General features: G+C 38.5%; 17 protein-coding genes and 2 long non-coding RNA genes across 70 annotated transcripts; 7 read left to right on the plus strand and 12 right to left on the minus strand.

The window, feature by feature from the left end:
* Positions 1 to 52,231: 52,231 nt before the first annotated feature.
* Positions 52,232 to 65,884, minus strand: WNT5A (Wnt family member 5A). Of its 3 annotated transcripts, none has more exons than XM_031608309.2 (5): positions 65,627 to 65,884; positions 62,998 to 63,131; positions 61,590 to 61,855; positions 56,613 to 56,905; positions 52,232 to 55,109 (listed from the first exon to the last, which is right to left on the minus strand). In XM_031608309.2, the coding sequence occupies exons 1-5, from the start codon at positions 65,630 to 65,632 to the stop codon at positions 54,651 to 54,653; spliced, it is 1,158 nt and encodes a 385-aa protein (XP_031464169.1). In that variant the 5' UTR covers positions 65,633 to 65,884; the 3' UTR covers positions 52,232 to 54,650. The 3 variants fall into 3 exon arrangements, with proteins under 3 accessions (XP_031464169.1, XP_031464177.1, XP_090004300.1); XM_031608317.2 differs by lacking the exon at positions 65,627 to 65,884 and adding an exon at positions 63,437 to 63,758; XM_090148174.1 differs by lacking the exon at positions 65,627 to 65,884 and adding an exon at positions 63,215 to 63,234.
* Positions 65,885 to 81,742: 15,858 nt separating this feature from the next.
* ERC2 (ELKS/RAB6-interacting/CAST family member 2) lies at positions 81,743 to 510,976 on the minus strand. Of its 2 annotated transcripts, XM_090148181.1 has the most exons (20): positions 510,554 to 510,976; positions 497,010 to 497,804; positions 452,623 to 453,039; positions 419,869 to 419,943; positions 412,252 to 412,407; positions 405,949 to 406,116; positions 378,765 to 378,932; positions 353,502 to 353,639; positions 347,619 to 347,759; positions 346,933 to 347,073; positions 343,462 to 343,497; positions 338,961 to 338,990; positions 337,910 to 338,103; positions 331,982 to 331,993; positions 319,478 to 319,613; positions 282,981 to 283,141; positions 216,000 to 216,147; positions 203,012 to 203,146; positions 138,015 to 138,205; positions 81,743 to 82,359 (listed from the first exon to the last, which is right to left on the minus strand). In XM_090148181.1, exons 2-19 carry the CDS (start codon positions 497,664 to 497,666, stop codon positions 138,125 to 138,127), a joined length of 2,994 nt encoding a protein of 997 aa, XP_090004307.1. In that variant the 5' UTR covers positions 497,667 to 497,804; positions 510,554 to 510,976; the 3' UTR covers positions 81,743 to 82,359; positions 138,015 to 138,124. The 2 variants fall into 2 exon arrangements, with proteins under 2 accessions (XP_090004307.1, XP_031465611.2); XM_031609751.2 differs by lacking the exons at positions 331,982 to 331,993; positions 338,961 to 338,990; positions 343,462 to 343,497.
* CCDC66 (coiled-coil domain containing 66) lies at positions 508,921 to 551,909 on the plus strand. Of its 6 annotated transcripts, XM_090148183.1 has the most exons (21): positions 508,926 to 509,014; positions 513,018 to 513,102; positions 520,460 to 520,567; positions 532,750 to 532,811; positions 533,958 to 534,022; positions 535,105 to 535,127; positions 536,448 to 536,865; positions 537,918 to 538,053; positions 538,204 to 538,307; positions 539,270 to 539,394; positions 541,137 to 541,268; positions 543,768 to 544,021; positions 544,399 to 544,483; positions 545,138 to 545,299; positions 546,087 to 546,234; positions 546,672 to 546,785; positions 547,488 to 547,960; positions 548,475 to 548,512; positions 548,693 to 548,973; positions 549,398 to 549,525; positions 550,247 to 551,909. In XM_090148183.1, exons 3-21 carry the CDS (start codon positions 520,541 to 520,543, stop codon positions 550,328 to 550,330), a joined length of 2,859 nt encoding a protein of 952 aa, XP_090004309.1. In that variant the 5' UTR covers positions 508,926 to 509,014; positions 513,018 to 513,102; positions 520,460 to 520,540; the 3' UTR covers positions 550,331 to 551,909. The 6 variants fall into 6 exon arrangements, with proteins under 6 accessions (XP_090004311.1, XP_090004309.1, XP_090004308.1 ...); XM_090148185.1 differs by lacking the exon at positions 513,018 to 513,102 and having other exon boundaries at positions 508,921 to 509,014; XM_090148182.1 differs by lacking the exons at positions 508,926 to 509,014; positions 513,018 to 513,102; positions 520,460 to 520,567 and having other exon boundaries at positions 531,711 to 532,811.
* On the minus strand, positions 525,230 to 531,648 carry LOC149916428 (uncharacterized). Its single transcript, XR_016470102.1, has 5 exons — positions 531,566 to 531,648; positions 528,992 to 529,053; positions 528,133 to 528,221; positions 526,219 to 526,383; positions 525,230 to 525,398 (listed from the first exon to the last, which is right to left on the minus strand). It is a non-coding gene; the product is annotated as an uncharacterized LOC149916428 (long non-coding RNA).
* Positions 551,910 to 552,008: 99 nt separating the features above from the next.
* On the minus strand, positions 552,009 to 580,292 carry TASOR (transcription activation suppressor). Of its 3 annotated transcripts, none has more exons than XM_031608254.2 (23): positions 579,923 to 580,292; positions 574,044 to 574,189; positions 572,906 to 572,998; positions 571,942 to 572,014; positions 571,246 to 571,337; positions 570,734 to 570,892; positions 570,117 to 570,244; positions 569,455 to 569,486; positions 568,643 to 568,748; positions 568,123 to 568,226; positions 567,917 to 568,020; positions 567,614 to 567,686; positions 567,346 to 567,420; positions 566,158 to 566,871; positions 564,142 to 564,581; positions 561,561 to 561,702; positions 556,576 to 557,396; positions 555,722 to 555,844; positions 555,053 to 555,212; positions 554,345 to 554,453; positions 554,004 to 554,182; positions 553,764 to 553,919; positions 552,009 to 553,096 (listed from the first exon to the last, which is right to left on the minus strand). In XM_031608254.2, exons 1-23 carry the CDS (start codon positions 580,290 to 580,292, stop codon positions 552,543 to 552,545), a joined length of 4,953 nt encoding a protein of 1,650 aa, XP_031464114.2. In that variant the 3' UTR covers positions 552,009 to 552,542. The 3 variants fall into 3 exon arrangements, with proteins under 3 accessions (XP_031464114.2, XP_031464105.2, XP_031464124.2); XM_031608245.2 differs by having other exon boundaries at positions 556,576 to 557,519; XM_031608264.2 differs by lacking the exon at positions 552,009 to 553,096 and adding an exon at positions 553,103 to 553,366 and having other exon boundaries at positions 556,576 to 557,519.
* Positions 580,293 to 586,396: 6,104 nt separating this feature from the next.
* ARHGEF3 (Rho guanine nucleotide exchange factor 3) lies at positions 586,397 to 701,129 on the minus strand. 5 transcript variants are annotated; one of them, XM_031608205.2, is made up of 13 exons: positions 700,976 to 701,129; positions 690,022 to 690,117; positions 662,996 to 663,062; positions 646,493 to 646,555; positions 603,259 to 603,366; positions 596,614 to 596,784; positions 594,824 to 594,886; positions 594,411 to 594,507; positions 594,237 to 594,313; positions 592,647 to 592,904; positions 591,421 to 591,591; positions 589,662 to 589,848; positions 586,397 to 588,691 (listed from the first exon to the last, which is right to left on the minus strand). In XM_031608205.2, the coding sequence occupies exons 1-13, from the start codon at positions 701,008 to 701,010 to the stop codon at positions 588,345 to 588,347; spliced, it is 1,740 nt and encodes a 579-aa protein (XP_031464065.2). In that variant the 5' UTR covers positions 701,011 to 701,129; the 3' UTR covers positions 586,397 to 588,344. The 5 variants fall into 5 exon arrangements, with proteins under 5 accessions (XP_031464065.2, XP_090004333.1, XP_031464080.1 ...); XM_090148207.1 differs by lacking the exon at positions 690,022 to 690,117 and having other exon boundaries at positions 700,976 to 701,121; XM_031608220.2 differs by lacking the exons at positions 662,996 to 663,062; positions 690,022 to 690,117; positions 700,976 to 701,129 and adding an exon at positions 654,426 to 654,700.
* A 5,340-nt stretch (positions 701,130 to 706,469) lies between these two features.
* IL17RD (interleukin 17 receptor D) lies at positions 706,470 to 762,851 on the minus strand. 7 transcript variants are annotated; one of them, XM_090148199.1, is made up of 15 exons: positions 751,108 to 751,238; positions 746,644 to 746,749; positions 745,837 to 745,840; positions 723,481 to 723,538; positions 720,898 to 721,023; positions 718,528 to 718,646; positions 717,959 to 718,079; positions 717,054 to 717,098; positions 716,812 to 716,963; positions 716,016 to 716,081; positions 715,447 to 715,501; positions 714,505 to 714,615; positions 712,770 to 712,954; positions 710,445 to 711,384; positions 706,470 to 708,489 (listed from the first exon to the last, which is right to left on the minus strand). In XM_090148199.1, the coding sequence occupies exons 1-15, from the start codon at positions 751,175 to 751,177 to the stop codon at positions 708,374 to 708,376; spliced, it is 2,274 nt and encodes a 757-aa protein (XP_090004325.1). In that variant the 5' UTR covers positions 751,178 to 751,238; the 3' UTR covers positions 706,470 to 708,373. The 7 variants fall into 7 exon arrangements, with proteins under 7 accessions (XP_090004325.1, XP_090004321.1, XP_090004320.1 ...); XM_090148195.1 differs by lacking the exons at positions 745,837 to 745,840; positions 746,644 to 746,749; positions 751,108 to 751,238 and adding exons at positions 752,007 to 752,025; positions 752,129 to 752,429; XM_090148194.1 differs by lacking the exons at positions 745,837 to 745,840; positions 746,644 to 746,749; positions 751,108 to 751,238 and adding an exon at positions 762,771 to 762,851.
* HESX1 (HESX homeobox 1) lies at positions 755,447 to 764,695 on the minus strand. Of its 2 annotated transcripts, XM_031608193.2 has the most exons (6): positions 764,676 to 764,695; positions 762,771 to 762,870; positions 757,746 to 758,004; positions 757,423 to 757,628; positions 757,028 to 757,129; positions 755,524 to 756,123 (listed from the first exon to the last, which is right to left on the minus strand). In XM_031608193.2, exons 3-6 carry the CDS (start codon positions 757,936 to 757,938, stop codon positions 756,025 to 756,027), a joined length of 600 nt encoding a protein of 199 aa, XP_031464053.1. In that variant the 5' UTR covers positions 757,939 to 758,004; positions 762,771 to 762,870; positions 764,676 to 764,695; the 3' UTR covers positions 755,524 to 756,024. The 2 variants fall into 2 exon arrangements, with proteins under 2 accessions (XP_090004334.1, XP_031464053.1); XM_090148208.1 differs by lacking the exons at positions 762,771 to 762,870; positions 764,676 to 764,695 and having other exon boundaries at positions 755,447 to 756,123; positions 757,423 to 757,652; positions 757,746 to 757,996.
* A 310-nt stretch (positions 764,696 to 765,005) lies between these two features.
* On the plus strand, positions 765,006 to 788,907 carry APPL1 (adaptor protein, phosphotyrosine interacting with PH domain and leucine zipper 1). The gene is made up of 22 exons (XM_031608181.2): positions 765,006 to 765,140; positions 769,478 to 769,576; positions 770,538 to 770,597; positions 771,437 to 771,508; positions 772,304 to 772,391; positions 774,086 to 774,127; positions 774,847 to 774,905; positions 775,370 to 775,516; positions 776,732 to 776,814; positions 776,917 to 777,075; positions 778,231 to 778,419; positions 780,052 to 780,094; positions 780,576 to 780,632; positions 782,249 to 782,340; positions 782,919 to 783,101; positions 785,165 to 785,214; positions 785,630 to 785,804; positions 785,907 to 785,943; positions 787,282 to 787,428; positions 787,683 to 787,733; positions 788,087 to 788,176; positions 788,758 to 788,907. Exons 1-22 carry the CDS (start codon positions 765,087 to 765,089, stop codon positions 788,905 to 788,907), a joined length of 2,127 nt encoding a protein of 708 aa, XP_031464041.1. The 5' UTR covers positions 765,006 to 765,086.
* Positions 788,908 to 790,566: 1,659 nt separating this feature from the next.
* On the minus strand, positions 790,567 to 802,442 carry ASB14 (ankyrin repeat and SOCS box containing 14). Of its 5 annotated transcripts, none has more exons than XM_090148201.1 (10): positions 802,232 to 802,442; positions 801,692 to 801,771; positions 800,272 to 800,403; positions 800,021 to 800,179; positions 799,087 to 799,332; positions 798,539 to 798,710; positions 797,390 to 797,933; positions 795,559 to 795,712; positions 794,644 to 794,866; positions 790,567 to 790,706 (listed from the first exon to the last, which is right to left on the minus strand). In XM_090148201.1, the coding sequence occupies exons 1-9, from the start codon at positions 802,357 to 802,359 to the stop codon at positions 794,673 to 794,675; spliced, it is 1,809 nt and encodes a 602-aa protein (XP_090004327.1). In that variant the 5' UTR covers positions 802,360 to 802,442; the 3' UTR covers positions 790,567 to 790,706; positions 794,644 to 794,672. The 5 variants fall into 5 exon arrangements, with proteins under 5 accessions (XP_090004327.1, XP_090004328.1, XP_031463997.2 ...); XM_090148202.1 differs by having other exon boundaries at positions 801,692 to 801,747; positions 802,232 to 802,362; XM_031608137.2 differs by having other exon boundaries at positions 794,640 to 794,866; positions 802,232 to 802,359.
* Positions 802,443 to 804,905: 2,463 nt separating this feature from the next.
* Positions 804,906 to 868,139, minus strand: DNAH12 (dynein axonemal heavy chain 12). Of its 8 annotated transcripts, XM_090148175.1 has the most exons (75): positions 867,865 to 868,139; positions 866,970 to 867,226; positions 866,160 to 866,250; positions 865,896 to 865,922; positions 864,812 to 865,001; positions 863,821 to 863,896; positions 862,932 to 863,090; positions 862,121 to 862,316; positions 860,710 to 860,898; positions 859,532 to 859,682; positions 859,341 to 859,432; positions 858,880 to 859,058; positions 858,051 to 858,186; positions 857,115 to 857,240; positions 856,080 to 856,214; positions 855,093 to 855,286; positions 854,020 to 854,257; positions 852,795 to 852,980; positions 852,253 to 852,453; positions 850,888 to 851,082; positions 850,562 to 850,683; positions 850,127 to 850,409; positions 848,757 to 848,876; positions 848,218 to 848,374; positions 847,796 to 847,968; positions 846,622 to 846,774; positions 846,113 to 846,352; positions 844,911 to 845,156; positions 844,461 to 844,580; positions 843,481 to 843,590; positions 842,174 to 842,357; positions 840,869 to 841,009; positions 839,911 to 839,994; positions 839,639 to 839,827; positions 838,839 to 838,958; positions 838,067 to 838,255; positions 837,440 to 837,591; positions 836,664 to 836,689; positions 836,551 to 836,576; positions 836,297 to 836,463; positions 835,631 to 835,886; positions 833,188 to 833,487; positions 831,913 to 832,091; positions 830,490 to 830,682; positions 830,238 to 830,399; positions 829,184 to 829,378; positions 828,282 to 828,415; positions 827,785 to 827,947; positions 826,999 to 827,079; positions 826,330 to 826,506; positions 825,411 to 825,542; positions 824,884 to 824,973; positions 822,996 to 823,136; positions 822,619 to 822,860; positions 822,184 to 822,331; positions 821,139 to 821,284; positions 819,647 to 819,861; positions 818,853 to 819,045; positions 817,796 to 817,988; positions 816,696 to 816,868; positions 816,079 to 816,219; positions 814,958 to 815,116; positions 814,412 to 814,556; positions 813,425 to 813,575; positions 812,873 to 813,126; positions 812,158 to 812,298; positions 810,892 to 811,029; positions 810,147 to 810,380; positions 809,496 to 809,684; positions 808,878 to 808,981; positions 807,899 to 808,103; positions 807,568 to 807,705; positions 807,023 to 807,114; positions 806,351 to 806,418; positions 805,211 to 805,401 (listed from the first exon to the last, which is right to left on the minus strand). In XM_090148175.1, exons 1-75 carry the CDS (start codon positions 867,895 to 867,897, stop codon positions 805,211 to 805,213), a joined length of 11,916 nt encoding a protein of 3,971 aa, XP_090004301.1. In that variant the 5' UTR covers positions 867,898 to 868,139. The 8 variants fall into 8 exon arrangements, with proteins under 8 accessions (XP_031463952.2, XP_090004301.1, XP_031463960.2 ...); XM_031608092.2 differs by having other exon boundaries at positions 804,906 to 805,401; positions 836,551 to 836,689; XM_031608100.2 differs by having other exon boundaries at positions 836,551 to 836,689; positions 867,378 to 868,139.
* A 10-nt stretch (positions 868,140 to 868,149) lies between these two features.
* On the plus strand, positions 868,150 to 871,610 carry PDE12 (phosphodiesterase 12). The gene is made up of 3 exons (XM_031608122.2): positions 868,150 to 869,415; positions 870,398 to 870,476; positions 871,150 to 871,610. The coding sequence occupies exons 1-3, from the start codon at positions 868,183 to 868,185 to the stop codon at positions 871,590 to 871,592; spliced, it is 1,755 nt and encodes a 584-aa protein (XP_031463982.1). The 5' UTR covers positions 868,150 to 868,182; the 3' UTR covers positions 871,593 to 871,610.
* A 3,901-nt stretch (positions 871,611 to 875,511) lies between these two features.
* Positions 875,512 to 885,292, minus strand: ARF4 (ARF GTPase 4). The gene is made up of 6 exons (XM_031608169.2): positions 884,982 to 885,292; positions 879,848 to 879,928; positions 879,222 to 879,331; positions 877,947 to 878,018; positions 877,319 to 877,444; positions 875,512 to 876,456 (listed from the first exon to the last, which is right to left on the minus strand). The coding sequence occupies exons 1-6, from the start codon at positions 885,046 to 885,048 to the stop codon at positions 876,370 to 876,372; spliced, it is 543 nt and encodes a 180-aa protein (XP_031464029.1). The 5' UTR covers positions 885,049 to 885,292; the 3' UTR covers positions 875,512 to 876,369.
* A 2,092-nt stretch (positions 885,293 to 887,384) lies between these two features.
* On the minus strand, positions 887,385 to 907,518 carry DENND6A (DENN domain containing 6A). The gene is made up of 20 exons (XM_031608156.2): positions 907,331 to 907,518; positions 904,868 to 904,906; positions 904,722 to 904,764; positions 903,083 to 903,195; positions 901,967 to 902,047; positions 901,500 to 901,605; positions 900,394 to 900,473; positions 899,013 to 899,075; positions 898,299 to 898,354; positions 897,834 to 897,956; positions 897,564 to 897,659; positions 894,980 to 895,074; positions 893,975 to 894,040; positions 893,816 to 893,880; positions 893,203 to 893,292; positions 891,367 to 891,420; positions 891,172 to 891,281; positions 890,675 to 890,777; positions 889,736 to 889,810; positions 887,385 to 889,252 (listed from the first exon to the last, which is right to left on the minus strand). Exons 1-20 carry the CDS (start codon positions 907,493 to 907,495, stop codon positions 889,121 to 889,123), a joined length of 1,755 nt encoding a protein of 584 aa, XP_031464016.2. The 5' UTR covers positions 907,496 to 907,518; the 3' UTR covers positions 887,385 to 889,120.
* A 6,551-nt stretch (positions 907,519 to 914,069) lies between these two features.
* SLMAP (sarcolemma associated protein) lies at positions 914,070 to 998,921 on the plus strand. Of its 18 annotated transcripts, XM_031607988.2 has the most exons (24): positions 914,071 to 915,066; positions 943,628 to 943,775; positions 947,806 to 947,878; positions 949,213 to 949,249; positions 950,842 to 950,904; positions 951,803 to 951,898; positions 952,507 to 952,578; positions 953,392 to 953,532; positions 955,189 to 955,326; positions 956,431 to 956,599; positions 956,683 to 956,733; positions 957,292 to 957,342; positions 961,271 to 961,333; positions 967,000 to 967,056; positions 970,211 to 970,291; positions 970,581 to 970,640; positions 977,236 to 977,358; positions 978,091 to 978,165; positions 982,143 to 982,463; positions 983,558 to 983,675; positions 984,366 to 984,537; positions 985,551 to 985,685; positions 989,056 to 989,145; positions 990,137 to 998,910. In XM_031607988.2, exons 1-23 carry the CDS (start codon positions 914,869 to 914,871, stop codon positions 989,137 to 989,139), a joined length of 2,526 nt encoding a protein of 841 aa, XP_031463848.1. In that variant the 5' UTR covers positions 914,071 to 914,868; the 3' UTR covers positions 989,140 to 989,145; positions 990,137 to 998,910. The 18 variants fall into 18 exon arrangements, with proteins under 18 accessions (XP_031463838.1, XP_031463857.1, XP_031463848.1 ...); XM_031607978.2 differs by lacking the exon at positions 989,056 to 989,145 and having other exon boundaries at positions 914,070 to 915,066; positions 990,137 to 998,911; XM_090148190.1 differs by lacking the exon at positions 961,271 to 961,333.
* A 9,724-nt stretch (positions 998,922 to 1,008,645) lies between these two features.
* LOC149916429 (uncharacterized) lies at positions 1,008,646 to 1,018,961 on the plus strand. The gene is made up of 2 exons (XR_016470103.1): positions 1,008,646 to 1,008,995; positions 1,018,625 to 1,018,961. It is a non-coding gene; the product is annotated as an uncharacterized LOC149916429 (long non-coding RNA).
* A 953-nt stretch (positions 1,018,962 to 1,019,914) lies between these two features.
* FLNB (filamin B) lies at positions 1,019,915 to 1,087,620 on the plus strand. 3 transcript variants are annotated; one of them, XM_031607937.2, is made up of 46 exons: positions 1,019,928 to 1,020,304; positions 1,042,938 to 1,043,186; positions 1,044,131 to 1,044,228; positions 1,045,290 to 1,045,437; positions 1,047,915 to 1,048,033; positions 1,048,748 to 1,048,825; positions 1,049,464 to 1,049,626; positions 1,050,880 to 1,051,077; positions 1,052,749 to 1,052,886; positions 1,053,953 to 1,054,079; positions 1,054,550 to 1,054,686; positions 1,054,979 to 1,055,172; positions 1,055,521 to 1,055,634; positions 1,056,181 to 1,056,324; positions 1,056,632 to 1,056,755; positions 1,057,010 to 1,057,170; positions 1,057,726 to 1,057,816; positions 1,058,054 to 1,058,223; positions 1,060,397 to 1,060,514; positions 1,061,121 to 1,061,383; positions 1,062,001 to 1,062,598; positions 1,062,830 to 1,063,003; positions 1,063,394 to 1,063,556; positions 1,063,934 to 1,064,094; positions 1,065,093 to 1,065,260; positions 1,066,354 to 1,066,477; positions 1,066,682 to 1,066,838; positions 1,068,068 to 1,068,257; positions 1,069,946 to 1,070,193; positions 1,071,117 to 1,071,191; positions 1,071,917 to 1,072,019; positions 1,072,858 to 1,072,998; positions 1,074,520 to 1,074,648; positions 1,075,159 to 1,075,332; positions 1,075,486 to 1,075,644; positions 1,075,985 to 1,076,188; positions 1,076,745 to 1,076,897; positions 1,077,238 to 1,077,360; positions 1,077,896 to 1,078,162; positions 1,078,510 to 1,078,647; positions 1,078,738 to 1,078,853; positions 1,080,649 to 1,080,781; positions 1,081,811 to 1,081,987; positions 1,084,247 to 1,084,465; positions 1,085,371 to 1,085,574; positions 1,085,858 to 1,087,620. In XM_031607937.2, exons 1-46 carry the CDS (start codon positions 1,019,956 to 1,019,958, stop codon positions 1,086,043 to 1,086,045), a joined length of 7,869 nt encoding a protein of 2,622 aa, XP_031463797.2. In that variant the 5' UTR covers positions 1,019,928 to 1,019,955; the 3' UTR covers positions 1,086,046 to 1,087,620. The 3 variants fall into 3 exon arrangements, with proteins under 3 accessions (XP_031463815.2, XP_031463806.2, XP_031463797.2); XM_031607955.2 differs by lacking the exon at positions 1,084,247 to 1,084,465 and having other exon boundaries at positions 1,019,915 to 1,020,304; XM_031607946.2 differs by lacking the exon at positions 1,071,117 to 1,071,191 and having other exon boundaries at positions 1,019,915 to 1,020,304.
* Positions 1,087,621 to 1,089,988: 2,368 nt separating this feature from the next.
* On the minus strand, positions 1,089,989 to 1,093,627 carry DNASE1L3 (deoxyribonuclease 1L3). Its single transcript, XM_031607925.2, has 8 exons — positions 1,093,401 to 1,093,627; positions 1,092,291 to 1,092,379; positions 1,091,883 to 1,091,975; positions 1,091,635 to 1,091,747; positions 1,091,172 to 1,091,284; positions 1,090,922 to 1,091,079; positions 1,090,466 to 1,090,562; positions 1,089,989 to 1,090,315 (listed from the first exon to the last, which is right to left on the minus strand). The coding sequence occupies exons 1-8, from the start codon at positions 1,093,530 to 1,093,532 to the stop codon at positions 1,090,187 to 1,090,189; spliced, it is 924 nt and encodes a 307-aa protein (XP_031463785.1). The 5' UTR covers positions 1,093,533 to 1,093,627; the 3' UTR covers positions 1,089,989 to 1,090,186.
* Positions 1,093,628 to 1,099,390: 5,763 nt separating this feature from the next.
* On the plus strand, positions 1,099,391 to 1,109,555 carry ABHD6 (abhydrolase domain containing 6, acylglycerol lipase). The gene is made up of 10 exons (XM_031607914.2): positions 1,099,391 to 1,099,524; positions 1,101,827 to 1,101,890; positions 1,103,425 to 1,103,567; positions 1,105,197 to 1,105,356; positions 1,105,561 to 1,105,674; positions 1,105,880 to 1,106,012; positions 1,106,345 to 1,106,502; positions 1,107,124 to 1,107,178; positions 1,107,471 to 1,107,571; positions 1,108,305 to 1,109,555. Exons 3-10 carry the CDS (start codon positions 1,103,449 to 1,103,451, stop codon positions 1,108,479 to 1,108,481), a joined length of 1,017 nt encoding a protein of 338 aa, XP_031463774.2. The 5' UTR covers positions 1,099,391 to 1,099,524; positions 1,101,827 to 1,101,890; positions 1,103,425 to 1,103,448; the 3' UTR covers positions 1,108,482 to 1,109,555.
* Positions 1,109,556 to 1,119,553: the final 9,998 nt, after the last annotated feature.

The following is a 1,119,553-nucleotide window of genomic DNA, read 5'->3' on the forward strand; positions in this document are numbered from 1 at the left end:
CTTTCAACCTGGAAAAATCTATTAGCGCTTTGCCTAGCACCTAGAGCTTTTCTAATCTTAGGTTTTTGACTGTAAATTTTCTTTCAGCTTTTCATGTTATGGCTTTCTGTCACCTGTTGAAGCAAGATTATTTAACAGATTTTTGCTTCTTCAGACAGTTCTTCACAGTATTTTACCATCTGGCCATCATGGCCTGTTTTTCTGCATGTCATCTGTTTCAGATTTAACAGTTCTAGTCTGTGGTTTAGAAACTCTTGTCTGTGACCTCCATATCTTGAATATCCTCTGTGAGTCACCTTGCTGTCTTCTAATTCCTCTCACTTCTTCTGATCTCCTCTACTTCTACCTGACTGAGCAGATTTGTTTGTTTTGGCCATAGTCTATCTTCTGATCTGTGTTTATTTAATCCTTAAGCCTCCTAACACCTCAGTTAAGACACATTTTTCTTCTTGAGCCTGCTCTTTTTCCTAAATAAACACAGAATCCTGAACAGATCCAGCGAGACATAGACAGTGGGCCCAGGAGAACCTCATAAGGTTTAACAAAGCCAAGTGCAAGGTTTTACACCTGGGTTGTGACAATCCCTACTACCAGTACAAGCTGGAGATGAAAGTACAAAGCACAGCCCTGCCAAAAAGGATTTCAGGGTACTGGTGGATAGCAGGTGGACATAAGCCAGCAATGTGCCCTTACAGCCCAGTAAGCCAACCTGGGCTGCATGGCCAGCAGGGCAAAAGAGGTGACCTTGCTCCTTTGCTCTGCACTGGTAAGATCTCACCTGGAGTACTGCAGCCAGATGTGGAGTCCTCAGTTCAAGAGAGACATAGACCTGTTGGAGTATGTCCCAAGGAAGGCCACAAAAATGATTAAAGGGGTGGAATATCTCCCCTGCAATAACAGGCTGAGCAAGTTGGAACTGGTCTGCCTGGAGAAGATAGCAGTCTTTCCAGTATGTAGAGGGGAGCTTTAAGAAAGAAGGGGACAGAATATTGAGGGTCTGTGGCGATACGACAAGGAGAAAAGGTTTCAAACCAAAATGGAAGAAATTTAGATTGGATGTAAGAAAACAAGCTTTTTTTCATAAGGGTAGTGAAGCCTTGTAACAAGTTGCCCAGAGAGGTGGTGTATGCCCTGTCCCTACAGACACTAAAGGTCAGGCTGAACCAGCCTCTGAGCACCTGTTCCAGCTGTAGGTGTCCCTCTTCAGTGCAGGGGAGTTGGACTAGGTGACATTAAATGTTCCTTTCAACTCAAATGATTCTGTGATTCTAAATGAATTCTGAACTACCACAGTGTCTCAAATATCCACTAAATATCTACATCTTATACTTTCTTCCACACTAATACCCCTCAAACTTTGTTATTGATGTCAGTAGTGCAGTGCTCAAGAAGCAGGTGGAAGACAGAATTCAGTTAAGGGGTACTGTAATATTTTTATTGCTCAAATTAATGCAGCTACAAACATAAGCTTTGTTTCTGAGACAGAAATTTCACTAATATAAATTTTGCACTTGACAAAAGGAGATACAAGGCTCCCTGTGGTGGCCCTTCTGTCCATCAGTAAACTACATCCAAGTTTCCCTCCATTGCCTCTGAAGAGGCAGCACTAACTGCTTCCAACACAGGACTGCAAATTGCTGGCCACCTTAGACAGACTTTCCTGTTCCAAAAGGTCTAAGAGATCCTGTAGTGGAAATGCTAAGTTATGGCCCGAACCAGTGATTAAGCACCTGGTGGGAAGGCAGGGCCAACCCAGTGGAGCTCAGGTGGATGCAATGTACCTGAGTGACTGGAAGGGGTGAAGCCAGGATCCACCCCTTCCCAGAGCTCATTTAAAAGGGTTGGCACTGGAGGTAAGATTATTTTGCTGGAGATCTCTGACTACTACAGGTTTCTAAAGGTAAGCAGTAATTTTTCTTTGTTTCTGGGTCTGCAGCTGCTGTATTTGGGCTTGTTCTCATTTGCTGAATGGTACGGACTTTTGGAGGGAACAAGACAAGATGTTTTGGAGGGAACATCTCTAGAATGGTGCAGGATCTAGAAAAAGAAGGAATCGTAAGACCTGCATATAGCCTATATAATTCCCCCATATGACCAGTACAAAAGTCAGAGAGCACAGAGAATGACAGTGGATTACAGAGTATTAAATAAGGTCATACTGCCCATTTATGCAGCTGTACCCAATATTGTCTACCTGATGGACACACTGAGTAGGGAGATAGAATGGCAAATACATTCTTTAGTGTTTCCATTCATGAAGAATCACAAGATTGCATTTACATGGAGAGGCAGGCAGTGAACCTTTCAGGTCATGCCACAAGTGTATGTGCATTCACCAACGTACCAATGTACTGTCATAACTTTTAGTGATATGTGACCTAGCAGATAGGAATAATCCTAATAACATTAAACTTACCACTACACTGATGATCTCATGTTGACATCTAACTCACTGGAGGCATTAGGAAAGGCTGTAGATTCATTAACTACTCATTTACAAGAGAAAGGATGGCTGCCTACAGGACATCCCAAGGACATCCCTTGGGGAGCAACCAAGGGACTCATTTCACTGGCAAAACTCTGCGCAGAATAACACAACATTGAGTGGTGATTCCACCTGCCATATAATCCGATGGGGGCAGGCCTTATGGAATGCTATACTGGCATTGTTAAAGCTGCCCTGAAGACAGGCTCTCAGTCCCTGCAGGGGTGGAGAAAGAGACTCTATGAAACCCTGTGGGACCTGAATGAAAGGCCTAGAGACCTAGAGATGGCATACCCAATGCCATGAAGATACTATATACAAGATGGCTTCCCTGCTTAGGATCCAAATTATGGGCACTGATAATTGGGTAAGACCCCAGATTAGGGTTCTGCCTCTGAAACCTAGAATGTGGTACCCATAAAATAAAACAGCCTTGGAGGTGCAAGTAGGACCCAAGTGGGATGGCCTATTTGCACCCTGGGGGACATTATTGGAGGTGGAGGGATTGGTAGTCCCCCCAGTAAGAGGTACGTGGCTTACAGCCATCATGGTCAACAGTCTAGCATTCATCACTAAGGGGACCTTAATCATTCCCTATGGCAAATTGGGATCCCTATCCCCCTTCACTCCCCCCCCTAACCCTCCATCATCAACCTTTGATACCTGATAGTGTTAAGCAGACTCAAATATCAGGCCAAAGGATCTGGTACAGACAGCCAGGTGTTGACCCAGAACAGGAACACGGCCTGTATCTTGCTCTGGAGGGTGGACCTACCCCTTCTGGTACCTCTGGAACATCTGTGCTACTTCCCATGAGCCTTTTTGAGTCCACAGGATCACTGGGAGAAGCAACATGACATTGATATTCTCTGTTGTCACTATAAGATCTGCTTGACATCTGGTGGTGGTCCATACAGGACTGATGGAATGTGAGCCAAACCTTGCATGCTGCATGCAACTATGTGCCTCCAGAACCATCGAGTACTGATGTACACAGGAATATGAACCTCAACCATGAACCAATCATCAATCATCTTACATTTTGTCAATCTGCATCACACCAGGCAAATTGCACAAATATTGCAAATTTTGTTGCGGTATACTGGATCACAGTAATAGAAAGGACTGACTTACCTTCAACCTGCTCAATGATTGGTTCATGCTGTGGAGAGGTGGAGTGGCCCGAACCAGTGATTGAGCACCTGGTGGGGAGGTGGGACCAACCCAGAGAAGCTCAGGTGTATGCAATGCTATGCACCTGAGTGGCCAAAAGGGGTGGAGCCAGTATCCCAGACCTCATTTAAGAATTGGCAGTGGAGGCAAGGGAATCTCACTGGAGATCCTGAGGCCTTTCAAAGGTAAGCAGCTTTTTTCTTTTGTTTCTGTGTCCACAGCTGCTGTATTTCAGGTTGTCTTCATTCGCTGTAGCCCAAGACTTTGCCACTCTGCTATTATCACTGTAATTTCCATCACATTATAGCGTTACAGATCCCTAATGTCTTACTTCATTATCCTGACTGCAGCATTAAATTCATACAGATTGTATGCACATCTGCAGGAGTACAAGCAAGAGTGACTGAATTAACTTACAGATTGATTCACTGATTTATGTGGACATCTTCCACAATACCAGTGATCAGGACAAAGTTTTGTTCACCAACATAATCGCTAGAGCTGCAGAAAATGTCATACCATGTACTCCAGCTTATAATTTGTGCAATTTCCCCAAAAAGGCAGCTCCCACCACCATCTCCCCCTGCTGTAGGAAAGCTTTTCTCTTTAAAGGCTGCAACAGGTCTCTTCTTTTCTCTTTTCTGCCTTGAAGTAAAACTCTTTCCTGCAACGTGGCACTGGTGTTTTTGCTAATGTAGTGGTAAAAATACATGGTCATACACAGACCAGTGAATGTAAGCAAACATGCCCTACCATACTAGAGCACTGTAAGGACTGCATCTACTGTGAAATCGAACTACACAGACCCAGACCTTAGCTACAACTTGGCAGAGAGACAATATAAAGAAGTGTGTGGATAACTTTATTCTTCAGTCATCTGTGGCTTTAGTAATGGTGATGTAAAATCAATGATAAATCACATCTCTGTGCAAAATTATCGCTGGGCTCTCTCTTGACTTCTGCGGTTTTGGAGTCAGGCTACATAAATCCCTTCGTTGCTTCAGAACAGACATAACATCTTCGGATAGGAAAGGACAAAACTGCTCTTGAAGAGCTCCCATTTCATATTTCATTTGGCACTTGAATTCTTTGGGAAAATACATTACTGAAACAGGTGTGTACAGTTTGGTACTGCTTGGTTCTGTCATATAGAATGAGATACGCACAAGAAGCATAAAAGTCCTATTGATCTCTTCTAGTAAATGGTATTTTTTTTAGCAACCTGTTGACAAATATCAAAATTTCTAATATGAATTAGGCATTTCCTCAAGTAAGAACAATGGTGCACAGATGCTTGTCTTTCTTTGGACTTTTGTGAGTTTGTTGGAAAAAAAATATAGAATGCATAAGTACTGTACTGCCTTTTAGAAAGGAGACTTTCAACTTCTGCTTAGATTTTCTGGAAGAGTTGCTGAAAAGTGATACAGTTTCTCCTTTTCAACACCTACTCCATAGCTTGAAAAAATACTATCTCTGTACTCATCTCTTTATTAGGTGGTTTTAGTCATTTTGCAGATATGACAAATTCACCCTATTTCTGAGAACAAACAAAAAAAAGGCACAGCCTTGCCATTCAAATTAGCCATGTTTCAGAACATAAATACTTCAGAAAGATAGTTTGTTATCTAAACAAATATAATTAAAGGCAATCTAATGAAATAACACTCACAGACCTAATTAGTGTATAAGAGCCAAAGAGAAGTAAAAAATACTAAGCAGTACTTAAAACCTTTCTTGAGTGTTTCTGTGTGATTTGTTCTTATTCATCTATTACTCAAATGTTGGAAATGAACTAACTAATGATACTTTAGATATCCAGCCAGAAACTTGAAGAAATCTTTCCATCCAAACTGTGGCCCAAGTTGGGGCTGTAATGAGTTCTATTTCTTGGGGAAAAAAAAAAAGTAAACAATTTTGTAGTGTGCCACTAAGTTTATCATTGACCGTCATAATCTGTATGTACTTTACTGTAGCCAGCTCAAAGGAAATGCTTTACAAATGTGGAAGATGAAGAAATAGTCTCTTCATTTTTTTTTTATGTACAGTTTGTAATAATAAGAGATTCATCCTTCCAGAGAATTTTAAGCTTTTATGACCTGTTCAAGCACTCATTAGATGTTGACATTCTTTGGAAATGAATAACTTATTTGAGTTTGGGAGAGTAGCACATGATCTAATAGAATAAATTAGTCATTGTCATCTGCAGGTAGTATGCCAGATATATGACTTAAGCCTTGGTGGAAGGAATCGTACTGTTTGCATAGAATTCTCATTTCACGCTAATGTTCAGAAAGCTCTGCTGACAGCTCTCAGCCTCTGCAGGGAGATATGAATCTTCACCTGCTGTCTGCTCCCACCTGCTGCGGAGGTCTCTCATAAACTTAAGGACAACCCTTGGCTCCTCCAGAAAAGTTAATAATTTTAAATGTAACTACTCTGCACTAGTCATCTGAAGCGTAAATTGCTAGTCTCAACTATGTTTTTCTTCTTTTTTTTCAGTAATCTTATGAGCATGCTAGACCATGCCTTCTGTGAAAATAAATAAAAGGGAAGTGATTTGTGATCATTGCCTTCTGCTCTGTGCAGACTGAGGACGAGGCTTGTATACAGCATCCTCTCTCCAGGAAGCCCTTCTGGCTGAGCGGACAGAGCAAAGATCTCTAACAGGAACATCCAGTGTTTTGTGGTGAAAGGTGTCCCACCCCAAAGGCAGCCACTCCTACACTTTCAATCCTTATCTCCAGAGACAAATGGAGAGTTCTATGGAATTGAGTACAACTTGGCATAGATGTATTTAATACCATCACGGAAAACTGCATCAGCTCCCTCAAGTACATTACGTTTACTCAAATGCTTGTTATTTACCACACTGTAGGATTTTGCTTTGCCCAAAGGACATTCATAGAAAAATTAACCAAGAGGAACATTTTAGAAGTTCATGGATTTGTAATAAAATTGCAGTTTTCACTGACTGTTATACCATGGGAACTGATAACAAGTAAAACATCAATTAAACAGACTTGCTATCTGTCAAGCCAAAAAAAGAAAAACAGAAAAAAAACAAACAAGAGCTTTTAAATGTTCAAAGCTTATGGAACAGGAACTAATTAAGCATGCACTAATGAGACATGAGCTTATGAGACAAGAATTAACAAAACTTCAAAGTGCTACCTTTTGATGTATAAAACTGGCAGAAATAGTTCCAGATAATTGCCTAACTACTCAGTCAGGTCCCAGTTCAGGCTCCAAAACTGGGCAAAAAAGAAAAAAAACAGTTGCCACCCTCCCCCCCCCCCCATAGCCATGAGGTAGTAAATGACCAGTCCAGACTAAATTCTGATAGTGACATTTAAGGACTTGCTCCCCAACATATATATTTACATAATAGAGACGACCTTTGGCAGGAAGTGAGCAATACCACACCTTGCCAAGAGGAAACAGCTGGGGGCTAAACTACACAAAGCTGCACAGTCCTATGGCTGCAGGAGACTGTTTTAAAGTTAACAGAGAGAAGACTAATTCCTGATCTTTGCAGCTGGAGCTTAACATCTTCACTATCTGGAAGTTTGTAAGCAAAAGTTCAGGAGTGACAAAACCAGGGGTTGAAATAACCAACTCTTGTTCCTTCCCTCCCTGCCTAATGAAGAGTTAGTTAATACAAAGCAGGACAGCTACAAAATTAAAATCAGGAACAAATCCAGAAATAACAAATAGTCTGGTAGCTAAGGATGCTTGCCAGATATGCAGAAGACTGCTTTGTAGGTCCTGGCTCCCACTCAAGGCCAAGCAAGGACTCAGCTTGGGTACTGAGCCCCCAGTCCCAGCAGGTTACAAAGGTCATGGGAGCACTTGTATTCTACATCAGCAAAATATCTTAGCCTAGAGAAACTATGAAAAAATTAACTCATTTAGGAGTTTTTCAGAGTGGAGCATTGTAAGGAATGTCCCTTTGAAAAACCTAGGTGTAAGACTACTAGGGGCAAAGTGTGAATTTTGAGATGCCTTTCCAGTAAGTACAGCTCAAGGCCCATGCCATCTGAACTTTTAAGGCTGCAGTAACAATTTATAAATTGTTGTTTGCAACCATACATACCCTTCCAAGGTGTGATTAATCCAAGCAATGCTGTTGCTGATCCTTAATACCAACTGTACCAACTATGCTTCACAAGAATCAATCACTAAGTGTCTTGAAGGACAATGGCAGGAACATAGGTAACAAAACAAAAAATGGCTTATGCACAGAAAAGGAAAATGGAACTGGAAAATAACCACAGCTAAAGCACAAAAGACACTGGGATTTCACTCTGACTTCATCTCATAATGCAATAGAAAATAGTGCCGTGCAACAACACAGTTAAAATTTCCTTAAGAAAATCTGCAAATTTAAATTTGCATATACGGAGATAATTTTCACCATTCAGTAACCATTTCATCCACCCCAAAAATATGGATACAGAATATTATTCTGATGATTCACTCTGCTGTATCTTGCCGTTCACTTTTATTTTTGCTGTGGGAACCGCTACTTCCTCACCTTTTGTCCCTGCCCACTGTATATTGTAAAGATTTTGACCACACTGAAAAGCCTGGAACTGTAGTCTCTCCCCAATCACCATGCCTTGAGCTTCTTGAACAGTCTGGTTTCAATCTAGTTTATTAGTGGCTGCCTTTTCCATTTTTACTACATTGTCAGAGAAGAAAATGAGAACTGGCATACAAATGATCGCTGTCATACATACACTAGAAAGATAGGTAGGGACAGTGGATGTAGAATTAAAAACCCTTTAGTTTAAGAATTAGAGTTTATTTTCATTACAACTTCTATTAAAGTTTGCCCAGTTTTTTCATAGATATGCTTTTAGCATTGTTGTTTTTTGGGGTTTTTTCCCCCTCAATGGACACGTATTTTCCATAGACATTTGGGTATGTTTTAAACAGACACTCATGAAATACGTGGAATCATATCCTCAGCTGCTGTAAACTGATGACAACCTCTTCCTTTCAAAGCTAGCTTTGTGCAACAGCACTGCTTTTCGCCACTTGTGGCTCAAAAAAATCTAAAAAACAACCACTTTGGAAATGTTTACACACTGGCTGGTCATATTCTATCCCTTTTTGTTTATATCTTAAATATTTTAGACCAGATATGTGATTAATTCAGTGGAAACTTTACCCTGGTTCCTCACGAGTTGCTTTATAGCGGTTTGATTCAACTTAAGGGTGTGGAGAGATTGTGTTTACTGATGGAGGAGAAAGAAACAGCAGTCATAAACTCCACACTTTGACACTGCAGATGTGCAGGAATGCTGCGTACCACCCTGTCAGCATTGCACCATGCTTTTGTGTTTCTCCTCTCACAGTTTACCAGCAAGATTCAAGATTCCTACAATTCCAAAGTACCCAAATCTTCCAGACTGAGGCCAAAATCAAGTTACCCCAGTAAACTTCTGTGGATTGATGAAACTTTACAAACTGTATTTATAGTCTTGAAGGCAGCTTTGTTTTGTTTTTCCCTCTTTGAAGCTTCAAAACATATACTTTTTAACAAGATTATTATCTTCTAATTAGAAAAAAAAGAAAAGCCTTTCTGGTCCTAAAACCTACAGCGTGCAAAATAAACACTCGAGCTTTCTTCTTCTTTCATGTTTCCCAGACCAGACATCTTTACACTCCTGGGAAGCTCCCACCTCCTGTTCCTATCAAAGGAAGACAGTGAGGAGGGGGATAGGGGAAGCCGGTGCTTTCAAAATTGGTTTATTGGGGGATCAACTGTAGACTCCGTGATGCTGCGTTTGCTTTACACAGACACCAGAACTCACAGTTTCCTCTGTCCCATAGAAACCAGCTTCCCTTGCCCTCCCCACTGCTTCTGTGGGTATCGAGCTCTCTGCTCTGCAGAAGCTGAGAGGGGAATTAGAGATCTAATCTCTGACACAGCCCAGCTAGATGGGGAAATAACTCTCCCAAACATCTAATTCAAGAAAAAGATATTCTCTCAGCTCAGGTTAAAAAGAATTGTGCCATCACGTACTCTTAAAAGGCCAGCAAAAGTAATTTTTGCCATTTTAATGAACAATTTTAACATCTCAGTACTGAAATTGCTAATGATCTTGAGATAAATAACTTAAAAATACTTCATTGTACAAAACAATACTTCACAGACAACTGAACTGATAGGGCACATGTGAAACCCTATTCCCACAATATCCTTGAATGTTGCATGCACTAGAATTGCTTATAAGCAATAAGAATACAAGGAAAGCACATCAAGTATTTTTGGCTGTCGTTTAATGAGAAATAGCAGGTGGAAATTGGTTGAGGAGAGAAGTTGCAGTTCACAACAGACCACCAGAATTCCACAGACCACAGAGACCTCCTGGCAGGAAGGATTAATTCTGTATAGCTGAATTAGCTTCCTGGTATTCTGTGTAGCCAAACTGACACACTCTGAAGTTGTGAATCAGACCAACAAAATGGTGAATCGAGAAGGATTTAGAAAAATGACTGTTTTGTTTGCTTTCTGAATGCACAGCCTCTAGTATTAACATTTTCAAACTCCTGTTTGTAATCACAAGGACAAGAAACCCTCAATTTAAACTCTGGAAACTGAGATTTGTACCTGCTAGTATGGCTGAGGTGTGAAGAAAAACCCTAAGCCTTTTAAGAGATGTGATAAAGTCATCAGAGTTGGCAATACTGTGGATACTCATACGTAGTTTGGCCTTGTCCAGGAGAAAAAAAATATTCTCTCCAGCTGCCAACCTTACAACACTTCCTGTTGTCTACCAGCAGTATCAGTCACAAGTGGTTGCTGTACCTCTCCACAACATTTCTGAATGCAGAAATGTTTAGAATTTGTTCCACAGTAAACCGAGCTCAACCCTGAGCAGGCTGACAATCCAAGGAGCCAACATCAATAGCTTCTCACAGTTTGGTTGGCCCCAGGAGTGCCAGATATACTATAGCACATAGAAATCTGAGACATTTAATATTCTTTGTAAGAAGAAAGCTAATTTTCTCAACATCTAATTGAATTCTCTAGTAGTTTCAGTGAGAAGTCTTGTGCTTGTTTGAACTCAATTTTTAATGAAGACTGATGTTTTAAAGAAACTATTTATTTGCGTAAAAAATTTACTTCCCCACATTCCCCAAAGTATCAAAAGAAATTGAATGTTAGATTTATAATTAATGTGGTTTGGATTTAGAAAAAAAATTACAGCAAAGAACATTTCCATAAATCATGCCCATGATTGAAAAAATATGGTCATAACTGAAGACAAAACTGCTTCATTTTGCATCTGTTTCACATATATAAATGTGTCAGGTTTACATAAAACACACTGATAAAGACGAGGAATAAGGAAAAAAAATGATAAAAATAGCCTAGGTTGTATTAGTAACACATCTTTTATTAGAATTCTCACTGATACTATTGTGACCTAACTCATTACTTTTCTTGCTTGTTTTAGTCACTTAAGCTTTTTAAAAGTTAAGAGAAAATTGACTTTATGGAATCAAACTCTTAATACAACTCTCAAAAGCAAGCTTGCATGCATTATGTGTCATTACCTTATTTTCTTCTGACTATTTCACAGATGACAGCCCTAAATTAGTTCATTAGTTCATGAGAAGTGATGTCTTTCCGCTAACACCAAACGTGGCTAATGATAACTTTAGTTTCAGGGCTAGACACCCTCCAATGGTAAACTAGACCAATTCTGTCACTGTCCTCAGAGCAACACCAGGCTGCACCAGGGAAGGATTTGCCTACTGCTCCCCTAATTTAGCAGAAGGGAAGTAAAGCAGTTTGCCAACATAACCACTTATCACATGCCATGTCCTACTTGTAGTATTACTCCACAGCATAACATATGTCTTCCGAATAAATAACTCTGCTGCCTAGTTGGCCAACAATCTGCTATTAATAAAATAAAGGAACACTAATATGTTTCTGCTAATATTTTTAATTAAAATATACGTCTTTAATATATTTGACTTCTTCTTACCACAGCAGTTTGGCATGAAACATCAGAGAGCAAGAGTATACAGCTAAAATAAATTAAGCATTTAGCTTACCACCATCTTGATGGGAAAGCACATGTAGTAAATTATTCAGAGGTAAGAAATGTGCTATGTATTTCTTTTTTCCTCTAAGAAGTGTGTAGTTGGGGTGGCTGATGCAAACTATGTCTTCACACATAAAGTTCCTTTAAAGTTGTTTTCAAGCTCTTTTCATTCATAGTGCAATCTCCTCCAGTTTACTCAGGATGTAAGCATTTAACTGTGCTTTAAAAATGTATGCATTTCTTGTTTTCTATAGCTTATTTTAACAGCAACTGTATGTATACTGTATGGGAGTATGGAGGTGAGGGGGGAACATTTGTAATAAATTTCTGTTTTTCAGGTAAGTCATATTTCTTTTTCTGATACTTCCACTCATTTACAAATTAACAGGAGGAAAAAAAAAAAAAAAAGAGAAATCCTTTAATATTCTCTGAGAAATGATACATAGGAAATTAAACTCAATTTTCATATGTTTCAGTTAGGCAAATTCTTCAGCACTTTGCCAGACAGAGAAGATCTAGCTGAGTCTGCCCCTGTGTATGTATTATTTATCTACTCATAACTTCAACCTGCTCTGACTTCTCCACCCGTTGGAGACACAGCACTACAGCTTTTCCTGCTGGATGCTCGCCTGCCCACTGCTACCTGTGCACACAGGATAGTCATGGGGCTTTGCTCCCTCGCAGGAGGTGGCAGCCAGCCCTTACCCACAGGCAGAGGTGGCCATGGGAACAAGGCCATGCCACGGCCCAGAAGCTGGGGCACAGGTTTCAGCTCTTTATGCTCTGCTCCCTCATCCAGCTTCAAGTGGCTGCTGACTGTGCCATGTGGCAGGCCTCACTGTTCTTTTGAGCTTCCTTTCTATTTTAGTTGGCATTTATTTACTTGCTGAGGGCATGGCAGCCTGTATACTAAGGCAAATTGCATTTTTAGTGGTGGAGAAGGAGAAAAGCAATACAATTTGTCCCAACAAAATAAGAAATCAGTTTGCTTCCTTGCGGCTGCACCACTCCCCCACCACAAGGCCTTGCCATGGCAGCCCGGCTCCACCTGGGCAGCACCACAGCCCTCATGCTCAGCTCTGGTTGTAGGGCCTTGCTTTGCCACCAAATGCAAGCACCATCATGGCCATTTGTGAAAAGCTCCTCAAACATCCTGATTTCCATTTCAAAGTGTTTTCAAAGTTCCTCCCTCATCCCTACCACAGACCCGCTGAGTATAGGCGAAAATTGGTGCCCACTAAAATCTGCACGGTCCCCAAGGCCCAGTTAGTCACAAAGAGCCCTCAGCAGGGAATGTCCCAGCCCCATTCCTCTTCCCAGCGCCAGGAAGTTGCAAGCCAAGAACCAAAATGCTGCTACCCTTGCCAGGGGGTCTGGAGTCCCCATGAGACCCCCTACCTCTTGCCTGGCCCCACTGGCACAGCCCAGGCTCCCTTTCTGCATGCTGGAAAATACAAAAGCAGACAATAGGAGGAAGGGAGGGGAGGAAGGAGGAAAGGAAAGGGGGAGAAGGCAGGGAAAAGAGAAAAGGCAAAGGTCAAAATAAATATAAATAAAACAATGAAGCAACAAAGTGTGAATCTGGAGAGTGAATCTGACAAATCTCGCAACAAGCTGTAGCAGAAGGGCTACATATAGGGTGCATATCAGGAGAGCCTTGTCTCTGCTCCCACACCCTCAGTGGCCCTGCCTTCTTCTATACCTTTATTCTGGCAAATTTATCATGACTTCAAGTGGCACAGACAGCACAGAATGAGGAAGCAAGTGGGAAAGCACTCAGGGGTCCTTTGTTGCTGGAGAAATATTCATAAACCCAACAAACAAATGGCCCAATCATGGTTTATTTTCCCCATAATGTGAATAAGCTGTATGAGAAATTTGTTTTGCATGAGCAAAGACTGCAGGACTGAGCCTAGAGACCACCTTATGAAAATGAAACATTTCTTTTGATTTGGCTTTTATATTCCAAACTTTTTGCATTAGCCAAACTCCTGAACAGCAACAATGCCAAATTTCCTTTTACTGTCAGCTGACTTTAGGTGCCAAGCCAAACCCCCCCCCCCCAAAAAAAATTTATCGTGTACTGCTATCTCCAACTCCTAACAATATATTACTCAAAATCTGGAAATTTTAACTGTGCCAAGCATTCTTTATCAAGGAGGTACCTGGACAGAAACCTTAATTTCTGACTGTCTGAAGAGAATAATCTACTGCTTAATGGCAAGAACATTGCAAGATGAATATATTCTGGCTCTGTGAATTTTGTTCTGAATTTTGTTCTGATTTAACCCTATATACAGAAGAACTTAAGAACAGTCATATTGGTCTGGAACATCCTCCTTTCAGAGATCCCTATGTCCATCACATAGATAACATAGATTTTTGGACCTGGCCCTTACAACCATTACCCAGGAGCCCTCATTTTCCTGTTAGAGACAAGCAAGAAACAATTCCAGTCAACCTCTTCACAATGTTCTAAACTTAAAAGAAAAGTAAGTAGTAAGGCACAGTGCTTTAAAGATGTGAAGGCAAATGAAGAGAAAGGCAATTAGGAGGCAATAGTTCTCCTTGGGAGCTATTGAAACACTTTGATTTCCAAATTAAACCAGAAAGACTCTGATGTCTTCAAGTTCACTGGGATGTGTGTCCAAATTGACCTTTTATTGCATATGGTCAAGTGCTGTGAAAAATTCCACCACTTAGCATCTCTCTGTTATCTCAACCACAGGCAGGGAAATTCTTCCCTTCAAAGAGAACCATAAAAAGAGATAACAGAGACAGGGACTTCTGTGCCATCAGCATTTCAAACTCCACATCCCCGCAGGAAAAAAAAAAAAGTCTTTTTGTAAGGGAAAAGAGGGTTATTTGTAAGGGTAAGGTGATCAGTGGTAGCTGCTTCTCACCCACCAACTTCATGCAACATGGGAGAAAAAATGCCTCTGGGCTCTTCACCTGGAAAATGTTGCACCAAAACAGCACGGGTACAATGCTTGAAGTACCAATGTGGCATAAGTGGCATTTGTACAGTATCTTAAACACATGAGCTTACAGTTTTCCCATTCATTTGCAGGGGAATGATAGCTTTCTATCCAGCTCTTGCACAATATCCTTTCAACCCCATTTATACAAAAGAGCACCATTTTTCTTACATTAAAAGATCCATAGTCAAAATTTATGTTGTATGCTAAATACCAAAGTAGATGCTGCTGTATGTGGGTGGGAAGGAGAAGGAGTCTGCCAGTATAGCACATTTCATTCAGGGAACTGGTATAAACTACATACAGACAAAACACTAGCTTGCCAGTATAAGCTGTGGCTACACTAGGAAAGTTTGCCAGAATAGCAAACTGCCAAATCTTTTCTAGCGTAGAGAATCCATGCTATGCCGCAGATAAATGTTTCTTCAGACATTAACTCTCACTAGTCTCGCTATACTGCACATAGAGGCCAACACCACTGCTAGATGCTACCTCTCTCAGTGAAAAGGAGGAAGGGAAGAAGTCCTTGACAGCCAGCTCATACTCTTACATGCTCACAGCTACAGGACAGGTGCATGGGGATATAGCCACCACCACATACAGGAACTGAAGACCTAACTTTACTGCATTAGAGAATGAAGGGGATTTCCATTTCATTTTACTTAGCTGGAGTAGCCAGTAATATCCTCAACTGAATTCATCAAGTTGTCTTCTGTCATAAAACATAAAGAAAAAGGATTTTACTTGCAAGTGAGAGGATGGAACAATAGCTTGACAATGAGTTGGAATAAGAGCATGTTACTACAGCAGAAAGAATATCACCTGCTATGGCAGAACTCGTTATTTCACAAAGCATTCCACATGTATGGACAGAATCTTTTTGTGCTCCACCTGTGGCCACCTTTCCTGTACTTTTTTTCCAGGCTCAAGGCAATGGCAGCCACAGTTTTTCAAGGCCTTGGACACTTTACAAAGAATAGACACAGAAAGGCAGGAATAACTGGCATGGTAAGTATTACAGCCACAGAAGCAGGTTTATCAGACTAGCACAGAAAACAAAATAAGTACACTCATTTTTTTTCAGATTGCACTCCAGGTTAATACCAAGAACTTTACTGTGAAAATGTGTATAATACAATCACATCTGAAAATCCAACCAAAAATATTAAAAAGATCTTCCTGCATCCAAAGCATTTATCATAGCCTGAGGAAATCATTCTTATTATTTGAGGTAATGGTTTACATCACTGCATGAAAGCAGATAGAATAGGTAAAGATGACAATCATCATTTAGCAAAGTAGAGCACCAAACATATGGTTTTTCCTCTGCAAATTGTTTTTTTTTTTTAATGATTTTTTTCCTTACATTCACAAAATCTTGGTGATTAACATGCAAAGAACATTTTAAACACTATTATTTATAGCACAGGAAGTGATAACACTGAAACCACCAGAAATAACCTTAACTTACAAAATTTTGGAGGAAATGCCCCAAGGCCATCCAGTAGGGACTTACGATTTTTTTCACAGTGAAATAAATTATTTCCCATATGGGTTCAAATTCTAATCCATTTCCTTTTTCTTTGTGTATTTATTTATTTTTAAAGGATTTTTGTTTCCTATTTTCAGGTAGTACTTTGCTTACTTATTTCATATATCTATTTCTTTTATTTTCCTCCCTTTTATTTTCCTCCCTTATCACTCCATCTTTTATTAATCTGATTTCTGAGAAAACGAAATAGTAGTTTTTTCCTGCATCCTCAGGCTGGCTGGCAAGTGGTTCCCTACTGTTAAAGGCAAGATGACAGTTTATTAAGCATTAAGCTACGGGCTAATGAGTTCTTGCAAAACCCTGTCAGAATTAATTCAATAAAGTGAAACGAAGCACTGAGTGAATCAATACAATTGCCTGCAATCAGTGTTCCTCCACAATTATTGCAGGAAAGTGCTTCACTGATACTCTGCTGTATTTGCTCTCAGTGGCTGAAGTCTTAAGTTACCCAGCTTCTCTTCCGGCTGCTTTCACAAAAGAGGGAGGGTGTAGAGATTCAGGCAGAGTAAACAACGTTATTAACTAATTTCTTATTCTTGTCCAATGTTTTTCTCCATATTGCCTAAATTTGCCAGCACTCAGATCTCCTTCAGATTTCAGGAAGAAATATTTCAGTTTCTTGTAAGGACAAGACTTGTGCTATCTTAGCACCACCACATGGGATCTGGCTTCGGAGATATTCTCACAGATTTCTGGGAGGGAACCCAAGAAAGGACGTGGATGACAAGGGTTTCAGTCCAGTGGAAATGCCAGCTCCTGGGCTAGACACCCTTTCATGTGGGCCAAGGTGTTAGTGTGTTGCCATTAAGTTGTCTAGACTAATTAATTTGAACCATCAGTATTCTTTCACAGCTCAGTGTCATTCCTGAGCTCCCAAACTAGTCCTCGTGACTCATTCTTCTGCATACTCCTGCTCCATCTCCTCACAATTAAAAAAAAAAAAAAAAAAAAAGAATGAACCCTCTTTCCTCCACATTTCTACCATACCTGAGGAAAAGTTGACTTCACTCACACATCAACTATGGAAATGCAAAAGGCTCTGGGACCCCTTGAACATAGACACTGATTGATTTAAAAGGAAATTCTTATTATTATACATTACAGTAATTCATTTTTTATTGTTTGGGAGATTCAGTGGACTTTGTGTTACCCTTAAAGACAGTGCTGACAAGCTACCACAAGCGTAAGGAGAGAGGCCACACAAGAGGAAGAAAAGAATGCTGGTGCTAATGGCTGTTTGCTCAAATGTGGTGCTGTTCATCATTCAGCCTGTACTTACTTGGGAATTCAAAGAATATTACAATTGTGGCAGCTGGCTGGAGGATACTCCCTTTAATAACTTGGTTATTAAACATCAAGTGGTCAAAGCCAATCATCGTCCTGGTTTGGGAAGCAGGACATACAGGATACCAAGATGCAGAGTAACTGAGGAAGACAACAAGCGCTCTCTCCAGCACTGAGCACATACCAGTCACTGGCCACTACCTGAACGTTGTGCTGTGTTATGAGATGCATTACAGTATGTGCTAGGTACTGTCTTTCTCTGCTCAAGCCCAAAGACAGCTGCATTTGGCTCTGCACAGAAACAAGTTTAAGTTTTCTTTTCCAACTTAGGCACAGGAAGCCTAGCCCAGTTTTCCTTTCAAGTGTTTACTTACTTCAGATTTCTTATGTCTTGTTACCTCTAGACAGCCCAAGTTTACTGGATTTCTAGCATCAAGAATTTAAAATATTGATAGCAATGCTATCTCAGGGTATCTTCACAAACAAACTCCCTGAGAGATAACAGTCTGTTAGCAGCTGAGCCAGCAAACCTGCTTTCCTAAGAATTTGTGCCTGATACTGAGCTGCTGCATGAATGCACTGTTATCTGTCATAAGAGATCGGTGTTTACTAAAATCTGTCCTTCAGTGGTGACATAGTTTGGATCCCTTTTCTCTGCTGTTATTCTTTTTCATAAAACAAAGGAGGATAGAATCTATTCCAGAATTCTCCTCTTCTGCAAAGTTTGTCTTAAGAATCTTTGGGGCAGAGAGGAGGAAAACTAACTGTCAAATATGACCAGAGGAATACAAAATCCCCGTTGACAATAAGCTATGAAGTATAACACAGGTAGGAAACTCAGCTCAGTCCTGTTACATGTAAGACATAACTGGATTCATTTTTTCAGGATCATATAACTTGTAGCATGTTAATAACCCATTCAAGGCATTTATAGAATTGACACAAGGAAGAAGAATATGTAACAAAAAAAATACTCCACATGAACAACAAAAATCACACCTTTTACACAGAAAAGTAGATATAAGTAGGAGGTTAGTGATATGCTCACATTTCTTTATACTATTACTATATATCACCAATACTTGCTAATCTCAGCTAATTCTAAAACAACTTTATTTCCTTTTAACTCTGCATTCTATAGAGAAAACAAGTCTTCAAATGCCAGTCCTTGTGTTTCCCAGTGCTCAAATTTAACATGCACACTGAGCTAAAACACACTGATCACAGAAGGTAACAAAAAAGGGGGAAAAAAATAGCACATGATTAAATATAAATAAATAAATCATGAATTTGGAGGCAATAAATAAATACTTAGTGGGAGATGGGGGGAGGAAATAACAAGGAAAACAGAGAGGACCGAGTTACATTTTTAGAGTTTTACAGACACTATTATATGGAGCAGCCTGAAATAAATAGGCTGGAGCCAACGTACTCATTCAGGAAAAAATATACCCACACTTAAGAGTGCTCCTTGTGTCTGTGCTTTCAGCCAAAGTTATTTTATTTTTGCTTTAATCCTATGAATTTTGCAATTTCAAATCAGAAATCAGCATCTTAGTTACATGTCTGTCATGTAAATTATTGGACTAAGTAACAGAGCTCCCTCTAATGGTGCTTCTATAGTTATACCAATTTATAGTGTCTTCTTGCAAGTTGTTCTTCGTACTTGTTGCTAATAAAGTTGCATCAAGTATTCTTTGTGGTATTCATTTTTGTTTCTTCATTCCCATTCAGTACTACAGTTTTTCTCTCTGATAAAAGTGTCGTTTATTGAAATAAGATCTGAATATCAAAGAGAGCTTGTACAGAATAGAATCATTACAGTGTATTAAGCAACCTTGAAAGAAAGCAAGAACACTAGTATCTAGGAAGAAAAAAAAAAAAGCATATATTAGGAAAGGTAGTAGTACTTTCCCTGCATGCTTGGATTTCCTTTCTTGCTTTCTTATCCTGGCATCCCATCATGGAAGAGGCTGTCACTACCTTTGGGATTCCGCCAGGCATAAATGTGTTGAGGTGGCTTGAAGACAATATGGAATTGAAAGAAAAAAAAAGCAAAGAAAGGCGTGTAAGCACTTGACACACCTAAAGTAAGATAAAGTGAAAACTTGCTGATGCTGAACATTTGTTTGTTCACTTGATTTTCATCTAGAATTTGGTCAACGCCAGGCTTATATAATGTAATTCTCCCTGCTCCACCCTGTTTGTTGCAGGGTCAAATGAAACAAGATCTAAAGGCAAACTATCCTGATTTTGATCCAGAATGGAAAAAAAAATCTATGATCAAGGTTCCATTTACGTCTTTGTTTGACCCCTGGAACACTCTGATTTTGCCTTACAGAGTTCTGAATATTTCCAATTTGACCACAACTAGAAATACACTGCTTTGCTTCATCTTTCCTTTATTTTGTGCACATCACAGAGCTGAGTAAATCAGCAGAATTACAGCTGCTCCGTGAAGGAACAAGCAAAGTATAGGAGAGAGATTGCCAATATGAAATAAGAGGTATTGACATGGCTGTGTAAAGAAGTCAGCACCAATAATCCCCTCTTTAATGTAAGTATGAAACTCATGCACAAATTTCAAACCAAAGATAGAACTAGACAGCAGCTTTAGTATATAGCGTTGAAAGAAGAATGAAGCAAGGACAACCTTTCCAGCAAAGAAATTTAAAGAAGGAGAGAGAAGTGATCAGAAGCTACTGGTAAGTAACCCAGCTTCACAAAACTGTAACAGTGCATAGTTATGTTTATTTTGTACTCTATAAAAAATTATGAACATACACCATACTGGTTTAAGAAAAAAAGAGCAGCAGAAGTACTGAGAGAAATAAAACACACCCTTGGCTAAGCATCTCAGTCTGTTTCCCCAGGGAGAGAAAGCATTTTTGGTGGTCAGGCAAAAAGGAAAAGCAGGGATTCATTATTATTGCTGTTGTAGAGCTATATTTTACATACAAAAGGCAAGAATACATAGAGAGGGCACTTATTTTAACTTCCCCATGTATTTAATTGTGAGCACAACTTTAAATAACTTATTCTTTTTCTGCATAGCACCTGCCTGTGAGAGGGCTGGCCAGTAATCAGGCCTTTTTTAAGTGTTGTTTTTTATTTTAAATTGGTAGTGTCAAAAACCTGTCTCCTCAGAAAACCATCTCACATGCACAAAAAAAAAAAAAAAAAGTGGAAATCAACAGTTAGCAAAGGCAGCACCCACAGCTGGAGCACAGCAGGTGGACAGGTTGCACGTCCCTCTTAGCACAGGGTAGTGGGTGGCAGTGGCTTATTTGATCCTGATCTACCATCTTATTTCAGTTTGGAAAAAAAAGTCTATTTGTGGTTTTAGAATTACAGAACGAACTTAAACTGTAAAACATTAAACAACGGTAAGAAAGATGATATCCTTGTGGGAGAAAAGAATAAATCAAGGGCCTCAGTGACTTGGAGAAAATAAACAAACTAGTTGTAAAAATAAATCAACAGTTTCTGGTCCCACCCGCTGCCCACGGTGGAGACAGCAAGGTGAGTTTGCCTGTTGAGGAAAAAGTTTCTTAAGAAAAAGAAAAGTCTGTCGTATAGATACAGGTCCTAGAAAAAGACATCACCTCCTTTTTTTTTTTTCTTTATTTTTTTTCTTTCTTTCTTTCTTGCGGTCAGACTGTCATGCTAACAGTTGCAGACTACAGAGAGTTTACCATATTCCTTCCACTTTAGAAAACATTTAAACTGTGGAATATTACAACACTACCACTCAAATTTATCAAGAGTTTGGAACGTATGTGTGAGTGGGAAGGCAGAAAGAGGCTTTTCTGACATGGAACATCACATGGCTTCACAGAAAGCACAAACCAAATAAGGAGAGCAAAGGAACAAAAAAATCAGAAAACAGAAGGAGAAAAAAAAAGTCACAAGCACATCCAATAACAGTTTTTTAAAAAATGAAAAACTGTCATGAATTATAACAATTTTATGTGTGAAAATTGAAAGGGAAAAAAATAATCAGATGAAGCTTTTTACTTGAGACAAATAAAAAATGTGTTTCTACCAGCTGTCACAAAAATATTGCACAATGACTGGCACAGAAAACTAACCCTCAGCATTTTTTCGTTTGGCTTTGTTTTGAATGTATAAATGTATAATCAATGCATCAGAAAAGCTAAACTGGAAAAAAAAAAAAAAAAGAGGTTACCACATTGGATTTAACTTTCAAACAAGGAAAAGCCTGATTCTTTTCTCACTCCATGCATTGCAAAACTCCATGCATTGCAAAACTGGAGACAGTACAACACAGAGATTGATTCAAGGAGTTACTTAAGTGGGTGCCCAGCTTCAAGTCACAGTGGGTCAGTGAAATCCTCTGAGTCAGAACTGCAGCAAAAATCAGGCACAACCTCAATATCTACTTTAATATCTACTGTAAGAAATTGTCAGTAAGAAATGAAAGACCTTGGTCTTTAGAGGGCTCTTGTATCTGAGTAAATCACCAAGATTGACCAGGAACGCGAGGATGACGACCGTCAAAGAGATAGGCTGCGACTATGTAACACCTTAGAAACAAGGAAAGCAATTTCAAAATCAGTATGGTATTTGACTGGAAGCCAATACATACTCAAAATAAATCAAATGTGCTCCTGTCGTCTCCTTTTCATAAGAAACCTGGCAGCCACATTCTGTGTTAGTTGGAGTTTATGTAAAGTCCCCGGTTCCCTTAACATAGAGCAAACCCAGCCTATGCTACAAGTCTTTTCACTGTTCCTCTGAACCAGACCAGACGTGTATCCTCAAACAGCACTCCACTTTCCTGTGATTTTTCATCGTAGTGCACTCATTAAGTGACTTTAAGAGGTTAGATTGCAGTGATGAAGCAAATAAAATAATTGTCATTCACCTGCAGTGCCCAGACTCTGAAATGCCATAAATAGAAGATTAAGTCTATACGGATAATTGAATGCTAAAACAGATCTCAACATTTTCAGAAACAAAAGTAACTGATTTCATTTAAATTCTGAATGAATTAGGTTTTTTAGACGTCAAATTCATATATCCATTTAAGCTCACTTCTGAGTGATAACTGATTATGTTCTGAAGATTGGACAGAGCAGAAACGCTCAGTGGTTTGGAATGGCAGGGAGAAAGGTTGTGCTAATAATTGGATGGGGGAACATGAAAAAGTTTGCAGGTTTGATACAAGAAATCTACCTTTAAGAAACAGTGAAGCAGACAAGCAGAAGTAGAAAATTAGGAGCCATGCCAAAATGACACAGCCTTCATGTCAATCGATTCTTAATCCATTTATACACAAAATCCCAAATTTTTAACATCAGACTCTTGAAAGTAATTTGGAGAGGATTCCATTAGGAGCTGCCTGCCTGACTGACAGCAGCAGGATTGTGGGAGAGAGAATAAATCTGATGGAGGTAGTATGTTGTCATAAATGTCTTCCAAAAAACACCAAATATAACATCAGATATTTGACATGAAATAGCAGGGTACTTTAGCAAGGACAGGAGAAATGAAAACTGGTCACAGGGACAATCCACTCTTTGCAAGAAGGCAAACATCAAGTTCTGGCTGAACACTAGAGCCAATCTTACTTAATATCTTCATTAATAATATCTCTAAGAGGAAGAGCACAGCACATTAACTAAATATGCATAACATGCTAATTAACAAGCGCTACAAACATCAGAAATGACCTAGAGGTATTTCAAATCCCAGAGAGGAAAAAACAAATTGAAGTATCACCCAGATAAGTATATGTTGACATCCTGGGGAAAGTCAGGGTTAAATTCTGCCCTGAACTTGAAAGTCTGGAAGTCCTTGCAATAGATGCTGAAAGCAAATTAACTCTGCAACACTTGTTTCATATAATGCTGCAAAGCATGTCTCCTTTTTAAAGGGGAAAAGGTATTTGAGCTTTTCTAATGCAATGTTAGGTCTTCACCATAATGCCTCAAAGGAAGAATGCCACATTTGGCTAGGATTTATCTAGATAACCACATGAATTATTATGCTTTTTCTTCTCTAATCCCTTTAGCTTACATCTTCCCTCCTCTTTTAACCAAAAAAATCCTCCTGCCTGTTCCAAATATGAATTCTAATTAAAAAAGAGAGTGCACTGCAGCCCAATTACTATGTTTTACAAGTTATTTGTCTAAATTACGTGGCCTCTGTATGAATAATTGCTCTTTATCAAGAGTTTGCTCTCTATGAAGATAGCTGAAAACTAATTAGAAATTGTTCAGTTGTTAGCCCATGCTGTCTTTGATCACTCCTTGCTTTTAAGGTCTCTGCATGTGCCTGTACTGCATTCCCAAGATGTTTTCATTTACCGTCAGGAAAGCAGATAGAATTAGATCATGTCACAAGAGAGGAGTGCTGAGAGGATGAGTAAAATCAGTGCAACACACACACAAAAGAAAAGAAAAATATACAGTTACAGCATATCTCCTGAGTTCTAAACAAACCTTGGATATTTTAGGATTCTTTTAGGGCATGAGGAGAATTGGTACGGTCCTTCCAATATGCTTATAATCAAACTCACAATGTGGCAGCCAAATATCCAGTGCTCATTGCTTCAATATCTCCTTGTTAATTCACTTAACTCAAATACTGAAATTATGTTTGGGAAGCCCTACTCAAACCTTACACGGCCAACTAACTCAGAAAAGTCCCCGCTTCCATTAACTCCTTTTATATCTTCCTTTCAAAGCCTCATCACTCAAGGAAAATGAGCCATGAGTGGCAGGCACTGATTTTGACAAAAACACCATGGGAAAGGTGATTCAGAGATAGAGGACTGTTAATGCAGCACTCTCCAAAACTCCTGTGGCTACTCCTGTATTCAGTATCACTGTAAGCAAGGAAGCTGTCGGGACAGTCTCCGTACCACTGACCATTTGATACCTGATTATGCAGCAGGCTTGCCAGCAAGCTTGCTGAATAGTCTTTAAAATCTCTTACATGGCTCGGTGGTCTCATAATTCTGATTATATGAGACCAGGAACATCTCTTTTGGAATTCACCTCTGCTTCTCTGTGTAAGCCTAATTGTCTTCAACTTAAGTAGAACATATTGATCCCATTTGATTCTAAAGTACATCTGCTTCAAAGAGGCCTCACCATTACAGCTTATATTAGGAAGAACCTTCATTACAAAAGGCGGCCTTGCTGCCTTCCCAATACTTATCAATAGCTAACAACTTCATTGGCAGTGTGCTACACAGAATCTCTGGAAAGAGGGAAACAGCATAACAAATGACAACCCACCTACATTAAAAAACAAAACCTCCTATAGCAGCAACGGACAAATCCGACAGCAAAGCAATGCTGCTGCCCACACCCTGTGAGTAAAGGGCTGCACTGCATTTGAAGTTTATTCTGGAAAGTAAATATCAAGTGCTTCTCCAGCACTCATCTTGCAGAATTAACACTGTGGCTAGAAATCGCTCTTCTGGTTAAAGCTTTACATTCTGTGTTCCACATCTCCTTGGGAATTGTTGACACCTCTATCCAAATCTTATCAGCAGGCTTTACCAGCTATCTCCTTCCTCACTCCAATTAACATAGAAAGAAAGGACCATTTATCTTGTCTTCTCCAGGGGCTGAACAAGATGAGAGGAGGGGCAGATAATACTGAATGTGTTACGGGAATTTTTAGCCCCTGCCATTGCGCATATCATGCCCTGCAGCTCAGGTTTGGATTTCCTGGTGCTCCCCAGCATGTGAGGCCTTCAATAAGAGAGACAGGAGAATGAGAAGCAGAGATGTTTTATCTGAAACAGAGTGGCCTCTATTATTTTGGCAGAAGCATGCTCACCTCCACAAGTCAAGAACCAAGTTTTTGCTATCAGTGCCTGCACAGGATCAGATCAGAGATTCATTCAGCTCTGCATTCTTCCCCTGTGAGACGAGGAGAGGAGGACCCTCCTCATCTCACCAAGAGTCACCAGGAGACGCATTTACAGATGTGTACAGTGCTGCTTCCTCCAGTGTCTGCCCTCTAGCTTCTAGGCATCAGGTGCCATAGGAATACCAAAGCTGCATCTCAACCATAGATTTTAATGGCCCCTGAAGAACACAGCCTCCATCAGTAAGATTTTTTTTTTTTTTTAAATCGTGCTTTAAGAAACAGACCTTTGCTTCATTTCTCTCCCAATCAGCTCCCCAGAGAGGCAGTCAGATGCACAGCCGCTACTCACTGCGCCTCTATGAAAATTCCTCATGATTGCTGAGGTGACATATGAGGAAGGGGAATGAGGAACTTCTGTTTTCATCCTGTTTAAAAACAAACTTCCAGCACCACCCAAGCAGCCCGGCAGCCTGCACTGGGAATTGCATCCTCCTTACAAGCCCTGTAAGGCAGATCGGCGCGTTAGATGTGAGGCGAGCGGTGCTGCAGAGCAGGGCTTGGGGCATGAAAGACGAGACTCCTCACAGCCTGTCTCTGCTATTGAACATAGAGCGGAGCCTTTTGCTCAGAGATTAGAAGGTGCTGAAAACAAGTTTGCTGGCCTGCAAATTAGCTGTGGTGGATATGTTGGCATGTTTAATATGTTGCTCAAGGAAAATAAAGTGCTACGATACAAGATAGACAAAGTAGATAATGACGCCAGAAATGGGAATTCTAAGAATATTTCCACACGTCTGAGAAAAGTGAAGTGGGGAAAAGGATGCTAGGTCTGCACAGTGGTCTGAAATTGGGTACCGGGGCAGGACAGGGTGCTGGCAGCTTGGTCTCTGCCAGAGGAGCTCCCAGAAGCAATTTGTGCTGCAGGTCTGAGCCTGGCACAGGAGCAGCTCCCAGAAAGCACACAGGCTGAATGGTGCCTCCAATGGCTGGAGCTTTAGCTCACTGCCTCTGCTCCCAGGGTAACATGCAGCTTTCTGGCCTCAGCTTCTCTGTGGGCTGCACAGACATCAGTGCCATAATGCAGCCTCTTACCACCAGCATGGGACAGGAGCTATCCCAGGACTTCACATCACATGCAAAGTGTTTACAGAGTGACAAGTGATCACCATTGCCTCACCTGCAGTGCCTGACCCGACTGACTCCCTGCACAATGCCTGTTCCATGTTCCACACACACATCTTCCTCCACTCACATCAAGCTCACCTTAAACAAGCTCAGCTGGACCAGTCGTCATCTCAAAATTTTTCTGTCTCAGACAAACATTATATCAACCAGATGATAATAACCCAAGTAGGCAGAAATTCTCAAAATCTGTTTTCTTTTATACTCAGCTCAATAGCACGTTCCCCTTACGTCAGCCTGCCTGTTTTTCCCCAAGCACAATACCTACTGAGTGTAGTAATTTCAAATCTGAGGGAATTATTCCCACTTGAGGCAAACTCTATTCGTATGAGAGCAAATATGGACAAATTTTTATCTTTTTTTTTTTTTCCCCCTTCCAGTTTGTTATTTCTTCCCCTTCCTACTCCTGACAGTGAGACTGGGATCTAGATCAGAAAGCAACTTCACGTCTCCTCCTCCAGAGCAGCAGTGAAGCAGCTGTTTAAAGGTCCCCATGGCTTTTGAACAGAGGCCAGCTGAAGTGCACATTAAGTCTTTCCAAATCAGGGTGTTGAATTTATGCCACTGTGCAAAGCCTTAGCTCGGCAGTTCATTGAAATAGGGACTGTTCACCTTTTTGTAGTGCTAAAAGCATTGGATTCCTAATCCTGACTTGTTCTAACATTGCTTAAACAAAGACCATTCAGTTTCTGGTGAACAAGAACAGTTTAGATTCACACAGCAGCTGTTCTACACTTACAGCTCAAACCCAGATTGTTTGGATACAAGCCGCACGCAAAGACATTTGTTCCCATTTCCCTGTGCATTCTTGTCCCTTCCATTGCTGAATGTTGCAGTGACAGCAAACAACCGCACACGAAAGCAAAGCTAGAGGTCATGCCACGTCTTAATTCACAAAACACAGCTACTGCACTTCATTTGCTAGGAGATAAATCACAGCCACTGCCAAATCTCAGAGCTGGATGCTGCGGGGGCATCCCATTGCATACACTGATGCCCATGGGCAGCCTGGCTCCACAGGATGAGCCCACTGCTGGGCACAGCCACTGGCACCAGTGCCAGCCATGGGGACCACGGTGGTGAGTAGTCAGGTCATGCGTTCCTTGGACAACAGGAAGAGAGGGGGCAGCCCCAACACAAGAACATTGATTTTGATGCTGCACACTTTTCCTCTGTCATTAAGACGCATGTTTTTTTGTTTAAGAATGATTAATATATTTTTAATGTTTTTCTGAACTGAAGGGAAGCCTGTACTATATATTAAAAGAGACTAGAAAAACACCCTGAAAGCTGAGCTGGCATAAGTGGGTAGCCTGTAGGTGATGTTTATTATGATTTTTCCTTAAGATCCTCGTCTCCTCATTTTTCACTGCTTCTTTTTTGCATTTGCCACTGCCCTCTTTGAGGCATCTTGTCTTCACTCCCATGTTAATCCAAGTCCCTAGAAGAATTCCATCCAAAACACCTTCTGAGGAAGCTTGTAACAAGCACAGAACTGAGCTGGCCTATGTGCAGACCTCTGCAATGATTACACCATCAGCCTTCCTGCCACCACAGTTCTGACTTTGGCAGCATAGGTTGGAGGGCATTTTTCATGGAGGTGATCTGCTGGCACAGGCTGCCCACAGCAGCTGTGGGTGTCCCATCCCTGGAGGTGTTCAGTGCCAGGCTGGGCCCTGGTCAACATGATCTGATTTAGTGGTTGGCAACACTGCCCATGGCAGGAGAGTTGGAACTAAATGGTCTTTGAGGTCCTTTCCAACTCAAGCCATTATATGATTCTATGTTGGCAAGTGTCCGCAATAGGGTACATCCTGGGCTATCAAACCTGCCCATGGGAGATCCCAAGCTGCTGCTCTGTAAGGGAGTTAAGGCAGACCCAGCACACCTTGCTGGAGGCAAAGGCCATCCTCTCATGAAGATATTTTTCTGCCTCAGCAGGGGTAACTACAGGCGATGGCTGAACTTGGCACAAGGAGAAATACAGCAGGAGGAAAAAAATCTTGTCTGCAAACATTCAGTTGCGAGCAGTTCCTTGAAGTGGATTCACGGCTTCCTGCTGAACAGCAGATGGAGCGAGCACCAGATTAGCAGGGAGAGTGAACACTGCACTCAGCCTTACACTCCAGTGAAACCGCTTCCTAAAGGTCCAGGACTGCTGGGTGCAGTACAAGCTGCAACAGCCAGCAAACAAAAAGTAGCCCAAGAGGTACTAATTCTTTCATCTCTGTCCCTGTCATTTTCACCTTGTAAATAAGGTGCAGAAAACCTCATTATATTCTACTTCCTAAGTTTTATGGCTCTGACATATACTCTAAAAGATTGCCTTTGTTGCTGTTAACTATGTGCTAGCACTCAGAAAGGTTCATTTAAGATTAATCTATTACCAAAAAAGGATCTAAGTATCAAGGATCATTTCAGTCAGAGCAGTCATTTTGCATGGAGCGGAGCACAGCATTTTCCCTCTCCCAGCACCTTTGAAAGATGCTCAGTAGAGAAAGCAGCAGCCCATGGGCGGGTATTGAATTTTCAGATGGGAAAGTAACAGCAGAACACTCAGACCACCACAAGATCACATTGAACAAGTCCAGAGGAGCAGTATTTCCTTCTAGAAGAACTGTACAGAAAGAGTATAGAATCTTCACTGTCCACTTAAAAATATCCACAAGGATCATAAGAATGTTTAAGAAAGTCTGTGCTGTGTAATACTATTCATGTATATAACATTCCTCCTATTTACATTTATATAACATATAGAAATAATATATTCTTGTTTAAAAAATACCAAAATAAAAGAAAAGAAACCAAGGCCATTCTAATTTACAGATAAGGATGAAGTAGAGCCATTTTTTCTCTGGTTTTAAAAAACCTCTCCAGAAACTCAAAAGCATCTTTGAATCACAGTTTAACAAATACTGCAGTTCTATTACTATCCAAGGATCTTTGATGGTTCTCTTTAAAATATTTCTCATTGAGTTTACTTTTTAAAACGCATTCGAGTATAAATATTTCAGGAAAAAGGGGAAAATGCTAATGGAACAAGAAGGGAGGAACCAAGTAATGTTGACTGATGCATTAAAAAGTAGGCTTTGTTAATGTTATATTCATTACCTTAGAAAATGTTTTACAGGAAACATAGTAAATCCACCACAGATGTGATAAAGATTAAAACCCCTTTTAAAGAAAATCTGTCCATTTAAAATAACCCAAAAGGCATGTGCAAAATTTTCAGCAATTGTACAAATAAATAGTTGATGAAACAAACTCTGTGTTAAACTGAAGTTTTTCATAAACACAAATACAGTCCTATTAATCAGGATGAAAAATCACAAAATCCCCGTTTTCCCCTTCATCTCCAAGAGATATTAAAAAGCACTTAGAATTAATTTGAAATGGCAGCCTCTCTGCTGTAGCTCTGTGCTACCTTCCACCACACAGAGCCACAGAGAGAAACAGTACTGCACTGCCCTTAGAGCACTGGGGGAATTTTTTTTTTTTTTTAAGAGTATTTGAAGTATGTATGTATAAGAGAGAAAACGTTACTAATTTACCCACCACTTTCTATAAGGTTTTCTTGTTGTGTTTTTTTGTTTGTTTGTTTTTTTAAAGCATCTTTAGGTGAACTAGGATTAAATATTTGCATTAGGAATACCTATAAAAGCCATCAAACAGCTGGATCCTGTCAACCCAAACATCACAAATGACTTGCAAGATCCTGATTACTACATGCATATTAAATCAGCATTAACATTTTTTTCCCTAAAGAATATATGTCAGTGCAGTAAAGTTAAATGAGATATTTTGAAATGAAGAATTAAAGCAGCCACTTCACCATGATAGCATGCTGTATTTCATTCTCTTCCAAAGTGCATCCGAGTTCTGCAATTTTCATTTGGAATTTACTCCATTCTCCATATATTCAAAGTTGTAAAGTATTTGAATTAAGAGAAATATATGTGGTTTTTTTTTGTTTTTTTTTTTTTTTTAAATCAGCAATAGACAATATATAAGGAATATAATCACTTCTGCTACATAAGAAAAGATTTTGCTGTTGCTTTCTAAGATATAATATAACCTGACTGTTACACAATACTCTCATGCATGGGCTCTATATGAGGTACAGCTGAAAGGGAAAAAAGCCCTGGGATCCAAACCTGCAAACATTTTTTCCCATGATTAACTACTCTGCCATGAGGAATCTCATTTGAATCATTAAGAGCATTAAGAGTACTCAGAATACCAAAGTTAAACACATATATAAGTATTTACAGGTTTGGACTTTGATATGACTGACAGAAGCAGTGGAGAAACTCTGTCCCTAATTTTCTTTGTTCTCAGCTGCGGTAATTCCCACCCCTGCAGGAAAGTTTGATTCAGGAAGAAGAACAGTCATTGGCTGGCAGCTTCCCTGGGTACACAGGGTTGCAATTCAGATTTTTAGTTTCAAAAAAAATTATCTCTCTCCCAGCTAAAAGTATAATGAGAGCATGTGTGTGGATTGCTGCCCATAAAACAACTATATATAACATAAAATATTTGCATATCTTCTGATGTTATCTTGGCAAGAATTAAATTTGCTACTCATGAGTACTGCTGAAATTCCAAGTTCATGCCAAGAAATGTATTTACTACCACACACTGCCATCTTTTATATAACGTAACATGTGTGTGTTTATATACATATATGCACAGTCAGAATGAGCTGTGTGCCATAAATAATAATAATAAATCAAGTGAAAATAGTATTTAACCCCTGAACACCAAATTCACTAATAAGCATAAGCAAGACATACACAAAAACTGTGCTCAAATTTCACTATGATGTAATTACTATTTCAGATCAAAATAAGAAAATTAACATGCTAGGTAAACATGAAGCAGGCTAATTTGGTTAAAACACTCAATTTCTCACTTTCACTCCGCAATAGAACTATTACTGAAACATCCAAATTATGTAAATAAGGTAGGGATAAACAAAGAGTTAAAAATATGATTCAGTTGCAGTGGAAGAGGAACATGTAAGGTTATGCACCCAGCTTCCTAATCAGACAATCTTCGCTGAAAAAAAGTGTGCAGACTGGGCTATGCCAAAAAGAACACAAGGAATCCAAATTCAGCACCATGTGCTAAAAGATTTTTTTTTTTTTTTAAAGGAATCCAGTAAATATATAGACTTCGCTGCTTAAGAAATTTTCCCTATGGATGGCATGCATAATTTGATACATTATATGTATTTCCTTGTACATTTCCTCCAAATTCCTGTCCTTGTATTAAGTCAATTGTAACACGCTGTTTCTCAACAGAAGCTTTAACAGACGTCAGGTCCTCTACCCTTCTATAACCATGACATTGTCTCATAGAAATAGCCAAGAACAAGATTTGCTTGCAATTGGTGTCCTATGGCTACAAAAGAGCAAAATGGAGCCCACTTCACAAAGGCCACGGCAGAGACCTGGACAGTCTGCACCACAGGGATTGTTGTAGTAGATCCACATGTTCTGAAAGAGGGACCAGCCATGTATTCTATCATATGCAATGACACAATGCTACCATATTGTATTTATTTGTCCCCAAGAAAATGGACATTTCCTCATCTAAGAGGCTTCCCAGAGCTGCTGGGGCAACCCAGAGCCCCAAAGCAGTCATGATCCACATCTACACCCTCCATGCACGCTTTTTGACTTGGTTCTTCCAAGCTAAGCACAGCTCACCCATTACCATTTCTGTAGTGCTGCTGGGAATCTTACAGGTCCCATCATGGCAGGCAGCAGAAGGATGAGCATGCTCCTTCACATATTTCTCTGGCCAACATTAAACGTTTGCGTAGTCCAAGACCACTTCAACTAGATAGAAGAATGTAATGTTCACCATAAAGAAAGAAAATCAAAACGTTCAGGCTAACACACAAAATTCCACAGAGAGCACCCACAAGATGCCTACTAGTGAAGTTAAGCAACACGTCTGTGCAAGGCACGCAGCTGGTAACTGTATCACAGCAGTCAAGGCTCTGCATAATGAGATCAAATGCATTTCAATTAGGAAAAGCTTATGCAAACTACATAAACCAAGTGCATATCCTATCTATCTCAGAAATGTACGTTTTCAGTAAAAAAAAAAATCAACGTAAAGAGATACTGAAGTATACAGTTTTGGTATTTATCTATATAAGAAAGTCAGTTTAAAAAAGTACAGCATTAATAATACATGTTTAAATGACTCTTTAACATTGGTCATCCGACTGCCCTGAGCGTCCATTTAGTCACCACACCACTGTTGTGCACTCCTCCCTGTTCCACAGGGAGTGGAGTCCTCAAAATTCAATCTGACTTTAACTTAAGCTGGAAAATCACAACTACTTTTTTTTTTTTTTTGTCTGCATTTACAGATACAAGCCAGCTTCACCTTCAGAGACAATGGACATTACCCATAAAGTTGTCATGATGTTACTGAACATCACAGACAAAAGAAGATGTGGAGCCAGTAGTGACTCCTATAGCAAGAGTTTAAAAAAAGAAAAAAATCAGCATTCCAACAAGGTTTATAAGAAGCATCCATCTTTAACAAAGAAAATACCTCGTGGATTTTTATCTTATTTTAGATACCTAGGTAGTTGATCATCTCCTGAGAAATACTAGGATTATATTCAGTTTCGCTTCTCTTGCATAAAATTGCCCAGGAGCAGTTTGAGCAGCCACTGGAGAAGTACTATCCACTATGCCAGTGTCCTTGGGCTCTCTCTCTGGATATACCAAAGCATTGCTCAAGTCACGCTGACCTTTGCAGCAGGATAAACATATGTACATATCAACTTCAGCAAGATGTTTGTCAGTGTCTCCCACAACATCCTTGTTATGAAACTTAGAAAGTGCGGGATAGATGAATGGATGGTGAGCTGGACTGACAACTGGCTGACTGGCAGAGCTCAGAGAGTGGTCATCAGCACTCTGTTTGGAGGCCTGTAACTAGCAGTGTTCCCCAGGGTTTGGTTCTGGGCCTGGTCTTGTTCAACATCATCAGTGACCTGGATGAAGGGACAGAGTCCACCCTCAGCATGTTTGCTGATGACACAAAGCTCTGAAGAATGGCTGACACACCTGAAGGCTGTGCTAGCATTCTACAAGACCTGGAGAGTTGAGCAAAGAGGAACCTGATGAGGTTTAACAAGGGCAAGTCTTGCATCTGGGGAAGAACAACCACATGCGTCAGTACAGGTTAGCACTGCTGGAGAGGAGTTCTGCAGAGAAGAACCTGGGATCTGTGGTGGACAACAGGATGGCCATTAGCCAGCAGCACACCCTTGTAGCCAAGAAGGCCACTGGGATGCAATAAAAAGATCTTGGCCATTAAGTCAAGAGAGGTGATCCTCCCCCTCTACTTAGCCCTGGTGAGGCCACATTTAGAATGCTGTGTCCAGTTCTGCGATGCCCAGTTCAAAAAAAACAGGGGTCTCCGAGACGGAGTCCAGAGAAGGGCCACAAAGATGATAAAGGGACCGAAACATCTCCCATATAAGGAAAGTAACCTGGCTCTATTAAGCCTGAGGAAGAGTGAAAGAGGATCTGATAAATGTTCATTAATATCTAAAGGGAGGTGGGAGGCAATTGGATGAGGCCAGACTCTTCTCTGTGGTGCATAACAATAGGAGGAGAACTGGCCTAAGATAGGAAGTTCCGTAATTACATACAAAAGAATTTATTTATTTATTTATTTTTAACAGTAAGATGACAGAGAACTGGAACAAGCTGCCCAGACAGGTTGTGGAGTCTCCTTTTATGGAAATATTTGAGACTCATCCAGATGCCTACCTGTGCAATATATTGTAGGGTACCTGCTTTAGCAGAATGGTTGGACTCCATGATCTCTTGAAGTCCCTTCCAACTCCTGCAATGCTGTGTGATTCTTTGATAAATAGCAAAGGGAAAGGGATTATCTGAGCATCCCCTGAGCATTACTAGAACTGGCTGTTGACATGGGCAGAGGGGCAGGAGCCCCTTCCAGAGCATGTCCACAGGTGATTTCTGATTTTCACACTCTCCATAGCAGAGTTCATACATGAACTTGAGAAGAAAAAAATAAAGAATGGACTTCCCCCACCTGGCTTCCAGTTAATGAATGACACATGTGAGGGTGCATTCAAACAAACAGGCAAAGGTTTCCTGATTAAATAATGAGCTATTGCCTGCATCAGGAAAAAAAAAAAAAAAGCACAAATACAAAAACACCAAGGGCTAACCTGAGTAGGGGAAAGCAATCCCAGTAAAGACCAAGAGTCTCTTTGCAGTACAAGCTGTGTGCAGCAAGCTGAGCCTATGCCACCAGCACAACTGGCACCAGCCAAGGCTATTAGTTACAAAATACTGTTGAATTTGGCTCCTGGAGTTTTTTTTTTTTTTTTTTTTTTTTTTTTTTTTTTTTTAAATGTATTCTTCCAAGTAGCGATGAAAAGTAAAGGGGAGGAACAAGTTTGTATACAATGTGATGGCATTGTTTTTGATCTCTTGCTTCAAACAAAAGATGCACACCCAGCTATCAAAATAAAGCAAACATTGTTTAATGCTTTTCTCCTGACTTTCCCTCACCCTTTACCTTGCCTAGGTGCACAGATCTGAGCCAACAGGATGTAAGATGTTACCCAACCAGAACTATCCACAATGCAGATATTTGATTCTCATGTTATTACTTCTCGTTTCTGAAGTCTTTTTTAATAAGTCTCCATTTTACCCTAGCCCTCTTTGTAACTTTTAAGTCATTTTCTATATAATAACAAACTCTCACTGAAGACACAGTGTTGGACAGGAAAAGTCATTTTTCCAGGACAGCTTCCTTTCCTCTCTTTCTAAGAACAGCAGGAAACAATGGGTCCTCAAGCAGGTGATCTGCAGAAATGCTGCACACAACTGGGAACTTGGTACCTGCAGCTAATATATAATAACTGCAGCTGCTGCAATGGTATCAGCAGCATTCCATGCAGCATTCTTGCGAAGGACATAATTATAATATTGATATGTGATTTGGAGCCTCCACACTGTTATTTCAATGTTGCCCAACTGGAAATGTGTCAATATATCTATTAATTGTAAAGATTCCAAACTTCTAGATATTGCAAGTTGGGAAAACAAGCACTTCCCCCACTACAACCCCCCTCAGTCCTTCCATTTCCTATTCCTGCAATGCAATAAAAGTGCCTACAAAAGTTTTGGACTGCTTCCTATCTTTTCTCCTGCTTGAGGAGAAAAATAAATGCTCCTCAGATTCCTTACAACAGAGAGAGGTTTAGAATAGTTTCTAAACCATTTTATGGCATCTTAAAATATTCTCTTTTATCTTTTATATTTTTCTTACAGTGTTCGTAGATTATGGGCTGAGTTTAAAAAACCCTTGGGTGCTAGTTTTGGAGTTGAGAGTATGCATATGGTGCACACATTTCCAACTAAGTGATGACTTCCATGAGACGTAGTACTATATGTGGGTGGGATGCTGGCAAGTAACAGATTTTAGTGTACAATTCAAATAAGGGCATGAAAAATCCAAGTTTTGCAATAAAAGAAACATGTTGAAATTCAATGGGAAAAATTTAAAGTTATTTATTCTCTGCCTTCAAAAGAGTTGGGATTTTTGGTTGTGTCCTGAGGCTGTACAAAATGGCTACATGGAAAATCTGTCTCCAACAAAATCTACCCGGGACAGCAGGCATTAGGCTGTTTTTGTGATGTCATCTAGAGTATTGTTTCACAGAAAATATGGAATTGATTGCATTTTGCTAAGTGAAGTGGAAACAAAAACATTTTTCATGCTCAGTTGTAATCACTTCAAAATTAGGGCCAATGCATCTTTCTGTCCTCAGTAGAAACCTTGTTACCTATATGCAACCTCAACTGCCCTGAAGAATGCATACAGGCATCACAATGCCCCATAAAACACAGGTTCTCTTGTAGCCAGGCAATAGCTGTAGCCACCTTAGGACACGGACTGCACGGTCCTTCAAGCTGGAGTAGCAATTCTATAAAAATTCTTTGCCCGAGGCCCCAAGCATAATTAGGGATGGCTCTGGTCATTAGCACTGGAGAAGCAGTTATATTGTTTTTTAATTTATCCAGTACCAGCAAAATTCTCAGCTCTGCGCAGTACATAGTTCTCATTTATTTCCTTCCCCAAGGAAAGTATAGCTTGACCACACCATAAAATGTACTGGGACATTGCGTCCCCAATACGTTATACCATGCTCTGCTTTCTGTTGTATAGACACTGGTACTGAATTGTGTTAAAGCCGTACATCAGTAAAATATTTTTAGGTCTTTAAATGTGCTGACAGCACAATGCATAATAGATAATCACCAGATTCTTGAAAGTCTAGTATCAAGCTTGCAGAGATCCAATTAAGGTCTTAAAGGAAAGATTTGTTACCAAAAAAGTTCCAAAGAAAGAAAAAGTAGGTGTCTGTTTATTACGAAAAGGGGAAGATGTTCAAAAGGAGGGGGTGAGTGGTGACAGCACAACACACAGGAACATCAGTGGAAGAAGTATGAAAAGTTTAGGGGATGTGGTATCAGGAAAGAGCAAGAGGTTATGTAAAACTAATGAGACATGCAGAGCCCTGAAACCACACACTATTACCCAGGGATCAAATCCCACAAACATCCCATGCAATTTAAAAAAATCATTTTTCTCATCACATCTAAGACATGAAATACAGTAGAAGTCTTTTTTTTTTTTTTTTTCTTTAATGCTTGGCACAGCATCAAAGTCTCCTATGAAGTCAAAGAAAAGCACCTCCACCCTAAACAGAGGCTTCTACATGGGGGAAAAAAAAAAAAGTAATGTGCCCTTCACTGGCTATTTCTACCAGTGTAAGGAAAAGCTAGGTGGGAGACACACAGAGCTGTCAGCTCTTCCCATCCCACGCAAACAAAGCTAGAATTCAGGCAGAGCACCACTTTTAGAAAAACACCACTAGAACCTATAGCCATCAAAATTTTCCTGTGCAAAAATGGTACCTCTGGAAGCTCATCCCTGCCTTAAGCTCTGACCCACTGCTGGCTGAGGGAGGCTCTGTCTGTGCTTCGCTGTGCTTCAGAGCCTCTCCAACAATGGCAGAGCCCGCACTGCCGGCTCCCCAGCCCAATGGGAATGGCTGCAGACTTGAAAGACACGCTGCTTAAAAGGCTCTCTCATGTTTCATCTCACCATGTGTTTTCTCTTAGTACCCTGTGAGTTCAAATACCTCCGTATAACAGAAGTCAGATTGAAAAGGCATTGTGCATAAAATAATTCTTATCCGCATTGGTACGAGCCTTTGTGCTTTTTAGCTGCTTATATGAGCAGGCAGTGCACTATTAATGCTACTTGGTGCAGAGATTGCATCTTGTTCAAATTCAGTGATAAAAAAAGAGTTTGTAAAGGTTTTCTTTTAAATCCGATCTGTAACAGCACAGAAATATTTAACAACATCCACATCATTCACGAATCTTTTGAGAAAGACCAGATTTCTCTCTTTGCATGCAGCACTAATTCAAGCTCATATGCCAACTGCAGGGTCAAGCTCACAATGATGACACAGTTTGCAACAGCACCCTGCTAAATCCTAAAGTCAATCCCACACCATACAGAAGTTTTCTTAAATAATAACAACGATAATAAAAATAATAATATTAAAAAAACAATAAAAAACAACAGTAATTCTTTGTATTGAAGGATGTGGATCCACTAGTAGCAAGAAATCCAAAGTGTATCAATAAGGTGTTGGTGAACATTCCCCCAGTTCAGCAAAAATAGTGTTTTTTATGCCTAAGGTACAGGTTTTAGAGTGTACTCAGTGCACACAGAATGCCACTAAACAAATGTATGCCAAAGTAAAACTTGCTCACAGGATGACTAGTCACTATCACATAAGGTGCTATTGATTGTATTCAAAAACGGAAATGTCTTGAGGACATACTTTTTTTAAGAAAGAATTTTGGTTTAATTTCAAGACTCATATTTTACTAAACATTGCTTTCTACTCATTGTCTACAAGCAAACATTTAAGCAGCTCTCCTCATAGCCTCTGCATTTATACTGCGAGCTTTGGCACTTGCACACAGACATCATTTAGGATGATGTGACGGACTCTGCATGTTTGATCTCACCATCTACTTTCCAAGCTAAGCCAGTTGCTCACTATTTGGCATGGGAGTGAGGAAGCAGCTGAGAGGTGTCTTGATTGATGGCGTTAGGTATTAACACATGGAAAAAAACTGTCTCTTGGTGGTGGCTTTCCAGCCTTGCTGATATATAAACTAAACATGAACAAATTTAAACCTGAAATCAGATGCAAATTCACAGCTTTTAAGGCTCAGGAGAACCTTTTGCTGCTTTGCTGTATGGCGTTGTCATCACCTTGTATTTCCCCCTCCTCCATTTAGTAGAAGAGGGAACTCCTCTACCTGCAGTTCAATTTCCTAATTTCCCTCAATCAACCAATGTGGAGCAACTCACACTACAGCTGTGTTATTCTGGGTACTTAAGTCATTCACAAGACTTCGCTAGGCATCTGATGCTCTCTTATGGACTTCAAGGAGCCAGGAGTGCTTGTAAAACACAGGTTACGTACTGAATCCTGTTGTCATGAAAATGTTTATTGCTACAGGAAAATTCCAAGCTTGTGAGAGTATTTTGGGTAACCATTTCTATGCCAGAAACTGTGATTTACAAAAGCCATTTTCATTTGATAAATACAAACCTACTGTAAGTAAAATGCTCCCAAATAGGGCTCAAGCTTGTATTGCTTGTATTTGAGCCGAAAACAATGAGCTGTGAGATGTTTATTAAAGTATACCTTTACTACTGCATCAACTCAGCCTTCCGTGTGTCCTTGTATCCTACTTCACACTGCCAATCACAGAAAATGGGACTGGCAGTCTTTAAGAACAGAGGGCTGGAAGAAACAAAGTTTAGTCCACATTTCACGTACTTCATTCCTTCAGCACATTGATTTGCCCTCTTCTTGGGAAAAGGAAGGCTGTGGCCCTCATGGGGGACCTCAAAACAACTGGGCACTGCCATTCCTTAAGAAAGCTCACAAACCTCATGCTTTGGTGTCCACTTGCAATCCTTCTGGAGCACATGTTCTGAGTTGCTATGGATTGTGAACATGCGTTATGGAAATGGAATGAGAACCTAATCCCAGCACCATACAGTTAATTAATACTTAGCTGTTAGCAGCACTATAGCTGCATGCATTTCATGAGAATTAACAAGATTTCTTTGCATTAACATGCTCTCCTATCTCCCAGGTGATGCAGGGGCCATGCCGTGGGGACCCCAGCACTAAAGCAAGGGGCTCCAACCCATCACTCCCAGTACCTCACTCCCCATGGCTGCAGCTAGCTGCATGAAATGGAAAGGGATTATGGGTGCCTTGGAGGGGGGAGAGGGTAGATGACCCTTTGGCCTACTGATTAAATGGACTAGAACTGAACTTGCAACAAAAATAAACACAGCAAGTACACAAATCAGCAACACTTGCGTGACTCTACAAAGACAAAAATCAAATTACTTCAAGATGAACTTCACAATTACGTTAGCAAGTTCAATAGAGCATCAAAGATGACAGCTGTGGCATTCTGCGGCGAGGAGCCGGCAGAAGGCGGTGACAGAGCTCCTCCGGGCCTCGGCAGCAGAGCTGAGCCCCTCGCCTCGCTCATTCCTCAGCTGTTACTCAGCCAAGTACCATGGAGCTCTTCATTAACCATAACTGAGAAAAATCATTAAATGTAGATGATAGAACTGCATTGTGTTGGCTGAGACTTGGGTGAGATTTCAATCATTTTCCGTTCACCTTTTCTTCCCTTTGCTCTTCTCCGGATCTGCAGACTCCCACACGCAGGCAGGAGGTGCTCAGCCTCCTCCATTTCCATCCATCAGCTAACAGCAGCAGTGCCCAAAGCCTTAGTGGTGGGCCCGGGGTGCTGACAGTAAAACTGAGGACATAATCCTGTGATAAGAGATGCGTTTTGCTTGCTGTCTACATGGCTCTTCATTATTAAAAGAAATGATCTTCCTTGCTTTTATAAATTTCAACTGTAACAATATTTTGCCATAAGTCATTCACCTCCGAACACCAGATTTGCCTCCACTTATATGCACTAATTTTATCCATTTTCAGGAGCAAGGAGAGTAAAACCTACAATTTACAGAAGAACATGCAAATGTATCACGACTTATACCCTTGAATGGTCAGTACTAAGTTTGCTGTGGACTAACAAGATTTAACCAAATGATACAGGCCATGTTATAAGGCAGCTTTCTGTAGATCTAAGATGAGTTCCACATTTTCTGTTAGTTTGGTCATTTGTAAACATCTGTAGCAGAACACACTGATCTTTCACTAAAAACAAAACAAAAAGAAGCCACACAAATAGAGCCTGTTCCATTTGTTTTCCATATATGGGAAGAAATGTCTCTAAACAAATTTAATTCTTGAGTCCAAGTGGGATTGAAGATGCTTTCAGATAAGAAGCGGTAAAATAAAATCACAAGAGATCACAGAAAATGATGTTGTTATTCCTTTCCTGCAGCGTTCCTCTAATTTTATGTTTCACATTGGGGCAGACTGGCCTTCTCAGAAGACCAGAGAGACAGCAGACAAACAGCAGTTGAGCAGTGGTTAGATACACTCACGTAACCCAGCAATCATAATTCTAGGAAGAAAATGATTTCCTGTCAGAAGTATTGGTTGAAACTGCCAAGAAAATATTTCCAAAGCTACAAACTTATCACCATTCACCCATTAGACTTGTGATCAGAAGAAAAAAAATCAGAATTGCACCACTTAGTAACAGAAGAAACATAGATGAAATATCATGCAGAGGAAGAAAAGAAGGTATAGCCATGAATCCATCCTGAGTTCTACTGAGTAATTTGTTTTGAAGTTACAATTTTAATAAAATAATCAGAAGAGTTGGTAAAAGCACAGTTGCATTTACAGCCTGCCCACTGTGCCATTTTTTCCACACAGCTGGGAAGATTTTGCATTAGCTACAAAGTCATGTCTTAACCGTCCTGTGGATTTGTTCACCTCTTCATCCTTAGTACCAGAACTATCATATAATGAACAATGTGCATATGATGTTCAACTGAAGAGAACACCAATCCAAAAGAAGTTCTTGGCTAACTGCATACTTGGACATTTACACCCCCAATGGCAGTTTGGTGCCAAAAGCTGGCACCAGCATTACAGCCTTCTCAAGTTAAAATAACCAAGAAAGAAATAACTGAGAGGTGGGTTTCCTGAACTCCTTGAAAAAGTATTTGCCTAACACTAACAAACTTCTCTCCCCAGTATAGGATGTATCAACAATAGGAAAAGGGAATGAAGCCCGCATGGTACCATTTCCTTGTTGTGCTGCTTGTAACCTGTAACCTTCTGGGCACGTTTTCATCTGCTTTTTTGCAGTTTCAGTTACTGAGCCCAAAGAAGATGCATAGTAGAGATGGATGCCTGGTTCATAGCAACATTATCTCACACAGTCAGAGATTTTCAGATGTGAAACCCTTGTCCAGTTTTTTTTTTTTTTTCCATGCTGGTGGTTATAGCAGATAAAGTATCATCACTAATGCATTAACTAACGTATTATTTCAACATCCCAGAGAAAAACAGACTGGAAACTCAAACAAACTGCCACACGCCACTTGTTCTATGCCATGAAACCAATACCCAAAGCAGATTTTATTTATTTATTGCACAGAGCCCCAGAATGATATTGTTATTCCTTTCCTACAGCATTCCCCTGATTTTACGTTTCACCTGGGGCAGATTGGCCTTCTCAGAAGACCAGAGACACGGCAGACAAACAGCAGTTGAGCAGTGGTTACTCATGCAACCCAGCAAAACTTATCAAGAAATGAGAAACACAGTAGGAGCTGAATCTAACTGTAAATTCTGACATATCTCCACTAATAATGATTAATGACTAGGGAACTCAAAAGAGCCTGCACACACAACTGCCAGCCTGAACTGACACTAAGACATAGAGCTATTTTAAATATTTTCTCTTCTAATTGCATATTTCTTACTACTGTAGAATACCCAACATACAAAACCAGATTGACTCTGTTGCTTGTCTCAAAAGCAGCGGGCAGTCAAATGAGCTTTGAAAACCTAATTCAAATGCCACAAGTAAAACAGCATTGCTGTTTCTTCCAGCGAAAATCCAAATTAAAACTCATTTAATTCTCCTGTGTTAGACAAGGCTATTGCCACCACAGCAGAACTGTTCTGTAATATAAAAACTGGGAGACCAAAGCACCAAAACCTGCCATCCATGCTATAAATTCCAGGTTTTTCACTAGCGTTTCAGAGGCAGCAGAACTTGCTTGATCCTTGGGGAGGATTGCAGCCATGTTAGTTCAGCTTGGTTAACATTAAGGGAAAGCCTCATAACCAACACGTGGAGCCTGATATTTTATGTGGCCTAAGATTCGCTATTTAGGTTTAAAAAACATAAGTTTCAGCACTTGCCTATTACACTGACAGGCAAAAGTGAGAAAGTTCACATGACATGACAGAAGGCATGTTTGGAGGCAGCTCCTCGTAGAGCAGTAAGGTCTGATGTCTGGGTGTCCACAGTGGGTGCTGTACCAACACCATGACCACAGCTGCAGGCTACTGCTTGTGGTACAGAGCACATGGACACCATCTGCACAGTGCCCCGCTGCACATCATGTTACTGCCCCAGCCAAGGACAGGGGTTGTGCAGAAGAGGGTAAGGTGGGATCATGGGTCACGTCAGGGTCCCAGCAACGAAGACATTCAGCAAAGCCATATACAGCAAAAAAAACTGACTAGTAACAGAAAACAAACCCCATCCCTCAACATTACTGAACGTTCATCCAAAAAAAGTTTAATGGCGTGTTGGCATTTGGAGTATTGAGGTGCCCTCCTTGCTGCCAGATACCACGCAAGATTGCAACAGCATCCTCCGTCACTGGTCCAGTGCCATGTCAGACATCTGGAGACAGGGTGTTGGCGGGATTGTGCTATGCTCTCAGTGGGAAGCGATTTGCTGGTAGAGATCATGACAGCACTGCTGGAGATGAAAACACCAAAAAAAAAAAAAAAAAAAAAGTGTCCATGACTGGCAACTTTTATTTTGCAACATATGTCAAACTCTTGCCTGTGATGTGGCACAACTAGCTGTCATATGATGTAAGTGCAACAGCAGATATTTTAACGTACAATACAATTGTCTGGGCAAACTTAATGTGTCTCCCCACTGCGAGACATGTTATACGACAGCCAAGTCCTGACAAGTGCCCCAGTCCACTCAAACCCAAGCTGCAAGCTGAAAGACTGCTTCATGGGGCGGGCAGAGCTCGGGGCAGAAACTTCCAGAAGTGAGCTGCAAGTGGAAACCCTTCAGACACACATAGATCTTAACCAAACTGGAAGCAGAATTACTAGCTTGGGTTGGGCCTCCTCAGAGCAGTGAAGCAATTCCCTTAGAAATGCCTCTATATGATCAGAGCCTGCACTCACAGTGAATTAGCCATGCTGTCATCTTATGTGAATACCAGTCTTTGCTTGGGAAAACGAAATAAGACCACACCAAAATTACTCCAGAGAAGCATTCTCAACAGCGCTTGTAACCTCAGGGATGCCGCTTTAGCAGTGCAAGGAACCAGCAAAATACAGGCTGGCTTACCAGCACTGTTTTACTGCAGAGCAAAATGCAGCTTGCAAAAGGGAAACAGAGTGGGGAAGCACGTCACCCAGCCTCCCGCGTGATGGTGCAGCTCTTCAGGACAAGCAAGTCCTTCTTCATCCCTTCCAACACAAGCCTTAGGAAAAAGTCACATCTGACGCGAGTGAGTCATCTTCTCATTCAGACATGAATTCAGTTTACCCTCGCTGGAAGGATGACCTAACCCTTACCTTCTCCAGACTTTCTCGACAGGGATCCAGGCCCAGGGGTGGAGGGGGGGGGGGCTCAGCAACAGAGGTGAAAAGAGGAAGGCAAAACATACACAAACACATGGAAAAGCGATAATTCTAGAGCTTTCCTCCAGGAAACCGTGTGCCACTGCACAGCAACAAAAATAACCCAGGGGTTCCCTCTCTGCTCCGGCTCCCTGTGAGGAGCCACTTTAAAGCTTTTAGAACATTTGCAGAGTTGGAGAGAAATGGTTTTTGTTTAACTTTAGCTACTTCAGAAATGCCTGAGGCCTGAAGAAACATATTTTTGGATTGCTCTTAAAGAACAGGCTGAACTTTGAAGCTTGGGGAATTTTTTTCAGATCAAATGTTAAATTAATAAACACCAAAAAGACAAATCAGTTTGAGTCCTGGGGAAAAAAATTAATCACTGAAAAAATCTTCTTGGATTAATTAATTGTGGCACATTGTTACTTATTCTAATATTTTGATGGTCTTGGAACGTCAAAGTCCTGCAAACCACACCGCCTATTGCGGTTTTGCCCTAATTAAGCACATTTGATATTAGTGCTTACTATGTCCTCTACAAAATAAAAAAGGCTCATCAACACCATTGAATAAGTTTCAGTCCGGGTAACAATGAGATCTTGAATAACCAGTATACTTATGGATCATCTAAGTTTAAGAAATGTACATAGAAATTCAAAGCATCTGGAATCTAAATCACTTCTTTGTACACAGCTGCTGTACAGCAGAAGTTTCATCGGGGTGCTGAATTGACTCTGCACTTTCTTGTTAATTGAGGTGCTTGACTGGAGTGTCCCACGTGACTTGTTTATTCCTCCCTGCACTACAAGAGCTTTGTGGGTAAGGAAACCTTGACTCCATGGGAAATCCTGGGTCAGTCAGCTGTCCAGCAAGCTACACACACAGACTATTAACTACAGATATGTGGTTGCAGAATTGTCCATAAAAACATACAAACAGAAATTGTACTGTGCCAGTATTGCCACATCCACATTTTTGTAAACTTGCCTTTATTTTCTTCACTCCACTTTCAGAAGCAAAAACATGATTCACTCTTAATAGGTGCCCTATTAAGCACTTAAAAAGCAATAGCGTAGAACAACCTTCCTCCATAAGTACTGGTAAACAATGAGAAAAACCTCATCGCTTCCTCGCCCTTCCTCGCCCCAAGTGCTGCTTTCAGTTGTGGGTCCCTTGCTAAATGAAGGACACTGAGGTCTTGGAGCATGTCCAGAGAAGGGCAGTGGAGTTGTGAAGGATCTGGAGCACAAGACTTATGAGGAGCAGCTGATGGAACTGGGGTTGTTCAGTCTGGAGAAGAGAAGGCTCAAGGGAGGCCTTATTGCTCTCCACAACTGCCTGAAAGGAGGTGGTGGCGAGGTGGGGGGGATCACTCAGCCTCTGCTCTCAGGTAACAATAACAAAACAAGAGGGAACAGTCTCAGGTTGTGCCAGGGGACATTCAGGTTAGATATTAGGAAGAACTTCTAATATGGCATTGGAACGGGCTGCTCAGGGAGGTGGTGGAGTCACCTGAAGGTGCTCAAGAAACGTGTAGACATGGCACTGAAGGACGTGCTTTAGTGGGCAATGGTAGGTGGATGGTTGGACTTGATGATCTTAGAGGTCTTTTCTAACCTTAATGGTTCTACGATTCTGTGATTCTGTTAACATTCCAATGAAATACTGAGGTCCTACACAGCACACATTCATGTAGCTTTTAGGGGCATATTTTTCAGGAATCTGAGTCCTGTGATTATTTGGCAGCTCAGAACTCTACCTACTGAGGATCTTTGGAATAAATTTTATGGGCACAGACAGACACATGCAGAGAGAGACAGAGAAAGAAAAGAGGAAAACAAGCAAAGACTCCAGTATTCCACTCTATTGTTACTAATGCAAGCCAAGCTAATTATACCAGGACACTCCTACTGCAGGATGCAGCTGAGATAGATAGGACAGTTCCTGCTGATTTTATCCCTGTAGAATCTTGCACCAGCATCATCACCCCAAAACCCCAGTCCACGAGGAGGTCCAGGTCCAGAACTGGCTCTGATGGACAGGGTGCTTTGATTAACATCGCACGCTCCTGACCCAGAACAGCAGCGCCCTGAGGAGGATTCCAGCAAACATCTGTTACCATTAAAGATCTCTGGTTGAGATCTACACCCAGAGAGGGCCAAGGCTGAGGAATTGCATAGTTCCTCTCTGAGGCTTAAAGAGCACACAGATTTGAGTGTTAGCAGAGCAACATTTGAGAAAATCAGCTTCAGAATCAGAAATGAGGACTGTGAAACTATTGACTTAATGGTTTCTCTCATGCTCCTCCATTTAATATTTGCAAAATGAATATTTACATGTGCAAGCCTTACAAAAATTATGTTATGAGGAACAGCTTCTGTACTTCTCATAATAAACAAATGACCAAAAATACATAGTGCATATAACAGAGGTTTACAGCCGAGATCCTATATTATTTCTCAGAGCTACTTATCTAAGATCTAGTATCTACAAAAAGCCTCTCTGTTTGCTATTTACACAGGTGTCCTGGAGCATTGTATAATCACGTAGGAAATCAGCACAGCCTTAGGATCTCAGTCTATAATAAAAGTACACTAGCATCACAACATGAGGGAAAGAGCTTCCATTTGACAACAACCTTTCACTCCTTCCAGAAGATCACCTAAGAATGGAGGATGGATTCAATTCTTCACAGGGATAAAACAAAGAAAACACATTTTTGTCTAGTCTTGCTCACATCAGGTTTATAGAATAAAAGTCAAGCTAGCTCCTCATTCCAATATTTAAATTTTGCCGCTTATTTCTGCTAAGCAGTTCCTCTGAACTTGGCAACAGATTTCAGATAGCAGGGTCCATAAGCCAGGGATCTTTCAAGATCTCTACTTTCAAAAGTCAAGCTTCAAAACAATAAGCCCACAGTAACTTAAACTATTTGAAATATATACCACCAAGAAGGACAAGCAGACACAAGAGATGACAGAGTCTACACAAAGCATAGATGTTTCTACATACTCTCTAACCACAGAGAGCATCAGAAACTAAGTTATAAATTAAAGCAGATTCTATGATAAAAATGCCCTCCAGAAAAGGCATATATCATCCCCTCAAGAGAAGAAAAAAAAAAATGTTTTATTCTCAGAATCCTACACAATGACTAATCTGTCATTTTAGCCAGCCAAATCCTGAAGACGTTGTTTGAATCTTAACAAGGTACCAACAAAATCCACTAGAATGTAAGAACAAGGCACATATTCAGTTCTTTATTACGTCGGGCCTCTTTAGGGCTTATTCTGCTTTTAATCTGCTATAATAGAGACCTTACATTTTAGTTAAGATCTTGGAATTTGACATGTTCATATAGAAATAAATATTGCATGCAAATGACATTACAAAGACAACACTAGTAGATCAGTCTGTGTACTTAACTATGAATGAATTATGCCCTACGTTCATGAAGTCCTCCTGTCATCTTCTTCCAAAGCATCTGTCATGCAGGATCTACGCATACCACATTGTTACAGGAGACAAAATCAGGATGAAAAATCTTTCACCTCATAGTGCCTGGGCTGCGTACCGCATTTCTCCTTGTCTTTCGCACCAAGCTGTTGCAGCCTCCCCCATAAGTTTTGCCAGTCATTCAAATTCCCACCATATACCAGAAGACTGCAGCCAAAAAATAAGTAACTATATGTGATGCAATGCAGATCATGACACATGATAGTTCTACGAATCTTAAAATAACATATAATGTATTTTCAGGTACAAACACGTCATCATGCATAATGAGGGTTGCCAGAATTCGTAACTGCCCATCATTCCATACAGTGCACATAACTACCAAGGAATTGTTTGCAGGCTGCTACAATCAGTATTTATCTTGTTGTACTTATTTAAATCGAATAGCACCCTGGCCTAGAAATGGACATATTATCTTTGACAGAGGTAACCACCGGCCTCCTATAGCAGCAGTAACTCTTAAAGTACTTGTTTGACACATCTTACATTATACATTTACTTTGTAGAGTTTTTGGAGATGTTTCTTTGGCTATGGTTTTAAGTTCAGTTCATTAAGTCTTCAGACTTGACCCACACGCAGGCTCTTTACCCACAGACATACCATATAACATGAGCTTATCACCCAGGGAGTATGCCTGTCCAAAAAACATAAATGCAGAAGTGGACAAATCCTTGGTTTCTAACGAACATCAAGCAGCAATAATAGCTCTCAAGTACTGATGATTGCTATCAATGCATTTGCCCATTATAACTTGTTCTTTTTCCCCCTTTTCTCTTCCCCTACTTGCTAGCTCATGTCTTTCTGAGTAAGAACTCTTTTTCATGCTGTGGAGCCCATCAACAAAGTAAAGCACAAAAACCTGGCTGAAGACCATTTTACAGCATTAATGATCTCAGTCTCCCTGCCTCAAGCAACAGCCAGTTCCAGTTTGCTCAGGGATTACTCTTTACTACTCAAAGGTTGCTGATTTACAAAGCACAGAGGCGCATCACAAATCCTTTAAAAAACAAACATACAAAAAAACAGTACTTACCAAGCTCCAGCTCTTCTAAAATCAATAGCCAAGGAAAGCAAATCCCAGCCCTTACTCAAGGAAAGCTATACGAAGATGCATTTCTCTTTTTGAAGGACAGCATGTCCAAGTGCTGGGGTGTCTCTCCTTAGAGCAGATGCAGAAGGCAGCCCCATTAGTGCCCAACGAGCTGCAGCTGCTGCACTGGTGAGCCAGGGAGGGGGGAGGGGAGATGTTTCTGCAAGGTACCTCACACTGCAAATTGTGCTGGGCCTTGAGGGTCACCCAAGGACTTGTGCAGGTCATGACCTCATGGTGCTGGGGACATTTCCTTCGTTACCCAGAGAAGAATTTTCAAAAAATAATTATTAAAAAATTTAAATTTGGGGATTGGGCTGCTTTATAAAAACAAAACAAAACCAAACCAAAAAGAACTGTGACACACACTATAAACTCTACACTTCAGTTTGCATTTTTAGAATTCCTTGCAATGGATCTGGAATAAATCAGCAATGGGTCAAACCAGTTCAGAAAGTGTTTGAATAGCTGCCTATGGAGTGTTCAGAGGTCCTCTGTCAGCTGAGTATTTTGACTGCTGCTGTTCAATTACCATTTGAGAAAGCAGGACTGCTGGGAAAGACAACACAACGTAAACCAACACTGGCTAGAAAAGCATACAGTGTACCGATGTTCACACTGCACATCCTGTATTCCAGAGACTTTACCAAAAGCAGCTTCACATCGTGCTGTCCACCAGTGCTCCCAGCCAACAGCGTTCAATACAGCCACAGGTAAGAAGTCTTCAGAAAAACATAATGAGAGCCCAAAATAGCTGATTTTATCTCTACAATAGAAACATTGACTGACAATTATTTTACACTTATAAAATATGTCAGGAGGAATGTACCACATGCATTCTAGGCTGTCTGCACTGGAAATTGACGGGGAAATTAGGAAATATGGCATAGAAACATCACTACGGATATACTGTATTACTGCTTATGCAGCTGCAGTCCCAGAATTTGTTTCTCAATAATTCAGTTACCCACGTTTAAACAAGCAGCCAGCAAAAGAAAGGCTGATACATTTCATATGCATTCTCTTTGAGCAAGGGGACCTTCAAGTCTGGTCAAAAAATGTCAGGCTCATATGACACCACCAAAGTCAGGAGAGATGCCTAACCATAACTAAAAGCAGAATTTGGCCAACACAATTGGAAAATATCAGCAGAGTATACACAAATGCACACACGCAACATTATATAAAAGCAGGGAATGAGACAGATTTGATTTTTTAAATCATACCTTTAAAAAAACAAAAAGTTCCACTTACAAACCCCTCACTGCGCTCCTCCGTGGTTTGTTTCTTCCACTGCAACATCAACAGATACGTCTGAGCCTGCAGCAGGAGGGAAGACTCTTCTTTTACTTCTCGCTTTTCTCTCTTTTTTTTCTGACTTAGATAAGCAATTTTAAGACTACCGCAGTCAACAAGTACAAATATAATCTGTACACAAAAGTAGATATATTCAAAAGACCTTTATTTTACTCTTTGTTTTCATAGTTTCCTCGACAATATAATAAAGAAGAAAAAAAAAGTAAAAAATGAGGGTCCTACCTGGGTCGGTAAAATCACCATTTTACAAAGTACATCCCAAGGGTTTAGAAATCATTTTGCAAGAGCCCTTACCCAAAAGGAAAGCAGTCTTTCTGCCAGCTTGAGCGCCAAGTTCTACAAGTTCTGTACCACCTTTGTCAGGTCATTCTATGAAATATGTCCTTAAGAAAATGAAGGGTTTCAGCTGGTTTTTGCAGGCAGTGCTATTCAGTTCTTCAGGTTTGCTCCCTGTTCCTGGTACACTTCCTGCTAACATCTATGGCTTCAGTATTTTGCAAAATTTGGGTGAGAACTGGTATTGGAAAAGCCATGACTGAACAAAAGATTACTAAAAATGCAAGATTAAAATCCAGGGGATAACAGTATTCTTAACGAAATTCAGCAGATAAATTTTGCAGCAAATTAAAAACAATTCGATCTGAACCCATAATGACTGTTTTGAATACAGATATTTACTGCTGCCAATAAAGAAAAACTTTGGTAACTTTTCTGTTATTGGGAAGAGCTTGAATACAATCCAGTCCAAAAAAAAAAATGCTGACTTTCCTAAATAGTGGCTGTGTTTTTGCAATAAAGAATACTGGTCAATATACTAGTGAAGGAAAACTGAACCAGATGTCAGTAATAGGACCACAGAACGTTACATTTGCCCAGAATCGCTATTTTAAACACACGATGTTGGTCTACTGGTTTGTGGTATAATACATTCTTGGCAGCCAGAAGGAGTTTTGATACGTTAGAAGGTTATCCTTGGGCAAAAAAAAAAAAAAAAAGAGGAAGAAGACAGAAAAATAAAGGACAAAAAAAAAAAAAAAGGACAAAAAAAAAAAAAAAAAGAAGAGAAGCAGAGGAAGAGAGGTAGAACAGGCCATTAATTCATCAAGATCTGTATAAGCAGAACAAAATGGTGACTTATATCAGTTCAAAGAAAAGGCAATCCTAAAGCAGGAGGTTTATTTTTTACATTACTTTTCATTTTCTTCCTTACGCCTGGTCCCTCGCTGTGTTTTGCCTTTTTTAAGGCCTCTCTGCTTTCCACGCTCACACCCGCTCATGGCAGGAAGTCTGAGGACCAACATGCGCGTGTCACCATGCCAGCCCCGCGCCACCAGGCTGCGGCCTGCAACCTCACCCCACAAACCACACACACAGCTCAAACCGGACAAAACCCAGTTCTGAAATCTTATTCCCCTCAGAAACCACAGGATGCTCCCGCTGCCATCACTGCCGTTACACAAGGAAGTTGTGCTGCCCAGGACTATGGCAAGCCACGGGAGCAGTGTTCACCCTGAAGCCCTTCACCCATCTCTGAACTTTCCATTTCACAGGGATGGGGGCTTGGATATATCTTTTTCTTCTGTTTAAAAAGTAGTTACATCTGTATGCTTTCTTAATATAGAAATAAAATTTCGAGATGTATTTTGTATGTTTGGCAAACAATCCCTTCCCTGTTTTACCACGTAGTAAATTTAAAAATCAGCTCTGTTCGTTGTTTCAAATCCTCTTCTGAAAGATAATTAAAACCACTTCCCAATATACAACCAAAGTTTTATTTTTATAGTCTATCTTCCATTATGGTAATAATCCTTTCTTTTTTTAAAAAAAAAAAAAAAAACAAACAGTGAAATATACAAATCACGCGAGACAGAAATATGTACATTAAATGTACAGAACAGAGGAAAGGACATAGAAGATTTACATATCTGAATGACAAGTAAAATATTTTACATTAAATAGTGTTTTAATAGCTAGGATCACAAGATTCTGCTCGGACAGAAGTCAATAAAAAGGAACAAGAGGTGACTCAGCAAATGAAAAAAATGATCATAGTTTTTGTATAATGAAAACGAAAAGTGACATATTCAATGAATTAGTGCTTTATTTATTTATCTTACTTTAAAGATAGTCTTTGCAAACATCTGAAGATGAGGGGTAAATATGTTCTTGTACAATAAATTAAGAGCAATAAAGCGCCATTTAAGAAGCTGATAAATGATCAAGATGAACTTAATGATACAGCTTATAGGCTTGTGAAAAGTTAAGGCTTTAGTACAACTAGGCTAAAGTGAAAGATTTTCCTCATTTGGTATCTGCAAAACCAATTTCTTGAACTTTTTGCATGGGATCGAGCTGGAAAGAGGCATCTGAACGAATGAGGAAACCCTGTGTAAACACACAGCACCGGGGGGAACACAGAGTGTTCATCAAATAATTCCCATTTCAAAGCTAAAAATCAAGGGCCAAATGCAGCATGTTTTAGAGTTTTAAGGTGTTTCCTTTCAGTAACAATCAATATTGCCCCTAACATGTAAGTGAAATAGAAGTAATCAGCAGACTGGTATCAATGCAAGTGCAGGGTGCTGCCTCCAGCAACAGCTCAAGAGCATCCTGAGGCTGGGAAGAGGCTTACTTCTTTGAATTATAAAAGCTTTTCAAAAATATTTTTTTAACACCAAAAACATTAGAATCACCGACCAACCTGAAGAGATCTGAAAAAGAAAATGGGGGGATGAACTGCCCCTGTAATTTGAAGTTTTATTATTTCTTAAATCATTAAAATATATACGTACAAAAAGCTTTGAAATATCAGACACCAGCAGACCACAGTTTTCCCATATATATGTAACTGCCCAAGTACAGTCTGAACAGTTGTAGTGTATATCTGCAATATATTATCTAAAGCATGTGTATTAAAGACATAGGATGATAAATTTGGTATCGCTGCAACATTTCCTTGAACTATAATAGCTGGTTAGTGTTATTAAAGTATGAAACTATTGTCTCCCCGAGTGAAAGCGTTCCCAAAATCTGCAACAAAATAATAAAAATCAATCATTCCAAGAGTGGATATCTAATGATTTATTTTCTCATAAAATTAGAGGAGTTCTTTGTCAAGCTGTGTTTCGAAAGATAGCCAGCTATTACACCACTTTTAAGGCATTTTCAAATTTGAAGAATTCTGTTTTCAAAGGGCTTTCCAGGCTGGGAGACTGCAGCTCGGCAAGCTCGGAGCTTCCCTGCCTGTGAGCACACAGCCGCCCTCCCACCGGGCTGCCGTGCCCCACGTAGCCACCATGGCCTTGGCTCTTGAAACGCCGCTCTGCGAGATGAGATACTCCAACACCACAATTAGCTAATAAGGTCAATTTCTCCTTTGGGGAATATTTTGCTATTCATCAAGGCAGATTTTTTTTTCTGTATGTGTGTCTTTTTTGCTTTTTTTGGTCTCGTTAGGTTCTGGAACTAAATTCAATGACTCAAGAATAGCGCAGTTGAAGCCTTTATGATTCTTTGCTCTTTACCCTCCAATGATATCATGTACTTACGCGAGCGCATTCAGATATGCAACTGACACTGCACTTTGTGTTGAATACACCACCCCTTATTTACAGAGCCCCAGTTGTACTGAACAGCTTTCTATACTCCATTCTGACAACTTCTAGCATCTGAAACCAGAAGTCATGGACAGGTCTGTGTGTTCCTCACATCCATAGGGATGGTTCTAACATCCCAAGCACGTTACATGGTTGCTCTGCCTACTGCACATGTATTATGCCCCATGGGACTTAATTAGGATATGTTGGATTTTCCTCTCGAGCTACTCTATTGTTTTCAAAAGTTTTTTTGCATTTTTTTTTTTTTTTTTTTACTTTGTAAAATAAATATTCTCAAGTTCTCCCCTGTTATTGCCAAAATATAAGACGCACACAGTTCTGGGATGGACGTAGAGAGGATTCCAGGCACTTCTCTTTGCAATCTTTATATTTTTCTTTTTTTTTTCTTTTTTTCTTTTTTTCCTTTTTCCTTCCCCGCCCTTTTTTTTTTTTTTTTTCTTTCTTTTTTTTTTTTTCCTTAAAAGAAGACAACAACTCACTGGACTCTATAAATAAAGCAGAAAAAGTCCTGTAGAAGGGGTGAGGGGCCCACACCCCTCGCAGGCAGGTGGCTGCAGTTCCTCCCACCTTGTCCATCTCCTATTTGCACACAAACTGGTCCACGATCTCTGTGCACAACTTGCATTTCACGTAGCAGCACCAGTGGAACTTGCAATGGCAGCGCTCTCGCTGCACCGTCTTGAACTGGTCGTACCCCCGGCCGCAGCACATCAGTTCACAGCCATCCATGCCCTCTGAGGTCTTATTGCAAAGGCGGCCCTGAGTGCCCAGGGACCCAGTGCTCTCATTGCGCATGCAGTAGTCAGGGCTGGGATCGATGTAGATCAGGTCATGGATGGTGGGCGCGTTGAAGCGGCTGTTCATCTGCACCAGCTTGCCCCGGCTGTTGAGTTTCATGGCAGCAGCACTATCGTATTTCTCCTTCAGGGCATCGCCTACCTTGCGGAAATCGGCAAGCTGAAGCCAACAGGTCTTCAGGCTACAGGAACCAGAGACACCGTGGCACTTACAGGCCACATCAGCCAGGTTGTATACAGTCTGGAGAAGGCAGGGTGAAAAGCAAAAAGGAAGGTGAACGATTAGCATGGCTGTGGCAGTATTCATTCCCCTCTTTTCCTGCTCTGTCCCCTTCCCCTTCACACCTCACAGCATTCACTCTGGCACTCTCCTCCCTGCTGCAATAGGGCAGGAGGGCAGAAAGCACATACACACCATGCACTCCTTGCATCCTGTTAACCCAGACAAAGGGGCAGGGGAGGGGGGAGAGCTCTCTCAAGCCCCCTGCCTTCACCACACAAACAGATGTGGCAACACACACATCGACTAGACAGCAGCATCAGTCACGCTGCATTCAAATTTTAGGAATTCTCTCTCGTGCCAGAGAAAGATTTTGCTGTTTCATTGAGAAATGTAAAACATCCCTTTATTTTCTATCCGAGTTACTCTCTCTATTGATCTCGGCTTGAGGCTGCAATTAGGGAAAGAGTTAAGATTCCGCTTGTTCCTGACTCAGCTGCAGCCAATTGTCTACTCTTGGCTCAGCATCATTCCCCTATCCCAAATACTGTTCTGCAACAGAGACTTCATCCAAAAAGAAACCCCCAAACACCTATGGGTGGAAGACAGAGCTACACAGCAATATCCTCTTTACAAAGCTTTGGCAAAGAAATATCAGTCATTTGCCCTGTACAAATAGAAATAAGAGTCGGTGTTGACACCAACCCAAAAATCCTGGTGTCTGACACATTAGATGATACCATAGACAACTTCCACCCAGCAGTTACAGAAAGTCTTAGTGCTGCCAAATGGCACCGCAAAGATGAGGCTAAGGAAAGAGAAACTGCTTGAGTCTCCATTAGCAACTGTGAATGTGTCATTTTTCTTCTCAGTAATGGTAAATTGGCCTGTCCACTGCTTTCAGACACCCTCCTCTCACATTTAAATACTATTAATTTTCAATTATCTTTCATCCTACTTCACCTTAGAACACAAGTGAAAAATCTCCAGCCAACTATGTCTGGCATGTCAAAGCTCTAGGAAAATAATGACTTTGGCTCTTCGTATTCAGACTATTAAAAAAGAAAAAGATTACACCCATTCATTTAAGGCATTTTTTGAGATTAAAGAAACCATAAAGACATGTTTAACTATAGAAGATGATGTTTTCTCATAATATGGAGAAGCTTTTCACATCTTCTCAAAGCAGGAAATAAAAAATGGGAATAATCCTGCAGCATTGTTCCAGACAAACAACAAGCCCTCAGCACACACGGTATCGATTGGAAACACAAACCAATAAAACATGCAGTGAGTTGGGCACTGCTGGTGATCCAGTGTGGAAGGAAACACAATGCATAGCAGCTCCAGCGCTCCATGGGAAAGGCAATGAGGAACAACATGAATGCATACGCTCTCCAGCCACCTATACCCGCCTTTTCCATTTTTTTTGTCTCATGCATCAAAACAGAAGCAAGGCTTGGTGGCAGGTGACCAACCAAACCTTCCTCAGAAGGAGGGACTCGAAAAGACAGAGGCACTTACTCTCCTCCCGGCCTCATTGTTGTGTAGGTTCATCATGATCCGAGCGCTCTCGTATGAGCCTCTCTGGTAAACTCTCTCCCGTTCCCGGGCGTCAACAAACTCCTTGGCAAAGCGGTATCCGTACTCGATGTTGTCCCCGCAGCCGCCCCACAGCCAGTCCCGGGGCAGGTCCTTGGGCCGTGCGGCCCGGCTGCAGCCACAAGAGGAGAGCTCGCCCTCCCGGCATGCCCGGCTCATGGCGTTGACCACCCCGGCCGCGCTCACTGCGTAGGTGAACGCCGTCTCCCGGCTGCCTGTGTGGAAAGAAGAGGTGCATTACGGGAGGGCCGAAGTGCACTGTTCCAGCTCACCCAATGGAAGGAGCCATCCAGGAGCCTCCAACATTCATCTGCCTACCAGAGCATCAAGTAACCCTGAATTGTGCTCCTTCAAAACGCCAAAAAACCCAAGTTGAGTACCATATGCCCAAAACCATGGGAGTGCACCGGGTGCTTATGAGGAGTAGGGGCTGCTGCTCATTGGTGCCCAGAGGAGCGACATGGCGGAGCAGCCCTGCCCCCAGGGACAGAAGGACAGCAGTCTCCCGGCTCTCTGGAAAAAGAGACAAGGCAAATGCAAATTTGAAAAAGCCTGGTTCCTAAATTACTGCTTCTCAAAGATGATTTATGCACTTCACCCACTAGTTCCAATTTATTTAAAGTTACAGCATTTCGCAAAGCTTTCTGCTAACAAAAGTATACGTGTGGCAGAGTGCTGCTCCTTGCCCTGTGCATCAGCTGTGCCCTTCTGCAGGGCATTACTGACAGCCAGCACCAACCTGTGCTGCTCCAGCTCCCATGGATGTAGGTAAGTGAACGCAAGGACAATCACTTTTACAAACTACAGGGAAGAAAAAGCCATGGCACCAGCAGGCTATGAAAGTTTTCTCCTGTATCTGAGATGCTAAAGTGAAAATTGAAAACCTCGAGAATCAAATGTTGGGAAGAAAAACGTACAATATCCACAATGCAAGGCATGGCCAAGTATCACCCTTGCAACAGTGTCTAAACCCACCTTCATTTAGAGCCTGAATTCCCCTCTCTCTTTTCTAAAGATCCAACAAGTCCTGACTACAACTAGAAGGGCTTTCAAAAACAGCACACAAAAAAAAAAAAAGACAAAAAAAACCCACAGAACTTGCACCAGAAAACCCACTTGCAGTTTGCTTTTCATCATAGGAAACAACATCGCGCTGGATCTTTTCCAACAAGGATTCACAGAATAACTTAGAATAGACTAAGTATAATCTTTTCATTTTCCATTTTTCAAAGTTCTATTCCCAATCTTTGGTCTGATCAATAGAAAACTTGTTTCTAATCTTACTTTTACAAGTTTCTCAGGGAACAGCACGGGACTCTGTAAAACTAAGTCTTTAAGAGGCTGCATTTTGGACGTATCATATGTATTTAGGCAGCAACATTTTGAGGCAAAAACTGTTAGTACAAGGCCTACCATGCCAGATCAAACTTAATAGGACCTTTTGAGTACTTCTGGAACATAAATAATTCACAATCTGGACCATATTTAACATCAAGATGACACCACACTCAGAGCAGCTTTGTTAATATAACAGCTGTCATCCACTGGATTAATTCTAGTAATAGATGCTGTTTTTAAATGGGAAAAATCAGAAGTCTTATGTTGGGAAAGATCAGCTTTAAGGAAGATGAGAAGCACTTTGCCCCCTACTTACAATGCTCTATTTTCCCAGACACCTGCCTGGGGAAGTACTTACATGAATTATGGGTGTAAAGGGTTACAGGAGTGGCCTTTTCAGTTAAAAAAGATTTGGCTTTATGTGCTGACTTATGCCTTGCATTTACTGCAAACTATAGCAGGGGGAACCTCATACAGATTTTAATGTTCCCATTTGTTCTGTAATGCACATTTTTGGATTAATTCCTTAAGCAAAATTTCCACTAGATTTAGAGGAAAGAATCGTGGTCTGCTTTGGACCACAGGACTCGCCTCTTCCTTTCCATTTTATTCTTTTTCATGTTTAGTTAGCTCGTGCTTTCACATGATTAACTATGCTGTTTATTGCAGGATTTAAACCCACAAAGCTGGCTTTTTTTTTAACTAATATTCATTATTACCTTGGAGCGTGTTTTAAAGAATTTGCTCTTAGTGGGACACAGAAGGAAAGGCTGGGGTACACAAAGGAGGATTGCCCCCACCTTTCTCCCTTAAGCAAACTATAAAGCAGCATCAAGTGCTGAAGCAGATTTCCCCAGGCTGCAATCCAGCACTGCTTAAAGTCATCGACCCCACAAACACAGGAAGGGTGATGATTCTACGTGGATGAGTTGCTCTGAATTTTTTCCTTTTTTTTTTTTACTTTTTTTCTTAAAGTCTTTAGGCACAACTGTACTTTCCTTCACTGTCAAACCTGTCCTTTCCCACAGCCAAGCATTTCTCTCTATTGTAGCCATGGCAAGGAAACACACATTCCAAACACGTCCGAGTCCCTTCTCTCCCATATATATAACACATAGAAATGGAACTGTTCAACATACACACTCTGTAGGAAGCCACCCACAGAGCAAGGAGCTGAGCCTTACACTTGATATGAATAAGTCTGCGAGAACAGAACAGTTGTTTTTTTTTTTTTTTTTTTTTTTTATACCTGACCATAAGATACAAAATGTTCTTTGTCCTGTATTTGAAAAGCATTCAGCATGAATAGCTCAGACCACGGCACACCGGGCTGGGGGAGGACACAGCTCTTTTCCCTCACGTTAGCACTTTACTGTTCTGCAGCCCCAGCGCTGCCAGCCCCGGGCCCAGGAGATGGCAGCAAGGACCGCGCCTGACCTGGGGCCATCAGCGATGGAGAGCAGCGAAGAACAAAAGCCCTGAAGCTGCAGTTCAATAAGCCACAGAGCGAGTTTCCAAACCCAGCGCTGGGTTTATTTGTACAGCTTTAGCTAACTTTGCCAGATAAATCCTGGAAGAAAGACTGTCCATTTATGAGCAGTGGTAATTACCGCGCTGTCAGTCAGTGCTCTGCTCAGGCATTCCGTGCACAACAGCAACAGCCTGAGCCCCGATGACAAAACCCTCCCAGACTACGTGCACCACAACCTTCTCACGCTGGTGAGAGCAAGGAAGAGCTGACAGCCCTCGACAAGCCAGCGTAAGGCAGGCGGAGTTAAATTGGATCAGGCTTAAAAAGTGCCCATTTTTCCTTCCACTCAGAGACCAGCAGCTGGTCATTACCGAAGGTCAGCATGAAATAATAGCACTGGCACCGACAACACCTTTCTTGTTCTCCATGAATACACTCTTTAGGATCTTTAACTCCTGAATATGGCTATTAACCTTGCTTCCATCTGCAATTAGAATAAGTGGCTTAATTACATGATAAATTGCTGTGTAGACATCAGCTAATACAGTCATATCCAGGAGAAGGGTGCGGCAAAGTTATTTAACTTGAAAGAAACCACCTCTAAATAGATCCATCATACTCAGGGAGGGCAGAAACTCCTATTTCATAGACAGACACCACAATCACGGGCCCAATCCCGCACATTTCTTCACACCAGCAGTCCCCTTGAGCTCATTTTCACTTGCTTGAATAACAAATAAGGGCTGAGGGACGAAGGCCCAATTTTCAAACAGATTACTTAACTGGCAATTGTTAGCTTATTAGAACAGAAAAAGTTTCCTTTCATGTTTCATATGCTTGTAGATCTCTGCTCAGGTTGGGCCAAAAGGAAACGCTCCATGGGGGGTGTTAATACTGTGCTTGGAGAAAGCCTCAGGAAGGCTGTATGCCTGAAACCAGCTGCCCCAATTAGATACTTTTACACAATACATAGCTTTTATTTATCTGACAATCTCCAGATTAAAAAACACTTCCTAAAAAAAAAAAAAAAAAATAGAGAACAAACGTGAATTAGTGGTATTCCTTCAATCTCTACTGGAGTTACCCCATTCACAAGTGAAGCCAGCTTTAATCCAGTTTCAAAACCTTACCTAGGTAAAAAGCAACACTGGGTTTGTCAGCACACTCATCACTACACAGAAGCTCCTATCCGTCACTCAGAAAAACTGAGCTTTCCCAGTTGCTGCACAGTATCTGACATCTGACGTGGGAATGTCAGAGGAAGGTTCCACCATGGACCCGGTTTGGTAGCACCAGCTAAATTTTTGCTATGACTCTTAAAATACGCAGTGGTCCTTAAACAACAGGACAAGCAGGCAGCACGTCAGCACTGGAGAAGCACATTTCAAAGACAATCTCATGGGGAAAGGGTTGGGTGCCCACCAAATCATGGTAAGATTTTCACAGGAATCTGTCCCTCCTACCAGCTTCGTGCTTACAGCAAACACGACCTGCATGGGCAATCACACATTTGGCCCTGTTAGAACTGATTTCATGCCAATTCCCCCGCTATGTTATTTTCAACACAAATCGAACTTTCTCACAAAGAAAAAGAAGCTAGCATATCTGGAAATAAGCAAGAAGGAATTGCCTATAAACACTAATAGACAGAGCAGCAATTTTCAGTTAACCTCCAGACCAAGAGCAATTTACTATGCAGCCACTAACTCCGGAGCTAAGCATGGACATCTTTCATTTTACAAGACGCTGCTGGTTTTAATTTTCTTTGTTTGCCTTTTTTTTTTTTTTTTTTTTTTTTTTTTTTTTTTTGTCTCAGGTTTTCTAAAAGGAGGTTTCAGGGCTCCATTTTCCTTTCTAATGTATTCCCATACGCAGATGTGTATTCCTGCTTTGCTTTCCAAAAGACATGGCTGGACAGTGGTGGGAAATCACCTCTGGCTAAAAATAATTCAATTCCTTTGCCAACTTTAAAAAACATTTGGTTGTATACAGTATGCAGTAAGAACCCTGGCAAGAGCTTCAAATGCAGAACATTATGTGCCATACATATCCTTAGACAAGAGTTTAATCATAAAGATGTTGCTTCCTACCTATCTGCATGACTCTGCCAAAAACAGAGTTGTTGTCCACAGTGCTGCAATTCCATCTTCTATGTCTGAACTGATACTGGCATTCCTTAATGCCGGTCTTTGCACCCTCTCCAATGAACTGCATATGGTCCTGATACAACTGGCAGAGTTTCTTCTGTCCTTGGGAAAGCCCTGCTAGTTGGCTACATAGTGGCTGGGCTCCTATTATATATACCTCTGACATCTGCACAGGGTTCATGGGGTTCATAGGGTTCATCCCTAAAGACCTGTGTAAAGAAAGATTTGGGTTAATAAAGAGAAAACAAAACAAAAGTCTACAAATCCCAAACCAAACTCTATCTTATATATAAACATTGAGTCTGTGACTCCTCGTTTTTGCTAGCAGGTGAGGGAAAAAAATTACATAAATCCGAAACTTTTACTTTAGCGACAGCATAAAACAGAGCTTATAAGCTCCCACCCATGTGGCTCTCACCACAGATTATGGACTGAAATAAGACTCGTATCCAGGCAATCTTTCTCTAACTTAAGTGGATGCAGAGAAAATAGCAGAAGACCCAAACAACGGCAAGGCAGAAAAATGCAAAAAGCAAAAAAAATGAAAAAAGAAAAAGAAAACACCCAGTTCTCATTTCACATTTCTCATACACTTTACATGTAAGTCTGGATTTCTGTCTGCTCTAACAAAAGCAGAGAAACCTTTCAGAAGGCAGAAGTTCTGAACTTGTTTCATACTGCTTCCAGCTCCTTCCCAGTGCACATGTGAGCACAGAGGGAAGTATCAGCATTGTAAACAAAATCAACTTTGTCCTCTAAATTCTTTAAGTGCCCTTCAGGAACACTTACACAATACATTTTAGTTAGAAAATGTTGATTCATCCCAAAAGAATCGACCAAAGGAGGAGAGAACGCCTATTCCAAGGACTCCCCACACCGTACGTGGTCGAGAAATAGTTAAGTTGCCAAAGCAGAAATATAAAATGTTCTTCTTTGTAACAAAATATACTTATAAACATTTAAGCTGCAAAAAAATTCGAACCTAAATTTTAATTTCATAGAAGTTCTTGAGGGTAATTCCATAGTTTCTCTCACATATACAAAACATCTCTTCTGAGAGAGCTGAAGCAAGTCTTGTAGAAGAGAAGCAATTCTACAAATTTAAGGATGATGAAATCCATAGAGAATCTACAGCATTCTAAAAAACTGAATTTTGCAGCACAGGCTGCTACACAATTGCTCTTGCTTCAGAAACACATCCATTCTCCAGCAAAGCACATCCCAACACGGCTCCCGGCAGTCCCCTCATGCACTACTCCCCCAGAAACAAAGTACACACCAAGCACACAGACGTTCCATCGAGCAAAACTTCGCTCCCCCTTTTATAAGCACGCCGACACGAGATGCTTACCACCAAGAGCTGGCTTCTATTACAACCTGGGTACAAGAGGAGAAGATGGCCAGAGCCACTACGAGGTACTGAGAAGCCATTGTGCTGCCAACTGTCCCCAGAGCACCTCCTTGGATTAATACTGCAGTGGATTTCTAGAGGGGGGAGAAAAAAGGATCAGATTGTTTATTGCTTCTCAGACCATTTTCGAGTATTCAAGTTTAAACAACGGAAGTACCCGGACCCCTTTTAACTCGGCGCTGCCTCCGCTGCCCTTCTCCCCGCCGCGGCGCTGCTGCCGGACGGGGCCACCCCGCGCCCCCACCCCCGGACACCGCCTTCCCGGGGCGGCCGCACCGCTCCGCACCCCGCCGGGGCGGGACGGGACGGGCACGGCGGACCCCAGACCAGCCCTCCCCGCCACCCCGGGGCTATCAGCACCCCACGGACCGCGCTTTACCCCATTGCTCCTCGCTCCGGAGCCAGCGCCGCGGACACGGAGCGCTCCCGGCCGGCGAAAAGCAGCTTCAGGTTTGCGAAGAGAGCCCGAGCGGGACGGGGGTGCCGGACTCGGCCCTCCCCCACCGGCCGGGGAAGGCGCTGCCCGCACGCCTAAGCCATCCCGCCGCAGCCTCCGCTCCCCGAGCTCGGCGCTGGCAGCGTGGTGACAACCCCGACGGCGACGCCGGGTCCGGTCGGTGCCCGCAGCCCCGAGCAGCAAGCAAGCTGCCGGCCCGGGAGACCAAGGCTCCCCCGACAGGTCCCGCAGATCCGTCTGCGTCCTCACGCGGGACTCTTTAATTCGCTAACCAGTGCCATTCACGGTTCTGGCTTTTTTTTTTTTTTTTTTTTTTTTTTTTTAAATTTCCCCTCCCCTTGGAAGGAGGAAAAAAAAAAAAAAAAAGGCATTTCGACACTTGGGGGCTCCCTATTCATTCTTAAAAAGCCCTCAATGCCGAAACCAAGGTGTTCTTAACCCTAATTTATTTCTGTTTGCAAAGGGTCGGGAGAAGAGGACCGATCGCTGCCACGAGAGCACTGGAACGCGGCGGGGCCATCCCCATCACCCTGGAGCCCTTCGCCAGGCGAACCGGGCCCCGCCGCGTCCACCCTGCGGGGCTCAGCCCCGACAGAGCGACCCGCTCCTCGCTGCGTTTCGAACGGGACAAGGCTCGGGAGAGGTCCGACAGCCACATAACGACCAAGGGACGGGGCTGAGCACTCTGTGCTGGGAGCTTTCTACGGCCCGCGAACACCACGGGGTGGGTTTGGGGTTTATTTCTTTGTATCCACGAATTCCTCAGATAACAACGCTAAAAAAACGCCGCGCAGCTGCCCGAGCCTGAGAACTTCGAAGACACCGGACCGCAGCGGCACGCCAGCGGGACGCCAGCTCGGTGCTGGCGGGCTGCGAGCCTAAAGCCTCGTACCTCCCTACTTCGTTCCGGAGGTCCGGTGCCCCCCGCAGCTCCTGGCTCGCAGCGCTGGTGCTCCGCTCCCGACAGGGGGCGGCCTCGGCCGCTGCAGCCCCCGGGGGGCGCCGGGCGGCCGCTGCCCTCCGACGGCACCTCTCGCTGCCCCCAGCGCTCTTCTCGCCCTCCCGGAGCGGGAGGAGACACCTGCGCCCAGGAGTTCGGCTCCACTGCACGGAGCAGCTGACAGGCTGCCATCAACAACAAAAAAAGGGAAAAAAAAAGGGGGGAGGGGGGGAAAGGGGAGAAAAAAAAAAAAGGTTCGCCGGCAGCACGGCGGGATTGGCCATCGGGAGCGCGAGGCACCGTTTTCAACTTTGTAGGGCCGCGGAGATCGGGTTGTGGTATTTAATGCACCCCATGCGTATCCCGCGCTCGTCGCCGAGATGAAGGCGGCGGCTTTACGCCTGTGATCGTGTTTTACACGGGGCGTCTGGAGAGCCGCGAGGGCATCTGGAGCGCCGGCAACGCTGCTACCTGCGGGCGGGCGGCACCGTGATCGCGGCTCGGGGGAGAGGGGGCAGCCGGGGGCTGTCCGCGGGGGGCGGCCGCCTCGGAGCGGGCAGCCCCCGGGGAGGACGCGACCCGGGGGAACGTCGGGGCTCGATCCGCCTGAACTCTGGGTGACCCACCGAGTTAGCATACAATTGCCAACGACAAACAAACAAACAAGGAAAAGGCTCTCCAACATGGAGTCCTCGCAGCGCCGAGGGGACCCCGAGGAGCCGCGATCCTCCGCTCTGCCCCAGGCGGGACCCTCTGCAGATGCAGAGTGATAATCTCCAGAAACTTAGAATAAAGTTAAAGGGGGGTGGAGGGGGGGGAGAGGGGGGGGCTGACTCCGGGTCCTCGGCTGGCCCCCAGCCAGCGTTCCTTAAAGGCACAGGCACCGGAGCGCCGGCGCCGGGCTCCTCCACAGCGATCCTCCACGGGGAAGTTGGGGAAGTTCGGGCCGATGTCTTTAACGCCGCCGGGATGGGGCACCGGGTGCGCAGCCACCGGCGGCACCGCGTGGAAAAAAAAGAAAAAAAAAAAGAAAAAAAAAAAAAAGAAAAAAAATAGAAAGAAAGAAAATAAAGGAACTTTTTCCAGGCGGGGAGGGGGAGCTGTGGGGGGGGGGGGGCTGTGAGCCCCGCTGAGGGAACCCGCAGAGCCGCCCCGCAACGCGCCCGACTCACCTCCATGGCGCGGGATCAGCGAGCGGCGGCAGCGCTGTAATCCAAGCGGAGCTGAGGGGGAAAGGGCGAGGCGAGATCCGATCCTGGCGGGCGGGAGCCGGGCGCTCTCCTCCGGCTGCCGGGGGAGCGCGGGGGCCCGCGGGGCTGGCGGGGGGCGGCGGGCGACGAGCGGGTCCGACTGCGGAGCGGGGCACCGGCGCAGCCTTCTTTCCAAGGTCCATCAGCAATCGCAGTAATTAGGGCTTTCCACCACCAGAAGAAGAAGAAAGAGGCAAAAAGAAGAAAAAAAAAAAAAAAAAAGCCCCCCCTCCAAAAAAAAAAAAAAAAAAAAGCCAACCCAACACACACGCACACAGCGCCCGTGGGCGTGATTGTGCGGAAGCAAATAAAAATCTTCACAAGCGGCAGCGAAAGCGCCGCGGGCGACGATCCGTGCCGGCAGCCCGAGCCCAGGTGGGGCCGCCGCGGGGTCCCCGCGCTCCCGGCCCCGGCGGCTCTGCGCCCACCGGGCGGGGGGAGCCGAGAGGAGCAGAGCGGCGCTCCCCGCCCGCCCCTCCGTACCGCTCCGCTCGTTCAGAGGCCGGGCGGCGCGGCGGGGCGCGTCCGCGGCTGCAGAGCGTTCCTCGGGCTGCCTCCCTCCATTTTACACAGAGAAGAAAAATGCCAGAAAAAAAAAATAATAAAAAATCCCAACAACAACAACAGCCGAAAGTTTCTGCAGAACAGGGGGAGGGGACCCTTGTGCACGCGTGTGTCTGTCTTAGGGGCGACTGCTCCTGCACGGCGAGTAGGGGCAGGGGGAGGGGAAAAGTCCGAGGCTTCAAGAGCGGCGGCGGCGGTTCCCCCAATCCATCGCGGCGCCGGGCAGCGAGGGACGCGCGGAGCGAGTTGGGCTGCAGGCGGCCCCGCGCTTCGCTGCGCTGCCCGGCTCCCCCCGGCTCTCTCCTTCGCTGCTCTTCGCCCCGCTGCTTAAAAGTGTTTAAAAAAAAAAAAAAAAAAGAAAGAAAGAAAGAAAAAGAAAAAAAAAAGTTGGAAAGCCAACGGCAGCTGAAAAACTTTGCGCGTAGCGCATGCGCTGAGAGCCGACCTATTACAGACTGGGCTGCATTTTAAAGCTGTACGGCAGCGAGCGGGACCTTGCTGCAGACGCGGGGTGGCTTGGGGGGGGGATGCGAACCGCACTGCGTGGCCTGTCGGGCCCCGGGGAGCTGACACCGCGCGGCAGTGCTGAGCTGCTGGCCGAGGGAGTCCCTCCGGGCCGGGTGGGCGTTGCGTGCCCCGTGCCACGGTCCCTTCGTCGGTACCCGCGGGGCTCCCCACGTGCGGGCGGTGCGCGGAGCACATGGCCGGGCCCGGGGGGGCTGCGGCGGTGGTGCTTTGCGTGACACAGCGTCGCGTACCGCGAGTAGCGTTCGTCAAACGCTGGGCGACGGAACGGGCTCGACGTTTCGGGTTCCTCCTTCTCCAGCATCTTTTTCCGCTGTAAATTTGGCAGGTTGTTGACAAAGCTGTTCGGGTTCAATAACGCACGAGCCAATGAGAGCTGAAGGCGACGAGGGCTCCGCGGCCCCTTTGTACTTCAGAGCGCTTTCACCGCTCCGCAGCCCTCGACCAAAAGTTTTGCCTTGCGCCCGAGCCCGGCGCTGCTGATCGCGGGGGGAGGGGGACATTATCAGAGCAGCGCTGGGAAACTCCAGTAGACAGCGAGAGCGGCCCCGCTATCGATAAATGCTTTCACTCCTTCAAATTCATTGCAGTGCAAAATCCCTTCTGCAGTCCGACGGGGATGGGGCGGGGGGTGGGGGGGGGAGAAGCGATGGAGCCCCGCAACACAGACACCGAGCTGTTCCCCCGCCGCGGTGCAGCCTTCCAGGTATGCACTGTCCGCGGCCAAATCCCCCTCAGCCTTCGGCTCTTGTCCGCCCGCAGCCCTGCACTGCGGTTCCGTTCGGTGCCCGGTGCAGGGGAGCCGCCCCATAGGGCATCCCGGGTTCGATCCTCGGGTAAATGAGGTGCGGCACCGGGCACCTGGGGTGGGAGGTGAGTATATAGGGGGAGGGAGAGATAAAGGGGTTCGTTGCTGTGGGGAAGGCCAACCTTAGTTTTATGCCTGGTAAATAATATTTTATTGCCTTTGGTTTACTGTGGCATTTCAATTATCCCCTTTAGGAGTCTGCAGACTGCGTGGGTTAAAGGTCATTTCTCAAATCACTAGAATTAGGAAGGAATAGCAGAAATCTGGAAAGAGGGGAGGAGCCGCGCCGTAAAACAGGAAAGATCGCCTGAAATCAGCTAATAAAGAGCCCCGAGCTGTTCACTGTGTGCCTGTATTCCCGAGGGATGTTCAGCATTGGGTCATGGCATAATGCTGTGGGCTCAGCAGGCGCTCCTGGGTGCTGCCGTACACAGCAATAGGACTGGGGAATGAATAAATCACGGGCACATTTTCAAACCGTGGCTCACAGAAGTGGAAATAAAGGGCAGAAATCCAAACATCCTGCAAGGCTTGAAGAATTTTAATTTCTCCTTGCTATTTAAACCAGCTGGGTGAAGCTAAAGGGGGCCAGAGGGAGGAGCGCTGACGTTACAGGCATTGGTGCTGCCTGAGCTGTGGGTTTGTGGGGTTGCTGGTCATGGAGCACCATGGTTAATGGGACAATTGTACCATGTGCCTACTGCAAACATCTGAGCATTTTCACAAGGAAAAAATAAATAAAAATGAAATAATAATTAAAAAAAAAAAACCACCCAAAAACTGCAGGCAGCTCAATAATCTAATAGGAAATGCAAGTGTGTTGGTGAATATGCAAACAGCAGAACCCCAGAAGAGCAATGTGGCTGGTTAGAGAGATGGAGGTCGGCCATAGCTCTGGTGGCTCAACAGTTCTCTGTAAGATAGAAATGAGTTATTTCCAGTGTCTCAGATGGGTTTCTGCCATTTTATTATTCTGCAGAATAATGCACTTTAAGTAAGGGCTGTCGCACCAGAGCACTGTGTGCATGTGTTCATCACAGTGCTGCTGTGTGATTTCTGGCTTTTCATGTCGGCCAATGGCAAACAGCCAGTCAGAGGCTGATGGCACATTGCTCCATCATGAAGAACCTGTAGGGAAGCAGAACCCTCTGGGAAAAAAAGATCATTTGCTATGTGTCTCTGTAGGTTTTCATAGCGTTTGCATAAATGATATAGGAAATATCACACATTGCATTGAAACCCTGTGAAGGCAGAACCCGCCTGTGGCAGCTTTGGGGTTGCTGCACATATGTATGGTTTTGGGGTGAGGGCCGTGCACAACACCAGAGACATTTGACAAAAGTGAACATGCCCTGCTGCTCTGAACACCTAATGTGCTCTCTGCCCACCACCTGGGGACACCTGCCCAGGGCATCACTTTTAATTTTTAAGCTTCGAGGGACATAGATGTAACTGCCTTGAAGTAGTGTGTGTGTTTCCCTAAGGCTTTTTGTTTTGCTGAGACGTGCAATTACCTTCTTCTACAGACTACTCTGTTGTGAAAAAAAAAAAGAGGGCTAAACTGCAAAAGAAATGCCAAAGGTAATCTTTTTTTGCCAAATCTTGCATTTTTTTGTTAAGTTCCTATATCCTCAGCCACTAGAATGGAGAAATAGCATGAGAAACTCTCTCTTTAAATAATTGCTTTATATTTCTAGCTGGTATGACAGCTGAAGAAACCTTGACAAGCAAAAAGACCAGAGAACAAAAGTGTCCCCCACCACTTCCCTCAGATCCACAGTGCTGAAAGAAGCCAGGACATGCGGAGCAGCAGCCACTGCAGAGGAGGAACTGCAGAGCAGAGCCCAGTATTTGTCTTTGCCAGCTGAAGTCCTGTGGGACAGTGGGATGCAAATAAGGAGCAGCAGACAACAAAGGAAAGTTTGCCACACAGTGAAGTTGCACAGGTTTGGTGCACGCACCAATCTACAAAGCTGTAAACTCTGTGGAAGGGAATATACCGCTTCATTTGTGAATTGATGATGGCTATTGAGATTTATTATTATCATTAACTGCCTAACAGATAGCCCCCTCAGAACGCTCCACATTTCTTTTGTTATCAGCTGGAGAAGGACAGCCGTGGACTCAATTTTGGTTTTTAATGTGGAAAATGGGTGAGTTTTTCTCACTCCATCCTCCCCTGCAGCCACCGAACCTTTCTGTTGCTGCTGAGATCACAGGCTGGGTTCAGTGCACAGGTGTGTTGTGCTTACTCAGGGGTTGAAAACAGATCTGAGGAGGTTCATTATGAAGATGGGAACTAACCAAAGGCTCTGGAAGCAGGATGCCCACAGATCCACCGTTAGTGGGCACAGGGACCGACAGCAGTCAGTGCAGGTCATGTGCAGGGTGGTCCAGAGACACCTTCTGCTGCACATTGGTGCCTTGCAGCAATGTTGGCTGCTGTTTGTTGGGCAATTTCTGTATTCATACAGAGCCGGAAACGGGTGATTCTGGCAATCTGCTCTGAAATAACAAGGCTGCAGAAGGTAGTCATAGGGTCACAGAATCATAGAATCATTTGAGTTGGAAAGAAACTTTAAAGACAGACACCGAAGGGCTCACTCACGCCCCAGCAGCATTTGTTGCTCTCATCTACCCTGCCCCATCCCCTCACTCTGTGCCATATGAGCTTGGGGTCTTTATCTCAGGATTCCTCTCCCATCCACATCACAGCCATCCCCCTCCTGCCACCATGTGTCATTGGAATGTTTCAAGTAGCGAGTCTGGTTTACTTAAAGAATAGTGCTTTTAGAGGAATAATACTTCGCTTTGTTTCCATTAGGACCTTAAAAAAAAACGTTTATGGGAGGAAAAATAAACAATCCCACCACCACTCCTTAACAACAGAGTACTTTCCCTCTCCTAATGCTACCAGCGCCTTCTTTCACTGAGGCCAAAGGCACCTCCCATAAACTCTGGAGGGCTCTTACAGGTTTCTCCTGAGTGGCCTGAGCCCACCTCTGCCCAGCACACACATAAAGGTGCACACAGAGTTCGTTCTCCAAAGATGACCACAAAGGGAGCTCTGCCATGCCAACTCTGCACCACTACAGGCACTGCTCTCAGATTTAGTAAACCAGTAGACCAAGAGCAGGCACAAATGTACATGTGGAAAAGGAAGAGAGAACAGTGTACCATGGGCACCTCACGAGCACGGACCAGCGTGACAGCCATGGTCACAGCCATGTGCATGGGGCTGCACTGCACCTGAGCCATGCTACTCCCCAGGAAGGATTAGCCAAGGATTATCCAAGCAGGATAGCTACAGGATTTGGGATCCCCAAAGTCTACATAGCTCAAGGAGAAATGTAGGTGGATGCTGTCTGGTCATCTGACCTGAAATATCTCTGAGCACATCTTCAAATCTGTGCACACAGACATATCATCAGTAAGGTGTGTTTAAGAGTGAGAGGAGGGAGCCTGGTTTGAGCTTATATGACACTTATCTTAAAGACTGCTTAGATAATTCATCATTTCCTTAGAACTAAAGACATGTCATAACAGCTAAGCCAATGTATATTTGCCTCTGACTGCTTAAAGCCAATACAATCCTGAGCATAGCTATCAGTCTATGCACCCTGAGCAACGCATCTGATAAATTTAACCCTATCTTTCCCTATCTTTCTAAATACTCCACAATAGGCTGTGAACTGATTTTTACCAGTTATTTGTAATAATATTCTGTAACAACTCATTTTAAGGAGATATTTAAGGTCTAGATTAACTTTGAACTTTTCATTTTCACTATTTAATTAGGCACTTTCTGACTTCCCCTGGTGGTATTCCTGTCTCTACTTTTTCATGGAATGATTAAGGTCTCATTTCAGACCTACATTGTTTTCCTCAGTTTAAACAGAAACTGTGAAAGCTTTTGGCAACAGCACTGATGGTGTGAATGTTTGCCCACAGTGACTAACACAAGGTTACACCGACAGTGCAGCCATGGGACCAGGCTGAGTGCTCCCATGGGCGTTGAGACTCTGTACAGGGTCAATGAGTGTAGACACGGCACTTAGGGCAGGTGCTTCCCCTGCTAAAAACACTAATCGAGGCTTGAAGAGTTGGAAGTTCATTTTTCATTGACTTCCTTTCATTCTGTTCTTCTGTTTAAGAGCCTAAAGACTGTCACCTTCTGAGGAGTGACCTGACAAAAAATGCTCATGGTGTAACTTTGAAAGAAGCAAGGACTGTGATGGTTGTAAGCATGCCATGCTTTGGGCAGGCCTGCCAATGAAGCGGATGAGGGCTGATGCAGTGAGAGCTCTGCTGCTCTCCAGCCTACCTGCATTTGGGTGTACATGTATGCCTTTTGTTCTCATTCTTCATTTAAAGGCAGAGAAAAAGCATCCAAGCAGTTTATCATGCCATTGGAGTTGGTCTTCTGTTCTTTATAATGTTACAGAACACTGTCAGCCTTTTTGTCAAATAGCTGTATTTTTGCTTCTGGGAGAGCATGACAGGTATTCATTACTGCCCAGTGTGCTTCTTTGAACAGCTGTAGCAATTGCCCAGCCCTGACTCATTGGCATCTTTCCTGGTCACAGCATTTCTTCCATTCAAGCAGGCTGGAATAACCTATAATTCAAAGCACTGTGGTGACTCTATGATATCACTTTTAACAAAGCAGACAAGCAAAGGAATGGCTACAGAAGTAGCCACTTAATTGCACAGTAATAGTCATCACACTTTAGTTTATCTAATTGGTTTTATTACGGGTTGCCAGTTGAGCAACTTTTCTTTATTTAAGCAGCTGTTGTGCTAATGTCTTCATAAACCACTTCCTTCTAGAATGTCTGAATCAGTGAGTAGCTTACCAGTGCAGAGGTGGAGGTACTGACCTGCGGCTTGAAGTGAAATCTGTAGGAAAACAGAATCTCATTCATTTCTGCAGGGCTTTATGCAGAACATTTATTGTGCTTTCCTGACCAGCCACATGTGTTTCCATGGAATGACAGAAATGCCAGAGGCTAATACTCTATCTACTTTTCAAGCAGAAGTGCATTTCCATGCAATTCCATCATCCTGTGACTTTTTTTTTTTTTTTTTTTTTTTTGACAATACTCGTGTGAGCATTGTATTATCATAAGTAGGATACCATGAGAGTTTCATAGAAATATGCTCAATTTATTTCCATGGAAACTAATAGCATTTCTTCCCTATCCCAGAACACCAATTTGTGTTCCTTAGAAAAATACTCCCAAGTTTTTCAGTACTTCTCCCCTTTCTCAAAAAGGTGCATTAGTTACAAATCCCAACATGATTCCCTAAATAGGAAAAAAAAAAAGGAGTATAGAATATCTATTTTAAAAGTCACTTAAATAGTTAAATGTGTGATGCAGCAGGGCTTTTTACCACTCAGTATGTAGAGTAATTCTCTTCAATATATTGGACTTAATACTTGCCATTTGTAGTGGATTGGATGTTGACAGTCCTGTCCCTAAGACTAGAATAGTTCTGGGGGGAGCATTCCTTGTCTGAAATACAACTTGAGCAGCATTTTATTATACTGTGACCCTGTGACTATACAATCAGGAGAAACTCCTGGGGTTTATTTCAACTGATTATGGAACACAGAGCAGAATATAGCCAGTGACCTCTGTAAATGATCACATATTTGACTTTTGGATAAGAAGTCATCTAGTCATAAATGATTTATCTAAAAGATTCTATCTGATCTGAGACTAAGCTTCACTCAGCTGTATTAGCAAAGCATGTAACAATTCATAAATTTCACATGCTGTACTACTTTAGAAAATATATTTACATTTTATATTCTTTACATATATCTGGACTGGATTTTGAAAGCTAACTCGAAGTGAAATCAGATTTTTAAAATACTTGTTAAAAAGCTCTTCCTAAAAATCTGTTATTCATTTTACGTTGAGGTCCAGTATATAGTAAGAATTGGTAAACTTGTCTGTGTAGCATAATTACAGAACTGTACTTCGATGCGGCACTAGAGGGAAGCGTCCTTTTCATCTTAATTCCTGTAGTGCAAGGGGGAGGTGTGTAACATCAAAACTACCATCTCTTCAATGCTGGTTTGTTTATAACACGGCTTAAGGAAGCAGCTTTCAAATGCTCTGGATAAGCAGACAAGAAACAAAATCACAAAATACAACCATCTGATTTTATAAAGTTGTCCCATTCCCCTGGTGCTTGACCTTCATGAAAGTACTAGGCTATTACTCACCAGGGCACCATTCTTTTCCTATGAATTACTCAATTCAAACATCTCATTTGCTCTATTTTCAGGCTGCAGTTTACTGTCTTTGTCACTTAGTAATCAAAAGGCTTCTCAGAAGTGGCCGTGGTGTCAAGGTCCAACAGATCACCTTCAGAAAATGCCTTTTCTTTCCAATTTTTCCCTCATCACCCAGAGTTTAACAAACATGCAGGGCCAAACATCTTGCAATTTTTACATAGAATTTGAAAGTGAGGGGGAAAAATAATTATTGAGCCAAACTAAACAGGAAAGTGAGCTCTTAAGCACCATCACTTCTAAAGAACCTATTTTAAAATGCCTGATTTGCACAATTCTCTGGGACACTCATGATGGCAACCTAAAGCTGTTAGGAAAATGTCACGAGGTTTTTTGTCTTTCAGCCTCCATTCTCCAGGATGCTGATTATTTTCGAATAATAACACAGCAAGCATTGGAAGGAGAGCATCATCACACAGTGCTGAGCAGCACAGGACCCATCCCATCAAGATAATCCACACCTGAAACATGTTTAATTTCAGACGTTCTCACCTGATGTGCCTCCTGTTGTGTTGTGTGAAGTCCTCAGCACACCTCTGGAGAAGATGGCAAAGCAGCTGAAGAATCATGGATTCCTTCAAAAAAGTTTTTAAAGACTGCATAGGGCACTTCTGCATGAGGGAATGTAAAGCTCAAAATGTGAAAAGCACTGCAGAAAAGTCAAAAAATCAGACCTGCATGCTCCTATGACTGCAATGGAGAATAACAGACAGAGTAGCAGCAAAATGCTAACAAAATAATTCCTTGAGAGGATATATGTAAAGAACAGAGGTGGACAAGGACTAGAAGAGGTGTAGTTATGATTGTGAGTGGTCACGTTAACCCAAAAAGGATTTCTAATTGATTTCAGGACCTAAGTCCTGTTCAAATTTTACTCACGTGAGTAATTGCATTCTTTTTCTTAAAGTTATCTGGCTGGTTATAGCTAAAAAATACCAGGCACTGATATCCCTCATTCATACACAAAGAATGATATTTTGTGAGGAATTCCTTCTGACTTCAGCAGCATCGCTTGGAAACAGGGTGTGACTGCTCTCTGCTTTTATATTCCTGAACTGTTTCAAAGACACTGGTCACATCACTAAACATTCTCTGTATTTTAGCAGGGTAACTATGTTGATTGCAATATTCTTCACAGAGGAAGGAAGATTGTGAGGTATTTTGGTTAATTTAGCTGTAAACTGCACTAACTGCTGGTAATCTGAAAGAAGACTTAAGAATACCTGCATAATGCAAAGGTCTGATGAAGAGGCTTCCACCAGAATATTCTTGTTTTCGTAACCAAGAACAAGTTCCTTATCATACGAGCTGGACAGGTCTTTTCCTGTAGTTTTCAGACCTTGATGTTTTATTGACCCAACTCCTTGCTTCAGACTTGAGCTCATGTTCGCTGAGGAAGTACAAGTGGTAATTATGCAGGTCTTTCCTTCCCTGTCATAGGCAACATTCACAAGGGAGATTTACAACCTTCAGCCTTCAGATATGGAGACTGGTTCTTTAACTCCAGTGAGAATAACGCTGACATGGTGAGTGGAATCAGAATTGGAACAAATCCTCTAGAAACTAGCTACCTGGACAGCTGCTCTGGGAGCCTGTCAATATGTTTTCCCTCTTCTTTTTCCTTTAGTAACCCCAACTGAAAGGTCGGTCAAAAGTTGCTTTGTTTTAGAAAACAGACTCAGATATAATTCATTTTACTCCCTGAGGCAATAGCAAATTTATCTGTAGCAATAGCAAACTATCCTGCAGACTGAAAGATACTTATTCAATTGTAACAAATACCATGAGATAAGTGAACATAAAGTAGAGACACTATAATGAGAGTCTGTGTTAAGAGTAGGTAGAGTGCTGACCTAGAAACACAGTCAGGACAACTATAAACAAAATAGATTGTAAATGAACTTCTGCAATGAAACCTAAGATCTATTTTCTTATCACAAAGCATTCAAAAAGTCAGGCAGTTGGTTCATCTGAATTACATTTAGCTCAAATTTTGATAGATAGAGGAAATGGTTTGGCCCCATGCTCCTATAAACATACGCATATGCTCCAGAGAGAAGGAAATGGGGTACAATCAGAAACCCACTGTAAGTCAATAGTCTTCCAGTTCACTTCAGTAAACTTTGGGCTAGTTCCTTAATGGACACCCTTATCATGGCTGACAACAATCCTTCACACTTTCGATTGGTCTCAGAGTAGAGAAGGTTCAGAGGGCAGGAGAGCTATGCACGAGGAATATGGCTGGTCCGTAATGACTGCACTTCTGTGACCTTTAGTGGATTGCAATAGGGATTTTTTTATTTAAACAAAACAGAACAACTGTAAGAGCTCCAGGGCAGATCTGTGTTCTCTTTTGGCCTGTTTTAACCTCTAACCAAAATCTGGCCATTTAAAAGAATGTTCTTCAGCTGTTTTTCTTTATTTTTAGAAATTTAAAATGAAATATAAAGCTCATAATAAAATGCATATGAGGACACAAATCAATAGACTTGAGAACTATGTTAGGAATTACCAGACATCTAGGTCTTCATTAACTAGGGTGTTCTTGTGAAATTTTCTCGTATGCATGTTGTTGTTCACAATATTATTTATTTCTATGGTAACCAAAGCAGCAAATACAAAAATATTAGACAATAATATTAATATTATTAATAATAAAGCCTTATTGCAAAATAAGTCCACTAAGAGCCAAAACAGAGGTGTTTAGATCATGGTGTAATTTGCTATAATAACTGTTCTGCTGCATATTTGGCAAGGCCTGGATAACTCATTTACAAGGAATGCATTTGCCCAAAATACATTCAAATAAAAAATAGTTATCATGCTGCATTATCATGCATTCTCAAAGATATTTCCTTCCTATAGATTTTCCCACGACAAGAAGACTTTTCCCTGAGCTCAGGTTAACTGCAGACTGGTGGTTATTTCTCTTGTGCAGCCTTTCGAAAGTCGGTTAGGTGATGTGGAGCCACACATCATCAGTCCTTCACTATCTGGAGCTATCTAACTTCCTCACAGCCTCCCACTCGCCTCTCTGCTGTCTGCTCCATCTGGAGGGAGCTGGCTGCTCTCCTCCAGCCCGACTCCCTGAGCGCAAGGCAGCCAGCAGTTGCCAGAACATCTGCTGTCTCCTGGCTTCTCTTGGGTGAGTACCCAAAGCACGGCCTTTCTAAAGTTGGACAGTCGCCTCCACTTGAAACTGGTCAAGTTCAAAGTTCTTGGATTTGTCCTGAGATTTGCAGCTACATGGGAATATATGGTTTAGCAATCTGTGACGCGCAATCAAGTGTGCATTTCAAAGTGATACATGTTGTCGTAAGGATGCACTGATGTTTTGCCTCCTTTCCCCTACACCGGTAGGAATCTGGTTGTAGAACATCGTTATTCTGAAGGCAGAGTCATTTTGAAGATTAAGAAGTGGATGGAATGCAAAACCAAACAAAGTAAGTCCTTAATTCTGTAATTGTGCTCATCAAAGGTGCGCTTCTCAGCAGAGCTGCTCCTGCACCAGTGCCTCCGGGCTGCACGAAACCTGAAGTGTGCAGTGAAGGCTGTTCCTTGCGAAGGCAGAGGTTGCCTCCCGTTTGAAAACATGCTTTGGAAGAAGAGACATCTTGTCTGAAAAGTTAGGAGAACAAAATAACATCATTGTAATCTTACAGGAGGAAAGTGTACACAGCAGCCCCCACGTCAGCTGTCTTTGTCATATATGGGGAAAATCCTGCCCTGGCAATGTGCGGGGCTCCCACTGACTTCATAATGGGAAATCTATTGCTTAGTTAGAGCTGACTTGGCTTCATTTAGAATGATTTAATACATCAGTTATTGAAAGTTTCATGTTTTAGAGAAGCAATGTCAACAGGTGAAATACAGTCACATTGCTCTTTGACCCTGTTTGCTCTTTCTGATGAGTTTCTGCTCAGCATGCATAATTAGTGCAGTTGTTTCAGGATCCAATGCTGGGCCTGGAGCAGAGTGGGAATACGTGGGAGATGCAGGAGGTGTTGAGCTGCCTTTATCTGGTTGATGCTGGCACAGAGCTGTTTGGCACTCTCAGAGTGTGTCTGAACAGCCATCTTGGCTTGAAGTACAAACCAACACTCAGCTTCATCCCCTGAATGTCCCTCATTGCTTGTATGTTTGCTCACTCAGACCTCAAGCTACTTTGGTCTAAGTCTGGACAGAACAAACAGGCTCTCTTACGAGGAAACCTCAAGCTCAGAAGAGGCTGACTCTTACCCAGGCTCGCTCCAGGAGGGCTGGAGGAGCCCTTGACTGTATGAACTCAAACTTCAGTCTGAGGTGTGCAACCAAACGCCAGATTTGTGATCCAAGGAGCTGCCTCACCACAGGGTCCTGCCTCCTCCAGCGGCCCACAGAGTTCTTCTGAAGAGGAAGGACACTCCTTGCTGACAACAGCTTTTCAGAAAACAGGCACCGAGAGCTCTCTCTGTCTTCCTCCTGTACGGCCTCATATGATGCATGGGCACTTACTGTGTCCTCTGGGCACAAGGAGGAGCTGCCCTCAGTGCAGGAAGGATCTGCTGCACCGGTGTGCTTCCAGCGGAGCGGGATGAGAGCCCTGGTATCAGCACTGTCTGAACACAGAATAAGACAGTCCTGAAAAACTGCAGCAGGTCTAGAAAGGAGATAGAAGCGACTGCTACTCATTTATAGCATTACATCTCAAAATTAAGCAGGCGTAAGAAAAATGCATGAAAAATGTCTATTTAGCTGTAGTTTAAAGTGAAACTTAATACCCTATGTTAGTGTATAGCACTCTCTTACCAAGAAAACTAATTTATAGGCAAAGAAACAGAGCTTAAAACTAAGAGACTGTGTTTTTAAATAACCTAAGTAAAATGCATACTTAGTTACCTTTTATTCTCCTGCTGTGTGTGCCCTGAGCTGGCCCGGGGAGTTCTATGAGGTAAGAAATTCCTGCTCAACAAAAGTTCCTTTTCTAAAAAAAGTGAACATAATGGAAACGGGGAACCACTTACCAGGCAGCTGAAAAAGGAGCTGACTGTGCAGAGAATTTCACACCTTACGGCTTTTGGTCAGTAAAGTACATAAACAAAATGTAATTTTCTATGCAATTACAGAGGGTCACACAAGAATATTATGTTTTAGAAACCCACTCAAAAGCATATTGCTCACTAAGAGCCCAGTCCGGAAAATGGTTACTCACTTCAGTAAAGTTGCTGGTAAGCATTTCTGGGAGCAGGGCCTAGGAGACATTTTCCTTGTTATGCTTTCTTAAACAGTTTATGTGATAGTAACAACAGGAAGATAAATTACTTTGAATGGTAGCAATTAGAGAAATAAGGAGTGTGATAGATTTACCATGTGGAAAACATCTCTCACACATTTTCGTAGAGTCATTAAACGTAGTTTTAATGACACAACACTGATTTCAGAAAGAAACAAAGTTTATTTGATGAATATAAACAAGATGATCAACACTAAATACTTCCCATACACATGATAACAATGTTATGAACTCTAAATACCTTGGTACTTTACACTTCTACTAGACATTAAATTACAATGACTGTCTAATACATGCCCACTGTTAATTTCTAGGAATTCCTTAGTTTCATATCGATATCCTTAACCACATATCAATATCACAATCCAGAACATGCCACTCACTTGAAAAAAGTATTACAAGAAGCACTATCAAATGAGGATCTAAGGTTATTAGGGAATACTGACCCATTGCTGCAGAACATCACATTCAAACGTCACCCTACACACAGAAAAAAAAAAGAAAAAAACACTGCAGATATAGTTTGTGTCAACACATCTGAGGTCTTTTCATAAACACTGTTTAAAAAGTAAATTGAAACTCACTTTCAAATGAAAGTCAATGTGCAGGTACGTGCATACTGGATACACAAAATTCATTAAATACAAAATTCATACTGTACATTTAAATGAAAGAAAGAATGTGCAATACAAGACTGATCTCACATTAAAATAATAATCATCATCTTAAGTGTTAACCAAAAGTTGGTTTGCTTCTTTACACTTCAAGGGGGAAAAAAACTACCAAACATTGCTCAAATAAAATATTTTCCCAACATCACAGTGTTTATTGTAAACCCCGAGATTCTATTTTAGTATATGAAAAGATTTTCTGCAAACATCGTAGAGTATCACATGAAATGAAAAAAAAAAAAAGAAAAGAAAAGGAAAGATAAAGAAAGAAGCAATGTTAGACAGAGTTTTCCTCCTTAGGGCTAAACTGTAGGCCCTGATAAAAGTTTAGATCAATACTCTTACCAACATGAATGGAGCAAAAATGCCCCTAAAGTAATACCTGTGACAAAATTGGCACATACATATAAATATCTAACTATACAGCTTTGCATCTGACCCTATTTCCCCCTAGTTTATTTCCTACTTCAAGTATTCAGTTGCAGAGTTAAGGTTAAGACCTGATTGTAAGAGACACAGACGATTGTCCCCTACTGTGACAACAAATTTGTCACAAGAAACTAAGCTTTGTTGTCTGAGTTTCCAAGTGCAACATTTGTCATATGTGCTAAATATACTCCCAAAAGCTTTGCTGTTTCAAAACAAAGATCTAAAATGCCATTGATAGTTAAAGGACAAACTTTTTAAACATGAATGAAATTTGGATTATCTATTCTATACTAATTCTATACATTTTCTATCTATGGAAAACAGTAGCATCCAGCAGGACTCCTGCTCAAATAAACTGCTCTTTGACTGCACCATGAATTATGGTACAAATAAATAAAATATCATCTCTAGACAATCACTTCAGAGGGCTACATGTATGGCTCATGTAGGATGTTTAGGGTTAATTGCACCACAGGTTCAAAAAATATTTTTTTCTAAATTCAGTGCAAGACTTTAGGAGTATCCACTTAGATTTTTCTTTTTTACAGCAGCAAAGAAAAACTACTAAGGATTAAGGCCACCCATGCTTAAATTTATTGTTTGTCCTTTAAAAATGTAGATATTCTATTCCCACTCCCATTACCATGGAAGCATTTCTCCCATGGACAAAAAAGATGCCCCAATAAAACAGCCAAACATTTGTAGGTTTGCCAGACTACATGACCAAAAATGCTCATGGAGTCCCAAGGATCCTCTCCTCGAGAAGTGGTAGACGTTTATCTATCAGTTAATATTCTCTCACTGAATGTAATGACTTCACATTTCTATTTTTCCTTGCATGTGCTTTGAATTTATTTCACTGGACATATTTTGGTGATTCAGACAGCCTCTATGGGCTGCTTGTTCATTGTTATTTTCTCCTTTAACATCTAAAAGTCATTGGGATCCATGTTGGAGCCTGTTTTTCAATGCAGAAAATGATAACAAACAGTTCCTCATTTACAGGAGACCTAGTGCATATACTGTATTCACAGCAATCTTACTTTATTTTTATTTTTTTTAAGAGTCCCAGCTTTCATTGTTGAAGATCTGTATGCATTTGGATGGTAAAAGGTTGATACATCCTTGTGTATATGTCCATATAGTCCATATATATACAAACACATGTATTTATATACGCCTCAAGCTTTTACCATCCAGGAATAGATACACCTTGTTTATAATTGTATATTTATGATCAAATTAGATGTCCTATGCATTGTCAGAGACACACACCATATTTTCATAGAGTTAATCTTTGCCATCAGTTATAAGTACCAAAAATTGATTTCATTTCCAACCTGGCCCAGAGCTTAATACCGGTTATACTATCAATGTGATTTTTTTCATTCTTTTTTTGTTGCTGTTTTTTTTTTTTTTTCTTCTTGTTTCTTTGTTTTCATTTTGGTTTGTTGTCGTTGTTGTTTTTTAATTATAATTATCAGTAGATATAAGAAAACAGAGGAGGGTAAAGGCTTGGTTTTGATTTTTTTGAAAAGCCCACATCTAATTGGGGTTAAGATTAATGCCAACACCCTTTATATAACATTTTACTAATACCTCTTTGATAATCTAGTGCAATAGAAGTTTTAGAATAGTCTAGGTAAAATCAGCAAATGCAGATACCATACCTAAATTACCTACATCTGAATTACTTATTAAAATCAATATCAATTTACCAAAAAAGAGTTACATAACCTGATTAAATGAACTTCATTAAACAATATTTGAACACTTGGTTTGTTTGTGAAAACAATAACTTGCAAGACCCATTAAAGATAGAAATAAAGCTCTTGTAATTTCTGCTTGAGTCTCCTTCATTGTTTTACAAAGTATCTAATTTCACAGCAGACTACAAGAAATAATGGAGAAGATGCCAATTAATGCAGCATTTCATTCGATATCAACCTTAGCATTCATTTTCTGCATCTGTGATCTTCTCCAGGATATCATGGTCATGTTTGGAGATCCAATGCAATAGATTATCATCGTAACTTTCCAGTGCTACATTTTTTCTTCCTCTTTCACTAGTTCCTCTGACAACTGTAACAAGGGAACAAAATACTCCAATTAATAACACATTTCAAGCAACAACATTCTAGTTCTCATCTGAACAAGCTTTTCATCAACATCAGTAGGTGTATTGCTTTTCTAGGCACTAAGTATTAAGTGAGGATTTAATTTGATTTGAACCCACTTGATACACTTAAAGGGTGGCAATCTTTTCCACAGATGATTTGTATGACAAAATTTCCCCTAAATGGGAAAGATTTTAAATTCCAAATATATGAAATTCTGTTGTGTTTGTGATTCTGCAAATGAGGAGTTCTCTGGTCTTCTATACAGGCGCAGCAGCTTCGAAGTGGAACTGTTATTAGTAAACCTAAATGTTTCATTTGGAAACCAAAGGAATTGTCCATTTATTTCTGCCATGCAGTCAGTGTCGGCTGTTCTCCACGGCTGGCACTGTGAAATCTAGGGGAATGCTAAAGGGAATGGTGCAAGCCTGAGTCAGTCAGTGGAAAAGTGTCTTCTGCTGCTTATGGGCTTGGAAGAGGCTCTGTCTGATTGGAAGTGACTGTGGCATGAGGCCTGAATGATTTGTATTGTTACACCAGCAGACAGCACAGTATTCCTTAACAAGGGCAGTGAATTAGTCTTATTCACAGTATCTGTATCTCAGATGAGTGGGAGGAATTAAATGATTCCACTGCAGGGCAGTTGTTCTTTTATCCACTGACTTTGTTCCTAGAGAAGTGGAAATGCATTATGTATGGGACTCTCTGCTGCTAAGCTTGCATTTATGTAAGCAAAGAGTTTCCAAAACATCCGTTTTTATAAAAAAGAAACAGCTGCTGATTTTTTACACTTCTGCATGCAGCAGCAGAGAAAGTGTTGTGTTTTCTAGTAGAACTTTTTTACTAAAATGCTTCTTTAAATTCTAGAAGCTAATATTTAGCACAGTAATTACGCTATGAGTAAAGTGCAACACTTTGTATAGAATGCAGACTAATAAACTCACAAATCACTTTCAGTCTCTGTTTTTAAGTTTTTCCCTCTATGGCAACCACATATAATGGTTTATCTAACACAAACTTAGATGAATAGTTTTACTTCTCCAGTGGGAAGTTGGTACAATTCTTCTGGTTAAAACACTTCGGGACTAATCCAAAGCCCACTGAAATGTGGAAAGATTCCCATTGATTTTAACAGACTTTGGGTCTGGCCTGTGAATGAAGAAAAAATGACTTCTGCAGAGCTGGAAAGCCAGGGAGTTCCTAAAGTAGATCATGTTACTAGTTCTGGCACATAAAATCTTTGTGAACTTTTTATGAAAACTGTAAGTCAGAGCATGCGTGACGTTTCATGAACTGTGCATAGCTCCCATTCTTTTGTGTGCTGAGTATATCTTAATCATCATTCAAAGAGATATATAGGCATAGGAAGCAGCCATATAAATTAACAAAGAGAGTACATTCCAGAAACCTTAGCACAGACACGTCTATTTTTTAACAGGTTCTCTACAATATAATCACAGCAGATTTCCAATATACTTGATATTTTACAAGCTGAAGTTCCTTTGCAATTAACACTCATTCACACGCTCAAAAAGAAGCCAGAATAAAGAGTCCAATCCGAGGAGCAGCAGCCAATCACAAAACACAATCTCTCTTCAGCTTGCTCCCCAAATTTTCATAGTTGTTTTAGTACAGAATGAAACTCCCACATAAGCCCCACCCACTTAATCAACCCACTCATTCATCAGGAAACCATACACGTATTGGGAGTGTAACAAAAAACTGGCTCACCACAGGTAGGAAATGCAAAGTATTTCTCAAGTAAGTCAAATAAATATATAAAAGGATATTGCTGTCAAATACCAACTGAGGTTGAGTAAATTAAATTTATATTTGTTTCCTCAATGCCATACTTGGGATAGGTCACTGAACCTCTAAAATGGATGTAAAATTTGGTAATGTATATTAGACCTGAGATTCAGGAGTGCTGCAGCTGAAATCAGTGTCTTATGAGTTTGGCACCTCTGATGGTCCATTAGATACCAGTCAAAAAAACAGCAGAAGGATGTGAAGATATAAAAATGTAGTAGCCCACAAATATTTGTTCAGATTGTTTTTCCTTTGGATAAAGACACCTGCCTGATTACTACTTTTTACCTCCAATCCTTTCCTCTCAGCAGTGATTTGCAGAAACAAGCTGGGAGAGGGTGGGTAAACACAAAGGGGTTAAAGGGGAAACTGTTTAATAACAGTAGTAAAATGCAGGCTATTTTTGACATCTGGGTTAATGTCCATTATGCTCCATATGCTTTCCAAATGTTTGCAACAAGCACCCAGATACAAAAACAGATACCCATTCACATAGGCTTAAATTGCCCTCTCCTAACCTGTTACACATGGTACCTACATAAAAGGCCAACAACTGATATGGTAATTAGTGAGTCAGAAAGAGGGGGAATAGCCAGTTTATTGTAGGGAATTGGTATCTGACCAAATGTTAGCAGAGAAGGATATCATTAATGAAAACCTGTTAGGGCTATTTCTGCTCCCTAAGTTATAACAAGACATCTGCATTATAATGTGACATCTTTTAAAAAGCTGTCAGGATGAATTCCTCTGTTTCCGTCCCTGGAGTGATTTATCATTACTACAATCAGAGTACTAACAAATGATGTGAAATTATTTCATTTTCTGGAAACAAGTAACTAGACTAAAAAGTAGTAATGCACAAACAAGGCTATAACTCATGAAGTCTTTCTCAAGTAACCCCTAGAACTCGGCTGTGCCTCTTGCAACAACAAAATCGAAATGACACGAATTAAAAAAAAAAAAAAGCATTCTCAATTTTTATTTTTGCTTGCCCAAACCCATCAAAAGAATGACACAATTAACTAAGACAAAGTCCTGGCAAGGCACGAAGCTGAATTCAGTCCCTTGCCATTAGCTTATTGTGTGACTAAGGAAAAAGCCACATCATTCTTCTGTGCTTAACTTGCTCTTTGCTATAGCACAGGGATAACATCAGGCTCCTCAAGGAATTTGCAAGGCTTTATGTTTTTAATGTGCCTTAACCATCTTGGAAGAGTGCTAAGCATTATTTTTTTCCAGTTCCTGCATTTGATTAAAAATGAAATAACATAGTAAAAATTAAATTAATATATTAAGTTACAAGTAAAGAATAAGAATGCAGCTTGTGCAGCTACCTGTAGGACTTTTAATACCAGTACGTATTACAAACTAGGTGATTCCCAAGGTATGCAATGACATGCATCACGTGGGCATAACTTAACAGCTGCAGAATCCTCCCAGATGTTTGATTCAGCCAAAAAAATCTGCTCATGGCTTCTGTGCAAGCCCAGAGTTTGGGCCAGTGGATCAGCACTTTGGGCTGTTTTCCCCCCTCTGAAGTGCAGTTGCTAACATGATCACAATCCAGCTCTTTGCAACTCAGCACAAGGAACAATATTGAGTAGCACAGATCTGCTGGAGTGCTTTCCCCTACATAGTTCCCTTAATGTAAGGTATGAAATGGTATGATATAAACAACTCTGTCATTACAGCCCCCAAAATAAGTATGTATTTTGCTACTTGCACCTGGCCTAATTCTCATGGAAAGAATGAAAAACCACCCCTCGCATTCTAAAGAACGCAGTATCCTGCTGAAGTCTGTCATATCATTGTGAAAATCCTCCACAGGGAGGGCCAGCAAGAGGAATAATTAAGACGTAAAGTTGCATCCAGCCTATGCAGAAAACTTCCAATGCCAAGATACCAAAGACACCTAAGACACTTGTTGAGCTGAGTGAAAAGGTAAAATCTAGTTTAAATTTATAGCATTCCTTCAGTGTCCCTCTAGGAGTTTGGCTTTTTGCCAGTGTTCCTTGTTAAAAATTTGTTAAACGTGTTTGGCATTAATGCAAACACAAAGTGCTCATTTGTTACAAATTCTATTGGAATGCATTCATTTAAGGCAATGAAGTAGTTACCAGAAAAGAAAAAAATGTTCATTAAGTACATTTTAAAAATACAATGATGTATGCGGTGCATAACTATGGCGCCCCAGTGGCTATATAAATATCTGACAGAATAACCACAAGTTGTGTTTGGTTTGAAATTGGAATCTTTTAAACATAACCGATTGAACAAAAACTGGTTTTGTTTGTTGTCAAAACTGATGTTAGTCCTTCTTGTTTAGAACTAGTTACAATAACCGAAGTTTTGGTGTGCGAGTTCTTACGTCTCAGATCAATAAAGCACACAGGGTAAAGTAATGCTAGAGGAAGTTTCCTCATTCAAATGGTAAGTGCAGCACTGCACATTATCTGGAGAACTCTGAACACAAAAAGTAAACACCCCGCTCGGAGGAGAACAAATTTTAGTCATTCTTAAAAACTCCACTTAAGGAAATGTTACCTGGGAGATCTGCCACTGCCTGGCCACACAGAGCTGTACCTGGGCTAAAGGTGTCTCAAAACCCACCAAGCACGTACCAAAAGAAATAGCTCAAATCCAGTTTACAAATTTCTAATACAAAGGCTGTCTTTTGTAATAACGTGAAATATCTCCGGTAACGACCATTCTTGATTTTGAATCAACAGTCCTGAGGTGTATTTTTTAGACTAGAAAATATCTTCTGAGCTACATTATAAAAGTAGAATCATTTTTCCATTCACTTCTATCCACTTCATACTCATTTACAACAATGATAAATATGAATGTAAAATATATTTCAAAAGAAAGATCTGTAAACGGTGTAATTAAATAAAATATCAAAAGATTCACAAGCATCATCAGCATAAGATGTTATTTATGAAGACAAAATGAACTTTGTTCCAGTTCTGGCAAAGATATTATTTATCTCATTTGTTGCTATTTATGTTTTAAATTCATTATACAGTAAACTTCAGAAGAATCTGCAGCTGGTGGCAGAATCACTGCGTGAACGTGATGAACTTTCCATATTGTTAATCTGAGTTAGGGATAAAAGCAGATGAACCACTGGGATGAATAAAATCCAATGGATCCAAGTTCTCTAGAGACCAAGAGTCCTTGAAAACTACCGTGCATTTATAAAGTAAAATGAAATGGAGTCTGTGAACCTTGAGACTATTTGGACAAGGATGCTATCTCTACTGGGAATGTTTATAAATCAAAATTAGACAAGAAGTATATGAGTTGAAAGACAGATTTTTCTTTTTAATAAACTTTTCCTTTTCATAAAACAAGTCTAGTCCAAATCAGAGCTCTTCAGAAATATGAGAAAACTTAGGACACATTCTTCAATCTGTCATTTCCATGCAGAATTGAAAAGAGGGTTATGGGAAATGTGGCAGATGGTTTTTGCCTAGTACTCTTAGAGGTCTGAGCTGGAGTGTATTGAAGATGATCAAAAAATTTCCACTGACTCCAGCAAACCCCAAGAGTCACTCATAGAGGCAGCAGTGTAGGGCATGGGGCTCTTTGTCATGACATTTATGACTTCCTTAGCATGAAGCACATGAGACCATTAAGACTTTTTTTCCCCAACTCAAGCAGAAGTGACAAATAAGGAAGAGTTCATGGGCAAAGCGATTGAAACAACAAGTTCCCAGTGTGATCCTAAAAACTGTCAATAGCAGAGATTACTTAATGAAATTTGAAGGAGTCTTTTTCATCCTTGCTGATGTGGAATGCCATTTATTCTCATGCTAGGGACTAATTAGGGGCCTTTTTTGAAGATCAAGGTTTTGCGATCTCTGCTTCTTAATAACATGGTTTGCCTGTCTGCCACCTGGGACAAGGCAAGGCACTCTCTCTAACTCCCAAACAGCAGGCACTGCCTTAGGCCATTGCAAGTGCAGGCAGGAAACTGATCCTGAGTTCAGCCATGTAACCCCTTCGCTGCCAGCCCTCCTCAAGCCCACGTGAAACCCAGAACAGGCAGTGACCAATGCAGTGGGAAAACCGGAGCTTAATATAATAAAAAAATTCACACAGCTGGAAATCTACCATTAACAGCAAAATTAATGTATTAATACACTGGTAAAGATGGCATTAGAAATCATCCTTTACTTATAGACTGGATTGAATGCATGTGGCAGCGCTTGCTGCAAACCCACATACCACTTGCTGTGCTCCAAGAAAAGAGACAGTTCATGTTCCTGGTGGCTGGGAAAATAAGTGGTTAAATAAAAGCTGTGTCAAGCCCCCAATCTAATAAGTCATCTTATTAGGAAGTTGTGATGCCCTGTTTGCCCTAGCCTGTGGCTTGTCTGCTCCACTGAAAGGTCTCCTGCTGGGACCTTTGTGGCATTATATGAGGTAGAGAAGGCTGCTGCAATATATGAGCCTTGGTTTTGAGCAGCCAAAACAGCAGGAGAACTAAGCTGCAAAGAATTAAACATGTAACAACTCTGTAAAAGCACAGACAGTGATTGAGGTTGGCCCTTTTGCTGTTGACACATTCTGGCCCCTGTAGGTTGTGGTCACTAAGCCCATTAGAGTTGCAGTGTGGCAACATCTAGTTCAGCAAGTTCAATGTGTTTCTGTTTTATTTCTAAATACTGGGCGCAAGCTGGCAGTGATAGCAGAGCAGAATATGGCACCAGAAATATGTCATAAACACAGTCGTCATTGTCAGGGATGTGAAACTAATTTTCAAACTATTTATTTTTTGGCAGATGGAGGTTGGACGTATTTTTGCATTTTGTTAACCGAAATTTAATTGCAGCTTGCTGCATGTTTTGTTTAATATGAAAAAGGAAACTTTGAGATGCTGTTTTTTCTTAAAAGAGAAGTTTTTTACTGGATAGAGAAATCTTTGTTGCTAGAAATTCATTGCAAAATGAAAACAAACCAAAAAAAAAGAAGCCACAAAGATCTCAGCTGGGATAAGTCTCACTTATGAGCATCCACTTAATTAAATAATTGCTCCCTGCTTCTGTTTTCCTTCATTTCTTTAAGAAAAATATATGTTTAACTCAGAGTTAAAAAGAAAATCAGATTCTGAAATGGACGCTAAAGAAAAATAAAATTAATGTAAGGAGATATTAAGGATTTTACCAAGGGGTAGATTTAAGATAGAAACCCTGATGTGAGTCACAAATGAGAATGCCCCTTCCTACCCACCTAAGGATTACATTTTTTCAGGAACTGATGTAAGGTTTCTATCATGCTTTAGGATTAGGATGCTGGCAGTCCCCTAGATCTGCAGTTCTGTTTGCTTTTCAAAGCTGCATTGTGGCCCCATGTTTAATAAATGCCCACACGTTGATCTGTTCCCATTTACCTGCGGATATGAAGCAAGAGATCAGTTGATTGAGCACTCGTATATCTGAAGAATTTGTCTCTGTCCTCATTCCTAAATTAGCCAAAATTTTGGTGCATGTCACAGGTTAAATTCACAGAAAATGACAAAGAGAGGTCATGAAGCTGAAGAAGGGGCTTGGCTGCTTCGTTCCATCTACACATTTTCCTGGGTGGGCTCCCCTGTCTCTTCCTAGGTGAGGTAACAGAATTTTTCCTTGAGCACGGTCAGCAGTGCTTCCAGCCCATTGCTGACAAGGGCTCCTTAAGGTTAGATGATTGTGAGATCCACAGAAAGAACTGCTCACTCTTTTAGAGGGACAAAAGCTATGTCAAAGACCAAGTACATTCTCATCAGTGATGAAGGAATTATTCTTTTCTCTTCTCTACTCTGGAGTTTGCCTGAGCCAAGCAAGGTCATAGCTGTGGCTTCTCTCTGGATATGGGGAATTTCTAGAATCTGGGAGACTTATTTTTTTCTCTCATCTTTTTAGATTTGCTGATAATTTGGGACTAGAAGGAAATTCTTAAAATCTCACACATATTTGCCTGGTGGTAGGGGGTAGGATTTGGTTTTCACCTCATGCATCCTAGAGGAGTCAGTCAATTTTTAATAGCTAAAAGTGGCTGATTGTAGCACTCAGATAACCAGTTAGCACAGCTGTCACCATGCTCTATTATTAGAAGCATATTGGTTACAAGATGTTGTACCAGAGTAAACAGTAATAACTTTGGTGGTTGTGGCGAGGAAGTTTAATCCAAAAACATTCCAACCACCAAGCAGGAGTACAAGGGCTGGACTCCTTTCCTGGAGTACCCGAAGGCTGACCGGAGCCGGGAGGAAAAGAGGTGATAAAGGTTGAGTGCAGGTCTCAAGTACTCCATGTGTGGGCTTCTTTCTTTCTTCCCTTAGGAATAGTCTGGATTCCTGGCTAGAGAGGACAAGTCTTGTTGGAAGCCATGGGCATTGCATGGTGTCCTCAGGGCAGATGACTCCAATAAACTGGCAAAAGTTTGCTTGGGATTATCTTTCTCTTAAGCAAATAATAATAAGAAAATTAATAAAGATTAATCTAATGGCTTGTGTCTACTTTTCCAATCATATTAGATTCCTTATCTTCTAAAGCTGAGAATAAACTAACTTCAGATTGTTGCTGTGTAGATCTGAATATTTATACCAACAGTTATATATCCCTATCCCTAATTTAGGTAAACCACAAACATGCTGTTTCATTAGTTTGTTCTGCTAGTTAATAGCTCTGTACTCTTTATCCTATCAGTACGCTTAAACACTAATTGCTCTGTGGAGAACATTGTGAGGTATTCCTACTATCTTAATAATAAAAAAAGAGAAATCAATATGCCAAAGGATAGCTCAGAATATTATTATATACTAAAAGTTATCTACCTGTTTTGCAGTTAGTGAGATACACTTTCATCTTTTTCTCCTGATGATCAAAAATATTTTGTATTTTATATGGTTCATGATATGAACGTCCTTATAAAAATGAAGTATGATACCTACAGTTTCATCTTTTAATGTCAAGAAGAAAGAGATCCAGCTAAGGAGCATGCTAGTAGGTTTGGTCTACTTGAAGTAAGAGCAATGCTGGATCCACTTAAAACTCCTAGCACTGCTAGAGCATTACAATGACTGTGTGTGGCAGTGTGAACAGGACCATACATGCTCTACAGCTACTTATTTTTTAAATACCCATCCAGACAGCACACAGCATTTTGAAATCTAGCATGTGTGGTCTAATTATGCAATAATTTTTATACTTTAGGCCCCAATATTATGAGCTTCTCCACAATTATGGTCTGCCCACGCATTTCTCAGTGCATGATAGGGAAGACTTAGGGACCAGTTCTGGTTAAGCATATCAACATGTGCTTTAATTTTTACTCGAAGTGAGACTTTAATATGCACCTAACTTTAAGAACATGTGTGCATGTCTATCCTGAATGGGAACTTTCAGGCTAATCTTTTGCTAGTGACATGCAGACAGTATGCCATGCAGACTGAAGACCACAGTCATCATCGTACCAATAATAAACACTATTGAAAAAAGAGAAATAATAAAAGAGCAATAAGCAAAATCTTGCTCCCCTCAAACTTTCAAATACCACCTTTTTATCCACTTGTAAACTTAACAGCAACCATGTAGAAGTTAGCAAGATCAGCAGCTTAGATAATGAGATTTCCAAAGGAGATACTAAAACCTTCCATGTAAGTGTTACGTAACAAGTAAACATACACAAATAAAAATATGAACTTCATTACTAAATCATAAAAAATTGTCAAGGGCAACACTTCCTACTTGATACATTTATGAAAATTTGATGCAATGCAATTAAACTAACAATTGCATTTAGCAGTATAAGACTGGCGAATTCATGAGCACAAATAATCACTACAATCAGTCATTAATCACAACTTACACCTACTTATATTTTCTTTCCAGAGAGCACCATTTTCCTCACATCCATTTTCTTTCCCCTCTCAATCTCTTCTTCCTGTACAACTGTAGGCAGACTTTCCTGTTTTTCTTTGATCTCCAGTTTTGTGTTTGCTTAAGCTTTATGTCTCCCTACACTTTTTCATTCTGCTCTCTATAGTCTCTGTTGTCAACCTGACCAACTCATTGCTGAGTGGTGGTTTTGGGCTTTAGGTAGTAATTGTGCGTTATCATCACCATCTACTTTACCTGCATACTGCAGTTCTGTTGGTTGGAACAAGATAAGACAGAGGAATAATTCACAAAGGCATTTCTGAGGTCAACATGTTGCTAATTAGATACATGAAAACAAAACCAAAGATACTCTTGTTGTGCACGCACATCTCAAACCCACTGAGGAAAAAGGAAAGACCAGAATGGAACGTAGCTCATATAAAAAACTTGGAAAATAAGAACAATTATGACTGCCAATACTTAGTTCATTACACCATTAATTTTAGAGGGAGTGGAAGCAGACCTTAAATTATTTTTTTCTCTATTGAAATAAATTTAAAAAAATACAAGAAAGACAAATATTTTCAGGATTACTTTCAAGAAATTTTGTTCTTACTTGATGCTCAACTTAAAGCAAGGAAAACCGACATCTTAATTTCTCATGAAGTAATCAAAGCACAAATAAAATCATCCAGCCCATTTCATTCTAATGTAGGTTATTTTTTTCATGCCTGCACATTTTTCCTCACTTGCTACCTGAATTTAAAGATACAACACAGATCACCACTGTTAAAGCCACTGGTTGAGTCTGCCAACTTCACATTCATATTTGTACACTTTGGAAATGAGGAACAGTGTTTTCTATACAGAACAGCAGAGCACAACACAACAATGCAGGAAAATCAACAAAAAGCATGGCTGGACCATGATTTCATATTCAAATGAAGTCAAGTATTGTGAATATTGAATATAAAATGGGAGGGTTAAGTCAAAGAAAGTGGTTTCCATGCATATTTTTTTTTTAATGTGAAAATCTTGTTACATACAATTGCACAAATTAAATTACAACTTATTTATTTTTTCTTTTTGCTCAGAGCTACTTGTGCTTTTGAAGTCAATTCTTGTAGCATATAGCCCAATTGTAGTTTATCAATTGCTTGTTGAGAAAAAACAATTGAGCCAGAAACAGCTTTTGTTACAGATATCAACAATTAGTAGTCATGTAAAAACAACAGCAATACACACAAAAACAAACAAAATAAAAGCCCCTCAGTAATTTTCTCATTCTAGGCACTGAATCACAGACACAGGATTTTAGAAAGGGAGAGAGAGAAAAGATAAAGACCTTTGCAAGATCTTATGTCAACAATGTTTTGAGACTTTACTTCCATTTCATTAAATGAAATTTTATTGTTAATTCCCTTAGTTATCTTCCAATATTAGGAACTGACAAGATAACAGGCACAAATTGCTTTGTAGGCTCACAGAAAATGCACCTTGCCCCAGGAGTCATTTCTAATTCAGATCTCTTCTGAAGTTCGAAGTGCAGATCAATAGCAACTCACAACTGCCACATCCATATGTAGGATGTGGAAAAATCTACCAATCATCTCACATTCACACCTACCAGACCACTGAAGATTTTAGAGACTTTTCATATTTTGTTGGTTTTTTTTCCGAGATGAAGAATTATATTGTAATAGTCTCTGTTCATGTAGAAACAATTTGAAATCTCTATCATTCTTATCACCATCTATTTCCCTTTCCTCTACTCTTCGTTCTTTGTCAGTGGCTTACCAGAATGCATGGAACAGCAGAGATATGGGCAAACCTTGAACAGGTACAGGGCTTACAGTCGCTTTGTGTTTAGATACCCGTTTCTTTCCTACATATTTAAAATATTGTTTGCTCCTGCAAATAAAGCAAAGTTTTGGAGAACCATGCACAGCAATTTCAACATCTCTTTCCTGAAGAGTATCAGTTCATTTACATCCTGACATTACCTATATAGTTAGGGTTGCTTGTGTCCCATATGCTTCATTTTACATTTATCTAAAGGAAATTTTATCTGCTGTTTTACTGCCCAGTCCCTCAGTACTGTCACTACAACTTTGCAACCTAGATTTTGAATTTTCAGAATTCCTTTACTCCTGCAGAGGAAAAAAAAAAAGATTTCAAAACCATTTTGTGGGAAATTCCCATGAAAAATATCTGGTTTCTCAAAAGAATGAGCTGAAACTTGTAGGGCAGCTGGGGCTGAGGGAAGGCAACAGACGTATTTCCATTCTTTGCATAATTCAATAAAATGTCAGTGCACGCTTTTGGAATCCTTTTTCTGTGCTGCTGTTATGAGCTGACACAATATCAGCATTTTCAGTATTATGCCATTATCAGCCTGTACAGAATCCTTTAAAACTGCTGGGGGGAAAAAAAGTCTCTTTTTGCATATTTATGCCATCCTGCTCTGAGCACTTCCGTTGGCCCCAGTAAATCTCTTTGCCAAATTTCAATCGACTCTTGTGGTGTTCCAGCTGTTAGATAAACTTCCAAGGATATTTTTGTGACAGGTACAAACGTAGACAGGAAATCTCAAGAAGAAATCCTAAATTAATTATATGTCAACATTCAAGCCACAAGAAGGAGCAATTGTCATAAATTTTTGAAAGTTAGAATCCAATTTTAGTGGTAAGTGCAAAGAAGTTCACTGACTCAGTTGTGAGTCAATGCCAATAAAATAATATATGTCACATTCTTTAACAGTTCACTTCGGCTAAACATAGAAGGGAAGAAGCTAAGATTAGTAAACTGCGTATTTAAATCACATAAAAAGACGACAGACACAAAGCAACTGTGGATTCACAAATTAAAATTCAGTGTTGCCTAATCTTAGCTCATGCTTTTGAAAACAACTGTAAATTAATTTTATGCTAAAAGAAAACCTCTCCACTACCTGTAAATTTGACCGTGATGCCAACAAAATGATTCTACAGAGACACACGTGTGCCTCAGCTCTCTTCTTCTATACACACACACGATGCATTTGGGCTGCTTTATGAACGCTATTCATGTTGAATAAGCAAGGGAGTGAGAGGGCAAAGTGAGAGAGTGTTGAAACAGCCCTGGCCATGAGAGCTGCCCGTGTTTCTTTAGTTTTAGCATTGCTGCGGATTTCTTGACAGCCCTTCTGGTTCCTCAACGACACGTCCTTACAAAACCCCGAGCCCCACACAGGTAGACATGAGTGCTCTGGGGCACCACAGGCGTTGCAGGTGGCAGCCCCCCGCCCCAGCCCCCACGTCCCAGGAGTATTTCTGCGGTGAGTCTGGCCGTGCTCCTGCCCTGATCGTCCTTCCAGACCGTCAGCTGCACTCAGCTTGGCAGCATGCGCTCTGCCCCGCTCCCATCTGAGCACAGCTGAAAAAGCGATCCCCTGCGTCACGCCAGGCACCCTGCAGAACCCCATGCATGTGCATGGGCCTGGCGGGGGGCTCTTTCCAAACCCGCCTGCCTAAATACAAAAAGGAGAGTGCTGAGATACCTGTTGTCTCTGGACAGAGAATAATGAGTCATTGGGGCTTGGGGAGAGAGGGAGGGGGAGAAAATACCGTGAGCTCTGCAAGCTGCATTTCTCAGCGCAGCTTTGCGGCACACGTGCGAGATGCCTGCGGTCCTCGCTCTGGCACCGAGCCTGTAACAAGGCCTGGCAGGCTGTACAGCACCACTGCTGCAGCACGGACACGGGGCTCAGGCTGCTGCCTGCCAGGTGCAGAGCTGGCAGTGAGGAGCTGCCCTGCCCACAGCCCCCATTCCTGCCCTCGGCAGAGCTCTGCACGGGGCCCACATCGTACAGCCACCTCCCCATGAGGAGAATCACAGGCACGGAGATGCCTTCCTGACACACAGCATCTGCTACACAGCAGGAAGGGTCACAGCTCGAGGGAGGGAAATGCGACTCAGACTGCTGACAAGAGATGGTAGAAAGCAGTCATCTCACACAATGGGCATGAATCCATGTTGGAGTACTCCCTTTATAAACAGTATCCTTTTATAAAATGCAGGTAACATTCCCCTTCCTTTACTGCGTGCTTTTTTTTTATAGATTAAAGGCACTAAATGGATCCACCCAAAGCCCGTAGAAGACAGTCTTTCAAATTACTTCAGTGGAGCTGTGTCAAAATTGTCACAGGAAGCGAGCACTCAGAGACCCATCTGTAGGCAAAACTTGACCCTCAACAGAAGCATGAGCAGACCAGAAACCCTCCAAGGCACCAGCAGGGACATGCTACACTTAGCTGACCACCTTGATTCTGTGTCTCTGAAATACTGTGGATAAATAACTATTTATGTCACCCTGGGAGAACAGGAATGTATGATATGGCTATGTAACCACCTGGACTTTTATATATAAAAAGTGTTTTTCACTACTTATGGAAAGCCAGACATGTAAATTGCACTACCTTTAGCAGGAAAAAATACGTGCCAAAGACCATGCCTAGGAGCAGAACTGGGGAAGAATGGGGGTATGGTCATGCCCGTTCTGCAGTGTTTTCTTTTACAAGCCTGTTTTACTGCTGAGGCGGGGGAGACCAGTGTTATTGCTTCCTCAGAAAGCCATTCTCACAGGATTTGACTATTGGTCATGAAAAACTTACAAGGTCAGACAATCCTGCAATATTTTAACAAATTCAGGGTTTAAACATGTTCCCAAGATTTCGGTTATTTCTGTTTAGAAGATGGAAAGTAACCCCACTTATAAACATGTATCATCTGGGAAACTAGAATGAAATAGATGCGAATCTGGATATCTGAATTTGATTCCCTTGAAAGTTTATATAAATTAGCTTTCAAAGGATTTATCTACTTTCAGCATTTCCATGGTGGACAGATAAAGCTGGTACTATCAGTAAAGCTACATCTGCATATTTGGCATGAAAAAAAAAGAAAAAGAAAAAGAAATAGGCTTAGCATGCTTTCTTGGTGCTAAAGAATTTTCACTTTGCAAGAATAAGGAGACACACAGCCACAGCATCCTTCACCATTAGAGATCCCCTTGAGGCTGATTGTTAGCATTAGAACATTAACAATCTGTGTATTTATCAAAATGTGGACACTAGAGTGGCTTGAAGTAGTTTCACTTCCTCTTAAATGATAATAAATTGGCAGTGTGAGTGTTGACTGCCTGAAATGCAACTTCATTACTTCAGAGGTTAATGGAGCAACCTCTCTCTGTTGATCTTCCTGTCACCATTGGCTACAAAAGACTCTCTGACACAGTGCAGTTTTCAGGAGAGGCACAAGTATAACAGAGATTAACCACATCAAAAAGAATACTGTCCCACTCCATTATATTCTGCAAAGCTGGTGTGCAGCAAATTACAACGTCCAGCAGTGTGATTTGGCTTGTCTGAAAATCAAATTAGCATAAAAAGAAGTGATGATGTTATATTACTGAGACAAATGCTTTTCCATCTTAAAAGGAAAATAAGTAAAAGAGAAACAAGGGGAAAAAAAAGAGAGAGAGAGAGAGAGAAAGGATTAAAAAAAGAGAAAAGAAAATTTGAATTAGTAGAGACCAAACTAAATGTGAATACTTTAATTATGATGTAAAGTATAAAGGGCAACTGACCTTGAGCTATTTCATGCTAGTTCTATAGAACCCCTCTTGTATTTCTTAAAGAAAACTCCACAGTGATTTAGCTAAACTACCATTCTTTTGAAAGCTGAATTCACGCCTTTGCAGGAGAGGAAGACTGACAGAAAAAGAATAGGAGGAGGCCACTGAGATTCAAAGAGGATTACATTTAATGCTGTTTAAGTGAAATAACTTACTGAATGAAAATGTATTCATTTAGGGAAATGTGCCTCTCCTTATTCTATGTTACTGCCCTGAAGTGCCTGGTAGATATGATAATTTTCACTAATTTGTACCTCCTGTTGATCACAACCAATATGTGGAATGAGCATAAGTCCCTCACAATTCTGAACAGAAAACACTGTGCAAGGAAGCAGAATGTTCTGCACATCCTATACACAGATAATTGGAAGTCACTTCCAAGAACAGAGGTTGCTCATGACCAACAAGTAACAACAACTTTGTCTCGAGCACTAAGAGAAGTTCACAAATATACAGGTTATCTTTCCTTTTTTGAGTACGTGAATGAAACAAAATTTCTTCGTATACATGTTTAATTTTGTTCAATATTTATGTTCTCACCAGCAGATTAACAGACTAGCAATACATAACTAAAAGTATTTCAGATGTGCAATTACAGCACTGTAATTGCATGCACATACCAACTAATTACACACGTAGTTGTGCAAATGACTCAGATCTGTTTCAGGTCACTCTTACCCACCCTCCACTTCCCACCTCCGCTAATGTTTGAGATAGTGTTTATCAAATCTGACAGCATGTCTACAGCAAATATATCAAATTCCTTTGTTGAAATCATATCTTTTGGAAGTTTCAATTAAAAATAAATACTTTTGAGCGTGAAACACACAGAGCCAAATAAAACCATTCTCTTCCTACATATAGGGGCAGGTACCTGAGCATATTAGGGGATAATACTGAAAATAAAAACTTTCTGCTGCTATCTTAGGGGATGAAAACATTCCCAGAAACTGTAGAGGTAAAGAATACTGGGATTTCTTGCTGGGGAAGTAAACTGGGTGTGGGAGTCCAGGAAGAAACTATCCTCTGAATGCCAGAACAATGGTCACCTTCCAGCCATTGATCTACGCAGTGTGAGAAATGGGACAGGAATTCAGAGTTCAGCACTGATTCTGTCACTGGCTTACCTGGAGATCTGGGGCAAGCTGCTTACTCTCTCTGAATCAAAATTTCCTCAGCTGTAAAAAAATGAAAAGAGAAGATACAAAACCTGCACAAGTCTCTTGAAACCTACAGATAAAGGCGGGGTGTAAACAGCAAGTATTTTTCTGTACTTCTATGGCAGTACTAATTCAATTTCTTAAGGCTGAAAAATATTTGCTGTATTAACTGAATTCAGGCTGATATGCCTTACCAGTACTTTGGGGTGAAAAAAAAACCTGAAAAAAATTAAAATGCTTTTATTTCACAAAGTAAATTTACTCTAATTTAAGATCAAAAAATGAGGTTCACCAACTTGTAACTTGCAATAGGTGCTACGCAGCCATAGAAAGATGATCTGTTAGTTAATGTTGTAAGAAAAAAAGAAAAAGAAAGAAATGATTGACTGTTCAATGAGTGTATGACATCATGAATGCAATCATGAGAAAATCAAAATCGCTAATTAAGGGGACATTGCTGCAGGTTCTAAAAGTCACCAATTACAATATCTCAAAAAGTCACCGTCCCAGAAGAAAATTTATGAAAAATGGCATAAAAATATGAAGTCAATACGAAGTGTAAGAGCTCTCAAAGTGCACAACTGCATACACAGAGTATAAGAATGCAACAGTACGTTTTCCAAAGCGAAAAAGCTGCAGATAGTAATAACCACATCTCTCTCTGAAGACTCTCCTTTGAGAAGGAACTGATTTACATAGATAATTAAACATAGTTTAGAAACCTGAAATATTTTAATGATATGTATGGTTTCCAACAAAGCCTATGATACTTAAAATGATGCCAAATATTTTAAGAGCTTCAGTACAAGAAAATATTCTGTATCTTTAAAAGAGATTCTGAATTTGTATTCCAAACTTTTTTCAATTAAAAAAAAAATAATCTTTCTTAATCATGTTTTTTAACAGTTGAGAGTAGAAATCTTAAAGGGAAACCCATGCTGATGCAGATTTTTGAAGAATTTTCTTCATTAAAAAGCAGCACTTTTTTGATCTTCACTGCCATTTGCATGGTAAAAGTATCCAAAGAAATGAAGTATTACTGTCATTAGTAAGTAAAAGAGACATCAAGTGTACCATACATCATCAAGTGTACCATCAGAAATAAAAGAAAACAAAGATCCTACAAGTAAAAGACAGCTTTTTCTCTTCTGTTTTTTTTTTTTTTTTTTTTTTTTTTTTCTCTTGGCTGAAATTTTTTCTATGGAATATAATGCTGGCAAAACAGAATTTTTCTATTCACCTTTTTCCCTATTGAAAAGTAATGCACTCTTTAGATAACCTTTTCTAAACCACCATTGAAAATTGTATTTTCTGATTCAAACAAAACATTGTTTTTCTTTCTGCCTCGTATGGCTAATAATAAAGACTTGAGGTAAATCTCCCTACAGCTGCTTTCAGTTCATTTTAAGTCAATGAAACCAATATAATCCTGTAATACAGTCAACTGTTTCTTTTCTACTAGGCCTGAAGGGCTGCAAGCTTAGAAAGGGAAGAATTACAGTTTTTCTTTTAAGCACCTATTAATATTTTGCCCCTCCAGCAGTTCTTTTTTTTCCCTTTGAAGCCTTTTTCCCACTAAATTAATGTTTAACAATTAAATCAAGCTGAAGGAGATCTTAAAAGATCTAGACAATTACTGATTGGGTAGAAGAACAGGCCTTTAATTTAAATGGGAAACATCTCTGAAATGATGGTATGAGACCCCACAACTAATTACATAATTTTCTGCATCTGAGAAAACATAAGCTGAGAGAATGCAAATAGAGCCACACACATAATATTGGGGAGAAAAGCTGGAATTCGAACATCTACCTATTATCTTTGAAAACAGAGCAACTTGTAGAAAAACAGGCTTTGTGCTACTAGATATGTAGAGCAAAAAATGCAGCTTCACAAAGAAGAAAATCCAAGGGATGGCATCTCTTTTTCAGGCAAATATTATCAATACACTGAGAATGGCAATACTCTTTAGGTAAACATTACAAGGAGGCCTAAGAGCCCTTTCAAAATTGTATATTCTTTGTATACATAATACACTTTTGTGTACTTGTAAGATAGAAGTGTTCTGAGTTTCCTGCTTTCGACCACAGTAAAGTGTATATTAACCTAAAAATACACCACATTTGAATAGTTAAGATCCAGTATTGGAGTTTTTCTATTATGCCTGAATAAATAGAGATTGTCTGGAATGAAAACTCTTAACCTGAACCCCAAACTGGCTTGTGGCTGCCTCCTTTGTCACATCCTCTGAGCACCTGTTTGGAATACTGCCTATTCCTTGCTTCAGACAGTCCTTCAGGAGCCCATGCAGCTCCAGAACCTTGTGTGTCTCTCCAGATCTCTCAAATACCTTGACACGTGATTAAGATCCCTTCTAACTCAGGAAGATTTCATCTGCTCCAAGCAGTGTGCCATGACAAGCCTTGGTTCTTAAAAGGGATCAGACTGAAATAAGACTGAGGGGATTTGGAGCAAATGTTTATCACCAAGACCTAATTAACAGAGTCCATGGTTTTATCCTACTTCCAGTGTAGGTATAGAAGCAGCTGAGGGCCCATGCTAGAACTTCCAAGAGTATGATGGATCGTAGTGGCTGAAATCAAACAGGCCCCTAGTGTGAATTCTCCAAAACTGGACCCATGTCTTTTGAGTGTGTCTGTCACACAGCTAATAGGGACAGGCACTCCATGAACTAGCCATCTTATCTCTCAATAAGCCCTGTAAAGTATTTCCAAAGTAACCAAGTTCCCATTGATGCCAAACCCATGAGGAAATAGCAGTTTGTCAGAGAGATACTTTATGTTTCTTCCAATTAAAACACACAATAGTTGAAATCTCAACAACTTGCAGGCTGTATTTCCTATTTTGATGGTCATCAAACTGTTGCTTTTCCATAAACATTTCAGGAATTGCACATTGTTCTTCTGCAAGATTTCTGACACTTCCTACTACAAGACAAGCCTCAGACAAATGAATTTTAAGAATATATTTAAAAGTCCCAACAGATTTTCACAATTCAAATATTTGTATTCTTTAATTCAACAGTTTTACTCATCCCCAGATAGAATCAAAGCATGATCGGAAGGAAAAATGTTATTCAGTTTTATGAGCCACTGAATCATATTGGAATACTGAGCATTTCAGTTCACGATCATCTGTTATACAACAGCAGTGCAAAGTAAAAATTAATATGTTTTTGGCTGGAAACATGAATTCCATTTTCACAGAACAGTTCAGATGACAAACAGACTACTATGATGGACAACATTCAGCCAACAAAAAACACCCTAGCACTTCCAGGAATGAAGGCTCTCATTCCTATAATAACAGCACTGACAAAAGTAAGTCATGATCCTTCTTCCTTTTAATATTTTTTTAATACAAAAACCTGTAGTATCTTTCTATTAACCATTTTAAAAGTTTTGTTTCACCAAGCCAATTTCATTAACAGTATATTTATTACCCAATACAGACTGCAACTGATTCATGACTATCTGCATAACTGAGGCATGTGCACTAAGGAGCCATCCTCCATCAAGTACCTTCTTTTTGTCCAAACAGGGAACAACCACACATTTATGCAATCCGTACAGCAGGTAAAAAAAATCAACAAAATTGGGAGGCATTTGTACCTTGTGAAAAACCCCCTAGATGCATTTTTCATTTATGTTCCTGAAATTAATTAAATCCCTAGACGAAGAATATAGGCTGAGAACCACAATAATCACCAGTTCTTTGCTGATAGCTGAGCACATTTTCATTCCACCTCATCCCTGTTGGAACATGGTCTGCATGCGGGTGGGTGGGACAGGGAACAGCCACTTTGAACAACAAAAGGAGGGGCTCCAGCAGAGCTCAAGGGCTCCCACAGCAGCCGGCACCAGTCAGCTGCAGAATGTGCTGGCAGTAGCTCTTAAATGACAAATCTGAGGTGTGGTTCTAAGTGCATGAATGCATGAGAAACCAGCACTTTGGAACAGCCTTACCTGCTGCCACTTTTTTTTTTTCTTCTGAGTCATCTGGAGCAGCTGTTCCACACATCCAGCAAAAATCTGGAGCTCAGCCCATCCCCAAGACATGCAGCTCCTGTGCAGGTGCTGGTGGCCCTATGCCTTCAGGAAGTCGCTCCCTGGACTAAGCACGATGCACCAGGGTGCAGAGCTTGGCTGCAACAGCAGCCATGGGCAGCTGGGGTCTCAGGACTGGGCACAAAGGATGGATGCTGCTTGGAAGGCTGAGTATGCCAGCTGCTGCAGAGCCTAGGGCAGCCAGCAGTGAAGCCATGCTGCGTACAAAAGCTGATCCTGCTGAGGCCCTGTGCCTTACCTCCACATCAGCCAGCAGCTCCTTTTGCAGCGAGCTACATCCTCGCTCTTTCCCCTCCATTTCACACCCCAAGTAAATGTGATGAGGACACTGTCCTCTGACAGCTTCTGTTTGAGAGAAACTACAGAACAAGCAGAGATGTTGCTAACACTTCAAGAATGTGCTGAGCTGGGCAGCGAGTTTCCCAAGGATTGCCTGAGAAGGGAGAACCACCCTCCTGGGGCAATCTGAAGGGAGCACAGTATTAAACACTTTTTAAAAGCCATGAAAATAGGGTGAGTCAAGAAGACAGATGAGACAAGAAGTAGGAGAGAGATGAACAAAGGTTCAGGCTTCAGGCCAAAGAATGAACTTTCCTAACTATATAATGGCAAAGGTGGAAGGGAGTGGACTGGCAGCAAGAAATAGGTTGCAAGTTTCTGAAGAAAAATCTTCTCTGAAGGCTTTGCTCCTAATATGGAAAGAGAATAGTGTGAATAGGGCAGAAGGACATTTCTTTCTATTGGATTCACTATATTTCTTGCAATGTCAAAAGTTTGGAGTGAGAATTTCCATCTCAGTCTGAAGAAGTAGAGTGCAATGCTGTGAGCATGAGGATTTTCCTGGAGAGCCAGAGCAAATACAGAATAAGTGACAGTGAGAAGGTCTGAGGAATTAGGAGAGCACATCTTCAGCAAGCATGTAGAAGCAGAGAGCCAAAGACAGCCTGGTTCTGCTCAAAGTCAGGAAGATTGAGAGCACACAGCCCCAGGGTGGTGGGACCCCAAGCCAGAGCTTGGGGAGCATCCAGCCAGGGGAGCCTGTCCAGAGCTGTGACACCTAGTAACAAATAAATAGCAAACAAAGATACACCAGTGGCAACAATCGGCTTCAAAAGTTAACAGGAGAAGCCTGGAAAGTGTAAAACCTATTTGTGTTGCTAGGCAAAGGCAGGGAACCTAATGCTAGAGTTATGCTGTGTCAAATAGGGTTTTGCGCAGAGGAATTTGAAGACCAGAAAACAAGGAAGATAAATTGTTATTTAAATTTCCAGATTTGGATCCTTCCCATAAGCCTGACAATGAAAATTAATAATACAGATTTGTGACATTTGTAATAAGAAGAAAGAGGCCAATATTATGTTCTCCCAAACATTAGCTAATGGGCATGGGGAGCTTTAAACTAGCACCATTCATAGCAGTGATGATGAGTGAAAAGTGACACAGGAAACTCGGGGACTGTTTTTAATCATCCTTGCATAGCTGTTAAAGGCACAATAAAATGGCAACAGGACATTATAAATAGAGCATGTAAAAGAGCCTTCTGTGACAGGGAGAACTGTTACAGACTCCCTTATTAGACAGGTTGGCTTAAGCATTCACTCTGTCACCTTCCTCAGTTGGTCAAATGCTTTGTCCCATTGTAAAGATAACCAAGTTTGTTCGGCTTGGTTTGGCCACCTCTGGTTTAATATAAAAAAAAAAAAAAAGGTGATTTATCTGAGCACTACTTTAAAAAGCAAACCAAGCAACAGCACAAAGGTGTTCAAACTTTTTCAGTTTCCCAGAAGGGATGCCAGCTCTGTTTCAAAAGCTTCACACACATTGAAATACGATTTAAACAATCTAGGATGCCTGGAAATAAATTTGTTTGTAGGAAAGAAACCTTTCTTCCTACAAAGATGCTGGAAGAAGATGGTGCGTCTCGGTGAGTTCTGGTTCTGTCAGAACTGAATCTTACATCTGTCTGCAAATCAGTTCACAAACAATGTTGCACAATATTGCCTTTTGGCCTCGTTTTCAAGTATCTCAATATTAGTAATTTCTACTGACGCTAAGAAGATACAACAAGTGAAATAAACCTGAACACTTCTATCATTTATCACAAGCAAATGATAATCAGTCCATTTAGTCTTGTAATGAAGCAAGCTTAAAGCAAGCTTTTTTTTTTTTTTTTAAAAAAAAAGTCAAATATTTCCATTTTTTTAATAATTCAGCTTGGGTTCTTATTTCACCACAAATTATGAACTGTAGTATTGATCATCAACCACCATTGTGAGCAGTGAGCATTAAAGTACTAAAAATTTGCTTTCCAGCATTCATTTTCTTTTGCTTTTTCATCACAGATGTTCACACATTTGTTATGAGTTTGATGTATTTAAAACAGAGAAAAACAAAATGGAGTCTTCTTTTGATGATTTGTTAGCAATAGTTGCCCTTTTTACATACAATGTGAGATTCATAACGAGGAACGTGGGTGCTCATGTCACTTACATTTAGTATTCATCCTTCCTTTCCCCAAATACATACTGTGTGTTCAGCTGATCTCAGTTCTAATGCTCAGAAATGTTTAAAACACTGAAAACAATTAAAGAAAAAAGATGATTTCCCTTAAGGCAAGGCACAGTTGAAGTATTCCAAGGAAATAATATCTCTAGTGCTGTCCACAAAGACTTCAGTTTTGGACGTTTTTACTTACACACTTCTCCCATAACAGGGTAAAATAATTAAGAACAATGGTTAGTTTTGGGGGGTTCACCAAACATAAAAAGCAAAATGAGTTGTATAACAAAAAACACACTAGAATACTGAGTAAGAAATTGAACAGCAAATAAACGTTAGATTTAAGTGCGCGCTTAATATATATTAGCATTCGTCATTCATACCTGCCTCCATTATGGCACAGATTACCTTTTCTTAACCCTTCCCATTCTGGAAATGTAATTAATGGTATGGATGAGAGATGCCCACCAGGCACAATGAGACATGCAAAAGATGTACAGGAGGAATACTCCACTCATTGTGGGAAATCATCCCAGTTTCTGTAAACAAATGAGAGAGCAAACAAGAAGTTCACACACAAGTCACTCACATCACACTTCTGCAAACAGACATGCCTCACCTCACCAGGAGGCAACTGCCTGTGGGGGGAGACCAAATCTTCAACGTATGTCATTTCCCAAGATGAAAAGGAACATGTAGCAATGAATCTTGCTATTTTTACTTTTATATTTTCTGCTCGGCATTTTTGATCTGTTGCAAACTACTACGTCCTCATGGCTTAGGGTAGCTGCAGACATGCTTTACAGTGATACTGCTGCTTCACTGCCTTCTCCATTTTACTGCATGCAACTGTTTTTAAAGGGAAAGCATTTGAAAGTTTTTATCCTTACAGAGCACATCCTTATATAAAAACTGCCTCTGAAATAATCAAGATTGCTCAACACTAACCTAGAAAAGCATTGCACAACTCCAAGAAATACACACCCCTCCCCCTAGACATAAGGATATAGTAAATGACAGGATGTCAAAAGCAAAAGGAGGGAGACACCTGCAAATTAATTCTGTCATCTGCTCTCTGCTCACCCACTCAGGTCACGTGGGGCTGAAGAAAGAGGGACCTCATCTCAGCAGGGTGGTGAAAGGATCAGAGTGAAGAACAAAGCAGCAGCTGATCATAACAGTTGCAATCAAAAATTGGAAAGGAAAAGCGCAGGGAAAATTTAAAAGCTGAATTTAAATAAAGGCATGGAGAAAGGCCAAGATTGAGGAGATAAAACACCCTGGGCAATTACAGAGAGGAGTCTGGGTTAGAAGAAAAACAGAGTTTAACACAGTGTGTTAAACAAAGGCAGACTGCAAAATTTTGTGTCGGAAGGCCACCCTGCATTGAGGTACATTCATAGAGGACTGATGGCTGCCACTGCCACTCCTGAACCTGCACAGAAACCTCCCCAGTTCTGGAAGAGGAAGAAAGCAGGTACAGGCATGAGTGATAGCCACCTTCCTCGCTGAACTCCACTGGAAGGCTGCCAAAAAGTGAATGCAGTTGAAGATTAATTAAACTGTGAGCAAACTACTATAGCTGAGCAAACCCGTCCCTCTTCCTTGTGTTTGAGAAACTGAAAGGGGGAAGACTGAAGTTCAGAGGTATGAAATGTAGATCCCCATGAGGATGGTTTTGCGGCTCTGGAGGATCCTGTGATCTCTGCAGTGCTCACTTCACAAGGGAAAAACACAGTGCTCCTCCTGCATTACAGGTTAACATAAAAACTAACAAACAAACAAAAAAACAACAAAAAAAAGAAAGAAAAAAGGAGTAACCTGCAAGGAAAATTTCTTTATTGCTCATAGGCTTTTTTTTTCCATAAAAGTTAGCAGTTCCTGTCATTGAGACTCAAATGTTTGGATTATATCTGCAAAGTTCACAGCATGCCATTAAGGAAAGGTCTGTGTGGAGAAGGACGGCGTATCTGAGAATCTACCCTTCTTTAAAAGTACAGGTATGCTTAACAAATTTGCATTATCTGCCATGGTACAGAAACTGTATCAGCCACAGCCTAAAAGCCTAAAAGGTACATTTGCCTTTCCTCCTTGGGAGTAAGTTCACATATCAGGTAAAATGATAGCTTGATTGTCTGAGCATCTACATGGTTTTAATGAGTAGCTGCTTAAATGGTCCATCAATTCCACACAAATATTTGACCCAAGGGCTACAGTAATTTATGGACTTTCCAAATATGGAAACTACTCTTTTTCCTTTTGCACTGTGCTCAGATTGTTCCTTTTATTGCACACTCCATATGCTTTCCCAATGCTCCCCTACTGAGCTTTGGGTGATTGTGGGAAATGACAGAAGGATCGGTACACTTCTCTCACACATGTAGGAAAAAGGGCTATTTAGGCTATTTAAAACCCAGGCAAACAAAACACGGGGAATTATGGAATAGTTTATGTGAAAAAGTTCATTACAAAATTTTTATTTTTCTAGAACAGTGGGAAAGGGAACCTGAGCTCAAAAATGTAGGCTACAGCTAGAGGCACACATATATCTATGTGTCCCCAGTTAAAAGTCACAATCTTGGCCTTTCAAGTATGTTTACAAGAGGAAAAATGGAAGTTCTCATCTAATTCAAGCCATGCTAGAAACAAATTTGCATTATCTGCCATGGTATGGAAACTGTATCAGCAACGGCCTAACTACAGAATCCTATGACATTACAAAGACTTGGGATGTTTCTTCATGAAGTCCAACTTAAGATATACATTCCAATGCATAAAAAACCCTTGCTGTTTATGGCAGGGGATTCATTAAAATACTTTCAAAATATAAATTCTATATCGTCCATATAATATTTGCAGGATTTGCTCTAAGTGTGTGTTTGCCAGTGCTGGCAGTATTACAACAGTATTGGAAAAGAAGAAAGCCAAAAGTAATCTCTCTCCAATTAATAAAAAAACTTTTCAACTCTCAGGATGAGCTAAAAATACACTGCTTGGATGAGGAAAGATAGCTCTGAGGTAAAAATAGCAGAAACAAAGAATATTTAAGACAAAACAAAATAAAAATCCCAAATTATTCCTACAAAGCCATGCAGAGCTTTAATATTTATAACCTCTTTTTCCCAAACAGAGCTTCAAAACAAAAAAAGAAGGACGTGGAATTGATAACAAAGGAAAGACGCCAAGAACGTACAAAATAGAAAGAATTTCTGCATTCCTTCAGTGAACATGGAAGTCCTCCCTCTGAAGCAATTTATCTTGGCTGATGAAGGATAAGTGGGTGTGCCCAAGACAAAACTTGTCAGACAAAGACATGTTTGTTTACTTATTATTTATCTAGAAATCAGAAGCACAATACATTACCATGCTAATGTGGGCCTTTTCAGGTCTCTGCTCTTCATTGGAAATGAAAGGGAGAGTCATGTTTATTCCAAAGGGAGGAGAAATCTGTAACTCACTGTACTGTTAACGTAAATTTGTTATTATAAATAGTATTTGGAATGGCTGTACAAGCACACTGGAAAAAAAATAAAAAAACCCAGCAAAGACAGAGAGATGAAGCAGCATATCCCACCTCTTCCAGCAGAATAATGGACCACTCGCTGCCAGAATTATTGCACTATATGGTCTCACTCCCTGCAATGCTATTATACCCCAAGGAAATGTAGATCCTTAAATTAACATAAATAACACACTTAAACACCAACTAAAAATCAGTGTTTAACTTAAAAACAAATCTTCTTGTTTATATTTTTAATTCTAGTCTTGCATACAATGAAAATCTATTTTGAAAGGCTAGTTATTATTCAAGATTAGGAGCTTCAGGAAGCAGAAAAAGCTGCTTAGGGAGTAGTTATCTCTAGTAGGAAAATGTAATGGGTGAACTAGCATATATTTTTTTTTATTTCTATTGTCCATGGCTACAAATGGACAACAATTGACCTTGAAAGGTGCATTCTTAGCAAGATTAAACAGAATACAATGAACGTTCTGTTCAGAGCAAGATTAAAGAAGATCTCTGGAAGACAGAGTCAATGCTTTACTTCAAAGATAGGTATGAAAATTTATTCTGACAAAACAAAACAATATCAAGTGAAAAGTCAGAAGAAGAATGGTCTTGGATCTCTGCTAATCAACATGGCTTTTTTTGAAAATGGCAGTGCAGGAAGGAATTCCATCATCAGGAATTCTTTGTAGATGAATTACACGTTAAATGACCGGTTCTAATCAATTTATTCATGCCACATGTTTGGATTATTCATGCATTATATTTGATATTATTTTATATTTTTAACTGTAGCTTATTTTAAAACACAGTGGGCATGGAATTAATGCAGTGGACACCGATTTTTAATTCTGTTTTACATATTCAGAAATTTAATGTTAATTTTTTAACTTAGGGAGGTTTTGAAATGCTGAAATGTTACATCATTCTGGATTAGGTTCTGCATTGCATATTCTTTTGACTGATTGACAACAAGAATAAAAATACTACAATGTTAATCCTTTTCCTTGATTAAACTTGATTAATTTTAGCTATCTTATTAATCTTTTGGGATTACTAGTTCTAGGATACATAAGCTAAAAAATATTATCTGATGCAATTGTTAAAGTAATGGGCTGAATGGTTAATAGAGAAAATGAGTGTTCAGTACCTCAGGGGATGAAGGCCTATCAAGGGGATAGGAAGACACTGTTTTTTATCCAAATCTTAACAGTTACATAACATTTACTGTTACCCACCCAAATACTAAATACACATAATGCAGATGGCATTCTTAACTTGAATTTGTCTGTTAGAATTGTCCATAGTTACAGCCCACATCAATTTTATTCATATACAAAAAGAAACTCAAGAAAAAAGATATCAACTTCACTTACATCAGTTCCTGATCAAGAACTAAAGTTGCTTTAGGCTGTATGAGTTTTAGAAGATTTTTAGCCTCTCACATGCTGATATATGCCACATTCTCTCAATCCTAGAATTTTAGTCACATTATTCTCAATTCTAGACAGAATTCTATTTTTTGTTTTTTATTAATTTAAAATAAAATCAGAAAGAGATAATATAAGAACACTTGGTGTTCCATAGTAATAAATGGTACTTAATAGTTTGTCCATGCTCTATTTGCTGTTCTGGGTGCTATTCTATTGCAGGAATTCATTGGGCTGCGAATGTGAAGCCACAACAAATTTGCTGTTCTGAATGCTGAGGGAGGGGTGAGGTCTATGCTTTTCAAGAGCAAGTCGTAGAGAGAAGCTTCTGTCTAACCATGATGCTGTAAGGAATGTATCATTTTCTCATCAACTTCATAAGTTTTGGAAGAAAGAACAGCACCAAAATTCCTACACTTTTTTTTTTTTTTTTTTTTTTTAGCAGCGCCCATTTCTGTGCATCCAACCACTTCTATTTCACATGCCTGTTACTCAAAGACCCAAAATACCTAAGATCATTCTAAGAAGCATTTCCATTTTCAGAAACAGATCAACGGCAGAACACTCTCATGAAACAACATATGAAATTTATCTTTGAAGTAGACTGACTAAATGGCACAAACTAAATGTAATTAAGCAGCAAACTCCATTAACAGCCAGGTCAAAATGAAATCTTGAACAATCTGCAGTGCAAGTTCTAATTTTCCATAGGTTTTAGTCCCAAAGAAGAGAAATCCTGGAAAATGATATTGTTTCACAAGGTTCAAATAAAAGGCAAAGCATTCATAAATATGGGTTTAAGCTCCTTAAAATATAATGTTGTAAATCTTATTACAGACTTCAGATGCAATTGTTCTGCTGTTTGTCTCATAACGCTGTGCCTCTTAACTTTATACGCTTACAAAGGGGATTAATTTTGCTTTAGTTCTTTGTTTTCTTTTGCTAATAAGGACCAGACTTGTTTGTTCATTTTCTTTCAAGTACTTCTGTTTCTTATAGTGTGAGTTCATACAGATGTAATGTAGAAAATCAGTATGAAAACCTAAATGGTTCAGGTAAAGTCCAAAAAATTAGGATAATTTGAGAAGAATCTCAAGCTTCTGAGGTCATTCATTCCTCGTATATTCCCTCTTGTATTTGTCTCCCTCTGTATTTTCTTTTTTATTCAAACTAAGGGAAAAATCTTCATCTCCCTTAGCTTAATATGCTTTCCTCTCTGATTCCATTTTTTCTTTCCCACATATCACAGCTTATATGTCTATCTTCTTCAAAGGTCATCAAGGATCTGCATTTCCAGGGAAGACCGCCTGATGCTTCTGCCAGCTGAAGGAGCAGATCCCTGTGTTTATATAAAGCTTTGCTGGTGTCAATGTGTGGGTATGCACTATGTGGTATATCTACCACATGTACCACAACAGTAATACATTCTTTCAAATATGGAACTACTTAATAGGATTTGGAGGGTACATGTATACACTTCATTTTAAAACAAAAAACAACAGATTTTGGAATGTCAATTGGAATAGAAATGTCTTGTCATTAAAAAAAAATATATAACAGAAATAGTCATTTAAGTGATTTTATATTGCCAGAACCTAATCCATGGTCTGTTCCCAGATATAACAGCATTATGAAGAAAGGACCAGGGTATCTAATGAATTAAAATCAAAACCAAGAGTAAATAGTCTCCTAATTAGTCCTCACAAGCAGGCAAAATAAAACTATAGAATTTAACCAAAATGTAACATGAAATCAAATCTTGGTACCCTATTCTGATGCAGAAGATAAAAATACATCCATAACACAAGTAGGAGACGCACAGTTTACCATTACAATATTCCTTTACATTCTCTAATTATCATTCTATCCAAAAGGAAATACTTTTTTTTTTCTTCATAAGAAAACAGTTCATTTCATTATACTTTTCAGATGACACAGGGCCCTCTTAGCTGTGATTTCCTGGACTACAGCTTATGTACATGTTAACAGAGATATAAATAGTTCTCTCTTCTTATGGGTAAAAACTTTCTTCAGCTTAATAAAAGTTCCTAGAATGCGTAGCTTTTCCCATACAGCTAGAATACCAGAAAGTTTTCTTATAGTTGTTTATATATACATCTCATACAGTTGTCTAGTGCTGCATGAATTAAGTCCAAACATTAGTATTACTCTTAAAGTAGACGTTTATATATTCTTTCTGGCCTCATCTTTCCTTCCTCTCTAAATATATAATATTCTAAGGAGCCTACAACTATGCTTGTATATGCACTTGGTACTAACAAGTTTAAAGTAGGAAATGATGGTGATGTGATAGCAAATGAATGTTGGCAAGATGTCAAATGTCCGGTGTAAAATTTTATGAGCATGCACATTCCAACGCTATGTGGACACAAGCCATCCACTGTAGTTCATTTTGGCAGAAATATTGCAAATATATAATTTTAGCATATATTACAATTCACTTATGGATGCTTAAAAACACATTCATCAACCTCCCAAGAAAGGTCAAAGAAGCACATGAGTATACCATATAAAACAGGTACTGATGTATCAGAAAAGACTAGTTGTAAACTGAGACAGATAGATGCATCAAAGCTATAACATACGTTTCTTTTAGCCCAGTGCTGACTGGGCAAAAAGCAAATGCAAGTTTGACAGCAGAGAAAAAGTAAGTGAGCATGGCTATGCCAATGTGAAAGGGACTATAGCAATTGAATCCAAGCGACTATCAGGCCAATAACTTAGAAAACAATTAAAATATGTTCTATGATCATTAAGTGTAAGATTTTTTGATGCTGTTCGATGGTGCATAAGTAGGACCATGTTTATAATCACATCTGAGATGGCATCCATTTTTTCATGGAATAACCTTGCAGTTTCATTTGGGCATTAAAAAAAAAAACCCTGACTAGTACATATAGTTGTATGTGCTGAATTATAGGCAGAAACTGGAAATTTGTTCTTGTAGTAAAAGAGCTATTTTTTAAAGAAGAAGGCGCAGTTGTGAAGAGACAATTAAATTATATACTGTTGCTGTACCACAACTTTGCACACGGTTACAAATGCCAACAGAAAACAAGAAGCTTTGGGGCAAGACAGAGCAGATGTGATTATCAATATCCACCAAACAGTAAACTACTTTTACACAATGTCTTGAGTGAGAGTCACTGATGTCAGTGAGGTTTCTCAGTGTGTACAGTGCTCAGCTCTCAGCTCAGCAAGTGTCAAGAAATGCTCTGCTGATACAGCATTTTCTGCCAGCAGGTTGGTGCAGAGTCAGGCACTTCTGAACCTCTGTAAACAAAATCTCTTTGCACCAGTGACTGGATTACAGAGTGACACTCAAATATGCCTCAAAAAAATCTTTATAAATCCACTAAAGCCTCCTATGTTTAATACAGTCTGAATACAGTCAATACATCATAGCAACAGAAAAGCAATCGCATTAATTGCAGGGTTGAAAAATCTACTCAATTATTTGAGCTGATAGACTTTGAAAATAAGACTTTTTTACATTACCTGATTTCAGGTTACTTCTAAATATACGCTCACTGGGAATTGGGAGTTTTAAGAATGGATGTAAATCTTCATTATCATAATGATTCCTATTTAAAAAATCTATTCAAGATCAGTAATGGAAATAAGATTTTGTCACACTGAGAATAATCCTGTGATTTACAGTATTTTTTCAATTCCTCAAAAGCACAGTCATAAATGATTTTGCAAAAATGCCTGCCACCTGGATTAATTGCCTTTTTAAGATGTTCATCTGTATTCATTGTCTCATCATTAATTATAACAGTTGAGAGAAAAGGGAATTTCATCAAGGCTTTCAGAAGTGCAATTATGACTTAAAAAACACTAACTCTCAGACAAATTCTTATTTTGAAAAACAGGTGACATTCCTCAAAGATCCATCTCCTTTAGACTTATTAGCAGAAAGTGATAAAATGTATTTACATGTAAAATATTTTTAATGAGCTTGCACAGAGGTTTATGGGTGTCTGCTAGTGGTCTGACCCCTTCTTCTACTCCTTGCACTCTTCTTTCACCATACTTGCTCTCTTCTGAAGTATGATTCTGTTCCTTTATCATCAACTTACAAGCTGAAAACTATCAAGAAAAAAGAGAATTCTGCTAACTGTCTGCTGAAGTCTTTGTTATGGCTGCACAAGAGTCTCTAAACAAATAAGTTAGGGTGTCTGAGAAAATAAACTATTTAAATTCTTTTCATAGCAAAAATCATATCTCACACGCAAATTGTAATGCTATCTGCTACTAGTGAGTGCTTAACACTAAGCAAAATCAAATCCCCATACTCTACTTATTTTTGTGTGGCCAATATCATCTACCCAGAAGCAGGAACAATCAGCTCACAAAAAAAATGGCAAAAACAAAGATCCTTAACACTTATTGGGACTGGAGAGGCCATGAGTAGTTAATGAAACATCCTACCGGGTCATACAACCACAAAATCCCTATCATAAACATTTACTTGTCCATAAGATTATCTTCAGGCAGAAGCTAATGGAGAAGACCTCTAAATGTGGAGGGGAAATACTAAAGTAACACTGATTGTCAAAGGTGCCCTGGGAACACAGGCCAAGAAACTTAAGAACCACCTCAATGACTTTTTCATTAGTCTCTAGAGTTTCCAAAAGTCTAGACTTACTATCTTGAAAATGTCAGCATCAGACAAATTTATGGTGAGAAGCAAAGTTCATGAGATAATGGGGGTGGGGAAAGGGGGATACTGGGGGAGAGGGAAAGAGAGATAGTAAGTCTAGACTTTATTTGAATATATCTTCCATTTTGTGACAACATCTTGACTTCTAAGCATCTGGTTGATCTTGAGCTTATGAGGAAATAAATTCAGTCCATAGATAAAAACATCAGTTTATTTGATTATGATACAAATTAAAAAAAACAACAATCCTCAACTTTATCCAATTAGATTAGCTAAAGATCAGGGATATGTTAAGATGCACATATAGCTAAATCCTATCTCAAAAAGTTTATCAGTTCAAAGTTGCAAACAAAGAGTTTAAGATCGGGTAATATAGAAATGAATACAATGACAAAACTAACAGTTTTTTTTTTTATATTATTTCTTCAAAGTTTTTTTGACACTAAAAGTGTAAAGGTAGATGGCAGTCCCGCACAAGGCCACTTTCCATTCTTTTCACTCTTCAATCTTTAATCCATGGTTGTACTGAATTTTAGTTATAGTGTACATGCTGGCTCTAACATAGCCTAAAAGCCATCAATGCTCAAAGAATTTACCCGTTTCTCCCGATAAACATTCAAGAGCCAAAAAAGTCCTCTTTGTCTGTCATTAGCTAATCAGCATCTAGAAAATGCATTAGGTAGTAAAATGTGATAAAAAAATGTTTGTAGAGCAAGAATAATCCTTACGCTACAGACAGGAAATATTCAACTCAGAATAAAGTTTAATGAGGGCAAAATAAAGTCTAGGCATGTGGAAACGCTCCTCTTTGAGGATATTCTTTATACCAATTACTCTTCAAAGGTATTGCGTTAATGTTTTTAGCAGAAGATACAGTTAATGCTTTTACAATTTAATCAGATGAATAGTTTTCAACATTTTTGCATCTAATATGCTCAAAAATGTTCTTCTGCTTTTATTTTTAATCTTTCACGCTTGTATTTTGCTTTCACAATTTATGTAGATAAAAGACATTTCTCCCCTCCAGATTATCTAGACACAGCAGCATTAGATAAGTAGGTTGGGTTGGTTGGTTTTTTGTCTGTTTTAAAATAAGCTTACAATATGAAAAGATCACCACTGTGTTTAAATCACCATTTTCAAAACAGCAAGGTTACCAAATAGGACCTTCTGAATAATCTAAGATTTCATTTTTTCTTCTGAAGATGAACATTAACTACCTAGCCAATATATCTAGAAAACAGCAATATGAAAGGTATCCTTCTGGCAGATCACAACTACTGCACCAGCACCCTGCTGTATCTAGCATAACGGCCTCCCCTTTCTAGATCCCTGTGGCTCTGAGTGTTTCCTCTTGCATGACTCAACTCAGTATTTTAACTTCAGTTCACACTTACTTCCACTGCTCTGCCATCTGCCAATAAAATCACTTTTTAAAGTGCACTATGATTGCTTTATAGTTTTAGAAGGTTTGCTAAAACACAGAAGTACAAGATCACTAAAGTGATGACAGAATATACCTTCCCTTTGTTTCCTCATCTATTAGGAAGAATTTGGAGATAATTTTAAGTATATAATAAGCATTTTACTCCTGAATAAAAAGTCGTCTTTGCTGCAAGTACCGCAAAAAGAAAATAGATTCTATGTTCTATAACAACTACTTACAGAATGGGGGGGGGGAAAAAAAAAAGAAGTACCTCTCTTTGGTATAACAATATATTAAAAATTAGGAAAACAAAATGGATTTGAATGCAAACAATGTAGCTGTTCTGCTCACACACTACCACAAATCTTACCCAAGTGCTTTGTTCAGCATGAGTACAAGGAGCCCTCACCTTAAATCTCCTCTCCTCTTTCTCCTTCACACTAATCCAGCACTGAAGACTAATTGCTCATTTTTGTACTTTCAATCATCCAGAGATTCATTTCCTAATATATACTCTTAAGTAATTTTATACCATTTACCTTCTTAACCAGTACATGATTTATGTAGATGCTTTCTTTTTTTAAAAAAGAGTTGGATGATCACACGTGCTATCAGTTCTCATAAAGACAATTTTCAGAGTCCAAAAATCACGACTAGAGGCAGCATTTGTTCTGCAAGGTGTCTTAGCTTGCTGCCTGAAGTAATGGAGCATTCCAGGCTGTACGTGGAGCATTCAGCAACTAGCAGGCTGCCTTTTATGGTGAGATACAGGCCTACCAGTAATGACAGTAGTAAAAAAAAAAAAAAAATGACAATACAGAATGCCTTTTAAAATGTGGCTAATTCATTGCAGACTACAAAGCACACAGGCAATATATATATAATGTTGCACGTTATGTATACTACTAACAGCTCTCGCATTAAATATAAAAACATAGTGTGAATACAGAATGTTCCAATTCTAAATAAGCCTAAACGTTTCAACACTAGGGTCTCCCCAGTAATATTGCCACTAATTGAGTAGAAAAGGTTACTGAGTGAAAAACACACATTAATTTTTGTAAAATGGTCTACAGTCAGTGCCTATTGCCACTCTTCATCCTTTACTACAGTTCTTTTGTTCTACCTAAAGCAGAGGAGCCAGCAGCATTCCTGTTTAATCACTGCAGCGCCCATGTGCCTAATGTCAATTCCTGGGATCTGGAGTGACCAGAAGCAGAAGCTCTGTGGGCCACATTTAGCTCACAGGTAGAGGTTGTTTTTTTTTGTTTGTTTGTTTTGTTTTGTTTGTGATGGATGCATATATTTGAAATATTAATCCAGACTTCTGTTTTCAGGATAACTTTGTGTTCAAAGAAATATATAATCCTATTACAGAAAAAGGATTGAACAGAAAGAGAAAGTGTATAAAAATCAGTTTTCTGAAAGGCAGCACTTCTTTAGCCAGCATAATCTCAAAATAACAGTTGAATTGCAAGTAAAATTTCTGTTCCTTGCACCTCTAAGTGAACTTGACTGGGGATACAGAAAAAAATGTACGTGCTTATTCTCTGAGGGAAAAGACTATTTAGCCTAAGTATATGCTCATAATTATGGAGATGCTTAGAAAGCTCAGTTAAGGAAGGGCTTGGCTTCATTGTGTGATTTTGTTTATAAATGTATATTTATATATATATATATATCATATATATAAAAGTTGCAGCATAATCTAATGAATTATATCAGAAAGGTAAGGTTTTTGCATTCACATCACACTGCTTCTATGCTCGCAAACTCTCATAAACGTAACCGACACAGGTCAAGTTTCACAGAGAAAATTAACTTAGAATAAAAGCAGAATTCCCTTCTACTGCCACCCTTTCTGCTTTCTTCATACATTCCAAAGAGAAAGACTGAGGCACTGTCAGTTGCATGGAAAAGAAAGAAATTAGGTCCAAACTTGAGCCTTCATACTTCAAGCTATGCGTAGACTGTTTTAGAAATAGAGCTTTATGTGCCCTTTTATTTTTGTCAGTAAAAATATGGCCCTAATTGTGAAACTCACTGTAGTTTATATTTAATTTCTACTCTTCTGATTTTCTATCTCATATGCAGAAGGATGAAGATTACCTGTCAAAATAAAATGCTCTAAGAATGAAATATACAGCATGTACTGTGGGAAAGTACTTGGTTTAGTTACAGATGCAGCAGCTGGTGTGCACTACTGAAAAGTGATTAATTTAATCACCCGGAAAAATAAAAGAGTTTATGGCATATTTCAAGCAAAGACATCTTGAGTTTTTCACATGCTTAGCATTCAGTGTTTAATCTAATATTCATAAGACTTCACTGAAAATTAGCACTTCCTGTACTAGAAAAGGTTAAGTTTTAACTTTCCATTCAATGCAATATACTATTACACAGCAAGGAAACCAAGATGTATTTTAAACTCAGCTTCAAGTATCCACACATTCCATGTTAAGCTGCAATGCTTAATATAATATCTATACAGCTCTGGTAAACATTTTAAACAATAGACTGTAGCCTAAGGGACAAAGCCACAGTATTCAGAAGGTGGTATAATAGGTTTGAAGGATGACTGTACACTTGAGATGAGGCAGAAAAAACAAAGGCAAGGAAATCTTTACCACAATTGCCAGAAAATAATGCAGTCACTATGTGAGCACACCCCCTGGCACTCTCTTCTGACAGAACAGGAGAGAAGTCTACAGTACTGTCATGGTCCATGGGCTACAAATGGTCCCAGTGTAGCTTTGTATTCAAAGCTTTTTGACAAAAAAGGTCAACAGCTGTGGTTCACTGAAAGTCTGGGGGGCAATAATTCTATGTTTTAATGACATAAACGACAATAGTTTTTCAACAAGAGAAAGAGCAGGGAGAAGAAAGGAATGGCAAAAAAATGGAAAATAAAACCAGTCTTATTTCATTTCCCTTCTACATAACAAGTTGGAATAAAATGTAAAATATCATTCCAAATTCCCTCAAGTGCTTCAAATCATTTTTCAGAATGAAAGGTGCTAATTACCTGCAGCAGTTACGTTCGTATAGCGTAGATGAAGCTCTCATTTAACCTGTCTTAATGTCTTCATACCTGTTACTGATCTTTTATTTGCAAATTGAATGGAAGGCATGAATATTATTATTAAGAGAATCAATCCGAAATCTGCAAACAAAAACTCCTCACAAACTGAAGGAAATAAGATCATTAATATCACATTTCTGCATACATTTAAAATGCTACTGCTGAGTAATGGCACTAATAGCAAAAGAATTCTGCAGATACAGCACATGACACTGCAGACTGCATCCAGCACTACCACGAACAATGTAAAAAAATGCTGTCTGGGGAAAACAAAATGTTTCCTGGATGATACTGTCATCCATTTAGGATGAGCCAAAAAATATCCTTCTGCATGTTCAACTAACCTGCCTGGGAAAATGCAACATCAAGATATTCACTAGATCCAGATGTTAAGAACCTGAAACCCAAAAAATACTTCTAATCTTTCCTTCTGCACTTACTCTTCTGTTTTTCTCCCATTCCTACCATTTCATGACGTGCTTGTGATTTTTCACAGGACCTCAAAAGGTTCGGCTCAGCTAGGGAACCAATGGGATAACTTTCCCCTCTGCTGTTCTCCATAATCTCTTCTATGCACGCCTTCTGCCGCTCACCATGCGTGTCGCCTGAGCGATTCTTTTCTCTCTCAGTGACTTTCAGCAGACAGTGCCTAAATTTTGTCTCCAATATGATCCCTAAGACCTCAATGTTGTGGCCCTAATGCAGATTTCCCTCTTCCTGTTTTTGGATTCGTAATGAAGCCAATAAAAATGAAGGGTCTGCTCACGGAATCAGTTCCACACATACTTGTCTTTCGGAGGTGAATAATCCTGCTGATTTCAAAAGAATGACAAATGTGCATGAAGTTCAACGTAAGTGTAACTGATTGCAGGCTCGTGGCCTGGATGCTGATCCCAGGATTTGGCTCCAGCAGCACAGCCTCATGCAGCTTGTGCTGATAAGTCTTATTTTAATATTAGTAAAGGGGATATGGCACAGAACGTGTCTGTTAAAAGGTTTAAAATACATGTGCATTTTATTTAAGTAACGTTGAATTTCTGGGCAACCTCCCTAAATTCCTTCAGTTTGCTGAACAATTAGAATCAGCTTTGGCATTCTTGTGTAATGACGCAGCAGAGAATTAAATGACAGACCATATGTATATGAAATGTATGTAGATTAATACAAACATGCAGTAAAACTAAGCATGTTATAAAAGACAAATAATGAAAAAGTATATGCTATTTAGTGTACACAAGGTTCTACACTGTGATAGAAAACCTGCTGTGCTTGTCAATGAATTCATCCAAGTATGATTTCTATATAGAATAAACAAATGTTTGAAACTTTTCAAAAACATTTCTTAAAAGAAAGCACATCTGTTCACCAAATCTGACCTGAATTTGCACACAGTACTGCACCCCCTCAAACCATTCTTTTGGAAACAAATTTGGGTTTTTCAACAAAAAATGTTCCTAATTATCCCTGTATAAAGATAATTTTTATATACTGTAAGACACTAAAGCCCAAACTAGTAACATATACTGAATCCTAAAATAAAGGAAGCAGACATCTCTCTTAGCTGAGTGCCTAATCACTTCTCTTCAAGAGTTTGAAAGCTACGCACACGCACAGAGCACAGAGTCAGGGGGCAGTGCTTAGGTACAAGATCTCAGGCATGGTGTTACCCATATATAACTCTTCACTTACAGTATGTCACAAATATTTTAACACCCACAGCAAGATGTCGCGCTGGTTACAAAGCAACCTCTCAGAAGTACAGGCAAACCAGATGATTTGCTTTCCGTCATTTCACTGCTGTGATTTTCTTGACACTCACGTGGGACACTTGACCCGGGGCTGGTGTGCTCGCCATAAGGATAGCATGCCATGCAGCTCTGCTTCGTGCCAAGGGGTTCCCAATGGGGAAACAAAACTTTGATTTTCATGCTTCTGCTCCATGTGCAAAGGTCAGTTGCTGTTTTTGCTGAATCTGAAAACGTTTTACACTTGCAGCAATACTGATAGCACTTAGAAACAAAATACGACTCATCACTTGCACAGCTGAACTGGTGCATGAGAAGTGAGTGGCGGTGCTGTTCCCAACAGAGCAGTGTGACAGCGCTGAGCGCCGTTCTGTTGGGCTCCAGCCACCCTGGGCCGGCATTAGCAGGGTTGCATTCCCGCTCCCCTGGAGGCTGTCATTTGCAAGTCACATCAGCCTTCCTGAAACTGGCACAAGGCCATCTTTTGTGTGAGAGAAAGTCTTGAGACACAAGAATGAAACAATTGTGTTTGCAATCGCACATCGGAGTTGCAGATTATCTTTTTTAAAGAAGCAATTAATAAAAGGTTTGCTTTCATGCAAAGTGGATTTTGAAGTACATCAGGAGTTTTGCATAGAGCTGGAAAAAGAATGTGAAAGTTAACCTGCACTCTGAGAGAAACCACTAATCTGGAAGAAGAAAAGAGCTCAGCAGATTTTGGAAACATTTTCCAAAAGACTTTAGGCCAAAATTTCCACAGGCTTTCTGAACCATGATCACAGCACTCATGCATGCATGATGACTTATTACAGATTTCCATCGCATAACTAGCCCAAGGCATTTACTTTCTTAATTTGTTACATATCATAACAGGGAGAAAGTGAAAATCGTTTGTAATGACCACCAGTGCAGATTTGTCAAATATAGACCACATTGTTCCGTCAAAATATGGAACATGAACAATATATGGACAGAAAGTAATTCTTTCTCTCTTACTATGCTGTGCTCAAAAAAACATACAAACAAGCAGAACACACAAAGAAACCCTCTCCAAAAGCAAAATAACGAAATCATTAAATAACAAGGAAACGTTAAAATACAAGTCCACCTCTATACATCAGTTCAATTCATACATCGATTAAGAAAAGAACAAATAAATACAATCCATGATACACCACTCTAATGAACTTTTGTTAACATTTCTATTGAAACTCTACTACATCTGTTACTACTTCAAAATTAATTTCAAATTATCTTTGCAACAGGAAAATTTCACTCAAAAACAGCCAGATAATAGCATTTATTGAACTCCTTAGCAAAAGCTGTCATCCTTTTTGTGGAAGATTCAAGATCACTGTGGACAGTCCTAAGTAAGGAAGAATGTTTCCATTGGCTCTTGTTAAGCAGTAACTAAGCTAATCTCAAATTAATTTGTACTTGTTCTTTGCATATCTTAAATTTCCCCATGTACTGGCCAAAGCTGTTATTTGCTACTTGCAGTTCCCTACTGGTCTCAAAATCGGAACAGATTTCTTGAATTAGTAAAACTCTCTTAGGGAACTGAACAGCTTCCAGGACACAAGATATGACCTCGACCCTCTGGTCTGCAGGCAGCAGTTCAATACTTCTAAGGAAAACGCTTATGAAATATTTAGTAGGAACTGAAACTTGCATGCACTGCACAAAACCCTCTCAGCTCCCCCATCCACTCCCAAAAAGTTCCAAACCTAAAACCAGACAAAATAACAGACATAAACAAGGGGAAGGGAAAACAATATGAAAGCAGTGCCTTCTGTAGTTCTATTTGTTCTCAGCTGTAGAAGGACTAGAAAATTAACCCGGCATCTGAAAATGATCCGGAATATAAAGAACATCTAATGCTGGACCTGGTTCCTCCTTCAGACATTTCTATATCCATTCCTATGCAAGGTGAACTGCAGAGCTATAAGAAAAAAATATCATGCTCCTACAAAGCCATAATGCTAAGAATTTGGTGTCCTTGTCAATAATTATTGAGTAGGTTATATATACAGCAATGTTTTTCTAAAATAAAATTCCATGTTTGTGTATGTCCTCCAAGTTCATGGATAGGTGATGGTAAAGGTAATCATGGTTACAGTTCTTACTGTTGAGATATTCGGCTCAACAAAAAGCTAAAGAGCATTTTTTTTCTCTCTTAAAATATTTTCCCAAGGAAATTCTAAACCAAAATACAGTTATTTTCCATGTTTACAGAAAACACCAAGTAGCTTTTAAAAAAGGAGTTCCATGCTTCAACAAGAGGCTATAAATATACACATGACCAGTGAAAGAAAAAATCCACAAATAGTAGATTTCTTCATTACAGATATATGTCACTGCAGATTTATCAGTTTAATTACAGCATACAAGAATGCCTATACAGCTGTTTTTGTTATTAACTACTCATCCTCTGATAGTGGTAACTTGAAAGCTTTCATTAGAATGCCATTTAGCTAACTGCTGTTTACTAACTGTTCAGCAGCTTGGATTTACATCCAAGCAGAGCAGACCTATTCCTGAATTTGACAGGGTGCTTATTGGAAGCTGTACATGGCTGAGCTTTGATATTTATGCTATGCACTTTTACCCAGAAAGAAAGAACACAACCCATGTACCAGCTAATTTCCTGCATTCTATAACTTAGATATTCTCTTAACGGTTAGTTTCAGAGTACATAGATAATATTAATCATTACTAATTCATTTATGACGAGCTAAAATTTATTTTGACAGCTTCAAGAAATGTAAAACTTTCCATTAGGTATTTCCCGATCTGTTTCCAAAGTGAGGGTATGGAGCAGAAATACCCTCCATAAATTGAAAGAATATAAATTAAAAACAGGTAACAAGTGCTTTTCTTGTGAATGACACAAAAGCAGGGAAGGATTTAGATGGCTTTGTGACTGGCATTGTTTCAGTGCTTCAATAATTCAACCCTTGTTGAGAGCAGACTTTGAGCTGCCTTGAGACCATTCAAATAGTATTTCTTAAAATTGATTATGTAGTGTTTCTAAATTATGCTGTTAATTTAATATTTAACTAAGCATAACTAAGAAATGTGGCAACCTCTGCCACATACCATTTATATTATTTTTCTGCTTGAAAGGAAAAAGGATCAGTATGCTCTGAATTATCTTAAAATACATATAGGCTAAATATTGTTAACAAATTAATGAATTTAAGCATGGACATTCTGTATCAACTACATTTATAAATATTCAGTAGCAATACATGACATGTTTTTCATTGCTGATGGAGTCTAATTGATTGACGAAACAGATAATCTAGAGAGCCATTCAAAATTCCATTCACCTTTTTATGTTTAATGAAAAGATATGCAGCTCCTGGATCTAAAAAACACAGGGCTTCAAGGGGCAAAGAAATTCCTACATGGGTGTAAACAGGGTTTTTTGATTTTGTTTTTACCTTTTTTGTTACAGGAAAAGTAAATCTCTCAGAGCAAGGAAAAAGGGAAGTGTGAAGTTCTGACTTACAAATAAGAAAAAGCAAGAGCAGAGGAAGAGAGAGGTAAGATAAATAGAAAATAAAATAAGTACGATCAACCCCAGCAGGGAACAAAGGGAATACTAAGCATACAAAAGCACTAAGAAATCTGAATATCCACAAAAAAATACAGGGAGAGGATAGCTATGGATTAAGGCTTCTAGAAATCAGGATTCAATAAACCAGCAGTTGTCACCTTAGTAGCAGACATGACAGCTATTTCTGTCCAGTGCTGTCCATAATGGAAACAGATTTACCAGATTGCTACATCAGTGTGAACACTGCTGCTAAACAAGTAATTCTGGTGAAGAACATTTTTCCTATTTGTTATTTACATTAAAATAGTACCCAGAGGCTGTAAACAGGATTGGAACCTAGAAAAAAGTTCGGGCAGATCTTCTGCTACTGGGGTGGTTTTGCTGCCCTCTCATCTCTGCGGCAATGTCGCAAGTAACTTCACAGTAACAGCATGAATGGGCGTCTTCTCTAAAAGCAGGACTTTTCCTTACCTTTCACCTCAAAAGACATGGGGATGTGGTTTCATAGCAGCTCTGTGCAGGTAACCAGGCAAGTGAGAACGCCTGACATCTCTGCCCAGAGTTACAGATTATTATGTTATGTTGTGCCAAATCCAAGCACAAACATTCTTACTCCAGAGACAGTGCATGCTCTGCAGATCACTTTGCAGCTTGTAACAATTTGGGGTTTGTATCTGTGTCTCCAATCTGAATGTGAGGGAAGGCAGAAAGATAAATCAGTAATGCACATTAGTTCTGTGGCAAGAGCTCTGTTAATTAGGTCACATCTATCACTATCTCTTTAATTGGCATTTTTCTAGCATCAGAAGGAGACATCAGTTAAGATGCTTAGGTGTCTGATGCAGCAACCCAAGGCCACCCGTAATGGGATAGCTCTATTCGAGTAGAGCAGTATCTGTTATCAGTAGATTTCTTGTTTTTAAAAAAGGCACCAAGCACTGAAGCACCTGCAGTATCAGAAATGGGGGAAAAAAAGAAAAAAAGAAACCTTCAGGGGAAGAAGAAAGGCAGAAAATGTTACAAACTGTAAAAAGGGTCCCTAGCTAAGAGGACATACATACCACCACCGAACAGGGACACAGGACTCTACCACTCGAAAAAGTCAAACAAGTAGTTCTCAAACATGGGTATGAAAGCAAAGAAAGATCTGAACAGAAGCATTTTTCTTCATCCATTGGCAGTTTTCATATGCATTTTATCAGCATAGGGCACATATTTAAGAAATTCCTCTGTGCAAATGGCTATAACGCCCATATCTTCACGTAACTAGTCCTAACTAGACTGCTACAAGAGAAGATTTAGAGGCAGAAGGTGTAAATACATAAAGTACCATGGAGATTCAAGACAAGATGTGATTTAGAACATGACATAACAGAACTGTCTTTGAGAGGCCAACTTCAGAGACAAGGCATGAAACCTTTTTATTTCAATGGAGTTGAGGAGAACATGAACGTATGCATGGTGCAGCACAGTGCCATGCTATCAGCTGACAAGAATGATTTGGGTAAGACACCAACGCTTGTTCTTCCATAGGTTCCTTCACAGAATATTGTGAGATATTAAAAAAAAAAAAAAAAATTGCACACATTCTTTTTCTGTTTTGAGATATATTCTGCAGGATTTTCAGAGATGCAGTACACCTGAGGCTTCCATGAGATTTCTGAGGGGATGGAGTTACTCTGTTGTAAAAGGACAATGAAAAATGGAAAATACCTTGAATTTTGTTTCCTGCTTTCTATATTCAGTTCTATTCAAAGCAATATTTGCCTCATGCTGCTTTTCCACTCTGAAGAATGGTATTTACTGGAAGAATTTACTTGGTAATATTCTCAATCATTATTTCAAAAAAGCCCTACAGAATTTGAAACAATATGCTTGAACTAGGTACTAATGCATTTATTTATGCATTCCTTCCTTCCTTTCAAGCAAAATCTGATTTGGCCTTGCATCTGTGTGCCCTTTAAAGATAAACAGGGCATTATTAAAAAAAAAAAAAGCTGTTTAGGTGTAAGCCAAATACAGCTTTGTGAATGTGACATCCATTCTTATTTACACCCAATTAAATCCAGACTGTATTTGCCCTATACGGTTTTAAAGGCTTTCTGTTGTTTCGAGTTAAATTGATTCTGCTAATTGATTAGCTGAAAGGATAAACATTCCTTTTCTTATTCATTTTTATGCTCAATGACATTAACTTGCTGTCTGTGATTGACGTACCTGAGAAAATATTTTCTTATTGTCTCAGTTTTGGGTGGGATGCCTTTTCAATTTTGGATGAGAATAAAGTTGATAACACACTGAAGTTGCAGTTGTTGCTGAGCAATGCATACAGAGTCAAGGGCTTTGGGCTTCTCGTGTTGCCCAGCCAGCACCTTGGGGGTGCACAAGGAGCGAGGAGGGGACACAGGAGGGACAGCTGACCTAAACTGGCCACTGGGATATCCCATATCACATGGCAGCATCATGCTCACCAATAAAACTGAGGAGGTTGGCTGGGTGGCTCTGCCACTCAGGGACTGGCTGTCCATTAGTGGTCAAATGGTGAACAACTCCATTGTGCAGCATTTCTTTTGTATGTTCTTTTGTCACTATCACTTGTTTTCCCTTAATCTGCCACCCAGTGCTCAATGTCCAGCTTTACCTTTTTTCAGGATTCTTTCCCCTGTGCTACTGCAGGGAGCGAGCAAACAGCTGTGTCATCCTGAGCTGAACCACAACAGTCATTTAAACTTAGAACATGCTTTAAATAACTTCACCTACTGCTACAGTTTTATTAATTCAACATAGTGCTAGCTCATGATGCAGCAAATAGAACTGTTTGCCTGAAAATCTGGACTTCTGTCCTGTAGAAGAAGGGAGAACAAAGGTAGGAAGGATCAGATATTGGTTACTTACCTAGAACTGGATATATTTAAACTAAAGGGATGGTTAATGGCATATCAGGCTTATTACACTGAATAGATTTGTCCTACATCACATATGTATGCTGAAGAAGAAGAGAAAAAAAAGATTCCTTTCTAAAAAGCAAACATAAAAAACCAACATAAAAAATAAAAACAGCAAATAAACCCAAAACCTAGGGCTGAACAAAGAGTATTCAGTTTAGGATCATGTGACACTAAGATGTCTACTACGGGCAGAGCATTTAGACCTACATCAAACTAAACAACTGCTATGATGAAAGCTGGACATTCCTCAGTGCTGGGATCTAATGAAAACATTAATGTTTTTACTCAGTTCTAAAACTGACAATTTAACAGTTTTACAAGAACCATTTAACATTTATCATCACTTTCTCCAAGTTACATTTAGACAAGAGAAATCATCACATAAAGCAAACAGCTCTTGCATAGAGTAAAAGAAAATGCACAAACTTCTTAAGACGAACGTACATTTAAGAATTATGCCTCTTTGCACTAAGCTGTCAGCAATAATGGGTTCCCATAAACAGGAAATAGTGTTATAAAAGAAGAACAGATTATTACCATCTCTGGTGACAGAAACTACATACTTTCTCTGACTCTGCTCAGCTAAAAGTCCATCAGGTTGAGCACTTGAATGGACCAAATGGGAGGTCAGAACAGAACTGTGAAAATTACCGTAACACTACTGTTACAAAACCTCTGTGCCACTTGAGAACAGGACAAAAAGCTAAAAAAGCTGGTAATAGACAACATCACCTAGGAAACCTGATGGTTACGTTTTAAAGAGTATAGTTTGAGAAGCCTGCAGGTTACTAATGAAGAAAGAAAAAGACGGGAAAAGAGACTGAAGAGAGACTTGAAAATTAATCAAATGAAGCTGAGAGCTGAAAAGCTGGAAGGAATATTGCAGCTGGAATACGATGTAGAAGGGAAGGAGAACACAAGAGAAAGACCACATAAGAGATGCTGAAATGAAGGACAGAAAACGTTAGAAGACCAAATATGCAAAAAAAAAACCAAAAACAAAAACACAAAAAAAAACCACACACACAAAAAAAAACAAAAACAAACAAAAAAAAAAAGGAGAGAAGGTTCTTACTTGAATTAGTTAGCCAAAGTGGAATATCAGGCAGAGCCATGCAAGTGCTGAGATAATACTAACTGGAACATTACAATATTTTTCAGTTAGATAATTTTTATTGACAACCTTAGGCATACTGTCTTTGAAGTGGTTGGCTCTGAGTGCTTGGGAAGCCAGTTGAAAGACAAATTTTAGGAGATATCACCATTCGGGATTTCTGAGATGTCAAAAATGTAGAAATTATGAAAGGGAACACAGAAACTGATACTTCAGTTTATCCTTTAATGCCTCAACAAGATGCTTTTATACTTCCATATTATAAAAGAGCCACATCTTAATAAACCTAGAGGTATTAAATGGTGTGAAACTTAGATAAAACAGACAGAAATCATTTTAAAAAATATTCTTTTAACAGCCCATACAAATCATTTCTATAAGAATTCCACGTGCTTGTTTTGAAAAACAGCATTTCCTGAAGAGAAGATAGTTCTCATTGAAATACATTTAAATATTTGTGTTCACATGATGAATTCACTTGCTTGTTCTAAACATTATTTCAGTCTCTGCATCTATATGAAAAATAAACTTGCAGAGATTTATCACTGTATCATTTCATTAGCATACAAAACTGAAACTGTTGGAAATGTGCAGTTGTGCTTTATGTAACAGAAAACTAGGACTTTGCACACAATATGCTTTAGAGAATGTTCATACTCCTATCAAATACTTTCGCAGATTTGTTGGACAAAAAATGATAAAGTACTTCCCTGCAAAAGTTAGGCAAAAGAATGATACTAATCAGGTAAAATACATCTTCATACATATTCTGGATGTTTTATTCACTCACTAGTCTGCACACACAGGTTCCATAAAAAAATTAAATCACATTACTAAGATATTTGTCCGCAAATAACAGTGGTTAAATAACTGCAACATCTGGTTTCCTTTTCTGTTTGCTGTTTGAGTGCTTTTTTTTTCCTGAGTATAATTAATCATTCTAAAATAGGAATAAAGCAAGTTATTGTCTTTTGGAAACTAATAAAGTACATTACAACTACAGACAAAGGAACTGTACCCCATTCTGCACAGAACAGTTAAGATGCCCACAAAGAGCAAAAGAGATGATGTTCATACCAAAATGGCACTTGGAGCTCAGCAGTCGAGATTCACTTAAATTTAGCAGAAGGAAGTGGAGTAACTGCATAGATAAAGCAGAAAATCTCATAAGGAAAGTTAGAAGGGACAAGACATGAAAGCATAGGGAAACATAACAGGATCTCTATTTGGACTTTCCAAGTTGAAGGCTCTGTGCTAACACAGTCTGAATTTGTGTGATTCTACAGATAAACTGAAGGAAAAAACCCTTTTTCTGCTGCTTCTAAGGGAGCTGTGGAAACACTCAGAAGTATTTGAATTTTCATTATAGTATTGATCTAAGACCACAGAAGGGTTTTGTTCTCTGTGTATCTGTCACTGTGCTCTGGAGAACAAAGCCAGACTCTTAAGAAATCATGTTTGAATTTAAGATTCATTACTGTATTGCTTCAACCAGCAGAGCTTGACAGGGTAGCTCCAGATCAACTGGTTTAAAAAAAAACTCTACAACAAAAACCTCTTCACTCTGTCTAGCTACAGAGGGCATAACTAACATATCCCAGTTCCCCATTTATAAATCAGTGAAGATTTTTCTACTGCTCTCCATGAACATAGGATTAGCACAAAAAAGTCAACAGTTACAACTGGATCTTGCTGAGTGCACTGCTCTAGCCTGCTGTTCTGACAAGGACACATATTAAAATCAATTTTTGTTCGCTCACAACTTCGTTTTCTCTTTGATAGAAATGAAAAAGGAAAATGAGAAGCATTACTAAACTTGGCTGTAGTAGTTTTTACCACTGATCCAGGTGAGATACTTGGTCTAGACACAAAACAAGGATTTTTGTCTCCCCCTTAAAATTAATTATTCAACCTCAAGAAATTCAACAAAGGAGATTCACGCTGAAGAGTCAATTATGATTCTGTAATGCATAATAAAATATTCTTTATCTACTTTCCATTTCTATTTTGATGTTTAGTACAATCTTGCCTTGTAAACAGCGCAGCGCTATATTTCTGTCTTTCTTTACAGAAGACATCTTTTATAATCAAAGCTGATTTTATATTTCAACTATATATTAGCCACAAGTGGATGCAGACTCTACAGAAGGAGCTGGTCTAACCCACTGGCTACCTGTCCAAACCGCAGTTTGAATCACAGCCTCCTAAATATAACAAAGATCTTGTCTTTCTTCCACAAAGCCTCAGCAGGGTTGTTCCTTGGGATGTAACCTCAAGTATCTTTCAGTACTTCAGACTGTACAATATAAACAGAAAAAGAGTGAATAGCACCCATATGAGAGAGTTTCACATTCATAACATCATAAAGCATAACTGTCCAGTACTGACTGTATTCAGTTTAACATAACTTCGTTTTTACACCTCTCTTAATCTCTTATTTGAAAGAATAGGATCTAGATCTGCTGCATACCTACACATACAGTGAACCTTACTTGCATGGATCAAATTAAAACCTTGAGTTTGCATTATAGTTCTGACTGGCAATAAATACAAAATTAATGAAGTACTCTAGATATGCCAGATTATGCCATTTCCAAAAAATCAGTTTGCTAATGGAAATCTTGAAGAAAATGTCACGTGTACTTTACAATAGCTTCACATTTCTACATTTTTTTTCTGCATCAATCTGTTATGGAATTATCTTTCAGATTATTCCTGCTTTTGTTCTGTTTGGTGTTCATTTTTATGCACAGTCATAAATGTATTTCCATTTCATGCTATTCCCAGTAAGGAATACAATGAATGTACTTCCAAGAAAGAAAATTACCAGGGAATCTGTTCTGCATTTGTAGGCAAGAGTGAGGCACTCTGAATGGAAGAGAAGAATTAAATTAGCCCCAGATATGGCGGCTGAACACTAGCCATGTGTTTCTGAAGTGAGTATCTGTAAACCCTTTCCTATAGATCCCTTATAGTCTAAACTTTATATGTATAAACATAGCAATGCAGGTATAATGCAGTAAAAAGTTTGTTGCTCTACAGCACGTGCAAGTATATGTAATTGGGGGTAATTTTGGAGCAAGACACTTTTTTCCTTCCAAAGGGAACACTGGTCTCTGAATAAAATATATTTACCTTCCCCCACAGCCACCAGTTTAGAATGAAAGCATATTCCATGTTTAAGATTCTATATTTACTTAGTTTAAATATTTATGGGTGAGATGTATATACAGTATAGAATAAAACAGAAACCAGATTCATTCCTTAATGAGTGAGAAAGAATAGACTTCATATGGGCAAAAAGTAGTGCTAGAAATTGTCACTAGTTCTTTAAAGTCAGCAACCACTAGAAAAGCTAAGTCTTCTCAACTACTGTACAAAATAACAAAACCAAAAGAAAGCGTTACGACTTTTTCTTCTATGTTATCAGATTTTTATGACAAAGGTTAGAATGTTTAAAAAAATTGTTTAAATTTATTCAGCTGTTCTCATAGTTTCACGTTTCATGGAGCTGCTACACTGCATTATGTTCCCATATGACTCGATTAAAGCTATCTAACAGGCTGGTTAAGTTATTAGTCCAGCATCTGAATACTTGTTCAGAATTGTCTTCGTCAAGTATTGACAAGCTGCAAAATTCATATTAACATCTTTTTTTTTTTAAACAGTACTTTGATAGTGTTTGTCAGATCAGCACATCTAAAGACTACTCTTCCTCCAAAGACACTGATAAACTGAAAATGCTGTTAAGCACAGTTGTTGGGGGGCCTGGGCAGCCCAAGGGAGTGGCAACAGGATACAGAGACTTTAACCTTTAGGTCATCAATTCAAATTCAGCTCAGATTGGTCATCACCAACATTCCCATGTGATTAATGTTTGTTAGCCTGGGTAAAGAAATAGACACAATAAATATTGGTGGACACATTACCAAGGTAACTGATCCCTTCTGATAATCTCAGAAGAATACCTACGCATTGACACACAAAGCACATAGCAATCCTGATTCCTGTTGTTTCGTGGAATCCATCATCGACTGTGTATTCCAAAACAACATCCCAAATACAATCAAATTACTTATGACAGGTTTTGGATTATAAGCATCTTCAACAGTGATCAACCTCGAGTTCACCGTCATAACAAAGTATAAGGTGCAAAAAGAGAGAGAGAGAAAACTATATAGAAAAATTCCATTAAGTTAATTGCAGTTCTATCCCAAGCACCACTGCTAAGCAGATTTGGTTGAACTGTTAAAATTGTGGTTATAGGAAAAACAGAGAAAAATCTGAGACAGCTGACAGGAATAACCAGAGGCATGGAAAGACAGCTCTATTCGGAGTCATAGATTGAGATTTCATTTAGAGTCCAGATTAATAAATGCTGCCTGGTATGAATATATAAAATAATGATTATTACAGGCAATTCTTCAGAAATAAGCCTGGGGCTTATGATTAAAGCTGGTCACAAACGTTCTTTCCTAGCCCGTAAGAATTCTGGAGATTTCAGAAAGGTCTTGTTAGTATCAGGACAAATCCTTTCACAATTTCCACAAAAGCAGAGATACCCAACCTATTATAGACAATAGTTGAGTGGTAATGACAGTTGCCTTGGATGCATTAGATATTCAGCTGGGTTTAAGTCTCTATTCAGTTGGATTCAGAAGAGGAAATTGAACCAAAGTCACATGTCTTAAAGGATAATACCCTAACTAGTAGGCTCTGAGTATTGTAATGCAGATTTCTCTTAAGGTTTCTTGTTGAACAGTTTTATTTTAAATAGCTATTTTCTATTTGGAATTAAAGTGTCCTAAAGGAATTTTCTTTAAACTGCCCTTCATATGAGAGAAACTTCAGAATTGATAAAGCAATGATTTCTACCTAGAACTGTTAACTTGAAAAATTTCCAATCAGCTCCGCTATTTCAAAGAGCAAATGTAAGTAAGTTTCAGACATTTGTGAATACTCTTTTTCCTTTAATGTAACACACTGAGGGGACAGTGAGACCAGGCCATGAAAACTTTTTCTGTTCAAGACATCAAGTGATTTGAGGTTAGAGAATCATTGCTACTGATCATTCACAAATGAACCTCTTAAATAAATAAAATGCAATGCAATAAAAAGCATTTTCATTCAGAATTGATCAAGTGAAAACATTAACAACATTCACACTATTTTTTTGTGCCAAGTGTCAATGCACTTGATGATTTTCATACCGCAGAAGATAAGGCCTTTAATTTGAACTCTCACTGAACTAAGTCATCTTAATAGAGATTTCCTTTTACAGATCCCATCTGTAATCTTGAAACTATGCTGTTTCCATATGAACTACTAATTTTCATGTGAATTTAACTGCAAGTCTCTTTTTCATCTCCAGAGTTTAACTTACATTTGACTGTTACTTTGTTACTTCAACACAATGCTTATTTATTACAACTATTAATTGTCATAACTACTTTATGCAGGGCTTCCCAAAATACACCAATTCAAATCAATCAGAACTAGTCTTCCTTGAAGACCTCTACTCCCCTCAAAGTCTACCACTCTATCAATTCATGGATTTAAAAAATCTTCCCATTTATAGAAAGGCTTTTAAGAATTTTATATGAGTAGGAGACTACTCACTTTCTCTTCAGTTCTCTCTCCTCTCAACATGAGTTGATACATTTTTTTAGATATTTGTTTCTCATTAATAACACTTATCTAAGCATTCACTGATTTTCAACTTTACTAACAAAAATTTTCTCTAAAGCAATCTGCCAAAGCTATGCTAAAACAGTTCCTTACATCAGCAGGTCCTCACACACACACACAAAAAAAAATGTGTTAATGTGCTGGTTTAACAGTATTATCATTTTACCTTCCCTTCACTTAGAAAGATAAGGTAGTTTTAAATTGTATTTGTTGTAAATGGCAGTTCTTCTAAAGACACATTATGAGACAATGAACATCCTGTGTGGGAAAACAGAAATGGTGGCAAATGGTCTGTACATAAGTCGTCTCAGTCAGTGACCATCTTCAGGATACAGATTATATCCTCCCTACTTGTGTTGAATGCTATCCTACTACATGAAAGGCTTCACTGCAATGAAAACAGACACTAGTGGAGGCAGAAAAAGACTTGTCTTTAAAAAAAGCAGCCTTCCATGAATACAAGTTTCCATTCTCACCAATTTACTATATTACAAAGCAGCAATAGTTCACAATGTAATACACTTGGATACCAAACCAGGCGATGCATCTACTGCCAGAAAAGTAATGTGTAATGAATCACATTATTCCTCCAGTGTTTTAAAAGGTAGAAACAATAATAAAAGAACTGCCAAGCAAATCCACAGTTCTAATTTTATACTGTCTGTAGCCCTCTAGACCAAAAATAATTCACAGATGTCACTTTCACAATTAGCATTTCTATTAAAAAGAAAACCAGACTCATCCTAGTTGATCTTAGGCATTGACTTATTCACCAGAATAATTCCACTGAGGTAGATAAATACTTTTGCATAAATAAGGAACAGCACTGCAGGCCATCATAAAAATTTGTGTATTGAATAAGACAAAATTATAGTCTAGGCATTAAGACAGAAGTTTTCACATTCATTTTATGCATGCAAATATGTTAATTTAGTTGAATATTCCATAGTTCAGATTAAGACATACTGCTTCAAAGAATTTCCCAAAAAGCATTATCACATCTTAATCAATTTCAACTTTTAGAGCTTCAAAACACTCCATTTTTCTATGGTTCATAAATGTCAATGTACTTCTGAACCAAAAATTCTTTCCATCATCTTTTTAATTTTAAAAGCTTCTTTTAAGGTCAACTTATGTTTGAAAATCAGATTTATGAAATCCCTCAGTTCTACGTTCAAAGGAACTCCTAAATTAAAATAAACTAACAGTCCTAAAAATACGGGAATTCAAAATGGGACATGAGCAGAATTTAGGCCTCCAACCATAACGGTAAATCTGAAGGCCCTTTTCTTAGCCTGAGAACATCTGTTCTCTGAAGACACTACATTTTTCTATCTAAATCAGATATAGGAGCTGCATTTCTGTGCGTGGCCAAAGCTCACCTACCTGGACAGTACCAAACATTTCACTGCACAGCTTATACCTAAGCCTGTCCGGAATGTAGAAATGAAGCCCACTCTGTGTGGGCTGAGGAGTTGGAACCAACAGGTGCTCTTAAAGCCAGCCATAATTGCTCAGAAGCTATTTCTTTCTGACGTGGTACGTGAACAGCAGCCATTCATGCCTTGCTTACCAGCATGACTACTCAACCCAAAGGCAAAACCCCCAGCTTCAATTCCTTCTTCAGTCCAAGGCTGAAAGTAACATCTTTTAGCAAAGCATTCTAATCATTAGGCTATGGGAATATTAAAAGCTGGAATAAGGATGAGGATATATTAAAGGTCTCCTGTTGAAGCTGTATCATTGTATGGAAAATAATTCAAGCTTCATTGGGCCAGAGAAAGAACACAAGAGGGAGCAAGAGTCTGTAGCCTAGTGATTTGGGCACTCAGATGGAAAAAAAGTGTGCTGAGTTCCTGGCCTTTGCTCCACAGAATGCTTGTGAAATTTATTTAGCAGTCTTTCCATAGGATAAGTCCTGCCTTGAATCTGGCTAAATTTTCCTTCTTGATGCCAGTTTCTATGTAACATTTAGTGTAACAGTCACAGTTATCAGTTTGAACTTCTTTTTGAGTGAAAGACGTCTTTCACATGCTTTTAACTCTAAATCAAAAATACAGAACATCAATAAGGCTGAAATGTGCCAAAAACAAGCTGATTTCATGTAAATTGTACTTATATATAATACAATAACGTAATTAAAAGTTAAAAGCAACATAGAAATGTAAATACATTTATTTACCTGTGTCAATACTGCTACTTTGAATTACTAAGTTGGAACTTACTATTTGTTCTCATCTTTTTCAGAATGTGGTAGCATTTGATTTTTAAGAAGTTATAACAATAGTAGTAGACCTCTCACATCTTAATTCTTCTCAGTTCCAGTTTCTGATTCTCACTTTACACTATTTTCATTTTCTGGTTCTCATTCCCTAGCACAACAGTGCAATGTCATGCAGGAGACTGCTTAAATCCAAGTAAGTTTACCCTGAAAATCCCACTCCAACAATTTCATGGACATATTTCTGTTTTTGCTAAACATTCTTTTTATAATAGCTTCATTTTGGGCCTAAGCCTACATAACAGTGTCCCTTTAAATAATATTCCATGCCTTAAAACATATTACAAAAACTGTTATATCAAGGTATGTTATGCAACAGCTCTCTATGGTTTTAGCATATTTACTTTGTCACGCCATATGTGAGACTGCAGCCTCCACAACAAAACCTTTACACACTGAAGTCATTATCTCTGTGAAGTCTGCAACTGGCATTTAAAACTTATTGATGGCCTGGGTATTGGTGGCTCAGTAGGCAGCACTCTTGCCGGAGGCCCAGAAGGTCAGAGGTTCACATTCTGCTCAAAGAACAAGTTGGATATATTCCAGGATTGTGTGTGGGCTGTACTAGGCTCCTAAAGGGGCAGTCCTTAGGACAGCAAGGGAAACCTTGTCTGTTTTCTGGATATCAAAGTCCTCTTAGAAATGGAAGAGGAAGAAAGAGTAAATTTAACATCTGAAGCAAGTTAGTGGAAATGAGCATACTTGCTGAGGACCTGAATTTAGTTGTATGTGCTAAATACGGAATGGTACAACTACAGTACACAGAACAAGCCATTCTGGTCTTTGTAGTATGCATATATTCAAGAGATGTATACAGACTGCCACACATGCTCAGTATTAGCTAACTTGCTTTATAGCAGAATGATTTTGGATTCAGTATTGCACCCTAGAACTATGAAAAGCACATGTATAATTTAATTAAGTGAGGAATCTAAACAAAAATGTTTTAATGGAGGTAACACTTCAGAGCACACTATGTAATTCCTGAAAAAAATCTTCAGCCAAAGTCAACACTAGCAACATATAGAAAGAAAAATATAAATGGAGATTCAACCTGGTCTGGTGTTAAACTTTGATACTTGAATATCCCAGATGTCTCCCTCCTCCTCTTCTTCTTTATTGACAGGTAAAGATGGATCTCTTGAAGGAACTGGGGATCACACTCTAGGCAAAGGTTGGACAGGTGATCAATGTACAGCATGAGATTTTGCCGTGGCTATGTGCCTCCAACAGTGACTGGATCATCTGGTTTAGAAAAACAATTCAAAATTGTAATATTTTCTACTGAACTTAATTAGGGAGAAATTAGCAAAAGGGAGTACAAATTATTTTCATAACAAGGAACGTCTCACACTTCTTCCCATAACTATGTAGCTCTTACAAAATCATTTCTTAATTAACATTTAGTTAGTTAACTTTTTAACTCCTTATAAGCCAGCATTAAGAGAATTACATCCCATTCACAGATGTGTGTTTTTTAACACTCATCTTCTGACACTCCCTCCATTGTCATTTGGTTGAAAGAGCATTTTCTAAAGGACCACTAAGTGCACCCACAGTGAGACTTTTCTTCTAGCATGTTCTTATGAACACCATCTTATACATAGCAGTTTTTTTTTTTTTTCTTTTTTAACTGTCATAGAACAATAATAACCTCCTTCCCAGAAATATCTGTTAGCATAATGGAAAGTGTAAATATCTATTAGTGTAATGGGTAGTGAATGAAAGAGATCACAAATTACAAGCATCTTCAGGCTATCGCATAATTAACATATGAGAAACAAGCCTGTTGTACAAAACAGGTTAAATGATGGCATTATTTCTAGTTTAGAAATAAAGTAACATATAACAATCCCAGTGCAAATTTGAAAAGAATTTTAAGTTCATTTTGTTGCTAAAATATGAAAATAAGCTATTTGAAGGAATGAAGGATGTCCTCTTAACTTACGACAACAAATTTGTTTGTCTTTTAGTAAGAAGGCAATTAGTTGTTGTTTTTTTTTTTTTTTCCAATAAAAATATCCTCATGCAAATATAAACACTCCTGGTAATCATGTAATTACCTTACCCAATGAGATTAAATTGCTGTCAGTTGAGTTCCCACCACTGATTAACTTTCACATACTCTAAACTTAAATGAAGTCTTTGGTAAAGTCACTTAGTCATTTACAAAGATGTCTCTATGACTCAAAAAAAGTATAACAGCAATACACTATTTGCTATAATCATCATATATCCAAGGTCAAGGACAGATCACAGTGGACCTCTTTTCTAAAAACCTAAAGAAATGCAGAATTAAACTATGTTGCTTATTTTGGTGTTTCTTGCCATGACTTCTAAATGTAATAGTAACCTTTGCCCCCTACACATTAAACACCATAATTATGTAATTAAAACTAATTATGCAATTTAACATACATATTTTTGTCCTGTAACAGGCAGGTCAATTACCTCACTCATTGACCTTGGAAGCTTTCACAGTTTAAATAAAACAATGAGGCTTTCAATTAATTTAAAAGTACAAACAGAAAAGGATCAACATAACCACAGAAGTCATCAAGCTAATATTGCCTTAATGGATCACTTACAACTCTTTTCATTTTCTATTACATAAAATAAAATCGTTTATTCTTCTTATATCTTCTAATCATCAGAAACATTAACACATTTGTGAACAAATCATATATATATTATTTGTCAAATGCAAGCAAGCTGGGAGATCATATACTACTCTTTTCTTTTATCCACTTCTCTTCAGTATGGTTTCCTTTGCTTTCTCCTGTATTTGTATACCTCTCTCCCTGTTACACCTTCACTTTATGAAGTGTTTTTCCCCCTCTTTTTCTTCATTATCTTCTTCATTCCACTGCTAGCTGTAAAACTTGATTGTAAATTTTATATCCTCAAACTGCTGCAGTCACTGTCTTCCAATTTCTGCTTGCTACCCTAACCCTATCCAAGAGACGGCACTTCATGAGATGATGTTTCTCACCAGGTTCTTGCACCACTGGCTCTTGACAATGATAATTCAGCACTCTGGAAGGAATAGAGGGAATTCCGGACTGCAGAAAGCTCAAACAAACGTGGTATACGGTCTCAAAATTTTCCCAATTTCAGTGCTGGAAATTTAGTATAAGTGACACACATTATATGAAATTACTGAAATATGTTTCTCCCAGGTAATGCCTTCACTTTCATCATATATACAGATAGATATACATACATACTACATGGAAAACTGAAAATTTTACAACAGAAAACCCTGCAATTCTACATTTCAAACAAGGATAGAACTTCTTTCTCTCCATAGCAGGCATGTCTGATCTGCAGCTCGCATGCGGCCCAGTACACTTGTATTGGGGCAGCCCTCCACCCTGTACTTCTGGGCAGTACGTGCATTTGTGAACAATGACCACCAAAGATGAGGTACAGAAGGAGTAAAATTTCATCAAAAAAATCTCTGATGAACATGTGGAGAACTCACCAAGAATTGCAACCGCTGCCATCAAACCGGACCCATGTGTTAGTTTCACAAAAACGGGGTCAAACATCCCAGTAGCTTTATGCTTTTGCAGCCCTCTTTTGTATATGTTTTAATAAAAATATTACCAGTTGAAATTAGTTTTGTTACTTATAAATATTAGCTGTAGTATATATTTTACAAAGAGTGCTCCAAAAGTAATGCCTCCTATTTTATTATGTCAGTCCACAATATCAGAGGTGTGGGTGGGATGGCAGTGGAGGTTGAACCCATCCACAAATATTGTTACATTTTGTTGCTGAGTGACACGCAGCAGCAGATGGGCAGTCTAACAAAAAGGCATCTCACTTGGAAGTGCATATGAAGCAAAAGCGTGTCATTGAATTTCTCTGTGTGGAAAAAGTTGTACCCAGTGACATCCATGGATGCTTGCCGAATGTTTACAGAGACTGAACAGCGGACACAAGCACAGTGAGGTGGTGGGTGGTGCATTTCAGCAGTGGCAACAGCAACCATGGGTCACTCCACAGTGTGCAGTTTCTGATGAGCGCAGCATGCAGGCTCTTGTTCATCAGTGGTGAAAATGCACAGCTAATGGTGATGACTATGGTGAAAAACAGTGTCTCATAGCTGAGAATTTGCTCCATCAGAGTTACTGTGCTCAATGTATACGCTGTAGTTTCCACGAAAAATAAATAGGAGGCAATACTTTTGGAGTGGTCTACATATATATATATAGCCCAAGACAATTCCTCTTCACTCAATATGGCCCAGGCAAGACAAAAGGGTGGATGTCCATGCTTTACAGGGTAAACAGGGATAGTTTGACCACTTTTTTCTTCAGTAAACTAAATCCCATTAGCTAAGGAACAATTCTGAAAAAAAGTGTGTGTGTTCTATCTTAAAAAAGATCACGGTCTGCCAGCTACACTGCTTTTACAACTGCTAGCTTAGACACAAGTGGTTGCACTAAAGTTAGTACACTCAGCCAAGAAGTAAACTGACAAGGTGCATATAGATACACCACTCAAATTTTATATTGTTTTCTCCATATCTTGCTTTATGTAGGGATCAGAAAACAGCTACTGGCAAAACATCAAAGTCTACACAAATCTTTACTGACTTCTTGAAAGTAAGGCAAAAATACATATAGTGATACAGTGAACTTTGTGTTCTGGTTTCATATCTAACACGGTTTTCAGAGGCCTTCAGGTTCTCTGCTTTAACTATGGCGTACTTACATGAGCACCTCAAAAAGATATCAGTAAGCCTTTGAAAAAAAAGGAGCGCTGAACTCTGAATGCGGAGTTACAGCAGAAAAGAAACAATTTAAAATGGAAGCAGGCCTTGCAACATTAAACCTCAAATTGGAACGGATTTACATAAAGTAAACCAATAAATTGAAACAGTGCCCCAACTTCTGGACAATAGTTTGAAGGAAAATAATACAGTACACATGTAGAAATTTTATCCATGGGAGCAGAGAAGAGTATTCCTTATACTCTCATTTAACAAAAAGGTTCCTTCTGTTTTGCATGGAATATTAAAATTCTAATTCAGCTCACAGAGCATCCCAAACAGAGCAGCAGAAGAATGTGTGAAGGAGTCCAAATATGGAGCTATTGAAGCAGGGTGGATTAGAGGAACTGGGACAGAATCCTACAAGTGGCTAAATAGCAGCAGGAGATCAGCTTCACAAACAGCAGGACACTGTTCTTTTCAGACATGAATGACATAATACAAGCAAAACAATTGAGAATTTAGCTGATAAATCTACACATTAGGAAAAGGCCTTGCTATAGAACTTTCACATTCAACAGATACATAAGTGAATCCTGGAGCCCTAATTTACATGGAAGAACATTTTGTCTCATATGAGCATGCCAGGTTAATTGTGTAAAACGGAATCCTTTATAACACAGAAGCAATAATGTTAGAGGCTAAATGCATTAAACACGAGAGAATTTACTTAAGAGACTCAGCAAATGGAGGAGAAGATAAAACCTTTGACACTTTTTAATTTGATACATTTGCAAATCTTTAATTCCTTCCTGAACAATTCTACGTATATTAGGTTAAATTTACATTAAAAACAAAAACAAAAACAAATATCTGAGACATCTAGAATATCTAGAATGAATCATTAAGAGAATCTCTGGAACTTGTTGGTTATCCAGAAATTCCTTGTTACACCAGAAATATGAGAGAATCATTAAGATTTTGAAGATAAGATGGGAACAGGTGCATTTACAAAGACATTATCGAGTTATCACCTGATGAAAAGAAAGAATCAAAAGATCATTTTGATTACTAACTTTAATGGGATTTTATGAAATCTCACATTCATTGTTATATTATTATATTACTTTCAAAATAGCTTTTAAAAGGATAAGATCCCATGTATTTCCCATTTCATGGTATGAGCAGCTAGAAGAAAATTTACTCAATTGCTTTTTAGCTAGGCAGATACAAAACATATGAATAGTTTACATATAACGTCGTCCTCAAATTCTTTGCTTCCCTGCACAAGAAATCCTTGCAGACTAATTAGTTTAGTAAGTTTGAAATAAATTAGGTCAAGAAGAACAGATTCCAGCCTGGATTAGAAGCCACACTTCTCCCTTGACTCTTAAAACAGTGTGGGACAGAAAATTCTGAGTGGTGAGGTAACTGCAGAAGGCAGAGGAGATAGAGAGGTAAAGAACACTGGAAATCCATCTGCTGCAGCACTATTTCTCCAGTGGTGACTCTTGGCATAATCCCTGAGTTTAACCAATTTTCAAATCATACTCCTTATGCACTGCAAACAGTACCTCTGTATTTAATAGCCTCTGAAATGTCTGTTCCTTTCTTTTCCATGAAATCATCAAATCACTTTTAAACCAGCAAAAAGTTTGGAACAGCATAATGGAGCAAGAAGTTCCATAGATAAATTGTAACATACAGGAAGAAACATTCCCTCTTGTTTTGTTGTGTTTTGTTGTTGTTGTTGTTTTTCAGCCTCCTCAACCGTTAATTTTATTTTGCTATTAATATTCCTTATTTGATAGTCAGATTAAGTAGTTATTTTGAATTCACTTATTTGTAAGTGATAGCTTTGTACTTTCTGGAAACTCACTGATGTTTTGTTAATCTTTTTAGTTACCCAGTTAAACCTTTTCATTCAGAAATCAGTTGAAGAGGCTGTAGTATCTTTGAGAGCATAAACTACAACGATTAAAGAGGCAGGGCAGAGAAATGACCAACAGGTGCAAAGGCATAGTTTCCCTTTCATGGTCAGGGTAACCACATAAGAATATCATGACACCCTGAGACTACCTCATGAGTCCTTCCTCAGCATACAACCAGAAGTTAACCTGTCTGGTTACAAAACAGCCACTTACATGACTGAGTGAGAATGACTGATGACATCTACACTTTGATAATTTGATGGACATATGAATAGATTTATGATCATTTTTTCCTGGAGAGAGACATATAGACCAGTTCAAATAATTGCTAGCTGGCTCCAATCTAGCGATAATGTCACAAGTTGGCCATCTGTGCGGTTAAAATGCATGATTTCTGGAGATCTGCCATAAAACTGTATGATCAGGAATTTGAAATGATGTAGAGATAGCCATAATATTCAGCAATTCCAACCCCTTGCTCAACTGAAAAACAACAGGACAATGCTGCTTTTCCATCACCTGCAGCATTGTGCAGTTATTGAAATATGCAGTCATCTTGTTTTCATCACCACAGGGAGTGTGACTTATTTACATGTACGGATGTATCGCACATTTATAGCATGTTTGGTACAGAGCAGAGCAGCTCTGTAAAAGCTGATTAAGACATTATGCTGAACTAAAAATTGGATGCTTTGTGAATATCTGTGTTTTGGCCTTTCCCCAAATGCCTTCCCTCACAAAGTGAGAGAGGACAGCTGGAGAAGACTAACTTTCCATACACAAGAGACCTTTTTCTTTCCTTTTGAAGGTATTGCTTGCATGTTATTACATTTACATAAAGGATCCTTACTCTTCCCCAAATATAGTAAATTGAACTTCAGTATGTGAACATTATATAGCAATTTCCTCTCCCTCAAATACAAAACAGAATTATCCTCACTGTCATTCAAGCTGTCTTCCCGTCCCTCCATCCCCATCACAAAGAATTCATGCAAATCTATTTTTGTTTAGTCTGTTTTATGCTGACAGCGATTAATTTGAAAGCCTACAACATAAAGACAAACAAGTAACACACATGTTTTTAGTCTACAGGCAAGTTATCCAATTAATTTAGGTAAACTACACGATCACAACCATTCTTACCATCTCTGATACAATAGATTATTTTCTTCTTAATGGCTTAAGAATCACATGTACTGCTATGCAGAATACACTCTTGCATATTCTTCATATTTTACCCCCGATCTTGAAACAATATAATCAATGTGCACATTTTGTTTATTAGTAAAGAGACACTAAAGGCATTCTGGGAAATAATATTCCATGCCCTAGGACTTAAACAAGTTCTCTTTATAAATAGAACTTGTGTAAATCACAGACAAGGTTGAAAAATTTCATGGATTAGTCATGGTGAAAATATCAGATTTCATGGTTTAGAACAGATTAACAGGAAAATCATATTAGAATCTTGATTATCCAAATTCTTCATATTTTTGAAGAATAAAACAAAGAAAACCCACAGTCATAGTTCCTGAGTTCATTCACTTGTTCACACTTGTAGCATGCCAGATATCCAGGGCAAATCTTTCCTGTCAACCAAGTGTAAAATCTCTGAAATCTATATTTAGATGCATTGAGCAAGACACACTAGAATCAGAACATCAGGAATTATAGCCACTGTACTGCACTATCAAATTAACCTAACATGAAAATGTTTTTGTCACTTTATCTAGAGGAAAAAGGATATTCTGAAATGTATGCTGTTATTTTCACAACCATTTATATTAGGTGCATTTCATTAAAAATGGAGAAAAAACCCCTAAAGAAGTTCCACTTTTACATAATGTTTTGATATTCTGGTAAAAATATAAAATTCATACCAGTGGAAAACAACATTTGGAGTAAAGAGAAGCTATCAGTTTTCATATAAAACTTATGGGCTTTTAAGTCTTTCACGATGATGTAATTTAAAGTGAGGCCTTATTTAAAAGAGAGGTTACATATAAGCATGTGATTCAAAGAGACTTGTTGACTGTACAGCTATTTGGCTTGATGCCTACATCTCTTCTAGTCAGTTGTATAGACCGCTTGTCATCTTTGCGTACGAAGACAGCCAATTTGTCAAACAATTTCTTTAATTCTTTTTCTTTGTCTTCTTCGCAATATCCTTCATATACATCCTGGTCATCAATATCATATATCTGACTGGAAGATGGAAATTCATTTGTGTCTCTGTCTTATTTCCTTTGCGTGCAATCCTCCTGGGTCTTATAGGATGTGCTTAATAAGAACCACATTATTCTGCTAAAGGAAGTCCTTGAGCAGACTTTGAGAAGCAGTATGGCAAATTAGTTTCAGAACATGGAAGGTCAGGTTGGAAATAAAAGCTGCGGTTATCTGCAGTATTTTCTGCATTTTAGAAAGTAACGAATAGAGGTCTAACTTCTACAAAAGGATTTGTTTGATGTTTTTTCTTTAGAAAGCCGGACTAATTTATCCACAAACGATGTGAATATCCACAAACAATGTCCTGGACATCAGCTGAAACAAATTAAAATTAGCTTTTAGATAAATTCACAATTTGAGTATATGAGCAATCACACTTCTCTTTCAAGTGTATTTAAATGCTTTTGTTACCTCAAATTTAGACCAATACTTGTAACAAATTCTATACCATTTACATTTAAAAGTCTGAGTTTGCAATATAAATACACAGTTCTTTAGATGGTTGGAAGTGCCAGGTTTATAGCTCTTCTTGCAACCTTAATTCTGCCCCCTGGTGTCTATAAATTATGGTTATTTCTATTAACGATCACATTTTTCACTCTAGGATCTCAGTGTCACTCTGCTTACAAGCTAAATGTTTTTTAGAGCAAAGCTTCCCTTCAATACCACCAAAGTTTTTAAAGTGCTACCTTTGTCAGCATCTCCCTGAAACTACAGTTAGTAAGCACTTCCTGGGCTTCTCTGTGTTGCTTATCGCTATATCTGGATATCACTAGAGCACTAGGAAACTGTTATCTGTATCTTTGTAGCATGAAAGAGAAAGATTCTTACTATCATAATAGGGAAAGATGGCACACAGATGCTGGGCACTGTTTCAAAAGTCTTTGTTTGTTGCAGATGTCTTGGTCATTTGCTCAAAGCATTGAGTTTACTCATGTAATGTTCTTAGTATTTTATGGCCCTTTTCATTTTCAAAATAGTTATATAGACTTTAACAAGTTATCTTTGACACATCTCTATAAAATAAGATTGTACGTTCAGTTTTCTTTATTTTGCAGATGCTAAAAAGTGACTTTTGCCTAGCACAGGATGCTATTAGAAATGGCTAAAAGCTCAGAACCACACCCAGTTGTTCAGCACCAGCAGGGTAACAGCAGTATTTTTATTGTTTTGAGGTACTGCAAATGAGCAACACAGGTGATAAAGGGCACAAAAAAAGAAAAGAGGTTTGCAAAAACCTGTACTTTGGTCTACAAATCTGTTAGCATGTAAGAAATCTGCAACAAGATAATGTACAGAGCTAAGATGGCCAACAGCAGTAGTGATTGTCTCTCCTACAACCAACTGACTCTCATGGAACAGCAGTGAGATGTTACAGAAAATGTAGTAAATGAAAGTAAAGGGAAGAGCATAATAAAATGCACCTAAAACACGCCAAAATAAAAATGATACCAGCTACTTCAAATCTGTAACTTCCTAAATTCTGCAGTTTTAACTGACATTGTAGTTTCTGTTTAAAGAAGCAATGTTTTTGACTTTCAACATAAATTTGGTGCACTAACAGACACAAGTAACAGACAACTTTAATGATACCTCATCAGTACCAGAAGCAAAGTCTGAGCCCCTACCAATCATAGATGAAGTACAGATATACCATTTAAAATGAAACTGTGGTTACTGATGATCACTTCCAATTACAGTTTTGTACAGCAAAAGAAAATCTGCTGGCTTATATACCTGAGCAAATGGAAGCATTTTGGTTTGCTTTGTTTACTGTTAAGATACACTGATGCAGAAGTTCACCATTTATTTTCTCAACAAAACCTGAGTGCCCTCTCTGGAGCAGACGGGGAATCTACAAATAATGAAAACAGGGCTTTTGATTCTTTAAACCTATTGGCTTTTCTCCCTATTTTGAAATGGATGCTATCCAAAACTCAGCTGGAATTATAAGGGGACTTTTTATTGATTTCACAGTTAGGTGACACAACTTGGAGGAGTTTAAGCAGTGCATATGGTCAGGTTAAAAATATCAGATCTAGTCTTTGTTTATACCATCTGGTTTTCAATCACACAGACCTCAATGGATTTCTCATTTTCTGTTCCAGAATCAGCAAATTAGAATCAGCTACAAAATTTAATTAAATATGTTTCTTCCTAGAAGCAATGTATATATCATTAAGGCCCAATAATATTCATACTCAAATCTATCAAAAAAAAAACAAAAAACAAAAAAAACTCCCACGATTTTCTTTGGCAACAGCAGATTAAAACTGAAATACTATTAAAATTCCAATTTATTTTCCAGTAGTGAGCTTATGTGTTTTGTGTATATACTTTATTCTTCCCAGTGATGAAAAATGATTAAATTAGAATCATTTTTCAGTTCTGAACAATATCGTCTGCAAGGAGTGCAAAGTGCTTAATTTACTATTTACACTGAACTGAGAAAAAAGAACAATCCAAAAATACTTTGCAATCGTTAGGAAAAATGAAAATCAATTTTTTTTCTTTTTTTACTAAATGTAGTCAAAAATTAGACAATATTCTCTCCCCCATCATTTCATATACTGAAAGAAATAAGTAACTCACATTTGTAAATCATTTTCATGATCACAGATGAAAATTACAGAAATGCAAAGCAAGTATAATTGTTGTTATTATGATGAGAATGTCTAGTTCTATTCACTGTGCTCACAGCCTTAACACAGTGGGTAGCCTGTTATTACTAACGGAATAAACTTTTTCATCAAACACTCTTTATAAAAATATTTCCCTGGAAATGTAACACAGCATGTAGCTAGACTACTACAATTTTCCATCAACTATGAGTGCACGCAGCATAGGTACTGTATTTAGATAATTTTACTTGAGCTTTTTGGCAATAGTTCCTCTTAAGGAAACCAACATTAACCTGAAATTTAGAGTCTGTTATCCCCAGGCCAGCTTCACTGGAATTTTTAATATGGCACTGTCTATTCAACAGTTGTGTGTAAAATGCCAATAAACTGGCCAGAAAAGAGCTGAAGGGCTAATTGCCTTTTAACTCCACTGTGATGATAAAGTCACGTAGAAAGAAAGGAAAAACTCCCACTGCTTTAACAAGTTTATCTGACTGCCACTTTAACATTTGCTGTCTGCACGCACTTTAGTGCATTCACCAATAAAAGGATAAAAGCATTCAAAATCCTATACTCTCAGGAACTAAGAAAGTCCAGATTCAAAATGACTGCTCTACTGGAATCCACCCATCAGATCAGCTAACTTTTTGCATGGATCTTGATTTCAGCTATCCAGTATACAGCATGAGCATTTTTCCCTTTGATGCAGATTATGAACTCTCAGAAACCTGGATTGAGGGAAAAAAAAAAAAGGAAGGATGCTATTTAAAATAATAATAAGAATAAAAAGTAGAAACAGTTTCTAACAGACAAGAGGATGAAACAGTTAAATTCAGTAGAGGTGAAATTCCCATTAACTTCAGTAGTACAAGGATTTACTCTAAAAATAAGGTGACATACAAAAAAATATAGCATTTAATTGTCCATGCTGGATGACCATCTAATTTCAATTTTCAATTCCTTCAGCCACTCTTTACTTTCCTCTTCAATAATATATTTTTTTTCATCTGATTATGAATGAGATCTTCAGTTTTGCTGCACTTTCACCATATGATTTCCTATTAATCTATAGTGAAAAGTAGGCATCAAATAATGCCAGGTCAATATTTCTGAAGAAATAGCATATTTTCTTTGTCCAGTTCCGTAATCATTCTTATCCCTACTTGATTCCACAAAAGGAGATGGTTGTTAAAAAGACATTTTGCAGAATGATGAAAAAGAAGAAACCAGTAGTCTCTTAATTTTTTTGCTAGATCTGTATTTTCACTTTGACTAGAGAAAGAACATATTCAGCTCTGATATTGAATTGACCTGTTGCACTCTACAAAAACAAAAGCAGCAGCAGAGGCACTGTGATTGCCAGCTGCAAACCACTGAGTGTTGTTTTTTCTATAAAAAATCTGTTCCATGCTTTTCTTATTGTAACCTGGAAAGAGTACAAAATCTGAAATCCAAAGGAATTTTTATAGAAAAGAATACTGTTAACACCAAAAGTTCCTCAAGTACTCACCAAAGTAAACGTTATATCATATTACAGCAAAATTTAAGAGCAGCAGTTCAAACTAAAAATAAAGTGTCCTTCAAAACAGACTTATGTACATCAGAACCTGTGCATTAATGCACTTATTTCCATGCAGTTTTGCGTTTCCCTTCTCCATCACTTCATAATTTGTTCCATATTTTGTTATTTCTTTCACATTCGAAGGCGCATTGTTCCACATTTGGGTGATGAAAGACTGAACTGGATGGAAGTACAGTGAAACATTACAGAGAGAACGAAAACAAAAAATGAAGTTAAATTTTCAGTGTATAAGGTAACAAAACTAAGGAAAAGGTAGTGCTCCATCAGAGACAGAATATTCATGTTCACAGTTCAAAATAAATCATTTTGCCATTCTTTCAAATGTAAAATGCCAATACCAGTGGGAAGTAATGAATTTATCCACAACAATGCATCACTTGTAGGTTGTCACCACAGTTTAGAGGTATTCTTAAAACTTAGATCTTCATGTCTAGATTAGAAGGCAGAGTAAACGTAAAGATCAAGCTAATCTAGGATAAACTTCTTTTCCACAGTTCAAAGGCATTGGCCTTTCTACAGGTTCAACTGCAGGTTTCTTTGAAGATGTGCCCTAAAGTTCATTAAAGAAATTTCACTGACTTGATCTGATTTCAACATTAAAAATGATGCAAAAACTTCAATGCCAGAAAGAACCTGACAAATGGACTTTGAAGCATTTTTAGGTGATATTAGTTTATTTTTTATTCTTCCACTTAAAGCTAACTTTAAATATATCTTTACATTTAAATCCTTCAGAAAACTCTATCAAACTGTACATTAAATTATAATTTCTAAATTATTAAAAACACTTTTTTTAAAATAAGAAATCATTACTTATTTCTGCAGAATCCAAACTCACTGTTACTGACTTTATCCCACCCAATGATAGTCATTAAAAATATGTGCAGTTTGTGGTAGACAGACTACTACTTATACAGCACTGTATCTTTGTATAGAACTTTGCAGAGAAATACAATGGCAAGAACTGGAGCTTTTAACAACGTAAGACATGGAAAGATTTACATCACAATTCAGATTAAGAGTACAATCCTGTCTTAATAGTAAGCTCTCCGTAGCCCCAGTCAATAATAATTTGAAAAAAGTTTAAGAACTTCTCAACCTCTGCTGAAATCAAAGGACACACATTTATTGATTATAATTTCACTGTTATGCTCAGTCACACAGATAAATATTTATTTTTTACAGTGGATGCTGATTTCCTAATTTAGTCATACCAATAATAATAATTATTTTTTTAATCTGAGGAAATGGATTTCCACTAATAACCTTCCTAAAGGAGAGGTGCTGCCTCTTTGCACATACGTTCAGGATGTGTTACAAAGTAGATTGCAATGTATGATAAATATACTCATTTTAAGAGTAAGAAATGCTGCAGTAATGACACTGAAAAAGTTGAAACACAAAACTGCCTGAACTGAGTGCAAATAAATCAGCACTGGTTCACAGAATAAGCAGGCATCTTCTACCTTTCCAGCAATACAAGCTGTATGTCCTCGTTACTATGAACTTCTGACTTCAACTGCATACCAGGATCACAAAATGGCATTCCTGAGTTTCTTGAAATTTTATGTTTACGCCAAATATTAAACAGAGTCTGACAAAGAAAGACCTTGTCATGCAATCTGACAGGTATCAGTTTGTAGAAGCTACCGATATTCAGAATTTGCCAACTTGGAAAATTCTATGTATTTATGTCTACATTGTCAAATTAGGTCAAATAAATAGTTCTACTGACTGAAAAAACTGCCAACAAAACAAGCAAACTATTCTCACAGTACTCTATTCCACCTTTAAATATATGTTATCCCATGTAACCTATATATCCACTGACTTACATGAACTTTACGAGAAAATCCTCAACAGAAAATTGTTCTACGTATGAAGGTTTATTTGAATTGCATCATCCTCATTTTTTGATGTATTTTCTGGTACTCATGTAATTGTCTCCTTAAGGTTATTTATTTTATTTACCTTTTTTTTTTTTTTTTTTTTTTGTAGATGGAAAAAAATCTCAGTAGTACCTGTGAATGTTGAATATTTAGGCCCTGCAGTAAAAGCTGTTGGGCTACAGCTCACTTGAGGAAACTTCACTGTCTAAAATCATACTTAGAAGCTGATCCTTCTTTCTGTCACATAGCTTAATGTTAATCACTTAATGTGATTAAAGTCTACACACATTCTATTATTAATTTACACAATGAATTTCCAGAAATGTTTCTACTATCTGTATACAATCTCCTTAACCTGTGAAAATTGCGCATAGATAAAAAATTCTAAAACACCAACCTGCAAGTTTGAATAAGCAATATGTAAAAAGTTCCACACTCTTCCAGAGTTCTGCAGCCTCCTCAGATATACCCTTCTAGGGGTTTTGCTCAGCCAACTCCATCTCCCCTCCAAATTCTGTATTTAATCATTCTCATCCATGCATTGCAATTTCCACTGTGCCCTCTAATCCCCATCTTCACACCTTAGCAGTTCCAGTCTTCCTCCTGATCTTCTGACCCACCAACCATTATTTCTCATCTGACTGCACAGCTACCTCAGTCCCACCTTACTCCTGCAGCAGCTTCAATCTTTCATTGCTATTGAGATATATTCTCAAACCTTTTCCTCCTGTCTCCAGGATCTTCATCAACCTCAGCCCACTCCAGACTTCAATTCTTGCCCTCAAATAAACTTGTTGGGAAAATCACCTCTATGGACTGGCAGATGAAGCAGAAAAAACAGGAGCTGAAGCCCTGGACCTGACACTAGCAGACCCAGAATGAAAATTTAAGGGAAATCTTCCTCAGTTCAAGACTTGATCATGCTGAGGGAAACTCAGTTGCTAAAATCCAATAGTCACACAGAAAGGAATTCTTCTAAAAGCCAATAAATTAATCTAATTGTGAAAAATACGTGTAATTGGATGACACAAAGCATATCCATGGAATTAATACTATTCAACTGCTAAAATGCAGAACATATCTTCAAGTGAGAGAAACAGTAAACTTGTTCAAAGAACTTTCCACTTCATACTGTTTACTGTTTTTTCCTAATTATTACTATTATTTTAAATCACTACCTTGAAAATAGCTAGACCTTTTCTGCTAAGCACATGGAAGCATTTGTGCAAAGTCTTGAGACAGATACCTTGCTTCTCATGTGCTCCAGAACATTTCATGAAATTACTGTGATATAATGATATAATAAAAGTCAGACAGCCTTTAAAATAAAAAGGATGCTAGACAGTAAAGAGAAGATATAATGCAGATTGATAAATCTGTATTACTGCTTCATTGTCATAATTTTTTTTTCATTTTATTTTCAGAGTCAGAAAGGGAATTTTTAAGTGCCGCAATCTTAAAATAAAAAGATGTAGAAGATCTATATTGATAATTATTTAAGACAGAAAAAAAAGTGTATTAAGCATCAAAACATGTTAATTTATTACTGACGTTATTTGGCAAATAGTATGGTTGTAACTTTTGACATATACTGATATATTGATCTACTGATATCACTATATATTTTATTGATACAAATGTTCATATGTTGACATGATACAGGAGTTTAAGTCATTGTGTGACCTTAAGATTTTTAAAAAGAATATACGTTATTAGTATTAACTTCAGATATTGATTATGAGTAAAGCAGCAATGAAGGGTTTCAGAGGAACCTAAACTAAAAAGAATGGGTTTCTTGAACACTCTTATGCTTCAACAATGAAGGTAAAATATTCTCAAACAGTTTCATGTGTAGGATAACAGTTGACTTTCAACTGACATTAATGGACTGGAGATCACAAATGTAGCTGGATGAATTCCACTTTTGAATTTCAGTTTTCATAGCTGTGATATCACTATCAGTATTGCTACCACAGTCAAATAATTCATGAGTAACATCGCACTCAAATGGTAAGATTTTATTTTGAGTCTATGGGCTGCCCACGTCTTATACTACAGTGTACTGTGAGGGCCCTTAAGGCCTCTTTTTTTTCCTTCTAGTAGTTGGGGTATTAACTGTATTAATTGTATTTCCTATGCTACCTATAGGAAATGCCTGCTTATTGTCTAACTGTAGCTTGTCTAACTGTAAAAACAAACAAACAAAACAACAATAATAAAACCTAAAAGGGAATCTACTACCCTACACTCCATAAATACATCAAGTTCTTACGAATGTAAAAGTGCACCCTTATTTCTACTAAGATTACTGTTAAATAGTAACAACATCAAGAATTCCCTAACTGCAGATATTAAGTTATATTTAGAATTGTAAAGAACTTTCTCTTTTCTCTTAGAGAAACATGAGAACTATCATCTGAAAACACTTTATTTATTAAAATCTGGTCATCTCATTTCTGTTTTCTTGTACCACAAACAGATGCAGAAATGCATAGTATTCAGTGCAGACATGTCTAAAAATGAAAGGCAACCGAGTATAAACCAGAGTCAAATTCTTTCTCAGCATTAATTCCACCCTTTTTTCCTCCACCATGCATTCTTGCCCCTTCTAAAAAAGTCCTTGAAGTTTAGCAGCTTGAAATCATATGCCTCTCTGCTAAGCTGCTAGGTATGTGGAAACAAAGTTTTTAGGAGACCCATAAAATCAAACAAGATCAGACTAAATTATCTGCTGCTGATCTGCACTGATACGTACATTACTGCTAGTCACTAAGCCAGTCACTTCAGGCCCTGAAAAAACTCAAGGGGCAGTGAACCATGATATGCAACTCCATTGAAACCTAGTTAAGCACATTATCAGACAGAAAAAGCATTTTAGACCCCCTTGGTCGTCAGCTCAGAAAATAGTAAGAGTGATAATTACCTCTTTAACACTAGTAAAGACCAAATGAAGTATTGCAGCAGGAAAGCCCTTTCATTACACAGATTGCCTAGTGACTAGGAATGCGTTCAACCACTCTTTAACTCTGAGATAGAAATTATGCCGCAAAGCTTGTAAAGAGGCCTGCTTGAAGAAAAGGAGGCTGCACTTCAATCACTGACTGCACTGCCATGCCTGTGCAGACACCTTCTCCTCTCACGTGCCAGGTATCTGAGATCAGATCAAATTGTGCATGTTGGGCTTTGACAGCTCCTTCTTTTGCTTTTGTGAAGTACCTCAGTACCTCAGACGTTGCTTTATTTACCTCCCACCATAGTTGCTGCAACTGAGCAGCTATTGCTTTTTTTTATCCTTTGCTCTTTCATCTATATCAGACATACATTGTTTTCCTCGGGTTTATATCTTCAAGAAGGGACTGCAGCAATTGTTTAAATGCAGCGTTACTAAATCTTTACAGATCGTTAGCTTATAAATCATAAAATAAATCCCTTATATTTGCTATTAAAGACATATAAAAAGGAGTATCAAAAATAAATACTGAGTATGTATTTGAGCATGAACTTCCAGAGGAAAGCTCTGACCTTGGAGGATAGCAGCATGCAGGTGGTGAGCAAGTTAAATCTTCCTTACTGTAGAGTTAAAGTCTTAACACTTCCAAATTCTTTGCTTTTTATAGCTTCCATCACTGATAAAGCCACAATTGATAACTCATAAAATCAACGTCCCTCCATGATATTATCCATAATGAATCCTCAAGTGATACCTTCAACACAACCAAAATTTTGTGTTTATCTGGACCACAAACACTTCATTAAGTGAAGGATTCAGAATGACAGAGAAACCACCACAAGTTTTTGAGGTTATAATTTTTTCTCCCGTAATTGATTTTTACTTTTTGTTTGCTGTGAAATACATGCTATAATTACTTTCATCATGAAGATTCATGTCATTGTAAGTGGCCCTCATCTTCATGGAAGTAACTCATCAGGGACCTCTAAAGGGATGCCCTTCTCAAGGTTCAATGAGATGTACAAAAGCAACCTCCCAGGTTCACTCTTCTCCAAACCTAGCTTAATTCTCATTGATGAAGTACTCTGCTCAGGTGGCTGAACAGTGATTAATTTTTCTTTCAAAATTGTCAGTGCGTTATTTCCTTCCCCAGCTATTTGTAGTTTTGAACCCTGGAATGACACACTAACGTCTTCTAAGCACTTCACCTCATGTTCCTTTGGACATACCAAAAATTAAAGACAAAAACAAAAATGTTTAAAAAAAATACATCGCTAAGCAGATGTTGGCCCAAAATAATAATTTTTTTAAAAATAGAAACTTAAAGTGATAAAAACTGACACAGTAAGTGATAAAAACCAGAATCTTCTAAATGAATGACATACATTAGCTCAGAACTACCAAAAACATTGTTGCTGTCATCCGCTCTTTGATCTCTGCATTTACCTGAGAAGAGACAAAAGCAAACAAAAGAAATATGGTTTGTTTGGGTTTTTTTGCCCGTTTGTTTTATCATAACTGAGCGGACAAAGTTAGGCAGAATGGAACCCTAAATAATTATTGAGATGACTCTATCTTTCAGCTGCTGTATTTCAAATGAACAGAACGAACACACGAGAAAACATCTTGAAGAATTAGAATTAAGAACAGTTCTTTGAATGATGTGATAAAATACTAAAGATTATTAAATGTATTAAAAATGTATGCAATGAAACTGGATAAATTAATAATAGACTGAGTCAACTCTAGTAATATTTAGTGTGTATGAAACTCCTTGTTATACAGTAAAATATAAGCCATTAGCAAGCCCTACTTATGTATTCATTATGAGCTCAACTATGATAGTAAAATATTAAAGGTGTGGGTGGAAGATATAGCCACAATAGTTTTTAATCACATTCCTAATTAATCTTGCAAGCTATTATCTCCTAATACTGAAATATTTATCCTTGATATTAATATTCTAGCTTCTTTATGGACTCCATTTAATTACCAACATTTGAAAATTATTTTGGCTTTAGAAAACAAAATTTGTTTACTGTTATTCCAAAAGATATATCAACCCTGTCCTCAAAGGCTCCCAAGACATTTGGCTATGAGCAGAATAAGTATCTTTCAAGTCTGTGATTCTTTGATTATTTAATCTTCTACATCAAGGAAAAGAATATCCTTAAGTAGCAAACAGAAATATTTGAGTGAGATAGGTTATGGTAAGGAGCCAAAATTCCTATGCATGCTGCTTGCTCAAAACAACAAAAATGAGAGCTACTATACACTACCATATTTATGCTTTTTAATTCTCTGCAAACACATAAAACACAAATCAATGAGATGCACATTAAATGAACATCTTTATCCCTTTTTGATATTTTGATAATCTCCTAGCATTTATTTTATTTGTTTTACATATATGGTGAAAGGTAAAGCAACCACAGACTTCTTTACAAAGCAAATGATCAGGTGAGATTAGTGGGCAGCTCATGCACTGACCCTCTCCATCTCCTGCACTCCTGCCATGCCCAGTTAGTTCCCTATCCTGTCCCATTATCATCCATTAGAAGACCTTCACAGTAACAAAAAATCTTTTTCACTCCTGAACTCCGGAAGATTTTCCCACAAATACTTTGAGAAGGCACTAGAAGAGGAAAAAAAAAAAGGACTCAATAACAAGCCCAGTAATGTAAACTGCATGCTAATCGCTCTGCTACAAATACTTCGTTTGTAGCTGCAGTGCTCTCACAAAGCCAAATCTCCAGCATGCCACAATCATACCAAATCATAAGGCAAAGCCTCTCCTGCCCCCAAAAAGATCCAGGCAAAAATGCCCAATAAATGCTATCTTATAGACTGACTTTCAATAAAAGTAAAGAGGAATAAACAGTCATGATTTGAGTTTGTATTTATCAGTTTAGCTTGTTGCTTGCCCCTCTTATCAGACAGCAGTTTTAACAGCCTTTAAGGATCATTATTAGTGATTCAAAGGGTGACACAGTGGTGAATTTACAGATGTGGATGTAGAGTATCCCCACGGCTGAAAGGAGCATAATAGAAAAGGTGAAGCTACTGGAGGAACAAGTGTATTCTACCAGCAGTACAGGTTGAGCTTTCTGACACAGTCAAGGAAGGAATGACACTGTGCCCTGGGATATTGGGTCTGCATAGTAACGAGTCAATTTTTTATTAAAATGACAAATCCAAAAGGAGAGAAGTCTAAAAGATTCTGATTTACCACATACATTTATGAGCACCTAAAAGACAAAGTTTGCCAACCAGATTACATCCTCAAATCTGAGACTCTTTCTTCCCCTGCATTAACAGCAGATAGTCTACAAAAAACTGGTATATGTGAGGAAAGTACATACGGAATATTCTCTTAAAAACAAAGCTACAGCAGCATTTTAATGCACAATTCCCAAAGACCTAAAGACTATTATTTATAATCCAATTAGGTTGAAATAGTTCATAAAAAATATTCATGATAAATTTTATACTAACTGGACTAGATACTCTGGGCCAAAACTAACCTGTGTAGAGTATAATAAATAGCAGTTTCCACATATAACAGCTGTAACACACACTCTCAGGTTCATCAGTATTAAGTTTCCTATGTTCAACTTTCTGTGAAAACCTACTACACAAGATAACAGGGGGGCCTAGGGAACATATTATCAGAGCCGATAGTCCTGAAGATTGTCTTCTGTTTTAGACAGTGGCCTGGGAAATTCTCAGGAACAATCATCAACTACAGGCATATGCTATTATGCAGACATATACATTAAAAGAAAGAGGGATGTGCCAGTAGCTGGTGTGTTGAGTATAGGAGTGAACACGCAAGACAGAGGAGCAGCAAAAACACGACAGAACTCACATGGAGGAAAAAGTAAAGCATATCTAGAGAAAATCTGATACTGTGACCTGGATAACTGTGTGGACTGAATGCTACCATATGGAAGGACACTAAGAAAATCAGATTTTTTCCTTTATTTCTTCTTTGCTTAGGGAAAACAAAAAACAAAACAACAACAGCAACAAAAAACCACTGCAAAACCATTACCAACAAAAAGAAAAAAACTAAAAAAACCTACTGGTGTATATAGCATACATATATAACATATATATATATGGTGTATATCTAACACAGTTATATAGATCTATATCAAAGACACTACACTATGAATTATCTCTATTCCTGGCATTAAGTGCACCAGGCCCCAAACACTGACAAACTGAGCAGTTAAACATGGTGGGATCATCAATGTGCTGAAAAAACACACTTCAGTGTTCACAGCATCTCATCTTAGCAAAGACAGAAAAGCCACTGAAACTGGAAAAGGTTAGATCATCGATTGAATGTTCTAGCAATATATTTACTTTTTTAAGAACAAAGGCATCTATATGTACCACCATGAAACTGTAGTTCATACAATAAACATTTCATCCCAAATTCTTTACATATCTTAGAAGGGGCATTTGTTCAATTCTTTATTTGATTAAAAACTAGAAATGCCCAGAATTCATTTGAAATTATGCACTTTGGTTTTGGTAATGTTTTTAAATACATGAATTTTTCCTTGTACAGATGCAAATACAAGCTTCTCCCAGACACATGCCAGTAAGTAGATGTGCCAAGTCTCATGCACTTAACGCGAAATTCATTCTTTTGGCTTCATCTCATGCCCTCAATTCTGCAAGACCTCATGTATTTACAGCATGGTGCCACTTCCTCTCCAATTCTATAACCTCATGCACCACATGCAACTGATTTCCTAATCAGCTTTGTGTACCCAGTGTGACTTCATAGGGGTGTGATAAAGCCAAGCCACTGCATCTGAAAAAATATGCCACCAGTCCTCCGTGGGATAGGATGTCTCTACCGTGTGAGCAAACACACATCATCATTTACACGACTCACATGTTGAGATTCCAATAAACTGAAAGACTGGTGTGCATAGGAGGGATTGACATGTGGAAAATCAAATATGGAGGGGAAACACTCCTTTTATGATGCACAAAAAAACATTGGTGTGGTCAACAGATGGAATGTAGCCAGATCCTCATTACAGCAATGCTATTGACATTGCTACAATTAAGGTAAGAGTCACTGTTTCCACTGTAAACTCCTGTTTGCAAGGCCTTGTAAATTGGCCGTAAAACTTCACTTCAGGCAGAAAGAACCTTAACACACAAGGCCTCAACATTAAAGTATGTTTCACATATATTAAAAAGAAAAAAAATAATGGTGCGCCTTTCAGATTATATGGTAGCTGAAAACAGGTTTCCTATTCTTGTTCTGATATTCTCTGCACTCAGTGCACTCAGAAAAACCTTTGTGTCTATGGAGTAAAACGATGGAATTTTCCATTCTAATTACAGTGTTCCACAGTTGGTAGCAGTTTCATTTCTTATTTTACTATCATATTAATAACTTAAGTTGTTAGCTTTGGAAAACTGGTTATCATCATTTGAAACAGTATTGTTAATTCACAACACCTCCCGTATATTCATTTAACAATCAAAATACAACTTCACATAATAAAGCACCTTGAATGTAAAGGATGCATTATAATTTTTAGTCTATTTTCCCTACACAAACTCATATACATAGAGAAACAAGAATGTAAATCAAATTCAGCCAGCTAATATAGTGCGTATCCTGTGTCTCTGAAGTAAGAGGGAAAAATTTCCTTGTATTTCAGCAAGAGCAGACCCACGCTTTCAAAATACATGGGTATGTAGCACTATAATTACTCCTTATTTATAGGGTGCTGACAGTAGGCTCAGTGCTGTACAAACAAACGAAGACATGGTCCCTGCCCCTCGGGACTTACAATCTGAAAGCACAACAATTGAGGCACATAAAACACCAAGTAGTGATCCAGTACACAGTGGAACACTGATATGTTTGTTTTCCCATAAATAAATCACTCCTTGGGGGTAAAGCAAAAAAGGGGTAGTCTTCTTCAATTTGTGTTTTAAGAGAGAATTTGAAAGAATATATATTTCTAGCATCCAGACTTTCAAACTCTCCATTAAAAGTGACTATGGGAAAAAGCAATCTATAGCATTTAAGGTCTTACAGTCAATTATTACTTCTTACAGAAAAAAAGCTTACATTCCCTTTAAAAGCTTACATGTACTGTATGTCTGTATTCCTCAACTCCTGAAAGGTACACATCATTCTTCTATGCCCCTCCAATCAATGTCACTGTGCATATATGCCTATATATAACATATAACCACCCATGGTTATACTCTGACTGATGCAGCATGACAGCATACTGCACTTTTCAGTAGGGCTTCTATACACATGTAATTTAAATTGAGATATACAAAACTTTTGTTTTGAGGCACAAATATAAGAACAGCTGGGTTTTCTACAGCTCAGGAAATGCAATGATTTAAATGCCCTAAGATGCCCTAAAATGCTCTAAAACTGAGTCCATTCCAAGCTGGCCTCCAGGGAAAAGAGAACATTTCATTTTTTCCCTTCTTGGCCCTCCGCTGGTTGCTTTCCCAGCAAACACTGAATCAGACTCATCCTCTTCTACAGAGCTACTCCTTGTTTTAGTGCCAGTAGTTTCACACTGAACTTCAGATCAGCTACAATTCCAACATTAAAGTAAGGCTAACTGCTCATCTCTTCTGGGCAGAGATGGCTCTGTAATGTGCCCTACGTATCTTACAGCTACAAAATTAAGCAAGGAAAAATGTTAACAAAAGAAAGAGAATTTGGCACATACAACATTTATTCCCCAAAAAAGTGCTAATATTAATGCTTTTGAAGCACTCCATTCTGGTATATTTGGAAAAACAAAAAACAAAAAACAAAAAACAACTGTAAGAGCCGCATCCTGCAGCTAGTAAGTAGAAGTGCTTGAGATGAAGGCTTTGCATTCCTCACATAAACTTCTTATGATGTATGGCTTCATGACTGGATACAGTTCTAGAATTAATCCAGCCCATTTTTTTTTAATTATTCTTTAAATAACATTTACACTGTTAACCTAATAGACTGTAATGTCTTCTCAGAACTATAAGGTGATTGGCAGTAGCTGTTTGTTTGTTTTTTAATCAAGACAAGAAGGCCTGAAATTTAACCTATACTGGCAGTGATCCTCCTTACTTTATTTATTTTTATAACTTGCTTACCACTTATAAAATGAAATAAAGGCAATTGATATAATAATCAAATTAATGTAAAGGCTGTATAAAATAATAAACCAGAATTAACAACATGGTAGTATGACATAACACATAAGCTTGTTTACTGCCATCTTCAAATAACTTGTACCTTTCCAAAATGTTACTTAACCCAGAGAACTTCAGATTCTAGAAGCAACAAGAGTAACTCCATCCACAAGGGAGTAGGAAAAATACTGCCATAGACATGAGAAAAACACAGCTGTACTGCACAGAGACACAACCTTCCCATACTTATCCTCTTAGAAATAAGCTCTACCCAAGAAAGGCAGTAGCCTTGACACCAAAGACTGACACCCAGCACAGAGATTTTACTTAGGTCCTCAGTTAGGATGGTCCATTACAGATGCATGAGTTGTTATGGTTCCCTAGGTCTAAAGGAAGACTGCAATAAAGAAACACAGTAGTCTTGGTACTTGTAGGTTTGTTTGACGTTCTGGCAGTTACTGAATATAAAACTGGATGGAAAGATTTTTACCAATAGCTTTTACCACATTGTGTAGGGATTTGTGATCAGAACAGCATTATTCACCTCAAGGGTGAAGAGGCATGAAATGTGAAGCTGTGGAAGGCACACATGTAGACAGCAACTCATGAATGAAAAATGGGATTTTTTTTTTTTTGTAATGAACACACAGTAACTGCTTAGTAATCAACAGTTTTTCTTATACATCTTAATACTCAAGTACAAAATGTCAGTGTAATTGCACTAAGACTGCATATCTGATTTTAGAAAAGACACTGGAAAACATAGGGTAAAAACAGGAAGAGGAATTTTATTTATTTATTTGTTTTTACCCCTCACCACAGTGGAGTAGAATTTGCGCTGCCAGTACCTCACAACTAAACATGTGGAAGAAAATAAAAGTGAACACCCTCCACATCCACATCTTGACACATGTTCCTGAGAGTTCAACATCTTCTACCCCAAATATTTTGGTTAGGCTCATGGTGCTTAAGACATGCACTTTTACTACTTTCAGAGGCAATGAAGAGTGTTACTGCCATGCTGAGTGGAGGTGAATGCAGATATGCCTAGAAGTGTAAACTGGCATAATGGACATCTTCAGGATAGGAAATAAGATTTAAATTAAATCAGACAAAATTCTGCCTAGACTTAACTACAACCCCTCCACAAATAGGTGTTCACAAAGAAGGTATAGATTGACTTCAACTTGAAAATATTAAAATATCCTTAAAACACTTGAAGGGGTTACCAAAACAGTAACGAATGAAAACATATATGGTATAATAGAAGATACGGGACACAATTTGTGTACTGTAAGTACATTTCACATGGTTGTGCACACACATAAATCCATAGCTTGTTACAACAATTACACATGCCATACTCTTCTTACTGGAAACAGACCTGCCTGTAGAACCTGCCATCTCAGATCTGGCACCAGTCTATTACGGATAAAGCTCACCACTTTCTGGTGGCCCTCCCTATAGAGATTTTTTTTCTGCTTTTTTTTTTCTTCTTCTCTGTTGTATTCACCTTACTCAATTCCAGCTGAAAAATACTGTTCTCCATACATAAAATATGCATGTATGATTTAAACTTAAGCCCTGAGTAAGGATTGATTAATAAGTAAATAATGCCTCAACCAAACCACCATGGAAAATCAATTTGAACCTTTTCTTGTAAGTACACATGGAATAATCTGATGCAAAACCCATGTCAAATACCATGAGTTGAGTATGGGATTCATTCTTCCAAACTTCTCAACAAAGTAATTCAACTATAATTTTTAAAATGATTTTAAAACTTTGAAATCTATTAATTTCATTTTTTCATATTATGAGAAAAGTATCAACAAATTTAAAAAAAAAATATGTGGAAAAGGATTTTATTCTAGAAGATTTTTTTTCATTATTTGTGTGACACAACATTTACTGTCATAACAAAACATTTCTCCATATGCATCATCTCAAGCAAGGGTAAGCGGCCATACAGTTTTGCAAAAAGACAATGCAACCAGGAGTCAAGGAAAGGCCAGAAACATCCTTCAGAGCAACAACAGACAGATCAACTTTTGGGAATGACAAAAACAAGCACACACATTTTTTGGTATTTTGTTCTATGGACACTGGGGTTTTTTTGTGCATCATAAGTGTCTTCTGAGATAATTTTTTTAGTTATTTATGTTATATGGCTATAAAGAAAATAAAATAAAATGCCTTGATCTGCTATCATAATGCATTCATAATGCAAGCATTTTCAAAGTATATTTAACTTCTATTTACTGAAGCTAGAAAAAGGGACAAGCCAAGAAAGTTAAAGTCCTTCTCATTTTGGGAACTGATTCAAATTCACTCAAGTTGACAATGATTGAAAAGTTACTACACTCGAATAGTGTTATAGCTCATGGATCATCTAGTTCCAAACCCTCAGCATGTTTTTGACCAACTGCTGATGAATTAAAGTTTCCTTGATATGAGTCCCAAGACCTCCTTCTAAGAAGGATCAATTACACGCCAGTAAAGACTTTTCAGTTACATTTGGCAGTTTATTAATCAGATCCACAGCATCCCTACTTCATCCTTCCTTATATGAAATGCAGATAGAGAAATACATAAATAATTCTTATTTCTGTACCACCTGTTTGTATTTCTGCGTTTTTCACTGACTCAAACACTGAAGTCTCGATTAAAAATAATAATAATCTTAGTCCAAACAAAGGCCTGAGCACTCTAATAAAACTTAGACATTGGGTATTGCTTTGATCAGGAATTTTGTCTTGAGTAAAAATTTTTTCAAGATGAAATACACTGGAAAATTTTAAATAAAAGTACAAATTTGTAAGCTTTGTTTTGATATAAGCTTGAGGTCTTTTGTGATGAGATCAAGTATCGTAGCTACACTTAGCCAGGTATGTCTCAGTTCTCCATCAAAAAACAGGCTTTTACAAATGATCTGAGCTTCCACTTGCTTGTGGCATGCCCCAGACATAAGGATAGCTTACATACAAATGCTTATGCTTTAAGAACGTAAAACAGCAGTATTTTTTCTATTACGCTTTATGTACACACACTTAGAGCTGTTTGCTACACATGTGTATATGTTAGCTTTTTCCATTAAGCTCAGTGACTCATTTTCTGCAGCACCACCTGAACCATACCTATTAAAAACTGTCCCTGCCATGTTACATAATCCAAGCTAAAATTCACATGCAAGATGTAATCTCAACAAGCCACTTGAAATCATCTTTAAAATAAGTAAAAGGCTTCACTCTTCCAAGGGAATGAATCAAGATCATAAAAACGTCTCAGACGGACGTCTAATCTGTTCACATGAGAACCTGCCAGTAGAGCACCAGCTCACACGAAGATAAAACCGCATTCGCCATCTGTCATCAGAAGGAAGACTGATTCCATGTCAGAACTTTCTTTTAGACACCCAGTTAAAACATTTTTTTCACATTTTTGTGTGCTTACATGGAAACTCCAGCAACAGAATGCATTAAAATAAGTGCATTTAACCTGTGCAATATTTCTTTTAAATATTCAAGGATAGACCTGAAAATACAAGTCACCCTCATGCATTCTTAATGCTGACCAATTAAATATTGACAGTAATACAGAAAACATTCTATTTCCAAGAAGAATACTGAACAAAAAATCCAGATAGCAACTTAATGAATTATTTTTAAGTGCCAATATTTATGTTTCATATGAAACAGGACTTTGCTTAAACTTGTCAAATGAGCAATCCCTAAAAAGCTAACGTGTCCAAGAAAAATAAATTTACAGCACAAAGTAACCAACAATACTATTTCATGTCTTTGCATAAATAATGTGTTTGTTTTGTTGTCTGTTTTTTTTATTATTATTATTTTACATTTTACTGCAGAAAATCCTTTCCCCCTTTTTCCCCCCCATTAATATTCTTTATAGACAGAGCATCCATACTTCAAAAACTACCTCCTGGGAAGCAGAACCCTCTGCCTTATCTCCCTCTAGGAACTGTTAGAGATTACTATTTTAGAATAAAAGAGAGACAAGAAAGACACTTTCTAGGCTGGGAAATAAATATTAGCAAATTCTGACAGCCTTGTTAATCACTTGATAAATCATCTTCAGAAGTGATATTAGGACCTGTGACAGTGCTTTATCTTTGTAACATCTGTCATCCAGAAGGTTATCGATCTACCCTTTATGTGACATATATATGAATCAAGACACTTCAAGCCACACCTCATTTCAAGTAAAATCAGTCCAAGTTAAATAGAACTAGAAACATTACCGAATAGTTTAGGAAAAAAGCACATTAACTGTAGACAAAAAAAAGAGTTTTTAACAAGCCATAGTATCAAGAAAATGATACCTAAGTTAGATATGAAACTACAGAACTCCACCCTCCAGGGGTGCTTTGATAACTGGAAAACAAGCTGAAAATGGTGATACCACTAATATGAATGCAAGCACTCTATTAGATTTATTTATTTATTGGGAGGGGAGAGGTCAGAAGTAGTTCTGTAGTAATTATTTCACAACATGTAAAGCAATATGTTGGAATAAAAAGGTGCTGGTTTGAAATCTTCACAGGTAAGGCCAGGATTCATGTCTGCTATTTCTAACCTTTAAAATCAACAGCATACCACCTTCCTGAAAGGATGTCTGTAATAACTTACCCATGATACATAAGGTTTCTTGTATTCTGCCTCACATCTGCTTCTAAGTCTTTTATCAGTCATTCCTCCATACTGAGCACTTTGTTAAATCTCCAAAAATCCCTGATTTGCGTTTCAAAGAAAGCATGATACTGCTTAAAAATTATGCTAAAAGATGATCACTATAGATGATCCTACTAACGTGGGCATATGCATTTTTTATCCTCACCACTTTTTTTTTTTTTAATTATTCTACCAGGAAAAAAAGAAGCAAATGTATGTGACATTAATGCCACTGAGAATCTTCTATAAAAAAGGCAACAGTATTATTTACAGTGTAAAAAAAAAGGCAGAAAACAGCTGAGTTTTCAGTCTTTCAATACACAGTAAGGTAAAATGATTACCAGGTTTAAATCTAAATATGCAGCGATGGGCTGCAGTTAGAAATCAGGTGGGAATTTTGCAAGCTGGTTTCAGAAAATGGGATAGATTACTTTATCTCCATGAACTGAAGTCTCAACAGAAAATGCTACTCAACTACATCTAGAACAGCATTTGAAAGTAGAACCTGTTCAGAGTTCTGTCACACCTAGGAAAAAAGCAGAGGCAGTCCCAAACTGGGCAGTAACAGCAAAGCTCCATACAAAAAGACTGGAGTCTCCACTTCAAGCTTGAATGTTAGCTGAATTTTGACAACTCACTAAACAGGCTCACAGCATTAGCAAACAACAATCACATGAATTGTTTTCTAGACTAATATATGCAAACAAAACAGATTGTTTTGTTTCCAAACTTCCGTGATAGAAATAAAATGTAATTAGAAAAACACCATAACACTTATTTCTACTATAGAATGGTAGATTTATGGTACTCATAGCAATAATCTTTTATGTTTTTAATCATTATTATCTAAAGAAATTACAAATTTGAATTAAAACTGGTTATTGCTTAAAAGAATTCCTAAGATTCTAGCTAGGAGATTTTTTTTTTTAAATAAAGAAACCAAGAAAAGGAGCAATTGCTCCATCTCAGCCCCCTTCCCACTCTCCAGTGAATAAATAAACATTATTTTTATGCTTATGGCAAGCTGCCAAAGCATAAATCAACCTCCTTGAGAGGCTAATAGAGCTGTTATAGTCACTACCGTTGTTTGAAAAACTGAATGAAAATCAGAGGCTAAAAATGCCCCTATTTACGTTCATTAATATGTAGAAGAAGAGAAAGAGTGATATGGCACAGTGAACACATAGCTGTTCCAAAATAATTTAGCTTCTGCTTAAAAACAGTGAAGAAATAAAGCCTTTTTACCTTCTGCATGGTTAATCAGTACATTCTCATGGGGAGACAGGCATACATTTTTTAAAAAGTCTCTTCTGTTTCTTCTATAAAAGTACTACTTGCTGGTCAAGCACAATCCTCTTAGTTCTGAATGATCTTTAACTCAACTCCTACTCAACTCCTAAGTCTTGTAAAGATACTATTTATTATGCATTTGGATCAGAGTGCTTTCAGCGTTATGAGCACTAAGTAACGCAGTGCATAACGTTCGTACAACTCCCATTCTGTAAGAGGAGTCTCATGTAAGATACAGTTTGATTTAGGTGGTATCATCTTAAGAAAAAGATATGTCTGGTTCAAAGCTTTAGTTTTGGGAAGAATTTACACCATGCTACTGGGTGCATATGAGTTGCTTCTGAGAGCTAATTTAGATAGCTTCGACCACCACTCTAACTACGTTTACATTAACAGGCAAGAGTCTTGGTGTTGCTTTTATTCAATACCAACACAGAAATAAGGTAGTGTGGGAAGATGCATAATCAGGCTTTCTACAAATGACAGATATTTATTTCAATGCACTGCAACAGTAAATACCAACTACATTTATCATCTTAAATAAAATATAAAGATTATAAATAGATCAAGGGGACAAGTTGGATGCTACTGAAAAGCAGTCAAATCTTTTTTTTAGTTTCAACTCCACCTGACTACTAAGTTTTGTTAATTTGGAAATGTTTTGATGTTTGTTGAAATAGAACTGAAACAATTTCAACCATAGTTAAATCCAGCCTAGAGATTAATTGAAAAGTTTATTGGTTCAAACCTCTGACAATAAAATTTAGCAATGTCACATTTTTTTAAGTAAATTAAAAGGCGAGAGATTAGTTTTTCATCTCCATTGTTTGGTAATAGACCTTATCAGATACATTTATTCCTAACGCAATTTAAGTGGCATCCAGTGGGGTTAAGCAGAGATGAGAGTTAGAACCCTTTCTTAAAAAGAATGCCATTCTTCATTGTACTTAATCAAAAAATGAAACAAGATCAGAAGAAACCAGATCTGAGCGTTTCTCTAGCCCCACCTCGATTCTGAAAATCTTCAGTACCTGCCAAAGCATTTGGGATCATTTCACAAGTGGTTATTTGCCCATTGCACCTCCTGGCATTTTAAAAATAAACCTTAAAAGAAAATTTTCATGTTGCTTATCTTCATTAGTAATGTGTATCAGCAGGGTTTACTTTTCACCGTGCAGGATAAAGGAGCAGACTTGACATTAGGAAATGTTAATTATAAAGTGCCACAAAATACAGAATGGTCTGTGAAAGGAAGCCTGCTTGGCAGCAACCATGAAAACTGAACCAAGGTATTTGAAGATTAATCTGCTGCTGAATGTAGTCTTACATTCCCCAAAGTGCAGCTTTGGAAATGAGGATAAAAGATACTACTGCTGTCCAGTCACAAATCACTTCAGATAAAAACACAAAAACAGCAACAACCAAACAAAAACACCCCATCACACTGAGACATGTTTTTTGATGAAACCAATCATAAGGAGTGATGAGAAATAATCATTCAGAATTACAATGAAGAATCAGATTATGTCCTCCTATCTTGAGCTTTTCAGTTTAAGATGCCATGACTCAAAAAACAGATCTACAAAGACTCAACAACTCAAAACATTTTTTTATATAGATTTACACATATCTTGTAAGATTATAACTCAAATCATTTTACAAAGCTCAATTTCAGCATACCTTATTACTAGCTGTATCACAAAGACCAGCAAACTGGGAGGTAAAGCTGCTTTAGAACTGATGCTTATCTGACTTCAACATGTCTTTCCTCATGTTTCAATCAAAGAACAGCTTCTGTCACCCTACTGAGAAAATAGTGACAGCAGGACACATAGGCAGCCCTAAAAACTGCTAACACAGGAGCCTTATTGTGGAAATAACTCACCTGCAATTAGACATCATGTACAGGAAAGCTTGCAACTGAAGAGAAAGGATGGATTTAGCAGTAACATTCCTTCAAAGCCTTCTGCTCCTTCAGCAGAGGAACAGCTGTGAGGCAAAACAAGGCCTTGTTCCACAGGTGAGTCACCTTGACCTCTTCCAGATAACCACAGAGATGGTCTTTCAACAGCCAGGCTATTGTAATCACAAGTTACTAAATACAACATTGTTCCATCAGAAGTCTTTATGAAAAGGTGGCGTGTATCTTAATGTTGACAACAATATTTTAAAAAATAATCATTTTTTCATTCATAATCTAACTTTTGCTACCTTCAAACTGTTTGGTGCAGCACTGGTTTGTTTTGCTGTTGTGTTTTTTAATTACAATATTTTTTAAAAAACAGAGTATAACAGAGTGTTACCATTTGGCATATTATTTGGACAAGCATCTTCCTTTGGCAAAAAATTTGAAATACAGTTCTAGAAGCATAGTTTCAAGAAGAATAATGTTCAAAATTGAATACAGCAGTGAAGAGGAACCAACCCAACTGTAGGACAGTCCATTGAGACATCACCTCCATGACAGGAAGGAGTGAATTTCCCAAATTCCTAACTTAAGCAGGGACCTTCTGTACTTTTATATTTAGTGCAAATGAGAGAAAAGTTTTGTAAACATAAAACATACATTGTGTGATTTCATTCAGTTTTCATATCAGTGAAATCTGTCTACTTCTTAAAAACATATTCATGTGACACATAAGTCTTCAGAGGTTACATATAAACATTTCAAGAAATGAACTAACTCCAAGAGGATGAGTACCATTTTCCTCTAAAAGGAAGACAAAATTAAAAGTGAAAATCCTTCCAGGATTTCACATCATAGCTATTGCTTCCAGGAAATAGTTGCTAATATGTAAAATCTCTAAAGATTTAAACAACAAACCACAAGGACCAACATATTGACCTTCAACCTAAAATAACTTTCACTGTATATTGACCTTACTCATACAGTTGTTTCTTTGCCTTGATAAATAGAATATTAAGCACACTGCATATGGTACCTTTGTTAACATAAGAAATTCCCATGAAGAAATGTGTGTAAGAAATACCTTAGACCTGGATGTGCTCACTTTGCCAGTTTCTAACCACTTTGGTAAGTAAAACTTCCTGCCAGTGTGAACAACTAGATCCTTTGGGAAGGAAAACTGGCATGCTCTACCTCATCGTGCTGGCCCTCATACCACACAGCCAGTTAAAGAGACATTCACTGACACATACTCAAGTACACGTGTTCTGCTCCAACTGTAGATGGAAAGCAAACCAAGGCACTGTTGCTGAGTATGTCTTTCATAACCTATACCCTCTTTCACAAAATGTTGGCTTTTTTTAATGCCACTGATCAAGCTAGTTTCACAAAATAGTAAACACTGTTTGACAGACACAAACCATATAGCTAAATATGCAAATTTAACAGAACGGGTAAATACTAAATGGACTTAGATTCATGTGGGTTTGGTTCAGTTATAAGTGATAGGAATAGCTGACTAGGAAAGCTTCAAGTCACTCTGTGTAAACAGGGATGAATAAAAAACTTTGGCACAACTACTCAATCCCCTGACCCTGGAAGAAAGTCAAGCCAACTGACCAAAGGAATTTAGATTCAGACTCTCTCAAACATGTCAGAATGATGAAATACTGCATTAAAAAAAAATCTTATTCACTAAACAATGAGCCATATAATTTATTCTTTCAACCTGAAACACTGATAGATTTATGTTTCAATGAATGTCAGATTTTCAAGTGTTCAGAAGCTAAAACTAATAAGAAATCTAGGAAATCCTTAATTCAAGCAGTACAACATATTTATTTTCTCAAACTTGCAATGTCCTTGCAAACATAAAAGTAAACCAAAAAAATGTATGCATAGCAAACCAATTTCTTATTTTTCTTTGAAGTTTTTGTAAATAGGAATGGCAAATCAGTCTGTCTTATTATAGGAAAGAGAAATTATACCAGAAGCCATCTCTTCATTTCTATAATATTTTTTTAAATATGGAGACTGATTGTCTAATTTCCAATGACATTGGAAGCATCTTGATTTTATTTTTTAAGCTCAATGGCTGTACAGTAATTTATTGAGTGCTAGATAACCTAGTCGGATTCCTACCTGGAAACTCAATAAACAGCACTGTCCTAACCACAAAACCAAAATAGCTGAGTTCACACTTTTAAGGCTTCTGTGCAACAGGCCTTCTTTTTACTAAATGACAAATGCTTGAGAAAACACTACAGACGTGATCTGGAATCTAGTATGACAGAAGCTTAAGTCTGATGAATTAAAACCACTCACATTTCTTTTTTTCTTCCAGCATTGGGAATTCTTTGATAATGTGCTGACACTTTGGTCCTATTCTTTACCATGACACAACTCTTACATAACAATAATGCAAACAGTATACAGCTCTAAAAAATCCAGAAGAAAAGTGACATTTACTACATTTTAAATGACAAAGATGCAGCCATTGAAAGGTATGTTATTTCATGGTATCCCTAAACATGTGATTAGTTCATTTTTTGAAACGGCATTTTGTAAAAAGAAGATAAATGTAAATGCACACCGATGCAGTATTTTAGGAAAGCCAACATTTTCAAGCTTATCCAAGAATATATCTGCACAAATCTTTGCTGATGTTTGACTTCCATCTGATTCACTTTTTCACATGTACTTCATGTACATACTGGGCTTTGTCTTCAGAAAACAGTACATAAAAGGATTTGGAAATGTAAGTCTTGGTGTGCTATATCATACTGCATTCCAGTTTTATGTCAAGATTTTTTATTACATGTTAATTTTGTTTTAAAATGGAATTTATTCTTCCAAATCTGCAAAGCTTTTGATTATTGACTCTAAAACACATAGATGTTCACATTGTAAAGTTATTTAAACTATGTGCACAGCCTGTAGGTTAATAAATGCCAAATTCTCCCATTGTTTCTAAATTTTTGTCTTGTTTTGGATATCATACAAGCTGTACTATAAAATACAATGTTATCTCTGCCAGAAATTGCTAGAGTGAGAACAAGTGTTTAAAACTGACTTTAGCAGTTGCCTTAGAAATTGGCAGTAAAGATCTAGAATTCTTACTCTGGCAGACAACAGAAGCCTGTAGTTATTCCTGATTTCATATTAATATATTTCTAGTTTTTCTATTCTTTTCAAAAATTCTTCTTTGTATTCTATAGCAAAGTAGTCAAACATGAATTATAATGGATCTGTTTGGAAGGAAAACAACAAAATGAATTCCTATGAAAATAGGTTATACTTGGAGTGGAATAAAGGTTCTGCCAATTGCTGATCCTTGAATGTCTTTGTAGTCTGGACAGACTGTCAGATAAATTATATTTTCAGGTGACGTTATCCAAAGATAAATGCACAGAGACTTAAAGTGGAAATGAGAAGACAGAAATAAAAGGGATCTAAAAAAAAGGAGAAAAAGATCCTTTAAGAATAACTTAGAGAAAAGAAATAATGACTATTTTTTTTATCTTTCTCAGTCCTATGTTGTTCTCCCCATATCCTAGTTCTAGCTCTAAAGCTAATTTTAACTGGTAAACAATTTACCTACCGCTTTCATTGGACTTAACCCAAATAACATGTTTAGTCATTCAGCTTTTCACTCCATCATCTCAGAAGCTGAACGTTGCCAAAACAAACTATGCCCCATCACAATGCTAAAACTAATGAGGTTTTTCAGCTCCTTTCTGATTTCACCCGTATGAGAACTCACTCACATAGTCAATGAGCCTGTCTCTCTCCATCACATACAACAATCACAGGCTTTTGAGAACTCTCTTTTCATCAATCTTCTAGCTCACAAAACCAATCTCTTCCTTGTCACTGACACATCACCAACACAAAACTTTCTTCCTTCCTTATTACTAACAGTGGACACGACACAGCAGAAGACAGCACAGTATCCACCCAAGGTTATTACTTTACACAAATTATAGTGTATACAGAAAATGCAACATTTATTATTTAACCGAGTCCACATAAATCTTTATGACCCATTAAGTTTTAAGAGGTAACATCACCTGCTAGCAGAATCTACAGCTCACCATCTAACCTATATGTTGGCCCATGTGATTAAAGGAAGAATAAATGATTTCAAAATGTATGCTTAACACCATCTTGTGATATATGTTATATGATACAGTTGTACACATCCCACACAGAAAAGCACCAATAGCAACAACATACTGAGAAGTGAAACCAGTCTTTTGCATGATCCCACTTCCTGTAAGTGGTTTAAAACTAATTTTTTCCATTTTAATTCTCTATTTCAAAGCACCATCTCAGCAAAATATGCTTTAAGATAACGCAATATAGCCATTTATTTCTTGCTTGCAACAATATTTTGCAATAAAGATGTGCATGCAACAATTTCATGCAAACTGCTGCGAAGACATTCAGAACAGTACTTGTAAAGAGGATCTGTTTCTTAAGGAAGAGGGCAAGCAGTAACTTGCATTTTGAATGACACATCCACGTTTCAACAGCAGCTTCAAGGAAACATTTACATTTGAAAAATCCCTACTCTGACCTTTTTTTCCCCAGTTTGCTTGCTGGCAGATAGGAGTACATGACAAATGAACCTAATTTAAGTGGGCTGAATGCCAGATTGCCTGTTAAAAAAGAGCACCTGATTGTACATTAGGTGAGAGGTCAGTGACACTGAACACCAGCAGGTGTAATAACAACTGCAGGCTTTTTGTAAAGGAAACGCAAACAAGAATTTACCCCGAGGACATTACGGATAGCGCCTATCTTCTTAGGCACCAAGTGATTGGCAGGAGGTTCTTAAATCAAGGTATTCGATGGTGCTTTGTTCACCTATATCATGACAGGACTTGGAGCAGCACGTCATGAAAGCTGAACTCTAACTAATATCATAAAACACAAATAACCACTGAGGAAAAAAACAACAACAACAACAACAACAAAAACAACAACAAAAAACCAACAAACAGCTTTTCTACTGTTAAGATGTTAAGAATAGCTCAAAATTCAGAGAATAAATCACTCTGCATCTCGGTACCTGTTTTCTCCCTGCTACAAAGCATTTATTCATCTGTCGTCATTTTAAAACCCCACTATTGGAACTACTCTACCCATTAGTTGTGGGGAAAATGTATAAAAATATAAGCAAATAACATTTTAAAACACTGTCATTTCATCTCATTATATTACATTAATTTGTCAAAACTTTCCCTGCAGGATTGGAGGTTTTATATTCCAAATACTGCTTTTTCACATTAGGAAAGTAACTGGTTGATAAACAATATTTTTCTTAAAATGAAGCTTGCTACAAATCACATTCTAATAGCAATAACAAAGCACACAATTTATAGCCATCACAGCGTGGTACTGTAAAAGACAGCTACGAGGACAATATCCTCTACAGCTCTGAAAGATATTGAGGTTATATTTTCTGGCCCACATGATGCCACATGCCCATTTGATTTCTGGAATCTTCACAGTCATCTCTTTGTGTTACAATTTATTTTTTTATTTCACGTTACTCTAGAACCTGGCAGTGTATTTTTATGCGTTTCAAAATTCAAATATTATATTAAAAAGAATGTACAATTCTTGAGTAATAATAATTATTTTTTTATGAAAATCCTAGCAAAAAATGCATGTGTCAAATGTATGTATGCATTTAATCTCACATGATAAATACTTCCATTTTACATACTGTTCTCCATTTTGTGAAAATGATTGTTTTGAATGGCAGTATCTTGCTGATCTTGATTGATGAGACATGGATAGCTTATCTTTCATAGAGAAGTGCTTATGATAAAATCATTTTTGAATGTTTTCTTAACATTTCTTAACCATCAGAAGTCTTGAGAGGCTACTCATTAAAAACATTCTCACTTATACAATTATACTAACAGATAAATACTAACAGAGGTGTTTTTGTCATTATATTCTGATTTAAACTGGAAAGCAATCAGTGATCACGAACATGAGAACAGCATGGCTGCCAGTCTCTGAATTTTTGAACTTCTTTGAAATGTTGTCCTCAAAGAGGACATGGGAAAATGTAATGATGTTAGTACACTACCACACTAATTTCACTGGGACAGCAGTAGCTTGATATGCTTCCTCTTCAACAAGCACACAATTTGGCATTCAATAAATAAAATACAAGATGAAGCTATGAGAAAGCAAAAGATTTCTTAAAGCACTATTGTACTTGTAGAAACAAAATGATAAGGCCACTGTCATTACTTTTGAACTAAAAAACCTCTCTACCTTACACTGGTAGCTGGTTTTGAATGGATTCTATGTAAAAAGCTATGCACGACCATTCCCTACACTGATACTCAGGATTTATAGCACAGATGTCTATTAACAAATTCATCCAAGTATTGAAAGCATACACAACTGAAAAATAAGTACTGACTTGTGGAACCAGCTTGTTTTCTGAAAATAAAAATCCAGTTTTGTCAAATGCTCAGCAATTGAGAATTTCATATTCTTTAACAATTGGGAAGCAAATTGTGTCAGATCATGCAACTTCACAAACCTGAGCGCACAAAGGCAGCAATTAAAATAATTCTAAGCTGAGTTTATTAACTGAAATTTGCTTTGTGAGCACTGAGCTTACTTTTGTCCAATGTGCTCATTTAGGGGAGAAAGTGCTTACGTGTTGATCACCTGCTGGGCAGTGGTGGGGAATCTATCCTTTGATCAAAGGGAGACATACTGGTTTTACTTTACATCCTGTCTCTCTAGCTCTCAACTGGCCCATAGCTGGAGGGATTCATTTCAGGATTTTTCTTTATTCCCAGTATTCTGTTACTTACTGCATACCACCACCCAAGGCATCGGGGCTAAAACCAAACACTCTTTGTGGTACATCCATACAACAGACATCAAAATGGAAACAATATTTAAGTTAAACCTGTAAGATCAAGTTTGCTGAAATCCTGCAACACATGCAGCTTTTGAACACTTCAAGATCAAATCAAAGTTTGACAGACAGAGTTAAGGAGAGAATCAGTACATTTAAACCTGTCAATCCTCAAACGAAAATGTTGGTATGTTGGTAAAAGTAAAGCTAACTGTTCATTTTGTCTTGGTGCTAACAGCAGTTGACTATGGGTAGAGAGCTTGTGCTTTTTTTTTTTTTTTGGTAGAGTGTATTTTTTTTCTGTCACTGAGGCAGGGTTCTCACTCAGCTTATCTTAAAAAACATTCTTTGAAGCTACATTGCCTTCAAAAGGAAAAGAAAGGGGATTTTTGTTTTCTGACTCTTATACTGAGGGAGTATTTTTAGATAAACCTTTCTGAAGCTTTCCCCAAGCAATAAGACTGTGTCTGAGGAATATTCACATACAGTTTTAGTACTTTCAGTGTTAAGACCTCTCTCTTCTACAGAACCAGAAGAGAAGTTGCTCTGAGACACTGCAATGTTTGTATCACTATTCACACATCCTAGTTTAAAAATTTGTGACCTTATGAAAAAAATGATAAGAAATGTAACTGAAAAAAAGAATCAGCCTTATCAGAACAAGCTCCCCTCTCTCTTGCAATCAGTTGTGGGTGGGTTTTTTTTAGTTGTCACTTTCATTTCTAAATCTATTACTATCAACAGATTTTTTTTTTATCATTTACCATTTTTTCTTCAAATTAATCGCAATCCACGTTCTAAATATTTTCCCCATCTAGTAACTACCCACCAGAAACACGTTATCTTTTTGCCACTGACTTTAGAAATAATGTCAATTTACTATTGAAGAAAAAGATCTAGAAGATAAATGACAACAATCACGCAAGAGATGGAAGTTAAAACTAAATTGATAGAGAGATCTGGGGGAAAACAGCAAATTGACTTCAAGCAGTTTTTTACATCCTTTAAAACAATTGTCCATTAGGCAAATAATTCCCAAAGGAGCACTGCCAAGTCTGTATGAATTTCTCAATAATTTTGCCAGCCTGAGAGAGAGTAAGTGAAATAGCATGGATTTTCATTAAATCTAACTACAAATGTCAATCATAAAGTACTTAAATCGGCAGAGTTGGGCAGAAAAGAAAAAATTAGCAGGTCAGGAAAAAATTCTTTTAGAGCATGATCTTGAAGCCAAGTCCAACACTGGTTCAGGAGTTATTATAAAAACGTTTTATGAAAGAATTTTTTAATATATGTTTTTTACTTCTTTTTCCCCCTCACAATTACTGCAACTAGAAGAGAATACCCAATTACGTTAAGAAAAAAAAAAATTAAAAAAAAGTGAGGGTGATCTCAGCATAGTTTCTACCGAAAAGGCTTGAATACAATTAGAACATTGGAATCTGTTATTACTTATACAAGTATAAATTCCTATAGTGATACAAAACTGATTAAAGACCTAAAGCCTCTAGCTGCCATAATCCTAGCTAAGGTAATACACAAATCCTTAAAAACTTGCCTCAGTATTTACATTTGACCCAATCCATATTCTTAGAACTAAAATGAACTCTGATAAAAAGCTCACATGTTGGAGCCAGGCCAGCAGACAAAACGCTACACCCAGAATGAGTGCACTGTGCTTCTTTGATTGCTCTAACAAATAAAGATTTACTCTTCAGACACATTAGGGTCATCAGTAGCCATTCATACACACAGATAGAACTTTAGGTCTGCCATACAGAGCAAAGTTGAGTTTGGGATTTATCACGTAATGCGTTTTAAGGTCCTAGAACTGTGTGTGGCAAAGTTTATCAGATTTGTAGTCAAGTCATCCCAGCTTTCTCTTACTGCAAAATTGATCCAAACTCCTTTAAGGAAAAAAAGTTTTTCTAAGATTTAACAGAGATTTACAATCTGAAATTATAGTTCTTACATAAAATGCAAAATATACATTACTGATCTCTTTGCTTTCATCTGGTAAAAATACATCTGCAAAACTAATAAGGAGGTTCTGATTAGTTGAGCAAGAGAACTGCATTGGCTTGACTTAGATCATTTTAATAACTTGATTACCTTAGTTTTTGCAAGAACCTTTAAAGATAAAATGATTTCAATAAGGCTCTTTTTAGTTTACTTTATGGACACCGTATTCTTCCAGATAAAGTTTTTAAACTTTATTCTGTTACCATCGCTAGCTGCTCTTCACTAATCATCAATTGGATGTTAACACACAGCTTCCAGCAGAAAGAACTGTGTCAAAGTACCATAAAATCCACCACAGACAATGATAAAGAGGTTTACATCCATCTGTCGCTATTTAAGCTAACCTGGCTCAGTTTGCTTGAAGTTGATAGGGGATTGAGGAGCATGATTTCTTCTGTTGATGGATCTGGGAGAGTAACAGTTTCTAGCAGAAAAAAAAAAAAACCAAACTAATAAATACACAGGGGTGGGGTTGTAATAATGTCATCAACTGGCACAGCAAGTTGTGGAGAGCTCTACCCAAACTCTGCCCATGGCCTGAAGATGTATACGGAGATTCTCAGCCATATCTGAATGTGCCTATAAAGAGATTCCAGCTGCTTTTCCAAGGCTGCTACTCCTTCAAAGATTCCAGTACAGCTGCTCAAGTGAGTAGCTTGCTCATCTTACTCAAAAGAATCAGATTTTAATAATAATAATAAATGCGACATAAACTGTTTAGTTAGCTAGCTCTATTTGATAGAATTCAAAGTCAGGCTGAAGAAGAGCGCATGATCTGGCCAGCCAGACTAACTGAAAGACTCCAGATGAGAAGCAATGAAAATGTCACTTCTCTTCTGGAAAACAGACATGTAAACATCTTCACCAGTGAACCATCTATAGAGCAAACAAAAATGAAGCAAATTGAAGCAGTGAGGTTTTGTCAATTGAGATACGCAGGGATATTTCATCACATGTTATTTTTTGCCTAGTACTCCCTTGAAATGCATTCATTTAGTGCAATAGATTTTTGGAAGAAATGACAACACTGATGCCAAAATGGATGCATAATTACAGCACAGTGTTATAATGAGAATTAAAATGTACCCTTTAACTATTTCTAATCCTTTACATAAACATTTTCTACTGGAGCTCAAATATATAAATAGCTTAGTGTTGTGTAAGCAACATTCTCAATACACTTAAGTAATGAACTAGCCGAAATTACATACTTTCCCTAGATTTCCATATTACGCACTGCTATAAAAAATGTTATAAGTTATCATGCTTCAGTCACTGATAAGTAGCCCAAATTCCAGCCTCTGGACAATCCTATATAGCCCAATGCTCTTTTTTTGCAGAAAAAGAGAATGTCTATGGAAATAGCACACAGCTCCTGGAAGAGCCAAATGTTTCAGTGCACCTGCCTTCTGTGTTTGAGCTCTCACCACCTCTCCCGGTGGAAGCTGTAGGGATGTTTCACTGTTTTACTTACTGCATGTGCATGATCTGAAAATCAGCATTAGAAACCATCATCAGGATGACATGAAGCATGAGTCAGAGAAGTGCCTCAAAAGTGGCTATGAGCCCTGTGGCTGGTAGGACTGGATGACTGTGATAACAGCCATCACCTATCAAAGCTTTTCCTTGAGGAAATCAAGAGACATGCAATGACAAATGGTATTTCATTGATGTTAAGTAGGTCAGGGCACATGGTATTAAAATAAATAAATAAATACGTAGAGATTTTTTAATTGTTAGGTATTATCTTGTATTTCAGCATTAAATACCTTTAAAAGTTTAGATTACATGACTTTTTGTAAGGTCTTTTGAGTCTGCTTCCAGCAGAAACATTCTGCCAGAAGGAATACTGTGCAGACAGTCTCATGTTTACCTACTCTAATATTTACAAATAACTGCTCAAAACTCACTAACTTGAAGATAAATAGTAATTTTACATATTCACATATTTATAGAACTGCAATCCAATAAAATGCAATTTTCTGAAGCAAAGTTTCAGAACTTTGTTCAAGATGTTGGCTCGTCTTCAGATTTCAAACTGTGTCTAGATTATTTGATTCTCTCTTTCATCATGAAGTCAGTGATAACCAACTCCTGTTTAAAGAACTATATTTTCTGAAATAAAGTTTAGCTGCTATTTTACATACTACCTTTTCTCACATTCTACAGTGTTAAAAATTGCCCAAATATGTTATTTATTTTTATTGTGAAAGAGTAAAAAAGATCAAGACTGATGATTGCAGGTCCTGTGATTGTTGTCTTTAGGCTGACTACATGAAAAGCTTTGAAGTTGCGTTCATCAGCTCCATTTTCAGTCTGTTTGCACATCTTCTGCACCTGCACCGAAGAAGCTGAGGCCAAAGTTCAGACAGAATGGCCTCACTCACACAGCTAACATACAAGTGACAGTCAAAAAACTTTTGAATTTATAAAATAAAATTCTCTAGCTAGGCATGAGGGTGATTTGGTGTCTCATAAATACCAAGGATAAGATAAGATAAATGCCTGTCAGAGTAAAATAAAAGACATCTAGTTTTGCAGGTCTCTTTGAAAATGAATATATACACATATATATTTCCACAGATGTTTTCCAACTCAAACCATGAAGAAATCCAAGGAAAGAAATTATTCTGACAATCTGAGTGACAATTTAACAGTACTGAAATAAATAACAAGAACCACTGACTTCAGTCTGTCCAAGGCTTCAACTTCTGACCTTAACTCTCTAATGTATTTGGCCAAAGCAGAGTTGTAACAAAATTAAGAAATTGGATTTGATATTTTGCTTTTCTTGTTTTCAAAAGAAAATGCTGATTTTCTCCACTGATCGTCCACTAAATATGAAACACAGAAGTTTCATATTTGTCAATTGCTTCACTTATTTCCAGCATATAAGCTATAATAGCCAAATAAGTGCAGCTAAATAAATTGGTATTTACTTTCAATGAGAATCCTGCCTTAAACTGTGGACAATTAGTACCTGAAAATAGTAGTAGCAGTAATGGCATCCTTAAAAAAAAAACAAACAAACAAACCATAACATACAAAACAGGACAAAAAACTTTCAAATTTTTAATTAAAATAAAAACCTTCAGGATCTTAGATTATGAATAAAAATATTTTAACAAGAAAGAGGAACACTAGTCACAAATCTGTCCACATTTGGCAATGCTAGCATTCCTTGGAGGTTCCTCCTTTTGTTCAGTAAAAACCAAGCTACAGTAATACAAGAATCATGTCTAAAAATCACAAATGCAAAATGCCCTTGGGCTCCAGTCAATGTAGCAACATCCTAATTATGCTAATTAAGCATAGAGCTAGTATTTTCTATTAGAGAATTAAAATGAAGACTGCAAACCGTCATGCTGCTTATTTTTCCGTTGCTTTGCATGCTACTGAGACTCATTTCAAAGTCAATGTCTTTTTTCCAAAACAAGCTACACAGAATATCCAAACATTAAAAAACACAAAAGATTTACAAAAATCTTGACTTAAAATAATGGAAATATAAAGCAGAACAATGGCTGATTGTTAATGTCTTTAAACATGTCCTTATATAGCAGTGTGACCAAATGCTGTTATGCTTTATATTGCTATTAGCAAGGACGTTGTGAGAGAAAGCTGTTCGCCACATCTCCACAAAGACAAAGCCAGGCACCACATTTGTTTTAAAACAGCCTTCTCCTCATTTTCCCTGTAAACACATACAGAACAATTCAATAATTAGAAGCGAACAGTAAACATTTGCCAGAGCAATAACTGAGAAGCTTTATTCTTCCACCCATTCCTTACTGTTTCTGCTTGGAAGGATTTTTACTTTTTACTGAATGACACTGATGTCTTCCTAAGAGCGACTCCATCAGGGCTACTAAGGCAAAGGTTTAAAATTACAGGCTTTACATTCAGAAGCTAGGTCCAAATTCAGCAATCTGGCTTTATGATTTCAAAAACATTACCCTCTGTTTGCCACCAGGCACAAGCTTCAGACCTTCTGTTTCAGGTTAACTCAGTGAAGTTAACTCAGTTCTAAGGATAGAACAATGAATAAATGGTCCAAACACTCCTAAATATCTTTTAAAGCATCGACCTTACTTCGCATCTGACAAGAATAAAGCCTCTGTTACTGTACAAACATGATACTGTAATAACAAGTTTTGTGTTGATTTGTGTTACAGACACCCAAGGACAAAAGCCCTAATCGTTTTTCTCAGGTCTGCTGTACTTCAGTGGTGGGAAGAGGAACACAAAAAACAAGCACTTTCCTTCTACCTGCACACCTCAGCTGTGCCATGAATCTTACTTTCTGCAAGTCACGTGGATTCAGTTACCCACGACAGACCGCTGTATCGGCTTAATACTTAAAAGTTATCATCACCTTCTGATTTTCTTTGCTTTCTTCTGTAGGGGTAAGCAGAGGGGAAGGGATCCTGTTTCTAATAAGTCCCAGCCAGTGCAGCTACATGTGCTACCAGATTTCTGGCCACTGAGATCTCCCTAACTATGGTCTGTTCCTTGGTGAGCAACAGGCTCTCTTACCACACATTCTCATCCTGCCACCCCACAGCTCCACCATTTCATGTCATTCTTCCCTTGTATTTGAGCACTGAACAAGTTTAAAAAAAAACTTGTGGTTTTAAACTTTTGCTTGTTAAACAGAATTAGAGGATGAGCCTGCACTATCCTTACTTAAGTGGGGTACTACTATTGATTCCACAAATACCATCTACATGGTATCTAAAAGAACACTAAGAGCACTATAAAATCAAGACAAAACTAGACTTGAAATAAAATGTTCCAACTTGAAACATTTTGGTATTTCAGGCATTTTTTTTTTATTCAAGTTCTTAGATAGAAGATTCTCTTTGGTGGCACTGATGTACAAATTCAAAGTTGTCCAACTTCCAAACCAGATATAGCCAAAACTCAAAGCAAATATAGAAGATACCATCATTTAATTTTTTCCCAAATTAAAAAAGAAATAATTCTCAAACTAAAATTCTGTTCTAAATCAGGTATCGATCAGTATATGAACATCAGAGTGACAGACAAAATGTAAAAATTGAAAAGCCATCTCTTACAGCGCTCATCTCTCCTACAAGCTGCAAGTCCCAAGCAGTGGAACAAAGGAGGTTTATGTCTCAGAGCTGATCACCTCTGATGTCTAAAAAGATGCAAGATCTGCCCAGAGCTTTTCCCATGACCACACAACAGCCCCCCTCACATGAATTCTGTGGCCTCTATATGTTTAAACTGCAGCTTTTCTCATGTTTGAACACCATGATGTCTCATCTGGTTAGCAGCTCTTTTTTCTTTAAGTTTCTGGGACCTTAATTACACACTTTAACCATTTAAGAAACTTAATTGACATGAAATAAAATTCCAGATAGTAAAAATATTAGTGGAGAGCAGTCTACTCAGGCTTAAGGGTATGGGGAATACCGGTCAGAATTTATTCTCCACACCTGACTGTCAGTCTGCCCTGAATTCACAATTGTTTATGCTAATATTGCACACAGGCAAAGAACTGAGCCAGGCTTTGGCAACAGCAGACACACGCAGCACTTCTAATCAAGTGGCTTATCACTTAGAAACAGGCTTATCTAAGCTTATCCTTGGCCAATTACACGGAGTTAATGGAATTAATGTTTCATGCACCTATATATTTCCTGTTCTCTGAAACAAAATGAACAACAATTATAGTCTCAAGAAGAATTAGATTAACACTTCAGAGCACCACAAAAGCTAGCTATCAGCCTACAGCCTGTCTAGTAAATGGAAAATGCCAGATTGTAGCTTAGTTATTTTCTGGCAATTTTCAACACAAAAGGCGAATGAAAGATAGAAAGTAACAGTTACTTCTACCACACCTTACCTGAAAACATTCCCAGAAATTTTTGAGGCTGCTATTTCTATAGCAAAACATGGAAATAAAGTAACCAAAAGGGAAAACAGGCAACGGTTCCCATACATGAGCCAACATGATGTTATTTCCCTTACTGAGCTAAGATGCTTAAAGACAAAAATGCAGTGTGTTGGCAAAGGAAGATTGTCTGCAACAGGAGAAAAAGTGGCTTTCAAGAGCTAGGGTATAGAAAAATGCTCTTGAAAAGAGGACTTGCTGAGCCTTAAAAGGATAGGCTCCTGAAAATCCCTTAAAATTCCCTGACTGTTCAATCACAAACCGTTCTCTGTGCATTTCTCCATCTTAAATTAAAAACAACAACAACAACTTTATTTTAAAATGGTGTTTTGAAAATTTGTTAAATCTTAAAGTGTTAACAGGGATTACTATGAGAATAGATAGAAAATATCTACAGGCTGCAGAAGCTCTCTGCTTACTTTTTGACAATCAGAGCAAAATTTGGCAAAGGAAGTCCCTAACAAATGAGGGACAAATGAAGATTTTTCTTCTACCCTTCCTTGAGAGAATAATAGATTACATTCATTGATACTTCACCCAACTGTGAAGAAAAAAAAAAGAAAAAAAAGAAAACCTGACCAAATAGAATAGCTCAGTTAGAAAGGACCATCAAAGATCATCCCATCCCATCCATCTGCCTGACCAAGCCAGGCCTAACCAAAAGGTAAAGCATGTTAAAACATTACTTCTCGTATACAAAAAGTAGAAAGGGAAGACACAGTCAAGCTGCAGAGCACCTGTTACATACAAATCTCTCCCCATTGTTAATATACCATTCTAAGATAAGCCTCGGGAGTATATTTTCACAATATGAAATGTGTAGAATTAATTATCTGGCACCGCTCAGAGGCACAGCAATGGGAGGGCACTGGCTTTGTTTTGGCCAGAGCACAGATCTGAGTACTCATGCAGCAAAATGAGGCAGTGTCTGATACAGCCATCAGTACAGAACATTTGAACATACACAAAAGGATTTATATGAGGTGAGGATGTCATCTAGAATCACTACCAAAATACATTACGATCTTGTCTCTCTCTAATTATCTCTCTTAAATGAAATGAATCACCTCACAAAACTTTATATATGTTTCTGATCTAATATTCTTTTTCTTCCCCAATAAGGGGTTGAAAAGGACCACAATGATCATCTAGTTTCAACCCCCCTGCTATGTGCAGGGTCACCAACCACCAGACCAGACTGCACAGAGCCACATGCATTCTGGCCTTGAATGCCTCCAGGGATGAGACATCCACAACCTCCTTGGGCAACCTGTTCCAGTGTGTCACCACCCTCTGAATTGTGTTGTGAATTCTCACCCTGTGGCAGCAACTCTTACACTAGGGATGCTGCTCTGGCCCAGGGATAGGTCTGCCCACCAGCACAGGGCAGAGGAGAAGCTCTGCCTCCCACCAGCTGTGGGCTGCACAGCTTCTGCAAGTCTCCTCTGCTTGAAAAGAAACAGTAGAGAATGTATTTGTCAAGGGCCAGGTGTACAGAGATACCGGATAAATTCTGCTGGTATTGGAACAGAAGAGTCAGAGAGAAACGTCTGTCTTTAAATTGGAAATATGTGTGGGTCAGGAAAATAAACAAAGATTTACTCTCCACACCCAAACAAATGAATGATGATGGCAAACAGCTGAAAATTACATTACTTTTAAAAAGCACCATAAGCTGTCATTAAAATATCACGCAACTGCATTAACAGAATTTGCTAATTGCTTAAAACACAACACTAAGAAAACCCATTTACATTTTTATGTAAAAAGAACAATTCCAGACTCGTTTCATGGCTGGTTAATTTCAAGAAAGAAGAAAGTAACTAAAAGAAGTTAGAATATGATTCATATTCTTTTGTTACCACATGCAACCATGTGTGTTGTGTGAGCACCTGATGGAGCTATGGGTGTCCCTGCTCACTGCAGGGGTTGGACCAGATGGCCTTTAGGGGACCCTTCCAACAACTCCATGACTCTATGATTCTATATGTGTCCAAGCTCAGAGGCTATCTGTGCATCCAACCTGTATAAGACTGCCGGTTAAAACAAAATCAGAAAGTATAAAAAAAAAAAACAAAAAAAAGGCTTATAATAATACTCTGATAAACCAAGTCTGCTTTCTTCTTCATGTTGAAGCTGTTAATGGCATCACAGTACCCATTTGTTTATTACACAGTTGCCAAATCTTAAATTTCTCTGCAATAAAAGTTTTCAGCAGCTTAATTTTTTAAAACAAAATGCAAATGATTATGGATATCACTAACTTTGCATCATCTTGCAACTGCTCTAAACAGCAAGTATAAAAAAGTTTTATTTAAAGCAAAAATGTTACCAATAAGAACAAAAATGATTTTGGAAATTTTATGCCTGTCATGTAATTTGAGTGGCTTGTAGCATGGCTTATAACATCAGTGGAAGCAAAACAAATCATACAGTCTTCTGCTTGGGGTGACAGAGGCCAAAGCAATATAAAGACTAAAGTATGACAGTTTTAATAACACGTTACTCACTTGCACGTTAATCTTCACTAATGTGAGCAGATTTTGCTCCTATGAACAGTCCCACTGTACCAAGCAGAATTGTTCCAGTAAGAGGAAGTGCCAAGAGACTGTTTTGTAGGAGGGAAGCAACAGGCCTGGTACTTTTGTGCTGTCCTTGGCATTGTTAAGGGCCCAGAGCAATGTGAGCTGCAGCAGATTACTGACAGCCCCAGAGGTGAATGCCAGGAGAGCGGACGTGCACTGATCAATAACTGAGACAAAGTGACCATGAGGCATTTACTCACACTTGAAAGAGACAAAATAAGCTGCAACTTCTTACTTTTAAACATCACTGTCAAGTTAATGTATGCATATTCATAATTAATAAAAAGGTCACACTTTCCTCATTAAACCTTTGCAGCTTACATTGGAATTTCAATTAAGAATTTTAACTTAATATTTTTTCCATACATACTACTAGCTATATTCCATTAAAATTGTACCCTTAATCTGTGGCAAATTTTCTTAAGTAGCAAACTTTCATATTAATTCTGAAAAGATATTGCAGTATTCTTACAGGGATTTTCAATATGATACAGCAGATTAATACCAGTTTAAAGAAATTCTCATTTATCAAACACAGGGAATTATTTAGGCAGCTGCAGAGACAAATATACTTGCCTTAAAGTTTCAGCCCTGTCAACATTTTTAACCAAAACAGGGTATGAAAAGGTTAAACAATTAGACCATTATACATCATAATTTCTCATCATTTACTGCAGAGGAGAAAACACTTTTACATGGTTCACAAACACACTTGTTGAGTAACATACAGCTCCATGCAGTTTAAAATAAAACAATACAAAGCAGACTGCAACTTGAAAGAGATAGAAAAGAGTTTCTCACCCCTCAAAATAAAACTGGAACTTTGGTTTATAGGAACGGCTATGCCCATATACCCTCCTCATCATCCTGTGTGCCAGACATTAGGAGATGCACAGAGATGTTAGCATTGGAATGAAAGAAGAAAAGGTTAGTTACTTTGGTGCACATAAAAGACACTGTTCTTGCCTGCTAAACATATTTTTTTAATGTAAGCCAGTGAAAGCAAATGAACAAGTCTGTGTTAATAAACAGGAATTTGCATCTATAGCAACCAAAAACAATGACTTAAACATTTTTCCCACCCAGTTAAGACAGTGTGTAGGATGTAGATTATGAGATTAAATATTAAAAGATTATCTATTTTTTAACTGCACGCAATTCAAACCAACAATGACAGCAGAAACAGATTAAAGTTTGTAAGTAAATAAAGAAGTAATTACTATAATCAAATTGTCTTACATTTTGTTTGGTTGAAAGATACAGACACTGCTATAGAATTAGAAAAATCTGTTGTTAGTGAAGTACGCTTTTCTAATATGCTGCTAATTAAATCTATCTTTTAAGCAAATCTTAAACACTGCACGTTGTTTATAGACAGTTTTTATCCTTTATTCCATTTTTTCATCATTAACACCACTCATTCATTGTTTTTATGTTAGTTCACATAAATGACAAGTACAAAAAAATCATAGCAACTTTATGTATTTGTTTTTAAATAGGGGGACTATTTTACTGTATATATTCTCAAGGGAGAAAGAAATATCTTACATTCATTATAAACTTGAAGTTAAAAAGGAAACGAAAAACATGAACTAAACCAAGAGAGTAAAACATTTTTCCCTGGGTGTGTTTACTGAAGAGTACATATTTTACAATGATGCACACAGACATCAGTGCGTATATCTTGATGTAGTTACAGTGTGCCACAAGCTGATGTGATACCAAGCTCCTTGAACGGAGGTGCACTATGTGTCCTGTTTAACTCAGCATTTCAAAATCAAAAAAAATCTTACCATTTTAGGTATCCTTAAAATTAACTCAATATTTTATAATATATATATATATATATATTTTTTTTTTTTTAAAAAAGGTATTCTGTAGTTTCAAAACTTTGGAAGTTAGCTGGTGTAGCATATTGCTGGCACTTAATTAAATCTAAAAACTAAATAAAATGAATGGTAATTAATTATGATTGAAGCAGACAGGAATTGTAGCTTGAAAATATACACTGCCAGTATCACTACCGTTCCTAGTCCATTCTTGGAATAAAAAAAAGAGCTCCCAGATGTCAACTGTTATTAAAAACCAGATGTTAAGATAGATGTCTTGCATATTGCTGAATTAAGTAAAGAAATCTGACAGTCCACTATAAACTTAGCTATCATTTAACACAGAAGAAATGTGGGTAAATTTTTTTACAGTTAACTTGGAACAAATCCTGGTTCTATGGTCTGCACAACTACAACACAAAGCAAAGATGCAGTAAGCCCTGAATATTCCTAATTCTTTTTGGGAAAAAAAGGAGACAGATTCTGTAAAACGTCCAAGTAGCTGGATTCGCCTCAGTGAAAATACAAGTCCTTCTCCCTGAATTCTGCAGGAGTTACTGCTTTTCAGGCCTAGTAATGTTAATTGAATTGACTTTGAAGTTCACAAGGGCTTTCCCAGAGTAAAGGTTGAAGAAAGACTGAAGGGTTTCTTTTCCACTGAGTGGTTTGATCCTATTTCACTAACAGAACACATTAGGTTAATCTGTGGTGATACTTTTAAAAACAGCAGAAATCAACAAAATGGGCAACTCATTATGTTTCCAAATGACTCCTAACTATGTTCAGCTGTTTTGCTTTTTTTAGTGCATTATAATTCTTCCAATAAGCAGACATTCATTTCTATTTCAATTCTCCACGTGAACTTTCTTTTTGGTACTTCATAATAAGATGAAAAATCAAGTATTGTCAAATACTTTTAAAGAGAATTACATGAAATAACAGCCTATGTTGTTTGACGCTGATCCTGATACACAATAAGCAATAAATTAAAAGCTGGAGACTAGTTAATGTCAATCAACGTTGTTGTACTCAGTACTGGTCCTGTCAAAATAACTTTCTATCTCATTTAATTACACAGACTCTTTTTGATAAGGTACAAGCTTTGAAAAAATATGTTGAGATTTCTGTAAAGTGATCGATTGTGTCTCCCAAGGCACTGTCAGCAAAATTAGCTCTATATAGAAGAATGCTACTGAAGAATGAAGATACCTATTTTCATCCCAAACATATTCTGTAGTCCCATAGTGTGGTAGAAATGGCTGAGAAAGACTGCTTCAAAACGTGAAGTTATTTGGGATTAGCTGAATAAATGTTATCAGCTGCATTCACACATGACTGAAATCCTCTGCACAGTGTTATCATTTGAAAAAATTTAGAGCAAACTCAGAAGACAGAAAACTGTATCTGAAATCAGTGATATTTAAAAGGGCTTATGGTAAAAATAAACCTTTTCTACAATGTTGAACATGGACAAATACAGACAGATAAATAAAAAATGTTCTACATCTCTGTGCAGCAGCATGAGACCATTATTAGAATTGCACATCTGGTGTTTGTATCATAACTCTTGTGAATATTCGAAAGACTAACCAGATCAGGAAACAGCTACAGAATTACTCAAAACTAAGCTTGGCAGTGAGAGCCAAGAGACTCAACCTATCTGGTCATTCAGAAAATATTAAAAGATTACTATTAAGTAACACACACAGAAAAGAAAGTTCTTTAGCAGAGAAAACAAACAAACAAACAAAAAAAACTAGATAGATATCTGCAGGACATAGACTGGATATATGGTACATATTTTTCAGAAGCACATCAATTCTGTATGACTGGAAATTTTTATGTTAAGAAAGACACGTTATAGAAGGTGTGTCTAACAGTACTCAAAATAATTTCCCAAAAATTACAGATTTAATGAAGAAATTATTGAGTGGTCAGGTCCAAATTATGATCATGATCCACTTCATCAATTTTTCCAATTTTACTGATTCGTAAGTTCATAAAAAAGAATTATTATGTACTCTGAGCTGTTTTGATGGACAACTGAAAAAAAGAATAAATAAAAATAAAAATAAAAAAATCCCAGAACTAAATGCTCACTGGATTTTAAATTCTGAACATTAACAGCAGCCCAAAACCAGCTTCAACTTACTATCATGTCTTAATTTTTTTTACTTATAAAATGCTCTGACTTAATGCCTACCATTGAAAATCTGTTCATATCTCATTTTCAATTGCACGCACTAATTATTTACAGAAAAAAAATAGCATTTAAGACTTCCACTAACCTAAGTAGAGGTCACCAACTTATTAGTTCAATTAAGAAAGCCTATTACATGCTCTGTTATTGTTTCAATAATTATGTCACGTATTTATGCCAGGTAATGCTCTAACCTAAAAGTACTGGATGCTTGATTACAGAGGTCAGTAAAAAAATTAAATTCCCATAGCTGTGAGAGAATGTCAGCTTTCATTTTCATTTACAAAAAGGAAGATAATTTTATAGTATGTGCTGTCAATTTTTAATATAATAGGAAACAGAATGTACAAATATAAGATCTGCATGGAATATTTAACACAGTCATTGATTTCCTGTTAGGCAGGCAGGTTGTTTTCAAGCGTGGACAATCTCCTTGCAGTGGATTGGATAAAAGACATAAGACTCTCAACTATTCTGTCATTATTCTGCCTGTGACATTTTGGTAATATTTAATGGTGTAAATTATTTTAGTGCTAACACTGTAGAGATTTTTCTGTACAAATCTGCACATCTACTCAAACATTCTGGATAAAAGGCATATAAGTAGTATTGTTCTTATAAGCAAACTGCTCTACCAAGAAGCTGAAGTTTGGTCTCCACTGATGTTCTGAAACAAATGATGTTCATTACTATTTTTTCACTCCTTACACACTGTGAAGCAAAATAAAAGCTGCATTTATGCCTTATCATTTATTAATATTGGATCAGAGGCTTCCAGGAGAATGCTTAGTCTTTCATATCAGTGTGTATCCTACAGAATCATTAATCTATGGCTCTTTCAAACAATAAACTATAATCAAGCATTTTTTGATTAATGTTTGTGTACATTAACTGCTTTTTAAACTTGGATCTTTCATTGGTTTATAGGGTCAAGAATAGCAACCCAGTGACAGAAACTGCAAAGCAATATCTGATTTAGAAACAAGAAAGAAGGTGAAAAAAAAATCAAGAAATATATTCTTTGAATTGATAAACTAGTATACATGATTAACTATTCCAAAATTATAATGAATTCAAAATAATTAAGATATCAATTGTCTTGTATTTTTAGAACTGACACCCAAGTCTCATATATTTATGTGGAGTACAGTGGTATGAAAGCCTTTGCAAACTGACCATTCATAGACTATTAATTCACTGATTATATATCATCATTATGCTAGTCTTTTCTTCTATCATTGCTACTTATTATAGTTTCCCAGTATCTTAAAAGGAAATATCTGCTGTCACTAAATAAGGCTTACTGTTCTTCTCCAATTACCACAAAACCTAATGTCAAAAATTCAACTGCCTTCAATACAGCAAAATGAACAGTGCTTAGAAAACACTACACAAAGATGTCAAAAGCTTGTTTAAAGATTTCTTCTGTTTTGATATTCTGCTTTAATATTAAAGTATATCTTAATATAAGTTTTGAAAGCATATTTCTCAGCCTTCAGTTCTTTAAGGTTCATTAGATTGAGCAGAAAATTTGAGACAGTGGCCTTCAGATAAAATGACCTACATTATGCATCATAATGGATATGCATAAAGGATAATTTTAATTATCATCTACATGTTCAAGTATGTCTCACAAATTTAAATATATCAGATGCCAGAAATTATATGCCTATTCATATCTACTCTGCATATAGCATACTCTTTATTACTCATGAATGCAAATTAATTGTAATCTCTGTGTTGAAGTAGCAACAGATTTACAGAGCAATATAACTGCTACTGAAAAATGGTATCTGTATAACATCCATATCTTGTGGGGTAATCTGGTTTAATTTGGCTCCATCTCCAAAAATGAATTCCCATTAGCACTGAATTGTGCTGGGTGACATCCTGGAATGCATCTTTCAGCTATACTTCATCAAAAAGGAATTCAGTGCATCCACTCCAACACAATTTCTGGATACAAACCACAGTGCAGTAAGTGGAGATCAGGAGATTTCCTTCAAGTATGCAGTCTTGATCATAACTAAAACTCTAACATAGATGCATTCAAAGACTGGAAAACTGTATGACTGTGAGGCCCACTGTCGTTTAAAATTTGGTTACCCGAATAAGATAGTGGATTTTATTCAAAAAGCAGACAGAAAATACTTCTGTGAAACTGAAACATCCCCTCACATTTATGGCACGCAAATATCTTTATGAAACCAATCCTGTAAATAAATTTTTTGAAAAAATCATAAATCCTGATCTTCTTTTAGACAAAAGCTTTTGCAACACAGACAACATTAAAAACTTGATGAGCTAAGCTGTGCTGGCTCTCTTCCCACACATAGAAGACCCTTCCTGACAAGGCTCATCACATTACCCTTTCATGTGCCGACATGCTACGAATTAATGTCTTAACTTGGGTTAAATAAATCCAGTGATAACCCGCTCATCTCTTGAACTAACTTTCTGATGACTGATTTACCCTTTTCTCTTTATTATCTGTGACTGTTAATGGGTCATTAAACATGTAACTACTGGCTCTGGACTGTGAAACTGTCTTAGTTACAGCACACAATTACATTTGCAAATATTAATTTCCATTTGAAACATAGAAATCTACCTGCTAAGTAATGACATTGCATTCAATTCAAGAACTTACTCTAAAATCAGAATCTTTTAGATTAGAGAGACTTTCATGTGATACTCAATTTGTAGGGAACATACAGGAGCAAACATCACTAAAGATTCCTCTCACGGATTCCTGTACACGGAACAATTGACTACAGAAGAGTTTTGTGCATGAATGATTTGATGCACTGAGCCTGAAACTGGAAAGAAGAAAGGCTAACAGTGGATTCACGTAAGAGAACGTGTAAAGTTTCAGAAGCTCTTTATTTCATGTTTCATTTCTATATTCATATAGTTGAATGAGTCTTTAAAATTGCTTCAGTAATATGGATTTATGTTACAGGTTTATTTTCAAATCATATAAGAAGGGATCTCAATAAACTGTACATCTTCCATTTATGAAATTTGCCATAAAACTCATGTCACCATTTATTTTATTTGTATATAGTTAGGGTATAATCAAACATAAATATGGGTAGGCAAAAGGTTGTTTCTTTACAACACCCAGACTAGCATTAACATGAATAAGATGTTTTACCAGATATTCATGCATTTTAAAGCTTTATCACTAGATGAAGCAGAAACCCAATGCTTCTTACAAGAAGTGGCCCGTGAAATCAGATTTGCAATGCAAAAATTTATGGTCCCCTTTGTAGTGAAAGCCTGTGACATGTTATCTCACTTAAGTAACCAGTGCCAGATATGCAACTTCTGTTATCAAGTTACTGTCTCCCAGAAATGCATTTTTGGCTCTCTCAGCTGGTCTAAAGACCTATTTTAGACTATGATGGTGGCAGCTAATTTTTCTAGTAAGGAATATAAGATAAATGTAAACCTCTATATAAGTGTTGTATATTCTAACACACACATTCAGGGGAAGTGAGGGGGAGAGGTTTCTATAGCTAAACATGATCTCAAAAAATTCTTCCATATGTGGAAAAGACTGCAAAGTTAACATATAAATATAGATATATATAAATATACACACCGAGCAGTATGTATACATTTATATCACATTCATTAAACCTCAAAACATAAAATAAATTCATTTCTGTAAGCAAAGGAGAGGTATAACTTTTCAATATACAAAATCCATCTCCTTGAGGTATCATAGACAGCAAAACCTATGCTCTACTTGTTACTTTTAATACAGCTTCAGTTTATCTGGCCTTGTAGTCAAATTACAAATTAAATATAATTAAAAGGCATATGAAAACTCATTTGGCTACAGTATAATTAAAATTAAGAGGTAGGAATAACAAAAACACTAATAAATATTACATATTAATATTGATTTTTAATTAAATAAAATGAGAAAATTTAAGCACGTTTATGACTGCAAGATGGTAGTACACCAAAATCTAGAACTAGAGAAACCCTACAAGAGAAATTCCAGCTCAGAGCAGACTCTCGCATTTCAAGCCTCGTTGTTTTGTTCCATCACAGGTATTATGTGATCTATAAGGAAATGTAGGTTTGCAAGCATTCTCTTTACCCTCAAAATCTGGGCTGGAAGTTTCTGTGGAAGACCACTCTAGTTTTCCTTTTAGGTTGGACTAGATAGAAATAGTTAGATAGACATTGGAGGCAGGATGAATTGTCTGCATTTACTGAAATAAGCATATGATAAGACTTACTGGCTTCTGGAAAATGCTAGGCAGAAATTACATCCTCGTTAGAAGAGAAGCATTTGCCATTTAGTAGCATGTTTATAATAAGCAATATAGCTGTTATAACAGCATACAATTTAATAGGAAAATTGAGTATTTAATGGTGACCATGACATAAATAGGATTTTATTGCATTTAGTTCAACAAGTCTGAACAATCTGTGACAAGATCACAAGTTCTTTGTTCCAGAGGGACAATATGCATAGCAAAGATGAAAAACTAGAGGAAATACTTTAAAATATGAAAGTATGTGACTAATTTGCACTGCACTCCTTAGATCTCAAAGCACTAATTAATTCAGCACAATGCCAGTTATTTACAGTGGATATGCCTAGGATTGTTTAGTGAATGTACCAACAAGAAAACCTTGCCCTGCCCGAATTCCTAAAGTAAATAAATCCATGTGACTCTAATGAGCTTAGTGCAGGCTCAGCACTGTGTTAATGCAATTGCGTGCTTCCTTGCAGCCTGAGGTACCAGGAGAACAAGTTCACATACATTTAGTGAACAGACAAGAACAAGCTCACACCTGCCCAAATACAACATGTAAACATACAGGATAAAGAAGCATACAGAATACTAAACAAAATCTGGGGTCAGAGATGGAGCCAATAATTCCAACTTAGTGAATTAAACACCTATATCATGTGATGTTTTATGCAATAAAATGTCACTGATGCTTTGGTGTTTTTCTTTTAGATTTTTCTACTTTCCTGAACAACTGAAAGACAAATTTTTAATGTAGCAGAAAACTCCCCAGACGTGGTATTTCAGGTTTCCAGACATTAAAGTTCTGCTGAGATTGGGCGTCCTATTCACAGGCTAATGAAATCTGAAGATTTCACAGTTTCCAAATAGCCAGGGTTATTTGAGTGAGCTGAAATAATCTGTTTTGTTTTATGTTTATCCTCCTTCTAAAATTGTGTTGTTTGTTTTTTAAAGACAAATCCCAGTTTCAACATTCCTGTTGAAGCTTTCAGGTTGGCAGTTTTCCAGTATTGCCACAGAATATAAGGCCTTATGCTAATGGCCAGGGCTGCCAAAATACACAAAGTAGCATGTACTCCTTTTCCTTTAAAATTATACATGGATCCACGTTGTAATTTGCAGATCAGGATCCAGACACCAAAATAACAGTTGTTTGACTATATCATGGCTCTAATTTCAAAGTGATACTGCTCTAACAAAATCCCATCTGAACTGTTTGGTGTTTTCCACATCTTCTTCCAGCAGCTCCAAGAATATTTAGTATTTCTAGCTGATATTTTGTTGCCAAAATCAGTCACCATTTCACAAATCTATAACTTTTCAAGAACCTATAGTCTTCTTCAAGAAGTTACTTTTAGTGGCATACTGCTATTTTACATCAATTACACTGTTAATTTTCATGCATTACTGCATTAAATTTCTTTTCTCAAATTAACGAAACTACCATCATACTTAAAAACCTAACTGGATTCAATACTAAGATGTCAGATAGATGGTTCTATAGAAGTAAGTCGACTTTCTTTCTGGAGAATGGCATTAATGTAAACTTCATGGATACACTCTGACTCATCACTATCCTAGAGAGAAGGACTTTTCTTTTTGTGCCTCTTTGCGAGATTTCGGAGTAATGAAAATCATGATGATGAATTGGTGATAACCTAATTGTAGAACAATACCACCTTGTAGAAGGGCCATCAAAAATGTTTTAGATATGAACACAATCTCTATGTAGCCAGATTGGATTAAAAGATATAAAAGAACATGCTATATGCTTACACAACCATATAATATTCCATCCTCAGTTATACCTTCTGAGAGCAGCACCAACTTTCTGGAAAGGAGCCAACTCCTACAGCCTTATGGTACACCCTATGATATTCATCTTTTCTCAAAATCCATATCTTTTTTATGAGAATATCATCTCTCATCATAAAACAAAATTAAAATGTACTTGTACCCTTGGTGACCATGGAACAAAACATAAAATTTTGATTCAACTACAGTTTGGGAATTCAGGAAACATTATGAAATGAGAAACATTTTGCATTTTATGCATCTCAAAATCTCCAGATCTATGAGCAGTATGAAGATTTGACAGCTCTTACTGTCATCAGGATTGGCAATAAACTTTCCAATTATGAAAATTCTTTGAATCTCATATCTTTAGTCTTCCACTGTATAGGTGCTGTATAAAATTTTCCCATTTTTTAAGGAGGATAGAAAGAAAGACAAGGACAATGTAGGACCAGTGAGTCTTATCTCTGTGCCTGGAAGGCCTTCTACAATGGAGTGATGGCATCAATGGACAAAGGATGAGCAAGAGATGATATCTATCTGGATTTCTGCAAGGCCTTTGACATAGTCCCACATTACATCTTAATCTCTAAATTGGAGAGAGATGGATTTGAAGGGTTGAGTATTCAGTGGTTGGGGAATTTGTTGAACAGTCACAGCCAGAGGGTTGTGGTCAATGGGTCTATGTCCACATGGAGGCCAGTCACAAGTCGTGTCCCCCAGGGGTCCAACTTGGGACCAGTTGTCTTTAATATCTTTATCAATGACCAATGATCAATCAAGTGCAACCTGAGTAGGTTTGCAGACAACACTGGACTGGTGTTACAGTGGTGCAGTTGATATGATAGAAGGAAGGCATGCCATCCAAAGTGACTTGGACAAGCTCGAAAAGTGAGCCCACATGAACATATTGAGGTTCAGCAAGGCTGAGTGCAAAGTGTATCATCTCAGTCAGGCAATACTAGATAGATACAGGTAAAGATGGGAGAACTCACTGAGAGCAGTCCAGAAAAGACTTGAGAGTTCTGGTGGATGAAAAGCTGGACATAAGGCAGAGTGTGTGTGTGCAGTCCAGAAAGCCAACAGCTTCTTGAACTGCATCAAAAGAGAGGTGGCCAGCAGGGCAAGGGAGGAGAGTGTCCCCTTCCTCTCTGCTCTTACAAGGCCCCATCTAGAATATTGCATCCAGTTCTGGGGCTCCCAGCACAAGAAAGATGTGGAGCTGTTGGAGCAGGTCCAAATAGCAGCCATGAAGATGATCAGTGGGCAGGAAAATCTCTTCTATGACGACAGACAGAGGGTGCTTGGCTTGTTCAGCCTGGAGAAGAGAATGCTCTGGGGAGACTCATTGCTGCATTTCAGTACTTAAAGGGAGTTCATAAATAAGATGGAGATCGACTTTTTTTATGTGGCCCAATAGTGACAGCACAAGATTTAAAACAAAAAGAGGTGATATTTATGTTAGATGTTAGAAAGAAATCTTCAGAAGTTTGTGAGGCACTGGAACAAGTTTCCCCAGAGAAGTTGTGGATGTCCCATCCCTAGAGATATTCACATTCAGGCTAGATGAGGAATTGGGCAGCCTGATCTGGTGGGTGTGTATAACTGAACACAAATGTGTTTGGTTTTTTTTTTTTTTTTATATAGAGATGCCAGTTGTAATTAAAATAATCAAGTATATTTTATACCATGTAGTCCACAAGCAGCAACTTGAACCTAGGGCCACATAGGAAAGTTCTCATGAATCTGAACAAGTGATAGCAAAATATGCAATTTTTTTATATGGAGACCATTCTGGAGTTAGAGGTCTGTCATACATGCCAATAAGAAATGTTTCAGATAGCAAGAAATGTAAAACTTGCAGGTAAATTAATAATATGGATGTAAAAGCTTTCCAACTTATATTTTTCCCTTCATAACAATTGTTACTGAGTAAAAATTATAATGAAAACATGACCACTGGAAGAAAATATCAATAGCTGAAACAAATAGCACCACATTAAAAGTAGGATGTCTATGTATTTTTCTTCCAAGAAACAAGTAGTACATTAAGCTCTTTAAAACAGGTATAGACTCACAGTGCTTTACACCACTAAGAGTGAAATATCTTATTCATTTTCACAAATACATATTAAAATGAACATGCAAATATTTTTACATCCATATATGGTAACACATGAGTATTTCCTTACTTAAATGTAGCAACATAAATTAGAAATTCCAATATAATGCATAAATATGAAAAATGTTTCAAAATTATCTTTTTCTCTCTGAGATTCCTGAAGAAACTTTCAAAATCCTTCCCAACATCCAACACATTTGTGTTAAAATATGTGTTCACTACTTCCTTTTTTTTTCTTTTGTTTGGTTTATAAAATAAAATAATAGTGCATAGTACACTATTGAATGGAAAACAGAAGTTTTCATGGCACATGACAATCAAATTGTTGGACAAAAAAAGGTGTTGTGTAGAACGCTAAGTAATACAACACAGTAAAAAATAAAATCCACGATTTAAAAACGTAAGCTAAAGAAATGACTTGAGTTCACTCATTCATACTGATTTTGCTGCTTCCCAAAAGTTTATTTCAGGAAGGATTTTGCTGTGGAACTCCTATTTATTTACTTTACAATTAAACATTAGCTAGGTTAATCTACTGCTCACAGAGTCTGGAAATTTAGGGATGGCAGTGCCTCAGAAGAAAACCTCATCCAACCAGTGGACAAATATAAGATGAAATAAAACAACTATCATGTGCAACAGATATTTGTCTAACCTGTTCTTGAAAATCTGCAAGAAAGGAGTTTCTGCTACATCTCTAGTAAAGAATGTTCATGCTTCTTTTGACTTACAGATTTGCTACACTTATGCTAAAAAAATCTTGTTTGGTTTGTTTGCAGTTCTTTTCTTTCCTTTTTTATTTATTTTTTATATTTTATTTTTGTTATGTTTGTTTGTTTTTAATAAATAACCTAGTTACTCCTGGTATAAATTGCCGCTCCTACTCTTTCTCCAACGGGCACCAGAACACAATTGATCATCGTCCTCTTTACAACAATATTTTATATATTAGAAGACTTATGACTTGCTCTTAGTACTTTCTAGACTAAACAAATCCAGTTCTTTAAGCTTTCCTCATAGGTCATGTTTTCTAAAACTCCTATCATTCTTATTGCTCTCCTTTTGTCCGTTTCCAATTTGTCTATCTTTCTTAAAGCATGGTGTTCAAAACTGTATACAGCTTTTCAGATGAAGTCTCACCAGTGCTCGAGAAAGCAGAATAATTACTTCCTGCTTCTTCTCCAGCATTACCCAAAATTAGATGCAACTTCATTGCAATGGTATTCCATCATTGCTTCATACTGTTTCAAATACAGATTCTTTTCTTCTTTTCCATTATATGGCCTCAGTACATGTGAAGTCTCCCTTCTAAATGAATTTGTCTTTACTGAATTTCAAATTACTTATTTCAGACTTTCTCTCCAGTTTATTGAGACTAGAGCAGTTTACTAAGCACCTTATCTGCTTCTGCTGTATCTGTAGTTTCTTGCATCTTGGTTCATAACCAAAAATATTCTTTCTTTTTCATCCCTGAAATAATTTCTAAAAAAGGACTTCACAGAATTGGATATAGGAAAGACTTCTTAGCAAACTGCTGTAAATGTTCCTCCAGCCCAGCAATGAATAACTGAATTTTTTTCTGTAGCGTGTTATATCTTTCAGTTGCATGGACATCCCATCCTGATTTCATACTTGATACCATTAAAATGATAACATTTATTGTTATAGCTTTTGTTGTTTTAATGTATTTTACACTGTATTTTACCATACTATTGTAGTTATTACAAATATATGATGGGACAGTTACAAAGGCCTAATGAATTCAAAGTACATATGTCACAGCTACCATTTTCTTCTTAAGTCACAAAGCCACTTAACCCTTTGAAAGGAAATTTGATTTGCTTAACATCGTTTGTCCTTGACAAATACAAACCATATTTAGAAAGGCTGTGCTATGTAAGGGCCATCTAGACCTGCATCCTGTTTTAGATTGTGGCCCAAAACTAGGGACCACCTAGGAAAGAGTGCAAGAATAAAGTGAGTGCATAATGATAGACCACAACTTCAAGAATGTAACTTAAGACAGAAATCACCAATCAGGTGATGATTAGGAAAATCTATAGAGCAAAACAAATATAAATAATGCACTGGGATAGATAAATAATGAAGAAATTTCATTACTTTCAATACTTCATAATGACATGTTAAATCTATTAATTATCCTACCACATGTAATAGCTATAATAATACTAAAGTGTTATTTTCCATATATAAATATGGAAGTTAAGCAGACACATTATTTTTGGTGGATCTGTTCTTAAAGCTTTCCAGAAAGAAGAGCTCTGATATTTACTGTTTCAAAAATATCAAAAAAACAAAATTTTTGGTCAAAGCATCTCCTTCACTCAGATGTCTAAAACAAAAAGTACTGAACCTGCACATTAACACTTAGCAAATTTCTTCCTATCAAAGGAACTGCAGCATTATCTGAAGAACCACACTGAACTATTATAAAGGGCAGTGCAGTAATGCTAAAAACCACTAATCTTTGTGACCTTTTATTCCAAACAAATATTGTATAAATATTATCATTTTAAAACTATGTTAATGAATTTGTTTTAATAATTCTGTATTTCACTTTTTCTCTTAATATTCAAATCATTAACATTACAAAATATCAACAAAATCAAATGATTTCTGTATTTCCAAAATAAATGTTTTGATTTAAAAAATTTATGCTTATTTATAAACAAATATTGAAATTCACAAAATCAAACCAGTGTTGGGCTTAGGGATATTATTTTTTCTATATGGAAAAATTTCAAATCTAGCATGTTCAATTAACAAATTTTTTGAGACCATCTTATTAGGATAGTCTTGAAACAGAGGACTTGAAGAAGACTAATATTATAAGAATACTGACACACGAGCAGTTTTTCAATAAAACATTCTGGAATTTTGCTTATTGTACCTAGTGAAAAATGTATCACTTCCCTTTAATCTATACCTGTTATTTTATAGCTTTATTGCTTTAAATAATGAAAAAAAATATTTTCATGAACAGCTTAGAACTAGTGGTTTACAAGATAGCACATGAAAATACTGTATAAGTTTTAAAGTACTAATTATTTCTCCATTTACTTTAAATAAATTACCCAAAACTCCAAAAATTGCATACTTTTGAAATCAATTTAAGTAGGCAAATTTTCAATGCCTTTCTAATTAAAAAGTTGAATTATGAAATGCTGAAAAAGTATCTGTGAAATGTTTTTAAAAAGATCGAGAAATATAAGATCCCAAGCATAACACTGAGATTCTTTCTGCGCTGGAAACAAATGCCACACCTACTAGTTTCTGCTCAAAGAACACATCACTAATATTGCTCGTTTTATTTGTGGAATATTTGTTTCACCTTGAAATATCAAAACTGTAAAATTATAGAAGCGAAGCATAGAAAAGAAGGGACTGACCTGATCTGGAGAGGGTCTGTGGTTGGAGTGTTGTGGCCTCCCAGGAGATCGGTGATGGTGATGGTGGTGATGATGGTGGTAGTGGTGATGGTCATCATCATAGTTATCTGCCATTAGTTTCATTCTGTTTTGTGTCTGTTTAAGAGGGACAATGAAAAAAATTATTACATGCTGGAATTGATTAATCTAACAGTGTTTTGGCAAGATCTTAGCTCTTTGTTCACTCTTTCTTTTGGTTGTAGCTGCAAGGATCTCACAATAGAAGTCAGGACTGCTGGCTCAGAAAGAAAAGGAAACAAATAGAGAAAGATAACAAAGGATGTGAATATATCTGTCTCAGTTTTCACTTACATAGAATAACACAAAGAAATCAGAAAAGGACATGATTAAGGATGTTATGTTTGAAAGGTGTCAATGAAGACATTGAAGTTTTCTAAATTTACTATCTTAGAAGAGTTGCCTATTTTCCGTTTATTACTATGTTTCAATAATTAACTTCCAAAATCTCACAAACAGGAATATTAAGCATGCTTCAAGTATTTACAGTTATCTATCAAGGCAAGACAACAACAATTGTGAACAGCTATGCTAAATAAATTTTGGCTTAATTTTCCTTTTTTTATTGCAAGCAAGGATCACCCTGCTAAATATTAAGGTAAAAGAATCTGAAGTCTAGTTGATACAGACACAGTTGCTTAGAGGAAATAGTGATTATGGGACTTCACACATCACAGAATGAAAGTAAGTCTTAGATAAAGATCTCGAAAACAACATCTATGCTTCAGTTACTGCTTTGTACAGATTATAAAATCTCATGTCACTGTGAGGTAACAAGATACACCCTTGCTCTTTATCATTATTACAATTATTCCATACCATAACATACATAGACTAGAATAACACAAACCTTGTTTATGGCACCAAAAATATCTTTCTACCTAATTGCCCAATATCAGTGTATACAGCACTTATTTTTTTTTTGTTAGAAGGATTTAAGGCTATCTCAGGAAAACTTGTTAACCATTAATCAAGTTTTACTTTTGCACTGATAAATCCCTGGAGAAAATGCCATGAGCTTACAGGGACCTCTGTCAAAATTTGAAGATTTCATTCAAGGTATACACGATTAGTACTATGCACATGGCTGAAGGAAAGACTGAAGTCTAGACACATTTAATATCATATTAAAAAAAAAAAAAAAAAAAACTCATCTGAACCCTGATATAATTATTTTGTATGGGAATAGATGCACTTGAAAGAGCATTATTTACTTTGTGCCAGTTCTCTACGTGGAAACCATTTGAGTGGATCATGCACAAACAATTGGAAATACACTGGAAATAGACACTTTTCTACTGACATTAAAGTTAGGAATATGAAGTCAATTAGAAACATTCACAGTTCCACTTGTTCCCCAAGGTGGCAGGACACGTACTGAGGGACACTGAAAAACACATCACCCCAAGATTTTGCTCAAACTGATCATTCCCAAATTGAACAGATGATTTTAAACACCTCTCATTAATTTGTGTATATTCCTAGGCTAACAGCTCTAATTGGATTCCAACTGGTAATGTCCATGAGATATCTAGCAGCCTATATCTAATATGTGGTAACTAGTCTTCAAGGATTAAGGTAAATACATTCTCCTATGAGAACAATCCTATACCAAAATTTCTGCTAGGAAAACTTCACTGGTAAATATACTTTAATAGAAAATTAAAAACTGAGATTTCAATTAAGTTTCTTGAATTTAATTAGTTTTGTTGAAGTAGAAAAGAGATTTTGAAAAACAAACAAAAAACAACAAACAAAAAAGAAAAATAAAAAAGGAAGAAGAGAAAAACAAATATTCTTACTACAAAATATTTGCACTATAAAAAAAAAGTAATGAGAGGAAAACCATGAACCACTGGGATCACACAAAATCCTAAGATGTCTTCTTTGCAACTAATTTTATTTTGAAATATCGTAATGCTTCTCAAGAACTCCACATGATGACCATTGGGGGACAGTAATAAACAGATTTCAGGAGGGCACTAGCACTCAGTTCACGTTACGACAGACACAGTAACAAGGCAGAGGAACACTGACAGATTAGATATGGATATGCTTTAACCAGTGTTTGTTGCTTTCTAACCATCACTACAGCACCTTTGCTGTGAGCATCTTCCCTGCCTCTTACAATATAGATTTCATCCATAAGTCCAGAGGTAGATTCCTTTGAACAGGAATTGCACAGATTCTGTAGGGTATCATGTCAGACTTTTAAATGCTATTTTCTGCACAGCTGGGACAATTCCATTTTTTCCATTCTAATTAAGAAGACAAAAGCATTGACCTGTATGAATTTTAGTCATGAATTTGCTGATTTTGCCACAAGGCCAACTCAACCTGAATCACCATTAACTTGTTTGACTTAATATTTAAAGAGGAAGTCCTTCTGAACAATAGTGGAAAAGACGGAGAATTAATCAATAGTAACCCACTTACTGTAAACACTGTAATATTCTGCCTCTTTGGGAAGCTCCTAAGATTTTATCAGTTTACTTTCTTATCAATGAACAGCCTTAAATTTCCTACCTTTCAACTGTATCCCATAAAAGAATGCAAAAGTTAAACAAGATGATATATGCAATCCTAAAAGTGTCCCTTGTAATGAGGTGTTGGGGATTAGATGTGTCATGGGATAAGAACTGTAAATGAATGATGTCATCTTTCTAATTTGGTGCTGAAATATAAATAAACCACCTCTAATGTTTCCTCATTTTAGATGCCAGATTGCAGTAAAGCATTCACAAAGAAAGCACTAATGCTCTAGTAGGCTTCCTTTAGATGTTCTGCTCTGAGAACAAAATGCATATGAAATGCAAAATGGAAAAATGAAAAATGAAAAGTTGATTTTGCTTTCAACTCATACACTCATCAAACTGTGCATGCATTTACATGATTTTTTATTGTTATTTGTTTCTTAAAATGATGCTAAATATACATTTTTTCTTCATAGCTTTTTCTTTCTATTTGTTAGTGCTTCACAACGGTAACTGGTATGACTTTCAGATTCTGTTCCTTTTTACTTTGGCTGCTAACAAAGAGTACTTCAAAAGTAAACTGTGTTTTCCAGATATGACACCTATTACTTAGATAGCAAAAAATATGGTATGATTTCAAGCTTTTCCAATTAGGATTTCTAAGGATGAGGAGGAGGATTTCTGGATGAGGAACAAAACTGAAGGCATCCAGAAAATTAAGAGTAACAATAAAATCCCTTTCATGTCCTTCTAAGTAAAACTCTGTGCCATTACTTCCATCTGCTTCCCTTGCTAATTCTTTTAATGGTTAGAAGGCGATGAAATGTCAGGTATATTTTTATTTGAGGAAGAAATTAATTAACCACACTGGAACTCATTCAGGACCCCAGGGCTTCACACCCCTACGCATACATATAAGCACACACATCAACACACAGAAAGGAGGTTTTATTCACTGTGTGTTTTAGGACATTGGCTCATCAGACAGACAGTAACTGCTCCTGATCACAGTCCTATATCAACATATTAGATCATCACTTCAGTGCTGACTGATGGGGAAACGTACCACCTGCTTACTTGATAATGCTGTGATTTCCTGCATCATCTTCAGCATACTTAGAAATTTCAAGTTCAAAGATATACCAGATTTTTTCTTATATTACTTTTGAAACAGATTCCTTAATATGACTTTTCAGGGTTGCTTGGAAACTCAGAGTTGGAATTTGCAATTCATAAAAACTGTACGCACATTCAAGCAGCATCAAATCTAATCTGCATCATTTGTTATTCTATATGAATTACACCACAACATGTGTTGGGTACTTTCCACATGTATCACTGCAAATTATGTAGTATTCTGTGAATTAAGAAATCATTCTTTCTTACATTCTTAAATTACAAATCCTTTGATACGGAGCATGACACAGATGACACTACAGTTTCCTGAAACCTCTTTGCCAATTGCTTTATCAAACAGAATATTGAAGAATATTTATTTGCAAAATTTTTGTTATCTTCTAATAGTTTCATTATTTGTTTTCATTTATGATAACTATTGATTCTTCTTTCCATAGTAAATATTTTCTAATCTAATTGCCCTGAGTATATCACATATGGCCAAATCAACATAAGTCATGCCTATCAATTTCCTACAGTGGAGCTCATTCTTCTCCAGTAATATTTCTAGAGACAAGCATGAATCACGATGTTACCATGTTTCAAAGAAACTATGAAATCCAAAATTAATGTTAAGTCAGAACTTCACTGCACACCACATCTTCTCTTGTGCTCATTATAATTTTTCCTCCAAAAGACAGCAAATTTGTTTTGCAATCTTTATTGGAGATATGGGCTGATTTCAACACAAACAGAGCATTAAGTTTAAGTCAGCAGCATGAATAGAAATGACCTGTTGGAATTCAAAGGCCTTTTTTTTAAATTGATTTTCTTCCTCAACAATCTCAGTGATTGTCCTATTATCACAATTCAGAGATACACATTTAGTTTGTTCTATTGTCCAGCATATTAACACATTTCTTTAGGTTTATAAATATTATGTTTTTATGTGTGCTTATGTATACACACACACTTTTATATACTAATTTCTGTACATATGCATTATTTCTTTACCAGTGAAATATAGCAAAGACTTTAGACCCACAACTGCTTAGGTGATTTCACAATTTTAGCTCTTTCTTACAAATTAAAACCAGTTTCACCAGTTGCAGCATAGGCTGGATTTTCTGAAATTAGAAGCACTGTGATACACAAGCTTGCAGAGAAATACTGAACAGGTGACCCATTTGACTTCAGAAGGAGACTGGCTCTCAGCAGTTTCAAGCAATTTCTTGAGACTGAGGTTTCCAAACCTCTCCCTTATTTCATTTCCTTTTCCATCCTGCCAAAGGATGTGCATTGCATTCTAACACAGACGTTGACAGCAAAATCCTAAATTCTGTCTTTGATGTGAATCTGAAATAATTTAACATAAATTAGTATGCCAGGTCTGATCTGTGAACTCTAGCAGTTTAGGATGCATTTCCTGTGTGGAACACATCTGATACAAAAATAATTAAAAGGCAAAGATCATAATTATTTTTTCCCCTGCCATTTTCAGCACGGGTCAGTTTGGTTTTGGAACATTACCTGAAGTTAATAATAAACTAAAATAGATAAGCTACAAATTTTAATTTCCTGTTTTGGCTATTTATCACATGCTGAAAAGGCACATCTCTAACAGCAAAATTATCATTAGATTTTTTTTGAAAATGCCTGGTGAACATCAGGCCCACACCCAAGAAGGAACCAGTTTTAATTAGGATTTATATAAGGAATGAAAATAAAAGTAAACTTGTAAAATGCAGCAATATAAACTGCATCTCCTACAGGCAATGTATACCCTTATTAGATTTAGCCTGAATAATGTCTTCAGGGTTTTTGTTGGTTGGTTGGTTGGTTGGTTTTTGTTTGTTTGTTTGTGTGAGTTGTTGTGTTGTTTGTTTGTTTTGCTTTAAATTTATTACTATGTTCACTAAATGCTATATTTTGGGAAAAAAAAAAAAAAAAAAAAAAAGGAATGATAGAGGAATTAGAAGTGGCTTAAATGTAGGTGCACAGGTATATTAACCCGTGGGGCTCAAAACAGTTGTCTTTGATCATTCAGTATCACTATTTGCTAAGCTGTCAAGGTCATGAATGGTATGCGTAACTGAATTTCTAACCCACTTACCAAGAAATTTATGATCAAGCTCTGTACAAAAACTGACAGATATTTCTTGTCCTTCTAAAATTCTGTAGAGTTTAAGTAAGGATCTACAGAAGTAAAATGAAAGTCTTTGATTGACTGGCAACAGACTCAATAGCTTAACAACAATCTGTAACTGTAAAACTATAATATTAAAACCGTCTTTTAAAAAAATATTTTAGCAAGGTGGCAATAGGCAGCTATGCTTTGATCTGTCATCTGGATAAAGTTAACAATGAAACTCTCATGAATGAGGTTCAAATGAGGAAAAATAGTAATATTTGTAGCTCTGGGATATAGTTGTAATGCCATTCAATAGCTATCACTTTTCTTTGGATTTTCTACTCAATCTCTCTTCACTAAATGGAATTTGAAACATTTCTCGAATATTCACTTTCAATACAGTAGGATTTTTCCCTATGTTATACAAGAAGGAGACACATACAAGGTCTACAAACTATCCTGGGAAGATCCTACAATGTAATTATTAAAGCATGGAAATTAAAACCAAGAGAATCGAGTTCTAGCATTGATTCTGCGATGGGCTTTGCCATCTTCAACATTCTGTAACCTCTGTTTCCTGTAATCTCACTATTTCACACTTTGCTTCCACAAAGCACCCTGACATCTTCATTTTTATGTGTTTCATTCTATTTTTGCTGAGAAACAATTTAATTTGAGCTTTTTCCCCTTAATACAACTTCAGAAAAGGCCAATATATTTTTCTTTTTTATTTTTTGAAATCTGAAATGTAAGGATCTAAAAAACCAGTACACATAAGACTATATTTCACCTAGTTTATCCAGAAGTAATATAAACCCAGTAGAATTAACTTGGATTACAAGAAAGCAAGACCAAATGCAATTGTTCTTTCAGTTTGAATCCAGTGCTTCAGGCCTGAAATCTATTAGCTGAGGGTTAACAAAATGTTTGCTAAATTAGCCAGTTATGTAATTACTGTCCGTACAAAATTAGTTTTTATGATAGAATAGTATTTTTGCACATTCTTCATTGTGTAACAGAGGAAGGTATTCTTGAAAAGAAGCGATAGAGGGCTTTTCAGAAAAGATTGCTGAGTTTCTAAGTAATCATTGTTAGAACTTCTGAAAACAATCAAGTTGCATTGTCTACACTGAAGAACAATTAAACCATCAGGGATTACAATGAAAATTAAAATTTGATGCCATTTAAAGCCTGTATTTCTACAGCCCGAGTAAGTCAACCGTTTTTTTTTTTTTTAATTATTGTACTCTTCAGAAAGTTTCCACTTAAGTCATCTCTTTAGTCTCATCAAGCATTTTTCCAAGATCAAAAATAACAATTTCCTGCTTATGAGATTTAATAGTAAGTTAAATTGCAAATTTGCCCACTGTGTTTCTTACAGAGGACTTATGTTTTCCACAAGTTAAAAGATCTGCTAATTGGCTATTGCTTTGAGGGACATTTTGCAAATATAGAGCCGCACGTAAGAAGTGGACTTCAATTTGTATGAGTATTCCAGGGCTTGCTGCTACATTACACTAATTTCAGAACACTTCTAACACAACGCTAGCAACACAATGTGAATTATATATAAAATAACTTATAATTCCTCAACTGTCTTCAATTGCTACAAATATCTGATAGTATTCAATTCAAGATCATTTTTGTTTTTCTTTTTTTGCTTATGCAGTGAGTTCTTATACACTAAGAAAATACCAATAGAAAAAATGTAAGTTGCAAAGAATATGTTTGCAAGCACACACCAGCAACAAAAAGATAATAAGAACATTATAGTGTGGTAACTCAGAATTCCACATGCTAGAAAACTACCATAATCATAACCGTATGGGTATTAGAATGCATCACTATGGGGTAGAGCTATGCTTTAAGGAGAGTTTTAATTAGGCATTTTCTTTTTATAACATCTCTGTAATATAACCTATCCTTACACTCTTTTTCTTAACTATATTTGACTCGTTTTTTTTTGTTTTGTTTTGTTTTTTATTTTGCTGTTTTGTTTTCCTCCTTTTAATTTTTTTCCCTATTAAAATTTCAGATGGAAATTATTTTCCTGGTATAGTGTGTGACTTGTTGTGGAAAGTGTGAGAGACAGGATGCATGCAGGTTACAAGTGTGTGTTATGGTTTACTGGAGAAAAATGTGGCCACTTCTTTCTTAAGATTTTTTCTATTTTTTTGTCCTCGTTCATGCTATGACTGTTTCATATGAAGTTAAGAACACACTAATGTTCTTATGGTAGGAAAGCACTTTTTTTTTCTTTTTTTTTAAACTCTCTTCTATCTACATCTAGTTATGTATTAAATTTAAAGTCATGTGATGTTTAATGTGAAAATCTTACAGTTTTCATCATCTGTGGAGTACATGTAGCCAGAACACTTGTTCTTCAGACCTTGTCTGCCCTCCCTAATTTCACAGTACAAAAAAAATTTTCCAAGCTTTCAGGAAATCCAGCCTTCCTGCCAGATGAAACACAACAGCAAAAGCTGGCCAAATTAGATGCTCTGACTCCTGTGCAGCAATGCTACCAGAGAAATTTAAAAATATATTTTATCTGAAATTAAGCAAAAAGAAAATAAAAAATAAAAAAATAAAAATAAAAAAAAGAATAAATACTGGGAACTGGAGAAAAGGTTAAAAAAAAAATTAGGTTTTATAAAAAGCAATGCCAGGGAAGGTTGGAAGATTAACAATTTTAATTATTTTTCTGATGGTATCACACTGTGAAGTAATGTGATACAAACAGGATACTAGATAAAGTATTAGACTAAATGAAGCCTGAAAGAAATGGATAGTCCATGAAGTCCAAATGAAAAGACAAAAAGCTAAAAATCCCATCTATTTATCTGCCTAGAAGTAACTAAGATGCGAGCAAGCTATCTGTTTACAATTAAGAAAAATAATAGATGTAAAGCACTTTTCAATATATATCTTGACAAAGCCTTGGGTCTGATAATTTAATGTTTACTGTGAGCATAAAAGCTCCACATATATTTCAAATTTATTATTAATTACAGTACTATTTAAATGATATTAACAGCCATTAGACCTGATGCTTTGCAAGATTACAGGATTTAAGTGACTTATGCTGTAAGAAGTCAGGGCTCATAGTAAGCCTCTCTCTTCATGAGCTGAAGGATAATAGCCTTCTCACAAACACCAGCTGGGATATCAGATGCTTGCAGTTTCAAGTGCCAAGCAGACATTTATCTGGAGTACTAAGAGTAAATTTCTACTTTCCTTGCACTTGTGATTGAAGTTGTGCTGATTTGAACACGGTCCCTCTGCCTTCTCTGTTGTGGTCCCTGCATTTAGAGTTAATGTATTTGAAGCCTTTTTAAGTTCTGTGAATTAAAAGTATGGCTTGAAGCACAGGAAATATCTTGTAATAATACAGCATACAAAGTAATGTATAGGCTAAAGTCATGCTAAAAGTATTTGTCTGACTTCTACTACTAAACCTAGTAATTACACAGAAGTATGTAAGAACGCAGACACAAAGAAGTGGGTTAAAAAGCATAATTAAAGCTCTGCAACAGCAGCTGCCTGAGGACATCTCAGGCCAGGTCCCACTAAAAGCAGACAAAACAGCATGAGAAGGTAGAGTTCTCTGATGGCTGGTTGCTTGTTTTGTTTTTACTTCAGGTTTTTGTTCATTTGTTTATGTATTAAAGCAGGAAATGATTGTAAAGACGCTTCCCCATAATTTTTACACCAGACATGAATCAGAAACTTTAGTATCAAAGCTGAATTTTTGAAACTGCAATTACACGGTTTGTAACACTGATATCTAAATGCCAGAAAAGTTCATGTCGTTGTAATTTTTGAAATTCTATAGAATCACAGAGTCATAGGATTGAAGGGACCTCCAAGGATCATCTAATCCAACCCTCTGCTAAAGCAGGTTCTCTACAGCAGGTTGCAAGGAAAACATCCTGGCACAAGTTCTTGAATTTGTCCAGAGAAGGGAACTCCACAACCTCCCTGGGCAAATCCAGCTCTCCTCTTTCTAAGTTTGTATCTTATACAAAAATCTAGCCTAAATTGAAATCACTATATTTCTTCTAGTAGTACACAATAAAAATAGATAAAATAAAAATTCTAATACAGTGATGGTATGTAGGAATATGAACCAATTTATCTAAAAGGGAACATATAACTTGCAATTTCATTATTCCTAAGTGCTTGATGTCATTACCACAATATCACGTTAGCTCTATTCCTAACGTTCTTAACCAGAACAATATTCGTAATACAACACGCTGCCTTCAGTTCCATTTCTCTCCTTTGCTCTTGAAAGCTTTCTTTGAAATATTTTTAAGTTAATTAGTCAGAAATACTCTGATGTATTGCATACAGGAGGAATTTGTTGAGAAACTGTGGTAACACAGATTTTTTAAATTCCTTGTTTGTTTCTCACCGTTTTTGTTTCATTAGCAATATGTTCATGTGATGAAATATAGTCATGAACTAATAGACTGGAGAACTCTGCCAAACACCAACTTTGCCTCTGGCCAGAGTATTCTGTACACCTGCAGTCCTGCAAATGCTGGACTGGTTTCTAGTTTCATGTTTTGGGAAGAAAAATAAAATGCTTTCAAGGAGTTAGAAGACCTTGCATTTTGGCAAACTCCACTTACATTTTTGGCTCTATATGCCAAAAATGAAAAGAGGCAACTGGGAAATTTCCTTACAGTGTCCAAGTTCAGAATGAATCAGTAACACAGCAGTGTATTATGCTCCTACAAAAATCTCTTGAGATGTTCTAAAAATGGGCTTTAAGCTAATTGTTTCATGAGGGATTGCATCACTATACACATTTCTCTAAAAATAGCTGTCTCAATATTCTCCAAAGGAATCTTGGCCAGGGTGATTATAAACACTGTGTAATCACTCAGCCAAGCCCGTGTGGTGATCTTGTTTAATACTGTATTACAGAGAGGTCTTTTAAACCTACTAAAAATTCTGTGGCTCTCCTAATACAGCATTTGGTGTATGAATCAAAACAATTCCAGTGGCTCTATTTTGCTGGGGGTGTATACTATACTTCCATATATTTAAAACACTAAGCAATAGATGCTTTACTGAAAGATTGCAGCTGCTAAATTGTACTTAAATCATTGCAATTAAATATGCACATTTTATGCAAAGTTGTTTACATCACAGAGGTCAGTATCTTCAGCAACAATTTAGGTGGACAACTGCAATACAAAAAAGTTTCCGAGGTTATCAAAACATATTCTGATGAAAACTGTAAAAATAAGCCACAAGTCAGCCTAGAAATGACAAATCATTCTTAAACTCACGCAGCCACAACCTATGACAGGACTGTTCAATTTATCAACACAATAATATCTTGATCTTTCATATATGTATACCTGTAGTTTCACATTTAAAGTAAATAACACATATTCTCATTCTCCTACAGAAGCCACATATTTCATTTTTAAGATTATTCTTTTCATTTTTCAGTGAGAAGAGTTACAAATTACATCAAAATTTTTATCATTTACACTCTGTTTGAAATGCTAAAAGGCCAGAAAATTAGAACAGAAAAAGTGCTGCAGTTGGTCATTCAATGAGGTTCTAGCACTTCGATAAAAGCGCATCAGAAATAGGTTAGGAAATGCCATCTCTCAAAGAAACTGAGAAGCAGAGTGGAGATATCACACAATATGAAATCTGTCATGTTTTCCCACAGGACAGTCATAACAAGGAAGAGTAGCACTTAGAAGCCTTGCTCTTGGATGCACATATGAAACCTGTGGGGCTTAACAGTGCTTCTCTCTAAAGGATTAAAGAAGCATGAATGATCTCTACAACTCCTACTATCAGATAATTCTTAAGTGTAATAAAGTGGTGACCCAGTTAAACTACATTCCTATTCCTGGTGTCTCTCTCCTTCTTTTTTCTTTTTTTTTTCTCCAGTGTCTGAGATAAAAGAGATTATTTTGGCATTAATTTAATCTAGTTAAATAGCATTAGTGAAGATCTTTATCACTATAAATAATGGAGGTATTTGAAGTATTTGATTGCAGTTCTAGCTGAAGTTATCACACACACAATGTCTCTCTGGCAATCCTCTTCTGCTGTTCCCATACTCTGGCAGAAAAAAGTTCTGAAAGTTTTTGAGCACATCTCAATAATATCTTGATGGTTTAAAAAACAAACAAACAAACAAATAAACAAAAAACTCATTTGAGAATTTTAAGGATAATCATGATTTCCAGATAACCTCGCAGAAAGCCTGCAGCCTTCTGAAAAATAAACCCACAACAATTATTCAACAACAGATAAGCAAAAAACTGAACAGCAAAAAGGTTAGAATGTGTCAACAGAGTGGATAGATCTTGCTTGACTGTGAAGAGCATCCGTACTCTTCTGTTGCACGTAATGAAGTCAGTGGAAAGCTGCACAAGGAGGGGAAACAGAAGTGTAACAGCTGCATATATGTAGGTTGGCACATAATACCTCCTATTTATTTCCATGTATACTACAACAGATACAAAGAGCACAATAACACTATTTGATAGGGATAATTCTCAGCTATAAAATACTATACTTTCAACATAGGTACCACCATTAGCTTTGTATTTTTGCAAATCATGAACAAGAGCCTGCATGCTGCATTTGTAAACATCTGTGCAAGTGGAGGTGACCCACTGTCACCACTGCTGGAAAGCACCACCAATCACCTCACTGTGTTCACATCCACTGTTTTTTGTCTCCATCAACTTTTGGCAAGCATCGGTGAACATCAGTGGGTGCCATTTTCTCTGCATGGAGGAATTCAGTGACACCCCTTTGCTTGATGCCCCCTTCCATGTCAGATGCTATTTTGTCAGATTGCCCCTATGCTGCCATCTGTCACAGCAACAAAACATAACAGAATACTGGCAGAAAGGTTCATCCTCTACTGCCATCCTGCCAACATCTGCCTCTGACATCACAGGCCAGCATAATAAAATAGAAGGAATTACCTTTGGAGGAGCCCTTGTAATATGAGTCTGTCAAACATTCAGCTAAATACTTAGCAACCAAAGAGAAGCAACACAGGAACATTTACATTTAACATCTCCTATTTATCACAATTGCTGCAACATATCAGACCTGGTTTGAGAACTTTCAATACAATGTTAGAAGAAAATAGTACAAATGAAAATAATGTCACTTCTCAGTTGTCATAAAAGTATGAAAATGAATTTCTCCCCACCTGCTGTTTTAACTGATGTACTAATCTGTCCTTCTCTCTTTTAAGAGCCATTACTTCCTCTTGTGTCTTCTTTTTCTTTGAAGCAGACAGTTCAAGCAAGGCAATGTTTGCATCCTTTTCACTAATTGCAGCAAGCAATGCTTCCTGTCTGATAAAATAAAATAACAATTGTTACATTCTCCATAAAACAAAATAAAAATGCTAATGAAATGCTTCTTTTAACCACAAGAGAATAATCAAATAATTTCTGAAAACTCCTTATAGAATTAATAATGTTAAGTAAATCAAATAATGAAATAAATTATCAGCAAAAAAAAATCTTTATTCATTTTTTCATAATTTAAATACTTCTTAGCACATTTGTCTCAGTGGGTTTCTGTTTATTCTGACATGACATCTAATAATAATTATTTGAATTGCTTTGATCTAAAAAATCTTTGGTATTTGTTTTTTTTTTTAATTTACTTACCTGAATTCTAGAATATTCTAGATAAATCTCTTATGAACGATTCCAATTGGAACAACTGAATCATAAAAGCAAAGTGATATAAAACTTAAGTTGCCTTGTTTATTTGGGAGCCTGAAAGCTTCAGTAGAAAAATCTCTGAACATCTTCCACACATTTACACAGATGTTTTCCTATGAATTTATTACTACTACAGGACTCAGAGACATATAGAATTACATAGAAGCCAGGCGGGTCACACTGTAGCTTGTGAACACATGAGAAAAGTAATTTCTACCACATATCATTTGGAAGCACAAATCTTATTATTTCTTATGCTCTAAAATGCTCATGTTGGTAATGTCATAATCTGTCCCTTGTTTTCTTAAATAAATGAAATATTCACTTTCTGCAGCACATTCTATGACAGACTACGATTTATCAGCTGAGAAAGAGTACATAATACTTGATAGGTTTTAGAATATGTTCTGGCCTATGCCTTTTTTGAGAACTACATAAGATCAGTCATTAAAAAATAAACATGGATAAATGAGCCATAAATTAACCTTAGGTTCCAACTGCTAATAAATGTAAGAATATGGCTCATGAACTTCATATGTCCAAGGTGAGCTAAAGGTTTGGAATTCTTGCAATCCTTCTGCTTGCCAGTAATAATGTCAAGAAAGCTATTTCACTTTTATTTCAAAATTCCTAATGTATTAATGTAAATATTTAAAGGACAATATTTCTGATGGAGTCAAAAGAAAACAATGCATTTATTTTACTCTCAAAGTTAGGAGACGTGGATCAATTCTAGATAAACAGTTGCATTTTATTCATACACTTAAATAGTGTCATTTATTATTCTGTCTTCTTTACTCTAATCATGGTTGAAGGATGTTTAAAAGAGGATGCCATAAGTCTTCAGCCATCTTAATTTAAATACAAAGATCTCATTTTGAATAGCAGATATTAAGAAAAAAATACATTAAGGAGTCACATCTCTATGGGGTTAGATGTAGGTAATTTACTTTGTATGCACCTCAAAATAATGCATAAAGGATGCTGTACAGTAATTCATACCAGACTGTCAACATTTTTCATGTTTTGTGCTTAAATATGTTGTCAATTTAATAAAGCTTTCATTAAAATCTTAACTCCTTAATGTGCTGAAATAAAAGAAAGCAGATGCACTACTCTATGAAATCATTTCTCTCATACTGCAGAAAGTAGGGAATATATGCACCATACAAAATCTAAATACACCCTCTTCTTAGCATCTGTCTTAAATGGAAAGAAAAATGTAACACAAATTCAACTTTTTTTTCTCTTATATACAAGTCTCTGTTTTTCTGTTTTAAAAATGTGCCCAGCCTCACCAGGCAGGTTCTTTTGGGAATGCTGGGGGTGATAACAGAACATTTCTGACAGAAAGGGTTGGCAACAGGAATGCTGTGACTTTAAAGCCAAAGAAACAGCAGCTTGCTTTATTACATAAAATACTCTTCTAAATTAAACAAGGTTAGGTTAGTTCTTCTACTTTTACCTGACAGCAGTGTGTATATCATGAATAACAATGATTCAGAGTTAGCTTTGTCCTCTGGTTTTCAGGGAACATAAAGATTTTCTCTGTCTGAAATTAAAATAAGTAGGATATGGTCCTAATCTTTCATTCATGGTAATCATTGCTGTAAAGTAGGTACCCTCTGCTAAATAGGAAAATATAAATTGGATTATTCCAAATGATAATGACATAACCATCACAAATCCAACTCACTCGGGATGAAAATAAGTAAACAGCTCAGAAATTCAAGGTTTTTCAATTATGCTTAGGTTAATTCTATGCATTAATTCCCATAGGCACATTCCATGCTAAATTCTTGCCACCCGAATGGTTCCTAGTGATATATAATGTTATTTGATTCTGTAACACAAATTTTAGTCCAGCTAAAAGCCATACACAGAATAAAATTTCTAAAAAAACTTGAATTTAAATGGAGGTGTACTGAATTTTCCCCTCTTCCAAGTTTACAGTAAAGTCAGTTTAAAAACTGACTTTGAAAACACAAATCTGACAGTGAGAAAGACAGTCAGGAATACTGCCATCAGGTATCATTTCAGTATCTGATAATAGGATTCCATCTTTTTTATATTGACAGTCAAAATAGCCATATGGATCTTGTAATCATGACAGTGTATCTGTGCAATACTATGCAAACCCTTCTGACACACCAGCCCCACTTTAAAGTAGCAGATGGGGGGAAAAACTTTCACGAGGGAGAAAAGCAGGCAATTCACTTCGAAAATTCTGCAAATCTCTAGGACACAAGATTTTGGAAACTATAATGTCCTCTTTCTCAGCTGAAGGCACAGAGGGGTTATGAAAGCCAATCAGAAGATAATATAATATTTTTGTAAGGGCAGTATTTTGTTGAAACCTAACAATTTTTTTTTCTCAACTGCCATGTGGTTGACAGGACAATTCCATTCAGTACACAGCTATTGGTAAAATATTGCATAGTTGCAACAAACAATTCCAATAAATAGTAAACACTTCCAGAAAATGATGGTTTACAGTCACATGAAATAGCAGCTGTCATATGACTCTGTAATGCACTACTGAGACAGCCAAAGACCAGAATCCATTGCCTAGCACATAGAGACAGTTGAATCAGCTACCACTATTTCATGCTATTGGTCATTTTGTTTTTTAATCTTTATAACAAATGTAAGTGAAGTTAGGAGGTCTTAAGTCTACAAATGTTTAGTGAAAACCGCATAAGAACACAAGGATGGGGATTTGTAATGAAGCCCTTCCACTGCAATGTGGAATGATAAATGCATCCACACAGATGGGCAGGTGAATGCAAACACACAGTCTATGATATTGAAGCCTCCTGAATGCAAGTCAGCTTCAGTTCAGAAGCTGTAAAGCCTCCTTTACCTAAGACACAAGGCATTTTAGCCTGGGCATAGTGCCACACAACAGGCTAGTGGTTTCCAGACTGGCACACATATAGCATGTTCAGAGTGCAGGCAGAGGGAGCTTGCATCTGTCTGCACCTGCCTGCACAGACATTCTCCTGGTGTATGTTGGCACATTATCTGTGTTTATAAACATGGATAATTTGAACAGTAATAATCTCAAATATATAAACCAGAGGCATTTTACCAAGCACCTGGGTTAACAAGAGTTCAGCAAAGTAGAACTGAAATGTTATGCTCCACCTAGAGATAGGCTACAAGGTTGTCTATAACCTCAGTAATTAACTTTAATACAGAGGGAAAACCCAATGCTTTGCATTATTAATATGCAAAATAGAGGTACAGGTTCTGACAGAGCATCTGAAAAAAACGAGGCAGCCTCTTTTAGTTGTGTATGGCCTAGAATACTGCCCAAGTTATAGTTTCTCTAAGGAAGATATAGTTGAAAAAATACAGTGCCTCACTGGAATGGACAAAGTAAATCAAGAGGTGCAAGAATTTATGCAGCAGCCTGTATGGACAGACCTGAAGCCCTACACTGTCATATATCTTTTATTAGATAGCACACACAGGTCTATCCATGCCTGTGAAAGCTACTGTGCTACCTATCCTTATCCTTGAAATTCCCTATGGAAGAACCAAATCTCATGAACAGAAGAAATTTACTTTAGCTACCCAGTGATTCTGCTAAAAATCAATATTACTGTTTTTGCAGGAAACGTGATTACCTGACCTCTAGGAGCAAGGCTAAGAGGCCAGCAAAACAGCAGGTAAAAAGAACAGTCTCAATAAAAATCATGAAGTAAATTTCACTCAGACATGTAAGCAGGTGGCAAGGTCTTCACCTAAATCTCTCAGGTGAGTAATAGACATCCATTTTACTGCTAGAAACTGAAAATCAGCATTCATTTCTGTGCCAGGATTTTTGAAAATCAGGAGCTGAACTGGCACCAAAAACAACATACAGTCTCTTATACTCTCCAGCCAGCATGTTTAAGAGTGTAAGCATAATTTATAATTCCTAATTATCTAGTGTGTCAGAAAAAAAAAAAAGATGACTGTCCCAATACGGTACTATAGAGATGTTATCAGTATTTCCAGCCAAAATGTCTCCTTATTGTTTAATAAATTATGGTAATAAAATACATTTTAAAATAATTTATTAAAGCACGGAATTAAATGACATTCTTTAACAGTAATATTTATAAAGAGTAATCCTTTTTGCTATTCACAGTTTTTCATCTCTCTTTTGGCAAACTAATCTGTTATACAAATACCAGCATAGTACTTTTAACACCAAGAAAAATCACTCCAATTGAACATGGTAAAATTAGGTAAACTCTCAGTTTTATAAAATACACATTAAATCAAACAGCATTTGCTCCACACTGATAAGTAATCCTTACATTTTCTTTTGACTTATATAAAACAGTTACCAGTATTCCTCATCTAAATATGCTCCACTATAATTGGGTGTTCACAACAAGAAAGAAAGAGACAATTCTTCCTTAGAAAAGCTGAACTCTAGAAATGAAACTTCTCAGCTGGCAGAGTCAGATTATATTCTACTTCATAGCAAACACAGGCTAGTCTTCTTCACAAAATGTGAATATAACAGTCTCTTGATGGTCACATTTGCAGCCGTGAGACCTGGGCTTAATGTACTAAAGATTCCAGTGAGAAGTACCAAGAAAGCTGCACAAATATATTAATATATGCCATGCCGCTTTGTACTAAAACATAAAAGTGAAGAGGAAAGGTACAGTCCCTTCCCAATAGCCATGAGCTCAAGCAAGCAGGAATCCACCGCAAACTATCTGCAATCCCACTCTAATTTTTTCATTTACAACACTGATAATGGACTAGAAAATTTTCCTTTTGAATTTCAGAGAGGTTTGAGACTGGGAGGACCTTGAAGTGCCAAGAAGACAAGAATTAAAAGGTCATGACAAACCAAAGAAGCAGTATGTAAAACTAAGGACAGAAGTGAGTCTTTTGATCTGTGTGAGTTCAGGAGAAACTCAGCTGAAATATTGAATCTGGATAACATTCAAGAAAAAGGTGAAGTCTGTTCAGGGGACAGCAACAAAAACGCTCAGAAACAATTGACAAGAAAACATTGACAGAACTGCAGTAAATTGTCTATGAGCTATAACATGATAAAGAGAACATAAAATGCTATGTCACGGTGAAATAGAACATTTTTTCCATGTCCACACCAGGTAGAATGAGAGTCAACATTTAATGACAATGACAGGTAATTATTAATATTATTAAGTACTGGAAGAAACTGATGGGGAAAGCTGAGCAAAAGTTTGTTAGAAACAATTCAGGTATTGTTGATCTTGCCCCAGAACATGATCTTACCAGTAACCTGATTATTCAACAGTTCAATGGTTTAAGCAGATTTATGCTGTGCCTCATTTAAGACAGTGCTCCTTTTAGTTAATGTCCATGTTTTATCTGCTTACACCATGTACCTGCAAGCTACCCTATGACTAGAAAGACAGACCTTTTACATTTAAATTTCTACATCAATTTTAAGAACACTACAAAACTTCAGAATGATCAAGTTTTTGTGAAAAATACCAGTTACAAATAAGAATAACTTCATACTGCATAAGCCATTCCTCCATGACAGTGTACAAAAATACCTTTTCTTGGAGGATTTACCACCTGTTAATCTGATACAAGAGAAAACTTTTCAATAAAATAAAAATAAAATAAATCATACAAAACTTTTTGAAAAGTGACTGCTAGGCATGTGAAAGTCTAATTTGAATTAACAAATATAGAGCTGAAGGAAGCAGATGATAACAAAGCAGCTCAATTATAAATGTAACCAAACACCTGAGAACTGCAATCTCATAGATCTCTAGCAATACAGAGTATGCATTTGTGAAAGCATCTGTCTAGGAGTGAAAAAAATTACTTAATATGAAAAGGAAGCCTTAGCATGCTACAAGGGAAGATAAGATAATGCAAGAAGAAATAAATCCATGAAAGACTCTGTTGAACGCCAAACTGAAGAAGTATATTGTATACAGTATTTTATCAAAGTGCAGCCTAAACAAATGTCAAATGGAATAATTTCTTTAACAAATATGGGCAACAACTGAGAAAAAAAAGGTTGTTCACTAGCATATATTTAGTCAAGATTAACTATGGATAAAAGAATGTACTAAGAACAGATTTAATAACCCTAAACTGTCATTCAGCTTGTAGGAGGTATTCAAGATATAGCTAATAAAACACAAAAAAATGGTTCTAGCCACCCACAAAAAAATTCTCAGTAGTATAAAACACTGAAGGATGGTCACTAAGATAAATGCTTTCTTTTGAGAGCTGCCTTGCAGTTAACCTTCTTAAAGGGTCTCCCAGAAACCTCTAATCATAATACATTGCATTGCCACTTATCACAGTCAATTTAGAAGTGAATTCTGTAAACACTCCTGCTTTACTCCCCACCTCTGTTAGTCTAAGAATAATATTCTGAGCTTTAATAAAGGAACTCATGACAACTTTTGGGGAGGTGGAGTAGTTCTTAGGAACCATCCAATTGTAATCTAACTGAATTCCTGGATTTATAGGAACAAGATCTTCTAACAAGAACTTTTACTGCCTTTTCTACTTAAACCGTTCTTCAAAAATACAGAAATGCAACTGAAAAAGTCACCATTAAAGTTACCTCAAGTCAGAAATGTTTGAACTAATGATACACAGTAGAGTACTCAGGCAGCTTCTCACATGCTAATCATATTGAAGGAGAAAAAAACAGCTCAATCAACTTTTTACCTTTAATTATTGTTTTCTTTCCCTCATGACCCCCAGTATTCAACCTTAGGTTCAGTAGGAGGTGACTAGAGATAGACAGTGATGAGAGATCCTGTTTGAAACAGCTTCTCTCTGTCACTCCTAAAGCAAATAAATGGTCTGTTAAAACATGCTGTTAATCCATTATGGATGTGGATGCACCTTAGAAAATAAACTTCAGAACATTATTAGTATTTCGAAGCTTTTTCTTTAGAAACAAAACATACTGGCCACAAGCAAGACATTTAAAATCTACATATTTAATAACAGAGTTGTGTGAAACATTTAAACTCAGTCACTACAGATCTTAGGCAATTTTCCTGAAATCATATTTCATATCATAACATATCATGGCCAAATACATTTTGCAAAAGGCACAATTCATAGTTAAGTTCTTCGGAATAAACAACTTTTGCACTCTTTGCAAAGAACAAATCCTTTTGAAATGTTTTCAGTAGGAAAACTACCATGAAATCGTCCTTCAGATTGTCCCAGTACCCTTGTGGCAAGCAGAGGGGACCAGATACTGCATAGCTCAATCACAGCAAGCAGCAGAGGACTGCTCCATTAACTATGGGCTAGAAGCACAGGGGTTCTACTCTTAACACACCTAGTTCTCCAGTCCAATCCAAACACTTTTCCTCATATTATCTATCAAACCTTGAATTTGCCATCTCATCAAGCCTTCCCCTGGAGGTATCTGTGAGGTGTAAGACACTGGACAGCCTCTGTCCCTAACCCTCACAGCCCTTAGCTGCATAACTTCATGGGGCAGTAAACAAGAAGAACAAGGATGAAGGAACTCTCCTTCATGTGAAATCTCAGAGCAAGTGAAAATAGGGAAAAGAACAGACTTGATTCCACATAATCACAAAGAAATTTACTGAAAATGCAACATTCTTATTCATTTTCTCCCTTTTTCTCTCTAGTTTTCCTCCCCCATATTTATTTCCATTAGTACTCCCATCACTACATCCCCCAGTAATCGTAACAGCTTTGTTTTCAGATTGAAAATTTAAAATTCTTTCTCTTCTGCTTATCACTAATTGCTAATGTGTGTATATACTTTTTCTATTCAGCAAACAAAAAATCATCTATAAAGGTGTATGTTTAGAATGATTTTAAAGGCAAAGAAAGAACTTGGTATCCATCTTTCAGTACTGATTTTCCAATAAGAGGCAGGCACTCAACTGCCCTTTGAGTTCTCTGAACTTTTTCAAGCCCCATAACATTGAACTTCTGAAGTCTTGATGATTTATGCTTTGGAAATGACAGATAAGTAAAACACCCACTCAGAAAAGAGACACACTGGTGAAACCAATTACGTTTGGTTTCATAGATCATATGAAACCACTGCATCATCATTTCATTCAAACAGACAGCACTGCTCACACTTAAGGAGAAATAGCACACTTCAGACTGCATGAGAAATATAGAAGGGAAAAAAGAATTCACAGAATTCAAAATACAGCTGAAAAAGTTTAATGATGACAATTATTTCTGGGTTTTGCAGCTTTTTACTAGAATTGTCTCCTACACCCACCTGGGTTAATATGATTCTCCAAGGCAACATAAGCAAAATACAGTTAAAATAAATCTGCTTATTTTATGCCATATTGCAATACAGTGGAGAGGTGGGGACTACTAAGAACAAGAACAATGGAATCTGGATGCATGGGATTGTGTTACAGCAGAACACAGGGCTGCACAGGGTCCACATAAGTTAAACAGGAAAACAAAACTACAGGTAATCTGTCATTGTCAGCCATCTCATCCTTCAACACTGTTTTTTGTGTTTATAGAAGACAAAGATAAAAGTACTTCACAGGATGAATGGTTTGATCTCTAGATTATAAAGCTCAGTAACATTTTAGAACTATTTAAGGTTGGAAAATGTTATTAAAAGTTACTATTATTTTAATGTAATTGCAAGGAATTTAAAATATTTGAGTCACAAAGATGTTAAATTCAGGTGGAGAGAAAAAAGACACCTTATGTTCTGTTCTTAATTTTGAATTGAGAAAATATTCTGAATAGAGATTTATCAGAAATTAAATTTTGGTTATGCTTTTACAAAAAGTATCAGTAAAGACAGCAGAAGCCTAGAACAGGCTCAACATATTGCTGAAGGAAGAACAGAATTAGACAACAGCACAGAAATATTTCTCTAATTAGTATCTTAAAAGATTGGGAACGAAAGAGATAGGATACCACATGACATTATTTAATTATACGACTTCCTTGCTAATGGAGCAATTCATAAGCATTGCCAGGAGCGTGAAGACCATCATATGATTCAACTTTGCATAAAGAAGTTTGTTCATTGATCTTCTTTGGTGGGTTAACTATTTCAAAATTTGTTTCAGACCAAGAACACATACATACAGTCATGGAGCTCTAAGCTGATTTCTGTTGACTTTCAGTGAAGACAGTACATACTGACTTTCTCAGAGAAGATGCAAGAGGCATAAGGTATCTCAGGGAAGAGTATCAGAGTGAAGGTATATTGCCCATCAAGATGGATGTTTGAGTAGCAATAATAGTCAGTGCAATAGAATAGCTGTAGTTGAATATTTTAGGACAGTTCCATAACAAAACTTAGCCTGACGAAAAACTAACTTATGTTATGCTAGACTAACAGAACTAATGGATGATGTTCTGATTAATCTGAATAATATTTTAGACATTCTCCCAAACTGAAGGGATTCTACTGGCACAAAAAATGAATCTTCTTTTAAGAATGGTTGAGTTAGTTCAACTTTACTTCATAAATGTGCAGTAAAGTGATTTAATCCATACAACTACTCAATTACTGAGAAGTTGAATCATCATTACAGAAGATAATGAAACTGAAAAGTTTCATTACACTTTTTTAAGTTATTACAGTCAGTAATAGGAGTAAAATACTCAATATAGCACTAATAGTACATATATTCATAGTATATTACTTGGGCAGGCTAACCAATCTGCTTCTCCTTTCTTACCAAATTTTGTATTTAACTATTTGACTTTCCTTAGACCTCTCCCTAGGTCAGCCAGATGTATGTCAGAAGGTATCTATTCTATTTGGGTACTCTTGGGGTTGTGTTAAAGATACATGATTGAAGAGAATCTTCTTGGAGAGAGGGATACTAGAGCTCTTCTGAAGAAGCAACTAAGTCTGTAAGGTGATGCATGGAAAGAAGTTGCATTAGACAGCAGGTACAGTAGAGTAGCAGGAGACAAAAAAAAAATACTTCTGAGATACCAGTGGGAATAAAGTTTGCTGACAGTCATTGAGTTAGCTGAAAAAGGAGCACTTTTGCAGGGACAGTTATTCATAATTGATTTCTGATACTATGTAGAGAGCAAAATATAACTTTCTGATGAGACATTTCTAGTTATTTTTATTATTATTGATTATCACAAAGCTAGATTCCCTCCACCTCCCAAACCCAAATCTTAATTACCTTTTGCTCATCTTTGAGGAGCTGTAAGGGACAAAGTAAAAAAATTGACTCAAGGCAAAATTATCTCCAAGTTGTATCTTTGTCACAAGACATTAGACTGTCAGACACTTCTGACTGAAATCATTCAGTCATGTCTCCATCAACCATGGGATCCAAGATCCATCCAGATGGCACACATTTTGCTCATCAGTTAGACACAAATATGTTGTCTGTAATCTTCAAAGTGACAGTGGAGTAACAGGAGTGTGTACACTGATTTTGTATATATTTTCACATATTTTCTCCGTATTGAAGAATGTAGCATTTTTTTCCTAATTCTTTCTGATTTTATATTCTGGAAAACAACAGGAGTTAAAAATGCTTCCCTCCTATCTCACTGTGGCTGCAAGATTTGCCAGGTCTGAATGACCCACTACACTCTGCATCTAACCAGGACAGATGACTTTTCTGTCATTTTATTAGAAATAAAATCTGAGTTCAGTGTGCAAAGTTTGTTTTAAGGTAGGGCTTTAGGAAATAAAGAAGTGATCTGAAAAGCCATCAACAAAACTAGTAATACTTTGAAACATAAAGCATCAAAATACTATCTGGATGTTATTTTTCAGCATTTCAATGTCTGCATATTAGAAAAATATGCAACTCTTTTGCAGAACATTGGGTAAAGAGATGTTTATGGCCTTACTACATTTTAAGAACTCTCTTACAAAGTCAACAAAAACTACAGAAGGATTAGGATTTGGTAGCACAACATAAGAGCATCATGCAGAATCCAAATATTTTCAATTTTCAGTTCTCTTTTTCAAAGCTGATATTCATTGCTGATTAAATTTCAGCAATGAGAAATGGAAAACGTCATTTCAGATAGAAAATTCATACAATCCCTAGTGATAATTTGACAAAAGGTACGTTCATCCGAACATTTAAATTAGCAAAGGTTTTCAAATTGTCTATGGCATGGACAAAAACTATAAATTCCAAGCCTTAATGTGTGGAGAGTAAATATAACAAAAATCAACAAAGCTTTTTGAAAATAACAGTCAATCAATTTGAACATCAAAAGTTTGCTTAGAATCAAATAGAGGACACTTACTGAGTCCTCTGCAAATCCATAGTTGATTTTTTTCAACTATGTACAAAATTATAGACTTACCATAACCTTGGATGAGCTCTATACTCCAAGACAACAGTAAAATGAGATATTCCTAAGTAGAATTTTGAGTATTACCTGAATCAACAGCACATCTGGAAAGAATCGTGAGAGAAAGACCCCAAGTAGTTGTTATGGAAAATGCTCTTAAATTGCTATCTGGGTGGCCTTGTGACTCATACAGATAATACAGACCATTTCAGGATGAACCAGCAGTAGAAGGAGGAGTGCTGGTAGAAGCAAGGACTATCGGTGTGAGAAATGAAACAAAAGCTGTTAACTTCTGCAATGAGCAGAGATTCTGTACAGGTGGTAGGAGATAATAGTGCATCAGAGCTCAAAGAACCCAGAACTAACCAAATCGATCTTTAGAAGACTGCACACAAAAAATAGCTCTAGGATTCTTTTTTAATGTTGTGCAAATGTACTGGTTGATCAGTACAAATGAACTCTGCAGGTAGCTATAACGTTGAAAGTACTATTCAGGACAAAAGAAAGTGCACAATCTTAAAAACAACAAAAACTTGAATTATTCCAGGAACTACTTCAAGTGTAATAGATCTATATTAGCTGATTAGAGCATTATTTACACAAATTTAAAAAAAAAAAAAGAAAAGAAAAAGCGAAAATTTGACAATGAGGTGCTGAAAGAATCAGAATAAGTTATTTATCTTTTCTGGAATAAAAGATTAAACATTCAAAATTTCAGGTCAGTGCCAGGCACTAAAAAGCTATCTGACATCATTACTCCAAAAAGAGAAATCTATATAGGCTATAATTGCACTAGCTACCTCAATTTAACAATAGGAATGTATATTTTCATTAAAGAAATAAAGATTTTTAAAAATAGGAAACACTACAACATTGAAAACATTATAAACTATATTCAAGCAGTAAAAACCTGGGAAAGACATAATTGTTTTGGCTGGTCTGCTCATGTTTAAAACTGAATACTGCTCATGATTCTATACGTAAGGTTGACTTAAGCTTATCCTTAAGGCAGAGATTCATATTATTTAAGAAGAAAAGAACAAAGTATATTTCTCCTCAAATTACTTCCATGCTTCTGAACATTAGTGGAAGTTACTTTGTAATGAACAATCACTAGCAGCTACAATTGTTTGGGAGGAACAGAGTGCATATGATGTTTATAAAGGCTGACATATTCAGTTCACATTTACAGGAAGCAGACTAGCTTGAAGCAAGAGAGCTGAAAAACAAGGAATGTAACATATCAGTGCCAACTACATAAGCAAAAATAAAGTGTAGTAGTGTATGGGAATTTAAATTCACATGTGCTGGCAATATCTCATAAATAATTAATTTCTTATGTTTTCTAAGAAGTCACTGTCTCAACCATTTGTATTTTAAAGGGAAAATTATTTGTTCTACCCCACAATTAATACAGTGTATCAGATACATGCACTTTATAATAAAAAGAGGAACTGCTAATTGACATTTTCTATTTTTATTTAAACAAGTACAATAACTACTACAAGTAATAACAAAATCCTATGCTTTTAGCCTGTGAATTTTTGTTAGGCCTGTAACACTAAATGAGTGGTAATGTTTTGAAGCCTTCATACTGTATTGTAATGTATGTTAGCCTTTTTGCAGGTAAAAGTCTTAAAAAGTAATGCCTCGTGTGATTCACCTTGACATTCCTCCCATTCACACCCCTGGGCTGTTGCTGCCTGCCTCCCTTCTCAGTGGGTACTGCTGCCACTTCCATGTAATTCCACCACTTCTGCATCCTGCAGTGATGCCAGCACTGCTGCTAAGCCAGGAAGCTGGCTAGCCTGAATGTCTGCCCCATGCACCCCAGCATCTCCAGTTCCAGTATCAGACAGCTGATACACAAATACACAATTTGGACAAATATAGAATCTACCTGTCAGAGTGCATTTGTGCAGTTTACTTTGTGTACCTCATCATTAAGTTTATGCAATTATATGGTAACTAAATATCAGGTAGTCATAGTACAGTCAACCAAGTACATGGAAGCCCCATGTACTCAATGTCAGCCTCAGTGTCAGCTGAGAACAGTTCCCAGAATCCAACAGTGCACCTAAAAGTGAACAATCCTCAGGCTTGAGACAGACAAAACCCCAACTGTGCCCCAACCTCCTTTCAGGAAACAGCTTAAATTCCTCACAGGACCAAGGCATAGGCTTGCATTCATTATTGAGCTCATGTCGAGAGAGGCCTTAGTTTCTCAAGTGACAGAACAGTCTCAGCAACGATGACTTTTTCTAAGTCAGCAAAGAAAGGATTTCTAAAAATGATTACAGCACCTCACTGGTGATATGTCAAAGGTGTTGATAAAATTTTCTGGCTAAAAAGCTGTTGCTTTCATTTTCTAAAGATGGATCTAACACTAAAATAATTTATTCCAGCAGTGAAACCTTAGCTGCTACAGGACAGGAGAGAACAAATGTATGTCAGCTACCTAAAGAAGAAATAGCCTTAACCAACACTTACCACCTCATAGATCAATTTTTAGCGAGCTTGATGGTGAACTACTCAGACTCTGTACTTCAACACAGAAACAGGAAAACACCAAATAACAAATTATTTCTTACTGTACATGTGATAATACAAACCTATGCATTTTTACAAGAGCTGTAACTCCTTTAACCTACTAAATAAAGAAAAATGAAGTCAACCAAAAACTTTCACATTTTTTGGATGGGGAAATGCAGTTCCCCTTTGCACAGAAACTAAAATGGTGGGAATTCTACAAATGGCTGCAGAACTCTTGAACCTAGCAAATTCTGCTTATTTCAATCCACTAAGACCATATTTAGGACATCTTGCTAAGAAAAATATTTTAAGTAAATCTCATTACTTGTAGATTGTGCCATTACCCAGAATAAGGTCACAACATCTAGGTATTGCATGATTATATGATAATGAAGATAAACATAACCATAGCTCTCAAGAGTCAGACGAGGTCAACCAAGCAGAATGCCCATAATAACACAGGAAATAAAGAGCTTGCTGGCAGGCCTTAGGGCAACCAGATAAAACTCACACATGAGAAACAGAAGTCCTTTGCTCACTGCTTGATATAACAATGGCCCACAGGCCTGAGAGAATGTTCTTCTGCCATCTTCTCTAGTCATAACCATAGTAATAATGAGCTAACCTAGTACACCAGAGCTTGAGGTAAAGATTAAGTTTCATGTTGCTCCTGCCAGGAATCCCAGAAAAATTAACAGAATGTGAGTATAATAAAATAGATATATTGAGAATTCCAGGCCTGATCTTTTCCTATTCAATACAGACAAGCAAAAGTATAGCTAACCAAACCACAGCAAACCTCAAGTGTAAACAAAATCCAGCTGCTAGATATGGTCCAGGTCTAATTCCAAAAAGGGACCCCAAGGAGTCCTCATAAGGTCACCATGTGGTATTAATTGGACTAATGTGTCTTTCCAAACGCCTTTTTTTGTCAAAGTCTTGGTTCCCAGTGCTACATCTAGACTGTACAGCTGGTGCACATTATTCTTCAACTCATCCAGATTGCAGGCCTGGTTTTTACAAGGTCATAGGATCAGAGGGCACAGCAGCTTCCTTCTAACTTATATTCTAGAGATTCTTTCATATAGCAGTTAAGTATAGAGGTGAGTTGATGAGATTACACACACTTCATCCTGCTTTAGTTCAGAGCTATTCTTGGTTCTCACACCTTCAGGACTGTTCATGGACAAGAGTCTCCCACTGGAAACTGCAAAGATCTGTTTGAAGGAACAAAATCTTTTGAGGTGCCAAAGAGAAAGACCTCATGTGTCTAGTTCATCCTGGTTCTGGCTTTGTCTATCCCTTGAAGACTCACTAGTGAAAGTATACCTCATTTGAAACAAAATTGGACAGGCTATATTTCCAACACAGATTTTCACCTACAAAGAAGGCCTCACTCTGGACACGCACAGCTCAAGTGAAAAATGGGGCCTTTCTAACAATGCAGTTATTCTATGCATCTGACTACACAAGACGTACAGACTGTGGAGATGCTGGAAATGGAATGTGATGGATGTCTGAGTGGGAGCTTAGGTATGAAACCATGCATTAGGAAGAAAATCAACAAGTTGCTTCATATTAGCATAATTAAGGGTATCTTCTCCTAGAGTCCTTTCCCTCCATTTTCTTAAGCATACTGGGATGACATGAGACTAATTATACACTGGTATAAGTAGAATTTACTATTATATTCTTAAGGAGAAAGTGAACTCTAAGCTTAGAAGAAGTAGTCACTGTTACAGCTAATAATTATTTCTATTTATAAACTAAAACTATTACATTTATAACAAACATGTTTTCAGTCCAACTCGAAATATTTTTACTTTGCAAATACTAACATTACCATCTTATTTCACTAGCAAATATTTAGAGACCATATCTCAAGTAATAAAGAAAAAATGCTCTGAGATTAGAAACAGTCAAACATGGGTTCCCTTCTCACTCAGTGTATGTCTGGCCAAATGCGTTTGGTGTTATTCAGTTTTATTGCCTCTTCTTAAAATATTCCAACTCCATGCAAAGTTAAGTCAAAATATTTATGGGCATTTATGAAATATACAAACACTGCACCAGGGAACAAAAATTAAAAGAAATATGATAGACCTGATTAAAAAATATACTGAAAATGTTAGTTGCAACCCAAACCAAGGATATCTGCAAGTTACAAATTTACACTTCTTCACTAACTTGAAATGATGAGACTCACAACTGCAGTAGTGAAAATATTATTGCTTCTGTAAACTCTAAGCTCAAGTATAAAGTAGATATGTAATCTTCAACTCCCTAAACACTCCAATTTGGCCACTAAAGATGCTGTTTTACATTTCCAAACATTTTCCCCTGTCACTACTTTTTATACTTCAGTTCTCAGGTTGTAAGTATTTGTTACTTGCAAAGCAGCTCCTTTTGAACACAGAATCATGGGAGGCATTTGTTACTAACTGCTAATGCAGCCTGCCAAACAAAAACTCCCTGCTGGTGACATGACCACCTAGTGACCTCTAAAAATGTTTTAACAATGTGAAAAATATCTCCCTCTTGTAGGAAACAGCAATTTTTTAAATTAAATGTACATTGAATGTTCGCTTACATACAGATAAATGGTATTCAGAGTCACCTTCTCTGTTTCCAATTTCAATCTTTTGAAACCCAGCCCAAACCTAAATAAATAAACGTTGATACTAAGAGGAAACTAAGAGCTCAAGAGCCTTGTGATTTCACAAACAGCTTTTTTCCATTTTCTAAAATCTAAACTTCGAGCCAGACATAGAACAGGTAATGAAAAGAAACAAGTTTGGCAGCCCCTATGTGGGTCTAAGCTGAAAATATGTCAGGCAAAAATAAGTGGCTATAATTTGGCAGATTTAAAGTCTTTAAAAGTTTGCAGCTTGCTAGACTGTTGGTTTTTTTTTAGCATGTAAAATTTGTAAATTGAAACACTATAACTGTGTTGAAAAGTGACTATTAAATAATGCCACCACCATCAAACCTTTAAACATCATTTTACCATTATCTATCCTGTATTCATAATAGCATCACAAAGAGCAAAAATAAATTGGGATATATAATAAAAATCTTATGCTCAAATAAGCTATGTTATTTTAACAGTGTCCGAGAAACTCTTAAGTTGACAGGGCATTGATAGCTTTCAAGTAAATAGCTTTTAGGTCAGTATATCTCATCTAAATAATTTTTTCTTATTTGGAAGATGCTGGCTTTGGAAGGAATACTACTCAATGGCCTTCTTATAAAGCAGAACAGTTTTTGGAATTTCAAGTTAACCTGTAATTACTTCAGATCACTCATAGAGGTCAGGTTTGTCAATCTCACTGTGTTACCGTTTGACTAATTTAATAAGAATAATAAACTAGTTAAGGTTCAAGCCTTGAATAAAATAGTTTTGGTAAAAGTCTCCTACCCACAGCTGTTTGAACCTCTGCTACAGTCCTATAGCAGGTTAAAATAGGTTTAGCAAGCAAATGCTGCAAGACTGACAGAAGTCATGACTCCTTCCATGTCACTGACATGACAGAACACAAGCTATAACACATGCCATATAAATTAAAGGACTTTACGTCTATTAAAAGAAAACATTCCTATATTTAGGCTTTGAGTTAAAAGTCAAAAGAACTGAGATTTTAGAGCTGAACTGCTGAAATACCAAGATCATACAAAGTGCAATGGAACTGCTCAGGAATCCTGGGTAAACTGAGTAGACTCCATGTTGCATCAACATGATAGATACATCAATGCACAAGGTCATATATTTTTTAAGTTTCTTAAGTATGGCTTTCAAAAACATTCTCCTGTTCTATCTAGCAGTCACCTTCACTATCAAGCTGGGATAATTTTATTTCTGGAGTCAAAAGAAATTTACTTTTATGCAGATAATCTATCACAGCATATAACAATCAGCAGTATATTTACATTTTATATATTTTTAGTGTGTGCAAGTACAGATAAGTAGATATTAATATCTCCTATATGAGGAAATCCTATAAAGCATTCCAAAACCTAATTTTTCCAAACCTTACTGCAGTGTACATCTACTTCTTGTTCCAAAGAGAAATGTTTTTCACACTCGCATTCAATAATTAAAGCAACTGTCAAAAAGTAAAAGCGTATCAATCCAACTCTGAATAGCAGAACAGAATATTCTTCACAAGAATAAGACTGAACATACTGAATTATTTCTTATCTTCAGCCCTGACCAAATACTACTGTCATTTGTATAGCCTTACACTGGCTCCCAGATCAGTCTAGAAGCAATCTGGAGCAAGGTGCTCACCACTTAGTGGCACTCTTTCAGACAACATACAGTACAGACATCTGATATAAATTGTAACATAAATATCTCATCTTATTTGCATAGAATTGCAAGGTAGACTTGTAAAAACACAATTGGATTAACTGGTTAAAAAAACAAAAATCAACTCTATACTGCAAAACTTTTTAACCAAATTAGAACCAGCTGCCTTTGGTGAAGCGATGCCCTTTTCCTACTGATATGGGAATATATTCACAGAGCCAACTCTCACCTGTAATGCAAGGGAGTTTTTACATGTGAGATACCGAAGTTTACATAAGGCACCTTAGATATTTTGTACAATTTGATGAAAATCTCAAGAATCATCCTTGTTCAAAGGCGCTGGTCTAGTATACAAACTTTGCACTCAGTCAGGCTTATATTAAACATGGCATGCAAAACTGATTTTTACTGATGCAAAATAAATTTAAAAATGAAGGAGCATGCTTTAATGTTTTTATACTACTACTTACATGCTTTCTGACATTATTTTTCTCTGCACAGTTTCTGCGTATGTTTGATAACAAACTGGCATAAGTCACCTCTCAAATTCCATCTACAACTAATGGTATTACTGACTTCAATACATTATTAGTTTTCAGTCATCCTGCTACAGCTACTGCACAGGAAGAGCTACTCAAAGTTTTCTTTCTTCTTCTTTCTTCACAACAGTGGGAGATATGCCAGCTGGGACATTTTAAGTCTCTTTCATTAAAAAAAGGTTAAGGTCAAAACAAGAATGATAAACATGGTAGTTCATCTTCTCAAAACTGAAGATGAAAGAATAATCAGAAGAGAATATTTTAACTTCACTAACTGTAAAATCTTTTTTTTTTTTTTTTTTTTTTTTGTAGTATAATTAGAAGCAAAAATGACTTGGGAGAAAAACATTTTTTGCTGTAAGAACTTTTTAAATGCAGTCGATAGTTAATTTAAGAACTATGTATGTCTAATGTTTATTATATGTTTTCAATTATCTAAATGACTGACACTTATGGAGGATTATGAAAAGTAACACACTTAAAGAGAAAAGAAATACATTTTCCTATTGTAAAAGATATAATTTGAAAAGAGATCTTGCACTGTGTTTTGCTTAAATGAGTTCTCCTATGCCTAAAAATTTCTTAGAGCTACATCTTAGATTTCCTTGCATATAGGAATACATTAAAATACAGTAAATCCCCACACTTTGGTTTCTGATACTAAAGTACATACTTTCTTACAAGAACACTGAAATATGTTTTCACTCACTTTCTTAAAGAAAAAACACCCAAAGGTTATCAGACAAATGGGGACAATAGATTAACTTCCAAAGAACTACATTCTGTTTCTTGTAAAGGAAAAGTAAATTTATAGCACATCAAGCTCTTATTCCCAAGTGAATATAATAACTGGAATCCAAAAGTCTAGAAGTGGTTACAAGTAGAGCTGGTCAAAGCATTTGTAATGAAACTTGAAACTAGGCAAAGAGATTTGAGAGGTTAAAAGGAGATAGGGTGGGAAGCTCACAAAGCAGACCTGTTCTCCCTCAAAACCATAAGAAAAATCTTCAGTACAGTGAAAGCAGCATAGGTTGCATAAATTTGAAGTGACAGAGCTTTAAAGTGGGAGGATAGTTTGGGGGCTGGCAGGGATCTTCGGAGCACTACATGGGGACTGCTTTCTACCCAGCATATGGGGTACAGTGAGAGGTGAAATACCAAATGGACAATATTAACTTAAATTTACATCAAATACTAATGTAGTGAATTACCCATGCAAAGATAAGATGAACAAAAGACTCAACTAGCAATTTCCCAAATATACACTGCAGCAAAACCCCTCTTTTAACCCAAGAAAATACTTTTTTTTTTCTTTAATATTTTTGTAAATATTGATTGAAAAAATGAACTCATGGAAATTTTACTACATCTAGTAATTATTATTCATGGACAGTCATGTAGCATCACAGAGTAAAATGGCCACAAACAGCTGAGATACAACTTATTAAAGGAAGAGTGGGAGATTTCTAGTTAGCACAGTAATAAAGAAAAGGCAGCTCAAAGTGGAGCCACATGTCAATGGCCAAAAGTATAACTGTGTTCTGATTTGCATATCATGTACACTGGGATGACTAGCATCATACAAAGTGAAAAAATTGATAATTTATATAGTCCAAAGCTTCCTCTTGGGTAATTCCTGCTTGTGCTTAACACAAAGCAACTTTTGGGCTAATTGAAGGGGAAATCTCAGCTAACACAAAGGGCAGAAATCCATTTAGTAAGTCATATATTTTAGACAGAGAACTTAACACCAATACTCCATGACCTGTGCTGGCTGCTTTCCAATTTCTGGGTGAGACTCAAAGCCTTACGTTTGATCCACAAAGTCTTAAATGGCTTGGCACCTGCCTGCTTGAAAGATTCCTCCTTACACTTCCTTTACGCTGGGCAGCATCAAGACTGCTGCGAGAGTCATCCCTATGGAAGTGCGAGTGTGTGGTGGAGGGAGACAGGAAAGAGGAATATGGGTAAGGGAAGGAAAAAAAGCATTAATTGTTCTCTTGTGCAGAAAAAAAACATTCTTCTTGATGTAAAACAGTTCTTGAGGCTATGCTATAAAAACCATCTTTTTCTGTGGGTGCCTGAAAAGGGTATGATTTCCTATTCATGACTATTTGATGAACACATTAACTGTCCTGGCAAAATTTCCGTCTGACTTCATGAATGGTGAAGTGATCTTGTGGTTTTCTCTATCCCTTAGCTTCACTTATGGAGTTGCCTTAAAAAATGGTTTAAAAAAAAAAAAAAAAAAAAAACACATAGTACTTGGAGTGATTCTTTTTTAAGCCATTACTAAACAGCTGTGTAATGAAAATAAAATAATAACAAGGCTTTGTGTTTTTATATTATGCCCTAAATCTGCGGAAAAAACAAATGGATGCTATTATATCTCCACGTTTTTATCAGTGCTTCTAAGATACTGAAGTACTAAATTATACCTTAACCTCAGTTTAGTAAAATCTCTACTTTCAGTGGTTCCAAATACGCTGCTTTTTAATGTTGAAGCATTGCACTTAAATTGAAGGTGGACATTATGATATAAAATAAATAATACAGCAATGCTACAACTTGTCCACAACATCAACAAAAACAAATCAAAGATTTTGTAACGGAATGTTTGGAACTGAATGTTTGGAATGATCCATGATTACAAGATTGATTTTATGACTGCTTAAAAGACACTTGCACCATGTATCACATAATGCTTTTGTACACTTGTCAACCAGCTCTTATTTTAGCATATAAGTGGTTAAAAGGTACTGAACCACAAGAGTAGTAGTATAGTAAAAAAAAAAAAAAAAAAAAAAAAAAAGTAGTAATATAAAAGTCTGTTGTTATTCAATATATTATTACACTATTTTTACCTATACTCTGGAGGAAAAGAGAGCAGAAATTTGCTACGCTGTTAATATATGGTTCAGCTGTGAGACTACTACTGAATTCAAACAATAGATCAAGTCTGAGAGATATCCCATTGAATATCCCTTTTAAATACTCATCTCTGATTTAATCTAAGTAGCCACAGGGTGTCAACTCTGGTCCACACAGAAGCACTCTCACTGAATCTGTATTTGTCGATTTAAAAAATAAATCTTAGATAAAACAATCTAGAAATAACAGTTTGAATAATTTGACATGTACAATAAACATATAAAATGACTTATAATGGCAGGAAACTGAAGTACAGAGAAAAAATGAATTCAGGAGATACCTAGTCCTTTTACTTTAGGGAGTAGTAAAATTGAATCCAATTCCCTTTACTTAGAGCCACTGGGATGGACTGCATGACTCAGACATAACAGGGTGTACATAACAGGGAAAAGTAGACTAGGATGAATGAAAACAAACATCAGGCGTTTTCTTCATCTAAATATACTTCTGTTCTCCAAATTCTTTCCCTAAAAACATGAATACAACATAATTTTTCATAGCACATCATATTTTATAGTAAAATCATAATTCCATAGCATGTGCTCAACTGGTCAATCTGCAACGAAAAATCATCCAAAATAATTCCATCTTACTGATCTCATCCAAGATGGCAGTACTGAGTGTACCTTTCACCATGATCTAGCAAAATAGCTGCATTTAACTGAACATTGCTAAAAAGGTTAGATCCAAGGTTACTAAGTCATCACATCTATTTTGTACACACTACCTTCTTCCTAATCTATGGAGTCTGTGATATAAGTTAAATATGTATAATGCTATAATATAGTAATAAAGCACATATGGCATAATCTACTTTACTAATAACAAACAGTTTGTAATAAAGCAATAAATAAATAAATAAATAAAATGGCATCACTATTACGAAAGTTAAATGAATGCCAATTCCTATTCAAATGTTTATTTTTCAAGGAGGCTAAACAGAGCTCTGAAAATATCCTCTAAATTAGCACCCAGGTCTCCTTTGACTTATCTCAGTATATTTTACAAAGAAAAGGAAAAATAGTAACGAAGAAAGAAATTGACTTTACTAAAATTATTTTAAAATTAATATTAATAATAAAAGGTAAACCTACAAATCAGGAATCACGGTGTTTAACTTCTTTGTTTCCCAGACAACTGCTTTATTCACAGCGGCCTCATTAGTGCGACTGTCTGAAAGCTGTAACCTTACCTCAGATTAAAAGATAGTTCAAAAGAAAGTGCAAAATAGTTTCTTCAGTACTGGAAGATTAACTTCAACGTACAAAATGAATATTGAAGATACCAGAAAATAGTTGCACAGTATCCAGAATACCTGGCATAGTAATTCCTGAAGTCACCAAATATTAGAATGATGATGACCATCTAAAAACTATTTATAAGAAATGACTTCTTAGTGCTTCATCAATAAGGTAAAAGCATAGTAACAACAGCCCTGTTATTCTGTGCACTAATGAAGCACTACACAGAAGGGAGGAAATAATTAATATGAAAAACTGCAAATACTTGAACTTCATTCATTGCTCTAGATGGCCCTGTTTCTCAAAGTTCAGATTTCCACATTGGAATCTCTCTGAGGACGTGCCATACAGAGCACCTGAGAAATGTTCTGTTCGGTCACAGTGGTTTTTCACTGCTGTGACTTGGCTAACAGAATTTTGTCCACTGTTCTGAATTTCCACCAATTCTCTATTCAAGAATTTCTGATAAAAATTTGTCTTAATATGTAATATATTTGAAATATTTGAACTACAGAATCAATTAAAATTAGCAAATGAAATTTATCTATTTCTTATCTTTTAACTATTATGTCATATATTATTATAACATTTTTCAATTACTGGAGATAAATTATTACACAAATGTGAGAAATGTAATAAAAGCTACATATGTAAACACAAGTCATAAAAGAAACAAATGACCCAATAGTTCATTGAGTTGAAACCTGTAGAAAAACGAACAAAGCTGTAATCACCACTAGTGATTATACTTCAAGTCTATAGAGTCCTTATAAAAACATTTTCCTTAAATAAAAGCGCTGAGTCCTGCAAGCTATAGAGTACTCTGCTCCTGCTCACTAAAGCATTTCAGCACATGCTTTCTCATAAGCAAATTGGATTTGGGTTCAGCAGAACTATCCTAACATGCTTACAGCTAAGCACCTGCAAAAATGCCTTGCTGGCCAGGAACAGTGAAGTGCATATTTCACAGTACTTGTAGGATTCTCCCTTAAGTCTCCATCAGTTTGTGTTTATAGGGATTGGTAAAGTGTCACAAACATTCTGTAACATTCTTCATGTTCTCCAGAACCTTAATCTGTGGATAAGAACAACTATCAATTTTTTTTTTTTTTGCATTCTGATACTTAATTCTATTCTTGGACTAAGAAGTACATTAGTGTTTGACTTCTCTCTCACTAAAATAAAGTAAGAATTTCAAAGCTTTCTAGATGTTGACAGATCACTGGAAAGGACAGGTTTCTGTTTTAATCCACTTGGTACTGTAGACAGTAGAAAGAATGGTAAAAGCAAACAGAAGGGAGGAGACGTGCTATGTAGGGAATAGTAACAGGTAGGACATCAGGATAAATAAAATTCAAGAGTATAATAAATAATAATATCTCTACAGCATTCTTCTGCTTATTACTTTTAGTAGGAACATACAGTCTCCATGATAGGGTGCCTTTAAAATTCAAGTAAATCTACTGAAGAGATCAGACTTGGAAAATGGAATAATGTAGCATATTAAGTAAAGCATACTTTTGAAAATTAAATCACTTATAATCTTTCACATGTCCAGTGGTAAACTTCACATCAGAAGGCAAAAATGGCATTTCTGCCTTTTCCATGGTGAAAGTTAATTCAGAGTAACAAAACCACACACCCATCAGAGCCATCTGTCAGTGGTAGACCCACTACCAGTTTATAAAACCTGGAGAGATACTACCCCAGGTATCATTCCAAAATAAAGTCATAGTAGTAACAATTTCAAAGAGGTGGCAGAAACAAAAATTTGACATTGATGATGCCTGGCTGTGCACTAAAAATCAATGTACCTAAAGCAAACCAATTTTATATTAATAATAAATGGTAGCTTTTGATGTTGGAGCCAAAAGTTGAGTTCAAGGAGTTTGGGATTTATTGCTACCTTAGATCAATTATACTGCACTACTTTTCACCTGGGCTTCACTGTAAGTCTTTCTTAAAAGCACAACATAAATCCATAATCCCAGTAAATTTAGAAACTTCTTTAGTTACAGTAATTCATTTCACCTTGATATAGTTTTTAAGTCTAGCAAGCCTTTACACTGACCATTAATTTTCAACTGGAATAACACAGTTGCTTATTTGAAAGTGTCATCTTGCAATTCTCTTCAAGCAACTGTAGTTTATGCAAAACTTTCCTGTGCAAATGATTATCCAGTCTATATGTCAGAGATCATTACTGCTCTGCGCAGACAATTTATAGAGAAGCAGTGAATCAATTTTAAGATCTTCTGCTAACAGACAGTGCTCTGCTTGACCTTGCTCTTTGCTCTATCATGTTTACATTTTCTACTACAGTATGTCTCTAATCCCTAAAGTGTTCCTAAGGGAACTTTACTGTTTCTTAAGTCATGCTCAACTGCTGAACTTTGCAAAACACAGCCAGAGAACGAGAAATTTATGTGAAATAACAAAACAAAAAAACAAAAAAACAAACAAAAAAAAAAAAAAAAAAACCTCTATCTTAATATTCTCCCAATTAAGTATTAGCTGGCTTTTTTTGTTTCTTAAAAGAACTGCAATTATGAAATGTGTTCAACTTGTATTTTCCTCCTGTTAACAGCTTCACTTTCTAAAAGTTTATTGTCTCATTATTGTTTATTTATACATTACTCACTACTATGTTATATCATAGATAATTCTGGCATAAAGTTAGAAATAATTTTAATTCACAGAAGTTGCATACAGTATTCATCTGCAGCTTCCAGCTTTTAGAACACAGATGTGACTAGCTGGCCTGCTAAGTGCTAAGAATTGCACTAAACTCCAAGCTCTTTATGAAACAGACTATACTCTCCACTAACTTTTAGCCACCTTGTATATGTATGTTAAAATAGTCCTGTGTGCAGGAATGCTTAATGCAGTTTCATTATTAATCTTAGTGTACCACAAAAAAAAAAAAAGTTGTATCAATGTCACTGAAGCTATGTGGTAATCATAAAAATACTTCCACAGATGATATATCACATCTCTCAATTCTGATATTGCTGCACAAGTTAACACTATTTAAGGAGATCAAAAATGTATTCACTGTTACACTCTTACATATCTTCTATGTTCTATGTTGCTGCCTACATAAGCAAAATAATCCAGGCTATCAGAGAAATAATTACTGTCAACAGGTATTTGAAGTTAGATGATAAAAACAAGAAGATAACTCACCAGCTCTTACATTGCAGACATGGGATCCTGGAGATGAGGTAATGAATCTTTGCTAACTGCAAGCAGGGCAGAGGTTTCAGAGAAAGCTGAACAAGTAACATACACAGTAAAAGAGAGCTAACGTGACTCAGGACAGAAGGACCAAAAATTGTCACGCATCTTTCATCTCCTTCCTGTTCTTGGCTTTCTTATAAATTTCTCCAGAATGTGGTTTCACAAATCCAGTACAAACTGGTCTAGTCTCAACACCTCCAGTATTGTCTATTACTGTTAGAACATCAGGCACGAGGCCAATCACCTGCCTCTTGCCTCTGTCCAAGTTTCTACAAATGACTTCGGACAAGTTACATAATGGTGCGTCATTTGTTCACAAAGCAGGGTGCTAGAAAATCAAAAGCTTTCAACTCAGTACTGCACCGTGTCTTCAGCTCTACTACTAAATGTCCTGAGACTTTGGGTGGTTAAGGGGCCTCTTCTTTGAAGGAAAGAATAGAAGGGTTACCTGGTTCGTAAATCTCCCTTTTACCTCTAGTGATAGATCTAACACAAGAACTTGCTCCTGGATAGGGGAGCCAAGGTATGAATTATGAAAGCTAGTGCTGACAATATTTTTAGAACATGACATGAAAGTTTTCCATCCTCAACCCAGTCATTTTATAAAATTATACTGAGCTGCTGATTGTTTAGATATGCACACAGTTATTTAAATCTGGCTCATCTCTTTATGTATCATTTCTAATCTACAAAATAGGAATCACGTTAGGCGTGTTGCAAAAGTAACTACATTGATGTTATTGTGATACTTAGGTGTCACAGCAGTTGGAAAAAATGCCATAAATTAGAGATAGTATACAATGCTTTTTTTCTTTTTTTCTGAAGAAATATACCTTAATTCCTCCTCCTACGTCTAAAATACCTTTAGTAAAAATTCCCACAAGTAGACTAAGTAAACTTAAGAATTTGGACAATAATTAAACTGTTTGTACACTGCATTGCAATTAACAGGCCTGAAACTACCAGGCAGACATCATCTTCCTATTAGAAGTCAGTACTCACACCTAATACAGCAAGACCAGAAATACTAGTCCTTAACACAAAACATTATGTAACTAGTGAAGATTAATTCTGCTTAAAGAAGAACTTAGGAAATCTGGCTTTCACAAAACCCTATGCAGTAGGACTGATTGTAATTTAACGCTTTTAGATTTCAAGGGATAAAAAAATATCCAAAGTGAAAGATCTTCATTGTTTAGAGTTCTGGCTTAACATTTTATTTTTATAACATCTGGCATACACAGAATGATCAATGGTATGTTATGGTAACTTTTGTCAAAAGACACTTAAAATCAGCATATACACATATATATACAGACACAGATATACAACATTCAGCTATATTCTGATATGAAAAAACGTGAAGGATTTGGGGAGTTACAGTTAGAGAATGGATGTTTTTTTAAGGGATAAGTTAATCCCCAGTGCCATTCTACAGATTTACCAGGAAGGAAAAAAAAAAAAAAAACAGGGATTAATCTGACCCAGAACACCAACTGTAATAGTAAAATTATTTTATGGCTGCTTCTCTATGTGGATTTATTATTCCTTTCTGTGCATGCGTATATCATCAACAAACAATGTCTCTGTTCACCTAGCAAAAGACCTTTCTTCTTAAAAAACTATATATTTGAAGTCTACAGTCTATCACTCTCAACATTTATAACATCATCTTTGACAGAATTCAAAGCTTCCTCTATTAGTATCATGAAATAACTCTGAACTTTGGCCTTCTCCTAAGAACTGTATAAAGCATCATTTGCTGTATTACACATGGTAACAATGATGTTTACATTTCTCATTTGTGAACATCCATAACTTTGACTCTGCAAGTGGTTACATATGTACTTAACAAAAGTCAGCAGAAGTATTTGCATTCTGAAAATTAAGCAATACTTAAACACTGGCAGGAGTGGAACACAGTTTGGTTCCACTGAATATAGAATAAATATTTCTTGAGTGAAGTGTAAAATCAAGAAAATTTCTGATATCAGAAAAACAAAATAGAGAGAAAAAGAGTGACTTTATACCAACAGAAACTGTAATAACAATAACTAAGAGAGAATATGTTTAAATTATTGCATAACTTCCACTTTTGAGTTCAAAAATGTAATAATACTGTTATCAGGATGACAAAGTAATTCAAAGACCAGCTAATTTAACTACAATTTCAACACACTTTGTCCAAATAAGTTTATATTTAATTTTCTTTGCATGTTTTGTAGTTTTCCTCATAGAAAAAGCTGAACTTCATATTTTATTTTTCAATTAAAATATCACTTTGGGATTCAGAAATTAACTCACTATAACTACTATGTAACCAGCAGATTATCTTCCTATGGAATACTTTATTCAATAAACTCTGATAGTTGAACTCCTAGCGATGGCTATGCATTTAAACAACCAAATGGTTTCTATTTCACTGATTTATTTTGATCATATGTTTTTTTTCCCCAGAAATCAAAAAAAATAAAGAAAAAAAGGGAGGGGGGGAAGTATTTTTTTTTTTTTTATGCTTAAACTGCAATACTGAATTTGTACTAGGAGATCATAATTTTCTCAAACCGTTATTCAAGGAGGATGTTATTTTCTCTGCAGTTTGTCAAGATTTCATTTTCAGTCATCAATACATAATAATTTTTAAAAAGATATATTGTCTAGCTTTTAAGCAAGGAACAATCATATTACATTGCTTGGAACACCACCCTCTGTTTGATCTTGAAATTACTGCCTAGGAAGATAAATGATATTTCCATTGCAAAGACTCCACAAATAGCATTTCAACAATTTGTTCTCCAAATATGCCTTTTCCTTAGCCTTTCAAAGCTACAATGTCAGACAATATGATAAACATTCTAAAATAAAGGTGAAATTAACTTTGTAAGATCAAAACCAACATGTAATGCAGCTGAAAAATTAGACAAGGGCAGCATTGGCAGCAAAGTCTATCTTGTTTCATTTTATGTTTGCTGGCTCAGAGGGCTTGTACGCAGCCATGACCTAACACAAGTTAAGTAACTCCAAAGTAGGAGGACTGTGGCCAAATCAGCACAGTGCTGCATCCCAGCTAACAAGACTTGACAAGGTTAATTGTTTCAGATAGTGATGCATTGCTGCAGTTAAGCTGTTCCTAGAATTCCAACATGTATTACTCTGAAGGAGTAGAAGATCATCCTCAATGACAGCATCTCTGACGTGGCATATCATTGCACGGAATGAATACACCCAAAAAACATTACAGCTCCGCTAACCTTTCGAACAGCCTTCCATTAAAATTGAGCTACCATTTGTAAAAATCACTCATTTCAATCTTTTAGACAGAAACAATTCTGTGCCAGTATCCACATAATGAAGTTACACAGGAAAATCCCGGTCTGAATTATTCATAATCATGCCATTCATCTTAAAAGGAGAGAAATAAAAGAAAAAAACGCACACCACAGATATCCCAACTGCAGAGAGCTACTCAAAATCCTTTCTGCTAGCTAACACAGACACTTCTACCCCAATGGAGAAGCCTTGTTATGTACAGAATGGTATTCATTCTATAGAACAAATTATTTTATGATATAAACTTTTGACATCCATGCACTTACTTGGATGGAACTACATATACAAAACACACCTCTAGTTGTTGCTTACAGGGAGAGCCCTACTTTCAGGCCTGATAATCTGTCTGGGTTTGTTTTATCTTTCATGGTAGGGTTCTTTTGTTGTTGGTTTTTTGTTGTTGCTTTGTGGTTTGGTTTTTTTTGACAAGTCTAAAAGGATCGCCAGCATCTCACTTAAAACACATATAAAACTTATAAAAATAAATGTAAAGAATTCCATTTCCTCCACTAAAAGTTCAGAGGGTTTTTATTATTATTATTATTATTATTAATTATTATTATTATTATTATTATTATTATTATTATTATCTTTTTATACACATCTCAATAAAGCAACGATTAGTTTCAGAAGCGCACTGGAACAGAAGGGGGCTGTAACAACATCAGTTAGCCTTGACTTTCTGTATAAACATAAAGGTAAAAACAAAATGTGGAAAAGGTAAAAGACACACAAAATGTAGAAGTCAGAAAGAATTTATAGACACAGGAGATCAGCTCAGCTTTAATCTTTCTCTGTTTAACAGCAAAGATCAAACTGTTGAAATCCTTTTGATTTGTAAATCATGTATGTTTCTAAAAGCTCCAGTAAGTACAATCTAAACTCGTATCTGGACTGGAGAGCATATCATATACTACACAGATATGTTCACTAATTTCATTTTTAACACTGGAAACAAAAATAGAGTTGTAGCATAGGATGCCAACAAACATTACACTTTTGATAATGGTTTTTTTACTGAGCATGATAGTTGCAAGTCAGTGTGATGTGGCAATAGCTTTCTTATCTTTTTAACATTTTGGATTTGTCAAGTAAAATATAATAAAAGTAATGTGATACCTTCTTCAGTTTGTGCTTGTTACCATTTATTAAGGCTTCTAGATCAGTTAAGGTGTGTCAAGACACCAAAAAAAAAAACAGCCGGAGATGTAGAGATGTGGCAGGATTTTTTTTGGTTGGTTTTTTTTTGTTGTTTTTGTTTTAATGTCACAACCACTATTATTAGTACTTATGGTGCTGCACTTTCTCTTAAGACCCTCACCCACGATTGTGTATCTTATATATCCATGCACATGCAAGACATAAAATATATGTCAAACAAAATAAAGCAAGTTATTAAGTCAAAATAGACCCTAAATCTTAGTGGAAGTCAACAGATAAACATACTATAGGTCTAGTACAGCCTAAGTACACAATGCATAATTCAGAGCTGAACTAAGTTTATAACTTATTGCAATATTTCTTACTCTGAGAGAGGTCTGGTATATTAAAGCTTTGTTCAGTTCCTAATTCAGCAAAATGCATGAGAAACTTCACTTTCTTACTTGTACATTTATTTATTTTCTAAAGCCTGTTCAGTGACATCTCTCCCATGATAGGCATGCCTGGGAAGAGAAAATCTGGTCTGAATCTGTCTATAATTAAACACAGAAATTTATTGCTAAATTATTTCTACTCAGTTCTCTCACTGCCACATTCATGCACATATAGCTTTATGTAGTTGACTGTTAGCAAAGAATTTTTTTCCTCATCACTGGCTTACCAAGGCACCTATCCTTCTGCACACTGCCATATAAATTCTCCTTCCCAATAGCAGAGAATTTTAAATACTTTAAAATTGTTGAAAACAATGTCAAATGAAAAATATAATAGATAAATGGAAGAACGCATGATCATTGGTATTAAAAATCTAATAATATTCATGACAACTTCCAGCACTAAAATATTATTGAAAATAGAGAGTTTATGAGAAATCTTAATATCTATCATATGATTCACAGTGGTCAAATCAGTGCATCACACCTAACAATTCCGTGCTCTCATACTTGTAACTCTGTAATGCTGAGAAGGAAGAGCAGTTCCATTTGAGTGCAGCGCGTAAGGAATTCCCTTTGCTCCTGTCTGAAAAGAAACATGCTTATAAAACCAGACATATTCATCTCCAGAGTGTACAATATGCAGAACATAAGGAGACTATCAAGATGTTAGGAGCCAATGCAGGAACAGTAGCATGTAGAAATCAAACAAGGAGGTACAGAGCAGTAGGGGTGGAAGCAGAAGTCTTTGTAGTTTCTGCTTTGCACTTGTCTCATGAACTTGAGCTAGGATAAAGCTCTCTTGAACAGCTCAACAACTTTCTTTTGTCCAGCCAATACACATGGTTCAGCTACTTCCAGAAACTTGCATCATAAGTGATTTCTCTACAGGATGAAGAGTTTGGCACGGTTACGACAATGCAGCAGTTCTTGCAGAAACTCACAGACCACATATGAAATATTTAAAAAGAAAATGACACTTTTTAAAAAAACAGCAAACAAACAAACAAAAAAATACTATCACATGGGAAAGAGTGACCCTACTTGAGGGTCTTTTTTGATGGAAAAAGACTAGCAGTATGTTCTAAGTTTGTAGTGAAACAGCTCCAACATATACACCCTCAGCTGATAAACTACCACTGCATTGGTCCAGAGCATTTGTTATAACCCAGAAAGAATGCTGAATGATGGAAAAAAGGTCATTATCTAAGTAAAGTATCACCATTGTGAACACAATTGGTTTGAAGATATTCTTCATGAAAGTAAGCACTTCTATCGGAACATTGCTGGTGTTGGTATCCACCAGTCCTTTTCCAGCATCTCAGTACTCTTTTTCCTTCAGTATTTTCTCACTGGTTCAGCTATACAACAGTTATTTCCATTTTCCACACAACTCACCAAGAATTTCCTCATCCTACGATTCCTCCTCTTTCATTTTTTAAGATTCCTATATCCTTAAATCCTAAATCCTTCTTCTCAACATTAATTCCCAAATAAATTTTAAATATCTCTATATAATGGCTACAAAATTTCTTTTTAGTGGACATCATTACACCACTATTGGCTCTCAATTAATTATTGTGTCATAGTACTGCATAAGTTTGTTCCAGACATTTAAACTGAACAGCAGTGGTATTCCAACTGCAGTCATTATATGCCTTGCATATTTCCCTACTTTTTCCAGTCTGCTTCCCAGAGCACTGCTCCTTTGCACAGTCGTTGATTAGAACGATATACACATACTGCAAATCATCTTTAATAACCTAAACTACGGGGCTTATGATTAAAAAAAAAAAAATGTTTACAGTTTTTAACATCTGAAACTTGGGAAATAGGAGACAGCTCCTGATCAAACATCTGGTAGGTCATCATTTACCCTTGCAATCGTAAAATGAATATTCTATTATAAATTTCAGTTAAAAAATAAAAGAACAGAATTACCAGTCTTCCTTTTCTTTAGTGTCAAGTTTCTTAATAAAAATTCCATGTTAAAAGAAAAAAAGAAAAACGTTCTTCTGAGAGGGCAATCCCAGGATATGACAAATTATGGGACAATACTTAATTTCATACCAGTGCCCAAACAGCATATTTTCAATGACAGGCTTGTCATCATCATTAAGAACTTCCCCTGTCTCCAAGTGATGAAGAAACACATTACAGACAAACACATTAATCTTTCCACACAGTACAATGTAAAACCTTAATTACAACCTCATGCTTTCCCCCACAAACACACAACATACCACAGACCTAAACCGTACATAGGTCAAGCCTGAATATCTGTTGATATTCTTAAGATTGCAGTTAGGGCTCTGTGTTGAACTATAAGGGAGATCATTATACAGTATGTTTTTTGCTCAGTCAAAAGTTGAGAAAAGAACCCAGAAACTCCAATCTGTTATGCATTTGGGGATGCAGGTTTGTGCACACATACAGACTCCTCATGCAGGGAGGTTTCCAAGAATGAAACTAAACTCTTTTTTTTAAGTTGAAGACAGAACTCAATACAGAGGTGCAGTTCACTGATAAAAACTGATAAAAACAACACATTTAAAACCATCTAAGTGATGAGATGATAATACGTATATCATAAACAAAACTCAATATTCCTCTGTTTTTTTTACTCTCCATTAGGAGCTTGAACAAAAACTGCTTGAGTCTTGATCAAGATTTTTTTTTTTAAAAAAAGGACATCTAGTGGATTAGAGCAATTAGAATAACTGCAAGACCGGGGTTAAGTGTTTTAGTTTTTTCTTTTAAACCACTGGCACAAGCTCTGAAACCCAGGTTTCCACAGGCGTCCCATAAACATTGAGTGATACTTCTTTTTTATTCCCTGAAGAAGACAAATGTACTAGGTTCTAGGAGAGGCTGACTGCCAGCCAACAGGTTACAACATTTTCCTGGCAGGTGAAGAATGTGAATTCAACCACACTGATCAACCATAATGAAGTCAGTATCCTTTCTTCCCCGACAGTGTGAGAACCTAGGAGTTACCTTTATTTCTGCTACTGTGAGCAAAATGTGTGAAATTAAATTCTTGCTTGTTTTGAGAAGAAAATAACCCCTTTCTCCCATCACTGAGCAAACTGAAAAATAATTATATAGCTATGGATGTGGAAGCTTATTTGATTAGGAAAATGTGGTTGCACACGAAGTAAAGCATGCAATACAGCAGAATCATTTTGATTCCCGTCTGTCGCTGAATTTGCTTGCACTTTACAACCTCATTTTCCCTTGCAGCAAGCTTGTACTGGCCTTCTGCTGCTGAAAAATTGCAGGTCATCACTCCATTTGACCTCCATCCTGTATTATTACAGTGCTACAATTAAGGATTACCCTTGAGATCACTAAGACATGTCAGTCAATGGTACTTCAACATTGGAAGCAACAATTCCCATGGTTTTGTTCAGAAAAATTACATCTTAATAAATGGAATAATAGGCAAGGATCAGATAACAAAATTCATCTGCGCAATGTTCAATAGATGTAACAAGATATGCCTTTCACATACAAAATAGTAACAGAATTCAGGAGCATTACTCTATTTCTACTTGAGTTGACGACATGCAGCTTGGCTTTTTCTGCCAATCTTCTGTGGTCACAGTATAACCAGAAGCTATGTTGCAAACATGAAAGCTTTGCAGTCAGAATACCAGAACAGAAATGTTGATTTCTTAAATACCAAACACAGATAAACACCACCTCTCAAACAACTTTTCACAGATTTTAAGGAAAAGCGTCTATTTTATGTATGTACATGAAAGGCAAAATGTGCTACTTTACTTACTCTTCCAAAATTTTCTAAAATATTGTAAAGGAACATTGAAAAAGCATGCTGTCTGCAGAAGTACGCTGAAATTTTATGGATCATCAAAAAAAAATTCCAAATAATATATTAACTTCCAGAACTACCATAACAAGAAATACATTTTCACAAAGCAATTTAAAAAATTGAATAAAATTGTGAAGCAGAGAGCTTCTTCTGTTTTGCTTAGTCTTTAACTGTGCCTTTCAGCAAAAGCATTGTGCATTATACAGGACACGTTCTATGAGACAGGTCTATGCTATCAGGCTCTGGTCATTTTTACAGGGCTTTAGGAAAGACTAAGATCAAAAGAAATGTTTGTCTCTGGTCCTCCGAAGATTTACATCAGTTCATCTGCCAATATTTCTTAATTCACAATGAAACTGTGCAGGGCACCATTCATAAATATTTATTCAAAAAGGTAGACAACTGAATTTTAGTGTGCCAAGCTATAAACTAACTGCAAGACTATTTGTTCTTCCAGTGGACAGATGTCAATGTACACAACTTCATGTAGCAAATCTACAGGTTTATTGGTTGCATTTTCTTTTAGGAACTTATTACTAAGTTGAACAGTGATTATTTAGACTATTAAATATGCTGGAATTTAGACTGTGCAGTACACCTATTATTTGTATTGTTCTAGGATAGACCTCAATCTCTTCTTGAACATGAAAATTGCATGTAATGAGTAATTTCCTGAATGTAAAACATTTATACAGCTACTTAACCGTTATAGCAAGTTATCTTAAGCAAAATAAAATTCCAAAAGAAATAGGAACCAAACATGTGCTAAAATACCTTATTTACTTAAATATCATGTAAGCATTATGCGTGAATAAAAACTATATGCTATTGCTGTTCATCTACTTGATCATAAGAAATACCTAATTTTTGTCTCTTGACTTATACTATGGTTAAAGGTGAGTAATTCCACCTTAAGAAAAATGTCACTAATAGACTCCGTAGATGTGTAAATGGTATTAAAAAGGTCAAAGAGACTAAAGTCTGGCTTTCATGAGGTCTCACAGCTACAAGGCGTTTGTCTTTGTTGTTGGTGCCAGTTAAGTCATGTCTGGCTTATTTGATCCCCCAGATTAATACGAAGAAGATATCTGAACTGTGAAAAAAAATACACAACAGGAAGCTTAAATGCAGCCATATGGACCATCTGATTCTTTCAACCTCTTAACAGATGAGGGTTGAAATAACTTCCTTTGCTTATTAGCTAATTAAATTGTCCTAACAGTGTATAAAATGGCTATAATAAAACTGAGTTTAACCATAACCTCCAGCTATGTTCCACTAAGTCTCACATTCTAGGTCATCTAATCATGCAGTGTGAAAGATATTTCTAAATGAAGTATAAATATATATTTTCTGAACTTAAAAACATCTCATTTTTAAAACTAATTCAGCTCACAAAAAGACATCAGGATACAAGAAGCATTTTAAAGTATATATGCTTATACATGTTTAAGATTCTTACCGTGATTTCTTTGGGTTTTTTTTTGGTTGGTTGGTTGGTTTTTCTACACAGAAAAACTACTTTGGAATAAGTCATAAGAGAGTTGAAATCTTTTTTTTTAAATAAAATTTTGTGCTTTAATGTTGTGCGTTACATACAAACATTAGATGTACGCCCTTCCTCCACAATTTCATCTTTATATGTTGATTAATCATTTGCTTTAGAAAATCTACTGTCCCTTAAGATGCACAGCTAAATGACTGCATTAAAATGAATATCAGTAATTCTAATGTATGCATATCACCAGGACAGCCGTTCCTTTTTCAGTTCTCCCTTTGCCAAGTTCAGATGAATTGTAATTAATGTAGCTGAAACGATTCTACAAAATACATTCTCTGAACCACAGCAAAGCCCACAACTCTTTCCAGAATGACTGAAAGCTCCTTTATACCCTGTTATCTTCAAATGATAACTGTACCTCTCAATATGTATTTTTTTCTCCTAGATAGGACTAGCTAAAGTACATTTCTATGTACATGTGATTTCCATTAGAAGATGTGATGAATGACCCTCTATCAACAGCCCAAAGAAGAGCTCATCTGTGCATGCTGAAGTAACATGATTACAATGAATATATTCCTTACATGTCACCATATATTATCTAACTGACAGGTACTGCAATTTTGCTAAGGGACACCATACTCCCTGAATAAAAGTAAAAATAATCTCCATTCTGCAAATTTTGTTGGTGGTATTTCTCCTAATTGACATTTTGAAACCAACCTTTCTCAGAATTAGAATTAATTACAATTCATATGATAATGCTGCCAAAAATTACTAGTAGCCATCTCTTCTCTTTAATCAAAGACAAAACTTCCCCTGACTTCAGCAAAGTGTGATTTCAAAAGTAGTATCAGAAAAATATAGTGACCATGAAGTAGCAACCTAGAGAAGAAAGCTGTGCTGCCAATTGAATATATAACTACATAGTTATATATGCACAGCTACAAAAGGAGATAATTACCAAGGTACAAATTTCATGCTTTTCTGAGATCATCCTCATCTCCACAAAATCTGAGCATCTTATAAATGCACTTAAAGACAGGAGCATAATCAGCTTTTTAGAAAGAATAAGTTCCTATTTAAAAATAATATTTTTCAAGCTGAACATACTGCATTAGCTACTTACTATACCTATTCTTAGATATATATATATAATCTTAGAGATATATCTCTATAGTAAGATATGATTATATATTATATATATATATATATAATATATATATATTATATCTTACTATAGAGATATATCTCTAAGATTATATATATATAATATATATATATATATATATCTGAAATGTATATTTTCTGAAAAATACAGAGGCTTGCCTGCTTTCTCTTCACCTGTCTTCAGCATTTCAAAATTCACAAGAATAAACATCCATCAATTCAAGAAAGTACGCATTCAACTCCATTCTTTTTATAATTTGGATGGTGTTTCAACTGGTCTGTTACATATTTCAAGTTAGCAACAAGTAAACTGAAATTATCTGTTATTAGTACACAAAACTCCTCCGTACTGCTGTTCTATCCCTTTCTTTGTTTTTTTGTTTTGTTTTGTTTTTTTGTTTTTTTTTTTTTGAATGGAAGGGTTTTCAGGTGATGCAGTGTTACCTTCCCTGAAATCTGTAGTTTACTTCTTGGCTTATCCCAAAGAGTCAGCTCATCTTCAACTACTAAATAACAGTCATGAAAAATCTAATACTTTAATTCACAGAGATTATGGGAATTAAAAACAGTTACTCTTGTGTATGTTTTTTGAACAAATAAATAAGTATCTTTTAGAAATATGATATCCTCACTCAAAAAGAAATAAGAATAATTTAGACTGGACATATATAGGAGAGCAGTTACATTTTTTTCTTTGCTTTTGAAAGTGAAAAACTGGGATACATCACAATTACACAATTTTCTCACAAATTGCAAAGACAGATTTAAAAAGAGAACTAACTTTCCCTACACAGAAGCCACGATCCTATACATTTTTTCTTCATATCATGCAAGATGATACACTTCAAGAATTTATCAGCAGAGCAGGAGGAAGTTTAGCAGCCAGTGAAACAGTACTATGACAGTTTCAGTCAAGTACAACACAGAAAAATTGGTTACAGCACAAGCTCCTATATTATCTCTGAAACACCACCCATGTGGGTAAATTAGTTCAAATCCACACAACACCAGCAGCAAACATTATAAAAATATTTAGGATCTACAATGCCAGAATATATCCTGATTTAAAGCATTACTCAGAGCAAGTTAATTAAACAAAGAGATTGGTTCATGAATCACAGAATATTGGAATGCATAAAGTATATGCTAATAAGAAGTAAATTTCCAGGAATATCATCTGCTGAAAAGTCTTCAGCATTATATGAGAAGAGATCATAAAGACATTCCTAATGTTGATTCCCTGGGTTTTTTATTTTTATGATTTTAAACACTTTATTCTAGAACTTCTAGAATGGGTAGTGATGATTAAAGTAAAGGAATCGTTTCCCTAGATTAAACCTTTTATTTCCAGTCATTGCATGAGTGACTTTTTGTGTACCACTATCCATCCAAACTGAAAGACAGCTGCTGCTCCAAACTAGATTGCAAATGCTTAAGTATGTATTTCGCCTCTCCTATAATCCAGATGCTAGCTATTAAGAATACCTAGGGTTTCCTTCCATTTCTCTTTGATAAAGAAACGTAATGGTTAATGAGTTATCAGAGGAACTTGATTTCAGTAGAGAAGTGCAATGAAGAAGCTCCTTTAAAAATGAATTTATTTTCTGTGCAGTTGTCTATCTCGACACAATGCTAAAAGAAGTTATGCAAATTATAACAAATAATAGCATGACAGCATTTACTTTTTAAAAATTTGCTACAAATCAGGAGTGAACATGTATGAGATCAGTAAAAGAGGTTAAACATTAAGAATAAGAATTCCTACACCCTGTGGGCTTATACCCTCATTGTAGCTTAGGAAGTTATACAAGATTAATTAACCAGAGAAGCCCTCCAGCTGCTACTTTTCTGAACAGTGTCCAAGGAATTACTGCTTCCTATTATTGCCTATTTAAGTTTGGATTCCATCCTCTACACATTCTCATTTCTACAGAATCTTGCAGTGTTTATAAATTAGAGTAACTCTCCTGCTCCTGATTTCTCTCACCTCTATAACTACATTATGCATGCTGCAAATTTGGCTTTCAGCGCGCAGACTTTAACCCTCACTTTGGTTCAAAGCATTTATGTAAATACATGACTTAAAACTCAACAACTTCTCTTTGACCTGCATATTACAGATGAATCCCTACTCCCCACTGACTTTATCACCATCTTCACTTAGAATCACAGAATCATCTATAACAATCAAGATCATCCAGCCCAACTGTCTGACTGACTTACTGGTTTCTGTCACTAAACCATGCACCTTAGTGCCATGTTCACTTGCCTTCTAAAACCTCCAGAGATAACTACTCCGCTGGGCAGCCTGTTCCAATGCTTCATCTGAAGATCGTACAAAATGGAAGTGCCAAGATTTGATCATTCTAATACTTATCTCCCCTCATGTGATCACAAGAGAACTTCGTCTCTCCCTCAGATTCCACGTTAAAACCACATATGTAATCTGCTTCTATCAAAATGATCTGTTATTAAAGAATTTAACATAACTATGATCATTTTGACACAAGGAGGGCTGGAAGCAAATACAAACATCAACAGATTGTAGGAGAGGAGCCTTGTAGAAAAGTAGACACACGCTATCTTATAGCAGAGGAGGTAACTTTGTAATCAGATGTGGCCACAGCCCCAACAGGGTGTCTGAATGGGGCTAATACATGCATGGAAGGCATGGAAAACATACTAACATTCTTATTCCAACAATGAAGATCATAGTTCAGAAGTTTAATGCAAGTCTTATTGACTACTGAATTTTTAGTTCAACTTAAGAAATATAGTCCAAATAAAAACAAATTTAAAAAAATACTCTACTAAGCCATTTAAAAAAAAAACAAAACAAAATCCACACACAAAAAAAAAACCTTCTCTACCCCAATTTATTAGTTTTTATCATCATAATATCTCAGTTCTATTAACTGGTTATTATAAGGTTGGGCTGTCAACAAGTTGGAATTCATTTTGGGAGAAAGACAGAAAGAAATAGTACACAGCAGGATAAAACAAACTTTGTGTTACTTGAGTGAATTCTTGTTTCAATCTTATTAGTAATAATATTTAAAAGCAAAAAAAAAAAAAAAAAAAAAAAAGAACAGTGGAAATTTCAGTCATCCAGCCAAGAATTGTGCTTATTAGTTTATTCTTTACTGAGGTCTCGTGCCCACAGGGCAAACAAAAACTATTCTCTAGCACAAGCACCTTCTACTGCCAGTCACCCAGCAGAGAGTTTAAGCAATGCTATTTGTGGTAGATTCTGTTTGATTTGGCATTAAATTTATCCAGTAACACAATTTACGTAATCTTCGTAAAAATAATCAGTGAAACCACATTTGTGATACAAAACCTTAAACATGTTGATTGTGATAAGAAAGCAGTGGAAATTTCTTTGAATGGGAAAATATTTTAGATTCATTTTAACCAAACTAACATCATAGCCCTGAATGCACTACAATCTGTACAGTGCTGGAACCCACTGCTGCAAAAATGCTGAAGTGTGAACAGCTACATTTCCATCACATCAGCTGCTTGTAAAATACTGCAGTTACTTCTATGAGAAGTTAACTGTAGCAGGACAGAAATGTGATAAAAATGGAATGGCAATACAATATCTGATACCAAATATTGCCAGAACAAATATGCTTCCAATAAAAAAAAAGACACCATAAAGGTGAATTTATACAGGATTCATATTTAATAAAATTCCCAATCTGCTAATAGCTATCCTAAAGCTGCATCTACTGCATCCTAAAACAAAGTCCAAGCCTGATAAAGAACTGTAACAGCTTGTGCCATACTGCTTCCAGGTAAAATGACCTCACATTTCTGCTCATAACAAGTTTTACCGTATCACACTACTACTATATATTGCTTTCTCCTGGCAGGACTTGCTAAGCATGATGTCTCTAACAGTCAGCAAATCAAACTACTACACAAACTTCACTCTACATATCCATCCTTCTTTAGCAACTTAGTGCTTTATTCCTGTAATACTTATCTTGAAGATTGTGCTCCATTATTATTTATAGATTCATGGTGCTTACTTGCAAGCTTTCCACATTTTACATAGCAGCGTTCACTGCATTTCTGTGATACACACTGAATGCACCACTTGCTGTATCCCAAGCTGAACATTCACTCAATTAAACCAAACTGCACTCAGAATGACTAAAGGATGCACCTTTCCACATCTACACCTTCCCTTTCACTCTCCTTTCTGCTTCCACCTTGTGTCTTTGTGTCTCTAGCTGACAAGAAGTCAGTTCATTCCAGCCCTGAGTCAGAATCTAAACCAGTACGTTGACAGTCCAGATCAGAATTAAAGGTCTGAATACAAGATCAAATACCAAGAGGACAAAGAAAAAATTAGGATTAGAACCTTAATAAGGTGCTTCCTTCTTCCGGTACCCAACTGTACCTAAAGCAGATGATAGCATTTTTCTATGAAAAAAACCCAAACACAACAATTATTTAACAAACTGTAACTTTGGAATCTTGAGAAACCTGAAGAAAACCAGGAACCGTGCTCAAGTATCATCATCTCAGTGTCATGAATGCTATTGTCAAGTTTTAGCTCTTCTTTTTCATTCATTTACCCAGGTCTAACCTGCACCATCAGATTTTACATGTTATTATGAAGTTACATTACAAACTTGGGGCCCTGGCTAGTTAGTGTATACAACACCTAACTTTCACAGCATTACTGCGAAATGCAGATGTAGAATAAATTCTGCACAACAAAAGTTATATTCAGTGTTCCCTTCATAATATAAATACATAGCTATGGTACGTGGTAAAATCCATACACTGCGAGACCAAATAAGTCTCATTTGAAAGTTATGAAGGAACAGAAAGGGCACAAGCATAAACCAAGGGACCTGCAATTGGCATTATATTTCAGCATACTATATTTTTCTCACTTAAACTTTGTTTTCCATGTTGACTTTTTTTTTTATTATTTACTTGGTATATTGAACCCTGGCTTGGAATAAATGGATTCAAATAAACACAATTCAGTGCCAGAATTGCCACAGGCGCATACTTTTCTTTCAGTGGTCCTGGGAAGTGGTTTGTTAAGCTATTGTTCTCAATTAAAAACTCATGTGTTTGTTCAGTACAATATGGGTCGCTGCTTTGAGTGAAAGATTCCCTTGACATGGCAAAACCTCTAATTGTAACAAGTCTGTGCCAAGTATGTTTAACCAGATGCAGCCCCGGGTTTGATTAGCAGCCACTGGATTCCATGTACAATCAGATAATGATGGTTTTGCTTCTCTCTGCTGAGCAAACATCCTCAGTTTTTAATCAAGTATGTATGTGTATCTATATATGTAAGTACGTATATGTGTATATATCTAAAAGCTCTATACATATAATTAAGAGCAGCACAACTATTTTAAAACTACAGTTCATCTCAACTTATTTGACCTTTGGCTGTTCAATCTAAGGAGGACCTGTGCAATACCAACTAAAAATAAATGGAATAAAATATTTATTTTGGCAGACACCATATAGATATAGTAGAGAGACATGTGGTGCATGGAAACTTTTTACCGCACATGGAGAGAGCAGAAAAGGCTCTGGAATACATTTTTGTTTTCCCATTTGTGGTATAGCATCTATTGGATAATGATGATATTAGAACTGCAAAGACACGTGCCATTTTGGAACAACATTCCAATACTTTTTAACTATGCCTGAGGGAAGGTGGTGAAGGTTGGTGTTTATTTTATATAAAAGTGAATATGAGTCAAGTTTGCTAATATGACTTTGAGAATGTTTTGGTCTTTCCCCATTTGAATTTGTCTTTTATTTGCAAATATTCAATAAGGACTACGCATGGAAGCCAGTAAAATTCTATCAAGTTATTTAAGCCTGAATTTCTTTATTCCAAAAATGAATATAGTATTATCCTAATTACTCAAAATAATCAACCTTTCACATAGAGCATGCTATAAATGTCCTCCTTCAATATATTATGTATACGAGTGTCTTCAAGTTTATTCTGATCTGCTCTGGATTCTTTCGTTCAAAAGCATACGTTGAAAACAAAAAGGTGACAAGAATGAAAAGTAATGTGCAGTGAAGTTCAATTCAGGACAAATGTAAAATAAATTTTAAATGATCAAATGAAGGGTATGATCTCTTTGGGGGAGAAAATTTCCTTTCTATTTTAAATGCTTATCTTCCACAAGCAGAAACAACACATAGTCTGCAGTATTTTCAATGGCATATTTCCCTCTAGACTGACATATGTAAACATATTTATTTCCTTCTGTACAAACAAGCATTGCTCTTTTACTAAGCACGTGTGCAAATTAGCTTCATGGAGTTTGTGAAAAACAAAATCATTACAGAAACTAAACATAAAATTACATGTTGTCTGCAGCTGAAAATATGATTTTTAAAAAATACTTGCTGAAAGTAATAGAAAATAAATTTAATCATTATTTCAGTGATGTATGTAAATGCACTGGTGCCCTGGATTCTGTCATTACCATTCATAAACAGTTGAGAGAGAAAAATGTTGCATTTGTTGTCAGAGTCTTTAGACCAAAGCTTGTTCTAGCACACAGTGTCAATTTCTCTGTTAAAATGCATGCATGAAAATAGAAAAGAAAACCGTAAGTCACTACACATCTTACAGAACTGAACTACTAAAAATGTTTAACAGCACACAGAAAATAGCACAGAAATCATTTCTAATTTTCATCACTTCTGCTTTTCTTGTCTCATTTTCATGGTGAAAGCTAATGTAGTGCAGCTTTCTAGGCTGAAGTTACACCCAATTTTATACACATTTTATGAGCAGCAGGATCTCCTTATCATATGTTTCACAATGAAGTTTCATCATATAGATAAGCAGATACAGCACAGTTGAAAAGGAGTGAATATTCAGTGCACAATTTTTACCTTCTTCAGATTAATTTCCTTCTTATGTTTACTTTGCAAAGTAGAAGAATTAGGGGCAAGGAGAAGGAATTGTATTGCTGTCTATCTACATTACACTTCTGATACTGCGTTACATCATGGCCGCAGGGATATCTATTAGTTCCTCCTTCCCTGATCTGTTTGCTTAATTTGCATAGCTGTGTTGAATAATATTTCTACACTGTGCTGTTAATTTCCTAACATGCTGTAAATAAACTGTCCTGTGAATTAGATCATAATGTGTTTAACAACTTGGTAGCTAGTCATTTAAAATACATACACTATTATCAAATTGATGTTGCAAATATATAGCATGCAGATTTTTGTTGATTCTAAAAGGAGCTCACACACACAGGACAAAAGAATATTAGTGTCAGTAGCAACCTGGGAGAACAGGAACAGACTTCCTCACCTTCAGTCCCTCACAGAGGTATGATGGCAGGCTACGTGTGCAAGATACATTAGTACACTTTCTTCTCTTTGCCACTGAGATCTTACTGCTTCGAGGATGTAAGTCATTTTATTTACAGCAATCATTTCTAAAACGTTTTCCTCAGCACAGAAATATTTTGTAAGAGTGATAAAGGCAGGAAAAAACATTGCAGAATTACACCTGCAACATATATTTAAAAAGCATTTGCATTTTCAGGAAATTAATTCTCCCATGGAGAAGATCCATGGGAAAATGAGCAATAGAACACAGAATCCGGATGGAGAATAGCAGAACATATACGACCTACATTCTGACTTCCTAATCCTCAGCTGTGTGCACCTCTCCAAATCTGTGAGGTAACAGCTAAAAATGATGCATTCCTCTGGAAGAACGAGGTATGTTTCTAACAGCCCCTCCCTCAAGAATTCTACCAGTTGCAGAGAGCTGGTGAAGAGCGCTAATTATTACTGCTGAACAGCTCATCCTCTGGCATCACTGGCTATATCCCTCAAAGACAATTTTCTTCATGCAGTACTGGATGCCAGTGGGACCATCAGCAAACACTTCTGCCTGGGAAAGGAAACAGCCTTACACTGTACCCTGAGGATAAAGAACCTTCGGCTTTGTTAAATCATGTATGTATCTGTGTAAGAGAATTCCACAGTCAATGGACCTCCACTGAGAAAGTCCTGCCACCAGATGTTTAAATCAAGGGCTTGTGCTAGTGCACCAGCTGATCTCAATTGCTGGCAGTGGCGGTGCAGCGCTTTCGGCTCTCTGAATTGAGCTGTTGTCTCTCTAGGTGGGGCTGTCATTTTAATAATAGATCATTGTATTTCCCAGCAGGAGGCCCACTGTCATGGTCCAAAGTGGGATGGGGAGAATTAAGCTCCTGTTTAAATATTTTGTTGTTATGTCGTATCACACAAATAGCATTGTTTTACTCTGCAGCCCACGGAGAGATCTCGTGCCTAGGACTTATTTGGAAGAAACAGAATTTTCAGATTTGCTTATAAAGAACAGTTAGCTTATAAGCCTGTGCACACAAAATATACAGAATTTAGGAACACTGCCAGGGATCTGACATACTAAAAAAAAAAAAAAAAAAAAAATCATAGTGCAGTGTATGTGTGGTCTACTGAATCGAGTAAAGTCTGGTAGCCAGGAATCATTCAATTCCTTCCCACTTAGCTATAGTATGTGGCTAAATACAACAATTTCATTTACAAAGCAGTTCTAACACAAGCATCACATACGCTATGTATTACTTCACAGTCAAAAGTTTTGTTTATCTAAATGCCAGTGAGGTGATTAGAGACTCATATTTGCACCCCCAAACACTAGGCACATTAGGGACTCCAAGGAAAATGCATAAGCAGCATATTTCACATTCAAATGCCTGCCTGGTGGAGCCACTGATGGTTGCCACTGACATATACATATTCCCACTGATTCTATCACCCTTAGGGCTGCTTTTGTCATGTTCTCTGGGATTGAATGCAACTTAAACCTCCTAGGCAGTATTGATTTCAGCAAGCTACAGTCTACAACCTGAAGTAGAGTTAAATAAATGTACCACCTAATTCTCACATCAAGAAAAGAACTTCAGAAAAAAGTCTCACTTACATAAGAGGAAGTAGCTTTATGCCTTGCATTTCTGATAAGGGCAAAAACTGCAGAAGCATAACCTCTACCATGATGGAATGCTTGAAGAATCCATCATTACTGTTCATTTAAGAATTATCAAACAAGTACTGTGTAAATAGGTAGGTGATGTTGACTCAGATACAAAGCTTCTCGGTTCCCACAGTTTATAAAAACGACCTTCATTTCAAATTGCAAGATTTTCAAGCACTTGTAATATTTACACACATTTTCAACTCAGATATTTTGCCTCCATTAACACAGATTTACAAATCCAATATGTGATTGAAGCTCTCAGGTAACTCACACGTAATGCCTCTACACTTTAAGTGCACTGTATAAACGACAGAATTAGAAAAAGTCAGGAAAGAAATAAGAACTGAATAAAATTCTCCTATAAGGCAATCAAAACTTAAACAGCATAACTATTCTCAAAACCAAAGTCTTCAAATATTTGGCAACAACTGAAGCATAATGCATTTTATTTTTTCTTCTATTAAACATTAATGACCTGTGTATTCTATTTTCATATAGTTACAAAACATGGTTCATTCTATGTTTGTCAAGTATTCTTCTTGTACATTTGTTTTTCAGCACGCAAGTCAGATGTCAATGGAATAAAATGCATGTATTATTTCCATCACTCAGGAAACACTATTCACAAGTTAAAATCAAGTATACCTTGTCCAAGAGGACTTCATCCATTAAAGACATCGGAAACCTGCTTAATTTGTCACAATGGCAGCCATTAGCTCTGCAAGGTTATGCAAATACAGCAGATGAATGAGAAAGTGCAGGCCATTCCCACTGTGTCAAGCTTAAATAAACTCTTTATGAAACTGGCAGCTGACAAACTTGTTGTGAGAAGACAGGTAAGGAAACATAAATACCTTTATCCCTTAAATAGGAACAACTTCAATAATTCTACACGTGATGTTAACGTTTGTGAAGTTATACACTACTTTTGCTCTAAATAGCTAATGCAATCTGTAGTCTATGAGGTTCCCTGAAGGGAAGTAAGGCTCAGAATCTCTTGACATACTATCTGTGTAGCATAGATATGTCAACTAGTAATTACAGACCTGTAGGAAGTGCTTAAGTATAGCCTGAGAATAAATTTAGATTGATGAATACTACTACTAATGAAAAATATTACTGACTTGGAAAGTCTTTGACTTTAGAAGTGTGTGATTTTTCTAACTCCATCAGGTTAAAAACTGTTTAAAAAGCAATACTTCTTGAACTTATGAGGCAGCAGAGTGGGGTTTAATGGACCTTTAATGTCACCAATTAATGGAAACTCTACGTGTGTTTATACGCATATATAATAGAAACATAGATATACCCAGAGAGACAGACAAATGGACCTTGCAAAACGTCCTGAACAAAATTCTGAGGTGGAGCACAGAGGTTAACAAGTCAATACATCACTTCAATACCTTCAAAAATTCATTGTTGCTCTGCGTTACTATTGTTGTCTGGAACCTTCATGCATAGAGGCCCTTTCTTTCAGTGTGGATAAATATTTAGCCAGTGAATTTGTGAAGGGGCAGAATATATCACCTTGGAGAAGAAATATGAATGCCTTGTAAGAGCTGCTGGTAGGCCAGAATAGGTCATTAAAAATGTAGGGAGGAGAGAAAGAAACACCCAAATCAATTTGAATCAATTTGAATGTAGTGGTCTGATGACCCACAAATAAAGATTACACTGTAGAGGAATAAGATCATCACAATCTATTTTGCAGCATTAGAGAAAGAGTCAAGCATAGATTTACAACCAATAAATATATGTGCAACCTGTTTTAAAATTGTTTGTTTCATCATAGTGCATGTAATAATTATTATTCCAATTAATAAAGAAAAACAGTCTTGTAAGTAGCTATACATTCCCATAAGTTGGCTACTAATAGCCTTGAGGTAATTGCTATATATTAGGCAGCATACCCAAACAGGAGGTCAAAGAGAAGATAAATTGTGAGAGAGTGCTTGAAGCAAACTCCTACCTTTCACTGGGCAATTTCAGAAGGAAGACAGAGGGAATGAAATTGTTTACATCCTCTGTTCCTGCAGCGCTAGAGTGCTGAACTCTTTAGAGGACTGAAACTCACCCTCCACCACCCTGATGAACATTATCAGCTGAAGTTATCACTACAATTGAACAACCCCTAGTGTACCTCTTGACCATCGACCTTCTTCCTGCTCTCCTGTTGTTCATTTCAGTTTTCGTGGAACTTCCACAAGTACATGAAAAAGAATTTTTCTAAGGCTGAACTTCTTTTTATTTTTTTTCCCCTTGCTCACTCTACATTGTCTTGGTATTCTCTGCTCTGAAAATGGCATTTTCCCCACCACAAATTTGCAACAATTTTATCCTTCAACATTACTCATACACCACAGAGTGCATTAACTTACGCTGTACTGTCTGGACAGCCTAGCTTTGGATCATTTTTCCCCATATTGGCCTTATTGCACAAAACTGGAGAATTTGCTACTAAGCATTTTATAACTAAGAAGAAAACAGAATACCCCCATCCACAATCCAGTATCACTGTTGCTCCTGATGGGCTGCAAAGTGAATAAATAAAACCACACAAGGTAGTTCTTCCTCTACAATAGAAAAACATTTACCAAGCATTTTAATATATTTTCCCCATTAAAATGTTTAAATACTGTGCTTGCAGAAGTAATTAAAAAAAGACTGTTCCTATTATGTATTCATTCTATCACTCTTCCCTCTGACACCCTCTCCACTTCCCACTCAGTCTACACATTCCTGTTAACAACTTCCTAAAAGGTAGAAAAAGATATGGAGCCATAGGAAATGCTTCTCTGAAGTTTCACTAATGAGGAAGCAGATCTTAAGGCTCTTGCTGCTATTGGGCTCATTTGTAATTTTTATGAGCTGATGTACTAGTGGCTAGAGAAGAGACAGACTCTCTACTGGCAGATTAACCAGTTCTTTAAGGGTGCCTGCTATTAATTTTGGTTATTCATCTGCACATCTGTCTCTGCCCAACTGTGGCATGACTGTTGCTCCTTGCAGCTCACTTCATTTAATCAGAAGCTTTTTTTCCACTGAAATCTGTCATCTCGTTCTTTTCTTTTAAAAAATCGTGAAGGTCCAATCGTTCATTTCTACTACTGGGGATAAAAAAAAATTCTGAAAATAAAATTTTAACTTCATAGTTATTGACCACATATTTATTCAGCACATGTCACTGATATAACGGTTACTAACCACAACTGGTATCATCTATTATTTTCTTTAAGAAAACATGCCTCGCTTACCTCAGAATGTCCTAGCTGTGACTCCAAGGCTGCCAGTCATATCAACAAAATCTCTGAATGGAAGACAGCTTAAATCCCCATTGCCTTAAAATTCCATAGGCAATACCTCTGATCTTCCAACAGAAGAAATTATAGGTTATATAACATGTCAGACAACAGATATTGTATTCTCAAATGGAGAACACTGCTTTGCCAAAGCTTGTCCCTCTTCTGTAGCTTAATTCCAAAAGTAAAAGTCATATGATCTCTTCTATTTTCTAGACTTGACCTTGAACAATTGACCTTGGATGTTACTAACAACTGCCTACAAAGCTTAGTACATCACCATTTCAGAAGGAATATATAGTACATTACTGTGCGGTTCATTTAAACTCTGATTGATTCTGTCTGACTACTGAATCATTCATTTACAGAACCAGAGGTATTCTCCCAAGCAGTTCACAGATCTGGCAAGTAGGAATCTGCAATCTGCTCTTCTTTACTGCTTGAGCTGCTGTAACTCTTGCCTACACAAACAACAGACTGCTAATACACTGTATATTATCTGTGCCTGCCCTTTCTGAGAGCCCAACATGACTGTTTTTTGATTCATCTGGTTTAGTTACAAGTGATGTAGCAGGACTGGGATTAGATCACATCAAATGAATTCTGCTGGCATTTACATTTGCTTCAAGAGGAATTTCAATTGAAAACTTCTTATGTGGACAAACATCACTGTTTTTCCCACCTGAGAAATGTGCCATGTACTGTTCAAAGATATTAAAACCACAATGGCCAATACCCAAAATAACCACTGGGTACAGGTATCAGTTCATTCCTTTATTAGGCAAGATGTCAAGCCTAAATTTGAATCTTTTTTTCTGTTAGTTTATCAGTGTTCATTTACCTTGTCAATGTTCTTATTGGTCTGAAAGTTAACCATTTGAAGTAATATTACTGAAAAAGACTTTCCTCCTCTCATAGTTTTGCCTGGTTTACAACAATACAGGCTTCTCCAAATCAGGCTGTTTTCCAAAGAAACTCTTTAATGAAACCTCCTACTTGATTTCTGATGTCAGAATGACACAAAAGAAAACATCCACTGCAGCATTTTCTCCATGGATGATCATTTGTCTACTCTTGCAATAAAACTTCCAATTTATTTTCAGTAACACTTACTGTCTACTTAGTCAAATTTGATTAACTATGCAGAAATTTGAGCATTTATTTTCACCCGGCCTGCATGGAAGGAGGCTTAGTGCATAGCTCTAACCATTAGCAGTTTCTCTCAAACCCTGTCACACCAGATCTCTTTTGTACCAAAGCACACTTAAGCATTTTTTCCACAAAAGCAGATCCTTCCCCTTGAAGGATCATCTTAATCTTCTGCCCCACAAAGACTGCAAGCTAAATATTATTAAAATGAGAAAATTCATGCATTTGAAGATGCTAAACATTTCTTCTACGTGGCTCCAGAGATGTAACGATTGCCTAAATGGGATATACAGTGCATAAGAAGTGTTCAGAAGATTTTTGGAATATTAACATTTCATTCTTATATGAAAAGGTTTTTTTTCAACCTCTACAAATCTGGAGCTCTTGCTTGAATCCAGCATGTGACTAAATGTATCCTTTTCTAACGGCAGAACAAACATCTGAAATTATTCCAAAAAAGTCTCAGTTGGCATTCTGTCACAGGGACCCTCCTACCCTCACACAAAACAAAAAACATTCTGGAGGCACACAGGCATTACTCTGGCTACCATGTGTTTCATTGACCACAGTTACTACAAAATCTGTGTGAAATTCTTAACAAGATGCCTAACCAACAGTAATCCAAGGGGTGTTGGACTGAGTACTGCAAAAGAAATAGGATTAAAACTGGGGAGAATATGATCCTTAAATCTGGGGGAGGCTCTATGCTAAAAGGCCAACTGAGTATCTTAATTACCTAAACTGTTTTTATAACAAAGATAACCCTGCTATTGGAACTCTCCTCTTACTAGAATGTTGTATTATTTTATTCTTATGACAAATAAGTTACATCACTTTCAGGCAATGTAAAATGGCTATTATTAATTGTATGTCCTCAAACAAACAAACTTATACTACTATACCTCAGCTCAGAATTCCTATGGTAATTCTGCGTGGTCCTCACAGAATTTTTTATGGCCTCATTAGGGAGTTCTACAAATGAATGCAGTGGCACTATGCCTTTCTCAGGTTACTGCTTTGACTGGGATGATAACAATCCCTTAAACTACATATTCCAAAATCTATAATAGCAAAAGCATTGAAGCTCATTTTCTGACCAAACAAAAAAAAAACTCTATAAATATGTGATGAACATGTATTAATAGTCTACATTTTTACTTCTATGAAGAACTTTAAAAAACTTAGAGAGATTAAAATAGTTTTCATCGAAACAGCTTTAATTCACAAACCAGAAATGATCCCATGATGGAAGCTGGTGCAAACTTAAAAGAAGACAAATATTTCTACTGAATGAAAGGTCAGTAATACCAGTGCAATTGAACATTTAAAACTTAATTGAAATAACACTGTCTAAACAGCAACAAGATTTTGGAGTTCACAGAGTCTCTTAGATTCTACTCTCTTTATGAATTTAAATAGAAATCATTTTTGCATTTATAATGTTATTTAAAGCTTGCTGATTTATGACCTTTTTGGTTTAAAATACACATTATTTCAAAATCTCAATTAAAAGTAGTTCTGTCAGTCATTTTTTTCTTCTTCATACGCTGGTTGTTAGTTCACGTGCATTTGGTCAAAAATTATCCTCACAGAACAGTAAAATCAATAGAAAAATCTAGTGAACGCCATCATGAATGAAGTATACAAGTGCTATTAATCTGCTAAATAAGAAAAAAGAAAATTGGGATGTGCTGTCTGCTGGGAGAAGTAACATTTAAATTAGCATTTTATTAATTTATTTTTAAACAAATCTGGAAATATCATTTGTGTTCTAATATTTTCTGAACAAAAAATTAGGTCACTGTAGTATGGATTTTGACAGTTAAGACAGCAACAATCTAAAAAGTAGCAAAGGAATAACTGTAGTCAGCAGTAAAATGTGAGCTTGTGAAATGATTACCTCCTTTAACTGGGGTTATTATACTTTTCTTTAGAGTTATAAATCATACTTCAAGCTAATAGAACTTTAGATTTGTTCAATACTTTTGAACAAATTGTTCTCAGATTGCTTTATATTGGTACCTACCTTTCTGCTTTGACTTTCCACAGCACCACTGAACCATTTGAGAGGAAACTGATCAACATTTATTCTGATTAGCATACCTCTACCCTCCACTCCAAGTTCGTTTTACGTTGGGTTCCTTGGATGCCCACACCAACAGTTACGATAGACAGATAACACGCACATTTTCCACAACATGCCAAAATGCTGAATGTTCTCCATCAGACTCCTGAGCAACTCAAATGAAATAGCCCAAACAAAGTAATCTTAAATTTCTATCCTCAGACCTGCCTTCCCCCAATGGAATGAGCACTGTGAATAACAACTATACTTCTAGTTAAGTTTAAAAATAAAGCAAGAAAAAAAATGCCAGCACAGTTCCCCAGGGATGTACTTCTCTAGCAGTGGGAATCAGCATGCGTTACTTTATGGCAGTACGTTCTGCATGCTTAGCTCTTTAGTATATAAAGTCACTTCATCAACCCAATTATTTCTTTTTTTTTCCTGTTTTTTCCCCCAAAGTAACTCCAAACTACTTTAAAACACGTTCATTACAGAAATGATTCAACAAGCACTGCTGCAAACCATGGAAATGTAAAAGCTGTTAAAAATGTATTAAATGTTGTCCATGCCACAAGGGTACTAGTGTAAAATGACCTTAAGTTTAAAGGCTCCCTATGAAGGCTGAACAGTAATCTGCTCTGCTTCTCTTAATGAATAACAAATGGGCCTTCACAATTCATTTAGTTCAGTACAAGCTGCCATTACAACCCATTTTGTTTTTTTAACTTTGCGGTAATGTATCATCTTGCCCGAGTCTATGTCATCTTCTTGAAGGTCACCAAAGGTATGCAACTCCATTCTTAGCAATGAAAAAAAGGAGGAAAGAAAAAGAGATATGACAAATTCTGACAAAGCACCTATCAGTCCATTCTGTCATCCTGTATCACATAGTGAGGCTTGTACTTCCTACTCAGAAATGCTTCCTGTTTTGTTAAGAAAGCTAGATAATTATCGAAGTCTTCAAAATTATTTTGTTTTTCAATTAATAGCTAAAATAAAACAAAATAAGGGAAGTTTCAGAATTCCATGAGTTCCTAGTTACTTATCTTTGATTTTTTGTTATATAATCTGAGTCTGAGCATTCAAAAAGGAATTAAAAGACCGCAAATATTTATCTTTATTTCACAGGTATTTAGAAACACGTATTATGTTGCTATGGACAATTAGCCTTTTATCCAATTTTACTTGGTAGTTTAACTCACTCACCCTAAGGTTTTAATTATCCCTTCAGTCTGCATGCTTAGGCCTCAATCCATGCAGCTGGAAATCTGCCTCAGTGATGTTATAACCTTGTTAATGTAACAAAAGAGGAGTTTACTTAAAACTGTACTGACTGTGGACTTAAGCCAAATTTACTTGAAAGAGGAAAGAGACTGTCAAAAATCCTACAATAAACACAGAAATGCAGTTCTTTCATAACCTTCACCTTAATTCATAGAGACAAGCAATTTACATGTAAGTGGATTCATATGGCCTGTGAGGGGCCTCCTCGCCGGAGCTGGGCTATTCTTTGTGCCCTACCCCCACCTTTAACCAAAAAAGCCTCCAACAGCTCACTTTACAGAAATGGCAGAGTATCTGCAATCTTTTTTAATCACAATAAAGCATAATTAAGATAAACATTTATAAAGCTAGTCAGTATCAATAAAGGAGCATAATTTCATAAAGTGGATTTCAAGCTTTTGATTGTCAAATACATATTTTAAATTCAATAAAGCTTTTATTTGAAGAGTGTAAAGTTGCAGTCCTAACGAGGTAATAGTTACATTAGCCTTAAGTGGAAGTTGCTTGTCATATACTGATATCCTCCGTTCATTTAGTTGCTAAATTACAGTAGGGATTTCCTAATTTCATCTGTTAATTCGATTCACTTTTAGGCTAGATACTAACAAAAAATACATTAGACTAAACAAAACATCACTGCATTGAAGTGTTGAAGGAAGATCTTTCTAAGAAAAAAAAAACCATATACGTTATATTTCATTACATTATATTACGTGAAAATACTGTAGGCAGTTTTCAACCTGACTGGATCCCTTGTTTTTTGTATCGTTTTTTTGAGTTTTTTAGGTGTTGCTTTTTGTGCTTTTTTTTTTTTTTTCAAGAAGGGATCTGGTGGGAGGGGCAGTGGTGGGTAGTGTGGTGCTGCTCACATATACATAGCCATAGAAGCCTCTAGTTTTGCTCCAACAGCTTTACTCCAATTTTTGACAAATAATCAAGAAGCAGAGGGAGTGGGCATCCAAAACAAAACTGGAAAGTAGTCACATTTCTGTCACACACTCTGAAAGTTTAGGTATATTTAAATAGATGGAAGGTCTTTTCTTTAAGCTCACGAATGTCAGAATATTTTCCACTCCGTGAGGAGGGTATCAGGTTGCCGGATGTCAGATGAGGATCAACCACACTTCTTGGGTTTCTATTCTTTAAGTGTTACGCAATAATCTCTACTTCATTGCTACTGAATCTCACAATAGCCCCAAGCCCAGCTCCTGCTCTAACCCCACAGACACAAACCACTTACTTTTTGTTTACAGACCACACAGGAAACTAAAAAGAGATCAGTTTCTCAGGATAGTCATAAGAGACCTGGGGTTATAGTTATCAAACACTGTTAGTCACCTAAGCAAGTGATGAGGAAGGCTCATGGTTTGACTCTTTGAGAGTAATGGGTTTTGAAAGCTCCGGTCTCTCTTCCTTTTTACTGCATCACTCCTTCCTAATGCATTTGAGATCCAATTTGCCAGAAGATGCAGGCAGTTGAATATAGCCACCCTGAAATCCCCTCACTACTACTCACTGAGTGATGCCATAAAGTTCTATGCTCACATCTGACTGCATTTTCTCCAAAACTCCTCAGGCCTAAGGACATAAAAGGCAGTACACAAAAGTAAAACTACATTCTTAGGAACATGGATTTAATTGGAATTAAAATTTATTTCAATCATTTGTATCTACAATGTATATAATGATTTGAAAGTGTCTAGGCTAGCTTTGATTCTGTGTTTCAAACAGAGGTGACAAATTATTCTAAGTGTCCTATGAGCTCTACCTTCAACATTTCCTCAGTTCCTTTCTGTGTTTACTAACTTGAAAGATAGCTCAAGTGGGTTGAAAAACAGAATAACAAAGTAGTAAATTCAATGATTGTCTCTGTTAGATCAATCTACATCTCCCTCCAACCAGGGAGAACCATATAATTCCTTGAAAGAATGCAAGATGAGTTGGAAAGCAAAAAAGAAGAATCACTAGTAACTAAAATGCTATTAGGAATATGGCGATCCTCAGAGGCCAATGTGGCCTAATTTTGGTCAGAATCAAATGCAAAAAAAGATAAACTACATGTTTGAGGTAGTAGTGGTTAGTAACTGGGAGCAGTTTAACCACAAAAAAAAAAAAAAAAAAAGTACATTTCTATTTCTAATATAAGCCAGTGAATCACATTTCCCCTTAGTGTATGTGTTTACAAAACTAAAGACGGATGTTTTTAGAGAAATTCAGAATCATTTCAGAAAAAACATAGTCTTTCACTTTCATTCCCCAAAATACCTTTATGTACTAAAATGCAACATAATAAGCATGGTACTTCTGTCAGAATTATGTAAGCTCCTCTACAAATGCAACAATAATATTTACCAACAATTGAAAAATTTTTCCAATAGCAGCATTTGCATAAATTTGTGCTGTCATCAAGCTTTTGTTTCCCCTTGAAAAGTTTATCTAGTCTGTCAAAGCCACATTGCACTAAGGAAGCAAGCCAAGGTGTCCTTTTAAGGTGATGTTTATCCTGAACACATCAGTTTGACTACAAGACATAGCACAGACTTATATATGTACCTTCTTATATAACTTCTTAAATAATGCTTCTCTTCCCTAATGTATTTTGGCACACTGCACAATAATGTGGACATACCCTTGTTTATTCATAATCAGAAAAAAATCAAGATGAGTTCATCCTCATTTCCACTGCTGTCACTGTCATGATCTAGCAGCCTCTTCTAACACCAGAGCAGCATTCAAAGGAGAGGTATTGTTCAGAAGAAGTTCAGTGTTTTAGCACATTTTTGTGTGCCCATACACCGTATTTCACCAATTATACTTAGAAATCCTCTTTTTACAACTATATTTCTAGATTCACGCTGTTTAGACAGTGTTGATCTTATACATGATACGTGTTATTTTTATTATCTGGTATGTTACAGCAATGCTTAATGGCCTGGAGCCTATTATGCCTGGCACCATGTTAATAAATTTATTATTAGGCTTATAATCTATATTGGTTATAGATTATAACCAATATTGGTAAGCTATACACAGTTCAGTGGCAGGGCACAAAAACCAGTAGAAAAAGTATTGTAAAATTCTCTATCTGATTTTAAGACCAGTATGAGCACATTTCCTTCCCCAAAAGACAGAAACTCTCTGACCAGTTGAGGCACTGGCACAGACTGCCCAAGAGGGTGCTGGAGTCACCGCACTTGGAGCTGTAAAAGAAACGTGGAGATGCGGTACTGAGGGACGTAGCTAAGAAGCACTATTAGTGGTAGGGGGATTGTTGGGCTGAATGATATTAAAGGACTTGTTCAACCTTAATGATTCTATGACTCTATGACAATAAATTCTTGCAGGTTTCATTATATCAGTTAGATGTGTAAATCTTACTTATGCCCTGACATGAAAAAAGGCTGCCACAATCTCATACTTTACTAAGCATGACATACTAAATAGCATGCCTCAGACATGAGAAGGATAACACATCCTCTATCTTACTAGGCTCTAGAGAACCCAACGAGAGGAAACAAAGCAATAGGAAATATAATTTATTTTCCACATCACACAAAGAAGTATTTGTTTTGCTGGGGGTATGAGGAAGGTGAAGGAACAAAGAAGCACAAGAGGGAGGCAGCAGTGAACTTACTTCATAGCACATAAGGAGCAATGAGAAGGCAAGGGAGGCTTTTCCTTGCTGTCATTAAGAAAGCTGTTCTGCTTGATTGCTTCTGACTGTTTTCTCTTCTGAATTTATCAAACCTTTTCCTTTTAACAGAAAACACCATCATAAACAATTTAAAGCACATTTTAAATTTGTATGTAGTATTAAACAGTAGTCCAGTAATTCAGTCTAATAATGCAAACTTCTACATGTTCATATATCTAAGTTTACATTAATTCAGCATTGCCACATCAGGAGACCCTCAGGTTATAAATCCTAGCATTGAACTGAATGCTGTGGGTCTCAATTATGCAAGGTTTGCCACTGGGAAAAAAAAAAAAAAAGGAAAAGGAAAAAATGACCCATCATATTTTGAAGTCTAAAATGCAGAAACAACTGCTTGAATCATACTCATTTGGCTGAGGTTATGAGTCTGGGAGCCTGCAGATGATCAGCACTGCCTGAGAAGTCACAGAGGCCAGTGGGAATTACAGTAACAGGGTTTCAGTAGACAAGGGCGTAATTCAGTCAGCTTTGAAAAAATATATATATCCATGAACAGAAGCCTAATTTCTCCCTGCTTTTTAACTTTCAGTTTCCTACTCTTCTTTGCTGTCTTTTGAGCCACCTGTTCTTTTCAGTATATTTATCAGAGGTTGAAGCCTTCATATTCCCATGTTGGCTGAACTTCAAAACAAATACCATCCTATTTCATCACTTTTATCATTAGCAACTTTTTACATACTAAAAGCACTTTAAATACGGTGTTATAACAAACCATATATACTTTATCAAGTTCAATAATTACAGAATATAGTTCTTTTCTACAGTACTGACCTTCTGATAAAATGATTTTGTTGTTTACATTTTCTCACACTAAAATAAAAAAACCACAACATACACACCCACAAAAAGAAGTTGTGGAATAGAAACCTGAAAAGGTGTAATTCTTTAGATAGACTGCATAGTAACATTTTCCTCATCTAAAAAGTTAACACAGATAAATTCACCAGTAAGTTAACTTCAGTTTAACTTCGGATAAAAATGCTAAGTATTCTTACTGACCAGGGTTTTCTAAGTCCAGACCTGAACTTTCATTGTGCTGGTTTGTACAGCCCTCTTCCTCTTACCATTGTCCTGTTGCACTGAAAACAAATTCCTATTTCCTTTTATCTTTTATATGCCATTCTTATCACTGTTCCTCTCTGAACACTAGTCTACATCACATGAATTTAGAATGCTACGAATCAAGATACATCGTGGATTAAACTGTTGCATTTTAAACGCTAGCACATTTATAAATTCAAAGACAGATGTATTGCAGTTTAAAGATGCTGATTAAAAAAGGAAAAAAGGAAACAGAGAAGCAATCATCATTCTTTATATTGCAATTGTATCTTCAAATGACTATTTGCATTAGAAAAGAAAAACAGGACTATGCACCTGAAAGTCCTGTACGCAGCAGCACCTGTAAGCCTGCATCACTGTGAATCCAGTCTGCTTTCTGAGAGGTCTGCTCCCTAGAGAGTGTAACCACCTGCTCTTTAACGCAATTGTTTCATCCACTGTATTGTCTTGTAAATCCACTTATTCTCCGTAGATCAACAGAAGCTAAAGGTTATGCAAAATGTGATCTTCATTATTTCCAAAGTGAATTAGTTGAATTAATAGAACAAGTTCTCAAAAAATGATCCTAAAATCATCTGATATTAACTACAACCATTGTGTTCCAGTGTAAGGCAGCAATGTGCAAGGAAAGAACTTAGGCTTCAGAGAGAAAATAAATTTTAAGAACATAGTTCAAAAACAGCCAAAGGGTATAAGGAAGTACCCATTTATGGACCTCTTCTTGTCCATGAATTTGTCTAACCCTTTTCTGAACCAGCTGATGCCATCTGCCTTTTGGGGAAGCAAGTTCCCAAAGGTCTCCAACCAGTGACCCTGTAAAGCACACCCTTCTCTCTCCTCTGAATCAATCACTGATTAACTGCAACAACAGCCTGATATTCCCTATTCTGGAGGATCTGGCAAACAACAGTTCCACATTCAGCCTATGCCTCCTTTGTGATTCTGTAAACTTCAAACACACCCCATCCCTGCATTCCCCTCCTGAGAGTGAAGGCTCCTGAAGTTTTTACTCATAAAGCAGCTGCAGGATTCCCTTGATCTTTCTACCATTCAAGTTCTGGGGAAAGCACTAAAGCAAGAAAACCCCAGGAAGCATTGTGGACCTTCCAACTGAAAATGTTTGCTGAAGCACCTATCCCAGCCTTCACACTGCTTTTCTTGTCCCGAGGTAAGGTACCAGCGTGGGTAGAAAATTAATGGCAACAAACAGAAATAAAAGTGCACTACTAGGTAACTGGGTCACAACTACCATCAAAGTCTTTTCTGCTTAACAAATGCCTCAAAACCATACAGATCATAGGAACCCAGAGGATCGCTTTTTCAGCTATAGAGACAGAAGCTTTAATTTCTATGGTTTCTTGAGAGAACATTACTAACTGAAAACCAAAATTCTTATATGACAAGGAAAACAAACTGAACTTCAATAGCAGGTTCAAATCTATTTTAAAAGTAGAATATGATCATAAGGAAAAAAATGAAGAAACAACATTTTATTTCCAGGCTAGTAAAATTTCAAGTCTCTTGTCTTACAAAATAAAAAACATATTATAATTCAGTCTGAACACACCACTGCCAAGTGAACGGAAGTTTGGAGACACTCATATGTCTTTAAGTAGGAGAAGCTTTGCCAAGTAAACAGCTCACGCATTCTATTCTCACAGACAGAAATATTTTATTGCTTTGTGCCCCTTCATTGTTTACAAAGGAAAAACATCTCATTTTAATCAAGAAAGCTTCTGTTCCAGAGAACAAAGCCTTCATTTGGGTTTCTCTAATCTTTGTGGTGTTTGCAAGTTGGTGTCAAAAATGTTAGTGACGGCATGCTGTGTTACAGGTCTGTGGGGCAAAAGCAGTCACAAGAGACTTTTCACCCAGGTTAGGAGACCATATTACCATTCTAACTACTTCCTATGGAAGTCACAGTTGTATCAACATCCTGCTGTTTTGTTTGTATTTAACTTGGGCTATGACTCTCTACACTCTCAGCATGAATCCTACAATTAAATGGAAGCAGTCCACCAGTTACTAAAAAGCAGTCTAGTGTTCTACATTCAAAATGGTACAATTTTTTAGTTAACCTTGTTTCAACTTTAGTAATGCATTATAAGTATGTTCAGTGAATTGTTAGCAAGTTGATTGTCTTGTGGTTTTTTTTTCAAAAAAATTAAGAAAAATAGTAAACTATTTTCTGAAATATATTTTTTCTCCACTAGCCTATTGTCTAAGCTGTCAAGTAAAAATATGCTATTTTAAAGAATTCACATGGGAGAAATTATCATAGCTATCCTTCTTCAAACATAGGTTATAGCAGAGCTGGCAAAGTAAAAAAAGAAATGTAATGATACTACTTCCAAAATAATACCTTATTAGTCGTCTAAGAATTCTGACTGCTGTATTTGCTTAGAATTCAATTCAAAGACTATCCTTTATTTTCCTGTATCCACTACTATTTATTTAGCTGAGCACTATGTTCAAGGTAGGTGCTGCCTCTTTTTCGGACAATCTTTTAACATAACAGCATTTATAAAATAAGCATAAACTACATTTTGCCTACTTTTTTTTTTTTTTTTTTTTTTAATAACACCTAGCCTAGACAAGAATTATCTATTTTCTTGCTTTTTTTTTTTTTTTCTTTTTTCCAAACAAAAGCAAGAAAACAACACAAAATAAAACCACTGCATGACTATTAGCACAGGAAGCAGACTGTGCCCGTAGGGAAAATATCATTTTAAGTGGTTTTAAAGAGTGAGCTCCAAGAAATTTCAAAGTGTATTTGCCAGTTTCTCCTTTTTTACAGCATTGTTTTCCTCATTCTCGTTGTGTTTGGAAGATCCCCCAAAAAAGGAAAACAACTTAATGACTACATGCAAGCAAAACCCTTAACTTTCACCAAGGATTTCCCAGCCAATGAGTTTCATGCTTCTGGCCTATGCATGCACTGAACAGGTGAGCTGCATACAAAATTACTCTGAAATATTCCAGATGCATTGGATTTGCTGCTCACAGAGAGATTTCAGAAGAGATTTTGACCACAGCTGTAGCCACAGCGATGAGAAAGAAACCTCTGTGCTGTGGGTAACAGAACCTCTAGGGGTGGAGTAGGTAGGATGTAACTAGGCAAAAATATGTTGAGTTCCTTTCCCTCCCCAAGCACTAGTCTGCATAGAGATGGATGGAAAAAGTAATAGAAGAATGTAAGGCAGGGACATGATCTGATTTACCCAGGTGTTGGAAAAATGTCTGTTCTCCAAATATGCACCAGCCATGCAGCTCCTGCTAAACTACTATACAGACATGAAATCCCCAACTTCTACTTGAGTAAAATTTATTGATGGAAATCTGGGGATATGTCTGGGGAAAACCAGATGAATTTTAAGTTTCCTTATACTCTGCCACTAATATTCCATAAAATATTTTGAATTTCCTACAAATTGTGACCATTTAGTTTTACATATCATAAAGCCTTCTCCTTAGGCTGCAGTCCTTGGCTTCTAGAATTCATTCTAGGTCCTTTTTCATCTCTGTAATATCCAGAAAAGTCCACCTGAGGTTATTTTTATGCATCCATGCCTGGATTAAATCCACTAAAAAGGGGGAAAAAGGACAAGTTAGGCAAAGTAACCAATAAACTCACATTGGTTCACTTCCCTGCAGTATCCAGCAACAAATCACTTGGTTGCTCTGTGAAACTGCTCCTGCACAACTTGTTGAAACAAACAGATCCCAACCATGGTCTCCCATTCAAGACTGGCATTTAGTGGTAAATGCAGCTACCCTGCTCTTTGGTGGCAAATCAGCTGAATGACCAATCCAGGAGGTAAAATTGAAATATGCATACAGCATACTTCTACTACTCCCGCAAAGGGTGGCAGCTGGTAGGACTGAATGCTTGGTGGAAAAAACATTTTATCCCTTTCTTCCCACAAATATTTCATGCTTGACCATACACAGGTGCTGTTAAATGAATAAAGCAAACATACTGAAAAACAGAGATAAGCAATACTCATTTATTATTTTCAGTGAAAAAACGGGGAACATTCTTAAACAAAGGAAGGGATGTTTAATTTTATGCTGTCACTAAGAAAATTCACTGAAAAATCTAATTTTTTTTTATTTTTTTTTTTCCACAGCACAGCAATGATCTATTTTTGTTATTGAATTAAAGGACTAGTAGCTGGTTATTTTATTAGGTCTTTAATGCTTCCTTACTGAAGTAATCTGATTTATTCCACATTAGAGAAAACATGTATTTTTTCTTCTGAAAATTCAACGTGAATTATGGGGCAAAGTCGCTTCCAAAGAAACTGGTTTAGTAATACCCACGGGTGATGGCATGAATTCCATTAAAGGCAATGAAATTAGCCCACTTTACAAACTGTTGGCAAGAATTTTATTAGAAACTTTGGTGTACTGAGTTGACTACTAAAGGAAATTCACAGTAATTAACAGATGGATCTCAAAGGTTGAGAATTCACTAGTCAGTCTTCAAGTCAAAACATGAAGTTCAGTTTTTTGTAAATTAATTCCCTAGTCGTGGACTGCTAAGTGCCATGTATGTTAAATGTAACTAAGTCACTGAAAGGTCATCAAATTAATGTAAAAAAAACAAATGAATGAGCATTTCTAAGAAACCTTCCGGAAGTTCTCAGTGGCTTCCACTCCTTACAGCAAACTTTCAGAAAACAAAAACAGAGATATCTTTAACTATCAATTTCTAATTTCAAGCCAATTAAAACCTTTCTATGAATGTGAAGCATTCTTTAAAAATGTTTCAAAATGACTTTTGTCACACTATGTAATGCAGAAGTCTTTTTAAAACACTCTCAGTTATTATGAAATAAGATCATTGATTTTACTATGCTCAGAAAGAGCATAAAGCATTAAGACAATTAGGCATTATGATGGATTTGAACACATGGTTTGTTTTGCTGTTAACATGAATCCGTAACTTCCATTAATGTCAGTATGAGTTATACACTGTCCCAAAAATACAACCATAACAAAAATATTTCCTCCAGAACTAATGTAGTAATATTTTTATATACATTTGGAAAAAAAAAAAAAAAAGAAGAAGTCCCATATTTTGAAAGCAACAGTACATGAAAATCCTTCTCCCAATCTCAGATTTTTACATACTGGCATCAAGATAAGAGTAACCTCATATTCATCTTCTTCCATCCAACTACCTTTCCTTAAATAGTACTTATCTAGTTCCAAGTTCAAAAAGACTAGGCAGATAATGAACAAGATTAAGCTCCTATCCAGTTTTACTCTAAACTTCCTTAAATAACTGAATTTATATGGGGGCATGTAATGACAACTGGAGAAATTACGTAAAACTAACAACGGATTGTAGTCTGTAAATTAAGATGGATCTTGGCAATGTCAGCCAGATGGACACAGAATGCAGAGTTATGTTTGGAACTTGAACATAATATAAGCATAGGAAATCATCATGAATGCTTTTAAACACAGTTCATGCCTATTTAACTGGAAGCTGGCAGACAAGAACCATAATCACTCCATATCAAATAATTAAGTGATAAATAGAATTTACAGTTAATTCTTCCAATTAATTAATTATCTTAAAGTATCAGAGAGAAGCTAGATGAAGAAACTCTACTGTACTAAGTTACTACAAAACAAAATTATAATTATTCTGTCAGGGGTTTCTAGTTCTTAGCTAGCACCTGCAATCTGTTCTTGAGAGTATCCTGTTCAAACGAATAATTTAAGACCTTATGTAGTATACTGTATTATAGCAGTTTCATAAAGTTCGTGGCTTTTTGCACTTATTCAGTAAGCAATTTCAAAAATTAAAAAATGTACTGCAATGAAATATCTGAATTATTTTAAAAAGACTTTACTAATACATGTACAATCTAAGTTATGTTGTTTTGTGTATTTTAATAAGTTAAATAATCTGGTAGACCTAAGTAAAATTAAGGTTTACACTTACTTAATTAGACAGTGTTGTGTTTAATTGAAGTTATGTAGCTATTCTCAAACATAGAGCTCAAAAAATGAATAAACTTTCAGTTTTTGCTTCTTCCTAGATTCAGTTCCAATGTTGTCTAAGAGGTGGTACAAAGAAACAGTAACTAGAAATTATCATGTGAAAATTTCACTCATTATGATGTGATAGCATCACTCATTCTCACTATCTGTGCTCTCTGTTCTTAATATCGTGCAATATGATTTTATACATTTTGTTTTGTTCTCAAAGAAACAATCAAAGCTCTATGAAATATGCTTGTTGTGAATGTCTAGGTTATCACAGGTGAACCAATATGTACATTAAAACACTCAGTAACCCAAAAACGTATATGATATATCACATAATACTATAAATCACACATATTACCAATTGATATGCACCTTATTAAAATAAAAAGCAGAAGTTCTTTTGATTTTCTGGAAGCAATCATTGTAACATGACTGTTTCCGTACCTATATTAGATGGCAGCCATTCTTAAAATCTGCTTTCATAAAATTGCAGGAAGCATATGTGGCCATCTGCCACCTTGTCTTTTTTAAAGCATTATTAAGATATTTTTTTTCTGATGATTTACCTTTCTTTGAAATGTCAGGATAACCACAACTACCTAGATAAAGCTACACATATCTCAAATGTTTTTTGTTTTCTTTTTTTTTCCCCTAACAAAACAGTTTGGGAATTAGAACAGTGAATTTTATTTGTTGACTGTTAACTATATGCTTACCAGGTTTTCTGATCCACAACAACTTCACTTCTTTTCTGCAAATGCTAACTTTAAGGATCACGCTAAAGCCTTATTACAGACATTTTCCCTTATCACACATAGGAAGACAGATTTAATTACACGTCTGTCTTCCTTTGTCAGTTCAGTATGCTTATAGATTGTGATAATGTGTACACTGATAGATGTTTGTTTTGTGTTTTGTTTTTTTTTTTTTAACTAATTCAATTCAATCATTTTTGCACCATCCACAAAGTTGACAAACCCTTTTCCTTGCATGATACTAAGAAAACTCCAATATACATTTCTCAATGAAAGATGGGGCCTTAAATACTCCGTTTTTCATGGAAGTTACACTGCAATGATATTTTAATTGCATGTATCAAAAGGCAGCATTCAAAAATTCTTCTCATGTCAACTGTTAAGTAACGTAATGAATGTAACGTAATAAGCAAAATGAACACCCTCTCTTTTTTGTATTTTCAAAGGTACTTCGGTCCTGCTATTAGGAGATCATAGATTTAGACAGTGAGAAAAACACTCTTTTAGAAAAAAAAAAATTAGTTTTCCTAGAAATTTGAGAAAGCAATGTACTTACTTCATTTCTAGAATTTCTTCAAGTTGCTTTCTCCGCTCTATTCTTAGGTTAGCTAGATGTGCTTCCTTCTCAGCCAAAGACTGCTGTGTTGAGGCAAGACGGGCTTTGGTAGAATCTAATTCTTGTCTAGTCTTTTCCAATGCATTCATCAGTTCTTCTACCTAAAATAAAGAGAAATTTTTAAGCTCCATATTCCTCATAATAAATAAATCTTAGAACTATGTAAATATAAAAATACATCCACACACAAAAGGAACTACTTTTACTAAGCAGCTGTTCATATCCATTCCTGTTTGAAAAACAAACAGAACATAATTAAAAAAAAAAAAAAAAAAGTAGTGTTTCTATGAATCCATCTTTTAACAAGTAAGATTTATACAAATGTAACACATACTGCCAGCAATATATTTAACCTGGGCCACTTTCACATACAGACACAATTTACAAATATTTTCTGCACCATTTATATTATTTAGTTCAGGGAGATGACAATCCATCACAAGAAATTTTAGATTTGGATAATAGTTATGTATTTTAACATAAAACTCTTCATGACCATCCATATACCTTTCAGCAAAAAGTGCACACCCTTCAGCACAGGAACAAGTTGCTCAGAGAAGCTGTAGATTCTCCACACACTGGGTGTTTTCAAATTTGGACTGAACAAACTAAGGGAATTGGATCCAGCTCTAAAGTTGCCCCTGCTTTGAGCAGAGTTTTAGAATGTGTTGCCTCCACTGGTCTCTTGTAACCCAAATTATTCTGATTCTCGCCATAAGGAAGACAATAGCATGCATTGTTATTCATACCCACATTGTTATCATACCCACCAGGCTACTCTTCGCAAGACAACCAAGAATCTCTGAAGTATGGAATAAAAAAAATGTAAGGTAAATGTTAGGGTTTGCACTGGTAAATGTGAATTGGATTTAGGGTAAATTACTTGCAGGAATTCACTAAAACTTCCTGCTTTCAGAAAATAAAATTTAAAGGTAAAAAAGTGCACGCTACATTCTATCGCATTATTTAAATAACAAAGATTATACATGACACCTGTCTGAAAGCAGAAAAAATTCAGCTGTGGTCATATTATCAGTTTGCTTATAGAGAAAGCAAGATGTTTTTCCCCCAAGTTCATGTTTAATTGTTGTTTGCTGTTATCTAAATTCTAGTAGAGTGCAATTAGTGTTTATGAACCATTTTTTTTGTTCAAGCTAAACACTCATTGCTTTGCTTGCCTACCACATGCCAAGTTCAATAAAGCAACATTAATAACCCAGCCTCTACCAAATTACAGTGAGTAGGACTCACACTGTTTGAATATCATACATAAATTACTTATCTCTTCTACACCAGCTGCATCTGCATCTTTATAAACACTATAATAAGTATCAATGCAATTCTAGGACCCGTCTGATACCCGCCAGTGTTTAAGATGTATTTCATTAAGGCAGTATCAGAATTGTCCATAGCACTGAAATTAGTGATGTTCAACCTCCGATTCAAAGAGTAAAGAAACACTTCTGTAAGTAGGTGCGAGAAGTACAAACCAAGCCACAGAGTCTGAGAAGGAGCAAGAGTGTACTAAAATAGACATCCATATTTTAAACCATTTAAGAAAATTAAAGGCTTCAGAAAAAAAAAAACAACAAAGCTTTAGATTTATTAAGGCATATCAATCATATACTTATGTATTGTTAGAAAAAAAAAGAGGTCAGTTTCAGAGAATAAAATTGAAAATCTGAATATGAAAATTTCTTCAAACCACAAATCATTAATGTATGCAGATTTGAAATTCATATTTTCATTTATACTTCCAGCACAATATTTGCCAGCTAGTTCTTCCTTCACTTTTTTAAATTTGACCCAAGTAGTTTTCATATTAAAATTTTCAGTTTTTGTCTCCAAATTCTTAATATAAGCAATATTCTCTTATTTGATATCAGCATTAGAATGATTAAAAGAATGTAACTATATCACCTTTGAGATTAAAATAAAAACATTGATTTACAATCTCCTAGTCCTACTGCATGGAATGGAGACAAGTCCAGTACTACTAGAGCAAAATTTCAGCTTTCGGACCTACAGCAAAATGTTTCTTTCAAGAGCATACAGGTGCACGGCATCTAGAAAACAAATTAACACAAAGGCATCTTTAAGATTTATTTACACAGAAAAGTGTCTTTATTTCACTGCTGTGTATCAGTGGAGTATCTGGAAAACCAAGCAGCCCTTCAGTGTCTCCCAGTGCTGCACTGTCTCTGTATGAGCTGTGTCAGTGCTGGCCCAGGTCTGCCCATGGCAGCCGGCACTGCCTGTGTGCACCTCAGCCCTGCAGCTTGCTGAGCTCTGCGGGGCTGCCATTATGGCTTTCAGAAAGTCTAATTGATGACAGTACTTCAAGAATTTTAATAAAATTAGTACCAGAATTTAACTTTATATTTCAGAATGGCAGAAAACCAGGAAACCAAACTATTACAATTCTTTCTAAATTTTGAGTCTATTTTAAATGAACACTTTCTACTTCCAAGTCTTCACACACGAACATGAGTTTCACACTAAGATAAAGAAAGAAAAAGAAACGTATGCAGCTGAAGTATACATCTGCATTACCAGATTCTGTGAATTAAAGAAGGTTAGAGTTCAAATGAATGACAGATTATTAAAAATGCCCTGGAGCATTCTTAATTCCAGATTGGATCCGGCTCAGTACAACTCATGCTAACATCATACTGTTCCAGTTTGTGGGAATAAGGACAGGGAGGAACAATGGCATGTTTTCTCAGTTCAAATACTATATATTTCTGCTGTATGATGACAAGCTGGCAGCTCTCCAGCAATCAAGGTTAGTATTATTAGTATCACTGTCTTTAAATGGTGGGCACTTCATTTTTAATAACAATATTAATCATAAATAATTATAAAATCAGGATTTCCCTTACTGAATTCAAATATCAGGAGATATAAGTAAACTCCAAGCCAACTTTAATTTAAACCCCAACCTCACATTAGTAGACACTGTTTATTTATTAATTTTGCATGGTAAAATTCAAAGTGATAACTCCTACTGTTTAGTTCTTGCTTCTTCACTTTTGTTTAATACAAGAATATTAAACATCATGGATAATAATAAAAAGCGTAGCAAATTATTCCATTCATTCAATACAAATACGAGCCACATTTCTATAACAAAAAGTGTAAAAATCCATACATAGTTGTTTTTAAAGGTCCTTTTTTTTCCATTTGCTAAGGAAATGCTTTATACAATTTTTTCTTCAAAGTCGCACACTATATAAATTTATCTCCAGTTCTATAAAGATTAATTTAATGACAACTTTTTTTTCCTCCCTATGATTAAGCGTGAGACTGAATAAACAAACAAAAAAAAAGACTAGTTCCTTAAGGTTCCTCTTTGTGGCTTTCATACAAACATAGTCTGTCACTGGACTACAAGGACACAGATAACACAGTCACAGTGATAAGGGAAAACAGATGAAAATGTGGATTTGTACACACATATCCGCTTGCCACCTCTTCTGACTCAGGCAGGAGACTTCAGCTTTTTACGCTAATGGCTGCTGGTCATGCACAGAACTGCTCAATCTTTTGGCCAGTTAAATTGGAGACACACAGGTCCAGCATAAGTCATGTTGACCTTGCAAATACCTTGTTTCTTTCTCCTCCTAATAGGAATCTTTCCCAGTGTACAACAGCCTAACCTGTTCCATTTCAAAGAAGGGAACAGATGGAGTAAAGTGTCATACCTAGCTTTGCAAGACATGGAAATAAGCTCTCTGTCATGCTTCCTTCCAATTACTTTCATTCCCATTTATCATCCATAGCCAAATTCCTCATCTCAAGACTACTTCCATCACAACTTTTAAACTCTGAAAACAGGTCTAACAAAAGCAACATATCTATGAAGAGTGATGTTCCTGAGCCTTTTCAAATCAAGAAATTAGTCATAAATTGTGACTCACAATTCTGGATACTGGAAAAAGTAACCATATTCTAGAATACACATACAGATTAAAACAAACATTTCAGTGAAGCATTTGACAGGAAAGCAAGGAGATTATTACATCCAAGATAGTAGCTCATTTTCGTGTTTCTGTTGTTTTGTTTCATTTTGTTTTATGACAAGAGTCCAATGATATCAACTAGCAATGCAGCGAGAGTACGACAGAAATTACCAGAAGTTCTGATAGAGAAAACCTCATGAAATGGATGAAATGATTTGCAATCTCCATAGGAACAAAATAGCACGATTTTCAGGTTGGATGCCATGCTGCAGTATTTGAAACCAAAACTTTTTTGAGATTATTACATAAAGTAGGATTCCAAACACTTCTATCCTCCTGCTAAATCCTATGTTAATAATATACAAGGCTTAGTTTTATTCAGATAAAGAAGAGACAGTATAAATATAGGACAAATTCCTCATCTAGACTTGTTATGGACCACAGGGAAAGACAGTACTTTCCTCAGTGTTTCTCAGTGTTTCTACACTGGCTGTGGTGGCTACTAACTGCGTTCATTGATATGATAGAAACATATTCCCAACCCTACATAAAACATTCCAGAATTTAAAGTATCCCCATAGGTTAAAAGAAATATATATTGTAAAAAGGGGAATTAATTGTGTAACAGTCTTTATTATATTAATGTTAAGATTCTGCAAGATAGTTCTGGGAGAAGGCTTGAAATTATTAACTTTCTTGAAACTGTCAGTAAGAATTCCCATCACTTTTTAATCTCAACCTCAATTGCTCAATAAAAGATAGGGCCACAGGAATATATTTCTTGGATTCATTATCTGGTCTTCCAATTAAGATAGCAATTTCATCTATAATCAGAAAAGAAGCTTAAGTAATTTTGAAATACTGGTAATTTAAGTATAATAATAATCATACATAAGCCAAACCAACAATCAAAAGCAACAAGATTTATATGTGTATATATATATATATATATATATATATAAAAATAAACATTAGTCACCCTGAAAGTAATGCCTCCTATTTATTTCCATGGAAACTACAACAGGTAAGAAAAGAACAATAACACTATTTGATAGAACAAATTCTCAGCTACAAAACACTCTTTTTCAACACAGACACCATGATTAGCTCTGCATTTTCACCAGAATTTTCACCAACAATGAACAAGACCTTGCATGCCATGTTCATAAAAATCTACTCCAGCTGCTTAAATGCTTGATCCACCACCTCACTGTGCTCGCATCCGCTCCATAAATGTTCAGCAAGAATCAAGAATGCCAATGGGCATTTTTTTTCCACACAGATGAATTCAATTCTACAACTTTTCTTCACACACATTCCATGTCAGATGCCATTTTGTCAGATTGCCTCTCTGCTGCCATCTGTCACACGGGAACAACATGTAATGGAATTTTGCTTGGAAGCTTCCACCTCTAGTGCCATACCAGCAACATCTGCCTCTGACATTGTGGGCCAACATAATAAAAGAGGAGGCATTAATTTTGGAGCAGCCCTCGCATGAGCGTGTGTATAAAATGGCATAGAGTCATGTTTCTAGACACATGGAAACCTCTTCAAGTGCAACCACAGTTACAAAATGTGAATATGACCTTCAGCAAAACTAAAAGGGATGGTCAAGTAGCAGAATATTCTTCACTAACAGCAAAATAGAATTACATGATGAAGTAATTACTATAACATTCTTATTTTGCAATGCTGTATAAATTAGAAATAAACCTCACACTATGTCAGTAAAGATACAGTATTCTAAGTGTTGTATGAATCAATTAACAAATGTTCTTTGTTAAAGGTGAACCCATGCTGACAGGGCCTAACTCACAGTTGGCTTCATTCAATACTAAAAGTCATCCACGCATACGCTGTAATGGAAATAAGACGAGGCATCTGAGCAATTGCACAACTTCACTTCTTACAAAAAAATTACCAGCATCTTTCTCTTTTTAATTTTTTATTTAATTGGAAAATGAATTATTTGATTACCATATTTTACTGGTTTCCTCTCTTTCTCACTGAGTTTCATTTGAGAAAGTCTATGACTTTTTTAAGTGACTGGTGGCCTCAGTTCTGCTCAAAACTTACACTTGTTTGACATCATACAAACCTAATAACAAAAGTAGTATTAACAGCATTTTATAGTTGTGCAAATGGAAGCAGATTTAGATGGTATATATTGATAAATTACAGAGCTCAACCTAGTGTTTCCAGAAGCATTAAAAAATATAGAGTAATAATTGAATTAGCTATTGAAGATATGTTGATTTCAGTAGGACACTCAGTTGTCCCACACAATATTGCATGTGGAAGAGAACTGTTGTAGGCTGAAAACAATTACACTGTGTGATTTCAGTGTTGAGTCTCTTCAGATAAAGCATGCAAGTAGAGCAGAGCAACTCTTTAGCTGGTGTTAAAGTACAGCGCTGTCAGACTGGCCTCTCTGGTTAATGTCAATAGCACTGCGTATAAAAGGTGACTAAAGTGTGTACAAATGTTGATCTTTGGAGAAGGCATGCCTAGAATCATACACACATCTACTATTTCATCCACCAGGTCAACTTCAGGGAGAGAGGGCAAATTGGGAGTTTTCTTGCCAAAAATTGATTCTTAGCACACTTGTTAGGTTACACTGCACAAAGCTACTTCCCCCCTGCTTTTAATCCATAATCACAGTCTATTATTAGAGTTAGAAATGCTTCTCCCTTATAGTATTTCCAAAGGCAGCAGAGATTCATGTGGTATGTGTAAAGCCTTACTGCAAACAGCTTATGTACATAAGAGAGTTTCTCCACACACTACAATGTGCTTACACATTGTAAAAAAGCAAGCAAGAGTTAAAGTGAGAATGTTATGGTATAAAAATGCTTGGATAATTTTGCATGAGAAATCTCAGACAGTAAGGTTTCCTATCTAATTTTAGTACGAGCTAAATAATGTTAATATGCAGCAAGAGAAATAAAAAGAATCAAGCAATTGCTAACTGGGGGCAGCTTCTGTACCAAGGAAATTCGATACTGCCTTTACTATAGTGACATTTAATGCAGAGTTCATGCGAGTACTGAATGCCCAAGGAAGTTGCATCTGCACTCTTCTTTTAATGCAGATAATCTTTTCCTGTTTACTTAATTCTATGGCATTTTTACTATAAACTTATTTATGCAATATTTTATAGGCTTGGCACATCTACAAAGGTCACAGTGACTTGGATATGCTACATGCTTAAAAACTAAAATAAAGTGATTGCTATTGTATATAATGCAATATTCCCTACATAAATAACTGTAAGCAAAGTCATAGTACAGATATACATCATAGAGACAAGTTCTAGCTCTCGTGTACCCATTTGAAAACCACTCTTATCAAGAAAAAATCACAATTGGTAGTTTAGTTACAACCTCACTGAAATTTATCTATACCCATCGGAGAAGTGCAGGAGAACACATGGGCAGGACTACAGAAAATTCACTAATTATTTCAGATGTGATATGCACATAAACAACATAAGTTTACCAACAGGGGTCCTATCTCTACATGTTAAATGAGATACACTAAATATGTATTGTAAATAAAATAGAGATATAAAAAAGACTATTTTGTGTTATTTCTGGTACTTTCTCTGTGGGGGAATCAATTCTATAGAAAGTGATCTTTCTAAAAAACAATCATAAAATTAAAAAACTGCTCTGAAAGGTCAGTTCAGGAAGAAAGCAGCCAACAGGATCAAAATTAAAGTGCTTATGAGTCTGTCCAGGATAGGACAGACAAAAGGACAGCGTGAGGAAGCCTGAAGAGGACAACAAAATGTCTGGCAACTGGACTCCATTATTAACACATGATAAGCTAGGAATGATTATATGATGAAGCCAAAATATCGACCCAGAATTTGTCAGAAGGAATTCCTCCATGAAGGCAGTTTATAATGAGCATGACAGATTTGCAAAGCACTAAAGAGAAATCTCACCCAAGTTGAAGCTCCCTGTTCACACTACCCCCTCACCTACTGCATAGTAACAAGCTTACTGGATAAATCAGCCACAGATCTCTGTGCCTTGCCTCAATCAACACCCTAGAGAGAAATTCCCTGTGGGAGGAAAAAGCAGTGCTGGAGGAGGATGCCAAACTCAAAGCAGCAGCAGCCTCAGGAAATAATACCTGCACAAAAAGGGAGTCAAATGTGAGGGTGGCTGCACAGCCTGTTACATCTGACAGCTGGGTTGCCAGCACTGGGGAGAAGCCAAGCAGGCGTTCACAGAGCCCATGGATGCCTGCACAATGCTGCAGACACACGAGCTCAGGGGGAAATTATGCAGCAACTGAATGGATCCACACACACAACAATACATGTAGCACTGCAAAGCAAAGTTGCCGACAGGCAATTACACACACATAGAGCATTCAGTGATGAAACTATGTAGGAATGCCTCACTGTGATTACTGAGATGGAAGAAGAAAACTGGGCTGGGGAGAGAACTCTGATAAGATCAGCAAGATAGTTCTGATAGTCCAAAAAATGTCCAAAAATGTCCATTGTAAATGCCAGAATTCAACTGGGAGTTGGCCTCTTCTCCCGGGTAGCTAGCAATAGGACAAGAGGGAATGGCCTCAAGTTGCACCAGGGGAGGTTCAGACTGGATGCTAGAAAAAAGAGTGGTCAGGAATTGGAACAGGGTACCCAGGAAAGTGTTGGAGTCATCATCACTGGAGGCCTTAAGAAAAAGGTAGATGTAGTACACAGGGACATTTTCAGTGAGCAATATTGGTGGTAGGTGGACGGTTGGATTAGATGATCTTAGAGGTTTTTTCTCAACCTTAATGATATTTAAACACGATTCTATAATACTGCTTCAGATGGGCTATTCAATCCACCAAATTAAATCCAGTACATTTTATAGTAGATTAAACTTCTTGAGTATCCGGGCTGTACTATGAGTAAAACACTCAATGTTCTACTGACATTTTTCAAGAGATCTCGCCTCTAAAATGCACAGGAAAGAAAAATGTATCATTTTTTCCACAGCATAATGAAAATAAAAACACCAATAATGTAACTGTGCTCAATAACACACAATGCCATAGTTAGAAAGCTGCCTAGAACTGTTAGAATTATGACCCCTGTGTTAAGTATACAGCACTCTAAGAAGCAGGTTATATAGTTATTTAATTTTTTTTATTCTTCATATTTCCAGACAGATGTAAAAATCACTTGAAGTGCTTGGAAAAGAAGATAGTCTAAATATAATATACTTCTAGGGAAATAACATTTTCTTCATTTAGACCTCAGGCACTGCTGATGGCAGAATAAGATTGGAATGTGCAGATAATTATCTCTGAGGCTAGTCAACAGCTAGAAGTCCTTCGTAATATCACCTTTAAGATCAAGCCAAGACATTCCAGTCTGAATCTAGGTTTATTTATTAAAGGATTTAGCACTTTTAGATCCAATATTGCCTGGAAGACCACCAATTTCCATTCCCAAATATCTAATTTCTCCAGTTTCTTGGTGAATACATAAAGACCTTCAAAATAACTTCAGTGAGCACACACACATGCACATGAAGGACATCTAAATTCCTTCCCCTCACTAAGATGAATTCCACAGGAAAACCTCTACAAAGCAAAACCCTCACAGAGACTGTAGAAGTTTTCAACAATTCTCACCCATTTCAGCTACACAGCTTAGATAACTGCAGGCATTTGTAATTGTAAGTTGTTGTTGTTGTTGTTTTTTTCTTGATCTTGATTGGTATAAGGAATACTGAGAAGAATAGAGATTCAAGATCGGTAGAAAAAAATAAAATGAAATCTTTATCCTTTTTCCTTGAGCTAACAAAAACAAAACTCACAAAAACTAGGCAACAAGATAAGTGAATACTTAAGTACTTTCAATATTTTCTAATCTAGGGAGAGAGCTAGACACGCAAAACAAGGTTTGGGGTCTTTTTTTCCCCTATTTAAAAACTCCATTTGCGATCAGTAAATAAAATTGTTATTTAAAACTGTAGATCAACAATTCTCTGTTTTAATTGGCTTTTTCAGTCTGGGGTCTTTTTTGTGCTGATGCCACTTACCTAAAAATCTACTGTTCATGATATAAGATCAAAAGCAATGGCTTATAATACAACATCTGTTGAGTAAATTCACATGATACTGTAATGTTAAAAAGGATTTCTGTAAAAGAACAGAAAAGAAATATAGCCTTTCTATTTATAGTGGATTTGGCAGAAAAAAGAAAAAAAGAAAAAAAACAACTAAACATTCACAGTATGATCCTGGTTATCCAAACTTCCCTGCTGTATCTAATGAACTGTTAACATGTCTTCCCATGACAGTGACTTCTCATGATACAAACTCGGAGTCATCCAGACAAATTTAGTGTCATAAAGGTTGAATAACTGGTTATTGCACTATGAATAATCTTTCATTCAAGATGCATCTCATGGCATTTCATGCAGTGTTATACAATACCCTGCCCTCAAGAAAAGGGAAAATTAGCCATTAAAAAATAACTCCAACTATTATAAACCCATAGTAACATATGATAATAAATAATAACTATTAATCTACATTTCTTCTGTAATGCTACATAAGCAAACAAATTTCACATAAAAAGAAAACACTGGCAAAGAATATTAAATAATTTTTTAAAAGAAAAAAAAGAATATCTACTTTTCCAAGATGGTATCAGTAGTATCTGTCTCTCCTTTACTCTAGTTGAGTTCATAGTTAAGCCAAAAAGAGGCCCAGAAGATAAAAGATTTCCCAGGCTGAATAAGTTTCCTGTACATAGCAAAGAAGATTCAAGTTCCTTATCTTTAAGTACAACAACCTCCCTGCCTGCCACTGCTCCCCCCCTCCTTCTCCAAATAGGGTTTCAAAGTGAAAAAGAAAAGCCCATTGTATCTTCTGTCGGGAGGATATATTCTGTCCTCACTCATTGCCATTGAGTTCAGCAGCATAGAAACAGCATCATTAATACAGATACCAACCCTTTTTCCTCAGAGCTGCATTTATAAAGCAAAAGCATGCTAATATTCCCACTACAGGCTTATAGTCAGAATCCCACATGGTCCCAAATATACTGTAATATCTAAAATAAGAGTCTTGAAAAAACAAAGAACTGAACCAAAACTAAGGGCATTTCTGTCTTTAATAGAGAAGTCAGCTCAGAAATAAACACAACTGTTCATGAGAAAGATATTAGAAGCAGTAAATTTTGGGGTGATGAGTGGTTTTAGGTGTGTAATTTATGTGTGCAAACACTCATTGGTGGTATGACCAGAAACACAGATATCATGGAATGAAAAAGGAGTAAAAATAGAGAAAAGTGGAAGATGTGGATACATGCTCTACTAGGCTGATAAACAAAACTAGCAAACTTATATGAAAGATCAGATTGTGACATATTTTCATGAAAGCAAAAACAAAAACAAACAGTGTTGATTTAAGAAAGAAAGTTGGCAGGAAGCTGCCATTAGGTCCTCTACAGTTTACACTATATTTTTTTTCTTCCAGACACTGCCAGTGGGAGGTTTTATAGGATAATGATATACTGAGAAACTTATGACAAGCATGTCCAAACAAAGTAAAACATATTTTTCACAAAACAGTAAACTTTGATAGCTTAAATCCATGGAGCCTGAAGAATAATTATTGCAGAATTTTTAACTTGTAAAACCTGTTTTAGGGCATTTAAGTATTCTTGAGTTTTTCCAGAAAATATTGCTGTAGTAGGAAGTTATTCTTTGAAAGAAGAAAGAGAACAGAAATGGGAAATAGCCAGTTATACAAAAATGCTGAATATTAATGTGTTTAGCAGTTTGATGACAGCAAAAGTAGACAAATATCAAAACTGGCATCAATTTATATTAATTAACTGATGGTATATTAAACAGAATTTTAAAGAACCAAGCAGCCACAAAACTTGATCGCTCTTGAGAAGCTGTCTTTTCTCAGTTGTACTTTGAGTTTGTTATCAAAATAGTACATGCAGGTTGGAGTATTTTTAAATGAGCTGTGTAAATGGGGATTGTGACAGTCATCAGTTCAGTCACTGTGGTGACTTTTAATGTACAAACATGTAACTAATTCCTGAAATACCAAACCGTGTAAAATATGTGAAGCCCTTTTCACATACTAGAATTACTTTGGCTAAGGCTTTGTAGAATAAAAAGATTACTGAATAAGAATCAAAACTGTTTTCTTAAATATTCTGAGTGTGAGAGAAAAAATAAAAATTATTGGCAACAGAAGTTTTTCTAATCCTAAGAAAACTTCCTGTTAAAATTCAGTCCTGACCCAACAAAAATTCTGTCTGAACCTGCTGCATGGGTGAGTTAGGTAAAGGGGCCAAATCAGTTCTTCTGACACTTTCAGATAGGGAAGATGAAGCATGAAATGGTCCTCTAGCTATACAATGTAGTCCTGGATCTGTGCCATAGTCTGAGAATTAGACTGAGCAGTGACATATGACAGGAAGATAAATGCTGAGCATGTACATTTTAAATGTTGAAATTTTTACTTTATTAATGACAGTAATTCTTACAAGGAGATTAAATAAAGATGCAATCAAATTGTCAGAGGGATGTTTTGAGAGGGCAAAAATAACCTCCTAGCATCTTTACACTGCACACCTAGCCACAAGGAAACATTTGTGTATTTTCTTCTGTGATCCCAACTAAGATTCAGCCTTACCCAGACACAAGTCTACTCTGTCTGGTGCATAATTGCTCTCAGAAATAAAAAGGCTAAGAAGAAGGTAGGACATGAGGCAGACTAATTAATCTAAACATAACAGCTGCAAAGTAGTATCAGAATCTGAGATTCTTTCAACAAATTAACAAACATTGTTCAGTTACACTTTGCATACATTATCCTGACTGTACTGATGGCCTAGCACTTGGAATGCAAGTGTATAATTCAGAGTTTAGTCCCTAAATTCTCTGAAGTCATTTTTCTGTTGTTACTGAACTACTTCTTTAAATACATATTGACTAATCTATGGTTTCATACATCAAGTAGACTATTTTTCATATACAGACTTAAATCTGGCTTTAAAAACTGTACGATGAATTGTAAAAACAGTTTAAAGTTATGATTGGCTGATAAAGTGAAACTCTACTCCATTTCACTTGGATTAGCGTGCAGCTGCAAGATATAAATTCTGTGTGAGAAACAGTACATTTTTTAATGCTCTTTGAATTATCATGTTTTTGCAAAATGAAAGACAACTGGTTTCATATGCAGGTAAGAAATATTGGCGTAAGGAATGTTATTTGATTTTAACTGAGTCATGTTGCCAGAATGCATGAAACAGCTGCATGAGCTGAGTATCTGCCTGAGGCTACAACTCCATTTCCCTCATCCTTTACCACCTGTCTGTGCTAAAGTTACTGGATGCTGGTAGATATCAAACCCCACTGGGATCCTTAACCATCACAATTGTGAAATGCATTCTCTGCTATTCTATTGACTCTTAATATTCACACATTTTCTATCAAATGAGACAGCATTATCACTGTCATTCGCAACACATTTTGGAATGTATGTAATAAATAATAAACTCAAACACTAACAAAATGACTAAAGCTAAATGGAGAGCGAGGCTAAACTCTTAGCCCAATAAATTAGGCTTTTTCTGTTTGTCACATCTGTAAATTTACTGAATGATTATTGCAAGATGAGCAAAAGGCTGCTGCTCTTTTGCATGACTCTTTACCTGAGGGTAGCAGTGACCAAATAGCTAGTACAAGTAGCACTACAGGAAAAAGGAGAAAAGGAGAAAATCTCACTGTTCATGAGGAGGAAAAAGAAACAGGTAACAATACTGGGATGTTCTAATATTCATAGAATAGAGAATGGCTTAAGTTGGAGGAGACTTTCAAGATCATCAAGCTCCAACCCCCCAAATTAGCTGGATAGTGAATTCTGTCATAAGAATAAAAATGGCTGATGAAATGTCAGTACTGTTGAAAACAGAACAGTTTTTGAGAATTCTTGGAGATTAGATTTGATAACAAAAAACTCAGTAATGACAATATGTCAGATTCCAAGACTTTCTGGAACAAGCAATCTGCTTAAGGCTGGTTATAAACATTTAGAAGAATCAATGTGGATTTCCAAAGTTATGTCAGATTAATCATTTTTTTCTTATGACAGAATAATTGGTTTTGATGAAGAACCAAAGTAGCAGCCATATTTGGTAAAAAAATCTCAAGTCACATAAGTTAAAGAAAAGTACGATTAAAGGGAAAGTTAGAAAGTACAGATAACAAACTTGTTAGGAGACCGTACAGGGCCACCAACAGTTCACTACTAATCAACTATGATGTTTTAAAAATGGGATTTTTCAGGGGCAAGTGATATTCAATTATTTTCCTAATAACCTCAAATATTTGTAGATGACATTAGAATGCAAAGCAAAAATGTAATTTCAAGACATCTTGCCAAACTTGAGAACAGGACTGGGAAAAAAATTATGATACATAAACATGGACAGAAGAAAGGTCATAAAGAATTAATCAACTCCATAAATCCAGGAAGAGACGTAATTGGTTAAGAAGTTGTCTTTTTCTACTAAAGAAAAGGATCAAAACATTAAGGTGACAAGTCAACAGTGTCATGTTGTTGCAAAAAACATACTATAGAAAGATGTATACATAAGAGTAATCCTTCTATTTTCTTTGGCACTGATAAAATGTCAGCAGGAGAACTGGATCCAGTTTTATCAACACAAAGATGTGAACAAACTGGAAAGGTTACAAAGGAAAACAACAAAGACAATAAGGAAAATAGAAAACATAACCTCTGTGTTACGATTTTAAAAGCTACAGTCTGTCAACCTGAAACTGTGAGAAAATAGAGAACATTTAGTTCCTGATAGGATATCACAGGCAGGAGGAGGAAATCACTTTGTTATGTCAAATGTAGATAAGACAAGAAATAACTGAAATTAGAGAAAATGTGAGTTAGAATATTAGCGATCTTTCAATTTCAAGGACTGCTCTGAAAGTAATGCCTCCTATTTTATTATGTTGGCCCAGAACGTTAGAAGCAGACGTTGGTGGCATGGCAGTAGAGGTTGAACCTTCCTACCAATATTCCATTGCATTTTATTGCTGTGTGACAGATAATAGCAAAGGGGCAGTCTGTCATAATGGCATCTGACATGGAAGTACAAAGGTATGTAATTGAATTCCTCCATGCAGAAAAAAATTGCACACACTGACATTTATTTATGTTTGCTTATAATGTTTATGAACCAAACAGTGGATGTTGGCACAGTGAGGTGATGGGTGGTGCATTTCAGCAGTGGTGGCAGTGATGCGAAAGACAAGCTACATTCTGGAAAGTTATGCAGATTTTTATGAGTGTGACATGCAGGCTCTTGTTAATTGCTTGTGAAAATATATAACTAATGGTGGTGACTATATTAAAAAATAGTGTTTAGCAGCTGAGAATGTGCTCTGTCAAACAGTGTTACTGTGCTCTTTGTTGTAGTTTCCATGGAAATAAATAAGAAGCGTTACTTTCACAACTAAGTACTATGGATAATGATTCATGAACAAGGCAATTACAAAGGTCACTAAGACCAAACTAGACAAAGTTCTGAGAAATATCAATGATATAATTGATCAGTACTAGTGATACAATATAGATAACTTCGCATTCTTTTAGTCCTATTTATCTATGATTTTTAAATTTATAATATTTAGAAAAAAATATGCATCTTACTTTCCTAGCATAAAATGCACAGAAGAATTGTTAGACAAAACATTCGAGACTTGCTATGAAGGATTTCAAAAGAACCAACTTAAGACAGATAAGCTTCTTAAAAACTATCCGTAGTGAGAAAGGGCAGACTTTGTAAAATTTATTACTGAAGAAGTGGTGGGGGAACATAAATGCTATAGAGGTGAACTGAGATTGTTCATTATTTGTCACGGGCCTAAGGGCATCTAAGGATATGATTAGGACACAGGCTTAAAAACCACAGAAAAGGAAAAGTTTTTAGTATGAGATGTTAAGCTGTACAGCTCAATGTTCTGGGCTTCTTCTTATCTCCAAAATGAGTGCCAACATGTCTTCGACAGTATATACTAAGGAAAAAATAGTTTTCTTGTCTTTATTTTTTCATGCCCAAATTCTTTTCTATTTTCCACAACTTTTTTCTGATTGGGACAAAAAAAAAAAGATGGAGTAGGTGGACCTCTTATCTGATCCTGTGTACGAGTTCTTCCATTACAAATATTAATATACTTTGGTTGTATGAAAGAACGAAAGGACTGATGCCAAGGCTGAAAGATTCATTATTTGAAAAATCACAGAATCACAGAACTATAGGTGTTGGAGGGGACTCTACAGATTATCGAGTCCAACCACCTGCTAAGCATGTTCCCAACAGCAGGTCACACAAGTAGCTGTCCAAGTTGGCCTGGAATATATCCAGAGAAGGAGACTCCACAACCTCCCTGGGGAGCTTGTTCCATCACTCTCATGGTAAAGTTCTTTCTTGTATTAGTATGACACTTCCTGTGATCCAGTTTTGTGCCTACTCCCTGTTCTATATATGCCACCGAAAAGAGTCGATCCCCATCAAATTGCTCCTCCCATATCTTAAATATTCATAAACAGTTACGAGATCAAATGCTGCTGCCACCAACTCATTCTCAATTCATCAGGAAGGCATAATTATTATGATAATAACCACAGAGGGCAGTTGTGATGTAGAGTTATATAACTTATTCTCCAGCTTCACAGATCAATCACAAAAACTGCAAACACTTTAATTAAAGCCAGTGCTGTGTGTGGCTCACAGCCTAATATTCGTTCTGGGCAAAAACCTAAAAACCACAGAGGTATGTCATACAGGTTCCACTAATTCAGCATCAGAACATTAGTAATGTAACATATAACCTTACAGGGAACCAAATATAAAAGAAAATATCAGGTGAAAAGTGCTTACAGATATGCTGAAATATTGATGTTAGGAAGAAAATTCTCAGTTATTCTTTGACATAGAGTGAAGAAATGACTCTTGCCCAGACAACTATAGTTCTTAATCAGCTAGGGATTCCAAATCAGAAAAAGAAGTGAAAGTTGAATTCCTCTATGCTATTGTCTAAAATCAAGAAAGTCTATCAAAGAGTTAATGATAGCAACTAGAAAAAAAAAAAAAAAAAAAAAAACTGTACTTAAAAGCACTTGGCTGCTTCATGAAAATAAAATAAATATTTAGGAAAGAGCAAAATATATTATAAATTAAAAGGACTAGCAAGTATTATGGAGAGCAAATGGTTATTACTGAACACCAAAAGACATGACAGGAGCCGGAAGTTTATGGTCTCACCACTAGACTGAAGAATGGCATGTTTCCTACCCCTCAGGAAGACTATACTTCCCAGTGGCCAGCTTTGTCTATAAATCAAGTTGTTTACAGAAATGTGTATTAGTTGCTTAAATACAGCTGTGAGTAGATAGATAAGAACTGACAGATACTTTTGGCCTGCTGATGTACAGTAATGTATATAAAAGTGCCATACTGTAAATCACAATATGCTGTACAACATATATACATCTTTCTATGACAACACTATAGTTGAAAATGTATAAATACTATATCATTATATTCACAGTGACTTAATGAAGTGCAAGGATCATATAAAAAATCATACGAAAATCTTAAGAAACCATTTGTCTCTAAAGTCACGGAATCACAGTTCAGATGGGTCAAAAAATAAAGATATTTTAGTTGCCATTTTGGATTTTTTTCATGAAAAGTATGGGACCAGTTGGCTGCATAATGGGCCTTGATGCCTAGAATTTGTTCTATACTTTTAGAAGCAAAAAGTGACTTATATGCTGAAGTTACTTCCATGTTGTGGAAATGCTTTTGTAGAATGATGGGAGAAAAGAAAAAAAATAATCAAGTTCATACAAATTATTCTCTAGGTGCAAAAGCTTAAAGCTTTTCTTCAGATCTAAAATAAAAATAAACAAGAAAAACATGTATACAAAACCCCAAAAAATCCTCTATACAGAATAAATGTCTGTCATGGACTCTTACCAAGATCCAAGTATAATATTTTTAATCTTTATCCTACAGGTTCAGATACTAACACATACATTTTATGACTTTTTTTCTAAGTGATTTAAAGTACAGAAGTAGCTGGTAGTATGCAAAAGGATGTGAACCAGGATCTCAGATTTATTTTATTAGTCTTCTATTACTAAGTAATTGAGCAATTGACCCTGTATCCCCATACAGCAGTTAGAACACATCCTCCTTACTTAAGTATTATTCATGTGTTGAAAGACTCTTGAATTTCTGAGACATGGCAGTACCATATGCATCAATTTTACTTTTACAACCCAAAAGCTTCATTCACTATGTATTCCAGCTCCTTTTCACATTTTCAGCTTTTGCCTAATAATTTCACTTCTTCCACCAGCAATTTTATTGTCCAACAGAAATAACTTGCTCACCTTTCCCAGTCACTCTGGGAACAATTTTTTCCCTAAACTTCATTAAAACATTAATTCTACCTTTCTTAAACACTCCATTCCAACTAATTGTTTTATCAAGACTATTACTCCTTTCTCCTTGCGTGGTAACAAAATATTCAAGGTGATAGATCTCTTAACTGTACTCTATGACCAGATCAATTTTCCTGTTAACCCCACGTTTTCCAGATATTAAAAATTTTATTTCTGCTCTGCATATCTCAAGGATCAAAGAAAGCCATGAGATGTTCTTTCATTTTAATGAGCTTTGGATCAAACTTATTTCAGTTAAAGTTCAAGTCTAAATTAATGCTGGCTGAGGACAGCAGATCCTTAGTTCTTCAGTTATATGAGTTTCCATGTTTCAGTTTTCCTTTTTTTTTTTTAATTTAAAAACAGATACTTGTTAAGACATACCTGCTTATCTTTTTAGCCTACGCCACATACTGACTATACGCAAAATGGGTTGGCAGACAGTTACTCTTGAGCCACATATCTAGTGGATAGGTCAAATAAAGTTCCCGTGATACAGTTTCATTACAGAACTGATAACAGTGCTTTTCAGTAGGGACACAGCTGGGAAATCTGAATCCCTGGCTAAGGAAGGAAAGCTAAAATCACAAGATTTATTTATATGTCAGTTCTATGGCTAACTCAGACTCACTCACAGACCCCTTAGAGATAGAATCATTTCCTATCTGGTAAACAATCCCACAAACCTTACTTCTACCTTCTTTCTTTTGATTTTCCAAGGTATAAGCTTTGTGGCCCCCACCAGTAAAGCTTCAACAGGCTGTAACAGTAAGGAATCCAATCAGCTCTGACATACGGTCTTGTCCACTCTACAGCCAAACATATGTCTCATTTCTAACCTAATACTGCAGTTTTAACTACTAAGTACAGTGAGTAGAAGGGTACATAACAGCTTCCAAATTCCTTCATTACTACCTCAAAAAATGATATCAGTTTGCATGAAGTATGAAATCTTGATTCCCAATGTCCTTCCTGATTCTTCTAATAGCTGTTAAATTTCTCAGCCACATACACTGGACAGAGTGAATTCCACTATCAAAAAGCTACAGATTTCTGTTGATGCCCTAATAAGTAAGACGTTTTCAGTATTTACAGTAGCTATTTCTGTAAGTTAAAAAATAACTAGTATGTTGATAGTCTCTCATTTCATATACAACCCATATATTTCTATTATTCCATAGCTCTTTAGAATCTTTTATCTTAGTTCCCTCAAAATTACAACATGGAATGTATGATTCTTCTTTACTATTTTGTTTTCAGTGAGACGCCTCACTGACTAACTTTCTTTTCACTAGACAAAACTGTTAAAAGTACTCATCTGAGTGTAAAGAAGCCTTTGACACATTAGTGAATCTACATAAGGACTGGAGATGTAGAACCTTCTTTTGGCTGCCTATGCTTGGAGAAATGGATGCTGAAAAGGACATGAAATAGAAGTGCAATTTCATTTTTTCCCCCCACATTCTGTAGCATAAGGGTGACTTGCCCAGAAGAAAAACCTGATGCACTGTTATTAAAAGAAATAACTATTCCACATGTTACTAACATTACCAAGCTGAATCACTACTGCTTATGAATTCCACACAGACCTCTTGCTGAAAAATGTATAAGGTCTCCATTCAGAAAACTTAAGAGAGAAATAGCAAATGAAACATACTTCCAGCCTTTTTTACTCATAGTTACAGAAGAAACTTACTGGAAAGAAAAGAAGAAAGAAAATACCTTGCACACAGTCCAAATATATTTCAACAATTGACAGCATACATGAAATCCAAGAAAAAACAGTCTACACTAACATACAGAGAAAGTTCAACCACAGAAGAGACACATGGAGCATGAAACAGTCTCTCTTCCTAATCTGTTTCAGCTATTGACTTACCATGGGAAGGGGAAAAAATAAGAGCTGAAACACTGCATTCCAGTGTACTCAGTTTATACAGTTCTTGCTTTCAAAACAATTAGGAAATGAGAAATGTGGTTGGCTATGTAGCATTCACAGAGTCACACAATCTATGTTTCCTCCCCTCCACTTGTGATTTTAAGGTTTCCAAGGATCTTCATTTTCTAGTTCCTTCCCTAGTAGCCTGTTTCCATTAATCTACTGCGAGCCCTGCTTTTCCACTGTCTTTTTAATGAAGAAAAGGCAAACAATTGCTCCTGAATAGATCTCAAAGATGAATTATAAACCTCACGCAAATTCATGTTTCTTCAATATAGCATAACAAATTTCTATTTTAGGGTATGAGTAGAAGATTTTCACCATGTGATTGGAAACAAAGAAGATATAAGCTCATAACTTTCAGATAAACGCTTCACAGCTTAGCTAAGGATACTTAAGGATAATTTAGTCCAGTCTACAAACCCAACCTAAAAAATAAAACTTTCATGAAACTACATATATAGTTGTGATATTGTCAGGACTACAAAAATTGTTCCAGATAACATCTTAACCAATGCATATAATAAACTTCTGGAACACTAATTCTACAAGATGAACCTTAAACTCAGCTGTAATATTTGGCTAAGGATAGACAAAGTTTTCAAACCTCTATAATGCAAAAACAATCCCGTCCCTTACCTCATCTTCCCCTCCTTTTTCTATATATTTTTAAATGACAGTGTGAGTGTAACCAGGAAAACTGTTAGGCCAAAGAGAAGCTTAAAGTATAATCAGGTTTGTAACCTTATAAACGGGGCCACAAACATGGCCTCTCAATAATGTGAAGAATAATATGGTTTTGATTTGACCATACAATGTAAGAAAAAAATAATGGGAGACGAACTTGATAGTCTTAACTTCCCAAGTCCCATATGGTATGTTTATCATTTACCACATGTATATTGCCTGATATGCATACAAAGACTGTGGATTTAAGTCTCTTTCTCAGACCAGCCGCTTGAACATATTGTATCCCTCAGTTTCATGAGATCTAAATGAGGTGAGGAACATGCACCATTTACTGTACAGACACAGCTGTCTTCGTTGAAAACAGTATTTACATTACCAGAATCTAAGAGATACCTGTTAATAAGTAGTAAAAAGGAGCTGAACTAAATTCTTTTCTTAAACTGTTTAGTGCTTTGGATGCCATTTTATGTCATTTCATATTCTGAAAGATACAAGGAAAAGCTAATAGCTAACTAACATTATCATTTCCACAAATGATACAATATAAAATACTTCAAAAATGAACAGAAAAATGCCTCACATTACAGGTTGTATCCATAATTTTTTGTTCAAATTCTGTAGTAATCCAAAAAAATAAGAGAAGACCTTTGAGCACTCATTTCTCATGTACTTACACACATAAAGACTTTTACTAAATATATAGACTCCTATCCATTAACAGTCAGAAATAGAAAAGCAGCTCTGGCAAAAAGCGTAAAGAAACAAAGAAAGGGGAAAATCATTATGATAATTAGAGCTGTGTGAAACTTGGCTGTTATGGTATGTACAGTTGATCCAAACCTTTTCCTTGGCTTTGGTTCACATCCCAAACGTTGCTTTGACTTCTGGGCTTAAAGGAAGCCAAAAACTTCAAGTGAAATGTTGCCAAATCCAACATACTTTTGCAGGTTTAGGGTCAAAACCATGCAAACCCACAGAGTTCCTCCTACCATCATAAATCAGACTGAGTTTGCCAAAATGTTCTCTTCTGTTCTGTATAAGCTTTTTCACTGCACTCGTCCCTGTAACACTTAAGCTTTTTGCCATCAGTATTGCATTTAGTAAGAGGATTACATAGCTTCAGTCTTACTGGCTTTCTTACTCTGTGAAATGGTTTTTCTTCTTCATGTTCCCTCTCTTTCTTTTTTGTTTTTTTTCTTTATAATAATTATTTTTTAAGTACTCTTAAAACTTTTCTTTTTTCTACTACACAGTTTCATTTGCATTTGTCAGGAGACACTGTCAGAGGAATACTTCTTGGTCTCGTAGAAGATGACATTGAATTGCACCCCATTACTCATTTTTCTTATGAATTTCATTTCCTTGTCTCAGAATCAACTATAGAAAATTTTGGAGAAGCTTTACTTTTGTCCTATGTTACAATTTTCTTTTGCCACTGAGTGACATCTTCAACCAGAAAGTTTTATCAAAACCCTGAGCCCGAAACGCTGTGATCATTGGCCTCAATGCAAAATAAGAATTCAATAGAGAGAAAAATCTACATTACTAAATCTGCTTTTCAGTATTCTGAAACAGTTGTAATCACCTACCAGCTGACAGCTTCAAACTGAATTTCACATTCATTTAGTTGACCCGAGAGTCAACAAATGGAAAAATAAACAATACTGTGCATTCTCTGTCCTAATGGAATTTAAAAAAAAAAAAAAAAAAAAAAAAAAAACTACAAGAACTTAGAAATAAAGAATGGAAAAGCAGTCCTAAATTACAGTTTGAATAAAGAAACTGTGAACATACTCCAAAGGGCACTAGAGCAGATAAAAATTATGTGGTACAACTGATTCAGTCTAGACCATTTTTTCTCCAAGCACTTGATTACATATTTGTTTTTTTGTATTTTTCTTGCTATTATTGTTACTGTTTAAGTGTGACTAAACTACAAGGCACATCAAATGAAATGCATTTTTGTGTATTTAGGAGCTGAGCGCAATCCACTTAGTAGGGAGCAATTTGTCAAATCAAAACAGAGATTGATTGCAAACACTAACATGAAAACAACCATATTGCATCATTCAGTCTAACATTCTCTCTCTAATAATAGATATTTAGGGAAAACAGGGCAGCATCCAGTGATACTCCTTCAAAACATAACTCCATCAATTTACAGATCAGTGAGTTCCTCAGTCTAAGGTGGCATACTTGTATTTTGCAATTCATTGAGTTTTCTGGCAACTTTCTTACCCATTAAAAAACTTGATATCAACTGGTTACCTAGCAACTCAACAGACAAAGCAGAAAATTAAGATGCACTGTTTTGGCCTGAGCCCACCTCCTACAGTTTGCAGGAGATGCTCTATTCCTCACTTCGAGCAAGACAACAACCCATCTACTCACTTTCTTTTTGCCTTATTCATGGCATTCATGAATCCATCAATCTCTTATGCTCCCATCTCTTTACCCTGTAAAGAGTCCCTAGTCTATTTTAATACTGCTCATATAAAGGGTATTCCATACCTCTGATCGTGCCTTTCTGTACCTTTCTATTCTACACCATTTTTTCAGTTGGGTGAAACACTCAGCACATAATATTCATCATGTAACAGACAGCAAATTTCTAATGTCATTATAATTATTTCCGTCGTACTACTATTCCTTTCTTCATAATTCTCAAGATACTATATCAATTTTTATTCTTATTGTCATTCCAACATTTTCACAAAACTGTGCATTACAGCAACAAGCCATTTTCTTCAACTATATCTGCCGGCTCAGAGTCCACCACTGTGTAAATAATGCTAGGATTTCCCATCCTTTATGTTTGAAACCTTCTATTAAACAGAGCAATTTCATGTCATTTTAATCACAAGAACAACTCAGTATCAAATTCTCCTCCTTGACAGCCAGACTGCATCTTTGTGGATGATTGTTTCTCATCAGAAAGTTTGTCCTGCAACTATTCATTTCCTTCTAGACCTGTTATGGACACTGATTCTTGTAGTACTTTTGAAAGCTGTCAGGACTTGTGAACTCACAAAGAATGACTTAATTTTAGAAAAGCTTTGTTGCTAACATACTGTATTTTGCCCACTAATTCTATTGTTTTTATAACAATTTCTCTTCATCTGTCCAATCATCATAAGGTACAAGTAATTTTCTAAAACTCACCTACAACCTTTTTGAAAACAGCTATCATAGTAGACAGTGCCCAGTCCTCTGATAAAAAGGAAACTTCAAGGAAATTATATACAAGATTCATGAATTCAAAATTTTGAAGAACTTTAGAATGATCTTTAGAATGACTTGCTATGCTTGAACAAGAGATTGAACTTGATGACCTTTCGAGGTCCCTTTCAACATGAATTTTCCTCTGATTCACTGATCTAATAATGATAGTATTTTTAGTGTCAGTAATTGTGTAATCTCCACTACTGTCACCTCACCATATAAAAGATACATCTTCCAATAGTTTGCCTTTAGAAAAAGGGTTCCAAAAGCAGAAACTCCCTGAACTGCTTTTCTATGAATACCAGAGAAATTTCTTCCACTTTGACCTCACGACCTTATTTTCTGAAAGCAGTCTTTATATGTCTTGATTATCTTTGGCTCTATAGGTTCTTTGGCAGGCTTCCGGCTTTTGACACATTGGAAAATTACTAGTTTGAATGTGTTTCATGACTTACTTGCTTCTTATTGTGTTTCATGCATTTCACAGTCTGCCTATTTGTGCTTTTCAAATCTCACTTCCAGGTTTTATGATTCTATTTTCCTATACTGGATAAACTTCAGTTTTTTGAAGGATGCTTTTTTTTTTTTTTTTCCTTTTGACAGCTTCCTTTATCCTGCTGTTTAACTACACTACTTTCCATTTGGTCTTCCTAAAGTAGTTTTTGATAGGTGCTATCCATTTCCTCTGTGCCTGCAATAAAATTTTCCTTAAATAGCCTTCATGATGCCTATAAAGCTCACGTTCTCATTTGTGATCTTGAAGCTTTTGTCTTGGAGTTCAAATTAGAGGTACTTCAGTGATACATGGAATTTCTGGTAGGTGCCGTCTAGCTAGAGTACTGTGTGGAGATAGAGATAAAAATATACAGAGACTCCAGGTTCTTTTTGTTTTTAAGCACTTCTTAGAGAATGAAGGATCCCTTTTTTTTTTTTTTTTTTTTTTTTAAGGTTTTCTACATGAAATAACTTGGTCAAACCAACAGTATGATAAAGGAATCTATTTTCACCATACGCTGTTTAACTCTGCCAGAACTATGTTTTAGCCCTGTCTCCATCCCTGCCCCCTAGATGGAAGTAGGCCCTAACCTGTCAGGAAATCATCACCTTGTGTGTACTCAGCAGCCCATCATCCCCGGTCCTGCCTCCATCTCCCATTTCTCTTGGCTGGGATCCCTCGTGGCCCCTGAACCTGGTTCATCATCAGCCATGCCCAGAACAGTGGATGGACCATGTCACCAGCACCCAGCTCCACTGACACGTTGGGATCCTGTGAGCCTATGCATCCTCATGAGGACAGAGCTAATGCTAGGGCCCTGTTCTCCTTCTGATTCCTGAGGCAACAGGTGTACCAGATCACCCTGAGGACCCTGGGCTCTGGCCTTGCCACAGCTGACCCTCTGCTCAGCTGCAGACTCCTCAGGGAGCCTTCTCAGCTGGGAACAGGATCAATGGGGAAATTTTCAATGGCAGCCTCAAACAGCAACAGTTCCCCTGTGAGTTGTGTCTCTCCTAAGAGGCAGCTCAGCATCAAAGTCCACACACCACCAGGCTGTTCCCCATAACAACTCACTGACATCCTATACAAATAACTCATTTCACAGTCAGTGCCTGCTGACCCCAGACCTCCATGACATGGAAGAACACAGCTGGTTTGGGAGAGTTTCTGTCATGGCCCAGAAGGTACAGCCCTTGACAGCACCAAATTGCCATCACTTCCTCAGGCCCTGGGTCCCCATCTCAGCTTAACCCCATGACAACAGTCTCACGGTGCCAGGCCCAGCAACACCAGGAGTTGTTTCTTTTCCAGGCAGACTAGACTGCTCATGTGTTACACTATAAACACAAATCTCTGTAGTCTATAAATATCCCTAGCAAAACCTTCTTAGGGAGGAAGCTAATAGGTGATATTTCACATGATATGCTTATTTTACATTTAGAGGGGAAAAAAATAGCATTTAAAATACGAGTTATCCTTTTAATAATTTTAGCATTTATCAGTTTTGTTAAAAAAAAAGTGAGTGAACAAAGCCATCTTGCATACAGGTTCAATGCCTGTGTTGAAAACATGAGAACCAGACAGCAGTCATCTAGCAGTCTTCTCTAATATCTGTATGAACAGAAGTAATGATATCTGCTAGGACTTGGCAGCCAAATACTCTCAAAAAAGAACACCCAGACAGAAAAGCCAATCTTGACAAACTCTGCACTTGAATGTGGAAGGACTTTCTCACAAATTACAATTCCCATCAAAAGATCAGATGTAAATGATGAATGACAATGGACAATTTCCTTTTGTGCTTGAGATCTGCTTTCCTAATGACCTTCCAAGTTGATTTTTGTCTGCAGAAGGTTGTGGGTTTTTTTAATTATTATTCTCTTCACGTAAGAAATCTTTGTCTGACAAAACGGTGGCAAAATTCCCATTAACTTTACTAGAGCCAGGAATTCATCTCATATGCAGGAAAACATGAAATTCTTTATTCAAAATGAAGGGACTGTAGCATTCATGCAACACACTATTCACATTGTTATAACGACCCTTCTGAGTTTTTTGGTTTTTTTTCAAGAGGGGGCAAAGGGATGGAATAACATACACCTGGCTTTTATCTATGCCATCGCATCTAGATAGATAGATTATTGTTGTTCCTCCATATAATAAAGTAGGTGTAAAATGCTTCTTTCAATATGCTAATATGCAAGTCTGAAAAGAAATGACTGATAAAAAATAACAGCTTAAAAAATACCCACCCCACTAAAGAAAAAATGCATTTGTAAAAGTATTTGTAATCAATGACATTAAAATATCCATGGAAATACAAAGAACTGCTCAAAACATGGTTTTATAGGAGACTGCAAGTTGGGATCTTTGATAATTTGGCTGGGTTGCTCATTCCCCCATGGTCATCGTAAATTCTCCATTCTTTTTTAAAATACAAGTTCTGTCATCTGTACCTAAGTCTGGAATTTGGTTTGTTTTCTGTTTGTTTGCTTTTTTTCGTGATTCAAAGTCAACATTTTTACAGTTCATCTACATCACACCAATATTTTCAATTAAGTTTTTTCCTATCAACAATTATGATAGGTGTCACAGAACAACTCAATTTCTGTTGATACATTTATTTAGTGAAAACATTGGGATTCCTGCAATATCTTTAACCTGTGAGGTTTACAAGATATTTCTAGGAAAGGAGTCTTTTTCAGATGCAGAAAGTTGAACAGACTCCATGCTCTATCCCACCTCCACTTAAAAAAAAAAAAAAAAAAAAAGAGAGAGAAATGGAAAAATACAAAGTAGAGCATCAAAGAGACGCTTGTTAAGGCAGTAAGGACACTAACTGCAACTTGAAAGAACAGATAAATATCAGTCTTCTATAAAACTTAATGTACTGCACTCCAGTCTTGTTTATTGTTCAATTAGCTGCTTATCTCGATAATCCAGGTTAAAAAAAACTGAATCCATTTTAAAAGAAAGCTGAGACACAAATGGCAGTGCTCTTTTTCTTCATATCTAGACATTTCAGTCCATCCACAGAGAAGGGATTAGCAAAACTCCGTAGTTCCTTCAAATTCGTTAATACAGTATACTTCATCTTTCACAGGCTAAAGACTGATCCCCTGGTGAGAGATACTAAGCTCTCACTGGACCAAAAACTACATTACATTCATTTGCACTAAATACCTCAATCAGTAACAATTCATTAGTAAACATTAAGGACACCTTGCACAAAACTTTTTATTCCTTGTTACATTTCCTTTAAATATAATTGTAAAACTTGTGTAAAATACTGTAAGATCTATTAATGGAGCAAGTAATGTAGAAGGTGTTTTCTTAAGGTAGTTCCTTAACTGAAGAACGTAAGTCTCACCTTTGCCTTAAGTCACAATTTAGTACTCTCCGACAGTCTGTGAGCACTGTTTTACCTTGCATGCATATATGAATATGGTTTTGATCTAAGTGACTACAAATTTCAGTAGATGGCCAGCTGAATTTAGTCTACTGTTATCTTTGGCTAACTTAAAGGTAGAATATTTAATTTTAAAAATCGAAATCTTTAATTCCAAATTCCGATGTTCCAGTACTTGATTTGAAAATCAAGTCCTTTTTCCCCAGGCTTATAATACATAAAAAAAAAAAAAAAAAAAAGGAACTGAAAAGAGTAAAAGTGAGATTTTATCCCAAAAATGGTGGGATGAGGTATGGAAATGGGGTATGTAATCTGCTTGATTTTCTGCATGTGAAAAAGACTCCTTCTCTAGAAGTTTATTTCATGAAAGATTCTCAAAGCAAATATGCTTTTACAATAAACACTCCAAAAAAAACCCCTTTTCTAAGTTAGAACAGTTCTAGACAAGATTATGTACAGAAGCATCTTCAGTTCCATCCACTTTCTAATCTGTAACACTGAGTAGTCTGCAAGGAATAGCATAGAAGGCTATTATAGACCACTTTTAATGAGAGATAATTGGTATAAATCTGGCCTATTAGCAATCAGTGAAAATAATTCTACTTAGGCTTATCTCAAGCAGAAGTATGAAACTAGCTAGAGCTAGTGGATTTTTTTGCACCCAGGATTTTAGACTTTTTATTAAAATGTTATAACCTATGGATAAGCTACAAATACAACAAAATACAAAAAAAATTATTTTTTTTCATTTGGGAAAAATGAAAATTAAAGCAGTATAGGTAATATTTTAAGCAATGTTTAAATTTGAAAATCTACACTCATACAAATTTTCATTATGCTGCTTTTCTAATAGTGTTAAACCCTCCTATATTCATCTTATATTGAAGACAGCTATACAAATAGGGTCAGACATTTTATTGCAATTTCACTTTGCAGAATTTCAATCTAAATCATTGTTTTTGTCATTGATTATAATTTATGTAATGTAGGGTGTTTAAATACATAAGTTAGTAAAATATTAGACAAGCTATAAGTCAGTGTTAAAGTTAAAAATGAACTATACATGGATTGCTATATTGGACAGTCATGTGCTGAAATACTAACATCTATTATAATGAGGTTATTGATGTAGAGTTGACATATGACTTGATTTGCAGATGCCCTACTGACTAACCTTTTGCAACTATATCTCAGTGTAAACTTGTGGTAATTATTGCTGGGTAGGGAGAGTTGGTTTAACTGAACTGTTTCTTTTGATGCATGTTGAATGTGATTGCCCCCTGGAGACCACAGGAGTCCCACATGTGTGAGTTATTACATAAACACTGAAGAGGTGGGGGAGGTTGTATCACATTAAATTTTTCCTGTTTCCTATTGTTGCAATTTTTGTTTTTTCCAACACAGTTTTTTTTCTTCCAGTGCTTCTTCACACATGCCCTCTCCAAATAACAAGCAATGTATTAAAGTGCATAGTAACATGTTATTTAATCTAAACATTAAATACATATCCATAATTGTGTTTCACAAGTTTCTAAATATACTATAACAATCAAATGTAACTTGGTTTGCAAATCAAGATGTCCAGGTTCTATTCTGGGCGCTCAAGTCATTGAATAAATGTTACTTAAACAACACTGAAAAATGTTTCTGACTTAACTGTAAAAATTGAAAAAGATTTTAAGAAAATCAGTATTCAGACTTTGGATATGGATGCACTGATGCCCCTGTAATAGTGCAAAGGTTGCATTAATAAACATACATCACGTTCTGTAATACTGTGTACTTGTTTAAAAATCCACAAGTAATAAATGGGGGAAGTTCTAAAAAATGGAATTAATGCTATTTTGTTAATAAATGGACAATGCAATACTCTGGACAAATGTGGGGACATGACCATTACGTATCAAAGTTGCACTGGTAACATTTTACCTACTGAACATTTTTATGTTACAGATGGTTAAAAGAACGTAGCACAGAATATTTTGTCAGCCTACCAATTATGGCAAAGAAGAAAAGATTTAAGAGACTGTGAGTCTAGTAGAAACTGAGCTTCACAGGAGATTTTCACAGATTGTCTACTGGGAGATTTTATAACAAGAGTAGTTTTGGCTTCTGAGGATTACACTGCACAATGAAAACAAATGCCAAAGTAACTCCCCAAAGAAAAAAACACTTCTGGTATTGATCCTCAGACCTACCAATCAACCCTCCTGCCCTGTGTAGACTTTCAAATACTTGTCTTCATCTGAAACCTTTTAGAAATATTTTCTTCAACATAATCTTAAACTACTGGCTGAAGTTCAACGCACATTTCTGCAACACATATGGAATTTATCCACAACTTTTGGAACTTTCACAGGCCAAGAGAATTCCTAACAGTCCACCCATGTTTAGAATCTTAATTTACATTTATATTATTTTAGAAATCTAAATATAAGTACACTATCCCTGTCTTCAATAGTCTTTGTGTGCAAGTTAGTCTGATGTTAGTATGCAATTCTAATCTAGTACTCATTTTTTAATAAATTGCACTGTCATTATATATATTTGTTTTTTCTACTACCCCCTAAATCTCAGCTCAAAGATTTTTTATAAACTGGTTATCAATGTAGCACAATAAAAAACAGTTCTGTGAAACTCTAATTTTTCAGAACATCTATTTAAAAAATGTATATTCAGCTACATGAAAATTTCTGCTTGCAATTTTCTTGCAATTCCTGACTTTTGCTAGATAAGCACAAGAAAAAAAATAATCCCTGAACTGTGTGAAATTTATAAGCTACGCATTTTGCTGAAGACTGAGCATTTTTGAGGTTTTAGTTATTAGTTACACTCTCTATCTTGGGAAAATCCAGCTATAACTAAAGAAGCAGAGAAATACCAAAGGAAGTACCCATGAACATATCACTAATGCATGCAATTTTAATCCACTGTGCTAAGTTTTCTCTGTTTGCTAGTACATAACTCTTGCTTCATAAGGATAAATCTATTTGATATGTGATGTTAATTTTAATATTTATTTATTTTACAAATTAAGCTTCAACCTAATCGTTCAAAAAGAAAATTTAGAGTCCCCAGGAAGCCTAAAACTTAAAAACAGAGACTATGGGAACATATTTTGGTTTTCAAGCAGCTAATAGAATATAACTGTATAGATGTCCAATAGCTGGAACAAATGCATCAAAATAAAAAAAAAAAAAAAAAAAGGAAGAATTACAAGGAAATCAGATTGTAAGTATCTTAGCAAGAGGATGGACCTTCACAGGCCATTTCTCCTTCCTTTGAACTAGGCTCTGCAAGCCTATGTGGTATCTCACATGTATGTTCTAAGGGATAAATTGCCAGTAACGCAGAGAAAGGAAAATTCAGAGGAATCACTTATTTCCCCTTTACCCTGTGCTTGCAGCTGTATGAGCCATCCTTCCATCCTATTTTAAGAAACACAGATACAGCATATGGCAGCATGCAGTGTCCTCAGTGTATTTTGCATTTCTAGAACTATTTCATCTATGGAGATGAAAACTGTATGCTGAAGAATAGAATGAAAAAGAGAAATCCAATGAAGGCATGTGAAATCTCTAGGGAGCTATTTGTAGTACTATACCACAAATACTCATAAGGAAAAAATCAGCAGTGATATCAATTATCCAAAATTTTCTATCTCTTTTGGTAAGGCTCTTTTCCAATCATGCTTTATGCATCACCTAAGACTAAATTTCTTCTTTACTAAAGAGCTATAATTCTTGCCTTACACCTCAGTATGTCCACCAGCAAACCAAGGACCAATTGCTGGACTCAGTCTAAAAGAGTTAGATGGAAAATGTACATGTGTACACAACCTGTTTCATGGTACTTCATATAGATATGATTCCATAACACTCAATTCACATATTAAATTGATACATTTATGAAAAGTATAATCAGACCAAAGAATAAACTTTGTTTCCTTTGAGGCTATTTGATGAGACATAAGGCAGCACTATTTTGCGTTACTTTTGGCTTTGCTAATATTGCAGGTTTTAAGATCCAAATCAAACCCCAAACCTCTCAAATTATTTATCTTACCCAACTGTTTTCTTTCTCATTCTGTTAACATTATATAGAATTAACATTTTCTATACAAGAATCAGGAAAAAATGTTTCAGTAAAGCAGGTAAGCCTCATGTCTACAACATTTTAAGTTCCTTCAAAGGGATTTGTTTGGGAAGTTGCGCACAACTTTATGACACCTTACCCCCATGTTACTTAGCTCTGCACTTCACAAGGAAAGCTTATCATTCTGAGAGAGACAAAAAAAGAGAAAAATGAAGGCATGTTAGACACACAGTTCTCAAAAAGCTTCATGATAAAGTGCTCAAGGCCCAGCTCTCCCGCAGTTGTGCTTTATGTAATATATGACCATCATGTCTGGCAAGACTTCCACAGGTCTGCCCTTGATTTGTGGAAGGAAAAAGCTGAAAACCTCACAACTATTCTTCATTCCCAAGAATTAATCTCAAGTTTGGCTTCCTGATGTTTTCAATTTTAAAGAGATCCAAATAACCCCCCAAAACCACACCTGAAACATCACTCACAATTATAGCTGATAGAAGAGGGAGACCAAAGTGAATTCCCTCCCCAGGCATCCCAGAGCACTCTCCATCACAGCAGCAGCTCTAGAGTGCTCAGAGATGTAGTGATCTGAGACTTAAACTTATCCTGCATGGGCTGATGCTAGGATATGAACCAGCTTTGAAATGCTTTTACCTGAAAAGAAAGCATAATGTATCTTAAATATACACAATGCTATAAGCCTCAGGAACCAATATATATTATTGAAACTTCAAAGAAAATAGAGACTTCTCAAATTCTTCAAACCTACCTGAAAGCAAGTGGACAGCTGAACGTGTAGAGCTTTGGCCCCCAGCTGAGCTGTGCAAAATAGATGGCACTTCAACTGATTATTTCACTTTGACCTAAATAACTCCCTGAACAGTCCATGCACAACATACTAGCTTTCTTATATCTCTCCCAGTATTTCAGTAACAGGGATTGAGATTTGGCAGCAGTAAATGTAATTTGACGAGCTTAATCGCTCTTCAATGGTCAGCAGAGCTTATCACACTTAGCCAATAGGGAATACAAGCTTTAGACCAGGCCAGAGAAATTTAGAGTATACTAAACTCTAATGGCTCAATACATCATTCACAGATGTAATAACTACACTGTAGACATATGCAGTGTGTTATATGTGCCAATAAACACTGGTAGACGGTACTAGAAGCAGAATAAAACGTGGCCAGATGCCTATGATTTGCTAAATATTCAGGATTTATTAAAATATCAGCTAATTTTATTTTTGATTAGCAGAAGGATTGTACTCCCAGAAACTGATTTATTTTTCAAACAATATCAATCTCATACAATGCGTCTCCACACAAATCTTATGTCACTTAAATTCCTAGATCATTATTTTAAAAAAAAAAATTTAACTCAATATATTATTTATAAACTGAGATTTAATATCAAAAGTGATCAAGTACTCTGTCAGGTTATTTACTTAGTCAACTCTGACATCCTGATTTGAGTTCTGTGTATGCTCACATCTCTGTGAAATTATTTGATTTTAGTTTTTATTCTGAGGAAAGCACTGCATCCTTGTTTAGAAAGAAAACAAATGCACCTATCACATACTGCATTATATACATCTTTTTGAACACATGCATAAAAAGCTTGAACACTCACAAACATAGCTAAATAAACAAATCTGCAGAAAGCAGATGTGTTGCATCCTGGCAACCAGGCACTTGTTTCTACCTCTGTCAGGAGTAAACCTTTATCTTATGCCAAATATTTTAACTAGTTTTATTGTGACCAGATACAAAAGGCTCACATCAAGAGTGCCCTGAAATGACAAGCTCTGTACACCAATCAAAATCATAATGAAATCCAGTAGTGCATTTTGTCAATTATTTTAAAAGCACAAATCCGTATTTTTAAAAAATACTTTTTAAGTATTTCAAGAGATACTCCTTAAACAGCATAAAAGATGTCTGTTATTTGTTTTGTTGGAGTTTTTTTTTAAAACAACTTATGAAAAATTCTTTTGTATACCAAGGCTAATTGACTTGAGCTCATTTCCCCCTGCTCCTTCTTACAGCTACTGGAGGACCAACTGGGGAATGCAAAGCACCCACTGATAGGCAGTAGCAGCTGGAGTCCTCCCCTCCTCACTGTTACAGCAGCTCAGAAAACATAGAATGGGTCAAAACAAATATATACTTACATTACTGAAAGTAGTAAGCTAAAGTACACAATATTAAAACATTAACATTTTAAGGCATAGTAACAGAGAAATATTAGAGTTCTTAGGTAACTGTCTTTCATAAACTGTTGTTAGCTGGCAAAAGAAAGTGAATGGCACAGGGGAGCTATACACTACACAAGCTTTTTCTTTCTAAATTTAGGCTGTTCAGCCATGCTGCTTCTATTTGGTAGACTCCTTCCCATATTTCATGACTTGAAAACTCCAAGTTTAGCAGTTACATCAAAACCCATAGGACTTTTATCCTCTAGTGATCACACTGCTCTGACCGATTTGCAAAATATTAATGAAAAAATAAAAATCTAAGATATTCTCACTGCTGATCCACACTAATTACAAGTAGCTGCTCAACACTGAAATTTCATTTATATATATATATTATCAGCCCAAATAGTTCACAAGGTTTTATTATTAAATCACGTGCAGTAGAACGCATTATAATGCAGCAGTATGTAAGACTAAGATTACAAAGTATGAAAACATTACACCAATGCATAAATAATGCATTATTTCCTGAACTTGAATCTATCGCTACAGTTTCACCAACACAAGCCTGCAGAGAGGTGTAGTGTTAATTCCTCCAGTTTTGCATACAGGAATACATGAGAAATACAGTACTGCAGGAAGCATGTGAGGGTCAAATTCCATCTATTAGAAATTTTCCAGAAACCCATTATATTAACCAGATCAAGCCAAAAATGATATATTGCACTGCATATTAGACTTACCTATAAACAAACGGTACAGAGACATTGCTGTTTTTGACAGAACTCAGTACTTCTCTTCATATGTTTTTATTGTTAGCTCTCAGCAATTTTTGAGTCAAGCATCAAACTCATTTTGTGGTCTTTAATACAAATTCCCTAGTAAGTAATGCATCATTTAACCACATCAGCTAATTATTGTTCAGTCTGAATATCTAAATTCTAATAACTTACAAAGCGTAGAAATTCTCCTAGAACAAGTTTCAAAAACGTGGAAAAAGGAGATTGTGAAAAAAAAGTTGCTGATGAAGTAATGTTGTAATAATAAAGGATTTGTCAATCAAGACATCCATAGCTATTTCCAGGGCTTTTTTATGTTTACTTTAAGTGCATGAGATAGGAGTAATCTCATGTGAAGATTCTCAGTTCACCACTACCCTATCTGATGGTCTATACACCTTTTTACCCCACTACACATGCATAGTTAGTCAGATCAAATCCCACTTGTTAAATGATCTGAGTACACAACTAGATGATGATAGCCTTGCTGATACAGAATTGCAGACATTTTAATTTAATGTGAACAGTTACATCTAGTAACTGAGAACAGGAAGGAGATCATGGGTCTCAAATGTTTTTGCTTTGAATCTCCACACAGCAAAACACAGTAGAATTTGTTATACAGTTCAATGCTCTTGGAAAAACAAATCTGTATTTTGCAGACTTAATCACCTGGGTATGTAAATGTTCACCCTATAAAAATAAATAAATTTCAGAGCGTGCTACTATTTGATATACAAACATCCTGAAGACTCATAACCACACTATAACATAACCAGCCAGCATGTTACGGTTTGGAAAATACAGAAAGCATAATTATCTTTCTATTTTTTGTGTCTCCTCAAAACAAGCTAGAATGATTTGCTTTCTTGCCTATAAAGTAAGAAAAACACAATCCTTGTGAGGAGAAGGTTTTCAAGTGCTATTCTTTTTTCCTCACCCTAAACACTAAATATTTCATGGGTACAACTGGTCATTAGTGTATCCTCTGGTAGGAGAGAAGAAAATGACCAGTTCTTTGCAAAAAGAATTGTTAGATACTCAGGGAGAAACAGAAGGGCACTTTCTTTCAAGATTCTAAAACACAACTAAAGAATAAAAATAATTAATAGATTAAAAACTCACTTGTAAATGTTGAGAGTTGTCTGTCATATTGTCCTCTCGTCTACGAACTTCTTCCAACAGCTGTGCATTCTTTTTTTTCTCCAGTTGCTGATTGTGCTTCAGATTGGCAACCTTCTTGTTTTGGTCCTTCATGTGCCTAAGATTTGTACGTACATATGCATTACTACCGATGACTGCAATGACATTTTTTCACTATAAACCAACTTAAGACTATGACAAAGGGCATTAATTCATGAACTTACGGATGTATTCCTAGTGTCAGATCTAAACAAACTTTACCTTGTTCCCAGTCTGTCATAGTGAAAATGAAACAGCTTTGATGTCGTCAGATTATATAACAGTAAAGCAATTATTGTCGCTACATTGTTCCTTTTTATCATTTGCACACAAATACACATACATGTCTTCTGAAAAACTGTTGCAGCAGAGGAAGATTATAAAACAATCCTTTTTTAAGTAATTTGAACTCTAATAACGTAATGAAAGATTAACAAGTTTATAAATAACTTCTTGTGAAAATGAAACAAACTTTATTACCATCACATATTTTCTGTTAAGACTGTTCTCAAGTAAAAAAATATTTTGTTAGTTTACTTAAAAGTTTAATTATATTTTTCTCTGGGTCTTATTCATTAAGCCATGAAAAGCTTTCCTGATTGTAATACATGGCACATATCTTTTTAAGAAAGAAGACAAGCTAATTCTGCCTGGCAGGAAGTGGAAAAATATCCTTGCAGTAATATTTTCTACCTGCTTGGATTCTTAAATTATTTTCTCAACTTTCCTTGACTTTGAGGAATTTGTTCTCTTTTATCTATTTAAAAATAAAGTCATGTGCAAATTCCTAATGAGATCTACTCACTAATCCTATTTTGGCAAATTAAGAGAATATTATTCAATGCCCAGAAGGACCACTGAAAACATTTCTGTTGCTTCCACAGTAGAGCTTTCAGTGAAAAACAAAGTTATAGGATATATTTCTTCCATTGCTTTCCTTATGCTAAAGAAGCAAGGTCATTTTATGTTTAGTTCTATCACTTCTTTCTTTGTCCTACTACTGGTTCTTTCATTAATTATTTAAACTTAAAAATTCATGATGAATATTTAATTAGTAAATATTGCCATGGTACTAAAAATCCTTAGAAGAAACTTCATACAAAAATTTTGTTACAGAAAAGTTGATTTACTTCTATTACTAAAAAGAAAATATCTTCAAGCTCCTTACGGAGAAAAAAAAGCAGGTACAATTGATTCAAATAACAAAAATCTTTGCTACCTTAAATAATTTAATAAATTTCAATCAAGAACTACCATGGGAATCATCATAATTCTTTATGATCGGGGATGCTGAAACCAAATTTAGCTTTGTGAAACATCTGTGAAATTGATTCTTACTTTACCTCAACACGGGCTGCAATCTGTGGACAAATAATCTGAAAATGAATTTTTTTCTGCCAAGAAAATTCCAGAAAACCTGGAATACGGCCTCCATACCTTTACATACAGAAGTCCAGAATAATCTAATTTCTCCCCACTTAAATACAAAAATGTAGCTTTTATTACTTGTTTACTTATGGCAATTTAAACTACACAATGTGACACAAGTAACTGAAACATACATGTGTGAAAATATTCTATGAAATTTGATTTCCTAGCAAAGAATTTCCAACAGAGAACACAGAAATGCAGCTTTTCTCTGAGATCTCCAGAATGAAAGAAAATGGTTTAACAAACTCATAATTATTAACAGAGAAATTAACAAAATATGAAACAGAAACATACAGCATAAATAAGACATTCAGTGAATATAAAGCTACAAGTGCACCCTTCAATTTCCCAAGTCATTTCATTTTTTGAAAGCTCTAGCACAAACCTGGGGAAAAAAAATACTGAACTTTTCTGAGTACAGTACAGCGCTACTAAATTAACTAGTACTTTAAATGTTTCTATTGATTTTACAAGTATCAAAAAAAAAAATGGACTATCAACTTAGTTCAGCCTCCTATAGCGACTCATAAAACATGCATGGAAAAAAGATCACAACAGAGTGAATGACACTGATTAATGAAAACATGTAGAATTAAAAGAATCTACATCAAGCTCACAGATAACTGTTTTTTAAAGAGAAGTATGAATTCCTCCATTTGAAAGACAGTGTTACAATATTTGCGTAGGTCTGTTAGGATCTACACAAACACTATAAACAATAATAAATATTTTAAATAATAATAAATAATCTAAATAGAGTAGATCTACTCTGCCTTCGTGAGGCCCCATCTGGAGTACTGCATCCAGGTCTGGGGGCCCCAATACAAGAAAGACAGGGAAGCTGTTGGAGAGGGTCCAGAGGAAGGCCACAGAGATGATCAGAGGGCTGGAGCACCTCCCCTACAAAGACAGGCTGAGGGAGATGGACTTGTCCAGCCTGGAGAAGAGAAGGCTGTAGGGTGACCTCACAGCAGCCTTCAATACCTAAAGGGAGCCTACAAACAGGAGGGGAGCCAACTCTTTACAAGGGTAAATAATGGCAGGACAAGGGGAAATGGTTTTAAGTTGAAGGAGGGAAGATTTAGGTTGGATGTCAGAAGGAAGTCCTCTACCAAGAGAGTGGTGAGTTTGGAGCAGGCTGCCCAAAGAGGTTGTGGATGCCCTGTCCCTGGAGGTGTTCAAGGCCAGGTTGGATGGGGCCCTGGGCAGCCCGGTCCCGTATTAAATGTGAAGGTTGGTGGCCCTGCCTGCAGCAGGTGGGTTGGAGCTTGATGATCCTTGAGGATCAGGGTCTCTTCCAACCCTGGCCATTCTATGACACAAAAAGATAATTAGCATAAATAGTTGTTTGTGCTACAAGTTATACACCTGAGACTCTTTCCTTTAGACATATCCTTAGACAAATAACAAGACTCTTAGGAAACAAAACTTTCTCCCTATCTAGAAGAGTCCATGAAGAATAATCATAAGTATAGACCTAATCAGAAGAAAAATAAAGTGAATAATAGAAAAAATGTCTTTTTCAGAACTTTGTATATACGTGGTGTTTGACAATTTTTTTGCTGTTAGTATGACTGTGCTCTTACAATATAAAACGATTTTCAATCTATTGCTGAATCAGTGATAAATTCCTATTTAATCTCTGCAAGAAGTTGAATTTTATGCCTATGCCAACAGTTTTTTTCATTGCCTTTCTCTCTCACAACTTCCTATTTCAATTTCTAATGCCACACCAAAACATAAAACATTGTGAATCTCCAAAGAAAAGCACCTGGTGCCTGTGATACGCACAATCCCAAAGAGCAGAAAATAAATGAAAGCCATATCATATTCTTTCTTCCTCAAATGATTGTGTGCATGTGGAAACTAAATAAATATTACAGTTTAAAAACCTAGTTGTCTAATTTTCTTACATCTCCCATAAGGGTACAGGAGGAGTTCAACACAGAAAAAAGACAACACATTTCCCTCTAGATTATAATTGCATTTCTTTTAGATGGCTTTAGAGAGTTCGTAGGACTGGCACATGGAAGAGAGAACACAGTGCAGTGCCCTCACTTTATGCAACATATACTCAGGAAAAAAAAAAACATAAGCAATGAAATGTTTTGTGATGAGCTCACTGTGCATACAAGGGAACCTCCTGCACAGGTGTGCAGCATCTGCACAGTGTATGGGCATGGGCAGAAACTCCAGAGTTTCAGAAAGCTTGAGACTGTTGAGACTCACTAAGCTTTTGCTGTACTTTCAGTACACTTCTAAGTGCCCAGGATTTCAGACACAGAACAGCCCAGATACAGCAAGAATATCAATGTTCAGATATCATGGGAAAAATATCAAATGAGTGATTCTAATGAGACAGTCCTGCCAACTGAAAAGCATTCAGGGAAATAAAATCATTTCTGTCCTTGGTCTGAGTTTGAATTTCCAAACAATTAACTAATAAGTTATTTTGTGAACAACTGTGAATTCATCTTATGTTATTCATCTTATGTTACTTCTCAAGTATAGCAGCTGATTCAGTAGATACTCATTCATCTCTTAGCTCCTGCTTTCCTTTCTGCATGACAGTATTTCACTGTTGTCACACAGCAACAATTCTGGGAAATCCCTTCCTGGTGGATGAGCTAAATTTAATAGTGAGAAAACAGACTCCCACCGCTCAGATCACAGATTGGTTTGAATTGCAAGAGGCCTTAAAAATCACCTACTTCCAACACTGTCCTCTAGGAACAGGTTTCCCAAAGCCCTGCCCAACCTGGCTTTGAACATTGCCAGGAATGGAGCATCCCAACACAGATGTTTTGCTTCACGGCAAAGGGATGCAGAGAAATGCATCCTTAGAACAGTCATGAGTTTAACACAATTTCTTTTCTTTTTTTTTTTAAATAGGAACATTATAGAAATACATAACTCTAACTCTACAAAAAAAAAATTACCTTGGCTCTTAATAGAAACTAGATAAACTGACAAGCAAAACTGGGAGTAAATATGTATACAAATAAATGGCCACTAAATCTGAGAGTCTTGGCAACAAAAATTCTAGTGGAAAAGTGAAGATTTAAATCTGCCTGCTTATAAATGAATAAGAATAATCTAGAGTATATATTTCTTTGGCCATTGTAAAAATTTTCAGGAGGTGTTTCAAGTTCACTAGATTGCAGTATTTTCCAGGTCAAATATATATATTTTTTTTCAGTAATTGTAATGACTACATTTAACCACATTCTTTTTTTTGTCTGGTTCTTGTGGAACAAGATACAAAATGATCTCACAGGTCAGACTACAGTTTATTTAATTACTTTATTCCAGCTTTTTAAAACAAATATTAACATTTAGTTTCTGCCTGTATGCAAGTATCTTTCAGACTTCATTTCACAGTAGTGCATAACTGTCGTCTACAGTCAAATGCTTTCATCTCTCTTGACTATAGAGAAAGTCATGCTATTTCATTAAATTCCCAGCTTTAATTAACCACCTGGGTACCTTGGCCAAAAAAGTAGGTAATGTCAGCCAAAACCAAGTGTTACATGCTCAGTATAGCCTTTACTCTATTTCATAAAGACTTTTTTTCCTAAAGCATCCAAAAAATGCAGACATGTGAAATACCCCTAAGAGCAAAGTCTATAACATTTTCTGAAGCAACCTGTCTCTGTAATAACTGTCATAATGTTAAACAGCATTACAATGGGACCAGTTGTCTGAAAGTCAACCAAAAATGTCTCCAGCATGCCAGGAATATGTGCACCTCAATCTTAATTTTACAACAAAATACTCAATTAACTAGTATAATACATAAACAGAAATTATATTAACAGTGCTTTTCTTCTTTATAATCTTAGTGGAAGGAAAACAAAAAAAAAACCAGAATACAATAAATTTGACAAGGAAATAATAGAATGTTTTCAACAGAAATAAAAGTTTCGTAAAAAATATTTTACGAAACATAATACTTTAGTCAAAGCAACTAATTTATACCAAATATGGAATTCTGAAAAATCTGGTTTAAAATTTAATACAGTAAACACATTTTAAATAGTCATTTTCACCTATTGTTCTAGGCATGCATTAGAAAGTATCTTAGCATCAATACTTGAAAATACTGTTTTCCTTTTTAACAGCACACATTTATCCTTCCTCCTGTATGTTATACCTTCACGAAGGATTCATGTATGCTAAATTGTAGGTTATCACTTTACAAGGTACTCTGGGTCTCAGTAGCATGCAGAAGACCCAATGCTGTAAATCCTGCCCATGTGAATGACCATTCAGAACTACTCATACATTACCTCAGTAAGGCTCAGCAGAAATATTTCCAAGAGTTCAGTTATTGCTGTCTTAAAAATTCAGAATACATAGATTCCTATTTGATTACTAACTAAAGACTAAAAGAAAAGTATGGGAATTAGTTTCAAGAAAACTCCTTAAAATTCAGATTCAATTTAACTGAAAGACAGAACTTCCACTAAGGTAATGAGCACTGTTAAGTAGTGTTTCTGGTATTTTCCTGGAATGCAAAAATTTATTTACTACTACTGATCTATAAGCCTGGAAAAAAAGAAAAAAGAAAAGCAAAAAGGTGTAAAGATCACAGGAGGTATCAAGAGATTTTCTGACAGTCACATTCCTAGCATAAGTATGCAAGGTCTCCGCTTATTCAGTTATACTCCTTAGATGTATTTGTCTGGGGAAAACAGGTACCATCATTATAAGAAAACATATTCTGGAGAGGATAAAGTTTTGATATGACTAAGAAAACATAATTTGCTTGAAATAACTGGCTTTTTTTTTTTTTCAAAGAACTTTTTTAATCACCTTAGGATGTATCATCTGCTAATAAAAAAAAACTAATCAATGCTTCCCTGTGTTGAAATTTGCATTTACAAAAATTTTCAAGTTGTTCTTTTAAATTTAGATTCTACAGTCCAGAGGCTTACTAGTATATAAAAATACTAGTATCTTCAACTTTTTTCCCTTATGCTTAACCTTCTGTACAGTCAGAAGCGTAGCACGGTTAGGATGGTACTTTACAGGTGTTAAAGTTGGAAAGATTACTGTGGTGAAAAAGAAACAATCAAGGAAGAAACGCTTACCTGTATCAGAAGATTCTGGGCTCTCAGTGGAAAACTCCATAAAGGAGGGATCTCCAGGAAGAGATCCTTCCCCAGTGACAATCAGCTCTTACATGGGGTCTAGGAGGTGAACTGCCTTCACCTGTGCTCCCATGGCTGACCCAGTCCTTGCCTCAAGTGATCAATCAATGTTTCAGGCCATGACTCAACAGTTCACATACACCTTGCTTACTTTATTTTTGTTAAAAATTGTTATTGATGATAAAAAATTCAAAAATTATGCAAAAACAATCATTTCAGCCTTGCAGAAGTTAATCACTTTGACGCAAGCAACATGTTGAGCAGAAAAACAATACTCTGATTAACTTTGGCCAAACTGAGTATATTTTTTCAGTACTAAAGACCCCTGTTCTGCTACACACCTCATAGACAAGGTAATCACATGTCAATTTTGTCTTCTCTTACTGAAGAAGAATGTTTGGTCTTCTTTCTATCATTCACCTCAAGCTGAGATTATGGCAAATTTCATGTTAGTGTTCATACTCCTACCCCCAGGAGAACTCAGAAGAACCCTTCATGCACATTCTGTGTTCATATAGAAGAGTAAAAACAAAATGACCAACAAAAACAATGAATTAAAAAAATCATTCAAAAGAAACAAATACTTAAAACTCTCCAAATGATTTAGTTCCCACATTGCTAATTCTCAAATTGAATGCAAAACTTCTGTAATTCCCAGAGTTGCCAGTTAGCAAGGTAAATGAATTTTAGCATATATAACATTTTCATTACATTCTTACCTCCATTTACCAGCGTATTACATGCTATTTGAGTCTCAAAGGAGCAAATCTGCAGCCCACAACAAATCTATAAGCTCTTCTTAAAATTTCATGATTTCAAATGTGTGTGTGCTGTCTTAAGATTTCTAACCCAGATTATTATTGCAGTGCTTCAGTTTAACAATTATTTTGCCTTCAAAAGTACCAGGAAAACATATGGCTGCCGCAACAGAACCAATCCTGCCTGCTAGAAGTAAATTAAGTGTCACAGAAGTCACTGAAACATTTCTTATCTCAAAGGCAAAAAACGTGGGAGAAAAGGTTTACCTATCACCCAATCTGGAAATATTTCCAAAATCTCTGTTTAAGAAAGTTGCCTCCAAAGTCCTGGGGAGATGTTAGAAATATTCACATGAGAACAGTGCATGAATGAAAAAGACCTACTGAAATCCTGTTTCTGAACTATAATTCATATCACTTTGTTTCAACACACATCTACTCTGCAACCACTGAAACCTAAATGCCATGCATCACACTACTGTCTCTCTCAGCACATTCTTAGTGCATGACACTTGAAACGAACATGTGCGAAATCTGTACCAGAAAACTCATCTGCCACACATCTCTTGTATATCAAGGATATCTGCAGTTGCTTCTTATGTTCTTTAAAAAATAAAAAAAAAAAACAACTGATGACAGGATACTAGATAAGAAGGATATTTGATCTGATTTAAATGGTAATTGCTTACTCAGCTATTTTATTAATTGATATCATCAGTTATAGCTGTAACCAGTAACTGAAAATAGTTTGCTGTCTGCTGTTTGAAGAGTTGAAGTCTTCCCACTGCCTCATCAGGCAATGTTTATTTATTTTATGCAAACCCTGCACAGCATGTTCAGCTTGACAGCAATCAGAATCAAACCTCCACTGCTGCAGTTTCCTTCTAAAACAAATCTCTTCACTGCAACTCCTGACTCAACCTAGCAGTTCTCAGGGTCCATTCAGACTCTATCATCCAATCTTTCTGTGCTGTTGCAGTCAAGTCTTCAGAATTCCATTATATGATTACTTGTTTTGACTTGTTTGGAAGTTAGTAATAACTTCCCCTCGTAATTCCATTCAGAGCATTTCTATCCACTCATAATCATACTGTCCATTAACATTGCTCTTGCATTATGGAAGCAAAAAGTGCGACTAGAATAGTAGGCTCCATTAACAGCCCTATTCTTAAATTTAGCACCCCGTCTCTTTCCAGTGACAGCTTTTTGAGGGTAAGTTGTACTGTCTCACATGATTCTTCACATACATCACATCTCTCCATTCCACACAGGGAATCCTTATAGCATTGCACCCAGGCAGCCACTGAGCTTCCCATGGCAGTGGTGTGTGGCTGCTTTATTCAAAAACTAATCAATACCTGCTGTGGATGTTCCTCCTTGCCAAAACTAGTGTTAAGTAGAAGATCTAGAGAATTACAACAATGATCTGTCTAGAAATCAGCAATAAATTAACAGTTACTCAGATAATTTCTTCTCCAATAAGGAACCCTACTGTCAGGTCCAATGCAATCCAAAGTAGCTCTTTTTCCTTCGGTGATGTAGAGCTCTTTTCTGCTCATGTCCACTTTATGCTGCATATCTACTAATATTTACTTCGTAGGAGTATTGATACACCAAATTAAGAAAACAATAAAACCCATTATTGAGAATTACAAAATATACTTCCATATTTAAATAATTCATTTGAATTTGTCCCCAAAATTATGTTGACCTCCGCATTCCTTTAGGCACTTCCTACTGGAAGGGCACAGAAAAGAACTGAAGAAGTTCAGAAGGGAGTGGGATAAAAATAAACATGTTGTTCTGTCACCATGACTCACTTTTATCTCTTTATAAACTTTCTTCAACTCTATCAACTAATCTTATTTCATAGCCTATTGTTGTTTACACTGTTCTTTTAAAAGAAGGAATTCCAACTATTTAAAAGTTCTACGCTACTATTTCTTAAATAAAATTAAATGCAAGCACACAGAAACTCAAGAACACAATCAGAAATATAAATATCTCTTATCAAATTTTAATCTCTTTCAACTCACTTAAATGTTAAAATGCAAACAGTATGAAAATGTTGATTCTGTATACGAAGCAAACAGACTAAAACAAAGACATGACATCAATCTGCCAGTTTCCAACATAACAACTATGTTTCTCACTTCGAATAACCACTCTCAGAAGAGTACTATATATCACAGATTCTCTGTTTTCATTGGTACACTATCTCAGTTTCTCCAGGGAAATTATCTGTGAACAACATATCGTTCTGCCCTTGGAACCATCAAACTGACATTCGACAAAACTGCAGAAGGCTTGTAAGTTAAATTTAAAGCTCTGTTAAACCTTGCCTTGCACATCTAGTGGAGCTTTAGCTTTCCACAGAAGGCCAACATTAGAGGCCGGTGGGAAAATTTCCAGTACAATGCCATCTCCTGTTTATCTACAGGCAGAAAAGTGCAAGGAGTACATAACTTGCTGTAAACTAAATGAAAAAGAAGTTATTCAATTGATTTTTTTGTTGAGTTTTCTTATAGATAAGTAGATTTTGATATTAAAATACACACATTATTTTATTTCATTGTATTTTATCATCTTTGCCAGGAGTATCAATAGCTCATCAAGTTATAAAAGAGCTATCGCATTTTTCTAACCTTTCCAAACATTAATAAAATGACAGTTGAGAATATATTATCAGAAATTAAAGAGATTAATAAATCTGTTAAAAATTAAGTTGTGACCTTAATGGTGTTTCAAACTGCAACAATTTAAGACTTCACTGCAATACTACAGTAAACTTTAATCACATACTACCATGTATGAATAACTACAGGGATGGAGCATTTGCTTCAGCAAGGTCAGTTGTTTTTTTAAGTCAATAAAATATAACAAAAATTGCACCTCCCAGTGCTGAACAAAGGCTTCTGCATACCAATCATTGAATTCAGGTGAAATCAACCATAATATCAACTGCCTAACATAATAACTTTCTTTAAACTCCTTTGGGATAGGGAGATTTTCAATAAAGTTTTGAATATGTTCTGACAGAAGTGCCATAACAGTCACATTCAGTCAGTACCTTCATCATAGCCAGAACTAGAGTAAATTCATTTAATTATTTTCTGGCAGACATAAAGATGCTGAAAAACTGTTTCAGTATTTTTATCATTTAGGTGCAATAAGGTTTATTCAAACATGATAAAATGTTCTTGCAGAGATGCACAATAAAGTGTTCATCCTACTCATTATTGCAATAGATAGGACTCAAATTTCAGAAACAGAACATTCCAGTAAGAAAGTTGTCATTGCAACATGCACTAAAGCACCATGAAAAATGGTCTCATTGGTGTTTTAATTATGAGCCATCTTTGGCCATATGGTTCAAAGTCATTCACATCAGAATCTTCTCTGATGTGTCTGAATTAGGAAGCATGAACTGTACTTGATTTTGAGATCAAGATATAGAAACTCTTCTAACTGTTGAGCTCCATACAAACAGAGAATGATGCAAAAAGTATGTGTTTCCATAAAAGATCTGTAAACTTCAGATCTAAGCACATTATAAGACATGTTGGAGATTTGCCATGATTCTAGACAGCTGTGCTGCATGGCAACACAATGTGTGGAATTGTATCTCCAAGTGCAAAACTTTGGTATCTGAAATCTGCCTGGAAGGTCTTTGCAGAATACACCCTTATTTATACTCTAATCTAATTGATCTGTGAAAAAGTGCACACATTCTACCTCAAAAATGATTGAAAATCAGGTTTGTTTCTCTCTTAAGGAGAGCAACTTCAGTAAAGAAAACAAGACTTATCTATACCTTAGCCATATCATATTTTGATATTAATAAAAAAAATCAGACCATTAACATTTATTGTTAAGAACCTATGCTAAGTACAATAACAGCAACAACAAAATGTTTTCATTCTTTAGATTGCAGCTAAGAAAATAAAAAAAATGCATTCAGCCTCTGATTCATTGTTTGATACACTCATTATTTCAAATGTTTGAAGCCTGTTTTAAGCTTTCTTAGTATTCAGATCATTATGACATTGCTTTAATGTGGCAACTATTTTGCCTCCAAAGGCATCAGTAGAGGGTAATGGTTGCCTCCTGCAGAACCAGCAATTCTGTCTGGTAGAAATAATTAATCACTTAAAACAACAACAAACAAAAAATCCCTTAAACAACATTCATCTTATCTCAAATTGAAAAACAAATATAATCATTTTTAATAGATCAGATCTCAATTTCTCAAGATCTCATGACAGTTCTTGAAGTACAGTTCAAATTAGTAAGCAACATTTCAGGGGTGCACTATATTGTGGCAGAACTCTACATAATGTGGGAAAGGAGCATCAGTAAAGCAGACAAGACTCCGCAGAAGAAGATGTCCTGTCCAGGACTTGAGAATATTACCAAATTCTTTAAAATTCCTCAAAAATAGTGCAGGAGCACAAATGCTAACAAAACTTATCTAAAACACTGAAGAAAATAAAGCTTGTATCTGACAAGAACATGAGACATATAAAAACAGTATACAAAATGTACACACATACACACATTCCTTGCAATTATGTACTCATCCAGATCCTGGCCAGAACAAATAGCTAAATGTTTCTGAATCAGCAGCCAAACCACTCCAAACTCTCATATGATGTTTGCAATAATAGTTTAATAGTTTAAGTGATGACAGTAAAATATGTCTCTAATTGTAAGCATAAATCTCTCTGCATAGTATTGTTTTTACCCAATTAATTATTTCTTGAGTTGGGTTACCTATCAAAAAGTTACTCCCAATGTTGGGCTCCTAAATAAAAATAATAAAAGTAGAAGAAAAAACTCTTTACACAACATACAAATTAGATATGTTGTTAATAAATGTATTTTTCTTACAAGCTTTTGGCAAAAGCATTCATTTACTGTGAAGTTTCTGATCTAGATATGGAATGACCAAAAACTTCATAACAGCACAAAGCACAAAAAACAAAAAGAAATAAAATTCAAACAAAAGTTACTAATGTGGTATCAAAATGACCAAATAAATTGAGCATCAATGAAAACCTTGGTTGTGGAAGGAGCAATCAAATAGGAGAGCAGAAAATACTGACCTGGAAGTCAAGCTGGTTGGAGTAGGGATGAAAGCAGCAGTTTGGAGAAAAACAGATAGGGAGAGAGACAGCAAAAGAGAATACAGGGAGCAACACATTAGTTCTTTAAAAATATAACAAGATGATGTTATATTAGCAGATTTTATTTAAAAGAAAACAAAAACAAAGTAAAAAAAGGAAAGGAAAAGGAAAGCAAGAGGTAAAATAAATTTTCTGTACAGCACATGCTTGCTATACAGTCAGCACAACAGATATTTTAAAGCAAATGCCACCTTGTCATTTGTGGACTGTTGAACACCATCCGTATTTATAACCACCCTAATGTATACACACATCATCATGTAGCAAACAAATTAGCAGTTCATTGGTAATGTTTGCTGACAAATGTTTCATCATATATCATGAAGCCTTTTTTGAGCCAAGAGGAGTTTGATGACCTACATTCATCACATAAACTCATAAAAGGCATAACAGTGAAACAATCTGGCAGCTTGTTCAAAGATCTTATTGAGCTCACAAAGTGCAGTACCTAAAAAGTGATCTGAGATGATGGCTGCCCAAGCTCTGTTATTGCTTCCAAGGATGACTAAAACTAAAAGACCACTGCATCCTGCACTGAGTGTTGCAGTTTGATAGGTAGTCTGGCCTTTCTGGTAAGGGCAGTCAAAGCAATTGTAAGCAAGGGATGTTTAAATATGATCCTGTTTGAGAAAGCAGTTATTAGTCCAATTATTTCCTTCCTCACGCATTACTTTTCTACACAGAATTTACCATCCCATATGATGCTTTTTTAAAAATAGAGTCCAGAGAACAGCCTGGAATATTGTTTACAGCATCGGGTTCCATAAGCAAAGGCAGCCTCTGCAGTTGTTTTTCATCCATGTGCCCATACAACATTATTTTGTTTTCTCCCAATCCTTTGTACTTAATCCAAAGGCACAATGCAGGCCCAGAGGAGATACCTGGATTTACTGCATTCTGGGAGCACTCAGTTATTGTTCTCATCCCCTAAGAAATTACATTTAATGTAAGTAGCACATTTGCATACATATCTACTTTGCATAGATATCTGTGGAATGTTAAATAAGGTAAAGTTAACACAGACATGTCACGCACACAGGTTGCTAACAGCATGCTACTCTTGTAAGAGCACAAGACTATCATAAATATTCTGGTTCAGAGGACTGAAATCATGTGTGCAGTTGCAGGCCATATATTATAATCTGATTCATACATGTATCAAGTTGCACCTGAAAACCAGTTAGGTTTCTCATTCCCTTTGATTTATTTAGAAAGCTGTTTCAGAGCCTTCTTTCCTCTGAGAATTAGATGTTTTTTCCCTTCCTTCTTTTTCAATTCTAAACTTATTAATGGATACTTTATTTTCAATGAATTTTACTCTCCTTTTACTTAAATCATTACTCTATCACTGCAGCTTTTACCCATTTGTAGTTATTTGTAGAGAGCACACACATCCTTACTGAACCTTTGCTTTGCTAGAGAAACAATGTTTGAGTTTAGACTCCCCCTGTGATGTGAGCAATCAATTTGCCTAACTATCCCATGAGCCCTCAACTGCACCTGTTTCCAGTTTGAATTCAACCTTCTGGAATGTGATTCATGGGAGGTATTCAGCAGTCTTCCACATGGGATCCTGCAAGTGCTCAATGACATTAATACTTTCCCATCATCATTGCAAACATTTACTCTGATATCCCAGGATTTACACCTCACTGTTTAGATATCTGCTTCATTATCTAGGTGGCTCACAACAACACTGCCAGAAGCAAATTTATTCAATCTTTCTCTTCCTAAACTGCATCAAGAATTATCCTTATTTTACAGTGAGCAATTTTACTGGTCACAACTTCAGCCATGCATATTATACTATTATATATCACTTAAATTCATTTCCTTATTTAAACTCCCCAGTACATGTCATAAACAATAATACCTTTCATTCTACCACTGTTAATAAAGCATTAAATGATACACACTTTCCATCCTGACTGTTCCTTCTCAACTGCAGTCATCTCGTTTTGGCTAGACTCTCTGCATTAACATTTAAGTTAATTACTATCTTGCTCGGTTTTATTTACATCATGCAAAAAAATATACCACATTTCCTTAATAAATGAAACCAAAGAAAGACATCATGCTAAATCTACTGAAAGTATATTAATCCATGATAAACTGCATTTTATTTTAATCCAGTCTCATTATAAACAAATAAATCATGAAAGAAGATATCAAGGGAGAGGCTATTGATGGAGCAAGGTTCTCCTATGTAGTAATGGTAAGTTATGAAAACACAAAATGTTTGTATATACGTAGTAGTTGGGGAAGCTTGTATGTATGAAGAACAGCATGAATCATGAATCTTAAGTGATGCAACTCAGAAGCGTGATAGCTTGAGGACAAAAGTCATGTTAAAATCAAGAGAATTAGCATAAGGATAAAGTCTTCAATATTATTAATAATGTTCACTGGAGAAATAGCATTATAAATTTAATTCCCCACATATTGAAGGAGATATTTCTGCTTTTGAGTATTTGACACTCATATACGTTCAACTTTTCTGTTTAAAAGTAATTCATGATCTTGTTTTCATTCCTATTTGTAAACGATAACATTACCAGAAACATGTTTCTATTTTTCAGATGAACTGAATTTATATAACAGTACTCCATAATGCTAATGAATTTATGAGTGGATCCATCAAATATTGTGAAGATATCATTTGAAGTGCTCTAGATTACAGTTCTCTTGGGAGTTTATTTTTATAAATATCAAGAATTTATGTTGCAATTATGTTGAAATCTAAAGATGGTGGCATAGTAGTGAATATGGATTCCAGCAAGCTATCAATCAACAAATATGTTACAGAGGAAAATTAATTTTCCTACAGAACACCAGACAAGTCTTGCATATGAAATTAGGAGAAATGTTGAAGATATGATGTTTTTGAGAATGAAAACAGAGAATGAGAAAAGAAAAAAAACTAGCAACACAGAGTTATTCAGATTAAAAAACAGCATGACAAGGAGAAGTGAACATTTTTAAAATATGCTTCTGTTCACCTGGCAGTCATTTTCACAATACTTTATTCCCATAAAGGGAGTAAACTGAGCTCTGGCTCCGCCTTTTCCCTTCAATAATGAGCCAAGCATGCAGTCCGTACAAGCAGAAAAAACAGTAGCACAATTCATAAAATGTTATAGTATTTTGCACTCTACCTAGCCCCCTAGAATGGGAATTTAGCATCAAAGTTTCCTTTCTAGGGTTGCCAACAGGTGGCACAGCTATATATGAGTTAGATCTTTGGCCAGTGTTTATCAAAACTGAGGAAGAGGGAGGGAACAGAATTTAAACTGCAGAGAAACTCAAGTGAACCTGATTACTACAAGTAGTTATGCCCACTATCTAAAAATATTTCCCTATTACACCTCTATACTGGTGGCAGTTTGCTAGGCTTGCTGTACCAGTCAACCACTTTGTGCTTATACACACACTGGAAAGTAACAATAAAGATTTAACTTCTGTTGTTGCAATCAACAATAAATTTCTATGTTCATCATTTTTCTGTTTTACAATAATATATTCTCTAAGAATTTAGAATTAATCTTGGAAACTGTTCTATAATTTAAATCAAATGAGAAAGTGATTTCTAGTTAATAGAACTCGCAAGGAAATCTTAGAGTGGGGTAAGTGTAAAATATAACAATATGCTTCCTTCTTTGGCTGGTCATATCACAGATATCTTATTGTAAGCATTAGAGAAGCACTTAAAGGTTCATAGCAAAACTTAACTTCATCATATTCCAGATGCAGCATAACCTCTTGAGAAAGTATGTGCTTACTCAGTGGCACCGAATTTCTCTGTAAAAAAGTAGTTCATTGATCACTGACCCTGATCTATAATACAAAACTCGAAACTTGCATCCTAAAATGCCACTGTTAAAAGTGCTATCAAAGAAAGAGAAGAAGAGAGAGAAGAGAAAGGAAGTTACAGAACCCATTGCAGGTTTCTCAGTCAGTAAGAGGTGGTATGCTAACAAAGCCATAGTAATAGTAGTTCCCATATTTCTTTTTCATCAGTGGATAATTATAAATTTAATTCAGATAAAAGCTGCCATGGATTCTTCATCTCTTAAAAATAATAAGAATATTTACTAAAAAAAAAAGATCATAAATTTCATTGCTTCATTATTATTATTTAATAATATATTGATTATTGATAGATATATTGATAATAATATTGAGATTATTATTTAATCTCAACTGCCACTTTAATATTCAACCATTCAGCAAATATGTGATTGCTACTTAATAAATCTCTTAAGATTATTCTCTTGGAATAAAGTTTAGCATGCCTACTATTGCATCTAGTGTCACACAATAATTCAGAATGTTTTAGAGCCCAGTGTGAGTATCAGTTAGTGCTCCTGTAAAGAATACACTATCCATCTCCACCAGCTTGCTCCCACTTGGTCTCGCTATGTTAGAAGTCTAGGTCTGCAATTGCCCCTACAGTACATGCAGCAGTGGATGAAATAAGCAGAAATTTCATGCCCACATAGGTTCATTAACTGTGTTATATTTTTCTAATATGGTGTTTTAGGATATTGGAGAATTTAGGCATAACTCGTTCATTGTGTACAAGTGACAATTCCTCTTTAATAGCTTTCTCCACTATCTACAAATTAAAATTCATGCAAATATTGGAGCATTCTAAACCCCTCCTGATATGGTGAGAGAGGTAAGTGCTAACTAAAGCCATCGCCGTGTAAACAATCAGCTGCATTTCAAGCACAACTCTTCACTTTAAATTTGAGGTCTTGATTCTCATGACAAATTGATTAATAGTTGTATTCCATTCTTTTTATTATTATTACAACAAATCTTTGCCAAATTCTGTAGAGAAAGATGAGTTCTGGCAACAGAACTGTGAAGGCTGATAAGTCATCATCAGTAAGAGATATTCTATGCAGCTTCCTTTCCATTCTGGCTGTTATCTTTCCCCCGAGGTAAACAATATTTCTAACAGATCTTTCCATGTATCCTGACAATTCTCTCTAACAGGACAGAGCTGTGCTATGTCCTGACTGGAACAACAGCAATAATCATGAGATTCCTTAAATCTCCTATTTGGCATCAAGAAGCCCTGTTCTTCCTATCTGATCACTAGACTAGACACTACTTAATAAGTAAACGTTTGAAAACATGCAAATTCTTTTTTAGTTTACCTACCAGTGTCTAAGAGTACAGAAAGGGAATAAGAAATCAGAGACAAATTTCTTGTCAGTCGAATAACTTGCCAATGATTCTATGTGAGAATCTTCCAACAGTTATTTAATTCCAAATGCACAAGACAAATTGAGCTCTGAACTCTCCTGTCACCACTAAGAAACGACCACGTAACTGTCCCAGAAATAAGAAAACAACCACCTGGTCAACAAGAGAAAATATTCATTTGAGGAGAAAAAATGACCGGAGAGCCACTGAGAAATACGAACAGCCAGAAGCAGAAATACTTACCAATGCTTTTCAGTACCTCTGAGAACTAGTAATTCTTTTCACACTGAAGAAACATTTGTGTGGACAGCTTTGATTTACCCATTATTAGAAAGAAAAGGCTGTTCCCCTAACATGGTTTTCCAGGATGACTGTCACTGTAAATTTCCTATACATGTTCCTTTTACGGAGACTACAAAATAGTGACAACTTTAAATTATTCCAAAGTCAGCAGACAGATGTGATTCTCAGGCATCAAAATCTTTTTCATTTCTGATACAGTTTTACAAGATATCACAAAATTATGTTATTAAAAAAAAACCTGTACATTCTACCATCAACTTCTCTCATCAGTAGTAGAGACCAAGTAAATAAAAATGCCACTCAATGGTAGACAAATAATAAAAGAATTACCTTTCTAACTCAGCAATTTTCTTATCTTTGTCATTCTTCTCATTCTCTACTTCCTTGAGAATTTCTAGAAGTCTGTCAACCTCAGCCTGAGCTTTGCCACATTCTTCTCTATAGTATGATGCCTCCTTGTCAAGCTGTTTCATTCTGTCTGCAAATTCTGGATTCATCCGTGCCTCCTCTTCAGCCTCATGAGCCTTCAGAATCAATATTTTTAAAAAGAAAGGAAAAAAAAAGGATGACAATAATTTAAATCACTGTAAGAGTTCTCATTTTCAGTCTTGGAGTTCAGATTTTCATTAAAAAGGATTACGGGTATTTCTGTCAGATAACATTTTTCTACATAAGCCTTATAAAAAGGAATTCAAGGCTCCCTGAAGTCTAAAATTACTTTTATAAAAATTCTATCTTAACAAAGCTTCATCCTGAAAAGGGAGATTAGTTATTAAACAGAATGTTTGCGTGTCTTACATATCAGCATGACCATACTTTGAGGGTCGGGCTTTTTACTTTAAAAAAAATTGTAAATTATTTAAATCACTTAAATTCTTTCAAATATGATCTCTTTCTCCGTACATACACCTTGTCCATGTGTATGTACAGAAATGTACATATTGTAGTCTGTGTCACCAGATGTTTCAAATTCAGTTCAATACTAATAATCTAAAAGGAAGAAATTTATTCTAAGTGGAGCTGTCTATAAAAGACAAATTGATAAACTAAAAGGTTTCATTTATCTGACATTTTATCCAATAATCCTTTTTTTCTTTCCCCATCATTAATACTTAACCTGAAACATCAGAAGAACAAGCTTATTGGTGAAAATGGCACAAACCTGGCAAACACATGCATGGATGGGTGGCAGTTTCACAGACAAGAACAAACGAAATGAATACAACACTGCAGAGTCTGATCTTACTCCCATCAAATCTAATGGCAAAAACCCAATTAAACTTCAATGGGAGCATGATCAGGCATCAAGTGCTTTAAACTCTTGACTGGAATAATCACAGACAGATGGAAAAACAACAATGCACTGCAATGCTTAGCCTACCCCTTGCTTCCCATTATTCCTAATTGGCATCTTGAAAGAGCAGGCAAGGAAAAAACAAGTCGTTTAATGCAGTGCACACTAAACATAGAAAATTCAGATAACATTTTTTTAATAAGAGAATTTTACAGAAACTCAGGACATTTAGAACTGAAGGACCTCCAACTATCTTATTACTCATCGAAGATGTGGATGTAATTATCTTCTTAATTTCAGACAATAGACTATGCAAGCAAGCAAGGGAAGAAATGCAAATCAAAATTAAACATGCATGTTTTAGAAAGAATTAATATAAACTACAGCTATTAGAAGATTCACATTCTTTGCAATGGCTAGAATTTTCTGTATAAATAAAGAACAGGTCTGGCTTTAGTATAACAACCAAAAAATGAAAATAGTGGGAAGAAACTTAGGAGTTTTGCATGTAACATATCATTTAAGCATGAGGATAATAAGAGAAAGATTTTACATTTTAACCTCGCTGTAAGATTCTTATTCAGAATAAATATTTAGTTAACAAAGTATGTCAACAGAAAGACATGAGACTCCTACAAAACTTACTGGCCTTGCTCTTCAAATGTTCTGTTTGGGATAACAATACATGCTCCAGCCCTGAATTGTGTGAAGATTCAGGAGTTTCTTAATACAGAGATCATTTCAAGGTAATATCCATAGAGTATTTTAATTATACTGTTAGGGTGAGAGCAACAGCTTCTTTTCTACTCTCGTATATCTTCCCACTTAATAATGAACTTTGGCTTTTTTTATGCTGACTCTTTCTTTCAGTGTATCACTCTTTTATTTGATGGCCTTGGATCCATCATTTCATAAACATGCAGAACATCCACCTTTCTGCCTCTAGCATTTCCTTTTTTCACTTTAGTATACAGGAACAGTTAGCAGCCCAACCCTTTTCCCCATGTGCCTCCAGCCAAGCTTCATTCCAAGAAAGAAGCAATATAGAATAGAAAATAAATAGAATACTTTTTTTAAAAAAATAACTTTTCATTGCCCCACTGGACTTTGGATGATGAAAGTATATAATTAGGCAAAAACATGATAATGTCACCAATGCAAAAGTGTCAAATGTTCAACTGTGACACAATATTCCTGTCACACAGCAGCTCCAAAATGTACTGAATAAATTGTCAACTGCATACCTCATAGCTAAAATGAAACCTGATAAAGATATCAATTATATTCTCCTGTTAAGTCTTGCATAATAATGTGCTAGGGAAATAAATATTAAGTTGCAGAAATATTTTCAATTCTTCTGCTTTCACTGTGCTTAAAGCATTCCATACTTGTTGGACAGCAAGAACATCAAACATTGTTGAAAAGGAACTTTCCCTTGAAGGAAACCCTTGTGATGCTGACAAAGAGCAGAGAACAAAATGCAACTAATCTGACATTCCCAGAATAAAGGAATAGAGTTACTTACAAAGATCCCAAACATAGTTTACTTGCAAGACACTGCTCGCATCCAAGCAGGGCAGATTCCTTTGCCTATTTTGCAGACTAAATGCGGGAGACGGGCTTGGATCACTCCTAATCATGCATGGTTATCACATACATCAGAAAAACTCCACTTCTAGCTGTTCTCCTCTCTATCCTTTTTCCATTTCTGTCCCCAGTTTTCTCCTTACACTGTTTTCTTGGGGGAATACCTTTTATTTTTATGAGGAAGAGTAATTGGTATTGTGGGTACCTTTCAGCAGCAGAGTAGTTGATCTCTTTATCTGTGTGATAATGCTCCTGTGTGCAGAGTAGGCATAGGAAGTGCAATCCTGAGTTTCAAATTAGCACACTAAGTTTAAGGTGTTCTTTCTGTCAGCATTGTGACTGTGTTGTATATTATTTTTATCAAATTGATAAAAGTAATCACTAATAATTTCACTAATTGTTACAGTAATCAAATACTTTAAAAGTAAAGAAACAGTTCTGTACATAAACAACAAATTTCCTACAGAAACACCATAACAGTTTGTCACAAACATGTAACATGAATTACTTAGCTTGTTATAATTTTATGGTGCAACCATGCATGCATTATTCTGCATAACAGAAATGGATGGATAGATACTGCATTTCATTTTAAATAGTCAGACACAGGCATACACAGAAATCAACTGGGTTATTAAATTAAAAAAAATGAAACTATTTACATGCGAGAAATTTGTCAGATCCTTCAAATTTTATTACTTTCAGTAATGAACTAAAATTAATTACTGTCATTGTTTTCAACATTTTTTTAGTCTGCTTAAAATTCAAGTATTTTTACATTCAACTTCAGTGCTCGTTGAAGCAATTTGAAGCAGATTCTACAAGTACTTAAAATTTTGATATGATATTGCTCTCATGAAGCATATGGAAAAACAAGTCTTTACTATTGAGAGGAAAGTTCCTTAGGTCCCTAGACAAAGTATGTCATCTTAGTTTCATTACAGGACAAAAGCAATTATGTATCTTATTATAATCAACTTTTCACAAGAATTTATTGGCTATTTTAAATGATCACCTTTCAAAAAAACCATGAAAGACCATATGCCCAATTTTTTTCATCAGCCTGTTCACACAGGTGAATACACTATAGAGTAAGCAGGATTTGCACCTTTTCTGCATCTTCACAATTTAAAAAGCTATATTATATCGGACTAATAGAGATTGACTGACTGATATTTCTTTGACGCATTTAAGCAACAGAGCATTAAAACAAAAACAGCAAGGAAGCATTCTATTAAAGTAAGAAGTATAATGAATTGCAGTAATAAAAGGTAATTTCAGGAATTGGCATAAATGCCATCACAAAAAAAAGATGAAATCTTGGACTTGTAGATTTCAAAGAAAATGATGCTTCCATTGACTTCAGTGAAGTCAACTTCATTTGGAGATGCTGGATGATTTAAGGGACAAAGGGATCATTATTACTTACATTGTTAAAAGTAGGCTGTTACATATACGTAAGAATTCAGGAGATAAGAAAAGGAGGGAAAGCAGCTTCAAGGATATACTAAAATTGTTCACTAGTGCTAAAGGAAAAGGAGAACCAGGAAGAAAAAAAAAATTAAAACTGTTTGACTTTGGAATCACACAAATAGACTAGGAAGTAACAAAAGTTCCATACAGCAGAGTAACAAATACTGAAATAACAACTGGAATAAATATGCAAATCAAGAGAATAACCAACACAAACTGGACTTCAGTCTGAAAAGACATGCACAAGAGTGCAAGTGATTTGAACAGGAACATAAATATGACAGAGGTTATCCACGATACATAAAAGAAGGGTTCTGTCCTCCAAAGGGAAAAGATCTGACCAACTGTGTGCTGGGTGGTAGAGGAGATAATATAAGGTGTGACACTACTTACAGTCGATTTATGACTGGATTCAACACACAGTTAGATGATAACTGCAAGAATAACAATGACATATTTTGTGGGACTCTCTTCTCCTATACATAAGTCATGGCATATCAACTGCATGGTTATAAGCTACAAAATTTAGCTATAGTAGACTCCAAAGCTGGAATCCCAGTCCACCAAAATTAACAGCAATATTCCCACTAACTTCAGTGAAGGCAATATCTTTTCTAATGCAGATTATCATATCATTTAATAAGCTAAAAAAAAAGTTTCTCATATGTACTATCCCAAATATATGATAATTCCAAAAAGGATTACTATTTAAACTTTTCTTGTAAATTGCTATTACAATCCAGTTGCATCATTATTTCTGTCCTGTGATGCTGACATTAATAGTCTCAACCAAAAAATAGAAAGTGCTCTCTACAGAGAAAATATTTGGTTACTGCTCTTCATTAAACAGAAAAGGGAACACAATGAAGTCACAAGGACAGATCCTGAGCAACTAAAGCAGGCTTTAGCAATAATAATGCTAAGCAAGCCAAAGTAATATTATTCGGCTTGACAAGCACTGCTGCTTGTGTTCATCACCATATATTTCAGCAATTTCTTGGGTTAAATACATTTCTATATTCTTAATTGCATATGCTGAACGTACAGAGCCTTGCATGAGTAAACATGCAGTCTTGCATGACATGAACTATTTTAGCCATTCAGATTTTAAAAAATACTACGAGTTACTTCCTAGATATTATTGTTTGCCTAATCAACTCAGTCAGTTAAGGCGAACTAAATAAATTAGAAGTTATTTAAATTTGAAGGATCCAATAAAGTACTCCAGAAGGAAGAAGTGAAAAGCAAAGAAAACCAAATAAAACAAAGTTATCTGCATGCTTCTCTAATGTAGAAGTTGAGGACCTAAAGGCTAGGATGTTTGGGTTTTTTAAGAAATATTATATGCATTTTTTAATATATTTCATGGCCTTGAAGTCCACAAAGCTCATTTATTTGGATATAACAGATACAGCATAGTGACCATTGGAAGTATTCTGCAAGGCTTCACAGAGGAAGAGCACAACACAGTAAGGTAATGGATCCTCATGCTTTGTATGTTACAGAGGACATCTTAAAAAGAACTTACAGGATTGTACATCTGATTGAACAACTGTTCAGCTTGCTACATTGCAAAGTTGGAAGGGAGTGAAGCACAGACAGGAAAAGAAGGAAAGATCCAGGAAAACAGCATTAGCTCAACAAAACCAGTGCATTCGCACAGAAGACCTTGTAATAGAAAAGTAGAAATTTAAGATTCTAAACATTCCTTGGTGAAAGTGAGAGGCACTGGGGAACCGTAAATGTTGACTTTGGCTCCTAAAAAAGAATAGCTGGAGTAAGAAATTTAAGGTTTGTGTTACTTTCCCTTTCTCAAGTTAAATAACCCATGAAATAAAGAAAGGTGTCCACTTTTGATGATACATTAAGTGCTGCTCTCAAGCAATGAATCATGAGAAGTGCTTTTGGCTGAGGCTGCAATTTATCACCAAAGCTTCAAAGATGGTAATAATAAGTGATTGATTAAATTTTATCATTATATTTATTACTTCTCTTTTGTTTAACACAGTACTGAATTTTCTATGCAGAATGACTTTTCAACAGTACAGCTTGGCAAAAAGTCCTTTGGCAACTGCAAATATGTCAGTAAGCAACTAAATTTAAGATAATGACAAACAAAAGGAGGATATTCTGAAGTGGATAATAAGATTATATGTAAATATATATATATACACACATTAGATATATATATATATATATATATATATATATGGACACACGCATAGAAAATACTTAGCTACCTATTAAGTTAATTCCTGTTGTTCTTTCACTAATAGCAACACAATGTAAGTCAAGTAGTCATCTATAGAATTTTGGCACAGAAAGCATTGAACATTCTTCTTTTTCTTATTTTATGACTTTCTTAAACTTCCTGAATTTCAGTCCTTCATCTTTGTCTCAAATTGTTTAATACACACTCCTAATGCTTTAAACATTATTTTGTGCACCAAAATATTGCATGCTCATTTGAATAATTACCCATTATAAACACCTTATTTATTACTTCAAACATGTCCACTGTTTAAAACGAAAAGCAAAAACAGCTAAGTAAAAAATAAAAACTATTTGTATTTGATCAGATTCAATTAAAAAACAAATTCCTTATCAAAAAATGAATCTTTTTCTCTCACAAAAAAAAAATAGGATAAGGAAAAAAAGAAGAAAAAAGAGAAACAAAATTAGATTTTGATTATACTTGTCCCTTGTACACATTTTCTTTCAGGCATAGCTCTTACTACCATTAGCACTTGTGGAAAACTGTAAATTCTAGCAGTTAAGCACATTATATTCATACTTATTAACAGAACTTGGTAAAACATATAAATCAAAATTTAACTATGATCCTTGTTAAATATCATAATGAAAAGTGCCTTATTTATATCATACTAAAGAGAAGAATCTTAAGTTGCAGTCAAGTTTCTCAAAGTAAGCAACAATCTTGTGTCACCCTAAAAGAACATACAAGCTATGCTTGTAGCTTCCTATTTTCACAAATAAGCACAATTATGAGGCACGTAAGTCAATTTACTCTGAAATATGCTGATGCTCCTTCCTATCCTAAGTCAGACACAGGCAAGAATAACCCAGTTTTCTGTTTTGGTTAGTTTTCTAAAAAGTGAAAACATGGTGAAGGTAGATTTCTAGGGACCAATTACTTTTAACACAAGATATTTACAGGTTTGAACATAAAATATTTTATTAGTGAAAATGTGAGTTGAAAATTACTGTTTGGAGTCTACTAGTATTAACAGTCACTGTTTCTATTCAACTAAACATGCCCACAAAGAAGGTTGTTACTACATTTTATTGTGGAAATACCTGGTCTCCTACAAATGTTGGGTGAATTTCCATCGGGGCTTTATGCTCTATTTATGATATAATAAAGCTATTATGTTTTCAACTTTCGTTTAATAATCCTTTGTATTCATACACAAGGAACATACTCCCTTTTCTATATGACAGATGCCCTAGACTCTCTCTGACTTTTATAAGTGCTTATTTTTCCATGACCACATGATGTGTTTATATGTACAGCCATAAAAGATTGAATTAGGATCTCAGGTTCTTCCAGAGTATTTTTATTTTTGAAGTTATCTGTGCCTTAGGGTTTTTTTGTTTGTTTGTTCATTTGTTTTACTAGTGATTGTTTTTCTAATTGCAGACAAATAAGATATTTTAGATTATAACGAAGTATATTTTATAGTGAAGTACAATGTAAATGCATACATTTTCTAACAAAAGAAAATTAAAAAATAGGACTCGCATGAAAACAGCTTATTTCCATTTTCTAATTCAGGTATCAATAGCACTTGTAAACTATGCAACTTATGAAGTAGTTGTGTTTAACTCAAAGCTTTTGTATACGTTATTTGAAAAGATTCTCTCTGTTCATCTCCACAACTATTATAATACAGGCACCTAACTGCAGATATTCAAAAACATATTAAAAGAATTCTCAGTTTTACATTCTAGTATCCTTTTTACACTTCGCAAGAACTTCTTCACAGATAACATAAATACCCTTCAATAATCTTGTACCAAAATCCTGCTTAAAGAGCAGTACTACTAAACCTGCATTAAAAAGAAAAATTCAGAATATTATCCAAATAGTGGTAGCATTCATAGAATAAACAAATACCTTTCTAGAAAATGAAACATCAAAAATTAATGTTTGCTCCACACTTATGAATTGCAGAAGGCAAACATACTGCCTAAACCCATCAAACACATCGTGACATTGGCATTCGAACACTGAGAGCAGACATTACCAAATGACACAGGAAAAAAAAAAAAAAACAAAGAAACAATGTATGGAAGAAACAGCATAAACAAACTTGCAAATCATTTAAGCAAAAAATATTGTAATGCATAAATTAACGCATAAATTTAAATGAAACTACATTATAAAATACAGCATTTGTATGTTTTCCTTTAGCTGCTTGCTTTTACTACCTGTATAGAAATAATGAACTGATAGCTGAAGTAAGCTTTGTATTATTTTGCTCAATTATCACAAACACACATTCATCAACAAAGCCAAAGAATGCAGAAATAAAACCTAATTTCCATCTTAGAAGCAGACTTTTTTCATTAGAAAGTGCTGCTTTAATTATTTCTTATGCTATAAGCATTTCCATTTACTTCTAATCAAGGTATAAATTAATTCACATACAAATTGCTGGTCTGATAATTTCTCTCTGCCCTTCTACTTTCCCTCCAACATCCTGTTCCCACTTCATTGATTTGCCACAGATTCTCAGAATTCCCTCACAGAAGTATTCAATATAATTTTGGAGGTTTCTAGTGGCTTTGGTAAAAGTCTCTTAAAAGTTAGAAGTATTTTATGCAAGCATCAGCAAACAGTATTGGTAGACTTAGAATGACTCTAGAAGAGTAAGTTAGTTAATATATTCAAAATGAGAGGTTTTGTAGCTTTTGGGGGGGGTTGTTTTTTTCCTGATTATAGCTGGATTTTGTTTGTTTTTAAGATGGAACTTACCTTTTTCAACTGTGCTTCCAACTTACTACACTCTTCTTTCTTTTGTTCTATGGCTATTTCTAAAGACTTAAGTTTGGAGTCTCTTTTCAGCCCTGCTGATGCCAATGAAGATGCATGTTCTTTGAGATCGATTAAACTAGACTGAAAAATGACCAAGAGCAAAAAGTTAATTCCTAGTCACCGGGACACTAACTTATTGCCATCTCAGTAATCACTTTGATGCTCTTCCCCCCACTTCCCCAAAGAGTTGACACAAAGATAAGCATTTATAGCCAAAGACGGTATTTTAAGAATACAACTGACGGAACCACAGGAGCTGGCATATAGTGAAACACAGAAACATTCATAATACAGGCTAATTGACATTATATTCCGGAGGTACAATTACTTTGAAGTCTATTGATCTGATTGACAAGTGAAAACAAGCAACAATAGAATCTCTGAGCCTTCTGGAAGCTTATGGAGCAGGAAATGTAGAGAAGACAATACACATCTATGCAAAAAGTGAAGCAATATTTTATGCACAGAAGCGAGGACTATGAAGAATGCCTAAGAAAACACCAGTTCAGAAGCTGACCATTGAAGTGGCAGAATTTCACTACTTTAAATGATTCAAGAGTAATCCTAGTGCACTTCTTTTCATCACCATGACATAGAAGAATATAGATTTTATTGTGAAGACTGACCTCTTTTTCTGTCAGTTCAGCTTGTAAAGCATTAACTTTCTCCTTTAAGTCTTTGTTTTCTTTCTTATAAGATTCAATTTCTTCAAGTCTTTCTCTGTCATCTCGCTCCCTTTGCTCCTTCAAGCGTTCTATTATTCTTTCCTAACAAGGGAAAGAATAGAAAAATGCAAAAGTTGGGTATCATTTTAAGAAAAAGTATAATAAAATTTCTTTACATTCAGTAGCAATTAGAAAAACCAACCTTCAGAAACAGAGGAATATTAAAGTTAATGATATTAAAGTCAGTGGAAGACCTTCTGTCAATAACTCCAGATCAAGATTTAAAATACTTTTTGAGGGTATCATAGTACAGAAACTTCATTAAATTGATATGCTGCCCTGAGCATGCCTAATGTTGTGACAAATATAGAAAGTTATTCAACTCAGTAATGCATTTCCTGTATTTGTAAGTGATTGAAGTCTTTGTATACAAGTTCAAAACAGAAAGGCCATGCCTGGTTTGCTCAGCTTGAGTTTGCTTTGATTGCTAGTAGCCTCTATACAGGCTGCAAGATGAGTTTTAATGTCTCCAAATGTAATCAGAAATCAATCATTTACTAACTATAAGTTGTCTAAAACACAGAAAAAATATCCTACCCTTATGGTATCCTTATGGTATCCATTCTCTATCTAATTTATAGTGAGCCTGCATGTTTAAACTTGGCCATATTTATCAATATTTTGCTGACTTGTATTGGCTATAAGGACTGCTGAAATCACCAGTGGGTAACTGGACAGTTAATTTAACTGGACAATTAATTTTAAAAGGTAAATGCAAAAAATTAAAAGCGTTAGTATGGGATTTGTTAAGTCTTGACTATATTCATCAAAATCACATTCTACCAATACATTCGGCAAAACATTCAGCTTCTCAAAGGGATGTTAATCTATTTGGAATTTCTAATATTTGTCACTTATTTAAAAACTGTAGACTTCACTGTATTTGCAATTAAGCATGTTCAGCTTTCTAGTTCAATTTCATTTTTTTAATAGTTCTATATTCTTACTTTAAATGATCAGAAACAAACTTCCTTTTGTGTTATGTCTAAATAGTAAACAAATTATTATGTCCTATATGTTATTTTGTAGCATAAGTTGTTAAGATCAAATATTGAAAGCAGACATGGAGTATAAACAGAACATAGATGCTTGCTAAATGACTAATCTGTTTTTGGACATGAAACGAGACTTAGGTGCAAAATATGTGCTATATTGGTTCTCCTTGTAGAACCAATTCAATTCAGACATTTATGCTCCAAATTAATTTTTTTCCTTTCAGTTATGTAACATTGGCTATCAGTTGTTATTCTTTGTTTTACCAATATTTGGAATCAAAAGCACATCACACAGTGTTTTATAATGTTGTATATTATTAGGAGTTTTTAAATAATCATATTAAGATCTTTACTAAATATTTATGCCTAAGATTGCAAATGTATTTGGAATCTCTTCAATATATCAGAAGACAATCAGCACCGTATTGACTAATCTTGTAATATGAATATTGGAACAGTTATTATGTGCTGCTGAATTCCTGAGGAAAACCTTTTCAGAAAGCTGAAATCATGCTGCTGCTTTCTTTTTGTATCCAGTATTCCCCTGACAAGAGGAACTCCATTCCCAAGTCTTAGCTAGCTGAACATACCTGCTTAGAGAATTAGCATTACCATGAAAATCTTCGCATAAAACAGCAAAGACTGCTACATTTGAAACTCATAGCCCTATTAATTTTACTTAGAAAGAAAAATACAATGACGACATACTTCATTCTCCTTAGGAGGAAACAAAAAAAAAAAAGAAGTAACCAGAACTGAAAAATGCTTGGCTCAGTGTAATTAAGTGTTTCCAAGGCTGTACCAACACCTGGCAGGATTTCATAGAGAAATGTGTTCACACACACAGATCGCTCTGAAAATAATGCCTCCTTTTTATTTCCATGGAAGCTACAGCAGATGTACTGAGCACAATACCACTGTTTCATAGAGTAAATTCTAAGCTACACAACACTATTTTTTCTTCTAAAACAAATTGAACATGCACTTAATTTCACTTTATTAATGAAATAGTATACATTTTTCTTCATTCAATCACAAAAGACGACTAATTTGCTTGTCAGCTGCATAAAGCCAAATGTCAAAAGCATGTGTTAAAAGGCCCTAATATACCATGTTTTATTTGATTAACAACTAGCTTAGAGAAATCCCAACAATGTGTTCTTGTTTCAGTCGTATTTGCATTGGCAAGTTTTCCTATGCACTAATCTAGGACCTCACAGGTCTAATCTATTTGCACTTTATCACAGAAGCAGGAACTGAATTGCCACAGCATATAGCTCTATTATCAGGCATACTCAATTGCTTATCTTCTGTATGCTGCTACAGTAGGACCAACTTTATGAATATCAGCTTCATGAAAGCGGCCTCTTGAGCTGCTCTGGACCAGTGCAAGAGCTGAGATATTCTTTGAAAAGTTTCTTGTTAAAACATCAAGGGAGCTGATAGCATTTCTGCATATTCTAATGTTGATTTTATTTTTTTATTTTTTTTAAGAGGAGTGAACTTATTTTTGGTTTATTGCAATGCAATCTACATTGTCAAGAATTTTCAGCACCTAGCAGAGACTCTAAGCTTATGTAGAAGGAATTGAAAGAGTACATCTTTCCGGTGAGCTCTAAGATGTGCTCAAAAATGCCTAAAGTTGTGTTGGTTCATTTCTGATTCCCAAAAAAGTGATATCAGCGTCTGAAAAATATAAGATTACAGTTCACTACAGGAAATTTTGATTATTTTCATACATCTATACTACATCCAAGCTACCTAATTTGTAATTGTGTAAAAAACTAAGTGGAGAGAGATACTTGAGAAAAATCTACCTTTCATGAAGAGTTAGAAGTCCTATTTTCTAGTTCAGAGCTTAATTCTCAATCTGAGTATTTTCAAAAACAATGAAACATTTCCATTTTGAAACTTTAAAAAGAGCTTCATGATTTAATTTCATTACATGGTCCTGTTTTAATTTTTTTTTTATCTGCATAAAACTAAAAAAAGGAACTAAATTTAGTATTACTGAACTCTGGTTAATTAAACTGATATAAATAATTTTCAGCTCAATTTTAAATGATCTTCCCATTGTACTCATGGACTTTTATTTATTTGTTTACAAACTAAAATTCTGACAACCAGGGAATTTAACAATGAAGGTGAAGTCAAAAGCTATACGTAACATTAGACAAGATATAGCTGCAAAATAGATCTGATGTCATTACTAGAGTGTGGAAAGAGATTAGCTTACAGAGGATTTAACCTGTAAAGAAATAAGGGGTATCTAAACACTAACAATCATTGTATGTCCTTAAAAATCCAGTATTGTTGAATGAAAGCAGCATTCTTGTTTGACAGCATTGCAAATTTAAATTGATAAATTATTTATAATAATTATTTTGTTTCTAAGAAATCAAAACCACGTGTTCTTGTTTGGGGCAAAAATCTAGTCTGTATTTCTAACAGTATTTGCAGTGGAAAAAGTTAATAAATTGACAAAGTCTGCTGATAATAAAAATTGAGAAGCAGCTAGGATGGACTGAAAAATTGGACACAGTTAAGGATGAGACACCAATGTAAAAATAAACTGCCAAGGTATTAACTCCAAAATAAATAAGGAATCTAGACATCACAACTCATTTAGAACTTCCAGAAGAAGCTTAATGGTTTCCTTCAGTGTATAAAAATGTCCCAGAGACTACTCTTAAGACTGAGAAACCTACCCTTGAAAGCATAGCCTTGGTGAAGCTTGCAGACTTAGAAAGGTAGCACTGCTTAAGTGACAGAAACAGTCATCGAATACCACAACACAATTCAGCTTCATGACATTACTTAAAAGCATCGTCTTGCAAAATAATACTGTTGTCTTCATCACTGACTTTATTTAAGCAAGTGACTAATTTGTACTGAATTCAGCCTTAGAGAATCCATGCAAGTTCTCCTCAGTGCTACTTGGAGAAGAAAAAAAAAAACCCTAATCACATTGCTTTTAAAAAGTATCTGCTCATATATATCCATGAAGTTCCAAATGAAGTAGACATAAGTTACAAACAAAAATAGATTTCAGAGGATTTTCATCTAGAGTTCAAAGATCATCTAACTTCTCCAAAACAGTAAAGCTAGCATCATTAAATAGAATTTGAATCTTCATTTTAGAAATCTGAAAATTCCATAACATCAGGATCTGAAGTGTTCATCACATTTTAAGTTTTCACACATGGAAAGAAAATCTATAGCCCAACTATCCACACTGCTGTATTAAAAAATACTGCATCTTGAATTTAGTGGAATTTTAGTTTCTATATCGGAGATTAACAGAATACTTAGTTTCACATTATATTGAAAACACCTCAAAAATCATAAAAGCTTCTATACTTATTTCATTAGATTTTAGAATGACACTGGTATAAAAAGGCATGAAAACAGTTAACTGCCATCACTCACTAATTTTCACTTTATCTTAACTTGGTACTTCTTCAACTTTTCTATTTCTAGTAGTAAGTAGACTGAAGATTCAATTGCATTTTCTCTTTCAACATATATAACTCAGGCAAAATGTGGGATACGTGGCTCCTTTGGCTTCTGATGGTGCACTTCATGCTTAAATGCCCAGGAGAATTTCTATCAAGTTTAATTCTGTTTTCTATACTGACATCAGTAGAACAATGGTTAGAGAAGTGCTTTAAATTCTATGGGCATAACAAGAAATTAATAACTTAGACTAATTTAGAGCAGATGGTATCCAAGAAGAAAAGCAGATTAAAAAGCAATTCCTGACATTTACTTATAACATGCTGTGTCCAGATTTCTGATTTTCAAAATTATCCATATGAATCAACAGAAATGACTAGAAATGCCATTTTTCCCTTGTTGTCTACCAAGCAAAGATGATTAAACATACAAAGAAATAAAAAAATTAACATCAGCAATTTAGGTGCTAATACCAACATCACAGTGGCATTTTAAACTGTTCTATAGCCATGAATGCCGTCACTGTAGTACACACTGCAAAATGGCACATCGTGTTTCAATTAGTTGAGCTCACCTGTGCACACTGAAGTGACACTATGAAGATCTGTTAGATGCAAAAAAAGTGAGTATTTATTTGTATTTTTTAGTTGGGTATTTTTTGCATAAATTCACTCCTCCTATACAAAGTAAACTGGAAGAAAAAAACCTGGCTGAAATGGGTGGGCCAGCTTCTGTTTAAAAGCATGTATTTTTTAAAGGGCAGGTGGAGGGGTAGGAAAGTTGGAAATAATTCTACAGGATTTTTGTTGTTTCTCATCCAGTTTTGTTTCTAATATAAATTACAGTTTCTCTTATACCTTAAGCATAGTAAACCAGTGGTTCTCAGAGTAAGCCATGGGAGCAGCTGGCACTGTCAATTGCTGTTGGCTCTTTAGTTTGGCTCTGTTTACCAGGCAAAATAACAGGATAATCAAAATCACAAAGCCATCAAAATACCCCATTCTCTCCCTTCTATCAAAGCCAGGTGTCCATGCCTTTCAGTTTATGCAGGGAAAAAGCACTCCCTCCATCCAGAAAGGGAAAATTGTAATGTGTCCTGGGACATTGCTCTATCCCCATTTAAAAGGATATCCTCTGGTATCTCAGAATTCTGTTTCACACCATCAGTCAGGAATCACTCCTTGTCCCTCATGCCAGAACAGAGCCCACCTGCTCTCCTGACAGTGCCCATAAGCATTGTTTCAGGTGCCAGACTAACTTAAAAAGACATTTTCTGGACATGCTTCACCTGCAGGAGCAGCACATAATGTGCTGTTGTATAAGAACACATTACCTTTTCAGATAGAGCTTCTTCTAAGGTGGCTAGTGCTGTGTCTGTGTTACTAGAATCTGTCTGCAATGACTTCACTCTGTCCTTTAAATTAGTTAGTTGTTTGTCTTTGTCCCTAAGTTGCTCCTGTAGATTTTCAATCTGAAAATAAAAACAGATCATCATAATCATAAACCTTGTCTTACCATTCCAGTAGAGAATTGGGCAATAGGAGCAATGGAATGTGTACATGCTATACATACAATACACATACTTCAATATACTGTAAATTTATATGTTATGTAATAACATATAAATATATAACATTTTATATAACATTTCAAACTTATATTCTCTGATTTGTTGTCCTTTGCTATAAAACATTTTCTAATAAATTAAAGAAAACAATATCAGCATAATCAATAATTTTATTATTTAAATATTTTGTTATTAATCACTTTAGTTTAAGGTACTCGATTATTTCAGTAATTCAAAGTATGTGTGGAATGGTCCCTTTAGATGATTCTAGCTGTAATAAGAACAAAGAGAAAGAGGCAAAATTCAGTTCCTCAGTCCCAAATCAAGGAATAGGAGAGAAGATAATGCTCTGCTGTAAAATAAACTCATCCAGACAGATGTCAGGGTGTTTATATTTTAAAAATCAAAATGAATCAAAACAAAACAGAAAAGTGCAAAGAAGTCCACCCTTTCTTTCCCTTTTATTTAACACCATGAAGACTTAAGGTGTGTTTTGGACAATAAAACTACTTAAAGCAGATCTAATTCTTCCTATAAACACACTGCTTTGCAAGTTGGAAAATTTTCGCTCAAAGAATTGTCTACAAGGACCAGCTGGATCCTGGAAACAAGCCTGAACACATGCACTCAGCTTCTGATGGTCACAGCAATCTTATTCTACGGCTGTAAGATACTGTGATCTTCTGGGCACAAAGCAGAAAGGCAAGCAATTTTATTATTTGTGTACAATTTTATTAATTGTGAATAGAATCAACCTCCGTTCTTCCTGTGCTCTTGGTGCTACTCACTAATACATCACTGACACAAAACCTAAGCTTGCTTGATAACATTTAGCACAAATAGAAACAAATAATTGCTTAGTCCTCTTTTTATAATATGTCACAGAAAGCATTAGAAAGACTGAAATGAAAAATTAATTGTGCCAAAACTTATATGTATTTAGTTATGCTCCTGTTCTATAAAATACATAGATGCACAAATGATTTAAGTGACTCACTCTTTCTGAAAGAAAGGTTCTAAGAGGAAGAACCTCTGACAAGACAGAACTTGAGCAAGTAAAAAATACGTTTAACAGATAAATGAAAGGTATATGGTTTTAGCAGACATGTTTATTCTAAGACAATAGATTGATAAACAAATTAAATAACAAATGATCTTCACAAAAGACACATGGTGCAAATAAGAACTGACTCCACAAAGTTTATGAAACTCCATGGGAGTTTACAGAGCAGAAGAATATTGTAGAAATTAAATACAGCATTCATCACTTTACTAGTTCCCCCACCACCACCACCACCACCTTTACAAAACTTGGTTTTGATTCTTATTTTCAAAGACTTTATGAATTACAGCATATGGAAACCTGGGTCACATTCCCGTGTCAGCAAATGACCTTAAGAGCATAACGAGGTCTCTCAACTTTAACTGCTTTACAATATATGATGCATAGAAAAAGTTTAAAATATTCTATTTCTGAAGTTTTTTTCACATAACATGAGATCCTCAAAAAATGCATTAGATAAGGAGCACAGTTCAAGGCATACAAAGTGTTACCACAGAGCATCCTACGCAACTGGTTTTCTTTCCTATCATGGATTTAATTAAATTAGGAAACACTATTTTCTTTCAGAAGACATTATGCTACAGGACAGCAGAGCAGAAACCCAGCCTACACTGCTATCAACGCACATGCAATCCCCACACCTTAGCAGTACTGCCTTACTGCTCCCAGATCACGCTTTCAGAAGGTATAACAGAAATATATCAAGTGCTATGACTCTCAGTGATGAAAACAGATGGAATTGAGTTGCTTTGTACTTCTATCTGTATGGACTGATCTTGCAGCAGCAGAAATTTTGATCAAGGTTCTCTCCTTGTCAGCCTTAATTTCTCAGTGGTAATCAGTGACAGTACAGAACAAAGCAAGTGACTATGAATATCTATTTAGCTAGGATGCACTCCAAGCCACTATGCAGAAAAGCAGTAGTTTCTGGATAGTACCATCTGATTGTATAAATTGACAATTTCATTAAAAAACTGAAATAAACTCACGGCTTTTCACTATCATACAGAGCAGTTTGGATTGTAAATTGTTACTAGAAGTTGGAGAGCACTGTAGTTGCAGAACATTTTCATTAGATATCAAGAACGAACTTCCAGTTTTCCAGACAAATGTGGAGACTAAAATAAGGAGGAAACTAAAATTGTACCAGATACGCATTGAATTTCTTCATATTTTACATTAGATATGTTTGTTATATAGAATATAGATTTATATAGATTTTATATCTATATATAAAGACTTTTAATGAAATCTTTATAAATAAATCTTATAATACATTCTTGATCAGCCAAGCAATCATGGTAGCCTTCCTATTCCTGATGGTAGCGTGAGCTCTATGCACTTTCTGCATAAAGTTGAGCGCTTTTTTTTTTTTCTTGTGACAGTGTTTAAATACAGAGACTTTAAACTTTGTAGAAGAGCTGTGAATAAATGATTGCCTTCAATGTTATAAGCAGTGGATAATATTCTTCCATCATCCCAATCAAATGATCTCAATGAATAAGAAAAGGTCATTTCAGCAGAAGCAAACTTTCTATATCCTGAAGATGTCAAAGATTAGATAATTTCTTAATGTATGGTCATTAGGAAGGATAAAAAATAAAGAGGAAACTGAAAAGATGGTTACAATACTTATTCAAATTAAACATGTAGTGGGACAGTATATAAACACTATGAGACAAGTCACTAACTTTTTCTGTTCATTTTATAAGATAATGTTATTCTTCTCACAGCCAATATTATTTCCATTTCAAGCAATTCAGACTTGAACAAAAACTGGATTCTCCATAATAACTGTTAAACTACGTGTAAAGATTTTGTTACAAATCTGAAGATGAATTCTTCACACGAGCATTTTCACAGAACTCAAAACTTACGACAATAGAAAATTTGGTCCCCACATGCAAAAAAAACATCAAATAATTAACAAATTATCATGCCTGGAGCACAGCTGTGTGTACTGTATGAAGTTAAAATAAATTTAAATTTAAAAAGAAATAAAAAGATTAAAATAAAATTTGAAAATAAATTTAAATGAGTAGATTTCAATTAGAAAGTGCTTATATCAGCAAGAAAAATGCAAATGTTGCTTTTTTTAAAATTACTATTATATACATACATGGTCTGGTATGTCAGATTACTACGCCGGGCAAAATTATTCCACTTGTTCTGTAAGCTATAAAACATTAAGGTATATTTAGAAACGGTTTGGTGAAAACTTGGCATAGAATAGTTCTTGTAAACGATCTCTAGTAATATTTTTCTTCACGTGTATGTTTTATACAGATACAGAAATAAGATACATGTGTTAATGAGTTAAGAACTTTTTATTTTATGGCATGTGTATTAGTCACATCTAAAATTACATTAACGGGCATTCAGCAGACTGCACACTGAGTTTCTTTCCTTACTTTCATCCAAGTATTAATGATTCTAACAACTGCCTCGTGACACCCTGTGGAATATCTAAGCAATTGCATACTTCAGCTTAACCAAAATAAATTCTGAAGCAAAGAGGAAATAACACAGGAGAGTGAATATTGATTACATGTTTTCTGAAACAAAGTTAAGATCTGGTCCTTTATTATCATCAGCTTGACCTACCAATTCTAGGCACCCTAAATTAAAGTACTTGTTTCCTACGCACAGTGCTTATCTGAATTCCACAGCATTTACACTATTTCCTTCCTCTTAAAACTAATTTAAAATATGATCCAACCCTTAACCAAGAAAACATGTTCTAAAATTATTCAGCATTTACAAAATTCTTTCCTCAGAGGTAAAGAGAACAGGCAGCAAATTAAAAACATCCCCATTGAATCACAACAGCTTTAAAATAAGTCATTTGATGCACAGTCCATAGATAAAACCAGAGGAAAGGATCCGATTATTCTTCTATCTGTACTATATAAATCTGAAGAAAATACATTGACAGGTACAGGACCATATTGAAGTACACACAGGGAGAGGAGAATCAGTAACAGTTTTTTGTTTGTTGGGATAGGCATGAGATTGGCAAAGATCTGCTAACGCAGACAAGAGTTTATGTCTAGAAAATCACAAACAGTTCTCTTAAAAAGGCCTCGTTACAGGAAGCAGAGACTGAGCAGCCTCACATACTAACATCCTGGAACACCAAATATGATTGAGTTCCTCCTGGGCATCTTAAACCCGGAAAGAATAACCCCTCAGGTAACCTCTGTTACCCTCTAACAAATATTGGCAGCAGGTATATATGAAAGAATACGATGCTATTCCTGAATAATAACTTACTTCGAGCATTTGTTACATAACTATTACAACTTTATTTATCTTCAAAAATGTATATCCTTATCTGATAGGAAAGGAGTTTCTGTGTAGTTTTGCCAACATGTAATTTTTACCTATGTAAACTGCCACATATCTGTGCCATGAGCTGTATAAAAAGGCACTTCTCCACTCTTTCTGTATTTCACAAAGCGTATATATTCCAAGAGCGCACAACAGACATTATTTCTATTTAGAAAACCAGCACCCTTACAAGTAAACATCTTTCTTATGGGGCATCCTGAAAGTGAAAAGGAATCGCTAATCTTGCTAATTTTTGGTGACAGTCTCAGGAATGGTTCTTAAATACTCAAGGGATTAAGTTACATCTCACCAACAGACAGATTTTAAAACTATAACTCAAGTACTCAAAAGAAAATTATTTTCATTATCATTAGTGTGTACATGTGTTTGCCCATGCATAATTTCTAAGGAAATAAACATCCTTAGTCTAAATGACTATTTAGAATGAAAAAAACTGAAAATATTTTTCCCTACCATCCTTGTAAAAAATATTATTACTTAAAACTCAACAGACATAAATAGTTCTTAGAAAGCACAACAGATCATAAATTGTTACCCAATTAGGTGCTAGTTATTCAATATCACGTTCAACTACTTGAAGATCTATATTAACAAGTTTTAAAGCATCTACCTGAAGTTTCACCCTGGGAGGGTGGAGCTACGGTTCCATAGCTTTTTACTGACATTGGTGATACAATTTGATGACATTTTTCATTTTTAGCATGATTTCAGCTAACAAAACAAACTCATGAGGAGCACCTTTTGCTTACACAGTTTGACATTGCAGAACTGACAGAGATGTGCTTCAAAGTGTTTCAGTTTCACTACCTTCCTTCCACTGCTTCTTCCTTTTAAGTAGGTAAATACACAGTAAATAGATGAGTGTTATAACTAAATTTTTTGAAAGTCAGAAAACAGATTCTGAATATTCAATGAATGTGACATTGAGAATCTATCATACAAAATCTTTCATACATTATTAAAAAACTTGCAGCTTAGAACTTATTTACTAAAGTACAGGATTTGCACTAATCTTTGGCTTTATCGAGGTAATTGGAAAAGGGCATGCTAATCTTATCATTACATGCTAAAATACTCTTGGATTTCATAAGCAGCTTCAATAGCTATCAAAATACTTGGTTATTTCTCAATAGAATAAAGCTTTAAATCTACAGCTGCTTGGAGTACAATATCTTCTTAATTTACAATATTTGCAGAGTGCCTGGATATGAGGAAGAATGGATATGATGGTGCCCAAGGAGATAGCATCTCCAAATCAATCAGTTTATAAGATTTCCATGAGAGAAAATCTTTTTTTAATGAGAGACGATTAATCAGTTTGAATAGGTTTTTTTTGTTACTTCACACTCCCTTCAGGACTGCAGCTCAAAGTAGCAAAGTACAGCTGCACCATGACCATCATAAAGAAGTTTATGAAACAAATACTTCTTCAGATAACAGCCCTCACAGTAACTTGATGGCAAGAGCAGTAGAGAAGTGGAATGAGCTGGTTATTACCCTGCTGCTATCTCCCCAGTTCGCACAATCCAGAAAACAATCCTTCAGAATTTTGCTTTACTTCACAAACTTAAACTGAAAAGATGTGAAACTAGAAAAAAATGTGAATAAAATACTTCTTCCTGAGGTATAATTGCATTGCTTCCATCCAAAGTGCTGGCATTTCTACACATTTTCTGCTTCTTCCAGCTCATCAAGGCTTTGCCATTAGGATTACAAAGCCGGTCAGATTAATAATGTGCTTCAATTTTTATTTTTATTTTATTATTTTTTTTTTTTTTTACGGTTATTCATTACTCTTATGACATAAAAGAATTTTTAAATCCACTTTTATGTTACTAAGAATGAGTCCACTGTAGTCCACTGTACCTAAAATACAGAAACACCTTCCTTTTTGTCTTGTCTAAAGTTGCCAATCTTCTCACATCACATCGTCTCAAAGAAAGCTGAAAGTACTTTGGGTGAAGTAAAGCTAATTTTTACAGTGTTTAAGCAAAATAAAGCTTCAAATTCTGATTGGTGTCTTTCTAGAAATCCCACAAATAAAACCAAAGATTTATGATACGAAACTGTTCCTTGTGAAATAACTTTACCTTTTTTCCTCCAAATCTTGTTAGATAATGGTTTTGCATTATTTATTGCACTAGTGTATATAGTGCCTTTTAAAAACAATTCTGTATAAAATATCTCCAATACAATACACAAACCAATAACTTACATAAGACACACCTTTTTTTCTATACTCCCAAAATACTAAACTTATACAGATCTGATGCTGTCAGCCAAGAAAATTTATGGGGACATTATATCCTTTGGGTTTGCATTGTCCCCTGCAATCTACACTAACACGCTAAGTCAGCCAAGTGCACCAGGTCGTAGAGAACAAGTTTTAAGCCTAGGGATGACATACTTAATACTACCAATTTGGTTAGGCAAGGCTCTGTGTAAAGACTGTTTCGAAAGACTGCATGAATATTTGATCTCTGCCTTGCTCAGTGGCCAGAATAATCCCTATAGCAATGCAGTGTGCATGGTTAACTCCTTACAAAGTTGAATAAGAAACAGAAGTTGAAAGCAATGAGTTAACTACCTTCTTTTAGGAATACAAATCATGAACAGTGCGCTCAAGTAGAAGGCCAGTATTACACCCATGGTTCTTTGTACTTAGAACTAACACTTCAGTAATCCCAGCTCAAACACTTCTTGAGTTTTTTCCTTTATCTAATTGCATCTGTTCAACTCATTCTCATACATGTGAATACAAAAAAATATGTATTCTGTAATCAGAAACATCGGTCTGCTATTTTATATAGACTTGAATTTAGAAACTGACAGCATCCTATTGCATCAAGAAACAGAAGCAAAAGTGGTAGAGCACAGTTCATGTTTGGAGGAGGCTCAAAAAAGGAAAAATAATTCCTTCCTCTAAAGAAAAGTGTTTTTATTATTATTACAGCACAATCACTGCAGGAAATATTTCATCCATCTTTACTTAATGTGATAGATTTCTTCCATAACATATTATTCAAATGTACTGCTACAAGGATTCAGAGAAAAGAACAAGACCTAAGAGAGAAGGGGGAGATTTCCATATAGAGAGAGAAGAAAATTCCCATAGGGCTGCTTAAGAAAGGGATCTGCCCTCAAGTCAGCTGATACTTTAACAGGCTATAAAAACTGGTCAGTGGGCAAACTGAGCCAAGAGAGCAGAAGCTGTCACACAGAAAGGAGCTCCTGGAATGAAAGCTTGGCTTCTGTTGCCAGACTCCAGCTGAGAAAGAGCTGGAACTTAATGCTAAAATTAACCTTCCCCAGGAAGCTGGCCAAAAGAAGCCTGGGTTGATAATATCCACTTATGTATCTGGAAATGCTCAGCCTCCGTCTCCTTCTCTTTAGGGACCAATAAATTCTCAGAACAAAACAGCCTGACTCTTGGACTCTTCTAAGCAGGACTGTCAGATATCCACTGAAAAGTTTTTGCTCTCATTATATCTATTTATTGTGATATAACTCAAAATGTAAAAGGTACTTTCCGGACAGTAAAGAAGATAATACAAAGTGAAATAAGGCATAATTTCAGTTACAACACATAAAGAGGTGGACATTGATTCTTAATAAGGTTTCTTATGATAACCACCTATATGTTTTCATGAACACATTTTCAAATCAGGCTGGAAATGAATTCCTACATCTCAGTGTTTTACGTGCTGCAAGGTAATGACTGATCACAGAACTTTTCTTGAAAGTTAGCCCAACTGCACGTTCAGAGTACCTGAAAATGGAACCTGCATTACTTTTGCAACCTAAAAAATAGTAATGCTACATGTCAGGTATTTGGAGATGTCTGAGGATTTATCACACATGGTCAGTTCTGCATTATTTGGTATAGATTAAAAAGGATATGTTTGCTTATGCAAGAATTTTTCAAAATGATTTTGCATGAAAAACTGTTACATTATATATACAACAGTTAACGTATGTATTATGCTGTAGTCATAGAAGTTAGCTTGAATATACTTTAAGATAAAATTGGAGAAAAATGCTGCTTTGACAATTTTTAGATCTCTGCATTTTTTGATCTCTGCATTTTTAATACAAATCATTTAAGATGTGATAAATCAGAAGTATATCAATCACTGATCATCCTGCCATTCCTATAATGTCTGCATCAGTTAGGAAAACACTGCCCAGATTAAAAAATTACAAGTCTAATAAAGTTAACAGACTGCTGGAAGAGAAAGGCAGCAAAGAAATTGCATAGACAAGTGTTGGGCAACAGGGAATACTGAAAAGGAAAGCTGCAAAGGAAATAGAGTAAGAATAACCACCTCAAGAACTTCAGAAAGAAAGCAAAAGCAAGTTAGACAGTGGAATGAGAAGTATTCAAGTGAAATGAGTGGAAACAGAGAAACCAAGCTGCTGAATAACATGAATGGGAAATAGAGCAAAAAATAGAAGATACACATGCATTATGTTGCATGCATTATTTTAACATACACAAATATAAAAATGGAAATATATTGAGAAACAACAATAACATAAACTTCAAAATAGGAGGCAAATCTGTTCTGAAGGCAGATTTAGGTTTTAGTTTCCCAAATATCATAAGAACAAAGCCAGATAAAAAGCCTTCTACCTGATTTTAAATGAAATTAGTTCCCTTTACAACTTGTTAACAAAGTCGCTTTAATTACTGAAGAGCAGTGTAGCACTGAATGGAAAAAAGTACTGAAACAGAAAAAAACAGTCTCAATCAGTAAAATACTAAAAAAAAGTTTAGAAAAATTAACCAGAAGGAATGATTTATTGTAACTTATCCTGAGCTATGGTTTTAAAAGGGTGAAGAAATGAGTAAATTTAATTTTTTATTAGAGAAGAGTCCAATTTATTTTTCCTTATTTTCAATTATATACTTCTTTTATTTTTTCTATTTAAAATACTGAAAAATATTTTCTAAGTACTAAAAAAGGATGTTTCTAGAATAAAATTCTGCCCATTCACTTTAAGCAAGCCCGCTTTGTAGATTCTCTCTAATAAACATGGATGGGATCAGGAAAGCCAAGGCACAGGTGGAATTGAACTTGGTGACAGATGTGAAAAATAAGAAGTGTTTCTTTAAATAACGTTGGGCAGAAAAGATAGGCAAAGGAGAGCATATCCTCTCTGATAAATGAAAAGGAAGAGCTGGCCTCCTCAGACGTGGAGAAGGCTGAGGTACTTAAATTCCTTGCTTTAGTCTTCATGGCCAGTCGGGCTTCTCATGACTCTCATGTCCCTGAACTTCTCAGTGGGCAGAGGAGCAAAACCTATCCCAGTGTAAGAATAGAGTAGGTCCAAGACCACCAGGCTGAAATCCATGCAGGTCCATAGAGCTCAATGACACACATCCCGGGGCTCTGAAGGAACTGGCTGTTGTAGTTGCCAAGCCACCCTCCATCAAATTTAAAACACTGTAGCTGTCAGGTGAAGTCCATGGTGACTGGAAAAAGGGAAATGTTGCTCCCATATTCAAGAAAGCGAGAAACGATGATCCAGGAAATTACAGGCTGCTGAGTCTTACCTCTGTGCCTGGGAAGGTCATGGAACAGATTCTCCAGGAAAAATGTTAAGGCAAATGCGAGATGAGAAGGTGATCCAAGACAGCCAGCATGGCTTAAGGGCAGATCATACCTGGCCCATCTGTCAACCTTCAATGATGGAGTGACAGCACTGATGGACAAATGAAAGGTAACTGATGTCATTTACCTGGACTTGTGCAGGTACTTTGACATGGTCCCACATCACATTCTTATCTCAAAATTTTAGACATACATGGATTAGATACACTATTTGGTGGATAAAGAATTTGTTGAATGGTCGTAGCTAGAGGGTTGTAGTCAATAGCTCTATGTCCAAGTGGAGACCAGCCACAAGGGTGTCCTCTAAGGGTCTGTCCTGGGACTGGTGCTCTTCAACATCTTTATCAATTACAGACAGTGGGATTGAGTGTACCCTCAGCAACCCTCTGCTGATGACACAAGGCTGAGTGGTGCAATCAACACAGTAGAAGGGAAGGAAACATCCAGAAGGACCTTAACAGGCTCAAAAAGTGGGAACACAGGAATCTAAGGAGGTTTAACAAGGCCAAGTACAAGGCTGAGGTAATCTCAGATATAAGAACAGACTGGGAGAACTCATTGAGAGCAGCTATGTGGAGAAGGACTTAAGGATTCTGGTGGATGAGAAGCCTGACATGAACCCGCAATGTGCTCTTGCAGTCCAGAAGGCCAACAGTGTCCTGGGCTGCATCAACAGAGGGACAGCCAGCAGAATGAGGGAGGTGACAGTCCCCCTTCACTCTGCCCTTCTAGGGCCCCAGCTGGTATACTGAGTCCAAGCCTGTGGTCCTTAGTACAGGACAGATGCAAAGCTGTTGGAGGAGGTCCAAAGGAGGTCTGTGAAGATGCTCAGAGGGCTAGAGTGTATCTCCTGGGAAGACAGGCTTAGGGAGTTGGGCTTGGAGAAGACAAGCGTCTGGGGAGACCTCATTGTAGCCTTCCAGTACTTGAAGGACACTTACAAGCAGGAGAGGAACTGACTTTTTCCACTGTCTTATTGTGACATGACAAGGAGGAATGGCTTAAAACTAAAAGAGGAAAGATTTAAGTTAGATGTGAGAAGGAAATTTTTTACACAGAAGATGCTGAGGTGCTGGAATAAGATGCCAAAGAGGCTGTGGATTCCCCATCTCCGGAGGCATTCAAAGCCAGGTTGGATGGGATTCTGGACAGTCTGGTCTAGAGGCTGGCAACCCTACCCATGGCAGGGGGTGGACCTAGATGATCAGGTCTCTTGTGACTTAAGCCATTCTGTGATTCTGTGATTTATTTCACTGCAATTGCCTATTTATCCTTTCTCATACTTCTTCAATCAACATAATTGCTGGGAAAATTTTATATCACCTGAAGGTTTATTCACTTTTAATCTTGTTCATTCCTTCCACATTCACTCTGGTACTGCAGTCTGTAATAAAATATCCTTAACCTAGAGAGTCACTGCTTTGCTATCATGTACATCTAAGTAGACAATACAGTTAAAAAATTAACACCAAATTTAAACAATATCATAATCAAATAATCTTCCAGTTTTTATTTATATTTTTTATGTATATATGTGTTGAAATACTTTTAGAATTACTGGTTTTGTGTTATGTTTTGTTTCTGACTAATGTTACTATACATTTCTATTGATGGTTTATGGTTACCATTTAAATCATCAACTTGAGTGAAAGAAAACGTTTCCTCTCCTGGTAAGCTTAAAAATATATTTAACATGCCTTGAAAGGTTTGCATTTGAAACTCAACACATCTCTCAGATAAGTAACTCCTGTAGTTCTGATTCCAAAACTGTGAAAGATGCAGGCATTTAGACAAAGCAAAACAAATGTACAATTGAACAACACACAGTACTATGAACCAGTATAACTCAGATCAAATACTGAGATCAAACAATTGTGAATATACCAAATGTCTAACATTTGCTGCAGCATACCACAGTTAATTTTGTTACAAGTGTCTGGCCGTAAATTACATTTTAATAGTGATTATATATCTCATTATATTAATATTTTCATTACATAAAGCTGTATGATGATATGAAGCATATTTGGTATCATTACTTTAAACATGCAGTTAAGTAATCTGACTGAGAGCTAATCTTCCAAAACACTGAGAAAATTCAGAGTTTCAGATAAGTGTACTGCTCTTACTGCTCTGATAAATTCAGAATCATTTGGAAAATTTATGAATCACAGACACTTCACACTTGAAGGAAAAGAAAATGTGGAAGTACAGCGTTTTAAACCTGCTATCATTTTAATCCTTAATTACATACCTTTCCATACAGCTTTAGAAATTATTTCAGAGCTTTTCAAAATTATCTTATTACACTCATTTTCTGTAAAAATATTCTCAATAAAGGATAATATAGCACATCAAAAATGACAGAGAAAAAGCCTTAAACTTTCGACATCTTTAGTCTGAGAGTAAGGAATAAGGGGATGAACAAATTGAAAATAGAGAATCAGAAATGAAAAATAATCAAAACCAAGCAAAGAAAAAGATAACATCAAAAAAAAAATTACATTGAAAACCAAAATAACTGAAGGTCTGCCCCCTAGCTGCTGTAAATAATGGCTATAAATTTTCAATACAGCTGTGCTGATTTGTACTTGAAGAGCATTCCTGCCCTCAGAAATTGCACTCAAAAGCTTGTAACAGAGAATCCAATTTCACACTGGAAGTATTTTATATGAGTTTCTTTAAGTGCCAGAGGTAAAATGTAGCCAAAAAAAAAAAAAAACACAAAAAAACCCATAGCTGAAGAGCTTAAGCAGTGAGTCCAGAATTAACCAGAAATAACAAAACCCTTTCAACTGGAAAGTTACCTTATACTTCAGCAGGTTAGAGTGGGCATGTATATGTATACATAAGGGACAATGCAATGATTTTACATGAAAGAAAAGTTTTACAAAAGGATAAACTGCTCCCTGTCCCCTTCTTGTCAAGAGACGGCTTTTCTTAAGCATTTTAAATTAGCGTAAGGTACATAGGTTTATATCAAGAGTTGAAGTGCTCAAAATGTTGTTCATCAGGGAAATAAGATTCTTGTTACTAGGAGATGTAATTTGATATTTGCACTTACACAGACACAGAAGACAATGCACATATTGAGTTTCACCATTAGTTACTGCAGGCCAGACAGACTTTCCATGTATAAACTATCAAAGCACCTCTAAACTTAAACTGAAATGTTAAACGCAGCAACTTAAATGTCTTTAATCAACATCTGTTGAGCAGTTTAGATTTTCTATAGCAGCAGCTATGCTTTAATATAATTAAACGTCTAAATAGGAAGTAGAAATAATCTGAAGTAGTTCTGTGTTTGAGATAGCTTCTTCTGGTAGGAAAAGTTACCCTTTTCTTCTGTTTTAAATTTTTCTACTGAATTTCCTTTTACATACATCTCCTACAAAATGACAGGCTTGTGTGTGTAACACAACTTGATTCTATTATCAACACTCTTTAAAAAAAATAGGAAAATGATTATATAGTAAGTCCATGACACAAAAATGGTATTTCCCAATTCAATTTTTCATTAGGTTATTGATGCCTGGGATGTATTAATCTACATACATACTTACTTATTTGGCTTTCTTCATTTTTTACTTACTGGAAAAGCCTTGATGAAAATATTCATGAAGGATCCTCATCATCCTTTTGGCAATCACAGAATAATTCATTTTAATATCCTAAATATCCATTTGTAAGGGATCTGCTATGGCAAGGTCAGTGACAAATCTTATGCTATACTAAAACTGATAGAACACCTGTAGTATTTCATTTCTGATGTATACTTCTTCACTTTTTAAGCCACACATTATCTCAAAGATTTACATATGAAGGTGAGAAGTTTCAGCAACTGTCAGATGCACTCCCACAGCACTAAGCCCTTTAGCTCCATGTTCCCTTCTTACATGAAATGTGCACTCTTTCCATAAGCAAGTTTGCAAGATATTAAATAAAACCTTCAGAAAAGCAGTATGTTAGAAGCTTTTCACTAATGACCAGTTTAAAGTCTTATATTTAATGGCTGTATCTCAATGTATATTAATTGGCTGACAAAAATTAATTTCTGTAATAATTCTATAGCTTGTAAAAATACAAAGGTACATTCATCTTTTTCCTGAAGATGACACGCATAACTTTTACTACAAAATTCTTCTAAAAAACCATGAGCAATCCACACTGCTTACCAATGATACTACAGTGGTCTGACAACATTTCAATTTTCGTTTCCATTCAGAAAATGGCAGATAGTAGTAACTGTCCAGACTTTTTAAAGGGTCAGGTGATGACTAAAAAAAACCACCTGACACAGAGAAGAAGGTATTCCAGAGCTAAGCATATAAAAAGTTCATTTTTGACTGCTCCACTTAAAGAATTTTCAGTGTAATACAAGTTAATGCCATGGTCTATGAGTGGTGTTGCAATTTATACATTCCAAGACAGAGGTTGAGTTATATTAATTTACATAAAATGATAGCATACAGAAATTACTAATGAAATGAGCTAACAGTGAAAACTGCATTACAGTTGAAATGTCATGAAAGAAATCATGTTTTCTGAATCTGACACTATTTGGAAGATCACTTCCAGGGACAATTCACAGTGATGATCTCTTCAGCAACTAAATTAGCACACTACTGTTTTCTATTACCTTCCTATGTAGTCTAGATTTCATACTTTGAAGTTCTTCACATTTGTACAACTGCTTACTGTCACATCCACCTCATGACATGCAAAAAGTCCCAAGCTCTCAAAAGTCATGGATTTTTTTAAATAAACATTCAAATCAAGCTATTTATGACTCCCTTGACAGCCACAAGAAAAATCCAGACTTAACCATAGATTAAGATTTTTGGGATAGGTCACGGCAGGTATTTCACTTGAATTTAAAATCTAATTTTACATATTCTCAATCCTGCTTATCAGCAAGCAGCTGCTTTAAAGACAAATAGATTAGAAATTTCTGCAGCAGCTTCTCACGCTCGCTCAGGAGCAGCAATAGGCACTACAGAAAGCACAGTACAGAAGTTCCTTTGGTGTACAGTCATTTTAGCATGGGGTTAAACCCAGAGCAACAAAGGCCTCTGAGCCCATCTGGGGACATGAAGGGAGATTTCTGCTGTCAAGTCAAGGCATATCTTACGTAGTAAATATAACGAGCCTGATTTTTCTCTCGGATAAATAAGGGTTTACACTGGCATAATTACCTTTAGCAGATTTACTGCTGGTTTACTCCTAAGTAAATGGCAAATAGGCCAATATTTCTTTCACATATAAAAGACTAAAGTTTATGCCATTCTTTCTTTTCACTTTCCAAGAACTGCTTTACTCCATTCTCTTTCTTTCACTTTGATCTTAGCACTGTGCCTGGTCGGGCATTAAAAATTGAAGTCAGGTGTGCTAGAAGGAAGTGAATTAGATTCAGATTCCATTCTGAAGTTGCACTTATTCTACTCATATTCAAACATACCATTGCTGATTCTACCACCAAGAAATATATCCTACTTGGCAACAAAAAAAATTATCAAAGCAATCTGACCAAATTGGCGCTACAAGCTTTGGCTACATCTGGTAACAATAATATAAAGGAAGAAGTATGAAGATAACAATTCTCATTTATCGTTGCCATTAAACTTATCTTCATGCGTACTCAAATCTTTGAACTTCATGCTTTAATACAGCCAGTAAGAGCTTCACTCAAAGGTGAGGGGTGATGCTTTTCCAAAAGTGATAAAATATCCAATTTAGTAAGGAGACCCTAGTCACAAAGACTAGCTCATTCCAACAGCGATGGACCACTGCTGAAAAAGCATGACTGACAACATCAAGGCGCTCTAACAATGCAGAAATTAAGGAACTTATTTGTAACAAAAGAACAAAAACTTTATATACTAGAAAATTGGAAAAAACAATCATTTATACATAAGCTTTTTTTTATATATTAAGAAATGTCTCTTTATTTCCAAATATAACAAATGTGGCTGTATACAATTTGCAACTTGACCTTATAACTGCTTATCCTATCAATAAGGTAAGCAAAAGCAACAGAATTTACTTCCTTATTTCAAATGTTCAGAATGCTTTACCACATTAGTAAGTTATTCTGTCGTGACACTGCTAAATATTTCATGTATCAGACTGACAAAACAAATCCAATCCAAATAGGCTCAAATTCATACATAAAATCATCAGATTTTCAAAAATTTAAGATCACTCAAAATTTTGAACTCTTTTCATGGTTTTTACAGTAAATTATTAGCAAGCTGATGAACTTATTTTCCTAAGAAGCATTTCCTGTAAGTGTATGAACTGTAATTTTCAAGAAAATTTTAGCTTAAAATATGTTAAAAATTAATAAGTTGTTATTGAAAATCTGGTAGCAACATGCTCTAAAGTGTAATATAACCATGATAGAGTCATACTGATCATTTATTTAGATTCAAGAATACTAGTTTGCATATATGCAGTTTTAGTAAAAGTTAAACTGTCCAAAATTTACTTTTAATGACAAATCACAGTATCAATGTTGCATTAGTTTAAATGAAAATAATATGCACTTTTTTGCTCAGTTTTGTAAACATCCTCACTTTATCTAAGAAGAAATTATAGCCTTAAAACATTTCTAGAATTAACAAAAAACTGCCCAAACTACCAGCATCACCAACTGCTCCCTTTCTGCACTTACTGTAAGAAACACACATAGAACCTCAATAGGATGCACAGTTCCCATCTTCATAAAAGATTGCATTGACAATGGTGACAATGTAAGTATTCCAAAAGGAAATGATACAAATTAAACATTTTTACTAATACTGATATAATCACAGTTTTGTGTGTAAAAAAACTGTGATATATGCATTAAAACAACAGTTGCTTTACTTAAAGCATTACTTGGAACATACATCCAGTTTGTCACCTTATATATTCTGAAGCTAGACCTATGCATTTAACATGCATACGTTTGGACCAAAGAGTAGGTCTAAAATGGTAATAAATCCAGCAGGTGTAGGGTTTGGACTGTTGGCAGTACTTCCTCTGCTCAGCTTAAAAAAATGGCAGCCACACCCAGATCATACAATGTCAGAGAAGAAAAGCCATTCAACCTTCTTCCTTCCTATAGCAGTACTCACCACAGTTTGGTTTGAAAGAGCCTGTAGATAAGACATCCAAGCTTTTTAGGCTTGGGCAAAACTTTGTTTCATATTCTTCTTTTTGAAGGATTTGGTTTTGTGTCACTTGAAAGAGTCATCAAGATTCTCAAAGATAAACAGCTTGAAGGTATAAAAGCCTGAACTTTTCATAGAATCATTGAGTATAGTGAGTTGGAAGGCATCCACAAGGATCAAAGTCCAACTCCTTGCTCCATACAGGACTGCCCAAAATCCAAACCCTATGTCTGAGAGCAGTGTCCAAACACTTCCTGAACTCCAACAGCTCAGGGCCATGCGCCCACTGTCCTCAGCAGCCCATTCCATGCCCACCACTCTCTGGGGCAGAACCTTTCCCTAATCTCCTGACAAAGATCCCAATCCTCCCCTGACAGATCCATGCCATTCCCTCGGGTCCTGTCACTGTCCCCAGAGAGCAGAGCTCAGCGCTGCTCCTCCAGCTGTGAGGAGCTGCAGGGCCACTAGGCCTCCCCTCATCCTACTCTGCTCTGGCCTTAACAAACCCAGAGACATCAGCCTATCACGTTGAGTTTGCTAGGAAATAGGCTGCCACTCAGAGTTGCAGCTCCAAAAGCAGTGAACCACATGAATACACAGTTGGGATGGTCCAAATTATCCCAAAGATGTTTGGTGGCTGGTTGCACAGTTCACCTTTTCACCACATCAGAGAAGCAAATGAACCAGGTTACAAGGAGGGGAAGGAACTGACCCAAATTACTAACTCATCAAAATAAAAAGCAGCACTATAACTTCTTTATTGGCTCTCTGAAGAAAAGGATTGAAATCAGTCAGGTAAAAGCACTGCAGACTAGGAAGCCCACAGCAAGGTGTGTTCCCTGAACACAGGGTTAGCAGCTGAGAATTTCAGAAAAAACCATGACTGGATTGGAATACATCTCCATTAGAGGAAAAAGCACAGCGGTTGTTGGTAAATCTATCTTTGAATGTTTGAAAAATGAGGATTTTTAAAAAGGAAGTTGAGAATGTATTTACAAGCATTTTTTTAACTGTATTTTTCCAGTCTCCTACTTACTTTTACAAACCTAGACACTCAAAACCCAGACATCTTTCTTAACAAGTACTGCAAATGAAGATATAAAACTGATCAATGTTTAAATCCTATACATAATGCTTATTTCTTGCATTTTAGGAAATAAACACTTCCATTTAGGTCCCATAGCAATTTATGAGATTGCATGTGTCCCTAGGATCTCAGCACTTTCTTACTCACACAGACATACAGAATATGGTGAAAACAATGAAGACATCGTTCTTTAGGAGCAAGTGCCAATCACTTTGCTAGATAATTTTAATAATAAATCATCTCAAAGGACTTGTTCAGAAACTGGATTTTTAATAATAAACATTTTAAATTGCCATAAAATGTTGCATGCAAGAACTGCTCAGGATCAGGACAGTCAGGGGAAACTTAAACAGTTTCATATTAATTAGACACGGGTCCTTTCCACAGCAAATTCATCACAGCATTTGCCCTGTACCGATTTGAAAGAGACAAAGTAATCATAGCATTTAAGATACTGTAATTTCTTTTTTTTTTCTTTTTTTTTTTCTTTTTAAGATTTAGTATTTGTTGCTTTTTTTTTAATTATTATTTTCATTTTGATATAACATGAATTGTCTTCCAAACAAATACCTAATATTTTAGGTGAAAACTGTCAGGCAAGTTTTTCTAGCAATAATCTAAATATTAAGTCATTTTAAAAAATTATCAGAAAAATCTTTGGAGAAAAATACTCTACTAGTTTATAAATGAGCATCAAATACATTTTTCCTTTCTGAATACAATTGTCCTATTAGAGCTCTATGAGAAGAGTCATTAGTAGCTAAGTAGCTGATTCATCTCAGTCATTTAGTTTGCAATCTCATTAGCTTTAAGGATCTTTGGCTTTTCTGTTGTAAATATTGTCTAACAAGCAGTTGTGAAAAAAATGGATTATTTCATGGTTTGAGGGAGAAGCTAGGAGCTGGTGGACCTTTTTTGGAAGGGAGGTTAAAAACCAGAAGCCAACAGCAAAACCCTGATTTCACTGTAAGTAGGATTCATCCTCAGCAGACAGCACAGCATCCAAACACACAAGAAAACAGCAGCATCTCAGCCCTGTGTAATTTTTTTCTCAGTTTTTCATTTGATTAGGTTTTTTGTTTTTGGTTTTGGTTTTTTTTGGTTACGTTCTCTAACCACTTTTAATTCCACAGTAGGCTTCTATTGCATTTTTGGCAAACAATTTCACAGAAAAAAAAATACTTCCTAAGTAATTTTGATTCTTCCTTATCCTTTTTAGATAAATAGGTAATAATTTCCTAAATAACTATTGTGTTCTTCTGCAACTTCCAGATATGACAACTTCTGCTTTTTTCTTGCCCTGTCACATTGTACAAAATTCAGTTTTATCACACTTCAAAAGAAATTTCCTCTAACTCAATTGAAAAGATAATAATACTCCTCACTCAGTTTCAAATTCCCAGCATGCGAGTTGGCTGCTTTCTCAGCATGAATAAACTTCGGATCTCACTTAAAGATAACTTTGTTAATTAGTATTGACATTTCAGAGCCCAATGGCAGCTTCCTTCCTCATCAATAGTACTGGTGTTACACACCGTATGAAACCCTTATGTAAGTATGTCATTGATTTCAGTCCTACTTTGCAAATGCCATACTGCTTCTAAGAGCATTTCTTTGTGTTACATATAATCTGAGCCTTTAACTATTCAGTGTAATTCATACAAATGTACAAAGAATCCTCTCAAAACTAGATAAGCATAGCTTGATCTGGAATACCACCCATTATTTATGCTTAATTATTCATCTCTAAAATGTTAAATACCTGTGATTTACACATACGCATTTACTACTTCTCAAAAAATGACTTATTGATCTCATTACTCTATTTCACCATGTTTTAGATCTATCATACAAAATAGAAACAGAACCTTTTTATGCAATTACAATTTATATGTATGAGTAAATGTACACTTCATAAGTAAATATTGTGTATTAATTAGTAATGTATGTAGCAGTGGAATTATACTACTGTGCTGAAAACTACACAAATGAATGTAAACAACACAGTATCTCTCCTAGGTGAAGTACTTCTTCACTTCCTTGAGGGCCCATGATTACAAAATGATTCTGATATTCCAAATTCACCATGTTTACAGAACTGACATTAGGTAAAACAGTTTTTAGATTTTAGTAACTTCATGAAACTTCAAGGAATTCAGTTATTTTCTCATGGAAAGACAGTGATTGCTTTCAAATAGCTCACTAGCCAAAGGGGTTCAATCCAGTCATTCTCCTTTTGAAGTGAAGATTTGAACTAAAGCAGCAGTTTCAAGCAGTTTATTGGGGGGGGGGGGGGGGGGGGGGGGGGGGAATGAAGGGGGAAACTTGCCAGGCTTCTAGCTTTAGTAGTGAATAGTAAGTTCATTTGGAAAGATGGTAGAGACTGGAAACTTTTTAAAGATCATGGATTTCAAAGTCCAAGGACTTACTTTAGCTTGTTATAGCTATGATTTTAGTTTGGATGAACATTAAGGTTCAGCTTTACTGAGTGAACTTATATTAGGTCAGATTTTACTTGTGAATTTTTACACTTCTAAGTTTCGTACTGATTACAAAAACAAACATACAAAAAAAGAAATAAAAGTATTTTAGAAAAGGGAAAAGGATAACTGCTTCTGATCTTAGTGGTGTTCTCAGTGTCTCAGTGCACAGGCCAGGTGCATCCAAAGATATGCTGCTTGGGTTTGAGGTCACTTTCTATTTATCCGTCTATCTTCAATTTGTAACATATGCAACTTTTAAGGATTCAAGGCTAAATGGTAGTACAGAATGACCAGAGATCCATTTTCATTAGAACATATCAATAATAACCTGGGATTAACTGATTAAACTAAGAAAAAATTAAAAGCTGCTTCAGTGAGCAATGTGCTTTTTATGCACTGAGAGCAAATGTAAGAAGTTCTTCTCTCTCCTGAACAATCCTGCCTGCGGAAGTTTCAGTTTCTGTTGGGTTCACTGCTAGAATTCCCATGCCAAGTGATAACACCAAAGCAAATTCCTAAGCACAAGATTCAAGTTTGATTTTACTACTATATTCCTAATCGAACATGAAGCAAATTTACCATCCTTTAGAAGACAGCTAAGAGGAATACATACAAAGCAACACATATAACACAGCTTAACACAAACTGGACAATATCACATAGTGTGCACAGTCCAGCCATTCCAAGTACAGATTCCAATTATTACATTAGAGCTAAGACTTTATGACATTTCCTACAAATGCTAATTAGCTGGTAGGTTAGGGCCCTCAGTCACGTAGCACTTCATCAATCACAAAGCTTAAACTATTAAAGATGGAAACTAACATTTTACATGAAAAGTTGTGTTGCAAGTCAAAGTAGAATATATTAGCCTCCTTTACATGGCTTTCTTTTACAATTCCTACAAAAGAATTTCCACAAGCTGTTGTCCTAATGTGATCCAGCTCTACATTCTCCATTCTGTTCTTGTCTCAACAGCTACTGTTCTCAACACAGACTCAAAAACCAGTGTGTGTGTTTGTCCACATGCATGTGCATATACAAATATCTACATATTCCTAGAGTACAAAACTAGTTATAGTCACTGTATGAAAATTTGGGAAAAAAATGGATATAAAACAATTGTCATCCAGTTCAGCACTTCTGCCCCTCAAGCTACACCTCAGACATATTCATAGAACTTTGCACATTCTGGTAAGAAATATATAAAGAATTCTGAGGTCTGCCCCTCAGCATGCTAAACTGACAGATATGAGGTGTAAGACTAGCTTTGCCAGGTTAAACAGGGCTATTAAAACAACATACCCAACTTTACTGGCACTAAAATGAAACAGTGGTGCCAAAGATTCTAAAAGAAAGAAATATTAAGTAATATTGCACCCCTGACATTGACATAAGTTTATTATTACTCCATACCAATCTACCTTGATCCAAATCCTCTGAATGCTTGCAGTTCCAAAATTTGGCCTCCTTTAGGCCTACAAATTATACTAAATAGTGTGATGTTTTTTAAATTTGCTTTAAAAATACATCAAAAATCAACAAATGGAAGGACAATGCATCATTAGCTCATTATGTATCTCAGTAAACTTTTAGGCAAAAAAAAAAATGCCTTACATATGTTCCTATGCCATCCTGTAGGATTCACCATGACTGGTTTGTTCCCTATATTTTTGTTTCTTTCATATTTTTTAGTAGGGAGCCTTCATGAGAAGGTATCTTATTCTCTAAGTAAAACAGCTATCTAAAAGAAAAAAAAAAATCTATCCTTGAAAATGAGCTTTCTTGGTTTTGCTTTCGAATCCTTTTTATTTTTCAACATAGTAGATACAAGTAATGTATACAAGAGAAAGAATATAGAATTAGACACTTCTACATATTCCTTCCCAGTCATTTCAGGTTATTACTAACTGAAATTTTAAGTACTGTATATACATTATTCCTTCTTCAATTACACAAATACAACCTGTAAAATAAATACTGTTTTAAGAGAATGTAACAAAGAAGAGCAAAGAAAGATGTAGCTATCTATACTGCATCAACAAACAAAGGCAACAAAATAATAGGTTATTCATCTGTCCTCATGTCAAAACTAAATTACATAGAGAAAATCTGTCCCAGAAAAAAAAAAATTATATTGCCTACATTATATAATGCTTTGGGGGGGACTTAAAAACCACAAGAAATTCCTTTCATTTTCAAAAGTGGTTTTATGAGACTAATGAATGGCGCAACATCTTACTGGAATGTAAAGAATGAACAATCCACTAGAGGGCCTAACTGTTTCAGCTTGCGTGTAATCTGAGGTGGTGCACAGTGTTTTACCCTCACTGACTTCAGCACGCACATGTGCTTTATGAAGGCAGATTAATTTTTAAATATTCAAATACCAGATGTTTGGCCATCATCATTTGAGGTAAAAGCAATAATGGAAGAAGTGGCTAGATCAGAAAATGAGCAATAACTGGAGAAATTGAAGAGGAACAAGTAATCCAGGAAGTAGAAGATGGAAACATAATAGACTTACATAAAGAATAAAATAACAGCAATCAATATATATATATATTTTTTAAACCAAATATATTTTCAGATACGGTGATATGGTTGCTATTGGAATAATACGTTGTCAAAACTGGAAAGAAAAGAGGTACATCCGACATCTCAGAATCATTAATGTTGGAAAACACCACTAAGGTCCAGCCATCAACCCATAACCACCAGACCCACAAAACCACATCTCTAAATGCCACATTTATCCTTTTTCTTTAAAATCACCAGGAGCAGCGACTCCACCACATCCCTGCGCAGCCTGCTCCAAACTTCTTTCTTAGATGATAATGTACACTACTAGACTATTTGAGAATCCCTGCACAATGAAAATTTTGATCACTGAATCCACATCCCTCCTACCCATCCATTTCATTTATCACTGTATTTCATCAAAATACGATGTCAAATGCAGACAGAAGAGAAGCACAGATAAGCAATACGAACTATATATGAAATCCAGAGGAAAATCACTGTAGAATTGTAGAAAAATGTGTCTATCAGCCTCATTACTAGTAAAGAAAAGTTTAGGTTGCTCTCTGGCAATAACTATCTAAAGAATAACTGACAATATGGACTAGACATTCTTTAATTGGCTGTAAATGGAGGAAAGAAAAATGTATTTGATCCCACAAACACTTTCTTCGTTTATGCTCTCAAGTGCGTCTCTATACACTGAAGCAATGCAAACACACACAGTACATACCCTCTCACATAAACCATTTTGTGTGTGTAAGAAAAAGGATACGGTAAGTAAGCACTCTACAACCGTATGTAGAATCCAGAGCTACATTCCCAAGAAAGTTCAACCCCACATCTCCACCACAAAGTGGAAACTCTAACAATTAAATCCAACATGCAATTGAGCTAAATCTGTGTAAAATTAGCAGTAAGAATAAGGCTGTTTGAAGTAATCTTGCATTCTGAATATCTGTAGCCCATCCTGCATAGGAAAAGCAAATAATTGACATAATTTGGGTTCTTTCCCCACTTCCTTTGCTCTCTCTACCAAAGTGTATTTACAGAAAAAAAGGAAATGTACTGATCTTTTAGAAGTATCACATATTTCATTCAGCTTGCATTACTTGGAAAGACCAGTATTCAGTGTTACTAGGTGTATAGTCAATGAATATAGAGATGTTATAATTATGAAATAAACAGGAGAGTTTGGCTAAGCAGATTATAATAACAAAAGGAGAATAGATAGAATGCTTACCCACATCCTGGGCTCACTACAAAACTCCAGAGAAGGGATCTCTAGAAGAGATCTTTTCCCACTGGTAGTCAGCTCTTAAATGAGTCTAGTAGAGGTGGAGCCAGGCTCCACCCCTTCCAGCAGCACAGGTGAATTGCCTTCACCTGTGCTCCCGTGGCTGACTCATTGCTCGCCTCAGGTCACCAATCAGAGGTTCAGGCATGATTCAGCAGTTCTCATACAGTAGGTATAAAAGAAACCCTGATGGCAAGGAGTAAGATTTGACAGGATTTTTAGGTCTTCATTTAACTGCCAGAATCTTTTTCCAAACTGCATCACATAAAAATTTGTAATATAAATAAAATATAATACCATAGAAACAACCTCATGGAAAATAAAACACCTTACAGAGCTACTACCAACTTACTCTTTGCAGTTTTTGTAATAATTTAAAAGTAAAATGGCTCAGGAAGTGTATTTCCATTATAGGTGCCTCATGAGTTTTACAGCATACCATTTCATCAGTTATCTTACCTTTTTTTGAAGGACATTAATTTTCCTTTCTTTTACTTCCAACATGTCTTTCATATCCCGAATCTCTCCAGCCAGGGTTCCTTTCTCTTCTGTGAGGTCTTGAAGTTGTTTTGTTTTTTTATTGAGAAATGTTTCTTTTTCTTCCAATCGTAACCGCAAGGCATCAACCTACAATAAGTAAATCAAACATATTTGGGTGTTAGTAAGGATGAGCACTATATTTTTCATTTGCTTTTTGTATCACCTAGGAAGCATTTCTTTTTTGTTAGTGTAGATTTTCTAAGTGTAGATTTACCTTGGACCAAAGAAAATCTACACATATGACTCGCTAAAATTTTAGAAGAAAGGAGTTTCAGCAACAAAGCATGAATAGAAAAAAAAGCAGAAAATTTGAAACTCTAAGATTCTTGAACAAACGATTCAAAAGAAATCATCTCGACTTATTAAATAATTAATTGAAAACAGCACTCTGTACCCTGTACTTGCCCATTAAAGCCATGAAGCGGGCAACTTGATATTACAGCCACTATACAAAATTGGGCATAGATCCGTAATCTAGAAGCAGAACTATTTAACACAACAAACAGGGAAATTATACAGCTCTCTGCTTTTCTCCAATGGACATTTCATAAGTCTCTTAACAAATGGGCCTTCCTGTACTTTTCTATAGTAAGCACAGTTTCCTGTCAGATAAAACAAGGGGTATTTCAAAGATTTTCCTAAACAGAAGTAACTTAATAAAAGGCCTTCAATAGTGTTAAGTGCTCTGGATTCCACTTTGCATTCCTTATGCAGCCTCTCACTCCCAAACTCAAGTCAGCATTATCAGAATCAAGACCTTATTCTTAGTGAAGTATTTTAGTTTTCCAGAAGGCTAGTTAATACACTGAAGCTTCCAGTCCAGGAGAGTAGATACTAAAAATACTATTACAGACTTGCTTCTACATTTGCACTTCTGCTCCATCTAGAGAGACAAAGCCACTATGGTGCACAGAAAGCACAGAGGGGCAACATGGGAATGGAGTACATTTGCAAGGTTTACAAGCTTTTAGCACAGCGTTATCATTTCATGCAAAGTAGAGAATGCAGATAAAAACACTGTAATCATTTGTTACTGCTAAGACAGGTCTCCTTGAAAAGAGGCCATTTTTCTGATACTGTTTTCCTCTACAGCTCTGAAACCAGGAGGTGTTCATATTAAGTGGATCCATACAGGCTTGTTTTGGCTGCTAGGCACACTATTGAGAAGACAAGGTTTGAACTGAAAATATATGATGTGGCAGTCTAGAATAATTCTCCATCTAGTAGGGAGCTCCAGGAAGTCAGGCGAGTGCGAAATTTTAGATTCACTAATCCAAATTTCAAACATACAGATGTCAGAAAATAAAGAATTAGGGTTTAAAGTTTACATTACCGACAAATTCACAAAGTTTATTCATAGCAAATGGAAATAACTGAAAGAACTTAAATGTTAGTTTTGCATTTTCAGGCTGTACAGTTGGAATAGTCAGTAAGGATCATATACATCAAGCATCATTTTTTTCTAGTTAATCAGAACATTATTAAAGTACAAAATAATCAACACAAGTCTGATTTATTTTTATTTATATTCTTAGTTTTGTAATTCTAAAGTTATTGTGACCAGAAGTCTTTGCAATGCCATTTTAAAACTTGGCTTGGGACTAATTTAGATGATCTATTGGATCTCAAAATGCATGTTCTTCCTGCTCTTAAAATGGCTCATTGCTTCTCTATACACTGGAAAAGAAAGATTTATGTTCTTCTGGATTTAGTATATTTTTAACATTTTTTTTTACAGTATTGTAGTAATAGTGTCTTGCAGTTTGTAAGCAGTGGGCAATATTAGATTCAAATGTGACTTCTTAACTTTAAAGAAAGAGTAGTAGCAGCTAACTTTCAGACCCCTTTTAATAAATGCGGAAGACCTCATCTGAAACTCATTACCACATTTATTCATTTTTATACTTAATCACTTATTTGGTGCATGTCGTTAAGCAATCCCTTATGTCAAATCACAAAAATCTCTGCTGTGCCTTTAAGCTGCAGCTGAGAAGCTCATCATAACCTGCAGCAGGAGCTCCAGGAGGGGTTTTCTTCATTCAGGCATTGCAAGTCTCGTTTGCCAACTGCTACTAAAGTAGAGGCTTTGTACTTGACTTTAAAGGGAGTTGGAAGTGATTAGAACCACGGGTAAACAAAGCACTGATACTGCTCCCTGGGGACTGGGATAACAGTAGCTTACACCCAGACTTGGCTGAGCAGCACTTTCTAATTCAAAAGCCATTCCCCTGTCCTAAAGGCTCTGCAAATGGTTCTCACTCTTCACAAATGTATTTGCCCCAAATTTCCAAGGAAATTTTCTTTCACCAGCTTATAACAAGGCTGTTATTTCTATTCCCTAGCAAACATATGCACCTTCAGCCCTGAGGGAGGAAAGAAGGTGCTCCGCTCCAGACAGAGACCTTCCTCATTCTGGCCCACAGAGACAAAACATGGTCTTACACCACACACTCTTAGTCAGGGACTCTGACACTTCCATAACAACCCGTGATGTCACGTCTGTGCCACAGCAAATGCACTGTTATCTGCTACAGCCCTTTCCAAACGAACCATAGGTCAGACACTGATTGATCTGTTCCAGCTGGAGTTTGAGTTCCAAAGAATTAGGAGAAAATTCCTTCCTAAAGGATTTCCACCCTTCTGGTGAAACAGAAATCTTTCTCTGATATGAAGCTACTGACCTGGGATGCTGACAAAGCATTTCCCAGGTTTCAATCCTGATCACAGTGATTCAAATTAATCTTTCGCAAAACATACATTTTCCTACTGCTTTTTTTTTTTTTTTTTTTTTTTTTAAGACTGTATCTTATTTGATGTTCCTTCTTTTCCCCTCTGTGCAGTAATATTTTTCACCTCCCCTGGGCAAAACTATCATACATATCAAAGCCAAGCCCATGCAAGAGCTGAAATTAAGACCTGTAGGATTAGAAAAGGAGACTATTCAGTTCACAGCATGGCTTTTAATCTGCGTCATCCTTTTCTCCTTGCAAGTACAATCTCCAGCCTGCTTTCTCAGAAAATACTTTTTGAGGGAATCAAATTAGATTATGCCCTGACACTAATGTTGGGAAGAAAAAAAAATCTCCTAACTGTAACTATACTTTCTTACATCCTCAAAAAAACAGATGTCAGATATCTTGAAACTGATACAACAGAACTCAACTCATAAAGACCACCTACACAACGAAGGCTTAGATATTAGGCTCAGATATTTTGACAGAACAGGTTTATCATCTCCCAAACTAACACATACAGTAACGAGCCATTCTAAAATCAGAACTTTATGCCAGTTTTCAAGGAGGCAGAAGGCTGAGCCAGTGCCAGCCTGGAACAGTGAATAGACAGTTCATCCTGTGTGTGGTCTTAGGTGTACAGATTTATTTTCTATACACAGGAATGCAATGTTAAGATTTACAAGAACATTGGTTATGTCAGTCATTCTTTCCTTCCCTAAATTCTTCCTTCTGTCTCCAGTAAATGCAAACCAAAACTTTTACATTTCTCATGACACAAAATAAAACTACCTCAGACTGAACTGCACGCAACCTTTCACTATACACTGTCTGTTCAGTGCTAAGCATGTATGACATCACTACATATGTCAATTACAAACCTCCAGATGGTGTAAAACCAAAAAGTTGTTAAGTCAACTCCTCATCTTGTGGAAGACAAGAAGCAAAATACAAAACACACAACTTTGTTTAAAGCCAAGATGAATATGCCAGTATTAGAAATATTTTCCCTGAAAATGGTACAGTGAAATCACTTCTACCCAAAATAATAAAGCAATGAATATTTTAAATAGAGCGTGCCCGTACACTGCGAGAAACGTCTGCCACTTTTGTTACTCCTCCTTTTATGTCTGTAGCATTTTAAACAACCTGAAAGGAAATTAAATACAGGTCACTCCACAGCATCAGATATGTATTTTTATATTTGAAAGAATAAGGATTTCTGGTATACAAAAACCTTCTCTTTGGCTTTTCACTCAACACTATGTAATTTTAAGAGTCCTTGACTTATTTTTCCCAAGATTTGGCAGTACATTTACTAGTAAAACTTGGCAATCTGAAGAATACCATCATTTTCCAGAAAAATAAAGCAAAAGCAGATCTGATAGCTAACACATAAAGTATTTCAAAGACTTCTGTCCAAGTAAATTGCTTTTTAATTTTGTCCAAGTTGTTTTTGCTCAGCAACTACTTATTTAAACTATTTAATACAATAAACTCTGTCACTTGCTCTAGAAATATACAAAAAATTCAAAACTGGGCTATGCTAAGAAAAGTTCATGTAAGTGCTAAAAATTGCCAAATTCAAAGTCAAACTTTATAAATCTTCATGTCATCACCCGCCACTCATGACCAGCTCCAGTAGTGACGTCTACTTTTTGAGGTCCCTTACTGTTAACTGTGTAACTGATACGCCATATATATATCATTTATGAAAGTGGTTTTAGTGTTATGGAGTTCCACGAGAAAGGAAAATGTGAAGAAGCACTACTGTGTTTCACTGTTAGAATTATTTATTGTACCAGAATAAATGAATATATTTAAAGCAAAAGTTTGGTTGTAGAACTTTTTTAATTAAAGCAAATCTGAAGCTACTAGTTAAGCACCAAGTACACTGCAGTACCACACCTGGGGTAATAGAAAAAGCAAACTGCAATGCATTGTGTTTCTCCCTCCTAATCCCATTTCTGTTCCAGCACACACTATATTTGCTTTCCTATCCCCCAGAGCTCTTCTTCTTCCACTGGAACAGGTTACCCACGGAGGCTGTGGATGCCCCATCCCTGGAGGCATTCAAGGCCAGGCTGGATGTGGCTCTGGGCAGCCTGGTCTGGTGGTTGGTGACCCTGTGCATAGCAGGGGGCTTGAAACTAGGTGATCATTGTGGTCCTTTTACAACCCAGACCATTCTATGGTTCTTTGCCCTTTCGTACTATTATTTTCTCCCTTTGTGATGACCACTCCAGGCTCTGTGGGGTTGCTGACATGCCTGTGTATTACCCTAGCATATTATGCAGTTCTTTTTAAAGGGATAACTTCAGTTAATCACAAAAAACAACTATTAAAGATCTTAGTACTTGTATTTATACATTTCTATCTACACAAGGAAATATAATGTACTGATATCTTGACAGAACAGACACCTGATTTTTGTACGGTTAATATGCTTACCACTTTCTTTTTCCAAATTGAAGCTTCCGTGAGTTAACTAGCTTTTTTCCTTATTAGAGGAAAACCACACTTTTAAGCATTATTTCATGTTGCAGCTTAGCCCAGCAGGCAGCTCAGCACCATGCATCACTCTCCAGGTGAGATGGGGGACAGAATCAGGAAGGTAAAAGTGTAAGAACCCACGGGTTGAGATAAAGACACCACACTAGGTAAAGCAAAAGTTGTGCATGCAGGCAAAGCAAAACAAGGAGCTCATTCACTGCTTCCCATCAGCAGGCAGATGTTTAGGCACTCCCAGGAAAGCAGGGTTCATCACATGCAGCGGTTTCTTGGGAAGACAAATGCTATCACTCCAAACATCCAACCCTTCCTCCTCTAATATCTGAGTATAATGCTATGGATGCTATGTCCCTTTGTTCGGCCTGGGCCAGCTGTCCTTGCTGTGTTCCCCCCAGCTTCTTGTGCACACCTAGCCTGCTCACTGGCAGAAGTTTGCTGAGAGAAGTCCTTGCTCTGTGTAAGCCCTTTTCTTCAACAAAAACACTGCTCTGTTATCACCACTGTTTTTATCAAAAATCTACAATGCTGCATTGTATGAGCTTCCATGAAGAAAATTAACTGTTTCCCAAACAAAACCATAACATTTCTCATCTCTATTGTTCTAGGCACAGTGGTTGCTCTACTTTATATTTTAACTCAGCAAATTCTGTTATTAGAGACCTGATAATTAACAGGCTTTGCATTCCTTAAAGAACCTATTTGACTGTCTTCTTTTCACTGCTTTAGTATCTAAGAGCTGACAAATGGAAAGGGGCATAAAGCAGCTGAGCACATTCAAGCTATTCAGGACACAATGAGCAACACTATAGAGTGGTTTATAACACAAGATTACCTATTCTCATCAGAATAAACTCATAGCATATCATACCTCTGCCCCCATGGTGTCACAAGCTCTTTCAATTCCTACAAGCAATGTAGGAATGCTGGCATGATGCATCCATCACTTATCCTCCTTTACCTACTCCTCAAAAGATGGCATCCAGGTGGTCCAAAAAATCCTGGCCTCCCTCCCAACAGCTGTCTGTCACAGTCTCTACTAATCAATCACTGATTGTTTTTTATTATTTTTTTTTAAACTCTATTTAACCTCACTAGTCCAGATTACGTCCTCCTTTATAAGAGTAAAATAGTAATACAAATCAGTGTCAGACAAACCAGAAAAGGTCTTAGCTGCAACAAAGTGCAGTCAAGATAAGAATGGTTCCCTCTGGCAGTTTGAAACCCATCCTTGTGGAGCACTGTATGCCACAAGGAATACTGATTGTGTGTGGCTTTTCAATGCAGTCAACTGCTTAACAGCTATTTTCTTCAAGTAAATCTTTGCCTATCCTTGTCATTAAAATTAGGTTTAAAGCAAGTAGTCCAAAGTTAATATTCAGTTCAGTTCCAGCAAATTTTGAAAAACACATGGGAATTGTAACTCATGTGCTAATACTTAAAGTTTTTGTTAATAAAACTTCCAACACTAACCTTACCTCATTGAACTTACCTCACTGATTTTATGCTCGCTATAAAACTATAGCTGTCATAATATTTTTGAATTACCGTGAAAGGAAGTCAGACATTCCAGAGTCAATGTTATTTAGCAACATTATGATAGTTATAAATTCAAAATACTTAAAACCAATTTACAAAACTATCAATCCAAGTAGCTTTTTAACTTTTGAAATTTGTCTCCAATAACATTCAAATTTTATTATACTTTAAGAGATTAATGGAAAGTGAATTAAAAGGCCATAATATGCTTTTTTTTTTTTTTTAAGTCAAGCCAATGCACTCTGACTGCTTCATGAAAAAATGTACTGAATTCCATAATAATATTAAAAAAACAGTAAATATTTGTTCATTTCATATATGATAATCAAATTTTTATATCAGTTTCTTTTCTCAGTTTAATTTTTGTCTTAATTGTACAAGTCAATTATTGCAAATAGCTGACATAGCAATAAGAGTGATTTTTGAAAAGCACATTGAAGTTTATATCTCAGGACATTCAAACAAAGAAGCTGCCAACAGTTAAAGCTCTTCAATCTAACTAGAGTCCATGTTAGCCTGCAAGGATGAGAGCTGTACACTTGGCCTCACTCCCTCTCCCACTCTCACATATCTCAGAGGAGATACTTATGATTCACCTTGCTCTGAGACTGGAACACCTGCTTATGTCACCCACCTGTTTATCATATATTCCTTCATTGCAAGTCCAGCTGGCTACAGGCTTGGCTACAGGCTTATCTTCCAGAATATATGGCCAGCTCATAAATACAGTGACATAAAACAGCTTGAGCAATATTTTTCATTTATTCATAAGAACACAGAGAACAGAGAAGAAGGTTAAAATAATAAGCTGAATGTACATTGTTTGCTTTAAATTTAACAGTGTTTTCTTCAAGAAGTATGCTTTTGTATCTCTCCTGCCCATATTCTCTCAGAGCCCAGGTCATAGGCTTTTCTCTGGAAACTGCTGCATTTGTCTCAAATCTGTATCTGTTTCTAACCACCTGTAATCTCTTTGATTAAAAAATGTCTGATTTTTTTTTTTTTTTTATAAGTGGCCTAGGATATTTCAAGTGAAGAAACACCATCTCAGTTAGTCTTCTACATAAGTCTGTCAGTGTGTCTAAATGCAGGGACGATACACAGCAGGGAGCAGAATGTCACTTGCAAGCCTGCCAGTCCAATCAAAGCTCTGCACTTTCCTTAGGCCTGGGACCTGCAGTGGTGCATAGGGAAGCAAGCCCAGGAAAGAAGAGTGAACCTCTCACAGCTAGGGCCCCTGCCATATGAGTCAGATCCATGCACAAGTCTAATAAAAATCTATTGCTCATGTGATCTGTGCATAAACAGCAAGGCAGAATATCATGCTAGGTTTGCTGCACAAACACAACTACAGTGAACCCCACACATTACCTTACTGCATAGATGATGTACAATAAGGCATGCATCCATCATCTAGTTCATACATACAGATTTGATACATCTCTAAGATGTATAAGACTTACATCAGTGTGAAATTTTAGATACTGTGATATGTGAGATTAGCTAAGAGATTATCAAAACTTCAGTTTGTGAGAAGCAGAGTAGAGTTTGTCTCTAACCAGAGAACAGCTTAAGAAATAATTGCAAATAGGAGGCAAGAAGACACTTTCCTCAAATCCAAACAGAGTACAGTGTGTTAGTATAATAGATGGACAAAAAGACAATGTGGAATATTTGGCATTTCACTTACTCAGAAGAGTTGACATATAAATTAGTAGATCTATGTTGTTTTTTCTGTTACTTGCCCACAAAAATACTTCTCAAGGTTAAAAACCTCACTGAAGATACAGTTTGTCAATGTCTGGCATAATCTTCATATTTACAGATATCTTCTAAAGCTGGTAGTACCCAGCCAAACCCTCCCACAAAGAGGCTTTAAAAAGATAAAAGGATAGAATCACTAGAAACCCTAGCTGGCTCAGCTCTGTCCTAGACATTAAATATAAAAAGATACATGCGCTAGCAGAAAAGTTACAAATCAACTGCGAAAATGAAATCCTATCTTACATTCTTTGTTCAATCAGACCAAGGACACAAATTTCCTGGAATTCAGAAGTCAGGTCTTCTAAAAAAAAAAAAACTGAGACAGATTAGACAATTTGATTACATCTTTATAGAAATAAAACTAGAAGTTATGAAATCTTTAGTTCTCTATTCAGTGCAGAAACATATATTCAAAACCATTTGACAGATGTAATAATTAATGAATGATATTAAAACTAATTAAAAGAAAAAGGAAGGGGGGGGGATAGAAAGTTCCCTAATTGGACCCTAAAAAAGACTACTTTGTTATGTACGTTCTTGGTAAAAGACTACACAAGATATTGATGAGATTTCTTTTTGAATTAAGTAGGTGAGTTGGATGGCATCAGATGCTGATACTATCACTGATTTATTCCAACTATGAAATCCCTGCAGAATTATGCTTCCATAACAAGTCCTCAGCACTATAAATGATCCAAACAAGTATTCCAAACTCAATCAATGACGATGAATCCCGTTAGCAGTGTGGTAAAATCTTTGTTTTTCTGTTACAGAATCTTGGAGATTAATACACTAAGCCCAGGGAAAGAATAAGTGCTTACTACATGCAATTTACAAAGTCTAATTCTTTCACTGAAGGAGGATCAAGAATTGAGATTCTTTTTGTGGAGTAAATGAAGCTTGGCATGTGAACTTCGGAAGAAATTCTAAGACTAAATATCACTAGGTAAAAAAATTTTTTAAAAGTCAGATTCAAAGGATAGTAAAGAAAAAAATTTTAATACTTGATGAAAAAGAAAACAATAATAATAGCTAAGAGATTTTAGTGAACAAATTAAAAACTTCCAGCATCACTTCAATATGCTGTATGCACAAGTTACTGCTACTCATGTGGATGACAGTGTTGACTACTCTATACAAAAGATAACCAGAAAGAGAACAGGATCTCACTTAGTAGCTCATTTAAGAAATACAGCTCTATTCTGGCAATAGAGAACAACAAAGGAACAAACATTCTTTTATAGAGAACAGAAAAACACCATGGCCATGATAGCAAAGTATTATTCAAAATGAAGGATTCTGACTGATGCAAAACTCAAAGCAATATTTAACACTCCTGTGCAACAGCATTGCTTAATTTTAGCAAAAAGTCTACTTCAAAAACTGGAAAATCCATTCCAGTACAGCTCAACACCAGCAGTGGCTTTGGACAGTTTCATCAATAAAGTGTCTGAACTTGCTGGTCTGATCTTATGGGAATATAGATGTGGCAGTTCTCCAAACTTTTCCCATCAGTGCCTGACCCAGATAGTAAAACCCAGACATGGAGAGACTACTACTACTACTACACAGAGAGACCAAGAGAAGCTAACTCGGTATCTCAAGAAAAGACTACTGTCTATTGTAACCAAACTAATTAGTTTGGTAACTATTGTTCCAAATTAGTAACTCCTTTCCTATGTCATCTTCAGAGTAACATTCTTGAAGCATTTTAGGAAGAATAGAAGAAGGAATTATATTCTAAATCACTGAAGTCATCGAACGAGATACACCATCTCATACTCTGAATGTCTGAAAAAAGCTGACTGACAACACTGACGACTAAACAACACTACAAAGAAATGCACAAGATTGGAATTGAGACATAAAAGCAACAACATACTTTGTATAAATACAGTGTCTGTAGTACAGGTTACATGGAAAATTAAAAGAAAAAAGATATACTTAAGTTGTGGGCTTCCTAACATACCAATAGAGGTAAATTTGCAAAATGTTTATACTAATTCCAGTCTCCTAGATTATCTCTCAGCAAGCACTTCACGATATAATCTTGCAATTAAAACTGAGCTGGAAGCTGCAGATTTACTACAGTCATATTCCACCTGGGAGACAAACTGTTTCTCAGGACAAAATAGCAGGAAAACTGATATATGCTGCTTTCTTAACAGTGTTAACATTAAACAAACTATGTGAAGTTAGTTATGAAAACAAACTATCACAAAAGTGGTCTTATACTGTCAGATATGTAAGGGGTATTTTCACAAAACAAATCAGCAATGAAATAACTTTGAAACTAATTTCAGAGAATGACCTGATACCTACAAGAGCCAACAATGACAGCCAAGGTACTGTAACTAAATAAACAAATGAAAAAAGATAATCCTCAACTGAAAAACCTGATACAGTAAATAAATGCAGAAAAGATAACCCTCAACCACACATCAATTTTCAATGAGAATAAAAGCCAACTCTGATTCTTCACAGTACAAGAAACTCAAGAGCCCTTACCCATAAATTCCTGGATACCATCACATTCTTTCCTGCTCCAAAATGTCTAAGATGATACTGGCTAACATGCAAATGTTATTAGATTTCAAACACAGCGAATTCATGAACCACAAAGCCATGCTTGATCCTGTGCTGCATTAGAACTTGAATGGAAAAGTCATCAAATAACAGTGACCTACAGTGAAATAGCTTGACAGAAATCTTTCCTCCTTGCCCATCTCTCTTCAAGGAACCTCTCATCTTATAGCACTCCTAATATGAAACAAAGATGTGGCTAATATATACCAAATACAACCAAACTGCCATAGAGCAATAATCCCAGTCTTGTAAAACGTGGCCCTCTACTCCTGCAAAAGCAGCACAGATTTTGGTTCAACATAATATTTGCTCAAAGGAAAAAATACCTGGCCAAAATGTAACTGCTGTTGTATATAAAAATGAAGACACAAAACAAAACATTGAGGAGGGAGAGTGATTTAGCAACAGCGAAACAATGACAAAGCAAACTATTTGTTCCTGATATCTCAGTACTGGAGGGAATGCAGCAAAAACTCTTTCAAATGAAATACCTGAGAATAAAATTTATAACTGTCAGATATTAAAATGCTTTACAGAACAATGCTACAAAGGGTCTTCAAAATTATCAGTTAGTTGTGATTAAAATGATGGTCACCAGGACATCCAACCTCCTCAGGATATCCAACAAAGCTGTTACTACCATTATCTCGATGTTTACATTACAGAAGTTTTAGCTTTCAATCCTAAAAGGCATAAACCTTAAACTTTGAACATCTCATCTATTTATACCACTCCAGAATTCAAGATCATCTTAATCTCCTTAGCATTACTACTGGTTCCAGTATGATGCATCTCTGAGATGTCCATTTTGAGATCTTGTGAGTGTGCTTCCAAAGTTTAGTGAGTTATGTAGCAAAAATATTAAGTAAGCCTCACTGCAACATTAGGTCTTGACAGGCTTCCAAAGAATACTTCCACAGTAATTTTCTCCTACCACACTATCTAAACTGTTTACCCAGTAGCTAACATTTCACCAAACCATTCTTGGATAAACCTCAATTTTCTCTAACTTCAGTAATTTCCAACATGATATGGCATCAAATGCCTTACTAGATACAGCTAAATTAAACATAATGTGTTTTCTTTGTCTACAAGATAAGCACTTGTATCAAAGAAAAATACTGAATCTAGTCTAGTTCTCTTTACAGCAAATTCAAAGGGAGATATTCAGGATAATATTTTCACTTCAGTTACAAGTAGATTTCCACTATTTTTTAAGCCTGCTATCTAATCTGGGAATTTAAGTCTTATAATCCAATTTTAAATCTTATGCTTACCATGCAATTGCAAGCTTAGAGTTACTATTTTGTTCCAAACAAAATGTCACCAGAATTCCTGCTTTTTGAATACAATAGGATTTTAATCCTTTGAATGAGGTTACCCTTAAATAAGAAGATATATGGAACTGTGGAGAAGATTTTGCTAATATGTTGGAGAAAGTTGTATACATCTCTGCAAGACAGTTTATAAAAAATATTTATTGCATAATTTGCCTTAATATTCATTTTAGTCTATAGCTTAATTACATATGTATGTATATTCATGTAAGCATGTGTAAACAAGCATTACTGCTAAAAACAGAGTATACAAAATTTAACTCTGAAGTAGGAGCTACATGAGAGAAGATCTACTAACCATGGAAACTACATATTAGTATGAAAATTCACTTTCCAGTTTCTGGCAGTTGTCAATTACTTGGAGCCTTATAAATCTGTCTTTTGAGAGAATTCCAAAAATAAATAAATAAATCAAAGAAGTATCATTCCTCATCTGTTTTCCTTTGTCTGGTAAGCATTTTGAAAGTAATCTTTTTTTCCAGACAGATTATTCTGCACATGGGTGGAACCCTGCTCCCTTTTCCCTTCAAAAGACTGGGAAAAAGATACATTTCAACAGGAAAATGCCAGATAAAGAATGAATCTTAATGTAAAGTCAAGCATAAATTAACAACACAGGACTCTGCCTTATGCTAATTTAATTATATTTACCAGTGCTTACTTATGAGTAACATAACACCATCCTAAGAAGCAAAAAATAAAACAAAAAAAAGTAACCACGACTTTTCCAACCTCAGCAGTTAAAGAGGATACTGAAAGAACTGCTAATATTTCCCACCATCACTGTCATAATACCTGGTGGCTTTCACTAAATAATCCCATATAGTGACAAACATTTCACACAGTTCAATTAAATGGCAAAATGCATAAGTAATTAAGAGTATAAAACAATGCTTCAAAGGATTTAATTTCCCAGTACTCCTTTAGTAAGAAAGTATAGAGCTAGAAGTTAGAGAATAAAACCAACCACTTACAAATTTATTGAACATAAATCCAACTTAAGATTGCATTAGAAAAGCACATCTGTCGATGCATAGGTGTATCATCTCATAATTGCTGAAAACTAAATATATAATGGGAAAGCCAGCCTTTCTCCTTCCTGCATATATTGTACCCTTAGTAAAAACTCTGCAGCCTGCAAATTAGCTAGCACAGATGCAATTAAGTGCCCTGTAACTGAAGCTTTCTAAACTCTTCCATTATTGATGCAAGAAGAAATATAACCCTCTACCCTCAGTCACCACTGCACTAGATTGCAAGACCTAACAGAAAAGGTAAAGAAAAATTTTCTTTACTGTATGTTGTATGCAAGTTTTATACAAATGTGTGAACTTTTTCCTGCGAACAAGGTAACATTAAGCAGCCAGGGAAGACAAAGCAGCACTCACTCAATTAGTCTGGAGGTCACGTTATACAAATCATTATGCCACTGAAGAATAGAATGCTTTAAAACAAAGACAGAATCCTGTCTTTCCAAGCAGTACAGTCAGAAGGAAAGAAAGAAAGAAACAGGAGTGATAAGTGGCCATCAGAACTCAAATCTCAATATACAGAACACAACCTTTAAATGATAGATAGCAACCATTCTGTGATTACCATTTCAAAACTAAGTTGCAATCTACAACACAGGTCTAAAATTTTCTCCCCTTAAAGACACTTCTTTTTACATAACTTCAGAATTTTTCTTTCAACCACGTCACTGTTGGGTGAGACAACTGTACATCACTCAAAAAATTCTAGTCTGTCTTTCAGCTTTTATTAGCAGATGCCTGATTATGCCACAATAACAAATATCTTTGAACTGTTTAACTTTCTAATAAAGTTAAAAGCAAAAATACTAAAATTCTAAATATGTAATTCATAAAGAAGCATATTTTCCTTAATTAATTTTCTCAAAGTTTACAATATCTGTACTAATTCTCTGTAACTAGATATGTTCTGGATCCATTCTCAGTGAATCTGTGTAGAATAAACATTTGAAACATCTTAAGGACTAACTAAAACCATCCTTCTGCTACGCTGCAAGGCAAATGATTTTTGGATGTTTTGCATTTTTATGCTAAGTAGTGCAGCTGCAATTCATAAAAAGCAATCAAGCTAATTTAAGTCAATCATGTCCAGGAGGTTCTCATCACTTGTATTAAAATGCTCTCACACTCATTTTAAGGCTCTACCACAGCAAGCAACTTTTTTTTTTTCCCTCTAAAAATGTTTGTACATTAATGTTATGTATCTTACTCGAAAAAGAAATACACATCTTACAGAGTTTTTCCACTATGATTTAAATTTGCATCTTCATTTGAACAGAAACTTACACTGATTGAATCTAACACAAATAGACTATATTAGAATATAGCAACACTCTACCTATAGTAGCACATACTTTAAAGCAACAGACCAAAGGCAAAGCAAACTTTTAGCACTTAAAATGTACAACTGTTACCCTCTAACATATAATCTGGATTATATTACTGGGATTATAACACATTTTGAATTTATTATTTTGATTTATGAGTATGGCACTTCACAGCTGCCATTCTGAGTTGCCTCTCAGATGCTACATTTCACATTTTAAATCACTGTTTTGTTTTAAAATTTTGCATTAATCACTGCTTCTACATTTTAGTCCTGTAAAAATTCCTTCAGTTATACAAGAATCCCTTCCCTAGATGGGTTAAATCCAAGACAATTGATCTGAATTCCATTGTAATTCTTTGCCTTGTGGCCAACTCCCATGAACATGTGACTGTTGATTCTCCTCAGAAAATGAAAAATAATGAAAGAGAGACTTGAACTTCACATTATACCATGACTTTATTTACATTCCCTGCAAGGTGGCTGTGGAGTTCAGTACAGTATGTGGAGATGGATGCAGAGAATGACATAACCAAGTCCTTCATGAAGAGATTAAGGCAGGTCACAACAGAGGCAGCTTGCATTAGAAGCATTTACTACCTCAGAATGTAAAGTACTTACAAAGGCCCAGTGAGTTACCTTTGGCCATATTTTCATAATTGGTGTAGATATAAATTTAGAAATAGCAGAAATTTATGTTATAAAGAAACAATTTTATTCCTGGTTTGTCCAGTCAAACTTGAAAAATCACATCAAATTTAACTCTAAATTCTTCCACTAGCTTCAACAACTTTGGATAAGTTGCATTTTTTTTAGTGCCTTTGTATAATGACAAGCAAATGACAAAGATAATTTAACAAATGTTTGCCAAGCACTCTAAAGTGTCTCCTCAAGTATGCATATTCATTATAGTAAATAATTCATTCATAAGATTTCAAAGCATATCAACCTCACGAAGATCTTCTAGCCAAAGATTTATTTCTGTTGACAATTTTGTCCAGACCTTCCTCTCACTATTGCACACTACTCAACTCACATTTTGAAACATAATTTATGGAATCACAGAACAGTTTAGGTGGTAACAGTTTAGGTGACCTCTAAAGATCACACAGTCCTATGTACCTGCTCAAACCAGGGCAAACTACAGCAGCTTGCTCTGAATATGTCCAATAATTGAAACTCCACAGCTCTACTTCTGGGCTTGACAACTCTCAGCTTAAAAACAAAAAAAAAAAAAGTGAATTTCCTTATGTTTAAACAGGATTTCCTGTATTTAAATTTGTGTCCATTGCCTCTTTTCTTTTCAGTGGATAACACTCAGAGCCTGGTTCTATCTTCTTGAAACCACCTAATCAGGAATTTATACGTACTGATAAGCTCCTCCTTGAGCCTTCTTTCCTTGAAGTTTTCGAGCTCTCTCAGCCTCTCCTTATTTAATAGGTGTTTCAAACTCAATCACCTTCATGTCCCTGTGTTGGATTTGTATGCATACATCTTTTTTCTGGGGAAAGCCAGGATACAGTTGTCCTGAAGTTGTCTCACTAGTGCTGAGTAACGAAGGACCAACTCCCGTGACCTCCTGGCTATGCTTTTCCTATTGTAACCCAGGATGCTAATGGCATTCTTTATATGAGCACCCATTCCTCGTGTTACTTTAGGTCCAAACCCTCCAGATCTTTATCTTTTTCTTTTCTTTTTTTTTTTTTTTTTTTTGCCAAGTTTTCTCCAGTGGTGACTGCTGGTCTATGGTGTAACTGGTTATGGATGTAAGAATTTGTATCTCTCTTTCTTGAACTTAATGATGAAAGCATTTGTTGTCCAGGAAGAAAATGAAGCAGTTATGCTTAACTTCTCACTAGGTATGCAACAGACATCTTCAAAATTCCTGATGGAAGATTACAGTATAGGAAGCTAGCTATCTGCCAGACAACCAGTACAGAGAGTCATATTGCAAGATGCATGAAAACAAGTGCTTTGGTCCTTCAGTGAAGATAGGCCAATCTTTTCTATGGGTCATAATCAAGACAACTGAAAGACTGGACAACAACCATGCATCAACAGAGTATATGAGTAAAGTCTAGCAAATATTTGCTGTCTGACTTCAATGTAGTCTATTTGTTCAAATGACACTGTTCCTAGAAATGAAGGGCAGGCTGACCACACATGTGCCTGTCTGTATTCGTGGTCTGACACTTGGCACAATGAATTTCATTATGTTTATGCTCAGGAAAACTACTCTCAATTGTTTCCAGCCTGTTGCAAACATAAGCCTATAAGCTGTATTAGATATGTACTATTGTATTTACCACAACTTCATGAAATCATGCATAAAATCCTAAAATGGCATAAAAGAAATTTAACTCCTCTGAATTTTTTGTTTTCAATTTCTGGCAACATTTCAAAATAAACAAGGAAGCAAATAAATCCTTATATTGAAAGGTCAGCCATGACCTTATTTACAGAAAAATTAAAGTCAGCTTAAAGAAATATTTCAATGTAAAAAAGAGAAATGTAATTTTATCAATTATGACCATATCAAATGAAATAGCTTCTTAATAACATATCTTAGTATCTGAATGTTAAGGAAGAAACTGAGTTTCTTTTCTAGCCAAAAGAGTACACTGAAATTCCAAGTTGTCTCAAAAATGAAATAAAGAATTTGAAATGGAAAAGATGATGTTATTGTGACTCAGATAACACAGACCTGTTGAGATGCTGCAGATAATTAAGAATACAATATTCTCATACACCCTCATCTTAAGAACCTTACCACTCCTGTGATAAAGCAGAAAAGTTTAGCTCTAAACATTCAAAGATAGAAAACTCCGTGGAAGTACAGCAATATGAAAATACATGTACAGGTTGAAAATCAATGTAGTGCATGATCAAATAAGACTGCACAATATTATGTGTTATAGTTCTGAAAAAATATAAGAGATCAATGAATTACATTCTGGAAATCAAATATATACAAGCACTTTTTTCCTCTGCAGTTTTCTTCTTTGCCCTGTAAGTTTTCTTTATTTTTACATGATCTTGCAGTACATCTAAATTTAAAGATGAAAGACAAACCTTCACACAAATCTTTCTAATAGAAACCCATCTTCCATGCAAGCCACAGACAAAAAAAAAAGAAAAAGAAAAAAATCTTAATTTCTATTTCTAGTAGTAGTAGCACTTTCTAACAGAAAATTTCTCTTTAGTTCTTTGTTATTTCTTCTAAGTTTTAAGGCAACTTTAATGCCCTCAGTGAGGAATGTTTCTTTGTGTCATACCCTGTGTCCCTTCAGATTTATGACTGAAAAAGCACTACTGATGTTTTAAAATAGAAATAACTTCCTCCCATGTTGTTACAAAATGTTTTAAATTCAACTACAGACAACATGCATACTTGGAAAAAAGGAAAATATTATTTATGCAGAAGTATGTAGAAATGGGGAGAGATATAATAGATAACGCTTTTCATTTCAACTAAGAATTATAGGAAGACAGCTACAGTATTTATGAATACTATAATTAATTTCAGAATCCAGTGTTGCTCTGATGGTATTCAGAAAAATGACTAAATAATACAGCATAGAAGTAATTAAACTAATGGAAAGTATTCCGAATATTTTCTTGAAGGTTCAAGAGTTTAAACAGCTTAGAGGGGAAAATAAGCATGCAGTGAACACAATCCAGAACTGTTTTTATTTACAAGCTCCTCAATCTTTCCTACCCCATACCCATCTTGTGTCTGATCTCACAGTGTAGGGCAGCTGTAAGTAGTCTTTAAAATGATAAGCAACAGCTGTTGTGTGTTTGACCTGAGAAAGAATTTGAAAGACAAAAGTAGAAGGACACAACAGTGAAAACAGTTTTCATAAATGAAGTATCTGTAGAATTGTTTGAGCCTGTTTCTAGCCAAATTCTGGTAATAGTATCTGACATGCATCTTGCCTGCATGAAACTTCACTTAAAGACAGAAGCAGAAAGAAGCTAATAAAGGCAATGATCATTCACAGTCCATACATGAATAACTATAAAACCAGTCTATTTTAAAGGAAAATCATTACTGAGCTTCAAAAATCAAGAACATACGTTACAAGATGTCAGAACCAAGGTTTGAAAGTCTACCTCTGCAAAGCTCATTTAATTCCTTATGCTGAACTAGACAGCCAAGAAATTTCTGCAGAAGCAGTAACCAAAATGTTCTCAACCATTTTATGTTATCTTCTGATCTACTTCTGGATCCAGATTTACACTAATATCATAATTTTCAAAACACACTGAACCCTCTGATTGTGTCCTGTTAGAACTTAATCCTACAGTACCTGAATATTGTAAGTACATTTCTAACACTAGCCACAGTACACCTCCCAGTCTTAAAGGATGTTCAAGACGCTCTTTCCACCAGCCCTGATGTTCCTGTCCCAGAGCTCTTTAGCACTGCGTTCTCTGCAATACATAATCCTTTTTAAAGGATTCTGTATAATTTTATTTTCTTCATGAAGCTTTAGATTATCATTAATACTGGGCAAAATCTAACCTTTCCCTTCATATTCCTTCATCAAATGCATCAGAAATATATATTTGTGTATTTAAAACCATTTTTCCTAGTTTTCTAAATCTTTATTTCTTCTAGCACAGTACTGCTGTTCACACATTCTTTTGTAAAACTCAGAATGCTATCACTGAAAATATTCACAGTTATTATCAAGCAATAATCTTCTAAAAACAAAGAGACAAATATAAGTCAAAGAATATACCTTATAAAATCATCAGGATGCACACACACACACATATATATATTTTAAATTACAGCTGGTGGAATGGATAATTTAGCAAAATAGGGTCAGATAAAACAAGAAACCTCCACTATATGTATTTGCACCAGCATCAGCAACTCCTGACATTCTTATTTCTTTATATCCCACACTTCTTTCACAAAAATATGAAAATTAACATTAAAAAGAGATATAAATGATGTAAATTGATCTGTAGAAAGTGTGTACATTTCACAGGGTGCAATTCAAAGTCTATATTTCACAGAACAGATAACTAAAAGCAATTATACAGACTCAAGTTACTTGATGCCACATAACTGTATATCTTTAAAAATATTATTATGTTATAAATTATTACATAGAAACAATGCAACTATTGCTACAGCAATGAAAAGGTAGAGGATGATATATGGGAAAGAAAATAAGTCCCACAGAGGATTTTTATTTGAAGATCTAAGATTTAAATTATAATGCCATAATGTTAAAATAATCACTGGAAAAGAATCAAAGAATTAATTGGAAGTAACACCAGAAACTGTGAAGTGCAACAGTCAGCTAACTCAAGAGTTTACCAACATTTTTAACCACTTACATGACCACAGATCTAAAAAGAACACTTTTCAAAGGACGTGGATGATTAGAGAACTTTGTTATGATTAGTTGAGTTATGAAATCCCACAAATGTTAATTAGCACTCTGTGTTTGAGTACATTTTGAATTTCAATTAAATTAACCTGAGAGCCCTTTTATTAACTACATTTTTTTTTAAATGCTCAAAGAATATTAATATCCTTATTTAACTAGGTGCTATCATGCATAGTAGTTGTTTTGCCCAGCTCCTATTCAAGTGTGGGACCGCTATTTTCATGGCTCACTGTGCACAACTGCAACTCCTCCCTGCATCAACTGGAAACTAAAATGATTGTTCCCACATGTCTGTGCCAGCCAGTCCACAAGGATTTTTATTTACTAAAGCCTTGAGGCCACACAACTTAACTACCATGAGTTACCACAGTACAACTGAAAAGTACCAAATCTACTTCAGAAACACAGCTTCTGCCACACATGTATTATCCTTCTCTAAATGTTTAAATGGAACATTACATTTATGTCTGCATTTCTACATTGTCCAATTTATAAAATGAAAAAGCAGCATTCACTTTAAAAGACAACAAAAACAGAAGCTACTAAATGGAATTCCATTAATTTTTACCACTCCGGCTAGTTGAAAATACACCAAATAATATCTGAATCAAATTATCCAAGACAAAATATAGCTGCTGGGTTTTTTTGGTTTTTGTTGTTGTTGTTTTTTGCATGAAATAATTTGTAAATATCTTTTACATCTAATAATGACATATTATTCAAAAATGCTCAGAGTCCGCACTACTTAATAATTTTAAGAATGGAAAGCACTAGAGAAATGTAAAATACAATGTAATTGTATTATGTTATCACTTGGGACATCATTTAACTACTTGTTGCATTAATTGATCTTATGCAGAGATTTTCCTAAACATTATCAGGTCAGCTGTGACACCACTGATCTTTCACAGACTTGGATTCTTACTTACATTTCCCATAGTAAGACCTAGAAGTTTCTTCCCTTGTAGAAGTTAAACAAGGAAGACAAAAAACCCACCATGTAACTAAAAGGAAAATCTTATTTAGAATTCTGTCAAGAAAACAATCAAGCCATTTGAGGTTTATTGTCAACATAAGCCTTTCCAAAGATTTCTGGATCACCACAGCTGCAGAAGCTTCTGTATTTCATCATGACTTTTCTTCTGCAGAGGAGGAGAACAGACTGAGAATTCCTCTTTGCCCCTTCCGCAAGATTGAGTTCGGAGCTTAAAAGCAATTGTGAAATGAAAGCTCTGTTACTTATGTTAGAAAAACAAACAAAACTCTTCAGTAGAGAAGGATGCCCCCAAACTGAGTCACTGTTATAAAAAAAAAAGTCGTTTGCAGTTTTGGCCTTGAGCTCCAACACATAGACTGACCTACCCCACATTATATTCCTGAATTGCATTCTTTACATCAAAGTAATACAACTTAAATCAGTCCTGTGTAAAAAATAAAAGACCCTACTTTTCTGTAGCAAGCTTTTACCTAGTTGTACGTACTCTAAACAAGGGTGATTCATCATCTTCTTTAGTTTTTATCCCTATATAGCAGGGCACACAAAACACCACCCACCTACAGCCTTTCACTTTTACAAACCATGAGAGCCACACGCATTTGCCTATAAGGTCATTCATGGATGATGGGCCCCTGTCTCCCTTCAGTCACCACATTCAGCAATTCATGTCTTCCTTCAAGTGACTCCACCCCTTTCTCCACCTGTTTCTTAAGCATAAAAAATACCTCCCTGCAAATAAATGCAAAAGTACCTCTACCAGCACACTTAATCACAAAATAAGAAATTGCCAGAGAGCAGAAAAGATCCTTTGTAAAGCAGTCTTATCAAAAGTCCTCTCAAAATATTTCCAGTAAGAGCAAAAGTTTTAAAATTGTAGATAACAGCACTAGAATTTTTCTAATCATTCTCATTCAGTATAATCAAACCTAACTGAAGCTTAATTTATCTTATCACAGTAAATTTGACTTTAAAAATGCCATTTAAGCTATCTAATTGAATATTATTTTATAAGGCAACAAGATAATGTGCTGTTTCTGACTGAAATAACCTGTTACACCATTATTGTTTCGAAATAAAAAGCCTTACATTTCAAGTGATAACAAATGTCAACATTGTAACAAAGTAAAGCAAAGGTTTTGTTCCAAATATTCTGTGCTGTCTGTATTTACCTGCTCTTTACACAAAGAATTGCAAAGAAGTCAATGACTTCCCAGCCTTTCTTTATAAACAGATTCATTTTAAAAGAGAAATGGATTGCAATAGATATCTATTATCATCATCCTTCCTCTTCAATTTTATTATTTTTTGTTTTAAAACGTGGATTTTACATATCCTTCTCCATTTACAAGACTAAGCTTATAATTTACAAATTTTCTTTGTGGAGATATTCAGATTTCACAATTCATTGATCTGCACAAAATACGTCTGCCAGTTTATGTCTGTGCTACCTAAAGCAGTGATACTCTGAAGTGCTAAGGTAGTTTGTGTCAGAGCTGCTTCTGAAATTCTGAGGAATTTCAGAAATTCTGAAATGTTTTTCTCCACTGAGATACACAGCTGAAGTGAATGTATTCTCACCAATTTACATCAGATTTCTTCCTGATGGTAAGAGCAGAAGTTAAATACCAGTATACAAACATAGTATAAAACTGTACCATCTTTCACTTTTCCAAGTAACAGTAATCAAATTTGTTTAAATCAAAAAGGATCATTTGAGCTATTTAACCCCCTTCCTATTCTTTAAAAGGCTTCATTTTGAACTTTAACATATAAAGCTTCTACACAATGGCAAAGAAAATCTAATCTAACATCCTTCCTTTTAGCAATTCTCTGTGGAGTGACATTTTCAGTATTCTGTAGCTGGAGTAGCCTGACCTTGGCTCACTTTTATCTGACCTCAGCGTTGTCACATCATTAATAAGCACAGAATCAAAACAAAGGCTATATACATCAGGGTAAGAAAAGTTTGCATGGTTTGGCTATATTATCATATGTACCCTTAAAATGGAACAAAACGAAATGTATATAGCAGAGGTGGTGAACCTTCTAAGAACTGGCTCCAAACTTTTTTCCTGGCAATAAACTATTTTCAGACCTCCCAACTCTGGCCACCATGATAGTTATTGCTTTACAGGATTATACTCTTTTGTTTCAGCCGTCAATAAAAACTTCAGATGATAGCTTTTTAAGTCAAAGAAGCCTATAAAAAAAACCACTGAAAACCACTGACATCACTAAGACAATGGAAAAACAGAACAAAAAGCACATCATGTTTAGATCTAGACTTAACATATTTACTCTTGGTTTTATTAATTTTCTCTGAGCATGTGACAAAAATCCTTTGTATTTGAAATCTTTTCCACTTACCTTTTTTCAAAGTATATTAACTATGTTCATCAAAAATTCCAGATGCCCTCTGCTATTATAAGTATATGTAAATACCCAGAAAATACTGGTGATGCTTTTCAGCAGTAGTTAATATTCTGCAGAGACTAAAAGATCATTATATCTCTGCTTACACTTCATTTCTTACTACTGAAACAAATTGTTATTATAAGCTCAAATTTAAATCATCCTTGAAAAAAAATGTTTTAATTTTGGTGACATCATGAAAATCCCAATACTTGATCCAATACTGTTCAACTCATTAATTATCTAGATGATGGGAGCAACATAAACTCCCAGAAAGTTTGCTGATGACAGAAAACTGGGAGGATACATCAGAGGCCATGCTGCCACGCCGAGGGACTGAAGAAAAGGGCTGACAGAAATATCATATTGATGCTATTGCTTCATATGCAGCTGCTGCATCCAAAACCTGAAGACAGCCTTAGGGTACTATTATTAAGCCAAATAATAAAAGTCTTGTTATAAAGCAATTAAGATCAAATTAAAAAAAAATTATTTTAGTACAGGATTTACTGAACTGAATTGATTAGTATAAGGTGATTACAAAGTAATCCTGTTTAGGCAGGGAGTCAACATTGCAACTACCAACACTTCAGCTCAGGATTAGAACTGACCTTTTCTGGTTACTTTTACTTCCAGAAAGAAGCCCTCCCAGGCAGGTTATGAGCTTGTTTTAGGACAGCATGAAATTCTACAGTGATAATTAACAAAATATATTCTGCAAAAAGAAGAATTGGACATGCAGAAAGAAAGGAGTGGGGCTTTATGCAGGCCAAGAAGTTATTAACTTTACTCATCTGGGAACTACAAACAATACCTTGTACAGCACAAAATTCCTTCCATAATGTTTTCCACCTGCTGGAGGGCTGCCATTCACCCTGCATCTCCCTGCAGCTGCTTTTCCATCTACTGCTGGAACCAAACGCCCTCCCTTTAGATAAGACCTGAGGCCTGAATATAGAAGATTCATGTGCTATAAGCAGACAAAATCTTTCCCTAATTCTACACTGCAGAAAACAAAACCTGCTATGTTCAGAATCAATGTTGTATTATGACCATAGTACAGATAAGCTTTTTCAGCTTCAAACCCAGGTCTCAGTGCACAGATGACAAAATCATATTCTAATTCCACATCCACCTTCAATGGTGGTTGCATGTTCACCCACGTAAAGCACACTTGCTCATTTTCAAGTGTTTAGCAAGGTGAACCTTATTCTTAATGCACTGAAAGCCCTATCGTGGCTCTCTTGGCTCTCATGTTGCATAAACTGTTTCTTCTATAAGAGAAGTATGAGCTTTGTTAAAGGATCTTTTGCTTTTTTTTGTTGTTTAACACATCTTAACACTTATATCAGAAACAAAGTTCCTATGGCCTTTGCTGATACTTAGGATTACACCTATATCACATTTGGTCTCACAACCTGTGGTAAATGTAGAATTTCCCACAAAGATTCACAAAAGATAAACTTTCCCTTGACTGAACCACAATTCTCCAAACTAAAGCAGCTCCTTTTACAAGACAAGACATTCACAAGTACTGAAGAAAGATACAATTGAGCTGTATGAAGATTATATCTGTGAAATGGTTATACAAAAGACTTCCCATAAAACTAAGAGTAGGTAAAAGGGAGTTTAGAACAGATTTACTAGATCTACACATTATGAACTTTCCTGTCAAAGTTGTAGTTCTAGTTCAGTTCTGTCATTCATAATAAAATGATTTTCATATGTTTCAGGAAACATCTCAGTAACAGGAAAATGCAGTCAGAAGACACAAATTTGCTAACTGAAATGCAAAATTAAAATAACTATTTAATTTTTATTGTTGTTTTTTTGGCCCACAGCCCAGTCAAAAGATATAGGGAACAAGTAAGCGTGCAAAAGAAATAAAAGAAAGAAGTAGGCATTTCCATCCTGAAAAAGACAAAATGCAAGCAGCATAGACAGCTTGATTTCAACTGCCTCATAGCTAACACTACACCTCAAAGTTTTTGGCACCCAGTGAATGGGCCCTAGTTCATAATTTTTACTGAGATGCCTTCTGGCAGTTTATGTCCTTTCTGGTTCTGTTTAAACAGTGATAAGAAGCAGTGAAGCCAATCTACACGGGCTGCTGTCCAGCTTTTGCACTGCTCAGGGCTCTGGCACATTTCTACAGGATACCCATAGTTTAACAGAATCTCTCCAATAAACCAGTCTGGAAGTTGTAACATACTAGTTTGTGGGAAAGAGGCACTTTTGACCAGAAGAACTCCCTAACATACAGAAAAGTGGTAAAAAATTTGCTGAAATCCAGACCATCTTCAAAATATGTGAATAATGCATGATTACAATAAGGACATCAGCTATGCAGAAGCTTTATTTTCTGATCTATAGATTTTCTTGGACACAAGTAATACATTTGTTGTTCTTGATTGTCAAAGAAAGCAAATAACATTCTTACATACTTATATATCAATTTATAATAAATAATTATCATTTTATTCTTTTTTTTACCACTGCCCATCTGCCAGCAGTAAGATTGTGATGTTTTGAATATATGCTGGTCTGATAAAGAATTAGGAAATCAAATTAGTGGAGAGCCACAAGAATTCAGCATTATCCTCAGCAGCACAACAGGTACTACAAACCTTTCAAAACAGATTTGCACAGTTGAAGATTATGTTAGACTCTCATACTTTAAGTAACATACTTCTCTGAAAAGCTGCACTGTATAACTGAATTTCACTGACATTTGTGTCCTTGAAAGGGGTGCACACCTTAAAATAAAATAAAAAGCAATCTAAATAGTACTGAGTGTTCCAAGTCTATGAAGTGGGTTTGTTTGTTTAAAATAAAAAAGAACAGACAATATTTTTAACACTGGATTCCATTAAATGTAATAACCACCTCAACCTCGTATTCCAATACCCGTATTTTTATTATCTGATTTTGTAATACGTACATAACTCATGCATTGACCCAAATTAAAGAATGGAACTAACTCATACTTTTTAAATCAAAGACTGTTGCATTGGAAAGAACCACAGATTAATATCAGGTACTCTTGAACAGACCCCTTGAAAATTCATTAGGACATTAATTCTTCAGACTAGAATTAAAAAAGCATCAGAACAGAGCAGTCAAAACCAAAACTGAGTAAGTTGATAGATGAAAAAATGAAATCACAACAATCAAGCCATTTGGCCATAGCTCCACCTTGAACCCAAAGAGAATTAGGCACAGTTTCTTGAATTGCACTCACAGATACTTTTAAAATAAATTAGACAAAAAGATCTGGTGTGTGACCTAATATATAGATAGATATAGATACAGGTATCAAATAGATTGATATTTCAAGGGCTTAAAATTATTTCACTATACTTCAACAAATTGTCTTCTATAGAGATTTGCAATGTATAATCAGCTCAATAAATGTTTTAACTAAACATTCGTATCACATTTTATGATCAGAAGATACCATACCTCTGTCTGAAGTATGGCAGCTCTCTGTTCTTTGGCAGTAAGTGACTCTTTAAGCACTTCAATGTGTTGCTTGCAATCTGAATTCTGATTGCTAAGGGTTTCAAGCTTAGTTTGTAAGGCAAGAAGTTCTGATTCTTTCTTTGAGAGTTCTTGTTTCAGTTGGTCAATCTGTAATGGAGAAAGTAAACAGTTTAATTGTTAATTTTATTTTCAATTCATGGGTGCACTAGAAATCTGGAAAGTGAGAAAGAACAAAATAATAACGCAACTCATATCTCCTGTAAATTCTGGATGAGAATTAGGATGCGAATTGTTAAAATAGTCACAACCTCATGTAATTTCAAGCACTCTGTTTTAAGAATGATCGTCATGCTCTTGCTGAAATTAAAAAGGAAACTCTTAAAGCTTAAACATGATGATTTGGCCTATAAATTAACCACAGAACTCACTTAAGTTCAAAAGAATTCATCCTGTGTGAGGTAAATCTGGCGGGACAGAAAACACGCATAGGAAAAAAAGTTTTCATAAAAGTATAAATTCAATCCAATAGCCTATTCCTTCCAACAGCATGATTCTTGTGACTTAAGTTATCATTGGTTCAAATGAATCAAGGCTTTTAGGAGTCTGATGACAAAAAGCAGGCATCTTAGTAAAGAGAGGAAAAAGAAGATTAGTAGAAATTTAACATTACTCTTCTTGAAAACTTCCTGCTGCCCACTGTCCCCACCTCCATTTTTCCTTTCTGGCCATTCCTATGGAATTCCAGGTACTAGAAAAGCCAAACCAAAGAGATTAGCTTAAATGAAGTCTGAGAAAAACGTTAGGAAAAAAATTCCACCGAGTAAAACATCTGTGAGACTGCATGTAAAAACATATCCTAGGGGAAACAGTAGAAACACATACTTATGTCAATCTGGACGTTAGGAAATACTACTTTTCTGAAAGACTGCTCAGGCAGTGGAACAGGCTGCCAGGGAGATAGTGGAGCCACCAAACCTGGAGGTATTCAAGGAACATTTGGACATTGTATTGAGGGATATGGTTTAGAGAGAAATATTGGTGATAAGTGGATGGTTGGACTGGATGATCCTGTAGGTCTTTTTCAACCTAGGTGTTTCTGTGACTTTTAGGAAGGAGCTTCTGAATTCCAAAGTAGATGTTATGGAACTGTGATCATTCTTTCCATAATGCTAAGTATGAGAGGTGGCCACAGAATGCAAAAGAGAAGTAGATTTAGAATACACAAATCTGAACAAAGCACTGGACAACACAAAGAGTGATGCTAACATATGGCAAATTAGGTGATACGTAACAGTATTTTTTGAAGTGCTGTGAGGTAATTCTGGTCACCAGATGAGTTCAGATATATCATCTCATGAGAATTATTTGAATTAAGAATCCTCGGTGCAGCTGCATAGTTCAGGGAAGCCATGTTTCCTTTATACTTGGAAAGTTTTCTTGATGACTTTAAGTAGACCTATAAACCTTTGAAATTCAAGTTTCATTTCTGCAATGATAATAGAAGTGCTATAACAGTGTTTTTTATTCTCTTAACTCAGTTGCATCCCAACAGACATTTGGAAGCAAGAAATCTAGAAGGGCTAGATAGGTTATTCAAAAGGAAAGAATAATGAAAAATATATATGTATTCACATGTAAGTATGTATATCCATATGTTGATCTCACTAAGCTTTAATTCTAAAGATTCACAGATTAAATACTGCATAGTGGAGTCACTGGAAATATTTTCTGCTGATCAAACTATTTCTTTTATATTTAGTTATGCATTTTTCTACATTTTGTTTTGTTACATATTAAATAAAAATACTATTTCTTCCAAAAATATTTTCCATATGCATGACAATACATTTATTCCTTATTTCTCTCCATAAATCTCAGTAGATCTGCATACCTGGTTAAGGTACTTGGCCAGCCAACCCTGAGCTACTGTATGAAATCAAGAATCCATGTAAGAATTAAAAACAATCATTAATCATCTTCACAATCTTGAAATATCAAAATAAGAAAAGCAGCATACAAAAAATAATAATAATTAAAAAAACAGATGTCAAGAAAATATTAAAAAGGGCAGTTAGGAAACTGCAAGAGAGAAAATTCTCTTGAAAGCAAACCACCTTCTTCCATCCCTTGCCAGAACATGTTAGCAAGTATGGAAACTGAGACAAAAACGTACATGAAATGAACAATGGGAAAATCTGTCTACAGTATATGAAGACAAAAAATAGATCTGTAGCCAACTTGAATTACATCACATGCATTATATGAGACCCACATGAACATCAGAAACACTTAATCCTCCTAGAAACTCTTCCCACTTTTTTCCAGGACACAACCCACACTCTGAGAAATAATCAACCCCTTTCCAAAAGGGGTTTTCATCACAGGCATGTTCTTTGTGTTTCAGAAACAGAATTTGTTCTTTCATTCTGGCTACAAGACCCAGAAATAGCCAGAAGTTTAAAAATTGGCTATAACTCTCAAAAAAAAAAATCTGTGGTAAATAATTATTCCTTTGGCTGATGTTTAATTAAAGTATAAAGATGAAAATGTACTAAAACTTCAATTTTAAAAATGATGTATCAAAAATATCAAAGGCATAGGAAAAAAACACATTACTTTTAAAGATAAGTTTTTACTTCTGGGTATATTCACTTTCTAAAAGCCCTGCAGAAACTATTAGTCTGTAAAAAAAAAAAAAAAACTCAAACGGCCTGAAGCCATTTTCTTTCCTGCAGATGTGCATACATTTTCACTTTGTTATAATAAGTGGTATAGAATATCAACAGTCATGATTCAGTGAAATCTTCCAATAAAAAAAAGAAAGTGAGAACATTTCTGTACTTTATAAAGACCACAATGAAAAGAAAAGTCTACGCACTACAGCATTCACAGAACTCTGATCATGACCTTCCCATTTCATGTATTTAATTTGCCTGTCACCACTTTTTCTATGTTGCCCCCTATGACTGTTTCACGTCCTTTGCTGACACCCTCATTCCTTCGCCTTCCGTCTCAAGTAATAATTGTCATTTCCTTAGATACTAGCTTTTCCATAAAATTGTTATCCTTTTTCTTATATTATTGATTTACATACCAAAAGTCTTGTGACATTACATAGAGAAAAAAGCAAGCAAACAAAAACAATCAGAGCATTTTCCTTGAATACTGCATAGCTTAAAATCGAAGGCCTAAATCTTTAAGTCAATAATCCAATTAAATGAAACAATGCTAATTTATATATCGTAGGAGTTTGGTTTTATGTGACAAATGATACCTGCTTTTTAAAATGAAGAAATTAAGTGAAAGAATAGTGCAAGTGAGGTGAAGTGGCTGCATAAGGTAAATTAGACATTTATCTGTAGTTTCTAAAGTCTGTATTATGCAAGCCCTTGTTTTTGGTGTAAAGCGATATTTTTTTGGGGGGGGGAGGGGAGGATTGGTTTGGGTTTCTTGGTGCATTACTTAGAGGTTTGTTTGTTTGTTTTTTTATGTTTTTATAACAGATCCAGATCTGTCTCAAAAAAAACGATGCAATTTTTTCTAGTATACTTCTTTTACAGTATCACCTAGAAATTCTTCTTTCAAATAGCATAAAAAGTAATTACACATATATGCTAATTACAAAGAGCTTGTTATAGTTCACTTTAACAATTCTTAAAACTCAGCTCTAATATGCTAAAGCAGAACTGAACTGTCACTAGATTTTCCTACTCGTTCCTGTAAAGAACATGAGAACTCCAAAAGTCAGAGAATTAGAGTTTAAACTCTTGCCTGTAAAATTCATGAATATTTCTTTTAATATTTGACTGATGGGGGAAATGCAAAAATGCATATTGTACTACTTGTTTTCCTTAAATCCTTATTAGGGATATTGAAACGTCATATCCTTAATGCAAGTAATGGTAATACTCATCCATTCAAACACAGACAAAGTAGAGCAACATTAACTGGACAAGAAAAAAACGCAAAGCAAGTTTTCCCATTTCTATAATTTTCTATTTCACAGCAAGTCAAAATTTAAGCTATAATAATTGGGAAGATTAATTATTAAAAGTTATTAAAATTATTAAAGAAACTATCTCCAATATTCTCTGTCATTCATGTACAATAAATAAAATTCTATATTGGCCTCCATTTAACACCTTCCCATTTAATAAAATCAATAGCTATAAAGCAAGTTATATTTCAAGAACAAATGCCTTCACACTATTAAGAGCCTTATAAGCACCTAAGAATGCTAACTGTGAAGAGAGTTTTGTTCCGTTCTTTGCCATCAATCAGGAATTCTTAATCAGAATTTATCAACAATCTCTCATTAAATAGATTGAGTATAAGGTTTGTTTGCTGACAACTACATAAATATTTTTCCACCTTGAATCATTCCAAGATGAATGATAAAAATAATATCTTCTGCTACAAATCCCTATTTTAAGTAGTAAGGACTGGTGAAAGAAAACAGACAAAATTTCATCAGAATGTGACATTCATCAAAGATCAGAAGATTGTGAAAAAGCATCTTTAACAATCTTCTCATTCATATGTTTTCTGCATCACAGAAACCTCTACTGAACCTCTTCATCTCCAAGATATTAGAAAATTAACAAAATAATAGACATTTTACAATATTTTTAATCAGTTGATTTGCTGAGATGTTTTAGGAGTTTTATAGTAAATTACTAAAACTGAATTGCTTCAAATTTAACCAGAACTTTAGCTACTCTTAAGCTACTGAGCTACTTTTTTGAACTTAAAAAATACATCATTTGAGTTTTCAGCATTTTGGGTTTTTGTTTATTTTTATAAAATTGGATTATTTCTACATGAGTACTAAAGCTTCCATTTCCTCAGTAGTGTAAATCCAAATAAGTTAAAATATGCCCAGATGTCCCAAGAAAGCATAATCTCCTATGATATAGTTTAAAAGATTCATAGAATTCAACAAGTCTTCATCAGTGACAGAGAGCAATCGAGTATCTGCTTGACTGCAGGTTTGCTGATGACACCAAGCTGTGAGTGTATTTGATACAATAGAAGGAAGGGACGCCACCCAAAGGGACCTGCAGAAGCTTGAAAAGTGGGCTCATGGGAATCTAATGAGATTCAAGAAGTCCAAATGTAAGATGTTGCACATGGGTCGAGTCAATCTCAGACATGACAACAGACTGGGAGAACTTGGGAGTTCTGGTGGATGAAAAAGCTAGACAAGAGCCAGCAGTGTGTACTTGCAGCCCCAAAGGGAAAGACAGGTGATTGTTCCCCTCTGCTCTGCCATTGTGACGGCCCGTCTGGAATACCACATCTACAAGAAAAATGTAGAGCTGTTCGAGTAGGATGAGAAGAGAGACAAGAAGATGATCAGAGGGCTGGAGCTACTACCAAAACCTAACTTTGTTTATATGAGTAGCTGTAGTATCAGCTTCCATCTCCATATTTTAAGCAAGAGCCATAATTCATTATTTTATTATTTCATGAACAAAATGTTCAAGGTGGAGGGTTAGGAATGAACCAATATGAAAGCTAACATTATGTATAATATACTACAATTTTAAGGCAATTAGAAAAACCATCAGAAATGTAGTATTAGAACTCACAAGAAAGTGTATTTGGAAAGAATTCATCTTTACTTAGAAAGCAGCTGAATAGGTTGAAATTAAAGGAGGTAAAGCGTCCAGGCAGAATAAGAATTTAGACATTAAGCTTTATTTCTGATGTATTGTAAAATAATCGTGAGGCTTTTACCAAGAAAATGTGTATTCCATCACAACGTACTTACTCTCTGATTGTTGTCAGCCCAATTACCTATGTACAATGATTTGAAATAAAGGGTACATTGTATGAACAAAGTCATTAAACTGTAAGTTTTTAAAATACAAAAAAAAAACCCTCAATTTCATATAATCTAAGGAGCAGCAGTCCTTATTGTAAAACTTCTATCAAATATAAAAGCACAAATAAAATTGTTCCAAAATGCTGCAAATCAAAATCATGAAATAATTCAAAAAGCCAGCACTAAAACATACAAAATAAAGGGAAAAGGGAACATGGTGTAAAAACTAACAATTGCAATTGTCTCAGCAGGAGTACTGGAATAGACTCATCCTTACCTCTCGTAAGTTAAAAAATACATGAATTTTTTATTTCACTGAAATACTTCATTCTTCTACAGTGACAGTACCACATAGCAGAGAATTGCCAATAGAAGACATGCTAGTGCTGGAAAGGGTCTAGTTAAAACTTTTGTTCACATTATTTAAACAATGTTAAGATATTAATAGATTTTACCTTATTTTTCATGAACTTCGAGTGACTCTTGTAAACTTCTATTTGTTTGATTTCTTCTTCTCGATCCTCTGTATTCAGAACTCCATTTGTCTTTAACATCTGTATTTCATCTTCAAGGTCTCTTATATTGCGCTCAAGTGAAGCTATTTTTGTATCCTATATTATACAAAAAAAGAATATTGAAAATGATATGAATCTTGTATTTAAGACATAACAAAATTATTTCTGTTCTTACAGAAATAACAAATAATAAGACTGTAAAAATAGCTAGTAAAAATACAGATTGCATATACATTGTCATAAACCATGAGTAATTCCACTGAAATCAGTTTAAAGTAATATAGATTTTACATCTCTTTCATTAAAAAAAAAAAAAAACACACACACACCAGTACAATCCTACATTACATTGTAATGCCTGTAGAGAACACATCTTGGTTAGAACCATCTCTTCATTCATCCACAGTTAGGAATGAAGGGAGAATGGAAGAAACCCTTTATTTTGCACTTGCATATGGATGACATATCTTTATACCCCTAAGCACTTGGGCCTGGTTATTATTCCAAGCTCTTAAACACAAAGGCTAAATTTAGTCTAGAGAGGCTTGTCCATCAGAACTGCAGGAAGATAGGCCACTTCACTGTGTGAGCTGGCCTAAGGCAACTTGCAAGTTTCATCAGGGTTCGTACTTCTGCCTGCTGTCATCGGGAACAAAGATTGTTTCCTCACATAGTTTTCCTTCACCACATCACCAAGAGGAGATTTAGCACTTTTTATTATGAGTCTCAAAAATAAATAAACCCAAAAAACCACAAGCACTAAAAAATTCTGTATCACAGACAATAGTTGCCATGTGTGCCAGCACAGAAGTGACAGCATCCAGTGATTTTATTGATGTTGTTGCCAGTCATTTGGAAATTGAATAAATCTCTTCAGTGAGCGTCAGAAATATATCCGTATTAACAGAAAAGAAGAAAAAAAAACTATATGATTCCACCAACCAGGAGGACTACCAATTAGGACCAATACAGGACTTCCAGTGGTTTTAAGACAACTGGTTGACATCTTTGTAAGGCCACCCTCTTTGAAAAATCATGACAGAACTGTCAGAGATTCTTAACAACTAGAGAAAGGCAAACGTTGCGCTCATCTTAAGAAGAGACAAAAAGAATTAAACTAATTGAACAATAGGCACAGCTTCACTAGGGACCTTGGGAAGTCTTCCTGGACAATATTTTTCATCACATGAAGGCGAAGACATTTTGGAACAGTCGCTATCGATCTACCAATGGTAAATCATTCCTGACCAACCCAATTGCCTTTGTAGACAAAATGATTATGCTTGTGGATGAAGAATGAAAGGTGACTGTCATTAACCTCAGCTCTAGCAAGACTTTGGAAACAACTTCCCACAGCATTCTTGTGTCCAAAGTTATGGTCTGTATGGGTGATCAACTGGCAAGAAAAAAAAAAACAGTTTTATGATCACATTTAGAGCTGCTAATTGTTTGTTCTCTTCCTGGAAGAGTAATAAGGAGAATACCTTCAGGTCTGTGCTGGGACCTTTGGCATTAAGTATCTTTTTGATTTGATATGATAAAGCCTCAGGTATCTCTCTCATTACTCACACAGTGATTGTAGTACAGTGACCTTATGCCAGTCCGATTCCATTGACACATATACGTTCAGTGTCTTGCCAGTGAGTTGTACTAAGGAATTGAGCAACTCTAGTTATTAATGCCATCTTCAAAAATGCCTTTGCAATGCTATTAATTGTAGAAGCAGGTGGATGCATTTCCTACACATCCTTCTTACTTGCCTTTTCTGCACCATTCACAACCAAATCAATGTCAAGTAAAATTTGTAAGTCTTTATCAGATCTCATTCCTTTAATGCATGTGTAAAAAAAAATAAAATAAAATAAAAAGCCCCATTCCATAGAAAACATCAGAAAATCACCATACTATGACTGTAGCAAGCTACAGAACACAAACAAATCTCATTCACACTATTGAGACAAAAATTAGCAGAGGAAAACTGTGTTTCTTCCATGGAAAAACTATGTGATTGGATAGTTTTGTTCCATCACACAGTCAAAGCCACAGCAAACGAGTCAGTCTATTCTGATAGAGATCACATGCAAAGAGAACGGCTCAGAAATGGATAGCAGGATAAGAACTTGCTCACAGCTGTACAAAATGGTCACAAAATATTTTATATGCATCAGAATCCTGGTAAATATACATAGCCACTTATCATTTGGACAAACTGGTAATTCTGCAAATACACCAGAGAGGCTGCTGGTTTGCCCATCAAACCTGAAGGTCTTCCTGTCTGCACAACTGCTGGAAAGCAAGGAACATCACAGCTCGAGGACAGCACAGACAGCCTGGAGCTCCCACTGCTGCCACAGAGGTAGCTGGGTTGGTTTACAGGATGGACAGAAAGTCACATAGCTTTGCTTTCACTGAAAATTTTGACAGAATAGGCATATTCCCATAAAAATTTCCTGATTCCACTGAATCAGCATTTTCCCACAGTAAACTTCAATGGAAATATTTTCAGTCAGCTCTTGTTGTGGCACAGGGTCTGGCAAACTTTCAGGAACTGAAATAGAAACAGATGCCATACATTTCCTTCAAACCACTAAGACTTATCTGCATTAGCAGCATTCTAACAATCCAAGTTAGTCTGTTGAATCACAAAGAAGATTCCTTTGCAGCAATATTGTGAGACAGACTGGTATTAAGTGGTACTGACAAACATTTTCTGCACTCTACAATTATGCATCTTTTCAGTCAAGCCCCCTAAATCTCTGTTGATAAGACTATCCATTTCTTTAAGCAGTAACTGATGCTTCATCTGCTTTATTAAACAGTGTTGCAGACAATCTGCAGAAGAGGATAGAGTTTTATCTATCCTTGGCCTAGCAGAAGTTCATCTCTCTGGAACACAAACCTCAACTTGCTTTTGTCCTGATGCTAACAAAGAAAACAACATTTCACAATGCAAAGGAGAGTGCTACTACAGACGAGTTTCCATTCAGTAATGAGTCATGTTTCAACTTAACTTATAAATCCAATCCCTACCCCCCCCAAAAAAAAACTACAGTACATTTCCTGAATGCTTAGGAAAGGACAAGTAAGGCAAAACTTTTGTAAAAAATACAGCATACCAATCTTTTATTCTCTGAATTGGTAAGTAATGAATTGCTACACTTACACAATTTCAAATAGCAGATACATTTAACAAATTACGCCTGTGTTACTTGTAGGGCTTTCTACAAGGAATCAGCAGCAAATAAATGAAAAATCCCTTTTTCTAGAGCTTGCAAATAAATGCCAATATACACAAACTCTATATTCAGCTAGTCTTAATATAAACTCTTTCAAAGTAATATGGAGAATGCTGAGGTTTATTTCCAAAGACAAGGGAAAGTGAAAGATCATGCAGTCTTAAAAATAGGAGTATATTTCACTGCAAACATAACACACGTTTTCAGAACCAAATCCATACCTGAAATATCACAGCTGGATCAATACATAAAAGTGGCTCTTTCTGCAATTAAGGTAAACCATAAATATTTTGAATTACAGTTTGCTATTTTTAAAGACTTCAATTCTTGTTTCTAGATTATATAAGTTTCAGAATAGTCAATACTCTACAGTTAGGCTTCATGCCTCATCAGTAGGCATCTTATTTCTGACTTTCTCTCTCAGAATCACTGGTCTGGAAATATATGAAAAAGATATTCAAATTTTGACCTGATTAAGTTGTTCAGGAATACATCCACCAAGAATGAAATAATGAAAAATGTTTCCTTTCACTCTTTTTGATTGGTAAATGATTTTGAATGGTAAATGATTTGGATATGAATCATAATCAAAGATCCCAGCTATCTGGCATCTGCCTACAACCAAAATACAACAAAATTTGCATGGGTGCAATGTCAATTAAAGGAATGCATTTCAATACACCAGGTTTATTTTATGCTTAAGCAAACAAAGACTTAGGCATGAGAAAAAATATGTTATTTGATCATGTATATCTGTAGTCACAAAGTCGCAAGCAATAGTTGTAAAAAAAAAAAAAACCCTCGCCTGGCTTTCTGTGCAACTCAAGTAATAAAATCATATGAACGCTGTTAAATATTTATTTGCACCTTATGTTAGTGTATATTTGCTATCTCTAGCCTCAGAATGCTGTATTTTGTGATTTATTTATTTTCAGGCCTGGAGAGACCTCTTTTGTATAAAAGATATGTCATGTAGGTATACAGACTACAGTTTGATTTGTCTGCACAAAGCTAAACTCAAGTTATTCATTATAACACATCCGATAATCATTTTAAACATTCTGATGGCTCCTATCAGAACACTTCCCTGTTTATCAACACCTTATTTTTTAATCCACAGGCACTGAAAGAAAACAGCCTTTCAGTAGTGATGGTGCCTGAGCCAAATGTAACTGAACTCTGCCTACACTCCTTATAAAGCTCTTAGAGATGAGGCAGGGTGGAATTTGACCTTATTTTATAGAACACTTGTATAAAACACAACAAATATCAACTAGTATCCAACAGTGCCTCAACTTACTTAAAATTCTGTTCCATATTTAAACCAACTGTTATCCTCTGATATCCTTAGTTCTTAAACATCCTTAATCTACAAACAACTAAACCAGATCTTTCTTACATGCCTAATTGTCAGTAAAAATTCCAGTATATAATTCCTATTTCATGTCATCTGTACACCATAAGCAATATATCCAGAACTGCAGGCAACTGTTCAATAATTACTTGTGTAAGAGAAGTCTATGCTTTCCAATATATGAACTGACTAACCCAACAGCAACCTCCGCAACTGAGTTATTTGTATGAAAAGTATTCTTTAAAAGCTCTCAAAGTAGCTGTTAGCAACCAAGGTGCTGGAGAAGTGGAGGGATCATGTTTTCCAACCCCTCAGAGTCACAGAACTATAGCCAGGTCACATTCTGTTCTACCTTTAAGTTGCTTACATTCTTTTCCTTGCTCTCTGCCTTAGTTAGAAATCACCTGAGTTACTTATTTTGGAATGGATGAGAATAATTCACTGACTCTTTATGGTCTTTATAACATTATAGTGAGGAAAACCAGTCAGAATGCCTTTCCTAATTCATTCAGACTCAATACAACACTGTATATCAGTTAACACTCAAACTTCCCTGCTTGGGCCCTCTGCACAGGGCAGGGTACAGCCACGGTTTGCTATATTAGAGGGTAAGCTTCTCCCCCCTTCTACACTTAATGCTGCAGGGAAATCATTGCTTCAGTGCTTGATTATTTAAAGCAAATGTTCGGCTTCTTTGTTCTTGTGGGGTTTTTTTGTTTTCAAAACAAATGTTGTCTGGATCAAAACAATTGAAATTAACTTGCAAGCTTTCCAAAGCTGGAATTTGTAATGAAAACTGATTTTTAGACATGTGAATTTCAATATATTACATTTGTTCTCTTTTCAGTATTAGGCCTATTTTAGACCAATGCAATCCCAAAGCTGTGTATGGTCATAGCAAAAGAAAGACTTGTATGCCTCCAAGCCCAGAAGCAGTTCTGCATCATGACTGCAACCTCACTCCTGGCAAATGAAAGCTCTTCATGAACAGGCACTGGCAGAGTAGCTCTAACTATATCATTATATTTTGATATTGCAGATATGTCCCCATCCTGGCCCTTATTTCCTCATCCTTTCCAAAGAATTTTGGTACACAAAGCAGCATTGCAAATTATTTTGAAAACATAGATTTTACACTGTTGATCATCCACATGGAAGATCATAAACTATTCTAAACCCTCTATTTCAATATCCCCAAAGTTTTAAATTTGTAAGATAGAAAAATAATAGAAAAAAACTTGTTTCTCAGCCAGCTCCTTACTTTCTCACACTCATAAGATAACAAGATTTTGCAAAAAAACACACTTTAAATTTCATACAGACTTCTGAACTGCAATAAACATTGAAGGTCCAAGGGAAATGCATAAAAGAATATGGAATACTAAAATTGATGCACCTTTTCCATTGTTCATATAATCCAAGCTAATTGGATTATTTAAAAAGCAGATACAGCATTTGGAAAACACAGTTACTGTTATTACTGTGTGTTTACTGCACAGACATGCTGAACTCATTTGCTCATAACAGAAGTCACTGGCAAAGTGAGGCCTTTAATTTGCACTCCCTTTTAAGAAGACTGAAATTAAAGACCATCATTAGCGTGTTTCAGACAGCACTGCCAACTCACAAATTATCTTGTGTATGGTACTTTTCTTCAAGACAGATTCCAGATTCAGGGAATTATGTGAAAATATCAGTTTTCTCATTTCAAATAAGTTTTTTTTTTTCTCTGTTGTAGGAATAAAAGACAAAACATTTCAGTAATATTATACATCAAAAAGAGGAAATTGTGCTTATGAGTAAGATAGTTGTTTCATCACGTTTTGTTGCATCACTCCGCTGATGAAGTTAATACTTTCCTTAAGTTGGATGTAAAACAGTGACAAAACAACAATCAACAGGCATATTATTGGCCCTCCTGAAACTTTTTTTTTTTTTTTTTTTTTTTAAGTTGGTTGGTTGGTCTTGTTTTTGTTGTTGGGTTGGGAGGAGTGTTGTTTGCTTTGTTTTGCATTTTGATGTTGATTTTTGAGTCTTTTAAAAAGGAATAGTTCTCCTTACTCAAAACAAGCAATGCTGTGCCTGTTTTTTTAATCAAGTCTTATCAAGAAAACAAAATAAGGACAGTTCATTCTCAGCACTCATTTTAAACATTTCAGTAAGCTGTTGAGAAATTTGTAGAAAGAAGAACTGTCAGACTGGTTATAAAAGTAAAATAAAACCTACAAGTGAATTTTACTGACAAACAGAAGATAGATTACACAAAATTGAGTTAACATCCGAAATACACACCTCACCACCAACCAGTGCTTCTACTCTGACTTGGCTGTAGCTAGCACTGTCAGTCCTGGCAAATCACAAGTATGGTTTTCAAAAGAGAATACTTCTTTAATGCAGGGACAATATCCAATTCAACACCAAACACTCAGTAAATTATCAGCATAGATAAGAATAGCTGCCATTTGTAATGCTACCACATTCAGTTCTGTGAGTTCTCATGGCCTAAGTGTGTCTTCATTTACAGAGCTTTCTCACTATGATTCCACAGGATTTCACGGTGCTTAAAAATGCTTAAAATCATGTTCCAAAACCAAGCACACATTAAAGACAAATGCCATAACTCTGAATGCTGTCCACACTTCAGTTTTACTGCTGAACATGACATATGGTATATCTCTCAGGTCAGCTGAGGCTGGCTGTCCTGGCTGTATTCCCATCCTGCTACTTGCCCACCCCAATCCTCCTGTTGGGGGGAGCAGAGCAAGAAACAGAGAAAGCCCCAGTGCTGTGTTAGAATAGCTCAGCAATAACTAAAATATCAGAGTGTTAACAACACTGTTTTGATCACAAATCTGAAAGAGCACCTTGCAGGCTGCTGCGAGGAAAACTAACTCCACTCCAGCCAGAGCTAGTGCATGAGTTCAAGTTACTAAAAATAATGCAAAGGAAAACATGCAAACACTATACCTTCATTTCAATAACTGTTTGAAGAGCCTTCGTCTTTGCTGGCTCAGGCTGAAGCTGAGTTCTTCTATGTAATTCCTGTGGAGGAACACGATAGAAATAAGCCTGACGACTCATCTTTACATTATATTAATCAGTCATGAATGTATTGCAGGAAAACACTGATGATCAGAGCATGCAACTCTAAATGCTACAGGTGCTTCCCTCTCTGTAATCCCTCTAGCATCACTGCAGTTCCTATCTTATATTACAGTCAACTCTGCTGGCACATGCGCTATTACTGAAGCCCCTATCAATAATTAACGTCAACTGTGACAAAGCCAGCAAGTAATTTCTTAGTCCAAATACAATCCTGCTGTTTCTGCCCAGATATCAAAATTTAATCCACTCAGTTATGCTACTAAATCAAATGCATTTAAGAGTCACTCAGAATCTGGTACTGTTCTTTTCTTTTAGTTTATCTACTGATATCTGAAATAAGTCATTTAAAGACATTATATTTAAATTTGACATTTTAAAGATAGTAATTATGCAGTGGGTTGATGCAACACCCTCGAGTGCAGCTATTACATTTTGGTTTTCCCATTTTCATTTATTTTTTATGCATCTTACACCACATAAGAGGAAAATAGATTTTAATCATTACATAAGGCATACAGTTAAGAGAGTTAATGTCTACTGGTCTTTATAAAAAGTGAGGACAAAGATGGCATAATTCAGTCTTACAAAACATAGGAGCTGTACCTTTGCCTGAGGTATCTCAGTAAAAAGTTTGCACATCAATACAGAACAATGCAGAGTTGTCATGAAACGTCATCCTTTAAGAACCTCTACCTCTCACACAAACTGAGCAGTTAATAAGAAAGCAATACTGAAACAGAACAGATTTAGCCATGCACTGGACACTTCTAAAGGACACAGCTACCAAGGCAGGTATCTTTTTCACCTTGTTCCTCTTGCACATCAGTGCTCTACATGCACTAATTTCATGACCATGAACTGCATGTTTATGCCTGGTAGCTAGGTTCTTTCACTGCAAATACAGCTTAGCTCATCCCAGAATCTGAGCTATTAAGTCTTCCAAATCATGCTTCTTCCAGATCCTTCTCATAAATCAAGAGGAAAAAAAAAAAAAAAGGTAATGATCCTAATTCTCTTTACCATCACACACTGCAAACATTCAGTGTTTTTACAGTAGCTGAAAGTGTTAACATAGCCAATGACTAAACCTCTTGGATTCCCCAGAAATATAAATCCTCTTACAAAGAAGAGAGAGAGTTGGATATACTCTGTCTTGCCTATTCTGTTTTGCTCATTCTCCATAGATTTCATGGAAGGGATGTACAAGAACTTAATGGTTAGACAGACCACTAAAATAGATTCCAACCTGAAACAGCCTATTGCTTAAAGCCATGCTAAAACACAGCTCTGTCTGCAGGAGTTGAATTAGGTGCAAGTATCAGAATGCATACTTATAGCTGAGTAAGTTGTTTTTGTAGTAAATATTACATATATTACCTTCACTAGTAAATATACACATATTATTTCTAACATGAGAACAGTAAATTTCTGTTTTTGCACTGGCTGTTTAAGAAAGCATATCTGAATGGTGTGTTCCCCTTGGTTTTTGTACTTAAAACTAATTCTCCACACTTTAAATAGAAAAATCTTTGCAAGTCACCTATCCAGAGAGAGTCTCCCAATCACCACCTGCTGGTTATCGCAGATGAAACAAGTACACTAAGCAAATGTTTTAGAAAAATAACAGTGTGTCACAAATTTGTCATAACATCCTCCTACAAAAGTCATGGAAAAATAGCTGGCCAGTCATACCATTATCTGATCAGCAAAAATTACAGATAATTTTAAGATCAGACTTTGCTCCCCAAGGCCATATAAACTGCGCTGGAATACAAACAGGATTCTATACATTACCCAGGGAGACAAACCAGAGTTTCCACCCCCTAAGCCAAAGACAAATAGACTGCCAACAATGAGTATCCCTAGATGTCTATCATAGCATGAAGCCTTGCCTCATAATACGTTTCCTGTTTGCTTTATGAATCAATCTGATTCTGGCTGATTTAAAAGCTTTTCTTTCCTATCCCTAATGGTAAAATGATGCAGACAAAGATTCTGGAGAATCAGAATATTACTCCCACTTTATTATTTTGTGTGGGTTTTCTTCCAAACAGTTTCAAATGTTTGGAGACTCCCACCAGGCTCAATTCTTGAATTTATGTTATTCTATGTATGTTTTTTCTTTAGGGGTGCTGATTCAGAGAAACTACCACCTTATGAGTATGATAACTTACACTGATCTTTTTACTGACTGAGGTCATCTGAACGGCTTCAAATTTCAAACCAGGTTTTTATCCATTACATCATTTTTGGAATGATATTGCTTTATCTTTTAAATTTATTTTAATAAAAAGCCTGCAGAGCCCAATGAAACTCTATAGGTGATGGTTAATTTTTTTTGTTTTGGTTTGTTTAAAAAAAAAAAAAAAAATCCACACAAACTGAAAAAAAAACAAACACCCAGGCCTGCATTCAATCACATGGAGCTCTTGCTACTCATATCCATGATGAAATACTTTTGCCATCAATTCTGTAACCATCAAGGTCTAAACCATTAATCTCTCAGAGATGGAATTAATGGAATTCAACTTTCATTACATCACCTGACAACTGCTTCACTGCAATTGCAAGTATATCTGAGCAACCACTTCTGATATACACATTAATTATAATTCTGCATAATCAAATGCCCACACCACATAATCAGCACTGGGATTTCATAATGGTGGTTAGTTGTTAGGATGATTAACACACCTACGCTAAATTGACAGGTAATTAGATCTTCTTCACATTCTCTAATATTCTTAATTTCAGACAAAAAAAAAGTCTTAAATCAAGACTGGCTGTTGCTTTCTCCTGCCACGTCTCTGTAATGTGACAGTAGCATTTACTTGGTCTCAAGAAACTTCAGCACACACTTTTACTACTAATTTAAACTTCAAAAAACACTACGAAGAGGCAGCTCATACTAGAAACTTCCTTTAAAAAAGAACAAAGAAGAGTTGTGTTCCTTTGTTGAGAAACTGATAACAATACCTTGCAAGATTTTCTCATTACTGTCTAGTATTCAGCACCTGCACTACATAGCACCAGCTATATTAACACACTACTAATTTAAGCCAAAACAAAACTGCCTTTTTATTTCAGCTTTGCTATACAACATTTCATCACTTGGCTGGAGGAAAGCCAAGATGCTACAACCTCACCTTTCTTTCATTCTGTTTCTGGTGTATTTTGCTATGGTTGCTAAGACATCAATGAATCTGTTGTTCTGATTAGATGAGAGTGAAGTGAAAGTCTTAATAAAAGTTTATCTCAACATTGTCGATGCAGTACAACATTTTACCTTGTATTTACACAAGCTGCCCCAAATAGTGTTACACAAAGTGGTAAAATAAAAAAGGACTTTTGCAGACAAACAGGCAGTTTAGGGATATCATCCAACCCATGAAACTGTCAGTGAGTGCTTGCATTTCAAGCAGTAGTCTTTTACAGATTAAAGAACAGAAAGAAAATGGAGCAGTAAAACTCAAAAATTTAAGAAAAAATTCAGGAGATGCAAAGAAATAAAGACATAATACAACCGAAGATATCAGAATCTAATAACCAATGGAAAAACTGTACATGAGGCAGCGTAACTACAGAAGTGAAAAACCATTCTATGAGTACATCTAGCTTTTTATATTTCTAATTGGAATGTACAAATCTGTAAATCACAGCAAGTAATGACATAAGAGCTGCTGCTTCTCCGAAGTTACTCAAAAAAGCAGACTATTTCCATTCTTCTGCAAAGGAATTCTTGGTATTCTACACTACCAGCTGTCTGAACATGAAAACTTAAACTGGGAGCATATTAATATTTCAATCGATCATTTCATTTATATAAAAGCACACCCACTTACCAGAAGTGTCTAAAGAACGCTGTTTCTTCAGCCAAAACTACCATTAAAAATATTAATCAAATCATACTTAATCAGAATATTACAAAGATGTAACTTATAGGAATTAATTTCTTTTTAATGTATAAGCTTATCTTCTCTTTCCTGTTTTTTATCCCTTTCCATCTAACCCCAGTCAAAATGGTATCACAGAAGAAAGTATTTAAGAAAACCTGATCAAACTATCTGTCTGGAAACTATAATTTGACCAACACAAAAAAATTATATATTTGGCTCCAGTGTCTAGTAAAATAAAACAACTTCTAGCAAGGAATCTAAAAGTCATATTGCTATTGGTTGTTGTTTAATGATCCACTACCATCTCATCTACATACAAGCTCTATAAGAACCATTTTATATTTGACCAAATCTCTTTAACTGTGAATAGACTGAAGAAATGAAATAATGAATAAAAGCATATGAAATGAAGAATTATGGGAAACAGTAAAACTCAATAGCTATGTGGTTCCATATTCAAGAAAGTTTCTTCATAAAATAGGTGCATTAGAATTTAACTTCTCAGTTAAGAGAGGTATTCAAGATACAGGCCGAATTCTCCCTCCATTTAGCATTTTTAACAGACAAGCATTAGTTGTGAAGAAAACAGAATTTATAAATGTAAGTTTCATGAATTAAACACCAACAAACAAGCTCCAAAATACACATCAGCAATCCAGCACCACAGAGATGCCCAGCAAGTACCTCAGTGGTCTCACTATTTGTCTTGAAGAACTGTTCTGAAACTACTGCTTACCTAAACAGGAAAACTCAGTCACTTGAAGAAGTAGGGGAGGAATGGTGGTTTTCTGGATTTTTTTCAGGTTTTTGTTTGATTTTTTGTTGGTTTTGTAGCTTTTTGTTTTTGTTGTTGTTGTTTCATAATGACCATACTTCCATTTATTCTTGAACTCGTGCATAAAGCAAGGGCTTATAATATGTTCTAACAGTGTGCCTGAAGACAGACTCCAAGGGAAAATAGTATGAGTTTTCGAAACTCAGATTTTGACTTGGATGTCAAAAACACCTTAAGTAACCACATATGTTGTCATTACAGAAGAGTGTCCTCTGGCAAGAGACTTCACAGGAAAAGGTTCAATCAAAAAGGTAATTTGTGTATGGAGTTTGAAATGCATGAGGGACAATTTAGTTTGTAATTGAAAGCACACAGAATGTTTCCTGAAAGGAGCTACTGAAACTGCGCTTTCACCACAAATTTTGACTGTTACTTTATTTTCTGTGTAGAACCAACAAAATATCTAGAAGATCCTGTCTTTTTTTTTTTTTTGCCCAAGATTAGTATTTATTTCTCTCTTACCAAAATTGTTTCTCAAAACATAAAAAATATTATTGCTTCACAAATATCTTCAAAGAAACAACTTTTTAATAGTATTCTCTATTCATATATATCAGCTAGACAATTACAATCAAAAAATAAATTTCAGATCATCACTCACGCGACGCATACATCCTAACAACAACACTTCCTCTTTACAGTGTATACAAAGTTTAAAACTGTGTGGAAAACCATGTTGAACGAGCTAAAATGCAAGAGTTGCATCTCATTCTGTAAAAGTAAAAAGACGATGCATGTTAGTGCATTCTCTACTTCTCACCCTATAAATGCAACCAGTGACTTCTGAATTTCTATTCTACATCTGTGCTCAAATACAGGAGGAAAAAACACAGTTTGTAATTGTTATTTATTAAAAAGAAGTGAAACAATGCCAGAAATAAAGTCAAACTCTACTACTTAGAGGCAAAAGTACTACATATTTCATGTACTTGCTGGATAGTTTACTGAATATATGAGCAACATGTTGACTTCTCTCCAGCTGATGGTAGTATACAAAACTTCAAACATGCTATTCACCTTTTTTGTAGAAATCAGTTTTATACATTTTTTATAAACATCAATTCTTTTCAGAGTATCACTGCAAACATTCTTTGCTGACCAAGGAAGAGTGTTGGCATACACATCTCCATGTTGCCATGGGACTTTTTTTTAACACTGAAAAGTGTAGTTTCATAAGTGCATCGAATAATATCAACTAAAATTATTATTAACAGATATACTGCTTTGTAATCATTGTTCTAGCCTACCCTCTAGTGTATCCCTAACTGTCATTTTTTTTTCCATTTGCATTCGCTCAGTGAAATCACAAGCTATAATAATTTTTGGTTTTGATTTTCGGTTTCCTAATTCTCCAGGATGTGCTTTCCTAAATATGGGTGGGTTTTACTTACATGCATTTAAAATTACTGCTGGTATAAGCTATTTAGCATTTAAACATCAGGCCCTAATCAGCAAAGCTAACAAACATCAGAGTTAATAATACTTCAAATGTGTAAGCTTCTTGGCTCTTTCGAATAGTATTTTAATGCAAAGTTTTGTGGTAATATTTGAACCTTCTTCAGAATTGGAATTATGCAACTTGAATCATGATCAGGGGTAAGACATCTCACCTTTACAGCCTTTGAGACGTAAGTGGAATTCAGTACTCCACTCAAATTATTCTCCCCATTAAATATACTCTCTCATTTCTAAATATCTGACTTACCCTGTCCTTCAAATACTTCAGTTATTTTAAATGGTCCTGAGTTTTCCATCTGAGAAGAATGAGAGCAACTGGAAACCTTTAAAAGCCAGTATTAATTGTAAGAGTGTTGGTAACAAGCAACAAGTTTCTGGCAATTGGAAGTAAATTAATTTAAATTTGAAATGGAATAGTTAATCATAAAGGAAAACGTAAATAATCAAAATTATTTCTGTACTTTATGTTCACCCTGCATAATCAAGCACTCCAGTGCTTACTGGAATGATTTATCTTTTTACACACATTATTTATCTTTTACTTAGATTTTAGTATCTTCAACATTGTTGTTGTATTACATAATCATTAGAACAACCAGATCTATATTTTAAAACTTAATTATGAAGATGATTGTCACCCAACAGAATGTCAAAGCTTTCAAAAATTATCAAAATTATCTCCTTTACATATTCAGGAAACTATCATCTGTGCATTCCTAAGCAGTTAATGTATGTGAAGATTAAATAAACACCAAAATACAGATTGTCTATGCACTAAAATCTTTATCTGTTAAGTCTTTGCATGACATGTAAACTGAATATTCCTTGATCAGCTTTATCCACTACATACAATTTGAATATGCAACATAATACTTTGAAATAAGCAACTATACATACTTGTACGGGTGACATAGTAGTAAAACAAGCCACTGATTGATCAAATTTCTATACAGTTTGCAGGTTACGGAAGTGTATTGCAGAGAGTAACACGAGCATTAACCTAATTCTGCATAAGAGATGGATCACATTTCTTACAATTTCAGCATTCTTTTTTTTTCTGTTTTGTTTTGTTGTTAGAAAGAAAAATCTCAAAAGCAACATTGAACATTTTTAAACTATCTTCAAACCCTCAGAAGTCTAAAGCAGTCAAATATTTTCAATTTCAAAGTATCATATTTTTTTCCAAGCATTTAATTTTTTTTAATTATTTTGGTATTCCATTATCTTTAATCTTTTTTTTTCCCCAGAAGATAACGATAAGAATGCAATTCAAATTTTAAGAAAGAATCATGTTTTTGATAGAAAATAAATTCTATATTCATGCTTGCAGAAAAAAAATCAGACACATTTTGTATTTACCTTTTTAAGAAAAATCCCATTCCTACATCTGCCAGAAACGAAACCAAACTCAATTCAGTACAGATCATCCTTTCAGTGATAACCTACTGAGATGCACCAAGTCAGTCTTTCTCAGCAGCAAAGTAAAGTGTGATGTCTAAATATTTAAGACTACAAAAACATGCGTTCTACTCAAATGCATTCTACTACAATGCATCACTACAGGACTGGGTTTCAATTGAAATAAAGTAAAATAGAGCTGACTTTATAGGAGAATACTGAAGGCAAAGGAAACACCATCAGTGTCACCTACAACAACTATTTATGACATGAGACTTTACTTAGAACTTGTACATCATCTATACTGCGCATGCACAATTATTTGAGTAAACCATTCCAGCTATGCAGTAAACAACCTGTACAAATAATTATTATCCAGCTGAATGCTTATCATTCCGTGAAATCTGTCAAGAGTTTATGAACCTTAATGTTCATACACAAAAGAGAAAATTCACTTAGCACCTACTCCAATTCTTCCTCCATTGCCTGGGAAACAAACTGTTGCTTGGTAACTTGAAATCATTTGTTCAAGTTTCCTCTTTCATTCTTACCTTTTTATCTCAACAAAAAAAAACCCACCACACTGCAGAACTGAAAATATGAGCAGAGAGAGGCCAAGATAAAAATATTTGATAGTCTTCATACAGAAATTGCAGCTTGTACTCCTTGTTTTGTTGTTTTAAATGAAAAATGAAGTAAGTTTCCTTATTTTACTTCCTTTTTTCTTTCTTTTTTTTTTTAACCATGGGGCAAAATAAACAGTAGGACACCACTTTCTTACATGGCTCAAGCAATCATTTTTTGTAGTACATGCTTAACATGAATGTGTATAGCCCAAGGGCTAAGGGACAGATTACAAACTACTCTGCTGTGCATCAGTGCACATATATCCTGGATACATAAATACCATAAACATCTAAGGCTTAGTTTCCTCTAAAGATGTGAATCAGAAGATTCTCCACTGAAATTGCAGAAATTATCTGCTGTGATTAAAATCAGACCCTAAAGGAGAGTTTTCAGAGCCTCAGGAATCCATGTGATGATGTAAATTGTGTATGACTGGAAAATTTACATGATGATGTAGGATATGGAACACATTGCCACATGAGGTTACATTACGTATTGGAAAAAAACACACTGTGTAACAATCAGAAGCCGTAGTAAATACAAAAGTTATTTAATATTTAATTTCCATTTTGTACTTATTAGGCACTGAAATTACCTCAGAAAAAAATACCGGATTTTGTAACTTAGGGGCCAGATTTGAGGACGGGCTGAAAACAGGTAAACAAATAAAAATGTTTTAATATACTGAGAAAAAAATACATTATATGTATTGTCTGATTTCCACATCTGTATTTTTAAACTTAAAAATTGGAGTTACTACTATTTTGCACTGTGTCATCTTTCAAAATAATGGCAAAGCCATCTCAAGGCTTTCAGATCTTTCTGCAGAAGAAAAGAATTGAGAGATTTCTTCCATTCCCAGGCCTCTTTTCTTTCTGCAATCTCATTTTCTTTCCATATCCTAGAAGCAGCAGCTTTCCCTTCCTGCCACTTCTCCATTCTCTTTAGAAACCCCATTCATCTTCCTGTTCCTCTGAGGCTTTGGGAAGAAACGCAGAGCTGAACAATAGAAGGAAATATCCCTTTTTTAGGGGTGGAGAGAGGTCTGAGGCAGAAATCATAGTCATAGGAAGGGAGCCATTCACCAGACATTGTAAACCCTCACCTGTACAGATGGGGAAATGAGAAGAGACTGTGGTTCACAGCAGACGAGTCACAGCTTCTCAGCATAGACAAGGGGAGACAGATCGCCACCAAGGGCTGCTCTGCCCACTGCTTGAGCAAGCTGGAGTGAATACACTGCTGTTAACTAGGTTTGCAGAATTTGTGATTCACGATGGGATCCCTTCACTCATGTGTTTGAACACAAGCACTTTTTCTTTTACACTTTGGTAACACTTTCACTTTTAACAATCTTAATCTGCGATTACATACAGTTAAAGACTTGCAAATGAAGGTGGAAGACAACGTAAGCAAAATACCACAATTTAAATTATTATTTGGACAAAGTGCAGTAATGATTTGTTGAAGTACTTCTTCAAAATGGAGCATGTGGAAATCATAAGACATATCAACTTAGCTGCTGAATCTTATTAGTTTGTTAATGTAAACTACATGGGAAAAAAAAAAAAAAGTAGCAGTTACAGCTATACACTAGTCAAGTCATGATCACAGTTTCTACAGAAATTATAATTCAGCTCCCTACACCAACTTGTTGACTTCTACAAAGAAGGATGGTTTGCATAGAGTCTTACAGACACAAAGATACTTTTGTATCACTGCAGCAAGCAATAAAAGCATACTTGCAAATGACATAAGTCATTTTCTATCTGGTATTCCACAAGTCAGGTTTAATTTTTTCTTTCCAAGTTATGTTCTAGAAATATTTCTACTGAAAGAATCAGAAAGTCATTGTTTTCAGTTGATTTTTTTTTTAGCTGAAAAACTAAGAAGCACAAAAAGAATTAAAAAATGTAGAAATGAAGATGACATTTCAAACTTTCAGAAAAATAGGAGCCCTAATACCTGTACCTTATAAAATGTATTTTCCTTACAGATCCACTTATCTGTTGATTGCATATGCATTCCATGAGCTGTCTGTCCCACAGATGAATTGAAAAACACATGAGAAAAATGGGTTATAGCCATTAAAACTCTGTGTCTGATCCAGATCAGTAAGATCTGTCTAAAAATCTTGACAAAGATGCTTTATGAATTTTAAGCCATTGAGTAACTACACTCAGCTAAAACACAGCTAACCTGAAACTATCTTCCCTAGATTACTACATACATATCTTTACTCTTGCATGATTTTACATATAACAATCAACAGCACTACTGAACAGACATCTATATGGACCTCTGTACTTGAATACAAGTTTTGCACAATCTTAAGTGTGAATATTAAGAAAAGCAGCTGTTAATTTGCAGTGTGAACATTTCTAACAATTAGATGTAGTAAACTTTCTGCAACAGGTGGTAAACCAAAACAATTTTTCAACCCAGAGACACTTCTCTCCTGCCCCCTGCACAAACAGATATGCCAGTCTGCGCACCGCTAACATTTTCCCATGGACCTTGTAGCCCATCACTAGCCATACAACCTAAAATACACTCATTTCATGAGGAAAAGTAAAGACATACCATTATTATTAGCATCTCATCAATGAGCAGAGATTTATGGAAAATAAATACAATTCTCAGCACAGGAGAAGAATCATCTCTTCAAGTTGTCTTAACCAATACATGTGTTTCTCCGACACATGTCTAAAACTAAAAACATGCTATTGAGTACAACTACCTAGAATTCTCCCTCAGAACACTTTCTTCCCTTTACCAATGAGCCAAATACGTAAATGTATGTATATTATGTATATGAGAGAAGATATATGCAATACATCCTACTACAAACAAAATAGCCAGTAAAATTGCCCCATTCTAATTACATGAACAAAGTTGATTTTATGTGCAAATGTGAAACTATCTTCTGTTTGACAAGCAAGTTTACATGAGCACAAGTTGGCAGAAGGATCTACAGTGCTAACACAGAGATACGCATCTGTGCAAGTTTGACTTTAGAAGAGTCATTATCTTTGGAACCACAATCTGCTGCTGAGAATACCTTGCCATAAAAACAAATCTGAATAATTCCTGATCTGTATCTAATGGTCACCTCTCTATTTAACGATCACCTAATAAATGATTTAACATGTCAGAGACTATTTTGTTGATAAAATAGCATAATAAATATTGTGTAGATAAACATATACCAAGTGAATTATTGTAACAATAGTCTACCACCCAAAATTTCATGAGAAAAAAAACCTCAGACTATAATCTCTGTATGATGTCTTTTATGCACAAATTCTTTTTAAAACATAATGTATCTCACTGACATCATTAATAATTTATTTGTAGAACTCACTGAAAAAGCTGAGCAGAAGGTGCTAAATAACTGAAAACTAAAACACTTAAGGAGCAAAATTTTCTTTGGCATTTTCTTTACACCATTAATTGCCACACCTCCACTATATGGTACAGTATGTTTATCTCAGAAGATGAAATAGTTTTATTGAAATGATCTAAAGTCCAGTTATTAGCACATAATCATTAACCTTATTAACTCATTGATTATCAAGTTATCAGAAAGTTTCTAAGCTCCAAAGCTGCGATAAAATAGAGTAATACCCCTTGCTTGAGCATATGTATGATTTGTCCAGCCTCCAATTACCAGTTTTTCATATAATTCTTCCCTGCTATGAGGCAAGCTCCTGATAATCTTTGACATTTCCCCATAGGGATTCCATAGCTCACAATAACTTTTTTTCCCATACTACTTCACATACTACAATCCACACTTATTACAAACAGCCATCTAGCTTAGTTAGCTCTCATGTTCATTTCATACAAACAATCATTGACTTAACACTGCCTGAGATGTTACATTTGTCATTTATTTCATGTATATATTCCTTAGGCTTTTAATGGGCTCAGACAAGGTAAGTCCCAACAATCTTTTCAAATATGGTAGTTCAGTTTACATGCCTTCCCAATCCTGCCCTTGAGGAATTTGATCTATGCCTCCTATAAATCACTAGAAAGTCTGAACCTTATTTCTATCACTAGTTTCAGTGCATACTACTGATTGAACACGCCAGTCCTTCAAACTAGGTATAAATATCATCCATATACGTTCCAAATTTTTACTTTGCTACTACTGTGCATTTACAAGCTGGCAGTGAATATGGAATAGATGATATTGTCACTAAATAACAAGAAAAAAAAAAAGCTAGTAACTTTCCTAGCAACTTCATTAATTGATAGATTTTCCTTAAATAAATATAGCAATAGACTTAACTATTATCCATGCATTGCTGACACCAGATAACACAGTTTATGCATAATAATACAAAATCAAGAGTTATAAATGGTCAAAAGTTAAAAACTATAAGAAGAAGGCTAAAAATACAAAGAGAAGGAAAACTGTGCAGGGTAAGAAATTGAAACTTAGACATCATAAAAATTTACCTGGTGGAAACTTGCCAACTGCATAACTCTGATGACATTACAGAAAAAAATTTATTTTGTAGTTCACTTGTTCCATTCCTTCATGGTTAAATACTATCTAGATATTTACAGCTCTCCATGGACTTGTCTCGTAGAATCTAGCAGATTTTCTAGGTCCCTACATCTTATCACATAACTTTCATTTCCAAAATCACTTCTTCACATATCCTGCCAGTTGATAGACTTAACCTGCAAATGTCTAAAATTCTTGGCATCAAATCCAGCCTAACAGAAATCTCTTCAGTAACAGATCCATAGTCCACATCTCAGCATGCTAAAAGCTCCCCTCGCATACATTATTCATTTTCTATTCAGATATTGTTTTGTGCCATTTTTCAGAAGACTGAATTTCAAGACTAAACTTCAGTGGTCAGCAGGTCTCTGTGAACCAATGGTTTAACTATTTCCTTGTTTACATCAGTCTAAGTCAAGTGTAATGCTAATCAATGACATCATTCTAATGTAAAGTCACCGCAAATGAAATCATAAGCAAGTCCCTTAAGCATACTAGAACAGAAGAAGGTACCATAAGGCAACATATAAACTTCCACTACATTTAGAGGCAATAAATAGAAAAAGGATACAATATTCCTATTCTATAGCAAAACATACCAGCAATGAAATACCTTTAAAAATTAGGTCTCATATGCACTTCCTCCATATCACATCTCTGTTAGCAAAGTTTTGGAAGAGTATATCACTTCAAGAAAATCTTAACACCAAAGATTCCTTGCATTTGTAATAAAAACATATTTAAAAATAACAACAGGTCTATATACGTTAATTGAAAGCTCTGTGCACTTTTGGGTGATAGTAATTTATTTAAAACAGTTTACAACATTAGAAAGTATTTCTAAAGCAAAAATGATTGCAGTGTAATCCTTTTCAAGAAGGCTTCTTCTGATCTTCCTATCTTCTACACAGGAAACCAGAAGTACACTGGATGATTTCACCACAGATGTGATCTAAAAGAAAGAACAGCATAACAATGCTTCAATTTTTTTTCTTATCAAAGTCATTAGGTAAAAAGATTCTGCACTCATACTTATCACACAGCATTCTAAGACACAGCTACTATATAGTTCATACATCAAATGGGAAGAGGTATGAGTCAAGGAACTTCATCATTACCTACCTCAGTTTAGTCTTTCAACTGGGATCTCAGTTTCTTTTTCTGACCCTTTTCTTTTGAAGACACCTCTACAAGATCACAAGTGCCTGCAACACAAAAAAGGTAAAAAAGATCCCTAAATTGATGTGTAGCTTGTATCATAATCCAATTCCTTAAAAAAATATATTGAAAAAAAAGATAACCAGAGAAACTGAAATATGATAAAATAAATTTAGCTGAAAAATTAGAAAAACAAAATGATTCTAAAATACATGCACAAAACGTTGATTCTGTGATGAAAAACATAAATGAGAGCAATTGACAAATAAGTCTTTCACTGTAGTAAACTTACCACAGAAAAGCTTGCAGGACATCTGTGGCTGCAGTCATGAGCAGTACCCTGTGTTCACTGAAGAATTGGGCCACCCTGGAGGCCCCTTTTGTTCTTCTGCTACACCCTGATGATCTCTGCATCTGCAGTTGCTGTATGCATGCAAAATCATCCCTCCATACACAATAAGTATAGATTTCTGTGTTTGTTTGCTTTATTAATCAAGGACTGTTTCACTGAATGAGAAGTCACCAAATTAAAGACAATTTTTTGCTAACAGCATAAAGCAAAATGAGGTTCAAAGTTACACTTAAGATGTTGGTTCCTTTTCCTACCTTCAGAAATAAGTTCTGAATCTCAAAACCTCTCCTATTTTAAGCATATTGATGCTACAAATTTTGTTTACAGTAGAACAGCTTTCAAAATCAGTCTTGAACATTCTTTGTTTATCATAGTCTGACAGTTAACAACTGGTTTTTAATGGTTTACAATAAATCAGAAACTCTATTACCTCTGAATTTCTCATTTTTCTTTTGTTTGCTTGGACGTTGATGGTTTTGGATTTTTTGTTTAGTGTTTTGCTTTGTTTTTGTTTTTAATTATTATAGAATGTCTGGTTTATTTTTACATTGAATTGTTCATAAGCACTATCAAGGTTACTCTCAATGTAGAGCTTTTCCTAAGGTTTAGTTATATATTTTTACAATAGTCACACAAAATGCTCTAAGCTCACTTTTTAAGCAAGTATCAAGCTCAGTCTCCAGCTTTCACATATAGATGTTTCTACGATATAATATTTGGTTGTTAATCATTATTTGCCTTTAGACATTTAAATTAAAAAATATATATATCTACAGATATCAGCTAAAGAGAAAACAAGCTCAGTGCTTATAATATTGGCTTTTCTATTTAGGGTCAAAAAACAGGGATTGAGGTGTTTGACTGTAGACCTGATCTTTCAAGGTTGAGCAATAAAAGACATGCCCCAACAAGAAGACTAAGTACCAAAGGGAGAACAACTTATACACAGCAGCGATAGATGGAGAAAGCAAACAAGCACAAAAATTACAAGTAACTTCTGAAGCTTCTCTTACTGCTCACAATCTTATGGTCCATCAAAATCTGAAAAATTCAAATTTAACAAAATGACCTGAATATTTTCATAAACAGAAGGTGGGAGGAGGGATGAAAAAATTAAAGAAACCTATGGAAGTTAAGCAGAGAAAAACTATTGCAACAGAGGAGCACTACACAGCATTATCTTCTATATACTGCTTTGAAAACCTAAGTCAGAATGTTCAATTCCAGAAAATATCTGCAATAAAGCTTTCAGGTCCAAGCACAAAAGTAGGATTATTATCCTACAATGGCAACTTTTCTCTATTTCAACTTGGCAGATCACTTCTCTTGAAAAAGAAAAGGAGAGCAGGATGTTGACATTTGCAAAGCAAGATGTAATTTTATATCAAGTAATTTGTTAGTATAGGTACTCAGAAACAATACATTTACATGAAATGCTTCTTACAACAGCCTTTGTACTGTTGTAGAGTACTACGTACTTCTATCATTCAGCTTCTGCACGCACTCAAAAGTGCCCCTGTTCTACCACATATTCATTGCCTTGCTCAAAATTTAGAATTTTCCAAGCCACAGAGCATTTGCAGTCTTCCTGGTGATCCTCAATTTAATAAAGATGTTTTAAAAAGAGCCTAGGACACTCACTTCTTCCATACTGAAGTAACTGAAAGACAGGCACACTAATTACCTCCTCTAAGATTGGAAAATATGCTTCTCTTCTCCCAGAAGAACACCCCAGAGTGATGGACAGCATATTTCACCTTTTCCAGTGAAATTTCTTTGAACAGAAAAGAGTCCAGATCCACTGGAATGCATAGAAGATAGAGAAGTTTCTACATTCATCAGGAGGCACAATTTCAGCTCTCACATCATCATCAGTGCCAATAATCTCCTGTATCTTTGAAGAAGTATGCAAATGCTGTTCACTTTTCAGGAACTTGCATGTACCTGTTTTCTGGAGAAGCATTAGAATTATGGACAATGGATGAAGGGCAGTCACTTTAAACATGACTAAAAACAGTCTTCCTCTATGAATGTTACTCTAATTTCCTCAGAGACTAAATTTATTACATCATTATGAAAACATTAGCACAAAAAATTAGATTATTGCTAATCCAATCTTCAAATATTCCTCTGGTAAATATGACATTTCCATAAATACAGAACTTCTGTAAAGCTAAAGGGAAAGTTAGTGAGTTTTCACTCTAGTGATTCTGGAGAACCCTGAGCTGCTATGAAAAATGCATTTATTATTTATGCAGAGCGTTGGAGACTAAAATCTAATGGTTTACTGAACCATGACAATTTTTTTTTCCTCACAAACAATATGATATTTGCATGTAATCAATTTATCATTTGCTTGCTTCTGAGAGTTCTGCACTGTAAAGTTCTTTGCTCCCATTGGTAGAATTGAAGAAAAAAAAAAAAAAGATTTTTTAGTGTTGAAAGCAGCACCATGGTCAAAAGCTAAATAGGAATGAGGCATCTCCTATTTTTGCTATCTGTTGATGAATTAATTTCTCACAAACTGCAAGAACAGTGTAAGATGTAGAGAGTAGACACTTGTATCTTTAACCGTATGTGACTGTCTGCTTGATATCAGCCAGCTGGGCTCAAAGCTAAATGAAAGGCAGCTTTATAGAAGAAGCAGTCAAGAAATAAACAGTGAATTTGCTGTACTCAAGAGGGACAGAAGAGAGTAGAAAGCTCATCCCACATACATGTCCTTCTCACAGCTGCAATACATTCAGCAGCAATACCACAAAATGGTGTATCATTCATTAAAATTACAAATTCGTTTGCTTACAAACAAGAAAAGAGATCCTCAGAAGTTCCAGGAAGAACAGTTATTTTTTAAAACTACATTTCCTTATACAGACCACATGTTCAATTTCAGATAACATAACATTTACAGTAATTTAGAAATACAGAAAATAAAACTACATGAATTATATAGAAATATGAAAGAAAATCATGAGATTCTAGTTGTAAAAACAGTGTATGAGATGGGGCTGGTAATGTTCACATCTACTGAGTAAACTTGGATTATGCACGCTCAATTATCTGTTTTTTCCTTTTAGTGCAAGACCATATCCTTCTTCATAAAAATCTGATAACAGAGAAATTATAAAAATATTTATAATGAAAATAAATTTACAGAAGAATGTGTATTGGACATACTTAGGAAATCAATATTGTTCCAGGTAACAACTCTGTCTAGCTATATATCGCTAAGCATTAATGCTGCATTTTGATGAGAAAAATCAAGGCCCTGAACACATCTTCTGCTATCCTTACTTTCTAAAATTATTCTTTCAAATTGTATTTATTATCCTGCAAGATTAAGCCTAAAGAAAGCCACGACTCCAAAACAAAGGTGGGATGTGGTTTGCTCCCCTAACACCTTGCAAAGGGACAACTGATGCTGTGCACACTCCATACCAAACTGCCTCAAAAAGACTCCCCTACCCTTTGCCTTATGCAGCCCACACTAACACACTAAAACCAGAATGGGTTTAAAATTCTGCATTTACCATATCCTATTCAGTTCCAATGTCCTGAAACACCAGCAGAGCCTAAGCAAAGACTATAAGCAAATCCTGCCAAATATCTGTTCTACCACTGCACTGATAATACTACATGATATCAAAGCCTTGAATATTTTAAGTTATGAAATTAATTTTTTTCAAGTAAAATTGTAATGAGAATAACATTATTCAATGGGTCTTCCTTCATCGGAAAGCACTGCTGCATTCTTAATACAAGTAATTTCTAACAGAAAAGACTTAACAGAAAGCAGTCTGAGCAGTGCTCAGGTTACAAGTGAATGTATTTTATACCTTAGCTTTTGCAGTACTGTAACACTACAATATCTCATCTAATTAGATTTTTCCAAAATGTCTGGAAAATGAACATAATCTGGATGTTTGTTTATTGACTAAACATGGTGTTCATGAACTAAACAATCTACGGTGGTAATAGGAATTATGAAAGAGCAACACTACAGCCTAATGGACTCCAGAAATAGTTCTATAAAGCCATCATGTTATCTTTAGCACAACGTATCTAAAATATATTAAGGATTTAAACTTTCTAATCTTGATCTTTACATTTCACTCTCAAAATTGACATTAAGAAACCAGCTCCTTTGTTAATGAACAAGCCTCTAATATTTTGTTACTTTTGTAATTTAATCACTGTAAACTTTGAACTTTACAGCAGAAAGTTAAATATGTATTCTCCACTATTTATGTGGCTATTTCAGAATAATCCTTTCCAGATTCCTAATGAAAGATGTTTCGACTCCACAGGTCTGATTTCGTAGCTTTCACATTCATGAGCTGTTCAGTTTGCATCTCAACGTGCAAATTTGTGAGGAGCCCAAATGACTGGATGATTATTTTTTTTTATTTTTAGTAGATTACCTGAGGCTTCCACTGACCTCATTTGTGATTCCAAACACTTAGCTTTTACAGAATTCTTAGGTTCAAAAGGAAGATAACCCAGAAATAGCAGAAACACAGAAGCAGGAATTTGCGAGTGCTCCGCCTGAAATAACTGGGTCAACAATGAGGGTAAAAGCTGTGTCACAATCAGCAAGAAACCTCGGCTCTCAAAATACAAGTACCCCCTTGAATCTTTTCCTGTTATGCATTACTATTTCCTAATGTCAATACAGTCTAGGAGTCAGTCAAAAACTCATATTTTTCACATGCCACTCACCATACTGCAGTACAAGACTTTTGTGATACCCTCAGATACTTTTTGCCTTTTCTGTTTCTATTCTTTTCATTTTCTTCATCATTAAGCAGCACTACATTTATAGAGGATCCACTCAGAAATAAATCATAGGTTACACGTTGTTGTCTGTGTTAAAAAAAAAAAATAACTACTAAAGTTTAAAACCATCATTTACTTCAGTGCTATTACATAGAAGAAATTATAACATGCTGGACAGACTTTCCAGCATTGTAAAGTTACAAAATTATTTGTTCATAAAAGTTCACAAAGTCAGAATTGATTTCTCAGTGAGGTAAATTAGACAGGATTAACAGATTCTTGTACAGGCACAATCATTTTCTGCTTGCCTGTTTTAGTATAATGGAATCTAAAACAGCTTTTGAAGGGCATTTTCAAGACAAAGCAAGTTATTACTTCCAGATATCACCTACAGTGCTGGCAATTATGAAAAATTAATGAAACCTCATTATTTTCATTCCTTCCTCCAGGGTCATCAATAACTCAGCTATGGCTTTGCCTTTGTTTTTAAACCTTATTGTTATCCAGGCTAAGTGAGAGACTTCATCCAAGCCTTGCATCCTTCAGGAACTTGCTAGCAGAAAGAAATACAAAATATCTCTTACTTAATAATTTTGACATTAATTTAAAGTTGATATTAATTTGCAGTTTTATCACAGTGAAACAATCTCGCTACAGATTCCATTGTTCACCTAACAAAATATATAAATCATTCTTTTAGTAATACCAATAAAAAATACAGGTAAGAACTTCTGTTTTGTGTAAAACTCTTACAAATATTTGCTGTTGCTAGTGAGATTTTTGTAGATTGTTCTCTCAAGAAGAAGAGAATGTTGGAAAAAATACACTTTAAGTATATCTCTACAGCTGACAAGGCATTCTATAACAGAGTATGCAACAAGCTATTTACATGCATTGTCTGTCCTTCAAAGTATCAATTTCTAATTATTTTTTTCCTTTGTGCCAGGAATCAACACATGCTGAGCTTCAGATCTTGAAGGCTGGAAGAGACAACTCAGACACATAGAGTTCTGAAGACAAGCAAAAGGCATTGTTACTGCAAAACAGACTTTTATATTTACTTTTATTTCTGAATATAAAAGAGGTACTCTAGAGAGAAAAAACTCCAGCACATTAAAACACACAAAAAAATTCATTTTTCCTTTTCAATTCAAATTTCACTGCTCGGGTATTATCATCTTCTCAGAATTATTAATAAGTACTTTTAAAGATAGAGTTAGTCACACTTTAATAGCCATTTTTAGTCATTTTTAATGTTAAAAAATGTAAATATATAGCATGTATATAGCATTTTTTAAGAATATTTGTTAACAACTGATAGCAGCCCAGTTGTAATGCTACTGCAAGGCATTGCATACTTAATACTTACATAGAGAATATTTAGCTATTCAAAATATATTTGAGGACATTCTGCTAAAAAAAAACCAGAAGAATATAAATATTTTAGGTGTAAAGTAGGACTCACAAGGTTAGACTGTGCTTCACAGATCTGCCGCAGCTATGATTTATATGTCATACCCCATTCTAGCTGCATTTGATACATCTTGCTACAGATGCAAGAACAAGGCATGACCTATTGCTGCTCTTTCTTTGCTCAGAGTACAGATGACTGTGGAAATGATAACAGAGGGAGGACGGGGACTAGAATTCATAGAAGAATAAAGTGTCTGAACAAAAATCAAAAGATAAAACTTTGCTTTCTCAGTTGTATGTCCTTGTGAGAGTGCCCCAAGCAGCACGTGGGAAACACTTTTGGAAACAGAAGTTTTTAACTTCTATTTTAAGTGATTAGAGCCCAATCACTAATAGCAAAGCCTTATACATTCAGAGAAAGAGAGTCAAGTTTTTATGGCTCCACAACACTAACAGTTCAGGGAAGAAGGACTTCAACCTCCAAATAACAAAGTTCATCCAATAACTAAGCACCATATCATTTCTTCGTGATATGAGTGTGTCAGGAGGAATATGGGTTAGCGTATAGCCTGATTAAATGTGGGTTTCTGAAATAGGCTTGGGGGAAAAAAAATTGAGTATGTTCATTAAGATCACCTCACTATGAAACGTAGTAAAGACAATAGAATACCAGAATGGAGAAAAAGGACCGTGATGCAAAAGGTCTCCAGCCTTTCACTTTGCCACCAACAGGCGCTGTTGCTGCTGCAGGAATTCCACTTTCAAAGTGGATGGCAAAGAAAGACTCCAACACATTAGAACTGCAATATTAGCCAATGAAGAGGGGTTGGGGAGGAGAGGGTTGTGGAAATAGAAGTCTCTCAGCTCTATCATAAATTTAACTGACCTGCTGCAGTCTGCTGCAGGACTAAAACACTAATAACTGCCAAGTTAATAATAAATAACTTTTTACCTGGAGGGAACACGGCCAAATACATTTGGCTGTCACAATGGCAAATGTAATTGTTCAAATCATGCACAAAAAAAACTTTTCCACTCTGACATAAGCTTTCTTTGTAGATTCCTTCATCTTCATACAAATGACTAAATGTGACTTCTCTATAGTAAACATCAATCCCAAATCACACAATTAAATATAAGGAGAAAAGACTAAAGCATCAAATAGATCTCTCCTACAGAGACAAGAAATCTGATTTAAAAGAATTACTGAACATTGCCTCTAAAGCCAACTGAAACAGCTGTGGAAATCCAAAGGAGATGCAAAATTCAGGAGATGCTGGCTGAAACGTTGCTCTGACCACAAAAAGTGCATTGATAGGAATGCATGTATTACTTAACCTGAGCTCTGACTGAAAAAACCATCCCTTGAGATCTCTGACCAGTCACAGACTCAAGAACTCTTCCATATTCTTGTCTGCAATGAATCCATTGTTGGGTAACCCCTACAAGCGGCCAAACAAGTATATCAAGTTAGTCTTTCAATTTGGCATTCCTGGAGAATTTCTGCTAAGCCTGTTAAGTATGTTTTAAATAACTGGTAACATTCACTAATGCAGTAACATAATGATGTACTTACCAGTCCCAAATCTTGCTTGCTACCATTCATAATTACAGTCTTTACTTATGCAGTTTAAGACTGCCATACTGCACAGAGATTCCACTAAGAGAAGATTGTAAGGAAACACATTTTACATTTTTTAAAGCACCACAGCGTTAAATTAAAGCAAAATTCCCTGTAAGGCTCAACCACCATGCATTCACACATTAGGAATATACAGGTTACTAATAAAATATTCATAATTTGTAACCAACTGAGTAAAAGAAGGTTTTATGCAAGTATCAAATTCTACATTTTTTCATCAGGAAAAAAAAATACCGAGGTGTTCTGGAGATTAAATTCGTTACCTTTTGACTTTGCTAGAATGCAAACCATTCTGAAGAAAGAGTTAATAAGCTAAGGACCAAGCTTGCAGGGGACACCAGATTTCCAACATCTCATGCTGAAGGGCTCAACGGAAACAAATGAGCAAAGTAGCCCTAATTTGGAACCCCTCCAGGAGTAAGTTCTGTCTTACCATCCTGCAGTCTCTATTGTTTTCATAAATTCTATCAACTGAGTTGGTGTTAAAACCTTTTTTGAGAAAAGAAAGATGTACAAGTAGGAGCATGTTTATCTGTTCCCAAACTCTTAGTAAGATTTCCATTTTTCTGGCTAGCCATCCTGTGCCTTAATGATGCAGATGGGATGTAAGCACTGCCAAGACCACTGTAAATATTCGCAGTACTGTTGAGAGGCTAAAGGGTAACATTATATTGATAATGGTTTCTGAGATTTGTTATCAGCAGAAAATCTTTTGTCTGCCAGATGTACTCCTATGTGAAAATATGCCCTTTTCAAGTTGAGAGCTGAAAATGACTCCCTCCAAGCAAGTCAGGAATAATTTAGAACAAACTGATTGTTCTGAATCAAACATGTGCAGGTGTTCAGTCAATCAATGCTCTGAAACAGACCAACTTGGGAATAACGATGCAATTGCAATAAAAATGCTTCTCCCTGTGCTTTGATGGTACACTTTTAAACAAAATACTGATTCCACTTCCTTTGTGAGAGAAATCTCCTGAGAGAGCTCTCAAAATGAAGAGCTGGTCTGTGGTGTGTATGCAACTGCATTACAAAATTGGAAAGCACTGCCAAACACTGGTTCCTTCACCCTTTTTTTTATTGCATTGTTAGCCTACAAAAGCCTCCTCAGGCATCCTCCATGCAAAACCAGAATAAGATGCAGTTCTCTTACTTCATAAGGAATTATTAGTGCAGTAATTCCAAAGGATACTCTAATTCTTCACCAAAATGGATGTCCAACAGCTGACAGGCAGTATATTGGATGTTCTCATCTCTACAACGCCTCTATAATTACTCATAAAAATGTAAATTGGGAAAAGTTGAAACATATGTATTTAGGAAATAAATTAATCAGGAAGAACATGTATCCTAGTAGTCCTATGATGCAATTCTTATGATCTTTTTTCACTGAAAAAGCTGTTCCTTTGAATCATGACACACACCATTTCAAAACAAGGAATGCTGAAGTCATGAGGCTACCCTGTGTCACAACAGTGCCTCAAGCTGTGAGACACACTGCCTCAATTCAGCACTGCCTGGATTTAAGATCTTTCTAAAAACTTGCTAAGATTCAGAATAATAATAATTCACCTGTACATTTGACAAGTTAATAAAAGTTAAAATGTATTTTGCAATAAAGGATGATAAGAATTTCCAGAAATTTGCTTTTCTTTCAAAAAGATGCATTTGCAACCCCTAGTCATCTTTTCAACACTGCTGTAAATGGCTGCCTTATTACTTTGTTCACCACCAACTTAAACAGAGCAAATCACTATCCCTATAGTTGCAGAGGTGTCCTGATTTTCTCTCGGACAATAGCATCTCATGTCTGTACAACCAGGGGTCACGTTTGTTTGTTCCCTGCAAGCTCAAGTATTGAAAAAGAGATGTATTTTGAAACACCAAGTTTATCATTTAGATCTAGATTTATTATTTGTAACAGAATAGTAAATTAGCTTTTTAAAAATCTTGTTGCAAAATGTTACTCGGAAAGGCTATCAAAATGTTACCTATCAAATGTTTCTTTATTTTATCTAACAAAGCATTATAAAAAGGATTTCACATATTTATTCATGGCAGCTACATCTAGGGCTTCATGTCAGAAGATCCCAACTACATCAAGCTGTGCACTGTGTGTGCATTGCCTTGGCTTCTTCCAAAGGGCTATAGGTACCAAGCCATTACATAAGCAGAAAAGCTCCTGAGTAAATTAAATATTATCAGTCTTTCTCAAAATGCAGCAGAGCATAAAATGTAACTTGTGATATTCTCCTCTGTCCACCTTCCAGGTTCCAGTCACATTATGATAGTGTAAAGACTTTTCTGCAGCCAAGGTAAGGGAGAACACTTAACATGGTGGAACTCTATAAAAAGAGGAAGATGCCATCTTAGCTTCCTCTTATTTTTAAAAACTGACTAAAAAACTGGCGCTGAATTCCAATAATATATTCAGATATCATTCCTGATTTTACTTGTTTTGTAGAGCAAGAAGTGCAATTAAGCTCTCTACTTGCTTTCTTTGCTGCAGCTGTTCTAAACTGCAGTCTTTCTACAGACTGAATACAATTCCTGTGTGTTACTATCAGTTGTAAATGAAGGTATTCCTCTTCTTAATTCATCCCATCATTGTAAATTGAGCTGCGACAAATAGGGCACGATCATCTACGAGAGGGATGAAAGACAGAACAAAATCCAATCCTCGTTCAAGAGTGCCATCCAGTGTCTAAAATACGTCAACATACCTTATGTGAATAATGTGAACAGATGGAGTCAAGCACAGGCTCATCCTCCAATAAATAGTTTTTCTTTATTTTTAGAGATCTTACATTTGAAAATGTAGAATGACAAAGCTTTTCATCCATATCAGGCTCATCTTGCTGCAGATTACTGCAGCTTACCTGAAGATCACAACAACTCATATGATGTTTTGTAAATGACAAGTTTATTTAACACATTATGTACTGGGAAATCTGTATCATTATAAACCTCACAGTGCATATGCATGAAAACGTACACCTGCAGAAGTCTGACTACTTCAGAGAAAAGAAAGTGAGGTGTATGGAACTGAACTAGTGGTGTCCAGGACACATGTGGGGTACTAAGGAAATACACTGCATTTAACATTGCCATAATGAAGTATAAATAGAGCTGAATTATCCCAATTATTCCTAGGAAGCTGTATGCATGGGGAATGGTTTGCGACAAGGAGAGGAGAACTGGGCTGGTTGACTAACAGCTCCTGATGCTGCACTGTTTTATACAATGTTCCCTGGCACTACTCATAAGCATGCATATTGCTGCACTGGGGTTTTCATGAGAGCAGTCCTATTGTTTTCCCATTGTAATTCTGAACACCAACATTAGGACTACTCAGGGGATAATATTTCATGGCTTTGTTTTTTAAAGAAACTGCACTATTTCAATGGATAGTTTACACAGGCATCTTGAAAAGAGTACAATGACAGAATCAGAAACCAATACAAAGAATCAGTCCATGCAGTATCCCAGCCTCTCAAGGTTCAAGATCTGCAGTCATATAACAACCACTAATTTAAAGGAGACAACTTTAAAAATTCAAGCAAGTAAAAACATATATTCTTTACTTTAGACTATCATGAATATATTTTTCATAGTGTGATTATTTGAGGGAAGAGGGTCGTTTGGATTTCATCTTATATTTGCCCTTATTTATCATTTTCACAGAACAGTTTTTCTAGGAAACCATAACACAAATCTTATTATTGAACCCTATGAAAATTCAGGTGAATAATGAAACAGCAAATAGAGATGTAATTGATTTGATGAAAAGCTACTGTTCTCTTTATGTATAATCTTTGGGAGGTTTTCCAATGTGGATTTTTGTGTTAAATACTGAGCCAAAGAAAAATGCATTATAAAAAAACTAAGATCAACATTTTTGTAAATAAAATTATGCTCAGGAAGATAAAAGCTGTCAAGAATCAAAGCTGATTAAAGCAACGTAACCCAAGAAATATATAATTGTTATTTATGAAAATAATGCATTCTGCAACTGCAAATTTTTAAAAGGAAAGCATGAAAAGCACATTCCCTTCCCTAAGATGACCTTTCACTTTAACTAGAGATAACCCCACTTGGAACACTTGTTTGAAGTGAATTCAGAATCAGATTGCCAACATATAAGAGCATAAGAATTTTTTTTTAATAGAATAGGATTTTAAACAGAATCAGTGACACACCACTAAGAAGAACCTGTCCGCAACAACCAAGAACAGCAGCAGAAAACTAAGCAAGCAGTTTTCTGTAGGTAAATTAATAGTTATTTTTCTTCTTCTCATTGTATCAGTGGAACTTCGACTGTGTTCAAAATCTTCAAATATCATGTCTAGAATGAAATACAAATGATTTAAAGAAATAATAACTGAACATCAATAGTAACTGAACTTTCTTCTGATTCATATCACGAAGCACTTTCCCAAAGTTTAGATTAATTGATTCAAATCTGATCCCCATCACTGCAACCCACTCAACTAATCCCATTGACTTCACTGGGATGACTCATGGAAAAAACAGTATTTGGATCTAAGTACTTTCAAACATATCCGTATTTTGGCAGACACACCTTTCAGAGTACAGAGGGCTTTCTTCAATGTTTTAATTAAATTTTTATGCTGAAATAGGACATATTTATGCTCACTGTCAAATTTCATTGACAATGACTTATTTGACAAAAAATATATTGAGATTTCTCTAATCACATCAGACTATCAGGCTCATACTCTCAACATAACATCAAACTTCCGTCATGATTATCTCACAAGGGAACGAATACTCTTACAAAACTGGGATAAATGGTGACCAGATGAACTCCGGTTCCAGTAGATAAAAGGCTGTGTGTTCCTTCTGAAGAAAGGAGTCACACTGTTTCAACAAGAAATTTACATCTGTTTACTTAATTAGAAATCCTGTTTCATTAAATGGTTTGATCTAACACACCATGTTGCCTTTATGAAAATTATTTCAGGGAAAATTTCAGGGAGAGTTTATACTATTCTAGTGCCTAAAGTACTCTTTCACCCTTATTACTGACAGAGCCCATGAAAATATAAAGACAAAAGTCACCTTATCATATATAGTTTAAGATGTATGCAAGGAAAAATTTTAGCAAATAAAAAACAGTATTTCCTTCTTAGGAGGTGGGTGTTGTTTTGGTTTGGTTTCGTTGGTGGTGGTTTAGTTAACACAAAACAGAGTTTTGCCTTTAAGAGTACTAGATCCTCCCACTCAAGAGAAAGATTGTTGTGCAATGAAAAGTTTGGAGGAGACCTGGGCAATTTATTGGCTTACCTTTTGCTTCATTGCCCTAATCTGTAAAAGAGGCATAGACCACTATGAAAGGCATTGAGAAAACGTATTAAAAACAAACAGAGACATGCAAATATTACAGCAATGCAGACCAGTAGACGTACAAATATATTCATTATATTTTGAGTGCTGAAGTTCTGGAAAATATGTTCATACTCTTCTTGATTTTGTGTTTCATGATTTTTCTCTCTTTCTAGAACAATTTCTTTAATTACTTCTCAAATATAACATTCATTTCAAACTGATACTTTTCTCATATCCTAGATTCCAAACTAGCGGTGATGTTGTTGTGTCCTAATTGAAAAAAAAAACAATTTATAAGTAAAAAGCTTTCTGTCCTCCAAGTGGACTTTTAAAAACTATTGCAACCAAGCACCCCAGCAAGAACACTATGGGAATAACAAAACCTGAACAGACTACCTTAAAAGTAGTATTTGTTCTCTAGAGCATAATCAGTTTCTGTCTACTTTTTCTTGCCTGGTGTGACTGCAAAGTCCTTCTGTATACCTAAAAAGTCACCTTAAAAAACACATATTGCTATTGATATTTTGATAGAAAATGACTGTCTTTGTAACTACTAATTAGATTAATATTTTGAGCTGAGCCAGGAGAAATAAAAGGAAAGAGGCACTAATGAACCTAAGACACTTAGTCTAGAATGGTTGTTAATCTGTGTAACTAACTACAGGGAAGAAATGTTTGGTGTCGATAAAGCATTTCCTTAGTAAATTACTACTGGCTCCAGTGTAAGACATTTACAGTAAACACCAAAAGTCTGCAAGGCATCTGTTCTACTCACAGTGGAAGAAAGAACTTTACTCCATTAATAACTTTAAAAACATGCAATAAGTAATTCATGATGGCAGTTCAAATCCTATCATCAACCATCGTTATTTGACCAAGCTGAGTTCAAAGATAGAGCAAGTTTTAAAAAACCCCTGAAAGTTTAAAAGTGCACTTTAAATTATAATAAAGCTGTGTTCTTCTTTCTAAGTGTGGAAAGAAAAGACCATAGCTTTAAACCACGTACAACAACGTTATTTTAAGAATACATGCAAGATAAGAGTTAAAACGTATATATAAAATCCTATATGATCTCAGATTCCATTTTAGTGAATTTGTATGTTATATAGAGAAGGCATGTGTAATCTATGCGTATGTATATATAATAAAATACTTGCTGGAATTTTAACATTTGACTTTACTAGAGATTTAGTGGGACTTTGCCTAAGGCAAGTTTTTAATAGCAATAATAAAAAAATACTTAATGGTACTTAAGGTAAATAATGTGTGGTCACTATGTTTAAAAAAAAGTAATACCGAACATCTGTGCTAGATTTCCACATGATAAAATCACTGGATTACCTACAGTTCTCCCAAAATTATAGAGAAAAAATGTTTATTTAAAATCCTAGAAAATACATTTGATAATCAATGTAAGTATTAAAAGGCAGGCATCTTTAATGACAGAAATGCATATTTAGTGATACACAGGATACTTATTTCTGAGCATAAGGACACAATGGTACGACGTCGTGGCTTCAAGACAGATTGCCTTTTCACCTGTTAACATACAAATGAAGACTGCCAGGCCCAAGAATGTCCCTCTACTTACATATGTGTATTTGAAAAGGCTACTTTGTTACCTGACGTACACAATTTCCTTACCAAGCACACACTATATCATTTTCTCTTGGAAAATAACAATGAAATCCAGCTATCTTAAGAAAAGGCTAGTAAAAATACTTCCAGGCATTCAATGAGCTAAATTTCTTAGACAAAAGATTCAGTCTAGCTCAATGAAGGGAAACTGAGTACACAGATGCTCTCAGAAACCATGGAGAAGAGCTCCATATTTTCTCCTTAGTAGGCTGTATATTCAAAACTGAAGCTGAAACACGTGCTTAAACTTCATGCTATTTAATCAGATTATTTTTTCTTCCTTTGTGATAAGATACTAATGAAAGTTTTGCTATAACTACTGCAAGTCTGGGAATCTAGCTATTCTTGTGAAAGCTTCTTGCCTGTATTACAAATTCCTTAATACACAGAAAGGAATTTAATTGCATTTTTTGCATAGCTTTTTCCCCAATATGTTTGTTTTAATGAACCTCACCAACACAGACATTCCTTGCAATTCCTGTAAGAGAAGAGCAGGATTCCAACTTCAGCTGAAGTTTTCTCCAGTGTAATAAGGCTCAAATTTGCCATTCCTAGAACTCTCAAAGAGAACTTGAGTAAACACATAATCAGAAGCTTGCCTTTGTGAAACAAAAGTTTGAAGATGCAGTAGACTATATGCTGCAGAAAGGTATAGTCTTTGAGGGGCAAGTGGCTAACATCCCCAAACCACCCCAAATCTGATAAGAATATGAAAACAAAGAAAAATGGACTAGTTTATATTCCAGAGGCATGTTCCTATGCCTCTGCTACATTAGCTATTTCTATCTTCTCTGCAGTTTCTCCAAGAAATATAATCAACAGTTTGGAGAAATTCCACATCTTGTGTGGCAACTACTTTAACTTCTACAACTATTCATGGGAAAGAAAAAGAAACAAAAGTATTTTTTTTCCTCCTTTTCCACATGATTCTTGGATATCTGCATGTTAATTTGAATCAAGGCAGTAGAATATTGGTTTCTGGTAACGTGCATACTTCACGTGCAGTAATAATAGCAACTTGTAAGAACAATAATAGCAAAGCTAATTAAAAAATTAATTTCCAGGATTTGATCAAACATTACATTACACAGGACAATATATTAGTTTTTCAGGAATATACTCAATATGAGTTCAATACTGCAACCTGTAAAAATACAGAAATCAGAATATTTTAGTTGAAATTCTGTAACAACAAATTTTTTGTTAAAGACAGATAAAAATGAACAAAACGTGAGTGAATACCAAATCATTCCTGAAAGGGATTGGAAAAGCTTCCAAGTTTTGGTTTACTGTCACAACATTCTCAGGGGAGTTGGGGAAAAGATGGTCATTTACAGTTAGGTTGAAAACCTGCAACCTCATGTTCAAAAATGGAATCCACTAAGGAGATTACTGCAAAAGATTCAGCACAGTAATTCCTAATTTATCAGGCTGGAAAACTGCACTTTGTACGATAAAGACTGCATGCAGTAACAGTAATTCCAGTAAGCACAGCAGAAAACAGACTCACTGCACTACACAAAGATCAAAAGTGGAATAGTGTTTTTTAACAAATGAACAAAACTAAATACTGAATTTCTAATATGCCATCAAACTGTGTAGACAACTTCCAGTCACAAGACAGCAATAGGCAAATAAATCAAAACCCATAAGTACAGCATGCCTCAGGAGCAGAGCTAGAGAGGGAATTTCACACAAAGCTTTGGATTCTTAAAGCATGAAGAAAATTCTTAACCAAAATCCCCAAATCGATAGATAGTTCCCAAGCTGACAGAGATTCTGACCAGCAAACAGTAAATTTTAAAAACTGACAAGTCTCCAAGGCATATCATAAGCATGCCAATAAGCAGAAACTCCAGCAAACCCCTCTGTACACTTGCTCTAGAGGAAAGATAATTACTTTATCCTAAATATAAATTTAGAGATAAACAATTTATTTCCTGGCTCCTGAGAGCAACCCAGGGGGAACTATGAAATATCTTGTCTACTTTCCATGCTCTATTTAGTCCTATTTCTCCAACTGTTCTTGGAAGGCCATTCCAAAGCTTGACTACTAGAAACCTTCTTCAAATTTCTGCTTTATTCATGTCCAGGATGTGTCTGAATTAGTAATCATAAATGTAAGTGATAATGATGCTATAGGTGACAGAACAAAAAGCAGTTAACGTACATCTGGTCATCCATGTTTGAAACACCGTATTTCTCTGAAACCAGATTTAATCCAGAAACCCATCCAATAGTTTAAGCACTTCTTCCACAACCCTTCTTATAATAAATACAGTATCATTAATTCTTTATGCAAGTCCTTTCAGAATCCACTGACTTTCAGACTCCATTAAGTGGCAGCATCACTTTTTAATGAATGTTCTGCCTGAGAAAAGATTCAGGAGGATCCACATCTTCACTAAGAAAACATTAAATGTATGATTGTGCCTGGCAAATTCTCCAGTGTTTCCAAGCTTGAGAAGGGCTCCAGATACAACTGAGGGCTCCATACATATTTCAGATTAAAAGGAAGAAAAAGAAATATAAAATAAATCTATCACTGACTTTTAAGAATTACTTTTTACTAACAAAGTAGCTGTAACCTCAAACAGTTCATCCATGGGAAAAAAAAATCTGTAGATGTAAATAGCTACTCTTTATCCAAGAACCAATAATAGTTTTCTGTGTTCTTGTACTAATTTTATTCATGTTTTGACTTATCAGGCAAATTAGTGGGTTGTTTTTGTTTTGTTTTTTTAACCAGACCAGTGGTTCAATCAGACTACGCTACTCCTGAATTTCTAAGGAAATAGAGCTGGACACCCTGATTCTCCTCACTGTGGGTAGTTTGTACTCTACCTCTGTAGTTGTCACCTTTCTCAGTAGGAAGCAATAAGGTCTCTTTCTGAGGAAGACACACTGTTTCATTTCCCTGTCACCGGCTTCAGAGGCTGCTAGGATGAAGAAGGGCAAATGGACTTGACAACCAGGCAGATTTTCTTTCAATTGTACTTCTCCCAAATCTAGTTTCAAAATTCATCAGCAAGTAACGTGGGCCTGAGGCCAAATCTCTCAAAGCACAGCCCAGCCATCACCCCAGTGTGTTAATGTGGTGGTATTATGTTGCATACCACACAAGAAAATAAATTAGAAGTCTGACTACAGAATGCAAAATGTTCAAAAACACTTTTCAAGCGTGTAAACACAAGGGGTATAAAAACAAAATGTAGTATGTACTCATTACTAGTTATTTTATAGTAATAAAAAGTGCTGTCTCTTCAATAGTTCTCATCACCTTGATTTGCCAAATATTGATTTATCAAAATACAAAAAAATCTAGAATGTATGCAAAGCAACAATGTCAAAGACAATAGGTCCCAAATGGCACAATTACTTGTCTTCCATAATTTCTTAATCCACTTGTTTATTTATTTTGGATTTAAAATAGATGCATCTTCTTCTATGAAACAATGAAAGCAGAAAAAGGAAGCACTCAAATACTTATTTCCAGACCTGCAGCAAATATGTTAGCAATATCTTTTAAAGAAATAAATAATGAGTTTTTCTTACCTCTCTAAGATGTATGTTTTCCTTCTCCTTCTGGTCTAATATCACTTCTAAATGATTAACCTGAGATTCAGCTTCTGCCATCCTTCGAGTTCTCTCATTGTCATCTTCCATTCCTTTAGAGGGCAAACCTTTACTTTGCAACATTTCCAGAAGCTTTTTTATTGATTCATCTCTAGCATTTAGTGTTTGTTTTTGTGTTTCAATCCTTAGCTCCATTTCTTCTAGAGTTTTTCTTAACAGGAAAAGTTCTTTAGCTTGCCTATCATGTTCTGCTTGAAGTCTCCGAAAATTCTCTTCTGTTAGCTCAATAGTAAAATGCTCAGCACCTCGGTTTCCACTTTCTTGCTGGAGAAGATGATTAAGGTCTCTCTGGGTTCTAAGCTCATCTTGAAGAGCCTGGATTGTCATTTGCAGATGCTACAACAACAACAAAAAAAAAGAATTTAGGATCTGACTGTAGAATTAGACTTCAATTAAACTTCTGTTGTATGCTTTTATAAAAATTTATTAGCATTAACAATGAAAGTATACTAAATGACCTTAAAAAAAATGGCAAATGCATGTGACAATGTTTATAATGATATCTTTCAAGTGCTTCTAGAAAAAATTAATGACAACACACACAGTGTCAGCTACAGATAAAATGAAGAGCAAAGAAAAACAACAAACCCAAACACAAGGCAGTGACACATCCATTTGTACAGTCAATGTGTCTACAAAGTTGAAAGACTCAGTATTCCTTGTTTTCTAAATTACTTCATAGACTACAGGTGGTTCTCCTCTGCACGGTGCTCAGCAGATGAGTCACGAAGTCAATCAAAGCACTCGCTGTAACTGAAGGGATCTTGGTGGGGAGCAAGGGGGGCACTTGATTGGTTTTGTTCTTTTCTTTTGGCAACTAAAGCTATGAATATGTTTTAGTAAACAGGATTACTGTATCTCTAATGAGCAAACAAAAAACACAGTAAGCAATATTGAATTCTGAAAAAAAAAAAATGACTGCAAATAGTAGACAAACCTTTGTTCTCCTGGCATCCAAAAACTGAACAGCATGGTAAATGAAAAATGAAGCAAAATCAACATAAATAAAGGTCAGATGCAAGCAAAGGAGATTCAACAGAAAGAACTGAATTCAACAAAAAGTATCTTCAACAGAAAAAAAATAATTTTATTGAGATATACAAAACAGCACCAACAACTTCACAATACTCAAAAATACAAACCGAAGCTAAAGACAGACTTCAGTCAATAGATGTGACAAGGAAAAAAACGTACAAAATAATTAATCCCACAATGAATAATAATAATATTCCTATTACATCTCACTGTGCTTTCACACTTATCTTTCAGACAATATCTTGTCCTAAAATTAGTTTTAGATTTGAGGACAGTGGTCTCTATTCAAGAGAGAAATCTCTCACTCCATATTCAACACAATGCAAAATTAAAATGAACAAAATCATTTTAAAGGTGAAGCATAGATAATTATTCTAATTTACTATAATAGCCTTAACAAGTATTCTGCAACTCCACACTTCAATGAAACCATAATTCATTAACACCTGAAGTCAGTATCAGATGTTTCTTCAATTACTTGATAACATCTTCATATTTAGAAGGATTATATCTAGAGCTGTCAGTATGCAATAAACTGAATTTAAACAGAAAGAAAAAAACTTTCTGAAGTCACATCTCTTACCAGTCACTTCAAAAGGATAAAAAGTTTTGGCTGCACTGGAATTCTGTAGTCTGAATTTGTTCTACCATTAAATGGCAACGTTTTTATAAGTGTTCTTAATGTTTGCATCTCATTAGGTTTCATTACGCACATTCAGTTGAGAACATGCAAATCAAATGTAGGCTACTCATTTACAGCCCTGCTTCTACTTAATGGTAATTCTCAACATTTCTTAAAATCTCAGCATGTTTTAAGTTATATATATAAGTTTAAAGGTTCCCAGTGAACTTAATTTCAAAGTTTTTCTAGACATAGCAATTTTCTACTTTAAACCCATTACTGTACCGTTTATGATCCTGAGAATGACAGCTTTAGCATCGAAATTCAGTGCATAAATACAAACGTTCAAAAAAATAGAGAAATAACGTTCAATAATGTTTATGAATGAATTAACAAAGGCATGGGAAGACAGAGACAAATGCTGCAAAGTAAAAGCCAAACTCCTTTCTTCCCAAATGCTTTTTGACTAAACTGACACAATATTTATAGATATCTCCACCAGTTAATACAGCAGTTACACAATGTTTCCAAGCTATACAAGACTCTGCTTTAGAGAATATAGACATTCTAATTCCTTTGAAGCTTTGCAAAACTGGAAACTGGAGAGAACCAAAAATTTTCAGATTAGTAATTATGGGGGGAAAAAAGTTCCATTAATTTAAATTATTCATAAATTCAAAAGTTCCAAAAGAAGAAAAAATTCACTTGGCTTTTTCAAATTAAATGTTTTTATTTTAAAACATTTCCACGCTATTTTTAATTTTATTTTTTAATTGAGATAGATTTTTTAATTGATTTTTTTCCTCTTAATGAAAAATAAAATAATTCAATCACCATTTAAAAAGAAATTTCTCTTTTACTTAATTTTGAGTTCAGTCTCCGCATCAGCTGGATTTTCAGTCCCAAGACATTTATTTGAAGAATGAAACTCGTACCTCTGCAAAAGAATGACTGCCTGAAGTAACCGCCTATAAAAATCTGAGGAGAAAGCCAATACTTTGCATAAGCATAGTACAGTAAACTCTCTGCACTGCACAATTATCTCTCTACTATGCAACAGAAATATTCAGTAACTACTCACATAGTCTATAAATAGTCAAAAGAGAAGACTTTTTTCATCCAATCTGTATGATTTAAAATAGCTTTTTCTACCATTACATTAGACAATACTTACTCCTTGACGCTAAAAACTACTTATAAGTAAACGCTTTCCCAAAGTCAAGCAATCTCTGTACACCATGTCTAGAAGATTATAGCTAAATTAAAGGAAACCCGTTTGTAAAATATTTCAAATTTTTTAAAGCAGAAATAAAAGGAACTTAAAATACACATTGCTAACACACAACTCTTCTAAACATAAATTGTAAAAGCCAAAACTCTTACAAATTATTAGAAATCAGAACTCAAAGTAGCAAATCTGGCAAGATAAACCAGTAATAACTTTCCTTTCTGTCCCACAGCAACCTATGCACAGCGCTCTCGCGTCCCGCCCATAAGCACGTTTGCTGCTGAGCACAGCAGTAGTTGTGGCTGCTTCTCTGTGACTATGTTAAGCCCAAGAGCCTCAACCGCAGCAGGCTGCTGCCACCCTGACACAATCCATCTTTTGAGTCCTTCAAGACTCAGAATTCTTTGAACACGATGGCCCAGATTTAGATTCGTGCTGGCACAGATTTTTGTATCTGCAGCTAGCTAAGAAAAGGAAGGAACACATGTTGCGAAGGTGGAAAGATACTGAATAATTAATTGTAGCAGGGGAGGAATGTGGGAGTGCTGTGAATATCTGTCACGTTGCTTTCAGTACGTAGGCAGGACTTTGTAGGATTTGAAAAGACACACAAGATCTATCACGCTTTTCATAATTTCTATTAAAAACAGGCCAGCTGACAAAGACTTACAGAAAGATTTCATGCTTGTAGGGAACATATAAAAAGTTCTCACAGAACTTTTGCAATTTTCCCCTACAGCCCAACTCCAAGTGGCAATCCATGGAACTGCACTGGAGGTTCCATTAACCTTTCTCTGGATTAGGCACAGCACAGGTTTCTACAATTTGCCCCCGAAATTTGAAACAGAACTATGAAGAAGAATTAGCAGTCCCTGCTTGGTTGACTGGCGTCCAACTCCTGTTCTACATGTGGACATTAATCCATGCAAAGAGGCTATTCACAGAAAAATCACCTGCAGAGAAATTTCCTGCCATAGCACACATGGATCAGAGCACAACAGCATTTCAGAGCATCTCAAGGCCTTAGATATGGTAAACATTAGTGGAAAAGGATATTGGAAGGAGATTGGCCGATTTAACATAATTATCTACAGGCCTACAGAACTTCTATTTTACGTCACTGCCTTCGCACCAAAAGTGAAGAATATTTGAAAATAGTCAAGCAAATAAAACCAAATAATAAAAAACAACAACAACAACAACACACACAAACTAACTTGAAAGGAAGCAACAAATGCTGTGTAAGGTGAAGAAAGAAAATAATCATAGCAGGGGTTGTCTTGACTGGGAAAATCAGCCTGAAGGATTCGGTGGCAGAAACTAACTGGTCATTGGTTATTATCAAGTGATAGACTTAGGAAGTGTGTCATATGTGATTTAGTACACATTTCCTGTAATATAATGATAATTTATCCAGTTTATTCCACAGACAAAAATCACTCAAATTTGGAAATGAGCGGTAAGGAATTCTGAATGCGTTTCTCCTCTAAATGGTTCAGTACAGCACTACAGCTAAAGGGGGCAATGTCAAGATCACCCAGCGTAGGCAAAACAACTATTTCTGTAGCCATTCAAGATGATTCACTGCTTTGGTGCTTCGCCTAAACAGAGTGATAGGTAGCAGTGTTTTTCCACTACTTCAAGCCACTGTCTTTGGGCTTCTGACTCTCACTGTTCCATTTTCAGTTACTGATTCTTCTGCTTCTTTCCCATTCTGGTTGAAAATAAAGTGTATTAGGCTTTTTCTTACATGACCGTTGCTGTAAAGACAGGTAAAATGAAGAAATGACTACTGTCACAACTGTCTCTGTCCTCTCAGTGTCACAGCATCGATGTGGCTGTGACAAACAGCCTTCTAAAGTGTAAAACAACTCAGACCAGAACACCGCAAGCTTAGAAGGAATAATCTAGGAAATAAAGCAGTTCTAGGCAAAAAGCAATCTCATGCTGCAGTGTAGGACATGGCTGAACTGCCTCACATGCAGGTTCACACTATGAGAACGTACAGCAGTACTCCAAGGTGGAAACATGACAAAAACTTCCAGAAGCAATATCAAACAATCTTTCTGTCTCCAGCTGCTTTTTTCCCCTCCCTTCTCTTTTATTAGTACATGGAAAAATAAAAAGAGCTTTTGACAGTTTTTATTATCTGTTACAGACTTTTGAAAGGCATGCCTAACAGTATTTTACAAAATATATTCTTTGAACTTAAGATGACTGTGCAGTTTCCACAGCTAACTTTTTGAGTGTATGGGATATATTACTAAGCAGCCTTGCGCGATCATATTTTTTCTATTGTGCACACAACAAAAGAAGTAAACTGTACTGACTATAATACCCTGTGTTTTGAGACAAAGGCTGGATTGGCTCATACACTCCAGTCTCTAGCAGTGGCAAATGCCTAATGATACAGAAGACAGTGAAAACACAGTCGTAGCTATACAACAGGATTTGTAACTTAGGAGACATAACAACAAAATACACTGTTGACTTTTTGGTTTTTATTTTCTAAATAGAGATTTATCACTTACTCTATAACCTGCCACTATTCCTATTTTAGTCTTCAATTTATGAGGTTCCCATGCTGAAAGATGACATATTACCTAAAGGTTATAAATTGCATCCAAACCAATATGTACATTAGCTTCAGTTATATTACTGAAACAAGCATGAGAATTAGATTTGCAAATATTTACACCTAAACATTGTTAAGTGCTACTATGCAAACCTTCAGTTTCTCCTGTAAGAAAAAAAACAAAAAGGGGATTGGAGATACTTTCCTTATCAGTATAAATCAAGAAATAGATTCTTCCATGTATTTGGCTCACCATCTAAAGTTGAGGTACTGAAATTGTAAATAGCACTGAAGTAGTAATTAACAACAATTTTGCTTGAATGAGGCACCATTGAGGAAAACAGATTATAGAAGAAAGATGCAACATCTAAGGAATCACAGAGGACTCAAACCACATGAAAAAGGCATTTTCATCATTCAAATTTCTGAAGGTGTAACAGATGCAAGACAACATATGCATAACAATTTATTGGCACTCTGTGTTTCAAAAGGGCAGATTCTTGTTTCTTTGCTTTCTTTAATTTTTCTTTCTTTACACACTTTTAAATTTGGTGTCTTGTCAAATTCGATAAATGCTTGCTCTTAATACCATGCTTTGTGAGCTAAATAAGGAACCTTGTCATGTATGTTAGACATCTGCATTTCTTGATATAGATGTTGTTTTTAATCTGCCCTAACCTATCAGGCTTTGTGACTATTCAGTCAGCTTTCCTTGGTGATTTCCCACAAATACTTTAACGAAAAACAGCACTGGAAGGAAAACATCACCTAAGAACTCAATATAATTGTACAAAAATGTATCTCAGTTTATAACTGAGGGCTAACTGCAGGCAAAAACATTTTAGTAATGCAAATTTCAGAGTAGTTTTGCACCTAATTCTTAAGACTCAATCTGTAAACCCATTTCTTTCCCCATTCCTCTATTTGCTATGGGCTTAGATGTCATTTTTCATTTACTTCCTTTGCTTTGCTGTTTGCCTTAAGTAGGCCTGCCATTACAGATCGACTTTCTCATTCTGCCAAAACATATTTCCTCACAGTATCACAAAGCACTGACTGTACTACAACTCTAAAGCATCAAAAATCATTTGTTAAAAACAGTCTGTATAACTGAAAATCTCTCTTTCTACAATCCCTTCCTCCTTTCTTCTACTGCATTTTTCCAGTGTAGCCAACGCTTTCTGTGGTGAGTGATTTTATTTCAGATCTTTAAGTTCACCTTGCCCCTAAAATCCAACTTTTATTTTTTTTAAGAAAATTAGTTGAATACATTTTGATGAATAATTTATTCAGTGGGGGATTTCTGACATTTATCAAATATTTCTATCAAGTTTCTAAGCAGCTTTACCAAAGCCCAAATACAGCCTTGTCTTCATGCAGTTTACTTATGTCCACACTTATAGAAATGTAGTTATTTTGTACCTTGTGTAAGAAACAAAATAAACCTAATTTTCTAACAAGAAAATCAAACAAGTGTGACCTTTATTCTCTTAATTTCACCTGGCCTACTTCATGTTTAATATTCAAAGTTACTTCTAAGATTATTCTCCTTATCTTTTGGCACTTTTCCTAGTGAGAATGAAAGCACATTTTCACCTAAGAAAACAAGCAGCACGCTTTTGTGGTATTTTAGGGCTTTGCAATGCAAGGCATTAATCAGCTCTCATCTGCATGCCTTTAAATAAGCCTGAGGCATGCAGTTTCTCAGAAAGCTTTGACTTGTTGCTTAAATAGACAATTTGTTTTAAGTCAGTCAACATGTTTTTGAGCCAGGAAAATCTAACACTAAATACTTGTCAACAATTATTAATTCTTCCACTAAATCATTCCTAAAGGAAAATGTTAAGTACCCTCTAATAAACTATTTGAGAAAAATGATCCAAGTCTCCCAAAACAACCTTTTTTGCAATATAGATTGACAGCACATTAAAGATGCAAAAAGGCAATAGTTTATTACTACTGCATAACAAAAATGTCAAAAGAAGATACTTATAAAAGAATGGCAGTCCAGAATACTGGAATCCAGAATTATGAACATGAGCGATTGAGCACATTACTGGAAAACAACAGATTCAGCTCTGTGATGGACTTTCAACTTAAGGTTTCTGAAATAGCGAAATAACTGCAAGCACTGAGTAAACATTCAGACTATCTTTCAATCGTATTAGTATTTTAAATAATGCTAACTTTCCTTTCTATAAGCACAACAAAACAAAACTGCAAGGAATAATCCAACGATTTCAAAAAATTTAAAAATTTAAATTCCTCAGAGCTTTAAAACCAGGGTTCACATCCTCCCTTTCAGAAGCACTCCTTTAGTTCTTCATTTCTCCCTGATGTTTGGGCTCAAATTCCTAACAGTATGAGGTCTCAAGCACCTTGAGCACCTCTGAAATAGCTCAGAACAGGAGTTTTACTACTTTGAGCCATTCCAAGTGGACCCAAAAAAGAGCAGAAAGATGACCAGTCTTCACATATGGATGACTGTGCTACTTCAAAAACCACTTTGCTGAGCAGTATTTAAGAAAAGACCTAAAACTCAACATTCGCAATGCTTTCATGAGCATTTCCTACACTAAATATTGTACAGGCCAAAATTGCATTAGTTCATACAGCCAATACACAATAGCTGTCATGAAACATAACCAACACCACCACTATGTCATTTTACTACTCAATATTCAGACAGGATTAGCAAGGAAGGGGGGGGTGGGGGGGGGAGGAGTTTCTTCAATGGATGGCACCAGAAATCATACTGTGTAAAGCTACAGGAAGAGATCTTTCCCTGATATCAGTCTTGTCAAACAACCTGGCAAAGACACAGGAATAAACTGAGCTTGCAGTAGGAATGGCTACTGAGCATTTCCTCAATCACAAAACTTGTCAACATATAAGTAGTTTAAAAGAAGATCAGAATATTCTTTGTTGCAAACTTATCTTCTAAACCCATCTATCTTCTGAGTTTGAAACTATTTACTTTTAGCACTGCCATTAGGAAAATGACATGAATGTAAGTTATTCATATGAGAATTTCAAGCACAGCTTCTGATAAGCCAGAAATGTTTTTATTTTTTAAAAAAGAGTAATAAATCAGGTTCCAGTTTCAAACTCCTCCTTCCTAGCCTTTATTCAGGGGAAAAAAAAAGAAAAAAGAAAAAAAAACATAAAAGAGCACTCCTCAGCTTCCAATTTGTTTCTTCTCTACTAGGAATAGTACTGTGAGCTAATTAACCAGAATACATAATCATTTCCCATTGAAACAATCTGAAAAGAAAATTTAGAACTGTGTGTTCAGCTACAGTTAGAGGAAAGGGAAAAAAAGAAACAAGATTTTTAGCAGCTTCAGTCTACAGTCTTCAGTCAGATCAAACAGAAAAACAATGCATCGCAAAGAGTGGCAACCATCTGGAATGAGATTTTGCCCAGTTTCTGAAGAAATGATGTAGATCTGCAGGAAGGAGAAATCATTTAAGCAGCAACATTTGTGGCATGTGACAACTATGTGACATGGTTACAAAATTATGCCTTCAGAAATCAGAAGATTGATTTTGCAATTAACTTTCTTAAAACTTTATTTAGTTTTGCCGGATTTATTGAGAGTCCTCTCGCTTATGGCCTATATAAATTCAGTACAATTAAAACCCTGCACTTGCTCAGGTCTCCCGCAAGATGGCACTAAATTCATACCCTGCAGAAAAGCATCAACAAAGCACAAAAACACAAAAGAAAAACTGCAGTTACATGCCTCATAAGAATAACGATAACAACAACACTAGTTTGCCTTTACATAAGAATAAAGAATTTTAATCAGGGGAAAAATAAAGTTAGCACTCCACGTGTTCTTCTCTTAGAAGAGTGAGCAATTTCCCCCTCATAATTCAAAGAGTTAAGGGCTGAGTGAGGGGATGCACGTATGTAAGGTACGCATGGACAGCCACGTATCCCCTCTAGAATTACATAAATCAAAACCAGGGATTGCTACAGTAATGTTCAAACTCAAATCAAAGCATTACTACTCCGAAACTTCGCTTTAATTCTTAAGTTTAGAACTTTCAGCACACACATTAAGGCCATTTCACTAATAAAAAGAATTACTATTATTCCTCCTCAAAACTACGATTCTTAAGGATATAGTAAAAGAACATGATATTGTGGTGGGTTTTTTTTTTCCTTCTTATGGAAATTTTTCAAAACCTGGTATTTGCTGACCTACAGATGGCTGCAAATGCAGTAAGCCTTGGCTCGTTGTTCCAAACTCTGATTCAGAACCAGAATATTTGTACACAATAAATTATTTCACTCTTCTACTTACACTAACACTGGGCTGTCAATGCTGAACATGAACAAACTGCTTGCACTGCAAACATCAGACACTGACAGCCAGTTGCACAATTTGTTCTTGTATGTTTAAATGTGGGACAGCATTCACTCCAGTAAAAAGGACAAATATAACAGGAACATAAAAAGAACTCAGTACTGCAAAAAATAACTATCTAATTAAATATCAATTAAACGTTCCAGAATTTAAGTTCTAATCACTGCTGACTTTACATTATTTAAACATGCCTATAAAAACTGTTGTACATTTCTATAGGAAAAAAATACCAAATTAATGGTATAATTCTGAAACTAGACCACAAAACCATGAAAAGTTACTGCTAGGGTTAGAGATCTAACAATAAATGACTACAGGGGGTGTATAATCAACAAATATAGAGATGTTATAATTATGAAATAAACAAGGGAGTTTGGCTAAGCAGGTTATAATAACAAAAAGAGAATAGATAGAAAGCTTACCCGTGTCCTGGGCTCGCTGCAAAACTCCAGAGGAGGGATCTCTAGAAGAGATTCTTTCCCACTGGCAGTCAGCTCTTAAATGGTCTAGGAGAGGTGCAGCCAGGCTCCACCCCTTCTGGCAGCACAGGTGAATTGCCTTCACCTGTGCTCCGTGGCTGACTCATTGCTCACCTCAGGTGATCAATCAGAGGTTCAGGCCGTGATTCAGCAGTTCCCATGCAAGGGGACAGTAATCTATTTTAAACTACTAAGAGATTCTCTACAATTACTTTCTTTTTTTTTTTTTTCTTTTTTCTCACTATTTGCAGGTGGAATCTTTTTTGAGAATATAACAATGTTAATTACTACAACACTGACTTAGTAGTGCATCCTTCAGTTGGCCAACTGTCTTGCAGTGGTCCAAAGCCATGAAGCCTCCAGTGAGCCACTCAGTTCCAGCTGCAATGAAATAAACAGGTATGAAGGGGCATTTGGGGCCAACTGCATACTACAGTACTGAATTTTAAACTGACAACACTGTGTCTTCTGTCAACAGTCCATTAGCACTGTACAATACCTTCTTCGTGTCTCTCAAACTGCTCATAAGCAAGCATGCCGTAAGACCATTCTGATTATGCAACTATTAAGAAGGAAAGGAGTTGTTAAGTTTTGCCTTTCAGCCAGATACAAAACAAAACTTAATACAGGCAAGAAAATGTGAAAGTGAATTCAGGATCAGGTATGTGCATCATTTTCACAAAACACCATGCAAACTCCACAAGCACAGTGCTACTATTGGCTTCTTTTCAACTGCCCCATGCTACAAATAAGAACATAGCAAAATCTGGGGTGTGGGTATGGCATATTGAGCCACCTTGAATACAAAAGGCTTGTTTAATCATGACTGCTAGAGTTTTTCCCCCAGTCACATGCTTAGACATCTGCTGGCTATATAATGCAAACCCATTGCAGTTTAAGTACAGATTTGTGATCAAAATGAATATCCCCATCAACATATCCTCCTCTAATCTCCAGTTTTACCACTGAATGTTTAGAGAGGATTTTTTTCTATACTGTGTAATAGAGGATGAGAATATAGAATCAATACACAATATCTAGAATGTTCTATGCATCCCATTCCATTTCTGTAAATAATTTAGTAAAAATTATGGGCTCTTTCAGACACTTTGTTTTTAAGAAGGGATGTAAGCTTATACTTTTCTACTCCTAAATTCGTGCTCGGATTCATCTTTATCTGGGTCATTTTATCTTACTGTAAAGCAGCACAGAAGAGATGGAGCACATTAACCACCTGAAACTATTCTACAGCTTACAGCTGAAATATACATCTCATTCTTCTTCTTTCTTCCCTACTCAATGTTCTCTCTACACATTTGCCACATCTCACTCATATCTGATATATTTTACTCTATATAGATTTTTCAAACTCAGCTTTTCTTTAGTCATAGCATTTCCCCCAAAAAAATATTGTTCTGTAGATGAGAATATGCTTTATCAAATAGTGTTATTGTTCTCTTTGTATGTATTGTAGTATCCACGGAAATAAATAGGAGGCATTACTTTCAGAGCAACCTACATACATTGCTATATAAAAGCTAAGAGAGGTGAAGATTCTGATCCTGTATTGCTATCTGTTGATTCTTATGCACAAAGGAGCTGAAACTCATCTGAAATTGCAACTACTCCTTTTCTCCTTAACAATCCCACTGCCTACACAGTGATAGAAAGAACACTGACAATGAAGGATGAGTTTGGAAAGCAATGTGACCTGTTAGTCTTTTTCCCATACTACATTTTTTTTTTTTTTTTTTTTTTTTTACAGTATTATCCTTTGGCCCTAGCTTTCTCAGTTCAAACCCCTCCACTAGAAATTCCTTCCAAAATAAAAGAGAGTAACCACTCTACAAAGGATAATCTGACAGTATCACAGAATTGTAGGGATTGGAAGAGACCTCTAGAGATCATTGAGTCCAACCCCCCAGCTGATATGAAGTAGTATATTTCACCATTCTCAAACAGTGAAATACGCACTGGCTAGAATATTAGAAATATTAATTATTCTTAATTAATCAACGTAATTACTGCTAGAAGAAGTAAAAATCCTGCAGCGGTTTACTGCACTCACTGAAACCCAAGTCAATATCCTTTATATCTGGATTGAGTTAGATTCCAGAAAATGATGAATTGTAGTCCTGTAACTTAGCACCTCCTAACCACAGTAAGAATTGGATGTGGCATAGCTCAGGTCACTAACTGCTGCAAAGGATAAATTGCAAGGGAATTATTCTCCTTTATGCTACATACTACATCTCCTATCATTTCCTTCTCCCTCTAACTGTGAAGAAGTGCGTGCACCTATGCCAACTTGTATGAGTTGTACTGTAATGCAGATGTTCCTTGAGGTGTAAAAATCTGTCTAGAAATCTCTGGATTAAACCTTTGTTATATTCAGGTGACCAAAATGCAAAACGTCCAGAGGAAATTCTAGAGGACAGAATCTGTGATGAGTGATAACTTTCACTACTCACTACAAATCAAATATAAGTTTGAATCTTAAATCCTTGAATATGGTGCAAGAGAACAATGCTTCTGAAGGAAACTGCCATTTTGTTCTGTTTTTAAACTGAAAAAAAAAAAAAAAAAATCAGAGCAGTGTTTTTAATTCTGTTAGTATTGCCCAAGAATGTAAATACTCTTTAAAATGAGACCACAGAAGAGTTGGTTAACTAAACAGTATTGTTCTAATGACATGACAGAGAAATCTGTGCTAAAAACACTGTTCTTTTGTGCTTCAAAGTAGATTGATCTATATTTGCCACCTGTGGGCCAAACTGCTGCTGAAAACACCAAGCAGACTGATGATCACAGGTTAATTTAATTATTTCCAATTGTATATGCAGGGAGAAGATAAAGTTGCTTTAAAAAAAAAAAAAGAGTAAGCCATTTTCTGCACATTTATTAAAAGATATTTCTACACAGGTAAAAATTTATTGGAGCCCCTTCATGGTGTGAAGCTGTCAGTCAGCGAGGAAGAGGTGCAAAAATCAAAACAGCCGGATTGTTCAAAGAGGTGAAAAGGACTCGGCGGGTAAAAGTATGATCAAAGGACTGAGAAAAGAAGAACAAAAGACATAGAAGAGAAAATACAATGGAGCTTAAAAGTTATTATGCTATGTTTTATCTCTAACAGGAATATTTGCCAGAATGATGGCAGTGAAAACTGCATTGCGGGCTCTATATTTCTTTTTTCATATGATCAATTCCTGTAGCTGCTGGAGAGGCTGATTGATTACAAAAGGGAACAGGGGAAGTCAACGAAACCCTGTCCTTTTGTCAGGTCTTAAATCATTATCTCAGATAAAGCAGGATACAACTCTACCAATTCTTTCACATTTTTCCTCCCTCAATGCCTCTGTATTATCTTGAATTTACCCTATTCTATTAAAAAATAAAAACAAGAACAATTACAGTTTAAAAACTAATTTTATTTACATGACATTGGCCTCACTGACATCTCCATTGGCAAAACAAAATCCTGCAGCTCAACGAGGCTTATTTTATATCATTTTTTCTAACAGTATTCCCAATTCAAAATTCAGTGGCATACTGAACTTGCTATCACTTTCATTGAAAAGTATACCTTGTTAATGCTCAATCCATATCAAAGTACTCCATGTACCATGGTACTTTTTTTCCCCCACTTTTATTCCCTTCACTCCATACTGCTTCTTACTGAAATAACTTGAGCAGCTTCCATGATTCGTCTGTCACAAAGATTCTCATCTTCCCTACTGATAAAACAGGTTCACTACTGGAAATTGAATTTTGTCTGCTAAGAGAAAGCAAAGTCCAAAGTCTAGGCCACTTTTTATATGAAAGTGTACCTTAAAACAGCATTCTCTCACTGCCACAAACCTTAGTAAAACATACTATGCGCTTCTGATTTTTTATTATTTTTTTTCCTTTTTTCCTGTTTATCAACAGCCTAGAAGAGCCTACAAAAACCTGACGTGCTACCAACTTTGAATATAAATCAAATATCTAGGTATGATGATGTGAATAACCATTCCATCCTGTTCCAAAACTGTTCGCTAAAATGAAACTTAGTGTAGAAAACAACTTCTAGACAATGTCATAAGCATTTTAAAAATGTATTATAGATTATATTAAAAAGTAAAAGCCAACCATTAAAAATACTTCTCTCTGCATGCACATTTTATATATGAAAACCTTGTCAGTTCAAGTAAAATGTGAACATGTACCTTTTTTCTAACCTCACACCTTTTCACTCTGAGGAAATCAAACTCCCAGAAACTGCCCATTTGTTACAGCATAATCTATTCAAATCACTTGTACTTGCATGAGGAGGAACTAAAAGTTAATATTCTTAGAATCAAACAGTAGAATACAGCAGGATATCCACATAAGCCACTGGTCAAAAAAATTTCCTTATAAAGAGAAACGAGAGATGTGGTCATCACTGTCATCACTCTGCTAATTCTTCTCATTAGCACAGAGAAGAAAAAATAACTCTCAAAGAATCCAAATATTTTGTACCTTTCACACCCACATCAAATTCACAGTTTTCTTGTCTATGAGCTTACAGCTCTCTTTCCATCTTTTTCTTCTCTATAGCAAGAAAATACTGCCAAACAATAATTAAGTGATCAATAAGCAATATTTCCAAGCAACTATCCTTCTGATTACTCTATATTACAAGAAATACTTGGAGGGAGGCAGAAAGCTGGAAAAATATATTTACTTAATGTAGTCCTATATTCTTACTTGTTGATACTTTTCTTGCTCTAAGCCCTTTCCCACAGGAGGTTTATCTGAGCTGGGCCATACAGCATAAATTCTAGGAATGATGAAATGCAAAATACCCTGACCTCCTTGGAGAGTAACAGCAATGTTCACCTGCCAAGTGAAAAGCCTTCAGCCAGCTGTTCCTCCTGTTTTTAACTATTGCTAAACAGGATAAAGGAGAAAATTTCTCCAGACATAACAGAAAACAAAGAAAATAAATGCATTCGATTAGTTTGTAATTAAATGGACATTGCAGTAATTTTTTTTTTTTGTCTGTAGAATCTTTTATCACTTTTTTTTCTTTCCTTGTAACAGCCAGAAAGAAAAAGCAACAAAAAGCAGCAGCTGTTCAAGGCAGCAAGCTGACAGTTATTTTCTCTTGTCTGACACAAAAGTCCCCAAAACTTCTCTTGAACCTGATGTTAAAACATAGAGCCCTGCTTAGCAATATTTGTCATCTTACCCAGAATATGAGAATAAACCACACTAATCAATAAGCTCTACTAGAATTATATTGTGCAGCTTCATTCACTTACTCTTCTGTATCAAATCAATTTTCAAAAGGATGTTGAGAGTAAAGCTGGACTGAAAGTGGCCCAGGAGACAAAAAGTTTGATAGCTACATACTGATCTACAAAATAAAGTGCTTTTAGTTTCCATTATGTTAGAATTCAATTTATGAGATTAATATCAGAAGGATACATTATTACTGATGAACAGATACATTTTTTCCTGGTCCCAAAACCCGATTCACTGCCAGCAACTGACAAATCTATTCAATAAATAAATCAATACATTGTTTCTATCTATGAATATTATCCAACAGTAGCATATTTTCACCAACTCATGACATTTTTTTTCAAGAGAAGTAATGAGAATATTTGCAGTAGCATAATGTAATTAATCAGAACATTAATATTTTTGCTGTCATAATACTCTGCTTCTTTGTTATCACTGAGAAGCAGAAAAACAATCTAAATTTACATTCAAAAATGTCAAAATGTACTTATTCATGTAACTGTAGAAAGAGAAAATGGTTTTGGTCTTTGTTTTTAAATGTAATGCTTCTCAACAGGATATTACTTTCTTGATTCAAACTCATAAGACAAATCTGAGTCATCTCTGGAGTTTTATAAAAGAACTAGTACCTACTTAAACAATGCTTTCTTTGTAAATGTCAAAGTAATCCTTACCAGATATCATTGATATATCTCAACATTTCTATCATCCCTAATAAAAGCCTAACCTTTATTAGATACAAATGTACATTCTGTAACTGATCTACTTGTCAATGTTGATGCTAAACATATATTAAAAAAAAAAAAAAAAAAAAAAGCCATGCAACTCTTGCTAAAGAATCAATTTATTTGCTTATTTACTGTTTGAACAGCTTTGCTGAATGGGTTGTTAGAATCTGCTTCTCAACATCAGTTCATCTGCTGCAAGTTTGCTGACAGCGAGTTTGGTTTCACTGTGAGCATGGCTCCAGGTAGAGAAAGCCTTCTGGCACTTCTTCCTGTTAATTTGGAGACCAAATTCCCTGGTCGAGAGAACCAGAATGAAAGAATGTCTGGAACATCAACTGATAGATCTGTGCAGAAGATGTCACCATTCACTGCTGACCTCATGTTATTTATCACTCTGATTGTTCTGTTCTTTAAGACCACTAAGAGGTTTGGAATACAGTCCACACAGGTAATTCATCTTTTAAACTTACACACAGCGAGGGGTAACTGCACTTTAAATATAGCTCAAATACAACTTATATGCCCTTTTTCAACGTGCTTTTATAGGAAATATTCTGATGGGATCATCTGGTGATAAAACTTTTTATATATCCAATGAAAGAAGAAGAAGGAAGGATCTTTGAAACATCTTTTGAATGAGGGCAAGAAACAGTGGGGCTCATCATTCAGACACTACAAAATGTTTTTGTACTGGATTCAACAACTGGACCATACTGGATGTCTGGGGAACAGAAAAAGATGCATAAGCATTTTCCAGTAGTTTCAGCTTAAGGAGTTCTAGATCCCCAGTCAGGATCTATGTGCTTATTAGCCCTTGAAGGACTTTTATAAATTTAACGACCTTTTAAATCTGCAGCAGGCAAAGTCTTATTACTACCTACTACTTATTACTACCAGTCTTTCATTTTAATGTCTTCTTATTAATTCCAAATATGCTTCCTTCAATTTGGTATTTCCTTATTCTTGTCTCAGAAGAAATTTCAGTTACTCCTATTTTTTTTTCCTCTTTAAATTCTGCTCAGACTCTTGCAGATTTCTACCACATCCCACTTCTCTCATTGCTTCTCCAGCTTTAACAGACCTATTTAGACTCACAAAGAAGCTATTCCATATTTTTGTTCATCTTTCCTTCCTTTCTCAGTTGTACCCTCTCCAGTTCTACCCTAACCTTTACAAGATGAGGAGGATCTGAATTGGTATAGAATTCAGGACAAAATAGCTACAAAACAAAGTGTCACCATAGTGTTCCCTAGCTTGTTTGTCATTCCTTTCCCAATTATTTCTAATCTTCAGTTCAATTTCTTTGATTTTACTCAGTAAGTAAGCTGACTTTTTGTAGAAAATCTAAAATAACTCAAGACCTCTTTCATGTGTACTAATAATCCAGAGAATATCATTTCTTCATAAATTCAGGATTATTTTTCTCTCCCTCAGGTCTTCGCCTTCATCAGTATTGAATTTCATTTGCAGTTTCACCACACATTCATTCAGCAGCCCTCTGCAAATCTTTGTCAGCATTCACTGTCGTTATTGTGATTAAGAGCAGCAGCTGACAACCATATTGTTACCCCCTTTTTCAGAGTAATTAATGAGTGTTTCACAGAGGAGATACCTCTTGAACACCGTAAGTGATCTCCCTAATTCATTTCAACTTATTATTCCAGGAGAGTTATTCTACAAGTGATTAACTTACGTGATAGAGTCATTTCACATCAGATTAGTTCTTTTGAGACTTTCTGGTAGGTGATTTTAAGAAAATTTTTTCATGATCAAAATGCTATGAATATACAACACTTAATACTGGAATATCAGCAGCAGGATTTTTACATAGAATAGCTTGAGTAGAAAGGGACCTCAGAGATTGTCTACTTCTAGCATGCCTGCCATGGATAAGAGTTGCCAACCACCAGATCAGAGTGCCCAGAAACCCACCAAACCTGGTTTTGAATGCCTCCAGGGAAAGGGCATCCAGAAGTTCTCTAGGCAGGCTGTTCCAGTGCCTCACCACCCTCTGAGTAATTTCTTCCTACATCCAATCTAAACTTCCTTTCAGTTTAAATCCTTTCCCACTTGTCCTGCCAATATCTACCTGCATAAAAAGTCTCTCCCCCCTCCTTCCTGCAAGCTCCATTCAAGTACTGGAAGATTACTATCAGCTCTGATTACTATCAGAGCCTTCTCTTCTCCAAGTTAAACAATCCCAACTCCCTTAACATTTCATCACAGGAGGGGTGCTCCAACCCTCTTATCATCTTCATGGCCGTCCTCTGGATGCGTTCCAACAGCTCCACATCCTTGTTCTGCATGTTGAAATCCCAAACCCATAGAGATAGAAAGAAGGAATTCTGTGCCGTCAAGAGACATTGGCAGCGAACCACCCTCGCCGTATCTGGTTTAAAACTAATAGTCACTTCCTGTCTGCAAAAATCCAGATGTGTTTGGTTGCAGTTTTTGTTTGGTTGTGTTTTCTCACTGCACTTTCTCCAAGGAAAAGTAAAAGATCATGTAGCTTTCAATTTCCTATCTAAAAGAAGCCCCTACATTATTTGTTTGGACTTAGAATTGCAAGTTTTGACTCACAGTAAAACTTGAATTATTTCCTAGCAATCTACGTTGTTTTGTGTAAACATACTTGTGTGGGGGTTTCTTTGTTTGTTTTTTTTAAGAACTTGCCTTGTTGCTTAAAAACTAATAATTCTACCAAATTTAAGTCATAGAAATGTAATCGTGCTCTACTGACCAAAAGATTATATTTAATATAAGATTTACAGCATTAATTGCAGTTAAAATTTGAGACAGAACAATGAGTTTCCTGTCTTTTAAGTAGTTCAATCCTTTTCAAAATAAAAAATAACATGAAACAGATGTTACTCCTGCTTATTTGTCAGTTTCAGTAGTTTGCCCAGTTAATACAGAAGTTGTTTCAGCAGGTAACTGAATAATTGAACAAGTATATTTCCAACAAAACTAACTGAAATGAGGACATTTGTAGATAAAATAAATACAAGAATAGAGATTTTGAATCTTCTCCCACTCATGGAATACATGCACATTGGACTATAAATTCTTCTTCTTCAAATAATATTTGTTGCAGTTCTTAAGGGGTGTTGAGGCCCAGTTTAGGCCCTTCACAACTATTAAAAATCACACCCAAAAAAAAAATGCAAAAAATTATCCTAAATGACTACAATGCTGTAAACACTAAACTCAGGCATAAACATTTTTCTGAATGAATCTCGAATACATGACTGGGGCTTTCCACAACTCTTGCAAAAAGAAATGAAATTTACATTATGAATAATACATCTATTGAGTATCCTGTGGTTTTATTATATAAAACAAATGCAGTAACATATGGTACATCTGTTTCATATTTTCCCTTTCTCCTGACATACCACTACTCACAGTATTAACACACTTCGGTTAGTTCATAATAATTATTTTTAAGCAGCATATCAAATGCAGCCTCCTTCCACAATCAGTCCAAAAACACAATATGCCTCTCTCCTTATTCACACTAATTTATAGAGAGATATTAACCAAGTAAAAATAAAATTAAAGCAAAAAGAGAGACTGGTCATTGTATTATCAATTACTTCACAATTCTTCACTTCCGCAAGCTTGCTTTAACTTACATTCACATCCCATAGCTCACAGGGAAAGCAATGTCAGCATTTCTGACACCAACAGAAAAAATAGTTATAACTGTCTTAAGGAAACCTATACTGTATTCAAATCTGTACAAAGACACATTCTCCACCTCTATAGGTGATCACAGACAAAACAAGTAGATAAGAAATAGTAACTACGGGGTGTACAAGTAACAATGAAAGGATATACAAAGACACATATAAAAAGAGGTTACTGAGTAATTACAAGCCTAGGGGAAATAATATAACAAGTGTGAAAAACAGTCTGACCTATAAAGTGGAATAAAATGATATAACTGGGAAGAAAGATGGTTGGTTGTAATGTGATGGAAAGCACAGCCATGACAGCAAAGCAGCAAGGTCCCAGGCTGCAGCAAGTGAGAACTTGTCCAAGTGTGACAGCCATAGGCACAAAAATAAAAGGAAAGAAGCTGCTTACCTTTAGAAGGCCAGTGAAATACCTTTGCCTCCACTGCCAACCCTTAAACAAGGTCTGGAAATGGGTGGATCCTCGCTCCACCCCTTCTGGTTACTCACGTGCATTTCATTGCATGCACCTGAGCTCCCCTAGGTTGAGCCATCCTTCCCACCAGGTGCTCCACTGCTATTTCATGGAATGATAGAATCAGCAAGGTTGGAAAATACCCACAAGTTCATCCAGTCCAACTGTCCACTGATCACCAATAGTTCTCATGTGCCTCAAATCAACGTCTAAATATTCCTTGTACACCTCTAAGGTCAGTGACTCCCCCACCTCCCTAGACAACCCATTCCAGAGCCTGACCACTCTTTCAGAAAAGTAGCATTTCCTAACATCCAACCTGAATCTCCTCTGGCACAACTTGAGGCCATTCCTTCTAGCCCTATCACTAGATACAAGAGAGAAGCGGCTGACCCCATGCTAAGCCATGACTTAGCACTTCTGCTACAGAACTAAAACAAGGCAGTGAGTACATGAATAAATAATCAAGATAAAGAAATAAATTGGAGCACAACTGTAAAGGAGACACCGAACTTTTACAGCTGCGTACGTATAGAATAAAGAACAGTTTGAGCAAAAGATAGAAAAAACAATCCATAACAATCTTTAATAAATCTGATGCAGGAAGTTGATGTTGTCATCACATCAGAAATAAAGCAACTAAATGTAAACAAAAACCTTAAATTTACCAATTTTTTTCCCCAATCTGTCCAAGAAAATCTGAATACTTCATAGGCAGCAGCTGCCTTTTGCTGCGAGTTTTGTATCACAATAGACCACTGATTGGCAAATCTATTACTTTGTTAAATAATTAAATATTAAATAAAAATAATACAGTGCTACTGTTGAAATGCCAATTCTAATTGCTAGTCTTCAACCATTTCCTTTTCCTTGTGAAACAGATGGAAGATTTGGGGAAAGAGAAAGACTGAAGGCAGTTATATATAGTAGACTGGAAATTGGTACTGGAAGATGAAAATTTTCTTTTTTCAATTTTGTCACAGAGAAAGATTAATCTATGAAGTAGAAGATAAAGAAGCACTTAACTCTCTGGCCACTTCACCACTACGGAGTCTGAATAGCTTCCTCTGCGCCTATTTATTATTAAACACATTTTACAACATGCTGAAAACACAATAAATTAATAAGCAAATGCACTTCTAACTTCTGAGAGAGTCTTAGTGTTTCTTCTCTTTTTCTCTCCACATAACTACCAAAAAAGGCCCTTTAGACCTAATGAGATAATATAGTATTATTTACAGGAAAAAAAAAATTCTGATTCATTGATTCAATAGATACAGTATTGCTGTGATAACATATAACATAATTCGTATTTTGACAGAACTAAAACATATGGTTTCAGTAGACTACTTTATGAATTGGAATGTTGACAAAGAGTAAGCTTTCCAGATATGCCATTGGCACTACACAAAGATGTTTAAAGAAGTTTCCCAAATACTAATCCAAAAATATCAATACACTTGCTTGCTAAATGGAAATTTCTTTACATGCATATATAAAGAAAAGAAAAGTATGTATTTATACTCCTTTAAAAAGAAAATACAGCCCTACAAAATTGTTCCTATAAGATGATTTAGAATGCCACTAGGAAGAACGTCAATGGAAAAACTTTTAAAAACTGATCTATAAATAAAAACTTCAATAAATATTCGGGTCTCACACAGATAATTTTCCATAAGGGTTTAATCTGTATTGATAACAGGAGGATTAGGTCACACTTTGTTAGTACTAGCGAACAGACAAGGCACAACCAAACGCACAGTCACCCAGCAGTCCTCTTCCTCCAGGTTACCACACTGCTGTAGTTTCATGACTGTAAAAGGTTAAATGTTTTAGAGTATGCATTGCAGATATTCATCATTTTTTCAAGCATTTTTTGCTTCACGATGGAAGTTTGGAAGAACTTGAAAGAATTTTAGAGCACACATTCACTAACTAAAAAGATCTGATCCGTTTCCTGAGGCATTTGACACAATTCCCCTACAAAGAATTAAGTATAAGCTTCCAGAAACTAATTTTAAAAAGAACATACTTTTTATCAAAAAAAGGTCTAAATTTAAAAAAAAAAAAACACATTGCTCATGCTTACAGTAGTGTTATATGATTAGAATTCACTGCAGTTCAAGAAACAAGCCAGAGCTTTCATCTTTCCTACACTTCTTCCCTCTTCACACCAGATGTACTCAGTCATTCCGTCACTGCCTGCTATTAGAGTCATTTTTTCCTTTATCAAGTTGCAAGCAACAATTAGAAAAGCTTATTAGAAATTACCAAGAAAACTTCAATGCATACTACTGATGGTATAGTAGTTGCAGGATATCATACAATTAGTTATGAGTATGCATCTAATACAACACAGTATTCCTAATGAAACTAATCTATTGCTTACATAAATTCTAAAAGTAAATGTTTCTAAAACCGTTATAATAATTTTTAACATGAGGTAATTGTTCAAAATTATCACTTAATATTTCTTGCATTACAGATGGATTACATACTGCCAATTACAGCAAGACATCACCTCCATTTTGCCATGCTTCAACAATAGCCAAGATATCTCAGAATGAATCAGGCGAAATCCAGTTTCCCTCCACTGAGATCACCTTCACAAATGTCACAAGCCTTGGGCTGACATTAAGCTTCTGGCAAAACGCCAGCCTGGGTGCACTCCTGTGACACAGCAGTGTCAGCAGCTGCAAGCTCTGCCTACGTAGGGCCTCTGCCAACACCACTGTCCTCGGTGAGGACAGACAGCAACAAAAGCAGCCAAGCCTGCACATGCTCCAGCAGTGCAGTGCATTTGGCAGCTAAAAGGCAATGGAAGTTTGGGTGATAACATTTCTTAGTGGTAGACGTGACCTCACCCAACAGAAACTAGCTGGGACCATGGGAATCAACCTATCGGATACGCATCCCTATTTTTACCTAATGAAATGTCTGAACAAATAATACTGCTTTACTACAAGAAGTCGGTCATGTATTTAAGAAAAAAAATCACTAACTACATAATGTCCTGGTTTTTTATATATTTTTTTAAAAAAGGCTTAATTAGTATGTGAGACAAAGCTAAACCTGCAAAAATACTCCCTATTTCATGTTACAGAGAAATTACTCCAGGGATTAATTTATGTACGTATTCACAACCATCCTTCTTATACAGTCATTAAATTCTGTTTTATGAATCACTGTTCCCATCTGGGCTAACACAATTAAGTACTCCAGACAGAACGGTAGGTGTGCTAGCGCTAATTAATATTCCCCTCAGGTCTGCACAGTTTCCTTGTGTTTCCAGTACAGCTGAGGTTGGTATTAATCCAGGTAATTTGGCATCTCTCTGAAAGCACCAACAAGACATTTGGGATCAAGTCTGTTTTCATCTGTGAGCCCTCACCAGCTGTCCCAGCAGGGGTACTGAGGCCAGAAAGCAGTGCTGTACCCACAATGTAACCCACGTTCTACCTAAAAGCTGCAGTGCTTCCCATCTAATCCACAACATTTTAAAAGTCACTAACAGTGTGGTTTAAGTTGATCTCCTCAGGAATCTTGCTACTTAGCTGAATTGCCAAAAGATAGATTTGGTAAAATCTGAAAATACGAGAAAAAAATGGCTTATACATATAGCACTTAAAACAGTTAAGTGCTAAGGATAGCATAGTTTATATCAGATCCTGAAAGAGTAATTCTGGTTGTTCCTCTACACTAGCTATATTTTTCCTCCCTTTAAATTCCTAATTATTCTTTTGTCCCAGTGGCAAAATAAACAGTAGGTTATAAAACCACAGCTTCTAAAACTATTTTACAATATTTTCAATCATTTCAATCTCTTTGAGAAACTATGACAAGAAATTTCTCTTTTAATTGTTGATGAATAAAGTTTACCTCCCCTGTGAGTTTGGGGTTTTTTTTTTGGTTTTTTTTTTTTTAACAACAGCTCAGTTAGGCTTCAGAAATAGTTTGATGTTCTCCAGTTACACTACTCACAAATGCATCACATTCAAATACATTTACTTTTTTCTCCATTTAAAATTTATCACATTAGCTTATTCTTCATGTGTACAAAACTCCGTGATGCTGTATGTACAGGTAGAAAGTTGTACTAATAAGGAAGTCATTTCAAATACTTTATGCTCTGTTAAATTAATGACAGGAAAAAAATACAAGAATGTTTGATTTTTAAAGCTAATGGATTTTGCTTTAGTTCATGAATTCGGTTTTCTCAAAAATCATCCCATACAAAAATATTGAGAAAAATCCCTTAAATTACTGTTTGATGAAAATATAAGACTGTAGATAGAGTTTGTGTGCAGTTTTACTCTTTTTTATAAGCTAATAGCACAATATGGATAACTGCTTTGTCATTACAAACAGCGCTTAACTTACAAAAAACTCATATTTTATTCCATCAACTTTATCAGCTGCTCCTCAGTGTAAACGTTCAAAGAAGAAATGGGATGATTTGAGACGTGATTTCTTAACCTCAAGATATGTTTTCTATGATTCACATCAGATTATACACCATTATATCCATGATAAACTTTGTCTGATATTGCTGTAACTGACAAGTTTAATTACAAAGAAATCGTTCATTGTTCATAAGAAGTCATGAGCCTGATTACATATTCCATGTCTCTGCTGCCCCAGAGTGCTCACAGCAATTTCCTAGGAAGGATGAATTTAGATTATCTGTCCATTTCACTTGGAGGATACTGCTCTGGATACTTCCTTGGTTCCAGAGAACAAAAATCTGCATTTTCTTTAAAAACTTAAAACTCTTTCCTCATTTTTACACAAAAAAAAATGACCATTTTTACACAAAAATTGGAAACCTTAAATGCTTCAAAAAACAGGTTTCAGCATAAAAGAAGAGGTATGTTACACAAGACTGAAGAGAGGAGTGAAAAAAAAAAATCTAAGATTACTTAAAAAAAAAAAAATTTAAAAGACTCCCAACAAAGCATTGGTCAGTCTTCAAAATTGCTTTTGTGAGACAAGATATTTTTAGTCTCACAAAGATGACTGGAACTGCCAAAGGCAGCAAACCATTTAATGGAAGCAAAGAACAGAGATACCTACGATTCAAAAGAGCCATTGTAAAACTGGCTTTCAGCTAAGAGGCATCTGAAAACTGCCTCTGCATCTCTGTGATATTCTGATAAGTGTCAGAAGACAAATCTTATTATTTTGATCCATTTCATTGCAAGTAATTATATGCCTCTCATACTTCATTAATGTATTTTTGTACATAACGTACAAAATGCAGCAACTCACCACAGTGGACAGATACGCTACAAGGAATGTGAAAAGACACCCAGTATGCAAAACCAGCAGCTATTCCAGATCCTTTGTCTATTGACTGACATATTTTGGAATTTATTATTGAGGAAAACAAGTTATGCTCAGGGATAGGCTAGAAAGTTGATCAAATAATAGTAGCTCTTATTAAGATTTAAAAAGTGAAATAAAACATTTCTATCAGCAATTTAAAATATCAACTGCTGGTCTGTTCTTCTCACTTCTTTTTTTTTTTTTTTTTTTTTTAACCTGCTAGATGTCAGCACTTAAAGGGAAGGCAGTAAAGCGGGTAACAGTGTCACACTTATTGAAAAAGTTGCCAATGATACTTAGTTTACATAATTGCTTTAGTGGCCAGTTATCAGCTAATATCTTAAGTTGCACCCATTCACATATTTACACTGCTGGTTAGATATCCTGGTCAAAATTCTAGACCACAATGGCTTCCTTGAGCTACGCAAACTGGGTACACATAGGTTTGTAATAGTTTGGTCTTGTGATGATTGGAAAAGGCAGTATTGCAGATATTTTGTAGCTGAGCACTGCTGTGTTACTAAAATCTCCTAATAAAACATGAGCATAGAAGTATATTGCAGTTTTTAATCACTTCTGACAAAAAAAAAAAAAATGGGGGAGTAGGCGAGCAAAGTGGGGGGCAGAGGGTCTCTTCGGGGAAGAAAGAAAAATCTAACTCAGTGCAAGAAACAAAATTAAATAGCTCCTGAAAATTTCACTTCATTACACATGAAGATATCCATATTTTACAGAGATGGCTTTACTGTTTAACCAACAGGCTTTTAAGCCTGAAATGGATCAAGATGTTTTTTCAGTTTTTAAATCAAAATCATATGGTTAAGAATTCCACCTACAACCTGACCTGATCTGAAGTTAGATAGTGTAACAGGATATTCCATAATAATTCTTGAGAGAACAGGTATAATTCTGTGTTGCTGGTAGTGATAATTCCATTACGATATTGGGGAAAACATCAAAATTATTTTATGAGGTTATTAATTAACAAAGATTCTAAGGGAAATGTGAGATATCCAAAAGTCATTAGAGGAAAGACAGTTAAGCTTTGCCACTCTGCAAGCAAGAACACAAACTTCATAGACCAGAAAGAATATAAGAAAAACAAGTTTGACTGATTTATTATAGTTATCTTGCTGACAGTAGGAAGGAAATTCCTGGTCTCTATACAGGTACTGATCATGCATTCTACACACAAGAATAAAGAATAAAATACATAGGAAATTGTCAAGTGCCTTTAAAAAAAATGGGCTATTCCTATGAATTGCTGTGCCTATCTAAATTTCTACATAAATTTTGGCTTCCATCACAACTTAGAGATACCCTCTATTTATAGTTTGCTGACATTTTACTGAAAATACAGAAAAGCCTTGCTCATATCTTCTAAGTTGTTTTCAAACAAATTCAAAATGAGATGGGGTGGGCTCTTTTTCCTAAAATATTACTTCTAAGTAAATTTTATTCTTGATCCACACAGAAATCACATACAAGCTCTAAGTTAGCAGAAAGCCAGCACAAGTGGAATATGGCTCAGATTATAAAACACATCAAGAAGTAACAACAGATTGAGTGTTAATAGTTGCCAAGGAATTCACAGTACACTGTAGGTGTACTATTAAACATTTGGAGACTTGAGTAACTAAAAGCATGTGTCGACACCAAGTTTTGAACAGGCAGTGCTAAACTGAGAGTGGACTGTGTGTGATCTCCTTAAAGCAAATAATTCCTCCTATCCATGCCTTCTGACACAGCTAAATTGCAGGGCCAGCATGGAACTGAGCATTTCAACAGCAGCCACAACCAAATATTTTAAGAATGATGAATACTTTCTTCCAGAGCTTATATTGTTATTCTATGAAAATACAAGATATGATGATATAAATCATTAAAAAAAAAATCAAATTGGACATGAATATTGCATTTTTCAATTGGAAGTTACTTCATTACTGTGTATTATGCACTCTCAAATGCAAATTTTTTTTGGTGCTTTTGTTTGTAGACATTGATATCATTCTCTTGCATTACATTTTTGCAAGGGATTTCACTTTTACCCTTTTACCAGGCTTACCCTTTCAGATTGTTGTTTCTCACCCTTTGTTATAAGAAAATCATTGGCCCAAAGCTCTTAGCAATCTACTCATTTAATATTTTGATGTTGCTTTATTAAATGTGAACTAAAATCTAAATAAAATCTTGATGTGGAAGCAAAACTAACTTGTTCGTCTGTTCTGTGCACCTAGCACAAAATAAAGAAAAGGGAGAGCCCACAGCTCAGGGCAAATCCACATCTGTTCTAAGTCAGTCTAGCTAATTAGATTTAAACAATAACCTGAGAAAGCAGCAGGCATAGCTTATCAAACATAGAATCCAGCAATGCATCTGCAGTCCAGCCAGAAGAGTAAAATAAAGCAGGTCAAATGACACCCAGATTGACATTACTGTTTAGACTATTTAGACTAAAGCAACAATGCCAACTGGGGCATATTATTTCTGATGTGTAGATATTTGGATAATAGTCAAACTTACTTACCCATGATTCCTCTATTAGTGCAATTCTGATTCTGATTATTGAAATTCTTCAATGAAATCTTTCTGCCTATGTGCATGTTGTTCTCCGCAAGAGAAGCAACTGTATTGTTTGTCTCTATTTCCATTTTTCCTCTACCAGATGGCCCAAACTCTCCCTCAATTTTATTACTGGTTCAGAATTGCTATTAATGGCCATTAAAGCAAAATAAAGGATTGGTTGGGTTCACTACCAAGCGCACAAAGTTTTGAACTCAATTCTGGACTAGCAATCTTGAAAGCGCATCATTTCAGAGGTTCATTCTGAAGGCACTGAATCACCCTACAGAATGATTCCAAAACAGTGATGTATTTTGGGAAAAAAAATGGAAATGAACAGTAAGGAAACAGTAAGGAATCGGGTACATCAAGTAAAGTATGTATGTTCTAACTGATATGAAACCTCCTGGTTTATATTTTGGTCAATTAATGACCATCAGGAGTTAAATTTTGAACTTTTAAATATGGGATAATATTAGTAAAAGATTAATGAGAGTATTTGTTTAGCAAAATTTATAGTAGTTTTAAAGGTCAGATTTTGGTTCAATATTACTGATATTTAATCGTGAAATCCCTTATGGCACAGCAAGAACTCATGCAACTAAAATAGTGGGAAATCATTCCTTGTCCTGATGGGAAGCTGATGTGGCATTGCATACTACAGGAAAAAAAAAAATAATCAAAGCCTAGGTATCCAAAGTATGAAAATACTTCTGTGATTGATGAGACCACATAAGCGATCTGATGGCAGAGACTCATATTCAAAAGCAATAGAGAAATGAAATTCATATGCTTAGAAGCTATGAAAGTTTTGACAATAGAATTTCTGAACTTCAAGATTTACAGTAAATCCAAGAGGCTAAGAACAAAAAATCATGTTTATTCGGTGATTGTTTCCAGCTGCCCATACATAACACAACATGAATTTCTTTAGTTACTGTACAGTTTCTGTTTCTGGAATTCAGCCACTGCAATCCTCAAAAATACAGAGGTTATCCTAATCGTTGGTTTCTTAAAATGTTCAGAAGAGCAACAGTTAAGTTATTCTAAAGATCTCTGAACAAAGAACTGAAACCCACTATTTTTTTTAGTAAATATTTCTAAGGTCTTTTAGTTTCCTGCATCATTCAGTCTAAAGAAAAGCATAAACTAAAATTTTAAACTAAAAGTGAAAAAAAGCACTATAGAAACTTGTAAGATTGTCCAGAATTGTTAACTCATTTCTTGGAAACTATTGCAGTTGAGTAGGCTGCTGTAGCAAATGAAACCACCAGAAAAGTGGCAGAAAGAGAAAGCTACATATTCTCAATAACAAGCAAGTAGATCAGGAGAGGTTATTTGTATTTAGGAATTATTAATCTAAAGTGCAAAATTGAAAAGAGTAGTTATGCAGAAACATAATTCTAAAATGCAACTACTCATGGTCAAGTCATATTAATTCATATCTTGTTAATTTGCTATTTATTTCACTATATGCTCCTAAGTTTCACAGCAGTAACAGTTCACGAAAGAGATTTGGTCCAAAATAACTCCCAACTCCCAAACTTTATTACTTACAGCATTTATCACAAACTGCTCTACTAACCAAAAAATTCTTATCTGGCAATTTGGTAAAGTGGGGTTGTGAACTGCAGAAGCATGCTAATGAAGAACACTAGAATTTTTTTAGCTTTCCCTTATTGCCAATGGAGGCTGGGAGGGAGAAGGAGGTTAAGCAAAATAATGCACCAACTGCACAAAAAAGAAAAATCATTGGTCACTAGATAGATAGCAACCACTTCAAATACCCCCCCACAGGATAACAAAATCCTAGCCAATACATCCAACAAAAAGATGGCTGACCAGATTCACCAGGTCATTGCGTCGGTATTTTGCCATGTTAAGTCCAAGCATTCCAAGTTTCCTCAAGTCTTAGTAGGCTCCTAAAGCAGATTTTGGCAATCAGAACTAAATCCCTGCAGGATGTTCAAAATTGCAATTTGCAAATTACAGTTTCACCTCTAAACCACAGAATCAACACCCATCCAGCAAATACCATCTTTATTTTTACCTTCTCACCACTCTTCTGGTAATTTCTAATCTTAGTTGTCAGTGGATACTGGAATCAGTCTCATCAGATGAGCAAATAGACAGGAATGCAACACCTAGTCATCTCTATCTAAAAATACTTAATAACAATCAATCAAAATTAACAGATGTTAGCTTTTAATCTTGTATGACTGGAAAGATATTCTTATCATCTCAAGATATTTTTCATCTCACTATAAGGGCAACAGGCAGCACAGAAGATCTGGAAGTGCAATACTAAATATTGATGTTTAATGTCTTCAAAACTTGGACTTCCCATCATGAGGTCAGGGACACAACAGTGGACCACACATAACACCAACCACATACAAAATGATTTCACAGTCATTGCAGGTGACATAATATTGCACTGTGTTTGTGAAAGGCTAACGATTAAGGTAAATGCAAATTATGTTTATCATTTAAGCATATTGACTGCTAAAGCAAAGGTTTTGGAGTAAGAGTATTATTGAGTCACAACGAAGTCACTTTAAGAATTCATGTCTACCATAATATTACAACATCTTTGACAAAAATCTTTTTTTTTTTTAATATTTAAGTATCTACTTAATATCTAATATTGATTATCATTGATATCTTCAGTAAATATCTAGTTTAGAGTCATATGCAAATTTTGATTCCCTCTTGTCTTTGGAATTTGCATTACTTGAAATCACCTTGAGAAATTTAGTATGGGTAATGCAACTACTGAATGCAAATGAATTCTAAAACGGTGTAAAAAAAATCCAGTTATTTATAAGTGGTCAGCTTCTTGATTTAAACTGCTTTTAGACAATACTTTATACTGCATTTCAAGAAGTTCTAGCACTGCTTCACACCAAAATCACAATAGCAATTCTAGAGGTATAAGATATATGCAGATTTTCCATAAAAATATGTTTCCATGTGTTCTCTCCTTATCCGATCTTCTGCCATAGTTTTCTTTTAAAAGCGTTTTGTTTTTTTTATAGTCATTTATTGTCATTTTCTCTTTCTTATCTCACCACTCACTGCTAATTCTTTTACAGAAAATCATTTTTTTCTGACATAAATGAAGGTATTGATGTCTCCCAGAAGGAGTCATAATGTAATAGTGGTTATCTTGTGGTGGGAGAAACTACAAAGTGTATTTAAAGTCTAAATTAAGAAAGATAATCTACTATGGTTCAGTAGAAACATATATTTCCAAAATAGCATATAATTATTCTGTTACAACTCTTGGTTTCAATCATTACATCTTTAGACTAAGCTATTCAAAATAAGGGATCTGTACCAGTCGGAAATAACAAATTACCAGGAGATAAAACTGATAAAAAACTTCTGGCCTATCAGGCAGCATAATACCTTAGCACTAAAAAAGCTGGATTCTGACTGACACACAGGAAAAAAAGTACGTTTAACATTCAGACAATGTATGCATTAACAACCAGTTTTTCAATGGTTTTGCTTTTAACACCAAAATTCTTCCACATTAGATTTTCCTTTCAGAATTCCCACCTTCATCTTCCAAAAGAATGGCAAGATTTGTCTTGATTTCCTTAGTCCTCTCTTAACGGCATATCCATAGTTTTGTTTGTTTGTTTCTACAAACTCTGCAAACAACTTCACTGGACAGTTCATTTTTCTAAGAATTTAAGTGCAGTTAACATTCATTTTATTCAATTTAAATGTTTTGATTTAAAACTGTTACTAACTTAAATCCAAATCTTCTTTGGTTTGTTGCGCAGGTGAAAGATGGCAGAAACTGCTCTAGAACTCGAGACCTATTGCAACATAACCTCTTAAAGCACATAGAAATTCATTAGTTTGTCTCTACAAGTGGCACAAGACTGTTCTCTCTGCTCCATTCTTTTATTAACCTTAGGAAATGCAGAAACCGTGGGCAAAGACAAAGCCCCTTCTAAAGTTCCAAAGGAAACTCATGTGACTCATGCCTAATACAGGCCGTGCAACTTGAACCAACAAAGCCTCTAGTAGGAGGACAGAAGTGATTCTCTGTTTTATGTTTTCTCCATTGGAAACTGTTTACTAACTCTGTTGCAAAAGTAAAAAATGAGTTTGAGAGTATGTTTGTTCAGTACTATAGAATTTTTTTTTCAAATATGTGAACCATATTAGAGAGTACCTACCTCCTAATAGAAGAAGCTCTTCAATTCTCCTGTACAGTTAAAAAGAAGGAAACATTTCTTGCTATGACCAAACTATTCAAAGCACTGACGAGGAGGAACCTCACTTTTTTATAATTAAATGATTGAACTTAGAAATCTGGGAAAAGCAAGTGAGTAGCCCTGCTGAAGAGCGTAGAATTTCTACCTCAACACAGACCTTCAAGGCTTTGATTTAAAAGACAGAGAAAATGCAGAGTCACAACTGAACAGCATACAAGAAAAGGGCAGGATAATTCTTGAAAGTGTAAGATGTGTAAAAGGTATATAAGGAGGTTTTTTTGGTGTTTTTTTTTTTTCTTTTTTTTTTTTTTTTACAGACTGATTGTCTCTTCTTGATCACAAATAATACTCCCAGTGGCCTTTTGCTAGCTGAACTGCAAAACAGCAGCAAATCTGCTATTTGCTTTCCAGAATTTTCTACCATCTGGTAAAAATGAATGAAGGAATACAAGGATACAAACTATACTTACTAGATCTTGTTTTCTTTTAAAAAACAGCTTGCTCCTGCACACTTTATAATTCCTCATCTGTTAAGATAATTCTTCATTAAAATGAAATGATCGCTGAGTTTTAGAGAAAAATAGATGAAGAAAAACCTCAAAAGATGAAAAAAATAAATTGGTTGCAAATACTATAAAGCCAGGATTAGAGGAAAAAAGAAAAAATAAATATTATGTATTGGCATTGCAGCAGGGCAAGAATGGTCTTGCTGAAGTCACTAAAAGACATTCAGATGATATCAAGATAGAAGAAAACATTTATGGGCATTTGGAAATAAAGTGTTCATTGCAAACAAAAAAAGCCCAGCACCAGAGATAAAATGTGCAAGTGATCTGATAAAGGAAATGCAGTTGTTTTGTATGCTGTGGTCAGGCAACAATTTCAGTACAGACTTTAATCTTATTTCACCATTTTCTCATAAGTCATATATGCAAGTAAAAAAATAATTAAAGTCAAAATAGTATTCTCTGTATCCATTGAGATATGCCTGAGGGGAAAAAAAAAAAAGATTGCTGTATAACATGGATATTTCATTTCTCTTTCAAGAAATAGTTGAAGCACTAAGGGCACTTGTTTGCAGAGATTTAAAAGCAGAATCTGAGATGCTGTCTGAATTTGAGGCCCCACTATCATCTACTCTTGGCCACCCAAAGCTTTACCCACTTTACACCAGCACAACTACATTTGAGCAATCAATGAAGAGATCCAGCTGAAAATTAACCCAGGGGAAAAAATAAAATGAGTATTTTGTCCCTAATGAAGCAAATCAGGCAGACATACAAACTCTAATGATAAATTATTGGAAAAATTTGTAGGAGAAAAAGAAAGTGCAAGCCTGCTAGTGGCTTTGCAAACAGTACTGTAAACCTCTCATGAAAATCTAAATATCTGCAGAAAAGGAATAATAGCAAAGGTACATCAAGTTACACATGTATCAAGTATTAAAACTGTGGGGAAATACAGTCATCTCACAGGAAGTAGAAATTGAAATAAATTAAACTTAAGTGAAACATTCTATAAACAAAACTCTAGAAGCAAATTACACTTCGCTGACTGATGACAAAAAGACAAAAGAATGCTAAAAAGGTTAAGCTTTCATCAGTATGTGAAGATTAAGTCCTACATTTGCAAAAAGGCACTATGTGGCGTGCTAAGTTTTTTAATATCACAAATTTAAATTTATCTAGAACCCACAGGATGTCTGAGTAAGTGAACCTGAAATAAGAGCAGCTAAGCAAGAATGTCATTCTCCAAAACTGGCAGTTACACAAAGGAGACATCAGTCTGTCTGTCTGTGTGGCAGTGAGGGGAAGAGAAGGGAGAAGGAACAACTAGGAAACATACCCACACTGAGTGATAGCACAAGTCAGGATCAATTTGGTGCAAGACAAAAGTGCTTTCTTATTATCAAACTCCTCAGCTTTTATTAAATTTAGATACATTACAACATCTGAAATATTAATAACACTCCAGTATACCACAATTTGTCATAGAATTCATAAGTTAATACATACAAACAAAATTTGTTCCTGTATTTATATACACACATTTTACCCCAGATTTATTGCAAAAGCTTAGCTCAAGGGGGAGTCAATAAACAGGTTCTACCACAGTCATTGAGAACTAAAGTACTTAATTGGACGTATCTGGGAAATTAACACAGTTTTTGGGATTGAGGGTACAGTTTTTAGCAGGATCAATTGTTATCACCATTGTGAAATTAAGAAAGACTTAGAAGTTGAAACAAGTATGGAAAAATTTGTTCTTAAAGCAAATGTTATTTTGCTCTAAACTTCTAAATTCTTCCTTCCTATATTCTGCTGCATGCTCAGCTAATGATGGCATGGCTTCTCCGCACAGTGAGGAGGTAAGAAATGATACTGGCCTATTCAAACTAGAATGTTTATTATTGGGGTTCCTATTCTTGTTTTATAGTTACTCCTCTATGCTTATTTAAGGAAAAAAATACTTCTCTAAAATATTATGTAGAATTTTCTTTTTTCTTGGACTTTGATAAACTGGCATTGTTTGCTCATTTTGCAGTTCTGAAGTCAGCCATAAATGCAAGGCAGTCAGGTGGAAAAGCCTATCATGAGTATTCTCATCTAATTGTTCAAATTCTCATTCTGACAGCTTTTTGCCTCTTCAGGGAATAAACTGCCTGAACAAGATAAAGAATGCTTTCTTAAGCAAGTTTTGTGCTTCCATCTCTATAGTTCCCTCCTCCCTTTCTTAACTCCACTGGGGAATCTGAAGACATAAGTCTACTATAATGAAACTACTACGTTATTCACTAAGTTATACAGTTATAACACTGCATTTCAAATAAACTGAGAATGTAGGGAATAAATACATTTATTATAAATACAAACTAAATATTAATATAAATTAAAAGAAATGTGGTCCACAAGGGAATAATGTCCTATAAGCAGTTGCTGTTAACCAACAATTAAGAATTATGTCAAATATTCTTCAGCTGTGAGAAACTTTTACTCAAAGTTATAAAACACAACAACAACAAAATCCATCTGGACACAAGCTGCGTGGGTAGAACTGCAAATTTTTCTAATACTATAATAACTTTCCTATGGAATATCACAAATTCCATTTCAACATTAACTATATCCAGAAAGGTAAAATATTTGGAGTTGTTTGGTTGTTTGTTTGGGGTTATTTTTTGTTTTTTGTAGTTGTTTTCTTAAAAGAGAACATATCAAAATAAATAATACAAAATAATATTCCTAGATATGAACTTTAAACTCAGTATAAGCATTTAATTAAAATAGTTTTTACATAGGTAGCATACGCACTGAATTCCAGAGAGCTGTGCTGACAAGCAGGTGCATTTATGGATTGGCATGAGATACAATTTTTAGCTGTAGAATAAATGCCAGATAGGAACTCAGATTTCCCTCAAAATTCATAGATGCAGCTTACTTTCTTCCACTCAGAGAACAGTAGGAATTTTTTACAAAGGGGAAGAATGTAGTGTTACCAGTGTATTTTGCAAACATAACACACACAATTATGTATGCTCTTTCACTTTGATAAACCGTCTGGTTTTTATCATACACTTGTTGACTTAACATGACATCAAGTATAGCAGGGTTTAAAATGCAAGCCGCTATTTCATCCCTGCCTTCAGTTGTATCAAGCAGAAATACAATACCATGATGTTTAGATACTCTTTCAATAGCTGTAAATATCACAATATCACACAGAGGAAAGAGAGCTCACTGAGAGGACTATTCTTTCAGTTTTCCTACCTACAAGGTAAAAGGGCTTTGCTTGCAGCATCAGTCTGAACGTGATTTAAAAATACATAGGAAGTATTTATTCTTAGTATGTAGTTCTTTTTTAATTCTATTCTTTTCTTAATTTAAAAGAATCTCCTGCTTCTTTCTATGCTTTTTTTCTTTGATTCAAAGAGATTCTGTAATTAAAATTGTACTCTATTAATACTGTAGTCAATCAAATGGAAATCTTAGGTCGGAGCAAAAAACAGGCATAATTTCAAGGCTTGCTTTAGCTCATCTGAAACTACATCTTAATGTGTGTTGTTTTCTCTCTAGTTTTTGCTGACCTTTGCTTTTCTTGGACAGAAAAAGTGATGTTCTGGAGACCTCACATTCGTTCAGCTGCAGATGGAATTGAAATAGAGATTACCTTACAAGACCTCTGTGCTCTTTGAATCTCTTAACACTGAAACATTCACACTGATTTGCCTCAGGAGTTTCCTTTTGGCAAAAACATCATTTATTCCTTCCCCTTGAGGGTTCAAAGAGCACTTCACATGAAATTGACTGTCTTCTTTTCACATGTGTTTTGTTAGCTTTGTATATCATCTTCAAATGCCAAGAGTAAGAATAATAACTAGATTGTGGTAGATGCCTAGGGAAATTTAAAATTTGAAATGTAAATACAACTTCCCCATCCTACAGGCCAAATATTGCAAAATTACTGAATTCAAAAGTTATTTGTTCCCACTGCAGGCAATACCATTTGAGCAAAAGTTATCTTCTGTAAAATGTACATAGAGGTTCTCAATGTTTTGTTGTTGTTGTTTTTGCCAACTCATCTGATAGATGTTCTTGCAATAAATTTAAGTAGCAAGCCATATCCTGAAACTAATAGCTTTTTACAGCTCAACTCTATAGCACCAGGAAAACTCATAGTAGCATCGTCACTACCATGTTAGATACATTATACAGAGCAAATAGCAGATCAAATCAGAATCTGAACCTGCACAGCTACAGAACATGTAGATATCCAGAACTCTTTTTTTTTTTTTTTTTTTTTTTTTAAATCAGCAACCACAGGTTAAGTCACCATAATGCCTTTACTCCTTCCACTGACATACACATTCCCACCCACTCTGGAATACATCTGATGAACTCGAATGCATAATGGAAAAATTATAAAGTGACATACAGGTTTAAATTTCAATTATATACACACATAAAAAGAACGCTCTACAGCATGCCCAAAAGGGTCACGCTTTTCCAAAGAAAAGCAACATAGAAGATGAAATTTCCTATTGTAGACTAATCAAACATGGCATCCATCTGCCCAGCAGCTGCTGGGGACAACTCAGAAAATTAAAAATGAAACCTGAAAATCCAAAATGAGAGACTGCATCTAAAATAGTAAAGAGTAAAAATGCATAATGAAAAAAGAGTGACTCATTTTTTCACTACTTCCTCGCCTCTCTCTCCCTCACTTCGAATGACAGAAAATTCTGAAGAGACTCATCCCCAACATTTTTCAGATTTAAAGGTTTGAAGGCTGGAAGAACACCAATTTACAGAAGTTAACAGAGAAATAAAATTTTAAAAGTACAAACCTGCAGTCTCCTTCATGATCAACAGAAAAGAAATTTGCCAAGGATAATGTTTGATGTGTTAACTACAATTTCAGTAAGAAACTGTACTGTTCACGTGATTAAGTGTTTAGTTAATTATTTCAGGATACTTTATGATTTTTAAGCCTTACATCAAAAATAAGGTCCTGTGTTATCAGAGTTAACTAATTGTATGATGAATCCAACTCTTACTATAGCAATAGAACCCAAAATGGTTTATATACAAAATACAGTTAGCTCTCTCTCCATCTCCTTTAGGGAGTTCTGATAGCTTAAAACACTCTACTAGAACAGTTGCTTCTGGATTCATTCTAATTTAAAAGCAAAGAGCGGATGCCATGCTTGATGCACAGCTTATTGGCACCTACTGAAGGACTATCTTCAAGGAATGTTAGAAACCTAATGCAAAGATAGCTTAAAAGGTAGTTGTATCCTGACATACTTTCTGCTAGATCTGTATTTTTTGAAGTGGTGATCTTCTGAAACCCCATCAGAATCCTGCCTTCTGTACAAAAGGTTTGACCCATACAACAACATACCAGATAATCACTGTTGAGCAGCAAAAGTATACTTGGAAACACATCACAACGGGGGGAATAGAACACAGTATTAGTCTGAAGCTGCAAGGGAAATTTAACAGGATGAAATCACCAAATTCAAACCCACACAGGAGCAGCAATTCTCTTCATAGCATCAGACATTAGACATGATAACATATGATAGAAGTATGTTCAAAGCTGATGAGACATCAACCCTCAGTCATACAGCACTACACGTTTCTGAACACCTTTTAATGAAGGTCTGTTTCCTTTCTATGGTCAATCTACCTGTCCTTAAAAGACCACTAGTTTTGCTTATGCTTCTTTATAAGGAACACCTACCAACAATTATTATTTGACACTTTCTAAGACTTAAAGATGTAATTGGAAAAGAAAAATGGCACCTGTACAATTGAGAATGAGATACATTTTGCACTTTCAAGAAGTCAGCAAAAAGGCAACCCAGCTGACTAAAGCAGGTATTTTGCTCATAGCCTTGTAAGTTTAAATTGCTTTTTTCAACAACTTGATTTCTAACATGATTAATAAAACAGCTTTTACTTGAAATCTAATAATACTGTTCCTTCACCTGAGTTGTACACACAATAACAACTCCAAAAGATCACTTAATAATGAAAAAACTAAAATGCACACTCCTTGCCTTTTTTGAGGAGAACAGAACATAAGATCATCACTTGCTTTCCTCAGATCTCTTTATATCTCAAAAATGCACAAAAAAAAAATATAACTTACTATCCCTTTCAAACAATCATTACAATGTGCTATAAATCCCATACTAATAAGTCCTACTTTCTACTAACTCATGTATGTATACGCATTATTTTCTAAACCAGAATTTCACCAAAAGGCTTCAGTCAATAGTAAACTCACACACACCTATTAGGCACATTCATATTCCTTATCTTGCTCAGTACTTCCCAAGCTTTTTCAGATTTAGAAGTCCTACTTTAAAATGCTTTGTTTAAAAAAAGAAAAAGAAAAAAAAAAGTCTCATCCACTCTCAGCACCCTTTGAATTGGAGCTTTTTCAAAAATCCCTTGGGCAGCTACCAGACTCCTTTCTGGCACAGTATGATACAGAGTAAAACATGCTAAGCATGTATTCTCATTCATCATCGGAATAGTCCTGCTGTTTGAGTTCCTCTCCCTACATACACAAATATATGACAACAACTTTTTTCAATATTCATACTCAAAAAAGGAAAAAAAAAAATCACTATGTCCTTCCATTTCACTATGCTTTCCATCTTCAGGTAAAGTTTCACTGAATTATTACAGTTTAATTTATTACACAAACACTTCAGTACCTTTTCTTGCTTAAAAATAAGAAGTGGAAATATTTTGCACTTACCTAAATTGCCATCAGGGCAAATTACTTTAAATGAAGAAAAGAATGATGATAACATCCAAAATGAAATTAAAGGCTGCAAGCATGCATGTATCTCTTAACAGAGAGGTATTGAAAAATAAGCTGAAGAAAGCAGGAGACAACAGTACAGTGAAAACAGAAAATAAAACAAATCAACATGCAGAAAACATTGAATTTAAAAATATCTTAAAGCATACTTTCATGGGTCATAAATACTACATTGCAGTAGTGAGATAGGAAAATATCATTTACTGTCTCTTCTTTTACAATACAGATAAATTAGAAGTTTCCTTTGTATAACATGCCATGCATCAGAAAGCAAAGTAAGCATGGCTTATCATTTTTATTAGAAAACATAAGCTAGTTTGATAAAGATTTTACTAGGAATATACTTTAATACAAAGAATGGAAACATTTCAAATATTTTAGTGTATTTTCTTTTAGTTTTCTACGTAAAAACTTGTCACAAAGTAAAAAATGAAGATCATGAAAAATGTAATTGACTGGCCTAACTTGCAACTGTGATTTTATGAATATTCATTTGCCTTATCTACTGATTAAATTAATATATTTTATCAGCTCTGTTGTCTTAACTTAAGAATGAGTTATTAGTACTGCAACAGACACATAAAAACTATTTCAAGGAATAATTCTGTATTCAAACCTATGAGTCTCTCAGAGGAACTGTTCAGTATCCTTTTTGTCCTTTCTCTTCTCATTAATTAAAACTCTTGCAGTAACAGGGCAGGAATTGAACTTCAAAGGAAAATCAAAATTTATAATACACTTTCAAAGAACACATTAAACAATTTAACATTACCTGTTTTTCTGTAAAGCAATTTAAAAAAAGGATCAAACTCACCATTTATTTCCAACATCATCATATAAACACATCACAAAAGAAAAATAACCACTGTACATTGTGTGCAGTGACTCATATTTGTATTAATTACATAGTATTAAACAAAGACATTTATAAGCTGGGTTAGGGGCCATTATTTTATGCAACTTGGTATATAGTTTATTGAAATGACACCATAATAAATCTAATTCAGTTTTTAAAAAGTCATAAGCATGTTATATGATAAAAAATAATGCATGATATAAGAAACAGTGAAGTAAAATGGATATATTTTGTGGGTTTTTTGTTTGTTTTTTGTTAGTTTGTTTGTTCTTGACACTCAGGAAACAATCTTAGGAATTAATCTTGTTGAAGATTTTTGTGTCATCTTAGTACTGCATGTCCTTCCACTATCATGCATTCTAATATTCTCCTGTCTGAAAAAGAACAATGTGAGAGGTGCTATATTCAAAAGTCCTAGCTGTCATGTGAAGTTCCCACTGACCAGAAAGGAAAATACCACTTCCATTTTTATGAAACATAGACAGAAAAATCCAGAAAACTACGGTCAGTGAGCCTCACCTCTGTTCATGGGAATATCGTGAAACTGATCCTCCTGGAAGCTATGTTGGAGCACATGCAAGAAGAGGACATGATATGTGACAGCCAACATAGCATCATCAAGGTCAGATCATGCCTCACCAATCTGCAGTCTGGTGGCCTTCTACGGTAGATGACAGCATCAGTAGATTGTGTCATCTACCTGGACTTCTGCAAGGTCTTTGGTATGATCCCACATCACATTCTTCTTTCTAAATTGAAACAACACAGATTTAAAGGGTAGGCTATTTAGTGGATAAGGAATTGCTTTTATGGTCACAGCTGGAGGGTTGTGGTCAACAGCTCTATGTCCAGATGGAAGCTGGTGACAAGTGATGTCTCCCAGGGGTCCATCCTTGAAGCAAGTGCTCTTCAATAACTTTATCAATAATGCAGATAGTGGGATAGAGTATAACCTCAGCAAGTTTGCTGCTGACACCACGCTGAGCGGTACAGCCAATAACATAGAAGGATGGGATGCAATCCAAAGGGATCTAGACAAGCTTGAAAAGTTCAAGAGAACTTAATGAGGTTCAACAAGATCAAGTGCGAGTTGTTGCACCTAGTTTGTGGTAATCCCAGATATGTCTACAGAAAAAACTCATAGAAAGTAGCCCTGCAGAGAAGGACTTGGAAGTTTTGGTGCATGAAAAGCTTGATGCAAGTTAACACTTGCAGCCCAGAAGGCCAACTGTATTCTAGGCTGCACAAAGGAACAGTGGTCAGCATGGTGAGAGTGGTGATTGTCCCCTTCTACTCTGTTCTCATGAGGCCTCATCTGGAGTCCTGCATTCAGGTCTGAGCATCCAACACAAGACAGGGCTGTTGGATCAGATCCAGAGGAGGCCACAACGATGATCAGAGGGCTGGAGCACACCTCCTGTGAAGAAAAGTTGAGGCAGCCAGGCTTGTTCAGCTTGGAGAAGAGGTTCTTGAGAGACCTCAGTGTGGCATTCCAGTACTTAAAGAGAGCTTATAAACAGGAGAAAGATTTGCTTTTTACATAGACTGATAGTGATAGGACAAGGGGGAATGGTTTTGAAATAAAAGACAGGAGATTTAGTTAAGATGTAAAGAGGAAATCTTTTACTCAAAGGGTGGCAGGACACAGGAATAGGTTGCACAGAGATGTTGTGGCTGTCTCATCTCTGAATGCATTCAAGACCAGCCAGGATGGGGTCCCATGCAGTCTGATCTACTCTTCCCGTGGCCGAAGGATTGGAACTGGATGATCCAAAAGGTCCCTTCCAATGCAAACCATTCTGTGATAAAAGAGGTTGCAGAGACTAGAATTTTATGCAGATTCAAAAGCAGACTCACTTAAGTTCCTGAACGTTAGGAACACAAAGTGTACATGTTTCAAAGAGTACTCAGTGGAGAACTCACCATACACTTACTTCGTTCTATGAACTTTCAGACATTGTCACACTAGGCTAGATAGACTTTCAGGCCAATATAGTCTTCTGTGTTATTACTTTCTTACAGAAAAGATTCATGAGAGACTGTAAAATACCTTATTTTTGTCTTCTGCTAGATTCATCTTCAAAAAAAAAAAAAAAATGAGCACTGGTTAAAAAAAAACAAATAATCTTCCATGAAACAAAAAAAATGAACAGGACTTGTAACAGCTATTAGTTTCCTTTCCCTTCAAGATGAAGAAGTAACTTTCAAAAAGCGTGCCTAACCACTTTGGTAGATGACTTAAGTTCTTTAAATACTAGATACAGATTCCAAACATCATGTTACCTCTAAATGGAGGATATTGGAGTGATGCTTCCCTAAGAAAGGCTACTAAAAGGCAATGCTTTAGAATATTCCCTCTACTATTAAATGACTCCAACTTTCAAGATTAGAAAGGTTAACCAGCAAGGCTTTTGAAAGAACCTCAAACAAATATGTTTATAATACTTGTTCTAGCAGCACCCTGGTTCATCCACTATAAATTCATTACCTTGTATTTTCTTGTATAAGTAGAGTGTCTAGACTGATAGTAGATTTGTTTACTGTATTGAATTTCTGATCAAGACCCAGTTAGACTGATTGCTATCATTCAGGACCAAATTTGTTAGTTCCACAGCATGTCATGCATGTAAGAGTTGGAAAGTTTGGTGAGAAGTAATGATAATCAGAAACTCAGAGAAGTAAATGAAAAAAGTCAGTTGTTGCTGTCTGCCAGCCAGTGAAGAAGTTTAGATTGGGAATCTGGAAGTGATAGAAACACAGGATTGTGTTTTTGTCTGGGGAAAGTTAACAGATGGTCTGAAAAGGAGCAATTTTAAATAAGACCAGCAGCCAAGAAGAATGTGGAGACAGAAATATGATAATTTTTTCTTTTATCTACTCAACACCACTGTTTTATATAACTTTGTGAAATAAAATAGACTCATGAAGTATGACAATACAGCTTTAACATTTTCATAGTTCTGGAAAAAGATTGTTGTGTTGCAAATGAAAGTACATATTTACAAGATAGACTTTTTCTAAGTCTCAGAAACACTGCTGAAAACACCACTTGAACTTTATTCTGCAATGAAGAATCATAAAAGATTTCATTTGGAAATTTAAAATCACACCTTCTCTTAACTTTAAGAAAATAAAATGTAGAGAGCTAAATCCCTATACAGTTCATACAAAATATGCTTCTTGGTGTTTGTTTATACTTTTAGACAAACAGTTCATTCACCTCTTCAGAAAAGGTTGCAAAGTGTATTTAGACTGTTACAAAGAAAAAGTCTTAAATAAAAAACAAGAAAGTATTGTGGTGACAAATAATCGTTCTCTTTGGCTATAATGCCAAAAAAAAAAAAAAAAAACGCACAAATGAAACTGTAAGCTGCATTCAGATTCTGTTAGCGTCCTTTTCTACTGTTTAGCAGCCAAAAGCACATAGAACATAAAACCATGTTATTGCCAAACTTGATCCAATGTTTTAAGTAAAATATGAAGTACTTAGCTGTGAATTAACAAAAAGAAACTTTCAGAACTACTTACCTGATTTTCTTCATGGGAAACTCTCATTTGCTCTTTAAGAACTGACATTCTGGCTGCTTCTTCCTTCCTCAATACTCTTTCTTTCTTTAATTCAGGACTCCAGAAAGTTTTGATGCTATTCATGGAGGATCCCAGCTTGCTGTCTTTAATGTCTAGTTCTTTTCTGAGAAGATCATTCTCCCTCTGTAGTTCCTTAAGCTGAGCCTGCAAGTCTAACATAGTACTATCTCTAACCTGTCTCAGCATAGAAGGAACCTGATGGTGATGATGGTGTGAAGATGTGGTCAGACCTCCGTGTTGATCAGTGTAAGAAAGGACATCTGTGTGGGACAGTCCAGCTGAAGCAATATTAGGACTGCTTCCCATAGCTGTGACTCGACCACCATACACAGCTCGATTTGTAGCCCTTCCAAGAGTCATTGTGCCCTTTGGGAAAGTAGTAGAAGCTACACCTTCATGGTCACTCAGATACATTGGTCCAGATGTTGCATAGGCTGCATTAAGGGACTGGATGTTCTCCATTGATAACGTCTTACCTGTTCCTCCTCCTCCTCCACTACTTGTTCGCCTATGGCCCAGGCGAGGAGATCTTGGCAAACGAGGAGACCTGGAGGGACTTCCTTCTAAGTTACTGATTGTTCTCGCACTTCCGTACATCTTTCTTCTACTTTGAGGTACTGTTTAATAAGAAACTAGTAAGACTAAAGTTGAATATTAAATTTATAATTCCAGCTAGAAATATTGGCAGTTTCACTGCATTCTTCCAGTAGGCAAAAATCCTTCAAATTCAGATACCTAGGAAGGACAAAAAGATATTACAAAATAAGCAAGTTTTCCCCCTTGTCTTAGAAAATAATTTTACAATTAGGAAAGTAAAAAGCATATATCTTAACTACTTAAGTAACTACTTTGAACATAAAACTTATAATACATTTGTATTTAGGCTGACAGCATTCTAAAACTAGAGAAAAAAATGCTCATTTCTTTCTTATTAAAAATATCCTCACATTTTGACTTATTTTAACAAGCTTTACGTTGCACTATGGACCCGAAAAAAAGCATTTTAGCAGGTAAGTGGAATGATAGTAGACTTAAGTGACCAACCATGTGAAATTACATAAAGGAGAATATAATAGCTGCTGTTGGCATTAAGGACTACCAAAAACAAGCATTCCGTTTTCAAAAAGCTGTTTAAAACAAGGAAGTTCTTTTATTTATATATATACACACACACAGATTTTTAGAAGCAACATTCTAATAGCTCAGCTTCAACCAGTAAAAATATTTTAGTAAGAAAAATTAACAAAACCAAGCTAATTTGAGTATTTTCTCCTAAACTACTACAATGCAATATTACAACACTTTCTTTATTGAATGATGTAATGGCTTGCTAGTGTTTGTCGTTCATCAGCTTTTCAACAAAAGGTTACATGGCTATCATCTAGGTTTTTATTTAGAAAAGGTGTGCCTGAAAGATACAGTTTTCTTTCTTCTTTTTCCCTTATGCATGTCATATTACTTTTGACAGAACTGTCTTCACAACTTACTTAAAAAGATAGGTGTGGATCAAATATTCTTACTGTTTTTAAACACTGTACTATTACTATACATGAAATGGGTTGTATTAATTTAATTGGTTCTCATTAACCAGATCTAGTATCATTTATTTTATAGATAACTGAAGGAAGAGCAAAGGTTGGATGCATTTAAATCCAATAATATTTAACTGCTCCCTCACAGCATTCTCTTTACATATAGATACATTATTTTCTAAATATCTGATACAAAATATCTGTCCTGCAAGTGAACAACTTCAGCATGAAAAACTGCCGCAGATATTACTGATGCCAGCAAACAAGCAGCATGCCCAGTTCTCACCTGATCCCCTGGTCATCCACACAAACATACAGCCACGGTTTATACCAACTCTAAGAATTGTTTTGTATATACCACACTTTCATCACATTTAATACTCAGCAGAGTCTAAAGCATTTTTGTTTCATTTTAATTATCATTATGCGTCTGAACCAGCTGAAGTGTTTTCTTATTTTATTTGATTCAATTATTATTACATATCAGTAGCCATTCCTGCAAATTGTCACCTCCTTACCAAGAGGTGCATCAAAAGCCATGAAATTTTTGAAATTTGTGAAAGCTGTCAAAGCCCATGCCACTACACAGTGGTGAGAAAGCTAAAAGGAGTCAAGTGAAAACAGTGTGGGAATATGGGGAGGACAGGAGAGCTGTACAGACAAGAATGCTATATTCACAACTACAAAGACCAGCCCTTCTTCTTTAAAGGAGCCCAGGAAGCACACTGACTACTAAAACTAGATCTTAGCTGCACGGAAATCATTCTTTTCATTATTAAAACAGGAAATCATTTTTCATGAAGGATAAAAAGATTTTGTTTTCCTTCTGTTTACTTTTGTTAGTGGTGATGGTAGTTGTTTTTGTTAGGTTTGGGGCATTGGTTGGTTGGAATTTTTCTTATTTGTTTTGTTTAAACCGTGGCAAAAGGTTCCTGTTCCCTTACCCTCAATTGAAAAATCAATATTTGAACTTGGAACTAATTTCTGATATTGCATCACTATATCTTTGTTTACACTGTCCTCAAAGGCAGGCATAGCAGGGCCAGTGTGATTGCCATAATGTGGATCATGTAACATAAAAAGAAAAAAAAACCTTGACAATTTATGCTTAGAAAGCTCAGGCCCCGTTTAGAGTTTCTATGTCTCCTCTGGCCAGAGGCACCAAGTCAGCAGGAAGTTGGGATATTAGCCAAATACTTAATAGCTTTGTACAACTACTTGCCAATACTCACATCCAGCCAAGGTCTCAAACATTTGTAATACTGATGAAAGCTTTAAAAGAACCTTTCCCTTACAGCTGTCCTCCCCAAATAATGTAGAGTGACAGCTCAGTGCAGAAATATCACATTAATAATTTCATACACTCAGTGGTTTCCAAACTGTCCAAAAACTGTTTAGTCATATACAAATCCCAACGTATAAACTGAAAACAACACAATAGAAGAACTAAGAGATGATGCAGAAGATACATTCTCCACTAGAATTCAACTTCCACACATTTTGAGGAGGGAGAAGATTGACGGAATAAGTTCTGTTCCATAAATGTAAATTTTCTGACAAACAATGTATGCGTATATATATACATACATATTAAAACTCTTATCACAACAAACAGCAGTGCTGTACACAAAAGCCAAGGCATACACATGTATTTAAAGTAGTGATCAAAAGGCAGAGACATTTCTGGCAGATCTTTAGATTACCTTGGTACCTAACTCTTTTAAAAGGGGCTGAACACATCCTCAAAAAAGTCTTTTTTTTTTTTCCTTCGCATGCTTTTTATAATCTGTGATGGCTTGGGGAAAAAAAGCAGCAATCTGATGCAAACTGCATTTTTGTTTTTGTTTTTATTTTTTTAAAGTACACCTCCTTTCTTTAATTAGAGCAGTACTGCATGTTTTATTTCAATAAAGTAAGAAAAAGGTGGACAATATGCTGGTGCATATGGTGGTTCTTTCAAGACCTATATTGCTTTTATCAAAAAGGGGAATGTATTTTTCTCTACTTATCACTATCACACTGATGAAATGATTTTTCCCTCCACTTTTCTCATCATAGGAAATAACATCACTTAACTCTTCCCATTATTCTACTATTCCTGAGAAGTTTGAAAAATAAAATATATATGACATTAAAAGTAATATAATCTTCATTTAGGTTCCTTTTAAGTATCAATAAGCATTAATTTCACCACTTTATCTTGTAGTCAGTTAATGCAAAAACAGCGCACATGCAGTTGTGTATAAACTTAGTTACAGAGTCTGTTTTGATCTTGCCAGTTTGTGATGTCCCTCAAGATCCAATGATGCAAATTGAAAGACATGGCATTTCTCACCTTGCAGGAATAGCTTATCACATCTGCATGGCTTTCATTTCTATTTCTTACTACAGAAACAGTATATGAAGACAAAAGTAATGACTGCTGAATATACATCTAATGATAAATGTGGAAATCTGTCAAGAAATCAAATGCTGTCGGGTGCAGAGACACTAATTAACACTCATCATGCAATCAGAAACTCCTGCAATGGAAATATTTGCTCCAAATGCAGTATTAAATACCTTGAAGAACAAACAGTTCTGACTGAATTAGCCAGATTGTCAACTGTATTATTCTCAAGAATACTTTAGCGAAGAGCCAACAATGTCTTTGCAATTCTCTTTCATAGATGTTTCACGACTTTAAAATAAGGCTGGTGTCCATTAGAGGTACATCTTTCATGGCACTAACTTCCCTATTACAACATTATAGACATTAAAATTGGTTTAAATCACTGTTAAATATGAACTAGAAAAGGACTTCTATTTAAAGTATTATTTATTTAAACTACATCAACTTTAAACTCACTCACTGTCTTGCTAAAATACAAATTCCTAAAATTTTCTCTTTAACACTCCCACTAAAATATTTTTTCCCTGCACTCCTATATGTGACAACAAAAAAGAATCCCTGGAGCCTCTATGATGTTTAAGAGAAGCGAGCATTTCTTTTGTGCATGTATCAAATATTAAAGACCCAAATATAGATCACAGGATTAAGAAAAGATGACTTCTTAGTCAAGCCATGTCAGAATTATCAGGTCTAATTTTCACTGATCTTACCAGAGACCACACTGCATTTTTATAAAAAGCTATAGGGTCATTTATCAACCAGTACTTGACAATGGAAAGTAATATAGTTGGCACAGCAAATTATCATCCAATCGAAAATCCAAGTTCATTCTCATTTAATAGTCAATCAAAAGAAGCAGAGTTGTTTGGAAACATCCATTGTTTTAAAAGCATTGACATAACCAAGCGTTATTAGGCATAACATTTCAAAGATGCAATGTAAAATACCTCAGTTTATCAAAGCTCACAGTTCTGATAGTGCATCAACATTCTGTTAGCTGTCTGATCTCTGCAGCTTTTAACATTAAGATCCTTAAGAAATTTGGTGGGGAAAAAAAAAAAAAGCAATTAATAAGGGACAGAAATGGGTACTTTTCAGAACACTGAAAGGCATCACTACTTGTTAGTTGTTGGAGTCTTCTCAGCTTTCATGCACCATGATGATCTTCTCAAGATACACAGGTAACTCAAAAGGCTAGGCCAGTATTTGTCATTTGGAGGAAGAATTCCTAATTTTTCTGTCAGCATATGTCTTGTGTGCTATATTCTGTATCCTAGCCTACATTCATTGTGCCATCCTAATGCTCCTACAATTGTAAATCAGTTGCCTTGTATTTCTTCCTCCATAGCAAAACTCATTTGTCAATGCAAGACTGCATTTACCAACTCATCTTTTACATGGGATTACCCAATGGTGCCTGCTTAGTCAGACAAACAGGGTCTTTAGTTTAATGTCTATCAAACAAACAGAAAAGTGCCTTTTTTTTATTTTAATTGAAATTGACTCTTTTTGGGAAAAAAAAATATTGATGTCTAAAAGCAGACATCATTACTCAAGTTACCTTAAAAATTCTTCCAGAAAGTAGCACAATTTTGCTTTGCCAGAGTTTACCCAGTGACTATGTAACCCTTCAATAGAAACACTGAGCTCCTTACAGACTGAATTACTTTTCTACTTCAATTGAGAAGCCTGTGCTTAAAAGTAAGCACAAGCCAAGACAACCTGAAAGTTTTCTAACGAAAAATCAGAAGATCAGTGTTGTTCTATTATTTCTGAATTTAGAATGGCAAGAAACATCACCTTTCTTCTCCTTTTAAGCAATCTGTTAGTACTTAAGGACAAAAACCTACTTTCTAAAGCTTCTTCAGTAGGACACAAGTACGTTCAAGACAGACATAAGGGACAACTGGAAACATACTAAAAAAGTGCACTTTTCAAAAGCAATACAACATTTCATTATTAACACAGGTAAAGAATCAAAAGGAAAATTATAAAATAGAAATTTGAGCTAAATTAATTGTGTAAAAAAAAAAAAAGGTAAAGAAAATAGTGGGGTAGTGGGAAAAATATACGAAACTTAAGTCAGAAATAATGTACATATATATATGCTTTGAACAGCCAAGCTTCCTTTTCTCAGCTAAAATCTCATTTGCCTTGGAGCAGCCAAAGTACAGCAAGTAGGTCACTTCACATTTGCAACTTCACATTGCTAACTTCCTATCTGGTCCACACTTCTGCTGCTTGTGAGCAAAGAAATCTGAATCCTTGACAAAGAGAATTACAGTCCAACTTTTTCAAACAAATGCGAAGGAGATGATGACATAATTCAAAAATCAGCTCTTCAAATCATAGACGTGCTAACGACACCAAGTTGTGAATCTGACAGAAACCTTTAATTTTTCATACAATCTTTTGCCTTTATTTTTCCCCACTTGCCTACACAGGACTAATGGAGCCCACTGGGAGCACAAATAACACTTACTTAGAATATTATTGCAGATGCGTGTTATATTGTTATGTAATCATACAAGAAAGGACGTTAGGCAAAAAATTACTCCAAAAATTTGGAAATGAGAAACCAGTATGGAGAGCTGCTGTGCTGCTCTATCTAAACCTTGCAGAAAGAACTCCTTCATTCAGATGATGAAAAGACAGCCTTTAATCTTCAAAAGTGATACAAATAAGATCTTCTGAAAAGTTACTCTAAAAAGAAAATTTAATATATGTATGCTTATATTACTTCTTGTGAAAGTTTTTGCAAACAGAATCATAAAATATCACGTAGTATCTTCCTTTCCCTTTGCTATATATACGCACGCTCACTAACAAGGTTGTAAATGACTAACAATAAAAGACACTGAATCAATTCAAATAATCAGGAATGACAGAAGAAAAAGTCACAATATTGAATTTTTCCTTTCAAATTAAGTATGCAACAGTTCAGATGGATCAGAAGTATTAATAATGCCAAACACTCATTTAAAAAAAAAAAAAAAAAAAGGAGAGGAATTAAGGCCACAATGGTAGATTATGGACAAAAACTTCAGTATGTTCATACAACAGCAAATATCCGTACTGTCAACATCCATTCCAATACTCTGAAACATAAGGCTGTTATCTAATAACATACACATATTACAAATACTAAATGCACATTAAAGGCAGCAATTAATTTGTTGTAAGAATAAAGCCTAAGAACTGAAAGTAATTTACAAAGAAATTGACTGAATTTATAACTAAACTTGTAGGTTTGCCTAATTTCATTTCAGGTATGTTTATTAATATTGGCATTTACATTAATGTAATACTTCCCATTCTAAGCTGGATTTCAAACACGCCTCTCTTAGAAATAACCAGAGATGCTTCTACACAATGAATTATTTTCAATTGAATTTGCTAAGGTTACTTGCTTCAATATTATTAAACACAGTGTTACAATGTTACATACTTACAGGATAAAGCTGTATTTTTATATATATGTGTGCGTGTGTGTATGTATATATATACACACATGAAACTCCCTTTTTCATAAGAAAATATAGACTAGCCATAGGACCAGCTAATAAGACTACTGCTTAACTTCCTGTGTTTTCTACAAAATCAGATCAGAAAATAGTCAATTTTTAAATACTGGGAGATACGCCAACTTTACCAATCTGCATTTTACATTTCTCAGGCTCAAGAGTTGTGATATCCATAATGACTTCTAATATAAATTAAGAAAACAAAAATTATCTATTTGTGCATCCAGCATTCTTCAAAGCCATCAGAATTTAAAAACATAAAACATCTCCTCCTCACCAGGATGAAAGGGTTCACACTTCTTATGATTACACCCAAAAAATGAAACTAGTTGTACCTCAGTCACATTAGATCAGAATCCTCTGAAGGAATGCAGGCTCTACAGGTGATACAAGTGATTGACTACATTACCACTCATTCAGCACAAAGACAGCATCCCAGAACTGTTAGAAAGCAATTCACTTCTACAGTTCTCTTTTTCTTTATTCCCAGAAAAGGCTGAAAATAGTTTCCCAGCCACTTCTGGCTACTAACAACTTCACATGGCCTGATCTTCCACCTTTGCACTGACACCAAACCCTTAGTCAAGCATAATCGTGCCAATTCACAAGTGTAAGCGAGATGTCATTCCAGGCTTCTGCTGTGAACATCTCACATTGATGTCAGATGCTATCACAACTGCTTTTCTTCAGGAAAAAATTTAAGGGGAACAAAATCACCTAAGCAGATTTTAAATGAGGCCTGTGAAAGAGATATATAAATGCCAAGGCACATAACAACTGCCATCTTAGTCACCAAAAATGAGCATGCTTCACAAAGCAAACTCTGCCTTCCAGAGTAGCATCTGAGAGCATTATCTCACGCATTAAAAAAAAAAAAAAAAAATCATGCTTTACCATGTCATGTTTGTTTACTAACCCGAGTTGTTTTAAAAACATAGATTGTAAGAACTAAAATTGCAACAGAAGCATACTTTGAGGAAAAGAATGTATTACTAAAAAAAAAAAAAAGTGTTTAAATCAAAGTTCACGTGACCACAGAAATACAGGCTATGGCTTTTTATTAAAAATAAAGTATTCAGACTCTGCATATATCAGACATAATAAAATACACATGTCAGCAAACTACCTGTAAATTAATTTTACTAGCCATGAGAAGTGCTTAGTTAACAATACTGAAAACTGAAGCATCAGCAGAACAAACTCCAACACAGTCAAACACCAATTTGACAAAAAGGAATCCATCTCTGAGAACTGGAGTACTGAGGTCTCCAAACCCATTTCATTTGTTATTTTTGTGAATAGACAATCCAAATAGATGCCAAAAAGGGGAGCTGTGTCTGAACACAATAAGTCTCCATTAGAAATTGGAATGCAATCACCAAAAAGTGTTCTGTTAGCCTCTCAAAGTCAATAGAATAGTATTGCCAATGAAGTACCATCCAAAACAAGTGAACTACTTACCAGAAGGGAAAGCATTCCACATATTACCAACGTTCTGGGTAATGTGTGATCTACTAAGCCAAATTTAGGAATAGCACAGACTTTTCCTATACTTCTTTGTCTTCCTTAGAAAAAGATTGGACATTATAGACAGCTAGGCAGTCATTAGTGAAGTTTGCATACACTGCTTTCTCTAGAGATTTCCTGCCAGACTGTGAAAATGAGTTTAAGCCACCCTTACTGTGGTCTAGAAAACTGATGTCACCTTTCAAAAACCTGATCCTAAAACTTCTCAGAAAAAAATAGGCTTTTCTAAACACCCAAAATGTAATATGTACTCACATGCCCAATCACTACTTGACCCTGTAAAGTATACCTCAAATTCTAAGATACATTACATATGGAAGTCTAAAAATAGAAATCCTGACACTACAGTTCCCTCTCATTATTGTTACAAATTAGAGATCACAGTGTTATTAAACTTTCTGAACATGCCCACTTGTAATATAATGAAGGAATTTTAGGTTCTGTGACAGAACCTTATCCAGAGAAGTGCCAGGTCATCTTTGCTACTGTTCTCCTCTGGGTCAGAGCTCAGCACCTGACAGCCTCTCTGGAAAGAGTTGAGGTTGTTACAACTACTGCAAAACAAAAGCTGGCAATTTAAGACATTCTGAAGCCAAGTATTTCAAAACCACCATCACTAAATGAATCATAACATTTCTCTGAAATCAACAACCAAGAAAGCAATATTAAAACTTAAATATCAGACTACCAACATTAATTCATGAAAGATATTCACGTTTTCCTATACAAAGACACTGGATATCTTTGTTTATAAGCTTTCTTGGTTGCCACAAATAGCCTACATCATTCACCTAGGAAACGGGTTCAACTGGAAGGAGGAGGGGTGGGTAACAATGGTGAGGGGATCCATACCTTGCATATGGAAAGCATCAAACGGTCATAAATCTATCTTGCTACTTATTATGATTGCAGAATAATTTTAATATGAATTATTACATTTAAAGAAGTGCAACCAAATAAAAAACAAGTGCTTTGGGAAAAGATTCAATTGTGTTTCAGCTGATCTGCATTTGGATTTTCTTGTATCACCCTGAAGAAAAAACAATGTCTAGCTCATTTAGAGAATTTTACAGCTTGTTTTTCCATTTCTCAGCTCTCTTTTGGTCAGCTGCAATCCTCAAAAAGGAAGAATGAATCTCATTTTGCTTTAAATTAATTCTTGCTCTTTTTCCTGGACTTTGTAAAAAATAAGATAGTACAAACACTGCAAAAAAAGTTGAGAAACTCTCATTATTGGTAAGTACCCATAAGACTACCAAAGAACAACAGCAACAGGCAACTTATTTTAATGCAATCATAATCCTGGAGAAAACAAATATAATGCCACAAATAAAAGAGCAGTCACATTACAAAAATACTGCAGTACCAGAACAGTTTTCTGAGGTTAATCTGAATAAACATCTCCATGTATACCCCAGGCCTCCTACAATCTAAATTTAACTGAAAAAAATAATAAATGCATCATAGAGGATAAAAATGTAACAAACACCATAAGAGATACAGGTGGAAGAGCATATGTTGCCTTGGAAGTCATACACTGGCTGGTTGCCTTGTCCTCTTTAAGGGTGAACAACCCACACTTCACTGTTAGTCATTCCTAAAAGGTCTGCAAGAATCATCTTCCCAAGGCGAGAAAATCACCCTGAGCAATCCCTTACAAAAACATGCCTGGCAAATAGCTAGCTCCCTAAAGGTTTCACTCCAAGATGGCTGAATGAGCTCATTTGATATTTTGCCACTAAGAATATCGGCCACTCCTTTCCCACCTACAGCCCTTGGAACGTGCAAAAGATAGGAGACTACTAGCATGAATAATCACATCTTATGCTATCATTCATCAAAATCTGATCCAACATTTGATTACCAGCAAGTTAGGGGAGCTGAGGAACCCATAGGAGAGAAATGGTGAGATGGGTGTCCTCCAAAGGGAGTCAAGAGAGTATGATACATAAATAATGAAGTCAGCCACTAACCTCCAGAAGATAAAAAGAGATGCTTCCTTATGCTCAGGAAGACCAAAGAAATGAACAATTCTTAATGCAAGGAACCAATTTCACCCATCAGGAGTGGAAGAGACAAAATGTCTCAGCATACCAACCTTCTCCTTCACTTTTGGGAAGAATGGAAAACAGTACAGAAACTGAAACACCTACTGATCAAAGAGATGCGTTTTATTTCAAGGCAGGAGATGCTTTCTATTCATAAACCCACCTTCATGCTGGAGAGCCCCACCACCTAAACCAGGACGGACTGTAAAGCTGGCTTCCAAAGCACATTTTCCCCAGCACAGAAACAGCCTTTCTCACCTCAACACCACCTCCAAAATCTCGTGCCCCAGCCTTCTGCTGGAGCCGATACTTTTAGCACCTGCTCTCTCACACCGACACCACAGGAACAGTAATGGCGAGGTTCCTCCAAAGCACTGAGATCTGGAGTTCCCACGCACACAGCCCAACACGAAGCCAAGCCTTGCGTTTTGAGCCGAGTTGTTACAGTTAAAGCTGTAAGAAACCTTCCGCCACATACACGTATTCCACGAGGGAACTGGAATAACTTACCATCGCACACTCCCCGCGTGCAAAAGCAGGTCTTAAAAAGGCATCTTTTTCGCGTTCAAGGAAGGAAGAAACGAGGCACTGCTCAAACGGGCGGGGGCTACAAAACCCTTCGTTGTCCCTCAGGGCAGGTGAAGAAAACACCCACCGGCAACGAGCTGGGGACTGCCTGACTGCGGGCAAGCAGCACGGTGACCCCGTGAGGCAGCCGCGGGGCGCTGAGGAGACCCCGGGACCGCCGAGCGCCGGCCTCCGCCCTCGAGCAGCGCTGGGAGCGGGGCGTTCCCGCCAGGCACGCAGGGAGGGGCGAGGCGGGCGCTGCTTCCCGGCCCTGCTGCGGGTGCTGGAGTGAGCGCGGCCGCCCGCCTTCCTCCTCCTCCTCTTCGCAGGCGGCTCGTACGGCCGTGAGAGTCAGGTAGATAAAGGGAGCCTCTCGGCGGGGCAGGGGGTAGCGCTTTCTCTTATTAAAATTCAAGGCGGTGCTCCCAGCGGCTTGCTACAGGAGTACCTGTGAGGCGCGGCGCCGCCACAGCTGTGTGCGGGGAGCCGAGCCGGGGAGCCGGGACGGTGGTCGTGATGGGAACGGGGTCCAACCCGCGCCTCTCTGCCTGCAGGGCTGCGAAGAGCCCCCGGGGCAGCGCTGGGGAGTTGTCCTGAGGCGGGAGGGGAGGGGTAACGTATCCCCACAGCATCCTCCCTCAGGCGGGCGGGGGCGAGGCGGAGGATCGTCTCCGTCCTCAGTGTCGCCACAGCGAAATGAAGTGTCACTTCATGGAGGGGGGAGAACCTTCCCCGCCCTTCGGAGGAGCGGCGGCAGGCAGGGCCTGGTGCCGGCGGGGCTGCAGGAGGGGGCAGCCGGGGTTTACACAGCGGGGAGGGGGCGCGGGAATAGGACGGGGGGGGGGGGGGGGAAAGAGAAAAAAAAAAGAGGGGGAAAAAAAAAATCTCAAACAAATAGTTCAGCGAAAGCACCGATTTAAAAAGCCGACCAGAAAACTAACCCTGACAAGTGGGATCTGCCCTCCTCTTGGCTGCAGTTATTGGCTGTGCCTATTTGCAGCGAGCTTCTGTCTGCCAGCGCAAGTGGCCGGCCGGGCTGTCCGTCAAAAGGGAAATAATCAATTCGCCGCTAAGGGAGTAGATTCCCATCCATCCATCACGGGCTTAGCAGGTAGCCGCCTAGAAATCAATCACACGCTAATAATATATACATATGTATATGTACAACACCTCCATCATATCGCTATCCGGCGCTCTCAGCAAAATACATGTGTACCCTCGGTGAATATGTGCGTGGAATGAATCGTCTGCATCGCTCTCGTCCTACCTAAAATGATCTTAGAAAACAAAAATCGCACAGCATCACAAAAGAGCAACCTCTGGAAGTACTCATTAATTATATAACTGCAAAATAACATCCTGTTTATTTCTGCTTTCCCTTCACTAAAAGAGAACAGAAATCTCTCTCTCCCTCTCTCTCTTTTTTTTTTTTTTTTTTCCTGACACAATTTTAAAACACCAAACATTACCCAGCATTCACAAATAAAGCCAGGAATTTCCAAAGCCTAGCAATTATATTCTAGAAAACTTTAATAGCAATAATATTGTTTAATAATTGAGAGCACACACACACCAAAAAAAAAAAAAAAAAAAAAAAAAAAAAAAAAAAAGCAAGAAAGAAAAAGAGACTCCTATGGTTGCTTTTAGGAAAAACTGCAAGAAGGGTTTCTGGCTGACGATTCTGTAGGGAGAGGCACTAGGCACTCTCCTACCAGAAGATGTGCACTTGGTCCCATTTATTACCGTGTATTTCTGAGGCAATATAAAAAACCTCTGCAATTTCATTTCCAGTTTCAACTACAGACAGTTGCAGAAAGCAATATCTAGCAATTGCCTTAATCACAATACATTCAGTGCAACGCATTACAGCCATATTCTCCCTCAAGCTTCTCACCTTTCAAATCGTTGCATCTGTCTTTCGTCCTCACATGGATTTTACAACATCACGTTCAGCTGACATCTCGCTTGCACGGAGGAAGGAGGCAGCAGGGAGAGCCGCGGCCGCCGAGCTCCCACGGGGCGAGGCAGAGGGACCCCGCTGTTGTCTTGGGGGGGCTGCGTGCTCCTGTCCCTCGTCTTTCTGTCCCCCAGCGAGCGTCCCTCAGTCAGCTCCGAGCCCGGCAGGCTGGGCTGCCAGTCCCTGACTCAACATTCCCAGCATTCCCGAGGAGCCGGGCTTCAGCAGCGCCGGGCGGCCTGCCGCCGGGGGCAGCAGCAAGCGAGCTCTGTCGGCAGCGGTACACGTACCGCAGCTTTCTCAGAGCTTTCCTCTCCGTCCATTCACTGCACAGCCCTGGGTTCCAGTCCCCACCCTGTAGATGTCTGAAAGGAAAGTGCGTTACTCATTGTGAGATAGACTAAAAATACACCTCTGTCTGCGTAAAGCTGCAGAGGACAAATTGCTTCCTTGTCACTGTTTGCCAAAGGCCAGAAATGCTCAAAGCCAGGTGCTTGAGAACGTGGGATCTAAAGTCCATTTACTGTAGATGCATACGTATACAGGAAAAAGAAATCTAATCCCATATTCTGGCTTATATGCAAAAGTAATTAAGAAGACATCCATATTAGCTTCTATACTAAAAATGCATGGAGAGATTATGTGCTATATAAAGCCTGAAAGCTTTTTTAATTGGAAAACCATGAATTACATTAAAAATTATTCCTGAGATTGTGTTTTATTTTTGTATTAAGAAGAGCAAAGGAAACCTTTGTAAACGTTTGAGTTCTCATCATAGGAATTGCTTTATTCCTCTGTTTTCCCCTCTTCTTCATATTGCGTTTTCCGTGAGTTTAGTTGCTCTTGGTGCTGTTACAAGTGATTACCCTCAGTCCTTAGTTTCAATGGAACTTCATATCTTTCCCTATGAAGAATTTCACAATGTATCTTACCTGCCTTTTCTTAACCTCATTGCTGTGACAATGTTTTTAAAGAGGAAGTCAAAGCCGTAGTTATCTTACTACAATCTTACTCTCTCTTGCCTACGTGTTACTGAGAAAAACAGCTTTTGTGAAATTTCAGTTTAAAACTTTGTCAAAAGAAATTGATTTCAACAGAACACATGTAAAACTAACCATCACTTCACCGTTGTACCTGCATTAACCGAAACTAGTTTAAATGCTTTGCAGTTGTGAATACTTATTCAGAGATGCAACTGTTCAAAATAATGCTAGAATGCAAATCACAATAAAAGTACAGTAGTTTTGTGTTTGTTTTCCCAAGAACAAGATGGAGTCTTACTGTATCTACATGCTGCTATAAGAGTTACAATATGGGGCAAGTACTTTTTGTGAGTTGAAAGTAACTTGAAATAAAATGCAAACTTCAGCTGCTTTTCAAAGTGACATATCTACCCGATGTTCTGTTAAAAACATGGAAATGGTGGATAGAAAAACAGTCCTTGGGGACACCTGACAAGAAGAAACATGGTTTTGAGTACAAATAATTTAACTTGATCTAAAAAGCAAACAGAAAACACTCTTTTTTGCTCCTGAACAGTTAGCAGGTCTGTATCTGGAAGAAAATGTATAAATACTATTAAATATGGCTCACCACACTGAATGCTTCAGCGCACAAAAGTGTCCGGTTTCAAAATCTATTTCTTAATTTTGATTTGGTGTGTCATAGGAGTATCTTACAGAGATGTCTCTGCTAATGCCAGTTCTGTCTCAGTCCTATAATGATGACAGGACTTTTGTTAGTAGTGTCAGTTTCTGATGGTTTTTTAAACGCCATGTCATTCCATCACTCTTTGTATGAGAAGACAAGAACATCAGGTTCCGATTTCTCTTTTTGTGACTCATTCACTAGCAGAGGCTGCAGGCCTCGTGATAGCCTGCAAGAACCAAAATAATTTTGACAAAAGACCAGTAGCCTCGAATCCCCTTTCCAAGGAATAATCATGGATTTACATTAGGGCTGCAACAATATTGCAATGATTTAGGCTTGCAATAAAATTTGTAGCAGAATTAATCAAAGCCTGCCTTAGAGTAGTAGACCATCTGCAGGGGCCTGTCAGTATTACTAATGCCAAAGAACAGAATATACCCAGTATGGACAACACCATTTGGTGTGGAGCTCTGAAAAGAAATATTTTGCCAAATTATATTGGAAAATATAATGTGCAGTTCAAGTAAAGGAGAAGAAAAAAAAAAAAAAAAAACACAGCTAAACCATTTATTTTAATAGCAGAAACAAGATCCATACAACTTCGCAGTCACATAATCCAAACTCTCTTATAATATTAATTCTCTACACCAAGGGCAATACTGGAATCCAAACACAAAGTGCAGGATAATAGCACAGGATAATATATACTTAAGACAGACTTCTTCGCAGCTGATGAAAGTTCTCATTTCAGTTTGATTACAGGAACATCTGTGTTGTCTCTGGTGTCATGATACAGGTGGATGTCATTAAGCATAAAAAGAAGTAAGTCAGATCAGGTGAGCTAACTAGCTAACAGACATACCTTATAACATTGTTAGAAGCAACATGTTGTAAAGTTTAAATAAGAGGTTACACTATGTGTTGCTATAGTTAAGCTTTCTACTTTCAGATATACTTTTGGCTGATCTACTTTTGTTTGTTTTCTGAAAAACTTTCTGCCTTTAAAACAAAGCATCTGTAAATCTTTGTGAGCATACCATACATCGGAATCTGTGAAAAGCTCAGTGAAATTAATGGCTGTTTCTTTGTTTAAAGAACAATAAGTTATACCCTAATCAAACAAAGTAAATGCAAAATAGAAATTTTGCAGTCTGCTAGTTTCCTTAGCCTATAATGTACTGATGTGGAAAACACAAAATGTAAAACATATGCACTTTTTTGTTGTTATTAAGTTATTCTAAATTTAAGAAATTCAAAATAGTATTAGAAAACATATAACATTACTTATTGTCTTTTGTTCCAGTGCCTCCCTTTATTCCTTCCAGATTTCTCTTTTCTTAACTGTGGAAATAACACTCTAGCAGCACCTATGTCTCTCATAGATTGGTGAAAATTCACATTGTTTAGTGCCTCATTAAAAAAAAAAATCAAAAACACAAGCAAACATTCTGCTGCATAACTGGGAACAAGCACCTACACGTGTGTGCTTTAAAATTTGAGGAAAATGCATTTTAGCTGTATTCTGCTGAGCCTAGTCCTGATGTATTCATTTGTTCTTCCCCAGTGGCAGACTTGTTTTCAGCTTTCATTTCCTACTACAAAAGACAAGTCAAGAGCATAATGTAACAGTCTACTTATCTAACTAACAAATAAAAGTTTAAAAGAACTGAAATTGTGCCAAATACTACCATTGTATTAATTTGAAAAATTGGATTATTTTCTCACCCAAAAAAAAAAAAAAAAAAAAAAAAGCATGAATAGAAAAAATGGAAGGACTTGAGAACAATTAGAAGCATGGAGTTCCCGAAACAGAAATAACTGATATTCAGTCATCAGCCCCTATGTTCTTATTGTAAAAAATGGGAATACATAAGGTAATGCTAGATTAGACTATTATCAGGAAGTGTAAACAGTAGTTCTGTTTACCCTACATTGCGTTACAGAAGAGATAAATGGGATAATAATCAACTTGATAAGATTTAACCACTCATTAGGGTCACAAGAAACTGTTAAAGTTGCAGTTGACCAGTAAAACTTATCATCACAAGATATAACAAAGATATGCTCTTTAAGTAACAATCAACAAAGGGAATTAAGGAATATATTTATTTGGAGGAAAAGAGAATAAGTCATGAAGGATTTGTTCATATTAAAAGCCAATTCCCTACATTTTTACCTTTCTTATCTTGGGTTACCTTCATAATGCAAGTACTTCCCAACTAGTAAGAACTGGAGAGAAAATTAATGGAATTGAGCAAGAAAACTACTCTCACATGGGGTAAACTGATAACTCTGGAAGAAAAGAAATACCAAATCTGTTCTTCAGTTTGCACTGAAAGTTACAGGTGTTGCATTTTACCATGATGTGGTAATCAGAGCTGGGGTGAGCGCCTGACCAGCTGCCATGTCCTTCCCCTCCACCCACCTGGACAACAAACAGAAACCACTGAAACAAAGTTAAGCTTTCTGTTGATTTCAGGATGAATCTTCTTACCCAAGTCCATGTCAGTCAATACTTTAGAGGACTGCTGTTTCAACTTCATCATTTCAGATATCCAGCTATAGATATCTGCCAAATTGAATTGTAGTTTTCACCAGTTGTTAATTTCCTTCTTTTCTCATGGCAGACCACCAATCGAAGTCCGATCTCTTGGTTTTCAAAATCATTAGTACAGTCTACTTATTTCTGTCTAACAGTGACACATGCTTTACAGAGGATGGAAAATCTAAGGCACGTTATCTGAACGTAATTGATGTTCCCCTCAATTCCCCATTTGCAGGAAACTGAGAGTTTCTTCCCCTTAAGTGATCTTGACTACAATGAAGTTGGCAGGTACAAAAAAAATCAGAGTCATGGGACTGTCTACTCTCAACACTAAATCTTTTCTCAGCCGAACTATTGGCAAGATCATTTCTTCCAGTTGTAAAGAGCTGGTTTCTGAAGCCTGAGACACTGCCTGTGTCACACTCAAAAACATGGACAGGATCTGAATGGCTCAAGTTTGGTAAAGATTGCAACTTTACCAAGGAAATAAGAGTAGTCTCAAAATGAGATCGAATTTCTATAGCTTCCCAATAGATCAAGTAAATTAAGGAAAAAAGTGAATAGAATAAAAAACAGTAGCCAATATTTTTTAATGTAATTTTATGTGTATTTGTTATATATTTGTTATACACAGATACCATTTAGATAACAGAAGATTGCAATGTCCAAAGGCACAGATTTAGATACACGAGCAATTGAAATCCTTTATTGCAGGTTCTCACATCCCTTATGTAAATCTGTGAGCTCCCTCCTGTAACTTTCCATCCCCCAGCATGTCAACAGAGCACTTAAGTCTCCTTCTGGTACAGGCACTAACTGGCCTGCCCAAGCACTCATCGGATCAGAGCCACGAGTTGCTTCTATTCTCTCACTTCTTCTCCAGTCAGTATCGTCATCACGCAGAGATTACGCGCTCCATTTGACTTCTGCTCTTGTCTCCTGGAGACAGCCTTTGTTCTCAGCGTCCTCTTCCGCACCCTGTCAAACTTGTTGTACAACCTCTATTCTGAACATTGCCTTGAGCCCCCACACAAGATTGTAGTTATCTATCTATCCTCCACTTCAGTGACTGGACAATTGTAATTTTCATTGAAGTCATAAATTCATTGTCTAATATTCTTATTATTGTAGTCATAACATACAAAAGGATCTCATGTCAGCGTTGTAACACAGAAAAGCTAATGGCCCATGCCGTTTTGACTACTTCATTTATGTTCTGCTCTTTGAAAACGCAAGGGAAGTTAGATAAAGAATTACAGGTATCATTTTTATTGCTATACTTAAATATCTATCTGTATTTCTATGACAATGTTCTATTACACAGACTTTATGAAATATGGCCACTACTTGAGGATCTAACTTCAGGTGATTATGTACACTTATCTTACCAATTCTAAACTAAAAATACATACATTTTTCTTATTTTTTTTTCCTCACTTTTATCTCTTAGAACCAGCTCTGTAACTTACATGTATGCTAACACAGTTAAATGTATCTAGGACCACTCTGACATCCAGAGGAAATGACTTAGAATGGATTCATGCTGCTAGAATCTCTTAGTTCCCAAAATAGAGTACTCCCATGTAGATTTGCTCTTAGGATCACACTAAACTGTGCCAACTTCCTTAACATACCTTGGAACTGGGAGAAGGGGAGTTTGACTAATCCAAAACATGATAGGTACTGTTTTAAAAGTACAGGCAATTAAGGTCCAGTACCAAGAAGTGCCTCCGGATCCTGTTTAATTTACTAGCATAAATGTAATTGTCAGTGAAACTTGGTTGATTCTGAAGGCATTCTTTTCTTCTGCTTGAATATGCATCTAGTGAATAAGTCATCCTCATAATCTTAAATGTGTCTTAAAAAACACCACTTTAATATTGATGATTTCATATGAAGTGCCTTCCTTTATTTAAGCGGGGCTTATAGATCTATGGTTTCACTTGATATTGTCTGGTTTTGCACTCCTCCTCTAAGAGTTTCTACTTTCTTTATTGCTTTATATCCCCACTTTTATATCCTATTCCACTTATTTGATTCTCTAACTACCTTTTTTACTAAGAGTAATTTGTGACTTCGGCAATGGAAACATAACCATGTATCATGATAAAAGAATTGGTACATACAACAGTGAAGGTCTATGTTAAGTTAAATGTATTGTTATTTCTTTATTGAACTATATGTTGAAATGATGTAACATGATAGAGACTATTTACATGTTATTGTAGAATTTTACAGAAGTGTTTTTGAAAGCCAGTTTTTGTGATATATACCAAAATAAAGTTCACACCACAACACAGCCTGAAGAGAAGAGTCACTGCCTTTCTTGGCTTACGTACAGACTTGGGTGAACCAGTGCCCAGCTGTTCAATGGTGCTCATTTGGTAAAGTGTTCACTGTAATAGAACACACCTGTAGTGCATAGGTTAGCACTGTGTTAGCAAAGATTAAAATCACAATTTGGGTTCAAAAAGAAAAAAAGAGAACAAGTACTTGCAAGTTAAAATAAACAGGGAGAAATGTTTTCTAATTGTCAGCTTGATATTAGATAACATTCCCTTATGAATAGGTACGAAATGGCTGCTTCCCTCTAGTCAGTCTGGCACATCTATTTCTAGTGGATTGCATATCTAAGCATATGCATTTTGCAAGAATGAATATGTCTGAGGTACCACTGCAGTGACAGAGAACATAGCAAATCTTGCAAATTCAAGGAGTATGTTCTTTCTGTTGTTATCACTCAATAAGCCATTGTTCAGAGAAAAAAAATCCGTGAGTGTGATTATGCCTAATCTCCATTGCCCATTTTGTAGGCATTCTCATTGTTTAATTGATTCTGCTGGGGGGAGTCAATTTAAAAGCCCACGAAGTTTAGGTTGCATATGAAATACACAGCGAAAGTAATTTTAATTTCAACATAGCTTTTCTTTATCTCAAGAACAAAAATTATACAAATCTGCTGAAAAAAATGACAGAAATCTCAAAACAGAGAGGGCAAACAGTGGAGCCTATAAACAGCTGTTGCTCTATCCTTCCTCCACCCTTAAGAATGAAAGAGCATATGCACTACTGTCAATCCATTAGCACTGAGTAGAGCAGTACGGGTGTGGGAAAAAAAAGAAAAAAAAAACATGAGGAAACCATGATCAGTACTGAAACTCCATAAAATGTTGAGGAGTAGATTCAGAAAAATCAGGTGATAGACACAAATAGAAGTACAAACACCTTAGTGAAAATACTAGATAGGGGAAGAAATATCTAAGCAAAGTTTCTATAGATTTTTCAGCCACAGAAGAGTTAAGAGAACAGCATTGGTAAACCTTACAAACAATGCTTAATTCAATTGTATTAAAACTACTACTTGCTCCTTTAGAACTTACACAAGTGAAACCATAAACTATAAACCACAAGGGATTTCCTTTTGGAATGAGGGAGTAGCCTGCCATATAGAGCTGAATTTATTCAGAAATCTTCAGGGCAATTGGAAAGCAGATATGTATAGGAAAAAGCAGTCGTGGAAACCATGTGTTACAGAAGCAGCAACTGCAGTAAAGGAGAAGATAAATGCATTTATCACTGAAGTATGGCTCAATTAAAATATTTTTATAAGCCATGAAAGATCAGGCTACAGTACAGAGCGCAGCTTCTTGATCCCTCCATAAACTGTACTGCTAGTGCTGTATTGCAATAGAATATGGCCATCTTTAATATAAACAGTGGAACTGCAGAGATACTGGGATAAAATAAGGTAGTAGTTATGACAGGAGTATTTTAATGTCTCTGTTCCTTATTTAAATTTACTCTGGATTTTCCAAAATATACTTCTCTTTCCTGCCTTTACCTTTTAATACCTTATTTAAGACTTTTTAATACCTTGATCAGGCAACTATGAAGAGTAGTACGTCTGAAAATGAGAAATATTTTTCAGCTACAGCAATTTGTCTGAGAAAAAGGATTACCTCCCTGCAAAAAATTATCTCACTGGAAATATTTTTTCTACTTTCTTTCATGCTAATGGATTCATGCTTTTGGCATTTAAGTGGAGTTGTAGTTTAAAAATTCTAAACAGCACTACAGCCTCTGCTTTATAGACAGAAGGGTTTATTTTGAAACAAAGGAAACTAAGCACACCTACTTTGATGTCTGTAGTGAGAGAAAAAGACAGGAATGCATGCAAAACAGAATTCTGTACGTTGTCAATTATTTGATTTATTATAGTTTACAAAGATTAGTTACAGAAATACCTGGTATCTAAACTTAAACAAAAAAAAAAAAAAAAAAAAAAAACATAGCTTAAAAATAAATAGGAGGTCAATCTCTTTTTTTCTAAAAGAATTAAGAATGGCTTTATTAAAATATCTTGGAAGTCAACATCATGTAATTTCACTTCTCCTGCATAGGACAGCACATTCATATAAAAAATACAAAAGAAGTATAGTCTCTCTAGCTTTGGAACTGTGCAGCCTGCTGATACACTGAGTTTATTAGTGTTTTCCAAATGGTATCCAGTTTTGTCAGATTCAGACAAATGGTCTGAAAAGCTATTATAATATTTGAATCTTTCAATGATATTGAAGGATGAAATATATTTAATCCATCCAATTTTTTGCATGTGAAGTAAACTGATATTTTCCAGATCCCACTGGAAAACAATTTCTTACCTGGTGTTACTGTATCATATTTCCCATGTCAGGAACTTAGCTGTTCTTTCTGATAGCACTTCTAGATTCCTTCATCATGCTTCTTTGTATAGCAAAAGAGTATTTATATGTATGCACAGAAAAGTGTCCGGTTGGTGTTAGTTTCAGTTCAGCTCTTTTTAGCCTTGTGGATGCTACTTTTGTTTTTGTTTTTCTGCATTTCTTTTCTTTGCACTGAGTGACATTTAATGAGATATTCTCAAAGGGAGAGCAAATCTACTTTGGATAACAACTACCACAGAGAGTTTTCCTCCCATGCAGGCACTCAAATAAGAATAAGGTTTTAGAAGGCAGCAGGGTACTGACTGTTCTGAATGTACGTCTCCAGTTGTAGAGCATCTGATCCTTTTGATGGGATTTTGTAAGCTGTGTTCAGGTAGCACACTGTGCACTTTGTTAAATTTAATAGCAGAATTTGGCTATCTGGACAAAGAAAAATAAAACTTCTAAATGATCCTTTGGGTTTCATAAAGATTTTCAATTCCTTATACTCATTTTTTCAGTACTACTGGAAGTGATTAAATACTGTAATTGAAGCCTATGATTTAATTAGTCCAAATGCTTCACATAAACACTTAGCTAAAGTAGATGATGATGTATATTTTCAAATTCCCTTTCAGAAGGTCGCACATATGGCCTTTAGTTTTACCGTTATTTAATTATACTCAAATTAGAACACTTCAAATCCACAATGTTACACTGGATCTGAATGTAGGGGAAAAAACAGTTTCTATATGAAAAGCTATAGATTTTATTAACTTGATCTTAATCCCTGGATAAGAATCCATGCTAAATATTAATTCCAGATTGTGGTAAGGTACTGGAGGATGCAACACATTTAAGTAAAAGATTTGTTTCTTCTGTCCATTTTTGTTTTCCCCAGAGAGCGAAACAATATTTGAAATTATCTCACCCTATTGAGTGAAATGACTCTTTGTTTTGTTACAGAGCAGAGATGGTGATTCACACTGTACTGTAAGAAACAAAAATGAAGAAAGAAGATGAGGCCAAAAAAGGATTTAACTTGGCATGGCAGAGGGCATTGAGGAATGTAAGGTGAGTTCAGGTTGTTCATGCTTAAGAACACTAAGTTTTCAAGACCTCTAATCTTTGCTCATTTTTTAATTTTCTTATCATAAGCCTACCAATACAAAAAGGAATTAAAAATGGCTACTAGCAGACATGCTGATTATACTCTTACTTTCAGGGCTCCTATCTGTATTTGATATTTCACAAGTTCTCTGTAAACCAGGACTTTAGGGTACGAAAGGCTATGAATCTTTCTTTCAGGTCCTTTCCAAAAACTGTTCCCATTTCATTAGACATATAAACCATTCTGGTTGCACTATAGTACAGGTTTTCCTTTTGTTACCAACCTATATTCTTTGCTCTAGAGTAGACATTTTGTGAGGTGGTTGTTGATTAATTTTCTTGAGACACTGCAGGTAGTTGATTTTTTGTAGTTCTCTTCCTCTTCCCAATTTGTTTGATAAATATAATGCAGCAGCAACAGCAGCCATGGAATTGAATGATGCTATTTGTCAGTTATCTCCTGGTGCGATTAAGTCAGCAGGCATATGAGAGTATAAAAGAAAGCCTTTAAAAGAAGAATAATTTACTTAAATATTGAGTGATTCTCTTATGATAATACTTGCAATCAGCACTCAGCATGTGCAACAGCCACATTCTGGAAGATAAAATTGGCTGCTTCAATGAGTTCAGCATAAAGCAGACGGTTGGGGTACTGTAGTTCTCCTACACTAAGTTATTAAAAGACAAATCACTTATGCTACTGAAACTCAAACTGAAGTGTTCCAAAATCACAAAGATAGCTTATAGAATGGAAAATAGTGAAGACCTGCATGCTGCTATTTGAGATTTAAGCTGTGGTCACATCTGCATCCAGATGTGGGATCTTCAGTACAGGAGAGACATTGATCTGTTGGAGCGTGTCCAGAGAAGGGCCTCAAAAATGATCCATGGAATGGAACACCTCTCCTATGAGGACAGGCTGAGAAAGCTGGGGCTGTGCAGCCTGGAGAATAGAAAGCTCCAAGGTGACCAAGTAGCAGCCTTTCAATATCTGAAGGGGAGCTACTGGAAAGAATAGAACAGACTCTTTAGCAGAGTCTGTGGTGATAGAATAAGGGGAAATGGTTTCAAGCTCAAAAAGGGTAAGGTTTAGGTTAGCTGTAAGAAAAAAATATTTTACAGTGAGGGTGGCAAGGCACTGGAACATTTTGCCTAGTGAGGTGATAGATGCCCTGTCCCTGGAGACTTTCAAGGCAAGGCTGGATTAAAGCCCTGGGCAACCTGATCTAGCTGTGGTGTCCCTGTTCATTGCAGGGGAGTTGGACTAGATGGTCCTCAGATGTCCCTTCTAACTCTTAAGGATTCTATGATTCTGTAATTCTATGAAAATCCATCCATATTAGTTAGTATGTATCTCAGGCTTTTTTGGAGATCAACTTGAAAACTAGGGCACTTTCAGCAGCATGGAAAAGAAGAAACATATGTATAAGTAGAACAAATTAAAGTAAGGAAGAAATGAATGTACTGCAATAATTAGAATTTTTAATTGTAGAAAAAAACTACTTATTGCAATGAAATTATGGTAGTGATTATGAAACAGATATTGGAAGAACACGTGAAAGCTATTAGTGATGAAGTACTTCAATGCAATTCCTGCAATGGTCAGCACTTTAAGTACAGAGATGATTCCTACACCTACCATGTCTGGCTGTCAGTTTTTAAAGGAATTTAAGGTATAATATGATCCCTGAAATTGCTGTTTACTTCTTGCAATTGAAACAAAAGGCTGCACATTTCCTGTACTCAGAAACAAGACTGACTATTTCTAGCTACTCTCTGTGTTATTTGCTATTACAGAAACATGCTGATTATTCAGTTGTTTAAAATGCTACATTTCCCATTGTTCTTCCCTCTTCTCTTCAAAATACATTATTTTTATTTACTAAATTTGAAGGGAAGTTATCCTAAAATTTTTAATTATCTGAAACTTATTTCATTTTTTATACTGTTGTACATTTTTGTTACCTAAGAAAAGTGTAAACGAAGTGGATCTCAGCCACTGACATAATGAAAGATGTTAATTTTGGTGGAATCAATGAGCTGAATGAAGATCGTTGTCTGGAAATAAATGTGTTTCACATACAGCCCATTAGGAATTAAATTCCATGCCATTCAGATTGGGTGAATAGTGTGGCTAGAGATGGCTTATTTTGTCATGGTGAAATTAATATAAAATTTAAAATAAATAAAGATTGCTCTGCAATTAATATGACAGTTCTATTACTACTCAAATGAACTGAGAAGTACACTGATACTTCATTTGCTAAACACAAATTGCATTTTTTTCTAGTAAGTGGAGCTCTTTTTAGAAAATAATCTTCATTGTGTCCGTGAACAGAAATAATTTCATTCATTTCTAAATAAATAAATAGATAGGTATGCATCTTTTTTCTAAGTTATTCTCTCTTTTTTCCATTTATTTATCTTTTTAATGTTCAGACCATATTCTTCTGTTATCTGATGATAGGATCAGCAGGGAAGTAGCTACTTCTTTGTATAAAGTGCAATGTTGCTGCTGTTCAGGTTTTGATCTGCCTTTTTGCTCTCCTAGCAATGTCATTAGTGGGTATTCGGTCTATAGTTTATGGGGTATTTACTGAGATCATCTCATCTCCCTTTAAAAAAAAATATCACAATGACAGAAATGAACGCATAATCTGTTATGTATTAATTTAGGAGCAGGTTTAGCATTCCTTATTATCAATCTATTCACTATTCTACCAATTCATACATGGTGCTCCATCACAATTCTTTCCATTATGACAGCACAGCTACCTGTATAGTTCCATGCTGAAAATCAGTGAAGTGATCCACTGAAAATTGCCCCCATTTATCTTCTCTGTTTCTCTCCACAAAAATTTTAGTCAAATCAGTTCTTGGTCCAGTTCATCCTGTGACTGCATAAAGCACTTATACTGGCATACAGAAGAGAATTGCAGTGAATAAAGGTATAAGAGTTCCACTGAATCTTTTATCATTGCCAAGGAACTTCTTTCTTTCAGCAAGGTGAAAAATGCAGACTTAGTTGTATAAGAAAACTTCTCATGACCAATTATAACTGTGTGCAACCCTTTTAATTGAAAGTTTAGATACTGGAAACCAGAATATTTTTATTTGTTTAAAAAAAAAAAGAACGCCATTTCAGGGTGCAGATTCATGTAATAACCTGATAACCTCTGCTACTAGTCTTTTCACAAATCCAATAAACACATTTCTGAGCTATTTTGAAACTTCCTGTTTTCCTTTCCAACCTGTTCACGAGTCACAGTTCATGTGAGAATATATCCAAATTATTGTTTATATTAAATATATCTCTCAAGGAAAAGGGAACAATTACAATCTAGAAAGTGTTGTCATACAGTTAATAGGATAAGTTAACAGTGTACTCTGAAAGAACAGTGAACAGTGCTCAATCTAAAAATCAATGAGTAATTTTAGTAAAATATTCTTAAATATGCGGAGAAAAACTCCTCTCTCAGGGAAGTAAAACCATTGTTCTTACCTGATATCTGTGATAATATTCAAGATGGTACTGAATAAAAAATTTCAAATGGGAGCTTTTAAATCATTTCCACTTTTTTTCTTCCTTCTGTTTTATACAGTTGTCATTAATTAAAGACTCAGCAAAAACTATAGATCTAGTACATCAAGGAACAACTAGGCATTTGGTTTCATCATCTGAGAGAAAAAAAAAAAAAACTACTGATAAGCTTAAGGCTTGCATTTTAGGCAGTATCGCCAGTCTGTTCACTCAGATGCCAATTTCAAACCATCCTTTGGATGATCTATTATTATTCAGAAGTGGTGTGTCCTAAGACCAGTAGACTGCAACCATGTTTTTTCCTTACCCACAACATGATAAGCATATGTCAGAATTTAGCAACTCCAATAACAAAAATGGCCCGTAGCAGAGCTCCTACCTATAGCAGAGTTCCTATTGCCAAGAGATTATATCAGTAGGACTCACAGCTTCTGTTGCATTCACCCTATTGGTTGGTTCATTTCTAAACACAAACACTGCCACAAATCCAGAACATTTTCAATCTAAATAAGGATAAATATGACAGATGGATGTAGAACACAGATGGAAGGAGGGAATAGAAGGCCTTCATTTCCAGAATCCATATTGTACTCATTATATGAAGGAAAATAGCCGAATTTCTGCACTACTCAATACAGTATTTTTTGAGCTTGGCACTCTCATAAATGAGTGGCTGATTTTCTGCTCAGCAGCTTCTGTCCTTTAGGCAACAAACTTTCCTATTGCCCCTATTTTTCTCTTTTTTATTTTATTTATCCCTCATGTCAACCATTTGGAAAAGTCATGGACATGATTTTCTTCTCATTCACCAAATCAAGATAAAAATGTATAAGCATTTTATGATTACTCCCACCTTTCAAGTGACTTTAAAAGTTGATAATTTTTTTAACATGGAAGAAGAAAACACAATAGTGAGGAAAAAAGTAAGTAACTTCCTTTTTTAGGAAAGAAGAAATGGAATTTAAAACTATAATAGGTGTTAAATCCCTCTATAGAGTAGCTGTCAATACTACATGCATAATAGAGATCACCTTTCCAAGATGCCAATTAGTTAACTAATCTATGAAATATATACTGTATACACAAACAACCATGGAACCTCTCATATCATTATTTTCAGTATTTTGGCTTCTCCAAGAATGAACAAAAAGATTTATCTACCTCAATAAAATGAAATGAACAACTCCTCTTCCAGTTTTCTAAGTCACGTTGCATAAAGCCATGTAGCCATAGACGAGATGAGACTGCATTTTTCTATGCTACAGGAAAAAGAACAACATATATGCTGTGAAAGTGAGATGCCACTTTTAGAACACAATCTAATGTATTTGAAGAAAAATTCAATTAAATGTTTTAATAACATTGCACTATTCTGCAAATGGAAAACCAAAGCACAAAGGGAAGAGGTATTACGCCCATATTATTCTGGAACAGCAATTAATATGTTTCAGCTCCTGGCCATATGGCTGCTTCACAGACTATCTTTGGACAGTCTCTGTGGGCATTTCTGGCAGTGCAATAGTAATACACCATCTAGCTCTGTATTTTAAATCCCTAAATCAGAGAAAAAAAGCACATACACATTGCTCAGAATAATCACAAAAAATTCGGCAAAAATATTTTCAGTTACTGTTAAAATCCAACACGGTTATTACCATGTTGGTGTTGCAGCCTTTTCCTTTGCAGTTTTATTGATACTCTTTAGAAACTTCCACTGCTCTGAAAATTCCACTAAAATCAAGTTATTTTCTTTCTAGTGTGAATAGGAGCGTCAGAATTTGGCTCATTCTTACTACAGTGATTTAATAATGTATGCTCTTTAATTAACACTTATTGTAAAAGCATACACATTTGAAAACATTAGGAATGATAATACTGTAGAACATGCTTTCAGAAACTGACAATTTTTTATAACCTTTAAAGACTTGCACAAGTATGAAGGGATTTCTCATAGACACCGGAATAATTTCCTGCAGATTTCATGTGTTCCAGAATATAATATAACAAAACTCTCAGATAGATTTGCATTGCAATAGCATAGAAAAAAATGTTGCAGAAAGAAGACAACACTGACCTGAGCCACAGCAAGCAACATGATGATTTGTTGTCATGCTTGTCATCACAAGTTCAGTCTCATCTTGTAATAGCCAGATAAGTGTATTTTCCTTTGAAGCACCAAACATTTCTGAAAGCTATGGCACAACATTTTTATCTCCTTTTCTTAATAAAGCTCCTTTGCCTGTTCAAACAGAATATCCAGAATTACTAGTGCCCTAACGTGCCTCTATTCAAGCTTATCTAATTCAACAGAATGAAGCTTTCAGAATCAACTAGAAAGAAATACCATGGAAAATTACATATGCTTTTGTGTACGTATACTACACAATCTCATATGTGTATATTTAATATGTGTGGGTATATTTATACACACGCCCATATATATAAAACTCTGATGGTAGAAACTGGAAACAAAGCAGCTGGCAATGCTCACTCATGAAGTGGGATTGAATCATAAACCATTCAGGAGATTCAGGCTAGTTTCCCAATTTTCTGCAGAACAACTATTGCCAAATATAATAAACACTTTCCACAGAGGCAATAAGGATTACTTCAAAATGAATTTGCATCTTTAGAAATTCTAAAGCCCATATGAAAATGGCAATGAAGCAAGCAGCAGTTGTTGAGATCTGTTGAAATTATTTTTAAATATAACCAAGTTCAACCTAAATAAGCAAGTTATGATTAAAGAGCTTTTCTCAGAAAACTTGACAAAAGGGAAGACTTATATCAAAGGTGAGAGAAAGCATTGCATCAGCATAGCCCATCATTTTCTTCTCTGTTTAATCTTCTTCCATTTTGCTGCTAGCCATTTTAAGTTTTTCCTTCAAATTGCAGTAGGTAGCACAGAACTGAAATTTGCAACAATGCATAACTTTCCTGCAAATACAAGCACAAATCCAATCAGGTACAGCTCAAGGATGAAGGAGAAGAAAATATGCTGCAATTTTGGGAAGACAAAAAGAATATGGAAAAGCCTAAAGAAAATGGCATTTTTACAGTGTGGAAAGAAAAGGGCAGATGAGGGAATTTCTCAGAAAATCCTATTCCTTTATCTTTCAGCTCAAATACATTTATATCAGTCTGCTGATCTACTCAGATTTTTCCTAATCAGAGTAGCAAAAATACAACAGCATCTTGGAAACAGTTGTAGAGATGCAGCATATTCTGCTTTTTCGTATCTGCTTCTGGCCAGGGAATATGCTTCTCTTCCCTCTTCACACAAAAGCACTGTGATTTAGATTATTCATCTTACAAAACTTCTAAATACACAGTAATAGTCCACACATTTCCAATATAACACAGTGGTGTATTATGTGTTTCTAAGCCATGTTACAATGAATTGTAACATTTTCATTTACTATCTTCCACCTGACTATTTTAACACGTGTCAACACAACATCTCCCACCTCCCAGTCAGTAACAACTGGAAAAAATGTACCAGACCTGAACAGTTTTAAAGATAAAACGAATTTGTAACATGCTGTCATACTGTAATAATGTCATGTCACAAAAGAAGGCATGGTTTCCTTTACAACCACATCTCAGTTTACATTAAACAGATATACAGGCCATCCAACTCCATAAATGAATATATTTATATTAAAGCACAACAAATAATGACCATCTCCTCTCCTGTTTATACTTTTATTTCATTTTAAGGTAAAAATCACCTCAGAGCTGATTTCTCATAGAAATACAGTTTCTAATAATGCTGTTATTCAGGATTTGTGTATATATTACTGTTACATTGATTATTTTTCTGACACTACAGAGCTCTGTTTATTTCCAGGGAAAAAATAAGCACCTTACACCTTCCTTCTACTCCCAAGCTAAGGAAGCTATGCAATCCAGTATTAAGTTTATTCTAAAATCCCTGAAGATCTGTTTAAATATTGAACAAAAGCAGCCCCAGGCGCTTGGAATGTACCTTTCACTTTTCAGATATGATCCATTACAACATGCACACATGCTTTTTCTTTCCCTCAAGGATTCTTCTGAAAAGTCCCTGAACAGTCCCTAGAAATCAGAATAGTTAAGATTCTGAGTGAGTTAAACCTCATCCTGAGAAGACAAACAATATAATACAAGGTGAAAGAAATATAATTACTAGATAAATCTGTTGTTTTCTTTAGTATTTAAGCAGCTGTTTTTTATTTTAGGGGCTTTTAAAAAAAAAAAAATTGATTGACATTTTCTCCTTAAGAAATGTTGGACTTTAAAAGTGTGTGTATATAGAAGAAAAATAGAAAAACAGACAAAGGTATCTGCATAGCACCTGAGCAAATGCTTGCACTAAAAGATTCAAGCAGTAGATTGATCCTTTTTTGGTATAGCAAAGCATTTTACTTTCTTCCCTTTTTCTCTACTGTTTGTTTGTTTGTTTTGTTTTTTGGGTTTTTTTTTTTTTTTTTTTTTTTACTGCTTCACTGTGACTTTAAGATGGCATTTTGAATTCTTACAATATAATATAAATTTACTTTACTAATGTTCGATTTACTGTTTTACCTTACTTTATAAAAATCATTCATCATTGATAACAAGTACAAATAAATACCATCACTGTTTTACTTATTTGTTTGCTTTTTTCCCTGCCATTTCTTTCTAAGGTTTTGTCTGTTTTTTAACTTAGGTTTCATTTCTGTCTGTTCAAATACATGTTGATCAGTTTCTTTGGAGGATATTTTCTGTTGTCCTCACATCAAATATTAATTTTATACGTGCTATGAGATTAATTGCAATACACATTACATAAGTAGTAAAACCTAATCAGTTCATGAGTCAGTTACCTTGAATGAAGTTGATGAATGCATCTGTACTAAGGTAATTATATCCATCCAAGAGAAGGCTCCTTCAAGAAAAATAATAAAAGATTTGACAGCCTATTAGATTTTTACAAGGGGCAAGAAAGGAAGAGAGAAGAAAAACAAAGAATCAGACTAATTAACTGCAAATATATTACACCTGGAGCAAAAATTCTTAGCCATCAAGGGAAAATACAGTGATGCTTACCATACCTTAATTAAATACAACATGGGCTCATACAGTACAAAGAATCTACTAACCTCCCTGTTGTAAGTGAATTTCTGCCTAGACATGGAAGACTATTTTGAATTCTCTGCAGCTTGCAAATTGTGCTGAGCAGTTGTCAGATTTCTGCTTAATGCATTTCAGTCAAGAGTTGAGAAGGGGCTCATTTGTAAGTGTTTTGCAGGAAATGCTTTCCTGACAAGCATGAAATGTTAAGTAGTAATCTTTGCTTTTACACTGTTTTATTATAAGCTCTATCAAAACATACTTTTAGGAAATAAGATGACATATTTTCAGAAGAAAGACTGGCCCAATCCTCACTTAATATACTGATTATTAATAGTTTTACTCTATAAAATATCCAGACCTGATACTACATATTAGTCTTATGTACTAACATTCCAACGCTACTAGAAAATCCTGCTGTTTTGATGCAAGTTTTATTCTTTCCAGAGAGCCGATGAGAAATATATCTTTGAGAAACAGGACTCATCTCTTCTTTGTGTTTTGACACTCACTGTGTGTTACAGCAGAACACTCTGAGTTTTTGTTTCTTTGCTATTATGAATTTAGAAAGAAAATTTGGTAAAAGCAGCAGCCCATTCAGGTATAATCCATTCTTTTTTTCTTTCTTTTTTTTTTTTAATATTCTTTTGCCTTCTTACGCAACATTTTCTGTTTCTACACTTTATCCCAACTCTTTGATAAGCGTAACAGTACACATGGGTCCTTTTTAGTCATACAAACATTGAAATAAAGTTTGCAACGGACCTGAGATTTTTCAGTTAAGACTGCCATATGAGGAAATAGGACTGTGATAAGAATCTTGTATAAGCGATGTACAATTTTGAAGAACATGTCCTTTACTGACAGTAAGTATCAAACAAGAACAGTTAGCTTTATGAACATTCACTTGAAAAAATATTGTTTTTTTTTCCCCTAGAGAGGCTGTCGTTCAATTAAAAATGCAATCTCTTAACAATACCTAGAATTATGCATGCAAAGTTAAATATTCATAGTTGTCCATGAAATACCTGAAAATAGCGAATACTTGACAAATACTTCAGGCAAATGCTATAAAGACTAGAAATATAATTTAAAGAGTCTGTCTCAATAGGAAAGTAAGGTTTCCTGTTGTTCTGAGACAGTGCAACTCCACTGGAGGTACAGCTTTTTTGCTACCAATGAATTTTGCCACTACCCAATCAAATTGATGGAATTGAAGGTTATAAAAGGTAAAGATTACTGTAGACTGAGGCTTATATAAATTCAGTTGGTTTGCTCCTGACTCTGTCTGCCCACTTCAATGTTTTTTAGTTACACATGTAGAACAAAAACATAGTTTCCTTACGTTCTTAATATGCTTCTTGGTGGCCTATACTGTGTATACAAATTTCTTCAAGATTGCACTCATTCCAAGATAACTTATAAAAAGACAATGTCTACAAAGACAATTTAAAATGTAACTATCATTTAAATACATAAATGTGAACAGAAGATGTGTAACACCTCACATAAAGAAGTATGGTATGAATGACAATAAAGGTGTGGTGCAGGTTTTGGGAACTGCATTCCTCTGCTACATAGGAACAATTTTTAGAAATATCTCAGTGTTAAAAATTCTTTGTACACTCTGAGCCGATTACATTAGTGATCAACAATTAATTTATGGATGTGACGTACGCTCCTGTTTAGAATACTATTTTACAATCAGAACATGCAGTCCTGCTATCAGTTGCTGTACCAGAAAGTAACAGATTTTCTTGAAAGAAATATTTTCTTTGATTTCAGCAAGGTTTATTTAGCATGCAGTTCATACATTCACATCATTAATTGTCAAGTGTGCTAGCTAAAGATTAACACCATCTCATGCTGGTATTTGATTGCAAAAAGTTGATAGTTACTCCTTATCTTTTTTGGTTTTGCAGGAATCAGTTAAGAAAAGAAGTCTAAAAATGAGCATTTGTGTTCCCTAAACTTCACTGGAGTTGAAACCAAAACTGTTGGTATTTTCCACTTAAATTCTTATGACCTGAAAACTAAATATGAACTCAGATCTGTCCAGTAGCAAGTAAGACATGCTTTGAGGGACGCTGTTCTTCAGCAGTGATCTTAGTTTTAATGCTGGGCTGTAAAGAACTTGACAGGGATTTGCTGTTTGCTCATATATGCTCACAGCTTTTATATAATTCATAGAATCATAGAATAGAATTCAAGTTGCCAGATGTAATTATGGATATTTAAAATGCCTTAAGAAAATTCCTAATTTTCTGAATCAGCAACAGCTGACTATCCCAGAGAAACTACATATAAGTATTAAGAAAAAGGATTACAATCTCTGTTGGTCACTGTAGGGTAAAAGGACATGCTCTCTATGAATGTTACAGTTCACATTCTGAGAAGTTTTGAGACTCCCTTCACCCTGAAGTAAAAAAAAAAAAAAAAAAAAACAAAAAAAAAAAAACACCCACAGGTTAGCAGATTCAATCCACATTTGTAGTATATTTAACTATTTAAAAAGTCTTCTCCCATGCAGTAACAATGCCAAATCCAAATGTGGCAGCATTCTATATGCAAGTTCCAGTGAAATGAATTCTTGGAGCACCATCTCAACTTTATTTGTACTGTAACTGCATTTACCATCCCAATCCAGGCCAACACCTCATTTTTCTATCTTTCAAAACCTACCACTAATGATGCTGAATTTAATCATTGTGCCAACCCATTTATCCACCTAGAAAATGAGAGTGGGTTTTCCTGAATATGTAAGTGACTGAAAAACCTCTGGGTCACTTAAGACCAGATATTAATGGTATATATGTGTAAGTATCAAGACAGATACCTCATGGGATTTCCACAACACCTACTTCCCTCTGAACCCTCATGCTCTTACCTTGCTTATATAGGCTATTAAAAAGTTTAATCAACATGTGACTGAAGTACTTTGTGTAGTGTTTTGTCCTTCAGAAAGACCCACGTAGCCCAGAAACATTTTTATTCAAACCTCCTGAATGAGTCAAGAAGTTGGGAATGCTGATGATTAATTCTTCAGGATATGAAAGAGGCTGCTAACTCTTTTCCCACAAGCACCCCAACAGTGCTTGAATTATAGAAACTATACTATCTCCCACATCCTCCTTTCTAAAAACATATGCACCGTAAATAATTTTCTGGGACAAGTAGTAATAGGAAACATTATTTATTCTTCAAATATTTCACATCAGTTTCTATCATGCCCACGATAGGCAAGAGTTCTGAAAACTGGGAATATTTTAGCATGCCATCAGAGTAATTGGGAAGGTGGGATGAACTCAGGCAGGGTTAAAAAGTGACTTTGCTCCAGTTTCTGTTTCTCTGTTTCACTTTTTTGTTAATATCAACAAAAATAAGTAAATGAGCTTTTTCCAAACTCTCTTTTTGCTGAAGCTTAGCATGTTATTAACTCTTGACTTTGTACGTTTACTGTAAAACTGATATGTCCAAAACAAAAGTTGCTCATATTTACTGTCTTCTGCAGCTACCAGAACTGAAGCTACGTAGCAGTACTCACACTGCTGTGTTACAGTCATCAACTGTACGGTATGAACTCTTGGCAGCAGCTCGTGTATATTCGCTTGCAATCAGCATTAATACAGAACTTAGAGGAGATGTTTATTACTTTCAAAGCATTCCCCTCCACCGTAACACTACCACTAAGGGGATCTGAAGAGCTGGGTGTAGAATAGATTTGTAGCTACATCATTTAAGCACTAGTTTTAGTGTCAGCTTCAAATGGCAGCATTTGATAACTACGTACAGAGGTGCGAACTGCATGCTTTTAGAAAGAATTCGTTTTCACGCTTGTCTAGCAAACCACTAATACCTAATTCATAAAATATGCCAAAAATCCTAACAGATTGAAACTCGTTTCAGGAGCAAAAATAAAAGCCGTTTTGAGCCCTTGGTAAGATGGTTTCTTTAGGGCAGTTAAACTTCTGCAGGTATGTTTGAAACTATATTGCCACCTGCTGTCTCGAGCTGAAATCAGGAGGCAATTCTTTTGCCCCCCAAAAAGAAAGATTGAAAGATTTTCACTGGAAGGTTAGGAATATGAATGCTGACTCTATTGTCCGGGAGAAAGAAAGAAAAAGAGGACTAGTAATAAAATAAAATAGTAAGTTGCAACGTGGAACGCTTCAGAAATTGCTGTTCCGAAGCAGTACACGAGGAGACAGAAGGCGCTCCCTCTCCCTCCCTCGCTCTCCCTCCCCAGCCGCTCCCCGCCGCAGACTCCATCCCCCACAAGGCGCCGCTCCGCCCGGCCCCGCAGTGTGCGCGCAGCCCGTTGGCGAAGCGGGGCCCGGCGGAAGCCTATCGCCTCCCGACTCCTTGCGCGGGGCCGGCAACCGCCGTACACACGGCGCGAGCCCGGCGGCCCCTCAGGCTCCGCCGGCGGCCCGGTCGGGCCATGAACCTGGGGTAAGGAGGGAGGGACCCGGCGGCCGGGAGCGCCGCTCTGCGCGGGGCGGGACCCAGCCCCCGCCTGAGCTCGGCGCCTCGCGGCCCGCTGGTGCCGGGGGGGGCGTGGAGCCCGTGTGGGGAGGGGGCGGGAAAGGGCCGGCGGCGCGTGAGGTGACCGGAGCGCTGCGGGCGGTGTGAGCGCGAGGTGCGGTTTGTTTCAGCCTGCGGATCTCACCGCGGCCTCTTCTCTTCACCGTTCCGATTTTTCTTTCTGCCGTTTTACAGAGATGGGCTGAAGCTTGAAACTGAAGTGCTGGACGGGAAGCCGAGGCTGATTTTAGCCGCTTCTGGTATTTTTTGATTATTTACCTGAAGGAATCTTTCAAGCTCCGGCTGATGTAATACGACGATTTCTGCAATTTAGTAGCACCTTGTTACCAGGGAAAAAGAAGCCCGGTGACTCCGTGCTTGATTTACACAGAACTGTATAATTTCACACTTAGAGTACTTCAGTGGTTGGTAGCCAAGCTTTATCATTTTCACTAAGCTGTTATTTAGACCAGATCTCAGTGCTGCACACTAGAAAAGACCAGCTCATTAAAGCTTCATGATGAGCCTGTCTACACTCTCATTTTTTATTTATGAGATGTGTTGATGTACAAGCACAGAGCCACTTTCCCTAATTGTTCTACAAAGGCCTATGGCACCCTGGCTTGCATCAGCAGTGGTGCAGCCAGCAGGAGCAGGGAACTCATTGTCCCCTTTGTCAGCTGTGGTGAGGCTGCACTTTCTGCATTTAACAGAGGGCTGAGCCCAGTGAGGTATTATGGAATACTCTGAGTCAAAAAGAAATGGCAGATCACTGGAAACAAAGCCTCACAACACCTCTGGAATGGTGGAATGGCAGTACTCTGAAAGTGCTTTCATTTAGTTCAAATGTAGCTGGTATCATTTGTTGGACCATAGATGGCCCTATTCATAGCATTCTAAGAGATATCATTGCCATTGACTCCAAGCCAGGATTTAACGCCCCCCTTTAAAAGTGACAACTTAGTATACTCCCAAATTTTATTACTTTCATCTGAAGTGTAAAATATTATTAATAAGTTGTTTTGCAGTCAGTCAGAACAGTTAGCATTTCTGGTGTCTAATAGGTAGTGCAAAGAAAGCACGGTACTTTTCTGTGCAACTGGAAATAGATGGCTGGAATATATCTAGGTAGGTTTTTATTTGTTTTCCAACATACATTTGAATTTTTTATACTGGAAGAAAAAAATACACGTATACTGGGCAGATTTACAGGAAGGTACTTCCCCCTTCCTTACAAGATGTCTGATGACTGTAATAGCTCATGAGTTTCTTAAGATTTATTTTTCAGGAAGAAGTTGCTATTAAATACTGTTCTCATATGTTTGTGTTTGCTTCCCAAAAGATAAAGCAAAGCCTGCAATGAAGGTAAGTGAAAAAACCTACATTTTATTTAGAGCACACATTATACCATTCAGTTTGTTGGCAGATAATTTGAAATGTCTCAGTATTTGTAATCAGTTATGTTTATGAAAAAAAAAAAGGGGGGGGGGGTGGAGGTATTTCTCAGGTTCATTATAGCTGTAAAAAAGAATCACAGGGTGTCCTCAGTTGAAAGGGACACACAAGGATCATTGAGTCCAACTCCTAGCTCCACACAGAACTGCCTAAAAACCGAAGTCAGTATCTAAGAGCATCGGCCAAATGCTTCTTGGATGCCTGCAGACTTGGGACTGTCTGTGAATCTGTGAATCTCAACTTCAAAAAGTTCAGCAAAAAATTCAACAACTTTGAATTATAAATTCTGTGACAACTTTTGCCATCACAAAATGGTTTTGTTTTGTTCCCAATAAGTTACAACAGCGCAGGAAATCATCTCAATCTGAACTCTCAGATATTTTAAAGGGATACTGGTAAAATTTATCTGAAACGTGTTTTACTGTCCATGTAGTCTCATAGGCTGTGCTTGTTTGAGTAAACTGGAATGCCATGAGCTGGAGAGACAAAGCGATGAATGTTTCAGTATCTGTGAGATAGTTACAAGTGTATACCAAAGACCCTGGAAAGAGTAACAGTTACAGAATGGAAAAGATTGAGACTGAAATAATACTGGTTGTATGATGAACCACACTTGAAGCCATGCTTCAGAAATGCCAAAGAAAATAAGAATGTTTATGAATTCTTTTAAATCTTATGCTATATAAAATTATTTTTGTGTCTTCTAAATATTCAGATTTAGGTGTTAAGTTCTCCCTTAAGGTATTTCAGGACAAGGGGAAATGATTTTAAGTTGGAGGGAGGGAAGGAAGAAGGAGGATGTCAGGGAGAAGTTCTTTACTATGAGAGCAGTGAGGTGCTGGAACAGGCTGCCCAGAGAGGTTGTAGATGCCCTGTCTCTGGAGGTGTTCAAGGCCAGGTTGGATGGGCCCTGGGCAGCCTGGTCTGGTATTAAATGTGGAGGTTGGTAGCCCTGCTTGTGGCAGGGGGGTTGGAGCTTTATGATCCTTGAGGTCCCTTCCAACCCGGGCTATTCTGTGATTCTGTGATTTCTAGTACTCATGAAGATGCTTTACTGTTTTTTTTTGGTTTTTTTTTTATGGAGTTAGTTTCTATCGATGGAACAAAGAAGAAACAAAACACTGGTACCTGTTGCTCAAGTCTTGTTTTTGTTACTTATGAGAATTGCTTTCCTTAATGCAATATATGCTGAATTTTTTTTTTCTTTTTTTTCTTTTTTTTTTTTAACAGATGGGAAATAAAGCCAGAGTGCCTAAACAGACTTTGAGAATAAGGCACACTGGGCATATGCTGAGGTCAACACAAAATGCTTGTATTAATCAGGAAAACTTAGCAAAATCAAGGAGTGGATCGAGCTTATCAATGTCAAAAGGTGAAAGAGTGCAAGTAACTAAACCTTCCTCACGTGAAGCCACAACTAAAGATCACTCTTTGATTTTCCAAAGAGACACCACAAGCAGGAAGCCCAGTTCTGAGAATCTTGATGTTCAAGAAAGTAAACACGAACCTCAAAATACATGTATATCAGCTGAAGACTTAAGAAGTTCGGTGTGTTTAACACAAGAACAGCTTCAGCAGATTTTGATGATTGTAAAAGGAGAAACTAGGCATATATCTGAGACTCCCAGTGAAAAGCAAGAGGAAATGGGTAAGATACAGTGCAGTGCAATTTTCATACAGTTAACTGACGTTAGTTTCATGGAAACAAAGCAAAATGCGAGGCTTAATTTTGGGTTGAGTTCATAATTTAAGTTTATTTGCAGACTACTTGCATACTACTCATTAATGGTATCAAGACCAATACTGCTTGCTATTACAGATGTGAAATTGCCTGTGTTAGGAACCAAACAGCTGTTAATTTTAACCATAAGAACTAGAAATGGTTTGTTAATATTCTAATACTTTACAGAATAAAAAAGCAAGCAACTCTTGTCAACATTTCGTACTAAAACTGGGGGAAAAAAAAATAGTGGAAAGGTACTGAACCATTAACATCAAAATTTTGAGAACAAAACCAGAGTCTGAGCAACCTGCTTGAGCTGTAGATGTCCCTATTCATTGCAGGGGAGTTGGACTAGATGTCCTTTAAAAAGCCCCTTCCAAATCAAATGATTCCATGATTCTGTGGAAATAACTGTCATCACCACACTCAAAAAGCCTCAGAAATGCAGGCTTTTCTGGTTGATCGATGAATTCAGATATTACTGTGTATCTTAAGAGCAGTCTTTAGATTTTCTTCTGACCCCAAGATGTACATGCATCTTTCTGCTTAACTGTAGTACTACTACTGAGTAGTGTTCATTCTGCAGTTCTTATGCTGACAAGCATGACAACTATTATGTATCTTCCTGTATTATCACTCTTATTTTTGGACCCGTGGAAGAGGTCAACTCTGTCACCACAAACATGGCACATTGAAAGTAATGAGCTCCCTGGCAAGTGCAAGTGTTTACTGTAAGTCTAGCATTCTAAGAATACCTTTGAAGTTTTAACTTGCATGCCTCAGCTGTACAAGCAGGGCAGAAAACAGGTTTGTTAAATAGTTGTGAGTTTGCAAGTCTCCTTTGTTCCTTAAGTAGTAAGTATTGAAAAATGTTTAGTGGGCACATATGTTTTATTTCCTTGTGCACGTATATATGCATATATGTACAAATGTGTAAATATATATACATTTAGGCATGTATATGTATTCTACTACAGGCACTAATGAGGCATCAGAGGAAACCATTGTAGCACTGCTCCAAAACACTTGTGAAATTTCATCTGTTCCAGATGAGCCTAACTCTAATTCAAGCAGGAAAGAAGAGTCATATCCACAACCAAGAGAGAAAGTTATGTACGTAAATCTGTGTTATTGTCCATGAAAATTTTCTCCAGTAATGAATTGTAGTTCTTAATCATGGTAAGAATTGATATAAATACTAATCAAAAAGTTATGTTTAAAATCAACAGATTTTCAAGTAATTTTTTTCTCTCTCACCTACAGAAAGGAGTCCTGGAAACCCGCTGACATGTTTAGTAGCTTGGGTGAAAGAGAAGGAGAGAAAGCCTTATTAGAATCAAAAAAGAGCCAATGGAGGAAGGAACTAGGTACTCAACATAAACAGAATTTGTATTCTTATGAGTTTATGACACTAAGGATGCCAACAAACTTTGCATTACTTATGCTTCTGTAAGTTTACTTGTATCAGTGCAATTGCTACAGATTTGGAAGTTATCTGCTGTAAATCTCTAGAACAGATCAATTCCCAAACCTCAAAAAAAAAAAAAAAAAAAATCTACATAAAGAAAATCTATAACTTCTTGCAAAAAAATGCTGCTAAACAAAAGAAATAGGGTTGTGGGGGTTTTGTTTTGTTTGTTTGTTTTAAATGCTTCATATTATAGGAGTTATTGGCTCCTGTTGGTTTGATCACTCCTTCACTCCTTGCTGGCCATTATCCTTAACAAATTACTTTGTTTCTTTTAAGGGAAAAGTGTCACCTGGTCTACAGGGATACAAATTGCATTTGACTTTGAAACAGTTTGCAGCCCTGTCCCATCACCAGCCACAGGGAATCACTGTAGGAAGTTAAAACTGTTTAAGACAGTGCTGAAGATTCCATGACAAATTAAGCTATTTATGATTGACATATAGGAGTGTTTTTTCTACAACTTATATGTAGATGATCTGATTATAGGGTTTGATGTTTGCAGTGTCCATTGGTTTGGTAATATTAGCATATTCTAATCTCATTAATCTTAACAAAGTGGAGATAACTGATATGCTGTGATTGATTGTTGTTTTTAGCCTTCAGGGTTTTGCAGTCTTCTCAGAGAAATTACCCTATTATCCTCTGTCTCTGGACAGAGACTCAGTGGCCATCCTCTTAAAAGCAAAGTCATGTTTGAGCTGTTAGGTCACACAATGATGACAATCTTGTAGTCCATTTTCCAGTCAGAATTGTAGGGATGACATGCCTATCTTATTTATTTTAATAAATGCATCTACACTCTGTATTAGGAATTTTTACTAAAGTTTTGTGCGTTTCCCCCCGCTTCCTTTCCTGAAGATGAACAGGTAGCACTGAAGAAGAAACTGAAAGAAACTTTGGAAGGAGATGTGGTTTATTTAGGGGCAAAATCTGGCAATGATAAAAACCATACAGAAAAAATGGAAACAGCTGACCCAGATAAGGTAAGGCTATCTATAAACACTGAAAAGTACACAGTTTTGTCAGCACTGTTACAGAACTCTTGAGCTCTTAATTCATACAAGATTTTCTTTTCTGTACAGATCCAATGTTAACTGGAAGCAGAATCAAATTTCAGTGGTTAGTTTAAGCTCTTTGATGGCATGATGTGACGCAGCTCCCTATATCAAACTTAGCTTTTGCTCCAATTTTAGTTTTATCAGTTATATGAAGTATCACTACCAACCTCTTCCTTTCTTTGCATGTTGATTACTATGAGGTATGAATCTTTTCCAATTATGATTTGAGGCATAATAAAGTGGTTATTATAATAATAAATATATAATTATTTACATTGTTCATTAGCTCTCTAATATACCTACTTGCTTACATAATATTAAGCATAGCATTTTGATTTTAACTTGCCTTTCAAGTAGTCAGGTGTAACTGAAAATGGCATGTCAGATAAAACATGACTTTGAGGAAGCTGCTGACGAACAGGTGGTTTTTATGCAATATCAGTTATCATGGTAAAAATAAATGGCATCTTTTGGCATAATTTAAAAAAAAATAACCACCCTGCCCCCATAAGAATTCGTTTCATTGCACATAAGTAAAAACTACTGCATATGACATGCTTAATTACAGGTTTTGTCTGAGGTTCTAATGGGTAGCAGCTTCTAGAAAATTGGTTTATTTGTTTTGTATACATTAAAGGCTATTTAGTTCAAAACAAAAACAACAAAAAATTAAGTAAATCAAGACTTAAATAAGCAGTCACTTTATTTGCAGACACTGTTCTCAGCTCACCAGTTGTTAGTTGATTAGCATTTGTTTTAGGGGTAAGATTTAGCTTGCATGCAGTTGTGGGTTATTGTTTGTTTGTTTTCCTTATTTAAAGATAACAGATATATAGCTTCAGTAGTTCTTTTAGATCAAAATAATTCAGTCTTTTAGGTCAAAATAATTCAGTAAAGCACATATCTTTGTGCTCTATCTAGAGCATTGTGTCTGAATGAATGCCTATCAAAATATGGGCAGTTTATAGACTTGAGTATAATTAAAGGCTGACATGAAGAGCAGTACTTGGTGTTAACTGAATTTTTATTTAGCTTTTAGGCATATGTTAAAGAAATAGATAAGTGGGAACATATCAAAAGCAGAACCACAGGAAAAAAAAAAAAAAGGTTTTGGTGCAAAAAAGCTTAAGAAATTGGGTTTGAAAAGACACTGACAGAATGTTGTTTGTTTTGTTTTTTTTTTTTGTCAGATAGCACTGAAAATTCTCAGTGTCACTGGAGTATCCGTTTGTTAATTTATATGGATATCCATTAATAAGCGCGAAGACTGAAGATGCTATCTAGAATTTACTTGAGTCAGATGAGTGATCTAATGATCATGGAGCTGAATCTACCTGAATCACAGACTGAGCAGTGATCCACAGCAATAGGGAGGAAGGATTTTTGTTCATGATTGTCACATTGTTTGGAGAAAGAGGCTGATGGATCAAGTTAGAATAAGATTCAATGACTGGCTTATTTTGCATCTTTCTAACAATTGAAGCATTTTTATGGAACAGTCAAACACTTAGTACAGTTACAAGCTTACATTCATTGTTTGTGCAAGAGAACAGCCTAGTTCTGCCGAGTAACTGCAGACACAGTTTCCTGACACGTCTTTGTTATGTGGCTAGACAACGTAGTGAATTTTGTCTACAAGTAATAGACAAGCATTTATCTTATTACAGGAAGTTGTGCTACAGGAACGACCTTTGAGTGCTTTGAAGCATGAGCAACAGAAGAAGTGGCTTGAAGAGCTGGACAAACAGAAGGAAGAAGCTAAGCTACGAAAAATAGAAGAAAAAATGAATTTTTCAAAGGTATATGTGGCTTAGAGAGACTTCTTGGAATAAGAAAATCTCGTTGTTTCAATTTTTGTTCTAAGAAGAAAATTGAAGTCTTAGACTTAAGAACTAGTTACAAAGACATAATGAAATATAATATGTCCAATTTTTGATCATAAGATCACAGGCAGTAGGTGTTACAGTATTTGCCTGGCAGGGAACAATGTGCCTAGTTTGGTGTGTTAAAGTACTTGCTGTGGAGATGAAAACAGCAGTATTATTATACCCCTGCCTATTTAACCCATATAACTACCATGGTTTGAAAGGTTGTAAGGTCTTGCAGAGACATGAGTGAGACACCTTATAAAAAATAAATTTCCTGTAAGTTACTGAAGGAGATGAGAAGAAATTGTTAAGAGACATCCACTGTGCATCACAGAGATATTCAGATCCTGTTTCTGGAAATACTATTTTGATATATGCTTCTGAAGCTTTTTAAACGATTGTTCACCCAGAAGGATTGAAGAAAACAGCCCCACTTTTCATAACATTCAGGTTTTCCAGGCTGTTGAATGTAGATCTTTTACACTGGATCTCAAAGAAAACTTGCCCAGATAATTTGTTTGCAGTCCAGTTAAGTGAAGAGACTTCTAATACTGTCACTATTGACTGATCTGGGCAATATATCTCATACCCCTTCAGGTTCTTACTATGGAAAAGTGACTTCCTTTACTCTGTTACTATTTCTACCTTATTTCTGATTTTAAGGTTAATGAAGTATTCTACATTCTTATACAGACCGACATACTCTTTCAAAGTCTCTTCATCTGTCTCTTGAAACGAAGAAACACACAGCAAGACTGTAGTGTTGTTAGAACGCTGACTTCCAAATTACTGTACAAAGGTTTAAGCCAGAGTAGTATCTGTTACCACATATGAGATATGTTCATCATGCTCTGTGTTATCAGTTAACAAAAATCTCCGTTACCACAAGTCACCTCATAGGAGTGTTTGTAATCTGTGGCCTTTTTTATCAGTATGCTGTAGTTTTTACTCTGAGCTGAAGCATTTATTACAGCAGTCGCATAATTCCTATACAGAAAATCATTATCTCAATTCTACGGCTCACAGTAATAGAAGCTTCCTATCCATCCTCTTAAAAAAAAAAAAAAAAAAAAAAAAAAAAACACACACAAAAAAAACCCACAACAACAACACAAACACCACACAACAACCAAACCAAACAAACCAACCCCACCTTGTTGCTAAGGTCAGTTACATACTTACAGCATGAACCTTCTCCTTTCCTAAGCCCTGAGGGAACTGAATTTCCTTTGCAAATGGGACATTTTGTAGCTGTGAAGGTAACACAGCTGTAAAAGATTCCTGCTTAAGGTGCAATGTTTTTTAATTTGATGGGTGTGGCACAAGGAGATGGCTGCAGTTACTAACTTGACAATAATCTACTTCCAGCCTCTTGAAAGAAAACTGCACACACTTAATCTTTTTTTCTTCATCTTCCTGTTTGCATCTCATGTTACAATCTGAACCTTTCTGTACTACAGACTTACATAACACAGATATTTTAACTTCTCTGATACATTTGCAAATCAACATGTTTAAAGGGAAGGCAAAATTTACTTAAGAAATGGGAGAAAGATTTATTTGGATTCTTATTAAGATTGTGTTATTGCTTCCTTTAAAATAGGCATAAAACTTCTCTTCAAGAAGGGATTCTTTCTGGTTTAAAGAATGTAGTCCTGGAAAGCTTTAAATAGAGTATGTTAATTTGCATTCTGCCAAAAAGAAATCTTGAAGTAGCCATCTTACAGTCTTCTCAGACAAACAATTATGAGACTCAGAAGAAAAAATGTTCTCAGTACCTATAGCAAAAACAAAGGTGCCTTATGTAAAATATTCAGCTGCAAAAATGGAGCCATGAAGATAAGGCTGTGTGATATGGAAGGGAGTCTTAAAAAGTCACTTCTACAGAAGTTTTGGGTACTTTGTTAGGATTGGATTCTTAAAAGAATGAAAGAGATTCTAGAAGACTGCTTATTTTATAATAGGCCTGTCTGACTGAAAATAAGAAGGTATAAAGTAGTATCTCTGCACAAAGCACAGTAATTCTGCTGCTGTCCATGTTTGAAGTGATGTGGGTAAATGTGAGCGAGTGTAAAACCTGTTCACGTTCTTAACTTATTCTTTGACTTTTTTTTTTTTTTTTTTTACTTTTTTTTCACTTTCTACTTTCTGGTTTGTTTGTTTTTGCTGAAAATATTTTAGAAGCACTTTACTGCTGATCAAGTATATTGATCCACAGTATAATTTCTGCTCTGATTTGCATTTTAAGCAACAGAAATACTTTGGTTTTCCATCTAAGCAATGAACTGTTCTGTGTGTTGTAACTCCATAACAAAGATTTTCAACTGTTGGTGTTGTACAAAATGTGTTGTCTAACTCTTTTGTTAACTGTGCTTTGTAGAAAATGTAATTGAGCACATTTCCGTTTTTTGTTGCTTCGTATTTATTTAGGCTGAAGAGCATGACAGATGGGCAATGCATTTTGATTCTTTAAAGAACCACCTTAATACTAACGCACAACACCCCTTAAATGGAATGTACAAAAAGCAGCCTGAAAGTCTTTGCCTGTCACCTGACCCTAAGGAGCTGACTGCTTTTGTTCACCCTTTCTCACCTGCAGCTTTAGGCAACTTCATGCCCTCAAAAGTGGGAAATGCAGAAAAAGGTGCTAAAAACAATGCTTTGGATCACAGTCAGAAAACCAGGTGAGTGAACTTTGTAAGGACAGTCATCTTCCCATCCAGTTCACTTCTGGTACCCCCTAGAAATTAAATAAATATTTGAATAAGATGCCTTAAATCTGATCTTTGGATCTTGTTCATTTGGCTTCTGCTTTTTTCAGAATTGCATGTGGCTTCACTTCTGAAATATGCATATGCTTCCATTGTTCATTAATAAAATTTACTGCAAGTAACTGTATTTTTTTCCTTAATATAACAAATTATATAAATTTAATAATTAATACAATGCAGTTTCATCAGTATGAAAAAAATTACTTATAATCTGAGAATTCTAATTAAAGAAGGCATTTGGATTTACTCTTTATGACAAGAAAGCCACATACATGTTTCTTTCTTTGTAGCTTCCTTCGTTCAATGACAGCTCTCCTGGATCCTGCACAGATTGAAGAGAGAGACAGACGGCGGCAGAAGCAGTTAGAACATCAGGTGGGTTTCTGTTTTAAGGTGTAGAGCTATTTTAATGAGAAGAATGGAAAAAAAGTGAATAACGCATGATAATTTAATAACACTGAGGCAGTTGAGACAACTCTTAGACTTCAGATTACATCTACACGTGTTTAATAGTATTCCACTCAGCCTCTATGTTTTTTTAATATTTATATTCGTTGATTGTATTTCTGTTACTGAAATCTTGGCTCAAAATAATGCAATGTTGCCTTTAGAACTCCAGTAAGGTTCTTTTTTCAGTCTCTGCTACCATCAGGAGGGCTGATACTTACATCTACCTGTTCTGTGAACTTTACATTGAAAACATAAAAAGAGACTTTTGTTTATCTCTGAGTATTTTGACTTCAGACTGCTTTGCCAGGCTGATGGTTCTAAAAAAAAATGGGAAGGCAACTAGCCATGTTTTGAGAAATTGTAAGAAAAGAAAAAAGCATCTGAAGTACTTTCTAGTTAATAGCATGATCTGTTAGACAGCTATTTTCCCTACTACTGTCACATATATTAATAAATTGTCTTCATTTTTTTATCCTTCCAAATGCAAGTATCATGGATGTACACAGAAGAATACAAGTACTAGCTTCTAATTCCCTTATTTTCATACCTTTTAATTCTACTTTCTTATGATACCATTAGAAAGCAATAATGGCTCAGGTAGAAGAAAAACGGAAGAAGAAACAACTGGAAGAAGAGAAGAGAAAATTGGAGGAACAAGAGGAAGAACAGCGCCTAGCACGAGAAAAAGAACTGATGCAGAAACAGTTTGAAGAAGATCTGCTTAAACAAAAACAAAAGGAGGTGGGTTTTTGTGTTTTGCTTAGATGGAAATCTTTTACTGACTTGTCTGAATGTAGTGAAGTTAAATATTGCAGGTAGTGGGAAGACCTATGAGGTAATCTGTTTTGAAGTACTACACTAGTATAGTTTTTTAAGTTCTTTGAAAACTAACAGTGTATATTTTGAAAAAGGATTTTGCTTCATGTCAATTAAAATGACTGTAATTGCTCTACTATATAGAAAGAAACTCCTTCAAAGATTCAAATTGGTAGTCAGACTTCCAGATCATTGACTGCAATAATACTGTTTCACTGAAGAAAACAGTTGTTTCCCTTCAAAATGATGCTGCCTCCTCATTTTGAAAACTGACATTTTGATATTTGAAATCAAGATCTGTTTCCTCATTTAATACGGTACCATACAAGTTTAAGGCAAGTTTCTTTTTTTGGATGGCCTTTCGGGAAAGTGAATGGACAAGAACTGGCAAAAATTCAGGTGTACTTTCAATTAAAGCAGAAATATGCATTTTAAATGCAATTTTCAAATACAAAAAATACATACTTAGCTCTTTCAGGCTAGGATTGAACAACTTCATTAGTACAGCAGAGCTTCTGACTTTATCATTTAAAAGTTACACATTAGGTATTGCATCCAACTCAGCTAGTTTTTGGTTTGTTTCTTTTTGTTTAAGATACTCTACTCAAAGCAAGAAAATATTTTGACATTATTTATGTAAACATTTGGGATTACGTGGAGATTAAATAATCATATTCTCAAAATTAATTCCTACATATACTTTTTTTTTAAGGAACTTGTGATTCTGAAAACAAATGAGCTCTATCAGACAATGCAGAAAGCTCAAGAATTAGCACAGAGATTAAAACAGGAACAGCGCATCCAGGATTTGGCTCAGAGGGGACATGACATTTCAAAGCTTAAGAAGAATCTTGGTGGAGGTAAGTACCGCCATTTTGCTGTTCAGTTTGCCTATTCCTTTGCTGTTTGTGTGCAAACTGAGTGGGGATTTTTTCCCATTTTTGTAACGAGAAAAACAAGCCTGAAATTGCTCCTTTGCTTCAGAAACCAAATTTAATTTCAGCTTATTTAAAGAATCTTCCCAATAATATCAGTGTTCTAATACCGTGAATACCATATCTTAGTAATCTGTAAACACTACTTTACATAAAGGAAGAAATATAAGGCTATTATCAGGAGTGCATGTGGAATATTCAGACCTACAAAGGATTGGATTGATTTTCAGTGAAACAGGCAGTATTTTAGGATCTGAATCATAATTCTCAATCTTTTGCTTTGAGTTCTAAGCTAGAATAGTCTGACAACATGATAGCATAGTTTAAATAGGATATGAAAAAAATTTCTTGATTCTTTTTAGGTGGCAGTGAATTTGAAAACTGTAATACTGATGCTTCACATCAAAGTCATAATTTCTCTGCTGACATGAACATTGATCAGCAGACTTCTCGGAAAGACACTGCCGTACAGACAGGTAAGTAGTCCTTCATTTTAGTCACCCTGATGCACCTTACAGACAGACAGCAGGACAGCTAAGTTGTGTAACTGTGCAACAGGGCCAAATCGCTGTCATTCAAAATTGAATAAAACTGAAAATAAATCTTGGACAGATTCAGGCTACTGAAAATATAATAATATATCACCGTATTTTTCTAAATCAATTGTAGGTCTTTATTGGGTATTTTTTATTATTTTTATTATTATTTTTATTTTTTTATTATTTTTTTATAATAATATATATAATAAAAATTAATATTTTTATTATGTTTTTATTATTATTAATGGGTACCTGCCCATTACAAATTCAGATCAGCCACTCTGAAGTACAGTGTTGGCTTACAGTCATGGCCATAAGCCATGCAGGACTAAATTTATTAAGGAATTGAAGCATATATTGTTGTAGCCTTCAGGCTTATATCACATGCACTGGTATTGAGCTGGAATGGGTTCTTAATGAATCCTTAAAGAAACATTGTCAATAATTCTGGAATAGGAATACTAGACCCATTAGAAAATGAAAGCTTATATTCAAATATTTAGAAAAGCTTTTTACAATTGTTGCTACTTACCCAGACAGAATCTTCTTCCCACTTGAAAAGTGAAAGCTTTTTTATTTCTATTTGTTTAGGCCAAATGTTCAAATAGTTTACTCTTAGATCTAATATACTTTTTTTAGATGACTATACTTCTTCAGCATGCATTGATACAGCTGAGGAAAGAACTTTATGTTGCGGGTCACCGGATATTTCCATAGAATATAAAGAAAGTTCTAACAGCAAAAAATACCAGAAAGAAATGCAGTATACAGATAAAAACAGAATTTCAGGACAAGAGAATGGTGACATCCACAGAGAGCTGTATGAACAGTATGCAAGAAAAGAAAGACAAATTAAACCTTCAGAAAAACCTGGCAAAAGACCTGACTGGAACATAAACAAGCCTGAGAAAAGATACATTCCAGCATCAGAAAGATACCCCAAACCACTGCAAAAACAAAGGGAAGAAAATAAAGCAAGACGACAAATGGAGCTGCTTCAGTTGGTAGAAAGAAATACCCCTGGGAATCTCTACCAAAAAAAGGGTTGTTGTTCAGATAGGTCTCCTTCACCTCATGAAGAACTGAAGAATAAGGGACACAGAATCAGAAAGGTAACTATTTTTTCTCTAAGAACAATGATTAATTTTTTTTTTTTTTTAAGATTTATTTCACTCAGCTCTGCTTGGACATAATTCAAGCTCTGAGAATTTTCCTACTACCTCCCCTTTGTGTGCAGAAAAGTATTACAGCAGTTTTTTTTCAGCATGGTTGGAAGAACATTAAATGGCTTAGCTTTCAGTATTAGTTCAATCTTCCAAAGTCTATATTCGCTTTATTGATAATCATTATAGACTTATTAAGAAAAAGTGCATACAATTTCTGCTTGTGCCTCAAGCTGCCATAGATGTAGAGAAGTAGAATAAGTTCTTCTATTATTAGTTTAACTGAGTTCATAGATACTACAAGTCTCTTTAATGCACGTCTTTGGTAATATCTGTCTCCTGTGAGAGCTCAGATCATGCAGTCCTTTCAGAATTTCAGAACAAACATTTGTAATATGAGTGTTTAATATAAGAGCATCAAGTTTTGTACTCATGCTTTTGACTTCTTTGTTTTTTTTCCTAGGAAGAACAACTCTGTAAGAATCATTTGAATGAAGAAAGGTATGTCAATATTCTGCATTAATGCATTTATAGTGGAAGATGTACATTTTTCTTTCCTGATTTTTAATCTTTTTTATGAACTTAGATTCATCCAATTGTCCACTGTAGTGCAGAATGTCTTCTCTCCACTGTTTATCAAACTTCTGTGGGTTTTATATTAACTGGAATTGTTTCATACAGATCTGACTCACCACCTGTTCCAGCAGTTAAGAATAGATTACAAGTACAACAAAAACAGATATGCACCAGGAAATTGGAAGTATATAATAATAGTAGAAGAGAGAAAAATACCAAGCCAGATACACAGCAGAAGAGCTTCCCTCCTGCGGTTCCAGAAGCTGGAAGGCCTCCTTCTTCACAGTTCATTCCGTATGTTCGAACAAACGAAGTGTACTATCTCGATCCAGATGCACCAGTGACCAGACCTTCAACACACGACCCACAGTATCGACAGTTTAATGGTACTGCAATGTAATGTGATCTGATTCGTGTAGAAGAGATGTCACAGCATTTCAGTTCAAAGTTCTGTGTTTTGTTCTGTTTGTTATTTGCTTTTACTGAATTTTGCAATAACCCGTATTTGTCAGAGCACTGTACAGAAAGCCTGTGCAACCAAAACACAGAACACAAATTCATAAAAGAAAAAAAAAACATTTTTAATTCTTTTATCTGGGATTTTTGTTTAGTGAAATATAATTGCGCTTCTCTGGTATTAGTACATACGGCTTTTGGTTTTAGGAGTCTAAGTAGTATTTGACTTAGTGATCATAATATAATAGCAACCCAAACTTGATTTCTACAAGTTGTGAAAGTCTACTACTTCAAAATTTGAACAAATTTATAAGCGTATTGTTTATTAATTTCATATATTGTATTTATTTTTAGATTCTTACCAAGTGCCACGACAGATTTTCAGCTCTGATCACACTAGAGATCCTCTTCTAAATCCTGATGTAGTTAAAATCAGAGAGAGACAACAAGCAATTTTAAAAGGACTGTCAGAACTACGGCAGGTAAGTGAAAAGTCATTGCATAAGCATATATGTGTATACATACTAAGGTCAAAATGAATATTGCAAACTAGTACATAGTCACAAACATTAGTCTTTCAGCCATTTTTTTTTCCATTGTCTATGATTGAACCCTGACCTCTACCTTTATTTCTCTGCATTAATTTTGCTTTAGTAAATGCATTGCTTCCACCTTTGTTCTCTCCATATTCTCTCTTTAAGGAGTCTTTGGTCATTATATTAGCTATGAAACAGTGGAGAACTTCAGAAAACTTGAAACCAGGAGAATGGCTTTGTTAGCCTAACTGTGAATACCTGGAGGCTTACTCATACAGAGCTGTTACATGTTACATATCATGCAGTTCCAACTGTTTTTACTTCAGGGTTTCTTCATTTTCTAGTACCTGTGAGAGCGATTAACAAAGCGGGAACCTTTTAGCTTTTGTGTATAAATATGCAGCAGCACATCCTAATACTTGAGACACTGTTCTAGGTCAAATTGTAATGCTGCCTTAGAACATATTTAATGTTAGCACTGTAAATCAGTACCTGTCAACCCAAATTCCCTCCCTTCTGAAAATATTGTGTTGTCCTGCTTGAAACTCTGCATTTAAAAAGCAATGTATCTTAACAAATTGTTTTAAAGTTAAAAGCAGTGGCATGTTATTAGTTCAGACTGCTTGAAGGAGGCAAAGCATTCACATTCCTATTCCATTCATTTCAGGGCCTCCTGCAGAAGCAAAAGGAGTTGGAGTCAGGTCTAATTCCTGTTAAAACTCAAGAAGAGAACTTTATTTCACCATTTTGAAAGGTACTTAAGACTGTAATGAATTATTTAAATGTAGAAGGACAGCATTTTGCTACTGTAATTGTGAACCATCTATATTATTTTTATTAAATAAATTATTATGCAATTTTTGATAGGATTACAGGATCACATTACTTTTCAGAATGAAAATTAATTTAACTACATTTTCAGAATAGTCCTTGTGCTGCCTGAAGACATATCCACTTAGTAGACACCAAAAGACTGTAAAAAATTGCTACATGGATTTTTGTGGTACTGTGTTTGTTTTTTTTTTTTTTAAATAAATAAGATTTACAATTCATTGTGAATGGCTTTAAGAGAGGGGGTAGATATTTTTAAATATAGGAGACTGATTGTACGTTATTATTAAGACAGGTGTAAACTTGGGCCTAAACCTGTCAGATTTACCACTGCAGAAATGCTGTCTCACACCTCAACTGAGAGAGGATAGTGACACTTAACATGGTAATGGACTGAGTCCGTGACAGCAGAATTCAGTTTAAAGAAGTCAACTTAAAAACAAAGGTCTGAACAGCTCAACATTGAATGCTTCCTGCTGGAATTAAACATTAGATTCATTTCCTTTTGGGCTTCAAGATATAGGATAATTTGAGGTAGAAGTATTTTCTGCAGAAGGTGCCTAATCTGAATTCATTTTAGTTGAGATACATGATAAAATACCACAAAACCTCCAAACTTTTTTCCAGCAGCAACTGTTCTAAGAAATAAACAGAATATGAAAGGTATCTTACCAGCAGCAGCTAAGGGAATGAAAGCAGACTCTGTCCTCTCCAGTTGCATGCCAAGTCCCATAATACGTGAGCCCACACTTAATGATGGACTTGCTAGAATGGTCTTTCACAAAATCCATTCACAGTTTGTTGATAAAGAGATAAGAGTACTTACCATGTAAGTGGTAAGGGGCAGTGTTAACAGCTATACCAGTCTTGTCACAGTTTGTCCTTAATTTAAAGAAGTGAATGAAACAAGCATTCATACCCAAGAGTGAATGGTGTTTTCTTTTTAAAGCCTATGATTTTTGACCAATTCTATACATTCCAACTAACTTTGAGTTTACAGTTATTTAGTTTCAAACACTATTACCCATTTCTAAACCACCCGTCATTCAAACACTAAGACCAAATTACAAAACAGCAAAGAAATGCCGTTTTAGACAACTTGAAAACAAGAACAGTGAACATAAAAGTCAGCACATTAGCATATGTAAAAACACAAATTGTATCAAGGGTAGCACTGAGACACCCCAGCTGTGTACCTTCAAGTTACTGTTATCCAGCAGCCTTAGTGAGATGATGCATGAGCTGAGTCAAATAAAGACTTGCTTCAGAAAAGTAAGGTTAACTCAGCACACGTGAAATTTGAAAGGTCAAGCTAAAAAAAGATAGAACTCTACATGTAGAATAATACCAAATCTAAGAAGCAAGAAAGCACCAGGAATCACTATGCTGAAGTAGGGCAGGAGGCCGGTTGAACTACTGAGGTCACTAAAACATCACTGCTGTAGTTATAAGGGGAAGATACAAGTTTTAAGATCATTCTGATATTGCTCTAATAATTACACAAAGTGAACTGCCAGTTATGAAATAAAGTTTGGCTATGTTTCTTTTGTATTTTGAAGACAGCATAAAAACCACAGACAAGGCAGTGTGTTAGCAAGTCCCTTGTGCATTAAGAGTTTATTTCATTTTTGTAATGGAACTGCACCATTTGTTAATCTAATTGAGGTATTTTGCCAAAATCCAGTCATTAAAATAACTACGCTGCCTTATAGCTATGTAAAAACATTCGTACAAAACTGTGTCAAATAAATACATACGTTTTGAGATTTATGTAAAGAAAAGTGAATTGGATACTTACAGTTAAAAAAACTCCCATTTCACATATTTTAGGCAAACATTCAATTTTACATTAAAACAGACTTCAAACTGAAATCTATGTACAGGGTCAAATACAAATGTAGAAACTTAAAAGTGCCAACAACCAAGATAATTCAAGTACAGTAAATGTTAAAAATATATATTTATTTCAATTTTCAGATGCTTCCAACAGGTACAGGCCATCAAGGTTTAAATAAGATCAGAAAAACTTTGAGATAAAGGACAAGAAACATTTTGTTCCAGAATAAAATAGAAATTGTTAATCCAACATTTTAGAAACAGGAAGTCCACAGCAACTTATAAAAAAGACAAGTTTATTTCCGTTTTGAATATGGCCTGGAAGAATCACAGTTTTTATCCCAACCACCAGGCAATGATGATTTCTCTGTATCCATGCTCTGACTGTAAGCAGTTTGAAAATAAGTGCCCCCTTCTTGGCTTTGACTTGTAGAAGGTGGGTATGTTGTTCCCAGAAAAGTCTGATGAGTGAGTACATTAAAGTGACTGAACTGATGAGACATGTTTAATGGTCTGCTGTAAACCTGGAAGTTATTGAAAGGAGCTTGTTCAACTGAATTGTGTTTTTCTCCTTCAGCAGAGTGCACTGTAGAAACCGGAGCAATTGGCTGTCTCTCTTCCATGTCAATTGTAGAAGACTTTTCCATCAAACTCTTTTGTGCTTCAGGAGATAACTCTGACACACAGCTCTCTTTTGCATCTACTCCACATGAGCTCTTAGTCTCAGTCTGCAAAGTTTCCAAATGAGTATCATATTTAGAGGCATCACTGCAGATTTCTATTTGTGATGCTTCATCCCCTGAATCCAGAGACATGTCCTCCTCATCCTTTCCATCATTTTCTACATGAACTGTATTAAAAAAAGAAAAAGAAACTCCTATTCTATTGAAATACAAACTTTTGTTAGAAAATCTATACACTACTCACAGAGTGTCATGCTTCAGGTCTGCAAGTCCAGTATCACTTAAGTCTTGGTCTTCTGTCACTCTTGTTCACTTACTCAACATACATACTTAACCCTCTGATTCCAGTTATTCCGATGCTAAAAGCTTCTGAGCATTGTGTTCATGTTTAGTGTTGGGAAACCCCAACTCCAGTGGGGTTTATGTCAAAACAGCATCTAAAGTTATACAGGAGGTCAGTATTTGATCAGACAATTATAGGACGACAACTACTGCTATCTCAGGTGTTTGTCTACAGTTTCTGAGCTACCTTAACAATAGCTCATCATAATGATAGCTCATCTTATTGACAGCTTATCCTTTTCCTGAAAACAGACAGTTACACCTTTTTGGCATATGCCTGCTTTCTGGGATGCCTTGTTAGCCTATAATTCTATATTTAAGATCTCCTTTGGTGCTCCATCCCCGCTGCTGTTCCCCCGTCATTTAAAGCAGTAGCTTAAGAGCTGGGCTGGGTTTTCTTTACATTCATTTACACGAAGACACTAATTCAAGGACCTCCACCCCACACCTCTAAATTAGCTGAACAAACGATGAATATTATTAAGGTATTACCTGATTGTCTTTCCTGAGCAGAGAGAGATGGGTTCTCTTCTTCATTAACTGAGTTGTGATACCCGACAAGACTTGTAAAATTTTGCATGAAGTCATCAACAGTAGCAACAACTATGCCATTATCAGCATAATTTGAAAGTGGCTTGAGATTCTTTTCTAAATACATAGAAGGAGATTTTGTATTACGAGTTAGCACCTATTACCATAAGAGGGAGAAAGATAGTCATATTTGTTTGTAACCTGTTAAGAAGACAATGTGTCGCTGTTGTATGTTTTGAGACTGAAGCCTGATAAGACATTCTAATTCTGGTGCATTTCGAGTTTGCGAATCACAGTTATGGTAAGACAGAATTTCAACCAAGTGCTTCTTCTGATAGGTGTTCAGCAGGGTCAGCAGACTCAGGGCATTAGTATTCAGTCTGTGATGGAAAAAAATATTAGACATTTGATTTAAGGTCACTCTAAATATTAAAATCCAGTTAAAAGATGGACATAACATTAAGTTCTACTTCACTGGGATTTTGAGAGTGTAACTAAAGCTGAAGATTTTAGCAACTGGTTTATGAAAGATCACTGCTCACCTCCCCAGCTCTTTAAGTTTTTTTTGCATTTTGCAGTGGATTTTCCATTGCCATTTTCCATCTGGGGTATTGAGATCCTCCAGAAACTGTAAGAACTGTTTTAGTTTATCTGTTTAGGAGATAAAAAGTTAAATTTCACGATCAGCAAACTGAAAAACACTGCCTCAACATACACATAAAAGGGGAGAGTTGTTTTGTTGGTTTTTTTTAGTTTTCACCAAAGCAGTTACACAACTGTGAACACTACCCTAATACTTTAGGTTTTATTCCTAGATGATTAGCCAACAAAGATATTCCAAAATAGAGGGGTTTTGTTTTGAAGCCTAACAGTGGTATCTGCTTTCAAAACAGCTGAATTCAGTCAGCATGATCTGCCTTCTTAAAATATCTATGAGAATTGCTAACTAAAGATAAATATTAAATTTCAGATAAAGAAAATTTGAAAGAACACAGATTTCCAGTATGTTTTTACTACATTATTCATGGTTCTGAGTAAGGAATAAAAGGCCCTGTATTATACTAGACAAACTTCAAAAGCCAAGATCTCCACGTTCACACATTCTCCAGACAGGCCAGTGAGTAAAAGATTCAGGTTCTCCAAAAAATTCACAAAATCATCTCTAGAGGAGTATGACATTTTTCTCATATCTTAACAGTTCTGCCTTTTTTTGTCTGTGTTTTTAAAGCTCCAGAAAGCATCACACTTACCTGTTGTGATGCTCTCTGGATTAAGGACAGATTCATCTGACACAACAAAGCCACCCGACATGAAGAGTTCATTGTAAGTGTGATTTTTCACATCATCCAAACTATCGACACCTGCAAAGCTGACACAAGAAAGCTTCTTCAAAGTTACTAAGCCTGGTACCTGTTTAAAAATCAAGAGAGGTATGTGAGGAAAAAGAAAACAAAGATCATAGCTAAAAAATAGATAAGGAATCTTCTTGTTAAAAATTTAAGACATATCTAAAAATTATTTTTGATCCCTTGCTTTAGGGGGTGCTCTAAAAACATTACAGGTGTTGGTTCAGGGATACCTAATGTTACTTTAATAGCTGCCTTCACTTGCTGTTACAGCAGTAAAGAACTAAAAACAGAACTACTGGAGCCTCAACAGAACTTAACAAGGGCTAGGAAAAATTATTAATTGCTATAATGCACCAGAAGTATTCATTACCAACAGTGTGCAGGTAGAAGTAGTTACGGGTATATGATGTAATAGGACTAGGCATGACCACAAACAATTTTGTTTCTTTGGAAAGGCAGCTAATCAGACTGTTGTTTAAATATTAAGAGAGTAGCCTTGCTCACAGTGAGTTCTTCTGGCTGTGCTTTAACAGTTGTTTTCTGCAGTACACATTTACTTATGTGAAGTACCTTATGGATGAGGTTGGCGATGTCTTCATTTTGAATAATTATCAACAGTTTATCTAAAGCAGCTCTTCTTTTTAGGAACTGTTCTGGATGGCACTCTGTATTACCTAACTTAGTAAGATACTCCTGACACCACAGAAGGAGATGGTGGGGGGAAAAAAAAAGGGAAAAGCTAGTTAAGCCAAAACATTCTCCAGAAGATGACAACATTAATAAGTTTCCCATTCAAATGAATTCAAGAGAGACAACTATTTTTGTCTTTCTGATACATTAAGCAGAAGCAGCACAGGAACAGGCTACTTTAGCAGGTTGGTCCATCTTACAGAGTAGCATGTATGTGGTCAGCTGACAGACTATTAAGACTGCATGAAGTTTCAAGAAAACATGAATTTTTATGACTTCACTTTCAACTTTCATCTTGCACATTTAAATACAGAATGACAGCAATCACTAAAGCTACCTAGACTATTAACCAAAGGGGGGGAAAAAAAAGAAAACACACCACCACACATAACATCTTAGCAAGGATACGTGAAAATATCATCATATTCTTTCCAAAAACCTCCCACAAGCCTAACCCTTCTGGCTGCACCTGCACAAAAACCCAAACTCCAACCAGTTCTGCTTTTCAAATAATAAGAATTAGGTAAATGCCAAATCAAGACAGACTGTCTCAAAGCCTCAAACAAGAACTGTGGCAGGGCAGCCTGTTTTCACGATTCAATGTAACAATTCAAACTTTTGTGAAACAAATTTAAGACTCCCTTTTGTTTCAAGTCCAGTTTTATAAATTCTGGTTTGAAAGCTACACCACTCTATTTAAACACTACAGAGAGGCTGAAATGGAACACATTTACCTTGATTTCTTTGCAGAGAATGCTTTCCTCCTCTTCATGAATATAAAATTTCACAATGTTTTTCTGTACATCTTTAATAATTTCAACCAAACTGTTAAATACTTCAGGTTTTAACTGGCTGATAAAATCAGAAAGAGCTGGTTGAGTTGCTATGTTTAAGTTCTCCGGGGATTTCAGAGTCTTTTCTGGTGACTCCATCAAATTACCACTGGAAGGTGTCTGATCAGACGTCAGCATAGCTTCTGCTTTAGCATTCACGTGTTCTACTTCCTCCTCCACTATGGGCAAGCTTGATGACTGCTGCTCAATAGAATCAAGATCTTCCACCACATTGTTACATGATGGCTCTGTTAACAGTGTCGTGTCAGAGTCCCTGCAGACGGGTAACACGTTGGGTGGAGGCTTCGGTGCAGCACTATGAACTACTTCTGCTGATTCAGGACTACAGTGAATTGATGGAGTATGTCTAATGCACGAAGAGGACAAAACAACACTCTTCATTTTCTCACTCAGTGTCTCTACATATTCTTGCACAGAAACCTTTGATGTCTGTAAACATACATATTCAGAAAATCTCATTATCCTCTCTTGGCCCAAGATGACTGGTGTGAACATACCACTCACATAAGAAATATTTTTTTCCTGCAAAATTTCCTGAATCTTTTTTACAAAGAGACTGTATTCTTCTAATATTACAGTCTCTACTATTGCACTTATGGAATGCTGTGTTGTAAAAGGGTTATCTGCTAGCTCACATTCATCTTCAAGTTTCTCCACTTGTCTTGTATAAAGTCCATCTTCTGCTGTCCCCTTTTGTGTGTCTGAAAATGGAGAGTATGGAAACTGATAATCAGAACTTCTCTGTCTATTTATTACCCGGGGGTCACTAGGGAAGGCATCCTTTGGTGGTAAATACACCAGTGGTTCTTCTGGTGATTTCAGACCTATATAGGAAGAGTTAATCATCATCATCTCATGTTTGAAAGTGACAACTGATATAGTAAAACCTAAAAAATACAGGCTTTTGGTTTTTGTTTCTTCAAATTTAATCAAGTTGTAAGCAGAAAACCAGATTTCTGTAGCACAGGCAGTAACCAAAACAGCATTAGCCATTTTTAAAAGTTAGTGTTCTTCTGGAACGGAGTTGACTTGGAATCAGATTTAGAAATTATATGCACTCCCTAATCTGAAGTCCATCCATATCCAAAAGGAAAACATTTGCCACTAGCAGGATTTCTTTTGCACAGTGTCAACATCATCTCACAGTTACTTCATACCTCTACAGAAACCAGAAGTGTTCCATTTTATTTCCTGCATCAATAAGACTACATGTTCTTCCTTCATCCTTCAAAGCTCAACCTTCCAGTCAAAGCAAATTTCTAATTTTCTTTAAAAACTCTATAAACAGATATAAATCAGGCAATTTCAATTTGAACCTGGTTTTCTGTTGTTCTATGTCTTTAGCATACTTAAGCATATTGCAGAATTGCCAGGTCACAGCCTAAGCCAATGGTTGAGCACCAGGTGAGAAGGCAGGGTGAACCCACGGAGCTCAGATGCAAGCAAGGTACCTGAATGACTGGAAGGTTTGGAGCCTGGATCCGCCCCTCCTCGCTCTCATTTAAGGGGTAGCTCTCTTTCCGAGAAAGCAGACAAACTGCACTTCTCTCGAGCTGTCAATGGTCGTTGGAAGGACTGAGCTCATTTTTTCTTCTTTACCTTCTAACAGTCCACAGCGCGCATGGCTCAGTAGAAGGCACTGTCATCACCTTCCTCTGCCGTACGCACGTCAGTTTAGTTTTGGGAAAACTCAGTATCCAATCATGATGTTAACAGAGTAAGTCACTTTGAGCTTGTGTTAGATGTAAGCTACTTGAGGCTACATATGTGATAATTGAGCTACTGAACACTTACTAACCTACACTACTGTAATTAAGAAATACTGTATTGTAAGGAACTCTTAGCAGGAAGATTAAAAAATGCTATAGCTTTAAATTTGGGGATATTTTTATGTAACATCTTACATTTTGTTAAAGCCAGTTACGAACCAATTTTACCAATGAAAGAAGAAATATATAATTCACTCATGCTTATTTAAGAGAGTTTCTGTAACAACGGGATTAGGAAAAAGTCTTCACGATACATATTAAGAACACAGACTGATCAGGTTATTCTTCAAATGCTATTATTTAGTTTTCTGGAAATAAATATTGCTTTAAAAACAAAAAGGGAGGGAGGGAGTGGCGGAGGGGAGGGGGGTTGAAGGAGAAAGGGAAGAGATTAAGACCTATAAAAAAATTGTGAAGATCCTTTAACAGAAAGATATGCTGCTGGATATAAATACCAATCCAATGTATTTGTACAAGTTTATTTTGTAATTAAAAATAGAGTTGCCTTGACTGAAATAGAATTTTCTGAAGGCAGTACCCTTCATAGACATACAGCTTTGGGTCACAAGTCTTCATACACACACAGGAAAAAAAAACACACAGCAGGTAGTAAAACAAATACAGAATTCAACAGCTTTTAAAGCATGATTTATGACTTCATATTCTTCCTCAGTAATACTCTGTAACTAAATATGTGTAATAAACAAGAAAAAAGACCTGTCACAAAGCAACCTTAGAAAAAAGAGCAGTTTAAGAACTTGCAAACTAAGACTCAGATTTTTCACTGCTCAGAAGAATTCTTTCTACAGCAACTCCACTCTGGAGTCTATTTTGAAATCATAAAGTCAAAATACACATGACAAAGAAAGCATCCTATTTCTTAGTATCTAAGATGAATGTCATCAAAAGCCTTCACTTTAAGAATATTTATTAAGCTATTAATCTTTTCTTATAAGAGAAGGTACAAGCAAGAACAAATATCATTTTTCGCTGAGTGTCTCAAAGAACAGCTCCCAGTTTGAATCAAAGTCAAGTTGAGATGGATTAGTTCAAACATGCACAACTAAGTTAGCCTTCAAAAATAAGACTGAGGTTTGCTTGCTGTTGTCAGTTTAGATTATGCAATCATGAAGAAATGAGCAATAACATGATACAGAAGTAGTCAAAATGAGTTGGGAACCTATGAACAACTCCCCTCCAACACTTCTTGATGTTGTCAGGGTACATGCAAGACAACCCCCTTCACACCTCACAAACTATTAAGAGTTCTTAGAATTAAGTTCAGCTGAACAATGAGCTCTGTATCACAAGATGTTTTTATTTAAAGAGAAAACAGAGAGATCACTAATTTGCTCTTCTGCAGTTGCGCAAAGATGAAAGAGAAAGACTGATGTTCTCTGAATTCCTTTCTACAACTTCCTTTCTATAAAACCAAACCAAAAAGAAGCCACACACTCATCCCCTGGCTTTAGAAAGCCATCAGATTCAGAAAGAAAGGAACCTGCCTTTAAGTTATACTACAGAATATTAATTTTTTAAAATGGAATTTCAAAGCCTTCTTGAAGGCATTAAATAGAAATACATGCCCAATTAAAAGCGCCAGTTGTCCAGAACATCAAAGGCTTTTTGACTCTTCTATAGCTTTCTTGACATACGTCAGTTACAGCCTGAAATACTGGCTGTACTTCAGCCAGTATAATACGCTGTAGTATTATTGATCTCATTTTCTGATGAAAATTCAATCTAAGGTGAGAATAAAAGCTGCTCAGTAGTTCAGACTGTAATGACATATGGAACCCCTCCAGCACATACTCTTCTATCACCTGTTTGTTTATCTTCATATTTTTCCAGCTGGTCCTCCTCATCTTTTCCTATCCCTCCTGAAGGAGAGCAGCAGTTAGCATTAGCTAACTTAAAATTAGCATTTCTTTGTATATTGCACCTTCTACAAGATCACATTACAGAGCCAGTCAATACTTACTGCAGTGAGAGCTAATTTCAAGAAACTCAAATCCAGTCATGCTCAAGACAACCTCTTTCATCTCTGAAGTAGCACTTTCCCCTCTCAGAAGATCTTGAAGAAAATTTCTTCTACAAAAATCCCTCTAGTATCAAGAACCACATCCTGTATTCACATGCTAGTTAGCTCAGCAGCCATAACTACATCCGCCTATATGCACAGTGGCCAAGCCAGCAGCAGGAAAAGAAATAATGTCCTATCCAAACAATTTTACAGTCCTCAAGCCCTTAAAGACAACACAGAGAACATCAATCCTATCAATTCCTTAAAAAGCCTAAGCATACTGTAGAAGGAAACCTATTTTCCTTCCTTCCTCCCTTCTCAGCCAAGCACACAAAGGAGCCACAGAACTACACAACCAGATGAATATCACAAGTATCAGAGATTTCCACATTCCTCAAAGGAGATCAGAAATAAGAATGTTTTCACTCAAAGAATGCAGTTAACACTGTCTGTGTGGGTTTACTCATGAGGCCTCAATTCATAGCCCTGAATCTACAACTTCTCATCTATTCCTACAGTCCAGTTTCCACATGCTTCAAAATCCATTATTTTATGTTCTCCCAAGACTTGGTACTGTTGAGTCATCAAGAACTAGAACAAGAAGCTTCTTCTATAGGTTTAAGTTTTAAATGTTTAGATGCAAAGGCTTTAAGGCACCTCTATTAGAAGCATGTGATGCAGTAAGAAGTAGACAGCTTTCTGTAAGTATAACACGTTTTTCATGACTTTTCTGAATTACTAGTTGCTATTATGTTCATCAACCTTATCTTTCAGCAAAACATACTGAGTTCAAACGCAGAATTCAAAGCAGTTATGCACTTCACCAGATAAATACTCAGGCACTCACATTTCTAAACTACATCACTCCGTACCCAGAGAAGTACTTTTCCACAAGTATCTGCTCTCATGCAGTAGATTTGTTTATTATTCAAACAGCAGGAACAATTGCATGGACATCTGCATGCCTGTGTACCAACAGGTGATCCAAGAATGGGATCTATGAAATTTACAAACCCTTAGAATATGTTATCATTTCACTATGTGCAGCAAGGTAACAGTTAAAGTCATCTTACCTGTAATTGGAATAAGTCTCCAGGGCATTCCAACCTCTGTGTTATTTGAGTTGGAGTGATGCCTGCGATAAACATGTTCTACAGGTGTACTAGGACAGGGACTGTACTCTTCAAAGCTACTTGCACTTCCAGTACTTGCTTCCTAGAAGATACAAATAATCAGTTTACAGCTGTTTTATTAAGCCTTTATCTACTGAACAGCTAATGATACGAATACACCCGTGTTCACCAGCACATTGGAAATGTTGCTGTTGGTCAAATCAAGTCAAAGTTAGAAATGCTGACATCAGGTACTGCTGCATTTCATTTACCTGTCCGATTCTTTCCAAGGCAGTGATAGACCATCAGCAAAGATGCCAAAAGTAAATAAGGCAGTCATAAGCACATACCATAGAGTACCGAAGTTGTGGGAAAGAAGGGGAGGGAAACAAAAAGAGGGGAGGGGAAAAAAAAAAAAAAGAAAAAAAAAAGAACACCCGCTCCTTCACCATTTTTATGCTGTTGTCTTGATAGCTGACTAAAGGAATCTTCAAATAGTGTTAAACTCATAAGTAAACCAAATTCATCTAGCATTCCAGACTGTTAAAAGCAAAAGCACAAAAACAGGTAGGACAAACTCTTCCTTGTTAACGATTAAGAAACTGGGCTTTGTGTGGAAGTATCAGTAACAGAGACCACAGAAAAACCACTCTGTACAGAAATGTGAACAACTGGGGTACTCTGGTCCCTAAACACAACGCTTTCTTGAAAGGGTGTCTAACTGAAGTTGCATGGTATTGTGAGAAGTATGCATGGAACACGTCTACTCCATCCAACTGCACCAAGAAGGCACATAAAGAGAAACAGGCATGCAGAAACTCTGCTCCCAAATGAAGACAACTCCCCAACCAACTTTCATATCTGCAGAACGTGATGGATTCTCCCCTGTGCACATTTCTTGTCTTGTTCAGACACTGCCAGAGAGACAGGAACAAGCACAACTCCTTCTCCATGGTACAGGACTGAAAGGTAAGGACTGGGGGATTTTCACTTGTGTTCACAAGTGAATGGTACTCTCCTGTCTGCTCCTATAAAGTAGGAAGTGGAACACACTTTGGAAAAGTTGGGCCAAGACTAATTCCCAAAACTGGAGCAAGGACTAAAATTAGACCAAATGGATGTCTGATGGTTGTGCAGCAAGAATTACTTCCTGAAGCTCCATCACTAGGAAAGTTCACTACCACAAACCACAGAAACAGTTATCTAAGGTAAGCTGTTATCATTGTGGTGTGGGTTTTTGTTGTTTTATTTTTTGGCTATTTTTAAAAGCACTCCAGAATCTATAAAGCATCTTGAGTTTACAAGGACAATTGACTTGATTTTGCCGATTTGTTCTACCAACACAAGAGAGTGCTATTATTAAAATGAAATACAGTTCTCATTCTACTTCCTTAGAGCAACTACACTTGTTTAAGATACCTCCACAGCCATCTCTAAATACCATGCTCTAAATAGAGCATGGTTCAATTTCTTTCAGTTTCTTTCCTGTAAGAAGACAGGCTGAAGAAAGTTTGAAATTATACTGTCTCTGACCAACTTACTTATTTTTTTGATTTGCATTTGTGGGAGAAGGGAAAAGAGTTCAAAGCAAGAAAGGATCTCAACTCAGACCCGGAGGAGCCTGGTCAAAAAAAGCTCCTTTATGCCTGCAAAAGAACTTCATAATCAGAACAAGCTGTCACATTCAAACCACCTGTGGCATCTGCAAGGTTAAGGAAAATAGAGGAACATTCTATAAGCAGGGGATAGCTATGAACATTGAACAATGTCAAAGCTGCCATCCACCTATCATTTTTGAGCCCCACAACTAAATAGCATGCAATCATTAATGGCCTGCTCAAATTATTGTGAGAGTCCATAAGCAAAAGCGACTCCTGCTGCATTATAACCAATTCTCAGGAAAAGTAAAATCTAGGCAGTAACTAGAGAAAGAACTCTCAAATGTCTTCTTACTTTGTTACAGGTTCAGAAAATACCAGTGCCCTAGTCAGATCAATAACCAACCCTTAGGAGGAGGAAGGTGGAAGGCAGCATTTAAGCTCTATTACAGTAACAGTATACCTGTTCCTTTTGCTAAAAATATATACACACACACATAGACACCTCTCTACCTACCTCTGCCTCCCTCAAAATGAGAGCCAGAATAAAATACCCAAGTACTATACTATAGAAGCTAAAATCAACTGCAAGGCTTTGGTCTCAGCAAACATGAAAAAACACTTATATACAGATGTCAGCTACAGAATGACATGAATTTTGCTTTATTGCTGGAGCAGCAGCATATTACACTTACTGGAAAATAAGAGGTGAGGAAGACTGACCATGGTTGCTTTCAACCTCTTGATTATAATTTTATTACAGATAAAGAATGAGGAATAAATATCTTATTTTTTTAGATGTTCTCCTACCAAAAAGGAAAGCTTCTCCACAGAAAAGTTAGCTCTTATGTATATAAAAATTAGGTCTTGTTATTCATTCTCATAATACTTATGAAAATAGTACGTTTGCTAACAGCATTAACCTACGTGCCAGTTGCACTTACTTTTACAACAAGTGTGTGTTCAAGGCCTGCTTCATTAGCTGGGAACCGTAGGTCAACATCAATAGCGAAGGGTAAGCAAGCAGGATCAGTCTCCAGCATCACAGGGCTCTGTGGGTCCTTAAAGTTAACAGGCTCAGCCTGAGCAGCATCAGGAAGCTCAAGATCATCTTTGTCCTGTGCTGGAATGGATTCATATTCATAGTTTTGTCTCACATCCTCTTCAACTTCATCAGTGTTTAGTCTTAAAGCTTGATTTACAGACCGTGCCAACGATGAATCCAAGTGTCCTGAATTAGTTATTGTTTCTAAAAGCAGTTTAACAAGGCCGTGTGTGTCAGTAACAGCAGGGTCAGATACATCCTGATGTCTCAAGTCAGTATCATGTCCACTGAGACCAGAAATAGAGAAAACAGTCTGTGGTGGCTCCGAGGTTCTGCCCCCTTAGGGAGGGAACAAAAGAGAAAAGCAATCCATTACTAAGTTTTAAAACAAAACCAGACACACACACCCCAAAAACCTACACATACCCTCAAGTCTCACTCATTAACAATTCATACAGCAAACATACACTTATTTTCTTAATGAAAATTTTTTAAACAGGAAGATGTTGATATTAGTTTCTAAAGCTAACTACCTCCCCAGGTAAGTAATTTTGTTTTCTCAGGTCATTCAATATGACACTATTTTATGTGTAAACAGAATTCCCAGCCAACAATCTGTGTATTTTATGAAGAATATTACAAGGCTTTCATCACTGATTAGTTTCAACAAAACATTTACTTCATTTCTTCCTATTGTTGTTGCTCCAAAAACAGGTGAGTATTTATCTTTAACCACACAAATTATCTTAGATTAAGCATGATTAAAAAGTTTACCACTTCTACCAAACAGCCTTAGAACAGGGCTATTGTTCTTCTACTCATCCCCTGGAACGAACATATACCACAGGTATTTATTCATCCTTGAAAGAGACAAGCTAAAAAACTTTAAGTACCTATGAACCTCTCGCTCATTTCAGCATATATGGAAATACAAAATTATTTAAATGCTATTCAGCTAATAAAAATCTAATCGTGTTTAGTCACTTAGCTCTCAGTATTTTTAGGCACTATTTTTGGCAAAACAAATTATTTCCATGGTTATACAAAAATGTGGAAATTCAAACCACAGATGTTTCTATTTGGTACTTCTGACAAATGTAAGGTCAATATTTAGTTTTAAACAGATACTGTTTTGATTACAGCCGCATAGAAATGCATTCACTGATGTTACATAGCAATGTACAGAGACCCTCAAGTTTCAAGTACCTCCAAATTAGAATCCCATGATTTAGCATTTAGTCCACCCTCTGTCTTCTCCATCTACAGACATCCGTCAAAAGGGAAACTGTTTTCTAAACTCAATTTCTTCATCTTCCAAACCAGTCCTACACATCACAACAACTGCAGCTTGGTGCACACTGCCCCTCTCTTCTTCATGCTACACTTTTTCCCAATTCACCCTCCTCTGAAGTAGGCTGTATCACTGCCCAATGAAACACGCAAAGGGCACACCTTAAGTACTGATATAATATTAAAGATAATTATCTGAGGTTTGCACGTAGATATATGTCATGTACAGAAGAAATTATGTCTCAAAACTGTAAGGATGTTTCCTTAGTCCCTATTTCAAAACTTAACTATTCTCAAGCTTACAATCAGTCAACATTTACTGATTATTAATATAGGGCATTGGAGCCATAAGGAATGAGTGCAAAGCCTGAAGTCAAACAGAGACATTAGGGTATCAAAATGTGCTTAGTACTCCATATTACAAAGTCTCAGGCAGTTATACAGCTAAGCAAATTGGTGACATTTGTCTTCCTTCCTGCTAAACTGTCTTCTAGGAAGAGGCAACCTACATTTCTATTAGCACCACACATTAAACTACACAAATATTAAATCTGTTAAGATTAAATCATAAGTATTCTGTGAATTACAATACTTAAAGAGTAACTTTAAACAAAATGTTTCTTACCTTCATATTGACAGTTATTTTCTGAAGATTCACTCATTTTTAAGTGTTTTGGCAAATTTTCAGGCTGTCTTTCCAGTTTTCTTTTCAGTCCACTTTTACTTCTAAGGTCCTCAGAATCAGAATCTCCACCTACATTTTTTTTCCTACACTGGATTAAGTTAATAAGGTCTTTGAGTCTATCTGGATCATAATCCCCAAGATGAGGGAATTTTCGCTTGGCAGCAACTGCTTCATATTTTGCATGGATTCTTCTCCCACTTTTCACATTCCCAAACTCAGAATCTTCTTCTGGAACTTCATAATCTGAGACGGGACTGAACTGCTGATGCTTTCGATTTCCCTCCATCAGCTCCCTAGCTCTAGAAACAGGTAGCTGATATGTTGCACAACTGAAAATATAGTTTTGCAGCCAGCTATCAACGTGAGATTTATTTTTTGGAGCAGGATAAAGAAATTTTTTGTCATCCAACCGTGATTCATACCGATATAAGACAAATTCTCTATATTTTCCAGAGCCACTATAGCATCTCCTCAAATACTCATTTATATACTTTTCCACAACAGTATTGAAATCAGCAGTAGTGTCTTTACGAGACTGGATTAAAGCAAAATGTAGAGACTGAATAAATTTTGTGAATTCTGGAATGATCTGATTGTCGTGCAAGACCACAGTAGTAGAATTTTTCTGTGTTCCACATTGAACACTTTTTTGTGCTGCCATAAAAGAAAAGGGAATTCACAATTAAAATCAAAGCATAAAGCTATAAATAAATGACTACTAGTTAGCAATATTCTGTATTATGCACACTTAATGAAAAACAGTTTGGAATGACTGGAGAAATAACCCAAAAGGAAGGAAAGGAAGCCAAGTAACCCACTTTAAAGCCTGCTTAAAAGTCAACCTGCTCATAGTCAGGAACTGATCACTTTCATCACTTTGTAGCAGCCTATATCCTACATACTCACAATTTTCTGTTTAAATCACCTTATAATCCCTTACAGAAGGTCACTCTAGAAGCTTACCAAGATTTACAACAAAACAGCTCCCTGCAAGAAACCACCACCTTGGCCATAACAAATTGTTATTCCCTGTTTACACTGACACAATGTATCACTACCAAGTCTTAAGCAGAATATAAATATTTAAATGAGCCCATAGACAACAATTTTAGCAGTGAACAAACTTACCTGAGTTTGTTACACCTCTGGGCTCTGGAAACAAAAACAATGCATTTAACATGCGAGATCGTCCAGTTTGTTGGTCTAGAATGAGAAAATAAGAACAGTGGGGAATGAGAAGACCCTCTGTGCTTCCAAAGATAACTCAACCCCTACAGAACACCATAAAAATAAACAAAACAAAGAACACTGCCCTGCACAAGCATACACAAAAGAACCAACACTCCCTCACACCCACCCATCCACACCCCAACCATCTAATCTGAAAAATGCGTACCATAAGGAGATGCCATTTGCCAAGGAGAAAGAAGAAGAAGAAATCCTCTGTCCAGAAGTGGTTTCACAAGAACCTGTTTTCAAGACCAAAAAAAAAAAAAGCACACTGCTTCAAACAACCAAAGACATTTTCTCACTACAAATACTGCCTGTAAGCTTAATTCCAGTATGGGTAGAGAAGTGCTGTAAACACTGTTTTGGAGTGTGTCAGCTTCATAATACCAGCAAGATCATAAATTTTCCAGTATGCCACTAGTTACTGAAATGATTCTCAAAAGGAAAAAGTAAAATCTGTTACACTTACAAGTTTCTCTTTCTCCAGCTTCTGAAGTAATCCCTCCAAGTGACTGCCAGAACGGGACTTCTCCACAATTTCATACAGGCTACTATACATTCCATTTCTCAACACTGACATGGCATGAGAGGAGAAAGAAGTCGGAAGAAGAAGAAAAAATAAAATTCAAATTCAGTAAACATCTGAATTTAAAAGATTAATATAGAACAATTTACCTTCTTTTGCCCCTACGTAAGTTTCTTTATAGAACAACAGCGGTGATATTTTCTTCTTCAATTGGTCAATGCTCACAGCTTTTTCCAGGTCAAGTTTCTCGGGTCTAGAGACAAAGGGTGGGGGATTGGAATGGGGAAAAATAAAACAATTAAAGTCTCCTCTTCTTTGACCTCCACAGTCCAGTCCTTATTGACAAAAAAGAAATTATCAAACACATGCTTGTAAAAATCAGTTCCTCAGGCTGCCCTGTGAGCCAGTGGTGTTCACTGCTTCAAAAGAGTATGTGTCACTTAAATAACAAAAACAAAAGAAAAACCCAAAGGCTGACAAGAGTTGTGAGAACAAACTTAAAAGCAGCTCTGGACACTCATGACTCAGGAATCTATCTAGTTTCACATATTTGAAGCGTCTGGCCACAGTGTATTTTTCATCTGACTGCCTGAAATCTGCCTAGTCTATCAGAACAAGTTTCAATACAGCCATTTTTTAAACTGTTGCTCCTTAAACAATTATACTCACAGCTTGCAGGGAAGGAAAGGACGTGCTGTTGACTTCAAGGAAACATGGCATAAAAGCTTGCCTTTATTCCAGAGCTGTCCCCTCCATAATGTATAGTTAGATTTATCTAAATTAAGACGGAAACAAAAAGAAACACTAAGTGAAAACACTTCTTAGGAGGGACTGAAAGGAAATGGCAGTAAAGTGACTGTTGATTCTCCTAAAGCTGTTTTAGGGAAACTTCCTGCTAATACCAGAGCAAACCTTAAATAATATGTCAAAAGATAACCAGAAGAAAAATTGCAATCTTATCTTGTTTTGACTTGATCTCAGCAGAGCAAAGCAGGTTGGTATGTTACCTATACGTGGCCATACAAACACATCCTTGTTGACAGCATCTGTGCAATGATATCCTCCTTCCTTACCTTAACAGCCAATCACTTTTACATATATGAATGTTTTGCCTGAATGATGGTCAAAAGAAAAGCAGTCGAGGATCCTACTATTTGAAGTGCCCTTGAAAAGCAGATTTGTGAACAGAATATATGTTTTTGCCATACTAAAAGTAGAAAAAGGAGGGAAAAAAAACAGCTTTGGATTTTGTTCAGTTCTGATTTATTCTGGTAAGAAAAGATACACCAGAAGGTGTCTGTGAGATCATATGATATTAGAAAGAGATCCCTCCAATCAGTATAGTACAGAATAAAAGTTAGGTAGACAATCAACATAGCTAAGCAATCATTCTGGTTAGAAAAATGAAACTACATGGGGAAAAATGGCCATTACCTTCTATTCCTATAGTCACAAAGTAATACATTTCAATTCATTCTTACCTGTACTTCTATCTGGGTTGAAGCTGTTTGATCTAACAAAAAGAAAGGAGACTGAATTACTAGCCTGAGACAGAAGCTTCTGACTACTAGATTTTATACTAAGGATACCCTACCAGTCTAAAATAGTAAAACTAATAATACACTCTCCAAATTCAAGCTATCATTACAGCAGATTCTCTGATTTCTGATACCCTGTTAATTGCTGTTAGCACTAAAAACTACAGTCCCCACAACTGGATGCCTTCCTACCAGTATAGGTATTATATTATATCAGTAATTAACACAGACAGTCACTCTACAAGCAGTAAATAAACAGTGAGGAGACCAGAGATAAAAGATACAGAATATTTTCTTTACCAAACAAGATATTGCTGTGAACATCATTACAACTCTGCATATATTCTACTAAACTTCCTTTATAGATTCTACTTAGTAAAGAAGGTTAGGTAGGTGAGAAAGCAGCAGAACTGCTTCCTGCAGAGGCCAGCTTGATGTATAAAACCAGTTCATCATCCCTTGCTTTGCATCAGAAACAGTACAGTAACTACTTGGGACGCGTCCATTCATTTCAGCACTGTTAATAATTTAGAACTGGTTTAGATTACTACAAGCTATGCATTCATGTTGAATGTAGTCTTACAAAAATTGATTTCCTAGCTTACCTTGATGGGGGCAGAAATTTCGGTGCTTGCACAATTTCATCTTTGTAAGTAAAAGAAACAACAGCATAAGGACAAACATGCCTTGGTCTTCGCCTTATCTCATCAAAGCCATATTCATAAAAATAGTACTAGAACAAGAACATAATACAGTGCTAAATTAGAAATCTGGTAAACTAGATTCTAAACACTAACAGTTCGTGATCCTTCTCTCCCGAAAGATGCACTGTTTCACAGGAGTAACATAAAAGATACCTAATAACTAACTATTTATGTAAAGAAATGGAAAGAGATTAATAGCTTGAAATTCATTATACCAAATATTAACTTTTACATCTAAAAAGTTGGAAGTTACTCTCAAGGAGACTTCTATCAAGTCTGAGAGCAAGTACGTGTATATAAAGGAAAGAGAAGAGACTGACATGCTGTTCTGTAACTGAACACAGGCTGCTGTGGGCTACTACTGAATACATACAAACCAGACTGCAGTGTTAAAGTATTAGTTACAACTACTTAGATGTTCGGTATTAGCTATGCTTCAGGCAATTTACAACCATAATTCTGGGGTTTGTTTGAATAAAGTTTTGAGGTAAGGTAACACATCCTTTAGTTTCTACTACCTGAGTAAGTTCGTATGCTCGATAAGCCAGCAAGGAGGTTACTTTATGTGCATTCTTTGAGACATGACACTCATGCTTTGGTGTTGGATCTAAAGCACTCTTTACTGTTGATTCCATTGCTTTCATACCTATGTGGTCATATATACTCTTCATTTTTCCCTGTAATAAAGCAGAAGAATTACAAACATAATATTTTCCCTGAAAATGGCAAAGCGTTCCACATATAACAGGAAGTAAAAGCAAGCAAAAGAAAAAAGGTTTTGAAAAAAATGTTAGTAAGAATAGATTCTTTCCATAGTTTAACAAAAAAAAAAACGTATTTCTTCCCCTTCATAAACATTTCTTATTCTTTATTAAACTCAATGTACACACTGAATTTTAAACGTGGTATGCTTCTACATTCTTTGTAAGCAGGTAATTGTATGAGTGGAGGTTCAGTAAGTACAGTTAAAACTACCTTTATTGCATCGCTGAGCAATATAAGCCCTCATGACCAGATAACATAAATTTACCTTTATTACTTTAAAAATAATCACATCTCCAGTTGCTCCAATTTCTAGAGGATTGGGTTGCAATAAATCAGCATACCGGGAGATATAGATACCTGAAAGGAATATCAGAAACACAAAAAAGCACATTACACTGAAGTTTAAGCAGTACTATAAGGCACTAAAGCTTTTCATAATCAGATCAGGAAAAGGAACAAAGGCACATTCCCAACTCACAACTCCTAGACACCAAAAGAAATATTTAATCGTACCACGTGTGGTATTAATTATTATGTGCACCACAGCAGAAAATGGACATTAAGTCAGTTAAAAAGGAGTACAGCCACATCACTACAAGTGTTGTGGTCCAAGGCCATACAGATGCATATTAAGTACTCACAAAGTCAGTCATAAAAGCACTCATGCCTGCGAGCACAGAGAGCCAAAGATTGGATGAATTCTTTGGCTTCTCAATTTTACTGGGAATACAGAATGTATACGATGAAAATTAAAATGTATACAACTGAAAATTTCATTTCACTTTTGAGAGAGGATTTTAACCAGAGTTACAAAGTAGTGTTGTGATGGCTGTTTACTTTGCTAAAAATACCCACATGTGATATTCCTGAAGTGAAGCACTAAACCAGTAACACAACTGCATCAGCTTTATCTGCTAAACCATACTGAATGATACCAGCACATACAATAAAAGACAGTTACCCATGGAAGGACTGCCGAGAATTGCTATTTTGGAGTGGCCCACATGCAGCCCCTTTTCACATATGCTTTGGATCTGAAAAGAACAGACATTTTTTAAACAGATCTAACAACAAAGCCAAAACATGAACAGAATAAAGAGTGATAAACTGAACAAGAGTAGAATTCCAGCTGGACTAAAAGCAATGACAAAAACAACCCACAGAAACCCACAGACACAACACATTCCCTGTATCTTAAGCTTTAAACACATATTTTGAACATTACTTTCTTTAAAAACACTTTTGATTTACAATGCAGATGCAAACCTGCCATATGATTGAATACTTACAAAATCCTGGCTCTACAGTAGCAGAAAAAGCCCTTTCCATCATTTTCATTAAAAAAAAATATGACTGGAAACCCAGAAAGTATGTTTCTAATATTAAGGTTATATATCTCTATATAGGCATATTTGGAGCACAGAAATACCCTAAGAATGCATCTATGTATCTTCTTATCTATACACTAAGCCATTACTCTTGCCCACTGAACAGAAATTAAATCTTGTGCACACATAGGAAAGCAGCATGATCACCTTTGCTCAGTCTGTTTTTAAAAAAGCAGGAAGGAAATTATGCATGTTTTCATTATAAAAATAACTTTTAAGCAAGCTCTTCTTTTATTCAAAAAAACAAAACAAAACAAAATTAATAGAAATCCCACACATAGACCAGAAAAATCTATCCATAAATCAGAAAGGAAAATATACTTTTATAAAGACATATGAACATGGCACCACAAATAACAGACAATAAGAAAGATTTAAATTGTGACATAATATTGTATCCTTTTCATCCATCTACACCTTCTTGTGCTGAATGTAGCAGGAGTAGATTAAAGATTAGCAAGTGTGCTGAAAATATCCAGTTAAAGAAAATACTGCTTAATTAAAAAAGAAAGGTTATACACAGTTATGTTTTCTTACCTGAGCTCGATCAACCATCAGAAAAGCATAGGTTTCAGAAAGCTCTTTATCCAGGCGACCATCAAATTTCAGCTCTCTGCGCTTTTCTGTGAACTATCACAGCAAGTTCTTAAGTTACCTATTACAGTCAGTTCTTAGCACAAACAGATTACTGCACTATCAGTGTTTCAAGGCTCCATCTACATTAGCAGATTCAAGTACACAAAACCAATCAAAAGGTGATTTTGAATGAGACAGGGGAAAACACTCTTCTGGCAGTAATATTTTAGTGTTACTTGTAACATGCTCATCAAGTGCATATAGCTCAATGCCTTCCATATCACTTATGAAATTCCAGAAATGATCCTTATTTGCTTTTTAGGAGAACAGGACAATACTCTTTTACACAGTGCATGTGCAGCTCTGCCTCACTGCTACTGAGGAGGTTCCAGCAGCTGATATACACCTGAGCTGTAACCACGATTCACAAATGGTGTAACAGCAGAAAATACATCAGAGTTCACGAGATAAAAATTTGAGCAAACCAACTGCACGTTCTGTCACTCCATACACGAAATCTGAAACAGATGTCAGGGGACCAAAAACTTCTTTCAAACTTATTAAAGACAGCCAAGACTGGATTTAAGAAACACAAGGTAAGTGCTACAACCTTCAAGCTAACCATGCTTCTTCACTTACTAAGTTCAAGGAACCAACTTGTTGAGTTGGCACTTCTTGGAAACTGACCAAGACTAAGTAAACTTCATAGCAGAAAAGTATTTTAATCATAAATTGCAATGGAAGAATCAAGCCATTGAAGAAGACTCTGTAACTTCTTTACAAGCCCCTACAGCCTCTTCACAGGTTATTACAAATAAGTAACATCAACAACATTTCAAAAACAAAATACAGAGCAAAAGAATTCCTCACGCAATCTTTCTTTTATTCATTGAATATCTCAGGTAAAATTTTATACGTTTGTAGCAATAAAGTTGCCTGAGGAATACCTACTTACGTTCCCAGGGATGCAGTTTTGCATTTTGATAAGAAGCACATAAGCAGAAAATACTCTTTGGGTCTTTGTCTCTAAGCTCAAAAAAATGTATCAGAGTTGATTTGATCTGTACCATAACCATAAAGAAAACAGAAACATACTTACCTCCTTTTCTAGCAGCTCACTATGAACTAAGCTGGCTCTCCTGTAGTTAAAATTGGACACTGAACTGGGTTCCAAGTAAGATGAATGCAGAATCTTCACAACATCATCAAACTCTCGGGAGCCCACAGCTACTGGCTGAAAGAGTGCTATAAAATAGAAGGAGAAAAAATAAGCACCAATATACACCTTGAAAAATTCTACATCTTCCAGTTTGTTGACAGTAAATGCATGAAGATACAGTCATGGTCCATTTCAGGTATTTTTTTTTTTAAACACTAAATTACTTTTAAAATGTGGAATTCAGGTTAGAAAATTGAAGTTAAAATTCCCAACAATTACATCATCTTTAAAAAAAAAAAAAGGTGTTTTTTTTTACATGTTATTAATATTACTCCTAAATAGCCAGTTCTCAGGTTTTAAGAGAAGCACCTCAATGTCTCAATTCACATTTGAAAAAAATCTAGTAATTACTGCAAAACACTAATTAAATTACAAAACTTTAATTAAATTCATTAGCTCTTAATTATGAACAAGCAACAAATTGCTCTAATAAAAACATCAAAAACAAGTTCACAGCTAAACAACTCTTTAGAACTATTAAGGAGTTTTTGTTTGTTGTTTATGGTAATTATGCAAAATATGAATAAAGTCAATATTGTTTTATTTTAAGAAGCCTGATAATCTCTTATTACTGGAAAACCACACTGCACGCATTCATTCTTTATAGTCCTATCCCTCACAAGAACAAGTTTAAAATTAAATCCCTTCATTTGTTGTTCAAATTTACCTTCCTGAAAAACGTGTTGCCAAAGTTTGCACAGCTTCTGCATGCACCTGTACAGTCTAGCAAAAGCTACATTTATGCACACACTTTATGATGTAGTATTGTCCATCAAAATACAGCAACCATTCCAACACCAGCAACACCAAACAAGTGGTTTTAAAACAGCTCTGAAAGCAATTAAGAAACCATTCTTATCTAGAAAACCTTTCAGCTACATCTCAGTTCTCAAAAGGCTGACAGCAATATGGGAATAAAGATAACCAGAAGGGGAAAAACTTCTAAACTTTGCATAATACTGTTAAGATTAAGCACACTTTTAGAGAAAAGAGAAAACATTAAAACACAAAGCAAACCTATGAAGGAAACAGACACACTGAAAAAGCACTGCCAATGCAATCTTATCCACATAAGCACAGCACGCACACAGCAAGGGAGCTGAAACTAGATGCTCATTATGGTCCTGTTCCACTCATTCTATGGGATGATAAACAGCCCTCAGATCTGTCTTAGCATCACATAGCACTGGTTTCACATACCACCAGCTCCTCTTCTGCCCAAGACAGCTGGCAGTGGTAATTTTCTATTTCCTGAACAATGATTACCATACACACCATCCCCCCACACACCCCTTCCTCCCAGAAATGCACACTCCACCAAACCCAGCCTATTTCCTACTGCTGAGCCCAGGTGAGCAGAAATCCCTCCAGGACCACTCAGAGATTCATTACCACGTGCCATGCCTCACCAGCATCCCAGGCACAAAACCAGAAGAGGCATGCTATGAAATCAGTCGTGATCTTGCCATAAACTCAAACATTGTCTACTGCATCCCCATGTGTTCAAATATCCCTTGCTTCGTGTAAAGCTCTAATGAGTGAACTGAGACAGACTTCCTAGAAAAAAGCAAGTCTCCCTGTTCTACAGCTAGGATGAACTGTGAACTACTATACAAACAGTGCCCAACAGATTTAAGGAAGGGCTCTAAATCTGCATAATTTTAGAACACAACACCATTGGAGCCTTTTTTTTTCCTCTTTATAAAAAGAGGCGCTGCTTTTATTCTTTACTTTCTCAGAAGGGTGAATGTTTTATTGCTGCTGTTACTTATTCAATAATATCTGTATTTTCATGTACATTTCCAAATGTATATGCCACACAAGAATTATTCAATATAAATTCACCTGTAATACTACTGAAGCTAAAAGTGCTCTGCTACTTTCATAACAAAAATAGATTAAAACTGAAATATTTTTAAGTCACTTTGAGATTCCACTTTTTCCTATCTGGGTACAAAGAAACTAAGACATTAAACTAAGATTGATTCCACCCACTGACCAAATGAGTCCAAGAACAAGACCTTATATCTACCATTGTCTTGAGATTGCCTAAGCACTGGTGAAGGGCAGCTATCTTCTAAAAGGTCATGGTCACTACATGAGGGTTTCTACCTCATAAGAAATAAAAACTGAGCAGCACCAGACCGTACCACCGACACCAGGCACCAAGTCGTTCGCTTATACGCAAAGGATGACTTTATCAAGTTTATCTCCAGCCCTACACTGCTTGAAAGAATGGGAATGTGTGTATTTATTTTTCACCATACAAACCTGACATAGGTATGCTTTACTACCTTTACTGACTTGTGTAAATTAAGCAGCAGTTTATAAAAGGCTACTGCACGCTAATCATGACTACACATACAAATAAGTTATAATGGTTTTTGCCAGCTTGTATTGCAGAAATAAGAATAAATAGCATTTCCATTTAGTTTCCACTCAGCATACAGGGACATAGACATGTATTTTTAGGTAGAAACTAGGTTTAGTAAATACAGTACTTAGTCTTGGGACCAACGTTAGACTGTGTTTGGATGCGTGTAATTCCCTGCAGGCGCTGAGTTTCTCTTTTACAGCTGCTTGATTTTTCAACTTAAGAAAATGGAGTTTGGAGGTAGCAGGTTTTTCTTTTAAGTTAGAATACGAAGAAAAGGAAGACAGTCGCAGTCCATTTCAGAAGTCCTGATAAGTGAAGATAAGCCAATTACAGATTGTTAGCACTCACAAAAAAAAAAAAAAGTGAAGATTAATTTTTCCAAAATCTTCATTTCTTAAAACTAAGATCAAGAATCAGTGCAGTTAAATGAAGCACAATGTTGAAGTTGTATGATTATTCTCCACTTCAAATGTCTTTTGCTGCTCTCAAATGTTTTAAGTAGTTATCACAAGGACTCCTTAATGAAACCTCTAGGTAGAACCAGCAGGTAGCGAATAGCAGATATTCAGCTCAAAGATACAAAAGATTAGAAGGAAAAAAGAGAAAGCAAAATGAAACACCAAGTGCTGGTAAGTAGAAAAGGGACTACCTAGACTTCTGACCAAGAACTACTTGGACTTTCAAGGACAAGAGCATGACCTTTTTGTCCCCATTCAGTCTGAGAAATAGCACTCATCTGCTAACCTGGTCAACTATGGCAGTAAGTGCTGAAAGTTAACCAATGAGCAATCCCATAAGCCAATGGCAACAGCGCTTTGATAAGAGGACCGGTACCTTGAAGTTCATTCAGCAAAGCAAGAAACACTCTTCCAGTGGCTTATCTTGGAAACTATTTTTTCCTCATTCTATTACAAACGGATCTTTGAAGTCCAGGACAGATTCAGACATCTGAGATCAGATAATTAGAAGAGGGCAGAGAAGCAAGCTCTAAGCACTGCATTAGAAAGCACTAAGAAACTCAAAAGAGCCTAACCATCTATTACTAAACTGCATGCTCAAGAACAACTTGAAGACAGTTTGCCTTTAAGTAGGCAAACAAACACAAACACACAAATCAAAATCCCAGTGCCAATCTTGCATAAAGTTCGGGTTCCAGAATTATTCCACTATGAAAGGAAAAAAAAAAAAAAGGCAGAAGAAAGATTTTGTGACAACTAATCACAGCTAGGTTCAATAAGTATGTGTCTTCCAGATGCACTTCTCCACAACTGACTCTCAGTTCCTTACTAATTTCCAAAAACAGCTGCAGATAAATTCCAAAAAGGTTGAACAAGCAACTATATATGCTGTTTGCTATGATCTTTCTTTTTTCTTTGCTTTCGGTTTTTTGTTTGTTTGTTTGTTTGTTGCGTTTTACAATCAAAAGTTGTTCCAAAAGTATTTGGCCGTGCTTAAAATAAATTTTATCCTGAACAGATTTTATAGTTCGTACGTAATACTCTTGCATAATTAATAGCTATCCATCAAGATGATACATCCAATAGTAAAAACAGAGATTTAGAAAGCAAAACAAAAAGAGCTACTCCAAAACAAGACTGGAGGAAGCTTCCAAACCAGCTATTCCAAAAAGGACACATGTTACACTCATATTCTTATTTTAAAAGATGTATTTGAATACTGCTACTCTGCATCTCTTAAGCACATAACACTACAATGATGAATGTACTGTTAAATCTTCTTCCAAAAGATTCTCAAAGATCAAGCAACCAATTTTCATGTTTGCCCACTTTCAGAAGTCTTGCCAAGGAAGCATCACCTCACAGTTCTGATATATTATCATGTGGGAAAAGACCAATAGAGCAATCATGAGCAGTCAAAAGCCTGCAACTGGTGTAGACAGGATGAAGTCTGTACTCACGCATCACCAGCATGATGAAAGACAAAGCTTCCAAGAAGCTTCTCGAAGTTGGAAGGCAAAGAAAGTATACACAGTATACTAAAAAGTGAGACCTTAAGAACTCAGGTCAGTTAACCTTAAATTCAGGAAGTCAATTTTAGAAGTAGAGCAAGACAGGTCTTCAAGTCTGATGACTGAAATTACATTAAAGTTTTTTGCACCCTTAGGAAATGGTGGTGCAGAGGCAAATGATGAATTATATGACGTACAAAGGGATTTCATAGGTTTTCATTCACACTGGAACCAAGTGTTAGAAAAGAACTTCAAACGTCTCTAGTACTAAACATTTGTGTTACACTTAAAGGTATTCAAATATAATCACACTTGGTTTTGAGATAAGGAAGCACAAGGAACATCATGTTTTATCCAGACATTTTTCCATCAGATGAGCAATGAATGTTTGGTTCTTTGGGTTTTTTTTTTTCCTCATATCAACCCAGTCCTCTGCCAGTGGTACGCTCCCTCAAGAAATGGGAATGGTGAAGAAGGGAATAAAAGAAGAAAAGGAAAATTAACGCCAAATACAGGAGGGAATGGGATAATGAAATAAACCTACCTTCATCTCTTCCTTAAAGAAGAAAGCATTTCAAGAAGTTACATGTTAGACTCTTCTCTGAAGAACTAGAAACCTATACGAACTGCTATTTTTTGATACTAAGACACCGACCCCAAGTCATAACGGGTCAAGGACTTAAACAAGTTTTGGGAAGAAAGACATATCTACAGCAGCACTTAACAACGACCAGAAAAGCAGACACCAGTGGAGTTTCACGAAAAGCAAGAAACACCACAGGCTTTCAGAGGAAGAGCCACTGGAAAAGCAAAAAACCAACCGAGGACGCTGGGAAACCTCCAACACGAGGCACGTGAACGTGAGACAGCCGTCTCCTGCCTGCGAAGTGAGGAATCTCACTCGACAAGAACCATCTTCCGTGCACCGTCACTGAAGCGAAACGCCGCTCAGTGTGCGGTAGTTGACCACCCTACCGAGGATCACAGCCCCCTCCTGCCCAGAGGGGGACAGGGGGAAGAGAAGCGAACCACGCGTCCGTTCCCAGAGAACCATCTTCTCTGTGTGCGCCTCCAGAAGCAGAGCCGGGACCTGCGCTCCAGCCCACCCGGATCGCATCCACCTCGTCCGTCTTTTGTAAAGCAGCGGTCTGAGATTCGAGCCGAGATGGGATGCTCCTCCTCGTGGCCAAATACAAACGGAAAAGAGGGAGGGGTGAGGAAACGAAAGAATGCACAGCCTCTCTGGTGCCAGAAAACGTATCCCCAGCAGCCTCGCTGCTCCGAGCCATGCCACAGCCTCCTCCACACCCGCAGGGTTTTGCATGCAGCTGTGTGAGGTGCACAAAGAGCCTGCCTAATGGATAAGATGAAGAGAGAAGAGAAGGAGAGAAAGGAGGAATGGGAAGGAACAACCTTTCTTTTCTCTGCTCTTCCTGGGGATCTGAAAGTTCCTCCTAACAGGCACGTCTTCTGGGGGCTTAGGGAGAGGGGGCGGCCCCCCCGGCACGTCGCTGGGCGGCGGCTGTTGGTCGTGTGCCGCTGGGACGCTGCTCCTGCGCTGGCTGCTGCTGCTGGTCGTGATGAGGTTTGGGGGGACCTCGTCCTCTGCAGCTACTGCAGCCACCAGCAGCGCCTCCTCAGACCGTCCGCCATTTTGTGTGGTGTCCTCGGCGGCTCCCGCTCTATCGCTCTCCACCCCGAGGAGGCCCGTGCCGCTCTTCTCCGTCCGCTGATGCTGCTCCGGTTCCATCTCGCCGCCGCTGGAGATCGCGGCATCCGCCATTCTGTCCTATCGCCGAAAAGCGAGCGCGACAGCCCGCGCCTTCTCCTCCTCGCCCACCGCGCCACCCCCGCCCGGCTCCATGCAGCGCCCGCTGCGGCTACTGCTCCCCCTCCGTCCGCTCGCTTTATGGCAGCCCCTCCGCCCCCTCCCCGCTCTCTAACATGGCGGCAGCCGAAACGGGAAGGGGGCGGAGCCAACGACGGTGGCGCCAGTTAGAAGCGGAGGGGCAGGCGCGGGGCCGCGCGGGGACCACCGCCTCCTCGGGGCGCGACGGGCGGCGGGCGGGGCGGGGCCGCTGCTTCTCCCGAGCTTCGGCTTCGCAGCCGCGACTCAAGGCGTCAGCGCACCGCCGCCTGCTGCTGAGGGCGGTAATCAAAAGGATCGGTGCGTTAGGAGAGCCTGATCTCACTTCTTCTCAAATTCTGAACAAAATGGCTGCCACCCCCTTGTTGATAAAACTCAGTAACGCTGGTCAATACTGGCGTTCTTTTCTCGTCTTTTTGCTCCTTTTGAAATCAGCAGTTTATCTGGGGAGGTCTTCATTCTGAAAATATCCATTAGGTGAAGCTGTTGTATTCAGAATGGCTGGATCCTGTTATCTCACAAGTTAAGACCTGGCCTACTTATCACGTGATGCCTACGAGGAGCATTAATAACAAAACCCATCTGTTATGTGGGTTAATGATACGTGGGTGCAGTTGCGTTATAGCTGGGTCATCCTGCATAATAGAAATAGCTGGAAACTCGGAGAGAAGCTCAACGTTACCGCTTCTCAACATTGCAGTTCCACTGTGCCCCCTCAGTCCAATGCTTCCCAAAACTGGTTAAGTAATTCATGGGTTTAAGATAACAATTTCAAATATAGAATACAGTCTAGTCTACAGAAAACTGAGTTTTTTCATCTCCTGTGTGCTTACTCAGTAGCTGTATTTTCATTGTCGTTACCTAATGTGAGATTTATTCTGCCCTGGTGGAGCCACATCTGAAGTACTGTGTCCAGTTCTGAGCTCCCCTGTTCAAAAAAGACAGGGATCTTTTACAAAGAGTCCAGCACAATGTGATAGAACAAGGAGCAATGGCCAAAAACTGGACCATAAAAAGTTCCACACAAATACGCAGAAGAACTTATTTAAAATGAAAGTGACATGGCCACGGAATAGGCTGCCTAGAGAGGTTGTGGAGTCTCCTTCTCTTAAGATATTCAAGACCCAGCTAGATGTCTACTGTGCAACCTATTGCAGGGAGCATGCTTTAGCTGGGGATTGGACTGAGTGATCTCTAGAAGTCTCCTCCAGCCCCAGCAATTCTGTGATTCTGCATGTGACTGAAATCTTTGCTTTGTAAATTATCAGCAGTGACAGGTTTAGTGGCTGCATAACTTAGAGTAAAGGTAAACCAGTATTTTACATTTAAAATGCTATGAAGGAATTTTAATTCTTTCACTAAGAATGGCAAAGACCTTTTCTTTAGAAGGTCTAAGAAATGCACCAAATTCAAAAGTACCTGCTGAAAATAACCCTTGATTGCAGTTTTCAGGAGATACAAGTACCTGATGTTTAGTTTTGCAACTAATTCACAAGATTAAAAGCCCACGATTTTATTTTATTAAAAGTACACTAGTTCTATAGTTAAATATATTACCTATTTATACCAATTATTTTAAATCCTGCTAACTGTGGTTGTTTGTATTGTCATCTCAAAAGCAACTACCGATCTTAAACACAAATTTTTCCTCTATGCAAGGACTAAATATTTTAACCTAGTCCATTCATTTTATTCATCTCTATTTACCTGTAAGTTAGAAAGTAACTTCTCAGCTTACAAATGGAGCTATCCTTCAGGGTGTTAAAAGAAGATAAGCTAATAATTACTAGTTTCTTAGAAGTCTCTGGAGAACCAGCCAAGTTTAAATGTGGTAAATAGAGCCTATAGCTATAATCTACATAAATTATAGAAACATAACATGAAACATTTGTCTAACTGTGGAAATGTAGAGCTCAAGTATCCAGTGGTAATGCACACTGTGTTTGTGGGTTTTAACCCACAGATAAATTAAGAATGTTTCCTTGAGAATTTGATACCCTATTTCTGTGAGTATTCAACGGAGGTAAAGAGCATAAATCAGTTGAAATATTAGAGTGATTTTCATTTTATCTACTTCAAGTACAATTTCCATATATCAGAAGAAAAAGATATAGGCCAATTTACTGTTATCTAAAATCAAGTCTTTGCTGATTTATTATTCATCTCCAAACATGTCAATAAGTTTGAATTGGCAAAGCTGTTAAAATAACTTCTGGGCTATATATATTATATCTTTACAGTACAATTAACTCAGTTGAACAGTATCCCAATTTGATTATACCTGGGTTACTTGCATTGACAAATCAGCAGTAATATTGCAAAGCTAAGTTTGTATCTCTGTCCTTATCATTTTTATACATACTTTTCCTTTCCTTGCTATAAATTCTGGGAATTACCCTTCTGTTCTGCAGGAAACTGAATAATCATATGGATGCCCCTGTCCACAGAGACTGGGACTAGCTTAAGTTTTATTAAAGGAGATCTAAGTTATACGTTTGAAAAAAGCTATCCACCAACAGACGTAATGTACAGGAAGAAACTGTTTTGGGACACTGCAGCATTTCTTTAACTGATATTTTAAAGTTAGGCAAAACATTTCTTTCAGGGATGGGCTCAGACCTTGAGTTCTTCCAAACATGTTTTCTCTTTCCAAAATAATTCCTGAAAAACGTATCTATGCTCTGGAGAGGCTAAAAGAATTTTTAAAAGAAGGAGGTATTTCAGTAGCCATTCAAGTTGATAGGTATAAAGCAACCACAAAAAAAGGCAACAGGGTGTGAATTACTGTTTACTAAAAACACCCTATATATGAAGTATGCTTATTGCCACTTTCTCTCACAGCATATAATGGAAAGTAAACTAAAGCCTGCAGTTGCAGTGTATTTAGACATTTTCAGTCAGTAGGAAAATATAAACATTGTAAGAGTGTGTCATAGCAAATCCAAAGAATGTCTGAAGAAATCTTCCTCACTGACCAAACGACACACAAAAATATTTTTCCATGTTGACCTCTTGCTTTATAAACATACTTCTTTGCAGTTGTGCAAATTATTAATTAGCATAACCCTGAGGATTTACCTGAGAGGTTATCACAAAATTACTACCTAACTGATGTAACAATTCTAGATCATTGTACCATTATGAATCTTAAAGTTCAACATAAAGTAGGCAGTAAGCATCCGAGTCCACCAAACAAAGCTTCAGTGAAAAATTACCTTAAGAAGAGATTAGTTGAACACTCTGAAGTAAAATAAATAAATAAATAAATAATTTTAAAGTTAGAAAATCTGTCACCTGAAGAAGAGTCTTTCTGGTTTCTGTGGTTTCTGGTATTTGCCAAGCATTCAGTGGCTCCCTGGCTTGTAACAAGTGGTTTCCTACCCAATTACAAAGCAGCTGCAGATCCCTTTGATTCTGAAATCAGATGATATGTGGTACATTACTATGCAGATTAAGATCAGAGTAATAGCCACAAAATATGAGACTTTTGTAAGGAAGGACTGCATAAGACTGCTCAAGAAATTATCCATGTATTCTTTTATGAAAGCATATCTACAAATGCAAAACATTACCTAATTTAAATTATTTACAATAACTATAAATAACTATTTTACTTATCTGAGGTTACTCTAACGATGCAAAGGGTTTCTTCAGTTAAGTGCTAATTTTGAGCAAAGGGATTCATGCTGACTAATTTTAGTCGCCAGGAAATCAAAGGTAGGAGAACTGCATCATTATATCTCCTTCATAGCCCATGCTGGCAGAGGCACCTTCAAAAAATTCAGATAAAACCTATTTTAAATGCTTGAAAAGAACACATTTTCCAGCGATGGGAAAAATACATGACTATGATAGAAAAGAGTGCGATAAACCAAGGAGTAATCTTCACTTGTCTCCTTAAAGTCAGGGATCAGTAGTGGAAATTCACCTAGGACATTTTTCTAACAAATATTTGATCATGAGGTAATAGTTTAAAAGTTCTACTGACTTTCCTTTTAAGCATTTTACATTTTTAACAGCTCTAAGAATACTAATTCCTGTAGGTGGCAGCATCAACCTGTAGAACAGATCACAGTGTTTTAAAAATCAGCATTCATTAGTAAGCAGCAAATATGGAAAAACTGTCTGTTCTGAATCTGAACCACGTTTAAATGCTGCAAATTTTCATATACACAGAACTGCATTTTTGGCTCAGTTACAGATATGCAAATTAAGGCTGCCTCCTAAGTGCCAGACAGTGTCACTATGGTATATCAACTTCCAAAAAGGTCAGTCCATTACACTGACATCTAAAAGCTCTGATATCAGTCTTTCAAACTCTGGAAATTTCTCTGTAGCCTCAAGAGAACTAACTGGAACCCAGTAATTCAAAGCATTCCGTGGGAGTCGCCTCTGAGAAGTGTCTTCTCTACCTCAGTACTGAGCTTTGGGCCCACCTTTTACCAGATTCTGACAATTGATTTCCTGGTACTGAGCTTCACAGAAGTAACTGCTCCTGCTGTCTCATAGCAGAACTGTGTGTTTCAGGCATGAGTCACCTTAATTCTTGCATTGCTTTTTTTCAGTGCTGCAGAACAAATCTAGGGAACCAAAGACCACACAGCTGCATTTTCTTTTGCAGTCTCAGAGGGTCCATATATATTTCAAAGAATTGCAAGGGCATTTCTTTGTTCGCTTTTCTTTCTTAGTCAAGAGAATCTATTATATATCCTTTATTGCTTTTATTTCATTAGACCTCTCCTATAAACCAAGTCTGCACTGAGTGTGCTCACCAAGAATAGAGTAGCTTGATAAGTTGCTAGAAAGTTAAGAAACTGCCACATCATACTATCAGCTTCCTGCTCCTTGGAGTAAGATGACTTGCCACTCACTGTTCTCAGGATGGTGAGATCCTGAGGACTAATACCTCAGATTTAGAGGAGCTGGAACTCATCCTTCATCCACTTTTCTCTCATCTTGCCATTTCCTCACGATGAACTCAGAAGACCTGGAAACTCTGGTTCTTCACTGACTCTTGCCCTTTTAACACACTCCACTTGTTCTCTTTTCACCTTCTTGCCTTGGAACAATTCTTCCATTTGAGTAAGGAATGACCTAAGATCCCTTAGAGATCTAATGTTAAAATTACATGGTTTAGAAATATCTCATTAGTGAAAGCAACGTACATACAGCAGTTGAGTGTCCTGGGAAATTCTTCTACTAAGAATCAAGCATAGATTTACGCTCGCTGAATGGCTACAGCGTGCGTGCTAGTTTATTTACTACTCCAACTTCTTAGACCCCATTTTTCTAACATCAGAATTGCTAACAATAATGACTACTGACCTTCTTAATGCATTTACTAATACTTTCTTCCCATACTTTTTGGTACTGTTATTGCACGTCCATCTCAACACAGTCAAAAGTCACTCCTTCAAATACAGTGGCATTTCAAAAGCATTTGAACCCAAACAAAGCAAGCCCTAACCAAAACTAGAATGATACTAGTATTCTTAAACTAGAAGTTTACTCTTCTCTTCAAAAAAAATGCTTTGTTAGATCAAATCAAAGCTGTAAATCAAAACTGAAACACCTGCACTACAGTGTGTTGTATATGGTTGGATTGCTAAGCAGTTAACAATTACAAAAAATGCATGTTCATCTTAGAAGAATCATCATCTGGTTGTTCGATTTTTGTGTGTCCCAAAATACATCATCTCAGAGTTTTGAAAAAACACAGACTTAGTAGAGACATGATATAAAATGTATCAGGAGACATAAGACATATGGTTGCTCTTAATTTTTTGCTCCACCTACTCACTAAATTGATTAAACAACACAAAACTCTAGGGAATGTGCTGGATTATTCAGTGCAGTGACTTGTAGAGCAGTTATTACTACTGTTTCTAGCAAATTAGATCCAAATATGTAACACCTCCCCCAGAACCAAAATGCAACTGTTAAGACTTACCGTGCTTACTATTGAAATCTTTTTGTAGTCTTCTTGCAAAACAACCAAACCAAATAAAAAAAAATCAAAATGCTTTAATGTAATTTATTTGAAATGCTTCCAGAAAAGTTTAAGGCTATGATAAAACAAAAATATATAGAAAAGAAAAAGTCAATACACATTCAATCCTTCTGTATTTGAAACCTTCACTTGATTTTCTCTCTTTTCAAACATTTTGCTGAACAATTTCTATGAAAATGGTTTACCATCTAACAAGCTTTCCTACTTCTTTTCTTCTGTCAATCTTTCCTTTCCCTTGCCTTCACTGTCATTCAGCTCTAAAAATGAAGCAGTTGAAATAAATTACAAAGCCTGAAACAGAAAAAAAAATACATTTTTTGAAAAAAGTATAAATACAGAAATATGTTCTATCGGGTAAAACAGACTTTTTTTGAAAAAATAAAAATACCTTGTTTTATATTGCTTATAATCTTGTCACACTGATTTCTCTAATGCACATCAGTATATATATGCAAGATAACTGACATTTACAATTTTTTATAAACCTGCAGGACAAGAAATAAACATTTTTGGCAATAACTTAGTTTTTCTACTTTTGATGGTGAGTACTTTGCACAGGTTCTTATATTAAAGGATCATTTAAATTTATTATAATTTTCATAGCTTGCCATACTATCATTCAGCATTGGCATTATTTCTTATACTAAGAAATAAAATATTACACAGGGATTCCTGAAGAATAACAGGATGTTCAACTGGGTGTTTTAGACTGCATTTTTAAGCGACTCATCTGTTTCTCATCATAATGAGTAGATTAAATCAGCCATCAAAAAACACAGTGTCATTTCCAATTACAGCATGAGAGTAAATGCAACAAAAAGGTTAAAAATTAATTTGACAAAAATACAAAGGATGGAATATATCCTAAAGGAAAATCAATTCCCTTTATGTTTGAACTTTCTCTACATAATCCCACAGGACACTTGTAGAGCACCATTTATATAAAATTGTCACTTAGTTTAAGAAAAATATATAAAAACCAGCAATAACTGCATGTAATTGTAAACAGACATTTACAGAAACTTAAATGTTTTTAACATTAGTTTAGTGGTGTTTAAAACCAACAGTGGAGGTCAGTGGAGTGCAAAATGCTGAAGAGGGCTTATTCACAAGCAAAAGCTTTTTTCATTCTTACCCTATTTGAGAGAAAAGGTACAGATACATATACATATATATGGCACTGAGAGCAAACTACCAATTTATTTACAAATATCCAGTATTCTCAGCATTTCATTTAATTCAGTGCTGGCTGTGGAGATTTGCTTTTGTTTACTTGATTATTTTTCATATGATGTGCTTTGATATTTAAACCATAGCATGACGCTGACCACTTCAATTTACCAGATTTTAATGTTTATCCCATCAATCAACTGATGGATCTTTGTACAGTGCTTCATTTTGAAAAATCAGTCCTTAAAAAGTCACTGATTACATGACCCACTACAGTTTTTGTTGATTTAAAACCACAAGAGTTGAGATAGGTTACTGCAAGATGTTTCTTTTTTTACAATGAACTGTTTTTAACTTCCAAGTCTTTGTGAAAACTCAAAATCTCAATACCCATTCCTGAAACTCAATATTAAGTCCACATCTTCAGCTGCCCCATTAAAGGGCAAATAAAGTAATTAAAAATTATGGAAGATTCTTTATGTAATGCGCTTATAAGCAGTAGTTTAGAGATTCTGTTTACAGCAGGACATTGAAAATAACTGGTCAAGTACCTCTTTCATCCATGTTAGATGTTTGTGAAGTATAATCACGGGGCATGAGTTGCAGGAGATTCCAGCTTACACAAACTGGCAGTTACAGTACTACACGCATACAAGTACTATACAAGAAGGACTGCATTTACATTGTCACAAAAAATATTTTAAAAGTGCTTCTCCAAATGGTTCCATGTGTGGAATGCAAATACTGTACAGGTAAGACACAGGTTTTTTTCCATGAATAAGTTTGTGTCAAACATTGGTTTCTATTTGTTTTTCATTTTCACAAGGGTTTGTCTGTTCCATACGTTCACAGTCGATGCTGATCTCACTGGTGTCCATACTACAGTCTGACTCACTGTCAGATTGGTCCATTTGCTCAATCATGGTTTCTCCCTGGGATACCCTGCTTCCATTTGGTGACAAAATAAAACATGCTTCCGAGCTCAGCACTCCAGCTTTTCCTGCACATGTAACTTTTTCTTTGGCCTGCCGGATGCAATTAAGCCACTGCTGTTTGTTGAAGGAGTCATTGGCTTGCAGTGAGTGAGACTGGCTTTGAGATCCATTTTTGAAGCTGACTCTAAAGAAGTTTTTGACTGAAAGAAACAATACACATCAAAATGCTGAATGCTTTGGCTAACCAATTTCACAACAAATGAGTATACTAAAATAATGAATCAGCAGAATCTTTGCCTAATGGTCAAAGTTCAGTTTTCTTGCCAATACCGTATCAGACCAGAGAGAAGAGACCAGGTATCTCCATGTTTTGTGGAGGTAAGAACCCAGAACAATGCTAACATTCCTAATAATTTCTTATTTCTGGATTAAACCAATTTGATTCCGCCATGCACGATCTAACTGTACAGCCTTAAATGAATCAGCAGAACTAAGGATCCTCCCATACTTCAAAGCGTCTCCTCCTACTCCTCTGCATAGCAGATATCCAGAACCTTCATTGAAAACTGTGTCATCTGGAGATTGCCTCATCTCTTCCATTCAGTTCACCAATAAAATGAATACATAAAACAAACCTCAAAAATTTTCACAAGATCAGTGAGATTCAGAATCTCTTGTAATGAAACAAGTATCTTTATAATAGGCTTACTTAGAAGGATATTAATTCTTACTTGTTGCCATTAACAACAGTAGCTGCGATCTTTACACTAAGCATCACATTAATTATCTGCCAGTTGAAAGACTTTGTTGTGGAGTAGCCATAAATGTCTCCGTAATTATAATAGAGAGTTCATAAAGACTAAAGCTTAAAATTTCAAAATTGACTTGTTTATAATTTTTCAGTTTTGCCATTCCATTCGATTTACTTCTTTCCTACCCAGTTCTGTACAAAAGCAGGTATAGGGAGGAATTCCACTATTTATAAAGCGGACTTTGAAAAACAATCTAAAAGAAGCGAACTACAGCAAAATCACCAGTTTGAAATAAGAACCAAGATATTAGATATAGATAACGTGAATTTTAGAGATAACATTCTTATGTCTCATTGGCAGATGTCGTAAGATTACAATGATTCAATATAAGCAAATAAAACTAAAGACGTTTTCATACTTCTCTCATTGTTGCTAAATGCACCACGTATGGATCCACCCAATCGAACCTCGCCATCTTGCAAGTCTTCTAACACAAGATCCACCACTGGAATTGGCTGCCGATACAGCTGGTAGCAGAGCTGTTCATTATGGGTGATAGCTCGAGTAATTACTAAGACTTCTTGAAAGAGGAAGACATGTAGTTTCTGGTAAAAAGTTATAATTAACAAATCATTATTATTATTAGGATAATCATTAAACCAGATTTATTTAAACTCTACTATGTTAGAACCATATATTATATGTGTTTTCTAAAGTTTAAATCAATAAGGATTCCTCTTTTCCTGCTACTGGCCCAGCAACAAATATATATATAAATCTAACAATTCAAAAACTTTTAAGATTATTCTTTGTGCCTGATTTTTCATGTCATGATCCTAATTCATCTTTTAGTACTGAGGTCTTGAAATTTTATGATGTTTCAGAGCTTTACCTATTACACTGCCTTCTGTTCCATGAAAACTGCATCAGCACGTTTAAGCGCATTCTATTTTCTAAACCCCAGATTATCTTTCCCTTGCTGCCTGTGTCAATAAGAAACAGGCAACCTATTTCACCCATATCTTGAAACTAAGTCATATTTTCAATGAACAATTATGAGTAGTCTTACTGCAGTTCATACGCTGCTTACAAACTTCAGCTTGACCACATCTCTCTGAAGTTCAGAAGATCACTTTTGCTTTTAAGTGACACAAGTCACCTATTATTTTTAAATCATGTTCCTCCTCACATTTGACAATCTCCAGCATCTCCCAGTAATAAACAAACTGAAATTTTAATGTCATTTTATATCACACACTGAAATTAATTGCTTTTTCTCCCCTCCACTGACAAGATTTTCTCTTTCTCCACAATCATTATGAATTATTTGTTTCTAAATTTGTCCATACTCTATTTCTAAACAAACATATTATTTGCAATTTTAAGAATGCAAGATAGATCCTCAGATCTACTTAGCTTAGTGTTCCATCTTCCAGAAGCTAATGCTTTCAGAAAACTATACCAAAACAGGTAATTGTAGCATAAACCCTTCTCAATATGACTCGGTAGTCTTATATTCACAAAATCCATCTTCATTCTATTTTGCCGCAACATTCACATATGTACATCAATGTACATACATGAACGGTCCAGTTTTCCTCCACTTGTGCCTTTTTAATTCTTTGCATGACACAAACCTAAACATATTGTTTGTTGTGAGTTTGTTTGTTTTCTTTTTCCATAGTGCTGTCACCTTTCTGCAGTCTGATAAAAAAAATCTATTCACTTAGTGGTTCAGTTTTGCAGCTACAATAGTTATGCAGGACATGATAAAACTTTGAATAAATTTGTTAAGTGGTTACATTTTCATTAGAATGAAATACCACAGAAAGCAGAAGTGTGTGTGAGTAACATGCCAGATATATGAAAATACATAATACTTCTATTTTGTATGTGTAAACATGCTACCTGAGGCATTCTGAATGATGATAAATCCATTTAAACTTGTGCTTATTTGTTTGTTTTATGAAACTGTCATGAGCTCAATTGATGAGAAATAATTTTCTCTTTTTTTTTTTTGTTCATTCAGACTTTCACGTTGTTTCTATTTAAAATATACAAAATACATGAATGGCTGGTTTCTGCTTCCAGTACTATTTCTACTACACTGCTCATCATGCAACATGAAGACATCTTTAAAACCTAAAGCTATTTGTAACAAAGCATTTTTTCCTTACCACTCCTCTGTTGTTCTTCAGTTCGCCATGACAACACAGAACACGTGAATTATCAATCAGTGAATCCCTCTGTCCTTCTTCAAGATAAATAAGTCTTTCTTTGTAGTATTGGCATTCAGATTCACCAGTCTTTATGTTGATTTCAGCCACTATACCCTGAATTATGTTAATCTATAAAAAATGAAAACACATGAATTTTAATTAAATAGTCTGATATTCAGAGCTATCTACACATAACTTCAACTGGAGCTGCAATAACACTGTTTTAGTTTAGAGCATGTTTTTTCATTAATTTTATGCATACCAGTCTGTAAGAGAACTGACATTAGCCACAGATTTAAGCAGACCACAGTGTAAAAATAGTCATTTTTGTTTCTTATTCTAACTTGAGAAGTACACAATTTACAAAATACGTCACTTCAAAGATGAACAGTGTTCTGTTGCAACAGAATACCACAAAACTATATACGGCTATTGAAATATCAAGAAAAACATCCTGATTGTTTTTTATTAAATAGCATAAGAAAGCAATCAAAATATTATTTAAAAGATCTTACCAGACATTATGTAGAAAAATAAATCTGAAAAAATACGCTGAAAAATTCTTTATGAAAATTTTTTATGTTTGGACTTAAAAGAACATTCACGACAAAAAATAATTTATAAATTACATGTAAATGTGAATATCAAAGCTTTGAATTCACAACACAGCTGTCTAGTTTTACAACAGAAAAGTTGTGCTGGGCAAGAGATGTGGGGAAAAAATAGCAAGTCAGCAGCACTCAGGTAACAAGTGTTTTGAAATGTGTTTTCCCCAAAAAAAAGTAAGGATGTCATTTTGCAGCAAAAAGACTGCAAACTACAAAATATGCAAGTCCAGGCAAATGTAAAACTCATCTCAATCACCTAAAATCTAGAACAAAATCCCTGCAATAACCAATTTAGATTAGATGGAAAATGACACTGACAGGTAAATACAAAATTGACAAGGATCAGATGAGCTGTGGATACACCACAGGACCACTACTCCCCTGTTTTCTTGATACTAGCTTGCTACTGAAAGAAGATTAAATTAGGTGAAGGGAACTAGAAATAGCAGTTTCAGCTATACATACCTTAGCATTTCCATAATTTATATAGTTTTCACTAAATAGTTATAAGTATAATGTACTGTAAATCTTATTAAAAGAAAATAAATACAACAGGAAAAAAAACCAAGAACTCACAGCTTCTTCAAGGTGCTGTTGATCTGGATGATCATTTGGTGTGTGTCTCAGAATCTCTCTGAGCAGTAATGGATATTTAACCAAACGGCTTCTTGGGATGTCAAGAAAATTCCAAAGGTCCAGTTTGCGACTAAAAGGTGACTCCAAGCAGCGCTGCAGGAAATCCTGCACTCTGTGATCTTGTTTCTTGTGATCCAATAAGGCTTTGGCTGCTACCTGATTGCTGCAGTAGCTATCATAGGAGTTTAAGCATGGAAGCTGAAGAAAGGGAGGAATAAATTAGAATAAATCATTCTGCAGCTGAAGTGAAGCTGTTTGCTCTAAAGAACTTTTCAAGCAATTCAAAATTTGAGAACTGATGCTGAGAGTCTCTTTCCTGGTGATTTACCTATTGTTTATTGATGACCACATTTCCAAAATTTATAAGGTCTCCAGTGGTCTTCTGATCATCTTGTTCATCATTAAAGGAATAGAAAATTGAATATCTAATAGCTGATCGAGCTGACCTTGAAATCTTTCCTATACTGCCCTTAAGAATCTTAACCAAATTAAGATGATAGAACTGTGTTTTTAATGTGAAAAACCGCTTGCTTAATATTAGTTAAAACAACATATCTTTCTACGAATACTGGTATATTTGCATGCAATTATATATAAAATCTTCTCCAAAGGAAAAGTAGTCTTGTGTATTCAGGTCAAAAGAAGTTCACTGGTGTTCAAAGACACCAGAAAATATACACAGCTAAAATTAATTTATGCAAAGAAAACCAGAGATCATTTTTGACACTATCATTAACTATAGCAGTGAGAACATTTCTTCTGTTTAGAATAAAGCACTGTTTCCACACAGAGCAGCTAAATATCTATCATCACATAATCCCTTAAAAACATCAATCTCCTTTTCCTGCTAAATTTAAGTACTTAGATATACTTACAAATAAACTTTTCACACATCTAAATCCTTAAATAAGAGCTCCTTTTTTCATACAATGAGCAATTGTATCAACAAAACTAACAAAACCTGTTTTTCAGAGTTTCTGGTATTGTACAGTAGCGAACTTTTTCTTCTGCTGGCCTGCATGTCTCTCTAGTAACTCTGCCTTACAACAAACAAACCTAAGGAATTAGTCTCTCTGACGCACTAACAACTATCACCTTGGTTGCAACAGAAGGGCATTCAGAAATGACCATAGAGGGGCCTTACACAATGTGACTCTTCAAAGCCTTATTGCTCTCAAAAATCAGAGCACAAATAAGAAGCAGATTCTTAAGTGATCTACATCAAATGAATAGACTCCAACTTGGTTTTTATTTGAAGCCCATTAAGAAGTGCTCGTTTTCCTGCATAGCAAGAGTTTTTAAAATCACAACCTAGTCTAAACCTTTCACAGAAAATCCCTCAAAAGAGAAAAAGTTCTGTTACGTCTCTAAACAGTTGTCTTTACCTTACAAAAATACTTTGAGAATGTATTTTTGAAATGTTATGCTAAATATGGAAATTATAAGTACTTCTGTAAAATACAAATAAAAGTTATTACTATGCTGTAGCTCCAAACTGAGTCCCAGCATTGATTTTAAAATGTGCCTTACCCAGCCCACAAGGATATGGCCAACGTGTTCTGTTGATCCATCAGATTTCCTGACTTCTTGAAGTCGCCTGAGAAGATCTAATCATGATTAAAAAAAAGGGACATCACTTAATGAACCAGATGACTATAAAACTAAATGCAATGATATAGCAGAAAAACACTATTTGAATTTTACCTTCATGTAAAGGAATTAGAGAGTCCAGTGTTCCAAAAATTTGATTCAACTCTTGCTCTGTCATTATGGAAAGTTTAAGCATTGGGTCATGATAAGCCTAAAGATAAAAAAGAAGAGCTCAAATTCATATATCACTTGTAACTGGGAAAGTAATGATAGTATTTAAAGCTCACATAAGTAAAAATGAGCCAACTGCTGAGAATATTTTATGTTCCACAAGCATATTTAACTTTTTTTAAATGAACACATCATGCTTTAGTTTTGCGGTTGGCTTTTTATTTTCCTCTCAAAGTTCAAGCAATTGTAAAAAGCAAGGATTATTTGAAAAGACAAACTACTGAATATTGTTTTGTTTTTTAACTTGTCCCCTATCCACCCCCACATACATACACTTATTTCTTTTTTAAACAGACCTTTTTCGCTAACTTCAGATCTTCTATTAAGTCTTCTTCTCCCTTGGAAAGTTCAAATATAGCCTATAAAAAAGACACAAATATTATAAATATAAATATTTAAACTAAAATAGTTAAGAAATAGTCGAGTCATAACTTCATACTGAATACTGAATAAGACTCCCCCATCTGGAAATATGTCTGTTGGAAAAGAAATTACTCCTATTGCTAACTATATCTTGACTACTTTAGTTCAAAAAATACCATTTATATAATCATCGGTGTAAGACTGCCTTGTGTGCTGTATAATATATGCAGTAATAGAAGTTCCAGGCAGCCTAGTAGGTCAGAAGACAGATCTGATAAAACACAGCTTTGGTTGTGAGCACTTTTATTTTGGTATTGGTTCACGTTTAGTTTTGGGTTTTTTGTTACAAATATCAAGTTATACTAAACAGCCTACTGATGTTAGTTACCTTTCTTGAAGAAGATTTGAGACTTTAAATCTGGCAGATTAAAAATAATCTCTATGCTAATACACTGGTTTACCAGAATAGCTTTGTATTTACTTGTTATACAATTTCATTCTAAACTGGAGCACAATAAAGTTAACAACACTTTGGTCAGAATTTTTAATATTGCAGTAAGGCTTTAAACTCTAATAAATCATGGAAAAATAGTCTTCAGCTACTGCAGATTCTCCTAGCTTGATAGCATGCATACATGGAAGGCTTGCCATACTATAAGTTAACTGACTGTTGGAAGTGGTTCAGATATTGTGTTGTGGCATGCAGTGTAAGAACCAACATAAAGCAGAACCCTCATGGAAAGGTCCCATGGAAAGCTCATTTATCTAAGTTCTCTGAAAGGTCCCGGCTTCTGCTCCAAGACAGTATATTATGCTATGCAAACAGTTTCTACAGTTTATTTTTCAATAAACCGCCTTTGAAGTTTTCAATTCTAGAAGTTATTTCTGAGAATGATTTAGTGTTAAAATCTGAAAAAAGTGTCTGATGTTGTGGTTTGATTTATGACTTCTAGTCCCTGAAATATTCCGGGAGAGATTGTTACAAACTTTGCTGATACTGCTATAAAATTTAGTTGAACTTATACAAATAAATAAGTGAGTGATGCAGAGCAGACAGACCCTGGAGTATGTGTGTGCAAATAGACCTATAAAAGCTTATGGTTCCCATTTCTTGGCTAACTCACTTGATCACAAGGTTTGTGTCAAGACAAAGCAACTCAACCCAGTCAGTACAGCATACTTCTTCATTGATCTCAGTGGGAGCTTTGCTATTGGCGTAACATGAACTAAGTGGGATTTGTCACGTGCAACACATTTAGAGCACTGATGTACTCATTTTTTTCTTTGCAAGATACATTTCTGATTAACACAGAGCAAAACATTACACTTTTCTGTGCATATATAATACCTGTACTTGAACAAGCATGCTCAGCCATCATTATCAGAATTAAGTAAAACATCAGAGTATCAACCATCCCTACAGAAACTGTCACACAAAGCATGTATGTACATGCATTTAGAGCACAATGTATCTTAGTAACTTCACATTTTATTACAGAAATATGATGAGCTGGATTTTAAGAAAAACTATATCAGTCTAATAAAAGTTAAATTAAATGTCTGGAGATGGAATTCTGCTTCTTGCAGAAATGGTGGTATTCTGTTTAATTTCAAGAAAGCTTCAAGTGCTATCCTAATGTCTACTAGCATGTGTTACTCCATGATATAATGACTTCTGAACATGAGACTTACAGTTAAAAAACAGTAATAATTAAAACTGTACCTCTTGACGCTTGATTTCTTTAGACGTAAGCATATGATTGACACAGACATCAAAGGTCTCACTCCACAGCTTGCTGTCTCTCCGTTTTGTGTTAGCAGCAGGCGTATTTCGAGACCATGGCCGTGGACTGAACAGATCTGGGCGACTCTCACTGCGGAAACTGATAGAGCGCTAGAAATACACAGAAGTGTAATTCTTGTTATATCGAATTCACACTGTGGGTTTTTGTTCAGATGGATTTACTTATATAATTCAAACATTTCTGAATAATTCTTGAAGTAACTTAGTAGCAACTTTTTTACCGGGAATGTAAGAGGTTATTTTAAATATTCTATACCTATGTCCATGTCCTATTATCACCATGTTTAGAAATGTACAAAACTATACAGTACATTTATATACCATGTAACAAGAATGAACTACAGTGGTAATGCCAGAATGGTATGACATCAGTATGGCTGACTGAATAAAATTTCAATTCAGTAAACAGTCAGACAGAATTACTCATACACAACACAGATCCACCCGATTAGATCCCTAACTCTGAAAATTACAGAATTTAATACAAATTTTAGAGACAAGAACTACTATGAATACTATTTGCTCATTTTGGAAGAAAGCTTCACTTGTTACCTAGAAACTTCCAAAACCTATGACGGTAAAATTTTGTATTGTTGCGTTGGCTGCTTTGCTTTCTGGGGCATACTATTGTTCAGATAGCTGTACAGAGATGCTATGGGCCTGGAGGATTTCAGATGGAAATGTGCATTACATTAAACAGTAATTAATGATTTCAGTAATCTTTTCTCAGCTGGGCAGAAGAAAGGTTTATAAAGTGAGGCTGCCCTTCAAAACCTTACTATCTTGCTAATCAATTGTATTTATTTATTCATTAGGAGGCTATGAGAATCATGACAGATTCAACTGGTACCACTACTGCAGATACATAAATACAAGCAGGATTTAAATTTCTTTGTTTTAATGCTCTGACTGAAGTGATTCTCATACATGAAGTAAGCCTTTCTACTGGTAACTTCCTGCTTTTTCAGATCATTGGAGCAAGAAACTAATTCACATAGGAAGTCTGAAATGGTATCTGACTAAAAAGAACAAGTGTTATCTTTATGGAAAAAGTATGCTAATAGTCAGATTTTACTGTTTATGATGAGCAACAAGTTAGATTCTTTTCACACCACTCTGTCCTATTTATTCCTTATTTCATTTAAAGAAAATGTGTTTAAAAAAATCAGTGCTAGCAGATGGAAGATTATGAAACACTAGTACTGAATCTATCATAGCATAATTATTAATAATTCTGGAGCCTTTAAACTGAGATGAAGTGTTCTAGGATCTCTATTAGGTATTAAAGAACAATAAAAACGAAGTCAAATTTTAAGTGAGACTTTTATGTATTGAGACATTTTTTTCTATAGACTCATAGAAAGAGTTCAGGCCATAGAAGAGTACTTTACAATCTCATGTTGTTATTTTCAAAGTATTCCTTTCTTGTTTTATTAAAATTAGAGGCTTCACTATGAAGTCTTACCTCTAAAATATCTCAGATATTCCAAATTGTTCCAATACACTACATTTCTGTTGTTATTTAAAACCTGCCTTATATAACACAGTCATCTTTCAATTGCTGTGGGTAAGAATATTCAAAACAAAATAAATTCTCTTCATTTTCAAGTTGAAAGCAGCATATACAAAGCACAATATTCGAAATTCTCCTCTGAAGACAGAAGCCCATAAAATGCTAACAATGCCTATAAATACAATGTTTTTAATTTAGAAGATATAATATGAATAAAAAGTATGCTTTTTTTTTTTTAATAACAAAAGTCATTCTACTTGGAGTTGGCATAACCCCAAAAATAAACACAACACATACACATGTATACATATACGAACCTCACAGAACTTTGCAAATCAGGTGCTAGTCTCCCTTCAAGATTTAAGAAGATAAAAGAAATACACATGAAAATTATATGCTTAATTTATACTTATTACAATGATGAATCAAGGAGCCTGTTATTTTCACATGCAGATGGAAAGATTAGGGAAAAAGAGCCAGATGTGTTGCAGCCACAAATCACCAGCCATGAGAACAGCCAAGCAGAACAGTTGTCATTCCATGACCCAAGGTGGAATGCCCCCTTCCATGCATTCCCACATACATCCTCAAGAATACAGCTCCTTCCTTTGTAGTAGTTTTCTTTTTAAAGGAATGTTTCATGTTGAATGAAGAAAAGAAACAGACAAGCTGATCTTTACAGTAAATGCCCTGATCTTGAAAGCTTTTAACAAAAGGTCATGTAACATGTTATAAAACATGCACCCCATAATAGCAAACAAACTCCATACATGTTGAGAAAAGTAATTTCTTACATCCACTGACAGTTATGTTTCTCTACACTGCGGTGTGCTTGATATTATTCTCTACAGTTCTATATTGTCTTCCATTGGACAGAAGGAGCATAAAAAGTCTGACACTCAGAAGGAAACCACACATCTTTTACTTCTTCAGGTAAGTTGTAGAAATTGACTTGTAAAGCCACAAATAAAAACTTATGCATCACCAGAGAAATACTATTTAATGCTAAAATTAATATTTTGTCACTTGAAAGTCAAACAGACTTGAACTTTCAGTGCTGTAACAGACAGGAATAGAAATGAGAAGTAAACTCAGTAAGCAAGCCTAATTTTTTTTTAAAAAGCCAAACAAATACATGATTTCAATAAAACACTGATTATAGTCCAAGACAGACAGACATCATTCTAACCATCTCAATTCTATTATTTTACCGTCTTTTTCTGAAATAACTACACAGTACTTTAGTGGGACTGGAGAGCTAAATTTAAATTTATCAAATAGCAAATTTTAAAAACAAGTTAAGGTTCTGTGCTGGTACCTTGGCAGTTACCATTAAGGGAAAAAAAAATTAACTGAACACTATGAAGAAACTGAGGAAATGTCAAATCATTATTTCTACATCTTCAGTCTTTTAAAAATGCTTTCTTAGTTTCTGGCCTCCTTAAAACAAAACAAAAAACCTGCCCAGGTACATTGGTTAAAATCCATGCCTATTAAATTCTGAGACACTTTAAATTTTCTTATAAAATCCAAAAAATTAGAGGACTTTTGGAAGAACGAGGCTCCAACTCCTGGCTATGCTCAGTGTACTTGTCTGACTGCAATAAGATTCATTGACTATTACCAGACAGTTGCTGTGAAGGGCGTATGTGTTACTGATATTAATTCTGGAAATTACAAACATTACTTTCAGGTGCAATACAGCAAACAGCTTTACATACTGAGAGAAGGGGACTACAGATCAAAGTTCCAGCATTCAGACTGATGACAAAAAGAGCTTTCTTCTTAAGAATTTTTAGAAATTTGTGGTGTATCTATGGAAGATAAAAACAATTTGGACTCTCTTCTTAAATTCAAGACACATTGATGAAAACTGAAGTGGTGGAGGAAGCTAGCCAGACTTGAATTTTTCTCATCAACAACAGCTGGAGTTCTTTTTCTTGTGCTGTATTCAGCTTAAGTCTAACAACACAGCTGTGAATAAGACCAAACAGAAACAAACAATCATCACAATCATTAGTCGTGCATGATGCAGACTAAAAATACAGCTAAGACATAAAGTATTTTTATAGGTGGATAACTAGATAAGAATACCTGCTTAGCACTTGGCATCCTGCAGAAATGCAGACAGAAAGACGCTCTGTTAGTGATGAAGTAACAGAATTGTTCAGTTAACCTATAGTGTTCTACGTGACAGAAACACAGTGACCCAGAAAGACTTCATGCATTTTGTTATTCCGTATCTCAGCGGGAAGTATTGACAATAATGTGCAAAATGATAAGGAAGTTGAGAAATAAGACACACAAACTGATCAATTCTATAATCAAAAAATAAGCAAAACAGCAGAAGTTGTTAGAATGCATCTTAGGAAACACTACAGAGCTCTCAGGTACAGAGGTGTTTCTCTTCAACCAGCATGTAGAAAATCCATTAATACAGAAGTTGCATCTACAGAGGTAAGGAAAATTACATGGAACTTTTTTTTTCTTAATCAAACATATCTTTACTTCCAAAATAATTATATAAGAAGATTTATTTGAATTTTCATGAAAGAAATGCAGAATTTTCTGATTACTTTTGCTGATACTATTGGTGTTTGGTTTTTGATTGAAATAACTTAACAATGGAGATGCATCAAAATTGACCCAATGAGAAAATTAACTTTTTTTTTCAGGTATTATTCAAAAAAACAAAAAAATAAACAAAAAAAACCCCAACACCTTAAGGTTTTAACTTTAGGGTCCCATAGTAAGAAATTAAAGCAAAACATCAACACAGGGGCTATACATGCTTCCCAGAATGCTTCCAAGTGATTTCCAATTAGGCACCTGAACACAAACTCAGCCATTTTTTTCCCCCTCTTCTACTGCTGCTGACAAAGTCAGATAAGAAGTCAATTTACAGTCAGATATGAAAGCTTGTTTTGAGACACTGCCAGTATTCACCACCTGGAAATAGATTTGGATCTAGGACTTGGAGAACAGAGAAGTCAATTTCTCATTGCAGCCCTTCCAAGCTCAGTTACTTAGAGGAGAAAGTATGAAAAACATCACTGATTATTCCACTTAGAAGCAGAGAGTTACTTAAAATACATTCTTTTAACCAAGAGGAACAGAGTAAGACAGGAATGCTCACAACAGCAGGATTTACTACTTAAAACTCACAAGAGCTTACAAACCCACCATTTTAGGGAGCGTATAAACAGAAAGGGAAATGGCTGTTTACATGGTTAGTGGTAGGCTAAAGAGGAATGGTTTTAAACTGAGACAGAGGAGGTTTAAGTTAGATATTAGGAGAAAGTTTTTCCACTCAGAGGCTGGTGACACACTGGAACAGGCTGCCCAAGGAGGTTGTGGATGTCCCATCCCTGGAGGCATTCAAGGCCAGGCTTGATGTGGCTCCGGGCAGCCTGGTCTGGTGGTTGGTGACCCTGCACATAGCAGGGGGTTTAAACTAGATGGTCATTGTGGTCCTTTTCAACCCAGGCCATTCTACAATTCTATGATTTTCATGCCTGTTTCTGTAAAAATTTGTCCTGAAACACATTTATGTAACTCTTACTAGGTTCTACAGAGGCTGCTAGTACATGCATGAAAATACAGTTTGTTTCAATAGCTGAAATCAAACTTGATTAAATACTATATTGTTCTGGACAAACCAATCTCAAAGGCATTCACTACAAAATGACAGTGCAGGTACTTAAATGAGGACAACAGCTGTGGAAGGCTGTGAAAAGGGAAGTGCCGTGCTCAGAAGCAGTTTAGCCAAAAATTAATTCACTTTCCACACGCCTCACAACTGGAACTAATGTACTCCTTTCAGAGTCAGGCCAATTTTTTCCTTCAGGCAGACTGTGGAGGAGATTTATACACTCCAGGGAATACAGGCATCTCTGCTCTAGTCACGCTATAGTATACATTCTGGATCCAACTCAGACTGAAGGCAGTTCAGCCATTTTGCCTCTTCTCCACCCCCATAAATGCAGCTTTTGTATGCAGATGTCTGTGCTTTCAAAATAGGAGGAACTGATCAGAGGAAAATCAATGTTAAATAAATGCTATAATATCTGTTTATGGGATACTACCATTACAGAAGTGATTTGTTGGGTTTTCTTCCGTAACTTTTTATTTAACAGATAACATCAATGTTACTCTAAGATAGCTATTTTTGATTAAATAACATTCTAATACACTTGGATATAATTATACTTCCTCTGTTTAGTGAAATCAGCATTTTTTAATAATTCTATTTCGATTGTACATATACTTTGTCACAGAAACTATTTTAAAGAAGAAACAATGCTATTTTCCAAAGTTTTCTAGACCAGATCCACAGCACTATTTCAGTTCTTAACTGTTCCTCACTCATCATGATCATTAGGAGTTGAGCAACCACACGTTTTGAAATCTCTAGGTCTGAAGGCACTAATACTTCATAAATTCAAGTTCTATTCATAGCTATGTTAAATATTATGCATCTAACATATAATATGGAAATTGCAACTACAGAATGATTTAATTCCTTAGATGCATTTAAAGTTTGATTAATTTTTATCAGCAGCTTTGGAAGATTACCTTTTTCCAATTGTTCAATACATCTTTTCTCTAGGGAAAGTCAAAGTTCATCACACAGAAGGAAAGACGTCAATTCTATCTGACTGGCTATACCAAAAATAACATTGTCAAAGAAATCTGTTAAAGTTAACAGGAAGTAGTGTCATAGAAAACTCTGTTCTTCAAAAAAAAATTAAAAAGCAAAAAATTAAAAAGCTCCAGGTGTAACTGTTTTCCTGGTAATTAATAAACATTAATTATCTGGACAATGAGTGAAATGGTTCTTGAGGTAAGAGTTTTGAGTTTTTCAAATGAGTGACTTCATAGTCATATATTACCTAAGCCTGTCTGTCATATTGCGGTGGTGTGTATGCTTGTGTCCAGACATGTACATGCATTTCATACTCCCACAGAAACCCAAAAGTAAGCGTGTGTCTGTGTGTGCTTTCCCCTTTTAGAAATGCAGTTGAACACAGCAATGCATTTATTGTTATTACCTGAAGTGTCTGGCTGAACCGCTTCAACGGAGTGGCTCGTACAGGAGGAATAAGATTTGCTAGTGATGTAACTCTAGAAAGAGGCTTGACCCGCTTGTTACTGGGTTCCTGTATTAGGAAAAAAGAAAAGGGAAAAAAATGGGGGAAATGTGAGCATTATTATATAAACACTGCTGCCAGTTTTGCTGATTTTCCTAAGAAAGTATTTATAAAAAGCAAGTTTGCAAATCTGATATATAATTAGAGTGAGCAGTAAATAAATAGCAGGTTCAAGTGGTGACAATGACAGATTACTCCTGGCTGGTACATGCAGGTCCTGGACACAGTGGACACATGTCATCATGGAGAAGCTGGCATGGCTGGTGGCAGGTGAAGGAAGGATAAAGAGACAAATATTTTATTACAAGAACTTATTCTTAAAAAAAGACATTTCCAGCAGTGCTTTGCAACTAATGTGCTATGATAACCTTGTCACTGAAATTAATACTTTCAAATAAAACCAAGTTTCTTTCTTTGCTTTCCGGTGCTGTCAGTATGTGATTTCACTCATTTAACTGCATTTCACTCTAGAAAATATGATTCAGACCAACCTGTAAATGTCTTTTGAGTTCACGTTCATACAGAAATACCTATACATACTGACAAATACATTAATAACATTTTCATGCTTTTTTTTTTTTTGCTTAAAAAAAAATAAAATCTACCATACAGCAATATTTTTCTTTTCACATATACTTGTTAACAGCTCTTATGCCCTATACATAATACATAAATACTTCAGTATAACATGTCCACTGTCCTGCAGATTTTAAAAGAAAACCAACAACAAAACTGCAAACAGAAATAATAATACAAGAAAAAATATAGTGTAAATACAAAAATAAAACAATTACCCTTGGCTTTCTAACCTCCGTCTGACATTTAATGGATCTTGAACAGCACATGCAAAAGGCAGCTTTTGACAGAAAAAGAAGCAAACCTTCCAAGTGACATTAAAAAAAACACTCAACATCTTAATTCAAGGGCATCGTAAAGCAGTTCATCTTTCCTTCTCAGCCATGCTTACAGAGTTTGTGTAGACTTCCTATGCCTCCAATTTCCTAGGCATATCTTTAAAAAAAAAATGAGGCATGCCTATTATGCTTTTGTTCAGAAATGCAAATCTTGCAGATTTATCATCCCTCTTGATAGGGGAAAGAAAAAAAAGTAGCAATGATCATCATCTGTATTACAGGCAAGAAAAATTTTCTTCCATCACAACAGAGGAAACAGGTGAGAAGCAGCAGCTATGTATTTAATTTACTTCCCAGTAGGCAGACCTGGAAGTCCATAAATGCCTGCTGAAATGAGGGACATAGTATTAATCCCTCAAGCAAAAACAAAGTATTTGTCCACATATGAAACTCAGTATTTAAGCATTTTTGCAGCCTAAACCAAGCTTCTTTATCTTCACCAATACACTGCTAGTGATATTCCTTCCTTCCAGCAGTCACGTCTTTGACACAGGCTGTCAAAGGAGCATTATTTTTATGCCATTGCAGCATTGCTAGAATATCTACACAGCTCGGAACCCCTGAAGAAGAAAAATCTTTGAGATTCTACTGTAATTCTTCTCTAATTGGTGGTTCAGCCATCAGCTGCTTCTTTCTGATGACCATTCAGAAAGCCATTCCTGCAGCACCACTGACATCCCATGGTAGAGCCTGCTTACTGTCAGCTGTGCTGCAATGCAAGGACACCAAGTCAGCCAGTGCTACACCAGCAGCACAGCTTTTGCTAGCAGCAAAGCAGCAAGCATTGCTTCAGGGGAAGCACCACACCCCCAAAGCAGAATCTGAAAATCAAGAGTATGTGAACTTCAGAGAAAATAAAACAGGAGTAGGATAAAGAGGAAAAGATTTCTCCTCCTTTACTGCTAAGCATATGTTCTTTGGTGCAAAGACAAAACATACAAAAAAAGAAGTTACACAGCTACATCATAGCTTGAATGTTAAGTGCTCCCCAAAGTCTAGCAGATGCATGTATTGTAAGCTATTATAATTCATAATTTTGCACAAATGGTCCTTCAGTTTTAACTTTCAACAGAACTTAATCTAGGAACCTTGAATACTTTTCTGTGGAATCTACTGACAGCAAAAGAGGTAACCAAGGAAGTACAGCAGTGCTTCACTGCATCTCCACAGCATCATTTGCATGCAATGCAAAGGCTTGAATCAATCCTTCTGAGCAGTGTTTAAGAAAGAAATGGTAAGTTTCTTTGTTCTTGCCTATTTCTGCAACTGTGCGGATGAAAACAGCTAAAGTTCCTTAATGACACTGTGTGCCCTGCGGGGCATGTAAACCTCAAACAGTTGTGAAAATTGAAGCACAAAATCAAATAACCCTGGAGAAAATCAGCTTGAGTAAAAAGAAGGGAAATCATCTTTCTCTTGAACAGGGAGAGGAAGTGAAAAGAGGAAATATGATTTCCCCTTCTTCATCTCAGCCAGTCCAAACACTGTCTGAAACCTGCACTGTCTACTAGCCAGTGATGCCAACAGTCCCAGGACAAATACAGTACAGCCCTTCCTTTAAAGCTCCCCCATCCACTTCAAGGAGAAAACTGTCCAGGCAGTGACATACATATTTTTATATTTATACACACACACATAAAACTAATGTTATTAATGTTTATGCATTACTAACCTTACTGGCTACAGAAAATGATGTTAAAGATAAGGAACACCAGTTTCAGTCATTATCAAAAAGCACTATGCTCGTGCTTGCTTTAAGCCACCAGAGGTCAGCATCTCACCCAGTTGTCAAAGGAAAACTATATAATCACCGAGTGAATTTGCATCTGCAAAGGTCCTACCTCTTATGTTCCAGCCTCACATTTTGTCTTCCTCATGTAGAGGAACACACAAATCTGATCAGAATTCAAAAGAGCTAAAATTCATAGCACAAATTAGGAATTCAGTGTTTCAATTATGAGAGATCAGCATTATTACAGGATTCTAATACAAACATTTAAGATAACTAATCAATAGCTTCTGAATTCTAACAAGACATGCTTTCAGACCTAATTTGTAAATCAGGAGTTCTTTTTTGTAGGGAAACCTTTCTCTGTACTTCAAGTGTGACTTTCATCCTGCATTAGAAACAGTCTGGTAGGTTATAATACCTAGCTGGAGTGAGAACTCATCCAACCTTCAGGTGTCACATCCTTCAGAGACCTCTAACACTGACAGCAATCAACACTGAGCGATCCCTTCCACTGTGGAATAGTATAGAAAGGTTCTGACAGTGCAATGGAAACAGAACTCTACCAGAGCAATTCCAAAACTGTAGGATAGTAATACTGAAACCCTTAGTCACTCTTGTCAAGGTCGTAGCTTTTCTGTTGCATGGACTATACCCATTCTACCCTACCTCCTCCTTTTATCTGCAAGGCCAGTCCAAACCAGCGACTCACAGAAGATGAACTACTGAGACCAATGGTGCGTACAGGAAAAATTCCAGACAGGTGCATAAAAAAGTGGGTTTTAAACAGATGGCTGTTTTCCTAATCAGAGGCTCTGCTCTTCACAACCAACAGATCAAATGGAAAACAGAGTGTGTGAGCTGTTTTGCTGTACTCAGAGATACTGACCAGACTCTGCATTTGCACATTAGTCCAAGACCAGGGGGTTGCACTCCAGATGCTGCTTCCCAAACCACGTCAGCACTGTTTGTTTTCTTGTTTGTTTTTTTTTTCCCTAAACTGACTGTGGTTAGCAATTCCTATTACATGTGTTCATTATTTCACTACTATATGATCTCTGAACTTATCTGTGTTTCTGGTTAACTGGTGGTCCTGCAATACAACTATTTGGGCTATAAATCGAAGCAGACAGGAACTCAGAATGGTGCGATTCCAGCGTCCACCCAACAGGAAGCAGCCCCTGCTGTAAGGGCACACTGTTCAGGAAGAACAAACATTAGATTTTAGATCTGGGTCCCTGAAGATGCTCAGAAGACTCGGAGACCCCTGAAGTCATGAGTCCTTCTACCCACCCTCCCAGGTCAGGGAACTGAGAAACAGATGGGATTTGGCGGCTGTTTCTGCTGGGAACTGGGCCAGGTTAGAACAAAAAAAAATTTAGGAGTAACAATTCTTGCCTGACCTTTTAAAGCCAATATTGATATTTTTAAAAAATAATTTCAGAGCTTTGAAATAAAACTGAATGTTAGACTGCACTGTCAGAGTCACAAAGGCTTGCTGAAACAATATGGCAAGTTAGGAAACAAAAGATCCAGGCTACACTTTGGAAAAGTTTCCAAAATGTGGGGCTGGTATATGTGATGTTAATCTGACAGTGCTTTAAATTTGATATAAGGCTAAATAAAGCTGAGGGAAACATGAGTGCAGAAACTTCAAAGGCTGCACAGTCCAAATGAAGCCAAATTAATACCTGACTAGACTAGAACAAAGAGCAGCTGGCTTTCAGAGGGAACTGTATGTTTGAACTCAAGATGACTTCAGTAACATCTGAATATTTGAATTCAGAAAGCAAAAAATTAGAACTGGAAATTCCATATGCATCCTCAAAAAGTACTCTCAAAACTGAACAAACTGAAAAATAAGTAAATCTGTATACGAGGTCTGGATGGTTTGGAAACCACAAAGTAGGTATCTCAAATAACTGCTATGTTCTTCTGAGAGAACCTTTTTTATCTGTTCTTCTCATGGGAATTGACATGAAGAAAGACTCATCACAATGGCATAATCATCATCACAGATTTATGACAAGAAGATAGCAGATAAGAAGTTGCAAAGATGCCATGCCTACCATTTGTCTATTGAAGCATGAAGGACACTGCTTCATTGTTAATTCATTCTGTAGATGATTATATCCTATAAATATGCACATTGTATTTGTAGCATCTTTTACATATCAAACTCTAACCTAATAGACTGCCGAATACGAAAGGAACCCTCCAGCTTTAAACATCCGCTCCAAACATCAGCATTCTGATACAAGCTGCTGCTTTTTAAAATTATAATGTGGTAATTTCAAAATGCCATGACTTTAGCAAAGGGAAAAGTTTTCTATCATTGCTTTTCTCTCCATCTAACAGACACAGATTACAATTCAGAAGTCCAAATCTTTGCATACAGCTCCTGAGGCAAGCAAAACATTCAACAGCCACAGAAGCATATTAAAGCACAAAGTCCTTTGAAGAATTAGGCACTTAAACTAGTTGCAGTTAATGACAGCTACACTGATGTTATCATTTCTTCATGAGCAAAATCAGCATCTAATAATTGGATTTATTGTATCCAGTAACACAGTAAGCAGATTTGAAAGGCTTTTAGAGGGGTGGAACTTTAGAGAAGCTAGCTTTTCTCATTCTTTTCATCCACAAAGTAAAATTACTCTTCCAGTAGCATAGGTAAAGAATAGAGCTCCTCCAAAGTTCAAAGTAAGTATCTTCCTGTCAGGGTGAGTTAAATCTATTTAGTAATATTGACTACTTTTCTATCACTGTCATTTGACAAGGCCACCCACAGCTTAATTATCACACTTGGATGGATAGATGATTTTAGCAAAGATTGGTTTTAATTTTCCAACAAACAAAGGAAAGGAAACAAAAGGGACTAGGCTAGATTTCCCTTGCAGTGTTCTCAGAATATCAGAGCCAATGACCTGGATATCACATAGTGCAGGGCACAGAACAGTAGTCTAGGTGCTATATAGCAGACTTTCATTTGCTTCAGTGCCTCGTTTCAAAATTCCTACACTCTATGCTCCTGATCAGCGAGCCACTGATTTCCTCCCAGTGAGCAGTAAAAGCAAATGTATGGTCACTGCTAGCATGATTGGTTTTCCACCTGACTCTCTCATCTCTTATCAGCAACTTCAACAACTGCCTACATAGCAGGGAACTGCTGCTGGGTTTGACAAACAAGGGAAAATATTTCCCCGTGGGCCCATTACACTTTGTCCCTAGCCCATGTGCAGCTCTACTGTGATTGCACCCTGTTGATTTTTCTGATTATATTTGAAATAAATAAACTTAACCAAAGGAACGTGCAGATTTTTTAAGTCAATGTAGAAAACAAGTGGTACGTGAAAACTTGAACAGGATCTTAGCATTTTAAAATATTAGAACTTACTCCTTTTGCCTTCAAAGGCAAACTAACCTGTCAGCCCACACACAAACCAGCTGATATTGGCAATGCTCACTGAAGGCAGCTTACTAACATCAATGTCACTGGAGTTCAAGGACTTCCAGAACCAACAGATTCTTAGATAACTACTGCAAGTAGCTGACTTGGGTTTACTAACTTTCCTGACATGTTATCAAAGATCCGACAGGCACTTTTTTTCCTTTGAATACACTGTTCCTTTGTGAACCCAGACAAACATGTATGTGAAGTATTAATTCTGTGTTTGGGAGCACTTGTTAGTGCAAAGGTTTTAATTGAAATTAGTCTCAAAGGAATTAACGCTGTTTTAAATGGGAGACTCTATAAATTGAAACAGCACAGCACCCTTTGTTTCAAACATAATTCACAAGTGGTGCCAGCAAAGTAAAACAGAACCACTCTGTTTCAGACTTCATATTACTGGCTGAATTTCCATACTCCTATACTTTAAAGGTTATTAGTTTTTAGTCAACTTTATAAGGGTAAGTCAACATTTGTCATGGCAGGAAGCCCAACATTATTATTTTTATTAGTCTGCTACTAGTTAAATTGGCCTAACATTAAACGGTTCTAATAAATGCCCCCAAAACTTGGAGTTCAATTTAAAAAAAAACACATACAAGCTCTGTTCCACAGGATGTTATCAATATTTAACCTTCAGCAGAATTTAAAAAAATGCAAACAAAGAGGTTAAAATAGAAAAAGCAGCCTGTGTTACAACAGAGCCTCTTGCTACAGCAAAAAAACTAAAAATAAAGCATGCCATGCACCTCACGTTTTTTGTCCCTTCAGACACAGGTATATCTAAAACTAGAACAACATTCTCAGGAGCTACTGAAGCCAACTAGAGGCCGTACTTCTTAATGCATGAAAGCACAGAAAATTTACCTTTGCTTCACAGTATCTTAGAAATACTCTGATGAGGAAATTCTCAAACATTCATGCTTCTAAAGTTGCACGTGCTGGTTAAGAGTAACAAAGTAGGCAATGCCAAAGCAGTTCCAAATAAAGTTACCATTGTGCAACATGGAACTATAATCATCCACACAAACTCATCTTAAAACCGGGAGACGTGTCACACTAATAGAACACCAGCATCACACAAGGTTTCTAAGCAAGTTAAGTAAATAGATATATGAAGGCAACTTGACCAGCCAATAATATCATGTGTAACAGCCCTAAAACTTCCAATGTTCCTTCACATTCACAAGGCTCCACCAGCTGCACTCTGCTGGGATCAGGAAAAGGTTTACTCCTCCCCTGCCAGTCTCCACAAAAACAGCCAGCAAATAAAATCCAGAGTAAAAGCAGAGTAAAATCCAGAGACATTTTGTTTTACTCAGTACTACAGAGAGCACCTGAACTTATAGGCCAGGTACGAGGAAAAGCCCTATAGAAAAGTGATGTATTCTCAGTTGTAAGGTAGAGTTTGCATCAGGCTGTGCCATCGTGTGCACTATCAATGACTGGCTCTTTCCCACAGACAGGCTGCTATCATTTGCCACCAGCCCTCAGATTGCGTTTGCCATATGTGAGACAGAACCACTGCAGTGTCAGCAGCACAGAGCCAAGTTGTGCCCAGCTATGCTGACCAATAATTCATTTGCCTGCAAAATCCAGAAATCAATGTGCCTACCAGCATATAGGAAATGAAGGCAAATTAACAGAGAAACTTCACACTGAGGTACATTAACATAAGTTACAGAAGTTCTGGGAAACCCAGCCAACTAACATTGTCTCCATTTAAAGCTGCTCATACAGACTAAGACCTCACTTCTGGAACAAGCTAGATACGAAGCCAGACTGGCAGTTAAGAAGCAGACATGTTACAAAAGGGTACTGCAAGGAACCATAAAGACAAGCTGTTGCTTCAAACTGATGTTGAACAGAGCAGATCAGCAATTCCACATGTGGTGGTTTGATGTTTCCATGCTTAGCTCACTGCAATTATGCTGCACATGAACGTGAAATACATCAGAACTACAACTTGCTAATGTATCATTAAAATGAAAAGAAAACAGTATAGACGTTTATGAAGATCAAAGAAAATTCATGCCCTGCAATTTATCTCAAAATCTTTTGGCCATTCTGGCTCCATGTCCATTTCTGATGTTAGCAATGTGCCACAGCCTTGGGGTTACCTTCCTGCACTTCCCTGTGTAGGTTAAACATGGTAATGAGCCCAAGGCAGCCTAGAGCTTCTACTGCACATCCCTGTACTGAGGATATTTGGGTCCAACAACATGCAGACTGCAGGCAGCCCTAAGTCCTAGGGCTAAGACTTCTGCCATGTAGGAGATGTCAGTGGACAATGGACAAATTAGAACATCCTGGAGATGCAAAAGAATTCTGAGCCACTGTTTCAATGTTTAAAGCCTAGATCTAGGCATTGTATTAGATCCTGAATAGATGGACAGGAGACAATCCTTACCTCTAAAGAATTAATGCCTTTGTTTCCATGACTTCAAGACACCTTTTTCTTTGTTTAGTTTTCTGGCTGTTTGTGTTTGTACAATTATTACAACTCAAGGTTGAAGAAAGAACAAATTTTCTAACAAATTTTCTAACTATGTAGCAGTACTCAGATAGCTAGCACATCTGTCTCCATCCCTTGTCTGTGGTTATGAAAAACATTTGTGTTTAAATGAGAAAACTAATCCCAATCATGAAAGTCTTTTCTCTGCACGCTTACAAGCCTCAAGGGATATGAGATTACTGCAAGTTAAGGAAGTCATTTTTGAGGGATCTCCTTGTCAAAATACTGAAAGTTCATCTTGAACAGCTCTTGAACCACTTCTGCTTCTCTCTAACTGTGCTTTTTCTGTCCTTAACCACAAGCAGCATTAACTTTGATGTTGTTCAAGATGCTCAAAAGCTTTCATGGCCCTACTGGGGACATGAAATTTTATCTTAACCAGACTGATCTTTCTGTACATAAACTATGCAATTCCAAGCAAATATGGTACTTCACAACTCTTCCCTGACATGCCCCCCAGTTTAAATAAGTTTGTTAACTACATCAACTTTCTTTTTTAAATCATTTACAATACTTAACTACGGATTAGCTTAAGAATTATTGAGAAGGAATAGTACAGTATTTCAAAGACTTCTCACATCTCGTACAGCTGGCTCCCTCGTGATGAAGAGAAGATTAAATGGAAAGAGTAAGAAATACTGAAATTGCATAATATTACAGATCTAAAATATACAGACACATAGAAGAGGATTAATTCATTAGATAGACAAAATTCTGCAGCAACCCCAGGAGCAGGCATCTTGCCTTGTTCGTTTTGTTTACCTTTGCAAAGCAAAAGATTTTGTTGTTTACAGAGGCGAATACCTTTTAAGATCAAAAAGGATAGAAAAGGAAATACAACATACCAAACATGGTCACTGAAAAACAACACAATTCTGTTGAAAGAGAGACACTTCACTTTTTGCTTTTCCTAGTACTTTATAGCCAAATTCAGATACATTTATTTTTGCATATACGTATATCCATTAAAACAAAACATATTATTTATTTAGGAACTGCAATTTAACCTTTGTAAAAAATAGCCCCTGATCTTCTGATGCTCTTAATCAAAATTACCCACAAGAATTCACTCTTTTGGTCAATATCAGCATGTTATCTTTTTGTGTTGTTACATTCCCAGTCAGAGAGTAGTCAGCTACTAAAAACTAATTATTTGAAGACAAAGTTATCAACAGTAGTAAGTAAATAGTAACTATTGTAATGGTCATTTTATGGTATACAATTATATTCCTCACAATTTACATTTCCGATGAAGAATCAAGAATCAGACTTCTTTATGTTCCTGATCACACACTAAGTGAGAATTCCAGCACTCAAGGTTAGATTTTCCTGCCTGAATTCTTTAGCCTTATTGGGTTATCACTGTTCCCACTCCTTTAGAAACATCCAAATAGAAACTGAATAATCACCTACAGCCACCTGATAAAACTTTTTCATGTAACAGAATGAAACTCTATTTTGTAAAGCATCAAGGGAAGACTGTACAGCAGGCTCTAATCAAGCTTTCTACATTCATGCCATACCCACATAATTACAGATTATGTACAGTTGTTGGACTGCCCAATTCTAGAAGAAAATAATTGCAAAATTCAACACTGTAATGACTCCCTAGCTGAAGCTGTTAAAAAAAAGAAACACAAAAATCCATTATCTCATTAACTTGGAAATGATGGCTGTTCGCGTGTCACACTGTTTACAAGCCTTGACTTTAACAAAATCTTATTTTGTAGAATCACAGAATCATTGGAAAAGACTGTGACGGTCATCTAAGTGCAAGCACTGACCCATCCCCACCATGCCCACAACCACATCCCTCTGTGCCAGTGCCACATCCCCACAGTTGTGGAACACCTCCAGGAACAGTGACTCCACCACCCCTGTGCAGCTGTGCCACTGCATCACCACCCTTTCCGAGAATAAATTTTTCCTAATACCCAACCTGAACCTCCCCCAGCACAACATAAGGCCATTACCTCTCCAGTAGTGGCATGGATGATGCGTGTCATGCAATATTACAGGTACTACTAAATACCTCATCCTACTAACTATACCTCAAATCCGTTAAATTTGGTAGGTGAGAAATAGTTCAGCTGATTCTATTCAAAGTTCATTCGTATTTGATTAAATCCAACATTCTACCTTTTTTGCCTTTTCTTCAGAAGAGTTGTAAAAAGAGATGTAAAACAACTGTGAAAAGCTTCCTCTCATCTCCATTATTGGGTCTATATTTGCTCAGCACATAATTTTTTTTAGTTTTCTCAAAGTACTCTAAATTATCAGCACATCATTCCCTTAAAACTTAATTAAACTGAATTAGACTCACTGGAGATCTAATTTTGTTTCCAGGAGCATTAGAATTTCATCCAGTAGCAGAATGATGTTCCTAGCGCGTAGGAAGACACATCAATGAAAACTGTGAAATAATGTAACATTTATCAACCTATCTGAAGAGCTTTCCATATTGTTTGGGTATGTTACCTCACAGAAACTCAAAGACTTGATTGTTCAAGTCAGACAAGCATCTAAATCTCCATTTTAAATCAGTTCCTGACTATTATACAACATATTCATTATATAAACTAGTAAGCTCCAATCTCACCATAGCAAATTCTATTGCTTCAAGGATAAAAGGAAATCAGATAAGATCATTCATACTAAACTATGCTTTACAGGAACTAAAAACTGAGACTAGAAAATTGCACACACATCTCATCTGCAGAACATTGGCTGTATCACCATTATGCTACTGTCATCATCCCAGAAGACTGTGTTCCTATAGGACACCATTTGACTTAAATGAATTACCAGTACTACTGTATTGGTGGGCTCCAAATTGTGCCTGATTTTGGTCCAACATCTGCACTTAGGCACAATCATTTCCAAACATGATTCCAGACTTCACATTATGAAGAAGTGCAGATTTATGTATTTGTTCTATAAGTTCACAGATACTAACTGGGTTGCTTCTGTTGCTTCCAAGCATGACAGGCAAAATACCTTTAACTGCATCTCTCTAATTACATTTAGCTAAAATTGAGGCAGCTCTGCTGTACTTACTGGCTCTGTGCCTCAGCTCTTTAGAAATATATGCCCAATTTACCAATTTTGTATAGGAAACTAATTAAAAGTTGTCTTTGAACACCACACTCACCATAGAAAGATCTCACATGACCATTCATAAACCTTAGGTGCCCAGGTGTACTGGGTATCCAATTAACCTTACCAACATCCATGAAACTAATAAGCCATGGCACAGTTTGCAGTGTCATTGTACAGGTGACAACTAAGTCTTGACTTCTGCCAAACTCCTCTACTTCATTAGGTCGAAACTTTTGAGAGCAGTTATTGGTTTTCCATTTCTTATGAATGGAATCTATATTCAGCATCTTTCTCTAGTTGTATGTTGTCAGAGCACATGCTTCACCAGTAAGTCTCACACATGAATAGGCACTCTGGTGAGCTTACAGAATATTCCTCGTGTGGATCACTTCTCTGATATTTAGCAGTATGAAATTATTCAAAAGATATACTGAAAAGCATTAGAAAGGAAACTTTATTCCCAGTTCCATGTGGCTGTTTGCCTCACACTCTAAAATACACAATTAGAACTTCCAATCTCACCCTGTAACTGTGTGCCACTCCCCTGCTGCCCATCCAGCACTTGGGCTTCACTGTTACCTTTAAAGGGCTGATAAGGAAGCTTGGTATAGCTGCTGAGACAGCAGACAGTACATCACAGGAAAGGATGTGGGTTTGATTTTTTATGTATTTTTTTTTAATATCTTGAAGCAAGCAAATTTCACTTTTGTCTTATAAAAAAGATGGGAAAACCCAACACCTCTGTACCATTTACACTTAAAATTGCACTACAGTATTTTTCTGTGAGGTACGTAATCTTGTACATAAAGGCCTTACTCTGTTTTCTGTGTTAACTCGTTCCTCGGGCACTGCAGCGTTTTGCTGCCCTTAAACAGTATTTAGAGAGAAATGTGATAGCAGGTACCAGAGGCTTTTCTCTGATTCCAGATTTTTACTGTTCCCATACATTTCAGATATCTTATTAGTCATTACTTTGCAACTGGGGAATTTCTACAGAATTTATGCTGAAGAAGATGAACTGTGGCTTAAAGAACAGTATAAGCAGGAAGCCTCTGTTCTGTTTTCTGCTGCTAACTCATTCCTCAGAAACTCCTCTGTTTTCCACTGCTGCTCTACACCCAAAAGTCTAACAGAAAAGAAACAATCCATCACCAGTAAGCTTCTGCTTGCTGCTCAGAGACCTTCAGCTGGAAATGTGACATTTCAACAGTACGGATAAATATGCACATTTTTTGCCAGCCTTAGTTAAAAAATAATGGAGTTAACATTACATATAAGCTCAAGGTTTTTTTGCTGAATTTCACAAGAAATATTTAAAAGTCATAAATTCTGACTTAAAACCAAAATACAACAGGCACATAGCAGAAAATACATTCTATTCCACATGACAAAACATATACGCATTAGGTTACTAATTAAATCAACCAACTTCCCATGTTAATAACTAAAATGGTTTTCGAAAGGTAGAAGGTTTCATTGGCCAGAAATTCACAACCTACACACAGCAAGTTAGCTTCCTGGTGCAGTAACACAAAACTGTCTCAGGAGGCGCCCAATAGCTTTCCCTTAATTACTAAGGGGCAAAGAAAAAGCTTAACATTTTATTTGGAGAAGAAATGAGACTTTTCCCCAGAGTAGACAGACTGTAAAGAAACAGGTTGCATGCATCTATCCTTATAATTCCTTCCCTGAAATGCACTTATTTTTGCTTCCTTAGGAAAAATTTTCGAGTGGCTGATCCAGACAAACAGAAGAATGTTTAAAACTTCATTTCTCAAAAAAAGAAAAAGTCCAGCTACTCTCAGAAATCAGCCTAAAAGCACTGGTTGACTTTTCTTAATTGTACAAAATACAAAATGAAAGGTTATAAATCCAAAACAACTGTTTGCAGGCTGTAACTTTGATTGATCGCATCTGTCATGTTCTGTCATGACCTGATTGATCACAATTCCTCATGCTCTAAGTTTTCATTGAGATTTTTTCTATGAAATTTGACTATACTTAAGATGCTTTTCCAAACTGTAAAAGAACACTCCAAGTCCTTCCATTTGACAATTCTATTCATTCACTAAAAGAAAAAAGGGAAAAAAAAAAAAAAAAAGGCACTGAAAGACAAAAAACATATTTCTTAAATAGTAGTTAGGAAAACCAGTACCATAAATGAACTATTCAGTGCTTACCAACCTGAGCTTTACATGAAAGCACACAAACACAACCAGGGTGCAAACTTCCAAAAGAACAGATGACAAAATTTCGTTTTTTTAATGGCATGAATTAAAATCCTTTATGTAAGAGTACACAGAAAAGCAAGAGTGCAGAGTCTTAGTTCCTGGCTTAAACAAGGGCACTTGGCTTGTGTTACGTTCAACCACCGGAGGTAATTAAATTTTGATGTAGTTGTATTAAATGCACTCAGTGTAGTAAGTTGTCAAGTTACTCAGCAATCAAGACTAATGTAAAAGCTAGATACTTCAGTGACAAAAACTTTCAGAAAGAAGTTTGCTTTCCTCCAGCACAGCTAGACAGACTCACTAAGGTCACTTCCCTCGCATAGCAGAGCACAGAGCAGACTAAACACCAACCCAAAGGACTGAAGTCTCGCACAAACACTGCTCCTTGAAAGTCTCCACCGCTTATGAGAATTTTGCAAGCAAGTTGAGCGCTGGTTAATGAGTAAGTTATTTCATGTCACGTTAAAGGATTTCATTTTCAGAGAGTAGAAAACCCGCTGATACAGCGGGGTTCTGTTAGCCATGCAGATGGATTAATTTCTTGCTCTGTTTCTGATGGGGAAAAGACAAATGAAGTGCCCTAAGACACTGTTTTCCAGATTTCTCCACTGTCAAAAAATTATAACTGGCTCTTGCGCACATTTCATGGCCTGCAAGCAATGCTGAGTAAAATACATATAACTTACTACAAGCAACGTATCTGAAACAGACATCTATCAAGTAGTCCCCTAAAAGACTAACTTCACTTCCTTAAAGTGACAGACGAGAAGACCCACACCCCTTACTCCTTGTCCTATTCCAGCGCCTGGAGAAAGCAGCAAGGAAGCCAGGACCCGCACAGCAGCCATTCCCCACGCACCCCGGTCTCCCCAAAGCAAGGCAGAGCACGCCGCAAGGCAGAACAAAGTTGCAGCCGTGCCCCAGCAGAGAAGTACCTCCGTCTCTTTAGCCGGGCTGCTCGCCGCCTCCGCATCCAAGGCGCAATTCGCCCTCTTGACCGAAAGGTAAAAAGGGTAATCCTTGGCCACCATCGCGGCGGCGCGAGAGGCTGTTTCGGGTGTCACAGCTGATTCTGTCCGAGTCCAAACCGCGAGGACGGGGCCGAGCCGGTCAGGCTGAAGCGTCCCGTGGCCGGCGAGGAGCGGCAGGCAGCGGACGGCAGACGGGCACGGAAGACTGCAGGCGACCGCCCCTCAGCACGGCCCGCCCCGCTGGGCGGGAACGGCCCCGCCGCCTCACGGAGAGGCGGAGCTGCGCGAGCTGCCCGCGGCACGCAGCCACCCGCCGGGCCGGGTTCCGTTTTCTCTCGGCTACGCTGTACTCCCTTAAGGACGCAGCAGCACTCTGAACACATGTTATAAGCTGAAATTTCAACCTGGCCTTGCCGCTTGCTTGTCGTGGAGTAAATGGAATTCTATTATTGACCCGCCGTTGGGCTTTCTTGACAGCTGAGTACCTGACAGAACTTCACGGCAACTAACAGCTCTCCCAGGTGCCCCTGCACTCAGGTCCCACAACACAGTTTGCATTCCTGTGGATGGCGGAGGCACCCGCACCCTGCAGCCGTGTGCCCCGCACCGCTCAATCGGGTCCTGCTGCGCGTTTCTTCTGTTTGCCCACATTGTTGCTTCTTCCTGTCTGGCAAGCAGCAGTTTGTTCCCATGTTTTTAAAGTTACGATGCTATTGTTTAGCCCAGGAGCTCCCATACCCACACCCCTCATTGTAACCAGCTGAGGGAGTGGAAAACACCTCTGCAGAACGTGGCACACCGGGCCTTCCCGTGCTCATGGAGCCAGGTACACTGTGTGTGGTTCAAAGGAAGTGAAACTCAGGACGAAGGTAGTGAAACTTTCCTGTAAGAGAGAGGAAGGGCTGAGGGCCCTGTCTGTAATACAAACAAGAGTAAATGGAAGACAAGGAAAAGGAAACTGTGACAAGGAAGCTGGCTGGAGAAGGAGGGAAGGATATTTTCAGCCAAAAGGAAGCAGCACAGCTGAGAATAACTTCAGAGTCCAAAAGAATTAGCTGTGTTTTTAAAGGTAGAGATATGATGGATCCTGCTTTACAAGCATTTATTTTCCCAAATGTTGCTAATCAGACAGCAATACCTTTGGAAGGTTATTCAAATGGCAGTCTTACATTGATGCTTCCTTTGACTTCAACATCCCAAGTGTACACAATGTTTATCACAACTTTCCCAGACCTTTTCAGGAGCAACCACAGTAGAGCCTGAGATGGTCACCTCTTAAACAGATCTCTATTTTGTAGCAATCTGCTCAGAAAAACAAACAAAAGCCCAAAACAACCCACAGCACACACCAGTCTCCCAAACCTCCAGTTCCTGGAAAAAAGTCTGAAGAAAAATTAGAAGAAGTTCAGTATGTCCAGTCCTTCTACTAGTGAAATCTGAAGTGATGAGCAGTACTCTCTCCTCATCTCCAAAGCGATAAGGGAGGAGACCAGACAAGGCTCACTGGAAGCAGCAGTGTTGATGTAAACCAAGGAATGATTTCTCACTACACTGAACCCAAGAAAAAAAAAAGGAAGATCAGAATAAACTGTGTGGTAGAATATCTGGAGAAAAAAAAAGAGCTAATTCTTCATGTTATGTACAGTTTTCAAGTTACGTACAATACACATATTTGTCACAAGATACTGTTGCCAAGAAAGTTTCTCAGTGACAAGTTACTGGCTACTGCAACAGCATTTTAGGAAACAACCTGCCATGGTATTTTCTTTTTCACACTCCTCCCTAAGAAACCACTGTTTACCACCACTGGAGAATTGATACTAGGCTAGACTGATCAAAGTTGTCACCCCATTACTCTTTATTTTTCATAAGATATGAAAATAATTTTATTTTGGTGAAGATTACTTGTCTTAGCTATACGTTTCTGAAAACACAAACAGTTTTCATCCATATGAATGAAACTCATCTTCTGTGTGATATCCAGGGATATCCCTCCTGTAAGCACAATCCATTGGACAGTTTCTCTTTACACTTCAAACACGTCAAAACACCAATACATACAGGTTTCCTAAAATGGCCAGAACCTCCTAAAAACACTGCAGCAGCTGTGCAGCCTTCACACCCAAGAAGTCTTCCTAGCTTTCAAATACCATCTGTGTATGCTTGTTTATGCACGTATATGCTAAGACCATTTTAGAAATCAGCTTCACTTAGATCAGAAAAAAAAGCCTTCAGGGCATGCCCTCAAACCTTTCTAGTCCTGTCATATGCTTCACAGCATAAAGAGCACTTCACACAGGGCAGGACTCTACTGGCTTGGAGGCTGAAATAACGAACATGCAAAAAAAAAAAAAAAAAGCAAAGGGATGCCATCTTTCATCTTTTTATGATTAATCAGGCCAATGCACTTTGGTATAACTAAAAATTCTTGAGAAACAAGAGAAAAGTCTATTTTAAGAGGAATATAATTAACTGCTAGAAATAGGCAGGACCAATAAATTCCAGGGTAAGTTTCACCTAAAGAACTATAACTTCCATGAACACCTAAAACAGGATTCATTAGAAACTTTGCGTGCTCTACTAGTAGAGCTAGTTCAGAACTGAAATTTGGACTGAAAGTTCATTGATGCACCTAACTTTGTAAGCATCATACTATCTGATGGAATTACCTAACAGGACAATTCTAGCAGTCCTCTCATAAAATCATTCAGAAAAGGTTTGTTTTTCTTTGCTTATAATCCTTTTATTTTTCTTTTTTTTCCTCTGTTCAAGTAAGTTACCACCACTGACCTGGTTCAGGACTAAAGCTCACTGCTAAAATTGTTCTGTAATCATCTGGTTCACACCACTGATTTTATTTAGTTTCCTCATACAGTCAAAACCAAATACTAATGTATATATTGCAAAAGCATCTGTCTGTACAACAAAGTCCTTTGAAATATTTAAGTTTTAAAACCTTAAAAATATCCTCACAATGTGCCCGGAATTCCTTTTAATCCTACATTAATCTTCAAGATTCATATAGCTTTGATCAGAAACTTGAAAATTAAAGTACTGTTGCTAAAAGATTTCACAAGGGATATAAAATACAATGGCAAAAGAGCAAAAACAAGAAAAGAAATTGATTCCTTCGAAGCAGTGTTTAAGTCGCCATTATGCTCAACAGCAGTAAAAGAAACTGAAACGTTTAATGTAAACATCTAAGTAGGAGAAAGCCAAATGAATGAAGCATCTTTATCCACGGGCTTTAAGGAGTTCAGTGGAACATAAAATCATCAGTCAAAGCTGAACTCAGCCTAAGGAAGAAAACACATAAATAGATTGTTTACACTTTGGGGTTGGTGATTTTGTTGTCTTGTTTAGGTTTTGTTTTAACATGATCTTTGCCAAAACATTCCAACTGCCTTTGGGCAGAAATGCAGTATCTGTAATTAAACAGAAATATTTTGAAACGTCTACACCTAGATCTTGATTACCTTCTTCCTCCTCATGTGCTAATGTGACTGCTTCCCCTGTTAAGAGTCAAAATTTGTTTTGACAAGTTGTTAAAAAAAAAAAAATCAGTTACATGCAGCCAGCTTCTAGTAAAAAATTAGGTGTCTGCTTGGCTATCTCTGCTTTTCTTCCCTCACCCAATTTAATATCATCCTTGTTGTTGTTCTTTTTTCTTTTTGCCTGCAGTTGACTGTGATACCTAAACTACAGCCCAGCCTCCAATTGCAACAATTCAGTCTATTTTATTTTTTTTTATTACAACTAGCAAAGCTAAAAGAGAAACTGAGCTAACTGTGTTCCTCCTCTGATCCATATTTGTGGCAGTTTTCATTCATTTTGGATCATTTAGAAATATAGATTATGCACCAAGACATAAAATTCACTAAGAAAGCATCTTTGTGACAAGTTCCCAGTAGTAAGAATTTAACTAAAGGTATAATGCTTTGAAAAGTAAAACTTACCACTATTATCTTTGGACATGCCATATCCCCAACTGATGTTTTTTAATAATACTAAAAACAACAAACAGTTCCTTGCTTTGTTTTCAAAGCAAATGAATTTCCATCTGAATATTAAGTTATCCAGTTATCTCTGAATCACCTGAAATATGACAGCCCGGCTATTCATTACCCTGTGTTTATGATGGGAGTAAAAGACGTAAAGTATGTTGCATCTCTATACAATTTTGGCTAGGAGTGCAGAATACTTGTTACATGAAAAAGCTCCCCAGTTTGCACCCCATGGATTATTCTTAGAGTACAGGTATCTCATATAGGTACCCACCATGTGGCTTCATCAAATAAACAAAACAAAACCCACACCAACAGAAGCGCTACTTCTAAGAGGAACAATTTCACTAAGAACATGCAGATAAAATTTGCTACTCTCAAACGACCAGGGAAGGCTAAGCAAGCTAATGCTGCACATGCACACACAGTTCTGTGCTTACTGAGAAACTCTGACACTTCTCTTCAACGCGCTCCAACATCTCTTGAGGGTGATCATTAGGAAGCTCTCATTTCAGAAAGGAAACTATGAACACTTCCCACTCCCCTAAAAAACAATTTTGGAAGTGGTTATTTCAACAAAACAGTAAAGATTTGAATCTGCTCAGGAGCTGGATTGCAGAAACTGTGACGATGCAGTAGTTAAAAAGCATATTAACTACGAGATAAAGGATATTTATCAGACAGCTGCACAGCTGCTCATGAAACTGCAATTTCTTCATTGCAAACACAGACTGTACACACAGTAGCAAGAATGACAATTTACTAGGTAATAAATATTGGAACAAGATCACTTGATTAAACACACTGGTGCTAAGAAATTCCAATAAAAATAGGATTACAGGATAAATGATTACCATTAAAAATCTTCTCTCGAAAACCACAGCTATAATTTTTCCAGGTGGAGTCATAATCCTGCAAAGATCAGCACAGAACAAAGAAACACATCTCAGAGGAACATCTGACATTACAAAAGTGAAGCCCAATTTTCTATTCTGCCTGGACTCTCCATTTGAAGATTATCTTTCATATGACCCTTATTTGTGGAGCTTATGGAATAACAACGGGAGGAAGAAGTTAAACACTTACATTTCCTCACTGTAATCATGCTCTCTGCTTTGGGATTTGCAGCCAAGAAATCCCGCTATTTCCCCTGATTTCAAGTAAAATGAAAAATAGCAAGAGCCTTCTTTGTTTTCCATTGTGGATGATTCCTATTTCAAAGGACCACCTTTATGTCAGAGTGCATTCAGATGGAACTGATGGACAGAGAGACATGATTCTCATACCGATCATCATGAACACATTATTGTTTAAGCACACATCGTTCATTCAGCAACCTGCAGGCTTTGAAAGAAAATACACATATGCTTTTGAAGCTTTTTCATGTAAGCGTGGAACAAGTCTGCACTGGAGACAAACGCAACAATCTGCCAATTTTTTGTTTGTTTTTTATGGATTTTTTTTTTCCTATCATCATGTATCTTTTGATTACTACAGAAAGTACTGTGCAGTTAAAGGATGCTCTCTAACAATTGCCATATGCACTCAGATAGAGACAAAACCAGAAATTTGCCTTGGGAAGACAGTAAGATATCATTTTTTAAGCTGCCTCAAATTCATATCTGACTGCTGCAGTGTCTGTCTCCTGCAGCTCACGACTAACAAAGGCCCACTGAGAAAATCAGGAAGGATTCATGCTTCTCCACCCCTCTACCACACCCAGCAATGCAAACTAATTACTAAGCACGGTGGTCCCTCTGGAGGGAATGTAGAGGGTGTGGTGAGGCTGGATGAGATGACCCTTCATGATTTACACTTGTAACAAAGCACTTGCTTGAGCTTCTCTTCCTATGCTTCCCCAGGGAAGAGCAAAAGAGGAGAGGGAGAGCATTGTGCTGATTTATCTGGGTGGATTTTGAAGAACCATTGAAGGACTATAGAAGTGACCTTGAATGTAAATGTTCTTTCCTTACATTGAAAGAGGCATTCTACATACAGAGAGGAAATTACTAGGAACTGCTTGTATGGTATTTAAATGAGATTAAATATAACTAAAATTCCTTTGCATATATTACAGGCATTGATGGAACAGAAATTTCTTGCCCTGCTGACTGGAGAATTAAGTAACAAATTTATTCACCACACACCACTGTTTTTAATAGAAAGTGTTTACCAAGACATCACAGTAGTGGCATTTTCTTTGTTTTGATGAGGTTATAATAACATTTATATTACATGAATTACTCTATAATACTTAGGAAAGAGAGAATTTTACTGTATTTTGCTATTTGCATGTAAGCATATGCGTAGGTATGAACAAGAAGAAAATGAAGAAAGATTAACTATTAACAGGAATTTTCCCCACTTTATCACTTATTTGACACATAATACTGGCCAAAAACCACTTACTTTGTCCCTCCAACAGCAATATGTAAAGCACTGTTTGGGGTTTATGTGGTTTATTAGGCCAAATTCTATAATGGGGGAGGGGTGGAAAGAAGCAACAGAAGAGCTTTCAGGTATATAGGTCCTTCTTCAGGTCAGAAAAATAAGCAGCAAGCAGATTGTGGCCTTCTCATTTTTCTTCTCATTTTCACTTACTCATCTGGTAGCACAAACTTTAAACCTTGGCTCATTGTCCATCTGTCCATTTTGACAGAAATTTTGCCACATTGACATCTTAGTACGATTCTCCCCATTCCTCAGAATTTATCTAAGAATAGTCACATTCATAAAAATTCTTCACATTTTGGAGTATGTTTTTGTTTCAGGAAATGCAGTACTTAGGATACAAAGTCCAAAAAATTTTTATGGACTTTGATGACAATGGACATTATTTTACCGTATGACTGAGATTAATTTGCTAATAATCTGCCACTTGTAAAAGAATAACCCTCACTTCCAACAACGATAACCCTCCACTCCAACAAGAAGAAATACTGACTTTTTATTGTGAGGTTTCTCCAGCTGCTTTAGTGAGCTGAATAGGTTACGGTGCCACTGGAAGAAAGCTAGAACACACTAAAGTGGAGGGAAAGCACACAGGTACAAATAAGGACAGTAAAGGAAAAAAGCTCCAAATAGTGATCCACTGTTAGCTCAACGTAAGTTTTTTCATGAAGTCATACACAAGGAATACTGTCAGCATTTCAGTTTTTGGACTAAAGTTCTGGATAAGAAGCTTTTTTATCATTATTATTATTTTTAAACAGATCCACCTAAAAATTTCCATAACAACCATGTACTGTTACTCATCAGCTATTTGTGCCAATTTAACTATCTTGAAATTAAGAGAACATCTGTGTTTTCTGAATAAAAATTCTGACCACAAGCACTAAGACTGACTTCACGCTCTCTTGATCACAACGTACCTTTTCTAGATCACAGCCAAGGAGATTCCAGCAGCATTTCTAGATTCAAAGTCAGGCAACTTAAAATCCACTGGTACGGACTGCAAGACATGCAAGTCCTTAAAGAATAATGATAATCAAACAAAGCAGTGAGACTACCAAGTGCTTTACAAACAGCAAAAAAAGTCCATATCTCAGCTATGATAGAGCAATCTTGAACATGCCTTCTTGCATGATAAAATACTCAATGACAACCCAGTGCAAAAAGCCTCCATATTTGGTCCCGAATAGTTTTGCAGACCCCACAGTGTTTTACAACTGAAATTATCACAGTGACTCACAGAAATAAATAAATAAATAAATAAATAAATATTAAGTCATCTATTTCTCATCCTCTCCTCGCAAGGGAGGAGCAAAAATATGGTATAACTTCAAAAAGAAGTGTCCTTCCAGAACCTGATAATGCATCAACAAGTGATAGAACCCGCCTACTCCCAGCACCCAGTGCTGTACAGCTGCATGACCTTACAGACCATGGGCCACTAGCAACAACGTGACTAATGGTTAAAAGACGCTTGAAATGGGGCATAATATCTTCAGACACCAGTAATTCACATCAGGTCAGAGCTTCTTTGTTATGCTCCTTGACAAGAATCAGGGCATCAAAAAGCTGTTTGCAGAAATGTTTTGCTTTGGGTTACAAGCAGGTTTTTCTTAAGGTCACAAAGTACTATCTTCCCAAGGGAAAATAAGATGAAGTTATTCACGCTGTACAAAAGTTAGTGCAACAAGTTTTGATTGAAACATAAAAATAGAAATAAAACAAATAGTTTTCCTGCATATCTCATTCTTAGTTCAAAAATGCTATCTATAACTTCTTAAGGCTGTCTCCTCTCTGATCAACTTGCTATAAATTAGTTATCAACTCATTTTGCAATCTGGGAAAAGATTGAGTGCATCCTACTTTTACATCACCTCCACTGTCAAATCTGTAACCGTGTTCCACCATAAGGTGCATTATTTCCCAACAGATGTGAATTTTAAACAAGTCCCTAACTACCACTGTCAACTTTGTTCCCAAAAGAGCAGGCAGAGTCAACTCTTAGAAATGGAAAGGAAATATTGGAAAGTAATTCTAACCACCACCTATAAAATAATAGCTAGCTGAGGATGAGAGCTGGCATTCTAGCCCAGACAGGAATAAGAGTGAGCTATTTCAGCGACAGAATGATTTGTGGGATTGTGATAAATAATTCATCTATCCTTTCAAAAGCCTTTGTAGTTTCTGTTTTGGTGCAAAAAGAAGTCCCCACAGCAATGCAAAGAGAAGCACAGAAGGATCAAAGCCATCCGCTAGGAAAATGACTTTCGTAGTAACATTTAGATGTATATGTGGAAGGCAAAACTGTTCCGGTAAACCCAGAAAAATAAATGTTGCAATAATCAGAATTCAACACAGTAAGAACCTAGAAGAAAATTTTAGCTTTGCAAATAACAAAAGCCAGAAACTGATGATCAGATAGAAATAAAATGCAAGCTTAGGCACGGGGCAGATAAAAGGACCTACTTCTCATTCAGTACAATGCTATTTCCATTCAAGAACAAAACAAAAGAAATTTAAAAGAGATTGGAACATTAGACAAGCTCTTCTATGTGAATTTTGTGATTATACATGTTCAGCAATTGATGGGTTAAACAACACTTATTTTGAAGGCTATGTATTAAGAACATCTCATTAGTGAACTATACATAGTAGAATTCCCAGGGACCTTCTTTTCACTTAAGCTGAATCTTCCATCTTGCACAAAAGCAGCAGTCTAAGACACGTGATCTTGAAATAAGATCTTTTAGGAGGAGCTTATTAAGCCTTCATGTATGAGTTTCAGACTACTACAGAACACAAGACCGTGTAACATTCTCTTGCTAACTTCATTTGCTGCCCTTATCCTGGCTTGTAAGACACTAACAAAGAAGTGTTTTTGTGCTTTTGTTACCTTGAAGGACAGTACAAAGTAATTTTATGTTCAGACAAGAGAAAAAAGTGTATTTCGATTGTGTTACATATTTTAGACCTAAAAGAGAGGGGCAAACAGTGAAGAGAAATCCCACTCACACTGACATCTGAGAGTACTCCCAGAACTCCAAGCAGGTTAGAGATAACCCATATCAGAAAAACACCATATTGGTATAATTGAAAGTAATAAACATTCTGTGTGGTAGGGAAAAAAACACCTTGTAACCACCCAGAAATTCTAATGGAGGATAAAGCAAAAATATTCTGTGATGTACAAAACCTGAAAGAGTAAAAAGGAAATTAATACTGGAGAGGTCAAAAAACATGTTTCTCCTGACTGCATGATACAGGACCTTTATTTGTATTTCCAATGATTCTTATCAATTAGAAGCATAATAATCCAGTAACCACATACTTTCTTATTCCAGATATGATAATAATGAAAAGTTTAATGGAGGTACCAAACAATCAGGAGAAGAAACAAAAGCAAACAGTGCTGCCATGCCAACATACTGCAGCGAAGCAGTGGAAAAATTGCAAATTCCGATGCTCAACTTCAAGCACAGTGTCTGGTACAGGTGGTACAGGTGTTCTCAGTGTGCTCTGTGAACTATCCTTCACTGCCCCATTCCTCCTTAAAATGGGGAGAGCACAGATGGAGCATTCAACAGAGTTACAGTGCAAATCCACAGCAAAATACTAGAGGTTTAAGTCATAAGAAATGTCCAGCCATTGCACTGATGACTCAAAACTGAAAGGCTGAAAGGCCAGCTTCATAAAAGCGTAGCTGTACAATAAAGATTGGAATGCACTTCATATCTGGAATAGAAAAGCAGGTATGTTATTACATACTGTTCTCTGGAATTTGATGTGTTTGTTTTTGCACAAACATTTAGAGACTACCTGCCTCTCTTGCTTCTGTTCCTAATTGCTTCCTCTAAACCTGGAATTTATATTAAAATAAAGGATAACTATCCTCCCCAAACAACTGCCATTTTACCACAGTAAGAGTCTATCTATTTTGTTAGATCAGGAAGTGACATTTCTTTTAGTACGTGCTATCTAACAGCAGATGTGCATTTCAATGTGTCGCTGCAGGATATATTAACCACATCACAGGAAGAAGCCAAGCAGCTGAAATAAGAAGCTACAAAGACCTTTCTGAACACAAGCAGTCTTCCTGATCTCTATGAAACTAAATCACCTATCTGATATTACTTGCACATATGGGAAAGATACAGTAATCAGACAGCACTTCTAGCCTCATGCCTTCTAACAGTACACTTGTTTCATAACTGCTACCTATTCTACTAAGCTTACTCTTTCTTTTTTTTTTCCCCTTCAAAAGAGTTGCACATTTAAAAATCTACAGTATTTACACTGAATACAGATTCCAACATATCCTAAGATACAACAGGCTTTAAGGTACACTCAATGACAAGACGGTAGGGAATTTATTTATAGTTATGGGGAGGGTTATGGCTTTTGTAATTATGGCCTGCTCTCACATTTTTTTTCAGCAACCGCAACATTTGAGCTGCAAAATGCTCTGAGCTAGATAGATTCTCAGCTAGCATATAGACAGTATTGCAATATTCCTGTACCCTCTGCAAGGGGCAATGCAATCACCAAATCACATTTTAGCCTATTTTTACATTTCTATCCAGACAATTAGAAAGCAGTTGATAGTAGTATTGCCAGCTCTCCAAAAATAATGGTAACAGAGATGCCAAACAAATAAATTACGCTACAAAGAGACCTATTTCTAGCAAAAAGAGAAAGCAAAAAGAAGGAAATATTTAGCCCTGGTGAATCTTTCCTGATTCCATTTCTGGCGGTTATAGATGGGAAGCTTTAGTTAGGATTTTATGTTCAACTCAGCAGGAAAATGTTACCAAACAGCACGTTGAAAAATGACACTGAAAACACTGTAATGTTTCATCTTTCATCTAACCTTACAGGATTACACAGCAAAAAATCCAATTCTGTCTTTTGATTGTGACATATCCATGCTTGTACATATATCTCAAAGTATATTTTACTAGCAACTGGGCTCAAAAATCAGATATTCTTTGGGAAAAAAAAAAAAAAGAGCTACAGATATTTTCCACTGGTAATCTCCAAACTTTAGGTATCAAACATTAAGCTAATGAAGTGCTTAATGGCAACTCCAGGCTTGTCAGCTTCACTTTCATTTTTTTCCTATATTTGCTCTGCCCACAGGCAGCATTAAGGCAATCTCAGACAATGCTGTCTACCATTCATAATCAGGACCACTCTTACAGATATTTTTCCTCTAGTAATGACTACAGCTGTGCTTCTGAGGTGAGCAGTGCTAGCAAAGGTAATTAACTAGTTCATTTGGCATTGGTGGGAAGGCGGGGGGGGAAGGAAAAAAAAGATTAACATCAAGCTTAAGAAACTCCTACACTATTTACCAGTGACCCTGGTGAGGAAAAAAAATGCTGAGACTTAAGATTCTGATCAGATTATTTCTTTAAATGTTTGTATCCATATGTGAAACACTTCTGAATGTTTAAGACAACTATTTCTATTATGCTCCATTCAGTTCTGATAGGATGAGGATTATGTTTTGTTTGTGAAACTAGGTGGAAATTTTTAATGGTGCTTTTCAGGAAGCGTGCATCTGTTTTTTAAACCTGTTCCTTCCTAAACTTGCTAAAGTTGGCCCCAAAAATATATCAGGAAATAACTGGAGGATGAGGGGGATGGGGGAAGAAACTTTAAAGACACCTTGTCTTAATTAAATCTAAAAGTGTTACTTCTTCCTGTTCAACTGAGTCACGTATGGCTCCAGCATATCACACCTGATGGGGGAAGGGGAATTGTCAGCACAGAAAGGTTCAGTTTTCAGCTGCTGCCTGTAATTGGAAGCCTGGAATTAATTAATGAAGTGGAACCAGCACAAACTTGAATGCAGCATGAAACTGAACATGGCAAGCAGCACAGAAAATAACTGCTGCTTTCTTAATACTCCCTTATTGCTACAAAACATAGAAAGGTAAATCAGTAGAACCAAGTGCAAACCCAACAAACAAATGAGCAGCGTATGTGGCATTCATTTTTATCTTTTGGGGCCTTCAATCAGTTATAGTAAAAACAGTTACCCAACCTAATAAAGACTAACTTTCAAAATTTTTAGTCTTTTTGGTCTTGGAATTGTTTTAAATGATCTGCCAAAAGCCAGGTTCACATGGCTGCTATAAGCAGTCTCAGCTGGAACCTCTCAGTGCACAGCAGCACATCACAACCACTAGCCCAGCTGGAAAGCCAGGGGCAGAAGCCCTGCCATCCCTATGTGCTGACAGGAGCAGCATTTCTGTCACCCTTCTCCCTGAGCTTTTAGCACTCAGCACAAGCCACCTTTCCACAGCAAGGCCAGATATTTACCTGCTGTATTTTGGAGAAAAATCTTTGGAGAAGCGTTGACTAAAAAAAGTTTATTTTTGGAGCATTTCTTCTGTTTCTGATCTAAATAACAGCAGATCCTATAAGAATATTTCTAGTATCCTGGAAACAATCTCAGTGCTCCCCTCCCTCCCCCCACACACATGCTCCTCTAGTTTTTCTTCCCTCTAATAGACATCAGAGAATCTCTGCTGTACATTTTAGGCTGTTTCTATGGATTTTACTCCCTTCAGAACAACCCAGTCATCCAGCCAGCACGGTACCCAGCAAATAGTACGCTCCTCCAGGCCCTTTGCAACTTTCCTCCTGGAGAAGGCCATGGGAAACAGCATCAAATGCTTTGCTAATGTCCCAGTATACAACATTCCCAGTTTACCCTCACCACTGAGCCACCACCTTGTTACAGAAGATTGGTCAGGCAGGATCAGCATTGGTGAACCACCCAACTACCACGTGCTGTGTGATGGCACTGGGGTGATCGGCTCCATTGGCCCTCCTGGCACTGAGGCCAGGCTGACAGGCCTCTGCAGTTCCCCAGATCTTCATCCCAAGTTGTTTAGATAATAATTCTCTTAAGGAAAAGAAGCCATTCAAGTATTTTTCAGGTGATGCCACTCAAAAATCACAAGTGCAAGCTTGGCTGGCTCAACCTCCTTTCTCTATTAGGAAATAAATAACAGTAAACTGAGAACAATAAATGGTTCCTTCATGAGCTTAACAGTCCCCAAGACCTAGTTTTGCTACATTGAAAATTCCACATGGACGAGCTATAACATTTTAACTTTTCTGACAGACCTTTAACAGTAGAAAGATTAATGCTGTCATTAATGATTTCTTCACAGTTCCATTTCCTATTTCTTTACCCAAGGGCAATTTTAACTCACTTTTTTTGAGTTACTTTTAACAACTGGGTAGCCATGCAAGTTATAGTAAAACATAGCTTAGCTTCATTACCTGTACAGCTACCCACGGGTACACAGGAACTGCTGCACAAAGGCTCTGTCAATTCCCTCTTTCTCACTTACATAGAGGTTTGCATTTTGGCATGACCTCACAAACCAGATTAAAAGAAAAAACCAAACGCTGCGGAACACAGCTATTTTTTTCTTCTTAAACTAAGGTTGCTCTGAGGAAACTGCATGATGAGAGGTTTACCAGCAAATCTACCAGCACTTGTATATTTAAACTTCTGTGGTCTGCTTTTAGCAGCTAAGAGCTGCTTTTTGAGGTGTCCTCATTCGCATCTCTCACTTGTAGAAGTGTTTTAGCCTACTTAAAACCGTGAGTATCACAGAGAGGAAGCTATTTTGAAGAAAACAAGAAGTGACAAGTGTGAGTAAAAGATACCCCGCAGCTTCACTAACAGATGAAAAATTATTGAAGTATTTGAACTATTTATGTTTTCTATTAATGTAAATAAAGAACACTAGAAGAGAGATGATGAGCATAAAACTTCCGAGTGTAGCTATACTATTTGCTAATTAAAAAATTATCTGGAGAACAAGGCATCTAATTTTGTGAGAGAGAACATTCCATACTATTCCCAGAGACAGAAAAAAAAAAATGTCTCCCTCCCAAAAAATATGAGGAATATTATTTTTCCTGAGACACATCATCTTAACTTATGAGAAGATAGGCAAATGCTGCCAGTTATGCACTTTATTCCACTTGTGATCTAAGTTGCAGGTGGTATCCTACTTAATTGGTCTTTTTATTTCTTTTACCATTAAAAAATTACTCAATTCAAACACTGTACCTGAAAAAGTCTGCATTAAAAAGCAGTTAAAACCTTGGCTATCATGTAAATGTTTTTTTAATACCTACAATTAGTAAAACTATACAGATTATGTGAAACTTTCTGGTATTTGAGTTACAGCACATGCATAACTTCTACACATACGGTACGCTACCCACAAACTCAAATACGAAGGCAGATCTCCAAACCCAACTTCGTGGCTGGCCATTGACATTTTTGCCTCTTCACTTAATAGTCAGTGAGGCAGAAGAAAAACATTTCTCCTCCACATGACTATAAACAATAATAGAAAAGGTGGATCTATGATTGCAAATTAATCGTTCTTAAATGCAGTCAGCAAAGTCACATGAGAATTAACAAGGTTAACAAACTGAGATCAATCATCTGCAAAAATTATCAATATCTTAAAAACGAAATCAAGATTATTTACAGGACAGACAAAGGTGCTGACAAGCTGAAGGCTCCTGGTTTTGTGAATACTGGCATTGTGGAGGCCGCAATGTGATGCCACTTTTGGAAAAGACTTTCAGCAATTCACTTCTATCTCAGCTATGCTGTATGGCTCTTACCCATCATTTTCTTTTCTGTAAATTTTCTTTACCCAACATTTTCTTTAACTGGTTTTAACAAACCAGTACCACAGTACTTCCTGGCATTGGGTTTAATCGCTTCTTTCACAGCTACACATCTTACACCAAAAGACTGTCTCAACCACAGCAGGTCCTCTAAATCTGCAAGCAAAGCAAGCTCAATCCCAATCACACAGTAAGTAATACTGTCCATTTTAATAACGTTTTATGCAGTCCCTTCAATTCAATTAAGAATTTACTTAGTATTACTATGGAAAAGTATCCCCTCCACATTCTTTAACCAATGAGAACAAGACACAGAATGGGTGTGATAAGCCAAGATCATACAAGAAATGTCTCAATCTCAAATCCAGATAGACACAAACTCATCTCCTAATCATTCTGTGCCCAACTCCACAAAGACGTGTCAGCAAATTCATTATTTATAAGCTGTTAGCAACTTCAAGTGAACAGAAAAGAGTATAAAAAAACATTTTTCCTGGTAAGAGGGTCTAATCTAGTAACAAAAATGGCTTCAAACATCAAATTACACAAGCTCTCTGAATACAGAGCACGTTTCACACAGCGAACAGGAAGTCATTGTGTTATTCTAAGAAGTCATGGTATCAAAAAAAGAAGTCACACAAGGAGTGTAGTTAACATGTTTCAGATGTAAGAAACAACAGAATATGAGAACAATAACTCTAACAAAAGTATCACAATGCACACAGTAGATAACATCATGCATACAGCGCTCAAAAAACTCTCAGCTTTTTGTCCCAGAGTTAACCCATGTGCCTCAATTAAGAAGCAACTATGAAACTTTCCTAAAAGAGATAATAAAACCTTCATCCAACTAATTTGTCTTACTTACAAATACTTTCAGAATTTAACTATACTGAACATTTAATTAGTAACTTGTTACGACAAAAATTACTGCACACTTTCAGAGAATGCTTCTGCCTTCATAAAAATCCTGCCCTCCCCATGTTCCTCCTGTTCACATCCCACTATGAACCCATTGCTGACCTTTTAGCACCAACAGGCAAAAACAGAACAAAATAATGTGATATAGATAGCGACAGATTTGATACCAAGAGATCTGCAAATAATAGTGTGTGCCTAAAACTCTTAACTTGTTCTTGCTAATATTTTCACACAATCAGGGCCCCCTTCTTCAAAAGAAATTAAATGTTTCTTAAAGAAATGCCATTAAATTCACAGGAAGAAGAAATTTACTGCCAGCTTTTTCCCCCCAAGCTAAAGGACCTGTACTTTTCTTGTTAATTATTGCACTTCTTGAGTCTGCAAATAATTTAATGTACCTTCAAAGCTCTTCACTAACGTCTACATCAGTGCTATTTAAAGTAACAACAACTCAAAGAATACCAACACTCAATACCAAGGTAGACATTTAAGCTACAACCATCACACACTGCCATTTGCATATGTTTGAATTACTCAAGTAATTATAATTCAAAACTAACAAAGTGAAGTGAATAAACCTTCTGAAACAGAACGTAGTCAAAAAAGGCCCAAAAGAACCTAGCCAGTTTTCACATTTCACTGAAGAACTAATTTATCACACAGGAAAAGCAAAATTGTGCAATTAAATAGAATTTAAACTGTAATTCTAGCAACATTATAGATATTCTCTCTAGTTATGGGGGTACCTACCTACTGTACAGTTATATTTACTTTAGATACAGTTTTATATTTACTTTGCAGTAACACATTTTGGTTTTAATACCAATGCTTAAAACTTTAAGAAACAGTTACTTATCCAAATAAGAACAGAAATAAATGATTATAAAAGACCTCAACTTTTCAGTATTAGGCAGCTGGAATAGAGCAAACTCAATGTTCCAAACAACACCCTACTGCTTTTTTCTACTTAACCAGGTAGATAAATTAAGACACATATACTGTGTTATAGCTTAAGCCCTACATTTATTAAAATCAAGATCCAAATATATAAAAATGATAAATGTACATTTCTTTTAAATATAGTATAGTAAGGTAGTGTGAAATTAAAAGTTCACAAATTGTAATAGTTCTACATGGAAGCACTCAAAAACTCATTAAGCACACTTAAGAAAGAAATCTAGAGGAATACTGCCTCCTGAGCAGCAGACACTGAACATTATTTTCTGAATTACATTTTTAGAAAATCAAGTCAGAATTCAATTACATTCCCACAGCAAGTTGAAATTGAGCAGAACCACAAAGCCTACAGAAACAGATATTTAAATCTATTATGTAATTTACAGTCCCATTTGGAAATCTAATGCTTCAGCATGTCTGCAGATCATATGCAGATGTATGCATCCGTTGGCGTCTAAGCATCTTGAAAAAACTGAACTGCAGTTCTAAACAGCGCCCAGCAACACCTTTGACTGCTAACCTGCTGGCAGTTCAGGAAGGAAGTCTTTAAAAAGACTGCAATTCAGTCTCAAATTCTATTGACTGGTCTCTAAAAAAGACAGGTTATTGGGATAAATCAGGTGAATCTCTCTTTCAGGAGAGGAGTAAGCTACTAAGTGTAGCTTACTACACTAGTACTACACTAGTAAGCTACTAAGTTAATTCTCAAAAAATTAACGGAGTAATTGAAAGAACAAATCTTTAAAGCCTAGAACTGAATGAAAGACCTTTTGTATGAGCCTTGCAGGTTCATATTAAAGTTATTATATTTACTATTGACTTATCATAGAATATCCCGAGTTGAAAGGGGCCAACAGGGATCACCAAGGCAAACCCCTGGCTCCACAAAGTACCACCAAAACACAAATGGTCTTTCAGCTGCAGCAGTGGGGCCATGCCCACTGCCCTCTGGTGCAGACCTTTCCCTAGTCCTACCCTGACCCTCTCCTAACACTGCTCCCCCACGTTCCCTTGGGCCCTGCTGCTGTCACACAGAGCAGAGCTCAGCGCTGTGCTCCGCTCCCATAAGGAGCTGCAGCCCCCAGGAGGTCTCCCTCAGCTCCTCTGCTTGGGGCTGAGCAAATCCAGGGACCTCAGTCACTCCTCACACTCAGCCCTCAGATCCTTCCCCATCTTTGTGATGCTCCTTTGGATGCTCTCCAATAGTGTCTTATGTTGCGACACTGAAACTTGCACCCAGTGCTGGAGGTGAGGCCACACAGCACAGAGAAGGGGGGGACAACCTCTTCCTTCATCCTACAGGCAGAGCTGGACCCGACACAGCCCAGTGTATTGTTGGCCCTTCTGGCTGCCAGGGCACACTACCAACTCAGATTCAAGTTGCCACCAACCAGAATGCTCAGGTCCCTTTTTGCTGGGCTGATCTCCAGCCCCTCAACCCCCATACAGCCAGGGCTGTCCCATCCCAGGTGCAGAACCCAGCACTTGTTCTTCTTCATGCATATGTTCAGATCTTGATGCAAGGCCTCTCTACCCTCAAAGGAGTCAACACTCCTCCCAGCTTAGCATCATCCACAAATTTACCTAACATAACTTCCAGATCTTTATTGCAGTCAACAGTGAAAACATTAAAGAGAACTGGCCCTAAAATGGAGTCCCACAGTATTCCACTGGTGGTAAGTAGGCAGCTCTCAGGTCACAATCTCCCCTCACCCAACACAGCCATGTTTTGGTTGTCAGGGGACATTCTTAGGTTCTCGTAGCCATGGCCCTACAATGTCACAAGCCACCTCCCTGCCAACTGTTATTAATACAAGGACCCTGACAACAGAACACCAGTTGCTAACCTACCTGTATCTGGGAAGCACACACTTGTGGCTAAGAGCTCCTCAGCTAGATCCTTCCCCCTCCCACTGTGGGAACTTCTGTGGAGAAGGATGGAGGGAACAACTCTGTCAGTGGATCAAAGTACCCTGTGGGACTACTTAAAATCTGATTATTTTTTTTTAGTCAGACTTCTAAGATCCTAAAATATCACATGCATGACAGGCTCACCACATGTTAAGTCTAAAAGCAACCCAATAATCTCTCAGCCTCCTTTATGTCAGTGGTTGTAGCTCAACCATCAAGAGCACTGCTTTGTGTAATATATAATACATGCAGGTAAGTATGTACATATGTGCACACAGTGAGTGCTTTCATTTCTTTTTCATTCATCACTGGAGTTGATATACTAAGATTTGACTGACAAACACATTCACACACTTGTAAACAATCACCTTAGTTTCTGTTAAACACTCTTGGATTATTTCAAAATACTTGCTGAGCTCTACTTGCTGGGAGCTTTTCCACCTCCTTGCTGCTTCCACCATGAAGCTAAGTAAACATGGTTCAGTTTCATAACGATGTGAGTCAGCAGCTGTGTGCAGATATCTTTCAGCTGTCCAGATTACATAACTAGAATAATAATGGAACGGGAGAAGTAATCAATTTTTTTTTCTAAGAGATAAGAGAACCTAAGGGCTACCAAATTAATTTGGAAATTTCTGCTATGCAGAGATAATATTCTAAGATTACTAGGACACTGAAAAATGCCCCCAGAGAAAAATAATGAAATTTTATGAAAAAGCACATTAAACCTCAACAATAAACTTTGAGATTCACCCGCTTATCCATTCTGACATGATTCTGCACTGAAGTGACCTCTGAGTAATAGCGTGCACTGATATATTCCTTTTCCAACCGGTAAAAAAATTCCTGTCTGAGATCTTAAAATTTGTTTGACAATATAGTGTTGACAAAGGGCTTAAAGGGTTGATATATCATAGAACTGTAGAATAGCTTGGGTTGGAAGGGACATCACAGATCATTTAGTTCCATCCCCCTGACCCAGGCAGAGCTGTCAGCCACTCAGTGAGGCACCAGCTCAGCTGCCCAGGGCCCCATCCAGCCCGGCCTTGAGCACCCCAGGGATGGGGCACCCACAGCTCTCCAGGCAGCTGTGCCAGCACCTCACCTCCCTCTCAGCGAAAACTTTCTCCCTGACATCTAATCTAAATCTCCTCTTTTAGTTTAAATCCACTCCCCCTTGTCCTACAAAAAAATATGAATGAATACTGGAATGAATGTTTCAGTAAATGTTTCAATTTTTTCTTGCATTTCAGGCTGTTTTTAACCAGGATCTTTGTTTGATCTATTAATCTTAAAGTAATGCTGGCAACAGGATGGTATCATGTAAGCATAACAGAGCTGTTATTAGCAATAGTTTATATAGTTCTGCAGTGATGGATCTGGAATTATAAGGGATAAGCTGAACAAACACTAAAAACATTATTTGTGGGGGAAGTGCATTTATCATATTCAATACATACAGGACTATAGCTTAAGTGACATAATCATCCCAATCCTAGGAGCACTCAGTTTTCACAGAGCATTCAAGTCTGGGCAGCAGAGTTGGGAAAGTCATTGAATGCAGAAACACTCGGTGAGGCTGGGGATGAGGAAGGAAGTGAGGCTGCTGGGCAGCGGAAGAGGAACTGAGGCACTGGTCTGCGTGGTCAATATCATATGTTCAGTATAAAATACAGCTGTCAATGACAATGCACAAAATTAAATGCAAAAAAGACCTTGGATTATATTTATTACTATGGAAGTAACACAAGCTTTAATTTTGACCTCTAAGTAAACCAGCCACCAAACTACAGTATCTCTGGTTTGTTGATTCAATTTTGGTATGAAAACACGAAAACGTAACTTCATCTCTGCAAATCTGCATCAAGTCAATCAACACACACACATCGTATGTTGATGCCTAACTTCGTAGTTGTCAACAATATCTGGCTAGTCTCTGCTCACAAACGTTCCTGATTTTACCATGTTGAAAATAATCATACATCAAGTCTGGTCCCGTAACCTGCAAGCAATTTAAATTGAATTCAAACTTCAATTGCCTGTTTTCATTGTAGAGGAATATCATAAAAGAAAACAGCATCATTCAAGGAAATAATAATCAATTTAACAAATTAGTAAACTGCAATGAAATATGAACAGTACTGAAAAATACTGGCCTGCTAACCACAATCTGTCTGTATAGTCACAGTTCAGAAAACAACATGGGATATAAAAGACATCAAAGGCAATTAATCAAAAGCTCAATTTCTACCTATCATATACAGAACAAATGCTGTAGCTCAGACGTGCTAGGCTGCAGCTTATGTAGGTATGGCCAAAAGGGCTTTTAAGCATTCGCCACTGTGTGATACATGAGCTCAGAGCCAAGGACCAACTGCAATTCCCAGTTAGGATCCTGAGTTAAGAATGGGGCAGTCAGCCTGAATGGAACCTGATCTATATTACTATTGCAATCCACACTAATTATTTTCTATGTTTCAACTTCCAACTGAATCAGAGATATAAATAAGGCGTTATCTGCAGATTTGTAAAACTAATCATTTATTTGTACTTCCTGAAGATTAAGTCCTGCTTAGTCTCACACATTTTTCAAGGAAGTAATTTTTTGCACAGAGTAAAGCACACAGATTGAATGGATCTTTTGGATGAAATGCTCCTGGTTTGGGGGTAAAACCTTATTTCATTTTCCTCTTTTCTCTTTATAGTCAACAGAAGAAAAAACTTGTGAGACCATATTTGATCTCAACAAAATAACACTAAAACTAAGAGCTGGTATAAGGTCTTTTCAATTTCATACCACAATTCCTCTGCAGCTCCCAAGACTTGATGACAATTTTAAGCTTTGATCAGCAATTGAAATAGATGGCAAAAGCAGTAGCTTTGCAATATCTCAAGGGTATTCTTGGATACCTCTCTCACTTAAAGGATTTCACCATTCCTGTCTTATACTCCACAGTTGCATATATTTTTAGGTCATGAATTCAAGTACTGAGCACACCTAATCACAAAAACATAACATGAAAAGAAAAATTGCTTTCTAGAAATCAACAATTTCCCCACAAAATCTTACTTTATTTTCCTCTCAAAGATTTCATTGTATGTCCAATTTGAATGCCAATACCGCAGAATAATGAAGAATTTCAAAGCATCTTTATGCACATCTCTCAAACTTAGCTCTGAAATTTCTGTTACCATTTTTCCCCTACTATTACGTGCTCCAACAACTTGTTCAGTTTAGCTCTGCCTTTTTACTTAAGTTCACAAAGAGCAAGTGGGCATGCTTCCTTTTGTTCCACTTCAGATCTTTCTAATCTTTCAAAGATTTTGCATGTGGAGTTTGGCAGTTGAAAGAGTTTTCCAATATCAGCTTTTTAAACAAAAACAAAACAAAACAAAAAAAGGAGCAATATTTGCTATGACAATGCAGAAATATCTTGGGTTTAAATTCTACAGATTAATCATATTTTTTTCATTTTTATTATCATTTTTGAACTTATTTGTTATAAATGAATGCAATATAACAAGCATTTATTCATGCACACTAATGAAAAAGCACTGGCATTTATTTTTCTGAAAATTATTATTTTACCAGGGACAAGATGACTGCAGTCTACCACACTAAACTGCTTTCTGCCTCTCTGATCCCCACTTTTCAGCCATCTCTCAATTATATACCCCACCTACAGAGCAGATAATCCTTTCTCAGATCTTCCTTTTTCATCTGCAAACAGGCCTCATCTTGTTTGAGAGACACAGTATGTTTAACACCACACATCACTAAAGAAATAACTTTTGGAACCTTTAAAATAAACAGGATTCTTGAATACTCTTGCATTAGAGTTGTACTGAAGTAGGGCAGAGTCATACTAAATTCGTGAAATATTTTCATTAGCCAAAGCATTTTTACTTCCTGATCTATTTCATTAAAAGAAAAGGAGAATAATTTCCCCAGGGTCAGTGGATACAGTTGCCCCAGTGGGTCTCTGCACTGTAAGTTGTTGTGTTCAATGTAGGTCTTGTACATAAATGTAAACAGAGGTAGGCAAATAGATGTTTGTAAACTGCAATAAGAAATCATTACAGTTTGAGGAAAACCTTAAAGTATCTTAATTTCATTTAAGATAAATATAGGTCAGCATTAATTTCTAGAATCTAGGTGAATTGGTACAAGAGATCATTTCCTTACTTTGCCAGTTACACAAGTGTGCCTGAAGACAGTTTGATCCATGTTTGCAAAGTGTTTGGCACACTGTGTAGACAGATCACTATTGAAGCTGCCCGACTTCTTCACACATTTGTTATCTTCACCAGAATTATCTGCAAGGCTTGCAAGACTTACGGAAACGGTTAGCCATATTCTGAAAGGCTGTGCACGTCAATAAAGAGTAACTGTATTGCAACACTACACAGGAAATCTGAGATCATTACAACACTGGAGGACAAGAATGCAGCATAACTGGCATTTTATACTTTTTTTTTTTTTTTAAACAAAGCGCTCGTAGGCCTCGTTTAATGAGAAATAAAAAGAATAACAAAACAAAGCCTTAAAAAATGACATTATAGTACTTCAAGTAATACCAGCAGCAGACAGTGTCTAGCCTATACCAATCATATGATGGATTAATAATGGATTAAGAACAGTCCCTTTATTATAAAGTCAGAATCCAGATGGAGCACTGACCGCCTATGCAATAGAGCAAAATTAATAAGCCATGCATAATTCAAGCATAATGTATACATCTTACTGGACAAGCTGAATGCCTTTTATACTATGAACACACAACACAGCAGAGTTTAATGGAAATAAAAAGACCCAGATACAATATATACTTTAATTATCTCAACTTTGATAAGATGATGCAGATGTAATCCCTTCTAAGCTTTCAAAGCTACCTCTCCATACCTTAGTAATCAAATATTATTGAGTTTATAATTAAGTTTAATTAGGTCAAAGAATGTTTCAGTTACATTACTCTCAAATACATAACAAATGTTCACTCAGCACTAAAAGCAATCAAAATTAATGAACTCTGATCTAGTGTGTATTCATCTTGCTTAGGTCTGGGTATGTTTTTGTTCATAGTTTACATTGGAGCATATTTTATTAACTTGCAAGTTGACAGATGAGCCTTCAGATTTCTCCACTTCAGAAAACACTAATAAGTTATCATTTGGAAGAGTTTGATTTTCAGTAATAATTTATACATATCCAAAATAAATAACACTTCTGAGAATTTTACCTTCTTTACAAAAATGTTTTACTTATTTAGTTCATCATGCATCTGTTGTATATTTCTTCTTAATATTCCAAGAGAACGGAAGCAATGTCCATAAGCTTACAACAAATTCTGCACCCAACTGATAGAAGAGAAGAACTTCACAACATTGCCCTTTTTCTTCTCTTGAAGAGGATTTTGGTTAAATACATAGTATTTTAGTTTGAAAATTCAAGTGCTGTATTAGGTTTTTATGAGCTTATTGCTCTGGATACCTTCCAAGTTACTTGTGTTTTTATAGAGTTGAGACTCATGAGAAACATGACATCATCTCTCATCATTACAAGATTGTGCCTACTTTGTAGTTACCCTCTTTACAGTAGCAATTAAAAATATATTGCTTTTAAACATCCCGCTAAGTGCTTTATACAAACCTTCAGATAAGAGGTTCTATCAGTGTTTTTATAGCATAATATATCAACTATATCTAACAGTCTAAAGTTTTCTCAAAGAACATTCAGCTGCAGACAGTGAAGAGTCACACAGTTTTCAAGAAAAATGCAAAACGTAGCAAAATCTGGCTACCTGATCCCGATTCCTGAGCTCCTCCAACAGACCTGACTCAAAACAGGATCGCACAGATTGAAGAGCTGCATTTCAAGTTCTGGGTTTCAGAAGAGAACAAAAGTGGCAGCAGCAAAAAAAGTGAAAGCACAAACAGAAAAATCTGTAAATTTAATCTGAAAATTTAAGTAAAAGGAGACGTTCTATCCATACATGGAGATGTACAGATATTGTAGACTTGTAGTACGGTGTTCTTAAGATTAAAAATAATAATATGCAAATCACTCTAGAACATAACACCGTTTTAACAGCATAGCATGAAACACTACAAGTTATCTGCATACCAAATGCAAAGTAAGGCTTTCCATGGAAGACTACATGAACAGAGCCATGTAAAGGAATACATACCTTTTCCTTTAAAAGCAAACTTCAAATTGCCTTACGTTCATATATTCACACACTCATCAGCCCTCAGCCTGCTGGACACATCTGTCACAAGTTATCACTAACTGTTTGACATTGAGGGGATTTACAAATCCACTTCTTTAAGCTGGCATAACACAAGCCAAGACCAACTAGTCAGTTTAATAAGCCAGCTTATCAACTCCTGAAGCATCAATACCAGTTCAGGTCACTAAACAAATACAAAGATCGTTTAACATGCTTAGGTTACCAGTCCTTGTCCTGAGTCAGCAAAGCTTCAACCAGCATTTCCTGTGAAAGAAAACTGTCATGACTGATTCCACTTGAAAAGGCAGGTGTGTCTGTCTATGGTCAGTCATTAAAATATATGTCTATTTTTATAAAAGGATTGAAGACAAATGATGAGGTAAATTGTCAGAAGATCCAGATACCTGAATAAGTATATTGCTTTCCAAGGCACAAAGCAACTCCAGCCTTTAAATGATTAAAACCCATTCTTTTTCTTATCTCCTGACAAAGGTGCTGAACATTTACTCACTTGGACTGAGCTAAAGATTGCCAGAACTTAACGTTAGCTACTGCCAAAGGCAAGCATAGGAGAAGAAACAAACGAGCAAGCAAACACAATTACCCACATCACAAGGCATATCCTTGAGGTGATGCACTGAAGACCCCATAGCAGTAACTGCTCCATGCAGCTGACAGCACATCCTCACACTGGCAGCTCCATAAGTTGGAGGGATCAAATGGGAAACATTCACCTAATCTTGTAAACTAGGAAGTGTGCTGTACAGCAGCTACATTTACTTCCTAATTACATGTATTTCATTTGTTCTGTTTCGGGTTGCTTTGTTGTTTTGGTTTGTTTGTTTGTTTGTATGAGAGAAAAAGACTTTAAGGCTGTGCCTGAGAGATTTACTACTTCAGTAAATCTAGTTTCAGTAAAACTTCAGTAATTTCATAATGACTCCCATTAGAATCTTACATTCTTAATAGGGAACACGTGCATTCCATTTTTGTAACTTTTGCCACTGCTCTAGAAAAAAAAAAAAAGCTTTCATTGAGAACATGCACAAGTTATTAGGCCCATCTTTTCAAAGATATAGAAGAGTTGCCAGACAAAGGAGCCTAAACATTTCTGTATGTACATTATGCTACACTCCATAAGGCCCTGAATGTGTCATTTTGAAACTGCTGCTGTTTGAAAGAAAAAAATAGCAGATTGGGCCAATAATAGTAATTCAGATTGGCCACGCTGGCTAAAGCTGGATCTCTGAAGCTCTTTACCCTGTCTCCAGCAGTAGTGCAAAGCAGATTTCCAGGGAAGCAAGGGAAATCAGAGTAAAAACCTAGCGATACCCTGCAGTTTGCTCTGCCAGAACCCTGAAAGCATGCAAGTCCAACGATTTCTCAGATGGGGGAATTTTACTCAGTCTGTCTTCACAGATTTTTTTTTTTCCATTAATCTCTCCAATCTGACTTTTGAAACCCAGCCACCTTTTTGCACCCAGAACACCCTGTACCAGAATTCTGCCTGCTATGTGCTAGCTGAAGTAACCTTTCAGGCTTAGTGTAAATAAGCCCCAAATCAGAAGAGCATGAACAGCCTTACAAGAATCATATCTTGAAGAACTTATTAAAAAAAAAAAATCACTTTTTCTTTTTTTTCCCCTCCAGAAGTTCAAAGCATATTGATTGTTTCTTATACAGATAACGTTACAAACAGTAACATCTTTCTCATTATTATATTTTCCTTCTTTGGCTGCTGCTTCCTTGGGCAGAAGTTACCTTGCATGTGAAAGTGCAGAGCTATACGTGGAGCCACATAACCACAGCAGTGAAGTGCTAGCCCAACATAAAGTCTACCAGGATTAACTAGCACACTCACTCAGGTCAGGCTGTCATGAGTCTGTGATCTCCAAAATGGCCCAGGATTCTACCAGTCAACTTGAGGTGCCTGTGAGAGTTTGCATGTCTGCACACATCCATGCAGATGATTCCTTAAATTTAACTGCTTCTTCAAAAAACATGTATACTAAACAAAAACCAGATTTGATGAAGAAACCACAGCAATCAGTACAACACCTGCTAATAGGTTAAGATTTGCCAGAGCTTTTATTCTCTATTTTTTAACTTACTTTTTCTGTCTGTACTGCATGAAAGTTCTACAGAAACGAAAAAGTGCTTCAACAGCTGACTGTGGGGGAAAAAAACTGAAAACAATAATAAAAACACCAGAGGAAATGATAAAATCATTTTACTTCCATGGATTTACATTACCAAATGCTTAGTGCTAAAAGTCACAGTTTTACATGGGAAACAGCACACAACAAGGTGTACTCCACTACTTTACACACACACACAGACTTTGATTCAACATCCATCAAAATTAAGAGAACTGTTTTAGTCCCTATAGAACATTTTTCAAGTACGCAGACTTCGATCAGTGAAATGTTGCCTCTTTTTTTTAAGCAATAACACCAGTTTTAACGAACTCAGAGCAGTCAATGTTTCACTTCTACATACAGAAACAACTAAGAAATACTTAAGAGTTCAGAAACAGTAAATAAATTTTAAATATGTACCTTAAAACCATGTGATTTATAAACATATTTGCTATTGGCTTCTTCACATCTGAAGTGTGATAGAAAATCATAGCTGTGTTTCAGTGGGCCAGTTCAAAAATGATGCACCTAGGTCACATTACTGCAGTAATACCACACTGCACAGCTTCACAACACCAGCAGTATCCATCACTGATGTAAATGAAATAAATTCTCTCACATACCACATAATAGGATAACAGGTCTATATTTAAGTGCTGTATTCACAATGCCCATTTACCCTGATAATTATTTACTAATAAGAGATTCACTGCTTCATAACAAACTGTCATTCTAACTTCTCATCTTTCTCTTTAAAAGTACCCCTATGGAAAAATGAAAAGCAGTAACACCTTTTAATTTAAATTAACAGAACAAATTATTCATGCTATGCATGAAAACAATACAGCTAAAAAGACAAACGGGTTTGTTTCAGAGCACCAATAACATCCAGATTTTATTTTATAAGGAGAGGCAAAAGGAAAACCAAGAAATCACTCACGCTTGTATCCAGGCTGCAGATACTGATGGTATCTTCATCTTGAGTACTCTGTTTTCGTTTCTTCTATAAAACAAAATGAAAATAAAAGCTCAGTTTTCATGAATATTACCAACCACTAGCAGCCTGATCCCGAAATAGGTACACATAATAAAATCCCACACACGTATACACAGCACATCCACCTTCACTAGCCATTGCAATTACCACATCTGTGAATTTAAGCTATATTTTCACAAGTTCAAACCTTATCAGCATAAGTAAATTAAACCTTTTCTTTTTGTGCCCACGGCGAGTTAGGGTCACTTAAATTTACACACTTTTATTTAACACTCTTTTTATCACAGTTTTTTTTAAATTAATACACTTTTATTTCTAACTAGAATTGTGAGTAATTGCTGCATGCTGTAAATTGTACTTCAGCACTGGATATGGCAATTTTTGCAGCCAATGAAACTGTCTGGAGGAAAAAACTTTGTTGTTGAAATCCAGTATTTACATTTTTGAAAATTCACATTCAGTGCTAAAATACTCCTCTCAGACAAGCAAAGCTATACAATGACGAGGCAAGGTGAAATATACTGCAGGAATTAAATTAACATGTCCTAGGATTTCAACATCCATGTCAGCGACTGGATTCTGCTCAACGCGCAGCTTTTGTTTTGAAAAAAATGACAGCTCCTCCTTGATGCCCTTTCACAGGTTCATCACAAGACTGATCTTCATGCCCTTCAAATGAGAAGTATGAAATTTCATTTAACAGAGCTCTGCATTTCTTACAGACCAGGAAGATTTAGGAAACAAGAGAAGTCACAGAATACATGATCCTTATTTATCCAGCTGTGTTGTCTTCCGCTGTCAAATAGAGATAAGAACTCACAATAGCTGGGATTTAGTTCCCAGTCTACAGAAGTCAAAAGAAGACCATTTAAAAAAAAAAAAAAAAAACACCACACAGATGTCACACCGAACTCCCACATTTTGAGATAGCCAAAGTTCAGCTAAAAGTCAGGATCCTCACATTGTGCAGGTGGAGGAGGCCATTTCTATTTTCTGAATCTCACAGAAGTATTAAACACATCTTAAAGTCAAGAAAGGTAATAAAATAGGAAATACAGATGCACTGCGTGTACACACACTATACCTGTGACTCTTCAAGCTACAGCAAGTTCAAGAATATTTATTATGAAATAGAGAAGTTTTTATTTCACTATGTTTAAAAACAAAAGTAGAGGCGTTGACAGCTTTTGTATTTACCTACTAGTTTAGAGCAGACCTTTGACTTGCACTGTATTTGATTATGATTTTGCTGTCTTTTTTGAAGAAATTTAACTTGTTTCATTTTTCTTCCTCCAGGCAATGGTGATTTTAAAATCAATGACCAGCTGTTTTGACACTGCTTTTATTACTATACTTAGAAAGAGAAACTGGATTACGAGTTCCCCAACCACATTACACAGTGAAAGGTGTTTTATAAAAGTAAATCTCAGACCTCAGACTGTGCATAATCAAATCTCTCTCACGGTACAGTTCTTGGGTGGATATGCACAGATGGACACGATACAACTGTAATGACAGCTTGGGTTGGGATTTGTTAGCCACAGGAGTATAAAAATGGTGTAAAATTAAGTAATTAAGCCTCACTGCAAAAACTGGAGGTTACTTATATCCAGAAGAATCAATGCAATACAACAAAAGATGGTCAATCTATCATCCAGAGAAAAATCAAAGGAATTTTGTTCTGCATCAGAAGCTATCAACCAAAAAGACATCAGAAGATTCTGTTCATCATCACTGAGATGCTTCAGTATGTGTTCCCAGCACAGTACAGCCAACAAAAACCATGAAGTTGTTGTCTTTTTCTAAAGAAAATCCTATATATGCTGTCTCCTGTAACAGAATAAATGTAATTTCACTGTTAATGTAGGGGAACAAGAACACAAGTACACAGTTACTTTGTTAAATAACTGATTTACACTGGCAGCCACACAGCTCCTGTTCAAGGAAGTGTGTGGCAACTCCAATGCAGCAGAGCCCTACTGAAAAACAATGCCAACTGAGAAAGGCACGGGTAGATTGCAGATTAGAGGAAGATTGCAGATTAGAGGAAACGCAGAGGAAAGAGCATCCCGTGGCTGTAGCAGTGAAGTTACCCAGAAGCAAACATGTATTAAGTTTTGGACCAGTGCTTTTAAACAGAGCATATGGGTTCAAAACATGGAGCTACAGTTCACAAAGTAGCATCTATGGAGGATAAGAATTCCAAGGCAAGGCTGCTGAAGAAAAGCACAGCATAAAACAGTTAATGCATGAATACTGACTTACAGCCCACAAGTTACATAACTAAATGTCAGTTTGCTCAGTAGAAACAAACTTGTATCAGCTGTGATGTACAGACCCAGAGAGATGAAAGCAGAGCTGTAAGGAAAACAGTGACCCTGGGTGAGCCAGGACAGGTCGGTGAAGGTTGCTTGGCCTTGATCCTGAAAGATCACTTTCCCTGATGTATTTTAGCACTTCTCACTTCTACTTCCTGAAAAGTAACAAACCAAACAAACAAAAGCAAAATTTCTTGTCTGAAAGTTTGTCCCAAGGACACTGTTAGCCAAGTCATTTCGTACAGAAATTGACAAATATCATCAACCACTGTTAATGCTTTCATTTTCTAAGAATTTCAAGGGTTATCACCATATAAGATGAGGGAAAAAACCAGCATGGCAAAACTTATTCTAGTAATTGAGCTACCAGATACAGTTCTTAGCCCATAATAAGTGGATTAAAAGCAAAGTCTGCACTCGATATTGCTCATTAAATTAATCCCTGCTCCCTGTGAGCATCTTTTACCCAAAGGAGTTACAACTACAGGCTCAGTTGCCACAATGCAAGGCACCTGACCTCTTTATCTCTCATGTGACAGAAAATAAGCCCTTAAATATTACTCTCCATCATATGTTTAAGGTCATATCACTTAATCTCAATAATTTGGTGTACGTTCCTTTCACAAAAGATGCTAGAAGTATATAAGTACAGAGAAATAGCCTTACACTGAGTCCAGAAGGATTCTGTGAATAAGTGCTGTACGTACTGCACACATTTAGAGTAAAGCTTCCCCCCAAAGCTGAGGGTCACAGACAAATTAATTTATAGCCCCAAAACAGAAATCAGCTAAGTGCCATGTTAAGGAAAAAGCAGAACTTCCTGACAGGACTTAAGTAAGCAGGTCCCTCCATGGGCTTGAACACCTGTTTCACACACTGATATATTTATTTGTCATTTGGGCAAATGAATTCTAATCACATCATATCACATGATGTTAGATTTATCATGCCAGTTTATATCATCACAAAGTGCTGTGTTAAGCCAAAAACAACAACGTGAATCTTCACTCAGTACATCACCTGTGCTGGCCCATGAATAGCACAGCAGAGACGGACTGATTTTCTAATTTTTTTTCATTACCATGCACACAAAGTATCCCAAGTTCTTGTTCATATTGCTTACAATCATCCATGGTCGTGACAGTCACCAGTTCTTATACATTTTTCTTAGGACAGCGTGGCCCAAAAAGATACGTGCAGTAGGAAGAAGACAAATGACAAAGCTTATAAACAAATAAACATTTTAGATAAGCATTTTGGTCACTGTAACACAAAAGGAGATTCTGACTAAACATTTCAACCGTTTACTCACTGCAGTTAACGACGTGTGCCTTGAATCCAGCTTACATTAGGTATAAAATTACAAGGCAAAATATTAGTGACCTTCTATCCTGAGGCTAGCTGAATAATGCCTAATTTAACACTTCCTGCCACAGGTGGTGGGATATAATCTCACATGGCAGACTCTAGAAGTTGACTACAAGAGGCAGTAGCAGTGTCACCTTACCCAGCTTAAAGCCAGAATGCTCACGATACTGGAACAAGAATAACCCCCACAAAGGATTGCTTTCCATGCTATCACATTACTATTGTACCGACATTCAAGTTTCTAAGATGAAATAAAGGCACAGATGCTTTAAAAAGAAAATGACATGGTGCAGGTTCTTGAAACAAGAACAAGTCTGTATAATGGCAGACCATGTCATATTAATCACACGAGCATCTGTGCAACAAGCAGCTAGACTCCTATGGATTTCCTGTTGAATACAGTCTTCCTGATAAATGTTGTTCAGAGCAAACCCATTAGAATTTCACAACACTGCTAATTCATTCATTCATAGTTCAAGCTTCAAGAGAAATTAATTCATCACCTTACAAGACTGGCTCCTTTTACCTTACCACAGCCTACTGCTCACCTGCACAACAGCACCAGCTGACTTCCATGGCCACACGCTGACAGCCCCAACAGCCTGGAGGCATGGAAAGTCCTCCACTGCTTCCTTCCTGCTGAACAACACACCACGCATGTCTTCCTGGGCTGTAACTTCAGAGTACTGATTTCTAACACAAAACTTTAAGGAGAAGCACTATCTACCCTACATCCCAGTATCGGTGTTTTATATTTAACTTTCCAAAAGATCTTGCTTAAACTTCAAAGAGAACCAAAAACTCCTTGAAATTTTTATATATGGAAAATAAGTTCTATTATATTTCCACTGCCCTGTTTCGAATATAAGACCTAGCAGATTTATTTTTCATGATACAAAAACCTAAGCAAAAGCTTAATTCCTACTGACGGAGATGACCTCATTGCCCACAGGTTTGTGGGTGCCATGTCCCACCCTGCACACACTCAGCTGGTGAGCTGTATGACTATCAGAAGCAGTAACACAACTTGTTAGTTCTTGGTGTCCCAAGCAAAAACAACAAAAATGACAGACCCTAAATCTGTTAAGGCACAGCAGAAAATTCCTAAGACAATCACCGAACCTTGGGAAGCTAGCCTGGCAAAAATAGCAGCTCCTTTTCATCTCTCTCTGAGCAAAAATTCAAGTTTTATTTCTACAACGCTGTCACAATGGAATCGAGATTTTCCAGTCCATGTAATATGAAATGAACACCAAAGTGAACAATGAAATCAAAATTACATTCAGTGTGTTTAAGACAAACAACAGGAAATGGGTGTGCATGTACGGGATGCTGTAGGGACAAGGATCAGCAGAGCTTTGTTTGAGGACTGATAGTTATTCTATCTTAATTTAAACCTTCTTCCTTCCCCTTTTCAGAAAAAGGGAGAGCATCAGACAGTGGAATCCAGCAGAGAGCTAAACATGCTGAAACTTCTTCAGTGTGCTACAAAGTGAACCAAATTCAGATAAATAAATTAAATATATTTTTACTTCTTTCTCCCAGAGAATTCCTCACTACATGAGTCATCAGCAATCGTAACTACATGACCTTTACTGAGTCAGAACTTCAAGACAGACTTGAAGACTGCTACATCCATTACGCTTTTAACTAACAATTACAACCAATATCCAGGGATTCTAAATTCGCCTATGTAGAAACAAAAATTAAGAGACATTGTGCCCCAAGTTAAAAGAAGTCGGTGCACAAACAGTCAGTGCCCGCATCTCCATCACACTGACCTGATGAGGATGAGCTTCCTCACCTTCTAAGTTTACATTGAGAGTTTATTATAGACCCAGTTGTAAAATCAAGTGTAAAACAAAATTAGAGTCTAACTTTACCCTTACGTCGTTGTGCTCCTGAAGGCCTGAGACCTCCCCTGTCTGGGCAGCACTGAACTTCTCTGGCTTCAGCTGAACATGAACACAGCTGTCAGGCACTACTTCTGCTTCCAAATCTGCATCACCTGTGTGTGGCTTTTGTTCGTGGAATGAAAATCACAAAGAAACTTTCTCACTTGAAAAACAGATTTGTTCTAGTGATTTTTTTTTTCTTAGTTTTTCTCTTTTAAGAACTTCAAGAGTCTCAAGGAGCTTTTCATTGCAAAAAAGAAATCACTTAGCTGTTTTGGTGCACAGCACCAGAACCACATACAGCAGAAGGAAAATTTCCATAAGCTATGTCTCCATGTGACTTCTAATGACTTACATTTGCATAAATTACAGTCATCCTTTACTGCTCTTACACTCTTTGTTGGTCTGCCTTCCCTCAGCCTCTTGCATTCAGCATCATTATGCTGCTCTGCCATTCAAACTACAGACAGGTTCCTCTATGGCACTGGATCCAAGTGCCTCAAGTGCTGTTCCTCCGCATCACAGCTCAGAAAAAATGGCTGCACGAAAAATGGATTTTTCAGCATGGATAAAAACATCAATCTTTCACTGAAATCACATGCTGTAATTTCTACTTCTGTCTTTCACTTATATTGAACCCAAACACAAATATACTTCAGCTCAATTTCTCAGGAAACAAGGCTCGTGTAAAATTGGTGGATATCCCCACGACTCCCAATTCTAGAATTGGTTTTCTTTTAAAGTATTTTCTTATCCAGTTTCAATCAAAATTGACAAAGGGCTGATGTTTGCAATGATTGTGGAAGATGTAGATAGCAAAGGAGTCAGAATTATGCACCCAACTTGAAAGCTTTCAACATGAGCTCCATAATACACCAGAGAATCCACGTGATCTTACATCACTGACAGAACGCATCCCCAGCATTCCACGACAACCATAACATTCATTAGATTTCTTCTGCTATACATTTTTGAGTAAGCAATGACCAAAATACATACCCACAGCAAGTATGTATATTAAATACATCCAAAAAGACTACATCAATTTTACAGTAAATAATCAGCAGCATCACTCTTGAGCTATTTAATAAACACTGAGAAATCAAATGCATAAATTTATTAAAGCCAGTTTCACAAGTTGAATAACTCCATTTCTCAGACTGTCTTGATAAACTTCCTGAGACTGCTGCAACTTTGAAATACCTCTCATAAACACAGTTTAAGTCAGAGCCACAAAAAGCATTCCACATACGATCTTAAAAACGTTCAGAGCAGTCAATTTGTCATAAACCATCTCCCTTGCTACTGAAAATTCTGTTAAAGGGAACATAAAACACAATATATCCAATCAAGAATTTAGTTTTAAGCTTCAGTATATTTAAGCCACATCCTCTGCAGCAAACACAAGGGCATGCAGGCCACTGAACAGAGCCTTGCCTCACATTCCAGCTCTTCACTTTTATCACCTTTATTTTTAAGAACTTCAAAGTGGACTTTATTCAACATATGCACAAATGTTTTGAAACAACGTCGCTTCCCAACTGAGAGGCTCTGCAGCCAGTGGCAGGATGATATGGATCTAGGATTAGAGCTGCAAAGTTCGACGTCTAGTTATGATGCTGATGCACTACTCTTGTTTGTAACCAATAGGCCGAAATTAAAATCCCACACAAGTCACTAAGAATAATGAAGAATTAAATGCCAACCATTTCCTGTATTTATTATCAGTCTTGCTGCTTTCCAAGATGCAAAGTCTAAAAGCATAGACAGGTAATACTTCATACACATGCAAGCACAGCACAGTAAATATGCTATTACACAAGATCTGTTAACAGCTTTCACTTTGGCAATGCATAAACTTATCCATATAGTTTTAAATGTTCCCATTTGAATTCTAGCATCAGAAAAAAATGATTGGTTTTACGCCAGCAGAGACAAATTTGCATATTTATGGCAATACGGACTAATGAAAACCAAAAAAAAAAAAAAAAAACACAACCCAACAAACCAAACAAAAAAAACCACATCAACCCCTGAGGTCCCACAACAATAAAATTCCAACACAGAGAGAAAACCAAACCATCATCTATCCCACTGGGAATAACAGTATATTTATATAGACTTTTTAGAAATCTCATTCTTACAGAAGGAAACATTCCTGCTAAGCACTATTTTTTTCATTGACACAGTTTTAAATCCTGCCACACTTGGAAGCATTATCTGTGCAATTTCAACTGACTACAATGCCATGCAAGCAAACAATGAAAAGTAGCGCGATCCTGAGTGAACACTTACCTGATAATGCACAAAAAAACAACACCACACCATGAGGTACTTTGTATTGTACTCAGCTTTAGGAGGCTTCCTAATCTTCAGTGTGGCAGTGAAAACTCTCTGCTGCAAAGAAGTCCCTATGTTTCTCGTTCAGTTTTCGGCAGGAACTCCTCCCCACGCGGCCACATAGCTTTGTCTCGCTTCCTGTCATGCAGCATACAAGTACTATCATCAGCTGAGTGACACACATCGTCACGTCTCTCTCTGCTTTGCTTGTTTTTTTTTCCCCACAGTCCGCCCTGAATACTATTTTTTGAAGATAAAAGTGCTTTAAAAATTGCTAACCAGCCGTGAAGAGAATGGCAGTGGTACGGCAAAGGTAAACGCAACACTGATGTGTTCCATGTAGAAGGTAGGTGTTTGAGGGAGCTTTGGGATTCAATAACTGAAACACAGTCTGCCTCCTACATGCTCAGCTCTCAAATAATTGCAACGGCCTTTAACTCAAAAGAGCGTAACTATCTCTAAATATAGATGCCTCAGTCAGAAAATAAATATCTGGTATATACAGTAGGTGAAGCTTTTGGACATCTAGTTCACAGAAAAACTCAGTGTTCCAGAAGTTAAGGGTTCTGCTGAACAGAATTTAAATTAACAGAGGCATAAGGACAATGCTCAGCAAAGACTGTTATAGAATCAGCCCAGAATTCAAGCCCAAAGATGAGGTTGGCAGAAGGCCCAAATTTTTCATCTGAACACATGTCAAGGAAGTGCAATGTCTGATTTTATCTGTGGGAGTTCTCTACAAGTGAAGAGCTCACCCCATCACAGGAAACCCTAACCTAATCCTTTGCCATCAGAATTTGGTAATACCTCATCCAGGTTTGAAAAATAAATACTGTGAAAAAGCTCTGGGCAAGATCCAGAACATAGGACTAAATGTTAGATGCTGAAGTTCAGAACTGCAACCCAAAAGTTTTGCCTCAGCAGTTGGTGGTCACTCTTACAAAACAGAGCATTCCCAAAGACTCTTGAAACCTAAAAATTTCTATGGAGGCAGCCCCAAACAAGAATGATTTTATTCATATTTCTTTGTCGTAAATATGGAAGGTCTCTCATCTTCTTTCAGTCGTGTTATGCAAACTAACCTTCCTAGAACAGGTCCATAACTGCCCTCATTTTATGACTGTTTCACAAGGCTGTCAGTCTGCTTTGGATGAAAAAGACACAGCTGAAATTTAGACCACATTTGTGAGAATATTTAAGGTTGTTAATCACTGAAAACTTGAAACAGTATTTGGAAAAGTCAAAAGCTTTCCAAAGTCAGTGTTGGCACAGGCTGAAGCTGTTTTCTAACTGTGCATTATGTGACTAAGGAATGCTAGAGTTAACTCTCAAAAAATTTTTACAATTAATCACCATCTAGAGAGACTGCACCATTGTATACTTTTCTAATCAAAGGCAATGCAATCAATGTTTATAAATGTGCATTTTGAAATCTTACCTCAAATCACATTAGGTTATAAGCAGTGCTACCTATGCCTTTTATAAATTTAGTAAGACATTAAAAGACCACTATCACGTTGCTCTTACTAGGCATGTGCCAGTTTTTAAAGACTGCTTTATTTATGAACTGCTCTGTGCTTACCGGACACAGAAAATAGTATTAGCTTGCAGTAACAATCTTGTGCTTATGTTTATTTCATGCATAACTAGGACTCATTCTAAGATTGAGATGTCTTAGAGCAAACCTGGCCACTGAAGCACTTCAGTAGTTAGGAAGAACAAACAGGTGAAGTGGGTACCAAAAAAACAACTCAGAATGCTTCTTCCAATTGAAAACAACAGAAGGAACTCCACTTCCTTCCCCACCATCAGCTCCCAAGGTCTTATAAGCTCTTTCAGTTCTTCCTTGGACTTCCCTTCTCCTTCACTCCTTAGAGGACTTTGAATAGAGTTCTGCCATAGACACAACTTGACAACCTAGATCAGAACCTGTGGAATGGCAGGTGGAGAGGCAGAGAACTGAAAAGAACCTCTACTGCAGCACTGAGGATTTCCCAGCTGTTTCAGTAGACAGTAATTTTTCAACCATTCACAAATGCATATCCCATTTATTTACTTTAAAACTAATCTAAGCACTGACAAACTGGAAGTTTTTACAACAAATTTATACTGATCGCTGACCAGTTTTACACTTAAGAGCACAGGGAAACTGAACAACAGACCTTCACAATGATTTGGTTAAAAAAACAAACAGGTTGCGATGACATCAAGTTCTACTGGATGCATCATAGCTAGTACAACCATTCTGCCCAATATTTATTTTAAATTACAGTTGCTATTCTGAAACAGTGGAACAATTTAAATGCCAACATATATTTCAAATTTGTTTCTAAAAGGCTGTTTTTTCAGACAAAATGCTATCAAGTTCAGCTGGAAAACAGCATCACACTGCTAACCATTACAATGAAAGCTTCTGAAATAAAGTTATAGGAAATACTGATTTCACATCACGTGTTCTCAAAGAGCAGTCACTGCTGGGGTGGGGAGAAACAAATACAAAGAAGTGGGCAGAGTTTGGTGTGAGTTAAATTGAGCGCAGGTCAAGTTCATCTGCTGTTGAACAAAGAAAAGAACAGTAAATGACAGCAGGAGTACAAGGTAACACCCAAACTATGATTAAAGGCAGGAAATCTGCTATATAACAGAACATCAAACTAGGCCTAAGAGAACGACAACTGGACCTTTCTGCTTTATCACACGTGGCTTCTAGCTCAGCACTGTTTGTATGTGCAACAGAGCTGGTGTAACAGGTTTATAGCACACACAGAATACTTCTACTATAAATAACAAATCACACCCAGAACAAAAATAAACTTGTTACAAAACACTTAGAGAGATCCATAAAACAAAGTCCTACAGCGTTAATAAAGTGACTGCATATTTCCAGAAAATATCTATTCTGTGAAAATATAACATGAAAACATAACAAAACTTCAGAAAAGAGATACATTATTTTTTGTTATCATAAAAACTGACAGTGTTAATTTGAATGAATCCAAGATACAATAAATGTAATGCGCACCTTTTACAATGCAAATGATGCCTTGCGGATGTAAAAAGCCTATGAGTCTACTCAACACAAGATTTCTGCAGGACTGCTGTATGAGAAGAACGTTGTTACACACACATCCCACTGGTCCTTCAAAAGGATGCAGCCATTTCTCACAGGTCTAAGAACTCATTTACAAATCACGTTTTGCTGGAATAAAACATTCTGACTTTCTGACATGATATAGTTACACCCAATCATATATGGTGGATAAAACTTGATTATTGTGCTAATTAAACCATGCATCAGATTGGAATAATACCTTCTTAAATCCTTCAAAAATTTTAAATTCAGTGTATACATTAAGAACACCATAATTCTGATGTGTGTTTTGGAACTACAGATGGACTTGACTATGATCCAGTTACGCAAAAGCCACACAATGAATTTCTGATAGCATCTCTATTTTTTTGCCAACATAAACCTTGCTGTTCCAAGAAAAATTAGCCCTATGACTAATCAACAGTTCCAATGGTTTGCTCAAAAACAAAACCAATAATAAACTAAAATATTTAAAGCTCCGCCCATAGGTTAAGCCGGGAAGACATCAAAGCCAGCTCTCTTAAATAGTAAAAAACCCAGCATCCAAGCTGTACAGTTGGACCAATTTATGAGCTCTAGTCTTCTGAACTACAAATAGTGCATCATGGACAGAGATTTCTAATGCTCTTATTGTCTCCAATGTTGCTGCTATGAACAGTTTAAAGTTTCCCCACCCCTGCAATGCTACAAAGAATGAACTGCAAGACTACAGAGGAAATTGGCTTCTTCTGAAGCTGTAATGCAGGCGTGATGTTTACAGTATCCGTCTTCTAAGACGCTAATGCAGAAAGACTCACAGAATTGCTTCTTACCACTGCTAATACCAGATATCAGAGGCATTCTGGCCCAAACAATGACAGAAGCACAACGGTCCCTCCACAAAATCAGGATAAAAGAAATCCTGAACTAAGACTAAAGGAGGGGAAGTGCTAAGGCAATTAAACCCTGAAGTAGAGGAGTTTGCAGCCCCAGTGAAAGAAGAAAGGGGGAGAGATCTAATAGGAGCAGAGCACAAGTATACGCCATCTCTTAAAAAGAAGAAGAAGAAATGGGGAATTTTCTTTTCAAAGAGATGTGAGATGGATCAGAGATCAAGAATCCACCTACCACTTCCTTAGCAAGCTGCAAAATGGTAGGAGAAAATCAGAGGACTGTCCACAGAGGGAAATACACAAGCACACAGTGAGAGCAGGCACAAGGAGCAGGGACACCAACAGCACTGCCCCTGGCACAGCACCCCCCTCCTACTGCACCAATGGCATTATACACAAGAAACACTTTTCTTACTCCAAGGAGGAAACTACTGAAACTGTGTCTGCAAAATGCAAGTGCATTAAAAAGAGAAAAAAACATAACTGCGCTTTTTAATGCATATAATAACATGTCTTAAAAAATTACATTGGTGTTATATTGTTCATACTTCACTACAAGATGATGGTATTGAAGCACATTTCATCTATAGACATTAGCTGATAAGTTTTCTACAACAAGTCCAACTAAAAGCTTGTCTGATACCATAACAGCCTCTGCTATGGGTAACTTCATTGCTTCAGCAATGTCTGTATCCACTGGTACTCAACTGAATAGAACCAGTCAGAATCCAGAAGCAAAAGGTGTTTTCTGCAGTGGTACATGATTATGTAATTTATGTAATTAATAATCAAGTTAAAACCAGAAAAAAAAGAACTTCTCTCTTAGGAACCTGCACCTTTGTTTAGTCATGTACCCTGAAGGGAACAAATGAAGTCTGCCAGCCTGCACAAAGCACACACATTGTTTTGCAAATACTGTCTGAAAAGTGAGGAATTCTTCCCATCTGGCATGAAATACATCTTTTCTCCCCACACACATACCTGAAACAAAATTAGCAAGGAAATCACTTACAAACCTAAAATTGACCTTCAGCAAGCTTAGCACATTTCACGTCAAACTTCTCATAAATTAGATCAGCTTCCCTCCCAGATGACCATATCTGAAGTTTGGTTAGAAGCTTTTGCAAAACAAAAAAGGAAACAGAAAACAAGGAAATACGAAGAAGCACAGTTGCAGTAAATCTTCAGTATTTAGGCAACTACACACCAAACATCTCAAAATGTCTCAAGTAGAAAATATTGGTTTAGATTTTGCTACTGATTCATTTTTAGCACTAAAGTTATTGTAGGAGAAATAAAAGAGAAACAAGCATAATGGTTCAGACATCTGTTTAAAATATGCAGGAAGTGATGCTAGCTCTTTGTGGAACAGTATAGAGAAAAAACAATGATAAGCACAGACAAAAGCAGCATCCTCTTCAGCTATGCCTCCAAGCCTGGTACTTCTCATTAACCAGGTAACTGCTTTTCTTTTGACTGCAGTTCCTTCACAGCCACCTGAAGAGCCATATCAGCAGGGCTGCTACAGACCACTCTTGTAAATACATCTAAATAGATCATTAGGAAAAAGTAAATCACTTAAAGGCTTTTAAGTAGCATGAGCCCATCACTCATATAATTAAGGCACTCTAGAAAATTATCCTGCTGGTGAAACCAGAAGTGGTGATTCTGAGGCAGCAGGAGGGGAGGTAGACAAAGCAGTTAAAATTTGAGACTCCTTAGGAGAGATTCTCAGGCTTCATGAATTCAGATATTATGTACAAATAAGCTTGACAACACTTATTATGGATAACATAGCACACAGGCACATAACTCAAGGCTGCATCATAACTTACAAAGAAGAAAAGAAGCTTTAATTCTCGTATCTTCCACCTATAGGTGCATGATTGCACAAATACAGGATGCTTCTGTTTTTCATTTGTTTGTCCTTGTTTCCACAACTGTATATCTGCTTTCACACATTCTAGCTTTCCTTCGTACCCCTCTCTACTCTCTCACACTATCACTATCACATCTTTTACTTCTTTCTCCATCATGATTCTCTCTTCCAAAGTTCAGCCTCCTCCTCTTTTTCTCTCCAATCCTGCAGCCAGCATCTTCCTTTGCCTTATTTCTCTTAGACTCCAACTACACATCCACCCCCTTGGCTCCTGTGTTCTGGTTTTCCAATTACACTTCTGCCAAGTTTGTGATATTCTTATCTCCCTCCATAGGTTCAGTGTTTCTTCCTCTCTGAAACTACAATTCTCTCCATAAATACCTTTCCACTAAAACACTGTTTGCTGGGCACCTGACTGTGCAATCTCCTCAGACAGCAAACTAATCAGATGCATCACGAATATATGCAGGAGCAGCATACACCACAGAGATTGCATTGCTTAGTACATTGAAGCCTAACTCTTATCAAAACAAGACCCTTTAAAAAAAAATAAAAACCATAATCAGCTCACTGTTGTCACATAGAACACTGCTTAACCTTCTGGAAATAATTGCTACTGTTACCTAAGAGAGCATTGACAGAAACATAAATGATATCATCTTGATATGGAAATTCCCATGGAGGAAAACCATGAGATTCAAAAGAACACCTTAAAATGGAAAATGAATAAATAAGTTTAAGCACAGAGAGGAAGACAGAAGTGCAGAGGAGTTTCCCCTTGGTAAAAGTTAAGCATCTGGGCCCTCTTATCTTTCTTTGAGGTTTACGTTGGTGTTTGCTCGCTGATGCTTTAACAAGTCCACTTGATCAGCATGAGATACAGACATGCTAAACCAGTGATCCAACTGCAAAGTGAGGACAGGTAAACTCATAAAACATCATAATGTTATGCTTAACAACTTGCTTCTGTTTTATTGTGACTGTTGAAATGATCTCGCATTACAGTTTGCAGTATAGAAACAGCACAGATGTTTTTAAAAAGCATAGCTATGAATAAGTCATCTCAGCAGTTTTGTTTGTTTCACTCAAGAATGGCACTGATCCACTGTCAATATTAACCTAGTTCATTTACCCAACAAGACTTTATACTTGCTTAAAAAAAGATATCAAAGACGATCTTTTATCACTAACCATCCATACCAAAACCTTTGTGACCTGAAGTCTGCTCATTGCGTTTTCCATAACACACTTTTTCCACCCATCCAAACAAAGCTGATGCTGACACACTGCAGAAGTCAGCAGAGCTGAGCCCTCTGGTCCAGAGCTCAGCTGTCTCAGCTTCAGCATCTGAACAGATCCAGGGAACAACTGCTATAGCTTCTTCCCCAGATGCAGTTCTTTATTTTGTATAATTCTCTTCAACTGCCCTTTACTTTTATGAAATATTAAAGCTATGGAGCTAGAAGTCTGTGTTAGTGTCCCATAACTTTCCTTAAAAATAACAGGGCAGACAACTCCCACACATCCTCATTTCTATACATGAAGGAAACAGTTTGAAGATCCTTTTCACAATAAGCAATAGTGAGTGCTCTACTTAAAAATACCAAAGTCAGTATCAGATATTGTGAAAAATATTTCTAGTTTCAACAACGCTTATCATATCATGACCACCACAGATCAGTACATCTATAAATGTCATTTATTCTTTCAACAACACATTTCAATAACGTCTTCTTACTTAAATGCTTTGTTGAAGAAGCTCAAAGAAAGCATATTTATATGCTCTCCTGAGTAGAAATTTGTTAGGTTCAGTGCAAGTCAGTTCTCATTACAGGTAGTGGTAATTTATTATTATAGAAAATGAATTTTGCAAGGCAGAAAAACCCTTACTTTGACCTAAAGATTACAGAAACACTACTCCTCAGATGTAACACACAGTGACTCCTAGACTGTATCCCAAGCTACAGCACTTACATGGCAAACGCTCTTGCCATTTGAAAACTACCATCTTAGGCTTTTCAATAGATCAAGTAAAAGGCTCTGTAGAGACGGAGACTTGAAAATGATTGACCTGTGTTAGCAGCACATCTCAAACCTGAAACAGACATGGAAAAAACTGTCTGATACTGCGAAAAAAATATTGATGTTCTCAGTTTCATTTGCTTTGCTTTTTCACACATCTTTGCATTCTGCTGCTGTGGGAGTTCACATGCATGCAGATGGCCTTGCTTAGCCAACCAACAAATCAGAAATAAAATCTATTCTCTCCAATTTTGTAAGAAATCCAGGTAATTTTTGCTAGCCCCTGTACTTCTGCAAAATGCAGATATTCAAGTTTCCAGTAACTCTACAAACATCTACACTATAGTTAAAAAAAAAAAAAAGGTAATCTAAAAAATTAAAAAATAGTGTAAATCACTTCAGTCTTGCTGAATAATTCTCAAATACGAAAACAAATCAATTTTACTTCACATTTTAAAATCACACTGTTAAACTGGTTATACTAAATGGTCTTCCTAAATACTTCCTAGTAAGTCAGCCAATCACATAAACAAAACCTGGGTTTTTTAGAAAGCACTGTAGAAGGTCACAAAATGAAAGATTTTTATTCTGCTGTTCTGCCATAATTTCAGCACTCACAGAATGAAGCAGGAAAAATATATTAAAACAACATCAAACTTACCCCTCTGAAATTCCAGCCTTTAGTAGAAGGAAACAAGGAAAAATTGTTCTGTTGCTGTTGTTTTGGCCTGCAGGATGAAACAAGGAAAAGCATTTACCCATTACATTCTTAGCTGTCATGTTTTCTACATCAAAAATGGAGTGACAACAGAGGAGAAAAAAAAACACAGAATTCAGCTACTAAGACACCTTAGATTTCCTTGGCTGTACTCCTGACAGGCTTCTCTCTTCAGTTCAGACAAACATTTCAATTTAGATGGAGAGCTAAGGGACATGGCAGCCTTACAAGCCTTCAGAGACGCACCGACTTGATGTCTGGCAAGAACTTTGCATCACTCTGATTTCCAACAGGCAGGGACAGCCCTGACCCTGTGTGCTGCTGAAGCTGCAGTTGTGCCAGGTGACGCAGGCTGTGCACAGCTCTGCTAGGTGGCCACCAAAGGGCCCCAACGGTGAGGCTTTGCCAAGCACCATGCAAAGCAAGCTAGCCATAGCCATGTGTGATGCGAACAACTAGAGGAGCTGACTTCAGGTTTTACTCATTCAAAAATGTCTTCCCACCCTATAATTATCACCGTACAATTATTTCTGAAAAGTAACCATAATATTATCCACTTCACTCCTAATGAGCGCTTTTCACTCATTAAGATCCCGAAGTCAGATGTTAAATGATTTTGCTAAGGTAGGCAAACATTGCTGAGACTTTACACATGAAGTCAGATCAAAGCTTGGCTGACCTGCTGAAGCTGACCAGACCAACGCACAGTTTGGTGGCAAGGCTCAAGTGCCGAGCACACTGCAGCTCAAACCATGCAATTATTTAAATTACAGGAATACGGGCACCTGGTTAAAAAACAACAAATTAAATGGCTGCCTGTCAAACCTTCTCTCCATCCAACAATAGCAGGACAGATGTTTCTGCACTTCAAGCACTAGACTAACACGAAAGATCTGGGAGCGACTTCTGCTCTTCACAGTTCCTGAGGGACTTCAACACCCTGTGCCCCAAGTCCTGCAGTGTCAGGACAGCAGTAATCACCCCTGTCTTAGTTTTCTGTCTCCTCTATTCGGATGTGAAATATTTGGTGTAAAATACTGCATGTATGGACATTTTCATATTACGCATGATACGTCATAGAGCTGAGGTCACAGTAGACATTTTTAGATGTTAACACAATGCAAATAACGTGATATATTATAATCACAACAACTGAAATGGAACTCTAGCCATGGCGTTAATATTCTCAGGTTTCACTCTAGTAGCCAGCCAGCCATAAACAACACCAATATTTCAAGCACACTGCAGCATATATTGCAGATTTACAATGACTGTCCAACTAAGAAGTTCTCCTACATCTTTCCAACTTAAAATATTAAGAAATTCAGTTTCTAACCCAAGATCCTCAGTGGAACTCTAACTGCATTATGAGAAGAAAAGAATGGGATCAGCAACAAGAAGTTACATAGATTATAGATCATTCTAACAGTGTCTCGCATCCATTCTGTTCAGCAGCATGCACAAATGATCTCAGACTAGAACCAGACTCCAATTTTCCAAGAAGCATTGTGTGATTTTTATAGATTTCTTTCTCTTTAAAGCTATTTAAAGCTATATCATTATTTAAAAGCTCTTTAAGGCTATATCATTATTAAAGAGTCCTAAATGCCAAACAGTTTTAAGAAAAAGTGTGCTTAGCTAGGAAAATGCACCTATCACTGCAGGTCCTCCAAGACTTACTGGCCTGATACTTATAGGATGTATCAAAATTCACTGCTATCTGCTTTTTCATTCTAGATATACAGCCCTCTCCTAAACAGAAGAAATCAGACTTAAGAGATAGACTCATTTACCACTGAATAGGCCACCTTAAATCATTTCTTAAAAACTTTCACTTATATACATGTGACCAGTCTGTTACTTCCCTACTTTCTATTCCATCCAAAATTCACTCAAAAATATGATCCCTGTAAATGATACAAAGAAAGCACTTGCAAATAAAAAGAAAGCAATAAAATTAGTTTTGTACTTGTGAGAGCCTTTAATCAGGCTGCGAATCATTATGGAGGTTGACAGAAACCTTTCAAAATGCAGGATGGCAGAAGATGCTCCCTTGGGCCCCAGCACCAGCCCAGGAAAACTTCACGGGGGTATTCAAAGTCTAAGCGTGGGCAGAAAAGTGAAAACATCAACCGTAATTTCCTGTCACAACTATTTCATATAGCCTACCTTAAAACTACAGAAGTGCCTCTTCGTCTTACTGAAAGACTGTTCTAGAAGTTTCACCCCTCCCATGGCTAGAAACCACCTCAGCTAATTGCAATCATGTGTCACAGCCAGCGTCCTGAGCCAGCGCTTTTCAGTTGAACACACCCCTAAATCAAAGTCAGGTAAAGCACAACTTCTGGTTCCCAAATATACCTCAAGTAATAAAGTAGAGTTCTAGCAAAACCAAGACCTCATGTGCAGCTCTCAGTTCGGTCCTTCACTGTCTATCACAATCAGCGAGAACTACACTGGAAAACAACTGGACAATTGCAGACTTTGTAAAATATTCCCTTTTCCTACACTGCACTACTTTGAGGAATGTTCTGTTTACTGGATGGATAACTCTTCACTGAATTGCAATAGTGTATAAGCTAATTAAAAAAACACTCTATTGTCTTACAGAAAGCCTACTGAGTTACTACTTGATATTTTAAATACAAAGACAAAGCTACTGCAAGAATTCTATTTTTGGATAACCATTAAACTTTATGTGTTGTTAATAAGAATGCTGCATCATTAAGTGTATTGAAGGCCCTATGCTGACTCCTATGTCTGCTAGTTTCCTAGGATTCTGCTGTGCAAGGATTTCAAGGATAACTTGAAATCTTACTGGACGAAGTATTTATGGCTGCTGAATCTTTTGACACTGGTACTGATCTGTAAGCCACGGCTCTGTCTTTAACCAAAATGCTTCTAACAACTGTTTTGTAGTTTCTGGTGTGCAAAAGGCTGGAGAGAAACATGCAGTAAACACAGAGACTGTAGGGACACAAAAGTCAATTTCTATAGTTTAGGAGGCTAATTATAATCAATCAAAATGTTGTTTTCTTTCCTGAAACAAAGTATATACTAGAGAAGTTTGGATACAATAGAAACAAGACACTGCCATAACTTCTGATAAAGTATTAAACAAGGTTAAGGATGTCCCTTAGTGTTCAGTAGGGAGCACTGTCTTAAAAATAAAGATGCATTTCCATCAAGACCAAAGTAAATCTTATTTGGCTTACAAAAGGTTTATGTTGTTCCATGTCCTGTTTGCAGAAAAAAAAACTGAAATTCAGATTAATCCAGCATCATCAGAAATGCTTGTCTGGAAATGAAACCTTGATCTTTCTTTAAATGGTTTTGCAAAAACTGATTGCTATATTTGTTTGTTTAGTAATTATATACCTAGCAATTCTGCCTTGGAACTTAAAGTAAAGTAAAACTTCAATTCTTTTCTTCTCACCTATGACCATCAGCAGTAACATTCACACAGCAGATCAGCACCGAAGCTGAGTATGAACCACAACTACTCCTGCCACACAAAACTCAGGACAGAACCCAGTCACATACGCCAAACATTTGTTGACAATGGTTAGAAAAGTATTAAGTCATTAACTGCTTTTGTCCTTAAGATACGCAGGATTTGCTGTGTATCTTTAGGTTCCCATGCACAGATACTACAAATAGACACAACATAAATATCAGTTGGACAAAGGTACTTTTACTGAAAGCTGCAGAAACCTCATGAGCGTGGCTCCCAGAATAATCACTGTGTGTTGTGCACAACCTGTGCTGTGCTGGAGGTTAGTAACATCACTGCAATAAGTACTAAGTATAAAGGAATCTAAAGACTAAAAATATCCACTCAGTGTTGTAAAGTTATTACATTACTGAAGAAAAAAAAATTAAACAGCATTATCTATCTTGAGTCACAATGAGATAAAATGAAGGATTTATGTTAGTTTACATTACTTGTAACTTGCATCTTCGTCTGATCCTGCAGTCTCTGTGCACACACAGCACTGACTACCACAGTTTTTAGATACAACTATCCAAGTATGTGTTTATAATACTCAGCTGCTTGGAGATAAAAGTGCATTTCACAAATCCAAATGAATACTCAGCTAAAAAAAGGAAGCTCAAAACACTTCGAGAAAAACTGTGCTAAGCAGAAATTCTTCTCAAACTGCAAAAATAAAGGTTATTACAACACCTGTGAATATTTTACCAAAACGCAGTTAAATGACAAATGGTACCTAATGTTCAGAACCACTCTTTGTACTATCATTAGCTCAACCTACAGAAAGAACTGAACAATACACTGATTACAGAAGCATATTTATTTTAACATACTGGGGTATATTTGTGATAATGAGTTGTAAAAGATTCGCAAGCAGTTCATCTGATGAAGCCCAAGAGTTGCAAGATCGCTTCTTGCTCTGAACAACAGCTTTGATTCTCTCAGATATTTTAAGTTACACTTAACATTAAACTCAAATACCTTTGGCATCGATTTTAAAAGCAAAGAAAAAAAAAAACATGGTTTCATCTTCTTAATAAAAAGATTATGTAAGATTTATTTTGTTCTCTGAAAGGAAAAAAAACAAATTTAATACAGCAGAATTTGACTGACTAGCATTTTAAATTCCTATGGAGATTTTACATGGTACACTCTTCTTCCTGAAGGCAACGTCTCACAATGACTGGGTTAATGTTCAATTTATCAAGGATTGATTCTGCAGACATGAGCAATTTGAGCTTCCATACAGCCAACTGCCAGATAACTGGAAACAACTATCCCCTTAGATAAGCAAGATTGGACAGTTACTATCTTCAGAGAAACAAAAATATCCACTAAGGAAAAAAGCAGATGAAGGATTTTCAGTAGCAGTGTTGACTTTCTGAATGCTGACATAATCCTCTGCTCCTACTATCATGAGCTGAGTCTCATTAGCATTAAGAAAGAAAAACAGCCTCAGTGAATCTGGGTATACACTGAAAGATGAAAGCCTGCATCACCGAAGCAGGTACCAGTGAGCTGTCCCACACCTACTCTTTTTCCATGCTTTCTTCAGAATATGTTTGTTTGTACGACGACTCAATGCACAGCACTGCAAAATGTCAAAGAAACTACATAACATCTCTCCATTTCTGCATTTATTTGTATTTCCTGTCAAAATTAAGACTGATATAATAAAGAAGAAAAAAAAAATCAAATGACAAAGTTAGATATTTTGATCTAAAAATCAGATTACTAATGATCTAATATTTCAGCTTCTAAAGAAGCACATCCTTGATGTCAAGCTGCTAACATCATTCATTCATTCATTTTTTACTGAAGGTTAATGCAATAAATTACATTTGAGATACATCACTACAGAATCATCCCCTTGACATACATGAACTCTACTCACAGCTGAAACAGAAGCAGGCCCTGGCTACCAGCCAGCAGAAGGACACAGGTGTTTTGGCTGTTCCACACGGTATAGCTGCGTTAATGCCAGGGACAAGAAGGGCACCCTGTCTTGTATTTCTTTAAGAAAAATATCACTGTTTCATGAATATTGTAAAATGTAAGATTAGAAAGACTACTCACTGGCTGGCTTTGAATGAGCAGCCTAAATTATTCCTGTAGTATTTCAATAATAGCTGGAAAAAGAAATGTCAATAACACATATAATAATTTCTAGACGTTACACCATCCCACTGCTGTATCACAGATACATGCTGAGCCCTTGACAAAGTGAACAACTCATTAAAAAGAAATGTTTGCTCATCTCCACCCAGCCGTGTAGATAAGATCCTCCAGTCCATGGGAAAAAAAATCTCAAGTGGTAATGCCTGAATGGCCCCCATCGTGAGAATGCCAGAAAAATCAACCCTCCAGGCACAAACTCACAACGTTCATGTTCAAGGAAATAGAAGTCTATTCCATCTTGTTTTCAAAACAGAAGAAAGTTCTCATCAGGAACCAGATGTTGCGAAATCCCCTTAATTCAGCAAGATTGGGCACTTACTGGTTAGATAGAAACAAAAATATTTGCCATGAGAAAGCAGACAAAGAATTCTCAGCGGTTTGTAAACAGCATTCTCCCTGTTAGTCTACACAGAAGCTACTAACAGCCTCCAAATGATCATCCAAGTGCTATCACATCACGTTCTTGATAACAAACAAGAATGGAAAACCCTAATTGTTTGGATTCCTACCATCTGGCTCTCTTTCTGAAGGTAAACATGAACTCCTGCAAAGCTGTGGCTCACTAACATGCAGTTATAGTGATCAGAAGAATGAAAACAGAGGGCACTGCTACTGAAAACAACATTTGGATGCAAGGCAATCCAATACTAGACTGTAGAACCCTACTTGCTTCTGCTCTCATTAGCACCTTTGTTTTCTGCACTGTAGCTTGAATTTCAACTAAAAATGACCCCAAAAAATCCTTTTTTAGCAAAAATGTCAAATCAAGTTGTTATGCTTTTAAGCCTATAGTCAACTTAGAGGTTTGTCTGTGTTAATTATTAAGTGAAAGGAACTCCTGTCTACCTTCTGAAGAGCACCATGTGATGGCCTGTCTTCGCTCCTGCCTCTCACAGACATGGCATGAAGCCAGTCAGTCAAGGAAGGAAAACTGCTTTTATTAAATGCCATCAATTATTGAGAGCAACTGGCTGCAACTTTCAGATGGTTGTTTTACTGAGAAAGATTATTGTTTCATGAAGAAGTGTTTTAAAACAAGTGACAAGAACCGCTCCGGTAATTTCAATGCAAAGACAGACCTGATTATCTCATCTTGAGACTTTAACACACATCTCACCACTGAAGATAATAAACTAACGTTTCCAAGGGCATGAAACCATGCCCATGATTTAGCTTCAGTGTGCAATAGCCACTCACCAAAACTAGTGCAATTACACCACGAATTTCATGCTGACATGAATTCTGTCTGTTAAGTCACCTAAGTATCTGTACGAGCAAATCTCAGCACCTGGGCTTAGAAAACTTCTTTCTCCTCATATTTAAGAAAATGTTCTTCGCAATTCTTATTCAGCTTCTATTGAATTCTTACATCTTTTAAGCACTCAGCAGAGTCCTTTTTACTACTGAGCAGTTTCCACTGCTTGTTGCAACTCCGTAAATCTTCCTTGTCACCATACATTCTTGGAGCTCCGTGTGCATTTTGTCTTACTCAGTGAAAAACCCTGCACAAAGCCCTAAAATGCTTTCAAGTTAAGAAGTTTATTCCAATCACAAACACTGGATTGGTTCCCCTTTTGTTCAGAATGGAAGTGAAATAAATAAAAACAAGGCAACTATTTGCACAAAGGCCAATTTACATGTACAAGGAGAACTAGATTTAGTAACAACCAGCTTCAACTAATCTTGCATCCTGTGATGTTAAGAAATTCCATTTAATACAAACACTGACAAATTCACTGCTGCAACAAAACAAGTGACGTTTTTGAGGGGATTTATAAATAGACACTGAAGTCATCAAATACTGTTCAGTACCATGTGACCTTTTTGATCTTGATCATCACTGCACAGCAAGGACAGAAAACTAACAAGAGTTTGATCTTCAAGAAATATGTAAACCTATATACATGACAAGTTACAATGGAAGTTGTAACTTTTCGGTATCTAATGTTTCTTTTAACTTGAAATATTTGAAGCCAATGCAAATTTTAAACCCAATGTTTCTAGCATTCTCCATTGTTCTAAGGATGATACTTAAACAACAGACTTCATGTTTACTCTGAAATCACAAACACTTTTCCACTTAGAAGAGCAGGATGACTTCCTACCAATTAAACGAAAAAGAAAGTTTCACTATTTCCATGATTTCTGAAGGGCTATTTAACCTGAGATGCAAAAGCAAAATGTTTCGTTATTATTCACAGTTGGGTTCCTATGGGAACATTTTTTGCATCAGTGTTACTATAGAAACCCTGAAGGCAGTGGAGGAAGACCTGCTCAAACCAAGATTCCATGAAAGCTCCATTCAAAATATCAATTCAGGACAGAAAACGTTCAGTTATGTCTACTTGTACCAGCACAATGAAGTTATTTTCTAGTCTTTAGTATATAAATACAGCAGCTGCAAGGCAGTAATTTCACTCCCACCGCTACCTTATAAGACCATACAGGAAATTTTGATAATCTTGTCAGAAATACATAACCACATAATTCATAATTAACATTAGTATCAGTAATTACACAGAAAGTGATTATCCTTTGTTTTTTCCATGTCAACATATATACATTAAAGTGCATTTTATGAGATGGAAAGATTTAGACCCATTTCTAACTTTTCATTATATGCATACACACATGTACAAATTTATCTATATCTACATCTATATGGACAAATGCACCTATTTTCACCATCCAAATAAATTAAATTCCTACAAAAACAGGAACTAATACGTGAAATGAAAACAGTGGATCAGGCAGGAAATAGAGTTATGCTGCAAAGTAAATCTGTGATTGATTTGTCAATGGAGTACATTTTCTCATCCCTTTCAAGGAAAGGTCGTCTGCTCACATCCGTAAGCAAGGCAGCCTATAACCTTCTTTTTTGATCTTATTAAAGGTAATTGATAACAAATCTTATAATTAACATAAGCATTTAGTAGCTTTCCATCTGCAGTCTCTGACTGAAGTGCAAAGCCTGGGAAGCAAGGTCAAGAATTAACTATTACTTTGGGTGCATTCTCAGGATCTGTTTCAAATTAATTACTGTACATTGTTATAGATAGAAGACCAAGTCAAATGACAGTTTCAAGCCTATGGCTCCAGATTATGGGCTTAAAATGCCTCACAAAATAAATGCAATGAAAGTACTTAAGGGTCAAAAGGCAGCAATGTCTGAAGGCTGCAAGCAAAGAAATCTTGAAAGAAACATCACTTCTACACATGTTCAAAGGAAAATTACTGCCAATACTCAATGTCCAATGCTCTTTTTTCATTACTTTTTAGATTATTTTTGCTGTAGGAAAAAATAGAGAGCCTAAATAATGAATTATTTCAGTATATGATTATCTAGATCACACTGCTATAACCTGTTCTTCAAAAAACATGAGAAAAAAAAACATTTGTGCTATGCGTTTGTGTCATATGTACCAAAACATTCCTACACAAGGTCCAATGAAATTAATTTCTATAAGAAATTTTGAAGGTTTTTCACATTTATGTATGAAATCTTTATGAATAATGTAGCTTACAGCAGTAACTCATATCAGAAAAAAACATGCCAGAGATGAGTATGCCAGAGATTATTTGCCTTCAACGAAAATATTTTTCAGCTATTTTCTCTTGTACATATGAACATGTTATCATCATATATACTAATGCAGTATCTTTTTTTCCCATACTTCATGATTTGTAACAATGTCTCCACCTGAATCATGGGGGGTTTGTTCTGCTCCCCATCCCAATCTTCCAGGTCAGGGGCAGAGTACCCAGGGATAACTGCTCCCCTGCCCAGGGGTATTGGAACTGGATGATCTTTGAGGTTTCCTCCAACCTAAGCCATTCCATGATTCTACAAAATTAAGGTATACTTATCTTTCCTCTCATACACTTGTTGATATCTAATATAACTGAGTTTCAAAGAAATATATATTAATTACAAAGTAGAGATATGTTACTCTATTTCATTTTAAAAACTGAAAAGTTTTTAAATCAAAAGCCTAATGAACAGTCTTGCAATCTGAATATAGGAAGCACCAGAACACGAGGACAATATACTCGCTTCCTAAAGCAGCTGAAGAGTCTTAAACCACAAGGAAAGAAATCAAATAGATGTTAATTTGATCAATGATTATGGTCAGTCTTATTTACAGTTTCCCTTATGGTCAGTGATAACAGAACTACTGCTGGCAGTCATCTGAGTGACAGGAAAATAAGGTAAGTGAATATACTGATTGTTTTGAAATTTATTTTACTGCAAAATATGTTTTTGTAGCTAAACTGTTTTGGATTTTTTCCAACTATTTATGCTTTATCTCTTGATTAATAAGTTTCTGTACAGCAATTTTTCAAATAAAGCAGAAACAGATACAAAAAGATTAACTTCATCCCCGCCTCCAAATGCAGCGGTCCTTTGCATTAAACAGTTGAACGATGCTGCAATACTCCTCAGCAGTGTTATCCGTCTGATATCTCTACATTCAGATCTTCCCATCTTGGCAACTTCAAACCAAAACAGAGTAGGTACAGAGCGATTTGATGAGTCAATGCATTGGGATAAGTGGTGTAGCAATGACATCCTCACAAATCTAAAGCTGTAGCATGTGCTCTTTGCGAAGGACAAATGCTAAGAAACTGCTTTCTCATTCCTAAGAGGGGAAGATGGGAATGAAATCAAGTGAAGTAGCAAGCCTCACTTTATGCATAGCATATGATTTTACGGCCTGAATTGGATCATAAAGAACAGATACAGCTCTGAGCACATGCGATGGCAGTGTCTACCTTTCTGCAAGCAGACACCACATCACACCACATGCACACACCCAGAGAGACGCTGCAAGGGACAGAGCAGATGATAACTGGTTTCCTGTGGAAGCAGGCCCTGTGCTCCATCGCACACCTCTGAGCACACTGTATCTTTTGTTACCTCTGTGAGGCCCTTGCCATGAAAAGGCTGCGGTTTATTTAGAGCAACACACGTACTGTTAGTCTCCTGCCAAGAGAACACAACATGGCAAGAAGGCTCTGGCAGCCTTTCTTGCAGAGACTGTGCTCATTTGTCTCATCTCTATCCATACACAATCACGATAAAACTCGAGTTTATCATTTTTATGCCTTATGTTTTGTAACCTTCTTTTTAAAAGGACAGTAGTAAAGTTGCAAGCAAGACCCAGACAGCACAGTCATGTACCATTTCCTGCGGAAACTATGCATTCTTTAAACCACACCTGTATGCCTTCCTGCAAATCTGATTTTCCTAGGTACTTTGAAAAGCACAGTAACTGGTCTCACATCTTCCAACTCCTACTCCTTCTTATGTCCTACTGAGAAAGATTAATTAAAAAGTGCAATGTTTTTTTTTTTTCTGAGTTTACAAAGTCACAAGACTGTTCTCAAGAGAGAAAAGTTTTAAATTACTAGTAAATGAAAAATATTAAGCATTATACCTAAAACAAAGGAAATGTATTAACACTGTGTCTGATATGGATGAAGGATACATGATACAGAGTAGAACAGTTCAACTGGAAGGAACCCACAAAGATCATCGAGTGCAACTGCCTGATCACCTGAGCTCCAGCTGCAAGGTAAAGCATTCAAAGGTTCAAAGGGCTTTACCCAAATGCCTTGTGAAGATTGCTTGAGAGCCAGTAAGCAAAGAACTTTAAGATGCTCATTCTAAATTTGACTACATTGACTACATGTGAAAACAAAATGTAGAAGAGAAACATTGTACTATTTTCAAATCATCTCTGAATGGAAACCTGATCAATCCTTTCCACTCTTACAGCAGTTTCAAAGTGTGTCAGTCACCGTGTAAAGAACCTGAAATTCTAGATACTTGACTTTCAAATAGAGGTACATTAAATAAGTGAGCTTGCCTTCCTATACAAGTTAACACTGGCAGTAAAGAAAATTAACACGCTTTGTTAAAATTCTCCATTTCACAAATCTTGTAACAAAGCAAGATAATGAGCACCTACAGTGATCACAGTTTAGCTCTGTACTACACGAGCTTTGTTTATCTGATCAATTTCTAAATTGCTATATCAGGCTGAGAAAAAGAGTTAGCAGCTTTCTCAGGGGAAAAACAGCTTGTCATCTCACCAGACTACTGTCCTCATCCGTTCACTTAGCAGTTGCTAAATCCTACACCAACTGTTAACTGATGATGAATGAAATGTTTTCTGGGACTATCAGTACCTTGGCAGAAGATACAGCCACAGACTACACGCTGGGCAAAAAACATTTCTCGGATCACTAAAATAGCTCAAGTTGAAATGGACAAGGAAGTAACACTCAAGACCTTTGATGGAGCTTGATAACACAAATTCACTTCCTTTAAATACAGATGCCAGAGATTTAGAGTCCAAAGCAGGAACTTATAAAGGGAAAATAAAACTGACTACATCATACGGGTGCTGGTCATTAGGGGAAAAAAAAAAAAAAAAAAGTTCAAGAACATTTGAGGACACTGGCCTTCAGAGAGGCAGGGACAGCTTCTCCAGTAGTATGAAGCTGCCACATTCACAGAGGAATACCACAGAGCCATAGAATGGTTGAGTTGGATAGTACCTTACAGCCCACTCCATCCCTGCCCCCTGCCGTGGGCTGGCTGCCCCGGGCCCTGTCTGGCCTGGCCTTGTGCTCCTCCATGGATGGGGCAGCAGTGCCAGCGCCTCACCAGTCTCTCAGTGAAAATTTTCCCCTGGCATCTAACCTAAATCTCCCCTCTTTTAGTTTCAAGCCATTCCTCTTTGTCCTATCAATATGAGAGAACTGTTCTAGTTATGACAAACTTACTCCATTCTGTGAAGTGCATGAAGTGCAGCTCACAGAGTTGTCTTGTTGCAAATAAGCTATTTGGGAGCTGTAAAACAGAAGTAAGATGTAATAGCAGTGCTTTACTCTATATCCTCAGGTTGTCAGGAGAAAATTATGTGTAGCATATACACAGACCAGGACACAGCAAGTCAAAGAGCCCAATCTTACATGCACAGCTTACTCACTATGAGCAAAACTGCACAGAAACAACCTTCAAAGTGGAAATGAAGAATAGCTTGATGCAGGTACCGTAAAAAGTACCATGAAATCAAGTACTGTAATACTATTAAGTCCTCCACACCAACGGATAAATATCAGTACATGAAAGAAGTTTGGCTAAGCCTGAAATGAAACTAAGATATGATTCACTCATTGTCCCCACAGAAGAACAAAGCAACAGACATCTATTCATGTGCTGTTGGTTCACATAGCCCCCTGCTGTGCAAAACAGAAAACTGTAACACAGTCACCTTTCTCTCACTGTGCTCTATGAGCTGCTCACAAATGATCCCGCACAACACCTTCACTGACAAATGAAATCCTCAGTTGTAAATCCCCATACAACAAAATCAATTCAAGTTTCCTGGCAACTCACCTATTCCAGTAAACTGGAAACAAAAAGACCCTGCATGGACAGGTACTACGGAGCCCATCTACTGCAATTCATGAGAGAACCTTCCTTCCAAGTACCCGTCTCCTGGAGACCAGTCATAAGGAATTGGGTTTTTTGCTTTAAAACCAAGCTGCAAACGATGAACACACACCTGCTTAAAAAATCTGCTTAATATAATGAAATATAAATCAGCATGAGAAAAAGTTCGAGATTTATTTCAAATCTGTCTTGAAATGAAATGCAGGAAAATCAATTAATTGTTCTATTACAGAACCCATGATCAGAAAAACACTGGCTTGTGCCAGGTGAGCTGCATTAAACAAAAACAAAACAGAACAAAAAAAAAATAGTTTATATCACATAACATGAAGACTATGATAAATAAATACCCTTTTATCTCTGGATTCGCCACATGATGGCCAACAACTGTTAGATACCTTCATCTCCCACAGGAATTGATCAGGAAGATGATATTACACAGGCACCAGAGCCTGTTAGCTATGGGACTGCTCCAGAAGTAATGCCTGCTATTTTATGAGGAGAGGGAAAAAGGTCTATGTAGGCTCAATTCTGCCTAACAGATCTTTCAACTTCTGTTGTATTAATAAATAATACAATACAAGGTTTCAGATGTGAACGTATCTAATGGAACTGTAAGAAAAAAAAAAAAGTTATAACAGTATATTTAAAGGATTTCTATTTTTAAAAAATGGGGTGTAGTTTATGTTAAATCATCTGGTCACACACAACTTGTATCTCAATCTGTGAAACACAAAACTGTGACACAGTTTTCAAAATAGAGCCATCTTTATCTTACTGTTCAGTGGGGAAGGCAGAAAGAAGAACTGCGAGCACCCACTTGATAATGTAATTCCCCAGGGTAAATGAGAGCCTTAGTGAAACAAAATTTCCTCCACAAAAAAAGTACAGCAGTAATTGAATCTCCTTTTTTAAACATAGCTTCAGAAGCCATGTTTTAAATTGTTACCTATCATCAGCACTCCAGAATTTGAAAGCCTACATCCATACATGGCTGTGTGCACACATCTATGGATACACATCTAAAAAGTATTAGTAGGTATTCTGAAACATTTGCAGATGTTCAATAACTCTCAACATTCTTATTTTATTCATGCATTACTTTTAAGCCTCTGTTCATAACTACATTGATGTGAGCTATCATGGTTAGTCCATGCCTTCTTTTCCACATCAGAAGAAACAAATCTACAGATTTAGCTGGGGCTGTCCTTGTGTAGTTTTAGGGCAATACAATGACTGTTTACAACAGAAAAGCTATGTTCTGAATATAAGAGATTTGCAGATGACCAAAGGTATCCAGTTTGAAAGCAATGTACTCAAATGATCCTCTTACAACACTTATCTCTAGAAATGTTCAGGATCCATAGGAAAATCCAGCCCACTTAACCAACTCATATTCTCCAGCCTTCACTGGAGAATCCCACAAAAAGGAAAGACTGTTAAAGTAACTCTTTTGTTTCTGGTCTTTTGTTTCCTAATACTGCAGCGTTCAGATGTTACCATAGAGACATGGTATGTTTTAGGTGCAGACTTTATCACCAGCTCCCTCTACAGTCAGAGAGCAAACTAAAAATGTATAATCACTCAAAAAAAAAAAAGGTTGCCTTATTAGTGCAAGAGTATTTAACAGATGCTCTACCATATTCCATGTTGAACAAGTATGTGAACTAATAGAGACTGCTTATATGAACAATGAGTGGAGTCTCAGACAAAAGGACAAGAAGCTCTAAGAGAGAAGCAAAGTGACAGAAAACAGATGGTTAGCAGTAGTGGATCACTGGGATTTTCCTTCTACATTTTAAAACACATCACAGATACTGAGTGAGCATTGCACACCCACTCAGAGCCCAGCTGCTTCAAAACAGTTAAGGGAAATTCATACTATTCTACATTTGATATGTAGAAACTCAATAAAACACCAACTTTTGCCTTTACAGATAACTTCTTCACCTTCCTTTAAAGAAATGACAGAAAATCCCCATGTCAAAAAGGCAATATTGGTACAACTCGTAGGATACACAATCACTACAAAAGCCTGGAAAACATCACCTAATTATCAGAGAAATTGTGTGTTTTGAAACACACTGGCAAACCTAGCTGAAGAAAGTGTTAAGTAACTGCTCACAGTGAGTAAAGGTCCACAGAGGGCTAATTATTCCTGAAGTATTAATAGCACTTAATTGAGATGGGGCAGATTAGCAGCAGAGAGAAGAAAAGAAGCCAAGAACCATCAACTTCATATGTGTCTGATGAGGTCTTCCATGAGTACCACCACTGCCATCTGTTTCATATCACATCCTGCAACCCCACAACAGAGCCAGGAAAACGTTGCCTCGTTCCTCCATTAGCTCAGCTGCAATGTAACAAACAGCACAGACAGACTGCGTCCACCTGAGTGAGATCTTTAAAAACGAGCGTTTTTCCTACAACATGCATAGCATGGGCATCAGATATGGTGACATGCTAAAGCACACAGTGATGGGTTTAGGGGATGGTCTTGTGGAATACTGGTAATGGAAAACCTACCATCTCAGTTATCTATTCTGTTACAACATGTAATTCTTTCTATATATATTCAAACATTTTTAGTTTATGGTACAAGTATCACATCATGGTTATAATTTAGCCATAATTAGATGCATTAAGACGACCTAAAAACATTACAACTATCATTGCTGTGGATTTGCTGTTAAAACAAGTTATTTTTAACGTTAATGAAATGTAATGAAGGAGAGGGGAAAAAATCTTTTTTTCTCTACTTTACCAACCACATCTCACATATTGCAAAGGCAAATTCTCATTATTTCTGCAATTTTTGTAGTTTTTCAGATGGTATTAGAGAAGGAAAAGAAAACGTAGCAAGTGTATCTGAGTGGCATGAGCTTTGATAGCTGCAAAAGAAAAATCAAGCTGATGGCAAATTTCACATTTTGGTATAAACTATGCTGATTAATTTATACTCACATGACTGCACTGAAGGTGTTCTCACCTGCTACAGCAGCAACTTCAGATTGCAAGTGACCAAAACCTTGTTAAGGGATGCTGAGGCCTCCTTTTACAATGTTTATCACTTATTTGCACTGGTGATCCAAGTCTCGTCACCATGCTTGTGTGTTATTTATCACCTGTCAGCACACATTCTTCTCTTCCAGAGAGGAAAAAAGAAAAACCTCATAACATGCCAAAATGAGACGCCCGGGTCCTTTACTTAAAACCATACGGACTCAGCTTCTCAGTTAAGGGATTACTGTACCAACCAAAAGAGTGACTAATATTGAAAGCCCAAAGTGACTCTCATATTATTAAACACTTTTTTTCTAGATTTTACTGATATGCCCCATCTGTAAGGCATGAATGGGTTGATCATTCTTTTTTAGTCCTTCCTTAAATCTAAGTAATCAAAATTATAGCTTTGCAACATTCTTCAGCTCTAAAAACCAGCCATATTTCAATCTCCTGATGCACTGTTTGTGAACATTCCATTTACTTGTATGTCAGAGTGTAAAAGCTATGTCATTAGTCCACTCACTAATATGCATTTATAAACAAAATACCACCGAGGGCAGCCCAAAGATGGCATTACCTTTTACTTGACATTGAATTGGAATTAGCACAGGATTTCAGAAATGTTTGTTCTAGCATTCCCAAAGCTAGCAGCAATATAAAGAAGAATGACATAGCAATAAAAATATAACACAATCATAATTGAGCATGTAGCAAATGTTTCAAGAGATGTAATAGACACAATTCAAAGCATGACCTAGAAACAAAAGAAGCACACACACATAATGCAAATGGTAGTTTTCTTAGAAATCTGGTGATCAGCATTCACCAAAAAAGAACAAATAAAGCCTCTGCAAAGAAAAAAATCACTAAGTACTACCTACAAACAACAGTCTTAGCTGTATCTCAGTGAAAATGCAGCTCTGCTTGTCTTTTTTCTAGTCTTAGAATAAATCTGGGGAGTTAGACACAGGACACAATAGCACAAACCACAATCTGACGAGTTCCCAGCACAGAGAGCTACTTGTCTGGTAGAGAAAACAGCCTTTCTCATCACTTTCAGATCAAGCCTGCCATCTTGTGGGATTCAGATTCCAGCCAGCAAACAAGCTTAACCTAGAGACTGCAGTCAAAATTTTTTTAATCTCATCCACGATGAGGAAATAAAACCCATAGTAAATTTTTTTGTTGTGTTGTTGTTTGTTAAGACATGATGCCTGAGCATATGTTTAAGTTTGCATTTGTCTCTGGGAAATATTTTGTTCCATTACAAAGCCCATTTCATGTCTGCATGAGACTTCAGTCAGCAGCTGGCAACTACTGTTCCCATAACCATTTCAGCATTTCTCATTTCTTAACATTTCTGCGTGTGCTGTAGAAGCTGACATGACTCATACTCTCAGTGCTCTCTCAGATAAAGATTCAATTCCTTCAAGTGACTGGCTCTCAAGCAGCAAGTCCCAGTGCAAATCATTCCTTATAACAGTTTTCAATTCTACTACTCCTTTTTTGAGAAGAAAAAGACATTAAATAAACCAGAGAAGTTCAGTTAGAAAGCAGTAATCTAAAAAAAATTACTAAAACCAATAAAATGTGCTGGAAAATATTGGTCTGCTTTATTAAAATAGTCTGGCATCATTGTTAGATTTTGTTAACTATCCTGAATACTCTTAGATTTTCCACAAAGAGTATTCCCTGACTATGCAATGAGATATTACTAGATATTAGCTAATTCAGAGCCTCTCAAAATAAGATCAGCTTTAACTACATAAAGCGTTAATCTGCAATTTGTGAGACTTCCTTTTTGAAAACACTGTAACGTTGTATTCTCTGAATGTGTATGTGCCTCTTGTAATCATTACCATCTGCAGCCGAACTGCACTTGACTAGAGCCATTTTAATTCAGTTCTTCAGGATGACTCATTTTTACTGACAGAACAAAGATATAGGAGAAACAGTGAAAGTTGTTAAACTTGTTTCTGTTCTTTGCTCTAATTCCAGGCATAATTCCTTCTCCATCAGTTAGCAGCTGACAAAAGCTGCAGCAGAATTATGATTTATGTTGTTAAACCTTACTTTCCACAAAAGCTACAAGTCAGCTTGAGTACTTGACTTTCTTTAAGCTATAGTGCACAATATTCTGATTTTCATTAAAGGCGATGTGAAAGAAACCACATGCACTAAGATGAGTACCTAACACACAGTATTTGCATACTACCTCATCGTGAAAATGCAGATTTTCAGCTGCTCACCAGCGTCTTCTTATCTTACTTCTATTTACACTGCAAGTCCCAGACATGCCGGTTCAAACACCTCAATCTCAGTTGAGGCTGTTATTTCTATTTGGTTTTAAAACAGATGATTTTTTGAGAAGTACTATGTTTCAAACATGGTTTCCACACTACCTCAGAGTAACCGCTTCTGCTGTATCAAAGAGCTTCCAAATTTTAAAGCTCAGATGAAACAATAATCAACAAAAATTAACATAACCCATATGTTCCTGGAGTGATCTGATACCTAGCCTCTGGGCAGAGCTTCACTGTAGAACCATTTCTCCTAATTAAATAAAATCACATTAAAAGCTAGCTGTGTAATTGTAAACCTGGTGGTCCTAAATAAATCAGTGACTAAAAATAGGCTTAGCTCAGCAACAGCTGTTAAGAACCTAGAGTTACAGAAGTGAGAAAAAGTGCTTGGCAACTGATATTGGAGCTCAACCTTGGCAGGTGAAACCACTATGGATGGATGGAATGGACAGCATCCCAACAGAGATACTAAACAAAAATCTACCTTCCTTTCCCCTCCTCCCACTGTGCACACCCTTCTGTTTTAAATGCTAACCTGTATTTCTGGTCTTTAACCACTGAGTATTTCCTTTATTTTCTCCATGCTTTCATATTTCTATTTCCATCATCTCTGACATAAAATAAGGCCACGCTCCTTAAGAAAAAACAGAGTTTGAGGTAGGACAGCCAACTTCATGGCTTCCAGCACTCTAGTTTTCTTCTCAGCAGAAAAGCTTTGAAGTTTCACTCTTCTTAAAAATTCACTCGGGTTAGTTTTGCAGTGAGTTAGTCTTAGTGAAGTAAACAGAGCTAAACAGCATTCACACTATTAAACAAAGTATGCATTCTCACTTTATCAATTTCATCTTTCTGTGACACGTTGTGTACAATACTTAAGAACTGACAACAACAATTCAATTCTAAGAAGAAAAATGTCTTTGAAGTAGGCATACATCATTCTTGTGCTGGCTTCACAAATCCTTATAGATTCATATTGCTTCATCCACTGAAGTCAAATTTGTATAGCAAACCCATATTGAACCACTACACAAGCCCAACTCTTTCTTTCCATCACAGAGCTACATGCTGCATGTATACCTTTGAAGCCAGAAATCTTTTTCTACTCTTTCAAAATAGTAATGTTTAACCTAAAAAGCTCTTACAAATCCTAGGAAAAAAGTATACCAGGATATAGGTACGAAGGAGCACTGAAAATAAAGATCAGAAGGATGGTTTTATCCACTGAGCTCAGTTTTTTTAATTATGATTAATTTCAGAAGTATGAAATCCAGCCAATTTCTTTGAGGTTTCTCTTTCCATAGAAGTTTTCTATCTTAGCAGAAAATCAGTCAGCTTTGGCAAGAAGCCCTAGGAAAGTGACCAAACCCTGCAACTCCTCACTTGCATGATCACTATATGCCCTACTCCTTACTGCAGATTTTCACCCTCTGTTCTGAACAGCTACTTGTACGACTTTGCTACACAAAAATTGGCTCTCCCAAAAGTACATTTACTTTAATCAAAATTGTTTCCATTTCATTCACAGAACAGCTCAATACACGATTGGCACAACAAAGGTGATGGCAAATAATGGCATTATTAAGTATTTTTCATTGCCTAGAGAAACAGAGAGCCAAGCACCAAACAACCAAAAAACCAAGAAGAGCATGAAGAGCATTACTGTCTTCAACAATCATTTCTAACAGTAAGAAATATTATTTTTCTTTGCTGACAAAAGTTTGCATTTATTTTAACTCACACAAGCTTTTCCAAGTAACTACCATTCAGTTAAAAAATCATTACTAATTGTTCAGAACAAAAATTCAGAATTACAAAAAGGGTAAAGAACTGGGTCGCATTAAAATGATTTTTAAAAGGTTTGGATTGTCAAGCTGGAGAACTCGAATTTGGACTAAAAAGACTATTTTTTTTCCTACTGATGGGATATCTGGCAGGCTTAAGTGATTGCTTCAAAAATTCATCCCAATATTCAACATGAAAAAGGTTGTATTTTCATATATAGATCCCACATTCTGGATGATCACACTAGTTTAAAATAACATGACTCCAGAGAATAAGTAACAAGTAAATTCTTGGACAACCTTCACGCTTGAAGAATTCGTAGCCTTGGATGACTTACCCAAAATCACAGACAGAAGGCCGTTGCTGGTTTTGATTTGTTTTGTTTTCCTTTTTACAAAGAAAACACAGGAGAACTGAGTAAGAACTCAGACCACTGAAAAAGGAAATGGAAAACACTCAAAATACTTCTCTTTCTAGAATACAGAACAGAACACAACATTTTCCTGCCTGCTTGTTTCTGGCAAACGCTGATGGCCTTATTATCAAATGCAACAGTCCACTGACTAAAGGAGCAAATTACATAGATGAGATTTGATTGGGAACAAGGCACAGATCCCCTGCCGCATTCAGAACTCCTCCATTGAGACTTGGTCTAGTTTTAAGAACTGGAGAAGCCAGGTGAATAAGAAAAACCAGGCAGCTCATAAATCTCTGAGCCTGTGGACTTCCATGATGTACTTCCCTCTTTCTGGCCTTGAAACCACAGTGAATAGATAGAATTTCAGCATCTCTAAGATAGCCCCATGAAAAATGATCATTTTCCCTCTCCATGTCCCTTTTCTCTCTTTCCTTAAATAGCAGCACAACGTGTTGTAACAGTTTCTAACCCTCAGGCAGACAGTGCTGTGCTGGAAGGACTGCTCTGCCCCTAACTGTGACTTCGGCATGAGTACACGGCCACACGTAGGGCAGACAGCTGGCCATACCTCCCAGCAGGCTGCACAGCCACTGAGTGACACAAAGCAGTGACATGCACCACATTCAGCTGCTGCTACAGAAGGGTGCAATGCATACTGCTTAAGACGGTCGGATTTTCTCTTTTAATGGATGTGTTTTTTTCAATGGAGCTGGTTTTACCATCAGTCTTTGTAATACCCATGTTCTGTGCATAGATTTTCTTCCTTCTTAGTATACAGACCAGACTTTTAATAGCTGTTTGCCCAAAGGTCACCAAAACTAATAGTTGCAAATTGTCAATAATTTCTCTACAGTTAACTTACCAGAAAGCAAACTATACTTCTATACAAGTTTAAAGACAACGTATGACTGTAATTCAGACCCCTGATGAAACACACCCCACTTCATAAAGGACAGAGATTCCAAGTTCAAACTGGGATGTAAAATATTTAGCACTTATTTGCACACCAACAGTATCTCAGCCAAGACTAGCAACGTCTTTATAGACAACAAAAGCACTTCTCAGTATCCAGAAGGAAATATGAAACAAAGAGAATCACAGAATGGTAGAACAGCTTGGGCTGGAAGGGACCTCAAGAATCATAATGCTCCAACCTACCTGCTGCAAGCAGCGCCACCAACCTTCACATTTAATACTAGACCAAGTTGCCAGGGCTCCATCCAACCTGGCCTTGAGCACCTCCAGAGGGCATCCACAACCATAGAATCATAGGAACATAGGCAATACAGAAGAAAATCAACAACAACAAAACAAAAAACAACCAAAAGTCTGACAACTCAGTTAAAGTCAAGTCACCAATACACAGACTGTCAGAATGCACCAGAGGCCAAATATAACAATGCTAGCTTAGTTAGGTTTAAAGTCATAGATTCATTTCTTAAAAGATTCATGAAAAAGATCATTTTCAGAGAGATTTGCTCTAGAAATAATGATAACTGTCAGAGAAAAAAGCACACTGCCTACTCAGTAAGCAACTGAGTAACTGGAAGAGTATTTGAAGACAGAATAAGAAAAACAAGGCACCTCAAACTCTTACCCTCTGGGAGAGATTCAGAAACACACATTTCAGTTATTAATTTTAAACAGCTGAAATACTTTCTGATTTATTCCTATGTAAATAGATACAAAATTGACTACCAAGATTCCTTCCAGACTAGAGGAAGCACATTATAAATCCACACACAATAACAAAAGCTGGATATCTTCCAATTCCCTTGCACATTTGTTTTGAAAACAACATGCCAGCCAGCTAGTTTCGTACAAAGCAATATTAATTGACATAGTTCCCACTTGCTCTCTTATCTTTAGTTCCTTTCTTGCAATTTTCAACATGAAGAATCTGAGGATCTGCCAAATCAGTAGTTTCTAAAATTTCAAGGCTCTTGCAACTTTATTTGTACAAACGTTGCTCCATTGTAGCTCATATAACAAATGGTCATAACGTAAATAGTATCAGCTGGATTTCTCAGTATTTTTGCTTACCAAGAACTGCTGGATTTGGTTTATGCATGAACTCTGCTGTGGTGCCCTCCAGTTATCAGACATTTACAGCAGTCACACTATTCCTGCTAACAGCATTTTTTTGCTGGTGTAATCTTGATTACATTTGTTAGAAAGCCACAGAAGCAAATGAAGCATTGCAAGCTTGAGAATCCAATGAACCTTTATCTTGCAGGGGTACCACACAAAGCACATGCAAAACATTGATGAAATGCAGTTGCAGAATTTATAAAGGACTACACAACATAAAGGGGAAGAGAGATCATTGCAAAAATAATCATGATGGCTTAAGGTGTTATTACCACTTACTCTCACGCAATTTTAACCTGCCACAATACATCAGCCTTGATTGCTCAAACTGCTACTAAAGGCTGCTCTGGTGCTCAGTGACTTTGAAACAAATGAGGTAACATTTCCATCACTTGCACTTGGCAGTGATAACTGCAGAGAAATATAACTTACGTTAATCAAATGTAACTTTGTAGTGCTTCTGCTATTAGAATGCCTATTTCTACTTAATGAAAGCCTAATGCAAAATTCTGAAGAAACAGAAATATAACTTAGATTTTCCTTCTAAAAGCGGGCAACTGAACTGTTGAGGAGTTCAAAAATTTATATCAATCATTGGGGGAAAAAAAAAAAAAATCCAGGTTCTTCAACAGATTTCCCTTCCACCCTGTATCAGCCTTCAGCAAAATGGCCCTCAGGTTTCAGGTACAGGTGGCATTTTCAGAAGTTAGTTTTGTGGTTCAGATCCATGCCAACAAACAGCATCTAACCATCTGTAAATCCAAGAGATTTACATCTACTGTACAAAGTTTAAAAGCAAGAACATGTAAGTTCCAAGTGGGAGCTGTTTTCTCATACATTTCTGTACATATTCCCCCCCTCAAAAAAACAAAGCAAAACAAAACAAAAAACAGCTGCAAAAAGAAATGATGATCAGCCCTGGAGGATTGCTACTTGAAGGAAAGAGGCTATGCTCAACATACACTCCCACTGACAATATCTTTTATTTGGCACTACAGAGAAAAGAGAAGGAATGAAGAGAATTTTCAGCTGAGACACCAACAGAATCAAGAACACAGAACGGACTGGAAAGTGGGCAATGCTCTCATTGCCTCACAGCATTATGGGCAGCAGGCTATGGTGGGCAAGGAGAACATCTCCAATGGCCACAGCATCTCTTGTTTGCCAGAAGGAAAACTGGAAAGTTTGTCTCTTTCACCTTCCTCTCTCCCTCCTCACAGTGATAAACTATTTAACGCATATTTTAACTCATAGTAGGAATTCAGTTTAATCCATAAAGATTATTCTTACTTACAGATAAATATTTTTAGTTAGAACATGCAAATTTACAAGTAGATACATCTTGAATTCAAGCATCCCACAGTAACCAACTTCCTTACAAATTCGGTTGTTAATTTTTCAGAAACTTTCCCCTCACTTATCAGATTATATTCTTTTCTGACATCAGCTCTAAGGAAAGAAAGCAGATAAGGTTTCAGATGTATTCTTTATAGTCAGTAAAGTACTCACACCAAAGAATTCTCAACATCCATTATTATTCTTTGTGAGACCGAAGCTGAGTGGTTCCTTCCCGCACTCCTTCCCAAGAACTGACAATTCTATCTAGCTAATACCAACTCTACTTCATCTTCTATTGTTTTACTATCCTCTATAAGTGTGGAGAAAGCCATTTCATAAACTGTTATTTCCATTTTATAATTTATCCTCTAATCTATCTCCAGCATAAAAACGTCATGCTGAAAGTATTTATGGTAGCTTTATTTAAAACAGGATACCGTACAGTAGTTAACTTAGGAGAATAAAATGCTCACTGCCAGTCATTAAAACATCACCTTTGATTTATAAACAAAGCATAAATATATGAGAGATCCCAACCTTAGGAAATGGAACAAAAGAAAAACAAATTATAGCTACCACCTGAACAAATGCACCATGCTTTTAGTGAGCAAAGTATGTAATAAAATTCACACAACTTACATATATTTGGTTACAGCACTTAAAAAAACTTCACAGTATACCAAGTTTTACTGATAGCTCTGCCACAAATTTGTTGCATAATGTTTGTGTCCTTGAGATTAAGACTATCTGCCCATTGGTCACATTTAAAAATAAAATAGTGTTAAGTTTTTCACATTTTAGTGATAATTTATATGACAAAAAAAGACCTTTGTCTTCTGGCTGTGAATGAAAATCAGTCAGCCAATTACTTCCTCTTCCCTTTGCTTCTAAGGCTCCTGAATATAAGATCTTATACAAGATCAAAGCCCATTACATGCATCGTAAGTCAGGTTTAAACATTAGAAGAGGCCTTTCCTGGGGCTTTTGCACTGCAAAGACTTTTGTCTTGACTGAATAATTTCGACCACTTGAAGAATCAGAAAATGAAAAATAATAAATGCTTGATGCAGTAATGATGCAAAACATTCATTAGGCTGGTGAGAATAGCTTTTATCCAGCTCTAATAGTAAAAAAAATCCCCACAAGTAAAAAAAAAAATTAGACATGTAAGATTTTTCAAAACTTCAAATGCGTTCCATGCAGCCATAAATGAAATTTTCACCATTATGCTTACTGCAAACAGCGAACGGCTGAGCCACAGATACAGAACTGTGGCAGTGACATCCCACATTCTGTTACAGCCGGCACGCATCAGGCTGCTATTCAGCTTCCCAAGTCAAAAACCTAACTAAACAAAATCCACAGATTGCAAACGTGATATTTTAACTAATAGGATTTTTCTTTACACGATGAGAAAGTACAGGTAGCATTGCTGGCTCATACGTAGGTTGAAAAGTCTTTTTGTAATCTATAAACCACGCCTAAAGTTGGCTTTAATATTCCAAGCTCCTTGGAAATCACCAAAGGCCCCACAGTTTACACTACACGGTGATAACCTGGCTCTTTATACAACTCACATAACCTGACAGACATGTAAATTCTGCTATTTTGCACCTCTTTCTTTATGGTCAATTAAACATGTACAAATCATACCATTCAATTACTTGAGATGCTCTAATACTTGGTAATATAAATTGTACTCTCCTGCTATTTTAGTCAACATTACTAAGAATTGCCATGAAGCATTACAAAGAAATGCCATGATGAAAATGAAATCCTACTGCTCAATACCACAAGTAGAAATAGAAAACAATATGAGATAACAAAGGACAGTTTGTATCAAATCTCCACCCCCCAGCGCAGCACAGGGAAAAGCTCTCACGTTTTCCATATCCTTCCTCTTCACCTGAAGATTGTTTCTAACTCTGAGGATGTTCCAGGAATGGTAATAGAAGTGGGAAAAGTTCTAAAAACAGAATTACTTTCCAAGTGCTATGACTACATGGTACCTGAATACCACATCAAACAAACAAACAAATATTCTACATTATTTCTTGAAAGCATCCAACATGAAATACAACATTTATTTGCTAGCATTTCTTTGCTTCATTAACAGAAAGAGCTTTTAATGAATATTTCTCAGAGTTGAAAAATATATGGGCACCACGTGTTTTTTTTTTTTGTGGTATGAGTTTGCTATCTATCTATGTGATAAATGAGCACTGTAACAAAATCCTAGCTCAGCCCAACAACAGCAAGTAAAATCAGCAGGATCCCAATAAAGGGTTCCTAGTAACACAGCCAAAATAGCCTCAATGCCTTCCCAGCACAGCTCTCTTCATGACAACACCAAACAAGGTGCTAAAAATTGCAGTCAGTGGCAGTTTTCACAAAGAAATTGTCCTGAAGTATAAGAGTTTACTACATCTACCACTGAACTTCATTGTTGCTCCTTCACTATAAATCCTTTTGATCAACAGTAGAAACTATTGATGTTTTAATGTCTCCTGGGCCACAATCTCAGGAAACCACAAGCCTCATTTCTAAACTGTACAGCACTTTGAGGGCTACTACTAATAGCAGAGCATAAGCATAGCAACAGCACTGGGAGATCAAGACATTTGCCATTTGTGAAAGATTCCACAAGGACAACTGGTGCCCTGCTGAAGTGAACAGGAGTTTTTCCACTGCCCATCCCCCTGACAGTCCCATGGTCATCTGCTAAGAATTCAAAAACAATAAGAGCTTCTTCCCCCTTTTTCCTTCTACTGTTAAATAATACAAAATAATTAATATAAACATTTATAACACAAACAATTCTTATTTTTTAAAACAAAGTCCCTCAATATTACCATCCACTAACCTCTCAGAAAAGGAGAAGTAAAGCTTCCTTACCAAACTTTTTCTTCTTCCATTCCTCCTCTGGCACACTGGTTTATTAAGGCAGGACTACTCATGGTAAGTGCAGGCCTTTCAGAATTCATTTTTTTTCTACAAAGGTACAACAAAAACAACCATTATTAAAACCTGAATGTAAGTGAAGAATGTTCATTTACTAATTCACTAGAAAACTTAGTACAACCCAACCTTAGTACAAACACTTTTAAGACCAAATACACTGCATTTTACTCACTTAAGTAAATCTAAATCAAGGGGATTAATTGGATGAATACACTGAGAAGGATTTGGCAGTTTTGTGAACTTGCTAGTTATGCCAAACTCAACACTGATTGTCTTTTGTTTACTTTTCTGAACGGAGGCCAGCAGAGTTGATGTCAGCAAGCCCCTATCCAGGGCTATGCATAATGTCAGTTATGTTAATTGAGAGCAGCAGTCAGAGCTAGTGCTGTTGTAGAAGGATCCACACAACACTGGGGAGAAAAAATGGACTGTGGATATTTAAAGATCCTTTCAGCATATTCTAATAACTTAAGATCCTTATTTCAGTAGCTTAAGATCATACCTCAGCTGATTTGCAGAAAATTACAATTCACTCATGGTTGAAGTGGCAAAAACAGCACAGATATTCAAATGCTGGCAACAGCAATTCCCAATCTACAGTGCTTCTAAGAGGTCTGTATGGCCAAACATGCTCTGATTAAATGACTCGCGTGATAAGAACCAACCAATCCCTGGATGAATCAGATTAATTTCACACTGAAACACTGCTATGTTTTGGTAACAGGATCCACAACGTTAACAGAAATTCTTACACCTATCTGTGTGGGTTTTTTTGCTTTTAAAACAAAGAAAAAATTGCCTTCTTGAATTTGAGACTCCAAATTTGACTTCACACCTGGTCTCCGTTATGATAAAAAAAACTTCACAGATTAACAGAGAACAAGTTAAAATGTACATTACTTAATCTACTAGAATATAGCAAGCACAGCACGTTTTGTGGTTAAGATAATAGAATCACTGTACGAAGGTATAAAGAAACATTAGAAAGCTGTTTCAAACTGCATGGAAACAAGGGCCAACAGCCACAGCCAGCAAGGGATGACTACAGCACATGGCCCATCGTGGGCACACGAGTTGGGCCAGTCTTCACAAAACACACACTTGGAAGAGAACATCAGCCTTTGTTTCAAAATTCTGTCCAAGTAGGGGCATATAAGAGCCCCAGCAAGCACACTGCTGGAAAGAAGTCCCCCAAATCAGCAACCTCAATTCAGCCCTGACTGAAATATTAAATTCCATGCCTTTTTAGTCCTCAGTAATGCAGGAAGAAGGCAGTTGTTCTTATAGATAATCTGAAGGAACAATGCAGGAGTTCAGATTTAAGCATCTTCTGCAAAGTTCCTCTCTTTTAGGGAGCAATTTCATGCCAGTTATGCAGCAAGAGCATCATCTCCTCTTGTGATCACCCAAACTAATAAGACCCAAGGTTCAGAGGAAGATTAAAAGTAGCCCATTCGTTTGCAAACTTGGAAGCTGAAAGAATCGTTTCAAAACCACAAAGATGCCATTCCAGAAAAATAATAAATAAAACATCCCATACTGTCACTGGTGAGCTAGCAGTGTACCAGAAGTACAAGTGTTTAATCTATGACTAAGAAAGTATTTTCATCACTCCCTTCTCCACCCTTGAAAGCGAACGCTCCACGCACAGCTCAGCACTGAGACTTTAATGTTGAAACAGGAGTAACAGCAGAGGACAGAAAAAATGATACAAGTTCCTATGACTCCAACTACTCTCAGAACAACTGATGATAAAGGTTGACACACATCAAAGAGAAAACAAATGATACATGGAATAAATCCAGTTTGTTCCCTCACTTTCCACAAGGAAAATAAAGTACAGTAATACAGAGAAGAATAGATCTTGTCAAACTTCCCACATCCCTCACATTCCCAGTCTAACATCTAAAATCATCAGTAACACTGTAAAGCTTCAAGTCCAAATCCACTCCTCAGTTAAACACGTGAAGGAGAGGCCCAGCATCCTCCTGGTACCAGGGCAGATGGACACCCTTCTTCAGCCGTCACCAGCAGGAGGAGGATGGGAAACATCGCTGTGCCCAGCAGCCCCTCCTGCAGTGAGCAGCCAGGCACTGCTCCGGCCTGGGAGTGGGCAGCACGGGGCATCGCAGTGCATCGCAGCACAGGGCATTGCAGCACAAGACCCCTGCCCACTACAGCAGAAACCCCCACCGTCCTCAGCACCTTCTGCCTGCACCAGCCAGCTCTTGCAAACCATACTTTCCTCCCCACTGCCATGGGAGCTGGAGGAGCTTGTTACAGCCCAGGCACCAGGCACCTGCTGGTACTGCCATGCGGCAGCACTTCTTCACACCTCAGAGGTCAACAGCCAGGAGTCAGACCAGCTTCTGCAAAATAATCAGCGATTCTTCATGCTATGCTCAAACAGGCCCGCACAGGTCCTAGTTCAGCCTTTACCAGGAGCAGCAGGTAATTAAACAGCTGATCTCCACATCCCTGACAAGTTTATGGCCATGTTGAATACCAGAAGTTTTTTAGGTTCCAAGACAAATGGAAAACTAGTATTTATCTGCAATTTCCAAGGCCATAAGCATCAAATATCACTACTACTTCTCTGTCATTTCCACAAAGAATTCTCAGCCTGCAGGATCCTGACTTGTTGCTGTGCCAGGCACTGCTCTGAGACTCTCTTGAGAAGAAATAACTATTTTTAAAATAAAAACACAATCTTTCTATTACAGGATATAGAAGCAGACATATTTCACAAAGCATCATGAATATTTAAATTTGAACCGCGCAAAATAAAAGCTAATACTGGCAAAATGGAATTTGGTTTAGAATACACTGTTTTATCATTCAGTCAGAGTGTTAAAAGTAAACCCAGAAATGAACTCCCACTAATAACATCCCAAAAAATTGAACTCAATTCAAGAAGCAAAAGAACAGTGTTAAGGAAAAAAAAAAAAAAAAAACAATATACTGTTCATAGGTGCTTCTTTCTGTATCACCATCCAGCACTTGTTTGGACTTGCACTTCGTGGCATAGGCACTATACATGATGAAACTTGAAGGAAGAAAGTAAATCTATCATCTTCCCTCTTCATAAGGTGAAGCCAGGTGCCAAAGCAAGTCAGTAAGTATCAGTTTAAGAAATTCTGCTAAAGATGTGTTCTGTTTCTCCATTTGCACACTGAGCACTGACTATTGCAGATAAGCCACACGCACTTTAATTAAGTGTTGTCCTGGAGATTGTGCTCTGATTTAATAGGAGGAAGTGGGCAAAAGGCAATTCCAGAACAAAAACAAAGGAAAACAATGTCAAAGACTTTATTTATAGCAGCTATGTTTAACAGCACTGTCACTATCTTACTGAGGCAACAGCCTTGAAGAAACATCCATCCTGCCTGTCAAGAGATACCACAAATGTAGCATACCTACCCTAGGACCATACCAGAACAGCCTGCAAGAAGCATGCAACCCCAAATTCTCCTAGAAGTTGTCTCCACAAAGAAAAGCATTTATCTTTCATGACAAATCACCAGTTTGGAATGCCTGACACATTTGCAGTCCATCAGCCTTACAGTGGATTCTTATGACACACAATCGCAGAGAAAAGTCTAGCAGAGGTAAGCCATTGGCTCAAGAGTGAAAAAGTATTAAATTTAAATATACTTTCATGTTTATATTTAGATTTTATTCTGCAATTTCCCCTAAATGGCCAAAAATAAGGGGAAAAAGAAAGAAGGGATCTGGTATAACACAATATACAAGTCTCCAATCCAAACACGGGCACAGATCAGCACTGCAGGATCATTTGAGCAGTAAAGATGAGAAGGTTCAAGAAGTGTTGAAACCAAAACACTTTTTGAGCTCCAACTAGTCTGTAATGGGAGAAATCTGTCTAATTTAATCTGTCTAATCACTTGCCCCTACACAAGGCCATTTTCCTTCTTTGCTTCTGTTATGAAGTAAATTGTTGACCCACAGGATAAAAGGCTCTTTGCATTCCCTGTTTGTACCTCTGGGCAAGTAAGACACAGCATGGTAGTTAAAAATTAAAGTACTCCTCAACTGCTATTCACTCCAGTTAAAGTGAAACTAACAAATATCTTCCTATAAAACCTGTTCCCACAGCTCCACCAGAACATTATCCTTGTTGATGCAGTATCTTATTATACTTGGCTGATAAAAACTCCCTAAAAAGTTTCACTGAACCCTAAGGCAGGAACAGTGAGTGCTCCCTTTGAGGAGAAAGGTGACAGCAGCACAGTAATGTGCATCTACTGCAAAGAGGACTCAGCATTACTGGCACTCTCTCAAACGAATGTCTTGAACAAGAGTACTAATTAGCTAGTGTCCATCACAGCACCTTGAATTTTAAAGAGATGATGTTCCAATCCCTTAGAAAGCTGCACAGAGATTTCATTTCCAGTAACAAGTGCATTTACTCTTCTATTGTTTTTTGGAAAGTCACATCTCCAGGCACACAGTATCACACCTCAACAGCACTCAGCTGCTAACCAGGAGATTGCCTTTGGCAAACAGCTCATTGACTGCAACTTCAAAATGAAATTCATTATTCAGCCGCATACCAACAGGTACCAAAACCAACCCTTTATCCAAATGGCTTTTCTGATGTGTTCAGATACTGCAGTTGCCAAGAACTTGTTATCACTGAAGCACACTTCAGTAAAACCAGAGTGAGAACTTAAGAAGCACGTGAGCGGCGTTTCTCCTGCCTACAGCTGGGAGCAGCAGGCAGTCTGAGAAACTTCCCATTGCACAGCCACTCCAACCCGAGCCTAGCATACCTATCACATACACACACTGTGCTTATTTCATGTACGTTTTGACCTCAACAAACACAACACACACCATTACTTAGCTTTAACACTTTAAAAACGCACGTGATTCACTCAAGGAGGAGGTCTGAGAGGACCTTTTTGAAAACATACTTATTAGAAGGCTTTTATTCCCCTCCTGAAGCGTGTCATTAAACGCCATCCACTACTGTTCTCTTCAGAAGAGGAGATAAGTTTTATACAAAAGTTTTATACAAAGGTATTTGGAAGATCCTATGTGGTGCAAGTAGCTCAGAGAACTGCACGCACTGCACGTAACTCTTCAGTCTGTATTTGGTGCTTCCATTAAAACTCTCCAAATGATAGAGAAGTTCTAATATAATATAACTCTTCCCTGACTTGCAGCAAGCACTGAGTCTGGCTCTCTCCCCACGTACCCACACCTGCTATAGGCAGGCAGACAGTCTATTCAGTCTTACATAAAAGACAGCATTTAGTTTTGAAACAGCATGAATCTTATCTTTCTTCTCAGCACAAAGTCGACTGAAAGGTACAAGACAACAATAATAAAAGCACAAATTCACACCACACTGAAGCCAGAACACAGATAGATACAGGCAGCGTTCTACACTGCAGAAATAAAACCTACTGCGAGATGCTGTTACCACAGGACCAGTCTTTTATTTTACTGTTTGGTTCTTTTCCCCCTCAAAAAAGCCAAACGAAAAGGAAAATGTTTACAACTCATCTCAGATCACCTTCAAAGAAACTGCACGGAGAAATGTGCCATCATTGAAAAGGAAATGCTGCTACAACACAGATGTCTCTCAGAACTGTGAAAATATACTGATATATCGAGACACCAACACCAGGAAAACGACGATCAGGTATGTGCACACAATGTATATTCCCAAAATAGGAACACAGATTTTCCAGAGCTGGTTACTTCTGTGAAAAATAAGTTATGGAACAATTCAGGCTGCTGGTTTAATTTATTTTGCAAAGCAGCAGATTTTGCTAACAATGTCTATCAGTGGGGAAAAAAAGAGAAGAGCAAGGATCACCCCATGCTGTCTGACCTGCAAAGCCATCAGGAGCTGGAGACTGAGAAACTTTAACAGCGTGGGGGCAAAGAGGGAACACCTGGGAGCTTTGCTGTCACTTTATGGAAGGTAATTGATCGTTGTATCAATAAGGAAAAGGAATTCTTCAATGCTTCAGTGCTCAGTGTCTTTGTAACCCACAACCAAACCTCTCATATCTGTTCATGTAAAAACTCTAACATGAAGAAATGCTAACAAAGACTGGAATAGGACGCTTTCAACATAAGGTTTAAAATGCAGAAGGTGCACACAGAATTAAAAGCCATACAAGCACTAAGGTTGGAAAGACCACTCAGACAGCCTGGTCCAACCTCCGACCCACCACAAACACACGACACTCAGCACAGCATCTTCCTGAGAAGAAACTTTTCTTAACATTGTTCAGCAGAATTCGCAGAGCACTAAGTGTTGCATTCTAGTGAACAGAGATCAAAGAATTTCATGTCACTGCTGTTACATATGTCATAGTGAAAGAAGCTTGCTTCCCTGCAGACCAAAAGATCCAGGTGTTCCTAACACTGCGAGCACCGGCCTTCAGCACCAGGCACTGAACAAAACAACCTATATGTTCCATCAACAGATTGAACGGAGCAAGAAGGATCCCCCACCACTATTTCTCTGCCCTTTTCCTCTTTCCAAGTTTTTTATTTCCCTCTTTCCCCTTTCCAAGTTTTTTTTTTTTTTAATTTCTTGTCAACAAAGCACAACATCATCATTCTGCTGCAGACTTATTGCCAGTCTGTTTACAAAGAAAAAAGGGGCAAAAACTTGCACTGATTTGGTTCATATATTACAATTCCAAATGTGAATCCAACTACTTTCATGCTAAACTTTCTGCTCTGTGTTTTGCATTTGACACTATGCAGCAAAACAATGTTGAGAAGCGCTTTCCAAAGATTAGCAGTATTTATGTTCCCAATTCAGTGAGTCATGCAGCAAGCGATTTCTGAGATGAATTTAACTCTATCCACCTCAAACGTCTGAATTTGAGAGCAAACACAAAGTGTTTATTCAGAAGTCACAACAACGACAAAGATTTTATCTATGACAATTATTTTATCTTTTTTTTTTTTTTTATTCCCAGAAATAACTATGTGATGTTCCTGTAAAGAATACCACACGTTACAAAGCCATACAGACAGCAAAATTATTTGTTCAGCTATAAACAAAGCTAAATAAATTTAAGGGACAATTTATTAAACAAAAAGAAGAGGAATTTTCTGAAGCTTGCATTGAAGGAAAGTATTTTTTCCCCATAGTAACAGCAGACTGAGAAAAAAAGAAAGAACACATTCAGTGTGCAGTGGCCCAGCGTCAAAGCAGCACAACTGCTGCCACATGTTTTCATGTTCTTCTCTTCCTTTCAAAATATTACAGCCTCTCACAATAAAACGGTCTGTTCTCATTTTTTTTTTTTTTTAATTGAGAATAAAAGCTAAGTGAAACAGGATCAGAGTTGATATAAGCACGACTTCTTCTCCCTTTAATCAGAGTGATCGTTTCCAGGGAACTGCAACATGTTCAAATTTTATCTGCCTGGAAGGGCGTCAGGCTTCTCCCTAACATTGAAACTATCATCCTGTCAGCCTATTATCTTAATAATCATGATTGTCTAATTCAAGATTGCTGCACAGTTCCATGTCACTGAAGCTTGTCAAGTTGATTTGTTGTTTTTTTTTTTCTTTTTTAACTATTCAGTAAACTTATTAACAACAGGCAAAAGCTGTACTGCCCTAAAATTACCTTTTCAGCCTTTAGTGTTTTTCACCCATGTTGCTAAGCATGCTTCATACTCAAAGCTACATGGGAAAGCTTGCAAGATTATCTTTCCACATAGTAATCAACTTGCTTGAGGGGACATTAATTATCAACAAGCATAGCATCAACAAGAAGCTAATTTTGATAACAACTATTAATGTTATTAATGTAAGCACAATATTTCAAGACTTAAACAAGAACCTTGCTATCCACAGGTCAATACCAGGTTCAGAGGTTGATGGCTCTAAGTGCTGGGCTGCAGGCAATCCACACCTACCTCTCACCTCTCCCAGCTACAGGGCAGGATCCTTCAGTTAAGGCTATGTATAAGCAGAAGCTACCAGTCACCCTTAACGCATGCACTGCCCAAACAATTGGTCTTTGTCATCCTCAGAACAAAGGTGACAGTCAAGACAGAACCTTCTGGGACAATACTAACTGGACACATTGAAATAGTTGAAATAAAAGCAGTAGAATTCTGATATTGTAGAGATAAACACAATGGGCATGCTCTTCTCCGAGTTTTTTTTCTCCTGAAAATTTATTGTAGGCAAATGCTTTAGTGTTAAAAGTAAATAGATGTACAAGTAGAATGCCTGAGAGATGATACCAGCACAGCAGCTGCTCTTGGCTCTGCTGAAACCACACAAGTCCTGATAGAAACTGCCAGCTTTCCAACTTTCTGCTAGCTTTGGTGCTACAAAAGCCAGCAAACCTTTGTGAAGGCAAGTTGATTAACTGTGAGCACAGTTAATCCTATGTAGAAAGGAGAATCAATGACAGCACAGGGCACCTTTCTATGTATGTAAAGTTTCTGTTTGTAACAGCTGCATGTGAAAAGCAAAAGCCAGGCTTTTAATGGAAAGAACAAAAAGCTTGTTCCTCAGTTTAATAACTCGGGAGGAGGTGGCTGGATGTCACTACAGGCCATGCTTTCAAGGGCCTCCTTCAGCAGCAGCCTGGATGAGGCACAAACCACTTCCAGGTAACTCAGCCCCACTCGCAGGTCACTCGCTCAGGTTTGGAAGCCCTCGGCTACATGTGATCAGAAAGAACTAAATAAACCTGCATGTAGTGGTGTTTAGATGTTCACAGCCCGACACACCAGCACACCAACTGCTGCAGTGCTCACAGCTGGGTTCAGCACAAGATTGAGCACCTGCAACTCAACTGTTGTTTACATTTCCAGCATATCACTTCATGTTGCTCACAGCTGTTAGTGCTTACAGTTCCACAGTGTATCACCTCATGTTCAGCCCTGGTTGACACTAGATGGGAAAACACTTGGTGTTTGTTTTTACATCCTCTCTGTTACATTCAGGCCATCACAGCTAGGTGCTATTTAGTTCAGAATTCCAGCTATTACATTTGTTTTATTTTTTTAAGTGCACAACCATAGTAGTGGACCATAGATTACTGCAGTATACTTCGCAAGTCCTTTGTTTTCCAGTCACATCCATAACTCCGCTACAACAGCTCTCCATGCTCTGACAGGTTTGCAGGCCATGGCCATTGTTTCATTCCTGACACCGCAGAGAGCTGAAATCCACAGCAGCCCTTACAGCTCAAGAGGTACCAGTGACTGAAGAACCAAGGAGCTTTGTAGGACCCGGATATATGGAGATCACCTTTTTCCAGCCAATAAGCACAGATGCAAACATCAGAACATCAACACTTCTCTTTGTGCAGTAAATTCAAGTACTTTTGCCTGTTTCAACCTTTACTTCCAACACAGTTCTGCTCTGAATTTTCCAAATTGTTAAGGAGCAGAACAACTCCTCAAAGCACAGAAGCTATCTGTCACACTTCAGTGAGCTTCCAATGTTCATATCCTGAATAATTAATAAGTAACTAAATAAATAAAATGGAAAACCTGATATAACAAACAAATACATTGGACAAGTCAACAGCATCCAACACCCCGAGTCCCGCAGCCCTCCATTACACACACCTGTAACCTCAAAGGAACAAAGTGGCAGATCTGAAGATGTTTCTCGACTTGCACACGGCCTTTACTGAGTGCGAGGCGTCAGAATGATGCACGCACACCAAGCGCTCCACATGATTCTGAATGCTTCTATTACAGATTCTTTCACACAACGCTCGTGTTTCTTCAGAGGAATTGCTCAAAAACTTAAAATACCGACAGCTTGCAAACACAACCCTAGCACACCCAGAACTTAAGAGGTCAGTTGGCTTAAATATCAGAAGACAAAGATCTAACACGCAGAAAAAAAAATCTCCTGTACCAACATCGAGAACTAAGACAGAGTTCAAACAAACAAAGTGAGCGCCAGCAGGTAGCACTCACTGGTGTCAGCTCGTGCACAGCCACACAAAGCAGACTTGTTTAAGGACAGGAGGTGCGACGCCGACCGCTGCCCGCCCCGCACCGCGCGTGTTCCCGGAACGGCCGCGGCGCCCGGGGCAGAGCAGGGCAGGGCAGGGCACAGCAAGGCACAGCAAGGCATGGCAAGGCATGGCAGAGCACAGCAAGGCATGGCAGGGCACAGCAAGGCATGGCAGGGCACAGCAAGGCATGGCAGGGCACAGCAAGGCATGGCAGGGCACAGCAAGGCATGGCAGAGCACAGCAAGGCAAGGCGCGGGGGTCACGAGCCCGGACACCCCGCGCAGCGGTACGTGCGGCTCCGACGGGAAACAAAAAGAGAGTTCTGTTCGGAACAATAAAGCGTTTTGTTTGGCAGAATCGGGTAATAAATACTGACTGAAAACAGCGGATTTAGAAACACTCCAGAAAGTTAACGCCACGACGGGCCGAACACGGTGACAGAGCACGGCGACAAAGCACGGCACGGCCGCTCACCTCCCCGCTCCGAAAGCTGCCGCACCGCTATGGAGACGTTCGGTCCGGCCGCTTCCGAACCCCGCGGCTCCTCCTACGCCAAACGCGAGTTGCGCACGGACACACGGACACACGGCACCCGCCCGCCGACCGGCCGCGTTTAGCAGAGCTCTGACACGGCGCACACGGATCCTCCGAGTGCCGGAGGGTGAAGGAATGCCATCCGTCCGCCGCCAAGCGTGGCACGCGGCACCAGACCGCACGGCCGCCGCGAACGGCCTCACCGCGCCTTCACACGCACGCGGCTCCGCACCGCCGCCCGCCCGGCGCCCTCGGCTGCAGACGGAACCCCGTCCGCCCCCCTCCCCCCCACGAAGCACGACGCGGCCGCTGAGGGCACCGCCGGGTGCCTCTCCCGCTCCGACAGGGGCACCTTACCGCGCACCCTCCGGCTCTTCCCCGGCTCCCGGCATGCGGCTGGTGGAGCTGACAGCCCGGCCGGGTCTCGGTGCCGAGTTGGGCCGCGGCCGGCGGCGCGAGGATCGGGCGGGGCGCGGGGCTGTCAGGGCGGCGCTGGGAGGAGACGCACGGGCCGCTCCCACCCGCCGCCCCCAGCGCCCGCCCCGCTCCGCCGCACAGGTCCGCCCCGCAGCGCTGCTCCCCGCCTCCCACGGGACTGGCGGTGAGAGAACCGCTGCCCGTAGGGCAACGGCTTGGGGGAAACTCGCGGGCGGTAACGGAGCCGCGTGCTGCGGCAGAAAGAGTCACAGCATCCGTGAGGTTGGACCAAAAGATCATCCAGTCCAACCGCCAGCACAGCCCGCCAGAACTGCCCGCTGCGCCACAGCTGCACGGCGCTCCAACGCCTCCGGGGACGGTGACACCGTCACGACCTGGGCAGCTGCGCCCATAAAGCGCCAAGACGTGCTGGAAACGGTGTTTGTCGTACACTGACAAACCTACATTCGGTAGCAAGTCTATGGAGGCCACTTCAGGGCAGCAAACGCAAACTCAAATGAAATAAAGATGCACGGTTTTTTTTACAACAGCAGAACTGCCATCATAGAGCAGCCGCTGGGAAAGGAATGACGAAGGACAAAAAATAGCTAACTGCCTTTTGCAGCCCACAAGCACCAGAAATATGCTACAATAGAATAACTTAATCTTCAACTTGTCCCAGAGAGCTGAGTCTAAAAACGCGGTATGGACATCAGACCTGGTTTATTGTTAAGTAAATGTCTTCAATTCCATTTGATTGCTAAACTGAACTCCACTTCAAAACAGTCTGAAAATACTCAGGAATCAAAGGTCACATGTAAAGAAGTTAGTACTTATGGTGCTCTGAAACACTCTTTAAACTACAGACAATTCAGGTGGAGATCAGCCATCCATATCCCACAGTATTCTCACACAAAACATTACTCTGGCATATATTTTGGTACTTAGCACCACTTAGTCTATTCAGTTACTCAGCTTTTTGAAATAAAGACTGGAGAAATTTGGTACATCTACTAAGAAATTGACCGAAGTTAATTTCTCCTTTACATTTAGTTGGGGTAAAATTGCTACAGCCAATGAGATCAGGTACACACAGCTCACCCATTGGCTTAGCCTCATAAGAGCACCGTGTATCAGAGCTACACCTATTTTCTGTTCTTTTCTATGGTACCAGAAGCCAATTAAAAGTAATTGTTCTCCGCAATTTCTTTTTTTCCATCATTCCTAAAGCAGCAATCCACATAAACTAATCAGGTGCGTGAGGACTTGGCACTTCTCTGGCCCTGTGGCAAAGTTACCTACCCAGGGAATTACAGTGCTATGAGCAAAATCTGCCTCACAGCAAGACCAACGTAACCGGCAGAATGAAGCAACCTCCGGGGCTGGTTAGGTCTGGCTGTCTGTGGTGGATTCCTGAAACCCCAAGTCCTCATCACAACAGCTGCCAGGAGAACTAGAGAGCAACCATCCTGCTCCCTGCTCCAGGGTGCCACCGACGTGCCTGCCGCAAAGGCAGCACTGCAATGGGCAGCACGTGTGTGTCCATACAGGACTTAGCAAGGCTGTAAAGGAAAGCAACAGTTTTAGAGCATTATTTGGCATTCGCTATCAGGAAATGGGAGGAGATGCTCTGTTTAGAGACCACTCTTCTACATGCCCTCAACATTTCCACTTACACAATGAATGAAGGATTAGCTAATGTAAATTATACAATGTAATTGATCTCACCCAGATCAGCTGAATATGCTGTCCAGGGCGATGTAATGCTTTTTCATTTTTTTGTAGTAATCTGTAATTCCTGTTTTGAAGACTATTAACTCTATGATATAACGTGCAGTTGTTTTTTAGCCTGTTTAGAGAATGAAATTTTATTTATTAAGCAAAATACTGTGTTAAATGAATTGTTACTTCAGTCCTAAAGCTTGTCCTAAAATACAGCAACATTTGAGAGTTATACTTAAAAAAGATAATAATAACCTTTGTAATTACAGAAGCCAACTTATGGTGAGGGCAGCAATTTTCAAATACACACATTTCCCAGGCATAAAGGCAGCCTAAGCAGAGGGCCAAGTTCAGCAGTGAGAATCCTGCCTTGTTTTCCTGATCCCCATAACTATTACTCTCACTCCGCCCTCAGTGGCTGTGCATTGTCCAACTGTTATCCTGCAAAGAGATGGTGGTTTCCTTCCTAACACCGAAGTCACACCTTGGCAGATGTGCAAAAGCTACAGCAGAGAGCAGGCAGTTTCCTTTCTGTTGATGAATAACAACTTTTACGGGAACATTCTATGCATCAGACATTTAGAGATGAGCAGGTTTAACGCTATTCTCACTTCTAATTATTCTGCAATTGGTATGATGTAACTGACAGCAATGAAATCACTCCTTTCATCAAAATGATAAAGGAGTGATTCTTGCAAACCAGGCTCACATCAGGCAAAAGCTTCTCTGGAAGTGGGGCTTGAAATAGGCCCTGTCAAATCTGTGCATGGTCACAAGGCTGCCCCAACTCACCCTTCTGTCCCCTACTGCAGAGGAAATAAAATTCATGGCTTACATCCACCCCAAACCTGTCTCCTCCTGCAGTTCTTCCAGCACCTCTGCTGCGCTCGCCTGCCACAGAACTTGGCTGGGGCATGAAACAGTGCCCAGGTGACTGTTCCACCACGTGGATTGTTGCAAAATGGCAAAAGCTGCTATCTAATGAAACATGCTGACTGGCTACAGGCTGTTGAAAGAAGCACTGTTATGGCTCAAGACTAAGATACAAATCCCTTGTTCTATCCTCATCTGACATCAGCCTCTCCTCTGCTCTGAAGCGGATCTATTTCCTATCTAGTTCCTATCAATTTCTATGTAAAATGAGGATAATAATACTTGTTTATGTCATTTGCATGTCTAGTTGTGCTCTTGTGAGTTAAAAAATCTTGTGAAACACCAAACTCTGACGCATCTCACTCACATTGTCAGTTTCTGGTTTCATAATCAGCCCCATTGAAACTGGCTGAATCACCTGAGAAATACAACATTGCTAAAAAGGGGTGCAGACAGAGCAGTTAAAAAGACTTAGAAAATGCTACTGAAAAAGATGCTTATATTGTGATTATCGTTCAGCAAGTTGCACTGTACATTACTTTCACCAGGCAGTATTGAGCTGCAGTGAAATACAGCCTCAAAGACTGCTTTTTTCCAGTACAGCCTGGAATACAGGATACACACTGAACTGGTCTCCAAGACTCTTTGAATAATCGTTTTCTATGCATATTAGTTAGAATATATTCTCTAACAAATTATGATTACTGATAGTCAAATATTTTTTGGTTGAGTAAAATCTCATCATAAAACGCTGGCTATATAGTTAAAGCAAGTTCAGTGTTGATTTGCAGACAAATGGTAGTACAGAATTTGCACAGGGGGAGCTTATGTGTTCTACCACTTACAAGTCAGTGACTCCACAGGTGCATACTTCCCCCACGGAGAAGAAATGTCAATTATATAATTATTATGCCATAAATTTACCTGACTCATGTAATCAACAAGACTCTCTCTCTTAAACTGACTTTTTTTTTTTTTGTAGTGGCTAAATATTTAGGATTCCTGGTAGATCAGCAGCCCAACAGAACAACATTCCACATGCTCACTCTTGTTGGTTCAACCTTCCACATGTTGCCAAGGCCTGCAAACCTGCAAAGAAAGGTAGCTGGACATCTGTGGTAAATCACTCTTGAATGTTACGGCTCCATCTGCACTAAGAAATTAAGTCTTCACATTAATTGATGAAGAAAATTCTCCATATGTTATTCTTCTTGCACTGCTGTTTATAATAAACTATGATATGCACATAAGATAAATTGTTATATCCGATTATATATATATAATTTATTTTTCAGCATCTCTCATTTTCACTTCAATGTTCCCAAATGTCTGCATTGAAGCGAAATACCCAAATCTTGAACAACTGTGCCTCAAGCACTGAAGTAGACATAGGCAAGCATTTCATTTCTTGGTCATCTAGTTAATGTTTGATAGTGAGGAAAGAACATTGCCTTCTCCTTGATTTTTGAGAGCAATATGGCCAATTCCTGCAATTTCTATGGACTGCTACAAACACGAAGTCCTTGCCAACAGTGCATCTGCCTATGAAAGTGAACCTCACAGGTAAATCAGACTTTACTAAATCAGAACAGAAAGTAAAATTGTATCCTGCTGTAAAAGATAGAATCTGACAATTTTTGTGGTTTTTATGAGTCTGGGAAACAGCAACAGATAATGATAGCAAGTAAAATAAGAATTTATTGCAGAATGAGAGAAAAATTCCTTTCACTGATCTATAGTACAGCCTTTAACTTCTGACCTTTTAGAAGTAATTCAGGTCTGATCATTTATAGTTTGAATACACAGATTGTGTGCAATGCATGTTTTATCACTGTAACTCAAATGCAAAGTTCTAGGGTAGTTTGTTTTTTCTGGGGGGAGGGAGAAGGGGAACACTTCAGTATCAAGTCACCACAGTATTTGAGTGTAAGATAAGGAAAAATAAGAGCTTACTTTCAAAGTTTTTTTTTGAGATGTATAATCCATATGCACATCCCCATATCAATCCATGACTTCCCACATCCTCAAACTATAAGAATTTTGGCCAGCAGTTCCCAAACATCAGAAAAACATTCCGAGGGTACTCATATTTTAAACCAAAGGTCTAAAAACTAAAGCAGCACCTCCTTTCCATTTTCTTTCAACCACAAAGACCCTTGTGCATAGGACTCCAAGCACAGCACACAAATAGAACTGCAGAACATCCTTCTAGGTAATACACCTGGGAGAAGTCCAGTTCAGGTAAGTAACTTGAAACTCTTGAATTATAAATGCAATTATAAATGCAGTTAATGACACTTCAGAATGTCTCTGATTTATGTAGTGATGAGAGCAGAATTCAGAATTGAGAGACAGAGGCACAGAGAAGATGGCAGGTATAAAAATTTTAACAGCATCCTGTAAAGCCAAAATATAAACCAATTCAACACAGCTAATGTATAAGCACCTAACCACCAAATATGGAATTCAATTCCTCAACAATAACAGTTTTATAGACTCATTACAGGCTTTTCTTGTCTTTAAGTTTGATTGTACCAGATCGAGCCTGTTACAAAAGCCTTCATTTACCTGAGCAACACCAGGAACACAAGTGGTTTTAAGACTTCTCCTTGAGAATACAGTCTGGAGGATCCATCGAGTGGAACGCTGAACTTCATTCAGATTAAAAAAATAATAAAGTCATATAAATCTTAGATAATTGTTGCATCTTCATTGACAAAATGCACCCAGTGCAGTTCATTATAGCTACATCGTTTGTGTGGACAGACTTCAGTTGGCATATAAGTATGTAATGCTAGGCAAACTTCCACAAGGATGCATAGAAAATAATTTTATAAAATCGTATTAAGGCAGTTTTATTTAAAAAAAATCAGACCCAGTCTTTCCAATACAGAACTTTCAGTCAAGTACAGTTTCTTACAGTTGCACGACTATATTAAACACGCATCAAAATATCAGCTTCATTTCTAGATGTGGAGTGTGAACAGCGGATCAAGTCTGTTTGTGTGGTGTGCATAACTGCATAAATTGGATAATTGCATAACTGGATAAAACAACTGGACCCAAGCTAAGTCTTTCTATACTACTAAGAAAAGCCAAATGAAACCCAACTGAGCAGAAATGTTTTATTCTGATACTTAACTTCTAACTGAAAGTATCATAACATTTTATTTCTGCAAATATCAGCTGCATTCTATTTTCAGCAGTTGTTGTGTTTATGTACTGGTACAATTTTGGCAATGATACCAAAGTGCTGAACATACAGCTATTTCTTGAACCTTTGGCTTTCCAATGTTTTTTCCACCTTTCCAAAAAATGTATTTTAAAACATTTGATGTCCACACACTGTCATCTAGTAGTAATTAAGGGGATCCTTTCAGCATTAACATTATTTAGAGCAACTAATGCTTGAAAATAGTAGTAAGCTAACCTCTAATATATGTATTTACATATTTGTTTTTAAAATACTTTTTACAAGGATTATAGCTGTTACATTCTTTGGAGGAAAAATAGAGAACTTTTGCAAACTCAATACTATTTCCTTCTAGTATGTCAATACACATGATATTTTTTCTAATTTTATTAATTACTGTGGCTTTAAAAAAAATTATGCCTAAATTAGATCAAGAATCATTTTTTTCAATTCTGCCTGTGTGTGTGGATATACTTTAAAGCGTGGGTTTGTTCTATTATACATTTTCCATTAAGTACACTTTCTTTTTTCCAAGGTCATGCAATATATGGTTTCCACTTTATGCTACAAAGGAATGAAGGAATTATTTGTTTGTTTTCCTCCACCTATAAAAGATTTGATTGGCATCCACATAGACCTTTATAATTACAAAACAATTATGATTTGCAGGATTATACAGCAAATTTTGAAGAAATCAGAGTAAAAACATTAAAAACAACTAGCAACTGCTTTTCTCCATTTTCAAAACTGAGCTTTCTTAGACCTCAAAATGACAACTTAATTCCTTTAAGTAACACTGAATTTAACAGAACCACAGAATCTTCCATTTAGCCTAGCATAAAATAACAGCATGAGCACTAGGACTTTCCCTGCAGGAAAGCAGCATTACCTTCATCTTCCAGTTGCTAAGAAATTGCCTCTTTCTTATGACTGTAGCTTTGGTACTTCTATGCACAGCAGCTCTTCAGCACACAACTTCTCCAATCTTTCTGCCTGTATTTTATCAATCCAATCACTTCCTCTAGTAAACTAGCAAAAAATGCACTAAATAAAGAACTTGTATGGTTAGATTTAGTGAAGGAAGAATTTCTTGATCTCACCTTTGTTTTTTTATCTTCCTTCTTAAAAATATCCTGCTCTCATTCACTATAAGACTTTTGTCATCAGATATGTCAGCTTTCAATATTAGAGGCTGGAATACAAAATTTACTGAACTCATTATTCCAAACAATTTTACATCCTGCTGCAAGATTATGGCTAGTAAATAAGGTCACTTTTTATTATGACATCTATAAACAGTATAACATCAAGAAATTTAAATTAGTAATAGGAATAACACTGAAATGTTTTTCATCTATTCTTCCATGCTGCATTTCAGAAATCATGAAAGCCTATAGGATCAAATTTACTGCCATAAAAATCCCTTAAGAATAACAGGTCATCTTCAGGGAGCATCTGTTCCTTCAAGTAGATTTAGTGCTGGAATAGTGTTGTGGTTAAAGCACAGAGGCTGCTGATAAAGTGGCAATGCATAACAAGGTACTGATGTATTACAAAGGAGCAATTGCCTGCAGTTCATCAGTATGGATATGGCAATGGAGTTCTGCTTTACATATTCCAGGCACTAAGAACTTTGTGGAAGTGATTACAGGAGGTTCTTCTTCCCCTGTTTAAAAAAGAAAAAAAAAGAAGAAAAAAAAAAAGTGGTTCATTACTCCAAATACTGACTTTGTATTTATCCAACGTTTTAGAAACAGTGGAAAGAAAGCTTATAAAGACCATCTGGATCACAATGCCTCACTGAACTAATGTGCTCAGTAACTCCTTATCAAAAGAATTAATACTACTTTTCTCCCCAACAAGGCTTCTTGGAGAAGCAGAGCTATTCACTTACACTGTGACAAAACAATGGATAAAAACAGGTAGCCAGAACAGAAATGGAACTGTGAATTCAAAGTCATAATTTGAACTAGTCCAACTATTAAAACATGAATACGACCAATACAATTCTATTTACTCCTCTTATTACTATGCATATAAATATTAGTGCTATAAATATTTTGTATGTCTGTGCCTTGTAGTAAAAAGGTGCAAAGAGTTGCAATCTATTTAATAGGTAGGTGGTACTCAGTGCTAGACAGTTCTTTGCACTGAATTAAGACCACTGTTTGGGAGGGGAAGTATGAGTGAGAGTCACAGTGGTATTTTTGGACAGGGGCAATGAATGAGAAAACATGACAAGTAATTTGGGTTTCCTTGGCTGTTGCAGCATGAAAGTTAAGATTCATCCCTATCAGGTAGTGCTATAACATTCAACGTCTGTAGCCAAAAGATGCAGACAAGCATGGATGTGACTTGAGATTTAATTACTGAGAAGACTGTCTCTTTCTTTCAGAGACCACTTGGCAGCCGAGATACTCAGCTGAGAGTGCTGTGATGGAGGGGAACGCTGGTAAGGCAGTCACACAGAGAAGCATTAATACCTTCACAGATGTTTTGTCTGTAAATTTTCCCACAAATATGTGAGGAAAAAAAGCTGCCTTACAAGATGGCAGGAAATAAAAAAATATAATATGAATTTTGAAAAAATAACTAGGTATTTATGTCTTATACAATTAAATCCATAAATCTGTATGTTTTTCACAGAAAGCTTTCAATTTCTTGTTTTTCTTGTTGCTGTTTTTCCCTACAGAATATATAGCCTATAGATATAGATGCTGTATCCATCAATGACTTCCTATCTGTTTCCTCCCTAACAAAGTTATGGCAACAAAGACGGCCTGTGAATTATCGGGATAATGAAAAGAATGCATTTAGATAAGACAAAAGTCCACCAGGTTAGCTCACTACCAACACTCATTCAAGAAAGCAGAACACATTATCAGCATCAAAATGCAATATTCATCTGCTGTAGTTGCGTAAGGAAGAACTCAAATGTTCTCACATCCTATAAATGCAATTGCTGGAACATTTAATACTGATGCAGTTGTGATGCCAATTCAATGTGTTCAAACTGGCATGGTGAGATCAGCTTTTCAAATAGCCTGTGGCAATATTTATTCCATCTAACTGTAGGCAATTACACCTTTGAATCTTTTTGAGTCTCCTGAGCACTTAAATTCCTCCAGTGAAACCCTTTAGTTCATTCCTCTCAGCTCCATATCCAACGAACCTAATGCAAATCTGAAGCTTGAGTTAACCACAGTACAGAGCATATTCCTATAGGTTCTGCTATGTATTGGAGCAAAACAAGACACCAGTTTAGACATACAGCCTTTCTTTAAGTAAGCTTCACTACAGTACCCTCCTGGTTAAACCACACAGCTGTCAGCTTAACATGCCAGTTGCCAAGGAGCCTCTGGAAGAAAGATACAATCTTTCTGGTAATTAGGTCAATTAAAGAAAACTGGCTTACTAATATGATCTTTATGAGATCTTACTTAGCTAAGGATCCCCTCCCCACCATAAGATTAATTTTCCTAAAGTTACTTAGAACCTATCTTTTTTGACCACCTGTATGTAATACTTACCTTCCTCTGCTGCTTTCTATGTTTCCTTGTATGGTGTCTTTAGTATTTTAAGATGTTTGAATATATTTTTTAAAACACCTTTGTATCTTACCTAAACCTGATGATGAAGAAACGCTTCCTGTGATGGAAGATGTTTCAGTTTGGTCTGTCAGTAGTCCTTCCATTAAAGGCAAAGATAATTCAGATGAAGGAACGGATGAATCATAGATTCCAGAATCTCGAGGCATATCTTTAAGATTTGAAGCTTTAACAGCATGTAGCAATGGTCGAAGAACAGAGCTGCCACCACCTTGAATGTCCTGAGTTTCTATGTCTTCTCCAAGATTTAAGTGCTGAATTATACAATGAGAGTCTGAATTTCCAGCTGAAATAATATTTACATCTGTTTTCAGGTAAAAATCGTCATCCGCCGCCTGTTTATTCACTAAGTCATTTAAAACCAAGCCTGAGTCAAATTTTTCCATGACAGGCTCAGAGTAATGTAAAGGATGTGGAAGGAAGGGAATAAACTGTTTCTCAAACCAGTCTGGTTCCTGATCAATGAACTGATGCATATTACAAATGGCAACGTAAAGAGACCTACCAGATTTGCTCCTGAAATAATTCCTTTTACTAACATTAGCGGGAAACACCTCTGAATCCTGCACACTAAGGTCTCTGGAATGTAAATGGGAATAAAGCTGAGGCAGATTGTCCATGAGTTTATATTTTGTACTTAGATCCAGAATACCAGGAATGTCTCCCTCGCAGGAGTAATCAAAGTAAACTGCAATGAACTTGCAGAGGTCGTTTGAATTCTGCTTTGCTTGACGAAGCTTCTCTGCAACAGTCAACACAGCAAACAGAAAGAGTTCTCCTTTCCCCGTGTCTTTGGTTACTCCTCTGTGTTTCCAATTCTTTTTTTCAACAAAGTATTTCATTCCCTTGGAGCACACGATGATGATAAACTGAGACTCGTTTATTTTTTTAATGAGCCATTCTTTCTGACTTTCCTTACAAATTTTCATATCTTCCCACAAATCTAGAGCCACCTGAAAAAGAAAAAGAACATTCCACTTGATATTTTTATTACCTATTTCTAATAAAATCTAAATAATGTATTGTATTTATCCAACAATTGAGAATTATGAGTTTAACTATGTCTTGTCCCTGATGCAAATGCAAGCTGTTTTAAAAGAGAAAGAAGCAATAATTAACATAGCATTGGTAAAGAACAAACTAGAATCAGTGGTACTATTTCAGTAATTATTCACCACTCTAAACATTGCCTGTGGCCTGAATATTTCACTGGACTAAGGAAATCGGTGAGCTGCTAAGGTAAAAAATAATAATAATAATAATAAATAAATCATAATAGACACAATTAAAAACCAAAACAACTTACTAAGTCTTCTCTCAAGCATTTTTTCAAATTGAGAAATACCTGTTTTTCCTCTGCTATCTCACCTACATCAGAATAGAAAACTTTGCCACATCGGAAGACAGGGTAAACAGATGCCCTGAACAGAAAGACTCATGAAGACTGCTACCACACAGTCATCTACAGGAAGTAATCGTGTATGAGGAGAGAAGTCACTTTACAGCTGCTCAGGAGATGCTCTGATAAAGGCACAATGAGGTAGTTTTGCTTCTCTGTTTATTTTCATTTCTGTTCTTCAGGAAAATGTCTGATCTTCCATCTGTGATAAAGGATTTTTAGTATTGTCCTGTTATTATTTTAAAGGGGTCTCAAATGCCATTTGTTTTGTACCTTATGAGACAACATTCGAGCTTCACTTAAAAGAAAATTTTCTAACTGTTCCGTTATTCACTGAGCAATAGTGTTGTAAGTAAACCCCACACAGATTTTTCTAAACATAGGTGCTATTTTATTTATATAATTTACAAATCTGAAATGATACCTGATGTCATATGTTGCAGGGTATAGTTACAGTGGTAACAGCTCAACTCCATGCTATTCTAAAGAGGTATGGTGTATCAGTTCTAAAGACTAATCTAAAATGTACTAATCTCAAAAGGAGATTCCAGTTTGTTATTTACAGAACGTGATCCAAACCATTTTCAGCATATGAATGAAGGTCAAGGCATCGATTACTTTCATGTGCTTGGCCACCAGAGGTCAGACTTGCTGTAGAGCTGAAAAATCATTTTCAATTCATACATTTAGGATCTCAGCAGTACGATTATAATTCAACAAAAAATAACTATTAACTGTCTTGTTGTCCACAGTTCTGTTTTCTATGCAGGCTAGGATCTCTTCCTTTTCTTAAGTGAAGAAAGTTTATGTAATATGTAGAAAAATAATGCAAGTTATGTCTGTCCATAGGAGACATCGAAACACTCCACTTCTATTGTTATGAGTTTTGCAAGTACTGTCTTAATTAAATTCTGTTAACAGTAGAAATATTGAGCTTACCTCACAGCCACAAAAGTCCTGAAGAAAATAAGCAAAGCACTGGATAACATTAATGTGCTTCTGGCAATCTTTACTGGAATAGCAGATGAACACTTTTGGCCGGGGACGAAGTCTTTCCACAGGGAGACCTGCACCATAAGCTGAAGATTCTGAGCTCTCCTCATCTAGATGGGAATATATATTCTCTAAATTGGAAAAAAAGAAAGAGAATTCATACTATAAAGGTGCTCTTTTGTTTATTTGAACTTTCTAGACTTTTAACTAAAGCAGATAGAAAAGAATTCCTTTCAAATTCCTTTCCAGCCTGAAAAAGTTGCATATCCTCAATCTACCAGCTTCCAAGCTATTACATATGTGGAACATACCTGAAAGGAAAATATGAAATTGTATTGCTGCACAACTCAGAAAACTCAAGAAAGTTTTAGTTTAGAAGTAGAATGAAGTTGTTTCACCTCACTGCGAAAGAAGCCTTACAGATATACTGTCATGAAGAGCTTCCTGCATAACTGAGTCCTTTTGAATAAAAAACTCCAGGAGTAAAGATCATTTCAGAATATCATACAGCATCTCTCTGGTATGTAATGTTTTTTGAAAATTAATTTGGCATGTATTTGAATTTAGATAAAATTAACTTAGTTCAAAATAGCTATGAGTGTTTCCTGCCTTGGATGGACGCACTTACACTGGAACGTGGGTGCCTTACACCAGACTAACTCAATATAGTTCTACAGTTGATTAAACTAATTCTGAATAAAACATGTCTATTTTGAAATACAAACTTTGCCCTAGGGATTTTTTTTAGAATAATTCATCAGGAATAACTACTCTGGAACAACTCTCTGCATAGATATCCTCAGTGATTTGTCTTTTTGTTGGAACAGTGCTAGTTGTGAGCAAAGGAACAGCCATAGAAGACCAGAAGGTAAAGGGATTTAACCCAAATGGCATACAGCACTTGCATTATATCTCATTTCCAAAATTCAGATGGATAACACAGATACGTGGGGCTTAGGGAATGTAATTGCTTTTTCCACATTGATGAAACAGCACGATTCCCGAGATTCTACCAAAAAATGCCAATTGATTTTTAACATCTCAGAGTAACAAGCACAGCTTGCCAGCTCCTGGACATAGTGGAGTGAGAAATCAGGGAATAGAGATGGAATCTAATTTACAGAAACATCTGCAACTAAGTTTTAGGAGAGAAGGCTTAGGATGAAGTGCAAAGGCAACTTCCAGGAAAGTGAGCAATCTGGAATAACAGATACAAGTAGTATTCCAGACAGTGCTGAGAATTACATTCGTGTCACACGGCTTTACTTTCTTTCTGGCTTAAAATCAGTATCAGTTAGAAACTTTTGAACGAAACAAGGCAATGTTTAAAATATGTCAGTATACAAATATGCTTGTATTCTACACAGGTCATGCACTACTTTCAGAAATAAACAGAAACCTTAATTAAAAAAATAATTTCCATCAATTCTTCAGTTCTCTCCTTTCTACACTGAAGCCTAGATTTGCAATGTAATACTTCTTTTGGAAACAAATCACCGCCATGCACTGAACTAAGAATTTGCTACAAGTTTCAACACAGCGTCAAATGTGGAAAGGAAAGGAAGAGCTGAAAAAAAAAAAAGTTCTTCAGGTAAAGATATTTCTAGAATAAAGATACTAACTAGGACCTTTGTAGTTGCAAATGTGCATCTTTACATCCATACTGAATGTTACCTCTTACCTTGCTGCTTTTTGCGGCACATCACAGTGAAAAGTGTTGCAAACGCCGAAATGACAACTAAAGGGACTGTGATGGCAATGGCTCTTATTGGTCCAGCCCAAGGAGAATGCACTTGGAAAAACAAAGCAGAATTAGGCATGTGCTTATTAAAAAAACTCAATCAAATCTTTACACTGGGAATGTAAAATTGCTGCAGCACATTATTATTAGGTAATTTGAAATGTACAGTAAAATCAAACAACATGTTCTGCTCCATTTCAAATAGGTTTTATGCTAATTGTCCTGATAACCACAGCATTAGAGCAACCAATGTCAGTAACAAGAGCTTTCTGCATACTGCACCCCCATGATAGGAGAGTGAGTTATATTTTTAACATGACATGCAAGAGTCATTTCAACTGTTGGAGCTCAAATAGTGGCTTTCTACAAAGACTACAAAGACTTTGCATCAGTCCATTGTGTCTGTTGCCTTCCTCTAGGGCTATGCTTTGGGTCTGCAGTTATATTGTGAAATTCTCATTTAATTTCAGGCCAAGCATTCAACTGACATTTTTCAGAAGGCTTTATTTCATTTCAAGGCTGAAGTGCACAGCCAGGTAACGTGTCAGGCTGCTTTCATAGTTTCATTACATTACTTCCACACTACTGCATGCATTGTTTGTTTGCTATTTAGGTACAGATTACGAATTTTCATATCTATAACAAAAGTGATGTATCCACAACTACTTCCAATTTTATCTTGATCTAAACTGTATTAAATGTAAACACACAGAAATGCAGATATGTACCTACAAGTGTGCTCTTTTCATCAAAAGATCACAGCACATTTTCACTAGCAGTCCTCATTGCAGTGAATAGATATGTCAAATCAACATTTATTTCAAATGCAATTAAAACAATCTAAACTCATAAGGCATACTACTTAAAAAACAATATTCATACCTGGTTTTAGTGCATAGTGCATTGTTTTCCTTGTTGTATTAGTGTCATCGACCAGCTTTGGAAAGTAAAAGTTGAATTTTATTTTGTGGAAATTTCATTTCATTTTCTGCAATATTGAAACAACTGTAACAGCTTCCACAACCTGATGAGAAACTTACTGTTCAAAAAGTTACAGAGCACCAAAAAGTCCTAACTAGTGAAATCATTTGTCTTTGGCAGTACGTAGCTTATTCTCCTGATGCTAACTTTTACAGTACACGTACAGCCATCCATCAAAACAGACATAACTTTAAGTATAGAAGAAATTGGCCAAACTTTATAACTCCAGTGAAGAACCAAAATCCAAGAATTATTCAGGCTCACAACTCTACTTGAAGACACAAATGAAAGAATTACACATTTAGAGAAGCAGAACTATGGAAAGGTCAAGAACAGTGTAAAACCTTTACTTGGCCAAGGTACCTCAGTAGGGATGCCTGAATTTACTTAAGACTTTGACTTTAATTTCACTTAATTCCTCCATGAATGTACTCATTCTGCTGTAGTACAAATGACTCTGTAAACATTACCTCAATTATATAATCCCCTGGAGTTACATTCTGAAGAATACAACTTGTAGTATCTGTGTTTTGATCCTACGTCAAAAAAAAAAAAAAAGAAAAGAAAATACTCTGCATGACACACTCACATACTTTTATAATATAATGTAAAATACATTCATATTGATTTAGAAACATAGGGTGCTCTTCTGTATTAAACCAGCTCAACTAATTCTCTACTGAAGTATGCAAGGACTCTGCTTGCAGAACTAGAACATGATCAATTATCCATTTGAAAAAAAACAAACAGTTTTAAAAGGTTGTCCACTGAGATAAAATTTGACATTGAAAAATAACCGAAGCTAAAGAAAACAATACAGCAAATTGCAGCACCCATAGGAAGACACATGCACAGCTGTACAAAATCACAGAGAACCAAATTCCACACTCACATTGAAATGAGCAGTACCTTGTGACACCATCTCGAATGGGTAATCTGTTCAGTGGTAAAATTTGGTGTGCAGATAAAATCACATAATTGGAAGGAACATTTAACAAATGTACTAAGATGCAGCTTGAAGTATTAATCAGTTGTATGGCGTTCAAGAGAGAACAGCCTCTTCTAATTTGCTTACAGTATTCAGCATCACTGAGCACCTAAGTGTTGTTTTGATTGATGACAACACAACAGATACTTACGCAAATAGCACCAAATAGTTTAAAATCTTCAAAGTGATCCAATTTTGTATTAAGTCTCCATAAAACCTTAGAACATCCACGTGAATGAGTTTTCTGCTTTTGAGAGTTGCAAAACACAGTGACATACCTGTTTGCAAGTCTTTTGCTTGAACAGCCCTTCATGCTTCAGTTTGTAGTGAAGAAAGTAATATCTAAATCCAAAGTTGTGGGGAGCATGATCAAAAGAGACTTGCATATTGAATCCTTGCTGGGTAACATTCAGATTCCGTGGCTTCCAGTCTGTCAGAGAAAACATTCATCAACTGGCAAGTGACTCTTCGAGGGCAGTAACTTCTTATAAGTATATAGAAAGTATTACGTTTTACTTACAAGGTTTGCAGATGAGGTTTTCTGGCTGTAGCAATAATTCACATGCTGAAAATACAGGTAAAAGAATTAATGACAGAGCATCCACATGCTGTGTATAAATATAAAGTGCAAAATGTATAAAAATAAAGTGCAAAAGAAAGGAGTTATTTCAGCATTTTAAAGTCAGTACTCTCATTTCTTTTCCAGTCTGTAATACACCCAGAGTGAACATATTTTGCAAACTCACCTTCTAAGTTATTCAAGTCCTTTCTCATCTTTAAATTAGATACATAGGTTCAGTATATTGAAAATAGTAATCCTTAGTGGGACAAATACCAACACTCCACCCAAACTGGTACTTACAGTTAGATTCTATTTAATTCTATTTAGGCACTGATGAGTTTATTCAAGTTTATTCTCATTAGGCTGCAATAAGAATTGCTAATTGCAAAGTAATTTTGAGAAAGTCAACTTGATTTGTTGCTGCCTCATTTCATATGCATTCATCCATACCTATCCTCTACATACCAATTTCTGAAACTGATCTCAAAAGCAAAAGCAATTTGAACTTTTTCACAGTGTCCAGTGAAGGGAAGAAAAGGAACGAACCACCTTCATGAGTAATCCTGCTGCAGGCAGATCTCAGGCAATTACAGGCCTTTGTGAGACCCTCCCTCTGGTTGGTGGCTAACCTGAATTATACACTACACATTTATCACTGGACCTCAAATTCTTTCTACTTAATACCCAGATCTTCTTTCAAAGACTGTGTCAATAACTATCTCAACCCAGACTCCTCTGACATTCTCATGTTCTACAAGAAAAGCTATTCTTTTAATCAGAAAAGCTATTTCTGAAAACAGGAAAAAAAAAAAGGAGGGGAAAGGAATGACATTTTGCAATACTGTACTGTATGCAATACTTACGTCGAGTTCGGAAAAAAAATGGATGATAATTACTTTCATTTTTAATGGAAGGAAAAGGCACAATCTTTACAAAGTAATCTGTTTCAAACTTCAGGTTTGCAAAGGGATTAGATTCCATTCCCTACACAAAAAGACAAGATTGAAAAAACTTTAACTAAAGACATTTTCCTTCAGTATCAGCCCACAGAGCTGCAAACATGAGTATTAATGAAAATATTAAGAAACTTTTCTCTCTCCCTTCATTACAACATTGACATGAGGAAGCTTCACACAGAGCAGGGATGTGGACTTGTGACAGATGTGCCACCTCTCCCCCACAATCACCCCAAACAATTTTGTGACAGTTTCCAGCCTCAGGAAAGCTCCTAAAAAAGGGGAGCAGATCTATCTCCATCCAACAACTGTTCATTGGAGAACAACAATGTTGGGAAGCAATCTCCATCCTAGTAAACACCACATTAATTATATAACTATCTAAATGTACACACAAATTTATAAACAGCACATAAATATGTTCAAGACTACACACACAAGCAACAGTGAAGCTTTTCCTGAACAAAAGCACTTACTGTTCTTTTAAAACTTGGGCTCAGCTGCTTTGGATCTCTTAAAACCATCTGCTGACATTGCCTTCCCTCTGACTTTAGCTCTTCAAGTATTACTCGGAATCCTCTCAGGTATTCAATCCCTGCAAACAGCAGAGCATTTAAAATAGACTAACATTTAAAAATGCATTCAGTGATATTTTACATGATATGAAGATAGTTCAATTTCTCTTAACATTTAAATCCTAACCCTCACACGAAATACGTTTGTGTTTTAATACTTGTGATATCAGTTCTTCCCACATTGTCTATCTTGCCTATTTAGAATTCAGTCTCTGGCAAAGGCTGTAATTACTACACACCTGTGTAATACTTAGAGCAGAGGGACTCCCATTGCAGCTGAGGCTTCCAAATTATCACTGCAATATAAATGATCAGCTCCTTCACCAGCAATACACTTCATAGTAACTTTGTACCTCTATGATTTGTAATGCGATGTAACAGTTTGCCAGCACATTACAGAAATATATCTTTATAACATATTCATACAATTTTTCAACCTTGGGTTTAAAGGGATAGCAGTTATTACAATCTCTTTGTTTTTAGAATATTACAGCATAACAGAAAGCTTGACTTAGAAGGAATGGAATCTATTCCACTGAGTGCACACGTCCAGTTATTTTTAAGTAATGCCAGAATTACACCCATTGTTTTCAAGCTCCTCTAACACAACCAACTCTCAGCACAGCCTTTGCATTTCTTTGCAATGTTCTCATCATGGGATTACTTACTTAAATGACTAAACTGAGTCACGGTGATAGAAGCATCACAGCACAGTATCAGTGTGATGCTGTGACAGATTTGTGATTGAAAGTTACTGCACAGTTCTTCAAGACTAATCATCATTTCTCCATCTAATTCCATATATTAAAGAGAATTACACGTGGCAGAACACACATTTACCTGAGGCACAGACACCATTTTCGTAAGGTAAATGCCACAAGAATCAACACAGATTAACCTGGCTTTACACTATGCTCGTCAGGAAGAAAGGAAGGGTGGAAAGAAGGAAGGGAGGGGAGGGGACGGGACAGGCAGGAAAAAAGAGTCTCTCCTCTGTTCCAATAGATTTTTTTTTAATGTTTTATAATAAAAGAAAGAAAATGTTTTATAGTAAAAGAAAGGCCATGCCCAATGTGTTCCTAATGCTCCATGGAACAAAAGCACTGTTTGTGCTTACATGAAGGCCACAAAAGTGTCCAGTCTGTGTTACCCAAGATGTTTCAACAGCAGTTCTGCCTTCACGCTTCCCAGAGGATTAACCTCTGATCAGACAACAGAGAACGCCAGACTTTGTTTCCCATACAGCTCTGATTCAACCAGTCTGCAGCTGAAGATTACCAACTGGTTTCAGCTGCACGCTTCTACAGAATTCAGGGTATTTTTCACATACTGCCTTAAGCTCCAGCAGTTAATCATTACTTGCTCTTACAAATTTAAAATGTTATCAAACAAACTCTGAAAGCAAGATTTAATTCTGGGAGGGCAGAAGTCAATAGTCAAAGAAAATTTGACTATTACACTTATCTAAAGTGTTTAACTTAATAAGTGCAGATCTATGCTAAAAAATGTATGTCAAGTTCAATAAAGACACTTTTTTGTCTGCCATAACTCAACGCTAAGGGAGCCATCTTACCACATAAACATCCCATGTTATTTAATTGTAAGAAAAAAATTAAACCTTTTGAGGAAGTATGAACCATGAAATATCAAAGTGAGAGACTGCTGTATGAGTAAATGAACATTAATCAAATGTTTCAATTTCAAAAACTATACTATGCTTAACTCTAATGATTTACTTGATATTGAAAAGCACTCAAAGACAGGGTACAACTCTTTTAAGCTCTTTGCAACAAAAAAAAACACAGTGAACTTCTGTGTGGTACAGAAGATTTTCATGGCTGCTCCCCACCACACTCTGAAGTGTTATAAAGATTCTGTCAACTTGTAGCACTTTGCACACTTCTGAAACCAACTTTATTGCTGCCATAGCTTGACTATGAAAGGTAACAGTGAACGAATTTCAGGTCTGGTGCTACCTCTGCAACCTTACACCAGAATCCTTTCTTTTCATTCCAGTCAAAGAAGTTGCTCTATCAGTGGTTACCATAAAAATGCTGTTTTTATTAGATAAATCATTTACCTTACTGTCAAGAATGTATCTTCTCTAGTACATCTTTCCTTTAGTAGCTTTAAAGCAGCAAAGCTATCAAGAATTTCTTAAGCAGTTTTCTTTAATGCTTCGAGCATAATTTAGTTATATTAACTTATCTGATCAACAAGAATTCATTACCAAAGACATGATGAATTAGTTCACTTTCCTCTACTACTTACCAATGGCATTTGCTGTCCAAAGTATTGTGACTGCAACCTGTTCATAACATGCATACTGACTGATGGTTATATTCTGCACATCTCCAATCACATGTTTTCCCACTGAGTTCAGGTAAGGAGTGCAATCTGAAAATACAGAATAATAAATGTTTTAAAAGAAATAAATGAGTTCCTAGAATCTTTAGAATTGGAAGGGACCTCTGAAGGTCACCTAGTCCTCTCCTCTGAACAGGGACATCCACAGCTCAGAGCCTGGTCCAGGCCTTGAATGTCTCCAGGGTCGGGGTTTCCACCACATCTCTGGGCAACCTAATTCAGCCTGGTTCTTGTGCCACATCAGAGAAGAATCTTGAAAACTATTCTGTTTCCAGCAAGGCCCACATTTTTCCACTTGAATAAAGAAGTTAATTCTCTAACATTTCTTCAAGACTGAGCAAAGTTATGCACGCTATTTATTTTATAAAATAAATAAATACTGTACAGTAAATCAACATGAAGCTTTTGTCTTAGAACAATGAAGAACAGTTCAAAGCTTCAGAAATCACTGAGCACAACCACTTCGACCGGCTGCCAAAGCCTCATTTGCAGGACTCCTCATTTACCATTTTGTAATGCCAGAGCAGCCTGTATCACAGGATGTAAAAAGGACATATTTTGGAACTCTCTAAAGAGTATTTTTTGTCTTCACTCATTACTCAAAATGTAAGGACTGACTGCCATTTAATTTGTGCACACAGTGCACAGAGCAAGAGAACCTGGGGAGTGACCAGGCTCTGATGACAACAACGACGATGTGAAGTTTTAGAACTGGTGCTCAAGAAGTGCTCTTAACCACAGACACTGCTTGATCTTGACTACTTCTCTGCCACCCACTCACTAACTGATAATAAACCTGAAAATCCAGATATAATCTATATGGTTTGCATTTGCATACACAGTGTTTGTAAAAATAAAAAAATTAAAAAAAAATCAAGTGCTACAATAAACCAATACAAGAAATTAGAATTTAATTCAGATGTGTGCTCCCTAAACAAGGAAAAAAATAGCTAAATAAGAAGTAGTTTTAGAAAATGACTTTTCTGCTACAAACAATGATGGTAAGTGGTCTTTCGTGTAACTGCCCCACAATTAAAAACGGAACAGTTTGTACAATACTGCTCTTTCCACAAGCTGGGCAATTGGTATTTACTCTGCTGTTTGTAGAATTCTGTTGCTATGAGTGAATGGAATGACAGCATGAACTTCCTCCCCAGAGAATAGAGCATCTCTTTCAATGGAAACTTTGAAGTAACAGCTTTTGCTAGGTCTGGAACTAATTAAAAGCAAGCTCGAGATACTGGATCCTGGTTACTAAAATTTCTGGTCAAATGATAATTTGCCAGAATGCATTATAACACAAATGTCTGAGGTTTGGCTGCAAGACACCGATTTATATTTCCAAAGAACAACAAATTTAGGAAGAAAACAACAGAGAAAAAGTGCATGTTTTTTCAGGAAATCACTTGTTTTACTTGAATACAGTTGGAATACTAAAACATACAAACATTTGTTTTTCACCTGAATAAAAAATCTAACCAACTAATAGAAGAACATAAAACTGAGTTCACTTAGAGTTGCTGTGTGGAAAGCTAAGAGCCTTTAAATCACAGCTAGCAAGTCACATTCTGCTTTATGCTGGCTTACTCAATTTTAGAATGTATTTCCACATTATATGAACATTTCAGCCTTGATATCAAGGACCTCTTTCCTTAGTACTGCATAATTCAAATAATACCTTCATTCAGGAAGCGTGCAGTGCCAGCAGAACTTTGAATTAACACTTGCCATTGGTTAATTACAGTTCCTGGTGCCAGAATTAATGGAAAAAAATGCGACAGACACTGGGACTTCAACAAACTCCATTGTGTGAAATAAATGCAGGGATCTCTGCTCCAACTGACATTTCTTACTGTTGTTCTTTGTGCAGATAACAAATGGTAACTTGTATGTAGTTATCTCCTGTACAATCTGGTGTGCTTAAGTTTTGCTCATTTCTTTAAGAAGATTAGATAAAAAATGAATTCACAATGAAAGATTCCAAATTCAGAAGTTAGCATTAAATTGAGGAATGTAAGGATAATGAGAATGAATTATTTGATTAGACAAAAAAGGGGGGAGGGGGGAAGAAGGGATGGATGGAACTTGCACTGGCTTTAATGCAAACACTGCTACTGTAAATTGGGACCTTCTCTTGTCTGCACGTTGAGCTTATACTGATGATGGCCACTTATATATTTTTGTGTAAAGCCTTCAATAGTTGCATTACTCAACAGAATGAAAACACTCTTTATAATTCTCTGACCAATAACGGGTGAATGATCTGATAGTGAAACTACCACAAATGACTAGACCAACTTACTTTAATTAGTGAAATATAGGAAGACCCACCAGACTGAGAAGAAACAAACCTAGATTTTAAAGTTGTTTTGGAACTAAAGAGGTCATGTTACTCTTTGAGCCATTTTTAAGAGAGATACTGCTGTATATTGACAACTGAGACTGCATACTTGATTTTTGTGAATAAAGTGCAAATTTTCTACTTACTGTCATATTTAAAGGTGATATTGAGAAGCCCATTGCTCTTGGTGACAGATGACAGGCCCTGTAGACAAATATTAAGAAATTAATGTGAATTAAAAAAAAAAAAAAAGCTATTTTGAACATTCCTGCTTTGTAAGTAGTGTTTTAGACAATAACAGAAGTTACGTGTTTGTTTTTTTTTCCTTCTGCTTAGGCACACCATCAGTCAGATCATCTGAACACAAGCAGTAACAGATCAGGTTGCATATTCCTGCCACCAACATTCCCAGCACAGCATTGCCAAGGATGGTGACTACACTGGAAAAGAGCATTCTGTAGCTGCTAATTTGCTCTACCAAAACATGTTATTGTGCACTTTGTATCCGCTATAGTTTCTGTTAAAATAAAATAGGAGGCATTACTTTTGGAGCAACCTACCCATCTCTCACTTTTCCAGTGGGCGTGAATACTGCAGAAATCCATTCTTCCACATCAGACACTGTTTAGATCAAATATTTTATAAAATGCTCTCAAACATTATCAAAACACACCACATCTTGCTCCACGTCACAGAAACTAAGGTGCCGACAGAACTACCCCACTGCCCTCTGAGAGGAACTTAAACACCTCTGCCAGCTGTCCTTTTTCAAGGAATTGTATTTCTGTGTGGGTTTACCACTACAGCACAAAGAGAAGTTAATAGCATAAGAGGACCCCAACTGTAAGCAGGTGCTGTCAGAACTGCATAAACATGCACTGCATCTCACGGTCAAGTGGTTAGAAAGAAAAATAAAGTATGAGTGAAATCACCTGAGAAAAAGATATAAAACAGCATATAAAGAACAGAAGCAAAGCAGATCTTAATAGTACCCTTGGAAGTCAATTTTGTAATCTCACTTTCTTCTCAGGTGGCTTTCCATTTGTTTAGCTTTGATTTAGTCCGGCGTTAAACAAGCTGTTATTACAAAAATGTTTCCTGAAACAGGAAGGTGTCAATTTTTTTCCCCAAGTCTTAACTTTTCTGCTAATACCTTTTCTCTTTTGAAACATTTCTGTTTCTCTTAAGCTATACAAAATCCCATTCAACTAACTGCAGCAGAATAAAGACATCACATGTGTTTGATGATCAAACATGAAAAAAAAAAAAACAAAAATGACACTGGCTTTGTATATTTATAAGTGAGCAAAGACAGATATTCAATTCTGCTCAAGTCTGAGCACAAGCTGAAGCTTTAAGGATGAGAAATACCACCAAACCCTCACTGAAAATCAGCACAATTATTTTCATTCATTTGCTCTTTTATTCCTTATATTTAAGTGTGTAAGAAATGCAGAAAGGCTGTAGGAATTTGGGAAAGAGTGAGGAGCACCTTAAAATGCTGAACTAGATAATTGTCACACAAGTTTTATGTTAGAACACGTCAGTCAGGCAGAGAACCATACTTTGGTGGTTATCCTCCAAGTCATTCCTGCTGGGAGCCAAAGCTTCTCCCAGGAAGCACTCCCTCCCGTTTAAGCCATAAAGTAGGCATGCTGTTTAAATGGCTTATTGCTAAGACAATTTGTTTAGAGCACATACTTTAAAACTATAAATACTAATGTTATGACCCTAGGGCTCTAAGCTCTTAGTTAATTGACCACTAACATTGGCCGAATTTGCACGCAGCTTTTAGTTTATTCTGAGCATTCCTAGAAAGCTCCATTGCCTGGAGCTTTGTCCAAAAAATCCCTTCGGTCCACGTACTTCTACACACAGGGACTGAGAAGGCACGTATTGTAAAGAAAATAGCCAAAACCTCTTCTAAATACAGACCTGTGTACAGTACTGATCTTTAAGCAGATAATCAAAGTTGAAATGCACACAGATTAAGTTACAAACAACCTTGATTGTTAAAAAGCAGAGGTGGGGGCTGTTATTGATAGAAGCATTCAGTCTCACAGTACATGAGCTCAAAACACAGAATTCTGTAGAAAACACGAGAAGCAAAATCCAAATCCCTCTTCACTATTGTGCAAGTAAGTCTGAAAGAATTTCCATCACAGAACGCATACCTCAAGGCACAGAGATCAATGTTGGAATTGTTCCTCAACCTACATCAACAGTGAAGGTTAAGATCCTAAGATATCTTCAATTAGCACAGCCCTGCATAACATTAATGGACCTCATCTCCTGAAGAATGAATGACTAACTCACTCGCTGATAAGGCATGTGCAGGCATTTCACTTCAAGCCTCCATCCTTCAGCGTGAAACAGTGTGACTATTCATGAGAGACAAAGACTATTATGCAAAGGTAATCTCTATTTTTGTTTGTTTTTCTAAGTTTCTGATATTTGGCCTACATACGTGGTACATTCTCATTAGTGAAATGCACCTACAGTTATTGTTTCTACTCATTACTGGTCTGGAGAGGAACAGACATAAGACTCCATTTCCAGAAAGAAATGCTAAAGAAAACATTAACAGCAGGAACTGTTTGTGTCAGAGAAAAGCTAAATTTAACTACAGGCAGCAGATACAATGGAAGTCAAATACAACAGAAAGAAAATAAGCTGATCTGATTTACTTTTTTTGAACATCTTCCTTTTAATTTGAAACATACAGTGCTTCCCATCCTTCATCAAGCTGAAAGTACAACTTCTTCCATGTATTTGACAGTTCCTGCCAGAGATGCAATAGGCGACCTCAGAATCTCCTGCTGATAACTGCCTTTACAAACAACACTTAAGTATACTTCAACATTAACTTCTTTCGAGCAAACTCTCCTTCATCAAGAAAGGCGATTCCATGTGTGAATGGGCATCGTCAGGCCGCCACTTTAACATCAGTACAAGGAAAGGAGCCCCATGCTAGCACTAATTACAGAGATCTGGGAAAGGTAGGAAATCACTACCCCTCAAGCACAGCCTTGTGCACCAGACCAAAGCAGCAATCGTGATTCATCTTTCGAATGTTGCTAATCCACGCACACATGGTCCTCATTTCACGCTCCCCCAAGGCAAACTGAAGGGACAATTGTTTCTGAACCCTAACATCAAGACGAACAATCAATGTTTACCATACTCACTGCTCAGTAAACCACAGGTTGTAGATTTGACATCTGCTATTTTCATTTCCAACAAGTTAAGATAGTTTCTATTTCCACAGCCATCGATGCAGATGAATTATCTGTGCTATTCATTTGCCTGCAGCCTGGATCACTCCAGGCAGAACACAGCAAAACACAAAACCCACCCTCATGTTTGCTCTACAACCACTGACCATATACTCCACTGAATGCAGAATGAACCCTAAACCCTGGGTAGATGGCTTGGTACCACTGCTACTATACTTCTGGTGTAACTGACCATTCCAAACGTATCTACCCACACTGTATGCACATATTATGGGAATACCATTTGTAAATAAAGCAATTCAGTGACAGCTGAGAAGTACGTTTTGTTATAAGTGAATTCATGTATCAATAGGCTTCTCGGTGCCAATGTCCGATTTAAAGCCAGGCTTCTTTCAGCTTCAGTACTTTGTGTGCTCCTTCATTACATTGCTTGCATAAGAAATCATCAGATTTAGATGGTTTTTGTTGTTATTTACTGTTTTGCTGTTTCATCTTTAGAGCCACTGCACATTAAATTCAGCTGCAGATGAACTGCAAAGACTGGGTCTCTGTGGCACCTGCATCCTGAATCTGCTGAGATATGAAAAGCAAAATATTGCTTTTACTTTGTTATAAACTACATATTGGGAAGAAAAAAAATCAAAAAAAAAAGAAATGACTCGTTCAGGAGCATAAAGAAATATCAAAAAGCAAACTCATCCATCCCAGCAGTGAACGCAGGAGTAGTTCAGACACCCCAAATGCCACAGCACTATTTAATTCATTGGTGCTGCAGAATCCAGTGTTACATGCTCTCACTTCCCTTCCCAAAATTATACTTTATGGACAGTGATGCTGTAGGCAGATAAAAAAGAAAATAACAACTATAGTTTAAAAGTTGCACAAAGTAGCTAAATTTATAGCATTCAGTCTTCAGAAAAACATTATCTCTGTGGTCCATCAGCCATTTCAGCAGTGATATCATACAAAAATGAAGTGAAAATCTTATAGTGATTGTTCTAAGGAAAATTATTGGTAGCAAGAAAGAAAAAAAGATAAATGTGTGATAACTTTCCAGAGCTGTAGGAAAATCCAACAGCAGAATGTGGGAAATGAAAAAATTAGAAGCGTGGATAAATGAGGGGCATCAAGCATTGGAGTAACGGATTAGAAATCCAACTGCCCAGATACACTGCAAGGGGTGTAGAGGTACCTGAATTTAAATGGAACCAAGCAGGAGACAGAATTTAAATAACGAATGTGTTAACTATTCTTAAGGTGAAAAGAAATATGTCAATATCAAAAGAAAATTGACGAGAACTTAAGGCCATTCAGAAAGATGCTCACTTGATGATGCTGATTTTAAACATATGCAAAATGGCTCAGAAAAAGAATATTCAAATGCTACATCACATCTAGAATGCCACAAGACACTGATGCTGAAATTAGGCAGGTATATTCCTACAGAAAACTCTTTTTTTCCCTTCAAAAGAATCTTCCAATACTTCACAGCAAATTGTGTTGTTTTGTTTTTAACACTATGAAAAACTGTTTTTGAGTGGGAAGTCATTACAGAAACTAAGTGGCTTCTGTTAGCTGGTATGTACACAGCACTCCTTGAGGAAGCCTCCCATTTCAGCATCTTGAGCCACAGTCATCCCCAGTTTGAGCATGCACAATTCTGCTGAAGTCAGTGGCACAATGACCTCCACTAGATGTGCAGACACATCTAGATTTAGCCACCTGTTTTCTCCATTAACGTTTTCACTTCTTTTCCTGCAGTACCTCAAACTGTCCTCAAGTCCCACAAGATGTAGTTGCCCAGGTCCATCCTCAAAACAAAGAACAGCAGGTTTCTGCAATTTTAGGCATCTGTGAACACTGGCCTGATTAGGCAGAAGCAGAGACTGCAAACCTTTTGTTTTATATTCAAGTCCATTGCTATTCCTAACCCCTCAACATCCCTTTACTTTCAATCCCTCTTCTAGAGAAAAAAAAAAAAATTACAGCCAAGCATCATTTTCCTCTGAAGAGGAAATATATGAGAATCTGGGAAATAAAACATCCTCTTAAAAGGAACATGGAATATTTATTTCCCCAAAACAAATTTAAGGAACTCATACTCCATTACAGAAATGTCTTGGCTTTTCTCAGTCATTAAATATCTTTTTTTTTTTTTTTTTTTTTTAATCATGGCATTAACTATGGTTTTATGGTTGACCTTTCAAAAGGTAACTTCATTTTGTTTGAACATATTCTTCTGCCATTTCAGCTTGATATGGTTTTCTCAGGTTCCCCCCACCATTAAGGGGTAGGGGGAATTTAGCAGCTGCTGATTTCAATCCTATCAGAGGATGACATGGTCTCTAAACAATGTGGTATGCTTGTAATGACAGCTAGTTTCGTGGGGTCCCTTGGACTGCAATGCCGATAAACCTTTGCTAAGAGTAGACAATAATTGTGTCATTCAACAAATTACTATTACATGCCTTTTGATTTTATTGTTGAGGACAAGTTTTCTTGTAACTCCATCTTTGCTAAGCTCAAAGGTACCTTAAAAAAAAAAAAATCACATCTTTAATTTCCTGCAGCGTTGGAGATTTTCACTGCAAACAAATTTGAGCAAACGAACTGGAAGCACTTCATCTGTAGTACAGGATGAGATTATCTACTCGATTTTTAAATTTTGAAAATGAGTAGAACAGCTGCAGAGAAGGAAACTTTAAAAGCAGAATGTTGCACAAAGGGTGGAACGCAAGAAATCTGACACAGCATGTCAGTTCTGTTTTGTGTGCATTTACACAGTGTCCTCTCCTCTAGTCTCAATCCTTTTCCTGTATTTGAGAGAAACTCACTGAAAAACATTAAGACCTTTGCAGTTGTGAAGTATGAAATACATATTCTTAGAAACTGAACTTTAATTCTTACTTCCATAGATGAAATATACAGGCAGCACTAAGGAAAGTACTGTATATTCACAGGAGCTCATGACTGTAATAAAAATTATATATATTTTTTTTTTAAAAAGTGAGTTTTGTATGACGAAGACATAAATAAGCCAAATATTTGATTCTGGAGGACACAGAGCAAGGCAATTTAGCAGTAACCTCACTCTACTGATCAGAGTACCACAGAACTTGTGAAACTTTCAAAATAGACAGGATTTGGGATTGTTCCATCTTAATCCCTTCTCTGAAGTAATGTAATTATTTTGAACACAAAAAAAAAAAAAAAAAAAAAACTTTTCTTGGGGATTTAGAAAAATACAATTGTACTCATCCATACGATTTTAAAGCTCAGGGTTAGTGAGCAGTATGATTCAATTCCAGGAACGATCACTACTTTGCTTGCCAAAATCCTCCACGTTCCAGCTTTAAAGAATCTTTCACCATTCCCCCAACAGAGTTTTTAATACCTCAACAAAACTTGGTTTTGCAGGAGATAGAGTGGAAAACAATTTTATTTGAAAGGATACAAGCATCCCTTCCCAAAGTCACCATCCTTGTGAGACACCTAACTTAAAAAGGCTCTGAAAATGAAAAACTAGGTGGGGATGAGCTCCATAGCAACACAAGCACTTCTTTGGCATTAAGTTCTGTACAAAGAGGGACACAAAAATAATAACGTACCAAGAAGTGCCACTTTTATTCTGCACTCAGCTGTGTTATATAATCTCCTCATCAAAAGCAAAGGGCAGATTACTGCATTTTCAGATCAGAAAAGGCATAATGACTGTATTAGAGTCTTTCCTTTTTTAAATATGAATGGAAAAACAACAATCATTCCATTTTTATTGTGCTCACAGCACCAAAGACAACTACTAAAAATTATTTTTGCTTAGAAGTAAAAGTTCTTGTACATCAGGCAAGGTAGTAAAATTAATTACCCGCCCCTATAAATCCTCCCCTTTCCCAAGAAGGTAATCAAGTATTCCTCCCTTTCTTCCTTTCACAAAGCAAATGGACAGGCTGAAAAGCTGGCTTCCTGCAGAGCCAGGAACACGCCTCAGCTATGCTGCCCTTCCTTCTGAGGGTGTTAAAGGTAAGAGCTTTGGTTCCTTCTCAGCTATAAATTGTTCCCACCTCCCTGAGCCAACCATGCAAATGGAGATCCTTACTACTGAACTATGTGCTTTTAGCAAATAAATTTCTTCTTGACACCTCTGTCTAGTCCTGGTCGACAGTGATGAAAATTACTCCCACAGCTTAAGCAGTAACACAATCAGCAGGGCGGATTAGAGGGTGCGCTGCTTGCTGTGTGCTGATGATCCACATGGCTGAACTTGAGACACATGCAGACATTTGGTGGCTGCCGATTTAAAGTTTCAGCTGCCAGGGAATTTATACACTGCTGGTTAGTCAATATGGAGCACAGCCATAGTATCTGCAGCCAAAAATCCTCCATTTGAAATGTGTCAGAAACATACAGAAAGCTGCACAAACATTTCTGGTCCACCTGAAGACACTTGGAAGCAGTGGCACCCAACAGCACCGACCCCTCCCCAAGCCAAGGAGGGCTCTCTCTCTCTTTGCAGCCACTTGGGCAGGAGAAGATCTGCCAAATGGTGGCCAATACCAGGAATTAGAACACAACGCAATATAACCTCACAAAACACAGCTTTCTAAGGAGGCCATTTCTCAAAACGAACCACCAGTGCTGAGCAAAGTTTACCTCAGACTTCACCTGGTTAGGGCAGACTTATCCCCAACCACGCTATGCAGCCGCCCTTCTACAGAACAACTTTGCTGTGAATAATGGACAGAAGACAGAACACATTCAAATATTCCTATGTGCTCAGTATTTGGAGCTGAAAAGCATTAAGTATTGCTAAGTTTCACTGTTGGAAAAATATCAAGGAAATGCATGTGTTTTAAGTATATCTGTACTGGCAAACTCTTTGGGCCTTACGTGCTATTGAATCCCGTCAGATCTTTAACTACTAAAAAAGGAATCCAAATACAAATTTTAAATAGAGATTTAATGTTTGGAACGGTATCGAAACTCCAGTCAGTTTCCACTAATAAAAGTTACAGCCTATGGATATCACACTTTGTAATACACTTATATAAGTAAAATAGTTTAAGAGATGCTTTTTCCTATGCATTTAACATTAAGTGCTTTTGAAAGACAGCCAAAGCAAAGGTTGCACGTTCTGCCCACGCAGTAAGTGACTAGTTCATAACCACTATTTATTAATTAGTGTGCTAGCATACTAATTACTAATTATACTTCTTGACACAAAGCACACATCTGCTAAAACTCACTGTGACACACCACCACTCCCACAACCTGCTTGGGCTTTGAATTGCGCCCCTGGTGCCAGGTGCCTAGCTGCTGTTTCAAGTCTTGCAATGCTTTCATGAAGGATTGTCCTCGCCCGGATCCCAGAACCTTGGGGCACTTTTGATTTCTGATGCTACAGGTTAAAATCAGATCTCCCAGTTTAAAAAAAATCTATCACAAGTAAAATCTGCATCTTGCTTAGTTTTGTTTTTGTTGGTGGTGCTGCTGGTGTTGTTTCATTTTTTATCAAATTCATGACTTATTAATAAGCAATATGAAATCACACCTTGGGGAAAAATAACAGGAACCCTCCCATCTAATGCCTGATGCATACATGAAGACTGGAGATATGGGCCCACTCTCACCACCTGCATTCTATAAACATGCAGATGTAGCACTAAGGAACGTGGTTTAGTGGGGAACAGTGGAGGCAGGTGGATGGTTGGACAAGATGACCTTAGAGGTCTTTACCAACCTTAATGATTCTATGATTCCATTCTATGATTCTGAGGTTCATGAATGGCACAGAGCACACTTAACCTCAGGACAAATACCACTGCTGTTCTAAAGAATTTCCTCTGCATTCCCCAAGAACAGCTCCAATAAGATCCAGACTCATTCCACACAAAGTCCTTAGAAGTGAAAGAACCCCGAAGAAGAAATATCCCGAGCTGCAGTTTCCCCCACCTCTCCACAACTACCAGAAATAAAAAAATCATTTTAGACCACTGTATCACACAGAGAAGCTGGTCAAATGGAAAGAAAGCCCTCAGTGAGGACAGCAGTCCAGCATATTTTCTCACACAGCACTTGCATCAGGCCGAGCCCATCCAGCAGCACCACGCGAGGCGCTGGAACTCCATCAGCACGGCACACTCCATGTTAGCTCATCACAGACCTGCACATTCCTGCAGCGTTGCAGTGATGTGCAATGAAGATGAGGATGGTGTTAAGACTTGAGACTGAAAAAAGATGCATTTTTAATCTCGCTTTCCCTCTCTGTGAAACGCTTTGGGTACATTGTATTGTGGTGCTGGCCATTGAAAAACGAAACCATGTTCTGAACAGAAGAGCAGGCTGGTGATTCTCCCTGCTCAGAGTCTCAGGAAACGCAGACTCATTTCCTGTTTTACCCATACTTTCTACTCACAACTTGGAGGAATTTAATATCTTTTATACCTCAGCCTCCCATCTGTAAAACGGGATAGCAGAATTTCCTTTCCTCTGGTTTCTACAAAGTAATTTTAGATAGCAATGTATTCAGAGGAAGGACTTCCATTTACACTCTGTGTAAATGCTTATGCTCTGTATTTATGCCCTCTGTGTACAGGACTCAGCTTTCAGTTGGTGTCCTTTGGTGATATTCACACAAGTAAGCTTTATGACAAACTAGTTTAAACCTTTCCCCTCTTTAAAAAGGAAACGTCTTGGCTTTACTTTTTTTTTTTTTTTCATCCAGACAATAAAATACTTCCAAACTACCTGAGTTAAATTACAGGTCTTGACCCTATTAATGTCTGTCTTTCAGTTTTGCAGGGGTGTGAAACAAAACAAAGGTATGCCCAAGTAACTTCTTGACAGTAATAAACTGCAAGCTAATACACAGAAGCCAAGGCTTGACTGCAGTTTTCCACGTTAGAATGTGTGGATTACTTGCTTGATCTGTTTTGATTGGTAATAAGGTGCAAGGTTAAGTTATTGTAATAGTATCATCAGGATAACTGGTAATAAGTGCTGATAAGTTTGACAAGAACTATTTGAAACCTGAAGTGTAATCCACTGAGACTCAGAAAAGACTTACAAAACTAACATGTAAAACACTTAATGAGAAACAAAGGTGACATGGAGAGTGGTGACACACTGAGCCTTCCACAGGGTGATGCTCCCAGCCCACCAGAAGCAGGGTGCCAAGTCAGGTGAAGCAATGAGCTGCTCCAGTTTGGGTGACATCCTGCTTTCATTGCAACCTTTTGAATGCTGCCATTACCTCCTTTTTTCTTCCACATTAACCAAACCATAGAACAAAACTAATTATTTGAGGAAGAAAAGGCTCAGAAATTATCTATTGCATCTAGAACTCACAGGGCCACTGCTGCATGTTTTCTTCTTGTGTGCTCCTCTGACAACTTCCTTACAATCATGCCAGGTTAACTTTTTTGCTGCAAATAAGCTTAAAGCCAAATGCAGTTCTATTGCTTTTTATCTCAAAATCCTCTCTAAACAAACTGCAATCAATCTAACACAGTATCTACAAACTATGGAACACTCCTGTCTCCAATACGTATGTTTTAAAGAACGAAATACACAATTAATCTGATCAATCGGTTCCAAACTTTTATAACACAGCACACCAGTGCACAACAGTATGAAAATGAAAACATTCTGTATATCAGGATGTTAGTACCTGCTAAAGATTGAGACAAAAAACACTTTTTCCTGGTTATCGTGTCTCCTGAACAGATCCATTTTTATGTTCAACTCTCTGAACAGCTCAACATTTTCAAGTACCTGAAGCACATAAAATATACCTAAGATATGAAACACAGATACCTCAATCTAACTGCAGGAAGCAGTTTGGCCATGGCACAGTAACTTGTCAAGCTGCTATTTACTTGGTGTGCATAGATATTTCCCTGACAATACCCAACTACTAATCTTTTCAAGGCAGAAGGAATAAGGGATTAATATTGAAGCAGAAAATACAAGACACTACTAATGTTGACTAGAACACGATTAGCAGAAAAAAATATCTGAAAAATGTTGATGACTAGAATTTGTTAACAAAATACTTCTATTGCACTGATATTCACAGTGATTTTTTCCTGAAATCAGAGATGTTTGCCCCAGACCATGGGATTGAAGTGATTTGAAATGGAAATATTTCCTGTCCACTCGCTGCCAGTTTCTGTTCCCAGAGTGATATAACAGATGACATTTGGTACAATAAATTCTTTTATTAACCATAAATTTGAGACTGCTTCAGGGATTTGAAGTGTTTGGTTTCATGCTGAAAAAATGTAATGTTATCCACAGACCATCAGCGTGTGCAACAAAAACAGAGCCACAGGTTGGGGGACTTTGATCAAACCATGAAAAAAAACCTCTTGATTTTAAAAATACTTGAAAAGCACTTACAACAACATTTTAACCTTCTATGTTTTCAAGATACACACACTAATTCATCTTTCTTTCTGCTGGAAACAATCTTTTCTAACAACAAGAAGTGCCCATCCCAAAAGTTAATGCATGAGTTCCCTGCTAGTGGTCATCTTGTTTAAGAAGCCAGAAGTACAATGCAAAATGTAAGAGTTTAAGTATTTATAAGTACAGATTTAAAAAAGAAGTTTAATTGAACCTGAACTTCTCTAAAACACTTCCTTGGCTTCCTCTTATCAAAGTTAAACTGAACACGTAAATAACCAAACCTAAGTCATTGAACGGAAACACTTTGTCTCTATTAAAACAGAATTACATCACTGCCCTAAGTGCAAAATCCTACTGTGTTTCACCTCGAGTATAAATGCTAACTTACAAGTGAAAAACTACCCGGATGTGACTGTAAAACAGAAAGGTGGAAACAATTCTGTTGCACCAAAAGCTAAATGCATGGGGTGACATCGCACCTCTGAGTGCCCATCAACTTGCCACTACCAGACTGTGCAAACAGCTGACTTCTGCAGCTGAATGGGGAACACCAAACCATAACTAAAACATACACAGTGAATGTCATGTGGCCACACTGAACAATAGTTACCGTACCCACCAAAGTTGTTAGATGATACTGGGCTTTGTTCTAGCATTTATTTTGTGGCTTTGAGTCCTGCACATACTTCCAGAATGTAATAAAGAAAGAAAGTTCTGTCCCTGCAGCTCATTCTTTAGGAGCTGAATGTCCCATTTCCAAACCTCTGCATGACATTTCACGGCTAGTGGTCCTGATTGAAAAAGAACCCCAAAAGTGAATGGCACGATTAGCGAATTACTTTTTCAATTGCAACTATATGGAGAAACCTAAGCTATCCCAACCTGCATTATTCCTAGCTAATGAATAAAAGATAAAGGCTTTGTTTCCATTGATGTTCTGAAGAAGCATGGAATAACAACTTTTCACCTGCTGCGGGTCAGGCTGGGTAAGGTGTTTGTTTGTGGGTTTTCAGTTCTGATTTTAACTTTGTTGTGGTTAACCAACTGGTCTTGCCAGAAAAAAAAAAAAAAAGAAAAAAAAAGGATATCTCAAGGTAAAGATAATTACTAAACATCACCGATATAATTTGCTGGAAAAAAAATGTAAACAATAAAGCAAAGCAGTAACTGTTTTGGAACAGATGTTCCTGATATTCTTTGAAAAGTATCTTAGCAAAACGTTTCCGTTGTTAACAGAAAGACAGACATTAGATACTACTCAATAATTAAAGCAGCTGGCTTTACATTTGGCCCATCATTTGGTGGGAATTTTAGAAGTATCCGAAGGGTTGCATGGAACACTGACTGAAGCACAGAGTGAGCCCCAGCAGCTCCTGACTCCCTGCACGGCTCCGGCTGCTCCTTCGTGCTGCAGCTCACGGATTCAGAGCAGACACTTCACACGAGAGCCTGGGGACCTCACTTTGCCCACATGACTGAGCTGACCCAAGTAGTGAAGGAAAAAGAAAATAAAAAAGAAGCTGGGATACTTTCCATCCAAAGGGTCTGAGCGATGTGATTTACGATGCAGCTCACAAGCAGGTGCCTGAGCACAGGTGGGGATGGAAGGGCAAGAACCAAATGGGAGGAAGCAGATGGTAGTGAAAATTTCTCCAACCAGCTTCACTGTGAGTCCATATAAAATGCAACTACACCCCAAGCCACAAAAGAGAACAAATCCTATTGAAAGTTAATGGGAGTTAGGGTACTCCATTCTTTTTCAAAATCCCATTCCAAGCTTCTAAAGACCTGCACGCGCTCACAGGATCAACCTGAAATCACCCATTTATACCCTATACCTCTAAGACTTGGAGGGGAAGCCCAGCACAAGCTTGAGACCTTTGCTAACAAGCTTTGCAATGCAGCAGTGCTGCCTTCCCACACCATGTTTAAAGCTCATCTGGACAGAGCAGCCTTTATGCTCAGCACGAATTGCACAACTTACCAGATCCAGCTTTCACCCTCATTTTGTTTCTGCTGCCTATAATTAGAGACAAGCCCAGACAGAGATAACATTGATCCCCATGGAAATTTGAGGAACATGAAGCAGTGAGCACAGGCTTTACAAGGGCTCTGGGGCAAAGCACAGAACAGCACCTGGGCAGCAGGGGAAGGGCTGGCCTTTGTTACCTGGGCAGCTGCACGAAACGCTCCTCCAGCACTTCTAAGGGAAAACCCATCCCTTCAGGCCTGCTTACACAAGGAAGTTATCACTATGTGACAAACAAAGACGTAAACTTACACTGCTGTAGAAATGTTACGACAACACACTCCGTGGGATGCTCCAGGACACACCCACACAACTCAGAGACTGAAGGCTGCTCTTGTCAAGAAATCTTGAGCATCAGACATCACTGCATTAGCAAACTGTGAGGGAGTCTGGTCCCCAGCAGCACAGCCCTGCTGATCCTCTGCTCACTGCTCCGGGTCAGGGCTGCTGCCTGAACAAGACCAAACAAACAAACCAACCAACCAGCTCCCAGAGCTACAGGTCTTCTGTATTTGCAAGAAAAGCTGATTAGAGTGTTGTTTTCACAGGTAAATGACAAATAACATACACAGGTCTGCAAACAGTTCGAATTTCTTCACAAAATAAAAAGATAATAGGATATAGTGGGCATGTGACTATTAAAACTCTCTTAAAGTTGTAATTTTTATGCTTTGTGAACGTAGGCCAGTCACACCTGGAATATCGATGTTGACCTGAGCAGCTGACAGCTTCTAGTTGTAACACTTTTGAAGATTCACAGTTTGGACCCAAACATTCTCAGGTGATGCATTCCTACTTGGTGAACTAAATTTCCACGTAAATTTAATCTGCATAAATTAAAAGGTCATCTTTTAACTGGTAGAATTGAAGGTATAAGAAGGGGACATTTACAAGTCAGATTAGTCTTTGGAATTTTATGTGCAAAGAGATGAAACTGAACTGCCCTATGTACACCACTTACAACCTCAGAAAATGCTCTTAAGTTCATGTATCCCCAAATTTTACCCCATAGTTCATTTTTATCTTGGAGTTCCACAAACTTAAAGGAAAATGTTAGAAATACACATTAATATTGTTTACAATCAAGAATAAAGCTCAAAAGAAGCTTATCTTATAAAGGCAGGGTGTTGGGTTTTTTAAGTGAAAATGAGCTTGAGGTTCCCATGTCTTGGTTAAGACTAAAATCCTCCATTTGAAAACACAAAGCAAAATTAATTAGAAAACACAGTTTGAGTGAAAAGTGTTCTTGCAAAGAGTTCTTAGAAAGGATCGCTCTGAATGCGTTTGATGCTGAGGAGACGCCATAACTTTTCTTCACACAAAAGCAGTCATCAGCAGAGCACAACCAGATGTTAAGATTTCTTTTCTTAGTTTCTGTAAACCTCTGTGACCTCCCCCAAATTAAAAAAGGGAATAGCATTTTTAAAGCCACAGGAGCTATCATTAGCGAAGCATTCTAAGGATTTTCATTAATTCATAGCCAGCCAACCAGGAATTTTCCCACAGCCGTATACAAAAAAAGTCAGAGAAGTCACTGATTGCATGGTTGGATTTGAATGTAGTCAGAAGTAAGATCAGAAATATCTCGTTCCTCCCACTGATATAAGAGCAAAGAAGATAGGGAAGGTCAGAAATTAAAATCCAAGTCTGCCCACCAACCACGAGGAAAATCTGGCATTTCCATATTGCAGAGAGCGTAACAGTGGGCATCACATACAATTCGGTGGGGAAAAGAATCACAGATAGATAGATAGATGGAAATGAACTATTTAGCAACCTTTAAGCAGGACATGCAGTCCCACGCAGAACTGCATCCTTATATCCACCACAAAGCAGCCACAAGGCTTAGGGTGATGCTGTCTGGTTGTTAATGTATTCTCTCAGTTCACAGCAATTTCTGAGTTCACATACGTACACCTACAGCCCTCTGGACTCTGCATCTCATTTGTCCCGTGTAGTTTCTGTCAATCACGGAGAGGAGCAGCTTGTTCTTTCAATGTTAGACCATCAGAATACAAACAAAGGGCACAAAAAGCGAAACACATTTCAACAGCACTTCCTTTGGAGACATTACAGTGATCTGCCCTGTACCAGATTTGTAAGGAAAAGGCCAGGTGTGGCCTCAGAGCCGGCTGGCTTGCAGACTCAAAGCTGCCAACAACACAGCACATCTGTCAGCACAGCAGTCAGCACTTCCCAACATGCTGCCCCAACACCGAGTGGTTCAGATTTGATTCAGATCAGTCATGGACACACACAACTGCAACTGTGCTGAAGTAACCAGAACATACATTTCAGAGCTTATATCTCAGGCTGACAGAAGGAGATAATGATACCCGATCTGGCATGAAATCTCCTTGGACAAAGCTCTCTCACACATTTTTCTGAGCACATTAAAAGATGCAGAATGAGTGATGTGATGAGCCCTACTTTCTTGCTGAGTAACAGCCCAAGACCCGATCCACATGAACAAGAATAAAGGTTGCTTGTGCACCTAGAGTTCCAAGTTTCTGAGAAGTGCAGAAAGATCACAATATATGCAACAAATTCCTGTGTCATGTATTCCACTTATGCACTACTGACAGATTTTGAAAGTTTATTGAAAGCTTTGCTCACTTGCAACAACAACAACAAAAGAATAGAATCCTATTGCTACTCTTCACTTGAGAAGCAGCTCACCTGGGCAACATTTCCTAGGGCTGTTTGGCCAGCCCTACCAATGGGCACAGCCCACGTACCAACAGCACTCTCAGCACTGGACACCAACAAAAAGTAAGTCGTGAGACACAAAGCTGGGTAAGCAGAAACCATCAGAAACGGGTGTTATAAAAAGATGTAACAAAAACTCAAATGCCATCACTGTAAAGCAGGAAACTCCAACTCCTTCCTAAAACAGAAGTCAGGGCCCTGCCTCCAGACATGGCCAACCAAGAAGGTTTGTGTTCAGAGTGGTTTCAAGTCAGATGTAAAAGCACAACTGCTAAGCTAAAAACAAAACCAGTTAATAACCTGCAGTTAGAAAGTATTTAGAAACTTCAGGAAATAAAGCATTAAGAAACAGAAACAGGATCACTGACAGCTTTATGAATTCTGGTGGCAAGTGAGGAGTGATTCATAAGACAGAACGTGATATACAGAGACCCAATGACAAGTGGAAGCCAATGGAAGTTAAGAAACATTGCTAAAGTGTATTTTCCTCTGTTCCTTAACACTTCCTATCCACACATACAGAAGTTTGAGACCCACTTCCAAAAATGTTACCTCTTTATACAACAATCCAGCAAAGGACAGAAAATTTGGAGAATCACTCCAGTCCACTGAGGTCACCAACATATTATTTTATTTTTTTAAATAAAAAATTGATCATAAGATGTACTAAGTAACAAAGGTTCAAGCATGTTAAAGTCTCTCTTTATACCTTGGTTTGGCTGACAGACTTTTGGACAATCCACACGTTACTGCTACACAGACACTGCATAAAAACTACAGGAATGAGTCTATCCATTGCTAACATAACACAGTACTCAATAACCAATTAATTACATATTTGATGAACGTCTCCAGGGAAAAAACAGGTAGAGGCTTTGTGTGTCAACTCAAGTTGGCTCCTCTTGAAGAGACCTAAAAAGGACAAAGAACTAAACAAGACAACAACTGTCAAACACTACGTGATTAGAGGATAAGATCTATTTTCCAAGCCAGCACATAAGCTGTGATAGTCTCAAATTATCATAACCTAAAATAGTTGAGATATACTGACCTAGCCATAGTTCCTTATTTTCAGCTACACTGTAGCTTGTACCTTTTTCATAAAATATTTTATGAATAATATAGGGAGACGGATATAATTTCTATCCATTCGATACCACTTGCCTTTTTATAGGTGTGATGCATTCATGGATAACGTTCAGTTTCATACATAAAAACTCATGGTATAGAAACATCAAGATCAGAATTTCAGAAAAAATAACGTATCTCAATTATGCTTTATTATACTGGTAGTAGTGTAACATATCAGTGCGTTTTAAAAACAAGAATATTTTTAGTATTATGAATTAAAAACTATATTTGAGCTTAATATTTCGCTAGTAATGCTTCACACTCCTGTTATCGTGCTGGCTTCCAAACAACATTCTAAATTTATGGGTAAAATTCAGCCTTTGAGCAGAATAAGGCGGGCAAGTTTACATCAAAGCTCTGTTTCAACATCTTTAGACCAATCTGTTGGAAAAGACAGCTGGTCCTTATTAAACACCCTTTAAATGTTGCAGCTTTAATTAAGTAACATCCATCTTATATTAACGTTAACAAATAATTAGCTAAAGAAATCTAGCATCGCCTAATCATGACTGCTTAACATCTTTCACCAGTGGGCTAGGGAGCATTCATCTATTAAAGAACTTGTTCTTAAATAAGCTTCTCAAGATTCTGAATTAACAACTCTGATCCAGCAGTTTCCACACTTCTACTCACTGAATAGCAGACTGAGGGTGGGGGAGAAGTAGGGCAGGGAGCAAAGTTTGACATCTAAACTAAGAGACATGATCTCGAGAGGACACAAATCTAATCTGGAACAGTCCTAAGAAATTTCAACTGCAGAAATCTTGTTGGCTCAACAGCTTATTCATTCCCATTTCCAAGAGTAACATACAAGGGAAACACATTGTGTTGTTAATACTGAGAATTAATGTCAATGACATAAGCAGGCTTACATTTCTATAATTTTTGTTCTCTGGTTGTATTTGCTCATTCTGGAAATAGAGAATTTAAGCTCAATCACCTCTAAGCTCCTAAATAAACATTCACCTGCCTATTTTCACAATACTACATGCATTTTTAAATTAACTTCAATAGGCAGACTGTAATTAACACTTTTTGACACTAGAGCAAAAAGGGGGTCACCATCTCTGCTAACATAACCTGATCAATGACACTGGGGGGGGAAAAGTTTGAAGGCAAACTTTAAACAAAAATAATACAGATGCCCACCTGCATGGCCAACCATGCTTGGGAGGCTTTGCACTCAACAGGTTGAGTAGCATCTCAAAGAAACACACTAAGCTTGGAGTCATGCAATTAATCAATTCTAAATCAGTACTGCTTTATATGTCAGTGGGAAAAAAAAAAAAAAATCTATTGATTAAAAAAAAAATCCAAAAAGAGGGGATATAGAACTGCTGGCATCTGGTCTGCCGAGTTTTCAAGGAACTGGGGAATCTCTGGATGGAGGAACCCCCTGATGGCAACTATTAACACCTTCTGCTAGGCTTCATCTCAGGTCCTTCCTCTGCTCAACACCTTTGACATTTTTAAATACCCTTCAAGAGAAAAAACTACTTCTTTAAATGATGGAAAATGACAAGAACTAAGGGGAAGAATTTAAGCTCCAGTAAGTTATTTCTCACCATTTTACAAGACATTCTTCCTCCCAGATAATTTCCCAAAACACAGATTTAGATGGGAGAATCACTTTGGCACAACTCAGCTCTGCACTTGGGAAAACTCCAGCTGTAGGGTGCAACGCTCAAGGAGATAAATGCAGGGAGCTGGCAGCACAAGCCTAAAGAAGAGGGGTAGATAGAGCTCCTGGTAATAGAATGATAGGAAATAGGGAATTTCAGAGTCTTTGCTACAAAATGGGAAGGAAAAGAAAGCTCCTTAAGCATGGTACATAGATGATGACATGGAGAGTGTAAGGGGAGGCTTCAGGGGAACAGAGAGCCCCGGTGGTTGCTAAGCCATGATCAGCAGAGCAAAGAAAGGTAGGACTCTGCTACCTGGAGGGCGGAGGGGAAAGTAGTTCACTAAAATTCTGCTTTTATTCTCTCTCGTCCTACAGTCTCGTTAATTTTGAGCTTTACACTACTGAACATGGTTCAGTGCCACGATTTTCAAAGGAATTAGACACAGAAAAAAAGCTACCCATCTGTGTACTCCCATTAGAACCTACAAAACAACTTGAGACTAAAGTTGCTCAAGTGTTTAACACTGAATAAATGAAACTGAAATATATTCAAATCAATATCACAGCCAACTCTGTCTTGCCTCACAGCTTGTTCCAAGGATGAAAAAAAATCAGAGGATACTTTTCCAGAATAGCTCCCCATGTGGACAAACTTTCTCAAGATGAAGAGAGGCCCAGCTCTGGTTTATTTTTTTCTGGATAAAGGTATGCATATGATGTGGTAAGACCATCCATATGGAAAGCTACTTTGCAATACTATTCTGCTTTAAGCAAACGCTCTACCTCAATTTGGAATACTGCTAAGTGTAGGAATACATTACAGCCATTAAACATCAGTGAAAGAAATCTTTGGCTTAGCAAAGCCAATCCATGTTCTAGAATCCCAAGTCCACTGAAACCACATCTATTTCTTATCAGTGCTCTCCAAGTTACTCAGCAAAGAACCAACTGCTTTAGTGCTACAGACACGTGTTGAGCTTGCAACACCAATACCAAAGTATTCCCAGAGAAAGCCATAAGCACAAGCGAGTGTTTTGTGATGCAAGTTGTAAAAATCATACTTAACAACTTCATTTTGAAAATCTTAACTGTTAACAGTAATTTCAGGAGCTATGAATCAAACCATCAAATGCTTCCTCTCATAATCTCGTAACCAGAGCCCAGCCCATGCTGTCACCAACTCCAGCTTTTACTGCCACATAGCACTGAAAATAAAACTATGCTTTGTAGAGAAAAAAAAAAAAAAAAAAGGGTGTTACTCGTGTAAATGCAGCATGATGGAACTTGGTGCTGATTTTCAAAAACAACACACAAACAAAAAAAGAACACAAAGGACACCACCACTCAGGCTTTTAGCACAGGAAAATATCCAGTGTGTGCACAGCAACAACACTCAGCTCTCCGAGTTAAATTAAAAAAAAAATACTGAGTTTCTCTTTTTCCTCCTAGATAAGGCATGCCTTTGAGAACCACCTTAATTGAACTGCTTTCTATAATGTATACCAGACGTGTTCACCGCATGCCTTTCTCCATATAAAACGTTCAGATTTGTCCATGTCCTTAATTCAGGTTAATTAGACACCGCTCACAAATACCCTGCAATAAGGGTATCTGTTTGAATAGGACACAATCGCTGCAGGGCTTCTGTCTTTTCAATCAGTCAGTGTCCCCGCAGTGTTTAGAGTGGCAGAGGGGAAGTGGCCTGTGGTTAAACAGAGGAAATACCGAGGAATTTTAATAGAGCAAATAGTCTCTTTACTTCCTACAGGGCCCTACTTCAAAGGCAGCCTTGCTCCCGAGCAGACAATGTGTTAGAGGGGCCATCAGTCATGTACCAGCACGGCGGCTCTGCTCACAGCGCACACAGCCGGCCAATTGACCCCCAGCTGACACAGCCGGCACCGTCCCGCAGCCGTTCCTCTGCCAGGGCTGGGGGTGACAGCACCGAGCCGGGATGCCAGAAAGGAATGGCACGGCCACCAAATGCTCCTACCAGGCACCGAATGAACGGCCCAGGGAAATGGGAACACAAAGCTGAAAATATACAATAAAAGCAGAAACCGCTACAAATATTTAAGAAATTAAAATGTTACATTTGCTGTGTGCGATTAAAACAATTCTTTTTTTTTTTTTTAATGCTACTCATCTGAGAGACACGAAGCAGACCGTGGGACGCTGAGATCCCGTACCCACACGGTGCCATTGGCTGCACCACAGCAGGGCGCTGCCGCGGCTCCCGCAGCTCTGCACGGTTTGCCGAGCCAGCGGCGTGCCGGGGGGCACGGGACGAGCAGCGGCAGCGCATCCCCATCTCCTACAGCTCCAGCAGAGCCGTGCGGAGCTGAGTCCCGAGCTGTTGAGGACTGCTTTTCTTCCGGACGTTTCCCAGCGCTTTCGCCTCCCCGAGCGCTGCCCTACGAACGCGAGCGCCGCGGAGCGCTCTCAAAGCGCTGATGTGACACCGCGGAAACCCGCAGCGACAGCCGACAGAAAGGGGCGGCGATGGAAGGCAGCGCTCCCCGCCGTGCTCCCGCACCGCCGCGCCGCAACGGAACCGGGAGAACTTCAAAACTTATTTAAAAGTAGCAAAAAAGAAACGGAAAAGAAAGCGACGAAGAGTCTGACAGCAAAAAGCAACAGAAGCGGGAACGAAAAGCAGAGCCCCGTAACAGAACGTTTATCACCTGCCTCCCCGCACGTCCCCGCCACGGACGGAGGGGAAATCCCGGTCCGCGTCCCCGCTGGGAACGCCGCGGTTCCTCCCGGCCGCGGACCCGGCGCAGAGTCCCACAGCTGCCGTGCCGCCGGCTCCGCGGCACCCCGGCCCCTCACGGCAGCGCCGCCCCACCTGAGCCGCGGAACTTCGGCCGTCCCCTCGGGACGCGGCGGGACCGAGCCCGGCGCTACTCACCCGCCCTCCGCAGGCGTCGGCCGCCGCCGCCCTCCTGCCGCCGGGCCCTCCGGCCGCCTCCGCGAGCCGCCGTCCCCCGCAGCAGGCGAGCACCGCGAGGAGGAAGGCGCCGAGCTCCCGCCCCGGGGCCATGGTCCGCAGCGGCGGCCGCGGAGCGCGGGCAGCGCGGCGGCGGCGTGGCGGAGAGCGGCCGCGTGCATGCGCGCCGCCGGCCCGGGGCGGGGGGCTGCGTCTCGGCGGGCACGCGCGCCCGTTCCCCGCCCCCGGCCCGGCCCCGCCCGCGGGAGCGCGCCGCCCTCCGCCCGGGGTCGCGCGTTTCTCCCTAACTTGCGCGGCGAGGCGCTACGCGGGGCAGCGCAGCGGGACGGACCCAGCGCCGGGCTGCTCCGCGTGAAGCGCTCGGAGTCACGGCGGCGGCGAAGCCCGAGCCGCCAGCAAAGCGCAGAAGCACAGCACTGAGCTCAGAAGAGACAGCTGCTGCTCAGGTGGTACAAGCAGCAACCAGGTAGCTCAGAGTCTTCCCTTCGGTAACCCCAACCACCGTTATTTTGGAAGATTTTACATCCTGTAATACTGCTGCTATCATTAATATTAGACAAAACCCACGATAATGGAATAGACAAAAAAAAAAACAGTACAAAATAGCATATCACAGTTCAGATTAAAGCAATACACAAAAAGTCTCAAAAAGCCCACACAGCCAACGGGGTGAAAGGAAACACTGCCAACTGGCCGTTGTTAAACTACTTCTAAACATGTACAGGGTTTTCCAATCCTTGCTAACACCAGCAACAACAATACAGGAAGACTCCAACTGCTCTCAGGCAGCCCTTCTCTGCCAGTTGCCATGAGAACAGGCTCAGGAGCCCCTGGCAGACACGGTTCTTCATTATATCATGAGCAGAAGTGGAATTCCTGCCATTAAGCATATTTTAGCACAAATTCAAGATTTGGCCATAGCCCTGCTAAAGCTCTTGGAGCAGATGATGCTTACTTGGGATTCCCATTCTCCCCGCAGGTTGGTGTTCTGGAAAAGGGAAAGGTAAAATTCCACTGCTGCCGATGGCTCTGGCACTACACAGAAAGCAGAAGGAACAAGAAGTCGTACTAAGCAAGGGCTCAAACAGAAGCACAAAGCAAAAACGTCACCTGACACAAGTCAGCCTGCATGGCTCCCCCTCCCCTTATCTCGGCTTAAGCTAATAACAAAACACCACATCTGAAAAACATTTATCCCAAGAGCTGTCACGGCCAGCTTCCAACGTGAAAGCAGTGACTGCACACAGGAGGATCGCGTTGCTTTTTGGGACTGCATGCAGAAGCATTTTATTGCTTTGTGTGCACTTAGAGTACCTTCCACTGAGAAGTTTTGTGGAAAAGGATAGAAGAGAGGTGGGAATCAAATGACAGCAGTTAAAATTTCCACTTAGATTCTCTAAAATGCTGCTAGCTAACGTAAGGACAAAAGTGACTGTGGGGACTGCTGTCCTGCAGGCTCTTTTGTCCTCACAACAGTCTCCTGTTTCAACATAGTACGACACACCAGTTGGAGAATATCCCTAAGTCATGGGTATCAATATCATGCATTCTACAGCTGGTTTTGGTCACCACTCTACCATCTTGCTTAAAGCTAAGAACTCTTTTTTTCCCCCTCCTTTCTAAACAGCTGTTCCCAGATGGAGGGGACAGTGGGAACTCAGCCGGGCCTAGAAAAATATGGAAACTCAAGTAACAAAGAGTGCTGCTATACAGTTAGGAATTTCCTACCAAATATTTCCATCAGTTGCAAAATAATAATAATAATAAAGCCTCCTTAGATTTGGAAGCTGTATGCTCCATCCATCTTTTGTATTTCTAACATTTAAATCTTTCTCCCAGGAGAGACCGACCTTGGCTGCACAAGGAAGCAGTTAAGAAAAGAGCTCAGCTCTCAGCTGAAGGCCAGGAAGCATGCACCATGCCTGTGGATGTACCCACTGGTGTCAGGCAGTTAAAGACCATCCGGTATCAAACCTTAGGAACTAATTAGAAAAAATGACTGAAAACAATGTTCCCAGGAGCATTCAGGAGTCACAAAAATTGTACTGTGGTTGTGTCTTCCATATGGTTTCAAAAGATCTGGTTAACCTCAAGCAAAAGATTATCAGCTATATGACAGTGATCCCAGATGATGAAATTGAAATTTAATTTAAATGCATCCATGGCCATTAATGGTTCTCTCTTTTAAACCACCAGGTCTTGATAAATGTGCCAGTACTAATGAAGAAGAAAGAAAAGAGTTCTGAAAGGAAGATCTGCCTTACTATTCCCATTTTATAGATGCAGAAATGTAAAGAGACTCATAAATATGCCTGCTTTAACATCTTGCACACATGCTCAAGGCTAAACCAATAATTAGATTTGGAGTCAGGAAAGACTCTGCCCCCTACTAAGGCAGGAAGAGACCCCTGGGGGTAATGGGTTTTGTTTTTAATTTGCTTCTTTCTAGAGACACACAATCTACTTCCTAAGGTCACCCAGACATTATCACTGAGTGCGTAAAACAGCATGGGCCGTGGAGGCCAGATCCAGCCTCCAGAACAAGTCCATCCAAGAGCCTGCTTGTGCCCTGAGGGGGCAAAGAGGAGCACAGCACACCATCCTGGCAGCCAACTGCCTCCTGCTGTGTCCAAGCATTTATTGGCACTTCCAGATTAGCTGCTGCTGTGTCCATGTGGGACTTGAAAGTGGATGCATGAATCCTGCTACAGTTGCTTTGACACTGGCAGCCACCACTTCTATATCCAGATGCTTCGTAACAAATCCTGTAGTTCAGCATCCTTAATGCTGAATAAGCCAAACCTTACGGAGCTCCTTGTAGGGTGCAGGCAGCCACATCTCCCCCCAATCACTTTCTATCACATTCTCATTCTTGAGCTTTCTTCTTAAATACCTCAAGTCTATCTTCAGGTATTTGGGGATGTTTTGAGGTTTGTAGAGTTCAGAGAGTAGAGTGAATAGTCTTGTGACCTTTCTGGATGACTTAATGTCTTCTACAGGAAATTGCACTTAATGACCAAGGAAGTTTTTCCAGTTCTATATTCCCAAAGGCTCAAGTTAGCATCAGATGTAAAGGCAAATTATACTGAAAAGGAACCGACTGAAATAAACTAGTTACTATACACAAATGACTTCTACTCACTATCAAAACAACTATTTGTCAGCAATTCACGAATACAAATCCTTGTATAATATCACCATTCCCCAGACCTCACAGTTCCTTGTAGAGAGAGCACATAGGTCAACTTACTCTGCTGGCAGGAAGCATCTGCAGTCAAATGTGAACTCTCTGTATTTCTATTCAGTTTCGCACGTTTAGTTTTGCATCTGGTTATTCATATGAATATAATAAAGGAACAGACAGAAACTCAGTTTCTGAGATCTTTCAATTTACTGATCTGCCACCAAATTCACTTCTTTCTGTTACACAAGCAAGCTGAATTGACTCATCCTGTGGCCACGTGATCTTTTCTGAGAAAAGAGGGAGCAGAGCAGGACTGCATCTTTCAGCAGCAGTCTTCTGTTACACTGGATTAGGTGTAACATGAAACTACACATTTAGAGAAAAGTAGATTTGTGATGCAAAGAAAATTAAAAATTGCATGGAAGAGTGACTTTTCGATAAAAAAATCCACTGAACTTGAAACATTCCAATTCAACAACTGTATTCTTAAGTCATGTATGTTTTATTCTTTAGAAATATTTGAATCATTAGCAGTGCTTGACTTCAAAATATTTTTCTGCAATACAGGCATTTCATTTCAGCCAACTATTAAAAAAGCAAACGAAGCCTCTTCGTTCCAATGCCACTGGAATACTTGCTAGAATTGTAAATAAAGTAATGCTTTTTCAGAAGTTTCTTGGGTTTACTTTTAATCTCAACTTCTTAATGCAGCACAATACCTTCCACAAAGACATCTTGCCATTTTCCATTTGCAGTGAAATATGTGCCTGGGAGGGGGGAAGCTGACTTAACAGCCTATCCCAAAGTTCACCGATCTACAGCATCCTGTGGCCATGTCTGTGAAACTAATCCTAGCACACTAAGGGACCCCTGACTGAGCATAACTTGCCTTAAACCTTTTCCCATTTAACCAAGGGGAGAGCAATTTGTTCAAGCACTTCAAGATGACATCATTCCTTGTTTGAGGCCAGCAGCTAAGTGTAATTAAGGCTAAAGAAAATGTTTTGAAGATTTTTGTAATTAAAACAGAGAGACTACTAACAGATACCATTACAGAACAATAGGAGCGTTTCCGGAAGAATTCCAAAGTCCTACTATTGTGTAACTGCTGTGGAAGATGATTGGAAAGCACTCTGTCAATAGCACCTCATTCTACTCCCACTAAGGGAAATATACAAGCAAATGAAAATGTGGACACATATGGAAATTGTAGTCTGTTTATATGACAGATACATAACAGCATTTCAGAGAAAAAGTTAGAACACTTTATGGCAGATTTACAAAAGAATTCGACAGCAATTCTACAGAACTGTACTAAACAAAGAGAAAAGGCCCTGCTAGGAGTAACAGTTACTGCTGACAGCCCTACTTTTCAAATGAACAACTTAAGGTCCTCCATATCTACAGTTTGGCGTGTTGTTGTGAAAAAAGTTTGAAGCACTCAGATATTAGGACTGATTCAGTTGCTTGTTTTTGAAAAGCGTAATATAAATATCCAGATAAGAGATTGATAAAACACAGATCTATTAATGAAATATTGATAAAACAAAGATCTATTAATGTTTGCAGAGAAAGTTAATGCACGTTAATAGTAAGTTACAATAATTATTATTTGCTTGTGGTTAGATGGTAATATTAGGAATCACTGACAAGAACACTCCAATTGAACTGCTTGTGATAGACCTTACTGTCCAGCAGTGAATGTTCATAGAATCAAGGGGGGAAAAAATCTCACTTAAGCAAGAATAACTAGAAGAAAAGCTTTCTTACATAACCTACTTGAGTTTCACAAAAACATCTAGCCAGTCAACTGCATTTTAAGAGTGGTGACGATGCCTCATTAGACTGCTTCCTTATGACTTCCTTTCCCTGTCAAAACAAATTAGAGCAATTTGCAATTATATTGTCAGTTAGCCACATCCTGTAGCATGGAATGAGATGTTGTCCCACCTTTGAAGTAAGGAGTACACATATATCCATATCCAGTCAGTAACTTAGAAATATTCAAATCAAGAAAGAAATAGAAGTGACAACTACCACATTTTTAAATTTCTTATCCTGACTAAACATATTGAAATGCAAGTCAAACCATAACAGATGTATAGTATTTAAATAGTACAGTGCCATTTCTTATCGTTCTAATGTGATGAAACAGTTTTATAAGAAAAAGCAGGTGATCATCAGTCCCTTTGCATGCCAAACATTTGCATTCTCAAGTTTGCATTTGTTATAAGAATTACATTAGTAGATACTGTAGCAAAGTCATTCTGTGGTTCCATTATAAGGGTGGAGTATTTTTTGTTTCTTTTAGAATTACTTGATCCTTTGACAGATATAAAACGATTCTGCTGCTATAAATGGACTGCATTTTGTTGTGTGTAATCACATACCCATGAAAGCAGCCTTAACGATTTAGAAGGCTGTAAAAGGTTGCCCCAAACTGAATTCTGAAGTTAATATCTAAATATTAAATGTTCAGACTATCAAAAATACTAAGAACCTACCAATTTCTGCTGGGTTCAATTCAACATAGCCCATCCTGAGTTTTTGAAAAGCAGACACAAGGTCAAGCATTCATACACACATACAAACTTTGTAACTAAATCGTCGTTGTACAACAATTTAGCAATCAGCAGGCATTCCACAAACAGCCTACCTCGTGATTGCAGACACCACCCAAACTTAAGATGTAGAATTGTAATTCTAAACTCCAGCCACAAGAGGGCAAAAGTAGCCCACCATTTTCAGCTATATTTGAAATACTGAATAACTGCTTCAATATTTATGAATTTAAACGCTGGTCTAATCTGGGGGAAAAAAAAAAAAGGCGCAGTTTATAAATAGTCAACAGGCTCTAATGCAGAATATTTGATTTGCTGTCGTCTTAATTTCTTTAACAACAGCATCAATCATACAAACTGAATCCCAGGATGTTTTTGAATATTACTGTGGTTGGTAATATAACTCTAAGTATCAAAAGCTTGAAATATCATTAAAAGGTATAATATTTATTTTCAGTTAACTTATTAAGCATAAATTGGTTATACGTAGGCAAGATTCTAGACAACGTGGACAAACAGCAACCACAATAAAAGTATTAAAATAACAACTGGTCAAGAACAAGAAAGTATTAAACAAGATACAATAACTATGTTGATGTAAATTTACAGACATGATGTTATGACAGTTGGCATATTACTAGCAATTATACCAGAATTAGGCCAAAACCATGTATATGGAGTCACCATCCTTGAAGGTGTTCAAGAAACGAGTAGAAGTGGCCCTTAAGGACATGGTTTAGTGGGCATGGTGGTATTGGCTGCTGGTTGGACCAGGTGACCACGGAGGTCTTTTCCAGCCTCAATGATTCTGCATACCTAAGCATTTTTTGTTATATTCTTACCTCAGTGAGGATAAACATCCTGCAAAAAAAAAGTTTTTAGAAGAAATCCAGTTTATTCCTTCTTATAAATTCAATAAATATATGCTTAATTTGGGTATCCAAAATAAAGAGAGCTCTTCCACCTTTTGTTTCCCTTTTTCCTTCACCTCATGTAAGTGTGGGGTCTATTTCCTCAGAAAGGAATCTGGAATTGATGGCTCTTCCACAACCCCGGATTACCATCCCCGCCGACAACTGTTTGCCCATTACCATCCCACGAAGGTCCTTTGTGATGCAATCAGATAGAACCCTTCCTCTCTCCTCCCCACCCCGGAGATGCTCAGCAGCCCCAGCTTCTCCCCACATAATGAGCAAATAACACAATAGCAAATCCTATAAAATTAAGTGATAAAAAGCATCAACCTGACAACTGATAGAGAAACCACTTCTAGCCAAAAAATCATAACAAACGTTATTTTACAAATAATTTCTCAAAAACTTCTGGGTTTTTTTATTTATTTATTTTTTAATCATTAGTCAGCCCTGAGAATTAATCTCAACTACCTCAATTTCAGTGCTTGGTAAACAAGCCGTTTGTTAAATCCAGCCATAGAAATGCTTGGGTGAAATTTTGAGGCCTCATTTATTTTCAATAAGAACACAGTATTATTCTTCTTCTGTGGAACTATAAAACACCCTGGGTTTTGTTGCTTTAGAAGTATTTTCAATACACGAATTTGGACGAGAAAAATGCAGACATACTTACGCCCAGTAGAAAATTGTAATAGAGTTTGCTGGGGTACAAGCTTGCTGTTTGTAATCACAGACTTGGTAAAACCAAATAATTGCCAATACAAAATTCTAAGTTCAAAAGTGTTATAAATGTAGGCTTTAAAAATCTAATATTGGTAATTTAAAGAATGTTTCAAACTACGCTCTCACATATGCTGCAAGTCATATTAGAACAGAATTTAGGAAGCACTTGTTGTTTGGTGTGATTCGGGTATGCCTTCAGGCCATGAGCACAGACCATCTTTTTTGGATGGCAATAGGCATTAATGAAGTTCATGACTATAAAAGTTTTTTAAGCTTGAGACATCAAGAAAGAGAAGAAAGTCAATTTAAAACAAATAATTATGCAGCCAGCATCCCGAGTATGTTGGGGACTTTGTTTTCAGCAGTAAGGTAAACAATAGTCACTGGCACAGGACTCTATTTCAGGAAAGCATTACTAGCATGTTTAAGCACATTACAATCAGTTCTAGGAGAGCCTCATCAATTTATCGCTAACCTAAATTGTAGCTGTTGATGAATGCTGACATCACAGCTTGCCAATACTAAAAGGGGGAAGTCTTACCACGAGCCAGCTTTCTTGCTGGATGTTTTCACTGTCTCTGTAAATGTAAGAACTCATCTCAGGGTCACTGTGTCAAATGAGCTCTTGAGCCAACGCAAAATGGTTGGAAGAAGAAAAGGAGGTTGTGGCTTCACAAACCTGAAGTCAAATGAGGAAATAAGATGACTGAGGTTTTTCTGATCACAGTTCTGAAAAGTAGATAAACAGAAGCATCACAAGACGAATACAAAACTGGAATGGAACCTGATTTCAACATGAATTTGTGACAGTGTCATCCACTATTCTTACCATGACCAGCTGTGCTCAGATAGCTAACAGTATTACATGTACTACTGAGGTCATTCTGAAAGCTGCATACTATCGGGAAGATTAGCAAGTACTATGAAATACAGAATAATATTTTAAGATAGAAAAGAAACTTAACCATATACAAGAAAGTCTTTGCCACAGTTTAGACCCAAGCTGGTGAAAATAGGCATATACGTGAAGCTAAAGTTTCTCCTTTAAACTGTTGATGTATTTACTTTAGGAAGAACAATCTAAGCCAAGATTAAAGAAATAACACAATCATGTTATCTGACTTTTGCTCCTCACAGTGTTATGTAGAACTCCTGGTACCAAGCAAGCCATCCCTCTAGTAACACTTGCTAATTGAGAGCTGGATACCAGAGCTGCTGCTGCTATTATTCCACTTCTCTTAAATTGCTTTGTCAGACTTCCGTCACTTGAGACAAGTTCCATTATAACAGACATTAGGTGCATTTAGGTATTTACCAGATAATAGAGTAAGGTTCTTAGGCATTGGTCTGTACAGATTAGTCTAATCTGTTGCTGTTGGAGACCTTGTTTCCAGCAGTAAGGTAAACAATAGTTTCAAATTACTTGCACTAAAGTTAAGCTACAGGTATTACATGTCTTGAGGTGAAAAGAAAAACAAAACAGAACTCTCGCATTTCCAATATTGTCTTTAGCTCAGATCAGGTCTGCATCTGAATCGAACTTCTTCTTTCTCTAGAACTATTTCTAATAGATTTGGTGCCATTTAAAATGCTCTATCCAAAAATGCTTAAGAAGTTCAGTTAGTAATATTAAATGCTAATGTTACTTCCTAAATTCGAAGAACAAATAGTTAACATTTCAATATTAGGTAAAAGTTTCTTATTTCCACACTGAAATAGGTTTTCAAGAAGTAAAATCAAGCAATTTGAGATTTCTGGCCTTCTTTAAAAATGAAGGCAATAAGCCCATAGAGTTGTGTTTTGTTTCTTTTTAATGACATAACAGGTATGATATATCTGGTAAAATCTTAAGCTAACTGCACTTTGAAATACCTTGCAAACATTCAAAACTACATCAAATCATCCATTACTAAAACTGAAAAGTAGAATAGATTTCTGAGGAAGATCTTAAGCTAAATGAAGAGGAGAGCACATGTTAGGAAGGGGTGTAGTGATCAAGAATGGCCTGGAAGCAGTTAAGATAGGTCTTTAAAAGTTTTAACACCAACCTGGAACACTAACCTAACTGCATTTGGACAACTACAACAGTAGAAGAACTACAGTTTTTTCCATGTTTCCCTCACTGCCTTTTGTTTGTTCGTTATTACATTTAACCTATATTGACAGTGGCATTCTGTCCTTCATGTCCTTGTAAGTGATTCTAATAGAAATGAAGTGCCCGAACCTGCATCAGCCTGGTGACAGAGCCTGAAGACTTGGGCTTCAGTTCTTCCCTCCAGTGGATATTAAAGTACTTCATACAAAACAATTGTTTCCTCAAGAAATCTGGACATCACCAGAATATGTAACAGCTCAGTAGCTAGACATTACTTCAAGAAGAAATTGTTAGTTTAAGACTTATAAATTTTTAAAGTTTTGCCCTACAGTACTTTCTTGCTTTCCCATCTTGAATCTTAAAACCATTTTCTTTGCACCAGATGAAATAATTCAGTTCAGTTCTTTGATTATTACAGATACAGTTTTGCTTCAGAATAAAACCTACTTTTCATGTCGGCCATGTAACAAAACTCAGAATAGCCTTATGCCTGGTTCACACTGAGAAGAGAGGAGATATCTGAATTGAAGCACTAAATAGACAAGTAGACAAATAATATTCTAAACAGAAATGAATTAAAATATATTAAAAAGATTACAATTTTAAGCTTCTTTTAATGAAACAATTGTTCAAACTGAAACCAGTTTAATACCAGTCCATTTATTTTCATGGAGAGCAATGTTTTAGAAAATGAGGTCATATTCTTCTTAAAAACTGTTCATTAGAATTTAAATAGCTAATCTGTTTCATGTATCAAAAACTATTTTGCATGTTAAGAATTATAGACTTCAAAAGTAGGAAGCTTAGTTGCCTTCAGTGAAGCCTGAAGTAATTCATAGTAGCTGAAAATCTTACACAACTCAGAACTTATGATTTATTTTTTAACTGCAAAAAATATCTAAAGTTTTCTGAACATATTTATTAAAATATATAGGAAAAGTTCACTTTCTCCACAAAAATTAGTTTATAATACTTCACATATTTACAGTTTGAGTGAAAAATCATAATCTGTCAAAGCTAGGGATAAAATCATAATTAATATACGATCATTGTTTAATACAAATAATGACAATGCCAGTAATTCTTCAAGTCCTGTTATAGTAACATAAAGGCAAACCATCCTTGCTCCTACTCTAGCAGGCTGGAGGTGAAATTATTTTTCACCATAAGAAACTGCGATTCTCGGTGTGACCTCTTCAGTTTTGCACGACGGTTCTGGAACCAGATCTAAAATGGAAATAAAGGCATGTTTTTCAGAAACACAGCACTGTAAACAGAGAGGGCTTTGAAATACAAAAGTATTCACACAACTCTACAGTATTGTGTCAGTAATTTGGAAGTTTAATAGAAAGTTAGAATTTTCAGCTGATGACCTGCACAAATTAAGAAAATAATGCCCTCAACTCCACTGGAGAATGAGATTCAGCTTCACTCACAAAAACACAAACTAATATCAACTTTGGTGACACTCAGTCAGACCCTGACATTCTTGAACATCTGGAATTCACACACAAGTCTTCAGGTGTTACTTCAGCTGCTTAATGAACTGCAACATCAAGCTTCCAGTTAAGCCAAACGTGAACGGCATCAAAAGCATAATAAATATCAAGGAAAGGCCCAAATTCTAATTCTTATTATATGCTTATCACATATGAGTTGTTAGAAATCAGTAATTAAAGGCCTGAGTTGATTTTGCTTTTGGCCAGATGAATGACATTGTCTCAAACACTGGTTTAATGCACTTATGCTCTCCCAACACTTCCAAAACACAAACATATTTTCATACAAATTATTTCAATATTGACTTCAAATTATGTTTTAAACTATGTTGCCAAGCATAATAAACATGATTTTAGAACCTGGGAGCAAAGAATTGGAGGTTAGTAAAGCAGAAACTGCAGAAATTTTACTGTGACAAATGTCTCATCAATGCCATGGAAAAAGGTTTAAGATTTCAGAAGGAATTTGACAGCATCCATTTCATGAATCACTTCAGGCATCCCATGCGTAGAAATGCACATTATTTTATGCTGACATTAAAATAATTGCTACTACTGATAATCTACCTATTTACATTGACAGAGTACATATGGACGGAAATATGGATATTTTCAAGTAAAAATTTAATTACCTGGATCCTGTCTTCATCTAGATCTAACTTGCGAGCTAATTCTTCTCTAATATCAATGCCAGGGTAGGAGTTCATTTTAAAAACATTTTCCAAGACTTCAATCTGAGGAAATTAAAATACACTCATTGAGTGATCATCACTACCTTTATAAGAGTTAAAAATACCATTTTAGTTTGTTTTATAGGAGACCTCTGAATTGTGCTTGGGCAGTTGTGATTTCATGCAGAAATATCAGTCTGCTGAAGTTAGCAACATAACCAAACTTACACAAGTGCTTAATTACATTTTTCTACAGAGAGGTACACAATACTGAATTAGTCAGCTGTTACAGGCTTCTGCCAACTTTTTCCAAACTACATTGTTACTGATTCATCAGATAATAAGCAAATCCATACCTGGTTTCTAGTGAAAGCAGTTCTTGGTCTTCTACCCCTGTACCAGCTCAATTCTCGTTTGAAAGATAGTCTTTCAGTGACTGAAAAATATTTGTCACATTTCAAAACTTTTTCCTCTTGTATTGGATTACTGTTAGCATGAAATAATGAATTTTCATAGGAAACAACAGGGATTTGCAGATGGGGATTACTGTCATCACCTAAAACTGGAAAAAGCAAGCAAATGTGAACTTCATGTTACTGATTTTCAGTAGAAACATGATTGTATATATTTTTAAAAGGAGTAAAAGCTTGAGAGGTTACAAAACAGACTGCTGGCTTACCCAAGTTGGTGCATGCATCCATCCATGGTCTGTGAGGTTTCACAGCTGCAATGCCATCCTTCTTCTGCTCCAATCCTAAAATACTTTCAATGGAAAATGAGCACTGTGTGGTTTTATTTTCTACAAAACCAGACACCTTCCGAAGATTCTGAGATGCTGATGGATTAGTTGCACACAGCGATGTACTTGCCATGGTTTCACCTTCAGCCAGCACAGCACATACACTGTACTTGCATTTCTCCAGAAGTCCTCCTTATAGCTATGTTGACAAGGGGGTTGGATTTGCAACGTCATTAATTAAATCTTTTATTAGAAAGTTTTAGCATGTCAATGAAAACTCTCTCACCAAGAGGCACGAGGAGTTAATTGTTTATTTGTTTGCAAGTAATTAGCAACTAATGGTGACACTAGGGGGGCCACCAAGAGGGACAAGAAGTGTTATCTCTCCAAACCAGAACATCGACTTAACTTTCTCAAAAGAAGCTATGCACAAATATAGGACTTCTCTTTTATTTGAAATCATTAATGTATAAAATCAGTTTTTTTTAAAAAACTTTATACTCTAATGGACTCCACTTACCTAAACATAGCAGCACGATAGGAAACCAGTCAAGTAATAAGTAATCTCATTTAAGTGAATTTCCTTCCAAGGAAATTTAAAAAATAATCTCTTAATGCTATTAGGCTAATCCCAATGAAAATGCCTCTGTTTTTTCATATGCATATGTAATGGTGAACGTGGTCAATAAAACAACAATAGCTTTTGGCATAAGGCGCTGTGCAGTGGGTTGGCAATGTTGTCAAAGCTCAGTGTAATTGCCTTCCAAGTGCCTGGATTAGTTAGCAGTAACAGTTGCACCAACTATTTTAAATAATTCATACATTAATTTTTCTTATTAAAATAGCTTTGTCACAGTTTTTTTGAAGGACACCATATGTGAAATTTCCTGATCATACCATACAAAATAAAAACAAAACTTGAAGTAATATTGGCCACACACTCGAACATACAGGTTTGAACACCCTTGCCCTGCTAGGTGTTTCTTCTTTCCTGTAAGTGGGTTTATAACCAACAGAAATTATTCCACAGAGCACATACTTAAAATGACCACAGATCATGTGTAATGGAGATAAAGGATTTAAAGCATTTCTTTTGAAGTTCAAAGTTTGAAAAGATCACTGATTTCATTCATTATAAAGAAAGCATATCAGCTGTAACATTTTCAAACTCCACTGCTGGCCATTTATACACAGTCAGTAACAACTTCTCATTTATGGAAACCTCTTTTCATATTTTAGATACAGCTATATGATAAATACAAAAATGGAAGCAATATTTTTCTTTCAGAAGGCAAATTTTACCCCTCTAAAATATAACTCTGGAGCACGTGATGTAGGATCGTACTGTTTCAGAGGAAAAATCTCACACTCTTTTTCTTGTTTACTTACTGAGAATAGTTTATTCTGTGCAATCAGTCATTCTCATAGTTAACAAGTTATACAAAGAAAAATACAGAAAATCAAAGTATAGATACTGTTCATTTGTAAACTGCCCAAGATAAACCTTTAGGATTAACAGAAGCAGAAAAACTTGTAGGGAAATGGCACAGCATGGAACTGGTGGTGCAGTGTTGAGGGAGATTCTAGTGTGAAAAACAGAATCATACATTATTTTATATCAGAATGACATCCGGCTGCATGACATTGACTTACTGGATTGACTCAGCAATGATTCAAGAAGTGATCTTACCAAGACACCTTATCAACACATCAATATATTTTGAAGGGACAGCAGAATAAACACAGTGACCATCTGCGAGCTGAGCTCCAACCACCATTTGGCAGCATCTGTAACTACAAAGTATAGACAAAGAAGAAAAATCATGCAAACCTGTATAAGAAGCTCACTGGCTACTGACATGCCTTCTGATTGTGTCAGCATCAAGGAAGAGTAACAAGGCCCGTAGGACTCCTCATCTCTGAGCAAGGCTCTTCATATCCATGTTCCACACTCCCACTAACTTCCTGAGCAAAACACGAGCTCTGCTAGCCTGTCCAAACTCAGTTGCTAAGAAATCCAATGGCTAATCCAGTGGCTTAGAAATCCAATTAAAGATCCATGGCAGAATATGAAAATTGAGAATTCCAAGAACATATTGACAGTGTTTAATCTTCTGTACTAGGCTAATGGTGTTTTATGAATGTATATGAAGACTTGAGGCAAAAAGAATGTGCAATTTGTATGTTTCAGATGGGTAAGGTCTGAACCTGAAGAAAGAAATTCTTAACTGCCAAAATCTTCCCTCAGGTTCTCCTTAATGCTCAAACATTCTTTTCTGAAGGAAACCCAGTGTCAGCTTTCAGAAAACTGCAGAGCAGCTGACATAACTTTTCCTAACTGGAAATTTCAAGAGTGTCAAGATCACAATGTAACAGACCCATCACTGTTTTCACAAGAATCTGTAACACACTGGTAGCCTCTGGAGAAGTCTCACCTGTCCAGAAATTTCAGGAGTTTCATGATGATGCATCTAATGAATCAGAGGTCAGCAGGACATGAGGGCCTTACAGCCCTTTATATGTAAGTATAGCTGATCCTAATGCAACATGAACTGAGATCCCAGATGAACAACAGAGCTTCTTTTCTTGACTGCAGTCTTCTGACAACACACGAAGTTGAGAGGTTGCTGAAGAGATAAAGCTAAGGCTCTTGTATCCCAAGCAATTGATAAATCAGTTTTCTGCCTCTACAGTTTTTAGATGGAACACCAACTTTAAAAAGAGAAAGCCCCCAAAACATAACAAATCAAAAAGAAATCAATACAAATTCTGTAATGAATTTGGTGCCACTTATCAATTTCTCTATCCTAAGGAGGTTTGAAGCACGATCACTGATAGACAGTGTTTTGAATTCAGAAACAATTGTGGACTTTAATAATAAAAAAAAAACCTCTTAATGAGTGTAAATGAAGCTGGTTTCCAAATACAGACCACTATCTATGTATACATATTGTGTGTTGGTTTTTTTTTTTTTTTAAGTTATTTTTTTTTAAGAACTTACACAAAAACATTTCAGAAAATATTCATTTTACCATAACGAATAGAGATTAGATTTACTGAAACTATATGGTTTACAGTTAGATTACCATATAAATGAAGTCCCAAACTGCTAACTGCCTTTGTAGGCGTGATCTCTTTAGGAAGCTACCAAGAACTGCCACAAAAGGTCCATGGAGGCAGAAGTAGCTTTGAGGAAGCACACTGCTCCACAAAACAAACCATTACACTAACCAAGTAGGTGTAACTTGTTTTGGTCTCTCTAAGACTGTGGAGGACAAAAAAAAAACCCTCAGAGTAGTTTGCTTTTAGCTCCCAGTTGGAGGTTCTCATTCTTTCAGGGTTTATTTCTTCGTTTATCTTAAGGACTTTTCAGGAAAAAGATCTCAGTCGCTCTCAAAAATAGGTTTAATAAAATTAGTCAAAAAACATGGAATGGATTTGACAAGCAGAGGTCAGAAACTAATCAAATACTGCCATCTGGTGTTTATGTTTGCTCAGCTGCTATATTTGTTCAACAACGTTATCTGAATAGGAAACTTACTGTTAAAATAATTATATTAATTTGCTCGCAGTTGAATTGAATCAGACCCGGAGACTGCAGTGCAGTAACAAACACATCAACACTGCTTTGAAACCGTGCATGGCTGCAACTCCACACAGGAGCTGGAAGTGCCAGTTCAGAAGTTCCAGGGAAACTGCTCACAGTGCTTCCTAATTTGAGGAATTCAGTGAAAATGAAACACCACACACCTAAGGGACCTTACAGTGTTAGTGCAAATACATACAACTATTTATAAAAATTTCTCATGAAAAGAGAATTTATTCTAAAGGTAACAAGTTTGAATTAATACCAAAATGAAACAGAGGTAAATCTACTGGAAAGACTGGCTGAAGATCTAACAACCAAACGGTGTTGTATTTCTTTAAAGAGAAGATTGCTGAACTGTAGAAGAAAGCAATTTGTCATAAGCAAAAAAAAATAAAATAAACGGTCAACAATGCTTTTTACACAAGAAAGGAGGATAAAAACATATTTTCAATAGAGCAGAAAACTTAATTAGTTTTAAACTCAACTGAAGCCATTCTATAATTCTAAAGCAGCAGAATTTGATAGCAAAGATTTGGATTCCATCTCTAGGAATTCACGCTGCAAGTATAATTTGAGCTTGATTCTTCTTTCAAAAATTTTATCTCATTACCCTAGTCTATTACAAATGAGCAGTTCTTCCCTTGCAACCCATACGAACAGTTTTGCCTAACTACATTTGAAGGAACAATGAGAGCAGCACAAGAAACTTGACAATGAAAACTCTGGGTGACAAAAATCAATCACAGGAGAAATCACTGTTCCTTGAATATACCAAATCAATTTTCTAATAGAATTTACACTTGATGAAGCAGAAAATTCATATCCCTTGCAGATCTTAAGCCTCCTGTTCTTTGCCCAGGGACAGCAGCGTTCGTCTCTCGAGCAGATGCTAAGTATTGCCACCTATTGCAACTCTCCTGTCAGGTCACCTTTCACAACAGCCTGTGCTGTATTTTCAGCCTTTTGGAACACTATGAACAGCACACATAATCTTTCTTGATTACTTATCACACAGAAAATTGCCTTTCATCTCACCCTTCCCACAGCTCCCAAGTGCAGCAGTATATCACCACCCTAGACATTTTGCTGCACAGATCGACCTTTCAAATACGTTTTGAACATTAATTACAGAGATTATATTCAAAGCCAACTACAAACCTGAAGGTTTTTTTTTTTTTTTGCAAGAATACCTTAATACCTTAATACAACATCATTTTTTTCAAAGCACAACTGAAAGCAGTTAGCTGTTCCTTAGTTAAGTGAAAGCTACTTTGATCTAGGGTGATTAAGTGAACACAACATAAATTCAAGGTAAATCCAAAGGTATCAGAAGAAACAGTATGCTTGTTAACGTGTAACATACAAATAAAGCCTACCTGATCCAGACAGCTAATTCCACTCTGCAGCAGAGCCAAAGTTCTCTCCATTAGGGGACACATCTGAAATCCTTAAAAGAGCTGTTGGCTGCTCTTCTCCCTGTTTATGTAGTGCCAAGTATTAGTTCTCCAAACTTACAGAGAAAAAGGAAGGGTCGTACACACTAAGAAAGATTACAATTCTGACAGAAGCGTAACACTACAAACATGCTCATTGGTGGATTCTTATGGATGCCTCAGTTCACTGCTATCCAATCTCTTCCACTGCAGCCAAATATATATCCCAAATAAACTTTTAAATGCCTTGTGTACATTTTCACAAATATCTCAATGTACAAGGCTACTAAGACATTACTGATTGTTTCCATGTAAGGGACCTATTTAGAAACCTAAGTACGAACTAGAAGAAGCTCTGGTAGACTACAGAACAACTAGAAAGGGCTCTCTCTTGCTACTAAAATGAACTGATTCGTTGAACTGAAACATAAAGATAAACAGAAACATGAAACATCATGCTACTTGCCAATTGAGATACCAAAGCACATTTTTACATGTTAAAAACTTGTCTGTTATCGTTTTGTTTTTATACAGAATCACAGAATGGTTTGAGTTGGAAGGGATTTTTAATATTATTGAGTTCCAACCCCGCTGGTATAGGCAAGGACACCTCCCTCCAGACTAGGTTGCTCAAAACCCCTTGAACACCTCCACTCAGGGGGCTTTCACAACCTTACTGGGCAACCTGTTCCATATCTGCAAAAGTTTCAGTTTTTTAAGAGCTGTTTTTCTCATGCTATGGGAGCTAAATAAATGTGTCTTTTCTCTCATTTGCAGCTGTAAAAATGCAAAGGTAACTAGAAATAATTCTGTTTGAGGTCCCTTACTCCTTGTCTGAGTTCTACTAAGGGAATGACACTAATATATATTATGAAATAGAGAGCAACGCTCACAGAAGACTGCTGTAAGAAATTGGTCACAAGTTAACTGATACGAAAATCGTGTATGTAGGTCATGAGCCAACACTGCTGTTGCTTGCTCGTACTTACAGACCCAGTTAGAGCTCAGCAAGCAAAAGATCAAACAAGAAGATACGAGGCTTAGCCTTTAAACCTGGTAAGATAACTCTCTATATTTCTCTCACTTGATAGGTACATAAGGAAGTTAGCAGTGTGGTTTGCCTCAGCCACATGAGTCACCAGATGAGCTGGTAAAAGAACCCACTGAACTGAGTTCTAGCAGTGACATTTATTCACTGCTCCCTAGGGGGAAAAAAAGGAAGAAAAAAAAAAAAAAACCCAACCAAACAACAAACGAAAAAAACCTGCAACATCAATTGCTTGCAGTTTAATACTGTTTAATATCGTAAAGGTCTTGCCTTCATGTTTTTAAAAGTAAAACATGACCCGATAGAACGCAAAGCAAGGGCTTTCTGACAGGACAGCACAGCAGTGAGCGCTTCGCTCCCCTGGGCCATTGGGCACAGCTTCGGCGGGCTGCACGCCGGGCACAGCCGGCAGGAACAGCTGCTCCCAAGCAACGGGCACCTCCAGCAGCACCAGCTGCTCTGAAACGCAGAAGCGAAACGCCAGCAGCTTCAGAGCTGAGCCCGTGTGCAACTGCAAACAGCCGGCACCACTGGCTGTGGTTTTGTCAGAGCTTTCAGTGCGAGAATGAGCGCACAGCCTGGTTCGGCACAGCGTATGTTGATGTTCTTAAGTACGTTTAAATTAAACCACGCATCATAAACAATCTGTACGTAGCTTACGCCTCCTCAGAGACCTATCCTTAAAACACGAACTGCTCAACCCAGAGGGGTAATTTCAAGCACAACATCCAAGCACGGAGCTGTGAGAAGGGCAATTCAGGAGCAGTTTCTTTCTCCTCCGTATAGCAGCACGCACCGACCTGGCTCAGCCCAACCGGTTCCCGCCCCAGGAGCGGGACGGACGTCCCCACCCTGACAGGACGCGGTGCCGGCTGTGCCCCCGCGCTCCCCACACAGGTACCGCCGCCCCGAGGCGCCAGGCCCCGCTCCCGCCGCTCATCGCGCGCGAGAACAACCCGAACCACCAGACACCTTCCGTCAGGCGGCCGCCGAGGCGGGAACGGGGACGCTAGCGGACAGAAGGGCCCGCTGACCAATAACAAGTCGCGCAGCTGGGCGGCGGAGCCAATCGCGACGGCAAGCGGGTGGCAGGTGGGAGGGACATCCGGTTCGGGGCGGGGCCGCGCGTCGCGCTGCGGGGGGGCCCAGCCAGCTGGGCGAGCCGAGGGGAGCGGGAGCGGCAGCGGCGCAGATCAGTCCCCGCGGCCGCCATGCCCGGCATCGACAAGCTGCCCATCGAGGAGACGCTGGAAGACAGCCCTCAGGTAGGCGAGGCGGGGAGCGGCTCGGTGAGGGCAGATCGCTCTTGATTCGGGAGCGCCAGGCCTAGCGCGGCTCCACTCAGCGTCTCGGCAGCGCTGGCGCGCGGCGGGAGGCCCGGCCCGTCCGTCCGTCCGTCCGTCCGCCCGTGCGGCGCGGGCTCGGAGCGCTGCGGGCCGTCAGCCAGGGCCGGCGCGGTGGCGGCCGCTGTGCGCGGCACATCGCCGTCTGCGGGCTGCGCGTGGGCGCGGAGCGGCGTCAGCCTCGGGCGGGGCGGAGCGGAGCGTCCCCTCGTGCCGCCGCTCCTGGGAGCGCGTCCGTGCGTACCTGGGGGCGCCCGCAGCGATAGAGCCCGACCTCGTTCTGGGAGGCTTTTTGGTCGTCTTCGTCTTGCACGAAATATGCGAACGTTTCAGCGGACGGGCGTTCGTGGCGTTTGTTGCCGCTGTGAGAAGTGGGAGGTGCGCGGTGCCGAGGTGGCTGCATTTGCTCCGGTATCTTCGCCTCCATTCCTGCTGTTTGACCTCTGTCAGCGATGCCGTGCTATTACACGGCCGTTTATTTCGTGCTGCTATCGAGCACAAAATGCTTCATTCCGCAGTACAGGTCTCCCTTGCTGCCTGCAACAACAACAACAGTTACTTTGTACCACCGCTTTTCTTTGGCATGGAAAAGTTTACGGTGTGAATATCAATATAAATTATTCACTCTTTTGAATTAGATCCTTGTTTGGCTGCATTGTTTATGCAGATGAGCACGAGTTCCTGTGCTGTAATAGCAATGCTGAAATAGCATATGCACTGATAGTTTTGATTCCTCAGCCACAGAAACTTCCAGTTGCTAAACAGAGGATTTTAATCCCTATAATGGCAGTGACAACGACTGTGACAATCTAGATCGAGTGGAGGGACAGCTTGGAAAAGAAGGCTGTGTAGGAGGTGTATCGTTGCTTTCCAAAAGACAGTGTCCCATATAGCTCTGGTACCAGATGTCAGAGAAGATCTGGTTCGTTGCACAGTCTGTGGCCTGGAGACCAGACCTGATGTACTCTCACAAAGAGGAAAAAAATATGAAAGTATCACAATAATAGTAGTTCAACATAATTGTCTGTTCTCAGAAGATCTGTTCTCAGTTGATGGAAATCGAAACTGTTTGTATTTATAGGGAATGTCAATGTCAGTTTGATAAGATCTCTATCAAATGGGATGTTGAGGTGGGTTTTTTTCAGGCACATGAAACTGAAGTGTCATTTGGGAAGCATAGGCTAAAAGGTACATTTTAGAACATAATTGTCAATTCTAGAATCTTCTGTTTGGTGCTGTTTATGATAAATGCAGACTAGCAAAACCTCACTCAGCCCTATGTTTGTTTTTTGATGTACTTAAACTATTACACTTTCTATTAGAGCTATAAAATTCTTCTATCTTCCAGCCAACCTAAGATTTCAGTAATCATGCTTAGAAGAATGCAACTATAGTTCTATAGTCTTCTACTACATCAGTTCATTTTTTTATTTTGAAATCAATACATTGAAAATGACAACATCTTGAAGAAAAAGGAAACCACGCTTTCTTTAGAAGTTGTGACATCTGGGTGTTTGTACTTTCTGTTGTCATGTTAAAAAAAGACCATTAATCTACACAGTTTCTCAGGGCTGAGCTGTGCACTGCAATTCGGTACCATTAGATATGTTTGAGATGCTAACTTATGTGAACTTCAAATCAAACTTACTGTGTCTGAGGGAAGGAAGATCTCTTAAATCTTCCTCTTGGTGCAGGATAAAAATCAAACCACTCTCTTTTTAGACATGAACCAAATGACATTTTACATTGTCTTTGATAAGCAAAGCAGCACAGTTCAGATAGTGCACATGTTGTACACATATTCAGTGTGCATATGTACGTGTTTAGAGAGTTTCTGCTCTCTTATTTGCAGTTCCAAACTATTGCACCACAAAAAATCCACAGGACTTAATAGTACAAACTATCTCATGTCTCTTACAATACAACATGTGTGAAGACATGAATTGTTTAACAGTTCACTGACTTCCAAACAGGTGGTTTCCTTGTGCAGTTTTGTACTGGTAGCTTTTAGTACAGCTGCTGATATACATGGGATGAAAGCATCGTAAGGAGCATACAGAACTCCTTGGTTTTTCACTAGAAATGTGAGTGAACAGTTTTTTTTTTTTACTAATCACTATCTGTCATAACTTCTCAATTTCAGACAGTTTTCTTTCCATCAGTATAATAACATTGTCAGTTTGAAGTCAGTAACTGATATTTTAACCATAAAACCCATAGAAATGCTTTTATTCCACAGGGTTCTCTATTATAGAATATTAGAGAGTAAATATAATCCAGGAATCCAACAGGGTAACACTTTCAAATTGCAGGGTCAGGTTTGTTAATGCTCGGTTTAAAGGTCACAAGTATATAATTCAGTCTTTATGGCACTATGTAATTTTTTCTTCTGCGTTCTTTCATGTCTGGAAGACTCACAGCTATTAGGGTGACACAACGAGTTGCCACACCTGGCAACCATCCGAGCATTCCACCTCTCCCCTCCTCCACCCACCCCCCAACACTTTTTCCAGTTGTTTTATAAATGAGAACCATCATTAAAGTGATCTGCTGTGTTGGTAATGCTGTTTGCTTGTGTATATTCTTTCCTTTTAGGTATCCTGTAGCAGTTACATGGTATGATCACATCTGTGGGACAACCACTCATCAATTTGAGTTAAATAAGAGGCTTTCATGATCAAGTGATCAAACAACACACTTGATAAATGTTTATACAAGGGGAGATGGACTACATTCTAAGGCACATTTCAAGTTTTTATTACCATGTTTTGTATGCGGTGCAAACCAGTGCTTTCCACTGATCTCAGAGATTTTCCTGATCTCCTGTGTTGCTCTCTCATTCTCTTTCCAAGCCCTATAAGTTTCATCCATTCCTAATCAGGGAATACAGTTACTCAGCCTGAGGAAGGCTAAGGAAGAGAATTAACAAGTTCCAGTGTTTGAAACCAACAATTTGTGAGGAATTAAAAAAACCTGTCCCGATTCTTTTCGTTTTTTGTCTGGACATTAATTTTAGTATGAACCTAAAAATGAAAGCACAGTCTTCTTGCCAAGAAGTTAAGAGTTAAAGGTTTATTTTGTGGGTTTTGCAAGTGATTGGCCTTGCATCCAAGCATCACAGCCAATATTTTAGCGCTACGCAACTAAATACCATGCAACATTTTCTTAGGAAGAATTAATGTAGCTTGTCCAGAGTTACAGTTACTTTCTCTGCTCTTCCCCCTTTTGCCAAGCTATCTGCTAATACTGATTCCAAATGCAAAGATGCAAGAGCACTGAGTAAGCATCTTAGTTAACCTTAAGGAAAAGTTATCCCTAAGCAACCTGATTGCCTTCTTGTCTAGTCAGTCATGTCATCAAGGGCAGGGAATGTCATTCATGCCAACTTACCCGAGGATTCTGATCTGTCTCCAGCAACTTTCTTCTGGCCAAAGTAGGGAAGTACAGACTGCAACTGGGTGGAAAAAATAGTGCAATAGTTAGACCTAAATGGTAGTGATCACTGTTTTGAAGTCCAATGTGTGGACAGCAATAAAGAGAGCAACCACTTATAAAGTTATGCAGGAGGTGCATTTGTGGGTGGCACCGGCTAAGGGCAGGCTGACTGGCAGGCTGGGGTCAGCAGACAAAAGAACAGATCTTCTCCCCCCATCACTTCACAGTGAGAAGTGTACATATCAAGAAGATGTAGATTCTATCAGTTATTTGTCATTTGATTTGGTCACTTTCAGTTCCTCAGCTTTTTGAGCACAGAATTGGCTGCTATTGCAGATGTGAGTTACGTATCCCAGCACAGCCAGCAGCTACTTGTGCAGAAGAAAGAGTGCTGGAAAGCCACAGTTGTTCTTTCTGCAGAAGAAATGTGTACCTGGCACACTGCTTATTTCCAGTCAGTTTTCCTCGGGGATGACCATAATGATATACTAACAGTAGCTCATAATTTCAATGCTTATAATTAATACTTATCCTCATCTCTTGCTCCTGTCTGACAACGTACTCCTTTAACCTAGAGACAGGCCAACAGTATCAGCAAGACTGAGCTTGGATGTCATTTTAAAATACAGTTTTTTGTTGTTTTTTCTAATTCTCTGATATGCAGCACATGACATTGCTGGAGACAGTGGTGGATGCTGTGAAAGAGACTTTATAAACTTCTCAGAAGGGAATCTGCAGCACTGCTGCTTAACTTGGAAATTGTGTTGCATTTAAATACTTCTTTGCTAACTTGGCATGTTGTTTTGTCTGATTCATTCTTACAGACTCGTTCTTTGCTGGGAGTATTTGAAGAAGATGCTGCTGCAATTTCCAATTACGTCAATCAATTATTTCAAGCAATGCATAGAGTATATGATGCACAGGTACTGTTACTGAATTCCTGAATGCATTATAAATCTTTCAAACCAATTCTATGTCCTTTGCTTTTTTGGAAAATTTATAAGCAAAGTATGTATGTTTTTAAACTTCATGAAAGTGTTTCATGTTTATAAAATAAGCATTAAATTATTGTTTTTCCATATGCTAAGGAATAGTGAGACCTAAATTCTGATTGTCACCCAAAATTTCTTTTGCAACAGCATTTCTGATGACAAATAAAAAGACTTATCTTATAATTTTATTGCATTCCCCAAATATTTCTGAACTACTTGCTATGAAGGTCTCACTGTGCACAGTAGTGTAGACCAAGTGGGAGATATTTTTTTATCCACAATACATTCATACTATTTTACTCATCTGTCAGTAACTCTGCTTGCATGCCAAGGCAGAAATTATGTTGTGTTTTTTCTGAACAGTTAAGTTTCTGGCTGTATTTTTAACTATTGTATACCTGTACTGTTGGATATTTTTACTGATTTGTTAGTCTTGCTTTTCTTATTTCCATTAATCTTCATTTACCATTGACCTTTCTATTTTGCTTTTAATTTTTGCATTTTCTCTCATGTGGGTACAAGTCAGAGCTGTTGGTAGCCAGGTAGTCCTGAAGTCTACTGTAGTCTTTTTTTGCCTTTGCAAACATCAAGTTCTTAGGAGAACAAATTTGAAATAATTTAAAGCAAATATGTATTGCATACCATCAAAAATTACAGATATCATTGTGCACAGTATAAGCTGTAAACTTTGTATTTGTAAATGCTGATTATGTGCAGCTCTTACCATTGCTATAGAAGAGAAAGGGTGAAATTCTTAGGTTTTCTGAAAATCTGTACTCAGGCTTCCTGCATCTTAAGTTCCATGTCTGCAATATTTTTTAAACAATCACATATTTAAAAGGAAAATAATAACTTAAAAAGTAACAAATTCCTTTCTTTTTTTCTAAATTAGAATGAATTAAGTGCAGCAACTCATCTGACTTCAAAGCTTCTGAAGGAATATGAGAAACAGGTATAGTATAAATCACTGTTGGTTTGTGTGGTCAGCACTGTATTTTTGTAGTCTTTTATCTCCCAGAGCACAGTACAGAATGTATTCAGGTTTGATTCAGATAAAGCAAACTATTAAGATTGGTGGCTCAAATCATTGCCAAAAGAATCAGCCTATCTTCATATCAGTTCTTCCAATAAAAGCACAGGTGCTTTCTATTCTGCGTGGAAAAATGGTGCACATAGAGTTTGCTGAAGAGAAATGTGTCCTGTTATGACTCTTTTCCAGAATTAAGTTCTTCTTACTGTGATGAATGTTAATACGTTCTGGGGACTTTATTTCTGGCGTTGTTTTAGAATATTTCAGTTGGAAGAGACCTACAAAGATGAACTAAAGTTAAAGCATATTAATGAGGGCATTATCCAAATGCTTTTTGAATGCTGACAGGCTTAGGGAATCAATCAGCGACCTCATTAGGAACCCTGTTCCTAATTACTTATGGCAAACAGATTTTACCTAATATCTAATCTGAACCTCCCTTGATGCAGCCTTGTGCCATCCTCACACATCCTGTCATCTGGTTAAGAAGAGAAGGGGCAGAGAAGAGAGAAGGGGGGGGCTGAGGAGGAGGGAGAATTTGTTACTTACTGTTTTCCAAAAACCTTTTTTATCTGAGACAATTAAAAGAAAAATTAAAAAAAAAGGGCTTCACAAAATAGTCCCACAATGTTTGAACTGCATCATTTTAAAATAAATACCTGGTACATTCTTAGACATGAATATTGTACTTGCGTGAACGGTAGAAAACACTACAACCAGCATACCTCCTTTTATTTTTGTTTCATTGTATTTTTTTGCAGCATTTTCCATTAGGGGGAGATGATGAAGTTATGAATTCTACTTTACAGCAATTTGCAAAAGTGATTGATGAGGCAAGTACTTGCATTTATTTCATTTACTTTGCTACTTTTTGTCATGTATTCACTTTGTCTTGTTATACTGTAGTCTTCAGATTTGAGGTTCAGAAATGGCTTTCATTTAATGACGTGGAATTTCTGTTGCAGTATAAGCTTAGGGTTACATAACTTAAAGGTAAAGAATCAATTCAGCAAAGTGCATACATGTTGCTGAGGATCAAGGTAGTTTAACTACAAAACCAAAAGCATCACAGAACGAGAAATGACATTACAGAATTATAAAAAACATCAGGGTATTCACATCCCCTGATTTCAGATACCTGACTGATAAAGGAGCCTTTTGCTGTCCGTGTTAAAGACAGGCTGAGTGACTGACTCTTCTGAAAAAATATTTTAGCATCATTAAGAATCAGAATTTTTCCTCATGATCCCTCTCCTCTGTTTAAACACTACTTTTTGATAGAAAGAACACTTTGTTTGGATCATCTTCTGTAAAAAAAAGATGGACTGTGATGTAGCTGAGTGAAGCTGTAGAAATAAATTGACTGGTCACCAGAAGGCCATCTTCTGACATGATTCAGCAATTTGGAGTATATGTAGGGAATAAAGGAAAATAGTATGCTGTGAAAGTCTTCTATGTAAAGATAATGGTGAAATAAGGAATCTTAGAAGAAAGTAGCTGCAAAAGTGAATTTGAAAAATTATGTTCAAGGTGTACATCAAATTTTAGCGAAACCTCTCTTGCTTCCTTACTTTCCTTAGTCTCAGCACTGTTTTTCTAAAAATGTCCTTTTTTTCCTTATTTTACAGCTCAGTTCTTGCCATGCAGTGCTTTCAACTCAACTTGCAGATGCAATGATGTTTCCTATTACTCAGTTTAAAGAAAGAGATCTAAAAGGTAGGGTGGTCAAACAAATACTGCTCTTTCCCATGGCATCAATAACAAAAATCACAGCATTCTATCTCTATGGCTCATATTGTACACAATAGGATCTTCCACTTATTTTCAGCTCTTGAGTGTATGCATCTCCTAATACTTTTAATATACATTGTTTCTACTCAGAAGTTGAATAACTAAATACTACTGCATTACAACAGAAATACTACTTATATTATAGAAGCAACTATTCAAGTTGAAAATTTTGGAGTTGCTATAAACATTTTCAGATCAGTTACATGTTCAGGAAATAGTTGCATATATACAAACATCACAACATAAATATACTAACTGAATTAAATTCAAGACTGTAGTATTTCCTTTATTACTGTAACACTAATAATGCAATAGGAAGCACAGCAATAATAGCAGGGTAGCAAAGTCCTAGGCTACAGCAAGTGAAGATAAGCCTAAATGCAGAAGCCATAGACACAGAAACAAAGAGAAAATAATCTGCTTACCCTTAGAAGGCCTTAGGTACACAGTGATCTCCAGCAAGGTATCCTTGCTTCCACTGCCAACCTTTAAATAAGGTCTGGGAAGGGGTGAATCTCTGCTCCACCCCTTCTGGTCACTCAAGGGCATTGCATTGCACTGCATTGCATGCACCTGAGCTCCCCTGAGTTGGCCCTGCCTTCCCACCAGGTGCTCAGTCACTGCTTCAAACCTGCTAAGGTAGTTCTTTTACCCTACTGGTAATAATTTCTAAGTGTAAGCAAAAGATGAAGAACATCTAATTTTTGTAACAGATCTGGCTTAATCTGCCTGGTCTAAAATAATTGAACTGAATATGATAGACTTTACTCAGTGTGCTAAATTGAAGAGGCTGGTGTGGTAAATGGGTTTCAAATATAAACCAAAGTTAAAAACAAAGTAACTTGGATCCACAATGGTGAATTTTTCAAGGCTAATATTACTGCTTAGAGCCTGGGAAGGTCTCCTGTCAATATTTTCTGAAGAGGCAATAATAGCAAATGAAATTTTCTTACTGGCATTTTTTTTAAAACACCAGCTAACATAGTATTAAATTATACAGTACTTCATTATGTACTTCACAGACACTTTCTTTAAAGCTTTTGCTTTTTTTCTTTGTCTTTGCTCGATAGTAAACTTGAACATAGCTTTTTGCTAGTTTATGTTGTGAAGTGACACAAAAATGCAGTCAAGATTGGAGCAAGTTTTCCTAAGCATTGTACTCATTTCTGTTTCCTGACTGAGACTGGAAAAACAGCTAGAACATGACTAATTTTAGGTAGGAGAAATTGCACATATAGCAGTAAGCACAGTGTTGTGGGGTTTTCTGTTTCCTGATACTTCCCCTTCTTATGTGCTCTCACTTCCCCAACTAAGACCAAAGCCCTGAGCAGAACAATAGGTGATGCTTTTGGACTGATTATCTTTTTCAAAGTCTTTGGAAATTTCTCCTTAACTTGATACACTACAGTATGGAAGTCAGAGAGCAGCATAAATGGTACTAAGATCCAAAGTAGGAGCAGACTTCGCCAGCTGCAGATGACTGTACTGATAATTTAGTATGGTATGAGGTATGAACTGCACCTGTTCAGCAATGTAACATGGCATGAGAAGTGTTTGTATATCTATATCTGTATTAATGTTAATAATAACTTCACTAATTGTGATATGTTGTTTTGTAGAGATATTAACTCTAAAAGAAGTTTTCCAAATTGCAAGCAATGGTAAGTGTAAAATAGTCAATGTTACAGATATTGCAATACAATGGTATTATTGTAGAATATTTACTCAGAAAATTAGTGAAGATAGTTGGGAGGCCTAAAGTAATTATGCTGTAATTTGTTTAATATTTAGGCAGCCAGATATCATTGAACATCTTGTAAATTTCTGCTTTGTGGACCAAAGCATTAAGGCAAATAGTATTAGTCTTCCCCACAATACTCTACATGTGTATATAGTTATAAAATAATTTGGGATTATGCTTCTAAAATTAATGTGAAGAGTGAAGTCTTAGCTTACTTTTTAAACTCAGGACTTAAAATGCACTGAAAAATACAAATCTCATCTCCCTAAAATTTGTCTGATAGTCTTCTTCCTAATGTCAGTAGTTACTTTTGCTCTGCTATGTCCTTCTCTTAATCTAGATAGCTTCATTGCTTCAGAAGCAAAAAAAGATGAGTTAGAGGTTTTCATGGACAATTGACACTATTTTGAGTCAGGTTCTCAGACTCTGAGAGAAATTGGTAAGAATTTATCTTCAGCCCAAGTGTTGGCAGCCATGTAGTAATTGTGAAGAAGCAAGAAGAATTATTAAAGGCTTTATTATGGCAGAACTTTGTATTTGAGTTGCTATACAGGACATGGGACTATGAAAGTTTTTCTGCCCTGTTTCATGAGTAATTAACTTATCAAAATAATCCCTTATTCTCTCTTCATTGCTTAGACCATGATGCTGCCATTATCCGATACAGTCGGTTGTCAAAAAGAAGGGAAAATGAAAAGGTTTGTAAAACAAAATGCTGTTAAGAAGACTTCTAGGGGAGTTAAGAATTAATTTTTGTCTAATGTATGTATTTGTGATAAAAGATAATGTACAGCAGATTGCACTTGAAGTTTGGTAGCTGACGTTTTAGCATTCTGGACAGTTTGTTTCAGAACACAAAAATAAGCTTTCTTGAATACACTGCAAAAGCTAGAAGGTGGAAGTTGTGATGCTGTAGTCTGGTTGTTTTGTAATGAACTGACTACTGTATATAATACTGTATGTACTTTTCATGCATCCCTCATCTGTGAATTACAGAAAGGGAATTGTAGTGCACAAAAGTTAATGCTGATAGAGCTTAGAACATTACTGTATTGTTCTTTCTTTTTTTTCTTGCTGTTTATAAAGCTGTTGGGAAGGCATGTGATAAATATCAAGACTGAAACATTCTTTTTTCCCCCTCTCCTTGTCTGTATCTCTTTAGATCAAGGCTGAAGTTACAGAAGATGTGTATACTTCCAGGAAAAAACAGCATCAGACCATGATGCATTATTTCTGTGCATTAAATACTCTGCAGTACAAGAAGAAAATTGCTGTGTTAGAACCCTTGCTAGGATACATGCAAGCTCAGGTAATTTCACACTTTGTAAGCTGTAGATCTGAAAGAAGATGTAAGAGTACTTCACGAGAGTTGATCTACTGAAATTCATTGCAAGACCTCTTTTTACAATCCAGGGAAGCAAACCCCATCTCCATCCCTATAGCTGTTGTACTTGTTGCCAAGTGCCGTTAGCACTATTCATTTTCTGTTCAGAATTCTGTAGGACATTTTTGAATCTCATCATGACATGTTCCTGCTGAAGTATCTTTTGGGAAGGTCTGGGTGCCAAATAGAAAGATTTAATTCTAATCCAAATTCTAGATGGCTAAATTTGAGGTCTCAGTTGCCGTTGCTGTTCTCTGTTAGCTTGTTGTTTTGTTTTTTTTTCTCCACTGGATCACGGACAGAAATATCTGATTAAAACTTCCATGCATGCAGGTCTGCATAAAGTGTACCTTCTTAGAAATTAACATGGAGACAGATAAGCTCTTTCCTGTGGCAGCTATTCTGAGACAATTATCAAAATCACATCACTACTGTTTCTAACCGAGTGTGAAAGAACTGGAATGCTCAAGATCATTCTGATTTGAGTTTGTTTAATATAATGGATTTATGTTAGGATGGGTGTTATAGAGAAAGCTTTTTGGAAACTTACTAGCATGTGGCTAGAGTGTAGGAATTAATTTCTACACAGTGTTTAGAACTTTCCCATGTCCAAGAACTCTTGCTTTCCTCAGAGAATTTGGAGCTTGTACAAAATAACTAAGCTTTAAATGTTTTCTTTTCTTTTACAAGATAGGTAGTGCAGCTTTTTAGTGAATCTGAGAACGGGAATGACAGGACTGCCCCCCGTGGCTTCTTGTTCTGATGTTTCATATGGCTAAATTCAATTTTATGGCTGTTTTCCTGAACCACTATGGAGTGAAATTTTTTAAGATCATATTGTCTGTCCCTTTTGGCACAATCCACAGTTAGGGGACTGACCCAGACAAGTTTCTACAGTCACATATTTCATTTCACTTGCTCTGTTCACATCCTCTCAGTGAAATTAAATTCCTTTGTAATGTCAACATCTACCTTCATTTCGAGACAAAAACTTGCATTCTGCTCCTTTTGCTGAGACTGCTGGGAATAAGGAATAAAACCAGATTTCTTTTTGAAGGTTTAACCTCCTATTATTTATTTATTGATTGGTTTATTCAGTTTCATTCATGACTAAGTTCTCCCTTTTCCTCCTTTTTTAAGATAAGTTTTTTTAAAATGGGTTCAGAAAATCTCACTGAGCAGCTGGAAGAATTTCTCACCAACATTGGCACAAGCGTACAAAAGTAAGTTGTTCTTGTTAAATTTTGCACCTTTTTTGCACAATTATTTTTCTGTTTCCACTTAGTAATATATTGTCTTTGTTAGTAACACATAACTTACCTTAGTGTTCGCAGGGAAATGGAGTGTGAAATAGAGAACATGCAGCAAACTATAGAAGACTTGGAAGTAGCCAGTGATCCACTTTATTTGCCTGATCCTGATCCTGCGAAATTTCCTGTCCATAGAAATCTAACACGGAAAGCTGGCTATCTCAATGCAAGGAAGTAAGACTAACTTGTTACTTAAATCTTAACAAAATATTTCGCTTTGGGAAAGCTAGAAGCATATGCTGTATTGTTTTGGAATAAGTGATTCTGATCTCAAGAATACACTAGTTTAGTGTACTAAGTCGCATCAGAGCTATTCTGTTTCTTTTGCTGGATTCCCTTATTTATTTTTGAGAGTGTAATTTCACTGGTTTGTAATTGTAAACCAACAAGACTGCAGTTGGAAGTATTTCTGTGTAAGTATCCAATAAGGCTCCAGGCTTAAAGATATTAAACGCAACAAGCTTGAGTTGTACAGGGCAAACCACTATTGCCTAAAAACACGTTGAATATCCTTCAGTTTCATGAAGTAGTCTTTCCTCCACTGGAGGGAGCTGTTATGCTATTAAAGTCATTTTTAGTGGTTGAAAATAAGTTGTAACAATAAGATTTTTTTTTCAGTAATTTGCGTAATAACCTCTAAACAAGCAGGTTTTTTTTTTTTTTAAAGTTAAATTAATTTTACATTAACAGCTAGAATGAAATACTCACTGACCTGAATTCCTGCCGTGGAACACAATTGCAGCAATTAATATTGAAGAGAGTATCTGAACAACAAGGGATGCTAAACCACAAGCATTACTGACTTTTGGTTCCTTTGTTCTTCTTCTGGAAGAAAAGGGGGAAAAGGAACTCAAATGTGCTCTAAGCAAGACTTTGATAATCTCATTGAATGATACAAAATACTTGGAAAATTGAAGTGTCTTACGTACCTTAGCTAATGCTTACTTCAAGTTTTCCAATGAAAGTAGAGTTTGGAGATGGTATAAAATACTTTGATAATGCATATCAGTTGAATGTGCACATTTCATAAAGCAGTGCTATAAAACCTGAAAATCAAAATTAAAGAACTGATGTCTTTTTAATCTCAATACAGTCTCATTAAATCTAAGAAAGCAAATATTTTTGTAAACTTTGCCCAGCAGTGGATTTGAAATAGATATGCAACAGATAGAGGCTAATTTAGCTGTAAAGCTAATCTAAAACATTAAATGAGGACATTTTTAAAGTGCCCATATGGCTTGCTTGTGTAATTTTTTTTTTTAATATTCTAATTATAGAGCTCAGCTAAACTCCTAACCTACTAAGCAGGAATCTCTTCTCATGTTCTAGTAAAACAGGGCTGGTATCTTCCAGCTGGGAGAGGCAGTTCTACTTCACTCAAGGTGGAAATCTGATGAGCCAGGCAAGAGGTGATGTGGCTGGGGGTCTTGTCATGGACATAGACAATTGTTCAGTAATGGCTGTGGACTGCGAAGACAGGCGGTACTGTTTTCAAATAACATCTTTTGATGGTAAAAAGTAAGTATTCTTACATTAGTTTTATCTGTAAGAAAACATACTTGCTACTTAAGAAAAGAAAAATGGTCTGATTTCAGACAGATTATAGCTTGATGGGTTTGGAGTGTGTTTAGAACCTCAGTCTGGGATGTCTGCTATCTTTTTTGTGATGCTGCTTTTGTTCCTAGCAGCTTCTGCCAATGTAGCTGAGTAGTACTTCAGAATAAAATTACAGTATTCATTTTGCAGTGGTGTCATACCCATAGCTTTCAAGTAGAAATTCAAACTGAATATAATTTGTGGGGAAAAGAGAAGGCTTAAAACTTGACCAGCTTTTTCTGGGCAGCTCCAAAGCAGTTTTTATTTCATCTGAAATAAATGAAATAAGTGAAATGTTATCATATGAGATTATTTGTAGTGTTATATTGAACTCCTGATGCTAACTTACTGATTTGGGGATTTTTAAAAGTAGTTTTGGTTGTTTTATGGAATTAGTTTTGTAAATTCTAATATTTGGGAAATAATAAATAAGCCAAGTTTAATAGAATGCTTTGGATGCTTGTTAGAGAAAATCTCTCTTGGAAATTCCTATTTTCTTTATCATATGTATAGTTCTTGTAAACTATTTTGAAGACCAGTAGATTAAACCTCAAGGTTCAGAGTATCTGTCATTTTAATGAAAATGGCACTATGTGGATTTACCACTCTGCTTAACTCTTGCATTAAACCTATATCCAACTTCTAAGTGTTTATGTTGTAAACCAAAGACTTTAATGTATTTAAGTTCTAATTCGTTTCAAAATGACTTTTCAGTGGACTGTATGATTAGAAATATAACAAAACACCTGTATCTAGCATAGGTATAAATACATTCCTATGCTGTCATCACTTGTTTAATTCTACCTTAAAAGCAAAAACCATACCTATTCTTAAGTCTATATGATGATATATTTTCCATCTGATCAGAGAAAACAAGTTTGTCACACCATGTTTTTTACTGCTTAGTAAGTCATTATTTTCAGATGATGTATGTATCAGAATGAGGTAGCTCCCCTTCAAAAATGATTGTAATGTACATGAATTGAAAAACAGCTGGAAAAATAGTAGTAGATACACAGTAAATGAAGGAACTGTAAAAAAATAAAACATCAAAAAAACCCAAAACAGTAAGCTCAGTGCCTTCTCTTCTCACACTTTTGTCTGTTTTAAAAATGATGCTGATGCCATCAGAATGAGGCTGGTTGTTTTCTCTGATGACCAACAAATTCTTCATGGAACAACAGCTATTCAGCTTCAGCTCAGGAAGTATTGCTCAAATTATCTTCAGTATATTTTTGCATATTTTTGAAAGGCTGAAGCTTTTGATACAGTACTGCGTATCTTAGGAGAAGGCTCTCATTTTTCAGAGTTTGACCTTAATTAAAACCATGGAAAAATATTTCTCTTAAGCAAGAAAGATGAGCTGGATGTTGTTGAGCTTATAGAAAAATGAATTTTCTTTCCCCAGTTAAATGTTGTCTGCACTCAGTACACAGAATCTTCAGACTTCATTGTTTCTTTGTGCAATGTACAAACATGAAAAGGGAGTTTCTTATCTGAAAGGACAGTGAGGCATTTCAAATAGACAAAATTTTGGTTTTCATTCTCTTTCAGGTCTTCGATTTTACAGGCAGAGAGTAAAAAAGATTATGAAGAGGTAAGCTTGCAGGAGGTTCACGTAGCATTGAGTGACTTTTCTGTTGCATAGAAGGGGAATACATTAATAAAAATAGTTGGAGTGCACGTTTTGTATTCTTCAGGCAGTAAATAGTGAACAACTTTCAGAAAGTCTGACAAAACATTACTTTATTTAAATCCTTTTCCATAATAGAGTGGGATTAGAAAAAAAATGCCCTAAAAGCCCTTTAAGGTTTGTTTGGGTGAACAGCTGAATAAGGAAATACAGAAAATGTGGTACATTCAGCCTGAATTCAAATTTCTCTGCCATCTTTATTGTTATATTGGGATAAAATAGTGTTTTATGCTATTTTTAAGGCTGGGCTGTGTTAGCCTGGCCCTGAAATTACAAATGAGGTGGAAAAGGTGCTGAAGGCAATCAGTGCTGGGGGTATTTAATCAAAATTATTGGAAAGAAGCCATGACAAATCTAATATTTTCTTTTTTCCTCTCTTTTTCAGTGGATATGCACAATAAACAACATATCTAAACAGATATATCTAAGTGAAAACCCTGAGGTAAACGTCACCAAAATTTATCACATCAGTAATACTTTCATAATAGATACACACAAAATTAACAAGAGATTAACTGGTCTAACTGGATAGCACAGAACTGAGCACTTCCCACATCTCATCTGAAGCTTCACGTTGTGTGGCTTTTTAGATCTATGAAAGCATAGTACCAATTCTTTCAGTCTTCTGAAGTGCTTTTGTAGAAAGGGTAAAAATTGTGTGGCTTTTGTCTTTGATACAATGTTTTGACAGCTTCAGGATTCCTTTTTTGTATTTGATAGATGATAGTTTGTTACAAAAGAATATGACAACTATCTGGATGGATACATGTAATTTGTACCAGAGCAAACTGAAATTCGGTGAATTAGATCAGCATTATTTTGCAGGAAAGATGTTTTCACTTCATAAAAGAGTTATTTGACTTTTGAAGATTTAGTAATTGGTGTACAGACTTTGGTGTCATGTTTATTTCTATGCTTTGTATTTATAAACTTATATAAACTTAAGCTGTGACCTTATTCCCTAAACCAGGGGAGTTGGCCAACAAAATCTGTTGTTTGGTAACAGAGCATGGAACTATGTGTATGATGTGCAGAAAGAGAAGTCATACTCCTTGGTTTGCTGTTGAGGTTTGAAGCAGTGATGGGTTTTCCAGTGCTTCCATAGCAATACGAGCACTGTGGGCAGAGCAGTTGAATAACACCAGGATCTGCTGCTGAAGGCACGTGCTCTGATGAGTTCAAAGCTGAGGTTCTGTTTAGTCCAGGTGCAGGGGAGTGCAAAGCCCTTAGATAAGTGAGGGTGTATTTACTTATATTATGCATGAATTCAAGAGAATAATAAGATCTGTGACTCCTGTATAACAATTAGAAATCAATATTTTAAAGCCTTTTTACAGTTCTGATAGCTTTAGGGTTATGAATGTCAGTTGCTGAATAAAACTTGTTTGAAGGGTGGAAATGTCTTCTGAAAAGTACTGCTTGAAAACAGCTCTTTCTATATTTCCTATGATATCACTGCCTTCTTCTCTACTTCTTCTAGAGTATAAAGCCATCACTTCACAATGGCTTTATACTCTGTTTTTTCTGAGTCACTTCCTCTCCAAAATCCTCTTTATTTCAGGACTTTTACTGTTGGCTTTACCCCGTGAAGTAAAGCCATCAATATTAAATGCTGATACTTCTGAATCAGTAATTTCAATCAAAGAATAAAATTGAATTCTTAAACTTTAAATGGTCTATTATTTGCTGAAATAACATTGTTACTTAGTGGCTATTTTGATAGCCATTCCTGTCTTGGTTTTAAAGAAACATTTAAACATTCCCGAATTTCAAGTGCAGACTTTTGAGCCTTTGTGTTTTGTTAGTAGTCGAGAGGTACATTTTTTTAAGTGAGATCTTTATTTTTCTTCCTGTATCTGCTTGCTTATTTTATCAGACAGATTTTATAAAGCAAGTGCACTCACTCAGGTGTAGAAAGTGAATAGCACAAAATGTGACAAGTTTGAAGATGCTACAAATATGTTACTAAAAGGGGACAGTTTAGAACTTCCATCAGTTGCATCTAAAACTAAAATCTGGCACTGTATTTTGAGGAAAATGTTTTCGTTCTTGTTGCAGGAAATTGCTGCACGTGTAAACCAGTCAGCTTTGGAGGCCGTTACTCCATCGCCTTCATTTCAGCAGAGGCATGAGAGCATGCGCCCGACTGTGTAAGCTGCTGAACTGTGGGCATTTGAAGAGCACTTCTGAAAAGAATCTTGCATTAAGTTCCAGTAAAAAAAACAAACAAAACCAATCATCAGCAACAAAAAATTCATAAGAAAAAACCTCAGCTTTCTATGTTCAGAGTGAAAGCTTTGATAGGCTTAGAGGAACATTTCTCAAATTTGCTTTGCTAGTGTTGTTTAGCATCCATTGCTACAAACAGTCCGGATTTCTTGCCAATTAGAAAGTTTTGTTACATTACATCTGGTTTGTTTGTTCTCTGTATTCATGCTGAGTTTTATTTAATGTGCACAACTCCTGGAAGCAGACCTTAGACTGTAATGTATTTTGTGTGCAATTGTACATTGATGTTAATCTGATGGCATTATTAATGCAAATAGTAACCATAATTGACTTAAATCTGTTTGGCATGTAGGCTCTGATTATTTGACTATATCTTAGCCTCTTCAGTTTTTAGATTTTGTTTTCTTTTGGAATACTATATTCATCTTCCATTGGTTTAATTGATTATCAACCAACCTGAAATTAACGTGCCTTCATTTTCGTTTTTGTTCCATTTCAGACAATCCCGGCCTCCCGCAGCCCGCACCAGCAGCACGGGCTCACTGGGATCCGAATCCGCCGCTCTGTCTGCACTGTCCTTGGATTCACTTGTTGCCCCTGACACTCCTATTCAATTTGACATAATATCTCCAGTTAGTGAAGATCTGCCTGGTCAAGCAAAGTCTTCAGGGCAGTCAGGCAGGTAGGAAATGTAGAAAGAAAAAATAAAGTCCTAAATTAGATGTAAATTAAAAAAAAAAAAAAGTTGAGGCTGCAGCTCCACACACACCCACTGCCTCTGTTCCTATTCTTTCTTGTTTTAAAATAATAACAATAATAATTTACAGACTTACAGTGACTTGTGAAGCAAAACAAGTTGCTTTTGTTGTTGTTGTTAAATATAGTTATAAAATGTGACTTATTTACATACATTAGATTCAAAATGTTGTTTTCTAATTCGCAGCAGCTCTTCTTGCTTTAACAGCTAATGCTTTTTTTTATTTAATTTATTTTAATAATTTGGTTTCACAAAGTATTTTCCTTTCCTATTGCTTGCTCACCCAGCAGCTTGGGTTATTTCCTCTTGGAAATTCAAGAGAAATTTGGTAGCCCTGCCTCCAGGTGATGATGGCATACGATGACACTCTTCTTAAACTGAAAGGTGAGTGAAAATGATCTAGGCTTCTAGAGTGATTTCACATATAGACAAATTAAAATTGTCTAAGAGCTCTTCCCAAAATAGGAATACCTTTTCTCCTAGCTGAATTTTTTCAATTTTCCCATACAAAAATGATAATAAAAAACTGTAAATCAGCACTGCATTTCTGGAACTATTTGTACAGAATTCAGATATTAAGAAAACATTTTTGCAGTTCCAGCTCTTGTAAGGGAAAAAAAGTCACAATGGTGTGTTCTATATTCCCCTGTCCTCTAGAAAAATGACTTCTAGTTGTTTAACTCATATGTATGAGAAAATGGTATATATGCAATATATTTTTTTTCCCCTGCTGGACTGTTCTTTGTTGTTTGGTATAACAGAATAATCAGCTGGCTAACTACATCATTAAGAACATACTGCTTTAAAATCGATCTTGAACTGTACTCCAGGAAGTGGAAAGCATAATACTTCAGCTAAATTCATGTCATCAGTTGTAACTTAATTCTAGAAAATTGTGTTTTTCATACAGAAATGATTCAGAGTTTTGCATATTCTGTCAGTAAAGAATTGCAGTGTTTGGTACAGAATGCAACATGCTACTTTAAAACAAATTTTAATAAATATAATATATAGACTTACCCTAGTTTCTGATGCTGATGACATAATCTTTTTATTTTGTGAGATCCCATGAGATTTTGCATTTACTGTTCCCATCTAGTCTTGAGTGACAAGTGTAAGCAAAAAAACCTGCTAGTAGAATTTATCTGTAATGTTTTTACACAGGTCAAATTTCAATGGGAGGATTCTTAATTGAGTCCTCATTATTTAAGCATTGTAGTAATGCAACTTCCACCAAATTGGAGAGATTCACATAATCTTTCTCTGACTTAGTTCTGAAATTTGCTTTTAGAACACTTAAAAATAAAGAAGGTGGTGCATTCAGTACTCCCCTGTAAAACCTAACTCAAAGTTTATGAGCACCTGATAAGTTTATTTTGACTAATTTCCCTGTTCCCCGTGTTCTTTTCAGCATTGCTTTACTGCTTTTAAAAATACAGACTTGGAAGCCTAGAGTATTTTCACTTTTCGTTGTAACTGATAGCACTTCTGAGAGCCAGAAACGGCCATATTTCTCTTGACCCTCTAGGAGTAAAACCCCAGTGGTGTTTTCAGAAAGCTGCATTTGAAATAAAACCAGTGACTTTTCTTCAGTAAGTAATGCATCAACTTGAGACAGTGCTAAGAGGTGTGGTGCTCCTTTGGAGTAATGAAAGGAGTAGCGTTTGGCTGTATTTCCCAAAGCTGTTCTGTCACACTTCATTCCCTTGGGCTTAATTCAAGTATAAAAAATGCCATGGGAACCAAACTCTTTGTGGCAGCAACAGGACAATAATAGCTGCTATTCTCTCCATCATTTGATAGTTTGTCTTATTCCCAATTACATTTCTTGTCCTTAAAAATTGCTTGCCTTTATCATAGGTTACTCCTCCAGATTACAAGTTTGTGAAGTCATGATCTTGTTCTCATTTTATGCAGCATGAGACTACATTATTCATGAGTGGTTCCTGTAATCTGACTCCTGGTTTAATGTTTTCATTTTTTAATAGACGCACAAATCCTTTTGGTGAAACGGGAGGCTCAAAATCTGAAACTGAAGGTAAAAAAAAAACCAAAAAACTTCAATGCAAAATGGATTAGAGAATTTACAAATTGATTTTGTACACTTACCTGCACCTTTTCTCCTTTTTTACCACCAGTTTTAGAGTGTTTAGTTATGTTACATTAGCAATGTATTAGACAAGTTAAATCAGACCACTGTCTGAAAGTCCTGGTTTATGTTTCTTTTCTGCTATAAGACATAAAATTATTTTATTGCATTTTTTGTATTCCAGAAATGAAAGATATATATCTTGCTGTGTAGTAATTGTATCTGTAATTCATAAGCACAGTCTCCTTGCAATTTATTGGAAGTCTGGTGTTTTCCTGACTGAGTACAGCTTTGGTCTTGGAAGTAGTTTTGAACAGAAGCCCCCACATGGAGTTCACTTACTCAGTACTTTTATTTCTCTTAGATTCAATTCTTCATCAGTTGTTCATTGTAAGGTTTCTTGGCTCTATGGAGGTGAAGTCTGATGAAAGTCCAGATGTTGTTTATGAAACAATGCGTCAAATCTTAGCAGCTCGGGCCATCCATAACATTTTCAGGATGACAGAATCACATTTATTAGTCACTTGTGACTGTTTAAAGTAAGTTTCCTTCCTGACTGTACTAATGTTTATTTACAGAAGGAATATTTTTCACTTTGGTAAAATTTACTTTCTGGTTTGTTTTTAAAACCAAATTTTTAGGTTAATTGATCCACAGACACAAGTTACAAGACTACGAGTAAGTAACTTTACATTTTAAGATAAATACCCAGCAAAGTAATTCTTTTACTTTTTAAACAATATTATTAAATGTTAGCAGAAATCACTGACAGCATGACATTTCCAGACAGAAACTGGGAGGCTGATGCAAACATTGGGTTTAAGGGGATTGAGCTCAGTAGGAGAAAAAAGGTTTTTTTTATAACATTTTTTCCCCCCATTTGATAGGGTAGAATCTTAGGAAAATAAAAGTATTTTATTTTAACAATCTGGTTGATATAATTAGTAGAGAAACAGAATTAAGACTGGAATGAATTTAGAAGTTCAAAACATTTTTGTTGCTTTTTTTTTTCTTTTGTTTTGGGTTTTTTGTTTTTCTATAATCAAATGTACAGTGTTGCATAGCGCTGGTTTGTTTAGTTCTTTACAGAAAATGCACATGAAAAAAATAGATGGGATTTTCATGTGGAATCAAATATGGTTGACAATTCTTCATTAATAGCTGTCTTTATTTTCTGTATTTCAAAACTGTGCCTCCCCTCCCTTTATCTCTGCACGGTTTATGGTCATTTAATTTATAAAGACGCTCAATTTGTCAGGGACCCTGAGTTGTTGTCATTTCTATAAAAGGAAGTGCTAAGCATATGAAATGTTCTTCATATTACGCAGTGTATATTTTTCTTTTTTTTTTGTTCCTTCTTTGTGGCAGTAAGTTCAGAACTGCCCCAAAGCTGTGAGCTTTTACAGGTGAGGTAAAGAACTGAGTGCAAATGGAGTGTTCTATGTGTGTTCCTCTGTGGTGAGGAAGAACTCCCATGCTGTCAGTTTGTAACAATTGCAGTAGGGGCTTCAGAGTTTGAAAGCTTACTTCTGTACTGAGTCATTTGAAATTTCTGGTTCAACTTCTTTTAGGAATTGAGAATACAAAGCATTTTTATTGAAACAATACAAAAATGTAATCTTTTTTTTGTCTTGCTTACATGATTCAGGAGAGCTAAACTTCTTGCAGAAAATGTTTCAGAAAAGAGCCTTCATCTGGCACCAAATGCTGAGAGCTTTGCAACTGCTCACAAATGCAGCTTGTATAGATGTCACTTTTAAAAGAAAATTTTTTAAGAAGTGTTCACATTTAGAAAGATGACTGAATGTCATTGCAACTGTAATCCCCTCCTTTATCTGCAATAATTCCCTTCTAACCCACTGTTTGGTGTTTGGCAATTACATTTTCAGTCAGGTTGTAACTTTCTCAGGTGTGGTTGTGTGTTTTTGATATTGAAGTAATGTGCATTACAGTGAAAATCTATACTGAATGCCTGAAAACACTTCTAATTTCTCTGTATTTGATCCTTTCTGGCAGTTTCCTTTGCCCAGTGTAGTCTTGTATGCTACACATCAGGAGAATAAGCGGCTCTTTGGATTTGTGCTTAGAACTTCAGGAGGGAGAGCTGACAGTAGACAAACTTCCATCTGCTATATCTTTGAATCAAATAACGAAGGGGAAAAGGTACTGGTGATGGTTATATTCGTATCCATTTTCATTTTCTGATTCCAATCATTTTCTGACATGGATTCTAAGGTGTTAGTTCCATTCCAGCTGTCTGTGGGAGAGTTTACGTACTGAAAACAAATTAACCCAATAGTTGAAGTAACTGTAAAATGCTTTAGCATGCTATCATACCTCATTTGGGAATGTGGCATGCTTTTAAAGGCATTTTTGTTAGATCCTTACAGATTATTTCAAATCTGATTTGTATTTAGATTTGTGACTCCGTTGGACTGGCGAAACAGATTGCTTTCCATGCAGAACTGGTAAGAATCTCTTTAGGGGACAGTATATCCTTGTGAATAGAAGGGAGAAGGCATATTTAGTGTGCATAATAGAATACAGTCTACAAGATGCTTATAGATGCAGTAATGCTGTTGTAGAGAACTCAAAAGGAATGTTTTATAGAATTTGAGCCCAAGATAAAAAGACCATCACAAATGTCTGTCTTAGAACAATACTCAAGATTGGAATCTGCTTTTTACCTTTAATAAACATACCTGTCCATTAAAAGAAGCATAATCAGGTGTGCTAGCATTTTTGAGCAAACTCAGATAAGCCCACAGCATATCAAGCCCCTTGGGCAGTTGTTTCTTTTATTGTCATTTTTGCCCTTCAGGATCGAAAAGCATCGGAAAAGCAAAAAGAAATGGAGAGAGTCAAAGAGAAACAACAAAAAGAACTGACTAAACAAAAACAAATTGAAAAGGTACACTTTCTTACTTGTAATGCAATTTTTGTTGTGTTTTTTTCCTGTTTAGTGACTTTGTTTTGTAGCTCTGTAGTTCCAGCTGCAATATCACATTCTTTGGCACAAATAGAGTATTGTGGAATCAGGTTAATTACTGAAGTATTTTCTGTGCAGATCCTATATAATTTTGTATTATAGTTCTTCAAAAGAGGTTTTCTGGGGAGATAAACAACAAAACATCCTCATAGGCATAATTAAGAGCAGTGCTTGAAGGAACACCTATCACAAACTGTCCAATACATGGCTGCAAGTAAATATCTGCCATGCACTGGGACAGTTCAATTGGAGATGAAGGTTCAGCTAGAGACTGAGGCAGGGGCTGCATGGAGCAGGCTGCAGGCCAAGTTGTTGGTTCTGACCTGCTGTATTGCATGAATTACCGGTACAGAGCCGCTAAACGTAACATCCTACTGATGTCAGCTTTTGAAACCCAAATGTCCAAATCTTAGTAATAGTATTTTGTTTCTACCTTAGGGAGCTTTAACGTGAATATGATTTTTCTCATTTCCTTCCCTTTCCTCCCTCCTTTCTCTAATTAGGACTTAGAGGAGCAAAGCCGACTGATTGCTGCTTCCAACAGATCAAACCCTAGCAGTGGAGAAGGACAGTTTGTAGTCCTTAGCAGCAGCCAGTCAGAAGACAGCGATTTAGGAGAGGATGGAAAGAAGAAAAGGGAATCTGAAACCTAAGGTTGCCTAGTTAATTAAAATTGGAATCTCGGATATAAGTTTTACAAGAAGTGAAATATAGGTGGAGGGTCTGTTGTATTATATAAAAGACTTCACAATGTCTAGACCCCAATATGCCTTGCTGTTTCTTTCTCAATTAAGTGATTTCCACTTTCATGTCAGTTCCTCTTTTGTATGCCAGATAGACATGGTAGTATCACCATTCTTTTTTTTTCAAAATTATTTTTTCTCAAAGAATTCTCTGCAGGAAGGGAAAAAGATGGCTTTTTCTTTTTTCCATTTATCCATCTGTGCAATTGACTGCTTTGGAAATGAAACTTAAGCTCTCACTGAACTTGAGGAGTACTGAAATTTGTTCTTTACACTGCAGTGAATGGAACACCTTGCTGGAAACAAAAGTGGGTGTCCAGATAAGACAGTGCTGAGCTTTATAGAACTTGTTGCACATAAAACTGTTCTTACAGGTAGAAAGAAAAATCCTTATTAACATCAATGTGATGTGCAATAGTTCTAGAAAGAAAGATCATAGTTTTTGTTTCATATTGCACTGTATGGTACTGTCTTTTTTTTATGATTATAATGCTGGAAGGCTTCCTTGAAGAGGAGATTAAAAGAAAATACTTGTCAGACATAGGTAAGAGCTGAAGAGATGCAGTTGCACTTTGCTGCATGAGGAATGCATAAAGAATTCCCTATAAAACAGTAAATATAATGTACAAGTGCCATGTTCCTGGTTTTTCTCCAGTGTGTAAAGAAGAGCAGTAAGCCGCTGAGTTCATTTTCAATAAAAACATGCGTAGAGTTGCAGAAACATTGAATTCCACCACTTGAAAAAATCTGAATCCATAAAGGCCTTGCTACCAGTAACTACATTTGCTGAAAATTAGTTAAAGCTTTTTAAGTCTCTTTATGGAACTGTATTTTGCAAAGAGAAGTAAAAGACTATGCTAGTTTATATCCTAAAGTTAGTCTCCTAACGCATTTTTCAAAGCAGTCTCTGCTTATACCTCATAAGCCTGAACTCCATGGTCCATACCCTGTGTAATATTTATTTTGTATAATACTAAATGTGCATTCATCTTTTGATCCAGAAGAGAAAACGTGTTTGAAGTAAGAAGAAATATTTATTTTTGCACTAATTACTATAAATACTAAACTCCAATGGAACAGATGTCTCTCTAATAGTGGCCTGAGCATAACAGAAAATGTAGAAAGAGAAGAATATATTCTAAGATGTTTTATAACGGTTAAGAGTGTTTTACAGTTCATTGCAGAGCATTTTTAGTCTTCAGCTTTCAGCCCAGCCCTTCATAGCTAGAATTGCATGGTGCTGATTAAGTGAAGAATTTCAGGACCTCTGTGCTAGGTGGCTGTGCAAAAAAGGAATACTATCCTTAATAGCTCAGAAGTTGTTTTGCATAGGCTGACAAAGGCAGTCTCCTCTTGCTTCTTATGCTGGAGATAGATAGGCATTTCTATGCAGCAACCAACTGCATCTGCCTCCTGTCACAGCAAAGAGAAGGGAGCATTGCTCTCATGGTGCCACTGGCACCACAGCATACAGAAGGGATTGAGCAGCTGTGGAAACGCTCACAGTATTTGAAAGAGGAGGTGGAGTGGGAGACTGAGCAAGAGAGAGGCTCCAGATTCTCTTCCTTCTGTTTCAGCACGTTTGTCCTCACAGTAGCCAGTAGCTTGCAGAAGTACCTGCTTTTGCTGTTATCCAGTCAGACCATGTGGCATCAGTCTGTGGCCAGATGTTGCCTTCGTAGTGTCACATGGACCATACACATCTAAGGCTTTAAAAACAAATAACAACAACAAACAAAAATTTAAGTGGCATTTACTTCCTATCTAGTCTTGTATTCTCATCTGTAAGAGGCTACTTTTATTCTTTTCAACAAAAACATGCGGAAAGGCAGCAAATGCTTTTCTTTTTCTTTCCTTTTCCTGCCTATATCTAGTTGCGTGGCAGCCAGTTTATTCTATAAGTTGCTTCAGTTTGTGTTTCTTTTTCTTTGATTTTTTTTCTTTTTTTTTGTACTTAATGATTTTTATTCTCTATGAAATGACATGCCAGCACAAGTGGCAATTTATAAAATCATTAAGGTTGAAAAGACAACTAATATCATCTAGTCCAACCTTTAACCACCAAATTTACTGTGTCTTCCTTGATTACATGTTAAAGATAAATTAATTCAGCAATAGCACAGAAAAGTATTACATCAGTGGTCCCCAGTTCCAAGAATCTGGTCACCAAGCTGTCAGAGTAAGATGAGCTGCAGTAGCCACAGCACCACGAGGAAGACAGCTAACAGATCAGCAACCTCATCGAAAGGTATTGCTGACAGGGTGCCTTACTGGAGAGAGGGCAGAGAGCTGAGTTATCTTTTCTTGAACCCACCCATTATGTTTTAGACATAAATATACAACTATGAGGAGGCAAACAAGAAAAATTTGATGCACTACATTGCCGTTATGCAATTTTTCAGATTAAACGATATCTGATTGGAATTACTCCAGTTTTAGTTCATGTTTTACCATCTATACCATTAAATGTAGTTCTCTTAATCAGACAGCATAGGATTGAGTTGCATTTCACTTGCAGTGAATGATTCTTTTCTCCTAACCCTCTGAAAAGAAGGGAAATAAATGAGGAGAGCAGCACTTAGGAAAAAGTGACATGCATGAATGAAATGAGGTGGTTTTGTTTTGCTTGTTTAGGAGAGTTTTGGTGGTGTAAAATGAGCAGATAGATAGAAAAGCTTCTGGAAAAGTGATGAAAGCTGCAGGAGCAAAGGGCAAGTTGTGGGAGATGAGGATGTTAAAATGGAACATTACAATGAATTAGCAGTGGGATGAGAATTACTCAGAGCCACTTAAAGGGAAGAGCACCTGGGTCTGTGGATAGAACTACCATAAGGCAAAGAATAGCTGCTGAGGTTTTATCCATGTCCTCCTCCCCCAGAAAATCTTTCTGGTACTCTTTAAACTATGAACTGTAGAGCTACTTCATCAGAAAACATGTTTCTTAATTAAAAAAATTAGAGTTCTTAATATTTACTTTGAGATTACAACTTGTAATATAAACACCTCATGTTCTCCTGGGAATGACTGTGGCAATGTTTCGCCACCTGTTATTTTAAATAAATTACTGCTTGGTTTCCTTTCTCGTAATTTATTTTGCCTGTTTAATATTTCCTGTTGCCTTTTACTTAAGGACTGGTCATCTGAGCACTTCCAGCTGAAGATGTAATTTGCTTCATGTGAACATAGTATTATTTCAGAAACTACTTGGGTAATGGGATATTAAGTTTATTACACGATGTAGACCAGCACCTCTTGCTCTTAGTTGTTCTGCTCTACATCCATTCTGTATGAATGTAGCAGTGTGAATATCAAAATATATAAAAAGTATGGGCAAACTACAGCATGCATTTCATTGCATTATAACTAATACCAAGTGCTTATTTATGGCCATGAATAGATTTCTAGAAGCCTAAACCAGAGGACAAGTTAATAGCCATATGCAGCTTAGCCACACAGACCTGGTAACGTGTGTGATGTAAGCAAGCATGGATTTGATAGTCTGTTATTTCTGTAATATTTTTAAGTTGGAAATTTTATCAAGACAGCTTACCAACTAACAGACAAGTAATATTTAAGAGTTAAGAAACATGCAGAGAAATGACATCTTTATATGGATGTGAAACCACAGCTGACAAACCTGATGCAGCTGAGACTTTTTATAAAGATATAATTTATTTCCACTGCAGAAAAATATTGGCTGGTCATATGTTTAAGGTGAAGTCTGATGAATTAGAGAAGGTGCACAGAATTTAGGAGAAGCCAGTGAAGAAAGCTATGTTGTTACACAATCCCTTATTATGTCCAGAACTGACACACTCAAAGAAAGAAATCCTGCCTCTGCTTAGTGAGTTTAGTTGAGATATTTAGTCTAACAGCAAGAACTGGTATCTTACTTTCTTTGCTCTGTTTTATAGAATTTCTTGCAAGTCTATCAATCTCCAAGGTTTTTCTTTCTACCCAAGCAGTAAGCTGTGTTTTTGTCATGCCATAGTGATATCTAAGTTCTCATGACAAGAATAAGTTGGTGTATGTCATTGTGATTGCACTTGTATTCCTAATGAAGTTTATATTGCAAGCCAAGGATTTTGTACAATCTTTCAGGTCACTTTTATAATGCAGTGGAGTGGTCAAATTCTTATGATGATGTTCTGGATTGGTCCTAGTGAAGTGTAAGTGATTTTTTGCAATGTTTGAGACTTACACATTTGTCCCCGAATAGCTGTATTAAACACCTCCAATAGCATACCTACTCAATTCAGCTTTGATTGTTGTGTCTTAAACTTGGAAGCACCAATAGTATGTATTATGCCAAAACTTCAGTCAGCATTTTGTGGGTTACGTAAAAGCTTAAGCATAGTAACTTTCTGAGTGGAATTTGTCCTGATACAAGAACTGCCTGCTTCTTTCCTAGTAGTGATGTTCTGGGTGTAACGTTACTGGTGACAGGATGCATTCCTTTCCATTAAACCAAGTTCTAACATGCAGTTGAATCTCTCTCTTGGAAAGTGCATCTCAATTTCTTAATTTTAATCATATCAGCCAGCTCTCCTCAGAGGAAGTTACTCTACATGGGAATGCTGATAACTTCTGCAACAATCAAAGTCTGAACGTTAGAAGAAAAAACTCTTTCTGTCTCTGCTGGCTGTTTTAGTGCACATGTTGCTCTGTTACATGACAACATGGAGCACGTTGTACAGAGCTGCAGTTATGGTAACCATCAGAATTCATTCGTACAGAAGCTATACCAGCACAACTATTAATGGGAGTACCTCCACCTGTTTTCACTGGCTTCATTAGTTTTCTTAATTACATGACAGACACCATGTGAAAAGCAATGGGTCATACTACATTACGGTTAAATTTGTATTTTATAAGATTTGTAGATTTTTTCTGGAGAAAAGCAGACTTTTGAACTATGTAACTCTAAGTGAATACAGATGCATGTATAACTAGAAAATCTATGCTTAACTGATAATGAAGGAATAAATACTATTAATACCAAATGTGTTTTGTTGTTTTTTTTTGTTGTTTTTTTTTTTTTTGAAGACAGACTAGCATATGTAGCATTTTTTGAATGATTAGGTATTGTTCTGTAAGATAAGTGTGACTGCTTTCAGGTAAATGCTCCATAAGCTGTAGCTGCACCTACTGGAGGAGAAATGGGAAAACTGCTCTCTACAGAACTTGGCTTTCTCTTATGGTGCTGTCCAAACACACTTATAATCACCTATATAGTGAATGAGACGTATTGGTACTTGGTAATGAGATATGGAAATAACATTTCAGAAATGCTGTCATCTGTTTACCTGAAGGCCCTGAATGTAACACTGCAATTGAAAGTAGGGTCACGTTATGCCAGGCTTTCTCCTCACACAGATACAAGGCTCACAGCTGTACCAGTGATTGCAATGGTTCTTTACATCTTCACTCAAAGCATTTTACGTAGTATGGCCATAGCCATTCACATAACTTTCACTTTATAGTGTATACGTAGCATGGGATCATCACTATTTATATTTTGGGCTTCTACCCATTTTCTTCACGGAATGGGGGGAGGGAGAACACTGAGACTCAGTATATATATCTCAGTATACATGAGATAAAATCCCAAAGGAAAAAAGGAGAAAATATTTTAGTCTTACCCACCTCGACGTTCCCTTCAAAATACAGAATAATTATGTGCAGTTGACACTGGAGGTTCCCAAGAAACTTTCCGGTCCATAGAGATCATATTCCTTGTATAGTATGTAGTCTTTCAAGCAGTTTGGCAGTGGAAGGAAGGTCATGAAGACAGGACAACGGAGACGCAGCCGGCCCATGCATTCCCGTATCTTCAGGCGACAGAGATGTTTCAGGGAGCGAGGATTTGCTAGGAGCCAGGAGATTGATATTAATGAGTCCCTTAATCATTTTGTGCAAGTGCTCACTCCCCTACACCTATCAAAAACCACTCCAGATTTTACTGCACGTGCCTGTCCTTGGGTGCCTGTCCCCGTCAGCTCTAAGCCCTGGACCTCAGCCCATGTCTTTACCAGCTAGCTCAACAAATTATGCTTATTTTACAGAATGTAAGCAATAAATTTTCGGGAAAGTAACCCCAAATAACTGGTACCAGCTCTTTGCCAGCCTGAAGAAGCTACTAAAAATCAGAATTTTGACATCCTTGTTTTTAATCTGTGTTCTAATAAAAAGGACACAATTAAGCTAGGCTAGAATTCAAACTGCTCACTTCTAGACAGTTACTTTATTAGAGTGCTTCCATCAACCTGAGGTGAGGGAGAAGCTTTTCTCCTACTGAAGAGGATTTTATTGTCTACGTTACATTGGAAATTCTCAGCTGCTCCACACAATCTGTGCTGTTACAGTCTGTCACAGCTATCAGACAGAGTTATCTTACTTTAAACACTACATAGACTGATTTTCTTTTCAGAAATACCTTCTTGTCAAAACATAACTTTTGGCTTAACCAACCCTCAGAAAAATAAATCTAAAATACCACCAACAAAAAGGTCCCAATCCCAGAGCAGTTGGTCTGCTATTTCAAATCTATCAGATACTTACTTAAAATCGAATTGATGTCTGGCCAGAGCTCCTGCTCTTTGAGAGCTGCTTCTAGCTTCCAGCAGATGTTAACATGATCAACATAATCTAACATTACTCGCACTACTTTCCCACAAAGATGCTTCAGCCATGACAAGGTTATCACTTCACAGAACTGATGGAAACAAAACATTTTAATTGGAAAATATCCAATACTTCTCTAAATTACTTCCACCTCTGCAGGGCAAGAGCAATTTTATAACAGCAGAACACCAGGAAGGAGTGCCTGTTAGAGGAGCTTTAGGGTTGTCACAGCTTGTATCAAGCCTCCAATGCAATCTGAAAATCTGAGAGATGTTATTTTGTACTGGGCTAGAACCAAAAATGAACTTTAACAGCTGTATATTTGGTACCTAAGTGCTTAAAAAGACATGCTACCATTCCTGAAGAGGAATTCTTAAACCTCAATAGGAAATTTAAACTTCCTGGACATTGCTGGGAGAGATCTGTGTCCCAGCCTGCCAAACAGGACCCACCAGCCCAGTGCACCACATGTTTGTGTCAGTGGAATTGAGTGCATCCTCAGCAAGTTTGCTGATGACACCAAGCTGAGTGGTGCAGCTAACACAATAAAAGGGAAGGACACCATCCAGAGAGACCTGGATACACTTGAAAAGCAGGCACCCAATTTAATAAGGTTTAATGAGGCCAAATGCAAGGTTGAGGCAATCTCAGGCATGAGAATATACTGGGAGAACTCACAGAGAGCAGCCCTGCAGATGTCTTGGTGGACAAAAAGCTGGACATGAGCCAGCAGTGAGCTCCTGCAGCCTGGAAGGCCAACAGTATCCTGGTGGCATCAACAGAGGTGTGGCAGCAGGGAGAGGGAAGTCATTGTCCCCCTCTGCTCTGCCCTTATGAGGACCCATCTGGAGAACTGCACCCAGGCCTGGGGCCCCCAGCACAGGAAAGATGTGGAGCTGGTGGAGCGGGTCCAGAGGAGGGTCACTAAGATGGATCAGAGGGCTGGAGCACCTCTCCTATGGAGAGGGGCTGAAGGAACTGGGCTTGTTTAGCTTGGAGAAAAGAGGAGTCTGGAGACACATTGTAGCCTTCTAGTACTTGAAGGGAACATGTAAGCAGGAAGGTGTCTGACTTGTTATACAGACAGTCACAGGACAAGGGGAAATGGCTTTAAATTACAAGAGGGAGACGTAGGTTAGATGTTAGGAAGAAATTCTGTACCCGGGACAGTGAGGCACTGGCACTGCTGCCCAGAGCTGTGGGTACCCCATCCCTGGAGGTGCTCAAGGATATGAATGGGGCCCTGGGCAGCATGAGCTGGTTGGAACTGGATGTGATTCCTTCCAACCTAAGTAATTCGATGAAGATTTTCAGATTAAATAAAGGCTTCTTACATTTGAATGGACTTTAAAGTCTGCACAACAGTGGCTCTGAGAGGTGTATCTAGGAACTTGCTTAGGTCAGTCCAGGTTTATCAGGTGGGTCCCTACAGCAGACTTCTAGTATTAATGACATGATACAGTACAGCTCACAAGCTAGTATTTAAGTTCCTGCTTTCACAGCATGGACAAGACTGCCCCAGAAAGCAAATTCTGTGCTAATCATTAGCTGTATTTTCACAATTGTAAAATACAGATTATGATAATTTATTGCCATGAACTAGGTCTTGTGGTAATGTTAATTTGAAAGCCTTGTCTACTCCTAATTTTATGAGTAAAGTGTTTAAAACTTTTGTTTCTGACAGATCAATTTAAGTGCATTTTCATTTAGCTTTATGAATGATGCCGGCAGTAAAACAACAACATACAAAGCCATGTGATATACTCACCTTTGTATCTTTGATAACAGTAGAAGTCCATCCATCAGTCACGTACTGGGAATGGGAAACATCTCCCCGAGGGCAATCAAAGCAGCGGTGCACATCATAGCCATAGTTCATCAGCATTCTTAACATGACTTCATCTTTCAGAGCATACTGCAGAGCCGATGGAAAATGCGTTGTGTTCACTCTGCAGAAGTAATTAACATTAGCCCCATGCCGGAGCAGTAAATTCATTAACTCATAGTTGCCCATTCTCAAGGCTATTTGGAGACAGTTGATGGGATCTTGGTTTGGCAGGGCTCCAGCATTCAACAGCAACTGTGCTGAACTGATATCCCCATTTGAAACAGCAAAGTACAATGCTGATTTCCGGCGGTCATCGTAGCCTTTGCGAATTCTTTGATCCAGCATAAAATTGGCATCAAACCCAGACTTGAGGAGAAACTCGAGGCACTGAGGATGTGCTCCTGCTGCTGCTGAGTGAATTGGACTTATTCCGCTTTCTTTAATGGCATCAAAATTAGTAACTGGAACTAAATTCTTTAGGGCACTGAAGGAGAAAAATAAGGACAATAAGGCAATCTGAAGCATGCTGGTTCACGTAGCTCAATCTTCACATTGCTGGGCTTTACAGTTTATTCTGACTATATTCCATAGTTTTAATCTACCAAACCAGTACCACGGCATGCTTTACCTCTACGTTAATTGATAAGGATAAAACAGCCAGCAATGGAAACCACGATTTTACATTTACTAATCATAAATTTTAATACTATTCTTCATGAACACTGCATTCTATGCTAGCAGAACAATCATTCCTTTTCAATGAGAGCTCTCTGGTCATGAAGAGCACTGTGTTGTTGCACAGCCTATAGGAATTAGGGAATTGACACAACATAATATTAATCCCTACATACAATTAACATAACATAGTATCACACTGACATTCAAACAATACATTCAAATTAACACAACAGAATATTTAAATGCAATTTAAATATATGTATTAATATGGAAATGTAGAATTCCTAGATTTTTAAGCACAACAGAACAATCCCAGTGTTGAAGAGCTGTTTCTTACTTATTGGTTACAAATTTAACATTAGTAAAATTAATATCTTTGGTCTCACTATTACTTGGTTTATATTAACTCACAGAAAATGTCCTCTATATGCAGCTCTGTGGATTGGTAAATGACCCGAGTGCTTTGGTACATTAGCATCAGCCCCATATTCTAGCAAAAGATTCAGAGAGTCTGGATTTCCTCCTCCTGCTGCTTCAAATAATACAGAAGAATAATCCATTGCCTGTGAAAGAACATCAGCACCTGGAAAGAAACATTGAGGATTTTCACAGTGGTCACTGGAAATACCCAGCAATAATCACTTTCACCCTCCAGAGACAAGATATTGTCACAGAGTCAGCTCTAGTAGACTGTTGAGGATTTCCAAGCATGGAGACTCCACTACTTTTCTGGGCAACCTGTTCCAATGTTCAACACCCTTCACAGAAAAAAAAAAGTGTTTTGCTGTGTTCAAATGGAATTTCCTAGGTTTCAACTTGAGTTCATTGCCACGTGCCCTGACTGGGCATCAAGGAGAAGAATCTGGGTCTGTCTTCTTAACACCCTCCTATCAGATACTGATAACACTGGCAAGATCCCCCTGCCCTAAGCCTCCTCTTCCTATATAATAAAGTCTCACCTTTTTGCAATAAGAGCTCCATAATTTCTGTATGTCCAGCTTGTGCAGCCAGTGCTAGAGGTGTGAGCCCATATCCACTGCGAGGATCAGGATCTGCTCCAGAACGAAGCAGAAGCATCACCAGATCCTTTCTGCCAAGCCTGGCAGCCTCGTGTAAAGCAGTCCTCTTGTGGATACACTGCAAATTCACTTTTGCTCCAAAATTTATCAACAAGGAGGCAACCTCATATGAATTGTGTTTAATTGCTGTAAGAAAATAATGAAAGCATTAGCCAAAACGTCAGACCGTTGCCTAGTTTCCGTTGGGTGGCAGCCCAGGAAAGCTCAAGCTGTTCCCAGCACTGCTATTTATACACTGAGAAACATCACGCTGAAAGGTTTAACTTCTCACCAAGTCTGTTCTTTCTCTTCAGGGTATCATAAATTAGGAATAATTTTATGGCAACCTCCTTGTCTGTGTAATCTTCTGCTGGTTCCTTTTGTAACGGAATGCAGCCTTCCCTGCCACTAGATGGAGATCACATACAGGGGCACTTACTGCAGTCCAGAGCTGGCCTGCTCCATTAATCATCATAGGCAATTACCATAAACATGAAACAAAGACTAAAAATGACTGTGTCACATATGTCTTACTATTATCTTAATAAGTCTGATCTGTCAAGACAGTAAGGGAAAGGACAATACTTTAATTAATAAATAATGCTCAGAACTTTGTAGTGACAGTCCCTAGCATGGAACGTCAGCTCAATTAAAGCCCTGATATCTTTTAAGAAAGACAGACAATACATTCAATACTGAAATTAACATTTTTTGCTCCTGATACAAAAAAAATTTAAACTCTGCATAAGTCAAATAAGTAAAATTGCAACCTACTGCATGTAACTACAAACTTACCTTATTCTCTCACCTCTCTACCCCCAAATAAGACACTCACCTACAACTAAAGGAGAATCTCCATCTTCATTCTTAATATTGGGATTGCAACCATTGAGCAGTAGAAAGTGGACATTTTCCAAAAAGCAGTTTCTGACGGCCACCATGAGAGGTGTTTCCCCTCTTAGTGTGGTCTGTTCCCATGTAGAGGCATGGGAGGCTGAAATTCAGAAAAGCAGTACACATCTGAAGTTATTCATCAAATCTGGCTTTGTAAAACATTCTGGTGGAAAATCAGAAAAGACCCCATACCTTTTAAAGTTATTTCAAGGATGTTCTTATTTAGCTGAGCTGCAGCCTCATGCATAGGAAGCCAGCCTTGCTGATCTGCTTCTTCAAAAGCAGAACTGTGCCTCACCAACTTCTTCAAGGCCTCTTCTTGGCCTGTGATATTTTGAAACAGATGTGTATTTCATTACTCATCATAACACAGAATTAAAACAAACAATATACTGAGTGATATTTATCCCAGCAGCATATCAAGAATTAAACAAAAAATATCAAAGCAATACATGAATGGAATAATCAGTGATTCACACCAACTCACAGAGCATTTTGAAGGATACACTTGCTTATAATTAATACAGCTAAAACACTTAAATTAAAATCCTCTCATGTGCAGAAGATTTTAGCGTATTAAGCAAACAGGTGTCCTAATGGAATTGTATGGAAAATATTCAGGTTGGCAAAAGTAAAATGAAGCTGACAACTGAGATGAAACTCATTCTTGCTTCTACTAAAAGCCTTACTGGAATTCTAATTAACAAAAGTGATTATGTTTTCAATTTGATATCTCATGGAGAAGCAGTGAAACTTCAGTTGGCTAGAAAGCCTCTAAGTAGAGGTCCTGACTGTACTGCTTTTTTTTATCCCACCATTCCTGGAAGAAGGCAGTCTGCTCTCCTATTAGCTACAACTATAAGGTACTGGGATAGACCGCTTTCAATCCCTTCTGCTGAAGTTTTCCTACCTATCAAAGAATTCTATATTCATTAGACTAGACACAAAGTTTAACTAGAGTCTAGGCACATTCTTCATTGTGTGGTGTACTTACCAAATCTGCTTTTCCAAAGGAGCCTTGAGCTCTTGATTCTTACTCCACTAAACATTTCTGTAACTACTTGCTACGTGTATAAGGACTGGACAGAAGGCTTCCCACTGTCACACCACTGTCCTAAGAACTGTCCTAACTGTCCTTCTTATGCTTCTTTTTTAGCTGTCTCTGTGACATATGTAAAATGATTCTATCAAAAAAAGCAAGTTTCAAGAAAACAGACAAAGAGCCTCCCATGTAAGAATAATTCTGGTACACTTCAGGGAGAGATGGGATTTCAATCTGGTTATCTCACAAAGTGGCAAATATTGGTTAATGAGGCATTAACTGATTAGGGACATTGCTATCCTGTTGGTTAATTTTATAAGAAAGGACTGGCATTATCCCTGATTCTAGGAGATCAAGTACTGCAATCTCAGAGAGGAGTGACATATGAACCCACTCCATTACTGTGTTCTTATTTAATAAAAGCTAGCTTTTGTGCGCCCTGTTCTCAGTTGCCTAACTCTCTCCAGGACTACATAAAGAAAAACTGCAATTAAAATAGCTGATCAAACTCAGAATGTAGGCATTGTGAATCCTAGATACAGAGGGGTGGTGTGGTGTCTTTGTACTTAACTGTCCGAATTGCTGCAATTATCTCTTCACGTTCTTTGCTTGCAACGTACAGGAAACTGCATGAACACAACATGACAGTGCTATAATTAATGAGACATTCCGTTCATAAATTCACGTTAGTTTAAGCCATTCAAGTCTAAACCAGATTAGATTTCTTTAACTTGTGTGAGTTTTGTCAGTTTAACACATTAAAATGCATTTTTGTTGGTCTTCTTGTGCCACTATAAATTTTGGCTTTCCAGCAAAGGACAACAGTTAAATACTAAAACGAGGAAAAGCTGCCACACCAACCTGTTGTTTTTTTTAATATATGCTTTTCTTCAACAAACCCTTGCATTCATTTAGATATTAGGCTTTTAGTTATTAGACAAGCTGTCACCAGAAAGCTTCATACATTCCACATTTTAGACAAGATAGGCATGCTTTTCTAGGGAGAACTCTGAACAGACAAGCTACAAGTGGCCTGTGGTATCCACAAGACAGGGTCAGACATATAATAATGCCAAGAAACCACCAAAAATAGAAGTAGTAACTCATTACCTTTCATCCTCTATTGCATTGGCACTTCTTTCCATTTTATGAATATCTTGTAAGCTTTCCTGAATAGCTTGCTGGGTGGGGATTTCATCATCAGAATGATCATCAAATATGTATACAGAATTATGCATAGCCAATCAGCACAACCTGGATCACCTCTTTGTAGGAAAACAGGGCTTTTTTAATTGGATGCAGATGTTAAATCTTCAGGTTATGTCTGGAGTAATAGAAACAGTAATCACTGTTTAAGTATCAAGAGAAACAAAGCACAGCCTAAATGAACTTAATCAGAACTTCTCCAACTCAAGCTCCAGCATTCTGCCAAGTATTTAGTTTGGACCACCACAAAGAGAACTGTCTTGTTTAGAACATAATAAAGGTTTCTAGTCCAATGGCACATGCTAGCTTTTATCTCTATTCTACAGAAGGAACATACAGAATAGCTACTTTTTCTGGTATTATTTACTGGAAAGCAGCAAAAATAAGTAAAACATAATTTTGAGGTAGTTTAAATAGTCCTTCCCTCTTAAATCTTCCAGACACTCAAACATCACAGTCCTGCTCTGATCTTTCCTTAGCAGGAAAACAGATCTGAAACAAAATTTGGGATGGTTCTTCTGTTTGTTCACAGGTGGTGAACAGTAGGTGAAGGACACAAATATTTTTGTTAATATGTTTTCTCAACCTGTTTCAACAAAGTTATCACTAGAGCCATATCCAGCAGTAGAAAACAATACTGCAGGTGAGTGCTAACAGTGCATTCTAACATTATGTAATAAATTTATTTTCCAATTGAAACAGCATCAAATTCTTTGCTTGAAAAAAGACCAGATTTACAACCTCATGTACATCATCTACAGCCATGTGGAACAGATACACCACAACTGCTCATTCCTTGTTAACACACACCTGTACACCTACTTATAGATGCAAACACTTTATAGATAATCTGACACACTATTCTTTTGTATATTCAACTACTTGTCATTATAGATAAAAATCAAAGGAGTTCTATTAGACTCAAGCCTTTCCCCATTTCACCTCATCAAAACTTCCACTTCTGTTTTTCAAGAGAGCTGGAAACAAATAAATAAATAGTAACAAACAAACAAAGCTAAAAACAGAGCGAAATAATAGGATACAATACAATAAAATAAAATAAAAGTGAGGATAAATAAATGAGCAAAATGAATAAGCACAGCAAAATAAAAGAAGTTATCCACACAGCTCTTAAAATTTTTGCAATACTTCTAGAAACATCTTCAAGTTAAGCAGCAGCAATTCACAGCAAGCTTGCATCGTTTACCTGATCCAGCAACATGTGACTGCAAGGTCTTGCTCTGTAATTGCACATACATCAAGAAAGAGAAACATGTTAAGAATAAACACATAAGTAATGGCTAGAATTTGATTATATGTATAATACAATATGTGTCTATACACTTGCTTCTTTTCAGTACTAATTTTCCTAAGAATCGAGAAAATGCAGTTTTTTCCTCACCTTCTGAAAGAGAGAAAGCTTCACACTTTGAAGAAGTGATTAAGTTGAAAGCAATATTTTCAGGACTGAAAATGATCTCTGTGGAGTCTGTGTCCACGAATAGCTCTCTATAAATAACTGATCATAAGATACTTCGGGACTTTCTCCATGTTACTTTCATGCAGGTTAGTCACATTTGATAATCTAATCTGACAAATGGTGTCAGCAAGAGAAGAAATTAGAAATCCAGTTTATTGACAAAAATACTCTTGTCTACAATTCATGGAATGAGAATTTGAGAGCTACGGAGAGTAACTGTTCAGTTATAGAAAGGAAATTGTTAGTGATTTCCTGAGAGGGAAAACTATAGACACTGTCAGCAGCTTCTGTAAGAAAAATATAGGGCAGTATATAAAGAAAACCATATAAAAATGAAAGTAAGTATAAATAAGCAAAAAAAAATCAAGAGAGTACCCTATTAAAATTACTATGAGCTTCTGGTTGCCAAATCACAATTTACATTCTATTATAAACAGAAAAGCAAACAAAAGATAATACAGTCTTTAAAGGAAAAAGCAAAGTTTCAGAAAGAAACACTCAAAACTGCTTATAACTGTAATACACAATAAGCAAAGCAATGGTGGATAAAGCTGCCTAGATATAATGGGAAAGATGGGTTTTCTGTGCTTAATTTACTCTTAGAACTAGTTCTTTACTACAGGAGATCTAAGGAAAAATGTTTGAGTACTTATTATTATTACTATTTTTTAAAGAAAATTAAATTGCAGAATCCTTGAAGGAACTAAACTGGAGTGCTTCACCGGAGCAACAACAAAAAAAAGAAATAACATTTCAGGCAACTGGTAATAAGGGAGATTTTGATCATTTCTCTGTAATGGAAACAATTTAGAAAAGAAAAAGAACAGTAAATCAAAAAATCTGAACTGTATCTTGAAAAGATGGATTTGTTGAGCAAGGAAGGGACTTTATAAAGTCCCTTTATTACAGACAGTTCAACAATTTCTTGTACTGCGATTTTCCCTGCTGCTGTGACACAGCATAGGCTGTATGTAACACAGGACAAAAATCCCCAGACTTCCTGTCTGCTGGGATTCTGCTCACATGATTCAGAACTCTTCATACATTCCAACCAGTGAACTTTTGAAGTATCTCAAAGAAAGTGCAGACGATTTTTTGTTTTTCATTTAGATATATTTTGTAATATTTGAGCAATGCATAAAATTGTTGTTTACACATTAAGAATGTTATCAAAGGTTAAAATCCTACCTGCATCCTTTGTAGCTTGTAAAGGTGCTAATAACAACACACACTCATTTCAGGCAAAATACTGGGGATCAGAAACATGCCCCCTTTTAAGATTACAAAAAAAAAAGGCAAACCCCACAACTAAACAAGTTGTCTGTATAAAGCATGCTGCACTTCTTCTGTGAGCAAATAAAAAGAAAAGTATCCTGTGACATTTGTATCTGAACCACCCAGGGTCAGTCATCCAGCTGGCAGAGCAATGCAACACCTCGCTTGATCCAGTGCTGGACTGGCTGATCCGTATTAAGTGTCAAAGCGATGACAAAGTTAGTAGAATGCCCAGTGGTAGATAAGACTCCTTTACGCTCGCTTGTCTTGTAGAGTGGGCAAACATAGGCGTTAGATTTCTTTACATCCAATTTTGCAGCTTCAAAGAAAAAAAAAAAAACAGCAATATATTGTGTACAGCAAATATACATATATGGGGACATGATCTACATATAGTTGTTAAATACTTGCAGCAATATCCTTAATGCTAAATAAAGATTGCAGAATTGTTTTGTGTACCCTATAATACTTAGCCTTTTTTGTGTTTTCTTTTGTGATTTCTTCATTTTTAAGAAAAAACAAAAACTAATTTAATTACAATTTGATTTCAAGAATTGATGTTTTTCTGTGATTATACCAACTTTGTAATTATTCAAAACCATCATACAGATCAGAAGATCTGCACAAATAAAGAATTCAGCTTTCATGTTGGGATTACAGCTGAGACACAGTATTTTGAAATTAATATTTCAGTAAGAATTGTGGTTCTGCAGCCACAGAACATAACTGCAATACACATCACTGTAGATTCAATGATTCTTGTATACCTAGACTGTTTACATGCAGCTTGAGAAAAAATCTTGTTTAAAATCGTGCACATCTGAGAACAGATTCACCCAATGGAATGTGCAGGCAGAAAAGGTGGAAGCTTTATAAAACTGCCTATTACCTACTTATTGCTAAGTTACAACAGCTGCAATATAAAGTCTTGCTTAAGCATCTCCTCAACTTGAGAAGAGGCAGAAACTCAAAGACCATTTAGTTTAACTACCAAAATTGTATCTTTGTTGAGAACCAGACTGGGCAGCAACTACACAAATTTATAATAGTTAATGTAACTAGGCAATTGGTCAATTACATAACTACAAACACCTGTGAAGAGACAGACAGGCCGACCGCTTGAGTGAGATGAGACTGAATGAGTCTCATCTCACTCAAATTTTTTTCTCAGCAAATTTTTTTCCTTAGAGCCAAGGTCAGGTTCACATGAATTCTGTGTACACCTGGGTACTTTGGTGAGGATGGGAGCATTGGTATTCAGTACTTACTTGGCTTTATCCAGATGATTGGCATCATATCAAAGAGTAATTTGGGATACTGCTCAGCTAATATTCCCCTGGTGACAGAAAGCAACAAAACAGTTATTTGTGGCTGAGCGTTGCTTTTCTGTGTGCTTTTCATTTTCCACACATAAACCACCTTCCATCCAACAGTGAACTTTAAACTGTGTTTCCAGCTTATGAATAACCATGGTCACAGGAGTACAATTGTTCTGAGGGAAGTCCAGCTTTCTGTAAAACTGCTGCAATCAAATTAGTCATCAAGAATGTCACTTATTCAGCAGGTGGAGCACTCATGTAGGGAAGAAGAGAAGAATAGGAAAGGATCAAAGATGACCCAGGATAGACACCAAACAATCCAAAACACATGAACAAAAAAACCAAATAGAGTCTGTGCTTGAAATATATCTGCAGCTGAGGCTGCCAGACAACTATATGAAATATTTGGATTTGACTGCAGATCAGCACATCACAACATTTCTAGCAGAACAGTAATTAAAAGAGTCACCTTTATTTTCTTCTCTTGAGCCCAAGAAAAATGAAAATATTTTCAAGTGTACTACTGAAACAGTATGTAAAGTAACACTTAAAATACTTAAATTTTATCCGAGCAGCTAAAAAATCTTACTAAAACTGTACTTAATGTATTTTGTTACTGACTTGGTTCTGTCCCAGCGAGCTCCATCTAAAAATAATCCATGGATATAAACACCATCTTCTGGTGCAGTATCAGCAGTATCCTGAGGAATAACCTATAAAAAAATAAGTGCTACGTATTAAGAAGCTTCCACAGCTATTTGCTTTTGTAGGTATTATACTAATTGCCAATTTTCAAAAAATCAACCCATAATGAGAACAATGTTGTAAAACCTTCCTTTGGGCACTACTTTTATTGAAAACCATAAAGATAGCAGCTTTCTGTGGTTTGTTAGTTACCTTTACTACAGGTTACAAAGGCTTTAATCACACACACAAATGTTTACCTTGGAGGCTGTTTTTGTTTCAAGTGGAGGTCCAGGTCCAATGATAGAACTAGTTTTTCTCTCTCTCTTTTACAGATAGTATTTACCTTACCAAATAATTAAACATCTGTCTTCCAATGCATGATGTGCAAAATGAGTCTCCCAGTAGGGATTCACTTACTGATTCCTACGGCATTATCAGGTCCCAGAACAATAGAATATATTATTATAATTTATCTGTACCTGAAATTCATATCCCAGAAGGTCAATAGGGATTCTGTACTTCCTAGCATAGTTTTGCATGGCTCCAGTTAAAAATGCTTGAGTAAAATAGAATCCTGACAGCCAAAAAACTGTGGGCTTCCCTAATTCATACCAATCCTAGAAAGAGGAAAATGATGCATTCAATAAACAAAAACAGACAAATCAAATGTTCCTGGATAACTTTCTACATAACTGTATTTTAAAAATCTGGCAAAATCTATCACCTCTTTGTCAATACTGCTTTAAAATAAAAGGCAAATTATTTGGAAATGTAGATTAAATAATTAGTAATGCAACTTTTGTACATTACCTGTAAAAATTTCAGCCTCTGCAGGAAATCAAGAATATAGCTTCCTAATGGTTTTAAACTAGGGTAGGACTGTTTAGCCCAATTCTCAGGAACTTTTCCAATAAGCAGACTGCCACACAGAGCCTCCAGTTCAGCATCCATAACAACCAAACCTTTAATGGCTTTCTTCAAGTTAGTTAGTGTGATACGAATAGTTTGGAGCAAACTAGAATAAAACAATTATCATTAAGATTTTCATGATCTGTAAGATACCACATAATCACTGCAAAAGAAGAAATTAAAAAATATGGACAATGGAAGACAATGGAATATCTACCAAACTTCTGTAGCTGTTATGTACCTGTAGTTAGCCAAATATTTAAAGTTATGTAGTTCTGCTGGTTTGTGGCTTTTTGTTTGTTGTTTTTTGTTTGTTTGTTTGTTTTTTTACAAATAGGAACAGTTTAACACAATTTGAATTTTAGCATCTAACAAACTCTCTATTGTAGGGTAAGAACTCCAAACATATACACTGTCTGCTACATGAAGGAAAAAGTTTTAAATTATAAAAGAAGAGATGGGCATGGTCTGAAAGAAAAGAAAACTTTGAGCATTAAGATACAGATTATTATTACAATTTTGAGAGAAAATTTGGTGGGAGAGATGAACAGAAGAATAGAGACAACAGAGGAGAAAGAAAAATAAGGAAGAAAGAAAGGAGGAGCAGCTAAAGGTAAGAATAAATACGTAGAAACAAAAGGAAAGAGACTCGCGACTGTCTTCTCTTCTTATTCTATCATACATGTCTCCCTAAATCTACCCTACATTGCGCATTTCCACAGAAGGGAATTGTACTTGGAATATAGATACACTGCAGACAATTAGAAGGGAACAAAATAAATGAAGTATTTCTCAGTTTACAGTATATGAGTAGCAGGAAAAGCTTTTCCAGTAGTGGGATCCTTTGGATCATATTTAATAAAAAAAATTATGCTCTTACTTGTTAAATCTTTCCATTTCTTGCACCAACACAGTGTTCATACTTTCTTCATATCTCACAGGATATTTAGCTAGGCAACCTTCAATGTTAAAATCATTTGGAAGCTGCAAATATCAACATGTTTAGAAATCATTCACATATCATTATAGATTGGAGTTATATTAAAAACATGCAGATGTGAAAAACTATGGAGTAACAGATACCATTAAGCCTTCTGAAGAATTTCTCATCACTACAGTATTTAGTAGCTTAATCTACATACAAAAAAAATAAATTAAGTGATGCTTATCTTTTAAAAATTACCAAGAATTCTTCTGATCACGAAAAAAGTATACATTTTCATTTTAAAATTTATTTTAAACTTGTTCACATGAATGAATCAACTATTTCTCCAAGTTGAGGTTGCTGTGCTTTCTCCTATCACCTACTTATATAGTAAAATTAATTTCAAACGAAATACAGCTGAAGCCCCTTCAGCCAAAGAAGTTCACATTCTCATAAATTCCCTCCAGTAGAATTTCTCCTCCAATGATAAGTCAATTTTACAGTGAAGATTTTGGTTAAAGAATTTCTTCTTGGTAAAAAGATGAATTGGAGTCATTGGTATGACTACAATACCTTGCTGAGAATGTCATCTGCAATTTCATAAAGAGTGCTGTCACCACCTCCAGAAGAAGTTCCCTGAGCATCTCCCCCTTGTGTTAAAAGCAGAGATTCAAAGAGGACCTTGATTTGCTGAAGATCTTTTGAAATATCCACATTTTCATGCAAACCAAATACCTCTGGGTGCTGACTAAAGGGAAGACTCTAGGGCAAAATACAGCAAACATCTGCATGAGATAAAGCAACAGACTGAGAATCAAATCCAGAACTTATTTAAGAATCTGGTTGAAAAACTACTACTGACTTCAATTGAAGGTAAATAAGAACTTTAATGATGGCTATTTGCAGACAGTAGCACTGGTGACAGCAATCACCTCACGTATAGAAAGCCATTCCCAAGCATTTCTCAAATATACTGGGTTTTTCTATCTACCTATTGATTACTTGCTCCCTATCAGAAACACATACTTGATCATACAAGTATACATACAAGATCGTACTTACTTGTATGTAAGAATCATGCAGGTATGTCAGGCAAGAACCAAGCACACAGTTAAAACATGCTGCAAAACTACTTTCTTAATGCAGAGAAGCTTTTAAGGGTTGCATTCTTGCTGATCACTGTTATGTCAGTTTTGGCTTTTTTTTTTTTTTGCTAATTTTTACCTTAATAAATTCAATGTAGTCCTCATATGTGCCTTTTGGTGGAGCATAATAGTTTCCACTAGGAGAGAAAGTGTAACGAGGATTTTCGATTATTTCAGGATTATAAAAGTCATCCAGCATTGTCAGCAGCAAACGTCTGTCCCAGTCATCTGTCACTCGACCTCCATAATTGCACTCACCAGTCAGGTAAGATATTGCTTCAAATGGAACATGCTGATATTCATTTATAAATAACTGAAACAGAAGAGAGACTTGAAATATCTTCAGAGCGACAGTATGACCTACAGAGTAAAGGCTTGAAAGCTGTAGTGCACACAAAACTGCCACTTACAGAGGATCTGTTTAATTAGCAGTATGCACATAAAAACAAAGTTCCTATTACTAAGCCACCATAGTAGGTGACAGTCAGTGATCCAGTGTTACTTATAGGACAATGAGCTCTCATATATGACAATTCAGATGTTACTACACTCATATATACTTCTTATAATCCGTAAGATTTTGGTTCATGGAGTCTTGTGAAGAACAAATGTTTGTTTTATCTCACTTGCCACGGAAGATACTGAAAATATTTATATGACTGACATTCTTTGCCTTTGTAAATTCATGGAAGTCTGATTGAAACTCTGTGAACATTAGATACAACACAAGTGTATACATATAGATTGATATGACTATTAATCTCATTCCTATGGTCCATAAAAATCAGAGATTATTAAATAAAGACAACAATAGATGATTTTACCTGCAGTTGTCTGATACTAATTCGCAGGTCTGATTCATTAAACCCATAGGGTATATTCCAACCAAGGGGCCCAAATTTTCTTCTCTCCTGAACAAGAGCATGAAAAAAACAGACTCCAAAGAGTAGCTTCTCCCATACCTTTGAGAAAAACAGAATAGAAAAGTATCCATAACTGACTTATGCGCTCATGCTGTTGAGTAATTTATACCAAGAACAAACCATCTGATCACCACTCTCCATCTCCATTACCCTTTTCCTGTCACTACAAACCCTGTGGTAAAGAATCTCTCATCTTTCTTCTATGTATGGAAGGTTTCCACACAGCCCTTTTTAAGCTAAACAGCCCCAGTTATCTCAGTCTTTCTTCACAGCAGAACTGCTTCAGCCCTCTGGTCATTTCTGTGGCCCTCCTCAGCTCCTGTTCTGGCATGCCCACATCTCTCTGCTGAGGGCACCAGGGCTGCACACAGTACTCAGGTGACGTCTTAGTGAAGGCTGGAATAGAACAGGAGAACCACCTTGCTTGACTTGCTGGTCTTTTTTTTTGGATGCAGCCCAGAATACAATTGGTTTTCTGGGCTGCAGGTTCACATTGATGGTTCATGCTGAGCTTTTCAATAGCTAGAACACCAAAGTTTTTCTCTGCAGGACTGTTCTCAATCTATTCATCATTCAGACTGAAATTCAGGTGCAAGTGCAGCACCTCGCACCTTGCCTTGTTGAACTGCATGATGTTTGCACAAGTCCATCTTTCAAGCCTGTCAATGGCCGCCTGGATGACATCCCTTCCCTCTGTGACATCAACTGCACCAACTGCAGAGTGTGCTCAGTCCATGTCACCAATGAAAATATTAAACTGTTGTTTTATATACTGTTTTTTTCTTCTATGTGAAGGGAGGCCGACTTCATCACAACACAAACATTATATTTATTTTTAAACCTAACTAGACAAACACATAAAATAGTTGTATTGTTTAATGTAAGTCCTTAAATGAATCCACTTATAGCTACAATGATTACAATACTCATCCCTAAGTAATTCCACATTTTTTTCCACTTCTTTCACAGGTAAGGAGTACCTAAGTGGTACTTAGGTAAAGAAAGAGACATGGGCACTGCAGCACTGATCCCTGATAGCAAGAAAAGGATCTGAGTGCTTAGCATCTCAATAATGATAATGCTTCTCCTTATCTACAGCCAAATCATAAATAAATAAAAAAACACAACACACACACACAAACAGTCAAGAGATCAAGGGAAAAGTACCAGCTCCTTTTCAGGGCATCCAGAGAAGAATGTTGGATCAGAAATAGGATCAGAAAGAAATGACTGAAGAAGGTTTAGTCGGAGGCCAGTAGGAGGTTCATTTGTCATCTTTACTCCATTTTGTAAAATGGTAACTGGAAACTAGAAATTAAAATATAGCAAGATTACAGTCAGAAAGTACAGAGTAGATGTTCTATTGTTCTATTATGAAAATATATTATTATGTTGCGTTTGCTGTATTAACAACTGTGAGAAGTCACATTCTAACCATCAAATGAATGCTTAAGAAAATACTCAGACAGAAATTTAAGATCTTATCTTTAACTATTATTTTAAGCCTTTATTTTAAAGTGTTTTCGTGGTATTCTGCACCCTGCTGTGTATATGCTGCAAAATTAAATTTTAGAATTTATGCGAAACAAAAATCTTATAGACAATATAAAAAATTATTAACTATACATGTTGGCAAAATGCAGTTCCATTCACTACTATGCAAAGCATCATGTATCACAATATTAAAATATTAAAAAGCAAGATTGATACTGTAATGTTTAGAAATAATTTTAAATGCCTTTTCTTGGATAAATTATCACTTCAACAGGCACTGGTTATTTTAGAGAAGTTCCACATTATCAGTTCATTCAGCGATATGAAAGCTTTGGTTAAAACTTCACCAACTTTTCCATAAATAAAGAACATCTGTCAACACACGTACCTTTGGTGAAGGGTAACTTGTAAGCCACAGTCTGAAGAATGGATGACATTTTTCACTGCTAAACTCTTCACATATTTTCTCCAGCATCGGCATCCAAGAAACAGCTAAATGACAGTTTTGTAAACAAACCCAGGCTCCTTCCTCCATCCCTTCTTGAATCATTTTTGTAGCAATAGGTCCTTGTCCTTGTCCTAATGAGATGGACTGAAATTTACTTCCAATCATCTCTTTGTCATTTGCAAATTTCAGAAGGCCTTGAACAGAAAGCATAAGATTTTAGTATTTCTTTATTAAAAAGAAGTATGTCTTGGAAAAAGAAGTTAAAAATACTTATTTAAATGTACATACAACATGAAGGTATGACTTTGAAGAAGAGCATAAGTACTTAATCATTTAAAATAGCACTCCCATTTTTAGGAAGCATAAATTCTATCAGTAAGACATAATGCACTCAAATCTACTTGCACAAAGAACAGAATAATCGCTACCTATTGAAGAGCAAATCTGCAAAGTTGTACTTAGCTTCTGTTTTCACCTTCTGTGGATACTTACTGGACATGGGATCTGCTCCTGGAGATAGCACAAATATGAGAGGGATTGTGGAATTTGAATCTGAGTAACTTTTTGTTAGATCAAAAGGTGGTGGCTCTACAAATTTCTTCCCCAGTTTCTCAGTTACAAATGTTGTTATAGCTGGACCAATCTAGTAAAGGGTTAAATAGAGACTATTAACTGAAATCAAATGGAGTATTTCACAGCATCTTTAATGTGCACTGCACTCTAAAAATTAGACTTAACTGCACTCAGCTACATTTCTGAGAAAAATGCCTAGAAAGACACATCTCTACTCTGCAGTTCTGCTGAATGTTTCCCAAATAAAGTTTCAGCTCATTTTGACATCCTGCCATCTTTCTTCTTTCCTCCCAGAGGTAATAAAAAAGCTTTTGGCACATAAAAAGTAAAATACCTCGTATGAATAAAACTGAATTATAATTCAGACTTTACCTAATGAGGAAGATGAGCGTGTTTTCCCCCTAGAATTAATTACAAATAATTACATTAATGTTTACTAATAAGCAAGTGCAATATGTACTTTAATTCCTAACACTGGTTGTTCCTAAATTACGTACAACTGTAAGTGAACTAAGGCAAGAAGCACTAACAGTCCTATTTAACTGTTGAATAAATTTCATCCCTCTTCACCTTGTAACCCTTGGTATAAAAGCACATGGTACTGGATACTCTGTATTTCTTCTTGCTAACATATTGCACAGGTGCACCAAAGAATAGACAAAACACAAATGAAAATTTGAAGAAAACTAGAATGATGAGTATACTCTGAAAAATGCAAAAGAACACCACACAGAAGATCTCAGATGATGCTTCTGATGTTTGAACTGCTCAGCTGAAAAAATAAGAATAGCATTTATTTTCTTGATAAAATACAGTGTAAAACAGATTGGTTATTTTAACAAGTATTGCAAACTATGCTACAAGGTCTACAACAGTCTACAAACTCATAATAACATTTGATTTTACCTTGTCTGGCCTTAAGCACCGAAGAATTATCATCTTCTGTAATTCATTTAATGCATTATTCAATGGTTCTGGTAACGGAAAGCTTTGTGGCTCTTTGCTATCATAAATTTTTTGCCATTCACCTATATTTTCAGTGATATTACTCCTACAGGAGAAAGCATTTACAATTACTGTAAATATCTGGAGTTTGGTTTTTGATGCTTATCAAAAGGCAGTTACACAGTGTTGGATTATGATAGACAATACAAGCCATAACTCACAATCCTCATCTACACCAGAAAGCAATCCTCCAGGTGAATGAAGATCTTTTGCAACCACGCAGTTGCAAACACACAAGACTTAACCTGAGAGCTTTTAACTTGACAGTAAGCTCTGCTTCCTCCTGCATTTAGCATTACTTCACTTTTGGGAGACTGTGGGATGACTGCATGAATTTTTCGCTTTTCTTGTTTCAGGAAAAACTCCACTCATCAACATTTCTTCTCAGCATATTAAATGTAATTTGGTCAAAATCAATTAAGTATAATTAATGTCACTTTGCTGTACCTCAGTTCTTTCAAAGCTGGGATTTCACTTGCACGACATAACTCATCCCAGCTCTTGTCTGGTAGCCAAGATGGATCTGGATTCTTGTATTTATTCTTGAGACCCACACCAGCAGTTAATAAGAACATAAATTCTTGATGTTCTATTTCATTTTTAGCCCTGTATTCCGGGGGGGGGGGGGGGGGGGAAAGAAAGGAATGGTATTCAGTTATTGTATATAATTTTCTATAAGAAAACATTGTGGGTTTTTTTTTTTTTAATTGGACATAATTTTATATAACAAAAAAGTTTTTTTTCACAAATCACACTTTACTGCCACTTAGCAATACCTTCCTGCAGCAACAGCTACTATCCACACAATCAAGAAATTGAGTGGAAAAAAACAACTGATTGAGACTACAGTAAGGATTTCAAGAAGATTTCAAGCTTATTTGCTTTTAAAAAGTGCTATAATTCCTGACTTTTAAAGCTTTCTATAAATAAATGGGTACTGGGAACACAGTAGAGCAACGGATCAGGCCAGGAAAAATTGTTCATATACAGGTATGTACACTGTAATTCACAATTTATTCACATAAAATTAAAAAAAAAAAACACACAAAAAAAATGAAACCCCCCAAAACTACCCAGAAAGACAACTAAAATTAGAAGAGAGATTACAACTGAAATCTCATGACGTATGTAGAAGAGTATGAAAGGAAGATAAGGGAAAATGGAAAACAGTTGGAAGCCTAGAAGTTCTGTAATGACACATTAATTTCTTGGTTTACACTTAAAAGCTTGGCCTCAATAGCAATGGCTGTTGAAATAATGATGCTATGTGGCATTATCCAATTTCTTCAAAATGATTACAAGATGTAGCAGTAATGAAGCCACTGCTTTAAATAAACACAGGATCACTGTTTTCCTAACATAGCCGAAGGCTACAGAAGGCTACACACTCCCCATAGCCACTCACATCTTTCACTTGGAAATTTTATGAGTATTGAAGACCCAAAACACTCATGGCATTAGTCCAAAGGCTGTTCTCAATATGCACATGAATGTTCTCTTATCAATACTTTCCACAGTAAGAAAATAATTGGTTTCTGCTATTAAAAGATGTCTAAAAATGAGCTTACATGAGAAGATTACAGCATAGCAAAAAGGAAAAGAGCAGCTTGTCCTTTTCAAACAGTGAGCGGCACACGTTGCAGTACAAGTTGTATGTGAAGTGGTCAGTCAGGTATCGAAGTCGCTTCTCCAAAATTTTTGATTTGTTACTAAAAAGAGAACAACGAAAAAATGGAGACTTCACATTTAATAACTAAAGTAAATGAATGAAGAAATCTACATCTATTCAAGGCCATGAAGGAATTGCAATGTGCCCACACACTCCACAAGGGACTTTCGTGCTGATTTCCCCCAGATTTCAATTAGACATGATGTTTTACAGCTCTCCTGAAAGTTTCAAGCAACTTCATTTGCTACAGCTAGGTGGCAGCACCCTTGTAGCATTCATAGTGAACAACTTTCCTAAAAGTAATATTCTTAAAAATACTTCAGCTCTCCTATGCACGCCTACAGTTCATTATTTGCTCAAATAGTAACTAAAAAGAGTGTTTATTTTATTGGCACATCACATTTACTTTCAAAATCCTACATTCAAGGCGGGCCAAGAGGCAAATGGTTTAAAAATAGAGGGAGTTGTTTGTAAGAGAAAGAAAACTTCATTTTACACAAGAAATAATGTACTTACCTATCATGAATAGAGTTGATGAAGAGATTAACAAACCAGCTAAGGGAGTACTGGTACATGGGATCAATGTTTGCCAAGTCTGCAATGCTGAAGAACAGCACTGAGGAATGCTCTGCAATAGGTCGATAGCCTTCTCGAGACTGAGCTATTTTCAGTTCTGTTTTCTCTGCAATCTGAACATCAACAACAGTTTCAAGATAGTGCATTTCAAAGAAAAGCTTTCAATATTCTCTTTAGAACAAAAATTATACTACGTCATAATATGATTGAAATACTTTTATATATATCAGTTTATAATATAACTTTTATGTTTCAAAATGTACAACCACAGTAAAATTAGTACAGTACACCAGTAAAATGCTTGACTTTCAATGTTGTACTGCTTGATCTGTTTATCTATAGGACAGGATGCAACAGCCAAAACAAAGGACAAACTAGAAAAATCAGCCTTGATGCATCACTTAGTATCTAATCTATCAAAATTTTCATCTCTGTAATATTAAAAAATATGGGCAATTTCAGACTGTTCATATATTTAACTTTTCTACAAATCAGCTTTACACAAAAGAACATTGAATACAAAAATGTTTTTCAAAATGTTCCCATTAGACATATCCTGAGATTACTTCTAATTGGCATAAACAAATAGAAAGGACAATATCCATTTAAAGAAATTTTGACTTCCACAAAGTCTATAGTAATTTCAAAGGCGCATGTATTTGTTTATTAGTTAGCACTTATGGACACCAGATGATATTTTGTGCACTAAGTATAACAAAAGAATCTAGGTTAGCATATTATTAATTATTAATACAAAACAATAATTATTAATAGATCATTTTTTGTTGCTGTTCTTAAAATTAGTCCCTTCCTGCACCTTGATATATTGCCTTAACTTCAGAATTTGCTGCTTTTTATTGGTGACTGAATAAACCATTGCTGGAGGCTCTTGGATGGTCCAAATTTTATTGCTCTTCACATTTCGTAAGCACAGAATTTCTCCCATGTGCTTTGTATCTAACTCACAGTTCTTCTGCTGGATGCAAATTTTATATTTCAGTTCTACATATTTTTAAGGAAATAACATTAACATTCTTTACCTGCTGTTTTTTTGTGATTTCGTTAGCCATTACTTTAGCAGAATCCAAGACTCTGATTGCTGTCTCATCTTCCAGAATATTCCCTTCAGATGACTGTAGGGTTTCTAGAATTTTCTTCTCAATTTCTTTTAGACTTTTTTTATTGGCTGCAGACTGGAGGATGAGAGCATTTCTTTCCTCTTCCAATTCTGGTCTTAGAAAGAAAAACACACACAACAGGCAGTGCTTATCATCCACTGACTATAAAGGCAGCCCATGAAGACAAAACAAAAGCCCTGTTCCCCCTATTAGTGAATATTCTCTGTAGTTTAAATGGGTTGCTACTGTTGAGAACATAGTTATAAATGAGTACAGAACTGTTTGCATAATCTCAGTTATTTGGAAATGACTGACTGAGCTTTAGCATCTTAGCATTCCACAAATGTCAGCACACCCAAGTTTTCTTTTATTATAATTCTGGTGTCTGAAAGAACAGTGAGTGATACTTGCAATAAGTTTACTCCTTGAAATACATTTTTTTGGAAAGAGATTTTGGCCCACTTGCAAAGACAGCTTTGTACAACCCAGGGACTACTACTCCATATTTCAGTGATAGTTGACACATAACCTATAATAAATTTCAGAGGTGCTCTCTACATAATTCATACAAAATTAAAATTAATTCTTCATCTATGTTTGGCAGCTCAGTCATACTGCAAATTGACAGTAATGACTTAAACTTAGAAAACTATGTGAATATTACTTAAATAATTCAAGGAATATTTCAAGAGTGAATTGCAAAAAAAAAAACCCAAACCCACAGTGGTTTTAATTTAAATTTAAAACTTTTAATTATCCCGTTGACATATATCCCACAGTAAATGTGACATAATCTGTTTGCTTTCCAGAAGTCCTAGCAAACTTTCTATAGGACAACTTAGAAAACGGACAGGGAGCAATACTTATAACATGCAGCAATACTTATAACATGCAGCATTCCTTTTGCTTGGCAATAAATTCACCTTGGAATTATGCTACTAAATACTTAAAATGACTATTTGCATTTAGAGACACATACCTCTCTTTTGCTACAACAATACCTAGCAATTGGTCTTCAAGTCCCTCTGGTGTTATCATAAAATTGAGTAAGGAAACTTTTGTAGCAAGCTCAGGCATATAATGTGGATTTCTCAGTTTCGTGGTAATAAAAAACTTGAAGTCACTGGAATACTCAATAATCGTCTCACCAAGCCTGATACAATCCATGCCTCCTAAAGTGAAAATCGGAAACATTGAGAAATCCTTCATGTCAATTGCTTACATCAAACAGACATTACTTTTGTGATTAAAAACAAGCAAATTTCTTGTCTACGACAAATTTTCTGAATAAAAAAAAAAACAAAAAAAAACAAATATGATGTCTTGCAAAGTTTTCAGAGACTTCATGGAAGTTATATTTTACTCTTCATAGACAAAACTGAGTCAGTTCAATTTCTACTGTACTCTTAGTGTGCACATCCTATACCAGATTTGCTGAGAACAATGGAATTATTCTCAAATACTATAATCTGACTACCCTTTCTATCAATTATCTCTCTGAAATAAATAAGTTCCAAAAAAAGAGTTTCTGAGCTCTAGTCTTTTTCATTTTTGTGTAAATGTGAAAACTAGAAAACCCTGTAAAGAAAAGAAAACATATCGATCAACAGCAAATTCAGAGCTACTCAGTAAATTTCAGAGAAGCACAGGAAAAATGTGCAGGCAGTGATAAACCAGAAAGAAAGAAGGAAAGTATACAACAATATTATAGATTGTAAAAATAATGTGAAGTAATGTAATTCACTTCACAGTTCAAAATTTATATTTATGTACCTTGTTTAAAAGTCTGCTTAAGCAGAAGAGGTTCAAGTGATGGGTCTAGTTCTTCTCCAACATTTTCCAGCAGAAGAGGAGTTCCAAATTGAATGCAGTTCTCCAGGGTTCTCATATAATCTGTGTCACTCATCTTAATAACATTCAGGTGGTTTTCTTTCTCGAAATTCTTGATCCATTTATTTGCTTGACCTTGAGGATCAATCATTAATGGCCTGCAACATAAAAGGCAGTTTTCTCAATTCTTGCAAAAGTTTTTTAAAATTATAAACCATCTTAAAATGTGTGTGTCAGGCTGTCAAGGAAAAAGTGACACAATTTTGATTCAGTTATATTAAAACACCACTGAAAAAAGGACAAGTGCTTTAGCACATCTTGAAAAGCAATATCAAAAATACTTCCAAGAGCTGCAAAAAATGTTCCTACTCTTTTTCACAAAATACATCGGATAGCATAGCTCTTGCAAAATCTTGTTCTGTCTTTCTGCTAGAATTAGCAGAATCATTTATTTTTAAATTCATTTTATAGAAATAAACTCTGGTAATTTTGAGTTCCTTGCTTTTGCACTTTACAAAAGAGTCAACAATTAGTTACAGTTTGAGAGGTTAGTATGTCAGTTGGTACAAGGCTGGAACTGTAGGAGCAGCAGGGCAAGATGGCTGCTTTAATTTTGTTAACAAAATTTGTAGCTCTTTGCTCTAGCTGATTTCACCCTTATGTAGGTATTTGCATACAAGTCAGGCAAGAGCAACATCACGACCTACTTTCAATGCACCACTCAGAGAATTTAGTAAGACTCAAAAAAAGGGTTTACACGCTAATCTAAATAGACTGTGAACCTACATTTAAGACTCTTAAGGGAATATAGATCACAGGAACATTACTAGAAGGCTTTATAATCTTATATTCCTGCAGAGTGCAGACATTTGCAGACAGTGAAGTCAAGCTTCCACATCATTTAATTTCAAAGATGATGTCTATTACACCGCAGTTGGAATAAAATAATTCTTAAAGGTCCTGAAACAACCTTTTGTATAGACATGTGAGATACACAATAATACCTGTAAAAGATAAAAATATGAAATCTGATAACTTCATAATTGGAAGAACCTGAAATGGACAGCAGTATCTGGACCCTGAAATTTACATAACCCGAATCATAAACATTTAAAGCATGAGAATTTCTTTGCCATATAAAACTGATAATCACAAATGCCAGTAATAGGATATCCAGGTACAAAACAGAAGAAAAACAACAAAAATTGTTTCCAAGAGCAATTCACATTCTAAAAGCTTCCAGTAACTACAAACACATATCCATCTAGTCTTAAACCTCTTAAATTTCTTAAATTTCACAGGAGTGGAATATAAAATTTCCAGATGTGCTTTCTGATATCCTGTATCCACAGAATCTACATTGCCTCTAGATATTTAGTTTTGTTTAAGTGAAATCTAGTTTGGGTTGGAAAATTAAAACTTTATTGTCACTCACCAACGTCTTGAATTCTCAACAATGACCCCATTGTCTACAGAAAACACGTCAGTTGGTAAACCAGAAATATTCCAGGATCTTATTTTTATTGGGTCACCCAGAGTACTACTCAAAGAGAAATTCTCAGAACAAGGGATATTTTTCTCCTGTTGGGAAAAAAAAAAAAAAAAAGGAATCCAGAAAAAAAAAATTGCAAAAACCCATGAACCTTTATTCCCTGTTTTATTACATCTGTTATTAAATGACACTGATTCAAATTGACAGAGTGCATTTCCTTCTAGCAAATTGAGTTAGGATCAAGTATAACAGAACTCTGAAAAAACTGACATCACATTTTGAATATTTAAATATGTTTCCTCGCTGAGTATTTTCTCTTTGTCTCTCTCCCTCTCTCCCCTAATTTTATGAGAGCCATGTCTAGTTTTCTGTATGTTCTAAATATATTTCCTTTAATACATAAAAAGTTATTACAACATAACACCTTGAAGAACTCAGAGCAAGTAGAAAATCATCTAATGACCATATCTTCCATTGATTCAGTGCAGATTTCCAATTTGTTGCAGTTTAATATAATGTCAAAAATCAGTGACATGATTCACAAGTCACTGATTTATAAATTATAGCATCAGTATACATATTTTGGAACTGTCCGCTTGCAGGCAGCAAAACCAACAATGAAATTACTACAGAAATACATATCAAACTACATAGAACTGCACTTTAAAGTTAATTCTTCCATTCAAAGGAAAAACAGAGAAAATTCTGAGATTATATTTAAGTAATAATAAAGCCTCACAAAGTCAATGATGTGCTCTCAATTTTGTGTATGTTACATCAAACCTGAAGTAAACTCACTGATTTAATGAAGTCCAAATTTGCATAATACTGGCCCAGTAGAATTTATCTCACTAATCTTAATGAGTTTCATTAGGCTAGTAACAAATAAACGAGAAGTGATTTTAAGCTTTGGCCCACATTATGAGGCTTTTTGCAATAGCCTGGAAGAAAAACACAAAACACACAAAATCAAAGATAACATCCTAACCTTACATATCCTGCTCCAATCTTTGGTACATTCCTGGCGAAATCCTGCAGTAAAAGCTCCCAGATAAGCTATTACTCCTGCTGATATCAGAACATCTCCTGTCAAATTATCATACATGTCTTGAAGATCATTTGCAGCATTATTCCACCTACAAGAAACAGAAGTTGCAGATTATCATGGCAACTTCATATCTATATTTATGACACTGATGACCAAATCAACATTTTTGTTGCTGTTATATTGTATACATCTCTCTCTCTACATATATATACTGATACATTGGATTATATGTTAAGCTGTCGTTTCATCTCAATTTGAAGATTTCCTCTACAACTCTCCAAACATTGCTGCCCATATTCATACATTACAGACAAGTCTCAGATAACCGAAGTTCTAATTCCGTCTCTACAACAGAGATTATATCTTTAATCTGACCTTGACTTCTCTCCACCAAGGCCTCCAATCAACTTCTCTGCTCGTTCAAGCTTTTTAGCACACAGATCAACCTGGAATTCTAAACGAGCCTTTTCTTCAGTTTTCTCACTAAAAGTTTTTTCCAAAGCAGTCAAACGACTTTCAACTGCTGCAAGTTCATCTCTCTTCTGATTCAAGAGTGTCAATGTTTCAGCTAAGGACTGCTGTGCCTCTCTTAAACGATCTTTCTTGGGTGCAACCACCTACTCAATTACAAAAATACACAAGAGTTTAACGCATATTTTTGCATATTTATTATTAAATAACAATGTTAAAGGTGAACATAGCAATCAAGGGAAAGATCTCATAGCACCATGGGAGTAGGATCAAAAACATACCTTTGCAACCCTGTCATACACCTCCATTGCCATAATCCATTTACATAAACCCTCTGCTGCTGAGGAAGCTTTAGCCACTTTCGGCGGATCAAACTCTGGATTAGTCAGGTATTCAGCCCGAATCTTCTGCATGACAGCTGCCTGGATGACAAGTGCATTATAGGCCATTAAAGTTTTCACATGGCAAAGGTTAGCTGCTGACACTTCAAATTACACTGATTGACTTCTCTATACTCTGATATAGTCAAGGACGACTTAGTATTAATTGTCGTAGAAAACACATTTGTTTCTGTTGATTTTCCTGTCACTCTGTGATCTTTCACATTCTCATCCTGATCCTTTCCTTATCCTTTCTAATTGCACAGTTTCTATGTCATCCATGTGGTAGTTACCTAAGTACTAAAAGCATTACAATCGTAAGCCTTTAAATTACGTTGTTCCTTGATGCAAAACCTGCTGATTTCATTATTTATTATCATTTCTCAACACAACTGTTGGGGTTCAGCATAAAAATGTATTTCTTCTGACTTACAGCAAGATCTGAATGAACTACATTGCTTGTGCCTACTTTTTGGAACAAGTTTTACGAAGGACAAACATATTCAATTTGTCAAACTGCAAGAATCTTGCTCTCTTTCTTTGGGGGAGCCGGTCAGATTTTAAAGTTTCGTATCTTCTGGGTTTATTGTGTATTTTCCATTATACTTATGAAAATATTGCCATTTTTTCAGCATGCATTCAATCAAAAATAACACGATTAGAAAAAAAAACATTATGAAGAGAACCAATGTGGACAGTTATTTAAAGTGAAAATATTTGCAATGCTGGAGTAATTGACTTAAAAAAACTAACACAAAAAAAGGCATGGAAATGTTGGACATAGAGCAAACGTTCATCATCTCCCCAAAAACAAGCAAAAACTAAACCCAAAGCAACGTACTTCTAATGAGGCTAAGAGGATCATGTTTTATCAACAAAAGGAGATAGTTCCTCATACCACTTAAAAGAGACTTCTGGACCGCTCTCTGAAAAGAACTGGTGGCACCAAGAATTTATATAGTCTTAAAGGAACAAGAGAATTCATGAAAAAATGATTAAAAAGCTACTAAACACACAAAAGCTATTAAACACAAAAACTATACCTAACTTAGGATATCCTTCATTTGAACTGCACGAGAATAACATTTGCAGAAAATATCATACACAATGTTCCTATTCTTTCCAAGGCAGCTGCTTCTGGCCATTTTTGGGCATAGGTTAATGGGTAAGACCATTATTTACTCTGACAGTCTTTATTTTTAGTTTTTCTTGAGATAATACTTACAAATTGTGAAAATAGAAACATTTGTACACAGAGGCATATTTAATTCAGATAGAAAACAAGCTGTATAGAAGCCTTAGAAAATCCCAAACAGGATTTAAAATATTTTTGAAATGCCACCTACAAGGGACAACCAAAAGAAGTTTGACTCATTTGCTATGACCACATTCATCTCATGGGGGAAATTCTTTACGGAGAGAGTGGTGAGGTGCTGGAACAGGCTGCCCAGGGATGTTGTGGATGCCCCGTCCCTGGAGGTGTTCAAGGCTAGATTGGATGGGGCCCTGGGCAGTCTCGTCTAGCATTAGGTGGAATGGTTGGTGGCCCTGCGTGTGGCAGGGGGGTTGGAGATTCATGATCCTTGAGGTCCCTTCCAACCCTGGCAATTCTGTGATTCTGTGAGATATCCCATAATCTTAAAAGAATGCTGGTCATGCTTCATGCTTAGTTGACAACCTTGGGGCAAATGTAGCCTCTTATATATTATTTTCTAATTTATTATTTTTTTTCCCCAGAAGGAGACATCTGTATTCTTACAACTAGTGAAAAACAAGACAAAAACCTTACTGGAATATTGTCTTTGTCATACTCCTTCAAATCCTTTAAGAAATTCATGTCACCAAGGAGTTTCTTGCTTGGACCCCAGTAATCCAAAATCTACAAAACACAGTAGGAAATAACTACAAATTTTCAAACAAACACACAAAAAAAAATTTATAAACCTCTTCAAATTAACTCATATACATTTAAAACTGATGATAATGTACCTCAATGACACAGCAATGAAAGGGGGGAAAAAGTCTGTCAGGATAAATATTTCCCATCAAATCATATCTAAAACCAACCAGTGACTAGGGAAGAATTATATATTTTCTGTGTGTCAAGCAAATTAAATGAGCTCTCTTTGCAGGTTCCAGAATTCCAAATTGTGTGTGTTAGTCACTGAAAATGTCTGAGGTGTAGTTTTCAATGAAACAATGTATGTAGTCAATATTTGACTACTGGTCCTCAGGTTACCCTACTTATTGAGAAAGTGCTCTGTGTTGTGAAGAACACCAATTATAGTTTTATTTGAAACTAATCTGTCATACTACCTTGCCTCCAATCCCTGACGGATTTGGAATTTTTTCAGGTTTTACGTCTTTCATGACACAGACAGCAGCCATGACAAGTTTGACACCAGATGGAGGATTCTTCATTGATTTAACAATTGATATATCAGAAGGCTAAAATAAAAACCACAATTTTAAAAAAATATGATATTTATTATGATTCTCACTGCTAAGATAAATGATCTAACAGAAAAAAAAAAAAGAAAATTATAACATCATTGTCAATTAATATAATTATAGAGAACTTTTAGAAGGGATTATACAGCATTAGCAAGACAAGTAAAAAATATCCATGAATTTATCCCACACAGCTGTAATAAAGATGAAATAAATGCCAGTAACTGTAAAGTAACAGTTAAATTATATTTTTCAAAATCCAGGTTAGAATATTTTTAATACACTTTCATAAATGTCACCTTAAGCATCTCATATACTTCACAAATCCTACAAAGTAATTCCTCCATGAAAAATACTGCTTTCAGATGATGTTTAAGTCTTGATAAGCAGAAAAAATTTACTTTAAGATCCAGATAATTCCTAGCCATATGCATATGCTATCTGACACATTATTGGTCAATAATAACTTAGCTGAAAGAGAAAATCCAGCTGATAATACTGCTGTTAACTTCAGGCTTTGGATATCTACATTCCAGGTGCACTTTCTTGCAAATGAAAAAAATAAACACATTTATAAATGCCCAACCTCCTGCTTTGTATTATGAGTATGTGAAATAGAAATCTACCCAACTATGGCTGTTCTAGGTAATGTATCTCCTTTGCCAAAGCCCAGGAAATGTAGTACGTTTCAAACCCTTTTATCTCAGTGTATTCTTTCCCAAATAAATATAAGAGCTTCATCATAATAAATAACTTCCAAATGTTGAAGTCTAGGTTAACTTGCCTTTAAAGTGTCAAGAGCTTCAAGTGCAGCCTCCAGGGCTGGGATTGCTTCTGCCAGATCACTCTCACATTCATTTTTCAGAGCCTGAGCTTCTTCAGCTTTTTTCGTTGCAATTTCTTCATCTACTTTTACAATTTTCCTTTTTTGTTCCACTTCTGCAGATTCTATTTCTATAGTCTAAAGAAAAAGATATGGGGTGAGCTTCCTTTTGAACAGTGAATAATGACACAAGCTGAGATTACCTAGTACAGCAGTTATTGAATACTCTGATATTCACTGTTTTTCAGTATTTCAATATTTTCATTTATTTTCAATTTATGTTGAGGGAACAATTTGTTTCTTAGTATAATGCAGCATTATTCTAGAACTTTAACAGTAAGTACACTGCATGGAATCAGACTGCTGTCAATAAAAGCTGAAGTACATCTGATGTTCAGGAAACAACAGAAGTTTGTGCATTCAAAACAAGGTTTTACAGTAAGTTTTCATAGCTTTGGTCTGTAATACTGTAATACTGACTACAGAAATTTATTTTGTTTTCAGCTACTAGTCAACTCTTCATCCAAGTACTCTCTCTTTAGTTCTTCTCAAGTAGCATCTAGTTTTCCTAGAGGCCACCGATGCATATGCACATTCTTACAATAAAAAGACAATGCCATATAGAACTACCTTCATCATATTTGCGTTATCCACTTTAGCCTCTTCCAATTTGGGCTGCAACTGAACTAGTTCTTGCTTCATCTCACCAACCTATACACATGCAAAAGAATCACAATTCTCAATTGCAAAGCATAATTTCCAACAATTTATATAAGATACAGTTTTTATGTTATGACTATTGATATAAGGAAATAACACTCGTTTTCAAAATATAACACTTCAGAGGCTGTTGTATTTATCTCATGTGTATAATCTCTAATTTTAAGAGTTGTATTCACATATAGCCAACTATTTAGTAAAGGGAAACTATGACTGCTATGCTTAGAGGCCTTTGGATAGCTGCATCTGTAGAAACACAAAAGCAGAAAAAATTTCTTATATCAATATATTTCAATATCAATATCTTACTGATTGTGCAGAATTTTCAAACAATTTGCTTGAAATTAAATCATGCAAGTTATTTGGTGTAATAGAAAAGAAATGCAATACAAAACTGTATGGATCACTTCTCTCTGCAGAAATACAGGGTTCTGCATCATTAGAATAATTGTTTTCTTTTTTAAAATAGAAACATATTTTGCTCACACAGACACAAACTAGAATGCAAATCATTTTTTTTTATTTTAACCACATTTGGAGCTAGAACATTAAGGCCGTTCTTTATTTTAAGAATTTCAATCTATTTCTAAGTCTCTGTACATTTAAAGATCTGAAGGAGGGTTTTTTACTTATCTCTAACAAGACCTGTTTCTACCAACCATTCTGTATTTTCAGTTCCAATTCCGCCCATCTCACCTGTGATTCAGCAAAAGCTAGCTGATCTAGCCCATTCACATATTTCTTCTTGGCTTTCATTACAGAGTCTCGTTTCTGAGTCAGAAGTTTCCGAAAGGCAGCAATAAGTTCAAGATAAGAAGTAGGAGTAACATAGTTATGGCGTTTCAGACTTTGAAAGAACCTATTACAAGTAAAGAACACTTTTAATCTTTTTATTTTTCTTTTCACCTTAACTATTAGTAGAAAAGATGTGTAAATAGATTGTTTGACAAATAAGAGAATTAAACAGTGTCTATATTTTTCTATAATATTTTTTAGCCAGACAACTTATACATTAATTTATAAGACGGAAACGAGTAGCAATGAAACTCAGACACCTACTAGCTGGTTGTTTCTTACCCTTAGTAAAACAATTTTGAATTCTGTTGTTCACTTTACTCTTTTCAACAGCATAATCTTGTGCCTTTTAATATTTCTATAAATTAACATGTTGTTTTTAAAAGAAACAGACTGACCTTGAAGAAAGTGACAAAACTGAAGTATGAAAGTATTTACAGATGGCCACAACCTCCTGACGCTCACTGTCCGTGAGTTGCAGTGTTTCTAAGAACTTATTAGCCACACGCTCAAGGGCATCTTCAGGCCATGGCTGAGAAAGAAATGAGGAGAGTAGAACGTGTAAGATTTAGCTGTTAGCAGTCTTCAAAGTTTAAGAAAGATTTCTTCTTTATTTGATACACCAGTATGAGACACACTAGTCGCAGCTACGTCTCAAGAGCAATGAACCGATATAAGGAACGCATCAGGCACGGTCACTACCCACACAGTCTGTCCTAATGAATCCTGGATGATGTTCTAGTTAAAACTGCATATTACCCAAAGATTTCTGCATCTGTCGTCCTTCGGCAGATAAATTAATTGACTTCAGCACCAGGCCAACCCACAGACCTAATTGTATTCAAATTGATAATGACATTGCGTTTACATCAAGGACTATTAGTTACAATAGTTTTCTAACTTCTATTCTTAAAATCTTTCAACAGAACACATATTTGCTAGTCATTGCCATGATGCTTTTTAGCAGACTGGAGTAATTAGAACCATTTTAGAATCTAGCCCTTCAAAATATACACCTTATGCAATCAAATGACAAATTATTATCACCATGCTGAGATCAATCACTAATTGGAAACATAAAATCTGTAGCAACAAAGTCTGAATTTGACTCATGAAGAAATGCTGAGATTTTATATTAAAGAGCTTCCAAAAATGGCCAAAAAAGCCCATGCTATTTCAAAATTTTGAAAAAACAGAGTAATACTACAGTGAATACAAAAGGAAATACATCATGCAAATATAGAGATTATTAAAAAACAGACATAGTTTGTTGGGGAAAAAAACAAATACTTTCACATACCTGGAACCAATCAATAGTACAGCAGTTGATAAGTGAGGGAAACTGTCTCAGACGATTGCGGAAAGCATCTCCAATTGGGCTGAATGCTACTACAATATGGAGATTTTCTTTGCAGCAGTTCACAAAAAATGCAAATAAGGCCAAGGGACTGAGTTCTTCATGTTTACTTCCAGCTTGAGCTACTGCACGAACACCCTTGAGAATAATATATATAAATATACTTTGTACATATAATTATTCATTAAGTACTTCTGTATTTAACAACACTGTTATTGACAGCATCACCATTACACAAAGATCTTTTATTAATAAATGAAAAATAAAATAAAACAACACAAACAGAACAAGTAGTAAATACTAGTTAAGAATAAGTAAATGAGTGAATATTAATATTTATGAATATGTAAATATGAGTAAATAGTACATTATTTATCTGTGACCGTGACAAATCATTCTAGAAAGGATCACTTGCTGCTTTGAACTGAGAATATGTCAGAACAAAAACTAAAAATACAACGTGAGTTCTAGAAGGATAAGACATATTTGTTTGAGATAGATGGTTAAGATGCATTTGGAAAATCAAAATTTAAAATCTGCTGTCATGAAATTACAAGCCAAAGTCTTCTGCTGATAAATACATAAAAACAAGTTTAATTATAATCAATCTTTCGTCACTCAAAGACATTTAGAACATATGAACAGATGAGGCAAACTACTACACTCGTTATAGAAAAGCTACTACCACTAAAGCAAATGTCTACATTCTTCTCCTGCACAGTATAATGTAAAACCTAACTATGGCCTCAGCATATCTGTGAATAAACAAAGTTTCCTATGTGCACAACTTAATGCCTTTGCATGCAGAGTGTGAGGTCAGAATTAAAGCTTGCAGTAGGCATAAGCTACTCCAGTTTACTGATAACTGGCTGATTCTGCTAAAAGTCTCAACAAACTTCAAATTTAAGTGAACATGATCAGAAGCCATTTTGATTTAAGGCATACTTCACAGCGAACTGACAAAACGGAGTTGACATTTAAGAGAATTAAAAGATACCTCAATGATCTCTTGCTTTTCATCTGCTGCAAAAAGATTGGGTACCTCCCCAGTGTTGAGGAGACTATCAATGTCTTCTAAAAAACTTTCTTCTTTAATTTGTGCATCTGTGATTATAAACACAGTTTTCAAGCCCTTTACACCTGCATTCTTCAGGAGGTTCTGAAAATGCACAACAGTTAAAATATTGTAAACTTCAAAACATTATTCATCAAAATTAAATCAAGATGCAAAGAGGTTATTAATACTAACTTTCAGATCTTCTCTCCACTCATTTGTGCCATAGGTTTTGGAAATCTCTGGTTGAAAAACACACATTTTTGCCATGAACGCTGCTAGACGAGTCAAAGACTGACGTCCACTTCCTCCCATGCCAATCAACAAAGCATTACCTCCTGACTGCTTCAGGATACGGCTTATACGAGACAAATGTTCCAACACATACCTAAATTTGAGATGGACTGATTACCAAAATGGTAGAAACACACATACGTTTGTGCACCAATGAATCTGTTAAACATGTACAGAATTACCATCTCCAAATTAAATTGCTGAAGGCATTCGAAGGAGCAGAAAGGTAGTAGCATGCACCACAGAGCAGTAAAATAAAAATGTCTTTTATGTGAAGTTGAAAAGGGAACAGCATATTCAGAAAGCAGGAGCTACACATTACTTAGAGTCCTACCTAACGTGAAAACATAATTTATTTTGGAATTATGCAGCAAAACCTATAGGAGACTTTGCACAAGGCACAGGGTTCTTAAGTTGAGGAGTAATAAAATTGAAAAAGGTTAAAGTCTTTCAAAGCAGACAAACTCTGCTATTTGTCTAAACAACCAAAACAGTCCAGAGTCAAATCAGGATGTTATCCTTTAAGGCCACAGTCAAACATGCTCTCCCAGCTGCCCCTCCAAAACATAACAGGGATATTGCTTCTACACTCAGGAAGAGGCCTTTCCTAAGGCCACCAGCCCTTCACACTACCCGTACATTTGTATAAACAGGTTTGTCAAAATGACCTAAATTACATAAACTAACTGTAATCACCTTCACAAATCATCTATTACAGTGCCAAAGAGGCAGTAAACTCTAGAAATAAGGAGGAGGATGGAGCTGTGTCCTCCTAACCTGCCTCAGTTGTAGCTCAGCCTAATCATAAGCTAGGGAAATCACAGCAGCCTGCAGAGCCTAAAATGTCACAAGGTGAGTATGCATGCCTCAAGTGGAGAGTGTTTGTGCTGCATCATAACACAGCACTGTCACAGCCTGTCTGCTCTATCTCACTTTGTACCTCAACCCTAGAATCTTTGTCTTTCATTGAATGAAAGTCCAATGAAAGTACAAATGGGTAAACTGACATCCATCTTCACTGGTAACAGAGGCTCAGCAGAAGTCCAGCACCAAACAGATTTATTGCTTCTGCAACAACTGAAGAATACACTCAAAGAGGCCCTCTGGAGAAAAACTTATTATTTACTTTCTGATAGAAAAAAGCAAATGGCTAGGAGAAAGAAAATGGCTCGTTTTCATCCAAAAAAAGCACGCCACCAGGAACACTTGTGTGGACATGTGAAGGGGATGATATATGTATAAAAAATAGGCCTGCAAAATTGGATAAACTGAATGATCAACTACTGCATAGAGCTCTTTGAACTATAATACATGTTGTAGGCACCTGAAAACCACAAGGTTCATTCTCGTTTTGTGGACTTGATTATATTCATCCAGACACTGCTCCACAACATCACCAAACAGCTGAATACTTGGAATTTCAACATAAAGTCTTTCATCTTCCTCAAGTTCTGGATTAACATAGTCACCAAAAAACAAACTTCTCATGTTTTCTTCTGTTACCTATGGTGAATACGCAACAAATTATCAGGTCATGTTTAATGTCAGTATTTATCAGTTGGAAAAAAAGAGCGTCTAGACAAATACTCAAGACAGCAAAGCAGGCATTCCAATATTTTAACTCACTAAAGCCCCCCTCATAATTTTCTGGTTTTTTAAAAAAAATATATATATATATATAATATTTTTTCTTTCCCTACACAGTCATCTCGTGAGTATGAACATCTAATCACAACAAATTTATAAAATGTATGCTTAGCAAATTTCAACGTGTGAAATGGACAACTATGGCCACAAAGTTATTTCTTCTTAAGAGCAATGAAATGGTAGAGGAATTAAAAAAAAAACCGAAATCAAGAAATACTTTATAACATGACTTATACAATATCTAAAATACTAAAATGTCATTACAATTAAAGAAAGCAGTCTACCACAGTAGTTAGTCACAGGCTAGATTTAAAAAGGGAATGCCTCTTTACCCAGTAAGTTAGACCTCTGGAAGTCTATTCATAATATTTCTACTTGTAGGTATTGTACCATGTGCATATCAAGCTACATCTGTAGTAGGTATTGTTTACAAATCATGTCTTGTTGTTTTCCTGTACTCTGCCATTGTCCAATGATTCAGTATGTGCTACTACATCTCCAGGAAAATATGTCACAGATTTATTATTATTATTATTTTTTTTAAGTTGTTCTACTTACCTACCAATTAATTGGATGCTTTATTTCTTAGATCTGAATAAAAGACTACACTTGGTAGAAGAATTCTCCTAGTACATAAATACTTCGGCTTTTTTTTGGATAAGCTCAAAACAAGTTGTATTCAATTTTTACTTGAATTTCTGATACACAAATTGTTTAAGAGAAAACTAAGCTCACCCATATTTTAAGTGAAATATGGTTTTGAAAAAAGTTTACATACAACAGTCAAACTCTTTCAAACATTTTAACTTTTTTTTTCCTGAAGAATTCATTTCCAAACTCAATTCCAATTTTCAACCACATTTAACCTAAATTTTACTTGCAATTGAGAAACTTTCTAGTCCCAAGTTTATAACAAAGCAATGATTTTGCAACAGATTAACGACATACTCACAGGTGTGTTTCCTTGTCTCAGATGTGCAAAAACTGAATCAAATGCTTCTTTGAAATGTTCTTTCACGATATCTTTCATTAAATTGAACAACCATGCTCTGTCACTGTCTTCCACTAGACGGTCATAGAAGACACGAAATACCTCATGCACAAACAGACGAATCATTGTCTGTTTGCTTTCAACTGAACTTCTCTTAATGAGCAAGCAGCCATGGATAACACGTGAGAAGTCACGCAGATTGAATGTATAATGAGACTTGGCTGGTGTGGGCAGTAGATTTTTGATGGCTTTCTTATACATCTAAAGACAATAAAAACAAAATCAACAAGATATTAACACTGGCTTAAAAGATATTATTATATCTTTTAAAAGATCTTCCAAAATTGTATTTTTCCAAGGAAAACAGCTCACAACTTTAAGAAATGCTAGTAATATCTGAAGATCTCAAAGTCCTGTGAGTACATCAGGTTCTTCTCACACAGGCTGGAACATCCACATACTATTAACTGAAGTTTGCAAGTGGTGTAAGTAATTGGAACTCGTGTAAATAAATCATACCTGGTCATTCCTGGTCATAGGACCAGGAATACTATTCATATGTCCTGAGTTCAAGTGAAGGAATGAATGATACATAATGCTATTTTCCTAGGTTTTCAGTTTGAGTTTGTTTGTATACCTAGAAATTATTCAAAAATTGTAAAATTCCATAAAAATGCTGAAGGAATAGTAAGAATCACAAGACACTCTTCTTAATATGTTTTACTGTAATTCGAAACACATCAGCTGTCACTGACTTATTGTATGATGGAAATACTGTCATTTGTCGTTACATGGAACATCAGCAGACCACTGTTCCACGCTAAGTACATACACAGATCTGTATGTACTTACATGTGAAGAAAATTATCAAACATAAAATGTCTAAAAAAAAAAAAAAAATTGAACAGAAAAGCAAAAATCAAGTTTTACAGTCTTACTATGTGCACAGTACTGAGCAGAGATTTGTTTTGCCTGTTGTCCCACATCCAAAGCTCAATTCTTCCACTATATTTTAAACCTAGGAGCCAGAAGTTATTGCTTACTGGGATGCAAAATCATGCTGGAATAGATTCTCTATCTAGCAGGCATATATATAAGAGTCTGACAGTATAAACACACTTTGATGCAGTCTGATGAGAAAAAGCTGCACAACAGCATTAAAAGACAATGCTCTAAAATCAGTCTAAGATTCTTAAGTGAATATTTTAAATAGCATATGCAGTTAAATTCATTCAGACTGCAGTATATAGTAGCTGCATTGAGCTGCTACTATTATTTTCTTCTTAAAGAAGCAAAAGTTTTTTGCAAATCCCTTCCTTTTTTATAAGAACAAACAGAACCTATGAAAAGATTTCTAGTGGCAGCAGTTAGTCAGCTTCATCATTCACGTTAATATATTCATCTGACACAGATTCTTAAATACCAGCTCTGCAACTCCTTAGAATAAGGTGGATTCAGACCTGAATACATACTTGGGTGCAGGCAGTACTGAAAAAGTGTGACAAGTGCCTCAGTTCTGCAGCAGAAGAAAAAGCCACCTGCTAATAATCCCCAACTCATGTCTCCTGTGCAAGTTCAGCCATTTTATTTTATGGAGATTACTCAATTTTTTTCAGAATTCCTCATTGGTCAAATCTGAGCTACCTAAATGCATCCCTTCAATGATGAATACTTATGTTAGCCTAACTCTTGCTACTGATTTCTGATATGTAAAATGCCATCAAAGCTACACTTTGACTTTATGCCTGTAGCTCAATGCTTCTTTGCAAAGATGTCACAAATTGCCATTCCTTTTTTTGCGTGTGTGGTACATTGCAAACATGATACTTGCAAAAAATCTGCAACAAGAAATTTCACAAAACACTTAGAAGTTGCATACAGTTGTGTCTGATGACTTCAGTTTCAGAAGCTTTTGTGAAGCCTTCTGTCATATTAGAGTCAGATTCTACAAAGCTGCACGTCTACATTAGCTTCCTAATTCTGCTGTGAGTGTCTGTAATTAGCATAAGAACTGGGAGAAGAAAGAAGAAATCACCTCTCAGTTCTCTATCTTAGTCGTTCAAAGAAGGAATTTTTTTTAAGTATTGCAACAGATGTTTTCATTTTGCCTTTGCATGAGAAAGCTTCTGTTCCTGCCTGATCTCCACAGACACTGCAGTCTGATCTACCTGATGTATGTGGACAGGTACCAGGAAGCCCACGCTGACATACACTCAAAGACAGTTTTCCTAGAAAAAAAGGATTACTGCAGCCAGAAAACTGGATAATTTTATCAAGACATATGAACCCGTATGTTAAAAAGGAACAAAATATCTGAAAGCGCTTTTTCACCAATTAAATTATTATACAGACAGAGGAACTCTACTGGACAAAGCAAACTTCCATAAAGACATTTACCTCTTACCTCTAAAGTGGCAGTGACAATTTGATTTCCAATTGAGAAGAACTCAGGAGGAAATTCCTGAGACCGCAGGTAAAAAGCCACTACGGTAGAGAAGATGCGGAGCATTGTTTCATCACTAAAAGAATTGATAGTGCAAATGTTGAAGTGTCGCAGAAATCGAGGAGAAACAGGATTCCTCCCACCACCTGGAGGCCCCATAGCAGCAAGTAACTGTATATCAATGAGGGTGATTTTAGATGTGTCCTTTAAATCATACCTTAAAAAAAATATATTATAATGCAACATTTAGATAGATACAGATATTACCCATTTGTTACAGGTTAGATGCACCCAAATTACAAAACCCTTTCTGCATGCATAACATACAGAGATATATAAAAACATCATTAAAAAAAACAACAACAAACCCTGGCCTTGTAACTAATTATGCCTTAGTTAATCTTAACAAACCATGCTGGTCTGAAAGATTACTTGTTTAACAAGACTTCAATGAAACCTGATGCAAACTTCTGAAACAGATACCAAACTTTAATGTTTTTCATATAAACCAAAGCTATCATAAAATCTACAAAGATCTGTAAGAAGTATTTTAAAATAAAATTCAAGCAAATAATGTATCACCATATTGAGCAACTTGAATGTTTCAGTTTTATTTAAAATAATTACCAAATTCCGTGGTCAAAGAACTGTCTTAAAAGTTCTATAGGGGGCTGTGCACCGTACTTCTCCAAAGCAGGCATATTCATATCATCCACAAAAATGATGCATTTTTTTCCCACTGGAGGACCAAAAACTCCTTTGCGCCTCTTGTCCAGCCTGGCCATAATAATGTTCTAAAATGCAGACAGGAATATTTAAAATGAAGATTAAATATTCATGTAGGTCACATTTCTAAAAGACAAATTGCCTGTTCTACTAACCTGAGTCTGGTTGGCACTGGTGCGAGCTGAAAAATTAATGAAAAAGGGAAAGTAGCGTTCCTCATCCAAGTTGTTCATCAACTTATCCTTGATGTATACAGATTTCCCAGTACCTGTAGGTCCCACTAAAAGGAGTGGTCTTCACCAAAAAAGAAAGAAAACAAAAGAAAGCCAAGTCTGCAGAAATCTACAAATTAACTGCCACTAGAAGCAGGTTTTTTTTGAGTTTTCCTACTTCTAAAAACATAAAATGTGTTAAAAAGAGAAGACACTATGATGTTTTGAAATACATAACCATATAGCTTCCTCATAATTTTAGTTCACTCCCAATGACAAGGCAAAGGGGTCAGAGTGAAAGAGACTTTCCTCATTCTCTCACTCTTTAGGTTTTGGAGCATGTATGCACACACAAAGAGGTTAGATTTCTCCCACTAAATCATTCAGTAATTTAAACTTCATACAACCTTCACCCTGAAATTAGTGTATTTTGTTCCCTTATGTGATAAATAAATATGTATATACACACACATATATACATGGTTATATATGACTAATACAACTGATTTTAACTTATGATTAATAATAAAAAGAAGAATATATCCTTTAGCATCAAAGAAGAAAGAGGGAACAGAAATTCCTCGGGCTCTTGTAACAGCATCAACAGAAAAACACAAAATCAGCATAATAAAGCAAGATTACAACAGAATTTCATTTAAAAAGACAGACAAAAAAACAGATCAAACCCAAAATTGAGACAATAAAATGCATTCTTTCTAATAATTGCCTGTTTTTAACAGGCCAAATAAACTTTACATGAAATCAATGGAAAGAGTAAGAGATGTTTCTACCTATGACAAATAATTCAGAAATTTGTATTGAAGTGACTTACTTTCCATGGGTAATAAACAGTTCCATCAAATAGGTATATCGGACTGTATCCATAGTTGGGACTATGATATCTTGAATCTTCACATTTTTACCACTGTAATCAATATTTTTAATAAACCCATTCCAATGAACCCAACGTCCTCTGCCTTTCATCTTGGAAAAAATACAGATGCAAAAACAAAAAAGCAACAGCAAAAATAAAATCTAATCAAGCAACCATACAGAAGAATATAAGTCTAACTTCAGAAGAGCAAGTACTTGCTTTTTTAGTATTTTCAAAAAATACAAAACAAAATTGTAGTAAACTGCCTATGGGCTCAATATCCTTCTTTCCTTCTAGGAAGTTTTTTGGTTTGTAGAAAACCAAACTCAAGTCTATCAGCTTAGCTTAGGTTTAGTTAGAAAAGAATCAAAACTGGGATGCACAGCTTGGTATTTTCTAAAAAACTGGTCAGAACATTTGTATTTTAAAAAGAATAATAAATGAAGTATGCACTGTGGGATTTGGTTCAACAGTAATGTTCTATAACATTCAACAAAGTCTATGACGTTAAAATATCCACCCAGTTCTATTTTCATTCAGACTGTACAAATTTTCTTCAATCAGTGTAGAAGCAAGAAATCATACCTCATACACATAGTCATACACCAAACCTTTTTCTTCAAAGGGACACTCCCATTTTCCCACAACCTGTGGTACTGGATTTGTTTCAGATTTCCCAGCCAAAGTTTCCCTCAAGAAAGTATCAAAAATGATTCTGCTGTCACTATCACAAGTGCCACCAATGGACCAGACTGTGGCAAAAGCAAAGGAACCCTGCAAGGTCAAAACAACAAGCAACAGTCTGAAAAACTGATACATAATCTGAGCTTTGTACAGTCTGATTATCAGATAATTCAGAAAAAACATTTACAGGTTGCCCTAGAATAAAACCTGGTCGAGAGAGATCTAGAAATCTGATTAATGACAAACTAAAACCTCATTCAAGGAAATATATGGGAAAAAAAAAAGCGCACAGATTAAAGCATTCTGTCACATGCAAAGTCTGAGAATAGATCGGCCATTCTTGATCTCAGGGATTTTCTAATTACAGACCAGGATCTAGGAATTTTCAAATTAAGTTCTGAATAGAAACATCTACATTTTGTTTTTTGTTTTTTGTTTTTTCAGTATATCTTACAAAGAGCCATAACGGCTCTTTGTATTTGTTACTTGTTACACTACCATCACATCCTTACAACTCCAAAGTTTGCTGGGGGGAAGAGGAACAACAAAGAAGCAAAGCTGTTTCTCATTTAATCCCAAACTAAGTTGGCTTTGTTAGTTAAATTAGTTTTTAAGACAAGTATATGCAGAAATGGATGTACATCTTACAACAGGTTTGAAAAAAGCAACCAACCATAATCCACACAGGGATATTTTTGTTGGTGGGATCTTGTTGTACCATTTGACAAATCAACATTTCAAAAAGCCGTGTAAGAGCTACTACAGCATTGCCATTGCTTGTAGGTACCAGCTCCTAAGAGAGACAAAAGGAAGGGTATCTACATGAGTTAAGGTAGCTTATCTCTAAAGTAATTAAATAATTAGCCAATACCTAACAAATATTTGAAGGCAAAGTTTACAGTGATTTTCATTCTAAAGATCATTTATCTGTACTTGGCATGTCAAAACACAGAGGTTGCTAAGCACGTCCAATGCCACTAAATGACCATGTATAATCATACATCTGAAAGTAAAAGGAATACACCCAGAAACAACTACAACAATGAACAAAAGGCAAAAGCCTATGTGCTATAATGCAGTATGCAAAAAAAAAATACGTTTCCCTAAAGCTTAAAAAGTGTGTTCCTTATTCGACACAACATCTTTAGAAGAAAAAAGCCACAGAACACACATAAAAATCTAATCACCACCAAAAACATAAAAAAAGGAAACTCAGTAGTTTGAATAATTGATTTTTATTTTTTTTAAAGAACAGGGTGAAAACTGTGACCAGCTTACAATGCAAGTCACACCTAATAGTCTTGTTCTAACTTTACAGACTAGACACAAGAGTTTTCCTTCCCAAAACATCAAGAGGGGGCTGCTGCATATGCACTATCATTGCTCCTGTCGGGAGAGAACAGCCTCTCCCTACCCAAGTTTAAGTGAATATAAGTGGACAACTACTGCAGGAAAAAATAAATAAAAAAATACCTTGCACTTTCTCTGGCGGAGTTGTAATGCTGGTGGTATTAACCAATCAACAAGTCCTTGTAGAAGATCCTGATGCTCCTTTAAGTTAAGAGGTTCAGGCAGCGTATTCAACCAAGAGGTAACAAGTGGTGTCCAGCCCAGTTGTGAAGGTTCCAAATAAATCATGCCACAGCGACTGACCGTAGCAGGCTAAGGAAGGATTGTAAACTCATTCTATTATAAATTTAATATATTGAATCTTGTTTTACTATTCCATTAAATAAAAAACTCACTGATGCCTGGGAAAGGTCCATTGTTTCAAAAATAAGGCTCATTTGAAGAGACATCTGGATGATTTCCCCACTCATCAAACAAAGCTTTGATTAAGAAAAGAAAATCACAATGATTAGAAAAAAGAAAATGTTTACTTGCTAATTACTCTTCTGTCTCACTAGAAATTCTACGTGAAAATCAGCAAAGCCAAATCAGCAAAGGCGAGGCCAACCACATCAATGTTAAATCATTTGGAGCAGTAATTAGTGCCATACTAGATTCAGCTAAATTCTTTACTTCTGTCACAGTATTCCACACTATCCTACTAGTAGCTTTATTACCAGTAACTAATCCTGCTATGACAGGATAAAGAAAAGGCCCCAAGCAGAAAGGAGAAAGAAGATCTGCTGCTATTGCTGCTACTAATGAAGCATTCCAGTTGGAGAGCCATTTTTCCTGCTTAGAAAAATAACAGTCCAAATTGAGTTTCAAAAATTTAAACAAAACGCAGTCTGTAATTTTTACACACACTTTTTCAAAAGTGCTGTGCAGTTACAACTTTGATTTCAGAAATTCATTTTGAAAATGCAAACACTTTCTTTTTTCAGTTGAGATTGCAAAAATACACAATTAAAGACAAGTTTTGAAAACATGGCCTTTATATTGACTGTAATTAAATGTCACTTTTTAGATTTTAAATTGAATTATTAATTTTTGTTAGAAGTTCTAATATTAAGGGGTTACTATACACTAAATATTTAAATATTACAAGTTCATTCTATGATTATCATTCAAAAAAAAAAAAAGGAAAAAAAAAAACCAACTTCACGAATCTTACAGTTTGTTTCCAAAGCCACCTTGAACTTACACTTTTCAAATGCCAAGCACTGCTGTGCACTTTTGTGTTTTTATTCGTTGATGTTTATTTTCAAAATGTCACATCAATTTACTTAGGCTTTTATTTGCACTGACTGATACCTTTTTGTTGTCATCCAGAACTGTGTTCATGCTTTCTATCCACAGGGTATCAATTGGGCCATCAAAGATAACCCACTTGCGCTCAGGAGTCTCAGACAATGCAAATTCTCTGAAAGTGTTAGCAATTATACCATCTGTCCACTAGAGGGGGAGAACGTAGGAACGAGAAGTAAGCAGACAGTATATACATCTCAGTTTAAAAAGACAGTAAGTAATCCCATCAGTAAGTATTTGTCAAAGACTGTTTTAATTGAACAGAAAAATGTAACATCTTCATTTCCTTTTCATTATTCTTTAACTATTCTTCTCTTGCTTGGAAAAGAGTAGAACACAGATTTGCAGTTTCACAAAGGACCATGCCAGCAAATGGAAATTAAACAATGGTATTTTGCTTGTAATACTATATTTTTTTAGGAAACAATGGAAAGGCACATAAAAGCGCTTCTGCTCTGTCTTGCATCTGCTTCTTCCCAAAGTCACCCTAAGTTTCACTATTTCAAATTCATCTTTTTATATTGTTTCTTCTCCAAACCAAAGTGTTACACGTGGAGACACATCAGGTTTTAAGCTTTTCTAAATAGTTTTTTGTACTGATTTAATTACACTGGTTAGAATTGACAGAGAAACTAATCCAGTTAAGTTTAGTATGTCTCCCCAGCACAGATGGAAGTACATTAGAACAATGACCCTCAGTGTGGTATCGTTTATTCTGCATGTGTAAATCCATATAATTTCATACAAACGTACTGCTACATTTATTTGAAACACTAGTTTGAAATCAGCCCTCTAAGTATTAGCTAAAACAACACTTACAACTGTGTTCTCATGTGCATTTAAGGTGATAAAACCACAAATTCAACTGTTTATTATTGAGAATCAACGAGATTTGATATATATGGGAATAGGAAAAAACAGAAAGCATTAGAAATACTACAAAGTAGGAAAACTACATGGGATTATTAGCTCCTAGTCCTTGAACCCATACTGGTATGTTTGCTTATTTTTTCTTAAAGTCAACCAACCAGTTCTGTTATTTACAATAAACACTCGAGTCCAGGAAAGGGATGAAGAAATGCTGTCTGGAATTAGGACTTAAAAGCCACAAGCAGGAGCAATGTGAAGTGCCTTTCCTGACTGAAAACCACTGAGCAATAACACCATGAGTTAACTTGAAGTCAGAATATAGTTAAACCAGTGCACTCATACAAGCCCCATGAAATCCATGGAAGATAAACTAAAAACTGAAACAAGAACAAAAAAAACAAACTGGCCATTGCTACATGCTATTTTTAAAACATGCATTACCTCATGTGATACCATATCAAACTGCCCAAAAAGTTGACCCATAGTGATCGATTTGGGGTTCACAGTTCTAAAAACTACTTTCTCTTCTTCACCATAACCACGTTCTTTCATAAGAGACAGTGTATCTGCCAACACATGTAGAACTTTGGTCTTCCCGGAAAAAGATTCCCCTACCAGCATAAAGCTGTTAGATGGAAAAAAAAAAGCCATTAATAGATCTGTCTTGCATTTTAACTTTTGCAGACCACGTGAAGGACAACAATATTACTTATATGCTATTTATATGTTTAAACATTGTGATAGATCTGGCCTCCTTCCTAGAAAAAACATACTTACATTCTAAAGAAGTTGCTTTCAAAGCCATACATGATCTCACATGCTTACATTGCAGGTACATCTAAGTTCTACAACTCAGAACAGTCATTTTAGCTTTAGATTTACAAAACATCATTTAGGCAGAAAACAGTTGATTTGTACATGTAAACGTGATTGCACAGCCACTGTATACAAGTTGTCATCTAGAACTTAGAGTCACTCCTTAATTTCACTTATTTACAGAATCAAGTATTATTTTCTGGTTTATTTTCCACCCTGGACAGCTTGTAGCAAAGTTCTGGAAGAAGACAAGCAGCAGGAATACGTACTACACTGACAGACAGACACACACACACACACACACACCAAACTACCTTCAGCCACACTTAAAAATAACTTTACTGGTCATCCAGCAGAGGGATGTGATTGTAGCAGTGTCACCCTGGAAGGATTAATAAGTGAGCTGAATAGCAACATTCATAAGGGCAATATATTGTTCACATTCCCTCAATCAGCTTAGTGCTCAGTAATAAAAGCTAAGAATAAAATGGCAAAGATCTGACCAACACACCTGCTCACTACCAGCTAACTGAAGCCCAATTAGTCTCCAAGCAGTGGCAGCTTCCCCCCCGCCCCCCAGTCAACTCCCCCCATTTTCACTGTGCAGCATGAGTTAGATGGTATGGGTCAGCTGTTCTGCTTCCATCCCCTTGTGCAGCCCCAGCCTTTTCATTGGCAGGTCAGTATGAGAAGCTGAAAGATTCCTCACTCAACACTACTCAACAAATATTATTTTTTCCTTCAATCCAAAACACGGCACCATACCAGCCACTATGAAAAAAAAAATAATTCTACCTCAACAATAACTGTTTCAACACAAACTGAACCATTCTGCCACTCATGTTATCTTTTAAACTTGATATAGATAACGATCATGACATAAACCAAAATGACAACAAATACAGCTTGTGAAATAGTAAAGAGAATCTCACCCATGTCTAACAATCATCATTTCATATGTCTGTATCATTTTCTCTACAAAAGCTTTCACAGGTTGGACGTTGTGTCGAATACAACATTCACTTGCACATTCCAGAAAATCCTAAAATCAAACCAAATTACAACCTTATCATTTGCTACAAGCATTTTTTTTCCTTTCCTTTTTTTTCCCTTTTAAAAAACCAGTTCTCATGTTTACAATTTATAGATTTATAAATCTAGATTAAGTATTTTTATTAGATTTGATTCATCGTGAAATTACAAGTAAATATTCATTGCACCCTATTCCTTAAATTATCATCTTGGACAACAGTAGTTTGTGATCATTAATAAGGGTTTCGTGTTAAATAATACATGTAACACTGTTAAGCAGAATACAGCAAACACCCCTGGAAAAAAAGAAAAAAAAAGCACAATACTTTCGTACTTCTAATGCTACAACAGGAGTTAACTACAAATTTAATCCTGAGGGGATGTTATTTCCTCATCAGGAACTAACAACGTGCTTGAGCATAATATGGTTTTGTCAGGAGTTTAGCATTCACTGGAGAAATTTAAGAAGTCCATTTTGTCTTTTCCTACACGTTCATCTACTCCCCAGTGATCCTCCTACAAAGGAACTGTGTGTTATTTGTTGCTATAAGCAGAAAAAAATACAAGTGCAAGGCTTAATTTCACTAAAATATATCCAAAAATTAGGGATCAATTGTATCCAAAAATTAAAATCAAACAGAGACTCTTATATTTGGTAAATTTGCAGATCAGTTTCTGATTTCTTACACTGTCATTCTGGATGTAATGGAACTTGGATGTAAATTATATTCAGATTCAAGAATTTTCTGTGGTACAAATTTCAGTGCAAGCATTCTGCAATTTTTCTTACTTTTCAATAACTCATAAATTACTGTATTCTTTACACCTGGTTACAAAACAAACAAAACCTTTAGGAAGGAAAGGTTACAAGTATACTTACTTTGTAGTCTGCATCAGGAAGTTTGATTCCAGGAAATAAATCACTTGTTATACCCATGAAGAGAGGTATATCACATGACAAAAATTTGGGCTCATTCACATCCTTAATTGATCTAAGAAGCTAGAGAAAACAATTACACATTCTATTAGTAATGAAGAATACACTCTTCAGAAACTAAAACAATCTAATACGCAATTAAGATTCTTAATTATACGGTGCCTTTGATAAAGATGCCAGTTAAGCACAATCACCAGCATAGCACTGGAAAGTGTGGCATGCACTTAAAAGATAATAATAATAAAAATAAAAGACAATTATCTTTGTTTCATCAATAGGGAAACTAAGTAAGGATGATCAGTGACATGTCAATGAAGATGTGGCGGAACTGCCCTAAGAACTCTGAGCTGCATGCATCAGTAAAGTCCCTTAAGCATTATTCCCTGAACTCACCAATACGTCCTCATCTTCCTCTGGAAATTTCAGTTTTAAATTCCCAGCAGCCACCAACACAGCTTTAACTGCTCGCATACCATAGTCATAGTGATATTGAGAAGAAAGCTGCTCTGAACAAAGCCTGTAGGTCATTACTATCTTCACTGATAGTGACTTTGCATTCAGAAATCCGTATGAGTAGAGAGAAATTTCTGCTATCAAAGCATAGTTAGGAACCATCATGGCTACTGTTCGGAACAGAACCTGAAACACACACCCAAAGAAATATCTTAAGACAATTTTGTGAGGAATGGATTCATCCCACCACAGCATTTCTAACGGTAAATAGTATCAGCTTTTTAAATGAAGTACTGCTTAATGAGATCGGGTAGATAAGCTATGGATGATTTGCAACAGTCACAGAATTGTAGAACTGGAAAGCAGGACTATTAGAACACTGGGAACCCACAAAATAGAAAAAATCACCAATATTTACAGATATTTACAGTTTACAGCTCACTAGCAATAAGTACACTACCATCAAGATCCACCACGAGGTACGATCGAACACAGAAAAGACATCCTACCAGCTCTTATCCCTGAGCACTGTCTCAAGACTGCTGTTTGCCCCCACACTGATGCATCCCGCAGAGCAGTACATGATTAGACAGCATGAGCAAATACACTTCCATTCCTGAAGTAATCTAAAGCTGACATATTTTTCATACTGCATTAAGTCTGCTTTAAGTTAACATTCATAGCTCCTGCTTAGTCCTACATTGAGTCTAAAGGGACAAATGTCACGTAGCACTGTTTCAAAAAGCCTCCAGATTACTTGGTTAAAGCCAGACTTCCCACTGAAACCACTAATATAGACAAAACAATAATCTATAAGATTTTATTTCATCATGTAACATAAGGAAACTCATTACACGGACAAGGTTTAGTTCACTAACATTTATTCTATCAGATAAGACTACAATAAATGCTATGCAAAAATACTTTCTTAAAGCATTTTTTCTAACATGTTCCTCCAATTTTTTCAAATTATTTCAAAAATAACAGTAATTTGGAAAAAGAGAGGCTTAGTATGTCAATAATTAATAAATAAATATGTAAATAGTACAATCTGAATTAAATTGAATTAAATCTGAATTAATACCAGCAATATGTGACTTTTAAAAATTATTTTAAAGCAGAAACATCTTTTATTGTTTTACCTTCAGATTATCTGGAAGTTCAGAACGTCCTGCATAACCTGGATTCATAGTAATAGCTACAAAACAGTTGGGATTAAGTTTCAGTTCAGTTCCTTCAAAAACAAACTTTTCTACTTTTGCCTGTATGGCTCTCTGGATGCAAAGGATCTGCTGGGCCACAACAGACAACACTTCCAGTTCAATGCGGTTGAATTCATCAAAACATGCCCACGCACCTGATGAAGCCAAACCCTTGAAAAACTGTGAAATGAAAACAGACAACAACAGTATCTCTAATTTTCAAGGTTCCAAAAGAAAATAAGAGTATCAGCAGTCATTTCTTTCTGTGTTCTAATTAGTGACTTGATAGGATTTCATGGCACAGAAAACATTAACATGTCGAGACCAATATACTACATCCAAGGGTAGCAAACCTCAAGTGACACTCATTTACAAGGGCTTCTGCAAAGTGGGCATCCTACAGTTTCCATCCTAATAAATAAAATGGGAATTCTAACACTTCTATTTACCTTTCCCATTGCCACATAATCGAGGCCATCAGAACAGTTGAAGACAACACACTGCACAGCAAGAGCTTTAGCTAAATCTTTCGTGGTCTCTGTTTTACCTGTCCCTGCAGGACCCTCTGGGGCTCCACCAAGGTTTAAATAAAAAGCTCCAATCTAAGAAACAGAAATAGTTTATGAAAATTATTAGTGTGTCATTTATGAGAGATTATTTTGAATGAAAATGTGAATTTAAATTGCACAGATAGATACAATGACTGTATGAAACAAACAAAAAAACATTTATATATTATACCAATTTACAAATCTGAAAATTATTTACAGTATAGAAATAGAGACAACTGAATTTTCCTAAAAGAAAGTTTAACCATATACATCATCATGACAATGATTACTCAAACTTTATTAGATCCAGCCTTTATTTTTTTGTTTAGATACAATTTTTAAATCGAATTTGAAGCCATTACTCAGTTTCTATTCTTTTCTACATCTGCTTCTCCTTTAATATACTTTTTACACTTTCCATTTTCCACATTCCCTTTTGTTGCACTTCTATTCCATTGCCTATTCCATAAAGAAATTCTTCAGGATTATAGGATTCCAGGATTAAAAGGCTGTGAGCCAAAAAATGGAACGTGACTAGCAGCCACATCACCTTCTTCTGTCATAACCATGACATCCTTAATGTTTCAACAAATAGGTACCAAATGTTAGCTAGAACCATACCACAAAAACTAAATCTACCAAGAGAGCAAAATATCTTCATATGCATCAGTCAGGTCTTTTCAGAGTAATTATAAACCACCACAGAGGTGGTGATTTGGTCTCCACAACATGTCTAGTAAAATGTGAAACCATATTCCAGCCAAATAAATCACAAGAATGTTGTGTTCTTGTTACCTATGAAGTGATAAAAACCTAGATAGGGAGGTTTTTCTTTAGTATTTCAAAAAACAGAACAGTCTACTGATGTTTAAGTCACATTGGTGTGCTGTCCAGATTCATTGCTATAGATCCACTTAATGTTCAATAAGCTACTGAAATTGTGAAACTCCTTTTCAACAGAAATACCTCTCACAGCAACTGAAAGCCCTATGAGTATGGTTGCAATAAACAGTGTAAAAAATAACATACTACAGTAAACATGGTCTTTAGTAATATTTGCAGAATATCATACCAAGGTGCGATAACACCTGTCTGTTAGAGGAGTAATGACCAGGCGTGGTGAGTTTCCAAGGTATTCATAAGCATATTTTACATTGCAATTAACGATGCAGACTCGAACGTTCTCTAATTCCCAATAATATCGGAGTTGGGCAAGCCACTGAAAGTCTGTTTCATTCTGTACACCTGATAGACACATAATTAAAAGCAACAACAAAGGAAATTTTAGATAACTGGATTTTCTATCAAATAGAAATTTAAAACTTCGAAATTATTATTATGCTCACATCTAAACAATCACACAGGCTTGATACTCACATCTTAAAACTGTTCTGTTTTATTAAGCAAAATGACTTTGGGTAGCCATATTTAATTAACACAGTACTAAGGAATTATAGATACACAGGAATAAAAATATCTTAAAATGATAGGTACCACTTTCAATCATTTCCATGAGAACATCTCTAGCGTGAACATCAATAGTAACCAAGGCACCCAGTGTAGTCCTTGTCTGCTTTGACAGTTTTCCTCTCACCAGCTCTACGATATCATTAAGTTGAAGCTGAAGTGTATCATAATAGTCCTTCAAGCCCTGGGAGAAACAATGGTAGCTGTGAAGCTGAGTATTTGACAGTTTCAAGTGTTTCAGACTTCTTTACAATAATTAAATACTATAACAGGGATTGCTTATTAAACCATTCTTATATCATCATATTTTTGCATGAACTTCTCTCTTAATCAGTTATGCATTTTATGATTTTAATCTATGCTTGCTCTAAACAAGAGCATTCAAATATCTGAATCAAAGTTAGAAATTGCTTTATAGAAATTCCATACCAAACTCATACGCTGATGCTTTATCAAATTTTATTTTCACTGTAGAAAGGTAAGATTTGATTAGGCAAAATACATTATCTGAAAAAAAATAATAATAATTAAAAAAAATAAAAAAAGATTATGTATCACATGGGTACCTCTGGCTGACTGCAAAGAACTTCATGGACCTCACTTGTCCAGAACATTTGGGATACACATAATACTACTTGTCCAGGCCACTCCAGAACCCAACTTTTTCTCTCAGTCCCCAGATATGCCTGAAAGAGATAAATAGAGTATACAAATACAGTGTCAGTGCATACACTCCATAAAAGGGGGGTTCTGGTGGATGAAAAGCTTAGCAGCAGCCAGCAACATACACCTGCAATCCAAAAAGCCACCTGTATCTTGGGTTGCATCAAAAGAAGTCTTGCTAGCAGGTCAAAGAGGTGATTGTCCCCTTGTCTGCTCCTATGAGACTCCACTCACAATACTGTGTTCTACTCAGAGGTACCCAACATCAGAAAGCACTGACTTGTTTGAGTGAATGCAGTGGAGGGCTGTGAAGATGATCTGAGGGCTGCTGTACCTCTTCTACAAAAGACAGGCTAAGAAAGTTAAGGTTATATAGCCTAGAAAAGAAAAGACTCCAGGGACATCTTAGAGCAGACTTTTCAGTACTTAAAGAGAACCTACGAGAAAGCTTTATCAGGGAGAGTAGATTAGACAAGGAATAACCATTTAAAACTATTTAAGGGTAGATTTGAATGAGATAAAGAATAAATTCTTTACTATGAGATTGCTAAGCCTCTAGAACAGGCAAACCAGAGAAGTTGAGAATGTTCCATCCCTGCAAGAGTTCAAGGCCAGGCCGGATAGGGTTTGGCCAGCGTGATCTAGTACAAGGTGTTCCTGCCCATGGCAGGGTTGTTAGAACTGAGTGATCTTTAAGGTCCTTTCCAACCCAAACCACCCTGATTCTATCATGTAATAAGAAGTATATATTGTGAATGTCTTGATGTTCTTTTATGGAAGTACTTTTTTTAAATTTTCAAAATGTAAGTGAACTTTTAAATGGCTTTTTATCCACAGATTTGCAATTGATTGAAAATAAAAATGTTAAGATACATTTATTTATATTTCCATATTATGTAAACATTCTCAGTGTGCAAACTTCACACAAGAAATCTTTTCTGGCTCACGATCTTTGTTGAGGAGGGAGGAAATGTTGATTAATTAAACTCAATTGACATATTCTTGAAACACAGCAATGCTGCAAATCATTTAAAACAAATTTAAATCCAGTATTACAACTTAAATCTTACTCAAACTAAACTCTTATCTCTCACAGTGGCCTATAAATATAAAACATGCTAACTTCTTCCTGGTGCCATAACTTCACCAATTTCAACTCCTGTGATCAGAAAGAATTTTAGGAAGCAAACAGCCTTAAAATAAAGGGAAGGTCTATTCCACTGTGTGCTACTGTTATTAAATTATTACAAAACCTATACGACAAAATCCATACCATTCTTGATCTAGCAATAACACTGCGTATGCTCTTCAGCATAACATCTTCTACTTGAATTAACCACTTCTCCACTGCGCCTCGAGCTTCAGATGTAGAAATTGTTGAAATCAATTCAACACGCTCGCCTTCAGAACTATACATTGCTTTTATATCCAGATTGGGAAGGAAATGTAGCTTTGCAATGCCTTCAAAACACTTCTTCAAATGAGGCTGAACTCTGAGAGGATCTTTGGTCTCTGATAGGATCTCCAACATTTCATCATTAGACAAGAAAAAGAAGCTAGAAAAAGATTTAGAAAAAAGCAAAAGTTAAAAAAAAAAAAAGGAATAAAAAGCTAACTGAATGACCAGCTACTTTAAGGGCTGGACGTATTAATCAACAAAATAAATGTCTGGAATCTTTGTTTTTGAAATAGCCTAAGCACATCATACCGGGGAAAGAAGAGACGCTTTTTCTCAAGATAAGCATTAAGCCCTTTCATGATTTTGTCAAGAAACTCATTACATTTCTGAAGCTTCTCCAACATCCCTTCCAAGGAAGTAGCAGCAAGAACCTGTAATAATAACCACATGCCAACTATTAGTTATAACTAAGATACTTCAAGCAGCAGAAATTACTCAAATAATGTACAACACAATTTTGTTCCTAGAAAGCCTAAGCAGCTGATGTAGTCAGACTTTATATATTCTAAAAACAAAATCACTGCTGAAAACAGAGAATCTACTGTTTCTTCTCAAGTACAGTCTATTTTCCTTACCTGTGAGTCTTTGGCACAGTACTTCATAATATCCTTCCATTGTCTATCCACTGTTTGAAAGAGACGTCCCTCTTCTGGCATCTGTTGCATAATATCCTCAGAAGAAAAAATGGGTTCCAGATAAAGCCACTGTGCTTGCACTTTCAGCCATTCATCAATTATGTCCTGAATTTCAAGTAGGCGACTCTCCCATTCCTTAATAAATATTTAAAGAATGTTACCTGACTTTTTTTTTTTTTTTTTTTTTAACACAAGTACTATTAAAGAAAATAATTATGAAAAAAGTGGATACTGCAACACTCCACTTCTCGAGAAGAAAATAAAACAAGTCTAGCAGTCAGCAAAACAAAAAACGTAGCCATATTTAGGTTATTCCGCATACAGATGGCTGAAGGAGTTTAGAAAATAAAATGCATCTGGAAATTAGTTTTCCCAAATGCAGTTATTGCTTTATTGCTATGATCTTTTAATAATGTAATGGTTAAGTAATGTCCTATAGGTTACCAGTAACAATTTTTGTTCCATCTCCCACAGCAAGCAGTTTTTGGTTTGCCACTAGAATAAAGCAGGAACACGAGAGTACTAGAAAGACCACCAGATCAGAAGAGAGATCCAGACAGCCCAGTATCCTGTCACTAAGGTAGACAGAAGCAGGTGCCTCTAAAAGAGGTTGGAGAAGCTGTAAGTACCTTTTTATGAGGTTATTACATGTTACCTGAACCTGCTTGAATTAGGATTTGCTAATAAATTGAAAGAATTAGGGAAGGTAACTGCAAACAAATTCACCAGCTACTCTCCTGGCCACAGACAAGGTATTTGTACCACTAAAACTACTCTAGCCCTGCAAAAAGATAAGCAAGTGTAAATTGATCCATCCCTGTTCTGAAGCCTGATAAAAAAAAAACAACAAAAATCCACAAAAAAAAACTGAAAAAAAAGACCAACCACTTCTTCCAGCTCTCAAAAAACTTCCTTGCCTAGAAGTAATCACTAGAGTTCAAAATTTGATTCCCAAACTGAAGAACTAAATCACAACATATTAATCATCTGTGCATTAATGAAATATTAATTTCAAGATATTAAAAAGCAAGATTCAAGTCCCTAACTAAAATAGTGACTTTCAAAGTATGTGAACCAAAGTTCTTTTGGTTGCATCTGAACAGCAAAGGAGAGAAGAATCAAAACATGATATGTACAAAGAGTTGTAACACAGAAATAATGTAAGAAGGACTTAAATGAACTCTGAAGAGTCTTGGTGAAATGTATTTCACTAATAACAAATAAAACGCTGTAATACAATTGGCTTACTTTTGCATGATCATTATCATGAAAAACAAAGAAAAAATTGTTTTCTTCTCATCATACCCTGATTTCTTTGTCAAATGGTTTAATGAAAGGTGATCCCCTCATCGTCTGAGTTTTCACAATCTGATCTTCAAGAACAGCTTGAATCTCATCCACTGCAGACAGAATATGAACACCAGTCTCACGATAAACAGATGTATTAAAGGAAATTGAATCCCAAGCTTCCATCATTGCATTCATTGCTCTCTCTAAGGAAAATTCCTAACATGTAAAAAGAAAATAATTTACCTTAGCTATTGTATTGGGTTCTTTTTTCCAGTTGATTAATTCTAAATATAAACTTACCCATCTGAACAAGCTATTTTAATCTAACAGCATAAGTTATTTATCATTTTTTTCTCAGTAATTACCTTTCTAGTATACTAGAAACAGTACACTCAGGAAATACTAAGGATGTAACACAGGATACAAATGTATACACACGGTTATCATCTAATAAGCCGGAGACTCATCAAATCTCTTTAGTAAAAGCATAAAGAAAAATATTCTAGCAGGTCATAAAAGCTGTCACAATGAGATCACAATCAAATCTTCATGCTTACCTTACTTGCACCCGCACTTATAGTTTCAAATTTTTCCAAATAAGGGGCTAGATTCTGCTTCAAAATTTTTCTCAGAGTAGTTCCAGAGTCTGGTGTTAAATCATACCCTATTATATTTGACATCTGTTGCCAATGACGGGTTCGCAAGCCAGGGTTACAAAAGACATTCACAGTGGGAATATTCTCCTAGTTGAGGAAGAACATTTATACCATAAAAATTACAACATGCATTATCTCTCAACTTTTTTTCCCTCATCCTTGATGTGCATTTAAAATGCTGCTGCAGTAGGCAATGGCATGAAAATATTTTCTGAAAAGCGCAGATGGATCCATTCAGCTTTTCATCCAATTCCTAAGTAATTACAGTAAATTACTGTAGAAGAAATACGAAATTATGAAGCAAAATCTTGTCAGGAAAGTGAAAAGGAACAATTTTTCAACTATTTTATGTGAGATTGGACTGCCATTTAACGTAACATAGTCTCATGTCAAAATTCTCAGCTACATTCTTAGATGTTTCCCTGAATCCTGAAAGCATTTTTCCCCGTTTGCATTCACTCCTTAACAATCCAAATCCCTGTAACTGCTATAAGATCTGTAATCTTTTAAAATAAATAGGACAGTACAGTGTGGGAACGGTGATTTGGGTCTCTCTCTCTCCCCCTATGATAAGAAGAAAAAGAAATAAATTCCAGAGGTTACTTCATGGTGCTTATGTTTGCTAGCTTATAGCATGAGCACTTTTCTCTCATTTCCTGTGGCAGGGTTCAGATATCCATGAACACACTGTATCCAAACAGTAAATCTTGGTACAACAGTTATTTGCACATATGGTCTTATCAAGGCAAGCTTAACAGACATTCCAAACAATTGCATGGACATAATTATCATTCAAACAAGCAGTGGCCTTCTGCTACCTGGTCTTCTTTTTGATGCCCTACTGGACAGAAAGGAGGAGGAAAGATTTCACCCAGGACGTTTGTGTGAGATTAGAAGCAATTTGGCCCTGATAGATGATTCAACTTCCTACAGAAATCAGTAGTTCCAAATGAACGTGAAGTGAAACACACTACTTACATAAAACACTAATCTCCAAACCTAACAGAAAAGCAGGTCTCAGACACTACAGTATTCATCCATACTGGGTACTGAATTTAGCATTTATCTCTCAGCATTAATTTGTAATAACTCACATGTTTTTGTTTTCTTTTTTCTCCTCTTTTACCTTAAAGTCTTTCATCTGCTCCAGAACTGAAGAACACATTGTAAGAGTTGGATTTGTCTTTATTTCTTCTTCTCTCTTCTCTTCTGCAGTTCTGCGTGATGTCTTTTTCAACTCCTGCTGAATTTTCTTCTGTTTTTGTTGGAAGAGTTTTGTCATTTTGTATATCTCTCGAGAAAACTCATCAAGCTCAGCCTCCATGATTTCTCCATTGAGTTCCAAAAAAGCACCATCCATCCATCTGAGAAAAAAAAAAAAATAGAAATCAGAATAGCAAAATTAGTACACAAACATTACATCTATTTTTTGCAATATGAATGGGTCAAATTAATGGTTATTTAAATGAAAGTGAAGTTCTTCATTCCAGTTCTTATCATTCTTCACAAAACAGTAATGCGTAACTGAAGGATGGATTGATCATGCTCTTCTGTGTATTTGTATAAAGCTTTCAAATCATTCACATGCTGATATCAAGTAACTGCACAGACTGAGAAATATTTTAGTTTAGCTCTTTGATGAGATCAATACATGACACCAAAACATATTAGGCATTTGGACTTTCACTCAGAAGAAAATCCTACTATCTAGTCATACCTTATTTTATAACTTCCAAATACAATGTAATCATTTGAGCACACCTTCACAGCACTTTGTATGTATATTAGATTAATGATGGCTTTCATTAGATACAGACTGTGACCTTTCTAATTACATTTCTTTCTCTTTTGGCATAGCAAATGGCTCATACCTAGCCTAGCCTTTTTTTTTTTTTTTTTCCTCCACAGAACATTTATTTCTGCAGAGCTTGTCTTATTTATAGACTTCATCAGTATTACCAGTACAGTTAGAACAAAATGCATATCTTTAGTGCAATGCAAATGAGTAAACAGACATTTAGTAGCTGAATTAATTAAAATCAACAACCCTAATGCATAAATCACAGCATTTAAACTTGTAAATTATAAACATTTAGAAGAAAACAAAAGTATATTCTATACCTGATGTGAACAAAAATAGCATGAGTATTTTGTCCATTCTCCCTCACTTAGCCTCAAGAATATACAGCACTGAATTACCTTTTTTCAGTTCGCTGCCATTTCAGTATGAGATGAAAGAGTTTCTGATATGGTTCAACCTCAGTTTTTAAGCTGCTGAGAAGTGGGAAGTCACTTAACTTCCATTTCAACAGAGTCTCTTCTTTATGAATAAAAGCTACTGTATCATCAGCTTCTTGGATGCGTTTCTGTAAGGCTCTCAGATCAGCTACATACTGAAATTAAATAATTGTATGTCTTGAGAAATAACTAACTAACTAAATAAATTATGCTATCAAAAAATCAGGTATCAAACTACAGTAAGCCATTTTATTTTTGTCTTAACTCCCCTGATAGTAGAGATACCTTGCAGAGAGATCCTGATAGTGATGGGCATTCAGTGACAGTAACAAGAACAAGTAGTGGATTCTGCACCTGGGATGGCAACCCTGGATATACATAAACAGATTATGGGAAGAGAGGCTAGAGACCAGTCCTGCAGAAAGAGGTCTAGGGATTTTGGCTGATGGTAAGGTGAACAAGTCAACAGCATGCCCCAGCAGCCAAAAAGGCTGAGCAGATACTAGAGTGCATGAAGCACAGCATTGCTAGTGGGCCAAGGGAAGCAACTGTCACACTTTGCTCTCTGCTGGTGCAATCTCATCTCAAGCACTGTGCGCAGTTTTCGGTGCAATATAAGAACATGAGAAGGACATAAAACTATGGGAGAGCATCAAAAGGAAAGCTACAAAGAGGATAAAAGGTCTAGAGGGAAAGATGTCTGACAAGCAGCTGTGGCACAACCCTCACAGTAAACTCTCCTTTAAGTCAGATGTTATTGCTAATATTTTCCCTATAAAAGAGCGGGGTGCTAGGATGGCTTTTAATGAGTTTTGACAGTGTGACAAGAGGATGATACACTTTTTAGTTCACATTCGTAAACAGAATTACTTTAAATTCTTTCCACAATCTCTGTGCATTAAAAATACAAAATATTTCTACTCGTTTTATACTGAATATTAACCAGACCTGTTGCATGCAATCCAGTTCTGAGTATTCTTCAAGTTCTGTCACAGACTGTGTTAGCTTCTCTAATTCCACTGTCAGTTTCTCAGATTTATGAATTAGTTCTTGTTCTGCTTTACGTTTGGACTCTTCAATCAGCTATAAAACAGTTGATTGTTTTCATAATAAAAAGCAATGAAGGGGTTGTCAGTCTTTTCAATATTTAATATTCATAGGCCTGTCTAAATTAAATATTTAGCACATAAGATAAACAATACAAGTTATTATCCTCACAGTAAATACTGTAGAAGTATTTCAGAAGTTGCTCTCCATGTGTTCCATTTAACTAATCCAGCCCCTAATGCTAGCATGGAACCCTTACCTCAATAACTGAGTTAGAATTGCAGAAAGACTTCCTTCAGCAAAATCTAGGAAAGTTCCAATTGCTATGGCATGAAGTGTAAACACTAACATCAGAAAGACTGGATGTAATACAAGAAAGAATAAAGAGATTCTCATCTCTAGGAGAGAAAGAATGCTGGCAAGTCAAACATAGACAACAGGGGGGAAAAGAAAGTACTCTACAATCACAAACGGAACATAAAATGTTAGGTCTTTGTTAGTAGTGATTGCTCCCTAAGTAACACTGTTTCCACCATTCAGAACAAAACACTGTTTTAATTAAATGTTTCTCAGCCCAGAGCTGAGTGTGTGTGAAACACACTAAGGGCCCAGCAGATATATTTTCATCACTAGTCAGCTGCACTGCAGTGAATGCTTCCATTCCAATACATTACTTAGCACTGACCAGAAACAAATTAAGAGACTAGGACTTGCTGAGGGCTTTAAGTTGCAGTGACAATTTTCTGCATTTTCATATTCCTCCAAAAAAACCCGCCTTTGATACAAAAATCTGGGAATACATGATTTAAACATCTCTGAATTCATGGGGTTCATGCTATATGCTTATATATAGTTATCTGCTGACAAAATAAATAGTCCAAGAGAAGTGAAGAATCTAACAAGTTAAAATATACCACAAACAAAAAATATCCTTACATCATCATGCTCATCAAAAATAGGGTTAATCTTCTTTGGCCACTGAAGAACTGTTGCATTCAGTGCAATTTCCTCAGGAGAAAATAAATAAACATCCAAGAAGTATTCCATTTGCCAAGTGCACTCCTATAATAGGGATTTCACAAAACATTAGGTATCATAGTCTGTGTACGATACAGGGTAGGACAGAAGCATCTAAAATGATGCAATAGGAATCTTCGTTTCATGGCTTTTCAGAATTGCTACTTCAGGCAACTGAATACCAACGTTCAAAATACACAGAACTTACTCAAATCTCTGCCTCATTTGTGAGCTTCTTTAATATGACTTCTGTAGCTGGCTCATCTACATGAAGATCTTTAGGTACCATTCTATACCATTTTGCAGCATAGATGTTTACACTAAAAACCATACTACCAAGCACCAGACCTTACGCACATCATCCTAACAGAACAAAGCAAACAGGTTCTTAACTGTTTGACTTAAAAATTTTACACAATTTTCCAATTTTGTTCTCCAAGCACACATGAAGCACTAGCAGTAATGTATCATCTCTATTCTGCTTAAACAGTGAATTGCTTTTGTGTGTTCAAAGCCATGACTCTTTATATACGAAGTTCACTTTCTACTTGTGTTAGCTTTTATGAAAATAGCTTTTAGAAGCAGCCCTGAAATAAGCCTCTAGGTATAAACAATAATGGGAATGTTTCACAAGCTGCATTTCCTCAAGGACACAGGTTAAGAAGTGCAGCCTGCTGCGTGAGGGAAGGCATGTGACAAAAAACGAGCAGCACCTCTCACTTGTATGAACCAGCACTGTGGGTACAGTATATTCATACACGCAGAGTGATTTGCTGAAAGTCTCTGCACTCCAGAATGAATTCTGTTTTTTTACAGGCCAGGTGAAAGATAAAGAACGAAATAACTATCCTTTACCTTGATCCTTAATGAGAGGTCTTGAATACCTTTGGCTTTCACCTCCTTTATGTAAGCCATTGTTTCCACCATTTCTTCTGTGCTCTCTGGAACTTTTAACGCACGCTCTTTGATTGCTTCAAATTCCCTGCATATCCTATAAAATTATTTTGTACATAAAATTACCAAATTCTAAGATTTTGACTGGTTTCAAGTTTAGGTTTCATGGAATTAAAGTTCAAATTACCCCTGTACAGCTCCATAACTTTATGAAATAAAGAGAGAATGTGAACAAGTAGGCCTAGGAAAATACTGTTTATTAACTTAATAAAAGGCTTATTTAGATTTAGGGGTGTACTTTCACAACCAAATGCCCCTATTTTTAATAACTACATATTATTAAAAATAAGCACATTATCATTAGCATATATACAAACACTTCCCTAGTAAATATTCTTTCATTTTGATAACTCAGAAGCACTGCAAAACAGGGTTATAAATTATCCATTTTAACTCAGCAATTGAATAACACTTAATTAATGATCTGACCTATGCTTGCAAGTTAACTGTTAGAATCCATTACTAATAATATCTATCATTACCTATGCAAACCTAGAGGTATCAACCACACACACAAGAGAATCCAGACAGTCTTTCCTTTGACAGTGCCTACCAATAGATCCCTCCAACAGCTTTTGAGCAGAGGAGAAAAGGGCATTATCTGGTGCAATTGCCATGCAATTTTTAGGTAGCCAGGAGCCCTCATTACACAAGAGTACGGTATGGTACATTTGCATTTCTGCTATGGATTTAAAACACATAAGATTAACAAGAAGGATATTCTACTTACTTTTCATTTTCCTCTCTGTAATTTGCAACTATTCTGTCCATTAACATTTTTGCAAAGGCCTTTGCATTACTAGTCAAACCTTGTTTTAAATCCTCACAGTTCAAACTGATCATAGGGAAATGAATCACTTCTGGTAAATTCATTATTTCCTTCTTGAGGGTGAAGAATTCATCTATGAACTTCAAAAGAACACTTGATTTCACACTTCAGAGCCATTATTTAAATACTTGGCTAAATGAGTAAGTATTACATATAAAAGAAAATAAATAGTCATCTTTTTCCCATTTATCACACATACTTTTAGGAAAAGAAGCTTATGTTATAGGTTTGTAGGCAGCCAACATAATTTTTAGCTAATGGCTGAATACCTGTTATCCTTCGTTCCCCTTTTATTATTGCTACATACAGAAGATAGTAAATATTAGTAAGTGTTACAGATAAGATGTGAAATTAAAACTTACAGCAGTATATTCACCAAAACTGTGTTGTTCTGCTTCAAATCTCTCTACTCGTGCCTGTGCTGTCCCATCTACAAGCCAGCCATACCTTCCAACTACAATTCAAGAACCACACATATTACATAACACGTTACTGTACAGCAAGGTATTTATTGCAGGCAGTCGTTGCTTAAACATACACTTCTGTCACTCACCATAGTTTTCAAAATACTCCTTTGGACCTTCTAAATTGTCTCTGATAACTTTTTTCAGTGTAGATGCAGCCCATGCCACGATGTGGGTGGGAAGCTCAGTGTGCAGAGTTGTAGCACCTCCTGCTAGCCACGAATGTACGGTTTGGACATTCTAGAAGTGCAATTTGCAATTATGAGATTTAGATATAAAAGCAATACATACATATATTTTAAAGGCAATAAAACACTATATCAGAAAAGTATGAGGCCCTTATCACAATCAAAGCCAGGCAATTCATATGCACTTAAAACGATTCCAGATACAAAGAGTCCATCAAGGAAGATGTAGGACAGATAAAAATAATCTAAATCATCCAATCCTACATAGATTTGAATTCTGTCTTGTGCCAAACCATAACTAACTCCAAAACACTCCTCTAAAATAGTAGGAGGAATGATTAAAGGCCAGTATTCAATTCACAGGGACACCCCTGAAGTCCCAGAAAGGCAGCTGCCTTCCCCACAGTCACACACTGGTTCCTATGATGCACATCTCTGTGTACTGCATATATTTGTTATTTGGGGATTTTTTATTTTTTTTATTTTTTTTTTTTAGGAAAGAAGAGGTGTGTGAACTGATTTTATTTATTGGGGATCTTAATAATTAACACAAGTTTATGGCAAATCATCACACAAAGTGTTAATTAGAATGATATTTCTATGCAAAATGTTAGTTCAGAGTACATGCTAAAAAAACTACTCAATTCACAATGTTAAAAACAAAGACATTACAAAGACATAAATAAATCAGAAAGCACTCCTGGTTTTTCTGAACAAACCCAAGGACAAAAAATAGATGAAGCTACCTTCTACATGGTTTGCTTTTGTGGGTAAGTTTTCAGGCTGACTTCTACTCAGTGAACAAGCAAACAATTGTGGACAGACACAGTTTTACAGCTTAAAACAACAGACTAAAATAATCAGTAGCAAATGTGTCCATTTTTCATGAACAGTGAATGACAAAGTGAGTTTCAGAGCCTGGAGTTCTGCTAGGCATTCTTAAGAAAGACTGCAGAATCTTCATAGAAAATAAATATCTCAAGATGGATTTTGCTTCCCATTATGACGATAGTCAGGGTCCTAAATTACTAATACGTTCACATGCTGAGCCACTTATTTAAATAAAGAAAAAAGCACACCTGGAGAGTCTGTCCTATACGATTCACTACAAACAGAATTGCTTCTTCCAGCTCTTGGAAGCTTGGATAAAACTCCACTTGTTTTTCATCAATAATTAATTCCATCTTAAATAAAGGTAGACAACTTCTGTCTTCAGGATCAAACAGTTTCACAAATGCTTCAACATTTCTTATAAGTAGATCTCTCAGCTAAGTAATAAAATATATCTCTTATTAGTTGAAGGCACAGGAAGTCCCATCCCTCTTATCCTTTATATTCAGTAAATCAAATTTTCCATTCATTTTAGCAGCTTTGGACCAGTTAAAGGACTGGCTATTATCCTTCTAATGACTTCTGAGTGTCTCAGTTCCAGCTCTTAAAGAATGCAAGCTAATAAACAAGCACACAAACATTCCACTTTAGTCAAGTACATGCATCTATTCCTACTATAAAAGTAAGTTTATTACCAGCAGTGCCTTAAATACACAGGAAATATCTTGAATGCATTTTCCTCCAAACTTGATGGTTTGGGTTTTTTTTGGATTTGCTATTGTTTGGTTTTGATGGGTACAGGTGTGTTGTTGTTGTTTTGAACAATTTGATTAGAATATTGTTTTTCTACAAACTAAATAAAATTATTATCCTTACAGTGTCTCAAAAAGTTGAACACATATTCACTGATTACTATATCTATGAATAGAACTATGTAAACGTCAGATTTAAGTTAATCAGCAATTAAAGGATTATTAATTTTCAGTAAACTCGAAAGTTTGAAAAACAATTTGAAAAACAATTCTCTCAGTCTGAATTCAGTGGTATCATGTGAATGTTCTCCTCTATTAATAGGAAATAAAACTACTGGAGATTCCTAAAACAAATAACTGACCAGCACTTGAAATAACTGTCATCTCAATATGAATAATCAGGGAGAACAGAAGATCAACTCACAAAGCACTGTGCTGTCACCTTCCAGAAGATTAAGCTGCGTTTGGTATTTTGCAGAACTGCATACATGAACACTTGCATACACCTCAGCTAAGCTAGGCATTGAGTCTGTTTGTACAGATGTGTTTCAAATAGTCCAGATTTTATTCACTTTGCTTACAATTATGCATGACATGTAATTGTAGTGCTAAGAACAGTGATAGGAAAAGTTCTGAGAATACTGAAATATTCCCTTCCTTAAGTTAATTACATTCTAGTTGGTAGAATTCATAAATTTTCTGCATCCAAGAATCAGAAGTAAAACAATTATACATAACCATGAAGGATATTTTATATAAGGGAAGTTAAAAATATACAACTTTCTGAATACTTTGCCAGATAATATGCAATACATAGTTAGGAATGATTGCTTAAACAAGCCCCATATAATACAAAAGTGCAGACTCGTTTAAATTAAGACTTACCTCAGGGAGGAAAGATTATTACCTGATTAGCCATCAGTGTAGCCACACAGCTGTAAAAAGAGTCAAGCTGATCCAAATTTACACCATTCAATGCTGCCTCCTGGGTGAAGAGACTGATAACTTTTTGATACCATGTATTCAGTATCTTCTCTTCTGCTTTGGAACAGCTTAAAGAGATATCAGTCTTCAAAGATTCACAGTCAATTGGCCCTTTTAATCTGGAAAAGAAAGTTTCAGCCTACTGTATAAACAGATTTTTTAATGGAGTAAAGTAATATTAATGTTTCTCTGTATTACAAACCCATTTGTACTTAGCAGAAAACAGACTGAGAACCTAAGTATCATTTATGCAGCCTTAAAATAAAATAAAAATTACCCCAAGCCCTAGAAAATAAAAAGTTACCAGAAAAAAAAAATAAATAAATGAGGTAAAGACAATAAAGATCCAAGATTGAAAATAAAATTCAATAACTGATGAAAAATAGCCTGAATAAGAAATTCAATCCAGTTCAACTGGACCTTTAATGGACATCACGGTGTAGAGACTGACTAAATCATGAGAAGACCTTAAAAGAATTACAGGAAAATCATGAACTATACATAAAATGGCTGATATTACCAGAAATGTAAGGGAAAATAAAATATTTCCACTCAGGAGACAGAAGAAAAGTTAAATGAAAAGTGTCACAACACAAAGTAACTTGTCCAAATAACATTAACTGACAGAAAAAAAGCACCCCCAAAACAGATCAAATAATAGAATTCCATAAACTCTCCTATTTATCAGCTTCAAAAATCTACATTGGTTAATAACTCACCAAAACTGACTTTACCTGAAACTTAAAAAATCCACTAAAAGAAAGGTAGAGAATTCGGCATAACCAAAATCCAGCAAAGTTTTCATTGTGGGGTGAACAATGTACAAGTTAGAGACGATCCGTTTTTTTGCTTGGATAAAACGTTTATGCCATGGACTAGAAAAATCCAGGCCTCTGAGTAAATAAACAGACAGACAAAGAAATAAAAACAAGTGAAGTGCTCAAGTAAGAATTGAATAAAACATCCTTACAGATAAACAGTAGGAATTTTATTTAAGTGCCATAAGCATATCTCCAGTATTAAGCAGCGGAAGATAATCTGTCTTATCTATATCAAATCATCTGCTTCTCCTAAACCTTTATCTGTGTAAACTTCTAACTTCAACAACTGCAAACAGGAAGTATTTATCATCAATATCTAGATGGCAGACATTCTAATGTTCCAGAAATTGTACAACTGTATTCTGTCTACCTGACTTCCTCTTCCGTTTTGCAGAGAATAGTATTTTTTCCATTTGATGTCAAAGGTTTCACAACAGAACACCACAGGGTGCAGTTTCAGTGTGTTAAACTACTGCACAGCGTTGCTGCCTGACAGTGAAGTGTCCCACACAGACTCATTTCATTGCAAAGACAGCTCAATACCACTCAAGTGCCCCTGGCATTCAGAGCTAAAAGTCTCCTTTGTAATCACTGGTGCTACCCTATGTAACTGTAGGAAAAGCAATAGAACATAATCAGTGCTAAAACTCTGTAATTCAGACTTTCAGATAGAAGATCTGTTTCATTAAGGGCCTCTGAAAGTAATATTACACTGCAAATCTGCTTGTGCAGCTCAGTTAGAGTATCTCAGGTGCAACTGTGTGCTTTGCCTCTGGGTTATGTGCTAATTTAATCCACTCACAATGGTGATAAAGGCAGAGGTGCCTCCTCTTCATCTTCAAGTCCTTTCACGTTGGGCTTAATAAGAACACTTCGCACTAGGAAAAACCAAACCAAAAATGTATGAGTATGTTCAATAGGCACTATGTTCTGCCTAAGTTGTTCTCCAAGCTGGATCACACACACAGTGAGATGAAAAGGGAACTGTATCATCCAAGCCTTCAAACACAATAAACAAATAACAACAGGTAAAAAAACCCACACACAAAAAAATAAACCACCCCCAAAAAAACACATTTCCCCAACAGCAACTCAAAATCACAGCTTTTGTTAAATACCCATAGAGAATCAGGTCTCAATTCCAATCACTTTGCCCCTAATCACAAAGGTAGTATTTAAATGATTAAGAGAATTAATGGCAATTCTGTTCAGTATAAATACAATGGTGTACTATAACTATACTGCTAATGATATTAAGAAGTTAGTCACAGTGTAAATTGTTTATTTTCTTTAACGTGTTCTTAACAAGATCATTTTTCACTAAACTACTATCCAAGTGGTTAAACATTAGTTTTCAGATACAATATATGTAAATAAGTAAAGATAGCACAGGATTTCAAAGAAGTACACTTGTAAAATTGGAACTTATTAATCTTTTCTGAAAGTTTAAAATTTCAAGTGAGTTGTACAAGTGATCTCTGAAAATAGTTAATTATCTCTGCAGATTTGTCCTGGGACCTCACTCAATAGAGAAAGCATCAATAAAACTGTGGATATGCTTGTAGATATAACTGTAGAACAGTTCAATAAAGCTGCTATTCCAGAAGCTGAAAAATATATTATTAAATATTATGCTACATATTACATTATTTATAAATGTTGTTACATATATAATGTAATGCAATATAATATATCATATTATAGCTTATACGTATTACATATATGCAGGCAATGAAAGTTGTTACATCTTAAACACACACTGATGACAGTACTGGGTAGTTTGCAGTACTCACCCATGCATCTTTTCATACTCTTTTCAAAATCCCTTATTATCTCCCCTAAAAGCTTTTCCATTAACAGCTCTCTGTCTTTGCCTTCCATGAGTGACTGTGGCACCAGGGTGAGCATGGACATCAGCCACTGCTGCTGAATGGGAACCACTGGATTACTGTGCACACACTTCTTCATAAAGAGATAGTTGGTCTGAAAGGACAGTCATATCAGAGCTCCAATAACGAACCGCGTAAGGATTTCTTTCATTAGGCTTCACAGTGAAGTCTCTTTTTATTACCATTTTTTATAAGTAAGGGCAGGGAATACGATCATATCTGTTACATATTCACTGACTAGCACACTAAATGCTACTAAAGTTTATAGAATGGTCTCAGTGCTCAAACACAAAGCACTGAACTTTTCAGTCATTTCACTTGTTTCTCTGATAAAAGCTGCAATTAACAATAAATCAATTACACTATTGTTCACACTATTGTTCTTTCGACAAACCATCTAGCAAAGATTAAGTGCAAACAGATGGATTTGTTTTAGTTTTATTTATGCCTCCAAGTGATGCATTTGTTATAAAGCAGAAAAGAGAGCTGGATCACTATAGTCCTCAGAATGTGTTTACCCAGCATCAGCAACAAAAAGCAGTCTGCTTAACACAAGCATTTCAGTGCTGATTTAGGTTGAAGGTGGCTTTCATAGATATATTATTTTAAAAATCATACACAGTACAATTTCAAAATTATACCAGTATTTGTACACTACAGTTCCCTGTTGAAATCAGGTGAATAATGTTAAAAACTATTTCTGTAAAGGCTACAGCATGATCTACGACCTCAACTGAAAAAAAATCTGGAGCCTCTTAGAATATTTGGTAAGTAATGGTCTTCAAGGAAGGTTTTGATTAAAACTTCAGATATCAGTGGACATACACATTCCTTCTCTAACAGAATACTTTCCTTCTACTGGACCACAAGAAAGGATTACCACTTTTGCTTCCTGTCCCATTTTCCCCACCCTAGACTACTGCTCCTCTGAACAGAGATATCATTCACTATTCTACTCTCAAAATGCAGAACAAAGAATGTAACTCACTCGTTGTTGCTTTTGTTCACTGTTCATCTGTATAAAGAAAAGAAAGACCTCCTAATGAATCAGTACATTAAGAAAATAGACTTGTATCAGTATATATATTAGCATCAAATTCAGTGGAACTACTTGAGAATATAAATGCATTTATGAATTATTTAGAACGGACACAAGTATCCTTAAGTGAATGTTAAGAATAAAAGCATGGGTGTCCCAATAATAAAGCACAAAATAAGCAGTAGTGACAATATTAAAGAAATACACACTTACACTGGCAGGTAGTTCTGGGACTGGAGGTGCAGGACCTCTGTGATATTTTTCCTCCATGGACTCAGAATAGACTTCTAAAGCTCGATCAATTCTAAAGTAAAATGTGCAGTCAGAAGTGCACATATAATAAAAATACTACATTAAAAATAATGAGATGATCTTAACTGATGTAACCTATTTTTTCATGTTTGATCACTAAAAAGCGAAGCACTCCTTGCAGATTCTGTTTTCCGTGATAAAAAGAACAACATTTGTCCTAACCACAGTCAGAACATACATACATATGTATCTTAATTGATCTCACCAACTGCCCAGTGCTCCTGTTGGGATTATATGTACTTTTCCTCAAACAACTACAACAGATGTTGTCCAACTGTATTGTGAAAATAAATAAACAAAGTATGGAGTGGAACTTCTAAAACTGTGGGAATAAATGGGAGGCATTACTTTTGGACCAACCTACATATTTATCCACCTGGCAGCTGTGTTCCTTAGGCAATAACACAGACCACCAAGTTCATGTGCAAATGTATTCAGATTAGTGACAAAGAAGCCTTTTAGAAGTAGACCCATGTTTGGATTATTCATACGAAAGAAAGTGATCCAGACATCGGTGCTCACTGAATATTTCAACAAATACTCTTCTACTATTAACGGTTTTGGATGGAAAAAATTCAGCATTGCAATAGTGACAAAAATACCTCTGAAATGAACAGACACCAGTGTTATTTCTCAGTTGTCAAAAGTGCAACGTTTCTTTCATTTGAACTTCAACATTTCTTGAACTTCACCACTCAACATTTTACTCACAGTAACTGATTAAGCATTCTTTGCTGTTCTTTGCATCTTCGGTACGTCAGCAGTTTATTCTGTAATGGTGACATATCTGATACAACCGCAGAAGGCAAAACAACGGGAAGAAACCAACTTCTCAAAGTGTTTTGATTAGAAGGTGCTCCATCTGAGTGGGGCATCTGGCTGCTCCGTAACTCGGATCTCAGTTCCTGCTCTGATAGAGCCTGAGACAGCATTGCTGTTCCCGCGGCTTCACTGCAGGATGCAGAGTCCTGATGGGAAAGAAGCAAATGGAAGCACGAAGCTAACCCAGAGGCATACAACGGGAGGTCTGAAACTGCTGAAAGACAGGCAGAGTGTATTTTTCCCTTCGTATTTCCCAGGGAAGAAAAGGATTAAAGCTATCGTCTATCCGCAGAGTACCTCAGAAGTTACGCAGCACACATGGAAGGCTAAGGAACAGTGTAAAAAGCAGCACAACGCCGCGGGCTCTGCAGACGTAACCGCGCGGTGCTGGGGAGCGCAGCAGGGCTCAGCTGGGCCGTTCCCTCGGAAACGCCACGCACAAACTCGAACTGCATTTCAGCACTTCTAGAAGGGGGAATGCGGAGCGACGTCCCGCCTCGGTGCTGAGCGACACGGCGGCAGGGAGCGAGCTGAGCCCGGCAGCAATTCCCGCCAGGCTCCCCGCCTGCCTGCCGCGCTCAGCGAGACTCCGCGTCCTGCCTACGGACCTGAGGGGCTGAGGCATAAGGACAGCGGCAGAGCTTCGGGGCCGCTTTAGAAACACCGGAACGGTTTTGTGCTGCGATTCAGTAGCCCGGCACGGTTTTGAACGAGCGGAAAACGAGCACGAAGCCCAGGTACCCGGGGCAGAAGGCGCGCACAGGCAGCTCGCCCCTTTCTGTACCTGACGTGCAGAACCGACACCCTTTCCAGACATTACGGGGACGCGAAGAGCTCTCCCGAGGGTTTCAGTCCTGAAAAGAAGGCAGCTCCGTGCTAAAGGCACGGAACGCAGCGTGAGACGGGCGGCGGCCACCACAAAGACAACGGCTACCAGAGCGGCGGCGCCGCCCACGCGCGCAACGCCGCACCTGAGAGGCGGCGCGTTCCCGCCCCGGGGCGGGCACGAGCTGCGGCCGTTGGCAGCACCGCCCTCCGGCGCGAGGCCGTGCCGGCCGCTCACTTCCGGCCGCTCCTGCCGGAAGCGCCGCGCGCCGGCTCCATGTGGCGCGGGCTGCGCGCCGCCCTCGGCTGGCTGAGCCGCCTGGGCGGCGGCGGGGCTCCTCCCGCCGTTATGGAGCCCGCAGAGCGCGCCGTGGTGCGCTGCGTGCCGTCCGAGCCCAAGCTGAGCCTGCAGCTCGTGCTCCCCGACGGCAGCGCGCGCCACATGCAGCGGGACCAGGCGGAGCCGCTGGGCCGGGCGCTGGCCCGCATCGCCACCAACGCCGCGAAGGGCCGCGCCAAGGCGGGCAAGAAGAGCAAGAAGCCGCGGGCGGAGGACGGCGAGGCGGGCGAGGCCGAGCTGCCGGAGGTGCGGCTCTTCTCCCGAGACGGGCGGGCGGTGTCCGAGGAGGTGCCGAACGCGGCGGCCTGGCAGGACGGCGCCGTGCTGCAGGTCGGGGCCGCGCGGTACCGCGTGGAGCGCAACCCGCCCGCGCTCACCGAGCTGCGGCTGCCGCGCTCGCTGCTGGCCGGCTTCCCCGTGTGCCCCAAGGTGAGCGCCGAGTTCGCCGCCCCGCAGCACTGCCTGTTCCGCTGGTACCGCGAGCGGCGGGCGGAGGGCGGCGGGGAGGGCCCGGCCTGGGAAGAGGAGCGGGAGCCGGAGGGCGGCGAGCGCGTCTTCACGCCGTCCAACGCGCTGGTGGGGCTGCGGCTGAAGCTGCGCTGCACGCCCGGGGACGGCGCGAGGCGCTTCGGGCCGCCCCGCGAGGTGGAGAGCAGCGGCCCCGTGGAGGCCGGGCCGGGCGCGTGCACGTTCGACGCGCGGCACCTCTACACGCGGAAGGTGTGCGGCCGCGGCTCCGTGCGCGCCGTCTCCTACAACATCCTGGCCGACGCCTACGCCCAGACCGAGTTCTCCCGCACCGTGCTGTACCCGTACTGCGCCCCGTACGCGCTGGAGGTCGACTACCGGCAGAACCTGCTGAAGAAGGAGCTGGCCGGATACAACGCCGACCTCGTCTGCCTGCAGGAGGTGGACAAATCCGTCTTCGCCGACAGCCTGGCCCCGGCTCTGGACGCGTTCGGGCTCGAGGGGCTCTTCAAGATCAAGGAGAAGCAGCACGAGGGCCTGGCCACCTTCTACCGCAGGGACAAGTTCAGCCTCCTGAGCCAGCACGACATCGTGTTCAGCGAGGCGCTGCTGTCGGAGCCGCTGCATGCGGAGCTGCGCGACAAGCTGGGCCGGTACCCCGTGGTGCGGGACAAGGTGCTGCAGAGATCCTCCGTGCTGCAGGTATCTGCGGCCGCCCCGTCCAGCAGCCGCAGCCCGGCAGCTGTGGGGCACCGTGTTGGCGGTCGGGACGTGCCCCTGTTAGCTGGGGTGCTGCTCTGCACGGCGTGAGGCAGCGCAAACACAGTGCTGACAGGCAGGCTTTAAGTAACCTTATGTAGGCAATCATGTGAAACTTTAAAAAAAGGCCAGCTTACTTTCTTTGCAGTAAGGTGGAGTCAGCTGTCAGAAGTGCTGGGCCAGGTGTCCATTGCTGCTTTGGGGCATTAGCTGCCCGTTGTTTCACTACTCAGTCCTGTATCGTGATAAGTATATCACTAAACTTAATCTTGCCAGTTGTGAGATTAACCTAAGTTAGCCTGCTTTAATAATGCCACCGAACACAGAGGTGGAGAAATAAGAATGGACAGATCTGTGAGCTTGTTGATGCTGGTGGGGCAGCCTGCAGAGCTAATAGAAGTCTGTCAGGAATTTCAGAAATGCTCCTACAGGTTTCTAATGGCATGAATAGGAGTAACAAACTTTCCTTGATAACTGAAGTCACCTCCAAATGTAATTTCACAAGAATACAGCATTACAGTTTGCTTGCTGAAGCCAGAGACTCTTCTGTCTCTGTTTCTGACCCCAAAGTGATGAAAGAGCTGGAGGGGGAGGGAGGAAACGACTGCATTTTCAACATACTATGAAAAACTACTGAATGGACTGAAGGAAAATGTGGTCAAACCAGAAGGCTACAGACAGAGCACTTATCAAGTATCCAGATGTTGGTAGAATTCTGTAGTTGTAACACTAGCAATGTAAGTGGCTGAAATTCATACCTTACATAGAGGACAAATAGACTCAATTTAGGAGCTGTGCCTTTGATTAGTTGTAAGCATCAGATTCTTCGGACTGGATTGCTGTGAAAGCATAAGCTAACTAATGCATTTGTTTTAAATATATAAATCTTTATTTAAAATTGATTAAAGGCTTCTTTTTCTTAAAGGTTTCAGTTCTTCAGTCTGAAACTGATCCTTCTAGGAAGCTTTGTGTAGCTAACACCCATCTCTACTGGCATCCAAAAGGTAATTTTCCTACATTCTTCCTTATTCTTTTGCAGGTTTTGCCTTTTCTTGTGGAACTGAGGTTTTTTTTGCCCCATTCCATACCTTAGTGATCCAAGCCTGGCTACTAGATTTATTTATCTTCCTTACAGTAAGATTGCTGTGGTCTGCCAGGCCAGCAGTAGAATCCAAACAAATGCAAGACAGTCACATTAAAACACAATTTGCCTGAAAAGTGGACCATAAAGTCTGTGTGTGCTCGTGGTTCCCCCATCCTGTTGTACCCAAAGAAGCTATGTTGTGGTGCTTTTATCACAGGAAACAAGTTGGGCTACTGAAGTTTTCAAGAGACTCTCTTCCATTAAATTAGTTCTGTTTTAGTTCTGTGCCATTCAAAAACACTGTAGGGATAGTTTCCAAGAACTAGAAGGCTGCTGCAATATGGGTGTTGAAGGTATATAATTTTTAAAATTCATGGGAAGAAAAATTAAATGTCCTCTGCTGTACAGTTTTGATGGTCACATATCAAAGACATCGTTATTTATGAAAACTATTCTGAAATACAGCACATGGGGAATTTAAAGCAAGAGTGCTGTTTCAAAGCTTTATGTGACATGTGTCTAAATGAACAACTTGAAAAACTCTTCCAGTGCCTTTACAAAGTATTTTAAGTAACATATTTTTACATCTTTAGGTGGGAACATTCGTCTCATCCAAATCGCTGTAGCTTTGTCTCACATCAAGCATGTAGCATGTGACTTGTACCCTAACATACCAGTCATATTCTGTGGAGACTTTAATAGTACACCATCATCTGGAACTTATGGTTTTATTAACACTGGTGGCATTGCTGAAGATCACGAAGATTGGGCCTCTAACGGAGAAGAGGAAAGGTGCAATATGCCTCTAAGCCATCCCTTCCAACTACAGAGTGCTTGTGGAGAACCTGCATATACAAACTACGTTGGTGGGTTTTATGGATGTCTGGACTACATTTTCATTGACAAAAATGCTCTGGAAGTTGAACAGGTCATTCCATTGCCAAGTCATGAAGAAGTAACAACCCATCAGGCTTTGCCAAGTGTTTCACATCCTTCAGACCACATAGCACTCATATGTGACTTAAAGTGGAAATAGATTGGCTTTTGCATAGTGCTTTTTGGAGTTTTTGTACAAACTGATGTACCGTTGAGGAACTCAGGTTCAACCCTGGCTTGTATGCTACTAAAATGAGAGCAATTTAAGAAAAGTTAATGTGTTTAATGGTGCTACTGAGGGTTATCTCACCGTTGACATGAGCTTACACAACAATTTCTCCTTTCCCTTTTTATATGCCAATAGTAAAAAAATATTTCAGCTGTAGAATTTTGAAAGTTGGTTTACATACCCTTTTACAGGTTTTTAAAGGACTAAAATTGTTGAAGATATAAATTCAGTCTTATAAATGTACAAACTGAACCCTGATCAGAACCAGATGCAGAATCTGAAAAGAAATGACCATGGTTTGGATTCATTCAGCTTGTTGTGATTACTGTCATGAGACAGCTTTTAAACTGAACTCAGAAGCTGAGTTTATCAGCCAGTTTTTTAGCAAGTGGCATGATTACTGTATCTGTTGCCTTCTGAAAAACCATTCTTTAATTATCAGTGAATGGTCTTGTTCAGTCAATAGCCATGTTAAATTTAAGATGATAATCAACCTGGAAGCACTTTGCTTGCCCACTTAGCACGGGTAGTGAGAGTCACTTATACACTTACTTAAACTGGATTCTATATATAGGTTGCATCAACTGTTCCATCTGTTGTCTATGGTCAGTAGTAGTATTTGAGGTTAGGACAGCCAGCTGGGGATGGGAGGGAACTAACAACATAATTTAATAATCTCTTTTCAGGTGTGAGGAGGTACAGAACAAATGATGTGGTGTATCCATCTCTGCCTGCATTTTTAAAGAAAGAAACAAGTTACTTAAAACTTTATAAAAAGCACTTATACTAAAAAATACAAATACTGTTTTTGTTTCTTGTACATTGTTCCATGCCGAACTAGTCTAGGCTAGGTAATTTGGATGTTGGGAAACTTGCTTTACTGTTATCTTCATTGAATTTGTTGGAAAGGGTATGAATCGTTAACTAACTTTTTCTGCAGAATTAGTCCATATGAAACAATCAGCACTTAAACTATGTCACTACATCATCTTTCACCTAATAAGCTACCTTTTCTGATTGTGCCAGTTCTCACTTGATTTCTTTCCAGTCACAGTTGCCTAGCATGGCAAAACAAGTCCTAATGTGATGAAAAACAAAAACAAACAACAGCTTAATCTCAATACAAGCAAAAGAAACACTGTTGTAATGTAGACAGAAGGGTCTACATTACAACAGTCTACCATAAATATGGTAGGAGAAGACTTAAAAGACTGTTTAAACAAAAGAAAAATAGAATAAAAATGTAATTCAGAATTTCTTCCAGTTGGTAACTCTCCAGAAGATTAAGTTAAAATCCAATGCTGTGTTTATTTCAGTTACTTGTAAAACAACACTTGGAACTCTGCCATCTATACTAATATTGAGATGGCCATGCAGTTCTTAACTAACTTGTCATGCTCAGATCATAATGTTGAGAAGCAATATCACCTGATATGGGTTTGTGGTAGAATGCCCTACTGTAAGGGAGGCTAGAAAAGTACTTAAAGGAAGATGTTAAAGAACCACAAGCAAAGAGGATGGCGGAGCCACTTGTTAGTTCACAGATGAATTAAAAGCAAGGATGACTTTAGATTAAACAGGTGCCACAACTCACGCCCCTGTCGTTGTAAAGGAAGCTGGTAGCTGGCTCCAATTGCTGAGAGAGGTAAGTTTTTCTTCTAACTTTTTCCTACTTTTATATATGTTGACAGTTCCTACTGTGGTGAAACTGCCTCTGAAGAGGCAGCCCCTCTTAATCCCTGTAGTGGTGTTTGGGCTGCTGCTTTTTTCTCCTTGTAGACAAAGGAGAGAGCATGGGACAGCTTGGCTGGTGCAGGAACCAAGCGATAAGGCAAAAACAGGGTACTGTTATAGGCCCAATTAGATGGCCCCTGCACATGGCAGATAATCCTTTAACATTTTTGGAAGGAATTTCAGCTGCACAAGTTAATGCTGAAGAATCTCCAGGCCAAGCATCTCCAGTTTAATTAGTAAAATGCAACAGCACAGGCTGACTGCCAACAGCAGCACTGTGTCAGGAGTTAGGCAGGCATGCCTGGAAGAATGCAGCACTGGGGTCTAGGTTAGGAAAAAGACAATTCAAAAGAACTTGTGATTTTTGGGGGAGTGTAAAAAACAATCCATTGATATTCCATATGCTCCCAAGATGTATTTACATCTGTGAGGTTATACATAATACTTCCTACTTGACACAAGGTGATTTTAGCTTCTTGTTCCCCCTACATATTTACCTATATCTTGCCCAATTAATTCTTCCCTAAACCACTTCTAGATCCCATATTCATAGGACCCTATCAAACTTGTCTCCATTTTATTTCACAATTCTAAACTTGCAAGTGATCCAGCAGCTGGAATTCTCCATATCCTCCACGTAAGAAAAGAACCTCCCAGTCACCTCCCAAAAAACAAGGAATATTCTCTGCATTTTTGAAGTACGTTCATTTGTTATGCTACCTTCTCAGCCTGGCATTAAGAGAGCAAGGAGCATCTCACTTTCCCTTCTCTGACCTATGGTCAGAAAAGGGAAGAGCACTGTTCCAGCATGTGCTCTGACTAGCTTTTTAGGAAGGAAATTTTTTCTTTAACACTGACTTCCACCTTACTGTATAAGCTGTAGCCTTCACTCCCACCCCTCATTTTAAAATGAGGCTGAAGATCTTTACTACTTAGATGGTAACAGTCCTCTTTCATCCATACTTCTTGTATTTAAAGTCTACCTCTAACCTCTGCTTTGGAAGATGCATTTAAGGTGGAATTGAATGTGTCACAATTGTTTCACTTTAACTCGCTGTACCACTACAGCCCACCCAACAGACCAGCCAGCTCTTCTGAGCAAGGCATTCCTTCAAAGGAATATTTCAAGAAGCTGCTTTACCAGAAACACACACATTAACAACTACTGATCAAATGCACAGATATATCGACTTCTGTTAGTGTGTACTCAGCAACTCATTAAAGCTACAAGCAGAACATTAATTCTATCTCTTGGGTTTCTGTTATGCACCAAGTAGAGTCACTGACTCATTTTGAGAGCTCCGGAATTTCCTCCAGTTATTGGTGCTCACAGTAACTGTTTCCTAGAAACTGCAGTCTCATGGGTACAGCACAACCTGCTTGGAAGTTGCTCTTAATCTAAACCTGCTTGAGCTTAGCAGACTCTGGCACTGGGATTTCTTGGAGGAAGGACAGCAAGATCTGAGCTTGTAGGACATGAGCTATGAAGATATGAGGTCAAATCTGCCATGAAATCATACTTCAGATACCTGAAGACAATTAAGACACAAGATTGAGCCGTTTGCATCTGTTCAGCAGACAGAAAAATAGAAAAGAGTTAATTTAAGCATTTTGAAACCATGTCAGGGAGGGAAGGGACACAGCAGCAGCTATATAGACCTTATTTCTGGGGGGGAGCCCATCACCATTAGCACAATGGTGATTAAAGCCTGTTCAAGCGTTTCACTTTTCAGCTAACCAACCACCACCTCCTGCTAGAAACCATGTTGTTTTTAAGTGCAGAAACAACTACAAGACAGACATGCATGCTTCTCAGGCAGTTTGTACTTGTTTTATTACTGTTTTTGTAACTGTTAGTATTTTCATATCTGGACAACTTAAAAGGAATTTTAGATTTACAACTTCAAATGACACAGAATTATAGGTCTTGATGACAACTACTCTGCTGCACTGTATACAACTCTGCCCACCTTGTGCCCCACTCTGTACAGCCCCAAACAAGTTAAAATGAGATTTACGTTCACATTCAAGCTGCAATGAAGCTCAGTTTATGGAAACTGAGTATGTGATAAGTCATAGTTCAACTACTTAAGAATCAAGAGCATACGCAGAACAATACATTTTATCATTTTATTAGGAATAATTCCAAGTGGGTTATGAAGAAACTAATCCATTGAGTTTGATGAATTTTCCAAAATCTCATTATGAAGATATGTCCACCAACAAACAGTAAAACTTCAGCAGAACTATTATACACTGGGCAAAAATAGTCAGGCTGATACCAAAAAGCAACATGCAACATAAAAAAAAGATACAATATAAAGGAAGACAATCTGCTGAATATTAAAAACAACCTCAACATGAGCTCTTCGCAGCCAGCACAGAACTATTCTACCCATCGAATCCAATTCTCACAAAGGCAAGTTGGGCTGATAGAACCCAAGGATTAATAAAATGTTCCTCAGTGCAGTAGATTTGAATAGTGTTTTAGAGCATTTTCTCGGCAGGAACAAGCAGTATTAGGAATTCTTTTTGGCAAGGGAGAGAAATAAATATACGGAATGCTACATTTTTAAATCAGCAGACTGTCTGAGGAATGAAACGGCATCAGTAAACTAAAAGTAGCGGGGAGAAAAATTAAAACATTAATTTATTGGGGCTCAAAAAAAAGTATTCAAAACAGATCTTGAAGATGACACGATAACTATACTCAGGCATTTAGGCTAACAAGGGGAGTAGAATCAGAAGATACACTTTTTCCAAGTTAAGGAGATTTTTACCCAAGCATATTGCTACCTTTGCAACATGTAGCTCGGTAAACAATAATTGGCAACAAAAGTTGAAATGCTGTAATATCCTGCCCAAAGATCAGTTCCAGATATTGTAATAACCAAGATGCAAACTAATTTTGTTGTAACAAGCCTAGACCACTTATATCAAACATGTCCCTGGTGAAAGAGTCATCCAGTTTGAGTTAGCGTTTTGAGAGTTCGTTTGAGAGCCAGTCAAGTCCCTCATACAGACCAGTTCCTTGCGTAGCACAGGTAGCTTGGACATACCACTGTTAACACAGAACACAGACAGACAGAAGTTTACATACTGACAAAATGCAAACCAAGTTATCACAGTATGTGACACTCAGATACAAACTCAAATAGTGCTCTTTAAACATTGTTTTGCACCCCAGAGTCGATACTGAACAGAGTATTTTCTAAATTTTGAGAAGTATAGACAAAGTAGGTGGGGTTTACACATCATCCAGAAGCTCCATGTGCCAAAATACATTTTAGTGCATCAAGAAGAAAAAACCCAAACTTTCACTTGTTTTATATGTAGAAAACTAGCTTCTCTGTTTTGCAAGACTGCTCTCCTGGACACAGGCATGCAATTATCAGATTTAAGGGACCTCTGGGGCATCTGACTACATATAAACTTGGTGTGTCAAACAAAATGAGCATTACACAATAATAGATAGTTTATGTGAAGCAACCTTTTATCTCAAAGGGCTGTACAGATGAGATGTAATTAGTCAAGAAGTATTTCATTTCCTTGCATCTTTGCTGGGATGAGAATACACAAAGCACTTTGTCCCTGAGGAGAAGTGAGCACTTAGACATGAGGCAAGCCTACCACGCTCCTCAAACACTCATGGTTACATTTCAGTGACAGGCTGGAACATTTCTATTTTTCCAGAAAAAGGTGAGGGAAAACACCTGCAACGTGCTGCTGTACACACTGAATTACACTTCTAGATCACCTGTTTTAAAGGAGGACCTTCAACTTCCTCCTACAGAGTTTAATAGCAGGTACATGCATCCCTCTACAGAAAAAGGTAAACGCTTCCCTTGCTTTGAATGGAGATTAATCTTATGGTATCTAATAAAGCAAGCCAGAGTTAGCAACCAGACAAGTTTAGCACTTACAGTTCTGTTACGCAGGGACTGCAGGCCTAGTTTATCCGTCATCTCGCTGATTGCCATGGCGTTCGGCAGATCCTGCTTGTTTGCAAACAGCAGCAGCACTGCATCTCGCAGCTCATCCTCCTGAAGCTGAGAGAAAAAAAACAAACAGCCATGTTACTGCATTAGCTAAGTACTTCAGCAAGCACTACAGAAACCTAAGTACTGTTTAACCATAATCTGCTTTTTCATTATTGCTCAAGTCACTGGAAGTACATAGTAAAATTCATCTAGCACCCAGCAGATGTTCTAGAAGAAATATTCTTTCATTAAGCAGTTTAAGTTCATCAGGACCTTACTGATGAAACACTGAAGTATTTATTAAAACTCTTCCCTCACCTCCTGCATTTTTCTTAACACTTTATGAAAGATTCTCACATGAGTAGTTCTTGAGGGAAAGCTCTCTACAGAGTTGCAGCTACTATACAATGCACTAAAGCTAGAACTCCCTGGTGCATACAACATGCATTGCAAAAACTTCCTAAACACCCTCAGGAATCTGATTCATCCTAACAAAGAAAAAAAAAAAACAACAAAAAACACCCAAAACCTCAAAAAAAGCTATTTTCTTTCAGAAAGTATCAACACTTACCATTTTCTGCAGCTCATCTGCTGCTTCCTCGATTCTCTCTCTGTCATTGCTATCCACCACAAAGATGAGGCCCTGCAAGAAATTAGTCTGGTTTGAGGAAAGCAAATTTCTTAGAAAGTTCTGTTTATCTTGCTCAGGCAACACAAGATGTCTGTCTGAACACCTACACAGTGAGTATCAGCAGCAAAATTAAGCTAGAACTTTTAATTTAAAAAAACAACCACAACATTAATTGGAAATGTCAGTTAATATATTGGTGTAGGAATCATTAATTTAAAAAAAAAAAAACAAACACGCACAGCAAACCCAACAAGGTTTTCTAAACTAACACTTTTCTTTCCCTGCACTTCCCTTTTCTCTCAGCATTAGATTAAATGCAGCACAGGAACTGTAAGAAGTGCTTCAGCAAATGTTATTTCTACCAGCATCTGTGTTACCCAAGTGCACTCCTCACATAAGCACTGCTTTCTCTGACCATTTTTATTATTCTCTTGAAGACAGCATAAGCAACTTTTAAAAATATTTTCAGTCCAGTCCTATTATAAATAATTATTACTGAAATAACAATAGTGTTAGCTGCTTGTCTGCCTAGAGCTCAGAGTTTTCTGCACCCAACTATCACACTTATGCTGCACAGACATGTCTTGGAAACAATTCTAGATCCAACAGAACAAAACCCCAAACCTCATCACTGAAGTTCTTCAGTATTAGTAAGTGATTTATCTCACTGCCTGTGAGACAAAGGAAAGAATTACATTTACATCACCAAGAACATCAGTAATCATGTCAGCATGAAACTGTCACTTTCTAAGCAATGAGTAGTAAGATATTAAAGACACTTTTAGATACTCTGATATGTAAAAAAAAAAAAAAAAAACTTTTGATGCTCAGTGCAGGACTTTAGACAATAACACTTTTTGTATAAATCCATACCAGTTCAGATAGATCAGCAAAGCCCAGCTAAATTGTTCCTTACAAACTAACAGCTGCTCTGGCTTATTACAGAATGCTAACAGATTCTTAGGACTTTGCCCTCATTAAGCTATGCTAAACACTAAGCACTGAAACCTTCAGGGTAAAAAAAAAACAATTTTTTTTAATGGCTTTAACAAGAATTAGGCCTGGGTATCCCACAGAACTTGAGAAAGATAGCAAGGAACCCTTCTGAAAGGAAGAGACAGGACTTTCAATAGAGACAACTTTCAATAGACACTACAGCACATAATGAGCCTTTACAAAATAGGTTACTAACCACTGCTATTTTAAAATTCTTACCTGTGTATTTTGGAAATAATGCCTCCAAAGAGGTCTGATTTTATCTTGACCACCAACATCCCAAACTGTGAAGCAAATGTTTTTGTATTCTACTGTTTCCACATTAAAACCTAAAATAAAAGAGTCCGTTAGAAATTGTTAATGGTAACATTACAACATAATTCCAATCCTGTTGAAGATAACTTCTCAAGTTTTACTTCTGACAAGTGAATTCTGGCAAGACCTTTTCTTTTTGATCTCCCAAAATATAAAAGTCAGTTAAACCCAAAACACACCACCTTTGGTTGAAAGAGCCTCTCAACCACAAATTGGTGAAGACTCCTGGTGTTAGGACAGAGCACTGGTACCTAAACAGCTCCTGTACTCCTGAGCATCAGCTGCCAGCTGCTGTCAGACAGGACTCCTGTTTGGGTGTATCTTCTGGGTGACACAGAATGAGTGTTACTGCCATGGCAGTACCAGATTATGTAAGCTACCCTGAAGCTGCTCTGTTTGTCTCCATCCCTATGCTAACAGCAAGGACAGCAAATTCCTACACTCCTCAGAAGCCCATCCCTACAACACAAATTTTGAGCAACAGGAACAAAGATAAGAATTGGTTATGAAGACATTGGAATTTATCTTACCAATAGTGGGAATTGTGGTGACAATTTCTCCTAGTTTCAGCTTATAAAGGATAGTCGTCTTACCAGCAGCATCCAAACCAACTAGGAAAAAACAGAAAATTTTATTTAGTTCACAATATGGACTCAACCTCATCATTTCAAAGAGATGCCATTTTAAATGTAGAGTATTTGCTTTGGTTTTCTTTTTTCCCCCGAGAGAAAACAACTTATTGTGTTCTCTTCAGTCGTTATTGATATACTACCACATATTTTGCGTTATGTCCTCTGCTCAGCTCTGAGAGAGAACTCAGGCAATAAACAAGCTCAATAGCACATCTTCACCCACAACCTACAGATTCAGAACCTTCTAGTCATCTTCCTTCAGATTTGTGTTACATTCTCTTCTAAAGTTTTTTTTCTTTCCAGATAGTCAGGATGGTTTCAATGCCTCACAATCATCTACCAATAGAACATCACTTCTAACCAATCACACAGCTGCTGTTTAGCACTCAAGCAGGGAACATCTCACTTGATGTCCAGCTAAGGTCAGTTCCATGCACACCTGAAGCAGCGTGAACAGCACTAGAACACACTTCTGTCTCCCTCATTCCACTCCCTTTGATTTATCAAAAGAACAAGCTATGTGAGGCAACTCTTATCCTTCCCCTCCATATATTCTATATATTCCAAGAGTTGTGAGCTCTCGCCACAATATCACTTCTACTCACTTCTACACACTGAGACCCACCAGGATGCTCTCCTTAGCCAGGTCTGGCCATCCTTACTGAAAGCCTGCTGCACTGCCATTTGCTCTTCACTGCTACAGCCAAAGTTCAGTCAGCTGTTTTTAAAGGCAAGCTGTAGGGTAGATCTGCATTCCTTACCAAAACTGGAGGCCTAGAGGCATTTTTTGAGATGCATCACTAACACTGAGGCACACACTGTAGTTTCATGAAGTTTTCTTGCAAATACCTATTGACACTTCAGAACACACAAGAGCAACTTCAAATACTGTTCTTTATGGTATTGCCCTATGTTGAGTGCAAGCACCTAAAGAAACAGCAGGTACTAAGCACTTTCCACAGCAACAGCTTCAATAATATGCCTGTTTGTGGCAGTAAAAGTTCTGCCCAAGGGGAAGAAAAAAAAAAACCAAAAAAAAACCTTCACTGAAGAATTAACTAACACTCATACAAGAAGCCAAATGGTATCCTTGCTTGGTAACATGGTTAGGTGTCCCACAGTAGTTTCCCACTCAGTGAGCCCATACATAAGTTCTGAGTGGCTGCTGAGTTGGCTACAAGCGCTCCCTTAGCTCCGCAGTAACATGAAAGCAAAAGTCAGCTCCTTACTCAAAATGAAACCAAACTCAGAAGACACTGCCTCCTTCTCAGGGCACTGACTGCTGTTACAGGAAACAACTACAGAACCTTGGTGCTCTGTAGCTCAGTGCTGTGAACACAGTTTGACATGCAACTGCAGTTTTTTTTTGTATTACTTTTTATTCACGATGATAAAAATTAGATGTTGTTCTCTAATTACCAACATCACAGAGCAAGAGGAAAAAACAACCACCAAAAAACAAAGCTCCCTGGGGAGGAATGGACTCCCCAGATGCTCAAACTAAATTAAGATTTTTAAGCTCCCTGCTGTCTAAGTGTGGGTCTCTGCTGGAGCCAAACGTGCTTAACAAAAGCTGAGAACCTGAGCACGGCTTCAGAGGAACTTGTGGATCTGGAAACCTCCAAGCATTAGCATTTTCCCTGCAACAATCAAGTGCAAAGCTCTTTAAGGAAACCCTGAAGCCCTCAGGTACTCTATCTAAGCTGAAAAATTATGTTTTAAATAGCACAACACTTGAAACCCAGCTTTCTTCTTACACAGCAGATCAGCCTCAAGCGAATGTCTCTAGGATGCCTAGATATTCACAAGAAAGCAAGTCATGGATGTGCATCATGTGTGGCAGTTCTCCAGTATATGGATATGAAATAAATAACCAAATTACAGCTAAACATACTCTCAATTCTTCCTTCCCCTCACCCCCAGCCCCAAAACCACAACAGTTATCAGCTGAACAACACCAGACCCAAGAAAACTGCCAACAAGAGAAAAATGCCATTATCTACAGAATTACTTCAGTGTATTTGATGTGTTAGAGCAGAAATGCAGATAAATCTGTAGAGATGCAGATAAACCCGCCCTGCTCCTGCTGCCCCAGCAGTGTTGCAGAAGATACATGAGCTACACGAGCACAATGCCCAGAGATGCTGCTGAGACCCAGGCTCATCCACAACTGCAGTGAAGCTGTTGGACTTTGCACTGAGGCAGGCTGACTTATGGATGGGTGTTTTCTTGCAGCTCCACCACTGAGACAGCAGCCTTTGGCAGAAGAAAGTAACATCTGCATGATGCAAGTCATCAGGAACTGCCACTTTTAGTCAAGTAAAAACTCTTAACTTTAAATAATCAATAGCTATCAACAGCAGAGCATGTGTTCACACTTATTTCAGTTTATTGATACTTTTTATAAGACAACAGGTCACAACACCAAATTTACATTTTGAGCCCCTAGGAAACATTCCTTTTGTGGTCCAGCAGGTTACAATATTGCTGCCACAGTTGTTTTTGAGAATTAGTACATTTACATTTGTACTGGAACACATGATGTCAATCTAAGAGTTACATCACGTTAATTTCATGATACAGAAGTTACTATCAAGGTTAAAACCTGAAGTCTCAGATCTCCAAACAATGTGAACTTCAACCCTAGATCTTCCCTCCGGCCCACCATGTCAGCCTAACCACCTCCACGTGGGCATTACAGCAGTTGTACCACTGAGCACTACACAGCTCAAGCACAAACGGGAAGCACAGACTTGCACTTGTGACAATTTAAGTCAAACATCCTCTTCCTCTAGAAGGAGAATTTACATCTGCAGCACTTCCAGCTGCTGTGAAAACAAGTGCAGTTCTAAAGCCTTAGAATGCTTCATTTACAGCCCAACCACACTTCTAAGCATCAAACTTGTCATTCTCACTGTCCCTGGAAACACCACCCCTGTGATCACATCACTTCCTCAGATCCAGCTTTCTGCCCGGATCCTTGGTGACTGAGCACCAAGCTGCTGCAGGCACCCTAACACAAACATCCATACTCTAAATCTAAAAAAATAAAACTAAGAAGAATTGAGGACTGACTTTCTAAATGGAAACCCCATCAAGACCAATATGCTCTGGCAGTCACAGATTTCAGATAGTACAGAGCACAGCACGTTGCTGCTTCCAACATCAATGTTTCCCATGACCAGAGGAGGAAAGGGGGGGAGGGAAGCTCCAACCATCTTTAATTGATTCACAAAGCTCACATTACATCAAATACTGCTTAACAACAAACAAAGTTGATGAGTCCCAATTTGGTAGAGATGATTATTCCTTCACTTTTTCACTTTTCTTCTACCTTGACACTAGATCTCTCAAACCTTATCTTCATCCTTAAAGTACTACTATTCTTTTTTCAGGCTTGGCTTCAAGTGGGTAACTCTTTGGGGCCCACAAAGGGCTGATTCCCAACACAGTTTCAAGAAAACACACACAAAGAATACCAAAAGAATGCAAGTCTACCCATGTAGAAAAAGAACAGAAGATTGCTAAGTAGCTCTGAGCTGTACAAGAACACACTTTCCAAAGAATCTGGCCTTCCCTCACTACTCAGTATACAATAACTACCTCTGCATTTGAAGCTTCTGAGTAGCTATTATCTCAGTTCCCAGTCACACAACTACAGCAAAAGATAGCTGGCACAGTACTGCAGAGTGCACAGTACTGTCCCTTCTTTAGCACACGAAGCCAGGAGCGAAGACTTCTGCAGACATACGCATGTAAGAGTAGGACTGAGGAAAGGTTTAAGTCAGTTCCAGTGTTCGTTCAGGCATCTCCAAGCACTAATATGTGATGCAGAATGTTATCTTGAGGTTCTTTTCTATGTTACAGGTGAATTACACATTCTCTGCTTCCCAACAGCCAATTTAGGTCCTGCACTACAGCTCCCTCACAACGCAGCAGACGTGTTTCCTCTTACACTCACCAAAAGCCAGGAGCAGTCTCATCTCTGATCCAGCCTTGCATGTGAATACAGTAAAAGCCTTGAAATCAAAGATGGGGAAAAAACAACACCAACAAAGGTGCAGCTCAACCGGCCAGAAGAAACACTACTCAGTAGGTCACAGCTAAGCTACATCTGAACTAATTACGAACCAGTGAGGAAACCCAAGCCCCCGCAGGCTGTTTCGGTGTGCCTGGCATTGCGTGCCGCTTTCATTATTCCGCGGCACGCAGTTATCAGACCGCACCTCCCATCGCAGCCAGGCTCACCTGAAGGTCTCGCACCGTTCGGAGCCACAAGGAGAGCCGGACTGCCGGGCAGACCCAACACCGCAAGCCGGCAAGTCCGTTCAGCTCCCCGCTCGGGGCGCAGCGCCGGCCCACGGAGCGGCCGAGCAACGCCGGAGGCGCGGGGCCGCGCAGCCGCGGGCACACGCAGGCCGGCGGAGCGGAGAAGGAAAGGAGGAGCGGAGGAGGAAGTGCGGAACGCGGCGCTGCCGCCCGTGACCTTTTGAACCGCGACCTCCCGGTGGGAATCTTCGGCCGCCGCCGCTTCATCCGTCGGGCGGCGCCGGGCCGCCCCGCAGCGGGTCGCTCAGAGCCGAGCTCCGCGAGAAGCGCCGCGCGGCCCGGCCCGGCGCACGAGGCACGGCGGGGGCGGGCAGAACGCAGAACGCGCCCCGAGCTCCGCGCCGCACGGCCCGCGCTTCCCGAGCGCCGCCGCCGCCGCCCGGCCGCCGCAACCCAGCGCTCGGATCCGCCGCACGGTCGGCCCGGAGCGGGCACGGCGCGGCCCCCCCGCCTCCGCTCGGCCCTCCGCTCCGGGCCGCGGCGGCAGCGCGGTGCCGAGGAGCGGGCTTTCGCCTCCAGCCCCGTCCCCACCTTCCCCTCCTCCCGCGGCCCCTAAAGGAAGGGCAACGGCGCGGCACCGCGGCACCCCCCCACCCCGCTCCGCTCCCCGCCCCCCGTCGGGCCCGGCCGCAGCGCAGCGCAGTACGGCACGGCAGGCCGGCGCGGGGCCCGGCAGCGGCAGGCCCGGCCGCTCGGCCCTTACCCATGAGGATGCGCATCTGCTTCTTGCCGAAGAGGCGCGAGAAGAGCGAGGAGATGGTGAGGCCCATGGCGGCGGAGGAAGGGCGGCGCGGCGCCGGGTTCCACTGGCGGACGGCTGTGCGGAGCGGGCGGCGCGCTGACCTGGCGGGGCTCGGCGGCGCCCACTTATAAAGGCGCAGGCGGCGGCGGCGGCGGCTGTGCGACCGAGATCCGCGCTCGCTCGCTCGCTCTCTGCCACGTCACGCTCGCCACGGCCGCCCGGCTCCAACGCGGACAGAATCGCGTCACGCTCAGCCACATCCCCCCGCCGCGGCGCCGCCCTCCGCCGCGCGGCCCAAAGGCGGCGAGGACTGCGTTTCCCGGCGGGCCCCGCGCCGCCTCCCGCCTCGCTCTCCGCTCCGCGCCGCCGCGGTGCAGCGCGGGAGCCGTAGTGAAGCCGTAGTGAAGCCGTCCCTGCCATCGCGGCGCGGCGGAGCGCGGCCTGCCGGGAAACGCGGTTCTGCGCCGCGCCGGAGCGCAGTGGCGGCCGAGGCCGGGCGGAGCTGCGCTCGCTGCCGGGCCGGCGGTGCGGCTGGCTGAGCCCGCCCTGCCGCTGCGCTCAGCCGCGGGAAGCGCGATACAGAAGTTGGGGGTTTAGAGTAAAACGGCCCCGGGAAGCCCCCCCTCCCCACCCCCCCGTAGCGCCCGGCAGCACGCGGGGCAGGCGGTAAAAGCGGCGTCCCTTGGTGCCGTAAACGTGGCTGACAGCAGCGTTTTTCTCGTGTGCGCGTTTCGCAGCTCGCACCGCGGTGATGCTGGCACCGCAGACGTGTCCCGGCTGACGGCAGGCAGCGAAACCGAAACCCCGACAGGTGCGGTGCTGTTAGGAACGCGTTCGGTCGGAAAGGCACGGCCCTCCGCCTTATGAACTGCAGAGCCGCAGGTTCTTTGCAGGGCTTCCCGAGGCCCGGCCCGGCCGGCAGTGCCCCTCAGTGTCTGCGCGCTGCCCAACATCCGGCCTTCGCACAGCTCCTTCCGAAGGGAGGCGATGTGACTCGGGGCGCAGACGCGGCCCGGGACAGAACCATCCACGGTCAGTTTGCCTGAAACAGCATTAAGTGCACTGACATTGCTAATTCTTCTGTTTTTGTGGAGCAGGCACCATTAGCGTCCTTTTAGTAACAGCTTCCAATTCAAACCGCTGAAGGTTGACTCTAAAAACTGAGCGAATGCTGTGCTGGGTGTCAGCAATAACTTGCATCCGTTAGCCTGGGACATCCCAGAGCCAGTAGGCCTTGAGGAGGACATCAGTCGGGATGGTCTGAAGATGTGGGCCCACTTGGCAAGAAAACTCAGCAGCCCTGTATCTTTATTTAGCTGAACTACCTTCAGTATAACACTAAAATCACACCTGCAGGTCAAAAAGACTCCTGCCCAGGTGAGACCCTTCCCCTGAGCACACAGTGCTGGAAGTAGGGCCATCAATATTGTAATTGTGAATTGCCAACCAATCACTGCAAGGAAGATGGACTGGAAAAATTGCTAAGTCTGTAGCACAAATAGTTTCGTTTGGGGTGCTTGACTTGTGGGAAACCACCGAGCACCAGGCTTGTGCAAACCCAAAATAAATAAGCAGTGTCTCTTCTGAGCGTGTGATTATTGACTTATTGCACAGTGGGCAACAAATCCACTTTTCAGACAGCACAACTGTAGAAATCTCCTCTCTCACCAGCCAAAAAGAGACAGTGAGACTGCATCTCTTCTCCCCACCATCAGCCAGCTGAGGGTTTGATTTTGTTTTTTAATAGTCAGATGAAAACAGGTAAAATTACTGAAACTAGAAGTTCCTGTACAGTCATTTAGCCTTCAAGCCCCAGATAAATGAAGATTATCACAGGCTCTTCTACCTATATTTCAAGTACACTGAGCTGAAAAAACAGGGATGGAAAAATTCCAGTCTGTCAAGCTGGCAACTGCTTTCTGCAGCTGATTCAGTTCCTTGGCTGTAACACTACTAATGGCTGAAGCATCCCAGGTTAAAACATGCATGCCCAGCATCAAAGGACTGCAGAGAGACAAGATCAGATGCCTGTAACAAAGAAAGACCAGTCCTAGCTTTGTGCCTACATTTTGCCTAGGCCTGCAGCGCTAGCTGAAGAGCCTTTTGAACTACCAGCACTAAAAGCATTACAGGTCACTGACAAAGGTGGCAAACAACCCCATACAACTTTTCCTTTTGCCTTTCTTTTGAACAAGATTCTAATAACTGCAGCTGGTCCAGGGATTTGAGCTAATATCAGCTCCTAAAGGTCACCCGAAGGATACGGCTCCACCAGGTCCCACAAGGCAGCAGTCTCCACAAGCTGCTGAGCAGCCTTACTTACATCAAGGAGAAAAGTCACAGCCATGATCCAAGTCACGCAACTTCCAAAAACCGTAACTCTTTATTTTCTTTAAAAAAAAATAAGTATTGCAGTCATGTGATAATATTGATCGTGGTTGTTACCAGGTTACATAGTTCCAAGGAACTACACAGTGCTCCAGGTTAGCTTTGTATTAGGAATGGCCACATATTAATTTCTGAATTAGAAATTGTATTCATCAGGATGTGCAAACAAAATTCCAAGTTAGAAGTTAATGCTGAAGTGGTGCAGTTTAAGTAACACGATACATACATTAAACTTTTTGTCATGAATAACTGTATACAAACCATAACAGTATTAAAATACATATTTTCATAAAAATAGTCACGACACTTTGTATCTAAATAAGACATTTTTAGAAAGATGGTATGAAATACTTATTATACAAAAGCATTTTCTTATAGCAGGATTACAAGGTCATGTGTTTTTAAAAACTCCATCCAAGCACTTAAAAGTAGATTTTTTTTTGATAACTGATCCACTTGTCATGTAAAAGTGTATGCTGTGCGTCCATGGTAGCAGTAAGTTTATTCTACATGAAACTGGTCAAAGTATAACACTGCATGTAGAGCAGCTGAGTCCTAATATACCACTGAATCTTGCTCAAGAAGATAAACATCACAATTGTTGCTTAGTACAGAACATTAGTTTTTTATGCACATCTGCTGTGTGCTTATACCAAAAATGATGTCCCTCTACAGACTTCCCTTGCCACAGTTTGACCTCTCCATAGGCTTTTATCAACTAAAGTCAGCATCCTCTTCTCCCCACCCCATAGCTCCTCACTGACCCTATTGCTGTAAATAAAAATTAAAACCTAAAAAATAAAAAATACATATTTGTAAAAATTTCTGACAGAAGCTGACAGTGGTCTCCAGCTGAAACGGTCTGCGTACTGACTGACTTCTGAAATCACCAATGTTAAATTCTGTATCAGAACGTCAGTCTATTCACTGTGATGAACATATTTACACTAGTGAGCCACTTTAAATCCTGAACATCAGCAGTTTAAAACCACAAACTGGTGTACAGTTACTTGATATTCATTTAAGGCATTTGAATAAAAGCACCATAATTAACCAACATCAAATGGAAGCAATTTCTCTTCGGGAAATGTTTGTCAGCTGCCTTCTCTACTTTAAAGATGCTAAATTAATATGGTCTTTGGAAAGAGGATCAGAAGGTGAAAGGAAGATACAGTTAAGAACCATTGTGATTATTTCAGCTGTCCCTGAAACAGTTTCATAAGCTGCTGATGGTTTACCAGTAAAATACCTCAGTATAACGTGTACTGACCAAGTCACACATTATGCCAGTTTTTTGTTTTGTTTTGTTTTTGTTTTTTTTAAAAGGAAAGCAATCAGATACTACATCAACAGGACAGTACAGGATCAATATTGCTTACCCCTGAGTTAACAGCATTGGGTACAGCAGCACCAATTAGAAAACATTCTGCAGTGCCAGCACTGCACTGTGGTCCTACACCGTGGAATAGCTTCAGATGCCCACGGATTTTTCTTTAAGAGCACTTATTTCAAACATTATTAGACACAGGAATTCCTTTAGTTGCACTGGTACTTAAGTGGGAAAAACAGTGAAAATATTACAGTGTAATATTACCAGTTGTAAAGTCCATTTGTAGTGTTACTGTACTGTTTAGATCTTTGTCCTGAACTTTGTAAGCCACTGTCTTGTGTGATACTACATTCACCTGTTTCCTGCACACACACAGCAGGAATCACGTTGTGCCAGTTTTGAGCAAGATGTCCTGCAAGTCATCTGGAAGTGCAAGTATAATATCACGGATGTGTGCCTGCAGCTTTTTCAGTGTATCAGTTTTCACAGGAAGATGTTCTCTGTCAGCCTGCAGCTGCAAAAGGTACAACAAAGCATGACTTGCCAAAAATGCCAGTTTTCCTCAAAACACACCAAAACGACATGTTAGCAAATGCAGAAAATGAATTCCTCATTTTTTAACAAAGTAAAATGTGATCTGGTCAGGTTTTCTCAACATCCACCTACCAGCATGAACGAATGCTCAGTTGGACTTTCAGCCATCACAGTAAAGTTTGGTTCTCTGTTTCCCTGATCATCCAGCCTTGCCCCCACCCAAAGCAGTCACAAAGCTCCAACAAATCAAGATCTGTGCAATGCCAACACATCTGGCTGAACTGAGAAACTGGCTAACTTCTCAGGTGGAAGCGTTTTGTGCTTTGTTTTAAAATAATCAAAATGACTGACTTATGGAACCTAAACCTCAAAAACCATTTGCATTAAGTACCTGTAAACTCAACTATTTAATACCTCTACCTTGTTCAGCAGGACAGCTTTTGGCCACATTCAATTCACTTACCAGTTTATTCTTTAACTTCAAGACAAGATCAACTGTTTCTACTTCAGTATGCTTCTGACTCCAGAAAACCAAATTCTAACAAAAATAGAAATTAAACACTGATGTATTTATGACAATAGATACAATTTTCAAAAATAGTATTAATTTACACCTATGTTCAGAGCAGGTCTTCTCCTTTCCCTTACTCTAATGCCATTTACTTAATTCATTTGACTCACATGCTGTCTCTGAACTACAGAATTGGTTTCATTTGCATGTTTGCTCAGCCCCTCGCATAAATGGCTAGCAGGAACCAACCACAATACAAACAAATATAAAAAGTTTCATGCCAAACAGGCTTAGATTAAATAGCATCTAAAACACAAAATGGCTGTGAATATTTACCAAATCACATTAGCCAGCATGTCAAAAGATTGAAATAGTGTCAGGGCATTATGGGATACCTGCCACATAGTGGATAAGGATGGATCTTACAACAGAAGATCACGTTTGTGGCATTATATTGTTTATCAACAACAAATTTCACTTCTCAGGTTCTACTTTTGGATCAGTCATAGGCTTATTTCCTGTCCATAACTAAGTAGTTGTCTATTTGCTGTGATACCTTAGAAGTTGTAACACGCTTTGAGCTGTGATACAGCTTATGAGAAATAAAACATCAAGGATGGAAATTGAATGAGATAACATTATCAAATATGATGAAAAAAAATAAAATTGAAACTATTATTTACAGCCAAAAAAATACTGGAAATGTTTTACATGTGATTAGTCATTATACAAAAGTAAAATTCATTTCATATTGCCCTTTTTTTTTAATGTTAGTCCTAGGTTAGCTAACTCATGTTTTGCCAAAATGTACTTGACAAAATTCTTGACATTTTTATGTCTAACCAATGGATGCAGCAGGAATTGATAACCACAATCACCCACTTTTCTAACCTCATTACAGAGTGCTTCTAAATGAAGTGCCTCCAACTTCTGTGTCATTTCTTTTTGCCGGCTTCTAAACCAGCCATCAAAGTTTGGTGATTTCAAAAAATGCCTGGAAAAACACAGAAGATAAATAAATTTTATATTTTAATTAAAACTCTGATAAGTTTCCTACGTCTTCAACAGTACTGCAGTTACACAAGTATCATATTAGAACTAGACCTTCCCTCCACACAGCCATGCCAAATAATACTTGCATACAGATACCCACAGTGTTAGCAGCATCTCGTGGTAACTATTAATGGGATAGAGAAACTGATGTAAGCAAGTAAACTACAGTAACCATTTTCAATTTCTTTTGAAGCATAGATTCAAAAAGTCAGTCTTATAAAGTCTTACTCAAACCAATACTGATAGTAAGCTTGCTCAGGAAAAGAATATTGATAAGACACAACTGATGTGTCTTTTTTTTTTTTTTTTTTTTTAATGTTGATGAAATAAATGACCTGTAAAGTCCTATCCAGTCTCCTTTTAAACCAGAGGTGAGCTGTGGTCCTGCTTTTTCCAGCGTCTTCATGAAATCATCTTGGCTAAAATGCCTCAGCTGTGGTGGACTCTATAAAAAGAGAAAAGAGATCATTAGCATACAGTAACTGTCTTCTCTATCAATCTTCATCTCATTCCAACTGTATTTTCCATACCTTCCATGGTGATATACATTTTTGCAAAGGCATTAGGCTTGCCACGTAACGTTCCTAGAGAAAGAAAAATGAAAGGTTGTTTGCATAACCAGTATTTAAGATACACAGTCCACGTGTATATTTACTTATCACTTGTGACCACAGAGTTTTCTAAGTACTGGTACAGGGTGGGGTCAATGCATATTTACCCTATAAGAATATAAGGAGGAGCTTATCTAATTCCATTTATATTTCTCAGCTACAGAAGCTGACATTTGCTCGGTTCTATAACGACGCAGGGAAAAGGCAAAGCAGGAAAGGAAGGAAAGATACAGAATATATATACTGAACTCCAGCCACTAGCTAATTAGTTTCTTTTCCTATTTTGGTAGTCCACAGGTACCTTTATATCAGGGGGATTCCAAACAATAACCTCTTGTATCAAGTATTTGGAAGTGTGTCTTAAGAATCCAGCTGCTGGCCGCGCTGCAGTAACAATGCTTGGCAATGGCACTGGCAGCCAGTGAGAGAGCCAAGCTTATTAAGCTCTGACTACAGGAAGCAGCTCCTCCTTGCCAGAACACACAAGCAGGTTGACACAACCTGTTATTCATCTTTAAAATCTGTAGACAAACAGTCATATGTTTTGATCCATGAACATGACCAGCAATATTATGAAAAGCGTGGTTCCATCTTTAGAGAAAACAAAGCTCCCCTTGAACTTTTCTTGAGGCAAAGAATGTAGAGGGGGTTCTCAACCTGTGAATTTAAGACTTGTAACAAATTAATTCATTTTCTTGGTTGAAGTGCAAGTATCCACAACAGTGGATATGCCAGAGAAAGGATTTAGGTTCACCCTATGCGCCCATCCTATCTCAAAAAGATATAAAAGACATAATAAGGAAAAACTCCTCTAATTGTTAACATCCAACAGAAATTCAATCTGATCATGGCATGCTCTAAAACACTGAAAAGTTCAGGTGATCCACAAAGTGATTAGAGAGCATTTGAAGGAAATAGCAGATACATAAAATCTAATGCTTGAGGCATCGCTTCCCAGTTGTAAGCACTCATCCAGAGAAACGTCTTAACTTTGCACAGAAGTGTTTAGAACTTCATAACTCCAAATGCTAAGTAAGAGCACGTTAAAGCACATCTATCATTATCCAGTTTGGTTATAAAAGAGATGGCAGATTTCAATTTCAGTGCTAGTCAAAGCCCCCCGGACTGTTAGTCTGCATGGGTTCAATAACCTCAACTCAATATTTGTTTGTCAGTATAAAGCTATGCCATTAGCTTGTAGTCAGAAGAGCAAGATTTCCAATTACAGGGCTGGTAAGTTTTTACTATTGCAGTAAATACGAAATCCCATATTTAAGTTTATTTCAGCCAACTCTCTTTTGAAGAATTAAAAACAACGTAGTGAACATTTAGCATTTCAACAAACCTCATGCCCTGGTTAGAAATTAGGCAAAATTTGCCTCCTCAACTTAGCTGAGGAGACTTGAACAGGTGAAGAACACCATGTTCAAAGAGCCAAACAACAGATAGCTGCCAGTTCCCAAAGAGCAAAATGCTGTAAACTAAATTATTCTGATTCAGCTATTTTTTTTTTTTTTAAATGTGTGACACGCTGATAGACAGAGAGTAGATGCATCTCTGTCTTATTACTTATTTATTATTACTTGTGTTAAACAAGTCAGTCTCTCCTTTGTAAAAATTTAAATAGCATTTTCGAGAGCCAACTGAACTTACAGAGGTTGCTGGAAATCTGCTATGTGTTAGGAGAAAAATTACTTGTATTATCCCCCCAGCTACCTTAAGAAATTACTCTAAGAACAAAATCCAAGTACTTACTAAAGGAATAATGAAGCTTTCTGTCAATTCCAAAAAATACCGCCGAAGAATTACACTTTGTGCTTCTGTGGGACGTTTCTGTTGTACACCCTTAGAAAGAAAATCACAACAAGGCTGTTATTACAGATATGTAAATAGGGGTATTATTTTTTTTAAATAATATTTCAGTAGTTGTGTGCACATTTGCCATAAGCTCACTTATTGCACCCCCTATGCTGAAACATGGAAAGAAAGCAACAAGATCAACCTTTCAATTGCTGATTTTCAGTTCCAAGCTTGGAAGCTCTGGTTCTTGAACATGCATGAAATTTCTAGACCAAAGAGATGTGGGGGGCAGCAAGGTGAAGAAGTCAAAACAGATGAACTGATCTGTTCCTTCAATTACCTAAATTATAAAGCTTCTTGAGTTTTGCAGTTCACTTAGTTATGCAAACAGCTAACAAGAAGGCCTTTCTTCTACAATGAGAATATCTAAGTATCTATTCAGTTATGAATTGGGGCAGAGGAATCAGAAAGCAGTTTCATTGTGATTATGTAGACACAGCTCAGCTTTAAATGAGAACATCCTGGGCAGCATGCAATACAGTTTCCATTAAGAGACTTGCAGTATTACCTTTTGTAACTGTTTAACAATTTCTTCGTCTTTGTTCAAGTATGGCTTATAAGAGGTATAAACACCTAAAGAAAAAAGGCAGCAGCATATAGCCAAAGGAAATCGTGCTTCTTTTAAACTACAAATATCGGTGATTTAACTCTTAGGTAACTTTATTACCAGGTTTGGAGTCCAAAGTTTTTAAGTTCTTCAGTTTTTTCACTTTCACCTGCTTTGGAACATCACCTGCCAAAACATTCAAAGCCACCTGTTAACAACCCTGGAAGCTCAGCAGCCAGAACTTCCCATTTGTCTAGTTGGATGTTTGACTTCAGAAAAAATAATGGCATAAAATCCTGCAGGAACTGCAGAGTGGGATGAAAAGGAGGGAAAAAAAAAAAAAAAGGAAGACCGTAGTTTCCAGATCCTAAGCACAGAACAGCTAGCATTTTGTTTTCCTCCTCCCTTCTCTCCTTCTGAAAGAGGTATTCTGAAGCTTCGACAGAAATGATGTATTTTGAAGTAAAGCAAAAACTTCCTTACTTACACTGAACACAGTACCTATCCTTAATTACTGTGGTAAATGCAACAGAGCTAATTTTTACAGATTTTATGATGCATGATCCTAACCAGGTATCTCCTACTTGCAGCACTGAACCAGTCACACAAACAGCTATGTGCAGGAATCCCATGCCATAACTAGAGTTCTGCAGGATTTTATTACAGACTTGCAATTCACAATACCAAATATTACATTAAAACTCTACTCAATTATGCAACTAAAACATCTACCATAAACAATCAACGACTACTGGAATATTACAAGATTAATTTATTAATACAGCTTTTTTAACGGGTCCTACTTTTCTCTGCAACTGATTTATTAAATTCTGCTAATCCTAAACTTAAACCAGAAACAATGTTTCTCAACACAGACACAGAACTTGGTATGAATGAACAATTAAACTTGGTTAGTAATTAATATTGTCACCTTTTCAATATATTATTTGGCAGTACAAGACATACAGTACCAGAGAGCCTAATTTCACTGAGCATCACTGAGCTCACTAATCATGAGCATTTGGTTAGTAATAAACTAAATTCATTAAACCAAATGACATGTTTCTTCATAAACATGCACACACATCTTGTCAGACAGGATTGCAGAAGACATTTATGCCTTACCTGGAAGTTTAATATCTCCAATCCTGATGATGTGAGGCCAGTGCTGGAGAGTTTTTGCAAAAAAAGGATTTGTCACCCCTAGAATAACAGATGGTCTAGAAGAACAATGACAGTGTTTAAACAGGACAGCAAGAACGTGTGTCTTAATGAACACAAAAGGTCAGCTTTAACTTGAAGTTATTTCGTTTTCGTATCGATTTTCAGAAGTTAAAATTTAAGTTACAGGTAAAGGTAAGCTTACCAAAGTTTCCAAGTTTTAGAAAATGGTTAAACAGATGTCTGAAAGTCAGCAACAGAAGTGCCATATGGAATCACAAAATTGCAGGGGTTGGAAGGGACCTCAGAGATCAGTTCTGCCCCACATCCTTCTACTGAGACTCTCAGCTCTATGCTGCCTACTTAAAATAATGAGAACAGGGTATTATCTGAGTTATTACTGAGGGTTTTGTTTGTTTTAAATGATCAGGAATCTGACCCTACATTAGAAAGGGTAATTGCTATGTTTCAAAGTTTGATTATAACAAATCTTTGAGTAATTTTGTATGCACGTCAATACAAGACTTTTCAGTTGAGCTACCACTCAGATGACAACACAAGGCAAAGAGACACTTGCTGCTCTGCTTCCTTTCCTTCAGTGTCCTTTATTAAAAAGCAATTATCAGGTGGAGAAGTACAAGAATACTAATAGCATTGCTTCCAAGCCTGCAACCTGTCATTACAATCTGGCTTTGAGGATGCATACAGACAGCCGGAGAACAAGAGGCAGTAAGACCACAGGGCTGCCATTACAGCACAGGGCTGCAGAATTTGGGATTTATATTATGATTACATCATATTAATGCTGTATTTTTCCGTATAGTGGCTGCCAACCATTTTATAACCACATGGTAGCTAAGGAGAGAGTACAGCTGCAACCTCATTAGAACTACTGTAATAAAACAGGTTATTGTCACTTCCTCAGATTGGTCTTAAAAGTCTCAGATTTTGTTTTGCCATGAATGTTGTTCTTAATAAGTTTCCTGTTTCTTAGGGAAAGGTGGGGAGAAAAAGGACAGTATGTTCATACCACGACGACAAGCAGGCATAAAATTCTGTGCTATTCTTTACCTATTTTCGACTTGCATTCCTCCCTCCACTTGCTATTTGTAGCAATATATATTTTTTAAACTCATTAGGTATTCAGAGGCAGGACAAAAATCTGAACACACAGCTCTGTAGCTTAGTATCATGTCTGGGCTGTGAAAATAGCATATTTCATCTCTCAGCCTCATTACACCATAGAACAAGTGGCACCAAATTGCGTCAGTTTCTCTGAAGTCTTTTCTTGTTTATCACTGACTCAGCCTACACTATCAAATCACCTCTTCTGAAACTTTCTGCTGTTCAACCACATCCATCTGGAAACATTTTATTTCAGATATTTACTATGTATTTCTTCCCCACTCATTTGCATTGTTTCATTATTTTTGATTATTTCATTATTTATACAATCCCACTTAACCCATTAGTACTATTCATTTAAATTCACTGGGATCTCCAAATACTGTTCACAGTTTCTCCATGTTATCACACATGGTTTACATTCTCTTTTCCAAAACAGCGATAAAGACCATTTATCCATAAAAACAACTCAACACTTTATTCTGCTGTACTTGATTTGTCATGGCTAATCTTACGTTCTTATCATTGTCACAAGAAAAAACAATCAACATAAGAAACTTCACACAGAATTAGCACATCTCATGCCTATTTTGTGCATAGTCAGAAGCACCCTTCTTTGAGCTTATTTCCAATCCTTTCATGTTTTTATTTTTCAGAAGAAAGCCAGAGAAATTCCAGCTCTGTTTCACATTCTAAGCTTCCTAACAACCTTTCTATTTTGCTACACGTGTATTTATACAATATGGGTGGCTAAAGTTTAGCTAATTCTTCTTGAAATTATTTTTAGAAATTAAATTACATAGTGCATAACTATCCCCATGGAATGCAATTGTAAGCACAATGCCTACATTTAGACATTTTTCCACTGCTGCATCTCTGGCAGTGTTTTTTGTTTGGGTTTGGTTTGTTGTTGGTTGTTTTGTCTTCTTTTAGACTGAGAGGGAAAATACAGAAAAAACAACCAAGCAAAAAAGCTAACAACGACCACTCAGACATTAGGAAAAAAAAATGTTTAAAAAAGATCAGTAAATCTAGCATACATAGCCTGTACCACATCAAGCTGCATTTAAATAACGTAAGAAATATTGTAGGCGTATGCTGTCAAAATGAAAGTAGGGCACAACAAAATAAGTTACAAGGAGTCCTTAAAGGAGATGTGAGACTCGTGCTTTTTTTTTTTTTTTTCCTCTCAAGTAATTTCTCAAGTATTTACAATGCTTTTCTGACAAATCGAGTGCAAATAGTTCATTTTTGGATGGATTGCCTCAACTAGTGACATCAGGAGCAAACTGCTGTATATTTTTAAGAATTATCTTACAGTAAACAGTCTACACATAACTCTCTAATAACAAAAATTCAGCGTGGTTTGAAGCAGATTTATGTTTTGAAAAGACACCTTCAGAACAAAGTTTGGTTTACTTACGGAGCTTGTGTGCGGGTTGTATATTCTTTGAATTCACTGTCATGTATGGTAAAGTATGGCCTGAAATCACTGCAGTACTTTAATGGTGAAATGCAACTGCAGAGTAGAAAGATAAGAAGTTTTTGTATCTGTACAATGGAAAGTTCAGTAAAGAAAATTCAAATTTAAAATTTAGAAGACTTTGCAATATTCAGATATCCCCAAGTGGCACCCAGCTGCCACTGACAACGACTCACTTGGTCATCTGTTTGGCAGCTCCACTACATTTACCTCACAAGTGCCAACACGGTTTCTGAAGATTCTGCTGGTGATGGTGCCATGACAACAAGTGGCTCTCCTAGCAGTACCAGTTCCCAGAGCATCTGAATGTGAAAGAACACTGGACAGAAACACCTAAAATGAGATTGAGGGATTTTAGTACATTTAACATAACCAGAAGGAATATGTATTTGATTGGGTAAAAACAAGGTTTCCAAGAGAATCTGAATTGGTTGAAAAATATAAAATAGCATTGCAAAAAGTAACGTTTAACAAACTTGCTTATTTATTTCAGTTTCAAGCTGTACGTTACCTGAATTCTTTTTTTTTTTTTTAGGTAGCTTTAGAGAAAAAGAGTATTAAAAATAACACGGATAAGCATTAGCTTGTGACCTATGAGCTATGTATTATGGAATCCTTATTAATATTTAACTTGTGGAAATTCACAGTTAGGAATAAATTAGTTGAAATTCCTACCTGAAAAGATCCACTTCATGAACAGTTGGTAAGGTCATAGAGATCTGAGCATCTGCCTAAAAGACATCACAGTACTAGCTTTTTAGTCATGACAGCTATTAATTAAAACTTTCTCTTAAATGCTTACAGATAGTAGACAGTACATACCTGATATACCACTACTGTACTTGATAATAACTACTGCAGTGTGTAGTGCATTATGTCCACAAGTAACTTTTTATTAAGCTACAAGTAAGTTTCTCCTAACACCACCTCCCCACACAGGCATGCAGCTTTCAGTGCTGAAGTGATACAACACACTGATGCTGTTTCAAACAAGAGTTGCACAACTATGAAGACACAGATTTGTTTTACAGCCATCTTCCATGGAAAAAGATTTTGAATGTGTTTTTTGTCCTCCAAAAATAACTGAGTACAGATTTACCCATTAAAAGGATGTTTAAGCTGTTAATTTTGTTAGCCAGCTATCCCTACCCAGAAGCAGACAACTCATCATCTCCTGAAGTGCCCGGTGTAATTGGCTTTAAACATCCTTCATACAAAGAATCCAAAACTAGGCTCTTCTATTTGAAGTTTCAAAGACGCTGAATTTAATTATCATCAAAATATGTGGGCATTTGCTACCAAGCTTTTATAAAAAAGTAACAAAAAAACCCACAACAACAAAGACAACTTGTCTTAGAACTATATACAAAAGCAGTATCTGCTCTCTACCTGGTGCATATTCTGTACTATCGGGGTCGTTCCAGGCTTGTCGCGATATGTTGGAACTCGCAGCTTTGAAAGAAAGAGAGAAAATAATTCATTTTCCTTGTACTGAAACCAGGAGCGACCTAAAATAATCACTTACAGACAAGCTGCAACATTTAAAGACAATGTCATACAGTACAACGTTTAACTTGCTCTACAGAACATCCACAGGGCAGGAAGGTTCTACAGAGGGATCTGGATAGGCTGGATTGAGAGGTGGAAGCAAACTGTATTTGATTCAACAGGGCTAAGTGCAGTGTCCTTCACTCGGGTCACAACAACCCTGGATGGTGCTACAGCCTGAGGGAAGAGTGGTTGGAAAGCTCCCTGGCAGAAAAGGACTTGTGGGTGCTGGTCAACAGCCAGCTGAATGTGAACCAGCAGTGTGCTCAGGTGGCCAAGCAGGCTGACAACATCCTTGTATCAGAAATAGTGTGGCCAGCAGTACTAGGGAAGCGATTGCCCCCCCGTACTCAACTCCTGGTGAGGCAGCACCACAAATACTGTGTTCAGTTTTGGGCCCCTCACTATAAGATACTGAGGTGTTGGAGTCTCTTCAAGAAAGGGCATCAAAGCTGGTAAAATATCTATAAGAGAAGTCTTAGGAGAAGCAGCTGGGGTTACTTAGCCCCAGAGAAAAGGAGGCTTGGGGGGGACTTTATCAGTCTCTACAATTATTTCAAAGGAGACTCCAGTTAGGTGGGGGTTGGTCTCTTCTCCCAAGCAATAAAGTGACCAGACGAGAAAAGGCATCAAATTGCATCAGGGGAGGTTTAGGTTGGATATTATGAAAGATTTCCTCAGAGAAGGTTGTGAAGTATTGGAACAGTCTGACCAAGGAAGTAGTTGAGTTACCAACCCCAAAATTATTTTAAAGATTTGTAGGTGTGGCTCTTTGGAACACAATTTAGTAGAAGACTTGGCAGCCCTAGGTTAACAGTTGGACTTGATGACCTTCGAGGTTTTTTCCAACCCAAACAATTCTGTGGTGTTTTTTTTTTGTTTTTTTTTTTTTCATTTTACATGACCAGAATTGAATTCTCAGTATTTTCAAGTGATACTTAATATTTTATTTGGCAAACATAACTAGCATCTCCTGCTAATTTCCTGCAAATACCAGAAGATTAATATAGACACTACAACTAGTAGTGATCTGGAAACATCTCTCTAATATTCACAAGAACTAAAAAAGATTACTCCCTAATCAAGGAACCTAATCAAAAGTGGAGTGCAGGTCCGTTCCTGTTCTCAAGTACGAGACACTGAAAACAAGGCAGAGTCCAGTGAGTACAGGCACAGTAAGTGGGGAGAAAACGTCAGAGAAAAGTAGTGCTGAAGTTCTTACCTTCATTACAACACCCATAATAGGCAGATGTAGTACTTCCCCTGGAATTGGTGGTGGCCAACGATCAACATCACTGCAGACTTAAAGAAAAATAAGAACAGACAAAGGACAATTTATAACTAGTCTGTATGCACAGTAACTCATGGTATTGTAATCGTCTTAGTGCACACTGAAATCGTAAGTTAGTTCTAATACCTCACAAGTGTTATTTGTATTTTCTTCACTCCATACTCTAAAGAAGTCTTACAGCACAGTTGACATTCTTTATTATTTCATTAGAACTATGAAGGTTATCATTTCAATAAAACAGTATTATCTTGTCTTCCATTTATAGCAACCTGGTTCACAATTCATTGAAAGAATGTTTTGGAAACCCTTGAAAATACAGATTAAGAAACTGTGAACAACATACACACAAAAATAGCTATTATAGGAAGAGAGAGAGATGCAAGTAGTTAGGGGGAATTAAAAAAAAAAGTCTTTGGAGATAATAAAGTTTGCCTAGCAAGCTTTCTAGCATTTTCTTGAAAACAATTTCAAGTATCGCTACTAATTCTAGTAGTTATTTTGTTCTAGAACTTACTTTGTAATACTGCCAAAAAAACTTGTTTATCTGCAGGTGATTACAAACAATTCTTTTGTCAAGAATGGCTTCCACCATTTTCTGCTCAGTATAAGTACAAAGACAGGAATTTTGTATGGGGAACATTTAGCAGCACTGTCCTTTGCTGCTCCTGCTTGGGTAAAACAAACAAACACACTCCCTGCCAGCCCAAGATGACAACACACGTACAGCTGCTTAAGAACATTTGTCAGAATGCCTGAAAGGATTCAACTTGTGATGAGTACAAATTAAGGACTGATGTCAGCTGCTTGTACTGCTAGCCCTCAACGGGGATCTTCCACCCTCCCAAAAGGATCCAGAATCAGATCAGTTCTGTTCAATTATCTAGACAGAAATCAAACCAGTTTGCTGAAGTTTCAGCCCTCTACCCTGCAGAAAGATTAGGTGTACAAACTCAGATGTGACAGAGTTTGCTATTTTCCCCAGAACAGTTACGAGATATTACAGGAGTGTTTTTGGAACAGCATAACAGTAGCACTACCTGCTTCCAGGAAAGCTTCACTTTTTTCAAAATATTCTGGTGCTATTTGCTTAAGCACAGTGCGAAAGAGATGGACATATGGTAGCTTGCTGATGAGGACCAGTGACTGGAATAAAGAAAAACAGCACAAAAACATCACTCTAAGTTAATGCCTTCTATCGCAGTTCTAATTGTTATCCTCAGAGAACATAAAATGTGACATTTCCTCACACATACAAGTCAACCACACATGACCACAATCAACCACAAAGAAAAATCTCCCGAGTTTCCAACTTTTTGTTCTGATGTAATGTTTTCTTCTAACAGTGGAGCTGGAACATACTCACGCTCATGGGGAAATCAGATCAGGTTACTACAAACCACCACAGCATTTAGCTAGAAGAGCAAGACATTCTTTCTGCTTCCCTGATGTCTCTGAAAAGCAATTACCTTCAAAATACATATTTTCATAGGAAAATCAACATTACCTTCTGAAAATAGCCCCTTTTTAATGATTTATCTCGAACTTGTCTGAAATACACGTAGCCATAGTAATATGCTGGGTCTTTCTGCAAAAGAACCAAAAGAATTCAATGTATCACCTTGATACTTTCTGTCTTTCAAAGGATTCTATAGGGCTACTTACATGCAAACTCAAACTGATTAGATACAGTTAAGGAGGATTATTCTGTTTACTGACAATAAAATCTTTATGAGCACTTCAAAGACAAAGTACCACTGTGTGGAAAGAGTTGTCATTTGTAGCTTTGTTATTTTTCTATCTACATTCTCTTGAAATACCGTTGAAAGCAAACCTTTCAATTAATTCCCAGAGGAACAGGTCAACACTTAAATTTTGCAAAGTTGCACTAAGAAGATGTTAGCAGCTAAAAACCTTAAAGAAATGGGAAACTTGAAAAGACAAGAACTAGTATGTAATATGTCAGTGTTACAAAAGATTGCTGGAGTAATAGCAAGCTCTCACATTTCAGTGATAAAACATCAGCTTCATACTTCTTACATGCAGAATTCAAATATTGGCCACATGAACAGATCTGAGAATCAGACTCCCACTAGCATAATTAAAGGCCTCAGTATTTCACTATTCCATAAGAAAATGCTGATAACGTTTTGACCATTAACTTTTGATAATGCCTCCATCTTAAAAAAAAAAAAAAAAGGAGGGTGGGGGGAACAAAACAGAGAGAGAGAGACCTCTCAGCATTGTGCATTTGTTTTTTTCTGTTTTGTATTCTGTTATAAAGTGTTTCAGATGCAAGGGATTCTACAATCTGATCTCCAGGCCTCCAGTCACTAACAGAACAGCTCTGGTCACTGATTTGATTCGTTACAGTCCAAAATCCATGAAAACTCAAAGAATAGTCAGTGGAACCGATTATTAGTTCATGGTTACAATAACAGCATACTACAAAAAAAAAAAAAAAAAAAAAAATCTGCTCAGCTTCCTCTCTCAGAACACCCAGTTTTTGTTTTTCATGCATGAATTTCAGAATTAGCCTAGTAGTTAACATCATTCAGAAGAACTTTATATATATATATACACACACACACACACGTATTACTTTTACTGTTTTATTACCAACCTTTAAGTAAACTGGTAGATCTCTATCCAAGTGGTCCAGAAAACAGCACACAGAAGCTTTCCTTCCAGAAGACCGTCGAAATCTAAAACAAAACTGTGTGTCGCCAAGACAACCTAATGGGGGAAGAGATCAACAGCAAATGACAGCATTCAGCATTAGAACTTCACCACAGAAAAAGAGAAATACACTCCAATTGTGCCTGTTAATACATACATATATACTTTTTTTTTTTTTTAAGTAAACAATTAGATGGTTCTGACAACAATAAATAGCTTTGTTTAAACAAGAATTAACATAACTCTACCTTGTGGTGTGTTTGTTAGCTTTGAAGGTTCAGATTATGTCCCTGAACAGCTCTACTGACAGCTGCCCTACTGTTCCTACACATTTTCTTGGTCTGGCTGTACAATTCTGCTCATCTTGACCAAACGTCCTTCCTCTCTTCAATGAAAGCACTTAACCTTTGTTTCTTGTATACCAAGCTGGGGCAAGCTAATGCAGAAGTTGACCTGTCAGCTGTTCTCATGTGGTTCTCTGTGCAAGCCTAGGACTCCATTAATAATTTTACTTACCACTCTTGTTAGGAGAAAATAAATAAATAAAGCAGCCTCAGATCCTAACGCATTATTTTGTACCTTCGGTACCTTCCAAAGGTTGGACAAATTTGTAACCATTATCCATGAGAGTTAGAAGAAAACAACTCATTTTCAGTAACAAGCTTTTCCTCTGTTTACCCACAGGATATCAAGAAAAGAGAAAATACCTTAATTTTAATGACATAAAGACAAAGCAGAAGACAGCTGAGGCTTTTTTTTTAATATATATATATATAATATATATATATCAGAAAGCTCTTCTATATTGAAAGCATACATCTGCATCATTCCATAACAGAGGTGTTATGCTGCAGAGGAATCAAAAGCAAGAAATACGTGCAGTTATGGGGACAAATGTGTTACTACAGGTTCTGACTTTGATAAAGAAATAAATGTGAAAAGACGTCTGTACTTCTGCCATCTCTTTCTGCAGGTGGTGTAAGCCATCAGCCACATGCCTCTAATTCCTCTTTGGCAGGAGAACAGGAAAATTTAGATGAAAGAAGAATTCAGCAAGCAGGACCACACATGGCAAAAAAGGAAAGAATAGAGAATTTAAATTACATGTATTTTTCCTTCAGGACTGTTCTCCTTAAATGATTTTTATTTTTAAAAGTCCATTTCACTGTTAGGAATTTAGGAAATACACACTTAGATTTACATATTTACTAGAAGAAGGTCCCAGACCCTTCCATCTGCTTCCAAACTGCGTGCTTACACTTTTCTCCTCAATTACAAAAATATTCTTTTGTTTAAAAGAGGCATATATCTCTTTTATGTACTCACAAAGTACCTTAGAACTTCTGCATGCACATCACCAGGAAGGTCTTACATACATTCCTGATATTTCACCCATAGTAAATAAAGAATTCTCACACCTTACTGCAATACAAACAACCATAGTTTTATACTTAACTGCAACTTGTCTATATTGTAATATTAAGGTTTCCACATGAAGGATTTAATCCCAAACCCTGGATTTATACTGGTGGAACACAGCTTAGTCCAACAGCAGATGACTACAGAACAAAAAAAGCACTTACCTGAGTTGGAATCTGGAAAAGACAAGTAGCAAATATTGGTTTTCTAAAGAGTAAGGAAAGGGAAAGAAAAGAGTTACACTTCTAAATATAATGCATATTTCTAAACTAAAACCAAATGATGTATTTACACAGCAACCATTACCTACCTCTTTATCTGTGAGCTTTGAATGTGGAGGATATATCACCTACAGGAAAAAAAAAATAGTATTTCATTAAAAAATATACCAAGTATAAGTAAAAAGCTTCTCTTAAGTGTTTCTACAATACAGCCCTCAAACACTTGTCAGCTTTAGGCTACTGACTATGATAAATTATTGACGCTATGCATCTCTTCTTACTCACATGCTTTTTAAGCTAATGATCTTTGAGAGTAAAGATTAAAGAACACCTTTCCAGGGTGTTCTGGGTGCCAGTTGAAGATGATGAAGGTACACTCAAAAACTCAGGCTATTTGACATTTGGTACAGCTGGTCTTAAGGAAGAGCAGTTTGTATTTAACTTCTACCTAGGAGATGCAGTTACTGTCTGAAATCTGTTGCATTGGGTAGTTAGATTGGGATAATCAAAATTCAATCAGAGAGCACCTACTGTATTCATATTAACTGGTGAAGAGGGAACATTAGCCACAAATGAGAACCAGGAGTGTGAAAGCACAAGAATCACACCCACAAAGCCACTTACACTGACAAAAAACAAAGGTTATTTAGCATTGCTTACAATGCATAAATCACAAACAACGTGACAACTGAAGGCACAACAGCAGTAACTACACCAGTAAGTAAGAAAAGAGCAAAGAATGAAACAGAACCTCAAAGCATTCTGCTGTGCCAAGGTGATGTTGCAATCAAGTGAAGTAATGCGCTCCATCAGAAGTCCCTCAGCAGCTGAATGATGCTGTGCTCACCTGCATCCAGGCAGAGCATTAAGCCCACAGTTAGGCTACGATGAACAGGGCTGCTACCAGACTGGAATTCATACCCCTGTTGCTCACCAGCTACTGTACCTTGGCAGAAGTCAAAGATGAAACCAAAGGAAGTAAAACCAGCAGCAAGCGTTATCGTCCATCCCATCACATCTCAGCCCTTCTGGGCTGCGTGGGTGGCCATGTGAAGTGATGAAGTGTTAATGAAAGCAAGCAGAGCACAGGTGAAGGTGTTTGTTTGTTTGTTTGTTTTTTAATTATAATGTTTTGAATGACCTTAAAGAAACCCAAACAGAAAAGAGTGAGAACACCATTTCTGTGAGATGCTGCTAGGCCAGAGGGTGCAGAAAATGAATCTGCCCATCAAAAGCACAAAAGAAAATGAAAACAAACAAACAAACAAAAACAAAACCCAAAAAGTGCAAGTTAGACACAAAGAAGCAGAATGATGAGAGACCATCGCTCGCTGCTTTCCAAATGCTTCCCTTTGTAACTTCAGTGTTGTTACACACACTGTTGTTCCTGCCTGAATGGGTCATCTAACATGCTGGGCAGGAAAGAAAAGACACAGCCTGAAAGGCAGCATCATAGCAGAGCCCGTGCCAGAAATTCCAACTTCCCTACAGATGTAAGTGCATGCTGTTGTAAGTGAAAGTAAGCAGAAAACCGTGACTAGTCGGAGGAAATATAACAGCTACTTCAGAATCCTCCCCTGCAATGCAACTGTAAGGAAAAGGCCCTACAGTGCAGATTTTGACAAAGCACTGCTTCTATCTAAGCAGTTTCCAGAGAAGAAATGAAACTTCTTCTTTTGTGTAGTTTGAAACTACGCTGTGTTTGTTTTGCGTTTGTGCATTTCTTAACATGCTGTAATGTTAAGTAACCTCATTCCTAGGACTCAGCTGAAACTAAAAATGTAACAAAAAAAAAACTCAGGCCGTAGTTCCACACACATTAAGTTTCATTTTAGGTGTGCATTCAGCTACGATGAACTGGACTGCTACCAGAGCTGCCTGCTGACCACGCAGAGCCCAGCACGGCCCTCACCCACACACAGCACCTCTGCTTCAGTCCTGGGTTACACGGCAACATCATCCTCCTAGCCGCCAGTGCTAGGTGAGAACAACGCAGATGCTGCCACGGGACGCTGGTTTATTACTTCTATTCCCCCTGCAGCCAACGGCACACATCAACTCTGCCTTAAGGATTCTAACAGCAGCACTAAGCCAGCCAACGGGCACCCCTGCTAAAGCACCGTCCCAACCTCAGCTGGCTGCAGCACGGGCACGAGATGAGCACGGCGGGACAGGACGCGAAAGCGCCGAACACAGGCATTTCTGCAGCTTATTGCCCAGCCGCATCGGCTGCTTCGCGCAGCTCCACTCGCAAGGCGGCAAAGCGCAGCGGCACGGAGCTGCCGGACCGCCCGGCACGGGGACACAGGCGGCGGAGGGGCGCAGCGGCCGGCCGGGATTTCGCACTTCGCAGCACCGCAGTTCCCTCCCGGACGCGGCCGCGCTTCCCCCGCGGCTGTGCAACACCGCCCCAGAGGAAGTGCCCGATTCCGGCGGGACGAAGGGCCGCGCCGCAGAGCCGGGCGTTCTGGAGGTGGGAAGAAGGGGGGGGTTTGGGGGAGCGGCGACGCGGCCCCGTGCCCGAAGCGCGGCGCCCGCGGGCCCTCACGTACCTCCACGGCCTGGCCCAGCTCCAGGTCGAAGCCCACCACGCACACGCAGTGCAGCCAGGCCGAGAAGCGGTCCCAGGGCAGCAGCGGCGGGCCCCGCTCCGGTCCCTCCGCCGCATCCTCCCCGGCCTCCGCGGCGCCGCCCGCGCCCCGCTCCCATAGCGCCATGGCGCTGCCCCCGCCCCGCGGCACCGCCGCCGCCTCGGCCCGGCCCCGCCGCCGGGAGCCACGTGACCGCGCACCGCCTCCGCCGGGAGAGACCACGGGGCGCCGGAGGGGAGGGGGCGAGCGGCGCCGAGAGCCGAACCACCGCCGGGGGTGTGCGGAACTCCGCAGCCGGCGCCAAGGAGCGGGGAGGCGCCGAGCGAGCGGCAGGCAGCGCGGGGACGGCAGCGCGTCGCGCACAGCGCCGAGCATCGCACGGGCGGGCAACAAGGAGCGAGCCTCTCCTAGCCTGTAAGCCTTAGCTTCCCACGCCGGACTTCGGGCTGACGGCTGCTTGCAAAGCTTGCCTGCAGCAGAAGCGGCCCGGCTGCCGTTTCTCCCGTGCAGGAGCCGCAGATATTAGCGCCAAGCTAACGCGGCTGTACGCCCTTAATGGGAAACGCACTTCTTCCTTAAGACTCGTTAGCAACATTTGGTTAACTATCAGAATAAGACCGTAAGAAACTAAAGGATGCTTTCATCTTTATCGCAATTTCCTAGACAAAGAGGAACAAACGCGTAACTCAGGCAAAATCACGTTATCACTGTAATAGTTCAAGATACAGCAGCCTGCAGTTACCAGAAGCCATTAGCGGCAAAGCGAACTGCAGATCCGCAGTAAGATACAGCGGCGTTAGCGGCTTGCAGGAAGGCTCTGCAGCTGCCTCAGCTCCTGTTCCTTCCTGCCATTTCAAACTCACTGTTACAGGTTTGCTCACTCCCGGGTTCTGTAAAAGGCTGCTATGCAGAATAACACAAGACTGAGGCTTGGCTTTATCAAGTCAAGCTCATGGCAGTGATTCTACCACAGTAATTAATGTGCTGGCTCCCTGTAGGAGCTGAAACAGGGCCTGGCTAAGAGCCCTTGTCACTTAGTTTAAGACAAGATACTATGTCATGGCTTCTTACACACCTTCCCTGGCTTATATTCTTGCTATCATTGCTGTAACAAAATTACAGCAGTTGTTATTACATACATGTTATTATATATTCTCCTTTATTTTTATGTTTTCACATGGCAAAAAAAAAAAAAAAAAAAAGTATTCCCTTGGATATATGTATGTAATTGTAAATAAATAAACTGAGGAGAATAAAGTATTTCACTGACTGACATTCTCTGCTCATTTTGTTCAACATCAGTCAGTAACTTACCTGCACTGGATGCTTACCAGGAGTAAATGTTTGGCAGGAAAAGGATTGGAAAATGGTGATGATCTTTGAGGAAGAAGCATTCTCACCTCCCCTGATCCCCACGTACACCATCAGTTCACACTGAGTTTTGCCTAGACAATTCAGATACCTTTTTGCTTTGGTAAAATGTGGTTATCTTTCTTGGTTGAGAATGCATGTCAGTTGTCCAAGAATTAAAACATCCCTGCATGCATTAGAAGTACTGTTATGTTCAGAACAACTGGGACTGTTTTCTCTATAAGGAAACTTATACTGGGTGAGATCAGGGCAGGACAAACTTCAAAGCTGGAAATCTATCAACAGAGAATGCTTTGCTAACAAGTTGCACTTACACCTGTACAGCTCTGCTATTGGTTTCCTTACAAAGCCCTTTGAACCCTGCCTTAGTTAGGCAGAAAGAGACTCATCTGTTCATTCTGCAGGGTTTGGATGAGATTATCTTCTAGAAAAAGCATCTTCTGTCACAACAGCTCCTTGAATAGAAACAAGTACCTAAGCAGGACAAGTCCAAAGCCATTCAGCATTTGAGTTTATCTTGCTTTCTCCCACCCTTTTTCAACTACAACTGCTGTCTCTACTGCTCTATCTGACCTCCCAGCAGGATCCTTTCCATCATGTAGCAGCACACATTGTGCTGGCTGCCCAGTTCCCATCAGCTTCAGCAGGCAGTGACTGAGCAGACTGAGCCTTTCCACTGAACAGCACCAAGGATCTGGATAAACATCTCCTGATCATCTCACCTGGCCCCCCTGCCTTCAGATTGTAATTTAAAGCCATACTTAATTTGTACTGGAAAACAAGGCCTAATAAAATGCACTTGCATACAAAGAAATAGCACGTTTGTTTTTAACATTTTTTCTTATTTTTCAAACAACCTATGTTATCAATAGCATTATTGATAGTATTATTGATGTTGTATACTGTATCTGTAAGATATACTTTCAAACAGCAGTTGCAGAGACTGAAGTCCTAATAAGTTTAAGGAGGAGCCTTGTAAACTTATACAAGCTATTCTGTGACCACTGCAGCTGGAAGCAAAGACCAGCAGTCAGATGCTTTTCACTCACACATCAGTGTGGCCATACAGAGTCTTTTACAAAAGCAGTTTGCAGACAGCGCTTCAAACACTGAGCAGCAAAGTTTGTAGGCAAAACTAAAAGGCAAATTAGCTCTTAGATGTATTTCATGCTTTGTGCTTTCGAAGGTCTTTATCTGGAATAATTTGGCTCTTTTTTAAGATGATCATGAAATAGCAAGTAAGCTATTAGCTAATAGCTGTTGTTTTTTTCCAGTAACGATCATTGAGAGGACACCATCTTGCTCCATTTACATCTCATGCAATAACAGAAATACACTGCTAGAGAAAACATTTGTAGAATGCACACATAAGCATTCAGCAGCTCCTACAAACACCACGTAGCTGAAAACTCCAATAGGATTATTGCTGTACTGATGTGCCCTGAAACGATACCATTGAGTGCTGCAGCTGTCCAAAGTGCACACTATCATGCACGCTCAGAACATTGTACACTTTGAGAACCACAAGCAGTATATTTTAACAAATTGCAGAGAGAATCACTATACTATCACAGCAGTATCACCATTCCTTGTTCAACTAATTTTGTGAGACCACTTGTCCCATCAAGAATAATGTATTCTCAGTCACTGCGTCTAAAAAGCAACTACAGATCAGCAAACTGAGTGTGTGAGCCAGCTAGTCGTCCCCCCAGCCCTCTAGTGGACAAGAAGTGATTGCTACGAACTTAAACATCAAAGTCTGTTATCACCCAAACTGACACATTCACAAGAATCTACTGCTCTGAAACAATTTGTCACTTTTTTACAATTCAGCCTAATTCTGCTGCTTCTGAGGAAAGCTTCCTTGGCAAAACATGTAACACTGGGATGTAAATACAAGTCCAAACTTTGCTTTATGTTCCCATTTTGCTCTACATGACAGTAAATGCCTCTATAGACGGTCATGTTTTAAAGCTTGGTACAGCTGCAGATAGTGCAATTACCCACACAATTTGTTGTGCTCCAGGAAATCAATGAAAAACAGATTTAGCAAACTGCTGATGTTCCAGGGATGAGAACTCAATAGAAAACTGCACACCTTCAACTTTCTTTTTTTTTTAATTGTGTTTTCATTTTCAATTTGCATCTTACTTATTGCACTGCAAATGGAACTTCTTTCACACAGCAACCTCATTCGTTCCAAACCTAACAACTTATCTTGACTCAAGATCTCCCACCAAGCAATTATTTCACAACACCTCCTCAGTGAGAACCTTAACCTAACATAACAACATTTTGGTAGCCCTCTAGATCACCATTACATGATATTCAGAAATATGAACTGAGTTGTCCATAATGATGCTCACTGTTTTCCTCCTCTAGGCAGTCTCAGTTAATTCAGAATTCTCAGCAAGCACCCTTCAAAAGAAGATCTTATTTTTCAGTAAGTACCAGAACTAAAGGATTTTCCCTGCAGGCTGATACACTCAATCCAAAATCCAGATGTTTGGCAGCTATGTGCGTAAGTTCTAACTCACATTTCTGAAACAAACACCAGTTCTTTCAGGGACAAATGCAAGTCACCTCCCTTCCATTCCCCTTATCCGAGATGACTATAGAGCAGGCTGTTCTGCCCTCAGTTATGATGGCCAGCATTAAATTTCATGGACTTCCTTCATCCTTCTGGAAGAAGGATGGCTAACTAAGTGGCACCTTGCTGCCCTCGCCTGGCATGGCTGCCACAGCTACCGCCCCTCTGCATTTTGTGACAAACTGGTTTGCAGAAGAGAAGCACGTGCTTATGGGTTACTCCTTACTCCTGCAGAGTGCAGTGCATGAGCACCTGGTACTTAACTGTTTTCATCCACCTGTGCCCTCCCACGGTTCAAAGATGGGCACTTCCTGATAAGCAGCAAAGACTTCATAAAACACCCAAGTGACAGTTCGTATCTTCAATACAGAATGAAGCCAACTTTGTATTTTAACTTACGTATGAGCCTGCATCTAACCTTCGAGCTCATCAGACAATTTGAAATAGCAGTACAAAAGTCTGAAAGAGATCTACATCCATCCAGCTTCTCTGGGAACTGGCATTCATGCAGAGGAGGGCTCAGGTTAGGCCCCTGAAAACAGGCAGAACTCTGCTGTTCACTGAGGCACTTGGCAGCACCAAAGGCATTGAGCAGTTGGCATGTGCTATTGCATGCCCCTTAGGGTTGTCATAATGGGATCTCTCTGAGAGACAGAAGTAGTTCAGGATATAGTAATATATATGACAGGTATATTCACGTAGAGTTTATATAGAGCTTAGAGTTTAAAGGACATGTAAACTTAGCATATCCTTTTATTCAGCTGCTCACAAAAGACCTTAAGATACCATACAGATAATACAGTGTGAAATATGTTTGCCTCCCAATAAGCGGATCTGCAAAAATATAAATACTTAAAGGAACGTCAGTTAAATGCATCCACTGCTCAGCTGTTTACCTTTACGGCGACTCAGCTCTCTTCTTTCTTACTCCCACTAGATGCTAATGCTTCTTCTCCATCTTGGATTTGACTTTCAAATTCCTTTCTCCATCAAACAGACATATAAAAACACAAGACACATTCTCAAAAACATCATTTTAATTCCAACACCTGCAGCAGCATTTGTTGCTGCTGCTTTTTATCCATTTCCAATTTCAAACATTATCAATTATTTCTACTTTAGCTCTTTCCCTTGGGTGTAACCCCTGATGGACTTCATTTCTGTTTCCCCATCCCCCTTTTATGCTCCTTTCCTCTTTTGATGAACTACGGCACCCTGCATGCTATAAACAAGAGACGTATCAAAATACCAATATCTAGTTTCCCTTTAGATTAGAAATACAGTTGTCACAACCGCAACCTTTTACAGAAGGCTGATGGAAGCTATGAAGCGATAGCTGGTTTTGCTTCTATGAATAGAGCTGAAAATTACTAATCAACAGTTCTAAAGTTTCCATGTATTGGTCTGTTTTTATCCTCAGGTATCAGACTTAGCTCTCCTCTTGGATTTCATTTCCTTGTTTCAAACTCAGACTTTACAGCCTGCCTTCACTCTTTTTTTTTTTTTTTTCCTCCTTTGTATCATTGGAAGGAGAACGGAAAACAAGGCTGCAACGCATCAAGCCTCCCCCCAATAATAAACAGAACCAAAAAAGAGGAGGAAAAAATGAAGGCCCTAAGATCTTCCTGCAGCCACTCCTGATGCACTTCGCAGCCTTACCTCGAGCGCTGCCCATTTCTCACACTGCCGGCTGCCCGGCCCCACGGAGCGCCTCTCCCTAATCCCAGCCCCTCGGCACGGGTAATTATAGCTCTGGCGCAGCTCCACCATCTCTCTCGTATCAAACAATCTCCGCTCGCTCGCTTTATACGGACCGAGTCAAGAACGACTCGGGACCGGAGGGACCCGTCCTGCGCCCCGCTGCGTGACCTTGAGAGAGCGGCAGGCGCCGCCGGAGGCGCCGAGCAGAGCGAGAGCAGCGCCGCGGACGGGCCGGGAGACGGCGCCCCGCTCGCCTCGCAGAGCCGCTCCCAGCCGCAGGCGGCCCCGGCCGCGCCCTTTCGGAGCCGCCCCTCCATCTCCTCCCGCTTTCGAACCCTCGCCCCGCCGCCCGCCCTCGGAGCCCCGCGCCGCGCACCCGGAAGGCGGGCGCCCGTCCCCGTCCCGGCTTCGCGCGGCGCGGTGCGCAGGCGCGGGAAGCGGTCGGCGTCTGCGCGGTCGCGCGCTGCACGGCCGGGGGCGGCCGCCGCGCCTCGCCTATGGTCGGGGCCCCGCCGAGGACGGCCCCGCCCTCCGACCCCCGCCCCTCCCCGGCAGCGCCGCGGCTGTTACACCGGGTAGGTTTCCAGTCACTATGGCGGCCGCTGCGCTGAAGGTAAGGGAGGGAGCGGGGCTCCGCCGCGCCTCGCGGCTCCTTCGGGGCCGGGCGCCGCCGGGCCGGGGCGAGGCGCGGGGCCGCGCCGGGCGGGGAGCGCGTCTGACCCGGTTTGTTTTCGGCTCCGCAGGTCGGAGGAAAGTTTTCGCGGCCGGCGGCTGCCTGAGAGGCAGAGCTACCGAGCGGGCCCGGCCGCCAGGCCCTCTCACAGCGCCGGGCCCGAAGGAGCCGCGCTCGGCGGGCGGAGAAGGCTCTGGGCGGCCCCCCATGAGCGGCCACCTGCGGAGGGGCTGAGCGGAGCCGCGCGGCCGCCCCCCGCCCCCCGCCCCGCCGCTCGGAGCGCCGCTCCCCGCGCCGGGGGCTTCGGAGGCACTTCCTGGAGCGGCCCCCGCGACCCCCCGCCCGCCGGCGGCGACCCGGAGCCGCGGCGAGCTGTCAGCGCGCCCGGGGCCCAGCGAGCCGGCCGCCCGCCCGGCCCTGAGAGGCGAGCCGCGAGCTCCTCCGTGCCCCGGCGAGCTCCGAGCGGCCGCGCGGGGCTGTAGAGCGCTTCGGCTTCGTCTGCGGTCGGGGAGGAGAGCGGCGTTGCTCCGGTAGCCCGGCCCGAGGAGCGCCCGTCTGCTTTGACGCGCGAAGATGGTGAGATGCGGACTGCGCTGTGACACGACCCGCTCCCCGCTGCGGAGTGCGGGCTCTGCGGCCGCCTTCCCGCTCGCTGCGCTCTGAGGGAGGACGCCGGTCCTTTTCCCCCTTCCATAAACCTCTCCTTGCTTCCATGGTGCGGTGGTCAGCGTTGTTTACGGAAGGGGGAAAAAAAAGGAGGCGGTCGAGGTCCCAAACAAAAGTATTTGTATGACTCATCCGCCTGGATTTAAGACGTTCTCTCCCTCTGTCGAGGAGCCTTTCCTTCTGTCTGAAGAAATCAGATGCACGTTCCTGTTCTTCCAGAGGAGGGTGGATTAAAAGTGGTACGTTTTAGACGTTTTCTGGGCCACTGCTGATGTTGTTAAGAGACATAATGGGGCTTTTTCACTGGATTATTGCCAGAATTAGTTTACACACTGAAACAATGAGTTGTTAGGCCTCTCGTATGCGGTAATGTTTGTCGTGCTTTAACGTAAACTTGCTGTGGAGGTTTGGCTTAAAAATTGTGGAGGACGATCTGCATCTGCATCGGAAGAGGTTCTCTTCGTCTCTGGTTGGTGTGGCAACTCCAATCTGTCCTCGATGCCTTCAGCCTTGGCCATCTTCACCTGCCGCCCCAACTCCCATCCGTTTCAGGAGCGTCATGTCTACCTGGATGAGCCCGTCAAGATCGGCCGCTCAGTGGCTCGCTGCCGGCCGGCTCAGAACAATGCGACTTTTGACTGTAAGGTGCTGTCCAGGAACCACGCACTTGTCTGGTTTGATCACAAGACCGGCAAGGTAAGATGTTCTGCTTGCTTTATTTAAAAATAGCACACTTCTTATTTATTTTAACAAGTCCCCAGGTGTTGCGGATCACTTTCGTTTCACCGCAGTAAATGTGGCTGTGTGTGGAAGGACTGTGTTCTATCCAGTGATTAATTATCTAATAAGTTGATAATTTCTTACCAAGCAGAAACTCAGCTTGTTCTTAAAAGTACATAACGCTAACAGTGCTGAAAAATTTGCGTGCTGGAGTAAGTGATTTTGAGGTGAGTAATAATTACAAATCTGAAAGCACAGACTTGTGTGAATAATGTGGTGCAATATTTTTTTTTTTTTTTTCAAATACTGGGAAATGATTGTCTGAGCGTGTAAATAAATCCCATTGTGAGGAGCTATCAGAAAGCAGATTTAAAAGCATGCTGGGTTTGTGTGGCATTCTTCCTACATTCTTGAAATCATATTGTGTGTCTTGTTTGGATCCGGTAGATAGTGGGGATGTAGCAGATGGCATACAAAGTGTTTTCTCATTGCTAGTGGAAATGGTATTAAAATACATCCAGTGTTGTATTAACCTGCCACTGTTTGCCTCAGAAAGGCAGTGGCTGTGTTGTTATGTGAAATACACGGGCTCTGTAGTGCATGTTTTGTCCACTAGGGTTTGAACTGGGACAAGTAAAGCCATTTTACTTAATGACTGTGAAGTTAATTTTAAATTTGAACGAGAAGAGAACAAAGTGCAGATTTCAGTTGCTCAGCACTGTTGTTTTTTTTCCAAATGTGTTGATGTTACAGCCTACAACTCCACCTGGTACAAATTAGCTCTTTTCAGCTTCCCTGCCTGCCCTTCTGTGAAATGTGGTCAGTGTAGCTCTTGATTTTAGGAATAATGAAGCCAGTAATTAATGCTGTGGTTTTTAGTAGTGTGACACAGCATGAAGAGCAGTAGAACAAAGTTCTTAAACCTTCCATTGTTAGCTATCCCCTGTTATGCAACACCTGGGCATGATGGGACAAGACGAGCGTTTAATTTCTTGAGGCTGGGTTATGGCATGGCTTTCAAGTTACTCGCATGTAATTGTGTGAACTGCTATCTGTGATTCATTAAAAATATTATTTTGGCTCTATAGTGTTTATGATATGCATTCTTGGACACTCTTAAGAACTTAAGTGCATGAAATATGGCTATTTTTAGTGTAAGCTTAGTTTTTAACTGTTTTTTTTTTTTTTACTCAGAGTAAAAGGTTTTACTTTATTGTGCTGGTTTTAAATTTAAAAGTATTGTACATACAGCTTTTTATCAACACTTTCATGATTTATAAGCATTTTAAGACCCTCATGTGTCCTGTGATGGCTATGAATGCTCTAGGTGTATTAAAGGTGGTTTAATCTGAGAAAACATTGAGTGTTGAGCAAATCTGCTAACTCATAGAAGAGCTTGAAGGAGACCCAGATGTTGTTTAGTGCTGTTCTTGAATTTTTAGTTAGCTTTGGCTCCTCTAACACATGTCAAAAATGATATGCTTATTCCTTTTATCTTTAGCTGATCTAAAATAGCAACTTGGTAGTAGTAAATAAGATGGTAACATGTGATAGCTCTTGAAATACCATCATGTGAGAAGTTGATGGGGGAATCTTGATGAAAATTGCGCAAATGAGTATCTGGATCAGTAGCCATAGTGATAACTAAATAAAGAGTGGGGTTTCAGATGATGCACAGGAAGGTATTGCTGTACGTTTTACATGTTGGAGCATTGCAAAAGGCAGAAAGAATTGATAAAGCAGAACATAGGGTTTTGGATTCTGTTTGGTTCATGGCAACAGTGATGAATTTTGGGAGGACAGAGCTGGGGGAGATGGGAAATGCAATGAAAGAGAATATGAAGTGCTGCTGGGAAAAGGTGGGTGATGGTAAATACAGTCTTAATCTTGAATCACAAAAGCTGCTTAAAATGCTGTGGTGTTTTAAATGAATAAACAAAGCCTAAATTATGCCAGAATATTTGCATGCGGGAATGTTTATTACCATTGTTTACAGAACTTCTACGTGTATCTCATGCAGGAATGTGTCATTATCCTATCAATGATGTATATTTAGATCCGCATAAGTTATTTTTACTGTAGCAGTTGTAAACATTTCTTAGAAGCTTATCTTCTATAAGACTTTTACCAATTTTGCTTTTTTTGAGAGATAAGACTTTGAAATGTTAACTTAATAACAAAGAGAAATCCTTGAGAAATGTAAAAATAGTTCATGAATCATGTGGGGCCAGGCGCTGGTGAGCAGTGTGCTGTGATGGCAATAGCAGACTCCTGCATTCCCTGTCTGTGCTCTCTGCTGCCTCTCGAGCCTCCTTTCTGCTGTGCTGCTGGTTTTTTCCTTGAGGGTTTGGAGTCGTGTTTGTTGTGTTTTAGTGAATCATATGTATGGTCCTGCATTTGCTACATAGTCTGTAAATAATTGTATCAGCATAATCTGTAGGGAAGGGTGGGAAGTGGGGAGAGGGAGCATCGGTAAATATTGGCTAGAAAACTAGTTAGTAAGCTTTTTGAGGCAGAGGCAACCTTAAGATGAAGTGAATTACATAAATGCATTAATATAGTTAGTTCGTTTGGGTCGAGACACGCCAGTGTTTACTTAGTGTAAGGGCAGTTCATATGTGCAAAAAGCTGCCTGTACTAAAGAGATAATGCCTGTGTCACACCAGCATTATTAATGATAAAAGTGGGATGAGTCTTCAAGACCTCAAGAAACCAGCAGTAATTAAAAGTAGGTATTTCAAGTTGCGTTTGTTTTTTGAAATGTTTTTGTGTAAACCTGACAATACATGAAAGTGGAAGGAGCGGAGGGGGAAACCTGTACTCAGGTTTTTGATTGTTTTTATGCTTAGTAGTACATTTATAGAAAAATAACGTAACGTCTCTTCTTGCTTGTGTTTATAGAAGCAGTGTGATGTGTCCTTTCAATTGTAGGTTTTTCATACAGCAGAAAGATTAGAATCTTAGGCTTAGACTTGATTATTTTTTATTTATTAGGATGGGGAGTTAGTGAGGGTAATAGTTACCAGTGAATGAATCCTTGTAAGAAAGGCCTGTAACAGCAGTCACCAGGTTTGTAGGAAGTGGATGCTGTGCTGAGCAAGCAGTGTTCTGAAAAGTGTGAATCAGAGCAGATGAAAGCATGCAACGCTTCCTCAGCTTCTGTCTCTGCAAAGGGGCAGGAACTCTAAGTGCTTAATTGGAATAGTCTTAAACCTGATTTTCTTGTGTGTGTATGTTATATGTATTTAATAAGCAAGTTGAGAACGTTTGATAGTTTGCATGTGACTTCTCCTAGGCTGGAATGCTTGATAGGCTTTTGGCAGAAAAAAGTGGATTTCCAGTGTATTTAGACTTATAAAAAAAAAAAAAAAAACATTTCTTGATTAGTCCAGTGCCTTAGGCTGATTAATGGGAGTGGCCTTCATAGCAGAGAATTCAACTGTATGGGAAATAAAGGATTGTTTTATACCAAAAGGATTGTGAATTATTGGTCATCTTTATCTGAAGAAAATTGCATAGGCACAAGTTTTCCTGTTAGAATGGCAGCTAACACTGCTGTTTTCATGCAATTTGGTGTGGGTAGTAATTGAGTTAAACAGGCTTGTGTTATCTTGGTTATAGAAGTGCTAATTAGTAGATTAAAGGCCAAATAGTCAATATGGTAGCAGATAAAATTTATTAAGGCTGTACTTCATGGCTTCTAGCCTTAAATTATGTGGAATAAAGGTGTGAAAGAGTGTTCCCTGTAGGGAGTACCATCTTCAAAGAAAACAAAAAAAACTCCAACCCTAAAGGCAGGGCCAGGGCTGTGCAGGTGGTTCAGCTGTGTGTTGGTGCCTGGGAAAATCTTGCAACAAGTCTTGGAATACATCTCTGGGCACGTGAAGGAGAAGGTGAGTTGGTAACAGCACGGACTTTGCAGGGATAAATCATCTCTGGTGAGATGTCTTGTGTAGGTCCTGGTGTGCATGGCAGTGGGACAGTGCTCAGCGGTGTGCCAGAGCAGCAAAGAAGGGTGACAGACTGCTGGGTTGTAACCACGGGCTCTGCCCTTGTTATTATCTCCCTTAGCATTTTGTTAGGTCGTGTTTAGGGTCCTACATCCAATTTACATGACCAACAGAGGAAATTCATCGGTAAACAAGTTGGAAGATTAGTTGTTTGTTTTTTTTTTTTCTTGTACATGGGATACAAGTATATTGACTGTGCAAGAAAAACAACAAATTGTGAAAAGGAATCTTGTTGTTCACACAGTGTTATGCCTGATGTTGTGCGGAGGTCACAAATGCGGCGAGGTTGAAGAAGTGTAGGGTAGCTTCTCTGGACGTGGTGTTTGTTCAGAAGGGTTTGGATAATTCTGTTTCATAAAACTTAGATATGGAAAATGGCAGCTGGGGCTGTGGGGTTTTCATGAGAGATTGTTGCTGCTGTGTCCTGTGGAGATTCTCTATGGTACTCTGTTCTGGTGCTGATCTATGCAAGAGATGCTTCATTTCTCATGTTTCAGTAGCATTTCTTTACAGAGGTGCTGCGTCTGCTGTTGGTTTTTCCTCCAAACCTCTTCATCTTTGTTACAATTGTTGTCTTTGAGAGCTGAACAGTGCTTTCACTATTTTCAGTGGTGCTTTCTGCTCACAGACTGCAGTGTCTGTTGAGAGGCACTTTATCTTCCAGACGTTGTTTATTCCAAGTGCCCTGCGAGACGGAGATCTTCCATAATGTTCCAAGGTTAAATTTTGCGGAGAGCAGCGAGATCAGCCAGTCCTCACAGATACACATTAATATTTTTATGCAAGTGATTATCACCCTAAATGATCTACCCAGTTTTATGTTATAAGGCTGGTCCGGGGCAGGGAGCTGTGTTTCAGCAAACTACACCAAACTGCTGGTAGCAGAGCGCGGTGCAGGAGGGCTGCCGGCCATTTAGCGCAGAGGTGAGCGGCTGCTGAAAGGATTTCCCTGCAGTGATACCATCTAGAGCCAGTGCTGCAGAGCTAATACTGTAATTCTTGGAGCTGATCCATTGCAGTCATGGTACATCTGTGCTGTGCCAGGAACACCAACACATCGATTAGGTTTTAAAAACAAACAAAAATCCCTTTTGTATTTGAAATGAATTTTTACAAACCTCAAATGAATTACATTACTTAGCAGTGATAAAGGCTGGTTAATGTGTTTTCCTTGGGCCTCTAGAGGTGTGGTTTGGGCTCACTCCTGGTCCCATGCTTACAAATGTAAGACTTTGCTTCCTAAACCACTTTGATTATATATATCTTTTAAAGTTTTAATTTGAAAAACTTGCATGTGTTGTTTGCAGTGATCCATCCATCTTTAGCAGGCAGACTTATTTTGCACTGGAAAAATACTTTTGGTTTGTCCTTGCTGTCTAATTTTTCCTTACTGAGCTTGTGAAGTTTAGGTTGCTTCACTGTCTGATGAAAGTAATTGAAATCAACTCTAAGTGGCACATTGACACAGCTGGACTCTGCTGTCCCACATGGCTCCTAAATTATGTGGTTGTCCGTGGGTTTGTTTGTTTATTAGTCAGATCAATAATTGCTTTCTGTTGATACTTCTAACAGGCTGTGTTTGGACTCAGTATGGCTGAAGTTTAGTGAAGTCCTAATGTGGCAAATCGTTGGTGTTCTCAACTAGTCTGTCTTCTCAGAGTTATTTGTTCTTGTAGTAGAACCAATGGAGGAAGGCTGGCAGAAATCAAATTTCTATCAAGCATAGGCAAGCCTTTTTTTTTTCTGGTTTGCAAGTGGGAACCTCAGGTAGAAAGGTAGAGAGGACTGTAATTCCATAAACCCCTGCAAGAGCATATATCTGCCTGCCACAGACCAGTAAAATGACTGTGGTGGAGCCAGACACTCGATCAGATGCAATTTTTGTGTTGTGTTGCACCGGGCACACGCATCGGATTAAGCAATGTCTCAGAGTTTACTGAAGTTCCAGCAGCCTTATGGTAGAAAAAGTCTGAAATGCTGAATTAACACTGGTTGAGTGAAAAAGCACAGTGAACACTAGCAGTTGTACAACACTTGTAAAATGTAAAAATTGACTATCCTTGGCAAATCCCAGCTTCTTATAGTTAAGGGCATGTAGAACTTACAGTATCTTTGCCAAGCCAGGTTGTGTGCTGGTTAATAGTTCAGTTCCATGTGTTCTCATTGTTGTTATTGTGATGTCTCTTCCATAAGAAAGAAAATGAATGCAAGAGCTGAAGATACAAAAGTTGTGGATGCGTGTGGTGAAATGCCCATGTTTCAAATCAGAGCAGAAAACCTTTATTAGAGGTCAAATAAATATTTTTACTGCATCTTTGGAAGACATTGGGTACTGGTTGCTATTTGCATATGCCATTGGTGTCACCTGGAATGGCATTTTTATCTTCTCAGCTGACACTTGTAGAGTTGGTCCTTTTCCGGATATTAAGCAAGATTAAGTTTGCTTACAGATTTTCTAAAAATTTGATGTTTGATGTATTTTCAATGATGAAATATTATTAATACACTATAAAAGGTTTTTGTTTCTTGCCCTCTGCAGAAAAGCAGATTTTGATGACTTGTTTTCTATTATTGAATTGCTTTTTTTGACATGTCATACTTAACAGTAAGGGTAGAAGCCAGATCTCCTGGCTGTGCAAAGCTGGGATTTTTGCTTCTGTTTGCCTTTTAAATTTCTGGTGACTTTCCCCATAACTTCTGGCACAATTAATTGACCGCTCCTGATTTGGCTGTTGGCTATAATAGGTGAATGAACTTAAGGTCTGTAGCATTGTAAATCATTTCTGGCAGTGCTATTACTTGCAATTTTATTCTAGCATTTCTACATTTAGATTTACTTTTTCCAACTCCTAGAAAAAAATATGGTCTTTCAGGAGGATTAATGAATTATTTGCAATTCTTCCTATTCTAAATTTTGTTTGGAAAAGTCAAGGTTTTTTATATTTGTATGTGAAAGAATCCATTCTGCAGACAAGCTGTTCTTGTCTTTGATCTTGAAAGGTAGTTGTGGCCCCTTGTTATTTTCATTATTATCATTACAGGGACTCCATTTGCTAAATGACAGAGGGTTTTTAAGGCTACGTGGAGTCAGTATAATCACATATTATCAAGGGGCAAACTACGAGTTTGTTGAAATGTTTTTTGTTTCTATGGATTCCAGAGCTGTTAGTCATTGTGCATAGTTAGGACAGTGTCTGCTTTGAAGGAAGTTGCAGTACTGTGAATGAGGACCACCGAATTGTGTGGCAAGGACGTGTTGTCACAGGGTAAGTGATGCTGGAAGTCACCTAGCCCAATCCTGAGCTCCAAGGTAGGACTGAGTAGGTTGTTTGTGGACGCGGGGTAGAATTTCAGGTATAGAATTGAATCTGTAGCTGCTTTGATCAAAATAATTTCTGAGGACAGAATCTAGTACTTGCTAGGTAGGCTGTTACTCTGTGTTGCTGTTGTCTTAATTCATGTATGTTCTGAAGATCTAGAACTTTCAGTGCATCTGTAAGATTCCCAACAGAATACGCCAGGTAGAGATTCTCTTGTTAGAAAAGAAGTTCTAGATAAAAGACAATGTAGTAATGTTCCTAGTTCCATAGGGGTGGAAATAACACTTTCACTTACAGCTCTCAACCACGACTTCCTTTTTAAAAGCTCAAAGAGGAAATTGGTATCTTTAAATCTTCCTCTTCGAGAACTTTTCCTCGACTGCATATTCCAGAGTTTCTGGAAGAGGTAGGAATAGAAATCATCTTAGATAGAGAATATCTGTTTTTGGAATCTGTGTAATTAGCTGACACAAGGTAAAGCTACAACTGTGCTGTTGAAACAGGACTTTGGATAGGACTATCAATATGTTTGTAACCTTGTGCCAGCAGACAGAGACTTCCTTCTGGTGGGAAGGAGGATCTCATAGGCTGCTGTTATGTTAGCGTAGAAACACACGGGTATTCTAAGTCTCTTTACCATTGGCCTTATTTTTAGTTAAGTTCATAAATCTGATTATTAATTAGAAAATTAAAGCTGTGTCTGGTGCGTTTGGGCAGGATTTTAACTTTTACATAGATGGAAGGGGAAATGCTTTTGGTGTGTTTTGTGTTGTATTGACTTATGATGACAACTTTTAAAATTTGTGTTCTATTTTGGTACCTGTGTACTGAACATCTACTGAAGTCAGTACAGGTTATACAACACATCTTATTGCACAATACTACCTTTAATACAGATCTGCCTTTTAGCTGTAAGTTCACTTAGTCTGCCCCAACGTTCCAGAAATGGGCTTGAGAGGCATTAGTTGGGTTAAAACAAAAAAGAAATTAAAAAAAGATCCCAAACACCCCCCTTGCAACTGACCAACCAAAACGTGACCTGCCCTAATGCAGCTGTCCTGGTTTCTTTGAGCTACTTAACCAGATTGCTTTCCTGCATGTTCTTCTGGACATCCTTGCTTCATAACACAGAGTAAGTGTGCCTGAATTAGAACAGTCCTATATGCAGATGTACAGGTAGGTGGGGTTATTTGGTCTCCCCTGGTTGATCAAATGAAAACGCATTTGATTTTCTTTTCCCTTTCTTGCAAAGCTTTATTTTGAGTCTTCCCAGGGTAGATGTTGGATGACTTGTGGATGGTGATGTAAGTTTTATGATGTAATCTTAAAGAATCTTGATGACTAGTCTTTCCTGTGAGATCTGTAACTTGTACTCTTTGATGTATTTTGTAGTTTAAACTTGTTGTACACATATTCATTTATATTGCAGTTTTGTTTCCAAAAGATTTACAGCAATAATTGCTTTTTAGCGTTCTCTAAAAACCTATAATGAGAATGTAGTTTTGAGTCTAATGTTCAGGGAGCTGTAATCTTGTTACATTATTTCAGTGATCTGTCTGCTGGTGTCATGCCTCAGCCTAAATTAAGTCTAAAAAGTATGTTACATAATGCTGCTTTGAATATTGCTTTAGACAGTTCTTATATAGGTGAGAAAAGCTGAGTGGAAACTATATTGTCTCCTGCACAATGCAAACATTTGTGGTCAACAGAAAGATTTGAGAAATAATAAGTGCTTGTTAATACTTGTGGATAAAAGGATTTTATTCCATCGTTGGGTTCATGCTGAGGTTTCCCAGATACTCTTTTTCTTGAGGTGGTTGTGGTTGAAGACCAAGTCCCATCTGTGCTAGATGAAAGTGCTGCGTAACTGTTGACAGTGCTCAACTTTCCTACGATGTTTTTGTGATCTCAAACTGAAGTCCATTATCTGCATTCAAAAGGAAGCTCTTGCTTTTTGTCATTCTTGATGATGTCTCACTTGGGTGGAAGAAAATAATGTAGGTAATAGATGAGCACAGAATGAGAGGAGTTGTAGATGCAGTGCCTTCACTCACACAGCTGCCTGGAGTGCTGGTTCCAGACTTGTGTCAGCGAGCAGGTCTGAGGGCTTGTTTAATTACTGTAGCAAGTTCTTTTGTTTAGTGATATTCTATGTGGACTCTAGCTGGTGCAGAGAGCCAGTTCTCCCGATGGAGCAATTTTTGAGCAATTTCAGCTGCACTGGAGTTTCACTTTTTTAATGCAGTGTTTGAAGTATGACTTCTGTTTGTTGGCAACAGAGGGAGGAGAAAGTTTATCTGCTTTGAAGAAGCAGCCTTTGGAAAGAGCTCTGTGACCTTGCTCGAGGACGAGCTCCAGTGGGAGGGATGCCTTGTATATTTATTCTATATAACCAGAAGCATGAAGTCAGAGTGCAGCTTCTTTAAAGTGTGAAGTGCTCAGATACCTGCCTATCCTTGAGGGTTGTAAGGGCATTATCATTTAAATGCCTCAATTACAATAATTAACATCGTTTCTTAATGTGCTAAGGGTGTATTGGGCCAGATTTAGGAGTTTTGAGAATGCTGTCATTTAAGTACTTTAGTTGATTGTTTTTCTTAAATATAGTGACTTCAAGGCCTGAAAAATAGACATGAAGTATTGCTTTTTCCTAAGTAAACTATTAAACATTTTTCAGATGTTCTGGTATTACATTTGGGTAAAATCTAAACATGTCCTATAGCAGGAAGCTTGTATGTCTTGCTATTTTTCTGCAGTGCTACTGAGAAATTAGATAATGCAGGCTGTAGTAGAACATGGCTCTTTCTTACCTTCTGCAAAACTCAGCGTTGCCATTCAGAGAAGAATCATGCTGCTTAGTTTCTAGTTCTATTGTCTTACAGGATTTTGGTCCACATCAAGAAATACTTTCTTCAATATATTTTTTCTAGCTCCTTTCACAAAGCAGCTAAAACTAACAATTTGAAATAAAACCTGGTAACATATTCTACATCATCCAATGAAAATACCTTTCAGAAAGTCCAAGGTTACTGAACCTGCACGTTTCGTTGGTAACTCATTTAGTGCAAGGTGTCTGTGGCAGTGTTAGGGAAGGTCTGGTAAAGTGACAGGAAGAGTCAAATGGAGTAGGCAGCAAAAAAAGCATTGCAGCAGAGCGAGCCTTGTTGCATTCACCTGATCTTCTTGTAGCTGTGAGTACATCAGTTGGCTTGTGAGTTATACTGGTGGTGTGTGGGGTGGGTGGTGGTGGTGGTTTTTGTTTAGGTAGTAACCTCATTTTATTTGTAATACAAGCATATAACCATTTAAACCAAATACAGTGCCAAATGCAGTTTCAGTTTGTAGACTTGCTTAAAGTTTCCCTTCAGTTTTTCTACTGAGATGACAAAAAAAAAGTTCTGCAAAGTACTGATACTTAATAAAGTATATAACAAAATTGAAGAGATGAGAACAAATCTGTAGTAGGAAAGCTTGTGAGCACACAGGATTTTCCCAAGCTATTTCTCAAGTTCTGTGCGAGGCTTTCTACTTTACAGGCTCCCCATCTGTCCTCTCATCCACACACTGACACATGGTCTGCTCTTAAAACAGCTGGACTGTAGATTTCAATTCCCTTGTCTGTGCTGTGCATCTGTGTGTAACTGTTTGTCCATGTAGTCTGCCTGGTGATGAGGGAGGAAAAAGGATTGCAGCTTTCCATAAAGAGCTACCTTATCTACTTGCTGCCTGTTTTCAAGCACTGCTTTCTCATGGGCACTGCACAGAGTCTACACGTGGCTTCCTGAAAGTCATCGTGACCCTGGCTGCTGCCTTCCTCCCACTGCTGCCCCTCTCAGCGGAGGAGGAGAGGGAGACTCACAAGAACTGTGGTAGTGTCCCATCTCAGCTGCAGCCTTGGTTCCTTCCACCTTTTGTCTGCATGGATTCAAGGTAAATGTCGCATGGCTGATGAAATCAAGGGTAAGCGTTGTGAGGAGCTGGAGAGAGAAAACTGGGAGAAAAGGAGTGAGGTGAAAAGCTAGACACAACTTTTCTGATTCCGTATCTCACACTCCTCATAATACAAGCAATCACTTCTTGAGACTGCTATAAAAAGGTCTGGGAGCACTCAGGTATTGTGGGGAACAGGAAGCACCTCTGTACAGTCAGATATGAGAAGTGTGGGTGTGAGCTTTGTACAGCACTCAGGCGCAGACGAATTCTCAGTATTAGGGATAAACAAACTGGGTAAGTGAATTAAACACCAGAACAGTGAATGCTCATGGGGTTTGATTCCGTTGGAAATTCAGGGAAGATGATTGAAGTTGCAAGTGGATGAAGCTATGAAAAGGGGAATACTGAAACTTTAAAACAGTTGAAGTTGGATTGCATGCTTCAGGTTGCAAGTTGCTCTTAAAACAAAACACAACAGGAAGCGTGTTATCACTTCTTCTTTTTAAAATTTACTTCTGGATTAAGCTTAGTGCTTGAAGAGCAGACTTTTATGCTGTTGGAAAAAAATCATCTTAAAAGTTACAATTATCATTTAAGGTAACAAAGCTTTTCCTTGAAAATTTTCTGTTCGCTGTTTGAATGTTTCATTTTTAAGGATGCCTATTTCTCTCAGCTTAATTTCCGAAGTTCTATCAAAATATTCTGAAGGCATCAAATAGGGCCATCATTGTGACAGTGCAGCAGCAGCATTTGTTGTGAGCCTTTTGTATAGCAGATTAGAATTTCCTTCATCAGACAGACTACTCTGATGCTTATATATTTGCAGAGTGACTTTTAGCATAATGAAAGGATTGTACTGCTTTAAAATGAATTGTGTGTCTTTCAAAATAAGAGTTAGCATTTTAGTAAATTAATTTTTTATTGATTCAAGGTGGGTTTTTTGTGGTTTTTTTTTCAATTTTGTTTTATGCTTGGAGTGAGTTAGGGAATGAACTCTTCTGGTATGTATTGAATCTTCAGTTGGAATTATGGCTGCGTGGAAGTCTGAGAGAAGTTGAGCAGTTGAAGTGGTAAGGAAATACCTGCTGATCCACTGACTCACCTGGGCACACCTCTTCCTGAGTCTGCAGGGCAAAGCATGGGTAATTGCAAGAGTGAGTGAGCCTTTAGAAGGAGAGGAATGATGGAGTAAAAGGTGATGGTTGTTCCTGAGAGAGTTCAGTGACTGCTGCTGTCCCACTGGGAAAGAAGTAAATATGTGGCATTTTGGCCCTAACCCAGTGCTGTAATACTTTTACTGTAACTTACAGAATGTTACTGTTGAGTGAATTGCTTTATTTAGTGCTTAAAATACTCTTTTTAGTTAGTGAAAACTAGTGAAAAAACTTTCCATTGGTTATTAGTTATATGAATGATTGATTGAAATACAGAGAGGCTTTAAAATTATAAAACGTTTAGTGTGTTTGTAAATCATTTTAAACACAGCAATTAGACGTGGATAAAAATGCCCTCTAGGTTTCTTCCAGGACATCTGTGAGTTGTCCTGGGATTTTCCTTTTGCTTTGTTACTCTGAACTCTTACTGTGGCTGATCTGTTTACTGTTTCTGTTGTTGAAATTCTCTAGCTAAACCTTTCAAAAGGAAGTGAAGAAAATGTCGCTGTTCCCGATGAGCCTGTTAGGAAATGCTGAGGTTATAAAAGTGTTGAGAAACTGACAGAAGGTGACCGCTGCTGGCTGTGCGCATCGTCAGGCTTTGAGCTGGTTGGCGTTCAGTGTGGTTGAGAGCTCAGGACTGGAAGCTTGGAGGCGTGGAGCTGCTCGAGCCTGCAGGCTGGCTGGGTGTGTGTGGGCACTGCAGGTAGATAAGTTGTTCAAGCTGTATGGAATTAAGTGTGAAAAGTGCAGTTGAACAGTGTGAGAGATGGTGATTAACGGAATGTTTCTCCTGTACCTAGCTTTAAGAAAGCAAGCTTTAAGAAAGGCATGAAAAAGCAAGACATGATATATAAAAAAGCTGCTTTTTTTTTTTTTTTTTTAAAGTCTTTTTGGGCCATAAGAACAATTTCTTGTGCTTATGTCTGCAATTGCAGCACCCCTTTGTTTTTAAGATACCTTCTGCTGAAGGCTGACCCTGTAGCACAGGATGTCTTGTGCTGTGCTTCTGGTGGCTCACATGCTTTGGACACACTCAGATCCGTGGTGGGAAGGACCCGTCTGCGCTCAGTTCCTCCACATGCCCAGTTTTCCTTCCAAGAGAAACCAAAGCGGATCAGAGGGAGGAAGCCGGGTGTGCTGCGGAGCGGCTCCTGGAGCAGATGGCTGGGAGAGCAGAGCGGGCGTGTGTGCGGCACAGCGTGTCTGCAGTGCAGACCCCAGGAGAAGGAAGGAGCTCGGTAGGGTGCAGATAACAGAGGAGAAAGAAGAGAACTGATTCGTGACGCTTCCCTGAAAACTTAGATGGGAGATACCGAGTGCTGTCAAGGAACGTGCTATCCAGTATAACCAGGAGACACGTACAAGCTGGGCCACTGTGCACGCTTCTTTCCAGGAACTGCTGCCGAGCCTCACTTAAGAGTATCTAAAATTAAGCTGCTGCTTCAGCCCTCTGCAGCTACTGTCAGGTGGCAGCAGGGGAAGGAGGCAGCCTGAAATCCGGTAGGAAAAGGCCGCACTTCTTCCTCAGGCTGAACACTGCCTGCTGAGGAGAGCAATGTGGAAAGGTGCTTTGTGTACAGGAATCGTACCCTTCATTTGTTGCTCCTGTCTTCCAGGTTATGTACCTTCACTGTATAGAATCTGTAAGCAAGCAGGAGAGCTGTTACTGATTTACCTATAAAATAGTTATTCCTTTTTTTATTATAATATTAGTATCTCACTTGTTTTAAGACTGGTTGGCCAGTCCTCAGTTTGAGCATTTTACACATTTTTGAGCGCTAAGCACTTCATCAAAATCAGTTTAGCAGATTGTTCTAGTAAAAGAATCAATTATTATTTTTTAAAGTTGGTGCTGAAATAAAACAAAGCTGTAATAAACCAATGAAACATAGCCAGCTCACATTATCTGTAGGGTTTGATATGCCTGGTGTTTGCAGGCATATCGAACCAGCAATGGGGAGGCTTCATTTCTCTTGAATGTGTATTTAGTCATGCTGCTCTTAATGCCATCAATTCCCCAAACCCAAGCTGTTTTCCTTTGAAATAAACCATGGATAATATCTGATCCTAATTCAAGTTTATTAAAACTTAATAGTAATACTAGACTGCTCTACTTAATTATAGGTAGCAAAAAAGACTTGCTGATTTTTCTTTAATCAAAGTATAGTCTTGTCTTTAGCCATATTAAACTTAGGCTTGGATGACAAACCTCTTAGTATGTCAAAGCCTGCTGCTAAAGAGCAGGTGCATTTTTTCTGTGGGAAGTCTGTGCTTGTTGGGGATGCAGAATGAGTTTCATGTGAACTGAGTTTGAGGGTTTGTCAGGTTTTGTTCCACAGAATAGATGAGCCAGTGTCAATGGGCCTGATTTGATGAGTGCTTGAATGCACTGAATCTATTCTAAGTCTATTCAATGACATTATCATTTTTAATGACTGCAGAAACCAAGCTTGCTGAGTTTTCTTCCATCTTCTAGGAGAACTTTAAGTTTTGAAATAATTCTTAAAATGTTGTTGCTTTGAATTACCAGTGCATATCCTTCTCCCAGTTGTTTTTCTTGTTCTTTTAGTGAATGACTCATTCTGGTTTGCTTTTGGTTCTGGACTTTCTCTTTTGTTCTTCTGAGAGTCTGGATAATGAATGGTAGCAAAACTTGAGACAGTAAAAGTCAGGAACACGTTTCAAGAAATTGTGAGGGAAAAGCCTCACTGTTCTCATAGCAGCAATATTTTTGAGCCGCTGATTAGATGTGGAAAAAATCCACATGGCAATTCCGGCTCCTTTGGAGCATATGGCTTTCTTCTGGCTAGATGTGTTTTCACAATTGATAGGAAGTTCACTTCCTATGTTTAATCTGAAAAGGCTTTGACAGCACTGATTTTTACACATGCTTGCTTATTCTGGATAGAATTGCAATAGCTTATGTAATTTCAGTAGCAGGAACATTGAAGCTGAGAAACCTATTTTTCAAGTCTGAGAAGTATTGTGAATGTTCAGCTCGTGTGCGAGGGCTTTAGGCTATGAAGATGGAATTCACAGTATAGACAACCCACAATGTTTGTTCTACAGTTAATGCCACTTTCATTATGAAAAATATTTTCAGAAAATAAACCAGAAGATTATTTATCTTCTGATAGGTACTTTTTTCATAGAATTGGTTCACTTTACTAAAATAGAATCTGAGTGTATGTAATTGCCCTCTAGTGGTTACAACTCAGGTTTAGATAGCAAAATGATTATGATGCTGGTCAGAGCAATATTACATTGTGTTCTGACCATTGTATAGTGTGACCTGCATGTAGTTGTCTCTGGTTTTCATGCTCGGAAGGATCCACCATTTGAAAAGTTACTCGAGAGCTGTATGAAAACTAAAACTTCTATTTCCCACTGGGAGATTTATGATGACTGGGGGGAGGAGGACTTTTTTTTTTTTTTTTTTGATAGTCTTGAACAAGTGGTGCCTGGAAGAAGTTCTTGAAGATGTTTGCTTTGCTTCAGAAAGAAATGTGGCACGTGGGGTGCAGAACTGCTCAGCTGGGTGCTGGATGTGACAGGAGCAGGGCCTGTGGCTGCCCGCCTGCTCCTCTGCTCCTGCCACGTGTGCAAAGCACTTCTTTTGTTGATCAAGAGGCTTTAAAAGGCATTTGGGTTTCTTTACCCCATCTGAAGAATGAAAGTCATGGGCACGGCGCTATCAGCGTGATGTCCTGCTGACTGAGTGGAAGTGGTGGCATGAACATAAGGAAAAGGCACTGAGAGGCGTCGTGTGGGAAGCTGTGCTGGAGTAATTAGCTTGGGAAGTTTTGCCACGTTTGCAAACCTTTTAATCTGTAAACCCAAGGTACCATGTATGTGATTTTTGCCCTTGACTAAGTCCAGTATAACTGGTGAGTCACTGCGTGTGCTGCTGAGCACACGTTGCAGTCTGTGCACTCCCTCTGCCATCCCCAAGGCAGAAGGCTGTGCTGCAGTGCCCGGCTGGGCACCCCAACATCACCTATCCAAAACCTGCTCCCACTCTGTCGTGTTACTGGAAGACTTGTCCCGATATGCACACACATGCTCCATGCTTGTTTTTCCTCATGCTTAAAAGAATGTTAAACTTCTGTTATTGCCCACTCGTAGATCTCAAAGGAACATAGAATAATCTGCCTTTTGTTTTGTGAATAGCAGCTTCTAGTTGCTGCTTGCTTCAGATTTCTTGACCCAAGAGTGAGCTGCACGTAAACAACAGCTCCTTCCCAGCCTGTGTTCATCTCGCCTTGCTGGAGGTACAGCTTGGCAATGCCTGCGGTACAAACAAACTCCCAATTGTCAAATTTCTCCTCTATCTGGAAAATGAATTTTCCGTCTTTGGGTGGAGCCGCACCCTTCTGACAGTGTTCTGCTTTCAGTTAATTACATCTGCTCTCTGTACAGAATGGTGAAGTTCAAAACACAGAATGAAAATAAGTTTAAGTTAGTACTTAAAAAAAAATAAAAATAAGTGTTGATCCTTGCCCAGTTCAGAGAGTTCTGAGAAAAACAAGATGAAGGACTCTGGTGGCCCCTATTTTCAGCATGATGTGTGCAGTGGACTCACCATGCTATAATGAGTTACTGTGGAAATATTTGTGCTCTGGTCCTGCTACAAAAAACACCTGATTTGCCGTGATTAAAATTATCAGAGTCATTTGTGCTTTTGAATTAGGACTTCTGCATCTTTTTTGGCCATGTTGAATTTATATCACCATAGCATTACGTGGATCCTCAGTACGGTCATTTTAACTATAGCTAACTACAGCCAAACAGTTTCTTTTTGAGAACTCTCATTGTTTGGGAGCAGATGATGTTGGATACACAGAGCAAGGATTTCCTGCTGACAGAGTGATGAATTAAGTAGGCCTGCTCTGACATTGGTAAGCAGTGCAGAAGTCATATTACAGTCTTTACAGATGGATTCTGTTCCTTACTAAAAGGGAGACAGCTTCTTTGTAAGTTCATCAGGGTTTTTACAAGTTTTTATACAGTGTTACAGAGAAACTGCTTACCCCATGCCATGCTTGTGTTTGAAAGTGTTTGTGGAACCTGATGTGATTTTTTTTTTTCTTATCTGAATGTGTGATCACTGGGAGGTCTTGCTGTCATAAAACAGCCATAGTATGGAATTAATGATTGTAGGTAAACACAGCAGTGCCTTACGTGGAAGGAATAAAAATGGGGAAAGGTTGCAGTAGTTGCAGCAGATACTCCCTTTATTCTCTATACAGTTAAAAAGCGAACACGTGAGAGGAGAGGAGCAGAGGAGAGTCGATGTAATGATTAACTAAAGGGAGAAACTTCAATGTATGCAAGATAGTTAGGCAGCTTTTGCAGTACTGCACCGACCTCCAAACGCATGGGACTGTGCTGAGAGTTTGAGTTTGCTGATGGGTTACCCACCTGCCTTGTCCTCATTGCTTCCGTAGGGGAGATTTTCTCGTCTGGCTCTTCATCTGGTGAGCTGTCGGCTGACCTTGTTGGCTTCTGTTGTTTCCGCTTTGCTTGCAACTGAAAAATATAATTGCTGGTAGGAATTCGATTAAACTTCTAAACTAAAATCTCAATTTTTGGTAAATTTTTTTTTGTATATAGTTGAGTTGCCTGATTACTTCAGGAATTTTGAGGAAGTGGGAAAAATAGGTGATGTTAGTGTTTAGTTTCTTGTCCTAGTAGTCTCCTCTGCAAGATCCTGATAGTATTTGAATAAATCATTTTTTAAACCTTTATTTCATTCATTTTCTACTTTTTCTATCAATTCTGCCCGTCCCCCAGTGTTTTCTCAGTAAAACAATTCAGTATTTCTTTTAGTAAGAGTTACGGATCCTTGGGTTTGTTTTCTGTTAGTGCAAAGCTTTACTAATGTCAGCCTTTTAGAATTTAAGACTAGACTTGTGCCTTACCTCTGGTCTTAGAGCAAAGCCATGTCCAAACATGACCAACCTCCCCTTTTATGTTATGCTTCTCACTGCTGCAATCAGAGATAAGAACCCAGGATTTTGGTTTTCAATTTTGATTTTACATCTTGCACTCCAACATACTTATTATTGAGTTGGTCAGAGAAAGTAACTGTTGAGTGTGTAATCGTTTCCTCTTGATGGTGAATTTAGAAGTACTTTAGTTCTCTGAATAATTTTACGATTTTTTTCCTAGTGCAGAAGTTTTGTACAGGTGCTTTTGGCAAATGGAGGTAAGAGAAACCACGGACTTTTTAGGAATATACATTTGAAAATAAGTTATGGAACCTGCTCTTTGCAGAGCTAATAATTCTTGGCTTATTTTACTTGGATATATGCTTCCTACAAAAACGGTCTTTGGGACTGTGTACACTTTGTGATAATATTTACTTTCATTATTGCAAAGTTTAAGTATTTCATGTTGTCAAACTCCCATTAAATTTATTACAGCAAACAACACTATTTGGCTTTAGTCTGGTTTTAGAGGGAAGTATTCCTGCAAGGGCATCACGATTGAATATCTCTGCAAGATTTTGCATATTGGAGCTCTTGTGTTATTTTAAGTGGCCATCCTAAAGAAGTCTGAATTTTTGGGTAGTGGCCTATTGAGTCTTTTTTTTTTTTTCTTTATTTTAAAGTCATACTGAGTTGCACTGTATTTCTGTAATTGATTAACATAGAGAGCACTGTAAATGTCAGAAAGGCACACTGCTGGTGTGTTTTCCCCAGGGTAAGTCTGTGTGCCGTGGTGATAGAAGTTGATGTGAATTATACAAAGTAATCAGTGCCAATGATACATAGCCAATGCCATGACTTGTATAATAAAAGAATGAATTTTCTTAATGAAGTAAAGCAGAGCAACTTAAGTGGCAACACGTACAATAACCTCTGGAAAACCTGCTTTAATCTATTAGCACAAGTCCCTAATACTGGCCAGGTAATGCAGAGCTGCAGAGGCTTTTTCCAAGTACCTATATGTTGTATAGGATACTGTCATCCATGACAGCAATAATACAAAATAAGTCTCTTCGTTATGTTGTTTTTGTATTCTAATGAGTCAGCTTGAACATCCCAGGATGCTGTGAATAATTTTTCAGAGAATTGCACTTTATTGTTCATTTATTTTAAAGTAGCACTTAAAGCAGCAAGATGTGTTAAAATATCTCAGCATCTTTAGGGTGGAATGCAGATGGAAATTTATTTATTTTTTCCTCTCAAGAAAACTACCTTAAAATGAGCAGTGAGCTGGAGAGTGCTTGGCAGGAACATTTCTGCTTTGTCTGTTTTCAGAATGGAATTGCATTCTTTTTTCTGAGGCTGTCAGTATTCTTCATCTATTCTGTGATTATCTTACAAGAGGAGGTTTGAAGGCACGATGTATGTGAGGTGAAGATAATCAGATCTGAAGATAATTAATTGCATTTTTTTCTTGTTGTCTTGAAGCTGTCCAGCTTTTGTAGCAGAGGGCTGATTTTTGGGAATTCTTGTGAAACCTAAGGACAAAAAGTTAAGTAAAAAGAGGTCTTTTAAAGACTAGTAATTAGTAACTATGGTGACAGATGTCTTACTGTAGCGAGTCAGTCAGCTATATATAAACCAAATTACTTCTCGATTAGAACTCTTCCTCTAGATCTCATCTTTTTTAAAAATAGCCATTTGCATCAAAACTAGTGACATTGATGGAGAGAGATCTATTTTTGCATGCTGTTCTCACATTTTGGGTTAAAAAAGGCTTTTTTTCTGGAGCGTCTTGTCATCTTGTTCCTTTGGATGGCACGTGCATCTCGGGATCACTTGTGTGGTCTGTGGATGGGGCGGTGCTGTGAGTAACTTCTGCCTTTTTGAACCATCTATTCTGCATTGTCTGCTCACCACAGAAAACTGCATTCAGTAAAAGCAGTGATATTGTGCATGGTACCTGGGATTGTGTCAGATCACATCCTTCAACAGCAGTCCTCTACATGAATGCTTATTACAGAATTTTGAGGTCTGAGGTGTTGCAGTGTAATGAAGAGCGTTCAGAACTCATTCTTCTATGATGGGGAGTTTTACTACATTTTGCAGTTACAGGATGTGATTATTGGGGGGTGTTAAATTCACAACTTTGGAACTGGATTATAAATCGCTTCTAAAAGTAGTGTGTGAGGTTAACAGTGTGTCAGCAGCTCTGCTAGAGGAGCAGGAGGGCGGTTGGGTTAGCAAATGGTGATTTTGTTCTTGTTGGTGATTCTGTTCCTGTTGGTTCCAGTTCAAATAATAGTAATAACAGAAAAGCCTGGGATTAGGAACCTTTGGTGCAAAGTTTGGGACGTGAGCACAGCCCTAGAGTAAAAGCACCACTCCTGGCATGAGCTATCACTAAAATGTTGTTATTCTATCACGGTCTCGTATGAAATAACATTTTCCATGTAAACTTCTGTCTTTTTTCCAGAGTTTATGTTCCAAGTGTTTTAAGTGTTGGTTCCTTTTAGAGCTAAAGTAAGTAAAAAACACCTGCAAGTGGTTAATGACAGTCATATAGCTCTGCCCCGACCTGTGGGATTTTTCAGGTTCCAGGATCTGCCATGCAATTTGTTCAGTTTGTGCAAGCGCACATGATGCAGGTTTTTATTGTTCTCTAAATGGACCCCCAATTTCAGAGAGCTGTCTTGTAATACAGATGACCTCAAATCCTGATTGTGAGATGTACATTCCAATGTTAAGACCCCAAAGTCAGTCACTGGTGCTGCAAGCACTGCTTGCACCGACTGCTCCAATGCTGCTGCTGCCATGGGAGGTGTGGGGCCGTGGCTTAGGAACCAGCTCTGAAACCCTGCTCTTGTTTAGCCTAGGTCTTTGTGATATACAAACCATACTAGGCAAACCGAATGTAGTAGCTGTTCTGAAACTGCTTTGTGGTGTTCGGCTGTTCCTGCGATCAGGCCTTTGCTGCCATGTGATGGGTGAGGAGCACCCAGCTGGGCTGGGGGTGCTGCCTTGCTTCCCTCACCTGCTGCTGTGTGTGGTCACGAGAGTGCTGTGACTGTGACAGATGGGTGGGACTGCTTTGGGGCTGTGGGCAGCAATGCACAACTACAGCAAACTTCTGCTGGTGAGCAGTATTTGTCCTTGGGCTTTTCTTTATGTCCACAGGCTTTCAGTGGTGACTGTGAATATTTGTTTTAATCTGAAGAGCTTGGGTTGTGATTTGAGATCTTGAACTTAAACCTTTAGCCATCTTCTGTCAACTTTTTTTTTTTTTTAATATGGAAATGCAACAATATGATTGAAAGTTTTGATAATAAATAAATAGTCTGAACTATTGACATAAAATGCTTCTAAGCTCCACATATATTATTCTAAACCTGAGCAATTAAGTATTGTTAAGGCTCTTTAAAGCTCTTTAATAGCATTTCTGTTAACAATGACTGTTTCCTAATATAAATGAAAAAAAAATCCTTTTGAAGTAAATGTTTGGCATCCCATTTCTGAATTTACCTGGTTCAAAGCAGATTTTGTGGGCAGCAGTGTGTACTGTGCAGTGCTATTGACTGTGGTCACCTTGGGTCCTGAGCTTTCCTTCTTCAGATCATTATAGCTGCAAACATGGGGGTTTAATACTGGTTTAGTAAGTCAGTTGTGCTGTGTGATGGGCCTGACATGGAGGTGGTATTTCCTCTGCAAACACGCTGTAATGTGGTTGGTGGTTTTGTTTGGTCTTTGTGTGTGCATGCGTGAAAACTTGCGGCGTATCATTATTGAAAATTCCGTTCAGTGTAGATTCAGAACTCAGTTGCTAAAGTAAGTGCTGTGACACGGTGTGTCAAAAGAAAGGTCTGTACCAGATCACGGGTACCGCGTGCCTGGAAATGTTTGCTCTGTTTTGTTGAGAAAGGTGACCTTTCGATACCGAGGAGAACATGAGAATAACCTGTGGCTGTGTGTTGAGCACAGCTGGAGCTGTTGGGGTCTGGCTGCTTGGTGCTGCCCTGTCCCCGCTGCGCTTCCTCCTCCCCGGCCTCCCAGCCCCACACAGCCCTGTGCCCATTTCAGGCAAAGCCGGCCGAGATCGTGCAAACAAAAGCTGAGCTGAACACAAGGCCTGCAGTGAATTTGAAAGCTCTCAGGCTATCAGGGCATGGCAAGCAGCAAAGCGATTCATTCTTCAGAGCACTTCAGCTACATCCAGAAAAGGTTGTCTGTTTATAACCAGTCTCAGTTATGCTGGCACGAAGCTGCTTTTACTGCTACAGTTTATTTTGCTTGACAAAGGTATGAGCGGGCAGCAGGGTTGTCCTGGCAGTGCAGTCAACAAACCCTCAAGGTGGGAACAGGACGGAGCTCTCGGTCAGCAGAAGGGCACGTTCCCTGTTCCCTCCTGCCCCAGGCCCTGCTGGCAGGCTGCTCTCCCTCTCCACACTGAATTTCACAGCGTGTGCCTGCCATGGGTAGCTAGAATCATTTCAGAACTGGTCTGCTGAGATCTCACAAATTAAAGCACTGGTTTTGTTTCCAAGCTGTTCAGTGAGCAAAGAACTTTTAGATCCACGTGTTTAACTAATACAAAACTAAATAGAAAAGCAGTTTTGTTCAATGTACCCCACCCTCTGAATTATGCTTGCTTATGGAGAAAAATACTTTTACTTCCTTGATAGGTGGGTGGAGTTAGTCGAGTGAGTGGAAAGGAATTTAGGATGTGTCTAAGCAGACCAGAATGAGGAACTCAATCATTTGAATCTGGAGATAATTTAGCATTTGAACTTCTGTCATCTATCTTGCAGCCAAGGGATCAACCTGGAATTGGTTGTGGGGTTGTGGGGTTAGCACAGTGTGCTCTGCTAGCAGAACTGCTGCTCCCACATTCAGAAAATACCCGTGTTAACATTTGAAGGAATGTAAAGTGACCTACGATCTCTATGGGAAAAGAAACCTTTTGGCTGCAGTGTGATAAATGTTGGCTGTATTGCTTTGACCCCATTATGTCTTGCTCTAAGATCCTTGTTGGTAATTGAGATTGTGCAAAACCAATATATTTCATCTCTTAATAGAATACTTAGTATGAGACAGGTCCACACAGTTGGAACTTGATCAATTTTCTGTTGAAGTATTGCAATTTTTAGATCCCCATTTCTTTGCTACCATGTGAGTACTGGCTTTAGTCCAACGCATTTGTACTACCAGCATTAATTGTTCAATGATTGGTCCTCTCATCTCTAGCAAGAGCAGAGGGAAGAACCTGTTGTCTTTCGGTGTAGAATTGAATGGCTTTTTTACTGTAGCTGAAACCACTGCTGCCCTTTTCTCATTCTCAGTATAGCAAAAAGATGAACTTATCACCTCCACAGCATCAGAATTTGAGATATTTAAATCTTTCTGGGCTAAACTAATGCCTTGAGAGTGTAAAACAGGGCTCTGAAGCACGCGGTAGTCGTATATACTTTTTTCACAAAGGGGATAAGAGATGAAGAAATTAAAAGTAACATAGGAGGTCCTGAAATTGGGAGACTCATATCTGTGGTAGCCTAGGCAAAATACTAGGAAAATGTACTGAGTATATTGATGGTTAACTTCTGTAAAGGAGACAGTGGCCTACATTTTGGTGCCTCTTGCTTACTTGCCAATGTAGCAATGGAACAAGGGTGGCATATAAGTGTATGCTGCAGCCTGTCTGCATTTACAGATGTAGATTTCACTCCATGAATGAAGTGAATCTCACATCTGTGTTCGTCAGTAATTCTCTCTGATTTTCAGTCAATTGTCCTGAACAGATGTTTCAAGTTGATGGAGCAGCAGTAATGTACTCTTCAAATGGAAAAGGGAGGCTTTATGCAGTGATTGCAAATGTTCTGTGAATCAGAACGATCACCCTTTTATACTTGCTGCCTACTGCAGTACTGGTGTATTTCCAGCCTGGAAGAGGCTTGGGGGTTTTTGTGTACGTTGTGTTGTACTTGGAGTGGTTATTGTAAGAATTCTTGGGAAAAGAATTCCACTATTTGAATGATCAATAACTCATTTATAGAACACTTTTTAAGCATTGATTTCTTTTTGTCCTATTTGTGAAGCCTTTATTCTCCATCTTTACCTTCTCTGTATAACCAACAGCTATGCAGCAGGAAAAGTCTTGGCTTGGGCTTCTGAATATGCGATCAGTTACTGTACACAGCTGGTTCTGAAGATTTTAATCTTGCTCTGAGAAAGCAAAAAATGTTAAACTAGTGAGTTAATTAAGAGTTCATTCGTTATTTATTTGGCTAATTCTAGAGCTTCATGTTAAATTTCTAGATCGATCCTTAGTGATGTCATGCGGTGTGTTGAAAGAAATGCTGAATACAGTCAAAATGAAGGCTAAGGAGGGAGTGCTTGCTAAAAGCAAGTTTTGTAGGAAGAGGCTAAAATAAAATGCATTAGTTGGTTCTACCCTTGTACTGTAATTAAACCAAAGTAATTAAGCTACTGAAAGAGCGTGCTTCTTTCTTTTCAAGATTTCCTGTGCATCTCTGAGCCCACCGTTTGTCTTTTGAGTTCCTTCAGAAGTGTCTCATGCTATACAGAACTGCACACAGCGTGGGGAGAAACAAACACAAAAAAAGCCAGAAATCGACATTTCAATTTCTCACTTGTCTGGCTAAATAGAGTTATCTTAAGCCTCCCTCTTGGAAATAGCATGTTAGTTAAGTAGTAGCTATAAGCAGAATGGTTGTTTATTTGGCATGGTTTTGTTTCTTTGAAAATTCTCCTACATTTCATATGCAAAGCTACAATCTGGAGCATAGCAATTGTCTAATTCCCTAATATCACCAAGAATTCATACATTGCCCGTGCATACATTTCATATCTCTCTGACTGCATGAAAGTAAAATGCGGACTGTGATTTGCAAGTTGTTGGTACTCTGAGTCATTGACCTAAAAAGAGGTGGAACTTAAATGGTGTAAGGTTTTTCTGTCACATAGGTCAAAGAAGAGGAGGTAATTTTGTTCAGTTTGCAAAGCTCAGCAGGAACCTGAAGTATGATCAATACCACGTAATACATTGTAAAGCACTGTGGAAACAAAAATCTAATACTTTGGAAGTCCCTTAAGGAGGCTTCTAACTAATATGGGTTGTCCTGCGGAAGCTTGACTTCAAAATAACATCTTAAATTTTGTGGAAGCAGCATGATAAGGACAATTAATTGAGTTTATTAAAAAGGTATAAATGAGAGCGGATGCAAATAACCGTAAAAACATAAATGACCAAATCAGAACATGGACTAGAGAAGGCAGATACTGGAAATATATGGTATATTATATATATGATTATATGATATATAATATATATGATACTGGAAAGCAAGTTTCTTAAATAATTGTACATTGCCTCTGACGGAGGGGAAAGAACCATTTGAGCCACAGGTATCGTTGTCTGAATTAAAGATGCAGTAATTCTTTAACAGTCTTCAGAGGTTCTGCCCTCACCTGCCCCAAGTGCACTCAGCCCTCATGTAAGACACAAGAGGGCTGAGTTTTTAGTTTGATCTGGAGGGAGATGTGAATTACGAAACCAGGTGTAATTAGGGCAGCACATACTGCCCTTTGTTCTGGCACTACCAGGTTGAGCAGAGTTTGCGTCAGCTCTCCAAACTGGTTTGCTGGGGCTAACAGTGCTTGAGCCAGTAGAGCCGTGGAGGTGGTGGTGTGACTGCCCTGAGCATGGGGCTGAAATGCCTTTGGTTATGCAGAAGCCAGCACTGCTGCTGGAGCTGGGCAATATGCACTGTAAGCCTTCATTACACAGCTGTTGGTAACAGGCACTGTGCAAACTGGAGAGCCCACCTAGTACATGGAGTACATAACGCTGAATTAAATACCAATATACTGCCATAAATAGTAGTTAATAGTAGTTAATGTACAGAAGTGAGTGTCTGTCTTAGGGTCCTATAAAAAACTTTTTTTTTAGGGATTGATCTTTGGGAAAGATGAAGGCAGCTAGTGAAAGTAGGATGGCAAAAACGTGTAAATTTGCTGCACGGAAGGGACCAAAGCTGTGGGTTGCTTGCCAACTGCTGCATTAAGGATGAGATGGCTGAAACCTTCTTCTGAAGTGCTGAAGTCAGTGCGTTTCTGCTGAGACACCAGCTTATTAACATGTTGCTGGTGCTATTATTTCTTTGCTAGATGCAGGGAGTAGTGTTCTAATCCTGTTTGTAAAGACTTCAAGACATTTTAACAGCATCACTTTTCTAAAGCGTGCATGATGAAATTTAGTAGCATGCACTTAAATGGACATCAATTTGATAATATAAAATGGAATGTGTATTTATTATAGCTGTTTATTTACACTTCTGTTGTTTCCACGTGGAATTTGTGAGTTTAGCATTGCTGATGGTGTGTTGCATTTCCTTTCCCATGGTAACTCTTCTGTGTTTTTCTGTGCTATCTTCTCAATGCCCCGTCTGTGGATGCTGCAGAAAAATATTGGCATCCATGAATCCAAAATGTAGAGGACTAAGAGGCAGGTATTATGTATAGGAAAGAAAAGGGTGGGGTAGGTAAGCATAAACATGTTTGTTTCTCCTTGCCTGTGACTCACTTCTTCACAACAGAAGGATTTTCAAAAGGAGCAGAGTGCTAATTGAAAGCAAACAGGAAGTAACAATAATTCTCTGCACTCAACCATGAGGGTGGAATACTTTCAGACAAGTAAATTAATGAGCTAATTAATTTGATTGACTTTAAACCTATAACTGTCACAAAAGCCACATAACTATTATTTATACTAATATATAATATTTTATAACACAGTACTGTTTAGGGGGGATAGGTCTGATGATTACTGCAGTGAAAACAGCCAATATTTCTTGATCTGTCCATAATTCATCCTGATGGACATATGACTAATTGATATTTTTTTTCTAATTTAAGATCAAAGGCATATCTCTTGAGTAGAAGTCTTTCATGTGCTGCTAGTCGTTCTGTCATTACCTCCATCTAGCTGAGTTTGCCTGTTTTGGCATTTGCCTTGATTGCTGTATTGAGTCCCATCCTGTGGACCCAGTTGCACTGAAGCTGTCAGGTGCCGAAGATAAGCATGTCAGATATGTATCATGTGCTTGGAGTCATGTTCCAAGATGAGGTTTGAAATGTACTAGTGCTGGTCTCATCACTTTTAAACCCAAGTTTTCCTTCAATGATTTCAGTATATCTTTTTTTTTTTTTTTTTTGGAGGAGTGTGATAATAGAGACAAAAGCAAGTTGCTTTTTCTTTACTGAATCCTCAAACAAAAAAAAAATCTTGAGTTGCTTTTATAGGTAAGACATGGGAATATGCTCATTTCCGGAGGCAGCACGTGGCCTCCCACCTTCTACTTGATGAGTTTCCTTACAAGTGCAGGAAGTCAGGGACTTCTGATGTCCCATAAGGATCCTTTAATAACCACTGTCACCTTGAAGTTCTGCCCATGGCCCACATGTGCACTTCAGCTGCATCTGGCTGCCTAATAATATGGCAGTCCCTCTCTCACGCTGCCTGCTGATCAGGTCTCAGCTGGTGACTCGCTTGCCAGGTGGCCTCTCCTAGATGGGGCAGTTCCCCTTGTGTCATAAGCCACTTAAGATGCAGTAAGTTGCTATTAGAATTTAATTAACTCTACAAATGGATATTTACAAAGGTACCTGACGATGAATCGATCCTAGGATTAACATAATGGTGTGGACTAGTTTCCCTGAGAAGTAAAAGCATCCTAATTTTGTTTTCCTTAGTTTCAGTCAGGTGTTGTTATAGTTCCTGAATCCTGTCATCTTCCAAAGAATTTCTTTTCACTCTCAGTCCTTGCTCTCCTGGGCACATTTGTATTGCGTGAGTCGGGCACCTTCACCTCATACAGTTGAAATCCTCATACTGATGAACAGATTCTTATGTACGTGTGGCAAAAGGTATTGCCAAGGTGATCTCATCCTTTCCATGCAGGTACTGTCAAACAACTAAAACATAAAAATATTTGTTGTTTATGTGAAGGTGTTACATTCTGAGGAGAATATCTTGAGTTCAGTGCATTAGTTCTCCTCTACGTTGGGCATCAAGCTATATTTTGAAGCAAATTCAATTTTACTGATACTTCAGTTTCAACATACTTGTTCTATTTCTCCAGGTAACATAATGTTCTTTTTGTTTGTTTTTGCAGTTCTATCTTCAAGACACTAAAAGTAGTAATGGTACCTTTATTAATAGCCAGAGACTGAGTAGAGGGTCTGAGGAGAGCCCACCATGTGAGATAATGTCAGGTGACATCATCCAGTTCGGTGTAGATGTGACGGAGAACACACGGAAAGGTAAGGGTATGGATCACTTTCTGTTTTTGTTTTTCCAGTGTACTTATTTACAATATTGTACTGCAGTGTGATCTTTTACAGTGGGAATACTATTTACTCTTAGAAAACATTTTCCTTATTGCTTCTTTTCCCTCCGTTATGCTGGCAGTGAGTCTTGTGACTGCGTGGTGCACTGCATAAAGAAATGGATTTGCTGAAAACACTGAATCTGTCCTTCCTCCCACTCAGCCAGGTCTTTCAGTTGGCTTGCTTCCTCGGGCCACCTTCTTCTGCAGCTGTGTGGGTGCTTATGTGCATTTCAATAGGCGATGGAAATGCAGAGCTGGGATGGCACCACTGTTCTGATGCTGTCTCACTTCAGTTGACTTACAGCAGTTCTGAAAGTGCAGTTTGAGTGTATGTGTACAGGGGGTGTGTGTGTAGTGTTGGGGGGTTTTGTTTGTTTGGGATTCCTGGATGTTTAGTTGGTATTGTTTGGGAGTTATTTAAAATGTTACTTGATGTAACGTGAGTGCAAATATTAATTAATAATAGCAGTATATGTGAAGTAGATCCAAAGGATACTTTACATCTTTAATAAACCTGGGGCTGAGTGGGGCTGTCCTCACTAAAGGGGCCAAACTTGTTCATGTATATTTAGACGTAGAACAATTTTGAAGATTTTTTTTTTAGAAGGTAAAAATGGAGTTCATTTGTTTTTATTGGTGATGATTTGCAATTAATGTATGTGAAAGTCTGTAGAAAGCTCATTGGAATGACAGTAGCAGTTCTTCCCCATGGCTCTGTTAGTATGACAGGACACAGCCCCTCTGCCTGTGCAGTCTGGTTCTGCTGCCTTCCTTTGCTCTTCCCAGCTTTGAAGATAGGAGCTGCACTCGGCGCTGCTCCCAACGCGCTGAGCCAGCTGGTGGGGAAGAGCGTTTGAGGTCTGTGTTTCCCTCTCTTGCACGTCCCCAAGCAATGAATGAAAATTGTATCATCATGCAGGGGCACGAAACAGCTGCATCACAGTTACAGCGGTTACACACGAATGCAGCTGGAATGCAGACAAACACATTTTTCTCCCCCGGTTCATTTCAGTAATCTTAGATGTTACTGTTAGCTTAATCTTGTAATAAAGCGCTGACATGAAAGCTGGTTTTAAATTAGTGGTTCCCTTTGAGGCCCTTTTGCATACTGATATTTGTATGATGCATCTCAGCACTTTGCCATGTGCATTAGGGACAGGCAGCACGAACAGCCTATGTAAATTGCCATTTGTGTAAATATCGCTGGAAGATGTTTATTTCCGTGCCGTTGTTCGGGCTGCCTTTTGGGAAGTCATTTCCTTGCAAATCCGATCTCTGCTGGGTCTCGAGGAGCGCGGCACGCTCACAGTGTGCTGGTTCGGGACGTCTTACATAAGCGGCGGTTCTTCCAAGCTGTGCCGCGGAGCCGAAGCCGTTGCCAGGCCCGGCGAGGCTCGCAGCTGCCGCTTCCTTTTTTGTCGCTGCGGCTCCCGGCACCAGCCCCGCTCCGTTCCCCCTCCGGGCCGCGGCGCCGCCCGCCCGTCACCCCTCCAGCTCCGCTTCCGTGTCCTCGGCGCCGCCTCGGCGTCCCCCGGGTGCCGGGATCGGCGCACGGCGTGGCGGGCGGCAGCGGGCACCGAGTCCGGCGGCCGGCGCCCCGTGAGCCGCTGGCAGCGCGGCCCGCGCCCTCGTTCCCGTGGCGGCGGACGCGTGCTGCTCGGGCGCGGCTGTGCCGCCGGAGGACGGCCGAGCGCTTTCGAGAGAAAAGCCGCGCAAACTCTTGCTTCCCCCTCCGCGCTGCCCTGCCGTCGGTCCGATGCCGCTCCGTTAGCTCGCGGCGTGCCGGCACGGTCGCGGCCCCGTTTCCCGGCGTCCCGGCTCGGCTCCTCGGGCGCGGATCGCCCCCTGCCGTGCGCAGCCGGCCCGGTTCCGCAGCTCCCTTTCCGCGCTCCCGCAGCCCGGGCCGGCGCGGTGCGAGCCGCTGTGCCCGAGGTGAGTGCGGGGCGCGGGGGAACGCGGCGTGCGGCTCTGCCTTCTGCCTTCCCTCGAGGGATTGACGATAGAGACGGGGCGTGCGGTGATCCCTGCTGCCGTAGCCAGCCATCGCTATTCCAGCGTCCTGTATGTTGCTTTAGGCTTTGTTTTTTCTTCTGTTTGTCGTGACTTGATAGCTGAAGGATAGCATGTGATTTAATTGTAAGTTTATTCTATAAATCAATCAAAATGCTACAGTACTTTCTTACGGGTACTGTTTATAGCCTCTACTAAATCACCTTTATCTCTTCTCTGTTTTTTTTGTTTTGTTTTTGTTTTTTAATATATGAAAAAAGCTTCTGCAGCTTTTGGTACATTTAATTTGAGTGTTTTAAAGGGAAGAACTTCAGAATCCTGTTACCTCATGGCAGAGCTGCTTGGTATCCAGTACATGGCTCAGTGCTAAGGCTGGCTCTTAGCTTTGGTTTTTGGTACCCTCCTACTTTCTTCCTGAAATCAGTGTTTCCTCCCTATACTTTAAAGGAAAGGATCCTTCGCTGTGAAAGCTGTTTAAGCGTGCATGCCACAGATAACATTGCTGCTGGTTTTTGTTGTGTTGTCAAGAGCAAACTGGTGAATTGCAGACCCTTTATCTGGACACCTCAGGGCCAAAAAAAAAAAAAAAAAAAAAAAAAAAGACCCCATGGATTGATCTGATCTGAGATGGGTCTGATCTTCCCTGGCAAGTACGCTTCATGTTGTACCAGGGCAATTTACCACAGTTAGGGAACAAATCAGATGCTTCACTGTTGTGTTTAGCTTTTAGTGCTGAACGCAAGGAAGAAGCTCTGTTTAGTTGGATCATCCCTCCTGTATTTTTAGATTCTATTTGTGGCAGCTTCCTCAAAGACCTCTCTCTTTTCCCTGGAGTACTACTGTTGTCCTAAAACACTCTTTGTCCTTTTTATACTAAGCCAGATTAGCTATTTTACTGATATTAATAACTGTGAAAGTAGAGCAGCTCAAGTGTTGGTAGGTTCTTCAGGTATAGCAATCAAGGGCCGTATGCTTGTACCCAGCTCGCTGCGGTGCTTTGGGAACAACTTCCATCTTTCCATCTGTGTTACTGAGAAGATGCACTCCACAATTCATAGCACTGCACAGGAGGAAGAAGAACAGCAAAACTCCACTGTAATTTGTTTGAGGGTTTCCTGAAATGGTGTCAGTACAGTTTTGAGGAAACACTGTGATGTTTAAAGAATGTTTGAAGAATCTTGAGTACTTGAAGATCACATTCTGTTTATTCCTCTTATTCTTTTAGGATCTTTTGTCAGTTCAGAGAATCCCGAATTCAGTTCCAGGGCAGCACGCTCTGTCTCTGAAAGGAGAGGCCACTTGTTAGGGCAGTGTGCTTTACATACACACTACAAACACACTGCCTCAGAGGCATTCTTCTGAATGCTGCTGGTATTGGCAGTGCTGAAGAGAATGTGCTCCTGTGTTGTTCATGGACTCTTCCTCTGCTCTCCCTTTTGATTGCTGTGTTTGTGAATAGCGATCACTTGGCAAGTTCCAAAGGCTGAAGTGTTTGGTGGCACAAATTAGATGTGTTAGCTTTGAAGTCTCTGGATATGTTCACAAGAATCGTGTCAAAAAGCTGGCTCATTATTGCATTGCTATTTCTGTGTTCCCATTAACGCAGGTAAGATGCATAATTTTCCCCCTCATTTTATGAACCAAACGTACCGCTTTAGCTCACTGCAGTAAAGAAGACTTGCTGGCCTTGCTGCATTCAGAGTCGTCGGGGTTGGAGCTGCTTGGTAGGCCAGAAACAAGTACCCAGCATGACCTCTTTGAGTTTCTCATGGTAAAGTTTCCATTCTCTGAGGAGGTCTGAGCAGACAGACCAAGCCACCAATGCCTGAAGGCTTGCTTGCCTTTTCTTGTTCACCTGCCTTAGAGTTTAAGACAGTTACTGTATTTTTAACCATGGGACTTATAATTGAATAGTGACAAATCATGATGATGTGCTGTTTGTTTCTTTTCAGTTACTCATGGATGTATAGTCTCCACAATCAAACTGTTTCTTCCAGATGGAATGGAAGCTCGATTGCGATCTGAGTAAGAATAAGCGTCTGTTTGCATATGGCAAAATTAGACTTCTGTGTAGTGAGGATTTGATGGATATTACATTTAAAATTGGCATAAGAACAGTTTCTTTGTATGTGTTCAAGTAAATAAAATTACTGAGAACATGGTTCTTTTGCAGGCATTATGAAAAATAAATCTCATTTGATTGTCACTTTGAGAAATCGAGGCAGCCCTGAAAGCATAAAGAAGTTCTTACTGAGTTGGATTCTCTGATTGGCCGTGTTTCTCAGGATACTGAAATGAATATTGAAAACAAAAATATAGGAGCAAAATGAAGCAAATGAGCCATTCCCCTTCCCTCTTTTATAATTTGGCATTGTTGTTTCTGTTCCTTTAAATGCACATAAGCTCTCCTAAAGTGAAGCTAATATCTCTGTTTCTGCACACGTGTACACGTAACACTGTTTATATTCTTCAGATAAGCAATGTAATGTTTCCTCATGGTGTAGTTGTTCAGTGTTACTGTGAAAGTAAACTTTACCTGACATTGGGGAAATTGAGTAAGGCTGGATAAAAGAATATTTGGAAACTCAGATGAATGCCAAGAGACTTCTCTGCGCACATGCTGGTATTGGAGAAAACTTCAAAGAGTAATAGAAACAAAAACTAGTTTGGTTTTTTTGCAGTAACTAACTGACAATTACAACCAACATAATTTTAATCAGCTTTCATCCTCAGCAATTCTATGTTTCTCATTACTTAAATATTCTTACAGTATCAGTATCCAGAAAGCTCGCATGAAGCTTTATATTTTGTTTCATGGAAAGCTAGAGCTGAATAGAGCAGTATGGGAAATCTTCAGTGTAATTCATGTGCTAATACGAAATGTCAGGAATGTGTGATGGGGAGTTTTGATTCCTGTTGAAAATGTGCAAGTGTACAAAGCTGTGGAAGTTGCCAAGCTTTGTTACTCCATATGAATCTGTGAACAAGAGTACCAGATCAGATGCCTTCCTGGGAGTGTTGTTCTGTGCATGTGGGTTGGTGGAAGCCTTACTAAAATGGTTACAAATCAAATATGGAAGTTACACATCCAAAAAGAACTACTCAAAGTAAAAGTTGGTAAAATGTATTTTTAGAACACATCTTGGATTTATAGCTTGAAAATAGTTCTGTAAATTCAAAAATGTGCCCTAGCATAGTATTAACCATTTTTACATGATTGTGTTGTAAATTCTTCAGTTTTATCACAAGAAGAAACTTCATTACAAGGCATCTTGATGAAATGCACAGTGATTTGTGAACTGATATTCTGTAGCATAAATACTTTATATTTACTTTTTCTTTTTTTGTTTGTTTTCAAGTGTTATCCATGCTCCATTACCAAGTCCTGTTGATAAGGTAATCCAGTAATTTGTTGCTTTTTGCCTTACTCTACCCTGTGCTGTATTCTGACTTGTTAAAAAGATGAAGTGAGCATGAAGTCCAGTTGCATTTAACTGTGTTTCCTACTGGACTGATTTGAGCTAGTTTTAAATTTTGAGTGGCATTTCTGTAGGGAAGGAACAGCAGTACCAAAGTGTATATTTAAGGTAGTTTGGCTTCATAGGTGGAGTATGGCATCTGAAACATGGCTTCAGAAAACCTAGTGCTATTGAGAGGGTTCAATTCCAGATACGTCTGTGATTAACAGACAGTGGTACTGCATAATTTGATACTTGGTCTGTTCTGTGGGACCCAAGAGTAGATCCTGTTTCATGGTTTGGTGTTCGGATGAGGTCTGTTGTCTTTTATCTTGCTCTCATGGGGGATTGGTTGCACGATGCAGGCTAGGAAGAGCTCTGGTATGTTCCAGAGGAAGACTGAGAGACCTCTGCACTCCTGTTGTACAGATACAGCCAGATCTTTTCACTCTAAAGTCAATAAAGCGTGGTGCAGTTGTTAAACTCAGTTTTGATACTGTAGGGTTCCTCTCTAGGAGGTGTTAAAAGGTATTACTAGCCTGGGACAGGTGTCCGTTATTTGACTGTCTAGCCTGTAAAAACAAAACAAACAAAAAAAGGATTGACAAAGGTTCAAATCAATCAACATTTTCAATGCAAAAAACAAAATTTTTAGAAATTCAGGAAGCTTCTTTACGAAGTCATCAGTCACTTGCATTAAAGTCAGGGTTTCAGTCAGTGTGTGTAGTGTGAGTGCGTGGTGAGGGCAGAAGTTCTGCAGGGCACTGTAGTGTAATTGTGTGGGAAATGGTTTCTCAGTGGTATCAGTGCACGTAACAGTAACAACAAACCACCCCACCTCCTTAACCCTAAATGCACAATGGTTTCTGGCACTGGGAGAAGTATAGAGTTAAATAAAGACTTGGCAAAACAACACACTTTCTTAAGCCTGGCTGAGGCGGGGCACTGAATGGCGTAATTTTCTTTAATTGAATTTGTATTAAAATCAAATGAAGTGATGGTGCTGAAACGCAGCAAGAACAGTTACACATTAAGGTAATGCAGGTAGTCCCTAGCTGTGAAGTAAGGAGCAAAGAGTGAAGGTGGTGGAGTTAGGTCAGCAGAAAATGTGTGATGAAATCTTGAGTGGTAGGAGTGAGGAACAAAGCACATTGAATTGGAATATGAGAAAATTGCCATTTCTGGACATACACCCCCCCCAATTTCTATTTGTCCTTAGATTGAATGGCTTCACTTTTGTGCACCTTGTTTCTTTTGTCAGATTGTCTTTTGTTAGAGCTGAGGTTAAGCTGTTTACTACTATGTTTCAAAAGCTTGTAAAGACATTAGCATGGTGTGGTCTTAGTCCAGAGTGGTGAAGTTCTGTGTTAACATGAAGTAAAATGACAGTAGGATAAAAATGATTGAAAACATCATTAGTTTGATAACAAATTTACCTTCCTGACTGGATTTAAATTATAAACTTTGCCTTATTTGAGTCTAATGGAAGATCCAGAAACATTTAGATTCATAAATTCTCTTGTTCCTCAGGTTGCTGCTAACACGCCCAGTATGTATTCTCAGGAATTGTTTCAGCTTTCACAGTATCTACAGGTAATTTTTTTTTTTCATGGCATAATTAACTTGATTAAATATTTAATCTTTGATTGATTAAAAAAAAAAAAAAAAAGTGTCTATTTGTCTTCCAGTTTGTAAACAGGAGCAAAGCACTTAACTACCTTATTCTATAGTGAAACAGTGTACAAAGTGTTATAATTGAACATAACATAGCTCCATGTAAGCTTCTGGGGTTCTTAATGAGCAATATGAACTGTGGCTTTCATATAAGGTGAAATGGTAATAGTGATTTTTATTCCAATTAATTATGAAGTTTTTGAGACATATTAATTTTGGATTCATGTGCTGAAATAGCAGGAAGCATCTCAGGCAGATGCTCTTCCATGAGAGGGCAAATTCAGAGCTATTTACCAGTGTGTTCACTCTTGTATCCTGGAATTGTTAAAAATTCCTTGCTGACCCAAAATAAATTCAAACAAAAATAGCAATTCTTGCATGGCATTTATTTTCTGTGACCTGATTTAGGGACTGGCAGCTCAGGATTTGGCAGCACAGGAGCTGCCAAATCTGCCTTCTGGTGGGTACACCAATTTTACTGCTGAAATTAGTGACAAAAGTTCAGAGTGGGTACACTATTGAGAAGTCTTGGAATTGTTTACTGTGTGTGCTCTGCATGTGCAGTATATGCTTGACAAATTAACCTTTTTGGGAACCTGAGGTTGTAAGATAACATTTTCTAGTGGAAATACCCAAATGGAAGTCTGGATGAATAAAACGGGATGGTTTTACTGAAGTTTTGAATATGTGACAATGTGTGCTGCTCACACTTAATTTTTCCCTTTAAATTTAGCGTTATTTGGTATCTTCTCTATTGCTTCTGTTTTTGAGTTGCACTAGCAGAACTGACCAGTTGGCTTTCTTGGTCTCATCATAGGAAGCTTTACATCGGGAACAAATGTTGGAACAGAAGCTGGCAACCCTTCAGCGACTACTTGCTGTTACACAAGAGGCTTCTGATACTAGTTGGCAGGTACCAGAAAGCATCCTTTCCCTTTATAGGCTGAAAAAATTGCAAAATACAATTTGTATCTATTGCTTTTTAAATGACCTGGAAAACAAACTAAAGAATAAAAAGCATTTTGTGGTTCTCAAACTGTGCAAAAGACTGCGTTCAATAAGTTTAATGTACAGGTTGAAATAACTTTTAATGATATTTATTGATTATTTAATTGATTATGTGATTATTTAATTGATAGGACAAGGGGGAATGGTTTTAAACTGAGATGGGGAGGTTTAGGTTAGATATTAGGAAGAAGTTTTTCACACAGAGGGTGATTGCCCAAGGAGGTTGCGGATGCCCCATCGCTGGAGGCATTCAAGGCCAGGCTGGTTGTTGATCTGGGTAGCCTGGTCTGCTGGTTGGTGACCCTGCCTGTGGTAGGGAGTTGAAACTAGATGATCTTTTTTTACGGTCCTTTTCAACCCAGGTCATTCTGTGATTCTGTGATAAATATGCCAGTACTGTGACTCTAAAGCAGAAGTATACTGGAATTACTTAAAACACAGTGTTCTGTTGAAATGGTCTATTTGTTTTGCCATGACTAATATTAATATGAAGTGAAACTTCTTCTCTTTTAGGCTTTAATAGATGAAGACAGGCTGCTATCAAGGTTAGAGGTTATGGGTAATCAGTTACAAGCATGTTCAAAGGTCAGTAATTCATTAGTAGAACTCCATATTAGAATACTGAAAGATAGCTCTTCTGAAGTATTTTGAAATGAGGCACTCAAAAAAGCAGTTAGAACACAAACTTCCTCATATGGGACTGTGCTGTGTAGTTTTGATAATTGCTTGAAAATTGTAGGGCTGTTATGTATTTTATGGAATCATTTTAAATTTAGATAAATGGTTATCTATCAGCATTTTTTGAGCCCAAACTGGTTTTTCTTTTCGTATCTAGAAAAGGAATTTGTCATCTGTGAGAAGCAACCAATCTGTCAGCCCTGTTTTCTTTTCAAATATGGATTTGAAAAAAGGCATTGTAAATATGCTGATATTCAGAAGCAAAGTAAAAAGAATACCCTGACTTGTATGTTATTCAGGCCATGTATGCCTTAATTTTTTTTCCTTCCTCACAACTACCTAGATTTTATACATACATATATATATATATTTTTTTTTGCAGGCCCTGTCTGAGATCTCTCAAATGGGACCTCAGAGGGTTTGGGTTTGTCTAACAGTAGGACTTCTAGGCATGACACTATTTTGTGCCGCAAAAAATTACAGTTTTTCTGCGATCAAAGAATTACAGATGTATGCTGTTGTACATACAGGTGGTTTATACCCAGATGTATCAAGAATCCTTGTTCAGTTATTTACCTGCAACGTTTTCTCATCTACCAGCAACTGCCAAACATTTTGGAGTAGAACATTTTTTGGAATAGAATAGATTTTAGCACAATCTCACATACTTAATCAGCAAAGTATTAATTTATATTTTTTGTATTTCAATTGCATGTCCAGAATCAAACAGAAGACAGTATACGAAAAGAGCTTATAGCATTACAAGAAGACAAACACAACTATGAGACAACAGCCAAAGAGTCCCTGAGGCGGGTCCTACAGGAGAAAATTGAAGTGGTCAGAAAGCTGTCTGAAGTGGAGGTACTGATGTTTCTTAACTGATTTGCTGGAAATACAGAAATACTTGCAACTGCTGCTATTTAGATCCATGTTTATTGCCTGTAACAGGCCAGTGTCTGTCATATTGTGGCACTTGCAGTATATTAAACAGAGCTGTTTATTTCTTAGATGCTAATCTTAGGTTTAAACTGTTAATGGGGATCTTTAAACTCTGCTTTTTTCCCCCACTCTTGAAAAATAGTAAGCTTTCTTAATATATTTAGTATGTCTGGGAAATAAGTGAGGGTGAAAATACCACATGCTTTAGAAAAAATGCTATTAGACCTTCTTTAAATCATAAAAATTGTGGAAATGTAAGCTTAACTGCTCAAAGCATGCTTAAGAATGAGCTTTTCAGATCACAATGTGTTGGATTCTTTCGTTAAATAGGATTTCTGTCCCTATGATAGTCTCATTGCTATTTTTTTCACTGTCATTTTCACTTTCAATCCTTATTTGCTGTGATCAAGGTCAATAAATGTCTGAGGACTTGATTATTATGTTCACAAAGTGTGTACACACTTCATGCTTTATAGAGAATGCAGTGCAGTTAGTGCTGTAGTAAGTAATCTTAGAGAGTCAAATACATCCTTGTATATTGTAACAGTTATTGACAGGTTTGTTAATGGTTGGAGTTCTATGTTTCCTCCAAGCTTTCTCCTCCTTTCCAATCCTGTTCTAAGAAAAGAATGCTCTGACTCTTCCATTATTCTTTTTCCTTTTCAGTTTGACTCTTGGTGGAGAAATATTAATTTAACCTCAGTATGGAGTTTCCTTGCATGCTCTCTAGCACATCCTTTCCCCTTCACACAGAAAAAATGTTTGCTCCTGGTTGGAACTTGTGCTTTAATTATTAAATAACATAGTGTGAAATGCAGCTTTGGTTAGATTGTGGTTTTGGACTGTTTTGATGATGAGGAAAGAATACTAAGTTAGAGCTTGTTATCAAGAAATACAAGTACTTTTTTGTTTACTGTCTGTAATGTGATACAAATGAAGAAACAGATCTGGAGTAATGAGGAGGAAACTCTATATGCCATTTAGCTGTGCTGCTGGTCCCAGCTGATGCCAACTTGTCCTGGAGCTTTCCTTGCCTCCTGAAGACCCAGCTGCCTCTTGAGTAAAAGGCATCTTAGCTGAGATGCTTGCACACATGATGGAATTCTGAAAACAATCTAGAAAACTTCCTTGTAGCCAAGGAAGCTTTAAGATAAATCTTTATTTTCAGATGGATAAGAGGTATGATTGCATAAAAAAAAAAAAAATCTGTGAAACTTCAAAAATTCATTTATAAATTACAGAAGAGAATGAGGGAGATGAATTGCACATTTCAATTCTTCCTATCAGTCTTAATCATTTTCATAGACTAATTTGGCTTTGAGGCGTGTTGGTTTTTTTTTCCACATGCATGAAGCTTTCTTCACATAAGTTCTATTAAGTAGACTATTACAAAGGCTAGTATTTTTGCCAGTGCTCCTTTTATTGTGTTTAGACTTGATGATTAGGAGCAAAGCACTTTGAAAACAAATATAATTAGTTGCATATATTGTTTTGAGGGGACATGTAGATCAGCTGGTATGTTTGGTGGTTTATTAGTCTCAAAAGTTGCATTTGTTCCATACAAATTTTCTCTTGCAGCGGAGTTTAAGTAATACTGAAGATGAATGTACTCACCTGAAAGAAATGAATGAGCGGACTCAGGAAGAATTAAGAGAATTAGCTAATAAGTACAATGGAGCTGTAAATGAAATTAAAGATCTTTCTGACAAGCTAAAGGTAACAACAGAACTTTATTAGACTTATGTTGATGTTGTAATGCATGGAAAAAGATTTAATTTCTAAAGCAGCAATCAAGTAAAGGTTAAGAAATTATTTAAGCAACGAGTAGAAAGATGTATATCAACTGTTACGTGCTATTTTCCTTTACATTTAACATGCCTGAAAGTGTCATAATTAAATTGTTAAAAATTTTCCTTTTTCATTCACTTCTAAAATTACAGTATTTTTGGAACTGCAGTTTGTTTTTGTATAAAATTCTGCAATGGATAAAATTTCACATTCAGCTGCTTTTAGATAAATAACTTATTTGCATTTCACGTTGCCCTTAGTGCAGTTACAAGCACAAATGGCCAACCACTGTAATATTACAGCTCAGCTCCTTGGTGGGAAGGACATGATGTGAGGTTTATCATTAAATCAAACTTCTAGTTACATTAATATTTTAATGTCCCATATGCTGGAGAACAAAATGATGACAGTATGATAAAGCCTGTTCCCATAAAGATTCCCATTAAGATTAGCAGATCATATTGAGGAGGAAAGTGGTAGTGTTCTGTTTTTAAGAGTTACATTTGTCCTGGATACAGGAATTTAGATTATTTTGGCCTTAGCTCAGCATCTCAGAAGACTTTTCTTTCCAAATTAAATGTTACATTGATGATCTTAAGGTCCTTAGTTTTGCAACTAAGAATTAATCACTGTTGGTGATGAGTTTACTCAGAAGGATCAAAATTGAAGCTTATTAACCTAGCTTTGCAGGGAGGAGAATCTATGACATGTGCTATGAAATCCAGCAAGGAAAAAGCTGTGGGTTTTAATGAAGTTAATCTGTGAACTCAGCTCGTAAAGGCTTTGCAATTTGGCTGATGGTTTGAGATGGGAGTGTAGGTATTTCTAAGCTCTCCGGACCCGACAGTGTTCTGTTGATGTTTTGAGATTCTTTTTATCTCTAATTTTGCCTATAGTGAGATTGTATTGTTTCAGTTTTCTCCATCTGACTACCAAAGTAGGTTACTTTAGTGCATTCAGTTATACAAAACAAGGACATCTACACCTCAGGATGCTAATTTTCATTTGTTTGGGGATTTTTCTCTTGAGCAGGTGGCAGAAGGAAAACAAGAAGAAATCCAACAGAAAGGACTGGCAGAGAAAAAGGAATTACAACATAAGATAGATGAAATGGAAGAAAGAGAACAAGAGCTTCAAGCAAAAATAGAAGCTTTGCAGGCTGATAATGACTTCACCAATGAGCGGCTAACTGCTTTACAAGGTTAGTCACTAGTGGGGGAAAAATTATTCATTTGTTATTCTTTTAATCTGTGAAATACCTTTTTCTTGGAATTCTGTTTACAGTACGGTTAGAACATCTTCAGGAGAAAACTCTTAAAGAACACAACAGCTTAGGTAGGTGTGATCAGTTTCTTGTTTAAAGCTGGTTTCCAGATTATTTCTCTTCAATTCTTTTTATTGTAATAATCCTGTAATGTAGGTGTCTGGCAATAGGATAATGTATTTATAAGTAAGCCAGTACTGCACTGTTTTACTGCTTGTTAACTATACGGAGAGAAAATATGTGAGTGCAGCAAATTGCCAGCAGAGGGCACTGCTGCTGTGCGTATTCACCCTTTGGGTTTGTTGCTCAATTCAGAGCTTTTCTTGGTTCCCAGCCCCTTATCCACCACTCAGAAAAAGATACTAGTTTGTTGTCATGTTCTTTTTTAAAAATATGGACAATGATTCTTTGGATGACAGTAACTTCTGATGTGTTGAACAGCCTGAAACATGATCTGTCCTGTTGGAAAATGCATTAAATTTTGCCTATTTTGTTTGATTAATATAATCTAGATACTCAAAGGAAATATTATGAAAAACCATTTACATTTCACAGTGCTGTATTTATAAAGAAACAAAATCCAAAACTTTTTTCTTGATTCTAGAAATAATACCCTTTCTTAATCCTAGGCATACAAGTTGATGACTTCATACCTAAAATTAATGGGAGCACACAAAAAGGTAGTGTATCTCAAGGCTACCTTTTGTCTTATGGTTGATGTTTGAAATTGAACAAATTCTTTTTGTTCTCTAAAGTTTTACTTGGATTAATATTCCCTTAAAAAAGAAGTTGCCTGCTTCTCTGACCAGCTTTTTTTTGTTGTTGCTTAGACTCTCAGTCTAGGTGTTTTGAGAAGGTTCTGTAAAAATCCAAGGAGCCAAACTTGGAAGCTGACCTGTTTTAATTTTTTTAATTTTAATTTTTTTTAAAAAAAAAATTTTTAATGGATTTTTACTGGAATCAGTGGGAATCTTATGGATGGTGTCAATTTTGTGACACACAGTGGAAAACCTTCATTAACTATTTTCCTTTTTATTTTCCTTGCAAAACAGACATTTTTCTATTAAATTGGTTATGGTAAGTAAAGTCAGCAAAAAATATATTTTTGCTGTCTATAATGTATGATAAATGCAAGTAAATCACATACCAGTAGTGGAAACTAACTTTAAAACTTCTTTAAAATTTAAGGGTGTCTTTCTACCAAACAGGAACTAATACCCACTAACTTTTTTTTCTTAAAGATGAAGTAGTTTAAGCTAGATTCTTTTTAACCAATGTTTTAACATACACTTGGGGTTTTTTTTTTAAATAAAATTGATCAAAAATCTGCTAATTTTTTTTCATATGAGAAATGGTTTATATTCACTGAATTGTTCTGTCAGTTAAGATAGATTTGTTATCTTCAGTTTATTTAAGGTACATCAATGAAAAATTTTCCTTGAACATCTCCTGTGTACAGTGAAGCCTCTGAGGACTCAGTGTTATTAGTAGGATGGTTGGGACCCTTACACAGAGAACTGGTGGTTCCAACTATTACTTACAGTGTTTCAGGATGACTGTATATATTTTTTGAAACAATTTAAAAGCTATCTGTGTTCTAATTTTTAGATATAATTTATTTTCTTCGTATTATAAATGAAGAGCTTCTTAATTTGGAAGAGTGCTATCAAAATGAAATCATGGCATAACCTCATGTCAGTTTCTTATTTGGAGCAGGGGAGAGGTGTTAAATACACTGGCAGGAACTGTATAAAACATCTGCTTAATCTAAGTGCTGGTTCTCCCTTTCTCTTAGTATTGTTCCATCTTGCTGTTGCCTTAGTTTAGATTGGTGATACTCACCATGCTTGATAGAATGGTTAAGAAATAAACATGTCTTTTTGTTTTTTAATTTTCTACCATGGGCAATAATTAACTTCGCTACCAAGCAAAACTGAGGCACTGTGTAAAGACTGTGATTCTTCATTCTAATAATCACATTCTAATCATGTGAGCTGTAAGACTTTGTAAATTAGATTGTTGGAAGTTTTTGGAAAATCCTGCAGTACTGTGAAAAAAACAGCCTGTGATGTGATACCAATGTACCATTCTCTTAAGTTTTTTTCAAAATTTAAGAAGCAGTCCCTTTTTTATTTATTGTGAATCACATACGAATAATCTGGGTAAATGCATGAAAGCACATATTCCTTCTTCCCAAAAACAGGAACCTCCATAACAGAGGTCAAGCACTTGTGCTTAGGAATGTTAGGAGGTAGTCTGCCACTTTCTTTTTCTTTGACATAGAACTGTTCATTCAAGTTGTCGTTGTTTGTGTGTATGAAGTCTGTTACCTTTCTCTCTCATGTATCTGCCATAATGTTATTTTATTCTATGGATTAGCTTAGCTTTCCATATTTTGCATTGTACCACGTTCTTCTGCACATCTTTGCTACACCGAGCCCATCCACATTTCTCTGACTAAGTAGAGCTTGTTGGCTTGTGTTCTTTTCATGACAGAATGTGTTTGTCTTTATCCTCCTGTTCTGTATCCAGTCATCATACAATGACAGATGGGCAGTAATTTTTTTTCTGCCAGATTTTGGTTTTTGCCTTCTTGAGAGCAGCAGGAAATAGTTACTGTGTTTTGCTGAGTAGTCTTGAGTTATTTTAGAACTTAGAATTTGGGGCTTATGATGTAGATTCAGCTGCTTCTGCAGTGAAGGAGCTTGTGGATATTTTGCATAAAGGAAAGACTTCATAGGTAAAGAAATCAGAAATCAGAAATACAAGAAGTGGTTTTGTACCAGGTAGACTGTAAGGGGGAAAAAATGGTTTCCTCTGTTTGTATATGATGATGCTATTATCCTCTTTCATCATTGAGTGCTAATGACCAGAGAACTAGAAACAAGGTGGTTTTTTTTCTTCTTGAAATGTTGTTCATGTGCTGCAGATGAAGAAGGTAAAACTGTATCAACTTGTCATGCTTTGTGATGTTCCTTTTGTCTCCCTGTCTCTGAAAACTAAAGGTCCAGCTCAGGAGTTGTACTTACAGGTACACTTAAACTGTTGCAGGAGCAAGGATCTTACATGAGTTCTTAATTTTATGGACTGCCACAAATTTAAAAACAAAACAAAAAAACCCAGTACTCTGAGTAGGGAAACTAAGAGCCATCTTCTAGTACATCTAGAGTCATAACAAAGTGCTTTAAGGTGGTGATGGTTAGGTGTTCGTTTGCTCTCATTTCACAGACAGAAATTCTGATGCTGAAGAGAATACTTTCTCAGACATAAAGCTACTGGCAAAGGTGGTTTAGAACTGAGTTATTGCAGTAAGTTGTTCCACCACACCTGGTTTTCCTATTTCAATTCTTTGTGAGCCATATCTTGAATACAGAAAGGTACAAAAAAGCTTCTATACAGTCACTTAGGAGAGCAACTTGTAGAAAATATAAAAATAAATAATTCAGAGATGGAAAACAGATGTTACAATCATGGTGCTGTACTTTAAAAGCCTTGTCCTTACGAACTAGAAAAAATGACATTTACTTATTGAAGTGATTTTCAAATATGGTAAAGGTTAATATTACATCATTGCTCATAAGGGCTAGGCTGCTGATAGCTGAAGCTGATGATTGAGCACTTTTGTTAAAAAGTAACACGCTTTGCTGGTTTGTGTACAAAATAAGAAAAGACAAAAAAAGCATTTTCTCCTTAGGTTGTTAGGCTCTTGAAGTCAAAGGATTTTGAGGTTCGTCAGAATTGAAGCATTAGCATCAATTTAGTTGAAGAGACACCAGGTTCTGATGGAGCTGGGAGCTGACCAAAGTCTCATAGAAAGACTTGAGTAAAAATGAGAATTGAGTCCAGTTTTAGAATCTTTACTTCAGCAACAGTTAAATATCTTTGCATTTCAAGAGGATATCTAATGTGGAAGAATAAACATAAAGACTAAAAAACCCTTTAATAAATACCTTTTTAAAACTATGAATAAAATGTCAGAGAATGTAGGTTAAATACATGCTCTGTATTTCTTCAGCACTTGGATTTGGTATTTGCTGGTTATTCATGTCTCGTTCTGAATTTACAGATGGGTACCAGTGGTGGTTCTGTGGAGTTGTGTGTTTTAATTATGTATCATCTTATGGATTCTAAATTTATTATAATTTAAATACAATTCATGTGTTAATCTTTGCCAAAATTCTGGTTGTTGACAGAAGTCCTTTGTCACCACCTAACGTGAAAGAGCAATACTGTAAATGCCAAATGCAGGATGTTTGGATTTTTGTAGTTTGTTCCTACTGAATTTGTCTTAACAAGATTTATTTAGCTTCTACTGAGGTAAGCAGCTTTTTGTTGTGAGCAGCTCATAGATTTCAGTTTTTAAAAGAACTTTTTGAAAATGCAGTCAAAAAACTCTTTCGATCTGATCAGAAGAAAAAGTGCAATCTGCTTTCTAATATCATCCAGACATTATTCCAAACAGGTGTTGTCTGCTTGTGTAGTAACCCAGACCTCATCAGCTAACTGTAAATATGCAGTGACAAATATTGTTCATATACTTTTCACATTTTTTGTTGCATCAACCTGAAAATAAGCAGATGTAAACTGAAGTGTTTCTTTCTTTACTAGAGAACTTTCTTTCAAAGAGTGGAGGGGACTGCACTTTTATTCATCAGTTCATAGAATGTCAGAGTGAGTACAAGAGTGTTCATCGCATTCACTTTAAAAACAACAGAAAACTCAGACAAGGTGGATAAAACTCAGAATTTGTCACTACTGTTCAGTAGGTCTGTAGTAGCATTGAATTGAGGCTTCGTGGTATTAAGCAGATGCCTGTAGTAGCAAAAGAAAATCTTTGTTTTGGAGATATCTTTGTTGTGGAAATGATGATCACATTGTCTTTTCATACATGTAGTCATTCTTTTCCTCTGCCCACTATCAGGGTGGTAATGTTGCCACCTGATGTTTAAAGCAGTCTAAGTTTTCATCTGTGTTACAAATTAAGAAGTTGAAAGCCTAACCAGTGGTGTTTTAAACAAACAGCACGGGTTGGAGTGGGCCAGAGATGAGGTAATGATCCCTCTTCTCAGTTTTACTGTGTAATTTATCTGATATTTGAATGTTTTAACATATTTTTCTAATTAATGGTTATGAAAAACAAAAAGGAAAACTTTAAGACTTGAATTTTTATGTGGAAATTCAGAAGCTTCTTTTAATGAAAATAGATGCCAGTCTTTAGAAAGATTTATTGCTCTGGAATGAGAAACTTGTTTTTTCAAAGCAAATGGGTTTTGAAAATGACTAATGAAGCAGTGCAGCCTGTGTATCTGTATTTAAAGAAAAGTTTCAGGTGTTAATATGTGCTGTCTGATTGGAGAGAGATACTATTAGGATAGAAAGTGCTGTTTTAACTGCAGAGAAAACCCCTTGGTAGCATAAAGAATTCTTCCACTTCAGATACATAATTTCTATAAACTTGTGTTAAACAAAAATAAGATGGTACCTTTTTGACATTGGGCTCTTCTCCCCCTTTCATTTTCAATAGGGAAATGTAACAATTTTAAAATTCAGAAAAGTCTCATGAATCCTCTTTATTCATTACATGAAAAGAACTGATGTTCAAAGTTTGACTTTTTTTTGGTCTACATTGAAAAAAGGGTACTCTGAGTGATGTTCAGATATGAAACTGGTTGACTGTTCTCATTGTTTGGGCATTAGTAAAACTTGTAGCAGCACCAGCTTTGCAAAGTAAATGTCAGCAGTCTTGTCACTTTGGAGAAGGAGAAGCCACCATCAAAATTTAGTTAAAGATTTTAACATGCAATTAGTAAAATATAGTAAATAGTAAAATATGTTAACTTAGAAAGGGTTCAGCATTCTGCATTTTTGTGACAGTGTAGGCTTTGCTAAGTATGAGAGATTTACATTCAGCAACTGCTGTGTTTGTTATTGGTCTAAAAGTTTACCTTTCTCAAATTCACGTTTAGCCAGGCCCCACAAAATCATGAAGTTAAAAAACTTATGGTCTAATATTTTAATTCTGTATGTGAAAGCTACCCTCTTAGTCCTGCTGCTGCAGCAGTGAAGGTTGGTAGCTAATAGAGCTCATCAGAGTCTAAGATAGGCTGCAAATATTGAATTGTAGGACAGTATCACAAAGATTGGCAGTATTGAGGAAGAATGCATAGTTAGCTATACTATGCTTCCCCCTCCTAATATTTATTTTAGGAAAAGGACCTTTTCCTTTTAGGAAAGGACCAGGTTTATTAATAAAATAACATTTTGAAAATAGGAGTTGCATATTTAAGTAGTCATGTAGGATTTGAAACGATAGGATTTGCAAACCATAAGAGAAATCTAAAAGGAAAAGAGAGAAGCATGATGCAGTTTGTTGAGAAAGTTCTGATTCCTGCTTTGTAAAGAGGAGAGTGTGCATGTCTCGTTGTGGGGAAGAAGCAGTTAAAACAGAAAAACATGAGCAGCAGAATGAAGAAAAATGCCCTGAGTCAAGGAAATAGAAGTATGTAAGGTAGCATGAGAAGGGGAATTAAATGACCAAATAATCTAATATTCTGTATAAACAACTGCTACAGACATACAAGGCAATTGAGAGTGCGTATCAGTTGACAGCAGTCAGATGTCTCAAGATACTCCAGCTAAGTTGGTTTTTTGGTAGGGAAGAAACAGCAGGACTCCTAAAATCTTAGTTGCAGTGCAGCACTGGTGCTTAACTTCATAGCAACTGGCTTTGTTCATGTTTTGTTTTGTTTGAGTTTTCTTAATAGAGCAGGCCTTGCAACACGATCCAGTAACTTTCCTTGCTCTGCAAAGTCTGGAACGTTATGAAATGATGCACTGAATGATCTGAGAAGTGTGCTACTTTCTGATCATTACGTCCAGTCACTCGCTGCTCATTTCATAACTTCTTTCAGTAACCACTGGTGAAATCCTGTGACGTCAACAGCAAAAAAATAAAAGCTACCTTCTTCTAATTAGTACAGGGCATGAGTTATTGCCAAATGTGATGATGATTAATAGACAGAAGAGAGAGTCAGTGCTGTGCCAGCTTCCTATCTTTTGCTCCTATTTTTCTTCTTGTGGCCTTATTTTTTTCATTTGATGATTTTACATTTATGATTTTAAATGGAAGTTAATTTTTTGCCGTTTTACTAAGTTCACTCTTGCGTTTTTTAAATTCCGTTTCTTTTTATTATTCTATTTATATAAAATGGAGTAGGTATTTAATAGATTGAGTGACTGTTCCCAACTTTTCTCACCCACAGCTCATAAATCCATTGGAAATTAGAGCCATTCAGTACAGCTTTTTTCCGGTGGTTTGAAATTAGTGCTGAGGACCAGGTTTCCTTTCACTGGTCTTCAAAGCTGGCTTCCTTGAAAGATTAATTTGATATAAAAACACAAATACGTTGAGCAGGGGCATTTATTTAAATAATCATGTAATGTCCGGATATCTTGAAAATCAAATTGCAACAGTAATAGGCAACCTAAATCTAAAGGGGATTTCTTAAATTTAAGTGAGAGCAGTTGGCTTAAAGATGAAATGCAATGCTTGAACTCATAGAAATCATTTCAATAAAAAATATTTTAAATTATTATACATATCAGCAACTCTTTGATTTTTAGTAAGTAATTTCTGGATGACGTGAAAGACCAAAATCATTTCTTCCAGAAGCTAAAGTGGATCCTCACCCTCTTCTTTTTTTTTGGTGACCAAAAATGCAAATCTTGATTTATTTTTTTTTTTTTCAAATTCAAATGATCAAGTTTATGAAGTTTTTTTTTGTGAAATAGCAATATGGAAAGATGCAGACGTGGGGAAAACAAGTTGTAAAGGTATAGGTATATCGACTTTTAACTTTGAATTTCTGATTGCCATCTGGGTTCTGCTGTCTTTAGTGAGTAGGGAGGTCAGAATACAGAACAGCAGTATAAGATGCTATTTAGTTTAATGATGTCAGCATTCAGTTTTCTATTTATTATCTAAGTATTCTTAGTCGTGCTGGAATAAAATATTTTATGTTGACTTTGAACTATACTAATGCTTTATTTTTAAAACACATAGAATGTTTACTCTGTTTTTAAACTATGAGAGGCGTCAGCCACTGAGTGGAAAATGCTTTCTGTACCACCTTGGGTCGCTCTGTACAAGGAGTCTTCAGTGTTATTGCTGGACCAGTGTTGGGAGGATAACTTTCACACAAACACTGAAATTAAAACTGCCGTGGTGGACATCAGAAAACATTCAACCACTGTGAAAAAATAAAACAACTGTTTTAAATCTGCGGATTTTTTTCTTTAGTCATAAAAATGGTCAATTATTAAAAATGTATGGAGCTGCCACCAAAGTTCAGAGAGTTTGGGAAAGCAGTGGGGTCAATAAGACTAATTTATTTGTTCTGTGTTACAATTACTCTGATTTTAACAGAACAATGCAAAGACTTTGGGATCTGTCAGTTCATGAAGCCAAATTTTCTTCTGTAAACTGGTTATAGAAGTGTATCTTAAGCTAACCACCCAGCATACAGATGATCAGCCCTTGAGATCAAGAAATTGATAGCTACTTTGAGTGCAGTGTTTTTACATTCCGTTTATTTTTTTAAATGTTAAGGCTGAATTCCTCAGTATCTTTCTAGCTGTGTTCCTACTATGACCCCCTGTTCCAGCCTCAGCTGAGTCCTGGAAAAGCCACACACAGAGGCTTTTCTTTAGATTTATCTTTTGTTTAGGGCTCATGAAACCCTTAAGTCCCTCTTCACTTGTGGCTGCAGAAGCTTGGTGCCTGCTCTTGTCTCCCCAGGCTCAGGGACTCTCAGCTCTGATAAACACAAGCTGGATGACAAGTGATCTCCTGCAGTCTGCTGGGACCTGAACTCAGTCCTGAAAATATGGAGCACTGTTCATTACTTTTTCTGAAACAGTATTCATGAAATCTTGTAAAAGTACTGCAGGACAGTATTTGCAGCCAAGAATAGATGGATGGTCTGTCTCTTAAAGGCTGGTTTGTCTGCTTGGGGGGGCAGGAATGAGATGGAACAAGTTTCCAGCCATGCAAACAGTTCTTCAGAGCTCAGGTTTTTATGCCTCAGAGTTTGTCCTTTTCCATCCATGGCTGAAAAAGCTGTCTCCTGTCAGCTCTTGGCCTGCTGCTGTCCTTAGCTTGTCATGGGCACAGCAGCGTGTGCTGCCTGAGTGACACAGAGACTTCTTAATCTTCAGAGCTCCTTGAAGCTCAAAATGTCGACTGAGCTCACTATATTTAACTTTAAAAAACTGAGAAGGATTTACTGCCCTTCAGCTTGTTCATTCTGACCTCCTGTGCACGCTGTCCATCCTGTCTTCTCTGAGTCTTGGTTACCTGCTATGAGCGCCCTGCTCAGCTCTGCTGGGCTGTCGTGGATCCAGCAGCTGCAAGGCCAGCGTTCTCCTGGCTGTTAGTAGCCCTTGGAAATGCTTTCAGCTGTCTAAAGCAGAACATCTGCTGCACTGTAATTGATGATACGATCTGTGAGATATGTGACCCTCCGTCACTTTGCATGTTGGCATCACCTCATTGTGAAGAAACTTGAAATAATGAAATCTTGTAACAAGAAAGAAGTTAATTGCTGGTTCAATAGTCCTTTTGGTGTCTTTGATAAATCCAGACCTGTTCTTCACATGGTCATACTGTTTGCCTTCATGTGCTCCCTGCAGTAAGAAGATGTTAACAGTCTAGTCTCGAGCTCAGGTGTCTTAGATGTGTTTTACCACCTGACATAAGTGGATAGACTTCCCTGCCAGTGCTGTGCAAACTTGCATTTGGGAACCTGGCTGTGGTGTGTTTGTTCAGTGCTCTGAACATTATAAAGGACATTCCTGTGTTCCTCATGGGCAGTGATGAAGCAGTTGTGATGCGGAGGTGGCTTCTCAATTGCTCTCACTATGGTGTCTTTCTAGATTTCTGCTGTATTTGGTGGGTGTTCACTTCAAGCAAACAGCTCTCACAATTCTTGTTTTTGAAAATTTTAAATTGGTGATATTTACTATTTTTTGCTCTCAGACTGGGGGAAAAAAAAAGTTCATTTTAAAAAACAATTGTAACTTTTCATTAGTGAACTGGAACATTAATGAAAGTTAATAAATTGCAGAGGACATTAATTATGTGCTTTATCACAATGTTTTACTAGGTTTGAGTGCTTTGTTTCATTATTCCATGCCAGAATAAAGTTGTTGTTCAAGCCTGAGTAGAAAGTAATACTGTCAGCTTTTAATTTGGTCATGGAATGTGGTCTGCGTAGATGTGTGCAGGGAAAAGCTTGCTTAATTTGAGCCTGGAAAGTAACACTTATTTTGTTTGGCAGACAAGATCATAGATGAAGGACATCTAACCAAAGTGGAAGAAACAAAGCTTTTGAAAGGTTAGATTTATGGATTATTTAAGTGTTTTGAAGCATGGTTTTTATGTGACCTTAATGCATGTTCTCTCTTAAACTGGCTGTTTGTTTTGTTGAGTATTCACGTAATAAAAACTGTCAGTGAAAGGGGAGGTGTATTGTGTACTGACCTCAAATACTGTTGTAGAGTAAAAAGGTTGAAAGGAAACAATTTTCAAGGACTGATTGCACGAACTTCTTTTCTCAACTGAGTTCTTACTTGAATGTACTTTTTTTCAATTGAAAGTACAATATATATGTTTTGAAAATTGATTAAAATCTCTTGTGCCGGCATAAATTCAAACTTGTGAGTTAGAGGAGGAAAGAGAAATAATGTTTAGTCCGACTTAAGATGTAAATGAAAATGTATTTCAATTTGATCTGTTTGTAACTTAGCCTGGTAACTATTTCAGAACAACAACTAACCTCCTAAGCTTGCCTTTTGTGAGCAAACTATAAGCGTGCATCTCCAGCTTCTTTTCAGTGCAAAGCAAGTGAAATACAAAGATTTAGTTTGACAAGATTTACCTTGCCAAGAAACAGTGATTGTTATCTTGCAGTGTCAAAACTGCAAAAAAAGAAAAAAAAGTTTTGAAATATGTAGGTCACTATTTCCTGTGTGTCTAATAATGTAAGGTTGGACTTGTGGGCTGAATCCGCTTCTGTAGCTTTTTGTTCATGTCTAGACATACTAACACATTTCTTTGTCCTTCTGCAAAGTGTTACTGCACTGAATAAATGTTAGCTTGGCTAAAGTCCTGGTGCTTTAGAGACTTTTCTCCTTCTGTATGAAATTGCACCTTTAATTTGTTTCTGTAGGTGTGCAAACTATAGACAACGTGCCATATTTGGCAAAAGAATGCATACAATAACTGTAACTTAACACTTGCATGCCAGTTAACTTGCAGTACGACGAGTTATTTTTAGTGTTTGCTAATGTATTCGAACTCTTCAAGTAAGTATGATGTCAACACGTTTTAATATACTTCATCATTTTGGCTATATTTATTCAGCTTAGTTTTATTATGGGAAATAGAAACAACTGCTGTGAAACAACTTAGTACAGAGATCGGTTTTGTGCTTTAGTCTGTGGTTGCAGCATAGGAAGCAGGGTTCTAAACCATCTGTCTTTTTTACTTCTGCCATTTCCGACACTTACATTTGCACGTCTTTGCTCTGGTGCCTGCTCTTGGTGCCTGGATCAGGGGCTGAGGGGGAGGGGAGGCAATTGTACCTGAGAGCGAGTGGGAGGGGAGCTTGGGAGGGAGGAGAGGGAAGAGAGAATTAATGTAGGGCTTGGAGCTCACGCTGCTCCACTTAGCACAGAACAAGGAAGCTGTGTCCATGCATGACCTGATATGGTAAGGTTAGTTGGATGCAGATACTGCTCAGCTTCGCACTCCTGGACTGGCCGCTAAGACAGACGGCATGGGTGAGGCTTTCAGGATATACTTTTCTTTGTACCTAAGGTTTAAATATTTTTTACGGTTTTTGTGGCAGTCTTGTGGGTTTAATTCTATTTGATACATGTAAAATGCTCTGTATTGTGACGTCTTCAGAATTTGTTTTTAGGGAATAACACTTCTAAACTGGGGCAGTGCTGTTTTCACTTAGCGAAGAACCACCCCAGCCATCAAATTCTGTAACTGCTTCAGTCACTGTGAGCTTTGAAGTCAGCTGAAGGCATATGATTTATGTTTGGGAAAGATGCCGGGCCTGAACCCCTAATGCACTGTGTCAGGGTGCTTTCCCCTTCTCCCTCTCCAGTGATTTCAGTCCTATTGAAATAGGAAGAGCCTGGCCCTTGATCAGCTACTTTGCTTGTACTTGTCATCTTCTGTTTTGTTTAAAAGTTTGTGTTCTGGCACAAAGAAAGAAGATTCTTCATGTTAGATAACAGAAGTGCTTTCTTGCTGTTAACCTGTCATCTTGCTTGTTTCCCAGTGTTGCACGTTTTCATTTTTCACTTCTTGTTCAGGGGGCATTCAGTTCCTTTTATTCTCTTGTTATTTGTAGAAGCAATGCCCCCAGACTTCCTCATGATCCTGCGTTGTTGTGCTTATTGCTTGTTGTCAGTGGTTTCTAACAGTATTCATATAACTCACCTTATTGTTTATCATTGTGCATCTTCTGTTCCTGGTCCTCCTCTGGCACTCCTCTTTGCATCTGCACTGTCTGTATGTGAAGAAATTGTGTTCACTGTGCTTTTTCCACATACACAGGCATCGCTCCTACCATACATAATGTCATAACGATGCCTTTGGTATGTGTGCATGTCACTCTCTTTACCTGGGGATCATACTCAGGTAGAATATGTGTTAATCTGAGGCAGCAGTGCTGTCAGACCAAGGCTGGGTGCGTATAGTTAGCCAAGAAAGACTTCCCTCTGTTCAGCTTCACTTGCATGTTGGTGACTTTGTAGCTGCTGAACTGTCTTACAAGAGTCACCTCACCTTCTGAAAATATGCTCCTCATTAAAAATTGAGAAGTGGTGAGAAGGCTGCATGGCTTCATTAAGCTGAATGTGATGATGTGATGGGTTGTACGTGACTAGTTATATTGTGAAGGTTTGGGTCTCTTTGGTTTTTTGTTTTTTTTTTGGTGGAAAAAGAATAGCAACTGCCTTCTGGAAATACAGTCTGAACTGAAAATTCTTTCTATAAACTAGTTAGTGTATTCTTTATTGATTCATGCTGAACTTTTTTTTTTCTACAGAACAGTATATACAAGGCTTGCTGCTATTATTTTTTTGTTCAAAATACTGAAACAGTTTTATTCATCACAGCATTTAATTTCTGCCTCATAACAGTATCGGCATTGTTCTATATCTCTTTTCGTATTTGTTCTCTGATTGGATAAAACAATCAGCTTTTACAAAGAGTTCCAACTGGCAAGAATACAGCTATACACAAAAGTTCAAGCTGTGCATGAGACAGTTGCATCCCCAATTAGATGCTAGGCTAGATTAATGAGTTCAGTAAAACTGAATCCATTTTACCTCAGGTTTATGAAGAAATAAGCAAACATCAGGTTTTTAAGAGCTTTCTTCAGTTCTTTTTTCTAGTGACATTTAACAGTCATATATATAAGTCAGGAACAAAGCACTTACACTGTACTTGATTCTCCCTGTCTCTTACAGAGAACCAAGCAAGAGTGAAAGAATCAGATTTGTCAGACACTCTTAGTCCGAGCAAGGAAAAAAGCAGTGACGACACTACAGGTAAACACTGAACTAAAGCCTTGCAAAATCTAAGTAGTTTGAATTGAATCACTTAATTGTGAGCATTTTTTAAGAGTGGAGGAGGCTTGTGTTATGTATTAAGAGACACATACATTTTAAGCAGTATTTTCTGCTTCAATGGAGAATTCTCCATTACTGAGAAATGCTTTCAACCTTATCAGAAACTGCAGTAAAATAAGAAAAATATAACAGCTTCTTTACTTAAAGAATACAAATATGAAAACTGTCAACAATCTGCCTGTTTTCTTAAAAGGTTTTTTTTTTCCAGATGCCCAAATGGATGACCAAGATCTAAATGAACCTATTGCTAAAGTAGCTCTTCTGAAAGGTAAATTTATTTTTGTGAGTTTAAATACATGGTCTACCTATAAATACGTAATCTGTATTTATAAGTTAATGTTCCTGTTTTGGTTTTTTTAATCAAATGTGTGTTAATATTGAGACTCATGAAATATTTAGATCGTGTTAGTAAGGAAGAATTGAACTTAAATATTAATAATGTTTCCTTTGGATGGTATAAAAGCATGCTGCTGAGAGTTAGTATAGGAATAATTTGTGCTTAAAGCTAGCTAGCTCTACTTAACAATGCTGTTCTATGAACTTATATGTTATAATTTCTATGTAAGTACTGTTGAGAAATAGTATCAGCATTCACTCAAGTTAAGGCTGATAATCACTGAGAGAAGAGAATGGAGAATTCTCAATTACTGAGAAATGCTTTTAAGCATTGCCAGCTTTTACTTCTGTAGTTTCCCTCACTGTCAGAAATGCTCCTGCTAGTTTGCATATGGTGGTATAAAAATTCTAAAATCCTTTTTATTGTTAATGGAGTGAAGATTTGAGTTCCTCATTTGAACTGTATTTTGAGTGACTTTTGAACCTTGGTATGGTCTTCATACTTCTAAAATTATATTATTTACTGCTGTTTGTACTAAAGGTGTTTGTGCTGTAAACTTAATTAGCAAGATATTTACATGTTCATGGTCTGAATAATGTGGGATATTGTTACATTTAGGGTACTGAAAGTTAACTTGGCTTTATGTACTGTTATGTTTCATAATATTTATACAGTGATGCTTACATTGGTATCACAAGTAAGAAGAAAGTGACAGCTCTTCGTATTTTTGAAAGACAGGAAACCATAGTTCAATTTAGGAGAACTGTAAAAGAGCTTTTTCCTCTATTTGCTTACACTTCCCTATTATCTGATAGAAAGGACTTAAAAGTATATGGTACACGTATACATACTTTTTCAGACAAGAAACCAAAAATTGAGTGTGATATTTTCCAGTGAATTTCAGTTCAAGATAGCTTGAAATAATGTAAGTGTTCGAGACAGTGACCACTTTCCATTTAGGTTTTATGTTAATGTCTGTATGAATAGCAGTGACTAATAATGCATGTAACCTTTCTGTAAACTGTATTTATAAAACAAAAATAGCTCAAAGTCTTAAACAAATACTGTGGAGGAAGGGACAACAACAAAAGAAAACACATCAGTGGATCTACTGATTTAATATTTCTACCTTTCTGGATTGTAAAAAAAAAAAAAAAAAATAATTAAAAATTAAAAAAAAACCTATCTAAATATAAATATGTATTTTAATCATTGAAAATGACTGAATGACTGCTCCCATGTAGCCAGCTGAAGACCACTCATGTTTGGCTGGATACCTTATTTGTTCTCTGTTGGCACATTGAAAGTAGGCAATAGTTAGTTATTATATCAACCTATTACTCTTAGGTTGAAAATCTGTGACTGACTTCTGCCTAAATGCAAATTAAGTCTTCGTAGGCTCTGTCAGGTTGCCTTCAGTAGCCCTAGAATGAGGTAAAGCTGTGAGCATTCTACTTCTCAGCTTTGAAGGCTGGCGCATCCTGTTAAGAGTTGGATGTAGTTACACTTGCTCCATCTAGGGAATGTGTCCAACTCCTGCTAGTTTTACGGTTTTGTTGCCCTCTTATTTTTCTTCTGTTTTAATAAAAAATGTGTTTAAAAAACATTTTGTTACAAACATTAACTATGTTATATATGCAGCCCAAGACTATTCCTCTTCACTCAGTGTGGTCCAGGCAAGCCAAAAGGTTGAACGCCTGGGGTCTAGGGTATGTTAACCTGGGGAGCAAGAGTAACTGAACTCTTAAAAGACTAAAGTTTTCTATAACATGGAAACATTCTTTTGCTCATGTGGATGTTTGGCATTGTTTCATTTGCCTTCATCCAGTTGAAAAATGCCTATTTGCTATTGAATTACATGTTATAATTAACTAGCATAACTCTTCTTCTCTTGAGGCTATTTATGGACATTCCTATTTTGCTCTCATGAAAACATTTAAAAATATCTGTACAATGAATCATATGCCTGTGTAATTTTTATGAAGAGTCCTTAAGCTCAAAGTTTTATTTGCAGTTTTGTCAGAGCTACTTCATGTGCCTGATTTTGCCCTAAAAAGGATCTTATTTGCCACAGAAAGACTTTCAAGTTGGTTTGTTATGCATTCACATAATTAAGGAAGAGTGAGAACATTTCGGATCTGGCAGCTGTTTGGAATGCGGAAATGGCTGCTGGAGAAGGCAGTGCTCCTTTTTGTTTAACTGCTGGAATGTAGAACACAAATACATGGAACAAGAAAATGATGAGATGTTAAATTGCTGTAGTTTCCTCCAAGTGTATTTTCCATCAATAAATTCTGAGTGCATTCAGGATTTGTTTCAACTTTATACAAGGCAGAATCTGGCAAAGATGAGGAAGGGGAAAAACTTGCACAGATTAGCAGAGCTGCTTGTTTTTTTCAAGAGGTAAACATCTCTATGGGCCATTTATAAGAGTTCCTTGGACATTTCTATATAGGCTGCCTGTGACTACTTATTACAAAGAAAAATTGCAAAGCTGAAAACAAGTATATGTTGAACAGATGGTTAGAAGCAATAAATGCCATTGGAAGTTCAATGATCTTGTCAACTTCCGCGTGTTTGTTAGTAACTCCAACATTGATCCATGGGATCTTATTAAAAAATGTTTACTGAATAGTTTAGTTCTCTGAATAGTGTTAGTTTAGTTAATAAACACTGAAAATTAGCAGTGCAGAGTTTGATAACCATTTTTTAATTGTTGCAGTAATAGCCAACTATATATCTCGTGTACGACAAATATGCTTAGGTGGCAAAGAAATCTGATTTAGTCCTTAACCTAGCAGCTGGCAACCCTGCCTGTGGCAGGGGGGTTGGGGTGTGATGGTCCTTGAGGTCCCTTCCAACCCAAGCCATTCAGTATGGTAAGTTTTCTGTGAATCTTACAAAGCTGAAGATAACTCGGATTTTTAATTGTCTGAATCTGAATCACGTGAATACTCTGAAAATATTCATCTGAGTAACCTCAGAAATCATGTCCTGCTCTGAAAGGGAACTGTTGTGAGACTTGGGAGAAATACCAGCCTATTGCTACCGCAGGCCAGGCGTATGGCTGAGGCATGAAGCAACATCACGGCCTGTGCGTGCCTCTGTAAGCTCTCCTGTCAAAACAAAAATATGAAGACAAACACATAAACTGAGCTTAGTTAATATCTTCATGCTTGTGAATGTTGATTTAATCTCAGTATTGTTGGTCTTTTTAACTAAAACTTTATTGGTTCTGAGGTTGCAAAACCTAAGTTTATGTTAGATGGGAAAAATACCTTCACACACAATTGTAATCTTTAATGATCTGGAAATAGTTGCTTTTCCTCAAGCCTGACCTATGGGTTAGACTTCTTTTTGAGGGAGAGGGAGCTTTAATGTATTTCAAGATTGATTTGTTACAGATTGCATTAACTATTCTTTTTAATTTTTTTTTAATCTACCAGTAGAGGAAAGCTTAAAGATTAACAATCTGGTGTTAAGGAAAACATGAGTGTTGGGATAGGCGTGGAAGAAGTAGGGTGAAGAATCTCTTACAAGATAGCAAAAAATCTGGTCAGAGATGAAAACTTTTTGTGAGGATGGGTGTTTTTTGTTGTTTTTTGTTTGTTCATTTGGTGGAGTTTTTTTTAATTGCCTTAATGTTAGAACTCTGCTTAGATTTCTGAGAACAGTTACTCCAGTATTGAATACGTGATGGATTATGTCTAAACCCAGTAGTAGTTTTACTGGTTATGAATATAGCAATACCATCAAGATACTGTTTTTCAGATCTCAGTGTTAGCACTGAAGTGATGTTTGCTTTGTACTACAAGGCATGAAAGAAATTGTCAGTTTATTTGAGACTGAAAATCTGTTTTTTTTTCCCATAGTTGTGATTATATGTATTAGCTTTTGGTTTCGAAGCTTGTCAGGTGTATGGAAACTACCCTCTTGCATTTCAGTAGGAAAGACTTCTTACCTTGACACGTTGTCTCTCTGCTATACTGATTATGCTGTCCCATAAATTGAATTTCTCATTTCCTTTAAAGCCTTGTCATCTTTCATGATGTGTCCTTTCACTGATTTGAAAATGCTGTCTGCTAGGATGTTCACTTAATGTGTCTATTGTTTGATTTGGGAACACTGCTTCTTTATGCTTCTTTAATTTGAAAGTAATTTGTCAACTCCCTCATCCATTTCTTCTGAGCAGTCTCATTAAGGACTGAAAGTCTAATTGCCACAAATCTTTATCCATGAGAAGCTAGGAACAAAACATCCCCAGTAAAGAGAAATCCGGACTAGAAATTATAATAAGCTTATAAAAGAAAGTATTTGGATGAAAAATTGGGTCCTCTTTGTTCTTTCTGCTCTCATAACTTTGTTCTGAAAAAGCCTAAAAGTGCATGTGTTTCCATATCTCTGCCCCTTGATCCCAATTCATTACTGTGAGAATGGGAAAGACAGCCTCTTAGAGGAACACAGTATGAGAACTTTAGAATAATTTCATTAGTTTCCTTAATGAAGAAAACATAATTTACCTTTTGGGTTTTTGTCCTCTGCAGCCTGACTTCATCTTAAATCTGTAGTGATGGATGTTTATCAACCATAGGGCTGTGCAACGTGTGTACCTTCCTGTTCTGTCTTTCCTGTTTCCCACGATGTCCTGTGAACTGTTTCACTGATTTTCCTCCTTTACCCTTCTCACCTAGCCTGGGTGCATTAAAAAGATGATGGTCAGCAGGTCAAGGGAAGTGATCCTTCCCTTCTGTTTTGCCCTGATGAGACCACATCTGGAGTGCTGTTCCTAGTTCTGGGCTCCTCCGTTCAGGAAAGGCAGGGAACTGCTGGGAGTGTCCAGAGGAGGGACACAGTGAGGGGCCTGCAGCATTTCCCTTATGAGGAAAGACTTGAGAGACCTGAGGCTGTTCAGCGTGGAGAAGAGGAGACTGAAGGTGGATCTTATCAATATCTGAAGAGTGAGAGTCAAATGGATGAGGCCAGGTGCCTTCCAGCAGTGCCCGGAGACAGAACAAGGGGCTTTGGGCACAAGCTGGAACATGGGAAGTTCTGTCTGAACATAAGCAAACCTTTTTACTTTGAGCGTGACAGAGCACTGGAACCAGCTGCCCAGAGAGGTTGTGGGGGCTTTCTTTGGAGATATTCAAGACCTGTCTGGAAGCCTACCTGTGTGACCTGCTGTAGGGAACATGCTTAGCAGGGGGTTAGGCTTGACAGTCTCCAGAGGTCCCTTCCAACAGCTATCATTCTGTCATTTGTGATATAAAGGTTTATTTCTCTACCTATGTGGTCTATTAGTGCTGCTTATACTTATGAAAGATCTTTCTGCATAGGCGCTGCTTAGGGAGAATTTGGTGCAAAAGTGCTTCTTGCCTGATATGACAGATACCTGCAGGCTAGGGTGTTGTCTTCCTCTTTGTTTCTGCATCAGATTCCTAATATACACCCATTAGATGACAAATACATATTTTTCTTCTTCTGTATGATTTAAATAATCCAAAAACTTCTGCTTTAAAAGTATTTGACTTCCATGACTGTATGTCATTTCCTGTAATCAATCCCAGGAGGTGTTTTCATGCATTTTTAGTTAATACAAAGCTTGCAGGGAAGAGCATGTATTTTGATTATTTAGTTTCACGCGATTGGATATTTAAATATCTGATCATATTAATGATGTGCCTAATTTAAGTCTAGTGAAATATTTAAGGGCAAAATCTGGCCCTTAAAGGTCACTGAAGGAAATAAACAGGTCTTCATTGAATCACAGAATCACTAAGATAGGAGAAGACCCATAGGGTCACCAAGTTCAACCATCATCTCACATCACGAGTCCACACTAACCCATGTCACTAAACACCACGTCTACCCATCTGAAATAACACAGATGGCAATGCCACCACCTACCTGAGCAGCCCATTCCAGTGCACAGCTGCACTTTTTGTTAAGTAACTCTTCCCGATACCCAGTCCAAACCTCCCCTGGCACAGCTTGAGGCCATGTTCTCATTGTAACCTTTTCTTTGTTTTGTTCTAGCGAATTCCCTAAGTTTTCCATTTTCTTGTAGCTGAGTCTCACAGAAGGAGAGGTGGGGAGCAAGCAGGGTGGGCTTGGGAGCTGGGTGGCAGGGAGTCCTTGCTCAAAGTGTGTGCTGGGGGAACAGGTTTACAATAGCTTCATTTTAAAAGTAGAGAAGTAGTTAATGCGGTCAAGCATTGTCTTGCTGATTATTTCTTCTTTTGTGTCAATACAGGCAGCTTTGCTAATCAATACAGTATTTTTAAAAACTCTTGAATTTGTGTGTTCTTTTTGTTTTACTGCATGTTTTTATAATTAATATTTTAAAGTATGTATATGTTTTCCTCCTTTTAAAATATATTAATATTTTTTCTAATATTTACCTAATCCAATTTTGAGTTTACTTAACTAACTCTGGATTATCTGAATAGAAAATCACCAGACATCACATAATAGTGCAAAATAAACTGCTGTAGAAATGTATGCTTTAAAGGAAATGTTCTTTTGTCAGATGAACTTCAGGGTGCACAATCAGAGACTGAGGCTAAGCAAGAAATTCAGCAGCTGCACAAGGAGCTGATTGAAGCCCAAGAGCTAGCTAGAACAAGTAAACAAAAATGCTTTGAACTTCAAGGTGAGACCCCGATCAACTTGGTTATATAGGGTATCCTTGAAAATTGTGTTTATCAGGTAGTGTTAGAAAGGGTTCTGGTTTTGTTGATTGTTAGATTTGGTTCCTAACACTCCCATCTCCTGCACAGAAAGTTTGGTTTGTTTTCTTTTAATATGTAATCAGTCAGATTGAGCCCCTGACTTTTTCACTCAAGAATGACCAACTTGTTTTCATAGTACTGAATACATATGTGAGCTCCATGTATTTCATTCTTATCAAATATATTCTAGAATTATTGATTCATCCATGTTTCAGTCAGATAATGCATGTAGTACAATGCATTCAGTAATCATCCTTTTAAATATGGAGCTGTATCTTTGTTATCAACAAAACTGTTTTTAACAAGAAGTAGTGTAGCCTAGTTTAATTACATATTGTTCAGTGTTCTAAGAGAGATTTACAGCTTTTTTTCTTCCCACCCCTATGCCAGTTGTCGTTTAGCACACGTGGTTTCTGGATCAGACAGATGATTGTATTAGTTTCAAATTAATTGCAATGCTACATGGTAATGGAATAATATCTCTAATTTGGTCTTTTTGTTGAACTACTTACACAGTTAACTAGCTTTAACTTACTGGAATAATCTGATTGTTTTAATCTTTTTGGTTAAGAAGAAGTTATGACTAAAGCTAATTACAAAACTGAAATACTTTTTACTAACAAACTTTTGGGCACATTGACTTTCATTTATAGCACTATTGGAAGAAGAGAGAAGAGCATATAGAGTGCAAGTTGAAGAATCTAACAAGCAAATAAATGTTCTGCAAGGTAAGAAATAACTTTTTCACTCCACTTTCCTAGGGAAAATATATAGCTTTAGCTGTTTTCGTGTTATTATAAGCACAATTAAGGAAAATGTTAAGTGAATGTGTGTTTTAAATCCAATTTTTTTTAACAGTATCTCTGAATTATAGTTTAAAATATTACCTGTCAATTTCTATTTTTAGTTGTAACTTAGAAAATGCAGAAGTTATCTGTAACATATTCCTCTTCTCCCTCTCTCTTCAGTTTTTGTCAGCTTTGAATGATTGAGGGATTCTAATTATGACTGTTTTAGCTTCTCCTTAAACATTCAGAGGCCTTATCCTTTTGTTCTTCTCAATCTCTTCACTTTATTGGTAGAATCCTCTTGAATCATTTTTAATCCCTCCAAATCTGCATTTAACCTTAGTATGCTGTACAATTTCTTCAGCAGGGACACTGTGCTCTATGAAAAACAGTATGACCACTATCATGCTTCTTTCAGCCCAAAATAATTACAGCAGAATCAAATCCAGTGATTTATGTAACTCTTCTTCATGACACAAAAGCTATCATTTGCAAACTAGTGAAGCTCTGTATTGACAGAAAGAGTGGAACTAACCAAGTCTGTCTTGATATGGATTTGTTGAATACCTTAGCTTCTTCTACATCCTTGTGTTGCCTGCTGTTTTAAAAGAATTCTGATAGCTCAAGCTCACTCGTCAGCAGGCTATTTATCCTGCCTTTAAATTGGTAAGGGTTATACTAGGACTCTTCCTTAGAGCAAACATTAGTGTGAATACCAGTTGTGAATTCAGCTGTTGATTGTTAAACATGTAGAAACTTCATACTTCGTTCAGCTTGAACAGATGATGGTTAGAAGACATGAACAAACAGGCAGATCTAGTAACATCTATGTTTGTTTTTTTTTTCCCATAGGAAATAAAAATGGTTTGCTAACTAGTTTGTTGTGAGATGTGATACTTGATGTACACCAGGTACATTCGCTGAGAAGCTTGTGTGATTGCACTGTTTTATAGGGATTTCAGCAAAGCATATTTAGTTCTTCTGCTATTGCTCTTCTGAGGAAGAGAAGCTTACATCCCTTCCAACCAGAGAAGTTATTAATTTTGAATTTTGTCCTGCTGATAATGAAAATCTTCCAAGAAAAAAATGCTGTAGCAGAAGTTAAAAATACAGTCTGATGGGCAGTTGTATGCAGAACAAAGAAATATATATTTATCTATTTAAAACAATTTCTCTCTTAAAAAAAACAAACAGTAGAAGCTTGCCAGAGCCACGCTTAACTGCAGTGTGGCTTTGTCTTTTGGATGCTTTCCAATTTAGTTTTGCAAGTGCTTTTTGCTCATCTCTCTCCACTGTAGCTTAAGGCATTCTGATGTTAGTCATGGGCTTGCTGCTTCCCAAAGTCTCAGGGTGTGGCATATCTCACAACTTGGGAAAGGTTGCCATGATGTCATTGTTCTCTCTTGGCAGCCTCTGAACTGTAGTGGAGAAAAAAACCTGGACAGCCTCATGCAGTAATGTTTCTTGAAATATTTTCATGGAATCAGTATTTTAGGTCAGCCAGTTCTACATGGCTTCTGTGTTCATCATACAAAAGAGAGGGTGCCATAGAAACAACTGAAATCCTGTCTCTACCTGTGAAGCTCCTTAGATGAGCAGATAGGTAAAGCAAAGAAATTCTTGTATCCCAAGTAACTAGCTATTACTTTAAAAAAAAAAAAAAAAAAAAAAGAAAAGTGCAGCATTCAGTTCAGGTGAGGTAATGGTTTACATAATTAAGAGACGTAATGGAAGCTTTATTTCTAATCACCCTTCCAAATTACACACGGTGTTTCAGAGACCACTCCAGTATTCTTGCTGTGTAAGGTATTTTTACACCTCATCAAACCTTAGAAACACTTGTATATTTTTGTATGTTCGTTCATGCCATGCTTGTTTTCATGCCTTGGAATTTTAAGGCAGAGCTGTTCATAAATAAGACAGAAAGAAGAAAATGAAAATTTCTTTGAAAAACTGCAGTTACTGAGGATCAGGAACTTAGTTGAGCTTGATGAAGAAAATAATATAAGGAATATATGGGTTGAAAAATCATTCCTTTGCTTATTGATGGACTCCTGCTATGTTAGCAAGTCTAAATTCTTGGTGTTTTGGAAAAATATTGTTTCCTAGCATAATGGTTTGGAATGTTCAGAGCTTCTAATGAAACAATATGTGGCAAGGCGAAGATTAATGTTCTGCTCTCTTACTGTCAGATTGTTCTCATCTACTAGTTTGATTACTTTTCTATTAGAATAATTGTATAGAAATTGTTTCCAAACTAATGAGATGGTAATAAGCCTCATATTGCTCACATATGCAAAAAAGCATTATGCTGCTGTCTGTCTGTTATGGAACAAATGTACTGCTTCATCTGAGACAAGATTACTGTGAAATCCTACTTAGTATAGTCTATAATAGCCTTTATGTATTGCAGTACATAATAGCTATCATGTTTTTTTTCCATGCTGTCTTTTCCTTTCATTTATTCAGAGATTCTTTAGTTCATCTATGAGATAAGTCTTCATAAAAGCCTTGTTGGAGCCTGTTGAGAGGAGGGGAAAAAAGGCTGCCTTTTCTTTACTGTACATCAACTACTTGCAAAGTTTCTAGATTATACCTATATAAGAATTGTACTTATATCTCTCTATATGAAATGATGGAAGGGGATCAAGCATCACGTATAGCCGTCGTGAAAGTCTCTCTTGAGCAGTTTTTATGCTGTGTCAGTTTTCAGCATGACTCATTTACACTCTGTCATCTTCTATAATGGATTGAGAGAACAAAAATAACTACAAGAAATCTGTGAAAGCTACTCAACCTTGGTTATCTCTCCGGTGCTTTCTGCTGTCTTTGTTTGCCCTTTGCTTCAGAAAACATAACATACAGCTATAAGAATATAATTCTTACCCTCTGTGGTATTTTGTATTAGGGAAACAAAGAAATTTGATCTTTTCTTCTCAGAGCAATTCTGAATTAATTTTGGGAATTGCTTTTTCCAATGATTGAAAATCATTGAAATACATGAGAACGTTGATGGGTGTACTTCAAAAAGGTAAACAAAAAACACTTGGGAAATCATATTTTTTGTTTCCATCAGTCAGAGCTTAACTATTTTATCCTTCGTACTGTCATACTTTCCTTTTAAGTATTTGCAGAGGATTCTATTTGCATGCATATTTATGAAAAATAGTCATGCTCAGAGGAGAGACGCTTTTAGTAACCAAACAGTTTTGAATGGGAATAATTTAAAAGGTTTGCTTCATGCAGTTGAGAAATGCTGAATAACCTAGCACTTATGTGACTGCTGCACGTTTACAGCCAGTCATGAACAATAAAGGACCACTTATGGTTCAGTATAGTAGGTGCAGGTGTCACTCTCATCCAAAATTCACCTTGACCTTTGCAAAATACTTTTTGCGAAGAAGTAATTTTAATTCCTTTACTACAAGTTTGGAGAATAAAGTAGAAGCTAGACTTTGTGCCTCAAATGTTTAAAGACATCACAAATTAACTTCAACTGCTGTACGAGCAGATGTTTCCAATGTAGCTTTGCGGATCTGTTTGGCTTGTCACAGAAGCTTTCTTTCATTCCGTCTTGTCCCCTAATCCCCTGCATCTTTTTCTATAATTCTTGTTTTGCTTACAACCAAGTTGGATCTAAATATTGGTTTCAGATTTCAGGAGAGTTGCTTTTATGTTACACAGGAGAACTCTGACTAAGAAAGCTTTGTCCAACCCTAATTCTAGTTTCTTTTAACTCTCTGTCAAGCATGACTCCACATCTTTTTTAAAGGAAAATCATTTGATAAGGTTAACGTACTTTTAATTGCATTAGGTTTCTTTAGTGCCATTAAATATCAACAAGTTGATATTTTCAAAAATATTTTAGTTTTTCTGTAAATACAGTTTATCAAATTATAACAATGTGTGTTTTCCAGCTCAGTTGCGGAGGTTACAAGAAGATATTGAGAATCTTCGTGAGGAGAAGGAGAGTGAAATTTCTAGCACGCGAAATGAACTAGTCAGTGCTCAAAATGAAATTCTGTCACTTCAACAAGTAGCAGAAAAGGCTGCATCAGAACGAGACACAGATATTTCTGCTTTGCAAGATGAACTACAAACTGTACGAGCAGAATTGGAACGGTGGCGGAAAGATGCCTCGGATTATGAAAAAGAAATTGTCAGTCTACAAGCCAGTTTTCAGCTTAGATGTCAGCAGTGTGAGGAGCAGCATAAGGAGGAGGCTGCTCGTTTGAAAGGTACTTGCTTAATAGGATGTCACAGACCAGCATTAACAGCATCATCCTTCCCTTAAATTAGCTTAAATACGCCCCTGATGTCAAAAGTAGGCTGACTGTAATGCTGCTTGGTAAACTTCTGCTGTTAGAGGAATTGATACAGCCACAGGCTTCCAAAAGAACTTGCATAAAATCTTTATAAGGAAATATATATAATTTAAACCTGTAAACGGACAGCTTTTCAACTTTTTTATAGCAAAGCTTCACTTGAGACAGTGCTGTATGGCTCAATAAAATTGTTAATGCAGTCTCCATCTGTGTTACAATACATACAGAATTAAAGTTTTATTCTGGAAGCATGATGTAGAGATATAAAAGCATTTTGTACAGATCTATGAGACTCATTCATTTGCACTTCACTTTACATGCAGTGCACTCACTAGAATTGGTTGAGAGCCACCGTTCCAGGCCTATAGCCTCAGGTCTTGGACGATCTGCGAAGGGAGTTGAAGTGCTGAAGCATTGTGCACACTGCCAAGAAGCTGGCATATGTAAAATGTGTTTCGAATTCTGGGTTAGTCAGTCTTTTGAAGCTGTCAGAGAAGCTTTTTCCAATTCAGATTATAAAATTGATAATTGATAAAAATCAATTTTGCCATGGATTGATTTATTTCAAAGGTCTCATTTTAACCCTTTAGCTATTGTTTTAAATGTTCCGTTCCACATAGCAGAGACATGTATCTCATTATTGTTCATTACTTTCAATTTGTCTCCTATTTTCTGCCAAGAAATGAACTTCAAATATGCTTTTCTGTCACTGTTTCTAACATACTAGAATAGACCCATAAACGAGACAATTTTCTACTGCTTTGTACCTTAAAGAAGCTCACATTAAGAAGAGCATTAGCTTGTGTGATAGTTTGTGGCACACAAACTATTCCTAGCAGCAAGAGATACAGTTGTATGTTTCATAGATCCTTGTGATAGAATTCATGTAACGTAATTATAATCATTTGAGATTTACAGCTAATAGCAGCTTTTCCAACATTTACTAGTGGGTCTGCTTGACATATTAGTGAAATTACTCTACTTGGATTAAATATTATTAATTACAGGTGAACTTGAAAAGTTGAAGGCAGAGTGGACTGCTCTGGAAGCTGAATGTGTTACGCTAAGGAAGGAAAATACTTCACTTGCATCTGAACTTCAGCGACAAGAGAAGGAGCTTTCTAGGTAAGGGAACAATAGGCTTGTCTAGGAAAGTATCATAGAAGATTAAGAAGATTATTATTCTTTTTTCTTCCCAAAAGTGGTTCTTAAGTATCTGTTGGTGTTTGTGATAAATGGGTTGAAAGTTCCTTAGTATCACAATTTTTGGCAGAGCATACTTTCATACCAATTAGTTAGAGCAAGTTTTTTTTTTTTCCCCCTGCAAATGCTTCTGTATTACTGCTCAGGTATTTTAGCAGGTATACTGATTTATTTTGCTCTTATCTTATGCCACTGAAATAAGCAAAGAAGCATGTGTACAAGTAATTGAAATGCTTCTAATAACCTTGGACAGGCTTCTTCCTTCAAATCACAAGTTAGTTTCAAAATGCTTTGGAATATATAATAGTGAATAATAAAGTCAATAAGAAACTGAAGACATGAGAATGAAAGTATTTATAATCTGTAATATAACTTAATTTAAACATGCAAAAATAAGTGCATATGTATTTAAAAGCAAGTCTATGGCCTATCCTTTATATCAGTACTTTGCACAGGAAATCAATGTTGATCTTCTGTTCTATGATTGCTCCAAGATGATTTCTCCATGTTAAATAAAAATAACGTGAAGCTCAGAGAACGAAAACTGGTTTTAAACAAATAATTTGTTTAAATTTGAGGTAGGAGAGGAACCAATTGAATTTTGTTTTTCAGCTCTCAGAAGCAGAGTTTAGCTCTAACCAGCAATATAAGTGTTCTTGAAATGTCTCGAAAAGAACTTGAAGATCAGATGGGATCTTTGAGAGAAAAACATCAACAGGACGCAGCCAGTCTAAAAAGCCAACTCAGTGAAGCTGAGAGTCAAGCAAAGGATGTTCAGAAAGAGGTAACAGAACATTCCTGTTTTGAGTTAATCCAGTGCCCTGTGACTTTCCTTTTATTTCAATATAAAACAAGTAAAAACGGCAAATGTTTTAGTAATTAAACTTTTTCTTCCTTTAATTGCAAGTACATTTGTGTTAGCTAACAGTATATAAATTGTGAGTCAAATCTCGAAGGAAGACTTAAAATGAAATGGCTTGTATATCCATTCTGGCAACTTTCTGAAGTTTACTTTCATGCATTACCTTAGTGAATATACTTATGAGTTGGTCAGTCAGGTGAACCCTTATTCAAAATGTTTCTGATCATCACTGCATTAAGTATTGTTAGGTATTACGAGTCAAAATGGATTTTTTTGTCAATATGATCTTTCTAGTTAGATTTACACTTGATTTCACAACAGACCTACACATTCTTTAGAGATCTGTTTGTCCTTTCTTCAGAATGGATCATCAGGCTTTTACAGATGATAAACAAGGGCATAAGGAAAAGCTAGCATTTCAAGCCTGACTTCTGAAAATCATGTCTGGAAGAAGGCTGTCATCTCTATCAATTACTTGTTTATTTTTAGGGGCAGCTTGAGTGAAGTTTCCGCCAGTCACTGCTGTTAGTTTGTGTTTCGCAATCCTTTTCTTTGTTTTGTCATGAAGTCATCCCTGTCGCATTCCTTACCATTTTTGGAATTTGAAAGGAGCAGTCTTGCTAATCTTTGTGTTTGTAATCAGACGAGTTTGTAAAGATGCTTATCCTTTCAAGTTACGGTAAATGCCAGTACTGAAGGCCATTGGTTCTGTGCTTTCTAATCCCTACTAGTGACAAATACAAAGAAACTTGTTTTCAATAGATAAAATTGAACACAGGATAAGCTTTTTCTTTCTTGCTTTTATAAAGAGTGCATTGATCCAAAGCAAGTTACACTAGGCACAATGTAGGCAGAAAGGAAGCCATGCACTACGCAAATGTAAGCTTGTTTTTGGGTGTCCAGAGGTCTGTAGCCTTCTTTCTCTTTGCATTTAGTATGAAAGAACACAGACAGTGCTCTCAGAACTGAAGGCGAAGTATGAGATGGCTGAACAAGAAAAACAGTCAATCACAGAAGAGCTTAAACAGTGTAAAGAGAACTTGAAGCTGCTGCAAGAAAAAGGAAACAACGTAAGTCTGTACAAAATATTTGGGGAACTTTGGTTATGACACTGACAGTTTTCTTGATTAAGAGACCATCTAAGTATTGAACAGAAAAGGCTGGACTTAAAAAGGAACTATGTACCATATTGCATGCAAAATTCCATTCTGGTACTACCTATTAAATCTGTAGGTCATTACATGGGTACAATTATATATACAAATTAGATTTACAGTTGCATGACAGTTTTAAAAACAGCCTTACTGTTGTCTTGGAAAAAAAATCTAGCTTAACTACTCATTAAGAACTAGGCAAAACTTCCCAGTTTCAGAGACTGACACGTGGGTAGAAGCTGAGAAACCTGGATCCAAATGAGTTAAGCAACTTTCTTCAAGGTGCTTTTGTTTTATTAGTGATTATTACGACATGTGTTCCCTGCTCAGTCTTGCTTATGCTTCTTAGCAGTGATTATCCCTGGTCAGCTCATGCTTTATATGTGCAATTGAACCATCCTTTCTATCCACTCACGGAAGTAATTCTTTTCTGTTACATTTGGATAGGTTGTGTTGTTAGTGTTGAGTTTACAGCTAGAGACAACTTCTTTTTTTTTCTTTTTTTTTTTAATACTGAGACTTCTGAAATCCTTCAAAAGTTAAGAGTGTGACAGATGTTATAAAGTGATTACAGTCTTTTTACTACTGGGATGGCTGGTTTCTTGTCTTCCTGTGCTGCTGTTATGAACCCCCCACATGGACAGCACAAAATAAAAGGTTTAAAAGTACCATTCTCTAAAGTTATCTGTGTTCTAGGGACACAGAATAAATACTTATTCCATAGCCCACTTACTGAAAACAAACCTTTCATATAGTAGAGTTAACAAAGATGTGAAGAACTCAAAGCCATTCTCATTTTTTTGGCCGTATTTTCATGAATGGGATGTTAATATTCTCTTGGAACATACTTCTGCTTAGAATTTTCTGTAATGCCTAAATAAATTTCTGAAATAAGCAGAAGTGCAAAAAAAAAAAAAAAAAACTTTCTGAAAGAAGAGATCATACTAAAATAACTGCAGATGTGAGATTTTTCTGCTTTGTTAAAATATTAATCTCAGAGTTAAGTTGATTCATGAAAAAGGAGAGGAAGTTGAGGAAAGAAAAACACTGTGGAGGGAATTGGAAAAGTAGATGAAAGCTTGCAAGGTAAGGGAATTTTTAGGAAGAATTTGGGGTGATTGTCAAAATGATATAAGGAACCACAGCAGTTGCCAAAACATTTTTAAAGAAGAGGTACAGGATTTGAAGCCTAGAGGTTAGGCTGTGATGAAGAGCATCCAACCATATAAGGACTCGCAGGACGAGCTTGCTATTCAAGCAAGCATTACTCACAATCAGTAATGTAAAATATGTCTGTTTTGTGGAATATTTGAAGCATCATGAATACTGGGCTGACTTCCAAGGTCACATTTTTAAAGTTCTGTTATCCCCTATTTGCTGGAAACCTTATCTGTTACTTTATTTGTGAGGACAGTGTCCTCAAGAGCACAGCTTCCCACTGTGGGATTTATTTATTTTTGCGGCCAATCTCTGAGTTTGCATATCTATGGATTCTAATACCGAACGCATGTTTTTGATGAAGCATCTGATTGTGCATTCCTCTGCAACAGGGAGATTTTAAAAATATATTTTGATAAGCTCATGAGGGGTAAAATTTAATCATTTGAAGGAAAGCCCACTTGATTATCTGGTGGACTAATAAATACTAGAAGAGAGTTCTCTGTTCCTTTTAGAACGTCATTTAAATATAAAGTTTTTATGCTTTCCCTTTGAGAAAGATAAAGCTGATTACTCTCAAAAAACCCAAAAACCCAACCAAGCAAAAAAAGAACCGCAGTTTTGTTGTTCTGAATTGCTTAGCAGTGTGGTGTATTGCTTGTGCTTGCATGTTCGTAGTCACTGATTATTTCCTGATGCGCTTTACATGAGGGATTTGTTTATGTGAACAGTTTGAGATCGTGAGCTGCTGTCACGGAGTTGACTGAAGCTTTTGGCGCTTTATTGAACACTGCTGTGATTATTTCTGCCCATGTGCTTTCTTGGGGAGATGGCACTGATTTGTGGCACCAATGACAAAAAAAAAAAATGCTGCATGGAAATTAATAGTTGCACATGATTTGTCTGTCTGATATTTACCTTGAGTACAACAAATCTGAATTACTGTCATGGCAAGAATTGAATGGCAAAGATCAGAATACCTACTAAGATAATTCTGAGATTTCTGTGTTCTTAACCATATTGGAGATTCTATGATTGACTTCCTCAAAATTCAAAACAGAATGAGATTTTATTTATGGATCACAATATTTTAGGAAGTCTCCAAACGAATTTATCACGTGTTTATTTGGCTGAACAACATCAAGGTGAGTTCAGCACAAAGAAGTTCTTAAGAAAATATTTAGCATGATTTGAACTTAACCTCTGTGTGTCTGTGTACGTGCACAAAATATATAGGCTAAGATACGGAGAAAGCAGATTTCTTCCTGGGACAGCTTAAAAAGAAATTAGGTCCATTTTTGCTTCTAGTGTATTGTTTTGAGGAAAGAGGCTCTCTCTCTCCAGATTGTGAAGCAAAATATTTTCCAGTTAATTGAAAATAACAGAGAAAGTGCAGATTCTTGTAATGAGGCCATAAGCTAAATGAACCCCTTCAGTCTTGCTAGCTGGTAGTTTGGCCCAGCTGCATCACTGGATCAGTCTTCAGAACTGCATTTGCTCACAAGGCTGATGCTGTACCAGAGATGCTGATCTTTGTGGTATCTCAAACGGAAATATACTTCTCTGCTTTATAGTAACTTAGTGCTGATTGTACATTGTGTTACAACCTCACAAATGTCTGAACTGCTGGGTTTGCCTGCGGACATAGTTGTTATTGATTCATTAATGGAGGAAAGAGATTGTTTTTCTTGGAGGCTGATGATGGAAAATAGGAAAGGCAGAATGAAGAAGCAGCTGAAAAATTCAGTCTCTGGTATGAGTCTTTCTGCCTTACGAAATCCAGTTGGGATTTCCAATTACTTGCACTGAAAAACTAAAAACAAATAGATATAAAATACAGGCAAATAACTTAAGATTCATTTTGTTTTTAAGTGCTAAATTCCAAGTTGAGATGAAGTTTCTTAGAGTATTTTCTCCTTACTTCCCTTTATTTTTGAACGTTCTTGTTCATTTGAGTAGAATGGTGTACTAACTTTGTATACCAGATTAGATAATGCTGTATTATTAGATGTCTTTAATACATTTCAATTAAAACAAAACTCACTGACTTATTTTCCCCTCTCTAAATCATCTTTACCTGATTGATTTATAGCACAAAGTGATTTTTAATATCCCTTCCCTTCTTTAGCCTTCCATATTACAACCCGTCCCAGCCGTATTCATCGGCCTAATCCTGGCTTTCCTGTATTGGTGTTACGGCCCATTGTGGTAGCGAAAGGTACAAGCACTACTGTTCAGTCGATGTATGTTTGTCCCTCTCACCTGTTTGTGCCATTTCTGTATAAAATAGTGCATGGTGAAATGCTCACAGGTATTCCTTTACCTGAAGCAAACCCTTCATTTAATATGCCATTCTGTTGATACTGACGAGCTGAACGATCAACTAATCATTTAACATCTGTCTGATTCCTTTAATTCTAACAATCAATTTCATTCTAACCGGTTCTGAACGTGCCTCTTCTAACTTGGTCTCAGTTTGTCTTTAGCAAATGGGCTACCTTTTGCACAGTGCTGTGATGCTAGGGCCTGTAAGAAAGCTTATTTGCTTAATTAACTATGAAAAATGAAGAGTTTGCCTCTAAATAACAATAAAAGTCAAGCTTTGGTTCTCATTTACGGACTAAGAAATTCCTCTCTGGCTGTAAACACTTTCATTTTTCTCACTTGCTGTGAAGAAGATGGAAAAAAGACGAGAAATAGGTGGTTGGTTTGTATTCTGACCTCTCAGCTTGCATTTTCTCTACCGTCTCCCAGTGTGTTCTTCTCTTACTGTCATCATAAAATGTCGTGACAATCTGCTAGAAATGATTTTGTTAGGATCTGTTATGAACTGATGTCATAGATCTGGATTTAATCCTTCAAAAGCCAAGTTAAAGATGTCAGTACTGCATAAACCTGTCTGGCAATCACTTTGCTCAAGTGCTGTTTTAAACGTCTTAAGCCCTCGCAAGTTGAACAGCCAATTTCTTTGAGGTGCGTATGGTAACGAAGCTGAAATATGGAACTGCCAGAGGTGTCTCCTGAGTCATGAAGAGTTCTGTCCTTCCCTGTGTTCACTCCAGGTCAGGGTTAGCCTGCGGTAGGGCTCGTGGGTAACGTTGTAGTGATGCCTATCAACAGGTACTCAGGACTTTGAGGAACCACGGGGTAAAGTGATTAGTATGAATCAGAGCAAATATGATATTGATTTTTTTTTTCTCTCCACACAGAGACAATGGCCTTGGATGCCTGTGATGGCAGCTTTGGTTGCTGTGACAGCCGTGGTGCTGTACCCAGGCCTAACCAGAGCTTCTCCATGAGAACTGTTGTTGAATCCATACACCGTCCTCCCTTTAGAAGCTGGCAACATTCATATACTGAGGGAAAACAGATTAATTCTCTTCCTTTTTTTTTTTTTTTTTTTAACCTCTTAATACAGCACAGCTCTGCGTGAGAACAGCAGTAGGGTCATTTGCTTTAAACTGTATAAAATGTATCTGTCTATAAAGAGGGAATAAAATTGTGATTCATCATACTGTGAGCAATATTTTTGCTTACAATTTCATGCAAGTTTTAAATTAGTTTGTTGGGATTCTGAATACTACAACGGTGGCCTAAAGTAGACTTCTTGGTACCAAATTATTTATAATGGCTAGGTTTGTGGGCACGTACTTTAGAATCTGATTGCCAGATTTAAAAGGAAAAACACACGCTGGATTTTGGACACCCAAGCCAAGTAACCATACAGAAGCTTGGCAAACAGATGCAGTGTGCTCAGTGCCTTGCAGTGTGATGTTCTTTAAAACTAGTACGCCATTTTACTTGCTGTTAGTCACTGAGCTGTTGGGAACAAGGCTTAAGAAAACTTCTTACCACTCCTTTTGAAGGAAACATATTTTTCTTTGATAAGGATTCTTTTATTAATGATTTTGGGGGGGGAAAAAAATGTCCAGCCTTAAAAGAGATAGATATTGATGGTGGAGACCAGCCTAGAGTATTTAGTGTGTGCGAGTGTAAGCATGTGTGTGTTCCTGAGTGAACTGAGGTATTTCTGGGAGCAAATACTTGGTCATTTGATGGACATAGTGCAGTGATTCAACTTACATTAACTTTACTTTGAATGTAATTTATTAAATTTCATATATTTAAAGAGGTGCGTTCTTTAAAAGTATGAATACTTTTTCACATATCACATTGTATCAATTTATTTTTTCAGTCATTTGATACTTTCTGACTGAGCTGGGGAAGCTCTTTAAATAAGCTTTTATTGATGTAACTTCATTATGAGAACTGCTACAGTACATCGTGATTAGCTGATAATATTCTAAGTTGCATAAAATGCTACAAAATTGGAATCATCTCTGGTGATGTACGGGTCAATTGAAGATGATTTTAATTTGGTAGTAGAACTTTGTGCATCCTCATCACATGGCTGTAAGTATGATGCAGTGGTCCCCATTACAAAGTTTCTTTTCCTTATCAAAGTACTATAACTGTTGCTGTTTGCTGACTTTTGGTGGGAATCACTGTAGATAGTGCTGAATTAAATGTAGACTATAGTTATTCTGTTCAGCTCAACAGTTCTGTCAAAAAAGTTTATTAAAGACTTAAACAATATACTGAAGAATGGTAAAGTAAAATGGCTTTGCTAAGGGAAACTTCAAAACAGGGAGGTAATAATCTCAGCAATTAAATTGGCTTTAAACAATTGTATGGCAATCGACAGGTAGTTTAAATATTTAAATAGAAATCTAGTATATAACTTACCTTGTAAGGTTTTGAGGGTCATTGTCCTTTAATTAAAGGTTCTGTCTTAAGTTACACGGGATTTTCTTTGGGGAGGATTACTAGTAATGGCAAAAATAGTCCACAAGTGACTTGTAGAAAATATTGTCATTTAGTTCGTTCATTTCATCACTTTCAGTTGCAGGAAGCCACCCAACCACAGAACACTCGTATGCCAGTGGTACTCAGTACCTCTTGTATATAGGTTATTGCAAATATTGTTCTGAAATGCTTACCTTCAGAATTACATTTTTTAAAGTAAATAATTGTTTTAAATCTATTTTGTAAAGATATAAAAATACAATAGAATTTCTGGAGTACAGATTAAACTATTTGCACTAACACACGTGATGTGCATGATTTAATAAAATAACTTTACTCTCCCTATGCATGTTTGAGTTGGATCTCATTTGAAAAAACAGTAGACTCATGCTAAGTTTCTTTTGTGCTAGATATTGCCATAATTACTAGGCACAATGTCTGCAGCATGTTCAGTAATACAAAAAACCTTTTTTTTTTTTTTTTACATTGTGTTTCACATTTGCACTGGTTTAAGTTTTTGTCTAACTGATCTCTCTCCTCTCTGTGACTTTCGGAAAGAAAGGGGGGAGGAGAGGGCCATGAAGAACTTGGGAACATGACTGCTGGGGAGAAACTAATAGTGATTACAGCTGAAAGCTGGATTGTGCCTGAGGCCGAGGTCATGAGCTCGGAGGAGCAGTGGATTTGGAAAGCCCTTCAGGGGGAAGGGAGCCTGCTGCTGCCTTCCTGGGTTTTAGCACCCCAGCTCCCCGTTTGTCCCTCCTGCAGCCACTGTTCCTTTTGCAGTTGATTCTCTTCCCTCCTCCCTGCTGGTAGCACGTAGATGTGGTGTGAGGAGGTGGAGCAGAGGCCAGCAGCACAGCCTGCCGAGCCCTGGGGCTGGTGGTGGGAAGGGGTGTGAGCTCCTTGGGACCAGCCCTGGGGAGCCCACAGCCGCTGGGTGCCCCACGCTGAGCTGCGCTGCCTGGGACGTAGGATTGAGTTTGTATTAAAGACAAATGCTGCGTTTTGAGAAATCTTTAGTGCATCAGAGAGCTGAAATTTGAGACCCAACGTGGATGTATTAAAGGAGAAAGATTTAATTATGTGCATGTGTGCATATTTATATTGCATACACAGAATGCATAATACACATTGCATGGTGTTCATGCTTACGAGTATTCCTGTGTATCCCTAATACTGTGCCTTTCCCAGGAGTTATTGACATTTGCATGTTCAAAGTTATCAGGAATCAACTAAAATGCACAGTTCACTGTTTTTGGGAATCCCTGGGTGATGGTTGGAGAACGGGAGGTTCCCTTTCTCCAGTGCTTTGACACCGAAGTTCTGTAGGCACTCTATCCACAAACATCTCAGCTGTTTTTCCTTGTGTTTGTTATGGTAAATATCTGTGCTCTTCGACATTCAGATTTAGGTTTTCTTTTTAAATTGTGAGGCTGGATGAGCTAAGCCTTGCAGATACTTCAAGAGCAGCTTTTGACAAAGCATTTCAGGTGCTCTGAATGTTCTTGTAAAATAAGTGCTCTCAGCTTGCACTCAACCTTGAAGTTTTAAAAGCTTTTTATAGTAAGAAAGTCTGAGAATTGTTAGTTACTAGATGAATTTGGAAGACTAATGTAATATCTGTACACTTGTTCTGAAGTTTTGACTGAAGCACTTATTTTTTTTTTTCCTTCGATTTTCGTTCAATAGAAATTCTACTGACTTTTGGGGACAACTGCAGCAGCAAGCCTCCTATTTATAACATAAAGAATGCAGTGTAACCTTGCTACTCCTTGCAGATGAACTAAAGATGTTTCCCAAAACCTTGGCCTGACTTTTCTTCCAGACTCTGGGTGTTTTGGTGCTAAATGGAGAATTGTGAACCTGCACAATGCATTGCAAAGTTCTCTTACAAAGCAGTCTTAGATTTGGTATCAAATGACTGATGGCTGAGGCAAAAGGAATCATCTGTGCATGCATTTCTGGAATATATTCTTAAGTTTTGAGGATTTTTAATCAAGTCTTCCGAAGTAGATGATCTGCTCACATTTTCAGTGCACTTTACATAACATTTTGAATGTCTCCTGCCTTAATCTGTGTGGTTCTGCCACTTGCAAGAGTCATTTCTTCAGCTTGAATCTTCTCTGATGAATGTGCTGCAGCTGTGCACTGAGGCTGGCCAGATCCCACCTGTGGCCTTTATTCCCTCTGGGTTTTCGTGTACCATAGCAACTCATTTCAAGATTTTGAGACTTCATTAATATAGTGATAGGATATAGGAAGGAATTAGAAGCCATATCCCTCTCTCTCCATGTTCCTCTTCTGTATGCCTCTGGATTTGTTTGAAAAGTGATTGTTTCCAGCAAACAACTGCACCGAATTCCTCAGTCCAGCTGTTTTACTTCTCCCATTGTGTGTGTGCTTATGGACACACAGCTCCTTCCTTCCTCCCATGGCAGGAATGGGGCTGTGGTGTTTCTGCTCTTCCAGCCTTCCTGCCTTTTTTCCTTTGTGCCAAATACAGATCAGTGAGCAAACGTTTGCTCGCAGAGCCAGCATCTTCTGCTTGGAGAGGGCTGCACCCATTGCTGCTTTAAAAACCAGGTGCTGGCATAATTTGGCCTAAAATGTGGGAGCAAATCAGCTGTTGAAACAAAAGCTTTGGTGGTGGTGGCTCCCTGAGGCTGATTTCTGTTTATTTGCATAGGTGTAGGGAAAGTGTGTTGCATTTCTGATCTGGGTGTCACAATCATGAAACTTTACTGATCGCTTTTAACATCAGAAAAGCATAATGTCAAATAACATGTATTTTAGAAGCAAGGAAACCTTTATTTAAGAACTTCAGGAAAAAAATTGTCCTCATCTGGAGTACTGTGTCCAGTTCTGGGCTCCCCAGTACAAAAAAGACAGGCATCTCTTGGAAAGAGTCCAGTGGAGGGCCACAAAGATGGTGAAGGGCCTGGAGCATCTCCCCTATGAAGAAAGGCTGAGTGAGCTGGGTCTGTTTAGCCTTGAGAAGACTGAGAGGGGACCTGATCCAGGTCTATAAATATCTTAGGTGTGGGGGGCAGAGTAGTGAGGCCAGACTGTTTTCAGCAGTGTGTGGAGACAGGACAAGGGGAAATGGCCAGAAACTGCAGCACAGGAAGTTCGGCACCAATGTGCGCAAGAACTTCTTTAGGTGAGGTGACGGAGCACTGGAACAGGCTGCCCAGGGAGGTTGTGGAGTCTCCTTCTCTGGAGATATTCAAGACCTGCCTGGATGCCTACTTGTGTGACCTGGTGTAGGGATCCTGCTTTGGCAGGGGGGTTGGACTCGAGGATCTCTGGAGGTCCCTTCCAACCCCTACGATTCTGTGATTCTGTTCGCCTGTCTAGGTAAGTCACCAAGCAGTTACTGGACTCTTGTTTCAAAAATAATAATCATTATTTGCTGTTTGAATTCATCTAGTCTTGGCTCCCCTCCATTAGACTGCAATGCCAGTCCTTCTGAAGGATGTTCTGCTACTGCAGGCGTTGCCCCGATCCAGGGATTTCACACACTGGGATCAAAGTACTTCTTAATCCTATTTTGTAGGAATGGATTGAGCTTCTTAACGTTTTTCTTTCATCCCTCTAGCTTTTGCTGACGACTTCTAAATTTTTCTAGTTTTGCGAATGTTCTTTTTTTGGATGTCAGAACAGAACGTGCTCTTACAGTAGTGACCTTACTGACATCGTGTAAACAAGAAGTTTTGTGTCCTGCTCTGATGGTCCTGTTTGGCCATCTCACACATCCCCAGCACCTTTCTGCTATTCATGGACTTCTAGCATTTGGATTTTAATCTCGTGGATCAAGTCTGCATTCCTCACATCGGTGTGGCCCTGTGGTATCTGACCTTGGAGTACTGCTCAGCAGTAAGGGCTGCAGATGGGCAGTACAGGGCAGGAGCCCCATCCCATTATTGCTTACCCCTTCACCCCTATGGGGTTGTTGGCTTTTTTCACCCCTAAGATTTGAACAGCACTGACTGCTGAAGCTTTTCTACATTTTTTATCAAAAACTGTTGAATTTTAGCCAGCTAAAACCAGAACCCTTGCAGCACAGACAGGAAAATGCTCATAGGATGATTGCATTGCTTAAGTTCGTTGGTTTTTTTTTAATGTCAGCTATTTTTAAATCTGGATTATTAGCAGCAGTGATAGTGCAGTGATTGTTTCTATTGAACTGTGAGATGACTTACAGAAGATGTGGAACAGCAACACCAACACACTTCTTGAGAAGTTGCTTTTGCCCATTACTGCCACTTTCCTCTCCAAAGCATTTTCTAATCCCAAATCAGGTCCAAATTTTTCAGCCCATTGAGTTTTGCTCACTGTTGTTTCCAGTGCTGGAAGTGAAACGTTTCTGCTGCACAGGTGTGTGTGTGTGTGTAACTGCTGGTGGAGGCTGTGCTGTGTGTGCTGGTAGGTGGTGGTCACTTGGAACCGTGAGAAGGAAGGGTAGCACTGAGATGAGATCATTTGGCTCTTGTTTCTTTCAGTGCCCTTTGATGGGGATTTCTTCTTTTAGGAGCACCACACGTGTACTATGGGTGTTGAAATGAGAGCTTTGGTATGGAATGGAGTTATTTAAATCTTTTTGCGCTAAGTCATTAAGTTTATATTCTATTTGTATATTTCTTGTTAGAGGTTTTCACTCTGGAAAATACTTCTTTTGGATATGTCATCAGTTTTGATGTGCCACAAATACTTGTCTGGAAGGATATAACAGCTCTTATTTAAAATGTTCCAAATATGCAATATGTCTTTTGGGATGAATAAATGGTTAAAAAAAATAAATAGACAAGAATAAATCTACAACAGCCCAGCAAGCTGATCTGCATTGTGCATAGTCTTTCATTCAGCCAGACCCCAAACCTCAGAGCCATGCACTGTCCCAGCAGCACTGCAGGCCTTGGCTCTGGGGCCGCAGGGAAGGAGCGCTCCGTGCGTGGGCCCGTGCTGTTGGCCTGGCCCTGGGCTGTGCTCTGATGCATCTCTGGGTGACTTCTGTTTCTTTATTGAAAGCTAAGCTGAGCGTTAACACTTGCCTGTTCTACCAGGTGTGTTGGTGTTGGCACCACCTGTCCTCGCTGTTCTCACCGCTTGGCCTCCATAAGCGCTCAGCAAGTCGGTGGATGTCAGCAGGTGCCACTTGTTCCCACCTGGAAGAATTCAGTTTGACACCTTTCCTGCAGATGCTGTTCTGTCAGACTGCCCCTCTGCTGCCCTCTGTCACAGAGCAACAGCCTGAAATGAGATACTGTGGGAATGCTCAGCCTCTGCTGCCATGCCCTGACGTTGTGTGCCAAGGCACTGCTGTCAGAGCTGCCCTCAGGCACGCAGCAGTGATGGCTGATTGGCACTCTGTGTTGCAGAATGTAGCTGTGCAGCAGGGCTCAGCAATAGAAATGTACTGCTCAGATGTTTCCCTGCTTCGTGGCTTGTTGTACTGGCACGGCGGTGAGCGCAGAGCAGCATCACTCACGCTTGGTGCACGTGCAGGTCGGGGCAGCTGTGTGCTGTGCCTTTGCTGCCATGGCACCGCGTGCTGCAGCAGCCCAGCATCCCTTCTCTGCTTTATCAGATGTGTGGGATCTGCACTGCTGTGGCAGTGCTCTGCTGCTGGCTGCCCTCAGCTGGGCACGCAGCGTGTGACGGAGCTGCGGTCTGTGTCAGGACGGAGGATGCAGCCACAGTGCCAGCAGAGATCTCTCTCAGAACCATCTCAGTTCTTCTCGTGTAACGTGGTGTTAATGTCCTTCATTTAACATAGATGGGCTCCAGTTGCCATGAAAAACATTTCACGCTGAAGATTACTAAAGCATGGTAAGTTCTCGTTCTAACAAATAAAGATTGGTTACTGGGTGATAAGGTATATTTTGCAATTAGATGGTTAATGTTTCTTCTTTATTTCACATACTCCAAGCAGGGCTCAGGGCTGGCTAGATGCTGCTGGCTGGGGCATTTCGTGGGGAAGCTGCTATGCTGGGTTTTATTTTTGAGACTTTGAGCACGATGGAAATCTTCTACCCTTTTGTGGTGTGAAAGTATGAAGCTGCAGCTCTGTAACGGGAAGGTTGCAGTCTGCAGGGCGAACTTGCAAGGCTGCTCATCTTGATGAGTAGCAGTGCTGGCAGTGCTGAGCCATGCCAGCGGCTGTCTCTGATGGGGTGAAAGGGGCCGATGAGTCACGGTGCAGTCACATCCTGTGAACGCTGGTTGGGAACATCACCACCTCACCCTTCCTCCTTCTGAATAATAAAGCTGAAAGAAGGTGAAAAGAGCACTCTTGGAATGTGAAAAATGGAAGGCCAGTCCTTCCGCTGCCTGTGGCTGTGCAGAACGTGCACGCAGGTAGTTCACCACCCAAAAGCGGCCCAGGCCCACCGTGGTGTTTTCAGAGGTCCTGGCAGCCAGAGGAGTGCTTCTCCCTCGTGGCAGCTGTTCCTTCCCCTCCTTTGTGTCACAGCAGCCTGCAGCCATCAGACGCAGTGGCCTTGCTGGTGTCTGCGTTGCACTCGTGCGGCTCGTGCTGCAGGCTGGGGTGATGTGATGTGCTGGTGGGTCGGAGAAGTGGGATCTGAGGTTGGTTCAGTAAATGCAATGATGTCTGCTCCAGACTATCCAAGCATGCAGGGTGGGATATCGGAACCTCAGCAGTGAGCAGCGATCGTGCTTTGAACATCAGCATATTGACGAAAAGCACAGTTTTACATCCTGCAGTTGGGTTTTGGGGTGGGCTTCTGGCAGAGCTCATGCTGTGTGCTCTGTGTCTGAACACAGCTCCTGGCCTGCAGGAATGTGTCTGGGCACCTAGGCTGTGTATTCACGTGGCTTTTTGAATCGGGTGTGCACCATAGCAGCAGCAGCTTGGTGCAGCAGAGCATTGCATGAAGTACCTGTGCAGTTGGTCAGAATGAAGCTCTGCTTCTCAATACCATTTTAATGGGATGGGTTCAGGGAAAACTAAAAGCATGTCAAGCTTTAATAGTTCCGTATGTCGGAAGAGGGATGCTGGAGCTGTGCTGATCTTGGCTGAGCATCTCTTCATTTGCAGGGGGAAGCTCAGAGAACATCCCAAATATGTTGGTTGCCTCTCAGTAACTTTTACAGCAATACTGAAGCTGGAAAGGATGTTTTTCCTTCTTCTGTTTAGGTGCTGCCCTGCCCATTGTGTGTAAAACTGACTGTTCTGCAAGGAGCTCTCACTGACAGCTTGGGCTGTCAAACACTGACTTCAAATGTGTTTCATCACACATTTCATTGTGGAAAATCCTTCCCCTGCAGCTTTCTGGAGAATCCCTGCCAGATGCTGCTGATTCTGTTTTTCTTCAAGTGCGTCAGGCTGGTTTTGCTGAACTAAGCTACCTGTCATTGCAACACGCTGAAGCCCTCACATCCATGGCTGTGTTGTCTCCGACTGTATCGGCCTGGCAGCCCTGTGCTGTTGGTGTGGTGGTTCCAGAGCTGCAGAGGCTGAGCCGAGGGCCTGGGAACACAGCTGGGTCTTGGCCTCGGTCACTGCTGGGGCAGCAGAGATTGCTATAGGAGGAAGCTCCAGGTGTCCTGAGAGGAAGGAAATGGGGGAGAAACTGCATTTGGGGAAATTCCCACAGAATGCCTGGGGGAGAGGCATTGGGAAGGGCAGGGTTTGGTGCAGAGGTGGGGGTGCTCCTGGGCTTTGCTCCGGAGGAGAGAAGCGCTCTGCAGGCGTCACAGGAACACTCCTATTTCCTCAGTCCCGTCCTGCTGGTCCCATCTGTGGTGGCAGTGCCAGGTGATGTGCTGCTGCAGCCACCTGAGGGATGCTCCCAGGGGATGGTGGTGAGGGTGCAGCGATCTCCGAATGGAGACCGTTGGGTGTTGGTCACATCCTCCATGCAGCATCGCGTTGGCCGACCGCTGTGTGCAGTGTGAGCCACTCTGCTGCCTCCTCCTCCTGCACTGCCTCACCCCCGGGGCTTCGCTTCGGCCGACCCGCAGTCGCGACAGACAAAGATTGTTTTGAAAACTTCAAAGGATCTTTGTTCCCGTTGTGTTTTGTCTCGTTCTCTGCTATATAACAATGTACAGAATGCATATGGAAAAAATTATCTTCGCTTAAATGGTTTCTTCTCTGTGCACATGGAAAATGCCTTATAGAGACTTCCTGCAGCCCTACAGACTCAGAGGATGCAGTTTACAGCACTGTTGTAATGTAAATCCAATATAAAATGAAATGAGATGGTTTGTTATTTTTACCAGAATCAGATGTCAGTACTGCAGTCTTAAAGCAAAACCAAACCAACAAACCAAACCACCCCAAAACAAAAGGACAGAGCTTTGGAAAGGCCGCGGTGTGTGGCCTGAGCACAGCGGTTGTATGGACGTGAGCCCTGTTGTGCTGCTAATTGGGCCCTAATTTCTGCCCTCGTTAGCCCTTAGGGCTGGGTGCACTGCCCAGGAGGAGCCCCGTTGACCCCACTGTGACTTCAGCCATTACAGCAATCTATCTGTGGGAAGACACGCTCAATTCACACCCAGTAAGTCCAAACTATAAGGTAAAAGTAATCCCTTTCTATTCTCTCCTAAACAGAACTGCTCCTGGAAAGCAGAAACAAACCCTAGTAATTGCTCTATGCCCCGGGAGTCCTTAACAGAGCATCTGCAGACATGACAGGACCACGGCTGCTCCGGGATCACTGCAGTGTTCAGCAATGGCAGAGATCAGTTCATGCATTACTCTTTCAGTGCTGTGTGTGTGCTCGGTGCCGTGGCATTGCAAAGAAGATGACTTTGTTTTCCTGCTGCAAGGAGGGTGAAATCTTAACATCCCGAACATACGGAAGGAGAGTTTTCTCTGACTGTCCAAACTGGCCTACAATGTAAGCTGGGGGGGAGGGGAGGCTGTGTGCATGCTTGGTGTTAGAGAACAAGCTAGTCGTGCTGCGTATAACGGCAATGCTTTCCAGTTGCAGCTCTCCTATGCGGAAGTTTGATCTCCCTCATATGGACAGAGGGAGAGCAATGAGAACTACATCACTTTCAACGTAGCCAGTTTTCTAGGAATGAGAAAAGTATGTGTCAAGTGTGTGTTTCTGGTCACTTCTGCACTTTTTTTCTCCCCTATGTTTCCATTTATACCCCGCTGAGTTCCTACGCTCCTACCTGGTAAGAAAATTAATGTGGTTGCTAAGCTCTACGAGGGAAGGGACTGCTTCCTTAGGTCTAATCTGAGCAATATTACCTTTATTACTGTAAATAATGACATCATCATTGCAGCATGGGAATCTTAAACAGTTCTGGGAGAACAAATGTTAAGAAGGATGTCCTCATGAGGCATGTGATTCATCTTCACATGTGCATGTTGGAGAGATGCTGTGTCCTGAGCCAGATCAGCTCTGGTCATCAACTTATAATTTATTAGCAAAACCATTCACTTTATTTGTTATTATTTTTTTTTTTTCCAACCACGTGTAAATTGGTGCTTGCAGCCTGCCGGGAAGTGCTGGGCAAAGCACAGCTCTGTTGTCTTTTTCAGCCTTCCTCCAGAAATCTGTTTTTGCACTTCTCCAGAAGCCTTTTGTAAATGATGCCTGAACCATAAAGCTCCAGTAACCGCTGTCTGCCTGCAGTGATTCAGTGTTAGTCATTCGGAGCAGTGCTGCTCGGGGCTCTGATGAGCTGTTGGGGAAGCACTTGGTTTCCTACCGGAGAAAAGTTTGCTGATGTCTATTAGGAAATATCACTGCATTCAGGTTTAGTCTCTTCTGCGTAGCTCAGAGTGTAGGAAATATGCACCCTTTCTGGCCAGAGCTTGAAAAGCAAAATGATATGCTGGCTGTAACTGCTGCCAGGGGTGAACATCTGCTCTACAGCTTGTCATTCAACTTCTAAAGCTCTCCAATCCTTCTGTCTGCTGGAGAGAGAAAGCCCTGTTTTCTCCTCACCTGGATTTCCTGTGCCAAAAGGAACACGTATCTAGTGAATTGTCACGAGAGAAATGGAGGCAATTCTCATTTCCCAGTGCCTGCCTCTGTGCCTGGATGAGCATCACGGAATCATAGAACGGTTTAAGTTGGAAAGGACCCTTAAAGGCCATCTGGTCCATCTGCCTGCAATGAACAGGGACTCCTACAGCTCCACCAGGTGCTCAGAGCCCATCCAGCCTTACACTGAATCAGGAAGCAGCTTCACTTGTCCTGCCTGTGGATGGACAGAACATTGTATTGATGTTGCCATTTCTCTCTGGCTTTAAGCCAGCTCTGTCTCACTCGCTTTTGGGTTGGATTCCTGATTTCTGTCATCTGGTTGTTACCTTTTCCTTGCTGCAGCTTGCAGCACTGCTGAGCTATCAGCTGAGTGGGGAAATGCTGATGGACTGACCCCTCAGCCTGGCACCTGGCCCTGCCAAGGGTTGGGAGCAGGACACAGATTTGCTTTTTATCATTTCTGCCATGTTTCCCTGACTCTAATACCCAAGTTTTAGGCTGAAATCTGAGGAACAACATATGTAAAGAGATTTTGACTAGTTTTGGAGAGCCTAGCCTCATTGGCTTAATGTTTTGGGTGCCACCTTTATGCAGAGGTTCTCAGAAGCACCTTGAGGTGCCATTTACCTAGAAAACTTGCTGTGCCTGGTAGCGTTAGGGATGCACGCTTCTCTGCTCTTCCAGAGATCCTGGTTAGCCATCTGGAAATCTCATCCTGTGATTGCTCCAGAATCTGGAAGACCTTTTTTAACTACTAATCCCAGAAACAGATTTTCCCTTCATCCTGTCTGTCAACACAGCCTTTAACTTATTTTTATGGGCTTCAGCACATGTTTGATGCATCACTGCCTTAGGATATGGGCAGGATATGGGCTTCGTGTTCCAGACCCCTTCAGTGGTCATTATATCTACATACAGCACTTTCTGGAGAAGGCCTAATTGAGTGGGCATTTAGTAGGATCTTCTGTGTGCCCTTCAAAATGCATCTTTTTGCACAGCTAGAACAGGAATCAGCATTGTTTAGAGTATTATGAGTGTGAAATCCTAGGAAATTTTATTTTACATTGCATTTTGTTTTGCTTCTGCAGAATTGAGTGATGTTTTTCATTGTGATATGATGAAAATTGTATTAAAACGTACAGGAGTGTGTCTTGCACTACCAGCTCCTTCCAGCCATCATTGCACGCTTGAAGAGCATCACGTAAAGGCACCTCTGCCAGCTAGGAGCAAAACGAGGAGAAAGCTGCTGCCTGCTCTTTCTTGCTTCTTAAGGAAGAAGTCAGATGTAGCAACGTTTCTTGAAAGCTCTAAATATATGCTTATGGGCCCTGCAAGGCCCAGCAGGATATAAAGCCACCAGTTCCAGTTCTCGTTTTTGCCAGAACTTCAAAGCGTTTCCTTTTATGCAGTAATCTTAAAAGTAGTCCAAGGAAACACGCACACGATTACTTAGATATTCCAGTTATGCCACCAACATGGAAACCTAAATGATGATATTTTCCACAGGCAAAGCTTCCCTTGTAAGTTCAAGGCAGTAATCTTCTGCTTGCTTGTAGGGAAGATGCAGCCGCCATGGTGTGAGCAGTGGCTGCTGTTTGGTGAGCCGGGAGCAATGGCTGTGATGCACTGAGCCACAGGGCCACGGCACAGCCACCAAAGTCCTTTTCTATTCAGGGTCTGAATGGTTTTTAATTATACTCATAACCTTCTGAAAGAGAAGCTTTGTGTTGACTCCCCAGTGCTAATTTATTAAACAGTTTCATAGAATCACAGAATTGTTTGAGGTGGAGGGGACCCTTAAAGGCCACCTGGTCCAACCCTCCTGCACTGAACAGGGACCCCACAGCTCCACCAGGTGCTCAGAGCCTGTGCAGCCTGGCCTTGCTGTCTCCAGAGATGGGGCACCACCACCTCTCTGGGCAGCCTGTGCCAGTGCCTCACCACCTGATTTTAAACTTCTTCCTTATTTCCTTGTATCCAGTCTCTCCTCTGTTAGCTTGAAACTGTTTCCCCTTGTCCTCTGACAACAGACCCTGCTAAAGAGTCTGTCCCTTCTTTCTTACAGCCTCCTCTAATTACTGACAGCTCTCAGGTCCCTCTGGAGCCTTCTCTCAGGGCAGAACAGCCCCAGCTCTCAGCCTGTCCTTGTAGGGAGGTGTTCCATCCCTTGGAGCATTTCTGTGGCCCTTTTCTGGACGTGCTCCAACAGATCTATGTCTCTCCTGTACTGAGGGCTCCAAATGTTAACTAAAATCTCATGCAGTAACTAAGCAAAATTAGTTTGGGCAAGACATGTTTCTATCCCAGAGACTTAATCTCTTCTTGAAAACGTTCAAAGCTGTAGTTCATCAACTTCTGCCAATATGGCTACGTCATTCAGCAATGAGTTTATTTGGTTTGCAAGGCTATTGCACAGGCTTGTTCTGTGCTTGCTCACTGGGCCGTGGCTGCTCTGCTCCAGAGATTATAACTATATCATACAAATATACAACGAGATGGGCATATTGTGTTTATTACTATTATTGTGTTGTTTGGGTAAGTGCAGCTAAGCAGGCAGAGCCTGAGATCCTTTTCTGCTGGAACGACCTCATGGTAGCACTTGACCCAGCAGCCCAGGCAAGGTGGGTTTGTCCCGTGGTGCTGCAGCAGATGCTCCAGGTCCTGGTCAGAAGGAATTCCTGGAACGCTGAACAGCAGCCACAAGGGTCAGCAGAGACACATCATCCCATCGTGCTTGAAGTGTTTTCAAGGACTACAGGAAGCGTGGTCAGAAATGAGGAGATCATTCAAGGATCGTTTAGATGTAGAGAATTCCTCCTGGTTAAGCAAATATCCTGCTGGGTTTCTCCTGGAAAAGAATTCCGTGTGTAAGTTTGTATATTTTCCAGGTTATTAGGGATGGGATACTAGAGAAACTTCTATTTCTACAAGCTGAGTCTGTGCTGGGGCCTAAAGCTCCTTTCCCAGTTGGAAAATTTGCAGTTAAGAAAACGAAATAGGTTTTTATGAGCAATGTTTAGTTCAAGCGTTTGGCTGATTCTGCTGCTGCAAGCTTTAAGGTCAAAGTTTGATTCATTGACGTGTGGTAGCTTGAGAACTGGAGTGAAAGGGACGAGGAGGGGAAGTAGTCCCAAAGGTCTCTGTTTTCTTGTCCACTAATACTTTTTCCTACCCATCAAATGTATGTTTGACCTATGTTTCTAAGTTAAGCGATACAGAGAGAAACTTATTCCTGCAGGTTTTCCTGCCCTCTTTTTCTGCCCATTGTCATCAGTTCTGCCATGGGTGTGTTCGCTTCTGCTCGTTCAGGAAGGGAACCCGACCTTTCCATATTTGGAGACGTGTTCTGTGCACGACGTTGCTGTACAGATGCCGTGAACTTATACATATATTCCGTTAGCTTAGAGAATGGAAAATGGGTGTTTTATTATTCTTATTACTCATTAGAAATAATTTTAAAACAGGCGCCCTGTTCTCCGTGGGATGTTTGCAGTGAGGCAGGCGTCGCGGGAAGCCGTAGCCAGTACCCTCCTTTTGTTGCTGTGTGTTGGTGTGTTTGCATAGGTGTGTGTTTGTCCAGGATTCCTACAGGATTACTTTGGGAATCCATCTGTAATCTTTTCTCCCCCTCGCTCTGTCTCTCCTCGTTATCTCCCCACTGCTGTGTGAGGCCCAGCAACAGCACCTCCAAAAAGCCCTGCCCTCCCCCGTGTTGGTACTTCCACTGCTATTTCCTAGAGACACACTCATGGAGTCATAGAATCGTTTGAGATGGAAAGGAGCCCTAAAGGCCGTTCTGGTCCCACTGCCCTGCAATGAACAGGGACACCCACAGCTTCATCAGGTACTCAGAGCCCAGTCAGCCTGACCTTGGCTGTCTGCAGGGACTGGGCACCCACCACCTCTCTGGGCAACATAGCAGTCATCAATCCATCACTTACAATACCCCATAATGTCTTGAGTGACGATTCTGAGCACTTCTCCTAGCTGTGTTCACAAAGCAGCTGCAAAACAAGAGGCCATCAGAGGAGGCAGGTCCACGTTCCGCCCTAGCTCTGTTACTGCAGAGCTGTGATTGATTTACTGCTTCCATAAACGTGGACTGCCAAACCCAGTGATTTACCTGGGGCCACCCATGTGTTACACACACACAGAAAAAAAAAGAAAAAGAAAAAAAGGAAAAAAGGCTCATCCTTGGAGAAAAGGATGAGTTGTCTTCTTTTTATCTTTTGGTGTGCAGTAATTTGGGAATAATTATGATGTTCAGGAGACAGCTGCTCTTTCCTGCTTGTGAAAAATGGAGGTGAGACAATGGGAGCTGAGTGCAGGCAGCCCCAGCTGCCCAGTGAGGAGGGGAAGGTGCTTTGGTGTCCGCCTTGGGGCAGGATGTTGGCAGCTGGAGTTCTCAAGTGGGCTGAGTAGGGAGACAAGTATTTTCCGCAGGGAAAACACTGGGCTTGGCCATGCAGAGGACCCCATCGTTTTCCTCCTGGTTTTTACCATGTACTTCATGCTTTGCTCTGTAAAGCACTGTGATATAGTTTGTATACATTCTGTAAAATAAGCTGTATTCTATTCTATTGAAGAAATATGGATATAAAATAAAGTCAAAGGATGGAGTAAAGCAGCTGTGTGGTAACTGGACACCCTGTCCCCGGATGCGTCGCTTGTCCCATTCCCCAAGTCCATCCCCGGCCACGAGCTGTCTGACACCACGGCCAGCAGGAAAAGCCCCAAATCCCTGCGGCCCTGCAGCACATCCGGGCCATCGGCACAGGGGTTACTGCACGGCCCCTTCTGCTCCGTGAGAAACTCCCCTGCCGGCAGCTGCTTAACCAGGAGATGGATGGAGCGGGGCCGTGGAAAGGGCCGGCCATGGGCTCGTCGCCCCCAGCCGGCACGCACCCGGTGAGTCACTGCCCCACTTCCCACACTGACGTCGTGCTTGGAGCTCGCCCAGCGCACGGCCCGGCCCCAGCCTGGGAACTTGCAAGGAGATCACCCCGTGCTGCGACTGCGGGCTGGTAACGCTATAAAGTAGGAGCTAATTTAGATTAATTACACTGCACGTGATGTTCAGCCGTAACCCCGCTCCTGGGCCTCCCTCCAGCACTGCTCCCCATTGGGTTCCGTGCCCTCGGCTCACCTTGGGCTTCTCCGGTTCTTCTGAGGGGTGGGAAGAAGAAGCCCTCGTCCCACATTGAACCTAAATCCAGCCACACTCCTTTCCCAGCAGCCGGGCGTTGTGTCAAAGCCGTCGGCTCCCTCCACCCAAACAATGGTGCTCATGAGCTGGGTGAGCACCACTGCTGCTCTGCTCTTGGTGGTGGCACTCAGCAGTGGTAAATGTGTTGTTGCTATAAGAATCAAAGAATCATAGAATCACAGAATCCTTTAAGTTGGAAGGGACCCTCAAATGCCATCTGATCCAACCCCCCTGCGATGAGCAGGCACACCACAGCTCCATCAGCTGCTCACAGCCTGCCCAGCCGGACCTTGCTGTCTGCAGGGATGGGGAATCACCATCTCTCTGGGCAGCCTGTGCCAGCGCCTCACTATACCTACTGTAAAAAACATCTTCTTTATATCCAATCGAAATCTCTGTTAGTATGAAACCATTCCCCTTGTCCTATCACAATAGACCCCGCTAAAGCGCCTGTCCCCTTCTCTCTTATAGACCCCCTTCAGAAACTGAAAGGAACCTAAGAGGTTTCAGCTGGTGTGGGATACAGTCTGGCTCCTATCTGGAGCGTGTGGCCGTGTTCCTGCTGAGTGGGAGAAGCTCTGAGCCCCAACCCCTGGAGCTGATGGAGAGGCAAGAGCTCCAGGATCAGGACGAAATGAGCTGTGCTTGTTTACCTGCGAGTGCCATCAGGATGCGGCCCCACCAGAGGCACAGCTCAGCTTTGGGCAGTGCTGGAGCCGGCTCCCTGCGAGCCCTCAGCCCAGCATACAAAGAGCAGCATGGAATGGAAGCACTGCACACGTACGTATGTGTGTTTTTACTTTAAACAAAACAGAGCAGGCAAATATTTATTTCTGCCCCCACTGCCCCAAACCAAACTTTCCCACCGCTCCGGATGGACATAATCTGTTTTTTAGCTGCGATGGTGGGTTTGTGGTGCCAAGCTTTCAGTTAGAGTGTTTCAGAATTTCCTGATGGGTTCTCACACAATTACTGTGATTAACAAGAAGGTTTTCAGACCGACTTGAAAGGGTCTGCGAGGCTTAGCGGGGCCCAGCCCTGCTACTTGCTGGCTGTGCTTTCTGCAGCTCTCTCCCTCTTGAAATAAATTCTTTGGGAATCAAAGAAAATGGCATCTCAGAAATCTGTCCTATCTCTGCCCCTTCTGTGAGGAGTTTCTTCGAGCTGCTGGTTGGATGGGAAGTCAGAAACATGCCTGTTCCCATATCAAAACAAGAAAAACTTAGGTCTGTAATGAGAGAAAAAATGACAGATCTTTTTTAAAATAAAAAAGTGTGTTCTTAACAAAAAACAGGGTGTGTTAGTTGGCTGTTCCTGCGAAATGCCAACGTCTAAAAGCGGAGTCCGTGAGCCCAAGTGAGAGGTGGGTCAGTGAGATACAGCCCTGGGAGCTGTGCTGCGTCCACCCAGGGTCCAAATTGGCTGTGGCTGCCCCTGTGTGACCTGAGCCGCCTTGTCTGGGTACAAAGCTGAACAGCCCATATGTGGCAATGGGCCCCCAGTGCCAGAAAGGTGTCCTGAGTTCTGACCGTCACAAACAGAGCTGTCTGCTTGTAGCCAACGAGCAGCGGGTTTTCCTTCACACTGCAGCACCTGGGTGCTCCATCCCTGCAGCCAGCCAAGGTCAGGCTGGATGGCTCTGAGCACCTGATGGAGCTGTGGCTGCCCTTGTTCACTGTAGGGCAGTGGGGCCAGATGGCCTTTAAGAGTCCCTTCCACTTCAAACGATTCTGTGATTCTATGTTTTGGGGCTGCCCTCGCAGAGTGGGGTCCCTCCTCTGCCAGAAGCAATTTCCAGCCTTGCAAGAGAAAAATAAATAAATAAATACGAAAAGTGCTGTAGGAGGTTTTCCTCTTCCCTCCCCGGGCATAAGGGCGGGGGAGGTCTGCCAGCCCCAGAAACGGTGGGAGAACAGCAGGCTGCTCGAAGCACAACCTCCGCGCTCCGCAGCCCCAGGCGCAGCCCGGCCCCCCGACGGGCGCCCCGGGAGGGGCTGAGCCCGCCCTGCTGCCGGCGTGCGGATCGGCTGTGCTGGGCGGCGGCGGGAGCGAGAGGAGCGGCGGAACCGGAGCTCCTCGGTAGGTGCGGGCGGGCAGCGGGGCTCCCCGGGACGGCGCCGCTCCTGGGGTTCGGGGGTCGCGTTGCGGTTCGGTGGGAGAATCCATCGCAGGCAGCGAGGGGGGAGGAGGGGTTACTTGGTGCTTTGGAGGAAGGGGAGCTGGATGGGGACTTGAATGTTTTCCTCGTGTGACGGGCGGCGGTGCACCGGGGAACGGGAAAGGCGCGGGCTGTTTGGGCGCAGTTTCTAAACAATGGAGGAGCTCCGTAAGAATGGAAGGTGACTTTTGGGGCTGAAATGACACCGTCGGGCTGCGCTGTGCGGGGCTGTGCCGCGGCCGTTGGTTCGTTGAATGGAGGCAGCGCTGCTGGCTCGGAGACACGGGGCTGTGGGTTGGACCCCATTTGTTAGCAGTAGTTAAGCAGGGATGTCTTGCCAAAGGTTTTTGCTTAAACATTCATTGTATCATTTGCACTGTAAAATGCAACAACTCTATAGAATCGTAGAATCGTTTGAGTTGGAAGGGACCTTACAGACCATCTGGTCCAGCTGCCCTGTGATGAGCAGGGACACCTACAACTCCGTCAGGTGCTCAGAGCCCGTCCCAACAGCAGTTCCCGTCACTCAGAACTCAGGGCTGAATCAGGATGGTTATTTCTGCTGAAGAAGCACTGCCCTCAGCCCAAGGAATGCAAGTAGCTCTGCATCCCAGCGGAATTAAACCAGAGTATTGTTCCCCCCCTCCCCAAAGAGTGCCCTCCAGCCTCTCACCACTGTGTGTTTTTCCTTAGAAAGAAACCAGAAAAATATTTCCCTAAAGTCTGAGCCTCACGGTTTTCATTTTCACAGTGACAGCACTGTTGCTGTGGTGCCTGAAGCCAGGCAGAAGGCTGCTCAGCGGTAGGTTCTGTGCAGGGTGCATGGGACTGCAGTCACCACAGTTTGGTCAGAAGAGCTCTGGCTGCCCTTGGCTGGCCTGCAGCTGCCAGACCCCAAAGCCCACGGTGTGTTCCTGGCCAGAAGTGAAGCTCTGGCTTATGGCAGTGCAGACCCCTGCTCCCGCATTTGATTTATTCTGCTGCATCATGGGGAACGAGTCAGGGAATGATGAGCTCCTCCAAAAGCCAACGTGCTGGGAGAAAGAGAACAGTGATTTTTATTATTTTCCTGCTCACAGCTGCAGGAATGCGCCTGCAGCAGAGGCACTGCACCCTCCTGCCTGAGGGCAAACACCCCAAAACCCAGTGTGTGATGTGGGGTCAGGATGGGGAGGGGAGAGGATGCTGGCTGAGCTGGGAGAAGCCATTGCAGCTTGACATAACGACACAGGGACCTGAGGGCACCCCAGGGCATGGGGCTGGGGGAGCATCTGGTCCGGGTGGCATTATGTGATCCTAGAGTTCAGCCCCTTGGGGCAGCTGAGCAGGGATGCAGGTGGGAGTGCTGGGTGCTGGGTGTGGGATGGGATCACTGGGTGCACAGGCTTTGCCATGTTGCCACCGGGCTCGAGGCCACCCCACAGCAGTGGGGTTCACCCCTGCAGACATCCCCATCTGCCTCCTGTTGTCTATAAGCCAGGAGAAAGTTCTGCTGTGTGTTTGTAGGTGCTTCGTCCAAGGGGAGCAGAGCCTGCCCAGGGTTTGCTCATCAGGGACTTCACATTGCTCCCATTCAGGAGGATAATAAAACTCCCCCTCATGGTTTCCATTTCCCTATGGCTTTCTATAGCCTCTCAATGAGCCCTGGAATGTGCCCTGAATGCGGGGGGCTGCGGGGCAGAGGGCTCTCCTGCATCCTGTTTTTGCAGAGGGCTTTTCCTCTTAGCACTTGTAGTGAAAACAAACACGTGGGAGAACAATGGGATTTTTTTTTCTCTTTTCCTCTACATTTTAAACACAACAGAAAGGCCTATTAATATTAAATAAAGCGTTTTAACAACAACAAAGGGATACCTACAGCCTTTGGGAGCTCCACGTGCTGGGATCTGGCTCTGCTTCATAGCGATGCTGAATTTGAAGACTCTTCAGAACTGGACCCAGCCTTTTTGCTGTTCTGATCGTGAAAAGCAGGAGGCTGAAGTGATAATGCTCAGAAAGAACACTTAGCATAAACACTGAGTGTGTGCTAAATAAACCATGCTCAGCTATCCCACTGCATTGCTGGTGACAGCTCACATGGCTGTGCCCTGCCCCGTAACGCAGCACACATCCCATGGACGTGGCTGGGAAAAGCACCGCTGTCACCGAGCCCAGCTGCTGTCAGCAACACGTGGTGGGAATATGGATCTGGAAACAAACAGATCATTAGAGAGTGAGTTAAGGTTTTCTGATTTAATTCTAAACATGCTGAGTGAGGGACCCAGACATGTGTAGTTCCAGGAAAGTGGCACCATGAGGCCTTTCTCCTCCAAGGAACACTGGAATTTATACCGAACACAAAGTGCTTGGGGTGGCAAAGACAGTTTGTGTGGAAAACACGAAGTTCTGTTTCTTCTGGAGGGTTGGGAAGACCATTTGATGAGAAGTAACACTGCACTGATGCAAGTTGTACATTATTTCCTTTTTGGGAATCACCCAACAATTAACAACTTCATTAAAAAGTACAACCATGTTCCAATGGGGAAATGGCATGGGGAGCCGAGATGGGGCCGAGTTCTGCCTGCGCTTGGCCCCTTCCTGGTAGCAGGGCTGGAACAGAATGCACTGCCCGCAAGGCTGGCAATGGGGCCGGGACTTGGGAGGAGGGCTGGGGTTTGGGAGGAGGGCTGGGTGTGAAATGCCGCAGCCATGTGCTGCAGTGAGGCTCCTGCGGCCAGGCCTGTACCTCTGCAGGGTTTTTGCACGACCTTCTCCCCCTCCATCTGTGGACATGGATGCAGGAAGGATGCCCTGCGCTGCCCCGGCTCTGCAGGGACAGCTGTGAGGCAGTGTGTCCCTGTGTATTTTGGCATGGCGGAGCTTTGTGCTCCCAGCTAAATGCTCTTTTGGTCTCTCTCCCCTTCCCACAGCAGCTACTGTCCTGGCCCCGTGGCCATGGGATGGTGGTCTGGCCTGCTCAGCTGTGCTGAAGGGGAGTGAGGCAGGGTCTGGTGGCAGCAGGACGTCGCCCACAGGGACATGGAGGCCTTCAAGGGCCGCTCCAGGAAAGCTGGAAGCCCCAGGGGAGGAGCAGGAGGGGTCCAAAGCTGGGCAGCTCTATCACCCCACCAGGTCTGGGTGCTCACCCTTCCCTGCGCATCACGGCCCCGCTGGGCTGTGGCCCCATGTTCAGCCTCCAGAGCAGACAGCGATGGTATCACATTCACTTCTCATTGCAGCATGGGCACGGTGCCCATGCAGTTACAGCACAGCTGACTCTGATTTTCGTATAGTTCATTGTTTACTTATGACTTACTATAAAGTTGAGCTCGTCTTATTTATGAGCAGCCATGAAGAGATGGGATTTCATCCACTGGGTGATGACTCATTCATTGGGTTGGACTCTCTAGCTCCTAATACGTGACATATTTTGGACTATTGGATGAACAGGATTTCTCTATGAGCCCAAATTAAATGAGGTGAATGGAAATAATTAGTCATTTGTTTTTAAGGCTGTGTTGTCGTGGGGTCTGTGCTGGGTCGGCTCCCTGCTCGTCCCCCCATAAAAGTGTTTGGGGTCAGCGTTGGGGCTGATGGCCCCATTCCTGCTGCACGGGGGAGGCCTGAGCAGCACAGCAGCATTCGGTACTTTCTATGAACTTTAATGACTGCAGCATTACTTGTGCTGCTGCAAACAATTTGAGAAGCTAATTTGTAAAATTGCTCATAAAAATCTCATGTTCTTTTTGTAATCATAAAGCTCCTCTGCTAGAAAAAGAGCTACAAATCTCCCGAAACAGCCGCTCGGTGGGAGAGCTGCTCTGCCTGGCTGTGCTTTGCCTCCCGTGGACATACTGCTGCCAGGGAACGGCGCGGGCAGGGCTCACAGGACACAGGTACCATTCCCAGCCACGGCCCTATGGCATGTGGTGCCCATTCATTGGGATTTACACCCCGAGCCCCGCCATCAGGATGCTCCCCGGCCCCGGCGCTCTGGCGGATTGCCGCGAGGCAGTGGCAGGGTGTGTGGGGGACTCGCCATGACATAACCGCATTCCTGCGGCATTAGGAGATATTCCCAGGCGCAGCAGGGGCAGCACATCCCCTTCCCTGCCTCCCGCCGAGCCGCTGCCTTTCTCAAGGCATGGGGAGAGCAGCCCAGCTCCCCTCCTGCAGCCCAGCTCCCCTCCTGCCTTGGGCTGAGAGCGTTCCCGCTGCGGTGTGCGGGATTTCCAGCGAGCCGAGCTGTGTGCAAGCTCCGCCGGGGCTTGCTTGTCCCACGCTGCAAGGAGCAGCCAAAGGGAGCTTTGGTGTGAGCCCTGCGATGCCTGCAGGCATCCCTGGCCCCGAGCACGGTGGCAGTAGATGGCAGCATTGCAGAATATTTCACTGGGGGTTTGCGACTCGTGGTGCAGCAGGCAGGGTGCTCGCCCCTTCCTTCACACCCGCAGCTCCACTGCCAAGCTGCCGCGCTGGGCCATGGGCCGCGTCCCTTCGTTCTCCTAGGCTGGCAGCTGAGTGTGCTTTGTGCTGCTTTGTGCTCCCGGAATTGTCAGAGGGGCTGGCACTCACCCAGAAGGCGAGCATGGAAGGCACCTGGTGCCCACACAGTGTCCGTGTGCTGTTTGATGCCTCAGAGAGGGCAGTGGTGGGGCCCTGGGGCCCTGCTACTCATGGGCTCACTGGGAGGCACGGCTGGGCCACCCCTGTGCTGCTGCAAGCAGTGTGAGACTGAAAGGCACCCACCCGGAGCTGCCTGCTCTGCCTTTCCCTTTTCCCTCTCCATTGCAGCAATGAAGCATCCAGGATGAGGCTGTGGGGACCACTCTCCAAAAAGAGCCTCAAGCCATGCCCCGACCCCACTGCACTTTGTTCTTGCTACCTCCAGGTTAGCAGGACCACAAGGGTGATTTCCCTTCCACCAGCTGCTCTGCTGGGGTTTTAGCCAGCAGGGAGCAAGAGAACACACGGTTTATTAAGCAAACATTCCTTGCTGGGAGCACTGTGCCAGATGTCTGCCGAGCAGGGCTCTGCCCATTACCCCAGTAAGGCTGAATTGCCCTTTGATGCACAGGAGTTTGATTGAAAGGGATCTATTTTTATATTTTGGTCCCTTTCAATCCAACAGCATGTGATCGGGATCGTTGTTGCCATCATCTCCCCTTTCAGCTCTGCAGGCACACGGAGCAGGAGGCACAGCTGCTGCCTCCACCAGCAGCACCGCCCTGATGCTGCCGTCCCCCAGGAGCTTGCATTGTTCTAAGCTGGTGCCCTTAAGGTCGCTTTGCAAAAGCCTGGCAGCCTCATTATCCCCATTTTACAGCAGGGACATGAAAGTCGTGGGCTTTGCCCTGCAACTGTCCTCCTATCACAGGATGCTGCGGGGCAGAGCTGAGCCACAGGACATTGCTGTGATTCTGACATTAACATTAACGTGGATGGATTACATGATCTTAGCAGTCTCTTCCAACCTTAATGATCCAATGATTAACATTGGCAGTCACGTGGAGGGGGTGCTGGCTTGAAGCTGGCCACTGCACAATCGTGTTTTAAAGGTTTGCTGCCTTTTGAGCCGAGCAATGCCCCCAGATACATGGCCTCCCATACATAGAACCATTTGTGCAGGAAGTCAAACACGCTAATTGCTGGGCTGGATGGAGCCCAGGTGCCAGCACCTCATGGCTGAGCAGCTGAACAATGTGCTGCCATTGTGTCCCCGCACTCCAGCAGAGCCTTATCGGCCCTCCGAGGGGCTCATAAAGCAGCTTACACAGCAGCCAGTGGCCTTCAGGCTTCTTGTTTCTGTCTCAGAATATGTTTTGTGAGAAACATTAAAAAAACAACAAAAAAAAAGAGTGACGTCAGCCTTTTGCAGAAAGCAAAACCATTTAAAGTATTCTTTGGGTTGATTATTCATCGTCAGGAGAGCAGCACAGGGATCACTGAGTGACCCCCCCTGCTTTCAGCTGCCTATAGCTCAACAATATTACTTACGCTACACAGAAGGGCTTTGGATTGCTTAGAAATATGTTCCCCTGGAAAGCGTTCCTCCCTATGCTTCACCTGGCTGAGAATGGCCAAAGGCAGTGTTCAGCATGGTCTAGAGCAGTCACAGGCATACGTTGATGGTTGGAATAGATGATCTTCGTGGTCTTTCCAGCCTTAATGATTCTATGATTCATCTCTATCCAGGTTAAAACAACCTGTGGGCCTGGCAGGGGTGAGATGCATTCTGATTTCACACCGTCCTTCTTAGGAACTCCGACTCATGGAGTAAAAGCCCAAGGAGAGCTCAAACTCCAAAAAAACGTGCATGCCATCTTAGCAAGAGAGCTGTGGTTAATCTGAATGCAAATAGGAGCAGTAGGTAAAGCTGGAGGTAACCACAGCGCCTGCAGCAATCTGATACGGGCAGGAAGCCACGATTAGATGCACACTGGGGCATTGTGCTTCTTGTATCAGCTCTGGCTTCGCAGCTCGTGAAATCAGACCCTGAGCTATTTTAAAAACGAGTTACTATTTGAAATCGTTTGTCGACTTGTCGAGGGCTGCTGAGCTGAGAGGGCTGTGCTGTGCTCCAAGTCCTGGGGGGATTTGGGGGGCTGAAGTGGGCACTGCAGAGGTTCTGCAAAGAGAGGGATGCCCACCCATGGCTCAGGGAGCACATTTCTCATTTAAAACCACATTCACAGAGTAGAAATAAATGAAACACACTCTTCCTCAGAATTTAGTTCCCCCTCTGCTCCTTATGCACCCAGAAAAAGGGATGGGCTTGGCAGCACTGCCATAGGAACCAGCAGTGAGCAGGTCTGGGGATAAGAGATGAGGTGAATTCCCAAATGACACACACTCCCCAGGAATGCTGATCCCTCCTCGTCCAGCATATGCCAGACAGGTCCCAGTGTGGCTGCCTCTCTGATCTCAGCTGCCACAGGACAGGAAAAAGCAGGAGCAGACTTGCTTTAGGGCCACTTCCAGCCCATATCAGAAGCAGCCTTAAATCCCAGCTGCGAGGCTCCCTGGGATGCAGCGCTGTGAGTTCTGGCACAGCCCTGTGTTTGCCAGATGGATGGCTGCTCCTGGCACCATTTCCAGCTTCTGGATACATACATAATGCAGCGAGACCTCTACATACAGAAGAAAAATCATGTTCTTCCAGGCACGGGGAGATGAAAAAGTGCCCCACACACAACTGCTACTGCAAGCAACCATTGCCTAAGTAGGCAAATGATGGATTTCCAGGGCAAAGTCTTGCACTTCCCAGCATATTTCTAGAGATTTCTCTCTGATAGACATCCCTCTGCCCCATTTGGATTGAACCGTCGCTGCGTGCTCCCACATTGCTGTCTTCACAATCCCGGATAACAAAGGGAGGAGGAAAAAAAAAAAGCTGGAAAACCTCAGAACAAGTCGTATCAGATGTCCTACCAATATTTGTATAATGCAGAATTTTGCTGCTGAACAAGGAAATGCAGCCCATGACGCAACCCACTGAATTCATGCTTTGACTTGAACGACGTGCCTCGGCTTCGCTCTGCTTAATAGAGCTCGTGGTAACGAAAGGAGAGGCCTAATGACTACTTCATCAATAGAGAAGTAACACTTCTATTGTCTTCTCAAACTCAGCAAATAGTGCATGGGGAGGAGGAAAGGTACGGTGTGCTTGGGAAGCTTGGGGCGGGAGGCCAAAGCCCCTGTGGCAGCGGGGTGATGGCACGCACAGTGCTGTGGCTACAATGGGGCTCTGGGGTTGTGCAGCCTCAGAAGGTGTTAATTCTGACCCCTGTCCTCCTACCACCAAAGGAAGCTGTTGCTGAGTAAGGCATAGAGCAGCGGACATGCCCAGATGGAGGATATCTGATGGGGAGTCCCAGCTCAGAGGAGGCAGCAGCACACTGTCACAAGGCTGGGACGTGCTCGGTTGCTGGGGAGCAGACCCCGTTAGTCACCGTCATGCCCTGTGTCAGCACAGCCATGCCACTGCTCCCACACCCTTCTGCTTTTGCAAGGGAGGTGCAGAAAGTCCCATCCTGCACGCACAGCCAGCAGTCACGGCTGCTGCACCCACTGGCAGCGTGCTCCAGCAGCACAGCTCTGGGTCCCATGGCATACCTGCAGGGCACTGAAACTGGGGATCGTTAATGAGTGCTGAGGTTTGATGTCCATGAAGGGTTAGCACTGATTCTCCAAGAGCAGCAGCGGCCCTGTGAAGGCTGGCCAGCTTTTATGGACCTCTCAAGATTTACTGATGCTCCTGTGAATTCACACTGCCTGCTGCCATGCTCTCGTTTGGGACAGTCTGCGGTGTCTTTTTGCAAAAAATGAAGACACAAAAAGTGCCACTGCAACTCCTTCTGTTTGTCAGTGCTGCATTTGCAGAATATTCTGAGCAGCCCTCTGGCAGAACAGTGGATATAGGGCAGTGGAGGACCCCTGTTGTTGAACAGATAGGGTCTTTTAAAGCCTATTCTTGCAGAAAATTATCTTAAAGAGGGAGGAAAATATTTTTAAAGCACTGCTGCTTTCCTGAAACCGCTGACGGAGAGCTGAACAAGCCATGACAGTGTTCTTCCTTCCTTCTATCTGCATCTAATGAGCAAAGGAAGAGCCGGGATGGAAAGTTCCTTGTCAGACAGGGTAAGAAAAAAAGCATTCATTGCAGTGTGTGGTGTTGAAATCACCTCCCCTCTCTCTGCACACATATGTGCCATCACACAAACATTTATCTGTACAAATACACATTCTGCAAGGCATATATTAGTTCATTTGTAATAATACACAGCGCTGGGATGGTATGTCATCAAGGACAGATCCATAGGGTGGCTTGTTTTCACTTCTTTGGCTCCTGATAAAACTCAAAACATGTGTTCACTTAGGTTAAAATGTTTAATTTCAAACTAAAGCTGGTTTCCAGGCCAGATGTGACCCCAGAACAGCCTGACCTGGCCTTCCTATGGGCTGCAGAGGACCCAGCTTGCAGCGAGGCCTGGGCACAGCGTCATTAGAGTGCATTGCTGGGTGCTGGAGGGGAAAGGAACTAAAATTAAAGTGTTACAAGCAATCTGCTAGTCCGGATGTGGGGTGGTTGCTAATAGTCCCAGCCCAGGCCAAAGTCAATATGCAATTAGCATCTATCAAGAGACGAAGTGGAGAACAGCCCTTGCAGGAGGCTCACCCACCACTCCCAGCCTGCACCAGCTGGGTCGGACCAGCACTGTGCTGCCATGAGATGTGCCTCAGTGCATTACATCTCATCTCTGGTTCTGAGACGTTCCTAGAGCAGGAGGTGGTGCAGCCCGTTGTTTGGGAGCAACGGGAGCTCAGGTGTGCCTCCAATTTCACCCAGCCTTCATCTTCACCCCTTCCCTACGTGTCACGAACAGATCTATCAAACAGAGCTTAGAGTCTGCACAGCGAAACCACGGTGCCACAGGGTAACAAAGACATTAGAACAGAACTCTCGGGTAGAATCATTGGAAATGTGTCTTCTAATTTTAGTGGAGGGTGGCTACGGTCATTTAATTTAATTAGATTTATTGATTGCATGTTAATGGGTTTGCTCCTCCGGCAGGCTCCCATCCCTCGGCGTGTGAGCGGGGACACGCAGACACCGCGCTCGGAGCCGGCGGAGCTGTGCCAGGAGCGGCCGTAAGTGTGCGGGGTGGGCACGGGGCCGTGGGACAAGCGGGGACACCTCCCTGACGGCAGCACCGGGCGGCTCGGGGTCGCGGGACGTCTCGGCAGTCCTGCGGAGTCAGCGCGGAGCACGCAGATGGGATAGTTCTGTTGACTTTTTGCTGTCATCAGTGAGTCAGCGGCAAGTCCCAGTCTGTATGTCGGCAGGGAGGGGCCAGCCAGGAAATCAGTCACAAAAATGGAAAAAAAAAAAAAAAAAAAAAAAGGAGAAACCCCCGAGAATTCGAGCCTTACTTGGTTGCTTTTTGAAGTTTACATTTTGTTTGAGCGGTTGATAAGAGCGCGTTAGTCAGCGCGGGGCGTGCTGCTCCTCGGCGTGCCCGCCCTGTGCCGGCACGGCTCCGCACCGCTGCGAACGGCCCCCCGAAATCCCGCTGCTCCCTGCCGGCACCCCCACGAGGGGTCCGCCGTGTGAGGGGCACGGAGCTGCGGCACAGCGCCTGGACACCACGGGGCGCTGGTGGCCGCGCTGCGGGGTGCCGTGTGCGTGCCCCGAGCCGTAGGGGCTGCACCCCCCAGGCACGCAGCGGTGCCGTGGGGCCGCGCCCCGGCCATCCCTTAGTACCGTGCGGCCGTACCCCGGCCGTGCATCACCGCCACGGGGGTCGCACACGGGCCATGCGTTACCGCTATGGGGGCTGCACCCCCGGTCGCGCGTTAGCGCCGTAGGGACTGCAGCCCCGGACCTCCGTCAGCGCCACACGGGGCCGCACCCCCGGCTCTGCCTTAGTATCGTGGGGCTGCACCCCCGGCCGCGCAGCAGTGCCTCGGGGGCTGCGCCCCGGCCCCGCGTTACCGCCCCGGGGTTATTCCCGGACTCCCCGCACACACCACGTACGTCCCGCCGAAGCCCCGCCACGCCGCAGCCCGGCCCGGCCCAGCCCGGCCGCGCGCAGCCCCTCCGCCCGGCCCGGCGGGGCGCGGGGGGTGATGCAGCCGAGGGCGTGCCGCTCCCGGCGGATAAAGGCCGGGCGGCGGCGCGGGGCCCGCGCAGTGCCGGGCGGGCGGCGGCAGAGAGCGGAGCAGCGCGGCGGCACATTTGGGGCAGGGCCGAGCAGCGGGGCGGCGGCACCGAGAGGCGCGGGGCGGCCGCTGAGCGCCGCGCTCTGCCCGCTCTCCCTCTCTTTGCCCGCAGGCGGCGGGCGGCGCGCAGCCGGGCGGGACCGGGGCGGAGCGGCGACGGCGGGGGCGGAGCGGGGCAGCGCCATGAGCACGCAGGCGCGGGGCCAGGGCGGGCGCAGAGCGGCCGATCCCGACGGCGAGATGCCGGCCACCGAGAAGGACCTGGCGGAGGACGCGCCCTGGAAGCGGATCCAGCAGAACACCTTCACCCGTTGGTGCAACGAGCACTTGCGCTGCGTCAACAAGCGCATCGGCAACCTGCAGCACGACCTGAGCGACGGGCTGCGGCTGATCGCGCTGCTCGAGGTGCTCAGCCAGAAGCGCATGTACCGCAAGTACCACCAGCGGCCCACCTTCCGCCAGATGCAGCTGGAGAACGTCTCCGTCGCCCTCGAGTTCCTGGAGCGGGAGAGCATCAAGCTGGTCTCCATCGGTGAGTGCCTCCCCGCTCGTTGCTTTTCTTTTAATTGCTCTCCCTGCGCCGGACCTTTGCCCCCGGGCCGTGCGCACGGGCGCTGTGCGGGGCTGCTGCAGCCGCGAGGAGCGCAGAGCCGTGCGGTGCTGTCCCGCTGCCAGGGCCGCAGCATCGCCCTCCCGCTGTATTCCAAACTGTGCTGTTACTTACGAGACGAGTCCGTGCTTTCTGTAGCTTGCCCTCCCGAGGAGCCGCAGCGTGTTCTTTCTGTGCGGCTTTCCCTAATGACCCCCAGGTGCCTCGCAGGGACACCGCTCCCCCCAGCCCATCTCCAGCCAGGTTCCAGCGCAGCACTGTGCTGCTGTAGAAGGTGGAGGAACGGAGCGGCTTCTGTTGCTCGCTGAAGCCCAGCAGATGATGCCAGTGCTCAGACTGGTGCAGACTGTCCATGTGCTGCTTTCAGGCAGGGCTGTGCTTAATCCCACTGCTACGTAGGTTATGGGTAACAGACATTCCTGGAGCTCTGCTGGCTCCTGGGATGGGTGGTTGGTGCTTGTGGCACTGGGTCCCTCTGTCTGTGCCGTGCCAAAGCGTGAACCCCTGAGGAACTGCAGTCCCTGCTGGGGGCATGGAGGCTGCCTGAATGCAGTGTCCCTCAGGAATGTGCGGTGGCTGATGGGGGTGGCTCAGGTGTGGCCACAGCATGTTCTGTACAGCCGTAATCTGAATGCCTGAGAGGGCTGCGGGAAGGAATGTGAGTGCCTTGTAGTTCTCTCTGCCAGATAACTCTAATTGCTGGCTGCTGATGATTCTGGCCTAAATGAGTTACACAGCTGAGTTTGGGTGAGTTCAGCTCTACTCGTGTCCCTGAAACTCTTGTCCAAGGTGAAAGCTGTTTCACTTCAGAGGCGTTAGCAACAGTGGTAAGAAAATGTGAACTTGTCGGGGATGGGAACCCTTCTGGAAGCCCATGCATGGTGCAGGAGGTGGACGCTTGGCAGCTCCTCACACTGGGGCCTGTTGGGTGCCCTGCAGCAGCCCTCAGAGGGGCAGCAGCTAGTGCACTGGGAGCAGGGCTGGTGCTAGTGACTTGTGTACATGCGTGCCCTTGACCTGCAGCTGCCCAGCTCCTTGGCCGAGCTCTTCCCTCCTGCTGCATTGTTTGCCCTAGGAAAGTGTAGCTGCCCCAGCTGCCTTCCTATTCCTCTGCAAGACTTCCTGACAGGCTCCGGAGATCAAGGTTGCTCCGTCGGGTCTGGCTCTGCGTGGCTTCCTTCCTCAAGGCACTGCTGTAGCAGCACCGCACTGCCACAAGATAAGGTTTAGCTGTGAGGTGGCTGTAACCACTGAAGGCATTTAGCTGTTCTGTAGATTATTTGTGCTGTATTGCCTCTTAAAAAACAACTCATAGCTGGAGCTTTGGAGAATGAGGTGACTGTGGCTCTGCATGAAGGGATTTGCAGCCCATCCGTACTGTGTAGGTGGAGCAGGAGCCAGGTGGTAGGACAGGCTCTGACTGTACGTACGGCCCTGGATAAACTGTGCTGCTCCTGAAAAAACATCCTGACCTGGCTTTCCAGAAATGACATTCCAAACAAACCTCGTGGCATTCTTCTCGATGGGCTGAAGCCCACGCTGCCTCTTCTGCAAGCTGCAGAGTTCTGCTTGCCTGTAGTGCTCCTCTCCCTGTGGCTGTGCCTTCTACAGAACTTGGGACTTCATCTTTGGTTTTCACTCTCTTTTGTGCTGCTGAGCAAACATGAGGTCATGCCGGGGTCTGGAGCTATGTACAAATAAGGGCTTTTAGGTGGAGAACTTTTATGACCAGGTTGGCCTTTGGGGCCTGGGGTGTTTAGGGCCAGCTCTGAGCCAAATCAGCTGGGGAATCCAGACGGCTGCAGCTGCTGGATTTCTAGCATTAATAATGCCATCAAACCTCTGCTAAATGGATGCAGTGCATGTTCCAGTTATTATTTAACTTCCAGGAATGCTTTGGAAGCCATGCGGTTTGACTTAGCTACTGCTGCTGTACTACAACCCACACCTCTAAAACCTTGCTACTGAAGAAGTTTGGTGTTCCAATTTTGTCTTATTGATCTGATTATATTCGGAGGAATCAATCAAACTTATGTTTGACTGCAGCCTTTGATTCAGTTTGGATCAGGAGTTAGGTTCAGCCTCTCCTGCCCCTTGTTTAGCCAAGTCCACGGGCAGTTCCAAGATGCTGCTTCTTAAGGCACAAGGTGCCCTCACTACAGTGCAGATTTGTGACTTGTCTGTGTGATCTGCAGTTTTTAAAAAAAAAAAAAAAAAAAAGCTGTAAAGCACCGCTGTGTGCTGTGCCATCCAGTGAAGATGGGATGGAAAGCCTTAAACTTGTTAGGGCACGTGATTTGAACATGAGGAGTCTTCAGCTTGGTGCAGGGTAGCACTGAAGTGTTAACAAGCTCTAAGTCTGGCTTTTTTTCCTCTGCCAGACTGAGGATAATTGCAGATTCCTGGGTGCTGAGTGGTGTGCAGGCGCGTTGCGGAGTAGGACGCCAGGAATGCAGAGCACAAGGGCTTTGCTCTTGGCCTTAGGAGCTGATCGGCTCTGGAGATTACTTTGTATGGGAACCACATTGTGCCTTGGTAGAAGCCACACACAGAAAATTGCTGAGAGGAGGTTAAGGTTTAGTTTGGCCCTGAGCTTGCTTCCAGAAACCCTGTTATCAGGTGATAGGAGTCAACTGATTTTAGCTTAGGAGCAGAGGTTTTCAAGGTCTGGAGCCTGGCAGGCAGTTTCCGTCACCTGCCCTGCTCACACCCAGTGCTCGCCTGCAGCCCGGTGTCTCCTGCAGCAGCAGGGTGGATGCTGAGCAGCTGGTTATTTTTGGTACAACGTAGAGGTGGTAATCCTAGACTGCAGCACTCTGATTGATCAAACCGAAAAACATGTGGTTTCTCTTCGCTGGGTTGCACTTTCATCAGATAAGCGAGCTGATCTGACTTGCCTTCCAACTGCAGGATGTTGGACAGTAATATGAGAAAATAGGTGGGGAGAGATTTGGGGGGTTGTGTGACAGTGCTGCTGCCTGCTCCTGTGTCACTGGGATCTAGTGTTGGCTGCAATTTAGCATTTGGCTTTAATGTTTGCCTTTGGTTGTTGGTGAACTACAGGATGACAAAACCAGTTGTGAATTCCTAGATTTCTTCTAAAACTTGTTGAATGTATTATCCTGTAATACTTAGAGCTAGGTGCTTGACAGCTGAAAAAAGGGAAATGTATTTTCAGCCTGTATACACTTTGGGTCTCTCTCTGTCTCTCTCTGGTTGCTATTAACACATCATAAGAAGGTAGTCAAAACACACTTGCATTTTGTCTGCCACTTACCTGTGACTTCCCTGGAGGCTGTTTTCTGGAAAACATCCAATGTTTCTTGGAAGCAGGTTTCTGCTTCTTGGAAATGTGACACTTAATCCTTCCCTTCTAAAATTATTTTTGATAGACTGGCAGTGGACCTTGCTGCTGGAAAGGCTCTGCTTTCTAATAGCCACCTGGTTAGGCTGCTCAGGACTGTGTGTCCAACAATTTGACTGTTGGTCTAAAGAGTATAAAATCATAGTACATCCTCAGTTGGAAGGGTCCCAGAAGAGTCATTGAGTCCAGCGCCTGGCCCCATGCAGGAATAAGTGGCTTTACATCAATTGTTTACTCCAAGTCAGTGTAAGGTAGCTTAGGTGGGCTGTTCTAGCATTCTTCTACATCTGAAAGTAAGCTTATAAAGTGATCAGACTCTTCTGTAAAGTAATTTGGGACTGGTTAGGCTAATGTGCTAAACATCTTTTTTGTTTAAGGCACTGGAAAACTATACCCTCCACTCAAGAAGGACTGAAGTCTTGACTGTTCCATATTCTAATGCTGTGCTCTGTATTGGCTTACATGGGGATGTTTAAGTGGGGCAGGATAACTATTTTCCTAGCCTACAGTGTAATCTAAGAATGTGGTTAACCTTGTGTGTGGCCATGCTTCTGAATTCCCAGTATTGTTCTGCCTGCTCCTTATAGTGAAGAGTAAAACAGTGAATCCCTCAAGTTTTGGAGGAATTCTGTTTTCTCTTTGCCCTTTGGAAATAGACTCTGTGGGACCTGAACAAGAGCCTTTAAGGTTTAGGTCAGAAACAGATGCAGGCAAGGACATCAGAGAGAAATGGTATGTTGCAGGTGATGCTGATGTGAATGGATCTCTACTTCACTGTAATGTTCTCCCAGTTCTCTGCCATCAGCATCAGGTGTGTGGACCTGTCATCCTTCACTGCCTGATGTGGTACACAGCTCACAAGCATGGTATCTGGCCTGTAACTCCTTGCAGTAATGAAGGGAGAATGCAGAGCTCAGAGACATGGGTTTGGCTCTGTTTGGGCATGGTACCAGTGTGCGTGAAGAGCCTGGCCCACCAGTTGTTGCTTGCAAAGCATCAAACCTGTCTCTGGCTCTTGAAGAGGCAGCCAGGCTTTAGGCTCCTGAGAAATTTTCTTGCATGTGTGTGTGCCCCCAGTAGTGCTGTGGCTCTGTTCCAGGGCCACTGCCTGCAGGATGGGCTATCCTCTCATCAAGGCAGTGATGGAGACACATGGCAGGTAGAGGTAGGTGAGGATTTGTTGCTGCTGTCTGCTTGGACTTGGCAAGAAAAGCATAAGACTTTCCAAAAGCACCTGTGCTAGAGGAAGGAAACGTGTAGCTGAGTGTTAACTGCCGGGGGAAAGAATCCCAAACAATCTATGTAAAAAAATGCTAAGGGAAAGCACTGCCCATCCCTGTAAGGAGATCTTTGTAGTCCTTGTTACAGGCTTCACAGTATTGTACTGTCCACATGGCTCAGTTCATTTGCAGGCTGAATTCGTGCTAACAGTATAGAGGAACGAATACATGTCCTCTCTTATGGTGTTTTGGGAAATGAGTAGCAGTTTTCATGAGAAAAATACATGTGAAGCCTGCAGTAGATGCTCTCTTTTTTTTTTTTTTCTTGCCTGCTGCAGTTGTGGTAGCAGTGGTAAGGACCCAGCCCTGTAACGGTTGCCTGGGTGGGGTGCGTTGGGGTGAGGCTGCTCTCGCTCCTCCCAGGATGTTGATGGTGGGTTCACAGTTAAGTCAACTGAGGTCTGAGATTATAGCTTCAGTAGGCTGAGCAAGCTCTGCCTGTTCTTGGGAGTTAATGCAATGAAGTTCCAGAGGAATTTCTTCCCCACATCTTGCTTTTGCTTGGTACAGATTTTATTATTCTCTATCCACAAGGCAAAAAAAAAAAAAAAAAAAAGCCTGTAGTTCACACTCCTGCCTGTTCACATTCCTCCTGAGTATCCTGTAATTTAATAGGGAAGACACTTCCTTCTGCATTGTTAGGAGCTAAATCCAAGATCCTGTAGTTGAAGGCCTTACAGTAAGTTTGTTTTATCATAACCAGATGGTTCTCTGCACTATAACACTGTCTCTGAGCTTTCTTCAGCTTTGTCACTCTCTACAGCTAACCTTGAGTGTCCACATAACATCTGGTATGTCACAGTAAGGAACGAATCCGCTGTAGTGGGCTTAATGGCTTACAATTCCTAGTATAAAACACTGTTGTGCTGTAAGTTGGAAGTTTAACATCTGTAGTACAGTGCTAGCAAAGCAGAAGCAAGACATTGTGTATGTGTTTCAGTGGCAGTACTCATGGCCCTTGCAATAGAAATGGCTATTTTTTTGTTAGGAAAAAACAAGTGGGGCCACTTCAAACAGCAGCCAGATGTGGTCTTGCCCAAGTTCCTGGGGAAGCCTTGTGCTGACTGATGCAGCAGCAGATGTTCTCCTGCCCTGGAGCTGCCTGGGGGTGGGCAGCGGCTGGAGTAGCAGAATCCAGTCCCTGCTGGTGTGGTGGAGTGGAGTAGCTTGGGCTTCCTGCTAGTTCTGCCATTGGAACAAGGCAGCCATAGCTCTTTAGCAAACCAAACCCTCTGAGGAGAATGATCCTTCATAACTGTACAGTCTTCTTGTTGATGGGGTGCTTCCTCTGAATTTGTTGGCTAGCGTTCCCTACAACTTAAGGAAGCAGACAGCTCACCTGGAGGGGTGGAACTAGTCCATGCTGAAGTCAAACTCTTACTTTAAAGCATAACTTATTCCGATATATCACCGGCCTACAGAAAATAACTCTGAAGTACAGCAGACTGTGGCAGTCAGCCTGCAGGTTGGTTGTGATGTGGCTTTGAATGCCCAGGCAGGAGCACTCTTGCAAAGGGACGAACAGTTTCTCCTAACAGCGTGAGAGGCTGCGCAAGCTCCCCTGGCAGTACATCTGGATAACAGCATGAAAATGGCTGCAGGCCGTGGTGACATCATGAGTTGCTGCTCCTTCTGCCTTGCTGCATGGCACTGGGCAAACTGTGATTTATTCCTTTGTTGGAGCACTGGTGAACTGGGTTGTGCTCCATGGTGGTGCAGCATGGCTCCCAAGGGCTGGCACCTCTGAGGGCAGAGTGGACGTGGGTGGCCCCCAAACCCGATCTTCTTCTCTTGACCCCAGACCCAGCCTTTGCTCTGCTGGGAGGAGAGCAGCCCACAGTGCCTGACATGGGACAGTGGGAAAGACAGCAGCTCTGATGCTTAGCACTGGTTTTACTGAAGTGCTTCTGGAACCAGATCTCTTCCACTCAGACCTTCAGCTGAGGCAAGCTGGGTCAGTGCAGGCACACGCTGCCTTTGCAGCAATCCTGGGTGTGGTGGAAGCGTTTTTGTGGCTGCAGAGCAGTAACCAAAAGCTGTGAGGCCACCCTTCCTGCTGGCTCATGGCCGGGCCGTTTCCACCCGCCTCCTGCATTGAGGCCTGCAGGGCAGTTGCATGGCCTGCGCCTGGGGCAGCTGTGACCTGCTCTTGCCTGTGGCCTTGTTGGCCAACCGGGCTGCTCCTGGCTGCCTGCTGCTCTTGATTAGTCTACAGCCACCCTTGCAAGGCGACAAAACCTGTGTGTATGTGTTCCTGAGGCTGTATGAAAGGGCACTGGCGTGGTTGGTGGGCTTGAAGCACGCTGTAGGTGGCAGCCCATGAAGTGCTGTGTAAATAAGCTTTGAAATGTCTCCTCCTGGGCACAGTGCACGAAGCTGTGGGAGCAGACTTACACTCTGAACAAACACCCATGATATGTGAATCTGAAGGTTATTCAAACACAAGAAGAGGAAATACTGTTCCCTGTGGCTAGATGCTAACACACCCTACTATCCTTCTTTTATTTGGTGTAATTAATTGCTTTACATTGTCTTTTCAAACAAAAATCTTAGCAGTCACTGCAGCATAACTTTGGTGGACTTCTGAGACCTGTCCTTGTGTGTCTAAGAGCCGGAACCCTGATGTGCACCTTGGAACATATCTTCGGTCTTCCCTTTGTCACAAGGCACACGTGCAGCAGGCCCCTGGGCTCAGGCAGTGCAGGCAAAGTACCAAGCTGCAGCTGCCCTGTCCTGTCCTGCATATGGCTGTTGTGCATCACCCTGGCTGGGAAGGGGCCTGATGACAAATGTGCCTTGCAGATAGAAGGTAAAAATCTTGTGTTAACCAGACTTATGACCCTTTCTGTGAAATGGAACACTGACTTGTTGAACAGCGTTGGTGCCAAACTGTCATCTTGACAGTGCAAGAGGCTGTAAAGTGAAGTAACACTCAGACTGCAGATCTTTGCAGGGTTTCCTTCTTTGCAAGGCTCTGTAACTAAGTTCATAGGTTTCCCACATAATCTGTGGCCCTCATACTTCTGAGTCTGCTCTAAAACTGAACTGAATGATCTTTGCATTGATCTGTTCCAGAAACACTGAAAAGCAAGCTTCTGTGCAAGAGCTAGGAGCTGGACTGCTGTTGGATGTTCAACATAGGTAAACTATGACTTGGGTGAGCCTGTTTCAACACCTGGATACTTCTGCAGAGGTGCTGCTTGTTGCAGTACCTGTTAGTCACAGTGGTTCTCTGTCACTCTTGCAGACATGATTTATTTTCAAATTCCCCTGTGGGTGGAAGCATTGGTGTCTGAGCAGACCTAACATACTGACTGTGGGAAGACCGGGATGCTAATCGAATTGTTTCAGCTCTGTTCTGGCTGTTGAATAACAGTGTGGCTGCATGCGAAATATCTGATAGCTTATGTAACTGCTTGAACAAAATCAGTGATCTAATTGAAAGTCAAATAGAAGCAAGTTTGGTAGTATCTAAACATTACTTCTTTCAGGCTTGGGGTGAAAATGCAGCTATAAAGAAAAACTAGGCTATTGACTGCTAGGGAAAATGTGGTGACTCTTACAGGAGTGTGAACTTCCAGTGCCATAGCCTGAGCTCAGTGCTGGATGCTGTGGCTTCTGCATGCCATAAAAAATGCATGAAAGCTGTTGGTCTGGAATTCAGGGTTCTGGAACTCTAGATTTCTGTAATAGTGCAGTCAATGCTCCCAACTCATGAGCGGTTCACAGAATTGTAGGGGTTGGAAGGGACCTCCAGAGATCATCAAGTCCAACCCCCCTGCCAAAGCAGGTTCCCTACACCAGGTCACGCAAGTAAGCATCCAGGCGGGTCTTGAATATCCAAAACGGTTGATCTTCTCAGTGTGGGTATGCAGGCTACCACCAGGATTATATGAAGCTTGCTGGCTTCTGTTATCTGAGAACTTCTAAAAACTTCTAAAACCTGCCTCGTGGGGATTCTGCTATGCAGAAGTAGCTCAAACTGCCTAGATTAGTCTGGAGGTCTCTGCTGAATGGCCAAAATGGGTCATGGTGAATCTTGCTGAAGTACTCATAGCCTTGAGTGGATGGAGAAATGACATTCTGTTCCTTATGGGAATCAGGCTAGGTAATGGAAACTACCTATGCTATATCTTGCTCTCAGACAAAACTTGGGTGAGGATAACTGGGGAGCCTGTGACTGGACTGTGCTGTGCACATACTGATGTACAGTTATCCCTGGACACTCATGTTGGTCCTTTGGGATAGTACATCTGAGAAAGTGTGCCTGTGTCATCTCCCAAGAATGCAGAGAACTATTCCCTTCCTACAGACAGAAAACAAAGCCTGTATATAAAAAGGAAGTTGGTGAGAGCTAACGTTGTGCTTTGGTATGGGAACTCCTAGCCACTTGTGTGGGTGCGAGCTTTGTGGTCATTGTGCAGCCCTGTGGTGACTAGTGCTGTTAGAAATGAGTAATTAGACACTCTTAGCTGAGTACACTGTGTGCATGCTGGACAACTGAATGGCTGCATCAATTAGAAGTGATAGAAGAGAGAACTCCTACTGCTCATCGTTACAGCTGCTACCCCAGAAGATCCCAGCTGGCACAGGTTGTGTTCCTACCTTACTTAGCAGTAAGCAAGGGTGAGGATTTCCAGTTCAATCCATTGCCAAAAGCTGAGTGAGATCTCTGTGGTGGACTACAAAACCAGGCTATTGAGGATTGCTGTGGTCTTGGCTGCTGTGTGCCCTAGTGCTCCCCAAAGCTGTACAGAAGCAGCACAGCTAACAGCTTGCTGGTAAGAGTTTTTTCCACCCAAAAAAAAAGCAGGGAAGGTCTGAGACTTTCTTCCAGTGGCCTAGATTCTCCTCTGGTACATAGGGGTTAAAAAAAAAAAGGCACCATCTACGTTTTTCACTCTGCTCTCTGGCACTTTAAAGGCTGGATGGCACAGCCCTGACCTTGGTGCTGTCACAGCCTGATGATTAGTGGCTGCTCAGTGAGCATTAGTGAACAAGCTAATGACTTGCAGACATTTACAGAGACAGGAGCATGTGGGACTCCTGAGGAAGGCCATTGCAGAGACCTTGTCCCAAAGAATTAACCCTCTTGCCACCAGCATCCTCACTTTCTTTGAGCTTTGGCTTGTGAGGACTCTATTGCAGAGAGATGTATGTGTATATGTACACAAAGGGTGTATTCCTAGACTTTTCCCACTGCGTGGCATGTTACCAAAATGCATGTCACTTGTATTTTATAAAATAATACTTCCCTGTCCCTCAGAACCTGTGGGATACAATGCCCGGAGGCAGGGTGGTGGTGCCCTACTCTGTTAGGGTGAAGGGTGTTTGGCTGCCATGGCTAAGCATCCCCTGGATGCAGCTGTGATATTGCCACTCCCAGCTGAGGGGCTTCTGGATCCCCTGGTGCACTGTGGAAGTTGATGGGAACTTAAAAATGACAGTCCTCCAGAAATGAGCATTCAGCCTAGAAAGAGCTTTGTGCAGGGAGGTGGTTTGGAGCACCCCATGAGGTTCCCATGGGTGACTCACTCCTGCAGTGCAGACAGGCACCAAGCCTTGGACTTGGTCCTTGTGCCATCCCACAGTTGTTTTCTTGCTCTGGAACCAGAGATGTGCCACCTTGAGCTCCTGGCTGCTGAGTCTGCAAGAGTGCATGACCCAGGATCAGGGCACAGCATGGGGTAAGCTTCTGCAGGACAGACCTTCCCTGCAAGGTGCTTGTGTAAAGCAGCGATTAGCTGTGGCACTTAGGCTTGCCTTATTCTTTGGTGCTGCTGAACGGGTAAAACCCCAGTTTGGCAGCTGAGGCCACAGCACCGGGGCAGCAGACATGAGTGAGATGCTGCTGGCTCTGTACCAGGGAGCAGCTGAGGTGTGTGGGGTTTCCGAGTAAAGCTCTGCCCAGCACCTGTGGCTGAGCCAGGGAACCCCCTGGAGCCAGCAACAGAAAAATCTGCCTTAATACATCTGCCTTACATGTTGCTATGGTATCACAGCATAGCATAGTGCTGAACTCAATATTTAAAAATGAAGTAATAGCATTTCTGATAGAGCTAAGTACCTGAAGCTAGGCTATGTACAACTAACAGGTTTTTTTATTAGGAGGGAAAAGTGAACTGCTTGACATGAACTGCTGCAGCTATTGGTTGAAAATGCTGCCTAAGGCAGGGGAAGCTTAAATATTTTAATTAACCAACTTTATTACTTAAACATAGGCTACAGAATATTTCATGCTCTGTGAAAAAAGAGGGCTCCTGAAGCCCTCTGGACCCGGACAGCAGATGTATTTAAGCTCAAGCATCAAAATGAAGAGGAGCGACCCAGTCACCATTTATAGGAGAAATACCTGTGGGATTTTTGCTCTGTCTGAAGGGAGGTAACAGGGAGGCATGCTGCTAAATGTTTTTATGGTGAAACTGAGGAATTGATAAGGAGCAAGGTGGCCTAACATGGCACCAAACCTGATAGTCTTCTGTGTGACTGTAAGGCGTGTGGTCATGGGTGCCTATGTCTGAATGTCAAAAGCACAGACTGGTCTCATGCAGACTAGACGGGACTTGCCTGTTTGGATCGGTGTGCCATTAATCTGTTCTTGGATAACAGTGGAATTGGTTCCTGGGAACTGGTGGCTGCTTAAATAGCAAAGTTATGGTGTGCATGTGCAGAAATGCAAACGAGATATAGACTCTGGGGTGGAGATGTGCTGTGGGACATGCAGTGACTGTCTCTGGGCATAAATCTTACTACTGATTGAGCTTGTCTTCAGTGCTCCTGATAGATGTGAAATGAGGAGGTGGTACAGAAGGAGGTCAGGCAGAGCAGTGTGGCTGCAACTGCAGAGCAGTTTTGGCTCTAGTGACATTGCCCCTAAATCCAGTGTTTCATTTTTCTGTATTGTATTAGGAATGCAAGATGCAGTTGGCTTGCAAATGTGAACAATGTGAGGCTGCAAGTGGAAAAACTAGATCCCATGGCTCGGTAACTGGCTGCACCCTGTTCAGTATGTGGCAGAGTGCTGTCCCTGGAGGCAACACAGAGAGCTTGTGAAGTTTGGAAGGTTTTGTGTGAAGCGTTTTGTCAAAAGGCTCCAAGTCCAATGTCCGGAGAGGAAAGGTGGTATCCCTGCATGCTGGCTGGGAAATGCTGTTAGCAGTCAGAGCCCATCACGCCTGAGCAGCTCCCAATAAAGCTGGGTGATGCTTGCTGTGTCAGAGTAGAGCTCCTGCCGCCTGCAGGCCATGGGTGTGCTGCCTGCAGAGTGGGAAGCAGAATGGTCCTGGGCACAGGCTGTGATGACTGGCTGCTCAGGGTGATGCTTGTGCATCTGTGTGTCCTAAAACTTGGCTGTGCAGTGAGTACAGACGGTGACGGAGTGCTGGGAAGCGTGGGTGAGAGGGTATGCGCTCTGCATAGGCACGTGTCATGCAGCTGTGGTTAATGTGTGCTGAAGCTGTGCCATTAATCCCATCTGGCCCTTCTTAAGGTGCTTGGAGACCACCCGTGTGGCTGTGCCTCTCTCTAAAGCTGCCACTGCCCTCCTGCTTCTGAGTGCTCCTCTCGCAGGGGTACTGTCCAGTAAGCAGCTGCCACCACTGGGTGAATTATATGGGCCTGCTCCTTGAGTGAGCAGCTTGTCACCAGAACATCATAAGCACGACATTCTCCTGTGCAGGATGATGAGCACTCTATAGTGAGGATGTGATTGTGTTAGAGATGAATTAATCTTTCCTATCACTTTTTGAGGAAATGTTAAAGCAGAGACAGCTGACTTCCTGATAAGTTCTGCAGTAAGCTTATCACAAAGCTGCAGACAGCTATAGAGTATCTATTACAGGGTTTCTGGGCTTAAATACCTTCAAAAAAAAAAAAATCTCAGAGCTATGCTGTTAGGTGCTCAATATCAGAGAAAAAGAATTGAACAAACCACAAATCCTTTCAGAAGCCGAAATAACTGGTGGAATATCTTCTGATGTGTTACCAGCCCAGGACCACAAAGCGTGCTCCAATTTTTAGCTGCTTAGTGCTGCAGCATGGTGCAGAGATTGCAGCTCTGCATGGACCAACCATGAATGGGGATTTCCTTCAAGCAGTCTTGTGTCCTTACAGTGATTCTGGTTTCAGATGGAAAAATTGAATCTCAGTGTGTATTGTGGCCAAGGATTTCCCCAGACAGTAATCATTTTTGATAGTTTCCGACGTGTTGGTTTTGGCTTCAGAAACTCCATCCAAGCAGCCTTTATGCCTGGCGTCTGTTGCACAGAAGGCATTAGACAGCCCTATCTGAACGGGCTCATTTATCTCTGCAGAGCTTTACACTCTGTTTCTTACAGCCATCTTGACCTACTCTCAGTGTGAGTAAATCTACTCCTCAGTAAAGCAGAGGTCACCCTGGCATCTCAAAGTCTCTACAGCACATATGACTGCTTGGCCTCACTGCTCCTGGGGATAGTGCCAGAAAGCGCTGGCAGCGTGGTACCCAAGGTGTAGAGTGGGAGAAAGAAGGCGAAGTGATGCAGGTGGGTCAATTCCATTTTTGTCTCCAGCGCACTGATGCCTGATGATGGAGTTGCTGGCTGATTCCCCCTTATGTTGAGCTTTTTTCTTTTTTTTTTTAACCCCAGTAATTTAAGACATAAGACAGTGCTAGAGACTTGTCATGTGCTTCTCTGTTGGTCTCTGGAAGGTATTTGCAAGAACTGGTAAAGTTTCTAGCCTTGCTGCAACCTGCAATGAACAGTTGAGGTTTAGGACTACCTTAATCCAGAGATAGTTACAGTGCTCTCACCCTTCAGTGCTTTTGTTGTGTTACATTTGCAGAAATTTGACTCCACAGCTGCTTTTATCAGTGCATTCTTGCTGATCAAGGCTTGGTTTTCTAGTTGTGTAGGCACAGGATGTATTGCGAGAAGGTACTTTCTTGTTTGCATGCAACAACACCCTCCAGTTTATCAGACTCCTAGACAAGTATTTTTTGCATTTGACTGAAGTTTTCATGTCTCACTTAGGATAGAATCATATTCCTCTGAATTGGGTAGCAATGTTGCTGACCCGCTGTGATGGGAATGCAAAGGCTCACTGTGCTGCAGCAGCATTGCTGACCTGATGAGGGTCGTTCCTTTTCACCATCCTGTGCCAGAGGGTTGCTTAGTTTCAAAAGCAGAGGCAAGCATTTCTCATGGCTGTCTCAGCAGGATGTGGCAGAAGCAAGAGAATGCCTTTCTTCTTGCCCCCCTCCTTTCACCATTTAGCAGAAGTCTACTTTCCAGCATGCTTGTTCCCAAAGTCAGGGACTTTCCTCTACATGTAATTCCCAAATGAGTAATTATCTTTTGATGGCTTGCTCTCATCATCCTTCCGGCCTCCTAGTGCTTCCCTGCTGGTGTGGGGACGTGATCCCGTGCTTCCCACGCCTTTCCTGGGCCTTTCTCAGAATTGTAGGGGGTCTCATATGAGTCCCAGATCCTTCAGCCTTTCATCATATGGGAGATGGTCCAGGCCTCTCATTTCTGTGGCCCTGCACTGGACTGTCCCAGCAGTTCCCTGTCTTTCTTGGACTGAGGAGCCCAGAACTGCACACTGTTCCTGGTTTGGCCTTGCCAGGGCAGAGCAGGGAGGAGGATCACCTCCCTCAAGCTGCTGACCATGCTCTTCTTAATACACCCCAGGATGCCACTGGCCTTCTTGCCCACTAGAGCACTCTGCTGGCTGTTAGGGCATGGGTCTCCAGTGAGCTTGATGTGGCCAGTCACTGTGTGAAGCTGCCCTGTGGCCAGGGCCCACCGTATGCAGCCTCACCGCGTGCTGGAACATACGCAGTGGAAAAAGCCCTTGGTCTCTGTTGCACAGTGCAGCATGAAGGGCTGCTGGCATCTGCAGCCACACTTTGCTCATTTCTTTACCCCGAAAGCAGAGCTCTTCTGTTGAGGGCACACAGCAGTGTGTCCATGTCCCTGTTGAAGGCGAGTGGGAGCTGTGGTGGCCTGGCTGACACCGGATGAGCTCAGCAGCGGGGAATGCGCTTTGTTTGCGTGTGGGGCCGGTTGTCTGGCGGTTTTGGTGGTGATGTCATGGCCTGCAGCAGGCCCGCTTCCCATCGGCAATCCTGGGAGCTGCGGGGGGCTTGCAGGAGCCGGTGTCGTTGGGCAGGGACTCGCTGGGGCCTGGGGCACAGAGCATGGCGGTGCAGAGGGCTGGGGCTGATGTGCTGCCTCATGGGGCTGGCAGCAAACAAAGTAGTGCTTATTCAGCCTCTGTGCTTCAGTGAGCTTCCACATTTACACCAACTTCTTTTTCCTGAAAAGGAAAATAATTAGTGTGGCATTCCTGTGCATTGTCTGGTGGCTGGGTATCTGCATCTGTGGTTCTGCAGCTGCAAACCAGGACTTGCGTGGCAGAGGGCAGCTGAGTCTTAAACAGCTGGTGTGAATGGTAGCCCTTACCCTTTGCACTGTATCCTTGCTTCTTCCCTGAGGCATGCAGGCATCACAGAGCGCTCCTGGTGCCCTGCTTGTCCTTCCCACGCTGGGACGCTCCTGTGGCAATGCTTCTGAGCTCAGGTGTCTCTGATGTCCTCTCCTTCTGCAAGAGCTCTCATGGCAGAGTTGTCCCCAGGGAACACGTGTTGCAAGAGTCAAAAGGGAGTGCATGAGCAGGAAGAGCCACAGGCAACAGCCGCATGTCAGATCAGCATGTTTTACTTGTGTCTGTAGTTGGTATATGGCTCTTAAGGCCACAGGAGCCCTGTATGAGAGTGAGACTAGGAAGGAATGTGATCATGAGCTACCCATGATCTGACTTTTTTTCCTCTGCTCCTTCCCTAACAGTTCCCAACTCTCAAGTTTGACTTATCCTTCCAACCACATTGGGTTCCCACTTGTTTTTGGAGAAACTGGGCTTGTGGCTGCCAGCTTAAACTCCCTTCCTGTTGCACCTTACTCTTCTGCGTGTGCATTGCTAAGTAGGTGCCCATTAAGAAGTTGGGCAGTACTATTTTAGTGAGCGTTTTGCTCCTCAGAGCCCCATTGGTTTGATTCTTTCTGTTTTAAAGGCCTCTTTCCCAAGCTTGCACTGAAGGGGCTGAATTTGACTTTATTTTTACAGTTGCCTGTTGTACCTCCTGAGAGTTTCTTCTCAGAGGCCCAGCAGGTATGCAGTACAGGGGCATGAATGTGATAGCTGCCTAAGGTCTTTGACTATGCTGGATGGTTACAAATCCAGTTAAAGTTTAAAACAAACAAACAAAGAAAAACTATTGAACCCCCTGAATTATAGTCTTTAATCTCCTGATTTCTAGAATGTCTGAGGGGCTCAAATTTCTTAACTGATCACACGGGTAGGCAGAGAGGAAAATGGTTTCCCTCTTGCAAAAAACCACTATTTTCCCATCCTCCTGCCTGTGTCCAGATCTCATTGTTTACAGTTCTCCAGTGTAATGCCACCCCTCTCAGAAAAATTCTTGTTAAAAAGTTCCATAACTCCTTTCTACAAAGCTTGGTGGACCAGCTGATGTGTTCACTTAAACTTCCTCAAGGTGCAGATGATGCTCTGGGGCTCATTGGCAAAGTTGACCTCTGGCAGCATCTGTGCTGTGACTTAGCACAATGCAGAGCCTTGGCTGGTGTTCAGGTGAGCAGAGGAATACTTCTGTGGGTCACCGCACAAGCTGCAAACATAGCTGAGATGCAGTCAGGCTGGAGTGTGTTGCCATTAGAGGCTACCAGGTTATGGCTACGAATCCAAGAACCTGGCTGGAATTCAGCTATCCTGGTGCCAGCTACGTGCGGGGAGCACAACTTGTGCTTTCCCTGGGTAAGCTGACTGCACGTGTCCAGACGGCAAGCTTTGTGCTGAGCTCTGAGAAGCTGCGAGGTAGACCTAAGCTTAAGGGCTCATTGAAGGAAACAATTGAAGTATGTTCTGAAAGCACAGAGGAACCCATGTAATTGATTTAAAGACATACTATCCCTACAGAGGATGTTGCTAATGTCTTTAGCAGGCACAGTAAGCCTGTGAACACATACTGTATGCTTTAGTGAAGAATTTCCTTAGGCAGCTTGCTCATCTTAGCTCCATCTCATCTGTATACTACTTCTGTTTGGCATGCACAAACAATGTGGAGAAGCGCTTTGAAAGAGCTCGGCTCAATGTGAGGTTTAGTTGTTGCAGAATATAAAGCCTTAATGACTGCTTCACTTTTGATCCCCCTACGATTACTGTAACTATTCAGTGCTAAATGAAAATTATTAGAGATGGGAAAGAACTCATAAGCTGCAAGATAACAGCACTTAGAATAAATGATGTGTAACTGAGATGAACTTTGCACTGTATGAGTTCCTTCCGTGAAGAAAGTGCTGTTACTGGACCACACCTTTATTTTTTTATTAAGGACCATGTATTTAGAATTTCTCATCTTCTTCCACATAAGGCATCACATTAAGTTGTAAATGAGACCAACATGAAGACTGGAGAGAGCGAGTGATTTTTAGAAGAGCTGGATGTGAAGATTAGTCCAAGCTGTGGTAGAGCTTTCACATGTGAAGGCTGAAGGCAGAATGTATGAGATGACTTCGCTCAGACCAATGAAGCGGCGGTAGCTAAGAAACAGCTTTAAAAAAAGATTCAGTACTCAGAAATGCTTTTTCAGTCCTTCGTTTGTTTCACAAGACTTAGCACAGTCTGTATTACAGCTCAGTTTAATAAGGAAGCTGTCTGCTGCAGCAGCTTATCTTGTTTCCACTAATTGTCCAACAGAAAATGACTTGCAGCCCTACTGTGGGGCAGAGTTCGAGGAACCTTGCCACAGCTAGAGTAGTACTTGTGCTTAATCTCAACCTAAGGCAGACTTGCACATAAGCAAAATATGCTATTCCAAGGCTCGCTTGTAACACTAGGACTTTTTTTATTTGTGGAATAATTTATTTTCAGAGAGACTGTTGAAGGTAATGTTCTCCAAGGCAAGTACTTATTAGGTTCAGCTCATTCACATTGCTCGAGGCAGTGTCCACTTGAATTTGAACATACCTGAGAGATGTTACAGCCTCTCTGGGCTTCTGCTGCAGTGTGTGACAGTCCTCACGGAGAAGACTTTTTCCCTTTTTCCTGGAAATCTGCTTGGAATTTTCCGTGTTGTTGTGACTTGGAAATTTTTGAAGTCCAGGAGGGAGGGGCCTCTTGTGCTGCATGTGGGATGATTTATTATTTTGATTTATTAACACTATTATTATTATTTTTAACTCTGAAAACCATCTTTCTTCTAGTATAAAGCTGACAAATAATGTGGGCTAGGCTAGGAAAAACCCTGAGATGGGCAAGGGAAGCTGTTGTGAAAGATGGATAAGAACACAAGAATTTCACTTGAAGGACTAACTCTTGAAATGAAGCAATAATTATTTTTATAGCCTCAAATACAATTGTAATTTGTCCAAGGCACTTAGTTTAAAGGCAAAAGATGTAGAATATTCTTAGTCATGGATATCGTGACTTAAAAGCCTGAAGACAGCCTTTGCTTAAAGAGCCAAGATGAAGTGGGGAATCTTGGTGTCCTGCTTGCTATGGTGCACAACTTCAGGTGAAGTTCAGAGGTCTCCACTGGAGTGTGTGAATTTGCAAGCTTCAGATCAAGGCCAGGTTTCAACTTTGACTCTTTCTGTCGGGGCAGCTGCAAGTACAAACACAGAGCACCAAGCTTTGCAACCTTGGTTGTTTTCCACATGGGAGGTTGGGTTGTGAAGTGTGTTGTTGCCGAAGCTTTAAAAATGGCACATGTTTGTCTTGAGATGATCACATTTGAGGCTCAAACAAGTCATGTTACTGGCTCTAAACTAGGCACTGTAATGCCTTCCTCTGTGCTCTAAAGAGTGCAGTGTTAGCGTGTCCAAGTGTAACATATCATATTAATATTTAGTATAGAGCAACAATTATAAATCAGCTCAAGCAGTTAAAACTTGGTTCCGTTTCAAGACTGAAATTGGCGTGTACTGCAGTCCTATGGAATCTCCATAATCCATTTTTTGGGCTGGTTGCCACTTAGTTAATAGGATAATAAAAGGGTCAGAATTACAATCTAGACTCTGAGGTGTGATGGGGGAAGCAAACTAGCTCTGGTTCGGTCTGTTTTCCTCTTTACCCTACCAGGCAGCCACTTAAAACCTAATAGCTGACTAAGAAGCAGGATACTCCTACATAAAACTTAATGTTGTAAGCTATATATAGGCTTTTTTCTTTTCTTTAACAGAAGAGTGAGTGCTTGAGCTGTTCTGCAGAACCAACACCGGCACTGAACAAGCAAGTTGTGCTGGCAGCCATCCCATAGCACTTGGCCTCACCGGCGCACTGAGTGCAGTGCTGGGCTGTGTGCTGGCTGCTGCAGGCTGGCTTCAGCGTGCCGTGCAGGTCACAGGGCTTGCACCCTGGGCCTAAGCTGTATGCTGCTTGGAGGCCACAGGAAAAACAAACAAAAACCATACTATAAGCTACTCCTTTGGGTGCTCTGATGATGCTTTTGGTTGTCTGCTTGCTGCTGGGCTCAAGTCCTCACAAGCTCAAAAGCAGACATCTCCCACCAGCTCCAGTGAGCAAGCTCTTGATGCTGTATGTGAGAATGGCCCTTGCAGATGTTTGCAAAGGCGTCATAATGTGAATTAAATGCAGAGAGGGTTCCTTGCTTCAGGCTGTGGGAACATACATCTCTCCATGCCCTGAATGCGCACTTAGACTCATTCGTTGCAACCAGTGTCTGATCTGAGAGACCGTATAACCTAAAATACTAAGCTGTCACCATTAAGATGGGGGAAGGCCTCTGGGATCACCAAGTCCAACAGTCAACCTGTCCCTACCATGTGCATTCATAGAATCATTAAGATTGGGAAAGACCTTCAACATCAAGTCCAGCCACAACCCATGTCCACTAAATCATGGCCCTCAGTGCCACACCTCTATGTTTCTTGAACACTGCCAGGGACAGAGACTCTACCACTTTCCTTCCAATTCCAGAGCCCTGCCACTCTTTCTGAGAATAATTTTTTTAAATATCCAACCTGAACCTCCCCTGGTGCAACTTAAGACCATTAATGCTTGTCTTCTCTCTGCTACCTGAGAGCAGAGACTGACCCATGACCTCATGAATGTGGTGTAAATCTTCCCATTTTTGTTACTGATCAAAAAGCAGACAATTTGTTCCCATCTGCATAATTCATCAGACTTTGCTGATGGTGGAAGTGTGTGCTGGAGGGGCTGCGTGGTTGCGTTGTGCCCCTGAAGCAGTGACTGCAGTAAATGTGCATCTCCATGCTGTAGACTTACCACAAGCTTCAGAGAAGTAATCAGAAGAAGATGGTTTGAAAGGCTCTGTAAAGCTTCAAAGTGTAGACTGTATGAGAAATAACTATGACTGACGTAGCGTTCATGGTAGGAAAGCAGTGCTGCAAGATCTGCTGTTCATATCATCCATTTTCCAGTCTGGTACAGCCAGGAAAAGTGTCTTTAGGCAAACCAGGGAATGGGTGAATTCCACTGGAAAACTGGCCAAGCTGTGGTACATGACAGTGCCTGGAGTAATAATTGTTGGTGCTTAAGTGTAACTGGAAACATTTTTTTTTCTATGTTCCAATCTTGGATGTTTTACACTGGCAGTGTGCACTTGGTGGAGGTGGTTGCAGGCTTGGTTGTACTGAGTGGGTTGGTACAGGTCCAGCTGCTCGCTGGTCTGCTGGTCTGTGTCTGGTGTTTGTATGTTAACATCAAGAGATCTCCAAGAAGACAGACACTGTATGGTCTCAGTTTGCTATTTAAGAGAGTTCCATCAAAGCAGAGCCTTTTCTGCTTTGCAGAAAACACAAAGCACTCCAGCAGAGCTGAGCTTTACACTGCTGCTTGGAAATGAAGCTGCTTTGGGCTAGACTCTGATTTCTTTGTGAACCTCAAAGGCTTCTTTTGAATTCTGAGGAATTTCAGAGCCCAGGCGGGCCAGGGCTGAGCTCTGGTGGAAGCTGGAAGGGTTCCCTGTGGGTATTTCATAGGGTGCTGATAAGGTCTGTCCTGCCTAGAAGTTCTTCTCCCTCCCTTCTCCCCACCCTAAAGGAGAGTAGACAAGCCCTCCTGCAAGCAGGCTTGGAAAAAATTACATCATGAGATCCCTATGCATGTCAGGAAGTGTGGAGACTGTAAGAGCAAACCGACTTTGCTAACAAAGTACTGCTGCATGGACGGCATCAGCCTCAGGGAGGAAGAGCTGTCCTGCTCCTGCTGTGACCTCTTCCTGCTGCTGGGGCTGGGGGTTCCTGTGCTGCAGGAGAAGCTTTTGAGCATGGGCTCTTAACCCTGCTCTTGCGTTGTGCCGTCAGAGGTGGTGGGGGTGGAGGAAGCTGCTCAGCTGCTGCAGTGACCACAGTACATCTGCACTGAGACATATTTATGTGCTGTAAATATGGAACAGGCTATTCTTTATCCTGAGTGACGTGCGCGTAGCAGTGTGCTCGAGGTGACTCTGTCCTGCTGGCTTTTATCCCTGGGAATGCTGGATGGCGTTCTGAGACAAATTTATTTGTAGCACACTAAATCATTGCTGCATCCATTCTAGTAAAAATGCTGATGTCAGTATAAATCCAAAGCTAAAGCTTGGAGACGGTTCTGGCGTGAGGCTGCAGTGGCCTGCACTGTGTTGTGAAGGGTGGTCCTGCTGTGGGATGGGTGTTGGGGCACTTGGTCTGTTCCAGCCTTGTTAACTGCTTGTGCATCTTTGCTGGCTGGCTCAGCACCGTGCAAGGCTTTGGGATGCTCCCGTGCCCAGAGAAGTTGTGGATGCCACATGCCTGGAGATGCTCAAGGCCAAGTTAGGTGGGATCTTGGGCAGCCTGATCTGGTGGGAGGCAAGAGAGTTGGAGCTCAGTGATTTTTAAAGTCCTTTCTAACCTAAGTCATTCTATGATTCATATGAAATGTAGCTGTGCCTTCTGCTCTGGTGCAAAAGCTGCTCCCTTACAACCTTCCAGGGAGGGATTTTCTCTGCTGAACAGCTTGCCTTTCATTTAGGGAGAGGGAGAGGAGCACAAGGTGCTGGGAAAACAGCAGTGTTAGTGTGATGCTGCCTTTTTCTTCACAGCCGCTCATTAAAATCCAGCAGGGTTTACTCACTTTTTGGCTGTCTGTTATACATCTCAGACTGAATGTGAGATCAGCTATGAACATTCAAGTCCCAGACACTTAGCATTGTTCTGTAAGATTAGTCAAAACTGATGCTTTAAAAAATGCAAATAAAATCCAAGCAAAATGCAATGTTAGCTATTCAGAAAGATAACATGCCACTCAAGGTCTGATGTTAGAGTATTATCTGCTCAGGACATACCGTCCTATTGTGAAACCATGTGAATATTGAAAGCTTCATGTGAGCACTGGGTTAAAGGAGATGCCCTGTTGCTTGCTTTTTTTGGTAGCTGTTCTGTGTAATCACTTTTTTTTTTTTTGAAAGTCAAGACCTCTGTATGTTGATAATATCATATTGAAGTATTGCTGTGGTACGTGAGGTGAATAGGAGTGAGCAAAGTGTGCTCACCACTTGTTGACTTTACCTATAAGCATCTGAATTTGAACTCTAGGCCATCAAAGCACTGAACACTTTCCATTTGCTAGTTAGTGCTCATTAAGATCCCTGTGCAATTATTCTGGTGGCCGTTGCTGCTCTGAATGATAAGATCACTTGGTGCAAGGGCATCCTGAAAAGTTGCAGGATAGCCCTGTTTTGGTTGAGATCAAACAAACCAGGGTTGTTGCCTGTGCAAGTGCCTGTGGTGACCTAAGTGCTTCTCACCTGGATTACCTGGGCACAAGTGATGAACTTAAATTCCTAACTTGTGCCACTTATATTCTAATAGAATAGGAAATAATCAAATGTCTGTCTTTTGTCTTCCAGATAGTAAAGCCATAGTTGATGGAAACTTGAAGTTGATCCTTGGTCTGATATGGACCCTTATCCTCCACTACTCGATTTCCATGCCTGTGTGGGAGGATGAGGGTGATGATGATGCAAAGAAGCAGACCCCCAAGCAAAGGTTGCTGGGCTGGATTCAGAACAAAATCCCTTACCTGCCCATCACAAACTTCAATCAGAACTGGCAGGATGGCAAAGCACTTGGGGCTCTCGTTGACAGCTGTGCTCCAGGTAAGCCCTTTGGTCAGTGTTTCCTTGCCCCTTCTTTTTGGGGCTGCTCTGCTGTTCATAGAGGGGGAGGTTTTCAGGGCTGTGCTGAAGGTGGGAGCAAGGCTATCAGGAAAACTGGAGTCCAAAGAGGCCAGCTGTGGAAAGCAGCACGTTGTAAATGATCTGGCAAAGAGAAGTACTGGCCTAAAGCAGAATGTGCGTTTGCATTGTTGGAGGTGCTGCATCTAAGTCTTATATTGGATGCAAGGGACAAAGGCACAAGTGCTGGCTCCCAAGTGCAAGACATCATCCCACAGTGAGTGCCAACAAGCTCTCACTTCAGGGCGCAGCAGGAGGCTTTGTGTGTCCTCCTGAGAGTGGATTGCACAGAAGTGGAGGACAGTCAGAAGCCACACACTGCCTGCAACTTCAGTGTTTAGCAAGTTACAACTGTGCAGCTTAAGGCAAGCAACGTGATGAAGTGTGAAAAAGGCAGTTTCCTCACCTTCTCATAATACAGCCTTGCTAATGCAATCTGGGGTAGTGTTGCAGGCAGCTGAAATCCCTTCTTGAAATGTGCTGTAGGAGAACCAGCAGAATGTAAAGGATCCCTGGGTGTATTTGTGGTGAATTTAGAGCAGTGTCTTCCACATTTTAAATGTGAAGCTGTGCTCTGTGTGGCTGACCCAGAAGCTATATGTCTTTTGTGCTGACAGGCAAGGTGGGTGGGAGGCTTTTGGAACGGGCTTTCTAATACTGAGTTGGAAGAGCCCCTGGAGATGCTGGTTGTTGTCTGAGAAGCATTTCAGCGAGCAGTATGCGCTTGTCCCATTTGGGTTGCTCTTGCCAGGGTCCAAATGTCTTTATGGCAACATCATTACAAGTAGCTATGGAGTTTGTACCTGATTTCGTCAGCTAGGGAAGCTTCTCTGCAGACAGTGCCTAATGATGAAACTTCCTTGCAGGCCTGTGCCCTGACTGGGAGACCTGGGATCCAAGCAAGCCTGTTGACAACGCTCGCGAGGCCATGCAGCAGGCGGATGACTGGCTGGGAGTGCCGCAGGTAAGGCGGTGTGGGAAGCACTGCGTGAGTTGATTCTTACAGAATGCTAAGACTGGGGAAAGCAGGTGAAATTGCTTAGACACTTTGGAAGGTCACAGTTTACTTAAGCAAAACTCCCTAAGAAAGGGCAAATTGTGATGAAATGTACCATTGTATTTCAGAGCTCTGGTTATGAGGTTTAGTGTAGGGGTTTGTGCTAAAGGTTGCTGGTGTTGCAAGTATGCGGAGTGGAGAGATAGTACACTTGTAGTGATGCCTGAGTGGGTTTGTTTTGCTGCACTGGATGTTAGGAAAAATTTGTTCTCCAAAGCAGCGGTGAGACACTGGCACAGGCTGCCCAGGGAGGTGGTGAAGTCACCATCTCTGGAGGTCTTCCAGAGCCGTAGCGATGTGGCACTGGGGGTCATGATCAGTGGACATGGTGGGGTTGGGCTGGGGGTTGGCCTGGATGGTCTTAGTGGTCTTTTCCAACCTTAATGATTCTGTGAATTAATTATCTGAGATAAAAACACACTGGACTAAGAAATCACCTCCAAAGGTGACTTTTAAACAGAGGACAGTGTATTTACAGATCAGGTTATTTTCATGCTGATAGAACTGAACAAAAGTGCTGGAGTCTCTAGAGCTTTTGGAGCACCTTGTGTCCTGGGAGCAGGAAAAGAACGTCCCAAGTCTTACTTTGTAGGCTTTGCACTTCAAGGCCCTAGCACACAGCATTATGAATGGTTTCAGTTATCCCCATGCTGCTTTTCAGGGTGAGTGTGGCTGCACTGTCTTGGCTCGCCACCATTTAGCTTGTTGCAGCCTCATGAGAGCCCCCTGATAATCAAAGTGCAGGAACCCCATGCGTCCCAAACTGCATTGGGACCATAATGAGCTGCTTGATTTTCTGCCATGAGATGATAAATGAACTAGTTTTTATCACAGAGAAATGAATGTAAGAAATCACATTCGAATGTGGGAGTTTTGAAACACAAGAATTTGTGCCGTAGCTCTGTTTCTCTGTTGACATGCCGTATCCAAGCACTGATAACAATATACTTAATTGTGCTGACTTTCAGGTTATTACTCCTGAGGAAATTATCCACCCTGATGTGGATGAGCACTCTGTAATGACTTACCTGTCGCAGTTCCCTAAAGCCAAACTGAAGCCAGGAGCTCCTTTAAAACCCAAACTGAATCCAAAGAAAGCAAGAGCTTATGGCAGAGGTAAGGACTCAGTAAGCTTAAGCTGTGTGGAGTGTTTAACTCTTCAGAAAGCTGGGTGGAGTTTTCTGCTTGTGTTGAACTCCAGGCCTACTGTAACAGACTTCAAAGTTTCACTTGTGTACTCTTGGTGTGGTGCCTAGTTTCAGAAATACATGGATGTAGTCCAAAAGACACTCCTAGTTCTAACATGTAAATTCCCCAAGCTCTGAACCTGTTTTGCAAGCTGTTGGTCTTACAGTCTGCAGATGGAAGAAGCAGCTAAATGGGGCTGAAACAGCCTTGATATGAAATTTAAGCTAGCAGTATTGCTGCTGACAATCACTCATACAGTGCTGAAAGCTTCTGATGGTAAAGTACTTCTTTAAAAAGGAAAAACATCTTTCTGTCTATGTGCATCTCTAAGCAGGTGCTGTGTAGAGGAGAGAAATCAGTTTCTCAGTCAGGTGGCAGATACGTATTAGGGTACATTAATCCTAAATGGGTTATTTGAATTGGTCGCTTCGTAAGAATACCTTGTTTGCACATGCAGAAAGGTGCTTTGGTAACCCTTCAAACATTAAATACTGCTGAGCTTTAACTCTAAAGACCGCATTTGCTAATTGGAATGACTCATCCATGAACATCTGTGATTTGTAGATTTACATACGCATTCATATTACATTTTACACGTACAACTCCTGTTACTTTTGATGTGGTTCTACTCTAGATTGGAATACAATAACAGCTAAATGAGTAACAGACTTCTACCTTTAATGTTGTTGGGATATAGCAAGATGTCATTTATATGGTGCTCTTTATTCTCTCTTCTGTATTGTTCCAGCCTGTTGCTAGTCCATCAAGATTCTTAGCATCAGTGGATTTCAGAATTGGGTGTGTAAGAATGTAATGGAAAAAAGAAAGACTTTCCTTAGTTTTGGTGTTTTTTTTTCTTGGTGGTTTTTTGAACTTGAAACGTAGGCAGTTGAATGGACATGGTTGCTGTCTGAACACTGATGAATGATTACTGTAGTCAGAAGTGACTTTCCCTTCTTGGGGGTTTATGTTCTTTGTTGGTGATTTCCTCTGCAAACTACAGTGCATGGAGACATTTGTCAGACTGTGAATGACTGAACAACCTGCATCAGTCTGCCAGGTCTGGCTCCAGTCACGTTCACACTCTTTCAAAGTCTACTTCAGTGCCCAAGAGCTCTGTAGCCATTGTAATGGAAATTACAGTGAATGAGCAGCTATTGAAAGATGAATGTTTTCCCTCTTAAATGCCAAAATTGAGTCACTAAGTATAAATGACAGTTCTGACTGCTGACGCACTTCAGGACTGGAAGGTGAATCCAGCAGCAAGAGGTTGCTGCCAAACTGGGCAGTGTCTTTGGGGCAAATAGGTAACAGTTCTTCATGCTTCCAGAATAAGGTAATCATCAAGTGTGAAGTTGATCATCTTAATTTTTTTATTACATTTTTTCAAGTACTGCAATAAGTTATTCATAACCTTCCAAAGTGAGTCTTAGGTGAAGCACCCTGGCTACTGCTAATTTCCTTCTGGGGCAGCTGTCTGCCAGCATAACACAAAGTGAGCCTGCAGAAGTGTTGTGCAGATCGTGAGCGATGCATGATGAGTTCTCATTTAACCAGCCAAAGCAGACCTCTGAGAAGAGGGTGAAATTTAGATTAAATGTAGGCTAAGAAAGTGCTATGATTAATGCCATCATGTCTGAAACCATCTTCTGGGGATATGCTGTCCTTGTCTTTGTGCTTGCAGTAGGAGGGATACTCAAATACCAAGTCCTAATGCCCGTACAATGAACTGAAGATATGTACAGTGAATATATAGCTGTTTAAACTAGATGATAATCTAAGGGTTAGTTTGAAAGAATGAATATGTCAATTGTTAACACCTTATCAGAATGCTCAGACTTCCTAGTAAAAACAAAATCTTCCTTGCATTGCTCTCAAGTTATTGTTTTCTGAAGATAAACAAGCTCTGGAATTCTGTTGTTCACAACCACTTCCTTTATAATCTATCAGACATTGCACTTTCCACTAATTGTACTATGGAGTGCCCACGGTTTTATGAATAAGCTGAGGAGTAATACTCTGGGAAGGAAGGTATATATGTTCGGGCTAGTCTGGAACCAGCAACTTTGGGAAGTTCTTCCCACCCAGTCTGACACTACCATGACAGGTGTAACAACCTGGGGCTAAGTGCAGAGATATGATGAAATCCTGCTGGTAAATGCATGCTCTAGCAGGCCCTGTGCTAAGAAATAAAGAAACTCTGATGAAGTTAGATGGAAGTGGTGCTGAATTGCAGGATTTTAATGGTGTGAAGAGGTTTCTGCATGTCATTTCTATAGACTTCACTGGCAAAAGTATTTGGGCAGCTTTCGAAGAATGGTGAATCTGAGCAGCTTGTGGGTAGTCTCTGAGCTGTTTCATGGGTGTTGTAGCAGCTAACGTGCTGCTCTTCATCTGCCTTGCAGGAATTGAACCTCATGGGAACATGGTGAAGCAGCCTGCCATCTTTACGGTAGACACCATCAGTGCTGGGCAGGGAGACCTGATGGTCTTTGTAGAGGATCCAGAAGGAAACAGGGAAGAGGTATGTATGTTAAATATTTTGTGGGGAAAACATGAAACTAGTCAAAACACCAGTGATTTTGTAGCAACTGTTGTCTTCCATGTGATAAGTAATCTAGAAAAGTTACAAAATACTGTCTATCAGAAATGCAAACTTCAAGCTTTTGCTCATAATTGCCTTACTGGATGAGCCTGAAATTTTTTTTGCTGTCTGCAACTGAGCAACACAAGTCAAATGTCCAGTAGTTGTAGTGCTCTAGCTTGACTGGCCAAGTACATTCTGATGGGCGTTTAGATAACACACAGCACTAAATCACTATCTGCCCTTACTCATTCTGCAAGAATGGCTAAAGCAGCTATTTAAAAGCCATGAATCATTTTGAGTTAAAATACTGGTTTTAATGTTTATAGAAATTTCTCATCCAAGTACTCCACTTGATCATATTACGACATTCCAGAGAAATACAGCTGTACATTGGACTTAATGTCTCCTCAGTTTTGGCCTGCCTTAGTAGAGCAATTAACAGCAAAGAGAGGGCAGGGGAAAAGATAGCTTACTTCTCATCTGAAGACAAATCATTTTTTGGTATGTATTGAGGATCTAGCAAGTATACCTGCTCCCACAAAAACATGACACTGATGCTGCTGAGTGTTCACAGTATTAAATGCCAAACAGGAAAGTCTTAGGCTGTTGTGCATAAGCACAGCTCAAAGACAGCTGTGTTTTCTTTCCTAGGCGAAGATAATGCCATCCAGTGACAAAAACAAGACCTATTCAGTTCAGTACATGCCAAAGGTTACTGGACCTCACAAGGTAGGTTGTGTGTCAAATAACCAGAATTCTCTTGCTAAATGAGCTATTCAGCTGATTGTTAATGTGAGCCCATGGGGACTGCATGTTTATTACTGGTGTAATAGGCTCTGGGCATCCTGAAGGATTAGCAGTCTGATGTGGCCTTATTTCTCTCTAAGCTGTTCCCCTCTCAGGGGGAAGGGTGTGCGTGTGTTGGGAGAAAGTGTGTGGGTGTTCAGTGAGGTGGGGGCTTGTACGTGGTGTCACAGCTGGCTTTTCTCTCACCTGGAGTCACTTCTTGCAGCTCATGAAACCAGTTTTGTGGGTTGTCAGTGAGGTGTGGAAGAGTAACCAGTTGTTTTTGTGAGGTGTTTCCTTGCTGATCATGCTGTCTGCTGTAGGGCTTTTGCAGGGGAGGGTCTCCACCCAGCTCTGTCCCCAGGGGTCTGCAGAAGCAGGTTTTTGGTGGGTTTTATGCCATTGGTTGGCACTTGCATGAGTGGCTGGTCCATACAGCCAGCCTGAAAAGATAGGTACAGCTCTCTAGGTTGTCTGCTGTGTGGTCTCTCTTGCCTCTGAGATATTCAGATCCTTGGCCTCGGGGCAGCCGAACCAAGCTTTTCCCTGTTGAATATCAAGCTGATGCTGTCTGTCCCTAGGTTTCAGTCCTATTTGCTGGACAACACATCTCAAAGAGCCCTTTTGAAGTGAACGTTGACAAAGCCCAGGGAGATGCAAGCAAAGTAACAGCGAAGGGACCAGGACTAGAGGCAACAGGAAACATTGCCAACAAGCCTACCTACTTTGACCTCTACACAGCAGGTAAGCAGAATGAATGAATGCTGAAATCCTGCAGCTTTCTCAGATGTGAGGAAAACCTGAGTTTTGGAGGAATGAGGATTTTCAACTCACGGAGTTTAGAGGTGAAATAATAGTCAGACTACTCTGGAGGCTTCAGCTGTATGTGAAGCATTTGGCATGCTGAGCTAAGTTGAGGTGGGAAGATGTTGAACGTTACCTTGGAATTTGTCATGAGCTTGTCACATGGCAGCAGGCAAATTCCTGGGTGGTTTCTTCCCACCACTTCTTTTAAACAGGGAAGTGAAATACCTACCTCTGAATGATGAACTGTAAATTGACTGTAAAAGCTTAATGTGTTCTGTGTTTAGTGTTGCAGAAAGAATCTGATCCGGTGCTACATTGAGTTGGTGTTTCACTGACAAACTGATTGAAACTCTCTCCTAATTATTAGTGGGTTACTATCTTCGTTAGAACATCTCCATTGTGTTGCTTGTTGCCTGCTATTAGGGCAATGCTGTAGCCTAGAGGAGTGAGTCAATAAGATGTTGCAAATGCTAATTCATTTAGAACAATGCGAAACTACTTGGGGCAGCTACTTGAAGTACTGAAACACTGAAATATGCTGAGTATCGTATCTTAAATTGCATTCTACCCAAGGGTGCTTAGAAGTAAAATTAAATGTGATTATGATGAGGGGAAGTGCTATATTCAGTCTCTAATTGGTGAAGGTGTGGTCTGAATCATGTATGGGCACATCTGGCCTCTGAAAGTGTCTGAAAAACTGTTTTTGTTGTGTAATGAATTAAATAAAACTGGTAAGGAGCAGGTGTCCAAGCAGAAGTGAATACATATACTCCAGCAGAGAAGGAATCCTTGTTCAGACCAGGGGATATGTGCTGTCCAATATCTTAATCTAAACTGCTGCAAAACATGAGAGAATTGAATTAACTGGGAAAGTTGTGGGCTAGTCTGCGATTGGCTTTAGCAAAGAGATAACCAGTCTGTATGTGTATCCACTGATGGAATGTAGTTGTGAAGCCTTGTGCAGGGGCTGGCAGAGCCCTGTCAGTTTGATGGCTTCATAGAGTGCCATCATGCTGCCTTTTCCCCACCTTACTTCAGCCTCCAGTTGCTGTCAGCAGAGGCTGAACATTTACACTGTACAGGGGATAATAGTGGAGCACAGTTTGCTGAGCCCAGCGCTGGCTCTTCTCCTGAACACAGCGTGCAGCTGTGGGGAAGGCCAGGCTCAGCTCAGCTGGTTTCCTTTGCAGGTGCTGGTGTGGGTGACGTGATCGTGGAAGTGGAGGATCCTCAGGGAAGATGCCTTGCTGAAGTTGCAGTAGAGGACAAAGGCAACCAAGTCTATCGCTGTGTCTACAAACCTGTCCAAGCTGGTCCTCACGTTGTCAAAGTGACTTTTGCGGGGGAGGCAATTCCCAAAACTCCTTGCAGTGTTCTCATTGGAGAGGGTATGCTTTTTCAAAATGTGCCTAAATGTAGACAGTCGGTCACTTTTGACCTTGAATGGGATCACAGAATTTGCTTGAATCTTGACTTGGGCATTTTCTTTATCTTTCAACACTTTAGACCTGATTCACTGAGCGTTCACCTGGACAAAACATGTGGCTTTTGGTGCAAGAGTTTCCTTTCTGCCTAGATCTCTGAACATTTAGCTGACCCTTATATATTTTTTTGGAGTGTTTTATGCAGCTGTGCAATGTCTTGCTGTTTTCCACCTTTGTTCCTCAAATGACTATATTTACTGTTTTCCTCCTTAACTGACACTTAACTTGCTTTCTGTTCCATCCTTACGTGCTCCTATGCTTTTAGATCTCTGCTCATCTCTCCTGAGCTACCCTCCATTTGTGGAATTTTGGACTTCACTGCTAATGGCTTCATAGTTGGTAAGAGGTGTGCAGGATGCTCTGTCATGTTTGCTGTTCGTAAGCTTCTAGCCTGCAGCTTGCCCCAGCCAAAAGGGTTTTTGTCTTTGTTGGGGATGGGGAAGAAAGTTGCAAGCAAACTGAAACACTGTGTGACCCAGTCAGTGAAACTTGCTTAACCACATACTGCCTGGCTTAATTGTGTAAGGGCTCTGAGAGCCTTTCTCACTCCAAGGTAGACTTGCTCGTGTATGCTCCCACTGAGTTCTCAGAGTTAGCAGATGGCATGCAATGTTTGCTTGTACTGTTCAGCATAGGATGTGTAGTGATATGGCTGCAAAAGGGTTGTAAGCTCTTGAAACACGTAAAAACCTAATGAGCAGCTTGGCAGACTTGTGTTCCTGCTGTAAGCACGGCATCTCTGGGGGAAGTGCATGTTGGGATTAAACTACTGGAAAGCTGTGATTTCTGAGTCTTTTCAAACCCTTTAGGTCTCTGGAATTGAAGACCACCTGATAGCTGGGAGCATGTAACAAGAATTGTTCATAAGTGCACATTAGCTTGTTTATGTAGCAACTCAGCAGGCCTGGAGAAGCACTTGAGTAAAAGGTGTCAAGCATAAGTTTAAGCTCAGCCATATGTAACCTTTTGCCCCTACCTATGGCTGCTTCCATCAGTGGAGGACTTTATGACTCTGCTGCTGTAGGTGTGATGCAGAGGGTTGAAGTGACATGTCTTAAAGAAGCACATGCAGAACTTCGCTCTGGTAATAGCTGCTATTCCAGTCATGCTTCTGAAAGAACAGCACAATAATATTGTTCACTAGGGCTTATCTACAAAGGAGAAGTTCACCAGTGCTGCAGCGTGCCTCTAAACCTGAAAAACATCAAGAAGATTATGCCTAGTACAGCAGATATCTGGGTTTGATAGCCAAGTAAAAGCTTTGATCTGAAAATTGGCATCAAGTTGGAAAGCAACATGGCTTCAGAGTTTGCTTTACTTTTAAACAGTGGCTCTTGTAGGGGTTCAGTGTTGCCTGGCTGTACTGAATGCTGCTGTCCAAAAGCAGCAGGACATGGACAATGGCTAGGCAGACTCCACATCTGTTTTCCTTCCTACTATAACATTAAGACTTGTGCTGAAAGCTCAGCTGTGGTTGCCCTGAGTCAACATTTAACTAAAGGCTGTTCCAAGCTGGCTAGGCTGCATGTGTTTTGAGAATCAAAGACTGCATTGATGTCTGAAATTCCCTTGCAGCCTGCAATCCGAATGCTTGTCGTGCCACCGGCAGAGGCCTGCAGCCCAAAGGCGTCCGCATCAGAGAAACAGCCGACTTCAAGGTTGATACAAGAGCAGCAGGCAGTGGAGACCTTGGGGTGACTATAAAAGGACCAAGTACGTGTGTTGGGATGAATTTGTGCTCTGACTGTGTTTTGGAGAAGGGAAAAATGGAGGGGTTGTGAGAAGGAAGAGTAGTGAAGAGGTGGTAGCCCGCTGGAACTGGTGAGATTTGCATCACTGGTAGCATAACTGAGAAAATCTGCACTACTGTTTGTCTTGGCTTTATGGGTTTGCATGGCATCTTTGATCTCTGGAAGCAAATCACACTTAAGTGACTCTGGCAAGGTGGAAATCCTGCTCTCAAAAATGCTCGGAATGCCTTAGAGCAGCATCCTGGATGCACTGAATGCTCAGCTCATGAGCAGGAGGGGAGATGGTTGAGGCAGGAGAGTCCTTTCTGCCAGGATCTAGTCCCTGGTCCTTCACTCTGCCACAACCCCAGGACTGTGGCACAGCAAGACAGTGGGCACGCTGGCCATGGGCTTGGGGCTGCCCAGCCGTGGTGGCTGTGCTCTGCTCTCCGTGCCCTGTGCTGAGTCTCAGGAACTGGCTTTGTTTGTGTTGTGCTCTGAGGCACTCACCTCCCCCCAGGCTGGGTCTGTATTAAAAGGTGCATTGTATTGCCTTCACCTCCTCCACACACACAGCGTTCTGACTGTGTGGCTTTAATGCGGTTACGGGGGGAGAAAGCAGCAGACGTAGGGATGTAAATTTTAGTGTATTAGGCTTTTCTCCCTAGATTCTTCATCTTGAAGAAAATGAAAAGTAGGCATTCCCTGCATACTTGTGGTTGCAAAGTCTGACAAATGTTAAGCTTTTTTGTTTTAACATATGACATGCATCATACTGCAGACTAAGAAAATAAAACACAAGGGAACCTATTAAGTCTGGTAACTTAAAATACTTTCTGCTGTATTTCTTCTGGAAGTGTTTGCTGTCTTTGTCCTAGAGGGCAACTAGAACTAACTTCCCTTATAACCTGACCTTTTTTTTTTTCTTTTTGTTGGAAGATTTTTTTTTCTTCCAAGCTAAAATAAATACTAGAAAACATGAATGTGCCTGAGTAATTGACGGCAGGATGGAAGCTGTTAAGTCTAATGCTGAACTGATCTTTCAACAGAGGGCTTGGAGGAGCTTGTGAAACAGAAGGGCTTTATGGATGGTGTATATGCGTTTGAATATTATCCAGCTACCCCAGGGAAATACACTGTCACGATTACGTGGGGTGGACACAACATCCCAAAAAGGTGAGTGAGGAGTATTTTGTTTGAGCTTTTTGTGTCCTCTGGAGGTTTGCGTGGCTGGCTGGCTTTTTATCTAACAGCATGTTTTAGGGCTGCAGAGGCTTTGGGAAAGCTTGGGAGATTGATTTGCATTAGTCTTACTAAGCCCAAAATGATGAGTACAAAAAAAATAATAAACTTTAGTAGCTCACGCAGCTTGGACTTGGCTCTGAGTTTTTGAAGAGTTCTGTTGTTTTATTGTCAGGGACTACAGCAAGCAGAGCAAACCAAATATTTGACACTTAGGATCTGTTGTGCAAAGCGTAAGTATGTGATAGGTTAGATGACCTCTTTGCTAGAGGGACTGCTGGGCACTGTGCCACCACAAGATAGCATCTGTTAATTTGGGAAGTTCAGCGTAAAGCCTCATTAAAATGCTTGAGGAGAAAAGCATGTAAGCTGTATGTTTCTAATTGTGCTTCTTTCTCTTGTAGCCCCTTTGAAGTTCACATAGGTCATGAAGCAGGCCCTCAGAAAGTACGAGCCTGGGGGCCAGGACTGCATGAAGGGATTGTGGGCAAGTCGGCTGACTTCGTGGTGGAGTCCATTGGCACAGAAGTTGGTTCTCTTGGTATGTTACTTTACTTAGCTTGCCTGAAATATTTAGATATTGCAGTGCTGGTAACAAACTCCTGAGAAACAATAGCTATCACAGCATGGGATGGGGACTGTGGTTTTGTGGGATGTGGTTTTGTGGGATGAGATACAGAAGGAAGTGATAGATTATTGCACATGGTGCTGAAGAAGAGAGATAGCAAGCATCAGTTATGGATATGGCTTAAAAAAGCAGTTTGAGGGAACAGTGTTAGATTAGCAGCTATCACAGCTCTAGCACAATTGGTAAGTAAGCGTTTCTTTTTCAGGCTTTGCAATAGAAGGTCCTTCTCAGGCTAAAATAGAGTGTGATGACAAGAACGATGGCTCATGCGATGTGAAGTATTGGCCCAAAGAGCCTGGTGAATATGCTGTGCACATCATGTGTGATGACGAAGACATAAAGGACAGCCCCTACATGGCCTTCATCCGACCGGCGTCAGGAGACTTCAACCCGGATAAGGTGGTGTAAACTGCTTGCTGGGGCTTAATGTGGTTTGGTAGAACTCTTACAGAGGTGCTTCTAAAGGTTTCTGGTAACACGCTTGACTCTTAAGCTGCCTCTATTTAAAGCTCTGTGTTTGTATGCTCCAGCCAGATATTACTCAGCTTTTTCTAATAACGCTGCTGTGGTTTCGATTTAATGTAATGCAAACTTGCTGAAGTAGTCAAAATTCTCTGCTTTCACACTAGCCTCTACTTGTATCCCATGCTTTTTGAGTTCTGTGGAGGAAGAGGAGGTTTGTAGAAATAAATATTTTGTTTTACCTCTTTCTGAATTGCAAGCTAAGACTCCTCGTTTTGTTTTCAGGTGAGGGCTTATGGTCCAGGCTTGGAGAGAAGTGGCTGCATAGTGAACAATCCTGCTGAGTTCACAGTTGAAACCAAGGATGCTGGGAAAGCACCTCTGAAGATATATGCACAGGTAAAAAGCCAAAGGCAGCTCCAGCAAAAGGGCTTTAATGCCATTGAGAAAAATGCCCTGAGTATTTCTGCTGGATTACGCACTGCTTAATTCTGAACATTTGCAATTCTGTTCTCTGTGCTTTGATCCATATAATGTAGTCAGACAGCAAATCTAAATTGAGACAGGGTGAGTTCTCCCCTCGAGTCTGAAGTGTGTGGCTTTACTTCCGCACTCAGAGCCTCCTCAGAAAGGCAGGCTGTAATTTTCTCAAGATGTCATTCAAAAGGACCTGAAGTATATTTGGGCCTGTGAATCTCAGGTGAACTTGTTAAAATGTGTTGTGAGATGGTGTGAGAAATGAGCAGTTTAGATGAGAAAGGCTTACAGGAGTGCAATCTGCATGTTCTTTCAATGTTTCTGAGCTGCACTTCTGAGGAAAGAACAAGATTTTGGAACAGTCTCTTGGGATGTTCAAATTATACAAATATTTGTAAGGTACCTGAACCTTCTGCTTGTACTCTCTGCCACTTGTGCTTACTGCTGCTTGTACTGACCACTCTTTAGGATGGAGAAGGAAACCCTATTGATATCCAGATGAAGAGCAAGCCTGACGGTGTGTTTGCCTGTTCCTATGTGCCAGTTAAACCCATCAAACATACTATTTCTATTGTCTGGGGAGGAGCCAACGTGCCCAATAGCCCATTTAGGGTAAGTAGAACATTTTTGTAACAACTGCTTGTTGTTACAAGGGTAATAAAACCTTTCTGGGAACTAGAAAATGGTGTGCCCTTCTGTCTTTTATGGGCATGTTTCCTGTTAAAAAGAGCGTTCTGGTTTTACAGTCTCACATGCTGGATGTCTTGTATCAGTCCACCTGCAGCCTGGGGGAATCAGGGCAGTTTGTTCTTAACTTGGTGCTGTTTTCATGTAGCCTTTGCCCAAGCAATGCTTCAGTTTGACTGTGATCTTGGGTGTGAATCGGGTGTGTAATTCTGACACTTGTGAATCCATTCAGGTCCTGATAGGTCAGGGGAGCCATCCTCAGAAAGTGAAAGTGTTTGGGCCTGGTGTGGAGAGAACTGGTCTGAAAGCGAGTGAGCCAACTCACTTCACTGTCGACTGCACAGATGCTGGAGAAGGTAAAGGCAGATTGGATTATTGCTGTGGAATCCTGCAGGTTGTGCATGGTTGGGTTTTATATTGTTTTTTTTTATGCTGATTTTTTTTTTTAATAAAAAAACTCTGGGAAGCAGAATGTGAAAATGAGTTGGATATGATCTATTTTATCAATTAACATGGTGTCTTGAGCAACTACTGGAAATAGGAATGTGCTGGCTATTTGGATGGCAGTGTCTGTACCATCCAATGTGAAACTTCTGTTGGCTTTTCCTAGGTGATGTCAGTGTTGGAATTAAGTGTGATGCTCGTGTGGTCAGCGATGAAGAGGAAGACATAGATTTTGACATTATCCACAATGCTAATGATACATTCACAGTGAAGTATGCACCACCTGCTGCCGGACGCTACACTATTAAAGTGCTTTTTGCAGGAGAGGTATGTCATTTTACAGGCTGATATTTTCAGAGTCTGTTTATCTGTTCCCCCCCCCACACCACCTACCACTTAATGGTTGAGTGTGGCAGTGTACAGGTGAATCCTTTCACTCCAGCCCATGTACACCTTGTCTAGTTGCTGTTTTTAAAACTCTTCTCTAGTACTTGAATGTACACAAATAAGACAAACGTTGACTATAAAATTCAAGCCATGTGATGCATTTGGCTGGCATAATCAGTGTGGTATCAGTGCTAGCTTACCTGCTGGGTCTAGATGCAAGGCAGAGCTATTTTCTAAATGGTAGAAAACCTAAATTACTATGCAAGGAATGGGCACAAAAATAAGTTGTTAAAGAAAAAAGTGGGAAAAGCCCATGCAAGCAGTCCAGCTGTTAACTTTGGCCTAGACTTTGAGTACTCCACCAGTAAGGTGGAACATTTAAGTGAGATGCTGCTGGAGCTAACTGTTTTAAGATGCTTCTGCTTCAATTTTATCTGTCTAGTTTGAGTAATGAGGAGTGACCTGGTTTTATTTAGAGCTGTATTTCTGTTGCAGGAAATTCCTGCCAGTCCTTTCAGAGTTAAAGTGGACCCCTCTCATGATGCCAGCAAAGTGAAAGCCGAAGGACCTGGGCTGAGCAAAACTGGTGAGACCTAGGGGGAGGTGTTGTCAGCCAACGCTGTGGGGCACCCACTGCATGACTGTGCACTGCTGGGGTTCAGCAGTGTGGTGCTGGCTGCAGCTGGTAGGGGTGGCAGGCGACTGGAAAGGACTCTGTTCTCTTGGCTTTTTGCTTGAGTGGGATTTATAGGTACTGAATGCTTCTTGGGAAGAGTTTCTGTGTGTGAGCTCCGCATAAATTAAAATTAACATTTTTCTTCAGGTGTGGAAAATGGCAAGCCAACCCACTTCACTGTGTTCACCAAGGGAGCTGGGAAGGCACCACTGGATGTGCAGTTCAGCAGCCCTGTGCCAGGAGAGGCGGTGGCAGATGTGGACATCATTGACAACTACGACTATTCCCACACTGTCCGGTACACTCCAATACAGCAGGTAGGTCTGGGCACTCTGGTAGGAGTACAAAAGGCAGCGGCTCATGTTGCTGTAGCACTGTGACCTGGTGCTGTGCACGGGGGAACCTGTAGTTAAAACCTGGTGTCCTGTTCCCCTGACACAAAGCCTGCAGGACAGTGGGGTTTGGAAAGCAGTGGCATGGATTTCTGGTTTAGTTATTGGTGGTTTGTCACTGTTTTCTTTTCTGGGACCAAGTGAGATATTGAAGTAGCAGCACGTGGCTCATATTGCCATTGCACAATGGTGGTATCTTTTTGCTGCCTTATCAGTTGAAAGGGAAAGGTGGCAACCCATTCTGGGATCTGAATTGGGGCCAGCTGCCACCCCTGCTTTGCTGGAGCTGTGGGGTGTGGCTGTCAGCCTGCTTCTGCTCAGCTGCAGACTGGAGTGTGGTAAAAAAAAAAAAAGTACAGCATTTGAGTGACTTCCAAACAGAGAAGTGAAGGAATTGGGCAGGGAAGCTGGGCTGCAGATTAAACAGGCCAAAGTATTTTGCTTGTATTTGAGGTTTGCCCGTGGGTTGAAAAAACTTTAGTTGAACTTGTTTTGGTTCAGACAGATACTTCCTAGCAACACCATTAAAGTGGAAGCTGCTAATAACTAGAAATAGTTTTCCTTATGCTATGCTTAATTCTTGTCTGTTTTTAAAGACTTAGGTACTGTAGTGGTGAGATGAAAGTGTTTTGATGTCTGTACTCTGCTGAGCAAACAAGTGAGCTACTTGGTCAACCGCATTGACTTCCTTGAATGTAGCTGTGTAAAAATGAACTGATACAGAAGTCTGCAGCACTGTTTGTCTGATAGTGCTGGATTAGCATTCTTGGACACACCACAGAGCTAGCATTTGTTTTTGGATAAAGCAGTTGCATGGTCTGAGGATGTGGTTGGTGTGTCTGTTTGGAAAGGCTTTTGCTTTTTCAGTCAGGGTTGGTGTGCAGAAGGGAGCAACTCTGCAGCTGTGTAAGAGCAGTAAATGCTTCATGCAAAAAGTGAAGGTGAGACAGGTCACGTACCACAACCAGGTATCCTCCACAGGGGTTGTGCTCAGGATTACTGCACCCTGTTGCCAGATTTAGAAACCCTCTGGCTCATTACCTTTTCGGGAGAGATAGTTTCATTAGTGATTGAGTTTGGATTTCACAAAGCCATGGACAGACCTGGCTGCCCTTCATGTCTATAAGAACAGAGCTTTGACTGCTGGACTGAGGCATTTGGATGCTGTAGGGATAGCTCTACAGTGCTATAGGGGGCATCTCAGCTGGTAGTGTTCGTACAGAGAGTCAGAATAAGTTCCCTGGCTGTGGAGTGTGAGTATATGGCTGTGTGTGCATGCTGGAATCTTGCATCCAAGGGAGCACCTTGGGTCACAGAGGAGCTGTGGCCCTATAGGAGATGCTCACAGATAGTAGTGGCAGGAGAACAGTGGTTAGTAAGAAGTGAAATTAAGCTGTGTGGTAAATTAGTAGCCTTGCTTTCCCTCCAGGCTGCAAACATGTAGATCAGTCCTGAACCCTGCCTTCCTAGGGTTTGTCAGCAGGAACTTATCTAAGAGCAGGTCGATGAGACTCTGGACTCTGTGGAGTGGTTGGAGGATTGGCTAGGTAGTTAAGTTCCTGAGGGACCGTGTCAGCAGTGGAGGAACCTTGGTTTAATGCTGTTTGCTCAGGCTTATCTCTCTCACGTGTGATGTTGCTACAGCTACCCGTATGTGTGTTTTCCAAAAACAGCTAAGAATAATCATGGAAGCTATTCACAAGCCTATGTGAAACATCCATGATTATTTCACTTGGGAGCTGAACTGGCCAAGAATGAAAAGTAAGCAAACAGTGAGTATAGCTAAAATATGGACTGTGGTAAAAGAGAATAAAAGGAACACACATCTTGGGCTGAAACTTGCCATAGCTGTGCAGTATTTCAGCCAAAATACACAAGAGCATTAATCTTTCTGACTTGTACAGCTTAAAGCCTGGTATTTGAAATGCCATAATAAAGCAGCTTCAGCACAGGCTGGGCTGTGGTGTGGCTGTGGTGCAGTGGGGCGGGATACCTGTCTGCAGCACCCAGCCGAAATGGATTAGGTGATGAAATGGTTATGTATTAGTGCATCTGTGTGAAGTGAGACACTAAGCTAACTCATCAATTCTCCAACTAGGGACCAATGAAGGTTCTGGTAACGTACGGTGGAGATCCTATCCCTAAAAGCCCTTTCACTGTGGGAGTTGCTGCTCCACTAGACTTGAGCAAAGTTAAAGTTAATGGACTTGAAAACAGTAAGTACAACATTGGCTTGGGAGCCCCATGGCCTACTTCTGAAGTGTTTCCTTGTTCAGTATGTCCACTGACGTGTTCCAATGAAACATATGGGGGCAAAACACATTTTCTTTAACTTGTTGTATTAAGGGGAAAAACCAGCTGTGTGTACAGTGTGGGCAAGGTTAGTGTTGGGGTGTAGTCCCTGGTGGTGAATGGGGCTGGACTCCTCACCAGACCGGCAACTTGCTGATATAATTTGGTTTCTCTGGAGCTAGGTCACTGTTCAAAGAGATGTAACATCTTAAGTGTGGAATTTCATTCATATAGTCTCATTTTCTGAAAGCAGAACAAGGGCTGTAAAATGTTGTGTTCCTTAGAAGAGCCTCTCTGTTACTGACTGGCCATGCCTTACAGCCTTGTTTAGCACTGTAGCTTTGTAGCTTCTGATTAACCAAGGCACTTTGTTATTTAATTTTTTTCTTTTTCATGTGGAAGGATGTAGACTGAGTAGGGCTCTGGCAATGCTTGCTCCCTTGCTAATATTGCATAAGAGATTTCTTGGAGTGTTGTCAACCACTCGATACTTCATGTAGCAATATAGATTTTTTTGGTCTTTTTTTCAGGAGTGGAAGTAGGGAAGGATCAAGAATTTGTAATTGACACCAGAGGAGCTGGTGGACAAGGTAAACTGGATGTTAATATTTCCAGTCCTATGAGGAAAGCTGTACCATGTCTGGTGGAGCCAGTTCTGGGTAAGGAGTGCAGTACAGCAAAATACATCCCAAGAGAGGAAGGATTGTATGTGGTGGATGTGAGCTACGATGGCAATCCAATCCCAGGCAGCCCCTATACTGTGGAGGCCACTCTGCCTCCAGATCCCTCCAAGGTAAGTAAATAGTAATGGCTGTAACAACAGCTAGTAATGGAAAATTGAATTGTGCTGTCGCATGATGCCCGACTTATATTTGGCCAAACTAGACCCTGGAACATCCTTTCTCAGAGATTGTTTCATTTCAGTTTCATTCGAAGACTCCATGACTCATGGAAGTCAATTTTTAAGAATTGGAATATTTGGAATAACTTTGAACTAATTCTGCAGGCAGTTTGCACAGTGTGGCACATGCATGTGTTCTAACTTAATAGAAGTTGGTTTCATGACCAATGTAATACATATCAAATGTATTAATTGAGATGCTTCTTTGTGGAGAAATAAATTTCAAGAGTAATTCCGTACAGCTATCCATTATTCAGCATGCCTACCCCTTATGTTAGTGACAGATAAAAACAGCTGTGGCAAGGGTATGAATATCTGCCTAGAAACTTCTTTGGAGGAAAGATATACCAGCTTTATGTTGACTGGGAAGAGTGGCAAAGGAAACTTTGCTTTATATGTATTTTTAAGAGCTTATTAGTCAAGTCTTACGTATTAACTAGTCTGTCTAAGGTCATCTGTGGTACAGCAGTATGAAAGAATTAGTATCTGAGCTGCACATTCTCTCCTAGGTAAAAGCTCACGGGCCAGGTCTTCGAGGAGGCCTCGTTGGAAAACCAGCTCAATTTACAATAGATACCAAAGGGGCAGGAACTGGAGGTTTGGGTTTGACGGTGGAAGGCCCGTGTGAAGCTAAGATTGAATGCTCGGACAACGGCGATGGAACGTGCTCTGTCTCCTATCTGCCTACCAAGCCTGGAGAGTACTTTGTAAACATCCTCTTTGAAGAGGTTCACATTCCTGGTTCACCATTCAAAGCAGACATAGAAATGCCATTTGATGTCTCTAAGGTCGTTGCCACAGGACCAGGTCTCGAACGTGGCAAAGTAGGTGAGGCAGGGCTGCTGAATGTTGACTGTACAGAAGCAGGTCCTGGTAACCTGCGGGTGGACATAGTGTCGGATACTGGTTCCAAAGCTGAGATCCAGATTGATGATAACAAGGATGGGACCTATGTTGTGACATATGTGCCGCTCTCAGCTGGCATGTACACAATCAAGATGAAATATGGAGGAGAGCAAGTGCCTAAATTCCCTGCTCGGGTCAAAGTGGAGCCAGCTGTGGACACAAGCAGAGTTAAAGTGTTTGGGCCCGGAGTGGAAGGGAAAGGTAAGAGCAACCTCATTCCTGTTATCAGAGCTCTTAGGATTTAAGATCCTTTACCCAGCGAGAATTCTGAGCAATGCAAGTTGTAATAGCTTTGCATATTCCCATGGCAACCCTTGAAGGATATGTTTCATTATGTTCCCAAATGTTGTTTATCTTGCTGGTTCACAAAATGTTCTGTTGTCTGAAATGAGTGTGCTTCTTGAAATGACCCTTCAAAACATTATCCTGCAGATGTCTTCCGAGAAGCTACAACGGAGTTCACTGTGGATGCCCGACCTCTAACGAAAGCTGGTGGTGACCACATCAGGACACAGATCACAAGCCCATCCGGCTCCCCCACAGACTGTCAGATCCAAGACAATGCCGATGGGACATATGCAGTGGAGTACACACCATTTGAAAAGGGTAACCTCTGTGGTTGTTTTTTGTCTTTTTTTAAAAAAAAAGAAAACTTGAGAGGGGAAATCCAGCAGCAAGCAACGCTTCTGATACTTTCATTTGGCAAACTGCTGAGGTCTGCCAGGAACTTCTTGGCATTCTCAGAGGGATTTTTGCAAGCGGGGGAGCTAATTCTGCAGAAAATACCTCTTTTAACTTGAAGAAATGACTTACAGTAGCTTATCTTCAAAACAGCACATAGATGGCTTCTCAGTTACGAAACGCTGCTAAAGTCTTGTGAAATGCAGGAGGAAGGTCTTATCTACCTCCTGACATCTAAATCTGTAGGATCTTGTAGGAGTGATGCAAGCAGAATATTTAGGGAGTTCAGAACATGTTTTCCTCCTCCTCTAACAGGTCCACACACAGTCAGTGTAACATATGATGGCGTGCCTGTGCCAAACAGTCCCTTCAGAGTGAATGTGACGGAGGGCTGCCATCCATCACGTGTTAAGGCACAAGGACCTGGACTCAAAGAAGCTTTCACAAATCAGCCAAATGCCTTTTCAGTTGTCACCAGGTAACCAGGCCAACTTGATCTTTCGAGAATATCTGAGGGAGGGAGGAGCATGGAGGGCTCTGCAACATAAGATCCTAAAACCGGTACAAATATTTATAAAATAACCAAACTATGTCCTCTTGATTAATGTGTTTGCTACCTCATAGGATACTGAGCTCTCTGTTCTGCAGAGGTTATGAGCTGATAATGGTTGAGGATAAAATTCTGGGAAATGTCAGCGAGGTTATGCTGAACTGCTTTGCATTCCAGAGCACGCTAAAGGCAGGGCATCAGAAGTGAGGTTGCTGCTTTTCCAGAAGGGCAGAAATGTAGTGTGAGTGCAGTGAAGCTGCTGCAGCAAAGGGGTAATTCTAACAATGTGCCTTTCTCATCTGCAGAGGGGCAGGAATTGGTGGCCTTGGAATAACTGTTGAGGGGCCTTCAGAGTCTAAAATCAGCTGTAAAGACAACAAGGATGGGAGCTGCAGTGCTGAGTACGTTCCTTATGTTCCAGGAGACTACGATGTCAATATTACATATGGGGGAGAGCATATTCCTGGTAAGAGCACTTGTTCAGTGGCTTTCAAAGGAAGAAAAGTGTTGAGTTGGTGCCTTTGCTTTGTCTTACTCTTGCTTGGGGGATGTTGAGGTTGTGATGTTCTGCTTTTCCCGAGAATAAAGGCAGAAACTGTAGCATCTGGGTGAGAGGAGCAAAAAAGTGTATCCAGATGGGTGGAGTAAGAAAAAGGGTACTAGCTTTAACAAACAACTGATAGAGCCCATTCTGGTTGTGTTGGGGCAGGGGGTATGTGATTTTAGTAATGCGCAACTTGTTGGGGTAAGAAAATAATCCCTTTCATTTGTGTATGTCTTCAAGACTGTTCTGCAGTAAAATAGTCTAATGGAGATTATATTAAATATTGTCATGGGAACTCACAATATATTAAGCATATATTGCCATAGGGGTTATATTAAATGCTACAAGTTTTGATCACTGCAGAAAGCAGTGACTGTTCTGAAAACAAGCATTTGTCTGTGTGTTTGCAGTGGATGCAAAGCTGAAGTGGTTTAAGCAATGTTCCAGATACATCTGGCAGCCAGCAGCTTACAATTAGAAGAAGGATGTTTTTCTCGAGACCATTAATTCATGCTCCTAAATGCCAGGCACGTTTTGCTGCAGTGTGTGCTTACACACTGTCATACAGCATATAGCTAGGTGTCCTTTCCCAGACGTTCAGAGGGAGCTGGTTCTGTCCTGTTGGCCCTCTTTTATTCATCAACATATTGAAATTGATAAAATGTGAAGGAAACGAGAGTCTGTGTTTTGATCAGTTGCTTGTGCCTTGGGAATTTTATTCTTTATTGATTTAGTGCATAGTGAAGGCTGAGCTGGTGCTGTCTTTTATCTGTAACTTGTCTTATTTGAGTGCTATGGAAGTGTCTGTGGTATGAAAGAGGCCCAGTCCCAAAGCCATAGCCAACCATTTGCATTCATGTGGGCGTTTTCCTGAAACTGTTCAATCTGTGTTGTTCAACACCACTTGTGTTAACTTCCAGGCAGTCCTTTCAAGGTTCCTGTGAAGGATGTTGTGGATCCCAGCAAGGTGAAGATTGCAGGACCAGGCCTGGGAACAGCTGTTCGAGCCAAAATCCCACAGTCCTTTACTGTGGACACCAGCAAGGCAGGAGTGGCACCCCTGGAGGTGGTGGTGGCAGGACCCAGAGGTAAGAACCAAAGCGCTGCATCTGGCTGTATCCATCTACATTGGGGTGGGGAGTATGGTCCTGGCCCTGCTTGCAGGGGTGGTGATGCCACTTGATGATTTTCCCTCAGCCCCTTGCTAGCAAGCAAGAGCCAATTCACTGCCCAAGGGTCAGGTCACCCTGTGTGAGTGCCCTCCAGGTAACAGTTCTTTATTTTAGTGGATGAGACGGATTCCCAGGGATGGCGCTCTCCATTGAAAAACCTTTCGGATTTTCTTAAGGGTGATCCAAAGGGTGACACTGCGACAGGTTTGAACTCTCACTAACTAATGGCAGCTTTGGCGCTCAGAAATCTAACTGGCAACAGCAAGGAATCATCTGAGGGAGGGAGTGGGAGCAAACTGTGCTTCTTTCAAGGCTTTCCATGACAACTATATATTTCTTTTGCACTTGCTATACTGCTAATCCTTCCTGTGTTTTCAAGCCAACTTGTAATTACAGGCTGCTTTGTGTGATCTGTGCTGATATGTCACATAATCTGCAGTAGATTTGGCTTGATGCAAATTGAAATAATTGATCCTGCTTTCTTAGAACTTTGGCAGCTTGCAGGGTTCTCCTGTCTAGGCAGTGAGCCTACCTTTCTTAATACCTGACTCAAATTGATGAATGCTATGCACTAACTGGCTTTAAGGCTCGACTCTGTGCAGTGAATCTCAGTATGTAATCTTGTAAATGACTGTTCAGGCAGTTATAACCATTACCTACTCGTTTTCTTTCTGGGAGGACCTTTAATGTATTTTGAGTAATTGCCCTTGACCTGGCTGCAGAAAAGCAGATTTTTCACCAGTATTTTCATGATAGCTATTGTTTACAATAAGATCGGAATCCAAAGAGCAGTGAATGACAGATCTATCTTGAACCAATGGCTCTTGAATACAAAATAAGGGAAACTGATCCGTGCTGACTGCATTCATTTTTAAAAAAATAAATAAATAAACCTAGCTTTTTGCAAACTGTAAATCAGCAGAACATCTTGGAGCTTCATACAGCAAATGGCTGATGAGGAACTGAATTATAGTAGTACAGCTGAGAAAGTTATCTGTTGCTTTTTTAGGAATTGTGGAGCCTGTTAATGTAGTAGACAATGGAGATGGCACCCACACAGTGGTGTACACCCCTACACAGGAGGGACCATACATGATCTCTGTCAAATATGCAGACGAAGAGATTCCTCGCAGGTAAGGTGCTAAGGATAAACGTAGGTAACCTGAGGAATTCCTGACTGATTGTGTTCCAGGGATTGGCTGGGCGTATGTTAAAGACTCAGGTAAAGCTGGTAGCAGTGCCAGTGCCTGTTGAGTTGTCCACCCATCCACTGTGTACTGCAGTAATGATCAACCTTGATTTTAGGAGTAGAAATCAATAATGGGTTTCTCTTTCAGCCCCTTCAAGGTGAAAGTGCTTCCTACATATGATGCCAGTAAAGTGACAGCGAGTGGACCAGGTCTCAGTTCCTATGGCATACCAGCCAGCCTGCCTGTGGAGTTTGCTGTGGATGCTAAAGATGCCGGGCAGGGACTTCTCACTGTGCAGATAACTGTGAGTAACTGCAAAGCCATGCAGGACACCTCTGCCTTAGTCATCCTCTGTACTATATTTGGCTTATAATTAACCTTACACTCTGCAAATTACCCAAATGAGATAAGTACAGCTTCTTACAAGATTACAGAAATGATGGAATTTGAGATGGAGACAGCCTTCTATCAGTGTGGTTCAGCAAGGCCACATTGTAACTTCCACACTGAGCAGTGTGTGATGAGAAATTAAAAAAGAAGTTTCCCTCAAGGTTACTCAAAATCATAAGCCACTTAAAGAGATACTACAGGAATGTTTTTATTTGACTTAGTTATTGCTTTCCCTGACGTTTCTGATGCTTGGTCTCTGTGGCCTCTGCAGAAAGGTCTCTGTTTAGTGGGTCATAAAGCACGTTTCTCAGCCCTGGCATGCCTAGGTCATGGCATGGTGGCTGTACTTGCTGTTCTGCATTCTTGCTCCCATGCTATCCCATCTGCTCAGGGTGCTGCCAAGCGATTGGCTTTATTCTGGAATGTAAGTGTGTCCTTGAAGGATCTGTATTACTTATCAGAGCTCCCAGCATGGCTACAGCTTTGAAGATCAAGTTCTACAAGCCCTGTGTGGTGGGAATGCATTTGTTTGCTACAATTTCTGGTTCTGATCTGTTGAATGTCAAATGTTTCTCTGGAAGGAGCAAGCTCTTTCACACTGTACCTGAAATCTCAAGTTCTTTGCAGCTTATACTGTACCCTTGTCAATTAAAGTCATTTATTACAGGAAGGCGTCAACATGTAGCTCTCTGTGTGAGCAACTCTGGAAGGCTTTCCAAAGTGCTTATACTTCACAGTTAAGTTGCTCTGAAAGCTGGGGGTTCTTCAGAAGCATTTTGCAGAGTGCTGATTGTGGTTTTAGATAAGAAAGCTTGATGCTAAAGCACAGATCCTTATATTCAGTGTAGAAGTGGTAGTTGAAGGGACTATGTGGGCCTGCTCTTAAGTGCAGGCCCTGCAAGCTCTCAGGAGCTGAGTGCCTCACTGAGGAGCATTGCTTGGTATCATGTAAAGGACTGTTACTGATAGCCCTGACTGTTTTACAGTAATCTGACATGTCCTTGCTTCTGGAAGTCAATTCCTGCTGATTCATTTCTGATCCTCTTTGAGACTATCTAAGTATCATTGTGAACAGCTTTGCTGTCCTGCTGAAGAGAATCCTGACTGACTTCAGAGTGCCTAAATCTGCTTTGCTTTCCTCAGGACCAAGAGGGCAAGCCCAAGAGAGTGGACATTCATGACAACAAGGATGGCACATACACAGTGACCTACGTCCCTGACAAAACGGGCCGCTATACGATTGGTGTGAAGTACGGTGGGGATGACATCCCATCCTCTCCCTACCGAATCCGGGCGTCTCCAGCAGGGGATGCCAGCAAGTGTTTGGCCACAGGTGTGTGCTGGGGTCTACTGCTGTTGTTTGTATGTGGTGTAAAGCATCCATCAGAGGGTTGTGCGGTTGGTGTGACAGACTGCACGTGCTCCCTGTGCAACATCTAATGAGAGGGAATTCTTAAAAAATGCTAATTTGAAGGGAGAAAAAGCACAAGGGGTTTGCTATGGTAGAACACATGAGAGTCTTGTGTAATCTGGCTGCTCTTACAAGAGGGTTTTTCATACAGATAAAGAACCCTCCACCCCATGGGTGAACAGGAATCTCTTGTAGTCTCCAGCAAAATCTTTCAGACTGCCTGGGGTGTTGTTATAAAGAGCCAGATGCAACTGAAGTTTGATGCTTGTTTTGGCCTAGGTAAATTCTGTTGAGAATTGCAGTGAGGTTGATTTAAAAATAACACATCTGCACATGTTCCCTGCATTCAGACTCCTTGCACTGCTAGCGTTGCAAGAAGCTTTTCATTCTGAACAAAAGCAGAATTAATGTTGGGGGTATAAGTAGTTGGCTGTGTGCTTCAAGACTAGCAAATCCTGTTCAGGCTGGGTATTACTGATAGTGTTCTCTGCTGCCTTTCTGTCTGATCAAGGTTGGCCAGGGTAAAGGTGGGATTTTGGAAGAGGTGTTAAAAATAAAAAAAAGGGATCTTCAAGGTTAAGAAGTTAGTATACTCAAAAACCTCTGCCTCAAAAATCAGTGCCTCGACAGAGGGGAAGGATTCCAAATTTTTTGCCATTGGAGCTCATTTATAGCTACAGTCCTTACCCATTCTCAGGCCAGATGGTCACCATGCAGTTTTGAGCCACCACAGCCCGCTGCCACCTCCCAGCCAGCCAGAGGCTATGGGGAGGAGTATGGGTAGGAACTAGTTATGGTATCATCACTGAATGTTAGGTCCAGGATTTCTAAATAAATTGGGCAAGGCCAAATTGAACAGGGAAACTTAATCTGTGGTTGTAGACCCGTGAGAGTGTCTGAGCATTGTACCGACCTGAATTGTGCATGAGAGCGTACCTGGTGTCAGGCCAGCAGCTGGCTGCTCTCAGGCCTGTTTAAACCAGAGATATATTCCTGGCACAATGGAAAAAACAGAGCGGCAGGTATCCCCTTTGCTTCAAAATTTGTTTAAAAGAGACCTTAATGGCTCAATCTGATGCTGTTCCAAGTAACTCAAGTTGCTAACTATTCATAATAACGGTAATGGCAATTCCTCTTAGATGCCAGTTTAAATTTCCCATTTCCAAGAAGTGCCTTTGAGTCTCTGCTGCAAAGCTGAAATGCAATCACTGTAGGAGTGGATGCTGGAATACTGCTCAGGTATTAAAATGACAGGTTTGTTGCCATTTGAAAGCGAGCCATTTACCCAGTAACAAGCGGTGGTCAAAAACACAAGTATCAAATACACAGTGCAAACATGAGTTAATAGCTCTCATTTAAACATAGCGTTCCTCAGGCTGGATCTGCTCGATTTGGGCATTGTTTCATGATTTTTTTGGATGTGTGGCAAAACAGTGGAAAATGGTTGGCTGGTAACGTAAAAGGAGACGTGGCCCTGGCTGCTACTGTGCCCACTGCGAGTGTCCCTGCTGTACATCTGCTCCCCAGAGCATCTGTGGGGTGCTTGGTGCCGGGCTGCCTGCCTCGAGGCAGCCCTCTGAATGGTTTCTGCCCCAAAACTTGCCTTGCAGGTCCTGGAATTGCACCCACAGTGAGGACTGGTGAGGAAGTTGGTTTTGTGGTGGACGCCAAATCAGCAGGGAAGGGAAAAGTGACGTGCACCGTCCTGACGCCAGATGGGACAGAAGCTGAGGCAGACGTTGTTGAAAACGAAGACGGGACTTATGATATCTTCTACACTGCTGCCAAACCAGGAACCTACGTGATTTACGTCCGCTTCGGTGGGGTGGACATTCCCAACAGTCCTTTCACTGTGATGGTAAGCCAGCTCTGCTCACAGATACCTCCCACTTGGATTCCTGCTTCCACGTTTTATTCAGTGATAGGTTAACTCTGTGTGCGTGTAAATTTTTGTTGGCGTTTATTAGACCAGCAGGAGCTAATGGGTCCTTGTTCCTTGTTATTTCGAGCAGTTAGGTGAGCCATCGCAGGGTGAAAGCTTGGCTGCTCTGGTCCAAAATGTTTCATTTCCTGACCATGTAGTTCTTTTTCTAAACTATGTAAGAGTGGTTGTAATCAGCCTCTAAGACCAATTATTTTAGCTCTTGTCAGCTACAGTGCTCTGACTTGTCTGTCTTTCACTCTATAACATTGACCCCAAGGTAAGAAACAGTGTGCTGACAGATCCCGAGGAAGCGGGCTGTTAGCTCACACTTAAAAATGATTTGCAAATGCTCGCTAAAGTGTTACAGCCAAATTCCCCTCCTAATTACATCCCTTCCCGCATGCAATCCTTCAGCATGCTTAGGTTTAAAAAGCAAACAAAACCCCGGTGTGTTGCTGGGAACAAGCTAGGTGCCTCTGAGGGCTCACAGAAGCCCTTTGAGCAAAAGCTTGGAAACGAAGTGCAGAAGGGTAGCAGGGGCTCTAGCTGAATATGGGCTGAGTTGTGCACAAAGAGTCTCAGGCCTAAGATTCTCGCCTCCCTTCCTGTGCCAGTCCCATAAGGAAGCATCTCTGAAACTCAGTTCCACCTAAGCATAGGTGCTGCTCTCCAGCTTCCCTCCAAGCCTCCCAGGGCTGGCTTTGTCCCTTTGGCTGCATGGGTGACTGTCTCCCCATATCTCCCTGGTGGGTGCGGGTGGGGGGAGGAAGGTGCCCAGCAGCAGGCGGGTCATGTTGTGTGAAACATGAGGAGTGCTGAGACAGGAACAATGCTAACCTGCCTTTACCACTGACCAGGCTGTAGATGCAGATGATGCTGCTGTGCGGTCGCAGGAGACAGTGGGTGCGTCCCCCCCCGGATTCCGCCCTTGGGTACACAATTTTTACTTTTTTTTGGTTGTTTTCCCCCATCTGTGTTCCATTTCAGATGACAGCCTGCTTCTTGGGACTGCTTGATTCTTTCTGGTCATTGTATTCATTCTTTCTATTTGATCAATTGTTCTCGGAATCCAGCCCTGTTTTTTCCATGCTGCTTGAAGGGAGTCTCCAAGTAAACTCTCAGTAACATCCTAAATACGAAGAGGATCATTACACCTACAGCTTCTACTTCTGCAATGTCTCCTGTTGGCAAAAGCAACCTGACCGCATCGCTCTGATTTTCCAGTAAAATAGCACCGTGTCTTGAGTCCAGAGTCGCATTGTGAAACTTGTTTCTGTTGTCAATTTTGTGTTGCAATCACTCTGCCACATTCAAATCACTTTCTCTTCCAGGCCTTAAGCAACTAAATCCTTTCCGATGGAGCCACTCTGGGTCTTGCGTGCGCTGCGTTGTCTCCCACGCTCTTGCGTTCCATGTTGACCACTCACTTTTTTCCAGCATGCCTTCCATCCGCACCATGTTTGATTTGCTCTGCTCTGCGATGTGGTGTTATGGAGGAAAGCTTGACGGGATGCTCTAGTTGAGCCCCAGCCAGTGGCTGCTGACCACCATAATCACCGCGCCTTGTCCTGCTTCTGCTCACAGCGGGGTGGCTCAGTGCTCAGCTCCCTTGTGCTGCCTTTGGTTGTGATGTGATCGAGCCTTTTGCTTCCCACAGGTCACAGAAGAGGCTTATGTACCAGTTGGCGACATGAACGGCATGGGATTCCGGCCCTTCGATATGGTTATCCCCTTTGCTGTAAGGAAAGGAGAAATAACAGGTACCAAAGGATGTGGAGCTTGTTGGGAAGGCTTTGCCCTTTGTGAGCACGTTTGTCCATTTGCAGCTAGCAGTCTGTGTGGTCGAGACCATAGCATGCAGAGGAGAATTGTATTACGCCAGGAGCTCAGTTGCTTAATTTCACATCAAGTGGCATCCACTGGGGTTTGAGTGGGATACGCCTGTGATGCCCTGAATTCTTGGTGCTGCTGCTGCCCTTGGGGCTGGGCTGGGAAGTTCTGCACTGCAGGACCAGCTGCTGATTTTTACCCTCCAGAGCAACTATATACATACTTGATTGGCCTTCACCCCACCGTGTCCCTTCTCCAAAACAGTCAAGCCTTCTCAACAGTTGAACTAAACAACCTTAGTGGTCTTTTCCAACCATAAGGATTCTATGATTCTTCTGCACAAGCATCACCTGGCAGCACCCTGTTGTGCTGAGCTGCACGTGTGGGCTGGGTGCTCTTGCCCTGGCTCAGCCATCCCTCCCCAAGCCATGCTCTGTCCCTGATTGCAGAGGGAGAGCATCTTGCAGTGAAGCCCATCAGTGCCTTTTCTGGGACTCACCATGCAAATGTCAGTGGATGCAGCCAACAGCCCTGCCTGTGGAGTTTGTAAGGTCACAGAACTGCCTGCCAGATGTCTACTGCTGTGCTGTATTCATGTAGCTTTAGTAGAAAACATGTCTGTTTAGTGTTCCCATTAGTCTCCTGTTTGTGCCTGTGGGTAAGTAGTTTAACAATTGCTTGCTTAAAACGGCTAGACAATTCTTTGTGGGTGGGAGAGGGGAAGCAGGCAGTTTCTCCTCCTGTGACTCACATGGTGCCTTTTCGTAGGTGAAGTACACATGCCCTCCGGAAAAACTGATACACCAGACATTGTGGATAACAAGGATGGCACTGTAACAGTGAGATATGCTCCTACAGAAGTGGGGCTGCATGAGATGCACATAAAATACATGGGAAATCACATCCCAGGTAAGTCTGACAAAGCAGGTGGCTGACAGAGCTGAGCACAGCATCCTGTGAACACATGGTTTCCCTGCTAAGGTTTCTGTAGCCTCATTGTAGCACTGCTGCAAAAGTTGCTTGAGACATTTTAGCACTCAGCAGCAGTTCATCTGCACGCAGTCTGATGAAAAACTAAAGCAAAGGAGTAAGAGCAGGCACATGTGAGCTTCCATTGTGGTTTCATAGTACCAGCCAGGCTTAAAATGGATTTTGGTTTTGGAAACTAGCTTTTGTGGCATTTTACTATGGGGAAGAAACATACAATTTTCTAAATACCATTTTTTGGGGGGTTGAAATTTACTGCCTTGTTGCTCAGCAAAACTAATAGTTACAGTACGTGTATATCCTTAAAACTGCATTGGCATAAAAGCTACAATCTGTGCAGAGGACCAAGTGGCTAAAACACTATAGTTACTCTTTCCATCTCAGTGCAATAAAATAAAGCACACATGCACGCTGTGCTGTAATCTTTCTTTCTTCTTGGCTGCTTCTATACAAAAAGAAACCACTGCCTTTCATTCTCTCTTCTCTTCTTTTGTCCTTAGTTCCCCAGCTCCTGCAGCTCCCCACTGGCACTCTGCCCCCCCTGGCAGCTCGGGCTGCCTCACAGGCATTGGGGAAACAGGGCAGCTCTGTGGCACGGTGTGCAGATATGGGGCAGAGAACTGCCAGCTCCACTGGGCTGCTGGTTCTGCTGGGGCATGGAAACTGGCTGAAGCAAGGAGCTCATATAACATGATGCATAGTGCTGCTTCAGTACTGTGTTTGTGTATAGTACTTCTGAGTTCCAAACTGGCTGACATACGGGCTCCATGAGACCATTGTCCTGTGCCTGGCCAGGGGGATGCTGTGCCTCAGTGCTTCCTTCTTGAAGGCTGTCATGAATCAAGCTTGCTTCTGTCTCAGCTGCAGAATCTAGCTTTGGACTTGGAAGCTGTCTGTGCTTTTTTTGAAACTCTACTGGCTGTTGGTGACTGTACTTCTTGTTCTTGCGCACCAGCTTTACTAATCTCAGGCTGGCAAATGCGTTTCTGGATACCCTTCAAATTTGCTTGTTCAGGTTCATTGAGTCAGGCAATGTGCAGTGCTCGTTCCTAATTCTGAGCTGCCCAAATTCATGATTAGTATCTGAATTGAAAGACTGCTTCTCTGAGTCATGCTCTGATTTAATATGCTAAATATAAACTGCTGATGAGTAAGACCCTTTACAGCATCATTTAAGCTTATCTATGGTAATTGAAGTAGCGCTTTGTCATGACTAAACTGTGGAGCAGTATCTTTTGAAGATGAAAGGAGAGGCATATTCATTTTAAAGTGCACTAGAGTGGTGTAAAGGTTCTTCAAATATCAACTGGTGAGAGTAGCACTGAAGAATGTGGTAGTGAATAAGCATAAGATCCCGCTGGGTTAAAGCAACTTGATGCCTATTTCATTCTTGTAGCTCAGGCCACTAATCCTTGAAGTGATTATTGTTTTCTTTTTCTTTAGAGAGCCCTCTACAGTTCTATGTGAATTATCCAAACAGCGGCAGCGTGTCTGCTTATGGGCCTGGCCTCATTTATGGGGTTGCCAATAAACCAGCGACCTTTACCATTGTCACGGAAGACGCAGAGGAAGGTAAGTGTTCTTTAAACCCACCTAACTCTAAGCTTGCAACTTCTAAGAAGTGTGATGTGGGTCAGCATTAATTTGAAGCACAATTTGCATTTGTTTGTTCAAGTATGAATCTGTGGTGTGACGTAAACAATGACTTGTGCAAATATAATGCAAAAATGGCCTCCGTCGAGCTGTGTCATTTGTGCAGTAAAAAGTGTTTTATTACTTCTTCCTGAGAACAGTACATTCAAATGTGGTATAGAGTGCAAATGATTCACTTGATTAAAAATAAACTGAAGGCAAACTAGATCTAGCAGACGATAGCTGGATCTGGAATCACTGTTAAGTAAATCTAACAGATTGAGTAGAGTTGCGGCCTTGGTGAGTTGGCCTGAGCTCTTTGCTGTTCTCCTTTGAAAAGGTAAATCTGAGCTGTATTTCCAGCACCACATTCTGAATCTTCCTCTTTAAATATCCTCGGTCTTGGTGTTCATGAAGTCTTAGGGAAATACTGTTCTCTGTGTTTCCTAGGTGGACTGGACTTGGCTATTGAAGGACCTTCCAAAGCAGAGATCAGCTGCATTGATAACAAAGACGGGACGTGCACAGTCACCTACCTGCCCACTCTACCTGGGAACTACAGCATACTGGTCAAGTACAATGACAAGCACATCCCAGGCAGTCCATTCACAGCCAAGATTACAGGTATGAAGTTTATATTTCTGGGAAGCACATAAGAGTGTAAGTTGACCTCTGGTAGCATGGAGGGCCTGGTTTGTGTCAGGAAAGTGAAGTCCTCCAACTTGTTCTGCATTTAACCTCCTAATTTTTCTTACTCATTTCTCTGTATTTCCACAGATGATAACAGAAGACGGTCCCAAGTTAAGCTTGGATCTGCTGCTGAGTTTTTGTTGGATATCAATGAGACTGATCTCAGTCTCCTGACAGCTAGCATTAAAGCCCCATCAGGTCGTGATGAGCCTTGTCTTCTGAAGAGGCTGCCCAACAACCACATTGGTAAGCCCTAACAGCCATCATCTGAGAGAAGTATAGCAGCCTCTCCTCCAGTTTTCTTTATTACTTAAGATGACTTAATGTTTTTCCACACTTTCCTGACTGACTGTTGTCAAACCAAATGGTGCAGCTGGTGAAGTAGGCTGACCTCTTCTGTTAACATTCCAGGTTGTGACCAAACTACTCCTTGTCTGCTTATGTTTTGTGGCCCACTTGAGAACAACACTTTGATATGTGTAGAGTGTTCCTTTACTATTTCATTTCTTGGTGTGATTAAGGCTTTATAATCAAGTATAATGTGCATAGAAATTGAATAAGTTTGTCACATTTCTCTGCTTTGTAGGTATCTCATTCATTCCACGGGAAGTAGGAGAACATCTGGTTAGCATCAAAAAAAATGGGAACCATGTACCAAACAGCCCTGTAACAATCATGGTGGTCCAGTCTGAGATAGGAGATGCCAGACGAGCAAGAGTTTATGGACGTGGTTTGGTAGAAGGACGAACCTTTGAAATGTGTGACTTTATTGTAGACACAAGAGATGCAGGTTAGTTTGTTTGCAGAGGAACTCTCTAAAGCACAATGTTGTCTTCATCTACAAGGGATCTCCAGGTCGCAGGCTGCAAAGCATTCTGCTTATAATGCATTGTTCTTGTTCTCAGTTATTAACTCTATTAATTTATAAAATGCTTTTCATTATCTTAGCTAATGTCTTACTTTACAGTCAACAAGGACTATCACTGAGAAAGGATTTCTTCCATTTGTTGGAGCTGGGTCAAGAATCGTTGTGTACAGCAAGAAGGAAATGAGGAAGATACAATTTTTTGTGTTTATTTAATGTGGAACCTTGACCAGTCTTTGAAGTTAACATTTCAACGTTAGTGAAATAGAAAGGATGTGGTCAGAACGTCTTAGGAGCTGAATGCATGCTTAAATATATTCTGGCCTATTCAGATCACAAGAACGCTTCTAAGACATCATGCAGTGCCCACACAGTCTTTTTAAAACAAGCTGGCTACTGACTAGCTACTGTTTTGGGTTTCAGTCATATTTATACTATCACTATCACTATGGAAATGTGAGGTTACTTATGTCTGTTGCAGGTTATGGTGGGATCTCGCTGGCAGTTGAAGGACCCAGCAAGGTAGATATCCAAACTGAAGACCTAGAAGATGGAACTTGCAAAGTATCCTATTTTCCAACTGTACCTGGCGTGTACATTGTGTCCACTAAATTTGCAGATGAACATATTCCAGGTAAGTGGGAGTGTTTGGCATCTTAGTTTAATACAGCAGAAGTCTTGCCTAGCTGTCCAGTGCTGGAACTGCTGGTGGGTTGGCTGATCAGATCTTTAGACTTTAGACTTCAGACTTTAAGACCCAAAGATTCAAGGAGGCTTCACCAGTACCCTCCATGCAACAATCCAGAACTATTTTGGTTACATGGTTGTATTTCACCTGGACTTTTCTGCAAACTGGCTGTAAGACCCTCACTTTGATAAGCTACAAGTTAGAAGAAACTTTCACTCTTCTCCTTGATGCAATATATGCAATATGCAGTGAGCAGAGGAGGAATGACTTGCTGTGCTACTTGCAGGCAGCCCATTTACTGTGAAGATAAGTGGTGAGGGAAGAGTTAAGGAGAGCATCACACGAACAAGACGGGCTCCCTCTGTTGCAACAGTTGGAAGCATATGTGATCTGAACCTAAAAATCCCAGGTAAGCAGCATCCTTTTCCCTATAATCATAGCTTACACTTGCATAGTGTAGGTGTACTTGAAGCAGTGGAAATAAGAACTTCAGTGTTGAGTTATCCTCATGTTAAGACAGCTCAGGGGAGAAACATTGGTAATGTGGTCTCTTTGAACTGCTAAAGATAAACATATCCATGATCGCCGTATGGAGATATAAATACCAGGGAAGCCCTAATCTGTTCTGTGTATAGCAATCTGGAAAAATGGGCTGCACAGCTCAGTCTCTCTCTGGGGTTGGCTATTGAGTGTTTGTACTGTTGTCTGGCACAAGTGAATCACGTAGGGCAGTTCTGGCTGGCTGCACTTATCCAACCTCATCCGCCTCCATAGCACCTGGTGAGCTGTAACTGGTTGGGCTGGCTGCTCTGCTGAGATACAGCCTAGCACCTACCTGCCCCTTCTGTCATCTGTGCGGCATAATCTGCTGAGCTCAGCTGAAAAAAGAAGTACCCAACCACTCTGTCACTCTTGTTCCTCATTTTGTATTCTTTCCCTGTTAGAAATTGACTGTGGGGACATGACAGCCCAGGTAACTAGTCCCTCTGGAAGAAGCTCCGATGCAGAAATAGTAGAAGTTGACAAAAACACCTACTGTGTCCGCTTTGTGCCACAAGAAATGGGAGTCCACACAGTGGATGTCAAATACAGAGGGCAGCCTGTGCCAGGCAGCCCCTTCCAGTTCACCGTGGGGCCGCTCGGAGAGGGAGGAGCCCATAAAGTGAGAGCTGGAGGCCCAGGGCTGGAGCGTGGAGAGACGGGTGTCCCAGGTGAGTCCTGTGCCCTCAACTTCTGCTGCCCATTGTGCACAGATGAAATGGTTTCTGTTGGTCTCTATAGGAACCTCTCTTCGGAGAGCTTGAGTAGAGCTTGGTGTAACAGCACAGGGTCACCCCAGTCACCAGGGGTGGTCAGCAGAGAAACACATACATGGGAATAGTATTGCTGTGTCATGCAGGTGGAGAAACTCATGTTTAGGAAACTGCTCTGCAGGATCTTGGCATGGTGTACCATTTCTCATAAACATAACTGTGGATGCCGCACGGTCTGTTTCAAAGAAGCTGGAGTCCAGCTGCAGCAAGCTTACACTTGTTTGTTCTCTCATGTGCTTCAACAGCTGAGTTCAGCATATGGACACGGGAGGCTGGAGCTGGAGGACTGTCCATTGCTGTAGAAGGTCCAAGTAAAGCAGAAATTGCCTTTGAAGACCATAAAGATGGATCTTGTGGTGTATCTTACATAGTTCAAGAGCCAGGTACATACCAAGACCAAAATGTCCTGAAATAAAACTGAAGGCTACTTCCAAATACACTGAAGAAACTCTCTGCATCTTTTCTCCCCACAGGCAACTATGAGGTGTCCATAAAGTTCAATGATGAGCACATTCCTGAAAGCCCCTACCTGGTTCCTATCATCGCCCCGTCTGATGATGCTCGCAGGCTCACTGTCACTAGCCTTCAGGTGAGACATAAGGAAACATCCCACAGCTTGCCACAGAGACTGATTTCGTCCTTGTTCTCTGAGACCAAAGTGGTTGTCCTTTCTTCTTAGTGATAACCTTGCCTTGGTTAGTGCTTGGTTTCAAGTTCAGCTTGCAGACAGAGAAAGGTTTTTGGGAGCTTGGTAGCATTGGCCGGTATAGTTGGCCCTGCTCTAGCTAGCTAGGATTTGAAGGCAGAAGGCTACAATACATGTACTGCAGGTGTTAATGTCTGATAACAAAGAAAAGGAGGAGGAGGTAAACCTTGCTTTCCCCCCTGATTTAGCTTGGGTAGGCCCAGTCAAACTTGAAACATGAATACAAACAAGCAATGATCACACTGATAAGTGAGCTGCTGTGTCAGCATGTGGGCTGAAAACTGCATTTCTGTGGGCAAGAGGGTGTAGGCCATGTAGGAACATTACTGCAGCCTTGTTTGAGGCAGATGGACAGGGCCCCACGTTGGAGTCAGAGCACAAATTCACTCTGGCTGACATCACGAAACCACACAGTCACAGCTCAGATCATTCATGAATGGCAGCAAATCTGTATGAGTGAATTCCAGCTTTGTAGTTGGTCTGGGTTCAATCTGTTAACTTTACCATTATTTTTATGTGTGTGTGGTTACGTGCATTAAGCTACAAGTAACATTAAAGGTCTGACTTAAACCTCCAAAGCCAGAAACTTGGAAGTGAGACTGAGAATGTGTGTCTAAATATACTGTACCTCAGTCCTCACCGACTGGTGATTAGCAATTAAGACTTCACTTGAGGCTTTTTTGATGTGCTCAGCCTGGACTTTGCCTGAACATTCACTGTGTAAATGAACCGTGACAGCCTGTTCCAATAGTGTCTCTTCTAACAAGGAGCTACAAGGGCGTTAATTAGTCACTGTGGTATTGATGTTTCTCTTGTGTTTCATTTAAAGACTTTTGACAGGAATACCCACTTCAGTTATGTCCTGGAGAGGCAGATAAAGCTGAGTGTTCTGTAAAGGAGCTCAGTGTGCAGCTAAACCTGCATCAGGGATTTGCTTTATATAGATCGTACCTCAGTTCTACTCAGTTGCATTTATTTACCTCTCCAGGATTTAATTGAAAATGAAATCAGGTAAAGTATGTTCAGCATAAAATATTGCTTCTCATAGCTGCATGAGCTCTGCTGTGGCTGTGATGAGCGGTGCCACACAGATGCAGAACTGAGTTGCCTTCAGCAAGCAGCACTGCACGGTGCTGATGTTCTGCAGCACAGCCACATCTGGTTCTGTGTCTTAAATTGCTTTTTCATTTTAAGACATCTTGTGGCAGCTTTCTAAATGTAGCCTTTTGTGGCAAATATAAACATGCCTATTACTCTTTCAGACAAGGGGATTATCGGGGGCTTTTCCTCTGAATGAATCTGGAATGAATGAACGGGCTGATAATGGAGCTATCGCGTAAACATCCTTTAAATCAAGTGCCTGAATACAGGGGCCTGACCTCAGTGATAACAGGTGGCGAGGCTTGTAAACATGCCTTTGCCTGATCTGGCAAAGTGTTGTCTGGCTTCCAAAAATGGTCTGGGACTATTGAAAGAATCAGCCTAGCGGATGTAGGTGACTTAAATCAGTCACTGTGTAAGAGTGGAAAACCTTCTGATCTGAGAATGACTGTAAGTCACAATGCTGTCCTTTGTTGAAATCTGAAAAACTGTGCTAAAGCAGTTATTTCCCTTCCTCACATCTTGTGCTGTTTGAAACAAAATTTTAAGTTTGGTAATCTGACTGTTGCATTCTCAGGAGTCTGGATTAAAAGTTAATCAGCCGGCATCCTTTGCTATAAGGCTGAACGGGGCAAAGGGCAAGATTGATGCTAAAGTTCACAGCCCCTCCGGAGCTGTAGAAGAGTGCCATGTGTCTGAGCTGGAGCCAGGTGAGAACGGCTTTACGTTTATCAGAACACACTGGGTGACTTACACAAACACTCCCTGCTACTTAGCGAGTGGGTTGAATCCCTTGGTTTGTGAACAACCCACCAAGGAATGAGCTCTGTGCTTGGAGAATGGCATTTGGTTGTCAGCAACTCTGGTAGGAATTATTCCATCAGTGCTTTTCCTAGAAGCTGATGGAGCCCTAACTTCTGTAAGGTACTGATATTAAAGGGCAAACTCTAAAGGGTTTTCACATGAAGTCTTGGCTTGCAGTGGAGGTACAGCAACATTATTCATAAAGGAAGGGGCTGAAATATGATGTGGTTGTTGTATTTAGCCAATGAAGTTTATTTTTCAAAGCTACGCTTCCATCTTTGACAAATAGTTTATTTTTAACTTGCACCCACTCCTTCATATAGAATGTCAAGGAAACTGAACGTAAGCAAACACTACAGAAAGCTCAACACCTGTTTCAGCAATGAGCTTTTCTTTTTCGATTGAAGTCTGAATGAATTATGGTCTGTACTCTGCCAGTCTTGCTGCAGCCCAGCTGGGGAAGGTCAGTCGCTCCTTTGGGTGAGCGTGCAATTGAAAATGTTAAACATCAGCAAGTTGCTGAATGACTCTTAAATAAAGGTGCCGTTTCTGTGGTGTTGGTGCAGCACGCTCAGCCTGCTGGGACAGCTTGGCTTGCCTTCCCCAGCTGCTCTGTCTGCCACTGTCAGGCTGGGCTGTGGCTCAGCAGTCATGTCTAGCTCCAGGTCAGGCAGTAGCTCTAAGCCTGGGCTGCGTGACAGCCATCAGTTCCTAGCAGACAAGGTGAAAATGCAATCTGTGACACCTCCTGTGATAAATACTTTGTTTTCCTACTTAAATAGGAGTGTAGCAGGTTGCGTGGCTGGGTTTGCTTATGCTGGGACCAAAACACGTTGAAATGGTGTGGAAGCCTTGCTCAGACAGCTAACTAATGTTGAGTTTAGCTTCTGCTGATGTCATCTCTGAAATGATGGAACGGCCTCTTTTCTCTGCAGACAAATATGCCGTTCGGTTTATCCCCCACGAAAACGGCATCCACTCCATTGATGTGAAGTTCAACGGGAGCCACGTGGTGGGCAGCCCCTTCAAGGTGCGTGTTGGTGAGCCCGGCCAGGCGGGCAACCCCACGCTCGTCACAGCGTATGGACCAGGCCTGGAGAGCGGCACCACGGGTAACCCTTCTTGTACAGCTCCTTCACTGGCCATTGGCTTTCTGGAAAGAGCTAGAAGCTGTTTTTAGGCATATTTTTACATGACTGCCATTGCTGAGACAGCTGAACTGACATACGTGCTCTGCTGACCTGGGTGCAGACTAATTTTGCTTTCTCGCATGCTCCTGAAGTCTTATAACCATCAACTAACAGGTCTGCATGCTATGCTGAGCCTCAGTGAACTTAACACCTCCGTGAACCAGCAACTGCAGCAGAAGCTGATTGGTCTGTGTGGCTGCTCTGCAGTGATGGGCGGCTGAGCTCCACGTAGGTGGTCTCCCATAGCTCTGGGGATGCTTTGGCTCAGTTCCACGTGAGAACTCTGCACATGAGGTCTGCAAAGCTTTTGCAGAGTTCTGCAGCCGTCAGAAAGCAGTCAGCGACTGCACTGCATGTGTGCTCCAGAGTGGGTGAAAGACCGAGGGGGAATGAATGCGATCGATAGATTTATTTTGCTTTGTCCTGAAACTTGGTAATGGGCAGTAGTAGTAAAGCAGGGTTTCCAGCAGCTTGTAGTGAATGCAGTCGTTCAGCTGGCTGTCTAGTCTGAGGAGTCTCCTTTAACTTGCATTCCCTGTTAATCCATTGGTTGCAGGGTGCATCCAATTAGCTTTCCTTTAGCGCTTGCACCTCTGAGAGGTTTCAAGTTAAACGTAACATGATGTGCAAAATGTAGGCAATGTGGTGGGTTGTGTTCTGTTCCTGGTATCCCATACGTGCTTCAGGTGCAGCATGAATACTGACCCTGTTTATCTCCTTCGGCTGCCCCAGCTGACAGTTCTCAACTCGAGAATGTAGACTATTTTTATTCATTTATATGATTTTGGTCTTTTTGAGAAAATATGAAAGCATTCCAGGATCTGTGCTTTGATCTGTTAAACTGTGTGCTTCTGTGGGCCACACGCACCGGTGAACGGCAGAGCAGAACTGTTCTTTTTCCCCTTTGATGTGCAGGGTGACAACAAGTTCCCTTTATCTTATCTACTTCTGTCTTTTTCGGATTCTATTTTATATGTTTTTTTCTCCCTGGAAAAAAAAAGTTGCAGTTATTCAGCCAAAGCTTGTGCTGCTCTGCAGAACCAAGCAGTTGATTTTGGAAGCATATGGATTTACTGTGTAAAATAAAGATATTACTGCCTTCACTTCTCTAATAGGTGGAAACAAAAGCACTCGTTAATACTAGCCACTGATACTGCAGGGACAGGGGGATTTTTTCTCCTCCCGTAAAGGTGCTTGGGGTTGTTTTCAATCTAAATAGGCTGTTCAGCTGCAGCACTGTTACTCTGTGCCCCTTGTTGGCTCCTGGCTGCTGCTCGTGGCGCGCTGCCCTGGGAGCTGCCAAGCAGCAGTTCTGCACAATGACCCACTGTGAGACAGCGGTGGCCGAGGGCTGAGCACCTGAACTGTGCGCCTGCAGCCTCCAACAAGGCCAGCCTTCATCTGCACAGCCTGCCTGTGCGGCTTCCTGCTGGAACAGCAGAGCACGGTGCTGTGCTGTGCTGTGCTGTGCAGGCTCTCCAGGCGTTGATACACAGCCACCTCTTGTGCAGAGAGGCCAGAAGTTTCTCCCAGCTTTGCCATCACACTTAGCGTGCTTCAGTCTCACTGGAGTGAACTTTCCCATAGCTGTCTCGGTTTGGTTGTGCCTGAGCCTTTTATTCCTCGTCAGCAGCATCTGATACAACAACCCAAAGGTCGTAAATATTTGAAGCCAGGGTTTGACAGCAAATTATGTGGGGGGACTGAGAGCCTCACTTAAATTCTTCTCGTGCTGTTGGCATTGTGTCATTGGCTTAGTATTAGCACCAGTAATTCGGTTCTGTGAACCAGATGCTGTAATTAAACAAGCTTTTGTTTCCACACACTGCTCAGAGTGTTGTTGCAGAGAAGTTCAAACAGCCGTCTCCTCCAGGAGACCTCTCAGCCCTTGTCTCTCTTGCTTTCTTACTGGCCTTTCACCACTGATTTATGGCCCGTGTGGTGAGATGGCTCCCAACTGCCCTGAGCTCAGGCACGGAGGAGCCCCCAGCAGAAGGGCTGTGTTCTGAGTCATGCCTTTCCCCTTAGAGCTGGCATTTTGAAGCTGAAATACTTCCCTTTTGGTCCTGAAGGGATCTCCTGACCCTTGCACCAAGTCACTGGTTCCTGTTTTATAACTGAGGCTGCTTTTGTAACAACGGTGTAAGGAAGAGTGTGTCTTACTGTGCTACATCTTTCTAGGATTGCAGTCGGAGTTTTTCATTAACACGACCAAGGCTGGTCCAGGTACCCTCTCTGTTACAATTGAAGGGCCATCAAAGGTGAAAATGGACTGCCAGGAAACTCCAGAAGGTTACAAAGTCATGTACACACCCATGGCTCCAGGAAACTATTTAATTGGAGTTAAATATGGTGGACCTAACCACATAGTGGGGAGCCCCTTCAAGGCAAAGGTTACAGGTAAAAAGCTAACCAGTATTTACAGTGGGCCCGACGTCCTTTGTGTCACTCAGCAAGTATATCCCTCAGAGTCAGCAGTCAGTGGAGGTGCCTGGTGCCCAAAGACACGAGAGGCAAAGCGCTTCTCTCCATTGCCACCAAACCCTGGGGTAGGAGTGTCTGGGAGAGGCTGTGAGTGGGTCTCAGAGCTTGCCAGCTGGACTCCATGAAACGGCATCACGGGGGGATGCTAGACCTCAACCTAGCTTTAGGGTGTTGCATCAGCGGGGGGGATGTATGAATTATTACACATTTTCCTCCCCGAAGCCTGTAAGCAATGTGCTTAGAGCACCAGCGATGGCCCTCTTGGTCTCATTTTGGTGCATCTCTGGCCTGACCGAAGGCTGTTGTGTCTGGGAGCATGCAGGGATGTGAGGAAGGCTGGTCTTACATCTGAGAGCTCTTTCTCTTCAGTGCTGTGTTGAAGCACTATTGCTTCCCCAAGCTAGAGGAAGGTGGTGGTGGTGGTGGTCTTGGGATGGGCAGCAGGGACCGCACTCCCCTGGCTGGGACACGCTCTGCTTTCAAAATGGATTGTTGCAAAATTGCACCTGCTTTTCTGCCAACTCGAGCCATTTTTGGCGTTTGGTGATTGGAGCACAATTAACTCTTCTCCAGCAGCAAGCTTTGCTTACTGAATCCTGAAGTTCCTGTGGTCCTTCTGCCACTTAAGGGCTCTGGGATGGGATTGTTGGCAGTGTTACTGGACGATGTCGGTTTAAATACCAAAGAAGGAAATTGCTCCTCTCTGAAAATGCATTTTGGATGCAGAATGCATGCTAGTCACTAGGAGGATTTCAAAACCTCCTTCTAACTGCCTTTCAGACAGGGTGAATCTGAGTGTCAGAAGCTTTTTCTGTTTCCAGGACAGCGGCTGGTCACCCAGGGCAGCGCAAACGAAACCTCTTCCATCATGGTGGAGTCGGTGACGAGGTCATCGACCGAAACTTGCTATAGTGCCATTCCCAAATCCACCTCGGATGCCAGCAAAGTGGTTTCCCGGGGAGCAGGACTCTCAAAGGCTTTTGTGGGTCAGAAAAGCTCCTTCTCTGTGGACTGCAGCAAAGCAGGTAAGGGAACAGGAGCCAGCTGCATGGTTTAGCTGGATGTCTTTTGCACTGAAACAGCGTTCGGTTGATTGCGAGCTCAGCATTAGGAAAGAGGAGGAGCGTGACTCTGTGAGCTGGCAGCTAAGAATTAGTGAGAACTTTTGGCAGCGCTCTGAGTCCTGATCTGCTTTAGCTGTAAATCTGCATTTTGCAGAGTTAAAATTCAGAGCTTGAGGTGATGATCTGGCTGTAAAAACGTCCTGGTTGTTTAAGTGCATGAATGCTAACTGTTATTTTGCTATAGGTTCAAATATGCTGTTAGTGGGCGTCCACGGACCTACAATCCCGTGTGAAGAGGTATCCATCAAGCATCTGGGCAACCACCAGTACAACGTGACGTATGTGGTCAAGGAGAGGGGTGACTACGTCCTGGCGGTGAAGTGGGGTGATGAGCACATCCCTGGGAGCCCCTTCCATGTCACAGTTCCCTAGACCCACCCCGTGTCCGTCGGTCTGTACGTTCACAGCTCGGCCGTAGAGTTATACTGGGTGCAGTCCTGTTGCAAATTGCAGTATCTAGATACCCACGGCTCACATTTCAATACACTCAGAAGTAACTTCTATAACGTTTTTACAAGCATTTCACTTCTATCCTACTTATCAACATAACACGAATCTATTTAATGTCCTCTTCAAATTGTACCTTTGCAGTGCTGTCCAGGTCACTGTTGGAGAATCATGGATAACTAGACACTAATTTCCCTTGTGGATGTTAAAGACTTTAGATGTTAATTGAAAACTGGAATTTGTCTTTGTAATTGGGTATCTTAACTACTGATTTTATTTGACTGGAGACTTTACATTTTAGTTATGGAATATGACTTGGGCTGTCCCCAGTTCAAATTCTTTTCTGTAAAGAAATGAGATGAAACTGGTACTATGATAGGTGCCTTTGTATACTTGATCCATTTTAACGCTTAACATTATAGAAGGCTACTAAAAGTGGCTGTACCACTCAAATTTAAAACCTTTTTGAAAATGCTTTGCTAAAGGTTTACATTTAGGAAAAGTTTATCTTTTATAGCAGACCAAAAGCAGACTGAAAATGGCTTCCTGGGCGCTTTCAGCCTTTATGTTAATGCTTTGTAAATCTGTACCGGTAGCTTTTTGGCCACGATGCTAGCAATGCGTTTTTAATTAGCTTGGGATTCTGGAGAAATTCTCCAAGCTTTGTTTTACAGGTAACTCCCAACTGATTTATTGTCCTCTTAAGAACAACCCCAGTTTGGCTGGATTAAATAGAGCCCTTAGCTTGCCATGTCAGTCCTGTTCTCATCTGAGCAACCCCCAATCCATGCGGGTCGGAGCATGGCAGCATGTGGCATACTGGAGGCTGCTGGCTGTTAAGCAAGATGGTGCAAAGGCAGCCTGGGGATGGACCCACGTTGTACTCGGGTATTGGGAAGGGTGGGTGTGTAAATCTGATAGCAGCAAAATGAACCAATAAACCTTGTTTGCTGCAAGCCCTTTTTATTCTATCTCAGTCCAAGGACGTGCCCAAGTCATGTTCATCTCCTCTGAAATTCTCTTCTGTGCTGTGGAGGGGATTCCTGCTTGGGGTCAAGGAGTGAAAACTTCTGTTGTGACTCGTGTGTTTGTCCTGGGTTACTCAGTACTGCTTTCCAAGTGCGTATCTCAATTGCTGTCAGCTGCTGGGGCTTTAGTACAGCTCTCCACATGAGCTTTAACTCTGCAATTAGGAGAAGGTAGGATTTGTTGAGAGCCTGTTGAAACGTCACTGTCTGTCCCTATGGAGAACTTCACACTTACAGTTCTGTAGTTATGTCGGATGCACTACCCTCGAGCACAGTTGATTGGGGAAATAAAGGAAGGTTGGGTTTTTTTTTACCGTGCTTTTTTTGTGCCTTAATGTGAAATGCTCACTATGTTGTAAACTAGGAAGTGAAAACAAAATAAACTGGAATAAAATGCAGGATTGTAAAATTGTATCTTATAACTTATTAAATAGAAATGTTTGCTTCATTAAAATGTGCATGTTAAAAACAACGTTGGGTTCTTTTCCTATGTAGTCCATCACCTCCCACCAGGCTCCAGCCTGGCTGTGGCTCAGGGCCCAGCAGCCCCGTGCATGGGGTGGCACTGTGGCAGTGTGCAGGAGGTGGATCCCAGCAGCACCTCAGCTCCAGGGCCTGGCCATGGCAACCAGCAGATGTTTTCCCAAACACTGCTCCTGCTGAGAGCACTGCTGAGACCTGAGCCGCAGCGGGCTGCTGGTGGCTGCCAAGGACTTTCCTGCCCCAGGTTTATCAGATTGTTTCCTTTTTGTAGCTTTGTGCTATGTCAGCTCTAAGTTCCTATTTAAAGTTTGGGGGGAAAAAACACACTGGAGCACTCTGAGTGAACCTGAGAGCCAGCATGGCTGTGCAGGTACATGGCATGCCTGGGTGTTGCTCAGCACAGAACTGCATGTACTGTTCATTTCCACACTTGTGAATCTGTATCACGTGCTCAGAGGAAACCTGTGGGCTGTCACTGCATCTGCCTGGATTTGCAGCCTGTATCACCATTAATTTGACCAGATTTTAAGTGCTGCCTTCCCGTAACACGAAAGAAAGGCTCATTTATGTAAGTTAAAAAAAAAAAAAAATGAGCCCGGGGGGCTGCCAGGTTCTCAGCGGCTCACCTGCGCCCTGTAGTGCTGCAGGGCTCCTTGCAGGCACAGCCAGGGCAGCGTCCGGGGCAGCGCTCAATGGAGGCACAGAGCTCTGAGCAGCATCCTTTCCCACGTTGGGTTTGCAGGGGTTCGTGGACCCGAGCAACGCGCGGATACCGGGATTTACGGCCGTGCCACCAGGGGGGGCCCGAATAATATTTCTTGCGTGCGCTGCATCCGCGCGAGGAGCGGGGCTGCGCTGGGGCTGCAGCGCGGTGGTGCTGGATGCGGTGTGTGCCCATGGGGTGCCCATGGGGTGCCTATGGAGTGCCCATGGAGTGCATATGGAGTGCATATGGAGTGCCGAGTGCTCTCTGTGTGCGCTTGGCCGGGGCCGGTGTGGGGGAAGCGGGGAGTTTGGCACTGCAGAAAAGCCCTTTGTTTGTGCCCCAGCCCCAGACCTGGCTCGACCAGACGAAATCTCTCTGGGCCGCTTCTGGTTTCTAACACAAAACTCCTGCCCGGCCGTAAATAAGACTCGGCAGCCTCCTTCAGCTGAAGAGGGCTTTGTTCTGCTGCGGACCGTCCCATGCTGTGGCTGCGGTTATTTAAAGCCTTCTGCAGCGGGGAGAGCTGGGTGATGGTCCCCTGGTGCGGAACTCAGGAACTGCCAAACACGTGGGGATATATTTGTAATGCTGTCTGATGAACGCATGGAAGAAACAGAGGGATATCTCCTGAGACCTCTCCTGCCGATGGTGCAAATCTTGGACACCTCCCAGCACTGCTCCAATGCTGCAAATGGAGCACGGATGCCGTCTGCATCTCTGCACCTCTGTGTGGGGATGCTCTCTGCAGCTCCCCTGTGCCACCCGGCTGCAGAGTGGCAGCTGCTGACATGGTGCCCCAGGCTGCAGCAGTTAATTAGGTTCTGAGCACGCCTCCTGATTCCAAAGGCTGGGTAAGGCACTGTATGTGCTGTCGCAAATAAGGATGAACTTTTTCAGCACAGCTGAGTCATATTTACATATTTTTCATGATTGAATATCTCCATTACAGCTCTTGTGGAGGGAGCGTTCCTCCTTTGTGCGTTGCCTCTCTCTGAGAGGCAGAAGGAGGCTGTTGTGTGTGCTGAGATGCAGGGCTGGAGGCCCAGATTGATTTCAGCCTTCTCATGAAACATTGCTGCTGTCAGCCAGACAGTGGCATTTCCATAAAAATCCCAATGTAAATATTTGTTCTAAATCAAGGCTCTTTCTTTCCTATTGCCTCGGCAGGAGCATTAATCAAGGCAGCTTATGGAACGCTGTATCGCTTTCAGATTAATTGCTGCTGAAAGTCAGGGTGTTCGCTGTCCCCCATTGGCACGATCTGCTCCAGATTTATTTTCCCTCTCCCCAGACAGACCCTTTGCATAAAGGCTGAACTGTTTCCTCCCCCACAGGAATATCTGTTTGCCAGCAGATAAAACAAGGGGCGTGCATTCAGGTGAATATTCACCTTTATGAACTGCTGGATTATTTGCACATTGCTGATGTCGTCTGTGTGACAAGGCACGCACTAAATACAGTGATCTGAGACAGCAAATCCCTTCACCGTGAGGTTAAATAAGCACTATTCAATGATGTCTGGTTTACTGCTGCATTGTCAGCCGCCCATGGGGAGGTGCAGAGCCCCTCTGTGTGCTCCAGGTACGGTGTGAAGCCTTTTGTCTGTGTGTTACCGCTTCATGTTTGTGAGCAGTGCAGGACGCTCAGCACGCTGCTTCTAGCTGATTTATTTGCACTGAGCTTACAATCAAGAAGGTTCCGTTCACCTTCAGACCCAAAATGTTTGAAGTGTGACAAAATCTTTGTTTTCCTGCTAAATACTGCACTGGCTGTGAGCATGTCAGCACTGCTAAGCTGGAAGACCCGCTGGCATCCTTGTGTTCTTGCTGTGCAAGCGGACCTGGCACGCTCATGAGCTCGAGCGGCGGTTCTGTCTTGCTCTCCCCTTCTTTGAGAACTTGGATTTTATCCAGTCGAAGAAGCCGCCGCGTGCCTTCAGCTCGAACTCCACCGGGAAGTGGTCGCTCACCCCCAGAGCCTGCGGGAGATGGGGATGGGGCAGTGGGGAGGGGATGCACCGCTCTGCTCTGGGTGGGTGCAGCTCTGCACGTGTGCATCTCCTGCTGCACGGCTGGGCAGTGCTGGCCCTGCTTTGGCCAAGGGTCTGGTGCCCGTGGGCTGTGCCTACCTGCTCCTCACTCATCTGAAAAGCCATCTGGAAATCAAAGATGTTAGCAGAGTGTGGCACGACGGCCTGGCTGAGCTGCTCCCCACTGACCACGATCCTGCAGGAAAGGGAGCAGGGTGCCCTGCGATGAGTCGATGCCCTCCACACGGTCACAGCTGCAAATGGCGCATCCTCCACATGGGTGGCTGGGGGATGCCCCCAGCATCCTGCCACAGCCAGCCCATCGCCTCCCTTGGCAGTGAGACACCCAAATACCTCAGTCTTCAGATTAGGAACACAAGAGCAAGAACCACAGTGCAAAACCATGGCCAAGGCAGCCCCCTGCACACGTGGCTGCAGTGCTCCCTGACACCCAGAAGATGTCTCAGCAGCTCTGAAGGACGTGTGCCATTGGCACCTTTCTGTGTGCTGTTTTGTCATGGGGTGTTATAAGCAGGGGAAGGTTAGGTTGGGAACCTGTCATAGGGGCAGCTGGTGCTCCTCCTGACTGTCGTGTCATTCGTGTCACCGATGAGCCAGGCAAACTCCGAGCTCGTCCTCAGGCGGATGTTCTTCCAGTGCTTCCGTGGAACGTAGCTGCACCCCGCGTTGAAGTCCCCCATGAAGATAAAGTTCTGCAAGGCAGAAGGAAGTTCATAGGCACTTACGAGGATGGCTCTTCAAAATGAGACCAGCAGTAGCTTCCATGATCCCCAGGATGACCAACCTGGGTGTCCCAGTGCTCCTTTATGTCTAAATACACATCGTAGAGCTCATCAATCTCACGTACTGCCATCTCTGGCGCAGTGTGCAGAGGGACTATAGCAAACTCTTTGACAGCTTAAAAACAAGGCAAAAAAAAAAAAAAAAAAACAACCACACACACAAAAAAAAAGAAAACAAGAAAAAATAAATACAATGGTTAAACATGCAATGAATCACAAAGGAAAACAGACTGGTTGGGAAGACAGAAGGTTTTCTAAAGAAGAAACAGCTTTGGCTGCATGTCAGACAGTGTTTGCTGTGTAATGGCAGCATCCCCAGCTCATCAGCTGAGGCCGGGCTGAGGACGTGGGATGTGCTGTGCTGCTGGAACCTGCCCCAGTCCTGCTGCCAGCACAGCCACAGCCGTGAAGCCTGAGGTGTGGGCAGTGCAATGGGAGGATAATGCGTTGCTGAGAGCATCCCACCGGTTTTTGGTGACTGAAACCAAACGATGAAGGGCTCTCGGGAGAAGGCATCCTCGTCCCCAGGCTGGGTGTCAGGGTACTGGTAGGTTTGTTTCACTGACACCAGGTTTCTCCTGCAACAGAACGGTGGAGATCCCACTGGTGATGGCTGTGCTGTGATACCCAGAGCATCTGCCCCAGCCCTGGTGTGCATCCTGACCCCAGAGGGTGAAATGCTGGGAGGGGATGCCACCCACTGTTACTGTTACCTGTAGAGGAAGGCGTACTGCTCCTTGTAGCTCTTCCTGCCCAGCCGCCCGCTGACCACGCAGCTGTACTCCTCCCCCTTCCCGTTCGTCTGGCTGGAAGGAGAGGGGCTGCTTAGTGAATTCCCCAATGTGAAAGGGGGATACACTGACCACAATTCTCCAAAAACGCATCCCATGCATCAGCCTGGAGCCATCTTTGCCCTGCCCTGCCCTCTCCCTACCACTGTCCCTGCAGCACGGAGGTGCAGAGCCGAGCACAGGCTGAGCATCCTTCCCAATAACTGCCTCCTGCAAGATTTATTGTCTTTAGAAATACCCAGCCCAGGCCATGGCAAGAGCAGATTGGGTGGCACAGGGCTGCCTGCCTGCCCCAGCAGCCTCCTGCCCATACAGGACATACCACCTTACCCAGCCAGCTGCTGTACGAGCAGGGGACATGTCCTGTTCTTGTTCTCCTTTATCTCCATCAGCAGCATGATGTCACAGCGAGAGATGATCTGCAATGGGAAAGAGCAGAAGCAAGCCTGTGCTTGGTGTGTTTGGGGGTGTTAGGGAGGAGTGGGGAAGAAGTGGCTGCTGCTGTGCAGCTGGTGGAAGGGCCCCAGCCGTGGGCAGCAGTGTGAGCAAAGCCCTTCTCCTTTCAGCACTGGGAGAGGGAACTGGGAGCAGAGCAGTTTCAGCTCTGCAGGGAAGGGGCGGCGTGGGTTGGTTTTGTTTCTCTTCAAATCTTGTGGGTGACATTCGTGGGGAAAACAAAACCCTTTCTGCTCCTGAAACTGTAAATACAATGCCCCTCATTTATTTATCCCACCCGTAGTTCTGACTGCAGTACGGCCAGTGCAGAAGTGCGGGTCTGGCCTCTCTGCGCTGCAGAACAGCTGCTTGCACCGAAGGGATCGCAGCACAAAGAGCAGCAGCATCCCCAGAGCTCCAGCCTGGCACAGTGTGCTGCCCCACGTCCCTGCTGCTGTGTTGTGGGTGGCACTGCTGAGCTGCAATGCCCGAGCGTGGCTCCTTCCATGTTAAACCAAATTATCTTCAGCTCCACAGAGCCAGCAAGATGCTGAGGCTTTGTCTAAAGAAATTAGCAATCAGGCTTTGCAGTTCCACACTGCTCCCCAAGATGATACTCTGCTAACTTGAGAATACATTTAATTAGGCAAGAATCGTTCAGAATAATTAGCACTTAAGCAAGGTAAATAGCATATCACAAAGCAAAGCTCCATGGGTTCCAAGCAAAAGCTGCTTTTACTGTGCAGAAAGGTTTTCATCCATTCCCAACTCAAATTCCAAAGGAAATAGCGAGTGCTGTCCGTGCTCTCACACAAGCTGAAAGCACTGTAAGTGCCCTACTCCACTGCAGCCTTGATTCTCACTTTAACAGCATGAACTGTTTCAATTATTTACTCATTCTTCTACTTGAAATTCAAGTATGAACACAGAGATGAAGCACAAGATAATACAGATGAGAAGCCCACGCTGAGCTCCACGTCTGTCCCACCCCAGCCGCGGACGTACCTTCACCACAGCATCCAGCACCTCGGCTCTGGCTATTTTGGCTGCTCCAAAAGACCTCACGTTAAAGGAGCAGATCCTCAGGCTCAGAGATGGGTTGAAACAGAGGAGCGAAAACAAGACAAAGAACAACATCTTCGGGGACTTAGACAAAATGAGCAGCTGTGAGCGTGCCTATTAATATGTGCAGATGTGTTTGTGCATTCGTCCCTCTGCGGCCAGCTGAGAGGTCAGAATGCTCGGCTGTGTCAATCAAGAACAGGAATTGCCATTTCCTCCTTTCCCTCACTTCCATCTTCCAAAGAAGCTCTGGGACGCTGACGCTGCTCTGAGGACAGCTCACTTTTCTGAGCTAAAAGTGCTGTGCCCAGGAGGGGCTGTGGCTCTGCCAGACCCGCAGTGAGAGGCAAAGAGCCTGGGGAGCAGGGGGTGCTGGATGGGGGCTGATGGGCTCTGATGGTGGGCACCAAGGATCTGGTGAAAGGTGGTGGCACACCCTGAATGTGGGCAGGACAAGATCTGGAAGAAACGGGCCTTTCCATACACTTACCATCTCAGTGTCTAAAAGCAAATGTTTGCTGCAGGGCCCGTGGGGGCTGCAGCCCTGAGCTCCACTCCCTGCCTCCCTGCCTAAGTGCAGCTTCTATGTCAGGCTGACTCAGCTCCCATCTCATGAAGGTAGTAATACAAGGCGGCCTTGCTGGGGATCCAGCTCCTCCCTGCACTGCTTTATCTCCTTCTTCTACCCTTTGTACCACACTGTAACGCAGAGGTGGTGCAGCTCGGGCTGTCCTGCTCTTGCACAAGATCACAGGAGGTGCTGCTGCTGGGCTGGGCACATCCCCACCCATCCCTGCCATGTGAGGCTGTGGCATCCCCCATGCTGGCCATGGGCACACCTTCTGCTTTGCTGCAGGCTGGTTTTTCCTTTGTTTTTGCCTCCAAGCAACAGCTGCAGGCTCTTCTCCCAGTCACCCCATAAAGCCCCTCCATGAGGTCCATTCTCTGGCTAGAGGTATGGATGGTGAGGCTCTGGGCTCACAGCAACACCATCTAGATACTGGAGTTCTGCAATTTCTCAAGCAATTTCTATCCATCCTCCTCCCCTCTCAGGAAGATTCTGAGGAATAGGCAAGGCAGGATGTATCCCTTATCATGTGTCTGCATGTGCCCCATGGCAAAGTAGGGCACAGGATGTCTGGAGCAATCCTCCACCCACTGGCTGGGCTGCTTCCTCTCATAGAATCATCGAATCATTAAGACTGGAAAAGACCTCTAAGATCACCTTGTCCAACTGTCCACCTACCAACAATATCACCCACTAACCATGTCCCCCAGCAACACATCTCCACCATTCTTGAATACCTTCAGGGACGGTGACTCCATCACTCCTTGGGCAGCCTGTGTCAGTGCCCAACCCCTCTTTTGGAGAAGTTTTTCCTAATATCCAACCTGACCTTCCCTGGTGCAACTTGAGGCCATCACCTCTCGTCCTATCACTGTTACCTGGGAGAGGAGACCGGTCCCCACCTCACAACCTCCTTTCAGGCAATTGTACAGAGTGATGAGGTCTCCCCTGATCCTCCTCCTCTCCAGACTGAACAATCCCAGATCCCTCAGCTACTCCCCATAGGACTTGTGCTCCAGACCCCTGTACAGCTTCATTACCCTTCTCCAGACATACTCCAGGGCCTCCATGTCTTACTCATAGCGAGGTGCTCAAAACTGAACACAGCACTGGAGGTGCAGCTTCACCAGAACTGAGTGCAGGGATGATTGTCCCCTGCTCCCTCTGGCTGCACAGTTGCTGATGCCACCTGGGCACACTGCTGGCTCATGTTCAGCCGAGTGTTGACCAACAAAACCCCCAGGTCCTTTTCCTCCACTCAGTTTTCCAGCCACTCTGCCCCCAACCTGTAGCACTGCATGGAGTTGTTGTGATCAGAATGCAGGACCTGGCACTTGGTCTTGTTGAACTTCATCCCGCTGGCTTCAGCCCAGTAATTCAACATGTTTAGGTCCCTCTGTAGGGCCTTCCTACCCCCAGGCTGATTGTCAGTTCTCCCCATCTTGGTATCATCTGCAAATTTACTCAATCCTCTCATCCAGATCATCAGTAAAGATAACAAACAGGACAGGCCCCAGTACCAATCCCTGGGGAACGCCACTTGTGACCCACCGCCAGCTGGATTTAACTCCATTCACCACCACTCTCTAGGCCTGGCTTTCCAGCCAGTTCTTCACCCAACAAAGAGTGTATCCATCCAAACCGTGGGCTGTCAGCTCCAGGAGAATACTGTGGGAGACAGAGTCAAAGGCTTTGTTGAAGTCCAAGCAGACCACGCCAGCAGCCTTTCCCTCATCCACCAGGTGGGTCACCTGGTCATAGAAGGAGTAATGGTAATCCCCTCACTGGTAATCCCTGGCAATCCCTCTCTCTGCTGCCTGGCTGCCACATGGGGCACCACTGAAAATGGTGGCTGCTGCACGGGCTGTGGGGCAGGCAGAGGCAGGGCAGCATGACCACATGCCTGCTGCTGGTCAGGGTGGTACCGGGCACACAAGGACCTTTGGGCTCCTGGCAGACTTGGACAGCCATCTGACAGTGTTTATTTGTCCTATCTTGGAGTTTCAGGTTAATAACTAACAAAGCACTCAGGCTGCTGAAGTTTGAAACCAGGCTACAAAAATGACCAAACATGGCCATTTGGGAAGGGAGTGCTCCAACAGTTGTCCTCGCATCGCCCGGAGGTTATCTAGAGTTAGTTGGAGGTAAAAAGGCAATATGCAGGACAAAGGGTACATGTTTGGAATCAGTAGAGTCTTGACAATACAAAGCCCATGTTTGCAGCCCTGCCTTGAGCAAGGCCACATAGCTGAGGTGTAAAACTTGGGGTGCTCATCTCCCACATGTGAGATTAAGAGATTATCCGAGACATCCAGCATGGCTTCACCAAGGACAGATCATGCATGACCTGTCTGGTGGCCTTCTGTGATGGAGTGACAGCACTGGTGGACAAAGGAAGGGCAACTGATGGCGTCTACCTGGACTTCTGCAACGCCTTTGACATGGTCCCACATCACATTCTTATCTCTAAATTGGAGAGATATGGATTTGAAGGCTGGACTATTTGGTGGATAAAGAACTGTTTGGATGATTGTAGCCAGAGAGTTGTTGTCAGTGGCTTTGTGTCCAGGTGGAGTCCGGTCACAAGTGGTGTCCCCCAGGGCTCTGTCTTGGGACCAGAGCTCTTCATCATCTCTATTAATGATGTAGACAGTGGGATCGAGTGTACCCTCAGTAAGTTTGCTGATGTCACCAAGCTGAGTGGTGCAGCTGACAGAACAGAAGGAAGGGATGCCATCCAAAGGGACATGGACACTTTTGAAAAGTAGGCACATGAGAATCTAAGTAGGTTTAACAAGGTGAAGTCCAAAGTGTTGTAGCTGAGTTGAGGCAATCCCAGATATGAGTACAGACTGTGAGAACTCCTTGAGAGCAGCCCTGTGAATGACTTGGGGTTCCTGGTGGACGAAAAGCTGGACATGAACCAGCAGTGTGCTCTTGCAGCCCAGAAAGCACAGTCCTCGAGGCTGCATCAACAGAGGTGTGGCAGCAGGGTGATGGAGGGGACTGCCCCCTCTACTCTGCCCTCGTGAAGCCCCACCTGAAGTACTGTTTCTCCTCCAACCTAAGCCATTCAATGATTCTATGAAATGGAAGGAAGCCCATGGCACACGCTGATTACACCAGGCTTCAGCACTACAGGTCCATAAAGGCATTCCAGCCACCAAATAACCAAGCTTTTGTGACCATTAGTGCACAGCAATTGTTAGCACTGAAGGATATAATTACAACACGCATCATGCACGCGAGGGCTTTGAGCAGAGTTAAAAAAATATTATTCAAAGCTGGTAACAGGCTATGCGAATTCTTGCTGGGTAACATTTCAGAAGCCAGGGGCGTTTGTGGTTGCGCTCCCAGGTTGTGCAATGGGAGGTGCACAGCTGCCTGGGGCTGCACTGGGAGCTGCCGTGGGGCTGAGCAGGGACCGTATTCCTGCCCTGCAGGTGGCTGCTGGCCGTGTGCCATAGGGTAAGGCACTCCTTGCAGCTGGCCTGAATGTGCCAGGGGCACCTGCTGCCCCGGGGCTGCTCATGGCATTGCACTAGGAGTGGGAACAGATGGGGCAGTGTCACCCCAGCACAGTGATTCATGGTGGCAGAGCGGCGTGCCGCCACTTGTGGGTGCGAATCATCTCGCCTTGCTCTCTGTGTGACCCAGTGGTGGGAAATTGCATGGAAGCTTTTGGTCTGGTGAAGCAATGCCACCCTCCAGCTTGGGGAAGCCAAAGCCTTGGTTCTCCTGGTCTGCGTAAGCAAAGTTTCCACGTTCCTAGGGGAAACAAGGCAGTTTGTGATGGTTTTTCTGACCCCCTTCTGAGGACTAAGGCTGCGTCCCCATGCTGTCCCCAACCCCAAGTGGTGGCTCAGGGTGGCCGAAGATCTCCCCTTTCCCATTGCAACTGGAGCAGGCACTCAGTGACCTCTTTCCCTGGGCCCTGGCCATGCATTGATGTTAGGATTGCAGAGCAGATTAGCACTGGATGCGGGAGCTCCTCGGTTATCTCACACCATGATTCAACACAAACCCACTCTGCTCTGGCTTCCCTGCTCTAAATGTAGTGGTTCATCACAGCTGCTCACAGGGTGTTCCTTCTGGGTGATCTGTACTGATGCCTGTTGCATTGCTCACATCTGCACACGTCCCACAGGATATGTCCCGGGCTGCTCCCAGCCCTGCGCCTGGCACAGGAGGGCTGTGCAAACAAACAGGGCCACAAACAGCACTTAGAAAGGTGTGGAATGCCTCACATGTCTGCTTATGGCACCTTAGCCAAAGCTCTTTGCTCAGTCCAACTTTGCTGGGAATCCCTTTAGATGAAAGCCCTACAAAAGCTACCCAAAGCGTTGTCAGGCCTATTAGCAAACACAAGTTTGGTTTCTGACACTGAGCTGGTGGCACAGCTGGATTATGTCTGCTTAACTCACCTGTGCCTGGCCTCATGAATGTCTTCTGGCAGCTCATGTTATCAAACACTTGGGGTTATTGCCAGAAACTCTGTAGAGCCCTTTGCACAGCACTTCTTGCAGCTCTCACAGTCAGCCAGGCCAAAGGGACGTGCTTTATCATAGCATGGATATGGTGAGGATTCATTGCAATTTGCTTGCATTTATTCAGGAGATTATGTTATTTCCAATTTAACTACATTTTCTCCTGGTGCAAGAGGGCTGTGCAATCTGTTGCAGGTGCAGCACTCCCCTCTTTACCACTGATGTAACCCCAGTTGCACCCATCCTTGTATATTTCTAATGCAGCCATACTGCATCCTCTCTTAAGCCTTGTTGCATCACCTTCCTTTCACTGCTACATCCCCTTGTATCCCAGTTATATTTTCTCTCTATGCTCCCTTACATCCCCAGTGCACCCCACTGTATCCTACCTGCTGCAGCCCCATCCCATGCACCCACCTTGCAGCCCCTTTGCAGCCTGTTTTAACCCCACCACCTTCCTGTTGCATCCCCCTTGCACACTCCCATTGGTATGCTCCTTGTACCCCACGGAAGCCCCACTATGTCCCCAGATTTCTCCCCTGTTGTATCCCCACTGCAGCCCTATTGCATGCCCCTCTTGCACCCCAACTGCAGCTCCGTTGTATCCTCTTTTTGTACCCCTATTGCATCCCTCCCTTGTACTCCTTCTGCAGCCCTACTACACCTCAAATGAAGTCCCATTACACCCCCCTGTCGTGTCCCTCCTTACAATCTCACTGAAGCCCCACCACGTCTCCTATTTCACCCCCCCACCGCGCAACCCCATTCCATCCCCTCTGAGCCCCTTCCAGCCCCCTTTCCACCCCCCCTCCCCCTCCTTGCACCCCCTTTTCAACCCCCTCCCACCTCCCATTTCACCCCCACTGCAGCTCCCTTCGCACCGCCCCTTCCATCACCGCCCGTGCGCTCCGCTGCGCCCCCGCGGATCCTTCCCGGTACCGGCGCGGGGAGGCGGGCGCAGCGGAGCCGCCGCGTTTCTCTCGGCGCTGCCATCGCCGCCCGGCCCGGCCCGGTAAGCGACGGGGGCGAGGAGCTGCGGGGGGCAATGCTGGGGCCGAGGGGCACCGGGGGCGATACCCGGATACCGAACCGCTGCCCCGCGGGCCCTGGCATTGATGGATACGGGGAGGGAGGAGGAGACTGAAAGGCCTTAGCGGAACGCAAGGAGTAATTTGTAAAGATATGCTTAAAAACCGTCCTTCCAATTCAAAAAAATAAAATCAGGGCACAAAGAGGAGGAGAGCGGTGATGCTGCTGTGCTAGCTGAAGGATGCCGTCATTTTGCTGGAGCAGGTTTTGGGGAGGGATATATGGATGAGGGGAGAGGGTGGGGGTGGCCTCAGCACCCAGAACCCATCCTCTGGAGGGGGCTGAGGCCGGGTGCACTCGTGACATCTGCATTGGGGTGGCGTGGCGGTGGGGTCTGGCTCGTGGCCCCGGGCCGCGCCGTGCAGCTGCAAGTGGGTCAGAGATGGGTGTTTTGTGAACCGGCGCTGTAGAAATAATGATCTCATTTCTGCCGTCTATAAATAAATGAAGGTGAAAGGGCACATTTCCTACTTCCAGCCCTTCGGAGACTGGATTAAGACAGAGAGCTGGCTGACGGACAGAGATCGTCCAAATACGAATAGATCTTAAATTATTACTTCGCTGCGACTGGTATCTAAAAGGTCACGCTGTGAAACATACCTCTGAGGAATCGTAATGTTAGTTATGTCATTGATGACAGTCAATAGTGTTTTTCTGGCTGTTGGGGATGGCAGGGGGAGGCGGTTGTGAGGGAGATGTTTATATGCACGGTGCCAGTTTTCCTTACACCATTAGCACTATGAGCTGGGGCTCCTGGGGGCTCTGTTTGTGCTGCTGAAGCCCACTGGAGCCCCCTGGTTTTGCTGTGGGATCTTAAAGTTGCTTTCATGCAATAATTAGAGTATGCTTAGAAGCGTTTTTTTGCATCTGAATGTTTGGAGATGTACAGTCTGTTGGGCTGCTGGGGAGAAACAGGGAGCCGTGGGCGCAGGGAGCGGTGTGCAGGAGGCAGCCCTGCCTGCCCAGCCCAGCACAGACCCATAACCTTTCTGCTTGAGTTCTGACACACCTGATGAGCAGAACAGCATGCACCAGGCATTTCTTGGCGTGAAAATGCTCCCTGGCCATGCACACAGCTGCAGGCTGCATCGCTTCCCAGCTGGTGCATCACAAGGGCTCTGTGGCCATAACCCCCCCTGTTCCCCTGCACCTCCTGCAGCCCTGCCATTGCTCATCCCATTGCAGGGGCTCGCCTATGAGAAGCTGCTCTATGAGAGGCATTGCTCAGTGCAAAGCCTCACCGTCTCCCTGGGAAACGATGTGAGCTGCTTTCACATCCGTGGGCTCGGGTTTTGTTTTTGAGCTAAATGCAGGTTTCTGATCCCACACACTGCTGTGTGCTGCTGCTCCTGCTGCATCTTGCATGAGGTTTGGAAAAAAAATCCCCATGTATACTTGGGCTGCATCGCTGGGTCTTCTCCAGCCCCCCTGGGGTGCCCCAATGAGCTTGGAAGTGAACAAATATTAATGAGGATTCCAACCTGGCTATCAGTCACTTGTCTCTTTGGCTGGTGGCCCTGGGGACTGTCATTGACATATTGTCCTTGCAGCACCCTGCAGCCCCCTCCCATCTCCTAGCCTCTGCCACATGTCAGTGCCTGCTTGGGGTGCCTGGACCCCAGCTCTGGGCTGTCTCCCAGCCCCCTGCCAGCAGCCATGGGACGCAGAGGCCAAACCGGTGTTCCTGGTTCAGCATCCCATGCCCTGCCGGCTACACAGCCTTACTGCTGTCATCATCTCAAGGCATTTATCGGTCTTGCCTAATGGGTGTTTGTGAGTTAATTGATGAGGGCTTGCTTTGCACTGTTTGCAACAACTCTTGCAGCCTCGTGCTGAGTAATAGGTGGCAGTCACAAGGCTCCAGGCTGTTCCCATTTACTTTCACTGTTCAGCCTTAGCAGTCCTTCCAGCAGGCAGCCAAGGGCTCCCAGGCAGCCAACCCTCCATGACATTGGGGTGCCTGGGGCCACGCTTCCTTTTCCCATTATCTGCATCTGTAGTGCACACTTTGATCCCACTTGGAACGAGTGCCCTGCTGGCACAACGCTGCACAAAGTTCTGCATTTACACAAGCAGGGCAAAGGTTAGTCAGAAGACACCAATGATGAGTTTGGAAGGGGAGCTGGTGCCTTAAATATCCCAAACTGGCTGCTTCCCTTGCTGCAGGTCAGCAAGGAGAAGGAAAGCAGCAGAGCAATCCTAACCTTGTTTTCCTCTTTCAACAGTGAGCAACAACACCCACAGCAAGCAAGACCTGTGCCAAGAGGAGGAGGAGGGGATCTCTAGAGAGTAAGCCGGACTTTGAATGCCTCTCCCCTTTTTGCTTTGCTTTCCAGAAGTAGTGAAGGCAGAGGAGTTGAGGCAGTGACCTCGGGGGCAGTGGCCCCATCCCACTGTGTCCTTGTGCTGTCCTTGCTGCTCACTTGTCTTCCTCATGGGCTGCAGTGCCTGTGCTGTGTGCTTCATTTCTTCCCTGTCTTAGCAGCACAGCCAAAGGCAACACGTGCTGGCAGGTGGATTGGACCGTGGAGCCCTGCTGCTGGCACGAGGTGTTCCTGCTGCTCCAAGGACTTGTTTATAGGCAGGGAGCACAGGGAGCAAAGATCTTCCTGCAAAATGACAGTGAAATGAATAACTGTGTCATTCAGGCTTGAGGAAGTAGCTGATGTTTGGCTTTGCTAAGGAGGGATCTGGTGCAAACATCTCCTGCATTCCTTGAATTACAGTTACTCCTTTTTTTCCCTGGGGAAGGTGGGAAGCTGGATTTTGCTGTGGACTTTTTGCAAACTTTTCATCTTGGTGCCATACGGCGTGTGTTTGTGATGTGATTCAGTATTGCAGCACCAGTGGGGGAGAGGATATCGCCGTGCTGCTTTGGTTCCTGTTTCACTGCAAGCGCGCCAGCCTGGCTGCTAAAGGAAGCAGAAATACATCTGCATGTGCTGACGTGGGGAAATTTGGTGCAGGAGGAGACATGGGTGAGAGGACACCAGGCACTGGAAGTGTTTTGTTTTATAATCAAGTGTGACAAGACAGCTAGTGCTGAGGAAACGGGTGAGACATAGGCTGGTGAGCAGCAGGAATTAAAGGCTGTGTGTTGCATGGTTTAATCCCTTGATGAGAAAAATAGATCCTTGCTGCTGGCAGTTGGGAGAGCAGAGCGAAGGGCTGTGGGCACCTGTCCTGGTGTGATATCTGGGGGGACATTGATGCAGGTTGTTTGGGAGCTGGGCTGGATCCTGAGAGGGGCAGCAAGCACAAAATGGCTCCTGGGCATTTGGAGTATAGGGGTGTTTTGGTGCCATATCAGGAACAGGGATGAATATGTCTCGGATAAGGGCTGGTGGCCAAAGAGCACCCTGCCAGGTTCCTTCCATCCCTTCCCAAGACCACTAATAGGCTCTGCTCCCTTGATTAGTCAGTGCCTGTGCAGAGCAGTAATGAGCCTGGAGCTGGGCTCAGGCTGTGGATTCTAGGTCAGCAGCTGTGTGCTGGGGATTTGGGAGCAGGCAGGGCCTGCATGGGGTCTGCATGTGAGCTGCAGGGCCGTGAGCACCTCATGGGTGGGCATCGCACCAGCTGAGCTCTGTGCATCACTGTGCCTTGGTCTGTGCCCACCTGGAGCTTATTGCTCTTAAGGATATGCACTGTGAGGAGGACAACATTGTAATGATTAGTCATACTGAGCTTTAAACTTTATTGCCCTCCTGACCGCTGTCCTTTGCCTCACACCCTGCCATTTTCCTCTTCTCCTGACTGCCAAGATTTCATTTAGCCTTGTCTAGTTTCTGGTGTTTGACCCCTGATCCCTCAATGCACCCAGGTAGGGCCAGGCCAGAGGAGCAGCATGGACCTCGATGTGCTCAACATGTTCGTCATCGCTGGCGGCACCCTGGCCATCCCCATCCTGGCCTTTGTGGCCTCCTTCCTGCTGTGGCCCTCTGCGCTCATCCGCATCTACTACTGGTGAGTGCTCCCCTCTGAAAACAGGGCTCAGCTTCCAGGGCAGGGGCTGTCCTTGTGCTGGCACTTACAGAAAGGACTCGCCCCATTCTCCCCCTCTCTTGTGGGTGCAGGGGTGGTTTTCCTTACCCACGTGCATCCTGTCCTTCCTGATAGCAGCAGGCCAGTGTTATGTCCTTCATCCCCATTTGTCCCTGGAAATTAGCAATAAACATGCTGTCGGCTTTCATTTCTGGGCTTGTAGCAGAGGAAAGCTGGAATCGTGCTCCTGCAGAGAGCTGGGCAGCATCTCACCGGCCTCCCACACGGCTGCTATCACATGCTGGTGGCAGATGGTGGCTCCCGCAGCCTGGCTCAGGGGTGTTCCCCATCAAAGTGACCTCTTATAGGTGAAGGATGTTATCCCGCCCTGCTGCTCAGCCGCACAGCGTTATTAAGTCCTTCCTTCTGATGGAGCATTTAATAGCAACCCTCTAATCAAAGCATCTGGGAGCTGGTGGGAGGGGTGAGGTAATGCAAACCTCAGCAAACCAACCCAACAGCAGCTCCCCGCTGCGCATCAGGGGGCGAAGCATCACCTCGTGGTGTTGGGGGGGAGACAGAGAAGAGCCCACAGCAATGTCCTTCAGGGCTGTGAATTATGGGCTGGGTGAGAGCAGAAAGGCAGTGGCGCATCTCCGGACACCCTTCCTTTCTCCCATCACTCATTTCCCTCCTCATCATCACTGAGATGCCACAGCACAGGGACCTGGAGGACCAATCATGCTTCCCTGTTAGTGCCCACAGGGGCTGAGGGGCACTTGGGGCCAGCCCAGCAGGGTCAGCCGCTGCTGCCCACGGGTTAAGCGGTTTAGCTGTGGCTGCTGAGCCTGTTAACGCCTTGTGGGAGATCAGTTCAGCTTTGCACAGATTATTTTGTCTTCTGCTGAATTGATCCATCAGGATCAGTTGCTAAAAACGTTATCAACTTGCCCATCAGTAGTTTACACCGGTGCCTTTGAGGCGAGCACTCTTAAGACACTTATTCAGGGAGAAATTCGCCTCTCCTTGTAGGACCCGCGCATGGCCATGATATTGCTTAAGTCCCACTAACTCCCTCAAAAAAGGGATTATGGTAAAAGAGGATTGTGCTATGCATAAGCTTTGAGTGGGCAGAGAGCTAGGACAGCCCAGCACAGTGTTGGTGACCTTGATTCTGTGTCTCAAGTAAATTCTGATATTGTGCATGTAGGTATTTGGAAGCAGCTTGGCTGCCAGGAGGAGCCCAGCAGTTGTTCTGACTTTTGACTGTAGGGGAAATGCAGACAAACTGTACCTATTCCATGGCCTTTGACTGCACGTACACAGCATCTGTCCAAAGTGTCACAGATAATCTCTGCCCAGGTCCCCTCTGGCTGGTAGTTTTACTGCAGCATCTTTAGCCAGGCTGCAGGTGGGAGCTCTCTGCTACCTGAGGAATAGCCCAGTTTTCTGTGGGGTCAGGCTGGTATCTTCTGGGTGAGGGATGGTCACCAACAGACTGCTGGTGTGTGTATCTAAACACATTTTCAAATCCATTGAGGTGGCATATGGGAAAAGGGTCCCAACTGTGCCCTGGTCTTGCTCCTGGAGTTATTTTCTCCCTGTTTCCAGGTACTGGCGTCGAGCCCTGGGCATGCAGGTCAAATACGTAAACTATGACGACAGCTATCAGTTCTGTTATTCCTATAGAGGAAGACCCGGGTACCGGCCATCTATCCTGATGCTACATGGCTTCTCAGGCCACAAAGACATGTGGCTGTCCATAGTCAAGGTGGGACTCCAGTTTTCTTGTTGTTGCTTAGTGAGTCAATAGTCTGGGACTCAAGGGTGGTGTGGGGGCACACGGGCTACGATGATCATTATAACGTGCTAGGAATACCCTCTGCTCTGTGACTGTTGTTTGTTGGATCCTTTTCATCCCTATGAATGCAAATTTGCCTCCCATTGGTATGATCACCCCATTTTGTTTTGGCAGTTCCTCCCCAAGAACCTGCACTTGGTGTGTGTTGACTTGCCTGGGCATGAGGGCACAACCCGCTCAGCCTTGGACGATTACTCCATTATGGGACAAGCAAAGAGGATCCACCAGGTAAAGTCTCTTGGTGCTTCGCTGTCACTCCTGCTGCACGAGGGATGTAAGGGATGCTGGTACCCACATGGCCCCACTCCCTCCCACAGTCCTGCCCAGGCTGCCGGGTCGGTCCACTGGCCTCATGGTTTTGGGGTGAATTTCTCCAAGGACACCACGCCTTTGATTCTTCTGCCCTAACAATGCTCCTTCTGCTCCTGTGTAGTTCGTGGAGTGCATCAAACTGAACAAGAGGCCCTTCCACCTCGTCGGCACCTCCATGGGTGGGAACGTTGCCGGGGTTTATGCTGCGCAGTACCCGGACGATGTGTGCAGCCTGACTCTGATTTGTCCTGCAGGTGAGAACGTGGGGCAGGCCAAACATGAAGAAGAATGAGCAGGGGCTGCTGCAAGAACCCAGAGTAGTGCTGGTGCTAAAGGGTCCATACACATCACATAGTGCAAAATTAGTTGAAACTATTCATATATATAGTCTGGAATTCTCTGGCAAGGCAAAGAGCTCACGAGAGGAATTAACAGCCCTGCCCTGATCGCTGTTCTCCAGAGCTTTGCAGTTTGCCCAGCTCGAGATAAAGCCTCGGGCAGATGGGTGCAGGAGCCCATGCAGGACAGGGGGCTTCTCCTGGGGGCTCTGCTGCATTGCACCGTGCTCACCCCTTCTTTGCCCCAGGGTTGCCGAGCTTCACCGACAGCAAATTTGTCAAGATGCTCCGGGAGCTGAAGGAGTCCGAGCGCACTGACAGGATCCCACTGATTCCCTCCACACCTGAGGAGATGGCCGACATGCTGAAGCTCTGCTCCTACGTTCGCTTCAAGGTGCCACAGCAGGTGAGGAACCAGGAGAGGTTTTTTGGGGCGGCACCCCGGATCTGCCCACTGGCAGCTTCCCTGCTGCCCTCTGCCAGTGCCGGCTGGAATAACCCTGCATGAGGCACAAGAGTTCCAGCAGCAGGCTGTGAAATAGAAGTGCTTTTCAATAAATATGGCTGTCAGGAAGCACTAAATAAATAAAGAAGGCTATTGTCTGGCCTGGAGGGGAACTGTTTGTTGCTTTTTTAGCAGAAGCTATGGAAATGTTAATCACGGCATTGTGAGGTGAGAGGAACTTGGCAAGGAGCTCACTATTTAGCCAGGTTTTCCTTAGGAAGTCTGGGATGAGCAGATTGGAAAATAAGAAAAAAATGTGAAGTCATGCCAAGACCAATTTTTTTGGCAAAAGAACAAAAGAAGGAAGAAAAGCAGAGTCATGGCTGAAACAGCCTGCCAGCCATCAGAGAAAAATGCAGTTTAGCATTACAAAAGGCTGAAATAGTTTCTGGTGAAATGCTTGTTACCCAAGTGCTGATGTGACAGCCAGACATGCAGTGGCCCACCTGGTGGTGGGGCAGGCACACTGCTGGCCCCATCCGAGGTGCAGCCCCCCAGTACGTCCCTGTTCTCCCCCTGCAGATCCTTCAGGGCCTGGTGGACGTCCGCATCCCACACAACGATTTCTACAGAAAACGTAAGTGTGTCCTGCATCCCTGGGCTGCCCCTGTACCTCGTGCTGAGAGCCCTAGGGGGCAGTGGGGTGGATGGATTTAGGGATGCATAGGCAACGGGGCTGCTGCTTTGTCCTCATCCAGTGCATGCTGGTGTCTATGGGGAGGTGGGGTTGAAGAAGAATGCCTCTGTTGCAGTTTGGTGGAGCTGCTGAATGCCATCACCGCCCCTGCTGGTGAGCTGGTTCTCCATGTCATGGGGCTGCACACAAAGCATCCTTCTCCATAGGCTTACTCTCCCCCTGTTCACCACAGTGTTTTTAGAAATTGTGGATGAGAAGTCCCGGCACTCTCTCCATGAGAACATGAACAAGATCAAAGCACCGACGCAGGTCATCTGGGGAAAGCAGGACCAGGTATGTGACTGCCTCTTGGCTACACGCTTTTGGGTGTTGCCAAGTCTGACATAATCTGGGAAGAGGAATAAGAGGAATAAATTGCCAGTAGAGTTGTGCTGGCAACCAGGGAGAGATGTGCTCTTTAGTGTGCAGGTGGCAAGGAGAAAGCATCACTCCATGTGGTTACAAGTGAGAAACAGGGAGATCTGGAGGTTGGGGAAGGGGCAAAGTGCAGGCATAGGCTGGCACCCAGTGCAGAGCTTGGGGAGATGGTACAGCATGGCCTCAGCCCTCCCCCACCAGCATTGCAAAGGCCATGTCTGCATCCCTGCTCAGCATCTGTTTTGATGCTCAGCATCAGCATTTGTTGGGTTGACAAATGCAGTGTGCCATGTGGTGCACTGCTGCACAGTCTGTTTCTGTTTGAGGCACCAAAGGAGCCCTTTTGGCAGGCATGGTGGGCAGTGTCCTGTGCTGTTGGATTAACCGTGGGCAAGCACTGGAACAGGGAAGTGGTGGAGTCACTGTCACTGGAGGTGTTCAAGAAACACGTGGATGTGGCACTGAGGGACAAGGTTTAGTGGGCATTGTGGTGATGGGTTGATGGTTGGACTAGATGGTCTTAGAGGCCTTTTCCAGCCTTAATGTCTCTATGATCTCGACTGAGCCTGCAAAGGCATCTCCAATGGGGTTTCTGCCATGGCCAGTAAAGCCCAGTGCTACGGCAGTGACTTTTCTCCCCAACGTCCAGGTCCTGGATGTTTCTGGTGCTGACATCTTAGCAAGTGCCATCCCGGACTGCCACGTGTCCATCCTGGAGAACTGTGGCCACTCGGTGGTGGTGGAGCGGCCACGCAAGACAGCAAACCTCATCCTGGAGTTCCTGGCAATGTTGCACAGCACAGGCAACAGCAAGAAGCAGGCGTGATGAGGCTGGAGCCGTGCCGAGGCCGCGTCTCGGAGCTGTAACACATCGAAGCATTGATGAGTTCTCAGGGATTTGTACAAACCATGGTGGACGTGCCAAAGTCCCTGAGGCAGCAGAGTCACTGACACACCGACCTAGAGCACTGCTGACACAGCGACCTACGACCTCTGAGCAGCCCACGTAGACGCAGGAACAGGACCCGAACCTTTTCTACTCCTAGGTTAAGTAGAAACGAGCAGAAACCACAACCCGCTAGCCATGCAGTGTGTTGAAGCTCCCAGTGCAGCCCACGTTGCCCACATTACTGGCACACAGTTGTGAATGACATCCCCTGGACTCTCTGACAAACGCAGGGGACAGGAGGCATCCCGGAGCAGGGCTCGCCGTGTTCCCAGCCCTGACCGCCGCGTTGCATGCTGCCGTGCTGTGCGAACCCCGCGCTCTGGGCACGGCGCTCCTTTCCTTGCTCAGATGATGAGAGAGAACACGTGGAAGTCACACGGCTGTGTGTGTGGATGCCTTCACACTTCGGCTGTGCAGATTTCCTCAGATCCCTGAGCAGCTCCTGTGCATGTGTGATGCCTTAACAGCCTGTGAGCAGCCCACGGGGGAGGGCGGGCGCGGGGCGAGGGTGTCTCGGCTCTTCTCTGTCCCCTTGTGCTGCAGAATGCTCCGATGTAAATAACACATTTCTTAATGAATTCCGTGAATTCTGTGATTGGTGACGGTGCTGAAAACGTGTGGAAGAGGGGAACCGGCCGGTGCGTGACGGCCATCATGCCCAGGTACCTGTACATATATTTGGAACTCCCCAGTGGTTTCTCTGCTCTTTTTGAGAGAAGAAACATTTGTTCTTTTGGAAAATGAACAATTTCCTGTTAATCGCTTGTTATGGTTTCTACTAAAGGAGTTGATTTAAAAAAAAAAACATAATTAAAAAAAAAAAAGATGGATAGTTTTACGTGGTAAAAAACAGAAAAGAAATGTTTGGGTATCTGTATGGTTTCTCATATGCCACAGATTGCTGTCTGCAGAGGATTTCTATGGCAATTAAAATCTAGGAATTTAAAGAGCACTCCATGTGTTGATTTCTTTCCTTTGGGACGGGCAGGGCTGTGTGGAATGGCAGTGTTGGGGCTCTCTTCTTTCCTCTCACATTTCTATGAGTTCCAGCTTTTGCCATGAGGAACACTTGGTAATACTGAGGGAGATCATGATGAGCAGGAAGGTTCCATGCTCACCTCCTCTAAGAAAAAAGGTGAAATTGCTGTTTTTTCCCTTTTTAAGAGGAGGTAGCCCTAAACAGTCAAAAAGCACAATAAAACCTTGGGGGCCATGCAGCTTGAGCTGAGTCTTTGCACTAAAAAACTAAAACATGGTAAAAGTATGCAATGGGCACCTCCTGGCTGCAGCTGGACATCGCTGCAGGAGCAGGGGCAGCTCCTGCCTGGTGACAGAACCCCCAGCCCTTTGCCCAGGGGCTGACGGCAGCTGAGAGCACTGATGGGCACAGGGAGCACCTGGAGGTGGGCACTGACACCTCAGCCCTCATTCCCTGCTGGGAGCCGGCAAAGCCCCACGCTCCTGTGTGCCAAAGGCTGCCTCTGGGAACCAGAACCCTCACCCCAAGGTAAGGCTGTGGCCCTGGGAAGTGGGCAGTGGGGCTCCCATCTGGAATTTGGTTCAGCTATGGGGAAAATGTGGTGTGCTGTGCTGCTGTGGGGCTGAGCAGTGCAGGGTGCCATGTGGGAGCTGCCCTGCAGTCCTTCTCCCACTGTCTGAACCTTCCCCTGACTCATGGCATTTCACAACCCTCCTGGCAGCAGAACATGTTTATCTTGGGGAAGCCAGGATGGAAGCACTCTGGGACATAAGATTCTCTGACATGTTCCTGTTGCCTGTGTGGGACAGGACACCCACAGTGCGGCACAGTGCCCCTCCAGCCCTGTGTGTTCTGCTGCAACCAGCGTGGGGAAGGCAAGGAAGATACGTGGGGTTGGCGTTTCAGTGGGCTTCATTGTTTTGGGGTTTCTTTTTCGCAAGCAGACAGTTGTAAGAATGCACTCCTAAGGTAGGGGCACTACATCGAGCTGCTTCCTAGAAGTGCTCAGTTTGCTCTGCAGAGTAGAACCCACATGCTGGCTTGATGTGCTGCTCTATCGATTTTTTTTCTTTCTTTTTTTTTTTTTTGATGTGATTTGGGGAACAGCTGTGTGGGTGCTCTGGGTGAGCTGCCACGTTGCCTGTAGCACTGCTGGCCTTTGTGTTCATCCCTGTGCACCCTGTGCTGCTCCCACCAGGACAGCATTTGCTTCTCATCAGTCCTCTTCCTCTAACCCAGAATTAAAACTAAAGATCAATAAGGTCAATGGCATGTGTTTTTGCCAGGTACTCTTATTCCATGTCAACCTCAGGAAGTGACAAAAGTATCACAGCAATGAGAACCTGGGGAGCCCAGGCTCTGCTGGGTGCACTCATTGGGTGATGCACAGGGCTGGAACAAACCTGCCTGCTGCTTGTCTGCACCTGAGAGCAGAATTGTGCCTTCACTGTTCCAGAGCTACCCACTCCCTACTTTTCCCCCCGGGGAAAGAAGCTCCCTCCTGCAGCTCTGCTCGGAGCTCTAGTGGAGCTGGGACACATCGTGCATCCCCTGCGCGTCTCTTCCATCCCAGCAAGGAGGATTTGCGTCCACCTCGTGGGCTGCATTAAACCGGAGGTCCCCCAGCTTTGCAGCGGTGATGCCATTTTTTGCACGGTAAAAGCCCCACTGGAGAAACGCAGCTCCTCCTGCTCTCCCCTTGCCATGCCGCAGAAGGACACCGGCTTGGCACAGCGCAGCCCGTGGCTCCGTGCCTCGGTCGCCGCCACTGCAGCACTTGTGGCGAAGCGGCACCAGGTGGCAGCAAGCGACCGCCGAGGGGAGAGATGTGACCGCTCTCCTCCCCCCGCAGCAGAGAGCCGAACCCCCGCGCCGTCACCCAGGAGCTGGCAACGCTCGGGTCAAACTCTCTCCTTCCCGACACGTCGCAACGTGGAGGTTTAAAAACAACTCGGCTCGGAAGGGGGTTAAATCATTAACTTGTTCTGCTGAGACCAGAAGCCCCTCGGTGCTCCTGGGACGCCTGTGCACGACGGATGCCGCTGTGCCGAGGGCAGAAGGCTGAAGGCAGGACGCTGGGGCGGCACGCACAGCCCGAGCGGGAGCACCGGGAGCCGCGCGCAGCAATGCGATCCGCAGCCTCTTCCTGTTGTGCAACCGCTGCCAGCGGCCCACTGAATGTTTGGGAGATTTGTCAGGGCTGTTGTGCTTCCAGATAATGTTTATTTGCTTGTTTCAGGTCTGGTTTTCACAAGCAATGGATTTAAACAGCACAGGCTGAGGCATGGCACAAAGTCGCTCCCCGCAGCCCCCTCCACATGCATTGTGCCCCGCACACAGCCCCACGCTCCTGCTGGCCCCAGGCTGGGCTTGGCACCGATGTTATTTACATTTTCACTGCTCAACCTTCATACGATCCTGCCTTTATGTAATAGTTCAGCATGGGATAGGAGGCTGCTTGGCCAGCCCTGGCCACGTGGGGGGCCCATGGCTTTGTGCAGACCACCAGATACTGTCTGGCACCCTCTGTGCTCTCACACCAGCCCGTTCCCTGCCTCCCCGAGTCCCATTTTGGCTCCATCCTCTCCAGGAGCATCCCCTGGTGCAGCTCAGGCTGGGAGGAGGGTGTGCCAGCAGAGCTGGGGTCCATGATACAGCAGTGATCACAGATTGTGAGTACCAGCGCCAAGTGCTGATGGCACCAGGGTACTCTAGCCATGTGTTGTGCTCCAGTTTTGTTGCCCCTGGGGTTTTGCAGCTTTGTGATACAGGGCACCTCAAGCACAAACACCCAGGGCAGAAACTTTTGTGTGACTCCTTTTTCCCTAAAATAAGAAGCACAGAGTCTTCTTGATATGTGCTGCCGTAAATCAAAAGTTGAACAGCCACCCAGGAGCTCTGCAGGGAGGTGTCCAGGTGTCCCAACCAGTGCGGACAGAATGTGGCACCAGTGGGGATGGGATGTGTCATGGCTGTGTGGCCAGAGCACTCTGTGCGCCAGCCAGGACTGCTGTTCTTCATGGGCACCCCTTCTAGGCCCCAGGAGCAATGGGATTTTTACAACTCCTCTCGGGGAATGAGGGATTTAATCACGCCAGGTCACTGTCCTGCAGCCACGACCGTGGTCACAGTGTGTCCCCCATTCCTGCCAGCTCTGTGTCTCTGGGCTCCACACCCCTCCCATCCTTCCTGAAAACAATGTGCTTGCATAATATGCCTGAAGGTTAATTACCGTTGGAGCATCCTCCCTGATGGTTCCTGCCAGTGTTCTCGAGGAGAGGATCATAGAATCATAGAGCTGGTGGGCAAGCCATGCCAGTGCAGCCTTCAGCTGAGACCAAATCTTGGCCACAAAGGGCAGCTGGGGGCTTCCAAAGCAATGCAGCTGTTGTAGGCTAGACTGGCTGGCAATGTTTTTTTGGCAACATTGCCTAGCAGTTCCTTCTGGGGAGATTAATTCTTAGCTGCCTGCCTCTTTACCTGGCCCTGGCTATGTAGGCTGACATTTCCCAAAGTTGCAGAGGTCCAGCAAAGGGAAAGTAGCAGAACCTGTTGGCATCATTCTCCCCCAACAGCATGGATTTGGGATCTGTAGGAAGGGACCAGGCTTATCCTGCAGCACAATGCCAGCTCAGGCTGTGCTTGCTGGGTCACCTGTCCCAGCACCCAGCTGTGCTCCGCAGGTGGGACAGAGCGTGCCTGAGCCAGCAAAGCCTGCTCCTAAAAATAACTTTCTTATCTTCCACTCCATCCAAATCAACATCAGCTCAGGCTATAAATAGCTATGTGTGGTAAGCAGGTTTGATACCAGGAAGGGGCTGCTGGAGAGGAGGGTATGTGGGGGGGGAGATGTAGGGGCTCTTCTGTGTGTCCCCCAATGGACAGCCACCCCAAACCTCATTGAGCTGGGGGCTCTCTGGGGTGGGAAGATGCTTCCCCTGATTTCATCTCCTTGCAAAGCAGCTACCAAAAAAAGTCTGGGTAAATAATGCCCCACGTGCCCTTTCTGAGTCAGGGCCTCGTGCAGGTCATCACCTGCACACTGCTAGGGCTGCAGAACCCTGCATGGATCTGACATGACCTGGTGTCATCCTGCCCGTGGTCTGGCTTCATGCTGCTATGCCGTGCCATGCTGCATGCTTAGTGACTGTCCCCTGGTTCACTGCTTCCTCAGGTCCCAGCCCTGGCTTGGGGGGTGAGCATGGGTGGGCACTAGGCTCAGGAAATGGGAATGTGATTCAGCACCAGTTCCCCACAGGTTAAATGGGAATTACTGTACCTGCTAATCCCTTGGCTCAGCTGCCAGGAACAGCCCAGCTGGGATAAATCCTGGAAACAGGCTGTGTGTTCCCGCTGTGCCCACACCTCCTGCCTCAGTGCTGGATGAGCACCACAGCTGTGGTGGCAGTGGCTCCCACTAATCCAGGCTGCTTCTTATGGGAATACCCCAGCATGGGGCTGTGTGAGGGCTTAGGGACATGTGCGGCCCTAGCAGAGGTGCCAGCAGGGCTGGCAGCCCCGGGTGTCCCGGTGTCCTGCGCTGGGCCCCAGCCAGAGCTCTTGGGTTCGCTCCTCTGGGCACTAAAATTAGTGACAACATCAAAGCGGGGGGTGGAGGGGGAAAGAGAGGGAGAGTCTTTGTTTACTTTAATCAAAAATAATTTGTGGCAACACATCTTCTTCCAAAGCAAACAGAGCAGGAGCCTGCCCGTGCTAATTTGGGAAGCTGGAAGGGAGTGAAATGAAAGTGCAGACCTAGGACAAGGAAATGAGCAGTCTGCAGGGCGAAAATAGAGCAGCAGAGCTGGGCAGCCTGGCTTTCTCACCTGGGGGGAATGCAGGCTGATAGCATCTGCAATGATACAACGTGATTCTTCCCCCTGCGGGGATGTCTTTAATTGGAAAATTAGGCTGAGGAGAGACATCCCACCACACCAAGTGGTTGCAGCAGCCCTGACTCAGCGTGATGCGGTGTTCCCCACCCAATCGTGGGGCAAAACTAATGCCCGTGGCCCTGAAGCACTGCAGGGGCTGGACTGCTGACTGCAGGCTCCTGGATTATTTTTACTTCTATTTCATTTGCCATTTTTCTGGTGTTTCTGGTCCTGCACAAGGACTTTGGGCCACTTCTTATGTTAATTTCCACTGGCATGCTATAATCTATTAATTAGGTAATAGGCACCGTGGGTGAAGTTTGGGTTTCAGCAAGATGTCAAGAGCAGATCAGGCTCTCAGCTCATCCCCAGCCTGGCTGCTCCCCACTGCTGGAGCTCTGGGGTGGGGGCAGGTGCATTTTGCTGGATCTGCTTGGGGTCTCAGATGGAAAGCTGCAGGGGCTGGTGGCCGGGGGGAGGACCCCAGCAAGAGGGTTCTGGGGGCTGTGGGCACCCAACTGCTGCATTAATTCTTTGATGTCCTTATAATTTATTTTTGCAGCCAAGTTGTTTTCATGATAAAATGGAAATGTTTCCCACGGGCAGCTTTGAAATGAAAAGCTGGGCGAGGAGGCTAAATTTAGCCCCTCACTGGTGTTGGAGCTGCTGGATCTGTGCTCACTGGGGGGATGCGGTGCACAGCCCTGGGGCCTCTCTGTGCTCGAGCACGGAGTCTGGTTGCAGGGCTGAGCTCAGAGCTGAGCTCAGCTGTGCCTCACAAGGGGTAGAAGTGTCCCCTTACCCCTCCACCTGCTGAAAGTGACACTGCTGGGAACACGCAGGCCACCCCTCTGTGTGAAACAACAGTCTCATTAGCAGGAAAGTTCAGTCCTGCCTGCCCTATTGACTCATCGCCTTCCCTTTCATCTTCTCTCAGAAGTAGCTCATTATATGCTCCATAAATAGGTTTTTCTACTGATTACCGTTACCCAGCTATCACTGTTCCCCTCCCAGGCCTGACGCCAGCAGCCGGCCCTCTGGCAGGGATTCCAATGGCAGTGGGTGGGTGGATTTATCCGGGACCACCTCCTCTTTGCCTTATTTTGTGTGATTTTGTTGCAGTGGCCCCCCTGATGCTTCTGACTGCATGTCCTTGTATCACCCCTTCCTGCTGCTTGCTCATGGCACTAACCCCAGCATCCCCAATGCCACGCGGTGTGGTGGCACACTCTTGGTGGCCTTGCAGGGTCACCACAGTGGGATGGCCACCCTGTATGTGTCCCAGTGGCCGTGCAAAAGGAGTGGGGAGATGCCGAGAGGGATGCCTTGTAATAGAATGATAAATGCTGGAAAGTCCACTAAAACCATCTAGTCCAACCATAAACTCATCACCACCATACCACTAGACCATGTCACTCAGTGTGACATCTGCCCTTTTCTTGAACACCTCCAGGGGCAGTGGCTCTGCCGCCTCCTTGGGCAGCCCCTACCAGTGCCTCACCACTCCTTCCAAGGAGAAATTTTTCCTACTATCTTCAGCACAAGTCTTGAGTGGGTTTGAGCATAGGGTGACGTCAGCAGGTTTTCAGGGCCAGGAAGAACAATGATCTCCATTTAGTGTTATCTGCTCTGTCACAGGGACCATTGTGACTGTGGCATTCCTTGGCAGCCATTTGGGTGGCTAATTACTCTCCCTCTTAATTAAGTGGGTAATTGTGCTTTACTGAGGGGTGGAGGCTGCGGGGAAAAGAAGTTGGGTGTGGAGCTGCTTCCACATCCAACAGCCCTTGTCCATGAACCCATGGATTTGTATTTGTCAGTATTTGGCATTGTTTAATGGGCATAATGGTGACAGGTTGGCAGTTGGACTTGATGATCTTAGTGGTCTTTTCCAACCTTAATGATTCTATGATAATGGCTTCAAAGTCAGGACTGAGATGCTGGAAACTGCTCTGGCAAGGAGGAGCCCATCAGGGACGAGCTTGCTGCACTCACCCCATGACAGCCCCAGCTCCTGCTGAGCAGCACAGAGCTCATCCCCACGCAATGACGGCAGTACTGGATAATGACAACGATAACCATAACAATAATAATCCTTCCCAGCTCTCAGCAGAGGAGCTCCACGTGCTCCACAGCCAGGCAGGAGCTAAGCCTTGTGGCTCCCTGCAGCGTGATGCCAACCCGGCTGAGAGGAGGGAACTGGCTGGGAGGGCTTCGCAGGCTTCTTCATTAACCTTGGCCCAGATAGTTGGCTTCAATAATCCCTGCATAGCTTGTCCAGATCAGGGCAGCATTTGCCTCATCTCTCAGATGAGAAAATCATCAGGAATATTTTTTCCAATACCCTCCCCAGTGCCGTGGCCCTATTGGGACTGAGGAGGGGACAGCAGCACTTGTTCTGTGCCAGGCAGAGCTGTCACATTCCTCACTTGCTATGCTTGCAAGCCTGCCCTACTCCAGATCAGCCTGCCTCTTTTATTTTGAGGTCAGCAGCAGCTGCTGGCAGCCTGGCCTCACTCCGTGTTTACTTTTTAAGCAGTATAATGCAAATACAAAATTAACTGCTGCTTCAGATTGCTTTAACCATTTCATTGCTCCTCTGGGGAAATGAGGACAAATAAATGTGGTGCTGGTGATCTGCATGCAGCTGTTGGTTTGCAGCAGATGAGACTTTTGTTCTTCTGCTTAATCCCAGTTTTGGTTAGCAAGCCCAGAGTAATCCCTGGGCTCACATACAGTCTGCAGCGTAATTCTGCCACCATTTCACTCCTGGAGAGTGGAGGGAAAGGGGAGAGGGGATCTGTGCAGCTCTGTGGTGATAGCTGCCCCTTCTGCCCCAGGGATGTGAGGGCTCTGGAGGGTGTTTCTCTCAGCGGGGACAGCAGCCAGGAGCTGCGGGCAGCCAGCAAGACGTCATCCTTGTGCTGGGAGCACACACTGTTCTCTCTCTGAAAATGACTCGGGAGGAAGGAATTTAACACAGAATTTCCTCCTTACGAGGCTTCGGCCCTTGTTCTGGACACAATCTCCCAGAAGAGGGATTTTGGGATGCAGGAGGCTGGGGGTCTGTGCTGGATGCTGCTGGGGCCATGCAGGGATCCTCTTTTTCCTGCTTTCTGCTGAAGAGCTTCCTGCAGCAGGCTGAAAACTTGGGCAGTGGGGAGGAGGGCAGTGAACTTCCCTGGGAAGCGCAATGATGGTGACAGTGCCAGGCAGACTGAGGGCTCACTGCCCCATGCACAGCAAGCCTCCTCTCAGTGCGCAGCCACGTGGCTGGACGGCACATGAACTGCTCTCGCCCAAAAGCATGAGCCTCTGCCAGCTGGAAATCATGAGCTCTTTGCAGGAGCAGATCTGTTATGTGCACCATGGCTGCAATGTTAGGTGTTTGCAGCAGCAGAAGGGGTGATAGGAATAGGCAGCAGCAGCTGTGCTTTCGGTGCCACCCGCTTGTCACAGGGGCTGGAGGCCTTTGCAAATTTCCCCTAAAGAAGTAGGCCAGCATTCAATCTCTCTTTGGAAAGAGGAGAAGCACACAGGATTAATTGTTTGGTATCACACGGCCAGGAAATGGCAGCGCTGTTGGGAAGCATCCCCAGGGCTGGGGCAGTGGGGCTCTTATGGTGTGTCCCTCCAAGCCCAGCTCATGTCTGCAGCCTAGCCACCTCCCTGCCACTGTCACTGCAGGAAAACAGTTTGCTACAGCTGCTGCCTGGCTGTTCGCAGCCAGCGCCTGTTTCAAAGCTGTGCAATAGGTGGTGATGTAACTCAGCACTAAAAATAGCCCAGGAAGAATCCCTGGAGCAGCAGGAGGAACTGCAGGGAAGGGCTGTATCAGCAGCATGACGTTCCTTCCCAACTGACGCTGGCTCGCACTGTCCCCTTGGCATTGCCAGCTCTGCCTGCTCACTGATGGCTGCATTCATTTTGGGTTGATAGGTGGCTGCTGGCAGGAGGTGTGGGATGAGGGAGCAAGGGAAAGGAGCAGGAGGAAACCTGCATCCAGGCTCCTCCATGGGAGATCATTGGTAAGAGTGGCAATTGATTTATTGTTTCAAAATCTTGCAAGCATTACATGAGCTGTATGGGGATGAGAAGTTCTCTGCAACTGGTTCTTCACCAGGGTGGCTCAGAGGAACATCTGATCTCCTCTCACCCTGGCAAAATGCTTCATGTGGGGTCTGTTGGGACCATCCCTTATCCCACAGAGATGCAAAGGATCCAGAATCTGAGTGAAATCCAGCTGCATAGAGAGGTCACAAAAGTGAGGATGGAAATCAGAGGGTGATGGTGGTGGGAGGCTGAGAGCAGCTGACGGAAGAACTGGCTTGTTTTTGATTGATATTTATATCTGAAGTGGCTTTTCCCTGCCCTAAATAGCCTGCATGGCTGAGCTCTGAGCAGCAGTGCAGACATCCGCACAGCGCTGTGCAGAGAGTGGGGATTTATTCACTGAGAAACATCTGAGGGAGGCTCAGAAAAAAAGCGGAATTGGAAAGCAAAGCTGCAGGAGGGTGTGCAGTGAGGGATAGAGCTGCATGAGCAGAGAAGTGAGAGGAGGAAAACAAAATGGCTGGTGCTTTCCTGCCCCCCTCTGTGGGGCTGCAAGCCCACCTGCAGGACTGCCTCGCCATGCAGGAAAATGCAGAAAAGTGGTACTGAAAATAATCCTCTGGCCAGCCCTAACCTTTGGGTTATCTCCATATTGTTCTGTTCATGTGTTTTTTGGTGAGGAATATTTTTATCTTGCAATAGCACAGAGGAATTCTGCTGTGCCAGCAGCTCACAAGGGACAGAGAGTCATGCTGGAGGTCTGCCGGCACAGCAGACACAACTGATAAAGACAGGGGAAGGAGGGGACAAAGCAGTAGCTGGAGTTTTGTTATCAGGAGCATAAGTTGAGTCTATTATGGTAGCAGTCTGGCAAGAGTCCCTGATCTCCAAAGAGGAAAGAGGCAGAGAGTACTCTGCCCGCATTGCTGGCTCAGAGGCAGCCTTTGGTGCTGCCTCTTTGCCTGCAACACAGCCAACAAACCAAACCCATAAACCATAAGCTACAGATGTTTTTGTTTGTGGTTCCTGGGTCAGATCAAATC

This window comes from Phasianus colchicus, chromosome 11 (assembly GCF_987193195.1).
Source record: "Phasianus colchicus chromosome 11, bPhaCol1.hap1.1, whole genome shotgun sequence".
Taxonomy (NCBI): domain Eukaryota; kingdom Metazoa; phylum Chordata; class Aves; order Galliformes; family Phasianidae; genus Phasianus; species Phasianus colchicus.

What these genes read in the sequence shown, in the direction of transcription:
- DNASE1L3 (XM_031607925.2), bottom strand. Translation starts at nt 1,093,532, where the DNA reads ATGTTGTTCTTTGTCTTGTTTTCGCTCCTCTGTTTCAACCCATCTCTG. An exon ending in TGCTGGATGCTGTGGTGAAG is followed by an intron (nt 1,092,380 to 1,093,400) that starts GTACGTCCGCGG and finishes TTCCCATTGCAG; the next exon opens with ATCATCTCTCGCTGTGACAT. An exon ending in AGGAGCACTGGGACACCCAG is followed by an intron (nt 1,091,080 to 1,091,171) that starts GTTGGTCATCCT and finishes TCTGCCTTGCAG; the next exon opens with AACTTTATCTTCATGGGGGA.
- CCDC66 (XM_090148182.1), top strand. Translation starts at nt 532,708, where the DNA reads ATGTCCAAAACAAAAGTTGCTCATATTTACTGTCTTCTGCAGCTACCA. An exon ending in AGACACTGCCGTACAGACAG is followed by an intron (nt 546,786 to 547,487) that starts GTAAGTAGTCCT and finishes TACTTTTTTTAG; the next exon opens with ATGACTATACTTCTTCAGCA. An exon ending in ACAGTATCGACAGTTTAATG is followed by an intron (nt 548,974 to 549,397) that starts GTACTGCAATGT and finishes ATTTATTTTTAG; the next exon opens with ATTCTTACCAAGTGCCACGA.
- ABHD6 (XM_031607914.2), top strand. Translation starts at nt 1,103,449, where the DNA reads ATGGACCTCGATGTGCTCAACATGTTCGTCATCGCTGGCGGCACCCTG. An exon ending in TGTGGCTGTCCATAGTCAAG is followed by an intron (nt 1,105,357 to 1,105,560) that starts GTGGGACTCCAG and finishes TTGTTTTGGCAG; the next exon opens with TTCCTCCCCAAGAACCTGCA. An exon ending in GCTTCAAGGTGCCACAGCAG is followed by an intron (nt 1,106,503 to 1,107,123) that starts GTGAGGAACCAG and finishes CTCCCCCTGCAG; the next exon opens with ATCCTTCAGGGCCTGGTGGA.
- DENND6A (XM_031608156.2), bottom strand. Translation starts at nt 907,495, where the DNA reads ATGGCGCTATGGGAGCGGGGCGCGGGCGGCGCCGCGGAGGCCGGGGAG. An exon ending in TAGTACAGAATATGCACCAG is followed by an intron (nt 898,355 to 899,012) that starts GTAGAGAGCAGA and finishes GATGTCTTTTAG; the next exon opens with GCAGATGCTCAGATCTCTAT. An exon ending in AACTTTGGACTCCAAACCTG is followed by an intron (nt 893,881 to 893,974) that starts GTAATAAAGTTA and finishes TTTTTTCTTTAG; the next exon opens with GTGTTTATACCTCTTATAAG.
- DNAH12 (XM_031608092.2), bottom strand. Translation starts at nt 867,897, where the DNA reads ATGTCTGGAAAGGGTGTCGGTTCTGCACGTCAG. An exon ending in GGAGTATTTTGAAAACTATG is followed by an intron (nt 859,433 to 859,531) that starts GTGAGTGACAGA and finishes CTTGAATTGTAG; the next exon opens with TTGGAAGGTATGGCTGGCTT. An exon ending in AGAGGCTGAAATTTTTACAG is followed by an intron (nt 807,706 to 807,898) that starts GTAATGTACAAA and finishes TCCTCTTTCTAG; the next exon opens with GATTGGTATGAATTAGGGAA.
- TASOR (XM_031608245.2), bottom strand. Translation starts at nt 580,292, where the DNA reads ATGGCGGATGCCGCGATCTCCAGCGGCGGCGAGATGGAACCGGAGCAG. An exon ending in TCGCCAACCTCATCCATAAG is followed by an intron (nt 555,213 to 555,721) that starts GTACTTCACATA and finishes ATTTTTAAACAG; the next exon opens with GTACCAGGCTTAGTAACTTT. An exon ending in ACACATTGTCTTCTTAACAG is followed by an intron (nt 553,920 to 554,003) that starts GTTACAAACAAA and finishes CTATGTATTTAG; the next exon opens with AAAAGAATCTCAAGCCACTT.
- PDE12 (XM_031608122.2), top strand. Translation starts at nt 868,183, where the DNA reads ATGTGGCGCGGGCTGCGCGCCGCCCTCGGCTGGCTGAGCCGCCTGGGC. An exon ending in AGAGATCCTCCGTGCTGCAG is followed by an intron (nt 869,416 to 870,397) that starts GTATCTGCGGCC and finishes TTTTTCTTAAAG; the next exon opens with GTTTCAGTTCTTCAGTCTGA. An exon ending in TCTCTACTGGCATCCAAAAG is followed by an intron (nt 870,477 to 871,149) that starts GTAATTTTCCTA and finishes TTACATCTTTAG; the next exon opens with GTGGGAACATTCGTCTCATC.
- ARF4 (XM_031608169.2), bottom strand. Translation starts at nt 885,048, where the DNA reads ATGGGCCTCACCATCTCCTCGCTCTTCTCGCGCCTCTTCGGCAAGAAG. An exon ending in ATTATTTCCAAAATACACAG is followed by an intron (nt 878,019 to 879,221) that starts GTAAGAATTTTA and finishes AATTTCTTGCAG; the next exon opens with GGCCTCATCTTTGTGGTGGA. An exon ending in AGTCCCTGCGTAACAGAACT is followed by an intron (nt 876,457 to 877,318) that starts GTAAGTGCTAAA and finishes CTGTGTTAACAG; the next exon opens with TGGTATGTCCAAGCTACCTG.
- APPL1 (XM_031608181.2), top strand. Translation starts at nt 765,087, where the DNA reads ATGCCCGGCATCGACAAGCTGCCCATCGAGGAGACGCTGGAAGACAGC. An exon ending in ATTGGCACAAGCGTACAAAA is followed by an intron (nt 776,815 to 776,916) that starts GTAAGTTGTTCT and finishes AACTTACCTTAG; the next exon opens with TGTTCGCAGGGAAATGGAGT. An exon ending in TCTTCAGGGCAGTCAGGCAG is followed by an intron (nt 783,102 to 785,164) that starts GTAGGAAATGTA and finishes ATTTTTTAATAG; the next exon opens with ACGCACAAATCCTTTTGGTG.
- HESX1 (XM_090148208.1), bottom strand. Translation starts at nt 757,938, where the DNA reads ATGGCAAGTACATCGCTGTGTGCAACTAATCCATCAGCATCTCAGAAT. An exon ending in GGATGCATGCACCAACTTGG is followed by an intron (nt 757,653 to 757,745) that starts GTAAGCCAGCAG and finishes AGTAACATGAAG; the next exon opens with TTCACATTTGCTTGCTTTTT. An exon ending in CTGCTTTCACTAGAAACCAG is followed by an intron (nt 757,130 to 757,422) that starts GTATGGATTTGC and finishes TAATTTCCTCAG; the next exon opens with ATTGAAGTCTTGGAAAATGT.
- FLNB (XM_031607937.2), top strand. Translation starts at nt 1,019,956, where the DNA reads ATGAGCACGCAGGCGCGGGGCCAGGGCGGGCGCAGAGCGGCCGATCCC. An exon ending in GGTACACTCCAATACAGCAG is followed by an intron (nt 1,058,224 to 1,060,396) that starts GTAGGTCTGGGC and finishes TTCTCCAACTAG; the next exon opens with GGACCAATGAAGGTTCTGGT. An exon ending in ATTCACAGCCAAGATTACAG is followed by an intron (nt 1,075,333 to 1,075,485) that starts GTATGAAGTTTA and finishes GTATTTCCACAG; the next exon opens with ATGATAACAGAAGACGGTCC.
- ARHGEF3 (XM_031608205.2), bottom strand. Translation starts at nt 701,010, where the DNA reads ATGCCGGGAGCCGGGGAAGAGCCGGAGGGTGCGCG. An exon ending in ATCTGAAGTTAGCGAAAAAG is followed by an intron (nt 594,508 to 594,823) that starts GTCTGTTTAAAA and finishes TTTTATCTTTAG; the next exon opens with GCTTATCATGACCCAATGCT. An exon ending in TCTAATTCCTTTACATGAAG is followed by an intron (nt 594,314 to 594,410) that starts GTAAAATTCAAA and finishes AATCATGATTAG; the next exon opens with ATCTTCTCAGGCGACTTCAA.
- WNT5A (XM_031608309.2), bottom strand. An exon ending in ATAGAAGCCAGCTCTTGGTG is followed by an intron (nt 61,856 to 62,997) that starts GTAAGCATCTCG and finishes TTCTTTACACAG; the next exon opens with GTCTTTAGGGATGAACCCTA. An exon ending in TGGCAGAGTCATGCAGATAG is followed by an intron (nt 56,906 to 61,589) that starts GTAGGAAGCAAC and finishes CTTTCCACACAG; the next exon opens with GCAGCCGGGAGACGGCGTTC.
- IL17RD (XM_090148199.1), bottom strand. Translation starts at nt 751,177, where the DNA reads ATGCTTGACCTTGTGTCTGCTTTTCAAAAACTCAGGATGGGCTATGTT. An exon ending in TATCACCTTTAAATATGACA is followed by an intron (nt 721,024 to 723,480) that starts GTAAGTAGAAAA and finishes CTGTATTTTCAG; the next exon opens with ATTGCACTCCTTACCTGAAC. An exon ending in GCCCAAGTTTTAAAAGAACA is followed by an intron (nt 718,080 to 718,527) that starts GTAAGTGCTTTT and finishes CTTTTTGTGTAG; the next exon opens with GGAATGGAATCTAATCCCTT.
- SLMAP (XM_031607978.2), top strand. Translation starts at nt 914,869, where the DNA reads ATGCCTTCAGCCTTGGCCATCTTCACCTGCCGCCCCAACTCCCATCCG. An exon ending in TAAAGTAGCTCTTCTGAAAG is followed by an intron (nt 970,641 to 977,235) that starts GTAAATTTATTT and finishes TTCTTTTGTCAG; the next exon opens with ATGAACTTCAGGGTGCACAA. An exon ending in CAAGAGAAGGAGCTTTCTAG is followed by an intron (nt 983,676 to 984,365) that starts GTAAGGGAACAA and finishes TTTGTTTTTCAG; the next exon opens with CTCTCAGAAGCAGAGTTTAG.
- ERC2 (XM_090148181.1), bottom strand. Translation starts at nt 497,666, where the DNA reads ATGTACGGAAGTGCGAGAACAATCAGTAACTTAGAAGGAAGTCCCTCC. An exon ending in AAGAAGCTCTATCTGAAAAG is followed by an intron (nt 347,760 to 353,501) that starts GTAATGTGTTCT and finishes TTCCCTTGTTAG; the next exon opens with GAAAGAATAATAGAACGCTT. An exon ending in CTGAACTGACAGAAAAAGAG is followed by an intron (nt 347,074 to 347,618) that starts GTCAGTCTTCAC and finishes GTCATTTTTCAG; the next exon opens with TCTAGTTTAATCGATCTCAA.
- ASB14 (XM_090148201.1), bottom strand. Translation starts at nt 802,359, where the DNA reads ATGCATAATTCTGTATACATATTTGATGATCATTCTGATGATGAAATC. An exon ending in CCTTGAAATAACTTTAAAAG is followed by an intron (nt 800,180 to 800,271) that starts GTATGGGGTCTT and finishes TCTGAATTTCAG; the next exon opens with CCTCCCATGCCTCTACATGG. An exon ending in GGAGCTCTTATTGCAAAAAG is followed by an intron (nt 798,711 to 799,086) that starts GTGAGACTTTAT and finishes GTTTCTTTCCAG; the next exon opens with GTGCTGATGTTCTTTCACAG.